Source organism: Anas acuta, chromosome 21 (assembly GCF_963932015.1).
Source record: "Anas acuta chromosome 21, bAnaAcu1.1, whole genome shotgun sequence".
Taxonomy (NCBI): domain Eukaryota; kingdom Metazoa; phylum Chordata; class Aves; order Anseriformes; family Anatidae; genus Anas; species Anas acuta.
The window spans coordinates 6282636-7399692 of NC_088999.1; the positions used below are offsets into that span (position 1 = coordinate 6282636).

Consider the following 1117057-nt stretch of genomic DNA (forward strand, 5'->3'; position numbering starts at 1 on the left):
AACTGAGGAGATAATTTAAGAAATTAGGGAGTGTGATGTATGAATAGGGTAAAAGAAAGCAAGACTCCTCTGTTACTAACAGACAACACTGTCCTCGCTAAGAAGAAAAACACAGAGCAGGAAAAAACCATCTGCAGGGCTGAAAATTCACAGGTGTGGGCCGGGGAGCGCAGGCCGGCCCGAGCACACCTCTGGTGCCCGTGCTTAATTAGTGGGCCGAAATCAGCTGGATCCCCTTCCTGAAGCAAATTACTTAAAAATTTGGGGTGAAAAGTGGGGCTGGGGAAGTGGAGAGGTGAGGAAGCTGCTGGTTTTGGGCAGGGTTCCCAAATTATTTCTTGGTCACAGACCTGAGCACCCAGTGGGTGCCCCAGGGTCTCTCAGGGTGTGCAGAGGCCGCCAGGCAAACAGCCCTGGGATCTGTGTCAGGGTCGGGTTTATTGGACAAAACTTTTGTTCTATATTAACTATTAGTCATTAATACTAATTATAACACTGTGTGTGCTCTGTGTGGACAGATGTTGGGTCCTAGCGGGCTGTTATTTTCTCTCATATCATCCAGAAGCCCAGTTTATGGCTAACTCCAGCTATGCTCCAGACAGCAGAGGCCTGAACCAGCAGTAATTAAAGAAAATGACATAAAAGATTGCTCTGCATGGGAGAGGGGCGAGGAGCAAGTCTCACCGCTTCGCAAGAGATTAATTTTATTTTTAGCTAATATTTTTTCCCCTGCTCCTCAAGGCTGTTTTCATGCAACATGCTCTGTGCTGCTTCCCCTACAGTGCCCCATTGATTTTCAATATTTGATGATGTTCGTGCACGCGGTGATGAAGGATGGGTAGCGGAGAGGCTTGTCCCCCTCGGAGGGTGATGCGTGCATCCTTCACCTGTGTCCTCGCGGCACCCTAGGACCACCGGGCACCTTTCAGGCTGAAATTTATGGGGAGACCCTCGGAGGGGAAACATTTCCCATGCCTGGTGTCCCATGGGTGGCCCCTGCTTCTCTCCTCGGCCTCGCCGTGTCCCTGCCATGGGCACCGTGTCCCCTGTGCAGTGCCTTTCCCTGGTGCCTCATTTCCAGCCCCTACGGTCAGTGGAGACTGATTTCTGTGCAGGAAGTGTAATTAATGGCTGAGGCGCTAACGCCACCTCGCCGGCTGCTCAGGATATTAATAGGTGGTATTTCCACATTCCTATTTTACATCAAGCCTGAAGGGGGGCTTTGAAATCCCCCGACCTTCCACAATTAAACACCAGATCAGAAAAAACAGCTTTTCCTTCCTTCCTTCGCTTCTGCCTCCCAGCCCAGCAAGGTGGGGTGAACCCCAGGTAGGGACAGGAGTGGATTTTATCTCATTTTTCGGTGCAGCGGAGAGGCACGGCATGGACGAGGTGTCACCAATTCCCCTGGGGTTCCTCTTGCTTTGCAGGGCAGGAGGGATGGGCAGTGGGGACCCAGCCCCAGCTCTGTGCCCTGCTGGTGCCAGCTGCTCAGAGCAGACTTTGTACCTTAATGTCAGCACCAACCCAGCGCCCCAGGATCTACATCCTTGTCTCGGAGGCTCAAGAAGTGAGCCCTGGCACCTCATCTGGGTGAGGAAAAGCTCCTAGTGCATGGCAGCACCAGGATCCTACACACTGGGACGTGGTCCCAGCCCTGAACCACGGTGGGATGTGGGTGCAGACACCCCAGGTCGGTGAGACGGGAAGCCGAGTCCCCAGCCACGCCAGACAAAACCAAAATCAACCGATGCAAAGGAGATGATAATTAAAGCAACAGGCAATTATGCCTGACATGTGTTCCCCATTTCGCGTGACGTGAGGGCAATGCTCTCAACGTGAAGCTCTGAGCAAGGCTTCCGGGGGATGATATCACAGACGGATCTGGCCTTATTTTGGTAGCCTTTGCTCCACCTCCCCATTTGCTGAGCGCGTGTGATCCTCAGAGCCGACATGACATGAGCCCGAAAATATGATAACACACCCGAAGGTGTCGTTCCTCGCTGTGGGGAGGCTGAGGAGCCCTGGGAACAGCTCGCCGTGGCCGCCCGTCCACCTCCCTGCTGCTGGAAAGGGAAAAGAGGAGGTGGAAAGCTTCAGTGGGGTCAACGCCGTTGGCCAAGACCCCAAACATCTGCAGAGGGCAACAGCGGGGCTGGAGGAGCTGGGGTAAAAGCTCACCGGTGAGCACTGAGGCCCTAAATGCTATTGACTGGAAACTGGAGATGCCAAACCCAACCTTGGTGTGAGCCATTTGTGGTGCTGGTGATCACCGGGGTCCAGCAAGACCTCGGGAACCCATGGGGCAGCGAGGAAGGACCCAGCGGCACGGCTGCGGGTGCTGCTCGGATCCCAGAGCCCCGCCACGCCGAGCACACTGTGACACCAAGCTGCCCCCCCACTGATTGCAGTTTCACACCCGGAGGCTTTGTGGTGCTGCTAACGAGGGCACGGGGCTGATTGCTGCTGGCCCCACAGCCCCCAGCTCAAGGGGTCGAGGCCGGCAGCGCCCCGTGCATCCCGCGAGGGGAACGGCCCCGCTCCCAACATCTGCTTGGCGTTTGTTTGTCTTTCCTTCCCATTCATACCCTTCCTCCCCCCCCCCTCCCAACCCCCCCAGCTCCCTCTTTTATCCTTCCATCTGCACGGGCCTAAAAATAGGGCCGCAGCCCGACTTTATCTGCTCCTCGTAAGCTGTGGGATGGAGACTTCAATCAAATCCCATTTGCGGCCCGGCTTTTTCCCAGGCTGGACCTGTCTCGGGGCGAAGCCGCTGTCGCTTCCCCAGTGGCAGGGGGGCCATGCTGGGGTCCCTGTGGACCCCCAAAACCCCAATCTGGGGCAGTCGGACCCTTCCCAGGAGGGCTTCAGCTGCAGGAGCCTTTCCCCATCTCCCTGAGCACAACCCTGGCACTGCCCCGCAGTCCTCGTTGGTGTGATGGGGATGCCCACATCCACGCCCCCCACTTTTCATCCCTGCAGCCCCCCTGCTCCCCTGCTGCGCCCCATTTTTGCCCAGCTCCATCCCCTCCCTCCAGCCCTTTTGCTTTGGTTCTGCTTTGAGTTTTCTCCCCCCTCTCCCCGTTCCCTCCCCGCGCTCCCTCTCCATGAAAGGCTCCTCTTGTTCGGCAGCAGGGAGGGTGTGAGCCCCGTGCCCCGTGCCCCCGCCTCGTGACTGCCGGCCGGCACCCGCTGGGGGTGCAGAGACCCCCCCGGGACCACGCGCCCGCCCCGATGGTGGTACCAGGCACAACCGTGGTGGCTGGAGCTGGGGTGAGCGCTGGGTGCCACCCGAAATGTCCCCGCAGCCCCCCCTGTGGGAGCCCAGACCCCGCTCCTGGCCTGGTGGCACTGGACATCGGGGTGGGAAAAGCACGGGGAAAGGAGTGGAAGGGAATTTAAGGGGAAAAAATGAACCCAACAGAGGGGGACGGAGAAGTGCCTCGTCTGGGAAGGTGCAGGATGAGACCCCACAGAGGTGAAGCTGCTGTTGGGTTGGTGCAGAGCAGGGCAGGGTAGTGGGGCAGACGCAGCCCCCCAGGGCAAACGGGGACCCCAAAAGGGCTGTTCCCCATCGTCATCCTGCTCCTGGGTGCCAGGAGGGCACCAGCTGCCCCCCAGCTCTGCTGAGGTGCCCAGGTGGAGCAGAGGGACCCCCAACTTGTGCACCCCCAGTGAGGGAATGGAGCCACAGGGACCCCCCACCCACCATGATGGGGCTGCAGCAGGGTGCAGCTCTGCCCCATGGGCTGTGCCGGGGGGCACACAGGGTGCTGTGGGTCCGGGGGGGGAGCATTTAGGGTGCCCTAGGGGTCCCTGTTCCTCCTGCTCTCCATCCCGGGCACCGAGCAGGGACGGCGCTGCTTTGGCACTTCCCCATGCGCCCCCCCCGCCCCTTCCCCGAGCAGCTATGAATAAATCATTGTTTTATTAAAGAGAAGCAGCTGCTTTTTTTTCTTCCCACCCCTCTTTTTTTTTTTCTTTTTTTTTTTTTTTTTGGACACTCCATCCATATCCACGCAACCCCCTTGGCACATGCTCGAACGCCAAAAGCCCCATTGAGGGCCTCTGGAGCATAGCAATTGATACACAGAGATCCCCAAATCCTATTCAGGGCCGGCTTTTCTGCACGAGCAGCCTCTAAACAGCTAATTCACTGCTCTTTTTGTCGCCGGGGTTAAGTGGTTAAGTGTGTGCGGATCCCATAAAAGGCCTTAACTCCATGAAAAGCTATATTTACATTGTAATCACCAAAGAACTGTTTAGGCGGTCAATAGCGGGGGGATAGACGGGGGCAGCGAGCGGCGGCGAGCCCCCCACTCTCCCCCTGGTCCCCCCGGAGCAGGACTTTGTGGGATTACGTCCCCGCGCCAGCTGCCGGGGGGCCGGGGGCTGCGGGGCCGAGCTGCTTTGTCTTGGTGCAGGGCTGGGGACAGCCCAGGAGCTGGATCTTGGCGTTGGTTTTGCCACTGGTGGCCCAGGCCCACCATGGGGATGGCGCTCAGGGGCTGATCCTACAAAGGTTTGTGGCCAGAAATGGGGAACGGGGGTGTCCCTGTCCTGCTGCAGCCCCTCACTGTGTTACATGAAGGGGCTGAGCCCCCATAGCCCTATAATTAATGCTCCTCCCCTCCTGTCTTCGTCAGGAAGAGCTTCCCAGGTACCTCTGAGTGAAGCATGGGCTAAAATCGTCCTGCTTCCACGAGATGGATTGAGCACAGAGAGCGGCACAAGCTGAATTAATTCACCGAGAGCGAGGAGGGGGCTTCCCTTTGCACCGGGAGCGACTCCCCCGTAATCAATTAGACGATGCTCCAACTGATATCCCCACTGGGGAACGCGCCTGCACTCCCCACGCGGGTGTGAGTGCTCAGAACGAGCCCACGTTAGGAGAAAAAGGCAGCAGAAATCACCTCCGTCCCCCCTGAGAGCCCCCACGAGGCTTGCCCAGGAGGGTCCAGGGGCTGATGCCACATCCTGTGTGTGATGTGGGGGTGGCCCAGGGCTGGGACCTTCCCCTGGACCCCAGCAGAGCCGTGCGGGACACGTTCTCCATCCACCCCACCGCGCTCGTCTCGTCCGCTCCTGGGAACGGAAATTAAAATGGCTTTGCAGTTATCAATTACACCCGGGCACTTCTTCTGGTGCCGAGTGTGAGCCGAGTGATATGGCGAGTCTGAAAGTGTTCCACTGCACCCTCCAGCCGTACGGAGATGGTAATTACAAGCCTGAACACCGTGGTTAAGCAGGGAAGGCGATTTCCCTCTGGGCAAAGCTCTCCCACCCCATGGACCAAACTCTCTCTTTTCCAGAGCACTCTGAGCACCGATTTTCCCCCAATGAGGGCTGGGCAATGAGTCCCCAGGGCACATCCCTGTGATGGATGCCCCAGGGGATCCCATCACATCCTTGCCCTGGGGACAGGGACACTTTCCCCATCCCCGCTCCCACCACGAGCCACAGCAGCAATGATCGAGACCCCTCCAGGTGCTGGAGAGGAGCAGCACCGAGCGCCCCAGGTGCCAACCTGCTGCAGGGGCCAGGAGCCCCAGGGCAGCTCCTTCCCCCTGCCTCGCTCCCAGGGCTGAAGGGGGTCCTGTGGGCAGCTGAGACCCCCGAGGTTCCCCTCCAACCCAGCCCAGCGCTGCCGGGCGCTTTGCGTCGCTGCGGGGTTTTGTTTTTCCTCTCATTTTGGCTCCCGCCTGGATTTTTCAAAGGCTCCCGAGCAGCGAGTGCCCTTCCTCCCCCGGCCAAGCGCACATTGTTCAAATTAGCGTCTAACTGAAAGGATATTGTTGGTTCCTGTAGGAAGATAATAACCTCTGGTAGCAGAGGGAATTTCACCCATGCAGAGAGAATTTTCCAAGCGGTTCCAGCCAGGAGAGCCTCTCGCCGGGATCCGTTTCGCCGTGACCCAAACAAGCTGATGGGAAGGGACCCGCCAGGAAGCGGGAGTCGGTCCTGGAATGCTGCTGTAATTGCTGGAAGCTCGGGTTTCCGACGTGGAAAATGTGCCCCCTCACCCAGCCCTGCACCAGGGCACCTGTGGCACCGCTGGGGCCACTGCAGAGCCCCAACGGGGCCGGGGTGAGCACCAAGGAGCAGCAGCCACTGCCCAAAAGTGTTTCTGTTCCCAAACACCGGTGGGGTTTTGTTTGTCCCTCCTGCTTTTCATCCCCGTGCCTTTCCTCGTGGCTTAGGCAACATGGAAAGGGGGAGAAAGAAGAAGGAAAGTGAACCAAGACCCGGAATTTCAGCATTTTGTTAAAGAGTCGTCCAGCCCCGTTCTCAGTTCCCACATACCCATCTCAACCAAAAGCTGGAAGCAAAAGCCTCAGCATCGAGGTGTTTTGGACCCAAACTGGGTCCCACAATCTGCAGGTTGCTGCCGGGGCCGTCAGCACCGTGCTCTGCTCCCCCCTCGTGCAAAGCCCAGCCCTAAAACCTGCCTGCTGGGGCCGAGAGGGGAGAGGCAGTGGCGTTTGCAGGGTGAGGACGTATAAACAGCCCCGCGCAGCCTCGAGGAACATAAAACCTGCTTTTAAAACAGCGGGAGCTTTCCTGCTCCCTGCAAAGAGACAAGCCACGCGATTTCCAGCATGCGGCTGCTGACAGCAACCCGCAAAGCTCCGGCTCCGTGTCTGCAGGGGGACAAAATGTGGGTGCTGTGGGACATTGCTCCTGGGAACAGGGGTGCAGAGGGTGGCAGGAGAGGGACCACAGCACCCAGAGAGCACCCGTGGCTGCTGCACGTGCACGCCTGCAGCCCTGCGTGATGGAGAGGCACTGCAAAGGCACAGACCCCGTTCCCCACTCTCCTGTCCCCCAACCCGCGGGGCACCCATTCAGGAGATGCTCCAGCCCTGCTCCTGCCCCTCTGCTGGGCTGGGATCTCCTTTTGCAGCCAGGGTTTGTGTCCCTTGTGGGCCAGAGAAACCAAACAGCCTGGACCCTGGCACCCCAGCACCCCAACACCCCAGGAACCTGGCACCCCAGGACCCCAGGACCCCAGGACCCCAGGACCCTTCACTCACATCCCACACCAGCCACACCGACACCCGGTGCAGAGCCTGCTGCCGCTCTCCCACCTGGCCGCAACGTGGGCGCTCGTTTCATTTTGCGCTCAAAATTTTAATTTTTTCAGCCAGCCCAGGCAGTTTTGCTCTGCCTGAATTTTAACAGATGTCGTGGCTTGTTATAGGTGAAGGGGAAGCTGAGAAGAAGAAAAAAAAAATCAACCAACACACAAAGTGTCTTTTGATTAGAGCCCGTTCAAAGTTCTGCAGCGGAGCAGTTTCCACATCAGAAAATTCTGATTATGTGCAATCAAACATTTAATTTCCATGAACGCAATATAGTACAATTCCTCCAGGTTAGAATCTGTTACAGTTATTAATCAAAACAGGGCAGCTGAAACTAAACCTTTTATTGAATGTTGTGACAAAGGGATAAATTAAAGCATTTATGGAATGTATCAGATTTGTTTCCAAGGCTGCAATTTCAAAATCCTGAAGTTTTTCCGCGTTATGAGGTCCAAATGTCGAGCCTTCCTATTTCGGGAATAGTGTGCAGCAGCCGAGAGGTCGCAAGGAGCTGTCGTGCCGCCAACGTTTCAGCTGCAGGGTGCGCGCCAAATGGGAAGGGCGGCGGGTCCCCATCCTGCGGGGAGGGTCGGCATGCGCTGCGGGCGGTGCTGGAGACAGGCATGAGAAGAAATAAAAGCTGCTGGGGCTGATCCTTGAGACAGCACTGGCATCAAGCCCCGTGTACCGGACAGGTACTGGCTATAGCATCCCTGGAAGGGGTATTTTGCACCCCCAAACCTTCCCTGAGAGCATCGTGGCTGCTTTTGTTGTGTTATCTGCAGCTGAGAGCTCTGCTGCACTGAGTGCCCGTCTCCTGGGCTGCAGGGAGCTGGTGGCCGGGTCTGGCTCGGGCAGGAGACAGCCCAGAGACACGCGGTGCTTGGGCACGAGCCAAGGGTTTCATGCTCAGGGGCTGGCAAACGCCCAGCCGCAGATAGCGAACGATGGGGAGATTTTGTTTAGCTCCACTGCCTCGGCTCAGCTGATGGACAGCGATCAAAGAGAAAAAAAAAAAAAAAAAAAGATGTGCACAGCGATTTTTCATCCCCAAATCCGCACAGACGGGAAAATCTGTGAGCTGCTGAAATTCAGCCGCTGCTGGGGTGCGGAGCGGCAGCTGGCATCGCCCCGGAGCAGGCACTGGGGATGCGCTGGGGTGCGCAGGATGTGCCCAAAACGGGCAGAGCGAGTGCCAGCGCCGGCATCCCCTGGGGTGCCACGTCCCCGCTTGGTCCCTGCTACGTGCCTCTGAGCATTTTCACCTGAAATCTCTTTTTTTTTTTTCTGCCAGCTCAGCATTTTCCAGCTGCTGCAGAATACCAGCTGCCAGGCTGGGGTTGGGGATGTGTCGAGCACCCGGAGAAGACGTGGGGACCGTGGCAGGACCCGTCCCGTGGCGCGGGGAGGTGACACCGGCAGCAAAGCCCCCGGAGCTGCTGCGAGCGCCCGGCCCTCCCACTTCCTTTCAATTTCCCAAACAATTTCCTAATCAGACCTTTCTGTCTGGAGTTTATTAGTGATTCACAGGCCCAGAGGAAATGGTGATTTTTGGGTCCTGGTCTAATGGAAGGGGTGGAGTCGGCGTCAATATTCCCCTTTTGTAGCTAAGCAGCGGATAAACCGCAGAGGAAACGGCTGGAGGACAGCGGCTCTGCTCTCTTGGCACAGCACATCTCCTCGAATCCAGATAAAACCCTTTTTTTTTTTTTTTTGTGAGTTATGAAAGCAAAGACGAAGGAGGCTCTTCTCCCTGGAGAAGGGCGGTTCGGAGGGGGCGTCTGTCCCGTGGGGGCTTCGTGTCCCAGGGCAGAGCCCGTGTCCCCATGGCTGGTGCCTTGTCCCTGGCCCTGGGGGGCGGCGGGGTCTGACCTCGAGTCTCGTGGACACGGTTTGGCCTCCGCGGGAATCCCAGCTCTTGTGAAATCCAATCTGGCTGCAGATTCCTGGCATTTTTCACCAAATACAGCGCATCTGTCCCTGCCTTTGATTCTGATTGAAACGTAATTCGTTTTACAGGTAGATGGCAGGCGGCGGTGGGACCGGCGTGGGGGCCGGGGCGAGCGGGGCTGAGCTCCCTCTCCCTCCTTCCCCTTCCTCGAGTGGTGCTGCCCATGGAAAACCCGCTGGGAAATGCAGATGGACAGAGGGGATGCGGTGTGTGAGGGCACTGCCGGCAGGGATGGGGACGGTGATGGGGATGGGAACAGGGATGGGGACAGGGATGGGGACAGGGATGGGGACATGCTGGCAGTGACACAGCTCCCATCTCCCCCCCTGGGGCCAGCAGCTTTGCCTGCACCACCACTCCACAGCCTGGGGCCACTTTTATTTAAATCAGCCCACAAAAACGATCAGGATCCATGAAAACAAGAGCCTTGCTTCTACATTTGCCGAGGCCCAGAGGCCAAACCCTCTGTAACATCCTCCTCCTCCTCCTTCCTCCACCAGCAGGACCAGACCCTCCCTTCTCCACCTCCTCAACCCGATGTGCCAGCACCCATGGGTGCTCCTGGTGCTGTTTTGCTGCTGTTTCACAGCCTCAGGGCTGTGTCAAAGCCCCAGTGGCTCCTGGCCCTGTATCCCCAGTGGTGTCCCCATGGGAGCTGCTCCCCCAAGACCCCTCTGCCCCCCGGTGCGTACCCAAAGGTGGTTACAATTACCCCGCGTGCCAGCCTGGCTGTGGCCGCATCAGCCGAGCCGAGTCAGTGGCGGGGCAGCGCGGGGTGGAGGTCAGGACGTTGTTTACTTTAATTTCTCTGAGAGCTTTTTGGGAGATTTCCCCCCTCCGTTATTAAACTCAGATGAGCCGCTGGGGAGGTTAGGTCGCATGTGGTTCAGGGCACTTTTTTTCTTTTGTAATTCTTTTTTTTTTTTTTTCTTCTTCTTTTTGCGATGTTCCGCTTTTAACTCTTTCGGGACAAATTCGCAGTGCTGGGGTCCCAGCAGCGGGGTGCTGGCCCCATGGGGGCTCCGTGTCCTGGGTGGGCTGGTGCCTGGGTGCTCTTGGCCACCGACGACCCCAACCGAGCCCATTCCCAGCCTGGCTGCCTGGCAAAGCACCGCGGCCATCGCTGCAGGAGAGGGTGGGAGATGGGAATCGATGGCAAGAATGTGGAAATCTCCCAAAAAAACATGTTTCATTTCCTCCTCGGGCTGCAGGCTCCAGCCTACGCGCCCCCTCCTTGCACATAGCCCCCCCCGTGCACCAGCCCTCAGCCGCTCTCCCATCCCGAGCACACGCAGGGAGCGCGCAACGGGCACGGAGCACACACGTGTGCCACGTGTTGCACACCAGGAGCAACCAGGCTGGCTCTCACCTGGCCCCATGCCCCCCCAGCAGCCCCCAAAAAACCTCAGAAGCCCCCAAAAGCTCTTTCTTCTCCCTCTTTGCATCCCTGTCCCATGGCCATGGCCGTGCTTGGGGCTGTGCTTCCCAGCTCCAGATCCTGCTCCAGCGTGTCCCTGGGGTGCTGGGGCTGATGTAGGGGACCAGCCAGAGCCAGAGGTCATGGAGGATCCCAAAATTTGGGTGTGGGACGGCTGCCCGTTGTTCTTGGGTGCAGGTCAGGGAAGGGCCTGGGTGTCTGACCCTGCTTTGGTGGAGAAATGTGGTCTCAGGAGCTTCTGGAGCTGCTCGGGGGGTCACCTCCTGCACCCTTCTGCCCCTGAACCCCGAGGTGCACGGCCTCCCTCTCGCCCAAACTATCCAGCCCTGAAACCCCAGCACATCAGGCTTTGCGCTCAGTCATTTAAAATCGTTTTTTAATTTCCTGAAGGGAGAGCTTTTAATTTGTTCCTGGAACAAAGTGGGGGAAGAGGAGTGCAAGACAGCTCTGAAATCCAGCGCTAAGCCCCGCTCCGCCTGCAAGCCCTCGCTCTCCTCCTGCCCCAGGAGAGCCCAGCACAGCGGCCCCGTGTCCCCATGTCCCCATCACCCCATGTCCCCATGTCCCTGTGTCCCCAATCCTTCACCAGGAGCTGGTTCCCTGGTGACAGCAGTGCCGTGCTGTGGGGTGTCCCCAAAGAGTTCCCCCATCACTGCTCGCTCCTGGTTTCTGCTGCCCCGTCCACGAGGCTGTGCTGGGACCCGGTGTGGCTCTGGGGGGCTCCTGCCGAATGCAGACATTTTGGGATTCTCTCCGTCTGGGCAGACAGCTGGGGCTGAGGACAAGGCTGGGTTCCCAGCGTGGCCGAGCTGTTTTCATTGCAAACAGCAAATCCGCTCCGGCCTCAATCAGACAGAGATAATCCCAGGGCCGGGGGATCTGCACCGCTGCAAACCCCAACCAAATGGGACCCAGAACTGTGAGCTCCTGGCACCGATCCTGCCCGTGTGGTCGCCAGCACTGGGGGGAGGAAAAAAACCCAAACGGGGGGGGGAGGAAACCCCAAATACAGCACGAGTAAAGCCAGGCCAGTGGCAGTGGGTCCTGGCCCCAACCGGCCCCACGGGACCCCACGGGCAGGGGATGGAGGGGGGCAGCGCCCCGGCCCCCCAGCAGCGCTGGGAGCCTTTTTTTGCTCGTTGAAACCCAAATCTGTGATGAGAAAGGGTCGGCTTCAGCCGAGCTGCAGGAGAAGGTCCCCGGCCCGGGGCTGTTTTCCTCGTTGCTCTCTCAGTGCAATGTTTTGCTTTGCTTTGACTTCGGGCCCCTAAAGGCAGCTGGACACCAACCGGCGCTAACAAACACAGCTCACAGCAGAGCAGAGCCCATTGTTCACCCTATTTTTTATTTTTTTATTTTTTTTCCCTTTCCTGCCCATTCCCAGAAGTGTCTGAGCCGGTTTCTGCCTTTCCTGTGGGACGGGAACGTTTCGTTCCTTTCATCTCGGCCTTTCCTACCAGACAAGGCCCAGGCCGTGGCTCCCAGCCCCACCAATTTCTCCAGAGCAGGGCCTGTGGGGGCAGATGGGGTGAGGGTGGGGGGGCTAAAAGGAGGCGTCTGTCACTTGTGGGTGACATTCCCCTGCTCCAAAACCCCGCAGTGAGGTGGCCTTGGGTCCCCCAGCACCATGTGGGATGCTGGTGAAGGCCCCGTCCAGACGGAGCCAGCAGAAGCGCCCGTCCAAGGGGGGGCATCTCTGTCCCCCCCCCCGGCTCACCCTGGCCCCACAAAGCATCTTTATCCCCTGGTCGCCTGCAGTGCTTCATGTGACCCCCCAGGCCCCCGTGGGAGCCGTCTGATGTGGTGAGGGGCAACAACGGCCCCATTGAGAGCCCTGGCTCCCATTGCCCCCCCTCGCACCCCCCAAGGGCCCTGCTGAGCCTCACGGGACCCCCGGGACCAGGGCTGGGATGGAGCCGTCGCGTCCCGAATGCGGGCACCTCCCCGTGTGGTTGCACCCATGGGTAACCCCGAGACCCTACTGTCCATGGGGGGGGGTGTGGGGTGCACCCCCCTGACCCCACTGTCTGCAAGGGGTGTATGGGGGGGCTACACCCTCAAACCCATTGCTCATGGAGAGGGGCTGCACCCCTGTGACCCCACTACTCATGGAGGGGTGGGGGGGCTTCATCCCCATGACCCCACTGCCAATGGGGGCTCTATGGGGGGGGCTGCATCCTCAAACCCCACTGCTCATAGGGGGTGTATGGGGGGGGCTGCATCCCCAAACCCCACTGCCCATGGACAGGGGCTGCACCACCACGACCCCACTGCCCACGAGGATGTCCGTGGGGGGGCTACACCCCTGCGACCCCCCCCCCTTATTCGGTCCCCCCCCGGAGCATCCCGCCCCTCCCGCGGGACCCCACAGCCACGCGTGTGCGGGGGCCCCGTCCAGCCGCCGCCCCCCACGACCCCCAGGACCCCTTCAGGACCCCTCAAGCCCCCTCCCCGTGCCCGGTGCCCCCCCCCCAGATCCCGTTTAAGCGGGGGGGGGACCCGGGGCGCCGTCGGAAGTGCGGGGCCTGGCACCTCCCCGTTTCCGTTCCCCCCCCCCCCCAGGCGGCGGCGGCGGCGGAGCTGCGGGCTCGGGGCTGCCGGTGAGCGCTGCCGGCACCGGGGGGGGGGCACCGGGGGGGGGCACCGGGTGTGTGTGGGGAGGGGGCGGCAGGGCCGGAGGGGGGGGCTTGGGAATGGAGGTGGGGGATAAAGGACCGGGGGGGGGGGGTTGCAGGACCGGGGGGGGTTGCAGGAACAGGGGGGGGTCTGCAGGACTCGGGGGGGGTCGTAGGACTGGGGGGGGTCCTGCAGGACCGGGGGGGGATGCAGGAACAGGGGGGGGTCTGCATGACCCGGGGGGGGTCGTAGGATCGGGAGGGGGGGCAGCAGGACCAGTGGGATGCTGTAGGACCGAGGGGGGGGCTGCACGATCTGGGGGTGCCCGCAGGACTTGGTGGGGGGGAGCAGGACCGGGGGGTCTGCAGAAGGACCGGGGGGGGGCACGGGACCAGGGGGGACCCCGCAGGACCCGGGGGGGGGGGGCACTCAGGACCATGGTGGGGGTCTGCACCAGGCCAGCCCACACCATCAGGGCTCATCCCCACGGGTGACCCCATAAATAAATGTTCCTCCTGCTGGAGCCTCATCTCCTTCCCAGCAAACCTCCATCAGCGTGGCACTAATTAATTAATTAATTAATTGGCGGACACAGGCATGAGCATGCCCCCCAACCCTTGCCAAAAGGAAGCCATAAAACCGTGGCTCCAGGCGGGGTGCTTGCCCCAGCCGTGCCCCCCCCGACCCTGGGGCCATTTGGGGTTCCCAGCCCAGAGGCACCTCAAAACCCCGGGGGCAGGAGTTTGGCCTCGGCAGCTTTAAATGAGGCAAACGAAGTACGAGGGCGTTTGCCTCCTTGTTTGGCCAGCCCTTGTACCCACTTGCCATGCCCCACAACGTGCCCTGACCCCCCCCAGCACCCCAAACCTCCCAAACCCCTTATCCCACAGCCCCCCGGCCCCATATTGATGCCAACCCGGTGCCTGGCTCTCTCTTGCAGGCAGGAGCCCGGCGAGATGTTTGCCGTCTGCCCGCCCGATGCCCCATTGAATTCCCCGTTCCCAGGTGTCCCCACGCTGGGCGCAGCCTTCCCGGGGGCGGGGGGGGGCTGCGGCCCCGACCCCAACTGCAACTTCTCCGGGGAGGGGTGCGACAGCAACCAGAACTGGAGCCAGCATGCGCTGGGCAGCGACGGGGCCGGGGGGGGCGAAAACACGCCAAATCCCTCCGATAATCTGCTGTTATTAACGCGGAGACAGGAGGGGCAGGGCGGGCTTAGGGACACCCCCCGGAGCGCAGCGCGTCCCCCTGAGGAGGGCGAGCGCAGCCCCCCCGAGGGAGCAGAGGTCGGGGGGGCGGTGGGTGGCGAGCCCCCGGGGTCCCCCGTGGAGGACAACGGCTACGCCAGCAGCGCCCTCAGCATCGACAGCCCCGACAGCGCCTGCGGTGGCTCCTGGGACCCCCCCGGTGCCCCCCCCGTGGCCGAATCCCATCCCGAACCCCTGTTCCCGGTGCTGGCGGAGGCGGTGCAGCACCTCCAGGACAAGGAGCGCTTCAAGGAGCGGGAGAAGGAGAAGCACCACGTGCAGCTGGTGATGTACCGGCGCCTGGCCCTGCTGCGCTGGATCCACGGCCTCCAGCAGAAGGTGGTGGAGCAGCAGAACCGGCTGCAGGAGAGCTTCGACACCATCCTGGACAACCGCAAGGAGCTGATCCGCTGCATGCAGCAGGGCGCCCCGTGCCCCAGCCTCTGAGAGCTGCCCCAAGCTCCCAGCCGGGGTTTGCTCCTGCTCGCCTCCTGAGCCCCGTTTGGAGCCCTTCGTGCGAGCATTCGGCACCACGAATTCTGCTGGCCAAGTCCCTGGAGCTCTGCAGCTCCGTGAGGGTTTATTGCCGGATAACGCACCCCAAAGAGGGTGCGTAGTTGAAAGGGGGGGGTCTGTGACAGCCCCAGGGCCACCTCGGGTGTCGCGTGGCTCACGCAGCAGAGTTTTAAAGGACATTTCGTCGCCCACCTCTCCTCTTCCTCACTCGGCACATGCACCAGCACTCGAGGCTCCTTGCACGGTGTCGCCTCCGTCCCGCATCATGGACCTGGAGCAGCCCGGTGGTGCTGTGCAAGGTGTCCCGTGCCATTCCTAGGGCCTCGCCCCAGTGCCCAGCCTAATGAAGCACGTTTAAAGCCCTGCAGATACGATCTGAGCTAACGCACCAGCTCCAGAGAGACAGAGAGAGGGTGAGAATCACCCTGAAAAGTGACCTCAGAACGGTTAAAAACAATTCCAAGTCTCAATGGCTTCAAATCCTGTATACTTTTTTTTTTTTTATATACATATTCAGTATTAGAGAAGAGTTAATTCCGATTTTTTTTACAGCCAGGTTCTAGATATGCACATCCGTGTGCTGTGGGAGCTGCTTCACCGCGGTGCATGATCAGGAAGCCGCTCGCAGAGTCGTGCCGTGTGTGTGTGTGTTAATTTATCACTTTAAAGCAAACAGTATTTTTTTTTTTTCTGAGCTGCATTTTATCCAGCGAGGGCTGCACAGGGACTGTGAGGAACAGCCTCGTTAAACAGAGATTAAAAAGGAGATGCTCTGCATGCTTGCTGTATTTTCCCAAGCGCTTACATGCCGTGTTGTGCTCAAGTTGCTGGTGTGGCAGGAGCAGCACCCTGGGGTCCGGATGCAGTCGGGACTGGGCTGCGCTCCCGCCCTGCCCAGAGTGCACAAAGCTGAGCCCGACAGTGTCCCCAAAAGCACCCGGCTGCTCCGAAACACCGCCACGCTCGTGCTTGCTCCTGCTCAGCACCCGCTGCATGCTTCATATCAGCCCACGGGCATTGTGCACGCCCTAATAAAAACCTCGCAGGTGAAACAGCCGAGTGGGTTTGTTCCTTTTCTCCTTCTCTGCAGCACGGTCCCCTCCTGACCTGGGAGCATCACGGGGTGCGGGGCTGGAGCTGCCCCCTCCTGCGCCGAGCCTGGCTCCAGGCGGGCAGCGGCAGGGCTGGGGGGGCAGCTCGGCGCTGATGGGGCTGGAGATAAAAACACCTGAGTGCTGACCCGAAGGTGACTTTGCCTCGGGCCTCGCAGAGATTAAATAGAGATGAAAAAAAGGCCTTTGAACCTTCCTTCACCTTTTTTTTTTTTTTTTTCTCTCTCCCCTTTCCTGCTTCTCCTCTACAGCCGCTGAACCTTGGGGACCTGAAGGATGCGATAGCCCCAGTTAAAACCCTCGGGGACTGGGGTAGCGGTGCCTGAAGGGGACTCCCGGGCAGGGCAGCTGCCTTTTTCCACCCTTTAAGTCACTGAGGAGTGGGGGCCACGAGGAGCTGTGTCCCCAGCCCCTGCCAGCCGGGTTCGTGGCCGTTTTTTGGCTGCTGGCTCGCGCGAGCCCGCGGCACGGAGGCTCAGGAGATGCAGGGGAACATGAGACCCCCGGGCCGGCTGCTCTCCTTAGCCAGCTGAGCGATTCTCTGTTTGTCTTGGTCGAATGCTTTACACAAATAATTATTTCCAAGGTAAATATTGTGAAAATCCAGATTATTTGCTCAAGAAATGAAAGAATAACTGCGGGAGCAGATCAAAGGGGTGGATCTGCTCCGCCAGCAAGAGGCTTCCTCCCCGAGCGCTGGGAGCCCCGATGCCTGCGCCCCCGGAGCTGGGTGTAGATGGCCAGCCGTGATTTGCAAAATCCACTTCTTCCCAAGTGTTTCCACCCCCAGCTCCGATACCCAAGCGAGATTTGCGAATTAATTAAACCCCCCATGGACTGCAGGGGGGAAAACAAAGACGCAAAAACCCACGGGGCTGAGCCTGTGCCAGCTTCAGGGGGTGATGTCCTCGCTCTGCATCCCGGGGGATGGTGACCCCGCAAAGAAATCCCGCCACAGCCCCGTGCCAGCCCTGCCCAGCCCCTCGTGGGTGAGGATCCAACCATGGCTGGGCTCAACCTGGCCCCACACTGGGCATTTCTCCATCCTTAGAGATTTCCAAGCCCCCAAAATTAAGGTTCCAGATTCTCCTCCTGCAGATGGATGCTGTGACTCTCGGGGTCTGTGCAGAGCTGCTCCAGCCTCGAAGCCCCCCAGCATGATGGCACAACCCAGTGACACCAGTGGGGTCTGGATCTGGCCGCCCAGTGGGGCTGGAGCCGGGGCTCGCACGTGACGGCTTCCTCGGCACGCGGGGAAAATGAGCCATGGACCTCGGGGCATGTGAGCCTGAATTTCCATGCGCAGCAGACAGGGCCCTTTGTTTTTAAGGTCTCCTCTGGAAGTTTATTGTTATTATTATATTAAAGCCCTGCAACACTGGGCCGATTTTACTGCGCAAAGCAAGGTTTGGCACACGGTGCCTTTCTTTAGATGTCAAAATAATGGCATAAAAGAAAATCAAGCATTTAGGAAGGTTTGGAGGGAAATGTTTTACCTTGTAATTTGAATCCAGCCTAACTATTTCCAGTGTTTTGTGGGCTTAAAAAAAGGCCTTTAAAAATAAAATCGTACGATGTGATAACTGATGCCATGAAAGTACAAAAGAAAATGAATCAACGCGGGCCATTAACATCCAGAGATCCAGACTGGGATGCACTTAAAGCCCTCCTTTTTTATTTTCAGTGTATTTCCACTCTGAAAAGTGACTCTAAAAAGGGCGTCCTGGGCTCTTCCATTTGTGTCTCGGGGACTTGCAGCTCTCCCACACTCGCTTTGCAGTGGGAAGGGCTTTTCCCTGCACCCGGCAGCCCCGTCCCGTGCCACCGCCCTCCCTGGGGCGAGGAGATGAGCTCAGCCCTTATAGAATCCATATGTGCCGCCGTGGCCGAGCACCTGCCGCTGCCTGGGAGGTCCCAGAGGAGAGAAGAGAGGAGAAAAGAGGGGGAGAAAAGAGGAGAAAAGAGGAGAGGGGAGCAGCTCTGCCCTGCATCACCCAGTGGTCTCAGCCGTCCTGCCCCAGGGCATCCGAGCTGGGCAGCCTTTTCCATGCATCCCCTTATCTGTCGGAGCAGCACGGATCTGCAGCCCCCTGTGCAGGGGAAATAAAAAAGGAATGGGGTTTGGGGCTTCACCCCGTGCTCGTGCATGAGCCAGGGTGGGAGGAGGAGTGGGGGTAAGGGGATGGAGGGACGTGCCCCACTGCTGCGTGGTGAGCAGTGCTGCGGGATGCTCTGACCGCAAGGTTCTGGCTCTCCTCGTGCGTCTTAGTGGGGAAGGCTCCTCACCCAGCCAGGCTTTTTTTTTTTTTTTTTTTTGTGCAGCCAAACTCTGCACACCCCGAGCATCTCCAAAAACCCACGAGGCACTCAAAAAGGGGCACAGCCCCGCAAGGATTCGCACGATGGTGCCGGCTCCTGCGTGCATCACGCTGCAGACATCACCCGGGCACGTGTGCCGGAGCAAAGCGCACCGGGACGTGACCCCCCCCCGACGTCCCCAGCTCCGGAGGTGTCGCGCTGCCCGTGCCTCCTCTTCATCAGCACCACGATGGGGAAGGCACCGAGCGCTCGGCTCTGCCGCGGTATCTGATGGAAACGCAGTCTGAGCCTGCCTTCTTTAATGATTCCCTTTGAAATGTTGTTGCTTCCGCACATCCCCCTTCGGGGTAGAATATTAAGCAAGAGCAACTCGGCTGGAAATTCAGATTGTTTTCGTGTCTGTTTTCATTTACATTTTAATGATAGAGAAATCTTATAAATCAGGCTATTTGCAGCACAGCTCCTCAAAAGGAAAGGGGGAAAAAATCAGCTGCAACCATCTCACCTCTGCCCTCTGCAAACCGCACCAGGAGCTGGGGACTGCCAACATCTTTCTGCATGAAAACGCTCTTTTTTTTTCTTTTTTTTTTTTGCCCCCTTTTCCAGCTCTGTTTTTGCACAGCCAGCAGTGAGCTGAGCAGGCAGAAAGCAGCTTTGGGGCACTGCTGAGGTCGCGGGGGCTTTGCAGCAGCCAAGGCAGTGGCTTGCTCGGTGGCCTGGGTGGTGACAGGCGCTGCACCCATGGGAAGGAGGAGAAGGGACCAAGGAGGTGACCGGGTCTCATTGCCAGCAGCTCAAACCCATTCAGCCTTCAAACGGGGGCTGGAGGCTTCTCCCCCTGTTGGCAGAGCCCCATCCCGGGACCTGGGTGCGCTCAGCACCTCGCCACCTCCTCGCATGGGGCAGGGGATCCGGCCCTCCCCGGGAAAACAGCTGGGAGTAAAGATCACTGGAAGAGAAGCAATAAACTCTCGGTTATTCTCCTGCCATTGAGGCCAATCAAGCTGCAAAGAGCGCCTCAAGGCCAGTTGTACATCATTATTTCGGAGCGCGTTCCCCGTGTGATGTAGTGGCTGTCTTGCTGGGGGGGAAGCCTGCGTGGCTTTAAGCAGCCGCGCTGAAATATCTCGAGCCCTGCAAGCAGGGCTTGGAGTCCCGGCAGCCTCCGTGCTGCACTTCAGTCCTCTAAGGGGATAATAATCCGAGCGCCACGCGAGCTCGCTGTCTAGGAGCATTTGATTGAGGGCTTAAAAATGAGGCTTGTGCACGGGCAGCCAAGAAACACCTCCCCGGCCCCAAACGGTGCCGGCTGCAAGGCTCTGCCAGCTCCTTTCGGCTGGGACAGGGGGGAGATGGTGGCCCTGGGCTGCTGAGGACGGGCTCCAGAGCCCCCGTGATGCGCCCAGAGATGAGCACGACTTCCCCTGCACAAACCCGGGCATGGAAGTGCTGCAGCCTCATTGCAAAATATTGCTCACCTCCCTGCTCTCCTCCCTGCTCGCCCCCCTGTCCTCCTGGCCCCGGCACCACGAAGCTGGAAGCGGAGGAAGGCTCAGGCTGGGGTGGCTGGAGGCAGGTTCCCATCTTATCTGTGCTTAAACTCAACCTGAAAGGGTGGTTATGAACAGCCCTGCCTGGGCTGCACTCCTATCTGGATGTTCTGTTTTGGGCTCATCTCCGTTTTTCTCCAGCCTGCCTTAATTTCACTGCTCTCCGGGCAGGGCTGGAAAGGAGAAGGCAGCTCCCAGCTCCCAGCTCTCGGTCATGGATGGAGGTTGCATTTGCACTAGAGCAAAATAAATAAATAAATAAATGTTTGGTTTTTTGAAGCCTGTTGAGGGATCTGGTTGTTTCATTTTGCTTTCCAAAAATCTCCTTCCCCACCATGGCATGGCGCCGTCCATATTTTTATGGGGCTGGGGAGGAAATGGCGCTGCCCTTGGCACCGGGGGCACCGTGCCGCTCCTGGGCGCTGCTCTGATACCAACCTGGGTCCTTCCACCGAGGTTTTCATGCTCGAACCACCCAAAAACCTCTGGGACATGAGGATGGGGTGAGCAGAGCCCAAGCACCTTGCTGCCACCTCATTTTTGGCAGGAGGCGAGGCGGCGGGACGCCGGCCCCACACGGACGCGCACGGCGAACCCAACCCGCCCGCAGCCCGGCGGCACGGAGAGAGCTGGGAAACTTGTGAAAAATTCATGAAAACGAAGAACACAAAGGCGAATTAAGAGGAGCCAGTAGCATCGGGGCTGAGTCTGTTTGGTGTTGATACTGCGCGGAATTAAGCCACGCTGGTCTTTCTCGTGGCCAGAGGGTAAGAAGAGGGCTCCCAGTGGAGAGGACCCAGCCCGGCGCTGGCAGCGCTGAGCGGGGATTGATAACCCGGCACGGGGGGAGCGCCGCGGCTCCCCCGGATGCTGCTCTAGGCCGAAAAGCCTGCATTTATCCCAGCGATAGCAGCCAAGCCAGCGCTGCAGGCCTTGGGGGTAAAAAAGGCTTAAAAACCCATCCTTCATTCAGCAGGCAGCTGAGGCAGGGAGGGGGAGGAGGAGGAGGCAAAAAGAATGAAGGGCGAATTCAGAGCTGGGGGTGGGGGTTGTGCCCCAGATGAGGGGCTCAGCCTGGCTCAAAACCCTGAAATCGCCCCAAATGTGGTGGGAGGGAGGCAGAGGGAGGTGCCACCAGGAGGAGGTTGGAAGATGCCTTTGAAATTCAGGTGGGATTTTGTTTCCCTGTCCCCATATAACTCCCCTCTCCATCCCCAAATAACTTCCTTCCCCATCCCCAAATATCTTCCCTCCCCATCCCCAAATAATTTCCCTCCCCAACCTCCGGTGACCCACTCTGCGTGACCGGTGCCGAGCTCGGGGTCTCCTCACCCACGTCCCCTCCTGCACCCCGTCGAGGCCACACTGCCAGGGGGATTTTTGCCTCAGGGGACAGTTTCATAGGCCCCATGGAGCAGATAACGCAACGTGACAGCGAGAGCTGCCAAAAGCAGCCGGGGGGGCCCAAATGAGGCATCCACCAGGAGCAGGCGGCGGTGCGGAGAGGATGCTGCAGCGACAGGGGTGGCTGGGAAGGTGTCCCCAAAATGTCCTGCCCGTGGTGGGACCCCTGTGCCATGTGTGAGGCTGGTGTAGGGCACCGGGAGGGGAAGAAGCGCCTGGTCCCTGGGGCATGCGGCTCTTTGGGGACGGGTGGCTCTTCATGGGAAACTTTTAAAACGGGTTCAGCTTGGCCGCAGACTGGAAGAAACCCAAATTTTGAAACCTCGAACGTTTTACGAAACTGTTCTTGTTTCCCAGCCAACCCCGCTTCTGAGCTCATTGATGGCAGGGCCGGCGGGGCCGTTAGGATAACCCGACCCGACAGCTCACACGGCGCGGGCCAGAGGAGCGCACTCACTCCTCTCCACCAGCCCCCACTTCCAGCATCTCTTTTGGGAAAGCAGTCATCGTGGTGACCACTGCAAGCCATAATTATGGGATCAAACACCTCTGGGACCCTGCACAGACCCCCTTGGGGCGCTGGGGACATGCTGTTAGCTCCTGGAGGTGGCCACCGATGGCCATGCTCTCCGGAGAGCTGGTCACCACCCAAGGTGACCAAAAGTGCCACCACCCAGCTTCTCCCCGTTGATGGAGGAGCCTCCTGTCGGGTTTCTGGGTAGGGTGCGGAGCGCTAGGACTGCGCTGCGGAAATAATTCCGATTCGGCATGCGTGTAATTACAGATATCTTATCCGAACAGGAGGAGCCAGAACACCAGCGGGTATCGAGGGATGATCTTGCTGATGCGGAGCGGGAGGCGACGCAGCGAGCGGGGCACCCCTGGTGGCACAACGACCCCGACCCCATGGCCTAGGGCAGCCTGACGTGACCATGAGTGTCCCGAGCGTGTGGCACTGACGTGGACACCTCTGCTCGCAGTCTCACACAGCTCCTGTCCCTGTCTCTCGTGCTGTTCCTCCTGGGGACACCTACAAGGGACAGCTGTCCAGATGGAAGGTGTCCACTGGGACAGCCAGAAGGGAACCGGGCAGCATCTTCAGGCTCTCAGTGGCAGGAGGTGACCTCCCCAAAAACTATTGCAGACTGTGGTCAGCCCCCTAGCCCATTTTATTTTATTTTATTTTATTTTGCTTAGATTCAGCCCAAACCTCATGGCTGGTGCGCTGCCGGCTCTGCACACAACATGCTGGGGACACCAGCTCAGTGCCATGTCCCCTGGGCTCGGTGGCATCCCCCTGACACGGGGACAAGGTGGGGATGGAGCAGGGCTGTGGGGTCGCCCCCGGTGCTCCGCAGCGTGCCGGAGCAGGCTCCCGCGATGAAGGGGAAAGGCGCGGGGAGCTCCTCGCAAATGAAAGGCAGCCCCTGCAGCAAACTCCTCGGAAATTACCCCGGTGATGAATCTCTCCCGAAGTGACTGGTGATAAATGAAGCGATTACGGGACTGACCTGCCGGTGGGGCTGGAGTTTTTTGGGGAGGGGGGCGGGTAATGAGGGCTGGGAGCTCCGTGCGGGAGGGCAGCCTTCCCCGATGCTACAATTTGGGCTTTTTCGGCCCCATCACCTCCTAAAGCTGTTTGGCCTCACCGGGCTCCTTCCCTTGCTCCTGCAGCTCGAGGTGCAGTGGAAGTGCCCGTCCCGTCCCTGGGGGGCTGTTAGCGGGGGGGTCCCGGAGCTGATGAGCCCGGAGCAGGGGCCGCTGCTGCTCTCAGCTGCGTTTGGTGGTCCCTGCCCGGAGCGGGGGCTAACGCGTGTGAAAAGCAGATTTATTTTCGCCTCCGTTTCATATTCTTCACGCTCCGCGGCGTGAGACAAAGGCTCAGCTCTTCAATGGAGTCCTAAGAATAAACCCTAAACCTCATCAAATCCAATCCGCCAATAAAAATTGCCCCAACAAAAGGCCGGGGACGGAGGGCGGCGGCGGGGGCCTTTTCGCCCCGATAACAAGTTTTCACAAGACTGTTTATCCGCACAATTTGGAACGACACTTAAAATCTCTAATCCCAACAGGCATGAAAGTGCTTGTCCGGAGCAAGCAGGTGGGCTGTCCCGCCGCAGCCGAATCGCCAAAGATGCTCGGTGGCCGCCGCGGCGCCCGTGGGGGTCACGGGGAAGGCGCTGAGACGGGGCAGCTGCAGCCTGAATGCTCCCCTTCAGCCTCAAAGCCTCTCCCCACCCCTCTCGCCGTCCCCCTCCCACCTATTCAGCCCGCTTTTAAAAGGCAGCAAAATGGTTACAAGGGCTAAAGCAGAGGCGAGCAAAATGCTCCACAATGGGGAGGACAAAGGAGGGCTCGGGGCTGGTCCCTAATCCACAGCCCACGGCGAGGCAGCCACCAGGATTAGAGCCGCTGCCAGGGGAGGGCTGTAGGGGCTCCCCCAGCTCCGGCCGGCCACGGGGGTTTTTTGGGGTGAGCCCTCCCCTGAGCCACGCATCCGGCCCCTCGGGGCAGGGGGAGATGTGGAAGGGCTGGGACAAAGCGAGGGAAGCGCCAGGCACGCTTTTCCTAGCGCTGTTTTTTAGGGTGGGGGGCTGGAGGTGGGAGCTGGGGGGCAGCTACGGGGGCAAAGCCCTGGTGCAGGGGGAGCAGGAGGCGCCCTGTCCTCACGGTGAGACCGTGGTGGTGGTTTGGGGAAGCGCAGAGCAGCCCCAAATGCCATCACGGGGCACTGTGGGGCGGGCAGCGGGTCCCCTGGGACACGAGGGGCACCTGGAGTTTAACAGAGACTTTCCTCTGTAGTGGGTCATGGCCCCAAGACACCCAGCCAGCCTCAATGCCCTCATTTTCTCCCTCCAAAAATCCTTTATTCCTCCACAAACCCAACAAAGCTTTAATAACAAACAGTAGCTGCTTCATGGCCTGATTCTGGGCTCTCAGGGCTGTGGGTGCCCACCCCACACAGGGTGTCTTCCCCTCTGGCTGCTCCCCCCAAGCTGCCAGATTTGTGCCGAACACCCCAGGGTGCCTGTGGCAGGGGTTGAGCCCCGACCCCAAGAGCTGGGGTCTCGGGGCACCATCGAGGTGGGATGCTCACCCCCTTTCCTCCGTGCGCCCCGGGGCTCAGCCCAGCCCCACTGTCGACACATGGTGCCCAGCAGCAGTTTGGGGAAAAACTCCTTTCCCTGGGCCTGAAGCCATCACCCAGGCAGGCGACATCCCTCCGCACGACGTCAGGGCTCCTCTCCTTCTAAAGCTGCTCTTGAAATTAAGGTAATTATTTTCACAGCCTCCCCTTCTGCAATTTCTGCCCCCGCGTTATCTGCCGGAGCAAGGCGCCGTCCCCTCCCCGAGCGCGCAGCAGACGGTGCGTGCTGCTAATCCCTTTAGCACCCCATAACTATCACCGAGACATAACGGGGCTTGCAATAAACCCAAACTGACGTCCCCTTCGCACGTGGAAGTGGTGAGAGAGGCGTCAGGGTCAGCACGGGGGCCGGAGCCCGCCGGGTGTCGCAGGGACGCGCCGCGGTGGCAGCCTGGCAGGAGACGTGTCCCCCCGGTCCTGTGCCTGGTGCTGAGCACGGCTGGGTTTAACACGGCGTGTTGGCACCCAAAGGTGCTGTTGTGTGGTGGTATCTAAATGTCCTCGTGGCCCAGAAGGGGCTGGGATGAGAAAACTAGAGCAGAAGTGAGGGATGTGCAGGATGAAGCTGGGGGCACCGTGGTCCCCATAGCGTGTGGCCAAGGTTTGGGCATCCCCAGCCCGGGATGCTCCAAGTGAAAAGGCATTTAATTACTGTCAGCGCCTGAGCACCTTTATCAAGGCAATTATTGCTCCCTCCTTTCCCCAAAACTGGGCCAGCAGCTGGTGGGAGCTCCGGACTGCTTTTCAAATAGGGTTTTGACATCCAAAGGGGAGGTCGGGGATCCATCAGGGATCCTGGGAGCTGCCCATGGACCACGGGGATCCACGAGGTTTGTTGGTGCCCAGCAGGTAGCACAGACCCAGCCCCTACAAACTGTTCCTGGGGAGCAAAGAGCTGATCTCTTCCATGCCCCGTAGTGCAAACAGGAACTGGGTTTCCACGCTTCCAGTCTGAGCCAGGCCGCCCCCTCCTTCCCTACAATAATTCCTGGTTAAAACCATGAAACTACAGCGAAAGCAACACCACATTTTGGCCATGCCGCGTACTTTTTCCTTCCCGTGTTCGTAGCGGAACAAAAGCTCTTGAATAAAGTTAAAAAAAAAAAAAAAAAAAAGACCATAGCGAGGTCGTGCTTTAAATTAGCATTCATTTCCAAAGCCCAGACAGACCCGCTAAGCAAATTGTGGCCATTAATATATTAACAACAGATTTTCCCCTACTGCTCCTTTGGGTCCCGGGCGCACCAGGGGCTCTGAGCAGGGCTGGATGCTGCCCGGTGCCACCGCCGTGCACCCGCCTGCTGCAGGAGGGTGGCGGGGGTGACCTCAATACCGGGGGTGACCACGGCACCTCTAATCCCCTCTTTTAATTGATTACTCTCACCCAGCCCCCGAGGCGGTGAGAACGGGGGACCCACCCTCTATAGATTAGCACCCTTTAGTTTACAGCTCAGCCACTTTTTCAGCCCTCTGCCCTGCAGCAATGCATGAAAATAACACTAATCTCATTAAGGACAGAAGGGAGCCCTTCAAAGTTTATTAATAATGGGAGCAGACAGGGAGAGAGCCGGGCTCTGGGTCAGATTTCAAAGCCGGGGGAAGCGGCAGGGGCTGTGTTTGCCAGGCAGGAGGTTTTGCTCTGGTTTAAGCCAGGTTTGGAGGCTGCCGGTGGGCATCGAGGGGATGGGGACGGCTGCGAGAAGCAGGAGGGCAGGAGCAGCACAGGGATCCAGGGGCTGCTCCTCCATCAGCACCAGTCTCTCGGGGCTCAGGGTTGTGCCCCCATTACCCCTACAAGGTCTCCTCGCCTGCAAAAGGTGGTAAACGAGGCATTGGGTTTAAATGCTGGAGGTAAGGGGCCTATGTTAAATAAAATATTAAGGTTTTCTAAACCTAAAACAGCACTGTATCCCTGATTTTGGTGTTTTAGGTAGAATTGTAGGATCTTTCCCCTTCCTGCCTCCCCTGCTCAGCTCCTGGGCACATCAGCAGGCCCAGCACGCACGTCCCTGGCACAGCGTCCCTGACCCCAAGGAGCTCTTTGGGTCTCTCCTCCCCAAAGAGGACAGACCTCTGGGCTTCTCCCTCCTCTCAGCTCCCCACCAGCTGACCCCAGCTCCCCAAAAACCATCAGCGGGGCCGTGAGGAGCCCCCAGATGCTCCCTAATGAAGAGACCCCAAAGAGGAGCGCAGCACAGAGGCGCATCCCGCCTCCAGCAGCAGGGCAGCAACCAAGCCCCCAGCTCAGCACCAAACCCCTGCCCTCTCTCTGCCTCCTCTTTCTGCTCTTTCCCCTCCCTCCCCGCTGCCCAATTATCACCCTGTTAAACCGCACAGCTGCCGGGACTTTCATCTTCAGGCTTGCGCCCCGCAGGTTTTACCCTCACCTCGCAGCGCTGGTGTGAACAGGAGCTGGAGGAGAGCTCGCCCCGGCTCCTCGCAGGGCTGGGCTCCCACGAGGGGCCGAGCTGCACCTCCATCTGCTTGGGCTTCGGCGGGTATTAATTAGTGGGGAGGGACCCTGAGGACAGCCTGAAATTTGGGGGAGCAGAGCGATGGGATCAGCGGTGAGCTGGCACCGTGCGCTCGTGGGCAGCTCGATGCTCCCCATGGGACGGGGACATGAAGCACGTTTTGTCGAGGGCTTTCAGGCCTTGCTGGCAGATCCGTAATGCTGACAAGCAGGCTGGTAGCACTCCAGCAGAAGCACTTTCTGAGAGATCATCCCATTTTGTTTAAGCTGCCCAAATTCCCCCCAGCAGAGGCTGTGCATTTTTAAAGCCTGCTCCACGCGAAGCGCGCCGAGGCCGAGATGCGTTTTGAGGGATGCACCTTGGTTTACTGACTTCAAAAAGGCAGAGGATGACAAAAATGCTCCAGAGGCAGCAGGCCAGGCTTCACCATGCAGCAGGAGCTTGGCGCTGCAGGACCTGAGCACTGTGACCAGGATTTCCAGCAGAGCTTTGGGGTTTGGGTGCTCGGATCCCGTAACGGGATGCCGCAAATCCCAGATGTGCAAACCACGGAAGGAGAAGGCTTTCCTTGAGTTGCTGAGATGAATCGTGGTGGAGTCAGCACCCAGCCCATGTAACACACTCCTGACCATGCTCTGGCCCCTGCTGGGGCTATCTGCAGAGCGGGGGGCTCGGGGTGCAGCCCCCTGGGCTGGGGGGGCTGCAGGGAGGATGAGAGACGGAGTGCGAGGAGGGAGGGTCCCAGGCTGCGATCCCTCCAGGCCCAACCTAATCACCATCGCTCTGCATTATTACCCTGCCTAACGCGGCATGCTTTTAAATAAAATATGCAAAGATTTCTCAAATTATTTCCCCGGGGCAAGTGCGTTTTCTATCTTCGCTCGTGCATGTTAATCTGAAAAATGCAAATTCCGCACACACCCCCATCTGTTGGGGCTTGGCCATTTATTAACTTCTTTTTTGAATGTGAAATGTTGCTTTCTTTTATATATATATATACACACACACACGAAAAAAAGCAATGAGTTTTGTTATCTCTGCTTATATTTTATTTCATTTAGGGAAAACAGGTTTTAATGGATAAAAATAATAATAATAATAAGATGGCCCCGAGGTGGCGAGGATTACGACTCACTCAACACTGGAGTTTTAATCAGGATTAGGGCTCTGAGAAGGCTGCCCCTGCTTTAAGGAGAAATGTGGATGTGCAGGGGATGCGACTTGCTGGTTTGTTTAGCCAGGCTGAGCCGAGAGCACATCCCAAGGGCTGCGGGGCTGTCCCTGTGCCCAGCACTGGGGGTGACAGTCCCCAGGTGCGGCAGCCCCGCTCCCCTCTCCGTTATTAGGGCTCCTTTGCAAAACCATTAAAAATATAAAGAAAAACGCAACCACGCAGGGAAAAAAAAATAAATAAAAAGGGGGGGAAGCAGCGACCCACGCCAGGGCTGTCCCTGATGAGAACCCGATGTGACAGAGCTCAGCGCGCTGAGCATAATTGGAGGCCCACGGACAAACTTGCGCACAGACCAAACGCGTCCCGTCCCCGAGCCTCCGGGCTGGGGCTGCAGCCTGGCTGCCTCCGGGAGCATCCTCGTCCACCTGTAATGAGACAAAAGCCAGGCAAACGCACACGGGAAGGGAAGGAGAAACTCTCTGGCAATGAGATCAAAGTCCTCGCTGCTAAACGAGTGTCCTGCAGCTACTAAAACCCAAATAACCCTCGTTGCGGCCGCGCGCTCGGGGCAGCGCAGGAGCGAGTGCTGCTGCTCCCACACCGCCCCGAGCCCCCATCCAGCAGGACCATGTGTTTGCTTTATTTCAGGCTTTGGAGCACTCCTGCTCCCAATTCCCCCGGGCACACGAAGCTCGGGAGCGAGGCACAAATGGGAAGAAATGTGCAGGGTCTCTTTGGGGCGTCGGTGTTTGCGTGAAGGGCGAGCGGGGTTACGCTGGCCACCGATAAAGGAGCTTCTTGCAGCAGTGCCTGGGCATGCAACCGAAGGAGACGCAGGGGAAAAGGAGTCCTAAATCTGCTTTCATGCCGTTTGCAAAACAGGGTGGGATGCTCAGTCCTCAGAGGCAGTCGTGCTGTTTTTACTGCCGCCAAGTTGAACTGTCTGCGTTAAAAACACCCCCGACTCGCTCACGTACATAAACAGATTTTATTACATCCGTCAGCAGACACCGTGCACCCCGGGGCCTGGGCAGGCTCTCAGAACACCAAACCAAGTGCCCGGAGCTGAGCAGTTCTGTTCTCACACAGCAAATCTCGCCTGGCCTGGCTGAAGTGCCCCTGGGCTGCCAGCCCAGCCGGGTCGCTTGGACCACGCTCACCTTCCTCCTTCTTTCCATGGACAAAACTCTCCGTGGACATCTTACATTTCTTGGAAAATGGTCTGAGTTAAATGTGGGAAGGCTCCCCGGCTGCTAGCCTGGAGATTTCTTGTTTCTCCTCTCCTTCCATCTCCGTTTAGTTCCAGGAAAAGAGAAGCGTGAGAAAAAAACACGGAGTCATGATGGGGGAATAACAAGTGGGAGGGCTGTGCTGTGATTTCCAGTGGAAGCCAAATCTGACTCCAGCTTGGGAGTTTGGGCAGTCGGTGTGGTCGGCTTTCCCCAGCACCAGAGGTCGGGGGTTGGTGTCTGTGCCCCTCCTGCTGCTGGGGACAGGGTCGGATGTGAGCACCCAGGTATGGATCTGGCACCACAGCCCCAGGTGCCAACCATCACCCTCCTGGCAGAGCGAAGGGCCTCCGAGCCAGCTCTCTTGACCCCTCTTGTTATTAACGTGTTCAGCACACGGAGCTGTTCTCCAGGCAGTCGCTTACTGCTTGCTTTCAGACAGGGCCTGGTGGCACGGTGACAAATGAACCGGCAGCTTGGCCACTTGCTGTGTGGCTGCAGAACCCCTCTCCTCAGACAGGGCTGCGGGGACCCCCAGCTCCGAACCACCCCCTGCACACACTGGGGCTGGGAAGCCCCCTGGTTCCTTGTTTTAGTACAGAAAAGCTTCTTCCAAAATAACCTGGACAAAACTCCATCACTGGACAAAGCCCTGGCTTCTAGAGGTGCTCCTCCAGCTCTGTCCTTGGGCAGCTCCACGCAGGGGGGAACCGGGTCCTGTCCCATCCGAAGGGCTCGATGCCAAATGGGTTGGGGGTTCAGGGAGCTGTGACACCCAGCCCCAACCCCACAGCCCAGCCTGGGCACCCTCGTGCCGTGGTGCAGGGAAGCAGCCGGCTCTGGCCCTTTAACGCTGTGCCGGAGTCCCTTTTTTTTCTCTCTTGTTAAAAGATGTCTGGGAGGGGAGCTGCCAATCTGAAAAATGATCCTTTCTTTTTTCCATTTTCTTCCTTCTCTCCTTCTAGCTTGTGCTCATCTGTTCAGGTGAACCGCAGGCACATTCATTAAATCTCTGTCTTTGACACCTCAGCTGCTTTGGAGCCCTGGGCTGCTCTTTCTCTTCCCTTTCTGTGCTGTTTTTCTCTTTCCCCATCTCCAAGCCCGCCTGATCAGCACACCAAAGCAGCGAGAGCGAGCAGCAGAATAGTTAACTAAGCAGAACTCGGCGGCGAGGTGCTGACGGCCGGCTTTGCCTGCACGGCTGGGTACAGGGAGCCGGCGGGGCAGGATGGGGGGAGTACTGGGCACCGCGGGCAGGGCTGGAGCAAAGCCCCGAGGAGCAAAAAAACCCAAAGTGTGCATCCTCAGCACGTCCTGACCTTAGGGGCATCAGGCTCTGAATGCAGAGCTGGCCCCTTGGCTGTCCTTGGCACCGACACGGCGATGTGGGTGCAGGACAGAGGCGCACAAGGCACAGGGGACAAGGGACAGCCATGAGCTGGTGGCAGGTTTGGAGCAGACAGAAGCAGTGAGCATCCCTCTGGGTGAGGCAGAACCCAGCAAGGAGGAGGTTTGGGGCCAGATCTGGACCCTATAAAGGTGCAGGTCGCATCCTGGCTCGCCCCAGGTGGGTGCAGCGCCCTGCGCCCTGCTCAGCGGGGTGACAGCGGGACGTGGGGACGCGTCCTGTGGGAAGGGACCGGCCCGAGAGCTGCTGCGGGAGCTGGGCCCTGCCAAGCTGTGAATTCCTGCAGAGTTTTGTTAGCGGGATCGGCGCGCAGCCTGGTGCCCTGCTCCGAATTAATTATCCGCTGACACGATTTCGCTTCTTTCCCTTTGTGTTATTTTAATTAACAGAGATCTCCTCCAAGCAAGCCAGCTGTCATGTAAATTGTAAAACTGTCAGCATGTACAGGAACTTAACAGGGATTTTAAAAAAGCATTGCACAAAGGGATGTGCTACTTTCCCTTTTATTTTTTTTTCCTTTTTTTTTTTGAAAAAAGCTGGCACATTGGTAAAGTCGAAAAAAGTGTGAAGGCTGGGATGGGACGGAAAAAGCCCGGATTTTATTTCAGACCCATTTATTGTGGGGCAGGGTGGGTGCGACTTGGTCCCGTATGTGGGTGCTGAGTGCTGGGTGCAATGCTGTGAGGGGCTCGGGGACACTCCTAACGTGACAGAGGGTCCCTGTGCTGGCAGGGAGATGTCAGTGGGTTTGCTGTAACCTCTCTGTTCCATGCCTTTTGTCCAATTTCATTCACATTTGCCCCGACTTTGACGAGGGATGTACCTGCCACGGGGTTCTGCCCTCTGTGCTTCCGTGCCTGGTCCCATCCAGGTATGAGGTTTTGAGCTGTGAGCTGAAATGGGGCAGTTCTTCCCCAAATCAGTCTTTCCAAACAATATTATATCATATTATGGGGCCAGCAAGGAGCAGCCACGGGACCGGGTGGGCCAAGGGCACCGGGGGGGTTCATATGAGGCTGCTGGGTGTGTGTGTGTGTCCAGTGGTGACCCCACCGCCCCAGATTGATGGAGTTTTAGGTCAAATCGATGGCAGTGAGAAGGGCTCCAGCTCAGATCGGGGCTTGGGAAAGCAGCTGGGAGCTGTGGGGTGCTTGGGGAGATGTGGGACACAGACACGGGTGGGCACGGGACATGGACATGGGTGGACACGGTGCTCCACGGCTGCTCTCCGAGCCTCCCCAGCACCCCCAGGTCATGGAAAATCCACATTTGTCTCCCTGGTGCCATCACATCAGCAGCTCGGGGAGCAGCCCAGTTTTTCTGCAGCCCGCACCTGACCCTCATCCCTGCTGCCTGTGGGCCTGGCTGACGTTTGTACGAGGATTGAGCCTCCTCCGCCCCTCGTGCTGTGCCAGGAGTGCTGCCCGGCCCACCAAAAGAAACGACCTTCAGCGGGGCCGCGGGTCAATAAAACAATTTGCTGACTGATCCATCTCCCGTGGCACGCAGACGAATCGCCTGCAGCTCCCTGGGCTGTGTTATGCACGGCTGGGAGAGCCAGGAAGTTAAAGCAACGTGTGTTGTGTGCGCACATCCGTCTCCAGCCAAGGGGCCTCCAAAGAATAAATCTGTGTCTTTCGAGGTGGAAAAACGCACCTCTGTGGGTTTGGAGCCTGGGAGGGGTCTCTTTTTCCTTTTATTTTTTATTTTTTATTTTTATTTTTATTTTTATTTTTTTCCCCAAGAGGGCTCAGCTTTCAAGCCCCAGTGAGGTGATTCCAACCTGAGCAATGCGGGACCCTGAGCAGAGCTGGCTGAGAAATGGCAGGCCCGTAGCGCTCCCCCATGCAGCGAGGCACCAAAAGCAGCCGAGCAATCTCCATCCCCACCCCGGCGACACCTCGTCCCGTTGGAGTTGGCAGGGGGCTGCTGGAAAGGAGCAGGAGCAGGCAGGGTGGGCGCCGAGCAGCCTGCACCGCGGGCTGGTGGTGCAGCTGACTGCGAGCGCAGCAAAGCGGGGCACGAGGAGGGACAACGGGAGCAGAAAGGCCCCGAGGCAGCGCTGTGCTCAGCCAGCCCCCGATCACGGCGAGGTGATTAATGCCCTTCTGCTCCCGTGCTTCGCTGCTCCCTCGTTGCGCTCGGCGGGTCCCACGCTGGTGGGCAGGGGCCGATAGGGTGGGCAGGGGACGGTGCTCAGCTCCGGTGCTGGCAGCAGGGAAGGGCCCAAACACAGGGACTCATCCTTGGCCGTGCAATGGTCTATAAATTACCGGCTGTTCCCAGGAGAGGCGTTTTTTTGCTACGTTTTTCCACCTTCGGTTTTTGGCTTGTGCAGGGAAAGCGGTGCCTGGGAGCAGGGATCCAAACCCTGCAGGAAAACGGGTGCCCACCGGGGTTTGGCACAGCCCAGCGCCTTTGGATAGAAGTGAGAGGGGTGGGAGTGGGCGGCCGAGCTCATACGGGGAGGTGAGAGGTTAACAAAGCCCACGCTGCCGCCCCGGGGGTCTCCAGCAAAGGAGCTGCTTTAGCTCGGCTGGGATCAATGGGGGCTGCTCCGAGGCTCAGAGAAGCCCCTGGGCCTCCTCCAAACCCTCCTCCAAAGCCACCCGGCTGCAGAGGGTTCCAGGAAAGCCCCTCCATGCCATGCAAAGCTCCATTTCAGCGCCTTAAATAGAGTTCCTTAACAAACAAAATGTTTATTTTCTAGACAATAACGGGAGCGAATTCCAGCCCCGGGGGAATTCAGCGAAATGGCTGCGAGCTCACCCGAGCGTGCGCCCATTACCGGCCCCGCTCCATCCCAGAGCTTTGTTCAGGACCCATCCGGCCCCAATCGATGCTGGTTTGGCCTTAAATAAACACAACGGCCCCGGTGTGCCAGGGCAAGATGTTGGCAGCTGGCTACCAGGCAGAGGGCAAACTTTGCCAAGTGGGCATTTCTTTGGCTGTGGTTTTCTGAAAGCTGCATACATCTGTCTACATTTTATATATATAAATATATTTTAAATATAAATACATTATAATATATATATGTTAATGTATATTTATATATTCTACATATTTATAGCACATATATAATACGTGTATATATATAATATGTATTTTTTATTTTCTATCAGCATTACGGTGTGATAGCCCAGACAAAGCTGAGATGAGGTGCTTAGGAACATTTCACGACCTGGGCAATTTTACATTTTCCTCTTTAACTTGTGTTTTCTGTAGACTGGAAAGCACCAGTGATGGATTTCAGATGTTGAAATAGTGTTGTCCTACAGAAAGGCGCCTCCCTCTTAATTGATTGCTCATCTAGCAGGGGAAGGTGCCTTATTGTCAGCTTCTGTCGCGACAGAAGCCCTGTGATAATTCGCTGATGGACAGCAATTCCCATCTGCAGGAGCTGCAGAGCTCCAAGAACCCCCTGAGATTCTCAGGGATGCAAAATGGGAAATCCCTGCCTGGTGGCACGCTGGTGGCAGGGCCAGGGGCTGCTCTCCCACATCCCCCCGGAGCTGAACCTGGCCCTTGGTGTCCTTTTTTTGGTGCACCCAAATCCAGAGCTGGCCTCGCTGCCATCCCACCCTGCTGCTCTGCTGTCACTGATGGGGTGGGAGCGGAGATTTCCCCCGAGCCCTCAGCTCCTTGGGGGGTTTGGTGCCCGCTCAGGCTGCTCCAGGTTCGCCAAACACCACTAAAATCATTTAATTTCCCTTCGGAGCACCACTTCACCCAGCCCATCCTTCGATACATCTCCAAACCCAGCCTGTTTCTTACTTTCCTGCCGTCAGGCCTCACCAGAAGAGCAGCAGGTGAAGTTTGCTGCTGAAACAGCGCTGGCAATCAGATTTGTGTGAGCAGCCGATCGCTGCTGCCTGCCCTCGCTCTGGTGGCTCGTTGGCGAGGTGACTTCTTTATCTCCCCATCTCTGCCCCCCTGCGCCGGCCCGAGCAGCAGCGGAGGTGCTGTGCCTCGAAGGTCACAGGCTGCCGAGCCGAACGGGGAGCGAAATTCCAGGAGAGCAGATTGCAACGGGCTTAATTAAAGGCGAGAGGCAGGGGAGGGGGCCGGGGAGGCGCTCCGACAACAGGGCAGAGCGTTCCCCCCCGCCAAGGCGTGCGGTTGGAGGTAGGAGGGAGGCTGAAATTGTCTTTTTAAAGGAATGTAAACATGTGGATGCTGAGTGATTGACAAATAAAGGGCACTCTCCTTTAATTTAAATATGCGCCTAGTTTGTGCAGAATATGCTAATTTATACATTGCCTAAATAGCCAGTAGCTATTGTCTGTAAAACCACATCAGATCAGGGCAGCAGGGCAGTTAATGTACTGGCTGGATGTTATGGCTGGTCAGTGAAGCGATCCGAGCTTCCTTCCACTGGCTCTGAAACCCTAAATGGAATAGCTGAGCTGTAAAAAAAACGCCAGGGGCATAAACTGAAGTTCACTCTGCCAGCCTGCAATAGGACGAGGCTTTCCTCCCTACCCAGACCCGTGTGTACCTTCAGACCCCGCTGCTCCTGCACCCCAGCCACCCAGGGGTTTTTTCCCCTCCTGCTGGGACCTGGGGGGGCTCAGTTGGAGCCTGCAAGCCCCCGTCCACCAGCTGTGGAGCCAGGAGAGGCAAGGGAATGGGGCAGAGAGGAGGATGGGGCAAGGGCAGGGTCCTGATGGCACCGAGCATGAGCTGGAGGAACTCAGCGGCTTGCCCTTGCTGCACAAAAGCAGCATCCTCATTTGGTCTGGTCACTGGAGCAGTTTTTAATGCAGAGAGGTTTCTAATTAACAAGATTCTGGAGTTAATTAAGACTCTTTCTCATCTCATTTAGGTCTTCCTCTATGCAGATCCTACAACGGGGGCTCACCCTTCCTGCTCCACACCGGTCATTTCGTGTGTACTGGCTCCAGTGGGTGACCCCGATGGAGAAATTGGCCTCCTGCCCCCCAGGAAAGGGGCAGACCCCTGGATTCCTCCTGCTTCGGGCAGCTCCCTCGGGTGCTTCCCAGTGCCTTCCCCCACATCAGTCTGGGTTAAGTTCGGAGCGATATGATAAGTTGTAATAATACTGCTGCCTCGCCCCTAATTATTTCCCATATAATTATGTACCCTCGAGAAACCTTTTAAATAGCACGCTCGCATCAGCTCTGGTCCAAGGGATTCATTTGTTTCAGGGAAGAAATCCCGAGGCTGAAGGGCTCCTCAGCCTTCGCCAGCGATGCCCGGGTAGGCGGCAGGGCGCACGTGGCTCGCTTGTAGGCACGGGGCTGTGCCCGTCCCAGCACCCGGTCAGCCAGGCACAGCTTCTGCAAGCATTTGGGATCTGGTTTGTTGGCAGCACGCAGCAAACGGCAAGAAAAAATCCTGGAAATCTGCTGGAAAGTGAAAGACTCTGGGGTTTGGTTCTATTCTCGGTTTATGGCACTTTCTTGTGTTTTAATCCCACAGAAGTGCTCTGGTTGTGATGGGTGAAAGGAGAAGAGGGACTGGGTCAGGTGCAGGTTGTGCTCCTGGTTCCCATGTGTGCAGGGAAGCTGCTCCTTTGCCATTTCACCTCTGAACCCATTTGGCTGCCCACAGCCCCATGGCCACGAGCTGCAGCCACCGGCTCGTGCGAGCCCAGGGGCAGAGGCTGGGGCACGGCACAGACCTTAAATTCCTGAGCATGCCCTTCTCGAGAGGTGCTCTGAGAGCCCTGGCTGTGGCCGCCCTGTGGAATTTCCCATAAAACCAAACTGTCCGTGGCTGAATTTTCCATATCCCGGGTGCCCGCTGCCCTCCCATCCCACCGCCAGCAGCACAGCCGGGGCGGCAGTTCCCCGCGGGCTGATGTGACCCTGCCTGGGTGCTCCGAGCAAAATTCAGTTCGTGGGTTTTGAACAACTTGTGATTTTTTAAGAATGGACGATCTGTATAAATTTTCCCAGGATTTGGGGTTATTTTGTTGCTGGCACAAATGTTGGGAGTCCGCCTGGACTTTGATGCTGCAGAGACTCCTAATGGGGTGTCGGGGGTTACCCCATGTGTGTAAATCACAAATTCCTCTCAAATGGAGCTGGTACAGTGACATGACCACGGCTGGGGGCCTGAAATCCTTTCGGAAAAGGCAAGACTCCAGCTGCAAAGCCAAAGCCCAGCCCTCTCTGAGCATCCCCAGCAGCCTCCGCCTCGCTCGGAGCAGGGCTCGGAAGCCAGGGCTGAGTTTCCGAGGAAGTTTCCTCACTGAAATAGTTAATGAGAAGTGATACCATCCCCCAGCTCTCCCCCCAGCTCACCACCCCTCTGAAAAAAAAAAAAAAAATCAGAATAATAATTAAAAGATGCCTAGAAACGCTCTTGGAAGAGCATAAATTCTGAAGATGAAAGTAAATGATTAAAATAATTAAATACTTCAAGTTGACAAGCAGAAGCAGAATCTTGCCAACGGACATTTGTCGGTAATTAGTTAATTAATCCTAACACAAATTATAAGCCATAACAAACCAGTCAGGCTGAACGCAGCCGGCTGTTCAGAATTAAACTTAGGAAAAGAGGGAGAGGGAGAAGGAGAGAAAGGAAAGTTTTTGGGGTCTTGTGGGTCTGAACGAAGGCGCTGGGCAGATGCTGGCATCCTTTGGGATGAGCAGGCAGGATGGGGCTGAGCAGGAGGTTGCTGGGGGGTGCTGGTCCCCGACATCTCCCGATGAGCTTTTGGAGGTGATGGGCAGGGAACGGGTGGGGAAAAGGGTCCATGCTCCCCCAGCGAGGGCACCTTGGTTTAGGATTTATTTCCAAGGAGAGCTGGAAAGGCTGGGGCAGCGCCCGGGAAGCTCCGTGCGGGTGCCCCCACGCCGAGCGCGCAGCTGTAGGGGCCTGGGTTGTGGGGCAGGCGGGGAAGACGGAGCCGCGGCTTTCCCTCTGGTGCTGGGAAGAGGTTAATGAGCCGCGGGCTGCTTTCTCACCTCTGGCCACCCTGGCCCAAGTCCAATTTTCAGCCCTAGATTGAGCGAGCCCAAAGCATCCGCACGCCCGGCGCGCTGAGTGACAGCCGATGCGCAGCGCGTAGCCCCGCGGTCACACGTGCAGCCGGGGCCCGAGGGGCAGCCAGGGCCAGGCTTTGCCTCTCCTCCAGCACAAAAAAAGGCTCAGGAGCAGCGGGGCAGAGCTGGTGTGCCCGTGGAGAGGAGCATCAGCGTCATGGGGACACGTTCATGTGTTGGATAGGGCTGGGTGACAGCCGGCAACGCAGGTTAAGTGGAAGAAATGGGATGTGTGGGTTGCAAACGGGCTTTTACCTGCAAGGAAAAGGAGCCAGGGAATATTTGGAAAGAGTAAAGAGATGGCAAAGAAGTGCGACTTCCCTGCAGGTTTCAGACTGGTAGGGGAATTGCAAGATGTGCCAGGGGAGGTACGAACACAGGAGCACGCGTGGCCCCCCGTTTGTATGCTTTGTATGCAAGTGATGGGGATTATTTACCAGCCAACAAGAATTTAAGACCGAAGAAACACCAAGCTCATCTTTTTGGACCCGAATTCCCTCGGATGTGGGTGAAGCAGGCTCCTGTTTGCCCTAACATCCAGCCGGAGATGTGCTGAGGAGGAAGTTTTATCCCGCATGTGTGTGAGCATGTGTGCGCGCGTGCTCTAAGTGCTGTGCATTATGTGAGCTCTGACCTTCAGAGGGGAACAGAAGGAATATTTTCCCCCCGGAGGCTAGAGTTGTCAGTGAAATGTCTGTCTTCCTTAATAATTTCAATCCGGGTGACAGGGGACAGGGCATTTTGCTCTGAACGAACGTACTGTAAAAACTGTCAGATGGGATTTGTCTCAAGAAGCAACATTTCCATCTATTCGGGGTCATAATTACAGGCGTCTTATGACCTGTGGAGCAGCACATTTTGCTCAGCTGAAAAAGGAATCCTAAAATAGGAGGTTTGGTCTTCTGCAGAGCTTTGGGTTAAACCTAAATGGATTGTAACCAGCGATGGTGATCTCCAGCAGAATGCTTTCTTCTTTTGTTTTGGTGTTGGGGGGGTGGTTTTTCTCTTTTTTTTTTTTTTCTTTTTTTTTCTTTTCTTTAATTCAGAACAAACTGTCCACAGAAGTGATGTAGCAGAAAAGAAGGGATATAAATTGCCATTCCCTGGGCTGGAGTAATGGCCTATTTCACCCTATATCCTGTCCTCTAACTGCCTGCCTCTCTGAATTTCCTCAAAGCTGACAGTGGCCAGCGTCTTTTTAATGAGCTGAATAAGTAACTAAACAGGCAATTAACCAAATGAGCATGACGATAATTTGATTGTGCTTTCCCCACTTTTAAAGCACAGGAAATAGTAAGAAAAGTAATAATTCAGTGACCAGCAGGAATTCGAGCAGAAGGACGGAGCTGGAGGAGCTGGCAGGGGGAACTTTCACGAGATGTTGCCCTATATAAATCTCCCACAGTACTGGAGAAATCCCTGCTTGTTTTGTTAAACATTTGGATTCCTTAGTTTTTGGCTGAGGATTCATCCTCAGTGGGGAGAAGAAGGACTGTACAATAACATGGAGCAGCTTTTCTTCTTATGGTTTGATTTTACAACTAGCAATGGTTAAGAAATGGATGGTGCCCCGCAGAGCTGTACAGGGGTGGGTCACACCACTTGATAGCAGATGTCTTATTAGGATTTCCAAGGTGGTTTTGCATAACTGAGTTTTTGCAATATCAGCCCGCATTGCCTGTTGCTTCTCCACCTTGCCCAGAAGGTCTGAGCACCAAAATTGTGAGAGGGATCCGAAAGCTCACATAGCGGGCAGCCAGCATGGTGCATGGTGCTGCCAGGAAGGTTTCAGCAACGGGACAACTGGGAAATGAGGTTCCCTGTGCCCTGGCTGCCCAGTGAGCAGCTCTAACAAGTGGTGAGACGATGGTGACTGCCCCAGGACTGCGTGGGAAGGAGCATCCAGCCCAGGCGCAGGGCCCCAGCTGCTCTCGGAAACGTTCTCACCTGCAAGATCGATCCTGCCAGAGACACACGCGCGTGCTAATCAGCTCTGTTGACCCGACAGGCAGCAGGTTCCAATCCATTTTCACCTGCACGCTGCAATCGATGCCCCGTTCTTGCCATCGCAGGCACAGGGCAAACACCGCCGCGGGGCTGGAGCAGGGGAGCGGCGAAGTTGGTCCCTAGCCACCCGTGGCAGGGGGGTATTTTCTGGGAGGTTTGGTAAGAGCAAGGAGGATGTAGGAAGGAGTTTTGCAAGGATTTGCTCCCTCCAACCCGGCCTCAGTCCCAGCTGCTTGGGAACTGCAGGAGAGGTGGATGGGTTTCCCCTATAAGAGCAATCCCACTGCGGTGTGCTTGAAAGCAGCGCTGCAGGGAGATGCCAGCACTTTGCTCCACATCCCAGGAGAGCCAGGCTCACGATTTTAACATCCCTGACAAAACCCCTTCATCCAGGTCATGCTTAACACCCATCTGCCATAGGAACAGCCGACTGCAAGGTTTGCTAGCTGAAATGTCAGCGCTTGTTCTTCTGATGACCCCAGCCTGGGCACTGGAGGAACCGTGTAGGGTTTGTCCCTGCCCGTCTTCAAGGAAAATCTGTTTACTCATAGCGTGTTTGGGGCCACAGAAAGTCAGCTGGAGGAGCTCTGTGGAGCCCAGACAGTGAGATTAAGAACAAAGCTGTGTGTAAGCCTCATGGAGTTCATTTCGGGGTTGTGGGATCCGAACGGCACGCTCCAGCAGCTAGAGAGGAGCTCAGTGAATCAAGACGTTTCTATTCCTATCCAGCCCTGTGATCTCCACTAAATCACTTCTCCTCTCTGCGCCTTCATTTCCTGCACCTGGAATAGCAGGGACATGGGGCTCCTTTTCTCCTCGGGAAACCTCGTCCAGGCTTTTCAGTAATTGTAGCGTCATCTTCACTAATGCCACATTGAGACAGATGATAGCAAAGGGCAAAAGCTGGTGCAAACACTGGTCAGACAATCCCTAGAAAGGAAAACACCTCCCGTGCCACAGGCATGCACCACATCAGGGTCCCACGGGCTGTCTGGTGAGCTGGGGACAGCAGGGAGCAGAAGGCAGGTGCCCAGCACAGCACCCAGCTTTGGGTTTGGACACAGCAGCAGCGATGTGCCCATAGGAGCTCAGGAAAGTGCTGTGCTCTTTACGAATTAGAAGCACGGCCAGTTTGCCAAGAATTAAAAGGAAAACCCTGCACTTGAGGGGAACAACTGCACCCAGGGCAGCCAGGTGCTGGATCTGGCCGGCACAGCACAGCCTGACCAGGTACAAGTGAACTCGTGTAAAGGCAAAAATAACAACAGCATTGTCTCATGGACAACGTGCAAGGGGGTAAAAAAACAGCAGGGAAGAAAATGAGCTGCTGAAAGGTTTGCAAAGGCAGCTTATGTCTTTGTGGACACGGCCGTTTTCCAACTGTTGATGTAATGACTTGTCTGCGTTTTCTGCTCAGCTCCGGGCTCTCTGCCGCAGCAATCAGCACCTAGTAAAAAGACTGTGATGTTTTCCCCTGTAAATATCATCTTAAATTAGGAAGTACCGGTCAGCCCGTGTCACTGGAGGAGATGAGCAATTACTGTCCAGGCCAGATCCGCAGCTGGTGTCAGCCCCAGCAGCTCCAGCGCCTGTTCCAGGGCCTGGTGGATTTACAGTCAGCGCCGAGCTCTGGGCTGGGCTGAGGACTTTGCTAATAACTGGATTGTTTTATAGGCTTTCCCAGATGGCTCACTGCATGTCTTTGTATAAAAACATGACAGCTGTTCATCCTCACCTGCTTTCTATCCACCTTCCAGCCCTTTCATTTTTCCTGTTCTCAGCTAGCCTGTCCAAGCCAGGTTTTCATCACATGCATTAATTTGGTGTAGAGCAGTCCAGGCAGTTATGATGGGTTACATAATAAATCCAGGCTGCTTTCTCTTTTGTGGATGATTTTTATTTATTTTATTTTTTTCAATTTCTGGGTTCCTTACAATATCCACCTTCCTTTTTAAGCAGGCATCAAGCTTGCAGCTAAAGCAGACTTTACTTGCTAGAAACCGTGATGGAAGTGCAAGCTCCCCTCTTTCACAGCCTGTTGCTCTCTGTAAAAAAGAGCTGTAAAGGCATTCCTGGGAGACCCTGTGATGTTTCAGCTCCATAACTTATCTGCAAATAGAGAGAAAAGACACTCTGAGAACCACAGTCTTTGGATATCTCACTCCACACACGCAGGTACGCACATATGTATAAATACATGTAACTACAATATTTCTCTTGTAAATAAAAAAGCAAAAGCACACTGTATTTTAAGACATCCTGTAGCTTGAACAAGTCCCCTTTAATAGTGGAAAATATTCCCTGATTTCTGCTAGCCAGAGATGTCTTGCTCTCCTTCTTACACTGTTGTAATAATGTCGGAATAGCCTTCATCCTGGGAACAGAGGGTAGGTGTGTACTGTACGTATGCGTGCTTCCTAACCAGGGAAATTCAATCTGTCGAGAAAATTCAATAACAACCTTAACATTTAATTGTACCCCAGGGCCCAATAAAAATCAACAAGGATGGTAGTTGTTGATTTTTCATTAACCTTCTCTTAAAAAGGTCTCAAAAAATAACTGCTAAGTTAGACTGGCTGGTTGTACATGTGTTGTGTGTACAGAGATCTATAGGGGAAAATATGTTTAAAACAGTAGATTGGATCCCCACAGAAAATATTTAAGCACTGGCAAAGAGCTTGGCCATTGTTAGGTAAAAGAAAACATCCTGTTTTGATTTATGCACGCGGCACTCAATTTAACAAGTGTAGCTACAGGCAATTGGAAAACAGTCAAAATGGTGAATTTGCTGCTTGCACTCATTTATACTGTTTCCTGAAGACAATTTGCTGTTGCTTTTTGGCATGTTTAGTGTTTTTTAAACCACACAAAGGTTATGCCCAGTTCTCATAATTACACAGTGACTTTCTTGGTATAGGTGCAGTTGGGCATTTGCCATCTGCTGTAGCATCCAGAGTTTTATTGCCTGGGGCTGCCTCCTTTACAGCGACTGCCGTGGGGCTTTAATGCTTCGGTGGCCCCTTTCACTAGCTTGGGGCTGGGTCTTTGTGGAACTGCACTTAGCAAATGTGTTAGATGGGCTTGGGCAGAGTTTAATCAATAAACCAAGTGCCAGTTGGAGTTACTCCACTTGTCAGGATGCTGCCTGCAGTCAGGCAATGTCCAGGCAATTAGTGTATTTGTTTTGTTTCTCTTGTTATCAATTATCTACATTACAGCCACACCTGGAAGCTACTGGGTGCTGCACAGCCACCTAAGACAAGACTTTATTTATTTATTTATTTTTGCACTGAGGAATTAATATAGATTGGGAGGGGGGAAAAATAAAAGAAGGAAAGAGCAGAGGACAACATTTGCTGACCAGCAGCTGTCAGAACCCTTGTCCAGCCAGGGGATGAAATGGAGATACCATCCAAGATCCCTGAGCTGAACTCATGGAGGACTTCTGAAGCCACCAACGGATCAGAAAAGCAGCAAGCACAGCTGCAGCGCGGGAGTTTTCCCTCGGTGTTTGGCACGGACATGTCAGGGAGGAAAAAAATCCTGTATTGGCTCGGTAGGTGAGTCAGGCTAGGGCTTGCTCGTGTGGCTGCGGGGGATTTTGCGTGGGCTGGGGCTGGCAGCAGGAACCAGACAGGCTGAACGCGCTCTCGGTTATCGGCTGTGCAGCACCCGGTGCTCGCTGCCGACCGCAGCGGGAGCCGCAGGGAGCCCACGCTGGGGCTCGGGCTTGGCTCCACGCTTGGCACCGCTGGCCGTTCCTGACACAGAAAGATGGGCAGCGAATAAATCACTCCCTCGCTGCTGGAAGGATTTCACCATCTCTCTTCACAGTTCAGTTCCCTTTGAGTACGCAGATCAGAGGCTGCAGGAGTGCCAGCCTTTTATTTCCGAAAGAATTTGTGCCCAAGGAACTGTTGCCTCACAGGGCAGGGTTTGGAGTGTTTTTCTTTCCTACTGGACCTCCACAGAGCTTCAATATTAAGCAGAGCCCTCTGCTCTAGCAGACACATGAGGCAAGCCAGCTTGGTTTTATTCCACAAAGCGTGCATGGCAGAAGCAGGATGTGCATTTACAGATGTTTTCTATGCTTCTCCTTTGAGCCATTGCCATGGAAATTTGCTCTGTAACAGCGAACAAGGCACATTTTGGCCGGCAGTGGTACCGCAGACCCCTATTCACCAGATTTTTGTCCCAAACCCAAAATCCAGCACATGTGCTTGAGGGGAATGCCAGATTTCCCCCAAAACCTCCATCACCCCTAGGGCGCATGACCACCACGAGACCCTGTGAGTGTCTCCTGAGCAGGGCCAGCCCTGCAACAGGGGCAGGGGCTATAAAAATGGGGGCAGGGGCTACAAAATTGGGCAAAGGCTATAAAAATGGGGCTGGGACTACAAAACACGGGGCAAAGGCTAGAAAAATGGGGGCAAGGACTACAAAAAAGGGGATAGGGAATATAAAAAAGGGGATAGGGAATACAAAAAAGAGGCCAGAGGCTACAAAAGCAGGACAGGGGCTACAAAAAAGGGGTCAGAGGTTATAAAAAATGGGGCGGGGGCTATATAAAATGGGACAGAGGCTACCCAAAGTGGAGCAGGGCCTATAATAAAGGGACAGGCGCTACAAAACGGGGAAGGAGCTACAAAAAACGGGATAAATACTACAAAAACGGGTCAGAAGCGATAAAAAACAAACTGGCGAGGTTCCCACCCTCCGGCCCCGCTCCCCTCAGGCGGGGCCGTCACCGCCTCAGGCAGCGCGCGCACCACGTGACCAATACCCCTCCCGCCACGGGCGCCTGTGGAGGGCGGTGACGTCATCGCGCTGCGCCGGCGCGTGCGCAGTGAGAGGCGGCGCCGTGAGGAGGAGGAGGCGGCGGCGCGGGGCTGTGTCACGGCGGGGCCGGAGGGGCGGCCATGGAGTACCTGATCGGCATCCAGGGGCCTGACTACGTCCTGGTGGCCGCGGACACGGTGGCGGCCTCCAGTATTGTTCAGATGAAGCACGGTGAGCGGCGAGGCCCGGTACCGGGGGGGAGGCCGCAGTCGGGGCCCAGCCTGGCCTCGCCTCAGGGAGGGGGAGGGGGGGGGGGGCGCGGTGGGGCTGGGCCTGGGGAGAGCCCCCGGGGGGCTGGGGTCCTGTGAGGGGTTTGTGCTTTGTGGTGGGTTAACGGAGCCGTCACGTTAATTTGCGGTTCGGGGAGGGGTTAGCTCGTTATGCCAGGCCTTGTCCTGTGCCGCTGTAGTGCTGCGGGGGGGGTTCTGAAGGAATAAGCGGGGTGCAGTTAGTGCTTGGTGCTACCTGTGCCCCTGGTAAAAGGTATTTCATGGAAAAAATTAAATACTGGGAGTAAAGGCACTGTGGGATTCATTGCATGAGGTATATGAGCCACTAACATCTTGTTTTCTTCTTTACATAGAGAAAGAAATCTGGGGGTTTCTCAAAACCTTGAAATTCTATAAAATGAATTTTTCTGCTTCTGTTTATTGCAGTCCCAATAAGCTGGGCTAGAAGCATGGTTTTAGGGTGTAGTAACCTTAATACAAACACAGCGTTTTAGAAGCACTGTTGTTTTTTTTTAAAGTGCTGAACTGTAATAATGATAAACTTTCCATTAAATCTACAGTATTAGTCTTAGCAGTTTCTTTATCCATAACTGTATTTTACTTTGGGTCTGTAGAATTCAATTGGAGTAGTAAATAGATTGCAAGGGCTGATTGCCCAGACTCTGGAGATAAGCAGGTTCTGTGCAGTCGTTGGGTACTTCAGGATCCCCTTGAATCACATTAGAGGATTGTGACACCGCCTGTGTATCTTGCAGCAGGGATTATTCAGCAGTATTCAGTAAACTGAAACCGAAAGGGAAGCTCAGGCATGGAGACGCAGTGGTGTTCCCTAGAACTAACTGGTACAGAGCAGTGCTTTTCTTTGCATGCCAACTGTCTCATCAGAGCAGCAGCCTCTTAATGAGGTGAGGCCACGGTGCTAGAGCGAGTGCAGAATTGGCTTCGGTGGTGTTGTCATGACAACTTGGGTTTCCTGTAGTACACTCTGGCAAGTTGTTGAAACTGCAGTTAAAAGTCTGGCTTACTGTTCCTTACTTTCCAGTTATTTGTGGACTATCTTATAATTTGTAATCAGTGTTTGCATGTGGTGCTTTTGTCAAAAGTAATAACAAAAACTCTTTCGAAAGCTTCATTCATCTAAATACCTGTTTTTTGGAACAATTCTTGATACCAGAAGGAAAGGATGGAATTTAGTTCTGGATTCTCTAGTATTGTTTTGTGTTGTGCTGATAATTTAGGTGTTGTTTTTTTTTTTTTTTCTTTATGCAGTATATTTAGATAAAATCGAATGGTCACTGAAGCAGAGTTCTTATTCCTGAGTCAAAGAGATACCATGTATAATGTTGAATTTCATCTGAACACAATATTCTGTGTGAAGGTCTCGTTGTCACTTTTTGTAATGAAGATCATGTTTCTGCAATATTTCCCTTCTGAAGGAAGCACTTCAGAAAAATTTCGTTTTTATTTCTCTCGGTGGTGTGCTTAACAGGCCTGGTGTACTACACCATCAACTGTGAGACGCTGACTGCTAGTGTCTGCTTGGGAAGACTTTTTTGGTAGTTCCAGGACATAGCTGAGTTCTCTGTCTTTGACCTTTGTGCTTTTTGTGAAAGAAATTGCCGTGCTATTAGCAAAATAATTCTTTCTTATGACCATGGCTCTTGATGTTGTTTTTCTTTACCTAGACCATGACAAAATGTTTAAGATGAGTGAAAAGATCTTACTCCTGTGTGTTGGGGAGGCTGGAGACACTGTACAGTTTGCAGAATACATCCAGAAAAATGTTCAGCTCTACAAAATGCGAAATGGTAAGTGAAAGATAAGTGATTCACCATGGGTTGGGAAGCAGAGAGTTAATGATGGGTGTAGCTTAGTCGAATGTTTGGGGGAAAGTTCTGTTCTCAAAGCTTCTCTAGTTGTAAGGATTTCTGTACTTTAAGTGTCAAGCAAATGTGGTAGTAAAGCAGGATGAAGTAAAGTTTGGAATATATTATATCAGACGTGAAGTTTTTCCAAGCCGTACTAACCTATTTGTTATATAAATAAAAGACAATAATGGTTCAAGTAAAATATTTCCCTTGATATCTGTGGCATGATAACTGTCCCTGGTTTTCCTGATATACCTGGCTGAAAACTTCAGGCTACATACCTGCAGTACTATACTTCTTTGGAGCTGTTTTATTTTAGTGTGATAATGAATGTGGGTTTGCCCTGTTACCAAATACACGCTTCTTCTGCAGGTTACGAACTGTCTCCTACTGCAGCTGCAAATTTTACACGACGAAACCTAGCTGACTATCTTCGGAGTCGAGTGAGTAATAGCTGAAAGAGCTTGGCAGAGGCTTACAGGGGAAAACTTCTATTTTTAAGTAATGGAGTCTGATGAAAAGGTGGCAGCTTCTGTCTTTACTGGTGAAGCCACTTTGATATTATATGTTTTTATTAAAATCTAAATTGCTTATTCAAAAAAGTTATCGCTTACCAATAAGTGTTACAACTGTAGTCTTGAAATTCCAGCTTTGGGTCCAGTAAACATTTTGTCACAAACACTGCAGACAGCTAAGTCAACTAAGCCTTTTTAACACTGAGATTAGTTTTCATGCAAATGCACTGGATCCGTTTAATCTTATTGGAAAATGATTTAATACAGCAAAGCTGTTTGATGTACTTAGCAAAACAAGTCCCTTTTGTAAACAGAAACATGAGGCTTTCAGTAAAAGAAATCCAAGTTGGAGCTGTATTTTTTTAAGTTACCAAACTGCAATGACTGCTTTTTTTTCTTCATGGTAATTGCTCAAAGTACTGCTAATAAATGCATCCCACCAGTCACTTCCCAGTTGTCATGCTGGGATACCCTTTGAAGTGTAGTGGAGAAGTCAGGACTTCTGTTTGTCTCTCATCTTGGCTGGATGCAAGGTAGGATCCATGGACTTTTGCTTTCCAGGCTGGATAAATGTGTATAATGCGTGGTTAAATAAAACTGTTTCTTCCCCAGGAGAAAGGACTTGATTCTTTTTGTAAAATCCTGGGATGTTTTCAGGAGGGGCAAACAGACTTGTAAAGATCCAAGGTTAGGAATTGCTTCGTTAGCATTCTTCCCAACATACTAGACAAATCAAAACAAGAGCAAAGAGGATGTTGAGAGTGAAGTTGAACAAATCTGTCAGGGATTGGACAGGGGATAAATGATGTTGGTTGTTCCAATGGTATACCTCACAGGTCTGAAATCATGTTTTACAGTAGCATGTGCAGACCAGTATCAACCTCAGAGTTGTGTTGCTGGGAATTACACGTGTGTGGAGTGAGGTAAAGACCATTCCTGAAGATCTCATAATCCACAGGAACAACCTAATGTCACTGTTCTCATTTCTGACGTGGATGACAACCAAATGCAGCAGGTTTTCAAATCAATAAAGCTTGTGTAGAGTGAGGGAGTGAAATAATAGTGCTGAGGATTATTTAGGATATAAAATACCCCTAACAGGAGTAATGTAACGGGCTTTTTGGCAAGCTTGGCTAGCATGATGTGGCACTGTCTTCTGTGCCGTGTCCCCTGGGGCCTGATCCTCCCTGTGTCTCCCCTGCTTCCTGAGCCCACGCTTGCCTTCCAGCTCACCTGCTCCAGATGGGCAGCACAGTGGGGAGGACACTGGCACAGGCAGATGTGTTTATTTACCGGAGACAAAACGTTGTGTTGTTGCAGATGGCAATGCCCTGGAGCAAGTGGTGCACTCTGACACTACTGTCACACTACAGCGATCTCTGCGCTGCAGGGAGAGCTCCTTTTCTTTAAACATAGCACATCGTGGTTTGTTTGTGGATTTAGAGCTTGATGATACAAACCTTGCCATCAGATTTTTTTTTTCCCTTGGATTATCTTACCTTTTTTACTCTAATTTGTGGATTGCAAGGATTAGCTCTCCCTATCTATTTAAATTGCGTGTTGGATTCCTGGAGGCTATTAATTATGTGGTTGATAAAAACTTAAAGGTGAAACTTGCCACCAGCTCCTGTTAGGAGCAGGAAAACAAGTTGAGAAGTAGAGAGTTTAGTGGGGAGAAGGCACTTGGTTTCTTGCTGTATTGCCATTTTGCCATGTAGAGCTGTCTGTTATGAAGGGCTAGAAGGTACATGAAGGGGACTGGCCATACTGAAACAGAAACTTTTAAGGCATTATAAAATTGTCATGGCCCAGCCCAAAACAGGGCTTGTTCTGCACTGTTAACCACCATCTGAGTTCACGCAGTCAGTGGCTTTGCTTGTGAGCCCTGTGTGCTGAGGAGAAACAGGACTTTGGATTAGCATGAAAAATCCAATGGAGAAAACAAATAGTGTTAACCAGCTGGTACAGGAAGACATCTGTGAAATATTATATTTAAATTGATAAATTTTGAAACCATTCTATTTACAATATGGTTGCAGCAAGGCATGCAAACATAGAGCTATTGCCAGAGTATAAATATGTGATGAGGTCAATAAAATGCTGGCTTCTTTTTGTTCAAATGGACAACGACCTTTCTCTGTTCTGAGGATGTTACTTTAGGTACCAGGCATGTCTCAGACCTGTGGTGTGCTTGCTAGGACTGGAGAGTTCAGCCTTAGCCCAGTTTCATCAATTTGGGCTGTGCTAAGCTTTAGGATTTACCGTTCAGGCAAGTAAAACTTGATCTGCCAGGCACGATGAGTTCAGTTTGAAGTTTCTGAATGCCTGCCAAGATTGGGACAGACTGCGTGGATCAGACTGAGTGCTGCTTGTGTCCTGGGGATGGCTTTCCTTTTTGGCAGTCACATGTAATGAGGTTGGGCTTGTAACTTAAGGCTGTTACCTTACTGTGCTCCTTTCTTTTACTAAATAGCCAGCGTGTTTTTTCAGAACACTTCTTTAAAGCGTGGGTTTATTCTCCAAAATAGTGTCTGAAAAGAATCTGACCTCAATTTATCTCTTTTAAATGGGGCAAACCAAGAAACTGCCTTGCAGCCAGTTGGCTTTTGAATAGGTGAGTGGTGCTATAGTTCCTCTTCCCTGTTGCCTTCTCCAGCATCACGCTTGATTCACCTGATGAATCAAGTGCCAGCGTTTGAACATTCAACATATTACAGAGTGTGCGGGGGGGGAGAATAGGAAAAACACCCTCCTGCCCCCCATACCCTTTAAAGTTCAGCTTCTCGTCGTGTTGTGATGCTATGTTTAATTATAGGTGACAGGGGCTGGCCTGAGTCCAAAGGAAGACTGTCAGTTCCTCTCTCCTTGTCCACGCTTGGCAGGATGCTTCCTCACGCCCACCTTTCTCCCCCTTGCTGTGACTTTGGCTTCCGCCAGATGTCACACCGCTGCTTGTCACCGCCCAGCCTCCCGTTGCTGATCTTGTTGTTTTAGTGTATTTATCACAACTGTGCTCTTCAGCTGTAAATTCTGAAGAATTTCACACATCCCTTAATTGCTGTAGTTATTTTAAATCAAACAGCATAAAGTGCAAAGCTACTTGCAATGAGAAATATTGCCTGTAATACAGCGGCGAGTTTGGGGGGAGAAAAAAAAAACGAATCTCTTGTGGAGTGATAGCCCATCTGATGAGTTTGGTGACCCTTTAATCACAACAGCCCTCGTTAGAACCTACATCTCACTACACTCTGAGGATAAGCGTCAGTGTCAGAGGGTGTGAGTCAGTCCTCTTGTGAAAACCCAGCTGAAAAGTTTGAGATGTACAATACCAGTCCTGGCACACAGGTGTTAGTCCCACACTCGGATACAGTGAAAGTTTTCTTTGTCATCTTTGTTTCCCCCTGCTCTCATTGGGACTGATGGGTGTTAGGGATTTGGGATGTTAAATGCTGCAGTGCTGGTGTTACCATTTTCGTGGCAAATGCCCTCTGCTTCCTTTGCCAGATTGTTTTTTGTTTTTTTTTTTTTTTTTTCCTGGCTAAAGATGCAGCCAGCTACACGGAAACACAAAGTTGAAGGCTTGAGGACTTGACACACAGCCCGAGGCACTACAGGAGTAGCAGTTTTCTGTAACGGGCTATTGCCTTTTGCTTCAGGTACCATAGTTCCTAAGATGCTGGGAAACCAACAGAGTTAGTTCTCAAGTAGGAAAACATGCACAATTTTCACGTTTCTAGGAAGCTGCCTTGGCTCAGAAGCGTTGTAGCCTGGGATGTTCCTGTAGATTCTGACCTTGAATTTGCTGCATCGGAACAAGTCTTGGTGTACACGAGTTCTGCCAATAAATGGAGATTGTGGTGGTCTGGGCAAAGGGGAAATGCTGTTATCTATATTAAATATTATTTGAAGGGAGACTTTTTGCCCTAGTGATAAATGTTAACCCCCCCAAGTGAATTACTCCTTTACATTAAGTGCCTGTTAGAGGTGCTGAAGTTGTCTCTCTGAAACTTTGAGTTAATCCTATATTAACATATCAAATTGCCTGCAATTTTCAATTGCAATCATGGCATTAGTAAATAGATTATGTTTATCTTCTAGTGTTTAGATCCTGCCTTTCCTGAATAATAGGATGAAAGGGTGACACTTTATTTGCATTTAAGAAGTTCTCATAGCCTGTTAGTGGGAGAACTCAAGACTGAAAAATAGCTTACAGATTTCAGTCTGTATAACACCACTTGTTTATTGTTGAGTACCAGCGTTGGTAATTCAGTCACACAGTAATTTGAGTGATCTTGTGTCATGTGTCATGGCTTTTAAAGATCAACTTGTGATATTTGAGAATAAATGAAATACAGACTAATTAAATGAATACAGCTGCGTAGTAACTTGGTTTCAAATATGCTGAAATGCTTTGAAGATTAATCACACAATTTAGTGACATATCTGGTAGAACTGTAACACTGTAACCTGCTTTATTTTTTATCTGGTAAAAGTCAAAATACAGTATCTTGTGGTTTTCGAGTGGAAATTTGCTATGCTTACTATCAAAATGACCTTATTCCTCTGTAAAAGCTAATGTTTTGGTTTTATACTGAAATCGTCTGCTTGTTCTAATAATGTCCTAATTTTGGTGCTTTGTTGGTCCAGATTTTCGAGCATTTTGAGAGATATCATGTTACTATAATTAATAAGGAATATATAAAAATATGGGAAATACCAACAGTGTATAAAGGCAGTTTTCGAAAAGGTATAAGGCTCATAAAAATCTGGAATTTACATTTAAAAATAATACAATATATACATGCCTCGTGATCTTAAAGTGTTTGTATTGGAAGATGTGGGGACACCTGCTTTATCCATTATGGTAAAACACGGTAAGCCTAATACATGAAGAAAACTGCTCAGGAATTGCTAAGCTTGCAAGTAAAGAACAATAAAAAGTCATGATTACATTAATGCAGTTCCGTGGTCTTTTGGGGTTAGAGAGAGCTATTTACTAATGTTACCTGATAGGGTGTTGCTGGAGTCATAAATAAGAATCAGAAGAGAGAATCTGAAGCAGACTGAATTTCTAGTTTAAAGAGTAAACAGTTTCCAACTAAACAAAAAGCTGTTGCTAAAGTAATGTTGTCGTATCTTAAGAGTCAGTTTTAAATGGAAAGGAACCAGTTCCTTAGATCTTCATGTGATCAGCCGAGCCAAATAGTAAAGATTAAATTTGGTACATGCAGTAAAAACCTAACTGCCAATTAACAAGACAGGGTAACACTGTATACAGCTGTTCACGCTGCACTGTATATGAGCTTTCATGTGCTAAAATGGTCAATGGTTAACAGTAGTGTGACTGAGAAAAGAGCATATTAAATTAACAAAGAAGTTCTTATAAAGCGCAGAATGTTCGTGTTGTGCTGCCATGCAGACAGTAAAAATTCTCAAGTTTTATGTTCAGATGAAAGAATCTTATGTGGAGACATAATTAAAGTTTTCATTTTAAGTTTGAATGTGCCATGAAAGCTTTAAAAAGAAAAAAAAAAGTCAGGGGAGTAGTACAGCTTTTGCTTCTGCATTCCATGTTACCAAAAGATTTGATTTGCTTTTAGATAGAAGCCCGGCATCTCCTGCAGACAGTGTTGATGTAGCTGCTAGCCATTTTATCACAAAGAATTGTGAAACAGCTATGTTGCAATTCTGGATATGGCATGGGTAATTAAGATTCAAAGATTTGTGTGTGTCTGCTTTAATGAAAATCTTGTTTCTGGTTGTAGACCCCTTACCATGTCAACCTTCTCCTGGCTGGCTATGACGACCATGAAGGTCCTGCCCTTTATTACATGGATTACCTGGCAGCTCTGGCTAAAGCTCCTTTTGCAGCGCACGGATATGGTGCGTTCCTCACCCTCAGCATCCTCGACCGCTATTACAAGCCAGGTAAGTGGAGCCTGTGGAGAAGAAAATTCTCCTGTTACTGATGAATAACGTAAAGGTTTGAAGTGTGAGTTTGACATTTGCTGAGTCAGGTGGTCCAGCACAATTGCTGTGGTGCTGCGGATTTGAACTTGACTTTGTTAGACTAAATGCAGCTTTAAAGATTGCCTTCTGTTTTTGCTGAAATGGTAATGTGAAACTGGACAACTCCTTGGTGTTTTCCTGTTCGAAGCATAACAGACTGGAAGCGAAGGAAGTTCCAATTTATTCTAGAACATGACTAGACTTTCCTGGACTGCTTGCTGCTAGTAGTCTGGTTTTAATAAATAGCAATTTGATAACTTTATCTTCTACTTGCTTGTCTGTACCTATGATAAAGATTTTCCCAGAGTATCAGTCTTCAAAGTGCAGTCCCAGATCTTTTTGCTTCATATCTTGAATTGGATATATCTGTTAATGCACAGATATCAGTGTATCTGTATGATACATAAAATATAAAGGTGAAAAGTTATTTCTTCCTAGTAAGACTATCAGCTCTGAAGCATTGATGAAGATCAATTGGTTTGTTTTACAGTTTTATCCATGTGGCAGCTGTTGGTCATAATTCCTGTATGTCTGTAACTGTCTTAATTTTAGAATTGTGATCCAGTTCTTACATTGCCAAAGAATAAACGTGGCTCCATCCTCATTTTACAGAAGAGGAAATGTACTAAGCTGGGACTATGGTTAATCTGACATCTTTGGCTTTAGCCACAAAACTGCTTTACTCCTTACTGTGTGCAAAGCCGAGTTTAATTTCACAGCAAAGACATTTACTTAGCAATCCTTTCATCTATCCACTGCAAGAAAAGAAGCTATGAACTGGCAGATTTATTTTAACGGGAGTTCTTCCTGAACAATGAATGTGGGTCTGGAACAAACTTTAGAAATAAATTTTGCGATCCACAGAGCTTAACTGCCTCCTAGCCATGTCCTAGAAAATGATAGTACTTCATTTTTACAACTTTTTTGTGAAAACAAAAGCAGTGAACCGCAATAGATTGTCACGGCTTGCCATCCTTACCCAGTGCTGGCTTTTTTATCCTAATGTGTGAGAATAGCAGGGGCATCACACACGTGCCTTTCCCATTATTAAAACTAATACCCAGCAGGGAACGTAGCACCAAAACCGATCTCCGCCTACTGTCACTGACTTGCAGCCGGCTGCGGACAGATGGAGCTGATTTAAAACTGTAATAAACTCAAGGAGAGAGAGACGGCTGGACTTCTCCAAAGCCCAGTCCCTGGCCATGGGAGGCAAAATTCCGTCATGCTTCCCATTCAGTGTAACAAATTGATTCTCAATGGCTTGTTGCAGCGTGAGTGCTTCAGCGCAGGACGTCCTCAGTACATCTGGAAATTGTTTTCTGTGAGCTGGGAAGTAGAGTTTTTGGTGCTCAGCTGAAAAGTTGTTTAAATTTAATAAAGTTTCTGGTGAGAGAGATGGCCTCTAATTAAATCAATCTGTGGATGTTTTGTTTCAGGTATCACACGTGAGGAAGCTGTGGAGCTCCTAAAGAAATGTCTAGAGGAGGTGAGTTGCCAAACTTGGGTCCTTGTGAACCCGAGAAAGGAATGTTTGTTTGCATTCATTTGCTGATATTTTCCTGTTCTTGTCGCATTTTTGGCTGTCTTTGCCGGAAGGGATAATAAATGCATATTGACCAGATGTAGAATAGCTACTGAGGAAAAGGATTTGTGGGTGCTTGCATTGTCTTAGCATGGTTCACATCCTCCAGAACGTAAACTTTAAGCTTAATTGCTTTCTTTACTTCTGCTTCTTTCATGCTTAGCATAATATTGATACAGACTGTCTTTAACTTTCTTTTATGTTGCTTCTGAATGTAATGCAAGCATCCCTCTGTTACTTGTATTACACTTAACTAGTAGATACTTCCAAGTGTACTTCTCTTCCAGCTTGTGAAGTGATACCTAAGTCTAATTGGGGTGAAGATTTGACCTTAAAGTTCATAATCAATTTTAATGTAAACATATCCTTTCAGACTCCAAGGCTTTTATTGTAGGAAAACATTCTCTGTCCTTGTCTTTGAATTTAATATAATTGGGAAGAAAGTTCTAGGGAAACATTACAAAGAAGTATTCTAAAGAGGTTCTGTTTAAAGTATCTTTTTGATACATACCCTGTGCCCGAAGTTGTAGCCCACTCTGTTTGTCTTCCTCCTTAAATGCCTGTTGTGTTAAAAGGCCTTTGTATTTTGTACCTCTAGCCTAGACTGGTCTAACAGGGGCTAGTATTATAACAGAAACTTGTACTAAACACTTCCTGAGTTGTGAAAACCACCTTAGTTCAGGTCACCAGGACTGTTAGGAACAAGAACCAGGATGGAGATTTTGATGAGCAACGGCATATTCCTTAAATTATGCTCTCCTCTTTTAAGCTTTGAATGAATCTCATCTCCTTTGTCTTTTTGTCTTTTGAACAGCTTAAGAAACGCTTCATCTTAAACCTGACCTCTTTCAATGCCCGGTTCATTGACAAAGATGGCATCCATGAAGTAGACAATATACTCCTTTCAAAAGCAACGTCCTAACCCCTGAGATCTTCCTTCAGCAGTCTTCTTTTTATGTTCGGTTTTGTTTTTAATATTAATTTGAAGCACCCAAGTCATGTACTATGCTGGGAGATTGAATAAAGATTGACATTTATGTAGCCAGTTCCATCTTTTGATTCCACTTTGATTCCACTGGTCCTTCATGAGAGTATTTAAGTAAATCCTTCTGCAATGAAGATGAAACATGATTTATTGGTAACGGTGGCATGTTCAGATTACTTTCTTTGCTATTCTGAGATTTTTTTTACTTCCCCCTCTTGAGTTTTCTTATGGGTGGGGAAAGCTAGTATTATATTTTTCTAGAAGAGAACTTGCTGTCAGCTGTTCTCACACTGGGTATTAAAGCTCAGCAAACAGCAGACAAGTGCTTTATGCTAAACACAGCCACATCTATTTCATCTTTCCAAAGACTTTACTACTGTTTGCGTTATAAAAATCTGATTTTCAAAGACTTAACTTTGCTTTTGTTATTCTTGGTTTCAATCTAATCCAAGTGGAAAGAAAGGTTGTTAATAAATAGAATGGATTTAAAGATACGAGTGTCACTTCTTACTCATGTGGCCATAGTTCTGTTACTGGGAAAATATTCTCCTTCTGGCACCATTAGGTCATAGCTGTATTAAGTATTTTAAATATAAACTGACTTACTGTGTTATTTAATCGTTTCTACAAGTTTAATGAAAAATATAGTTCCATTGCTTTTCATAAATCTTAGGATTATTCTCATCTAGCTAGAGCTTTTTCCTTGAGAATAATCACTAATCTTGTCTGTGGTCTAGATGATGCTTCCATATTAAAAATGCAGTCAGCAAACAGCCTTAAATGATTTTCCTGTGGCTGATACTTACAATGGGCACAGAAGTGATTCTTCTGGGAAGAATTTTCATTGAGACCAATTCCCTACTTGAAACTGTATTGAGTTAACCATTTAAAATGCTTTGTTTGGGTGCTTATTTTGTTTAATAACAAAATAATGCGCACAAGATTGTATGTGGACTGTTTTTTGTGGCATGGCATAACATCCAAGTTCTCATGCTTGGGAAAGGTAATGACAGACCTAACGGTTTCTTTGTCAGAACTTCTTTGGTCTTGCTCAGCAGTGCATCTTCAGGGCACTTCCATTTTTATTTGTACAACTGAGACTAGGTGTGGCTGAGCACCACTGCTCCTGGTGCCATAGGGGTTTACCCTGAAATCCTGGCTCACTTGAAGGCAGTAGTGAGAACTCCATGATTTCAGTGGATACAGAACATCGGTCCCTTCGGAAAGCTGCCCGTCTTAAACCAAGTATTCCCATGTTACTGAACATCTGAGAACTGGATTAGAGACTGCTTAATGTCACAGAATAGATTTGTGACTCTGGTGCCTTAACTCATCCTGCCCCTTAAGACTGTGCTTACTTAAATTTAATTCTGAAGCGAAGTCTCATCAGGCTTTGTAGTCTTTAATTGTTTTCAGAATGAGTAATTATTGGTTCTTTCTGTTGCAGTCCTGGCTGCAATTGCTTTTATTTAAAGCTGATGGTGTAACTGAAACATTTCACTAAATCTGACTCTTAAAACCCATCTCAAACTTTTTTTTTACGCTAAGGAAGTCCCTAACATGATTTTCTCCTGGCAGGTCACATTTAACATGAGTAGTGTCTTTGAGTGTTCTAGTTCTGTGATTGAAATCTCACCCTTTCATGTTGCATTAATGTATTTATTTAGCTTAATATGCAACATCTCTAATTTATTTTACCACTCATGTTGAATGTTTTTGCAGGTTTCTTGTCTCTCTTTTCAAAGTCATCATTGCAGAGTGACTGAGCTGATGTGATATTTTTGTCACTGCATAGCAAAGTAGCAATGCCTCCTTATTGGATGCATTCATTATTTCAGACACCAAAACTGGGGTGTGGTGCTAGAAGATCATGTTAGTCTGGCAGAGGAGCTGCCTGGAGTTTTTATTGGCACCTATTTGCATGCAGGTGATTAATAAACATAAAACAATTATTCCCCTGCAAACACCCCTGTTGGATTCAGGTTGGAGAGGAACATATGTTTTGCCTGAGGGCAGGGACCAGGATCTGAATCCTCCATTGAGTGAAAGATACAAGGGGTTGCATCAGAAGCCAACAGCAGCAACCCCCAGAAAGGAATAAATACAGCAAAGCAGCAGAACAAAAGAATTGGCCCACAGTGAAATTGATCTCTAGCCTCTAAAGAAGAATTCTCTAAAGGACTTTGCAAGAATTATGCTTTTTAAGGAAAGGTTAATACTTGTGCTGTATAACTTAGTGGAATATTTTACGGTTCTAGTGTGGATCTAAAACTCAGAAACATTCAACTTTCCATTTTCTGGTTGTAATACATGGAATCTCTTTTGGAAAAAAAAAATGTTTTAAATTCTGCACTAAGGGGAAAAGAACCTCTCACCTGCTTCACCTTTAGGGCTAAAGCTTTTGGAAACAACATTTTTTCCTAAAATCCAGGAATCACTTCTGGGGACAATCCATCATTCCGCTTGAAAAGCATTTGTTTATCGTGACAGGTCTCTCATTCTAAGAAACCTCTGAAAGAACTGAGCACTGCAAAAAGGTACAGCTTTCTGCTAGTATGTTTTTGGTTCTTTATATTATAAAAAAAAGTTGTAAACCAAGGTGACATTTGCAGGGCACTGCGTCCGCAGTGAGCTGGTCTGCTTTGCTCTGGCTGGTAATTCTCACCATATGTTCTCCTACCAAAGCCTCAGGGCCTAAAGAGTTAACAAGGCACTTTTTCTCCTTTTGGGTTTCCTGTTTAAAGACAGTCTTTTTTTTCCTGAGCACTGTGCATGCAGCAGATCCTTGCACCAGCTCATCCCTTGGAGAGCTGGGAGGCTGCTGTAAGATCAGTTTACAAGGGAGCAGAGCCCGTGTGCCTTAGGCCATGCTGATGTTAGGAGTGCTTTGCTGAAAGAAGTACGGGAGGTAGGTGCAGTGCTCTGGGTCTGGTCTGCGCTGCAGGAGCTGGCTTGTATTGCTCACATGAGCTTGGCTTGTATCAGCAGACCCTAGCAGAGGTGTGGTTTATGCAGTCAAAAGGTGCCTTTTTTTTTTTTTTTTGGCTTTTCCTGGTGTCAATTCTGCCTTTCATGGTGGAAAATCTGCATTTCCTTGTGAAGCTTCACATATACTAGACCCATGGTAGCACTGGGAGTTCATCTGTGCTCAGACAGCAGGCTGCTGTGGTTGTATTAGCCAAAGTTTGTAATGTCCAGTTTGTAATGTCTGCAGCCCTAAAGCTGGCTGGGTGGCTAGAAGCCTTCCTGAGTGATGGAGCTTCTCCCCACAGGGGGTAGGGAGTGACAGCCAAGCACAGCCAAGCAATTGAAAGTAGAAATCATTGAGAGGCAAAACTACCACCCCCTCTTGCTGTATTTAGCCCTTATGTAGAACAACTGCTGGCAGGGAGTGCCCTCAAGTTGTTCACCAACAGTTTCCTAGATTGCTCCACTCCCCAAAATCTGTGACCCCATCCAGTTAAACGAGCAGAGAAGCTTCAGCCCTGGGTAGGTGAGTGGCTTTGTACAGAAACTGCCTTTTCTGTGCAAAACGTGTGTATGCTCAGCAGCTGTGCTTGTAGAAGCCAGTGAAGCCAATGTAGAAACCATGCAGCAATTGTATAACCAAAAAAATTAGAGCTAGGGCATGTATGGGGCTATTCTGTCCCCTATTCCCAAGCAGTCATCTGAGTTTGACTTTTGTCCATGGCAAAATGATGAAATGGTCACTGGCAGGAGCTGTTTGCAACAAAATGGAGCTGCCAATGTTCAGAGTGAAGATGTAGGAGCAGAAGGGAGAGATCAGGTTAAATTCCCAAGGATGTTTTAATTTGCTTTTGTCTCCAGCTTTGGCAGTAGGTTCCCATAAGAAGTATTAGCAGATGCCAAGGCTGACGTTATGGATTGTGTTTGTGGTACTCAGGATTTTTTTAATTCAGTTTTCCGAGCTGAAGCAGGGACAGAATATTTATTTTGTATAAAATAGTTTGAGCTCTAAGGATGGAAAAACTTCCTCTAATTTTGCTACCTGTCAAGCACTGTGTGAGGAAAAATGAATTTATCCTACCTGTAAAAAGCTTATCCTTCAAGCCATTTTAAATTCTTCAGAGGTTTAACCTCATTCAGAGGTTCCATATGTTGTTATCAGGCTGCCATCAACAGCCACTAAGTGCAGGAAATTCTCACGTGAGCGCTGATCAAACTAAACAGACTTAAGTTGTTCTTACAGATTTTTAAAAAAGCAAAATGGAAGCGGTGGAATTAAAACCCCTACAGCTTCTCTATTTTCCATGATCTTGGCTGCGTTGGCTTGAACCTCTGCATACTCCCAACCTGCAGAGGGCTATGTTAAAAAATAAATTAGTTGTCTTGAAAATGTAAAGTGACATTTTAAGTGTTTTGTTTCTGTGCTAATGTGCAATTAGGTAGTTATCCAATAAGCTTATTCATGTAGCCTAACTCAAGACAGCTGTGGGAGGAATAGAGAAACCCTTTGCTGTTTAGGAACGGTAAGAAGGGAAGGGACGCTGAGAAGGATCTGTTGCAGAATCTCCAGTATGTTCTTCCTGTGTAGTATGGTAAAACATTAAAAGTTAACATGTTTTTATAAAAATGAAACTCTGCTGATCGAATCCATAGAGGTGAAACTAAAATGTGGATAATCTGAAAACCAGCAAGTGTGGTGTAAGTTTGGTTCTATAACTGTCACCAGTACTTTGGTGTTTATGCGCACACATGAAAATAGTGCATCTCCTTCAGTTAATTTACAGGAATATGGACAACTCAGGCTCAGTCATGATTTGTGGAGAAAACCTGTGCCTCTCAAGAGCCTCTTCCATTCAGCAGAGGGCAGTGATCTTGCATCCACACCGCCTCCTCCTCACAGACTTGTTTGGCCGCTTCATCTCCGTGCAGATCATCAGGTGGTCACAGAAACTCAGCGTTATGGGGAACGGTAAATACCTTGCACAGCAGTGGCAGGTGAGATGTAGGGGGTTCTCTTCCCTCAGAAGATGCACGTTTTTCACCCTGTTGGACAGTTGTCCTGTGGGACAGATGATATCTGTGCCTTCACAAGCAGGGAAATGAAAGCTAAGAGCTGGTGACTTGCCAAAATGACCTAGAAGAGGAGCTGGAATCCATCCACTATTAATTATTTCATTATTATGAAATTAAGTACATCTTTAGTGTTTTTAAGACAATGCCAGTCTCCATTGCAGACTGCCCTTGACATTTACTAAGTGCTTGAAGTGAGGATACTTGCAGTGTGTTATTGTCAAGAGTGTGATGAGAAGGAGAAGCTACGGCAAGAGGTGATGCTATTTTCAAAGAACCTTCTGTGGTCCCATAGCCCACCCCCCAAAAAAAAAAGTCTGAAATGGCTCATTGGGATGTGGAATATTGTAACATTTATCTACTTCTACCCAACAAATGTGGTGTGTTGAGGCCACGGCTGAAAGATGCCATTGTAGTGCAGAATGAGTTTAGCAGCAAATGCACGTGTTTAAATAGTTAAATGTCCACGGTTGGGGTTTATGGGAATCAGAACCTTTGAAGTACATAACCGGCCTGTGGCATCGGGGAGTTGAGAAGACATTTCCTAAGCTGTCAGATCGTTTTGTGGGTATACTTTTTTTTTGAACAACATTTTCTTGAATCTTTGAAGCTTCTGTTACTGGGCAAAGGCAAGTACAGGATTTAGAGGGATCTCTAGGAATGACTCGTTTCTAATTTCATTTTAAAAAATGAAAGTTCAAACCTGTTTCACTTTATCATCATCCTTAAACTTGTGTACCTTCAAGAAGAAAACAATTAAAAACGGGTTCTAAATTCATTTGTCTTGCAGTATTTGCTCACAGTACATGAGGAACCTACCCAAACCAGCACACTTGGGGCTTTGGCCGGGTACATCTGATATTCCTAGGTTTGTGTATTAGTATTTACTTCAGTGTTTATTGCCCATGCTTTGATGAAACATCAGGAAAGCTGGTTGTGTGAACACTGCCAGAGGTCAGCTTGCCTTCATCTCAGATGTTTACATAAGCTGGTTAAAGATTTGAGGTTAACCTCCGCTGATGTATTTAGGAGCTGTAAAGCCATAAGTTTTTGGTTTTGGTTTCTATGCTGGCTCCAAAATTTGCAGAGAACTAAACCAAAAGGTTCTTTATGTTCAAGAGCTGTGAAAAAGCTTATTAACACATGGCATTAATAGAAAAAAAAATCTCTGCCCTGAACTGAAGAGCTTTTTTTCCCCTCATAGCTTTTGGATGAATTACTCCTTAACTCATTAGATTCAAAAGCACAACAAGTTTATATACACTTAAAGCAGGAATGTTCCTTTATTTTCTACCTTTTTCATCAGTCGTTGGACGTTACCAATCAAGACCTAGAGCTAGACCTAGTTTAGAGATTCTCTAAACTCTTCATATTCATCTTTCTTCCTAATTTTGTGGAAGTTGCTCTGTAGGTTTCCTACCTCCTTTGCGATGCCCAGGCTGCGATGGGCTGCCTGTCCCATCAGGGTACAGATGTGCTTTGCTCCCATTTTGCCTCCAAAGATCAGTCCCAAACTGCCTCCTCTCGGGGAGATCCTGAATGTGGCGCAGTGGAAGTTATCTGTGCTGGAAGCCCAGGCTGATTTAGCATAGTAATTAGTGTTCTTCGGGAGGCTCGCAACGAGGACCGAATGAGCAGGAAATTCGGAGAGGTGTAATATGGTGTGTGGCGAGGCTGGGGGGGAGGAAATGAAATGAAAATGGGTCAGGAGTGGGAGGCCTGGACGGAAGCAATTCCCCGTGGTGCCAGGATCCATTTAAGATTCAAAGCAGCAGCACATTACAAGGAGGGAGTAAGAAAGGCTGGTTTCGTTGTCCGAACTAAGCAAACTGGCCTTTCCACTAGGCTCCTCGCAGAGCCTACAGCACCTGCAGCACAGGAGCATTTGATATGTATTGCCTCCCTAGCTGGAATGCTTCTCTGCCTTTGTTTTTTGCCATGAGCCAACAGACAGCAAAGTAGAATGGGGATTCCTAAAGGAGGCTTTTAAAATATAATTGGAAATAAAATAAGAAATGTAAAGTCTGTCTTTGAACCGCTGTTGAAATGTTTTTGTCGTTATGATGCTAGACCTGAATTAGCTTGAGTTTGGATCCCAGCTTTACCCCAGGCTCCCTGTGTCTCCCTCTGCAAATCACTTTAACTGCACGTCAGATCCCTGTAAGATGCAGGTAACCCCTTCTATTTCAATAGGCAAGGTGACAAAGGAAATTTTGGGGTAAGATCTCATTGTACAGGACTTAATACAATGTGGATTTGCTTTCTGGTGGCACAGCAAGGTGCTACTGGAGCACAAATGTAAGCCTCCTGAAACATAAGGAGCCAGATATGCTGGTTGTATGAGATTGAATGAAACTCTTTCATAGGAGATGCTCCTTTTTGAAAATATTTACTGCATGCTGAGATGTAAAGCTGGGAGAAAAGAAATGTGCTTGTACAATGCAGCCTGCATGGGAAATAGAGAAGTCCTCTCTTTACAGTTCCACATAGCTTTAAGAATGAGTGGGATCTCTAAGGTCTGATAAAAGTCTTGTGAAATACAGAATAAGAGCATACAGTATTTCAGCCACTGGTGGTCTGCAGCTCATCCAGTAAAAAACAAAAAAAAACAACAACAAAAATGATAATAATAATTAAAAAAAATTGATCCACTTTGACTAGGTCTGTAACAGTGCAAGTTTGCCTGTGGAAGAGCATGGCTCGCTTCTTACAGCGCGTACTTGAGAATAAATAAATCCAAAATGCCATTGCAGAATTAGCAGAAATTTATCTCTTCTGTGAACTAAGATGGAATCACACAGATTACAAGAAAACTTGAACACGGACAGAGGAGGCTGGTGACTGGTTATCTTCTATGTTGAGTGCAGGTCATTCAGGAATGGAGTCACGCCAGGAAAATGCTGCCTCGTGGGGATTCTTTAACCAATTTCAGGCTCTGTGTAGTGGAAAACCTCAGGAGGGGAACCCAAGACTGCACTGTCAGTCCAATCATCAGGTGAGAAGAAGAGCATCCAGACACAGCTCGATGCTCGATGTGCTGCAGAACTTCTGAACTTGGAACAGGAGCTTGATCTTTCTCCGAATTCATTTCACACCTTAAAAAAGCTGAATTGTCTTCATTTAACAAATCTTTGGCTATAACCTTTGCTACTAAAATGAAGCTATCCCTAAGGGAAATAATTCTGAGTTTCAGGATACAATTTCAACCTTTTATTTGCTGAGAAGAATCGAATAGGAAGCACCTGAAGGTGTCAGGATAAAGCACACGGAGGAGCCATCCACAATAACACTCTCACCATTTTTCCCTGCCTGTCTCTGAGAGAGGTTACTGGGACACTTCAGCACTGCGATTATGGGGTCAAAGCTTGGGTGTGCATTCAATGCCTGGAATTATTATTGCTATTTATGATATCCTACTGAAAATGCAGTGGTGCTCAGGTGGCCACAGTGGGAATTCTTTGCACTACGAAGGAGGTCAGGCAGGAAGACCAAAATGATACCTTCTGGCTCAGCGTGTTTGGGTTCTGTGTAATCACTGGGCTTAGACTGTTTCTCCTAAAGTCTGTTAGGATAATTAAAGCAGTAGTGGTATGCTGCGCACAACATTGTCTAGGCGGCTAAATCAATAATCTCTAAAGCGAGCACTTTGTCTCCCTTGCAGATAACATTTGTTTTACTGCCTGATTTGAAAACGTTCTCATTTTGGATGTCTCGATTCAATTGCATTCATAGGAAAAACTTCCCTTGCTCACCGTGTGGATCCTCGGACTCTGTAAGTAAAGCTCAGAATCTAATGGACTCTCTCATATATGAAAGAATGCATTAACTACAGGTCAGCAAAATCTGTTTATTGTGTTGTTTTAGCATGGAGAGCTATTATTATTATGTTGCTTTTAAGGTAGCCTGCTTAAAGGTAATTTAGCCTGTCCAAAGCCATGCAGAATGCCAACACGTAACTTCTGCTTGTTTACGTTAATGATACAGTGCGGAGTCACAGCTCAGTGTTAACCTCAGTTTACCCTTGGGATAGCTGACTAGTAGGGAATGAAGAGTTTTTGTAAATGTTCTTTCTCTTTTTCACTTGTCAAGGATTGTCATGTGGTTTTCCTGGACTTGTCATCCATTCAAAATTAATTCAAAATAATCTTTTTTTTTCAATTCCCCTTTAGGATTGAAATTCCACAGTGTTCTATAACGAGGGTAGAAACCATGAGCCCGAATCTATTTTTACTCCTTGACATAATCCTACGTCTTTTCCCACGATGATATTTGTAATCAGTGTGGGAATTTATACCAGGGTGGAGCCCTGAATTGTGTAAAAAGCCTTTCTCTCTTTTAGGATGGAAAGGCAAAGAATGCACCAGGGGATGGCTTTGTTTGACAGTGTCCCCAGGAGGGGAACTCCAGCACTAACATTTTACAAACAGGAATTGGACTGGCACAACCTCTGAATGTTATGCTCTTCTCAGGTATCTCTGTGGGCATAAAAAATCCAAGATTTCTCGTCCTTTGGGGAAGTGGAAGCCTCAATGCCTTCAGAAAGGTGACCTCACATGGCATTTCTCCCCTGTCAGTCTTGAGCATCTGTGGCAGAATCACCAAGTGAATCCAAATCATCAAACTTCCTCACAATTAAAAGGTAATTGGTGGCATCCCGGCCTTTCAGGCACCAGACTGTTAAACACCTCATAAAACATTCAGAAGACTTGCAGAACCCAAAGAGGAAAATGAGGAGGGAGGTATTTTTTCCACCTGATGGACATGGTATGTAATTACCTTAGGCATATCCTGATTCTCTCTCTCTATTGCTCATCGCTGCTATGTCTAAGAATTACTTGATATTCAAAGAGTGCCCTAACCAAGTCAGGTTTTCATAACATGATTACGTTATGAAACATTTTGCTCCCGTATATTACAGTGTGCACACATACACTTTCATCATGTATTGGACTGCAGTTTGTTCTCTGATACCATGCACCACAGGATGTCTACAAATTGAATTATTTCAGGATAGTTATGCTAAGTAGCTCCATGCAGGGAAACCTGTATTCCAGCACAAAAGCACCTTGTTCTCCTTTATCGTAATCCACGTTTAAAATGGGTTATGATGCAGAACAGGCCACTCCTATTTTGGAATAATTTTATATAGGAAGAGCTTTTGTGCTTTTGGCTCACACCCTGCATTAGCCAAAAGAGCTTTGAAGTGTAGACAAGCCTCTAATGTGTCTCTAGTATTTCCATCCTGCTCCCTGGCTCCTGCCTGTTCTTTGGCTCTTCCTTTGGGAAGGTCCAGAGCAAAACCAAACCTGCAGAGCCCGTCATTTAGGTCTTTGTTTTTATAAGCTTCATACCAAGGGACGTTTCCAATCTGATTCCCAATTTACGTGCATCCTTAAGTATTTGAAAGGAGTATTTAGACGCAAGCTTCTGACTCTGAGCCATCCCCACAAATTATATTAGTACATAAAATGTTTCCTTTCACACTTGGCTGAAAGAGAGGTCCCTCTGGAAGCCTGCGGTTCCTTTTGGGACCATTTGGTTATTTCTCTATTACCATTTCTTCTAAAACCACCCATCTTCCATTTTGTCAAATGCCATTTACGCATCTGCTTCCATGGATTGCCATGGCTGCTTGCTTGTCCTCTCTTCATTTATTTAAGCCAGCTGCCTGTTTCGTTGGGTGTCCTGTCTCTAGTTTTATGTAGCTATTCCCTGTTTGTATTCTTCCAATCATTTTCCATGCCTGTCCCTTACTGCTCTTCTCCTCTATAAGCAGCACAGCTCTGACCCATTTGATTTGATTCCTCCAGCAGGAGTCTGCTCCCATCTGCGATCATCCTGGCTGCTTTTCTCCATGGCTTTACCAGTCAGGCTGGCCAGATCTGCGAGTGGCATTTGAGACAGAGGAATAACATATAAGCACAGGTATGTGATGCAGTATCCATTTCCTGGCTTAGTAAAGCTTCTCTAACAGTTCCCCTCATTTTATTTGTATTTCTGACCTCCTGTGAGTGCATGACGTGGCTGCTTTTGGAGTCCTACCCATCATAATGCAACAAACGTAGAAGCTAATTTAGAGAGCTTGATCACATATAGATTAGGAGGGTTAGTTTATCTTCTAATTTACTCACTTTCTTGATACTATGAGGTCCTTCTATAGACAGGTTTAGATTTGACTACCCCGAGTAGTTCTGAAGTATCTGCAAACTCATCATTTCACTGCTCGTCTCCAGCCCTACAGAGGCGCCGGCCTGCTCAGCTGCCGTGACTTGTGAGGTCAGGGCATGAACACCAGCTCCTGTCATCCCCTGAACTTTTTATTTGTTGACTGCACAGCTCAGTCAAACAGCAGCCATGGAACTGAAGGAATAGTTAAACAGATTTAAGAAACAATATCAGGTACAACCGCAGAGGCAAAAGGATCCTTGGTCACAAAAACGATGGAGGTGTTTTCTTCAAATAAAAAGAGGTTTATTAAGATAATGAGAATGACATTGTGGTGTGGGTGTTGTACATCTATTGCAGCATTAAGAGAAACAACAGCAAGTACAAAATCCTGCAGAACTTCTATAGTCATTATTATCACAGCCTATCTTGTCCATGCTACAGTTTTGTGTATCCAAAACTTCATTCCCATTTCTAATGGCAGAAAAACCAGAGACTTTCATCTTTCAAAAACAAAACAAAAATGAAACAAAATAAAACAACAAAAAAAAAAGATTCAATTCGATATAAATAACTCGCACTGGACATCTTAAAACTTTCAGATTTAATTACACATAAATAAATATATACAGATTTAGAACAGTTCAGTTTGGCCTGGTTCAAGTTCTGCTCCTTGTGCTTTATTAATTATAATTATTATTATTATTAATTTTAGAAACTTCTGTGCTGTTATCTGTAGGTTGTGGAGTTGTAATAAGTCCCGGGTATGACTTAACCTGCTTTATCCCCTGCAGTAGCAGTCGGAAGCTCTCCGTGGTCGGTTCCTGCCCTGGGAAGGACCAGGGTGAGGTTTGTTCCTCCCCTCGTGGCACAGCCCTGGGAAACCCACGTGGAGTCTGTTTGAAAACTGTAAACGAAGTCTGAAACTGCTTCAAATCCAAAGCAGTTCTGCTGGCAATTTTCTCCTGGCCTGGCTTTAGGGCTGGTGGGGAAATAGGAAGGTTTCCTCCGTGTCTGCCTGTTGAAACCAGCTGATAAATCCAGGTACAGCCAGCGACCCAACTCCCTGCCCTCTTCTGCTCGTTCCTCTGCTTCTTGCACTGAGGAGGCCTCTTCTCGCTCTTCTCAGAACAAATTCCTGGAGCATGTCAGGATTTCGTTATGGGCTTTCAAAAAAAATAAAATAAAAAATGAAAAATTGCACATGACTTGGCTTCCTGCATCCATGATTTAAAAGAAAAAAAAAAAAGGCAAAAACCGAAAGCCATCAACCTGGCTTATTTTCTCATTCTCACTACGTCCATTAGAGTTGGTTTCGTCTTAAATTCTTTAAATCTTTTCTCTCTTCTCTTTGTTTGCTTTACGAGTTTCATCCCGAGTTCGAATGTAGCAGTTCAGAAAAACACTGCCCTGGGTCTTCGTCCCCCCGAGCAGCGTTTAACCTTCCTTTTGCTCCCGGGGAACGCTCCCGTTGGGCAGAGGGAGGGAGTCAGCGCGTTATTTCCGATGCTTCACTTCCTTTTCTGACGCTTTGGAGTCTCCAGCCGTGTGCCCGTTCCCCGTGCTGTTCATGAACATTTTATCCAGCCCCTTGAGGGACTCCACCAGGTAGTTCTGGAAGGCTGTGAGTGCCGCACAGATGGCCGGACCCCCAAAACCGTGGGTTATCAAGCTGAAATGAGTCAAACAGCTCTGCACACCCGGCTCTAGGATGAGGGAGGGGCGGCTGTTCCCCAGCGGTGAGCGGTCCTGGGCTATCAAGTCTGCAAACTCTTTACAAATTTGCCTGCAAGAGAAAGGTTTGCGTTACTATAAATGCTGCTGGGAAGCTGCGGGGGTGTTTGGGGCTTCTTTTCCTGCTCCTTGCACAAGCTCCAGCCTGCACAAAGCCCCTGCGTGCAGCCCAAAGGGCACGTCCAGCAGTGCCACGAGGTTCCCCGGGGTTAGGTTAACCTCTCCCGTGTAGGAACAAACCCTTCAATCCATGCTAATTATTCATCTTTCTGCACGTTCTCCAGGTGTGGCTGTGCGCAGTTTATGAGGCCAGAAAAGGAAGCTTTCGGGGCAGAAGAGGAAGTTTTTGGGGCGAACGCCGCCCTTCCCTTGCGGGCTGCGTGTACCTGCCGCGCTGTGGCCGGGTGAGTACTCACTTGGTAGCCAGCAGCATGTTTTTCCTGGTGTGGAGCTCGGTGGGGTCGGAGTGCTGTCGGCACAGGTACTCTGCTGCTGCTTTGGCTGGGAACTCCGTTTCGCACACGTAGCCGAAATCCCGGGCCAGGTGGACGGCTTCACCTACAAGCAGGAGAGATTGACAAGCTGCATCAACCCCTGTGTGAAAGGGAACATTTTTATAGCAGCTTCAGGCATTTCACTGACATGGCTCACGGGACTGCAGTGCTCTCCTTTCTCAATCACCACCCAAGAGCCCTCTCCACCTTCGGCTCTCAAGCTGCTGCAGAGACACCACTAAAAGTTTCCTGCATCCATCTGTAAAACAGGGAGACCACACGGGTCCGACTGAACCATCACCACCTCTAAACAGAAGCCAGTCCCTTCCTTTGATAACTTAAAAGGCACCGAGCAGGTGGTGGCTGGCGTTGGGTCAGGATGTGTGGCTCACTGAGCTGCTCTCCTCCAAAAGAAGGAACAGCAGAGGTGGTTCTGGCTCGGCCCCTTCCCTTGCTGGATCTGTCTCTCCCCACTTCTTCCAAAATTTCCTGCTGCCCTCTCCAAACTGAGCAAATCGTAGACTAGTCCTAGAATTTTAAACAAGTCAGAGGGTGCAAAGCAGCCTTAGCCCTGTCACTGCCAGAAAAAAACAGGGATGTGAGGATGGAAGGAGCCGAAGGAAGGTGTTTACATCCTCCCACAGCGAGCAGGGCCCTCGGGCTGGGTGTGCAGGCAGCATATCCATCACCCCCTGGAAATGCCCACCCATTGATGAAATTGATCCATCTCCAGGCGTCCCCCTGGAAGTAATCAGAGCTGATGGCAATTGATCATGCCCAGCACCCGAAATCCTGGTCGGGCAGGCAGAGCTAATTTGACTTGCCCCCTGCTGCTCGCATGTATTAGGCCATCCATCCTGATAGCATTAACCTAGATCCCAGCACAGCTTTCCCAGCTCCCAGAGCTGGCTCTGTGAAGCCGTGTCACGGGGAAAGTGTCTGTGCTTGCTATATGCAGCTGATGCTTTCCACTTTCTCTCTTCTTCCAAAGAAGCGACGGATAAGGTAAACCTAGAGAATTGGAGCTGCAGTTGTTTGTGTGTTAGAAAATAATCAAAACGCGCTGGCTGCTGAAAAACAGCTATTGTGGCAATAAAAAAGGACTGGATGTCCTCGTGGTGAGAGCTGAGGCTGGAGCCTGGATTTATTTCCTCCTATGAGTGTGTGCGAATGGCTCAATGTTTTAAAGGCAATTCAGGTGCTGGCTTAGAGAGGCTTCAGCAGAGGGGACAAGTGGGCTTGGAGACAGGAGCCTGCATCCTGCCTGAACACATGCCTCTTCCGGAGAATGTGGGCATGCTTCTGAAGTTGAGGTACAGCCTTACTGCCTGTCCAGACCCATGCTGGAGCTACCTGATGGGGCAGATGCTCAAGAGAAGGCAAGAGTTCCCGAAGGAAGCTGTGCTTCTACCTGCGTGCTGCCCTTGTAGTGCTCCCTGGAATCCCAAGCCCCCACCCTCCCCCATCTGTACGAACAGTTTTGGGTCTTCTGTGTAACAAAAAGTATATTACTAGCACTCAAAAAAAATCCACCTAGTATTTTTTAAAAACGAACAGACATTTGGGAAAACAGAGGGGAGAAAATATTAAAGCAAGGCAGCAAACATCCAAGAAAGTAAGTGCCTGGTGCACGGAGGGACAAGCCAGTTTCTGTGTGCTGGGTAATGACAAAGCACTGACACCTTCCTCTGCATGAAACAGCTCCCAGTGCCATAACACTTACGTGCAGGAGGAAATTATATCCATCAAGCACACATGGCGCCATGCTTTTATTTACTAAGAGCTGGTAAGCAGCAACCAAAACATCGGCAGCCACCTGAAATCAAAATGTACATTTCTTCCTTCCTTTCTTTCTTCCACTCTTTTCTTTCTCCTCTTTTAATGGAAATCAGCCTTTCATTCAGCACAAACCAACTGCCCCCCAGTAACAACCTCCGCCTAATGAAGCGGGTCATTTAATTTGCTGCCAACAATGGAAATGATTTTCTATTCAGAAACTGCAGGCAGCTGCCTCCAACACGCTGGGCTCGAGCACAATGGATTCCGGAGCTGGAAGGGAGTCGTAGCTGTCACTGCATTTGTTTGCGTCCCGTGCCCTTTTCTCCAAAGACCGCATCGTCATTTCCATAGTGCGAAAAGTAGGAGGGGAGCAATCGACCAGGCGGCTCCGAGCACCTCAAGCTGCACAGCACCTCTGCTATAGCTGCTCTCAGCCCTTAGCACCATGGGCTGAGCCACCGCAAACTTTATCTCCACCTGCAAGCTCCTCCGTGTCTCGTTTGTCCCCTGCTGTGCCAGCAGAGGAGAACCTGGCTCCCATTTGGGGCATCTTTTCGGGGACACAAGGCATGGACCTGTGCTGTGCAGCCCCAACAGAACAGGTCGGTGCTGCCCGGGGACAGCCCAGCCCTTGGGCACAATCACAGCAGGCGATTTTGTGGCCCGAGAGGGCACGGGGTGCTACAGGACAACTGCCGGGCTGAAACCCCAGCAGCTTTATTCAGGCCTCTTTGAGTTTGGTTCCTCTGATCCTGATTAAGTTTTACCAAAACTGGTTCCCAGAAGTGGCTGGGAAATTTAAGCAGGGCCAAAAGGGAGCTTGCAGCTCTGATGTTCCACCCAGTTCAGGTCCCGAACGCCTTTTCCAGCATGGGCTATGACTGGTCCGACAGAAACGTCTCAGTTTCAGAGGACAGACGTGTTTGAATCAGCAGGGAGACTTCCACGGGGATATTTCCAGTCTCGGTCGCAGTTAGTGGTGACCACTGCATACTTTGTTTTAAGTGTTCTCGGTTGTGGAAAGCTGCAAATGAAGGGTGTTGAAGTTTCGGCACTCCCGTCTTACGAGGGAGCGAAGAGGCTCTTACCTTCCACCAGCGAGGTCAGCAGGGTGACGTTGGCAGCTTTGCGCCTTCCCGCGGGTAGGTTGAGTCCGATTTTCTCCAGCCTTTCCCTTAAACACCGACCCCCGTTTTTTGATTTTGCCCTGAAGAGAAAGGAGGAAAAACAACCGGGATGTAATTAAGGTTTAAAATGACCATTATTCCAGTTTAAGCTTGTAGGTTGGAAGGGAAAGCAACAAAATGCTGCTCTCATTAAGCCATACACCCCCGATTTCTCTTCTCCACTAACACGGGATGTAAACCCCGGTGCAGGACACCCAGCTGGCTTCGGAGGCATCCCCTGCACGCAGCAGGGAGCTCCCGGGAGCGCCGTGCCCCTTACCTGCGCAGGACCCCGCCGAGGAGGGAGGCGTTGAGACACTCGGGGGGCGAGAGCCGTCTCTGCACCTCCCCGACCGTCACCTTGTACTTGGAGGTGGAGCTGAGCAGGGAGAGGCGGCCAGGCACCGAGCAGAAGACCTCGTTGGGATTCGTCACCCCTCCGATCAGGCCGTCTTTGTTCATGGACAGGGTGGGGATGGTGGTGCCGTTCGCCTTCGAGGGGATGGGCACTGGGAGACAAGGAGGGGAGAGAAGGGGAGACGGGGGCTGAGATGCCGGAGCTTGGGAAGCAGCTCGGTGGCTGCCGGCAGCTTTCTAGCAGCCAGCACGAGCGCTGCCAGCCGGAGGTGTGAGCGTGGCCGCCGGCGATAGCTCGGGTTCGTGTTCTCTTCAATGAAGGAAAAGAGAGAGGTGGGGTTGATGAAACCGAACTAAAAAAAAAAGAAAAAGAATGGAAGAAGCCCAGGCTCTGCTCTCGCCTGCTTTCCCGCACCTCCCAGCTCTAGTGGAATTAATCCTGGGGTTTCGGGTTGGTCTCCTGGGAGGCTGAGGTCTGCCCGCAGCATCGGGCTGCGCCTGCTGCCCTGCGTCCCCTGGTGTGGGTGGCAGCGCAGCGCTGGCCCTTCGCAGGGTGCACGTTCCTCTCTCCTGGCCTAGGAAGCTGCTGCACCCCTCCAGCCTCCACCCCCAGGGCTCAGCTCCCACCTTCCTGCCCTGCAGAAAGCCAGGGAGGTGCCGGGAGGGCTGAGCACCGTGCCCGCAAACACCTGCCCGTAGGAACAGGGGAAAGGCTGCAGCTTTGGGGTTAGCCCCACAACAAGCCGCAGCCCTAAAATCACATCAGGATGGGCCGAAAGGAAGCTTGGGCCGATCGAACGCGATTAATCCAGCGCAAACTTCCTTTTGCTCAATGGACAGGAGTTGGTTAGCAAAGAAATGAGGCAGGCAGTGGTGAGCACAGCACCACGCCGGGCTCTGGCATGGCACTGGGCTGACACGGGCACGGTTTTCCCATACGTCACCCCACTGAGAAACCTTCTGAGACACAGTAAAGCTTTATAGGTCCAAACTACGGCTGTCGCCCGTGCCAAATCTCTTCTGGCTTTCATGTTCTGAAATTAATCACCAATTTACCTCTGGAAAAAGAAAAAAAAAAACAAGTTTTCAAAGAATCCAAAGGGGACTGCAAATGCCGTCGCTCCAGCTCATTTCAGCCCTGGCATTCCTTGTGGTGCCTTGGTAATGGAACAGCTCGCGTTCGAGTAACGCAGCAACGAATGCCAGGGTGAGATGTGGGTATAATAAAGGAAATACGCATGCCCAAAATGAAACAGAAAACCCCCAAATTAATTGGGAAAGCTACGTAGACTGGACCTGTTAGTGGACTCTTACAATCAGCATATTGTAAATAGAGCTCAACAACTTGTTAGCGTGGCAATAAAAAGCAGCACATGGTACATAAAAATGGCTAATGTTTTAGGGCTGAGAGATGGATGGAAATGAGCTAAGGTACATTAAGTTCCCTCTAGCATGAAACGTGGGCAAAGTCAGGGGATTGAAGGGCAAGGTGCTGGCGTCGGTAACTGCGGGGCTGGCATGTGCCACGGCTGGGGCTGGCTGAGGGATGTCAAGGGAGGAACAAACACAGGAACATCACCGCTGACGGAGGAAACCAGAGACATTTCCAGGAAGCAGCGACTTCAAAGTTTTCTCTCCCAGGCCCAGAACAGGTTATATTTGTCTCTAAATTACCCTTGAAATAAAAAGTCAGAGCATGTTTTACAAACATCCATGCAGTGCTGCGAAGGCGTGTGTCACGGCAGGGCCAGGCACCCCGGCACGTGTGGCTCCTGCTGCAGCGGGGCCACCCCGTAACCAGACCCGTGGGGACCCCTGGGTTGCTTGCTGCACCACGTATTTATCAGTGCCTGCAGTGCTCTGCATCCTTTACACACTCACACATTTGTGCATGCCTGGAGTCATGCAGTGGTGGTACCCGAGCCTGCATGCATGGCCGGGGACCTGCGGGCACACACCGGGGACCGAGCAGTCATGCAGGAGAGGGGCTCATGCTGCACCACGCGTGCCCATGAAATGTGGCAGCTGGGGAAGGAGGCAAACCTCGCTGGCACCAGCAGCAAACACCCGAACCTTGGAAAATTGGCCTGGAGATCAGCCAGGTGGCACAGCGGGCACGTGCTGCGAGGGGGTGGCCACGGGGACGGGACACCAGGCAGCACGGATGGGTGCTGGTGCACAGCAGGGTGAGGCAGGGGGACACGACACTTTGGAAACAAACTGGCCTTTTGGGGGATGACCCTACGGTCAGACACAAATCCCCCTGGAGAGCTATAACCCAGAGACCCCGTGGTGCAGGTGATGCCCTGAGCAGCCGGACCACCCCTGCTGTATGCACCACGGAGCCACAGGGGCACCGGCACCGAGGTGCCCACACTGGACCGTGCGTATTGGCATCGCTCTTCTGCCTCGAGGCCAAGCTGAGAGCACGGCCCCGTTGCCTTTGGCACGAGCATGCATGGATGGGACAAGGGCAGAGCTGGCAGCACGGCACACCAAATGGCAAGGGGGAACGGGGCGGGTGGCAGCCCAGCATCACGCAGGCGTTAGCGGCAGTGCTGGAAACCGAGCCTGGCCTCTCGAGTCCTGTAACAGTGCTTCAGCCATTAGACAGTGTTGCCTCAATACAACAAGAATAAACATAGCCACGTTCGCCATTAATTATTAATTATTGTTATTTGGCCTCACCTGCTGTTTGCCTGGTCTGATCTGCAGCTTGTTTGCCCATAAACATGCTGCAGGAGGGAGACAAGCTACCATTAAAGCCTGACAGCTTTGTTTCCTTGGCTTTGGGGGAACCAAAATTGTCTCTTGTCATCTGAGTAAACCAAAAGTCCCCCTCGATCTTCAGTTGCTGCTTGCCCGTTCCCGCAAGCAGCAGGTGATCGGAGCACCTGAGCCAGCCTGCAGACAAGAAGGAAGCATGAGACCGCTGCAGGCGCAGCACCCGGCGCAGCGCCCGAGCGCGCCGGCCCCGGCGTCCTGCGGCTGCGGGCAGGAGCTGGGGACCCATCCAGCCCACGGCGGGTGCATGCGGGAGGCTGAGCCCTGCGGGCAGCACCCCAGGGTGCCTGGCACGGCATCACCCCTAAGCTACGGTGCAGAAAAAGACACGGCTGGGGCAGGGAGGGGGTGCTCACCACTGTTTGTGGGCACCGCGCAGGTGGGATGCGAGGGGAAGCGCTCGGTGCCGCCGTGTCCGAGCGGGGTCGCAGGGCAAGGCACGGAGCTGAGCCCCCGGGGGGTTTGCAGGCGGCACAGCTGGGAGCAGAAATGTCACATTGGTGTCACCGCACTGGACGCCCCCTCTAAGGTCTCCTGGGGCTGGGCCATGGAGATACCTGCCCTTGGCTCCAGGGACATCGTTCTTCCCTCTGGTCCCCATCACCGCGTGTGACTGGTCCCCACGGTGGGCAGGTACCAGCCGCTGGCTCAGGCAGGCTGGGAGCACACCCACAGCCACAGAGGATGGAGTTTGGGACAGAAACATGCCCCACAGGCTGCTCGATCCTACAGGGACAGGCCCACACATCACACACAGACCAGCAAGGGAGGACTTGGGTGCTTGTGCCCCATCCACGGGGGTGCCCACATGCTTGGCCCCCTCCAAGGGGCAGCTTGTGCACAGCTGAGCCCATCCCGTCCCACCCAGGGCTTGGTTTTCAACAAGAAATGTTCAAATGTGTTGGGTTTTTGATAAAACGAGCTGCTGACTTGCCAGCGGGGTTGTGGTAGCCCAGGGAGCTGGGGATGCTGGGGAAGAAACCGAGAGCCAGGGGTGAGTTACGAGAGAGCCACGGGGACGTCTGCATGGGAGAAAGGGGGAAAAAATCCTTCTGCTCCCCAAAACCCCTGGGTCATTGAGGCTGGGCTGCTGCCCAGTGTCAGAGCTCAGCTGCTGGGGTCCCCCGACAAAGCCCCAGCGCCGCGCTTCACCCCAGTGAGCACCCCGGACTGGGGATGCTGCTGCCGGGCTGGGGAGTGACAGGGCTGCAAGGAAACACTGCTGGGCTGTGCAGGAGCATCCCAGGGATCCAACCAGGAGGGAAAAACTGAGTTTGAAACACGGCTGTGCTGACAGGGCCCTTTCCCCAAGACCTCAAAGAGTTTCCCGCGGCTAATCCCCAGCCCGGCGCTGATACAGGACCTGCTGCTTGAGTCATTGCCTCGCTCCCAGTGCCTGGGTGAGCTGGCTAATTACTGCAGCCGGGGAAAACTGAGGCACAGAACAAGTTAAATCATTTACCAAAGAGCAGGCATACGAGCACGATCTGAATGCACGCATTTCTGGTCTGTGGGAATGCTTTTATAAGCAATCCGGGATTTATGGCGCTTCCTAAAAGTTGGGCAATAGCTCCAGAAAGCTGATGAGGTGTGTCCCGGTATGTCCCCTGCTTCCATAGCACCCGAATCTCTTAAATGCCCTGGGATAAAGCTGCATTTGCCACTGCATCCTCTTGTCTCACGGTGCCCTCGCATTTTGAAGTCTGCTGTTGAGGACGTCCCAGTGCCAATAAAAGCTGTAGGAGTTCTTGCCGAACGTGGGAAGGAAAACGATCCAAATTTCTTCTGTGGATGGCCACAAGAAGCGTTCCCCTGAGGCTCCCCAGCTCGCTGCCTCCTTTCAGGTTGCAGGGGAGGTGCCACTTGCTGCGCATTGCGTGCACATCGCAGAGTGGCACCGGCCCTGCCGCAGCTCCGTGGGTAGGCACGGCTTTGTCTTCCCTTCAAGCCCAAACAGCTTCTGATCTCCTGTCAGAGAGGCTTTTTTTTTGTGCTGACTCGTTTCTGGTTTGTCTTTTAAGCACCCTTTGGGCGTAGCAGGCAGCGGCGATGAAACTCGCACAGCCCAATTTGCTGTGGCATGAAAACTCCTGATTCAGAGAGAGTGATTTCAGGATAAATCCTGGTTTCCAAGCACACTGAAGGCTTCGTCCCTTCTCTTGCTGGGTGCTCACTGCCCTGCAGTTGTCCTCCAGCCTCGTCCAAAGCCGAGGAGTCTCTCTGTGGCACCCACGGGTCACCTCCACAGCTGGGGCTCCACCGTCTCCATGAGCAAAAAGGAGATACCAACATCTACCTGGGATCGATGCTGGGATATGCCATTAACACTGGCCAAGTGACCCCTGGATGGAAGATTTTTCCTGACAAGAAGCCCTGGGGTGGGAAATGCAGCCAGCAGGATCTGTTTCAGTGCCTGAGCACAGGACGTGGTGATGCTGCTTGGAGTAGGGAGGCAGCACTGTGGGCACGAGGCCCCAGCAGCTCCAGGGATGTAACTGGGGGCCAGCTCTGGCCGAGGTGTCCTGGGAGGAAGTTTCTGACAGTTCTGGTCTAGGTTTGCAGAGGTGGGTCCTGTGGCTTTATCATTCCAGGTACAAAGAGGAAGGAGCACTAGCAGCACGCCCTTCAGGGGCTTTTACCCAAGGAACCGAAATTCCCTGCCTTTCCCTGGGGAGTTTGTGCCCAGCCAGACCCACAGCCTCATGCTCTGCTGCCTGCTCACCCCTCTCCTTCCCATCCACATTAACAAACTGAAACTACATCCCAGCTCCTGAAAACGGCCACTTTTACCTGCAGACAGCCCCTTCCCACCCCATGCAGGGTCTGTGCCCGTGGGGACATCACCGGCCCCGCGGCTGCTCCGTGCCCCTGCACCGATGCTGACTGCACCCCGGCAGCTTTTTTTGTTTTAAGGGAAAAGAGATTTTACCCACAAAAAGAGAAAAAAAAAATGAAATACTGACTCATTCCCATTTGAGAAATGTGCTGTCTGCTTGCGAAATAGTTTGTAAGCAGGAGAATTTGTGGTGCTTGGAAATCAGATTGCTTTTCGCGCTATTATTTGCCCGGTTCCATTTCCAGCCAAAGCTCGGGGTGCTGCGAGGGGAAAAACAAGTCCAGAGGGAACATGCAAATCGCTGCCGTCTGACAAGGCTGTTGTCTTCCTTCCCTGGGTACATTACAGGTAAATCCTCCTCCCGAATCCCTGGATGTTGGCGCTTTTGTTGCGACACCTCTTTTAAGGGCGGGAGCGTGCTGGAGCTTAGATCTCATTTTAAAGGGCTATCGGGTAACCTCTGGGGAGCCCACCTTGTAACTCAATTTCACATCTCCAGCTGCCCCAAAAGCATCTCAGCACCGCAGGGCAGCTCTGTGCCAGGGACGCCAGCACCCCATGAACCAATTTTGGCTTCTCCTCATTGCAGTTTCTGGTGTTTTGCCTCCCTGCCTCTCGCCGGCAGCAGGCGAGCCACGGGCATCGGTGCCCGGGGATGGCACCGAGAGCCCAGCCCAAATTTCGGTTCCCTGCGGCTCTGCCCGGCTCCAGGCGGTGTGGGGAAGCCTTGGCTGGCTGGGAAACTGTGCTGGTGGGCAGCCCCTGATGAAAGGTGCTTCAAAAAAAGGCAGAGGGTTAGCGCCGCCTTTCAGGAAGAGCGCTCGGCGAACTCATCTAGCCTTACTTTGAATGTCTCTGATGTAAATTATCCGACCGAGATACATACAGAAAGAAGTGGCTGCGTGTGGGTGGGAGCCAGAGGCGACTGCTCCTGCCGTGGCTTTTAAAGCCCTGGTTCGGCGAGGAGGTGCTGCAGAGTTCAGCTTCTTCAATTTCCTGGTGCTTCAGCGCAGAGGTATTTATTGATGGTCCGGGGAAGGAGGTCAGTGCCATCAGCTATATTTCAAGCCCGCAGTCTGTAATTATCCTTTCTTCCCAGAGGGGATTATACAGGTATTTTCTTTATCTTGAATGCACAACCCGAATCGAGTCCCCATGTCAAAGGGAGCCTCTCTAGGAAACGCTGTAATCGGCTCAAAGGCCTTTTCAAATGGAAGGATGGAAAGAATCTTGGTTTTTATCTCAGGGCTTTGCAGATCGCTCGGCCCCGATAGGGAAATGGGGCTGGGACCCTCGAGAGGTGAGGGAGCAGAGGTGCAAGTCAGCAGCCCCAAACCATTCCCACGAGAAAGGTAATCAGGAGAGGTCCCATGCCTATGCAAAGCTGCCCCACTTAACATTTTGTTTCCAATGCAAATCAATACATTAAGTTACGAACTAAATTTTAAGGTGCCGTCTGATATAAACTGCGATTTTTCTTTCTGTTACAGCCCCTGAAGTGCCTGCTGTCTCTCACTGGGCACTTGTTCTGTTTCTGGGGAGTTTCAGGCCGGATTGAGGAGGTTCAGCCTCCCTGGGGCTGGTTCAGCATCCCCATTAAAGACAGCACCTGGTTACACATCTTTAAAGAAGCAGCCAATCCACAGAATAACCAAAATTATTCACACACACCTTCGCAAAAGCACCTTCAGGACTGGGGAGGGGATTAGTAACCGATTTGCAATTAATTATTCCAGCTCTTGCATTTCCCTGCTTTGCCATTCAGGCACAACTCAAGCTCAGATGCTCTTGTTCAGAATCTTTCATGAATTTGGGAAGAGATCACAGTTTGTTGGGAGTGCCACAAGTTTCCCTGCTGGGCTTGGATTTGGGGACTGCATCGTGCTGTCGGGGGAGCCCCAGCAAGCACCTGAGGAAGCAGCCTGGATAAAAACCTCGGGAAGCAGCATTAAAGATTAAAAATCCCCCTAACTCATCCAATCCAAGTGCCCCAAGCTTCCCAGAAATGAATGAAAAAGGATTTGGATGCTGCTTCTGAATGCTGAAACTTACTTGCAGATATTTTCTGCTGTTCACCGGCAGAAGTGCTCTGGCAGTGCCATGCCCTGACCCCTCCTGCGCCTCTCCCTGCCACATTTCCAACGTGAAAAGTCAGTGCAGGGATTCAGATTATTTCACTTCCCCTCCCAATTCCATATTTTTTTTTTCTGAATTTCCAGCTAAGCTCTTTGCCACCTGAGCAAGAAAAATAACAACTACTTAAAATTCGGTTCAATTATTAACTGCTCTGGCCAGATCTAAGACTCTGCCTCTTTTTGTATAGAAAAAACACATTTCACATCACAGAAATTACACAGGTATCGGGTAGGCAGGAAAAAGAACCGGGAGGCTGGATGGCTGTAGGATTTAAGCGAGAGGAACTGGAAATCTGCACGGCTCCATGCAGCCGACAAGGAAAGTTTCTCATCAAACGTCGCCCCGGCAGCGATCGCTCCCGCCTGCGCCCACTGCACCGCTCTGCCCCGTAGCGTTCGGCATCACAGGTTTATTCATTTAGCTGCACAAACTCCCATTACATTTTGGCAACCGGTATATGGGATCTTTATGTGTTTAAACAGTATAATCCATTTTACAGTAACATGCTTGAGAGGTTTTCCCTGTATTCCCTATAGGAGCGCCTGAATTTGTGTGGCTTGGATCTACATAATCTAAAAAGGGAGAACAAAGATGCTGTGTCTCTTGCAAACGGCGGTGGATCCTGAGTAAGCCATGGTAATGTTGCTATCAATTTGTTAAAATGTATTTAGATTATTGAGGGGCATAAGACCCTTCAGCAAAGATTAGACATGAATAATAATAGGAAAATACTTCTCATATGGAACTCGCTGCCAATCCGCCGAGCATTTGGGGAGGTTTCCGTTCGATTCCCAGAGCGCAGCAGCGCACAGAGGTCAGTTCACCTGCCCGTTTGGAGTCACCGGCTCGCCTGGGGAGAGCTTTTGGGGGAGACACCACTTCTTGGTGTCGCAGTGAAGCTGCTTTTACCTGCCCTGCTCAGGGACTGGTGGCAGGTTGGGCCAAGTGACCGCATTGCAGCAACGTCGCTCCCGGGTGCCAGGACGCGGCGTGGGGACACGTGTGCCAAGAGCCCTCTGCAGCAGCACGGGGACTACAACAGTGCCAGGGGGACCCAGGGGAAGGAGCAACACCAGAATCCTGCAGGGAAAACAGCTCTGGCTGGCCACAGAAAGGGCAGCAGGAGGAATCGAGCTGGCCATGGGGACGGCACACATCCATAACCAGGCTGCTGCGGTGCAGCCTTACAGTGCCTGCAAAGCCTCTGATGTTTCTCCAACGATTGCCCCAACCCTTGCTAGCCTGGATCTGCTTGAGCTGGGTGCTTGGAGCAACCTGGACACCTGTGCTCAGATCCCCCGCTCACACCCCATCAACCCCAAGACTTCAGCCCCGCTCTGTCCTGGTGCGCGCCCCAGGGATGCGCCGTCCCCACGCAGCCACCTTGAAGGGGACAGCACCAGGGACACGGCTCCTGTCCGACCAGTCTGGAGGGAACAGGGCCTGACCCGACCCCTCGCTGCCTGGCGCCTCGGCACTCGGGTGACTGATGCCAGATAAATGCCTGAGATAGAGGGCGGGGAGCCTCGGCCCCGCTGGAATCCCAAGCACGCACCACGGACACTGCGGGAGCTGGGGAAGGTGAACCCGCACACAGCTCCCCTCATCCAGCTCCGGAGCCACTGGCACAACCAAACACTGCTGTATTTGATTGCAGAGGGTGGTTTGGGCTCATTTCTAGCAATTCTTCCTCATTCCCTACTGCTTCTCTGCTCTTCTCCTAGAAGCCCCAACACTTAACCTCTCCCTGAACCAAAGGCGATACCTGGACGGGGCAGAACTGGGCATGGAACAGGGCACGGAGCCGAGAGCCGAGCATGCAGCAGCTCCAAGCATCATATCCACACTTGCTAATTAGTTCCTCCATTAAGAATTAAAATAAACAAACACATGGAAGGACAGCAAGAATGAGTAATTCCCCAGGATCACACAGGAAAGGGTGGGATGATTTAGTGGTTACGGCACTAGTCTGGGACTTCAGAGAACCTCGTTTAGGCTCTTTAACTAATTAAGGCAGATTGCGCGCATTTTTTTTCCTGAGATCACATATCTCAGAACATTACTAAACAGGGAGGAATGGGCTGCCTTGGCCTCTGCTCCACCGTGGTTGCGGCGTGACCCCGGGCACGTCCCCGGCTGGCGGCACGGAGCCGGTCCCATGGGTCTGGGGCACCGTGGGTCTGTCCCACCGTGCCCCGTGGGTGCTGGCCGGGCGCGTGCCTCCTGCACGGCCCCGGCTGCAGACCGAGGATCTCAGCACCACCTCCTCCGTGGGGTGTGCGTCACCGGGCCTGGCTTCCCAGCCAAGCAGCGCCCGGGCGGTGGCTTTTTGGAGCGCGTTGCGAGCTGGAGACATCTGCACCGTGGCTGGAGGGCTACGGGAATGGGAGCTGCTGAGCCCAGCAGCCAAAATGGGTGCTGGGGGGTCTTTGCCTGTCTCCCCCACTGACTCTCATTGCTGTGGGACTGGGGGGACGCCCTGCTCTGGCCTGAGGCAGCGTGCACAGCATGCAGGAAGAGAAGATCCGTAGGGTGAGACAAGCAGAAAGGGCTGGATTGTGATATTTGGGGTGCTGGGCGCAAACCAGAGCACAGGAAGAGGTCGCCTTGGTCTTGGCTAGGACCAGCAACCTAAGGAGCAGAAAATCTTGATATTGCACTAAAACACCCCCAGGGAAGACCTTCCCAGAGGCACTGAGTTTTCCCCAGCGAAGCAGCCGGCGACTGACCGCGTCCCTGCCCACAAGCAGCTCATGCGTGACCGACTACCGCCGTGTGCCACCGGCTTCCGAGGGCCCCTTGGCCCCCGAGCATGCCCGGCGGCTGCATCCTGCCCACCCTGACAAGCCGGGGCTGCAGCACCCAAGCTCGAGGCAAGCACTCGGGCTGCCAAAACATCCCGCAGCCCCCACAGCCGAGGCGTGCAGGAATCGCTCCTCCAGGGCCAGCCCAGCGCGGCGCCGTCCCATGGGGAAACCACACCTGGAGTCCGGCTCCTCTTGGTTTGACTCCCCAGCCACATGCCAAAAAAGCAACCCAAGCTGGCTTTTCTGAACCTACCCTTTCAGAGCTGCTCTTTACTTCCAACAAAGAAAAAAAAAAAACTCATTTAGAAGCATCTAATTAAACAGTAAGTCATGACAAGGTACATGAAACTTGGAGATAACGCATGCCTGGGAGGCACCGGGAAGGTTGAGACAAAGCCCAGCGCCTCCACCGGTACCCCAGCGTGTTATCTCGCATGAACACACACCTGGTTTTATCCTGGTGCAATTATAGGACATTAAAAATATAATTTTAATGGAGGAACGGTGATCTGGCCGCAGTTCAGAGTGAAAACTTTCTTTCAAGTTTCTCTGTTTGATTAGCCGGGGCTCCTGCAGCGCGCGCATGTGTGCGCGAGGGAGCAGAGCCCGCGTCTGGGGGTGCGGCGGCGTTTTGATGAGCACCGCAGCGTGCCGGCTGCGCGAGGGCTTGCCGAAACTTTAAAGCCTTTGCGAGCGGAGCTGAGGAAGGCAGCGAAGCCTCCCTCAAGCCCCGGCTTGTCCCAGGTGAGCCCCTTTTCCCACTCAGGACAACTCCCCCAGCAGATAAAGCTGCGGCGAGCAGGGGAGCTCTGCCAGCTCGGCGGGAGAAGCCCGAGCTCAGCACCGTACGTCTGACTGCCGTCCAAGCGCCTCCACCCACGATTTGTGGACAGCCTTATAAAAGACAAGTCTTCGCAGCCCCAGGTGTTTTATAGGATGACCTCATTTATTACCTTTCTCATCGCAGGAAATGATGTTTATCTAATCTGCTGCAAGTATCGTTCTTTGGGGAGGTTTTGTTTTTTGTTGTTTTTTTTTTTTTTTCCCTGCCACATCTGGCTTCACGCGACATTTCTTACAGCTGGGTTCTGCCCCGTGCCGAAGCGGAGGAGAAGCAGCATCGGTCCCACCAGCCCTGAGCCCACACCAGACCCCGTCCCTCTGGCAGCCCCACGGCGAGACCTGGCTTCAAAACCTGCCATAGCGAGTGGATCTAAGGAGCTCGGCCTTGGTCTCCCTCCTCTGCTGCATTCTTTAGGAGTGACAGCCACTTCTTGCAGTATTTCTAAATGTGGGCTCGGAGCACTCCGAGGCACAGCTTTCCATCTGTCCGTCCAGCATCCAGCCAAACAGGTCCGCATTCCTGAGCAGAAACGCTAGCACTGCCACTGCGGAGCAGCTAAAAAGCCTCGGATGGAAATTTAAACGAGTCACAAACACGAGGGAGAGCGCGGCGGCCAAACCCTGCTGCTTCAAAGAGAAGCCAGAGGAGCCAGGTCCCCATCGGCCAGGCAGCACCCGTGGGTGCCCGCACGTGCCCGTGTCGGCTGCGCCCTGCTCCATTGGTGCTCCGGGAGCAGCTTCCCTGCGAGCAGGGTGCAGGGCGCTGGGATTTTCTCTGCTCCCACTGCTCGCAGGGCCCCGTCTTGCCCCACACCACCGGTCTCCATGCGCTGGCATCATCGCCAGCAGGACCCCGGGTGCGCTTTGGTGCTGGGGAGAGGGATTTTTATTTTCCTTCCCAAAAGGAGGCTCTTCTGCTGAGCCTGGAAAGATGTCAAAGCGATGAAATCCCTCTTTATTTTATGACCAAGCTGCAGGGTTGTTTCTTTTTTTTTTTTTCGCTAAGAAGCGCAGTGGCGTAATGCTTGATTTCATAAATGGAAAATCCCTCTCTGCTCTCTCACACCAGGGCAGAAGCCGCACCAGGAGCTCCGGCAGCGGCTGGGGGCTTGCGGGCAGGTTCTCCCGTGCTGCAGTTTGTCTGTGGGGTTTTGCACCGGGACGTGAGCAGCTGGCCCGGGCCTCTAACCACAGGGGCAGCAGGTGAACGCAGCAGAAAACGCCTCCAGCAGCCAGAGCCCGCAGCAGCCGGAGCCCCGGACCAAACTTTTTTCCGAGCTCGTTATAATGTTTTCAAGCCTAGGATAGTCCTGCTCTTACATAAATGCTTGGGTGGGGGGAGAAGGAAAACCAAAACAAACCAACACCCAGCAAAAAAAAAAAAAAAAGAAAAAAAGAAGAAAAAGACAGAAAAACATTTCTGAAATACTTTTTAAAAAGAGGGAGAAAAAACAAATGCGTGCGCAAAAGATAATCACAAAATCTCCGCCGCCCCATGCAGGATTTTACCCTATTAATTCCCAAACCAAACCATACTCCCCGTTTGCCATCCCTGTGCTGGGGGCAGCTCACCCCATATTTTTTAGGATCCCGAAGCCCCCGCTGTGGGGCTCCTGGCCCAGTGGCCGTGCTTGGTTTCTGCCGGCATCGCCAGATCTCCCCCTGTGCCCCCCGTGTCCCCTGCAGGAGGCTGGGGGGCACAAATCGGGTCCCCGGGCACCGAGCGCTCCCCACTCGCCCACGGGCACTGCCCCTGGTAATGGGGCCACCAGGGGGGCTTCAGGGACCGGGGTCAAGGGGGGGGACATTTCGTTGAAGCGGGACCACGTCTCAGCAGCTCGTTACGGCGAGATTTATCTGCCTGCACACGCACGGCTTTAGGTCGGGTTTCTGTCCCAGGGCCGTACGGGGAGGAATTCAAGGATTAAGCAGCCCCGGTTGCGGGATTTGAGATCTCGGCGTGATTTATGATAAAAACATCTTTTTTTTTCCACCATTCCCCCAGCTTGGGAAGGGGAGAATTGTACCGAGAGGTGCCCGCTGTCCTCCCTGCCTGCCCAGCTGCGAGGTTCGGGCTTTGCCCCTGGTTTATTTTTTTTTTATTTTCTTAATTTATTTTTTTTTCCAAGGGGGGCAATTCCCGACGGCCACGGTGCCCGAGGCCACATCTCGGGGCAGACACAACCAACCCAAACGGCCCCGCTCTTCACTCAAAACTAAATTAAAGAAATCAGGCGGAGGATTAATTAATCCTCCCGCTCCGAGCACGGGGCTGCGGCGCTCGCAGCTCCTGAGCGCGGCTCCTGCGCGCAGTGGTGCCCTGGAAAACGGAGCAAAACCCCTGGTCCTGGGGGGGGCGAGGCGCTCAGCACCGCTCCCGACCCCTCCCGGACCCCCCCCCGGCTGCAGCCGCCGTTATTCCCGAGTTTTCCTTCGGGCTCCTCACTCCGGTTTTTAGGACATCGCTTCCAGAGCAGCCCGGCTGGGGAAGGGGGGGTACAGACATCGAAATTTCAGCCGGGGGAGGCACGGGGAGGCCGGGCAGGGCTCGCTCCGGGGGGGCTGTGGAGCTTGGTCCCGGGCACCGGTGCACGATGCGGCCCCGCACCGGGCCGGGGGTCCCCGCGCTGCCGCCCCGCTGCGGGACCCCCCCCCGCTCGCCGCCGCCTCCCCGCCCGTGCCGCGGCTCTGCCGGGGTCGCCGCTGGAGGCTGCGGGGAAAAGGAGCCGGGATCCCAAAAAATAATTCGGTTTTTGATGCGCTGAGCTCCCGGGGAGAGATGGGGAAACCCTGGCGGGACATGGCCCGAAGGCTGCAGCCGAAATCTGGTTGTTCTCCAAAACGCGCTTTATGTTTTGATTCAAACACGGCAGGCAGAAAAAAATAAAATAATAATAATAATAAAAAAAAAAGACCGGGAAAGGCGAAGTGTTTGTACCGCAACGCCTTACTTTTCAACCAGGGTTATTTCTATTTTCTATTTTATTTTGTTGTTTTTTTCTTTCGAAAGAGGGAGCCTACAGGACCTTTAGGTACAAATCTGGCACAACAGATTCCCCGCAACAACAATTCCTCCCGACGAAAGACGGAAAATTTCTAATTAATCGCACGTTTTGAAAAACGGCTGGGAAATAAAATAATATTAAAACGAGACTATAATTTCAGCCGGACCCGCAGCCAAAGGCTCCCACCGAGACGCGTTTCTAAACGGGAATTTAATGCTGCCGGCACCCCAAAAAAGCAGCCGCCCGGCGAGCACATCGGCGGCACGGCAGAGCACGCTGCAGCTTGTTGCGACCATCCCTCCTGCGAGGAGATTTGTTGAAATGCCTCTCGTGTGCTCTAATTAAAGCGCAAATAATTACCGCCCTGAACGCTCCGCCGAAACGCCGTGGGATGGAGCTGGGCGCACGGACCCGGCAATTTTCACCCAAACGGGGCCGCAACGCACCGGGAGAGCTTCACCCCCGGTCCGAGGCCGGTCCCGGGGAATCTGCAGCCACCGGGCAAGGGGAAACGTCCCCGAGCCGAGCCGGGCCGGGCCGGGTCCCCCTGCCCCGGGCCACTCGCCCCCGGCACCCGGCGACCTCGAACCGCGCCGGGGCGAGCGGCTGCGTCTCCATTTGCCCGCCCGTGCTCGGATCCTGAGCGGGGGGGAACCGCTGAACCCGTCCCTTTCACCCCCCCTAATTTTGTAAAAAAATCCCCGAGAGCGTTTCCCGATGGCTTTGCCCCAGTTATTTGCCCTGCCCGTTCCATTCGCCGCACGAATCGCTCGTGTCCCCCTCCTGCTCCCAGCAACTCCCCGGCGGAATTTTTGTTAGAAAATAAAATAATATCGGGCGGAGGGGAGCTTGTAAAATACATCGGGAGGGGAGGAAGGAGCCGGTTCCGACCGCGGGGCTTCGCGTGGAAGCCCCGGCACACGTCGGGGAGAAGAAGCGATAAATTCGGGCAGGTTGGCACCGGGGGGAGCCTGCCCGCGGAGCCGCTTCCCCGCTCCGGTCCCGGAGCCTCGGCAGCACAAAACCGACCTCGGCCCCGTTTTGTCCTTCCCGGGCCGAGCCCCGCTCCGCCGTGCCCGCGCTGCGCGGCCCCGGGGCACCGGAGCTGCCGTCGAGCCCCGTTGAGCCCCCCTCGGGGCTTCCCCCGCCAGCCACCCTCGTCCCCCCGGGGCTCTCCCGTAGCCGGGACCGCCCGGCCGAGCCTCTCGGTCCCCCGGTACCGGGAGGGAGAAGCGGCCCCGGTTCGGCCCGACGGAGCGCGGCCGGCCCCGGACAAACGGCCAGAGCCACCCGCCGGGCCCCGTCGCTTTCGTTTCGCCCCCACCGAGGCTCCGAGAGGTGCCGAGAGACACCGGAGCCGGGCACGGCAGGGACCCCGCGCCCGTTCCTCGCCGCCCCGGAGCTGCCCGGTTCCGGCACCGTCCCGGGGGAAAAAAATAATAAAAAAAAAAAACCGACGTTGGGGAGCCCCGAGGGCAGGAGCCGAGCCCGGGGGCGCGTCCCGCGGTGCCGCCGCGCTCTTACCTTTCTTGATCACGGACTGATCGAGCAGGTTCATCCCGCCGTCATCCACGGCCTGAAAGCACCAAAGCAGAGCCGTCAGCCGGGGGGGAGAGCGGCGGGACCCGGTACTCCCGGTGCTCCCGGTGCTCCCGGTGCTCCCGGGGTTCCCGGGGTTCCCGGGGCCGGCGGCGAGCAGGAACCGCTGGGACACGGACGGGCGGCCCCGGGAGCGCAGCGGAGCCGCGGCCTCACCCTCTCCATCGCCGCGTCCCGGTGGCTCCTTCCCGGGAACGGGGCGCCCCGGGGGGACGAACGCCCCCCGGCACCCCAAAGCGCCCCGTGCGCCCCCGTTCCCCAAACCACCCCGGCCTCCCTCCTTTGCCCGGCCTCCCCCCGGTCGCCCCGGTACCTGGATATCCTCGAGGCCGTGGTGGCCGAGGCCGTGGAGGCCCAGCGGGCCGTCGGGGAGGCCGTGGCCGCCGTCGGGGAGACCGTGGAGAAGCCGGGGCACGGCGGGGTACTCCCGGCGGGGGTCGAGCCCCAGAGCCCGGTGGGTTTGAGCCAAGAGCCCGGCGTCGTCTTGCCGGGAGCGCTGGGGGGGCCAGGCGGGCTGCTGGTGCTGGTGCAGGGGGCTGAGAGCCGCGTAGGGGTCGGCGAGGTGCGGGTAGCCGGGCTCCTGGCCCTGCGGGTAGGGCAGCGGAGGCTGCGGGTAGGGCGGGGGGAAATAGGGCGGCTGGAAATCGGCGGCGGGCGTGTGGCAGAGCGGCGGAGCCGAGCCGTAGGGAGCTTGGTTGAGAGCGGGGAGCTGCGGCAGGCGGGCCCCGGCCGGTGCCCCGGGGAGCCCCTCGGCGCGGTCCTGCGGCGGTGGAGACAGCGGCGGTGAGGACGGTGCCGACCCCCCCGTCGGGTGCGGATCCCCCCCCACCACCACCACCACCTCCCGGCCCCGAATCCCGACCCCGGCCCCGGTTTGCGGCCCCGTCCCGCACTCACCATGCCCGGGTAGCTGTGCACCAGCATCTGTGCGGGCCCGCGGCGAGCCCCGGGCGGGCCGGGCCCCGGGGGCGCCCCCGTCTCCGCCCCTCTTTTACCCCGCCGGAGCGGCGGCTCCCATCGCCCGCCCGCTCCTCTGCGCCGGCCCCGACTCCATGCACGCCAGTTATAGCGGCGGGGGCGCGCCCGCCGCGCCGGGGGCGCGCGTCAGCGAGAGGGGCCGGGGACGCGCCGCCCGCTCCCGAGGGGCCCCGACGGCTCCCGACGGGCGGAGGGGGCGAGGGGCGGCCGGGGCTGCTCCAGAGCCGTCGGGCGGCCCCGGGGACGAGGCTCCCGTGTCCCCCCCTCCTCCGTGTCACCCCCTTCTTAGGTCCCCCCCACCGCCCCCCCCGGGCTCCCTCCGACGTCCCCTGCGAGCCGCCTCGGGGAGCGCCCCCAGCACGGAGCGGGACCGAGCCCCGAGGGCTGGGGGGGGGGGGGCTGGGGGTGAGGGCAGAGAGGCTGCGTTTTATTAGCCCGAGCGCGGTGTTAGGGCCTCGGTGAGACAGCGGCGGAGCCTCCGGTGGAGGCCGGGACCTCCGCCCGATGGCAGAGCCCGGGGCCGGTCCCGCCGGGAGACAGCCCGGGGCTCCCCGCGGGGCGCTTCCCTCGCCTGCCCGGCGGGGACCGGGGAACCCCAGCGAGGGCCTGGGGCGAGGGAGAGAAATTTGGGGGCGCCCCGGGCCTGGCTCCTGCCCGAGGGGACGGGAAGGAGAGAGCCGGGGTGCGACAGAGCAAGGGAAAACCGGGGAGCAACGACAGCAGCGTGCGCCCCCTCCTCCGTCCCTCCCCTCCGTTCTCCCTCCCTCTTCCTCTCCATCCCTCCCTCTTCCTCTTCATCCCTCCCTCCTTCTCTCCATCCCTCCCCATCCCTCCCCATCCCTCCCTCCTCCTCCATTCGGGCCCTCCCTGCGGTGCAGGGCGAGGCAGGACCACAGCATCGGGGCCCTGCGCATGGCACCGGGCACCGAGCACCGAGCTCCAGGCACCGAGCACCACAACTGCTGCCCTCTCTGCAGCCGAGAACAACCCACAGCGATGCACGTGGATGCACTCTGGGGCACACCAACCCACGCTGGTGCACGCTCACCCTTGCACACACCCCACGCGTGGCACACGCTCGCACACCCCTGGTGACACACGGCTCCGTGGCAGGGCCCTGCTCCCGCTGTCCCCGTCCCCACCGTCCTCACCGTGCCTGTGCCGTGCTGGAGTTTCCATCCATGGCAGCGTGTAATTTGTGTGCAGGCAGAGAACAAACACTTTATCCTAAACTGTAACACACTGTGATGTGTGATAGACATTAACAAACACAATCCCACATTACATTTAATTTAATTCCACTCTTCCTGCCCCGAGCTACAGCTCCCTTCATTTTCATTTTTTCCTCTGAATTCCCACAACTCAGACCTCTTTGATTTCCAGGTTTAATTAACAATGCTCATTAAATGAATTTTTATTCATTTCTTTTAATATTACCCTGCCACCTGTCTTTAGGAGGCAGAGGCTGATCATTTATTCTAATTTATTTCTATTAAAGACGGCATTTAGGGGAGGGAGGAGGGCCCGTGCAGGGGTGTCGGGGGCTGATCTATTCCAATCTCCGCATCCCCCCCTCGAACGCTTTTCAGGGACGCCGCTCCTGAAAGTCCGTGTTTATTCTCCGCCAGATCCGTTTCATTTGCTAGGAAAAATCGGATTGGACATGCCGCATTTCGCAGCTATGTTCCAGTTCATTCTTAAAGTCCCTCGCTCGTCTGGCCCGCACAATGCTGAGCCTTTCTCCGTCTCAAAGAGGTGAAACGGCGCAAAGCCCTCGTGGTGCGCGCAGCGAGCCGGCCTGCCCGCGGCAGCTCGGGGGGGAAGCCGTGTTTCCATCCCAAAATGAAGCAGGGCAAAGGCAAGCTGCAAAACTGATGGATGAAGGGAGGGGAAACCATCAGGAAAAGCTGCCCCGATGCCTCTTGGTGCAGCTCGGTGGCTCAGCACGGTGCTGGCACCGGTGGCCCCAATCCTGGCCACCCCAGCCCTGCACCCTTATAGTGGCTTTCTGCAGGCAGAAGGCAGCCTGGGAAGCACCAGCGGCGATGCCAAATTGTTGTTTGCTGTCACCTGCTGCCCCAAGGTCCCTGGTGGGGCTGCCAGTGCCACGCACGCCCTGTCCCAGCAGCTGCCTGGTGGCGTTGCTGGCTCAGAGTGGCCACAGCGACTGCTGGGGGTCTCCAAAAGCCCCGTGCAGCTCCCACTGCTCTCTGCTCCTTGGCCTCCCAGCTTAAAGACCACGTGCACGTCCAGCTGGGCTCACATTTTGCTCTGCTCGGTGTCCTCCATAATTGCTAAGAGGGATGTGACCCAGGTGGAGACCTGTCCCCTCTGCCCCAGGCTACGGGGAGCTTTTGGCACCAGCCTGGGCCCCGTCCCCACCCCCAAGGGCCCACCGGTTGCGTTTGCACCCAAGCCAGAAAACTCTGAAAAACTGGTTTTGTGGTGAAGGTCCCGGTTCTCCTTCCCAGGCAGGTCAATGTGTGCTTCCAGGAGTGTGCAAGGGGCTTGAGGGAGCCACCTTTGCATTCAGGGGTCAGCAGTAAAAAAAAAAAATATATGCTGGGGCACGGGAACAGAAATATGTGCTCACGTCTCACTGCCCCAGCCAAAGCTGAACTGGTTCTTCCCCAAAATCTGGCTCCCATGGGCAGCTCAGAGAAATGTGGGCTGCTCCTGCCCCTTCCTACATCCTCTCCCCAGGAATTCAGGTGGGGAACAAAGCTCCTTGCCCCAGGACGGGGCAGTCGCTGCCCCCATTACGTCCTGCAGCTCATGGGAGGGAGCTGCTCCCATATCCCTCCATGCAGCGACCTTCTGAAAGATTTCATTTTATTGCCAGTGCTTTCGGGATGCTACGGATACACACAGCGAGATAACGCATGCCACAGGAGGGCTCGCAAAGGCATGATGACATTTAAGCTGTCACAGCAAAGCGGAGCGCGCATCAGCTCCTCGGGGGCCTTATCCTGCTTGGCCAAGGCAGGGTGAAAAATTGGCTGCTTCCCATCGAGCTGTGTCCCAGAGTGGCAAATGCACCGGGAGATAACGCAGAGCTTGCTCTGGGTGTCGCCAGCTGCCATCCTGCTCCCTGCTGGGATCCCAAAGCGCCGCGGTGGAGAGGGGTCCGCGGGCAGCGGGTGCCATCGCCCACCTCTGGCACTGGAGGGTGGACCCCTGAAGGTGCCAGGTCCCGGTGGCAGGACCCCCAGCTGGGCTTGCAGAGCTCGGGGTGGCCCTGGAGTCCCCCCCCCGCAGCCTTTGAAGCCTCGGCCAAGCTGCTGGCAGCCAGGGCACTGAGCTGGGGCACGCAGGGACCTGCAGCCGGGCACGAACCCAGGAGGTGGAGAGGCCTCTGCCTGCTGTGCCCAGACCTGCTGCCAGGGCTCAGGGAAGGGAAATCAGCCTTTCAGGGGTGCTGTGTCACAGCAAGGGGTTAAGAAAGTGGTGGCCTGGGACAAGAGGGCACTCGTCATTCTCCAGGCATCGGCACAGTGCTTCTGCTCCGGTGTCCAGCCCAGGAGAGCTTCCCGGAGCAGCACCGATTTCTTCTTCTGTCCTCTGCCAGCTCGTGGCAGCCATGGGGTTGGTGTTGCATGGCACGGAGAGAAACAAGCATCCCGAGGGACATCGAGAGCCTCAAAAGGGCTCTGGCATGGTCCTTCTCACACCTGGGGGGACTTTCCCTTGAACAGAGTGAGGTGTGGGACAAGCACAGGGTCCTCTCCAGGATCCTGCCCGTGCCTGAAGCCTGCTGCTGCCCGGCACGTGCTGAAGGATGACCTGGAGGACATCCTTAGGCCGTTAGCAGGTGGCCTAATTGGGAATTAAAGGCAGCAGTGAAAGGCCTCCAGGTTTAGGGCTGCTCTGCTCTGGGTCGGGGTCCTGCAGGCTGGGACGGGATCTCTGCTGGGTGTCAGAGGAGCTCCTAGGACAGCATGAGGGATGGGGAACAGTTGAACAAGTGTTTGAAATTTTTATTCTTACAATCTGAAGTGTATTTCTGACTGTTCCAAGCACTGAAGCTCCCCGCGTTGCAGGGATGAGCTGTTCTTGGCAGCACGGGGAGGCTTCCAGCCCACGCGTGCTCAGAGTTACGCTCTTTTCCAAGTCCAGGAGCCTCATTTGCTTGTTTGGCGTGCTCTGCTTTCTGCTGGTAGCACCTACCTTTGTTTCAACTTGCATTAACTTTTCGGGGCTGAGCTGGAAAGATCAGAAAGATATTTTTCCTGAGCAACAGCAGACAGCAGACGCCTCCTCTCCGGTTATGTAAGGCATTCGCTTACATGAAACGGTGAGTAAAAAATCTGGTGTTAAGCAGGAATACTCCCAGTGGCAGCCCTCTTTTCGAGACTGCTCCTCATTTGTTTTTTCTCTCTATCAGGCGATTCCCCGGGTCCCCCCTCCCCGTGGCTTTGCAGGCAGTCGGGGTCAGTGCCGTGGGTCTGTCCTGCCTGCCAGAGCCGGTCCCCGCTCACGATGCCTCTCCCAAATTGCTCTTAGGGTGACACCTGGTGGAAACGCCTCGAAGTGGCCGGCTGCAGCCCGAGCAGGGAGCTCTGCGCCGGGCTGAATCAGCCCAGCCCGAACCACCTCTCTCCATCCAGGCTGCTATTTCTGGTTTTTGTTTGTTTGTTTTTTATGCTTTCAGGCTCACAGGGCACCCTAGGGCTAACAGCCCGGGCTGCAAAGCCAGTGGTGCAAGTACATCATACATCATATACTCTTTTACATCTGGCCTTCCTCTTCTGCAAAGTCTGCAGGGAGACAGGGAGCTGCAATTCCTCCATTTCTGTTTTCCTAATTCCTGTCTGAGGCTCTAAAGTGAGTCAAGGTCTTTGCAGGTCGAAGAACTTCTCCCTGCAGGACCAGAAAGCTCTCCTTGCACATCCCATCCCTGCTGCAAGAGGGAGTGTGAGCAACCACCACAAATTAGGGCTGGGTTTTGTTCAGGTGTTTTACGGGGCAGCAAGTGATGCTGTAAGGGCTTTCTTTCTAGGCATGAATGTGGGGTGATGGCACTAGTCGCAGGTGTGAACACATAAAGATCCTTTGGGCACCCCCAAACCAGGAGATAGCTGTGCTAAATTATGGAATTATTCTCACTGGTATATTTTAAAGCTCTTCGTGTTCCTGCTTTTTGCAGACTTGTAGTGCCCAGCTACTTCACCAACACACTGGCCTGTGACAGAAGGTGACATTCTGAAGGGATCTCTCCCAGGGCCCTGGGCAGAAATAAATCCCAGCACTTCATGAGTTGGAAAAATGATGCAATAGAAAACCTCTTTAATAATAAAATGGGCCGTTTTTTAAAGCAAAGTACGGACAGAGGGTCAAGCAGGGACACCTTGAAATGTTCTGAGGCAGCAACAATTCTTCGTGTCAGGTTCTGGACAGAACAAAACCTGTTGAGCTCTACTGCTCGGACAGACACTGCTCCAAAGCTGCCATGCCGTACAGGTTGGCCCACTCCTCCCCATTGTGGGACAGGATCACTTCCCTGCATGGCTTGCTGGCTCTGGCCAGCTCCACCAGCACGCCCTGGAAAGCAGCAACGAGTTCAAAATCCACCGAGGCCGGAGCAACGCGCGCCAGAACCTCCGAGAGAGCTTCCAGCCACCGTGCCTGGAGGACAGCTTGAGGCAGCCAGGGGAAGAGCGGCACGCAGCCAGCCAAGGCCTGCATCCCCAGGAACCAGAGCTCACCGATGTCACCCCAGGCACTGGTGTACGCAGGGGACACGGCCAGGGCCAGCTGGTGGCTGCTGGGGTCTGCTTGGGCTGTGTGGGCCTCTGACAGGAAGCGAATGGTGGCTCCGAAAAACTCCTTGGTGGACTGGGTTTCTTGGAGAACTGGAAGGAAAAGGAAAAGAAAGAGCTGGTACAACACTTACTGGGCTAAAGGAGGGATGCTTCAGTGCATCCGCCTGCAGCAGAGCTCTCAGGGAGCAGAATACCAGGCTCCTGCTGTAGAAATCTCTTAACCCGTGCTGCTTCCCAGCCCCTCAGCCTGCTGAATTTTCTACATATTCCACATTTCCTTTGTCACGTTTTTAGAAATCTCACCTGAAACTGGACCTGTTTCCCTCGTGTTTATTTTCTCCAGCCTACCCACCCAGCCCCCAGCTTCTGCCTGTGCAGAACAATGAGCAGTTTTGCCAGTGGGAACACTTCTCACCTGCTGAACTAGCAAGGACCCTGGCCATCATCAAGCCCAGAGTGGCAACGTTGGCTGCTAGAACCAGGTGATCCTTCTGAGGTAGCAGAAATGGAAGAGCCTTCAGCAATGTGTCCATCAAGGAGCAAAAGGTTTTCTCTTGCCTAGAGAGAAAGGAAACCCTGAGTCACTCTCTGATCTGAGCCAGACACACCTGAAAACTTCAAAGGGAAATGCAGCTTCAGAAAGGTAATGCGATGGGCACTGAGAAAAGGGACATCCCTTTTTCAGTAAAGTGTCTTAAAAGATCCTACAAGCACATTTCACATTGCACCCTCTGACTGACAACCTTAAAACAAGCTTCTGAGGCTCTGTTACCTGATGAGGTCGGGTGCAGTCACGACCAGGTTAAGGAAAATCCCACACGCAGTCTGTAGGCTCATTTCAGTGCTCGTCAGGGGTGTCAGGGACTCAGGCTCGGAGGTCAGCACCTTCCACTGATGCAGGAAGTAGTCACACAGCAGCGCCGGTGCCCCTTCGGAGATGAGGATTTCCCTGGGCCTGTCCTCGGCTGTTAAATGGCAAAAGCCCGGCAGCAGAAATCTAGAAGGGAAAAAAAATTAAAAAGGTAGAATGCAGAGAGCTGGGTCTAAGCCCTGCATTTGCATCCAACCAGGAGAAAAAAGGGGCTGTAGAATCGGTACAGAAGACAGAAATGACTCCCAAAATCAGCTCAACAAGCAACACAGTGCTGAGTTCCTCACGCCTGAGGGAAAGTACTGAAACCTCAAAGAAGGGCCCATGTAGGCTGATCTGCTTCCATAAAGGCCCTATTCTTTCCTCTGCTTGCTACAGCTAAAGCCCTGATGCACTGCTTCCACAAGTCCTTCCCTGCCTCTTAGTCTTTGTAAGCAGCTGCCATCTCACATTAGTCATACGCAGAGGGCTTGGACAGCTGCATCGCACTGCGGCACTTCCAGTCGCCTCTTTCACAGGAAAGGATCAACAAGAACTTGACCTAAATGCAGGATGCGTTTCTCCGGACCCAGGAAAAAAAGTTGAGCTCTCTTGTGCTGAAACGTATCAGATCTATGTTTAAAATACACACCTCAGAGCATCCTGGGGTAGGACGGAGCCTTCGGTGCTGGCCAGCCCAGCCTGCACCCCATCCGCCTGGGGAAGACCCTCAGCTGTGCCACTGTTGAAAACCTTCTTGGCATAACGAACGAGGAAAGGCAGCAGCTCGCAGATCTCCTGCTTGAGGGCAGATGTCTCTTCTGCCAGCCAGGCTCCAAGGATTCGTACAGAAGCAAACACGAAAGGGTCCTGCAGCTCCTCCTCTGTAACCTGTGTGAAGAAGCAGACAGAAAATTACATGTCAGAGCCCCTGTCCTCACAAATTACCTCAGTCAGGAAAACCACAGTGTGCCAAGATGCCTATTTTGGTCCACACAGCTATATCCATGAGCTGCTGAGCTGACGGAGCCAGTCTGGACTTCTGCAGCTGTGGCATATGCTAATTCTCTTTATTATTTAGAGGTAGGAAAGGGATGGAATAAAAAAACAAGAATCACAGTGATCATGGAGTTATTCATTTGCTATCTTGTGATCTGTCAGGCTGGCCACATCATCCTGTACCTGCACGTACTTTTGAGACCAGCAAGAACCATTTTTAAGTGTTCCAGTGTTTTTATCTTGACCCAGGAATCCTCTCACTTTTACCTTTCTGATTCCCTCCCCCATCCCTCCTGGGAAGAACAAGCGAGAGGCTGTGTGGCACTTCACTGCCTGCCAGGGTTAAACCACAACAAAGGGACATCAAACGTGCCCTTTGCCTGAAAGCTCTGCCTTACCTGCCTCAAGTAATATATTATAGCTCCAAATGCTTCCTCCATGATCCTTATGAGCTGCATTTTCTGTGCTTCTTCCAGCAGCGATTCCTCTTCTTTCAGACACTCCTGGATGCCCATCTCCATGAGGACATAGCAGGCTGTTACCACTTCTTTTTTCCGCTCTGTGTCCATGGGATCTGGCTCCTCTAGGGCCAGGCGGACCTCCACACAAGCCAAGTTCACCAGCAAGGCCAGGAACTTGCTACCAGTACTCCCTGCTGGGATCCACTCTGGCCCACAGGCCTGCATGAGGCAGGCAGCAAGCTTCAGAGCAGGGTCCCGCTGTGAATGGCTGAGTTTACTGCCCAAAATTTTGGCCAGCCCTTTGTAAATTCTATGGAGGCATTCAGAGCCCTTTGAGTCCCGTGTGAGTGGTGAGGAGAGGGGGATAAAGTGAGGTAAAAGCTCGCACAGCTCAAATTTGGTCATGTCTTCAGCATTAAGAAACTCTTCAGTGAGCTTGCTCAGCACGGCCAGGAGGTGCTGAGCATCTCTCTGCCAGCACTTTGCCTCTGCTACAGCCAGCAGCCCCAAAAGCAGCGTCAAGGCACGGTCAGAGCCATAATTGCCATTCACATAGGCATGGCAGAGGGCAGCCACCGTTCCTTTGGTCACCAGCTCCCTGGGACCCCTGGGAGTGGCCATGACAGCAGTCAGGCACTGGTATGCATCATCGATCATGGAAGTGCTGTCCGGATCACAGGGGGAAACCAGGACGTCATTGAAGGTTGGGATTTTGTTCAGGATCTGCGAGTGGCCAGCTAACTCCGGATCGGTGCAGAAACATGCCAACAGAGTGAGGCCGAGTGCCCTGAAGGTGTGCTCGGGGCAGCCCGACGGGGGCTCCCTGGAGGTCAGCAGGCGATTTGGAAACGTGAATCCAATTGCGTCAAAGATCTGGCGACGGGTCTTTGAGTCCACTTCTCCAGCTTTGACCGCTTTGGTCACCTGTAAGGCAAACCGGGGGTGAGGGCACAGCATAACAAGAAGCTTTGCTAGGGCTTTAGCAACTTTAAAGAACTGAACTGTCAAATAAGAAGCAAAACTGTACTTCATGGCTGCAGAAAAGTGAACCCCTGACCACTGTGATGGTTGCTAGTCATAGCTCTAATCCAGAGCTTTACCAGAGGATTTCAAGAGCTGTGGCAATGTTGATTAACCATCACCGCACCCAAACGAAGGAGATGATGCCCACTTTGCTGGTGGGAACACCCAACTATCCATTTGAAGCATCTCGCCCTTCGGGTCCTTACCAGAAGCAAGGCAGCAAACTGCTCGCTGTCGTTGCTGGCGTCTCGCAGCACGTCGAGGCACCTCTTCAGCGTGGCGCTCCTGGCTCCTGCAGCACCCTTGGGTGCAGCTCCGGAGCCTGAGGCCATGGCGATGGGGCCGGCGGTGCAGGAATTGAGCAGAAATGATGGGAAGCTGAGGGAAAAAGGACAGGGAGCTGACAGGGGAATGCTGAGGAGGGGCACCCCCAACCCCACCCCCAAAATTAGGACATAGCCCAGCTGAGGAACGCCGCCAGACCCCCTCACTGCCGAGAAACCCACCCCAGCAGCCCGATTTTCCCCAAATTACGCTATTTTAGGGGCAGCACCCAACCCCTCACGCCATCCCCTCCACTCCCAGCCCGGCCTCACGGCCCGCGGCCCTGCTCCGCCTCGCAGCCAACCAACGCGCTCCCTCCGCCCCGCCAACCAATCAGCGGGCACCTTATTGAGCAGTGCCCGAAGCCACTAGCCTCCTCACGGGGGACTGTGGGCAAACCACCCGTGACGGCCAGGCCGGCGGGTGGCAGCGGGACGGGGGGGGGGGCCGCGCACCGAACCGGGCCCAGCCGGCAGCGAGGGCCCGGTACCGGCGAGGCGGTGCCCTCACGCGTCGCCCCGGTGTCGATTCCGGTTCCGGGAGGTGTGGGCGAGCTTCCGGGTGAGGGGAGGGGAGCGGGCGCCCGCCGCTCCTGAGGCGCCGCCGCCGCCGTCATGGCCGCGGGGCAGGAGGAGGAGGCGGCCCCGGCGCCCCCCGCCCCGCCGCGCTCCGGGCCCCGCCGCCCGCCTGAGGCCGCCGAGGAGCAGCGGAGCTCGCCTCGCCTCGCCGTGAGCCGCTGGTACGTGCCCGGGGCACCGACGGGTACCGGGAGGTGGGAGGAGAACGAGGGGACCCCCCCCGGTGTGTGGGGACCCTCGCGGTCTGTGGGGGACCCCCCCGGTGTGTGGGGACCCCCCCCCGGTCCCCTCAGCCCTCGTCCCGTAGCCCCCCGGGGTTGTCCCTCAGAACCCGGGACCCTCGGGACTGCTTCCCTCCCACCCCCTGTGCGCCTCTCGGTGCCCACGTTGGAGCCAAATTCCTCCTAAATTTAGCAAATAACGAGTTTTTAAGTGTTAAGCTAGTCAGGGCTGTGCTGGTGCGCCTTTTTGAGCCTTCGGTGCTGACAGGTTGAGCTCCTGGTGCCTAATAACGCTTTATTTCTCCTAGGAAATAGATATGGGTTATCGCTTGTGAACTAGATAATAAATATAAAGAGGTACAAATACATATATAGAATATACTATATAGGTTTCTATATAGATATATAGAATATTTTATAGGTGGATTTCTCCATAGCACACATCCCCCAGTGCTGACGTGGGTTTCAGGGACAGGTGAGGCAGCCTTCCTCCCTAGAAAGGCAGAGGAACTTCGATGCTTTCATTTTTTGTGTCCCCCCGAGCAAAATATGAGGCAAATTGGGTCTTTAGCTCGGCGCCGTTGTGCTCTCGTCTCTGTTTGTTGGTGGCTGGCACCAGGCAGCACCGACGTGCAGGCGATGACGGCGCCGAGCAGCTGTGTGGGGTTTATTGAGGTCCTGGTGGGGCTGGGTGGGTTTGCTATCATCCGTGGTATTTCCGAACCCAAACGTTCCTAAATGTGTCTCAGGAATCCAGTAGGCTTCACTATTAGATCTTTTGATGCTCAAAGTGGTGGAGTATGAAAGGGGAAATCGCAGGGGTGATGAGAGGGTGAACTGCTGCGGTTCCCAACCAAGGTCTTGGTTTAGCCTGGTGACACTGATAAGTACTCAGCAGCAGTTGGACAAAGTCACAGCAATTAAGATTAGATGTTCCTTTTCCTCCACAACTGCTCCGTGCTCTTCATTACGTTGACTGGGTCCTTGTGACAGTATTCCAGTTGCCAGTAGATGTTTTCTCTTTCTCATACGTTTCTAGAACCCTGTTGTTGCCCGCAAAGGCCATGGAGAAGAGCCTGGGAGCCAAGTTCAGCATCAGCGCTCTGTTTCTGTCGCGATATTGCCTGGAAAGACCTGCAAGGGAGCTGAGAAGTCTGCAGCTGTTCTACCTGTGTGCTTGCCTGTGTGCCTTGTGCTCCTCGACAGGTGATTCTTCTGCTCTGTCTGGGGTTGTGTCTCTGTTCTTGATTGTGTTAATCCCATCACTTGTTTAAAATATCCTGAGAGGAAGGTGAAATTATTAGCCACTAGACTTTGTAGCGGATTAAAAACAAACTTGGTAGCTGCTAAATGATCTGTCAAAGTCCTAGGATAACCAAAACTCTGTGGAGAGGTGTGGGGCGCAAGGGGGGGGGATAATAATTTCATCTAAGTGATACCTAAAAGAGGTTGGAAAGGGAAGAACTTTTTTTTTTTGGCCCTCTTATATTTAAGACTCCCCCAACCCCAGTGTCAATAGTCTGTATTTGCCTACAGGTGATTATTGTTTGGCTTTTATTTCCTGTTCAAACCCGAGTAACCAACTGACTGCTCAAGTAAATAACCAAATCAGCGGCTTGTATGGCTGCTTTCATGTAATGGCCTGGAAGGGATTATTTTCTTGTATCTAAAAAAGCTCAGATTCTCTCTTTTTCAGAGAGATGCGTTAAGTTTCTGAGAGTATTTTGAAGACACATCTTCACCCAGAGGTGGGAGTTTACCATGTGTGCACGTGGCGTTTATCAGATCTTTGTGAAGAAAGCTTGTTCTGTGGCTGTTTTCTTCCATTTGCAGTGAATTAGAGGCTGAAGGCAGTGGTGTCTTCAGTATTTATGAACCCATGTTACAGCTCCCGTTTGCAGAAAGGTTGCTGTGTCTTAATGGCAGCAAGAGAGGAAAAGGAGGGTTGTTCTGCTCTGCTTCTTGCATTCCTGGATATGTTCCGTAGGGTGCCACAATGTCTATTGTTTCACTGGGCATTCCTTGACACCTACCAATAGGTTTGATTGAGCTAACGAGCTGTGAGATCTTAATCTGCTAATTTAGAACCTGGAAAAACATAGTGGTATTCCTGTTCCTAGTAAAGTGTTCTCAACACTTTATGTTTCAGTGGTGTGTCACACGGATTGTGTTTCTTTGTAGACCGGACTTCGTACTTAACGTTTCCTGTCTCTAGTGATATCCTAGGAGTTAGAGCTCTGAATCATTTGTTGATCCTGTCTGGTGTTCTGGCCGGTGCTGTGGCTTTGAGTGTTTACCTGCTTGGGAGAGTTTAAAAACCATGAAAATTGATGCTTGTATGAAAACAGAAGTAATTATGGATAGAGCATTTCTGGTCTTTTGGTTTTGTGTGTGTCACTTCAGCAGCAGATTTGGTAAACTGAAGAGGAATCGTGTTTGCTTGGAAACTTCTGTGATCGCGTGGCATTACCTAAGAGGAATTACGTTGACATACTTGGCTACATGTGACAGATTAAAAAAAAAAGTCTGTGCAGTCAAGTCTTTAATCATTAATCTGGTATCGTTAGGGATTAACTGCCTGAGTAAGTCTGTGAACCTGAGCTTATTAATAGAAACTGTTCCTACCCATTTCATTCTCCTGCTGCTCAGCTGTGAGCTGCACCACAGGGACAGGAACTCCATGGATTGAGGACCGTGTTTTTTTACTGATCCTGGAGAAGAAAATGACAGAAATTGTGTCTGGCACAAAGAACTGGAAGGGGCTGAACAGCCAGCTTCTGTCTTAATAAACTGAAGTTGATAACTCTGCCTGTGCTCACAGCTGCCTCCTGTTTGGTACAGACTCACGTCCATTTAGAGCAGGCGCTGCAGCCAATTCTGGGGAGATCCCCATTTGTAAGGCTGCAGAGAGCAGCGTGGGGCTCCCATCACTGCTCTTTGGCCCCTTAGGGTGCTGCTGTAGGACTGCAGGGAGGCAGTGTTTCGTGAAGAGGCTGCGTGAATTTTCCTGGCAGACCAGAGCTGAAATGCAAATGTGGCTTGAGGAGCTCTGCTTTCTGCCATCGTGCTTCAGTGAAGTTGTGTGAATCTGCGCTGCCTGCCAAACGCCGTAGGAATTGCACAGCTGAAAATCAGTATGGCTCTGTGAGAAATGCACATCCAGAATGCTGTCACAGCGTATTGCAGGTTGCCTCTTCACTTCTGTTGTTTCTCGGAGTTAACTGAGCTTTAAGCTGTCCGTGTACAGCGATATGGAAACTGTGTTGGCTAATTTCAGATAAACATGTCCTAGGTGGGCATTAGCAGAGCGCTGGAAATGAAATCTGGCCAACACATAATTCCAACTCTGCGTCTTGTCTTCTCAGTTAAAAGAGAAGCAGAATGCTCTCAGCATGGTGGTGGTTTGTCATCTGGGTTCAGTCATGGCTCTGGCATACCTAGGAGATGTTCGTGGGGATTCAGGTTTTAAATTTTAAATGAATAAATACAATTCTTGTGTATGTGGCAGCTCCTCACATGGAGTATCTGGGATCCATTCTCTTAAATGTGCCACATTCTGTTTGTGCTTAGTTCCAGGGCTGACACTGGAAAGCTCCTGATGAGCTTCATGGGGTTCTGCATTTAACTAATTTGTGTGGTGTGTGTGAGCCAGGGCTCATACTTGAGGTGGAGGAGCAGGGCTTTTAGGGATGTGGCAAGCATCACATTTCCCTTTTGCACAGGATATATTAGGGACAGTGCTTCACCTTTAACAGGCAGTGATTTTTTTTAATTTTTTTTTAGACCAGCTTGAGTCTTTACAGGTAAGATCCTCTTGAAATTCACAGCATGCACATTTTCCTTCCATTTGCTACTTCTTTCTCCAAGTCCAACATGCGTGTGGTGCGTATCCATGCGTGCCTTCTGTGTGTACAGCCCCCTCCTTGGACTCTGCCCTCATTCCAGGCCCATCAGGCTGGTGCCAGGTGCTCGGCCCTGCCTGTGCACGCAGCCTCGTGGCAGGGTGGCTGTCAGTCCGAGCACCTCGCAGCAGAACGAGGTCAGATGCCTGCCCCGGGCAGGCTGCCGTCTGTTTGCTCTCGAAGGATGATGAGGAGTGACAAGGATGGCGCTGATCTGAAAGGTGCTGTTGTCAACGTCTCTTTCTGTTGAACATATGCAATTTCTCACTTACACGTTGCAGTTGGACGTTTCTCAAGAGAAGAGCTTCCCCTCCTTCCTTGCAGCTCTGGGTTCAGACACCTGCAGAGAGCTCTGGTCCCCTGTGGCTTGGGCACAGATCTCAAGCGCCTTCTGTTGCAGCTGATGCCAGCTTTCCGGAGCCTCATCTTTGCTGAGCTGGCCTCACAAATCAGCTATAAATAACGCTTCTGCTTTTTCCTTTCTGATGTCTCAAAAAGAAACTTTCCATGTGGTGCAAGTTCCCATTTTGGGTTAGGATTCTCGGTGTTGCAAGAGATATTGTGCAAGGGAGGAGCGTGGATATGGCTGGCACCCGTTACTTTAAACAATTGTCTGCTCCCTGCTGGGTGAGAAGGTCACTGTTACTATGGACATTAATGACCAGTAGTAGAAGAGCTGTTACACCCTACTGTGGTGTTTGGGTAACTGAATTACAATGAAATGCATCCTACGTCATCCCTGCTTGCTTTCTGTGCCCATCGAGGTTAGCAGGAGATGCTGGGGGTTGGTGCAGGAGGAGGGGGAAGGTCACGGTACGTTTGTATCACCACCTTTGGGTATTAGCTGTGATTCAGAGGGGTTAGAGTTCAGTGCCACATCATTGGTATGAGGTAAGTGTCTGTGGCAGGGATTTAAAGTCCTTAAATCAAACATAACTTAAAATGTCCAGGGTGGAAGACTCTTGCAGTTGCCTGTATTGGTGTATGCTCAGAGTTTTCCAGGTCTGGTGTTCCAGGAGATTGATCACTGCTTGTGAGTTCCAGATTTGATCAGAAAAGTATCTCCTTGCTCCACTTATGTCTGTGTAGTGTCTGGCACTTGGAAAGCTTCCCGCGACCTGAGCCTGCCCTGGTCAGCAGGGGGTTACAGTAGTGTTGGCAGGGGAACCTTGCATGATAAAGCCTGATAAAACACACTGCAGCCATCACCAAATTACTTCTGTTTGATGGATAACGACATGGAGATTTGTGTGGCTTTTCTCCTGGGCCTCAACATATTCTATTTTCATGTGTTTGTGACTTGGAAGTGCCAGGAGAAGTGGGATGAGAATTCTTTTCAGTGGAGACGGACAGATGGATCAGCAGCCTAACTTACATGCCTGTTAGTTTTAGTCCTACTGTAGTGAACGTGAGTATAATTCAACATAAATTCTGTATTCATTCGGAGTTACAAACAGAATAATGTGTTACTGAACTCTGCTTTAAATGCTGTCAAGAAATGTCTATCAGGGTATTGTAATTTAAATCCAGGCTTCTTGTTTATAACAGAAAAAGGTTTTTCCCATTTGTGTTGTGTTCAAGAGCTCCCTTCCTGACAGGGAGCCAGATCTGGAGCACAGTGTCCAGCTGCACAACTCGGAGTCCAGTGACATAGTTTGTAAAGTAATCTTCTAGTGACCTATTATCCCTTGGATGCTGAACACAGCACAGTGTAGCAGTCCCAGAGGTCATTAGTCTATTTTTAGGGAGCCCTTAATCTGTAGAGCTCTGAATTTTGGAAGCCTTTAATCCATTGATCCCTGCAAGCACTCCAGTTTTTCATGCTAAAAAGACAAATCCGTATGCAAAGCAGTTGCTGCTTTACCCCTGATCTGAGGTCTGGAGTAACTTGACTCTGAAATGACGTCAAATGGCTCGTGGTTTGTTTGACAGAAGACTTGCAGATAGCAGATTAATGTCTAAAACCTGATGCAAAGACACTTAAGGCCAGGGCTGGATTCCAGGAAGCCCTTGTCGAGCTGCTCTGTACCCTGTCTCCCACATTACTTCTGTACTCTGAATTCATCTTGGCAATAGTAATGAGGTTTTATTGTCCACTGCTTTGAAAAACTGAGAATTGTTTTTTGTCTTCCCTTTCCCAGATGCAAACTGGACCAGATCTAAGTGTGAACCAGGGACGATCCTGCTCGGTGGACATTTGAGATCGTGGGAGGATCATCACTTACAGCTTCTGGAAGGATTTCATACTGTACAGTCCTGTCAGACTGCTTGCTGCCAGCGCCCCACCTGTGATGCCTTTTGGTTCTTGGAAAATATGTGCATCCAGGTGAACTGCACTCTGCCTGCCATGTGTCAGGCGAACAGGACTGGCTCTCCTGATTCCATTTTGGTGTTTTTAAAGAAATCCAAAAGCACAGAGCACTTAAAGCTTCAGACAGGAAGCGAGGCGAAGACCTGGCTTCGCAGGTGGTTGGACTGGGGCATCCCTGTCCAAGGGAAAAAAAGACTGCGGAGGTCCTTCCAGAAATGGAGCCTGGCAAATAACAGGGAGGAACTCCTGCAAGGGGACGTAGCAGCAAGCCCCAGTGGTGAGGCTGCAGCCAGAGCATCACACAGCAGATCTAGAAACAGCCGAAGTGAAACGGAGCGCTTGAAGGATCAAGTGCTGAGGTACTTAGTGGAGGACAGGCCTGGTCCTGAAACACATCCAAATCAAAAGAAAGACTCACTGAAACGTGGGCAGGAGCCAGACGATGAGAAAACCAAAAGCCCGTTCCCTCCTAAAAACAATGTTGTGAACGGATCGAGTGATGCAGACAGTGTTGGCTTGCCACAGGTAAGGGGGAGTTCTGGGATGGTCATCACCCTCCAGCTCTTGCTCTGTGCAGACTTGGACTGGAAACTTTCTAAGTGATAGGATAACTTTCTGGAGGTCTGTTCTCAACCTTCTGGCCTTCTGTCAACAGAGCAAGGGCAGACGGGTTTTGTTTTGTCGGGGATGGGTTTATTTTCCCACTTCCTATGTAGGATAAACTGTCTTTGAGAAGATGAGGAGAGATGGAAGTCCTGATAGGGCTTATTTATCCATTATATAATCACAGAGAGTACACAGAGATGAGGTGCAAAGGTGAGATGTGATAGGATGCCCATGGGAAGCCCTTGTGAGTTGAAGACTTACCTATAAAAGTACCTTTTTAGATCCACAGAAGTCATAAACTGTTTTCTTGGGTAAACTGTTTTCTTTTGAGTGCTGGATCGAGGCAGTTAAGTACGTTATTTATAGACATGCGTTGGGTTTCCCATGTCAGCCTGCTTGCTTGAGTTGGCGTCTTATTTTTTCCTTCTGTTTTTGAAGACAGTTTCAGTTTCTCAAATCCACAAAAGCTTACATTGGCACTGGTTGAATGAAGCCAGTTTAGTGCCTATTCCAAGCATGTACGATGTTGATCTAGTAAATCCAGATGTTACTCTCAAGAGGAAGCACGTTTTAATAGTTAAATGATATTTGTATGTTCAAATCTGCAAATTGTTTTTTGAACATCATACAGAAAAAGCCCAGACCGATTGATGGTGAAACAGGAAGAATCCTGCTCCATGAAACTGTCTGTAAATCCTTGAACCCTGCTGCCTTTTCCTGTTGTTACACTCTTGTTCTGCACACTTGACAGAATTTATTTCTCTCCCTTGTATGCAAATCTTGGTTCCAGGTACGGCTGTGACTGGTGTGAGCCACCACCCTGCAGAGCAGGATGTGGAGAGCAGCCAAAGGACACCGCTGAGAGCTCCAGGGCAGCCCGGGTGGCGTGTGAAATCATGCACTAATACTTTACAAATGTTTGATTTTCCAGAACCTCGCAGCGTTTGGGGCTGCCATAACATCTCGGCTTTCTCTCTCCCCTGCAGTACTGCAGCATTTCTGCCCTGCCTGTTCTTTCTTCCTCCTAATATTTGCGATTTCCTCAGTGACCCCATTCTCTCACATACGTAATGCCTGGCGAGGCTTCTTGACAGCCAGCCTGAAGTGTTTTCTTTTGCTCTTGGGTAATAGTTGCTGTCTCCCTACTTGTTCAGTTTGTTCATGTTATTGCTGTTTGGTGCCTTCTCAGTAAGCTGGCTGCAAATATTACATTTCATGCATTAATCAGCTGCTGAATAGTTCCAAGTATCCAAGGTTTCCCATCCTTAGGAAGTGCTCTCCTTGGGTCATCATGGTGCACCTCTGGATGTGTGCAGGGGGAGGGGGTTTTCTTACAGTCTCAATAAAAACTTTTTACTGAAAAGTATTGGCTGTGATGAAATCAGTGGCAATCACACTTCTGAGGTTTAGGATAGAGTTCTCAAGGAGGAGAAAGAATTAAAAAATAAAAATCCACCTTACCAGGAGTATCGAGTCGAAGCTAATCCTACCCAGCCCTGGGCTAATTCCTTGATTATTGAACCATTCAACTTTCACAAGCGAAATGTAAGTCAAGCTATGCAGCTGTCCTTGCATTTCTGGTGTGAGAGCAGTTTAATTTAGGCCAAGGATGTAACGTTTGAGGTTGTGTACTTGGGACCTGGCCAGCCTGTGCAGGAGGGAGATGGTAAAGCAGGGAGTCCTCCAACTTGGGTTGGTTATGGGCCAAAATAAGTGAAGTTACAGTTACACGCATACTAAAATCAATAAAATTTCATCCAGGCTAGGTTTGGTCAAGCACTACACAGCTTCAGCAGGTGGATGCAGGGTATTTAGTACTGTTTGTAACAAAGGTTTGGCAGGGAGGCTGGAAGGTGAGCAGAATGCTGGATCATTATTGCATGCCAGAGCATCAGACATTTGAAGTAGGAGAGGACAGGTGAGGTCAAAGTGGCTCAACTCCTCTCTAAAAGGGAAGAAAGAAAGCAACGTGCATGCGCTCCCCCTCTGTTACAAACATTGAATGCATGGCATGTCAATCTTTTCCTTTTCTCCTAGAGACACAGGGAAAACTCGAGTGACTTTTTTAGCACAACGTTGCCTCACTGAGTTTTAATTTTCCTCTTGGAGTTCTGAGGGCTCCGTAGCCACTTGCAGTGCCACTTGCTAATGTGCAGCAAGCATGAATTTGTGGGTTTACTGTATCCATCTTACACTGCTCTGATGTCCCAGGACAAACTGCAATGCACCCTGCTCATCTCTCCTTCTGTAAGGAAGAGAAATGTGTGCTTTTCCATTAGTGAGTGACGTTTGCCAAGCACTGAATCTTCTGCCCTGTTGCAGAAATACTTGCCAATTAAAAAACCTAGCGAGGAATATAATAAAACCTAGCAATGCATTTAATGGCCGCTCAGGAGAAGCATGTAAGTGCAGCACTGCTGATGAGAAGGGCTCCTGCAGCACTGCAGCAGTCCTGCAGGCAGACTGTAGGAAAAGGCTGCAGCCTTTAAAGTGGAGTTGTGAGAGCAGAGCCAGAGAGCTCACTGCTGCGTTCACAACTTGGGCTGTTCCTAGCCCTAGCAAGCCTCGTCTACTCTGTGAGGAAGGAGGAAAGGTCTCTCTTCACACTCAGCACCAGTTCTGTGATGATTTGTGAAGTTACTCAAAATTTTGAGGGTCTCTGCAAACACTACACCTGGTGCAAACAATGGAAGATGCAATCTGAGCTGCAGAGAACCTATTCTGTAAATTCAGACAAGACTCACCAGGGAAAGACCCATTTTAAATTAATCAGTGGAATAAAATTCCTGAACGTGGGTGTTTCTCTTTCAAGTAACTTAGGTTCAGTGCAGATTCTGATGCACGTAGCCTGCTTTATTTGAATTTTGCAGACCCTCAGAGAGGGGGAGAGGTCGCTTGTCCCAGGACAAAGGCGGTTAGGGGTTGGAATAAATGCCTGACACATGTTTTCTCAGGCCAGTATGTCACTTCTCTCTATTTGGTAAGCTAATAAGATAGGACAGCTGGCAAACTTCTCGTCTCCCCCTCATTTATCCCCAAGAATGAAGTCTTCTGTTCTTTGCTTTAAAGAATTCGGGTTTATGGAGTAAAGATAAGGAATGCCTCAGCTTGCAAGCATTAGAGGCATTTTGGACTGCTACATTGCTCCAGGGAAAGCTTATCTAACTCGAGCTGTCCGCAGACATTTGGCGGCCGATTCATCCCGAAGACTTCTGGGAGGAAGAGGATCTCTCTTAACTGTAGAGTATTTTAGGCATTCAAAAGTGAGGCGAGGAAGCATCCAGCTCACTGGAAATATTATTGAGCAAAGTGGAGCTGCAGCTGCTGTGCAGAGCAGGAGGATGCTGGTCTCCCGTGCCTTGGTTGTGAGAGCTGTTGTTGCACCCGCGTGGGTTGGTTCTTAGCAAGCAAAAAGTGGTTCCCTGTTGTGGTCTGCGGCCACGGAGACGTTCTGCTTTCGTGCCTTTCCTGAGCAGTCTGTCTCAAGTTTCTTTGAGCTCGTGCCTGGCTGTTCAGCTCTTGTCATGCTGGCATTTCTGACTATTTCACTCTAATACTTGGCAGAAGTGTGTCAGCATCTCCAGTTGCTAAAGCTGGGGGTTGCTGTAAGATGGCTCTGGCTGGGACACCCACCAGTCCCAGGGCTGCTGCATCAGACTTTGCTGCATCTCTGTTCCAAACAACCTGCTGTTCCAGGACGTGCAGGATGGCTTTGCTTTTACAACTGGCATTTAATGGTTAGAAGCCCAGCCCAACATTAACAGATTGTGGTCCACCGTGGTCTAAAACATTTTTACAGTCCCCGTTTCCTGGACTGAATGCCAGTTGCACAGTGTGCAAACTTGAGAATTTTTCCTTCAATATGAGCTTTTAATCAGTTCCTGTGGTGGACAATCCAGTTCCAAAACGCTTCCCAAGTCAAAAATGGTAAGTTGTTTCATTTTAAATATTTAGCAGATGTTCCCAAAATAGATTAGCTCAGGAAAACATGCTACACACATGCATTTTATGGTAAAAGGTGAATTGTTGAGAGTACTGCCTGGCAGACTAAGAACTGGGATAGGGCTAGGTACCGCAGAAGGAATTTTGTGATCAAGGAAAGGAAATTGTTCCTGCCACTTTGATTATTTTCAATAAAGTGGTTCATCCTCTATGGATGTGAGCAACCTTTCTGCCCGTAAGCTCAGCTCCCTGCCCCAAAAGCATCTCCTCTGGCATGCACTGAGGGAGTTGTTTGTGTCAGGTCACTTTGCTTTGAAGAATGGCTCTGAAATAAACTTCATCTTGCTGAAAAGAACTGGTTATTAAATAAAAATGCCACTGCAGTCTTCCTCCTTCCTGCTTGCCAGCTACACATTTTTAGAAAAAGGAGTACGTGGCCTAGGTAAATACCCAAAATGTACCCCAGCTCCTGGTCCTTGTTTTCTGCTCTTGCCTCATTCCAGCTCTGTTCTTTCAGTCCCACTCACACACAGTTTTGAACCTGGAGCTTCTGTTGTATTTGCCACATCAATAGCATGATGTATTCAGACTTCAGATGCTGTATTTGGACCTAAGGTCTTGACTGGTTTCACGTGGACCTAGAAGTGGTCTGTCTGCTGTGGAAGGACATGGAGAAGTGTTTTAGAAGTGGAAGCAGTGAAACTTCCTTCTTAGGGGGAAAACAAACCAGGGCCTTTTCAGCTTTCTGCAGACTGAATAAGTGCAACTTCTGGTGGAGTTCAGTGTACGGCGGGATCCAAAGGAGTTTGGGTCCAGTGTGAAACAAATACAGTCAAACAAAACCGACAGTCAGAGCTCAATCAAACTAACACTGCTCTTTTCTTTCCAGACCTACACAGGAACACCCGCACCAGAGCTGTCAGCGTTGACTACTTTCTCCAGTCCTGTAGCACTGAGTTTGACAGCTACTGGAAAGACCGAGAAGCCTGAGCAGCCAGATGATGCTTTCATCCATCCCCACTCCTCAGATACGCTGCCCACCATCAGCCCTGTGCAGGGGAAAAGCACAACGAAGCTGCAGACTGCTACTTCTGTGCCAAGCAGTGTTCCCACAAACACGAGTGCTTCTACGGTCCAGACCAACACTGCTGCATCACCCAGTACTACTGCCACTACCCCAGGTGAAAACATGCAGTGCTGCTGCAGAGGCCGTCTGGTTAGGTTTCCTTAAGCCATCACAGCACTGAAAAACACAAATTAGTTTCAAAAATGATGCTTGAAAGAGTGCTGAGCTGTGTGTCAGCACTTGGGGTGCTTGGTCCCCGTTAACTAACGAGGTCCTGGAATGGGACTTCGGCATCACAAATCTGCACGTGACCCTTGGGTCTGTTTCCAAGAACAGCTTGGAAGTAACTGATATCTTCGTTCCCAAAATGCAAGTTGAGATGGGGTGCAAGGCACAGCCATGTGAAGCGTTCTTTCAGCAGTCACGACACGTTGCTCTCTCTCGAGTTCAGTGATAGAGATGGGGTGTATCTGATTCTCTTCTCTTCCATCCCTGACATGTCAATGCACAGTTCAGCCACAGAGCAGCGTACTTGGCCATTAGCCCACGCGTTGCTTTGCAGCAAAATGACATTTGTGTTCACACTGGTATTTCTTAAAGCAAACATTTGAGAATGTATAAAAACAAAAATGCACTTCGGACAGTTCTGTTAACCCGCCGAGGCCATTAGCTCATCCTATAAGGATGCGTGCTTACATCGAATGATGTTTACTGGTCGTGTGATAGCTCAGAATTCAATTAATCCAGTTTGCCGAATTTCTTTTGAATTTAGGGTTTCTTTTCCCTTACAAGGGAACGAATGGAAAGTATAAAGGAAATGTTGCATCCAAAGACATTTTTGGCAGGAAGCTGATTGGATGCCTGTGCTAGCAAGTTAGTATTCTTTTTAAGGACTTACCCCAGCTAAAACTGGGAAACTTATTTTAAACAGCTTCAGTGGCTTGCGTAGGAAATGTAATGTAGCCAGGACCTCCTTGTTTTGCTAAATAATGCAGAGAAGATGATGTGAAGGGTATTTTTTTCTAAGACGAGTTTTGGGGTTTTGTCTGTTTGTTTGTTTTGTTTTGTTTTCTACTGAGGTCACATTTCTTTTTGCCTTGGAATTCTTTGCAGCTGAAAGACTGCTGGAGTTATAAAATCCCAGGAGATGGAGTAATTGAGAAGGGGGGAAAAAGGACCTGAAAAAATTGTTTTCTTTTAGTTAACTGGTTAATTCCAATAGCTATTAAATGGAAAAAAGGCTAAATGTTTACTGACATTTTCCCTGTCTATCTTTACTTGGATTTTTGATGCATATCTCTGAAACATTGTCTTTGATGGGGTCAGACTAGGAAATAGCAAACTTGTAATTCTTGTTTTCTGTGCATATTCCCAGGCCCAATAATAAAAAAGACAAAAATAAATGGGAAGGGGAGGAGGCTGAGAGGCACTCTTAAGAAATGCAGTGAACTTTCTGATCATTTTAATGCTAACAAGCAGAAAAAAAAAATCACCAGCCAAAATTTTCTGGTTTTTCCCTAGTAGTCTTTAAAAACAAGCTACCTGTTAATTTATTTGAAATAGGATTGCAGGAAAAGTCTTGAGAAACGCCACAGGCCTTTCCTATTTGGATAAGAAGTAGCTGAAAACAAAATGTAAATAAAAGGAAAAGGTTTGTGTTTTGAGTTCCCATACGCAGTGTGGTAGCTATGCAGATTTTAGAAAATCTCTGAGCCCCCAGGCAGTTTTTCAGCTAAGAAATGCCTTGGATTCTTCGTATATTTGTAAAGAACTGAAATTGCAGTTTGGTAAATAGCAGTGTTTGTCTTGCTCTGCCATGAGACTGCAGCTGGGGTCTCTGCCAAAAACCTGTCAGCTGAAACCCTTCCCATCCTGCTGGACCTGGCTGAATAGAGGCCCCTGTACAGGGCCCAGGGGTCACGTTTCAGCTCTTTAAAAAAGGAGCAGGAGCTGCACAGTGTCTGCGAAGAGCTGGAGGTGACTGAGTAATTTTGGGTTTGCCTCGTAAGTGTAAAACCCCATTAGTGCTTGTGCTTTAACAATGAGGCTGAAACCTGAAGCAGGAGCTATACTGAGTGATGGGGTTGTTTACAAAATACAGCCAGTTGTGGCTGATTTTTATTTCACAGACTGTGAAGCCAGAGTGTGTGTTTTTATGTACGTACCTAATTTTTCTGTTCCTCTTTTAATTCTGTGTTTCTCCCTCTCAGTTGTGAAGGAGCTGGTGGTTTCTGCTGGAGACAGCGTCGAAGTGACCCTGCCAGAGAATGAAGTTCAGCTGAATGCGTTTGTGCTTCCTGAACCACCACCTCGTAAGGCTTCCCTGGGAATTCTGCTAAGGGCTTGTGATGCTGAAATGACAAACAGGCGTTATGTAAAGCATTGAACAAGGGCAGTCTTGAAAACATCTTTTGTCAGAGAAGAGTTTCCTGTAAAATTTTTTCCTCTTATGCTATTGCCTCTCACAGAAAATAGACAAAAAGCATAGAAAGTGCCACAAAATCATTGGGTAGGGTTTGTGAGGCAGCATATTCTCAGTGACACGTGACGAAGCAGCTCTTCAGCATGTATTAGTGATATTTGCTGGTACATGGCAACCTCTCTTAGCACGTATTCTCTCACTTGGTGGATTTAAATCTGACTCAGTGGGCTCAACAAACTGAAGGATATTTTCCTATGCACTTTTCATATCATCATACGAATTATTCACGGGTATTCGCGAAGTTCATGTTTATAGCTCTGTCCACAATAGCAGTGAGAGACTGTAAAGGGGAGGCGAGCAAGTTACGTGTTGCACAGCAACAGGGGTAGATGAGATGTATTCCTGTTCAAAAACCAGCATTATGTTGTGCCTGCAGGATTTGAGGGCACAATAAGGCTTTTCTCTCTTATCATTCTGGAGCTGTGATTGTTCCAAACCTCTTTAATGCCTTAGAGGCAGAATGATGGGTTTTGGCTCCTGAGTAAATGTGTTTAGAAGCACAGATTGTTTCTTTTCCTGGGTATATTCCCAAAACCTACAGTCCAAACTCCAAGCTGTCTCATTTCTCTGTAGTGCAGCAGAATGAGCCTTGTAAATGTTTAATACCTTTGCTTTTTTTCAGCATGGCAGAAAGGCAGCCTTTTAAAAACTAACTTCTGGATTCTTATTTTTATTTTTTTTTAAGGAACCACTTATTCCTACGAGTGGGAACTGATTACTCATCCGAAAGACTACAGTGGAGAAATGGAAGGGAAGCACTCCCAGACCCTGAAGTTATCTAAGGTAAAGCTTATTTTGCTGCTCAGTATCCTATTGTATGGAATGCCTAATGGAGAAGACGGGGACCCTGGTAGTCAGGAAAGACTTGTTTGTGATTTCAGGATGAATAGGGAATTGCGTGATGGGCAGGCAGCCAACATTTGACTACAAGCTCTTCTAAGTCTCGTATAAAAAAAGAGATTGCTCTGGCATGAGGGAAAGAAAGAAATTGATTTCAGGATCTAAAGGCTGCCTACAAGCAGTGTGTCAAACTGTAAAAATGGCACAATTTAACATTAACAAAGGGTTATGAATATTTCTACTGCTGAAACAATGTAGTGGTCTGTTTAGGTCAGAAACCTTGTACTACCCTCTGCAAAATGATTTGCTGGCTCCATTAGCTTAGAGCGATGGAAGACCTCATACCTGGCTGCTGCTTTTAGCTCTAACAGAGTGAAAGGATCGTTAGTTTCTGCACACGGGTTTTCTTTACAAGGGAATGACTTTAATTATTGCATGAATGTACAGTTCTGATTTTATGAGACATTCCTTTCAGCGTCATGGATTCTACTGCACTCATAAAAAAAATCTGCAGGCTTTAATCGTGATACTATGCAGAGAAAAGCCCTTCAAAAGGAGCACGTCTGTTTCTGTCAGGTTTTCAGCCTTCTGGATACCATGATTGTTGTCCAGCACCCAGTCCTTCTCCATCTCATTCAACAGTGAATGATGAAGGGGTGACTGCCTCACTCACATCACCTAGAAGAAAAAGAAAAAATACCTTCCTTCATAAAGACACACAAGAAGAGAATTTCTTTTCTTACGTGCAGGCTTTTTTTATCTCAAATGCAATCTGCTAGTGTGGATTCCTGTGCCCAGACAACCTGAACTAATCTCTTAGAGCTCTTCTGTTTGCCTGTTGTTGCTAGAAAGTCAAGCTTGACTGACAACCCTGTCACCTGTGGCAATAAGAAATATTACTCTTTGGTTGCTGCGTAGTCATTGTAAACTAAAATACATGTAATAACACCTGGGCTTGGAAGCCATCCTTTGCCTTGTGTGCCTAGATTGGAGCAGAATTGCCTGTTCCATGCTGCTAATACAGTGCTGTGTCAAAGCTTGCTAACTTGACCTTTCAGTATCTCGAATCAAGGTGCTACCATCTCGAAGGTTAATCGTTGTGTTTACTTTTCAGCTTACTGTTGGTCTGTATGAATTCAAAGTTGTCGTTGATGGCGAAAATGCACACGGAGAAGGTTATGTGAACGTGACAGTGAATCCAAGTGAGTTCAGTGGGGTTGTATCTTTCCTTAACTTCATCTGTCTTTGTTTTGCTTATTTGACTAGACCCTAGCGTAACATCATGAAAATTCATTGTGCAGTGAACTCTGTGTATATGTATGTGTGTTAAGTCATTTCCTGAAATGTGAAGCCATGCTAATACACGTAGCTATTTGCTATACAGCACCCAGGCCAAACACTCCATGCAAGAGCTGGAATACTGATACAAAAACATGTAAATGCCGCATGCTGGAAGACCACTGCAGCAACAGAAACTAGCTGTAACCGGGTAAAAAGCTTATAGCAGCAGGAGCAGAAAATGAAAGGAAGCCAGAGCTTTGAAGCTCTTTTGGAGGTTCTTTTTTTCCCTGTCCAGTAAAGAATATCATTCCCAACCACAGGCAGGTTGAGTCAAATCTCATTCCTCACTATTTTTAAAAGCATAGTTTGCAGATGAGCTGGTATAAATACAGTAGCTTATGCGTTCACTAGCTCTTACTTTTTAGATGGGCTGCGTAAAGAGGGAACCACATGTTCCGTATCTCCTTTTATGCAAAAGAACTTTATTTTGCACACTTCAGCAAGACTTCTTCCAGAACTTTTGTGGGCAAGGAATTGCTCTTGCACTCCCTAAATTAGCAAGTGTGTGTGGCTGCTCTTTGGATGCTGTTGCTGATCATTTCCTTATAAGCAGTGAATCCGCAGCTGGCAGCATGCATCAAAATCATTCATTTTTCAGAGCAGCAGCCAAACTTTGGCAAGAAGCTGTAGGTGCTGCTCTGTTAGAATAGTCTGTGCTTGAATGCTTGTCTCGGAATGAGAGGACAGATGCACTGCGGCCATTTCCAGAGTACTAGCCTGGTAGCAGTTCACCTTCCTTTTTTAAAACCCCTTCTGCTAGCACTGTTTCCCTTCACTGGTTCATAACTTGCTGGCAGCAAGAATCGTTATGTTGGTGATTATGCAGTTCTCCGCAGTCAGTCTGATCAGTGGGTGTCTCGAAGCTGCATATAGCACATCAACTGCACACTTGGACTCCCTTCCTGGATTTGCTGAGCTGTCACTTAAATGACTGCAGGGACTGAAGGGGTAGATAGAGCTGGGAAGGGAGAAGGTGATGTGCAACATGTATTCTGCTGCCACTCCTAGTGCCCAAAGGCAAAGCAGTTTTGTCGAGTTCCTTAGTCAGGGTTTTTTATCGTGGTCTGCCTGTAGATGTCATCGTAACAGCTTGGTTGTTGTTGTTGCAGAGCCTCGGGTGAATCGGCCTCCAGTTGCCATCGTCTCTCCACAGTTCCAGGAAATTTCACTGCCAACCATTTCAACTGTTATTGATGGCAGCCGTGAGTACCTGCTGTTTTAAACGCCTTAGTCTAGCAAGCCTGGTTTCTTCGTGTATGGTTCTAGGCTGGCCCTTTGGGTAAAGTTTAGTGAAAAGAATCAGCTTCTCCTGCCAGGAGAGGAGAATGCACACACCAGCACTGCTCCATTTTTCCTCTTGAAGGGACTCGCCTGAGTGAATCTCTTAGAAAAGGAAAGCTCTAGAGATTGCTAATTAGAATTGAATTTAAAACAAACAAACTCTCTTGTGTTAAGCTTCAAACATATTGGTTAGCTATCACACCACCTCTACTGATCCTGGCCCACACTGGAGCTTTTCAGGAATTTCTTTAAATTTATTCAGGTTTTCTTGTCCATCGCTGGTACTATTTTGTTAGTGGTTTTTGTTTATTTCTTCCCCCAACACACACACAAACCTGGGATTAAGAATGTTCAAGTGTACCTGTGAAACAGGGCAGAGGAGAATATACTGTTTGGGTATCTGAGTGTAAGAGGGACCATGGGGATTGTACCAGAAATGCCTTTGTCTGCTAAGCCTATGACCAAAGCTGGGAACTGAACATCTGGATTTTGTGAAGCATTATTTTCGAACTCTTTATATGTCCATTTTCTTTCCTAATTGAAACAGAAAGCACTGATGATGATAAAATTGTCAGTTATCACTGGGAAGAACTGAAGGGTCCTTTGCGGGAGGAAAAGGTTTCTAGTGATACTGCCATACTGACACTGACCAACCTGGTTCCTGGGAATTACACGTTCAGGTAGGTTATACCTGGACCTGTTGGCCAGCTCTCATCCCTTAAGAATAAAAGAATAAAATGTACAAGATTCCTGAAGTGTTAACCTGGTTTCCAAAAAAAAAAAAGAAGACTATCCTGTCCTTAAGCATCTTAAGTTTCTATCTCTTTTGCATTTCATTAAATTCCAGCCAGTGTTTTGTGTTCTGTTCTGATAATTATAACTCTTCACTGTTTTCACAATTTGTTTTTTCTCTTCAGTCTAACAGTAGTGGACTCAGATGGTGCCAGCAACTCTACCACTGCCAACCTGACTGTGAACAAAGCAGTGGATTATCCTCCGGTGGCGAATGCAGGCCCAAACCAAGTGATCACCCTGCCTCAGAATTCCATCACCCTCTATGGGAATCAGAGCACCGATGATCACAGCATTGTCAGCTACGAGTGGCTGCTCAGCCCTAACAGCAAAGGGAAGGTGATGGAGATGCAGGTCAGTGCAGGTCTCCTGTGCTCATCCTGGATTACTCATTGGCTGTTTTTTTTTAATAACCAGCCCATTTTAAGTGGCTGTTATCAAATATTTCTTAGAATCCTACAGAATAACCCTTTGTGCCAAGTCATGGGCAAACAGTGAAATGAACCTTTTGAGTTCAACTTTGGAGTATCAACTTTGCTGATACTAACCAGCCACTCCTCAGTCCCAAACAGTACGAAGCAGGAACTTGTTTCCATATAATCATTTTGATCATTATGAAGGTCGCATTTATGGAATAAGGAAGTCCATTAATTAGGTTCACAAAATTAGTGGTTTGACCAGTGTTCCATAGGGTGTTGCTTGGGTTGCTAACTATTGAATATCACAGGGTGTGTATAGCTGTGTGGCATTACTGTTATTTTGTTCCACAAGAGTGTCCTTGGTGCTGGGCATAAATTTGTGTGTGAGTGTCACACATGCTTAAGTAGCCCAGACCTCTGGTCCCACAGCAGGGGTTAATAATAAGCCCCTAGAATCTGCTGATAATGGTTGTTTTAAAAACATTCTTCAGATCTGTAATGATTGGTGTAAGGAATCTTCTCAGTACATTACTGTGTTTTCTCATAGGGGGTGAGGACACCAGTCTTACAGCTCTCTGCAATGCAAGAAGGTGATTACACTTACCAGCTAATAGTGACTGATTCTGCTGGGCACCAGTCCACTGCAGAGGTCACTGTGATAGTCCAGCCAGGTAAGCTGCCCTTCGCTGTTTTTGCCACTTCAATTCCAGCGTTTAGAGGTGAGCATCATTCTGTCAGCATATTCTAGATCTTGTATCTTTGTGTTTCTTTCAGAAAAGCTTCTAATAATGTCAATAGAACTGATCTGAACTCCTAACTGCTTTTTAACTCAATTTTTTCTGAGTGTTCTGAGAAATAATGGACAAAAAGTATACTAGGGATCTTGGAGAAGCTTCTTAATGCTGGGGGAGTAAGCTCCACCTTTTTGGCGTATGTGTAAAAAGGTATTGCAATCCTTTTTCAGAGAACAATAAGCCTCCAAAGGCGGATGCTGGTCCAGATAAAGAATTAACTCTGCCTGTGGACAGCACCACTCTAGATGGCAGCAAGAGCTCAGATGACCAGAAAATAGTCTCCTTTCTTTGGGAAAAAACACGGTGTGTATCATCTTCCAGACCGTTCCTCTGCAAGTATCTGGGTCTTTAATTTCAAACAAGACACACCACACTCTTTTGTTAAATCCTAGTCTCATCGGGCCTGACAAGCTTCACCACCGACTCGAATGAGACAAGGATTTATGTTTAACTGGAGAGAGGTGGAGTTTTTTCTCAAGCATTAGGCCTGATTCCCATTCTCAGTGTGGTTGTGACATGTAAAGGAGACCGGCTGTGCTTGAACTGCAGTGCTGTAATGTGGTCTTGATCTTATGAAGAGGCTGACTCTTGTAATCAAATAACAGCAGGGCTTTCTGACTTAATACTTTAGCAATATATTTGAAAGTGGCAGTGTTCTGCTGCTCAGACTCTAAATTCCATGGAAGTGCTTTAGGGAATTCAGGAAAGAGCCTAGGAGCAACTTGCAGTAGCTTTTCCTATTTGCTAATGCAAAAGTTTGTGTAAAGCTCCCATAAATACAGGAACTATTTTTGCTCTGTACCTTTTCTTAAAAGAAAAAGTTGGCTTATTACACAGTTCACATGAACCAATTTTGCTGAGAATTCTGATTTTTTTAAACACTACTTAAATGCAGATATCAGTGTTACCCTGGTTTAAAACAAACAAACAAAAAAATGCTAAATCACCAAATAGTGTAGTCCTTGTTCTGAATGCTGCACTTCTTTGATTTTCTTGCTGTAACTGAAGAAAATAATTTTGCTTTTTGTCATGGACATTTTATTTCCAGGCAGCTGTCTGCTTGCATCTCCATAAATTCTGCTTGAGCCTCGTGTTTGTTGTGAGGCTATCTCCAACAATCTGTACAAAGTTTAAACTCATCCTTGTGTACTTTGTTTAGGGGCCCAGATGGTGTCAAGCTGGAGAATGCAAACAGCAGCATTGCCACTGTAACAGGCCTTCAAGTTGGGACGTATGAGTTTACTCTGACAGTTAAAGATGAGAGGAACTTGCAGAGCCAAAGCTCGGTCAACGTTATTGTCAAAGAAGGTATGTCCAGACACACACAGAGCTGCCTAAAACCCAGGTTCTGTTTGAGTAGAGGTGAGCTTAGCAGGAATGGGTGAAGAATAATGCGCAGAGCACTGAAATAGCCTTCTGTAAGTTGGGGTCTACTCTTCTCTGGAGGAGTAGTGTCTTCGGCTTAATCCCACAGCATATAATTGCCCTTCTCTCCCCCAGGGTTAGAGAAGTATTTCTGGGTTGCAGTAGAGGTCTAAGGCAGCAGTTTTTTCATTGGGCATTACCAGATTTTCCTCCAACTGCTTTATTTCTGTTGCTTAGAGATAAACAAGCCACCTGTTGCAAAGATTGCGGGAAATGTTGTCATCACCTTGCCTACAAATACAGCTGAACTGGATGGATCAAAATCCTCTGATGATAAGGGAATTGTCAGCTACCTGTGGACCCGGGATGAGGGGAGCCCTGCAGCTGGGGTGAGTTTTCTTTTTTAAATGGCAATCTGCAGCATCATAGAAGTCAGTGAGAGGCAACTTCTGAGGAAATAAAAAGGTGATCAATTCACCCATTACCTTTTAGTGATACCCTTAAATATGGTGATATATCATGCTAGTTTGTGGCTTGGTTTCCTAATCTTTTTCTTTGCTCTGCCTTCCAGGAAGTCTTAAATAATTCAGACCATCATCCCATCCTTCTTCTGTCCAATCTGGTAGAAGGGACCTACACGTTCCATCTCAGAGTAACAGATGCCAAAGGAGAGAGTGATGTAGAACGGACCACAGTGGAAGTCAAACCGGGTGAGTCTGTTTCTGTGCTGTACCACATTTGCCTACAGTGTATTAGCAAGCCCTCTGTTTTTCTCGAGACAGTGTATCATAGAATCATATCGTAGATATGATTACACAGTTAGTGTACTGTGCTAAGTATGTACTGTAGACATAGCTCTATAATATCAAACATCAAAAGTTCTGGGGGAAATAATCATATTTTTATGTGGTTCTTGGAGGCTGGCTCTTGCCACTTAGAATTAGCTGTGACGGTCATAGACCTGTATCCCTTCCTACAGCAAGATTCTGTACTTCTGTGTTCAAAGCAGAAACCTTTTGGAAAGATGCTAGAAGCCTGACTTGTACCCAGACTGTTAATACAGATCTTTAGAACTTCTATTTATCTCATCTATTTCTCCCTAGATCCTAGGAAAAATAACCTTGTGGAGATCATTCTGGATGTTAACGTCAGCCAGCTGACTGAGAGGCAGAAGGGGATGTTCATCCGACAAATAGGGGTTCTGCTGGGGGTCCTCGACTCAGACATCACCGTGCAAAAGATCCAGCCATACACTGAGCAAAGGTAGGGTTTGTCCATGAATGTACAAGGAGGGGGAATGCTTAAGGGTTCGGTAAACAAAGGGCTGTTTTCTCTTGGGAAGCAGATTGGATAATCAGAACATGCAGAGATGTTGCTTGAAATTGATATTCCTGCTTGCTTAGGTCAGAGGAGGCATGTTGCCAAGCAGGTCTTGGCTATCTTTTCCATCTGGAGATGGTGCATTGTCCTCAGAGCTCTTCTCTGCTGTTAATGCCTTTGCCCCACAGATCTGTAAAATAAGAACTAATCTCCTTTGTTTATGAGGATTGTGAGGGCTGTCTGAAGGAGGTTCTACAACTGATTTATAACTGGACAAATAATAGGGCTTGATAAAGGAGTAGCTCAGTGAAAGGTAGATGCCACATGAGAGCAGTGCACAGAGCTGGTGCAGCAATGCCCTCAGCAGTAGCTTTGCATGCCAGCTTTGTAGTTTTATATTGGCTTTACTGCCTGCACAACTCGAATGTAAAATGAAACGTTGGAAACCACTGTAATTGTTGTTTGAACAGAAAACAAAAACTTGGTTTGGGTTGTGACGTAGCTTAAAATAAACTACAGCTGGTCTCTTCTAAACAACTGGAAATCTGCATATAGACAGGGCTGTAGGCCAGGGTCCTGTTGCCTGCCTGGATCTGCTCAACTTCAAGCAGAGTAACCAGCAAGGCATACAGAGAATGGTTCAGCCCAGCTGGATCCTGTTGATGCTGCTTTGGCATTAAAGTACCTGGTTAAATTCAGCTTTTCACCTCTGTAGAAATGATTGGTCTGGGAAATTCACAATTTTGCAGAAAACTTCAGCAACTAGTTCTGAAATGTCTTTTTAGTACATATCTATGTACTTAAAGCAGTTCATCATTACCATAGGTATATTTGAGGATGCCTGAATGTGAATTTGAGGGCATGGCAACTAAATTATCAAGGACAGGGTGATAATCTGTTGAAATAAGCGCAGTATTACACTTAAAACTACTCCACTTTTACTAAAAATTAAGGTAAATGAAGCACTGAGGAAAAAAAAAAATTGTGACATGTTTAAAATCATGCAGCAAGCCAGAAATAAGTCTGCAGTTATGCTTCAGACTTTCCTGAGTTCAATAATGTATTGATTCCTTCATGCCTGTGTTGCCTGCTGTAGCAGTAAAATCAGAATTCATTGTCCGTGCAAACCTAAAGAGCTCAGAACAGAAGAGCCAGCACTTTCTGTTTTCAGTATTACCTTTCTATCTCTGCCATGACCAGACCAGTTGCCACTGTTCTTCCACTGAAAAAGACAAGTAAGGGATTCTTGCAATTAACACTTCATCTATGTTTATTAAGTAGACAAAAGAGTGGGAAGTGTGATAAAAGAGCAGAGGTTATTTTCTGACAGATGGCTTTAACATCACATTTTTGCCTCAACTATCAAAGTAACTTGTACTTTTTAAAAAGATCTTTTTCCCCCAGCTGCTGTTGACTCACTCACAAGATCAGTGGTAATAATAAACCTAAAACATTCAGTTATCCCTTTGTGAATCTGAAGGATACCCAGAGCTCTGCAAGGCTTGGAAGCCTAGGGGAGCAAGTTCTTCTATTATAAAATTCATGCCTTTAAAGATGGAGAGTGCAGCAACCTCTGTACCAGTACTGTGGTGTTGTTTTTTTTTCTGTCTCTAACCCTGCATTTAAAGTAAGCTTTGCAAAAGATTGTAAATCTTCATTATTTTCTCTGTTGTTGGAGCTCTGTGCAGAACAGTTAAATGAGCCCATGACTTCCATGGGTCATGAGGTCTAAGGATCCCAGAGTGAGGGAGGAGATTATGAAAATGGGAAGACCAGAAAGTTTGGGTAATTCCATATTTAGTGTGAACCTACAAAGATATGCTTGGAGATGTTTGAAACTAGGCTTGACAAAACCATTATCAGACTGAAGAACAGTCCAGCCCTAGCTTTCAAAGTTTGTTCAGATCTGATGTCCTAAAGGGACACCTACTGTGTGACCAGGCTTACCATATTGCTTTCAAGAGAGAGCCAGAAGTTTGACTTTGAGATAAATTAGAGATTCTGAGCAAGCCCCTCTAAAGACAAAGAGGGGAGAATGGTTCTCTGCCTGATGTTTGGAGAAGTAGCAGATAATCATTTTTTTTGTCTGACTTCCAGCACGAAGATGGTGTTTTTTGTACAGAACCAGCCTCCCCATCAGATATTCAAAGGACGAGAGGTAGCCTGGACACTAAAAAATGAACTACGGAAACAGCAGTCAGACTTCCTCATCTTCCGGGCACTAGAAATTAACACAGTCAGTAAGTAAGAGTTGCTGTTGTATGAGCTAATGTCTTTTCCCCTTGTCTTAGACATTTGCAAGAATATGGGCCTTCATCTGTGCTGAACACACCTCTGTGTGCATACACACACACTCTGGTAGCTTTTATATCTTACTAAATTGGAAGCAGTAAAGTAAATCCATTAGACTACGAATTAATCAATCAATTATTTACCAGTTGCTTACGACTAGTCACTATTTATCTTGTGTAATGTACAAATGTCACTTGTAATGTTGCTGGGAAGATGGGAATTCAGAAAATCAAAAGCAGATTGTTACTTTTGAAACTAAACTACAGTGTTAATGGAATAACACTTTGATTGGCTTTTGAAGGTCACAAAACTCTAAGTTCTTAAAGTCCAGTTCTGTTTTCATGCTGTGATTCATGATCACTTTAAAGAATCTGTTTCTTGTAGTCTGTCTCACAGACTGGCTTTGAGTTTGAAAGTCAAAACCTTTTTTAAAAACATTTACTTAACAAATATACAAATTCAGAGACTTTTACATCACAATCATGATCTTATTAGGCGAAATTTTCTTAGCATGTTGTGTGGTGTGCTACGTTGCTTGTGAAGCAGGAGTTTTCAGACTTCTCTGCAATTGGTCATATTGAACTCTGTTATCCCATTTTTGCCTCATGTGTGAGTCATTTAGTTCACCTTGCTGGTTTTGGTCCCTAGCGTGTCAGCTGAATTGCTCTGAGCACGGCCGCTGTGACTCCTTCACCAAGCGCTGTGTCTGCGACCCGTTCTGGATGGAGAACCTCATCAGGGTGCAGATGGGGGATGGCGAAAGCAACTGTGGTATGTCAAATCTCCCTGGTGTTGTTCACCTTTAGGAGGCAAAAAGTGAAGCCTGAGGTGTGCTGAGTAACAGCTACCTGCTTTCTCCCAGTATCTCTGACATCATGCTCACATGAGGAGATGGTTCCTGTCCTGGTCACACTAACCTTATCTTTTGGGCAGGAAATATTTGATAGGGAAGTGACTCCTCTTCAGAACCTTTTGGAGTGCACTCACTAAGAGTTGAGTCTATTCTCAGTGTATAAATCGTGCCCCTTTTCTATTGTGACCCTATAAGGCCTTTCCTGTCACAGGAAAGCAAATTTTGAAAAACAACACGCATTGAAAAAGGCCTTTTAGGAAAAAAAAATAGGAAAAAAAAAACACCTTGTGCAGTGGATCTGCACACTGGATCTTAAGCCTTTGGCTTCCGTAGGTGAGTTAGTGATCCCGCCAGTGATAGATAGTAACTTCTGCAAAGGGTCAGGCCTTTCTTTTTTTCTTTCTTGAGAGCAGCCAGCTAAAGAGCGTGCTCTCAACTGCGTGAGTTGCCAAATCGTCTTTATCTCTGCGGTGTTTTGCTTTCAGAGTGGAGTGTGCTGTATGTGATCATTGCATCGTTCCTCATTGTGGTTGCCTTTGGAATCTTATCCTGGATGGTGATCTGCTGTTGCAAGAGGTGGGACTGAGGTCATAACCTTCTCTGTGTCTGTGCTTCAGAGCCAAGTAGCTGCATTAGGAGGTGAAAGAGATTGAAACCCATAGTCCCAGCAGGTTGGCTGCTTAGCCCTGTGATGTTAGTTTTTGTCACTTGGTGTTTGAACTGAAACACTGCGTCCTAAAACTCTGGGTTCAGTTAAGAAGTGAGACTTGGATTAGCCTGTAAATGTGCAACTAAAAGCAGTGTTTGTGTTTTTAATGTTTTGCTTTCTGTTATTAACATAATCGGAAATAAGCAAGTACTTTGAAGATTGGTGTTTTTTTTCTTATGCCTTTTTTTTTTGAAATAAACTGCCTCTTAATTCTTTTTCTTCCTTTTTCTTCTTAGACGAAAAGGAAAATCCAAAAGAAAAAGTAAATATAAGATTTTGGATGCAACGGATCAAGAAAGCCTGGAGTTAAAACCAAATCCCAAAGCAGGTAAAACATGAGAGGGAAGAGCTCAGCATTTCCAGAATGCTGACTAAGAACACTCTTCCTCAGTGGAATTAAAAATCACAGAGTGAAACAAACATGATGTTAGGTACTGACAGACGAGTCTCAGAAGATCTAAGAGCTTGTTTCTGATCAGTAGACAGGGTATTTAGTCGTTATCTAACTCCTTGGTTTAAAAATTGGGGCTGAAATTGGTATAGTCTTGATGTTTCCACTTTCTGTCACAAAGCAGATAAATGTAAGCAGTTCAGAGACCGGCCTGATCCAAGAAGTCCAAAACTGAGCGTTGACTGTAGCTTCTCTTGCTCTGAAGTTTTTCTTTTAGTCCTGGTACTTTGTTTTAGTCAGTTTGCTTCCTGCCAGTATGCAATTCCTTGGCAAGGCTTTTTAGCTAAGCATGAATTCAATGTTATTAAGCATTTCACCAAACAACATGAAAATTCTTGGTGGCCTGAAGAGACTGGTGTTCATTTCTGCCCCAATATTCTCCCACCCCAAATTACTTGTTCTTAAATGTGTCCATTTTTGTCCTTGTGGGCACAAGGCTCTGAAAGTTTCACATTTTAGCTCATCCTTTAATTTTTCGTAGAAGCAGATGCCTATCTCAGGGGAGAGACCAACGAAGTCCCCAGTGCTCTATGTGGTTACCAGCCCATCGGCCCATTCCAGAAAGGCAATCGCTTGTCTTCAGTGTTCTTAGCCAGCACTTTCGTGCTGCATTGCTGTCCTAGAGAGGGCTTGTCAGGTGCTTTGCAAAGATCACTGAGTTATTTCAGGCTGGAGTGTTTTTGCTGCGATTGTATCTGATACCTGAACTGAGCCATTGTCACCTGCTGATTGACCAGGAGAGGAGGGAGAAGTGGGAGAGTATACACAAAGCACAGCCCCACCAAATGCTTGGGCAGTGCTTCAGCTGCTGAAATAAGCCTTTAGAGTAAGAGTTAAGTCCTGTTTTTAAGAGGAGGGGTTGTAGGTAGGGGAGAGGGTTTTGTAGCCATTCTAATTAACTGCACGTGGAAAATAGTCCCTGGTCCTTGTTTCCTAGAGGAAAATAATTGCTTATCCTAGTATTATCCCGTTTAGTGGTGTTCCAGGAAGGTGAACAGTGCCTAACGACAGCAGTGGAGGGCATTGCAGTGACAGAGCTGAGCAGATAATTCCTCTGAGAACTGGGCCATCCCAACTGCATGAAGAAAAAACGGGTGGATTTCCCTCCCTTTGCACCCAACTGCTTTAATCTGACCATCTGTCACCCCGCACAGAAGAGCCCCACTGTTAAATAAAGGGCTCATTGTTCTGCAGTCGGTAGCAAATGTGCCTCCACCATTTGCTCTCTGGTAACTAAACTCATCCTGCCTCTTCCAAGGCTGGCTGCTGACTAAAGTCTTTTTGCCTGCTAGATACGTCCAGGGAGCATTCTGATACCAGGGGAAATGTTGCATTTCTCCATTAAGGAAAAGCTAAATTTAAATATTTCCACAGCTGACAATATCAGTAAACGTCTCTCTCCTGTCCTTGTGCATTAATCTAAATTCAGCCCGTTAATTTATTTCCCTTTGCAGGAAAGAGGAGCGAGATGAGAGTAGGGAGGGTGGTAAGAATGCAGCAATCTTTTCTTGCACACCTGCGTGTTCTCTTTACCAGAGCCGTTAGCCCTCAGAGAGCTTTCTAGACAATGCCCTCAAGCAAGGTCAGGGAGACAGAGATCCCACGAGTTCTCCTCGCAGCCCCTTCTGGTAATGTTATTTGTTTCCCTACCCATTTGTTGTGCTGTGCACTATCTGGAAATGTCTGCGTGACCTCTGTCACACCAGGGTATCTGAAGCAGGATCACTTCATCTTCAGGTTCAGCATTTGAGGGAATAGTGACGGACACAGGGAAGTCTGATCAAGCTGCCCCCTTGACGTGACAGGAACGTGACTCTTAGAGGGGGAATGGAGTTAAATTGTGGTGTTTGACCAGTGGTAAAGGTCGTTTTAACCTGGGAATCTCTCTCCTTCAAAGGTGGCAGACAGAAAGCCCAGGTCCTCAACACTAGCCTGATGCACTCCGAGTCTGAACTGGACAGCGATGAAGCCATCTTCACATGGCCTGACCGTGAGAAAGGGAAGCTGCTCCGTAGCCAGAACGGCTCCTTGCGCAATGGACAAGTGACACTAAAACCCAAGAACCAGAGGGAGGAAATCCTATAGCTCCCTTTAGGTGGCCTTTTGCTGGAGCTCAGTGGGAAAGAGAAGGCCACTCCCGTCCCTATTCTGCAAGGGCCTTTGGAGGCCAGTTTGGTTAGGACAACAGCTGCTAACTTGTTTCACAGAAAATAACTCTGTTTTTGCGGGTTTCTTTTCATTCAGTTAAAACTGGTTGTACTTGAATTTGAACTCCAAGGGAAATCAAAGGGAGAAGACAACTGTGAACCGCAGATGAAGCGTCAGAAAAGACAGAGCTGGCATCTGGAGCGCGGCAGGACAGAACCACTTGGAGCAACTGTGAATGTGCAGGACCCTCCTCGCCCACCTCAGACTGCAGCAGGGAGACACCTGTGGACTTCCAGGTCACCTGCCTTGGAAGCTCTTTGAAGAAGGAAGGTCAAGGCTGTGCTCTGAGCTCCCTCCCGGCTCCAGTAGCCCGCCACAAACTACTCCTGCTGTCAGACAGTTCTGTTTTCTTTTACTCCCACCTTCCCTAATGGTTTAAGCACTATTTTAATTTAGATTTGTCCTTTCACATACACTGGCTGCTTTTGGAGCGTAGAGTAGGAGGAACCTAAACGCTATGGTCACAATCCATCAGCTTGCAGTAGGGGAGAGGGTTTTGTAGCCGTTCTAAATAACTGTTAGGCTTTTCTCCCTGGGAGTGTTGACGCAGTGGCTGTTCAGAGGTGGAAAAGCTGACCTGCCTGTGGTAATTAGCTAGGCTGGGAGCCCCCCTCCTGCAGCAAGCTGTCCTGGTGGATACCAGAGAAGGGGTGGGACACTCGCCTTTGGTACACTTGCTTAATGGCTGACTTAATCCCAAAGCCATGAGGTGTAGTTCAGCAGCATTTTCTGTTGGTCCCTAAGCCCTCCATGAGTCTGGACAACAACTGTATCCCAGTTATGAAATGCCATGCGTTGTTTTTTTTTTCCTTAAAACTTGCACAACCCAGGCAAATGGGGTTTGGTGTCTTCAGTTCCAAGCAGCTGGCTCTTCCCTCTGGCCGGCAGCTTAGTGGCCTCGTGTCACTACAGCTGCACAGCCCTGTGTGCTCCCGTTACAGTGCGCAGTGCATTTGGTGTCCTGTACTCAGTGGAAAAGGGAATTCTCAGTACCGAGGGGCACCACACGGTGAGTGTCAGCAGCCGGGGGCTGTATTTCTCTGCTGCTTGAACTCTGGGAAAGGCCTTGCTGGGAGCCAGGTGTCGGTGGTCCTTTCCCATACCTGCTTCTTTATCTCACTGTGCTGCTTTCATGAGTTGCACCCCTGTCCTCGGGCAGAAATCAACCTCTTACTGGCATGAAGGATGCCGCTGCTCCTCCACGGATGGGTGGGCAGTTTATTGCCTTTCTTTGTGTTTAATTTAAAAACTGGAAACTCATTTCATTGGCTTTTTTTTTTTTTGAGCTATGAAAGCCAAAAGGCTTTAACTTCCTCAGTTGTATTTATATTGCTGCACTACTGATTTGTGTTGAGCAAGATGAAGATTAAACACTATTGAACGCGAGGGAACGTCCCCTCGCTGAATGTAGTCGTGGCTGCTGCTAAGTTTATTTTGCTGGGCAATCAGCTCTCCTCAGGCACCAGAGCTGGAGCCAGGCACTCTCCCGAGGAGTCCCAAGTGGGGCAACAGCCTTGTGCCCTCTTGCCTGCACCGGGACGGGGTTTGCCTCCTGCTTGCCTGCGTCACAGCCGAGGCCACCCTCTGGTTTGTGTCTGTCTGGCGTGCAGCACCAAGCATTCCCTGCCCGTGCTGCTCCTCCTGCACCCGCTCTCACAACTGCTCCTTCCCCAGGAGCCTGCCCCAGACCACACACGGGGATGTCCTGAGAGCAGGACGCTGCTCTCCTTGCTGTGCTTTGAAGGGTCGCAGCCCAGTGCTTGGCTGGAGCCCTCGCTGCCAGCCCGCTCCCGGCCAAACACTCAACCCTTGGGTGACGCCACCCTCTGAGGCATCGCCCTGCGTTTGGACGTGAGACGAGCAGGCTGCAAGAAAACGAGGTTGGGAGGCTGCAGGGATTAACCAGATGTGGTCCTGGGACTGTGCCTGAAATCGCTCCACGCCGTTGGACTCGGCTGTTTCTGGGGCACGTGCGTCTCACGTCTCTTGCTCCTGTCTGTCCCGGGGAAATCCCCTCTGCAGGGAGCCAGCGCTGCTTGCAGTGGTTCGGGCGTTCCGTGCTGCAGAGATCAGAAACCCTCGCAGGAGATGCAGCGTGTGCATTCAAGCAAGTCTGGCTTCCTATTACGGAAGAGGGAAGAATTAAAGGCTGTGCAGCTGCTACTCGCCAGCACCTTTGTTTAGCTGAGGTTCGCTTTGTTCTCACACTGCACCGTGCGGAGACACCTTCGGGTTGAGGAGCTTTAGGCAGCTGCCAGCACCACCCCGTGCAGGAGAGCCCTCGTCTGCCTCCGTGAAGGTTTTGCAGTGGGCTGTGGCATCCCCTCTGCCCTGAGCCCTTTGGTTAGGACAGGCTTCCTCCCTCCTTAACCATTTGTCACCACCAAGTGCAGGCTGGTGACGGGGCACTGCCCGAGCTCCCCTTTATAATTCTGGCTCGGTGCCACCCCTCCCCGAGCCCTCTTCCCCTCGGTGCTTCTGAGCATCCCTCTGCAGCACCATGAGGGGGGGACCCTCCGGAGCTGCAGGCGGTAACTTTTGGCACGGGAGACGGGGCAGGCTGCTTCGGTGCCCCATTAACGCAGCCCTTCCAAGGTGTGTGCACGTAAAGCAAACGTGTTCAAAACCCTTCGCCCCCGTAGCATCACCGATCTCATCGCTCATTTGTTACCCAAGCACCGTGGTCCCGCTCTGACCTTGCACGGGGAAGGTTTCTGCATTGCTATGCATTTTGATTTCACAATTAGAGACGCTGGCTACAAGTCACCCATGTGTGGAAGTTAAAAGCTGAGACATCTGTTAGATGAACCGGCAGAGTCGCTTGATTTTATTTTCTTCTTTAACACGAATGAACTTCAAACACTTGCGAAGATGTTTGAGGCAAACGTCGCGATCTAGTTTTAAAATAGTTTGCTCTTAAATCTTTTCTTCATTCCTCTGCGTAGCGGCGGGCTGCCCAACCTGTCTGAACTTTGGTTTAACGGCGTTTGATTGCAGCATTACTTGGATCAAGACTAAAAAGTACCTTTTTTTAAATAAAACGTTTCTTGCAAATAAACGGGGAAGATGTTTTGCTGCTGCTCACCTTGCTTCTTTCTCCAGTTTCAGCTGCGGGATGGGTCCTAATGCAACCACTGCCCTTCCTGGGCAGGAGCTGGGAGTTCCCTCCTCATCCTCAGGGGCTGGGTGATGCTTTAGGGGCCGTGGGTGCAGTGCCACAGCTCAGCCTGGGGCTGTTCTCCAACATCCAGAGGGGTGTGGGTCTGTTACTGGAAAGCAAAATAGCATCAGGGCTCAAGCTGCACCTACACCAGGGGTAGGTGTTCCTCCGAGCGAAGCAGGGGAACATTTATGAATTAGTGGAGCCCTTGAAGGAGATACCAAGGCTGCTCCTTCCTACACCAGCCTCTGGCCTCCAGCGCCTTCCCCGGTGGGATGCAGCCGTGGTGCTTGGGGAAGAGCGGGTGCTGAGCACCACGGGGAGCTCAGGATGGGGGATCCGGGGTTGGAGCTGCTGGTGTAATCCCAAAGGGACTCACCCTGGGAGATGGCACCCACTATGGGGGGCTCCGGGGTGCTGGGACCCCTCCAGGGTGCCCCAGGGGGCTCTGCTTGTGCCCCTTCCCTGCTGTCTCCATCCTCACACGGAGCCTCAGAGCAGCCCCAGGTCTGTTATTGGGGCCTTGCAGGCACAATCCAGGGCTCCCCGGCCCTGCTCGTCCCTCCCCATGCGGCACCTTGCCTAGGAGGAGTTAAAAAAATAAAAAAATAAAAATAAAAAAAAAGAAGAACCCTTTATGGAGCTCAGGAGGAGAGCACTTTTTTTTTTTTTTTCTTTCTCTCCGCGCATATTCTCACCCCTCTGCCCGTGCTGTCCTTGTTATGACCATGTGAATTTGGCACCGCTCCTCCGTGCCTTCCTGCCATCAGGATTCCCCGAATTGCTGCTGCTTTCCCTCCTCCAGCCGGGCTCTCCCGGGGCAAGGTCAGCGCCTGGCCCAGCCCGGGGCTCCCAGAGGTGTCAGCGGGACTTGAAGGTGGCTGAGTGCACGTCCCTGCTGCCAGGCACCGAGCCTGGGGTGCTGCTGGCCCCGCGGGTTCATTATCGGATTTTTTATTGCATGTTTTGGGGAAAATTTGTCCGGCTCAGCACGGGACCTCCCACAGCATCCCCGCTGCAGGCACATCCCCTTGCTCCCGCTGCCGCCCTGCAGAAGCAGGGTTCCCGGGGGCACCGGGGGCTGCAGCCCCAGGCCTGGCCAGCCCCACGAGCACCATCCCTCCATCCGTCTGTCCATCCGTCCCTCCGTCCGTCCGCACGGGGCCCTGTGCTCCGAGTGAGTCCGTCTTTCCATTGTTCAAACAATCCCTTTTCCACACTCGCTGCCAAAGCCTCCCCGCTCGCTCCCGCACGCGCCAGTATATTTAGCTGCCTCTAAGCCTCTACCTTTCCTTATATAGGAGAGGCCAAACGAATTTCGCACTCTCATTATTAATAGCCTGAGAGGAGCTCTTAGGAGGCTGCCAAAAATAGCAGGCAAACAGAGCGCACCCGGGCCGGGGAGGGCGCTGGGGCAGGCGGGGAGCCGCCGGGGAGCGCCGCGGGAGGGATGCCGTGGGGCTGCCTGGCTGCCTTCGCCCTTTGGTGGCCAGGACGAGGTGTGTGTCCCCGCGTCCCCCCCTGCTCCAGGGACCGGCTGCACACAGAGGTAGGGTGGGGGGATGCGGGGGCGCGGGGTCCCGGGGTGGGCAGCACCTCTGCACTGCTCCGGACCCTATAAAACTCCTGCGTGGGGTGTGGGTGGGTGGCACAGGGCAGCCGGGTGTCCCCATGCCCGTGGGGTCCCCAGGGAGCTGTGTGGCTGCAGCAGTGACAGGTTTCACCCTCCGAGCCCCCCCAGCCGCTGCTGGGCCCAGGAGAGGCGTTGTGGGTGCTCCGGGACCCCCGCTGTGCGCCCAGGGGATGCGGGGCAGGAGGTGGAGGTGGTTGGTGCCCGGCCCGGGAGGGAGAGGTTTGGCAGCAGGGAGCACCCCCGGTGCCTCCCCGCATCCATCAGCCACGTGCTGGGGGCACCGAGCCCAGGATGGGGCACAGGAGAAGGGGGCTGCGGGGTGCCCCAGCGAGCCGAGGGGCTTCACCTGCACCCGGAGGCATCCGCAGCCCGGGCAGGGGCTGCCTTAAATCCCTCCCTTCCTCCCTCCCTCCCCGGCGAGGAACTTCTCCTGCTGAACTGGAGGATGCTGCAAGCTCCTGCGGACGAGCTGGAGGAGTCCTGTGGCAAAGTCAAGGCGAGCTGGGAAGCGGCGTGCTCCTGCTGGGGGACGCGGCACCCCATGGCCACCGGAGCCCAGCCCCGGCCGGTGTCACCTCCAGGACTGTAAGTGGCCGCAGGGAGCTGGTGGGCGCGGGGGCTGCGGGAGGCAGCGGGGGTCTCCCCGCCACCAGCGTTTAACCTTCAGCGAGCTCGGCTGGAGCTGAGCCCCGCTCGGGCTGGGGATGCCGCTGCTGCTCGCGGCCCCTGCGCTCGGCTGCTCGCAGCAGCTCGGGCAGGGAGGGAGGGCAGAGGCTGAGGGAGGGCAGAGGCTGCAGGGTTGGGGGTCCCCACAGCCCCCCAGCCTTGGAGCAGGTGGAGGTGGAGGCATGGGGATGGCAGCGAGCTCGTGGTGGGGTTGAGGGGGGCGGTGGGGCACCCCCTGGCCATGCATTGGGGTGGGATGGGATGGGATGGGATGGGATGGGATGGGAGGGAAGGGATCCCCACCTCGCAGCCCCGTGTGCGGGGTGCTGGGCACACCGGGGCACCACAAACCATGCGGCCGCAACCCCGAAGTGTGCGGTGCCCACGAGTGAAGCTGGGGACCGGGGGAGCTCCCCAAAACCCCCCTCTGGCAGCTCGCCCACCTCTCACTCGGCTGCAGAGGCCGAGGGGGGGGCTTGCCCCGTGCTGGCTGAGCCGGGGCAGATGCTGAGCGCTGAAACTTGGCCAGGCCGCCGCCAGCGAGCGGCTGCAGAGCGCGGCCGGGCACGCGGCTGGGGCAGAGCGTGGAATAAAGTCGCTTCCTTTTATAGCCAGGCTGGGGCTGTTCGGTGCCGTGCGAGCGCCTGAGCCACCACGGCCACCCCGGCACCCCCCCGGCTCCGCTGCCAACCCCTGCGGGGCCGTTCGTCCCCGTGCCTGGGGCTGGGAGCTGCTCCCGGAGGGGTGCAGGGCCTGGGGGCTCCGGGCAGGATGGTTTTGAGCTGCCCAAGGGGCTGCGTGCGGCCCTCCAAGGTCACCGGCAGAGCCCGGGTGAGGGCTGCGGGGCTGTGCCGTGGGCTGGAGCCGGGAAGGTTCCCCCGGGGCCGGGGCACCTCAACGCCGCAGTGCTGGGAGAAATGCCCAAGGGCAGCCCAGGCGGCTGGAGCCGAGACGGGGGCCGGGATGTGAGAGCCCTGCGCCTGCAGCCTGGGTGTGGGGGCTCAGCGCCGGGCAAAGCCACGGGCTGAGAGCTCCCACTGCGCCCCAAGAGCCCTGCGGGAGCCCCAACATCCCAAAGCTGCAGGGCAGGTGGAGCCCGAGGGGTTAAGCGGGGACATCTCTGCAGTGTCCAGCCGCTGGACACCCGCTCTGTCGAATTTTTGAGGGAAAAGGGGTGCTGCTGCAGCCGGACACCCTCTGCCCCAGCATTGCCGTGAGGCTGGGGACGGGGATCCCAAAAGCCGTGTCCCTGAGGTTCCCCAAGACCAGGGGACAGCCACGGGGCAGCCCCAGGACACCAGCAGAGCATTGGGGGGCACCACGGCCGTGCTGGCAGCTGCCCCCCACCCCGCAGCGAGGGCTGGAGGTTCCGGGGGCCACCGAGCAGCCTCATCTCTGCCTGCGGGTGTCGCGAGTGGGGCCGGCGCCTGCTTGGCACCCACCGGCTCCTTGCAGAGCTGCAGTGGTCACAGCGCTGAGTCACGGCCCTGCTGGGCCTCCCCCAGCCCCTGCACCCCTCGTTTGCCCTCCCCAGTTGAGTCACCCCCCTCCTGGGACTGGTCCCAGCATTTGCACCGCTCCAGCTCCCAGTTTAGGGGTAGGAAGGTCACCGGGGTCAAGGCGTGGATGGGCTGCTCTGACACTTGTCCCCTCCATCGCCCTGCCCTGGCCATGCTGTGTGGGGGCCACTGAGCCCCCCCAGGACCCCTTCAATGGTCTCCAACCCCAGGGACCTCCACCAAACCCCCCCACCAGTTATTTCCTCTCGGCCCTCCCCTGCCTGCTGTGCCGGGCTGTGGTTTGGGGGCGCAGAGCACCAGGACCCTACAACCTTCTCCTGGCCTTGCAAGGAGCTGGGCAAGGAAAGGGGGGGTACAGGGGGGTGCAGTCCCCTCCTGACCTGGCCATAAATTGCAGAGGGAGGGGGCCAAAAATACTGCTTTGGTACCCAGGGCTGCAGCAGGGTGGGCAGCGGGGAGGGGGCCGGGGCAGCGCAGGGTGCTGGGGTGCTGCAGGGGGGTGCAGGGTGCTCGGGGGGTGCAGTTGATCCATCCTGGCCCAGCACAACAGTAGCAAGGAGAAGGGGGGGGCTGCCAAGTCCCAGAGCTGATGGGGGGGGGTCCCCTGAAGCACCCTGGGCACCCTCACCCCACGTCCCCGGCTTCCCCAGAGGGTTGGAGCTGGCCCCCAGTGGGGATGCTGGGGCTGGGGGCTTCTCCCTGCCGCCTCTCCCTCCCAACCCTACATACTTCTTCATATGCCCATATGGAGTCGGCCGGCGTTATGGAATGTTAAGAAGTATGTATTTTTGGGCTGGGACCCCCACGCCGGGATCCCGGTGCTGGCGTCAGCCCCCGGTGGCACCTCCGGAGAGAAAAGTGCGTCCCTGGGGCTGGTAAAAAGGAACCAGATCAACTTGCAACTGGATTTGGTCCCCTTCAACCAGCTGCGGTGGCGCACGGGCTACGTAACTCGCTTCGTCCCCACGGACCGGTGGCACGAGCGGCGTCCTGGAAGGCAGCCAGACCCACAGTGCTGGGGTAAGGAGTGGGGAAGGGGCCCGTGGGGGAGCGTGGGGGGGTGGTGGTGGTGAAAAAAGGTGGTTTTGCGGTCTTTTTTGAGCTCCCAGGTGCCGCGAGAGCTGGGCACAGCAAGGGTTAAGCAGCGGGACTAACCCAGGGAAACTCGGGGAAAATAAACCAAAGGGACCGATTTCCTAGAAATCCACTTCCCCTACGTCACCGCTGCCTCCCCTGCCAGGCAGCGAGGCGCAGCCCAGCGCTGGGCACCCTCCGAGCAGATCGGGGGAGCAGGGAGGGGAACCCCACCGTGGGTTTTTGGGGGCTGAACCCCTCTTTAGTGGGGAGGAAAATCAGGGCAGAAAGCAAGGGCTGCTCTCCCCGCTGGGCTGGGAGAAAATGCAGGGTCCCCATGCGCAGCCTCCCGGCACCGTAGGGGATGCCCAAGGGGAGGCAAGATCTGGGGGGGCTGCTCGCCCTCAGGGTGCCCCAGGGGTGATGCTCCCCCAGGCAATGGGGCACACGGGGGGGCTGGGCTGGGGCTGACTTCTCCTCCTCTTCCTCAGGAGCATCGGGAACCCTCACGGCTCTCAGGGTTGTGTCTCAGCTGCCGGGGCTGCCATCGGGTCCCTCCTTCACCTTCCCCTGCCCAGTTTTGTTGCTGAGCACAGCCACATAGGAAAAGGGGATCTCCCTTTGGCAGCCGGGGTCAGCTCTGCTGCCCGGGTCCCCTCCACGCTGCGTGAGCTCCCCCGGCTCCTCGCAGAGGGAGAACTGAGGACGTCCTGGCCTGCCCGAGCACCTCAGCAGCTGCCCTCACCCTGCTGCGTCACGCGTGTGGCTTTCCTACTGAAACCGAAACCATGTCAGTTCCTGAGAAAAAGCTGGAAATTAACCAAAACAAACCGGCCTCCTCCTCCTGTGCCGAGATGTGATAAGTGTGGGGTGGCCCCGGAGCGGTGCTGGGTAGGACTGGACGCTCCCTGCGCCATCTTTTATCTGTGTTATTGGTGTGCTGAGGGCAGACGGGCACTGCCAGCACAGCAGCAGTCCTGCAAGCACAGCAGCAGGTACAGTGGGTCCTAGGGGTGGAGGGAAGCCTGCAGGAGGTGGTGGAACAGGGAAGCCATCAGTCCTGCAGCATCTTCTCTGCCTGGGGGTGAGCTCTGCCCACTCTCAGTGACTTTTTCTTTTCTTTCTTCCTTCTTAGCCATGGTAATTATAGGAATGATTGTGGGGGCCACCATTGGAGTAGGTAAGTTTCTGGCCCCCAACTTGGCCACGGCGCACCCGTGTCATGGGGTGGGTGAGCAGAGCTCACGGGCAAGGGCTGCCCCGTGCCTGGGCTGGGCACCCAGCGAGGCTTCAGCCGGGCTCTGGTGTGCTGGGGAACCCGTCACCAGCCACTGCTGAAACCCTGCACGCCTTTCCCCTTCTCCCTGGGGATGGTGCGTCCCCGACCCTGTGCCCCACAGCCCCCACTCTTTGCTCTGACACCCCGTCCCCTTGGGATGGGACCTGGCATGCGGGTAGCAGATGTGTCGGTGTCCCCCCTGCAGGACTGGCATTCTTTGGTGCCCCGGCAGTTGTCTCTGTGCTGGGGTTTAAGGCGGGCGGCATCGCTGCAGGGTCCATAGCTGCCAAGATGATGTCGGCGGCTGCCATAGCCAACAACGGAGGAGTGGCTGCGGGCAGCATCGTGGCCGTGCTACAGTGGCTCGGTGAGTGGTGGGGTGCTGAGCTGCACTGGGACCGTGCCTGGAGGGTTGCACATGCAGGAGCAATAGGGTTGTGAGCTCAGCTTGCTGCAGAGCCTGTGCCCTTCAGTGCATCCTTGGCTTTATTCACCCAAACCCATGGGGAGGTGATAGATCCTTGGTGTGCTAGGAAGAGTCAGGGCTTGCTGGGATATGGGACCCCATGCTGAAGACTTGGGCCTGAGCAGACATTTGTCTGCTCTTCTGCCAGGAGCGCTTGTGTCCCTTGGGAGCTCTGGTCATTACCAGAAGGGAGAGCTGGAAGGGCTCGGCGGTGCTGAGGGAGCAGAGCCCCTGCATGGTGGTGAACTGGCATGGCTCAGGAGAAGTCCTCGGTTCTCTCTGTCCCGTGCTCTGTCCCTCAGCAGTGAGCACCCACGGGCCCAAGCATCATGCCTCTTTCTGTCCTTGCAGGAGCTGCAGGACTCCCTGTTGGTGCCAAATTTTGGCTGACATCAGCCCTGGGGACACTCGGTGGAATAGTTGGTGCCAAGTGGTTTTAGGGGAGCACAGCTCCAGGTGGCAAACCCAAGGAATGCCAGGAGGCAGCGGACGGCGCAAGGAAGAGCCCCGCCAGCCCAGCAGCTCCTCAGCAGCCACGCAGGGAGCTGCCAACCTTCTTGAGCACTGAGCACACGGAAAATAATAAAAATGGCTTTGCAGGTGATGTGTCGTGGTGGCTCGTGTGTGTCTGTGTCAGGGGGTGTGCTGGTTTTACAGGTGGGCAGCCAAGCTCCACCTTCCTCAAAGGTAAAGGGGAGAAACTATGATGGAAAGGGCTCAAAGGTTGAGATCGGGGTGGGGAAATCACTCAACACTTACCATGACAGGCAAAACAGACAGCATAGAGAGATTAGAGAAATTTATTGACTATTACTAATAAGGTAGAGAAGTGAGGAATAAAAGAAAGAAACCAAAAACGCCTTCGCCCCCATCCACCCTCTTCCGCCTCCTCCCCTCGAGAGTCTCAGGGGAACAGGGGAATGGGGGTGACGTGCAGAAAATAAACTCCACAGCCAGTAAGATTGTAAAGTAGGGGTGTTTATTTAGCACTGGGCGGGGTCATCCCACTAAAGTTTTGTGCACCCCAATGCAGCGCTTCCTTTGGTTGCATGTGGTGAAGATTTACATAGGCATGAAGCTTCTCAAGACGCCTGCTGATATGTTTGACCTATCCCCGCTTTGTAGTAAAATTAGTGTCAGGCAGTCCTTTATATCGATTCCTCCTATCCACACTTGCACAGTGTTTTGTGGTAGTGGTTGCCAGGGTTCGTGGGGATGAAGATCAGTGAGTCTTCCTCATCACCGCAGGCTGACCTTTCGTCTCAGCGCTTACTCATAAGCTTCTCAGCTTCTGCTCAAACTGCAGATTCGGTTTCAGTTGATTCTTGAAACGTGTTTCCTGTTTTCTATCAGGAACTGTTTTCGTGAGGAATTTCCTGCCTCAGTTCCTTAGCACAATAGGTAACAGAAGATATAGTACATGTCCCTTACCGGTCTTCTTTACTAAAATTCTTTAGGCTTCCTCTCACATGCTCCTTAGCCTATCTTAGCTACTAAAATTCTTTCAGCCTCCTCTCAGGGGCTGTGCAAAGTCTATGGCACTTTGTCTCCCCTGCTGCTCCCTCATGGCCACTCCCTGGCCCTGTGCTGTGGGGTCTGTCCCACGGGATGCCGTCCTGCCCGAACTGACCCTGCGGGGCCTGCCCACAGGCAGCAGCTCCTCCAGAACTGCTCCCACACGGCTCCGTCCCACAGGGTCCATCCCCCAGGAGCAAACAGCTCCAGCAAGGATCCCCCACGGGTGGGCAGCAGCTCCCCCCAGCCCCCTGCTCCTGCGTGGGCTCCTCTCCATGGCTGCAGCTCCGGCCCGGGGCCTGCTCCTGCGGGGGCTCTCCATGGGCCGCAGCCTCCTCCAGCCCATATCCCCCTGCTCCACCGGGGGCTCCTCCAGCCATGGGGGGGCTGCAGCGTGGAGATCTGCTCCATGGGGGACCCATGGGCTGCAGGGGGACAGCCTGCTCCACCAGGGGCCTCTCCCTAGGCCACAGGGGAACTGCTGCTGCCTGCCTGGAGCACCTCCTGCCTCCTGCACTGCCCTTGGGGGCTGCAGGGCTGGCCCTCACCCCTCTCTCTCCCCCAGCTGCTGTTCCCCATCAATGTTTTTGGTTTTGTATTTGTTTTTGTTTTTTTTTTTCCTTTCTTAAATCTGCTCTTAAAATCTTAAAAGGCGTTGGATCCTGGAGTGATTTAACCTGAGCCCCGCACAGACGCTTGCTGACTGCCCTCGGGGGGTGAGGCCGAGAATCAGGAAGGTAAATGTGTCGCCCATGTGTTTCTTCCTACACAAACCCAAACCATGGGAGTTCCAGTGGACATTAACCGAGAGGAAAACAAACCGGCCTCCTCCTCCTGGGCTGAGATTTGACAAGTGTGGGGCGGCCCTGGGGCGGTGCTGGGTGAGATGGGGCACTCCCTGCTCCATCTTTTATCCGTGTTATCGGCGTGCTGAGGGCAGACGGGCACTGCCAGCACAGCAGCAGTCCTGCAAGCACAGCAGCAGGTACAGTGGGTCCTAGGGGTGGAGGGAAGCCTGCAGGAGATGGTGGAATGGGGCAGCCATTGGTCCTGCAGCATCTTCTCTGCCTGGGGGTGAGCTCTGCCCACTCTGAGTGACATTTTCTCACCTTTTGTCCTAGCGATGCCAATTGAAATCAAAAAAGTGGTTATTGGGGCCACCGCTGGAGTAGGTAAGTTTCTGGTCCCCGGCTTGGCCATGGAGCACCCGTGTCATGGGGTGGGTGCACAGAGGTCGGGGGCAAGGGCTGCCCCATGCCTGGGCTGGGCACCCAGCCAGGCTTCAGCCGGGCTCTGGTGTGCTGGGGAACCCGTCACCAGCCACTGCTGAAGCCCTGCACGCTTTTCCCCTTCTCCCTGGGGATGGTGCGTCCCCGACCCTGTGCCCCACAGCCCCTGCTCTTTGCTCTGACACCCCGTCCCCTTGGGATGGGACCTGGCATGCGGGTAGCAGATGTGTCGGTGTCCCTCCTGCAGGAATGGTGCTCTTCAGCATCCCAGCAGCCGTCTCTGTGTTGGGGTTTAAGGCGGGCGGCATCGCTGCGGGGTCCATAGCTGCCACGATGATGTCGGTGGCTGCCAAAGCCAACAACGGAGGAGTGGCTGCCGGCAGCCTTGTGGCCGTGCTACAGTCGATCGGTGAGTGGTGGGGTGCTGAGCTGCACTGGGACCGTGCCTGGAGGGTTGCACATGCAGGAGCAACAGGGTTGTGAGCTCGGCTTGCTGCAGAGCCTGGGCCCTTCAGTGCATCCTTGGTTTTATTCACCCAAACCCATGGGGAGGGGATAAATCCTCGATGTGCTAGGAAGAGTCAGGGCTTGCTGGGATATGGGACCCCATGCTGAAGACGTGGGCCTGTGCAGATATTTGTCTGCTCTTCTGCCGGGAGTGCTTGTGTCCCTTGGGAGCTCTGGTCATTACCAGAAGGGAGAGCTGGAAGGGCTCGGCCGTGCTGAGGGAGCAGAGCCCCTGCATGGTGGTGAACTGGCATGGGTCAGGAGAAGTCCTCGGTTCTCTCTGTCCCGTGCTCTGTCCCTCAGCAGTGAACACCTACAAGCCCAAGCATCATGCCTCTTTCTGTCCTTGCAGGAGCTGCAGGACTCCCTGTTGGTGCCAAATTTTAGCTGTCATCAGCCCTGGGGACACTCGGTGGAATAATTGGTGCCAAGTGGTTTTAGGGGAGCACAGCTCCTGCCGACCCGCTTGAGCATTGAACATATGGAAAATAATAAAAATGGCTTTGCAGGTGATGTGTCGTGGTGGCTCGTGTGTGTCTGTGTCAGGGGATGTGGTGGTTTTACACGGGTAGGCAGCTGAGCTCTGCCATGGCCACTCCCCCTCCTCAAAGGGAAAGGGGAGAGAAACTATGGCAGAAAGGGTTCAAAGGTTGAGATAGTGACAGGGAAACCACTCAACACTTACCGTGACAGGCAAAACAGACTTATCCTAGGGAAATTAGAGAAATTTATTGCCTATTACTAACTAGGCAAAGAAGCGAGAAACAAAACATATTAAAACATATTTCCCCCATCCACCCTCTTCCACCTCCTCCCCCTGAGTGGCACAGGGAAATGGGGGCTGCGGTCAATATTTGGCATGTTTCCCCTGCTGCTCCCTCACGGCCACTCCCTGGCCCTGTGCTGTGGGGTCTGTCCCACGGGATGCCGTCCTGCCCGAACTGAGCCTGCGGGGCCTGCCCACAGGCAGCAGCTCCTCCAGAACTGCTCCCACATGGCTCTGTCCCACAGGGTCCATACCCCAGGAGCAAACGGCTCCAGCACAGGTCCCCCATGGGAGGCAGCTCCCCCCAGCCCCCTGCTCCTGTGTGGGCTGCATGGCTGAAGCTCCGGCTTGGGGCTTGCTCCTGCGGGGGCTCTCCATGGGCCGCAGCCTCCTCCAGGCCACATCCCCCTACTCCACGGGGGGCTCCTCCAGACATGGGGGGGCTGCAGTGTGGAGATCTGCTCCATGGGGCACCCATGGGTGCAGGGGGACAGCCTGCTCCACCAGGGGCCTCTCCCTGCACAGGCCGAAGGGGAACTGCTGCTGCCTGCCTGGAGCACCTCCTGCCCTCCAGCACTGCCCTTGGGGGCTGCAGGGCTGGCCCTCACCCCTCTCTCTCCCAGCTGCTGTTCCCCATCAATGTTTCTGGTTTTGTATTTGTTTTTGTTTTTTTTTCCTTTCTTAAATCTGCTCTTAAAATCTTAAAAGGCGTTGGATCCTGGAGTGATTTAACCTGAGCCCCGCACAGACGCTTGCTGACTGCCCTTCGGGGGGTGAGGCAGAGAATCAGGAAGGGACATGCATTTCTTCCTACACAAACCCAAACCATGGGAGTTCCAGTGGACATTAACCGAGAGGAAAACAAACTGGCCTCCTCCTCCTGGGCTGAGATTTGACAAGTGTGGGGCGGCCCCGGGGCGGTGCTGGGTGAGATGGGGCGCTCCCTGCTCCATCTTTTATCCGTGTTATCGGCGTGCTGAGGGCAGACGGGCACTGCCAGCACAGCAGCAGTCCTGCAAGCACAGCAGCAGGTACAGTGGGTTCTAGGGGTGGAGGGAGGCCTGCAGGAGATGGTGGAATGGGGCAGCCATTGGTCCTGCAGCATCTTCTCTGCCTGGGGGTGAGCTCTGCCCACTCTGAGTGACATTTTCTCACCTTTTGTCCTAGCGATGCCAATTGAAATCAAAAAAGTGGTTATTGGGGCCACCGCTGGAGTAGGTAAGTTTCTGGTCCCCGGCTTGGTCACGGAGCACCCGTGTCATGGGATGGGTGAGCAGAGGTCGGGGGCAAGGGCTGCCCCGTGCCTGGGCTGGGCACCCAGCGAGGCTTCAGCCGGGCTCTGGTGTGCTGGGGAACCCGTCACCAGCCACTGCTGAAGCCCTGCACGCCTTTCCCCTTCTCCCTGGGGATGGTGCGTCCCCGACCCTGTGCCCCACAGCCCCCGCTCTTTGTCTGACACCCCGTCCCCTTGGGATGGGACCTGGCATGCGGGTAGCAGATGTGTCGGTGTCCCTCCTGCAGGACTGGCTCTCTTCGGCATCCCAGCAGCCGTCTCTGTGCTGGGGTTTAAGGCGGGCGGCATCGCCGCGGGGTCCATGGCTGCGAAGATGATGTCGGCGGCTGCCATAGCCAACAACGGAGGAGTGGCTGCAGGCAGCACCGTGGCCGTGCTGCAGTCGGTCGGTGAGTGGTGGGGTGCTGAGCTGCATCACACATGCAGGAGCAAGAGGGTTGTGAGCTCAGCTTGCTGCAGAGCCTGGGCCCTTCAGTGCATCCTTGGCTTTATGCACCCAAACCCATGGGGAGGGGATAAATCCTTGGTGTGCTAGGAAGACTCAGGGCTTGCTGGGATATGGGACCCCATGCTGAAGACTTGGGCCTGAGCAGATATTTGTCTGCTCTTCTGCCGGGAGTGCTTGTGTCCCTTGGTAGCTCTGGTCATTACCAGAAGGGAGAGCTGGAAGGGCTCGGCCGTGCTGAGGGAGCAGAGCCCCTGCATGGTGGTGAACTGGCATGGGTCAGGAGAAGTCCTCGGTTCTCTCTGTCCCGTGCTCAGCAGTGAACACCCAAGGGCCCAGGCATTATGCCTCTTTCTATACTTGCAGGAGCTGCAGGACTCTCTGCTGGTGCCAAAATTGGGCTGTCATCAGCCCTGGGGACACTCGGTGGAATAGTTGGAGCCAGGAAACCCTAAGGGAGCACAGCTCCAGGTGGCAAACCCAAGGAATGCCAGGAGGCAGCGGACGGCGCAAGGAAGAGCCCTGCCAGCCCAGCAGCTCCTCAGCAGCCACGCAGGGAGCTGCCGACCTGCTTGAGCACTGAGCACATGGAAAATAATAAAAATGGCTTTGCAGGTGATGTGTCGTGGTGGCTCGTGTGTGTCTGTGTCAGGGGGTGTGCTGGTTTTACACGGGTAGGCAGCTGAGCTCCACCATGGCCACTCCCCCTCCTCAAAGGGAAAAGGGAAAGAGAAACTATGGCAGAAAGGGTTCAAAGGTTGAGATAGTGACAGGGAAACCACTCAACACTTACCGTGACAGGCAAAACAGACTTAGCCTAGGGAAATTAGAGAAATTTATTGCCTATTACTAACTATGCAGAGAAGCGAGAAACAAAACATATTAAAACATATTTCCCCCATCCACCCTTTTCCACCTCCCCCTGAGCGGCACAGGGGAATGGGGGCTGCGGTCAATATTTGGCATGTTTCCCCTGCTGCTCCCTCATGGCCACTCCCTGGCCCTGTGCTGTGGGGTCTGTCCCACGGGATGCCGTCCTGCCCGAACTGAGCCTGCGGGGCCTGCCCACAGGCAGCAGCTCCTCCAGAACTGCTCCCACACGGCTCCGTCCCACGAGGTTCATCCCCCAGGAGCAAACGGCTCCAGCACGGGTCCCCCACGGGTGGGCAGCAGCTCCCCCCAGCCCCCTGCTCCTGCGTGGGCTCCTCTCCACGGCTGCAGCTCTGGCCTGGGGCCTGCTCCTGCGGGGGCTCTCCATGGGCCGCAGCCTCCTCCAGGCCACATCCACCTGTTCCACCGGGGGCTCCTCCAGCCATGGGGGCGCTGCTCCATGGGGCACCCATGGGTGCAGGGGGACAGCCTGCTCCACCAGGGGCCTCTCCCTGCACAGGCCGCAGGGGAACTGCTGCTGCCTGCCTGGAGCACCTCCTGCCTCCTGCACTGCCCTTGGGGGCTGCAGGGCTGGCCCTCACCCCTCTCTCTCCCCCAGCTACTGTTCCCCATCAATGTTTTTGGTTTTGTTTTTTTCTTTTCTTAAATCTGCTCTCACAGAGGTGCAAACAACACCACTTCTTGGCCCAGCTCTGGCCAGGGAGGGCACACGAGGGGTTTGGGCTGGGGCTGACTTCTCCTCTTCCTCAGGGGGATCAGGAACCCCCACAGCTCTGAGGGTTGTGTGTCAGCTGCCGGGGCTGTCATCGGGTCCCTGCTGTGACGCCGTGGATTCCCCACCAGGACCCCGCTGGTGCCTGCGTCCACTGCCCTGGATCCCCCCACAGGCCCCTGGGTCTCTCCTGTGACCCCCCTGTATCTGAGCCTCTGGATAAAGGCGTTGGATCCTGGTGTGGTTTAACCTGAGCCCCGCACAGCCGCTTGCTGACTGCCCTCGGGTGGTGAGGCAGAGAATCAGGAAGGTACATGCATCGTCCATGTGGTTCTTCCTACACAAACCCAAACCATGGGAGTTCCAGTGAACATTAACCGAGAGGAAAACAAACCGGCCTCCTCCTCCTGGGCTGAGATTTGACGAGTGTGGGGCGGCCCTGGGGTGGTGCTGGGTGAGATGCGTTGCTCCCTGCGCCATCTTTTATCTGTGTTATCTGTGTGCCAAGGACAGACGGGCACTGCCAGCACAGCAGCAGTCCTGCAAGCACAGCAGCAGGTACAGTGGGTCCTAGGGGTGGAGGGAAGCCTGCAGGAGGTGGTGGAACGGGGCAGCCATCGGTCCTGCAGCATCTTCTCTGCCTGGGGGTGAGCTCTGCCCACTCTCAGTGACTTTTTCTTTTCTTTCTTCCTTCTTAGCCATGATAAGTATAATTCGAAGAGTGTTGTTTGGGACCAGCGTGGGAGTAGGTAAGGGTCTGGCCCCCGGCTTGGCCACGGCGCACTCGTGTCATGGGGTGGGTGAGCAGAGCTCACGGGCGAGGGCTGCCCCGTGCCTGAGCTGGGCACCCAGCGAGGCTTCAGCCGGGCTCTGGTGTGCTGGGGAACCCGTCACCAGCCACTGCTGAAGCCCTGCACGCCTTTCCCCTGTGCCCCACAGCCCCCGCTCTTTGCTCTGACACCCCATCCTCTTGGGATGGGACCTGGCATGCGGGTAGCAGATGTGTCGGTGTCCCTCCTGCAGGACTGGCGCTCTTTGGTGCCCCAGCAATCGTCTCTGCGTTGGGGTTTAAGGCGGGCGGCATCGCTGCGGGGTCCATAGCTGCCAAGATGATGTCGGCGGCTGCCATAGCCAACAACGGAGGAGTGGCTGCTGGCAGCATTGTGGCCGTGCTACAGTCGATCGGTGAGTAGTGGGGTGCTGAGCTGCACTGGGACCGTGCCCAGGGTTGCACATGCAGGAGCAATAGGGTTGTGAGCTCAGCTTGCTGCAGAGCCTGGGCCCTTCAGTGCATCCTTGGTTTTATTCACCCAAACCTATGGGAAGGGGATAAATCCTTGGTGTGCTAGGAAGAGTCAGGGCTTGCTGGGATATGGGACCCCATCCTGAAGACCTGTGGGCCTGTGCAGACATTTGTTTGCTCTTATGCCAGGAGTGCATATGCACTTGGTAGCTCTGGCCATTGCCAGAAGGGAGAGCTGGAAGGGCTTGGTCATGCTGAGGAAACAAAGCCCCTGCATGGTGGTGAACTGGCATGGGTCAGGAGAAGTCCTCAGTTCTCTCTGTCCCGTGCTCTGTCCCTCAGCAGTGAGCAGCCATGGGCCCAGGCATCATGCCTCTTTCTGTCCTTGTAGGAGCTGCAGGACTCGCTGCTACTGCCAAATTTTGGCTGTCATCAATCCTGGGGACACTCGGTGGAATAATTGGTGCCAAGTGTTTTTAGGGGAGCACAGCTCCAGGTGGCAAACCCAAGGAATGCCAGGAGGCAGCGGACGGCGCAAGGAAGAGCCCCGCCAGCCCAGCAGCTCCTCTGCAGCCATGCAGGGAGCTGCCGACACGCTTGAGCACTGAGCACATGGAAAATAATAAAAATGGCTTTGCAGGTGATGTGTCGTGGTGGCTCGTGTGTGTCTGTGTCAGGGGATGTGGTGGTTTTACAGGTAGGCAGCTGAGCTCCGCCATGGCCACTCCCCCTCCTCAAAGGGAAAAGGGAAAGAGAAACTATGGCAGGAAGGGTTCAAAGGTTGAGATAGTGACAGGGAAACCACTCAACACTTCCCGTGACAGGCAAAACAGACTTATCCTAGGGAAATTAGAGAAATTTATTGCCTATTACTAACTAGGCAAAGAAGCGAGAAACAAAACATATTAAAACATATTTCCCCCATCCACCCTTTTCCACCTCCTCCCCCTGAGCGGCACAGGGAAATGGGGGCTGCGGTCAATATTTGGCATGTTTCCCCTGCTGCTCCCTCACGGCCACTCCCTGGCCCTGTGCTGTGGGGTCTGTCCCACGGGATGCCGTCCTGCCCGAACTGAGCCTGCGGGGCCTGCCCACAGGCAGCAGCTCCTCCAGAACTGCTCCCACACGGCTCCGTCCCACAGGGTCCATCCCCCAGGACCAAACGGCTCCAGCACGGGTCCCCCACGGGTGGGCAGCAGCTCCCCCCAACCCCCTGCTCCTGCGTGGGCTCCTCTCCACGGCTGCAGCTCCGGCCCGGGGCCTGCTCCTGCGGGGGGTCTCCATGGGCCGCAGCCTCCTCCAGGCCACATCCCCCTGCTCCACGGGGGGCTCCTCCAGCCATGGGGGGGCTGCAGCGTGGAGATCTGCTCCATGGGGGACCCATGGGTGCAGGGGGACAGCCTGCTCCACCAGGGGCCTCTCCCTAGGCCACAGGGGAACTGCTGCTGCCTGCCTGCAGCACCTCCTGCCCTCCAGCACTGCCCTTGGGGGCTGCAGGGCTGGCCCTCACCCCTCTCTCTCCCCCAGCTGCTGTTCCCCATCAATGTTTTTGGTTTTGTATTTGTTTTTGTTTTTTTTTCCTTTCTTAAATCTGCTCTTAAAATCTTAAAAGGCGTTGGATCCTGGAGTGATTTAACCTGAGCCCCGCACAGACGCTTGCTGACTGCCCTTCGGGGGGTGAGGCAGAGAATCAGAAAGGTACATGCATTTCTTCCTACACAAACCCAAACCATGGGAGTTCCAGTGGACATTAACCGAGAGGAAAACAAACCGGCCTCCTCCTCCTGGGCTGAGATTTGACAAGTGTGGGGCGGCCCCGGGGCGGTGCTGGGTGAGATGGGGCGCTCCCTGCTCCATCTTTTATCCGTGTTATCGGTGTGCTGAGGGCAGACGGGCACTGCCAGCACAGCAGCAGTCCTGCAAGCACAGCAGCAGGTACAGTGGGTCCTAGGGGTGGAGGGAAGCCTGCAGGAGGTGGTGGAATGGGGCAGCCATCGGTCCTGCAGCATCTTCTCTGCCTGGGGGTGAGCTCTGCCCACTCTGAGTGACATTTTCTCACCTTTTGTCCTAGCGATGCCAATTGAAATCAAAAAAGTGGTTATTGGGGCCACCGCTGGAGTAGGTAAGTTTCTGGTCCCCGGCTTGGTCACGGAGCACCCGTGTCATGGGATGGGTGAGCAGAGCTCACGGGCAAGGGCTGCCCCGTGCCTGGGCTGGGCACACAGCGAGGCTTCAGCCGGGCTCTGGTGTGCTGGGGAACCCGTCACCAGCCACTGCTGAAGCCCTGCACGCCTTTCCCCTTCTCCCTGGGGATGGTGCGTCCCCGACCCTGTGCCCCACAGCCCCTGCTCTTTGCTCTGACACCCCGTCCCCTTGGGATGGGACCTGGCATGCGGGTAGCAGATATGTCGGTGTCCCTCCTGCAGGACTGGCTCTCTTCGGCATCCCAGCAGCCGTCTCTGTGCTGGGGTTTAAGGCCACTGGCATCGCTGCGGGGTCCATAGCTGCCACGATGATGTCGGTGGCTGCCAAAGCCAACAACAGAGGAGTGGCTCCTGGCAGCAAGTGGTTTTAGGGGATCACAGCTCCTGCCGACCCGCTTGAGCATTGAACATATGGAAAATAATAAAAATGGCTTTGCAGGTGATGTGTCGTGGTGGCTCGTGTGTGTCTGTGTCAGGGGGTGTGCTGGTTTTACACGGGTAGGCAGCTGAGCTCCGCCATGGCCACTCCCCCTCCTGAAAGGGAAAGGGGAGAGAAACTATGGCAGAAAGGGTTCAAAGGTTGAGATAGTGACAGGGAAACCACTCAACACTTACCTTGACAGGCAAAACAGACTTAGCCTAGGGAAATTAGAGAACTATATTGCCTATTACTAACTAGGCAAAGAAGCGAGAAACAAAACATATTAAAACATATTTCCCCCATCCACCCTCTTCCACCTCCTCCCCCTGAGCAGCACAGGGAAATGGGAGCTGCGGTCAATATTTGGCATGTTTCCCCTGCTGCTCCCTCACGGCCACTCCCTGGCCCTGTGCTGTGGGGTCTGTCCCACGGGATGCCGTCCTTCCCGAACCGAGCCTGCGGGGCCTGCCCACAGGCAGCAGCTCCTCCAGAACTGCTCCCACATGGCTCTGTCCCACAGGGTCCATCCCCCAGGAGCAAACGGCTCCAGCACAGGTCCCCCATGGGAGGCAGCTCCCCCCAGCCCCCTGCTCCTGTGTGGGCTGCATGGCTGAAGCTCCGGCTTGGGGCTTGCTCCTGCGGGGGCTCTCCATGGGCCGCAGCCTCCTCCAGGCCACATCCCCCTGCTCCACGGGGGGCTCCTCCAGCCATGGGGGGGCTGCAGTGTGGAGATCTGCTCCATGGGGCACCCATGGGTGCAGGGGGACAGCCTGCTCCACCAGGGGCCTCTCCCTGCACAGGCCGAAGGGGAACTGCTGCTGCCTGCCTGGAGCACCTCCTGCCCTCCAGCACTGCCCTTGGGGGCTGCAGGGCTGGCCCTCACCCCTCTCTCTCCCAGCTGCTGTTCCCCATCAATGTTTCTGGTTTTGTATTTGTTTTTGTTTTTTTTTCCTTTCTTAAATCTGCTCTTAAAATCTTAAAAGGATCCTGGACTGATTTAACCTGAGCCCCGCACAGACGCTTGCTGACTGCCCTTCGGGGGGTGAGGCAGAGAATCAGAAAGGTACATGCATTTCTTCCTACACAAACCCAAACCATGGGAGTTCCAGTGGACATTAACCGAGAGGAAAACAAACCGGCCTCCTCCTCCTGGGCTGAGATTTGACAAGTGTGGGGCGGCCCCGGGGCGGTGCTGGGTGAGATGGGGCGCTCCCTGCTCCATCTTTTATCCGTGTTATCGGCGTGCTGAGGGCAGACGGGCACTGCCAGCACAGCAGCAGTCCTGCAAGCACAGCAGCAGGTACAGTGGGTCCTAGGGGTGGAGGGAAGCCTGCAGGAGATGGTGGAATGGGGCAGCCATTGGTCCTGCAGCATCTTCTCTGCCTGGGGGTGAGCTCTGCCCACTCTGAGTGACATTTTCTCACCTTTTGTCCTAGCGATGCCAATTGAAATCAAAAAAGTGGTTATTGGGGCCACTGCTGGAGTAGGTAAGTTTCTGGTCCCCGGCTTGGTCACGGAGCACCCGTGTCATGGGATGGGTGAGCAGAGCTCACGGGCAAGGGCTGCCCCGTGCCTGGGCTGGGCACCCAGCGAGGCTTCAGCCGGGCTCTGGTGTGCTGGGGAACCCGTCACCAGCCACTGCTGAAGCCCTGCACGCCTTTCCCCTTCTCCCTGGGGATGGTGCGTCCCCGACCCTGTGCCCCACAGCCCCCGCTCTTTGCTCTGACACCCCGTCCCCTTGGGATGGGACCTGGCATGCGGGTAGCAGATGTGTCGGTGTCCCTCCTGCAGGACTGGCTCTCTTCGGCATCCCAGCAGCCGTCTCTGTGCTGGGGTTTAAGGCGGGCGGCATCGCCGCGGGGTCCATGGCTGCGAAGATGATGTCGGCGGCTGCCATAGCCAACAACGGAGGAGTGGCTGCAGGCAGCACCGTGGCCGTGCTGCAGTCGGTCGGTGAGTGGTGGGGTGCTGAGCTGCATCACACATGCAGGAGCAAGAGGGTTGTGAGCTCAGCTTGCTGCAGAGCCTGGGCCCTTCAGTGCATCCTTGGCTTTATGCACCCAAACCCACGGGGAGGGGATAAACCCTTGGTGTAGTCAGGGCTTGCTGGAATATGGGACCCCATGCCCAAGACCTGTGGGCCTGTGCAGACATTTGTTTGCTCTTCGGCTAGGAGCGCTTTTGCCCGTTGGCCGATCTGGTCATTACCAGAAGGGAGAGCTGGAAGGGCTCGGCGGTGCTGAGGGAGCAGAGCCCCTGCATGGTGGTGAACTGGCATGGGTCAGGAGAAGTCCTCGGTTCTCTCTGTCCCGTGCTCAGCAGTGAACACCCAAGGGCCCAGGCATCATGCCTCTTTCTATCCTTGCAGGAGCTGCAGGACTCTCTGCTGGTGCCAAAATTGGGCTGTCATCAGCCCTGGGGACACTCGGTGGAATAGTTGGAGCCAGGAAACCCTAGGGGAGCACAGCTCCAGGTGGCAAACCCAAGGAATGCCAGGAGGCAGCGGACGGCGCTGGGAAGAGCCCCGCCAGCCCAGCAGCTCCTCAGCAGCCACACAGGGAGCTGCCGACCAGCTTGAGCACTGAGCACATGGAAAATAATAAAAATGGCTTTGCAGGTGATGTGTCGTGGTGGCTCGTGTGTGTCTGTGTCAGGGGATGTGGTGGTTTCACACAGGTAGGCAGCTGAGCTCCGCCATGGCCACTTCCCCTCCTGAAAGGGAAAGGGGAGAGAAACTATGGCAGAAAGGGTTCAAAGGTTGAGATAGTGACAGGGAAACCACTCAACACTTACCGTGACAGGCAAAACAGACTTAGCCTAGGGAAATTAGAGAAATTTATTGCCTATTACTAACTAGGCAAAGAAGCGAGAAACAAAACATATTAAAACATATTTCCCCCATCCACCCTCTTCCACCTCCTCCCCATGAGCGGCACAGGGGAATGGGGGCTGCGGTCAATATTTGGCATGTTTCCCCTGCTGCTCCCTCACGGCCACTCCCTGGCCCTGTGCTGTGGGGTCTGTCCCACGGGATGCCGTCCCTCCCGAACTGAGCCTGCGGGGCCTGCCCACAGGCAGCAGCTCCTCCAGAACTGCTCCCACACGGCTCCGTCCCACAGGGTCCATCCCCCAGGAGCAAACGGCTCCAGCATGGGTCCCCCACGGGTGGACAGCACTCCCCCCAGCCCCCTGCTCCTGTGTGGGCTCCTCTCCATGGCTGCAGCTCCGGCCCAGGGCCTGCTCCTGCGGGGGGGTCTCCATGGGCCGCAGCCTCCTCCAGGCCACATCCCCCTGCTCTACCGGGGGCTCCTCCAGCCATGGGGGGGCTGCAGCGTGGAGATCTGCTCCATGGGGGACCCATGGGTGCAGGGGGACAGCCTGCTCCACCAGGGGCCTCTCCCTAGGCCGAAGGGGAACTGCTGCTGCCTGCCTGGAGCACCTCCTGCCCTCCTGCACTGCCCTTGGGGGCTGCAGGGCTGGCCCTCACCCCTCTCTCTCCCAGCTGCTGCTCTGCAGCAGTTTTGTTTTGTTTTTTTTTTTTTTCCTTTCTTAAATTTGCTCTCACAGAGGTGCAAACACCACCACTTCTTGGCCCAGCTCTGGCCAGGGAAGGCACACGAGGGGTTTGGGCTGGGGCTGACTTCTCCTCTTCCACAGGGGTATCAGGAACCCCCACGGCTCTGAGGGTTGTGTGTCAGCTGCCGGGGCTGTCATCGGGTCCCTGCTGTGACCCAGTGGATCCCCACCAGGACCCCGCTGGTGCCTGCGTCCACTGCCCTGGATCCCCCCACAGGCCCCTGGGTCTCTCCTGTGACCCCCCTGTATCTGAGCCTCCGGATAAAGGTGTTGGATCCTGGTGTGGTTTAACCTGAGCCCCGCACAGCCGCTTGCTGACTGCCCGTGGGGGGTGAGGCCGAGAATCAGGAAGGTACATGCGTCGCCCATGTGGTTCTTTCTACACAAACCCAAACCATGGGAGTTCCAGTGAACATTAACCGAGAGGAAAACAAACCGGCCTCCTCCTCCTGGGCTGAGATTTGACGAGTGTGGGGCGGCCCTGGGGCGGTGCTGGGTGAGATGCGTTGCTCCCTGCGCCATCTTTTATCTGTGTTATCTGTGTGCCAAGGACAGACGGGCACTGCCAGCACAGCAGCAGTCCTGCAAGCACAGCAGCAGGTACAGTGGGTCCTAGGGGTGGAGGGAAGCCTGCAGGAGGTGGTGGAATGGGGCAGCCATCGGTCCTGCAGCATCTTCTCTGCCTGGCGGTGAGCTCTGCCCACTCTCAGTGACTTTTTCTTTTCTTTCTTCCTTCTTAGCCATGATAAGTATAATTCGAAGAGTGTTGTTTGGGACCAGCGTGGGAGTAGGTAAGGTTCTGGCCCCCGGCTTGGCCACGGCGCACTCGTGTCATGGGGTGGGTGAGCAGAGCTCACGGGCAAGGGCTGCCCCGTGCCTGGGCTGGGCACCCAGCGAGGCTTCAGCCGGGCTCTGGTGTGCTGGGGAACCCGTCACCAACCACTGCTGAAGCCCTGCACGCCTTTCCCCTGTGCCCCACAGCCCACGCTCTTTGCTCTGACACCCCATCCTCTTGGGATGGGACCTGGCATGCGGGTAGCAGATGTGTCGGTGTCCCTCCTGCAGGACTGGCGCTCTTTGGTGCCCCGGCAATCGTCTCTGCGTTGGGGTTTAAGGCGGGCGGCATCGCTGCGGGGTCCATAGCTGCCACGATGATGTCGGCGGCTGCCATAGCCAACAACGGAGGAGTGGCTGCTGGCAGCATTGTGGCCGTGCTACAGTCGATCGGTGAGTAGTGGGGTGCTGAGCTGCACTGGGACCGTGCCTGAAGGGTTGCACATGCAGGAGCAATAGGGTTGTGAGCTTGGCTTGCTGCAGAGCCTGGGCCCTTCAGTGCATCCTTGGTTTTATTCACCCAAACCTATGGGAAGGGGATAAATCCTTGGTGTGCTAGCAAGAGTCAGGGCTTGCTGGGATATGGGACCCCATCCTGAAGACCTGTGGGCCTGTGCAGACATTTGTTTCCTCTTATGCCAGGAGTGCTTATGCACTTGGTAGCTCTGGCCATTGCCAGAAGGGAGAGCTGGAAGGGCTTAGTCATGCTGAGGAAACAAAGCCCCTGCATGGTGGTGAACTGGCATGGGTCAGGAGAAGTTCTCGGTTCTCTCTGTCCCGTGCTCTGTCCCTCAGCAGTGAGCAGCCATGGGCCCAGGCATCATGCCTCTTTCTGTCCTTGTAGGAGCTGCAGGACTCGCTGCTACTGCCAAATTTTGGCTGTCATCAATCCTGGGGACACTCGGTGGAATAATTGGTGCCAAGTGTTTTTAGGGGAGCACAGCTCCAGGTGGCAAACCCAAGGAATGCCAGGAGGCAGCGGACGGCGCAAGGAAGAGCCCCGCCAGCCCAGCAGCTCCTCTGCAGCCATGCAGGGAGCTGCCGACACGCTTGAGCACTGAGCACATGGAAAATAATAAAAATGGCTTTGCAGGTGATGTGTCGTGGTGGCTCGTGTGTGTCTGTGTCAGGGGATGTGGTGGTTTTACAGGTAGGCAGCTGAGCTCCGCCATGGCCACTCCCCCTCCTCAAAGGGAAAAGGGAAAGAGAAACTATGGCAGAAAGGGTTCAAAGGTTGAGATAGTGACAGGGAAACCACTCAACACTTCCCGTGACAGGCAAAACAGACTTATCCTAGGGAAATTAGAGAAATTTATTGCCTATTACTAACTAGGCAAAGAAGCGAGAAACAAAACATATTAAAACATATTTCCCCCATCCACCCTTTTCCACCTCCTTCCCCTGAGCGGCACAGGGAAATGGGGGCTGCGGTCAATATTTGGCATGTCTCCCCTGCTGCTCCCTCACGGCCACTCCCTGGCCCTGTGCTGTGGGGTCTGTCCCACGGGATGCCGTCCTGCCCGAACTGAGCCTGCGGGGCCTGCCCACAGGCAGCAGCTCCTCCAGAACTGCTCCCACACAGCTCCGTCCCACAGGGTCCATCCCCCAGGACCAAACGGCTCCAGCACGGGTCCCCCACGGGTGGGCAGCAGCTCCCCCCAGCCCCCTGCTCCTGCGTGGGCTCCTCTCCATGGCTGCAGCTCCGGCCCGGGGCCTGCTCCTGCGGGGGGGTCTCCATGGGCCGCAGCCTCCTCCAGGCCACATCCCCCTGCTCTACCGGGGGCTCCTCCAGCCATGGGGGGGCTGCAGCGTGGAGATCTGCTCCATGGGGGACCCATGGGTGCAGGGGGACAGCCTGCTCCACCAGGGGCCTCTCCCTAGGCCGAAGGGGAACTGCTGCTGCCTGCCTGGAGCACCTCCTGCCTCCTGCACTGCCCTTGGGGGCTGCAGGGCTGGCCCTCACCACTCTCTCTCCCAGCTGCTGTTCTGCAGCAGTTATTTTTTTTTTCCTTTCTTAAATTTGCTCTCACAGAGGTGCAAACAACACCACTTCTTGGCCCAGCTCTGGCCAGGGAGGGCACACGAGGGGTTTGGGCTGGGGCTGACTTCTCTTCCTCAGGGGGATCAGGACCCCCACAGCTCTGAGGGTTGTGTGTCAGCTGCTGGGGCTGTCATCGGGTCCCTGCTGTGACCCAGTGGATCCCCACCAGGACCCCGCTGGTGCCTGCGTCCACTGCCCTGGATCCCCCCGCAGGCCCCTGGGTCTGTCCTGTGACCCCCCTGTATCTGAGCCTCCGGATAAAGGCGTTGGATCCTGGTGTGGTTTAACCTGAGCCCCGCACAGCCGCTTGCTGACTGCCCTCGGGGGGTGAGGCAGAGAATCAGGAAGGTACATGCATTTCTTCCTACACAAACCCGAGCCATGGGAGTTCCAGTGAACATTAACCGAGAGGAAAACAAACCGGCCTCCTCCTCCTGGGCTGAGATGTGACGAATGCGGGGCGGCCCCGGGGCGGTGCTGGGTGAGATGGGGCACTCCCTGTGCCATCCTTTATCTGTGTCATCTGTGTGCCAAGGACAGACCAGACGGGCACTGCCAGCACAGCAGCAGGTACAGTTGGTCCTAGGGGTAGAGAGAAGCCTGCAGGAGGTGGCGGAATGGGGCAGCCATCGGTCCTGCAGCATCTTCTCTGCCTGGGGGTGAGCTCTGCCCACTCTCAGTGACTTTTTCTTTTCTTTCTTCCTTCTTAGCCATGGTAATTACAGGAATGATTGTGGGGGCCACCATTGGAGTAGGTAAGTTTCTGGCCCCCGACTTGGCCACGGAGCACCCGTGTCATGGGGTGGGTGCGCAGAGCTCATGGGCAAGGGCTGCCCCATGCCTGGGCTGGGAACCCAGCGAGGCTTCAGCCGGGCTCTGGTGTGCTGGGGAACCCGTCACCAGCCACTGCTGAAGCCCTGCACGTCTTTCCCCTTCTCCCTGGGGATGGTGCGTCCCCGACCCTGTGCCCCACAGCCCCCGCTCTTTGCTCTGACACCCCGTCCCCTTGGGGTGGGACCAGGCATGCGGGTAGCAGATGTGTCGGTGTCCCTGCTGCAGGAGTGTCGCTCTTCGGCATCCCAGCAGTCGTCTCTGCGCTGGGGTTTCAGGCCGCCGGCGTTGCTGCGGGGTCCATAGCTGCCAAGATGATTTCGGCGGCTGCCATTGCCAACAACGGAGGAGTGGCTGCGGGCAGCACCGTGGCCGTGCTGCAGTCGGTCGGTGAGTGGTGGGGTGCTGAACTGCACCACACATGCAGGAGCAACAGGGTTGTGAGCTCGGCTTGCTGCAGAGCCTGGGCCCTTCAGTGCATCCTTGGCTTTATTCACCCAAATCCACGGGGAGGGGATAAATCCTTGGTGTAGTAGGAAGAATCTGGGTTTGCTGGGATATGGGACCCCATGCTCAAGACCTGTGGGCCTGTGCAGATATTTGTCTGCACAGATATTTGTCTTACGCACTTTGTAGCTCTGGCCATTAGAAGGGAGAGCTGGAAGGGCTCGGCGGTGCTGAGGGAGCAGAGCCCCTGCATTGTGGTGAACTGGCATGGCTCAGGAGAAGTCCTCGGTTCTCTCTGTCCCGTGCTCTGTCCCTCAGCAGTGAGCAGCCATGGGCCCAGGCATCATGCCTCTTTCTGTCCTTGTAGGAGCTGCAGGACTCTCTGCTGGTGCCCAAGTGGGGCTGACATCAATCCTGGGGACACTCGGTGGAGCAGTTGGTGCCTGTTTATAGTGGAGCACAGCTCCAGGTGGCAAACCCAAGGAATGCCAGGAGGCAGCGGACGGCGCAAGGAAGAGCCCCGCCAGCCCAGCAGCTCCTCTGCAGCCGCGCAGGGAGCTGCCGACACGCTTGAACATTGAGCACATGGAAAATAATAAAAATGGCTTTGCAGGTGATGTGTCGTGGTGGCTCGTGTGTGTCTGTGTCAGGGGATGTGGTGGTTTTTCTTAAATCTGCTCTCACAGAGGTGCAAACAACATCACTTACTGGCCCAGCTCCAGCCAGCGGCAGGGCCTTTATCCACCATTTGGCAGCTTCTGGATTCTTCTCACAGAAGCCACCCCTCTGCCCCTCACCCCAAAAACCTTGCCAAATAAACCTTCTACAGGGTGGGAGAGGGGCTCCCATGCAGTGGCGCCTCAGCTGCCTTGGACCTTCACGTTTCTTCCTTCATGCTCAGCTGGTGGTGACCGCAATAACGCAGGGATGAGCGGTGCGTGGATCCTGCCCCACCCAGCACGAGGCATGGCCGCAGGTTCATGAGGTTGTGAAGGAGGAGGTTGGGGTTTAGGGCTTTCAACTCGTGAATTCCAAAGAGCTGTAAAATGCCATTGCTGTGCTGACACACCAGGGAGAATCTCAGTTTCCCCGTGCCTGAATCAGAGGGTTGTGTGACTGACCTGCTGTGCCCAGGGGGGCTCTGCTTGTCTGACCTGGGAACAGCGGCAAGAACCCCACTATTTAAGGAGCACGGCACAGCCCAGGCAGAGCCTCAGAGCACGGCGAGGGACCGCATTCAGAAATCCAGCATTTCTGGATCCAGCATTTCTGGGTTTATCTCTCGCTGCCCTTGCTGGAAGCCACATCGAGCTCTGTTCAAGGAGGTTTTCCAGCTTGCTGTTTCCCTGTTAATTCGTGCTCTCGGGCCAGTTCTGGGATTTTAGGACAGCTGAGAAGATGGGATACCCAGTGCCGAGGAGTCCTCCTGCCCGCGGATGCATTGGGCAGCACCAGCCCTGTCCTGGTCCCTGCCGGCACGTCCTGGCACTTGGTTTCCTCGCTGGGCAGGAGCGGGTGGCTGCTTTATTTCTCTCTCTGCTTGTATAAAAATGCATTGATAAAGAAAAGATAAGTTGCAGAAGAATAAGCAATAGCATGGAAATCGACTGAAAAGCGGGGAAAGCTTGACATTTGAGCGGTGAGCGGTTGCAAAGTTGGAGGACACGCCACCGCTGCCCCTCCTTTTGGTTTCGGGGAAGGGGTGCGTGTGACAAATGGGGTGGTTGATCTAATTACAGCCAATCCCAAAGGCTTCAAAAAGGAGCAAAACTCAGTGTGAGCTGCTGTGCAGCCATGCGGGAAAGACCAAGTCTTGCTGTGAAGATATTAAGCTGCTATTTCAATGCTGGCTTAGAAACAACTAAACCCTCCCCCCTTAAAACATGCAAGATTCTGCTTTTAAACTTAGATTCCAACATAATACAGGAAACGAGGATGTACTCTTTTATTAAGGTTAAAGGTTTTTAATCACTTTTCCAGAATACAGATACGATTCAAACAAAAACTATTTTTGGGGTCTCAGTAATTCACTTATTAATACCATACATTGAACTCTATAAATTCTCATATAAGAAAAAAGTCTTTTTAATATAGGTTATGATGCACTGGTGACCTATTTAAATCTTTTGAAGTAACACTTTGCAGCTATATAGCACCTTTCATCACGGGGCTGCAAAGCATCCTACAGAATTTAGCCTCATAATGCCCAAACGAGGTAGGAAAGTCTGGCCAATTTACAGATGGGTACAACCGAGGTACGGATTGGCAAGGGACCAAACATGAGGCTTCAGCTATACAACAGTAGTTACACCTACACCAGGTCCTGGGCTATAGGACGAGTCCGTGGCTCACCTGGGGATCAAGTCAAGACCCTTTTCCTAGACGGAGAATCCTGGCTCCAGCCCTAAAAGACCTTTTCCAAGCATTCTTTTTTGTGTTACAAACGTAGAGAGAGTAAGAAGGTCAAAGAGTTGTAGACCGAAGGCCCTAGGGATGCTGCTCATCGGTGTATCCAAGCATCGAATATGAGCCACAAAGTTTACCAAGCTGTACTTACTGTGGGCATCGCAGCCTGCATCAATTAAGGCTGAACACGAGGAAGCGGGACTGGAATTTTGTTAATTAAAATCGTGCACTTGGGAGGCATTTTGAGATTCGGTGTTTGATGCTTTGTTTGGCTTGACAGTTTCTTGTAATAAATTCCATTTTTTCCCTCCAAGCAAGTGATAATCTAAGATACTCCAGTTTTTGTGTCTTTATTAAAGAACAAATCTTTGCTGAAAAACCATTAGCTTAGTGACTGTTATTGTCCAAAGGAAATTTAAGTACTGGGACTAGAAGAATCCAAGATGTCTGGGTTCCTTAAAGCCTTTACAGCTTATGCAAAAGAAAGGGGGGAAAAAAAAAAAGAAAAAAGAAAAGCAGAGAAATATTCAATAGATTTCAGTCATTGTAATTGTGCATTACAGTTCACTGCCCTACAAAACACTGCAGCCTCTGCAGCGACTGGTGGTAAACATCCTTGCAGAAACAGGGAATCTAAGTTGATTGCAAAAACTTGTTATTTCTTCAAATCTTGTAAGGCAAATCTTGTCCCTTCTACTTGGGAGATAGTGTAGGTTAGCAGCAACTTAATACCAGAGAGCAAATCTTTTGCCTCTGCTCTGTCTGTTAGGACTGTTTCAAATGGATGGCTGCTGAAAGACACAGAAAAGCAGGGGGACACCTGTTCGCTGATATTAGCAAAACTCGAAATTCCAATTCGCACAGAGAGCATGGTGACTGGGGGTTGAAAAGAGCACCGCAAAGACTTTATCCGATAGCATTTGTTGTTTTCTTTTCGAAGGCAGCAGCAAAACTAGTGCTTGAGGGACTGAAAGGAGTTATTGAGATTTTTACCAAAACCCAAAGACTTTACTGCACATTCAGCAGCACTTCTGTAACCCCAGCACTAAAACTTCGTCAGTGGTGCTGTGCCATTGTGTGAGCGTACCCTTAGGAAGCATGAAACAAATGACTTTGCTGCCCTTTCATTTCAAGTCTCGGAGGGGATAGCACTTGGCTGGAGACTACCGCCAGAGAAGTCCAGGGTTTTCCTTCAGATCAGTCATTAATCAGGTTGACAGAATAATTCCTATGATAATTTAGCTTCTTTTTGCACCTAACTGTGACATTCAAAGTGCCTCCAGGTTCCTTCTGGAGTCAGCTGAAGCCAGGAAGGTGCGCACTGCACCGAGCACCTCGCAGAATGAGAGCGGCCAGGAAAACGCCAGCGCTGCATAGGCAGCAGCTGCACTCCAGGAAGCATTTCAAATGAAAATCTCTGCAAAACCCCAAGACTTGCATTACTGGCCAGAACTGGCAATTCTCTACAGGAGTATCCTCGGTAATGAGGACACGCTCACTTCCAAACTCTCCAGCCAGCCAGCCTGTACAGCTGTGCTGTCACCTCTGCACACTGAGAATTAGAGAGGGCTAAACAACGTGTTTCTAGCAGTGGAAAGGCACACAGATAGGTAAGAAACCCTGTCAGCAGGAAGCATTACCTTCTACTTGTCTGTCTCGCTCTCATCTTTGTCGTTTCTCTGTCCACACTGAGACTAACGCATGATTTTTCTCCTTAAAAGAATATTTCAAGTAACAAACAGCGTTGCGTGGCTAGCGAGTGATTCAGCTACTTTTTATTATAAACAACTTTGTCAGAACTTCAATACTGTGTATATAACCCACAAATATACTTCAATCCTTGGAGATAATGAGTTGACCTTGCAAGTCAGCATGAACTCTAGCCAGACTGACTAGGAATGGCTCAGGAGGTGTCTCGCTCCAGAAATGGAAACTGAAACTATTTGTTCTGTTAAATTACATCACCAAAAGATGCTGCATTGAACCCCTTCTCATCTCAGAGCTATGAAATAAAAGGAGTTGGTACCATGTTTAACAGCGTTGCTTACAGCCAGTCAAGCTTAAAGGGATTTAACTCTCCTTGCTGAGAGAAGGCGAGGGGTGAAAATCTTTCGTTCCATGTACCTGGAAAAAATCGACATATGTGAAAGTGTTCACAAACAACAGAAAGTGAGGGTCTTCAGAGAAGCAAAATGAACACATTACTCGTAACATACAAATACACTACTTTATTCTATGGGAATACTTCCTGTCTGTTAAGGGGAAACTCAGCTGTGGTATCACTCTGCTGACAGCCTCTGCTCCACCCCACTGAAAGCTGCCCTCCCCGTGCCTGTCCTGCCTGCTGCCCTTGCTCGTTTCCCAGGTAGAGATGTCAGGGGAAGGAAAGGAAAGGGCAAAGGTAACCTGATAAGGACATAAACTGCTGCACTCGTACGTGGGATGCCCAGAAAATGCAGTAATTCCTGGATCCTTCCTGTGTCCTACTAACAGTGAGGTTCTGGGCACACCTGTGTGCAACTAACACAGCTCAGGCTTTTTGTTTTTATCCCTTATACACCAATCTCTCCAGAATGATTTTTTTTTTTTCCCTGAAGCATTCTCTGAACCATTCCAATACAAAATACTGTGCCTGCTATCCAACTATTTTAATGTAGCTATGGGGAGGGGCAGGTTAGTGTTCACAGAACATGAAATTAACCTACAGGATCAGCACTGAGCCTCCCAGTGCTGCCACGGTAGGTTACTGAAGGGTACATATTACAGCCAAAATATCTTCCCCCCAGGAGTGCCAAGCCAGGACATGGAGAAAGCAGCATCTTTGATCAGAAAAGACAGACACAGATGGGCTTTGATCAGACAGAATCAGGGGCAGGTTTACTTTTCACATAGTTTTCTGTATTAAAAAATACATCAGTGAAATCTGTTACAGGCAGGGACAGGACTACCGAGTACACAACGTCAATAGACTACTTTCTGATTTTATTTTTGTTAAATTACTTTTGTTACTGCTAAAAAAATAATTAAAAAAAAAAAAAAAGGAAATATAATTCAAGGCTGCTGATTTTCATCTCTTGAAATTTTAGTGACAAGATCAAATATCAGACCCCTGTTACAGAAGATGGATAACTGACCAGAGCTAGGTAAAACCCATACAATTCTCTTCTTTAAAAATAGTTTGGGTTTCCAACAAATTTGTGGTAACTCGTCATCAGAAACACACATCTATAGCTTGAGAAAATGGAGGTACAGACAGTATCTGATAATGTCCTGTCCTCTAAACACAACGTGGGAGCTTTTCTCTTCAGAAAGATGCAGTAACAGCCGAGCCTCAAAAAAGTCTCTTTTGCTTTCCAACACTATGACTAAATCTCTTTGGGTGGGGTGGGAAAAAGACACACATGGTAATTTTCTACCACAGTTCTGTTGTCAGAAGTAATACTGCATCCTTTGGACAACACGGCACGTGTCGCAAAGGTGGAAAGAGAAAGAGTGCGTGTAACTTTCGTTTGAAATGACAAGGCCCTCCAGATTTGCCTTACAAAATAACCAAAAACATAGGAGTAGGGGAAAAGAGGAGAAAGGAAAGCTGCCTTAAGGGAAAAAAAAATTTCCGCGCACCACAGTATTTGCTAGATTATAATCAACAGACTGCAGAGCTACTGGGCTAGTAAAGGGATTTTCTGCACATACCCCAGGACAGTCACTCTCCTGTACATAACCCAAAAATGTTCGTCCCGTAACATGATCACTCTGAAGTTTGACCTACAGCACCTCTTCCACATCGAAGACCAAACAGGTAGAGTTAGCTATTAGCCTGGACCGAGAGCTAGACTCTGGCATCGTGTGACCATTGAACAGCAGCCAGACAGTTGTCCGTTTAGACAGCTTCCCCGGCAGATACGCCAGCGGCTTCTGCCTCGTTAACATTTGATCCCAGTTTTAAAAAATATTATAAAAGCGTATGTGTACGTGTATTTATAACGGAAGGTGTCTGCCTGTCTAAATACCACCGCTTTCCTGTCCTCGTGAAGAGCTCCCAGATCTCCACGTGTTCTTTGGCAGCGAGGACTGCCAGCCAGCAGGCTGCGAGGTCACGAGAGCCACGGTCTAGCTCTCCATGCCCGATATCGTCATGGTAGATTTTACACAACCATTTTCCTTAAAAATATCTCACAATTTTTTTAAAACCCTAAACAGATGAAGGATTTATGCACCACTCAAATAGGTTAGTTCATCTTGAATTTGTTCAGAGGATTTATCGCTGCCTGCCACAGGACGTTGTTTCTTGCAGCCTACATAGCTTGCCTCCTTCCAGTTCCAGTTTGTACATCCGCTGTGGTTCAAAATATGCCTGTAGGTGACATTATCTTGGCTTATTTAATACACATTTTTCCAAAGGCTGGACGTATTCACAGTTTGGTGCTTCTGATGTGTATTCAAAGGAAAATACCCCGCTTCAGTTAGTCTGATAACTCAATATCAGAGTCCTCTGATTTGACTTTGGCAAGTTCTTCGTGTACCTCCCTCACCATAAGAATACGTGTTAACATGATGTCCAAAGTTCCTGGGTCTATTGGCAATGTGGAATACCACATGGGGCTATTGGGTACACAGGAGCGCTCAGGTTGAAGGTAAAATACATCACTTCTCTGCTTCACACTTTCAGAACTGTCAACGTAAAGAAAGGAAGAAAACATTACAGAAAGCGGCTTTAGAAGTCCTAGTCACAAAAACTGTGATGGAGAAACAGCAAAGAAAACGAAAGTTACATTGAGACTACAACACCGTAATTGAAGCAGTATCATTTAAATCTTTTTCTTTGTGATTTGGTTTCCCCCCTTCATCTTAGTGAGCATTTAAGTTGTTTCCAGGTTCTCTAAGTTGTTTACAAAGAAACAAAGAAAATCTGTGTGACTTCTTTATACACACGGTTCTTCCATCATACTATCATCCAATTAACAATACTAGAGTCCTGGTATGATTGGCAGATGCATCTGACATTTAATCTCTGAATAAAACAGCTTCTAATATTCCAGAATTGCCGTGTACTTTGGGGCAATGAATGTTCAAGTACTAGCAAAACTAAATCCTAGCTTGCCTGCTCATGCTGCAGAATAGTGAGCCCAAGAGTAAGTCTGCTTCCAAGACTGACCATCAGACTCTGAGGCAGCTTTCAGGTGCTGGTAGGAAGAGACCAAGTCCTCCAGAGCAGGAATTCCTCCTGCTTGGCTTTGGAGTATTCACATTAAAACAGCACAGTGAATTTTTACTGCTGCTTGCACCACTGCAGGGGCTCTGCAGGAGCTATGATATATGATGAGGAGCATGGAAATGTTTTCACAGCCCAAGGACAACTACCAGCTTCTAATGATATGCAAGTGAGTACAATAAAGATAAGAAGAGGGAGACAAAGTGTCAGGACAGCTGCTGGGCATGCCTTTGCCTAAGTAATGGGACTATTTGTAGTATGCTCAGTAGGTGCATTTTTGAGGGTGATTTATTTGAGTTGCAGCTGACACTAATGAGATCCTGTTTACTTTTTTTGGGTGTATTTTCTTTGAAAAGAGAACACCATACCTGCTCAGTGATCTACCTAAAATTTATACAAAATGGGAAAGACAAAATGATTTATATCTATGTCCTTGCTATATAGCCTCATTTCTAACTCCTAAATACAGTAAATCTCCCATTTCAGCAGGCAAAAGCCATCAGCTTTCACAAGGAACATGATGTCTGAGGGGGGATACTTGCCCCAAATACCTGTTCTAGTCTACATACAGATCAAAAATCAAGTTCCATCACTTACCATTTTGACAAGTAAAATTCATAAAGTCGGACCGGACACCGCAGGGGATTATCTGTATTTTCAGCCATTTCCACTGCTGTTGAGACCTCCTCATCTTCATTGCGTTTCCTTTTGCCTACAGATAATTTATCTGGACACACAAAAATGGCATCAGTGAAGTTCAGTGAAGAACAGCACGTTAAGAATAAGATCTAGTCCCTTAGCCTAGCACCAGCCTGATGCAGCTGTGCAACACACAGATGCATGCTACTTGTAGGGATTATCTGTCGTTCAAAATCAAATACAAGTCAACTGCTTTGATCTGCTGGATGGGTAAAAGATCACAAGCTATAGCATGTCTGTAGCCTATTCCTCTTCTAGAACTAGGATCTAGCAGAACAATATGGGGAATATAGTTTTTTTCTTAATAAAGGACAAGTAATGTAACATATTGTAACGATTAACTGAAGAAGCTAATAGTTTTGTGATCCCACCTGATACCCTTACAAAGTCATTTCACAGTGTCAGACAGCATAACTTACAGGTTTTCGGTTAGAAGTTAAACACAACCAACTTTCTAATAGATCCTACCAAAATACTCTCTGCTACCCCTCTCAGGATCGAACACTTCCCTTTTAAAAACAGCAAAAAATAACTGCAAATGAAATACAGTATTTCTTTGCAAACATTGGCAATTATTTTATAAGTTTTTACTAGATGCCTTTGGTCCATCAGAATTTACCCTTAAACCATCCTAGAGTGAAAAAATTTAAAAATGTGCAGGGTGATAGCAGAAATCAAACTACCCATAGCTCTGCCTACTCCATAACATGTTTTTCTCCCCAGCCCTTTTTAAAGTAAAGAATAGACAACACAAATATAATTGCTGAAATTCAAATGATCAGAAAGCATTAATTTACCTGATTCTACCTCTTGTTTTTGAAAGGGTGGGAAAAAACGTAAATATGTCATCTTAGTATTATACTTCAGAGTCCGGGTGCGTCTCATAACATGGGCAAAGGATAGTTTCAGGTGCTCACTGACATTCTTTAGTTGGAAGTATTTGGTGTTGAAGAATAGAAGTGTGTTCAGTAAAACTATAGGGGAATATGCACCCAGCTGTTTACATTCCCATAGGTGTTCCTCTTCAATTCGTGAGAACATATAACCTAGAGACAATGGGCAAAAAAAAAAAAAGAAGAGGGATATTTATGCAACTTTAGGGCCGTTCCTCATATTCAGTTACAAATAAACAGTTTTTAAGGACCACTGGCAATCTAGCAGATTTTCAGAATCTTCCCAAAGGAAGTGAAAGCATCATACATGAGCAGGGTAGGAAGGCAGAAATGAGGTAAATTATATAGGCAGATTCTGTCAAAGATGCATATAAGTCCTCTTTCAGCTCACCTTGTATGTGAACGACCTGCATATCAGATCAAATTCAGACCTATCATAAGCAATTGTAACATAAAATCAAGAGCACTGCATGCATGAACCTAAGAGGGAGCGTGGAGAACCAAGCTGTGGAACAGCATGATCTTCCAATACCTGAAGAATGGAGAGAAGGATATAAAGGAAGATTGCACACATCAACAGAATCTCACTAAGTTTTAATTTCACTGTATTAAACCAGTCAGCCAACTGCAAAAATGTCTAATTCCTAAGGCATGGAGCACGAGTTTAAAATGTACCATCCATATACAAATAGACCATTTTGATTGTTGTAAGTTAGTTAGGAAAGGAAAAATGGAGCCTTACGAGAGATTTATTGTGAAATAAAACTTCACTATATATTATATTACACTGTCTATATTACACTATATATTATATACTGTCTAATATTATACTATATATTATACTATCTATAAGTAACTGGGTTATTTCTGTACTGATAGAAAGTTCTATTTCTAAATGAAAAGTCAGTTGTTTGGAGTTGCCAACATCACTTAAGTTTTGGTGGTACTCTGAAAAAGATCTTACATACTTATATTACCAGTGTCCAGCTTTATAAACAGCATGATTATACTTGAAGATGGATTAAAAATACCTGCAGAATTTGGGAACTTTTACTGTGGAAGTGAGCAAGTTGAGAAGAACTTGGAATTGAGGAGTTTGGACAAGTCTTCAATGATTTTTTTAATGTGGTCCTCTGATTTATCAGAAGTTTTTCCTATACTGATATGATATATACTACTAATGCAACTCTACATGGAACTTGAGGTGAGTAACTCATCTCAAAAAGCACACACAGTTCTGGCTACCTCTATTCAAAAAGATTAGCTAAAACTTGAGGGAAAATAACTCGTATTTTGACCACAGGAATAGGAAGCCTTTCTTTCGAAGGAGCTGAGACACTGATCGAAGGCAAAGACATATAACCCATAACTGGTGTAACCCATAACTGGAGACAGACACAAAAGCCATGATTCTAGTCTACTATAAACAACTGCATGGTGGAGAAAGAGGAGACTAATGTGAATGTCTCAGATCACATGCTTCTTCATGGCATTGAGAAATATTAATTTCAAATAAGGTTTTGTCATGCAGCTACACAAAATAAAATAATTGTCCTACCATTTGGAAGAATTGTAGGTTCCCAGATTTTCAAAAGTTTTGTAAGTTCAATCATAAACCTGGAATAGGGCTCGGTAAAAATGTTATCTATTCTACCATTCTCAAACAGGTACTACGAGAGAAAAAAAGGAAGACATAACAATTTATGATTACATAACATTGCAGAGAAGATACAGGACATCAGATTCTCTTCCTTTCTCATGTCCAAGTGTCTTATGGTCCAAAATGCTTTGTTGAAACCTTTATTAAGATATTAAATAAGATTTTCTACAGGGACTGGGACCTCCCTGGTATGAAACAAGAGGTCTAAGCAAAAATTGTTGTTACTATTTCAAGCTTTAGAGTTCTTTTCTGAAAAAAATCATCATCTAGGTATTAACTATTCTTGAAAAGTCTGCATATACAGCAGAAGAGGTACTGAATACCCTTCTGTTGAAAAGAACTTCACATGCTAATACTTTCTGACAATAGATACAGGCCCAGTGCTAGGCTGCTGAAACAGCTCAACTTAAACAGCATCAACATAAAAGTCCCTTAAACTTTTGTCAAGCAGCAAACAAACTAGAAAGTTTTCTAGAGACCACAAGTATGTATCAATAAATAAGTCAGAACTGGAACACAAAAAATGCTGATAGACCTCATCAATGGCACTTTGAATTCTAATTCCTGCATTTTTTCATGTGTAGCCAGGAAACAAAAAAAAGTAATTCCTTGCCTAATCAAGTGGTAGGTTTTACATTAGAAGTAGCATTTGATTCTTTATCTCCAAATGATTGTTTAAGGAAAGGAACAAACAGGCTATTCTAACAACAACAAAATGACCCTAACAGTAGTTTAATGAACTGGGAGTTTTCAAGAGAAGATAATATTATCCTGGATTTGTTCTGCAGCTGCTTCAAACTGACCTCTGCAGGCAGGTAGCAAGGACTCTTTACGTTGCTCTCAGTATTCATTAAGTACAATGCTATTATTCCCACTGAAGGAGCCACTGAAAGAGCACAGCCTTTGCTGGGTATCTCTTCCAAGTAAACTTGTGTATTGGAAGAGCATTGTGCAGCTATTTTAGATCTAAACCGATTAATTACATAGCTAATTCTTCTGTGGAACCTCAGGTTTCTACAAATCTGGCCTATATATGAAAAGGATAAACAAGGTACCAAACCAAAAGATTTGTATCTAAATAGAAACACCTTGCCCTCCAAACCATATCCTCCCAAGTACACAAGAGGCCTATTTACTCTGATCAAAACAAGGTCCAGACTAATTAGCCAAATAAGAGATTAAGACAAACTAAGAATGAAGCACAAAACAGGTACATATTTGCCTCTACAAAAAACAAGCAGCTACTTGGGACTGTGGATACAAAGCATAAAAAAAAAAAAAAAAAAACACCAAAAGTTTTGATGTTCTCAGCAATATCCCAGTTCTCTGAGTTACCTGCTGAATTCCAAGGCACAGGTATAAGATACTATCAGGATCATATTTTTCTCCATTTGGTCTCCGCACCTCTTGAATAAACTGGCACAAGCCAAAACTCAGTTCAGCAAAAGTGCATGAGAGAATGTCCTCCTTGACTTTCACAGGACGAACTGCGGTGAAGAAAATTATTATGAAAATTAACTTAATTCAACGGATTAAATCTTTACATAACCTATCTCAAACACGATGTTCTCTGTCTGACTAAACGTGTGAACTATTTCCTACCTGTTGGCTAACAACTGAATGTCTATTTGGCCAATAAAAAAAAAAAATCAGCAGTCTGTATAGCCAGTAACTGAGTAGTACGTCTACTACAAAAGCCGTAACTGAGTAGTAAGACTGCAGGTATTTAAAGTTAAGACATTTAAATTTTCAGTTAAGTTCATTGAATCCAAAGATATGGCATGGCAATGGTAACATGTACTCAGGCTGGAGATGTGGGGTTGATAAACTCAGCATCACCTTTATAGCTGGACTCAGGAGAATCCTGAGTGAGAAAAAGATCTTGAGTATTTCCTAGTAGTTCTGGATATGAGTTGAGAGCAGCATATTCGACTCCTTAAAGGGAGAAGGAATGAAGAGTTTAAAGGGCCACGGGATTCAGAAAGGGAAGCAGAGCAAGCAGAGAATCGATCAAAGAATCCGCAGTGAAATTACTCAGCTTGGCTGCTCCACACCTCACACGAGTGACTGCTTGGGACTGAACAGGAAACCTCTCTGTGGGGGTTGACAGAGATTCCTGGAACTGTCTGTAATCTCTCTTTCCTTAGCCAGGAGAAAAAGATAGTAATTCATATGATTGCTCTTCTTCTGGGAAACAAAAACCAGCTGTTCTCATGTAATGACAACAAAAATTCCAAATAAGAGAGGAAAATGCAGAGCTCGTTTCCCCTTTGGGATCTTTCTTATATAAGCTTTGCCACGCTTAGTTCTTTACATTGCAGGAGTATTGAATATTATTTGCTCTCTTCCAAACTGTCCCCAGAAAGCTCAGTTATAATCCTAACTCAAATTCTCTGCTGTACTCTGAAAACTTGCCCACAAACCTCTCAGTGCAAACATGCAAGACATCTGAGACCAGGGAAAAGGGGAGTTAGACAATGCCAAACCCCAGGACTGCTGCACTTGTGTAAAAATAAATAAATGAATAAATAATCCATAATTAGAAGAACAAACAAAAGTGACAGTTATATTGTCAGTATTAGCTATAATCCCTTTGAGACACTAGAAACAATTAATCCCTTCTAAAGTTATTTGTAGGCAGCGTGCAACAAAGAATGGGTACAACTCTGGAAGGTTTGTTTCCATCTGCAAACCTGGAAATAAAGTATTAGACTTTAAGACTGGCATACAGGTTTTTTTAAAGCAAACAGTTACGCTGACAAACAAATACTTTGTGAATGTGTTAGGTACAGATGAAAAAGATGGAGCCAGGTTAGCGTAGTCAGCTTAGAACTATGGCCTGGTAATAGATCGGTAAAAAATCTGTTCTAGAAATGAGGAATATCTGCATGCAAATGAACAGAAAGGGCAGGTTGAAAGGCTAACATTTATAATGTTGAAAAGAAATCTGATACTTTAAAGCCTTTTTTAAGAGGAAACAGAGCAATTTAGAATTTAATAGCTGAGATTTTTAAGCACGTGAAAAGGCAGACATAACGTGATATGCTGTAAAATCTTTTCTCCACTCGTGGTCATTTTAAAACTCGCTATCTAATCCTAATTTTTTCTTGAGGAACATGTGATACCAAGAGCTGCTCAACTAATTATTGCTGTTTCCACAGATGGAGAAGAAGTTTACCTGAAAACTTCAGGTCCCCTTGTTCCTCCTGTGCGTTTTTCCATTGGACCCAGTTCTTCCAGGCATTTACCCCATACATGTACTTTAGGGTCATCCCAGAAACAGAGCAACCTGGGTAGGAGCCCTGCATCAGATTGCGGGGCTCTACAGAAACTACAGACTTCTTCCGCCCCTACGGGAAAACAAACAAAGCAAAGCAAATTAAAGCTCATTAAGTATTTCATCTACGGACGCTTAATTTGATATCACATAAAAAGAGCAGTGCACTGACTTAACAAAATCCTGCTGACAGAAGCAGAAGGTATATATATGTATTTTTTAATATCTGGACAAGCATTAGCAACACTGTACAGAAAAGGTGCAACAAATTATAGTAATTCTCACTGTGATAAATATGCACAGAAATACATTCCGCTACACAAGAAAAATTACTTCTTTGCTGTAGATTATTACACTCCTTAAAAACAAGTATTTTGCAGTTGCTGAAACGATAAACATTCTTTAAATGTTCTGCACCAAAAAGAAAAACAAAAAAACATTTATTCTACCTAATTGTAGAGAAGAAAAGAAAACATTGTATAATGTAGCAAAACAGGACAAAAAAATATACAGCAGTTAAATTGAATTCTCATTTTCACCCTAGAGCATATTTTTTACTCCTGAGAATAAGCATGCACATAATGTTATTACTTTAAATGCAAGGAACTAATGTTCCACAAGTACTTTCTTACCCGTCTTTTTGGCTGTGGGAAGCCATCTCTGTGTCTCCGTCTTGCTCGTGAACGTGACTGCAAACCCAGTCCTTTACTGAGAGGGTCAAATGAGTCTGAAGTCAAATCAACACCATTAAGAATTTAATTGTATGATTTAACATGCCCAAATAGAAGTGTCACTTAAATACTACTGAATATCCTAAAGATGCCAATTACATATTCAAAATAATGCTTTTTTTAGGCAACAAACCTACTTTCTGTATAAAGAAATTTTCAGAAGAGGAAAGAAGTCCTCCCCCAAGTAGTGGATGTACTTATTCAGGCAAACTTATATTCTTCTGCACCACTAATATGGATTATACCCAGGGACACAGAAGTGATAATTCAAAGAAGTCAAGCAAGACTACCTGCTAATCCTGTCGGTGGTTCTGTAGAATGCTGTCTTTAAAAATACCAGCAATATTTAAAAATCACAGTAACTTTTAGGAGAGCTGATATATTACTGCTGCTTCAAATACCCAGTTTTACTAAATGAAAAATACACCCTTCAGAAACAGACTACTGCCACAATGCTTACTCAGAAAGTTGTGTGTACTTGTATACACTGATGCATTTTTCTTTACATTATACAGACCTGATGGAAAATCTGCCTCCAGGTCCTGTTCCACGTCACCTTTGGAGAACTGCTTCACTTCTGGATCTGGTTCTGGGAGGGCATTTGATCGTAAGGCATAGTGATTTAACTCATCCTCCCAGCTGTGTGGAGTGGACACTGCTTCTGATTCTAGATCTCCACTGTAAGTGCTACCTTGGTCTGTAAATGAGAGTGATCAGATAAACCACATGCTGTAAGAAAGGACAGGCAAAAAGAAGAGTTTAAAGAGAAGCTACAGCAGGATCAAAGTCCTTTTGCAAAAAAATCCAACTGACCTTTCTCAAATATCTTGGGGTCCAAGAAGAGCTCATGCTCAGACGTTTGAGATCCTTTAGAAAAAGAAGGAAATATGTATCTACAAATGACTGACAGCTTACATAACTACTACAAAATTTTGAATGCCAAAAAATAACATTTTGTCATAGTACTTCCAAAAATGGTACAACTTCTTCAATACAGTTCTTCTACCAGCTCCCTACCTAGGTCATGCTGTTCTAGAAAAATAGAAATACAGAATTAACCCATATTTGCTTTTCTAAATGCTTCCATCCCTTCACATTTGTTATTGGAGTCATCTGTAGGCAAACAGGGTATTTTGTTCATTTCTTTTTTATCTTGCTCCACTTTTATTACACGGGATGATCACTATCCAACACATTCTAACCTGCATCACCCTCCAAGAATCCACTATAAAAAGCTTGATAGGAAAACGCTCTTGTAAAGCAGCTGCTCTGCCTTCTTGGTTTTGACTCCTTCTTCTGCATGATGTACTTATCTGGAGATTACTACTGCTAGCAACCTGCTACTGTCAACGTAAGTCAAATCAGCACCTAGGATCAGGGAAAGGGAATGCAAAGACATTTAAAGTACTGCTCAGTATCTGATTTGGGTTCTATGCTAAGCATAGCTCTATCAAAAATTGAATGAGAAACCTCTGTGGAATTACAAAAGCTTCAGAAATGTGCAAGCATAACCAGCACTTGTGGTGGAACTACCAAATAAGAGTAAATTATTCTTAAAAGAAAAAAATAATAGAATATTTATATAGATTATCTCCAAATTATCTCCAAATAGGCAGTTTAGCTTTTAAAATAATAAATAATAAAAATCACCAAGTCATGACATAAGAATTGCAGCCTTCTCTAGCTTGGAACTTTACCTGCATGAAACAGTCATTGTGAAAATAAATGTTGGTAGGACAACAGGACCATGCAACATGGCATGAACACTTGGGAAGCAGCCAGTATAGTCTCTACATCTATTTCTCTGTTTTTCGTGATGAGAGGACATCCATTACATTTAGCTTCCTTTTAAAAACACCACATACCACCATGAGAGTGTGTTTTTTCTTTCTCCTCATCTTCTGCAATCATTTCTGCCATCTGAAGGAGATCAGCTTCAAATGGATTTGTGGGAATCTTATCCTTGATATCCTGAATAGTTTCAATGATCTTATCAGCATTATCCAGGGTAGTTGGGAAAAGCATTGGAACTGGTACCTACACAGACATGCAGAAATTATTAGACCTTGTTTGGGGATGAAGGGAAACAACAAACACCAAGGGAAGTTCTTCTCATTTAATCTTACTTATATTTTAGGACTATATATAATTTTAAATAAATCCAAACTAGACAACCTTGTTCCTTTCCGCAATAACCCTACAGATTGGTAGTTTTGTTTGATAATGCTTAATTAAGCATGATGTGATAAGGGAAGAAATTGCTTCAAGGACTCCAAATACCACTTCAATGACTAATCACAAAATCCAACGGCACTGCTCTATGCCCTGTTCAGAACCAAGACTGTAAACCAGTTCTCCAGTGAACGTGAGTGTAACTTACAGGTACTGGCATCCCAAGCGGAACTGGTGTGTACTGAGTGTAGAGGTGAAGGGGTACTGGCACAAACACTGGTACAGGAACAGGTACCACAATGATTTGGGGTTGAACTTCTTCTTCTTCTTCTGTTATGTTAAAAACAAAACAAAAATGGTTTGACCATATGACCATCCCGTACACTTCAGAGTGTCCATTTTAATTGTTTGGAGTTCCACTACGGGTGACTTCTGCTTGTAACTCAGTGGGCACAGTACCACATCTCTGTTCAGTCATCTTTCACTTTAGCACTGTTGTAACAAGTATTAATACTAGAGTTTGGAAATAAACAGCACTCTGACCATATACATGAATGCTGGAAGGGAAGAGAGAGGAAATAAATACTAAGGTCTGCATCCAAGTAAATGGTGTGCTATTGCAATCATCTCCCATCTAACTAGAAGACCACACAAAAGGTACCATTAAAAAACAACAACAATCTTCCCACTTAGCTTCGTCTCTCCCACTGAGATGTTTACATCAAGACTCGACACTCCGAGCTCCTTCTACATTGGCAATGATGACAAAAGTACTCCTCAATTGCAGTCTTGACTACATAATAGCCTTTGAAAGTGCTTCAGTTTTCTCCTGGCCACAGAGAGATCTTAGGGTAAATATAAATCTAATCAAATGCTCTTAGAACTAGTGAATTAATTTCAGAAGTTCTTATTATCTGTATCTAATAATTAAAAGAAAGTGAGAATTGCAACAATCTTTGAGACATCACACAATTCGTGATAATGAGTCTGCTCTTGTGGCTTGAGCTGGAGGAGCTAAGAACTCACAAATTCTGTCCTGAGAAAAACAAATTCCCTCCATAGCCTTTTGCACATCACTTAACCATCACCCTTCATTCTCCACAGTTAAGATGACTGCAGAATACTAAGGATGAGTTAAAGCCAATCTCAAGATTCATCACTAGAGCAAGTCCAGAGGAGGGCTACAAAGATGACCAAGGGGCTGGAGCACCTCTCCTGGGAAGAGAGGCTGAGGGGTTGGGGTTGTTCAGCCTGGAGAAGAGAAGGCTCCAAGGAGACCTTACAGTGGCTTTCCTGTACCTAAAGGGGACCTAGAGGAAAACTGGGGGGGGGACTGTTTGTCAGGGGGTGTAGTGATAGGACAAAGGGGAATGGCTTCAAATTAAAAGCGGGTAGGTTTAGATTAGATTTAAGGAGGAAATTCTTCACTATGGGGTGATGAGGCACTGGAATAAGTTTGCTCAGAGAAGTTGTGGATGTCCCATCTCTGGAAGTGTTCAAGGACAAGTTGGATAGAGCTTTGAGCAAAGTCCCTTCCGACCCAAACCATTCTATGATTCTGTGATTCTTTGATCACAAATGAAGCTTTCAGAATTTCAAAGACCAAATATTTTATATCTGTAAGGCAAACTGCAACTTGCAAAGACGATACAACAACCTGAAAACTATTTAAAGTTGTAAAGCATATTTAAAAATATTTTTGTTATATAAATCATTTACTTTCACAACTGCAATACAGACTTATATAAAATGGGTTGGAGATTAAATACATACCTGTCTGGCATTCTTTGTTTTGTGTATGAGGTTTGCACGAGGTGGCCTTAGTCTGTGTGATTGGCTTGCACAACAATGCTTTGTTTTTTAGAAGCCTAGGTGGTTGTGATGATGGTAGTTTTAGGGCATCTGTCTGAGTACTAGCCTGTTTGGAAAAATATAAATGAGGGCAGAGTCAGCACTGGTTGTAGTAGGATATCATAAGATTAGTATTTTCATAAGATTAATATTTGTTCTCTACTATGAAAGGTCAAACGATTTAAAACTGTCTTTGTTGATAAAAAAGATCATTTAAAACTATTGTAAAAAGAGCTTTTTTGTTGTTGTTGTTGTTAACAGTGCAGAGAAGAGATCTACAAGAATGTTTGGTTTCTGTAGTCAAATAACCTCTATAAACTTTTCATCTTAGAATTTTACTGATGGTAAAGACCTAAAAAAGCCGTAAGATACTTTTGATGACTAAAATATTGGGTGATAGAAATATGCAAAAAAAACTCTTAGTAAATTATGCAAAACCACTGAAAAAGAATACAAATAAAAGATGAACACAAATGCTGGCAATATCAGTGTCACCTCCTGATTATACACAGACTGACTACTCATGCTTGTACTAATTTCATGTCCTGCAAACTGTAATTTTCAGTTGTGCATTCATATAACAGGATCAGTTTCATTAGGGGAAATGCATACTCTAATCCATAAATGACTTTTCAGCTAAAAGTAAGGGTGTCCATCTCCCAGAAACAAAGAGCTGTATAATAAAAAATGTATTATATATTCCAAAAGAGTTGCAAAATCTCTCAAGAATTGGAACTCTAGGAGTTATTCACAGATAAGAAGTGACAAGGGTTCCCCATAGCTCCACTACCACGCTGACAGGGAGTGGGGAAGAACAGCTAAGCTGCAAGAGCCCCAGCAGCCCATGCTGGTTCCCTTCTTCCTGTGGCAGTCCTTTCTGTGGTATCACATCCCACTTCTGGCCACAAAAGGTAGCCTCAAGCACATTGCTCAAGAGCTAGTCATCTGAAGAGCCACAGTTTGACAACCTGTGTCTTAAAACATCAAATCATTCCGTCAATGGACACAAGAAGACTTTTATACCATACAAGTCTTATCCATTTAAAAAAAAATACATCTGCAAATTGGATAAGTTTTAAAACTCAATCACAACCAGGAAAAGCAGTTACAAAATTAAGGTGCTAAATTATTGGATACTTTACTTGTTATTGATACAATCTGGACGAAAGTGAGAAAAAGAGTCTCTTGTAAAACTTACATCTCCTATTATTTTTGCTGTCACAGTAGGGACTGCACCTGTGAAGAAGAAAACCATGAAGGATTAGCTTGTGTACTTATCATCAAGGACCACAACGTATACTCTGCCAAGGTCAAGAAAAAGAATTCCCCTTAAGCCTTATTCCCCAGTCTATGTAAATAAATTTAAGTCTTTAATTATACGTAGGGAAAGGAAGGACAAAACCACAACCTTCTGTATCGATGTGAAGCATAATGAAGAAGTGGCTGTTGTCCTCAGTGGAAAAGATCCCTGAACAACTATAAACATCCAGGAATAGAGATTTTAAAATAGAGAAATCATATGCAGTAGTCCTACCCTGTAAAACATTGTTGGAGTTAACCGTAGGCTGGGCAGCAGGGGTACTTGCAAGGGACACCACATTTGCTATGACAGGGGTTGAGTCCTTCCTCAAAGAAGGTGGGCCTGACGAGGAAGCTGGTGCCATAGAAAGGTTTGCTGGGAAGAATAAACAGAAGAAAACTAAAATAAGCAATCACATAATTTGCAAAGCAGCATTTTAGAAACAATACCCACCCTCCAACTTTATCTCCAGATGAAAAAGCCTGCTTTATGAGAAGTGTACATAGCTGCCAAACTGCAGGTTTTCAGTTTAAATAGGACTTGGCTCCATAAGCAAACTTAAGCTGTTTTCCAGTCACTGAAACATTTCAGAAGTTCATCACAGCATGAAAGTAGTTTTCTATCTTTAATAGTATGTGTATTACAGCAGCACTCATGAGACAACGGAACTGGATGCCTCACTGTGCTCAGCACCATACATCCATAGCATAGGACACAGCCAAGATCCTAACACATAATGAATGAGGTGATTTTTATGAGACTCTCAGGTAGAGGAATTCTCAGGTTCTTTCCATGTGAAAGCACCATAATCACATTTCATCAAAAATAGTGTTCTGAGGCACTTTATTATCCTGGCAGCCTCCCGTTCAGAGAGATGCCTGGAGCCCAGTTTTACAAAGGTGTGGAAAGTGATTGAAAAGTTAGTCCTTATACTTAATCTTGAAAATCAAAGCATAGGTTTTCTTTATGGGCAATCTCATTTAATATCTGTGGAAGTTTGAAACTACTTGAAGAAAGTGAGATACCTAAAACTGAGCCTGTTCAACAACAACAGGTATGTACCCCAGTAGAGGATGTCTCTTAAAAATTTCAGTGAATTGAGTTTCTAAATAAATACTCCTATCACTGTCACACACACCAAGAGGTAATACCATTCACATCCTGTTTTACCTGTGTTGTTTGGGGGTGGAGGGTCAGAAGCATTTTGCTGATTACAGAACATCAGAATACAAAGCAGATTGCAAAAATGCTTGATCTCCCCTTGCCATTTCATGGACTCACTGAGTTTACCTTGCCTCTTACAACCATCACACTTTGCCATCTAGGAAAACAGAGGGAGGGAGAAATCAAACACATGTAAAGAGTAACAAAGAGTATCTACATACAGACCTCTTCATATCCTGCTCAGCAAAAATAAAGAAATCTGTAAGAGTGCATCATTTTCATAGCGTAACACAAAGCAGCAGAACACTGAGTGTTGTGTTTTTGTTTTTGTTTTTTTTTTTCCACAAACAATATTAGGTTTTCTTTATATAGGAAACTGGTACTCAGAAGTTAAGAAGGATTCACTCATCTCTCACATGTATGTAACATATGCATGTTTCATGGACATACAGGTCAACCAGAGGCAGTTCACACAGCTCCTAACGTTCAAAGATTCTTTTGCCAACAATTTTATATTCCAGAGGATGCTATGTGAGAATATTACTTACCTGGTAAAACAAAACTGTGAATTTAGACATGCACTCCTCTGAGCAGAAATCTTCCATTTTCCCCCCAAAGTGATTCTGGACCAGTTTGGGGGAAGTCTGTAAACAGTAACTGCACATTTTACAGTGGGTTCCCCAGCGTTTCCCCAAGTCATGTTTATAGAGCAGTTTACAACCTAGAAGAAAAACCAGCAAAACAACAAAAGCAGCCTTCAGTATCAAAATGATATTTGTTGGTCATTTCTAGTTCTGAAATTCAGTTATTTATGTAATAATTGGTTGAAACATACCATTAAAACGAAGTCTGAATGAAGTTACAGGTTTCCAGACTTAAAATCCATTTCTAAACCTAAATGATTTGGTTTTTTTTTTAGTATCACCAGACATTTTTGACTTGGTTTATCTGAGAGACAGTCTTACCCTTTCTTACCTTCACTACAGAATGTCTTATCTATGCCTGAGAATCGCACTGTCTCCTTGATAATCTTCTCAATTCTGCAGTATTCACACAATGCTATTACACTGCTCCTCTTCTTATATTCATCACAGCAGGTCTTCCCACAAAACTGAAACATTTTACCCTGCAACACAGCCAGAATGTTTTGGTTTCAATGTTTCAGTGTTTCACAACCTGGATATTACATTTAAATAGTTGATAAAAACCCAGAAGCATATTTATGCCCTTGAAAATTAACAATTGACAGCACTAGCAGGTAAGTTCATTTAGTTTTTCAGCAAGGGCAGCACCATTTTCTGTAGAAGGCCCTCACTGATGTGCTTTCTCCAGGAATTATAAGAATCACCTCTTGGACCAGAATCAGTAATGTGCTTATCTAGCCAAGCAATGGTGTGGTGGTTCTTTGTTTGTTTTGTTTCTGTTTTTTAAGATCAAAGCCTAAATATCAGTATTAATTTTGATAACAGTTAAATGATACCAAAATCAGTACCAAATTCCTCCATAGTGGGTTATAGGAAGCAGTAGGGCAGTACTGACAGACCACAGCACAAAAATTACAATTTCTTGTGTTTCTGATTGAGAAAGATGAGCTTGAAAAGCCCTAGTCTTTATTACCTTGTAGTCAAGCAGTTCTGGTTTGGTTGCAAACAACCTGTTACAGTGCTGACACCTGAGTTTCACAACAGTGCGGGCAAAAGTGACTTGCTGGGACTGGGCAGCCAGCCTCTGTAGACCAGCTGCAGCTGAACTGCTCACGGAGCTGGGAGACACAGTGGAGGTGGTGCCACCTGCTGATACTGTTGCCCCCGACGGAATGCTTACAATGACTTGACCTTGCGATAGGGGTACAACTGAGGAGTTCATCCCTGCAGGCTTGTTGAACAAATTCTGCAGGAAAGCAAATGGAGAAAGAAACCTTATTTTACAGTATTACCTATTTTACCCAGCATCCCAGATACTTATACCACCGATTTATGATTCTATTAAGCTAAGAAGAAATCCTAAATGTCACACCTGAAAAGCTACTACACAACTGTAGCTGCAAAAATTGCGTATGCTCCCATCTGACATAGCCAAGTGATACTGAGGGTTTGCTGAAGTTTTACAGCTGTTGCACTGAACTTGAACACCTGAGAGTGAAACAGAGAAGAAAAAGTGGTTTACGCAACACTGAGTCATATTGCAGATAATTTTGCACTGTGCATACAAAAACAGAGATTCTGAATGACAAGTTGAGGTACACACAGAAGCACAAGACAACGTTTCTTCAGATTCAGAAGCAGACACTGCAGCTGCAGTGCCTGTTGCTTACCAGATCCTTTCATTAATCTCTCAGTATCCCTAGAATGTCAGTATGCATTTTTCTATTTTACAAGAAAAACAGCTGAGAATATGTTTGCCTAGCTCAAAGCAAAATTAGGCAGAGATAGCTAAGCTAATCACCCTGGAGAATGGGGGCAGAAGAGTCACAGTGATGGTATGGCTTATGCCCACACAAGTGGATTTATCTAGCTGGTAAACCCCCCAGCTTCACTTACAAGAGCAGAAAATAGATTAAGGTTTATTGTCATGTTTAAGTGCTATAAAAACAAAGCTAAAATGGCTACACCGTCATTGTTAGGTTTATCTATGTTAGCAAGTCCTTATGTTTCCATCACAGCACCTTTCCTTAAACAAACAAACAAAAAAACAACACCACCACTTTCCATACCCCCAAAAAGAATATAAGCCTTACTTTCAAGACAAATTAAGTTTGGATATAAGCTATGTGACATTATGCTTCTAACAGAGTAAAAGAATAAAGTTACCTGCAGAAGTAACCATTTTCACTCTGTATGCTGACAAGCAGTTAATAGAGCAAAACAGTTCAGTTTTTCCTAAGTTATTTGTGCTCTCTATCATCTCAGCCGAAGATCTCAAAGATTTACACAGTGTGCAAGGTGTAATTTTAGCCGACTTCTGTGGAAACAGTAAAGTTGGTCATTCATTTGAAGTTTATTATTTTTATTAACCAGGAAATTAATCATGAACCCGTAAAATGTCTATAAAAATGAGAGCTAGCATACTTGCAACAGCACTTAAGTTACAGCCGTATTATTTTTGATGCAAATACACTTATTTGAGTTCTGGTTGTTATATTTACACTTTGATCATCTGAGATGTGGACATTCAGGGTAAGTGCTACTTGTGCAGGCCAGTTTGAGCAGTACCAAGGCTGCTAAGACAAAGGCCTCCAAGTACAAAATACAATGCGTGTTGTAAGAGCAAGTATCAACCTTCAACATTTTCACTGAAAAGCAACATTTTGCTTGTGACTTAACATTATCAGCTATGTATGTAAGTGATATTACTACCGAGCAGATGAGAAACAAGAAACACAGATAAGCAGGTTCCTTGAAGACACATTTGGTGGCAGAACGGGGAACAGATATATCTTATAATAATCACAGTTTTCAATCTGTGGTCTACAGAGTACTTTTAAGAAGAGACAAAAAGCAGCTTACCTTTCACAAATGTTTTTTCTGTGTTTACACCACTGAAAGGTTTTTAAGATCTTTAAGTGTGGAAAAAGCTTTGGGATCTATTGCACTAGATTGTTTCTCTATTACAGCCTTAAAAATGCACTTTGTTCTATAAACAGCTATTTCAGTCCTTCACAGAAGGATAGAACAGGGTATAAATTTCTAAAGGATTTTAAAAAAAACACAAAATCCCAGAAATGATTGGAATGTATCTGACAATTGAGTTGAATGCTGTTTAAAGAAAAAATCAATAAAAAATAGATTACACTTATTCTAATAGGCTCTGAACGCACTGGATTCCCAAGAAGACTAACATATATGGGGTTTTGATGTGACACGCAAAAGCAGCAAGAAATCCCTCTCCTTTCCAGCTTAATTTCTATATTTGCTTCAGAGGATAACTAATGTTGTAGGTAGTTTTCTGGATGAAAAATTTTTATCAGATTTTTTTTTTTTAATTCACTACGCCCTTCTTGGCCTAAGTGCCCTGAATAATGGGGCAGCAGAGTCAAGTCACAGAATGTACAGTTATACCACCTTATCAAAAGGCAACTTTTTCCTAATGTAATTGCATTAAAACAAGTCAGTCAAAAATAAACGAGCTATCACAATAAAGGTTCTTTCAACTGCTCAGTTCTTTAAGAGGCACCATTAAAATCAAAAATATTAAAAATTTAAAAACGAACATCAAAATGATCAACTAATTATTACGTTTCCTATCCACTTCGTTCAAATGCCACAATTTTAATAGCTGAAATGAGTCAAAAATGAAGTGTTCTCTCTTGTCTTACTATTATTTAACATACCCACATAAGGTTGTGGAGCATGTCTGAGACAACGTATTTAGAAAGCTGGAATTTTTGGAAATAATCTCTTCTTCAGCGTCAAGAAGGATCTGTCATAGTGCGAGATACCCTACAGTTAAATTACTCTTAGTTTTTAAGGATCCTCGGGCAGCTCATGAGAAACTACACTACTGTAGTACAGCACAGAGAATATTCAGAGAGCATCTCAATGAACATCCCAAAAGAGCTTCGCTCATAAGGTTTGTGTGCTTTGTCAGATGATGGTCATCTCCTGAGAGGCTGGCCTAAATGTGTCACAGTCAGCTGTTGCTGAGTGGTCCCACTGTATCTTCTCTCACACTGGAGTACTCTGGTAGCCTTTTCAGTGGTAAGGGAAACAGAGCAATGTATCTGGGCAAAAATTAAGCAGCAAGCAGCAAAACGAGTATCTCAGACCAAGTTTGCAACTGAAATAATCACCTAATAAACCAAAACCTATTTCTTAAAACACCCAAAATCTAACCTAAGGTGTACTTTTATTATTGTGTCAAAATATACCTGCTTGTACGCTGTCACACACGTTGAACTGCAAAACTTTTTTGACTGTCCCTCTATTTGAAGCATGTGACATTGGCCAGACCCACTGTAGCAGTAGCCTCCACAATTCTCACAACAGTTCATGGTCAAGTTATTAGCTGAGCGGAACTTGGAGAAGCAGGCATCACTGCAGAGCTTGTGCACGACATTCTGGTAATTCACTTCATGTCTAATCTGGAAGAAAAGAAAGAAAATATAACAAGAGGAGAAACATTATCTAAGTTCATCCCTAAGATAGCGAGTTCCCTGGTTTAAAGGGAATTAAAATGAAAAATAAGTTTGTAATTACCACTGCATTCTTCTGGCACATGCTGCACTTGGTTGAAATGCTGTTAGTGTGAATAGTAACAACAGGTTTCCTTTTGAGTTCATATGTAGAAAGACACGACTGGCTGCAGAAATCCTTACTGGAATTTGTACTGTCAAACTGGGCAGTGATCACATCCTTTGGATTTAGAATGTCTCTACAGAAAAAAAGAAAAACAAGCATAGAAAGAGATAAACATTGGTTTCATGTCAACTTGTTCTCCTTTTTATTTCTGCAAACTAAACATTCTCTGGAAGAAGGTAGATTTATTTATTTAATTTAAAGCTTTTATTTTTGCCAATCTAAGTACTTGTCTTTTCTTTTCCTGTTAGAAAAGTAGTTAAGAAGTACAATTCTCAAGTGGATATATTGTGAAACGTTTTCTAACTGGAATTAGGAGTGGACTACAAGCACATCTGGTTGTATCATTTAATCCTTTTAAAAGACACTGGTAAAAGGTAACCATTTTGTACAGTACTTACTAAAAAAATAGAAAGCAGGATATGTAGATTAATTCCTTTTAACAATGAAACCATCAGTAATAATGGAATAGGGCAAAAAGGGAAAAAATGAAAGGTCAGAATTTCTAATTACTACGCAGTTCAGCCCTAAATGGTCTGACTTGTATTGCACCTTTCCTCCTTTTACCTCTAATCTACCATTGTGTCTGCCACTGGATTCAATAAAGTGAACTTTTCCCTTACTTCTCTCTTTTGAAACAGTCATTCACAGAAAATTTTCAAAGACCTTATGTCAAAAAAGATAGGAACAAATCTTTGTATCACTTCCTTGGATGGAAGGATGCCTCCTTTTTTCTTGTCTTGTCACAAATAGATCACTTTTCAACTTAATAAAAACAAATTACAGCCAAGACTGCTAAACTTTATTACAAGGTCTTTTCACGCTGAGACTGCAAGTAAAAAGAATAATTAATTGAAGTCTCAAGTTTAAGTTCCATTGACCTTGTACAACTGAAAGTAATAAATCTACAGTTGAAGAAGCGATGCATGAACAAAGCAGCATTCACTTTGCAAAATAACTTCCATTACTAAAAATAATGTATAAGAATAACTGTCCTCTCTAAACAGACCCTAGCACAAACAGTCTGTGAGGTTATTTATTAGCCTCAAGTTCTGTTATAGTAATATGACAGCTTAAAGAGCTGGCCACAGAAGTCTCCTTTTGCTGATAAACTCTTTTTGCTGGAGATAATATAAATGAGAACAACATTTTAATAATTAAAATGTTGGTTGTTTTTTTTTTAGAGCTCAAGATTCACACTGGTGTTTCCAACAGGACTGTGAAAAATGTAGGTGTTAAGATTTTTTTCAAAGTAGGCTCAGAAAAGCAAATCTTGCCCTTCTACTCTAGGCCTAGGTAGAAAGTAACTGACTTGGGTACTGAAATCCCAACTACTTGAAACACTCAATTCTTACCATATTTAACCTCTGTACACATTATGAAGGTTTAACCATGACTGAATAATAGCAGCAGTAACATATTTTGAAGAGCTAAAACCTACAGAAGTCTGAGCTCACAGAAGGGAGCCAGATCGGAAAGCTATTTTCTGTGTAGAACCTAAGGAAATATCTCGCATGGAATGTATTAATTTACCCATATTTCATTTTATGGATTCAGTAAATCTATTTTCATCTAGGAGAAATAATACATGACATTTTTTTTGAAAATGTACTTGTTTAGCGAGTGCAATGACATTTTAAATCAGGAGGGAAGTGGAGTACCTTTTGAAACATATGTAATATTTGGCTCTTTTAAATTAAAAAAAGACAAAGCGTACACTTCACAGCAGAGGCTTTTAAATCTATCTGTATGCAAAACACAACTAACTAAATGGAATTGAAAGCAGACAGACCAATTAACAAATAACAGTATCAGCCACGATTTATTGAGGGGAAACATAACAGAAGTGGGCATTAGAGAAACAGCATGTCGTGTAAGAAGTGAACTGAAGCCTTTTCATTATCTGCTTGAATATCAATTATTACTCAAACAAATTAAAACGCTGTCCTACTTTGAGCAGCTTGAGCAGGTTTTCTTGGTAGAAGCTGGTGGGCGAGAAGCTGGAACAGTGTATCCAGTGAGGCACAGTGTGGAGCAGAAGAGCTGGGTAGAGCCTTTCCTCTGGTATGCGGTTTGCCCCTTCTGCAGGATTTTTTTACAGCCAGAACAGGAAACCCGAACAGCTGTGGTTGGAACTGAAGGAAGCATTTTACTCATGCCAGAGGATGCCACAGCAGGCTGGAAACCTGATGACAGCTGTGGAGCTAAAAAAAAACACAACAGAGAAAACATAGAGTAACTGTTCTAGATGTATTACACGTTAATTCACTTTTGTGCAGGGGGCAAGAGCAAAGCTTATGACTTCACTGGGATTGTCAAGGTCTAAGGGAGAATTAAATAGCAGATGAACTCTAAAAATACATGCCCTGCACTGGTTTTCTGCAGAGCAGATTGTTTCAACTGCTCTTAAGATCGAGAGTGCACTTTTAACATCCCTTTCACATTCAATTGTCCTTTGCCTCAAAAATACAATTATTTTTCAAAATCTCTGATTTTGATCGTCTTTAAAACAAAGCCAGCTTTTTTTTTTTTTTTATCTTACTGGGGTTAGACCTAGCAATTGAAATGCAGCATAAACTGCAACACCGTTTGGGAAGGGGATGTATTGTGTAGATTTAAATAAAGTTAGTCTTGCCTATTCCTTACCAAGAGGACTGCCACTGACTGAAAATACAGCACTGATTTTCAGCTCCCCTTCCTGAGTTTTTGGCTGTTGGCCGTACTCCTAAAACAAAAGGGAAAGGAAAAGGAGAACAAATACACACATGTGATAACAGGTTACAAGACTTCCATTCTTTCACAACGCTGCATTGAATCATAAGGCCCAGGAAGGAAAGAGAGAATCTCCTAAGCCTGTTCCGAAGGCCAGGCTCACGGATGGTGCTGTACAAGCAGCACACACAGAAACCTGCTCAGAGGTTCACAGCAAAGCGTATAACAAGAGCATCACGTAGAAATGAGAAAGTGCCTGCTTGGTGCCTTCCCTTTTCCAGCTGTATTCTCAGACAGCTTAGAATTTAGCATTAACAAAGCTTAAGAGAAGTCTCCACTTTCCAGTTACACAGACTTTCCATCTAGAAGCGTTCTGCAGTCCTCGCTCTTGGAAACAAGCTCAATTTTCAAATTCACAGATAGCAATAACAGAGCACAGACTGAGACCTAGATGGCGAGAAGCATTCTGCACTTCACTGGGAGGTCGAGGACCTAGGAGGAGCCCAAGGTGCAGCTTCACAGCACATGAAGAAATTTTAAACTGGGACAACCTCGTTTGGCCCCACCTCCCATCATGGACTAGGACTGAGAGATGCTGAGTCAAAAATTAACTACTAATTATAGTAAAAACTTATTTTTTTTTCTTTTTTGTCAGCTTAGCTCCACAAACCAGCTGCGTGAAGCTGGCAGCACTACAGGCAGACCATCACAATCCCTACTCAGACTGGCTTTGGCGAAAAGGGAATAACCTCCCGTTTTCTGCAGGATGAGAAAATCCCTGCGGACAGTTGCTCGTGGAGTAGCTGACATGGTGTAAATGCCCAGCTTACCTCACAGCAGCTATTCAGACTTTGTCACCACGTCTCCTGCCCGTGCTCTAACTAGAAATTTGAACTGTAAAGCAGCTTGTAACACTCTGCATGTTAATCTTAATAGGCTGAAAAGAGTAATCTCTTGGAACTACAGAGATGATAAGATTTAGCCTACTTACAGTCATTTGAGAATAGCGAGGCCGTGATGTCATATTATGACTGAGCTAAATTAACAGTTGCTGTCTGACTGCAAGGTAAGCCAATCCGAAATCACTGGGCAAAAACAAGCTCTCAATTTTCAGTGGCACTGAACCGCTCCCTCAGCTTCATCCACCTCCTAAAAATCACACCCTAGCATCCACATAATGTACGTTAAAACTTAACACTTCTCTTACAAGTGGGAAAATTGTTTCTAGACTAAGACGACCAAACTATTTCTCCCCAGGTTTCCCAGGAGAATATTCAGCAGCATTAGTTTATCAGATCAGTTTATCTGTCAGACTGAAACATTCAAATCCACACCATTTTTTTTTCAATATTACAATTTTAACACTAGCTATTTATAGGAATGCAATTTTTTAAAGCATTTTAACTGCAGTTTTATCCTGAGTCAATACTAGTAAGAGAAACAGAAGCAAACCCTAGCATCAACTGTGCATGATCAGGAATAGTTTCACAGCAGTTTAACTGTTGGAAGCCAAAAACCTTCAGCTCCAACTATCGGTTACAGCAAGAAACACTCTTTCAGGATGCATGGGAAAAAAAAAATTAAAACATATTACTTTTTATCTAAAGGAAAACAAAAAACTGTCATCAGTTCTCATATTTTTCCAGTATGAGGCAAAGGATTTTACTCCAGGAATTAGCATTTTGATCAATAAGATAGTTCAAATTCTTCACATCTTCACTTTTACTCGTTAATTTGACCTTTGATAACCACGGACATCTTGCACTACATTCCACACAAATCCACACAGCAGCTGCCATCTTGGGAGGACAAAGGAACAGACAGATTTAACTAATCTACACATGGCTTGACGTTGGTTATGCTTAAGGGAAATAAAAATGAACAATCTCATAGACACCGAACAAATCAGAGGGGCAGGGAAATCTGAAGAGGTTTGAGTACAGTTTACTTCTTTACTTTATTTAGCCAAGAGTAGCACAGGAAGAGAAGAAAAAACATTGGGAAGACAGGCCCAGAAAAAAGATGAGGTATAGCAGAAGTACACAGAATGATACTAGAAAAACTAATGCCTGAACAAGAACACCAGAGCTACCGTCAATGCAAGGGGGATGAATTACCCTGGGAAGTTCTGCGCACCTTTAATGCATGTAAAGTTTGGCATGTAACCCAAATATCAGCAGTGAGGAGACAAGAATTGCAACATGGATCATTTCCTTGGTGTCGCATTGCAAACCAGTGGCAAAGAGACAGGTGAGAGCTCAGCAATCCTTGCCCCAGCACCGTACAATCCATAGGTCAGCCTTTTCTCCATTTTGCAATTATTGAACTCTTACCTATATCATCATAAAAGATGTCAGTCTCAAACGAGAAAATCACTTGACTTCACTGACCTGTATGTATTCAAATATTTTTGTAAGGTAAGACCTCTAAGTATTAATTTAACAACAACAAACACAGAACCATTGTGCTCGCAAAGACAACCAGTTAAGAGGGAAGTAGCAGGAACAGCACTATTTAAACTACACAGCTCTAACTCTGACAATTCACAAAATATTCAACAAAAACACGATCTGTAATTTATTTTCTAGGGAGATCAAGTTGAGCTGAAGCGTCTATATTGCCACGGATTTCATCACGCCAAGTTTTACAGCACTTTGCTTCGTCTCTAACCGACAAGCATCACATTTTCAGCGACATGGTAACATGACATCAAAGAGTTGGGGGGGGTTGGGTTTCATGGTGCTATAAGAGGGAGAAATCCTTCTACTAAACTATGTTCTTCAAGTTAAATTTCGGTCAACAAACCAAATAAACTGCTGAACTTATGTCCAGCTTATGCGGTCAGTTGTCAGACCAAAATGAGAAATGCAATGGGAAACTTACCTCAGAATTATCAGGTTCATCTTTAATTTTGTCTAATAGTCCCTGCTGTGGGGCCATAGCTTTATCATATTCGTCATCCAAAGGCTCCTCCTTAATTCTAATATTTGGTGCAAAGGAATTCCCCAGCTCTTGTCCAATAGATTCCTTACTAGAAAATAGGTAGCTAGACTCCTGAAACAATAATATGAAAAAGAATTCACCCTCCTGCATCTGCCATGAGGAGTTGGGCTGCTGCCAAGGGGAGTTTCTGTTGCAGACCAAGAGAAATGGGTCCTGCCACTGGAAGGTGGGAGAAATGAAAGGCAGCAGCTGCTGCCTCTACCTCCCTGCAGCACCCTCTGTCATCCCACCCCCAATTCTTTTCACTCCTCTGGACAAAGCAGAAGCCACCCAGCTCTCTAAGTTGGTTGTCAGTAAGGGCATTTCGTTGTTTGGGCAGTGTCTCGTGTCGATAGAGCTGTTTCCCTGTCTCATCTGGAAAAAAGGCAGCAGGTCAGATGGATGCATCCAGGTCTAGAATCGGCTCACCAGTCACAGTCAGACCATGCTGAACATCAAAGTGGCTATCAAAAGAAGCCTCACTTCAAAGAGAGGGTCAGCAAAATTTTACAAAATTATACGCAGACTTTTTTAAGTAGCAAAGATGTCTACGAGTCAGAAGGTCAGTTTTCTTGACACTCAAATTTACACTCAAATATAAAATAAGTACTTCGAATTATTCCAGTATATTGCTGCACTTGCAAAAGTGTTTGAAAGATCTATAGCTTACCCTGAAGTTAGTTTCTGGAGTTTGTGGCGCTAACTGCGTCCGTAATGTTTCTTCTACTTGATTATGAACTGAGGAAAACATATACATTAAATATAAATGAATACAGATTCCAATGCATTTCCTTTAAAACTATCTAGAGTCTCATACTGATCCCCAACCCCGTAGTCTGACAGCACCTCAGAAGTATTAAACTACTCCCTCGTTCTTCCCTGCAAATAAGAGGGTGATCCTTAAAGAGAATTGACATTTTTTATTATTCTACTGGGTCATTATTTTCCCATTCCAGCAGAATAGTTGGAAAATTCTGAGGCAGAGTTGTTCATTCAGATCTTCTACACCCCAGTGACTTCTGAATTCTGCCACATTTCTACTTTTAAATCAGAAAAATACTTTTTTCAGAGCAACAACTTCCATCTTTTTCTTTGCAGGTCTTTTGCCTCTTCCCCTTTTCTCAGGAAACAGCAGCGTATACATTTTTAGCAAGTATCTTTTTAAAGATACTGGATTTGCCTGGATACTGGGTGCTGCCTTTGAGCATTTACTAAAGCTGTTCCAATTACTGGCTACTCTACCTGAGGCTGCACGGCTTTCAGCCACAATCTTGTAACGGTAGGTATTTACAATTTTCTGAAATACGTCTTTTGCACAGAAATATTCTTTACTTGATTTCTACCTGAAGGCAAGAGTAAAAAGACAACTTTAACTCTTCTTTATTTAAAAAAAAAGTATTGTTTCTCTATCATTTGTGGAACCTGGAAGCACTGATTAAGACGCTGTTATTATGTGTACAAAGCTTAAATATCAGAACTGTAAGCTGTAAATCTCAATGAGTAGTCAGGAGGCTCTCACTTGTTGGCCAACCCTCTCTCCACACAGTCTTCTGAATGAAATTAAACCCCGTGTTCCAGCCCGGTTATTCTTAACTCCTTCATTCACTGTTCTAACATAACTTTCAGAGCTTGGGAAATCAAAGCCAGGTGTGCGGGCAGCAAGACTACTGGTGACTTTCAGGCTCCCTCAAATGAGAAATGGATTACAGACATTACAGACATCTTTGGTTCTCTCCATGTTGGCTGGACCAAGTCCAAGACATAAGTATCTGAAGAAAAAGGAGAGCAGTCTCCCAGGAAAAGCAGATCTCAAGTTACTCCCTGGCTGACTTCCTGCAGGCACTAATGTATTTCTAGCAAGCCTTTCTGTGATGTTACTATGAAAAGCATGCTGCTTTAAGCATATGCACTAATGAAGAATTGGCACTTTGCACAAAAATATCTTTCCAGCTTAACCTAAATTTCATCATCTATTCTGTAAAGGAGTTCCAAGGGCTAGAGATGACAGTAAAACAAGAGGAAGCTTAAGGTGTCACCCAGCTTGGTTTAGTAAACCGTAACAACAAAGGATATGATGAGGCTCCAAAACAAGCTGTGGATGATGAGATGCCCCCTAATGCTGCCGGGCCCCTAGTCCTACCACAGAGTTCATTGTATTTCAGGGTTCTTTATAATATGCTTCCCTCCATATAGCTAGGCATGTTATCTTCACCAAGATGATGTTTTTAGTAACTAGTCCTAGTGCTAATCTCTGTCTAGTTCTTTCTTCCTCCTTGCTGGGTAGCCAGGTCTACGATGCCAACAGTTACCTGCTTTGTCAAGAAAACTGCTTTTCAATCTAGAATCCATATCTTTAGGGATTTTTTCCAACCGTTTTTCACGTTCTTGAAAATGTCCTTCTCTATTCTTGTCCTTTGTTGAAAAAGTCTCTTTGCCATTATCTCTCGTTATGCTAAAATCTTTTCGCATTGATTTAAATACAGGGCCCTGCTCGAACGGTGAAGTGAGATCCTTTTGGATTGCATTTTGAATCTGAATATCTTTTTCACTGTCCAGCTCATGCTCTGTAACCCTCTTGCCCTCTTCTAGATGGTCTTCAGCATGAATTGTGGAAGGGAGAGTGTCTTTTGGAGTGAAGTTTTGATCATCTTCATTGTCACTCCCAACAACAGGTATGCCTGCCAGATCCCCCGAGTTCAGAAAATAATCATCATCATCATCATCATCCAGCAGTGAGTTTTCAGATCCTGTTCGATTCTGTATTCCATACGATACGCTGTCGAGGGCGGTTGTTAAGTTGTGGTCAGTGTCCTCAGACATTTCTGCATCCAGGATTTCACCACCTAGGGAGAAGAAAATAACAAACAGTCAGAAAATTCGCCAACTTTACATGTAACAAAGGACGACTCTAAGTGCCCTTTGCTAATCTAACGTTGCAATTTCTTGAAGCCATTAAGTATTCTTGGACCAACATTACTGATAAAACACTGCTGACAAAGGAACAGTTCTGTCCCACTCACTAGATAGTGAAATACTAGCTGAACTGAGTAAAACTCATCAAAGAAAGAAAAAACATTAATTCATATAATTTGTAGCGTTTGTGCAGAAGGCAGTGCAGGGAGGGAACAAGTAGCAAGGGCTAAGAGAGCTTTTTTTTTTTTGGCAGCAGCAACACTTCTAAGAAGCATTTTGTTGAACTACGGCCTTATGTAAATAAATAAAAATACTTACATTTTTCTGTAATATCAAATACCGCATCAGATTTATCTTCAAACTGTAAAAGGAAAGCACTATATCATTATCTCGGTCAACCCGGATGCACTTTGCTAAAACGTACCCAACCAAAAACCAAACCGACACAAAGAATCACAACTCCTTCCCCTTCCTTTCCTGCCCCAAGCAAAGTTCGATTTAAAACTGTTGCATTACCAAGAAGTCACAGTTACCAGAAGTTCAGAAGCAGACACAAAAAATGACAGAGGAAAAACTGAGAATGAGCTTTGCTCAACTGAGGAGTCGCAGGAGAGACGGGAGGGAAGGGAAGGTCAGAATTTTCACTCCTACATGAGATATCTGTATCAGGACAAGACTATGGATGATGTACTGACACTCTACAAGCCTTCGTTTCAAATAAATGTTGTTAACGAAACAATAGCAGCATTTACAGCTTTCACTAATGGGGGTGCACAGATTCAGAGGCTCAGTCCTTCTAACAGGGACTGTCTCCTTTCCAGGAACTCTTATTTCCTAACAGTAATGAGACAACGAGTACCAGTAGGAGCGACTGACGAAGACCCAGATGATGACTGAGCACTGCACACAACATCTGCTTTCATTAAACATTCTCTGACAGATGTTAAAGTTGACAGCATGTCTGGAGAAGCGTGAGAACTGAGAATAATTCAAGTTCTGTTTTGGATGTCCAACTCTTACTAGCGTTCCTCATTTCTGCCTACGAGATAACAGCGATTAAGTCAGCTCTCCTTTCCCTGCATCTCCGGCTCTGCACTTTCTTTCCTGGTAGATCCCACTCAGACTTCAATCCTTAAGCCACCTTAAGGAGAGTAATGGGATTTGGTAGCAGAGGGATGAGCTCTAATTTCACTGAACTCGAGTCGATAAACTGGAGATTGCACAGGGCTGTGATGGGAAACTACCAGCTTGGCAAAAATCAGCTCCAGGAAAGGATGACAACATATTGTCTCGGGATGCATCGGGTGGCAAGGGGTCCATCAGCCTCCTGATATTGCCTGCAGGTCTACAAAGAGGCGTTAGGTCTTTCAGCTCAGTTGACACACAGGGAATGGAAAGGATGTGTCCAAATTGTCTTGGAATACCAAGACCATTTGAGACTGCACCAAAACTTTTCAGCTTCTTTGAGGAGTGAGAGTTGAGGCTGGAAAAGTGAAATATGGAAACAAAAGAGAAATTAATGTTATGCTCCTCAAAACTGATGCAAGTCTGTTCATTGCAATTACCTAGAAGAATAAAAAAGGGAGCAAACACCTTCCAGGAAGGTTTGCAAGGCCTGAGTTACTGCTAAAATGATCCCACAAGGAGGTGGAGGTTTAGCACTGATCCATGAGTCCACTTGTAGTCACCTAAATTTACACTAGTGGAAAATTAATCCCCATAAATACTGGATATGCTCAGTTCTAATACCAGATGCTGAGGACTAAGAGAGCAGCGGTGCATTGTGTTTACAGAACAGAAAAGGGAACTTGTTGCCATTCGGTAATAACATCAGAGCATGAAGCCTTGGGACACAAAACCGTTTAGCACAGGTCCTTTTCTCCTCGCTGATCATCCTTGATCCCCTTCTTGCTTCCCAGCAGCAACGCCGTTTTTCTTCAGAAAAGTCTCAGATAATTTGCTGGTAGGATGAGAAAAGTTCTCAGTTGAGATGAAGCACTAGATCATCCTGTTCTTGAAGCAGATTTATATCAGAGCAGCTCCTTGCCTCTTTTGAGATCCCATGTACCTGTGGGAAAGCATTCCAAGCTCTACCACCATCTCATTCGCTTTACAAGCAACAGTCCGGGCCTCCCTAATTAACGATTTTATTCCAAGAAATGACAAGGTACAACTTGGCACGTGTGGGACACCTGCAAGCGCAAGGTGCTACCATAAATATTTTGAACAGGTTTGACAAAATTTGCAATCTATTTGGAAAGAGTCCAAGACATTTCCCAACCATGAGGTCATCCTATAAAAAACCCGCGCTACGTTGGATGTTCTTCCTCTTCCTGTAGTGGGGCTCTCAAAGGAAGAGGTGACCTTGAAGATCATCTTCTTTAAGATGCTTTGGGATGCAGAGGAAGGTTTGTGTTTGTGTCAGAAGCTTACATTAGAAATATTTATAAAACTGAATTTCAGCAATCTCATCTAAGCCACCATCTGATGGTAACAGCACCATCACTCTCACAAGGTGTAAATCCCAAGACCAGCAAGCAGGGCAAGCTTTTGTACACCTGTGTGTGTGGACACATGTATTTACACACACAAATATATTTATATCCCCAATAAATGACTTATTCCATAACTGGACTATGCCCTGCAATGGGCTCATATGTTTTTCTGAATTACTGTTGGATATTCTCTCAATTCTCCTGATTATATTGACTCCTTTTCCAATCCTGAGTCCTCTTACAATCTTGTTTAATGCCCTATCAGAAGGAAATTTTGTGTATCCACAAAGAGGTGCCTAAAATACATGTATCACCTTGTATCAGTTTTAAATAAGTTGCCTTTCATTGGATTATGCTCTTGCATTACACAGAAATCCACGTAATAACGCCCAACTTACCACTACCACGTTATTCCACTACATCTCTGCCAGACAACTCCCCTCTCCACTCCTCACACCTCCTCCTTCCATGGCTGCCATTCACTCCCAGTTCCCTTCATTTCTTCTGCTCAGATTTTTTTTTAAGATTCACTGCTTGAAAGGGAACAAAAGGACTCCCGAGGTAAACACGAAACTGATTCATCCGATGGCATTTCCTACGGGTCATTCGAGGCAGGCCTAGGAAGAGGCACCTCGATTTCCCACAGTAAGTCTTTGATAACTACAGAAGGGAAAGTATCCAGAACAGAAAGGTTTCGGTTCCTACACGCCAGGCTTCAGATTCCCAACACAGCCCTCACGACGCGCTTCCAGCTTTAAAACTAAACTCAAGACTGTCGTACTCCAGAACACCTTCATTTAATCACCGCGGATAAGATTTTGCCAGGGAATAGCTTAGTGATACTTAGTGCTTTTAAGGTAGCGAGCGTTCCCTAAGAGTGTAAAACTGAACAGCTCAAGCATGCTAGAAGGAAAATTAAATGTTTTAAGATATATTCTTCTTAGTGACTCTGCCTCACTAGCTAGCATTGTACACAAAGCCATGCTCTGCCTAGGCAGGCTGGAATAAATAAATAATACACAAAAGGATGACAAAACAATTAGGTATTCCTGGAAGCTGTGTGTTTTTGTTAAATTAAGTATTCTTCACAGCCAGAAAACGCACTGCTTTTACAAAGAGATGTTCCACTAGGTACGTCTTTCTCATCCTTTTTAATTGTACACCAGACTCAGCGTTAACCCCTCCTTGCTTTCAGCGGGTGGCAGAAGGGCACTGCTTACACTTTCATACAATGTGCTCACGTGAAAAAGCTAAAAACCTGCTCAATTCTTTAACAGCATTCAAAGTTGCCATAGCATCCATAAATCCGACAATTAATAGATGGGTTTTGTGTGCAATGTAAAGAGAGAAGCTGCCTATGGCTCCAACCTTGTTTTGTATGCAAAATAATGTATATAAACAATAACCCAACCCCCACGGCAACTTTACAGACCTAGCACACGTCTTTCTAACATGCCTGCTGAAGTTTGATCTTAGGTTTCACTGCATCCATAAGCACACTGTGGAAAGGAAGCAGACATTAAGGAAAGTGCAATTAAAAATAGTCAGAGGTCTTTCAATTCCTTGCCCTTCCAGCTGCCCTGCACTACACACTGCAGCACCGCCCCCCCCAGCTTCACAATTCAACAAACTGATAAGGAAGGTGCAGGTTTTTCAAAGAAATGATTTAAAAATTGAATTGCTCTTCTTGAACCGGCTTGCGGGGAACCCAGGAAGCATCCCCTGACCTTTTCCACATGACACCCCTAGGAAGGGATGCCGAGCAGGCAGGCAGCCAGCCGCGCTGCACCTCTCCTGCGGGGAGGGAAAAAAAAAAACCCTGCGGCACGAGAGCAGAATTCAGCAGCAGGTCTTTCCCGGAGCTGCTTTTTGCCGAAACGCAGACAGACCAAGCGAGCCATACCTTCACGGCACCTAGGGAGGGAAGAGCAGAGGGTAACAAAGAGCCAGGCTGCTGCAGATACCTGCTACAGGAAAAGAACGGCTGCGGCAGGAAGAGAACCCGGCGGGGTCAGGCGAGCCATAGAGCTGGGCGCTCAGCGCGGGCCTGCAGAGCCCCCTAGCCGCCCCGGCTCCACGCTGGACACTCGCCGGCCACCACCCAAGGTATCGGGGCTCCAGCACCCCAAAAGCAGCCCCGCATTGAGGTGCCGGGAGGCTCGGTGCGGGTTTTGCTGCGAGAGCGCGGCTCAGAGCCCGCAGTTCGGGAGCGGAGCCAGGAGGATGTGAACTTTGCAGATTCTGCAAGGTTTGTGCTCAGGCTTGAGCAGGCATTTGAGCCAAGCTCGAGACTTCAAAAGACTAAATCAGTGACTAAAAACGATCTAAGAGTCAGGAGATGGATGCTCCGAGAGGTATTTTAAAGGCAAAATTCAAAGCAGCATCTATACATGCAAAAAGACAAAGGCAGACATGGTTCTGTTTCTTCTGGCTCCTTACCTTCCTGGTCAAGAGCTGCAGTTTTGCTTTGCATCCCACCTCCTGACGCATCCGAAATTTTTGCGACTGAAGTTTTACGCATCTGAACAAGAAAGTTTCAGCACACAGCATTCAGGCGTGCGCTGCAGGCGTTTTTGGCTTAAGTTTTTCAGAATTGGGAATGAATCACCAGGACTCATGGGGAGCCGCTGGGCACAAAAGTGCATCAGCCCTTTCTATCCCCAGACTTTGCTGAGATTCCTGAGAGTCCTGAATATTCATGGGCCGACTCTACACAAAGCCTCTGTCGACCTTATGGTCTGCATCTCCCCCAAACACACACAAACGAGCTGCAAACTGTTCCCAGCCTATCTGGGGCCAAGCAGACGAGCCTGCCAAGTAACAGAAGGTTACCTGATAACGCCTTATCTTTTCCCAATGATCAAAGTTTTTATCTACACCTGTACAGAACAGAGGGAGATTTGAGTCTTTGTCCCACTCCCTTCCTCGAAAACCCCACAGCTCCCTGCAGGAAGCCTTCACCTTGCAACTGTTTTTGCAGAGGCCCCAGACACGACGTGCTGATCCACAGCCCGCTGGATGCTCGGGCTTTGAAAATTAAGAAACACACACACCACAAATCAAGCAAACAAACCAAGGCATCCACAAGAAAGGCTTTCTTTTAAAAACAGAGAATTTCTCTCCTCTAACCCTCACCCCAGCTACGTGCTGAGCTTTCCTACCGCAGGTGAAGACGCTCTGCGACCAACCGGTGGCGCTGCCATTTGGGTTAACCTCAATCTCTCCGTGACATTAAATTAGGACAACTCCTACTTCTCACAGCATACACCAGAAAAACTAAACAGTTCACAACATTGCGTGGATGTATAAATCTCCAAAACCAGACCTGGGTATCCATTATAACAACACCTGTTTCTGCGCTGTGGTGCTAGGCGAGCAATTACTCCAAACCAAATATTTCACATCAGCCGTGTATTTTAGCATCCCACAAGACAGCACTTCCCAGATGACAAGTGTTTACTTACATAGTTTGGCCACATCTTTCAAAAGCAAATAGCTATTTGGAAGATGAAGTTCTGCAAAGCACACAGCCCCCTTTATTCCACTTAGCTTAGAAGCTGATATCTCATTAATCGCGAGCCATCACCACATCTTTTAAGGGAAAGCCAGTCCTTGTTCTACAAGGAAGAAACAACAAGGATAACAACCTGGGGTGTGAGGACCAGCACTACAACCCAGTAAAAATCCCTCTACTCAATGTCTCCCCCAAGAGGGCAATTAACACGTTAGGAATTATTTGCTACTGGTTATGGTAGTAATAAAAAAAAACCCTCTGTAAATCAAATAAAGTGATATAAAACCCAAGTCATCTGCTTTTCATCATCATCTGCCCTCAAATATGAAGCCCACAAGCTGGCTTTGCATGCAAACCAGGCCAATGTACAAATGTAGCACCTTCTGCTTGTTGATAAACACAGCGGGGATTATCAGCCCTCCTTCCCAGGATGGTTTGTATCTTAATGGGCTCACACTGGTGAATCATCTCATCCACCATTAGGTACCACAAGTCTTTTCCCTTCTTGTAAGAGTTCGGTGCCAACGACAACAAGTGGTGGTGAACTGGAGAGCCTCTAAGTGTGTGCAGTTTTCCCCTACTTCATTATTTATTTCAACAACTCCTAGCAGGCAACATTGAACATACTGAAGACATGTCTGAATTCTTGAGCACATGGCATCTCTTTGAATGAAGCTGAAATCTGTTTACTTTTCAGATTGATATTTTTTAAATCAATGTACAGAAGAGGAGGAAGCCATCAAAAATTAATGAAATAAAGTAAGTACTCCAACATTTCTCCTGTAGGAGGACAGAAAAGACTCACAGGTAGATCTCTTCATCTTCTGTCTAGGACTGTTCAACAATTTAAACCATCCCAATACCCAACGAGTACGATCTGGTTTCTCTTTTTTATAAGAACACTCCAGAACTTCAAACTACTTCCAAAATTATACACATGCATCTAAAATAAGTAGTAAATAAGGTAACCAAAATGAGATATATAGCATTGTTCCTCAGTTAGTCTTTACGTAAAAGGCCAGCATGGATCAACGCACAGTTGGATATATAGAGTATAGTTGGGTCAATACTAGTTTGGGAAAGTAAAACTGAGTCTAGGAAAGTACAGCCTAACATTTTTATTTCCCATGAAATTTCTGAGTAGCACTTCCAGAGAGCCAGAGTTATGGAAAAAGAGTGTGGCAGCAAATGTCATCCACTCCAGGTCTTGAGGTTACCGATCTGCAGCCTGCTTAGCACTTAAATCCCTCTCCTTTTTCCTGATATGGCTAAACCACAGCTCATGCTAGCAGATTTCAACTTCTTTCAGACTCAGCTGTGATGTGACTTTTGCTTCAGCTTGGCACGAGCTTCTACAAATAATGTAACTGCTCCGGCAATCAGCAGCACGCAAGGATTACTTTATCACGGCCTCACACCTACAGAGTTCATGAAGCTCTCTACTGACCTTTCCATAACAGAGTTCTTTATATCCCTTACTTATCTTCCCAGACTGAGTCTTACTCACTCTTGTTTTTCTTTTTCCACTGGACAACTAATTAAAAAAACAACCTTGGGGGTGTACTATAGCCATCTCCCTCTTCTGTCCCAGTGGAAACACTTTTTTTTCTATTAAAACATGCAAGGCAGAACGCAGGCTAAGATGATAGACATGGAGAGCACACAATGCTGCTGACATGCCCTTGATGAAATACGCTCTGCTGGAGAAACCTTGTTTTGAGGAGTTTGGCTGATCACAGAGAATAAATGTTATGAGCAAAAGCAGGAGCAAGTGCTGCTTTCATGCAGTTACCACGCTGTTAGAAAATGGATGATGGAAGTCACCTGAACAGAGTTAGTCACTGACAGAAAGCCTTGAAGAGAATTCACTAAGTGAAATTTGCTGCAAGGCATTTATGGAAAAGCCAACGTGAACGGGAATGCCTGGAAGAAATGATGGGATCCAACGACGGTAGATTAAAAAAAAAAGTTGAGCTAACTGCCTTAAGAATGTTGGGGGTGATTTCAAAATTAATTTCCAGCATCCTAACCATGCAAGTAGCCTTCAAGTGGGCATAAACAGCTTACTTTATTTTTCCTTATTTTATACCATGTGAAGAGCCCTAATGTAAAACACTGAGATCATTTATGCTTCTTTGACGTGGCAAATTCAAGGCATCCTTTGAGAGCTGCACAAATCCATTTCCATCGTCTTTGTCCCATTTAAGAGGAGTCTAGTAGCAAAACCTTCTGAATGAGACGACCTCCTCCAATCTTTGAATAAAGCCATGCAAAACTTAAAATCTTTTGCAAGACGTAGACATGCAGGTGCCCACCTATTCACACCAAGTTGACTTCCAAGAGCCCAGGGGTCAAATTCAGCAGCGTGCACTGTACACCACAAATTGCCCTGTCTTGTTCAATGCATTGACCAAGTATTGCAGTAAATAAACGATCATTCTACTCATAACACAAACTGTTCAAGACAGCGAGATTATATACTAATTACAGCTGAAGTGCCACAAATGTTTTAATTTAAAAAAATTATAAAATTAATCTTGATATTATTCAAAAAGTTGAATATGTTGATATATTTTCTTTAGAATATGTTATATAAAATATGTGTTTACCTATATATGTAATTTATTTAGAAATTAAAGATTAGAAATTAGGTTAAAGTAGAAATGAACCTCTAAAACTACAGCTTAGCCACAAGAACTTTAAGGATGCTATCTTACACTGGCAAAAGCCTCGTTTTTCAGTTTGTTGCTCCATGCTTTGGCTTGAGCTAAAGGATGGCACCTGCTTGTTGATGCATTCTGCAAAACGCCATTCTTGGTGCATGCACTTCTGGAATAATAACCTTTGCAAAAGACTTTAATATTGAAAAGGACACCAGCACTTGCTAAGTTCCTCTCTGAAGAAATTATTACATCAATCTTTATTTTTCCCCTACAAAGGAACATTATTTAAGAAATGCTCGTTATTCCTTGGGCACAGCATTTGAAAGAGTCTGTCACCTTAATTTCCTGTAGCATGGGAACTGAACCACTCGGGAAGAGAAATGGGATATGCAGCTTTTCCAAGCCCTCATCACTTACTGTTTTAATGGAAGCCATGTAAGCGCACCGTGTGTACAGCATACTCATCTAATTCTTCGCCGTTTCCATCAGTCATTTGAGCAGCCTGGAAGAATTCACTTCTCCCCATGTTCCTCAAGAACATCTTAGTGCATAAGCTGGTTTTGAGATGGGGAGAGATGCAGAAATTCACCTCTCAGACTCTGAAGATTTCACACGGATAGAATGTGGTGTATCGGTGCTACTACTCATATTAAAATCTCACAGAAGCCTTTCTGGCATAGTTCAGACCAACCTTGCTGTCAAACTTGGGACCAGAAAGGTCTTTTCCTTCAGGTTAGATTGGCAAATTGCTCCTTACTTATTGCTTTCAAAAAGTGCCACTTTCCTCGATCATCTGTAAATTTTACCACGCAGTCTCTGCCGTAATGCCCCCAAGGACATGTGGAGTAATAATGGATGAAGATTTTGGGACTTACTACTTAGCAGATGATTATCTAACCAACACAAAAACAGGTTTTCCTGGGACCAATGAAGACGATACTGACTCAAAGGTGCTTTTCTTTGGTATTTCTTAGCTGACAGTTGGCAACCTTAAGAAGAAAAAAGGTTTTTTTTTTTCCATTGGGCAATGCCAGGTGACTTGTCAACAGGTAAGATGAGAGTATCAAGGCGATGGGCATGCTGAGACCATAAGATGCTAAGATGGAGACTGCACAACATCTCCGAGCAACCTGTTCCAATGCTTGACTGTCGTCATGGCATAAAAGTTTCTCTTTAGTCCACTAACATCTCAACGACTAGGAATGAAGTTTTATTTAAGATTTCTTAAGTTACTGTCTTACATCCAGCTACTTCCCTTTAAACTTCTTGCAGACAGCCAAAATCTTGATCCTCCAGCGATACGTAGTTCTTGTGAGCAATCCACAAAATTCTTTGAGTTTGCTCATGAACGAGTGCAACTGGTGAAAGACACGGCTTTAAGACAGTTCAGCTGTGAAGTTCACTTCCATGACTGCAGCGTAGCCAAACGCCTGTGCAACTCCTTCAATCGTACCCTGGAAGGTCACCCGTTCTGCTTAGCAACAAGTAGTTTCACTGCGATCACAAGTTTCACGTTCCCTGCAATAAATTCACTAAGCAACTCTTCTCAAGCATAGGAATGGGAAACGTTAGATAGCGTTCTTGCCTTTTGCAAGGCTAGAGAATGGGAAAACTTCCTCATCTTTGGGAAAAGGGATCTGGACGGCTCAGAGACTTGTACTAACCTAAAGACCCTTCCATACAAACTGAAGTGCCCGCTAGCAGTGACTTAACCTCATTTCTATCAGAAAGTTTTCAATCAAAATTTACAATGCGTGCATGAAGTTGGCCTTCACTTGTTGCAAGACTACCACGAGCACTGTTTAGAAAGTTATTTTCCCTTGGTTGCTTCACGGGCTACAAGACACCGGCAATAACGAACCTTCTACTTGGTTAAAGGATGAAGATTTCTTCAAGCAGGGTCAGATGCCCGCTATACTTACAGACCAAACCGCGACAACAAAGGGCCAAGGCTCAGGACCAGCACTAACAATGGTGCTGAGATGCTTGCAGTCCGCGATGCTTGCCGTCCACGTACCTAACCACAGGATGGAAGTGCCACCTTGACGGCGAGCTACAGTTTGCCGTGGATGGGTGAAACACATCAACAAAAAGCACCAAGAACATTGTGGTTTGACCGAGTTGGCCAGCCAGCTGGCGGTGACAGATCCTCGTTAGCCATCAAGTTTACGCCAGATCCTTGTTAACCGTTAAGTTTATTAGCTCAGCGACACCACGACGCCGATCGAAACGATGCCTACACACATCTCCTGGGGGGGGGCAACTGCGAGAAAACTACACAAACCTTGGGGGCAGCCGGATGGGAGGCCCGGGGGGACGACACCCCTCCATGCACCCACCACGGCAGCCCATCCCCAAGCCGGGAGGACCCCAAACCCCCCACCCCCCACCTGCCCAGCCCTCCCTTCAGGGCTGGGGACAGCAGCAGAGGCTGCCCCCCTCACCCCCCCCCCACCCTCAGCCCCCCCCCTTGACGCCCCCCACTCACCCTGGTGCAGGGGCCGGGCCCCTCCTCCTTGGCCTCCGCCATGTCGCGCCCCCCCCTCAGCTGTCCGGGCCCGGGGGGGCTCCTCGCTCCCTTTCAACCTCGCCTGTGTGCGTCCCCCCCCCCCTCCTCTTCCTCCTCTTCCTCCTCCTCCTCCTCCTCCTCCCTTCCTTCTCCTACGGGGGGGAGGCTCCGCGAGGTGCCGGGGCCAGCCCCGAGCTGTTGCCGTAGGCTGGAGGCGGGGGGGGGTCCCGGCGGCTCCCTCAGGGCTGAGGAAGAGGAGGAGGAGGAGGAGGAAGATGAGGAGGAGGAGGAGGGGAAGGGGGGGGGGGGGGGGGGTCGGAGCCGCCAGGCCGCGAGCCCGCTGCCAGCTGCGCCGCCCAGCCCAGCGCGGGGCCACAGCGCGCATGCGCCGCGCGCCTGCGCGCCCCCGCCCGGGCCCGCCTCCCCGGGGCAGCCCCGCGCATGCGCCTCAGTGATGAGGGGGGATGAGGGGGGAATGGGGGGGGAGGGGGGGGGACATGGAGGACCTGAGGTGGGGATGGGGATGGGGAGTGAGGTGGTGGCTGGGCAGTTGGGCAAGTGTTGGAGGGCTTCGAGTGGTAATATGGTGGCCAAGTGGCGCATGAGGTTGTGGCATGGCCGCCTGGTGTCGCCTGGCTTCGTGTCACCAAGATTTACCTCACCACACTCGGTGTCACTGCACCCGGCCTCGTGTCACCTTGGAATCACTCTGGTGTCACTTCAGCTGGCCTCATGTCACCCGGAATCACCTCACCACACATGGCCTCCCCTCACACAGCCTCACCTCACCCCGCCTCACCTCTCACCCTGCCAGAGGTCGAGCTCCCCCATATTTCCAGTCACACCGTGTCCGTCCCACCTCAGAGCAGCACCCAGCACCCACCCGCCACCCGCCACCCAGCCCTGGGCACCATGAGGCTGTGGGGATCAGTCCTGTGGTGCAGGGTGAAGCAGGATCCCCACACCTCCCGTTATGGAGCGCTCCAGAGGTTGGCGGTTTGGACCTGTTGGAGAGAGTATATATTTTATCTATTATTGCAAATAAGTAGTGATAGGACCAGAGGGAACGGCCTCGAGTTGTGCCAGGAGAGGTTCAGGCTGGAAATGAGGAGACATTTCTCCTCAGCAAGAGCGCTCAGGCGTTGGGACGGGTTGCCCAGGGAGGTGGGGGAGTCCCCGTCCCTGGGGGTGTTCAGGGAGAGGTTGGACATGGTGTTTTGGGACACCGTCACTGGGTGACACTGGTAGTAGGGTGATGGTTGGACCAGATGATCTTGGAAGTGTTTTCCAACCTTACTGATTCAATTTATTTGCTGGGCGGGATGCTCCACACGCTGCAAAGCGTCATTGTACAACGGTAGCGCATCATGAGCCAACTGCAGTGAGGATGTAACGCGCCTCTGAGCCCACGTCAGCTCACTCTTAATTTTGTACTGCTGTGGAGTCTAGAGCTCTTCCTTCCTGTGCCGAAACGCCTGCACGGCGGTTTCGAGAACTGCATGGAGTATTTGCAGGACATTTTTTTTTTTCACTCCACTGGAATCAGCCTACGAGTATAGACAGACCTGTTTTGTATTTATTGTGCCTCTACTGTATCACTCATGAATGAACCATTATGTAATTTTTTAGCTAATTTAACATTTGTTGGTACAACTGTAAACCAGACATGCTTTTAATGTTGGGATGGATGTTTTATATTTGACCGCATTTCTCCTCATCTGGCATCAATCAAAAGTTCATGTGAGGGTTGTTTCTACCAACTCGGAGGACGTAATCCCAGGAAGATTTGCGTATCCCTTTAACCTGAAATACCTGCAAGGTCACGTTTTGGTTTCAAAAATCAATATAACTTTTCAAGGTTAAAGCCTAAATATTTAAACCTTTGTAACGTTGCCTGTCATTTTAATGCTTTCCAATACTTAAGGCACTCAAAATGTTAGCAAGACATTAGTCTATTATGAAAAAAATATGAAATTACAAGTGAGATACAGATTGTTGCTTTTTTTGTTGACTGTGAACAGTCAAACATTACCAGCACCTACAAGTAGTTGATAAGAACAATGTGTTCCTTTCTCCTCGCTATTTAAATAATCTAAATGTTAATTAAAACTTTGTCTTAAAGAGAAATCTCCACTTCCTAGCTTTATCTGATTTGTACAGTTAAAGGGTGGTATTAAGCAGCAGCAGCTGCATTTCAGCGGTGAATGGAATGAATCTTATGTAAACACTGTCCTTCGTCTGGCCTAAAATGTTAGATACATCATCTTGGGATTCGTTTAGGAAATCCTGTCAAGTCTCTCTTTAGAAGTGGCAGCATTCCACTGGCAGTGAAATAATTAATGAAAGTAATAATTTAATAAGTTATGAATAATGCTTTTCACGTCCTCAGATCGGAAGTAACTCCAGTTGATACGTCATTTTGTGAGATATCTTAAGGAACTGGGGATTCTGTATGTCAGAGGATGTCACAGGTAAACCGTGAGCTTGATGTGAAATTAAGTAATTGTTCAAAAATTACATTTATCCTTAGATAGCTGCAGATGAAAAGAATGAATATTTTAATCAATTTAATGTGCACGAGATATAGTAGCAATCAAAGCTTTTTATATGGCAATATTTACATTAGTTTTGATTCTCAAAAAGCTAGAAATTCACAGTACAGGGCTGCCACATGTTAATTTTCCACTGGAGACGTATTGAACATGCACAGATTTCTCAAAGCATGTGTGTAGCAGCACAGATGTGTTGTACATGTGTAGATGATGTAAACACTGGAAATGCACCTATTTTCAAAACAGATCTTCTAGAATGGCAGAAAATACAAAGAAAGAAGGAAAAAAGAGCCCAGTTAGAATATAAATATTTATAAATGATCTAAACAATTAGTAACAATGTTGAAAAATCCAAGTATTCAGAAGTCAGGAGAAAGACCTTAAAAGATGAGATTAGTTTACGAATTAAGAGTTTAAGGATAACAAACTTGTTTTTTTCTTTTTGACCTCTGAATTCTGAGACTTTATAGTGCGCTGCCCGCACATTTTCAGGATTAACTTTAGGAAGTGGCAGGAGGTGGGAGGGAAGAAGTGGTATGCATGTTTATTTGTTTGTTTGTTTTAACTAAACATTTATTTTCATGTAAGCACAGCTCCAAAAGCTCAGGCATTCAGAATAACCTCAACCACCATGGGACTTCCAGTAACATCAGAAGATCTGACAAAACTATTATTATAATTTCTTTGGGCTATATTTTAAATTCCTATAGTATTGTATAAAATGAGAATTTCGTATAATTTGCTCAGAGCAGGCTAATGTGAACAAACATCTTTATTTCATTGCATGTTTTTCATAAGTAAATGAGGGAGCTGGTGGAAATATTTTGAGTTTTCAGTATTCGACTCACAACGCTTTCAGACCACTAAACAAAATATGTTGTTAAAAACAGATCCTGCCATTAACGTGGAACACAATAAAACCAGATGCTATGGAAATCTACGCCTGACGGAAGGTTTGCTTAAACTGGTGCTGTGGACAGACGAGAGGGTGACAATAAGCACGGAGCATTTAAAACTCTCTCATCACTGGTATGTATGCTGTGTAGGCATCTCTCAGGCCTTTGAATAGGGCACTTGAACTACTGCAGCATGTTTTCCAGCTTGTTCAGGCCTGACTTAATTTTGACTCTAAATGAGCTGTGTGTGTATTAATGTGGCTAAAAAAGACACTGCATAATATGTAGATAATGTGGTGATGACTAGTGTAGAACAGACCCAGATAAATGCCTGGATAAGACAGGGAAAAGATAAGATTTTTCCACAGAGTATTGTTTCTGAATTGCTTTTTAATTTACCCCCGGAGTGCCCATATTATAATCTGCTGTACAATTCCGCGTGCGACTATTTGTCTTTAAAACAGCGACATTTAAAAAAGAAACCATGGAACTCCTTTCACATGCAGGCTGCAGCTCAATGAACTGGATGAATGATCTTTCCACATCCCCACAGGCACGTACAGCTGAAGATAGATCACCCAGAAAACCTGCCAGCCCTACATATTGAGGTCAAGACACTCCCTCCGTGCGAGCTCAGGTTCTGTTCAGAGAATTGCAGGTGCTGCATGGTGTTGGCCAGATGGAAAACTAACGATGGAAAATCTTGTTTCCTGCTCGGTCAGCTCAGTGAGTATCCTAATAGGACAGGCTTTGTAGGGTGGGCTGAGAAACACGGCTGGTGCACATGTTGCACCTGTGTTTGGGGTCAAGAAGAGCCTCAAAAGCACAATGTGGGATTGCTGTAAGAATGGACAGCGCTCGTTGGCTCAAAGCATCACAGCCCTGTGTGGTTGTGGGATGGGATGTCCTGAGAGCAGGGACAGCAGTGAGCAGGAGGCTGAGGGAGCAGAACTGGGAGAACTGAGGGAACAGGAGAGATGAAGGCAAGGCGGCCTTGGGGTTGAAATATGTTGCTTTGGGCACGTCTTTGTGCATGGTGTTGGGAGGGACTGAGACCAGAGGCGATGTGAGGCCAAATCTGCATCAAATATGAAGAGAGGCACTGGCAGTGCTAGGCCAGGGAGCAGCAGCTTCCCTAAATCTCCATCCACAACCAGAGGAGGCTGCCTGGAGCTCTGAGGAGGCGATGCTGGGGAGGAGGCAATGCTGGGGAGTGAGGTTAAGAGTCAGCCCTGGGTGAGGGAACACACAGCTGGCAGCTGTGTGCGTGGTGCACTATGCCCTCAGCCTGGAGGCATCCCCCCAGCGCTGCCAGCTCTGGAGGCTGAGCTGCCAGCACCTTTTTCTGTCCCAGAGATGGGCAGAACTGCCAAAAATGCTTCGTTTTGGAAGGCACCTCTGCAGACACGAGCAGCTTCCAAGGCAGGGCTGCAATCACTTGAGCAAAACCAGGGGATATTTTAAGGGGAAAAAATATCTAGTGGAGTCTCCTCTTGGTGCACAGCAAAGCAGTGCTCCGGGTGGGTTTGTCTCCCAGCACCAGGGTGCTCTGGCTTTGTCCCCCAGCGCCCTGATGCACGGGGCCAAGCGGGATTTGCATTTCCATGGCACTGGTGATGTCAGGGGCCTGCACAGCGAGGTCCCCCGAGGCTGCGAGGACAAAGGGGATCCAGAGGCTTGGAAACAATAAAGATCAGGGAAAGAGAGAAGGCAAGTTTTTAAAAAGCAACGCATTCAGAGTGCTTAGTCATAGATTCACGAACACAGGAGGGGTGGCAGAGGCCTATTTTCATCCTGAAGCTCCCCCTCACGTCCCAGACTTGCTCGGCTGTGTTTGCTGTTGAGATAACATCCCCTTCCCCCACCACCCACAGATTGCTGGAGGAACAGCCGTTGAAAAAAAAAAAAAAAAAAAAAAAAAAGGCAGTTGCCTTACTCTGCCTGCAGGAGAAATGTCAGGAAGTGTCTGATGGTGGGTGGGATGAAAGGAGGAAGCTGAACTCAAAAGAGAATATTCTAGCTTAGCTCTGCTCGTGCAAACAAATGCCCCTCTGTATTTTGCTTGATAAGAACGTGCAGTGGCAGGGTCTTCCCGTGTGCAGGCAGGACAAGCGTGGAGTGGTTGCTTACACACCTCCCAGGGATTTGATTTGTACTTGCTGCATTACCCAGAGCACTCTGTGAACTGGAGGGTGAAAAGACGTAAACAACTCGGCAGAGAGACGAGCATCATCAATAATTAATAGTGTCTTTTTGTAATGGGGATGGTCCAGTATTAATTATGAAGTTAATTTCGATTTGGATGTGGGCGTATATGAAATTTGGACCAGAGTTTAAGTTCAGTGCAATCACGCTTTTATTCTAATTACAATCATTATAAATCCATTCTGCATCTTCTTTTTAAGTCTCAATAACACAGACTTCTGTTTTCAAACATGCCAGGCGTCAGCTTTTGCACACCAGCTATGGCAGTTCTCAGGTCCCCTAGGTGAATCTGGTTGTAAATACAAAGGAAATTGTTTTCATTCGTTGCCACTCTGCAGCCCCACAGAAATGCGAAATTACGCCAAGAACGTAGGTAGTCATAAATACATCGGGCTTCTAAAATCATACAGTCAACAATGATGAAGAAACTTAACTGCATACATCACGAAATATTTAAATAGATGGTGACCAACATGTGCAAATCTGGTAGCTAGACTTTTACGGCTATTTCTGTACTATAAACAGCTGATGCTGCTCTGTGCCAGACTCCCCATCTTTTTCACTCCGTAGCCTTAAGAATTGTCAGGATGCCATCCACTACTCACCAGTTCTTGCAGTAGTTCTTGAAGCCAATTTTTGCACTGGGTGTTCCGTTGTGAAAAAGTATGGCAGACGTACAAAATGCAGGGGGAGAAGAGGACTGGGGTTATAAGAGCAGGGATTAATGTTTCCTTTGTGGGTTCAGTGATGGATTCATGGTTCTTTTTTCAGGCCCTGTGCTCGTCTTACCCATCCAGTCTCACCAACCAAACCTTCCCTCACAAACACGGGAGCACACAGCACTGTTGAGGAGAGCAGGAATGTCCTTGGATCTGCTAAACACTCCTACAAACCTCCCACATCGGCTGCATTGCCCATCCTGGGAAGAAGAGTGAAAGGTAAAAAGAAGGGAGAGGAAAAGAGGAAGGGGAAAAGGAAAGGGAAAGGAGGCAAAATTCCTCTTGCACTTTCTCATGAGTGTACTGAACGTTTCTTCTGCAGAAGACCTCATTTATGTGACTTTGATGCTGGTTTGGATTTTGATAGAGGACTCAGAACTTCTGCTGCTTAAGATATTTCAGGAATTTTAATTAGTTCTGAGACATTAGAAATGGAAAATCCTGAACTTTAACCCTTTCAGGTTGAGAGAACACAGTCTCCAGCAGGATTGTGAACTGTGGGTGCGCATAGAGGTCAGACAGCAGACTTCCCTGCAGATCCTGTATTATCTTTCTTGTAGACTCTTCAACCTGATTCAGATCTCATTTATTCCACTATAAATCAAGATTATATCCAATGAAATCATTGATGTTACTGTGCAAAAACAATCAACCCTTGCAGTCGTTCTCTGCGTTTGCTTTACTATCACTGTAATCTCTTATCTGGCCCTGCATTACTTTCACTCATCTGGGTTAAAAAATGGCCTGCGGGCATATTTGTCATAGTGTACAGGAAAAACCTCTCAGAGAGCAGATTTAATCAGTACTCAAGCAGGGAGTGAAAACAGTGGAGGAGGGAGGGAGAGAACTCTCATCATCAAGTGCCACAGGAAAGTTGCTGAGCGTTCTGCTGAGGGGCTGAATGGCTACTGCAGCTATTAGCCACTCCTTTCATCCCCCCTCTGAGCTTTATGCACCAGAGGTTGCTGTAGGCATTTTACTTTCTCCTTTATTCTTTAAAGGTGACGCTGTTATTCACGAAACTGTTGAGCCCTGGAATAATGAAACCGTTCTGCAGAAATCCCTGCTGTTCCAGACAGGTTTATCAGAAAGCACCACAGATTTGACTAGCAGAGCCTTTAGCAGGCTCCAGATTTCTGGGTGTCTCACTGCTGTGATCTCTCTGTCTGCTCCTGTCTTTTGCTTCATGATTTATTTTTTTTTTAATTGCTGAGCATCTCTCGTTCAGAGATACTACTTGAATTTTTGCAAACAGCCATTAAACATTCCTCCTAGATCAAAAATGCCAAGGGAATGCCCAGGGAATGCAGACACAGCGCCTCCTCACAACATTTAATTGCTTCTTTTGGTGGTGTACATTACTGTGACTCGTGCAATTTTAGTATTTGCAGTATTTTGGACACAGAACCTCATGGGGTAATTATTCTTACTTAGCAGGTTGGACACATGCAGCTCTTCCCTCCTGCAATTAATAGTATGGAGATAAAGCAGATTTCTTCATGTCAGTTCTTTGTTTATGTTTACAGGAGGAGGAAATGGTTTAGGGAAAAATTATCTAAATGAACTACCTGCTGAGATCCATGTGTTTCTTACCTGAAGATTACCCTTCGCTTGATGGCAGCTGAGCTATTCCTAACTTCAGACCTCTGTGTCAGCCTCATTTCTTCCTTCAAATATTTCTTCCAAAGCCTGCTACAAATCTTTTTCTCTCTTCAGCTGCAGACCACTGAAGTTGTCCGGGTGAGTTTCCAGTCTCAGGCACAATGTTTATTTGGAGTGGGCCATACTGTGGAGAACATCCTCGGTGTTTGTTTTTGTATTAGAGCAGCAAGTTGCCTAGTGTGAATATTTACAAAATCAGGTGATTGTTAGCCGAAGCCATTTTTATTTTAAGTCTCGGAACCTATATTGGTGTTTGTTTGATTTCTGTGCCAGGGTAAATATTCACATTGCAGTTACAGTGTTACAAAAGCAGGTACTCATATCCTGGCTGCTACTAGACACACGGAAGTTCAAAGCTACTTTGTAGACTTCAGCTGAGTTGTCCATGTCTATGCAGGTCAAGGACTGGAATTATACTCCCTATTTCTTTCAAAGGATGATAAAAATTAATACCTCCCTAAAATATAGTTCACTTGTACTTAGGACCCAACAAAGGTGAAAACAACTCTTTTATACTCAGTATTTTTGTTGCTTTCTGAACAGAAACAACCAAGTGTTGCAATGAAGCCATGCCAGTTTTTGTGCAGTAGGAGCCAGTCCCAAATTTCTTCTTCCAGTGCTTTAACCTCTGAGACACCTCGTGGTGGAAGCGTTTACTGCTGGCACTGCGGGGCTGACATCGCAGGGAGAATCCATTTTAGAACAGAACTTGGGGCTTGATTTCTGCTGCAGTTGGAAGCGGCTGAAGTCCTAAAGCTGATGTAATACTGATTTGGGTAAAGGATGGATCTCCAGCAAATTTTTGTTTTAAAACTTTAAAGCCCCAGGGAAATTCATTTTGTTTGAAGCAATGAAGTCTGCCTTTGCCCAGGGCTTCACAAATATTTTTGAGATAGCTTGGTAATATTTTATCACAGCAACGCAACAGTTACAGGTTATGTCCACGTAAGGCAAGCATGTGGCTTTCACTTGGGCTTCACACAAAGTTTGTTACTGTGATCTGAAACTGAATGTGAAACATCAGTGGGAGCCTGGGAGCCTGGATGGATGAAAACCTTCATTGAAAATGTCACGTTGTTCTGACGTTAGCACACTAAATGCGTCTCCAGTGCAACACCACTGAAACCAATGATGCTAAATACACGGAAAGTACTTGTGGTCAGCTTTCTGTATTAGAATGTGTAATTTTGTCACCATAACAGTTTTTACAGCATCTTTGTTTTTCTACTCAGAAATCACAGACCCTGAAAGAAGCGGTTTACATGGTTGTACATTTGGGGGGATCGACCTCCAGTCTCTTATCAGCGAAGGTGCTAAGCACAGAGCCCTGTCCTTTGTTTGCAAGGCGCTGGCAAATTGCAATGGCTTTAATCAGTTGAAATATCCATTTCTGCCACTTCCCTGTTAGGTTTTTCAAACAAAACTGGGTGAAAGCTCTCCCAGCCGCGACCTCCTGAGGGGAGTTGTGCAACACCGCCAGCCTCCGCCGAACAAATAGAAACTGGCATGGCAAATGTGCGCTCAAAGTAGGAGGGAAAGGCGCCAGCCGTGCTGGAAGGAGCCAGAAGCATTTTGAAAAGAGAGCTGAGACCCAGATTTGATTTTATTTTATATTTTATTTTGTATTTTAATTTACTTATTTTATTTTTATTTCACTTTACTTTATCTCACTTTATTTTATTTCACTTTATTTCACGTTATTTTATTTTTTTCTCTCAGCCAAAGCCTGCAGCTGCTGTGCCAGGAGCACCCCAAGGCCCCGTTCCCCCGCTGAGGGGCTGCTGAGGCGAGGCCGGGCCCCCCCGGGGTTGCCCGGGCCCCGTTGCCCCGGCGGTTTCGCGCCCGACTGACTCCGCGGGCAGCCAATCAGAAGCCGCGCTTCCTCCCTAAGCTCGCCTCCCGCCGCTCAAACTGCCCAATCAGCGCGCGGGAGATTAACGGATCATCCTGTCCCCCATGTCGGCGGTCAAATGAACCAATCGGCTGAGGGCAGGCTCTTCGCCAATAAGATCAAAGAGCTAGGGGAAGAGGGGCACGCGATTGGCCACTCGGCCTATCAGTCTTCACCGCCGCGGCGGGCGATTGGCTATTTAGGGCTAGGGGGCGGTTTCCGGGGGCGGGGAAGGTATATTAGAGGCGGACAAAGGCGGCGGCGAGGCCGTTTCACTCGCCGCCATTTTGCGCAGCGGGCTCTGAGGAGCAGCAGCCGGGGCGCGTCTCCTCCTCCTCCTCACCACCACCACCACCATGTCGCGGGATCGGTTCCGTAGCCGTGGCGGCGGCGGCGGCGGCTTCCACCGGCGAGGCGGCGGCGGCGGCCGCGGCGGCCCCAACCACGATTTCCGCTCCCCGCCGCCCGGCATGGGGATGGGCCAGAACCGCGGGCCCATGGGGGGCGGCCCGCAAGGCCCGGGCGGCCCGCCGGGCGGCGGCCCCAAGCCCGAACCCCCGAAGCCTCCCGCATCGACCTCGGCTCCGCCGCCTTCGTCCTCTTCGTCCGCTTCCACCACGACAGGGCCCGCCGGCAGCCAGCCCGGCCCTGGGGCTCCTCCGCCGGCCGCTCTGCCCGCGGGGCAGCCTCCGCAGCAGCAGGCGCAGGGCTCCGCGCCCGCCTCGGCTCCCCCCGGCCCCGGGGGGCAGCCTCAACCGCAGCCCAAGCCGAGCCCCAGCCCCACGCCGGCCGGAGGCCCTAAGAAAGGCCAAGGACAATCGCCCGGCGGCGGGCCCAAGGGGCCTGGCGGGCCCCAGCAGGGGCCGGGCGGGCCTCATAAAGGCGGACCGGGTCACCGCGGCGGGCCGGGCGGAGAACCGCGGGGCCGCGGGCAGCAGCACCAGGGACAGCAGAGCCTCTCATCGCAGCAGGGCCCGGCTGGAGGCGGCGGAGGCGAGAAGCTTTCGGACGAGGTGAGTCATGGCGCCCTCCCCCCTTCCTTTTCCCTTCCCTTCCCCTCCCCGAGCCACAAGATGGCGGCGGCCGCCATGGGGGCCCCGCGCGCCGCGGCCGCCATTTTGAGGGGAGGAGCGCGAGGCCGGGGGGCGCAGCGGGGCCGGGGGGCGCCGGGCCGCGGGGCGAGGCCCCCGGAGGGGATTTGGGGCCACCACGGAGTCGTCTCGGCTTCCCCCGCCGGTTGGGGAGCAGCGAAGGGCTGGCTCCGACCCGCTTTGCTTCTTCGTAGGGTTTTAAAGCGAATCTGTCGCTTCTGAGGCGGCCCGGGGAGAAGACCTATACGCAGCGCTGCCGTTTGTTTGTGGGGAATTTGCCTGCTGATATAACGGATGAAGACTTTAAAAGGTTGTTTGCCAAGTATGGGGAGCCAGGAGAGGTTTTTATCAACAAAGGGAAAGGCTTTGGATTCATTAAACTGGTAGGCTTTCATACTCTACGTCCAGCTCCTTAAAATTCTCCCGAAATAGTAATTTGTAGCGTGATTTTCTAAAACCGGGTCTTAAATTCCCTCAGGAATCCAGAGCTCTTGCAGAAATCGCAAAGGCAGAATTGGATGATACCCCTATGAGGGGTCGACAGCTTCGTGTTCGGTTTGCCACACATGCTGCTGCTCTGTCAGTGCGTAATCTGTCACCTTATGTCTCCAACGAGTTACTCGAGGAAGCGTTTTCCCAGTTTGGTCCAGTGGAAAGAGCTGTTGTGATTGTAGATGATCGAGGTAGATCAACAGGAAAAGGCATTGTTGAATTTGCATCAAAGCCAGCTGCTCGAAAAGCATTTGAACGGTGTACTGAAGGAGTGTTTTTGTTGACAACGTAAGTGTTTTGCTTTCTAGGATTTTTAGCTTTAAGCTGCATAGAGTTGTCAGTTGCTTCTAGCTTTTCAGAGCGGAGATTGCTATGGAAATGTAAAATGTGTATTTCGTATTCAGAACTCCTAGGCCGGTTATTGTGGAACCACTGGAACAGCTGGATGATGAAGATGGTCTTCCAGAAAAGCTTGCTCAGAAGAATCCAATGTATCAAAAGTAGGCACTATCTTTTGTTATAAACAGTATATGGATAATGTAGTGTGATCCCAGGCTCTGAAGGAGTTAGGTTTTCAAATCTGGCTTTGAATATCCCAAAGAAACAGTGCATAAATACCAGCCTTTTAACATTTTTTTGGTAAGGGTACTTGCACAGCTCTTAAATCAGACTGTTTGCTCATACTGTTGTTGAAAATTGTCATCTTATTTAAGGCACGTAGCATGTTGATATCAAAGGGAACAATAAATTGTTTGTTACTAAAAGTAATAAACTAAAATTTTAATTTGTTTCATAACAGAGTTCCACATGGATTTGCCTTATCAGGCTGACTACTACACATGAAAGATGCAGTGATAGCTGAGTCTTTTCTTTAGTAATGTTAGGTTAAGACTTGTGTAGTGAGCCTATTAATTATAGAAACGTGTTTTTCAGATCACCAAAGGGAATGGAGTGGGAAGATCTTGTGGGTCTCAAAACAAGTGTGTGCAAAATGGCTTGTTAGGATCAAAAGCTATGAACAGCTTAGCAGCGATGTCTTTGAAAAGAATGCAGATCAGTGTTCTTCCTGAAATTGCTAATGCATGAAAAGTTCTTAAATTTCTCTAGTTTTGTTCCATTAATTACTGAATTTTTAACTCTAATTACTTTATATGACTGAATGAGATGTCAGGTGTTTTGGGGACTAAGTTAAAATATTACAGTTTTTTAACCGCTAAGTCAGCACTGAAAAATCCATCTCTCTGTATCCTGGTGTTCTGAAAGGCAAAGGTCTTGTCCTTGAGGATTTTGCAGATGATGGATACCAGCAGTGGAGTGTTTTGAGGAGGAAGTTAAGAACAGGATTAAGCAGTAGAACTTGAAGCAGAAAGATTTGCTTGTTTATAGTGTGGGAGTCCCTTCATTTGCATTTGGTAGTCTGTGGACGAAATGCTGTTCTGTAAATCCGTAAGACGCTGTACTGTTCTCATCTTTCTGTCAAAACAAGCTGTATATTACATCATGGAGGTAGTATTTTGATGTTTTGAGGTTTTTTGATGTTCCCTAGTTCTTTGGCTGTTCTGCCTGTGGTCTTTTATTGACCTTCAGTTTCCAGGCTTATGCAGCCTGACTGAGTATCTTCCTTTCTGCAGGGAAAGAGAGACTCCTCCCCGTTTTGCTCAGCCTGGCAGTTTTGAATTTGAGTATTCCCAGAGGTGGAAATCTTTAGATGAAATGGAAAAACAGCAGAGAGAGCAAGTGGCAAAAAACATGAAAGATGCCAAGGACAAACTTGAAAGTGAGATGGAAGATGCTTATCATGAGCATCAGGCAAACCTCTTGCGTCAAGGTAATTGGCTCTGAGTTGTGTTTCTAAATGCTTTTTGCTCTGAATACTGGCTTAGATGTATGACTGACTGTTTAATGGTTTTATGAATAAATTCATGCTTCCTGTTGTGAACCTGAGGATGATGGTTTCAGTCTTAGAAAAGAGAATGGTGGTTTCTCAGTTTTAACTTAAATGAAGTATAGCTAAAAATAGGGTCGTGCAGTGTCTGCTGTAGTATAAACAAGGTTGATCTAATTGAAATCTGAATTGAAGTCTGAGGTTGTGGAACCGCTGCTGACAAGCTTGGTTTCTGCAGATCTTATGAGGCGTCAGGAGGAACTGAGACGTATGGAAGAACTCCATAATCAAGAAATGCAGAAACGCAAGGAAATTCAGCTGAGGTTGGTCTGGCTTTTACAGGATTTTTCAGTTGTACGTTTGCTTCTTTTCAACTAAATGTGAAAACTTTTATTTTGTCAAGAACCTCCATTGCGGCTTCAGTTTGCATATGAGAAATTGAACTGCAGTGTAAGTTTTTTTTTTTCCTTGAGTACTTAAGCATCATATGGTATGTCTTCTGCTGAAGTGTTACTGCTCATAGATGTGATGTTGATGGGATGTTGAAGTGTTACTCCTGTAGTTTAATGGTCTGCTTTGGGATGATCAGGCAGGAGGAGGAGCGTCGCAGGCGGGAAGAAGAAATGATGATACGCCAGCGAGAGATGGAAGAACAGATGAGAAGACAGAGGGAAGAGAATTATAGTAGAATGGGTTACATGGATCCAGTAAGTGAAAACATGATATTTTCTGGATATGTTACTGTGTCGGGGGATTTCTGGAATTCTTTGGATGTTTTTGAGATTGATGTGTTTTGCTTCCTTTAGGTTAGCTGATGTGATGTCTTAGTGTAAGTGAAGTGATAGTTGTTGGCCGTACGCGTGCTTTATCTCCTGAAAGGTAGAGATTTCAGTAAGATCCTGTGCTAAAAGTTGTTTCTTCTACGCAGAGGGAGAGAGACATGAGAATGGGTGGTGCCACCACAATGAACATGGGAGGTAAAGGATTTTTAAATAATTGCTTTCTGTGGTTACCTTAGAAAGTGCCAGAATATGATTCTATGTTTCTCTTCCTTAGATCCTTATGCTTCTGCAGCCCAGAAATTTCCACCTCTCGGAGGTGGTGGCGGCATAGGTTATGAAGCTAATCCAGGAGTTGGCCAAGCAGCCATGAGTGGTTCTATGATGGGAAGTGACATGGTAATGTATCCTGTGGTGGCTTTAGCTTAGCACAAGGGAAATGTTGCAGTTGGGAATTGAGTTCTGTGCTCCGATGGTTGTGTAAATTTCACTGTTAACTGCTGACTTTCTTGTCAGGTGTTTAACATGGAAGACTAGTTTGGCAGTATGTAGTACTAGTTTAGTTAACCATTATGGTAGCTTACACAGTTGGAAGTTGTTTGTAAGTGAATTCAAATGTGCTGTTAAGCATATTTGCAATTAACTCTGACTTTATTGGACTTCAGAAATTCTGCATCACAGTTAGGCTTGGAAGGATTCTTACAAGTTCTAGATAATCTGACGATTTTCAGAGTTTAAATAACATACCAGCTGTTCAGTAATTTGCATTTTGTATGGACAAGTGAGATCTTGGTTCTCCTTTCCGAAGTTTAATGCTGTGTTTCTTTTGGCCCTTCCAAGCCTAGTTAGAATTGATGCATGTTGGTATGGATATGCTGTTAATTCAAAAATCTGTGCTCATGTTTCTTTAAGCAGCAGATTAACTTAAGTAATGGTGAACAGCATATCACTTACTCTGTATGCTGAAGTTTGCCATAGAAAAGCAGAAATGCTGTTTTTTTAGGTTTTAGGCATGTTCCAGTGATCCTTGACTGTAGCCATTTTTGTGGTTCCTGACTCACACAGGAATGATAGCCTGTTCTGGTTGTTTTCTTTGTTGGGTATGACTACAGGTAGAGTTTATTAAAGCTACCGCATATCTCATGTTCTGAGGTATGTTTCCAAATGACTATTTTTGGCACACTATATGTGTGGATGGGCTTGGAGCCTGCTTGGTGTTATCACACTGAAGCAATACCGATATAGATTAAAGAAATGCTTAACGAGTATAATGGAAATCTATGTTGGTTTAGGCGGTGATGCTAGTGTGCTTTCACCCTCCTCGTAAAGGGTGTACAATGTTGCACAAGCTGTAAATGATTTTTGGGTGGGCTTAGGCCTCTGACTTGACTTGGTGAGCTACCATAGTAGCTTGTCAAATATCTTCTGTTTTTATGGGAACCGTATCTTTGGAATCATAACTTTGCAGAGCCTCATCGATTCAGTAGACAGTGCTGGTGGCCTTAACGTATCTATAATCTACTGATATATTTAGGTAGTTCCTAAGTTCACAGTGAACAGTTAGGCAGTCTGTGGTCAATGCTGTGCATATTTTTCTCCTCCTGAAATTCCTAGTACAGGTGCATGCTGAGCTTGTGGAATACTTGAAAACATGATCTGGTCAAAATGTGTGACAGAAAGATGGTTTTAACTGCCTTGAGTTTCTTAGGATGGGGATCTCTGCCACACAGTGCTGTCACAGTTACTGGGCTGCTCTCTTTATAAACAGAACTGGAGGTAGGCTTAAGCTGCTGTGATTTAGGCAGAGAGACCCCAGGTAGTATTTCTGAAATAACCTTTCTGGGAAGGATTGAAACAAACTTTCAGAAGTCAAGAACGTGAAGTAAAAGTTTTCAGTTGCAGGTACCTTTTGTAACAAGCAACCTACCATTGTTCTGTTACTGGGTAGTGGAAAACTTGCTTGAAATGAAGTTTAAAGCTCTCTTTGACTTTATAATTTGTCAGTTCTGTAGATTGAATGCTGATCACACCTACTGATACAGTATCTGAACGAAGTACATGCAACTAGAGGTACTGGCAAAAAATACCTGAAGTCTCTGCTTTATTGCAGGGCAATTTAGCTTTTATATCCTGGTGTGAAGGCTTTCAAGACTGAAGTTGTGAATTTTCCAAGAGCTTGTGGTGAAGGTGGGGTGGGAGGGGTCCACTGACTGGATGCACAGAACCCTTTGTGCATAGCTCTAACCTGAAACACTGAATAAATTGTAGCTCTCTGAACACATTTTGCATATACAGCAGCAGTTCCGGAGTACGTGGGATTTAATAAAAGCAAGTCTCTTGATGGAGCAGTTGCGTTGGTTAGGTAAATCACTGGTCATGAGCTTTTTCACATTTTTTTTTCTTCTTGTGATCCAGTAGTGCTCACTATCAGTTTTGATCACTGCCTAAGGCCTCTGCAGTTTAGTCAGCAGACCGTAGTCTTAACCCCATCTTGAAAAGCACATGGTCTCTATTGCAGCACATGCCATTAACTGGTGAGTAGGCATTCTGTTTACAATGACATTTTATGAATGTCAGCTTGTACTTCAGTGAACTGAAGATACTCTCTCTGGCTAGGCTTATTGGAAATGACAGTGATGTAATCTAAGCTTTTACTGCACGAAAGGTGAGAAGTTTGCAAGCTATTTGCATTAACTTGGTTGAAAATTGCTAGAGCTCATTTGGAAAAGTTGTTAATTCACATCTGCACTAATGCTTACATTTCTAGCACTGCAGGGAGGATCTGTTCTTTGTAACAGATGTATGAGAATGCATCAAGTGGGAACATACCTCAAGGCATGTATTACAATAAACTAATTTTTAAATTACCCTTTTTTCCTTTCTATGTTCCCGGTACCTGTGGATCGGCTCAATGGTGATTGTATCGACGAACCTTGACTACGGAACCTTCTAAAAATATATACTTAACACACATGGACATCAACTACATATAATGAACTGTTAATTCTGTTCCAATAGCGTCCTGAACGCTTTGGGCAGGGAGGTGCGGGGCCTGTGGGTGGCCAGGGTCCTAGAGGAATGGGGCCTGGAACGCCAACAGGATATGGTAGAGGGAGAGAAGAATATGAAGGCCCAAACAAAAAGCCCCGATTTTAGATGTGACCTGTAGTTTCATTCCAGTTTGTTTTGTCTGTCTTGTTTAGACACCAACTTTTTAATTCTTGCATTTTAGTAAGAAAGCTACGTTTTTATGGATGTTAGAAACTTACTGACCTAATATTTGTAAGTGGTCTGTTTGGGCGAGTACAATTTAATTATGTAATGCAGTGTTTCAAAGCAAATTTAGCTGTTTTTTTGATGTATAACGTCCCTAACTTGATGGCAGTGTACCTTGTGCCACTGAATTCCCAAAGTGTACCAACTTTTTTTTACTGTGCTTCAAATAAATAGAAAACTAAATGTAGTAACTTTTCTTGCCATTCATGGTTAAATTAAGAGGCTAAATACCACACCTTCAGCAGTAAACCAAGAGTCTTGCCACAGAGGTCAAACCAGACCAGGGTGTGGAACTGTAGTGAAGAGCTGAGATCTCTTCCTACAACGCCTCTAGCTTAAGATTGGGTCAAACAGTAGCTTAACTTTCTAGTAGGTGCAGATTTTTTAAGCATTAATTGTGCTGCAATAAGGAAGCAAATGGAAATCTTGCAGGTGCTGTAAGATAATGGTCATGAAAGCTACACTGCAAGTAATGCAGTATGCAACGAATTTCATATTATAGCTATGGATAATGGGTGGTGGGATGATAGCACTTACCACCTCGGCAGTTACTGCTTGGAATTTTTTAAAGTCTTTAAGCAGAAGACTTAGCAATGGTTATTTTAAAAATAAATCCATAGAAAGACTTGTATTGACTGACTTCCTATCTTACGGATTATTACTGAGTTATTTATATGCTCTTAAGCTGTTTGAGATTCCAGGATCTGGCCTTGCTCCGTATTGTATATCTGCCTGAAATTGCTTGGCAAAAAGACCAGAAGTGCTACTTGAGTGATGAGGGGAGAACCTGCTAATTCATACTTGTAACTTGCTTATGTCCTCATGCTAATTGAGTGGACTAATTTGCATAGTTCAGAATTCAATTGTATTATGGTGGCTGCAGCAACTAGTCTTTAAGTCTTTTAGCTGGTGGGTAAATCCTAAATGCCTGTATGTAAAATACAGAGAAACGAGCATTCTTGCACGATGGTTATTGCTATTATTGATGTGGGGAGGTAATGCATCAAAAGCAGTATCTAAATCTGGAGCTAACAGTTAATACTGCACAGTACAAATAAACTCCCTTCAAGGCTGTTTTGTAGGTCTGATGAATTCATTAGCTTGCTGTTAACTTCGTTAAGCCCCAGAAGAATTTCAAAGCATTCTGGACTCATAAGGTAGCTGCTTTGCTTATTATGACACTGTACCAGATGAGCTGGGAACGTGACTTCCCAGCATAAAATGCCTTGGTGTTAATGCAGGATACATCAACCTGCTTGGCACAAAGTAGGTGAACTTTGGCTGTACCTTCACACCACTCCCCAACTCCCGAGCATTCTGTGAGTAGCTTTAATCTTACCAAGATCTTTCCACTCCTTGTGCGAAGCATTGGCTAATTCTAAATTCTATGCTAAATTTTCTCTGTGGTTAAAAGTTGTCAGACTGCAGTATCTTAGAGTGCGGATGATCGCTCTTGAAGTACTCACTGTAAGTGCTGTTACTCCTCAAATGAAAAAAAATATAGCAGGTTGTGAAATGTTGATAACAGGTAACACTGACTTGGGAATATTCAGTGCACTAAATAGTGACTCAGCTGGTTTGGTGAATGCTTCTTATTTTCACAGAGAAGTGTGGAGGTTGATAACATGCTAAGACAATGAATTGCTATTCAGGAAATTCCGAATTGGCAGTTCCTAAACTGCAGACCAGGTATTTGGGAGTACTGGTATTGGATACTTAGCCTAAAAAATCAGCAGTCCCACTGCAATTCGCTTTAAGTAGTCCTAAATAATGCTTATGTTTTCTGCAGGGTGTTCATGGGACACCCACGAAAAGTGAAGGTGTCTGAGATGGGGAATTCTGAACGTAAACATTTAAATTAATTTTTTCAGTTTATTTTTCAGATTACATGTCATTCTTTATTAAAGAGATGCCGGTGCATATCCTAAAGTATGTTCTCTTGTAGCTCTGTAACTTTGAAGAGTGAAGGATGCTGATGTCCTTGTACCTTACAGAGGTTCTCTCTTGGTACCCCTGTTTTGTATGTAAGCTCCTGTTGCTAGGTACTAAAAATCGATGAGTTGCAAAACCATGACCAGTAAATACATAGAAGAATCGGCAGTTTTCAAAACACCTGAAAGTTTGGTTAAATGTGGCTTCGTTGTAGCTGCATAAGCAGAATTCCTAAAACTCTAAAGTTCTGCTTTGAGTTGCATGTATTCAACAGGCATACAAGTAAATAGCCAACTCGATTTCAAGACCTTTTAAAGGTGGTGTCTTAAAAGCTGGCAAACAATTTAAAACTGATAAAGTTACTAAATGTGGGAGGTGAGACGGTTATGTTCCTTTGATCTGTTCCTATGAGGTTTTGGACTTTTTTCATAAAATCAGATTGATGTAATTGAATCTTTAAAACAATTTAGAAAAGTGCTTGGTTGGTCAGACCTATTTTTGGATGGTCTGGCTCACAACACCTTTTTGTACTGGACTTGGAGGACATTGGCTGTTGCAATTTAGCTCGCTTTAACAAAATTGAGCCCATTTTGACATTTAGATATCTAAAAACTGCAGCATGTAGAAACTGGTATCGTTATTCATATCTTCACGCTTCCTCAGAAATGAATACAGAATAATCTTATCTTCTGGTGTAGACACATTACACTAATCATTTATACAGCTGACGAGAAACTGAAACTGCTTCTGAGATTTTGTGGTATTTTTGTGGTAGAAAAATTCTTGGCTTCTCCTTGGCAACCATTTGCTGTGGCAGCAAGTTTTTGCTGGAGTTTTTGAGACTGCAATTTACACTTAAAACTAGTGGCCTGCTACATAACTGCACTTAGCCAGCATTTCTGCAGTTCATAACTGTGAGGAACGTAGTACCACAAATGGCAATGGACATTAGGACCCGGATGTAGTATTCCTGCTTGCTCCAAGATTCTCATTGCCGACTGCGTACAGGTAGGTAACAAGCAATATAATATAACTTGGTGACTTTCTATGTAATCTTATACTGTGGGTATTCTGACATCACACTTCTGACTGTGGAATTACAGTGCAGCACTCCTCATACCTGTATGCTAAACTTGCATCAAAGCTGCGTGGTTTTCGGTTTTAAGCTTTGTCTTGTTCAGAGTCAATAAGCAACTTACTGTGATTCTTAGATAAGTATTTCCAGACCCGATTCCTTTGTACATATGACTCGGCTTGTGTGAATTTTTCTCAGCTACGATGTAACGAAGATGTTCTTAGATGAGCTCTGTGGGGAAGAGGGGATGTGACCTTACACTCAGTTAACTAGTCAACTAGGTGCTATCAGTGCCTAGAAAAGCATCGTTTAAACTTCCTGTAGTGACCAAGTAGCCCATCTGCAGTGCATCCCTTTGTAGAGTCTTGGCTCGGTAGGAAATGTGTTAGTAATCACTGCTCTAGCCCTCTGTGAACTGATAGTCAAAGCTCACTAATACAGCCAGCTTTAAGACTGATTGGGAATATTTCTCAGGACATAAAAATGAGTGCTTGAATGAATATCCCTGTAAAAAGTTCGGTAGAGCTTATTGGAAATTTCAGTTGTCTTTATTTTTAATTAATCCTTGATTGACAAGCATATCACATTTCTCTGCCTTTAATTGCTAGTGGTGAGATTCTGTATTTCTGCCTCTTAGTCATCTTGGTAGTGTAACGCTCAATTTCATTTTTCATCAGTCTCGAGGATGTAATTCTAAACTCTTCATTGCTAAAAATGCTGAATGTAGTGTTTCAGGATAAACATGCTTACGTTTCCAGACATCCAGACACGCTGATCTCCAGCTCTTTTGCATTAGTTCTTGAACCTGAATTTCAAGGTCCCTCGTTTCAGCACATGATCCAGCCTCTTGTCTGATTAGTTTATTTCAGAGGTGTTGTAATGTGTTTTCCCCTTTGTTCTGCAAAGCTCTACTTCGCAATCATTGTTTCTGGTATTTTGGACCATTCTGTGTTACCTTCCAAAAAATACTCTTGCTGGTGAACAGGTGATCTGCTGGCCAGCCTTGCCCTCTGTCTGCTGTAGTTAGCTTTTCAGTGTTCCATTGAAAGCAGCTGCACCTTAAACTTAAGATCATAATACCAGGTCTTTGGTTACACCACAGTGAGTGTAGCTGAACACTAGCTAGTCAAGGAGTGGCACCACTTGTCACATCCAGTTCGGCTTTTTGGTGATGGCTTACTCTTAATCTGCGACTAGAATTTAGTAGCAAAACTGCTGACAGTACGCATCGCATGCTGTCGTGTAGCAAACCTGAACTGCTAATCCTGAAACCAGTGCTCAGCTCTAACTTAGTATGTCCAGTGTGCTCTGGATACTTGACTTGACCTGTAGGAATGTCGTGGAGGGGTTATTGGCACATCTGCTTTGTTCTACATACTTAAAGTAGTAGGATTTTGACACTCTTGGAGCAAGCAATCTGTGACTGAACCATGGGTCTCATACTAGCTCTGACTGTCTGCAGTAATGAAACTTGGTGTGGTAGATAACTTAAAAGCCAGTCTGTAACAAGTGGGTACCAAGAAATGACATTAAAGTGCTTGCATTGTGTTTCATCTTGAATTTCTACCTGTGTGTGAAATACACTTTTTCTCAAAAAAAAAAAAAAAGCTTATCTAAAGCTTATCTGAAGCTCAGAAGTGTGGTGTCAGAATACATATGCGTACCTGTTAGGCCCTCAGATCCAGAATCTGGTGCTGTCAGGAGAGAGCACAGCATAGCGTGTATGGGGGCTTTACTGTAACATTAAGCATACAAAGTGTTGATTTGCTTGCAGTTTTCCCCATAGCTAAACACCGAGGCCTGTGAGTAGTTCTAGGACTTCAGCAGTAATGGGGTTGCATGTCTCTGTTAATCATTGCCAGCTGCAGTGACATGATCAGGAAGGCCAGCGTTTTGTTCCATTCTCTTAAATAAGGCTAAGCATGTTGGAAAGGATGCATAAAAAGTTATGCTGTTCTGGGTAAATACTTGGCTTCTTCCACTACTAGCAAGTTTGGAATCTGCTAATTAGCTTCAGATTTTTCTCTCCATGCCAGCTAGTGGGGCTCTTAAATAGCTGCTTACTGGAAAAGGAAAAAATAAAAAGGGAGGATTGGCCTTCTCCCACTTCTGTCATTGCTGCTAGATAATGATTGACATGTTAGGACTTGGCTGTGCAATCCCGCAGTGGTCTGTGAATACCCCATCTCTATAAATGTTGCTTTTGAACACCAGTACTGAAGAGCTAACTGGGGAGGGTTGGGAGGAGTGTGCCTCTAAGTGAATCTGGAGTGTTAAAAGGATGCACAAAGATATAGTATCCCTTATGCATGGTGTTTGTTGCTATGGCATAGAAAACAAAATGTGCATACTATACTTCTGCTCCTGAGGGCCATGATAAAACCCAGGTGGTGGGTTTGAGACTAAACTTGAACTTGTCCCTACCTGGTCAAATCACATTGTGACCGTAGTGTGATTTGCCTCCCAACGAGAGGTGTGCACAGAACGTTGTACTACTACATCCCCTAGTTGCTAACTATTGCAGCTTGCCCTCAACTTAGCTACAGTAAAAGGGTGGGTCTTCAGAAGGGAAGAATCTCTTGCTTAGAATAAAAGCAGTCTGACGATGCTAATCAATAGTGTCTTCCTTTGGCTTTTGAAGCACTCCTAGGACTATTGAACCGAGGGCCACTAGGAATTAGGGACACTGCACTCCTTCACGAAGCAGAAGGAAGAGGGCATTGTACAGGAATCAAACTAGGTTAAAATAGTTGAAGTAGCTTGATAAAATTAATGCCTTCACATAAGGGATAGTATACCTCTGGCTGCAATCAAACTTCATTGTACTCAGACTGGTGATTTACGGTTTGTGCTCAGACAAGGTGCAGTTCTTCAGGCAACTACATGCATATTCCTTCACCTCTTTACAAATGTTTAGGCTAGCCTGTTTCTGCCCCTTATTCTTCCACTTAATATTTTGGAATAATTTGTAAATTCCCCCTCATAACTAATCAGTCCACATATCTTAAAACTTTGCTTTTAAGTTAGTTTTGAAATGGCCATAACTTGCTGTGTATTATAATAATAACTTCAATTGTTATCCTTTAGGTGAAGATGCAAGCTGAGTGAAACTGGAGTGCTCATCCATTGGAAGTAAGCATGACCTTGTCTTGTTCTGTGGGGGTGAAATAAAAAAGGCCTCTGGACACCTGATGTTCAGTGACGAAGTAACTTTGAATTAGTGAATGTGTGAAATATATAAGGTAGAACTTAATACCCTGCTCTCAAGCTGTGGGGTTTAGTACCTGGGCTCCATCTGGGCTTGATATCTTGAGAGCAGTGGTTACAAACACCTTCCTAGATGGGGGGTTGTATGAAAGTTTTAAAAATCATTGTCAATAAAACTTGTGAATATTTTTCTAGTTCAGGAGCTGAGCATGAGCACATCCAGCACGATGTCCAGTGATATGTGAATGGACCGAGAAAACAAGTGAACAAGTAAGTAGATGTTGTCCTTAGGCTACTGCTCTGGTAGAGCAGTGCATCACTGTGATGTCAGGTAGTTCCTGCCTAGAATTTGCCTCTGATTAATCTCAATTTTACATGAAAATGATGAATCTTTCTTTTGTAGAGCCAAGATCTAACCATTGTTTGAGGCTTTTCAGCCCTGCAGCATCAAATAAACTGTCATCTGAACACTGTAGGTGGTCAAACAAGAAATAAGCATTTTTAAGTCAAGGCTCAAATGGAAGGGGTGCGAATAGGATGGAGTGATTTTGTCAGCAAGGAAAACAGGAATAAAGCAGCTACTTATCTGTTAATCTAGCTAAAAGTTGTTAAAAGTGCTACTTATCTGAAATAGTGAGCATTGAACTTTCAAAATTACCTGCAAGATAAGTTAGTGCGTATAAGAACGTAAGCCAATAGTGGTTTAGGGGAATAAACTAATCTGCACAGCTGGAATTAATGAAATTTTCCCTCTAATTTGTTACTTAAACTACAAGGGGGAGCTTCAGATATTTTAAATCTTGTGTGAGGAGCAGCATGCAAAAGTACCTTAACACATGAGTGAGGGGTAAGTAATGCTTAGCCATGCCACAGCTGAACCTGTAAGACGTGAAACCAGTGAGATTCAATTGGTGAACTCCTATTGAATCCTGTGTGATTTGTCACCACTGCCCTTGTTTCTGGGGTAGTAAAACAAAGCCACTTGATCTTTAGAGGTAGATGAAAACATGAATGCTATTTGTTTTATCTCCAGTCTGATGTAAGATCTTATGATCATAAAGAGTATTTGATAGGTGCATGACCTTCGTGATAACTGATTCCCTTTCCATGTCATTGTGTGTGGTTTCTGGTGGAATTTTAAAGTTCTTGCTAACTATGTGTTTTTTACTTGCAGAAGAAGTCCAAATGCAGTGAAGAGGAGCCAGGAACATGCCAGTTTTTTACAAATAAAATATTTAATTTTTCTTAATGACTTCTGTTTTATTCTGGAGTGTGTTCAGTAAGTTTTTGAGCATAATACAGTATGGTTGCATCCAAGAAACACTGCCACAAATGAGGGAGGCTGTAGAACTAGGTGATGCAGAGTGTGCTTGGAGCAGTGGAGTGAGGATGGATTTGGGTCATTGAATCCTGCTCTAAAAACTAAAAGGAAACAACCACACTTAAATACATAATACATTTTTTTTTCTGCTGGGAATATGCTGTGGGCTTATTGTAGTTGGACTTCTCCAGTTTGGGGGTCAGATGGATTCCTGAGTAGTGTGTAGCCATGTATACTTTCGCTAAAAATGACTTAAAACCATTTTTTTTATAAACTACTCTTACCCCTAAAGCACTGTAGGAGGTTTTGGAAGTTTCACCCACTCTGTCCCCCATCTCCAGAGTTCTGTGTAGTGCTTTTTGCGTTAGATTTGAGTGTTTACACATGCTTGATTGGTTTGTAGTAGTTTACTTAGTGACTAGTAATTAAGCCTGAGATGCCAGTGTTGGAATTCCTTGCAAGGCAGAGAAGTGCTGTTTTTAGCACTTGAAGCGCAGATTTCCATGGTTCAAATTGCTTTACTCGAACAAGACAGCTGTAAAGCCACTCTGTGCACATGCATAATTCCTGCTGTCATTTATTAAATGTAATCCTTTGTTTAAATATCAAGTAGTTTTTGCTAATGTGTTTAAAATAGGCCAACAGTAGGCTTTGCTAATACAGTTGCATTACAACAGAGTTACCCCCTACAGCACACCAAGTCACAAACATTTGGCTAGGAACTGTTGCAAGACTACCATGATCAAAATTAACTGTATTAAATGTGGCAAGGGTGCAGCACTTGAGCTGTGTCTGCCTGGGAACAAGTTCACCTGTGCTTCAGCTGCCAGTCCAAAATATATTCTGGTTTGTCTTAAATACAGCTTGCTTGCATCCTACTGAGGAGGTTTCATTAATTAATGATGTTGGTCTGAGCTACTGCATCATTTCTGACTCAGAATATTGCTTTGTAGCAGTGTGTAGATGAGTAGCCCTGGTGCCCACCTCTTATCAGGCATTCAGAATTGGTTAGATGAGAGCAGCTGCTGCTGGACTGCCAGCCCTGTGGCTCCTTGCCAGTCACGAGTGTGTCTTTGAGCATGGTTAGAGGGAAACAAATGGAGCTGCAGGCAGCTGCAAGCTGCTGTGAGTGGGTGAGCAGCAGCAGGGGGTGCCTTGGTATTTCACTGCGCCTGAGTTCTACAGCACAGAAGGATGATGCTGCGTTAAAAGCTTTTATCTGCTGGTTTTCCCCTTTTCATGCAATCAGGTACAGGATAGTCTGAGAGAATTCATTCATTGATTTGACATCTTTATGCTATTGTCCAGATTTTGAGGAGGTTTTGTGGTTCCTCAGCTGTGCTGCAGGTGCAATGGGTAAGGTGCTTGTTAACAAGCTGACGGGCTCAATCTTAATTAGGTTCCACTGCAGGTTTCATTAAGTACTGCACACAGTTCAGAAATTAAGTTATTCACCTGTTAATTCAGACCTTGGTTGTAACCGAGGAGGAGCTTTGAGGGCAGGAATTGAAGAGCTGTGCGGTCAGTTACCTGCAGAAATGACGCGCTGGGGTGTGCGCAGCGCTGGAGCTGCCGCAGAGGCTGAGCAGCCCTCTGACCTCGTGCTGGGAAGGACCAAGCACTGCAATGCTTTTGGGAACGCTGCTTTGAGGAAGGAATCACAGGACTTGAAAAAGCAGGAGCCCCCCTGCCTTCTGTGCCTTTGGGAGGTGTCTCGCTGGTGAGCGAAGTGCTGCCTCAAAGCAGTGGAGGCCCGTGGTGGCAGGGACGTGGGTGGGTTTCACTGTCTTGTCTCCACAGCTACTGCAGCCTTTTTTTTTTTCTCCTCAAATTCTGTTATTTTCCAGTAACTTGTCCTGATTTAGTTTCCCCTGTTGCAGCAGCTTCTTACGTGAAACTTTCAACCTAAAAGTGGTACCCGCACTCTAAATGAACTTCACCTCCTACAACTCCTTTTATAAGCAAACCGTGTTCTGCTTTTTGTATTGAAATTGCGCGTGTTTTGGAGAAATGCAGAAAGCCCTTGCTTTTTTCATCAGTGTGTAGGCCATCGTGTCATCACCTGATAGATGACTAGCACAGAGCTTTTTGTTTTTTTTTTTTTTTTTCCTTAACATCTGGGCAGCCTGCCAGCAGGTTATTGTTTGCTGGCTGTTAAAGCTGATTACCTGGTTCTGCTGCGTGTTTCATTAGTCTAAGTAGCTCCCCTAATAAACATCAGAGGCTGAGAGCCGGGATGGATGGTGGTGGAGCCCTGTCACAGCCACTGTATTTATCTATTTCAGCCCCAGACACCTCGGAGAGGCACCAGGGCTGCGATTCCTGGGGATACAAGGAGGGGGAATAAAGCTGGGGGTGTGTGAGCACCCCAGGGGCCAGCTGTAAGGCTGCTTTAGAGCTGGGGTGGACAGAAAGTGTGGCATCCTGCTGAATTTATGAAACAAATGGGTGAACCTGTGGCAGATCGCTGTAGTCCATCCTTACGTGGTGGGGGGACAGCTTCTGCCACCCAGGAGGACGTTTTATTATTTAAGGCCTGACAACTGATGAATGACTCATAGGAGGAGCTTGGGCTCATAAATCTAAAGATAGCAGGGTCCCAGCTGGGGCTGGAGGCTTTGGGGAAAGAGGGAACTCTATTTTGTCTGCAGATGTTTTTCCCGTTGGGGTAGGATTGCAGCGAGGCAGGGCGAGTTATTTATTCCTCCTGCACGGAGATAGCTGGGTGAGAGCGGCAGCCGGCTCTGAGTCACTGCTGTGACGTGCAGCAGAGGGCTCCTGGGGCTGTTAATGGTCTGAGAGCCAGGCCTGGCTCTTCCAGCACCCTTGGGTGTCTGATGGGTGGCCCTGGGGGTGAGGATGGGTGCCCTGGGGACACCGACTGCTCCAGGCCTGGCTCCTCCAGCACTGCTGGTTGTAGGACGGGTGTCACCACATGCAGGGGCTGTGTCCCTAAGGACACCACAGCCGTGGTGCCACCCTGCCCCGTCCCATGGGTGCTGTGACACCCCCCCCAGAGCCAGACCATGGCATAGGTGCCCCGTGCTCGGTGCTGGCTGCCTGGGAAAGGCAAACGTATCGGGTCCAGGAGGGGAAGCAAACAGATGATGCAACGGTGCTGCCCTTTTGCACAAAAACCACAGCCAGTGTCTGAGCGGGCTCTGCTCTGCTTCAGGGGGCGGGGGAGACCTTGCTATGGCAGGAAAAGAGCAAATTTTCCCGAAGGTAACAGAAAATGGGTTCTTCGGGAGGTGCCTCGCTGCGCTGCCATCCCCCCCTGCATGCTAACAATGGGCCTGGAGAAACGCTGAGCACTTCGTGCAGCAACGATACAACCCCGCACGCCACATGCCGTGGCCCTCAGCGTCTCCATCCATTATTCAGTCAGGGCCTGGGCTCTTTTATTTTTCTCTTTTTTTCCCCCAAGAGGCTCTCCTAGACAATAGGGCTGCCCGCTCGTGCTCCCACAGCTCCGCACCGACATCTGCTGCGCCCCAAGGGAGCCGAGCAAGAGCGTGGGGTCAGGGCAGGCGATGCCCCCCCCGCCATCCCTCTCCTTCCCCACACCGGCTTTTAACACTTTTGGCTTTCAGGCTTTGAAAATTAAACAATTTGTGGTTTACCACAGTGGCACCGCGCAGCAGCGTGGCCCTGGGGTATGAGGGAGGCTCTGCTGAGGAGGAGGAGGAGGAGGAGGAGGAGGAGGAGGAGGGGGGGGGGGGGGAGCAAACCGAGCCCCCCAACAACCCCCAGCCTTGCTCCGAGCCCCCCTCGCTCCCCCCAACCCTTCTCCGGGTCCTGTGTGGAGCCGAGCCCCGGGTTCGAGGCCGTGAGGCGACTCCCGGGGCCGGGCAGGGCCGAGCCGAGCCGCGCCGCCCCCATGGCCGTCCCCGCCCCGTAGCCGCCATGGCGGCGGTATTCGCCGCCCTGCGAGTCCTCCTCGGGCTCTTCTTCCTCCTGGCCGGCGCCGTGAAGCTCACGGACCGGCTCTCGGCCGATGTGCACCGGCACATGGTGAGGGGGAGCCGGGGGCTGGGGGCTTCGGAGGCGTAGGGAGGGGTTCGGGACTCGAGGGAGGCGTCGGAAACATAGGGGGGGCGCTTCGGGGCTTCAGGGGCTGAGGGGAGCTTTGGAGCCTGAGGGGGGCTTCGTGGGCGGCCTGAGGGGGGCTTTGGGGTTTGAGGGGGGTGTTTGGAGTCTTAGGGGGGTGTTTGGAGTCCTAGGGGGGGCTTTGGAGGCTGTGGGGGTTTTGGAGATGGTGGGGGGCTTCAGAGCCCTAGGGGGGCTTCAGAGTCTGAGGGTGGTTTTGGAGCCATAGTGGGGGCTTCAGAGCCATAAGGGGGGCTTTGAAGCCTGAGGGGGACTTCATGGGTGGCCTGAGGGGGGATTTTGGGGCTGAAAAGGGGCTTCAGAGTCCTAGGGGGGACTTCAGAGACTGTGGGGAGCTTCAGAATCTGAGGGGGGCTTCAGAGACTATGCTGGGCTTTGGAGCTATAAGGGGGGCTTTGGAGCCTGAGGGGGGCTTCGGAGCTGGAGCTGGGCCCCTCTGGCTGTCCCCAGCAGGCGCAGTTCGTCCGCTTCGCCGAGGTCTTTCCCCTCAAGGACTTTGGCTTCGCCCCCGATCCTGACCCGTACCTGGCGGCCGTCGGCTGGGTGGAGGCGGTGGCCGGGCTGCTGCTGGCCGTCGGCCCCCAGCTGCTGCAGGAGATCAGCAACTTCGTGCTCAGCATCGTCATGATGGGTGAGAGACGGCGGGGCGGGGGGCTCGTGGCCCCCGGTACCCCCCTTGACATCTCCTGCCTCTTCCAGGTGCCATCTACACACTGCTGGTGCTGCGCGAGCCCCTGGCCATGTGCGCCCCCGCCACGCTCTGCCTCGGCCTCCTGCTGCTGCTCAACATCCGTGGCTACGGAGCCCCCGCCAAGCCCAAATTCGAGTGACCGGAGGATGGAAGGACGGATGGACAGACGGATGGAGGGAGGCCGGACCCCTGGGGTGTTTTGGGGGGCTGCGAGGTAACGTGGCACTGCTGGGTGGTGCAGCTGCAGGATGGAGGCTGTGGCACTGCTGCTGCTCCGGTGCTGAACCAGCACGAGGTGGTCGGGTCCTCCCATGCCGGACTGGCGCTGGCTCTCGTGGGGGCTTTCATATTTTGGAATAAAGCCTCTGTTTTTTCACGTTTTGCCTCCGCTGGTTGTTTCTGCCTCCCCTGGTGCTGAGCTGCAGGGGACATAGTGAGGCTGGGAGGTCCCTGAGTCCTGGGAGGGGAGGCTGGTAGGGTACTGGGGCAGCAAATATGGGAAATATGTGGGCAGCACGTTGGGGTAGACAGCCAGCAATGGGAACCCGTGTGGGGCAGGAGCCCTGTGGCTGTCTGGAGCCACCCTGCAACGTGCCAGGCCACCCAGTGGGGTGACAGCAGCCCCACGGTGCCCCAATCCATGTGCCTGGATGGGCTCAGGCAGGTGCTTCTGGGGGTCTTGCTCCATTGGGGCAGGGTCTTTAGGGACCCATCCGTTCTCCAGGACAGATCGAGTCCCCTGGGGATGGGCACTGCACGGTGGCAGCTTGGCTGAAGCCCAGGATCACATCTGAACCTTGTGCATCTTCCAGCGAAGCAACTGGGACAGATTTGGGGTGAGACAAGGCTCTCATAGAGGTGCAGCACCCCCCAGTGCCACCACCGGGACCTGAGCCACCAACCAAGGGGACAGGGGACAAGAAGCAGGGAGGGGGGAGCGTCCCCTTGGCAGGACTGGGGGGGGAGGGGGCCGGGGGCTCTGCTCCCTCTGAATCCCCCTTTGAAGCAAACAAAAGCCCGAGGAGGCAGATTCCTGCTTTGATCCCTTTCGGCTTGCCCCCCCTTCTCCCAGCTGCTGAGTGCAGAAACTTGACCTCTGCTGCTTTCATGCGGGGCCTGGGAAATGGCCCTGGAAGGGGATGGGGGCACTGGGGAGGGGGGGCACAGCCACCACCACCCCCGTGCCCCCAGCCAGCGCTGGTGGCGGGGGTCTTAGCGTGGCTCCAGCGTGGCCGCCCCCATTACAAACACACGCAGGTGCCTCCCTGCTCCAGCTGCCCCCCCGCATGCTCTCACCCCCACATGGGCTGGGGGGAAGGGGGGGCTGGAATCAGGCGTCCCCTGCCTCCCCCAGCTCTCCCCGAGCATTTAAAGCTTCCAGCAGCTCGGCCAGGCAGCGAGGAGCAGCCGGAGGGGACACGGGGTAAGCGAGCTCCTCGGGGTGTCCTCAGTATGGTGGGAGGGAGCTGGGGGCGACCCCCTGGTTATGGGGTGCAGCGTGGGTGGGTGCTTCCTTCCCCAACTCCTTCAAAAGGAAAGAGAAGAGGGGAGTGTTGAGGGAGCTGGGGGGGGGTTAGGGGTCTGTGAAATAATTCAAGCCCCCTGGGATGAGCCCACCTGCTCAGCACCCCGAGCTCTCCGTGCCTTGGTGTGGGGTTGGGTGCTTCGTGCACCGGATCTGGCCCTGCTGCGCTGGAAGACGCCCGCGGGGTGACTCAGAGCCGTCGGCAAGGTGTGGGCAGGCTGCGAGGTGAGATTGCTGCAGCCCTGGGATATGGGAATCGCACCAGAGAGAGGTTTTTCCACGTCCAGGGCTTGGGGAACAAGGGGGTGCCTGCCCCGTGCTGGTGCCCCCTTCCCCATCCCCATCATCTCCACACCCTGATGCGCCCCGAGCCGCTGCGGGACTTTCCCCAGGGGGATTTTGGGGCTCTGGGAGCGAGAAGAAGCAGAAGATGGAGCAACAGCAGCAGGGCTGGAGGGGTTCGTGCAGCCCCCGGCGAGCTCAGGGCTGCGAGGGCGGCGTCAGGCGGCGTTAAGCCCCGCAGCTGCGAGCTGGAGCCAGCTCAGCACCTCCGGGTGCCGCCGTCTGCGCCTCTGCCCCTGGGCCATGGCGCAGCTGTGCCTGCCGGTCCCCGGGGAGCGCCTGGCTGGCGGAGCCCCCGGCTGCCTGGCGGCGTGGGGGCGTGTGGCTGGGGGGGCTGGGATGGCTCCCAGAGCCCGTCAGCTCCCTCGGGGTGAGGAAGAGCGCAGCCTTTTTGCTAGCAACCCCACGGGGCAGCTCATGTCCGGTGCTGTGGAGTTGTAGGCACCAAGCTGGGGTTGTTCCACCCGGTTCAACGCCCCCACCATGTGCCGTAGGTCCCTGATTGTCTTCTCCTCTTTGCAGGAGCCCGGGATGAACGGCTCGGCACCGGGGCTGCTGCCGGCGGAGCTCCCCGGCGCCTGCGTGCCCCGCGACCCAGTGCAGTTCGTGCTGGTGCCGGCCGTCTACTGCCTGGTGCTGTGTGTGGGGCTGCCGGGCAACCTGGTGGCCTTGCTGGTGTTCCTGCAGAGCGGCAAGGTGAGGAAGGCCATCCGCATCTACCTCATCAACCTCACGCTGGCCGACATCCTCTTCAACCTCACCCTGCCCCTCTGGATCCCCTATTACCTGGCCGGGGGCAACTGGCTGCTCTCTGAGGCCGCTTGCCGCTTGGCCGGGGCCACCTACTACGTGGCCACCTACAGCGCCGTCACCTTCATGGCTCTCATCAGCTTCAACCGCTACTGCGCCGTGCGGGCGGCGAGGCCGGCGCTGCCTCTGACCGGGCGCCGCGGCGCCGCGCTGGCCTGCGCCCTGGCGTGGCTACTGGGGCTGGGCTGCGCCGTGCCCACCCTGGCCGCCCGGCAAACCTTCCCGGCCCGTGCCGGGGCCACCACCTGCTTCGAGCAGCACGCGCGGCACCGAGCCTACGCCTACGCCATGGTGGGTTTCTTCGCTGCTGCCTTCCTGGTGGTGCTGGGCACCTACGCCTCCGTCGCCCGCTCGCTCTCGGTGCCCGCCGTCACCGCCGCCTCGCCGGGCTCGCACCGGCAGCAGGCGCGCGCCATGGTGCTGGGGATGCTGCTGGTGTTCGTGGTGTGCGTGGCCCCCTACCACCTGACGCTGGCCCCCTGGGTGGGCAGCCGGCCCCCCGTGCCTCCCTGCGGGCCCCCGGCTGTCCTGGATGTGCTGCACGCGCTGAGCGTGGCCCTGCTCAGCCTCAACAGCTGCCTCGACCCCCTCGTCTACTGCTTCTGCATCCGCCGCTTCAGGGCTGACCTGGGCCGGACCCTGCGCAAAGCCGCCCGGTGCCTCCCGCTCCCCCCTCAAGCCCCCGATGCGCCCGTGCCCAGCGTCCGTGCGTCCTCCTTCACCTCCTCGTAGCGGCTGGGGGTTCCTGGTATCCTGCCCCCCTCCCGGTGCCGTGGTCCCAAAGGGTTGGGGTCCCCAGCAGGGCGATGGGCGCAGCTCCTGAAGCAGGGAGCGATGAGGGGGGAGCAGTTGCCTGGCACACCCCCACTCCATCCACCCCCGCTCTGCTCCCGGCGCATCCCCACGCGCTCACAGCCCACGGTTTCCACCCTCGCACGGATCCTGCACCCAGCGCTCGCACGCGCCAGGAGGGCGCCTTCCCTGGCGAGGGTGGGGAGAGGGTGGGATAGGACAGGGGGTGGCGTGCGGGGTCCTGTCCCCTCCCGGGGGGCTCCATCCCGCGGGGATATGCGTAAAGACACTGACGCTTTGAGCTGGGCTGCCTTGGGGGGGGGGGGGTTTGGGGCCCCATCCTGTGGCGTTCCCATCCTCACGCCTGCATCCTGCCAGGATTAAAAATGAACGAGCCAACGGCTGCCGAGTCTCCTTGCTGGCGAGGCGCCGCGCTGAACGCCGAGCAGCACCGGCCGCTCCTTCAGATGGGACAGAACCGGGCACAGGGAGACCCCCCCGGCACCCCCATCCCCATGCACCCAGCTCCTGCCCCAGGACCCACGGGGGGACCCAGCAGCCCCCGATCCCCCACCCCTGCTGCGTGCAGGCCTCCCGGGGTGCCGGTGCCTTGCTCATGGGCAGCGCAGCCTCCAGCCCCGCTCACGCCACCGCTGCCTCCCCGGAGAGCCCTCGCGCTCAGCGGGGGCGGCGGAGCCGGCGCAGGGCCGTGGGCGTCTGCAGGGGCGGAAGATGGTGTTTTCCCAGCCCTGTCTCGTTCCTGCTGCTGCCTCAGCTCTGCCTCCCCGGCACGGTGCGAAGGTGAGCGGTGGGCGCTGCGCAGCCGGGTGGGATTCAGGGTGGTGCGGGGCAGGGGGTGCTGGTGGGGATGGGGGGGACACGGGGGCTTCAGGTGCCCCCCTCTTGGGGGTGTCACCCCCCAGCACGGTGCTCTCAGTGCTTTGGAAGGAACCAAGAGGCATCAGGCAGGGGGAAAAGGGGTTTGGGGGGGGGTCCTGCTGGCACCGCACGGTCTCAGACCCCCCCACAACGCCCCCAGCACCCCAAATCCTGTGTCCCAGTTGCTGTGTTCTTCATGGAGCTGTGCCCACAGGATGGATGCACCCCCCCAGGTGTGCTCCCCCCTGGGCAGAGCTGCTGCACCCCAACCAGGTGTGCACCCAGGTGGGGGCCCTGCCCCATGGGTGCTGCCAGGTGACGGCTGCGCTTGGGGGGTCACGGCTCAGCGGTGATTTATTCAGGGCTGCAGGGGATCAAAGCTGGGGGAGTGGGGTCTCTGCGTGCCACAGGGAAATATGCACAATCTCGAGGCTGGGAGACCCACACACGGATATCCTCAGGGTGCTGGGGTGCCCCCAGCACCTGGGTGCTCAGCTCTGCTTCGGCACAGCCAAACCCCGTGGCCAGGCTGGATGGAGCAGCTCTCCACGTGCCGCGGTGCCCTGCCTCGGCAGAGCCGTGCTGGTGCTCCACGCCGAGCCCACCCCGTTGTTCTCCTTGTGGAGTAGGGGCTGTCCCAGCCACGCTCGACTCCCCCCGTTCTTCTCCTTTTGGAGCACGCATTAAATATTAATCCTTTTATGTAACTTCTCAGGGAGGTGGGCAGAGCTCTGCTGCTCCCCGCGTGCACGCAGGAGCCCCCGTGCCAGGTGGAAGCGCCGCGGGGCTGGACGAGGGCTGGGGCTCACCCACACGGGGTGCAATGGGATTACCGGGGGGGTGTCCTTGAGTCCCAGGAGCTGGGGAGCCCCAGTTTGGGCTCTGGTGACCCCCAAGGGTTTGCTCAGCGGGGTGGGACAGCGATGGGGACCACGGGGCTGCGGAGCTGCTGTGCCCACCTGCCTGGTGACACAGCCGTCCTGGGACACAGCCATGGCCACGTCTGCTTCAAACCGAGCTGCAGGAGCTCCCCCGAGCCGTGTTCTTGCCCTGGCACAGCGGGTGGCTTCGGGGAGGGCACGATGCCAGGGCCGGGCACGTGCCGCCGTGGTGCCGCTGCCGCCACCGCGCGCAGCGAGGCGTTAACCGGCTCATTGTTCCGCTGCACTTGTAACCCGCACGCGCCTTAATTATTATTATTAGCAAATTACACCACCCCGTGCGAGGGGCTCTGCGGGCGGGCGGCTGCTGACGGCCCCGTGGCTGCCCCGGGGGGAGGCTGAGCCCCTCGTGGGCAGCCCCAAGACCCCGGAGCGAGACCCGGGCAGGCAAGCGGGGTCCCGGGGGAGGTGTTGGGGGGCGGGATGCCCATGGTCTGGGGGGGATGCCTACAGTCTGGGGGCTTACCTACAGGCTGGGGGGATGCCCACGGGCTGGGGGGGGATGCCCATGGGATGAAAGGATGCCTATGGACTGGGGGATGCCAAGGGGCTGGGGGGGATGCTCATGGGCTGGGGGGGATGCCAAGGGGCTGGGGGGGATGCCAAGGGGCTGGGGGGGGTGCCAAGGGGCTGGGGGGGATGTCAAGAGGCTGGGGGAGATCTCAAGGGACTGGGGAGATGCCCATGAGCTGTGGGGATGTACAGGGGCTAGGGGGATGCCCATGGGCTGGGGGGGATGCTCACGGTCTGAGAGGGGATGCTCATGATTTGGGGAGGATGCCCAGGGTCTGGGGGGATGCTCATGGGCTGGGGGCAATGCTTATGGTCTGGGGGGGATGCCCAGGGTCTGGGGGGGATGCTCACAGCCTCGGGGGGATGCCCAGGCTCCGGGGGGGATGCCCACGATCTGAGGGATACCCCTCGTCCGGCATCCCCCCCCTCCCCGGTCCCCACGCGTGGCACCGCGGCTTCCCCCGGCTCCTCCACCTCCTCCCCCCGGCCTCGCCGAGCCCCGGCGGGGGGGGAGCTTTGTGAGGGGGGGTCTCGGGGCGCCGGGAGGCGGCGGCAGAGCCGCACCGGAGCCATTTTGCGCCGCCGCCGCCTCCCCGCTCTGCCTCCCGGGGAAAATCCATCGCCGCGTCTTGTGGCTGCGCCGCTCGGCGCTGCACTGCGGGGCCGCCGCCACTCGCATGCTGCCGCCCGCCGCGCTCCCACGCGTGGGGCACCGGCCCGGGCCGAGCCGTGCCCAACCGTGCCCGAAAAAACTGCGGGGGGGCCGCCGGGGAAGCCGCCGGGCACCGGCACCGGCCCCGCTCCCGGTCCCGGCCGGAGGATGTAGGCACCGGGTAAGAGCCGCGGGCGCGGCGCACGGCGGGGGGCAGCGGGCACCGGGGGGGAGAGGATGATGGATGCTCGGGGCTGGTGCTGGGTTTTTGGGGTATGGGGACCAGGGATGCTCCTCCCGGTCCTCCCGTGCCTCTCCCGGGGAAGCCGCGGTCGTCTGCCGCCCCCGCCGGGCGCTCCGTGCCCTCCCCGCCGCTCCCCGGGGCTGCTCCACGCGGGATGGTGCCACGCGAGGTGCCCGGCCCCGCAGGGTCTCCTCTCGGCCCCACCGGGCTGGAGGGGAGCTATGGGGTGCGGGGGGGGGGGCTGGGGGCATTTACTGGCCCCGTGAGGAGGGCGGGGGGCACCCGGCATCTCCCACCGCCCGGTGCCCCCCGGGCAGGGTAGGATTTGGAAGCACCTCAGTGGGGTGATGCCGGCCATCCCGCTGCTCGCCCCGCTGCAGAGAGCTTGGGGATGGGTTTGGAAGGCCCAGACCCCCCCCCCCCCCAGCCCCTTGGTCTCTTTTCTCAGCAGCCCCTGGAGCTGTGGGGTGGGAGGGAAGCGGTGTGGGGTGATGGAGCCAGGTCCCAGCCGGGTGGGTGCCATGGGGCACGAGCCACCCCGTGGCTCTCACCGCGCTCCCAGGCTTCGTGGTGCAAGCCGGTCCCGCCGGCAAGGACCGGGGAGATTTTGGGTGCACGGGGTCTGGGTGCCACGCTCTTCTCGTCGCCTTCCTTCCCCTTGGATGATTGGATTTTGTTCCTCCACCCGGTGCCAATCCTGCAGAGCGAGTTGGCTCCGGGACCGCTCGCCGCTCTCCATCCCGTGATACCCCGCACGTCACCTCCCTGCCGGGGCCCAGCTCGAAGCCCTGAGCGTGCAGGAAGGGACAGAGCCGGGCACAGGCACCAGCAGCCCCCGTGGGAGCTCGGGCTGAGAGCAGGAGGCCTCCCTTGGTGTAAATTTGGGCAGGATGCGGCCGGTTCTCCTTTAGGAAATGGATGTCATTTCCTGTCCATCGCAGTCCCTCGCCTCCCTGCTCCGAGCATCCTCCTGCACACGGCCACAGCCCCCGACCCTCGAGGACACACTCGATTTGGAGGGCAGAGGAGGGAAAAAATATCCACCAAAGCGCAGAGCATCCCAGTTAGGGGGGCAGTGAGAGCACCAGCAAGGGGAAGGCAGAGGCGTGAGCTGCGTTTTGGGCTGCGTTACCCCACCGAGCCCTGGCAATGCTTGGAGGAGAGGGCAGGGGGGTGCCAGGCTGGGTGCACGGGGGGTCCTGCTCTGCATCCCCATCACCAGCTCGGGGCTGAGCTGTGCCAGGACCAGTAGGAGCCGTGTGGCTGCTGTGGGGTCCCCAGGGCTCTGCCCGGCAGCGTGGGCAGGATCAGGCCCCGCGCTGGGGTTCAGTGCCCAGGTGCTGCGGCGGCGGCGGGGGCTCCAGCTCCAGGTTTTGCAGGCGCTTGCGTCTCTCCCATCAGCTGAACTGAAACCCTGGATCCCACCGAGCCACAAACTGGGATCTGGAGCCAAAGGTGACTCTTGGCCCTCGTTTCCATCACGGGCGAAGCTAAAATCTGGATGCGAGCGAGGCGAGGAGCCTGGATGCGGCTCAGAATGCGCGCCTTGTGCTCCTCCTGACCATAAAATTGGATTTCCTGAAATAGCCTGTTGAAAACCAAACCCCAACAGGGACCGAATGACAGGTCAACAGGGGTGTGGAAGCCCCACCATGATCCTGGCTGCCTGCTTCGAGGCGTTGGCAGCCAGCAATAATAGTAATATACAGGGCCACTGCCTGCGAGGGCGCAGAGCCGGGGAGCTAAGAATAGCACCGAGCCGTGCCGGGGAAACTGGGGGGGCCGGGGGGGCCAGGGCACGTGGCCGGCGGTCGGATGGATCCCGGGGATGGGTGGATGGAGGCGGCTGCCTGCATCCCTCCTACACCCCACGGCGCAGGTGATGTGGGCATGGCGAGGAAGGCAAGGGGATGGGGACACGCAGAGAGGTGCCCGGGCTCGTGGAGCTGCGTAGCGCCCATCAGCGTGGCCTCGGGGCTCTGCGGTGTCAGCTGTGGGGTGCCGAGTGGGGGCTCAGCCTCACGGGGTCGGCCACTCGCTGCCAGCTGCGGCGGCAGCACGTGGCAGCAGAGCCAGTGCCCGTCAGATTAAGGAGAATTAATTTGTGCTTTCCACCTTTCCGCAGGGCCGGGGGCGCTCCAGGCACCTGGTGTCCCCCCACCCCACGAGCAGATGTGCTCCAGCCTCTCCCTGTGTCAGCGCCTCTAAAACCTTCCCCAAATCCTAATTAAATTTTTCACGTTCCCCCCCGCCCCCCACCCCCCGCCAGCTCACTCCTCCCCAAATGCTGGAGTTGGAACGAGCCATGACATGGTTTCTAATCAGCTTCTGAATTCATATTTCTCTTGGCTCTCTTTGGAGGAGGCTTTTCAAAGCCTTTGTCTGATGCTGCCCGAGCAGAGAGCTGCTCTGCGGTTCTCCCTCGAAGCCTCGCTAGCAGCCGGTGCCCGAGCAGCTCGGCGCTGCTCACGGGAGCAGGCAGGAGACCCTACCCAAACAAAGCGCTCTCCGTGGCAGGCAGCTCGCAGGGATGCACCAGCAGCACCCAGGGCTGCTGCCAAAAGCAGCCGGGTGGGAGCCGAGGCAGCAGCCTCCCCACCACAACCCGGGGGCCACAGCCCCCCTGGGGACCGCTGCCGGTGGTGCTGGGCTCCTGGCGAGCCCTGGGTGCTGCTGCAGGCGTTGTGCTGGCTCTGGCTCTGCGCTGCTCCCCGCACCCAGCTCCCGGCTGGGCACCCGGCCCCGCATGCCCGTCCTGGCTCGGCTCCTCTGCGGCCGGTGCATTGCTGCTTTTGGCTCCATCTCTGGCACCCGAAGCTTGTCGGCAGCGAGTTGTGGCTCTGAGCGAAGCCAGGGGATGCAAACACAAATCCCGGCGCTGCCAAGCCCCAATTAATAACCTGTGAATCATGAGGCCGCTGGAAGAGCAGATGTTTGCGGCGCGGGTGCCAGTGCTCGGTGCTTCACCCGGGGTCTGCCCGGCCCTGAGCAGCATCTCAGGGAGCTGGGCAGGGTAAGAGGGGCTGCGCTCCCCACCTGGCCCCTCTCCTGGTGGGGCCAGGAGCCATTTGGGCTGGAATCAGCTGAAGTTTGAGGTGGGCAGAGCGGAGCTGGAGAACAGCCTGGCCGTGGGAGTGCGGGGGTGCCGCGTCGGGAAACTGAAAGGTACCGAATGCCGGCGCGATGCCTGGCGGGGGGACCTGCCGCTGCCCCGGCCCCGCTGCTGCAGCTGTGGGGGGCTACGGGGCTCTGCTGGGGACCCCTCCGTTTGGGGACACGATGGGGAAACGCTGCGTGTCCTGGCTGTGGCTGGCCTCGCCGTGCTCGTGTGATGGTGGGGCAGGAGGAGGCCCCGTGCTGGGGCTGCCGGCATTGGCGCAGCGGGGCAGCAGGCAGGGCACGGTGCTCCCCGGCTCGCTTCTGCTCCGAGCACCCTAGGACCCCAAGGGGCTGGGGGAGAGGGGAGCCATCCCCATGGTGCGTGCAGGTGGATTTGGGGAGCCGTGGGCGCACAGTGAGGCTGACGGGGGTGAGGGCTGCGTGCGGGAGGCGCGGGGTAGCAGCGCCGGGGCGTGCGCGGGGGGCGCACGGCGGGTGCGGGAGCGGCTGCGTGGCCGTCCAGGTGCAGAGAGCGCTGCAGCAGCGGTGCCCGCGTGCCTTGTGCAGCCGTGCGTGCGCACGGCGGGGCCGCGTGGCCGTCCGTGCGCAGCCATGCACGGCGCGGGGGCGTGCGGGAGCTGCTCGGCGTGGGCAGCCCCTACCCGGGGCGCGGGGGCGGCTGGAGCGCGTGGGGACGCGGGGGTGTGTCTCGAGAGCGGGGCCGCCGGCTCTGCCGCTGCCTCTCGCCGGCTTGGAAGGTGCCGGTGGCGGCCGGGAGCGTGGTCACCGCACTGCCTCGGGTGGCCGTGACCCTTGGGGACAGCGCCGTGGCATGGGCAGCCCCTGGGGATTTGGCAGGGAGAGAGCGAAGCTGGCCGCCGCCGCTCCGACATCCTCCAGCTCCCAGCGAGTGTGGATGGGCGACTGCACGGCTTAGGGGCTGGGGAAGGGTGAGTGGGGAGCAGGGGAGGAGAAAGGGGGCACCGGGTGGGGTGGGGGGCTGAGCGGGACCCCCCTTTGGGGCTGATTCTCTTTCCCCTGCGGTGCCAGTCCTAACCCTTTCCTGGCTGAGCCCTCCTCGCTGGCAGCCACCTCCTCGTCTCGGTGTGCAGCGTATGGCTCCCGGCCAGCCCTCGCCCAGACAAGCCCCAGCGCAGCTCGGAGCTCGCCCGGCCGGGATGGGGAGCTCCCAGCCCAGCCCCAAAATCTCTCCTCCCTTCCCCACAGCCCCGTGCTGTGCGTGCTGGGGCCGGGGGCTGCGCACAGTGGAGGGTGGTGCTGCGCCCGAGCTGGGCTCGCCCTTGGGGACGCGTTGCGCTCACCTCTGTGGACCCGGTGGTCTCCGTGAGGGCGTTTGGTTAGGATGCAGGTGAGTGCCCCCTGCTCCAGGCCCCCCCGCACTGTGACACAGAGTGCTGGGGGTCCCTGTCGTGGTGGAGGGGCAGGAGGGAGCGGGGCTGTGCGCGTGCCGGAGGTTTCGTCCTGTGCTCGGGGGTGCGGGGGGAGCGGTGGCTCAGCGCCGGAGAGATCAGAGCCCAGGGCTTAGGGCTGTGAGAGCAGGGGCTGGGGAGCTGGGGGATCCTTCCCCAAGCCCCCCCCCATGGGATGGGTGTGTTGGGGTGGGTGATTTTTACCCACACGTTGCTTTCTGGAGGGATTTTCCTGCTCCGTGGCAGGGCAGTGAGCAGATTCCCGGTGGGGATGGAGCGAGTGTGCCGTGGTGGCATGGGGAGGGCAGGGCTGCACCCCAGTGCGAGCGCCAGCGATGGGGGCCCCCCCGGGGGCTGCTCTCAGCCCCTTGCTGGAGCCGGGGAGCCCCAGGTCTGTCTGCCTGCCAGACGGCCCCGCTGCCGGGGAGCAGCACAGCCGGTGCCGACATCTGTGCCTCCAGCCCTGCCTGGCTCCGCTCCGCTCCTCGGCACGGTGCTGGTGGCAGCCCGGCTGGGTCCCTCCGCGTGGCTTTCCCCTGCCACCAACCCCCCTGTGGTGAGCCGGTGTGGGTTCTGGGAGGGGAAACTGAGGCAGCAGGGAGGGAAGCGGCAGAACTCTCCCTTGATCCTCACCATCCTCATCCTCATCATCCCACGCCTCGCCCCGGGGTTGTTTTGTCTTGCCGAGCGCTCACCTCGTGGTGCCAAGAGCCGGGGGGAGGCGAGGGCGGCCTGGGACAGGGCCTGGGGCAGCGCTGGCACCGGCTCCCACCCATGTGCCCGGGGCTTTGGGGCTGCCTGGCTCCTCCTGCAGCTGCCTCCCAGCCCCGGGGCTGCGAGAGGGGCTGTGGGGTGGCGTGGTGGTGGCCGTGGTGGTGGCCTGGTGGTGGCCAGAAGCCACCCGCGATGCTGTGCACCCCAGCACCCCGTGGCCGTGCTGGGTCCAGCTGCTCCAACCACTGCTCCAGCTCCACGTGGCCAACCTGTGGCCTGTCCCCGTGTCCCCTGGGTCCCTCCTGAGAATGCGGATGGGTGCGCTGAGGTTTAGGAACCCCCCCCAGTCTCCTTGGGGACGTCCCAACCCTCCCATCCCAGCCTGCCACTGGCCTTTGATGTGCAGCAGCTCCAGACGGGCTGGCAGGACGAGCAGCCAACCCGCCGATGTGCCTGACATCCCCACACCCTGCCCTGCTGCTAATTACCCCGCCGGGCAGGTAATTACCCCGCCGGGCAGGTAATTACCCCGCTGGGCAGGTTGGACGGGGCCGGGGTGCGGGTCGGGCTGGGAAGCGACGACGCAGGCCACCTGGGGACACGGGCACCCAAAGCTCCCTCATCTCCACGGGGTTTTGGGGAGGTTGGAGGGGTGCTGGGGGCTCTACCCAGTGCTTGACCCCCCCCAACGGGGTGCAGAGAAGCCGATGTGGGGCGCTGGGGGCTGCACCATGAGCTGGGGAGCTGGGACCCCCCCCAAGCCACGTCCCCATCGCCCGGTGGCGGTGTCAGCGCTCCCGGCACAAAATGTCATCCCATGCAAATGAGGCTGCGGGAGCGGCTGATTGAAGGGCCCTGCCCCGCCTCGGAGTTGCAATCAAATATGCAAATGGCCTCCCAGGGAGGCTAGCGAGGGCTATTAATAGCGGGGGATGAGGCTGTGAGGTGCTGTTATGGGGTAGGGGAGGCTGGGGGCTGCATTGCCTCGGCTCACCCCTCTGCCCTGCCCGGGCCACCTGGTGGCACCCACCACCCACGTCCCAGGAGGGGTGGCAGGAGGTCCCTGCGTCCCCATGGGCACCAGTACCACCAGTACTGGCAGGCACCAGTATGGCTGTGGCCTTTTTAGGGTGGGTGCCTGCCCTCCTGCCTGGATGGAGCACGTTTCTGTGCTGAATAGTGGGAAATGCAGCGGGGAAATCCCAATTCCTGAAAGCACAGGGCTGGGATTTTACCAGGGGAGCCTGACCCGAGCTGAGGAGCAGTCGGATGCCCGGAGGGGACCGGTGCGAGCCCTTGGGGGAATTTACTGTGAGTGTTTTGTGAGTGGGAAGCTCCTAAAGTGGGGATTGGAAAGCTTGGGTTAGGGCAGCATCCCCATATGCTGTAGGATGGAGCAGGCAGCACCAGCAGCCTGGCCCCACACTTGGGTGCCTGGGGGATTTGGGGGCATTTCCCCTCTGCTCTCCTCTCTCCACTTCTCTCCTGCTTTCCTCCTGTCCCCAGTGAGGGCTGTCACCCTCTGGGACCCCGCTGCAGCCCCCTGCCCTCTCCAGCACCTGCCTTGTTCCAGGAGCCTGCAAAGCGCCTGCCCTTTTTAGAGAGCTGTGGAAGTAAGGCTGGAGACAACAGTAACTAATTATTCAAAATCTGAACCTGGAATAATTAGCCCAATTAACAGTCTCAGGTGATGTTCTCTTCCAGCTGATAACGGCCCGAGGAAGGAGGAAATTAATTAACCCATCAGCCTGACGTTTGTAGGTCACCGTGCCCTCTGGATGGCAGCGGGGCTGTTTTTGGGGTGCCCATCCTGCAGGGCGCAAAGCTCCCCCAAATTCCTCGCGTCTCTGGGGTCTGGGTGCGGGGTCTGGGGGGGGGGAGACGGGTTTGGGGTGGGCTCAGGGAGGGGGTGCCGTGACCCGAGGCCGGGTTGATGGGCTCGGCGTCCCCCGGGAACGTCACCGACGCAGGTTCGTTAGCGAGGTGGAAGCTGTAGGGCTTTAAGGTTGCTGTGGAAACGGTGGTGTTCGGTACGGCGAGGAGCCTGCTGCTTCCCAGGCTGCCCCCCTCCATCCTACAGGGAGGGGACCCCCGCCTGGACACGCTGAGCCCCCTGCCCAGGGGTCCCCCTTTGGAGAGGGGCACGGCAGGGGGGTGACAGCACGGCCGTGGCGAGGGGTGCTGAGCTCCTGCAGGCCGGGTCCCATCCCCATCTGCTCCAACACAGCCCCCCAAGCCCCCCAGCTTGCCCTTGGTGCGTGGTGTGGGACCCCACAACCACCCCACAGCCACCCCATAGCCTTGGCACGTGTGGCCCGGCCCCGCTGGGGCGCATGGGGCCAGCAGCAGCCACCCCCCCCACCCCGGTGTCCTGTCCTCGCACCTCCACCGCCACGTGGTGCACGGCGTGGCCTCACCGCCCCTCTGAGCTTTTGGGGGTTTTTAATGAGGAAAATGGCATAAAAAGCTCCGTTTGCCCTAAATGCCCATCCCTGCGTGAAGCTGCTTCAGCGCAGCCTGGGCCTACCCGGGGAGCTGGCGCAGGGGGTGGGTGCCAGGGGGGGCTGTGGGGTCCTGGGGGCTGCACCCCAAGAGGAGGAGGAGGAGGGGGAAACATTTTTTTCGTTGCATTTCCAATCGGTTTCCTCCCCCTCCCCAAGTTTACAGCTCACCTCGGCGGCGTACCGGCCTCCAATCTCATTAAATCAGGCAAATTGTAGCATCTGATATTTTATGGAGATGAAGGTGTGCACCCAGACTCTATAATTATCGGCAAAGATGTATTTACAATACCTTGTTGCCAGTAAACAAAAAATAACTTCAGATCAAAGCACTTTTAGAGGGAAATAAATCTGCCCGGCGCGATCGGCGGGGAGAGGAGCGGAGGAGCGCGGGGATCGGGGGCGCACGGGGGTGGCTTGGGGACGGCCCCAGTCCCACCTGGCTGCCGTAAATCCCAAACCTCAAGGGGTCAGGATGTGGTTGGGCACCTGCTGGGGGTGCTCGTCCAGGGGGGTGCCCTGTGCCCGTGGCTCTGCCAGGATTTACACCCCGAATTTTACCCCAGCTGGTGTGGGGCCGGGATTTATCCATGCAGCCCCTGGAGCAGGCGGGTTACCGGTGAGGTGATTTTGGTTTATTGCTGCCTCGAGTGGATTTATCCACGCGGCAGGGCCTGGGCTCGCTGCCCGTGTAAATCACCACGGCACCGTTCGGTCCCCATTTATTTGGCCACGCTTCTCATGGGGTGGCTTTGGGGTCCCCGCTCCCCTTGGGGCCCCTGTTATGGGGCACGGCCGTCCCTTCCCTCCCTGCCTCGCTCTCCTGCCCGCCGAAAGGCTAATAAAATGGTGATAATGCCGCAGACGTCCTCTGGAAAGGGCTTTGAGACAGATGAAAAGCCCTACTTAAGAGTGAGGCCATTATTATTAATAACTTGGAGCCAGGCTGTAAATTCAGCCGACACAGCTATTATGGGAAACCAACCCGCTCCCACGCCGGCCCCGCACACCGGAGGCTGCCCGGGTGTGGGATGGGGACAGGTGAGTGGGGGTTGGGGGTTGGGGGGGTGTCCGCAGCCCTCGGGGTGGGGGAAATTCAGGGGAAAAGGGTAAAATCCTCTGGGCAGGCTCCAGCCAGGCGCTCTGGGATGGTTCCTTTGGTTTATGGGAAGCGTGCGGGTGTGAACGAGGGAGCTGGTGTGGAGCAGGGTCGGTACCCACAGCAGAGCTGGGTTTGGGGTCGATGCTTTTTGTGTAGGGCATCCAGAGGAAGGGATGTGGCTGGGGAAGGCTGAGACCTCAGGACGGGGGTCTGCGGGCTGCGAGATCCCACCATGACCTTCCCCGTGCTGTCTGCCTGTCTGGGGAGCATCAGGGACCTTTGGCACATTACCAAAAGCCGCGTTACGAATAACCCCAAGAGGTTCCTCGCGTAGTGCCCGCAGCTATCAGCAAGGTCAGCGAGAGGCACGGAGCCGCCGCGGCTCCCTCGCCATCAGGATAATTTGACCTCTGTAATTTCCACCCCGAAAGTGGCACGGCCGGGGCACCGGGAGATCCCAACCAGGGCCACAGCGGGTGCCGATCCCTGGCCAGGGCTTTGGGGTCGGGGTATGGGGTGCCACGGGGTGCAGGGTGCCACCTGCACAGGGCTGAGGCCGTGGCCGTGGGCTCGTGGCGCTGCCTGAGCCTTGCTCGGGAGCTTCTGCGGGGGACCGAGCTTTGATATAAATATCTTTTTGCTCAGCACACGACCTACTTTCCAGACAATGCCATTAGCCTCTCGACTCCCTCATTCATCTTGCGCCGTCCTCCCCCCCTGCCCGCCCCGCGGCGGGACCTGCGCCGGTGCCGTGCACCCGAGGGGAGGTGAAGCAGGATGGGGCCCGGCTGGGTGGCACCGTGGGGACCCTATGGGGACCCCGTGCAGCGCTGTCCCCAAGGCAGGAGGGGGGGCAGGTCCCCTTTGGGGCTTCTCCATCCCATCCCGGAGGGTGCTCGGATCCGTTTGTCCCTTCCTGCTGTCCCCAGCCCATCAGCCTGTGCTCCTGTGGCAAAGCAGGAGGCAGCCAAGTGACACCTCCAGGATGGAAAGTGGGGGCCAGGGACCCTTCTGGGCACCCCCCTGGGGTTTTCCTGGCACTGGGGCCGTGCATGGACAGCACTGGGGACGATCCCCAGGGATCCCCAGGCTGTGCCGTGTGGTCAGCAAGTGGCTGCTAGGATTAGGGGCAGGGGGGGCCTGGCCCCACCAGCACAGGGCTGCCTGCCCCCCCCCAGCCTCCTGGTGATGATCTTTTTCTGATCTTTTTCTCCTGAGCACTGGAGACGAGTCCCCAGGAGGCCCCGTGCCGGCCACCTGCGCCCCTCCGCGCGCTGCTGGGGCTGAGCCCTGCCTCGCCCCCCGCAGCTAAAATTAAAAATTCAATTTGTATTGCTGGTAAATCCTGCAAAATCTCTTTTATCTCTAAGCTCTTGTAGCAGGACTCTCAGGGGTGTAATCTCCGCGGGGGCCCGTCCTGCTGCCCTTTGCAGCTCCCTGTCTTGGGCCGTGCTCCCCCTTCCCGTGTGGCTCCCGTGGGATGCTTGGGGGGGCAGGTGGGGAGCAGGACCCGGGACGCCTCCAGCAGAGCACCCATGGCACTGCCCAGCCTGGGGGCAAGGGGCAGTGCCACCCCCGAGCCCTGTGTGATGGGGACACCGGTGCCAACGGGGTCCTGACCGTGTCCCCAGCCCCGCAGTGCCCTCGTGTCCCCCCCACCCGCACGCTCAGCCCCCACGCTGGGCCCACGCCGAGAGCACGGTGCCGAATTATGTAGTTAAATATTTAGCTTTTCATCAGCTTTGCAAATTAAGCCCATCGATTAAAGCGGCTCTTTGGGTCCTCCACTGCCGAGCTCTGCTCCGTGGGCTCGTGGCGCCCGTTCCCAGCCCTTGGCCCCGGGGTGGGGGCTGCAGCCTGGCAGGGGGGCTTGGTGGCTTTGGGCATCCCTCCTGGTGGGGACCAGGGGCTGTGCCGTGGCACCGTGCCCAGACCCTCCTTGTTAAAAGGTGGCCTGCTGCAGGGGGAGAGGCCAAACGGGGCTGGTGCTGCGAAGGGAACTGGTTTTACTGGGCGGCGTTTGAGTTCCAGGCATGGGGTGGCACAGAAGGGGGGAACTCAGGGCGCAGAGCAGCGCTGGTGGCCCCTCAGAGCCTTTCGGCACGGCCGCGTGCCCTGAGCTCCCGAAAGCAGCTTTGCAACGATCCCAGGCTTAAGTCATTACACCGCGGGGCCGGGAGCTAAGTGGCTTTTGGAGCAGACGCGGCGCTTCAGCACTTCCCCGCGGTGGGAACGGAGCCGGCTGCGGCGGGGATGGGGAGGGTGAAATGGGAACGCTGATGGCTGGGAGTGGGGACGGGGGGTTCGTCCGGCACCGCCACAAGCTCGGGGGCTGTGGCACAGCTGGCAGCAGCCGGGAGGTCCCCGCTGGGGCTGCCACATCCCAGGTGCCTGGAAAGGCTCCATGGGGAGCTTCCAGAGGTGCTGTTGGCTCTCCGTCCTGCTGGGACCCCAGTGTCACCTCTACTGAGCCGCTGTGGGGGCAGCGGGGCTGCGTGCCAGCTGTTTGTGCCCCGGGCAGTGCAGCCAGATGCTGGGTGTGCGTGCGAGGGGAGCTGCCCGTGGGCATCACCAGCGATGGGCACACGTTGGGGCACACTGAGCCCCGCGCCAGCTGCTCAGCGGTGACACCGGAGGGCGGTGGCAGCCCCCGTGGGGACACAAATCCTGCTCGGGTGGCGGGGAGGTTGAGGAAATGGTTTGCTGGGGAGGGCGCCGGCACGCAGCGCTTTGCTGCCCAGGTGCGCTTCCTTCCCAGCTGCCCTTGTCCTAATTATTCACTCATCCCTAATTACTCGCTCCTCCCAGCACCCTGCGGCCACTGGTGCCGTGCGTTAATCCAGCTCTGAGCTTCCCTGGCTGCCCCATCGGGGAGCAGGAGGTGGCCCTGTGACCCTGCCCGTCCCTTCCCCGTGCCCACCGCTGGATGCTCGCACCAGCCCCTTCCTCCTGCCCTTTTCTTTCCCACCTAATTTCTTCCTGGGCTGTGGCTGCCGACCCCAAACCTTCCCGTTTGTGAAGGGTTTTGCTGCACTTCCACGCGCTGGGGCTCCACGGGGACAGGGTGCTGAGGTCCCTCTCCTCTGGCTTTGCCTCTGCAGCACCGGGATGCTCCAGCTTGGGACAGAGCCCGGCTGCTGCCCCCAGGAATCGGCTCCAGCACAAGGCTGTGGCAGCAGCGGGGGCCCCGGGCCCTGCTCCCCCCCTGGCACCGGTGGCAGCAGCAGCCGGAGGCAGCGGCGCTGCGGCGGGGAGTCCCGGTGCTGGCGGCTGTGCGGGATCCCCAGCAGCTGGGGCATGGTGTGGCAGTATTTCCTCGCTCTGCTCGAGGAGTAATTGCTCAGATGGGGACTTGGGGCAACTCCCATCCCTCTCCCGGCATGGTAATGAGTCAAGAAGACTCAAAGACAAATGGCTCATTAAGAAGCAGTGCTGCATTGCAGGATTTTTCATCCCACCAACCGCTGCATCAGCAGAGGCAGTACCTCTCGCGCGCTCGCTCTCCCCAGCTCTGGGAGAAGGAGCTGTCAGGCAGCCGGTGCCGGTGCCAAAATTAATCATGTGCTTAATAAACTACTCCCATCAAACAACCTGTCCTCGGAGTCCCCTCGTGCGGAGCGGGGCAGATGGGAAGAGCGACGCTCGGTGCCCTTCCCCGGGGACAGCGGGGTCTTGCTGTCCCCAGCTGGGGTCACCCCAGCGGTGCTGAGCCCTGCTGGGTCCTGCTCGTGGCCCTGCACGGGGCTGAAACAGCTCCTGCGATTAATGGCATCAGTCAAGGGGAATAATTCAGGCTCTGCTGCCTGCGGCTGTGCTGGGGCTGCACGAAGGCAGCGGGAGCTGGCTCAGGGTGCCCGGCCGTGGTGCTCGAGGCTCTGCTGCCCTGGCCCCTCTCAGCAGGCTCGGTGACTCTCGCTTGCACTGCTCACATTCGGAATTTTTCAGCTGGAATTTGTCCTTCATGACTTTTTAAAAAATATCCTCATCCCTTATTTATCCCAGGCTGCCTCTGCTTGGGTTCTGCCCCTTCTTTCTGCTTGGTTTCTTCCCCGGCAGGGCCCGTCTCAGCCCTCTATTTTTGTTCCGCTCTCGGTAACTGCCTTTGATTTCCTGAGCACACCGAGCACGCTGGCTGTGATCTTTGCATCCTGCTCGCTTGGTGTCCCACTTTGCCTTCTCCTGGGGCTCCTTCGGCTGCCTGTCCGAGGCCTGGCGGGGCAGCACGTGGGCTGGGTCCCGTCCCTCTGCGCTAGCGCCGCTGGAAGCCCCGCTCTGCGCCCTGCTCGGGGCGAAGCCGCCTTTGTTCTCCCTGAATTCTCTGCTCCTGCCTGAGCTCGGTGCCGCGGCGTTCGGCTGCTCAGGAGCTCCTGACCTACCTTCCCTGCTCGTGGCTGTGCTCCATCCCTGCCTGCTGCATCATAAATATTGCACAGGAGCGCGCTCTCGGAGCGCTGCCGCTGGCACGGCGCTGGGCACGGCACCCGCGGCATCTTCTGCGCAAACGGGGCTGAGGGTGGGGGGCAAGGGCCAGGGGAGAGGGACCCCAGGAGGGGTTGGGATGAGGGGGCAGCACCAGGGATCACTTTGGGAAGGGGATGATCCCATAGCTGGCTCCTCCAGGGGAGCACGGTGCTTCCACTCATCCTCCCCGTGGTTTTGGGGAGGTTCCCCCGGCCCCTGGTGGGCTCCATCCAGCGAGCGCGCAGCCAAACGGGGCTGCCCTCACCCTTCCCTGAAAAGTAATTACTTACAGGAATGACGAACTTCTGACTAATTACACTATCTCTTTCCTGCCTGACACAACTAATGAAATATCCATGAGCTGCTTTCAGCTAATTCAACTTTTAAGAAAATAATTACTCGACGCAGAATTATGTACTAAATTAGGTGATTCCTTTACTAAGCCCCCATTTTTTCTTTCAGGCTGAGTAAATTTTACTAATACAGCCTAATAAAATAACAGAGTAATTAGTAATAAAATAAAATGTTTGCTTTCTACAATCCTTCTCGCTTACAACTAGTTGGGAAAAAGTAAATAGATTAAAAGCACGGTGGAACCGACCTGGCGGTATCCCGTATTTATTTTCATCCAGCGACTGTAGATCAAATTTGCTCAGCTCCATAAGCGGGAAGACCATATTTTTTTATTTTTTTTTCAGACTCCAGCTCGCACGCGGTGCCGGGAGCTCAAGCTGCGTGTTTGTTCTCTCTTGCTTTCATCACGAGCCATAAAGATCCCCAGCAGGAACCGCGCTGCCAAACTTGTCGCTAATTTGCAAAGCAGAATGGACCGGGCTCGCGCCATCCTCGCTGCGCTCCTCCGCCGGGCGAGCGGCTGTAAAAAATCACTTTGCTCGCGCTGGAAAGCCGAGGTGGCAGGAGGAGCCTTTGTGGAGCATATGGCCGGATCCAGAGCAAATCAAAGTCAACGGCGAGGCAGCCGCTGGGCCGGCTCCGGCGCCCGCTGCCAGGGAATTGCATAAGAGGATGTGGCTGGGGATGGTTTTGGGGCGTAGCCGGGCGAAACACGTGCGGGGCTGCGCTGGCCATGGGACTGCCTCGGTCGGAGGAGGGAAGGAGGCATTGCTCAAAATCCACAGGGATTTGGGTCAGGCTCTTTTTTTTGGGGACAACCACTCTTGCTCTTCCTCCCTCTGCTTCCTCTCCCTGCAGACCCTGGTGCCCCCGGGACACCCTGCGCGGAGGAGCCAGCGGCCGGGTCATGAGGACAGCATCCCCCTGAGCGCCGGGCGGTGAGTGCACAGCCGGGTCCTGCCTCTCTGGAAACCTTGCAAAGCCTCATTTTGCGCTGTAACATCTCACCAGACCCAGGTTTTGCAGCGGGATTTGCAATCCCGTTTGCTCTCCATCGCGTGTCCAGGGGTGCTGGGTGGCACTGGGGTGTCGGGGGGGTGCCAGGGCTGCTCCAGGTACTTGCTGCCGAGGCTGAGGTCTCCCCAGGTGGTTTAAGGAAGAAAAATCACCTCTGCTAAGGGCCCCTGTGGGAAATGAAGCGGGGAGATGGGTTTGGGTGAGCCCTGCAGCACCCTGGGGTTATGAGCCCCAGTCCTCCCCCCCGATCCTGGGGTGGGCAGGAGAGCCGCAGAAGCAAAAGTCGGTGGCGAGGGGATTGCTGCTGGGAGTTTCTCCGGGCTTTGGATGCAATAAAGGCAAGAAGTGAGTTATTTGTAATGGTAATTATGCTCTTCCAGTTTATCCTAGCACATAATTGTGTGGGTGGTAGGTTCCCAATGGTGGTAATTACCCTGGTGTTAAATGGCACGAAATTCAGCCGGTGCTGGGTTTCTTCCCCCTTTTCCAGTCTGTGATTTTGTGGGACGTGGGGGTCAGGAGGGCTCCCACGGGTCTCTGAAGGGGACCCCCCCCAAGCACGCTGCCCATGCAGAGCCCCCCAGGAGCGCTCCCGTCCCCATCCTGCTGCCAGCAGCTGTGGGGGAGCCGCGGCGCTGCCTCGCCGGAGCTCTGGCTTTGTTTAATTCCTCCCATTGCCGAGCACAAAAGCCCGCCCGGCTCCTAATAACGGGCTGCTCGGCTGTTGTGACTCCTTCTGCCTGATGTGGTGGCAATATTTGGATCAGCTGAGCACTTCCCTCCGGGAGCGGGAGATGATAGCTCAGCCCGCGGAGGCAGAGCTGGGGCTGGGAGGGAGCCTGTGGTCACCACCCATCCATCCATCCATCCATCCGTCCATCCATCCGTCCATCCGTCCGTCTGTCCGTCCGTCCGTCCATCCGTCCTGCTGCCGACTGCCCATGTCACCGCAGCTCCCCCAGGAGGGGCAGAGGCATTTCTGATTTTTTTTTTTTTTTTTTTTGTAGCCGGCTGCAGCTTCCTTCGTCTTAAGAGGCAGCAATTAGCGAGCCTCGTTAGAGCAGGAGCGGGATTACGAGGGAGGGAGGATGATGAGCGGGACCGAGCGATCCAGCCTTGAAGCTGGGAAAAAAGGCGAGGGGAGAGGCTTGCTGGGGGGGGGGACGCTCCCCCCCACCGTGCTGTGCTCGGAGGCGTCAAGTCCCTGTCCCCTCCCAGAGCTCTCCCCCTCCATCCCTGCGCATCCTTGTCCATCCTGGGGGTCCCTCATCCTCTCATCCCCCCCCCCCCCAGCTCCTCATCCAACAGCTCCGTTCCCATGCTCTACCCGGGCTGGATGTGCCCAAGTCGCCCTCGCTAAACATGATAACGAGCATTAATTGATGCCTGTTAATTAGCCAAGCTACGCTGGAGAATAAGCACTTTCCTCATTTACAGTCGTACCCAAGGCAGGGCCTTGGAGGGGCTGTAGGAAGACAAACCCCCTTGGGGTGCTTATGGGGTTGGGCATCCCCACGGCCCCGTGGTGCAGCTGGGGACATGGTGGGGACAGAGCCAGCCCCGGAGCCACCAGGCAGTGGCACTTGGGTAGCAGCAGGGCTGATGTGATGCTCTTGCTTAAGGAAATGGTTAAACAAGAGCGACACGAGCGCGGCGGCGCTGCCTGGGCACGTGGTGGCACAGGATGGAGGCACTGGGGGAACGCGAGGTGTCGAGGGGGCTGCTGTCGATGAGGGGGGGGCGGCTGGGTGGGAGGATGGGCTGGATGGAGATGTCAGCGCCGCGGCAACCCCCCCCTCCCCGGTCCCGCTCCCCGCTCCAGCTCATTAGCGGCTCTGTGAATCGCGACGGCTGGAAAACTCCGCCAGAACCGTTTTCCTAATGGAAAAACACTTCATAATATTTGGTGTCGGGGAAGAAAACAAGTTTCTGATGATGTCGAAATGTCCTCCCTCACCGTCTGCAAGCTATCTGCTTTGAATGCTTCGTAGCCGGCTGCTGCTTCTCCTTAGAAATCCCCGCGTTTTGGCATCCACCCGGGCAGCCCCGCAACCCCGTGCGTGCTTGGCACCGCTGCCTGCCCATGCCCCGGGCTGTCCGGGTCCCCAGCACCCCAGGTGGGATTTTAGGGGCTCAGCTGGGGCCAGATCCTGCCCCAGGAGCTTCCTCCCCACCTCGGTTTGTTCACACAGCGCAGCCCAAACACTTTACCTCTATAGGAACGGGGGTTTTGGGATGGTGGAGGGGATTGTGACGGTGTACCCATGCCTGTCCCCGCAGGTGAGCCCGCAGGGAAAACCCTGCAGGATGCCGAGGCTACGGGGCGGGTGCTGACACCATGAAGGGCTACCATGGGGAGCGTAGCCAGGCACAGCACTCCACCGGCCACCGCTGCCGCTGCATCCCAGAGGACTGCGAGCATCCCGCGGACTACGTCGCGCACGGCCCCGAGGGTCGGCAGCCGTACCTCCTCAGCCCCAGCGAGCCCTGTTCCCTGGAGCATCCCTTCTGCCCGGCGCGGAGCCCCGGAGCGACCGGCGAGTGCCCGGGCGGTGCCTTGAGCGAGCCGCCCTCCGGCAGCGCCAGCAGCACCTTCCCGAGGATGCACCACGCGCAGCAGCAGCCCTACGACTCCTGCGACGAATGCATGGCGACCGCCCACCCCGCCGGCAAAATCAACCGCCTGCCGCCCACGCTGCTGGACCAGTTCGAGAAGCAGCTGCCGCTGCACCACGACGGCTTCCACACCCTGCAGTACCCGCGGGCCGGCGGCGCCGAGCCGCGCAGTGAGAGCCCCAGCCGCATCCGTCACCTCGTCCACTCCGTCCAGAAGCTCTTCGCCAAGTCGCACTCCCTGGAGGCGCCGGCCAAGCGGGATTACAACGGCACCAAGATGGACGGCCGCGGGGACGGCTACCACCACCACCACCACCACCACCACCACCACCACCACCAGTCCCGCCACGGTAAGCGCAGCAAGAGCAAGGACCGCAAGGTGGACTCCCGGCACCGGTCCAAGATGATGGGCTGGTGGAGCTCCGATGACAATTTGGACAGCGACAGCAGCTACATGGTGTCCGGCCGGCACGCCGTGGACCAGGGCACCCAGTACTGCGTGGACGCTCCCGAAAGTGCCTTCAGAGACTTGACCTTGAAGAGTCTAAAGAGCGGTGGGGAAGGAAAATGCCTGGCCTGCGCCGGCATGTCCATGTCTCTGGACGGCCAGACGCTCAAGAGGAGTGCCTGGCACACCATGACTGTCAGCCAAGCCCGCGAAGCCTACCCCAGCGCCGGCGGCACGGAGAAAACCTTGATGCTTCAGGAGGCAAAGGCCAAAGACAGAGCCTACCAGTACCTGCAGGTGAGGGGCCGGGCAGGGCTGCCCCACGGGACCACTGCTGGTGATGCTGTGGGATGAGCTGGGGCTGGGTCCTTCCATCCTGGCCAGCCCTGGCGGTGTGGGGCCACGCAATGCCAGCTCTGCTCCCTGTCCCCAGCACAGCTCCATCCTGTCCTGCTGCGGCTGTCCCGTCTCCTTGAGGGTCTCCTCGCAGAGCCCCTCTGTGGTCTCTTGCCCCGTAGTCCTCTGGGTTTTGGGGTCGAAGCAGCGCTGCCTGCACAGGCTCCTCGCAGCCCTGTGCCCTCTCCCTCATCTGGGCTTTTATCCCTCTAGTGCCTGGCCCAGTGCCACCGCCTGGCCCGTCACGTCACCAGGCTCCCTTCTAGGTCACCCCCCTTCCAATTAAAAGCTAATTAACTCTTCGCTCCCTTTCCCGGGGGAAGGAGACAGTGAGTGGCAATCCGAGGGCGGGTGGTGGCAGGGGGATCAGGGCAGGGTGCCGGCCCCATCGCCCTCCCCGCATGGCCCAGGGACACCATCCTGCCACCGCAGCCTGGTAAGGACCCCGTGGTGCCGGCGGCACGGCCACCAGCCGGCTGGCCGCGCTGGCATGGGGGGGATTTGGCCCAGCCGTGCCTGCTGGGGGGGCTGCGAGGTGGGAGCAGGTTTTGGGAAACAATCCCATACAGGGCAAGCAGGGAACACAGCTGGGGCTGCCAGGAAGGAGCAGCCCTCCAGGATTTGGGGCAGGGAGGGCAGAGGAGCGGTGCCGCACGTGCCGCACACCAGGCTCGGGCTGGCTCATGGCACCGCGCGCGCCCACGCTCGCCTCCTGCCCCAGGTGCCGCAGGATGAGTGGAGCGGGTACCCGGCGGTGGGCAAGGACGGGGAGATCCCCTGCCGGAGGATGCGCAGCGGCAGCTACATCAAGGCCATGGGCGACGAGGACAGCGCCGACTCGGATGCCAGCGCCAAAATACCGCCCCGGGCGGCCACGCGGCGGGACAGCTACCGCCGCTCCTCCAGCGCCGACCAGGCCAGGAGCAAGTAAGGGCTGGTGCCGGGCTCTGGGGAGGGATCCTGGGCCGCAGCCACGTGCGAAGGCTGGGAGAAGAGGTGAAACCACAAGGCGGCTGCAAAATATCCAGATCCAGGGGGAAAACGATTTTGCAAGGCTGCCAGGAGCGCTCGCTGCAGCTTCTCGCTGCGTGCATGGGTGCAGAGCTGCAGCGGGGACCTTGCATGCGCTGCTGCCACCGCTTGTGCCCAGAGCCCACAGCCACGTGCCAGGGGCAGCTCCACCTCGGGGGGGCTGCCATGGGGACCCCACCCTGAGCATCTCTGTGCCAGAGAGCAAAGCACCAGGCAGGCGTGGTGCAGCACAATGATTTTGGAGACCTGCATCCAGTCTTGACCTCTGGCAGGTGCCGGGAAGCCCCCAGCCAGTTGGGGAGGTGGGAAGGGGTCTTCACAAGAGCTCGGGGGGCAAGTGGTGGCCTGCGGGGGCATTGCTGCGGCTGCATTTCCAAACGCTCGGCTGGAATGTGTTGCTTGTGGTGCGATCCCTTCTATTCCCACTGTCTCTCATTAGGTTTGCAAGTAGGCACTATTCTGATTCATATATCTGTAACTGTCCCAGCTGCGGCACGCCACCTCGAATGCTCCCTCGGGGACAGGGCTACGGGCGCTCCTTCACCACCGGCCAGGTAGGGCCCCCTGTCCCAGATGGGACGTGTCCCCAAGGTGGGGACCGAGGGCAGATGCTGCAGATGCCCCCCTGAGCATCTCCTGCCCCGCCGGGCTCCGTCCCATCCCTCGCCACCCCAAGCATCACCCGCCGCTCTCCCCAGATCAACGACGAGCTCAACCACCAGTTCGAGGCCGTGTGCGAGTCCGTTTTCGGCGAGGTGGAGTCGCAGGCGGTGGAGGCGCTGGATCTGCCCGGCTGCTTCCGCATGCGGAGCCACAGCTACCTGCGGGCCATCCAGGCGGGCTGCTCCCAGGACGACGACTGCCTCTCGCTCTTCTCCATGTCGGCCCCCCCGGGGCCGCCCATCACCAGCAGCATCCTGAAGCCCAGCACCTGTGAGTCCCGGGGGTGGCAGGGCACCGCAGCGCGAGGGTCCCCGCATTTTCCCAACCTGCTCGCCCCAGGGCTGCTGCTCCCCTTTTGCCCCCGTGCAGCCCCCGGCATGGGGTGCGAGCATCCTGCTCATGGCTCAGCCCCTCGTTTGGGGTCTGCTGCGTGTCCCCAGCGCCCATCTGCTGTCCTTCACCCTTCTTCTTTCCCCCTTCTTTCTGCATGCTGCGGTAATTTATCCAGCACGGGTTGGGGAAGGTTCCCATCCCTTTTTGGGGATAAGCTGGCCAAATGGCCACTTGGGGTCCCGAAATGCTGTCCTGAGCTGGTGTCTGTGTCCCGCTGGTCTGTGCCAGCCGAGGTGCAAACCCAGCCGGGCCGTGGGCCCTTCGCTGCGGGAGGAGGTGGGCGCCGCTCCCCGGGACCCTCGCTCGCGGTCGGAAATGAGAAAGTGTCTGTGTTTTCACGCGCCTTTTCATCCTGCGCCTCTCCCACAACAGCTTTCAGTTACAGAAAAGCTCCACCTCCCATCCCTCCAGGAACCAAAGCCAAGCCCCTCATCTCCGTCACGGCGCAGAGCAGCACCGAATCTGCCCACGAGAGCTACCTGCCCGGCGAGGTCGCCCGCAGCCCCGCCTGGTCCAAAGACGCCGCGGCTCGCTGCAACTCGGCCGAGAGCCTGGAGAGCTCCAAGGTGACGGCCGTGTCCCTCGACCTGCCGCCCGTCCAGCCCCGCGCCGCCCCCAAGCCCTCCACGCTCATCATCAAGGCCATCCCCGGCCGGGAGGAGCTGCGGAGCTTGGCTCGGCAGAGGAAGTGGCGTCCCTCCATCGGCGTCCAGGTGGGCTTCGCTCCTCCCTCCGGGTTTGAGCCCCTCGTCCCAAGTCTGCCCAAGCCGTGCGGGTGATGCTGAGCGGCTGCTGCACGTCCCCTGGCTGCTGGTGGCCCCACGGTGGCCCTAACGCCACCCCTGTGCCTGCCAGCTCACCCTTGCTCACCCAAGGGTGCATCCTTCTCCTCCCGGTGCTGCACACCGAAGTGCCCGAGCTGTGGGGCTGCCCTCCTGCTCATTTTCCCTCTGTCCCCGGCAGGTTGAGGCCATCTCTGACTCGGACACGGAGAGCCGGAGCCAGAGGGAGTTCCACTCCATCGGGGTGCAGGTGGAGGAAGACAAAAGGTACCGAGGGGCCAGGCCGTGCCGTGCCCCGAGCACTGTGCCAAACCCTGCCAAGCTCTCCTGGCCGTGGCTTTTCCCCAGTTACAAAGCTTTGTGACTTTTTTTTTCCCCAGTTACAAAGCTTTGTGTCCCTGTGGTTCCTGCCCACAGCATCTTCTCCCTCTCTCCTCCCGGCTGATGCCCCCAGGGCTCGGCACCATCCCCATCCCAGGCAGGATCTGTCCTTCACACTCACACCCCATTGCTGCAAAGGGACAGCCCGGGGAAGGGGCTCTCCTGCTCCCACAGTGTGCTGGGGGCTTCTTTGCTGGGATTCAGCCCTGGGCTTGGAACCTGGCCCAGGCCCAGGTGAAACCTCTGCATTTTTCTGCAAAAAAAAAAAGTGATTTTTTGCCCGGGGTGGGAGTGCTGTGAGCCTCACAGCCTGTGAACCTGCACAGCCCGCAGGAAGCCAGCTCTGGGTCCGTGCCCACCCACCCCGGTGCATGCTCCTCAGCATCCTCCAGCACCGTCCAGCACTGGTAGCCATGGAAACGGGCTAAGAGCACAGGAAATGAGGGCCTGGCAAGATGCAGCCGCTCAGGGCTGTCCCCGCAGCTAGCGTGCATCCCCAGCCCCACCTGCGAGCCGCCCTCACCCCACAAACACCCACAATGGCTCTAGCGAGGGGACAGGGGTGGCAGGAACATCCTGGCTGGCTCGGGACCCTTGGAATCCTTGGTGTCTGCACCCAAAGGGTCCCCAAGTGCTCCCTTTCCCCCCAGGCGAGCCCGTTTCAAGCGCTCCAACAGCGTGACGGCGGGCGTGCAGGCGGACCTGGAGCTGGAGGGTTTCGCCGGCCTGGCTGTGGCCACCGAGGACAAAGCCCTGCAGTTCGGGCGCCCCTTCCAGCGGCACTCCTCGGAGCCCGAATCCGGCCGGCAGTATGCGGTGTACAAGACGGTGCACACGCAGGGCCAGTGGGCGTACCGGGAGGACTACCAGATGCAGTACGACGCGGTGGAGGTGCCCCGCCGCGACGCCTGGGTGGAGCGGGGCTCCCGCAGCCTCCCCGACTCCGGCCGTGCCTCCCCGTGCCACCGCGACGGTGAGTGGTTCATCAAACTGCTGCAGGCAGAGGTGGAGAAGATGGAGGGCTGGTGCCAGCAGATGGAGCGGGAGGCTGAGGACTACGACCTGCCGGAGGAGAGTGAGTGGGGCTGTTTATGGGGTCGGGGTCCCCTAGGGCTGCATTGGCATGGTTCTCACCTGTAGAGCACCTTGGCGCACCCCCCCTGTGATGCCACTTGGCTGAAGAGGTTGGGGTCAGGATTTGGGGACCCCAAACGATGGAGCAGGGTCCTTGCCAAGCGATGGGGAAGGGATGCTCATGTCCCCGTGGGAGAACTGACCGTCTGTTTTCTCCTGTGCCCTGCCTTAGTCCTGGAGAAGATCCGGAGCGCCGTGGGCAGCGCCCAGCTCCTCATGTCCCAGAAGGTGCAGCAGTTTTACCGACTCTGCCAGCAGAACATGGTGAGTGCCCGTCCACCCTCCTGGGGCAGGCTGAGGCTCAGCCTGGTGGGCTGGGGGGCAGCAGAGCCGATGCTCTGTGGGATGACGTGGCCCCTTTTGTCCCCGCAGGATCCCAATGCCTTCCCAGTGCCCACCTTCCAAGACCTGGCTGGCTTCTGGGACCTGCTGCAGCTCTCCATCGAGGACGTCAGCATGAAGTTCGCGGAGCTCCAGCAGCTCAAGGCCAACGGGTGGAAGATCATCGAGCCCAAGGTAAGGGCAGGGGGGCACGGGGCTGGTGCTGCTGCGCGTCCCTCCCTTCTCCTTCCCCCAACACATCTGTGGCCAAACTGCTGCTGCCGCCGGCAGAAAGCACCAGCGGGTGCTTTCAGCAACCACTTGAAAAACAAAGAACAGGAAAAAAAACGAGGCCATTCCTTGTTGCAGCGATGTTGCAGCCGGATTCTAGGCAGCGCTGCCTGCAAAGGGCCGGGCACAATCCCGTGCACGTGCACGCTGCGGGCACACAGCCCCGCGGAGATGTAGGAAGGGACACGGCCTCATCTCACCTCTCCATCACGTGCATGGGGGGGTAAAGGGGACAAAAGGCTGTCCCTGCGCCCACCCTGAGGCTTCCCTGTTGTCCGTGCAGGAGGAGAAGAAGGTGCCTCCCCCGATACCAAAGAAGCCGCCGCGCTCCAAGGTGCACCCGGTGAAGGAGCGCTCGCTGGACTCGGTGGACCGGCAGCGGCAGGAGGCTCGCAAGCGGCTCCTGGCAGCCAAACGCGCCGCCTCCTTCCGCCAAAATTCGGCCACCGAGAGCGCGGACAGCATCGAGATCTACATCCCTGAGGCGCAGACCCGGCTGTGACAGGGGGGAGCCTCGGCTTTTCTACCCGGACTGGACGGCGCGTCCATCGCTCACTGTGATCGGGGGCCGCGGGGACACCCTGGGGGCAGAGCTTGGCCCACTCACAGCTTCTCTCTTTTTCTATCCTAGACGTTTCATGGATCCGACGGTGAATGAACACCAACCCCGTTCGGCCCCATCCCGTAGCCCCCCCCCTCCCACCCCGTCCGCATGCCCCTGCCCGCCTCTGCCAGGGTCCAGGGCTCTTCCTTCCCCCCTGCCCTTTTTGGGGCCGTGTCTCAGCTCTTCTGTCCCTCGGCCCCCCTCGGTCCCTGTCCCGTCCGAAGGAGAGGTGACCCGAGCCGCCAGCCCTGCTGGGTGGGAGGGGAGGGGGCTGCAGGCAGGCCCCCCCCCAGCCTCTCTGTAACTCAGTGCAATCCCGCGGCCGTGGGGATGGGTCCCCCTCGAGCCCCCCAGCCCCGTGCCCAGCCGGAGCCCCCGCTCCGCTCCCCGTGGGGAACCCAGGGGTCCCTGCCCTATACACGTATATAAATATAACCTAAGGAATAAAACAGAAACTACACACGACCAGAGCTGTGTCCTGGCGGGCGGGACGGACCAGAGCAGCAGAACTCCCCCCCCGGCCAGCCCCGCTCCCCTTGCACCGAGCATCAGCACCGGCGTCCTGCCCTATTCCCCTGTCTGTCCGTCCATCTGTCTGCCCACACATTTGGGAGCACCTTGGGGACAGGGCAGACAGCTCCCCCTCGGCCCCCTGAGCTGGTGCAGGGCGTGCGAGCGAGGTGGTAGTGTCGGGGAGACTTCCCCATGCTCACGCAGGACCCCCCGGTGCCGTGCAGTGCCCTGGTTTGGGGGCACTGAGCTGCCGGCCGGGGCTGGCGTCGGCGTCCCCCCCACACGGGGACAGGGCTGTCGGTGTGGGGCCGATGGAAATTCCCTGCAGGGTGCCCCCCTTCTCCCCAAGCTGCTGGTGCTCCGCGGGGATGGGACACCTCGAATGGGGTTATCATGTGTCCCTGGTGCCCCGTGGGGACGGGGGACATCCCGGGGTACAGCCCTCATGCTCCAGCTCTGTTTTCTCCGTGCGCAGATCCGGGAGATCCCCGAGGGCAGCTTCCCGGGGGGGAATTCAGGGATGCTGCTGCATCTGTCCCCATCCCTGGGCACATTTGTGGTGTCCCCACCCCGAGCACAGCCCGCAGAGGGCAGGGACGCGGTGTATCCATGCTGCCAGCCCTCGGAGAGCAGCTGCAAAGGGGCATGGCCCCCGCTGCCCGCTCCCAAAGCCCCTGCCCCAAAAGGACGCCTGCCTGCACTGTGACCCCTTCAAGGGCTGCCCTCCCCAAGCCCCCTTCTCCCCTTCTGGTGGGTGGCAGGAGGAGAGGACGCCACCCATGCCAGCACCCTGCCCATGAGCTCCCAAGGGTGCCGGGCACCTCCCCAAACCCGTGGCCAGCCTTGGCCTGGGGCAACCCCACAGGATTTTGGGGTGGGGTAAGGCTCAGCTTGTGCCCCCCACCCTGCAGCGGGTGGGGTGTGGGTGGCTTGGAGGCAGGGTGCTGCTTTTGGGGGGGCTGCTTTGTACCCTGGGGGGAAGACGGTGCTAAAGCCCCGGGTGTCACTTACTGTGGGGGGGGGACAGGGGACACAGAAGCCACATCAAGGGCGGTAGAAGCCAGGCTGCAGCTTGCAAGGGACACGCTGGTGACAAAAAGGGGGGGGTCTACCCCGGGACGGAGCCCCCCTCAACCCTCCACGCCGTAGCTTTTAGCGATGTGCCTGCAAAGGGACGCCCCCGAGCCCCCCCGAGCCTCCCCCCGGCCCTGCCAGCACTGTACAGTGACCGTGACACGTGGCTCCGTTTTTATTGTAAGAAAACCGCCGGAATTAATAAAAAACCACTTTGGTTACTCCGGGGCCAGCGGCCACCTTCCCCGCGGGGATGTGGCTGGTGCCCGGCTCGCCTTTACCCCGTCTGTGTGCCCGTCGTGGCTGTGGGGTGGCTGTGGGGGGGTGGGGTTGTGGGGTGGGAGAGGGGTCTGTGGGGTGCAAGACGGGACTGTGGGGTGTGAGAGGGGTCTATAGGGTGCAAGAGGGGTCTGTAGGGTGGGAGAGGGGTCTGTGAGGTGGGAGAAGAGTCCATGGAATGGGAGAGGGGTCTATAGGGTGGGAGAGCAGTTTGTGGGGTGAGACAGGGGTCTGTGGGGTGGAAGAGGGGTCCATGGAATGGCAGAATGGTCTGTGGGGTGGGAGAGGGGTCTGTGGGGAAAGCGAGGGGTCTGTAAGGTGTGAGAGGGGTCTGTGGGGAAGAAGAGGGATCTATGGGGTGCGAGAGGGGTCTGTAGGGTGCGAGAGAGGTTTGTGGGTTACTAGAAGGGTTTGTGGGGTGGGAGAGGGGTTTGTGGGGTGCAAGAGGGGTCTGTAGGGTGCGAGAGGGGTCTGTGGGGAAGGAGAGGGGGTCCATGGAGTGGGAGAGGGGTCTGTGGGGTGTGAGAGGGGTTTGTGGATTACTAGAGGTGTCTGTGGGGTGTGAGAGGTGCCCACAGTGTGGAAGAGCAGCCCGCGGGTCTCGATTAGGGTCTGCGGGCTGCGAGCCGGGCTCTGTCTGAGGCACGAGCAGATCCCCCTGAGCTTGTGGGACCAGCACAGCGCTACCCCCGAGCCTCCCTTAACACATCTCCCCTCACGGGCCGGCCATGGCGACCCCTGAACCCTTCCCTCATCCCTCCCCGGCCCTCCCCGGCCCTCCCCGGCCGCTCCTCCAGAGCCGCGGCTCCCCGGGAGGCCGCCGGGGGGCAGCACGGCCCCGCCGGGCCCCGCTCCTCCGGCAGCGGAAGGGGCGGTGGCGGCGGCCGGGCCCTGCTGAGAGGGGCCCCGGTCCCGGTTCCCCGACCCCGGGGGACACCGTTTGGGGGGGTCCCGGTGGTCGTTGGTGGTCGCGATCGGGTCCGGTTGGGGCTCGGTGCGGTTCTAAACGGGAGCCCCCCGGGAGGTGGTGTCCAAAAAGGGGGGTAGGGTGGGGTGGGGGGGGGCAGTGCCGTGGTGGTTTTGGGTTTATTTTGGGGGGTTTTCGGTGGGGAGCTTCGTGTCCGTGGTGCCAGGCGCCATGTGGTCCGTGCTGTGGACGGCCCTGCGCACCCACGCGCCCTCCGTCACCTTCCCGGTGGCTTTCGTGGTGGGGGCCGTGGGTTACCACCTCGAGCGGCTCCTCCGCGGCCGCCCCCCGCCGCCCCCCGAGGATGAGGAGAAGAGCATCGCCGAGCGGCGCGAGGACCGCAAGCTGCAGGAGATCGCCGGCCAGGACCTCACCAAGGTGGTGAGCCTCAAGGACAAGCTGGAGTTCGCCCCCCGGGCGGTGCTCAACAGGAACCGACCCGAGAAGAGTTAATGGAGGTGTTCGTCCCCACCGTGGGGGGCTCGCTCAGGACCCCCAGCTGGATGGGGGACGCGTCCCTCAAGTGTGGTGCTTGGCGGGTTTCTCTGTCACCCGCACGGCTTCCACCGGCCCCCCTGCATCTGCACTTCAGCCCCCACCGCTGCATTTCACCCTCCCTGGGCTCCTCGGTGGGCTTGGGGTCTGCCAGACCCCCATCCCACATCGCCTGCGGGGATGGGGGGGATGCTTTGGAGGTGTGGAGCCCCGCAGCCCTCGGCCTGGCCTGGTCCCTGATGCACGAAACCCTCCTGGCCTGGTTCCACCCGCGTCGCTTTCGGTTCGGTTTCTTCGTGGGCATGAAAACAGAAGGGAATTGCTCTCAGAAGGAGACTTGGACCTGAGTGACTTGGGGTCGGGGGCGGACTATGGGGGGCGAGGAGGGCCTGCCATCCTGCCTCCAGCTCTCCGTGCTCTTTGTGAACCCAGACTGGCTTGCTAGAGACCGCGGCACCGAGCTGTCACCACGAGCCTGAGCATCGAAGGAGATCTGGGAGCTCTTCTCCGCAGGACTTTGCAGCAGGAAAGGGGGCCAGGGGAGGTGGGCGTCCTGGCGCTGCACCCGACGTGAAGCTCAGATGTGTAGAGGACGAGGAGCTCCCTTGCCCTGTACTTAGCCAGATTAAACTTCTGTGAGTCCTGGGCCTCTGTGTCTTTTTCTGCATCGCCACCAGGCCAAAAACCTGCCTCAGATCCTGGTGTTTTCAGAAAACCCCCTTCTATAAAGAGATGTCCTGGCTGTAGCTGGGTTGTGCCTGGCACAGCCAGGGAGGGGTGGTGAGCAGGAAGGAGGGGAGGGCACCAAAACACCAGCCCACGCTGCTGCTGTGCCTCCCTCCTGGCTCCCCCGGTCACGTCGCTGCTTCCCCTCAGCCTCCTTATCTAGACCAGAAGGGTGGTGGCAGCGCTGGGTGGGGGCCCGAGGGACAAGGGGGAGGAACGTGCTGTACTGGGGAGCGAGCACTGGGGACCTGCAGCCAGCACGGGGCTGGCGGTGTCCCCTTGTGCCTCGGGAGCCTTCCCAGCACGGTGCCACCAAACCCCCGTGCTGCCCCTCCGTGCCGGGCCCTCGCTGGGGTTATCGCTCTCTCCCGGCTTTGTTTTTTTCCCTGGTCCCGCAGCGAGGCCTCGCTCGCTGCCCCAGCCTGGCCTTCCCCTCCCAAGGCTGATAAATCTGTTGTGTCTCGCGCAAAGCCCTGATGTCAGCAGCCAGTTCAGCGTTTTGCCGTGCTCCGGCCTGCCCCGCTGACAGCTTTACTGCCTGCGCTCCCCGGCTGTTTACCTCCGGACCTGCTCTCCTCGGGGCTGGCTCGCTGCCCCCTGGCCGAGCTCGCCGCCAGGAACTCGTGGCCGGAGCTGTTTGCGAGGGAGCTGAGGCAGAGCCGGGAGGAGCTGGGTGTCTGCTGCCTGGTTGACAAGTGCTCGGTGCTACCCAGACCAGAAATTGCAGGAGGAATTAGGGCAACGAAAGGGCTGCCCCAAACCTGCCCCGTGCCCTGCTGCACCCCGTTCTGGGGTTCAAATGCATCGCTATCCCTTCACTCAGCAGCCCTTGGCTTCTGCCTTTCCCAGCCCTGCTGGGGTGATGCTGGTCCCTGCTGTGCTCAGGGGTGGGAACGGTCCCCTCGCCCCCCTCCCAGCTGGGACCAGCTCGGAAACTTCTTCCGAAATCCCTTTGTTCACCCCGCGCCAGCGTGGCTCCCTCGGCTGTTTATAGCTGATTGATCTGCCCGTTCTCAGGCTCGGCTCCGCAGGGCACAATCGAGCTTTGTTGGGGCCTCGCTGGCCCATTTCCTTTCCCGAGCCCACTCAGCTCGCTGAAACAATGCTGGGAGAGGACGGGGCCCCCCCAACAGCAGCTCTGCAGGTACCGAGGACCCCGGCTGGGCAGCCCCAATCTCTGCTGCTCCCTGCGCCCACCGTGCCGCCTTGCCAGTGCTTCCACATTTCCAGCTGGTTTCTGCAGTGGGGGACGAGCCAAAGCCTCCCCTTAGGTGCTGGGGCTTCCCCGAGAGCAGCCGTGGTTTGGGAAGGTGCCCCAGCTCTCCTAAATTCTCGGTACCGCACACCCACCCTTCCTCCCATTGAATCCCAACAATGTGCTGCCCGGGAAGCGCTCGCTGGACAAGAATAGGAGCCGGCGAGCACCGAGGGACGGGGCAGGCAGACACAGGGGCTCTCTAGGAGCGAGAGGAAGCGTTGTTGAATAAACCATTATGGCAAAAGTTGGCCACGGGAGCTCGTGCACAGCCGCTCACGTGCAAGGCGCTGCTGTGGACCAGGGGCTGGAGCTTTGCGGGAGGATGCTGTGCTGTCAGGAGTCTGAATTCAGGGAGTTGTGTGGCAGCAGCCTGGCTGTCAAAATACCACCGCCAAAATAGCCAGCAGCTGCCAGGATACCACGTACCCGGCAGGAATGGCACCGGCTGGTTTGGGGCTCCCTGTCCCCGCCTGGTCCACATTTTCCTCCCCATCAGCTCCGAGAGTAGCTGAGCCCCTGCCTCGGCCAGGGCTGTGTTTGCTCCCGGGGGTCCAGCAAGGAGCAGGTTGTGTTTTCCGGAGGCAGGATGCAGACGGGGAGCCGGGCAGCTCTCCTGCCCTCCCCACGCTGCTCCCCAGCCCACCAGCTGCTGTGTGTGCAGGCAGAGGGGGGAGAATGGGGACCCCAGAGCACCCCCCCCCCAGCTGCTCGGCACGGCTCAACACCTGGGCAGCCTCAGCGGATGTCCGCTTAGATCAGCTCAGGGATGCGCCAGCTGCACAGGGCTGGGGATGCCGTGACCGTGCGGTGGCACGGGGGGTGCTCAGCACCTCGCTCCCCGTCCAGCAAGGCCCTGAGTGAGCCGTGTGGCTTTGTGGGATGAGACAGGACGAGTGGGGGCCCCCAGGGACTCTCACTGCTGTGTCCCATCTTGGAGCAGCACTGTCACCCCAGGGCACCCGGTACGTGCCGGCAGCCCCGAGATTCAGAGGTGTGCTCTCCCCAGGGGCATTGGCTAGCAAATGGCTTGTCCCTCCCCGTCGTGTCCCCGCAGCCCCTGGGGATCACTGCTCTCTGTCCCAGTAAGCCCAGGCTGTGTTCCCAGGCTCTGTTTTTGTCCTTTCCCAGCATCCCAGCTCGCTGCAGGGCCCACGGTCCCACAAATCGCCACTGCCGGCTCTTTTCTTACAGCCATCAAAAGCTCTGAAGTGCTTTTTGAGAGGCGCAGCTCTGGTTTAAATCAAGCTGCCTCCCCAGAGCCCTGGCCTGGGACAGCTCCGGTGGACACGTCCCGTTTGCTGTCACCTCTTTGTGTGCCCACAGCTCGGGGCTGGATCCCAGACCCCATCCCGGGGTGGGCATGGGGTCTGGGTGCTGCCAGCCGTGCTGGTGCTGCTGTTTGAGCACCAGGAGGTGGCCAGAGGGAAGGGACAATGTCAGGATGCCTGAACTCGCCGGGGCTGTCGAATGCATTTCCTCTCGCCCGCGGTTCTCACACGGGGCGAGGGGGCCGCATTGTCTGCCGTGCCCATGCGTGGAGGGCTAAATTTAGCCCCGCGCCAGGGGAAGGAAGGGAGTGGGTCTGGGGGCTGCTTTGCTTTCATTGTGCATTGTTGGTGGCGGGGCCGACAAGGGCAGGATGGTGCCCGGCTTTGGTGCTGCCTCCATGGTGGGCGCTGGGGCTCCGGGGTGCTTCAGGAGGGTGCTCCCAGCTGAGCTGAGCTGAGCTGAGCCCCCACTGAGCACCCCCGAGGCCCGACTGCTCCTGCCCTGACCATCTCCGGGTCCCCATGGGCTGGGGGTGCTGTGCTGTAGTCCCAGTTGGCATCACCTTGCCCAGCCTCTGCCCTTCCTCCCTTCCCAGCTGCAATTTTGCTCCCGCCGCCGCCGCTCTTCCTGTGAGCAAGTCGGATTTAGAAGCTTGATCTTTTCTCTATGCTGGGAAAGCTTAAAAATAAACTCCTTGGTGCTCAGCCAGCTCCTCAGGCAGATCCTTGCAGCGGGACGTGCTGCGGCAGCCCTCACACTGCTCCTCTCCCCAGTCCGGAGCTGGGCTGTGCGGGGAAACCCAGCCTGGCCCCAAGCAGAGGGCAGGACGCTCCCTGCAAACCCGTGGTCCTGGGGCTGTCACAGGTACGGTGTTTTGGGGGCTGGGGCTGGCATTGGAGCAGTGGCCCCAGCAGGAACTGGGGTCCCCAGAGCTGGAAAGCTGCCCCTAAATTATTCCTGGATTAGGAGGTGCTCTGAGTGGCCACCCAAAACCTGTCAGCGCAGCACTGGGAGGTGCGTGGCCACGTGCCCAAGGGGTACCCATGTCTGTGCACCCCAAGCTTCAGGTTGTTGGAGGTCAGTTCAGGTGCACGTCCCGCTGCCAGTCCCTTCTCCCTTTGTCTCCTGCCCTTGAGCACCTCACATCACTCTCTGGGCACTCGCTTTTCTTTCAGTGTGTGCAGAAACAGCCCCACGCTGCTGCCTGCGCCCATGGAGCAAAGCGTGCACGTCGGGCACGGCACGGGCAGGTCTCCCTCTGTTAGTTTTTGGGTTTGCTCTTCTGAAAATCCCTCCAGCCTCAGATTCGGATAACCCCCAAGCTCCTAGGTGGGGGTACAAAGGCAGCTTGGAGAAACCAACACCCATCCTAGTGGCAGCAGCCCCAGGGGAGGTGCTGGGTGTGAGCACCCTAAAAAAGCGGCCACACCAGGGGTGCCCATGGGGAGCTGCTCACCCACTGCCCCCCACCTGCCCTCACCCCTGCAGGGCTCAGCCCCATGGCACGGGGCCGGGCTTTGGGCCAGCGAGTGCAGTTCCCAGAAAGGGACCGGAGGAGCCTGTTTACTCAGGAGGCAGCGCGGAGGTGTGAGAAAGGCCGCTCGCGTCCGTCCCGCCGCTATCTGTCCCCGGGCTCTGCGAAAGGGCTCCTCCGGGCCAGCCAGCGCTCTTATCAGCTCCAAACTTTTATTTGCCTTAGGGCCGCCTGCCCACCTTCGGGGGGGTCTCGTGCCTACACTGGCCCCGTGGCCGCCCCGGCCTCGTGGTGCAGGTGAGCCCTGGCTGTTGTTGTTGGCGTGCGCCGAGGGCAGGTCCCGGCGGCGCGGGGTCACCGCGGCTGCTCCCGTCCCAACACGGGAACAATAGCGGCGTGCGGGGCCGTGTTGTTGCAGCCCCCATGGCCAGGCACGAGCTGCCCTGCTGGCTGCTGCCTCCAGGCAAGGGGGCTCGCGGCCGTCTTGTTTTCCACCTTGCGGGGTTGTTTGGAAAAGCGAGCTGCGCTCCCAGTGCCAACAAAAATATCAGCCTGGGACAGGCGAGGGGAGAAAACAGAGGCTGCCCAGCGGGTAAACAGGCTGCGGGGCTGCAGCACGGCTGCGCCGTTACCTTTCACACTGGCATTTCCTCCCCGCTGAGCACGGGGAGCTGCGGGGTTTCGTGGCTCTGCTGATGCCTGGTGGGAGCCAGCCCAGGGGGTCCCCACGTGGGAAGGTCCCCATTTGGGGGTCTGCCCTGGTGTCGGGATGGAGGGTGCAGGGAGAAGCATGCCTAGGATTTTGGCACCCCAAGGCTGGGGTTTTGGCACCCTCTGGGGTTGTGCCCCCATCCCAGTGTAGGGTGGGAAGCCAGGGAGAGGCTTGGGCACAGCGGGGCAGGGTGCCTCCCTCTCCGCTTCCTCTGGTGGCCGATGGCAGCGATATCTCCCCGTATCACCCATATTTCATTTACTCCAGGGTATTTTTAGTCCGTCCCACCCTCTCTGAAGAGGCCCTCAGCAGAAAGCAGGCTCTGCCCTGGGCTTACTTGGCCAGGGAAACTAAACACAGCCCCAGCACACGTTGCGTGCCTTTATCTGCAGCTCATTTCCACCTATTATTCAGCAGCCCCGCAGCCTCAGCGAGGTTTATCTGCAGCAGAGCTGGGGCAGGGGGGCGAGAGGCCTTTGCTATGGGGTTAAGCTCCGCATTGGGCCACCCAAAACCCTTCTGCTTCACCCAGAACCTGAACTGCCCCGTGATAAACCACACAGAGGCTCAGGGTGATGTAGCAGGGAGGTTTTGGCTCTCAGTGATGAGCAATCAGCAGAGCTCACCTGGCACATCCTCACCCCCATCCCGTTACCCTGGGGACAGCAGCATCCCTGCCCCAGCCACCAAGCACAGGCACAGCACTCTCCAGGTTTTCATTCATCCGACTTTATTCAGCAAAACGCAACACTCCGAGCCGGGCAGGGGGGGAAAAAAGGAAAGAGAACAGAGGAGCGATGCCCACGTCCTGCGCTCACATCCTAGTCCTGAGCACCAGGAGGGGCAGGAGCCCACAGCACCTGCTCGTGTCACAGCTTTGTCAGGCTGGGAGAGCCGGGACAAGCGCTCAGTCCCTCTGCCCCCACCAGCCCACAGCAGGAGATGACTAGTGCAAAGTAATTAAAACAGGAACCCCCCCAAAGCAGCGACTGCCAGGCTAATTATTCCTCCCCCAGTTCCACCGGGCTGGACGCGGCTCCCCGGCACCCGTAAGGCAGAAAGCTCCACGCTGGGGCCAGCGGGTTAAAAATAACTTAGAGACATCACGTGGGAAAGGGTCCGGGGACAGGACACGGGGGGGGGTTCACGCTCCTGGGGTGCACAGGGTGAAAACAGGGAGCTGCACGGGGTTAATCCCACCAAGGTCCATGGGGACGGGGGCAGCTCCTGCAGCAAAACCCCCCCACAAGGCACTGGCAGCTCCAGATTTCTGCCAGGGGTCACAGGAAGCGGACACGGCTGACGGCCAGCACGAGCGGCTTCCCACGGCTGTGCGCTCACTCCCGCACTGGCAGGGGGTCCGTCGAGTCCCACGGGGCAGTTTTTATGGGCAGGAGACCCCAAGGAACAGCCCTGGGGACAGTCCGTGGCCCCCATCTCATCCCATCCCCAGGGATTTGCTCCCTTTCCCACGGCAGGAGCTGGCCCCTCCACCCGGGACGCGCCGTCCCAGCACAGCCCGAAATTTCCGCGTGGTTTCCTTCCTCGCAGCCTACATGGGGAAAACAGAGAGCAGAGGCTCTGCTCCGGGGCCGGGGAGCACCCGGCTGAGTTTGTGAGCATCAGGTCCCAAAATGTGGGCAGCCACATCCTCCGGAGCAGGGCTCAGCTGGGGGACCACGGGTGGTCCCCAGCCCACCGGGGCCAGCCCGGCACTACACATACTGCTTTTTGGAGGCTGAGCTCCCGGGCCGGCTGCACAGCTTCTCCTCCAGGGCTGGAGCTTCGGGAACTTTGGGGACGTAGGGGTCCGAGAGGGGCCTGGGGCCGCCGAGAGCCAGGTTCTCCTCGTTGTGGAAGTTGGCCCAGTTCTGCTCGCTGGAGAGCTTGTTGTAAGCCTGGAAGGGCGGCGTGTGGCTGTCGGCCATGGGCAGGAATGGGTAGTGCTTGGGTGGGTACGGACCCGACACCAGGTCGTCGGCAAAGGTGTCCCGGCTGGGGCTGGCCGGCGCCGAAACCTTCTTGATGGTGCTGAAGAGGTGCTTGCAGCACAGGTGGAAGAGCTCCAGGAGGTTGAGGACCAAGGAGACCAGGCCCATCACCAGCATGAAGATGATGAAGATGCTCTTCTCGGTGGGGCGGGAGATGAAGCAGTCGACCTGGTGCGGGCAGGGGTCCCTCTTGCACACGTAACGGGGCACCATGGAGAAGCCGTAGAGGTACCACTGCCCCACAAGGAAGCCAGCCTCGAAAATGCTCTTGCAGATGACACTGACGATGTACGTCCACATCAGCGCCCCTTGGATCTTGAGCCGCCCGTCCTCGGTCACGTAGATCTTGGACATCTTCTTCTCCACGGCTGCCAGAGCCTGCTCGATTTTTGGGTCCTTGCTGTGGATTGCCCGCAGCTCACTCTCCTGCTGCTTCAGCTTCTCCTCCTTTCGGGACAGGTAAACGACGTGGCCGAGGTAGATGAGGGTCGGGGTGCTGACGAAGAGGAACTGGAGCACCCAGTAGCGGATGTGGGAGATGGGGAAGGCTTTGTCGTAGCAGACGTTGGTGCAGCCGGGCTGCTTGGTGTTACACACGAAATCCGACTGCTCGTCCCCCCACACGGACTCGCCGGCCAAGCCCAGAATGAGGATGCGGAAGATGAAGAGCACGGTGAGCCAGATCTTCCCGATCACCGTCGAGTGCTCCTGGACTTGGTCCAGCAGCTTCTCCAGGAACCCCCAGTCACCCATCTTCTAGGGAACCTCGTGCTTCTGGCAGAAGAATGGACAGGAGGGGGGAGAAAAAAAAAAAAAAAAAAAAAAGTTAAAAATCCCTTTTTTCACACTGGGCAGCTCAGGCTGCACAAACCCAAATCTTTCTTGGGATCCTGGGACACAGCCACTCCTCAGTGTCCCGGCCAGCCCACTACAGAGCATCCCACATGGGGCACACCACAAGGAGGAGCCCAGCAGGATTTCTCCTCCCAGGAGGGGCCCAAATCCCCCTGCCCTACAGCCTTCCACTAAAAGGCAGCAAGCAGCACAGCCATAGGGTCAGGAACACAAACCCCTGGGGTACAGCAGCCACCCCACCACCCAGGGGGCTGCCCCCCAAACCTAGGGAACACCCCCCAGCCAGCTCCCTTTCTATGGGGCGATGCACCCCAGCCCCAAATCGCTCCCCCCATACCCACCAGCCCGAGCACCCCAAAGCCACTCACCGTGCACAGACCTGACCCCGCTCTGGGACCCCCGGTTGTCCCAGTGTCACCCCCGGCCACCAGCCAGCCCGTCCCGCATCGCCCCACAGGAGCCCAGCCCTACAGCCCAGCTGGGGGAGAGGAAGAGGCCCCAGCGCTGACTCCTAATTAACCCCTGCCAATTAAGCACCCAGAGGTGCCAGCTGGGCAGTTAAAGGGACATCCCCCCGGGCGGCACCGGGGGAAGCCAAGCAGAAAAGGGGCTGCAAGCAAAGAGGGGGTGACCCCAGACCCCAAAGCAGGGAGCGGGTGGGAAGGGAAGGGTGACCCTAAATAGGGTGCAGCGCCCGGGGAGGGGGCCGGGGGCTCGGGGGGGGCCGCTCACCCACGTACCCCCCAGGCACCCACCCGCTCACCCTCGCAGCTCCGCGCTCGTCCCGCCTGTCCCGGGACCGGGCGGTTGTGGCCGTGTAGGGCCGGGGGGGGACCGGGGGGAGCCGGAGGAGGAGCACGGGCAGGAAACCGGGGGCCGGGGCTTAGCGCAGAGCCGCAGGTGTGGGCAGCGGGGCCGGGCCGGGGGAGCAGGAGTTATGGGGGGGGGGACCGCCAGCACCTCCCTGGGGGGCTTCAGGGGGGAGAGAGGTTGGGGGGGGAGCGAAAAACCCCCCCGTGGTCGTGGGGAGCCAAAACCTGAGGGGGGCAAAGCGGGGGTCCGGCTGTTTCAGCGGGGGTAGGGGGAGAGGTGGGCGGTGGGATCGGCCGTGCCAGGGTGTCCCCAGCCCCGTTGTGCCCCCAAAATCCTGGGGGGGGGAGCGGGGAGGGCGAGTGCCCTGTGCCCGGCTGGGGTCTGAGCATCCCCCGGGGGCAGCACCGGGAGGCGGCGGAGGGCTCAGGGCGCGGGGCCAGGGGACCCCTGGGGATGCTCAAAGCCAGGGGGTGTCCGGGGGGGGGGCCGTGTCCGAGGGATTTGGCTCCGTGGGGCACTGGGGCCGTCCTCTGCGTGGGCACTGGGTGGTGCTGGAGCCACGCCGCAGCTCCAGCCCCGAGGTTCAGCGAGCTCCTGCCTGGTGCTGAGCAAACCCAGGGAGGGTGCACGGGTTTTAGGCAGAGGTTGGGCTCGATGGAGGATTTGGGATGGGGCATCCAGGGTGTGGAGCGGGGCTGGAGCTGGGGGATGTGGTGGCACCGGTGTGGGGATGGGGACAGCGGGTGGCTGGGGAGCCCCTGGGGTGGCAGCGGGGATTTTGTTCCGAGCAAGGGGACCCGAGTGGGGCTGGTGTGGAGCCTCTGCTTCAGGAAAGCAGCGAGTGGAAGCTGGAATTTTATGCACTGATTGATGTCCTGTGGGTCTGGGGACCCCATTTGTGCCCCTGCAGCAGCGGTGATGGGCTGGCGTGGTCACCACAGGCAGCACGGGGCCAGCCGGAGGTGGCAGGATTTGGGCTTGGGCAATGCCAGAGGAAACTAGGCCAGGGAGCTGCTGCGGGACGTGGCATTTCCTCCTGCAGACAGGTCTGAGCAGAGGGCGGTGGAGCCGGAACAGCATCGTTATGTTTAATAGAACATAATTGCCCTGCCTCGGGTAACACCCACGTGCTGCCCCGTGGCACCGGGGTGCTTTGAAGCCCAGCCAGCCCGCCAGGGTTACCGCTAACCCCTTCCCACCGCCCCTGCCATGACGTGTCCCTGCTTGGCTCCTGTCCCTGGGGACGCTCCGCACCCTGCCAGCCCCCAAATGATCCCCTCTGGTTGCCCCAGAACCACCAAGGAATTGGAGCTGCCCCCACCTCTGGGTGCACCGGCTCCCACGTTGCTTTACCCACCGGCAGGACCGTGCCCAGCACGTGCTTCAGCCACGCCAGCCGCAGGGAGGATGCCCCAAAACAGATCCCACAACTGGTTCCTGTGCCTCCCAGTCACACACCCCACACCATCCATCCTCCCGGAGCACCCATCCTCCGGTGCTGGGCACCCCGTGCCCAAGGCTGGCACCGCGGGTGCCAAAAGTGACACAGCACCGAGCCGCCTGTGCTGGGGGCACTTGCCCCGTGTCCCAGCACAGGGACACGTCACCCTGCCACCAGCACGAGCCCCAGCCGTGGTGGCACACGCCACAAGACGTTTGTGGAGCTGGGGCTGAGAAACGCCAGCAGCCCCTCCGCACAGAGCTGTTTAAGGAGAGATTAAGCAGAAATCATTGCTATTTATTTTAATATTTATCGAGGTTTAGTAAATAATTGATGCTGATCCCTCCTTGATTTCCTTGGGGGCCGGCATGCAGTTCTGGTGAATTTGAGTGTAACGAGGTGTGACAAGAGGAGCCGGGGGAGCAGGCGGCCACCAGGCCACCAGCCCTGACCATGGGGAACCTCTGCAAATCCATTTCTTCAGCCCTCACCTCTCCCCCCCTGCAACCTCCAGCACGCAGAGCAGATCCCAATGTCCACAAACAGCGTTGGATTCACACAGCTAATGCCGGGAGTGACACATCTATTGAGCCGAGGGCTGGGTACAAAGGCACCGAGGGAAGCAGCAGAGCCAGAAAAGCCACTTGGGCAGGACGTCAGCAGGGCTCTTGCATGAGCAGACAGAGGGAAGCTGCTCCTACCCCGGTAAAGGCAAACGGGGCCGAATGAGCAGTTGGCAGCAGCCCGGAGCCCTGCCCGTCGGGGATTTCTTCGGGTGCGCCGAGAGCTCACAGCAAGGCTCGCAGCTTCACACCGGCAGCACGAAGGAGGCAGCGAGCGGGGGCAGCCCTACTGCTGCTGGAGGATGCAGGCTCTGGCCGTGGAGCTGAGCCCAGGGTTTTCTTGGTTTCTTGGTACAAAAAACAAAAGGAAGATGGATGGAACAGCTCTTGGGATTGTGTGTATGCGAGGCACAGCAAGCCAGGACTGTCACCACGGGAGGACCCGAGAGAAGCTCTTGGACATGGGAGCCCCCGGCTGCTCCCCGCTGCTGGCCCCAGTCTCCTGTGTCCTCCCAGTGCAAAGGCTTCGTCCCCACTGGGGACAGCTTGGGGGCTGTTTTTTGGAGCTCATGGCCCGTGTCCATGTGTCAGCGTGGTGTCCGAGCCCTGCATCACAGCTGTGTGCAGCCAGCAGAGCTCAGGGGCTGCCCTCACCTTACCTGCATCTTCTCGGCACCCCATGCTCCTCTCTTGGGGAACCTTCTTGGGGTCAGTCATTTTTCAAAAAGGGTCAAATCTCCAGGGTTTGGGAAATGTGTAGGCTTGAAAAACTCATGGTCCAAGGGAAGGCGAGCTGGCTGGGGCAGGGGAGATCAGAGCTCCTCTCCTCTGTGGAAAAAACAGACACTCTCAGGTGTGCCCAAGGGCAGCAGGCACCCGGCCACCACCATGCATGCCCTCGCTGCTGGGACATCTATGGTCATGAGTCCCGGTGGTGTCTGTCCTGTCCAGTGGGTGACAGGGACACCCTCATCCACTGCCCGTGTCACTGCGTGTCCCAGCTCCTCCTGCGCCCATCTGGGTCCCTGCCCTGTGCCCCCAATGGCCTCACACCAGTCCTGTTCCCATGGGGCCACTGAGCAGGAGAGATCCCATGGACGTGCCACCCTCCCCTACAGAGCCACCAAGATGAAAAGTCTGGTGGTGGCATTGCTGGTGGCCGCCCGTCACCCCCGGCAGACATCAGGACACTTCTCCCTCCCTCTTCCCCTTCCACGACCCCCTCAGATGGAGGTCAGGTTGGGAGCCGAGGCCCGCAGGGCCGCCACACACCTATTCTGGGCCTTGTTTTCCTTCTCCTCCATCTTGAGGTGGCACTGGCAGGTGGAGGCCTTGCTGTAGCTGACGGAGCGCTTGGTGGCCTTCTTCCACTTTTTCACCCTCTGCACGACCCGCTTGAAGATGAGGTAGAAGATCTCACAGACGGTGAGGACGATGCAGATGGAGGAGGCCCCGACCATGAAATAGGTGAAGACTCTCTTCTCTGTGGGCCGAGCAATGTAGCAGTCCACGGTATTGGGGCAGGGCTCCAGGTTGGAGCACTTGACCAGCCGTGGCAGGTCGAAGCTGTCCCACATCTTGTGCAGGAGGTAGAGGAAGAGGATCTCTATGACGAGCTTGAAGAAGAGGCTCAGCAGGTAGGTCCACCACAGCCCGCCGTGCTTCTTGCCCGTGTTGCTGTAAAGCTTGGGGCAGTTCTCCCCGTTCTTCTCCCGGTTCTTCTTCTCCCGGTCCTCCCGGTAGGCCACGTGCATGATGACCAGCAGGGAGGGACAAGTGACGAAGATGAGCTGCAGGGCCCACAGGCGGATGTGGGAGATGGGGAAGAAGTGGTCGTAGCAGACGTTGGTGCAGCCGGGCTGCCGCGTGTTGCAGTCAAAGTCCTTCTGCTCGTCCCCCCAGACACGCTCGGCCGCCACCACATAGACCAGCACGCGGAAGACGAAGACCACAGAGAGCCAGATGCGGCCAAAGGCCGTGGAGTACTTGTTGACCCCGCTGAGCAGCGCCTGCAGCGTTTTCCAATCCATGGGGACCGGCGCTGGCGGCAGCCAGGGTCAGGAACCTGGAGAAAGAGCAGCTGGAGGACGCAGCAGGGCCCAGACCCTCGTAACCCCACTGACCTCCCAAATTCTCCCCCATCTGCTACTGGGGACGGGGCACGACCCCACTCGTGTACTCGTGGCCGACCCCACGGTGTCATGGTGATGCTCAGATGTGACTCAAGCTCTCCGCATTTTCCTCCGATAGAGGCTTTGCCGTAAGAAACGCTCAGCCTGGTAAAGTCCCTGCCACCCGCTGACCCCGATTGCGTGTGTTGGTATAAATTGGCAACAAAATCCCCTGGAATGGGCCAGGATAAATAAGGAGAGGCCGTGCCCTGGGAGGATGACGGGGCTGTGTGTGGTGCTGGGTGTTTCAGTGGAATAAAGCCTTAAGCAGAAAGCAGCCCCGTGAGCTGGCAGATCCCTCGGGATGGGGGCAGGAGGGGACCCTGCTGTGCATTTCCAACCCCCATCCACAACCTCCTTCACTGCACCAGCCCTGCAGAGCCTTGCCAGCCCCTGTCCTGGCTGCGGGACACCCAGACACCGAGTGATGTGGGTGATCACCCAGGGCACGTCGCTGCGTGTGCCTGAGACACATCAGAGCCCTGGTATGAAGGAGGGGAGGCTTCGGGGAGCCCCACGGGTGCCATTAGTCACTTAGCGGGGGAAGCTCCCTGGCAGGAGAGGGGCTGAGCTGTCAGGACTCCCCACGGGGCACAGCAGGGAGGCACAGCCCTTCCCAAGGGGATGTCAGGCTCTGACCCTGCCGATCTCAGCCCCACTCAGGCCAGTTTCCACCTGGGGGAATTGGGCTAAACGGCTGCTGCGCCATGCTAAAGCTGAGAGCCCCAAGGGGAAGCAGCTGCAGCAGAGCTGGGGACGGCAGGACACGCGAGTTTTCTTCTCGTAGGCGATGTGCAGGGGAACCCAAGCCTGGGAGGGAGCAAAGCTGCTGAAAGCGAGAGCCTACATACGTCAGCCCGGCTGTCACCCCAGCTATCACCCCGCTCCTGGGACAGGCAGGGGCCTGATGGCACTGCCAGCAGCCCTGAGGCTCTGTGCTGGTTGAAATGGCTCCATGGCAGAGCCTGGGGCTGCCCCAAGTCCCCTGCCAGCCCTACTGGGGTCAGCCCCACTGCTGCGAGCAACGGTAGCCCCCCAAGGATTGGCAACAGCTGCTGCCTGCGTGGCTGGCACAGGGGCGAGCCCAGCCCTGCAGGAGCCATGGCTCCAGTGGAGACGCTTCCCAGTATCACCTCCCCAACATTTCCACACTCCACACCCCAAAGAAGCGCTGCCCTTGCCAACCCAGCACCCTCCGAGACGTACCTGCAAGAGAATCCGGCTCCTTCCCCGCTTACCGGGGGCTGGGGGTCAGGAACTGCCCAGCTCGGGGCATGGCTGGTGGCGCGATCACAGCCGGGTGTTTGGGGTCCCCTCGCTGCTCTCTTACATCCAGGCAGGGCTGCACAGCATGGCACGGTGTCCCGGGGCTGTGGGGAAGGATCAGAGCCTCGAGTGCTGCCTGGAACCCGTGGGGCTGCCGAGAGCCCAGCCCTGAGGGTGTGCGTGGCCAACCTGTGCTGCTGGTGCTGGGATGCCCCGAGGAGCACGGCCTGGGGTGCACGGTGCTGTGCCGGGGGTCCTGCAGCAGGGCAGCGCTTCTGCTCATCCCTGCACACCTCAGCACCACGTCTGAGCCCCGCAGAGCCTCCACCCCCAGCAGCACACACCACCGGGGTGGGGGCAAGCCCAGCCCTTCCTCCACATCAGCTGTAAGACCAGGAGCAGGGAGCTGCCACTTTCCCCTCCGCACCCAAAAGCTGCCGAGCGCAGGCTGGAGCCCGTCACCCCTGCACACCCCACGAGGACCAGAGCCCCGTCGCCAGCCCCCTCGGATGTCCACCTGCAAATTCCCCAATTTCCTGGGGCTCCATGGGTGACACCGCCCGGTACCCACCCACCCAGCACCCACCCACCCAGCACCGACCTTCCCGGCTCAGCCCGGTGCCAGCTCCAGCCATGGGTCCGCAGCAAGGGGCAGGAGGGAAAGGGCTGGGAGCTGAGCCCCGCGGGGCGTGGTGCTGAGCGTTGTGCAAGCCCCACGGCTCGGCCGGCGCTGGCTGGAGGCCAGGAGGAGCAGGGGCTGCTCTCCAGGTGTGCTGGGCTCTGCCCGACGTGCTGGTTTGCCTCCCCCAGAGCCCGGCTCCCTCGGCAGCACCCAGCGCCGCTGCGTGCCTGCCCGCTGCGTCACCGACGGGTGCTGCCCCGCGTGGGTGCAGGGCGTTGGGCCCGAAAGTGCCTGGCTTCTGCTTGGGGTGTGAATGCATCGGAGAGGGGCTCTGCATCTTTCGGTCCCCAGGGTAGGGGGCAGGATGGAGAAGCAGGGATGGGGTGGCCTTTGCTGCTCCGTAGGGTGCCGTGCCCCCTTGCATCGCTCCCCTGGGTGCATGTGTTCAGCTGTGGGTGCAGCACCATGCACAGCCCCGTGGGGCAGGGTCCTCAGCACCGCTTGTGGGGTCTTGGCATGGCTCAGAGTCCCCATCTTGAGCCACCACATCACCGCATCCCCAGCCACGGCTGTAACACACCTCCCACCTGCACTCCCTTAGCATGGATAGGTTCACGTCCCCCCAAAACCTCCTCCCCGGCTATGGTAGAGGTACCTGCCCTGCAGGTACGTGGCCAGAGGGAGCAGGACTTCCTTTTGGAGCGGGGAAACCCTTTCCTGGTTGCGTGTTCTGCAGCCTCCCTGCGTGCTCGGGTCTCGTCCGCAGCGCTGAGCGTGTGTGTCAGGAGGAGACGGGTGAGTTGTTCTGCTCCTAGCACCTGGGTGAGTCTGGCAAACAGCTCCGCGGAGCTGATTGTCTGCGCACATGCACACACACGCTCAGGTTGAACAACAAAGGCAGGTCAAATCCTGCAGAGAGAGTGATTCCTCCCCCGGTGACACCCGTGGCTCCTTCCAGGCGATGCCCCTTCCCTGGGGGCTCTGAGCACAGCGAACCCACAGCAGTCCCACATTGAGCAGGGGGCTGGGAGCCAGCACTGGGCTCTCACCGTATCCTGGCCCCAGCCGCACCCGCTGCGAGTGGGGCAACAGCAGCGGTTGCTAAGAATCACAAATTATGCAACTCTAACCTATTTTTAAAACGCTTTTGCCTTACTAATACTGAGAACATTGGTATCTCCCACCTACGGCATCCTACGGCCACCGCCCTGCTCCAAGCGCTGCCGGCCGGGACCTTTCCCAAAGGCTGGCACAAACCCGAGGGCGGCGACCGGCTGCAGAGAGAGACCCTGCGCTGCTGACCACAACCCGTCCCATCCTTCGGGGATCTGGGACATGACCCTAAGGGGAACTGAGCACTGGGGGGCTCCTAGGAGGCCAGACCCCCATTTCCAGGCAGCCAAGTGCCACCAAGTGTCCCCACTGCACCTCTCCCTGCTGAGCAGCCCCATTTCACATCTCTGCTAATGTGGCCTGGGCAGGAATGTGGTGGCACGGGCAGGAATGTGTTTCTGCTCACCTGCCTTTTACCTGGCCTTGTGGCTGGCCCGAGGCTCCTGCTGGCATCCGAGGCTCCTTTGGCACTCCCCAGGCTGAGCACCCTGTGGCGATGGAGCCCCGCGGGTGCTTGATGCTCTGAGAGGTTTGCTCAGGGCACTCGTGGCAGATAAGGAGCTGCTCCCTGAGATGCCGGAGCCCTGCAGCATATTTTTTGCACCAGGAGGTCAAACAAAGCTGGAGGAGGAGGGCAGGCTGGGGACATGGTGGGGAGCAGGAGGCCAGGGAACCCCAAGAAAACCCCACTGGGGTTCCAGGGCACCTCTCCCTGTCCTGTCGGCTCACTCCTGCACCTGCACAGCCGCAGCACCACGGCACCTGCCTGCAGTCCCTGTGCCAAATCTGCAGCCCTGAGCCCTTCCTTTATTTTCCCTCTTCTCCCAAAGGCAGAGGGGAAATGGCACTGGGGTGCTAGGTGGGAGTCTGGGGGCGCACAGCCCAGAGGGGCAGCCGCAGGCACTCATTTCCCCACATTTCCTGGAGCAGTCAGGAACCCACCCAGCCCTGGGCACCTATCGGCAGGATCAGGAATTTGAGCTATTTTGTAGCGAGCCACAAGCCGGGGCAGGAATTTGGGGGCTGTGGCCTGAGAGACGGAAGAAGAAGGAGCTGAGAGCCACCCAGCAGGTCTGGTGCCTTCCTGGGGCAGCCCCTGCCTCCCTCCCCCAGACCCCATAGACCCCGGCAGCCCCTCGGCTGCAATTTGGGTATTTCAGGAGGGGCTGCATGCCCCGGGGCTCCCAGCCTGGCTGGTGATGTGCCACGGTGAGAAAGTTCAGCGCCTTTTGACACAGACAGATTTCCCCCACGGCACTTGGGTGGGGAAGGAAAACACCCCGTGTTTTGCAGCGCTCAGCCGGGTATTTGGGCGGCCCTGCTGTGAGCAAGTCTCCCATCCGGGGCCAGGCTTTGCCATGGTCTGAGCAGCAGGATTGCTCCTAGTCCCTGCAGGAGGGTTCCCTTCCCCTCCTTGTGCCTGAAATCTCCCTGTGAATCATGCCCAAGCTGGAGTGGGGCCCTTGGAGTCTGCCCAGATCCATTGGCATCCCTGGGAGGGTTCCCGAGTGCCCCGTCCTCCCTGCGTGTCCCCGTCGGTGCCACACGTGAACGCTGAAAACCCCCAGTGACTTCCCGTGGCCCGACCTCGGGTCCTCCATAAAGGAAATAATCGAGCGGCGGAGCACGCAGCCTCCGAACGCCGTCGGAAAAAAACCTCAAGGTCTCTTTGAAAGGGTCTTGAATTTGCGAGATGGAAGCGTTCGGTTGCCTGCCAGGGCTGGGACCTGGCCCGGTTTTTGATCCATGCCCCGGTCACATCCCCGGGGCCCTGACCTTCCCCACGGGTGCTGGGGGTGCGGGAGTCACCGGGAGCGTGGGAGCGGGGCGGCCGCTCGCTCCAGCAATTTGGCCATAAATCAGACGATTTCTCCTCAATTCCCAGCAAGCAGGAGGATTTCAGACCATGAAGAAACACGACCCTGATGGGAAGGACGGGCTGCCCTGCCCGGCACCGCGGGGCGTGTGAGCCCCTCTTGTACCTCTGGTTCAGCTGGGGTTAGCAAAGCTTTTGTTTTAAATCTTTCCTCCCCAAAAAATCATGGGACTTCTGGGCATCCCTCCCGAGCAAAACCAGTCCCCTGGATGATGATGCAAAGAGTAGAAAACACTCAGCTTTTATTCTGACATCCCCCAGCTTATTTATTGTGCCACCAACATGGGTCCTGCCCATCGCCACGCGCTCTGCGCCCCACCGAGGTGCCCCAGTCCCCAGCTCCTGCAGTGTGATCTCGGCTCCCTTTGGTGCAGAAAAACACCTGAGATAACAAAATCAGTGCCTGTGCTGGTAGCCTGGCTGATGCCAGCCACTGCTGAGCCTAATTCTGGATGGCGCAAGGCACCCGGAGCTTTGCAGAGCTGCCGCAACGCTTGCTCGGGGCGAGATAACGCAGCCCAGCAAGTGGCACCCGGACGGTCAGGTCTCGTCTGTGATGTCTGGAAGTGGGGCAGGGGTGTTTGGAGCTGGGCTGAGCTGGATGCGTCCCATTCCTGCAGCGATTATCGCTTCCAGCTGGGTGACACCTCTGGGTTTTGCTGTTGGACGACAGCCTCGATCAGCAGCAGTCAGCCCTGCGTGAAAACAAACAGCCCAGCCCCAGCTCTTCAAACGAGAGGCGAGGGCTCTCACACAAAGAACGGCTTCAATCCTCTGACACTGAAGGAAAATTTTCCGGTGGATGATCCGGCAAGGAGAGAGGGCAGAGGGAAGCCAGAGATCAGAACAAATCCCCTTAAAAGAGGTGGAAGGAACCCACCTGTACTCACTGCATTCATTACCCCGAGGGTCTCCAAACTCACCGCTGTTGGCGCAAGGAGCTGCTGGGTGCTCAGGGGGTCCCAGGCTGGTGGCAGAGCCCCCCCCCCCCCATGCTTCCCCACCCTGTGTGTGGCCAGGCTGGTGGCCCCCTGTGGCTCCTGGCCATGGGGGTCCCTCCACATCCCCCCGGCACACTGGGGCTCCACTTTGCAGAGGCAGGGGCTCCGGTGAGATCGGTTTCGGGGCTCGGACAAGACCAGGTTCAGGGTCAGAGGTGCTGCAAAGTGCAGGAGCTGCTATGGGGGGGCTGCTGAGCAAAGACCCGCTCTGAAGGGCCGGGTGCTGGCATCCCCCCCGTGCCTTTTCTCAGCAGCAAACACAGCGAGCACCGGGGCTTTCTGTGCACATGGCAAAAATAATAATTGCACCCTCTAAATACAGCGAAACCAGTAACAGATCGAGCTGCTTGTTCGATGTTAATGTTACTTATGAGTGCATTCGCCATGAAATTATTGTTAATTATTCATTCCAGCTAATGTTCAGTTACTGTTGATGGCCTTAGAAATTGCAGAGCAGCCTGAGTCACGGCAGAACGCGACATATTACAGCAATAAACGAGATCATATTCTGCCATTTAATGTTATTGTTTAATCAATGGCTGGGGTGTTTTTCCTCTCCTTTATTTGCCTGTTTCACTCGGGTGTTTTTCTCTGGCTTTGCAGGAAGAGCCAGCAGCCCACAGCGGGCTCTCCCAGCCCAGCTCCTTGCCCCACGCTGCCTTGCCGAGCACATGCTCTTGTCCCACTCAGTCATCAAGAATTTATTATTTTTTTATAGAGACTGTGATTAGAGGGGGCTAAAGAAGCTGTCCACCTTGCTCAGTGCTGTGGCCCGCATCTGGGTCCTGGACACGAGGACGAGCCCCTTGCTGGCAGTGGGGACAATGTGTTTCAGGGGGTGACACGATCCTTGCTCCCCTCTCGGCACAAGATCTCCCATGCAGTTTTGTGCCCCAAAAGCAGGAAAACCACCAAATTGACTGTCATGTCGTAGAGACAGAAAGTTTTATTCACTGCAGGGATACACTCAGGATTGGCTATGCCAGCCCCAGCTGGGACAGGCTCAGGCTCAGCGCTCGGTGCTGGCTCCCAGCTGCCATGGAGCTGTCTGCCCCTCACCTTGCAGCGCCTGCTGGCTCTCAGAGAGCACCCACACGTCCTCCAGCACCTCCTTTTACCCTAAATTCATCAGAATAACGCAAAGCGCCTTGCCCCTAGGAGGGAAGAGGCTGACCCCAGCTCCATGGTGCACTCCCACGACCAGGACTTTGAAGGGTCCCACCTGGAGGAGCAGGGGCTGGGGCAGGCACGTGGCTATGGGCAGCCCTAGGGAGGAACCTGCTCCTGCTTGGGCTTGGGGACGGAGGCTGTGGGGACGGAGGCTGTGGGGATGGGGGCTGTGGGGATGGGGGCTGTGGGGATGGAAGTTGTGGAGATGGAGGTCGTGGGGACGGAGGCTGTGGGGATGGGGGCTGTGGGGATGGAGGCTGTGGGGATGGGGGCTGTGGGAATGGGGGCTGTGGGGATGGAGGTCGTGGGGACGGAGATTGTGGGGATGGGGGCTGTGGGGATGGAGGTCGTGGGAATGGGGGTGGTAGGGATGGAAATCGTGGAGATGGAGGTCGTAGAGATGGAGGTTGTGGGGATGGAAGCTGTGGGGATGGAGGTTTTGGGGATGGAGGTCGTGGGGATGGGGGCTGTGGGGTTGGAGGTTTTGGGGATGGAGGCTGTGGGGATGGAGGTTGTGGGGGGCTTGCAGTCCACCGGGGGGATACCCTGCCCCTCTGTGTCCTCAGGCTCAGCGCAGGACAGCACGCAGTCCCGGCTGTGCTGGCAGCTCTCCCCGCTGCGGGCCTGGAGGCACTCGCAGCACCTCTTGCCGATCAGGTAGGTGGCCTCGACCAGGCTGAGCGCGATGCAGATGCAGGTGGTGACCACCATGAAGATGGTGAAGATGTTCTTCTCGGTGGGCCGGGAGATGAAGCAGTCCACGGTGTTGGGGCACGGGGGCAGCTCGCACTTCACCACGGAGGGCAGGGTGTAGTTCCTGTACAAGCGGTAGAAGATGTAGAGGAAGATGATGTCCACGCCGGCCTTGAAGATGAGGCTGAGCAGGTAGGTCCACCACAGCCCACCCCGTTTCTTGCCAGGGTTGGGGTAGAGGCAGCGGTAGTCGCTCCCCGCGGCGGCCCGGCGCCTCTGCTGCTTGGCCTCGCGGTAGGCCACGTGCATGATGACCAGCAGGGAGGGACAGGTCACCAGGATGAGCTGCAGGGCCCACAGGCGGATGTGGGAGACGGGGAAGAAGTGGTCGAAGCAGACGTTGGTGCAGCCGGGCTGCCGCGTGTTGCAGTCGAAGTCCTTGTGGTCGTCGCTCCAGACGCGCTCAGCCGCCACCACGTAGACCAGCAGGCGGAAGATGAAGACGAGGGAGAGCCAGATGCGGCCGAAGGCCGTGGAGTACTTGTTGACCCCGCTGAGGAGCCCCTCGAATACCCCCCAGTTCATGGTCCCCTGGTCCTGTTAGCTAATCTAGGCAGAGAGAGGACACGGTGACAGCGGCTGTCCCTAAAAGCAGCAGGACGTCCCCATCTGAGCAGCTGTGTTCCCCAAGGCACCAAAACATGCACCAAGGCACCAAAATGTGCCCCAAGACACCGAAACGTGCCCAGCACTGACCTAAGGCTGAGGAATCCCCCTGCAGGGCTCCGTCCCCATCTGTAGGGACTCGGGGACCATGCAAAGTCCTTCAGCCACATCCCGCCATGGTCCATGCCCAGCTCAGCCCCCCCCTGTCCCATGCTATCCTCCCCATCTCTCGCCTGGCTGCCCAGCTATTTGTTTTATTTCTTTTTTCTTACGTTGCCGGGCTCGGCACAACAAACAGGAGCAGGCCAGGGCGTGACTCAGCCGGCAGCACCGCACCGCCACGTCGTCCTCTCCCATCGCTGGAATCTGACAGCTCCTCCGCTCCCCCCCGCCCCGCAGCACAGCACCAGCCCGGCACCAACCCTGCACTATCACCGAATTTCATCAGCTCAGATAATCTCAGTCCATAGGAGCCCCAGGACCCCGAACAGTTCGACCCTGGCATGCATCGACCCCGATAAACCCGCTGTGCACAGAGTGGGTCTCTGGCCAAGCAGGACTCCTGGGGCTGTTTGGCACCAAGTCTCCTTAAACAACTTCTCTATCAATAAAATAACAGGATTCACCCTTCTGGCAGTGCCACACGGATCCTGCTGCTCGGCACAGCCCGTGCCGCCCAATACCCGTGCTTGTGGGGCTGGCCCATAAGGTGGGGACCCCCCAACACGATCCCATGCACGTACCTGGAGCTCGCTGCCTCGATCCACGGGGTTGAACAGAGCCAGGGAGGCTCGGACTCAGGACTGGGGACTCAAAATCCAGCTTTCACCTTCCCCGTGCAAGCTCACGGCAGCAGCCCAGGGAGCGCCGGTCGCCCTGCGGCACATCGAGCTCAGCCGTGCGCACCCAGGGTGGGAGACCCCCCCCAGCCCCCCCTGCCTGCCAGGGATGGGGGCTGCTGCAGGGGGGGGCATCCCCCAGCCCCTGGGGCCGTCCCTTACCTGGGGATGTCCCAGCAGAGGCCAGGCCGCCGCTCGCTCGGTGCTCGCCCGCGGCAGGAGCGCATCGCCCGGTGCCGAGGTGCCGCGTGAGTCACCCTGGGGCTCCTGGGAGCGAGGAGGAGATTCCCGGGGGAAGGGACAGGCTTCGAGGCAGATCCCTGCGTGTCCCGTCAGGCCAAGCACTGCCCCGCTGCGTGGGACCCAATCCTGCACCACCACGGGGAAGGGCAGGGGCTCGGGGATGCCTGTCCCCAGCTGCCCTGGGGACACCAGGGTCCCCCAGACAGGTGGCAGCCATGGGTGTCACTTTCCCGTCCCCATCTTCCTCGCTTGGACCCCCAGGGGGTGACGTGGCCAAAGCCCCGGGAGCCAAACCCCACCCTTCGTAATCCCCTTTTACTCAGACTTTGCACCGTGCCAATGCTTTAATAAGAGCGTTTTTCCCTCCCTGCCTTCTGATGTGTAGGTGGCAGCTGATTATTTCGCTGGGAATTAATTAACCACCTTCTCCACGCTCCCTATACCTGTGCTGCAAGCCGGTGCAAGTCCTCTCCCCGTCACCCCCATCCCAGAGCCCAGGACCCCCCCAGGACGGGGACCCCCTCCCACAGGAGCCAATTTCTGAGGCCTGACCCCCCCCGGGGCACCGCGGGCGCAGGGATCGGGTGGGTGGGGGTCCGGGGAGCGGCTGCTGCTGCGTGGGGTGCGAGAGCTCACGTAGAGCCCGAGCCATCTGAGGAGCAAACACACGTTTCATTTGCAATTCCGCTGGGTTTTACAAAAAAATGAGAGAAACAAATCTAAACAGCTGTAAAGTAAATTACCACTGTTTGCCGATGGCTCCAGGGAAGAGTTCTGCAGTTTCAAATCAAACAAGCCCCTTTTTTTTCTTATTTTACTTTTTTTTTTTTTTTTTTAACCCGCCGGTGTAGTGGCTGTGATGGGAAGGGGGCTCCCAGCCCCCCTGGGAGTGGGATCCCAGGGCAGCCCCCTCGTCCCACAGCACCCAGCAGGGACCCTGTGCCCCAGGCTTGCAGGTATCCAAAGAGGTTCTCATGGCTTGCTGCTTTCTGGGTTAAAACCCTCTCTTTTGGGCAGTCACGGCCACGTCAGGTGGATGTCCTGTGCAAGCAGGGAAGGGATGGGACTGTTGCATCATCCCCGAACAGGACAGAAGGATGCCCATTAGGGATGGTGGCATCCCACAGCTGCCTCTCCCGCTTCAGTTTGCTGCAGATTTGTTTTTTAGGGCACGGAGCTGCCCCAGGCTGCACCCTCTGCTGGAGGAAAGCAGCTCGGGGCCGGGGAGGTGGCACGCCGACGGCAGCACTTCATCTTGCAGGAACGAGCCCCAGTTGTGCACTTTCACTACCGCATGAAATATTAACAACGCTTTGCATTTATATAGCGTCATTCATCCCGCAGCCACCCAGCGAGCTCCTGGCATGAATCACACGGCGGAGGGAGCCCTGCGAGGCGGTGGGTGCGCGGTTCTGCCCATCTTCCTGCCGCACACACCGAGGCACGGCGCTGTCCTCTGCCATAGGTGAGGCCGCCGGAGCTCCTTTCCCCCTGAGCAAGCAGCATCAGTGCTGCCAGCACAGTTTTGGGAGCTATTTTGCCTGGATTAGAAACGATATTCAAGGAAGGAAAAGCATTTGGTGATGGTGCTGTGAAGGGCAAGCACCTCCTGTTTGGCAAGGTCCCCGAACCCCAGGAACTCCACAGGGCACCCAGCAAAGGTGGGTCCTGAGCCCCCTTCTTCACTTTTACCCATCTGAAACCACCTGTGGTGATTGATTTATTTTATTTTATTTTTATTTTTTAAAGAAGCCAAGCTAGGGAAGTCTGGGGGGGATACAGCCCAAATACCTGCAGCCAGCAGCTGCTCCTGGGCGGGCTGGGGGCTGGCACAGAGCTGCTGCCCCCTCCCCGGTGCTGTGAGGATGGTGCAGGACACGGTGGGACACCAGGGAAACCCCTCAGCACACCAGCAGCTGGCCCGGCATTGACCAGAGGATTCCCAGAGCATGAAAAAGCAGGCAGAGTACCGGTGGGGAAAGGCTGTTTTCATCTTATTAAAGAGCCTCGTATTTAAACCGTCCTTCAGGTCTGCAGCACGAGATGATTGCAAAGGCTTTTACACACCAACTCAGCGGGAATCGCTTCTGCTTTCAGCGCTGGTGCACGCAGGTGCTTTTTAGTAGGGCAGAATCCCATTATTGATGCTGGATAAATCCAGCAAAACAGGCTGGGGGGGGAAATTATGGAGTGTAAGCGGCGCCGGGCTCCGAGCTCGTGGTGCTCTCCGGACCCTGGTGGCCATCCGTCAGCATGGTGGGGAGAGGCAGGTGGGGAGAAATGATGGAAAATGGGGACTTCCTGAGGAAACCCAGGTCCTGAGAGCAGAAAGGGGCATGGTCCCACACCAACCTGCGAGTGGGGTCGCTGGGTGCACGGGGTGGCCACCCTGCTGGCATCGCCCGATGCGTTTGTTATGCGAAGAAGGCGGCACCTTGTTTGCAGACAATTAAAAAAAAGCAAACAGATTAGCGAAAGGCAAACACGTGGAGCTGGCTGGATATTGCCTAAATCCCTGGGAAAGCCGGTGAGCATCCAGAGCTGGTGCAGCCGAATTGAGCGGCGAGGTGCTCTGTGCCTAGCCCAGCCCTGCTGCTGCTGCCCCCAGTGCTGCCCTGCAGGAGGCTTTCACCTACCCTGGGGCTCCCATGGGTGGTCAGGACCTCAGCTCGCTGCGTACACCTTAAGATCCTTGCAAAAAGCCCAGGGCCACCTGGGAACCCCAGTGGGAACCCCAAAGCAGTGGCAAGAGGGCTTCAGCCCCGTTTTAATGGATCCCAAAAGGCCCTGGAAGGTTCTCACCCAACGCGCTCCGCGCAGCGCTCCAGGGGCTGGGGAAGGAGGGAGCCCACGATTAAAGGGAATGGTGAGGAGGCGGCACTGCTAATGAGGCTGACGGCAATTAAAGACCTGGCTGGAGGAGCAGCGGGGTGAGGGCAGTGTGCTAATGAGGAGGGAGCTGCAGCACGAAGGCGCTGAGGTTCGGTAAGCAGAGGGTTTGCAGCAGCCCCGTTTCTGCTGCAGTTGTGCCCTGGCAACCTCTCCACGGCACGGCCTGGTTGCAGCCATCTCACACAGCCAGGCCCCCTTCGTCTGCTAATATCTATAAGCGTGTTTGGAGGGAGCAACCTCATCTCTAGTGAGAGCTTAATTAATCATGGAATCAAGCGGACTGGGTGAGGCGGTTTGCTACCGAGGAGATAAATTCGCACGGTCACTGGTGGCCGAGGATGGAAGCGAGGTCAGTGCTGCCCTAAATCACTGCAGCTGATGGAGAGGAGGGCGCGAGGCCAGCAGGGTGCTGAGGAATGCTGTCCTGTGGAAGCTTGCTGTGTGCTGGAAGCATGTCAGGGGCACAGAGGGGGATGCTGCTGGGGCACATCGCCCCTGCCAGGACAGATCTACGAGCTCCCAGTGTGTCCAGACAGGTCCCTGCAGTGATGGCAAGCGAAGCTCAGGGCCATGGGCAGTTATCGGATCCTAAAACTCAGGTAGAGAGGGGTCGGCATTCAGGGGTGCTTTCAAAACACGAATAACCCAGCCTTCAGACCCTGCTGGTTGTCACAAAGGGGCCGGGTTATTTTTGTATTGGGTTGTTTGGCAAAATAATCGTCGTGTGAGCAACATCTTTGCCCTTGCTGCTGCCCTTGGCAGCGTCCGAATGGCCAACCTGCGGGTCAAAGTCTTTATATCCTATTACCAGCCTCCTGAGTCATGCCTGTCCCCTGGCAAGTCGTATTATTTGGAAATGGCAGCTAAATGGGAAGGAGGTCGTGCTCCCAATACGGTGACGATAAGGCATGACAGCACTTTCCTGAGTGATTAAGCCCCAGGTGATGTTGGGGCTACAACACAAACGGCGGAAGGCTGCGAGGCTTTAATCACCCCGGGCACGCCATCGGATCCTCGCCATCCATCCTGCTGGGGTGAGCTTTTATTGCAAAACGGAAGCGATAGGAAAAAAAAATAATCAAACCCAACCTGTGCACCCACCGGTTAGTTATCCAGGCTGCAGGTGCTGCTTTTAATAACCACCCGGAGCAGCCCGTTGGCCCTCCAAGCTCTTTCTGCCATAAATAAGGGTTGGTGCCACCACGCAGCCGGCCGGGGCTGCGGCCAGACACTAGATGGCATTGGAAGAACGCGCCGTGCGGCGCCAGCACCTTCCCCGGCTTCCCCTGGAACAATCTGGCAAAGCAGAGCAGAAAACTCAGGATGACAGAGCAGAAAATGTCTGTGCCTGGGCGAGGACGCGAGCTCACCTTCAGCCCTCGCTCCAACCTTGCGCTGCTGCCCCGGGGGGAGCGCGGCGGCCGGGCAGTGCTGCAGGAGCTCACGGCGCGTGGCCTCCGAGCTGAGCTCACGCAGAGCTTGGCGTGGGGTTATTTATTCTCCGAGGAGCTGCAGGCTGGACCTTGCACAGCCGCTCACGGCTCCCTGCGGCTCAGCTGCCCCTGGCCGCAGCAGGAGCGCTGCAGCTGCCTGTCCTGGGGGAGTTTTGCCCCTGACATCTGTGCTCCAGGAGCACCGCAGCACCAAGTCAGGTCTGGCTCGCCCTGGGAGCCTCCTTTCACCTCCCAAATTTGTGCTGCAGGAAGGTGAAGGGCTGGTGCTGGCTTTGGAGGAGGCTTTCTGGAAGCAGCTGCTCTTGGTTCACATAAACCCAGGTGCCCTGCCCGAGCCATGGTGAGGAGGAGCGGGGCGTTAAAGCAAGCTCAAAGCCCAAAGCTGCTGGGGGACGCATCCGATGCAGGGTCTCAGGGCACTGGTAACCCCAGAAGAGCAGATCCCGGCTGCCACATGCCATCCTGCTGGCCCCAAAGGGTTGCTCATGGGATGATTTGCCTTGAAATGCCCCCACCAGTGCATCCCAGTGCTCCCATCCCCATGCCAGCATTTCGCCACAGGGCAGTGCTTGCAGCCACCCCGCTATTTTATTCCAGCTGTTTCTCCCCTGCCCTAATCAATGTCCCCTCCCCAGCAGCCCACCAACCTCCAGGTGCCCCCCGTGCCTCCTTCTCCCCCTCGCCTGGCTGTTTTTTGAGCACATCACCATTTATTCATCTCGCTGCAGCATCCCCGAGGCCACCGCAGGAGGGGCCCCTCCTGGGAACAGCCTGGGGAAATGCTGAACGTCCCAGCACCAAAAAGCCAGCTGGCAGCAGTACCCCATGAGCTGACATCGCCAGCCGGAGCTGGAGCCTGCCTAAAAGCACCAGGATGAGCCAGGATCGTTCCTCTTCCAACTGCTCCCCATCACCTGTCAGCCTCCTCCCGCACCGAGCGATCACAGGGACGGCGTCTCCTCTCCTACACTCCCCCAAATCAACTCCCGAATCCCCGCTGAGCCGAGCTGACTTTTGCATTTTGTCTCCTAAATTATGCATCGTGCAGGAAGTCAAACAGCCACAATATGGCTCTTGATTGCAGCTCGCTCTCTTCCAGCCAGCCCCGTGCTCGCAGCCCGCGTCTCCCCTCCGCGGTGTCAGCAGGCAGATGGCACGGCACCGCTCGCAGCCCCCCGCTGCCTTCAGATCCCCCAAAAAGCCCCCCCAGCCTTCTGGAAACGTGGCTGCTTCAAAGCAGCATGGCCAGGCTTCACCTTGCTCTGCTCGCACAGGTGAGAGGTGCTGGGGAGCGTTGCAGTTCTTCCAAAGGCTAAAAGCTTGCTCGCACCCTAGGAAAAACACCAGACCAAAAATCCCTCTCAGCCTGCTTGGCTTGCTCGTGCTGCTCCCGGGCCCTCTGGGCAACAAATTGATGAACTGAACTCTGAAAAGGGCCCAGACTTGGCTTGCGGCAAGAGACTTTGCATCGTTGTGTCTGAAAATGTCAGCACTTTAATTAGCCGCCATCTGAAGCTGGAGCGGCTTTGCCTGGCAAATCGGCGAGCAAACTGGTTTGCCCCTTTCCGATTTTAGTTCGGGCTCAGAAATTTGTCCAAGCTGACCTTTTGCCTCTGAGACCCTCCCCAAACTCCCATCCCATATTGGCATTTCCTAAAAACAGGAGAAAACCTGCAGCGCTCATTCCCTAGCCTGGCATTTCTGGGGAACGTTTACGCATTTTCACTCCGGTAAATGCCCTTTGGAGGGGTCTTGAGTGTCTGCCTCCTCCCCTGCCTGCTCCCACTCTCTTCCCAACATTTCAGGCCCCTTCCCCTTGCTCCCTTGCCTTTTCTGGCACTTGTTGGCTCTTCCAAACCCCGTGGCTGTAGGTTTTGCCTTTCATCTCCTTCGGACACCACTGCCAGGTCACCTTCATGTAAAGGGAAAAGGCACAGCCGAAGTTCTCCCAGATTGAGGTGTTTCCTGCTCACAGGTTTTTAGTGCACCCGTTAAATCTCCTGCCTTAACCACCCTTTATATTTCGGATTTTTTTTCTGTATCTGTAAGGCTGCCAGAGCCATAACTTCCACTCCAGGATAATTTCTTGCTCTGAAGGATGCAGTGAATTTCTCCACAATTTGCTGGCCGTCGGAGCACGCTCTCCAGGTGGGTTCTGCTGGGCAAGTATTGGATTGCCGCGGCTGGAGATGAAGCTTCGAGCCTCCTTATGCTGTGTGTGTGGCAAATTAATGAAAGCAAAGGCAGAAAAGCACCTGAAAAAAAAAACACACAGGGAAGTCAGAGGCCACGGCACCCCGATGCGGCTGCTGGCTTTGGAAAATCTCGATGCTAGGGCACTACAATGCCTCGCAGGGCCCCAGTAATCCAGGATGTCTGTGAGCAGAAGCCACCAGAAGCCACTCAGCCCTTCCAAGGATGCTCTTAAAGCTGAGTTTAATGAGAGAAATGCCACCAGGATGGTCTGCAGATGTGAGCAGTGATGGTTGTGCTGTGCCTCGCTCCTGGAGGACTCGCACCACCAGAGCCAGGACGTCCAGCACCGTCTGCTCCGCCAGCCCTGCCGCCCTGCCTCCTGCTGCCCAGCAGCCTGGAGAAGGGTTCAAAGCAGATACGGAGCCAGCAGCTCCAAGCCATCCCTAATTACTGATCTAATTACCGCCTGCACACGGAGTAGCTCAGCCCTCGCAGCGTTCTCGGTGACTGCCATCACAAAGAGCCACGCGGCTGGGGGCTGCAATGTGCTCGGGGATGTTGGCTTTGTGATTTGGGGCAGTGCCTCCTGCGAGAGCGGCAGGCTGAGCACCACCACCCAGCACCACGCCGTCCAGAGCCCTCCCAAAACGGCAGAGCAGCAGCCGGTCCCCAAAAAGCCGGAGTACCAAGCGCCGCGTTCCTCGCAGCCTCGCAACTCCTCGAGGCTTGGAGGAAGAAGAGCGGGATCAAAGCATCCTCCCCGCCTCCCCGCTCATTGACGGAGAGCCCGGAGCCTTGGCCTCGCCGTGCCCTGGGCTTTGGTGGAGTGCGACACTCATCGGCAGGCAATTACGGCTGGAAGAAAGCGGGGGCAGCTCGCGAGCCGGCCGCCTTTCATCTGCACCCCACCGGCCGCCGCCTGCCGCTCGCTATTCTTATCCCTCCGGATCAAGGCGAAGCCTTTCCTCCGCCTGCCCTTGATGCCGGCGGCCCCGGCGTCGCGCGGGCATGGTGGTGCAGCTGCGGGGCACGACCCCGCCGTGGTGGATTTCAGGCTTGGGGAGCCTGGAATTGTACGGGCAGGTGTGGAGTCGTGGCAGGTCTCGCATGCCGAGGAGGATCAGCCTTGGCTCACGCTTGGTGTGGGAATCACAAATCCCCTCGGATGGCCACAGGCAGTGGAGATGTGTCTGTGTTGGCACCGGAGGTTGTGCTCTAGGAAGAGGGGTTCTGGGAGGAAATTTTGGTCACCGGGGTTTAAAAATCCCCCCAGTTTGTTCTCCTGAGAGAGACTGAGTCCCTTTAGTCCTCGGGCAACTCTGCCCCAGACTCCAGTCCTTGTGAGAGAAGCGAGACCCCGTGGGTTACGGTGCCACGATGTCCCCCGGGGCTGCCGCCTGCCGTCCTTCGGTACCGACAAAGCCGAGCGAGCAGAGCTGGGACCCACGAAAGCCTGGGAGCGACCAACCTCACCTGGTGGTGCTCATTCCTCCTGTCTGCGACCAGAAGGCTCCGTCTCAGGCTTGGCTCTCTCCAGTCCTTACAAACCTGCAGGAATTAACCAGATCCCAGCACCGCACAAACTCAACATGACCACCGCTAATTTCGGGGAGGAGGAAGAACCGGGCGGGCGCAGCCAATTCCCACCGTGTCAGTGGGTGCAGGACCCATCCGCTGGCAGGATCCATCCCAGAAGCAGCCCCAAAGGTTCCTGCAGAGGATGCGCTGTGTTTGGGGAGCCGGCACCGATCTCTCCCTGGCACCAGGGACTGCGTGCTCCATCCTCTCACTCACCTCTTTCCCTTTAGGGTTTTAGAGCTTGTGGACACCCAGCTCATGGCATGCTGGGGATGCTTCAGCCTCTGGGGGAGATGCTGAAGGGAAACGTGCCCGTGGAGAGCAGGGTGGCTCGCTGCCCTGTCTCGCTGCAATCAGTGCAGCCTTGGACACTTAACCTGCTTCCACCTCTCCTGCGCACAAATACAGTTGTTGAAATTCTTCCATTTCCATGACATTTGAGAAAAAAAAAATAAAATCTGCCTCGCCTCATTGGAAGGTTCCCTTACTCTACATTACGTTAGGGGGAAATTAAAGCAAAGGCTATTTTTCACCTATGACATTGGGAAATAAAGGTCGCTGGGCCCCCGCCGCACACAGCCCGGAGAGGGGGGCAATGCTGAACTGGAGCTGGTGGACTGCTGAGAAAAGGATGACAGCCCAATTTAGGCATCACTCTGTATTTTTGCTGGAAAAAGTCAGGCGTGCAATGGCCTCCCCACATAGTGGCCTCCATCGGAGCCTGCTGCTCTCAGCATTTTGGTTTCTTCCGTCTGTAAAACCGCAGTTAATGTGGTTTTCAGTGTAGAAAAAATGTGGTTTTCACCGTGGGATGGCAGGAGCAGGGGACCTGGGCACGTGCAGGATGGTGCCACCGCCACCTCCCGACGTCCCCGGCTGCGCAGCGCAGGGCTGGACGCCTGGCACGGCCCCAGCAGCCTGCTCCTTTTCTTTTCCTGGCTATTTTTATCCTCCTCCCAGTGACAGATTGAGGGCTTCAAGAACAGCCCCGTGAACTCTCTCCTGCTTCCCCGCCATGGAAATTACTGCACAGCGGTTCAAAATGGGAGAGCAATTTGCAAAACAAATAAGTCTCCGATTAGCTAACAAGCGGCAGGCTGACCTTACAGGGACCCTTTCATTAGGAGACACTTATTCCCTGATACTTCTCCATAGAGCACCGATTAACTGCGCTGGGATGGAGGGAGCTACTTCACACTGTTTTAATGAATTAAATATACGCCCCTATTTGGCTCTTAATGTTAAAAAATATTAAGTACGGTAATTGTCACAATCCCGAAGCCAGTCAGCTCTCCACCCAGCAGTTCATCTCTGCTTCCCCCTTCCCACCACAAAGTTTAATCTCTTAATGTGCTGCTCGTGTCACAGCGCTTCCCTCCGTTAATGCCAGCCCATTAAAACGCACGGCTCTGTCCAGCTGGGTGAAAGAGGACGGCTGCAGCGGAGCAAAGGAGAGGCGCAGATGATCACAAGTTGTCCGGGAGCTCGGCAGCTCTCTGGCTCCGGTTTGCTGAGAGCAACGCAGGACACGGGGCTGTGCTCCAGGTCCTGCCCCAGCCCTTAGCTGGTGCTGGGGCTTTTTCTTCTCCTCCCTTGCGTTTCCTCTTCCTTCTGAGTCTGGGAACAAGGAAAGTGAGAGCTGTGCCTCCACCATGAGGAAGGAACCTGCTGGAGCTTGGCCAGCCCCTGCTCCTGCCCAGGGCGATGCTGCTGGAGCCGGGTGCCCAGCCCTCCTCGGCTGTCTGGGAGCTCAACCCCTCCCTGCAGCTCAAAGCAGTGGGAAAAGCAAATAGGGAAACACTAACGAGGAAATGATGGTTAAGACCTCAGGAATGGCCACCCAGATGTCACAGGGCTCCATCCCGAAGCTCTCCCCACTGCCCCCGGGGCCGCGAACCTCACGCGTTACGTTGGTGTGGCTCCGGCTGGCGCGTAATTTAATTACTGCGTGCTTAAGAGATTAAATCCGCGATTAAAAGAATTTATATGGATTAGCCCAGGATGATTTTAAATCACTGCCAGCTCACGGCAAAGCGCACCAGAGATCCGCAGCAAAAGCGGCGGCGATGCGAAGGGCTCGGCGGTGGCTTTAGCCCCGATCTGTGTGCCAGGGAAGGGAGCGGGGTCAGTGCTGCAAATCCTGCCCAGATCACAGCCCCTCTGCAGAAGAAGGGGACGAGGGGTCGGTGCTGTCCTTTTTCAAACACCACAGCAGCTGCCTGCAGGCAGCATGGGGCTGCTGGTACCAAGGAGCAGGAATTTGGCCACGCACGGGGAGCCCCAAACTGCCCACCCCAGTGAAAGCTGGGGCTGAAGGAGCCAAGGCATGGCCACAATGACAGCAGTGGTTTTACCTCCCCTGTCTGCTCTTCTCCATCCATCCATCACTTGATCGCACACATCACTGTGTACCAGCAGTCCCCTCTGGAGTCTCCAGGCATGAATTTCAGTCCGTTGGTTAAGCCCGCCTGTTATTTTTCTTAAGTCACTTACTGGATGCCCCTTTATGGGGGAAAGAAAGGAGCTGGATGGGAGGAAAAGGGAAGCGTGCAAACTTGGAATATTTATGAAATAAACTGGTTTAAATCAAATTCACAAGTCTTCGGCTAAAGCTGTGTTCCAGAAAGCGTTATTGTTTCCCTCTCGGGGGTGAGAAGGAGAATGCGAAATTCATTTTCCTGAGCTGCGAGGGGAAGCAAAGATCAAGGGCAGCATTTCATCAAACCGCCTCTTCCAAAAGGGCCATTTTCAACCCCCCAGCCCTTTCCCAGAGCAGCCACCTCACTCGGCCATCCCTGGGCGTGGGGGGACCCGTGTGGCTCCAGGGCGCGCCCAGCCAAGTGGCTCCAGTGAATATCCTGCAGCATTTTTAAAATATTCTGGCTTTCTAAAGAGCGACCACGTATTTGCTGTCTTGCCCACCACCACAGAGCTGCTGCTGCTGCGCGGGGCCGGTGCCGGTGCCGCTGTTTGCAGGATTGCGGCGCGGGCCCCGTGCAATCTGTTTGATTTGAAATATTAGCGAAGAGATTAAAAACAGTGCTCATGATTTTGTAATGCATATGGTAATTAAAGTGTTACATTGCAATTATGATGTAATTAAACTGTGGGATGCTCTTCAAGATGCAATTGCCACTCATTTGCATAACTGACGGATTTGCTTATTATCACCCTTTTAATATATGTATTAAAAAGAGCATCAAGAGCGCTGGCTAAGGAGGCTTGCGGCAGCTCTACCCAGCACCCAGCCTTCCCCACGTGCCGTGCTTGTTCACCCTTTTAAGGCTGTTTTCTGGGGGTCCCAGCCTGGAAACCCCAGCCCCCAACCAGCTCTGACCTTTCCAGGCAATTAATCTGAATTCCTGCATCCTGCTCTCCCCACCAGCTGCACACATCTGTCACGGAGCAGCGCCAGGAGCCGTGCCCTACGTGCAGCAATTATCCTCAGCCGTGCCAAGACCTTTCTGGTTCAGCAAATTACTACAGGTACTGAAAAAAAAACAACACTTTATGATACAAGGCTGATTTTTGCCCTTTTCAACTCGCCAAAACTTCCTCGGAGGAGCTAAAACAAAAGCACGCTCAGCACTGGGCTGCCCGTTCCTTCTCGTCCCCATCGGCTGGCACAACGCAGGGCATGGACGTGGGAACATGCTGGGGGAACGGCTCAGGAACAGAAATCTTAACTGAAAGCCAAAGCCTCTGCCTGGACTTTGCTTTTATCCGGACAAGGCCAGGCCTTAAAACACCTCTGACAGCTGGTAATGCCTCAATCTGACTCACTGAAGAGCGCACAAGAAAAGGAGAAAGGACTTTTCAAATGGCTCCTTTTATCTGCTGTTTTAACCCGCACCGAGAAACATGAGATTTCTGAAAACGTGATGTCTGGTGTGCTGCAGAAATAGATCTATCAGGAAAATAACGGCGCTGCTTTGAGAGGACCGGGGGCTCAGCTCTGCACGGAGCAGTCTTTCATCCCCTGCCTGGCAAGACCCCGGAGAACATTCCCGGGCTGAGCGCTTCATGGCACGGCTGGGCACAGGGCACGGTGCAGGGATGGCACACGCAGGCAGGGCATGGAGCAGCTCACACCCTCAAATTTTGGGGAGACACATCGCTGTGAGAGGGTGAGCTGCCAGGGCTGCTGCTCAAAATGCTCCGCATTGTCTTAAAAACACACTTGCCTTTGCGTAATTGCCTTTCCAAACTAGCTTCGCTTTCATGACGGATGCTGTTAGCCTGCTCTGAGGAAGAAGAGCATTGGCTTGGGCAGATAACAGGGCTCAGCTCTGAGCACGCCTGTGTGGCTGCAGCCAGCACCAGGACTCCCGGGTGCCCAGCACCTTTCTCAGCAGAAAACGCTCGTCGGTGGAAACGGGACGCGTTGTGCCGCGTGCGCTGCTGGAACTCCAGCTGGGCGGCCTGGGGGCATCTCAGCAGCAGGTAAATCATATAAAACAGGCACAAAACTGACGAGCTATGAGAAGTTTAATTTCACCTCTGCTTTTTGCTCCCACCTAAGAAGAGCCAGCCTGAAGGATCACGGGGTGACCCCAGGCTGGGAGGCGCTGCGAGGAGCAGGCCCGGGGCACTGGCGGCTCAGGCGCACGGGGACACTCATTAAATCTTCAAGGGAATAGGATAACTGCAGGCCTAACTCACTGAAGATTTAATACAGCTGAAGCTTAATTTCGGTTATATAAGGACTTGTCAAAGTTAGGAGCATAAGTGAAAAGATTTAGGTGCATGGCTCCTGGCTTCTTCTTTTTCTTTGCCTTAAGATGGAGGTGGGCACGCAGCAGCAGGGGTAGCCGTGGGGCACTTTCCCTCCGCCCCGCAGCCCCTTTCCCTCTGTACGTTGGCTTAGTTAGGAAACCGTGGAAGCTCGGTAATTAAAATTGATGTCATGTTCACCAGAGTCCAATTCCGCATCGAGCTCCTGTTGTTCCCTCTCCACGAGAGCAGGCCTGCCATATTTAGCCAACTTTTAAACTCATTAGCAAAAGCAGATGCTTAGATCCACAGTCCCTAATGACTGTAAATGGGAGAATTAGTTTATTGATTGATGGCCTAATTGTTGCCACCACGGCCACGAGCGAGAGCTCGGAGCCCGGGTGCACTGTGCCGCAGGACACCTGGCCTGCCGGAGGGGACAGGGACAAAGAAAATGCCCCCGAGGCTCTGAGCCAGGCAGGACGGGCATCCAGCAAGCACCTGGGAGGTGACCCACATGCAGATTTCCAAATTATTCCAGCGTTTGAACAGTCAGGCAAAAGTTAATTAAATTACACTTTGCACAACAGAGGTCGGAGCCTTCGAATGCATCTCGATGCGTAACCTTTAGTGGGGTGCGTTGACTCGCCCCTGCTCTCTGCATGGTAATGAAGAGGCTGCTGGGGCCTGTAAACAACAGCAAATGCTGCTGTTCCTCCCCTCCCCTCTTCCTCCTTCATTTGTCCATGAACATTTAAATAAACAGGAGGAGGGGAAGGTCAGATGCTCGGTCTCTGTGCAGCCCTGCATCTGCTGAGAGTGGTGCTGGGGTGACCTCTCTCCATGAAGGTGCTGCTGATGCCTCCTGCTTCCCCTAAAAGCGCAGAGCAAAGCTACGGGGTGATGCCCGACACCTCCTGGGGCCACAGCTCTCTGCCCCACGGGACAGCCCACGCATGGCCAGCGGTGTCCAGCTCCCACGGGAAGGTAAGAGGAGCTGTGCTGAGGAGGCTGCCTGCCTGATTAAACCCGTCCCTTTTAATGAAAGCACCTAAAAACGGGCTCTGGTCCAGAAAGGCACCAAAAAAAAAAAAAAACAAACAACCCAAAACCTGAAATGAAGCAGTCTTGAGCATGTGCCCAAATGGTTTATTGAGCAGGGACAGGTTTAATCATGGGCTTTGCTTGGGCTTTCTGGTAGCGTGCCGGCAGCCAGCCACAGGCTCCCAGGTGGCTTTCACCCAGGTTTCTGCACACCCAGAGCTGCCGAGCCCCCAAGAGCCGAATTCCCACTGGTCATTGCCTTGGGATGCTGCTTGGCCACCAAGATGCAGTGCTAACAGGAGCTGGGTTTGGCTGGAGCCTTACTGGAAACGGGGCTGAGCGCACCCAGGCATGAGCTCAGCTCCTTGCCCTGCTGGGGCTGCCGCACCATGAACCCCAGCCCCGAGACGTGACATGGTGCCCAGCCAGGAGGCTTGGGGAAGGAAAGCAGCAGGGAAAAAAGCTTTAAGAATATGGCTGATGTTTTTCCATCACCTAAAAATCAACAGAAAAAAAAAAACCCAAACCCGCAAACAAACCAACAAACAGATTTGCGAGAGGATTTAGGAGGCATCAAGTTGCCTGGATACCGGATCCTGTAAGTACCCAAAAAGTAATTATAAAGCAAGAAATCTGTCTCAGCTAAGCAGGTGGATGGGAAATTGGAAATCCATTTGTGAGAGGCGTTCTGCTTTCTAACAAGACGGGTCGCAGCTCCCCTGTGCTCTGAGCAGCCCCACGCCTGCACTCTGCAGGCAACGCGGTCCCACCGGCACCCTTGGCACCGGGCAGCTCCCCGTGCTCATTGTGATGCTCCTCTCCCAGCAAGAGAAAAATATGTCACCTCTACAGGATTTCAGGGTGCTTTTAATAGAAAGGCCCCAAACACTGACATAAGAGTGAATAAATCTACACGCACAGCCGAAGCACAGGGGGATCAGTCCCTTTCCCGCAAGGACACTCGGGTTCAAGGGAGCATCGCTTTTACAGACCAATTTCCGCACTCTGCCACAAACATTTCCATTTTAATAATCTCCAAAGTAATAATTTCTCAAATCCCATTTGCTTCTTAGTGCTCGTTCCCACTTTTTGCATTTCACTCAATAAAACGTAACTGCTCCATTTCCCTTTGCTTTCCTGCCACCTCTCGTCTCTCCCACCTTTCAGCCCCAGCTCCCCCCGATGCCGCGGTCTCTGCTCAAGGACAGGGCTCTTTTCCCAGCCCAGCCCTCTTCTAGATGCCCCTTAATGCAATCGTTTACATCCTTAATGCCAGGGGCAGCACTGCACGAGGTGCACGGTAGGATGGGCTCGATGCCCACTCGGATGAGCGCCCACCCGGAGCTGCTCCTCACCAAAGACCCCCTTCCCGGGGCACAGCCTGCTGCTGCATGGCAAGGACACCTAATTACAGCTGTATAAAGCTTTTGCTGCTGTAATTGTTTTTGTGCGGCCTGGGAGGAGATGGGTTGTGCTGGATGCAGAGGATTTTGCTGAGGCATGGAAAGCGAAGCCGTTTAGTTGGTAATAGCTCCGAAGCTTCAGGGGTCAACACGCTGAGAACTCCAGGAAAATGCTTTTCAGGGCAGGGCAGTTTGAAGAAGGAGAGGAGAAAGGAGAAACAAAACGAGACGATGTGCTTGGTGAGCCTGAGTTTGCTTCCTCCCAGTCCATGTCTGCTCCTTCCCAGCACCAAAATAGGAACCAGGAAGGAGAATGAGTGGCAGCACCGCGAGGTTCCCTGTGCCTGTCCTGCTCCTACACAGACACACGTGCACACAGACACGCTCCTTCTCCCTCCCATGCCCTCAGAAAACTCCCCTTTGGGGATTCCTCCTTTCATGCAGTATTTCTTCCCACAATAAGCCTCATAATTCCACCTTTCTGCAGCCGATAGCTTCTGACAAGACAGAGGGCAGGTTGGGGAGGCTTCCTGTACAAACCGGCACACTCCTGGTGAGACACGTAGGGCCTCGCTGGATTACACATGAATTATCTGCACTTTGCAATTAAAGGCAGCACTGTTTTTTGCAGCTGGGGCTATGGGAGGCATCAGGGAGGACACCAGGGATGCAGCAGGTGCGGGGCTGCTCCTGCTGCAAGGCACCGACCTTGACCCAGCACGATTGCTTGTGCTTTGTTCTCTTTTTTTTTTTCACCTCTCCACTGTACAGGACACATTTCTGTTTTTCAAAGGCAAATTCCAGCTCCAAAGAAATGAATCGGCAAACATTGATCACAACTTGCCCGGAGGTATGTAAAATACAAGAGGAAATCTCTCCCCTTTGCGCCTCCCCCTCTGCCTCCCCCTGCACCCTACCCTGAGCGCAGGAAGAAAAGTCATTTGAGTGATCTTAGCAGAATCAGAACAAGCATTTAGTGGTCTTTAAGGACCCATAAAACACTTCAGTAGTTTGCTGTTTTATATCTGACTATCTTCTACATTAGCCATTTAAATTAAAACATTTATAATTAATTGAACAAATCATTTCCTCTCGCCCCCTTTGGGGACTGGAGCGCATAAGTCTTCAGTAAATTTTAGTCTCTTAAGCAATGGGGGTATCCATTTCTTTTATAGGGCTTATTTTCCTGGAGGGTGTGAATCAAGGGCAGGCAGAGAGCAGTTTTAACTGGAAAATCAATTGATTGAAAAGACAAATTAACGCATATTTTTTCAAAAGGGGAAATGAAGAAGAGAGCTGGGCACCAGGCACCGGCCCCATGGGCAGATGGCTCCCAACGCCAGGGTGATGCTGATGCTGCTGCAGCAGCGCCGTGCACGGGAGGTGCTGGGAGAAGTGCCCTGAGTTTGGGAGCAGTGGGACAGGGGAAACGGGGTCTGCCTGGGGCAGAGGGAGGGGAACAGGGGCCACAGTCCAAGGCTCGAGCTGGGACAGCCCAGGCGGGGTGCCCGAGGCAAAGCCCCAGCTGGGAAGGGGCACGCAGGGGCACCGAGACCCCATACCTGGTGCAGGAGGGTGCTGCTGGGGATCAAGAATCAGGGCAAACGATGCCCTCAAAAAAAAAAAAAAGCAAAACAATCCCACAAAAAAAAAAAAAAAAAAAAGCAAAGTGAAAGCCAGCAAAGGGAATCAGAGGAATGTGCCAGGATAAAAGAAATCAGAAATTAAACCAGACCAAAGCTTAGGAGCAAAGGTAACTGAGCCGAGATGCAGCACGCATGGGATGGCTCCGCATGGGTGACAGCTTGGGGTAACCCCTGGGTGGGATCAGGAGCCAGGTCCCAGCCTCCCGGGGCCGGCTGTGGCTGAGCTGCCTGCAGAGGTGAAGGAGCCCTGGAGGAGCCCTTGGCTTTGCAAAAAATACAGTTTATTTTGATGCCCTGGAAATGCCTTTGTCAGCAGATCTATTCTTTTATTGTGAAAGAGCCTATTAGCTTCTGCTTCCTACTTCTATGGGAATTTATTCCTCCATCAGATCTTCAATATAAAAGTGCTTCCCTCACGGAGATTGATACCGCGGGTATGAAAAGCTCCGTGCGCCGCTGGGCGAGGCGGCGCCTTCCCTTAGGAAGGATGAAGGATGGCTTTGAGAGCAAAGCATCGAACGGCTCGAGAAGATGAAATCTCAATTCCGAGGTCTGCCGTGACCTTCCCCGTGGCCTTGGGCTGTCCCCGGGGTCTCCGATCCCTGCGCAGTGCGGGACTTGGGGAGGTTTTCAGCACGGGAGCAGCCCGTGGGCTTTGCTGGGACCCCACCACCAGGCACACGCGTGCCCTGTGTGCATCCGTGTGAGGACAAATCTGGGGGCATCCTCCAGGTGCTGAGGTAAGCATGCAATGACACTGAAGCATCCAGGGCTTCGTGTGCCCATGCCTCTGAACGCATCGTGCTGCCTGTGAGCGCTCTGCTGCCCGGGTAGGAACAGCGGCAGGAGCAACGCGCTCCACCAGCTGCTCCTGAGCTGACCGAGCAGCAGCTGTAGGCAGAAGCAGTCCCACGCACGCAGACAAACTATTTTGTAGCCTGAATCACCGACGGAGGCAGTCCTGACTTCCCTCCTGCACCTCTCTGTGCTGGGCAGTGCTGGCACGGCACACGGGGGTCCCTGGAGCACCCAGAGGCCAGGCTGGCATCACTGCCCTGCTCCCCATCACAGGGCCCTTGTGCTGCCCGAAGGAGAAGGGCTCATCCTGGCTTTACAGAAGGGAAAATGCAGCTCGTCCACCTCAGCATCCTGCACCACGAGGTCCCAGCCCAGCCTGGTCCCCATCCCTGGGAGGCAGGGGCACGGGGTGCCCCAAACCGGGACCCCCTTTCCAGGGCTGCACGGTGGGTGCGGGCCCTCTCCAACCCTCCCGGACCAAAGGACTGGTGTGGACAGCAGCCTGCACCCTCCCGAGTGGCCAAGCATCCCAGTCCACCTCCAGCAGTGGGGACTGGGGCCAGATTAAAATAATAAATAACAATAATCGCCCGCTCGGGCCTCTGCAGAAACAAATCGCCATGGCAACCACGTGCTGGCAGCGATGCTGCCTTCGTCCTGGTGGGATGTGTCCCCCCCCCCCCCACCCCCCGGTGTGGTGCCAGATGCGGTCTGCATCCCCAACACTTCCACTGGGCATCAAAGAAATTCTCCAGCTTTGAAGAAATTCCCCCAAAGCCACCGCTTTCGTTGTCCCAAGGGGACACGGGGCTGTCCCCATCCTCCTGCCCGTGCCCAGGACCATGTCACCGACTGGGTGAGGCAGCGAGGGGCTCCCTGGGCTCAACCTCTCCATGCAGGAGCTGCCCTGGAGGCAGCAGTGACCTGGAGGCAGCTCTTGGGGAGCCCCAAAACCCACCCTGTCCCCCGCACCCCAGCTCCTGCTGCTTGGGGACAGGCAGGGACAGGGTGACAAGGACAGGCGGTGCCAGGGGCCCTGGCACAGGGGGCCAGCAGCCACGCTCGCTGCCTCTGCAAGGCTCTGAGTGGCGAGGGGAGGGTTTTGCCCCCCAGCCCTCAGGGGCAGACACCCAGCCCGACCCCAGCAGCTCTGAGCACGGCCCTGGCACCGCCGCCTGACGCTTCCTGGCAAGGGGGATTCTCTACGGCCAAGTGACAGAATAAATTCTCACCAGCAAGGAGCCATCACTCGGCTTTTAATTATCGGGAAAGGTCCCGAAGCATCAAATTCTGTTTAACTCGGGCTGACGGAAACATATTTGTCACAGCTCTGCTTCTTTTTTCTGAGTGTTTTTTTTTTTTTTTTTTTTTTTTTTTTAAACAGAGCAAACCATCTGGAAAGACAAACCCATGCGGGGCAGGAGGGAAGCGGACAGGGCGTGAGGCTGCAGGGGGCTGCTCCGAGACCCCCTGGGATAACCGCTCCCTCCTTGGGCTCAGGGATGGGGACACGACCTGCTCACCAGCACTTGTGAAGCCATTTGGCTCCAGGGATGTGACAAGCCCGAGGATGTGACAAGCACCCTGTGCTACAGCCGCAGCAAAACCTGGGCTGTCCCCAAGGGATGGGACCGGTGTTGGGGCTGCAAATCCGCTGTCCCAGTCCCATCCCTGAGCCAGGAGTGAGGCAGGTTCTCAGCTGAGCAAGGTGACAAAATGCCAAGTGGGAAACTCTCCCGGCTCTGCCTCTACCTGCATAGAACAAAGGATTCAAAATAAATAAATAATAATAATAATAAAAAACCAACCCAATTATTTAAACGAGAAGATGCCCAGGCTGAGAGCGCTCCTCTGCAAGGCGCCGTGCCGGCCGGGAGGGTCATCCAGCCGCTGCCTCCTGTTTGATCTGCCCAGAGTCAAATTTAATATGCCACAGCTTTACACCAGGCACTCGCAATTTAATCATCAAAATACCTTGCAGGGGATTAACTGCCAGTTTCCTCTCTTAATCACTATTGATATAATGAGATGACAGCCAGCTCTGCGAGGAGAGGGGACGGATTTGTCAGGAGGGCTCCTGCTGCTCCTCGGGGCTCGCTCTCTCTTGGGCAGGGGCTTAGGGGCTGCTCCGGGGTGGATGCACCCAGAGGTGATGGGGATGGAGGCAGGGGAAGGCTTCCCAGCACCCACAAGTAGTGGGATCGATGCTGTCACACCGGCAGCACACGTGTGCCCACGAGGAGCGGGATTTGTAACCTGAGGGTTGGAGAGAGGAAGGTGCAAAGAAATCTCTGAAAAACTGCTGGAAAACTTCGCTGGGCTGTGGGAGCACCTGCTGAGTGCAGGGACAAGGGGCAGGTCTACTAGGTACATGGAGAGGGGTTTGGGGCTTGGGGTTACCTCAAATTGAGGTTTTTTAGGAGCGCACTCTTGGGCAGGATGTGGGCATCCCAAGCCCAGGAGCTCTCCCCCCAGCTGCCACCCCCTGAGCCCTGCTCCCATGGGGCTGATGGAGGAGACCGAAAGCCTGGCACCAGCGCTGCCCTCCCCGCTCCTGTTCAGCTTCCCCAATAAAAAAAATAGGAAATCAGAAATTTATTTCGCCGAGCAATAAATCCCCTTGCTAAAAGAAACGCTAAGGCGGCGGGAGACAGCCAGACTTAATCCGCAGCCAGCCTCGCTCCCATTGTCCCGGCAGGAGGATTGCTTTGCCCACAGGACAGCTCTCTGCCCGCGCTGGGCTCCTGCTGGGCACGGCCAGACGCTGCCCTGCTCCTGCCCTACAACCACCAGCACCTTCCTGCCCCTGCTGAGCCCGTGCCCATCACCCCAAGGTGTGCCCCGGAGAAATTTTTGCCCCGGAGCAGTTTTTGCCCCAGCACAAAGGGGGAGCAGAGGCTGGAAGCGCCGCACAGCGTTCACCCCGTCCCACTGGTGGAGCCGTGAGGCTGGCACAGCGGTGACGGCGCTGCCCATAAATCATATTTTGCCCAGATTTAGAGGAGAAAGGAACTATTATGAGGAATAGATCAGAAGTGACACCACTCATTACTGCGAGGTGAGTCCAAGTTGGAGACAAGGGCAAAGTTAATAGAAACCGTACCCAATCCACAATGGTAACTTTAATTGTTGCCACTAATGAAGCCTATTTAGGATGTATTATGTAGCTGGCACTTCAGATGCACTCCTCAATTCATCTTCTGCGTCAGACGTCTCATCGCATCAAATCCACGGGCAGAGGGAGGTTTTCCCCTTCCTCTGGAACAACCGGGGCTGAAAAACAAACTCTGAGCGATCCATCAGCCACGGGGACGGGTTGGTCAGTCCCAGACACCCTACAGGGACAGGCACGGGGGGACAATTCCCCCCTGGCATGGGCAGGTGGCCAAGCACTACGGCATTGGCACTGCAGGGTCCCCAGGGCCACCCCTGCCCCCCCCCACTATTTTGGGAGACATCTGGCACCGAGGCGGCTGCCGAGGACAGAGGGAGGTGGCTCTGCCCCAGCCCTGCCCTCCAGCAGCCCCCTCCCCACCGTTTTCCTCGGCGCACTTGTGGAATTAAGGACAAATTGTAATTACTTTCTTCGGTAAGAAAACCTTTGGAGGAAAGGGCCGGTGATGGATTTCAGGCGTTATGGGAGCTGACAAGGAGCATTACTCGCGCTGCGCCACAACCGGCACCGTGGCAGCCCCCGGGTCCGTGCTGACCATCCCCTGGGGCACCACCAGGCGCTGGGATTTTTTTTTTTTTTTCTTAATGTGGGAATTCAGCACTTTGTCTGCTTCGGTTCCCTCTGTGCTGCTGAGCGATGAGCCCGGCCCTGGAGCCAGCGGGGAACCCCTGGCTCCATCCCAGCAGAGGGGAGGCACAGCCAGGAGGGGCAGGGCACCTTCCCAAAGCACACCCGAAGATTTCCAGCATTTCTGTCTCTGCAGCCTGATCTCATTTCGGGGCAAAGATGATGAATTTCTGGATTCTATCTCCCCTGATTTTCTCTGGCCACATCAGCGATGCTCTCCCCGAGCTGCCCATAACCACAGCCCCCATCCCTGCTGCGGGGCACAACCAGCACACCCAATCGGCTGTGCATGGTCAGCACCATGTAACTCCTCTTGATTAACATTATAATCAATCAATGGCTAATTGAGCGTGCTCGGTTTGGTCTCCTAGACCCAGCTTTAAAGATCCTCTCTTCCCCGGCGTGACCGCACACCTTAACCTCTACTTTTCTTGCTCAGACAGTGTTTTTGGTCCATCTTTTTTTTTTTTTCCCCCCCGTGGGGCTCAGCCAAGCCCGAGCCACCCCCAGCTTCCTCCTTGGGGGGTGAGGGTTTGTGCCCCCCACGTGCTGGCCCAAATTGTGGGGACATGGAGGGAACCGCAGCATTTGGATGCTCTCAGACGTGGCAACGTCGGTGTCACCTGCCCTTAAAGGAGAGAGCAACCCTGCCAGCAGCGAGCTCCTGTTTACCGCTGGTTTCACAGGAGGCCATGCCTCAAGTGTCAGCGTTGTGCTGCTATTTAGTCTCGGCTGAGCTGGAGGGAGCCATTCATTATCGGGACTCCGGCATGAATTATAATCGCTGCCGCAGCCTCCCCCGGAGCGCGGAGCAGTCAGTCAGCGCGTCCCAAATGGGATCATTCTCCCTTTTGTCCCCATTTTCCCGTCTCAGCGCTGCTGCACAAATGGGCAGCAAATCTCCTTTCAGCGCGCTCAGGATTCTCCGCAAGGCAAATCAGGGCAGGGGAATTAATTGTGACGACGGCTCCTCTCCGTTCAGGTGGGCACCACGACCGTGCCCCGAGGAATTACTGCACTGCTTTTAGCAGATTGAGGCTGAACTGCCCGGGGGGAGGCTGCTGCTTGGAGATGGGGGCTGGCAGCTCCAAGAACCCCCCCAGCAGCCCCTTCCCCAGCAGGAGCGGGGACAGGGACACTGCACATCCCACACCACGCAGGAACCTGAGCATCCCGCTGTCCTTCAGGTTTGCTCATCCTAAAAGTGAACTTAATCTGAAATCAAGGTGACCACAGTCTTGCCCAGGCTGCTGTCCCTGCCAGGGGATGCTCATGTGAACGTCTCCACGAGCAGATGGGGAGCCCGGAGCCTCTGAGATTAAAGACCAAGGTGCTTTTGGATATTACCAATGTTATGGTAATGGGAGCCATTGAAAGCCGAAGATGGATGGATCCATCTACTTTTCCATCCGTTGTATCCATCATACCCCTGTATTTTATCCCGATGTCCTGTTAAATAATGCTGCTTGCTCTCCACTGGGGAGGGAAAAGAAAAAAAAAAATGATTAAAAAGAAAAGGAAGCGAGGGGGGGGAAAGGATAATTATGTTCCACAAAAATTAAGGATAAGAAAAATGATGTAAAGAAATTACTTCTCATATAAAAGGGCGCTTTATAATGGACCTTTAAAGCATTCCATCAAGTAAAACCAACACATTTATTTGAAGTGTTAAAGAGGAACCTTCAATCAATCCAAGAACTTCATTTTTACACTGTAATGAATTCGATTGACCTTTGTGTGGCAAAGATACGGCGGCGGAGGCGAGGAGGGGGGGGAACCTGCCCCGAGACCCCACAGCACTGCCGGGGGTGCCCACTGGCCACTCACCCCCTCGCCATCCCCCCCCTTGGGGACAGGGGTTGCAGCCGTGTCCCGTGGGTCTCTTTTGGGGCAGTCTGTAAGGAAATTTCAATTGTAGCACTCGGGGAAGGAGCCAGCCGTGACCCAGCACCATTTCGAGGACATTTGCTGCCTGGACGTCACTGGAAGCTCGCTGAGATTTCACAGAGGGGGGAGGCTCCTCTATGAAATCCTGCGATTAAACCTCTGCTCCCAAAGCAATTATTACCAGCTAATGGGAGCTGGGAAATCGCCGCTCCCTTTTCACTGATTGAAATCCCATTTTTGTCCCCCCCCCCATTGTAAATGGAAGGGCATTCACTGAGTAACCCACGGAAATTAGAGATGAAGTCTGCGTCCCAAGTTTCCCATCTCCGAGCGTTTCGTGCGCACCTCAGGCCCGTGCAGAAGCAGAGCAGGATTTGGGCCATGCATCAAGGACAGAAAGACCTCAGGTCTGCGAGCTTTTAGGGCCACTGCCCCCTACCAACGGGCAGAGCACCCCCAGCCCTGGCCATGAGGACAAACCATGCTCCCTGCTTCCCACATCAGATGCCCAAATCCCCCTGTGACACCACCAGCTGCCACTTTGGGGGGGGTCCCTCGGTGCCTCCCCACTGCCCCCAGCCCATCCATAGGATGCTGCTGAGCCCCCCGAAATACCCAAATCTCTGCTGTGCGCGTGGGGAACTGCAGCCCCCGCCAGCCACGTCCCTCCAGTTCTTGCCTAGACAAACGACGGAGCAGGTACTAATAAAAACGGTGCCTAAAAATATAGAAAAAGCATTTATTACTGAGGAAATAATCCCTTGAATTAGCACCAGGGCTAATTAACATTTATAAAAAGTACACTCGTCATAAACATATATTAACCTTTGAAGCATATATAACAGGAACTGCAAGGTATATAATGAGAGCAGGGAGAGGCACAGAGCACCAGACTTTCTCCCGGAAAATGCCACTCCGCCTTCTTTCAGCTGAGTTTTGGAGCAGTTTCCCCACAATTAGCAGCGTTTCCAGGCTCCTGCGGTCTTGCCCTCGCTGACACACCGACAAAATCACCCAGGAGCTGCTGCTGCAGCCTCACGCCGCCCAGTTCCCTCCTGCCCCTGTGCCACGGCTGCAGAAATCCCAAAGAAAACCGATTTTGGAAATCGCCATCACCGTAACCCAACGCATCTTTCTCCTTTATCCCAGCCACAACTCTTGCTCTTGGCCCCTGAACCACTGCCAGTAGCCAGGTGAGCCCCTGGCATTGCCCAAAAAACATCAAACTGTTCCCAATGCTGGCCGTGCTAAGGAGAAACATTAATTTGTGTCTTGGACAAAATCCTTTAAGACAGCAATCCACATTTCCCCTGAAAGCAGGGAGAAGAGCAACCATGATTCTGTCTTCAACAGTCGTTAGTGAAGTGAGTTCCCTATTTATTTATTTTTTTAATGGGAATGGTGTGAAAGAGACCCAGCAGCCACAAGGGGAGTGAGAGAAACTTCAAAGACACCCGGGCAGCTCTCGAGCTGAAAAGCTGGGGGTGGTGCTGAGCTCTGCCTGCCAGTTGGGGCTGGGGGGGGGAAAGAGAAGGGAAAAATAAAATAAACGGAGAGAAAAATTCTGTACTTCTTCACTGCACCCGCCCGTTTCATCACCAGGCAGCCAAGTGGTCAATGTCACATCTCATTTAACAAGAAACTCATCAGGATCGATACCCGCTCCTTAGCCTCGCCTGCCCCCACTTAATTACTGGGCTGGCACCTTCCCAGGGCAGGTCCTTCACACGCACCCCACGAGGCCAAGCCACGGGTGGCTGCTCGCGTTCAGAGAGCACCTTCAGGCTGTGATAAGTGCTGTCCTGGGGACAAACCACGAGCCAGGTCCCCAAAAAGCACACACACATATACACACCCACAGCTCTGACCCCGGCATTCATCCCTTCTTATGGCCAGGTACCTTTGCAGCTCCTGCTACAGCTCCCAAACCCAAGCTCCTGCAACATCTCGCTGTGCCATGGGGCTCCCCTGTTCCCCCAAATATTTTTCTTCATTTCTGAGCAAAAAAGGGCAAGCACATCAGCTGGAGGTGCTGCTCACACAGCCCCAGGAGTCCGCAGGGAGCAGCAGCGCTTCTCCTGCACCCTACAGGACGGTGTCCCCCAGTCTGTGCCACCAGTACCGGTGACGATGCAGGGGACCCTCTGCTCCGTGTGGCTTTGGAGGGTTTGGGAAGTGAGGACCAAATCACCTGCTGTGCACCCAGGAGCTCTGCCCGCTCCCAAATCCAGCAAGGGGCCAGGGGAGGATTTGTTTCATTTGTTTCACATCCCCAAACCCAGGGCTTTTGTTCGCTCGGCAATCAAGGAGCGCTTCTGCTTTCCGTCGTGTGCAGCTCCTCATAAATCCTCCCCGAGTCAACAAAAGGCAAAGCCATTTAACTCGGCGCTAATATAAAAGCGAGCAGGAAGGAGAGCACGCATGGCAGCGAGCACAAGACTTTCCAGAGGAACAATGAGGAGCAATTATGCTTATCGGGAGTGCTGGGGTGGAATCCGGCACGTCTGCAGGCTGGTGCCAGTAATCACAGTTAATTTTACAAAGTCTGGATGACATCTAGGGAAGATTTAGATGTTCTAATTACTCCGCTGAATACCAGGGGTGCTGCTGATGAGGGAGGCAGGCACATGCACATCCACACATCCACACTCCAAGCCAATTAAGAAAGAAAAACAGCAACGAGGAGCCTGCAGGCTCACAAGCTCTTTGCAAAAAAATAAAAAAATAAAAAAAAACAGGTCCACGCTGACCTCCCCTCGCTGCACAGCACAGCCACCACAAACAAGCCAGGAGGCTTCTGATGGCCGCTTCCCAGCAGCGAGGACCTGAAAAAGCAGGATTCAAGCCCTCGACCAAGCTTAATGAGTGCATTAATGAGTACATCCCCTATACTTACAGAAATTCAGGACCACAACAGCTCCACGGAACCCCCAGTTTGGGGTCTGCATGTTTCTGGGTCAGTTGGACTCTGCTCTCAGCATCCCCACACCCCTGGGCTATATCAGCACAGCTCGTGGCCAGCTCCCCCCCTACCCACCAGCCCTGTGAGCCCCCTGGCAGCCACAACATCATTAAGCACCAGGTGGAAAGATTCATTTGCTTGTGATTAGAGCCTCGAACCAGATGGAGCTCCTGATTTAATCACAACCTGTTCCCCTGACCAGCCTGAAACCCATGGACCGGCTCCGGGGCAGGGTCTGTCCTTGAGCCTCTGCTGGTGGCGGAACAGGAGGCTCCTGCAGAGGAAAGTGGAATAAAAAAGGGAAACCCAGAAACGTGCAGGGGCCCTTTAGCCTTAGCTGGAGGCACGGGAATTACCCAGACCAGCAGAAATTCAGTGCTGTGAGCAGTGACGTGCTCTATCTGAGCATCCTCCGCAAAAGGAGACCCCTTGGCAGCCTGGAGGGGGGCACTGGCTGGACAAAACGTGCAAGAAGCAGAAGTTGCAAACAACCCCAGAGAATAGTTTCAATGCTATTTATCGCAGAAAGCAGCATTGATATTACTACACTTATTAATACATAAAGCTGTAGCGTTATTACTAAAACAGTTGCAAAACCGCATTACTATTAATGCTGACATGAAAATATTAATAATACATTATTATGGGGTTGTTTTGTAGCTGAGACTTTCCTGAAATATTTTTTTTTTTGCTTTAAGTTTTGTTCACGTTTGCTCAATATTTCTGCGAGTAGCTAAGTCTAATCAGTAATTGTGGCCCCATTTTCATAAAACAGACACCGGACAGAAAGGGTTTGCCCCCCAAAGTCTGATGTGGCTAAAATTCAGGGGTGGGAGAGGGGCTGGATCCTGACGCTCAGAAATGGGGAAAAAAAGGGGGATTTCAGAGGATCCTCGCAGAGCAGGGTGCAGGGGATGCTGCCACCCCCAGCCCCAGCTCAGGGACGGAGCCTGGTGAAAGGAGGGTGCAGGGACACGGGCTGTGAGAGGAGAGCACCGTAAATCCTGGCAGGTAAGTTACGTTCTGCTGGGCTTCCTCCCAAATCGCACTCATTCTTCATGCCGAATCCTTCCCTGCTTGGCAGGAAGCGTGCGGGAGCGAGCTGGCACGGCTCCGCGTGTTTGTGCAGCAGGGAGCCGGCGTGACAGAGAGCAAATGAGGCAGCACCAGGCTTTCAAAGCATCGCAAGGGTTCTTTGCAAGCAAAGCCAGGCATGGTTGAGCTTAGAGTTACCTACGGAGGAACCGGACCCTTTGAAGGGGAGGTGGTGCAGAATTTGGTTTTTACGCAGTGCTTTGTGTGGGGGTGAGTGCTGGACAGTCTGAAAGACTCCAGGAGAAGACAAACACGAACAGCACAATTTCCTTTATCATCTCACGAGTTCCAACTCAAGCTGCTGATTTATTTGGGGGCAAGGGAGGGCTGCTGGTCCTGCAGCCGTGCCACCCTCCCCGGAGGTTACGGTGCAGAAAGGGAGACGTCGGCACAGGAAAAGGACTTGGTCATTCAGGAAACGGCCTCTTCAAAACACTGACTTAGTTCATCAGAGCAGACCTCCAACTCCCCTCTCCTTGTCTTCTGGTATTTAGAAAATGTTATTTTAAAACAGATAAATACATACTGGAGAGACTTTTCATTTCCTCTGTGGTCAAGAGCGAATATTGGCCTTAACGGAGATAAGAATTTGATGTTCTGCATAAGTGCAGGCTTCTGCTGCCCAGAAAGGAGGCATAAATGCAAATTCCTGGCCACTTTCAGGTTTAATAAAAGTATCGCTGCTTTCATCTTGTTCCAAACATCAGCGCAGTGAGACGGCTTGGAGGGCCAGACAGACCCCAGCACCAGGGCAGCGCTGCAGAGCCTGGCCGTGGGGCTGCCAGCCCCCAGATCCTTGCCGCACTGCTTCTCCTTTCCTCCTTTCCTCTCCTTTCCTGCTCCCCTTTCCTATTTCGCACCTATTGCTAAGTGCTTTGAAGATACCTGATAGCAAACTCCAGCCAGTAAGAACGGTAATTCGCAGATCTTAAATATAAACGATCAAAAAGCTCCCCAGAAAAATCCTAAAAAAAAAAAAAAAAGTAAAGAAAAATCTGGAAGTACACAGCTGAGTTTTAACCTTGATGCCACAAAGGCTATGAAGAAACCTCTGCTGCTACTGATTTACGTGGCAAAAGCTCCGGTACGCTGCTGGTGGGCAGCGGGATGAAACACTGAGATAAGAGATGGAGCTCGTGACCCCGCAGCCTTCCACCTTTCCTGAAGGGCCAAGCAAAAGCGAGCAGAGTGGGAGTTGTTTGAGGTTCATTTTGGCCTCAGACGAGCCCCGGACCCAGGGTTCTGCTTCCCATGGCTCCTTTGATTCCTCTTTTTGTGGAGCAGGGAAGAGGCAGAGGATGAGCGGCGCGGCGGCAGCAGCGGCTGAGCCTTCCCCTGCTGCAGGCTCAGAGGGACCTGGCTCCTCGCAGCTGGCCAAGTGTAGATACTGCAAGTTCCCAACAAAACCCTTCCTTATCTTGCTGGGGAGAAAGTGCTGGCTTTTAAACGCTACGTGTTTAAACAGAAAACATTCATCTTAGCCTCTGAAGAGCTTTATACAGAACACAGCCTCCTTTTTTTCTTAGGGTGTTTTTCCTCCTCGTAATAAAAAAGCGGCCGCTGTCAATATTCTTTCAGGATTTTCTTCTCCTAAAGTACACACACGCTTTCCTGTTCTCTCCCCTCGGTAGCTGTGCTGAGGCTTTGCCCTTTCAGAGCCGGCTGGGGCTGGGCAGCCGGGTGGCTGGGACTTGGGATGCTGCCGTCCGTGGGGGCAAAAGCCAAAAAGTGCTTCTGTTTGTGCAGCTAAACACAACATCGTCGGCTGCTCACAACTGCTTCACGTGGGCTCTGCTGCTCCTGGTGCTCCCTGGGGACAGCCGGGATCTGGAGTGATGGGATTAACACAGGAGGGCACTGGTGGGTGCTGCAAGCGTGGGCTGCTGAAGGATGGGATCCAGTTTGCCTTCCTGCATCAGCCACGGGGTCACTGGGGACAGGTAAAACAATTTTGCCATGCAAGTGGTCAGTCCGTATCCAGCCGTGGTCGGACACCGAGGGCCCCGCAGGTCCCCGCTGCATTGAGGTGTGTGCTGGGAGCTGCCAGCTCTGTGCTGGGCCCGGCAGCTCGACAGCTGTGAACAGAAGGTGCTTAATTTCTCCTGCTTGTCTCTATTTATGGGGATGTTTTATTTATTTCTGTATTCACTCGGTAATTGCCCGGTGGGTAGGAAGACAAAGTGGTTAAACTGTTTTTTTTTTTTTCCCCATTTGTTTTTAATGCATTTTTAGCATTCCTACAGGCCTTGAACCGGCAAAGCATGACTTTAGCTTCGAACACACCGAGGTGACATTTTTTAAGGCAGGGGGAGGCTGAGGCCCCGAATCCTACAGACCCCAACCTGCAAAGCCTCCCAGCTCTCTGGCCCCGAAGGCAAGAATCGATCCCCGCATTCCCAGGCAGTGGCAGCCTCGTCCAGAGATCAGCAGACGGGATTTTGTCCGGTTTGTAGGTTGTGATGCTTCTCTTTTCCCTTCCTTTGACTCCCTTCCTATGGTGCTGGGCTGCAGCCACCAACCAGCACCAAACTCAAGAGCAGGGAGCGGGGGAAGGAGGAAAGAAAGGGGTGAGAGGGGTTAACAGAAGGGACCGAAGTGAAGATAATAGCTGAAAATGCTTAAACTTGCACCGAAATTAATGGGAGTTAGATGCCAGAAATACCTTTGTATATCTGGCCCTATAGGTCTTTATCTTGATTCAATATTCTCTGGGAAGTCAGTGTAGAGTGAAGGATAGGTTTTCCTCCACGGTTTTGCTGACTGGAAGTCGTGGGCTGTAGGTAAATCTCACCTGGTAATATCTTACCCTTCAGAGCCCTTTCAAAACTCCGGGTAGCGCAAGCATCTATCAGGGCTGACACATTAATTCAAACAGCGTTATTTTCACATCATTTAAGGCCTCTCTTCCCACTTTTGTTTTGCAATTGAAAATATTTTCGAGGCACAACCACAACTGCCATCCTCACCCTGCTGTCGGGAGCCGCAGCCGCAGCTCCGCGGGGACTATTTGCATTCCAGTCAGAATTAAATGTTTGAAGGGGCTTAGATTTAATCCCATTCGAATGCGCGTTTTGCTTGGGATAAAAGAAAAAATAGCGCTCTCTCGCCGAAACAAATCAAGCCCAGGTGATGCTGACGGTGGCAGGGGTTGCTTTACGCCTCATTGCATATGCAGGGAATAAACACAAATCACACGGGCTGGGAGCAGAATTAGGGGCTGGTTACAAGGAGCGCAGCCTCGGCTGGGGCTGCCACGGCAGGATGAATGCAGCCATTTGAAAGAGATCACAGCGCGTGTGTTCACGCAGGGGTGGGGACTGGGAGGAGGCAGATTCTGCTCCTCACCAGGAGGAGATTTGCTCTGGAGGCGCGTGAGATGTAGGGGAAAAGCTGGGGCTGGGGTACGGAGCTGCTCCCCCAAATCGGATCCCAAACACAAGGCCCTGCAGAGACCCCGCTGCCAGCCCCGGTGCGGGGAGTGGACGCTGCCTTCTCCATCGCTTTTCTCTTTGAGTAGCAATCCCTCGGCACGAAGCACGACTTCACCAAAGCCAAAAGCAAAGCGGGTGCATGGTCGCTGCTCGCCAGCTGCAGCCCCGTTGTGCCGGCAGGAGCTGCAGCTGCCTGCGGGCTGAAACGCGGCTGCAGCTCGTGCTGGGAACCCATTAACCTTCAAGGGCCGCAGGGAGACCTCAAAGCCAGGCGCCGTTAAAAATGCAAATTGGCCTCTGCCTCCCTCTCTTCCCCTGTAATTACTTTGGAGAGGGTTTCATGGGATCGGCTGGACTTCAAGGGGACCTCGAGCCAGTGGCTGCTCAGCCTCCTCCCCGCTGCCCCCAGGCACGAATAGCACCCAACGAGGTCCCCAGCCTCACAAAAACACCGGGATGGCTGCAAAATCCCGGCAGAAAACTGCTGCCAGCCCTCCAGGTGACACTACAGGGGACAGCGATGGGGCTCGGGGGCTGCCCCTGTCCCCACCAGCCCATTCCTGGGGGGCCCGGCTGGCAGCACTCGTGTGCCCTTGGGGTTAAAAGGCTTATTCCAAACCCAGCCTCGCTTTCTGTGCTTGTCATGAGCCATATTCCTGCTCTCCTCTGAAGTTCAATTCAGTTTTCCTCCGTTTCAGCCAGACTTGGAATATCCTAAATAACAATGTCCTTGAGGATGCCTTTCCCTATCCCAAATTCAGGAGGAAAGACAGAAAATGGACCCTCAGGGGAAATTTGGGGGTGCTCTGTACAAAAGGCTGGTTCCCTTGTGGGGAGAAGATGTGGGGCTGCTGCAGCCACGACCTGAGATTTTCTTATTTGCTGTCTCCTGGTGGAAGTTGGAAATATCCTGCTCTGGAGCTGCTGCATTCCTCCCAGCACAGCGAGAAACACAGACACCAGCACGGGCTTCCCAGCCAGAGACAGGCTGATACAGCTCGTTTGTGACAGGCAGAAAAGTCAAATTACTGAAAATGGAACCTGGAAGATTAAAAACGAGGACATGTGAAATGAGTTCAGCATTTGCTTTTGTAACATTGATTTTTCATCAGTTTTAAAAATGTTCGTTTTGAACATTTTTCTTTCCAAAGGGAAAAAAAAATGCACAGTATATAATAAATATTTCCCCATTTAAAAAAAAGTTTATTTTGATGCAGCTCTACGTTACATTTGTTCAATAGCAACTGCTTTGCCATATATTTGGAGGAACATTTTAAGGAAAAAATAGTTCGCTGAGCTTTTTCTACTCTCATGCAGGGTCACATCCACGCAGTATTTTGGCAAGGTGCAGGACAGATTTGCCTCCACGCAAATCTCCCATTTGGCACAGAGCGTGCACCTCCTAACAGCCACCAGCAGCTCGGCATCAGCACTGCTTCATCTGCTCGCCGCTCGGTAACGAGACTCGATTTACAGCTGCGTGATCATCCCCAGCTGCAAACGGCCATCAGGCAGAAGCACTTCTTCTGGCCACCGATTATAAAATTACCTTAAACAAGCATAAAATCAAGGCTATCAAGCTGAGCTCTTGGACAAATAGGTTAGATGGAATTAAGGCATGGACAGGAATTTGGGGCGTGCAGCCCTGATGTGGAAGATGGGTGACTGTGCTCAGAGGCTTCTGGTGTGGGAAAACTCCTCAACCGTGCCTCGGTTTCCCCTTAGGTGAGAAAAACCTTCTGCAAACCCAAGCTCACAGTGCCCACAGAGCAAGGCTCCCACTCCAAGCCCTCTGAGATGATTACAGCTCCCTGGTTGATGCTGCTTTTGGGCAGATCAGAGGCATCCCCAGCACCCCATCATGTAGACTCCTGCGTATTTTGGGTGAGCTGGGAAGCACCACCCCAGAAGCATTCAGTTCAGGTGTGCGTAACCAGCATTGAGCAGTGCAGAAATGTTCTTACAGGCTCAGGAAGGTGGCTCCTCTCCTGCACCACGGCCTTGGCTTTTGCACTTGCCTGTTCACGGAAGGGCACACGTCGCCGCTCAACAAATACGTGCCTGCAAATAGACACTTTATTAAGGGCTTTTTGCTTATACATTGTAATTCAATACAAAGCATCTTTTGTCCTAAGCACCAGAAAGGAGCTCGCGGATCCACTCACTTTCTCATCCCTTTATGCGATAAATCATGGCAGCATTATTCTGTCCTCAAACGTTTCCAATGAGAGGGGATATCAAAGTCAGGTTGGTTTCCTGCGTTAGCTTTTAAACGCCTTGTGGTTTCGCAGCACATTTTCCTCTCTTTGTGTGGCGCATCTACCTCCCTCCCCTTCTTTTCTTCTCTCCAGGAAGGCTGAGATTTCTTTTTAAGCAAAGAGAAAAAAAAAAGAAGATTTCTTTCTTCTTCATTCTGTGGCTACATCTTAAACGATTCCTCCTTCCTCTCCTGGGCCCCTGCTGCCCTCTCCTCGAGGCAGCACGAGGGTGAAACCTCCCGCAGCCCCTGGGGATGGCAGGCGGTGGGCTGGAGGCAGGGCTGGCGCAGAGGCGAGCAGCTTGGTCCAGCGTGAGGGTGTCTGCAGGCAGAGACCTGGGAATGGGCTGGGAGGCAATGGCAGGAGCTCCTGGGCTCCCAGCTCATGGCCAAACAGCTGAAGCTCTCCTGTTAGCTCTCAGCAAAACTGCTTCCCTGCTGGTCGTGCCCATGTGCTGCTATCCGGAGGAGGAGATGCCCGTGGGTACCGGGCATCAGCGGCACCCAGCCATGAGCTCTGCAACAGCTCTGCCACGTCACCCAGCACCGAAATCTCGGCGCTGATCTCGGCCAGCTACTATAAAGCAATTAAGAAATAATTTCCAGGAGCACGGTGTCATTAGCATCTCGTACTTGGTAACCCCAGCAGCAACTAGAGCCTGAGTGCGTTGCCTCAAGCTGAGCTGATTTACTCTGACAGTGATCAAATGATCTTAATGATTTGTCAGGCAGCCGTCATATCCAAATCTGTTTGTGATGAGGAACAGGAAGCAAAAGCAATTTATTTAGTTTGTTTACCATCAGGATGGGCCTGGACACCCCAGAGTCATTAAAAGAAGAGGAGGCATCTCAGCAAAGCTCGAGCTATTTGATTACAACAGGCACCACGAGCGGGCTTTCTCCAGCATAGCAAAAGACCTTCAAAGTGCATAAATCAAAAACTACAGCAGCGTGAAATTTGACCAAAGCAAGCCAAATTAGGTGTCCAAAGCCCTGAGCACGAGGGTTTTCCTTTAATAGCTTTGGTGACCTTTAGGGCTGGGTAACCTCTTGGCATGAAATGAGGATTGCTCAGGTTTGCATGGTAGATGAGCTGCACGTGTAAGGGGCTGGGGAATGGGGGAATGGGACACGGGACACACTTCAAATTAAAACGTGTCCCCAGAAGAACAGGAGTGCCATGGACACGCTGAAAATGCCAACACCCTTCAACCTACCCTGCAGATCCTTGGACCTTGACAAGTCCAGGGGCTCTGCTCCTTCCAGACTGGCACCGTCACACAGACACACCAGGCATTGCATCCAGCCTCGTGCAGTCATCCCAAGAGAAGGGTTGGTGTCACGTTCCCACGAGCAGCTCCCTTCCTAACACGCTGCCATTTCCCGAGGAAACTCGCTTTTGTTGGAGGACTCCCAGGCAGCTCTCTACGAGAGCAAAAGCAGTTTGCAAATCCTCACCTCATCGTCTATTCCATTTAAATGATCTACCATCTTTAGCAGGGCTGAACCTCTCCAGAGCCTGTATCCAAGGCAACAAGAGCTACCAGGGAAAAAACGGATCCAAGAAGTTATTAAAACCACAATATCCTTTCTGAGCAAGGCAGAGATAATGAGCACGCGTTCCACTGGTTCCCTGCACCATGGGCTGGCTACAAGCCACCTGCTGGGTGAAGTTCACTGGCTGGTTACCAAACACCAGCTTTGTGAAGGCATTTAAGGTCCTAAAGATACAGAGCAGTGGCTCGGTACCTTCAAACCTCAGCCCAACCTCATAAAAACCCACAGGTTATTCACTACCTCTGCAGTCAGCCTCCAGCTCAGGACAGCAGCAGCAGGGAGGGGGCCGTATTTCAGATTTACAGACATTTGGGGGATTTCAGTATGTTGAAGAACGGTGAATTTTGCAAAGAGGAAAATGTGAAACTCTGCCCGAGCTTCTGTGCAGTGCTCGTGGCACCACAGCACCCATGTGCCATGGATGAGGCCAGGATCCCAGGGCTTGTCCTGGGTGCCTTGGCGCCGTTCTTCCCTTTTCCATGCAGCAGGAGAGAGCAATGGGATGTGTTACGAGCTCGAACCAGGATGTCCTGATGTTCCTGAAGCTTCTGCACCAGGCGATCTCCTGAACAGCCTCCAGGAACAGCCACAAAGCGGTGGCTTTGCGCAGGCTGGGCTGTGCCAGGTGAGGGCCGTGGCGGCGGCAGATCGCTCTCGCTGCTTTGCATACGAGGCTCCGCCGCGCTGCTGCAGTAATGAATCACTTCTGTGTGTGTCGCTAAGTGCTTTATAAATCCCAGGATTAGGAGAACATGTCAAAACGCTCACGCTCTGCGTGTGCCTGGCACGAGGCGAAGCCTCCCGGAGTCAGACTGAGGGGAAGATCGCAGCGTGATTTGTTTTGATGTCTCAGGACTCCAGATCCTCCGGTTCCCTCGCAGGACAAGCTCCCACTGATTTTACAACGAAGGACGGCTTTGCCTTGAAAGTCCAAAGTCAAAATGTGGGCTTATGTCTCCTTTGTGCCTCTCCAGAGCAATGCACGACGTTAGAGATTTGATTTGCAAAGAGACTGTGCAAACATTTCTCTTTATCCATCCCTCTGTTTGAGCTGCTCAAAGATTTTAGAGCAAAACGCTGATCTCTCCTGGGATTTATACCGAAACCAAAGGAATCAGCTGAGAATCAGTTCCATGAACTGCATCCGTATCTGCTCAGAAACGGAGCGGATTTACTTCAAAATAAGCCCATGAGCAGCACGCAGCCAGCGAATGGAGCAGGGCGCTGGAAAGGCTGCCAGCGACTCCAGTGGTCCCACGGCAGGTCTCAGGGTCTGAATCCCTGCTTCCACCAAACCCAAGGAGCGGGAGGTTTTTGTGGATGCTGAATTTGTCACAGGCATTTAGAGAGCTGCCGTGGGTGGGGTCCAAAGAGATCCAGCTAATTAATGCCTGGCATTAATGTGTAAAGGCAGGCTGGCAGCTAAGCCACATCCCTGGTCAGCTCTGGCACGGCTCCACCGAAACCACCCCGTGGTGCTGGTGGATTTTTGGCCCCAAAATACCATCGTGTTATCACTGGTTTAGTGACTGGGACCAGCGTGGTGCACCCATGCACCAGAACAACTGCATCTGCACAGCAGCACACTCGTGCAATCGTGGCAGCAAAACATTTAAAGCATTTTACGGCATCCCTCAGCAAGCAGAATTATACCCAGACAGTGATGATTAACCAGAATTCACAGCTTCAATCGCTGCATCATTTATTCAGTGGCTTTTAGTGTATTTTTCAAATGAAAAGTTCGGCAAAGAGTATTTATTCATTCTCCACTGCTTTCTGGCTGTAGAAAATAATCAAAATAAATTTTTCCCTCAAATTTAAACAAGACTTCAGAGGTAGAGGCTGACAAAACAAACAAAGGAGAACGGCAAAAATTGTCCATGACAGTTGCCCGCCCTTTTTGGATCTAAATTCAAGGCACTGATCGCTGCTTTAGTTTGGCAAATCCGAGCTGAATAGTAGGAGTAAAAAATCTATGTTAGAACCATTTGGCCTTTTCTCTTGATTTTCCTTCTCTCCAAAAAAAAAGAGGGAAATATATGTCAGAAAATGAACCAAAGGGGTTAAGGTTGTTTTTTTTTTTGTCTCTTTCTGCTCCAAATGACCCCGTTACCTACGGCTACTTCATGTCAGCACCCTGGTGAGGCGGGAGGTGAATGCACTCCTGCTATGAGCTGAGATCGAGGCTTTCTCACCATGCCCTGCTCGGCGAGGTGGCTGCCACAGCCCTGCCCGACCCATTTTGGGAAGACTTGGAGATGGTTCAGCCGGGGAAAAGCTGGTGCAGCGCACGTCCCTGGGTCTGCCCAGATTTCCCAGGGGTGTCTGGGCTTGGAAAAGAGGCGGCAGGCAGGCACAGATTTCCCTAGGAAGTGAAGGAGCACCCCCATGCACGCTGTGCTCCCAGCACTTCTGGCTTTCTGCCTCAAAGCCTGACCTGATGTTGAATTTATTGGGAAGTGAATACAGAAACAGAGAAATAAAGCACAGCAACAAGTCCCCAGCCTGCCCACTGCCTGCCCTGGCACAGGGGAGCAGCATTCACAGCCCAAGTTTTGCAGAGAGGACGCGGCTCCGGGCTGCTCGGCGATGTGACTGTCCAGCCTGGCACACACAAAGCACCGGAGGCGAGTCCTGAGCAATGAAGGTGGCTCAAGTGAGTGATTGAAGGAATTCAATCAGACACTGACAAAGCTCTCAAGGAATCAGGAGAAATGTGAGGAGCAGGAAGGAGGCTTTTCTTTTTCCTTTTCCTTTTTATAAGGGGATGTGAATAAGGAAAGCAGCAGCAATCAGGCTGCCAGCCCTAGGACAGCATCTCTGGAGCTTATTCTCACCACGGGGGTTTGATGAAGGCAAACTTTCCTGACTCACTGCAGCACATGCAGAAAGAACCAGTTTCCAAGGAAACAGGGATCTTTTGCATGTCCAGCATGTGGTCAGGGATGGGGAAAGGTTGTGAAGATTAAGCCTGCCTTGCTGTATGGCTGCTGCTGCCCTCCCTGCTCCTCGCAGGCAGGCAGGGAGCATCCCCAGCTCACAGCGCCACATCCCAAACAGGCGGCACCTCTGTGCATGGCAGCGCTGCTGCACCCACCTGCAAACACCAGCTGGGGCCCTCGCTTTCATTTGGAGAAGCAGGAGATGGGCGGTTTTCATCTCTGCATCGCCTGGAAATTTTAGGGACCACAGCGTCCCTCAGAAGAGGAACAAAGACAATCATAGGGAAGATGATAATCCAGGCAGGACTTGGTTACTCACTCTCTGTATTGCTCAGACACAGAAAATTGCCCAAAACCAGGAGCTGAACCCCAGAGCTCATCGCCTCTCCAGCCAGGAACAGGACGCAGGTAGCTCTTACTGCCGAGGGCTGAAATATAGATGCCAAGCTCACCTTTTTGCCACACAGAGCTTGGGGCACGAAGGAATGTCCTGCCTGGTGCCCACCCCACAACACGACCTGTCCCCAGCCTCCCCAGAGCCAGGGAGAGGTCAACGAACTGGTGTGAGGCTCCTGGCCAAGAGCTGTGCCTGACCCCAGAGCAAAGCCCAGCAACTGCAGCCATACGTTTGCAGACGCTGTCTGTGTCTGTAATTAATTAGTGTTTGTACAGTGCTTTGGGGATAAAGTGGCATATAAGTACCTGGTATTATTATCGGACGCATTCTTATTTAAACCCACAAAAAGGCAGGAAATTGGGGGTTTAAGAGGCTGGCAGCCCGGTCACCCACTGCTGCCGGAGCTCACGTCTTTCCGCTCTGCGTTTTGCTCAGCGGAGTGAGTTAAGGTGCAAGTGTCAGCTGGGGATTTGCAGACTTAGCCCACAATTTACGGGCTTTTTTTATCTCGGAGGGAAAAATCTCTCACAAAGGGAGTCAGAAAAAAACACCATAAATCAATGCATCAACTGAAGGGACCTTCATGGCCCCCTCTCAAATTTTTAGGAGATGAACCAAGGTACCACAGCCTGCAGGTATTGCTGGAGCGATGTCTCCCAGCTCGGGGCAGCAGGGATGCAGTGAGCACCGTGTCTTCCCTGGCTGCCCTCTACGTCAGGGCTTCCCCCCCCTTCCCCTTTTTTTTCCTATTATCGGCACTGAAAAACCCCAGTTACAAAAATACTCATTTTAGCTGGCTTCATTTTAAATGTCAGCCTCTGAGAGTTGGGGAGGGCTAATTAGTAAGGGGGAAGGGGAATGGGGATGTCGGGAACTTTAATTTCACTCAGTGCAGCCAACCCTGAAGAGAATTCAGATATTAGCTACATGCCTTTAATTTGACTCCAAATGTTAGTCAATAACACTAACGAACACGAAGAAGTTGCAGCACAGCAAACACCAATGCCAGGAGGCCCTGAGCAAGGTGCTAACGGGGACTAAGTGGTGGCTCCAGACCTGCTTTTTCCCCTTTTCCTCATCTTTTCATTATTATCTTTTCCATTTCCATTCTGCAGAACACTGAGCTGGCACACGCACTGGACCTTCTCCCCTTCCCTGCTCACAAAATCTTGGTCCAAATCAACATCTCCTTGAGCAGATGCAACAGAGCCCTGCCGGCTGCTCCTGTAATGCTGTCCCGTGGCAGTCCTGGCACCCGACAGCCACCGAGCTGCCACCAGGAGGGACGAAGCAAAACAAGGTGGTGGTGGTGGCAAGTCCTGGGGCTCCCTGCTTGTCTCAGCCCTGGGTTTTCTCTCACAAAACACTTTCCATAAAGAGATCCCGAAAGAATTTTTTGATTTATTAGATTTCTGTGGCACACCATGACACCTCAAGGGTCCTGAGCCCCTTCTGAGCCCAGCCCAGAAGTCCAGCAGCACCTGCACGCTGCCACAGAGCTTTGCTGGGTCCCTGGGAGCAGGCTGGGTCCCGTGGGACAGGGCAGGGAGAGCAGGACACAAGCAGAGCCTCACAGGAGCCTCTGCAGCCTTGGGATGGGCTCATCCCCAAATTCAGGGGCACCAGGCAGCTCCTTGCTCGCAGCCTGGATGCTTGCTGCAGCATCCTCCACAAAGCCTGCACTCATCTTCAAAACCTTCCCAGGGAGGAAGGATCAATCACAGCTCCCTCTGAAATGCCCAACAGTTACTTGCCTTCTCTGTCTAAAAAGTCAGCGTTATGACTTGGGTTAGATCATCCGAATTTCCCTATTCATTATTTTAACCCCTCTGTGATACAGACGTTTCCCTTCTAGCTGCATTCCCTTGGTGCTGAGTGTCTCTGGCAGGCCCTAGGAGATGTTTCAAACATGTGTGTGATCACAGAGCCAAGCCCCGGGACCGGGAGGCGTGCAGCTGGCTCCCTCCTCTCCCCACATCCTGCCGGCACATCGTCCTGCCTCACCTTTTATCATCCAGGGGAGGACGTGGCTTCAGGTGCTGCCTGGGAAAACCGTTATGAAGTATCAATGAAATAATTCTACCTACCTGCAGAACTGACAGGCATATTTCAACAGTGGTATATTATCAATTATAAGCCCAACAGAGCATGTTCTCCCATCTGATTGCTGGAAAAATCACTTGTCAAGGGCTGGCAAAGACCACAGCCGTCTTCTTCATACAGACAGCACTGCCAAAGATGCAAAGCTTCTGTGTTACAATGCCTTTTATTTCTTTTTTATTTTTTTTCCCTCCGGTATAATGGAAGAGAACTGAATCAGGTGATTTCTATAGTGTCTATACAGCGACAATGTTTTACAAAGCAGCGCGTTAGACGCCGGCGGCGCGGTGACAATATTAATCAAACACCGGCGGTGCCGTGGGCGCAGGTATCTCACGCACAAATGCTGCCAAGCCAGTGCCCTTCTGGAAATGCTCTGTGCCTCGGGGAAGGGGTTTTGCCATTTCCACACCAGCCAGGGTGCAGCCTGAGCCTCTCCTACCCCCGGGCCAGGCACTGATGTCCCACTCGAGAGGCCAAAGTGCCACTTCCAGAGGCAGTGAGGGGAGCAGGAGCCATGAGAAGTGGTGGTATCAAAGCCTTTGCCCACGGCAGCACCCCCAGGCTCAGTGATCCCCTCCTAACACCAACCGTGCCCCTCCCTCGGAGAGAAGGAACGATAACGCTCCTCATAATGGCCTTGGTCTTTGCAAGTTCTCTGCTTTGGTACCTAATTATCTAGGCGGACGCGATGCCAAAAGTAACTGCTTACAAATTGGACCAGAAGGGTTCTAACTACTAAAAACGCTTTGGTGCTTTAAAAGCCACAACAAGAGAGAGTGAAAAAGAAAAGACTTAATCAGTTTTGCTTTGGAGTTGCCTCAAATTTGTAATTCAATCAAACCTCCCATAGCAGTGAGGATGTCTTTCTGATATTCACAGGAGCTTTCCAGGGGCTATAATCTCTGAGAGATTTATTCATACTTCCTGCATTAGCTTAAGACTATTTTGGAAGAAACATCTCTCCCTTCCTCCCGTCAGCAGAGCTCCAGAGAAGACATTAATATTAAAACAATTCAATTACTACGACTTGGGGAGAACACGGGGCCTGGGGAAAGGGCTGCTCATTCCGCCACGCCACAACAGCCCTCTCTGCCTGTTCCCAACATCCCCGAGTTGTTGGAGCAGAGCAAATCTGGTCTGGAAATGCAGCCCCCCGTAAGGACGGCTCCGGCACGCCAGCCATCAGCAGCGTTTTGCAAAAAAGCAGCTGGACCGAGGCTGGGAGGAGGCTGCGGGGAGAGGGATGGGGAGTACTTTGCACTTCAAAGGACACATCATCGCCTTGCTTCTCAAGATCACAAGGAAGAAGGAATAGCAAGGCTACAGGATAGATTAACCTTCCTTCTCCCTCCTGCTTCCTTGTTCTACCCAATCCATCCTTCCCACGCCAGCTAATTAAACATGAAACGAGAAGGGGGGGTGTGCTGAGCCCCCTCAGCTCCAGCTGTACGTGCAGCAGCTTCCTTGGCCCTGCAGCAGGAAAATTTCGGTGCCAATGGTGCTGCAGAGGGAACCACGGCACGGGCCTGCCTCTGGATGGGATTGCTCACGGGTTGAGCTGGATCCCTGGGGTCTGTCCCTGCTGCATGACCCCGTGCAACACCCCAGTGCTGTTTGGTGTCAGCAGCGGGGTCTAGACCAGGGGGACAAACCCCACACGCATCCCACACCACCAGGGAGAGAAGCGTTTGCAGCAGAAGGGCAGCTCGGACCTGGAGACACGCCGTGTGCTGACATCTTCTGTAATCACCAGCTGTTCGCCAGCCTTGGTTTTGCTAACGAGCTCGCTGCTGAGGGCTGAGATCCCACAAGCTCATTGAAAAGGAAGCTTTCAATCCGGCACAACTGCCAGCCCCCCTGGAAAAGGAGTCAGAAGGGGCAGGAATCAAACTGATGGCAGGGAAGAGGGATCAGTTTCTGAGATGGAAAGGAGTCAGACACCCAGCTGTCACACTCAGCTGCACGTCTCTATCCATATATCCAGATCTGTGACATCCACAGCTTTCTATATCAACAGCCGTATATGAAAGCGAGAGAGAACTTTGAAAGGAAAATAACATCACTGTGATGAGAATGTTTTATCTTCCTCTCTGGCTCTCAGGGGCAGCAGCCTGATAGCTGTGATGTGTGCAGAGGAACTGCCAGCAGAGGGAAGGAAGGTACCAACAAGGGAGTATCTATTTTCCCCGAGGACACTGTTATTTTTCCATCTTGCCAGTTTCAACGAATGCCTGCTGCATGCGTGTGCATATGCCAGCAGCCTGCCCGGGATGAAATGTACCTTCGGAATAATCTCCTGGCAGAGAGGCGAGGACGTCTTATCGGCACAGCCAGGCTCAGGGCACCCAGACACAGCTCAGGATGGGCACAGCCTGGCAAGGAAACGAGCGAGTTTTTAGCAGTCTGCTCCAACCACACTGCTCTGCCCTGAGCTGCCGTGGGACTTGGTGCCTCCTTCCCAGCACGACACACGTCACCCACTCCTTGGTGGTGAATCACTTCGCTGTGTGAGCGGAGATGCAGAAAGGGGCCGCTCCTTCCATCCTCGTAGGCTGCAAGAGGAGCTGCAAGCCTGGGGAAGGGTCAGGACCCCATTTGCTGCCGGGTGGCGCAGACTTGTTCATTCTGAATTTTAACTTAATGATTTTAACTTAATTTATTACAGCTGGTTCAGACACAGACACACTGCGCTGGGTTAAGCTGCCCAGGGATGCTCCCTGGGCTCTCCGCAGCACTAGCACAGGAAGCCTGACCTCCCCCCTGCTTCCGACTCAGACAAACTGCAGTAAGGAGACTTTGCAAAGTGCCAAGAGGAGGAATGCTTTTCTTCTGACCATAAACGAAGCACAATGTGTTGTTACTTATCAGAGAGATTCAACAATGCGTCTCAGCGCTCCCCACACTGACACTGGAACGTGTTTGTTGTCAGAGAGGCAGCTCTGCAGAAACGAACCACCTCTGCCACTCCACGTTGTGCTTGCTTATAAGAAAAGCAAAGAGCTGTTCCTGTTGCTGCCATCTGCCCATGCTCTCCAAGCCCAGGCTCTGCTCTCCCTGCAGGTCAGTGCTCGCACCTTTATGGCACAGCAGCTCCTGACCAAGGCAGCCGTTCCCCACCTCTCCCACCCCCTTTGCCTCACCCCCCAAACAGCCTGCAGAGAGGCAAGGGCAGCCCTCTGAAGCATCCCTAAAGCACTAAACACCAAACCATCCTGCCACCACTTCCATGGGATCTTTACAGGCCTCCCACTCCTCCAAATAAGACTCCACGCACCTGGTCACTGCCAAGTGGCAGCAAGTCTTAGGAAGCCAACAGAAAATGGACAAGGGACAGGGGTCACCAGCCCGTCCCCCTGTACCTGGGGGACAGGTTTGGGTGTGCACATGTTTGTTCCACCAGCTCAGGAGCCCCCTGACCTGTCCCATGCTGACAGTGCTGCAAAGAGGCTTCACGGGAGACAGCCCCTTGCACAGATCCCGCAGGAGGTGAAGCTGCGACACACTGATGTTTGAAAAATAATGATAAAATCCTTCTTTGAAGGATCATCTCAGGTTTTGCTAATTAACCTTGTCCCTGGGCTGGGTTGTCCCCCCCCAAAGCCCCTCTGTGGCTTTCATCCCCCCTCTGCTGGCTGCTGCATTTCCCCGTCGGTGATGTCATCGAGGAAATTTTCAGCATTCCCTTTGTCTTGAGGAAATATTTGTTGCTTGCTGGAGTACATCACAGCTGGCAAACGCAGGAAAACGGAGCAACGACCAGGTCTTTGCTCACACTCACGGGATATTTCCGAGCACGGTGAATAACAGAGCTCCAGCTGGAACCCACTGCCAGAGCCCACATCTGGAAGGGACAAAACTGATGAGTGATTTTTGGGATGTAATCAGTGTTCAGAGCAAGCAACCTAACAGCACTGTCACCCCCCAAAATGACACATGCACCAGAACAAACTCGAACAGAAGGTGCCAAGTGATTTGCTGGATATTTTGCTCCTTCAGCTACTGGCCCAGCACCGGCTGAATTTTAATTTATCCAAGAAAGCTTCCCTTGGGATTTTTTATTGTTGTTTTGCTTGTCAATTTCTGTAACGCACACCTCAGTCCTAGGCTTTTCTTACAGCTCCGACAGGCTACCACCGCTCGGGAAGAAATATTTCCATACCTACAGATCCACCAAGGTGGCAGAGAGACGCAGGCACAGACAGGGAGGCAGATGGACGAGCTGCTCAGCACACCGGGGCCACAGGAAAGGCTGCCGGTGGGGCACCAATGCCAGTACAAGAGCTCAGAGCAGAGAAGCCTGCCAGGTTTGGAAGAGAAGGGCTGAAAAAGCCCAAACTCAGCACCAGAAACACGAGGCGAGTTCACCTCGTGGCATTTCTTAAGCCTCGTGCTGCCCGAGGCGAGCCTTCCACCCAGCTCACAGCCCTCCAGAAAATTACAAAAAAATAAAAAAAATCACATCAACATGGCATTTTTACCAACAGAGGCTTCCAAAAGCAATTTAAATTATTCTAGGAAAAATACATAAGTAAGAAGTTGTGACAAGAAAAGTCTCAAATATGTGCTTGTTATTGCTAAGAGCTTCCAGCTTCCGTCTGCTTCAAAAGAATAATCAGGTTTTTGTTTTTTTGGGTACGCTAAAAACTTGCTGAACTCATAATCCTGAGTGGGTTTTGTGGGATAAGAAAAGGAGGTGAATAAGGTTGGACCACACCTCGGGATGCGTCTGAAGCCAGGCACTTTGTGCCCAGAGCTGCTGCGGGAGTGGCATCAAGTGATTCTGCCTTTACAACACAATTATCATCCCATGCTAATGAACTTCACCCCAAGCAGAGAGCCAGCGTGGAGCTTCTTGGGCACAGTCAGGTCGCTCGGCTTTGTGCAGAGGCCGTGAACGAAATTCATCCTTCTCTTCACTTCGCAGGTCAATTCCAACTCTCTCAAATATGGATGCGAAATCCTTTTGCAAACATCAGTAAACATTTGCCTGCTCAATTAGACAACTCTGGAGTCATCCTCTTGCTCGCAGGGGGATGAAGATTTTCGCAGTGACTAACAAATCCTTCACCTTGTTTTCTCAGTGCTTCGTGGCCGAATTAACAGCCCAAAGCACCCCCAGCCAAGCAATAGCCCAGGATTACAGGGGGAGGGATGTTTTTTTTTTTCTGAAAGTCTTCGGTCCACGTGTTGCCCTGCGATGCCTTGAATTTGCTAAGTGTTGGCTGTGAGCCAGGAGGAAATTAATTAACAAATAATTTACCCCTCACGGCCTCCTGCTGCGGCGCTGGCTGTCGAAGAGGTGCTCACAGCAGCAAGTGGGGTGCACCAGCAGCTCACTGCCCTTTCCTGGCCCTGCACCCTCGGGCTGATCACGATGTGGAGCCTCCCTGCAAGCAGCGAGGTTTGGAGAGACAACAGCAGCGAGACAAAGCCGACCCCACTGAGAAGCAACAGCTCAAAACCAACCCCGCGGCCCTTGCACCGAGGAGCTGTGTACATTTCAATCCGAGTGGCAGGCAGCCACGTCTCTATTTTGCTCCGTGCATCTCCATACAGGCTGCTTCACTCGGACAGCGGGGAGAGAGAAGCAATTAGAGCCCTAATCGATACCATCCACAGCCCTCCCTGCTTCAAGCTACCTAATTGGCATCCCAGAGTCAAGTGGAAGGTGAAGCCAGGTCTTTGAATGCGAAGGGAGGAAGAATCCCCACGTGCTGGATATAACAAAGTACAAACAAATCCCCAAACAGGATGCTCTGCTTCAAATCTAAGTTTTGTTCGATACCAACAGACATGAGAGCAATAGGAGGGCGATGCAGGCATCTGCTTCTGGGCAGGTTAAAAACTTCTGATCTAACGCTGCCCAAATGTGCTACAGCTGAAGTACCTTCCCCTTGGTGAACTCACACTAATACAGTTTTGCAGCATCTCTGGGGATGTGTAAGGGCTCTAAACAGCACGCCCCCCCCCAGCAGGCTGCGACCTTGGCCCTTGTAAAAGCACAGAGCACATCTGCCTGCGAGGATGCAGCTGGCTGCCACCGGACACATCTGCTGCTCCGTCACCACCAGGCTCCCCAGGTGCTACAGCCCCTCTGACAGCCCAGCACGAGGGGCATTGTCGCAGAAGGACCTCCTCATATCCACCCCGATGCTCGCATCTTCAAATCCCCACCCTGCACAACCCCACACTGCCACGCTGCCTTCCGACCTATTTTGTCTAAGGTAACCTGCCCGTGAAACCAAACACAAGTCTAGGAGGTTGTGACTTTGAGGTAATTAAGTAAATCTTAATAGTCCCTAAACGACTAATTTAATAAGAGCTCTCCTGCATTGAAACCACTACCTGTAGAGGTCATGAGGATATTTCTCTTCTCTTGGGAGGAGGGATAGAAAAAGAAGTTCAGCAACCTCCTAAAAATTACAGTTTTCTTTATATTCTCTCCAGGATTACTGTGGTTTCATACCAAAGACCTTTTATCAGGCCTGCATTTCTTCAATGAAGATGACCATTTTATTGAACAATTATTCTCCTTGCAGGAAAAAAAGGGCCCAGAAAAGCCCAAGCTGACACAGCTATTTAAGATGTATTTCTGTAAAACATTTACATGCGGAGTCTGAAGTGTGTGCTCAAGTCCACTCCTGCTCCACCGTGGCTGTGCATTACCAGCCAGCAAACTCAAGTGGAACGTAACAGATGAGCCTGAAGATCTTAATGACTAACAGGTCAGATCCCTGTCCTCCCTAAGCTGCATTTCCCCTGAAAATGAGGCCGGCTTGTTCCAGCTGAGGACTCATCCTGTGCTTTCCTGCTGAAGCAGCACCGTGGAGCGGTCTCCTCTGGCACCGGTGCTCTTCTCGGGAGGGGTGGCGGGATGGAGATGCCACATTCAGCACTGATCTCTTGCTTTGCCATTTCCCTCGACTGTAACTGCTGTAGCTTTGAGCTCCGAGGGCTGAAATGAAGCAATGCTCTGTTATTTCTCCCCTGCCTATGCCGCAGCCTCAGCTAGAGACAGCACCAAGTGGGACCGTGTCAGGGTGGCGGCGCTGTTAGTGTTCACAGAGGCATTGCTCAGCCGAGCTTGTTGTCCCACTCCACCCGGGAGATACACAGAAATTACAGGCAAATAGGAAAAAAATATCTTGATGTATTGAGTTGCTGGAGGGAGCTTCAAAAGGCCTGTGAGACCAAACGGCAGCAGCAGCCCCAGGGTGAGCACCGTGCTCAGCCCCAAGAGCCCACGAGGGCTTTGCGCAGCTGGAGGAGGCATCACCACATCTGGGGCTCTGGCGTGGCTACACAAACCCCTCCAGGACACGGGGGAACCACACATCATGAAGCTGACCGAGGGCAGCAGGGCTGGCAGAGCATGAGGTTTGCTGCTCGTGGAGGGTGAAAGCCTCGGGCTGCTGGGAAGCACTGCCTGGGATGGGGGAGCCACAGGAGGAGTCGTCCCCATCAGCCTGCAAACTACATCTGAAAAAATTAGTTAATTTAGCAGAATATGGGAGGCAAAATGATATTAAGCCAAGATTTCTTGTGGTCACCCAGCGAGGTACTGGTAGAGTTGGGAAAAGAACCAAGTTTCCCAAATCCTTACAGCTCTCCTAAACTGTAAACCATAATCCCTGCTAAACAGGTGGTGCAAAACCTTACTCAGTCCTGCGACACTTTAAACGTTGGGAGAAATTATTTATTGTTGAGCTTATTGTACAAGCTGGCATGATTTATTTAAACATTTGCCAATAAACACCAGAATGGGAGGCTGTTTTTCCAGCATTCCCACAGCGGAGTACTAGAAGAAACAATAACAGGCCTTGTGATTGTTACTGTGGGACTTCTCCTGCCAATTACAATGAGTTATAAGTTCCAGTTATGGGACATAAAATAATTAATTTCATAAGGTCCAAGAAGAAACGCTTGCTCTGTATGAAGAATCTTCTTCCCCTGGCTTTTTATGCCAACACCACGCATAATGACTAGAGTTTAAAAAAAACAACAAACATGCTATTGCAGATTCCATGTAACAATATTTCATTGCTTTTCCTGCTTGCCACAGTCTCGGTAACAAACACAAAGACTCAGGGTCACAGAAGCCAGGTGAACGGCTCCATCCTGTCCACAGCCCCAGGGCAGGAAAAGAAATCCCATTCAGAAGAGCACAGCACGAATTGAGGTGCATTTAGCAAAACCTTTTGGAAACTTGTCATATAAGCTTCAGCTTAATGAAAATAAAAATCAAATTAAAGATCTCCAAGTTCTTCCTTGGGATTTTTCAAGTGATGAGATTTAATTAAAAGCAAGCAAGCAAACAAAATCACACATCATTGTACAGACTAGAAGAATGAGCCAGGAACTGAACTGCAGTCAAGTCAATGTGCAAGGAGACTGGAAGAAAAAACAAAGGAAGAGAAGTAGAAAAAGCTTTGTCTGGACCTCTTCCAAGCAGGCAGAAATGCATCTTCTGTTGTTCCACCCACACACAGGTCACTGATATCTGATGCATCTAAGGATAAAGGTGGATTTCTGAGATCCCCGGGTAGACAGGAACAGGGTGCCCTGGTGAGGTTACATTTCTCTCGTGGCCTGAGGGCATCATCTGGCAAGCCTGGTCAGAAAAGCTTGTGGTACCCCTTAGGGCTGGAGTAGTCTCCTCCTGCCCCTCTGCTTTAGCTCCATCTGATGGAGCACAGGCAGTGTTTCTACTCAGGAGGGAGGAATTTCAACCCCAGCACAGGCCTGTGCAGTTAAAGGCTGTGTTAAGTTAAAGGCTCCAGTACGTGCACAAGCAGGAGGGAATGAAGTTGCCCAATTCCCCGATTCTTGAATGAGTTTTTTTTTTTTTTTTGGTACACTGGAAGCGTATTTTCATTATACTTATGTGCTGTAAAAACAACTCCTACAGAAACAAATAAAATAACCCCCCCAGACTCCATCTGAATACTTTCAGCCCTCAGTGAAGATCTGAAATTTGTCGATGAAGGATTAGATTATGTTTTGGATCCAAACGAGGTTGCATTTGCTACTAAAGCCAAAAAATAAGCTCTTATTCCAAAACCACAGGATAAACAGAAGCCTTTCTATCATCATGGAGCATTCTTCAGTTTGATGTTCCTTTCAGAGCACAGTCCCTCTCATGCATAAATGCCATGGTAGGATAAGGATTCAGGAGTGGCGGGTTAATGTAATAATGTTCTGCAAAACGAGAAAAATAATCAAATAAACCCTGAAATGGAAATGCTGGCATTCATTCCCAACAGTGCAGTGTCAAAAAGGAGATTATAATTACCTCTAAGCCTCACAACAGCAAATGCACTTTCCCAGGGGAGCCTTACCTCCAGAAATTAAAAATATCCTAATTTACAAGCATTGGCTCCATTAAGCCCCATAGAACTACTGCCACAATCCTGTAAATTTTAAAGCCCTATAATCCCCCACACAGACCTCGCAGCACTTGTGTGTGGTCTCTCCAGCTGATTAGAAGTAAGAGCTCTGTATTTAAGTGCAATTCTTCCACTCTGAGCCCAAGCGGGGTATGATAAGCAGGAATGACAGATGACTGTAGATACTACGTGAGCCCTCAATTGGAGCATCTCGAAGCATATTTCAGCCATTACAGAAAACAAGATAATAATCCCCTTTAGAGCAGACACCCACAAACCTGCCTGAGCATGAAAGCAGAGATCCCATTTTCCATGGGCAGAGTGCTGGGCCTCAGCTCTGACTACTGAATATATTCCAGATGAGTCCGGAATCCTTTTGGGCACGAGGCTGACACTATTCACGTGGGTCTATGTACTGGTTCTGATGGGGAGGCTTCCCAGTAACTCCACTCATATTCTGCAGCTGCCCTGTAGCATTCAGCAGCCCCAAGAATTAGCAATTTCCCTCTTCGAAAAGAGAAAGAAGAAAAAAAAAAAGGAAAAAAAAAAGTGGATTTAGTTACTTTATCACTTGCCATTAAGACCATTGCCAAAAAATCCCTGCAAGCAAAAAGTCCCTGCACAACACCACTCTATCTCTTGCTCTTGCCCCAGAAAGAAGCCAGTTGTCCCACACTGTCCCCAGAGCAGCAAGATTAAAAGCTGCAGAAGAGGCACAGACCCTGGGGAGGTCGGGGGACCCCCTCACAGCACTGCCCTTTGAGAGGAGCCCCATGGGCAGGAGCAGGTTAAGGTGCCCCTATGGGATCTTCTAACCAGCAGCAAAGACCTCCAGGTAGCGTAGCTGATCGAGATGATGCAATTTTCCCAAGAAACCATCTGATGAATATTTTACTTTGCTGCCATCCATGGGGAGCTGCTCGGGTTTACCTCCAGACTGCAAACGTTCAGGCAGGATTTGCACGTCATCCTGTGGCTCTTCCTTCTCCTTTGACTCGATGCCAAGCACGGCCACAGCACCGATACATCAGCATTTACAAAGGCTTTTTGCCAGCTCCGTTAATGAACGTGCCAGGGTGCATTTCCAGGCCTGTGACTCCCCTTCAGTCCCTGGGGTTTCCGGGGGGCTGGCCGCTGGCTATGATCTCACTGGTGTGCACACTCATTCAACCGCCAGATCTTACACTGCTCTTTTAATTGCAAAATAACAAATGCACATTAAGAGTTTGAGTCATCTGTTAGTCAGCTTCCTGCTGCACACCCAGGGCGCAGGGAGGACTCAGACTCAAGGCAGGCTCAACCCCTGCAGAGTTTACTTAATTTCAAGGAAGAGGGCATGATCCATCAGCAATCAATAACACGGAAAGAGACAACAACTTCTCTACCTCTGCCTCTGGAAGCCACCGCGTGAAACCGCGATGGTGCCAGGCAGCCGATGGCAGCAGCGGGACCCGACGGGATCCCTCCTGTGGGTGCTGAGCCAGCAGCCGTCGCGGGTATCTCGATCCAATTACACAAGTTGGGGGATGAGTGAACAGAATGGAGAAGCCCTGAATGGGGAGCAGGAAAGGAAGGCGAGATTTCGGTCTAAGAGTCTCCAGAGGAGGAGGATGCGGAGCAGAAGGGTCTCAGCACTGGGAACAAGTTGCAAACAGTGAGAGAAACGGCGCCGAGACAAGGGCGCACAGCACAGCCTTCATTATCGGCGTTGATTTGACATGGAAAGTATTTAGCTATGATTGCAGCAGGTGTCGGAACAAACCCCTTCAATTAGATCAAGGCCTTGAGAGACTCTACAGAGAGGATGATAAAATCAGGCGAGCCGTTTCGTGCCAGATCCGTCTGAATCTGGCTCTGCTGGGCCTCAAGCTTTGGCAGATCTCAGCTCATCCAACTTATTTTGTGCTTTATTCAAAGATTTACTCCCTCCTATTGCTTTGCTTCTTCGCCACAGAATTGCTAACATTTAGAAAACAACCAGCTGTAGCAAAACTTCTGCTTCCTCAGCTTCCTACTTATTACCCCTTCTTTAAGTCTTCAGGCATTTGACAAATAAAAATCCTCCTTTTTCCACAGAGCTCTATGTCCTACACCCACCAACAAACTAAAATAGCCATTTTCTTATATTAAAACAAAAGTTTAATCAAATAGCCTTTTTTCTAGATGCCTGCTCACGCTCTGCAGTATGAAATTAATTCCAGAGAGAGTTTTGCTGAACTCCAAGGCCTGACAAACTTTTCATTCTGTAATCATTTTTCAGAGGAATGGAAAACAAAATACATAAAATAGACAAATGGAAATATCACTAATCCCATCATGGCTGCAGAGGAAAGAGTAATAAAGAGAAATATGACGGAGTGGAATTTTTCTGCAATGACTCTGCTCGAGTTCTTTATCTCCCGAGGCGCACGGACCACTGCCTCACCTGGGGAGAGCAAGGCAGCCCTGCCAACAGCAGCAGTCCCTGCTCCTGCGAGCGAAAGCTCTGCTGCTGACTTCCAGGGGCTTTTACTGCCCCTTACATCTTGGATTTAAGAAGCAGAACAACAGAAAGTAGAGAGAAACAGTGGAAGCTGTCAGCGCTACTCTGAATACATGAAGATTTGTGGGTTTAATTATAAGAAGGTTTTTTGTTAATATTAGGAAGATAATTGCCAACTTCGACGGCAATGAAAAGCTTTACCAGCATTAAAAGGCGTTGCACCGAGTGTTAGTACTCGCTTAGCAGCACAGATCTTGTGTTAGATGCTTACGTGTCATTTAAAGAATGCGTAGTAGTACTGGACTTAAACATATGCTTAACTGTAAGCAACATGCTGAAATGCTTTGATGAATTGAAGCTCTGCAGAAAGAATATCATCTATCCTTTCCTGACGGAGACTCATTAAAACATTATTGATTCAGCTGCAACCACGAACCACCGATAAATCAGCCCCATGATTATGCCGTGTTCCATCTCCACCGCGAGGAGACTGGATTTCCTCGCTGCAGTCTGTGGCTAGCAGACCAACTACACTGCAAGGAAACAGGGCAAGAAAAAAAGATCATAAAGGGAGTTTTATAAGAGACCCAATCCCGTCAGCAAACTTCTCATAGCCACCAATTGCAGCTCTCTGTGTGTGTCGTGCTCTTCTCTCTGCAGCCCCTCCTCGTCCCAGCCCCCAGCCATCACCTACCAGATCAACCAGCCCTTTATCGACGGGTTTGGGAAGTGCTTGCTATCTTTCTTTGGGGAATGTTTGAAACCTTTGAAAGAAAAGTCTTTCATTTTATTTTCTAGGTCTTTCTCATTTAAGAATATTTGTTTCACCTGTTGCAAGAGGAAAAAAGTAGTAACACTTGCTCTGGAAAGTAGCTAAAAGTCTCCCATGAGCCCAAATGATTTATTCCCTTTGTGGTCCCTCAGACTCCTCTTCTATTAAAAAATGGGTGAAGTTTAGACCTCTGAAAATAAATTGCTGACAACTTTCTCCTATGATGTATATCTCCAGAGGTTTTGTTGGCAACTGATAGTCGCTGCTCTGCACATCTGTACTAAATACTGTCTGCTGGCCATAAATCCTCCCTGCTCCCTCGAGCCATGTATGCCTCTCATCCCATATATATTCCGAATGGAAATGAAAGCCAGCTGGAGAGCCGGGGGGGAGAGGGGAATTAACCAGGCAGACATCCATTTCACAGCCTGCAACAGAAACCCAGCACTCCACTAAACCTGCAGCTAATGAGGGATGCTAAGCAGAGAGACTGCACGAGCTTATTGATGGTTTGGGATGACCATCAGAAAGCCCAGACATTAAAATCACTTTAATTACAGCTTCACACGTGCAGGTTAAACCTCCTCTAGATTTCACCATCATCTCACTTCGTCCCCTCTGCCCTCACCCTTCATGACTGCAGGTAAAAGAAAAGTTATTTTCGATGCAAAAGGAAGAAAAATCAGCAACACCGCCAAGCAAAACCTCTAAATTCCAAGCTCAGAAAGCTCAAAACTCCTTTTGTTCTTTTGAGGAGGGCAGGAAAAGAAGCAATGCATGAAAAATGGAACAAGGAATGGGTATTTATATCCGCAAGGCCAAGGCAAAGGAACAACTCCTTGATAACAGCTGCCCTGCCACCAGCCCGGGAGATCTCAAAGAGAAAGATGAAAGTAGGGCATGATCTAACCAGCTCTGTTCATGCAGAGTAGGAATCTTGCTCCTCTCATCCGAGATGCAGTATTTGGCAAGCACAATCCTTGTTAGCTTGATGGGAATCTCATGAGCTTGAAAGAAACCTGGGGTCTAAGGGTCTTTGGCATCTGGAAGTGGGAAGAGCATCCATCACATCTATAGATTTTTAGCTAACCCGCAACCATCATTTCAATTTTCTTTCTTGTTAGCAGTCAGTACTTCTGAAGATAAAAGAGAAACCAGCAAGGCGCACATCGGAATGCCTGACACTTCTTCTGATTGCTGTTTTTGACACGAGCAGCCCGAGTTACCAGTTCTGATCGTCTCGTCCCACCTCTGGGAGGGCTGGCAGCTTTGCTGCAGTCACCCTTTTCAGAAGGGAAGCATCGTTCCCACTTAACTGCTGAAAAGTCAGCACTAACTTACTTGTCCACCGTGCTCTAATTCCTTCCCAATGGTTTAGACTCCCAAACTCAACGCAACTGTGAGCCACAGCTCAGGGAAGCATCGCCCGTCCTGCAGATGCGAACCACGAATAAAAAGTTTCCACCTCTGAGTTTATTTCAAGGAAAATATCTTGCTCTCACGTAGAGTCATTCTTCCAGAAAGCAGACACAATGAGGACATGAAACAGCAGGGAAGGAGAGTTATTTAGAGTATAGCAGGAATAATAACATTAAAACAAATAATGGAAAACTTAAACAGACTATTAGGGAGGGTATCTACCACGGAATCTGTGCTGAGCTCAGCCACTCTCGGATCTGGAAAACACTCCCCAACGTGGCAGCTCGTCCTGCCCTAAAAAATGTCAAGACTGCCCTGGTTCCTATACACGCAGAGTTAATCTCCCCATTATTTGTTTTTAAGTGAATGGTTCCTTGCTTTCTTACCTGCAAGCTCTGAAACAATTTCCAGAAATAGTTGCCCCAGGAATATAAAACAAAGACATTTGTGCAGAAAGAATGACAAGGATTAAGTTTTGTTTTTATGTTTCCTTCCTCTCAGGTAATTTTTATGCCAAGAAAAGATGCAGATACATAAGGAGAAGAATACGACTCCACAATAAAACAATAGACAGAATCAAGCCATTTAAGAAGCAATAGCAATTTTAGGAAGAAAAAAACAACTTAAAACATAAATAGTTATAGCATGAGAACATACCAAGGAAGCATATGGTACAGTCTATTTTACTAATTAGCTTCCAGACCCAGTTGTGGAAATTTGAGGTGATAAACAGCATTTTCCTTGTAGGATCTAAAGTGTTTGAAAAACTGTAAGAGAGGTGAGTAATTGCAGAAGAATATTCTTAAGGAGACCCGAAGTTACTGACTATATTTCAGTACAGTGTAATTTTTATTTCTTTAAGTACTGAGAAGTAATAGCCTACATTACTTCACATATGAAGGGTTAGAATTTATCTCCTTCTAATTTGAACTAGCAGTTTTAGCGTGTTTTTTTTTTTGTTTTTAATTCTCTTTTGCCCATACATTGCCAGGTGACGTTCCCAAATACGTGCTCTCCTGTTGGACAGGCATGAATTTGGGAGGTCCACAGGCATCCTGTCATCCACAGACAGGCGCCTGCTTTCTAACCATCTATATCTGGATGCACCCAGTGCATTTCATAAGCTCCCTGATCAGCTTGCAAGTATTAATCAATCTTCACCTCCTGTTTTGCAGAACAGATAAAACGTTGCTAGGCCCATTTATATCTGGAATCACAGATGGTATGTGACTTAGCAGGAGAGCTAGCAACCGAACCAAGTCTCCCAAACATCCGTTATGTAAAGAGGGTAAAGGATACGCAGTGTCAAAGTGCTCGCTCCCAAATTCATTGCTGTGCCTGGCACATAAACTTTGCGGAGGGAAGAGGGAGCAGAATTGTTCACAACTGTTCATTTCCAGCACAGAGGCACAGAGATCTCCACGGTTTTAGTGCTTACCCACAGAACTTCCTGCAATTTATCACAAAAAAATCAAAACAGCACTTTCAGGGCAAAATGCTGCAGTTCTGCATTATAAAGAATTTATGTCTTTTTCTATTGGAATACGCAGGATAAAAGGAACTGTTTTGACATTGGCACAGACAGGCGTTTTGAATAACTTGGAAACAAATAACCGGTTTCTTTCCTGTACATCGTGAAACACTGGGGGGAGAACAGAAATGCCAGGAGAAGAAAAGCCAAATCTCAGGACTCTTTGTAGAAATGGCACTTCTGTCCTCCGTGCAGCTCTAGCATTAAGCTATCTCCAGCTCCTCCTGGCTGGGAAGTGCTCAGCAATGCTCACAGCACACATCGCAGCAGCCTCAGTGCTCAGAGCACGAGAGGGGAATGGCCTTGGATCCCTGTGAAACCAGGTGCTTCAGGCAATTTATTGCATTTCAAGGAGATGAAACTAACAACAACAACAAAAAAAAAATCAATGAGTTTAATTTGAAAAATGGTCACAAGTCATAAATCCCATCTTGCGTCACAGAAGTTGGGCTCAAAGTCTCCGCTCTCTCTCCAGGTGCCTGGGTGTTGGGCTCCTCCAATTTCAAACGCATTTTAAAAGAAAACCAGAGCAAAAAAAAAGGCTGGTGTCTGCATGCAGCACCCTGCTTTTGCTGTGCTTAAGACGAGGAGAAGCAGATGGGGCAGGAAGACCGTCTCCCCTCCCTCTGGAGCCCATCCTGCAGCAGCACGTCCCCCGCAGGGGATGCTGCTTTGCCCAGCTGAGTCTCTACCAGAGACATTGCTAACAGACCTCCTCTCCGCTGCAGCTCTCAGCCCATACTGCTCTGCATTACCTTGCTCAAAGACATTCATTCCCTGCAGCAATATCCCCCAGACCAAGAGGAACATCTGCCAAAATATTGCAGCAGCCCTTCCAACAAGCATTCATGAGCCATTCTGGTACAAATGCACGCACCTGGAACCATTCCTGTTTTACCTTTTTTTTTTTTTTTCCCCAACCAGATACAAAATACTGAACAGCTGTATTTTATGGGGTTTAAGCTCTATCAGTAGTGCTGGATTTATTCTTTTGCACTGCAGCAGGAGCATGGTTATGTTTCTCAATCCACTTTAGAAAGAGAGTAGAAAACTGCCCGGGTGCCACTGGGCAAATTCCCCGGTCTGCAAGCAGAACACCCTACTTTATTAACTACCTGCAATAAGTACAAGGTTAAATCCTGCTGCTTCTCTCGCTGCTTCTCCCCCGAGTGCTCCTGCAGTGCAGATCAAGGAGGGAGGCACAGCTTGTTTACAGCCACCCAGCCAGGGTGCCGCGCTCACACCATCAGGGGACCCAACAGGACCACAGAGGGTCAACAGGGAGAAAATCACCTCTCAAGTTTAACCAAAAAAAAAATAATTTACACATTGCAACTACAGAGCAAGAGGAATAAAGCAGCAGATGGAAGCAAGGGATCAAAGGGGCTGTGCTGCAGATGCTGGTTCCAGCAAGCGCAATGGCAGGAGGGGTCACTCAGCACCTTTAGGCTGGGTAAGGAGGGACCTGAAACTTGTGAAAGCACAGCAGCCATCCTAATACGGAACAAATGCCTGTTCAGCATTTGGATGAGATACCTCAAAAGCCCCCACTTTGAAGATACCCAGGGAAAGGAAACACCAATGTGGTTCTCCGAGCAGTTCAGCTTTATTCCTTCTGATGTTGTTGCAGCAGCAGCAATTGCAAGATCTGTTCAAGAGCCACATTTAATCATGCAGAAAATGCAAAAAACCTTCAGTACTTCAACCCTGTGCAAGTCGTGGGTGCTCAGCACCAACTTCCACTGTGGGCGTGCTGAGTTTGAAGCTTCTTGGTTTAGGCTGAGCTTGGCTCGCAGGTCATTCGCCTTGGGGCTCTCTGAACAGGAGCAAATAGTGCCCAACAGGCACAGACTAACACCCCTCTCACCCCTCCAGGAGCCCAGTCCGGCCTCTTACCCCCAGCCACGAGGACAGCGGGGCTGTTTGTAGCTCTGATAGGTCTTACAGGGCTGATTGCTTCTGTCTTCGCGCCCCCCTTTCCCCATTACATCACGTCTAGGGCTTGATTTCAATCACAGACCTATTTTCATACAGCCCTGGCTATTTTTAGGGCTAAGTAAGTAAACGGCTCATAAATAGCTTCTGGATTCCTTATGGCTCCTATTGCTATTATTCGCCCTACTTCTCTCCTCTGAAACTTCTCCACGTCCCTGGTGTCAGTGTGGCACGGTGCCGTCTGCCCCGAAGGGTTCTGCAGCAACACGAGCCTCGTTCAAGGAAAAGGGACGCAGAAGAAGCAGGTTGCTGCAAATTGCCTCTGCAAACAATCCAACGGTACTTAGGCATGCATATTAGGGGTGCCGCGCGACAACTTAATTTCACACTGGTCATGATTAGGCCTGGTAGGAAAATTGATTTCTCTCACTCCACTGCCCACATTCCAGTTCAGAACAAAACACCAAAACTTTTCACAAAAGCCAATTTTAAAGAGAGATTAATTTCAATTGATAGTGTTTTCTTTTTCTTGCCTTTTTTTTTTTTTTTAAGCTAATCAAAAACTTCCTCCTAATTAAAACTGTATGCAAACAGAAGAGTGGAGAAATCTAACTCCTGTCCTCTCTTTATGCTTCCCACTCGGATGGATTTACAACATCTCTCAGCTCAGGAGAGGCTGCAGAGGATGTGCTGCTCAATAAAGGGGTGTAGAATAATCTCCTGCAGGGTTATGAACTGCGAGCAGCACGAAGCAGGGGTGGGAGAAGGAGGGAGCTGTGTAATTACTGTTGGGCAGCCCTCACAAGTATTAATCAAAGGCACAAGATGGTGTTAGGGTTGGCCGAGAGCCAGCGCCTTTGACTCAGGCTGACGCTGCACAGGTTCGTTTGGAAGCAGCTGAGGCTCAGGGCAGCCACGTTTCACCTGCTGGGCTCCAGTTTCCCACCTGGAAAACAGGGACAGCAACCTCTCCGTACCAACACAGGGAGGAAAACTGCCCCGGCTGATGCATGGCACCCAGGGGAAGCTTTCTCAGTCTAGGCTGGACCACATTTAGCCCACAGCCCACTCAAATCCAGCACCGAGCCAAGAGTCTCCCAGAATAATCCCCTCAAACACCCCGTGGTCCTGCTGCAGCACCATTTATAGCCCTGGTACCGAGCTCAGTGATCACACTGCTTATTTGGAAGTCAACCCTGCTTAAAGAAATCCAGCTCAAACCCAGCTTGACCCCCAAAGAGGGTGAGAAGAGATCTGGCTTCCTCAACCCCAAGGCCTTCGGGGCACTTTGAAAGCTTTAAACATTGCAAAATAGAACAAGCAGCAGCCAGGCCAGGAGGAAAACTTTGTTAATAACGGTGACAGTAATAAAAGCGGGGAATGAATTTGCTGCTTTGCACTACATGCTTGATTTGAGTTAATCTTATTTGCTTTCCGAGTGTGTTTCAGGTATTCAATAACGTGAAAGCAGCGACAGGTTCGTGGGGGCCCGGCGGGGAAATCTTGGGCTGCCAACGAAGCACTCCAGCAGCCCCGCTGCAACAACAGCTCGTGCAGCCTGCATCGGGCTCCTTCCACCTCTCGGGGGGCTTTTTGTGCTGGGGCTGGCAGAGGGGTGCTCCTAGGGGTGCAGCCCCCCAGCTGGGGAGGATTTGGGGTGGGCAGCAGCTTTCCCCTGCCGCAATGCTACCAGGAACCTGCAGCAGAGCACAGACAGCACCTCAGGACCCCCCCAGCTGCCCCAGTCAGACTGACACCATTTCACAAACTGTACCTAACGGGTGGCCGTGCAGAGCAGAGGAAAAAGTCAGGGCCGTGACATCCACAGCAACACTTTCAGGGCTGTGTGAAGTACGCACAATTGCTATTATGTCTAATCTAAGCTCCCTGTCCCAGAAAAAAGGTTATCAACAGCTTCCCAGGTGACCTTATTTGTATATTTATTCTTAAATATACAGCACTCTCCTTGAGAGGTGGCAAGAGACATTTTATTTGGCATTCTCCTTCAGCTGAGAAGGATTGCTCTATGGTTTGCAACTTACTGTAGATGTTTGCTTGTCAGCAAAGGCCACAAACCTATTTTAATTAAAGCGGAGCTGGGGACTGACAGCTGAACTGTGCTGCTTTAAAAAGAAGTGCTGAAAAGAGCCTGGAATGGGTTTTAAGTTTCTACAATAGCCCCATGTTTTATATCAAAGGGAAATAGGAACATCCTTCAATTGCATTTTGCACAGTTACCGAAGGACAATGGACTAAAAGGCAGAAGGTTTAGGATAACTCCGCTTCGTATTAGCTCTCTTGCAGTGTTTGTTTTATCAGCAAGATGCCCAAGGCTCCTTACACTCGTGTCACGTCTTCCAGAAGCACTCCCTCCTCCCCAGCTTTCAGAAACAAAGTGCAAGGGGGTGGAAAAAGAAAACTGTTCCAATTTGATATGCCTGAATTAGATTTGGGCATTTTGACTTGGACACTCTCTGCTGCAAGACCCACCGCCCAGGAGCACAGTCAGCATTCCAGCAGCAGAAACCAGACCACAGACTAAAGCTGGCTCCACGTGTGTTAGTTTAGCCACAGCTGCTTCTACAAAAGCAGCCTGCAACAGCTCTCCAAGTACAATGTAATTGAAACATAAAAACACCCTTCAGATTTTTTTTTATAGCATATACAAATATTGTTTCTCCTTCTGGAACATTTGAACATTCAGAACGAGAGCGTGGATCAATAATTCTTCTATTAGATAATTGAAACCTGCTCCTTGATTTACACTAATGCACTTGTTAAGCAATAAGTAACCGGGCTGTGGGCAGGGCTGCACGGCCGGAGCAGGGGGTTGATGAATGGGCCAGGGGAAGGCGAGGGCCCAGCTCCAGCCCCGCTACACTCCGTCAGACGGCTTCACTCACAGACCCCTGCCTGTGGCTTACCATCAGCAAGAGCCTCCCTGTCAATAAGGCATTGAACATGCCCTGGTATCACTCCTGGTTTTAAAGGATAAATCTCTCTGCTTGGATTAAACGCAGTTCTTTAGGCTCCTGTCAGTGACAGCAGTGGCTCAGAGCAGGGCCCTTCAGGCAGCCCAGCCCTGGGCACATCGGCTGCTGTGTGGATTCCCCTCTCGCTGTCACTGCTGTGATCACTGTGCAATCTCGTACGATGGGCAGGCTCCTTGTCCAGCAGTGACACCTTGGTGCCGTGGTCACGCAGCTTGAGGTCCCCCAAAACCCAGGGCAGAAGCACGGCCCCGTGCTGTGGTGGTGCAAAGGGGAGCCTGGGGGAGACGTCGCACTGACAAACTGTGCACGCTGCCAAGTCCCAGCGCTAAGCCAAACTCAGCTCATCAAAGATAAACACTTCAACATCGACTTGATGTAAATTAACCTGTGAATGCCAGGTTCACTGAGTCTCATGCTGCTGCTGCCCTGCCATCGACTGAGGCACTGCAGCGTCGGCTGTGTGGGTGTCACTGCTCAGCCCTCGCTCAGCTCCTGCCCAAGGGGGAGAGCTTGGTGGAGTTTCCCCTGACCAATAAATCATTCTCGGCTCAAAGCGTATTGAGAAGTTCAGCTCAATTATACTTTCTTGAGACTTAAGCCCTTGTCAATGGTGTGAGAAGCCAGCCAGCCTTCAGCCTGCTTCTGTTCCAGCACAGGCACAATTAATTCCCATCAGATGGGAAGCAGCAGGATCCATCCTGTACCCATTGCTGTGCTAGGCAGGCAAGGAGCAAACACCTCAAGCGCCATTTTCGGTTGGAACTGCCTGGTAAATCATACACAGGTCCTCAGGAGAAGTCACAAACACAGGACTTTTGCTCGCTAGAAGAGGCGGCTGGAAACCTGGTGCTCCCAGGTTTGCCTCATTTGGCCACAACAGGAAAGGAAACCTGGCAGCCCAGCTCACCGCAGCAGAGCGGGCTGAATGATTCACTGGCAGCGAGCAAAAGACCTTCAAAGGATGAGCCCGAGAGGCTCTGGCAAGTGCATCTGCATAAACAAGGTTGCTAAGATCAGCTCCAAAGAGCCACTCGAGCCGTGCGGTTTCACCCAGGCCTTCCCTTTTCCTTGTTTACCCAGCAGTTCGCCTGCAATCAAATTGGATAATGGAGTAAATCCCTTCAATTACATTTGTTAGAGCAGAGGACCGGTGACCTGCAGAGCACAGCTCACCCCTCTGCCCGAGAGCACAGCCTCCCTCTCCTCACGCCAATCACCCCCAGCGCCGCCGCGCGCAGCAACATAATGAGCACGGGCCAGCAGCTGGGGGAGAGAGGGAGGACAGCGACATTATTTTACTGCCCTCTGACTAATGATGTGCTAACATGCTCAAGCACTAAGGTGAAGCTGCCAAGCAGTCATGGGAAGCGTAATTAATCCCTTGCTTATTAAAGTCGGTGGCATGTTACGGCGATGCTAGCAGCGCTCCGTGAGCAGCGCCGGCGTGCGTCACGCTCCCACCACAGCCCCTCGCTACAAAGCACCCCGCAGAGAAGGCACTGAAGAGTTTAACTCCCAAGCTGTGGTCTTTTATAAAAAAGATGGGTTTGATGTCCAGGACGATCATCCATTCCACCCTCCAGAAGAGCTGCACAGCACAAGCAGACCCCATGCTCATGCCCACCCCAGCACCCACAACGGGGTCCCCTGCTTCCTAAAGCACGCAGCAAACAGCCCCCAGCCTCCCATCCAGGCCTTTTATTGTCTTTCAGAAAATTCACCAAGCACCTTTCCTTACCCTGCTCACCTCACAGCACCTCACCTCCAGCCTGCCCAGCCCCACAGCAATGCCCTACACACCCCATGGGGCTCCAGCCCCAGCTGCCTTGGGGGCTGAAAAGAGGACAGACCTCCCCAGCACGAGGGAACTGAGCGATTGCACCAGCTTAGATTGCTTTCAGCTAATGCCAAAGCCCAGCTGGACACATTTATTTCAGTCTAGTTCAACTGATTTGGCATATTCTTAAATTTTTTTTTGCACAATTAGGCTTAAAAGAAATTTTGCTTGTGCTTCAGCGACCAGCTACTGTGAGTACACAGGGCCAGGGGAGCTCTCTACATGATTTGCTTCACACCAACTGCAAGTAAACACATCACCATTTTCCCCAGTTTGGATCAGAAGTCAGGATGAGTCCCCACATCCACAGAAACCGGTGGGAAGCCCCCAGCTGGCAGCGCAGGCATCACATCTCCGCAAGGCAAAGAGGGAGGTTACCAGGAAAATTAAAAAATGAGAGAGCAGGAAGAGCTGTGGTTTACTTCATGAAGGCACAGATCCTTGAGCATAAACCATGCATTTTAATGAAGGAATCTGCAAGCATGAATAAGCTGCTCTGGGCAGTAACTGAGTGGCTGGCGACAGGAACCATGCCACCAAGGCGCAGTGACGGCAGCGCGCGGCCAGCCCCAGCCTGCCTGTGGGCATCCCTGCACCCGGGTGTGTGCTCTGTGAGCGGGGAGGGGTGACTGCAGGAGGAGTGGAAGGCAGCAGAGACATTCCTCCTTAATGAGGATGCATCAGTATTAATTGCTCTCAATATTAACCAGGGCCTGAGCTGGAACGTGTTGATGTGCTGCTATGATATGAGCTGGCACAGAAGCAACACGGACACGGTGCCCTGTGCACGGGGCCCCCGGGGGTGCAGCCACCCGCTCAGCCCTGCTCCCTTCTCCTCCCCAGAGCACAATCTGCTTCCCAAAGCACGGTGGTGGGAGCAGGGAGAGCAGGCATTGTTCCTACAGCTGCAGGTCCTGGGCATTAAAAGACCTCTCCTGTAAACCCCGCAGGGATCAGCACCTCCCTGCTGCCCTGGGCTGGAATGGCAGCCCCACCTTGGCCAGTGGTCCTACCCTGGGGGTCTTTAAACATGGCCAGCTCTTCCTGTTCAGCCCTGTGATGGCTTCTTGCCATCCACGTGGATTCAAAGCCTCTGAACCCCAGGGCCAGTTTCTCAGAGGTTGAGAGGAGGCAGATTGCACATCAGCTGCTCTAAGCTCGCTGAAGGCTAAATGAACTCCAGTTACATCTCACCTTAACAGCTCCTGCAGAGCTTTGCAAGGATGCAGAACAGCTGGGAATGGAAAACATCCTGCTGCTGCCCTTATTCCACATCTCTGTGCTTTACAGAGCTAATGGAGAAGCCAAAAATGCAGCTTTGTGCCAGGCACAGCTCTGCTGCCTGCTCTACTTTCCCTTTGCACCAGCCCAATTGGATGAGTTTCCACAAATTCCCCCAGGCACCCAACGTGCAGACAGAATTTGGTTGGTCTCCCTTTTCTTCAGACATCCCCTGTGTGTCCTTTCCACTTTGCTGGATTAGCTCCTGAAGTGTTACTTACTGGAGTTGCTCATAAAATGGACAAGGGGTATAAGAGTGTAACATGAAATTGCTCTTATCTACTGCACGCAACGATAAATCAGGTGGCGGTGCTGCTGACTCTGGGAAAATCCACCTCCAGAAAGTCCTCACTAAGCGTCCTGATGCAGTCAGGGAAAGCTGCTGGGGAGGGAGGGAGAGGAGACGGGGGACAGGAAGGGCTGCCCGATTTCAGACATCTTCCAGAGCACCTGTTCTCAGCTTGTTTGCTAATCTCATGACCGATCGTTGAACCTAACCTTGCTTCCTGGACACAGAAGCAAGACATGGAGAAAAGAAAAAACAGAAGAGGGCAACACATCAACAATAAATAGGACATCAATTAAACAAGAGAGCTCTCACCTGCACAAGCAGCCAAAGGAAAAGCCATCAATTCTTCCACCTGACAGCATGGCCTCCGTTAGCACACGCCTGGCTTACTGTGATCCCCCGGGAGATAAAGCATCTGAAACCCTCAGCAAGAAAAGGACAGGTTTCCTGATGTGGTCACAGTGTGTCTCCTTTTAATTAATTATTATTATTATTATTTTTAAATTTGGAGAAAGAGAATACTGTGACCACAGCTTGAAAATGTGTTTGATGAGAAAAATCTAAGGGATGACTGCAGCAGTTAGCAGGCCAGGTCTCAACTCTCTAACCCTGCCTCATCTTGTCTGGCTGAGAGAAGCTCGCAGAGATCACTTGGGAAGTTTGCAACTTTCCAGGATTTCAAAGCACTCGGCACTTGCAGTGTTTTTGCCCTGTTTTTTATTAAAAGAGAGAAACCGTGACTTTCTTAAAAGGAGGTGAATCACCCAAGTGACCTTGTGGATCTGTCCCCTTAGCCTTTACAGCTCCGCACACGCAGTGCTCTAGCAGGCTGCTGCTGAGCAGCCCTTGCAAGACCCCTGGGTGTGTTATCACCAAAAGATGGGTGCTCCACGTGCCAGGCAGGAACAGCTCCCTGCCCCGGAGCTCCCTCCCCTACCTGCTCCAGCTGAGCCCAAATTCATTCATCTTTGAGCAGGGGCTTGCAGAGCTTCTGCAGCAGGGACTGACAGAGCGCAAATGAAGAATAAGTGCCTGGCTGCAGACAGACCTTTGCTGGAAGATGTTGCAGTGGCTGTTGCCAGCCTCCAATCTTAGCTATTGTGTGACCTTCATTCTGGACCATAAAGCACTTAGGGGCAAGACTGTCTCTCTGTACATGTCTACAGCAACCGCCACAGCGTGTGTCATCTCGTTCCCAGCACGCCGCTGTATTAATAGTGAATTGACAGATAGATGCATAGTTAATATGCACGGATTTAAATGGTATTCCTGGGCTAGATCCAAAACACAGGTGGTGATTTCTGGACACTGGATACATTATCCACAGCAGAGCAAAAATTATAGTGATCAAGAAGAAAGGAGCATTATCATCCTTCCATCATTTCCCTTCTGAAAAAAACGCAACAGGTCAGCTGCTTCTAAGCCCGCCCTGATCAATCATTGCAAATGCTAAAAGCATTTAGAAGACATTCTCCTTTGAGCCATTTGTCAAGTGGAATTTGGCACTTTTTAGTCCTTTTATTAGTTCTGCTTGTGAGAGAAATTCACTTGAAGCCAATGCTTAATGCAGTGAGAGCGCAGTACATATTTCTGTGGCAAAGATACCCATTATTCAGCTGTGCGCGGAGATGTGAAGGGGATTTAACAAAGCCCTGGGCTGGAAGGGAGAGGATGCCCTGTGCCTCGACCTGCTGTCCTGCGTGCACATCCCTTTAAATCTGCTGTTCAGCCTCAGCCCGCTGAAACTCCTGTAAAATGTACTGGAAGTGAAAAACAAAAGTGTGGTTGTGAGGTGAAAGCAGACTCGGGGAGCCCAGCGTGCCTGCCTGCAATGAACCTGCTGCTTCATCAAGCAGGCAGGAGTAAACCTGGATGCAGGGAGACAACGCAGGGGCACTGCATAATGATCGGCCCCATACTGCACACGAGGATGGAAGAGTCTTGGGCACCTCGCTGGCTTTTCAGCTGGGTACCGCTGCAGGCAGGCTGCCCGCCTCCACCACGGCTGCTCTCACACAGCAGCGTGCACATCCCCAGCCCCAGCCCCTCACGTGGGATCAGCTGTACCTAAAGCGCCTCTAATATGCTTTAAGCCTGGGGAACTAAGGCACAAAGGGATTAAGAGAACTAGCCAGAAATCACACGGAGGAGGATGTGTTAAAGATAGGAACTGAACTTTTATCCCCTAAAAACCTGCCTGGATCAGTGCTCAGTGGCTTGTGTCAAGCCTTTGCTGGTTGCACAGCCGCTGCTTTAGGGGCTGATGCTTTCCACTCCCCTGCACTTACAGTGCCTGGCACAGAGGAGTACTGGTGCTGCCGCAAAGCTGGCACTTCATATAACCCCCAAAATCAGTATCATTGGACAAAAAAGTGGGAGAGGAGGAATACCAGCTGGACATGACCTGCCTGGGACTCCTCTGCTCCCATCCTCTCATTATTTTCCAGCAAGGCCACTTGTTCCCTCTCTCACTTGTCAGGATCAGATGACATTTGAGTTGTGCAGACGAGACCTGCCAGGGCAAGACACATGTCTGCGGTCGCTTTGGGCGACCAACTGCCAAGGCCTTTAACTGCTCCCTTTTGATGTCCCTACAAAGTCAACCTCTCTGCCTCCCTGGCGATTTGTCTTGCTATACCCACAGCGCTTCGCCTCCCAGAGATTTGTGCATGGGCTGCTCTCGCCTTAGCCAGGCTCTCCTCCCTCAAGGAAAGGGCCAGCTAAGGATCTGGCCCACAACATCTATTTCTGACCTAACAGAAGAGAGAAGGTTGACCTCACACACACAGGCTGCAGCTCCTGGTGCCGCTCTCAAACCAGCAGCACCTCCTCAGGTGACAGACTGCCCGCATCCCGTGGGGCTACATCCACGTGAACCACACTGCAAAAATCAGCTCCCTGGCTCCAGTCCAGAACAGCACTTGAACAGGATTTAACATCAAACACATCCTGGCTGCCATCAATCACAGAATTCACAGTTCGTAAGTGAGCCACTTGCCCCTGTGTCCTGAAGCACCGGAGCAGAGCTCTCGCCCCTACAGGACTGGGGTGTCTGTAACACAAGGATTCACAGCCACGGACACTTTGGGCCTGGTTTTAACCTGCTCTGCACATTGCACAAGAATTTATATCAGTACATAAATCAGAAAAACTCTCAAAAAGAAATTCTCATTTAATTTTCATGGAAGTGTTTCATATTCATTTTGCAGCAGTATAAAAGACAACGCAAGACGCGAGAGGGAGGAACTTTTGTGCGTGTCCTTAGGGGACAGATCCCAGATCATTTAACCAAATGGATCTTGGCACATTATCTTGGCTGGGAGTGAGACCAGGTGATACCTGTGTTGAAAAAAAAGTCACGTACTGTGTGACCCAAAAGAGAGGTGAACGTTCAAATGAAAGAGACAAACCTCTAAGGTTTGGGACCAGTAAGCAGGCAGGGCTGGCCAGGAGGCACGCACACAACACACAGGGCAGGCAGCACCGTGTAGTGATGGAGGAGTTGTCAGCATTCAGACCATTTTGAAAGCAAAGCCCTTCTAAACAGCACCTGGGATGCAGCGGGATCCCAGCTCAGCTGTTCTCCCCTCCCAGAAACCCTCTAAAACCCAGCGCTGTGACCACCTCAGCTCAGCTCACCTCCTGCCCCGAGCTGGGATCACAGCACAGTTAACCCCTCGCTGCGACCAGTGAAACGTTTTCCTTCTGAGCAGTTATGTATTCCCAGAAAACGCAAAGAAATAAGATAAAATAAAACCCACTCTTGGACTAGCACCATATTAATGCAACACTGATACGTGCCACAGATTGAGACCAGCTTGTTTTTCCTAGGATAACAGACTTGTGAACGATTTCTGAACTGTAGCAGTTCTAATTAGTAAGGAACATTTAAGTCAATTGTAACAGTGTACTGGTTATTCCAATTCTTATTATTAATTGTATTTGATTACACATTTGCAACCGTTAAATACGGTATCTCTAGAGTACCTGTAAAGACCTTTAACTCAGCAGAAAACCATGAGAAGTATTTAACTCAGAGAAATGGCCAGAAAATGCAAGGCTGAAATTCATGCTAGACCCATCCATCATTTATCTACTCTCTTTGTGTGCCTGACTGATCAGTGAATATGAGACACAAAGGACTTGTTTTCCTTCATCCTCTGTTCTCTCTGGACCAAAGTCCTCTTTCCTCAATTGCCCTGTGTGTATCGTGGCTGCTCAGCTTACCCCGTTCAGCGTTAGCATGGGCACATGGTCGTCATCTCAGGAGGGCAGGACAGGTGAAGATCAGAGCTGTCTAGCGAAGGAAAATGCTGCTCTGTGGAGGGTTCTGGCACTCTGCAATGTGGTTCCATCCTAATTAGGAATGAAAACTGAAGTTATCAAAACTGTCTGAGAAAAATAAAACCCAGGGATTCCCCATCTGGGGAAGGCTCTGGTGCTATATTTCCCATGGCTCCACAGGCTCTCGTATTCACTCCTGTGGAGGCAGAACTTTACACTACTGTAAAAAATTCACTTTGAAGAGGTGTTTCTGTGTCCTACAATGTTAAATTGCTAATGGGAAAGGAAATGTATTCATGATTCAATGTATGAAAGTAGTCTTAGAGGAATGCAGATTGTATTTTCCCTCTGCAAACATTTGATCATCCCAATAAAACAGCAGCCCCACCTTTTCCACCAGCTCAATAAATCACAGAGTATGGAAATAACAGGTTTATTGTTGTCATGATGATCGTTACTGAGGGATTTTATGGTGTGCTGGAGAGATGGGGGTGCTTGTTTATAGGCATGTGGTGCCTCCTGAAGGACTGTGGGACTCTGTAAAACCCAACTTACTGCTAAGTTTCTGGTTTAAAAAGAAAACTATTCTCCTGAATCAGACCCCATCTCAGTCGTGATTGCATTCAGTGATGCTCCAGCTGAGGGGCTGAGCCAACAGTTCTCCAAATGAACAGCTTCTGTAAGTCAGGACAATGAAATTGTACTGTGAGGTCTTGTATCCAAGCACCCACAAACCCAAGTAACGTAACCATAATGCTCTGACCTCTGCTTCTGTGTTTGTTACTGCTAATTACTACTATTGATAGGATTGGAGCTTACGACAACAATCAGAGCCATGTTATGCAAGTCCTGGGTCATATTCAGAGTAGGAGGCAGTTTTTTGCCCAGAAGAGCTTTTATTCCATGTGTCATTTCTGGCAGAGCTGGGCAGTTATTTACCATTTTCTGTATATTCCTGGGACCATCTGAGACACAACTAACCCCCTGGAAGAAGACAGCCTCTCATCACGCTGGTACCAAGGGAACTGGCAGCAAACCCCCTCACTTTAGCATTACCTTACACACGCCACAACATCACCTACCTACGGTTTGCCGGGACCACTCTGGGCCTAGGCTTCTTAACAGCTGTTTTTCAGCTTCAAAACCTCTAAGGAGATGCCGTCTGCTGCCCTGTATCAAAAAGAAAGCCAGGAACTGTCAGGCCAGAATGCATGGCAGCAATTTTAACTGATGACTTTAAGGTCTACATGCTCCTTCCAGAGCTTGCTGTTTCCCAGACACGAGCCACTGGACAGTGTGTTTATGGGGCTGCTGTCAGTGAGAGCAGAGCTGGGGCAGTAACAAAGACAAGTTTCATGGGTGTTTCTCTTGGGCTAATGCTATTCCCTCCGCCATCTCTTATCTCCATCTTTCTGGATGCAGGAGCCCTGTAATGCTCTGCATAATATCTCCTTTCCCCTCCCCGTAGGACTGATGACAAATTAGCATTTCACCCTCTGGAATGACTCTGTACAGTGAAGCGCCTGTATCTTAACACTTGGGCAAGACTTTCATTTTATTGGAAATCTCCTGTATTGTTTTATGGCCAGCTCTGCAGACTGACAATAAAGCAGGAGGAGGAGGAGTGCTTTGAGAGGTGCTCAGCTGCTCTGACTTCTGCCAACTCAGCACTTCACAAGAAAGCACTCAGCATCTGGCAGGATTGATCTCTCACTTTTTTTTTTTTTTTTTTTTTTTACCTCTCCCACCTCCTTTTTACAGTATAAATTAAGTTTAATGCCACAGCAAATGTGCAAAGTTATTCAGGGCAGAGCAAGCTAATGAACTGAGCATTGTACTGCAAGAGCAACCTCCCTGCCCATCCCGCCTCTCTTTTCTTTTTTGCATTTTAATGCTTTATCTTTTCCCAAAATAGCCACAATTCTTAGACCTATTAATATGTCCTTCATTAGAAAAAAAAAAAAAGTTCTAAAAGAAAAGATCTTTGAAAGATGTGCTTCGGATTTAATAAGCTGGACAAAATAGTTATCCCAGCAACTGGGCTGAAGAGCACAGTGGGAATGGAAACACACAGCTCCTGGTGCAGGACCGATCTCGTAGCACTGGACTGAATACAAACATGTTTTGACTGCCTAGAGGATAATACAAGCATGACTACTTCAGTAAAATAAAGAAGATAATAAATCAGGTGCCTATTTAGCACCTATTTCACAGTAGCTGCTCTCCATCTTCCACCAGAAAGGAAAGAAATAGGGAAGGAAAACAAATGAGAGATCAAAGCTGAACTGAGATACAGGAACAGTGAAAAATCATCTCAGATCAAGACTTACGGGGAGCTCTCTGGCTGTTTTCCCCCAGGTTCATTAATAACAGCTTTGCATCAAAAAGGTGTTGCTGCAAACAAAATTTGGATCCAAACACTGCTTCTTGCAGAAGGTTTTGCCCCCGGTAGAAAGATGCAGGCAGTTTGGTTCTCTGACCAGTTCTGCACTGGTGTGATGTCCCAGGTTTGTTCGTGACCTGCCTCAGTGAGCATGGAGAATCAGAACAGCACTGGAAGCAACAGCCAGGGCTGTGGGCGACCTCTGAGCTCTGTGTAACAATGCTACACCTATTTGCAGCATCCCTGCACTATTACAAGACACAAACCAATTGGGTTGATTAAATATTCAAACAAACTGGAAGCAGTAGCCTCTTCATCACTTGGAGCCTCCCAGCCTAGACCCGAACTCCTCTGAAAGATATGCTTTAGACATGCAAGTTACTTACTAGTGCCAGTAGTAGGGTAAGCAAAACAAATTCCATCAGTTAGAATATATGAGCTAATGGTCCCTTCTGGTCTTAAAAACTACAAGTCTGACGTTTCTGATTTTCATCCTGCTTACCTCTGCTGATGCCAAAGTCTGCCATGGCAAGGTGGTACCTTCACAAACAGTTGTGGCAAATGTTACTTCCTCCAGCTGCTTTCTCTTTAGGAGAAAACAATGCTTACAGTCACCTGTGAAAGAAATCAGATAAAGAATTTCCAGTCCACTTTCAACAGCAGCAAGGATTACCTGAACCTACACGTTAGGGTGCTTTGGACCCACCTGGAGCTCATGCCTTCTCTGTTTGCAGAGCTGGGGGATATTCATCGCAGCTGGGGAGCACACGGGAACAACGTGCAGGCTGGGATGAGGGGGCACCACCTCCTGATGCTGCTGCCCTCTTGAGGAGAGCTAACAGAAATAAGGACCTCCAGCAGCCACCCCACTCAGCACACAGGTGATTATTACTTTCCTGCATTGTTCAAGCAGTTCCATTAAAGGTGCTCACACTTGGTTTGATATCGCTCAGGAATGGAGGCAGCTTTAGAACAGATTATTGCTTTCCACATCAAATTAGCAACTAGAGTTTGGATGTTCACTGGCAGGAATATCTTTGCATCTTTTATATACTCCTGGGTGGCTTCCCCCTGAATCCAGATATCACATCATTTGTTTAACTTACTGAATAAAGTAATTAATACTAGGGAGTTCTGACTGCTTGGCAGAATATGCTGTTACAGCTAACAAATTTTATGTCTTTAGGCTTCACAGCGGAATTTGATTTAATTTGTCCCAAGGTTAAGAAAGACAGGGAGAAAATTTGATAGCTCCAGATCACACATTCAGAGCAATTTATCATCTTTGCCATGTGGCATGGCCAGACATGACTTCCAAGTTAAGACAGTGGTAGAAGTTTACCACTTCATCTTTGCTTTAAAGTTGCATTCATCCATCATCAGACACCATATGTCCAAAACACACTGCGTCTCCAGCCACTGGTAAGGAGAGCAGACACTACATGAAGTTATCCGCAGTATCGTGGTGTGACTTTAGTGCCTTTTGGATGAGGACCCCAACATTTTGGAATTAGTTAACTAGGTGATTAAAACCTCCATAATCCCAAGGAAAGGCAGGGAAGCATCTTTAGGACTTAAACTGTCCACTTCCCTCTGCTCAGCAGTGGATTTGGGAGCAGTGAGGCTTCCAGAGCTGCAAAAACTCGCACAGCAGAGAGACCAAGATCTCACGGAGTGAAGTGCAGAGAGTTTTCTACTCTGTGAGTCATATACCCAACCAACAGGTCACACTCAATTTCCAAAACAGGGACTACAGCATTGTAATGACAGCTTCCGAGAGGATGCGTATGAGGCTATAGCTTGTGAACAGCATTATGCAGCAATTATGTACCAAAAGAGCTCCCAGATGTGCATTGAATGTGGTAACAAAATGTCCCAGTTTATGGCATTTTCTCCCTCTCTCCCTCTCTTTTGTCATTGTCCTTTAGGAAGTGAAAGTGAAGAATAAAGCTCTATTTTTAGAAACAAGTCCAGGTTCTAAAAAGAGAGCAAATTAAGTGCAGAGATTTTCTAGGCAAAGGCGAATGGCACACTGCAGGCCAACTCAAACATCCCTGCGGGGACAGACCCACATCCCCAGTCTCAGTGGAGCTGGGGCTGTCCCCACCAGAGCAGCACCCAGCTGCAACACAGGAAAATCAAAGACGGGAAGGAAGACCAGAACCAGCTCTCACAGAAGTGCCACCCTGGAGAGACCTGAGCAGGTTTACCTGCCCTTTCCCCTGCACATGTCTAATTGGGAACTGCATTTGACTCTAACTTACCTTTGCGACAAATGCTTAAATTAGCCAAGTCATGTTGCCAATGATTCACAGAATACCTCGAAGGGTACAAGCCACTTACTTGTAAGATCTTCCTAAAGGTTAATTCGATTTTGAGGGCTGATTTCGGCATTAGGTTTCTACTGCGGTTTCCCTGAATGGCTTCATCTGTGAACCTCTGGATGAGACAGAGCCATCTGTCATTGTTCCAAGTTAACAAGAAGCTGGGTGGAAAACAAAAGGAAAGCATTGTAACATACATGACAGGAAGTTAAATTAAGTCATCTACGATTAAAGAACTTGGATTACAGAGATCACAGATTCTACTGCAAGATCTGAACTGATATCGCTCATCTTTAAATCCCTAAGACACGGGGCTTGACTCTCTGCTCCCTCTCATGGCCAAGATGTCTGGGACTCACTCTGATTTTGCCCCAGTGCCCTCAGCAAGGAACCAAAGCATCACCATCAGCCCACCATTAGTGGTCTCCCAACCAGGCCGCTCCAGATTTTGCCACAGCAGTACGTCTGCCTCATCAGGAGCAGTAGTTCTGTAATTCACGCTTGTGCCAGAGCCAGCCAGGGCATGTGTCCAGGATCCTGACTCTAATTACTTATGCTGCCCTGCTCAGGCAGTTCCTAACATGATTTATTTTAAGGACGACAAAAAATGATTATTGCTGATCACTTAAAATAACTATCTTTCTAAGCACCTGGCAGTTTAAGTCTAAAAGTGTGTAACAGAGGGTCCAGATCCTCATAAGAGACACAAGCCCTTCAATTGAGTGGGCAGTTTGGGACACAGCGGCACATTTACTGCAGTCTCCTTATTAATGCCTCTCAGTAAGGCTCTTCTGCAGGAATCTCTGTGCCTCCAAGGCTGCAAACCTCGCCTGAACACCTCCCCATCACACGGACCATGTGTGCTGTTCCATGTTACATACAACGTGCTGCTTCTTAGTCTTTTTATCCCATTCATTTTTTTCTCTAATCATCTTTAGGGGCTCTTTGGGAGACAAACAGTTGTGATTTGTATGTACAACCACCTACAACAAGGAGGGCCTGGATTCTCAGTCCAAACAATAAATAATATTTAATATAGTCCAGGCATGACTAGCCAGTTTCTACCTAAAAATGTCAATAAAGCAGGGCCATATTGATGCAGAGAGACATAAAATGTGAACTCCTTCAATACATACACTTATTTGTCTCAGTTTGTAAGGCTAGGAAGGAAAGAGCTGTTAGCAGTGAATAGTATTTTATTAGCATCATAAACCCCAAGAGCAAAGTTTGTGTCACAGGGAACTGCACATGCATTTGAAGACTTAATTTATGTTTTTGACTCCTCTTTTTTTTTTCCTTCTCTTTTTTTTTTTTCAAGTAAGGATACAACATTATTTAAGATACAGACTAAAAGACTCTGGATACACCTGTGGATGAGAGGAATCTTCATGCAAAAGGTAAACCCACATCCTACTGACATCCTGTCAAGTAACAAGAGTTCAGTAGCATTTGAACATTAACTACTAGCATATATTTACACTGCAAAGGTGCTCAAGAGCTTCAGAAAAAAATACTATTTCACATGCACCAGGTTCTGAGCAAACAGTATCCTGAAATGCCAGCAAGCTCATAAGGAGAAGGAGAAGGAAGAGACTTACGGGGGTGACTTGCTGAGAACTCCAACAAGTTACCAGTGGAAAATGAGTGAAAATAGGAAAGAAAGAGTGGCTTTTGTTGGCTTTCCATGAATAGGACTCACAGTGATAAAGAAGCAGATCTGCAGCTGGTGCAAAGCTGCACTGACAGGAGATGTACGCTAACCTACAGCACCTGAGAGCCCAGTCCTGCCCCAGCTGGCTTCAGCCACCACCGAGAGCCATCTCCACTGCAAACACTTCAAAACGAGGGGGCAAAACTCCTCCAGTTCTTGGTCATTCTCCTGCACCTCTACCAGTGCTTTCATTTTTCAAGATGGGTCAGGTTTTGATAATGATAGGAAATAGTTATTGCAGTACAATTGCAATCAACCATTGTTAATCAGCAAATTACAGCTTTCCATGCATTACAAAGCATTTAAGTACCAGCTGCTTATTCTGGTATATTTATGAGGTAACAATTCTGCAGAGCAAGTTCTCCGTCTATTACAGCGCAGTTAAGTCTCTGCAAATATGGCTTTAATGACCAAGGAGCATTTATTTAAGATTCTGTAGCCTGCCTGTTACAGTGAAGCGAAATTAGACGTGTAGGTGAGTGCTGTAGGCACAGCACTAGAAGTTTTATGACAAAAGAAATAGGCTGCACAAGTAGCTGTGGAAAAGCTGTTCTGCAGGGCTGAGGATAAAACTGAGCAGCATGGTGCAGGTTTTTCAGCAGCCTATCGAGCAGTAAAAGTGTTTGTGGCTCTGAGCAGCAAGGTGAGACAAATCTCGTATGTCACAGCACAAACACAAAGGCTCGGCAAGTTCAGGAAGGAATGGCTTTCGTGGGGGAAAATGTTCCCCTGCTCTTCACTAGGGTAAGGCCAAACACAACTTCGGCTCCGCAGAGCTGTAGCGAGGGTGTGAGATCCGGGGAGCAGACCCAGCACAGCTCTGCTGCCTTTGTCTTCAGGGTTTTGTAAGCACAGCCAAATGATCACTGTCTACAGAGCCAAAACTACCCCGAAGAACAGTCTGAAGCCCCAGTTAAGGCTTTATGATATTCCTAATTACGTGCCTTGCGTTGGTGCCTAGGGAATCCTCTGCCCTTTCCATCATGCTCTTGAATCCTGCACTGTGCTGTGTGCTGTACAGGCACCAGACAGAAGGCAGCCCTGCCACGGGGATGTTGCTTTTCAGAGCAAAGTAAAGAATATTTTAAGACATGGTGTGTGTGACATTGCAGTCAGCTTCACAAGTGTTAATGGCATAAATCTTCAAGGCATGGTGAGTCAGCCACGTGCATGGCCATCAACCCAGGCTGAAACAAAACCAGGGGGTTCACCAGTTCCTGTCTGTCCTTCTGAAGGAGAAAAGAGCAATTTACTTGTCCCCACTCCTGGAAGGGGTGCAGGGAAAGGAATGAGAAAAGGATTGGATTCTACTTTCCTTCCACTTTGGACCTGCAGGCATTGCTCCTTTTAAATGCCTCATTGAAGAAAAGTATTGTTTCTTTCCATTCCCCCATCTTTGCAATTTCAACTTATTTGCTGTTTTGTTTTCTTTTCTCTCTCATTTCACAACTTTTAACCTTGCCTAGCTGTCCATCTCAAATGATAATGAACTCTTTCTTCAGCCAGGGAAGTGTTTTAAAGCTCTAGCAGTTTTATTTTCTAAATGACACCACCGGAGAAGATGGGAGGGAAAAATTAAATCAGAAAGGCTGTCAAGAGTTGCCCCTCTACAAAAACCATTAGCTGCCTCTTCCCGGTGAAAGGCAAATTCTGCTGCCAGATCTGTAGACTGATCCTACAGTAACTGGTAGTGTTTACGAAATAATTAAGTGCAAGTGAGGAGAAAGAAGAAAACAAAAAGTATGCAAGGCTGTTAGGCTGCATTCTCCAAGAATGCTCGGTCCCAACAGACCCATGTTTCAAGTCGTGAAAATATGTAGTGCTTCAGCATGTGGCTGAACACAACAGCGACCGCCACTGGGTGACCCAGAAAAAGAGACGAGTAATGAAGTTGTCTTCCTTGTGCTCCGGGGCTGAACGCAACACAGACTGCTTTGCAGCCTCAAAAGCAGGACACGGGCAGAAAAACCCAAGAGCAACATATAAAACCGATAAGTGAGAGAGTACTTATTTTAATTATAAACCGGACCAAATAAATTAGAAATTCAATTACAATGCCATTCACTGACAAGAAGTTCAAAACACTCAGGCTATTAGTGGCACAAATTAACTGTAGGAGATAACAGGATTTGTGGGGAGCAATCCTGTACCCTAGTTTTAATGAAAACATTAAGGTTGAAGCGAGGCCAAGTATGCATTTTGGAAGGACCGACCCACCCACATTTGTATAATCCCCCTGTTAAGGCACACGCCTCCACCTCAGGATCTTAAATATAGCAGGTGTTGAGGAAACGGAATTACAGCTACCTCCTGCTGATGCCCATGCCCACGGCAGGGTCCATGGGCAGAAGGCAGGGAGAGTTTTCTCCCTGCGGAGAAACAGGGAAGTAATTAAAAATTTTTTTTTTCAGAATGTTTTTCCTGAGCTCATTAAAAATGCCTGGATTTTGGAAAAGACAGAGCTGCTCTACTGTACAGGCATTTGTGTGGCTGAGAATACTCATCAGCATTGACAGAAAACAATACAGCCTCGCCTTAAACACAGCAGCAGGATTGAACCTTGTTGTAGGCACCTGCCTCCCCAGGGAGGCCAGATGCTGCCCCGGCTCCGTGGATGTAAATCCCTTGGCTATTAAAAGATGTTTTAGGTTTGGCCTGACAGAAACTGAGAGCAAGATCTGAAGTCCTGAGTTCCCCCTGGTTTGTAGCTTGCTGCCTCGAGGAGATGACCCCACAAGCTACAGATTATTAAATCACATTCCTTCGTGCTCCTCCTAAAGGGTCGATATCCCGAGTCTCTCTCATCCTCCCAAGCTAACCTAATATGAATAATGCACAGCTACCTGGGGGTCACTGCTTATTGGACTGTGGCCAAAGAGCTCTCTCAGCAGATCAGGAGCCAATCAAGTTCATTTCAATATTTATTTTTAATCCTCCATTCTGAAATTATAAATGTTTAATGCTATGCTCTGACTAGGAAAGCAAAGCAAAGGCGGAGGAGAGACTGGACCAGACCAACCAACAATTTCACACTAATTGGCACCCAAGTACTTGCTGCTCCTCATGCCTCTTAATATTCCTCAGTGAACACAACTTACGTACTCGAGGCCTCCAAGAGCCTGCGAGGACAGAGGTCGGAGGACAGCAAGGAATAAGAGATGTAAGCGAACTGAAGATGGAGGAGAGCAGACTGAAAAGTAATTTACAGCTTGCCCAAAACCCACCTGTAGGCTTCCCTAATCATGATTTAAAGACAGGCACCCAACTCCTACCAAACACCACGAGTAACAAAGGCTTCTTGATGGGGATTCTGTTTTCCACGGAGAACCATTTAATAAGTTTCACTCAGGAAGTCTCTGTTCCCAATAAAGACTTAACAAAGTTAATTAGACTAAACAGTAATTATCGTGTCTCTTCATTGTTCAATTATCTTGCTGAACTGGTGTTTCCTGATTAATTTTCTGATTAAAATGTATTAAATTGAAAAGTGCTTGCAAACACGAGATGACAGGTTCTCTCCCGCGCAGCAGGATTTCCGGAGGTCAGGAGGCAGGGGGAGGCTGACACCCGCCTCACAAATCGTGCCAGCTCCGCACAAAACACAGCCAGAGGGCAGGACGAAGACAAAAAGCTTCACGGAAGCACAGAGACAAGGACGCAGGGCCCTGTTTCGACGCGCTCTGCACTAACACCCTTGCCGTGTGCTCCTCCAGCTTACAGCCCCTACACACGGCAGTGGTGCACGTCTCCTTTGCCTGTCTCCTGCTCATCCACGCCAGGCTGTCACGTCCCTCTGCTATTTTACCTTTCTCAGGTCCCTCGGGCACTACCAAGTCTGTACCTGACTGAGGTACGGAGCAGCCCACAGCTCTGCAGTGGAGCTCCATGCAGCTCCTTGCCTGCAAAATGTCCCGGCGATGCAGGCTGTGCTCTCCTGCTCGCCCCTCATCAGAGCAGCCAGCACAGAGGAGTGAGATCCGTGGCTGAGCTTGGAGCACGGTGTCCAGCAAGGCAAGGTAACGTGGCTTTGGGCCTCATGCTGCTCCTTCAGACATCATTCTCCTGCAGTGTCATGAAGGAGCTCCACTCCTCTCTTACCCACTGCGTAGCATCCCAGCCATCCTCACCAAGGCCTCATCCTGCATCCCTCAGAGCAGTTCTCCTGGTGGGACCAACATAATTTCAATGTGACCTTAAAGAAAATTCAGACCCACAGAATTTTGTGATCTATCAGTAGAAGGCATCTTCACAAATGGCACTTAGGAGCCAGAACAATGCTGCTTTCCAGATGCACTGCTTTAGTATTCACTCTTTGCAATCCGGTAATCACTGGCATTTTGATCATAGCTCCTGATACCATTTGCATATCTTTTATATGACAAATCAGAAAACTGGATTAATTTTTCTTTCTTTGCTTTAATATCACCTATGGCTGGGAGGAAACAAACAAACTCATTCTCTCCTTCCCCCAAATCCTTGTGATTAGGTTATGAGAGCCCAAGACTTATTATAAATTATTGAAAGGACACAGCTGAGCCCAATTCCCACAATGGGCTTGTTTTGAGTTCCATAATGCTAGTAATTCTTGATTAAGCCCCATCTAGCATGAGGCAGGAAGGATGAGACACATCATGGAAGCTCCAGCGTGACTGACACCAGAAGAGCTCAGCTCTGAACGAACGTGCAGTTGTGCATGGGAATCAGTGGGCTCCCAGCAGACAATTTAGGAGGCACAAAGGAGGTTTCTTCTCTTTCTGCTTGCACTTTTGGAAATTTGAGGCACAGCTCGTAGCTGTTGGTGAGGCCAAGCCAGCCTTCTGCACAGCACTGCCGAGTTCAAAAGGCTGCTGCTGACCGAGGCTGCGCAGGGGTCCGGGTCTCCTTGCTGAAAGGCAGAGGATGGGCTTTCATTTTTTTGATGTTTGTTCTTGCTCTTAAGAAAGGCATATTTACGGACGTGGACTAACAACACTAATGTTTTGGGTTTCCTGCTGCATGATATACGTTTTCTTGGTCTATTTCAAATCACACTGATAAAGACTAAAGCTGAGATTCAGATAGGGAGTTAACTTTGTTTATGATGTACTAAGCCTCTGAAAAGAGCTGCAGCTCAGCTAAGAATAAGCATCTATCTGAGAGCTAACAGCTTAGACCTCCGGATAAAACACAGACAGAAGCAGCATTTACAATAGCTTCATCAAACACAGTTATACTGAAACTGTTTTTACAAACATCTGACATTTGCCACAGGTGTAGAGTCATTCCAAAGGCCAAGACGAAAAATAGAATTCTAACGGCCCGAGTAGGTTTTGTGTTTTTTTTAATAATCATCTAATCATAAGTAATGAATCAAAGTGCTCCCTGGCTCCTAAGCTATGATTTGGCAAACAACTACAATTATAAAGCCCAAACCTAATGACTACATTTTAACGCAGCCCTGTGCTTAGCAGCTTACAGTAACATTTATCCTGCATCAGGCTGAAAGGAGATGTCCGTGGGGAGTTAGCTGTGAAATGTTTGATTTCAAAAGCCTGCGGCAAGTCGATTCATGTCTATTTAATTTTTCCAGGCAGTTTCACTGGAATGTTGTATATAAATCAAATACATGGCTAGCAGCGGAGACGTAGCAAGTTGTGGAAATACTGTATGATTTTAATTAAACTCCACGCACAAATCAGGCAGTAACGAAGGTGGAAGGGGAGAGAAGGAGAATTGTTTCACCCTGGACAAGCCAATATTTTTATGCAGAAAAACAAATAACCATTTATGGTGAAAAATCTGCTTCCAAAAGCAGTGTTTTGTCATTGTGCTGATACTTGTAATCAATTTAAACCTGGCTGAAACTGTGCTTGAGCATAGAACACAACGCAGCCTGCAATGGAAGTTAATTAGACCGTACCAGCTCAGCCGTGCCCATCCTCTAGTTGCTGCCCAACTTCAGGGGCTGTGTGAAGCAGTTTGCTCCCCGACAGCCACGCTGTAAAGGCAGAATTGGTAACCAGTGTTCTACCAGTGGTTATGGGGCCATCTTCTATATCACCCTGGCACAGCAGCAATGCAGAGCCAGCAGCCATTGCCAGAGGGGGAAACTAAAAACTCCTTTTCAGCCGCCCCTTGCCACCTTCTGTGTCTGCTGGGAATTGTGCTGAAATTGGCAGCATTCAGCAACAAGGCTGGACAGAGCCATGAAGCAGGCAGGCTAGTAAATGGGAAAATAAGATGGAAGCAGCCATCCAGCAGCCTCTCAGTTAAAGGTCAGGACTTCTGGAACAGGGCCCTGGTAAAACTATTTTTATTCTTTGCTGCCATGGGACTTGCTTTTGAAGATTCAGGAGCAGACTGAAGCTTCAGTGTTTTCTGTACAGAAGAGGGAGGGTTCTAGAAAATCCCCAAGTATCAGGGTGGAGTTCCTTGTCTACCTTAGCTGCATAAGCCATTAAGCAGTGTACATTTACTTTCCCCTCTCCCCATTCCCTGTAAAGCAGAAAAAACAACCGTGCCTAATAACTAATAGGCATTGCAAGGATAAACACATCAGATAGCAGACACTAAGATAATGTGGTCTATAAATACCTTGGGTAGATAGAAATCTCCTTCCCTACCTAAGGACCAGGGAGATATGAAAGTTGTCTGCTTGCAAAACAAAGCAATATACCTAATAGCATTCAACAATTAAATCATTGCCTTGAATGGAGAAGTTGTGCTTACAATACATCTGCACTACAATAGGCTGAAATGCAAAGGAATTTCAGTAACAGAAGCACTGCAGGAACCAGCTGACATGAGAAATGAAACGTGGCACGCATCGCACGAGGCTACACGGAGGGAGGCCTCAGCAGAGAAGGCAAAGCATGTGTGAAGAGATCCTGAGGCCAAGAGGATCAGAGCAGCAGTGGGGCACTGCTGTGGCTCACCCAGGGCACCTCCTGCTGCCCTCCTCACAGCCCTGCACCAGGCAGGTTGGATTCTGATCAATGCACACTTCAGGCAGGGATCCGCAGCCGCTCAGCCCATCGACTCAGAGACATCTCTTATGCAGCAGGGACCCATTAGCTCCGATTAAAGCCACAATATCCCAAATCCCGTGAGGTTCTGTGGTGCCGAAGCTGTAATGAATTTTGCAGGGTTTTTCTCCTCCTTTTCCCCACCTCAATCATTCTCAACTACTGGGCATGAATAATACAATAAGGTGTTGCCTGGTGATTGCTGTTGTGTTTTCCTTTACAAAAGCATTCAGGGAAGGAAGCAGACTAGAAACTGCCTGAAGGAATCAGTTGTTTAAAGAAGGCTACCAGGGGGCTGGGGTTCTGCAAATGCAAGATGCTCCAGAGACTGATCACGGGTCCCAGGAATGTTTGTTAGAGGCACTCAGAGCCCGCTGCCCGGTTTCCCAGCAGAGTGTCTTTGCAGATCCGGTGCTTGTCTCCTCACACACTGCGGCACTGGAAAGGAGCAGGGGTCTTGGTGCAATCCGGTGCGTGTAACTAACGCTGCTGGGTAAGGTGCTTCACCGTCTTTTGCTACAAAAACAAATAGGGCTGTAAAAAAGGAAGAGTCTCATAAACAAACAAACAAAAAAAAAACAAACAACAACACACTATTTGGAGCTGAGAAGGTTTTTTCCTTACTCTAAGTCAAGCAAGCCCAGCCCCCAGAACGCTTCTAGACAGTGATATGGAGCGGAGCCAGGTCACATCTTCCAGGATAGGTTTGCTGCCATCTGAAAGAAAAGCTTTCAGCTTTAACCTCTCTACAGCAAGAAGTCTAGAGGCAGGCGTTTTTAAAAGAATGCAAAAGAAGCCCCCTTCTCCCCTTTGAAAACCACATCTAGCCCTCTCCTGTCAATGCATGCAGGCCCAGGAAGAGTATGTTAAAGAATTCAAAGACACACTCCATTCAGAAGCCAATGCAGCGTGGGTTTCTGAAGTGGCTGATCACCATTCTTGAATTGTCTTCTTGGGCCAATTATATGCTGGTTGGAAAGCAGCAACTCCAGCGCAGCTACTTGAGACTCAAGAGTAGAGGCAATAAGCAAAAAATTGGATGCTGGTTCCGTTCCTTGCACTTTCTAAAATGAATCATGCTGTGAACCATCTTGAACGAAAGGGGCTCAGTTTCTGACCTGTGGATGGGCTGTACCCTGACACTTGTCTAATTGCCTACTTAGATTGCAAACTGCACTTTGGGAGGCTTTGCACAATGCAAAGAACAGTCTCAGCTGTAGCCTTTAGATAACACAGCAATACAGACAAATAGCAGAACTAAATGCTCTCGGAAGGTATTTACCCCTCTAATCTAATGATATTGCTTTGTACAGGCGTGATGTACTTAAATACAGATAGTGAAGCACTGTATTGTAGGGTAGTGCTTCAGCAAGGAAAGGAAAAGCAGGAGAAGTCACAATATTCCAGGTCCAACCTGATCCCATCCGGGGGAGCCATTAAGAACAGGAATACTTCAATAAGGAACAAAACCTCAAGGAATAAATGCTCCTGGTATATTTAACGATGCACCAGCCTCCGGTGTACGCAAAGAGCAAGGCAATTAATAAAGTATATTTAGCACACTAAGCTGAGGTGTGCAGCTCCCACAGTAGCTGAGATACAGCAATTTAAATAACGTTTATCTTAAAGATCAGCCTGGCTGTGACTACAGCTGGCGAGTTCTGTCTTCTGCTCTGCAGATGCGCTGCTTTTCTCACCGGGGGGGCACTCACTGCTGCATCTGTTCCCAGAGAGCTGCAGCTCTGGGCTGCAATGGTGGGTGCAGCATGGAGCAAAGGGCTGGGATGCTGCTGAAGCAGCCCAGGTGCCTTGGGTGAGGAAACCACCAAGAGCTTGCGGGCTGTTCCCTGGTCTGTGCAGACTGGAAACACGAAGGGAGCAGATGGTGCTTTTCTTCCACTGCTCAGTCCTCATCCAGATTTGAAACCAAGAAGAAAAGATGCCTTTTCCCTCCAAAAAATAAAAAATTATATACTGAGGTTCTCCAAGCCATAGGATGCTATGGATGCAAAGTTTTCACGGTCTCATAAAACAAGTTGATGAAATTTGTGGAACGCAAAGCCACTAAGACCATGCACACTTCTAAAGCTGCATCTTAACTCAGGTGTTCAGTAGGTATCTGATTAAAAATAAAAAACCCAAAGCCCTTTAAATGCGTGTGAAACTCTTGGCCCAAATCCTTGTATTGTCACACTAACTGTGTCATGGCAGCCCAAAAGAAACCAGTCACCCCGTGCAGCAGCCTGCTCTGCAATGCGAAGCCCTGCCTTCCAGCACAGAGTGTGACCTTTCCAAGCACAATTAGATTAAAATGGTTTAAAATATACGTAGGGAGAACAAGAATAGACAGTTATTTCTAGTGAAAACGGAGATTTGGGAAATTATAATAAGCCTCATGTTTCAGTGCTGAAAAGACTCTAATTATGAAGGTTAAGAGCAAGACCTGCTTGAGTGGGTTATTCGCTATTATTGGTCCCATACCCCCTGCAAGTAGCTGAGGCTGGGTCAGAGGGAACACAAAGAGACGAGCACATTTCTCCCTGAGAAGTCCCACTTCTTACCTCTGCAGCAATGATACCAGTTGTCCCACAGAGACAGAAAACACCACCACCACTGCTCTGACCCAGTACAGGAAATACCACAGCCAGGGAGTTTCCCAGCAAGTACTGCTAGGGAGGGGGCACAGAGTTTGCCTCCTCAGCAAGCTGAGCCTAAAGCCTTCAAATGCTTTATACAAATGCTGTTATACAAGAGTTATTTTTTAATTTTTTTACTATTAAATATCATTAGTCTTTATGACAGCCACTAAAAAACTGTCAGTAGTTGGGACTAGAGCTGTCTTTGAGCAGATGAAATGTTTTCACTCCCTTTGAACTCACTCGCTGACTATTCCCAGCCTGTGGCCACCCAGTTTGCCACTAGGTGCCTGGCATTCAAGTCTCAAGGATAAAAGAAGCTGGTTTAAAACAAAATTAATATCCTGTATGGAAGGCTGTACTGCAAACTCTGAATCAAAGGAGAAAATAAAGACCTGAGCTAAGCAAAATCGGTATGCAAATGATTAGTTAAACTTCCAAGATTTGACATAAAGGTTTTGAAAGAAAAACATTTGGAAATCATGTAGAGAGCCTGACTCTGAAAACAGATGAGCCTTTGGAGTATGCACCTTGTGTGTTGTTACCTGCTGTTCTCTTACTTTTTTAAAGCATCAGCTTACCGCAGGACCTCAGGTGTAACTGAGGGGTGACCTGTCCTTGAGTTTCTAAGCCCCAAAGACAAAAAGATGGGGACCTACTCCTGGAGGAGGAGGTGGAAATCCCCCATGGCACTCCCACAGCACAGTGCCTTCAGCGACAGGGAGCAGATTCAACAAGGTTGGCACCCACTGATGCTCCCAAACAGCCCCCAGCGACCCCACAGCCCCACCATCCCTGCTCTGGGTGCATCTCTTTCTAAGAAGCCTCTGGAAACAAACACCTGCTCTTCTCAGACTTCACAAGAAGTTGTTAAAAGAGAGCTACAGGCCCAGCCACATCCATATGTGGCTTTTATAGCAAGCCAATACTCACTATTTTTTTTTTCCCCCTGAAATATTTTCTCCAGCTCTTCCCAACACTAACAAACAGCCATCTTTCTCATGTTAAAATCAGTCCTGCAGCACTGGCTATTGCAGCTTGCTGCCGACCTTAGCCCCCTGTTCCCCCAGATCTAACAAAACTATTAGAGTTCCTTAGAAATTGTAACAAAACATCTGTTTCCTTTATAGCAGCTGCCACCTGGAGAATACAGCCAAAGCCAAAGCTCTCCTGACCTGAATGCTACCTGTCTGTGGAAACCGCGCTGTTTCTAATAGCAGCCATAAGGATACTTGGCACTTCGGCAGCTTTTAAAGTGCTCTGCAAACAGCACAGAGGCCCCACAGCCCCAGCACGTAAAGATGTTCCTTTTAGAGGAAGGCGGGCGTCTGCTTTCCCCACGGTCTGCAGGCAGGAGCGGAGGAGGAGGCCTGGGGAGCGCTGCAGGTGCTCAGTGCCCCACACTGCAGCCAGCCGCCGCCTCACGGGCAGGCCAGGCAGGGCTGCAGGAGGTGCTTTGAGGGCTGGACACAGCACCCTGAGGCCCTGCTACCCACCAGCACTTCATCTGGCACCCAACTTGCCTCACAGCTCGGCCCAGGGCACGACGCTGCCCATCCCCTGGTGGCACTGAGGCTTGGGCCCACGGCCCTGCCTGAGGCACCTTGGGGTGATCAGACACCCTCACCAGGGCTGTCATCGATGGGGACGGACAGAGAGGCGGTGACTGGGAGCTGAATCACACCTGGGAGCCCTCTCTGTTCACTGACTCAGGCCGGCAGCTTCCTACGTGGAAGGAAGGAGAGCCGGGATGAGCCCAGGACGAAGGCACCGCACCGCCTCCCCGACAGGCGCTGCGCCAGCTCTGCCGGCTGCTGCAGTCACCGGTGCGGCTGCTGCAGGCCATTTATTGCTGCCCTTCCATCGGAGATGATTTAATCTCCAGGGGATAACTGATCAGCAGCAATGAGAGAAGAAAAGAGCCCATTCAGATTATAAGAATTAAAGCTTCAGAAACGGGCAAGATAAGAAAAGGGAAAAGCGTGGAAAAAATATCGACCATTCTGAAGCAAACAAAAGCCTCTATAATAGATTAAACAAACAGACAATGCATCCCCAAACTATTCTTTACAGTGGTCTGACAGATAGACAGCAGACTGAAATAATTAATGGTGTCCTAGTATAGCCGAATGAACGACCATATGCGAGCGTTGACAAAACAATCTTTTTTTTTTTTTTTTTTTCTTGTGGCAAGTTGCAAACTGTGCAAGGCATCAACTCTGTGTCTACAGATGAAAACTGACACCTTCTACAGGCTTCTCCTGCTCTTGGGATAGGAAAGACAGATCTGCAAGGTATGGGGTTATGGGGAGGGAGGGAACAGACCGACTGACAGCCTGGGTTTGCAGCCATTGAAAAATGGCTTTTTGCAGGACTTGGGGTTTGATGCAAGCGAGAATTCAGATGACCGAAGAAGCATTCGAGAGGAAGCTGTTGTGGGAAGCCCATGAGATGTGGCCACCTCCCTCTTACTCATTTAGCATGGGGCTGTAGCAAAGGCTGTCACCTTCAGCCATGAAAGAAAAACAAAAGAGGTTTGTTGGCCAAATGGCCACAGGCTGGAAGAACTACAGCACAGTAACCTTGGGACCAGGCTTGGTTGGTGGCCTGGCAGGGATGGCACAAACCTGTCAGAAGAAGAATTGCAGCAAGGAGAGAGAGACATCAGCACAGATGCATAGGGGCAAGAATGCTTAGCCCTTCCTCCCGTTGGTGCTCTGATTTTTCACAAGCATTGAATTTACTCGTTGTATTTTCCATATTGATATCCATTAACAAGTGCACTTGAAATGGCTGAAAAAAAATGTTACGCAGCAAGCCAAGGAAGTCTCTTGGAGATGCTCCAGACTGGCAGAGCTGAGTTAGAATGTAAATCCAGATTGACTCTTCGTGGGCTAGGCCAGACATAAATCCACAGCAGCTCTATTAAGGGCGCTCCCAGTTCACTGACTTGGAGATTTGCTTCAGTTCTGGGGCTACTCTTGAATTCACTGAAACTGAATAGAAAACAGGTTCCGTCCCCTTGAGCTCAAAGTCTTCTGGACTTGTGCATGCTTTCTTTCTATATCATCATGTGCACAGCTCTCCCCTCCTTTGTGTTTTTATTTCAAATGCAAAAAACCCACCTATGTCAGTTTGACAGCCGAAGGCATTAAACCCACCTGCCACTCGATCACAAAAATCAGCCTGAATGCCAGACAAGACCACACAAACACCTTTAACTGCAATTAGAGGGATGGCAGGAGAAATGCTGGAGCTGTAAATATTCATCTTGCCTCCAGAGCCTCCTTTGCTAAAGGTCATTTGAGATTAGACAAACAGGCTGTAACTGACACTGAATGATCCCGTCTGCATTTTGAGGGTGTTGTAAGACACGGGTTTAATGGACCCAGACGATACAGGTGATTCACAAGTGCAGTCACTCTCTCCGTAATGAATTCCTTTCTAACTCCCAGCCTCTTCCCTCCAGGAATCCCCCTAACACCTTTAATTTAAAAGTACCGTAATCTATTCCCCTTCTGCTGTCTCTTAAAGTTGATTTCCTCCTTGGCGCTTTGCAGCCACGACATTTTCACTGCTCTAGTTACTTCTTTTGTTTGTCTTGCTTTTGGATGAGGAGCCGCAGGCTCCTGTTCCTCCCTTCTCTCAAGGTACTCACCAGGATTGCTTCTGAATTTCCTTTCTTTTCCCAACTCACAGAGATGCAAACTGCTGCTAGAGACTGGCATATTCCCATCTATCCCAAGCATCGCTGGTGTTTATGGTCTCACCGTGCAACGGGAAAGAAAGTAATAATAATAAAAAACATGCACCAAAAATATTCAGCTATAATGAAAATCAATCCCGCTCTACTGGATATTTTAGTGCCTAATTATGGTATCCAGATTTCACAGCATTGGCTTCAATGACTGACAAGTGGTCTCTAAATGAGCCAGCAAAGACTTGCTTTTACAGGCACCAGGTCCATGAATCTTGGTCTCGTCACTGACTTCCAACCCAGTTTCCACATCACGCTCAGCAGCCCTTCCTTCTGTGCAAAGGTGTTTCCCATCCCACAGGAACTTTCAAGATGAGGAAAATGAAATGTTTTCTTTGGTCTTTCTTTTGACAGGGTCAGGAAGATGATGACAGAGGACAGAGTCATGAATCTAGTGCGAGTGATCCCTGTTGAAATGTTTAAAGACGACTGAGGAAGAGAAATGGATGGTCTTCAGGTCAGGGAGGACTCAGGACTAACACTGAATTTTTGCCCCTGCATTGTTAGTCTTTTCATTTAGGTCAGTCACTGCTGAGTCAAATCACAGCTCTTTTTTGGCACGGTCCACTTTTCCTTCCTCACATCTTTAATGACAGCGTACGCACAGGGCTCTTGTAAAACATGAACTTTGGCTTTCCAGCCTTCCTTTCCAACACACAAGCAACACACCACAACTACAGCTCTCCATCCGTGTCCCAGCAGGGGCCCTGAGCTCTTGTTTTGCCCAGATAATCCAAGATGCCTACTTCAACTCTATACCTAATGTGGCATGTGTCTTTAGGAGATTATTTGAAGTGGTTATTTTTATGCCTAGAACCTTCAAAGGCAGAGTTATTAAGTGTATTTAAAAGGAAGAACTGGTCCAGATAAAGCTGGGATGTAATTAGTTACAAGCTACTGTACTTTGATGACAAAGCAGCATTTAGCATGTGGACTGTTCAGCAGCAGGCTCTGTAGGGTGTGCTAATTACTGATAGCAGTCACAGCGAGGGGAAGCCTGACACTTCTCTGATAAAGCAGAGCCGTCTATAACTCAACGGCTTGGGTTTAAATCTTGGTGTCTAACTCTCTGCCAAAGTCTGGACTTGTAGCACGCAGCATTTTACAACTAACTGTGCATTTGAAAGCAGAGGAAAAAAAAAAAACAAAAAAAAACAAACACAAAACTTTTCAAGCAGGCAGAGGGAACCCAGATTACACCTGGGATCGTGGCTGGTAGCAGCAGCACGGTGGGGAAAAGAAATGGATTCTGTTTGCCCAAGGAACCTGCTCTCTGTCTCCCTGGAGGTCTTTCATAGTATTCACCAAACTATGCACTGCAGGGGCTAGAGAGATTCACCACTAACCTGAGACATCACAGGTGATTTGACTCGGCCTCTGACATCAGGAGGTGACTTTCAGAGACTTGAAGTGGGTTTGGCTCTGGCCCTAAGTAAGACTTTGTTCCTCGACTCAAGAGAAAATAACAAATTGCAGAAAAGCAGGAGGGAAGAAAGAGCTGGGTCTGCGAGGCATAACAGGGGCTGCTGGCAGGAGGCACCAGCACACCGAGCAACACATCTCAGAGCACGGGAGGTTTTTGGGGTGGGGAAAGGATTCAAAAGCAAGCAACTGGGGTCAGCTGTAGAAGTGGTTTGATGTGGACTGCAAAAGTGATGAACAGCTGTGGGAAACAGAGCTGTCTGGAGAGGAATGAACCTGAGAGCCACAAAGCCAAAGCCGGTAACGATGCTCAAGTGTCTCAGCACCGCTCCTCGACCTCTCACACACTGCAAAGAGCGTGGCAACCACAAAAGAAGAGTGTCTGTCACCATGTCAGCTGCCAGCTGGCCCCGACAGATGGGAAACTCAGCAGAAACAAGTCCTCACCATCCCCTGTGCCCCTGCAGCACCATGCTCATGTCACGCAGCCACCACCAGCACCCTCCCTGCCGCAGGTTCTGGCCTCACCATCACATGCAAGGCAGCCAAGCCAGAGCCCCCAGGGGAGGTGTGAGGTGGCTGGAGAGGGGAGAGCCTCCAAAGCCCTGCCATTTACAAAAAGACTGTGCAAACACGATGGAACAGACCCACCACTTACCTTAATAAACACAGGCTTGTATTAAACGGGAGGACAGCTATGCCAGGTAGAAACAGGGGTGTTTTAATGAACCAAGAAATAAAAATCACCTCAACTCCACTACAAGCGAAAAATTAAACCACCTCTGTCAGGATTGATGGGATTGCAGTGAGTTCCCAGAGAGGGCAAATGGCATCCCGAGCTCAGATCTCTGCTCTCCAGGCTAATGATCACGGGGCAATAAAATGAAATGGTATTTCTATTCTGATGCTGGGGAGATTTTTTTCCATTTATCAAAGTGATGCGCTTTCATTACATTTTTGATAGTTTTGAGTTTGTTTGCTCCCCCTGGGAGGACCTGAGGGTCTAAGACATATCTTATTACTCATAAGCTTTATATCTTAGGAGTGTACCTTCCTCCTGTATTTCTCAGTTGCTTTCCCTTCTAAATCCAACCTCCAACACCAGCAGGCAGTGTCTGGACAGAATGGTTTGCTAACATTGACAACCAAACCTTTAATCCAAGAGACATTTACGTTCCAAACCACAAGAGGAAAGAAGGCAAAATAGATCCAAGGAGACCAGTGTCACTGTGCTGGTTCAGACTAAGCCAGGAGCCGTCTCTCCAGGGGTTAGAGGAACACTTTTTGTGCCCTTTCTGTGTTACATCCAGTTCAGATCACAGCTTTGCAACACAGAGGGTAACACCATTCGCATATACTCACTTTACCTTGGGGCAGAAGCACAGGAGCAGTGAGCAGAGTGCATTTGGGCTAAAACAAACACTTTCTTCCTGGACAACAGAGTAAGGAATTTCATCTGAGGTTCACCTTTGGTATAAGCACTTGTGTGCACCAAAGCCTGATACGTTTCTGTGTTGCTCACTCCATTGCACATTTCTAGGGAGGTAAGTTGTCCATAATGTCTTTTTGAATTCCTTAAATCTAATTGCCTTCTTCCAGACTCTCATCCCAAAGAATGTGTATTGTTGCTATCATTGATGAATGTACAATTAACTCACTGACCTGAGGCTGTGACAATAGATCTTTCTTGACACCAGGAGCCCATCAGACACAGCAGCCAGTCATTTCTCTTGCCGTACCAGTGACATGCTCCCAGAACAACCGGTCTCAGCAGCGCAGGCTAAGAGGAAAGGAAAATGGAAACCATTTCCATATTTATTGACAAATTGAATTTACAATCTGAGTTTCTACTTTGGAGAGAATATATATTTTCTCTTTAAATGTATCAGTCTTTAGCAGTCAGCCCAGTAATAATGATTTCTATGCCTGCAGACACTTTTACACTGGGGACAGTGAATTTAAATGTAACACTTTTGAAAGAAAATGGTATTAAAATTCACCATTTAGGGGTAAGCTGTAAATTAACTGTAACTGAGCAGACAGGGGGCAAAAGCAAGCTTTCTGTGTGGGTGTATGTTTTTTTCTTTCAGTGTTTGGCTAAATACCTGCTCAGCTGAGTCCTGTATCCCCACTTAAAGTGTAACAAGCCTTTGACTCACTCACTCTTGGGTTGAATTAGGTAAAAAATAGAGAAGAATATTTTGGCAGGTTTCACCTGAAAATATTAAAAGCACTTAGCAAATAACAATTAATTCCAAGCCAGAAACCCCCAGTGAAAGTGGGGAGAATGAATTCCTTCTGCCTCACAGCTGGCCCAGGGTTGGAGCCCAGGGGTAATTACCAGTGATGGAAGGTACTGCGGGAACAAAAACCTTAGAGCAAGAAGCAGCCTCTGAAAATACAATCCCTCCAGACAAATCCTTCTGAAAGTTTAGGGAGTCAGAACCCCAAACCTTTATCTGCTTTCTTCATCAAAGCACGCCTGTGCTTTTCATGCACGATCTCCACTTTAGAGCATCTCTCCAGCTCAAAAAGCCCCACGTGTGACTCTGAACAAATGAGTCAAAGCCCGGTGTGCTTCTCATCGGAGCGTTCCGGTGGAAATACCAGCACCAAAAGCTCCACATCCCGTTGAGATACGCACACAGTTTCACAGCATAACATCACATCCTCACCAAGCACCCTGGCCAACCCTCGCATGGCTCCTGCGTGCCCGGTCACAACAGCGAGCGGACTGTCATTTCCAATAAGCAGCTCCACATGATGCGTAGCCAGGGCTTCTCTTAACACTGCAAGTCAGAAATTCTCGTGAATGACCTTGTGAACACAACACCGTGCGCTGTAAGCGACTCCACGACAACGAAACTACAGGAATGCAAGTCTGTGATTAGGATGTGGCAGGCTGGGGAGAACCAAGACGCTTCTAGAAAAGTTCTGATTCTGCTTTCCCTATTAAAACAGTGCTATGAATCTCGTGATGTGATGCTTTTTCAGAGAGCCTTTCCTCTCCACCTCCTTTTGGACTCCTGCAGGAGAAAGGCTCTCTCACCCCTGCATTTACAAAGGAAATATGGAAACAGAACCCTCAGGGCTGGGGGAGGCAAAAAGGATCGCTTTTGTTCATTTTAAATGTCTTGATGGATGCCGGGTTCGTAATTGCAGGACTGGTCTGTTTTGTTTTTGTTTTGTTAATAGTTGGATTTGTGATGATAACAAGGACACAGAATAAATGAGGTTTGTTTTTTTTTCTAATATCATAGATGGATCTTCAGCTGTATAAACTGGCACAAGTCCTCTGAAGTCATCAGAGCCAAATTACGCTTACTCAGGGTCTGGCTCTATGACAAAAATATCTTTTTAATTTCCAACTTAGTTCAGGAAGAGCCTTAAAAATGCCCCTTTCTAACCATATGCTGCAGTCCCAGCAGAACATTTACAGCTTTGCTTGCAGCCCTGGCTAATAGCCACCGCATTTCTAGAAGATGAGTAGCGTGCTTCTGGATGAAACAATAACTGGAAGAGCTGGGGCTAACAGGGCAACCCAGAGCAGGTCTGTTTTCTAGAAGCATCGCCCACTGCAGCCTTCCTGACGTGTAAGAGGACTGTGGAGGACTGTAACTTTGCTAAGCTGGCACTGAAGACACTCGGGACAAGCACTCGTTAACGGAGCAGCAGTTTTCCTTGCTGGCAAGGCGAGTCCTGCGGCGGCTCAGCCTGGCAGAGCCCTGCCTGCTGCTGGTGCCAGGTAACTTGCTTCAACCCTCCATTAGCTCTGCTTCCGACTCAGCTGTCACTGCCAGGAGGTCGGGCAGGGGGCCAGCAACCCCCCAGGTTTAAAACAGGGAGCAAGTTTTCCTGCCTTTACCATCAAACCGGTCAGGATGTGCTCGCCTCCAGGCTTTGCGCTCTGATGCAGCTGGGGGACCTGCCCCCACGGCCAGCCTGTTATTTCCTTTAACTGAGAGAAAAATGCATCATGTGTATTTTAGCAAGAAAACAATTATCAGGTAACCCTAGAACCCACTATTTGTTTTGTATCAGTATTCATTTACTTGTCTCTGATGACTAGCCAGGCAGCAAATATAAGAGGGAAACCTTAAACCTACCAGGAGATTAATGACAGACTGCTGGAACAGATGTATATGAATAGCAAATGAGGCCACTGAAAGCCTCCTATAAAAGTAATGACGAGAGGCTTTGCTGCAGCAGAGCATACCAGCAGAGACAGCAGGGCTGCGAGCTACATGGCTGAGCCCCTCTCCATGTGGTGGGCACTGCTCTGCTCTACCTGGGGCAACGAGGTTTAACGACGTGATGGGTTCCAAAATCTGGTGAAATGGCCACAGCAAACTGTTGTTTGGGGAGTGGGAGAGGAGAATGCACAGAATGGGAAGCCACTTTGTGCTCTTACCCTCGTCAACAACCTGCTCTCCTTCGGAGCAGAGCTTGCACGGAGCAGCCCACACATCCCAGCTGGGTTCAGCCTCGCCCTCTCCTGAGCTGAGAAATGTTGGCTCTCCATTGCACTGATGTCTTTCAGTGGAGAAAGTGTTTTTCTCTACAGTTGATACATCCTGATAAAAATTCATTTTTGATCTTTTTCTCTTATGTGAAAAATCCCCAAGCGAAGCACACTGACACGCGTCTCTCTGTAAATGAGACGTTTCTTCTCTCCTCACCCATCTCAGCCCCCTTAAAATTATTTGGTAATTTTATCTCTCCTCAGAGGCTGTAGCACTGGGAGCAAACTGTGCTCTAGTAAGAGGAAGGAGACCACACCACACTCTTTGCTTCACGTGAGATGGACGGGGACAAATCCCATAAATAAACAGGAGAAGGAGAGAGCACACGAGGTGGGCAGAGGTGCAAGCAGCTTCCAGAATGGGCTCAGGCTACAACAGCTAGAGATCAGCCATCCGGTGTGTAAAAAGGCAACTTTAAGTGTATTTCAGTGCACTCGTGGGAAATGCGCTGTGGTAATCACACTGTCTAGAGGAGATGAAATTGGTAGGAGCAGGCATTTCCAAATCTGTGCCTCTTTGGCTCATTGCTAAAGGCACTGACTGCACGAAACCCACTGGATGAATTTTAACAGCCTCCCCACATCCACACGCACGCTACGTCCATCTCTGAGCACTGCCTATGGAAAGTACAAACCCTCCTGGGTGATGGACTAGCCACTACACTGTACCTTGGTCTAGACAAGTTAATTTTTCCCCTCAGAGAACAGAGTTTAGCGAGATGTGAACCAAAATGGCCGGAAGGACTCAGCAAAGCTGTTGCCGCCTGGTAGACTATCACACCTAAATGACTTGATCTCTACAAAAGCAGCAAATCAAAGCACAAAATACCAGAAATAGCTTTCTGAGAGCCCTCTCTCAAGTCATCTTCTGCTGCAAAAATGTCTCCAAAGGGATGAGCTCCCTTTTCTTCTGCAGTGTTGCCTATAAGGTACATGTAGGCAGTCTCCTTTCCTACCACCCCAATTTCCTCTGCTCACAGACATTCACAACCTCAAAAAGCCCTCGCACAGCCTCTGAGCATGGCTTTATACTCAAACTCAGAGCCCCTGCACGTGCATTTATACCTGCACAGGCTGAACGAGAGGCTCAGAGGCACAGACACACACTCACCCTGTACCTCCCTGGTGGCAGTGTGAACTGATGGCACACGCCAGGCGTCCCCCGGTGGCACTGCCACCTCCCAGCAGCAGCAGCGAGGGCGCTGGGCAGCCTGCTGTACCAGCAGGGGTTTATTTTCTTCACCCTCTCAAACGGAGCCTTCAGAAACTGTGAGTGTTGACAGCCTGGAAAGCTGGTGAACATGGGAAGAAAAGAAAGCGCGTGAGTAGTTGCTTCATCCTGCAACATGACATGAGAGGCTTTATTTGCAGGCACAGTGATTTCAGCCCCATGTGTCCCACACACTCAAAATGCTACAGCATCAATATGCTGTCTCACAGCCTGAGCATCTCCGCGGCAAAGGCAGAGGAACAGGACAGATGTTTGTACGGCTTTCCTTTCCCACTGTGCTTAATTCACACATTAAGGGAGCGGATGAAGGAGGCTTACGTCTCCCTTCGTGTGCTGGAAATGAAAGAAAGAAAGAGACTTGTCAGTCTGGCAACGGAGCTCGTAGAGAGATGAGCTGTCAAGGCAGGGAAAATGTCACCAGGTGCCAGGCTGCCTTTACTGAGCCGTGGCATGGGGACAAGGGGAGGCTGCTCCCCGATCCGCTGCTGTGAGTCTGGAGCGACTCTTGTGAAACAGCAGCAGCACGGGGCACGGCCAGTGCACATCCCCATCACCTGCAGAGCAGTTAAGAGAAGTTTTCACCCTTAACCCCCGGATTAGGAACTGAGGAAAGCCTATGGGCACCTCTTCTTTTGCTACGAAAGCAACCTTCTCAGTCCCAGCAGATGAAAACAAGGGCGTACAGCCATCTCCCTCCTCCACCGCACATCTCAGTTATCCACAACCCACAAAAATCAGCAGTCTTTGCTGCAAATCTAACCAGAAGTGTTAAACCAGCCTGGCATCACCTCGGTTCAACCTCACGCGTCTCCACTATCCCCCCGAAGCGGCGAGCACCCAGCAGGGGCTGACGGCGTTGTGCTGGAGGAGCTGAAAGCGGAGCTGGGACGAGAGGAGCCGCAGGGGAAGGCAGAGCAGGCAGCACCAGGTCAGCCAGCTCCAGGTGAGCACGCCTGCAGCTGCCCCATCACCTCCTGTGCCCACTCCCCACATCCTTGCTCCAGCTCCAGCCCACAGCCCCCCGAGGTGCACACACCTGAGTTTTGCTGGGCCTGCTCCGCCAGGCGTATGTTCTCGAGCACCATCTGCTGGCTTTTTCTTTTTTTTTTTTTTTCCCTATTAACAAGCAGATGATAGATGTAAGCCAGCCTCGCACCAGGCAGCCCACTCTGAGGGGGGAGGAACGCGAACGGGTGCCCACCTGCGCCACAAGCACGCAGGTATTTTCCCGTGAAAAACAAGGGGTTTTGTTAAATGAGATGTTTTGCACGGGCAAATGGCACTGCTCGTCTGTGGTTTTCAGTGGGGGATACTCCAAAGTGAAAAGAAAATGTTAATTCTGAATTATATTTTACTTTGCTGCTGCTTGGGAAGTATAAAATGAAATATTTTGATTATCTGGAAAAGCAATAAAGGCAGAGGATTTGTTTTGGTGGTTTTTTTTTTTTTTCTTTTTTCTTTTTTTTTTTTGGCAGAAATGGTTTGCTGAATCTGACCCAAATTCACAAACAGCTCTGCCTCCTCCCGCTCAGAACCAGCATCTCTCTGCGAGTAAACTCTTTGTTACACCAATTGCCCAGGTCTGCTGTGACGCTGCACAAACACATGTTCCAAGCGAGAGTTCAGCCTGCCGGCTCTTGCTAGGCAAAACAAAGGTTTTCATCTGGGATTAATTCTCTTGGAGCTTTAGAGAGGAGGAAGGAAACGTTTTTAGTCATTGCTTGTTAGGCATCGGAGGGCTGGTTTCAGCTGAGCGTGTAAGGTTTGCGCTTGTTCTCCTTCCCTGAGGATTACTGACAGTGGCTTAGCCGATGCTTCATACAAAAACCCATCCTTTCCCCTCAGTCCTTCTTAGCGGATGAATCGAAACAGAAATCCAGAATACAGACATTGAATCTGAAGAGAAAGATCAATTTACATTTCAGCACATCTCCTGAGTGCCGCCCCAGGTGAGGGTGTGCAGTACCACGAGTTCCAGCTGGGAGACTTGCAGTGAGACCGGGGGTAAAGCTGCAGCTCTTTGGATATTTTGGCACCGAAACAAATCACCGAGGCACAACCTGGGCGTTCAGAACCATGCAGGTAACAAAGTCTCCACGCTTCTCACTTGGGCAATACGAATCCTTTTTTCTTCAAGTGCACCCGTATTTTAGTTAGCTTTTGTTTTCTTCACCTCCGCATAAGGAGGTCCTGAATTTTCCACAACAGGTTTTTAAGAATGGGTTAGACAAGGAAGGATCCGAAGTGACCCATGAGCTCTCTGCCGATTTCCATTAACTCCAGTTCCAATTCTGAAGCTCCACTACTCCACACACTGCTCTTTCTACCCAGTTAGAGGAACTAGAATAGCAACACTTTCACGTGCTCAGATGTCAGTGACCATGGGAGATACTGCTGAGTACAAAATCAGGTCAGGTGCCGGGACTGTGGATAAAAAGAAGGTCTCTCTACAGGAGGAAGCTTCCAAAGAAAACCTAATGTGCAGTCACTACGGGGACCAGTTATTCTGTACATGGTACCCATTCCTTCTTCCCTTGCCTTTAATCTGAGGTGTAACTGAGACCTTCACATACCGCAGGAGACTTTACCTACAATAGGGATGAATAAGGTGGAAGAAAAATGGTGGACGGACCTAGACAGATGGATTCTACATTGGCATTAAAGGCCACTCCTCATTTGTCATCCAACCCTACCTATAAAGTACTTCTGACAAAATTCATTAAATGCGAGTTGTTCCTGTGTTACCCCACGACAGTAAATTTTCCTTTGCAACAAGCCTGCAGATAGCGATCAGTAACCTCTCTGCTAAATTTCTCCTTCACAGGGCTCCTTTCTAGAATGAATAAAGAAGAGCTAGCAGGAACAGGAGAAAAATGGGTTGATATATTTTGCCATTAAACTAGAGCTAGGCTTCAGGTTATCATAAAAGATGCTACCCTGCGAAAAGTACATCTCACTGCCACGCATTTATGGCCCTGCTGATGATGTGTATCAAATCCACCAGGTTTAAAAGTCAAAACAAGATTACCCCATCCTAATAAATATTGATCACTTTACAAGCCCCAGTTGTAAGGTCCTTAATTAAACACAATGCCCAACTTTGTCTGCTTCCGAGTGGATGAGAATCGATACTTTATCATTAATGCTGTCCAGCAAAAAAAGAGAAGAGCCCCATCCTCAGCTGCTGTAAATTGACCACATGGGGCTGTCACACTTAACTACATTACAGAGGGTCTAATGAGCCCAGGCGAGGCCAGGACCTCCCTGTGCTGGGCACGGAGCTGATGCACGGTGCCACAAAGCTCAGCCTGCTCCCTCCAGAGGTGGAGGAAAACACCAAGAGCTGTTCAAGAAGCCAGTGGCAGAGCCAGGCCTTCTGAGGCCAGCACAGGGTGTCCACCAGCACGCAGAGCAGCCCTCCTGGTTTGTCCATGAGAGCTGGTTTGGTCAGCTTCAAGGGGAGAGGGAGAAAGGAGGGCAGGGGAAGACTTCCAAAACTCCATCCCTGCCCTTGAGAGGAAAGGCTGGTGAAGCTACATCCTCCCCTGTCATCCCTCCTCAGCCTTCTGGCTGCGCCAAGGGAACCTCAGCGCCTCGGCACTATTTGACAGCAGATATTACAGGTGTTGTCATGGCAATGATTTATGCAAGAATTAGTCACTGCAGCACTTCCACAATAGACTGGAGAACAATAGGAAAAAATGCACATTTCAAAGTTCCTGTGATACAGAGGTTGAGGGTTGGGGAGAACAGATTAGATTCCTTTCACCCCTCTGATTCCAGCAGTGACATTTAAACAGCTGAGGGAGAAGTCAGTGCCTAATCAGAAGACGTTAATAGCAATGTGACAATAAACCAGACTTCACATTAAACTGTGCTAGCAGTTGCATATTTACTACTGGCCCATTTCTGAATTAATTGGAGACTGAGTAACAACTGGAGCAGAGAGGAGATTACTACATTTGCATTGTTATATAACAAGGGGAGAATCAGTTTATTGACAACAGGGTGGTTTATCCCACGTTCCCCACTGCTGTCAAAAGTTGTGGGGATTGTTACGAACCGTGGATGTGAGCTAGGTTAAGCTTTAGCAAAAGAAAAAAAGAACATTTTTGCCCCAAACTCTAAGAACTAAAAGGTTCGAGAAAAATGAGCACTTACTTTAAAAACTCCCAGTGCTCAAACTGAACCATGAGAATTTTCTCACTTTATTACTTACAGAATATGATTGTTAATTGCAGGATCACATATTTTCTTCAGATATATAAGCTCTGGCAGAGGTATGAGGAAATTCAAACAGGGCTGTCACTCAGCTTAATAACAAATAGAGCTTCTGCTGCTCAGTGTAATAAAGGGAGTCGTTCCTCTCTCACATGTGTTGATACCTCTCCATCCCCACCAAGGCTCTCTGAATTACAGGGCAATTATCCTCAATGTTCTTGTCTCTTCTGAATCAGCTCCAAGATTTACAACTGTCAGGGTCAGACTAGAAGCAAGCTTGAGGAAAAAATGAAAATGTTGTTTAGAAGCATGCTTGAAAATCTGCATCTTGGAGTCTTTCCATCCTGTTCTTGAGGAGTTAAGGTTGTCTCATCCTCTTAATACTCTCACGCTCACTTAATATTAAACAACCACTTTAGCCACAAGGAAGAGGAAAGCCCCGAGGTCCAGCTCTGCCATTTTCCAGCCCAAGTCACGAATGTTTCTACAAATCACAGTCACTTCACAAGGCCACACAGTACAATTACTTCCGAGCTTTTCCTTCTTCATTTCATGTGCTGGCTGGCAGTAAATCTTTACTAACTTCTTAATAGTTTTTAACATATGCATTGTCACATGGATTTACCATCAAACTCAGCAGTTAAGCCTAGTGAAGGCATCAGAGGCACAGAATGTATCTGTTCAAATTATATTAGTTTGTGTGGACGTCTTTAGAGGATAACAGATCCATACTGCCTGCTAGCGCTTCCGTAAAAGGTATTTCTCTCTTGTTGCTTTTAACTCATTTCCCTCGGATCTCTCTGAAATGAGAGAGGAATGGTTGGTATGAGGAAGCAGGTGGGGAGTGACCAGGCTTTGCCAATTTAAACCTTGGAGCATGGGAAAATGCTGTTCTTATTCTCCTTTATTCTTCAAGCCTCCTGTACCATTTCACAATTACTAGAGTGCTTCTTGGCCTCCCACTTTAACTCCTGACAAGAGAGAAAACACAAAGATAGCAGTGCAGCTGCTAGGACTTAAGGGATCTTAATGTTCCACTGTAAATATGACAAGCATTGAAGCTGGGAGGGAATGGCTCTTCTTTGGAAAGTCCCCAGCTCCAGCCATTTCACAATCACAAGATCACAAGAAGTTAAAAAAAAAAAAAATGGGGGGGGGGATTTAGAAATATTTTGATACGTGGCACAAGGATATGTAAGCTTGGCAGAATTCAAACCAGCACTGAACATCCTGGGACTCTCACAGGCTTCTCAGATCTGGCCACTTAATTCACCATTCCCACCTAACGCATCTCTTCCAGTAGCACACAAACATTTGAGCTGTGCTGAGCACTGCGGTGCTGGAGCTGTACAATAATCAAAAGTCAGAACCATATACAGCACAAAGGCATTCACATCAGAGCTGGATGGAGAATGACTATTGCATTTCGCAGAGAAAATGTTTTCGCTTCTGTGTGAAATGGAGCAGGCGCTCCCGTCCCGAGGAGCACCATATGGGACACGGGAGCAGGGAGCCAGAACTCCTGCGCTTCCAGGCTTTTAGCAAGTTGAGCTGCTGGGCAAGCGCTCCAGCTCTACAGCAGACCTAGGTAGGCTAAAAGTGCCAAGCAGGCTGCATTCAATGGCTGCCTTGATTCCTCCAGAATCAAAATCAAACTGTTTCTGCAAACAAATTTGACAAATTGGCAGATTCTGAGGGAAAACAGAACAGCATCACTTTGTAGGAAAGTTTCTGCTGAGCTCTATTCACAGCCTAGAATCCAGCTCCCATAATGAAATGAACACATCAGCACCACTTAAACTCCAAAGTTAAATTAGCAATCAAAAACACTGCAAAAATAGCAGGCCAGATTTTATCCAGTGGAAGGTATAATTCTACTGATGTCAAAAACACTATGACAGTTTGTGCCAGCTGAGATCTCACTCCCCACATTTTGCATTTTTTATGCGTGTTGTTTATTTTGCCTCTCTGTCCCCAGCTCTCCTGCCAGCACCTGATGGTGAGCAGCGAGGACGGGGTAGGCTGAACCGCCAGGGCGACCCACAGCAAACCCTCCTGGAGCACAAGCCCTGCAGCTAAATGCTGAGACTGGATGCTCCCAGGTTTTCCCTCTACCTGTTTGACATCTTCTATTTGCTCTGGCTGGATTTTAATTTGTGAAGGAGTTACTTATAAAATGCTTTGCTTACCCGTAGCTGTCGTGCCTGCAGTCACCCACAGCGCAGCCACAGTTGGCATGATCCAGACACATCAAAACCTCCTCAGCATGCCTCATTTCCAGCGAGATAGTTAATGCACGACAAACTCATGCTTGCACTCTAATTTATTAGGGTTCATTAAGAAATAAATTATTGCGGTTTAACTAGTTACCACCCATGAGGTGAGCCAGAATAACTGTCCATACAAGCACTTTACCTATATGCAAGATAAATTGAAGCATTTTACGCCTTACTTAAAATGCTGAAATGGCCATCATCAGCACTGCAAAGAGCATGTCCACAGCCAGCAGCAGGAATGTAACTTATGGCATTGGTTTAACTAGTCTAACTTCGTTTAAAATACACTTTTAAGCCTCAGGAAGAGGTTGGGTGAAATCTTACGCTGATGTTTCATGAGACCCAGAGTCATAGAATCATAAAATCATTAAGGTTAGAAAGGACCTCTAAGATCATCTGGTCCAACCATCCCCTTGTAATATGCTCCAAAGTATTTCTCGTTATGCTCGATTAATGACTTTGCTCTTCCTCCTTTCTCCTGCTTGATTACTCACCAAAACCACTGGAAATGTTTAATTTACCAAGGTGGATGTGTACAGACTGGATGCTCAAAGACCTGCGTCAAGGTAGTCATAGCTTTTGGACTGCTACACAGCTCTGCTCATAGAAATACCTTGGCAGGGAGAATGAAGGATGAGCATCCAAGAAGAAAAGAGTTCCTCAAATATTTGCCGAGCTCTGAGGAACATAAGTACTCTAGAATTAAAACACAGGCTGGAGTTGTGGATGTTTGACTGCTTTTCTATTAACCCTGCTCTGAATTATCTCAACACCCCCTCCCACTTTCTCTGTCCATGGAAAGCATTCTCCTCTTAAACCTACACCCTGAAAAACACCCTCCCATTGCCCTCCACACACACTGACACAAAACAACGATCAGTTGATCAGATCAAACCCTGCAGACCAAACCCTGACCTTCACAAAGCTAGACCAGGCTGAGGTGCTGGCTCTGCCATCCCAAGCACACCAACTGCTGCAAGGCAGGGGCACAAATGCCATCTGACACACACAGCTGCGTTCAGCTGCAGAAGGGAAGAACTTCAGCCCCAGCCTCTTCTGTAGCTGTCTCTTCCCTAGCGATGACCACTGCAACCAGCTGTGTAGACATTTGTTCTTCTACGCAAAGGACAAGCAGCCAAGCAGTAGGGGTGCAGCCATTGGAAAGAAGAAGAAAGGCAGGCTTGGCCGAAAAGTCAGCTGGCTGGCAGGGTTTTATCTTGTGCCTGGAAACCTGCAGTCCTGGACATGCCTGAGCACACAAATGAAGCCACAGCTGCAAGCAGCACAGTTGGGAGGGAAGATCTGACATGCACAAATAGGGAACTTTTTTTTTTTTTTTTGCCTGGGCAGCTTTGAGAGAAGGCTTATGGCAACATCTCAATGTGATAATTGTGATGAGAGAGGCAAAAAGAAAGTAGTGAGGAAATGTGATAAACTTCAATCCCTTATGGATAGACCATGCTGCTTGTGTCCTCCTCATTCTCTCACTCCGACACACTCATGTCAGCAATAAGGGACAAAACAACAGCGTTCAGAAGTGGCAGGCAGAAGAGGGTCCTCACAAGCAGCAATTTCCTGAAAAAAAACATCGTGTCTCTGCACCATTGATTAATCAGAGAGCCAAAGGCAGAACAGACAAATGTCAAAGGCCAAAGATGGCAAAAGTTTCTCTCCGGAGCTCACAGAGCTGCAGCTGTGGGTCGAGATGTCAGGCAGCAGGACCAGCACACTCATGTACCCTGCTCGCAGCCGGGTTTATTCAGCACAACCCCACATTAACACAGCTACATGGCAGCTGCCTTCGAGCAGGTTGATAGCATCCAGCTCAGCACACAGGAGGGTTTGTGCCAGTGTGACATCGAGGGGTCGCTTTCCTCCCTTTTCTCCTCTGGGGGAAAATATTTACCTTTCCTCCTCCAAGAAATCTGTCTGATGGAATGCACATAGGGGATTCAGAATTACACAAGCAATAAAGAGATAATTATAATCGTACTAATATCTTCAACTGGTCTGGAGCATTTTGGCAACACATGCTGGCGTAAACCCAGAAAGCTATAGCAGCCAGGTGATTAGGGACAGGTAACAGCTAAAAATAGTGAGATTAATTAATAATTGATGGTGTAGGCAGAGCACTGCAGAAAATATAATTAATGCTGAACAAACTTGATGTAACTCTGTCTTGTTAAAGGCTAATAAAATATTTCAGTGCTCTTCAGGAGCTGTGCTTTAAAAACCTCACGGGACTGGACCATCCACTAAGGTAAATCTGCACAGCTCCAGCAGCTTCAGCAGGAAGATGCTGATGTGCCACTGCAGGGAGCCTTGCTGTTATATCCCCTGACCACAGCCCACGTGTAAGCCTGCACATTGTACATGTATTTTGTTCTCAAAGTGTGGTTTCATCCAGCTAGCTCGTAATGTTTGCAAAAGACGGTAACACACTGCTGAAATGCACGCAGAGTTATGAAACTTCTTATCAACTGGAGTTGCAGGCAAATGAGTCAAGCTGCCCCAAAACAGCCATCATAACAAGCTGTACAATCGGGAGCCCTGAATCCCAGATGAGTAAGTAGCAACTCGCTGACTAATTGCTGGATACTGAATAGGCAGAACCAGCGCTCACAGCTGCCTGTGGCATAATTTCCAAAGCTCACAAGAACTGACGGGCAGAAAAATACTCCATTTGTCCCTGAACTTTTCAAATGCCAGGGATCTTCTTTCCCCCATAATACTCATAGGGTTAGTAATGCTAATATCCCCAGCTGCAACAAATAACATCAGAACAGCAGTAAAATCGGAGTCCCACAGATCAGTATCATCCCATTTAGATCTAAGAGGCTGGGATGTTCTCCCCAGATCACAGGACAGAACAGAAAGCACCGTCTATGGCCAGCACCCAATATGAAGCATTTATTAAGATACTAGACTAGCATAAACATCCAGGAGGTGCCATGGTCAGGAACCTATCTGTGAAGGGTTCACGTTTACATCTCCTATGTAGATGCAATGCATCAAGCTAATTAATCTCCCGAGCTGTCTCAGCGATTCCTATCAGCCCCTCAGGCTAGCACCACAGTCCAGCAGGCCACCAGCAAAGCTGCGATCTGATTTATGTTCTGACAGAAAAATTAGAGAGGGTGCTTGTGAAGCAACGCTTTCAAAGCAGAATGATGCATCTGCCATCGGCTTGTACAAAGTAAATCCCCCAGGGCCCACGGGAATGTCTCCAGAGGAGGTGTCACCTCTACAGGAGATGTCCCTTACAGGAGCTGCAGTGGAAGGCAGGCCCCCAGCAGCACCACGAGCCCCTCTCGGTGTGAACCTCAAGGAGCCAGATAACGCTTTTAACAGCCATCAGAAAACAGAACTAAGCAAGCCCAACACAAGTCCAGCCTAGCTGTGAAGTCTGTCCCCACAGACCCCTCCAGGAGCCCAGGGCCACCACCGGTGGCCAGCTGCCTCGCCTTGCGGCCTACTGCCGCTGGAGCAGCCCCACTCAGCGTGGTGGCTCGCAGGGCTCTGCCAGCGACTTTGCTCTGCCCTTGAAGGGGACTAATAAATACCTCAAGGCCACTGCGAGGATTAATTAGGTAGTATTTGCAAAGTGCTTTGAACATGAAAAACTTGAGCACTCTATGCCTCTGTTTACACATCTGTTAAGTAAGTATCATAATACCTACCCCAGAGGGTTGATAGTAAGCTTAATTATTTCTTGTTTGCGAAGCACTCAGATCCTAGATGAACAATACTACGGAAACATCAAGCGTTATTGTTATTGGACTGGCAGGCATTAAAAAGTTCCTGGCCAGCTCAGGATTCCAGGAATTAAGTGGGAAAAAACTGAGGACTAGGTCTCTGTCCCAGGCCAGTTTCTTTGGGCTCTCAGGTTTTAAATCAGGAAATCGGTGAAGGAACAAATGAAAAAGGTTTCTTTTAATGAGGGTGGGAAAAAGGGCTCCAGCCAGCCAGGACTGGTGTGATGGGTTCCTTGCACTGCTGCAGCACCAAGAGACCAATTAAACCAGGGCCCCACGCATGTTGTGAAGGGCTCCTAGGAAAACACTGGACTTCCATGGAACAGCAAAGAAAGCATTTCCAAACATTTGCAGTTGCTTCCTGGTAACAGTGCAGCCTACGAGCCACAGGGCTTGATTTTAATCACCATAAACTAATGGATGCCCAAAGGTGTTTGCTTTCATCAAGGGGCACTGCCATGCGCCTTCGAGCTCCCAAGGCAATCGGTGATAAAGCTAACCACAGGAGGGCAACGGCTGCCTCTAGTTCTTTCTCAGAACTGAAATGCATCTTCTTTCTGGAGACATCTCAGCCCACCAAATTCTCCTCTGCTCGGCATAATGAGGGCATCACTCTTTGCAGGTAGCTTCTGAAGTAGCTAATTATGCTGTGCTGTGGGAAGCTGCCACACATTCCTCATGTTCTGGGAGATCCAAGAGAGTTTAACTAGGAATAATGGGACAAAATTGTGTACAGAATATATTAAGCTGAGCATCAGGCCAAACCTCCTAGCAGGGATACACACACATTAGGCGGCACCTGACGAGAGCCAGGAAAAGGATCACTTTAAACTGGGCAGGACAACAGCAGCAAGTGATCAATCCCCCACGTGTGCAGTAGCTCTTAATCACCTCCTACAGGACCTCATATAGGAACGCATCTTTCACTGAAAAGAAAGAAGGCAAGGAAATAAGGAGACCTGGTTTATACCGACTAAAAACATGTGTGCAGTATACCTAGTTGCTAGGAGGAAGAGGCACACATATCATAAAACGACAATCAGGACTGGAAGAGCTTTAACCAGGCTTGAAAATGGAACACAAAAAACATGCCATGTGGTAACTGATCTGCGGTAGAGGACCAAGAACTAGCCTTTGCCTCACCTTACTCCAAAAGCCCCCGATGCGGAGAACAACAGGGGACACAGAAGCACGTACCCGAAATCTCCAGCTCTACAGGGAGGAACCTCCATGCAAGGTCAAAAGAGGACTCCTTTTTGCAGTATTGCAAAAAGTCCGGTCACCCAGGGCTTGGAAAAGGCACTGAGAGCTCTTCAGTTAGCTAAAACACATTCAAATTACAGCACAAGTTCATAGCAAAGTAAGCAAGAGTTGAGGTCAAGTTTTATGTTGCACGATCTTCCCCATGCAGAGCAAGGCCAGTGAGAAAGGAAGACCCGTCTAGATGGTGCCATTCTTTCCACATTCTCCAGATTATGCAAGGAAGGAAGAAATCCCCTTAGAAATCCCCTTTTTCACGAACTCCATTTTTTCCTTCAGGTCATACCACTACTTTTTATTCCTGGCCAAACAAGTGTCAGGAGCGCATCAGTATTTTAACTGCTAATAAGCACACAGCAAAACCATACGCTAGCACATGTACTGTTTTGTAAAAAGCCTATTAATGGAGGGAAGAAAACCTCTTTTACAACCTTTTAGCACTCAGAGCAAATTCATGCCTCAGAGACAGTTGACCTGCGCTTGTTTTTTTGCAGGTCATTCTGATCTGTACTTTAATGCAAATATTTTTCAAGTCAGCCTTTCAAGTCTCAAAATAATCTAGTTCTCAGGGGGAGCCTACCAGATGCACTGAGATGGATTTGAGGATGAGATTCCAGGAGGGCTGGGGCTAATCAACAAATCAGGATTTTTCTTCCTAAGGCTTTTTGATTGTCTGTTTGTTTTACATGAAAGACAGAGCAGCCGATCTGAATAAAGCAGGATTAGCAAAGACAAACCTGACCAGCACCCCTTAATCTCAGTGCCACAGACCTGGACCAAGAACTGCAGTGAACTCCAGGCGAGCACAGCACCATCAGAGCCTGGGCACCCCTGCTCCCAGGCTGAGGGGGCACCAGGACGAGGTAACTCACCTCCCTGAATCTGGGAGGCCCAACCTGAATTAGGGAACCCTGGGCTGAATGCTGCACACAGCTGGAAAAAAAAAAAAAAAAAAAGCTGCATCCCAAACAAGTGCCATCATTCAGAGTCTACCTCTTCTGAACAAGCTGCCCAACAGTGTACTCCCTTGGATTTTTAAGGCCCAGTCTCTTCATCACATGCGATGCTTCACAAGTGCAAGGGACACACATATAGTGCGGGATGACATGAGCTTTGCTTCCTTTCGAGGACAAGCTAAAAAAGTAATGCATGAACAAATGGAAGCACACTTTGTGCATTAGGCCACTCTCCTGAACTTAGGCTTATAGGATTCCCTAACAAGCAGGAATAATAATAAAAAAAAAAAGCCCCCCATATTGAGTCCAGTACATTTCAGCACAGGACCACCTCTCCCTGCTGGGAGGAAGAAGGGTGTGATGCAGTGAGTGAGCAGAATGGGTTATTTTCATGTTGTATGCATTTCAGGCTTTGCCTGAGGCATTCAAAGACAGTCTGCAAAGCTGTCTGGAATCCCTTGGTGTTTGTTAGCAGCTGTCGGTCCCAGCAAGTGGCAGTGATAATGAAGAGTCTAAATGGAAGAGTGAATTCAAAAAACCACCAAACACCAGGCAGTAAGGTTCCCAGCAACAGAGCCAGCTCCACAGAACTTCAGGCAGCACTGGACTTTGAATCATCTCCTAGAGCTGTGGTCCAAGCAAAGGTAAGAGCTACATCCTGTCCCTTGCCTCTAATATCCCTCAGCTTTGCGAGGAGGCAGAAGTGGAAGTTTTTGGCACAGGAAGGATGAAGCATGAGCACAGGCAGGTGCCTGCCCTCAACCCAACTGCCTGCAGGCTCTCACCCCAGCTGGGCTCAGCAGGGAGAGGTCCCCTCCCGGCTAAAGAACTGCTGCAAGAGCAACATTGCTCTTAGCTCTGTAGAGAAAGATCTGTGTTTAAAAAAGGGTAAAAATCAAAGACAGCATTGCTCTTTCCCTGCTGAATCTGAGCATCCTACATTCTGCACGGTATTTAACAACACCCTTAAAGGAAGAAGACATTGATAGGAAAACTGACACAGAAAAATTCACATCAATGTGATATTCAAGAACCCTAAATTCTATCCACGCATTCATGCTGTGTTTTCTGTTAGCTGACGAGTTCTCACAAGTCCCTTTCCCATAGGAAACAAAGAAATTAGAACGTGAGCCTCGGGATTTGTCCCTCTGTGTGAGCAGGGCATGGCATGCTAACCATCCCCACAAGACTAAATGCATTTTCAAGACACCACTTTGGATAGACCTCATTGGACAGGATCATAAATTCTGTTTAAATAAGAATTAATGATACTAATAATGAAGAGAACCCACAAATCTTCAATGTAGTTTGGGATACAGATGACTATTGCTGAGGCTATGGGAGAAGCCCTGAGCCATATCAAGAGCAAATACAAAGCAATGGTGCTCCCTGCAGCTACAGGAACAGTGCCAGTTTGCTTCCCCAGAAGACCTAGTCCCTTTTGAGTTTTTCAGGAAAACCTTTGGTGGCTGTGCACAGTCTTTGCTTGTCCTCAAGACATTATAAATGGCGACAAGTAATTATCACTAACACAGACAGGGTACCAGGGCAGAGGAAGGTTAGATGGTTTGCTTTATGTTGCACAATCAAAAGGAGGAGATCAAAAAAGGGAATCCAAATGTACCTTGCCGGTCGGTTGCCCTAACCTACGCCCTCCAGTCTTCCTTGTGGAGGGACCAGGACTGTCAAAGAGCATCAGCTTCCCTTCCAGCAACACAGAGCCCAGCTGCAGCTGCGTCTCCATCACAGGACACGCTGCAGCTCCAACAGCTTCCTCAGAGGTGGGGGGAAGGCAGAGGAAAGTAGAAAGCAGGAGAAATCACCATCCTTTTCTCCTCATTGCCCTTTCTCTGAACAAACTCACTAGAGTGAAGCATGAGATGCAAAAGCAATTTCTACTATTACAAATGAAATCCTCCCCAATGTCCCAGTAACTTAATACACCAGAGAGACCTCACCTGCTCGTTTGAAATTTTCCACACAAGTGGTGCTCTGGACCCAGCCTTCCAGCTCTGTTCCCTTGCGTACAGAATTATGCAAAACTGGCTCTTCAAAATACAGATATCTGCCACTTTTGGCTACCCTGTGAAGTGAATCCCTCGATTGTGGAATAATTGACTGGCAGGCTGAGAGACAGGTGATTGGCAGAGTAATTGAAGCAATGTCCCTTCGGTGATAAAGGGATCATGTAGCATCTGTATTAACCTGAAGGTCTCTGCTATTCAATCTTCTTTTTTGCTGTCTGGATATAGCTCTTCAGTGCCCAAACCATCCAAATATGAAGATGAGTGAAGAACAAAATGCTAAAGCCTCATTTCATGGCAGGAGCACAAGTTGCTTTCCCATGGCAGACCTGGGCAGCAATGCACAGGGCTATAAATATACTTTATGTTCAGCTGATATATATCATAAACACGATCTACTGAGGACATGGTCATACCTTTAACTAAAGTAACAGATGAAATATATATGTTTGTGCATGTACAAACACACAGCACACATGGTTTTGCAGAAGTCATCACCACCATGAAACAGGGCCGTGTGTTTCTATGACACACGGATGGTTTTGAAGCCAGCGCAGGATCTGATTCCTCCCTCTCCAGTCTTGAGAACCCCCCCAAAAGCTTTCTCGCCCCAGACCATACACTCTGCAAGAGCCCCCAGGCTCACGCTGTGTTTCCTGCTGGTTTTGGAGGCCCCCAGAGGCTTTGGAGTGCCGCCACCTGCCAAGTCAGCAGCAGAAGACAAAGGCCACCTCCTCTCCCTGGCCGAGGTTTCGCAGCCTTCTTCCATCTACCCGTGCCGGAGGGCCTGCTGCAGAATTGAGGGTGTTTCTGTTACACTATTAAAAATATAAATGAAAAGAGTCCCTGAGCTCATCCATTTTCAGACTAGCTAATTTGTCCCCAGGGATTGGCTGGAGGGGCTTGGGGGGAGGGAACCAGCACACTCTCTTCTGTTATAAAAATAACAAAAAGTGATGAATGACCCTCACTGCTCAGGATGGGAAGCAGCGGCTTTTTTCAGCCCGAGATAAATTACTCCTGTCACAGCAGGTAGCATAGCGATTTACCCACAATATACCCAGGCCAGCTCCTGGGCGACCTGGCTTTACCAGCCTCGCTTATCTCATCTCCAAAGATTTTGTCTTGTTTAAAATCAAAATGAGACCAATTGGGGAACAAGAGGCGAGGCTGCGTCTGCTCGCAGCAGGCAGGGCCTCGAGGAGACACATTTCCATCACTGCTGCTAGGAGCGGACGTAAGGAGCCCCTAACGGAGCCTGTTTGCAGTGCACAGAGACAACAGGGCTCCATCACTCCCACCAAACCTATAAGCACCCCCATATATTCCTAAGTGCCACCTATTGGCATTTTTTCCTATCAGCGTTCTGCTAACCTGTACACAGACAAGAAGCATTCTCTTTATGGGCAGTAACTAGCAAATTGCAACTCGGATGGAAGAATAACAGCACACAAGAGACACGCAAGCCCAGCACTCAGTGCTAGGTTTGAAAAGGGCTGGATGTTTTTTTTTGGTTTGCTTTTTCCCCTCCTGATTGTGCGTGGAACACCCACCACCTGCCAGGCATCTAACTACACACACGAGCTACCGGATTCATTTATTCAGGACAGGGAATTGATAGATTTGATTTTCTCTTCATAAGCTTTCCTCCCTGAGCTACATTTCTCTTTTCATTAATGTGCTGATGGAGGAATAAACTTTTAACTCCGAGGATCAGACCTGTCAAACAGAAGCTCCTCTGCTACCCAGGAAAAGGAGGCAGCCAGGGCAGAGGGGAGCTCCCCTGAGCCAGCCCCCAACTCACACCTTGCAATTCTGCTTGCAGGGCTTAGGCAAGCTTTCCTGGGGGGCTTAGGTACATCAGCAACAAAAAACACAGACTATATCCTTCCATTTTGCATAGAAAGCTTTAAAAATTTTCCAATACCTCTTTGTGCACACAGCCTCTCTGCTCACTCATCCAGCTTGTTTTCTTCTATTCCATACAAGCTTGTGTTGCACACACACAAAACGTGTACTTCATGCCTTTAAATCTTCCTTACCCCACAAATTCGCTTCCCAGATACGATGAGACACATCTAAGGGAGATCTATTCCTGCACATGAAGTCATTCTTATCCCCCTCTATCCATCTTCCACCGTGACTCATCATGGAGGTGAAAGATCCCTAGCAGAAAAAACTCTGCTCGCCCTTACAAAACCAGCTCTTTTCCCTTGTTGCACTTCTTTGTTCCAGTTTTAACAACTTTAGGGCCAGATGATGAACACAGTGCAAGCAAAGGCCAGCCAAGCTCTGATCAATAGTATTTGACAATAAAGTAACCAGCCCTTTTTCACTTTTCAATTTAAATTTGGGCCTTCCCATCACTGTGCTACGAAGGGAAAGCATTCGCTCTCCGGAAGGGTACAGACTGGATAGCATCTGGCATTGTCGTCTTGAAAATGAGAGCAGCGCTGAGTTTATCCACACCATAAGAAAAATCCCTCAGAGTTTGGAGTTCAGTTCTGAGTCATACCCGTAGACCTAAGGCAACCAATGCAAGGCTGAACCAAAATGGGAAAATTTTGGCTGGAGATTATTTCTGCACTGGGGTGGTGAGACCCACGGAGAGGGGAGAGCCCCACACAAACAACAAGGTACTACTGGAAGGATGAATGCATGATTTTAAACCAATTTTATAGTTGAGACAAATTCTTCTTACCCGAGTGAAATACAATGTCCCAAGCAAAAAAAGGGAAAGTGAGTAGACAGAAATCCCTTTTCTGGTTACCTGGGGCCCCACAGTTTGTGGGGAAAATTTTTATAAATATATATATATACCAACCTAGATAATCCAACCTAACAAACTTTAAAGGAGAGTTTGAGACACAAGGAAATGCAGTTTTATCAGTACCATGCAATGCCTTTTGCCAGAACCTCCTCCCATAGGGGCAGGCGAGGAGGGTTCTTCAGAGCACACAGCCTCGTGACCTCCAGAGGCTGGAGGAATCCCTCCCTCGGCAGTAGCTTTATTCTGCTCCCAGGGAGAGGTGACTGGGAAGGAGCCATAGGAGCTGGTTTTACCCTGCCCTAAACAAGAATAGGCTGGAACTGAGTCCTTTGGGGTGCGCCGCCGCATTGATCCCTTCTCTGCCATCAGATTGAGAATGATGCTGGTGGGGCTTTGCTCAGCAGCTGGTGCAACTCGGCAATTCCTGTGTGAGCAGGGTGTGAAACGGCACAACATTAGATGGGGTTTCTATTCACTTTGCCAATTACGCTTTCTGCTGGTTTGCACTGTATGTCATATTTCACATTGGCACAACCTGCATCAGTAGGATGGAGCTTGGCCTCAGAAAGCACCACAGAATTTGCTTTGACTTGAGTGGAAAGTTTGCCAGAGGCTGTATTGTCAGAAGGGGAAGAAAATATTGCATATGATACGCCATCACTGCTATAATTAGCTATTTTTCATAGCCATAAGTCCAAATCTCACACAGTGCTTATAGAGATGGACAAATAGCATAAAGTGAAGAACAGGTTTGTTGCAACAACCAGCCATCAGGTAACCCTCCACGGATGGATTACAGTGAAACTTCACTGACAAAACCTGGCAGTATTTCCCCCACACTATTACACTTTTTTTTTTTAATATGACTTTTTAGCTGGCCCTATTCTATGAGCACACCACCATACCTGCTTCATCTTGGGGTTAGCTCGCATGCAGGGGTGCATTCCTGGGTGGCCCCAGCAGCCCCAGCTAATTGTCCAAATGCCCATTAATTTCCCCTATCTTGTGTCTTCTGGTTCCTGCGATTGCTGTAGCTGTGGTTGTGCTCAGAGGGGAAAGGTAGCATGGCAGTCACAGGAACCAGAAGAGACAAGGTAACTCCTCAGCCACCACAATGAGCCCAGTCTGGTGCTTTCAAAGCAGAGTTGTGCTTCTGACTTTCACAGCGTCTTCCAGGGTTAACAAACCAAGGGGTAAATACGCACACTTAGCACGATACCCTGCCTGTTGCAGACCAGAGACCTTCCTCGTAGAAAAGCCTGATGGAAAAAGAGCAGTCTCTTAGACAATTACCTGATCTTGATAGGAAGTTGGCATTCACACAGATTCCATTGTAGTCCTTGGTCAGTTATTCCAGGAGGTAATTATCATCAGAAGTTAAAATATGTACCTTGGTTTGAATTTCTCTCAGCTGAGTTCCTTACCCCTGGACTTGCTCTCCTTTTATCCCAGGAAAGTAGAAGGAAAATTAGCTTTATTGACTTACAGCAAGTTACTCCTCATTTATTCCAGATATACAAGGAGAGAATCAGCCCCACTGGAGTTACTGCTGATTTACAATAGGTAAGTAGGTACACAATTACTTCTGGTGATTTACAACAGAGTTACCTGTTATTTATTCTAGGTATTTAAGGGTATATCCACAGGGGGGCCCTAAGGAAAATTAAACCAAATTAATTTTAAAGTGGATTAGTTAAACTGTGTTCGACCATGACACAAACCCTCCTCTTCAGAATTAAAGAAGCCTTAATTCATTTTAGTTCATCCTAACTCCTTCCCCAGTGAAGAGCCTCAGCCCAAGTGGAGGTACTGGGATTACAATGGCCAAGCAGGAGGAAAATTGGCCCTGCTCATTTCCGAAGCTGTCATTGCTGTTTTTCACCAAAAGGAGAGCAAGTCACACTGACCTCAGTGGTATAAAACCTCAGACTTGCACCTGAGAGCCTTTACAGCCTTAATCCAAGACAGATTGCCCTGCTCAAGGCAGGTTAAGAGCGCAGAAAGCAATCACAATCTTTTATTAATTCCTAGCAGCTCGTTCCCAGCGCCCCTGGCCAGCCCTTCAGCTCTCCAAGCCTGCTCCTAAACAGCCGTTCTGCAGTGGGGTAGCTGGGGCCATCACACCTTGCTTAATGTTCCTGTGTAAAGTGCTCTGGTTTAGCTGCTTGATCCCTCTTCCCAGTCCTTCAGGTCTTATCTGAAGGAGTGGGAGGCTGAGAAGTGCCATGGTCCTGCAGAGCACCCCTGCGATAGCCTCTGCGTGGCTTCCTTCGGGACACCCACTCCCCAGATCCAGGCTGATCTCCCCTCCCCATACAGGAGAGGGAGCACAACCCTCTAAATGCTCTGAAACAACAGCTGAGATCCCGGAGGGAGAGCCTTCCCTTCCAGCTAAGAGGCAGAAGCAGCACAGAGCTGACCATGGAAAGCCTCCCTGCTCTCCCCTCATTCACATCCCCTGCCTTGCTCTCTCCTCCCTGCTCACCCTCATGCATGCAGCACTTCTGTCTCAAACCATCTCCTTTACCATCTCAGCTCATGCGTTGTTCCTTACAGAAGAGCAAAATCTTTTTTCTCCTCCATTTCCCCTGCTCTTCTCTCACATCCCACTTTTTCTCCGTGACCTTTTCCTCTCCTTGGTGCTGTCGAGCACGCCCCAGAGACCAGCTGGCAGCGTGACAAAGATGTGGGAAGTACCCAACAACAGCTTCAGCAAAAATACCCAGACCAGGTCCTAGCCATAGGATCTGCTCGGCTGGGTAAAAGATGAAGGAAGACACAACGCACACAAAGACATCCCTAATAAAACCAGTTACTGCTAAACAGGGAAGTAACCTTTTTCCCAAAGAGAAAGAGCAACGCATCGAGCTGCCATTTAGCGACGTGCATTTACAGCGTTTATGAACTGCTCTATCAATCACCAGGCTGGAATGTGAATTTTCGAAGGAACTGGCTATTTACAGATGACAAGAAGCTTTTTCATGGCCTTTTCTCTGCTTTAACAAACAGCCAGCTCACAGCTGAAGGGGCGAGGTTTCCTAAGGCAATCCTGTTTGCAAGCACATCGCCGTGCCCAAGGAGGCTGCAGTGGGGCCGGCGCTGCCGACCCTCTGGTGTGCTACAGGAAAAGACCTCGGAGCTCCTCGTCTGAGCTGATCTTGAATGACTTTATGGCAGCCTCATTAACGGCTCGTGGGTTTCACAGACACTGTAATTGTTCTATCGTTTCAAAGTTATGAATTCCAAATGATCAGATATTAATTAAAGTTTTCCCTTTTGATTTCAGGGCAAGAATCCACCCGGGAGCTCGGCAGGGCTGATGGGGGACTGACACACCGAAGCAAGGCCAGGCTCCCTGTGGCTGTGCAAATGTCCAGTGTCCAGGGACGTTTAAGGCAGCTGTTAGCATCAGCCTTGGGTTTGGTACATACCTGGATTGCCCACCTCGGCAAAACACTTCTTGCTCATTAAAAAAGAGACTTGCAGAATGCTTTTCTTGTACATTAGACAAAGTCAGGTAGTGCAAAGCTCTCAGATATGGGTGTGATTCTAAGGACAGAGCAGTGCGATCACTGCTATAGATAAGAATCAAACATTTTCCTAATCTAACAGACTGTGCCAGGCATGATAATACACTTTTTTTTTTTTTTCCTTCTAGTTCTTGGCATTACCTTACTTTATGAGAAACTCAGCCTTCAAAAGAACAGAGCAAAAATTCAGCTTCCTGTCCTTGGGCTTTTGTGTAAGTCTTGTAGAAGTGACTAGTGTAAGTGTTCTAAATTCAGCAGTTAAAAGGGGAGAGGGCACTGTTGGAGGCAGGATGACCTGCATTGTGAAGCAAGGGCACTGTCTGGCTGGGACAAACTTTAAATTTAGGGACTAATCTAGTCATACTGTGTATAAAGGCTTGAATTTAAATTCATCTGAGCTCTTGGGGTTCAAGGAACTTGCCAGCTCCATGTCAAGTCTGGATTCTAGTTTAGGACATTCAGACACAGAGGGTAACCACGCAGTACGGGCATGCCCTCCAGCTACACCAGCACCCAGGCCTTCGAGATGCTTCCAGCAGTACAAATAACGTGACTCCACTGCCTTCAGGCACAGTGGGTCTAGATGACCTGCAACCCTTAAAGCCCAAATCTGGTGGTTTTGAGATGCTCACCCTGAGACAACCAGAGACCAAAGGGAGTGCAGGAGAGTGCCAGTGCTGCAAAGACCAGGAAAAAAAAAATAGGGGAAAAAATTAACAATACGTAGGTCTTGCTCTGGACTGCTGAACAGGGGTGAATTTCACCTTCAGTGAATTACAGAGCAGCTAACTATGCTTTTTTTTTTTATTATTATTTTTTTATTTAAATATACAACCTAATTGCAATCTAAATGCAGTAGAGCCCAGCAGAAACAGAGCAGCCTGGCACTATCTCTTTGCATTAGCTGCTGGGTTATGAGCAAGGGAGACATTTATCGCCCCATACGTTCCCGGTATAATCACTTAACTGACTCCATCCATGCACCATACTTCCCAGATAATGGGCTAAAGCATCACTTATTAGCCCGGCTGTACCTTCTGAGCAGCTCGGAAACCGCAGAGGCGAGTAGTACACAGAGTCCGAGGTGCTGCAGCCTGCTCAGCACAGGCCATCCAGAAGAAGAGGAGGTAAAAACTCCTTTAATTGAAAAATTCAGCCTTATACTTTAAGACAAATGAGATTTTGATACCCAATCCCAACATTTTAATGAGATTTAATACTTAAGCTGCTCAGGAAACCCCTATACAGACAATAAGAAGCACTGTGGGTTTCATATGTACCCAGTGGCATTGACGTTTGGAAACTAGAAAAAGCAGCATGGGTGAATAAATACTCTTTTCCCTCCCAGGTCACTACAGCTTTCACACATCTAACGATTGTGCTGACTTGTTAAATGCAACAGAAAGATCCTGAGTCCCCACTGAAGCTCTTGGATTTACCTTCTGTTTGGTCACCTCTCACCAGAGAACCAGGTGAACTATTTCACTGCTCTATCCCAGTTTTCTCATGAGGATCACAGTCCAGGCTCTGGCAGCACAATTCCACAACACAGTAGCCTCTAATATTGGCAGGTTCAAAACCTTGTGTAAGTAGCTGATAACCTATAGAATATCATTTTCTATAGTAATTTAATATCCATAGTTTCTATAGGAAGAAAACAGGGGCCTAACCCTTAGCTGAATTAGTACAGCTTGATTGAAATAATGCCTTAGCTAGGTCCTGGAGAGCACCATAGGAGTCACCAGCAAGCAGAATGAAGACGTTCAACAGGGGACAGAACAACAAGCATCAGCCAGGGATCAATGCCTGCACCACAGCTGGAAATGCTGGCCACAGGACATGTGGTGTTAGGCACTAGAGCACAGCAAAAGCCAGCCCTTGCTTGGAGGACATCAGTGTGTAGAAAAGAAAAGCAAAAGGAAGAAAAAAAACAATTCACCTGACATCATGCAAGAGCCAGACAGAAACATCTTCCCTGCTAGAACACGCTCCTTTGATCCCAGTGAGAACAGCGTGTTTGATAGATGGTATGCACCAAAACACAGGATCACATCACATGGAGTAACTGCTGCTTGGAGAATTATATTCTTCCCCTTATCCTCAAAGGATTTGGCTTCCTCCCCCAGGAGGCTCCCCCCTAGCATCTTCCACACCCTAAAGCCAGCTGTCCCACTGCCCTGTGCTGCACTCATCACGCCCTGGGTGAAGGTCTCTCCTGTCCCAGCTTGGTGGCTTCCCCAGGGTAAGCAGGATGCTCTTTGTCTGGTGTTAGGAGGAATTGTTCAGCCACTCAGACATAATTAATCCAGATGAATATCAAAAGAAAAGGCAGACATAATTATACAGCTGTGCTTGAGAGTTAACCCTGTGTTAATTGACTACACAAAGCTTTGTCTGTGACGAGCCTGGTCACAGACTCCGCTGCCACCTCCACCTTTTTATAGGGCTGTCTCAGTTCCTTTCACCTGGAGGGGGGATTATGACAAGGCTCGTCTTTTGAACAAGTCTTGTTAAGAAATATGAAATAAACCTGTGAAGATTAATCTCAAAAGTCTAATGAATATTATCAGGATGATTCCCTAGTGAGACTCAACACAAAAGCTGGACACTTCTACTGCTGTCACTATTAGAAAGGCAACGGCATCCAGAGACCCCAGATCTCTCTGTGGGGCACTCGACAGTGCCTCAAGTCCCAACCCCAGCTCCCAGCTGGCTGCAGGGAGAGCCACGTACCTGTGCTAGGCCATCCCCCTGAGCCAGGAGCATGCAGGTGAAGCTGGCAAGCACAAGACCAGAGACCTCAGGTTGCTGGATCCAGCACGGGGATAGCTCAGGGCACAAGGCTGGACTCAGCGTTGCACTGAAACTGGAACAAATCACAGCTGCTTATGAGAAAACCTAAGTTTCTAAGACTTTCAAAATGTGACTTATGGGGTATGTGTGTGATGGACAGATGCCGTTTGGATTTCTGCCCCCAGTTATCCCCAGGTAGTATGAAGTTACTGGTACATGATGCAGAGGCTCATAGGAGATGGGTTTGGTCTGGTCTGCACAGGAGAAAGGACAGTTCAAGCAGAAGACAGCTGTGCACCCAGGGGTCAGGGGCTCGAGCAAGCCTCGCGTTATGCCATCCCTCTGAATGAGGCTTATAATTACAGAGCAGCTAGTTTTTTTTTGTTTTGTTTTCAGTTTAGGAGTGGGAGGGCAGCCATGACAGAGGAAAACAAGCATATCACTTCTCTCCTGAGCCTGCTGCAGTAACAAGCACTCCAGGAGAGGCACTGTTTGCTGCTATTTCACCTGGCAGCTCTCCTTGCTGCCTCTACCCGCCCCCTGGGGCTATCTCCCAGGCCCATTACTGTCCTGGCAAATCTGATGGCTCTTCAATGAGGAAAGCTCTCTTCTGCCAACAGAATTGTTTATTTTCTCCAGAAGCTGTGTGATAAATCAACCTGACATGTCCTAGCCTCCATGAAGCTGCCTCAGCGGTAAGAATAGCATCGTGCGAGGTTTTGTCTGCACTGCTTGGTACATTCTCAACATTTAACTTCCATTTGCAATAGTGACTTGAGCAAGCCGAGATGGATGAGGGTGACAAGCTAACATCCTCTGCCTTCTCCCCATTCACTTAAAGCTGGGAAATCCATCCCGTCTGCTATTACAGCCCGGTGCAGCACTTCCAGGATCACACCAGAAACACACCCAATGGGAGATGCGTGCTTTATGCCAAAAATGCTCCTCAAAATTCCATCCCTGTGCCTCCAGGGAGCTCAGGGCTACGTTCCCAGCTGATATAGGACAGCGCAAGGCTGCACAGAAACTTCTCCAGCTGGCACCTGAGAGAAAGCCAGACCACGCAAGGCCTGCTTCTTACTAACAGTGGTAACTGCTAGTGGTACACAGTCCCACCCATGATTTCAAAAGACATATGCATCTTCTGAGGACATCAGCAGCTCTAAGTTTGCTCAGTCCCTTAATCTCCGGGCAGAAGATCCCCATCATCTGTCCAGTACAAGGCACATTAGTAATGGATTACGGTTGCAGCCCGTAAAGGTCATTTTTAATGCTTTTAATGAACGGAAAAAAAAAAGGGGGGGGGGTTCCTTTCAGATTTATAATTTTCAAGAAGCTTGCCTGTGCAAACCCTACCGGGTAAGTAATATGCATTGTGAAGCAGAGGTACAACCTGTTCAGTTCTTCAAAGCAGACCTCAGAAGGGATGAATTGTAATGTGTAGTTGCCCAGTGCAGATTCAGAAACCAGTCTGAGAAGAAAATACAGGCCAGATTTTCAAATTTTTAACTTTGAAGTTTTTTTTTTTTTTTTTAAATCTGTCAAGAGCAAGTTTATACAGACTTGCTGTCCTCTGAGGGTGTAGCTACTGCCTTCGGCTGGTCAAATACCACCTTTGGCTACACAAACATCACAGGGTATCACTTATTCAGCCTTTTCTGCATGAATTTTGCTGGATGGTATGCCTTCATCTTCCTGCTCAGCCTTGTGATCTGATTATGACCTGTTTGTTAATGCTGTGGACAGGGAAACACTTCTTAAACACCCCTACAAGCAGGCATCCTCTGAGCCACATGCAAAGTTTGCTGATATTGCCTCTTTTCAAGCATGGCTTTATTTTGCCAACAGAAGAACTTACACTGACCACAGCTTTCTGGGAATTCCTCCCTACCCTCACCTTTGCTTGCTCCTCTATCTCAGGTCTGCCACACAGCACAGCCTTCTGCTGACAACCCTACTGCAAGGCCCAGAACCACTGCAAGGCAGAAAAAAAGAAAGGAACCAATTAGGGATGAAAAATATCTGCTTGTCACTGCTGTTTCTGATCTCGTCACCTTGAAAGGTGACACCCTGCAGGCCTGGCACAATCAATGAAAGAAGGCTGGAAGATGGGAGCCCTGTGAGGGGGGCTCAGACCACTCCTGGTGGCTGAACAGCGCTGCCAGACTCCAAGTCCCTCTGCTCTTTGGGACCAAAGGATGGTCCAGGGCTGATTTTGGAGGAGCCAGCAGGCTGTGCTGACCGCTGAGGAGCCCAGTCTGTCCATTTGTCCATCCATCCATCCTGGGACATCACCCAGCAGGCGGCTGCTCTGGCTTCCCTCAGGAGCAGAGGTGACAAGGGCAGCTCTTCATCACCAGTCACCGAGATGAAATGACTCATTATCGACTGTGATTCCTTTCAGGTTCTCACACGAGCTGTTAAATTGGAAGCACTGAAGCACTTTGCTTTGTACAGTATTTGATTTGTTTTCTTTCTTTAGTATTATTTAAACTTTGAGCCCAGCTACAAGGTAGTTCTAAATAAATAAAGGTAGGAGAGAGACAACTGCAGCTTTATTATCAGGCACCACACAGCTCCCCCAAATTGCATTCGTTCTTTCATGTGTTCCCAGTCTTTCTTCTGTATTGTATAGCATCTCTGCCTCTCCAGAAATGATAATAGGAACTGCATCTTTGATAAGGCATCCTTCTGCTCCTCATTAGTGCTGAGAAACAAGTCGGAGAGGCGTTAGATGTACAGCCAGAGCGACCAGCTCCCAGTGACAAGGAATGACCACGTGCTTCTTCAGACTTGCAGCTCTTTCAGCTCTGCATCTCAGTGCGCCTCCTATAACACCCACGCAGCAAACAGACCTCAGCAGGGACTGCTGAGATCTAGTATTTCCCTCTCCCAAAGAGGCCAAGGTCCCCAGAGAGGCGACACAACCACTCATGGCGTGTACACCTCCAAACCTTGTGAGTGAAGTCACATTTTGTCCTGAGACCTCAGCTACCACAAATGCTTGTCATGTTAGCAAGCTACATGAATGCAACATGCTCCCTGCAGAAAAAAAATAATAATTCATAGAAGTAACTCGTCTCCATGAAATATGAAATAAAGTGTCAGTTCCTCAGTAGGACGTTTCCTTCTCGCACTGAAGCCTTCTAACACAAGCAGCACTGACATCCCAAGGTAGCTACGGTATTAATTCATGGTACTTCCATTCTCACCACAGATTTGCCTTCTTGTTAGAGTACAGCAGCCACAGTCACACGCTGTCTTCCCACTCGATGGAGAAAACAGCGGGTTGGAGCAGTCCCTAGCTATTCTGCAAGGTCTCGTCTGTCCTAGAGAATCAACTTGTCATATACCAAAGGCAAAACTATTTGGCCAGAAGCCAGCCTCCAAAGCAAAGCCAAAATAATCCATTCGAAGGAGTGGAAATATGCTGGAGGAGCTGACATCAGCATCTGGCCCGGGCTACTCAGCAGTTACTTGGCACATGGTGGTTTTATGAATGTTGCATTTTATCTCGGCAATCACATTAGCCCTGCGCTCAGACATTTCAGCTGCAAGCCTCAGCTTCCAGAAGCACGGCATCTCAGAATATGTTACAGGGATGGTAGGAGAGCAGTTGGAGGATTTTCACTCCAAAACAAATGCAAGCTGTTTAGGGCTCCTCAGCAGATGATGCTTGAAGTTGTCTGTGTTGCCTAGCATCTTTCTTTGCAAATCACCTATTGCAAGGACATGCGTGTGCAAACATACACGTACACATCGCACACAAACATTTGCCCACAGATCACAAAGTGGATGCTCTAGGAGCTTGTCAGATCTGAGGATCTCTGTAACCACATAGGTGTAGCAGTGGAAGGAGCTGGCACATGACAGCTGTCATTGCAAGCGACACCGAGAAGGGGAGACAGACCTTCCAGCCAGAGGCACGAGGCTGCGCTGAGCAGGCACAGCCACGTGCATAAATCGGATTCAGAGATCAAGCCAGAAGGCTGCTGAGGCAAGCTACACAGTACTGAAGTGTGTACTGCATTGGCATGGGATTTTATTTATTTTTTTAAACAGTTTCTACACTGAGGTTTGCACTAGCACAGTGAGAAGATGAAGTTGAATTTGGGGTATGGTCTGAAGCCCCCAGAAGGCGAACGCAGCGCTGTCACCCACTACAAACCTGGCCCCAGGTTTTCTGACCTTGTATCACAGCTTATTGTAAGTCTCTGATGCTGACCTTAACACGAGTTTACATCAAGAGGGCAATGCAGTTCCTGATTCATCCAGTCTCTTATGGCTTAAACAGGTATCGTGATCAGGGACTGCATTTTCTGTGGGCATGGATGAGTCAGAGAGAAGGCTGTCTCTGCTACAAACAGTCCAAGGAAGAGCTGCTAAAGTGTAAAGCAGGTAACAAAGGCTAAATCCTCACCTGGAATGAGCTACCATGCCCCAACAAACCAGCAGCCTGGCTCTAATCCTCATTCGTGGGATGAGTGCAATCCTAGAGATCAGTTTTGCAGAACTCAGGACAGAGGGTAGCTCAGCCTCCATTTTGCCCAAACTCACCAAAATATACTCAGAGCATTAGAGAAAAATGCCTTTGCTAGATCATAAGATTTTCCTTGTCCCCAGGAAAAGAAGCTTCCTGACTCGTGGTCTTTAAAGAAAAGGGCAAATAACCCTGGAGTGGCAGGGGAGGAATTACAAGACCAGCATCCACAGGCTGAGCTCAGGATCATTAGTCATTGTTTTTCCCTCTGATTTTCCCCAAGCTATTTTGTTTGTATATATCACAACATGACTGATTACACTCTAGAAAAGCGAAGATTCTGTTCAACTTTCCCAACATAAATTACAATTAACAGCCAGAGTTTCACTTTAGGGCAGTTTTTTCTAAAGATTCTCCCAACCATTACTTGAGAGGCCCACAATAAATGAGCATCTGGCCCTGCAGGGACATTGTCTGCCCTTGGCTCCTGCAGATGCCAGGCAGGAATACAAGGTACTCGTACACCTCGCAGGATAAGCCAAGAAGAGCATCAGTTGATTTGGTCAGGCAATGTGGTAACTTCCCTTATGCAGTATGAGCGATTTCTTTTGTTCCAGGCCTGCAGCACACTTGCTGCTGCTCTCAGGTGCCTTCTCAGGGTTTTGTTAGGGCATTCTGCACTGACACAGTTCCTAATGCTCATGCTTTTCAGTCTTTCCCTCTCTCCACATCAGCGCAGCACGAACAATTCAGCCCACGAGCAGGTCCATAACATCCAAGTGTGTGCTTAACACAATCACTGCATCACAGTCTGTTTCGTCATTAATTCAAAGCGTTTCATAATAGCTTTGATATGTGCTTTGGGATACCTGGACTTCAAAACATCCTGGAGACAAAGTGACATCACTTACCGCTTTCTGTTGTTCATTACAAAGTCATCTAGTACCAGATGTAGCTGTAGGCCTTTTAAATGGGAAGTGTTTTAAAGTAAGTAAACCCTTCTATTTGTCATTTCTCAAACAGTGCATTAAAATATCATCCTGCATCGAGTCTGCCCAACTGCTCTATGGACTATTATGTACTGTAAGCTACCCTTGAAATGAGACAGTTTAAGCAAAAGGAGCTTTTAAAAATAAAATTTTGCACTCGATTGCATCTTCTTGCTCTCTCCCTGTACTTCACAAATGGAAATAACTTCCTCTAATATTCCTTTGATCACAAAGTACAACAATAGTCTTTAACGACCACCAGACACCAAAGTGCTGGGACTACGTGACCAGTGCAGCACAGTTGCTCAGGGCAAGATTCTTTCAAGCTCTCCACTCCCAGCTAGAGCCATCCAGCTGCCACAGGCAGCCACAAACAGACCCAGACTGGCTCTAAACAACCTGCTTGGGGTGATGGAAGTTCTTTTGCCATGTCAGTGAGATTCTGCCCAAATGCACACCTCAAACAATTCAGCCTCAGAGCTAGGCTAAGTATCCTCACAGCACGCCAAATTGTACAGTACAAATGTGCCCTTGTAGCAAATACTCACATTTCCAGGTGACCCAGGAGCACTGCTGGGTATTTGGCAGCATCACTGTGAACTCTTCTGTAAGGGCTCACGTGCAGGTGAATATCCAAAAACCTGGACAAGGCTCTCCAGCAAATCTGGTCCCAGCATGGGCTGAACAGGAGCTCCCTAGGTCCATAAGTATGACTAGGAATTCACCCACAGGATGCCGAAGAAAAAGGAGCTACTAGTAATCCTGCTCAGAACTTTTACACATTGCTAATGAACGTGTCAGGGTGGCAAATTTCTCAGATAGACCCCAAGGGATACCTGTGAATAACAGGGAGGTTTCTGTCTGTCCCAGCCAGGTAGCTCGGGGCACTGTGGATAGCAATCATTAAGCAGTTTGCTGTAGTAAATTAAGTTATCACTGTAAACATGAGCAATGTTAAGGGCAAATAACTGGCTCTGGCCCAGAACTGCAGATTTTGGCCTCCAGTATATTTACCATGTCAACTATGTCCCGAACTAAGTGAATGCCACGCATTTCTGTAGGCACCTTCTCTGTCCTGAATCCATTACTCCAGTCAGACGGCAGAAATCAAACATCATCACATTTCCTGGCAACTGAGAAGTTACATAACAAATTTGTTTATCCCAACTCCTATATTTGGCAAATTACCATTGCTTTGCAGATGCTGGGCCATAAGGTTACAGGGTAAAGAGAAAGGCAGCCAGCATTCCTGTGCAGTAATTGACAGTCAGCATCACCACAGCACCGAGACAGGAGTTGATTTTGCCTCTGATTAGACTCGTCCCTGCTTTAAAGTATGTGCAGTGACATATCTCTTTGCCTTGAAGCTGTAAGATAGGGTTATTCTGGGTGTTACTTTGCCAGGCAGGGGTGAGGATCTCAATGTGAAAAGTCAAAAAAAATCTGAATAAGATGGCAACAGTGAATGCTACTGAGACCACTGTTAGGTTGAGTAAAGTGGAATATTTAACACTACATAAAACTATTGGCTATTTCTTTCCACAGATGTTTATAATAGGCCTTGTGTAAGGGGTTAATAACAAAGCTCTTAACCTTTATATAGTCACCCTGCTGTAAAGGGACACCTCTTCCCTCTCACACTGAGAAGAGCCTGCAAACAAAAAGCTGGCTGCAAAGAAAGGACGTGGGTCTGGCTTCTCAGCAAGGCTGCCATGAGTGATATGCTGCACACTGCATTCAAAGACCCAGGAGACAACATGTTTCATCTTCAAACTCTGAGGATTTTCAGCTGGCTGGCCACAGCTGTGGACTTGCTGTTTTCTCCCAACCTGATGACTCCTTTCTTTTTTACCCCCTGTTCTCTCCAGACTGCTGTTGCTGCAAAGGATAAAAGGAAGATATCAAAGCCTTCAGGTTTGGTTTCTTGGCAATCCCTCCTGACACTGTCATAGGAACAGACATCTCCAGCGGACTTATTACACACCAGAATCTTCTTTGTAAGAAAGGAGATCTCTCAGCTCCAGTTGTGATTACCTGAGCCATTTTTACAGCCCTTTCACCAAGCATCACTTCTACCCACAGGAGAGAAACTCAGACCTGGCTAAAGAAGGCTTGCTGGTAAGACATAATTGAGCATCCTCATGTTGGTCTGAACAGAAACGGCCTGGGAGAGGTAAGAAAGGGACAGGTGGTCACCTTCCCTGGTCAGCAAAAGACTTCGTGATACACTGAGATAAAGAGGAAAACAGAAAGAGACTTGACAATACCATCCTTGGCAACCCAAAATGCTCCCTGCAGTCCTTCCCTCATCCCACCCATGCCATGTGAAGAGAAATAATAAAGCAGGATGCCTCGCCATTGAGCCGGGGGAGGCAGACACAGGCACAGTACAAAGAGGCTTCTCAAAATGATCCTCTCTGTTTGGAGAGCAGCCTTAAAGAGATTTTTATGACCCAGGGATAGTGAACAAATCTATATTTGTATGCTGCAGAGCCAAAGAACCAACCCTAGACTCTATTTATAATAAGCGCTGCCAAACAACATTCAAAGCCGACCAGTTCCTGCAGCCAAAATGTGCTGGCTGCGTCCACCATGTCATAACCAGGTCCATCTGAATTGGCCTGAAAAGCTCTTCTGCCAGGCGAGAGCAGGAGAGGGAGAAGGAGAAACTGCCCCATAGTTTGGCCCAAAACAGCAACCCCAGCGCATCTATAGCCTTATTATGCAAAATGCAAGCAGAGGAAAAATTAAGTCAAAGGGGAAAGAAAATTATTTTCATTTGTGCCAGCATCATTCAATAGAAGCTGCTTTTTCTCTCCCTGCAGCAATCATTTTGTTGTTGAGCTGGGCTTTTTTTTTTTTTTTTTTTTTTCCTCCTCCATCCCCAACACTTCTGCATTTTGTTTTGGATAAACCCTTCGAAGAAAGTTCAGCCAGCGGCCCCCAGCAGAGTCCAGCACCTCAGTGCCCCGTTTACTCCCCCTCCTTGCTCACTGGGGCAGTTCATGGACCTAAAGGGATCAGAGCCTTGCTCTCCTGTGCACTGGACAAAAGTGGTCTTCCTCAGGATTTTCTTTCTGGTTTTCAGGGGAAGACACCCTGTGGGACTGGGGAGCTTGCAGTGCTGTTGATGTTTAAAAGGCAATGAGCACAGGAAACTGAAGGGGGAATACTGCTTGCTGCTGAATAATATTTCACTGCTCAACTAACCGAGCATGTTGTATTTTTAAAGCTGGATATGATGTGCTCCGGGCATTCTTTCACAGGTTCAGAAAGGAAGAAAAAAAATCTCTTTTCCTCACCAGCAACTCTCCCCAGTTACTGAAACATTCACCTGAACTGCTTGTTCGTTTGCACCTCCAAACCACCCCCATGATCGGGAAGCTCAGCAGCAGGTTTTCCTGTCACCAAGCCACATTCCTGCTACCTGAACAGAACATCAGGCTGCACGAGAAGCCCTCCAGAGTATTTTAGGTGAGTGAAGGCAAGAGCTAACTGAAATTTAGAGATCTGTGTTTAGACTAGATGCACATACAGACTAGGTCCATCATCAGTTCAGGTCTATTGAATATTTCCCACCCGTGAAACTATCTCTGTACTCTCACTGGGAGAATTTCTGGTCCCGTGTTACATTTTGGCTAGCGTTTTCCTGCCTAGACAAATGGTGTTAAGGACTAGGCACTAAAAGGACTGTGGACATGGACCACCATCAATATTAAGTTGAGAATTGAAGTATTTTTCTCTACACATCAGATTTTGTTGAAATCTTTCTTCCAAAAACTCTGAAGTTACTCCTCTCATTTATCACTTGAACTTTACAGACCTTTCAGCCCTGCTTCCACTATATTGTACTTTGCAATAAACAATACTGAGCAATAACACAACATCTCAGACTTGATGTTTTATGATTGACTGCCACACAGCCGGTGTATGTTCAGGGGCAGTGTGAGATATTCATACAATACAATCACTCTGCTGACAGATACATATTTTAAATTGCTTTTATGGCTAGGCAGATGCAAGTCAGACAGAAGTCAGTTCTCCATCTTACGCTGGTGAAACTGAAAGATGCTTCACCTATAAATACAAAACAACCTACTATGAATTCTTCCTTTCTATAAAAAGATATGCTAGCTATTTGTCTGTGTAGTCTTCCTTTTATTTTCTCAGCTGGTACTAAAATGGACAGAATGCAGAATTACTCCATTGCTACTTTGCTTGACACAAAAGGACTTGAAACGGACATTTTTTTAGAGGACGTTCTTCTAATAAGCATTGCTTCCTGTGGCTTCAGCTCACTTGCTGTTTCACTAGTTACATCAACTTGGTCCCCCAGTAAAGAAAACCACATCTAGCCCATACAGCATTTGTACTTCTCATGACCCAATGCTAGCAGTTCCCAGTTTCAGGGATTTATCAACAACCCCGTATTGACTTCTCACTCCTCTGCTGCTTGCTGATTCTTTATGCCCATCTTCATGCTGTTTCTGTGATGCTGACTGTGATCTGCTCCCTAGATAAAAAACTTTGGAGAATGAACCTGGTAGTCCCTAAAACCGTGTTGCAGTTCCCCATTAGACATCTTTGACCATGGCTTCCATCTTCACACACTAAATACTCACAATACATAAAACTTAATGACTTGCTGCAGTTGCATTAACATACATCCCTGGCTGGTGCGTGTCAAGTTCAGAATAAAGCATGGGATTGGCAGAGGAGGTATAATCCTAGCACAGCATGTGATTAACAACTGTTATCGCTGCTATGAAAACAGGAACTTTGGTGAGTAATTATCGAGCTAATAGAGACACTGGGTGCCTCAGCAGGAGAAGATAAAGTGCTACACTGGCTCTTTGAAAGTAGAAGCCTATAGTAAGCACGTGGCTAGAGCCCAACAGCTAGAGGGAAGCACGCAGAGGCAGGGCTGACAGGTGGCTTGCTCAGATCCCCAGCAGGTACCGCAGACCCCACTTGCACCGACTGACCCCCTAACGCCTGTATGTAGAGTTAGCAAAATCTTATCGGATTATGGTTAATGTTGTACCCACTGCTAGCTCAGCAACATCAGAGGAATGCAGTTCTCAGCCCTTTGCAGCCTAAGCTTTTGCTTTCTCCACCTCCAAGAGTCATTTGAGCTCATCGCCTTCTGCTCAGAGCTGGTATTCCAAAGCCTTCTGGATCAATTTAAATCATTAAATCTTCACTGAAATCACCAGTTAAAAGTCCAGCCACAAGACTCAGACCACCACTGACCACGAATTTCTTCCTGGGATCAGCTGTGCCCACACCTGCAGACACTTCACTGATGTGCCTGAGCCGTGCTCCCCAGGGGTGTAGGAAACTGCATCCCTGGGCACTACGGGCTCTCATTTACAGGGCTGCACGATGCGCCTTCAGCCATTATATGACTAGTGATTTAAATCACCTAAAAATGGCAATGGGTTGAAGCTCAAGGAAAAGGGAAAAGCAGAATATAATATGTACAAACACAGACATACGAAGGAAGAGAGCACCTCTGGGTTAGGAAAAAAATCAATAATTGCCTTGTCAGTATGACACTTTCTCTAAGAATGAATGTTCAGTGACCTTAATGTCCCTTAAAAATGTACATGTACTGTCACTGAATCAATGTTCAAAAGCTTAAAATCTTGTTTTCCCTTTGTGTTAAAGTCCTAAGAGAGGAAGGACAGATTGAGCTAATCCTTACCCTATGGTATATGCTTCAGTCAAAAATGACTCCTTTTTCCCTGCAACTGCTTTGAAGGTGCTCTATAGCACATCACAACAAACACATACAGAGACCATTTTTAAAAACAGCATCGAAGACATACATACCAAGATGCAAAATCATAAAAACAAAATTAAACTGATATTAAACTGATATGATTTCATCCTACCAGTCAGCACTGGCAGTGGTGGGTAGATGCCATTTCTTTGTGGCTTATTTTTTTATTTAGGGTCAGTGCTACTTTTCATATGATTTGGCTTAGTTACTACTTTGGTAAGGTTGATTTACCTTTTTTTTTTTCTTCTTCTTTCTTTCTTGTACATCAATCTCTAAAAGCTACTTTGATTATTTTGGAGGGGAGGGGTAAGGCTGGATGATTGCATTTGCATTTCTTGTAGTGCAAGGAAGTCTCTCATTGTGAAGAAAAACCTCAGTCTGCATCCTGAATTCACACCAGCATAACAAAGATCACATCCTACCCAGATTTTTCAAAGGTGATAAGAAAGCCTGCCAAACATCTTGAGATCAGACCGTGCTATTCCCTGTAACACCATCAGCTAAAAATAATCTAGCAGCAAAATTCTAGTTTTTAACTGAAAAATAAGCCAAAGGAAAAAATAGTCAATCTCCTCTGGTGCTTTTTTGAAATTAAAAGTGTCAAGAGGAAGATCTGCCAGAATTGAGGCATGTCCCATTTTAAATTTTCAGATACTACTTCGGTGGCTCCTTGCCTCTGCCTTCCGTGGCTATTTGCTGCGGGGTGCAATGTGGCGGGGCTCTCAGGAACTCAACAGTTGTCTTCCTTCTCCAGGAGACTATTTTAAGCATATTCACTCCAAGTGAAACATTGAATCCTCTTTTGTTAAAAATCACGACACTAGCAAGATCAAGAAAAACAGAACTAAGGAAGATAAATACCGTAAATATTTTAAACCAGCTACCTAAAGCAGATTAAGGTTACATGATGTTCTTAGAGGTGCAGATCATGCCAATAAAAATAATTTACTAAGCTACCAACAGCACTGCAATAGGCAACAAGCATTTCTTCAGCCTGTTTTGTGCCCTCCCAGGTGAAAGCACTGAGGGTCTTCAGCAGTGTCACATCAGCTTAATTACGGAGTGGGAGACTAGAGACCAACATTCCCAGTAGGTTACTGGAGTCTGCTGTGAAGTGCAGGCAGTGCAAACCACAAGACCATCTTCCATCACAGAAAGCCCAATGCAGGGCACAGACCCTATGAAAATTGTTCACTGAAAGATAGACAAAACCCTTTTTTTTTTTTTTTTTTTTGGTGTGTCATATCCTCAACCTTAAAATGGCTTTTATTGCCACACCAGGAAAAAACAGTTATTTCCATTACGGGTTTTCACAGGAAGTGAAAAATAAAACAAACAAAAAAGCAACCAAAACAAAACATGAAAACCAGTAACATAATTTTGAACAAAAGAGCACCTTAAAGATTGCCTTTCTCTCCAGAATCCTGCAAGGGAGACGTGACATGGCAATGCCAGGACAGACTGCCTGGGTGGGGGACAGGCTTCTGAACTCTGCTGCACTCACTGATGGCTCTAGGCGAGTTTCAGTTAATTCCTTCACTTTATTTTCTGCATCTTTGCAAGGGGTTAATGCAGCATTTTTATTTTTTATTTTTAAGCATTTGAAATCTTTATAGATTGCCATCTAGATGAGAAGAGTCATGTTACAGTACCGTGTTATGATGGGTCAATTTTTCATCCCTCAGACTATTATCAGCGCAAGTAGAGAGCGTGGCATGATGTGTTGGTTATCCCTTTCGAGCCACTTCTGAAGAATTGTTTCCAAAGCTGCTGTAGCTTGAGGTGTCTCTTTTCACCATTTCAGGCTTTTTAATGCTTGACCCGACCACCCTTCTTCTTTCTACCACTGCAATTATACTAATGGAGGACCACAAGGCTTATGCAATTAAGCTATTTCTCCCCTTCTCTCTCAAAGCACAGCGGAGCAAGGCAAAGCTGCTCTCCTTGCCTGCCTGATTTCCTGCCTCAGTTCCCACTGGAGAAGCAGGCCTGGGCTCCCCCCTTCTCAAACACACATCTCAACCTGTTTTGGACTTCAGGAAACGCAAAGTCAGCTCCGCTCTTAACCAAGTCAGGCCTTACTCTGCAATTCCTCTCCAGGTGAAATAAACATAAAACCATCACACCATCGTGTCATGCTGAAGTTATAAAAATAAACCTTCCCCCTACCTCCAGGGTGACTGAAGGCAGCAGTGGCACCTAACTGTCAATTTCTGAAAAGCAGGGGTAGCTTAGCATATATTAGCAAGTATTAAAACAAAAAAATACCTCTAATTTGAGCAAGGAGAGAACGTGCTTTATTTCCCTTGTCACGAAGAATGGTGAAGATGCTTTCTCCCTCCTCCTCAGTAATTTCTACCCATTTCCCTTGGCTTGCTGTCCCTTCCCTTTAGTCACTCGAGACATTTGCATGGTCCATTTTTCCCTCGAGCATAAATGCTCTTGTACTTTATATGTCCTAAAGTGTTGCACGTGAACCACTTTGCATCCACAGATACAGACCAAGTCTCTGCTCCAAAGGCAACAGCCTGCACAGAGCCTGCAGGGCAGAAGATTCGTTCTCAGCCCTCTGCACCAGCACCATAAATGAGACTTACCTCAAGGACTTGAAGGAGTCGCTGCTCAGCCAGAAGTGCCATCAGGCAAATCCTCTCTTATCTCCTTGCCAAAGGTTCTCCCACACGTGCTCCTGCCGAGGCCAGGACCCGACACAGCTGTGAGCAGGTTTCATTCTGCAAGGGGAGAGAGGGGAGCTGGAAGCACTGCACAGCTGTGCAGAACAGCAGGTGGGGGAAGAAAGCATCTCCCCCCCAAGCTGCACTGCATTGCAGGCCAAGGGTGCGGTCATGAAGGCTCTGAATCCAAGCTTCGTGCTCTCATTGCTGCCTCAAACTACAGCCATAGCACAAATCTCACAGCTTTGAGAACAAAGTCAGTCATGACGTTTTGCAAGATTATGACCTATCAATCTGTATCAGAAAATGTTCCTCATCACCAAGACATGTTCTAAGGAGCGTCCAAAGTCTGGCGTGCATTGACATGTTTATTTACTGTACAAAGACAGTTTGATCTGCTTATTATAACTTAAAAAACAAAACAAAACAAAAAAAAAACACACAACACAAACAACACATCAGTCCCAGCTGGTCATCAAAGTCTCTTTTGCCAAGGCAGTAACATGCTGGCCTCCTGTGTTCCCCATTAAGAATAGCTGTGCCCCTCCCCAATTAACCTCGTTATTTTGCTCAGGGGGAACTTCATCTGCATCCTTCCCTTAAGGGGCAATGATGTGGCGTATTGTGTTCCTTATTCCCAATTCAGTTGCTGAAAACTAACTTTCTACTTTCTAGTAAAGTCTCTTAATTTATTTTCTATTTTAATTACCTGCTTTAACATCAGATTCCTCCCGCAGTTCAGTATGCCATCCACCATCCTGTCTGCACTCCCACTACCTGACACGCTGGGCTTCACGGATTTTTCCCTTATGCTTAAGTCAAACGACAGAAGCAGTTTGAACAGGGAATGCCAGAAAGGCATGTCCTGTGCTCAGGAATCAGTTCAAGGGGCATGGAAGAGAACTGGATGTGTAGGTGGGAGCCTGCAGTTTGGGGATGAAGCTGCTCAAGGTTAGAAGACCAACGTGGGGGTCACAAGTATGTGGTGGCAGTGATGTGCACGCTGTGGTTGTGCCACCAGATGCCCCTCACACCAAGCCTGCTCACGTCAGAGGGAACTTAAATCGAACCAAAGCGACTTCTATCAACAAACCTACCCCATTACTGAAATTGGTATTTTTCTTCCCTTGTGTTTTCCTGAGCCATTCATCACAGTGCCTTTATACTGCAGCTGGTATATTGCAAATTGTCCTCAGCTGCCAATCAAGCTTCAAGAAACTTCATTATAAATGAAACAGAGCTTCTAAAACAAGATAGAACACAAATACAAAAAAGCAAGGTGGGAGGAAAGCAGATTGTAAAAATCACCAATTTTTCCCATCTAATACTTTCATGTATTTATTTCCTTTGGAGGACGTTTTCTGCCAAAGAGTGATAATGAAAACAAATATGTATTCCAAACAGCCTAGATACATCAGTTCTATTTCTCCAGGAGACTTCTTGTGTAGAGCTCACAACTAGCTGCATATACATTGTTCTGATATAATGATTCTGCAGAGCAGAACTTTTCTTTGAATTCATTGGATTTTCTTATCCTTTGATATTCTGCAGTCCAATCAAGTACTCAAAGCTAATGGTGTAATGTCTGCTACTTCAACGCTCTTAGCTACCTCCTCTCCCTGCAGTGCCAGAATAATTTCAGAAACAAAACCGCACTGATCTGGATACTTGCAGGACCCGTGAGTTTTATTAGTGCTGCCATTCGGGAGCAGGACAGAATTATCTTCATTATACAGATGGAGAATGGAAGCAAAGGGATGCTTGCCACAGCCGTATTGCAAGTATTTACAATTTAACCTGCTTCTGAGCTAGAGCACAGGCATGTCGGCTAGGTACATTGTGTGCAGGACATGGGGAGGAAGATGGAGGCAGACCTGTCTGAACATCTCAGTTTCAAGCTGGGCATCTGTCTTTACAAGAGATTCCCATGGATGCTTTTCCTTACCTCAGAGTAGGTCAGCAGGCATGGAAAGGCAGCAAACCCACCAGACCAAGACAGACCCAAGGAATTGTGAACATTTGGGGCAGGGGAACGGGCTGTGTCCCCACCCCTTTTAGGCTCAGTCCTTCTGCACTGTGAACTCCTGCAGCCTGGACATGGGACAATGACATTGAGGAGCCCACGGGGCCAGCCAAGGAGCTGCTCTAGCCCTTGGAGCTCCCTGCTCAGCCTGGCAAGTGTAAGGGCATAGCCCTGCTGCGTGTGCTTCTCTGGAACCACCACTCACCTCTGCTCCCAAACGCCGTGCCGACCTCTGGGGTGAGGGGAACAGACTTCTGCTGTAAGCCTGCACATCTCTAGAAAGGGAAAGACAAAGGACTGTGGGCCAGATGCAACATCTTAAAGAGAAAATAACTACAGTTGTGGGGAATAGGATGGCAGTTTGAGAGACATCTGGTTTTTGGATATAAAAAAGGATCTTTATTTCTGCTTTAAAGCACCCATAAAACCTTAAGGATCTGTGAGAGGCTAGAATAAATGCAATAGACCTTTCTATAGTGTGTGCAGAAGGATTTAAGTGCATTTTTAATTATTAAAACCATGAAAATAGCATATTTATCTCTGCCGCAGAATCCTCCTACCACAGTGATGTTTCTGGAGATGCAGCAAAGGGCCCTCTTTGGTGGAGGAGGGTCCTTCAATGAAAGGAAAGGAAATTCCACCAGCAAATCAGATCATTATTTTTTGCAATTTAGAAAGGTTTCCTAAAGGGGTGGGTCAGGTCACTAAAGGAGCTGTGCTAGCAACAACAAAAATTTGAGGTCTTTCCAGAAAGCAAAAGCAGTCTTAAACTAACATAGATGGAAATTACTGTCATCACCTTGAGCCCCTGAAAAGGGTTTCTGTGAAGATAAAGCATCACAGAGGACAGACAAGTGTTAACTACATTAGTCAACTGCACATCTGTGGCTGGCAGGACACTTTCACTCAAAGCAAGCTGTTCCCATAAAGAGAAGAAAAACCACCAATCTTCATCTTTGCCTTTGGATAATTTCATATTCTTTTGTAGGTGGGCCCTTAAACCTCTTGGTTCCTGTAACTGCAAAAATAAAGATAACAAGAGTCTTCATCTACAGGACAGACATACCGTGAGCATGATTTAATTGAACTCTAAAAGATTCACATCTGCTGATAATGAAATCCTGCTGAGTTCCAATAAGCAGCTAAATCTGTCCAAGGAAACCCAGGGAATCCTTGGCAAAAGGAGCAGAAAATTCAAAGCTCATTCCCCAGGTCAAGACTGGAATACTTTTGCTCTGTTAAAAAAAGAAATAATTTACTCACTAGTGCAGAAGAACACATGTAGAAGGAAAAATATAAAATGAATTAGCCTTCCCAAACAAAATAAAAAAATTAACACCATTATCCAAAAAGCAAATAATTCCTGGGTAGATAAAGTAAGTGTGTGTGCGTGTATTCAAACCCCAGAGCACTGAAGACAGTAAGGCACTTTTCTGCTCAGAAGTAAAATGCCTTTTGAAAAGGTTTTGAACTCATTTGCGGATAATAAGTTACAGCTTCCAAATGAGTGTAGCATAAATATTTTACATGACATACAATAAGCTTTGTGTCGAGAGCCTGGAAAACATGGGGGTTTTATTTGCCATCACAGTGGAAGAATCAATTTCAATTGATCAGCTTCCACAGCAGAAGCAGGTGCTGTTTGTGTGCGTCCGTTGATGTAGTTGCTGCTGTTGGTTTCAGTTGAGCTCTTTAACTGTGGAAACATCTTTTTTGTTGCACAAGTAGCAAACAGCAGTCACTTCATACAATCTAGGGGAATATGTGTACAATTCCACAGAAGCTTGGTGCTGGAGAAGCTTTTGAAGTGATTAGGACTTGATTTGAAACACTGCTGGGAAAGCTCATGACTGTAAAGAGCGAGGCCATGTGCTTATTTATTTCATAGGACATTACTTATCTAATAGGCTCTTAAAGGCTAACCCAAGACCTGACTTTCACCTCTACAGACTAGTATTCTCTCTCAGATGGCTCAAGTTCCCTCCATATTACAGTAATGAGGAGAATGCAGCTGAGATCAGGTCCTGCTGGGCTTCAAGCAACAGAAAATCCCTGCCCCTGGGACGTTATAGTCTATGTATGACAGAGTACAACAGGATGAAAAAAAAAATCAAGTTCTCCAATTTCAGTAGCTAGAAAACTGCACCAACTACAACCTGCTACTTGTCTCATCCTAGCACAACTATATGAAGCCCAACAAAATTAAGAGTTGCCTCTGCAACTTACATTTCACTTAAATTTGCCATTTCAATACTAACAATTCAGCTCTGATGTCCCTACGTTGGGAAAGTCACTAAAAAGAGAGCAAGTGACCTCTAGGGTCCTGACTGGCACCAGTGGCTGGAACAGCTCATGCACACTGTGTAAGCACAGACCTGCACTGCAGACCAGGGGCATTTTTTGTTCTACCATCAAATCAAAGCTAAGTGCCAAACCAGTAGCAAAGCCAGGACAAAAGTCACAAGAGTCCTTCAGTTCTCACCCTTTGCATTTCCTAGAGCACACTTCCCTCTGAGCCTTATTAAATATAATTGCTTAAACAAGGACAGCTATTTTTACATTTCAATTTATCTTGGCAAGTGTCTAAGCAAAGAAACATGAACAAAAGGAACATGTCTTCAGCTGATCATAATGCCATCAAATTAAGAGAGTATATTCTTTAAACATGGCAATGCCTGTCTCTGCCTGATCAGACCAAAAACGTGTTTCGACAATGGAAAACACAAAGTGCATTAGCAGGAGTGGAGGTGGAAGTGAGGTGCATCAAGAGGAGTGAAACAAGCAGAAAGCTAATGAGTATGAAGACTTTGACAAATCACATCCCACTCAGCCAAGTCGCACTCAAATACATTGTTTTCATGTGGGAACAACAGAATGTTTCAAGGGTTTTTTAATATAATTAAAGCAGGACAAAAATTGAGATTCACCACAGACTATCATCCTGAACCAGGAGCTGTACCTAAACTCATCATATGGCTATTGCCTTAACTGACAGTTTCCTCTGGATGTCTTGTCACTTTTCTGTCTATCCATTACACAGCAAAAAGGCCTATATTCCGTCTCAGCAGATAACTGCACCCCAAAGACTTCGGAAAAGCTACAGGAGACATCAGCTAGGAACATGGTTGAGTAGTCTTCATGTGGAGTCTCTATGTCACTGTGTGCATCTGTAAGACATTTCCTGGACGGGGCACGACTCACCATCCTGATGCAGCAATTGCTGAATGCTGCATTATGCTGGCTGTCAGATGAGATGATCTTGCAGTTGATTCTGGCCTTAAAGCTCAGACTCCCACAGACTCTGTGGCATCATTTCCCAAGATGCGCGTGCTAAAATTAGCAGAAGGAGGTGTTCTGACATGAGTTCTCCCTCATGGCAGGCTAATTTCAGAAACTGTAGCTACTTACCATGAAAACATTGCGGTCAGAAGTTTTACAGGATTCCAGATTTCTTATACATTTTGTTGCTGTATGGACAAAAAAAGATACCGACTTGCCCCTTCAATTTCATCAGCTGTAGTTAGAAATGATAGAGAACAGTAGGAGCAAGGAAGCAGTTCCAACTCCACAACAATTTTGGAAGTATTGGAGCTCCCATCCAGCCTCATTTAGAGACTGAAGTTTACTCATATTCCAGCTAAACCGTCTTTACCAAGGTACACTTGTGTGAAGGGAGCATATTTGGGTGAAGACATTGAGCCAGGAGCTCCACCTTGCTAGTTCCAGCTGTAGTATCTCACACATAAGCTACATTATGTAATATACATAGAGGCACGTAAGATACACAAATATTTTAAGGTCCTTAGTTCAATCCCGAGTGTATTTGCTGAAGTTATAGCTGACACATTATCTTATTCAGACAGCGCCATTCCCTGTGCGGGATTCAGAAAGACACGGTGTGGGATTCATTTCCACCGTTCATTGGAATTGTCTCCCCTAATAGCAGCAAAACAAGAGAAGAAATAAATAAAGCCAAGACAGACACAAAATAGAAATTACCTCAGTGATAAGCATCCTTCCCTGGAAACAACCTCATTTGCTTCTCTCCTCATTTATTAAACACTTTTATTGCAGTACCGCATTTAGAAGGGGAAAAAAAGGCTTTTTATATTGCTGCTGAGCTCCAGTTCTACTGCTGCCACAGGGTCACCGTCTGCACTCCCATTTCACTGACTGCCTGTGCCTATAGATATTGTAATTAATGATACTGAGGACTCCTTCAGCGTGCACCTAGTCACACTCATTTTTGCAGCATCTCTCTAGGCTCCAGAAGCCCTCACCACGCTGAGGCACATCAGGATTATACCAATAACCCACAAGCCAGGCTGGAGCTCTTCATTGCAGTGATGCAAAGCCAGGACATGCATCACCTCCCAGAGGCTTTGGGTTTCCCAGGGCATCTTCCTCAGGCTCTTCTCAAAGGCATCCCAATTGTCTTCTTTCCTGCTAGATACTTCAGCAGCATTGCAGCCAACCTCTCTACAAGAGGCTGCCACTCCTTCACCTTTTTTCAGGTTTCCTTATCCAGCTGCAGATCACAACCAACTCAAGGAAGTTCCCAAACATTCGTCAAAGGGTTTTGGAATGACAGATACCAAAGACACAGAGTCAGACAACAAAAGGATAAAGTAGAAGAAGAAATGGATGAAACCACATAGTCCAGAAGTCAAATCAGGAAAAAAAAAAAAAAAAAAAAAAAAGAGAACAGTGATTGATTATTTTTTTTCCTTTAAGTCTCAAACTCAAAACATAAAATGAGAACTCTGGGCAAAGAAGCCTGATACCAACCCAGAAGCAGAGTTGCAAACCCCTGCTAAGTAAAACAGCTGAAAGTCTGCTTAGTGTTGGCATGCAGCAAAAGGAGCACAGCTAGTTTCTAGCATGCCGGTTTGGACTTGGCTGGTCTCTCAGTTAAACCAATTTGGTTTCTGCCTGTAAAGTGAACAACTTTACTAAGGAAGAAATCAAAGGAGAATTAACGTGGAGCATCCAGAAGAAATTTCCATCCACAACATACCTCTCGTTCATTCTCTGTGTCTGCCTCATTAAGGAGGCTTCAATGAAATCTTTTCAAAAAACACACAGCACAAAAACAATGAAGTGATTGCGGTTTGCAAGGAAGTGGGATGCAATTAGCATATGAACATCAAAATGTTTCTGCAATTTCCATTTGCTGTGTGTTGTCTACATCTTTTCACATTCCTACTGCTTTTTTCCTCCCCAATTCTGTTCCAATTCCGACCCCTTAGCTAAAATCCAAGGTTAAAATAAACAACGACAAAGAAATTGTTCCAGTGAGTAGTCCCAACCAGCACCAACTCACACTGAATTGCACATGAGAGTTACCTGCTACCACCATAGCACCAGCTAATGATGGATGTACTTTTGTTGGGGCCCCATTCAAAGTGATCTTTGTTTATGTGCATTGCAATACAGAACTGAGTAAATTAACGTTCCTTTTGGTCTGTGCTTTGCTCGATCTTAAAGCATTTGAGTGTAACAATTTGGTTAATCTCTCAAATTTCCTGCAGTTATCCTTTGTGTTTGGGCTGCACAACAGCAAATAGGGTTACCGTTAATAAATTGGCTTCAGGGGAGGGAAGGAGAGAAGACAACAAGAGAGGGAAGGGAAATTCGGCAGTTTTTGCCTTGTCCTTTTATCAGTGCAGACTTCTGGTTAGCAGCATTACAGACCACAAGAGGTAGAGCAAGATTTAGAAAACTAAGCAATCAGGTCTCCTCAGTTAGGAAAAAGTATTCTCATACACAGAAAACAAAATTGATGGAAGGAAAGGATGTGAGATCAGCTATTTCTTTATAGATTTAAAAATTTATTCAACCTAGGAGATGCACAGTTAAAATTATTTTTCTATTCCAGAATTTGCATAAAGGCTAGGTTTTTGTCCAAAAAAATATTCTTTAGCCCTGATGTTTGAATATCCAATAAAGGTCTTTCACCTTTTTTCCCCCCCTCAAACTATTACAGTGCTTCACTTTTCTGAGCAGGTCTCTGTCTATAGCATCCTGAAGTGACAGAGGCATATGAGAGAAGGCATCCTTGTTCACACCGTGCGCAAAGAGCCCAGACAGGTGAGCCAAAATTTTCAGTGAAGTAAAACAAAAAAAGCATTTGGTCTTCTCTGTGCAAAGGACTGCAATCCTCTGCATTTTGTAATAACACAATAAATCAGAATCAACTGCTGCTTGTATTCTGCAGGGCTACAGGGGAGCTGTTTGAGGAGACAAAGAATTGGGGCCCATGATTTAGCACCATTGAAACTGGTGCTCAGAAACCCTGGAGCACAGAGTACTGTTCAGGTAATGTTAGAGCAGAGAGAGGTGAATAAATGTCACTACAGAGCCCTAGAAATACTGTCAGAAGAAACAGACCCATAGTTGAACATAGTGATAAAGAAATAGCTATTTATACTGCAATCTGCTAGAGAACAGCCCAACAGGGTTTTGATTTGCCCCAGGACAGGTCACCTTCTGATGCAGTGTGACTGACACAAAGGTGCTCTGCTGGGAACAGAGGTTGGGTGACTGGGGATTGCACACAACCTGCTCACAAAGCTCTCAGCTCTAGGCCTCCGTCTGCTTTGAGAAAGAATCCTCTGCTCAGGCCAAAACAGCTCAGATGTGCAGTTATTCTGTAGCCTGGCATTTATCAGCTCATTAAATAATCAATAGTTACCTTACGAGACTGCTTCCTGTTTCCTCCATCTAATTCGGCATGATCTTTGCTTCCCTAATCATGGGAGGATGCTTCTTTTAGACTGAATTAGCAAATGCCAGTGTGCCCTTCCAGGCCCTGATGTTTCAACTTGGCGCACACCAGATGGAAGGATGCTGACTGCTATGTTGAGCAGTTAATAAACATTTCTCTCCAGACACCTGGGCTACTTTCTGTTTCCTCTACACATTAAGAGCATTTCTTTTACCCCATCCTCCACCTCCCCTGCTCAATCCACTGACTCACTTGCATCCTCTAGGTCAGGTTTAAGTACAGCTCCCTCGTGCAGCTCGATTGCCTTTATTCTGGCTGCACACCTCGGTGCCACCAGCAGCCAGGACACTGCTTCCCGTGCAAGTGCTTTATGCAGCATCTGCACCATCCCTGTCCTGATAATCCATGCAACACCAGTTGTTAGAGGCGCTGAAACACCTGCCAACCTTTCATTTTACTGTCAAAAACTGCCTACTTCAGGCAAAAGAAACAATCCCCTTGTAGCCATGCAGGACATTTAAAACAGGCTTTTTGTGTTAGAACTGTATAGCTGGAACTTAGGAAACAACTCCATTAGTTAGTGCCAACGAATGCAGTCCTTACAAAGGTGAAGAGAAGAGCTTCTCTTGCTCTCTGAGGCTTGTAAAGAATCTACCTTAATGAAGAGGCACTGGAAAGCAATTCAAAGCCCACGCAGCCCTGAAGTGGCAGAGTGCTGCATGTGAATTCCAGCCTGGGTGTGCTGCCATCTGAGCTCAGGACTGTTCCTGCTCTCCAGCAGTCCCTCGTCTCCCATTTTCTGATCCCTGAAGGTTCTTCTGGGTCCCTTTTGCTCCGCAGTACATTACATGTTGCTAAGCGGTGGATCCTGTGCCCGTACGGCTGTTCCATGGAGGGGGTCCCCTCTTCCCCAGTCAGAGCTGCAGGGAAGATCATTCCTGCCCTGGTTGCAATACATGCCAGAGAAGGTTAATAAATATTTATAGGCCTAAATGCTCAGAGGTGCAAACAATCACGTCTTTTGCAAATGTCACAGAACATGGTATAGTCTAGGCAGATCCCCAAGCGCCAAACTATGTAGTCAGATCCTGCTTTTGCTAATGCAAACAAAGAACATTAACTGCAACTTCCCAGAGCATGTGAAAGTCAGTGCATTAACCAAGCTGCCACTCCAAACAAAGCAACAGCCCCTTCCAGGCCTTTTGGCCACTCCAGCTACTGCTGTTACTTAAAGCAGAGCAACAACAAAAGAACACAAGCACTTCCAGAACCCACTGGGCACTGGATGCCCCTAGCAGACAAGTCTCTGCCCTAACTGGCTTGCAGACTAAGTACAAAGAGCAGTGTTGCTCCATTTGAGTCACAGCTTTGGTTGGAAGGGACCTTAAAGATCATCTCAGATGGAGCATTCACAACTTCTCTGGGCAACGTTCTCCAGAGCCTCACCACCCTCTGAGCGCAGAATTTCCTAACCTCTCATCTAAGTCTCCCCTCTTTTAATTTAAAACCATTCCCCCTTGCCCTATCATTACCTGCCCAAGTAACAAAGTTGCTCTCCATCTTTTATAAGCTCCCTTTAAGTACTGAAAAGCTGCAATGTCTCCCCAGAGCCTTCTCTTCAGGCTGCACATCCCTGCTGTCAGCCTTTCTTCACAGAGAAGTGCTCCAGCCTCTGATCATCCTCGTGGCCATCTCTGGACCCGCTCTAACATTTGCTAAGAAGGCAAAGAGACTTGCCCAGAATCAGAGCCTCAACTACTTAAGGACCTGTCTTGCCTCAGTCGCAGCATTTCATATACACACACGCTTAGATTTGATAACACAGCTACCAAATCTTCTGCTGAAGTTTTGGCTACTGAAATATTGTTCTCTCTCTTTACACAGTATGGTGTGCAATTCATGCATGCTCAAAAGCACTTTCTACCTCTGCAGAGGGAGTACTGTGGAGTCAAGAGTATTGGTCTTTCCATCTATCACAGGATTGAAACAGCACATCCTCAAAATTGCATGAAAATGCAGGGTGTGGTGTTTGCTTTAGTCGAACTTGTCATTTGCAAAATAGAGGTCTCAATTCTAATATGGAAAATCATAGACACGGTAAAGGACAATGGTGATTGTACAAACGTAAGAGACAGAAATTGCAGTTATTCACCGAACAAGCAAAAAAAAAGCCAACCATCTGTGACCCAGCAAGTGACCTCTTTCACGCTATTGTATTCTCCGAGAGCTTTGAGTGTTTGTGCTACAGCCTAAAGTTACTAGATTCAGGAGCCACTTTGCACTGAGAAATACAATAATTTCTTGTTTTGTGTATTAATGGAATGGGGAGAAATCAATCCCATCATCTTTGGGAAGGATTTTTTAATGCAACAAACAAATGCTCTCTCACCATGTGAAGATAAGCCATAAATAACAGGGGAAAAATAAGCAAAATCCTTTCCCTGCTTGCTTGCATCTTAGACCACGTGCAGAACCACCGATGACACCAACAGATTCATTGTTTCAAACTCCATGTCCTGGGGCTTTTGAAATGAAAGACTTCTAAATTGCTGCCAATTAATTGCACTACATGTATTTGTATTCTTGGTAGAGCAAAAGTGAGAATTAGTTACCGAGTTTTTAAATGAAGAGAACAAGCGTTGCAGCCTTTTTTTGGTTTTGATCCCCTTCCTCCAAACTTTTGCATGCCATTTCTGTTAATGATTTAAACACATTTGACCCTCATGCTAAACATACATCATCAGTACGTGACACAAGTTCTCAGAAACTGCTTTTGGTGTTGGCCTCCCCTGGATATACGTTTAGCTCCCCTGTGTAGCTCCTCTGGCTTCTGCCAACACCCGCAGCCTGGCCCCACCACCTTGGCTTCCTCCATCCCAGAGGGCAGACCCCACATCACAGACCAGCAGCAGCAAATGCAGGTTGTACCCACCTCTTGTAAACATTCTCAAGGGGAACGAGTGGTAACAGATGCAGGGATGAATTTTCTTCTTGGTCTGTGATCTGCAGGTCGGTGGAGTCCAGCAAAGACCTCAATTCCAGAATTACCACAGAAGTTTTAGGAGAGCACACAAGGACTAAGCTCCCCACCTTTACAACCACTGGAAGGCCAGGAGTCCTTGCTGGTGTATTAGAGTGGTGTTGCTGTTTTTGTGCATTTTGTTGTTCTTTCTAAGCTCGTTTCTTGGAAAAAAGCCAGCACTATTTGCTTCTTGGGCAGAGAATATGGAATTACTGTAAATTATATTGAAAAAATCAGATTCATTCACTGCTGTGATAATTGATCTCCCAATCTGTCTCAGAGAGTTAGCAGCTGGTAAGAAAATAAAATGTAATTTAGAATTTTATTATTTTAAAAGAAACTAACCTAAGCATGGCCACAAACAAGGGGAGCAAGGGAAAGCAAGTTTCTTATTTGCCAGTCCTAATACTAAATATTGATAAGAAAGCAAAACAAGAGATGGTTGTCCAGGTATTTGAGAAATTCACAGTACACTAGCAGCAGGCATCTTACACACCACAGGTGGATCTTCCCTTGCAAATACTTCTGTGCAGCGGTACCTCAGCCCTACGAAAAAGGATTATGGACAGTGACTTCCCTGGAGCAGAGGCTCTCTATTGGGCTGACACCATTAATAGTGTTGGTATTGATGCTGTCAAACTGATACACCCCAAGTAACTCTAAGACTCAACTCCTCTATAAAAGCCTCTATAACTGGACCCAAATTCCCTGGCAAGTTTTGACTGTGTTCAGTTCAGGCCCCCAAAGAGAAAGGAATCAGACCCCAAACCTGGTGTTCGTGGCTGTTCTCATCAAGCCTCTTATGTCAGCCCATGCGTAGATCATACCACACACGCAGATGGAGACAGGATTTGATTTTTGTATTGAGATTAGCTGCAAGGAAATGCATTTTTATCTGCTGGGAGTCGAATGAAAGAACTCCATAATTCACAATAACCCAATAACTTACGAAGTGATCAGCCAAACAGTGTTTTCAGGTAGCTGAAAAATACCGTGCTGTCACCAGTAATAAAACAAGAATGATAACACTCTTCCCTGGCCAAAGTGGACCAACTCAAGCAAAGGAATGGACATGATGTCATTAGAAACCTGAGCTAATGGTGTAAGGCTGATGGCAAGATCCTGACTGGAGCCAGCTCAGTCTGGCAGCCCCATTTGAAAGCAACAGATAAACACATTAAGCTCTTAATTGTCATCATGCCTTAAGCATTCGATATGGAGCATCTTTTACCTTATTTCCCTCTGTCCTTCACGGGATGAACGGCAGGCGGGGTTGGCAGAGCCTGGTGCTGACAGGATGTCTCAGCAAGGCAGCTCTCCACGCAGCACATCAGAGGCTGAGATGGAAGGCCTCACTCCTGACATGGAGTTCAGCAGGTTGGACTGAAACGATTTCACCAATAATTCATGACTCCCGCAGATAATTCATCCTGTTGTACTAGAGGCTTTGATATATCATGAAACAAGTTATTAGCTGGAGTAGTCTTCTTTTCCAATTACTTTTGTAATAGAACTAAAGAGCTGCGAGAGCCCTGACGTCTCAGTCATCTCATTGAATTGGAGCCTTTCTGACAGCACGGGGTTAGCCAGTCTCACACTCACTTGTGTGCTCCCACGCCTCCTGCAGCAGGAAGCAGCTGTGCACAGCATCCCTGGGGCACAGCAACAAGAGTTGTGCCCACAACTCAGGACACACGTGTAATCACGCTGACCTGCCGGGTCTGTTTTGCCTGTTCTCCACTAATCCTCACCTCCAGAAGTCAAACTGGCATCGCAGTTGCATGGTCATTCTTTTCCAGCTGCAGTATTGTCACTGGAGGTCAGTAGTCCAGATCATTTTCTTGTTTTGCTGTTTCCGATTTACATGGTAATAGTATCTAGGAGTTCAAATCTCAGCTAGGAACACACGCTGCCAAGACAACTCATTCTGAGGCTGGAAATGGGTTAATGTACTTAGACTCACAAAGAAGGCTAACTCAACACATGGCAATATACTTTTTTAATTACTCATTTTGCATCATTGAAAGGCTTCATAGTGGTTGGTTAAATCAATTCACATTACTTCACTGGTTCACTGCTTTTCCCCCGCTTTTGTTATAGATTCCGTATTTCAATTGCATGACGGCCCAGAGCCTGATGGTAAGGCCTTTTTTCTTTTATAAATCAAAAATAAATTAAGAAAACCTTGGTCCAGCAACACGTCTCCAGACTTTTCTTCACCATCACAACTGCTGTAAAAACACAGCTTTCATCTCCCTAGCAGGAAGGAAGAGCAGCAGCGAGCAGCCTAAGCAGGGAACTCATTATTTACCGCCCAGACCTCGTACCAGCTCAACTCCTACCATCACAACATCAAACCCTGGGTTCTTACCCTTAACTTTCCAGCTCTGCGTCTTTGGAAAAGTTACATTCTGCCTCCTCCAGCTCCCAGTTTTTCCCTTTTGTCTGCAAGATGCCACAGAATACGGGAGCCGCATATCCAAGGACAATAATAAGCTCCTGAACTACAAATACCAAAGGAAAGGTAAAAGGGAGGTTTTGCCTATGTAAGGATGGAATAAACTGATCACCTTGTTCTGTTACTTAGGAGGTTTTACTGATCGCATCAACAGGTTATTTTGATACGATTTCAGGGCTCATGCTTTGTCTCAGTACAATGACACCCACCTCAGTGGCATCTGACAAGCACGAGGTTTTCTTTGCTCCCTTCTGGTGCTCGGGGTGGCTGCGACAACGACCTGAAGGTAATTATCCAGCAAGGTCACTGCACCACGGAGTGCAGGACAAAAGCAGTTGCTTCTCAGTCCTCTATTGCTGGAAGGCCACAAGGTTAAACAACTGAAAAATGCTGTGAGCTGTTTTCCCCTTGCAGGCTTTCATGCAGTTGTGAATTCAGTTTCCTCTCCTGCCTACAAGCTGATTATTAGTATAATGTTTATTATGTCTCAGGGAGGTAATAAATTGGCAGCATAGTACAAGTCGCATCAGCACGAATGCAGCTGTTACATGACAGCTATGAAGAATGGAGGAAGAGTTAAAAAAAGCTCCTGAAAATTTATGTGGAATCGCCAGTAAGCAAAGAAAGCAGGCTTCACACCAAGTCACCTTCAATTTACCCAACCAGCATGGCAGCACCAGGAAACTCTTGGACTGCAAAGCACCCAAGCACCACCTCAGCCCCATGTACAACCGCTGCTTGCAGAGGCACTGGGCTCAGTCCCTGGGCTGGGAGCTTCTGATTTATTTGCTGATGGGACAGAGCCCCTCAGCAGGCCTCTCCAAAGTGCTTTAAAGAGACTGATAAGCTGCACACCACAAGCCTGGTGCTCAGCCGACAGCCCAGGCACCGCAGAGCAGCAGCTCCTGCAAAGCCCCGGGGTGGGCTCTGGCACCCTGTGAGATGTGAGCAAAGAAAGCGACCCCAGAGTTGGCGTGCTCACCAAGACACATCTGCTCCCTAGCTCTGCAAGGACTCCACGTTATTACACAAAATTTAAGGAGGATTTCTTAATCATTCTGCATCGCTATGGTAACACGAGGCAGCCGCAAACAACACCATGCGAGGTCCCACACAGGTGAGGGAGAGAGACCTCCTGTCACAGAGCACCTCTGAGCTTACCCAGGATGTCAGAGTGAGCCAGGGAAGGGGAGCACAGGAAGAAAAACCCAGCCCAAGGTTTCTCTGCTAATTAGTAACTGAAGAATTAACATTGCAGAAGAATCCAGAAGCTCAAGTCACCTCTCAGTGAATGCCTGGGCTGGGTGCTGTACAAAAGAGAGGGGAGGGAAAAGGCTTTGCTACAGAATTACGACTGCAAATAAACCACAGCGCACAAAAATTGAAAGCCATTTATTTAAGATATGGGTAAGCAGCACAAGCTGCGATAACTTAAGCAAGATGTGCAAGTATGCAGAATATTAGTGGTCCCACAGTAGCCACTCCAAGACCTCATCCTGCAATAAATGAAAGTTTCTCACCCCTGGAACAAAAGGAGGGAGCTTCCCCAAGCCCCACAGCACACCAGCTAACCTCGTGGCTTCCCTGCCCAGATGTTCCCTTAAAGCCTGACCTCGGCTGGGCACTCTCCTGGGGTGCACGCTTGTGTCAGCACAGAAGTGGATCTCCTGCTGTTATTTCAGAGCCCTGCTTGTTTCACACAGGAGCCTCCAGGCAGCACTTGTTGCATTACAGGCTGGGTGTGGGCAGGGGAAGTGAGATTCCTTTTATATCACTGCAAGAAAATGATTAGATAATTACTCAGCAGGTAAAGCAGAACATATAGGAAAGGGCTGTTCTCATCATCACTCCTTGAAGCATCTTGTCTATATTATTAGGAAATGATGTATTTGTGCCAGGCTAATTCATATGGATTGTAATTTCGGGACATAAATTACCCCCTGTCATGTGCGCTCAGTGCAGAGGAACAGCAGCAGAGATGCTAAATGTTTAAACAAATTTTGTTAACAAGCTTTTTTTCTCAGCCTCCTGCCCACTTCCCCCCCATCTGCTGGTGGCAGGGTGGGGAGGAGGGAAGCCTGCACTGCTGGAAGCACACCCGGGCAGCAGGAGACAGAGGGCTGAGAAGGGAGAGAGCCCGGGCACAATTTGCAAAGGAGGTGGGGTAATACAGGGCTTGGAGGTGGAACACCCCGCTGAGCCCCCGTAGAAATAAATAGGAAGGCTCAGAGACCAGAGTCCCTTTGTCCAGCGTGGTCAGGATGGTTTGGCAGGATTCAAAGCAAGCTGGAGCGCTGCAGAGCTGCTCCTGCAGGCACTCTGCCTTCGGACAAACCTTCCCTCCCTCCCAGTCATGAACCTGTCAGCCTCATCCCTCACGTTCCACGCATCATGCTGACCCAAAAACCAGGGCCAAAGGGCTCTGAGCACCACTTGATCTCACCACAAAGGCAGGCTGTGACAAAGGAAGCTTTAGATGTAAGCTCCCCTTAATTACTGCTGTTATTTACAAGGCTATGTTTTTACTGGGTTGCATACTAAGCAGTTGTCAAGTGCAGCTGTACATATATTTATTGCGGAAATATGTCCTAAAACAGTCTAGGTTACCTCTTGTAACTTATTCATAGGTTTTGTCATAGACAGAATTGTTTAATGGTGCAAGAAATACATATATAAAAAGTAGTATATGTTCTGCTTTCCTGATGATAGGGACATGGTCCATCAAGTGAGTAAATTAATTTAGTGTATGTGGAGGAGGAGGAGGACAGGAACGAAGGAGAATTCCCCTTGAGAAGCTCAGTATCCAGCCAACGAGCTCCTCTTTTCTAACCTACTGCTCTGAACAGTTTCTAAGAGTTTTCTGGAGTGTGCAGAACATCCACGGGGCAGTGCTCAGAAGGCTCTTGGAAGGATGGGAAAGCACCTTTTCTCCCTCACAAGTCTGAGTGGTCAAATAGTTTTTCTTCCTTCCATACCTGGTACCTGCCTCAACTTGACATAAAGTCTTCTCCACCCCAAAAAGGAGACACTGCATTCCTCCCTGGTGTTTCAGCATCAGGACAAGCTTTCTTCTCATGCTCTAAATGCACAGGAATTTTCTCCACCTGCTTTAGATTTTCACTTTGGAGATGGTTCACTGGGTCACTTCCCCAAACCATTTCTCACCATCACCTTCCAAAGTACATTAGGGTGCCAAGAACCCTTTCCAATGGTGGAGTCAGAAGTGGGGCTTGAGAAATCCCAAACCAAAGGACACGGCGTCCTGCAACCCAAAGCACAAATGACACGAAGAGGTGGGTCTGCATTTTCCCTTGCATCGGGCAACAGCTCCTTGGAGCATGTAGGTAAGTTTAAGGCATGTCAGGGTATTCTTGAGGCCAGCATCACCCATGCCTGGATCCAAGGTATAAAAGTTCAGCGTAACAATGTCAGAAGTCCTTTGCCATGAGGTCTGGTAATGCCAGTCTCTGCTCAGAGCAGCAGAACGGCCCAGAGAGGGGGGACCACAGCATTTCAATCCACATTTCACCATTGTAAGAATCATTACCAGGGAAATTCTGAGGCACTGCAGAGGACAGCTCTGCTGGCAGCTCTTTTAAGCAGCCTCCTTGGCCTTCCCCTAACATCTGTGGAATGAGACATAATTCCTCAGAAGCACAGAAAGTGAGAGCAGCAGCATCTCTCAAACCCAGAGCTGAGAACACGGTGCCTCTGGCATTTCTTGGACCTGTTCTCACCCCATTCAAACTCCAGGACTTTGAGCAGGGAGTGTAAAATGGGACAACATAATCTGTAGCTTTGCATAACAAAAACACCGTTTACTCGAGCAGTGGGAGAGCAATCTCTTTAGGAAACCAGATAATCCAGAAACTAGTGTTAATAAGTTATTGACTTTCCTACAGTTCTTCCAGTGCCGGTTGATGGCTTCCGGTAATCACTTTGCCTCCATATTCACGGAGTCCAGCTGTGTCTCTTCGAAGAGCTCATTTATGGCAGCTTGCAATAATGTGATATTTCAGCAATGTCAGCTTTTGCGCAAGATATAAAAATCCTCCAATTTATTGCCCCTTGCTCCCAGCGCACACAAAGGAAAAGAAACCCATAAAAGTGTCTCATTCACATTTAGGTGAAAATGAGTCCTCCTTCCTGTCCTCCCCACGTTTGGACTGAATTCCCTGCCAAGCACGAAGGAACCCCGTGCCCTTTCTGCTCCGTTAGAACCATTTAGCATTGGTAACGCGCTGCCAGGAAGCGGAGATGAAGTAGATGCGGCAGACAGGACCTAGCCTGAGAGCTGTGAAATGTTATTTCTGCTCCTGTCTCTGACACTAACCTGCTCTTTGTCCTGGTCAAGGCAGCTGCATTTGTAATTCTGAGTGCAACTGGTCAGCTCGACACAGCACTGCATGGCGTGGCTGCAGCTGGAGTTGACACACCACAGAAGCTTTAAATCAGCCAGCTTGAGCCCGGCTAGCAGCTTACCACTTGGAAGCCCTGCTTGTAAGGCTTACGGGATGATATTCAGAGCAATTAGCCAAGCTGCACTTCATGTTAGCAGAACAACTGTTAGCAGATGAGATTCAAGCAGCAGTCACCTCTAATTACACTGCAGATTGCAAGTTCTTTGGGACCTGAAGTCTCTCTTCTGCTTGTCCACAGAGCAGTACAGGGATCACAGAAGACACCCTGTGCCCCCAAGAGCACTTATGCAGGAGCTGGGTGCTGTTTAACCTACTGGAGGGATAAAAGCTGAAGTGGGAAGAGTTGGAACAGGTAACGAATGACACACACAAACTACGCTGCAGTTTGGGGGAAGCGGGTTCAAAGTATGGTATACACAAGACAAGCTGGAGGAGGAAGAGCTGATCTACCTAAGACCTCAAATCACTCCATCCCAGTGAGAACAGCAGGGGAGAAATCAATAACCTGAGCAAGCAACTGTAATAACAACTGACATTTATACAGCATCGGATACCCAGGTGTCCCCAAACACTTGACAGATATTACAAACTGAACTGATTTACAAGCAGGGGATCTGGCTCCTTACAGAACATCAATTCCCACACCAAAGCGAAGAAGTCTGGTGGATTTTCTGACAACCTTCTCCCATTACTCCATTTCAGGGCCAAGTGTCCAAACTCTTCAACTTTCCATCCCACCGTTGTGTCTGCCTGCAGCAGGCAGTGACCTGTCTGCATCCAGACAGCACGGGCAACAAGCTAAGTGCTAGAAACCTTGGCTATTTAGAAATATCCAAAGAGCAAGAGAGAACCAGGCTTAATGTGGTGAGGAAAGGGCCGCTGCCACGGGCACACAGCAGGCTTTGTGTCTCACCTGCTCACAGGTTGCTTCAGACCAGAAGGCTGGGGCAGGACTTACACAAGAAGAGCCACTGGGCCAGGTGCTGGACTTCACGCACTGCAAAGAGACCCAAAGCACAAAGCCCCAAGCCTCTAACACATTGTACCACTCCTTCCTCCCCCATGTCCCTACAAGCACTGCTTAGGATTGGGACTTTCATTTAGTACCTAGAATCACACAATGGTCAATCTCACACTGAAAAACTACATTTCTACATCTCCTTCACAGCTCCGAACTGCTTGGTTCTAATAGCAGTACAAACATATGGGGATTTTTTTATTATTAATAAAAATTCCCTGAATTTTTCATGTGATTTTCATCTTACATGTTCCCTCCTTAAGGCATCCTACCCATACTGCACAACAAGCGTAGGAGGAAGCAAATGAAGGCAGCACGATGAGCTATGCAGGGGACCAGCAGTCACCCACTTGCAAACAGCACAACTACCTCGTGCAGCACAGCCCAAGGAAAAACAGCGATATCTGCAACGCCTCACCTCTTCTCCTCTCCCTGAACGGAGGCTCTTAATGATAGCCCAAGTTTCTCTTCCTTCCTGGGCCTTGAGACATCCGTGCAGTTATGGTGTAAGCTAGCACAATGCTACTGATGTCAGCCAGCACCAGCCCTGGAGTCAGCATTCACCTGGCAACTTCTTTCTTTCTGCAAAAGAAACTGCTCCCATAGATCGCTGATTTTCAGATTAAATATGAAAAAAAGGTGGGAAGTTGTGTGGAGAGAACGAAAGGAAAGCCATGAGACATCCAAACTTTTTAAAGGGCTTCCTGAATTCCCACCTCGTATTTCTCACCCAAAACATCAACGCTGATGATCATCTCTGCCACTGGGACGTGTGACAACTCCCCTGCTATTTCAATAAGCCCTGGGAGAAGCGCGGAGGATGGATTTGCATGCAAGTGCTCAAAGTTTCTTCAGCCCACTCCAGCTTGCAAATAGCAACAAGGAAGCTCAACGAGAGGTTGTTGAGACTCATGCGGCAGAAAACACTCTTCGTTCAGGCACCAGATAGGTTTGCAGGCCTTGGATAGTTTCAGAGGAAGAAAAACTGTTCTAAAACCTTTAGTAAGATTTCATTCAGAAACAGTTTTGATCCATTAAAGAAGTAACCAGTTTGAGTTTCCAATTGCAAATGGGTTTTCGAAGTAATTCCCAAAACATTCAGAAAAACCTGGATTTTCAGAACTCATTCAACTTACGATGAACCAAAGACTCATTCTAATTGTTTTATCAAAGGAAAGTGCAACAGCAAGTGAGAACTACAAACAAGCAGAGTCATCAAAACAGTTTTCAGAGGAGTTTACAATCGTGTTGACAAGGTTTGACAAGCACAACAGGATCACGCTTCTTGATGGAAACATCTTTTCAGGCATTAAAATGAGAGCCAAACTGGAAGCTCCCACCTGTGCAGCCCGACATTCTCAGCTGGATTCAGCATCAGGCCCCAGTGACAGGACTGTCCAACGGGTCTCAGAGCCTGGCTTCAGCTGCTTCACTGCGCCCTGGCAAACAGCCTTGCCAGCGATGGGAAGGGCACAGAAAGGTCTGAAGTAGGAACAGAAGCAGAATTTGTCTTTTTAGGAGAGAACTACATACCTGAAAGGCTTGTTCTCAGTGAAGACAAAGCAAATCTACATCAGAGGTTTGACTACTCGCTTTTAAGGCAGAGGTCATAGCACATTTTGGTGCTGATATCGAAACCAGCATAGGAAACATCAGCTGTGGTACTCCAGAAGTGATCTTGCTGCAGTTGTTGGAGGCCAGTCAAAATCCTACTGCAAAGAGTATCACCTACCAGGGGTTTGCATCTAGCCCCTGCAAAGTCAGAAGTGTATCGGAGAGAAACTTTCCCAGTTAAACCTGCTGCTGCTTTTCTGATTGCTGCTATAGTCTTGCTGTACTCGAGTATAAACAAATCTGAATGAAGTTTTCTCGTACCATAAACAAATAATTGTGGGAGGAAATTAAAATCTCACTGGTATTTGTTCAGCATTGTAAAAGTGACTTTGTCAGGCCTAACAAGTCTAATTGGTTTCACTGAGAAGCTTTTCAGTTCTGCACAGGAACACTAGAGCTTGGTTAAACACCTACAGAGACCTCATTTCCCAGCTCAGATTTTTCAACTGCATGGGCTGGGTGCCTCACCAGGCTTTTCACAGCTTGCCACAGTCACACAGTAGCAGCCCCATAACCCTGAAAGGGCACAGAAGCATTTTCACTGGCTCCCGGTACCTAGAACTGTGTTGGAGTGATAGCGTCTGCCCTCCTCTTATTAAAAACCCTGAGCACAAGAGATGTTGCGATGAAAAAGCAGCGTGGAACCTGATGAAAAGACACAAAGGAGCTCAGGCAGGAAGCTTTACCCAAATAGCCTTGTCCCAGGCACACCTTACACAGACTTGGCTGCAGGAGTCAGGGCTGAGGTGGTGGCGATGATTGCAGGCACTTCCCATCCAGTCCAGGCAGTCAGGGTTTGGGCTTTTGAAGCCTGCTCAGCACTAACACGGTTTTTCCAGTTGCTACACAAGACCAAGGGGGACTCGCTACCACTCTCGCTTCCCAGAGCCTTGGCAGTAAACACCTGCCAATCTGTGAGGATTTACTACAACACGCCAGTCCCCAAATCCCACTTGTTAAAGTTTATTGTTAGAGCAAATCCCTCATGCAAAGACAGGTTGTTGTAGCAACAGTTTGTCAACTTTTAACTTCACTTGTTTTCTATTCTCCCATCCCCAAACCTGTCACCTCCCATAACGGAGCTGCTTAATGGGATGTCAGAGGCAGGGAGCCTGTGCCAAGGTTATCAGAGCTCCAGTAAAACACCAGCCTTACTCTCCTGTTCGCTTTCAGCATCTATCCCGCTTCCCTGCAATGTTATTGATTTGTTATGGGCACTGTTTTGCATTTTATTTTAAAAAGGGCCAAAAGCACATTACAAAAAGGAAAATCAGAACCTCACGGACCCTTCCCCACCATGTTATACCTAAAAACAAAGCACCCAGATGACGAGGGGCTCTTGTGAAGCCTACTTAGCACCAGGTGCTCATACCAAGAGCACAAAGCTATGCACCCTCCTGTCCATTTCTTCCCCTCCCCATGCAAAAGACATTAAAAACCTCCTACCTTTGGTGCCCCGCACACTGAGCTTGCAGTATTATAGAGACATTGCACCAAGCATTGATGCAGCCGCAGCACTCAGATCTTTCCCAGGTTCAAAGCCTTGTTGGGGCTTCAACACAAAGTTTAATAGCCCAGAGTGATGCTTTAAGGCATTCACACTTTTAAGGTGTGAACTGTGGGAACCGCAGCAGTTCTTAAAATACGAAGTGCTCCCAACAACACTGCAGTGCCAGCAGCACCAGTGACCTTGTCACCGTGCGTGCTGTCATCCCGCGCTGATGGGGCCAGCAGAAGACAAAGGAGAGGCAGCACTTGCAGAACACGCGCTCCAACAAGCCTTTTTCCAAAGTGTTTCTGCTTTGGCACACAGGAAGAAACTCATTCACAGAAGCCAAAGTCCTTTTCAGGCAGAAACATTAAAATGATGACCCATTCTGAATATGCCCAAGCAGGACCTAAATTTAGATTAAACCCTGGACTCTCCCACTAACTTCAGGGGCTTTCGTGCCAGCAATATGTGGCCCTCTGATTACTTTTACAACTGATGTAGCTCCACCGTAGCATCTCCTGACTCACACTCCGTGAAAGGTTCATGTGTAAGGCATTAGCTTTATTACCCCCAGAAACATGTATCACTATATTACTGAGTTAAAAACATCAAGCATTAGACCTAAAAGCCAAGTTAAAAGTGTGCATATAAGGCAATATTTTTGACACCTGTTACCCAGTTCCTTTACCTTGATAAAAGCCTGAACATGGGATTACCAAGCAGAGCAGAGCATCTATCACAACTCTGATATCAGAATTCTGGTTTCAGCCCCTTTTCCCCAAGCTTTTCTTATGCAAAGGGTAGTTCAGCATCAATCCACAGAGGTAAAACAGATCCCTGAGCCTTATCCCTCAACATACCTGTCTCTAAGAAGTACTGCAAGTTGTTAACTTGAAAAGACCAGCAAATTTCCTCATGGACTCTCTCCATCCTCTTTTCTACGTGAGCAACTCCATCCTTCTCAGCCTCAGAGAAGCCTCCTCATCCCTATCAGGAGGAACAGGAGACCCTCAAACTATTTCCCAGCCCTGCTTCTCACATCATCTTATTTCAGCACAAAAGCCTTGAGATAATTGGGAACAGCAGCAAAGGCACACAGGTAATCCAATCTCAGGGTCAAAAAGAAGAGGCTTTATTACTACAGATCCTGTTGATAACAGAGTACCACTTTCCTGCTTTGCTAGCAATTTAGCAAAGTATGAACTCTACGAGGTTTTAAGCCAAGAAAGAAGCTGATGCCCAGTTTCCTAATACCGCAAATTGTTTACAAAGTGTAACCATGCTAAGCCTGGAAGCACAAGGTTCACTGCAGCCTAACACAAGTATTCTCAACACGGGGCATTTTCAACCCAGCTTCTGGTGTTCCAGCTCCCTGCCCTCTCCAGGACAAGGCACAGCCCCACTTTCTCTCCTTCATAGAGGGTAAAGAGCAGCAAGAACACTGAACTAGCACAGGACTGCCCTATGGACCTTAAACTTTCAGCCCTCATACCATTTTTCTGTGCAGTTGCATTAAGAAAAACCATCCCCATTCCCCAGTCCTTCGCCATTTACTGTGTGTTCAACTAACTTTTCAGCAGAATATCACATAGCACGCATCCCCACACTCACTGTCAACCAAATTTACAGCCTCAAACAACTCAGCTAGGTCAGTTTGACAAGAACTATTTTCTATGAAGCTACACGGACTCATTCCCTATACTGAACACACGTGGAGGGCACAAAGATTTGTTCCTGTTTTATAGAGCAGAAAGCTGGGGCACATACAACAAGAGATATGAGCTATTGTTTCTTGAGAAAAGTGGCAGCAGAGCTGGAAACTGATCCTTGGTTCTGTTCAATCCCAGCCCAGTGCTGTAGCATCACTGGCCTGCTCATCTATGTAAAGCACCCGCAAATTAAAAACAAACAGAGCTGCCTGCTTACAAAATGTGATTAAACCCCTGAGCCCCTCAAGGTAGGAGACTGTTTGCTATGGAGCTATGTAACATGTAGAGATGGTGCAGATGTTAATTGTTGCTTAAGTCATTGACAGAGTCTAACACAGGACTTGAAAGGGTCTCCCAGAGGCTTCTGCTGGGTGGTGTGAGGTGGTAGAAGCTTGTGGTGCAGCTGGTAATTTGCATCTTACACAGCTTCTACGTGATGAAAACGTTAGTGCCTCTCACACAGCTTGTGAACATGCAAGAGCTGGTAGGGCATCGCATGCACACACACATCCAGAGCACAGCACATCCCCTGTACACCACCACAGGCTGCAGTGTTAGTGCAAGCCTCACAGCTGCTGGGCGCAAGCCCTTGGGAAGAACAAGACATTCTTCTGAGCAGGAGAACCAGCGAGGCCTGGACCCACATCTCCTGGCTGATTGTGGGGGCTGACGGCAGCTTCTGCCCACCACAGGCATGCCTGGGGTCTGTCCCCTGCTGCAGACCCCCCCCACAGAAGGGCAAGCTCTGTGTCAGGAGATGCGGAGGCCTGCTTTCCTCTGCCACCCCAGCTTTCAAGACCCTGCTAGCAAGATGAGCCTCTCTGGTCTTCATGGGAACTTCACCACAATTACCCAGACAAGCACACAGGCACTTTGTTTCACAAGCATATTTGCACCTCATTCAGTTCTGTCAAGACAGTGTGTGACCCAAGAGACCAGAACCGTAACGCAGGCTCAAACTTAATTTCTTTCCCTTCCTTTTCATTTTTGCTCCCGTCTTTTTTTTTAACCTCTTCTAGCTCCATTTCTCCTTTCTGCAAGCACTCACTACAGAATGCATCAGGGAAGCCAGCAAAAAGTGCTTCGCTGTCTCGTCAGCAGATCGCAGAAAGCCTTCCCATTCACGTTCATCCAGTTGGAAATGCAGGTAATTGATGTGAACTTGAAAATTATGATTTGGAAGAGGGGGGGGTGAGGAAAGCTTCTCTCCAGCACTGCTGTTCCACCCAGCCTGTACTCAGTCAATCATAGCGGGCTGGTTAATCAGTAGCTCTATTATCACCTTCCTTTCCTGCATTTACTTTGGGCACAAGAGGCACCAGGAGGGAAGCTGAAACCAGAACAAGGTATAAATATGTACCTGTTGCAGTTTGTTTGTTGCTGGTATCTGAAAATAAAGAAACACAAATGGAAAACAAAATATTCAATTAGAACAGCAAATGGTGACTCTGCCTGCCCCAAAGCAGGTGTCTCCTGTTGTCTCAGGGACAGGAATTAGGTGCACACTCCCAGCCTTCTCTTTGGACAGTCAGAGCTGCATTTAGAAAGCCCAGAGCAGCAGGGAGGATAGATATGTGAGGGGGCACCGCTGCTTAGGAGCTGTAATTCCCAAGGAGGGCTGAGATCTCTACGTGCTGGAAGTCAGAGCCTGGAGCATGCCAAACAGCTGCATCTTAAACATCTGTCACCTTATAGTCAGGAGCCAAGAACAAGAAGTCACAGCACAGACGCTGGTAGCACATGGATCTTGACACTCCCTCCCTGCCAGAGCAGTAAACCAGAGCCCATTTGCTTAAGACATCCAAGTGTCTGATATGCAGGCGGACATTCTGGCTTCATGCAGTCTTCCAACATCTTACTCACAGTGGAACTGCCCTGCACCACTGCCATTTCTTGTCCTAAGTCAGTCCTTGCAAGAGAAAAACAATCTAAACGCAGCCCTGCTCAATTATGCAGTGTTACAGAAGCACAAAGTAAATCATTCAAAATAAAATTTGAAGCTATTATTATTTATATCGTGGCAGAGACCCCAGGTGAACTCAGAGTCCAAATGTAACAGGTGTTGCACATATTTTATTTCAATTAAATACAGTAATAGGGAGACCAGCCCAAGGCTACAGGGAGCCAAATTAGGAAACTGCACGAGAAATACAAATAAAATGCATCAGATTCATTCAAGTGATGATCACAGGAGCTTGGCTGGCTGCTCCTCTGGGCAGCTCTTTATTATTAAGGTATGAACAAATCTGTCCTCACCAGAGATCCCCCCTCTGAATGACATCCTCTGCTGATGCTGTGGGCAGCCATGAATTTTGCTAAAGGGGAGGAACAAATCCTGGAGCTCCACCACCATGTCTCAGATGCACTCTCTCTTTCCTAGGCAGAGGAACTGAATCAGACCCCATCACTGACCCTGCACGGCAACCGGGGAGAGGAACACTCTGAGGCAGGCAGGATGCCAGCTATTTGTGTGATGAACTGAAAGGTTTGTCTGAGTTTGTAGAACAGCTGAAAAGTGAATCCAGGCAACTGCTGTTCAACCAGGAGAACATGCATTTACCCTGAAAAGAACTCCGGCTTGCCTCCCCAATCCAGCATTTTGTCTGTTTTCACACACCTGTGCACACAGACGCCTCCTTACGCACTCGCTCCCTCCTGTGCCCTACTCCGAGCTCCCAGCCTCTTGATGATGATGCCGGGGACAGGATGCAGCTGCAAACATCTCCTGCTCATTTTAACAGCTGCAAATGCTCCCAGGTCTGCTGCAGGGCAACAGTAGGAGAGAATCTTGCAGAATCCAATCGACAGCTGTATCAGGCTCAAGCTGACTTGCACATTCATTATTCACATAGGCTTTGATTTGCTCAGTGCCAGAAAACAGCAATGCCTCGGCTTCAAACTGGCCATAATCTCCAAAGCTCTGCAATTGTAGATGTTACGATTACAGAACTGTTCAATTCTTTGTATTTCCTAAAGCAACAACGACGTGCCTACCCACATGAAAGCCTGTGCTCAGAAGCATTGTCACAACCTTTGTTTTTCTGCTTGTTTCTCTCTCCCTCCAAGCCTTCCCTACTCCCTCTCTAATTCATGAGCATGGCACTGATGTATATCCAAGGCCTATTCATGCATGTTCAAGCCAACCCATGCAGGTAATTAATCTAATTAAGAAGTGCCTGTATTTATAGCCAAGTGATATGTATAGTTCATACATTACTGACCTTCACCCATTATTTACCCCCTTCAGCCCCCAAGCTGAGTCAGCTGGAGCAGGACCCAAAGCAGGCCTTTGGACACGGCTCTAAATCTCTGAATGTAAGGGAAAAAGTCCACAAAATGAATGTTCACTTTATCTGTCATAATAGAAACTTGGGCTGCACCAATTTTCTTCCTGACGCGCTGCCTTCTGCATTTACCAGGGTGGAAAAGTAAAAACACCCAAAGTTCTTCCACAATATACTTGGCCTTGGGGCTGAGCCCTGAGCCACTCAGGATGGGAAGCTGCATCTACAAATGCATGACACTGATTTGGGGAGAAATATACCAGGAGCAGTGGAAACATGACACTAAAATGTTCGCCTCTTCTTTTAGATTAAAAGAAATAACCCTTTCCTTATTATTATTAATTTATTTATTTTTTACTTCCCCTTCTTTCTTTTTTTTTTTTTGTGGAAGACTTTTTGTGTCAAACAAAACCAAAGCCATGCAGGACACCACCTCAGAGCAGATGCTTGCTTAACTTTCCAGATCTAGTGTGGATTAGCACCTCTTACAAAGACTGCCAAAGAGAACAAGTTGTTACTCGTGTAAAGCTCCAGAGGGAACCTGGCTGGCTGAGATGCAACTTTTTCCCTTTACTTTCCACGGAGTAGTGAGCAAAACGAACCAGCTCCTGTAGACCCCATCCCATTTATCATTACCTCCTCTAGTAACATACAAGGTGCACAGGGGACTGAATAGTTCTGTGAAACAGATACAATTTCCTACTTTTGTTATCGAGATTCAGGCATGTGCCACTGCATAGAGTCTAAATGGGACAGTTGGTCTTTCTGGTATTGGCATTTCCATTGGGAAGGCCATTAGTGCTAATGAGAGTTCATAAGGAACATGAAGGTCTTTGGAACAGGCTAACAATTGCAAGGAATGCCAGTCATCCGGAGCACAAATTTAACTCCCTCCCACACAGGCCTTTTGTTAGCTTGCTGTTTACAGCTTGAAGTTATTGACATCATAAGTGTTGAATCATAAAGCCAGAATTAAGAGAAAGGATCCCCACTTTGCTTGTGCCTCCCTCCTTTGTTGTACGTCTCTCTCCCCCTGCTTTGGTTCTACACCTCATTCAGAATATGTGACACACGCAAGTCTCAGAGGGATGAAAGCTATAGCAACAGGAGTTGTACATCTAATCCTTGATGCAGAGTGCTAAAAGTGTACCACGCAGCATCACATTTCCTATTCACAAGGCTGTTCATGTTTTCATTCATGTTAAACTCAGGAGAGAAACTACACAAGTTCTGTAAAAGGGAAAAAATTGAGGGCAGCAGGTCTGATATGGACTCTTAGCATTTAGTTTATAATGCTGAATTACTCTGTGGTGGTGGTGGTGCTGGTGTAAACGGGGCTCACACCTGGAAATATAACAAGAAACAGGATGGCCAGCTGTCTGGGGATTACCAGGGGCTTGCTTATTACAGTTGGGAAATAACACGTAATGCACAACTTCCCATCTGTGGGCTGAACACTGGCTACTTACGAACAAATATTATCACAGCCTGGAGGAGGTACAAGTCCTTGCACTCTTAGCTCCCACCTACAGACTGTAGCAGGTATCAGCAGACGCTACAACTATTGCCTGAACCCAAACAAAACTAATTAATAAAAAAGCACAAAGACTTACCTGATTTTGTGCAAGGAAACGTCTGTTTCTTGGGAGGGGCCTGAAGACCCGTGGCCCGAGCAGACCAGTAAGAAGATGGCGTTCCCACCAGGCACTCAGGGCCTGGCCTTCCTGCTGCCCCCCACCTCATTTTTATTTTTTATTTTATTATTATTATTATTTTGAGGGCAAAAGTGAAGGTCTGTTGCCCTTCAATGAGGCCTATCCCTGCTGCAGCCTACTTGAGGTACATTTGTAGCCGTTGCTGCTGCTAGCACGTCTCAGGTGGACCACGGTGGGTGCTTGAGGAATTTGAGTTGCTTGAGTAGTTTCAGGAGCTTTCATTTTTTTGAGTAGTCTCAGTAGTTTCTGTTTCAGTAGTTATAAAGGGACAGAAGCGAAAGGAAAGGGAAGTTCTGCTCGCCTGTAGTGAGTACTTCAGTGGCTGGGAGGTGCTTCCAGAACATTCCAGGTCCTCAGCAGCCTTGCACCAGGTGCTGAGGGTTGTTGAAGACTTAGCAGGAAACAGCTTAATAGCTCTTTTGAAATGCAAAGGTGTGTTTTGTGCTCTTTTTTTTTTTTTTTCCTTTTTTTTTCCCCTCCCCTGGACATGGTGCTGGTTCGTGTGCCAGCTGTTAGCACTTTAGGGAGATGCATCTTCCCAAAACGCCAGGAGCTGGGCTTCTTACTCGAGCCTGCTGCAGCCTGTGGTGAGTTTAACAATTACTTATGTAAATAGTGCATTTTTCTTAGGAGAACAGCAATTTAATGATGGAAGTTATCTGTGTCACCTCAAGCATGCTTGTGTTGCAGGAACAACTACGAAGCAACGGGTGATTTTGTGGAGCACAGCGTGCTGCTGGGTGCGCTCAGCAAGTAGCTGTCTGCCAGGCACAAAGCCCTAGGAGGGATCCTGGCTCTACTGGGAGTTGTTTTTTTTTTTTTCCTTTGTGGTTCTTGAAAATGTCCAGGGATGCCTTGCTCAAGTAGATTATAGAGCTGTTAGTATGCATGCACCACAGCACCCTCTCCAAACATGTACACCAAGTGTTAATAAGCTAAGTGAACAGCAAAAGTCTCCACACTGAGCTGCTGCAACTCTTAACAACCAAAACCTTTCAGAGTTAACATTTGCCATCAAAGCAATTTGCTGACTACTGCTTGTGTTTTTTTTTTTTAAATTATTATTTTTTCCCGGTGTAATTGATGAACTGGTGATGTAGTTATTTACTTGAAGCTGATATTCCCATGCTGTTCTTTCACTGTATTTAGTATTTATCAAGTCAGAGAATCTTTTTAATTATGTTGTGAGTCTTTTTTAAAGTCTTTTCTTAACCTACAGGGCAAATGGCAACCTCATGGTGAGGCGTGAAGTGGCTGTAGCTCACCAAGAGTTAATACTTAAGATCAATAGAATTGTCAAATTTTGGGGAGGGGGAGGCAGCCACAAAAACAGCTTCTAAAAATCCTCTGGATGTGTGATGGGATCGTTCTTGTTTTATTGAGGACATCTTGACTGAGCCCTGAACCGGGAGCACAATCGCTCACCATTAAAATTAGTACGAGGTTTTATTATTGATGTGGTCCATGAATCAATGCTGATCAAACCCAGTATAGAGCAAGTCTCTTAGCTGCGCCTGTGGAGAGAGCTCCCCTGCAGCCCACTGGGCATGAGACAGATGGGGTCATGCAGCTATTGTTTGGTAATAATTTTAAAATTGGGTCTGGATTTGCATCAACAGCTGTACACTGATTGTATCTATAATCGTTCACATTAAGGTGTTGTTTACCTGAATTCTGGTTCAGATTGGAAAAGAAACAAAACTGCTACACTTTAAATGGGAAAGGGAGGTAGCAGTGCGGTTCAGCTGAACTCTAAGACTTGGGGAGGGAAAGGTTGTAAGCATCTGGAAGAATCCCTCGTGGGTGTTCCAGTTTGCATAGGAATGTGTGAATAAGATGTTTTTTTGAAGCTCTGTGAAACTTACTTTGCTCAATCTGCATCTTAGTATTTGGTGCTAACTTGTTATGACTAAAATTGTAGGTTACTGGCGTAGTATCTTCTGTATATTTCCTAATTCTTGCTGTTCTGTATATAGTGCGTTTAATTAATTTGCTGACAGAAGTCAGACTCAGAAGGAACTTAGGTTCTTATGTCCTTATTGTAGGTGCCTCTGTAATGTGAATGATTATTAAGGTGTAATTAGGCACAAGGTTATTGTCCTGAAGTGATCTCTGTTAAAGATGACTTGAGTGTGTAAACAAGAAAGCTATTGTTAGGGCTTGCAGAGTAGTCCTTTGCAGGAGTGCTTTGTCCTTGTGTGGCCCCTCATCTTTGGGACAGGAAAACTAAATTCTACTGCTACTGGTAAACTATGAGCCATCTCTGTATTTTACATGCATCAGGATATATATGGATTGGGAAACAATTTTTTTTTGGGTATTGAAGAACAAGGTACCATAGAGAGCATGGTTGAAAACAGCTCTGCAGGATCTCTTTTTGAATAGCAGGAAAATGATTTTGTTAGTTTACCTTTTAGTGAGCCTGAAAATGCACAATGCTGGAGGTTAGCTCGCTCTTAGGGCTGAGAAGTGCCTTTTGTAATCTAGACTGCCCTATGCTTGATGGCTTGCGTGCTTTATGAAGCACCTCTCTTTCCAAATTTTCAGGTGATCCAGCCTGCGTTGAACAAAATAGGCTGGCTTCCCTCACAGGGCTGTTCCTTCTCTTAGATAAAGGCTGCCCTTCTGACTGAGATGCCTGTAGCTCCACAGACCTGACAGTGCATTTGCAGGAAGCGAAAAATGCTAAATAAATAAACACAACTTTCCTGGTACCTGTTGGTCCTAGGAGAATCCATCCCAGGAACCTTTCTTAATGAAGAAAACCCCCCAAACAATTTGAAGATTGCTTTAATAGTTACAGCTGAATTTAACAAGACCTATTCAACCCAGAAAATATGAACTAAATCCAGACATGGGAGTTAACTGAGAGTATATATGAGATAACTTAATTGTTTACTTAAATCTGTGTACCTGGGGGGCTCTTGCCGTGTTTCTCCATATGCAAAGAGCAGCTTTGGGTCTGCATAGCATTTACTTTAGATTGAGTGAAACAAGAATAAATATAGCAACAGAAGTAAAATCTTTATTAGAGAGCAGGTGTGCTGATCTCCTCTTCAACGTGCTGCATTAATTAGGCCTGCAGCATTTGCAGCTGCCTTTACTGAAGCAAAGAACCTTGAAAATATAAAGGTGCAAGAGCAAGAAGGCAACCTCTATAGAGGTATTTCCCATTGGTATTTCATAGTGTGCTTTGGTGATTTAGATGCAGCCTTCCTTTTAGAGGGATTGCCAAACAGTTGTACTCAGGCTACTTCAAAGCAATACTCAGAAAATAAAATTTCTTTCTTCTTACGTCCCTGAGGAGGTAGGGGAGAGGCTGTTCAGTCAGTGAACACAGCCTACACAGCTGAATGTCTCCGTGTGTGTCTGCTCTTGCCAGCACTGCTGTGATGCATGATGATTTCTGCTCCTTGTTGGGAGTCTGAGTAAATTAAGCTTAGGAGACCGCAGTCAAAACATCCACACCTCTGTTTTGACTTACTGACTGTCACAAGGACATTGTCCAACACTGCAGTCCTCATTTCTGACTTTCTAAAAGTGTAAATTGGTAGAAAATTGTTGAAGAGCTTAAGCATTGCTGTTGAGTGAAGCACGATCAGTTGTTCTTGCAGGGTGGTGTAAGAAGATGGTGTAAGTGTCTCTTCCCTTCTGGTCCTAACCAAAACTACAGAGAAACTCTTGTTGGATCCTCACAACCAGCCACTTTTATTGAGATACTTTTATAATAAGGTAAACCTTTTCCTGCTCCAAGCTGCTTTTGCTGAAATTAGAATTTTGCATTGGGAAGAGGTGTGGCTTTTTGGCTTTGCTTTTCCTGACTTTGTCCATTGTTGTGAACCATTCTGTGGCAACATTTCTCTGTTGTGTTATTCCTTGCATCCAGTTCTTTGGGATAGTCTGTTTCCTAAAGAGCATAGCCTTGGATATGCAGAGGGGCTTTTGGCTCTTCTGTTAATGCTAATTGTTATGCATAATTAGTGCAGTAACATAACATGGAAAGCAGTTATTTTGGAAGTGCAAAGTTAGAGTTGACAAGAATGCTCTTGCTTAAGCAGAGAGGATGACTTGTATCAGAAAAGGGCTAAAATTTGTTTACAGGCTCCTGAGCAAAGGTGATATGAGCAGTGAAAAGTTCAACAATGATAGACTTGTTAAAAGTTGCCCTTGACTGCTTACAGGCATAATTTTAATTTAAATGTAATAAAAACCTAAAAGAGAAAATTAAGCTGTGGAAAGCAGTTAAAAAGTCTGTCTGAAGACATCTGCAAAATGGCTTTATTCCAAGCAAATATAAGAAAACTGTTTGGTTTTTATTGTCAAACAATAATAGTGCCTTCATTTATACAATGCCTTTTACAACAAAATCCTTTCCATAGATTGCTTCCAAAACAACAAAGGTTGATTTATTTTTAAACCCTGTGCTCATAACCCTTTTCTTCCCAGCAACGTAGCATCTCTTCATCACAGCAGCAAGCGATGGAGAACGGAGCAAAAGGTTATGTAGTGAGCAGAGGGGCTGTTTGGCTGGGTCAGGAGGAAGCAGGAACCTCAATTCTTCTGCCCGCCGGCACATTTCCCTGTGTGCTCCCATTTGTGCAGAGCCTGGTGGCATTGCTCTGTCAGGAAACCTCGAATGGGAGGCCTGGAGTAATGAGGATGAAACTAAAGGTGTGGGAGGCTTGTTCTGCTTTAGGTCCCCTTCACTGCAATTAGTGTGTTTTTCCTTTTTCATCAGTCTACTTCCCAGCTTTTTGGAAAATTTTTACTGGTCCATGGTATGTCCAGGTGCTGATAGATGTGCTCTCTCTGTTCCTGCCTCTTTCCATTGCAGTTGTTTTAGAATAGGAAGATCCCACTGAGGATGGTGGATTCTAATTTTGTTTGGTTTCCTTGTCAGGCCTCACCATGGAATGTTCTGCTTGCTTCTCTCGCAGTGGGGACAAAAATAGACACCTCTATTTCTCATACATGTACTCTATAAAAATCCCACTGCTTTCTACAGAAGATAAAGAATACTTCTATTGTGACACGGGTCATAGACACCAACCCTGTCATCTGAGGATCTTACAATATTTTGAAAGGTTAGTCAACATAATCCATAAATCATCAAGGGGCTGGGGGTCTGAGGAATATCAGCTCTCAGCTGTGCATGCAAAAATGTCTTTGGCTTGTAGCTGGAGCTATGAGGCCCATCACCATAGTCCTGCAGAACATGAAGGATTTTGTGGGGAGCTGTGATGTGGCTATCCCTCTAATGATCTGGATTTGTCTCTTCTGTGACAGGAGGTCAGACTACCTCCACTTTCAGTTCAGATTTAGAAATGTGAACGGGTATCTTGGCTCTTGGTATGGAGAGAGAGCATAAGATTCAGGTAGGAGTCAAAGTGGGAAACTTGAGTGTAAGTTGTTACAGGGGCATCAGAGAGCCTCATCTTGGCTGGGCCCTCACTGTGCTCTGTCGTGTGGAGTGAGAGTCAGGCTGAACACCTGGAAATGCATCAAAGGGAGTCAAGGAAGTAGATTGGACCGGAGTCCCTCAGGAGGCTTGGTGGTATTCATGTCTTCCAGCCCAGAGCACAGAAAAATCACTTCCCGTTTATGCGATGGCCTTGCAGACGGAGACAAGAAGGATAAGCTGAAGCTTGCCAGCACAATGAGTGGGTGGAAAGAATCGCAGCGTGACATCAGAGCATCCAAAGGAAAGAAAAGTTAGTCCAGAGCCATTTATTTTAGGCATGGCAGGCTCTAGCAGGTACACTGCCAATCGTTCTGAGGTACCTGCTTTAATCCCTTGGGTATCCACTGTATGTCTCAGCTTCCCCAAGGGAGCAACTGGCTAGATGTCCAGTAATTACAGGTCTGGTGTCAGGAGAGCAAGTCAGTGGCAGAACCCAAACGTAGAAGCCCCAAGAGTTCCCACTTTAAGCTTAGTGCTTGAAAGGCAGGAATTAAATCTTTCCCTGGGTGAGAACTTGATGCCTACAGCCAATTAATAACTGCTATAAAATAGTGCTTTAGTCTAAAAATGCTGACAGAATTTAATGCACTGTATGGAGGTGTGTGTGGGGCTTACAGCTTAATTAATTAAGTTTTGCAAAGTCTGTAATCCTTGGACAAAGGGCTCTGTAAATGTAATATGCAACAGCTACTATTAATGCGAGTAGTTCCAGTTCCCTACAGACTATGGACAGGCAGTGCTTTAAAAGAGAATCATTGGTGATTCATGCTTAAGAAGCAAAGATTGGGGCCCTGGCTCACAGTGTAGCTGCAGTCAAGGTGGGAGACTTGAGGATGTCTTCCTCTTGGGAGTGTTACTGAGACTTGGGCTTCTGAGCCTCTTCCCCTGCTGCTTGGGAATCAGCGTGTGTCTATCGTAATTACCGAAACTGCAGGGAGCAGAGCCCCTCAGCTACCTGTCATTCTGTTGATGTGCATCAATTAATAAAAAGTATTAGCTTAATCCACGAGAGTGCTTTTACCCTGCTGGTGCAACAGGCTAGCAGCATGTACGTGGTTAAACTTGAGCTAATTATATTTGATTGAGGATTGTTCGCTCGCAGCTTTATCATCCCCTGCCCTGATGACGCTGGCAAGGTTTGGCTGCAGGAGCCCCTGTGTGGCTGTAAGTGCCCTGCACGGCAGGACCTTGGAGTACCTCAGAACAGCGAGGACATCGCAGAGACTTAACGCTGCACCACTTTGTGTTGCCTTCACCTGAAGGACGTGAGCTGCTACCGACCTGGCTGCCAGCCCTCCCTGCACTCAATGGTTTGGATCACAGGCACAGATCTCTCAGTGCTGGTGTAAACACCCCAGGGGCACGGGGCTTTTCCAGCAAGAAGCTCTTCTGTAGTGCCATCAGTGCTACCTGAAGAGCTCCTCGCAGCAGCTCAGGCACTGTAAGCTCTGAGGGTTGCTTTTTATCTGCTCTGTCTGCTGGGGGGTGTTAAGCCATGTCACTTCGCCCCAGCATGGTGGCTTATTTATCCCAGCTGAGGCTGGCTGTGCTGCCGCCCGTCTTTGAAGGATGCTGGCTCCAAGGGTTGTGCACTTAACTCTGAGCACATCCTCCACGCTGAGCTGGAGGAGAGAGATCACACAGACCTGCAGCTTTCTGTCCCCGCTTCCCACTGCAGGTGACGGTGGGCAGTTATTTTGAAGGCTAGAGAGATGGAAAGATTTGATGCTGTCTGCTTCCCAAGATCCCTGTCCTCTGAGGGGCCCGTGTTGTGAGCAGGGGGTGTCTTTTAGATCTGCTTGGAGAGCAGGGTGGGAAGCGACAGAACATCCTGGAGCTCCTTGCCTGGGCTAGGCAGGAGCATATGGGCCTCACATGCATGGGTTGTCCGTCTGCTGTTGGAATAATTGCTCATCTGGCTAGGAGCCATTCCAATTCAGATGTTGAAAAGGAGTTGCTGGCAACACTTTGCAGGTTTCAGCCCTCCCTTCCTCCTTGTTGTCCTAATTAAATTTATTGTTAAAGTAGAACATTAAAGACATTATCACAGAGCTTTAATCTGACATGCATAAGGCTCTCTCTAATCTAAGCTTCTAATGCCCTTGCATGAACAAGGCAAAATAAATAGACACGAGTTTGTTGAGACTAGAATGCTTGAGGGATCAGCATGTTGAGGATGGGGCTCTCCTTTTTTAAGCTAGCATGTGCTCTGCTGAGAGGGCTTGGCAGTGTTATGTTGTCTAAACCTGGTGTTTTCGCAGCAGTGCGTGTAGTAGTGCCAAATGCGGTGGTTGCACTTGTTTGTGCCCTGGGAGTTTGCAGTGTCCATCCAAGAGCTGGAGTTCCTTGTTTACTCTCCAATGTCATGAGGCTTTCTTAATGCGTATTTGAATTTAACGTGTGTGTTTTTTTTTTTTTTTTTTTTTTTTTCTGAGCCCTTTAACTCTGCATCTCTTGGCTGTAATTGTGAGGATTTAGTCTGTCTTGTTTTGCTCAAGGAAAGCAGTAATCACTTGATTACAAGAACTGAAACTTCGGATAAAAAAAAGTCACAGTCAGCTGTAGAAATAGGTAGTCTGGAACAGGGTGGGGAAGAAGTCCTGCTCTGTATTTTAAAGGAGCATGCAATGTTCTTGCAGTCAGAGTGGTTATAAGGAGTAACAAATAATTTTCAGTTTACACAGTAAGATCTTGCTGCATAGGTTGGCCTGTCCTGATGGCTATTTTGAGACTTGAAGTTCAGAATGAAAGTTCAGTTGCAGGTACACCTGGGTTCACTTGATCCTTAAACAAGCTGGGGATTAGAGGGAGCATTTGTCTCTGGTTCAAATGAGGCTAAAAGATTAGGCTTTGAATTTTGGTAGGGTTGTTTTTCTATATCAGTGTGTTGAATAGAGGTAACTGTGTACTTGTATTATAGTGGGCATGTGGTGGAACTGCTACAGCTTTCATGGGGTATTACAGTAGCAGGTCTGAATCTAAAATAATACCAATTTTATATTACCCTTTTTTATAATAATAATAAAAAAGGCACTCTCCAGGAAATTGCTTTTTTTTTTTCTTTTTCTTAGTTGAAAACCTTAAACAGCAATTTCTACTGAAAGTTAAGAAAAATCCCAGCTGTTTTGGAGGTGAATATTTGCTTTACTTGTTCTGTTGTGATGTCTTGGCCATGCAGTCTACACAGCCTCTCCGTTTTGGGCAAGGAAGAGTTCTTTCATTAGCATTTTTAGAAGGCAAAAACTTGGGCAGTAGTTGTGCATTTGCCTGATGAATCTTCTTCCCAGCATATGTTCAATGCTTGGATGATTGAGTTATTTAAGTGTATTTGAAGGTTATGACAGGCACCTGTAAACAGACAGATATTGATAAAAATGTCATTTGGAACCAGATATCTGCCTTTCTTGCAATCCAATTACTACTGATGGCGAACAGCCCAGAACTAGCAGCAAAGTGCATTAACCCAAACGGTGATGGGCAGGCTGTCCTTAGAGGGAATATGATCAGGGCCTTATTTACCTCTTGCTTTGATGTAACTCCAGGAGTTAATGGAGTTATTTGTAATTTACACCAGAGCAAAACAGGATTGACTCCGGCCGTGTATCTGGAGGCTTGTTGTAGACTTCCTAAAGCACAAAGTATTGACTGAATGGTACCAAGGCCAGCAGGTGACAGCTCCAGTTTTACCAGTTCCTACAGTTACCTTTCAAAAGCCTTGCTCTAAACAAGTCATTTTACCATGGAAGATTCCCTGTTTTATCTGCACTATAAATCATTCTGAAAACTGTACTGGGCATAGCAAAATAGGATTTTTTTTTTTTTCTGGCAGTGGCCTTGAGAGAAATGTGCTGTCTCCGAAATGTGGGAAATCACATGGGAGGTGTGGGGGTGGTAAGTAATTTGGACACTTGAGGTTCCCCTGTTACATCCTAAAAAGGGATTTGATGATTCAACAGAGGGAATATTTTCTGGGCGTGCAGGACTATCAATGCATCCAACAACAGGGGCTATTTAAAAATCATTGATCTATCTCGGGAAGTTTGGACTGTATATCAGGCAGATCACAAGGTGGGATTCTTAAGCATGCGTGATGTGGATAAAGTTTTTTCGCTCTGAAATCTGCTGGGTTTCAGATTGTTTGAAGGTCTTCACCTAGTTCATAAATCTATAATGCTTTATTAAGAATTTTAGGAATATTAACAGCTCAGTATTTTGCTGGCTTCATCAAGGGACCAGTATAATATATCTCTTACTCATTGGTAAGTTAGAGATGGCTTCTCTGTCTAGAAGAAACAGCTTATTCTGCTGTTTAAATATATAGGGTGGGTTTATAAAGAGAATTGATTCATACGTGTTGAGTCTAGAAGAGACAATTCAGCTTATTCTTCTGTTTAACTGTATAGGATGGGTTTACACAGAGAGCTGATTCATGCATGTTGAAACTTTGGATCGATCAGACTTTGCATTTTCAGCCCTAAATCAGAATTGCACATATTACAGACCATAAAATGGTAGCAAGGGAATGGTAAAAGCAAGAGCAGGGGCACAAAAGGAATAAAACCAGGTTTTGTAGCTTGGTGGTTAGAACAAAAGAGTGGAAAAGCGGAGCTGCCCAAACTAAAGCCTGCCTTCTGCATCTGGCTTGTTAGAAGAATTTATCCAGCTGGTAAAATTCTTTGGCTTTTTCCTGAGGGCACCTTAGAGGTGGGCAGGAAAAGAATTTGATACTGTGTGAATTTATATAGCCAGCTGACCAGCAGAGTCACCTTGACTGAATTGCTTAGGCTTTCCTAGCTCCCCTAATGCTTCTGCCTTATGTGTTTAGATGGCAAGTTCTTTTGGATGGACGCTGAACAATTTACTCCTGCCAGAAGCATCATCATTCTGCAAGATAGCAATAATAACAGCACCGACTCCTTGTCCTGTCAGCAGCTAGATTCATATAGTATTAAGTAGTTTCAGTGGTTGGGTTTTTTTCTCCTGTCAGGTTGTTAATGTGTCTTACTCATTCGCCATTCTTCCCTTGGCTTTTGCAGAAGAGGCTTTTCCACTTGATGTCAGGGGATGTAGCATGCTTCACCACTGCATTTGAAGCAAACTCAATGATATAATAACATTTGAAAAACATCAAAGCGACATAAGAGGATGTTCTCCTGGCCCCATCCATCAAGGGAAAACAACTTGTAGGGAGGATGAAAAACCTATGTTTCAATGTTCTTCATTATACATACCTAAGGGAACCGTAAGACCACGCTCTCGATTGGGGTGCTGCATTCTTTGGGGAAAGCCAGAAACTAACAAATGTGGCTGTTAACAAATGACAACTTTTGCCCACTTACTCCAGGAAATCCTCAGAGCTTATAAATAGGATTGTTTTCTGCTGTGACATGAACTGCTTGGGGTGGCTGCAGTGTTTGGATACACCAACTAGTAACACTTTTTTTTTTTTTTAATGGACACACAGTGCTATCAAATTATTGTTCTTTTAAAGATCTTAGTATTCCTGGATGAAGAAGAAGCTCTCATTCTGGTTACTTCGTATGTCCAAGTTGGGCAGTAATGGCTGTGCTACTGCTGTGAAGTTCTCTAGGTAGGCTGAAGTACAGAGCTGTCCACAATGAGATTATTTGGTGGTAGTCTTAGCTTTCGGAGAAGTGGAACCAAAAAGACAAGGTTAATGGAAACTGCATTTCACCTGGATTGCTCTTATTTCCTATTTTATAAGCTTGTGTTCCATGCAGGTGCTTGGCTTATATCTTCATGCTGTCAATAAACCCAACACGCTTGAGGCAGACGGGATTAATGCAAATTTTAAGGGCTATATTTAGAAGTAATTTAGCTATCATCAGTCAGAAGGGTGGGGAGAGATGTGATGGTTATTCATACTGATTGAATATTCTATTGATAGAGATGCTTATTAACCCTAAACATGTCTTTCTATCACGGTTTAGGTCTCAAACAACAAAAATATCATCCCTTGAAATTCAGATAGAGGGAGGCAGAATTCAAGTGGAGAAATGAGCTGGGAGGGAAGTAGCAAGCTGGCTAATAAGGCAGACCACTGAAGCTGGCTGGATGACACGGGAACAAGTGCTACATAATGTGCCAAGCAGGAATGTGGGAGGAGTGAGGGAGGCAGCTGGCTGATGGGGTTTCTTTTCATGGTACAGGTGTTCACTGTGTTTGGAACTTGGGGTGTGTATTTTTTTTTTTTTTTTTTTTTTTTTGTTTCCTTCCAAAGAAGGGAACAAACTCACTCGCTCAAAGCAAACTTTCTGCTTTTTATTTTTTTTTTTGCCAGAGATGTGAGGGGAGGGGAATAGTCCTTCAGTGAGTCCTTTGCCCTGTGAGTGAGGAAAATCAAAACATTCCTGCTCTGATGGTAATTAGGCTAAGGAGCTATGGGGCAGGAGGAGTCCAGCGAAGAACCAAGTGCTCAGCACTCCATACAGTTTCATCTTGGTTTCTAAAGACTGTGCCCTACCCTCTCAGCTCCCTCCTTGAATTTTCTGAACAGAGATTTCATTTCAGATAGTGCAGTCGGTGCTTCATACTTTTAGGAGCATTTATAAAATGGAATTACCAGAAATAATCATGGTAATTAACATATAGAGTTATAAGGAGGAAGATTAATTACAAAGCTGTAATTCATCTGCGGAATATAAACCACAAGGAAAGCTTGAATAGGTTATCAGTAATGAGGTATGCTTAGGAGAGCTGCGAACCAAAGGAATTCAGCATGTGCTGCTGCGTAGACTGAGCTTTTGGGCAGGGGCAGAAGAAAAGAAACTGAGGCAAGGAGGAGGAATGTGACTTGTCTGACATTCAGAAGTGCAGACAGATGGGAATGGGACCTGAAAGACCTGATTTTGCTCCTTGCTGTAAATGAGGGACAGAAATCTTTCTTCATTACACTTTTTCCTGCATTATAATTTTTAAAAGTGGCAGAGGAAATCAGTGGCACTGCTGAGAAATGGTCGTCTCCTGACCTGCTGCCTGGTGCCTGATCTGCAGCATATTCCAGCCTGGCTTTCAGTTTGCACCAGCTGAGGAGCTGACCAACTTCATGTAGCAGTAACCTGAGCAGCTCTAGGTTATTTTATGAAGGGAGGAGGGTCTGGGAGGCAGTGTTAGGCTACAGAATGCTGTTCATTCCAGGGCAAGGGTCTCTGGTTTATTACAATGATTGCAGGGGAGGGCTGATTCCTACAACTGACTGCCTTTATTTCTTTTTTTTTTTTCTTTTTTCTTTTTTTTCCTGAAGGTACAAGCAGTTGATAATGACAGTAATTAACTCTGTAGAAACAAGGTCAAACCCAAGAACATTACCCGCTAGAAGTCACTTTCCTGAAAGTCATGTCAAAATTGTTGCCTCGGAGTAGCTTTTAAAAAAAAATAAAATAAAACAGAGGCAACTGATGATGAGCTGTTTGAATTATGTAAATGTTCAGGTATCCGTGGGGTTTGACCTTTTTGCAGATGTAATTTAGCATTCAAGACACTGTCATCTTGCTGCCAAAGTCAAATTAGATGCTTGCTACTGCAATTGATAGCTGATATCCGATCTCCTTGAAGAACAGGCAGTACTAAAAGGCAGGCAATGCTATTTGCTACAGAAATGGGAAGCTGCATTTTAAATATAAAGTGGTTGAAGAGTTTTGGATCCAATTCAGATGAGCAATATGCTTTTATAAAAACATGCACCTGGTTCTTCAGGTCATTATACCTCATTTTATGCATCTGCAGCCCTGCGAGATGGCTCTGGACTCGGTAACTATCCAGGATCATCTCACCTTGGGCTTGCTTTGTACCAGTAGGATGGCTTTGGGCCAGTCCTGCTCCTCACCACAGGGCTAGGGGACACTGACAGCGTGGCCGTGTAGCTCAGAAGCACCGTTTCCAGCTAGCAGTCAGAGATGGAAGGAGTCCTAACCCAAATGAGAGCTTTTTCTGAGTGCTTCCCGAGACTGCATCACTTGCAACACAGGTGTAAAAATGGCTCCAGTGTCTGAAGCACTGGGGAGCAATACAGATGATGTGTGCAGAGCTCTGTGCAATACACTCTTTGAACAGTACTGATGTCCTCAGCATATGGATTATGTACCTGTGTAAACCTTGCTATCTCCATTTGCCAACCTGATCCCATCCGTACTAGCAATAAAAAAAATCCCCCTTGTGCTCTGCCAAGAGTTTGGCTGCTTGCCGGAGGTTGCTTCTGTTCCCAGTGTGCCAGGTGGCTGAGCCAATTGCCTTCTCTCCAGGTTTGATCCAAATAGCCTCGTCGGCCTCCCTTCACACTGAATCCGTGTCTGTTACAGTAAATAGAAGTGACTGCAGAAACACCTGCTCTTCCTGGCCCTCACTTGACCGCAGCATCTGATGAAGTCTCCGCTTCTCTGGGGTTTGAAGCAGTAATTCAGCTCTTCTGAAGTGGCCTGTCCCACAACCCCGCTGAGGCATTCCTCTTGTTGCTAATAGCAAAAAGGCTTCTGTATCAGTGTGGTTACACAGGAACACTTCCCGACTAGCACTAAGCTGTCCCAAGACTTTGGGTCTTTTCGGAGCTTCTGTGCAGCAGCTGAGAGTGGCTTGGGTGTAGGTGAACGTACAGGCCTCGTACCAGCAAAGTTTTGCTGCTTACACAGGAAATACAGGCGGTAGAAGCTGCCTGTTAGCTGTATGACTTGGATGCTTGGAAATGTGTTTCCTGGTGTTTGTGGTGGCTTACAAAGGAAAATCAAAATGCGAATCTTCAACAGAGCAATGTTAGTGATTCCTGTGAGCCTCTAGAAGTTACCAAATGACTACAGAAGAACTGCAATGCAAAATTAGGCTATATGTTTCTCTGACTAGGCTCTGAAGAACACTGGAGGCTGCTGTTAGCATTTTTCCTCAGCATTAGCCTAGTAATTTCCCTGAAGTTGCTCTGTATTTCCACAGGAACAAATGAGCTAAAGCTGGCTCAAAATTCCTGCCTGTAATTGCTCCTCTGTTGCTGCCAAGAGTTAACTTCTAATCTGGTGCAAATTGGTGCTGTTTTAGTGCGCTTTTTTTCTACTTTGTACCTTCAGTGCAACTCTTCCTACCTGAAACTGGCTGAGAAGTTGCCCCATGTGTTTTATACACTAAATCCATTTCCTTTTCTGAAGGGTTGTATTTTTGGGGTGGGGTACTTTGGCCCCAGCTTCTGAATCAGGCTCTTATGTACTCTGAATCTGGGTAAGAGCACTTGAACTGGATCCAGCTGTGTTGCCTTTACTGTTTAATGGTTCAGTTCAAATGCAGGTTTTGTATTTCACGCTTCATTATTTTTTTTCCCCATTGTGTGTCCATTTGTAAACTGAAGGTGAATTATAAAATGTATTCCTCCCAGGCACGCAAAAAGGACAAATATTCAGGATAATTTGAAAACTTCTTTCCTGTTGGATACATTTGTGATGTTTGAGTGGCTTTTACAAATCATGTTCTGACACTTGTGGTCGAGCATGTATCGCTGCATTCAGAAGCAGAGTTTGGGGAGCTGTTTCCCTGTTCCCAGACAGGTTAAGTGTTCCCATGGTAAATCTCTGCCCATGCCTGCTGCTGCGATCAGGAGAGGAAAAGAGCATGTTCGCTGTCCTGAAACTGGAGCTGAATGTCCTAACTCATTCATGCCTGAAGTTGGGTCTGAAAGTGTTTCATGTATTGAGACTATAACATGTACGAAGTCTAGAAATGCAAAAAGTAAATACTTTTTTTTTTTAAATCATGTGAGCAACAGCAGCTGAGGTGCTGTGCACCTCTCTGGCTGACTTTCAGTATGTAGAGTAGTTCAGTCATAATCAATATTTCCTTATTAAAAAAGGGACTTCCACGTTAGATAAGCGTTTCAAATCAGACATGCTTTAAAGTGCAAATTGTTTTTACCTTTCATGCATTCTGAAGAGTGCTTTCCATTCATCACGGATTTAAAAGAGTCATGTTTAAGCCTTTATTTTTTTTCACTGGACATCTATCAAAGGAGAATAAATTGGAAACCAACATTGAGTTGGATTTCAACAAATTCTTTCTACGAAGTTAAGCTGAAATGATGTCTCCACATTTAAAGGCAAAATGTCCTTCTCCATGGATGGAGGGATAGAGTTATTTCTGTATTTGTAAATTAAGAATTTCACTGACGTGCTGAAGAGAATAGGTGGTCCTTGTGTGCATACAATTAAAGATAGAAATGGGCTTTAAAAGGGAGATGATTGCATCCATAACTCCATGTGTGAATTAGTTTGTCCCTTGGCAAGGAAGACTGTCCAAAGTCATGCAGCGCTGCCAAGTCACAGATTGTGGTGAGCATAATGACAGCCAGTGCAGTTTGAGGGTTTCCAGTTCCCAGGGAGGTTTGCTAGAAAGGCCACTAAGTCTTCAGATTGCCAAGAGCTTCCTGCAGTGCTGCCAGAGCTGGGGCAAGTCCCGGGTAACCCGGCTGTACCCAGCAGCTGCCGTTCTGCGTGATAGCAAGAAAAGGGTAAATACCTTCTCTTATTCACTGATCCAGAAGTTTTAAGGCATGCACTCTTCATAGGTTCCTCATAAAGGTTCTTCATAACGCAGTGTTTTTGGAATGTATAAAGTTGGCCTGACAAAAAGCCATTAACCACCCAGGCAAGGCTGTGTCTTACCCTGTAGCTGCATCTGCAAAGTGAAGGCAGAATGTTTTTGCTCATTAAAAATAAACATTTGAAAGCAGTGCTGCCTCCCCTCTGCTCAGATGGTCTGTCCAGCACCGAGAGAAAGAAAATGCTAACCCACTGGAAAAAACAAATGCGCATTTGTTTTTTCCACTTTTCCTGCCAGAGCGAGCAAATTAAGGACTCTCCTAGCTTGGCATCAACACTATATCATCTATTTGTGTTCCTGGAGGTTTGAAACCTTATTTATGGGTAAAATATCTTGTATATATTAGATTTTGCTGCTGCTGGCTGGCCTAGTCAGATGGGCTTTTTTTTGAAAAAGGGTCATCAGAAGAGAAAAAAGCTTTCCTGGTGACTGGCTACCCTACACTACCCTCTGTGCTACTGGGTAAGTGTGCCAGTAAATTTGTTTAGCAGCTTTACTGCAAAGAGCTTGTATGATTTCCAGTCAACAAAGTAGTCTCTCAATGAGTCAGTTTGTCCCCCCATAGAAACAGGGGAGGAAAATTGTCTCTGTGGTCTGTAAAGGGTAAGCTCTTTGTGATCTCGGTCAGTGCACATCTGTGGGGTGTCCTGTCACTTCAGGCTGTGTTCTAACACACTGAGAAGTGCCAGAAGTTAAGAGGGACTGCTTCTACCTACAGCTGTCATTCTTCTGCAGTCTCCTTTCAGCTGGTCTATATGAGTTTGCTTTTTCATGAAAATTCAAGTGGCAGTTTGTTTCTGGAGCAAATAACCAGGAAAGAGCAGATTGAATGCTTAAATAGCCACAGGGAGCGAATAATGAATTTGATCTTGAGAAATCTCAGTTTGTATTGCATTTATTGTGGGAGCCCTCAGTGAGAGTGGGGGACTGAATTGTCCATCAGCCAAACCATTGTAGTATTTGTGGATGCTGTGAGTGGAGAGTAAACGCCAAACACATGAAGAATTTCATCTACTTTAAAAAAAAAAAGAAAAAAAAAAGGCAGTGAATTGAATCTGAACTGAAATCAGGGAAATATGCCCTGATTTCCAGCAGTTTATTCACCTACTTCTAATAATTAATAGGTAAGATTTACTCCTTGTATGTAAATATAGCAGGGTAAAGACTTAGTCTTTTTTTTAAATTATTATTATTTTTTTATGCCCAGTAGCTCTTGGTAGTGCAGCTTATACTTCACATCTTACCTATTTTACAGACTTAACGCTGTTAGGATTTTCCCTTCAGTCCAGTATACCTCTGCCTCACAAGATTATTTGATCTGGACCTGGGATCTGTGTGTGTGCTTGGCCAGCCGTGCACGGTGACTGTCACCCGCCAGAGTCCATGCAGAATGGTGTCAGCTAAATCACAGCACGCGAGTTATCCCTGCTGCCTGGGATGGCTCTTCTCAGGCCTTCTTGCAGCTCCTGTGCTCTTCCCATCTGTGCTGTGTTGGGCACTACCTGGCACTGCTCAGAATTTGGCCTGTTTCTGCACAGAACTGATAAATGTTTGCTGTGTTTTCTTGCTGTGGCAATTCTATGGTATCAGGAATGACAATTTTTTCTTCAAACTGGCTTTCTTACCACTAAGGCAGTTCTCCCTGGTGCAGTCAGTCAGAGGTTGGGTGGAGAAAGTATGAAATCCGGCACGCAGAGCACAGGAGTCCCTGAGTGACAGCGTCAGTGGAGGGATGCTCCCAGGCAGGTTAAATATTCTCTAGTAAATGACTCTGTGCCCCTGCTGCTGTGGTCAGGGGAGGGAAAGATCATGTTAGCTGTCCTGAAGTCCTGACTGCCCTAATTCCATCCCTGAAGTTGGGTCTGAAAATGTTTCATGCATGACTTGAGAGCGTAGGATGTACAGAGTCTAAAACTGCCACTGTGGGCTGACTTATACCATACCTACGTTATTCCATATGTTTTGCTCAGATGTGAAGCAAGAAGGGTATTGGGCTCCCCGAGCAGTATTCTGAATGATAAATCTCTTGGAAGTGATTTCTCCTCTTTTCACAAGATGCTATCTCAGTGAGTGATTTGACTTCAGCTTGCAAAATATGGAGGGGGAAATGCTGAAGTCTAACTCCTTATTTGCACGCACTTTAGTCCTGGTTTGATAACTGATGCATTTTTGAGAGTAAGGCAAAGAATGGCAGTTACAGAGAAGTCGTAAAACTTGCAAAGATGAAACTACTTCCAGGGCTCCGTGGCTGTGGTTAAGTCACTCGTGAAATCACACAATAAAATGTAACTGTCTGCTGTGTCAGAATGACATTAAAGCGTACAAGTAACATACAGCAGGTTGAGATTACACCTTGGGACTTTACAATATTTAGAATTAGGCTTTGTTTTCTTTTAAATAAGAGCTAAAATACAAGCTGGGGCAAGGGAAAGATTGAAGCAATATTTCTTGAGCAGGTGAAATCAGATTAAGAGCTACATGTCTCTTCAGCTTCTTCCTTACAGCAGACAGATCTACTCAATTGCCCTGATTTCTTTTTTACTATTGAAAATTGTTTCCACTAGGCTAATGGAGATACTAATAAGCTGCTTCAGCAAGCCTGAAAAGTACGGACCAAAACTAGCTGAAACATGAAGGTCATTTTTTAACACTTTGTGACAACTGCACTGTTGGTAGGATACACGTAGGCTTTCACGTTCCTCTAGTAGCCCTTCTGTCCTTCGTTTTGAGGAACGGCCTAAATTCATCTCACATTCACTGTGAACTGGGGGGGCTTTAGTGACTGTACAGGAAGCTAATATCATCAGTTGGCCCTAAACTGGCAGCGTACCCAGAAACATTCAGCTTAATGAATGGGCACTGACACAGGGACCTGGGGAGGTCCTGTATGCAAAAAGCTGAATATGTGCCCAGGATGCTGCTAGCAGTGCCTGAGTAGAAAATATTTCTCTCAGACCTTCCCGCATTCACATGCGCCGTGTCGTGGCCAAACACCACTTTGAGTAAATTAACACTTTAATCAGAAGCTAAAACTGAACCGAGTAAACTTAATTGTCTGTCTTAGTAGCAGTGATTCAGTCCACTGGTAGCACTGATTATGACAAAAGCTTCTTGCTCAGCGGGCAGGATGACTTTCACTTCTTTGGCTTTGGTGTTCCTGGTTCTCTCAGCCCACTCTGCAAAACACTTCTACATTTGCACTTTTTAAAGGGTATTAGTTTGTTCTTGCCATAATGTGTTTATTTTCTCTTCCTTCTAACAGATGTTAGGCAATTAGGACATGGCAGAGCAACATATTTATACAAATGAAAGGAAGTAAGGAATAAATGCTCTGAATATTATACTTCCTAATAAGATTAATTCAGTAGCATACAAATGGTGAAGCACAGGCAGAGCAGCAAGTAGGCATTTATCAGCGACTTGTGTTATATGCAAGATAGCTTATTAAGGTAGGGTAGTAATCGTACGCATGCCATGGATCACGATTTTAAGATACTGCAAATTAGAGTATAAAAAGCTTATTGAAAAAGAACAAGTGGGTAACAATATTTTTTTTAAATCTATTTTTTTTAAAAAAGATACAGTTGATCAGGTTTTGAGCTCACTATTTCATTGTCTACAGCGATGTGTCACGCTGTCTACAGTGATGTTAAGGTTTTACTCCTTGAACCTCATGCCAGTTGTGGTATGCCTTGCTGTAGAATTAATATTGTATTGTTGCATACATATTCTAAAAATTATTAGTCTGAGGCAGTCATTTTAAAACAAGTGTAGCTACATGTTTTGTTTTGTTTTTTCAAGTTTTTGACTGCAGGCTGTGCTTGGTAGGCTAAGCTTGGGTCGTTGCATGGATCCTGTACTGACCATGGTGGGGAGAGAATGCGACACAGACCTTCAGCCTTCCGCTGCTACGTAAGGTGCGATGCAGTCTGTTGCAGTCTGTTTGCAGCGTGTTAGAACTCACAGGTGTTACTGCGAGCCCCAGGAGTAAACCTGCATACCAGCAATTTTAGCAAGGAAAGAAATCATTCAGAGCTCCAGGGAGAAACCTTCTGTGCACAGAGGTCAAAAGAGTCTCTGCAGCTTGATGAGGTTTGTGTCACTTCACCAAGTTGTTTGAGTTAACATGCTGTGCACTAGCTGGAGTCCTGGAAAAGACTTTGTGACAAAAGCATTTTCCTGGCATGGGAAGAGTCCTAGAGCGGCCTCTGACAGAATGACAACTGAAAAGTTGCACTGTATCTCCCTGTCCCTAGGCTGTGCCAATATCTGAAGGAAGATGTTCAGAAAACTGGAACACTTAAATTGCCAGGATCAAAAATACACCTTCTCCTTTTTTTTTTTTTTTTTTTTTTTTGAAGCCATGTCAGTTTCTTCATAACCAGTGACAACCAACTTTAACAATTTTCTCACTAATGGAAGGAAGCTGTAATCAAAATCTTTATGGTTCAACAGTTTGGAAGCCAGGCTGAGAGTAAGTAAGCTTTCCACTTCTTTCCTATGCTTCAGTTTGAATAGTTGAACCAGAAAAAATACAGGCAGTATATTACAATTACATCTACAGCACCTAATTCTACATGAAAAGCAGGTCATGGATTGAAAAAAATTGTTATTTGTACTAGAAAAGATCCTATAGGAAGTTAGTGGACAACTGCTGAACTATTAATCCCTAACTGAATTGTCTTTAAGAAAATTATCCAGTCTTGATTTAATTTAAAAATAAAAAACACAGTGCTCATCATTCAGTTTCATCCTTTGGTACAATGCATGTGGTGGAACGTGTGGCTGGCCAGTAACTGTTCCACAAATGGGCAGGTTATGGGAACTGCGTGGGAAATTGCACAGATAAGGCAGAAGTTGGTTTTATTAATCTCTGTGTGTATAGGGACAAGGTGAGTTGGCAATGAGTGTTTGGAACAGTTGATCTTTTTAAGAGGAGATATGTTCATAGATTTTAACTTGGGTACAGGAAACCATCTAGTCTCTTTGCTGAAGGCAGGCTCAGGTCTACCTGTGTGAACTGTGTACACCTTATCTGGACAGATGTTTCATAGGACGTTCATCCTGCCGTAGGGTAGGAGGTATTTCTGAGCCCTGCTTTTGCAGAAGCTCCTGTAAAACATTAACGGGGGCTTGTTCCTGAGAGGTGAATATGAAAATGAGCTTGAGTTCTCCTGCCATTCCTGGGTCTTTTTCTCCTGACCTTGGGCTATCCCTAACCATCATGTTCTGTTGATGAATTTACCTGTCCCTGTGCTTTATGCAATTGCAGTTACTGATAAATATACACTTCAGCCTACTCCCTAAGAGGGTGTAACACTACAATATACTTAGACGTGTCTGCCTCTGCAAGATAGTGCTTGGAGGTTAGTGTGAAAAGCATGATTAAGAGACTAATACAAGTGAGCCACCTCAAACTTGTAAGACTTATGACTGTAATATTTTTATGTCAGAATTTTTAAGAGAGTGGGGTTCAAAATTTAGCTCATTATGCCAGCACATCTTGAATCACAGCACAAAATTCCTTGGTAGTGTTCCTGCGAGTCCTGTTTGCAGAGGAAAGGAATTCAGTTCATCAACATCATTTGGGCATTTTCCTTGGAAGCTTGCCACCCAGGTAATATGACTCAGTTTGCAGTTTCCAAGTGGTGTTTGGATGGGTGTGCTCATGCTGAATCACAGGGAAATGCTGGAGACAAAAGGAAGGAGGATGGGGGAAGAAAAGCAAAAATGAGGTAGTGTCAGATTTTGATGGGCTTGGGGTTTTTGGAGGGGTGCTTTTAAAGTCCTTAATTAAAAGGTAAACCAGTCAAAGTAGTAGCTAAGGGAAAGACTGTTCCTGCTTAAAAAGAACCTTGGGAATAGTAGGCAGAGATGGTCTTCATGGAAGCAGTTCTACGGCTGGGCTGGATCTCAGTGAAGAGCAAAGGTTTCTGGCCAAGTTCTCTCACTTTCAGCTCCTTTTGCCAACCTGGCAGCTGTGACTCCCAGCTGCAATCTGTAGGCAGACACCTTGTGGTGTTCCTTTGGGTGCTGTGGTGGTGGTCCAGCCCGTGAGGCTGATGGCAGAGAGCTGCGCTAACAGGGTGTGCTAGCCAGGGATCTGTGTCCCTCCATGGAGAGGGGGCTGCTTGGATGGGATGTTTTGTGCTTGTTATTCTTTCTTCTACTAACGCATTTATGCTTCAGAATGATCTTCCTTCTCTCCGCCAGGCTCTGAACTGCAGTAATCTCACACATTAGTGAAAGAATAAACTTTTTGCTTAGAATAATTGCATTCTGCATCAGAATCTATTTTTTTCTTTTAAGTTGTAATTTTGTATCATAGAAAACTTTAATTCTCCTCTGCAAGCTATATATAAAATATAACAGATAGGCAAAAATGTATTATTAAAGCTATCTATTTTTCCTTGGCATTCCTGTAATTTAATAAACTGCTTGAGCTCCATTACTGTGGTTTATGACATCACAAGAATAAAACCTATCCTTTGATTAATAGCTACCCAATCAATCCCCCTCTCCACACACGTTAAGTATAATGGACTTAGAAAATGAGCTTGCTTGGTTCCCAAAAAATTTGGTTTGGATAACTGAACTAAATGACTTTGGGAAAAAATCTGCAGTGGTAGCAGCACGAGCAGTGTGAGACTCTTAGAGGGGAGGGAGAGAAGCACTGCTCTGTGCTCACAGATGGAGGTGGTGCTGTCTCCAAAGTATTGCAAGCCCAGGTGACTGCAACTCTGAGAAGGCTGTTGCATCCTCCAGTTTATCCTTTCTTTACTGGAGCAGCAAGGGTAGGATTTTCACCGTATTGGGGGAAAGGGGGTTGTCTTTAGAAAGATTTATGATTATTTGGTGCCCAGTTCTGTAGATCTGATTAGCAGGACAATATCAAGGAATATTTGAAAGGGGAAAGACTGTGCCTGAAGCCAGTAACTGCAATGGCTTTCGGTCCCTTCTAGCAGATAACAAACACAGCAGTTCTAGAGAATTTGATAATCTGAGTAGTTTTGTATGCTAAAAATTGGCAGTTCTTACGTGTAAACAAATACTGCCATTGTACAGAGCTTCTGTGAGGTAATATCAGTTGCAAGAAAACAAATTTCTTCTTCCCTTACAGTGAAGGAAGATGACCTAGGATAAGAGGTAAATTGCGTTAGTAAAGAAAGATGACCTAGGATAAGAAGTGAATTGTGTTTTGAGATGTACGATTATGGGGACAGGCAAGTTTTTAAAGTCCCTGGTACAAAGTTTCTGTTTTTACTGTGATTCATCTGTAAAGAATTGGGATCAATAGAACTTGAACCTTGATTTTTGAAGGAAGTCAGGTAACCTTAGACTACTTGAAAACACTTCTGAGGAGAAACAGGTTGAAGAAAGGGGAAAGAAAGGGAAATATCAGCATGCTCAGCTGGTTCTTGGGTTTCTGACTCATATAGGCTTTATCAGTCTTGAAACCTACATATATATATATTTAAATGGCAATATTGATCTATGTACAGGGATTCTCTAAAAGCCTATGTGATGCTTTTGCTGGGGGGCTGGATCCAAAGTAGTCAGGCAGTTTCTGATGGTCTAGGCAGGAGCCTGGAACGGTGGTGGCATATGTGTGCTCAGTGTGCTTTTTTAACAGATTTTTTAACACTCTGTGAAGTTCTAACTGAATCAGGGATGCAGTTGGGCTGATTCCACCATTGGTGTGCTAGCCCTGGTGATTCCACCCTGGTTGTGTCACGGCGTGAGATTCTCAGAAACGGAACAGCAGAAAGGAGTAAACTCAGCATCTGTAACTGGTTTTGGTATTGCCTGAGAAGGGTCTCGTGTGCAGTCAGGCACCAGCCACAAGAGGCCTGCTACATCCCTTCTCTTCAGACCTTTAAAAGTACTGAACAAATCTGAAACTTCTGTAGGTAGGTAGAATAGGGCCACTGAGAATGTGACTTGCAGTAAATCCTTAAACGGTGAGGAGTCAACAAGATTAAAATGAAGTTGACCCTTTTTAAGAAGGGTTGCTCTTCTGAGACTATTGTGTTAAATACATGCACGAAGGGCACGGGAGGTTCGTAGCAATACCATGTCGAGGGTGACCTTTATCCCCAGCGAGCTGTCTCTGTGGCACTGACTGTTACCTGTAGTACTTTCACTGTAAGCGGCATGTCGTGGCCCTCCGAGGATCTTTGAACAAATCCCTGGAGCCAAAGCAGTGCGGTTTGCACAGATGTGGGTTATTCAGTGAGCTGAATGCATAAGGAGAGGTAAGCGTTGTCAGGCACTGATATGGCTTGCTAGAGCAAACGACTTGTACGCAACCTTGTGCTCATGAGACCTAGATTCACTGATGAGAGCACAAACTCTGCAAGTCAAACACCTTTACGTTTGAGATTCCCCCCAGGGGAGGTTGGGAGCAGTGATACCTCTCCACCAGGGCATGGTGCAGCAGCCTGAGCCTTGAACACAGAAGCTAGGGGCCAGGAAATGCGATATCCCTACTCCCCTCACAGTCAGAACCATTTTATATGGTGGAGAGGGGTAGGAAATTTGGTATTTTGTGGTATTTCCAGCTGTTGAAGCGTCTCTGTGCCCTTTCCTGGTGAGAAAAGAGCCATTACTACCCCTGTAGTGAGGGGGAAATCAAGGTGCTGGGGACAAAGTCCTACCGTGGTCGTGCTGTGACTGTGCAGAAGACAAGAGTCTTGAAACCGACTTGGCATGCTAACATCTGAACCGTTCTGTTCTTCCCTTTTTCTGTCTCCCTCCTTGCTCATATTGACCACTTGTGAGCTATGGAGCTCTCTAGAAAATAACCAGCTGTTTCGTTAAGTGAATTTGGTCTATCCTTCAAGTTGACAGATGATTTTTATTATGTACTATTACTTAATGAACTCTTTTGTGGCAAATGTAATTCAATACAGATTCTAATTCCCAGTTTGTCATCAGTCCTTTTGTAAAGGAGGAAAAATGGGAAAGGACTTGATTCCTTTATCTTGTTATGCTAATTGCATTAGGAATATTGGAGAAAACAGCCAGTGGATTTAACAGCAGAAAAATCCAAGCTTGTATTCTGCTGAAAGAAAATGGGAATTTACTGGGGCAGAACACAGCAGACTTCAGCCAAAGCGAATTCCGATCCAAGTTTTAGATTTTGAAAAACAGAAGTAAAAAAAATCATACTCTGTAAAACTCTTTTTGGAAAGGAAGCCTGTGGCAGACAAAATAGATGATGCATGGAGAGAGTTGTGAGAGCAACTTGGAAAAATTCGTTACTTGCTAACTACAGAGGTAAGAATTCGGAGCTGTGTGCAACATCAAGTAAGAGTGGGATGCACTGGAAGGGAATGGCAATAAAGGTCAAGCCAGCGGAAAAGTGTACGTGAATTTTGTGCCCTCTAGAGACTGACTTGTGCTCTTGAGAATATTTGACTTTGCCTGCTGTTAGTGCCCTATAACTGGATGAAACTTTGGATCTCTCATTTCTCAGATTTCAGCTTTTTAAATTGTAAAATGGAGGTAACTTCCCTGTTCCCACCTCTGAGGGATTTGGGACAAGTGTGTTGTGAAACGGAACTGTGGAACCGAGCATGAGCAAAAAGCTCCTGAGAACTGGAATACTCATGTAGCTATAAATGGGGCTCGCAGCCACGTATTGAATAATGGCTAAGAAAGGAAATATTGACAAGCGTCTTCATTAGGTACCTTTGATCCTGTGCTAAAAACAGGACGAGGATTGTGTGTGGAAAAAAACATGCAGCCTTGCCTTAGTGCACTGGTCGTATTGACTGTGGTTAGAGCTGTGGTTTGGGTCACTTGTGTTTAATGAGCCTATGGCCTCATTTGTTGCAGGACCCTGGAGGTAGCTCATTTTGTGCATCTTGGCTAATTTTCAGTCTGCTGAAGGATCACATAGGTTTTTCTGTACCAAACTGTGGTACAACAAATAATGTATTTGGTTGAGGACTTGTCATTAAAAAAATTGTGTTAATCTCACTTTGAATAGATGACAAAAATTGCCATCTCTGAGACTTGTGGGCTTCTTTTGTCGACCATCTTTATTGTACCAACATTGAAATTTAAGCAGCTCAGACATCTGTCATAACTCAAACATTTTTATTATGTCTTCATCTTCCAAAAGCAAAAAAGTCCCTTTTTCTGTCATCCTAAAGAAAATTATTTCTGATGCGTTGTCACATAGCTGTTTCTTACCACAAAAGCCACATGAGATTATTCTAGATAGAAATCTTCACTTTGGGGAAACCTGAAGTCCTTACAGGATCCTTGGACTTCTAATAGATACTAAATTTTTACATGTAAATATCAGGATAGGAGAAGTGGGTTCACTTAAAAGTTTATATAATTCCCAGTGGAAGAGTAGTTGGGGTTGGTCCTCATGACTCCGCCAGCTGTAGAACTAAACCTAAAACAAAAAACAGAATTTGGTCTAGTATCAGGAGATTACATCTAACCTCCACATTATTTTCTTTATTTAATGGAGCTTTCAGAAGCATTTATCTGCCTTTTTTATTTTTTTTTAATTTTTTTTATTTTTTTCAGACTTGTAACACAGTTATGGAAAGACGATATAGGGAAAGTATATGCTATTGTTGCCTATCCTATAGGTAATGAAAGATGATATATAAAACTTATCCAGAGCGATTGTTACCAGACCCTTGGAATAAGCTGATTTTTTATCTACAGTTGTTAGAGAATCATATTAAGATGAATCCTTTCATGACATTCTGACAGTGTCAAAATGCTTTGGTTTCAATCATGCTGAAACATTTGCCTTTTGCTAGGTTAAGAAACGTTTGTTCTTTAGCCATGATGTTTATTAGAAGCTCTAGGAGTGAACTTACAGTGTAGTGTTTGGCTTCATTCACCTAAAATCAATTACTTTGTTCTTGTATCAAAATTTTCTTGGAATTTATGCCCTGTAGTAACTTCTGTCTTTTGTTCTGACGTGGAATTTGGTGAGAATGGAACTAGGAAACCCAGTTGCTGATTACATTGTGGGCTCTAAAGGTTTGCAGCAACTTGCAAAAGGATGCAAAACTAGAATGCGAATCTGCATGGCCATTACCTGTAGGAAGGAGAAAATGGATACAGGGTCCCATCGCCTGCTGTTGGCGGATCCTGGATGTTGGTGGGTAGTTTAGGCAGGGTCCTCTGCTGGTACGGAAAATCCGGCTGAACAACGGGGATGTAGTTCAACAGAGGTGGGTAAGGTGACTGGAAAATGTGCTGTGGGTTATATGGAGCTACCTGGGGAGGAGAAAGAAACAGTGCACAAGAATAAATGGGACAATAATGATGACAAGCAGTGACCCTCAAAATATAAACTGGAGTTGACCGAAGTATTACTGTTGTTTTTAAGAATTTTTTCTCCCACTTCTGGAATCTCCTTTAACCTGCTGTTCTTTTCAGTGCAGAGACTTCTGTTGCCATTCAATTTGGACTCTGATTGCTTCTCTTTAGGAGGCATCTTTCAGATAAGTCTCTGGAGCAAAAGCTGGGGTGGCTATGCAATAGGTACAGCCGTGGGAATTTGCCCCTGTAAGTTCCCCTAGCCTTTTTGATACTAGAAAAAGGTTGTGTTCATTTTTATACAAATACAGACTTTAATGAACAAATAAATGCAGTCTAAATAGAGGAGACAGGTAATTTTATATGTAACTGGAGTATATGCAGTAGATGTTTTTAGAGGTTTAGGGCCATCTCTTGAGCTATTTGGAGCAAATACTGCTCCAAACAAACCTACCCCCAGCTTGGCATCTTTTTCCCCAGATATATTCTCTTGACGGCACCAGTGTCAGTCTTGGCACATGACGAACACTTCTGACTAATCTATTGTGCTTAGCATCTGTATTCAGTGAATTAAAGTGTATTTGTAACCAGGTCAACACACCTGTCTCGAATAACATCCAAAAGAAGGGTGCAGAGCTTGCTGATAAGGGAACCGTGCTCGCTGATATGGACCCTGTTAAGCATATGTAAGACAGGATTTTTAAAAACAGCTTGAGTTGATTCATTAATTATTAAGTATTTTCATATAAGATTATAGGGGAACGTTATGTTCAAAGAAACCAGGTTGAAGTAAATGCGTTTTTAACCTTTAGCAAAAGTCTTCTCTTTGTCTTCCCAAGTCTGAGACCTCCAGAATAGGTGTCAGCCTTCTGCCCTGTACCTTCTGTTCTGCCTGGGGAAGAGCTTGCTTCCCTCTTGACTGCTGGGAGGTGGAAGGACAATGTGCTTGTCCTATGCTAAGTAGCTTTTTCATAAGTAATCATTGACTTAATGAAAAATGAAAATTCTTGGACTGTAAACCTGCAAGGGAGCTTGGTGTGGCACAGGAGGTGTGCTCATAGTGGTCTCCTGCTCTCTCTCCTTTCTAACAGGCTGTGGGGAAGTTTTGACAACATCTAGGATGAGCTGAGTTCTGTTAGAATGTAGCTTTGTATTTTTATTTTTATTTTCCTTTTTCCCCACAGTGGAATCAAAGGGAAATCAAAGGGTGAGAATAGTCCATAGAAAGGCATGGATGCATGGGGTTCTCAGTATTCTTTTATTTCTTTTGACTTAAGTATTTGCTGCTTTAATAACCTTAGTTGGCTTTTTTACTTGGATATGAGGTCCTGTTTCACTAGGCTCAGAAGCCAGTATCCAAGTCTGTAAACAGAATAACCACACAAAATATCCCCAATGAATTGTTAGGTCAAAATATTTGTAATTACATGATAACTATTTGTAAATGCAAGCTAAAAATAGAAAGTAATGAATGCTAAAAGGCCAACATTCAGTATAAGTGTCAATAAAACATCATCCATCGATCACAAATTTCCCAGAGGACTGTAGTACATACGCTGATAATGCTTTGTTTGTGACCTAATGCCACTTTGGTGTAATTATTCATTGTGGGATAGCAGTCTGGTTTCTTTTAGGCTCTAACCTACAAATCAGAAAGCACTTTTCAGAGCAATGGTAGCTAGTGCCCTGAGCTTGTCAGTATGGACCTGGGGATGTAATCTCAGAGTCTAGATCTAGTTTATTTTACCTGAAACTGAGGAAAGTTCGAGGGGTTTGGAAAGACGGGGAGTGGAGGGAAGCTCAGACTTGGCCACACCAGCTGATTTAATGCCGTGGTGGTTGTAGTAGTCGAAAACCGTGGAGTAAAAGTATTGGCACTATATTTAACAATTTTTTTATCCGGTGTTGCTGTAGTTACTGTAAAACAAAACAAGGGTAAAGATAAGTCAGCATTCTCTTGCAATTAAAGGGACGTGCTTTACCTGTAAGCAAAATGCTAAGGTACCAGTTGCTTTTGCAGGCTATACTTCTGGAGCACAGAGACCCAAACTTAGCAGTTAGCAGTTCAAATTCACTTGTGGGGCTGTTCAACTGACCCACAGGACCCAGAGAGAATTTAATTGCCTGAGCTGTAAGCACGAATGAAATGGGGCAAAAGGTTCTTACTCTATTCCTACAGTGTTCAAAACTCTCAGACTAGGAAATTACGCCAGAAGAAGCTGATTGTTTGAGGCCTCCAGACTGTGGTCCATCTAGGCCAGAAATGTAAACAGCAGATTTGGACGTGCAGCATTATTTTGGTTTGTTCTTAAGTTACTCTGGATCTCTTAAATATTTCTTTGGAAACCCAACAAATCATGACACTTAAACAAACAATACAAGCATCTAGTAGGAAATGAGACTTTGTGAATGCAAAGGCCATCTGCTTCCCAACAGCTTCTAGTTCGTTTTAATTTTCCTAAGGCTCCCAGATGCTGTTTAAGCACCATGGCCAGATCCATACCTGGGTTCTGCAGTGCCTTTGTGACTGCACTGGAATCGGTTTTGGAGCAGGTCTTGGCAAATGCTGGGAGCTGCTGCTTCTGTGCTGCAGCTTGACTTTCTGGTGCTGTCGGTGGAGCTGATGCAGGTGTGATGTTCTTCACAGAGCTGAACGTGCTGTTCTGCATGAAGTCGGTCACTGCCTTGGGTTCTTCAGCCATTGCCTGACTGTCTGGGCCCTTGGCAGTGTCTGTGTGCTTCTGCAGACCTGGTATCTCTGCCTTGCTGTCCCCCATGCTGCATGCGCCTGGCATGCTGCCGTCCTCCAGCCCCTTGGAGTTCTTGTGCGACTTTGCTGAACACAGGAGGTTGGTGATGGTGGATTTAGCAGAAAGCTGAGCGTCACAGAGAGCTCGTAACTTCATCTCCCTTTCTCTGTTTCCAATCACTGCTCTGTATATACTTTCAAGTCCCTCTGTTTCATCTAGCAACCCATCTCTGTAAGAAAGTAGAATATGGCTTCTGTTCAGTTTGACTTAAAATTGAGCTAATCTTGACTCTTAAGCTCTGTGATGATTTTTATTTCATCAGTCAAAGAATGTTAGTTTAAGTCCGTGATTCTGGACACAAGAAAGGATTTGGGGATTGCATGCCTTTTCCTGGTGTCCCTAATAGGAGAAACCTTGTTTGCTCTCAGTAGTCCAGCCTTGCATGGTTTCAACCTTCAAGGCTCAGTGGATCTTCAAATCTTTGCAGGATGAGGGCCTAAATTTCCTGGGACTTATCTGTCATTTACGATTTCGTTATCATTTGTAAGGATTTAACGGAGCTGGGTGTAGTAGTATTTGTAGCTCGTTAACCATCTTTCATATAGGAACCCACCGAAGTCCTCAGGGACCTGACAATGGGACTGCTGCCAGGGCTGAACAATTTTGTGTTCCTTTGAGGCACACCTAAGTGCCTGTAATGGTTACCTACTCAAAATACTGTTTTAAATTCCGGTTTGCTCTTTCATAGCCAAGTATGTTCAATAACTTAATGTATTATCAATTTACTCTTCTCAGCTTCATGGAAAGACTGATGCTCTGTGCATGCACTATGCAGGTACATATATGGTATATAAATAACACAAAAACTAGGAAACTAAACAGTATGCGTATCTAATTATCTCTAATCATATGATCACTATAATTAGTAGGATGCTTCTTTTTCCTCTATTTAAAAAAATGAAAAGAAATAACTCTTATCAAAAACCTCAACAAGCTTATCCTGTGGATAGCAAATTGATAGGTTATTTCCATTTTTATAAAGTAAAGCCTATTTCATACAATTTTTTCACCCCATCTTTTATCAGAACCACTCGTGTGTGTGTCTCTGCAGCCCACAGCCCAGGTGTCCCCAGGTGTTTGGTTTTCTCATTTATATGGTGGTGCAGTATGAGAGGTGGGAAAACTTCAGCTGTTCCTTCACTGGGGACGCAGAGACAAGCTTACATCTTGGCTCCATATGGAGTTTTTTTTTCCATAATCTGTTTTTTTTTTTTCTCTTAACTCGAGGGGAAAAAATCAGCAACATCTTTATATGATTTAAGAATGATTTTGGTTTGCTAGTGAAATGCTTACGTATCTGAGGAGGCTTGGAGATGAGTGGGAATTTAGCCGTTGAATTGAAATAAAGAATCACAGTGATAAGTTTCTGATGTTTCCTTGGAAAAGCCAATGGAAGGGAAGCAAATTCGTTGGTGCTGGGTTAGGTGTGCTCACTGGATTTGAAATATGGGTGGCTCAAGCTTCTGTGGGGTCAGAATGAGCTCATGGCAAAGGCCTGGTGTGCTACAGCAGCCTCACGTTGTGCAGCGAGGTCACAGATTGGCTTCACTGCGGGAACACTGAAGGTTGATTTAGCGTTTAGGAAGGTGAAACTTGTTGTTTGTTTAAAAGATTCCAGATACTTTTAAAAATGAGCATACCAGCAATTTGCATAAGTCAATATTTTAAAATAATTAAAGATTGCTAAATTGAGCAAGGTCATATGGCGTAATCTTTGGCCGCTGATGTTGCAGCTGATGAATTGGGGAACACCTTTATTGACAGCTGGCATATAGAAAGATTAAGAAAAATCTTACAATAAGGCTTTCAGGAGTAATAGAGGTGCCTAGGGTATGCAAGGTAGGGTATCACAGAACCACAGCATGGCTGAGGTTGGAAGGGACCCCCTGAGATCCTCTGGCCCAGCACCCCTGCTAAGCAGGGTCACCCAGGATGGCATCCAGGCGGGTCTTGACTTACTTGGTTTCAACCTTCAAGCATTTATTTTAGTTTCTTTAGGAATTTGTTAAGAATATGGAAGAGAAAAAAGGAGCCAGGATTCAAAGGTCGGGTTCCTAGGTTTCTCTCTGACATAGTGTAGGCACTGCCCCTGCTGTGCCTCCGTGTCTTCATCTGAAATCATCTGCTCCCTCGATTTGTAAAGTTAGCTTTTAAAAGCTGCAATAAGTGTTTCCACTGCATCAGGTAGGATGGGCCAGGTTTGTATTACGTTTTGTTTGGGTTTTAAGGACACGTGGACATGTGCTAGTACTTGCTGATTGATAGCTGGATTTGTAAATTTTACTTTTTTCTGCTTCAGGAGCATACAGTAAATATTATCCTATTAATCTGAAGAGCATATTTCCCTCCCTTATCATCATTTGTCCTGTGGAACATGATTTGGCATAATTTTTTCTGTGCTAAATTCAGCTTTTCTTTGTAAAGATCAGCTGTTTACAGTAGCTTCCTTATAACACTTTAATTTTCGATTTTGCTCTTTTGAATGCTGCTTTCACTTTCTGTAAATATTTTGATGTGTGTGTAGTTGTTTTTCTTTAAATGTTGTGGGGAAGCGAATGCAGCAGCTGCTTATGGTGCTTCAGATTCTGAAGTAGTTAGATTTCATGGGGCACACTTTTCCAAAGAAAATGGGTTTTAGTGGAAAAAGTGGGAATGCTTCGCCGAACTGGGAAGCTGTCAGAAAGCAACTCAGGCACCCCGTGTCCCAACTCTGCACTTCCACAGGTTAATAAAGCCCCGTTGAGGAAAGCCTAGCAGCCCTGGGGTCACTCACTTGTGCTGGGAGTTGCCGTTGTCTCTTCGAAGGGTCTCCGACGGCTCCGACCAGAGCACGGGCTGCAGCTCTTCCGAGAGGCCTTGGACGCGTTTCCAGATCTTGTGGCAGGCCTTGTCCAGGCTGTCCTGGGGGGTGTTGTCGTGGATCCAGATGTGCCTGGGGAAAGGGCCCAGCGGGAACGGCTCCTCCGATTTGACTGGTGGAGCTGGAAACCCACCGGTGAGCATCTTTTCAGCCTCTCTGCATTCAGACGGGCTTTGTGAAGGGGATGTGTGTGCAGGTAGCAAACGGAACGAGGAGCCGTGGCAACCACGGAACTGCAGGGCAGGGAGGATAACTGCAGGCATCCCCGGGGCTTCCAGCAGTGGGGATGGAAAGGGCATTGGTACCCTTCACACTGATAAGAGCTGCCTGGCATAAACCTATATAATTAGACTCCAATCTTCCTGGGTTTGGTATTTAACTGTCCTTTCCTCTTCTCCCAAAGCTCTGCTTTGATCTTCCCAAGGAGAGCACTGAGCACCATCTCTGGTCCTGTTCTGTTCTCTTGCCATCAGTCCCCTCCTTGTCTGTCCCTGTTTGAGGCCCATCTAGGAACACATTTAATTCCTGCTCATGTACTTTGTCCCCTGAAATTCTCTGCAGCACGCTGTAGATTCCCCCATCCACAAGAAGTCACGTGCAAGTCTACTCTTACAAGGGAAGAGCAGGAAGGACTAATTATGGCTCATCTCTTTCAATAGCTGAATGGTTTTTGTACAAATAAATAAATAAATAAGGGGAATATCTCTAGATGCCTTGTGAAACCTTCCACTGCCATGCAAAAAAGACTCCTCCTCAGTTTTGGAGCCTGCATATTCTTAAGCAATTAAGGCTACAAAATCTTGAGTTCCTTTTCTTTTCAATATCTTCTGTGGCATTTTGTGTGCTGGCTAGGTGCTGGGCTATAAAATTGATCTAGGTATGAAAATAAAAGGCAAAGTATTTTTAAATCTGAAAGACATGCCTTCAGATACAACAACTGCACGGTGAGTTCTTTGTTACCAAAGTCATTACATCGTACACCAAGGTCTTGGCTCTGTAGTTATCTCTATCGAGGTAATCCTGAACTAGACTTGTCAAGTAATTTAAGTAGTGACTGCAACTTCTTGCTAATAGAGATATTCACAGCTGTCAGCTCATGGTTATGCCCACATGAATGCTGCTTTCCTCCCAGTAGTGGTAATGCAGCTAAGAGTGAGTAAATGTGTGGTGTTCAGTGAGATGCTTGTATTCCCATATGAAATTATTAATAGTGGTGTTTTTAATTCGATCATGCTCCTAGCGTGAATGCCTTCTGTGGTTCCTCGTTTCATCACCACAGTGGTGGCATTTGTGAGCCAGCTCTGTGTCTGCGTCCACTGGAGCTTGATGCTCATAGGAGAGAGAAGAAGGGAGAAGGAGGAGCCCTAGGGATGTGGCTTGGTGTTAAAAGTAGTGGGAGAAGTTGGCTTTGACACTCGTTCTGTTTAGCAAGTCCTTGCCCTTAGCAAGGTCTCAGCTTCTCCTCTAAGAAGCTGCTGTGAGGACCCAGCTCGTAGCTGTGAATTGCTCTCAGTTCCGTGGATTAAACCAGGAATCAGGGTGTTGCAATCGCTCTTATTTGATTCAGAGGAATCACAAAACAGTTCATACTGTTTTGGCAGGGAGGGTGAGGCACACTGGGCTAGGTAAAACTGGAAAAAGTTGGCTAAATATCTGCAAAGACCGAAAGGCAGCGAGGTCTGAAGGCAGGAGGCTCATTTGAGCCCTGGCTCTGACTGTGGGTGGCAGTGCAGAGCAGAATTTCCCAGCTTCTGGTGGGTGCCTCCACCGAAGGCAGGATTCGTCTTTTAGTAGAGAGGTAATTTTGCAAGGCGAGAAGTGCAGCGAGGGGTGCAGGTTACAGCGGGGCTGTTAACCAGGACCTGCAAATGTCTCCTTGTCAAAACTGAGTTGTGATCGAAGGTGGTGGCTGCAGTGATGTTTTCTGCTGTATTCATCAGTGTTGCCCATTTAACAAATGAATGCTTTTTTTTTTTTTTTTTTTTTTTCCTCTTTTTCTTTGAGAGATTAAGACCCTAAACCTCGTGGTTTTGAGCAGAAAGCTTCCTTGGGAGGAAATCCTTGATTTGAAATAGGTATGGTTTTATTTACCAGGAAGAAAGTGGCATTGTATCTCCTCAATGACTTTATTATGCCTGTGGATTGTTCTTGGTGCAGGGCTAGCTGACTTTGGCTCAGCTGATGCTCTGCTGGTGTGCAGCAACCAAGTCACATCTTCGGCTGAATGCAGTTTCGGGATGGGGAACTCTTTGAGGTGAATGGCTGTATAAGGGAAAAGCAATGTATAGAGCTGTCAAGTGTGGTACCCTGTTTCTCTGCTCCTTTTATATTTGGATCTATGCCTTTGAACAATAAGGTCTATTTGAATAGGACGCTGCAGTTTAAACAGACATAAAGCAACTCTTTCATGTAACAGCCCTGGTTGCCTTGGCTCTTGGCATTGGCTCACAGTGTAGGCAGTGGAAGGATTCAAATGCAGAGGGGACACAGGGGAAAGTGAGTGAGAAAGAGGATTGATTTGAGGGCGGAGGGACAGATTTTCAAGCCCTCGATATAATTTGTTTTTAGCTGTCAAATAAGCTCATTCAAGGCAACCGGAACAAGGCTGGAGAAGGGGGGTTTGCAGCAAGAAACTGCAGCAAATGCAAAGCGCCAAGGCAGGGGGATGGGTGGCGGGGCCGGGCCCCCCCCAGGAGCCAGGGGCTGGGGTTGGGGGGGGCTTTGGGGCGGCAGGGGAAGGGCTGCGGGGGCCGGGGGGGCGGCAGGCAGCGGGATGGGTGCTGCCCCCCGCCCGAAGCTGAACGCCGAAGTAGGTTCTTGCTGGGGAGGGGGGGGATTTTCCAGGGTTCTGCTGTTTTTAAAGCTTGAGCATCACGCGTGAGCCGGAGTTATTTCCCTTCTCCGTGGCTCTGAGCATCACCGCCGAGATAATTAAGTTCCTGGATGTGTCTTTAAGGGGCTGCATTTTTTCCCCATCTTGCGTGCAGCCATAGGGACAAATGTACTAACAGACATTTTTTTTTAAAAAAAAAAAAAAAAAAAAAAAAGGAAAAAAAGAGGGGGTTAGAGGAGAAATACCACTTGGAGCAGCCCTGCAGAGGGGCCGCAGCACCACAGCCAGGGTGCCTGGTGGCCCAGGAGAGGGGGCACCCCCAGGACACCGCCGGCCCCAAAGGGTCCCCCTGGGACTGGGGCTCACCCCATGCTGCTCGGGCAGGTCGCAGACGGGGGTGTCTCTTCCGTGACTCATGTTTGTAAGGCAATTTGCTTCATCCCCAAAATTGTGTCAATATCATCAAGTTGTTTACAGAGGCTCGGGTGGGGGGGCCCCAGGAGGAGGCTGCATTGCTCTGGCAGATGTCTTAATAGCAGAGCTGCTGCCTGCGCGTCCATGCGCGTGCTGTGCTCCCCGGCAAACGGGGGGCCCTGGGACTCGCCGCGATGAAAGAAACCTGTGGTGTGCATTTAAAAACAATAAATGCAATGCTAAAACATAATTTGTGGTTTGGTGGGGCGGGGGCTGGTGGGAGGTGTGTGCTGGGTCCAGGAAGCGAAGGTGAGCCAGAGCCAGGCTGTGGCTGCACGGCAGCCCCTCGGCGCAACGCCCGCGCCCCCTCCCCAGGATTTAGGGAAAGAGGAGAACAAAGATGTGGGAGCGATTAATCAACTGGCTAATAAAAAAGTATAAATCCCTGGGGACTGTGTGCTGCTAATGCCGGGGAGCTGGCTCAGAGACAGCCACCGGGAGGGACGAGCCAGCCCTCCTCTCCTCGCCTCTCCTCTCCCCGAGCCGCTGCCACACTTGGTTCATTCCAGCTGCAGAAGCTCAGAGCCTTCCATGCGGTGGGATTTTTTTTCTGGGCTGAAAAAATTAGAATAAAAAAAAAATCACAAGCCTGACCTGCTTTTTTTCCCCCCTCTTTCCTTTCTCCTCTTCTTCTAGCCGAGCTGAGGACTATCCCAATCGCAAAGGGGGAGAAAAAAGGGGGAAAACCCAACAACAACAAGCAACCCCCAGCACACCCCATTCCTGCCACCCTTTGACATGCAACCTGCCTTGGGATGGGACAAGCTGGGATGCAGCTGCAGCCTTGGAAGGAATTGGGGGAAATTGGGGATCTTTGCTCTCATGACGGTGGAAGTGAGCTCCTGGAGCCGGGTGCTGCTGCTCTCCGTGGGGCTGCTGGCTGTCTCAGCGACCGGTAAGTGTCATGGAGAAAGCTGGCAACTTTGGGAGTATTTGTCTTCCTGCTGCTTAGATCCAGGGACCACTGATAATCCGCTTTCCTGGGGACTCTGGGGTGTGTGTGTGTGTGTACTTGTATGTCAGCACATGCTTCCCTGTAGTGTTCAATAAGGAGTGGATTTTCCTCAGACCTTTCTGCGAGATAGTTTGCCTCAGTCCTTTGGGAGCAACAATTTTAAATGATACGGTTATAATAGGTGGCTCTATTTGTTTTTATTTCTCCTTCTGGTGGCTCAAATAATGTGTGCTCACTTGCCAGGCAATGTGCAAGATGACTGAAAAATGCCATCACGGTTCCCCCTCTGTCTTTCCCTTGCATCTTAATTCATTATTTCACTACCCTGCTATTTGGCTGTAGCTGATATAATAGGTTTAGGACTCCTTGCACGAAGATGGAAGCACTCTCCTCTTATTCTTCCTGCATTTCAAGTTGATATGCTCTTATAGATGAGCTCCTCAGTCTCAGCATCTTGATTTTTGTGAAAATGTTTATTGACTTGGAAGACAGAGACTTGAATTTGGAGGAGGGGGCGGGGGGGAATTTGCTTACGTCTCCTCCCTGGTTTCTGCAATTGACCTTGTAGCAAAAGCATATCTAAGGACTGAAGTTTATTTCTGGTGTAAACAGCAAATATTTAGGGACTGTCCTTATATGAGCGAGTGTGGGAGGGGGAAGAGTGGGAGAGCTGAGTGTTTGGCAGTGTCTTCTTTCAACGCTGCTGTGCCCCGATTTCCAAGAGTTTGAGTAACGTCTGTCTTATCTGCTGCATCCTAGGCTAGAGGAATGTATGCTTGTGTGTGTTCATGTGTAGGAAAGCTGCTAGCTTTTTTTGGAAAATCTTGTGTTACCTCGACACTGATTTTTATTATGTAAGGCAGACTTTCTCCGAAGAGATCCAGAATAATTAACTGCTCCTCCCAAGTATGCTTGCAGTAGACCCACAGACTTTTGCTACCTGGAATCATCTATGAGGGAAGGAGGTAGAACCACCCGACAACCCACAAGTTGTAATTATGGATGAGTACTTATTTTTGGTGATTATTTTTCCTTTCTTCAGCAGGAGCATTTAGCCTATGCACAAGAGAACCATTCCAGCAGTTTCCGTTGTGCTTTTCTGATAGAAGTAGAATGATGCAGAGGTCCCTAAATGTGATTTATTATGTAAGGGTTTTACAGCTCTTTTTTTCTTCTTTCAGGTTATCTGTAGCTTGTTCATGCTTAAATTTTCCAGGTTTCTTCCTGTAACTGCTTGTTCAGTATTTCAGCCTTTCTTCTCAGGCCCGTAGCTCTTCTCTCTCTGTATTTGGAGTGCTGTTCTGGTTCCTTCACCCAGGGGTTGGTGCTCTGTTGTGTTTTCATCTCTGCAAGTAAATCTGCAGAAGTTTTTTTTAGATGTAAGGTGTACCTATTTACATCTGAATAGTGGTATTTGCCAATGAGTACTTTCCCAGGTACTCCTTTTCAGCAAATTCAGAAATGCAGGTGATGATCTTTTTGCTAAGGCAAGGGATCAATTTTGAAACCAGTGGCTTACTCCAGGATACCCAGAACACAGCGAACATATTTACCAAGTGAACACAGCCACCTTTCTCCAGAACCCATTGCAGTTTTAGGGTTTAATCCCAGAAAGCAAGTTTAGTCTGGCAGGGACTTCTGGTACCTTCGCCAAGCAAATCATGATCCTCAGTGGAACAAAGTTCCTGAGAGGCTTCACTCCTGATCTTGCCTTTTCCTAGGGTTTGTGTAGGTAGCAATAACCCCGAGTACCCATAGTGTGGCAGTAGAGCTGTGTATATATAAACATATATATGCCTAAAACTATCAGCTCGTAGTTCTGGACGTCTGAAAAATAAAGAAATCCCTACTCATCTTGTATCAGATGTGTGTCAGCAGTCCAGTTGCCCAGTGATGGCCTTTCAAAAACCGGCTGGTTACTGCATGTGCTTTCTTCTGATGCCACGGCATCTGAAGGCAAGATAAGGTAGCTTCTGTTTGGGCAAAGTGACCCAGCTGTAGGGAAGGGGTTTCGTGATGTGCTGCAGTTTGCTGTATATCTGGGGGCTAAGGGAGGAGGAAGGGTTCACAGCTTCCCCTTTTTTCAGTGGTGCCGTGATTTGACAGCACTTTAAGATTCGAGGGGGGCACTGAATTTGGCTGTAAGTTGACTGTGATTCATGTGTGGCCTCTCAAACACATGTTTAATGATTCTGATATTTTATTTCTTGCTTGTCAAAACAGGTGCTCTTAATAGCAATAAGAGTAATGTTTTTCTGTTCCTTTCTGGGTAATTAGCTATGCACGGGCACTGGGACATGCACTTGGTATGTCTGTTGGCTGGGTATATCTGCAATTTCTTTTGAAGGCCTATTATAAAGGAGGTCTTGATGCTATTATTCACACTAGTCAACGTCTTGTTTGGTACTGGGTAATGGGAAGATGCACTGGCTTGAAAGATGATCTCATCAGTTTAAACCCCTTGTAATTTTCTTTTTTTCTTGATGGAAAATAGTTTTTGCCAGAGTCTTCCGTTGAAGAGTGGATGAGCAGGAAGCTGTTTATGAGTTTTGATGTATGTGTACATATCTATATTATAATTCATCTTTCCATTTTGTTCTGTTTTCTTAAATCTCCACAGGACGAAGAGTGAATCGGGTACTTAAGTACTTAGTCTGCCAGGGAAGCAACTTCACTGTGAAGTACTCAGTGAATTGAGTGCATTTTTTAAAGGGGTAAGGGTGTGAGATGCTAACTCTCTGAAGTGGTGGATAGATGTTTTTACGTAGGAGGGAAGGGAATAGTCACCAGCTCGATTATATTTGATTGTGGCACATGATAAAACTACAGTATTTTATGACAATAGCTGAGTATATCATTTTGATCCGAGTCCTACTATCAGTGCTGAAGCAGTGTGGATATCACTGCTAAATGGAATGAATGATTCCCACTTACTCATTCATGTCTTGCTAATGTCTTTTGTTACAGGAAGGGAGGCGTTTATGGCAAACATTTAGAGGGTGCAGCCTTTTTTTTGCATGGGATCAGCCTGACTTCATAGTGCTCAGAGAGGATGGCAAAATGCAGAAGGCTTCGTGTAGCTGTGCTCCCTCCTCACCCTGGTGACTGGGGCCTGGCCTGTAGGTTTTTGTGTTCCACAGTGGGGTTATGCAGGTGATCCTCAGCTGGATGGGACTCTAAGACAATCCTTCCCTCTCCATGTGCCTGGACAACTGTGTGGCACTCAGGTTTGACTGCCTGGAGTGTAGTGAACTTACTTTCTTACCTCTTCGTACTGGTTTGCACACCATCCAATTTCATCATGGTTTTCTCCATACCAGTGTGTGCCCATACTGATGGGTTGAGAAGGGCAGGGGAAGGAGCCTTTAGTAGGAACACCCTTAGAGCTGGGTGGTAGCCAGGACTCTACTTCAAGATGTTTAGGTTGCAATTCTGTGGCTCTGCTTTGCTGTGTAACCCTTGGGAAGGAATTTCACTTCTGTCTTCACAGTCTTTGATGGAGTTCATCACTTGGGATACCGGAGGCTTTCCTTTGCCATATAATTGTTTATTGCCCGTCTCTCTGACTTCTGTTGTAGCTTCTCTGCTGCAGAAGAACATCTCTAAGCTCAAGCTTTCCTTTCCAGGGAGTGCAGCCTTGGTATGTCAGATGCCTCCTAGGGAAATTTTGTATTCAGCTGGTGGATGGACCCCAGCTGAGCCAGCCTGCAGTGGACCAGAGGTGGATGTCTGCTCAGCTGATGCGCAGTGGCTGCCTTCCAATTGTCTAGGAGTGTCTGTCAGAAGAAGGCAACGTCAAAATGGGTACAGGGAATGTGGCCCAGGCAGTCTGCAATAGATCCCAGTGGATATGCTATTTGCTGAGGTGGTTTAGGGTTCAGGGTGCAGCTGAGCTGTTGATGTCACGTGTAGGATTCCTGCTGTGAATAATACATTTTCTTATACAGGAACGACTGCCTCATTAATCTGGTTTTAGAGACAAGCAAAGAATAATTCTTTCCCCTGACTCCGTTTGCTGTTAACTGTTTCTACCTGTGCTCCAGGGATTTGCAACTGCTCAATTACTGTGTACCACTTGCTGCCTTGCTCTGTTTCCTGAGAGGCCATTTTTTTTGTGAAATGCCAAATTTCACAGCTGTGTTTCTATTCCTGCTGCAGGCCCTCCTTCCTCCCCCAGTAATTCCAACTTAAATTTGGCATGGATCTTGACCAGAGGAAACAAAAATGTTAATGGTCAGACAGGTCTGGGGGGGAAATCAGCAGCCTAACCTTTTTAACCTCAGTTGAGTACCATCAGTGCTTCTGGAAAGTTGGCTGAAGGATGTCTCCTCTCTGAGCTGCTTCCATCAGGTGTATCAAAGCCCTTAGCTACTTCTCCTCATTGGAGATGGGAAGGATGTACAGTATTCTGGCTAGTCCATTATAGGATTTGGACTTGGGTTTTCTGTTCTGACTGTGCAGGTAACTGTCTGACTGATCACTTTCACTGCATCACTTAAATTGAGGCTTATAGCATAGGTGTGGCTGGTACGAAGGTTTTGAGGAGAAAGCTGCAATAGATGCATCTTTGTTCATCTTATAAGAAAAGCCTTGCTAACTCAAATTTTAACAAAAGTGTCCCAAGACGCAGTGCTGGAGTCATTTTTCATAAGCTTTAGTGAAATTATATCAAACCTGTATTTGGCTGAGTGGGTTTTAAAATGCTTCTGTATAATCTTCTATATTTGGGAGGTTCAGAAACACCATGAGTAGGCCTAGATTTGAAATATATGCAACAGAAAGCACAGCAAATTCAAGTGGAAGGGGAGAGGTGAGACTTTAAGGGCTATAGAAAGAAATAAGTTGAGTAGCAAAGATTCTGTTATGCCTGACTTGGTCTAACATATCCAGGAACCAAAGGTGTCATAGGAAATGTAACCACGTGTGTTGACTCCAACATGCAAGTGTAGCCTCTGTGGGTACAGATGACTGGGACACAAGCTGCTCTCTATACTGAGAGACTTGCACAAGGTCACTTAGGGAGCTTTTGGTGTGTCTGTAAATATGTCAGGCTCAGCCTTAAACCCAAGATTGCTTTTCCTTTTTTCATTTCTTAATTCTCTGCAAAGTGAGCAAAGCTCCTCGTTGGGAGGTGCTTCCTGCGCAACTGTGAGGTGTTTCTGAGGCTTCCTGAGGTGAATGCCTGCTTGGAAAGCAATGCAAGTGTCCAGTTCTCAAAGAAATCAAGATGGAGATACAATAAAATAAAATAAAATGTGACGGTAGCCCCTATAGTTTGTGTTTACACTGTTTCTGGAGGAGTGAAGTACAGTGCAATTATGGAAATCAATGTACTTTGCTTGCAATAAACATGATGCAGTGCAGTAATCTGCAAAATAAATATGCTTCTGCCATGCTATGCAGTGGCTGACTGATCTGATAGTGGTTAATGTGTAATTGGGAAAATCCCATTGATTAAAGAAATCAAATTAACTCAGTTTCAGTCTCTTTGCTGCCATGGACACAGCCAGAATGGAGCTAGTATGCTGCAGCAAGCTTGCGTGCGATTTTCTTATACCTCCCTTGTGTGAAAGCAGAGCAGAGGATTTTTTGGTTTGTAGTTTTCTTTTGTCACTTCACAGTGGACGTAGTATGGTGGTTTTTCCATCTTCCCAGGCTGAGGTACAGCAGTGCCTTGCAGGAACGGTTGCAGTAATTTTCTGTCTGAGGTGCAGACATTGCTGCCATAATAATAAACTGCCTGTTTGTGTGCTCACACTGTGGTCTGCTGGATGGAGGGAGAACCAGGGACTTGGTCCTGCTGCTAATAATCATTTCTGCGAGGCCCAAATAATCGTGAAGCAGGGAGATCTGGTGATTTGTGACTTTCACGCGAAGTGCAGAAAGATTTTTGCAACTGTGAGGCCTGGAGCAGCTCTGGTTGCCAGGGAGATGTGTGATAAGGAAGTAATTAAAAAAAAAATTCTCCCTGTGTTATTGACTGCAAAAAATCTACTTGAAATTGAACCGATGACTTGGCTCAGGGGGAAGCAGGTATTTAGAGTGAAAGAAGGGGAACGTGATTTGAAGGAACACCCATCCAACGTGTTTTGTTAATGTATTTGTAGCATGGTGAACCCAGCAGCTTTTTGGATGAGCAGAGGCCCTTTTGTGTCCAGTGCTGTGTAAACACACAGTTGGGGGCAGCCCCTGCCTGGAAGATTGTACAGTCCAAGCTATCAACACTATCAGCAAGTACTGGATGTAATTCCTGAATGTTAGAGGAGTGCAAAAATTGGGGGAGACCACAATACAGGGGGGGTTTCTGCCCACACTGCCAAATCTGCTTCTTCAGCCAGGTTTGTCTAAAGACAAAGATGAGAAAGGCAACCAGCACCACCAGAAAACAGCTTTATACTCGTATGTGCATCAGACTGGGCTTGATAGGAGTGCTGCCAAGCTCTCACAAAGGCCTGGTGTACCTCAGTGTTCTTGCCATTTGTGCTTCCTTCTTAGTAATTCTAGCTGGCCTCAACATGCAAGTCTTTCTCCATCTGTAATTAGAAGGAAATCAGCAGCATCTTATATCCTGCTGGCATGTTTTCTTCCCCTCCACCTTCCATGTAAGAAGACCTTGCTGCTCCTGCTCCATTATCAGCCCTGTGAGAGAAGGCACTGGGCAGAAACTGTCCAAAGACATTTTGCTGTAAATGCAGGGCAGGGGAGAGGTAGAACCAGATACAGAAAGCCTTGCCCGGGGTCACACAGCAGGTAACCAGATAGACTCCAGGTCTTCTCACACCGTACTGATGCTGGACTGCAGCACAGAAGTGCCGTTCTGTTGCTGCTGAGAGAGGAGATGTTTCCGAGATGTTTTCTCGCTGCAGATGAGGTCTGAGCGGTGTTTGTGCTCGCGGATGTGAAGGCATTTTACAGTAGTTAAACTGAAACAGAACAATTTCTCAATACATTTATCAAAATGTCTGCAGTTCCCATTTCAAGGCAGATAAAACAACAATGAATATCAAATAAAGTTGTCTTTATCCAGAACATTTAAAAACAAAGAAGATTGGTTCTTTTGGCCTCTGGCTTGCACTAGCACTCTGGAATGCTAACTCTGTTCTGTCATGACGAAATAGCTTTATTTGGGTTTCAACACTTGCCTTAGTGCCACCTACATATCCCTTAACTTGAGCAGCAGCTACATTTTGTTTTCCTTTAGCGAGATGTAGAGCAACAGGGCACTGCACCAAACCACAGTCACTTAGCTTGATTATCCTGGCCCCATCAGTGTCTCCAGAGCTAGTTGTTTTAGAAGGTGCAAGAGCACTGAAACAGAGAGACAAGGAAGATGAATTAATCACCGCTGGAGAATTAACCACAAGTGGGGATTTTATGGTTCAGTGCTCTCCTGTTACTTGTGCACTTGCTCTCTCCCTCCCAACTGGACAAGGCATCGAAGCCCAATTCTTGCTGTTTTCCATGGCAGTTGGCTCTCTGGAGCCCTTGAGGGCATGAGCCTTTGTCCTTGCTTCACTTCCCTATCTGTAAAATGGGGATAAGTAGAATCTGTAAAACTCTGAAATGATTTACAGATTTATTCTGCAGAGATCCCAGTATGTTGTGATAAGCTTTCAGCAGGTACAAATTGCGCTGTGTTGATTAGCCGCACAAGTTTTATGCTCTTGGTTCTCTCCCTTGATTGCATGGAGTGAATTCAACCATTTCATGTACAATTTGGGATTAATTGTGACTGACGTTCTGAGGTGAAAGTTGTCTGTCTGCTGCTGAACTTCAAGAAATAAAGTACTCATGGCAAAAAGTCAGAAATATAATGAAATGCAGTTTCTGTTCCAACCCAGGTTGCTTAGCTCCGTATGCAATTAGTGCTATATCACTTGCACAGTTTCTTTTATGTATAGAGCCACGCTTGTGCCTTGCATTGGAAGATTGCGGCACAGCTTTTAAAAGAAGAGCGTACTCCAGCATAGGTGGGAAGGTGGGAGACTTGCAGGAGACAAAAGCATCAGGAAATTGAATACTGGTCGTAAGCAAAAGCAGGCAGAAGGGGTGGTCTGGACCTTCAGGTTTTAACCTGTCGTAGAAAGGCTTTCAAGCATTTGTTTAAACTGTGTGAGCTTCAGCTTCTTGAACAGAGCAGAAAAAATAAAAAATTGTACTGCCTAATGTATTAGGAAGATGAGTGTTTCAGGGATTGCAGAGATGAAACACAAGTTTGTTTCCTAGTTATTGTGACTCCCTCTTATTGGTAATTCAGCAAATCTTTTTAGTTAACCTAGTGAAAATAGAACGTGATGGAATTGTTTCAGTGGCATCTGTCATTGCTTTTGGAGCCCGTCAGAGGGCTGGTGGTGGCACTTCGTGCCTGAAAGAGGAGGATGAGTGGATTCCCTTAATGCTTGGGTTGTTTTGGTTTTCCAGAGAGTTTGCCAGAAAACTTCACAGTGGGGAATGACACACAGTGTGTGATCACTTGCATATTATCACCATGCTGCCCTCACTCTGCTTTTGTTACCGCTGCATTCCTAAGCTCAGGACCTAAAGGCTTGTACAGGGCAGTCACCGATCCTTTAGCCGAAATGACCATTTTTAGCTGGCATCTTAAGCATCTTGCATAGAAGCCAGTCTTGCGGTTTGAGGATGTAAGGATGCACTGGGTCTCATTCTGGTCCCCGGTCACGCCTCCTTCACATTTCTGTAACTCCATTATCTTCAGCAGGATTCTTCCCTCCTCTAGTTGCTGCAGGGCAAAGGAGGATCTGGTTCTTTGTCAGATGGATGCTTGGTCTGAAGTTCGGTGAGCAGTTAATGCCAAGGTGGAGGTACAGAAAATGGAAGCTCATTTCTTCTGTAACAAAGGCACAATTCAATGTTCCTTTCCCATTTGATACACTGAATAATAATATCAAGAAAAATATATTTCCTTCCAGAAAGGAAATCTATTTCCTCAGAAGGATAATGAAGCCTGGAGCTTTTCCAAAGCCAATGCCATTTAAAAAGATGCTACTTGCATCATGCAGCATATTGTTTATATCTCTCTATTGTTTTTTTGTCTCCATTATGGAAAGGTTAGGCGCTGATTGTGGACACTGCACATCTGTCAGCACCAATCCTGGGATGTTTTCATTAAAGTTAAGCACACTTTGGAAAAGGACTCAGGATGCGAATAGTAAAAAATAGTGTCCACTGGCTGAAATAATGAGCATTTCAAGGGTAGGGAATTTGTCCCTGGTACTATTGGGATTTTATTCCTACTGCTGAGTTTAATGCACAGTCCCCAAAGGACCCAGTCCTGGAATGATGCAGGAGGGGGGACGGTGCTGTTACTCATGTGCTGGAGCCTCTGCACAGCCATCCCTGTCCTGAGGGCTCCATTTGTGGGGGCTGTGCTGTGACAAGGGTCAAATGCTGCTGCTCTTCAGCAGCTGATAAAGCAGCAGTGGTGGAGCTTCTCTACTTCAGTAGGATGTTTTAATGAAAATACACTTAATAAACTGTCGGTGCTCATATGCTGAGGGAACAATGTGTAAAACGGTCCCCACGCTGTAGATATTACTTTGCTTAAAGCCTTGAGCAAAGTCTGGTGAAACCACTATTATTATTATTATCATTTTTTTATTATTATTATTTTTTGAATGAAGTTTTTGGGCCTCGATCGTAAAGGCAGATCATCCAGTACCTCAAGGAGTCTCAGACAGAGGTACCTTCTGTACTAGATACAGCGCTGCTTTCTTCACCTTGGCAAGATTTAGGATACAAGAAACCATCCTGCAAGGCCCACGCTGTCGTTATGTCTTCATAAATAGCTGAATCAGTTCTAACTGAAGGAAATTATCTTAGGAACAGCAAGTTAATTCCACTGGATTTAAAATGCTCCAGAAAATAATGCTTTATGGGAGGGTCTGTCATTTGTTCCTGCTAAGTGCTGTGACAATCTTAAGCTAGAGAACAAATTATAACCTTTTTTTTTTTTTTTTTTGCCTAGGAATCTAACACTGAGGGCTATTCTGTTATGGGGAGGTTTTTTTCCTTTTCCAGGACTGCAGTTAGCAAATGAGACTTCTTACAAAAAATACCCAATTTGAACCTACAAGTCGATTCAATTCACCCCTTGTTAACTCTTTGATTGAGAGCTATGTAGATTGAAGAAGAAAGGTATTGATCTACTTTTAGGATTGAAAACTAAGATTAAATAGAAAGTCTAAGGGCGAAAATGAGTTTTTAAATGAATGGACAAGCTGAAAGAAAAATAAAATCGTGCGATATACTGGGAATAAGTTCTGAGAATCTGTTAGCTAGGCATACTTGGAGGCCATAGACTACAGAAACTGCATGCTTTACATTTGCATATGAGTAGATTGTGATTCAATTTGTAGGAAAATTGTGTGTGAGTCTCAGCAGATTGGTACCTAGCATGAGAATTTTTCTAAATTAGATCAGAACAAGATAAAAATAAGTTCAGTTTCCTGGTTTCAGAGCGCGCGCTGGTTGATGGTATTATGTTTGGACACTGAAAACTGTTGTTTAGGTGAAATCCACATGTGAAGGGACAGAAACCTTTGATATAATTGAAAGGTTTCAGTTTTTATTTTTGCTTTTTTTTTTTTTCTGCATAGAATTCATTAGAAACCTTTTGTAGCTATTTGTTGGTTAGGCCATGTCACTGTCTTTTTGTCTCGTTGGGCAAAGTCAATTGTTTGACTTCTCTGTGCAACGGGGACTTCAGGGGACTTTGCTCAAGGTGGCAAGCAGGCATTTAGTAATAAAGTGCAGCAATACTTAAAAGAAGTGAATGTGAAAGTGCTGTTAACAGAATCAAATAAAAAATGGATTTATATCCCAACAAAAATTCCCATGAGAAATTGCCTTCTGTTTGCCTCTTTTTGTAATTCAAATATAATAATAGAAGAGCGAGCTGTTGTAATACAAATGCCTGGCAGAGTGTGTTTTGTTGGAAGATCTCAAAGCACTTGCAGTGTACGTTGCATTTCTTTGAGCATGGGGAGATGAGAACTGCCATAGAAAAGTGAAGAGTTTTTTTAATAAGTGGAGTATGTGCTTACTCAGGATGAGTTTTTTTTTTTTTTTTTTTTTTAATGTTTTTATCTCCAGGTATAAGATTTTGGTCATTACTGACAGCTACTTTGCTGGTTGTGGCATTATCTGAGTATTTGGAGCCAGTTCTTCTGTATCATTGTGTTCTATAGAAAACTTCTGCCTTTTTTTTTTTCTTCTGAACCACAGATGCTGAAAAGGGACAGTGGCCCCCTTACAGCTATCAAAAGTAACTCCTGCACTTTCCATGTAGCTATAAATAAATGAAAATATAACCAGGTCTCTCTATTGACATTTGAAGATTTAAGCATGTAAATTTTTCTCCTTTTTTTTTTTTTTTTTCTTCACTGAGGTCATTTTACAGATGCATAGAGAAAGTAAGAATAAAATTTTAAGAGTCTTGTCAAGTTATTGTGAACACTTTCATTGAGTCTTTGACTCTGAGGCAATCTTTCCAAGCATGTTTAGATGCCTAAGTATGCACTTGGCTTGTAAGAGGATACAATAGCTGCAAAACTCAGGTGCGTTTGTAAATGCTACACAATGGCTGGCTGCAGTTCTTAGTTTCTAAACATATTTGTAAATCTAGTCCTGAACACTAAATTTCCATTTGAAAGGGGGCTCCTGGTCCTTAGCTGAATTCCTCTTTGGTCTTGTGAAATCTTGCACACAGTAGTCACCTCATCTCATATTGGAGGTTTTTAATTCAAGAGTCGTCATCAGGGCTCTTATGCTCCCGTTTAGTGCCTTAACTGTCTGTTAAATGTTATCTTCTGAGGCTAACTCTTGGTTTCAGGTAAAAGGTGTGTGCAAGCTCATATGGTGGACTGCAAAGCCATCTTCCCAGTACCAGAATGGGACGTAGAGCATCTCTGGCCCACATCAGAACCTGATGCAGAGCTGACAGTGACGTGCAGTTCAAGGCTGTCTGGTCACTGAAAAACCACTAAGGGCAGTCACAGGAATACCCGGTGAGGCTCTTAAGTTGCAGTAGACAGCATGGGAAGAATATGCATTAATTGGTTAATGCTCGTGAAGTGCTTTGAAGATGGAAATGACTATATAAGTGCTTGGTATTATTATTATGCTGACAATGGCTATGTAGAAGAGTCGTGGCGCTAAGGGAACAGTCAAAATTGATTAAGAGACTATTTTGAAAGAGGAAGTTTTGAAGGGAGGAAATTACATCCCTTGAGAAGAGGCCATTCTGGCTGAATACTGGGCTAACTGTGTTACCTCGCGGAGCTGAGCGAACGATTTCAAGTAATGGATGGTCCACACAAGTCGCCCACTTGCATCAGGAATTGCGCAGCTGTGGACTTCTGCAGATAATTACTGTTATCAGGTTGCTGATGGGTGGCTGCTTGTGAGGGATAGACTTGTTGCAACCATCAGGAAACCCAGTTTGGGCTCATTTTGAGTGGGAAGGTCACTCGGTCCCTCAGGTTGAGACCTAACTCTTGAATCGTAGTCCCACTGAGAGCAAACAAAATCCCTGAGTTCCTGGATTATGAAACTAAACGGCTTCATAAATGAAAAACCCACTGGAGTTGACTTCAGTAGTGATGAGAGTTGATGTGATTTTATAAGACAGAAGTGTGAGTTTAGCATACCGAATGCTGTCAGCTATGGAAATACATGCAGTGACTTCTACATTTAACCCAGAAGTTTGTAAGGAGTGAATCAGGGGTCCTGTCTGCACGGATGGCAGGCTGTTTTCAGGAGGTTGCATCCACGTAATGACTGGATAGCAGAGCACCCTTTGGGGTGACTTGTTGCAAGCCAAGTGAATGTGAAACTGCTGATGGGCCACTGCTTTGATTGCTTTTGCACTGCTCTGAGTGGTCCAGGAGCAGAGCAGCTGGGAAAGCTGCTGCACGTCTCCCCACGTGCAGCACAGGGTAGCTGGGGCAGAAGGCAGAGCCACTGCGTGTACGTGGTCACTTCCCTGTGCTGGGTGACAGAAGCATTGTCTGCTTCTATCACAAAGCTCTAGCCTTTTTTCTGAGGTTAAATACTGCTGTTTATGAAGCATCCCATACCGCTAGTCCTGGAGCTGGCTAGAGTTGAGTCACCTCGATCAGATGCTTGACTCCAGGCAGATGGCTGAGAGCTTTTCTGTTCTGTGTCTGGTGCAAGTGAGAAGAGGCCACACCTGTGTCTAAGGTACATGGAAACATCTGGAGCTGCTGGCTTTGCTTAAAACACTGCTGTTGGGCTCGTCATATCCAAAGCCCTAGAGCCTGGAGGCTCTAGCCAAAATTCAGGTCCAAGTTGTGCATGTAAAGCTCACTGCTAAGAATAATCCCACCTGCTTGCTTTGGTCTGGGGATGGTGCTTTTCCTCCAGACCAGACCGCTTGGCTTCCTGCAGTGCCCAACACTCAGAAAAAGCATCTGGGTGTTGCTGAATGCTGAAGGCACAAATCCTGCATAGGAAAGGGAGGAAGAGAGGCTTTTTTGCAGCTCCTTGTGAAGCCACACAGACAGCTGAAGCTCGTTTCAGCTTGCAGTTGCCAAACTCTGCCAACTAGTTGCTTAGCATTCAAAGAAATTTCTACGAATATTCTATGTAAAATTGAGGCTTTTTCCCCCCCACCTCTTTCTCCTTTCTGAAAGGCAGCCTGTAGCAGACCCGTGGTTCAGCTGCTGGATGTGTGCCTCTGCCTAGCAACTGCCTGCCAACGTCACGGCATCGCCGCGAGCCCCGCGCCGGGACGGAGCCGCTGGCTGCCGGGAGCTGGGCAGAATGGTAATTTGGGGGGAGAGATGCTGCCGCCGCTCTCCAGGAGGCTTGCAAAGCCTTGCTCTTAATTTCTTGACCTACAGGCTCCCTTGAATACCTCCAGGCAGCTTTCTGCTGCTGCCCTGTAAAATTCAGACCGGCTGAGAGTTGCCTGCTAGTTAAACCTTTATCTGGTATGTGGGGCTTGGAAACCTCTTCCATCAGTCGTTCAGCAGAGTCCCATTGCCTGGTGCTCGGGGTGGGATCAGCCTGTGAGCTGTGGGATCTGTGTGAGATCTCTCTGTAACCACCCTGAACAATGACCCACCAAAATGGGACGGGTTGGAAGCTCCCTAAACCTTCCTGCCCATGGCTGGGTGGGCTGCGGGCAGGGACAGCTTCTGCCTGGCTTCCCTCCTGCTATCAGAGATCACCCCCTTGCAGGCTCGGTGGCTTGGTGGCAGCTCAGGGTTGTGTTTTGTTGTTACACCATCTGTTGAGGGATTGCCTGGCACGTTGGTTGCAGTAGCCCAGCACGAGCTGCAGGCTCGGCTCTCCAGTCCACTCCACATCCTCCTGTACTCAACATCAGTGGCTGAGTGGAGCTCGGATAAAGCAATTGAACTTCACGTGTTTCACGAGGTAATTGCAGCTCCTCTTCCAAGTGCTTCTCTTTCAGATTGGAGGCAGTGAAAAATATGCGGGTTCTGCATAGGCTTGGCAGTGAGTATCATCCGTTCGCAGAGAAAGCACAGCCTGGAGGTGGGGTGTGTAAGATGTTCCTGGTCGTGTTTCTGTTCCGTACTAACTGCAAATGCTTCATGTCGCTGTAGCTCTGCGTTTGGATCCGTGTGATGTTTATTGTTTGGGGTAGAGTCAGAAGAAACACAGAGCTGCAGTTTACGTGAGGAATTTTACTCACGGGTCCCCTACTCTGGTTTCTAGCCAGCACAAAGAGACACCAGCGTGGCACATCTTGTCTAGTACTATGCTGAAGCTGAACCCTGCTTAAAGCGGGGTGAACTGTAGTATTTTTGGCCTTGCTGGCAAAATTCATACTCCTTGTTCATAGCTAAAAGGCTCAGGGTTTTCTTTCTTTGTGTGTGCGCTCCTTGCATCGACAAACTCTGCTTGCCTGGCTAAACACCACCTCTGTAGGTCAGCAGAGCGTGGAAACAATCTCTTCATTTGTGATAGAGTCAGAAGAGGCAGAGCCCGTCTCTTTGTTCAGTGCGTGCTATTTCAGGAGCTCTCCAGGTGAAGCAGCATGCTCTTTGTCACCTCTTTGTCACCATGTTTTCGTGGAAGATGGTGACAACTGAAATTTGGTTAACGGGTTCCAAGGCGTTCTGTGTTGTGGAGTAATTTGTTTAAATTCCTCGTCAGTATTGCCCAAGCAAAGTTTTACTCGTTACTCACGTTTGAAATGTTTTCTAATGCTGTGTCCATTGCTATCCACTGGCTACTGGATTGAGTGGAGTGTGAAAGGGCGTTCGTGCCGTGCCTCCTGCTGCTATCTTGAGCTAGCGCAAAGAGAATGCAATATTTTTAAGACTGCTGATACAAAATATTAAGCACAAAATATATTCATTTATGTATCTTGATGAACGGAGACTTCTCTAATGATTACTTTGATACTGCTTAGATTATCTAGCATACATTAGCGGGGATTTTCTTAGATGCTTGTTGAAGTAAGACACGTTCCTGCTGTGTTTAACAGTGCATGTTTACATCATCTTGTCCATCTACTTACACTGATTCATTGATGTAATAGCTCCTTAAAACAAGATGTAGCTTTGCTGGTTGTGCCATCTCTGGTATTAAAGCTTGCTGTGCATACCAACCACTTCTTCTGTGTAGCCTGTAGTGCCTGCCTGTGTTCACTCCTGACCTTGAAATCCCAAGTCCAAGGTCGAGCACACTTGTTTGCATCCTTGCTCCTCTTCCATCTGCTCCCTTGGTACTTTTCCCATGGAATCCTGTTTTCCTATGCAATCCTACATGCTTGGAAGTCAAGTATCAGGAGCCCTATTTTTCCACTTTCCTCATCTCAAACTTTGCCTGCTCAATTTTCTCTATACGACTCTCTCTGTCATAAGACAATGACAGCCTAAAAAGCTGCCAGCAGACTTGATTTTGGTAAGGATTTGGCAAATAAGAAATATGGGTGGTTTTGATGTAGGTCTTTTCATGCGACTACCTGTTTAGATTTTCCTGCAAGTTGCATTTGTGTTTAGAGCAAGAGCCTTTGTCTTCTAACCTGGCTGAAATCTGCCTCTGTAAAGGAGCACAGAGCCCATATGTCACAGCTTCTTCCCACTGGGGACGGGGTGTGGGGGCTGTTATTACCTCTGCAGCACGGTGCGATGTGTGGGACTTGTGCACCCTGCGCTGCTCTTGCTGCAGCCACCAGCACCAAGGATCCATTTGCACAGCTCAGGTCAGAGTTCCCCACTGCTCTTCAAATCGTCTCATCTGTATGCTGAAGGGAGCATTCAAGCCTGGTTGTGTTTTGTCTTCTTTACATACCCTTGCACACACGCTCAGAGGAGGGCGAGGAACGCAGCATTATTCCATCCTTATAAAAGCAGAAAGGATAGGAGGGGGTGGTGACTTTTCCCTGCCTGAGCCCATACAAAGCACTCGTTGGGAGTTGTAAAAGGGTCCGGAGAGGGCTGTGCAGTGTGCTTAAAGCTGAAGAAAATCAAGTATAAAATCTTGAAGTTGTTAATCTCTATTGAGAGGCTTACAGCAGAAGGACAATACAAAGTGTGAGAAACTCGGCTCCAGGCGATTGTTCCAGCCCTAAACACAACCAAGTCCCACAAGGGCACAACAAAATACGGTTAGGCCCTTGTCTGCTGAGAGAGGATTTTCTGCCACAGGAGTGCTGTAGCCTGGTGATTGTGCAGGACTTCGGATATTAATCATTTAAAACTGTTCCAGCTAAATGTTTATGCAAAACATTGAAGAGATCTGAGCTCCGTTTTTTAGCTTTTCTCTTCCCTCTCCCAACTTTTGCAGAGGAAGGGATGGGGGAGGGAATAGCGAAGGGGAAAAAAAGTGAAATAAAATCTGTGTTTAAGTTGAAATATTTAACTGAAAATATAGCTTTCTTTAAACTGTTCTGGTGATAATGCTGGAGTAATCTTTATTATTCTCTATTATTAGTGTGAGCTATTCTACTTTGCTTCTACCAACAAAAGCAGGAGGAATTCATCCCACTTCCCTCCTTGCTTTGCAAGTCTTCACTGCTAAATGCCTGTCCTGTTATCTAGCTTGCTTCTGTTCAGGCTGTAAGCATTTCAGATGGTAAAGTGGTACATAAATCTGCAGGGGTAAGCACTGTAAAAGTAGCCGAGAAAGGTACAGCGTGCACCTGGGGAAAGTCAGCATGACACCAGGATGTCTCTTCGGTAGCCCCCAGGAGCATTTGTTGTGGTACTGCAGAACAGCTCAAGTCCTTACCAGCTACACCAGGGTAGTGTGAGTTTTGGGTCGCCTTTTGACAGAGATCTATTTTTAAAATAAACAAAATCTGATAAGGGTCTTGAAGACCGAGTCCTTTCTGTTCCCAGGTCATTTTGGTGCAGGGGTGAAGCCAGCTTGCAGAAGCCAGCCCGCGTCAGGTCAGCATGCCACGCTGCCCTCTGTCCCTCCACTAAGAGCAGGGAGCTTTTAGCCTCGAGGGGCGATCTGGCAGCTGCAGTTAGTACCAGTGTACTCGCTTAAGCGATTTCTGTCGTACCCGAACAAGGCATCACTTTCCAGCAGTTGCAGTCTCTGGCCTCTCAGCATGTCAGGGGGCTGCTGTGCAGCAGTAAGACAGACATATGTGCGGCGTCATGTTCTTGTGCTCTGAGTTCTGCCCTGCGATGGCTTTCGGTGGTGCCTAAAACTGGGCATTTTCCTTTTTTCTCTGCAACACACCAGAACTTCTTTGGCCTTGCTAATGTAAGTGTATGCCCATTTGAGGTTCACACGTGAAATATAAAAACAAAGTATAATAAAGCAGAAAATACTAAATATGTAGGTGCCTGTTCCATTTCTAGAGAACTTAAAAGAATAGGCAAATGTTTCTTTTCCTTTCACAGATGCCCACAGACAAGAGAACTGCAGGTTGTATGTGTCCGTGTCGCTTCCAGGACATGTTAGAAATGTTTTATCTTCACACAGCAGTGTGGCAGTGCACTGCCCCTTGGAGGTTCCAGACTTGCCTTTCCTGTGCTGTGGAAGTGTTTGCAATTTCCACCTGGAAGGTGCCTTGGTTGGAATTTTGCTGGGGAGCTGCAAGGACAGCAGTGTGATTAGAAATCCCCCATGGGTATAGGGAATTTGCGTAATCTTCTAAGGCAAGAGTTTTGGTTGGGAGAGGGTAAACGAACACACGGGAAAAGCTAAATATGTTATTGCTGCATTGTAACTCCACCATCACCTCTTCTCCCTTTCTTTCTCTGTCTGGAAATCCCTTAAAACAGAATTGCTGTGCTGAGGTTGGAATGACGCCTAAAGGTAACAGATCTCTTTGATAGCTGTCTAGAAACCTGGGCTCTGTTCCCTAGGTATGGGCAGCACTAAAGGCACAGAAGGTGATGGCAGAGTTGGAGTGAAGGACTGCTAGGATGGAAGGGAAAAAATGTCTCCGAGGACTGGAGAAGGGACTAAGTTGGTTTCAGGACTGGTGTGTTTGATTTGCAGTACCCCGCAGTGCTGTGCAAGCCTGCTGTAGGCTGAAAGCTCACGTACTGCTCTTGATTTGAGGTGGGTGCTGTAATTCTTCCTGGGCTTGGCAGTCGGGGCATGAGCTGGATTCAGATAAAATGCTTGTTCTTTGCCCTTGTATTCTTCACTCCATGCGTTCGGAGAGGAAAAAGGCCCTGGCTATCTGAGGTGTAAATCATCCCCTTGATGATGTGCTTCAATCCAGTGGCTTTTGATTAAAAGTTATAGTTAATGGAATGTCTCTGCATTATTTATTACCCTGAAGGCTTTGATATAAGACTGTAGGTTAAGTTGAAACTATGAAAAGGTGAATACTTAGGGAAACAAGGCTTAGATTTATGAAGTGTGAAGGTACTTTCACTGTGTGTTCACTTAAATTGTATGAACAGGAGAATCAAAGCTAGACTATGGTAAACTAGTTCTGAATTGTGGGTGAGAAGATCTAGGTCTGCTATGCAAGAAAACATGATTAGTTGCTGATTGCTGATAAATGATTCAAAACAGCAAACACTGGGGCAAATAACCTTTTTCTCTATTTAGATGGCAGATCAAATGTTTTTGTTTGTTTGTTTGTTTTTTAAATTGAGTTCTTAATGACTGCTTAATATAGGGGATGAGTTTTTCATGTGTTCTTTTTGGGGGTAAGGTTGTGAAAAGACCTGTGTGAAGGAGCTGGCTGCAGACATTTCCCAACCCACTCATGATTTTGAGTCCCCTTTAGAAAAGGGCTTGCCTGTGCCTTCATGTGGAAGGGGAAGTCCAGTAGGGACCTCAGGTGCTGGTCCTGTGCTGTGGCATGTGAGGAGCTGTACGAGTCTTCTGTAGTTTCATGTGCGCCATCCCACAAAGAAAATCGGGGCACTGCTGCACTGAGTTTGGCTGGCTTACCTCTGTCTCCATCCCTGAGCACTACCAGGCTCAGGGCATCCAAATGCATGCTCAGAGGATGCTGGAAAGCTAAACAGCATTTGCATTCTGGTTCTGAGATGGGGTCTAGTGCCTTGGTTTTGAAAATCTTCATGCAGTGAATGTGAATGATTCAAGGCAGTAACGTACACAGAAAAAATTGAGATGTTACTGATGAAGTAGCAGAATCTGGCCCTGGTATTTCGGGTCAGAATAGAATGTGCTTGCATTGTGTCTGTAGGATATGGATTTCAGTTTTACTGGGGAAAGTGTTTTTTATGTTCCTCTATTTCAGTGAATAAGCTAGAACAATACAAAATAGAAACACTTGTACCTAAGTAACAATAAGTAAAGAAAATGACAATACCAAACGCTACTGCATTAAGGAGAAGACAGCCATGTATCACTAATAGACGATACTGCTGAGAGCAAGTCAGTATATATGATTTGATATTTGTTCCTTGTGAATTGTGCAATGACCATACGTCAATGTTCACTAAATTAGTTTTTTCTGCTGAGAAATGAAGGGCACTGTTAGAATTTAGGAAGCACTTCAGAAGTAAATTCTGTTTTCCTCTCTCCAAAGTATTGTATCCTAGAGATTAATAGGGTGTGAATCAGAATAGTTAAAATGCTTCCTAGATTTACACCATCGTGGATCTGGCCTGGAAAGCTTAAAGAATTGGAAGTAGATGGAAGATGGTTAACCAATCCTGGATTTTTGTATTTTGGACCTATTTCCTTTACCTTTGCACTAATCAACAACACCTTTGTAATAGCTCCTTCAAAGAGTATTTGTAGTAACAGTGTTTGAAAGCACGAGTTTATGTGGGGCTGGGGAGCTGCTGAAATTCTGAGTGAAGAGACTTGAAGGGTGCAGCAGCCAAGGCAGATCCCTCCTGTATGCAAGCGTTTATCTGATGGGAATAACCAAGTTCTGGTACTATGAATGGGCTTTAGTGTTTGAGTCTCTTCTTCCATATATGTCAGCTGATTTTTGGTCAATGTACAGTGGCCATCATGACTGCCAGCCGTGAGACACGGAGGACGTGAGATCCAGGTCTGTGCTGCCATCACTGAAGTCATTGGCGTGTGGACTGCTCTGCTCCAGACCTCAAGCTGCAAGCAGGAGTGAATAATACAAAAATGGTCCCTCACTCATGTGTCTAAACTTCAGATTTATAGCACAAGTAAACCTCCCACCAGCTTCTGTCTCCAGTAATTTAGTTTCTATTGTCAGAAGAAGCCTCAGTTGTTGAGTACAAGGGCATTCTTCCTGCCCTCTGTGCGGCACGAGGCTGATCGATACCCTGAATTGAGGGGTGTGCAACTTTCCCCCTTCAAAAAGCAGGAGACAGAGCTGTATTTGGCTCATATTTAAGTGTCTAGTCCTGTGAAACTGTGGCGTGTGGATTAACTGTGTATTATAAAATGCCACTGACAGCCTGTATTTTTGTTAGAAATGTGGTTCTGTTGTGAGCATACTGCAAAGTAAGTATTTCATTTTCCTTGTGCATGTGGTCCAGGAGTGAAGCCGGTTCGTCTGTGTACGTTGTTCAGGCAGCGTGTATTGCACAAAACAAGTGGTGTGAGTTGAGACAGGTAAAGCTGACTTTTATGCTCTATCATTGAGGAAATGGCTGTTGTGCCCCTGGATAAAGATGTGTTTTTTTTTTCTGCTAAGCACCGAGCCCTCCATTAATGTGTTTGTTGGTTGTGTTTTTTCCTCCCTGCTAGATGTGATCTTGTTGGAGAAAAGCTCTGTCCACTGAACAGTGCCAAGCGTGATAATGCCTTCGTCCTTGTCTGGAAACTAAGTGCTACTGCAATAAAATTACATTGATGCATTCATTAAAAAGATATACTCTCATAATAAACCACTTTCCAGAATTGAAAATGACAGGTTGCATTGGCAGAGTACAAGTTAGAATTAGCTCCATTCTCAGCCTACTCATCTCTGTCACAAAATAGGACACTTGCCCACAAATGCATATCCACTGATGAGTTTCTTGTTGGTCTTACAACTTCAGAAAGTAAAAGTCCATGAATAATAGCATTAAAAGGTGGGATATCTACATAAATATTTATGCTGCCATGCCAGACCTTCTGGCAGATGACATCAGATGTGCTAGCCCTATGTGTTCACCTTTTTCTTTTATTGTTGTGGCTTTTGAATAAGGATTGGCAAAGCGAGAGGGGTAAACGCGACCCTTCTGGGAGGCTGGTAAATCCTCTGGTGGGCAGGGCTGATGCTGGTCTGCAGTGAGTGTAAAAAGGTGGCTCCAGGTTAGAGCTTGTGCTGTCAGCGATGCTTTGTCTTGTGGCCACCTGGCCACGATGAGCTGAAGGACAAGGTGTGGGTTGTTGCTGTGACCCAGGGAAGAAGCTCCTGCTTTTCCATTACCTGAGGTACGTAGAGGTGCCTCGTGTCAGACTCCTGTGCTGGAGAGAGTGCTCCAGAGACTTCGGAAGAATATTGTCCTCTATCAAATACGAATTCATCTAAACTTTATAGCACTGATTGTCATTGTCCTTTATACCTACCTGTCCATGCTTCTGAGCCAAAGGGATAAAGAGAATTGTTTTTGCAAGTCTTCAGAGGAGAAACGTTGTGTTTCTTTGTCATGTGCTTTAAACTCTAGATAAGGTTTTGTCAGTCAAGTCTGAGCTAACTCATACCTGAAAACAAATTATAGACTATGCATACATTCTCTGGGGCTTCCTGGATGTCTTTCCTGTGCCTGCTGACTTTTTCCAGCAGTGTTCAACATAAATGAAGCTCCCTACTATTACAGTTGATGAACAATATATTGCTTTCCAGATTGTCAGCTTTTGAAAAACTAATTTTTGTTTGCAATAAGCAATTTTCTCTTAGCTGTGTTCAAAGCACATCTTGGTCAGAATCATGAACATGCAATTATTTCAGTAGATTGATTTGATATGTCATAGAACTGTGTCCCATTTTCTATTATGTATTTGTTTTTATTCAGCTAGGTTTACGCTTTTCTGGCCCTTATTCTTTGCTTTAATCACTAATTATGCAAGGACAGCATCACCTTACATTGATTTTAAATCTCGTTTTTCATATGACCTTGGGACTGTTTGAAACACAGCATCTCTGACCTTGAATTTATTTTTTGAACCTCACGCAGCATCAATAGCTTTTATACCATCAGGAAATAGAAGGATAGAGCCTCTTTAATTTCCCAATCTTCCTTAAATTGTTCTGATGACATTTACTTATGATTAAAATAAAAAATGTGCAGCAGAGACGGATTCAATATCCCCACATTGCCTATTGAGTGCCAGTCTGGATGAAGAAAAGAGGATGTGATTGAATTTTAGAGAACTGAAGCTTATGGATCTTTGGCAGTCTTCAAGTTATTAAACCAAACCAGGCCTAATTTTACCCCTCCGTGATAACAGTAATATTCCCAGTCCCGTGCAGCTTGCTGGCACCGAGCTAATTCATCCTTTCTGGGAGCTCTGCAAATGAATGGATCCGAGGCAAAGGAGGGAGGTGGATTCCACTCTCGTGTTTGTTGTGTATTGACAAAGTGCACGGGGAGAGGCAGATGCCAGGTGCTGCAGAAATGCAAAGTACTCGAGGCTTGTTAACGAGTTCTGTGCCTAGCTCAGCTCTAGTCCCCGGGGACGGCAGGGCTGTCTTACCTCTCGCTGATGTAGTAAACATGATACGAAAAGAGTCCCTGGGTAGTAAATATGATTGACCACTTTGGATTCATGAAGGTATGAGCTTCGTCTTGCGGAGACAAGTTTCACCAAGTGTTTTTGCACCAAAGTAGGTCAATCTAATTATAATTGGCTTTAATGAGCCCTACTCTGCAGTTCTTTACCTGTAGCTGGTTGGCACTCAGAAGTGCAAATACCAGTGCTGCCTTTGAAAAAAGCATTGAGAAATCAAAGAAGTAATTTCTAGTCGGATTCATTTCAACTTGAAAGACTCGGTTATCTGCATAAGCAGGAGTAAACAATCCAGCATCAATAAGAAGAGCCCGACCAAACGCAAGCAGTAGTGCTCAGAAGTCTGCTGGCCGTAGGGTAAAGGTGAAATTCTGCTATGGGTTTTGCAGCAGTTGCCTTGCAAACTGGAATTTCATTTTGGTGCGTGTGGGAGTTATTCCATTAAAGCAGCAAAGAGCTACACAAGTTTGTTTGGGTGAATTTGTCTTCGTGCCTCAAAAGACATTCCAGTAAAGTAGCAGTGAAGAGGGGAAAGCACTAAGGAGGATTTGTCATTTAGGCTGTTCCCAACACATACTTATATACTGGCTTCCCCAGAGAGAAGAAAACCCTCATATATCCAGAAATTGTACATCATGGCAGTTGATCTTTATCTTTGGGATGGAGTGTTCACAGGTAGTGCTTTGGGGAAGGAAAAATTGATTTGAGGGAGGTGTTAGATATTTAGCTGGTGGGTGCAGGACTCGGCTTCTGTCTCAGAAGATGTAGCTACGAAGTCGGGGCAGCTCCCTAGGAATACCAATGGCAGACGTTTGCCTTGTGTTTAGCCTTTGTGAGGAGCTGAAACGGTTCAGAACTGGGTGAGTAAAAACAGAGCAGGCTGGGAAGGCTGCCTCGAGCCACCGTTTTCTTTCCTTTGTGGCCTCATAAGGTCTAACAGGTGTGTGATGTGACTGGTGATGGCAGTTAATAGTTCCAAGTAGCTGTTTGAGATGATTTGTTTAGCCTTTGAACTGAGTCCTGCTCTTTCTGGATGCAGGACACCTTTAATTTCTGATTTTGGTCATGCAATCTTGTGCAGACTGTTCCTTTGGTGACTCAGTTCCTCTCTATACCTATTTATTACTTCCATTTCAGTTCTTGGCCTTCCAAGGTGGAAGTGGTGCAAGTCTCTGTACGCACCGCTGAGCCCCGATCTTAGCTCAATCTTCTTTTATTCCAGTGCAATTAAGAGTAAAAGAAAGGTCAGCTTTGTCACTGTCATTCTGCTGCTTGGTGGCCTCTGTACCCTTCATGCTTGAGGCACCAAGCTTGGCTAGATTCTCCCAAAATGGGGCAAATCCAAAAACACATAGTGTACAATGAAGAGGGTATTGGATTTGGTCATGGGCTGTGAAAGGACCTTTGGGAAAGCATCTGTTTTCCAGTTATAGTTGGCAGCTGCCGTAATCCAGCTGTTATTAGCCTGTTAAATTTAAAGCTAGAGGGAGCGTTGCACAGGAGATGGGTATCTGGGGTCTGACTTCCTGCAGGGAGCACAAAAATGCATCTGTAGAGACTACCTTTATCTGTTCCCCAGGACCAGGAATTCCTGGGGAAGAACAAATTCATTGAAAAGAATCCTGTGTAATCTGTTCTGATGGAGATGATTGTTAAATTTGTATTCTGCACTGTTTGACTTGTACTTTTGTCTTCTCTTTTGCCAGCCCAGAACTGCAGTCACATTTTGCATGGCCCAAATGGGACAATACAGAGTCCAGGCTTTCCGTATGGATATCCAAATTATGCAAACTGCACGTGGACAATCACTGCCGAGGAGCAGAACCGGATACAGCTTGTTTTCCAGTCTTTTGCGTTAGAGGAAGATTTTGATGTATTATCTATCTACGACGGACTGCCTCAGCAGGGGAACCTGAGAACAAGGTATATTGTCTGTAACAACCAGTGATGTTTATAAACACACTCCCATTTCTTCCACTCAGAATAAGGCATCTAGGTTGCAGGTTGATGCTGCGATAAACTGGGAGTTCTTCATGAGCAGTTCCTACAGCTGTTCTGCTTTCTTATCTCTGATAAGGTTTGAAATGTTTCTCTGAATACCTGACAGTAATGATTTATCAAAAGTCATTCTAGACATCCAGGGAAGTTAATTAGGAAATGGAGTAAATGGAAAGCAAAGCCAATGTGCAGAGGAGCTTCCTTCAATCCAAAAGAGATTCTCTGAGTGGGAGGATGGATAATGGATTTCAGGTTATATTTCTGCCAAATGCTTTGTGGGTCAACTTGGGTAATTCCCTAACTTGTAGTTTTCTCACTAGTTGGGCAGGGATGGTATTTTCTCTTCACCTCTGGCTAAACTATTGGACCTTCAGGGGTAAGGAGCTATCAAGTATGATAGTTTAGTATGAAGACTCTACACAGAGTCTGATCTTTCAGGTACAGTCTTGGTATTAATATAAAGTTAAATGAGAGGCTGATTATGAAAAATAATTTATTGCTGTGATAGCAACTGTTATGCGACATGCCAGATTTCTGCGTTTGAAGGAATAATGGCCCCTAGATCTGAAGCATAGATGAAATCTGCTTAGCGATGTGTGATGTGACTGCTGTTTTCTGATGTGGTGTCTAACTGCAGCTGATGTCTGAAAGTGATAAAGGCAAAAAGTAAGAAGCAATGGCAGCATCCAGTGTTAAAATCTCCGGTTGGGATGCTGTAATCATGGACAGTTCTGGAAAGTAATTTTACTTCAAACCATTTTCGAATGGGTCATTTGACCTCAGTGTCTTGTCGAACACAACTGTAAAATCCGAGTTAAAAACACTGGTGAAAATCAGCTCTTTATGTAGATGATTTCAGTTATGTAAATAAATCTTATCTTCATCTTGCAACTGTGCTTGAGAATCATCCTAATTACGGGACCTCATCATTTAATCAGAAGGTAGTGTAGTGCTTTGCTTTGGGTGTTAGGTAAAGGATGCCTATGTCTTATACAAAATTCTGCTCAGGAGATTTTGTATGGTGAGCAGTCGATGCAGCTTTTGCCCTGAGAAGCCCCCAGCAAATAGCTCTGCTCATCAGCAGTGCCAGACGTTTCCTTTTGCCCTCTAGATGTCAGTGGAAGGTTCTGCTGAAGAAGCAAAATCCATGAATGAGATTAGTTCAGAAGTAGGGTCATGGTGGAGTAAATCGGTAAGACACTGTGGATGAATTGCATCCAGGTATTGCTCTGAGCTACTCATAATCATGATATGATTACAGATAGAAGTACCAGCAAGGGCATCTTAATGCAGTCCATCAGTACAACAAACTTCTGAGATGCAGCTTGGCTACTGTCCTTGTATCTTGCAGCATTGGAGTTTGGGGGAAGGTCAGGGAGGCAAATATTGTCCTCCCCCTGCATCACTGGTGAATGCGTTGTACGACTTGGGTGTCTAAGTGTATGTGAGTCGTAGATAAAGTGCTTGGGTAGGGGTTTGTATTTAGTGCAGTGGGGGAAAAGTAAAAGAAATGGAAAGAAAAAGGTATTGGGGAAGCTTTCTGGAGGTCTGAGAGGACTTCCAGAAGTAAATGAGACATGGACTTGTGCATGATGGGCACTAGCGTTCTTCCCCTGGATGTTTCTAGGTTAGTGATTTAAAAACCTGAAGCTTGCTCCTCTGTGCTATTTGCTGTCTAACCGCTTTGTTCGGCTAATATTTTTTTTGTACATCAATCTTACCTCATTAAACTCTGTAGCTGTTGCCCAACATTGGCCTTTTTCTTCTTTCTCCATTTCTTTTCCTTTGGCTATCAATTTTGTTTTTTCTGACTGCTTTCCAAATGTACTCCATTCATCATCGAAGTGCAGCACTTGAAGATGGATGACCACGCGTCATTCATCATACTACCAGGAGGCGGGCCAAAATAAGCTGTAAGCAAGCGTAAAAGAAGGAAAGAAAACCTGTTTGTGTAGAGAAGGTAACTGTTTTCTTAACTGCTGTTCAAGGCCTACCAGCAAAACAGTTAACGAAGACAGGAACCGTACCTCTCTGCTTCTCCCAGACAAGTTTATGTTGTTGGACATCAGGGACTTATTTCAGTAGGTCTTGCCTGCTTGTCTGGAAGAACAGAATGATCTCAGTACAAATGACGGGCTTACCTTTTAATATTTTCTTGCAGAGGGATGGAGACTGGTTAGTTTTCTCAAAACCCTGGTACTCCATGTAAGCCATATATTGCTGAGAGTGCCCCCCAATCTGTTGTCTCAGTATCATGTCTGTGTTCCTTTCTGGGAAAGGGTTACTAATTATGTTCATCCTGTGCTGGCAAACACCCCGTTGTCTTGCAATTTAATGTGGTGTGAAAGTTCCCTAATAGAATAAGAGCAGACTTAATCCAATGAGACATTTGCTAATAAACTGCTTTACTGTATATTAGGGAATTTGCCTTGTGTTTGTGATGAGTGTGTGAATATTAAATGCGTCTCAGTGTCTTAATTTAGATATTCAGCGATGTCGCAATCTTTCACTGTGACTTTGCCTTGTTTTGATAAAAATCAAAGCTTGTTTCTCATGATAAAAATCAGAGTCCTTGCTTCTTCAGCTTCTCTCAGATAGTTCTGCTCTTTCGCAGCGCTGTATGCTGGCTTTCAGCCAGTGAAACCACCACGAGCAGGGACCGTTGTAGCAGAATCCTCTTTGGATCCCGAGAACAATGATGGCTGCAGATTTTTTTTTTCTCCTTGACCTGAGTCAGAGAGCTGTGTGTATTCAACAGTTCAGAGACTTGTAACCTTGGTGTCTGCATGTGGCTTTCCTTCTGAGCAGTGTTTGTGCTCATTAAAGCAGCCCAAGCTATCCTAAATGCCCATCCTTCAAGTCCCTGAATATTCTGAGCTGCCAGTGGGATCAGAGGGGTGCGTGTGGAGATCTGATCTGAGAACTGCAGTTCCTCAAGAATACTTTTTGCAAATTCCCATTGTGCTTTGCTGATTGTGTCATTGTTAAGAGGATGCTCCAATCAGGTTGGTTTCCTGATTGGTTTCCCACCGTGCTGGGCTTAGCAGCTCAGCAGAGACCTGACTGAAATTTGAATATTTGGAGTTATTTATGGATCCAAGATTGCTGTGGGATTTGGGAGATGCTTTGCACCTTTTCATATCTGAGTGTTGTTACATGACATAACCAGACAGCAGCTGACAAGAAGAAAAACGTAGCTAAGGAAAGCCACATGACATCAAGTAGCTTCATCTGATACTGATAATTTGCAGGATGCTTTTAATGTAGGAATCTTAAATTAGTTGCTAATTTACTTTTTTGAAGTTTCAGGCCTGCATTAAGATCCAAAGAAAGTATATTTACAATGTATTTGGAAAGAAGTCATTTTGCATGCATAACCCTGTTCTCCTGAAGGAATCTACTGAATTTACACACAAAATAGGACTGGTCAATTTAGGAAATCCGACATTTTTCCTAAAAACTTTTAAAAATTGCTCTGAAAAGGCAAAAGGATAGAAGGTGCAATCTTTTTGTACCAGGATAGACTCTTCAGTTGCACGCATACTGAACCATTCCGGGTAGCACCGAATGGAGGCTTTTACGACCTAACAACCTGAGGGCTTTGCTTCCCATCTGACATGGGTAGGTGACTGTATTGTCTTCTGGTCTAACAGGGAAAGTTTAAATGATACTGAATTTGGCTAGGGAAGTGCTTGAGCCAATGCATCAAAAAAAAAACCAAAAACAAAACCGAGTCTTTGCTCCAGCCAGAATCGTGGTGGTGCAGTTGGTGGGTGTCTGCAGACGTTACCAGGAGGTACGAGTTTACACAGCAGGAGGAGCTGTCCCATCCTGACACCTCCATAGTGTGTAGTGTTAGGGAAAATGAGGTAGGAATTTCCAAACAATAGCTTCCTACATAAAGCAAATTGATCTTTACTGCCTTCAGCTCAGTGGAGCTGTAACTTGTGTTCTAGCTCATGCTTTGGTGTTGGTCAGCGTCTTCTGTTAGTGTTGCTTATTCCAGGGAGATGCTCGTTCTTCTTCCCTGGCAGATAACTGAAGAGTTGAGAGGAGGATTGCTATCAGGCTGCTGTGTATGCAGTTCGAAACCATCTCTTTGGCCATATTTAATTGATTGAAAGATGAAGTATTTTGTTTGATCTTAAAATTACTTGATGCTAGTGATAAGAGGTGAATTATCCACCGGCGTGACCTATTTTACAGATACAACAGGAATACCTGTATCTTGCCTGTTTCTCATTGATAACCTTTTAAATACTCTTTGAAAAATTGAACTGGGTGTCTTGTACTTAATTACAAATCAGGAGAACAAAGCTTTTGATCTTAAAAACGATGAAAAGGAAGGAGGAGAAGAGATAAAGGGAGCAGCGCAGGGGAGAATTCCCCCCCACGTGCTGCGTGCTCCTGCTTGCAGCAGGGTTCTGGGGTTCTGCCTGCAGGTGTTGGACTTGCTGAGTTCAGGACTGTTAAAGAATTTTCTGGAAAATAGCATTTGCTGTCTGGCAGTACACAAACTTGTGTTAGGATTTTGTTGAGTCACCGTTGGTCCGGTGACATAGTCCTTTGTAGTTAGCTCATGTCTCCGAGGGGATCATAGTTCTTTTCACGAAGGGTAAAGATAACGAGAATAAAGAGGGCCAGATAAATCCTTCTGTCATCCTTACTCAACTTCAGAATGCTATCTCCATTCTCCCTTTAGCAGAGTCTTTTTGTCACTTCATATTGAGTCCCTGGGGAGAAAAAAAAAACCAACCCAGACACTTGAAGTTCTCTGCAGAATAACATGCACACAGTTTTCTCCTGATGCTTGTTTGAACTGCTCCAGCAGCATGAGGGCCTTTCGCTGGCAGCCCCATTGTATTGTTCCGAAGTAGTGCTGAATATTTGAACTTCCAGATTTTGAGATATTTGATGGAACAAAGTCCTGGAAAGCTAATGGAGTGAATGCAACTGTGTTTAGGGCTGTTCAATTCTGAGGCTGCATTCAAATTTTCTGGTTTTATGAGGACAGTGTTTGTTGTGATGAGTGATAAAAGCTGCTGCTGATATCAGGGTGGGATGTTGTATGTTTTTTTTTCTCTTGCCATGATACTGGATCCTTGGTCCTGTTTTAAGGGTTAAAGGATCTGCCCTCTCAAATCTTCCTGTTGGGTTATGGCCTGTACCATGTCTGGTAAAAATAGGACCTTGATGAAAATTTGAGCCTTTTTTTCACAGCCACTGAATAAAATACTGACTGGGGAGGTAGTTTCCTAGCTGGTGGCTGTTCTGCATTTTGTCTGTGGCACCAGCTATTCCCTGCTGTGTGTTTAGTGCAGGGGCTGTCTGTCACTGGGACATGAGGCATCATTGTTACTCGAACAATATTTTGTTTTCAGGATTGGTTTTTGTTTTCTGTCTTCTGCTTTCCCCCTAAACTGTTGATTAACCATGTTAATGGGTAAAATCTACTAGAAAACGTTGACAATGCATCTTGCTTCATATTAAGGTATGCTGAGTGTAGAAAGATTTTCTATAATTAGGCAACATCTAATAGATGTAATTAAGACTGCACTGGAGGATTCTGTTCCTGATAGATCTGGGATTACTGAATGCCATTAGTAATTGAGGTGGGTTTTAAGGCATGCCAAAATGCCGGGGAGGATTGTGGTGTCCTGATAGCTCTCTGTGCCCAAGCTGGGACAAGTTATGAAAGCCTCCTATCCCTTAGATGCTGAGTGGTGGGAGGGAAGAAAGGAGGATGCCCACAAAGTGCCCTGCTGACGTGTTTCGCCAGTGAAGTCCAACGTGCAGTGCATGGAGAGGGCAGGTCAGGAGGGGTTTCTTTTTCTGGCCTACTGTTAACCTTGTGTTGCATAATGCATTACTCTTCCCTCTTCAAGCTTTCCTTCTGCAGTTTATCCCTGTAGTCTGATGAAACAGGGCTTTGTTGATGGTGCGAAGTAATTGCTGAAGGCCAGGACCAGGCAGTATTCTCTAGATCCCTCTAGCTGATGTTTGGTTTTACTTCAGGCTGAATTTTAGTCCAATGATTACAAGCCTTTTAGACAACAGAAGTAGAGCATCGTGAAGTCTGAATGTGATCTGATTTATGATCGCTGTAGACCCTGCAGTGCCCAAATCTAGTGTTCCACGTAAAATACATCTGCAAGGTGAGAGCTCTAATAGCTTTCATGGGATTGCTCCTCTTCCTTATCGAAGATGGCTAGCGATAAAGACAATAGCTGCTGCTGTTATACTACTAAATGTCCTATACAGAGAAAGTTTATCATCTTTGTATGCGTAGCAGGGAAGTCAGACGTATGTCTTAGTCCTGTTCTGAGCCCAGCAGCTGCTCTGCTCTGTGACATTAGGCAAATTACTAATCTCCCCTTTCCCACCTGTAAAATGATATATTTTTTTTTTATTTTTGTAAGCTAAATTTGTAGAATGCTTAAAAGCCCCCGCTTGGAGGGCCTGTTTGCTAGGATAAGGAAAGAATCAAAGTATGAAATGTAAAATTTACAGCCATACCTTCTAATGCATTCTTCCTGAAGGGAGGAAAACCACAGGTTTCCGTATTATCTTTTGAATGCAGTGAATCTCAAGGTCATGGAATTCTTTCATCTCACTGTAACGTCTGACCTTGAGAGTTTCTCAAGCAAAGCACCTCTTTAGACAGTGTGTATTTCCCTTTTATCAAAATTAATGAAAGACTACAGGAGATGATACAATCTTACTAGATCATTGAAGATACAATGAAATTGTGGAGTGTTATTACTTGCAGTCTGAAATAGAAAATTGACAAATCTTCAGTGCCCATTGACTCTAATTCATTATGCTCCTGTTGGGCGGCAGAGGGTGGCCTGGCTCCTTTTAGACTACTCTGAATTGGATTTTGGTGTGGTGCAAGAGCAGCTGCTGACATCTGGTCCTTTTTCTTAAAGAATATAATTGTTTTTTTGTAATACTTAGGGCTACAGCTGATTAGTGCTGCTGTAGTGGAATAAAAGGTTTAGGAAGGAGACAAATATTTTCATTTGAATTGTTTGGTAGCTTATGTTGTCACTGATCCATGTGTAAATTGACGTGTGAAATGCTGTTGTTCAAGAATTTACGTAGAAGTTTTACTATTGAAATCAGGACCTTTAGCTAACTAGGTGCATGGCAAGACAGCCTCTCCCTGAATTTATTCACAGCTCCTGTATTTGAGGCAGAGGGGAATATGGAAGCAGAAAAAAGGGACTAATGCAAGGTCTAGGAGTAGCTCTGGTGCTGCTGGATTTGTACTTGAGGTTTTTTACCTCTATCACAGTGTGCATTGCTGGGATCTCCTGCTAAACATTCATGGTTACCTGCGTTTCTCATCCCAGCTCTGCTTGATACCACTTGCACAAGGTGCAAGGGAACAGAGAAGTAGGTATGACGTGAATCAATATTACAGTCTTTGGATAAATCTTCATCTGCAGGAGCAATGTTTTTTGTTTCAGGCTATTTTTATCTTATAACACATCTAAAAATCAAATTTTTTATTAACCTGTTTTTTGACTGTATTGGTTATGAAGAACGACTTGTGTTTATTTGTGCCATTTGGATGCTTCTTTTTAACTTCTAGGTTTATAGAAAATGAATTTCCATTTCCTTCCTGTATATTGCTATTAAATTTTATGTTATTATGTACAACTAAAAATTTAAGGAATTAGTATAGGCATAGCTGTGCTCTGGTCAGCAGTGAGAGTGCAGCTGATGTAGAAATCAACTGACAGATCACAGCCGGCTAGCTGAGCTGCCTGTCCCGGGACCACCTAGGCAGAACAGTGCTTGCCTTATGCTGCCACTTAATATTCACTTGGGGGAAGTAAAGATTGTCCCTCGAGACCGATGTCTGAAGTCTAGTTCAAATCCTGATTTTGTATGCATAAAGAGTCAGAGGGATGTGCAGCCTTGGCAGATGAGACCTGGAGTCACTCTGCATGTCAGCTTTGGCTCTTTACAGTCGTGTAGCTTCAGCTTCTTGAGATTCAAATGGAGAAAGCAGGAGGAACAGGGATGCATGTGGAGTAAGTACCTATATTAACAGAGCCATAATTTAAGTTTTTGCTTGATTATGTGTCGATACGTTCACCATCTAGGATGCCCACCATATTCTGGGCTTATTCACGTGGCTGAACAATGATTAGCCTTAAGGTATGTTCAACTACTGCTTATAGGAAACTTCAAGTTCTTTCAGAATTTGTTAGCCTTGTTAGCTGTTGGTACTGAGCAGGAAAAAACTGCCTCTGCCTATTGAGGATTTGTGATAAAAAGCCCACAGGCTCCATTAAACTGTGAGGTTAGAAATGGTAATTGAGGATTGCTTGGGGAGAAATCCTGCGTTTACTGGGGGAGGGGGAATGTAAAGCTCCTTGAGAAGGTGTATATATTCCTCGGGCATCGGGCAACGGTGTGCTGCTTCATTATCAGGCTGATATTTGCAGTGTCCTCATCGTGTTCCTCTTTCTTTTACGCAAACACGTTTGCTGGTAGAAGGGAATCCTTTGAAAATGGAGCTACTCCCACGCGAGTCAAATATTTGTGGAGAGAGCCTGTAATAGCAGGTGAAATCCTTGTTTGTTGTGCAGATTTGCGCTGCCTCTAAGTATTTGTTACTGGCTTCTGTTTATCACTGTTATATAGCTGGGGTCGCACTTGTGCCTCTGCGGTTAATGGCCTGTGTGCGTGCTCTCCGCTGAGCTCAGGTACGCAATAAGCATCCACCTCTCCATTTTGCTGCTTATCAGCGGAATGTCTGTCGGATTTACCATGTCTGGAGGAGGAGGAATGTGTTATTTTTTTCTGAAACATAAATCCTGTCCCATTGAACTGTCATTTCATGGCTGCAATTATCGAGACTTGAGTGAAATTTTGGCGCTTTTCTCCCTTTGCTGGATCACTTTGTGAATGTCCGGTCGGGCAGACAATAGGTCCCCAAATTGCTTCCTGGAGCTCGTGAAAGCTCCGAGAGCATCTGTACCCTCTGTACAAGGCTTTTTTCCCCATTTACTGGATTTCACACCCCCAATGATTTTTTTTTATTTTTTTTTTGAAGAAAGTCAGAAATAATCTAAAACTGCCAAGTTTTGAATTGATACTGCTGAGCCTTACTTGGTTTATATCCAGTCCTGTCTTTGTTTACTCAGAGTATCAGCTCAGATTTGCCAAGAGGTTGCTGAAATTTGGTGAACCACTCTGAGAATTTTTCTTCTGGGTTTGTAATAACAAGACCAGAAATACAGCTGCCAAGGTTTGTCAGAGATCTGCTTGGATTTCACTATTATCTGAGAAAGTACAGGCAAAATAAGCACAGAAGGGATGTGATGAAAATTCCAAGGCTGTGCTTTTCCTCCTCTTGTCCCACTGTATGGAAAAAATGAAATTTATTGAAATGTGATGCTTAGTTTCTGTTCACAGCTTGAGAGCCATGAAGGCCTCATATATTTGAGATGGCTGTGGAGGTTTTAGGCCCTATAAATAACACTTTTCTAGTGGGAATTGACCCAAAACCCATTTTAAATGAGCAAAGAAATCCATCTAGGCTGGAATTTATGAGCCCTGTGACTGTCCCTAGAGACTGTGTTAGTTAATGAAGCCTTTGTCAGTGTCAGAGAGGTAAGCAAAGGACTCTTGTGGCTTGATGAATTATGCTTGGCTTGGAGAAGGGAAGAAAATGCAGTTCATTCTTAAGTCCCACTGGCACATGGGCTTGGTCGGATGATGTTAGATTGAGTACTGTTAGCAAAAGGTAAATAAACTTTCTGAAAAAGTCTAGGAGCAACATGTGTCGCTGGATGAGTTCAGGGGATGTGCTTGTTACTGGCTTGGTAAGAAAAAACACAGTAATGTATCAGACGGAGTGAGCTGATGATAGTATTTTAAAAGCAACTCAATTATCAACCAGCTGGGCAGAGAGGATGTTTGGAAAATAGCATGGAATAAAATGGGACATGTGTCGGTTGGCAGCGAAGTACCTTGGAGTTGCTTTGTGAAATGTGAACAGAGAATTTACGCAGAGTTCCTGGTACTGCTGGTTGCAGCATGCCTCTGGAGATACTTGCTCAGGACCTCTTTGGAGCTTGACTCCAAAAGAAGAGCAGGTTGGTTTTATGCATAAATCATTCCTACAGTTTGAATAAGTGCAAATGTGAACTGAAACTGGTTGTATGTCACTACAGTATCACTTTAAGCTGAGATCTTTGTGGTTTGCTGCATCACTTCAGAGCTGAGAACTGTTCAAGTAATGCCAGTGAGTTCTGCCTTGGAGAAGGGACTTCTGTGTGTCTGCAGTATGCAAGAGCTGAAAGTATGCTTGGATTATGCTCTGCTTGTTTTCTTGGTGATTAAGACATTCATGGTACCGGTTATTCTGTCCATACGTTATTTAAAACAATAACATCTTAATGTAATCGCTGCTTTATTTAATAAAGAAATATGAAGAGGAAGGGAGAAAAATTGACTACAAATACTGAGGAAATCAATTAAGGGATGAAAGGTGGTTTGTAAAAATCAGGTATTAGTAGAAATGACAAGATGCTTTTTATTTCCCCACTCCACCCCAACTACTTCACCCCCACGGCCACCACAACTGTTTCTAAAGAAAAAAAAAATCTACTTACAATGAGGTCTGATATGGGAAGGGTTGTACCAGATAAATTCCCTGATCTCTTGCATCTGTTCTTCTGTCTTCTTGACATATAGCCCATGAAGCAGCCTTGGGGAGGGCATCTGTTAATGACCACTGACTGTAAGTGGGGCTATGTTTCCAGTTCCTTTAAGATTTTAATTTTTAAGCATACAATTCCGAAGGTGTTCTCGGAGCAACTGGAGTACAGTGCTGGCACATTCTTTTCATCAAGATTGAGAAAATTGCAAATATTAATTAAATACTGCTCATCTTATACCCATTTTTTTCCGAGGAGAGATTGAACATATGGATAGTCTCTCTCCTATTCCTATGTGCATGTCAGCCAACTGTCTAGCTGAGTAAGACATAAAATTTGATTCAAAGTTGATTGTAAGCTCTTGGGCTCTTTCTGTTGGCTCCAGCTGGTAATGGATTGGTCTAACACTTCGTGAATGCACCTTTCAAATGACTGCTCTGCTTTGCTGCCTTGCTAGCAGGGATTATAGTGTGAAAGGACTTGGCTGGTGATTCCAGGCTTTGTTTCCCAAAGAGCAGCTCACGCTCTTAGGTTTGGTATTTCCTTAACACTCTTACACCTGACTTTGCTTGCAAATTGTCCTGGGATAGTAAAGGCTGTCAGAGCAGCCCTTACGGAACCAGGTATTTTTGACTGCATGTGGTGAAAAGAGTGGTTTGTTTGGGAAATTTTCGCTGATAGGTGCCTTTAAATTACATGCAGGAAAAAGTCACTGAAGTATAGTGTAGTGTAATTTAATGCTGGGTTAAACGATGCAATCCAATGCGTTTTCATTAGATGTTCTGAGACACTTCTCCAGCATTTATGCTTTAAAGGCTGTTGGATTGCCAGCTGCAATAACTATTTTGATTGCTGTCTGAGCTGATGGTGGGCATCCTACCAGAAAAATAATGTGCTCGGTTTTAATTACGGCACCTGCACTCCGAAATGGGAGCCTGTGTCGCAGTGTATGATAGCTCTGTACCTGACGGAGTGGGACAGCAACGTGCAGCGGGTGGAGGAGAGCAGCTGGAAAGGGGCTGAGGCCGAGACTTTGGGGCAGAAAGAGCACTCGGCCACAGGCCGAACCTGCTGAGATAAGCAGTCAGGAGGCCTGTGTGTGGTGTTCACCTCCTTGGGTGGGCAGACGGGACAAGTTTTCATCAGGAAGGCTCTGGTGACATGGGGCACGATGGTATTGTGCCATGAGGGAAGCCGCTGGGCTCCTGGCGAGTGGCACTGCGAGGCCTTGGGCCTGACCACTGCTAGCCCAGCTGCTGTGTGAGGCAGCGGTACGAGCGGTACAACCACAGCATCTGGGGTAAACCTGGGGCAAAGTGTGAGGAAGGATGCGCTTGGAGATGGGGGATTTCTGTTTTGATTTGTTTTGGTTTATTGATTTTGCTGTGCTGTGATGCAAGGGCAAGCTTATGAAGTGGTATTTCTGGCACTGGGTTAGTTTGGTTCCTCACAGTAGGAACAGAATTAAGCCAATGAAAAACACATTGAAAATCTCACACAATCAGTGTTGGCCCCAAGCAACTTAAGGGGATAATCACTCAATAATCCATTTGGCCAGAGGTACAGAAGAAATGGAAGATGATTATTCGTGCTGTTATTACTGCCCTCACCTTCTTGTTATGTCCCTTAATAAAAACAAGGAATGGAGTTTGCTGCTTTTCTTTCTCATTAGTGTATACATCTTTTTTTTTTATTGCTACACTAAATAACAGTGATATCAGAATTACTGTTTCATATATGAGGCTGTTTGGGAATGATTTTGTATTCTCTCAGCAATCATGTTGATGCCCATGCTTTAAATTTGCCTGGGCTGCAGATTTAGGGAGGAAGGCGTTGAGGACAGTTTAGCAGCCAGGTCAAAATGAGGCAGGGTGTCCTGCCACGCTTGGCTGTTCCTGGCTCTTTGGAACGGGCATGCTGAGGTTTTACAGGCACTGGCCGTGTTAAATTAAATTACAGTTTCCTCAAGAGAATATTGTCTGCTCTCTTGCTTGGAGAAGATGAGGACATCAGAAAGGAGAAACTGCAGTTCTGTGTGTGTTGGTTGAAGGTTTAAGAAGAGGCAAGTCCTAACTTGTATTTGGACTGCAGCTGCTGCAGTCTGTAGAAAGACTGAGACCAAACCTCTGCTCTAGTGGAGAACAGGTGGAATTAATTCTGTGGCATGCCTTGTGCAGGTCTTCAGTCCAGAAGATGGAAATCCATAGCAGAGAAGGTAGGCGTTGCCATATAGATACCTTAATTGCTGAGTATTCCCTGCTTCTTTGTGAATAAGTTTAGTTTTAGCATTTTCATGCATTAATGGGGGCATTTTCATTTATTTTGTGGGCAGGTAGGCTGTTAGATCTGAAGGGCAAGACATGGTGTTTGGTCATCTTCTGTGCCAACAGGCAGCCCATCTCCTGCTGGCCATACCAGGGATAGTAGATGGATGCAAACAAACATGCAAAGTTAGGGACCTGGAGAGATGGTTGGGTTTGCTTGTTAATTTTTAGAGTTTCTGGAAGCCCAGAGGTTCCTATAAAAATTGTCTGTTCAGTCAGTGTGGGATCTGTAGAAAGACTGCGATCAAACTTCTGCTATCATTTCATGCCCTTGTACACAGGCCATGCTTCCCTTTCAAGGCCCTGTAACTAGAAAGTACAAATATATGCTTAAGGGCAATTTTGTTTCAGGTAGCACATAATTCCCATTGACTCCTATGGGACATGTGCACTTGCTTTCAGGTAAGCAGACATGTAAATGTTGCCCTGAATTAAAATCAACATCTGTGAAGTGGGGTCCTACTAGTGCATCCTGTGAACAGAATCCCTGATGCAAAAACTTAGTTCACAGAGATCTCCTTTGGAAATAAAAAGCACAGACTTCTGGTAACTAATTCTTGGGTAATGATAAAGGAGTAAAGACATTCTGTTGTCCCTGTATGTTTTTATTAAAATTGGTCCATGTGTTTCCTGGACTTTTTTTATTTTTATTTTTTTAGCATGTGAGGGTCTCAATAAGCCATTTTAATTAAATTGCAAAATAAATTGCAAACTATGGCACTCTTTCTTGGTTCTGTGCACAGTGAAAACTGTGTGAATCCTAGCAAAAAAGAATCTTGGAATCTTTTATTTTGAATGAACAGGAGCAATTGTTCTTTCAACTTGTATAGACAATGGCTTTTATGCTGAGAGCTGGTAAGTACTTCTTTGACATTTAAGTCGTGACTGCCATCATTGGCAACTACATGAATTTTGCTGATAACTGAAAATTTTGCTTTAATAAGGTTCTCAGGCAGAGCATGTCAGCTTTCATGAGTCGGGTAGTTCAATCTATTTGACATAATATTTAAGTTTATGAAATTAGGAATAGAGTAGGAACAGGGAGGGAAGGGAAGTTCGCTTACTGTCTCTGAAAGTTGCAGGGGGCTGGTGGCAAACTTAAGGAGAAAGTGCTTGGGCTGGAGCTTATTGTGCTGGTCCCTGGGCCTGTGAGCAGAGAGGATGGTGGCCCCAGAAAATAAGGAGCTGGTTTTGTTGTCTGAGTGCTTTTTTTTTTTTCGTTTCATTCCATATAATACAGCAGGTAAGGAGATAACTTCAAATCAAATACATATTTGTAGGTATTTCCTAAGGAGTAGTCCATCACTAGGGATCTTTTGCTTTTCTTTAAAAAGGACTAACTGGTGTCTAAGAAGAGTGGGATGAGCAACTGCGTATGTGTGTAAGAATCATTGAGCTTTCTCTCTTATAGTAATAACCATTTTTACTATACTGCTTGTGTTGGTCGTGATCCAACTATCACGTGGCAGTGAGTTCCATCAGTCACTGCTCCTTCTACATTTTTGTAAAAGTCCTGGTTTCAGTACGGTTATCAGGCATTGGGGATTGGGTGTGAATCTGACCTTGGTAACAGCAGGCAAGAATTTAATGAGACTGCTTTAAAAAAAAAAAAAAGCTTCTTATGCAAACCTATTATGTAAATCACCTTAGCCAAGTGTAAGGAGATGGATTATAAGTTATAAAACTGTAATTGTTTGTGAGAAATGTACATGGGCTGCGTCAATATAGTAACAGGGATTTGGGATCTAATAAAGCTAGTTTACAAAAAAAAAAAGAAAAGTTTTGTAATGTTTTTAATAAAAATAATAGTTGCTATTTAGCTGTGAGTCTACAAGGGGTTCGGGGAGAGGCCAAAAAAAGTGGCCTGTGTTTGTGCAGTGCTGTCTGTGCTCTATTAAATAGACTTGTCACCTTTTTTCTACAGTTCTTCTTTTTGTTTGGTCATCTTGTGCAAATAAATTAATCTGTGTAGGCTTTGATTTCCTCAGTGATTAGAGTTGAGGATTACGATCTTTACTGTGGTACCTGTTAGATATCAGGTCACTGGATGAAAAAGTGCCATCTCTGGGATTGTTCTTGTAGTGTCAGGCAGGGAGGGGAGGATTTCCAGAAATATGATTCAAAACATCGCAAAACTACAGAGCATATACTCAATGAAAACAGCCACCCTGATGGGATTTAATTAATTGGTAATGTCAGTTTTATTGTCTGCTCTCTTCTGCTATTTTGGATTGTTTGCTTTAATGTAGTTTGTGCAATGCTCTTTACTCCTAGGTTCTCAAAATGTGTTATAAACATTATTGAATGATGTCTTGGGCTCACTCGGCAGCCTTAAACATTGCTCCCACTTCATGGATAAGGCCTGTTATTCCAAAGGCCTCAGTGACACCTCTGAGACCAGAGCAGGGGTTTGCAGCTGGGTACTGCCAAGCAGACATTCAGCAAATAAGATGTGAAACAGATAAAACGGCTAAAAATATGGTCGATGAAGAAAAGCATGTAGGAGATACTCTGATAAGCCAGAAGGCATTACAAGCCTGGGATGGGTTTGCCCAGCATTTGAAGAACAGCTCTTTAATAGTTGGACTCAATCTTTGCAGGTTCCTTCCAAGTGAACTGTTCGATATTCTATTCTCAGTCTGGTTTCTCGAGCTCTGAAGATCCCCCTAACTCTTTCAGGCTGTGGTGCATTGTCCAAAGTGGCAGCTGCCCCCCACTCGTCGTTTTGCTGGCAGATCAAAGGCAGCAATGGTGAGTGTAACCTTCCTCTTGATTTCTTTCAGGTTAACGGGTTTCCAGCTGCCTGCTCCTATTGTGAGTACAGGGGTTGTGCTGTCCTTATGGCTTGTGAGTGATTATGCGGTCAGTGCTCAAGGCTTCCAGGCAAACTATGAAGGTAAGTCTGCCCAGTTCAGTAACTGTCTTGAATTGTGTTTGCACTCTCTTATGGTAGGATGTGATATATGGAGATACGCAGACATTAATCCAGGACAGAAGTGTCTGGTTCAAATGCAGTTTGATCCTCTTTTTTCAGAATTCAAATTGCTGATCCTTTACAAGGGTGTGAATGTATTTTTCGCCTTAGCATCTGTGCTCAAAATGTCTGTAAAAGCTTACTCCAACAGCTAGAGTGACTGAGACAGGAGGGTAGTGTGGAATTTGACAATGGAATCCACCAGGTTACAGCAAACACTGCACCCTGCACAGCCACTGGAATTTACAGCTGAGCTAATGGGGAGTACAGAGCAGTGCCCAGGGAGCTCAGAGATTGCTGCATTTTTCTTTACATTCTCTTTCCTTGTCATTTTTTCCCTGCACCTTCCTCTCAAAGTATTTAAATTCCCTGCCTGTGTCTCTTGTCATAAATAACATGCAGTGTTTGGTGCTTGTGGAGGTGAAGGCTTGGTAGCTTCAAAAAATCTTGGACCTCCACTACTGGAAGTTTTCAAATACACGAAAGAACTGTTTGTACTAGAAGAGAGAACGTGATTGTGATATGAGCTGGTACTTCTGGGCAAATGACAGATTAACCATGTTTAAATTTGAGTTACGCTTCCGTTAATTATTGAGCCTTGAATGTTGTCTCTATCCCTGTAAATGTTTTCCTTTGGAGTCCTAAGAAGTTCTTAGCCTTAATGATAGCTTTTGGTAATGAGTCCTACTGGCCAATTACCCAATGCATTAAACCAAGTAGATGCCTTCATTTAGATGATGATGTAGTCACTCAGTTTTCTGCACTTGACAGTTGTTCAGGTTCAGGAGAATTCTGTTTAATCAGAAATTAGAGGGCATTTAAAAGCTCTGCTCTGCCTTGAGGCAGCAGTGGCACCAGGATGTTTTATTTAAGTGATCAGTGTTTTTAGCAGGTGTTCGCTATGGCTAGGCAATGGTGCTGAAGTTGTTCATCTCAGTTGGAGAGCAAGCTCTGTTTGTTCACAGGGCAAATGTCTGCCGGGGATGCTCTTGGCTGGTGGTGTGTGGCAGCTGTCAGCTTAGGAGAGCACAGCGAGGACAAATGGATCCCATCCCATTTGCAGAACCTCTGCTAGAAATGTCAATCATTATGCCTGATAAACATGACAGTACATGGATCCCAAACTGTGTGATAGAGGACACAGAGCTGTTTTTGTACTTCCTTGACTTTGAGAAGTGATTTTTTTGGCATTTAGTTGCACACAGTTTTTTTGCACAGTTCTTTGTATGACTCCCTGCTGTACTAGCCTGGTTTCTCAGATCAATCCCTCATTGCCAAGGCATTTCCAGCCATGCTTTGTGCCAAAGTTTTTATATAAAGTCAGAATTGTGCAAAACTTTTCTATGGAAAACTCTATTTTTGCCGAATATAAATTCCTTACCTCCCCAACACAGTGGCCCTTCTGCGTGTCTCATGATGTTTATTGGCTAAGTGTAGTTTTAGGGAAAAAAAAAAAAAAAAAAGAGTTGGATGGGTCACTTCACTATGGAGTCGGTAACAAGTATTTTTGCTCCACTGTCACTCTAGAGATTGTGGTAGAGGCATTTGGTGAAAATAAATGTGCTGCGAACATCAGAAGTATGAGGGTCATGTCCCCGTTCCCCTTAATGCTTTGAATGTTACTGATGGTTGAGAACCAATAAGATTGTTCTAAGATTTAGCTGGCCATTTAAGAGGGATAAATGTGTATGACTTGAATTTTCGTAGAGCTGTGTTCTCCTTTCTTCTTTTGGTACCCTCGTGCTGAGTCCCTGGCTTTCTGCAGCACCTTGATTCAGCAGGTAATCTTGTACACAGGGCTTCAGTCATGTGTTTTAAATTATCTAAAGTTTGATGGTAAGGAGGCTCTAAGGCAGATAACCAAGTGCTTCTCTGGTAGAAAAACAAACAAATAAATAAATAAATATCGAACCACTGAGTGACACAGAGCACTATTGTAAATTAAAGCTTTACTTTCAGAGATGGAGGCTTGCTGAAAGTGCGGCTCTGCACTTTCCTCCGAACAAGGTACTTGCTATGTGAATTTTGTTAACTCGGAGTAAAGGAGGAGATAAGTGTGGTTTTGATCAGAGAGGCACATACTGCTGCTGCAATGCTGTTTCAGTTCATTGGTAATCTACAACTCAGTGAATAGCTTGTGATTCGATAATTCATGTTTAAAGACAGAACAATGCATCAGAGTCCTTGTGGTAAATGGCTCCTTTATGATCTGCTATCAAAGCAGGTTCATTATTCTCCTCCCTTTAAGCAATCACTGGGAAATGCACCAAAAAGAAGCAGAATTTTAAAATTGGAACAAAAGATCTCCGAAACTTTTTAAAAGGAAGTCAGGAATGAAATATGTACATGGGGACATCAAAGTGATATGAAACCATTGCACTTAAACTGACATCTGCTCCACCGTGGTCCTCTGGGCAGCACAGAAATTGAGGTTGGCTTTTTCTAAACTAAGATCTTCCTAACTTACCTGGTTACTAAAAGGTGTGCACAATAAATCCGCTTACAAGCAATTTCTTGAAAACAACACAGATATCTACTCGTATTTATGTATGTTTATTCATTTATGGTTGTTTCTGGATGCACTTAAGGTATACATTTCACTCACTAAAAAGGGATCACTTTCATGCATTTGTGGCAGATTCTTTTACAAACGTTTCCGCAGTGAGAACATTTAGGGATGCTATAAGAGCACAGGCAAATTGAGTTTCTGGAAGTCTGCAGAGCTTTTTGTAAGCCCCACATAGGTTTGATGCCAAAGGAGCACTAGAATTTGAGAAAAAGCCAGCTCTGAGGTTGCCGTGCTGGGATGCTTCCTTCTTGAGCATGCAGTTTTCTGACTTTTTTTTTATACGTGTTTTATAGGTGTGTTGCTCCTAGATCTTCCTTAATGTTCTTGTCCTCTGACTTCCTCATCTTTCTTTATTTAGCTTGGTATGTGTTGCCAGCTTGTTTCAGTCCATTTTCATTGTCTGTTTCTTCACGTTCTCCAGTCTCTTGCTTTTTTTGTGTGATTTTTTTCTGAAGATGCCAAGTATTGTTTCAAAGCTCAGTAAATATTAGGAGGCTTGTATCCGTATACATTTATTCTGCTGTGCAAGGCAGTACTGACAGTGAACAGAAAGGCTGATGGGATCTTTCCCCAGCACAGCCATCTCATGATGAATGGAAACAACCACTTCAGCAGATGTAATTCTGGGGTGTGTGTGCAGAATCCCTGAGTTAAAGGTACTTGGTCACAGCTTTGGAGACCTAATTTCTCAACCCAGCTCTGACACAGATGTTCTGCATGATCTCATGTTAGTTGTGAGGTCTGGGTTCCCAGTTCTCACGCAAAATAAGGCCAGACTGGCTCCTTGTCATACACGCCGCTATGACTTTGCATTCATGAATGCACAGACAGCATTCAGGAGCTTCTGTGTGGCGTGGTGAATGTGGGAAAAGCTACGGCAGTCGCACATTTAAGGAGCAGAGACATGACTAGGTTGCCAGAAATAGCTGTAGTTCAGTGGATCATCTGGAAAGGAGCGGGGGCAACTACTGTAGGATGACTGGGAGTGAGAAATTGTCAGGTTTTTCTCCCTGAAGTGAAAGCAGAGATTTTTTAAATTTAAAGAAAACACTTGGGTTGGAAGAATATTTTCAGAGATTATTTTAGTAAACATAAGCAGTTCTTACGAACCTCTACTTCAGAACATATGTTTTAGAAAATATTTAAACTAAGTGCTTTCATGCCTATAGCAGTCCCAAATTTGTAATTTTTTTCCTGCTAAACTGTCCCTTGAATTCACCACGATTTCACAATTAGCCTTGTTCACCCCCCAGTCTATGGGATTTTTTTTCCTTTTGTGACTAAATTATTCTCAGAATTCCCAACCAGCTGTTGTGGAGCGTCTTGCATTTCATTTCAACTGCAGGAGAATTTCGAAGTAGGCAGCTATAAATAATCTGAGTATGAATTTTACTAGGATGTGAATCTTGACTGTCTTGTCTTGTGAAAAATATTTCTGGAGGCTTGGTGACCGAAAATGACCAATGCTTCCCTTTATTGCTACCCCTGAAAGATGTGCAAAGCTAATATGGAGGCACATGTCTAGATTACAGTGTGAAATTAATTACAATCACTGCTGCCACACACCTGATGAATACACAGTGAGTTGACATTTAAAATAAATTGGGCAAGTCTTTTACAATATGAGGAAATTGATGTAAATTCTGCATCGCTTCCTCGATAATACTAATAACAGTTCATGATGAATAAAGGGTGTTTTTTTTAGCTTATTAATATAGGTATAAAATAAAATCATATTATTATTTGTAAGCCATTACCGCTTGGCTGCCTCATTTTAGTACTGAGGGTTTGAAAAATAGCAAGGGATTTAAGGAGAGAGAGACCCAGACTTGTCTTGAATGTACATGGTGCAGGAGTGATGCTGTAAAACACTGAGATGAGCTTAATGAACCTTTGTACTCTTTGAGGCTCTACAGGTCCTTCTTTAGGTGTTTATTGAACATGAAGCAAGCACTCAGTGCCTGGATATCTTGCAGTAAGCTTTTCTGTTTTGACCGATGCTCTGCGTTACAGCTCCTGCAGAGGTTGGAGGTGTTAGACGTGGCAGGAGCACAGGTCTCAGTGGGGTTGAGTGCTGGATGTCCTGGGTTGGATGCAGGAGAAGAGTGCAGCGACCTCCGAGCAAAGCATCCAAATGTGGTGTCCTGGGGGATGTGAGCAAAAACCAAGCAGACAAGGAGAAAAGAAAAGATAGACGCTGTTTTAAGACCTTTATTTTTTTTTCCCAAAAGCAAAGTTCAGTGAGAAATTGAGGTCCAGTTAGAATGAACTAATGTTCATTAAGATCTCCGGACTCCTTGGCTACAAAACTGCGCAGTGTAATGCACTGAGATTGAACAGTAGGTGAAAATTTTCCTTCCCAAGACATCGTGTTTGATTACAGCTGCAACAAATTTGATAGCTGCAAACACTAAGTGCCTGATTGAAAAGAAACAATTATGCCTAGAAGAACACTGCTTATTTTAAGAAATTAGAAGCGTTTAAATACAGAGAGAAACAACCCCAAGTAAATGGTACTGTTTTCCTTCATAATAAATACCCTCCTCTTTCTCAAGCACAAATATCTCATTCTTTAGAGGGTTGTTTGTGGAATTATGCATACATATTTAGATAATACAATTAAAAACTGGTTCCTGTCCATCTTTGCCCATTGCTTTTGCTCAACCTGAACATTTCCTGGCTGTTGCTCTGTGGATGTATTGTCACAGTGCACAAGTGAAACTGCTTCATGTCTCCATTTTCCCATCTGTAATTTGACTTTACAGTAACAGTTGCCCCATTAATGGAGGAATATTCAAAATTTTTGCATATAGAGCTGTCCAAATAGCTTCTGATTATGATTTAGACCAACAGTGTCCTTAATAAATATATAAACACAATTTTTTTTCTTAAATTACCTAGGGTCTTGGAGAATGTGCAGTTTTTGGAAGTCCTCTGATAAACTGAGAAATGACAATTTAATTTTTCAAAGACTGAGGTGTAGGCATTTGGATGCCCATATCATTTCTTTAGAAAACAAGTCTTTAACACAAAACTCTGGGAAGAGTTTCTGAAAATTTGGCTCCGCTTTGTTTGTGCCTCGAGTAAAACTTGGGCTCAGATGGTTCAGATGGGATTCACCGGCTGCAAGTAAGTTCCTCGGTAGCAGGTTAGGTACTTCGGTTCTGCTCGCTTGCAGATGGCTCTGAAGGGTCAGAGTTACGGGGAACTGGAGAGCCTTTAAGGCTTGGAGGTAGTGAAGGAAGGGGTGACAAAGCAGCGGGGAGCAGCCCGCAGATGGCGTGGCCACGCTGCCTTCGTGGGCTGGGCGGTGATGGTGGGGTGACTCATGCTTGTCCGGTGCCTGCTCAGAGCATTTTCTCCATCTGGGTAAATAAATTTCCGAACTGCCAGGCTAGTACTGAATAGGCTAAAATTTTTAAAGCTATAACTAAATGTACTTTTTACGCCAATTTGCCTTCCGAGCGAACGCTGTATTGGGTTCATTTAAACCTCCAGCTGGGTCCCAATTCTCTCAGTACCTAAATCATAGTCTGAGACATACGGGGCTCGTGGTAAATTTACCGGATTGATGCTTTTTCTCTTTTTTCAGACCAAGGCAAATGAACATGAATCTTGCAGCAAAGTAAAGTACAGGTTAACCCTTGTTCTGGTGACAGTGGGAAGGATGGAAGCTTGGTGTCCTGTTCTGCTGCTCATTTTTTCCTTGAAGCTGGATGTTTCTGTGGTTGAATCTTGGTGAGAGGTGGCTTCATGTGTTCAAAACCCAAACAGGCCTTCAGCTGAGCACATGAATCTTGATGCCAGAGCATTTTGGCTCTTTAGCAGCATCTTTAACTTCAGTCTGCTTACTGTTGGGACTGTTAAGCGTGTGGCATAAAGCTTTCAAGGAATGTCTGCTGTTCCTTTTAGGCTTCTTGTTTTAGTAGCTGGAGTTCTTTACCTCCAGCCGTTCCTGTGATCAGTTCATCCTTATCTGCAATGCTTAACAAACCTCACCTTAGTGGGAATTTTTGCTCTTTGTTTACTGTGCCTCCTAACTTTAGTATCAGCTGTGGCCTGGGAAGGATTTAGCTTTGGCTGCCTCCCTCTGCCCCTCCTTGTGCATCTCCCAAGCTTAGTAGGGTCATGCTGGAGTCCTGCTTGGAAGGGAGCCTCCCTGGGACATCCCGTGATGCTAATGGAGGTCGGTGAATCAGCAAACAGCACCAAGTTCGTAGTGAATCCAGTGGCATTGCATGGTTCCCCTTAAAAAGGATAAGGAAAATTCATACAGGGATGAGGAGTGTGATTGTAACTGCTGCTGGTTTTCTTTGCAGGTGGTTTCTTTAAGCTTGAGCTTTAAGCCTGTGACTGTTAAAGGATGTATAAGAAAGAGTGCTAAGATGATGCTAAATGCAAACTGAGTGTCATATTTATGCTGTTTTCCTATTGAGACAGATGCATTTTGCTGTTTTCAAATTTCTTCTAAATTTCAGGTGAGCACAGCACTCTGCATTTTTAGATTGGAGCAGTATTAGACTGTAGTGCTTGATGTACTGCTTCAGTGGTGGTTTTAACTGGTGAAATGGTTCCTAAATGTGTGTGTAGCCAGGGTTTCATGCTGAATCCACCCTGTTACTTCTCGTTATTAAAGAGCTTGTTTTGGAATCAAAGTTTTAATTAAAAAAAAAAAAAAGAAAAAAAAAGTTTGTAGTTCTCATGGCTCATAGAGATAAAGCTATGGAGAAGAACAGTGTGGGAAGCCATAAAATGGTGTTTCTCTGAAGGTGCCAACACTGAAACAGCGGGTTCAGAATGCCCCTTCGTCTCTGAGAGGTTTTAATGCTATTTCTGAGATGTTCGTTACTGTTCTAAACTAATTGACGGCAGATGATTGCAGCAGACATGCATAGCTGGGTTGTTCCTTCCGGCATCTTTCAGCTGTCTCTAGTTTGCAAACAGGAAAACCAGGCTACACTTTGTGCTCCTGTCCATGAGCAGTCGTTTGAACACCAGCATCTCCTGTGATGCTGGTACCAAATGCTGCTGCCCTTCTGAAAACATGCTGATGGAATTAGTCGTATCGCACTGATAATTAAAAAAGTGAGGATTGCTCTGCTCGTTACATCATCCCTTTATATTTAATTTGTTCCAAATGAATTTAAATTTTGGGAAACTTCCCAACTGTTGTATTGTAGGACTGCAGAACCTAAAAACTTCCCAAAGTGTTTAAATCTTGAACATTGGTGTCTTGGAGCTCTGAAAGGAGCAGGTGGAAGGAGCACACTGGGGGTGCTTCAGTAGGGCAGGTATGGCTATGGCTCTGGGACTGACCAGCACTTTCTAAGTGTATTCCAGGAGACCATGGGATTTGTTACTTGAACACTGCTGCAAACCGCGGTAGCAGATTTGTAGGAAAGTGTCATGAATTAGAGATGCAGATACAAATTCAGTACTTTTTCCGGTTCTGGGGACCAGATGTCTGTAGCTTGTGGTGATTTTTGCTTTAGGAAGGACCAGTGGGCAGCAGCAGCCCAACAGGGCCCCTGCTCCAGGCTCAGCCCAGGTCGGGGCTGGCAGAGGAAGGCTGTGGGGTTTGGGCAGGGGCTGCAGCACGTGGTGACTGCCGTCAGAGGGGAAAGGCAGCTCCAGAGCTAATTCTCCTCCAAAGTAAATTAAACTAAATGGAATTAGTGTTTTAATTCGGAATTAAGTACCTATCCAAGGTTTGAATGCAGTTCAGCTAATCCATTTTAAAAATAATCTGTGTTAATTTTTGTGTGTAGCCCACCATATGGAGAAGCAATGAAATAGCAGAGGACAGTAACAGATGACCCAGGAGTTCTCATCTTACTCTAATTCAAAAATTGTTATATTAGAGTTTATTTTGCTGCAGTAACTTGCTTAGAGCATTCAAGGCAGCCAAGAAATCAGCAGCTGAGATCCTAAATTGGCTGTGCTGGCTCCATGCACTTTTTAGCAATATTTATTTTTAGTGGGTTCATGGATAAGTTGTTTTGGGTCACACTGCTGTTTCCAAATGGCTGTAAAAGAACTGCTTAAAAACAAAGCAAGAATTCCAGAAAACATATTTGGGTGTTGATATTCCTGTCTGAAATGTCCCGATCCACCTCAACAGTTAATAGATAATCGCTTCAAAAAGTGTGATTGATCATAATGAACATCACGCAGGAGATAAAGGGTAGGAACAAAAAACATGTGTTATCCCTTTCCTTGTCACTGTTGCTCGTCAAGAAGCAATAAATTGGAAGGAAGCAGAAGGGGCTCGAGCCTTGCTGAAGGAGGCAGTGACGCAGTGGCACTGCTTGGTGCTAAGTGGTTAAAGCGCAGCAGAGCCCTGCAGCAGCTCCGTGCCTGCTCCTCTGCGCCGGAGCGTTTGGCACGGCGTGGCTGGGAAGGAGCCCGGTGGGGAGGTGAGGAGCAGGAGGACACCGCGCTCACCACGCTCCTTGTAGGGCTCCTGACATTGCTTTTAGGATTACATTTGGGGAGCGCTGTCAGAGCTGTGCCGAACCGTGCAGCTATTCAGGCAGCACAGGGCATTCTGGTTTGCTTCCTGCCTGCAAAGTGTTAGTAGCAGGACTACATGATAAAGCGAGACACCCGATGAGCAGTAAGGCAATGCGCTGTTGTCAATAATATTGAGTGACAGCATTGTTTTACACAGCCCAGCGTCTGGAAGAGCAGTACGTGTATAATTAGACTTAAAGCACGGCATTGGATTTTTTTTTTGTCTCCAATTAAGTGATTTCTATGTTATGCAAAAAAATGTGGTTGGCACTAGGTTTCCATATCGTATGGTTTCAGATTTTTTTTTTATGGCTGCTCTTTGGAGTTTTTCCAGAATTTCTCGACTCCGTAGCTGTGTCCCTGTTTCTCATCAGCTGTTCACAACGTGCAGCTCCTGTTTCACTTAATGTACCATGTGCATCTTGCAACAATAGCTTTTTGCACAGTCAGCTGTTCTGTGCAGTCATGTGGGTGGATTGGGGAGTGCAAAATTGGAGAGAGAAATAGCAAAACACCCGGCTGGTCAGCGGCAGTCGGCTGGAGCACCCCTGGTACCTGCCCCTGCCTCTTGCCACCCCTCGCTGCTGGCGTGTGCGAGCTCTGAAGGACGTGGCAGGCGTTTGTTCTTAGCAGGTAACACACAAAAACCTTCAGAATTTGGTACCTTAGACAAACTTTGTAAACAACTTCCAAAGGGCAAAAAGCCAGTCTCAAGCTGGTTTGTAAACCCTGATTTTTTCTTTATTTCCAGTTACCAGTTTCTATTTACTCCTTTTTTGTTATGTGGATGAAACCGTTCTCATCATCAGGTGAATAGAGACCTGGCATGACAGTGGTGGCTCTGTTATTTTTCACAGCCATGGCAGGAACCTGTGGAGGTGCTGTTCAGTCTGATGCTTGCAGATGATGTCCAATAAATTGAAGTACAATGAAGACACTAAACCAGAAGTTTGCCCCTTGCAGTGTTCGGGCGTGGCGCTACATCAGGTGGTCAGGCACTCAAACAAAAAAATCTCAATTGGAAAATGAAGAAATAAACGTTAACAGCTGGGATAGCCACCGCTTCCTTGGGAAGCATGACGAGGGGCGCTTCTCTTTAGGTGTGGGCAATGTTCAGGTGTGAATACCTCCAGGTGCAGAGAGCTGCAATCAGTTCTGCTGCCAGCTGAGATGCAGCTCAGCTCTGAGTAACGAGAGCCTCTGGTGATGGCTGCAAGGTCAGGTAAGTCCCTCAATTCCAGACTTGGTGGTGGGTGCTGAGCACCCCTCAGCACAGGGAGGTGAGACGGGGGCTTGGATGGGGGGCTCGGGGTGTCTGCAGTGGGTAGGCAGGGTCTGAGGCAGCAGGGAGGCTGTGGGCTGGGGTTTTATGGGGCTGCTGAAGCTGCTGCTGCACCTCCTCGTGCAGTGCTTACTCCAGGAAACTTGTTGTGCTCATAATATGGACATGGTGGGATGTTTGGTGCTGTGACTGCTCTGTAAGCATCAACACAAGGGAAGAGCCACTGCAGTGTGGGCTGGGTGTCTGGAATACAGGGCAGAGGGCTGGATGTGGATGTATCCTTCCCAGTTCCTCTTCCTGGGTGCGTTAATGTTGTTCAAGGGCAGGATATGACCCCGTTCATTGAGTTTAACTATGTCCGAGCTCAGTAATAAAATTTTGTAATAAGGACTGGGTGTTTTCTGAATGTCATTACTGCTGTACCTCTGCAGACAGCAAAAATGGCAGAGCAGATCCCCTTCTCAATAAACATTGCGGCAGATGCATTGCTTTCCATTATGACTTCTGATTAAAACACCTCCCAAGGGAACCGGGGAAGGAAAAACCAACCTTCCTGTTCTTTTCTTTTTAGCTATACAAAAGATTTTTATTACTTAAATGAGCTCCCAGCAAGTCTGCCTTAATTTACTACTAATTGATTTTAAGACTTGAAAGCGGCAAAGCTTATTAGCATTTGCTGACTCAGCGAGAGCCCTCCCTTCCCCTCCCCTCCCCATGTACTGGAGGATGGAGTGAGATATTGACCCGTGCTGCTGCAGCACTAAATGAAGTTGAGGGAATATTAAGTGTCTCATATTGGCATTTGATTTGCATATGCAAACGAGATCAATCAGTGCAGACGCAGGAGAGCAGAAATAATGCCTTGCAAATAGGATCCAGTATCAAGCATCTAAACAAACATCAAGTGACACTTGCCCAGCTACAATATGGGGACACTTTGCTGTCAAGGAGGTCCTGCTGCTTCTCCCATCGCACCGCAGCTGCTCTGTGGATCAGTCCATTTTAGAGATGGGTGTTTGGAAGAGCAGAAAATAGTAAAGAAATTGCAAGATTTAGTATTGCTTCTGCTTTCCTGGCATTTTGGACTCGAGGGCTGTTTGTGCCTGAGATGCGCTTGCCAGTTCTGTGTTGCTGTACCTGCCTGTGCAGGTGGCAGGTGTCGAGAGTCGGTACCTTGATGTCTCAGCACAGCAGCACGAAGGTACCTTGTGAAGGACTCTGATCTTGTTTCTTTCCTGACAGACCTTCATTTTCCTCCCTTTTTGCTCCTTTTTTCTTTTGCATATAATAGAGCCATTTCTTTTCAATCAAGGAATCTATTTGCAGAACATGTAGTTGTTAGATGCGTTTGGTTTTGTTTCAGCATACATTTCCATAAAAAGTCACCACTAATGAGCTGTGTGAAAATTGCAGACTTGCTGCCAAGGCAATTTGGTTAAAAGGCTTGTCCGTCCTTCATTACCATCTCATCCTTACACGCACAATGTGCTCAAGCAGGTACAGCCATGGTGGCTACAGAAAGGCAGGTGAGATGCTGAGGGTGGTGTCTCTGGTCTCTGAACAAATCCTTCTTGCTGCTAATGCAGCTGCTGCTCTGTTTGGTTTACTTTCTGCTGGTTTCCCAGTTCCCTCATCAATGGATCAAGGCTATGAAAATTAGATATTCTCCAAAGCGTCTTCTCCAATTTTAATTATTGCCAGTGTGAGTAGTTTTTTGGCTGTTTTCTCCCAAATTGACCACCATTGAAATTCTGACTTCTGAAGAAGCTATGGGGCGGACTGCTGAAAATCCAGCCTAAAACTGTCTATATGCAGCGATTTAGATGCAAAAAATTAGCTTTAAGCTCAGCTTTCTCCATTAGTGGGAGACTAGTTGACTTTCGATTATGCAGGCAAGGCAATTACTGCAGAAAAAAAGAAGGTGATTGGGCTGGCCAGCGTTGCTTTTAGTGGCTTGCCCTGAACTGAACTTACCGCTCGTAGCAGTAATGGTCGGGAAATAGAAAGCAGTTTGCAGAGAGACTGAATGGAAGCCTGCTTGGCTGCGTAACAGAAAACCTATCCCACAAAATCCTCTGACATGTGCTGATTGGATCTAAGCTCCTGTGAGACATCTCCTCTCAATCCGTCCAAATCCACCTAGTCGGTGGATGGTAATTCCTTCCCCTTTTCTTTACCTGGTAGTATTTCTTTCCAGGTTTGAGATTAAAATGTCATCTGTCCAAGTAGAACCTGACTATAAATAAGTAAATAACTTCCAAGCAGCTTGCTGGGACTCATCTTACTGGAAGAGCCCTGCTCTACCGTAGCTCAAGCCGGGAGTTGCTGTGACTCCTCGTGGGTGGGTTTGTGTTTGCTCCATCAGCTCCCCTGAAGAACAGGGCAGGAGTCTCCTATCCTTTAGTTGCCTGCTTTACTCCTTTACAGCAGAGAAGTTCAGAACAAAAGCAGGTGATATATTAAAAATAAATAAATAAATAAAAGACCTGTATGTATGTATTCAGCCAGACAAAGTACCTTCAGGAAAGCTTAAACACCTGTGACTGTGTGCAGTACACCTCTTGGTTTAGGTTTTGCTCAGCTCAGCCTGAATCCATCTTAATTCAAATTAAATGCGTATGGAATTAACTTATCTCCACTTCCAGAAGTGAACGCACATGCCATGTGGTGATCTGTCTGATTACCATACGTTCTCACCATGAGAAATATTTTGATTCAGAAGGCAGTACTGATTAGCTGTTAGCCATTTGAGATTTAAAAAAGAGCACCTCCTCCTTTTCTTCCCCCAAAACAAATGTAATGGCTTTAAACTAAAAGAGGGGAGGTTCAGATTAGTTATTAGGAAGAAATTCTTTAATCAGAGGGTGGTGAGACACTGGCACAGGCTGCCAGGAGAAGCTGTGGCTGTCCTGTCCCTGGAGGTGCTCGAGGCCAGGCTTGGAGCAAGCTGGGCTGGTGGAGAGGAATCCCTAAATCACAGTCAAATGCAGATCCACAAGTCTATCCCTAGCAAAACTACCTGCATTGAAGGATGTTGGGCAGGTATTTTGGATTTTGCCTTGAAATACTGCTTTCAGCCACTGTAGGACTCACCAGCAGCAGTAAGTATTAATGGAGGGTGCTCTTTGTTTGTTTTGTACCCTCTCAGTTCCTTGACTCAAATCAAGGTGTTTTATATCTCCCTGTATAAACTCTTCATGCAGATATAAGCTACTTGAGAACAGCTCAGCTTCATATAAATAAAAAGAGGGTAATATATGTATGTACTACAGGATTTTCTTCAGATTTAGTAGTTTCTTCATGTCCTAAGTATCAGTTGCCTTTACAATTTTTGTTATTGATTACTGTATCTGAAATAGCAGGTAGGGGAAAAGGCATTTCCTTAAACGTGTTTGCAGCTTGTGTTTGGGAGATGCCACAGATTCGGGGCTGAGCAGAAGCAGTGATGCTTCATTCAGAGCATGAGCTGCTGCGGTGTGAGGAGAGTATTAACAGCAATTTTAGGGAGGTGGCAGGAAACAGTGCCTCTAACGCTGTCAACATCTAGATGAAAATGTACTTGTACATGGATATCTGCTTTACCATCCAGATCTGAGATGATTCAGTGGTCGAGGTGCTTGGGGCTGTGTTAAGGGAGTCTCGGAGTGCATCACCAGGACAGAAAGTGCAAATTGCTTCTTTCCCCAAGTATTAGGAATGGCGAGATGAAATGCTGCGGAAGGAAGGGGGAGAATCGGGAGCGGGGGGTTGTCGTCAGTCCGAGTTCATTGTTACCCTGATTATTATGGCAGATGTATCTGGAGATGAAATGGCTGGAGCATTCTCCCAGTTGCTTCGTGTTTATCAGCTGTCACTTCCTACAACGTCTTCTCAGGTGGGGAAGGTCACTGGTTTTATGCTATTAAGTCTTCCATATCAACTGCATCCTGTTATTAGAGAGGGAAAACAATGATTAGTCAAGCACAGAAAGGCTCGGTGATATTATTATTATTCGTAAGCATTGGGCCTGTCAATCAGTAATCCTTGAAATGTAGGGCAAAATGAATGCAACCTGGCTTTCTCTCACCTTGCAGAGGTTCTGATGTTGTTCATGTTGCTTTGTGGCAATGCTGTACCAACCCCTTCTTTCTCTAGAAGATAGGAAGCCTGGTATAGAATAAAGAACAAATAATCCAGCAATAAATATAATAAAAAGCTAAGTCAAACATACTATAGAGATGTAAAAGATTTATGAAAATTTATTCAACCTGTTCCCTTTGGCTAGATAACTCTGGTCAGTGAATAATACTTTTGATGAAGAAGTGAAAAGGTCACTGAAAATATTAAAATTTGATTTCAGCCACCCACCCAGGAACACATTTATGGAAAATTGCAACAAGTTCTGATTCATTCCTGAATACTGGTTTTTCACACATTCTCTTTTGCCCTGGCAGTATCTAATGCCTAATTATTTTCTAATAATCCTTTGCTTTTAGTGCAAAAACTTAACAGTGTTTAATTATTAGATATGTTGGTCTGATATGAACAGTGCCTGTTTGAATGAAATGGAACCTCTCTTCAACAGGATTAGATCAAGTTCTGATAAAAAAGAATTGTGCATCTTTTGCCCAGACGTAGTAGACAGCCTTACACATCCAGCGAGGCAGCAGACACGGCTTTCCCTGAGAACTGTCCAGTACGAACTCACAAGCACATCTCTGTTCATCCCGAACCTTTTAATGTGCAAATCACTGGCAATCCAGTTAGCTCCCAGTGAAGAGGACCCTTTTAGGAAATGTTTTCCTTCTGGGCAATGGACGCAATGATTGCAACCGTAGCTGGAAAAAATGTATGATTTCATTTTAAGTTCCTGATTTTCATCATTGCAGGCCCACCCCAGTGCTGTAACATATGCTGTATAAAGTTAATTATCAGAAAAAATCATTTAGTTTGTATGAGTTAAGTGTGTGACCTTTAATTTATGCAATAGATGAAAAGCAAAGTATGTGTCACTTATGGCACTTATTTCCTTAAGGGTAGATTTTTATTAGCTATGTCTGAATTTCCCTGTCATCAAATTCATTATGTTGGTTTTAGATTGGCTTCTCAAAGAAGTAAGCAACATGCAATTATTCCCTGTGTGTGGACCAACAATTTTTGACCCAGTATTTCAACTAAATTGAATATAGATTAAGTAGTGCAAAAGATGATTCACGTCCTGTGATCTTTGTGTTAAAATCACAACATCCAACAAAATCACCCCAGCCGTGACTGGTTTGGAAAGATGGAGTTTTTACAGCTAAAACAGTAATAAACCAGGGCTGCCAGCATCGGGAAGCTCAGTTGTATGATCCTATCCCGAGGCTCAACAAAAGAGATGAGAAGAACACCTCTGCTTAAAAAAAAAAAAAAAAAAAAAAAAAAGTGTGTGTGTGGGAGCAAACACACGAAAACCAAACAAGCCTTGCTGATTGTTTGATCTTGTCCTCATTTGTTCAGCTGCTTCATCCATTCCTCAGCACACAGACTTGTCTGGTGTTTTGCCTTGAGGAATGGCAAATGCATTCTGCTTGTACTTCTGTGCCAGCAAAGCCTGAGTGAAAATAAACAAAACCTGGCTACGCGTGCCTGTGACCCCTTGGATGCCGACCGGTAACTGCGCTGGGTGCTCCTGGAAGGCTGCTGTGCTCAGTCAGTTACAAGTAGCCTCAGAGGTAACTTTTTTATTATTTTTAGCTCCCACAAAAGCAAACGAATTGCAAAAGGACAGATACCATCTTGAACGTGCTGTCTGTGAGGTCAGCTGCTTGCTTTGATCAGCCCGTTGATGTTATTTTCTTCAGGCTGACACAGCTGTGATAGTCATTTGATTATTCTTGTTATTTGCATGAAAATTATAACTAGTTACTTGATAAAGTCACGGTGACTGCCTTCTGCCCCCAGGGAAGCGCTGTGCTATGCTTTATCTTGGAAATTTCACAGTGAGAGATCTCATCTGTAAGGATGTAACTGAACAGTTGCTTTTCTCCATTTCGCTTCTCTCACCGGAGCCTTCTTCCACCCTGGCCCCAGCTGATTGACAGACCAGGTCTTGCAGAGTGCCTTGCACTCAAAGGATTAACTTTTGGTGCAGTTTTCTTATTTGACTTGCAGCATTTCTGGCTGTCTTGCAGTGATAGAGCTGCCAGGCTGCTGCAGGTGGAGGCTTCGTCTTCTGGCTGGTCTTGGCCTGGGTAAGTGGGGAGTTGGCTGGTAGACGTGCACCAAGGGATATTTGTTGAGCTCCTGTGCGTTTGCAGAGCTGTTCTTTTCCAGAGGTTCTACCCATTTCTTTCTAATCTTCCAGCTAGTTTCAAGGCCAAAGCTTGTGCAAAACTTGTGCTAAGCACAATGTACGAAAGTTGCACAGTGCACAACCTGTGCTGAGCTTAATAAAGGAATGCACAATTTCATCTATGAGTAGCATTTTATAGTGGTGGTGTTAATCCAGGTGTCTGTCTCCTCTGATGAGTCAGGTTTTCATGTCCAGGTATTATTGTACTGGGGATTACTGACTCCAGATGCTCAACCACATGCCATTAGCGTGTCACAGCCTTGTTGTCCTGTGTGCAGCCCGGCAGGGCGCTGTGCACACCTTAACATACGTGCCCGGACAGCCACATACGTACATGCAGCCTCACTGGAACAGCCTCCAGTCTGGAAGGTGCTGCCAACATTTTCTTTCCAAGAAATCTCCTGCCAACACCCTAAATCATCTTCTGGCACTTCAGTCCATTTAGATGTCCCAAAACAGGGAAAAGTTGTCTTTGTTACTAAATTGAGTTTTTGTCTCCTTTGTATTTAAAACTTTGAGGTCCTCAGCTCCTCTTTGCATCCATCTCTAACTGGGAAACGTGAGAGTTCATTCAAAATATCTCTTTGCCAAGGAGATATAAATACACAGTGCTTCTTCAATATTGTGGCCTCCATTCTTGATAATCAGCAATTGAGAATGGAGGACAGGGAACTTGGCAGGTCTGTCATTGCTTCCATAAACAGTAGGGATGTCTGGATATTTCCAGCTTAGCACAAAAAAGCTCATAAAGAGGTTATAAAAGATAAAGGGTTTTATAAAAAGCATTACAATGTCATTCTAACTAATCCATTAGAGCTTACTGCTGCAAGAAGTGGCTACTTTCTGAGCATTTTTCCTTATGTCCAATATTTTTTTTAGATTACTCTTTCAAATATTTATGCACAGTGTTACACCTGAACTAGACCTAATACACATCTTGGAGGGGAAGAAGTATAACTTTCTTCTATGTACTAAGTTGTGTACGTGAAGATACCTCTATTTTTTTATTTATTTATTTTTTTAATGAAATACATTAATGTCATGGCTGGTTTTGTTTAGCCTTATGGAAGAAAACTATTTGCATGAGTATTTTTTGTATTTGAAACATGAACTTCCTAATAGAAGTGGCATAAAGGTAATTCCAAAATTATCCTGCGGCTCTCCAGAAGAGAGCAGTTTGTTCATCATGCTGTCACAAATTAAGTGTATTTTTCAGTGTCATAGACAAAGATTCGGGTCCCAGAGTCTCTCAGAATTAACCTTTCAGACATTGCAGCGTTTCTTAATTCTCTGAACTAATGCGGAGGAACCTTCATGCTAATTAAAAATTCTTGCAGTCATTGATCTCACCGTTACCCAGTTCCTGCCATGTAAGTGCTCATCCTATAAAATTAGACCAGCCTTGGAGAAACAGTGGGAGGAGAAACGAGTTTATGCTAGGATATTTCATATTGGGATGTCATTAGCAGTTGTGCTCTGTTGTGAATGCATCACAGTTGTCCATAAATGCTTTTTGGACGCGTTCTGCCTAAGCTGTTTTCCAGCACTTTCATCTCTTCTCATTTATGACGTCGGTGTCCCCCTGAGCTGGCAGCCTGCTCGCGAATTCAAGGCATAGAGGAGAGCTGATGGAAATGGAGAGGTCAGGAACGAGTGCTCTGCTGCTTGAGTTGTGGCTCCCCGAGTTGGATAAAAGAAGTTTGCATTTGAGTAAGAGGGTCGTGATCCTGCTGCCGTGCACCCTTTGAAGCCGCTCTCTGAAATGAGAGACTGCCACCGTTTGCTATGCTTATGAGGAATTTAAAGTGCACTTGTAGCTGGGAAGGGTAACTGAAAGTTGTATTATTCATCCTGCCTCAAATCAGTGGCTCCATTTATATATCAGAAGATGATTTCTCTGGCTGTTGATGCTCTCCTTGACCTGGGATCTGGAATGTGAGTTAAACTGAGCTTGTACCTCTCAATGTGCATTGTCACAATCTTCTGCGTAGAAGCCAAATTAAAAGGAAAACTTGAGAGTTGGAAAAAATCTGTTGTTCTTCTGAGACTGTAGGTTGCAGTGAAAGCATACAGGCTGTGCTACCTCCTAAACAGATCTATTTTTGTGTGTTTTTTTTTTTTTTTTCTGGTACAAGTGAAGCATCCATTATCGGGAATCCCAGGAGAACTAGTTCTAAATAGAGTTCCAGCCTAGCTGACCCTGAGCTGCAGGTAATACCTAAACGATGCTTTGAACATGTAAAATATTATATAAATGCCACATGTTGTTAAGCTTTGTTGTCTCTGCTGTGGAATATATCCAATTTAACTCAGGTCTCGGCTAGCTTTCTAGCACTTGTAATTCTCGTCACGGCTGCAGCCGTACTGGGGAGCAGCCTGGTGGGATGGAGCTTCGTGGGGCTGAGCCCTGCTGGGCTCCGCATCCCACTCCCAGCTCTATGGGCCCTTTGGGGTCCATGGTACCCCAGTACTAGGGTTTGTAGGGAGGAGAATGCTCCACAGCCTCTGTGGGAACTGGCTGATGGCTCCAGAAATAAACGGGTTGTAGGACAATAACAGTTTTTTTTTTTTTCCAGTCTTCTAATGGTTCCCTTCTGTCTTGCTTGCACAAAGGCTTCCCTGTTTTCAGTCAAATCTTCCTGCGTTTACAGAAGCAGGTGGGTGGATGTCTTTAAACATTGCTTAAGTCTTTGGATCGCTCCAGTGTAAGCGATGGGAGGAGTGCCGCGCGGCGCCTTGTGGTCACAGCACTTTGGGGTTTCTCACTTCAAGGCAGTTCACAGCATCCTGAAGCTGCCTGAACTTGGCGTCTGGTTCAAGTGTTGCGCTGTTCAAGTCCACACTTTAAAAGTTGCTCTGGTGGAGACCGACAAAGGCTTTTGCCGTGTGGAGTTCATTAACGAAGAGACACTTATATAACTTTCTCCCTCCTTTGTGGGATGCCTGTAACTTTTATGAAAGTATTTCAGGTCCCAAACGTCTTTTAAGATGCCAGCAGGAGACGGGCATGAGAAATGGCCATAATCCCGAATGTGTGGCAGTTGAGTCCAGCGGATGCTTTGTGTTTTTCAAGAATGAGAAGGTTTAATCTTCAACCAAAGCAGCCTTTTTCTCCTCCTGCTCAGATCTTAGCTTGCGCGAGCCACAGCCTGCTGTGCTGCTTTGGAATTTATTTAATAGCTCGGTTGTTTGGACATGATTAAAAATGTAATGAATGGAATGAAGCAATAATAAGATGAACAGCTCATAAAGGGGTTTAGTCTAAAAATATCTGTTTCAGCACAGCTACTGTAGCGAAGACAGTGGCAGCAGTCACAGAAAAGTCCACTGCATGAATCCCTTACAAGTTCCAGTGAGCTATTGCTGAGCATGAGGCTGATGCATCAGCCTCTTTAGTTCATCTTTTACAATGGGCCCTGTTTTTTCCACTCCAGTGTTGCTTTGGCTTCCCAGTGCTTTTCCTCTGACTGCCTGATGCAGACCTCCAGAGAAAAGGGTTTTTCTTTTTTAGGTTGAATTGCATATCAGATAGGAGCTGGGTAAATTCTCCTTTTCCAGTATGAGAATTTGTAAGTGCTTTGCCTGGATCTGTTCTGGCCGTTTGAAGGGTTCAAGAGCTGGAGACTGTTCAGACGAAGCTTTAGTGTTTTGTTAATAGAAAACATTCAAGGTCTAAACTGTTAGTCACAGAAGCTGGGAGCTGTTCTCCCCTGTGGCTGAGAGGTTGGGGAAAATGTCTGTAATAAACAGATTTTGTTCTTTCACCTTCCTCTCAGCAGCTGTAACATCTGCAGCAGAGAAAGTAGGGCGGGGTGGGTGAGTGCCCACTTGATGCTCCCTGGATGAGGTTCAGGAAGGGTTTGTCACTGAGCATCTTTACCCTAAGAGAGCTCAGGCTTGCTTTGTGTGTAAACAGCACAATTAAAATGTACCCAGGCAGAATGGAAATAGAAGGACCTGCGTTTGAGCCGTTTTGCTGAATGCTTAGTTAAGTGTTCATCTTTTCCTCCTTGGTATTTGCTTTTGGGAAGCTAACACGGCGTTTTTATGGTTACACTTCAGCTCTTTCAGTGTGATCTTTCTCCACGTAGATTTGTATCGCCAAGGCCAAAACATTCAGCTTTCAAATGTCAGTGATGTCGACTTTAAACAACAGGTAGCTCTGCTCCTTGTAATGGAACAAGATTGAGACCAATTCTGAGATCCTGCGGTATCTTATTTCCCAGGCTCGGGCCCAGTCCGTTCTCTTTCATTAATGTGCTCCGAGTGTCCTTTAAGGCAAATCTGAATCGTTTCCATGACAATATTTATAGAATAGATGCCTTTCTTGTAGCACATCTGTATGGATTTTTCATTTGTAACATCTTTTCACATCAATTCCCGGTATATTCAAGGTCTCAGTGAAGTGTTTGGACCATCACGCCAGTCCAGAGTGACCTTAAATGAGCATCTCTGCGTGGATGTAGGCCTAGCCTTGGAGTTCAGCTTGTCAGTACCAAGGAGATGCATTTCTGCGGTTTCCTTGAGTAAAATGGAAGGGCAGGAAGATTGATGGTGTGACAGGTGGCCTCCCCAGGTTCCCTGCATCCTCAATCTTGTTGTCTTTAACTAGAGAGAGGTGTTTGTTTGGGCTAACAAGTTGTGTGGCTATGCTAATGCTGTAGTAAGAGCTGTTGGGTTTTGTTTCTCAGGCTCAGCTCAGCCACCACGCTGCTTGGAGGAGTGCTCGGCAGGTGGCTGGACCTTTCCCCTTCCCTCTCAGATACATATGCCAGTGCAGAGGCCTCAAAAATGAATGTTAGTACCCAAAACTGGCAGGCAGGCTCACCTTACTAGCCTGGCAGCATGTAAGAGGTGCACAGCACAACATGTGGATGGTCAGAAGGGGCGGCAGGGCAGTTGTGCTTGCTGTCGTGCTGTGCTTCCCCTCTACTGGAGGAATTTTTCTTGACATCCACCCTGAACTCTTCAGCTATGATTTTTGCCTGGTGCTGCTCTTTTTTTTCCTTTTTTTTTTAAAAAAAAAAAAAAAAAAAAAAAAAAAAAAAACAAAAAACTAGTCTTAAGGGCACTTTCACCTTCCCATCTGCCTTAACTTTAGCTTGCGTAAGTGTTCTTTTAATGTCCATTTAATAGGTTGGGATGTACGTATGGGGAAAGGGCAGGTCTGATCACCCAGCTCCACAGCATCCACCTTTGTGTAACAGATGGGTAAGGTTTTGAAATCATAATAAGCTCATGCTTCTGAATAAATTCAGGCACTGGGGAGATCCCATGTGGGGATAAAAACTTGTTCTCTGAGATAAGTGCATGTTAGTGCATAGCTTGCAAAATTATGCTTGTGGCAAATTTTGCAGGATAGGCACCTGTGAATTTAGGAAACAGGACTGAGCCCTAGGCGTGTTTTCGTGTCATAATTAGATTGCTTCAGCTTTGTTTTCAGTGAAGAGGATGAAATTACTTTCTAGATTTTTTTTGATCAGTTATGACCGCAAATTAATAATGTATCTCTGGTGCCGGAAAGCAGAAGGCTTCCTAATTGCTACCGCAGCTCAGGGGACTCCTGTGGCACCATCCTGAACTGTCTGTGCTTTCTGCTCATCGATAGGAGGTGTCTGCAATGGGAGCTCAGCACTCCTGGCTGCTCTTACAGTTGAGTAGGAGAGTCAATAGAAATACTTCACCTTTCCTATTTTCAAGGGCATTTCCCCACGAACTGTGTGATTTCACTTACTTGGCCTTTGTACTGCGCTGTAAGGCACCTCCTAGTTCGTTATGCCTGCAGGATTGGCCCTAGTGTGGTACCGAGTCACCAAGCTTTCTAAAAAAGTACAGAAAAGCTGACTGTAAAGGGAATAAATGAGGAGAAATAAATTGTGAAGGCAGTTTAATCATGGCTAGGTTGTTTCTGTGTTTTCTTTAGGGGGTGAGCCAGACTTGACGTGGTTTGAATGGAAGCTGAAGCAATTGGAAGCTGTGAATTACAGGTGTTTCTGGTCCCACGTGGGGGGAAATGGGCTATTCGTGGCTTAATCTCAGTGCAGTTGCAGGCTAACTCAGTTTGGTTTGCTTGGGAAGACGCATGGACTACCACTCCAAGCAGGTACAATCCACGCCTGCTCCTCCAAAGGCTCCAGAAAGCTGGGAGTGAGGAAGGAAAGATGTGTGGAAGCCACTGGGAACAAAGGAATTGGAGCTGCCACTGGTGTGACGACATCTCAGGTCTGTGTTTTAGGGCCTGGTGCTGTGTTAGACCTGAGGAGCCCAAATCCACTGGGTTCCCTCCTGAGGCTGCTGCTGCCCCATGCACTGGTACCGGCTGCTTCCAGAGAACTGGCCTAAAAAATCTGGGGGTGATAAGTTGTGGTGAATGCCTTTCCTCTGCTGTGAAATATTTATTGAAACAGATGTAGTTGGCTCCAGTTCCTGTTTCTGGGTAATCAGCCAATAGCTCGAGAAGATCAATACGCAGATAAACAATGGAGACTCTAAAGTTGGAAGAGGCTTTTTTTAAACAGAACAAAGAGCCTTCCTTGTCCAGGGACACTCTCCAGCAAAACGCAGAGCGGATCAACACTGGCACCCAGTGTCTAGATTGAATCGGCTCGAATCTGGGTTTCCAAATCTGGCACCCCTTTTTCAAGCTGACACCCTGGCTTTGGGTCTGGTGTGTGCAAAGGAGTGAGGTGCTCAGCCTGGTAGGCAGCTGAACTCCCTGGGGCTGTGCTTTTAATTCAGCTTTGGTTTGGTTCCTTCAGTTGTCTTCTGGTGCTGAGAACTACTGCAGCATTGCTTTTCTTGGCTTGTCTTTTGTCTTACAAGAAGACACAGATCTCTTTGTTTGCCTAGGAATGGTTAACCTTAGTTCAGGGAGGAAGAGAGGAAACAAATGTAAAACCACACTCCTCCTCCCTGGGGAAGTTTCTTCAGGTTACTCTGCAGCTGTTAAATGCCAGTTCGATGAAGCCTTTAAACATGCACTTAAATCCATTCCTGCTAAGCAAAACACTTAACTGCATACTTTAAATTAAGCTGGTGCTCAAGTGTTGCTGCGCTGAGAAGCAGCAGGACGAGAGCAGGTTCGCAAAGATGAGCGGTTGTCAAGTGCCTGCCTGATTGGGATGCTGATGCAGGAGAGACCTGGGCTGGGGCAGCAGGGGAGGACCCCGGTCCTGGGTGCATGGTGGTGGTGGTCCAGGCCCAGCAGAAGATTTGTGTAGCTGGGCTTCAGTCTCTGTATTTTCATGCTAGCCAGGCTTCCTCGGCTATGTTCAGCAAGTAGTGACATTTGTTTGAAAGTATAAATAATGAGTGGCAGTAAGTCCCAACTGTTAGGGAGCGGGGCTCACTGCATCTCTGAAGACAGCCTGATGGATCTGTAATTTACCTCTGATCCCTCCAGCTGCCTTTGAGGATCTTTCTTTTCCAATCCTTCCAGAAAAAGCTTCCTCTTCGAAAATGTTCGTCCCAGAGGGATCGTGCCACCAGAACTGAGACGGGGAGCTGTCTTCAGTCCCTCTGCCAACTGAGGGTAGGAAGCATATGCTCTCCCCAGAACAGGTTAAGATAATTGCAGAAATACTTAGTTGTCTATGGTATTGAGTTGGATTCAATTAAAGTGAATGTTTAATGCATGGGCTGGTCATGAGCAAAGGAAAGTAAGGAGTCTGTCCGATGGGACAGGGTGCCAGCATGGGATGGCAGCTGGTCACTTTGTAAATGGGTAAATGCTTCAGGGTGGGCTTGTCCATTGCCACATCTCCTGTGAGCTTGTCACTTCCATGTTTTGAATTTTTGCTGTTTCTGTAGTGAGGTGATTAAATCAAACCTGAAGTCCTCCTGTCTCAGCTCGCACGGTACTCTCAGAAGTGGCGCTGAAGCTGCTCTAGTACATTCCAGGAAGGTAAATTGAAAACTCGAAAATGAATTTCCAAAAAAGCCCTAGAACTACTACCACAAAGAAGATGGATGATGAACCGTTCTGGTCTGTTATTATCCAGAAGTAACTATCTGGCTGGTTTTAGTGAACAAAGAAATATTAGAAGGGAAAAAATAGTTTCCATTTAGCTTTATCTCTGTTGGCTGTACTGGAAATGAATCATGACATAAAAAAGGATAAAATGAAATGAAAAAGATACCATTTATTTCCTTTTCTGTAACACACACTGGACACTTATTCTGAAGGTTACAACTCTTCTGAACTAAAACAGATTGCACTGAAACACTGATGAAAGATATTAGAGAGTCATAGAGTGTCCCCGCGGTACTTTGCCTGAAAGTTACGGACAGAGAGGGAGGGGAAGTTGGTCAGCATGGATCTCCCCACCCGTTGGAATTCACATTAGTGCTGGCCAAAGGTGCACTGTCAATGGTGTGTAGGTACTTCAGTTTATTTTCCAGGATGTGATGGAAATCTGAGATACATTCTCCTTCAGGAATCTTTCTCTCCTCCAATTTCTCTTAAGGTAACAAATCCAGAACACGTTGTCCCCTGAGCAACGCGCTGCTCTTCCTAGCCCAGCCTGGATCTCCAGCAGAAGAAACCTTTGTGTTGAGCTGTTTGGGTGTCTCGACTTCAGGCACCCATTAGGTTCAGGAAGTGCAACAAAATGGAAAGAGCTAGGAAAAAAAAAAAATGTATTGAAGATTAATCTGGAAATGTGGATGTGCAGAGGTGCCTGAGCCAGTACGTTTAGATCGATGGCTTTGTTATTTTGCCTTGTCTCTGTAGCATCCTTTTATGGGGAATTATTCCTGCTGCAGGAACTGTACTCAGGAGCTATAAGTGCCTGCTCCCTCATGTTGGTTTTTTTTTAGGAATGGAAATCAGTTGTGAATGAGGAGATAATGTATGGTCTCGTATCATAAAAGTTGGGCTCCTTGATAAGATTTCAAGGTTATGACAGTGATAGCATTGAAGTATCTGTCGTAAACTACCACAGATAATTCAAGCAATAAAAACGTTTCTTTTAGCTATGTAAATAGGGTAATAGACTGGAATGAAGTAGCTAGATGTATTAAATGCTGGGGTTATTTTATATTCAAACAATAGAGAGAAAATAAAGCCGAAGATTAATTTGAATAGGAAGCAGGGAAGATTTCTCTTCTGAATGGCGAGCAAGGTGGAGATGGATTTGAGTTTTTGTTTTGTTTGAAGGGACCTGAATTGGTAACATAACTCAGACGTATCAATGTGATGAGCGGGATGAGAAGCATCTCTGGTTTTTGCTTTTTTTTCTTCCAACAAAGAGCCTGTGGGGTTTTGAGAAAAGCTGATGTAATTAGCCTGAATGCATCTTGATGGTGGGATGCTGTCCAAGGATGCGTTGAGTCACATCTAGTGACTTAAAAACTACTAATTAATTTTGAGTGAACTGGAATGAGGAGGCCTGGCTTGACAAGTACTAGGTTTTGAAAGCTAATGATTTTGAAAACGTCCAGTGCGGTGATCCCTGGGCAAGGGGATGAGAGAATTTGGGAACAGCCTGGTGAGCCTCTTGAGAAGGGCAAAACGAAATGGAGCTGAAAATCCAGTCAGGGAATGGTGGGAAGCTTCTGACGATCATCGGTTCTGGCTGCTCTTTAACAACTCACAGGCATGGATGGCGGAGAATTCTCAGATGTGTTGTTTCCATTTCCAGTTTGTTTAGCAGCTCATTTTCGAGCAACACAATATGAAATCTGTGAGACCTTTTGTCTTGTACCAATAGATCTGGATATAAAGCTTACAAAGCCTGGCTTCTTGAAGGAAATGTTCCCACCGAACTGTGGGATCAAATGAAGGTCTGCTTCTGTTTGAGCCTGTGCTGGTAATAAACACCATGACCGTGGTTCCTCTGCTGTGTCCCCTTAGGGAGTGTGTTCTCCAGGGCAATATATCTGAATGGTGCTGTTTGAGGTACGTCGAGGAGCTCTTCAGGTGCAACTGCAGCAGAATAATCCTATTTCCTTTCCTCTGTCATAAAATAAGATAACGGTTTGGCAGCTGTTCAAATCAAGACAAATAAAATAAACTGTTCTATATTCATCATGGAAAGAAATACTTTGCTAGAAAATGACTAACAGGACCTTCTATTCATCTCTACCAATCTGGTCTGTGGCTGCATTCATTTCCATACAATCACTGGAAAATATTATGTTGATTGCCAGGAACAAAGCTTTTATGGGGAGTAAAAAAAAAAAAAAATCCATGCTACTAATCTACAGTGGAATTGGTAAATGGGTAAGACAAAGCTTTAATAATATTATTCTGTGCGACATCTGATGTAAATAATACAGTTCTATTAATCTCTCAAGCAATCAGAGTCTGGCTGTTAGAGGCAGCCAAGTATGAGCAATAATATTATCTCTTCTAAGGAATGTTGGAGTAGAATCGCAAATCCATCGCTGTGAAGGCAGTGGCAGCAGCGGCTCAGGGTGTCGGGCTGAGCAGTGAAACAAAGACACCTCTTTCCTGCTGAGCAAAGCGCCTGCGGGGCTCCTGAGCTCTTGGACCTGGCGGTCTGCTGCAGGGGATTCGTGAAGCTGGGCTTCTTCAGCAAGCACAGATGCATCCTTTGACTCTTCTCCATCCCTCTGAAGGTGAACTTTAGGGCTGACCAGAATAATCGCAGGGCAGCTGGATCTGCTGCTCCTGCTGAACCTGCCTCTGGAAGCAGCATCAGCCTCTTGGGAAGCAGTGTTTTGGTCCATGATGCAGCAGCTGAAGTGTTTGCCTTCTGCAGATGTACATCAGTGTATCTGAAATAAATAAAAAAAGTGTTCACCAGCTTATTCAGCAACTGCATTGAACCCAAAGCAGTCAAGGAGTTAATGTTGCCTCCCCCTAAAAGCATGTATGCCGTCCGTCCCGTAACACAATATTAGTTAAGGCAGCCAAATGAAGCAGAATTTTTAAATGAGATCCTGTTTTTCAAGTATGATTTTAAGATACGATGCAGGTCGGGGTTGTCTGATTCTTCACAGTTCATTAACTAGAGAGCAGCTAGTGTTAGAGAGTGACTTTTAAAAATGATGGATTTTTATTTATAGCAAAGTTCTAGTCATTAATTTTAAAGGAAGGAAGTATAAAAGCAGGAGTTGGGTTCATTTTTTTTTTTTAAAGTGACATTGGTAATTTAATTAAATTGGGGTTTTGAGTATCATTACAGAAAATGAAACATTAGTTCTACGCGGCTTTGCAGCCCGTCTGATGTATCTGATAGCACCCCCCCACGATTACAAAAGCTGCATGGTCATTAATATTTTGATGTGAAAGTTGTTGCCGAACATATAGCTGCCCAGCTCCGGGTGCTCTGTGGGAGGATGGGAGTAGTGTTTTGGGGGAAGGAGCAAAGGGTCAAAATCCCATCAGCCAGAGCTTGTGTGTGACCCCACACTGTGCTGTGGCATGGAGCCACTAAAGGCCAGCTCCCTGGGTGCCGGATGTGTTTTTCTGGCTGCAGGCTCTACAAGGGGCTCCTCCGCACACAGGCGTGCAGCAAGAGCTCCCGGTCACACCAGGAAAATCCAAGAAACTGAAGCAGAGCGGGAGTCCAGATGCACGTGCCATTAAAATTAATCAAGTTTAAGGTGGCAAGGTTGCCGTTAACCCACTTCCAGATTAACTGGGAAGCAGGATGGTATGCCTGGAGGCAGGAAGGCTAATCCTATATTCATTACAGGTTAATTTTTTGTTTTCCTCCCTGTGGGGTGTCCTGTCCCCAGCCTGCTGCAGAGAGCCCTCCGAAGGTACCTGGGCTCAGATCCGAGGCAGCCGGGTCTGTGCTGGAGGCAGAGCAGAGGAACATCAACTCCTGATCCCAAAATGCTGTCCCGTGGCATGACAGGGAGGCAGTGGTTTTGCTTTGCTTAGTGTTCCGGAGCTGTGCTTCATTTCACGTGCTTACGCACAGTTTTGGTTGTATTTTATTCTGCTGTGTGCTGTGTACGTTAGCATATCATTTTCCTTTTAATCTTCCTCTTTCCCTTGGCAGAGCTGCACATTAAACCTCTCTCTGCTCATCAAAATTCATCTGTTTTTGTTCATTCCCCCGACAAAATTGTTTCCTATGGTAAACCATCGCTCAGCTCCAAATGACCATGTTTTCCTTCCTCTGATGTTTGAGTGCGGTGGTTTCACACTGGTAGGTAGCTAAGCTCCACCATGCTGGGCTCTCGCTCCCCATCAAAAGGCCAGGGGAAGAAATTACGATGAAAATAAGCTTATGGCTTGAGATAACCACAGGGAGATCACTCGCCAGTTACTGTCAGAGGCAAAATAGGCTCGGCATAAGGGACATTAATATAATTTATTACCTATTGATAACAGACTATGGCAGCGAGAACTAAAAGCGAACTAAAACCCTGTAATAGAAGATGCAGCACAAGGCGTGATTCAAATTTGATTAAGATATTGTCAGCCTTGTGGTTGCCTTCATTTGGTTTTATATGGGGCTCTAAAACAAAGATTTGAGTGGATCTTCTTGGAGTGGTTTATGGGAACCTGTAGTTTTATTTAAGCTCTCTGAAGCTGCTGTACAGAGGCGTTGATTACGAATGTAGTAGCACTTTAGCTGCAACTTCTTAATTTCATAATAAAATACCCACGTTTGGTTGTAACCTTCAGTTAACTCTGTTCTGCCCTCAGTGGAGTTGGGTCCATCTGCAGTGCTCAGAGTCTGGTTTGATGCCTCTGTGTGAAAGCCAGATTAAACATGCAGTGCAGGGAAATGTAAATCATTGTGGGCTGAAATCCTGCAGCGCTTTTTGTCCAGGCAAGAGTTGCTCCTTGCAGGTTTTGCTGTCTTCTGTTTGGTTCTGAGGTGTGACACAACCCTGTGTACATTGCAGGGGCCTTTCAGGTGTCTGCTGAAGGTCTGTTGGAAAACATTGTTTTACACAACCTCATCTCTGGCTCTTGATCAATCGTAGTCATGTCAAATTGCTAGAACTGCAAAGGGGGGCTCAGGAAAGAGGAATGCTTTGGTTTAGAAACTGGAAAAATGGGTCAGGAAAAAATGAATCTTGTTTCTCACTCAATTGCTTAGGAGTGGTTGTGCTTCCTTTTTTAAAAAATAAATAAATAAATATAAATTTATGTACACGCACTCAGTAGAAATGGTACATAAATGTTAATTGTAACTGGCCTGATGAATTCTGATGCAATTTCAGTATGGTGTGTGTTATGGTTATTTGCTCTTACATTTTTAGTGATGAAATTTCCTTTGAGGTGAGCTGTTCTGGATTCCTCACCTGCCAGCTTTGTTATACAATAACACACTGTCCCTAACCAGAAGCAACTTTCTTTGGCAGTTCTACCAAGTCATACGTGTGGGAACCCAGGAAGGCTGCAGAACGGCATTCAGCAAGGGACGACGTTCAGCATCGGGGACAAAGTGAGATACAGCTGTAACCCAGGCTTCTTTCTGGAAGGACACGCGTTGCTCACGTGTCACGACAATTTGGAAAACGGTGCCTCCTGGGATTTTCCTCTTCCCTTCTGCAGAGGTAAAGTGTCCTCTCTTCATCTGGAACGAGCCACAATGAAATAGGATTCAATGAGCAATTTGGGGTTGGGAAAAACTTCACGGGCTGTAAGTTTGATTTAAAAGACTTGAAAACTAAACATGATGTATTTAATATTGAGGTTTCTTTTTATTGGATTCCCTAAAGCTGCCAGGTTTTGGGTGACTAATGGGAAGGTTATGAAGTGCTCAAAGTACTCAAAAATGTTGCACAGCTACTTTAACTCTATTTTCTTTGTCTAAAGGGGAGGAAAAAAAGGAAAAGTAGGTATATTATCCATCAAGATAAGGCACCTTCTTAAGGCCATGCATTTTTGCTAGATCAAATACGAGAACATTTAAGCTGGCTTTTCTGCTTCCTCCCATCCATGTCAAGCTCGCTTCCCTTGCAGCAGTTCCCACGGTGATGCTGCTCTTTTGTCTGCAAAGAAAAGCAAATCTGTGCAGAGTGCTGCTGGGCTGTGGGATGCTGGCAGTGGGGCCTGCAGCCTCAGATGGGGGATGCTATATGGGAGGTAAAATCCCTCCTTTGTTCGGAAAGGGTGCAGGGCTGTTTGGGTAGGCCAGCTCTGGTTCCTTGATCAGTATAGAGCTGCTTGCTAATCCTCTGGAGCCACGAGGGACTAGAGAGTCCATAAATATACAAGTGTCTGTGTTGTTTTACCAAAACAGTTGCTGCTGCTTTGAAGTCTTTTCCCCTCAATTCCTTGTGTACTTCAGCAGAGCATCTTATATTGATTCTTTTTATTGACTCTGCCTGTGCAATCAATTAGCAGTTCTAAGCTGTAGCATAAATCTTGAATTTAAAATGAACAAATATTGTTTGCTTGGTGTGTTTTTAATGCTTTCTTGAATGAGTTACACAGCAGTTATGTGTGCTGCTTAGTACATTTCTCGTACGCTTACCTACTGTTTTGGAGCCAAGGGCATTGTAACACTGAAGGAGTGGTTCATAGAGCCAGGCCGATAGTGCAGAGGGACAATGTCATTGCCATTTTAGCACGATCAGTTATGAGTCTTTGCTTTGCCTTTGTATCAGGACTCACTGTAACCTTAGAAAAACAAACAAGCAAAAAAAACAGTGAGGTTTTAAAAAGAAAATTATGAAGTGTGTGCAGGGAGAACATTTGGTGAAATTCAGCTTTGAGAGCACACCAAGCAATAGCCTTTTTAGAAGATAAGAGATTTTGTGCATGAATGGACCAGCATTTCCTCCAGTCTGACAGCATTTTTCTGATACAGACTTCCTCCAAAGGAAGGACGCTAGCCCTGATATTATTCAGGTATTTGTGTAGTAGTTTCCAATAAGGGAAGGATTAACTTCTGCCCCCAGCAGGTGCTGAAGTACTGAAACATGAAAGTTGGCATGATTGTAATTTTTGTGATCCCTGCTGCAGATGGAATAAAAACCATCTTGACATTTTTGTCTTGTCCTGCCAAACTCTCTTTTAATTTGGATACCACTGAATCCAATCTTGAATGCAGCAATGGTGATGGAGGCATCTGATGTACTTCAGAACGAAGGACTATTAAATTCTATGGTACTTGCAACAGTGCTGTGTGAATTGCTGTGATTACAGAAAAATGTTTACTTGTTCAGGTACACTTGTGTAGTAGTGTGCCTGCAGGCTCCTGGAGGTACCACTCCTTTTTAATAGATTTGGCCCTGCTGCTTCAAGACCAACAGCAAAACTTCCAATTTTTTTGGAGGCAGGAACTAGAAACTCTTCTCATTGTATCTTGTTTTAGGAGGGTAGGAAGTAGCAAAGACAATCTGCAAGTGGACTGGCTGAATTTGAAAACCATCTGCCCAGCTGCACGCCTTCTACCTTGAGTGGGTTTTCAGCAGACGTTTGCGTTTGGCTGATAAACCAGCAACACAGATTTCAGTTGTTGCAAGGGGTATGAAGATTTACGTACTGACAAACAGATTTACTGCCTTCTTGAGCAGGGATGATAATGCTTCCAAAACTGTTTCCTGAAGAGGAGTGTATGTATATGTGTTTTTTTTTTTTTTTTGTTTTTTTTTTGAGAGAGAGAAAAGATGGTTGTGGCTTCTATTTAAGATTAATTCTATCGATATTGGCTTACTGGTAACTTTAACCTGCAGGTTTGTTGAATGCATTTGTAAGTGTTCCACTTTCTGATGTAAGCTGGAGATGGGTCATGTTGCTGGGTCAGAGTCAAACAAATCAAGATGAAAGATGCCCTCTAGCTGAGCAGGTGTTATAATCTCGGGAGCAGCTATCTTGGGAATGGACTTGTCTAATGTCACTGCAAAGGACAATGTCCAGTGTGGGGACTGCCCTTTCCCTCTCCTTCCCCAGTATGAGGGCAGAGGTAGAAGACAAGTGCTGAAACCAGCACACGAGTTTCTACCATGCTAATCTGTACCTTCTTCAGGTTCCTTTGTGCTCGTCTTTGTTCTTGTCTTCCTCTTTGTTACATCCTTTTTTATATGTTGGTAGCTTTGTCTCCTTTCCAGTCTTCGTGCATTGACGTGATCAAAGATGCAAAGAAATGCATGGTAGAGAAGAATAAGAAATGAATGTGCTTGAGAAGCTGGAACTTGGCTGTGCCAGGATAGCAGTGCTTTGAAGGAGTGCTGTGGCTCAGCTGCTCTCTTCCTTCATGAGTAGTCTGCACTCCCCTTACCCATCTCTCAGCTTAGAGGTGCTGTTTTTATAAAGGATAAGTGTAATCTTAATGAGAAAGGAAAGTAGGGAGGAATCCCAGATGCAGAAAGAATGGCTTGATGAAGCACTTCCTTGCAGAGACCAGTGGAAGTAGCTAGTGCTGCAGCTCACCAGTGGTTTTGAAAGCACAGTTATATCAAAATTGATTCTCAGACTCTGAGCTAAAAGAGACTATAAATTCACTCAGCACAGGCTCTGCTCTGGTGAGTTACGGTCCTTGCTTATGTGGCAGGAAGGATTAAAACTGCCGTGATCTCATCCTGGGAGCACCAAAGCAGCAGTGAACGGCATCTCCATGCTGATCTGCAAAGCGGTAGCACGTGGAGCTGGGTGGCAGCTCGGGCTCCTCATAGACCATGTGCGACTTGGAAACATGCCCCAAGGACTACACGTCCCTGGTGAGACTGGTTCAGGCTCTAAACTCTGGACTGAGCTGACATTTATCCCATCTATAATGTGTCAGGTTATTATGTGGAGTGGTTTCCTCATTGCACCTTGTATGTTTTTACACACGTCCTACACTGTTGTTTTGTAATCACAGGACGAAACGAGGCCTAGTTACTTAGCCTAAACGGGGCCTTAAGCTGAATCCAACAAGTCTAGCTTTATTTTTATCTTGACAGTTGGTATGCTGGAGGCAAAACCCCAGTAGACCTGGAATGCTGTAGCCACAGAAGGAACAACCTTCACCTGGGTCAGTTAATTTCAAGTAAGGTGATGGTGATGGTGCATTTGAAGCTCCAAAAGAATAACTCACATGTCTGTTTTGTGAAGCGCTTTCATGCATGAGGAAAGAAGTCTTGCCCAGATTGTTTGCTGAATTTAAGTAGAACTGATAGATTCATGGTTCTGGTAGGCGGCTGAGTAAAAATTCAGTAAGCCAGCTGAAAAGTTGAGAACATTTGCAAAGCTACATTTTAAGCGTATCAAATATGCATAATCTCATTAAAAGTGGTCTGTCTTCTTATAACTCAAACAGCTGCTTAGACTGCACCGTGCCCAAAATAATTGAATGGCTGTTCAAGAAGATTTTGAGAAGATTGTAGAACATGTTTTAGCAGTAACGAGCTCTACAAACTTCTCTCATAGCATTGAGTCAAATTTCTTTAGCACATTCTCTATTCCTCCCTGCATCCCTCCAGAAGGAATATCCTTAAGGTACCAGAGAGTGTCAGACCCCAGCAGTAAATGTGGCTGAGAACTTGCCCATAGGAATAGCTTCTTACAAATCCAAAGTTTTGGAGGTTCTCAGCATCCGTGCTGTTGGGAACATGGTGCTTGTGGAGGCTGGACTGCTTGCAGGTGGTAGTGGTGCACGCTCTTGTTTGCAAAGGTATTTGAGTGGTGCCTGGGGTGATAGCAGCAAGGCAGCAATGGTTAATGCAGCACGTGATGTTGGCAATGACTGCCCTCGTGGGGTAAATGTCTCAGGAACTTCTTCAGTTCTCTGTCTGTGCATGGAAGCAGTTGCAAGGAGCCACGATCCCATTGGGATTGGAGGTGCCGGTGCAGCACGCGGTGTCAGTGCCACGCAAACAGGGGGTTAACAGCCCAGGGCCTCCCCGTGTCACCGGGAAGCTGTGTCTGACCATGCCTTCTGCTGGTTCGTTGGCTGGCTGCACCGGGATAGCAGATGGCCACGAGAAAGAGAAGCTGGCATGTCCGGGAGGTTTGTTTCACGTTGCCTTTCAAGTTTCAGGAGGTGGAGGCTGCAAGTTCCAGCCTTGCTGACAGAGCCTGCTGATGCCATAAGGCTGGGAAGGTCTCAGTGCTGGGCAATGCCCCTGAGCAGAGCTCTGCCCTTCCCTCAGGTGCTGATGTCCTGTTGCACTTCACACACACACACATTCTCACCTGCATTAAATTGCTGTTTGGAAGGTTTTTTTTAATAGTTGGTAATCAAAAGAAGTGTTTATACTGTAAAGCCCCAAGCTCCTTGACTAAAGCATTGAAACGCTGCTCTGTAATGCGTGTTGTAAGGTTAACAGGCTTTTCCTAGCAATGTTCCAAATAAACTCCAGGCTGATGCTGTAGGTGGGGGAGCAGCAAGCTGCCCTGATGCTAGTCAAATTAATTCCTGGTTTCCTTTATCTTCGTGCCCGTGTTTTCTTCAGATCCCCCTCCTTTAATTGTTCTAATAGCTCCTGCTGATGAAATTTAGGTTGTAAGAGTGAAAGAACCTGCAGCAAACAAGATCAGAATGTAAACAGGAAATGTCACTGCTTGGTTTCCGAACAAATGGTTCTGTCTTTAGCACTCTGATTGTGGTAGCAATATCCATTTCCTTAAGAAAACAGAAACCAAGACACGTAAGGAAGGTGTGGAGGATATTCTACTCCTTTCTATTACATTTCTATTAAATACAGTGCTTGTACTCTCAAGTCCTGTTGCCCCAGCCCCTGGGGATGTTTCTGTTGCTGATGAAGGTGCTGATATGTATGTGAGTTGAGCTGAAAACTCTTTAAAACCACCTCCCTGCTGTGATAGAAAAGCTTTCATGTCTGTGAAACCCTTCTTCTCAGTCTTTGAGTTCTTGGTGGGTTTCTTCCTGCTTTGCCAGCTACGTGGATGGGAGGAAAGCTGCAGAAAATACCTCCTCGGAGCCCAATTAGGAGTAAGGGATGGAACAAAAAAACTTAGGCAACAGTGTATGAGGAAATAGTGTCCTGACAGCGAGTCGCGTTAGGCTGAGAACTGCTTCCCCGGGGAAGTGGTAGAAGCTCTGTCACTTGGGGTGTTTAAAATTAGACTCAACAAATCACCAGTAAGTAGATGGTGGGGAATAAGCTGGCACTTGCAAGGAGACAGACTGGCTGATCTAATGGGATTTCGCATCCCTCAACATCTTTGTCTCTTAATGCTGTTTAGTTAAAAAATAAAAATTAAAAAAAAAAGCGATTCTCTGAAATCCACTCGAAAAAGATGTATCTAAATTTTCAGGGCAAAGATTTTCTTATCAGTCTGTGAAGTATTTTGTTATGTGGGCAATATCCAGAATTTTATCAGTTACAGGGAAAACATTTTTTAAATAGGCTTTTGATCAGTTGAGATAGTTGTCTTACAGCGAGCTCGAGTGCTGCCCTTGCCCTTGAAAAATGCTGTGCAAAGGTGCTGTTCTGCAGAATGCTGTATTGCTCCCCAGTGTGTGCTGTGCAAACCAGCAGGCAAGTGTGAGGTTTCTCCTGCACAGTCTGGTCCTCCAGGACCCACTCGAGCATTGCTCAGTAAGGATCCAGAGCTTTCAGAGTTGGGTTAGATGTTTCCAGTCTGTGCCAATTTCTGCTGATCTCATGCTAGGTTTGTAGGCTGCTGCTTGTTTGACTTCTGCCATTTTTTGCCATCCCATTTGGCCATTGTGTCATTCCAATCAATGTTGCTGCTCGAAATCTCAGAAACAACCAAAATAACCGAACAGTGGGAAGGGAAAGGATGTTATCAATCAGCTTTCTTTTATTCAGAGTGTAGTGTACAAATAATGTTCCAAACAAGCAAATAAAGGTCCTAACCCACTACAAAAACACTGGCGCTTTCAAAGGTTTGCTTTGGGCTTTTTTCTTTTTTTTGACATAGCGCTTTATGCATTTCAGCAAAACCTCATAACTTGCATTCTCTGTTTGCAGCTGATGATGCTTGTGGAGGGACTTTAAGGGGACAGAGTGGAATTATCTCAAGCCCTCATTTTCCTTTGGAGTACGGCAATAACGCAGACTGCACGTGGACTATTCTTGCTGAACCTGGAGACACTATTGCTCTGGTTTTCATGGATTTTCAACTGGAAGATGGATATGACGTTTTAGAAGTTGCTGGAACAGAGGGATCTTCACTCTGGTAGGTTTCTGGTCATACTTCATTGTTGTCTGTATTGTCATACAGTAGCATCTTCTTTTTAGTATGCAGAGATCCAAACTTTGATAGAAGTTCTGAGTGAACAGAGTTTGTGCTTGAATGAGGGTGATTCCCAGTTACAGGTTTTAGCCGCTGCCTTTTGATAAAACTCATGAGGATGCCTTTAATTTGCTTGGTGGAGTTTGTTGACTATTTTCTGCTTTAAATCATTCTCTGCAGCAAGATTTCACAGTGGAGCTGGTTAGATGACATAAGAAATTAATTTTAAATATGGTACCACAAAATCCACACCCAAGAAACCCTACTTCAAACATTGCCATGCTCCAATCTTATTTTTACTGAGTTGTTCTCTGATTATTGCTAAATATGCTGCTGACAAGTTAACTTTATTGTTAATGAACCTGTGGCAAATGTTTCTGCAGATCAGTTGGTTCTTCAGACATGAGTCTGTGTGTGGAATTTCAATGCCCCTTGCATACCATTAAGTTGGCTTGAACACTGCTTTCAGAAATACTGCTTTTATGTATAATAAATGCTGCACTGATTTTTTTCCAATATACAAGAGCTGTCCAAATGATCAGTGCTATGAAATTTGAAGTGAGGGCTCGCAGAGGGAATTTGGCACGTTGCTTCTGTTGCTTAGCAAAGGACACCTCTGCCTCTAGCTGGTCTGGACACTGCTGTCTTCTGCACTGTTACTGCAGCCAACAGTTAAAAGTCCTAACGAAGAGCAAATGGAAGAGAGCAATCTTAGACCCAGAAACCCTCTGGAAGGGGAGAATTAAGCATTTGAAATAATTAGGTGTTGCCTGGGATTATCAGCAGGAAGTTAAGTTACGATTATTTATGAAGATTCTGTCGCTACCACAAATAACATTCATTTCAGTAATTTATACTCGCCTGACAATTATGGAGGAATAAGATTTGAAGTTCAGGATGTATTAATGTGAGGGAACTTGCCATTTACTATGTACTCATTCTTTACTGTTCCCAGGACCCCTTTGAAAATGAGATGTTGGTGTTTCATGAGGGGGAAAAAAAATGTTTTTATTAGCATGCATTAATGTTTCCGGGCACCATTACTTTTTAGCCATTATGTACTGCAGGGAGGATCAGTCATCTGTGGTATGTGGTAAAGATGTATGTAACTAGTTAAGAAACATTATTCAGCCTGGAGGTGTTGCCAGTGCAGCACTGTGTCTTGTCATATCAAAAATGAAACAATGCCTGTCAGAGGGAACCTGCTGGAAAAAATTAATAAACTACCCATAAATACACAGTGGTAGAAATTTAAAAACTGCAAACGTGTCTTAGAAAATCAAGCCCTATGACTTTCAACAGTGTGCGCAGAGGGGGGAGGAACTAAACAAAAAAAATAAATACCACCTCTTCTAAAAATGAGAATTAGGAACTATTTTACAGGAGTGAGTTTTACACACGTCAGTTTTGGGGTCTTGTCGCATGTATTGCCTCCACCCCAAGCACCAACATGCTGCATCTTTAATGATCCCCTTCCTTCAAATGAATTCTCCCACGGAGGTGGATGAACTGTGAGCTGTAGCAGCAGTGGACTCTTATTTGAACTGGCTGCTGGAGCAGGCCAGGCAAGATGCAGTGCATCGATGAGTGAAACAGGTCACACAAACGTGGGTTTCATCCAGGGCTTGCAGGTGAAGCTGCTCCTACTTTTCAAGATTCATCCTGCATTTTTACAGCATCGTGAAATACACACAGGCAAGATAAACACACCAGTCAATTCAAAGGGACCTGATTTAGTATTCTTGAAGTAAACTTTTCAGTCCCATAAGCAGAATTACAAAGTGTCTTATTTTAAATTTCATTTTTCAAAGCTGGCCTTCACAACTCAGAGCCTGATAATTAAATTCAGATGACTCATTTTTCCCATTTTTAATAATTTTTGCCCATAGGGGGAATAAATTGAGCTCATATCTCGTCTTTAAACATGTTGATACGATTCAGCTTGAAAATATAGCTGAAAACCTTTTTCCCCCCTCTATGAAGACCTAGTTTTAATTATTGGTAATACAGCAGATAGACTTACAGCCGAACAAGCCATTCTATTGAAGTATCTTGCAGCTAAATATTTCATTTCCTAAGCATTATAAATAGTTTTAATCTGGTCCAGAGATGTACACAAATAAACAAAATTAAATTTCCATCTCGGGTATAATTCATATCTATTTTCAAGCTACGGGATAATGATGGTATTTACAGGAGTGCTAGCTCAGCACGTTGGGCTTCGTGCTGCCTGCTCTTACCACAACTCTCCTGTGCTGTCGTTCACCCTCTCCTCTCCAAAGGCAGATGCTTTGCTGCTCCCCTAGGAGCCACGTTGCCTTGTCCCTGCCATCAGCAGTCCCATGGCTGGGGTCCCGGTACTCCTTTTGGGCCCTGACCTCTCGGACATGGGTCCCTCCCTCCATGGGTCTTGAAAAGGAAAGGGCTTTGTGGGTCTGAGCATCCTCATATCAAGCGGGGGCTGAGTAGCTATGTGAGACATTAATAAAATTACACCTTTGCAGCTCTTATAACAGCTATTGCAGCTTCTGTCATGGGACCTTGGGCCTGGGTTTTGACAGGTGAGAAATAAAATTGCGCTGAGCAGAGAGCAGGAGGGGAAGAAAGTGGTGGTGTGAAAAAGGGCCCCTCAGGTGAGAGGATGGTGCTGGGTCTGTGGGCTGGGGAGGAGGGCTGGCTCTGCCAGCAGGGGCTGTCAGGAGAGCTGGGCAGCCTGTGGGGGGCTTCCTCCTGTCCCTGTCCCCAGGCTTCATCTCTTCTTCAAACTGGAATTCTCTTCTCCCCCTCGTTTTTGTAGTAGCTGAGAGACCTGAAAGGATGAACGAAATTTATCTGCTGGTTGCAGCAGTTTCGTGGTACCTGCCTCAAAGCTTCGCTCAGTGGCGAGGAAAAATCTGGGTGATGTTCAAGTGTTGGGCTGCTGTTGCCTTCAGAGGGGTGGCAGTGTAGGAAATGACTACTAATCTGACTTTGGTTCATGTAAACATACGTATCGAGATCAAGTGTACATTTGGGTAAAACACAAGTATACATGTATAGCAAAGGAGGCCTGGGCAGTTATTCCAAAACATCTGAAGCCAGCAAGACAAAAGGTAGAAGCCTTGTTCTTAGGCAGCGTGGAGCCATGTGCAACACTTCTAGACTAAGGATTCTGGAAGTTGTAGAAATACACTGACATTCTAACTTTTGCCATCAAGAGTTTCCCTTTTGCTGTAGCCATTAAATGGGAGGAAGCAGAAGGGGGATGCTGTAAGCTCCAGCCTGTCTGCTGACCAGGTAGGCAGCTAGTGATGCCCTTTCCACCCCAGAGCGGTGTTATTTGGCACTCCACGGCTATTTGTTCCACTGATGAAACTACTTAGAAACCTCTGCTCCTGCCAAATGAATTAGTTCCATGAGACGAAACTAACAAGTATCTCATTTGTCGGAGTATGACAGTCTGGCTGGCGTGTTTTGAAGGTTCATTAGATGTTTCTAATCTTCAGATGGGAAATCTACTTTGAGATGTAGACGACTTTTTTAATAAAAAAGCTTTTTGTATGTTTTGTAGCAGTGTTGCATTTGGTGACTGTATTTGGTAGACTGAGAATCCCGGCTGGTAGGGGGCCTCGTATCAGCTCCTAGTGCAGCATTTACCCTCTGCCTGCAACCCCCTTGGCCTCTAACCTCATTTGACTTCATCATTTTGCATGAGCTTGGTTGAAACAGAGCCTTACCTGGCAGAGCACCTCATAGTGTCACGCTGAGAAGTTGCACGTTGACCTGGGAGACCGATTTGTTTCTAAATTACTGCTTCATTTGCTCCCAGGTACTGTTTTTTTCTCCCAAGTTTTGAGCCTGCTGAGCCTGACCTTTAGAAATCCCACCGTAACTTGGGAATGGAACCTGCTGTGGTTGCTCATCCTCTGGACAATCAGGGCTGGGCTCGCCCTTCTCAATTACAGTCCACCGTGGTGCATCTCCCTCTTGAGCTTAATTATGCCTCTTTATTTCTGAGCTCTTACTGAACGTGGCAACGTGTTTGAAAATCCAAATGTTTAAGAAAAAGAAATGAGTCTGACAATTCACAGATACCACCTACTCAGTTTTGTTTTCTTAATCAGTGATTTCATTGTTCTTTCAAAACTGCGTTCTCCTCAGTTTGCCTCACTTGGATATTTGTTCCAGGAGGACACGAGCACGTGCTGAATCGCTGCGTTCATGCAGAGCCTTGGTCTATGCTATCTTTCATCGCTGTGATCCTCCTCTTGACTTTATTGCTCTTTTATTGAACTGAAGTCTAATTTTAGGGGGGTTGCATCATCTGTCATGTTGCCCCTCTGCTGCCCTTCCATTCTCTGAACCTTACCTTGTCATTTCCCCTGGGAAACATTTTTTTCATTACCAGGGCTACCACTAAACTATGTCTTCTGGAAAAGCATTGCAGAGTGTCTCTCGTGATGCCACGTATCTGCAGAGTTGACTTCAAGGGAGGAATGGCTGGAAGAATATCCCTGATGTTTTAGCAGCTCCTCTTGACGATCCCTGGTTTTATTTCTTGTCATTATCTGCAGTTGACCCTTCCCTCCCCACCGCCCTTGTCTATCTGCTTCTAATAGTCATTAAAGATCTCCTATGTGAGGTCTGCTTTGAGCTTCCCTCTTGACGCCAGGTGTCTCGTACCACTACCCAGGCTCGTCTATTTGCACATCTTGTGCTTTACTGGTAAGAAATTAGAGTGCCTGTTCTTGAAGGTCACTGTTTCAGGTGATGATTATGTTAGTTGGTAAAAACTGTTCTCTGTGTGTGCTTCTAATGAACCAACCAATTTTCTTTATATCAAAGCAGCTTCTGATCCTTAGATAGCTGCCTCAGAGCTTTCAGCGTGAATTTTCATCTTAGGCTTCAGCCAACATCCACTGAAATCAACGGAGAGGCTTTGGCTCCAAAGGACTGGTGAATTGGGCCCTGGTGTATTGTCACTTACAACAGCGTGTTCCTTCTGCCAGCACGCTGCAGCTCTGCAGCACGGGGTCTGCATCTGTTGCTTCTCCTGGCAATGCTGCTGCCACCAGCACGGGAAGGAGGGGAGCAGGCGCTGGGCAGCCCAGACCCGGCCCTCTCCACGCACCCCCCCTGCCTGCGCCCTGGCAGCTGCCTCTCTTCACGGGGATCCTGGAGAACAGATTGCCTGATGGTGGCTTCAGCATGATTGGTATCTCACAGTTGCCACTTCCTTTTTGATTTTTCCAGTCGGTATAATTGCTTTTATTTGCAAGTTGACAAGCAGTTTCCTGTCCTCGTGCATGCATGAGGCTGAGGATTTGAAGACAGTTGTCTTGAAATAACTTATTTCTTGTTAAAGCCTGGATAATGCAAGTGTGAAAGTTTTCTTTTCCTGTGCAATGAATCGAGCTTCCTTGTTGTAATAGGCAGTTAAAAACGGATGCTTTATCTGTAATACTCAGCTGCTCGTCTTCCATGGTAATGTTTTCCATAGGAGTGAAAAAAAAAAAAGTGTATGAAGTGCCTTTTTAAAGTCCCTATTTAAATGTCAGTTACATCTTCATCAGGATCTGGAAATAGATTGCCTTGTTTGACTAGTATGGTTAATTCTTTCTTTTTCTATTAAAGAATTCATGGTGCTTTTAATTAGAAGGAAATTCTATGAAGGCTTTACAGCTGTCCTATCTAAAACATTGTTTCAGTGGGAAAGGGTCTTCTTGCAAAAACCCCTTGTCTCTTCGAACATGCAATCTCTGGAGATAACATTTTGGAGAAGTGCGCAAAAGCCCATGAAGAAACTGCAGACCAGCCCTGCTCACACAGCCAACATCTGGAGCGCCTGCAGCTCTCCCTGCTGAGGCTGCTGCTGGCAGCCCCTCACTGCCCCTGGCGTTGTGAGCATCACCTCGCTGGGCTGGCCAAGGCCTCGAAGCTTCCTGCACCTTATTTTGGTTTTACTCTGAACCTGCCATAGGGAGAACACGAACACGTAGGTCGGTGATCTGATTTCTCCCTGATAGGCAACTGCTAGTGCAGTATTGGGAGCACTTGGTTCCTGGTGGTAGCTCAGAGGTAGAGCTGATTGCGTCCCTGGTGGGCGCAAATGATTTGCAATCCTCTTGATTGCTGTTTTGAAGTGTAGTTAAAGGATTGATAACGCTTTGTGCAATGTAGTTTCGGTAGAAAGTATTGCACCTTGTCCTAAAGCCGCTCAGTCTGTTGCAGTGCAGGAATAACTGAATGGGAAATTCTGGAAGAAAGCTGCTCAGGGTAAGATGGTATTTAAAGAGGTTCCATAATTTAGCATATATTGCTAAGGAAAGGAGGATTTTGACGGCAGCTGAGCTGATAAAAATAACACGCAGGCTGTGTTAGCTCTCATCAGCAAAGGACTTGGTTGCCCATTTGTGCAACACCTTCCTGAAGCTGCCGCGGGGCCGAACGCAGACCCAGCCGCTCCCGCTGCTCCTTGCTGCCCATCTTCTGGGGAGGTGAGTGCTCCGAGCAGCTCTTCTGCCCGGAGCGTGGCAGGGAGAGCGGCTTCTGTGACAAACGACAAGGAAAGGGCCTCCTGACCTCTCCCACTCATGTTTCATTCAATAAGACATGATTAGATTTCATATACCCCTCTCCAGCTAATCTTATTTTTCCATGCATTAATATGATTAATTCTATTTGCAAGATAGTAGCCTGAATATTCATGGAATGCTCTCTAGCTATTTAAACCAAGGAAGAAGATGCTTTTAGGCTGAAAATTACCCTGATTATCTCTTAATTGTCTTTTTTATCCTGATTTGACCTTTGTTTGGTCCCCTCTGAGGCTGAGAGCGAGCCCTGTGCAAAGGCTGCTGTATGGTCTGCACCTCAAGGGATAAGGTGCAGGAAGGGCTGTAGTGCAGGGAAAAATCTGTGAAGGTTCCTAAACATGAAGAAATGAATATTTTGCCATTTCTGTCCAGGATATGAGCATGTGTTGGGGGAAAAGAGAAGTTTCTTTGCAAAAACACTCAACTGCGAGCTGAGGAGAAGTGCTGGAAAGAGAGGGTTCGTGCAAGTTAGTGCAATGCAGCTGGGTGAAAGCTCGGGAATCACAGAATCATAAAACACGGTGACAATCAGCAGAGTACCTCCTGGATGTAAGCCAACATGTAAATGACCATATAGGTTGTAAACTGGTGAATAATACCTTTATTGGGCAGAGAAAGGGCGCCATGCGTTAAGTGCAAATGATGTCATAGGCTATAAATGGTTGGGCATCTTTTTAAAACACCAAATCTCCTCCTCTGCTGTGGTGGGACATGGAGCTTTCCTAGTTTAAGCAAGCACTTGGCCAACTGCTGGTAGGACAGATGGCTGGCTTTGCCTCATGGTGCTTCCAGGAGATGCTTCTGTGTTACTGTTTGTTGGGGGCCCGTGGTGGGGCCATGCACATGTGATTTTGGCTCAAATTTTTCTTCATCAGAAGCCAACTCGTGTCCCTTTCTGTGCAAGGTTCTACCGCTGTTGTTTAAGCTGGCTGAAGGTGTGCATATGCAGAGGGGTCTCCCTTTGCAGAGAAATGCACCATGTTGAGGGAATTGGATTTGAACGTCAAAATCTGTCTGCCAGAGCTGATAAGTCATGTTTTACACTGCCTGCCCTTATCTACAGCTTCAAAGTGAAAGAGCAGAGACACCTCTGCAGCTGTTGCAGTACTTTCAAAAGATCTTTCTTCCGCGGTTTCTTTGTGGACCTGTTCACAGAAGCTTTCATATATTTACAAGTTGTATTAAAGAATGTAAGTACTTTGTTTTCAAATGTCACCTGTTTCACAAAATATATTTTAAATGATCTTTGCCATATGGTTTTTCTTCCCTAGGTTCTCTGCAGCTGCTTCTCTTAGGAAATCACAAACTCATTCACATGTTTCTGCAGCTTTTTGTCACATGTTTTAAGTGAAATTCACAACGATACAGATTCATTTTGGTGCTTAATTCATATTACTCCTTAAATTGATTTTGGATGTTTGATGGTAATGTATCCCACGTACTGTGATTAAGCTCATCTCCCTTTAATTTGCATTGTATGTTAATTCATTGAAGTTGGGGAAGAATTGTGTTTTCTGCGCTTTTCCACCAGCTCAAACTGTGGAGAAGTAATTTATTTTTATGTTGGCAATTCTGAGGTCATGCACACATGTCCAACCTGATCTTCCCACTTGTCTCTGGAAATACTGAAATGCATGAAATAGAGGGAAGAAATCCTAAAGTTGTCTTCAGGAGAGGTTTGCTGCTGGCGGTGACGTGGTGAAGTATGTGCACCCCTTAGCCAGTGTAGCCCTCTAGCAAGATACAGGTGTCAGGGCGTCACCTTCCAGAGTCATGAAAAATTGGACAGATTGTGTGAGAGGTCCTGGCACGCTCCTGGTAGCAGGCGCTCTGAGGTCAGCCTGCCGTGGGGAGCTGAGCAGTATCTCACTAAGTAGCAAGTTGGCAGCAAACCAAGTGCCAGGCAGGGGAGGAAAGATGCTCTAGTGCATTGGGATTTATTTCCGTTCCTGTGTCATGGTGGCAAATCACTTATCAACACAACTTTGTCTCCTCTGCTTGTGCGTTCAGGCCCTTTACTCCAACCTCATCCTATTTGCAGCTGAGATTTGGGTTTGTAAACTGCAGGTTTATGAGATAAGATAAGACCAGATGGGTCTCAGAACTGAACTTGGCTCTAACCTGTTGTGAGTGTGTCAGATCATTTTACTTCTGTGTTCCTCCTCGCTTTGTTGTTTTTATTTCTAAGGTAGGGGACTTTCTCAGATGATTATTCTAGAGCCAGCACAGCAGCATCTTTCTCCCTTTTGGGTTTTAGGCGCAGGATGTATTCTCTCTTTCACCTAGGATGACAGAACATTTGGCTAGTGCAAGGTTTAAATATATTACTGTTGATTGCAAAAGGTTCTTCTAAGGCTGATATTAGTTCACAAAATGGTTGAGGTTGGAAGGGACCTGTGGAAGCCATCTGGTCCAGCTCCTCCTGTGCACAGAAGCAGCAAGGAGCTTTAGTTTAGCAGAAGCTTCTGGTCTGGTTTTTGCACAGGGAGAGCTCCACCACCCCTCGCCATCACCACGCATCCCTAGGGACAGACCTTTTGAGATGGAGAACAGATATGAAGACAGGCGAAGAAAATATCAGCATTTTGAAGACTAGAGAAAACACTAATGCTTTTTGTTACAGCTGCTCTCAATAGGAGAGGTTAAATGAAGCGTTGCCACTGCCAGTGCTGCAGCCACAGGAATAGGAGACCTATTCACATTAAATATTACGAAGTGTTTTCAGAGCTAGCCCGTTGTATTTGTCAAGTTATGTATATTTATAACTTGACATATCTATAATACATCTTGAAAAATTCAGTGGAATACAAAAATATGTCTGTGTGTGTATATATATATATATCTTTTTTACCATAGCCAAACATTTGTAATTTAATAGCTGTAGTAGAGGCCTTGGAGGCCTTTTGTCGTTGAGTAACAAACTTTCACCTGCAGTGGAAAAAATTGACTTCTGTTCCTGTTGTTTGCTTATTGCAGGCCTGAGCTGCTGCTGCTTTAAAAAATAGATAAAGATGCCCTGGCAAGGATCAATAATGGATGGGATAAGCAGGAGAGCGCGCGGGCTGTTTTCTATTCCAGATCTGTGCGATGTTTCTGGAAGTGAGCTATTCGCAGGGGGACTCCTGAATTCTTAAGCGGAGAGGGAGTTGCAAACTAAGTATTAAAGCGAAAGGCCTAATAGCAGTTCAGAATTGGTTAATACGGTATCACCCAGCAAAGCGCTGTCTGAAAGCTTAGGGTAAGCCTGAGCTCTGCGTCCTTGGGGCGAGACGTACTTTTGAAGGGCTTGGGGCTTCCCTGGTGAGCTGGTCCAAACCCTGGCTCTGAGCTCAGTGAGCTGACAGGCAGAAACGTGAGCGGTTTCTGTTATGGGACCAGGAGCAAAGCAGTGAATTCTGCAAGTTTTCTTTCACCTTGGCATCTCTGTTTCTCTGCGTTTAAAAATCCAGTGCGTTTCTTCCTGCTCGGGGAGATGGTGCCGCTGATGGATCTTGGCACAGATACGTCTCCCGTCTCGCGCTTCTCGATTCAAGGATAGACTGTAAGTCTAGTAATATTAGTTATTAAAAGCAGACACTTCATATAAATATCTTTGCTCTTAATGTCTCTGATACTTTGTACGCTAAGATCTAATCAGTCTTCCCCGAGCCCGGATGGTGGAAGGAAATAATATGCTTTGGGTTCATGTGGCGATTGTATTTCGCTTCTTCCCCTTGGTGGCATTTTCTTTTGTCATGGCAGGTCATGATCTCTTTAGCTCACGCTGAGTTTGTTTTTGACAGTCTTGGCTGTTTTACAACATGGATGTTTTGATTCTTCCTCGCAGGGACCTCTTTTGTGCCTGGATTTATAGCAGAGATCAGGAAGATGCCAGGACATCAGTAAATATCAGAGGATTAGTAATAGGCAAAATGTTGTCAACAGCTAACACATAATAATGTATTCCTGGCTGCAGTAAGCTGGAATTTTCCAGGTCTCTGGAAATCCAAACCCATCACGGTGTTGTACCAATGTGGTTTTGCGTAAAGGGCAATTGCTGCCTTGTACAAGTTGAAAAAGACAAAATGTGATTAGCTGCTTCCCTGCCATTGCCTTGCAGTGTAATTAACACAAATAAGTTCACTCCCATTTAAATCAACTCAAGCTTCATTTATTATATGCGTTTTTTTCCAGTCCCTTTTGAATTCAGGGAGGAAAGCCCTGAGAGCCCACGGGGTGCGGGCAGCCACCAGGGCTCGGTCACTGGCCAGGACGGCTCCGTGTGTGCGGTTCTGAGCCGTGGCTGCTGAGCTGCTTCGTGCCAGCACACTGCAAGCAGGGCTGCTTTGTTTTCCACCAGCGACCTGAAAATTTGATCTGCCTTCAACACGCTTTTAAGGTGGAAGCGGTGCTTTGACGCTTCCCAGTTGGAGCACGGGGAGATGCCCATCTGTCCTCGCTTCCCTTTTTCCCCTTTGTCTTCATTCTGTGCTTTATAAATTAATTTTTATAATCGTCCTTTAAATGATGGAGCAGTTGAAATGAGCTTTTAGTCAGAATTACCTGCATTAAAGATCTCTTAAAAAGAAAGGCATAAAAGTAATTAATTGCTTCAATTATAATAATGTGGCTTAGCTTGTGGTTTTCTGTTAGAAAAACCTGCTTTTGATAAGTCAGCTGTTCTTGAAAGGGAAAAAATAAAAGTGCTTCAGGCTGGAAGCTGGCATGAAGGAGTTTTGAAATAAGGTTGTTCACTTTGTAATGTAACAGCAGAAGTTAACACCATCGATCCTGGAGCGGGTACCCTGTGCTCAAAATGTGCTGCTGGGATGGGGGAGCTCAGAGTTTTGGGGTTTTACTTCATGTGCCTCGTCCCAGCCCAAACATGGGCATTTTAACGGGCTGGCTGGTTCCTTTTCAAGGTTGCTGGGCTGCACTTGGTGTGCTGTGGGAAGCGGCTCCTGATTGTAAGAACATACAGCCTGAAAAGCTTGGGCAGCTCTGTCTGCTCCGCTTGGTGTGCGCAGTAGAGTGAAGCTCCTCGTCAAAATCTTTTGGTCTTTGTAAACCCAGATAATGCGCACTCTGATTTGAGCCCTATCTCCAGTTTAAAAAGGAAAAAGCTCATAAGCATCTATGCTATCGTTTCCTCTCTAAAAGTAAAATCAGTTTTAAAACAGGAAATAATTAAGCAGTAGGTTCTGTGTATTGCTGTTCAAGATCTGTCCTCGTTGCTCCCCAGAAAAAAAGCAAAAACACAAAAAACACCCAAAAATAGAAGGATAACGTAGAGAAGTAATGAGGAGAAGACCTCTTCTTTAGAGGTCAATGTTGTTGATTTTTTGTTTTTATTTTCTTTCTTAAACCTTTTAAGGAGCTAGGGTTTTCTAGCATGGACTTCATATAGGAGTCTTGTGAAAAGAATAAAATACTCATTAAACTTTGCAACCCTGGAACGTGTATAAAACAGCTTGTAATTAAACTTAATTTTGATGCAAGTTAACAGAAGTTTTGTTAATGTTTAACATCTTTATGGGTGTCATTCTTCATAAATTTGAACTAATTAAGTCCAAAGGGACAAAATAATGTATTCTGTATGCGCTGTGATGCCAATGCTCACTTTGCTTTTGGCGCTTTTCCTCTTTTTGTGCAAGTTCTGATTCTAGTAAGTTGCCAAAAAAGTAACTATTTTGCTTTTTATGCCAAATTATCACAAACCATCTTCCTTAGTCTGTGCAGGACTCCAAGCTGGCTTTGGTAGAGACCTGATGCTTGCTTACGTCCCGAGTTCAATCTGTTTGCTGCTCAGAAGATTTGGAATTGGATTTTTGTTGTTGGTTTTTGTTTTTATTTTCCCTAAGAACATGCTGTTAAGACAACGTGCAACTGGTCTGGGGTTGTAAAGTCTTGGGTGACTGCAGGCTGTTGGATGTTTGCTTAACTGAAATGTAAACCGGTCATTTAATGTTGTAATTACAAATTTAACGTTTATTGCTCTCCTTGAATATTTCTGGTGGGATCCTTTTCTTATCTTAAGGTGTTTATAGGTATCAATAATAGTGCTGCTGAGCGTGTGGTAGTCCTAACACATCTGGGACCTGCCCCTGCTGCTGGCAGAGCATCGAACCTTCCTTGGGTGTGCAGGCTGGGGTCTGCAGTTAGCAGTTTGTAAGGCTCTGCCCAGTAAACTCATATGGAAATAAGATTTTATACAGTTGAGTGAGAAGATCTTTAACAGGGTCTACCATGGCAGTGCCAAGCCTCTAATGCTGTGAGCACTGTGGAGCTCGGAATAGGTTGTTAATGGTGCTTTATTGATCGGAAGGGTAGAAAGTTCCTCCAAGCTATGGATAATTCTGATCACTTCCTGGTGAATTTGACTTCTGTGTAGCTATAATCACTGCACCAAGCTTTGAACTGACTTGTAAGCAGCAATGCTAATAAACTGGTAATATGCACTGCTGCTTTGAACTGTAAAGCTGCGAGGTTCCTTTGTAAGGCCCCTTGATGCAGCAGCCCTTCAGGCACCTTGGCTCAGGTCTGGCACTGAACTTGTGCAAGGGAGATGCTCAGCTCCTCTTAAAAAAGCAGGCTCGTAAGATCTGCCTTTCTGTGAGTGCTGTTACAGCCTGTTTAATTTCAGTCTGAATCTATTTCAGGTTTTTTATCTGATCAAACACTTGGAAATATGTAATGATAGGCGAGCGTGGAGCTCTGGTGACACAATTCACATCAGTCAGGCTGAGCAGAAGAAATGCAGATTGAACCTGGAAGGGGAGGAGAAACTGTTGTAGCAGCAAAGCACACAGAAGGCAGGTTTAAAAGAAAATGAAATTTAAAAAGTACAACCTGCTTTTGACATTCTGGCAGTGCTTTCAAGTAGTCAACAGTTTCTGCAGTTGGAAGCTGTCAGGTTACGTTAAGGTCATCCACCCAGACTTCTTAAGAGGGAGGTTTTGCCCTTGCACGGTTCTCATTCTGCTGTCTTGGCAACTTTAATGTGTGCTCAGGTGTTACAGACCTCTTCATCTTCCCCAGGAAGCATGCTGAGTAACGCTCACTGCATCACTCACTGGATAGAGACTTGCCTGTGCTCCTGTGACCAACCTGTGGCTCAGCCCGAGGTGCCGATGCTCGGCCCATGCCAAGCCTGTGCGAGCTGATACAGCTCCTGGCACGCAGCAAGGGAGGATTAGTATGTTTGGTCTGATGCGAGGCTGTGTTGTGTTCAGCACCAGGATTTAGTCGAGCATGAGCTCTTCATTGATTTCTAGAGGAACGAGGTCATCGTAGGAGTTTTTACGGCTTTAAAAAATAAGCCTTGGTAAAACAAAGTGTTTTTTTTCTCCTCATGCACATGTAATAGCGTCCTCTAATAGCAGTGGTATTCAACGTGCAGGTACCCAGAAGAGGAATTAATATCTTCAGCTGCATGATCTAGCCAATATGGCAGATCATGGAAATAAATTACTGCACAGGGATGGGCAGTCAGGAGATGCTGCCTCTCCCATCCCCATCTCAGCCAAATCCTACTTCGCGAGTGGCTGCTGAGGCTCTGCAGCAGACACTTAATTTCCGGTTGATGTTGAATAATTTCTCCAATGTCCTGTAGATTCACAAGCAGATACCTATTATTTATTTATTTAAATTTCTGTGAATCCTCTTTTGTCATTTGCTGTTCTTGGAAGCATAAAACTTCTTTTGCAATATGTGATGGAAAACATACTTTGGCAAGTCAAGCAGTGATTTAAGTAGATTTAACATTATCTTAACTGGTAGTTGTGGTTTCCTGAATGGTAGTCTGAATTTTTTATTTTTTTTCTGTGGAAAAGAAATTAATGTTTTATGCCTATTGTTCATATTCTGTGGCATTTTATGCATAGTATCACCCCCTAGGGAATTGCAAGTCTCAGCTATCTGTCTGCCTGATGGAACATACCTGTCATGTGAGGTTGGCAAGAGCACAAGCAGATATTTATTTTATCTATCTAAATGATAAATTTGGGGACAGACAAAATTGGGTCTGTCAGACTGCTGTTCTAATTGCACTTCTAATAACATAACACCTGGTTTTTCTTGGTAGCTATTATCGAATAAAAGAAACAGATGGCTTTGCAGTTCAGTGGGAGTGGCACGCCTTTGAAGACGTGTTTCATTATCTTCACTCAAATTTGGTATGAAGATGCCCTCTCACCAAGAACTGCAAGGGCAGCAGGCATTATCTGTGCTAAATATGCTACCTCCTTGGACAGAAAGGGAAATGGTGGAGCACTTAATGAAGCTATCCTAGCATATAGCATCCTCGAAGCAGGGCTGCCCTGTGCTAAATGTTGTACAGGCATGCAGACAAGTTTGTTATTGCAGTGATTTGTGATATAAATCAGAGTTAACAAGGGTGGCAGGATGTACTGCCTCTCTCAGATCCGTGCAGATGGGTACGCGCTCCGTAACGCGCAGCCTGTGCTTTGTTGCAAGATGGACTTAAAAAGAAGCAAGCTGTTGCGCTCTTCACCACAGACAGCGCTGGTAGCTTTTTAGCTTCTGAGCAACTTGGTATCTTTTTGGTCACATTAAAATCAAGCTGTGAATAAAAGCACGTTATTGATTCTTTAAAACAAAAAGGTTCTTTGCCAGCCAGTTAATGAGCAAAGAACGCTTCCAGTTTCTGCTTTTTGTAAGCGTTTAAGTTGTAACATCTCAATTAACTCATGGCAGGGCCCTTCCTACAAGGCTGTACAGTGTAAATACCAGCTTGAGTCACGAAGAAGGAATCAGCTGCTGTCTAAGCCGAGTTTGGGGGAGGTTTCTGCCAGGCTTGTCTGGTTCCAGCTGCGGAGGCTTTGGGGCGATGGAGTGACCATCACGAAGAGCCCTCTGGGGACAGAGATGCCAACAGTGGCTTACTTAACTGTGCTGAGTTGGTGTAAATTTTTGCTATAACCTTTTAATTTTATGCTCCCCTTTTAATATTTCCTTTAGCTCTCTGAAATGCCAGTAGGGCTAATAATAACTTTCAATATGCCAAGGGATGCCTGAGCTTCAGTGGTGCATCTGCTTACTCAAACCCAAGCAAGTCCTGTAGAAAGGCTCAACTCCTCGCTGCAACATCCAGAAAGAATGGCAGTGTTTTGTCTGTGGGCTTTCTTTTGCTTTTAGCCCTAACCTGGTGGAGCACCCAGTGTGTCAGTCAGCTTCTCTGAAAGGGACTTCTCTTGCCTGTGTTACATAGGCACGAGATGAAGCAACAGCTTAGAAGCATTACTGCAGAGAACATCTGTTAAATACATCTGCTATTCAGAAATATTCTAGCGTTTCCAGTGCTGCTGCTGTAATAGGAGAGCTCTTGGTCTGTCTTCTACACACATGGGAAGAAATTGCTACTGTAAGGAGAGTAGAGGCTAAATGAAGGAGGCAGGATGAAGTGCTGTTGTTCCCATTTAACAAGCAGAAGAGGCAATATCTGCAGCGATACGCTTCTCTCAATGCCAGCAGAAGCCTGAGAGTAGCATCCAGGTCAGCTTACTGATGGTGTATGTTTTTGTGCTCAGGCTTTTTTTTTTTTTTTTTTTTCTTTTCAGAAAGGTGGGGAAACGTGTAAAATTTTAGCTTGAGGGTTGGTTTGTTTATCCAGGCTTTGAAGTCTGACCCAGGTGCATAACGTATCTGAGATCCAACATGTATGAGTGCTGCTATGGCTGTGGTGACAGATGTTGTGCCCCCGGTCAGAGCACAGGAAAGTGGGTTTCTGAAGGCTTTGGATAAAGATAGAATACTTCTGGCTATTCTTTTCTACTCCAAAAATCTGCCCCTTTGAAACTTCTGCATCAAGACAGCAGGGAAAGCAAAGCCTGTCTCCCTGCCAGCTATCCGGATGAATCCATTTAGCTGGCTTGAAGGGAAAGTAGTCCAGCTAATCTTCTCCCACAGAATTTACAAAGTATTCTTTACTCATCTGTCCCTTAGCAGTGACAACACAGGCAGCATTAAGCTCTATAAAAATGATATTACTAGATCCATTATAATGTCATTATCATTAGTTTTGACTACATGAAAAGTAAGTGAAGCAGCTTTCGTGCTAAGGCTTGCAGCGAGCCTGTATCATTCTGATACCAAAAGAAACCATAGGCTTCAGCTGAGAGTTTTGTTGTATGATTTAGCTGTGATGTAGAAAGACAGAGGAGGATCCTAACCCAGACCTCTAAGATACGTACCATACGTACGTCAGCTGTAGTAATCATTACCCCCATTTCAGTTATCCATGGGCTCTTCAAAGCCTGTAGCTTCCTTGCAAGGCAGCTCCAGAAGGGTTATTTTTCATTGGTAACACTTAGCTCTAACATTTATTTGCATCTATACTCTATATGCCAATAGGGTGAAAACAGATAATGGTGGAAAAACTTGACCAGGCTCTCCTGTTCTTTCTCAGTAGCAGCTCTCCCACTGCAGGTAACTGGAATTTCATCGCATTTTCTGGGCTGCCAAGCAGAGGTGTCCTTTGGCCTCTCAGACTGCATTTCAGCTGCAGAAGCTGGTAGAAATAGCCACACTGGGAGTTTATTGGAGTGTGTGTTTACAGAGAAGTGTAAGTTTTGAGGCAGTGCTGCAGGTATTTGAAGACATCGCTCACAAGCAGATTGTGATGAGCTAAATTGAGTGGAACTTGTGCACCAACTTCACAGGGCATGATCTTGCCTGAGTGCTGGTTGTTCAAGAAGTGTGCAAGTTGAGAAATGGAAGACAAAGATTCCCTTAAAGGTATAATTTGATGGGTGATATCTTAGGCCCTTCTGATGCATCTTTTTTAACCACTTCATATTTGTAATGTGCCAAAAATAGCTGTACAGTCTGGTGTGGCCATCACCAGTGCAGCTGGGAATAGATTTTAATTGATGGATCCTGTCAAACTGTTAGCGGCCATGCAGTCATGAGAGCCATTAAAGTGATATTTCTTGTCCCTGCTATCAAGTCGCAGCTCAGTATTATTTTTTTTACTGAGTATGTCAGCATTTGCAGTAATAGTGTACCAGGGTCGTGTCCTGGGTTTTTAAGTTTCTCAGCAGTGAGAGCTGCTGACCGCTGACTTCATTTCCAGGTACTGTAGTAGATGGTGCTAACATGAAAATTTGGTGTGAGGAGAAAATGACAAGCACATCTGCGGAGCCCAGTTTGTTTTGTGACTTTTTGAGTGTAAGTATTTCCCTTGGTGCACACAGAAGCAAATAAGGCAACATTTGACTACAGCACTCATGCATTATGCCAAGGCTGTGCTCTAGCCTGGGCAGCGTGGAAGCATTTTGACTATTTCACTGTTTCCTTATGTATGTGTGCAGCATGTTAGGTGAAGGAACTGGATGTGAATCTTCATGAGTTGAGAGGAGACTGGTTAAACCTTAACACCAGCCTGGAGTTTTAACTTCAGGAAAAAATGGCTGCTAGGGGCAGGGGGCATGCGGGGGAAAAAATAACAGCAGCCTCATATACCCAGACAGCACTTCAGAATAAATGCTTTTCCTGGTCCTCTATCCTGCTGTTTTTTCCCTTTTAAAAAACGAACAGAAAAGTATATAAGCAGGGAGCAGAGGGACAGAGAGGCTGTACTCATGGACCAGACAAGCTGGCAGAGCACTGGGGTTGAGATGCAGCAAGCAAAGACTTCAGAGAGTCTGGAAAGCAATTGACCTCCTCTCCAAAGTGCAGGCTTTGCAAAGATGTCCTTACGAGCCAGATAGTCAGCAAGCACTGCTTGGGCAAGAGGTTATCTTGCTTTAGTTGATAAATAGCATGGGCTGTCAGCCTTTCTATAACAGATGTAGACTTCTGGATCAAGTTTAGGCACCCCTTTGCGTGAGCCAAAGGAAAGAAGTTGGGGCAGGGTTGCTTAAAGAAGAGACACGGGGGCTGGCCCTGCTGTGAAAATCAGCTGTGCCTGTTCTGTTAGGAACCCGGGGGGAGGCTGGGGTCAAAGCAGAAACCTCCCTGTCCTCCAGCCCTTCTCTGGGGGCTGGTACCTGTCCTGGCTTTGAGTCTGAATTTGTGCTCCTTCCCAAGGCTTTCCTCTGCTCCCTGACCTGCAGAGGTTATTACTGATTATTTCTGTCTTCAGAGTGGCGGCTGCCATCCCTTCCAAATGATGCTGCTGTTCAGAAGGCTGAAGGTTGAAAAGTGGAGCTGTGTGCTCCGTCCAACCCACCCCATCACCTCCAAGGCACGCACGGTGCGTGCTGTGCACAGGCCAAGCAGGTGGCCAGCCAGAGAGCCCTGGCATCAGCCACGTGCCTTGTGTTTGCCCTGGGGCAGCAGCGTTCGTGGTCTCTCGGGCTCCAGTACCTGCTGAGCTCGAGGGACAGAATCCCTCCTGCATGGAAAGAGCCTGTTTTAACCCAGGGTTTGGAGGGGATAGGAGACAGGGAAGACTCACTGCTAGTTTCTTTGTGGGTAAGCAGGAAACATCCATCCCTAGGGTGCACAAACCCTCCCATTGCCGTAAATATGAAACCAACTATATTAATTCAGAATTATTGCCCTGTCTAAAAAATCAGGGTTATCTAGCGTTTGCAGTTATTTTTACTAAGCCTTGTGATGAACTGCACAAAACTTTGCAAGGAGCTACAGCTGCACCAGTAACGAGGTGAAATTGCAGAGGGTCACAGCCTTATCAGCAAAGCAGGCCATCAGAGTCTTTGCTTCCTGCTCATTTTTTCTGCCGTGAGCTCCTTTCGTGGCTCACACCTTGACCTCTACGCTCTTCTCGCTTGTTTTTGCCCCCTCAGCCTTGCAGCCTGCTGTTTGTACATCTCTTTCTCCCTCTCCGGCTGCTCATGCCATCTTTTCCCTAACTTCGTGGCAGTTTCTGCCGCTGTCCAGTGCGGATTCGATTTCTGCAGCTCTGGACGATGCTGCGCCATGAACAGAAAGAAAGCAGGGAGCGGCTGCTTCGTCGTGCTGAAGTGACCTCTGCTCCTTGGCTTCCTTCGCCTCCTCTTCCTCACCCCCCTCAGCGGGTCCGACGCTCTCCCGTCGCTCGGGTGCGCTGCCTCGTGCCGCTCCACCGTGCCTTCAGCCTCCTCTTTCTCCTCCTCAGCCTCCTCTTTCTCCTCCTCGGCCATGGCTTTGAAGGTTTCGGAGCGTTGCCGTGAAGGCTGCTCGCCAGCACCAGGCTCCTGGCTGGCTTTGGCCTTCTTCTTGATGGAGACATAGAAGAGGAGGTGGTCGCGCTGCGGCCTACGGGGCGCGCCGGCTGACGGGGCCATGGCGCCGCGGGGCCCTCAGCTCCGCGCCACGGCGGCGAGGCACCACAGCTCTCCGATGGCCTCACGGTGCGATTGTGACCTCAGAGCTCACGGAACCGATTGCCTGGGACCCTTTGTGCTCCCCACAGCCCAGTTGGCTGGGCGGTTGGGGTGATGTCGTAGCCGTGGTGATGCCACACGGCTCCTTCCTCCCCTGGCATGGTTTATCTCCGCGTAACGCCCGGTGCGCTGCGAGCGGGTGCGATACCCAAGGAGATAACCAAGCGCCTCTCACTTTATTTTGTCGTGATAAAATGTGAAGCCGCTGTTAGCTGCTGAGAGGTGGCAGCTCATAATGTGAAAATGGTTTAGTAGCAGCCCTAAAAATAATTGTATGTGACAGCTGTTTCTTGGTTCCTGTCAGGATAACTACTGTAATTTAAATCTGCAGCTCTTGGACTATGTGTCTAATTTATTTGGGTGGACTTTTCATTAATCTGAAAGGTTCTGAGGGCTTAAAAGCCTTCATTAATTACATTTTAGTAAATGAAAATGTAGCGAGGTTCTGCAGGTTTGTGTGGGAACGTTTGGAAAGAAATTTCCTATGTTTTGTTTGCTTGTTTTCAAAAGGTTAAATCGGTTGTTCCTGGGAAATGACTAGCTTTTCTGCTCCTCTCACAGTTTTTGTGGCTAAGAACAAGAGCATAAATAAAACAAATTGAAATTTTGACCATTCATTGTAAGTACAAGATGACTTCTTGAAGTTCCCAGCAGTGTTAAATATTCATATGTGGTGGATCGCAGAAGTATTAAATTATGGAACAGCCCCGACTTCTGTAGAACTTGTCTGTTTGAAAGGTAAAGATGGGGGAACAAAAGACTGGAAGTACTGGAAGCAGGGAGTCATTCCTGTATTACAGATGACTTCTTTATTACATAATTCTGTTGCAACTAATAGGACTTCTGTAATTGCTACATTGCTTAATTATGTCAGAGTGAGGGTCAGATGGCTTAATTGTGACATCATTTAATTATGTCAGGATTGGGGTTGGATGATTTGTCATAGTTTACATAGAAGCTTGTGGCAAAACCCTGCTTCCAATCGAGATGTTGACAAAATCAAGCCTAGACAAAATACTTGAACGTGGTGGTGCTTTTGTGCTTCTCTGTTCGCCTTCTGTTTACTCTCACTCCTTTTCCAGTGATCCCACGATAGTAAATAAAATGGGACCAAACTCTGTAGGACCATAAGGCTTGCTCCTTTCATGTCGTGGCTTTTTTGCTTACTCCGAGCAGAGAGGGTGATTTGCATTCCATTTATCTATCCTGCTTTCCCTTCCTTTTTTTTTTTTTTTCTTTCATTTTTGCTCTCAAAAGACAACCTGCATTTGTGATTATTCTGGGGCAATGAAATAATTTCATTACAGCATTTAGAGGTCTCTTCAGCAGGTGCTTTATTATCTCAATAATTCAGCCTAAGAGACTTTCCAGATTCCCCAATTCCCAGAGTTCAGGAGCTACAAATAAAAGTCTTTTGCTCTTTCCCTGATTTAGTTTATTTAGCCTCATTTATCTGTGTTCTTTCCAGATCTTCCCCAGGAATTTCATTTAAATGTGGAATTGACAATATTCGGTGAAATTGCCTTAAGGACTGCATTGTGTTAAAATGCACATGAGACAGCGTGTGTCCCACTTGGTTTAGGTCATTTATAAAATTCACTTTGAATTGAGGCCATTAATCTGAACTCAGCAGAATGTTTGCTTATGTCCCTGAATTACCTACATAATTCATCAAAACAGGCCGGCTCTGTTTAAGTGAATCCTGGGGCTGGAGCGCTGGAACCACCCCATCGGTGCCGGTGCAGGGCCCCAGCCGGTGCTGTCCCACTCCTCCCTGGTGCCGAGAGGTGTGCTGGGGTTTGGCAGGCCATACTATACCATAACACAGCAGCTTTATCATGGTAACTTTCTCTGTGCTAGAGGCTGCTCGGGTACAAATCATCCATGGGCAGCAGCGCCTAGCGATGCCCACCTCCTGATGCACTTGCATCTGGGTTTGGGCAAAGCCTTTCCTGTGGCTGTGGCTCCCTCAATCTTCTCTTTGGGGGCTAGTGGGGAAACCCTTTCCTTAGCTGCATGTTGAGCGTACACAGCATGCATTTATAAACCTACAGGAGCTCAATAACTTAGAGCCTGCCAGAACTGGAGTTGTGGTTCATCAGTGGAGCCAGGAACCTTTCGGGCACACATGCTGTCCTCACGCTAGCGTGGAGCTTTCAGAAGCCAGCAGAGAAAGCTTGTGCTCATCCCAATTTCACGTTTCCTGGTCTTGTCCCCTGCAAGAGGTTTATCCGTCAGAGACAGAAGTAAGCTTGACACCCTGCCATGAGGCATCTGCTCTTCCACGCGCCGTCCTCGCTGAGGAGAGTGTTTTACACTCATCTTAGCACATTGGGAGGTAGCTTCAGCTGGGAATGGCTGCGAGGTTGTTGCTATCCCCCTGCCACTACTGTTATACACGAGTCAGGATACACATCACAATAACGTAGAAAAAAAGTTATCTGATAGGAGTTTATAGGGAGCTATAACTTAAAAATGACTGCCTTATCCCGATAACGCACTAAGGTACATCGAGTTTGCTGGGTGTTTTGCTAAGGGAAATTCAAGTACAGAATAGGCAAGATATTCTGTGCCATAAGATCAGTCAGTAGGCTGCAAAATGGTTGGGATAGGGCTATTTGTTTTATCGTTTGGGTATACATAATGGTATCCTGAAACTGTTAGTGTGTTTTGTCCATTTTCTTAACTGAATCTGATCAAGTCCTGCGGCTGTTCTAAAATACCTGCTTAGCGTTGTTATCTAGTCAGTGCAGTCGTTGGAAATGCATCCTGAGACTGCAGACACCTAATTATGGAGAAAAGATTTTGCCATCAGTCCTGGCAGAAGAAAATCTTTGTTGTGGACCTGTTTAGATTGCTAGTGAGAAGCAGAATCTATAAAGCTTATATATAATACATAATAATGTTTCTCTAGTATCTGACACTTCATTAAAAACAAAACAAAAAGAACACCTCACCAGCCTAGATGACGGGCTCACTCATCCAAGACCTTACCTTTCTGCCTATTAGTTAATGAGTGTTGATGAAGGTGTGAAATTGGTTCCAATTTGCCATGGTAAGTGAAAATTTCATGCTGGAAGGAGCAATGTAAAAGGTAATGCAGGAAACTAACAAATCCAGAAGACACTACATGGATCGCATACTGAAAAATGTGAAGCCCTGGCTTTCCATTCATTGCCAGAAAGCTGCAAAGGTCGGCACTGTTCAAAGTTGCTGCCTCATCAGCACCAATCTTTTCAATGCATGTTAGCTGTTAATTTGAAGGAATGTTTTTTTTTACTATTTCTTTTAAAAAGTGAAAGTAAAAACAGCCCCTTGACAGAACCTATCAAGACACACAAAAAAAGCAGGAAGATGAGAAAAATGTCACCGCTCATGATGATGTTAATTATAAGGTAAATGAATGTTGACATTTGAGAGTTCAGTTGAAAAGATCAGACACACGCTAAGGCGTATAGGATCTATGTAAAGTATGATGTAGAGAGATGCAAAGTTGTGTAATGTCTGAAAGCTTACCATTTATAGAAGAGCAGAAGAAAGGAAAAGGTTCAGCACTGTCGTCTTTGTCGCTTCTCATAATTATACAGTGTGAATCTAAAGATACTTTTGAAAGCTTCTTCTCCTGTAGTCTTTCTTAGTCAGATTTGTGATTGCAAAAAAAAGGACCCAACATGGTAAATGTTATCTTAAAAGCCACAGGGTAAATAGAAGTAATGTGTGTTACTTTTCATAATCTGATGATATTTTGGTGAATGTTTTGCCTTTAGTAGAGATAGAAGGAATCTCAGTTGCATAAAGCTAAGGTCAAAGACTTAATTTTAATCAGAATAGCTCTCTCTTTAGCTGAGGTGTACACACGGGTCCTTTTAGTGAAACGCTTCTTCATAAGCTATTTTTGAGGTGGCAAACACTGCTGCTTCTCTTCCTGGACAGAAATCAGCTAAGGAAATGGGCGTAAGACACATCCGTGCCATTTCTGCTGCTGCTGCCTTCTGTGAAGATAAAGTGCTGTCACTCCAGTCTGACAGCGCAGGCAGCCATCATCATCATGCCCCAAGTCCAGATCCTGGCCTCGATCTGGGGCCTTTCCAGGCTGGGGTAAGGAGTAGTTACCCTTAGAAATACCTCAAACCGTGTGCTAGCATGCTTGCCTTTAATGTTACTGAGGGTCATCAGGGAAGTTTCTACAAAGGGCGGCTTTTTTTCCTGTCTCCTCCTTCCTGCCATAAAATTGTGAGATCTGTAAGGTCTGGTTTCACCTTGCAGAGGGGCTGTTTAACCACTGCTTTGGGAGCTTGGGCTGCCAGACCACCAAAAAGCCAAGCTCCGGTTTTAGAGCAGACACCGATGCTGCTATGTACCACCTCGCTTACTCAGTCGCAGGAAAACCATCTCTCTGGAGGTGCCTTGCCCTTGACCTACTAACTCTGTACAGAAGCGCAATTTATCCACTTTGCATGCCTGTGAAGAGTGCGTGCTTTCAACGTTTTCTCCTTCTTTCTCATTTCCCCATTATTGTCCTGCCTGTGGCAAGCCAAGGTCACCGGGAGGAGAATGGTCTCTTGTGCTGAATTGGTTTTCAAGATGCTGCTAAACCATGCCAGATCTTCAGCTGCATGTCATAAAGGCTTTATTTTCTGTCTAATTCACACAATGTTGCCTTTTTATTTCTGATCCTTTTTAATATGAGTAGTTACTCATGTTTTCCACTTTAGTGCAATTATACCATACTTTGCCTTTTCTCTTTTTGCAGGTAGCTGACAAGCTTGTTGAGCCATTACATGGTATTAAATGAAGTAATTGCAATATTAAGTTCCTTCTTCCATGCCATAAAAAAAAAAAAAAAAGCTATTAAAGAGTAACTGTGTGATACTGCCTAGAGAACTGGGCTTTGGCCTAAAAGCAGTGTAGGGGCATTTTTGTGGCTTTGGGCACCCCAGGGTGCCTGGGTAGCAGGGACTCTTCTGCTTCTGCCCTCTGCCTGCTCTGAGAGGACGAGCTCAGGGCTGGTTTCAGATCCCTCTTCTGATGGACTGGCTGGTTTCAAATGGGTTCTGCATTGCTGGCTTCAATGGGAATGAAACATCTCCTGCACCACTAAAATTCGTGTCCCCTGAGGAAGCATTTTTGGCTGATACCCAGATGAAAGTATTATGAAGCTTTTTCTTCATGGGAAGATCATTTTACTGTGCTCATTGTGTTGATGGCACGGCCAAGGACATCATCTCCACAGGTTACTGGGATCGTAAATGTTTGTGGCTGTTCCCTGTTGTCTCTCTGGGTTGCCAACAAAATCATTTAGTGAGGCACCGTGCTAAGATGCGAGGCTGCTCGTTTACTTTGTCTCGATGTTGGGGCTGCCTGTGCTTCTGGTTTGTCAGCTGGGGGCTTGCACCACTCATACTTTGTCGTGAGCTTCTTGCTCATCTAACCTGGGACACGGCTTCTCTTTGTACAGCTCTGATGTGTTACACGTGGGGAAAACTAAAGGACAAACTGCAAACCATCTTGTAAGGAGGGGAAGGGACATCGTGGAAACGATAAGCAGTTTATTCTAGAGGAATTATTTTAAATGCTGTATGTAAATGCTGAAGTGCTGCGAATCCCTAGATAAGATGCTGTTGGGTAAGATAACAAAGGTTCAAGGAGTACCGATCTCAGGAATATTTCTTGATAGCGTTTGTTTGAATTGAACATGCTGCCTGTTTTTCCTTGATAGTGAGATCACCTCCCTCTCATGCCTACTGTGGTTTGGATTGTATATTTTGGTAACATTTGTCAACAGAACAGACAATGCGCCTCCCCCCGTTAGTTGATTTTTATTTTAATGCACCTGTTATTCATTGTTACTGGAGACTTTTCCTTTTATCAGAGTGTCCTCTCTGGGAGTGAAGTGAGGGTGTGTAATTTAATCTCTTGGCTGTAAAAATCCATTCCTGGTTGTACTCGTTGGTAATTTAACAGTGGCACAGCAAATATTAAATAACTCACCTGCACTCCAATAGAGTTATCATAATGAAGCTTGATGTATACCAACAGGTAGAGGAAGTTGCTCTTACTTTGCACATCTCATGCACAATTGCAAAAATAGCACGTGTGTTTCCAGTTCTCTGGCAATGATTCCTCCACCCCCAAACTCTAACAATATTTCCTTTGTTTGTAACAACTGCCTTCTCTCTAATACTTCCACCTACAGATATCCCGGGCTCCATGAAGTAATACCATACGTATTTAAAAGAAAACAAAGCTGGAGCAGAAGCAGGTCACCCAAAGCATGGTAACCGAAGTCAATGCCCACCTCCCTTTCCCAGCTGCGCTCTGCCCAGCGAAGGCTGAGCCTCCCCAGTAGCACACTGCTTGGCACCTCTGCCCTTTCCATGCTGAGGTTGCTCAGGAGAGGTGATGCTAAATGTGTAGAGCGAACTTCTTTAACATCTGTGTGCCGAGTTAGGTGTGTTTTACTAGCCTTACGTCCTCAGATAGCCTATAAGGTAAGAAACGCACCACGTAGCTGTTTGTCTTTGGTGTGCTGGTACTGGAGGACACTGGCAAGAAGAATGGCTTTTCTCCCAGACAGGCAGCAGCTGTTCTGGCAGAGGCTGCCGTGGGCTTCGTGCCAATTAAATCTCTGTTACTCTCACTGTCCAACTCTAGAACAGACACAAGCTACATCCATTGATATTAAGCAGACAGCAGGAAACAGCCCAAATTAACCAATCCTTCTCCCTCCTCCAAACTTTTGTCTGAGCAAAGCATTTTATACAAGTGGAGTGCTTTTAGCTCGACTGCTGTGTAGCTGTAGTGTATATTCTGTACGTTAAATGACTTCTAAAATTTGTATGCTTATTCCTGCTACACAGCTTGCTGTAGTCCATTTCTGTGACCTTGGCTAATTCCCTTCCTACCTGTCTTGCTTTTTCTCTGGGAAATGTAAGTTCTTTGGGGCCGTAACAGGTTGTGTCCCTGCAGCCATGGCCTCCGTCTTTATGGACTATCTAGATTGTAATAGAAATTGTTCATATCATGGAGATTTTTATAATTTTTGCAATGTTTTGTCAAATACAGCTGATTCAACAAATCAAACTCTGCAGACATCAAATTTTCAAGGGCTGCAATTATTTTTACAATGCTGTGGTTTGCATGATGAAATGATACCCAAGTCCATCGATGCCTTTTTTTTCTTTAAAACTTGTTCATGACTTTGAGCGCAGCCACTGAGCTGTGGGCTTTTGTTGGAGGAGGCAGCGGGCATTGCTGATAGCCCTGTTACAGCTTGACTGCAAATGTATGGAGGAGATGGGAGAACACAGGCAGGCAGAAGTTTAAATGAGTGTTTTCCTTTTCTGAAAGCTTTCACTGAGGGAATCTCTGAAGTGGAGTTGCTGCTCTGCTGTCGGATGTGCTGGCTCTCTGAGGTAGATGCAGGAGTCCACACTTTGCTGATGAGAATGTATCACTTGATCCTCAGAAACAATAATTTATTTACTTGGATCGAATGCTTGGAATTCTCTCAACAGCAAACTATTTTGTTACACTAGCCTCTTGAAAATGGATTTTTTTAAATTATTCACCATTAAGGGTGGTTTATGCTCTTTTGCTGCAATTATTCAATGGCTTGCTAAGTAAATATACATGATGTTGCAAGGACCTCTTCAAAACCTTTTCTTTGACAGGAAAAGCTGAAGCCATTAATAATGACCTGGGAAGGAAAGCATTTGGCTGAGCGAAGGGGGAAAACAACTCTTATTTTTTCCATAGCTTCATTGACTGGATGTTGCTGAAGAAGCTTCCTCGTGCCTGCCACTAGATACAGTAAAGCTCAAACATTCACTTATCACAGAATGCAATATCAAACCTTCCGGTGTGGTTTAAGCAGGTAACTCTTTTTTCTCTCTAAAGAGGCAATGAGGACAATGAAGTATTCAGTGCAAAAATGAGAATCTAGCTTAACAATTCATTGCTGTAACTGGTATATTGCACCTCTCACAGGGCTTTGATATCCTGGCAAAATAAGTATTTATTACTTTGCTGGTCTCACATTAAATAGCGTAGTGTAAAATGACAATGTCAAACCAAGTTAAGAATCTGCTTCATTATGAGAGATTTCCTTGCAATAATCCTATATATTATACTTCTGTAGTCACTGTAGAAATTACCACGGGGACCACTCTGTACAAACGACTGCTTCTTCAACATCATCATTACCGAATCTTCTCTCCCTCATAAAAATTCCTCTTGGTGATCCCACAGAATTATTTTTTTTGTTGCCTGCCTTTTTATTAGCCCTGCTTGAGCCACAGCAGCGCTGCCCTTCCAAAGGGAAGGGAGGAGGCCTGGAAGGGGCCAGTTGCCCTGAGAATGGGGCCAGGAAGCTGGAGGGCAGGAGAACAAATAAATTGGGGTGCATACACGACTCTTCCAGAATAAGGTCTTATCCCAGGCACACCCAGGCTTTTAAGCAGACCACGTGAGACGAGCACCAGCCTGGGGGAGCTGGGCTCCAGGCTGTCAGCCCCGTGTGTCACCTTGCCCGCCTCCCCCGTTGGTGCTGTCAATAATTATACAGTGACCTCTTCTGTGCGAAATGCTGAGATTTACTGATGGGCTGTCTGCGCAAGATACAGTGCTCCCAGGCTGCTGTTCTGGGAACTGTGCCTAGTTTTTGTTTAACTTTTGCCCTATCCCAAACACCTTGATCGGAGGATGGGAGTATCAGAAATTAATGAGGTAAACACGTTTGCTGTTGGAAACAATCCCTATCTGTATCTTTTTCTCCTCCGTTCTGCTCCTTTTGAATTTGATCCTGTGTTTGACTTAACGCTGTTTTTCCTTGCCTTTTATAGCTCTCACTCAGACCTTTAATAATATTTGATCTCTTTTTTTTCTTTAGGCTTTAATATACAAGACATGTATATTTTAGTTTTATGAATCTTCAGGGAGACCTCATTTACTGAGAGTCTGCTTGAATGACCTTGGAGGGCAATTCAATTCCTCTTCTCCCTCTGCCCCTGCAACCTTCTTGCAGGCATAAAATATTACAGTGGTTCATGCTGGAGACCAAGAGGCAGTTTCACTTCTAGTAGGAAGGTGCAAAAGAGGTTTCCGTGAGACAAAAGGGATATTAATTGGGTTGTGCCTGCTAGGGCACGTGGATTACACCGATGCTGTTCCTGTGGCCGTAGTTGAACTTGTATGTTGTTGCTGCTGTTGACCATGGCCCTGGCTGTAACTCCGGTGTGCTCTTGTGTAGAGAGGGCACTTGGTGTTCTTTGTCTGGCAGTGATACACTGCTATGGAAGGATTTTTCCATTAAATGTACGAATTAAATGGATTTGTCCTACTTTTGCAGGGTGCTTACGGCTGAAGAGCTGAGTCCTGGCCCTGTAAGTCCCAGAGCCTTGCCTCACTATGAGAGCATTTTCTCTCAGGTCCCAGGGACCCTGCAGATGACTATGAAATGCAGAGATGCAGGGCAGATAGGACCCTGAAGTAGGTAACTTGCTGTTCAGTGATGGCTTAGGCTGCCATGCGTGGCTAAGATCAGGAGTCATTTCTGTTCCTGTTAGATACTAAACAGATAAGCCCTTGATTTGAAGACAGTTGCATGGTTTATGTAAGAGACTGGGGAGCAGACCAGGTGTTTGCTCTGCCAGCTCCATGCCTCTCCCTGATCCTATAGTTTTCCCAATTTGGGAATAGGAAACAAGGGAATTGCACAGCCCAATGCCTGTGCTGGCGGCCAGGGGAAGGTGCCATGGGTTCAGTGGGAGGAAGATGATCTCGCTTCTTTTCCAGCTCCAGTGATTTGTAAGTTGGCTGCAGTATGGAATATTTTTATCCCTTTCAGACTTAAGAAGGAAAATAAGACAATCATCACACACAACACAGTCATCTCTGGATGTTCTCCTGCCTTAAGCATGAAGCAAAGCAAGCGCATCTTTATTCCATCTTGTAGAGCAAAGTTGCTCTTGTACATCTCTTAACTGAGATGCCAGAACAACACCATCTCGTAACGTGCCTGCCATGCACGTTGAGCCAAAGATAAGATTGAGCTCTGAAATAGTGTTTGTTTGCTCTTTATGGACCTGCTTCCATTTGACCTCCTTGTAGTGCCTAATTTCAAGGGCATTGTTCTTTTGATATCTGGTAGAAGGTATTTTTACTGAGTAGAGTTTGATGCAAGGGTCCAATACCAAGTTAAACATTTTTAAAGCTTAGGTTTGGCAGCTGGTAGCACAGAAGTGAATTTTGTAATTCAGAATTACTATTCTGGAAGGCTTAGGTTCCCGATGGGTGGAAATGGCTGTCAGGATCTTAAAGTCGAGTTTGCTTGTATGGATCTATAAAACAGTGGGGTTTTTGGTTTCAGTTTAAAGGATAACAACAAACCTCAATCACTGTGAACGAGCCTGGCACTGCCTGCATGGGAGGTCCTGCGGAGTAACTGGTGGTGGTGAGTCCCAAGGTTTCTTCCTCTCTTGCCCATTAGTCCTAGCATGAGAGCACGCTCAGGACAGAGGGAGTGGAAGCAGCACTTAATGGGAAGGGTTCTGCTCATCCTGAACAAAAGTTGAGCACATATGGAAGGGTTTGATAGGAGCAATGCAGCAATATGAGAAAGCAATGCAGCAGCTTTGCAGATGTCCTGGATTTTACCTTGGTCCATTCAGCAAAGTACCTTTCTGAAAAAAAAAATAAAAATAAAAAAATGGCATAACCTTTTTGTTTTCTATCTAGAATAGGTTTGTATCCAGGAACTGGGGGGTTTAAATTTAAAATAAACAAAATTTTACTTTTCTGAAAACCTCTTCAAGCTTTGTGGTTGTATTTTTCAGCACAGTTGTATTGTTTGTTAATGGGATATATATAATTTTCTAGCAGCTGTTGCATGCAGGGGCAATGCCAGTTCTGAATAAATATAAGATTGGAAACAAATTCCCAGAAAGGCAGCTAACAATGCCTAGAAAAGAAAATTGCCATGGAGATGAATGTAAAAGATGATGAAGGCAGACACAGTCACTATATAAACATGCGTGGCTCTACCAAGGAGGAAGGGAAACTACTTTCTCTTGGTGGTTAGCTGTAGGGTACGACAAGAAACTATTCCATACCTGTCATGGTAATTTTTAAGCAATGGAAGAATTTGCTAACCAGCCGTGTTGAATCACTGTCAAACAGCGATGTTCAAGAGAAAAATGGATTGTGCACCTCTTTGAAGGAGGCTGAGGATGCTATCCATACTTCCTGGCCTTGGTGTGTGATCCTGTGGTGCTGAGTGTAAATGAGGGATGGGTTTTTGTCTCCTGTTCCACACGGAGACACGGCTGATTTACGTGGCGGAACAGACTCCAGCTTGTTCTCAGCCAGCTCTGCAGTGCCATAGTGCGTGAGCAGGGATAAAATCTCATTTTTGTCCCTGGACTGCAAAGCACAATGCTTGCAACACAGATCTGCAGTCTGGTCAAAAAAATGCTGAAGCTGATGGAAATGCTGCCTTAGAATGTTTTATAAAGTCAAATTATATCGCGGGTCTAGGTATTACTGCAAAATAGATCCTGGGGTTAGATTTTGAGCAAGATTCCATGGTTTGTCATTATGTCTCCAGTTGCTGGCACTTGGTGGTGATGCCGAATGCTGGAACTTGCTGAGAGCCCTGCCCTGTCCCACCACGCTTGGTGCTCTCTACAGGGAGGATGCACGAAGGCTCTTGCTTAAAGTAGTTAGAGCAGCTTTGAGGCTGGAATTTAAGGACAAAGTGGCTTCTGTGGATTTGGCTTGAAGCCATTATGCAGCTTTTCTTCAGTTTTGGACTTCATGCTAAATTAATATCTAGAGTAAATAAGCAGATGGTTCCACTAAGCCCTTTTCAACAGAAATTGTAGTCTCACTGTCACCCTACTGCAGTTGGAAGTTACAAAGTAAAACAGTCTTGACCGTGATAGTTCAAAATTGTTGTCTGCTAAAAGGACTGGAAATGTAGTCCCTTTTATGTAAGCACCCAGAGGTACTGCAGTGATGGATCCCTGTTCCAGTTTTCTATCTGCTTTCTGGAACAGAGCAGCACTCCTCCAGGGGCTAAGCAAAGGCCATAAGTGCACGGGGCTGTAAGAGTTGAGCACCCTATAAAAGCACCCTATAAACAACCTACGTAGGCTGCGATTTCTGGCCAGGAGGCACGTTGCCATCGTTCCGAGTTCATGTACGCTTCAAAATGATGAAAATAAAAATAAATGAAACTTTGATCCCCTTGTGATTTGATGAGGAGGGGAACGGGGCATGCTTTGGTGCTGCTGCCATCAATCAGCACCCCTTGGGCCGGCACCTTGGGGGCAACCGAGGCCCTAAGCAGCTGCAGGAGCGCTGGCACCCAGGGGCCGTTCATCACTTGATTAGTTCAGACTTTAGCCCGGAGGCAGGAGCCATTAGACCTGGCTTACACCTTCCTCTGGAGGCTTTACCATCTCACCTTGTTACACAGCCCATCAGTTCCCTTCATCTTTAAAAGGGAAATGGAAGTGCTGTGCCTGTAAAGATGTATTTTCTGCAGTTGGCGCGGTTGTGTGCCATTATTTATTATCAGCATTAAGTTGCAGTCCTATGAGAAACTCCAGTCACATTCAAATCCTACTGTGGTAAATGTGGAGCCAGAAAATAGTCTTTGCTCAGACAACTTGCTTTTTCTGATTACTTTCTTCATCCTGAGGCTGCTTTGCATTTTGCTGTAATTTCTACAGCCATGACTGCTGTAATTCTCGCATGTCTTCGTAGAGCTGTCGCTTACCTAAGCTTCAGTTTGCAAGTCTTGTTTTCTCCTGGTTTCTGGGACTCTTTGTTATGTTGCAGAAGAGCCTTTGTAGAAACTACAAAAACAAGAAACAAACTCAATTTTGTGTCTGGTCCAAATGTGGTTGAGCTCCAGCCTAGACTCCGGTTGTATCCGAAGCTTGGCATCTTCAATTTTTAATGCGACGTCGCAGCGTTAGGCAGTGGAAGGCAGTATCAGTTCAGAGTTTTATGAATTTAAAAGCAAAGGTGACTTGACCCGATTGTGCACCAGTTCCCAAAGGAAGCAACTTGTGCAGCTGGTGTGCTGGAAAACCGAGAGGCTGAAATTTGAATAATCTTTCAACTTCTTGGGCTCAGTCCTCAGAATTTCATGGGCTGAGTGTTGTGCAAACATGCCCCATGTCTTTCCAGTCTAATCTGTCAATAGAGAGTCCAAATTTATTGGAACTTAAGTGCATTGTTAGACTGACAAAGGCGTGAGTATATCTGTGCTTGCAGTGATGGAAACGGTTGCTATTTATCAAGTAATAAATAGTGTCTCTTGCTATCAACACATCTAACTCTGCCTGCACTGAGAAAAACAATCTCTGTAGCACTGATAATAAGGCAGAAAGGGTTTATAGGAAATTGTAATAAAGCTGTAGCAGATTTCTTTGGGGGATTTGCAATGCGGCATTAGTAAGCTTCAATTGCATTAGCTGTTCTTCTGTTATGTTGAATTAGTGTTTGTTTTCTCCTGAATAGAATAAATATAATCATGTTTGTTACCTTTCTTTTGGTATGACTGGAGCCAAATGCTGTTTCTGTAGTAGAAGTATTATGGTAAGTACTTTCATGTAATAAAATGCATCCGTTTCAGCAATATGGTCTCCTATTCCGGTACCTGCCATCATAGTTGATGGGTTTGTGTTCTTGCAGTCTTGCTTTCCTGAGCCATAAACAAACACATTTGTTCTGTCAGTTGACTTCCATTCTACTGAATCAGTTTGTAGTGAGGGTGGCTGCACTGAAGGCCCTTTTACTTGGGTGAAGGAAAACGGGCCCTTCTCTTTCCTTCTGCAAAAAGTCCACAAGCTCCCCCTGTTAGCAGTGCTGTTCAGTCCCCGAAACGTGTCCTCTGCAGGAGAAAGAGCCTTTTTTATAGCTTCTGGTGGTGACCCACCCCAAAGGGTCTGCATCAACAGAGTGGGAGCTTTTCATGCCCTAGGATGTGGCTCCCCAGCAGCTGGTGCACAGCAAAAAGCCACACCAGACCCCATCCCACTCGGCAGTGTTTTGCAGTTGAAGCAGGAGCATGGCTTTAGCTGCATTACGATGAAGACAGACTCTCTTTCTGTTCATGGCCAGCTTGACTACTTCACAATTACCTTTATGCACCATCTGCATTTTGCTCATTGCTGTCGTAAGTGGCATGTCAAATTATGCCTTCAGGTTGAAGTGGATTTTATTCCAAAAATGCAAATCTAAACTCTGTTAATGCCTTGAAAACTAAGTATTTACCTACAAGATAAGCCATTTGCTCTTTTATATTTAATGCATGCTTATATATGCATGCATGTGTATATATACGTATGTAATTCTCTGTGTAAATGTAAGAAACTAATTATGTGTAGTAGGGAGGTGTGTGCATAAATACTGGTTCGCTTAATAAGAATTCCTCAGAGACCACCTTATCTGTTGAATTGCTCCATTGTGACAGCTTCAGAAATACACGTGGACTAATGGATTCTTTCAGTAAGTGACCATAATTAATCTAGCATGGAGATCCAAGAGAATTCAGACTAATGAGACTGAAATAATTTTGAAGCATTTCATAGGTTAAGGAAAACAGCAAAGAAATTAGATTGTCAGATCCCCTGCACAGCGTAAATTAGTTTGGCTCTGTTGTCTCCAGTGGAACCACGTTGACTTGTATCAGCCAAGATTTTGGTTTACGTTCTTTTAAAGATGAGCTAAGGAATGTCACTTAAAAAAAATGAAGAATTAAGAAAACTTCAGTGTAAAGGCTCTGGGAAAAAAAAAAAAAAGAAAAAGTATTGATTTGCTTTTAGCCAGCAAATTTATCTGGGAGCAGGCATTAATTAAGGTTGATGTCAATGACTGATGGTTTGCTGCCGCACGGAAATGCTTTCATCTTTAGATGGAATGGGGGTGGGAGGAAAAAGAGTAAGCAAGCTGAGTGATAAACTAATCAGATTTCATTTCCATTACTGTTTTTGGAGGTGGTAGAGGCAGATATCACAACTGGAAGGCTTTGGGAGAAATTTGTTGCTCTTGGAGCTGAATCTGAATTCTGCTGTTAAAAGATCCATGCAGCTCTTCTGAGAGAAAACAGGCAGGTGGCAAGAGTATTTGAGGTCAAAAGTGCTGTGACCTAGTTAAATCAGGAGGGGAATTTAGCCCTAGAGCTGCATCCAGGAACTAAGAATCAGGTGGAATCCGAATTGGGAGGCTTCTTTCATTAAGATGCAGGTGTATTCTTTCCATCCCCTAGAGCATTTAGTGAGGAACAATAACTTGATCTAATTATTCATTTTCCTTGTGAAAGTCCATTGTGCTGAGATGTCTCTCGTCACCAAAAAATGAGGTGTAGAGGTGCTTAAGTATACTTTGTTTAATAGAGCAGACATGCTAAATAAGATGCTCAGAATTGATGGTACTTCACCTCTCATGATAATTTGAGCAGAGGTTTGGATGAAAAGTTAAAAATACAGGTGAAGTGAATAATAATGCACAGCTATGAATATCCTCAGCAATATGTCCCCTAGTAGTACTGAAAGGAAGAATCAGTCCCCAAAGAGCCCCGGTGCTGCCGTGTGATGGAGCCCCGGGGGCTGTGGCCGTGAGGAAGCTGCGGGCTGTGACTAGGCCGCGCCATGGGGCCGCCAAGCAGCGCTGGGGGCTGGGGCTCAGCTGGTGCCAGCTCCATGCCCCGAGCACACAAAGTATGGCTCAGCAACACTTATATGAGATCCTGAACGGTTGGAATGATTAACTTCAGGTATCTCTGAGATGCAGAGGTTTGGGGTTAGAGAGGAGAGACACGGAGACGAGCAGAATGACTCCGAGCCTTCCCCAGTCGCGTATTGCTCGTGTCTGACGTGGCCGTTGCTGAGTCAGAGTCCCACCAAGGTGTCAGAGGTGCCAGGTATTCCCTATCCCATCAGTCAGAAAAGGTTTTTTTCTGAACCTTAAAACCTCAGAGCTCAACTCCCAGTCCTGCGATAATGTTGGTGTGACCTTGGAAATGCGAGCACCCCTCTCAGGCTCAGCTCAGTCCCTGCTGAATCATAGCGCAGTGCTGCTGCTGCCACTAAAGCCCTGATGTTGTTTCTATTTTTTTTTTTTTTAAATCTGTTTGGGCTTATTTAAGATGGTGTCTGGCTACATTCTCATTCTGAATAGCACCAGGGCTTGTCTGTGCCTACAAGTTCATGCTTAAATTCATTCTCTCCAAATAACGCACTCGATGTAATGGGATTTCAAGTAGAGTTCCCAACTCCAGTTGTGACCTTTGACTTCAGGTTTTCTTACAGTCGGTTTGTGTAGCATCTGCACAATGAATTGCTCGCTGTGTTTGGTTCTGTAGGAAGTACTGCGGTCAAATTCATACTTATAAAATTTCAGGGTAGTTCAAATTGGATCTTCTGCCTGCAAATATCTCCTTCTACTATTCTAGTGCTCTAACTCACTTTCTGACGTTTTATTGATTTTTCTTTTTCTTTCTTTCTCTCCATGTGGAACCAAATTAAAGCCGGAATTGGGATTGTAAATAGATAATGGTGCGTGAATGCAGATTAATCATTGCCATCCATGTACAATAATACTAATTGCGCCAAGGGAAGAATGGCTGACTGAGTGGTATAAATATTTAATGCTTGATTCCAATGTGAAATACAAGAGTGAAAGAAGAAATAAAGAAAATAGTTGAGAAAACCACACTTCGCTGCTTTTGCTCAAAAGAACAGCTTTGATACCATTAACCTTCCCGTATTATGCAATAAAGGAGAATCGTAGGAGCTGTGTTTAACTTGGTGGTTTCAATTTCACTTAAAAATAAAATGTCTTAGAGCTTACTTTAAAAATGTTGGAAGCCCTTTGGGATAAAACTCTCAGAACGGGGTGCTAGAGAGGTGCATCTCTGACAGGCCATCTAAACTTGCAGCCAGTGTGCAGGGTGGGGGCCCGGGGACAGGGTGAGGGTTAGGAGCTGTCTCGACAAAGTAAAAGGGAAGAGTAAAATTCAGAAAATCGGAAAATGCTTCAGGGGTTTTGGTTTGAAAAGGAATAATGAACTCACAAGTGCCTGCTGGAAAAAAAAAAAAAAAAAAAAAAGGTTATGGAGTATGTTGGATGTTATTGCTGAATATCTGTGTTGGCTTTTTGTTTGTTCTTTTTCCCCCAGAATTTAATATGGTCTGAAATTTAACCAGATCTAATACCTGGTACAGCAGAAGGAAAGCTTCATGTAGTGTACCATGCACGTATCTGCAGCAGATTAATCTGCTTGGAACCTGAGAGCAGTGCCTGGCATGCCCATATTTCTCTCTAGTTCATTTAAAACCTGTGATCACAACATGAACTCTTGTCTTCTGCCGGGCCCCTCCTAATGTAGTCCTCCTCTGCCATGCTGATGGAACAAACAGCTGGGACTTGCAGCCTGATCACAAATGTGCGTAAATAAACTGTTCCACCGACCTCGTTCAACCACAAAATGACCCAAGTGCTCCTAGGGCAGCTTTTTTTCCCTGCTTATTCAGAGAAGAGCTAAGATTAAAATGGTTGTTCGTGTTCAAAGCCTCCTGTCTGCACAGGAGCAGGTCAGAAGCTCTCTGTTCTCCCTGTTCTGGGTATTTACCTGGTGAGATCAGCTCCTGTGGGGAGCCCGGAGCCTGCTGTCCTCAAAGCTCCCCGTATGTGCTGGGAACGTGCCTTTCGTTGCCTGTATCACAAAGGACTGTGACATAAAAAGCTAAAATCTGTTCTCTATGCGCTGTGCATAGGATGAGCTTAAATTGCGGGAGGGAAGAAAAAATCAGGCTTGGCTATGAAGAAACACATTATTTCTAAATCCTCACTGCCATTGAGTTTTTCCTGGGGCTGGTAAATGCTCTGCAAGCAATTACAGGAGCTCCTGGGCTTTCTGAGCACTGGTTTCTCCACACTGGTTGCTTGACATTGGTGTTGAGGACCCTTCAAATTTGATCAGCATTGTTCAGTATATTACAGTATCTTAGGCATATTTTAACAGGTTCTTTCTCATGCAAAGTGTTCATGTGGTTGAAATGGTAAATTGTGATTTTGAGGGTCTTTTATAGGTAGAGCACAAGCCAGTGCCCAAAAACAAGGTCAGCAGGGGACGAGACCAAAGCCAGGGCTGAAATGAGCTTGTTCCTTGTCCATCCTCCTTTGCCTCTGCTGCCTCTGGTTGCCTCCAGAGAGCAGTTTGTATTTGCAGGCTCAGGCACGGCTGTGGAGGCTGCTTCTGGGAGCAAGCTCAGTTCATTTCCTTCTCCAAGTGACTCCTGAATTGAGACGATATTTAATACAGAATGGGTACTGAATTCCCATCAGTGAGCAATGGTTATTGATTTTACTTTAAAAAACAAGCCACCACCAATTCTTACATTGCTAGTTAGTCATCCCAGAGCCCAGATTTCCAGTTAACATGCTGTCATATTCAGGAAGCTGCATATTTAATCCAGTGATTCATATCTCCTGACGATGGCAGCAGGGAAGAGGAGGAGGAAGAGGAAATGGACATGGAGAGGCTTGAAAAGTTTTTGCAAATTGCTAATAGACTTTAAAAAAAAAAACAGACACAAAACCCTGGAATACTGAAAAGTGCAGTAGCGGAGGTCAAAAATAGTCCAATGAGTCATGTGAATAAAAGCCCCTCTGTTAGAAATCCAATCATTTATTGGGCTAATGGTAGGAGTGGAAACTTCAGCTACTTAATGTAGTACGAAAGTGTGTTGGGGAATGCGGAAAGAAGTTTCAGCTTTTAATTAGCTCTGGGCGTTTTAAACTCTCTGTGATGTATTTCCTCCTTATTGAAGACAACAAGGCAGCGCTGGGTTTATAAAACAAAAATAACGTGACCTTGAAAAGTTGGAGGTATAAACATCATGTGCTCCGTGTCACAGCGCAATCAGCGCCCTCGCCAAGAGATTGTTTTAGCCTTTACCGTGTGCCTTTTTCTTTCGGGTTGCTGTCACTTTGCCTGCTGGTGTAGCAGTGCTAACGGGTGCTGACTGGTGTTACCCCTATGCACAGACTCATGGTGGTGGCTCATGCAGAAGATTTGGGGTGTTTTCTCTGCTTTTAGTGATTGCTGTTGCCTTTTGCCTGCTGAGCATTCTTCCCATTTCATCTGAGATTCAGCAACAGCAGCCAGGGCATTTGCATTCAAGGACCATGCAGCTGCTTCAGATCAACTGTGTTTATCTGTAATTAAATATTCCATTATCAATTAACCATTAATGCTTCCTAGTGATTATTTCAAACCTGTGGGAGCCTTGTAGTGAAAAGGTAGTAGTTAACTGCAGGTGAACATGATGTTTTCTATTAAAAGCATAGCCGTAGCCATTTGATTTCTTACCCATCAGAACATTTCATCCCTGACCTATCCAGTCTGGTGCTGGGCAGCGTGATTTCATTGGGAATGAGCCCTTTTTTCTGCCGTCGTGCACCTGCAGACTCAGTGGCAGCAGCAGCTGAGAAAAAGGTGGGAGATGGGGATGCTTTTGGTCCGGCTGTGTGATGGTGGCTTGCCTGCTGCCTGGATAACGTGAAGCAGGAGAAGCTGCAGCTCTGGGATCACAGCTTGCAGCTTCCAGCACGTTCCCTCCTGCAGCACTGGGTTTTGTCTCCTCTGCAGCCCCGAGTGCCAGATAGAGCTACTCAGGTGAAGCAACCTGTGTCTGAGGTAGGGATTTGATGTTGGGTGGGTGGCCATCTGCAGGCACAGTTCAGCCCACCACAGTGGTTTGTTTGTTTTGTTCTTTGGGAGGGTTCCCCCCAGAAAAACAAACAAACAAAAACCTGTTGGTGCTTTTCCTGTGGTGCCTGGTGCTGTACCATGCGTCCATCCTGGACACTTCCATGGGGTACCCAGCCAAAACAGCCCTGCTGAGGCTCTGTTCTCAGCCTGAGACGTGTGTGAAAAGGCAGCAGCTGCTTTCTTCCTCCTTGCCATCACTGTTGGTGTGTCTCAGCTGGTGCTCCAGTGCTGCTTCAGTGCAAAATCCGAGTTGGATGCCGATGGCCAGCAGCATCTGGGATCTAAAAGAGCTCCAAATCCTGCAACCTGACGTTAACAATGAGCTGCTTAACTTCAGAAATAAAAGGAATAGGGAGATAAAAGTGAAAAGAGGGAGTCTGTTCAGCTAGAGCCCTGGAGAATACAGTCTTTTTGTGAGCTGGGAGTTTGAGCAGTGGTGTGTATGGAAATGAGGACCTGATAGTGATTTCTTGGCTGATTTAGTCCTTTCACAAAGCTGTCAACGTCTTAAGCAAATGGCATATGGTGCTGATGAACTTCCACGCAGGAAATTCAGGGAGTCATTGTCCCTCACCCTAAATCTTCTATAATACTTTACAACAGTGCAAAGCACTTGTGGTTATGACTGGTTATTTCTCTATACTTCTGCTTTTGCCTTCAGAATTTTATTTTTTTTATGGTATTGCAAAGGTAGCAAGTAGTACTGTACGTTAATTTCTCCAACTGGTCTTCAGTGTGTCAGTTCACTCAGCTGGTTGAATTTTAGCATTTCACTTTATGTATGCAGGATTCTTGGAAGTTAATAGCAGACAATTCATGGATGTAAAAGTAGGTATATGTGTAAGTAAACCACTAGTCAGCAGGCTACAGAATCTACTTCTTGAAAGGTTATGTAGTAAAAATGGGCTGGGGGAAGAGGAGGGTGAAATTCTGCAACATTCAAGCAGGTTAACTTTATTCCTCTCTAGTTCTTACACCAGGTAATCGAATTAATCAGCTCTGCGCAGTTATGAAAGCAAAATTTGGCTCTGCATACCTAAAGATTCTTTATGAGAAGTTTGACTATTGATTCCAAATAATATAAGAGTCTTTGGGGGTAAGAGTATTAAGTTTAAAGATGTTGTCATAACAACCAGCCGTGGTAACTTTCTCAGAATTGGTTTTAGACATCCCATGTTTGATCTCAGCCCAAAACGTGTTTGTTGGAACTTAATTATTTGAAAAAGTATCAAATTAAAACAGTTTCAGCTAACTTTGAGTTAATCAAGGATGGAAAAACGCCATATAGAAATCATTTTTGGAAGACCTGCTATTTCAAAAGGGTCGACAAAATTGGCACAAAAATATCAATAGAGAATTTTTCAGCAACAATCTTAAACAATTTTATAGTGTAAAGAATGTTTTCAGTCATGCTTCATAATTATGCAGAATTCAGCTTAACTCTCCAAAATAATACGTGGTTTAGTCTGTACTGTAGGTGGCAGAGGTGCATTAGTTATGCAGCATAATCATCTCTGCTGCTTCATTAGCGGAGCAGGATTACGCTGCAGTTCATCTACCATTAATAAATAAGCTGCCAAGTATCAGCCTGCTCCCCTGCTGTTGGCTTTAGAAAAAAATAAGAGCACCTTTGGAGGTGTTAGGTGAGTGAAGGACTTTTAAAATACTTTCTAGGCTTCAGTTCTACTCCTGAAATTGGGTAGTTATATTAAAAATGCAAGTATCCTCCTGAATCTAATAGATATATGGAATACTTTTACCTTCATCTAAAAAAAGCACAGATATTGAAGTGCTAATATTTTTTAAATAAGTGACAGTCTGTGATTAAAAAAATCAAATGGGCTTTAGCTAACAATAATAGGATTCCATAATAGCTTTTGCCATGGTGGTGGTGTTCACCTTAGCGTGGTTAATGTTAACATTATGTAGCTCAATTCAAGGGTGCTGTGACTTAGGTAAACATCGTTCCGTACTAAGGCTTGGCGTGTGACAACTCAACCAGGAATTATGGCCTAAAGTTTAATAAAGCAAACACTATTTTTTTTTTTAAAGAGGTATAAAGTGGTACGAAGAAAAAAAGTTGTTGAAGGACTGATAAAGGGCTGTGGAGCTTTTCACCTCATGTTTGATGGTTATAATCTTCTCTGGGTTGGGATAGATCATAAATCATTGCTTCCTGCTGCCTATTCCAAGTAAAAGAAAATTGTTCTTGCAATGCTTTATCTCCCTCAGTTAAAATAAACTTTATTCTTTTAAAGAAGAGTTACCCAGACATGAAGACAGGAACTGAATGAGCTTGAGAGCCGAGCTCACCTCGCTTGCTTTAGATGTAGTATGCCCCCTGAGATGATTTTGTGATTTCAGTGCGATATCAATAAGATAACAAAAGGTGACGGTTATGAAAGCACTGCTGCTCTGGAGGAACGTGCAGAGCTCCTCTAGTTCAGTGGGGTTCTGTTCCTTCCACTCTTCTTTGTGGTGCAGGAGTGGCCAGCTGCAGCGGGTGCTGCTATAGATGCCTCCCAAAAGGGCTTAAGGGCTTCCTTTCCCTGTTCCCCTGCTAGCTGGGCGTGGGGCAGGGCTGCATCTTCCTCAGCTCCATCCCCAGGGTGCTCGCAGCAGCTGGGAGGACTCATGCACACCTCTGAGCTTTGGGGCTGAATGCAAAATGAGCGTTCTCATCTGATTTTTCTTTGGTATGGGGCGCTTGCTTTGAGCATATGGAACTCATTCAGGATCTCTGATGTTCGTGTAGGAGGAGGGTTGCCTGTGGAAGGACAGGTGGGTTTGGTGCAATTCACAGTCTCCAAATAACATTTGGCTGTTATTGGTTGGTTTCTTGCAGGTTTACCGGAATGAATCTGCCGGCCCCGGTTATCAGCAGTAAAAATTGGCTGCGGCTTCACTTCACATCAGATGGCAACCACAGGCAGAAGGGGTTCAGTGCCCAGTATCAAGGTAAATGCTCACTGCCCTGTTTGGTTATTCATTGTGCGCCTTTAGCCAAACTTTTTTTTTCTCTAGGAATCCACAATTAACTTCCTGCATGATTATTCTCTGCTGTTAACCTTAATTTTCTAGCTGGGTATCCAGGTGTTGTCGCATGGAGAGCTGCTCTTGGCAATGTATTGGAAATGCAAACACTTGAGAGCTACCGGAAGATTCATTTGCAATGTATGCTTTGTTAGAGGAAGCAGATGTTCCTTTACCTGCAGCTTCGCAGAAGGTGCCATGTGGGTAACGGCAGCACAGACAGGGTGCCACGAGGCAAAGAGCAGTGCAGTCCCACAGTGACTGTCTGTGTTTTACTCTATGCTCAAGTGAGATGTCGCTGGGTCTGTTTTGAATGAGATCTAAACTATCCTGTATTTACTGGTTGTCTGTAGAAGAAAAAAAATCAGGATTGGGGTCTAAGAATGCTGTTGGGTGAGAGGAAATTCTCTGGGACACAAACTGAGCAGAGACAAGCTCCCAATCTGAGGCTTGTCAACAACTGTGGGGCACTCCAGTTCAGTGCATCCTTTCTGTGACCAAATGGTCACCAGAACAGGTGGCTTTGAGGGGCTTATTTAGGGCTGCTGACACCCTTCTCCCCAAGGATTTTGGAGGGTTTTGTGGGTGCCGTGGTGCAGCATTGCTTGAGGCAACCAACTCCAAAGGCAGGGTCAGGAATCGGGGCATTGAAGCAGGGAAGGAGCAGGAACATCTACCCAGCTCCTCATCCACTCTCCAGAGTTTTTTCTGTGTTGTTCAACAGCTTTCCTCAAAAGGAGGGAACATGACATGGATAAAGAAAAGTGCCATAGCCCTAGACTGACAGGAACAATGTGGAAGGGAGATGATGTTCCTTTCATAAATGTATAAACCAGTTCTGTTTGTTCCGTGTTTGTTTAACCTTAGCAATGTTGTCATGGCCTCAGCATGGGCTTTGCTTTTATGAATCACTGTTGCTGCCTAACTTTCCGTATAGTCCTTTAATGTATAATTTTTTTTATTTTAAATTATAATTAAAAACATTTTTTGTTTTGTTTAGTTTTGTTGGTTTTTTTTTGACTGTATAACACAGATGACTGCACGCAGCTGATGACTCTTGATACAGCATTTTCCTTTGCAGTCATGATTGCTGCTTTCTATTAAAACACCTGTATGAATCATCCTTTTTTCCTAAATAGAAAAGTAAAGATTAATGTTATAATTTCCTCTGATTAGATAAATGTCAGGGGGTTCTAATCTAGCACACTCCTTGGAAACTTTTGTTAGATATAATGAACTGTGCTTTTGTGTATTGAGTATTTAAAAGATGAACTTAAAAATGTGCTGTTGAAATGGCATTGAGGGAGGACCTCTAACTAGGTGGCAAAGGGAATCTGAAACCCATTCTTCAGTAACTTGCTGGTTTTATGGCATTTGTCAGGGCCTCTCCATCTGTTAAGAAAGATTTCAATACTTAAAATAAAAAAAAAAAAAAAAGAAAGAAAAAGCACCAACAAACAACAACAACAAGACAACCTGGGGATAAAGGCAGGATTTTTTGCAGTCAATGGAATTTGTGTCTACAGAACATTAAAGATGCCAATGCAACTTCAGAAAACTCAGCATAACCCTTTCAGAGGAGCACAACCTTGTTTGAACATAAATATTTTAATGGAGATAAATAAGTAAGTAGCTACAAAATAGGACATGTAATGCCAGATAAAGTAGAGCAACTAAAATGTGTTTCTTAGCAGTAGAGCTGTAAGTGAACCTTGGGATTGTCCAAGAGCAGGAAGGAAGGGAGGGTTAGGATGAATCTAATTCGTTGTCTGTTTTCCAAAGATGTTCCCCGTTTATTAACATCCTGTATCCTCTGAGACAGCATCTGGCTTTGTTGATAATCTATAAGAAAGTCATTTCCCTTCCAACTTGTTTAACATCGATATGTAGTTTTAGCAGAACGCCTTCTTCATATGTTCCATTTCAGCTCTTCCTAATCCATGCCCTTGTTTGGGCATCTCTTTAGGAATGTAAAAGCAAGGTTAGATATAAACAGCCCATGTACAGGTTCTCTTTATGTTGAATACAGTTAAATTCATGCCTTTGCAGGGAGAGTGGAAGTATTTTTCCCTTCCCTGTTGCTTTTATGTAAGGTGAATCTTGCATTCTTGCAAATAGCGTGTTCCACACCCTGTGAAAGCAAATGGAAGGGGCCATAGATAAATTGGTGCATTGATCTTTTTTCTTTCGTCCTCCCACCTCCCGCTCCCTCTGTCTTTATTCCTGAATACGTGCTGTGTACCTGCAGGTGATAAGAAAATAAGCTCGATGTGCCTTGCTCAGGACAGGCGGCAGTAGGGGTTAGAAGCCAGGTATTGTCAGTCATCAGCGTAGCGATGAGGTACTGTAAATGAGGTAATGAAAAAGCTGCTGAATTCAAAATGATGCTAAACAGATCTAAATAATGATCTGCCTGGTGTAGTCCATCTCTCCAGCACATATTTTATTGCTTAAATAGGATCCTGAATTGCTTTTTAGCTGATTGTTACCAACACATAATTGCATCTTTTATTGATCTAACCCTCCCCATTCCCTTCCCCTTCTGTCCTGCACTCTCAGGTAGAAAGACAAATGGGGGTGAGTTTCAGCCCGTAGCACAATGCAGAGTACTGGCAGGCTTGTCATCTTTAATAATGGTCTGATGAACTATTTTGCACATATTGTACTACCTAAAAGGCTTTTAAAAATATATGTATATCTATATATCCTTAATTTTTGGCAGATCTACCAATCCTCATCTTGGATCACGCCTGTGGGCTGCAAAGGGGCTAGAGCGTATGCTCTGCAACCTGTTAAGTCTCCTGAGCAATCCTGAGAAAAAGGGAAAAAGAGGAAAATTCAGGCACTTGTTACAGGATCTGACTCCTAAAGCTGTTTAAGCTGTTCCTTAGACTAGCTAATGGCAGGCATAAATGCAGGAAGGGTGTCATTTCGCTAGGTATGCATACAACCCTATGGGTGTTTGAAAATAGTTGCAGGTGAGGGAAGGTGATTTCTCTTCACGTCCAGCTCAAGCGAAAATCCTTGTAAGCAACCTGCAGTAATATCACAGATGATACTAGAGCACCCCAGCAGGAAGAAAATAAAGTAGAAATCCGATTCAAGCCAGCCAATATTTCATGGCAACTCCCCAGCAAGGGAAACAGAGTTTCATGGAATAGATTTTTGCTGAAATATGGTGTTTTTTGGTTTTTGTTTTTAAATTAAAAATAAATAAATGTCTCCTTAAATTCTTATTTAGAGCAACATGAAACAGTTTAAATAAAAAAACATCCCAGACTGCTTGCTTGCTGGAAAAGCTTTGTAATATCATCTTTCAAATTTGACAGGACACTGAGCATTCCATTAGATCTATCAGGTACGTGTGAGCAGCAAAACCCTCCGGAAAACAGAGTAACTTCTGTTCGTCCAATTAGCCTGACACAATCCTTTGCAGTACTGTTCCACATTCAAATTTATAAACAATATAGATTTTCATATATTGGATTTTTGAGGGCATAGCTGGGGGAATTGTTCTTATTTATTTTTTAAAAAAAGAAAGCAATATACTGTATTCTGACTTGCTCTAATCTAAATTGAGTCATTTGTAAACCTTGGCTTCATCATTACGTCTCCATGTAGTAAAATGAAGGATTAAGGAGAGGGAGTATGCAGTGAGCTCATTACCAATGATCATTGAAAGAGACGGAATGCAATTAGGGTAAACACGATCCGTGCTTCATGGGTAATGTAGTTCAGCCTCCATATTTTAGGATTGATCATGGTAGTGATGGTCTGCTTTCTGCTGCGTGTTTTCATTACCGTTGGGTGCTTTTGAGCTAAGTTTTCCATTAGAGTCACAAATCTGGAGTGGGTTTTCTTCTGTGGGCCTGATCCTAAAGGCAGGTCAGGAATAAAGTCGAACCTTTTGGCATTGCTGAGACACGTTGTGGCTGTGGTGTCAGCATCAAGGCCGCAGGCGCAGGGATCGAAAAGCCGTGGGCTGGTGATGGAAAAGCTTTGCTTGATTTTTAGGGGTCCAAGCTTGCTTTACCATGCAGAAATCAACAGGGCAGTGCTTCTACTTGTGTGACCAGGAGACACGGTTACTGGTAATTGCGTGAGTTAACTTCCGATGGGAAGGTGCAGAGGGTAAAAATGAAAATTAACTTTCATAAAGCTCCTCTCTTCCTGGTGGTGCTCCGAAGCATTTTACAGAGCAATGAATTAGATACTGCACAGTCACGAGCCATTCTATGGCCTGTAATAGCTCAAATTTAGCTGTAGATACTTGGGCCTGACAGTGTTTTATTGACTGGGAGGGAATATTGGCTGGGATTACGAGCTTCCCCGTGTACTTGCTTGGTACAAAGCCTCATTACCTGCGGTGTTTCGGAGGGCAAGGCACTGTTATCCCCATGGCAGTGGGAGCACTGCGCTGCAGAGGCTCAGCACCGCGGGGACAGGAGCTCGGTGTCCCCAGGGATTGCAGCTGGGCTGAGCAGGGTGCTGGGGTGCCCACGAAAAGCACCCCATGAGCAATTCCCACTCTGGTTTTGCAACAGGGTGCACACCTGAGTGCTGTCCCAACCCAAAATAGTGCTGCCTGGGTTCATCCTGCACAGTGAGTGTGTTATTAGTCCTGTAATCCTGGGGCCTTTTCATTTCTCATTTGTGCTTTAAAGCTGTCACTGTTCTAGTCGAGACAGGATCCAGATTTCCCCAGAAATTTTAGATTTTGTAGCCTCACATTCTCTTTTTTAGGCCCTTGATACAGTGAGTTATGATAAAAACCTTGAGCTCAGACTACAAAGGTCCCAGAATTGTCGTAACGTGACCTGAAGGGATATGTTGCTGTTTGGGATGTTCTGAGACGTGCTGTTTTTTTCTTGGAGCGTTTGCAGATGGATTACAGTCAAAACGAAACAGGCATGTCGTAGATTTGCTTTGAAATTGGCATACTGTTAATTATTTTTCCCTCTTTATTAAAAAAAAAGGCAATAAACCTCCAACAGATTAAAGATACTAATACTAGACAACGTAAGCTTTTCTTCATGAATATTTTTAAAGCTAATTCAGACCTCAGTTTGAAGTTATGCTTTATTTAAAGAGAAGGCAAAAAGCTTTAGCCAAATAATGAACAAAAAGCTCCAAGCTAGCATCTAGCAGAGTAAAAGCGCTACCTTAGGTAAGCTTCAAGGAATAATGCTTGACATCTCCCTGTCTGAAGCTCCTGCAAACAGATGTTATTAACATTTTTTAAAGCCAAAAAAAGTATGATTAAAAAGAAAACAACTCGTTAGTTATATTGGTAATTTTTCTTGACAACTTTGTCTTCAAAATGTGCTAATTTAGAGATCAAAGTAGGATGAGATAAAGAACGAGAAAAGAACAGTTTGAAGTGAGAGATGGACTGCCTTTCTCCGCAGATGATAACTGGCTCATCAGAAAAAGGATAAACTGATACGGGCATCATGCTTTCTGATGGGAAGTTATTCTTTCGCTGCATTAACTTCAAATATGCCAGTAAAAATTCTGCTGCATCTTAGTCAAAAATATCTGTATTTACGCTGCAGGGAGCTGTGGTGTCTCTCTACGGGTATCCAGAGGGTTTTGATGGCGTGGATTTTGTGCAAAACCCTCTGGTGTAGAGAGCCTTGGTAACAGCCAAGACCAGAGAATAGGAACAAATAGTTGCTTGGTTGTGTTGGGAAGCTTCCTATCGCCTAGAAGGATGGGACTCTTTTGGCAATGGATAGATCAAAATCTTGCCGCTACCCTCGTGTGTTTTCTCATCTAGATGAGGTTTAGAGCAGGGAAGGTCAGGACCTGTGATGGAATAGTCATGAAGATTTTATAATTGAGATGCTTATGGCTATTAACAGTGGGTCTGTAAATCTGTACTACTCTTTGCCAGTAATGTGACTTTAATATTGCCCTTTTGTTTGATATTTTACTGCCTTTTTATGAATCTAATGCTTCTGTAGTTCTCGTGTACAATTTTCAGGTTATGGGGTGTCCCTTTTGAGAGCTGTATTCCCACAGAAGCAGGGAATGGCCTTGCTCTGTACTGTGTTATAATGTTGTAATTGCATCAGCAAAACCAAGTGGAACTTACCATTTTGCTCTTGAGATCCCTAAAGCCTCTTAGATCTCCCCTCTTGTCCATTTCCCAGTTTTGGTACATTAAGCAAAATGGCATGGTTCCAGAGGGTTGGGGATTGCTTGCCCAATTTTTATATTCAATTGGGTCAGCTGGACGGGGTCAGTTCTATGAGGACACTGGTCCAGATCTAACAAAGGCAAATGAACAGAGCAACCCTGTGGCTCTGAGGGCTTGGGAAAAGTTGTCTAAGATGCATGATATCCTAGAGTTTGGGTAGTGTCCAACTGTTGCTGTATTCTCATTTTAAATAACCACTAATGCTTAGCTAAATCCTGTCCTTGTATTTTTGCTTTGTTTTAAATCTGTCTCTAGTCAAAAAGCAAATGGAGCTGAAGTCCAGAGGGGTGAAGCTAATGCCAAGCAAGGACAATAACCAGAAGACATCAGTGTGTAAGTTTTCTGGCTCCTCCGTATGCTCTCTTTGTATAATGATCTCCTTGAACATTTCATTTGACTTTCCAATAATCTCTAAAACTTTGTCACTCTTGAAAGTTTTAATGCCTTACCCTCTCCTCCCTTTGCATTACTGCATCACTTCCTTCCAGTGCTCTATTCACAAGCATATACTAACCCCTTAAAGTGGGAACGCAGGGGATTGGTGTGTGTGCATTTAATATATACTGTATGCATCCAGTTTGGTGGCAGACTGGGGTTCATTATTTGTCGTCTTTTAGTTTGGAAAGTGTCAAAATGTAAACAACGTTGAAAACTGAATTAATGTTACTGTAAATTTAGGAGAAGGGCTAAGGAACCACAAAAAACAAGTGTTAGAAAACGTACAGAATCAGTAGCAGTCTCTCTGTTTTTCTCTTTGCATTTTATGTAATTATTCGTTCCTGCAGAAAAATCATGCCACTTCAGTCTGCAAAAGCTTATACTACTGACTTCTGTGGTCCCCGTATTAGTTTCTTGCATTCAGTATATCTAGTGTTTGGTATCTGTTAGAGGTGTGCTCAGAACGTCACTTTGTCACTGGTGTGTTTTCCTCCTGCAGTAAGTGAATCTGTTAGGTCATTCATCTTTGCATTAGGTTCCTTCCGAGCGAGACTCGGAGTTTCTTTATGCACGTGGCTCTGGGCAGGTGACTGGGCTCTAAAAGGGACTCAAGATTAAACAAGAAGGATCTGAATTAACTCCATGTTATATCGTATAGAAATTTAAATAGGAGCAAAGTGCAGTATTTCCTAAATAGTTTTCTGGGGGGAGGATGTAATTGTTCATTCTCTGCATAGTCCATTGCACCCATCAAAGAGGTACTGTTTGGACATTTCACTCGCCTGAACTTCAGATGCAAAATTCAGTTAAGAAAAATGGATGAACTGAATTTAAAACATCACTCACTGTCTGTCTGAAATGAAAATGGCTCACTTTTAGGTTCACACGAGTGCTTGTAGTCTCCAGTTATACAAAGAGAAAGGTCCAACGAGGTAAACAGCAGGATGTAAATTGCCCAATATCTCCAGAGTAGAAAATGCTGGGGTGTGTTTAAAGAAAATAAACTCACTTTTAAGAAAAGCCCTGTATCCAGGATGCTTTCGGTCCTATGAAATATTCTTGCCAAGAAGAATTTAACCTTTTGAGGTATGATAAACAGTTGACTTCACTGAGGGTGAAATTACGTTGGAAAATACCTCTTACCTTTGATTGTGTGGGCACCGGAGCTCCAGAAGATGTGAGGATGTGTTTGGTGTGGGATTTGTGTGGTCTTGGATATCGGGGTTTGTGGGGAATGGAGTCGTAACCAAGTGATAAGTGTTGGCCTGTTTTGGACTTGTTAGTTTACACTATGTAAGTGTCAAGAATACACAGGATTCCCATTTTACCTTCCTGCACACCCTAGGATGCTTCCCAGTAGCATTTTCTTCAGTTGTTATTGAATGTTACAGTACTAAACCAAAGGACCCAGAACAGCACTCTAAATAAATTAGTGTACAGAAGTGCCCATTGTGAAGCTGAATGTTTGGGTTTCTCTGTGGCCAGGTAGCAGCAGTCTGCTCTGCTCCTGGTTTGCGTGTCAGGACCATTGTCAGCACTAACCCTTCAGGGGTCCTGGGGAAGGTGTTGGGGACCGAGTAACAGACCAGAGCTGAATTTTCCTTTTTAGTGTACCCTGCTCTGTCTCAGTCGTGCTCCACTTCGGAGGATGAAGTTGTAGGAAATTCTTGGTACTTCTGCCCAGCCTGTCCTCACCCAGTGGAGAGCAGACTGCAGCCTTCAAAGCTGCCAGTTCAGCACCCTGTGCAGTGCTCCTCATGTCGTATTTGATAAGGCGAAACAGCGATAGGAGGGCAGCTTAGCCTGAAATCTCTTAAGGTATATATCACTATACAGTGATAGTACTGTGGCCCAAATTCCTTTCTGTTACCAGCAGGGTGTTTGGTGCAATCCTGGTGTCTTTAGCTTCGTCCACGTACACTGCTCTCAGCAATGTCTGGATTGTAAACCCCGATTAACCTCTATCCTGCACAGCCTTCTGCTGCCACACTTCTGTTACAGTAAATTTTCAACCTCAGGAATGCTGATTCTGTAGAAGATGTCTCCAGAAAATGGTATATTTTCAGAAAATGGAGCCTGAAGTGTTATCTTTTTTTTTTTCCCCTTGCTTTTTTGATTTGCTTGGCTAGCCGTGCCCTCTCTTCTCTGAAACTTTCATGAGCTTGTGAGCTATGCTTCAGTAGTGGTTATACAGGTGGGATAGGCTGATTAAAGGCCTCTGAAGTTCGCTCGTATTGCTATAATCATTTCATCTGGCTCAAATATCAGAAATTTAGAAATGGCCGTGTCTCTCGGTAAAAGCTAGAGCTATACCCTGCTTTGCTTTCAAATCCTTTCCTGCCAGCAATGGTTTCTAGTGGTCTTTGCACCTCTCCTAAAATTCTCCCTTGAAGAACCTGTTGTCACATCAGGCAGCTTGCAGCTACGTGCTTAATACCCTATAGGTCTTTCAGAGGATTTCAGTTTTGCTGGATGGATGCTGTGGTTACCTGCCAGATCCTACCTCGCCAGATTAAACTCTGTTTCACATGTCTGAATGGAGACAAAATGTATTCATGTCGCAGCTGTTTGTACTCTTTCAGAAAAAGAATATATAAAAAACATGGAATTTGGTGGGGGACGTGCTAATTTTGTTCAGTTGCAGTCAAACGTGTTTATTTGAAATTTAAATCAAGTGCTTCATACTGTTCACCATCCCTAAAATTAATTGGGCATCTTGCTTTAATCAGTTTTAGAGGAAAAATAATACAGCTCTGCAGAATAAGCTATAAGAAACACATTTTAAAATCTGAGATTGCATTTAGGGGATTACTTTTTTCTGATATTAACCGAGACACTTTCTGCATTTGCAGTTATCCTAAAGCAGCAAGAAAGTCAGTATATTGCATGCAGTATGTAAATGTGTATATTCCATGCTCACACAGTGTGAAAAACATGGTACTTTGCTTTTATAAAACAGCATCAGGGTTGTTTTTCTGACATTTGAATGAGGCACACCTGAAAACACACTGCTGGACGTTACTGAAAGGGATTGAATGAAGTAGTGCAAGCTCTGTGTATCTTCACATTTGTCAGAATCTATTTTAAATTTGCAAATGCGAAGTCATTTTGGAGGTGTTGATCAATTTTAGTCTCAGCCAAGTGTATGGAAGCTGCGGGATTGAGCATTGCAGTAAGCCTGCTTTCTGCAGCACGTGTCAAGGAATGAGTGTTTGCATGTGGGTCCCTGCTGCACTGCCACGGTACAAAGTGAGCGTGGAGCAAAGAGGAGCAGGATGTGGGCTTCTGGCTGGAAGCAGCACAGCTTCCAAACGAGCCCGGTTGGGTTGAAGTAGGGCATGCTGCAAACTGTCTTTGAAATCTGACCAGAAGGTTGTATGGAGTAACTGTAAGCCTTAGGAGTGGTCATGAAGATTAACTCAACCATGTTAAGACAACTGAGAGATGCTAAAGTCCTCCTTTGTTCCCCTCATGCCAGGAGAAGAGCTCACTTTTTTCACTGTATTTTTCATGCTGAGAAACGTTAAGGTTTTGTTTAAAAAAAGAAAAAGAAAAAGCACAACATTTTAGATGCTGTTTTATCTTGTAACTCATATTTAACACTCCTAAATTCAATAAAAATTGTCCCTTGGGAGTCTATCAATGAACTTTATTAACATGGGGAAATACAGAGAGCTAAAGGTTCCTAGTTCTTTTAACAGATGGAGTAAATTACCGTTGCAAACAAAGCAATCATAACTGGCTGTTACTGAATGCATGATGAGAAGGAAGTTGTTGGGGAAAAAAATAAATAGGAGAGTGAAGGGGGAGGAAAACAAGTTCCATGGTTTGGGAGAAAGAATCCTTGAGCCTGTAATGTAGAACTGGAACACTTCATCACAGCTTTTAAGATCTATTGTTCTCCTTGTAACCCTGAAGAACTCATTTGGAGTGCTACAGCCATGGCATAAATCAGTCAAACCTATAGGAAGATGAACACAGTACTGACACCAAGTTCTCAGCATAACAAATATGGTTTATGAACTTTGGTTTAGTTGCGTTCATGTGTGTATCTTTAAAGCAAAAGATAGAAGAACAGAAGTTTCTGTAAGTGGCCATCTGATCCATCTTCTCCTTTTCTTTCACTCTTAATGTGAAAAAATAAAATGTCCACACTGTCATGATACGAAGATACCTCTCCTTGCTCTGTTTGTATCTGATCTGCTCACTGGTTATCTATACGTGTTGTATAGATACTAACGAAAGAAGTATTTTAGTCTTCAGAAGTATGATTGATAATTGACAACCTGCTCTCTGGTGCCTGTGGGTTCTGCTGCTCATCTGTAGCCTTGCCTCTTCCCAAAGCTTTGAACCAGTCTCCTAGGTTTGCTGTCGTCTGATATGAGACATAATAAATGAACTTGACACCAGCTCAGAGTAACCAACACGGGTGTAAATGCTGTCTGGGTAGTGTTTTGACTGTGGGAGAAAGAATTTGATGTGGAAAGGCAATCTGGTAATCTGCTCTGCAGGGAAGGGCATGCGAGTGTTTCAATGCAGATATATGTAGAAGCTGTGTAAATATGTATATATTAGAGGCATATCTCCTTGTTTAGTGTATTTTTACTCTGGAGAAGGTATAGAAGTACAGTGAGAAATCTTCGTATTTCTCCTACGTACCCTGTAGACTTGTGACATACAACCCTAGTTTGTGTATTCTATCTTAAATGTTAATTTTACTTTCCTTGGAGATACCTGTGTGTGCAGCCAGGATGTTTGTGTAGGCAGATGGAGATCTAAGGAACCCAAAGGAAGACAGTAGTGACACCTTGCTCTTTGCTCAGCCAACCTTTGGTTTCTCAGAAGCGAAGCATCATTTCAAGCCCTAGCAGAAGGGCTGTTGGGAGGTGATTTCATCTGCAGAAGGACCACCTTGGTCTCTGAAGAGACCGTATCCCTCCCACGGCATCAGGGAGAGGCTTCTTGCTGCTGTTGTTTCTATGCAGCAGTTCTGCAGTGAAACAACCTAAAATGTTGTGCTAGAATACCGGGGGGCTGTTTGATTCTGACCTTATTTCCTTGCTCTGACTGAGGCGATTCACTGCTGGCTGCTGAAGCCTCCGTGCATTTCATTCTCTAAATTCCCATTTGCTTCGTGTATCATTAGAGCAGAGCTGTTAAGGCACATCCCACGCCTTGGGAGGTACATAGCAGAGGAGTGTTTAGCTCCATAGATTACACTCAACAGCTTGATCAAAGCTACAGGCAATGGCCCCAAACGGGTACTAAGACAGAGCTTAGAGTTGGACCAACTTTTCTGTGCCAGAATTTTGGCTAACATTGCAACATCCGCCTGTAGCTCCTGCGATGATGTGACAGTGGCTGGATTTTTACAGCCACTTGTATAGTTTGTGAACACACGTGAAACCTCCAAGACCTAAGGCAGACTGGCCAAGTTAGCAAAAAGTTAACAGCAAATTAAAAACTGTTCAATTGTGTCATGTATCTAAGCATGAAATTTAGCGGGGAAGAAGGGAGAGTAGATCAAACCAAAAGAAAAGAAATCCACTGAATTATCCTGCAGCCCTGACGGCTGCTGGAGATACCTCCTGGTGGAGCCGGGGTTTGTCACGGCTGCTTTGGTTATCAGGGCTCTGGCAAAGGAGCAGAGAAAGATCCCTGCTCTGAGGAGGGCTCCCTTCCTTCTGACTCGTGTACATTCAGAATCCATGAAAGGTGGCAGCAAAGCTTTGTAGCTGCAAAACGCAGCCATCAAAAGGTAGATGCTGTGTGCTGCTCTAATGCTTCTGTCTCGCTGGTGTGTCTGCTTGTCCACATGATGGAGCTTAACATGGGGTTATGAATATGCAAAAGACGAAATAGACTGTCAGTTTCCTATAAAACTGTATAAGACTGTCAGTTTCCTATAAAACTGCACCTCTTTTCCTCTTTTTCCCCCAAATTCATGGAGGAACCCATGGAGCAGCAAGCAGCTGGCTAGGGCACGAGGCAGCACACAGCAACCATACCAGAGCCAGGCTGGGCAGCCCCTGCCCCATGTCCCTGGTCCCGAGCACGTGGGACTTGGTGCAGGAAGGGAAGGCGGCAGCAGTGCAGGCAGGAAGGGCTGGGATGGGAGGGAAACACCTTGAGCTGAGCAGCAGGTTACGAGCTGAAATGTTTTCAGTGCAGGCAGCCAGCACTTGGGTGGAGATGCTCAGACGACAGCCCCGTACCAGCAGGAACAGAGGGATCCTTCCATCCCTTTAGAAACAGGGTTCTTCCAGCTGTGCCTGACTTACACGAGGTGTAATTACTCAGTGAATAATTACCACATTCGATGGTCTTGCCTTTCTGTGTGTCCATGCTGTGCAGCCTGTGTTTGTGCAGACGCTCCACGTGCTTTTCTCCCCATGTAAATATTTACATGCACCACCCTCTGTGTCTTCCTCCGTGCTCGGCGCTGTGCAGATCTCTGATTGTGAAGCTGACGTGCCTGGAGTGAGAACCGTGCTTTTATCACCCCACCATCATCCCATTTGGCAGCGGGCTTTGGGCACTGTGCTAACACAGTGCCTTCTGCAGTAGAGCTGAGGTTTCTCCTTTGATCTGGTGGTAGGCAGAGGTAGAATGGGAACGTGCTCGCTTCAGATTCATGCTCCACTGCTTCAGCCTTGCTGAAAAGACGTGTTGCATTTTCCTCGAGCCCTCCCCTCAATGATGTGAGAAAGCTGAATCGCATCAACTTCTACATCTCTGTGACAAAGTTACCCCTTTGTCCCATATTATTATGCGTTTCGGTAGGTACTGGAATTCCAAATTGAAATCAGCATATTGCTAGATCTCATTTCATGCTTTCAGGAGCCACCCTGGCTAAATCCATTCCTAGGTAATGCTTCTTTGTGCCGTGTGACAGGCTGGAGGGGGAAGGTGGACGTGGGGAGATAGAGAACCAGGTTTGCAGATGTTTATTCAGTGCTGATCACCACTTGAGAGGTTTCTATTTGTTGGTAGTTACATTAAGGTTGCTCCATAAAGTTTTTCATATTCAAAATAAATTACTTGCTTTAAAATGCTAGACTCACATTTCCCTTTCCTCTCTCTCTTTTGTTCTGTGCTTGCTTTTTTTCCCTGGTATCATACACCTACCTTCTCATCGAGTTGTTTCTCTCTCTGGCAGCGCTCAGATGGGTTTGGAGGGTGGTAGACAGTCACCTTGTCGTGTCACAGGTGGCCGTTTTAATCACAGGCTTCGGAAATGGGCTGTTTAATTGGTGTAATTTTGCAGAGCGAAAAATCTCTTTTCAGAGGTACTTCTATAGCAGAACAGGGGGAAAACTGTGTTCCTAGCTGGCACTTCCTAGAAAACACTTTGGTGTCTAAACTGAGCTGAAATGATTCCAGTTAAACTTGTTTCCAAAGCTGTTTTTTCTAAGCAAAATGGAATACATTCAGGTTTTTCAAGCTACCAATTGCCATTTTTCTCTCCACATCCACCAAGACAGTTGATGAAAGAATGTTTCTTTTGCTATTCTGTCTCTGTATGTGCTGTTTTTGCTTTGTAGTAACTCAGGTTGGTGTGTCCCAGGGACATAATATGTGTCCAGACCCTGGGATTCCAGAGAGAGGCAAAAGAATAGGCAACGATTTTAGGTAAGAACCTTTTATGTTTGTGTTTCTGCATGCTGCAAAGCTATTGTTTATAACCATCGTGTGTGCTCCTTGACGTTACGTAGTCTGTTGTTAGAGACCATCTGCACACATCTAAATGTGCTCTGTCTGAAAGCTTGCTGAGCCTAGTGATGTAGAAGCACAAGTGTGTGTAGAAGTGCACGTGTGTGTGAGAGACCATGTCCTGGGTGGTGATCTGTAATGAGTTCTTTGGGAATATTTCTCCTTTCACAAAATGGGCACTGGCCAGGCTTGTATTATCCATGTTTGTTGTCGTTCCCCTTTCCAATGAAGTGCAGAAAGAGCTGTCTTAAACAGCAACAGCATCGCTTCTAAAACTAGCTTAAGTCACAGCATGCCCCTGCCCCAGTGAATTTCAGGTGTCTTCCCAAAGCACTGGTACAGTTCCTTGTCAATAAGTAAATGTGGTGCTGGATAATTGTTTTCTTATAGAGTTTAAAACAATGCTGTTATTCCCTTGTACTTGCTAGCGTTCGTTTAAAGAGCGTAGGAATGAATCAGCCTGCTGTTAGCAATGGGGAATCAATATTTAATCTTATTTTGCTGTCGATAGCTGTTTTGTTCACTAAAAATGTCTTTCAATTTAACCTGAGTCTATCAAATTCTCCTGAAGTCCAGAAAATGTATTGGAGGAGGGGGGAATGAGGGTGGAGGAAAGGCAATTCCCAACAGAGTCCCTAAATGCCATGGGATAAATTCTCAGCTGCTGGAAACCGGCATCGTGCCACTTCAGTGAATAAGATAGGACTGGCTTTAACCAGCAAAGGATCTGAATCCAAAGTGATAGAATACAGAAGAAATATTTCAGTAGTAGATAAAGTTTTTTCTCTTTATAAGAATGCTGAGCATGTCATCTCTTGGGATGGAGTCTGTGCTCCCGAACTGAAAAAAACCTCCCCCTGAAGTTGCATTGAAAGACTCGAATCTGTTCGGGGACTGTCACCACCTCAGGCAAACAGTGCCCAGCATAAGCAAATGAATGAGGCAAAAGCCTGCCCCTCATTCATTTCTGCTGTTGCCTGGAGGGCCAGTGAACTCTCTCTGTTCACAATTTGGAGAATCACTGGGATAATAAAAAAGCAAGTGACAAACCCGTTGCGGCAGAAGCTTCTCAGTTGCTAACTTCACCTTCTGTTCTGTCTGCTAGGTTGGGCTCCAGCATCCAGTTCACCTGTAACGAGGGCTATGATTTACAAGGGTCCAAAAGCATCACCTGTAAGAGAGTGAGCGACATGATTGTTGCATGGAGTGACCACAGGCCAGTGTGCAGAGGTGAGAAGACGAACGTTTTTTACCAAGTTAGTCGGACTAATGAGAAAATCCATCTCCTTTATGCCCTATTCATGCATCGCTCATTCCGTCCTCAAGTTTGTCTGCACTTGGTTGCTGCCTGTTGCCTTTTTCTTTTGATAAATGCTGTTCCAAGGAGCAGAGCACTATAAGTGGGTATTTCCAGGCTGGCAGCTCCCACCTGCCCCGTGGAAGACCATCTCTGGTTCCTCTCAGAGGCACCTTGCTACACCCCCTTTGTTCTTTCGTTTCTTTTTGGTTCGGTCTTCCCTTCTTTTTAAAAGTCAAATCGATTGTTAGGCAGTCCTAGAACAGGTTCAAGCCTCTCGCTGAGTGTTGGATGTTTATAAGCTGTTTTAAGTTGGTTCTTTTGATTTCAGCTGGGTCTCATCCTCAGCCTTCTGTGTGGCCCATGGTGCAGATCTGTTTTCAGCACCCTCACTCAGGCAAGAGGTGCAGCTAGAAGAGCAACCTGGCAGTGCTCTCCGCCTGTTGGAAAAAATCACCTCGGTACTGCTATTTCTTCTGTGCTGCACTGGGTTCCTTTGTTTTCTTGGAAATAGGAGTTTGGTCTTGCTCGTTCACGCTCAAAAGTCAATAGGATCTTAATTCTTTTCTAGTGGGGATTCTTGTTTTCCGGGTAAGCAGAGAGTAACACGGCTTCAAATTTTCAATCTTTTCAGCTCATGCCTGAGAAAGAAACCTTCACTTGATTCTCATGCAACTTTTTGATACCAGAAGTTCATGTTTTTAAGACAAACACCTGTTCCTGTACATGATAAAACTATTAACTGCGGAGCTTCATAAGCTACTTGCTCTGCAGCTGATGGATTATATGTGTCCTTCCTACCTGTGTGCTATGCCCACACCTCTCAGCAATGCTTTGTCCCTTTTTGTTCTCCACTCCCGATTATTCCTTTTTAAGGGATAAGGAGGAGAGGGGGGATGAGGTGAAGGTTTGGAAGCTAGCAGCAGCCCGATTATCTTGTGGCCCAGCCATGAGATATCAGCAAAAGCAGTTTTCTTTCAGCGTAAAAATGAAAACTAATGTCCATTTTGCCCTTGGCCATTTTGTTTTCTTTCTCTCTATCCTCTCTCTCTATAAAAAGTGGCATGCATAATTGTGCTATTTGTAATGCTAATAATGAACAACTTGTAATATTTTTAATTAAATCCCTCTAAAGCTCTTAAAGTCATAAATTGGTATTTTTTTCAGTTCTTTTTCTCTTTAATTTCATCTGCAGAGGTTTTCAAGGCTTTGGAATCCCATCTAATTCTTGAAACAAGCCTAGAATAAATTGAATCAGTGTAAGAGGATATTTGGCATAAATATGTGACACTATAAAGGAAATTTATGGTGTCCTCTTGCAAGAGATAAGAAAGGATTTGCCTGCATTATTGCGATTCTGTGAATCAACTTAAAAAAATTTCTACCACTAACTTCCATATTTTTTTTCTGTTTAAAGTTTTTCATTTGCTTTTTATCTCGCTTTTAAACCACATTTTCTGTTTCCATTTTGTTATCATGTGGTGAGTTTCTTTCAGCTTGCAGGGTGCCTGACCAGCCAGCTCTAAAGCCACTGGACTGGAGCAGTTTGTAACACCTGGTAATGAAGCATCTTGCCACTGTGTTCAGAGAGGGAATTTTAGCTTCCTTATCTGCAGCAGACTCCCTCTGGGTCCAAGGAAGAGTTTCTTAGTCCCTTTGTGGCCCTGTTTCCCACTTTTAAGATGGGGATAGCAGGCCTTAGCTTTTACTGTCAGGTGGGACTGGGTAGATGTAGCAGGCTCCAGGAATAGGGTTGCACAGGGCAGCAGGAATGCAGCCCTGCTGTGCGGTCAGTTTGGCTGTGAGACCATTTTCCATGCTTGACTGCTGTTTAGGGGTAAAAAAAAAAAAAAAAAAAAAAAAAAAAAAAAAAAAAAAAGCCCTGCAGAAACCACATTTGCAAATAGGACTCCTTTGAAATTTCAGATAGATTAATTTTGAGGATCCATCACAACAGCAGAGGCAGTTACAAAACAAGGATGCTGTTCTTTACATTTTCTGATTAAATATCACATCAAAGGAATACTACAGGCAAACATTTCCCCCTTAAGTGCTTTTCAGCTTCCACTTTACCTAAGATGTTTTTAAGATGTGAAGTTGAGCTGCCATCTTCGTTCTTTGAGTCCACAGTTGTAGCAGAACGAAGTCGGCCCTCACCTAATAAATACTTGATGTGCAGTAGTTTTTTAGATCTGCAATGAAGAAAGGAAATATGACCTTCCTGGGACGTTAAAAAGGATCCGTGTCTTACCTGGCATCTTCCGTGTAGTTGCTTTCATTGTCCTGGACATGAAAGTATTTCTCTGAGTACTTCAACGCAGTAAGCAAATACTAAATCAGTGTGAGAGCTAGAAAATGGGCTGTTGGTTGGTCTGGCGGTCCATCTGTTTGATAGCCTCTGGAAACACCCCACTCATCCAATCATCCCAGATAAATCCTTTGTCTCTGATGTTGCATGGAACAAGATGAGTGTTTTGGCTAGAGGAAACAACACAGAGCAGCAATTTTTAATTCTTCATACAGTATGCATCACTATTTCTCTCTCGTCTCCAAACAAAGAATTCCGTATTCATCCCAGAGCTAACAGACCTCACTCCCACATCTGTCTTGTTTTCTTTTTCACAGCAAGGATGTGTGATATGTACCTTCGTGGTCCCAGCGGTGTGATAACTTCTCCCAACTACCCTGTCCAATACGATAACAATGCTTACTGCGTGTGGGTCATCACGGCACTCAATCCAGCCAAGGTAGGTCTTGGAGATACGTTCTCATGTCACTTTTTTATTGCCTTAGTTGAAATAGTGTGTAGCTATGGTTCCACAGGACTGGTCTCTGATATTTAGCCCTTCAGGTTTCTGTTCCTGAAGTCACACCCTTCTCTCTCCCCAGAGACTTCTCACCCATTTCTCAACTGTCTTTAAAGACCGTGTCCTGTCACATTCTGTCTCTGCTGAAAATTCATTTTACTAAAGGATGTAATTAAAAGTGTATGTAATTATTTTTAATCGAAACCTCTTTGATAGCTTGGCGTGAATGGTGGTGAAATGCCAAACAGTGTAGCAAAGCATCTCGCTAAGCCAGTGCTCAGTTGGGGCAGAAATGCTGTGCCAGGAATTCTGATTTTTCACTTCCCTTTGGCTGATATCTGGGCCCCTAACCCACAGGGATTTCAGCCCACAAAGGGCCAAGAGCAAATGAGGGAGGGAGAATTTCTCTTCAGTGTTGTTTTTCTTTTTCTTTTTCTTTTTCTTTTTTTTTTTTTTTTTAAGTTTATGAACAAGTCCTTTTTGTGTTTGCTGATGTTCAGAACGTTGGAAGTTGGGGATGATTTTTTCTCTGTTGGTCTGCATGTGCAGTTTGGAAGGGTTCAAATCCTTTGTCACTGATCAGTACAAGTCCTAACTGCCTTTGTCTTCATAAGATGAAGCCTTTCTCATTTTCCTGTCACAGGGAGAACAATCCTCAGTGCCTCTTACCTCTTAGTGCTGCCCTACAAACTCAGCCTGTTCCTCTCCAGATCTGTATGGGAACATCAGAACAAAAATGACTTTGTTGCTGTGTTGTAGCTCAAAATACCCTGAGGTATCATTCAGTGCTTCTGCTGAAGACAGGTTTCATTCTTTTCAGTGCCTGGGTTCCTCCTAATATAATCTTCATTAGTTCGGGAGCAAACCTTGCATTCCAAAGCACTGAGCTCATGCTTATCCAGTCAATTATTTCTTGGTCCTTACCACCAGACAGCCTTGCATTTTGGCGCTCTGCCTTCTGCTGCTCATCCAAGGAAGTCATTTCACAAACATGTTGGTATCCCAGCATCTCATCTTTCACAAGAAATTGTTCCAGTCTGTAGAAATGCTGGCAACCATCCACAGTTGCATTTGCTTGCTGCCTCTGATGAGATGGCATCTTGTGCTCTCATCTCCCATGCTTCGCCTCCCTCTAGAACACCTGCTGCAGCAGGGCAGCTAGAGCTGGGGCTGGCTGAAGAGCCCTGTTGAGTTCTGTTTCTCCTTCCCCATTGACATCAATTCAAGCCTTTAATAAGCACAGATCACTGGTGGATTATGATTTTAATGAGGAGTATTCCTACATTCCAATTTCAGAATGAGTTTGTATTTAAAGGGCTGTCATTAGCTGGTCACTTCATCCAGCGGATATTTTGCTTTGGCTGCATGGGAGCCTGGTAATGACCCAAATTCTGGGAAACTGGAGTGTGGAATCAGGATATTTTTTTCAGTGCTGATTTATTAGGAGTGATTTACTGGTTAATCAGACTCAGGAGGTTCTCCTTCATCAGGGTAATGTGCGAGCAGAGAACAGACCACATTTAACAACAGCCATTACTGCTCAAGTGTCAGCTGGGCTTCTCAGCCGGGGGTCTGCAGACCCTCGGGTATATGCTGCCTGCACATGGACAGGCTGTTGGATATATCAGCTTCTTAGGCACTGGTATGTATTATGTATATTTTTCCTTTTGTACATCTTTGTCTTTCAAAGATCAGCAAAATCCCGGTTTTGCAAATAAAATAGTCCTCTGTTTCTAAGAAGAAATTGTAATGAGCTAGCCTTGGATGTGCCCTGGGCTTTATACAGGCTGACACTTTTGTCTGGGCTTCCCACTACAGTTTAGGAAGGAGGAAATGGCAATCAAACATCTGGATGCTTACGTGCCACGGCCACTATATTATTGACCCTTTTTTGTGTTGCTTTAGAGTTGAATAATTGGACTTTCATGTTCAGATCTGTTTATTTTCTGGCCTTTCTGCCTAGCCTAGATGGTAGGAAACAACCTTTTTTGCTTCTTAGTAGTGTGATAGGATAAGCTTTTGTAAGCTTCCAGGGCAGACTCTCATTTTTCAAAAAATTGGTCTTCTGGGTTCCTACTTAGAGAAAGTTTCTCCTCTTCCTCTGTTTAGGTTCTTCCTCAGCTTTTAAACCTTTATCATAAACTGTTGATTAGAAAACAAAATCTGCAAGTCCTGATCCTTAGCTTTCATAAATTATATGAAGTGAACTCAAACTGGCAAAATCCATTTCAATACTTAATGTAGAACAGAGGTTTAACAGCAAAATCTTAGTTATGCTACATGGGCTGCAGCATCATATACTGCAGAGCTGTAGCACAACTGAGCACAACTGAAATAAGGATAGGCTGGTCAAATCAGCAGTTCATACTCACTGTCTGTGAAAAGGCTGCCATTTTCTTTTTCTTTGAAGTGATAAACAGTTAATTAGCAACATCAGTTTATGAAGGGTTTCTGGGAGAGTTTCTCTTTTTTCGAATGTTTCATCCTGGAAGTGTAATTTACAGGTAGGGGAAAACTCTGCATCTCTTTGAAGCACAGAGGACTGAGAGCAATGCACTAATTGTTTTGGGAAAGCCACTGCTGTGCATGCTTATTTCTTTGCACCGTGTGTTGCCTGCCTGAGTTTCTTTGAGCTGTAGTTCAGAACTGCAGCCCGATGCCTTTCCTCTGTCTGAATGGCAGAGAGGGCTCTGCATGGCCGTGGGAGCCAAGGCAAGGCGCAGCTTCCTTCTGGCACCCCTCAGGAAGATGGGAAGCAATTAAAATCAATCCAGTGCCCTAAGAGTTTTCTGCTATTTTCTATGTAATATATTCTACTATTCATCAAGGCTCCGGGAACCAAAGCTGCGCAGACAGGACAGCATCTGAGTGGTGAATGTACAAAATGGCAAGTGGATTCACGGGCACAGACAGTTCCTGTTGTCCAGAAAGCAGCCCCTGGTGCTGGCTGTGTGTGCTAATGCAGCTGCTCACAGTGTCCCAACAAGTGCATGCTCCAGTGCAGCACTGGGAGTTGCTGGTATCTGAGTTTTAATGCCAGATCAGTGTCTGGTGTTCATACCCACAAGTCAACAAGTGCTGCTCCGGAACATACCCGGGCATGTAGAACCCTTAAATGACGGCCCGTGTTAGAAACATGTTGCTAAATTAGAGAATTCACCTCCCTGACTCATGTTGCTTTTGTGCAAAGGGGATGATATCATCGTTGCACATTCCCCAGCATGGGTGAGGGAGGAATTGAAGATGAATTAATTAAAATGCCTGTAAAATACTTTGAAGATTAAAGCATTATGGGCCTGGGCTGAAGCCTGCTGAAGTCAGTGGTAATCTTTTCATTGACTCGAGTGATCTTTGGATCAGGTCCTGTTATATGAAGCTTTTAATATGAGCGATGGGAAAACCACTGAGCTGAATTTAGAACTCATTTGCAAGTCATCTGTTCTATATTTGGAAAAGAACTGTGAGCCAGATTCACTGAGGTACATAATCCCCTCGAAGTTTGCTCAGAAACCTCCATAAGCAGTATTAAGGGCATAGTGCTCTTCAGTTGACAACTCGGAATTATTTCCTATACAGAGGATGACATATTAAAGCTATTTGGGGGAGTATTGAGAGCTTATAGATTTCTTTTTTTTTTGCTGGTCCCTGGTGCCACGGGAATTAATTTCAACCGCACAGGAAAAATAAGTCGCTCGGGAACTGAGAAATGCATATGGTAATTGGTGCATTTGCATCAAAACTATTTCTGAACCTTCTTGACATACCAGATGTCACTGGTTGATATTTCTCCTGTGGTTATTCTCACCTGGAGTCTCGCTAGCCAAACACAGCTCTGTCCAAGCTTCCCGTGTCATCAGTGGAGAGAGATGGGCCCCTCCGGGGGATGATTCATCCCCTCTGAAGATAGATGCTCGAGACGGGGGAGAACGGGAGGGAGATGAGTAATGTGTGCTTGTAAAGCATCTGAATATAACTGCAAGAGGTGCTGTACTCCGTGGCGAGAACGGGTGTTTTTTTTTCCTATGAATGTGACTGCACTTCAAATCGCTTTGCGGTGTGTGAAGCCTTAGAATCAGGTGTCATATTGAAGCCTATTTTCTCAACTTTGCTAATTGCTTCCTGTCACTTCAATAGCTTAAAATTGAGGTTTTGTGTCATTCGTGTATTTGTATGTGCTGGTAGGTCTCTTGTTGTTTAATGAATCATTAAATAATTTTCAGCCTATAGCCCAAATAGAAAAATAGGAAAATGGATGAATAAATATTGTATTCAGCATCCTGTTCCTGTGCCACAAGGTTACAGTCTTCAATATACTAGACTGTAATTAGTTATTTAATTAGGGTCAGACTCCTTAGAATGCAGCTTACTTGAACGAGTGGTTTAACTAATGACGTGTGCTGTTTTACAGCAGTGTGTTCTTTGTATTAATTACATTATTCCATCATTACATGGTTTAATAATAATCTGCACAGGTTAATATTTTGGTACTACTGACTAAAATGAATGGCTCCAAACTTCTGTGAAGTATCTCTCATTTCAAGATTACTTTTGGGTAATGCCCTATTTTCACAGTGTCATGCGTAAAAGTTTGATCTTGATCTTTTATTTTTTTAAATGCATTTAAAAAATAATTGCATTTGTATGTAGAGGATGGTAGCATATGACAGGTCAGTCTGAGCTTTATGTGCACCCATTATTTTTAAAGAATTCTGATGCCATTCAACACCTGACTGACCACTTTGTGGTTTAAATTGAGTAGCTTTTGACAGAAGAAGGTTGTCATCTTCCTAGAGAGGACGTGCAAGCCTTGGAGAGACTGCAGAGGCATCCTCGTATTTCACAGAGTACCATTAGATGTTGGTTTTGGTCCATGGTGTTTTGTTTTTTTTAGCCCCCTATGATTTTTGCACATGTGCCCAAGTGTTTGCAGAAGATGCTACAAGAAGTTACCAAACAAAGATTTTTAGCTTTTTTTAATATCCATTGCTAAATGATTTGCTATTACAATCTATTTAACTGAGTATTATTATTAGCATTACAGCAAATTAACAGGCTAATTCTGGTGTCAGTATGAATAATACTGGGGTCTAAATGTATGATCCACCCCACTCAAAACTCAGCTTCATCGTCTGGTGCCAGGTGAATGAATCTGACCTCAGAATGTGACGATGATCAACTCGGTCAGTGGGGTGCACTCATGAGTCTCTGACCTTGGTGTGTTGCAGCTTCCTGGGGAGAATCACCCCACACCGGTGCTGGCTGCCCTGTGCCGCTGATGTCCCTCTTGGTGGGACAGCTGAACTGGTTGATGCAGCTGAAATTCCTGTCTCTTACCCCAAATCAAGAGGTGTAGGGTTGCATCACGTATCTGTGGTGCTCGGTACATGTTGTGGGTCCTTCTTACTATTTTTGGTGACTTCTATTTCATGTGTGAAATAGCAAAAAGTCCTGTTAAACCAAATTTGGTAACAGAACCTGTTAAGAGTTAGGTAATTTAATATATTTACAGGCACGTGTACAAAGGGATGAACGCATTCACGTGTTTATGTGCTTTCCTGGATCTGGGCAGTTGAAAAGCTTTGAGACAAAGCTCCCATTGCTTTCGGTTGGTACTGTGAATGTAAAACAATTCTGTACATTCAGCTCTCTTCCTTTTCTGCTTGTTTACCCCGGCCCATGCTGGATTAAGGGCCTTGGTCTCCTGAGTCAGAATGTGATTTTCAGTTATTTGCAAATAAAAGATTTTCACAAGCAGCTAAGAGACTTGGAACACAAAGCTCTTGACTTCAGTGGGACCTCTGCTCCTAAACGGTGCGTGAAGGCTACGTAAACCCAGATAGTGCCTTGTAGTGGGGGTGGAAGGGTGTGACAGAGCAGGAGAAAAACACAGGAGAGGGCTGCCCAGGGGGGAGATAGTGGGGACTCCCACCACAGAGATATTCAGAAGCTGCCTGGACATGATCCTGGGCACACCATAAAATCTTTCTGGGTCTGCGAGAAGCTTCTGAGAACCAGGTGAATTTTCTGACCAACACAGACCAAAAAGAAAGTGTTTATTACACCATAACAAATGTGCTGCTTATATGCACGTTCAAATGTATCACCATAATCTCAGGCCTGTAAAAGAAGTGGTAGTGATACCAGTATCATCTGGAAAGAAGTGCCACAGTGCTATAAAAAGGGAGGGTGGTCGCTTTTGGTGCTGTCCTGAAGATACTAACGCTTGTACAAATTGCTCCTCAGTAGGCAAGCAGGTAAATGAACAAGACAGGAGGCTCTGCTGGCTGCCTTGGCAGTTGATTCGTATTAACATGCTCCGTCTTTGCCAGGTTATCAAACTCACCTTTGAAGAATTTGAACTAGAAAGAGGATATGACACTCTGACAGTTGGTGACGGAGGACAAGTTGGAGACCAGAAATCTGTGCTTTACGTGTAAGTAGCATGTCCTTTGTCACCGTGAGAAATCCGCGTCTAAGTTCTGCCTGATGAGATTTATTTATTGCTTCGATGGAGTCCCAGTCTGCTTGCTGGTTCTGTCTCATAAGCAGTTTCTCATTTTTGGTGGAGCTGGATGTTCTCGGTGTTTTCATCTCTCATCACGTTCTCTTCAGCTTCAGCTGACAGAAGGGCTTTTTACTTCTTTGCTTCTGTTTCTTGACTTGCCTTTGTCAGGATCCCTTAGAGGCTGAGGCTGTCCAGGGAGCTGAGTGAACAGGATTAAAATTTGGATATAGTGATATGCAAACCTCCAATTTATATCCTTTAGTTTGCAGATGTGGTGTTTTGTGGAGGTTTTCTCAGTAGATGAGATGTTGTAGATGGTCCTGCTTTCCTTCCAGGCCTTCACATTTTTGTGTTTCCCATCTACGTGTTTTTTATTGTTGTTGTTGTTTGTGGTTTTTTTTCCAATTTTATGCAATTACAGAGGGAAAACTGACCAGAAAAGGGCCACTGCAGCCGTGCTGAAGGATGGGAAGAAATTTCTGATGTTGCCAGTTTTTAAAATAAAGAATTGATACAGCTTCAGTGTATTGTTTTTAGATTTGAAGACCAAATTCTTTGTTATAGTAAGGGTAACAGAGAGAAATAAAAGTGAAACAGGCTCTGTAGCAGCATTTGCCATCCTGCTTGCTCAGTGCTTAATAACTGGCAAGGGTTTGAGTTTCAGTTGGAAGGAATGTGTCAGTCAGGCTAATACCAATCAGCCTGTGGGTTTATAGATTGAAGGCAAGGGTTTTCCCTGACCCCGGTGTTTGCAGTGTGTCAGCATCAATTTCTGGTACCTGCTGTTTAGGCAGAGTGTTGAGGTTGGTGAGAGCACTTGGCTGCTCTGAGGACAGCCTCTGCTCTGTGTCAGGACCTCACGGATCTGACAGGGTGGAAGCGTGCATACCCCTCGGACTTTCACGTCTCTCTGGATTTTAGTTTTTACATATGCAGTGTGCTCAACTCCAATTGTGATAATTGTGTATCGCTCAAACCCACTTTACTGAAGAAACAATGACTGTTGTAGCTCTTCTGAAGCATCCGAGCAAAATACTGCGTGGCTCTATGGTCATGCCCCTCGCCTGTGATCAGGGCCAACCACTTTTCATAGCAGTGTGTGCTTCCATTGAGTATAGCTGTAAGCCAGTGGTGTTTGTCGAAGTCTTAAATGTCTTGAGGGCACTTGCAAGGGCAGGGAAGCAGGGAAAAGCCACCAGGACTTTCAGAAGGAGCATTAGAAGTGGTAAACGGGGCAGTTGGAAGGAACCAGGGCTACTGGCAACCAGCTTTAGTGTCTTAACTTCAAAGACTCCCTGATTTTCTATCTGATTAAAAAAATAAAAAAGTGTAACACAAAACTCTCCAAAAGCTACTCTAGCAAAGCAGTTTTACTCTTTCCAATTGATAAAGCATTTTTCATACTGTGTTTTTTAATTTCTCCTTTTCACTTGTTTTAGCACATGAATTGGCCTCCCACTCCATTTTCACTTATCTTTTTGCTTGTCTTTGCAAAACCTCTGTTGCTGAGTTTCATCTTACTATGCTTCTCAGGACACGAACAGCAGTGATACTTAAGTCAGAAACTCTAACCTGCAATATATATAAATGTAAGGTCTGATTATTGTGAAAGTGTTTGTAATTAAAGTGTCACAGAACATTTCACAGCTGATTGGTCCAAATGTGCAAATTACAGCCAAGGGAATAGTTTGTAATAACTTGCCGCAATGATTTCTCACTCCCTTCCTTTTTTGTTTGCCCGAGGCCTGTGAAGATTTTTGTAGATTTTGTTTTAATCATTCCACATTTTCTCACTTTGTATTAGGGACTCAACACCTTGCTAATGCAAATATGGAATATCTCTGCCTGCCTGCACAAGGTGTGTGGTATCTTCTCCCAACTGCAGGGGATCTCTTTCCATTAAATTGTTGAAGCTAATGCTGACACAATTTGTTCATTTTTCTTTTGAATCCAGGAGGATAAGTTGGAAACTAACGAAATGTGAAAGAGGTGTGAGGACCACAGAAATATTCCATTAGCAATGAATGTGGTTGAAAGTCCATGGATGATTTCTTTTAGCATTTGCTATTCTCTTAACCTAAGGTCAGCTAAATTCACACACTAGGTGTATCCGCTGGATACAAGCTGTAGCTTCTTTGGAGGAATCAACATGTAGAAATCTAATCCTGTTAAAGATAAGAGTTCCAATTTTCTTACTACTCTTCACTTATTCTTGGCTATTCAAGAACTCAGTCCTGCAGACTTTGAAATCAAGAAATAAATTTGAATCAACTTTCATAGCACCAGACGTTATCCCAAACTGAGATATAAAGGACCATTTGTTTCCAGTCTCACTCTCATCCCTGTAAAACGCATCTTAGAGAACACAACAGATTGTTAGGCTGAGCTTTCTGACTCGCAGGGAGGATTTTATTCCCTAAAGTAACAAGCATCCAGATCAATCATTCAGCTTGTTAAAGTAGAATGTGAAAGCATGCAAAAACCTTTGAAACACCTTTTCTGAAGGTTTTTCTCTTGGTGTGTTTCTTGTTCTTGTCTGCTGCTTAAATAACTTAAGAAGGATCAACAATAACACTTCTGAATCTTTTCCAGTCCCCATCAAACTCCCTGGATGCAAAACAGTTATTAAGAAAAGATTGCTTCCTAATTTACCAACATTGTAGGATCAGTAAAATTTCTGATGCAGGTCAAAAGAATAGCTAAGCAAAGGTGGGGGTGGAACTGGGAGAATTTGATGGGCTTGGGAGACATGGATTCAGTTTCAGGGGAAAGCACACTCCAGATCCCATGTCCAAAGCCTTGAATGGTGACCAGTTTCGGGTGTTAGAGTACTCCTTAGTGCATGCGTGACTGGTAAAACAATTCTGGGGATTGGGAGGAGATTTATTTGTATGGCATGATTGGTCCCGGTTATGATGATACCTGTAAGGCTATTTGAAAGAATCTGGCACTCAGCGGGTAGCCAGTTTTAAGAGTGTTAAGCAAATAGAATAAGTAGCACAACCCTTTAAGCAGTCATTTTGCTTCACTCTAAACAAACTGTAATTGGCAGATCAGCCATCCTGTCTCCAATTACCCAGGAAAGTGGGAATTGTAATAATTATGCCTGGAGGTTGCAAGTTACGTTTATTCACAGGATGCTATCAACACACAGCTGCCGGGATTGTTCCCTTGCAGTACTGGTTTGCAGTAAATCTTCCTTGAGAGCTTGGGGTTCAGTTTTATCAAGAAGTCTTTCAGGTGCTGCTGTTGTACTTGAGCACGATGCCAGGCAGAAGCCACGTCTACACATATCCATGTGTTTAAATTTAAGTAAACACTACAGGGAAAAAAAATATATATATCTCCACTTGCAGTAGTTAAGCTTAGGGTAATTTACACATTTATCACAGATGATACCGTAGCAGAAATAGTATAATAGCATTAAACACTGCCACTGAGACAGACAACATACCACTCGTACACCTCGAGTAATGAGCCCTTCCCACGCACCAGTGCTCTGTTTGCAGAAGCAGAGGGAAGGGAAGGAGCTGTGCTCGGAGCGGGCATTTGTGCCTCTAAGTGCCTACACTGGTGCCTGTGTGGGTGGGGATAAAGCTCTGAAGCTGTGTTGAACCACAGCGGGGTGATTAATCCCGAAGGCTGAATGAGCCACACATGCCTCATTAGTACAGATGGATTGGTGACATTTTTCTTAATCTCCTCAGCTTTCCTAGGAGTAGCCTTGCAGGGTTGGCGATGCCCCGATCATCCCATGCTGCCTGGATTAGTTGGTGTTTTTCAAGGGCTCCCAGGACATTCAGCAGATTTGAGGTTCATGCCTTGTCTTCAAGGTGTTGATTTTTTTGCCTTTTTTTTTTTTTTAAGGTCCCTGTGGAAACTTCTCAATTAGGAAATAAGCACAGAGAGCGTGTTGAAAGTAAATTTTATAATAGCAGGAAATATCTGTAAAAGAAGTTAGGAGGATACAGTCACCAGTATGGTTGCTGGGAATTTGTTTGCTTATGTTTTGCTTCAGTGAGAAAGGAAATACTAGTACTGATGCTGGATAAATATATTGTGGTGGTACTAAACCGTAATTATCTATAGTGGTGGTGATACTAACTTCCAGGCCCTCGAGTGTGATAAGACTCATTGTTATAGGTAGTAATCAGAAATACACCGAGGCTCATCTGTCCTTAAAAATCTGTCAGGATTTTGGATAATGTTTTGTTTTGGGGTTGGTCTTAATCATAGTGGCATTGTTCTATCTGTTTTTATTCAAACAGAGGTATAAGTGGCCTATATTTTGGTGGAATGCTAAGTTTCGGGAGGCATATAAACTATTCACATGTTTTTATTTATTCTTCCAGCTTGACAGGCACCACAGTCCCTGATCTTATTGTCAGCACGCAGCACCAGATGTGGCTCCTCTTCCAGACGGACAGTGTCAGTAACTTGCTGGGATTCAAAGCAACGTATGAAGGTAATCCAAGTGTCTCTTGGAATTTACCTATTCTTAAAAAGATCAGAGATGAGATGAGATGAGATGGGCCTAGTTGCTTTTGAGAAAGGAGCTTCTCAAAGTACTGAAGCTCTGCAAACTTTTCCTTAAAATTGAAGCTTTGCTTCACTAAGAACAGCTTTTGTGATTTATTTTCTGTGAAAGCAGACTGGATGGTTAATGTTTCATTGCTGTTTCATCTGCCTTGTTGGAAAAAGAGTTGGTGAGTTTCAGCAAAGCGATGGCATCTGCAACAGACTGTGCAAGAAAATGAGACCAAGTAATCAAAGGTTCGTTCCAGTAGATCAGTGGTACGAACTGCTTCAAACTTTGACTAATCTTTAGCATTACAAATACAATGAGAGTTCATTTGTGGATTTTTCAAAAGAAACTCTTGAAATGCATTAGGATGGAGATGCTGAACTCTGCCATTAACTTCTCTCCTCACTGTCATATGTATTTGCAAAGTTAGAGAAAATGATGGGAAAGTATTCCTTACTTCTAACTCGTGTAAGGGACTGGTGATTCTAGTTGAAGCATTTTTTAGATCCCTGTTTTGAGATGTTTCTAGGTTTTCCTGTGTGGTGTTCCCACTCAGTGTGAGCACATCGGGTTGTTAGCTTTCTCTTCAGGCATTGGGCTGAAGAATTGGCTGCCCTTCTGCTGTCGGATAGCCACACAACTGCAGGGGGGAGCTTTTTTCCTCCAGCACAGGCACACTGGAACACTTCCACTCACATCGTCATCCTTTTGCTTTTGTTGTCAGCTTCAATCTCTTTTCAAAGCATTTTCAGTTTTGTCTAAAGCCTGCTGATAGTAGGGATGGCTTACTCTTTCGGCTCTGATGCCTAAAACTAGGCACACAAATTTTTATCTAGACGTGGGGGCTGATTGTGAAAGGTCTGAGGAACAGCAGCTCCCACTGACATCAGCATTAACATTTAAATCAAAACTGTTTCTATCAAGGGCCCTAAATGCACATTAGGATTCATTCATATTTAAAATGTTTCCCTGGTACTTACTGTGTTTCAGGGAAATGTTATATTGTGTTCTGGCCAGGACCTGACCATGGCAGTGCTGCTGATTGACGCTAAAGTAACAAGTTAGGAGCCTGAAGGGACTTGACCTACTAGAAAACCTAGTTGGACCAAATGCCAGCATGTCCAGGCAGGCTGAGCAATACCTTGAAGGGGGATTGGGTCACGATGCTAGGGTAGTTAGAGCATTGCAAGGCCAGGCCAGCAGGAAAGTCATTAGAGACGTAGATAAAATGAAATGGAAGTGGAAGAAGAAAAGGGAAATCCAGGCTGTTTGTCCTGGGAGTATCTTAATGGTACTATTTCAGTCCTAGTGACTGTACGAGCCTGAAAACAGGCTTTTTGCAGTAGCTGTGAGGTCTGTCTCCTGACACATTTGTCAGCAGTTGATTGTTGGCTGCCTGGCAGGACAGACTGCTGTACCTCTGCCTGCCAGCCGTGGATGGGTGAAAACACTCTCCAGCTCTGCTATGAGATTCCTTCTGGTTTGCTAATCTCATCCGAAGGGCAATGTGGACATTATTCTTCTATTTTCTTGATAAATCTTGTATTTATCCTATAGCACAGCACATAAAGTTCCAACACATATGATATACAGACTCAGCTTATGCTGTTAGGAGCTTTGGATCTGTAAGGAGGTTGACTTTTTCCTCTTCTGAGTTGCTTCGATGTTATGGGAGCTTCATCTCTAGCAAGGCTGAGCCCCGTTTAGTCCCTGTGACCTCAGCAGTTGCTTTGGGGATTGCTGTTGTCGTTCATGCTTTGGAATCCTGTTTTATGGAGCTTCTAATGGCAAATGTGCTTCTCCCTTCCCTACTCATCAGCTTTATCTGCACAGCTGCTGCCTGGTTTTGCTGTAGTGGTGTATGTCCAGAACCTTCTAGAGGAAAAAAAGGAGTGCTCTGGCCCTTTTGTGCCCCAGTGAGCCCTAAAGGAGAGGAGGGACCTGTCCCTGGTGAGTGTCAGTCCTTTGACCAACAGATCTGAGCAACAGGCAGAGAGCAGCCTCTTTTCTCTTTTCCTGAGTATCTTCACAGTTCTTATGCAGCAGCTTTTTAACCTTGGAAGATGGGTCTGTGCGTGAAAAAAAGAAGTACAGTTCTGTGCCGAAGGCCCATGCTGGCCCTATCCTGAGGTTATGTTGAATTCAAATCATCCTGATCCATAAAATTCTTTAGTTTTTGCAAATCCTTTGACTTGCAAAGCAAGAGCTGTTTAAGTAAGAGGCAATTAGTACTTACCAAATACATTATGAAATTATACCTAACTTACTAACAAGTTTCAGTATCAGTTTTATTGCCACACTTCTTCCTAACTGCAAGAGGAAAATTACAGCTAATGGAGCTATATAAAGTCAAGACCAAAAATCTGCTTAATAGAAGAACAGAGTATTGTTTATAGAGTACGTTTAAATAGCTATGCATCCTAAAACATGGAAGTTTTAGTGTACCTTTTAAGTGTAATGCAATCATAAAGCTTGTTGCTAGTGCTGAAATGGTTACGCCTGTGAGACTTATTGACGCACAGATTTAAGGACCTGTTGGAAGGAATGTGCTCAGGAGGGCAATATGCCATCAAATTTTTAGTGTAGAGTTCCTGGGAAGGGGGAACCAACCTAGTCATTTTGCTGCAGTTGTGGGTAAAGAGAGAACATATTTGCACCAGGAAGAGGATACAAAGCATAAGGTTTGTGGGTTCGGGTTTTTCCATGTCTGCACTGCAAGACTGGATGTTTTTGGAACAAGTGTTCAGCTGGTGCAAATTGGTGTGACAGCATTGATTTTCAATTAAGCTGTGTCAGTCTTTACCAGCTGAGGATCTGGCTCATTAATGTTCATGAAGATTACTTCTAAATCTCCTATGTCTCAACTGCAGCCCCGTTTATCCTTTTAAACAGACATTCCCTCATAATAGTGGGCAATGTTTTTGGACTTCCAGTGCTTGTCGGAAGAAATCTGTACTAAGCTCCACTTTGCTGGAAAAGTCTTTTCTTTTTCACGACTATAGCGAGCTGATTGATGCTGCAATTTAGTGCTTGACTTGTGAGAAGGCTTACAGCCTCCTGGGGCCCTGGGTCTTCTCCCTTTTCTTTAATCTGAGGCAACCTCTTCTGGGAATACCTCCCCTTAGGGCAGGCTGCTGTTTCCACAGCCATCATAATGGTTCTCTGAAAGTCCCTAGGTCAACCCCTCACAGTGGTTGTCCATAAATAATTATTTCCGATCATGTTTTCAAAGGTTCTTGAGAAATTTAGGGTTCATTTAACAGGATTCAGACTCCTATATTGATTAGGTACTTTCGAAAGTCTCAGCTGTAATCCTTCTGCAGTTATATTCCCCAATGGACTGAAAATATTTGGTTTTCCTCACAGGGGAGATGTGAGGAAAAATGTGTTTGTCACTGATGAGCTTGAGGTTATTGCAAGCAATAGTATAAAATAAAATCAATAATATAAAGTTCTGTGGTAAGAGAAGTAATAAAACATGAAAAAGCAGAACAAAAACAGATTTTAAACTTATATTTAACTTTTTATATAGTTTTAATATACAGTAACAATAATTTCAAATTAAGACCACATTTACAGGCACGCAAAGACACTAATAGAGTTTGGATTTCTGCTGGAATTGGGTTAGTCTGGGTAGAGCTGACTAAGGTCTATGTTCTGAACAACCAGCGTGCTGCAGGCAGGGGATGATTAAACAATATTTAGTGTTGAGATGCTGACTAAGTGTTTGGCTCTGGAGAGCTTAGCTTTGGAGCTCAAACTTAGCCCCATGCTGCTAAGAGGCTTAGAAGCTCTGCCGAGCTGAAGCCTGAAGATTTCCGCTGCCGACCTTCCTGGTTTTAATCAGATCGGTACCGCCTGGGGCGTTCGGCCAGAGGAACTCGCCGGGTTTCCACGTTTGTTTGTGTGCGTTATACGTAAATACAGAGCTCTGCATGGATGCCAGCAGATAAGCTGCACGTCAAGGTGTTCGTACACATGTATGTGTGAGATCACGAGAAAGGATAACCTCTCCATTTGCCTAATCCTGGGAGACTTAGGGGAAAACGCACAAATCTGAGACTGGTTGTGCTGCCTGTGTTTGGAGGCAGCTTTAAAGCTCAGGCTGTGCTCCCTGGCTTTCAGCACGGCCCCTTCCTGCTGAAATACTCTTGGGTCACACCGAGAAGCCCAGAAAACCCCCTCACTCCTCTTCTTTCTGCTGTTCTGCAAGAAAACTTTGCTGCTCTGTGAAAAGAATGTGAAAATTCGTCTGCCAGCCCTATGGCAATGCCTTCTTTGCTCATCCCATTGCTATTTGAGCCATCAGGTCTCTAACACAAACACATGTAGATGTTTACCCCAGTGGCAGAAGGTGCAGAGGCCCTGGGCAAATACACTGCCCCCATGCTCATGAGCACCAAGGCCTCCTTCTTTCCTTCCTTCCTTCCTTCTTAGTAGTGCCTGCAGGTATTTTTCATTGATCATGTGTTTTTTTTCTTAGGTTCTACGTTGCCTGACATCCCCCTCCCAATAGTCTCGGTGTTGAAGTCTGTCAGTAAATGCAGTGTTTGTTTCCTGCTCTGCTTTTCTGTGAAATGTACTGATTCATGTCATCAAACACTCCTGCTGCAATGCTGCTGAGCCAACAGACGTGAAGGCTTTTAGCTTATGGTGTGTTGACCTGAACCGTTCTCCGGGGCACCTTACTTGTATGCACGTCTCATCTAAACCCAAGCAGGACAGATTTGATGTCATGCCCCAGGGCTTTAATGAGCCTGGTAGATTCAGTTCCTGTATTCGCCCTTCAACAGTGGCTTAGATAGGAGGGACATGGCAAAAAAAAAGGGGCTTTCTTCTTGCTTTATCCCTTCTTCTTCATCTCCTTTCCTCATTGCTGGAATCAAGTAGAAAAACTAGACAATAGGAACTCCCTTGTCGTGGCTCATTAAGGATACATACTTAATGCTATTAACTTTCATTAGTTTAAGCAAAGATAATATATGTGTGAAATTGTGTGTGTAAGGCTAAGTATATTCTTAAGGGTCTTTCTGACTAGAGCTAATATTTGTGTGCTTTCTTCAGGTGTGGCTTCTAAGTGCTCACAAATCCCACATGTTGTGGATATATTTTCCGGAGAGTGGAATGAATTTTGCTCATTCGGTGTTTGCTTGCAGCTCTGAAATCCTCAGTTTCCTGCCGAGCTGAGTCAGGAAGGAACAGAAATCGCGTGTAGCCCCAGGAAAACAGCAGCCTGAATTTTGGGTGCCAGCAGTGTTTCTGTGCAGCTCTGTAAAGGAGCAGAGACGGTGAGCGTTTGCTCTCCCCAGAGCAGGTCTGTGCCCACGCAATCCAAGGGACTCTTCCTTGGTGCTCTGGAAGTAGAGGCTGCCTCCTGGGCGGGATACAAACAGCACAAACAGCTGGTGACAAATTTCTGGCGAAACGTTTTCCTTTAGAAAATACTGTTTTGTCAAAAACTTACCTGCGTGATATAATATTTGATGGAGAAGTTTTGAAAGATTCATTTCAACTTGTTTCATTTAAATAATGTCAAAACACTTGATTTTGATGTTCTTGTTTAGTTTTGACTATTATTATTCTAATGTGGAAGAGATTTTACTTAAACATTCTTCAGGTGAAATGTTTCAATCTTATTGAAGTAACATGTTTTGATATTTCTGAATCACTCATTTTTGGAATTTCTGCTCTGCTAAATATCTCATGAATTTTAATATGTATCAAAAGACGTGTAGGAACCAGAGGATTTTCTCAGGACAAAAATTCCATTCTATGACCTCTCTAAAGTAATAAGACGTGTTAGCTTTGTTTGAATGCTGCTAACAATTAGATCACGTGCATAGTGGAAAACATGAGCTCTAATTCCTCATTTCTCTCCCATTCTTAAGCCTGTGATTTCACACTCTAGAGATGTTCCACTTGGGTTCACGCGGTGTGACAGAAAAGGACTGCACAAGCTCGAAAGTGGGGGGAGCCCTACGAGGGAGGAGAGCATTCAATCAGTACCTCGAGAGCATCTGTGTTACCTTTATTCTTTTTCAGCAGAGGGTCGAAAGAGAGTTATTTATTTGCTTTGCTTGGCTGCGTTTTTTCTGAGTGCCTGGTAGCCCGAGCATGTCCTGATTTTACAAAGCAAAGAATATGCTGAACACTCGTAGCTCGTGCTGCCTTCTGCAGTAGCTGGAGCTGCTTGGCACGTCTGTCGGTGGGGTACCCATGGCTGCTGATCTTCCAGAGCTGCAGATAGGTGCACAGTGAAGGTGTTTGGGTTAAACATCTTCACCTGCAGTGAAATCTTAGCCCTGGAGGGACCCTAATGGCCAAACGGCCATTTGGGGTGTTAGGAGGACAGGGCTCTCCCTCTCTGGAGCCAGGTGTAAGCAGGTAGGGATGTTGCATGGCTGTTTTTAAAGGGCTTTGTTGCTTCTCAGTGGGAAGTCTCTGCACATGGAGGGGCGTTTGTCCCAGTAGCCCAAGAAATGCTGGCCCTTCTGCTCCCACAGTGCAGGGTACAAAGGCTTGAAGCTGACTGCTCACCCCGGCCCTTAACACTTAAGAGCATTGTTTTAAGAGACGGCTGGAGGGGTGTTTGTTAGCATCCATCACACTCTGACCAATAGCAGCAACCAGAGTGGTGTCAGGACACGTAACTTTAAAGGTTTTTCCCAGATATATAGCATAAAAATATATAGCATATACGTATTCCTAGATATATAGCATATATATATGCCCCCTTCCCAGCATTTCGGAGCCCCCAGTGTCGCAGGCTTCAGAACAGGCAGCAACTGGACGAAAGGCACCCTGCAGGACAGCTTGCCAGGAGTAAGACTTGCTAATATCATGTTTCAAGGTGTGAGAAAGAATGACATGACAAAAATTAATTTTTAAGGGCTGTTGGCTTCTAGCAGGAAAAGTTATCAGCTCCCTGTGTCTCTGTCAGGTCACAATGATGCGTGTTTAAAATATGCATTCCACCCTTTGATCTTGTTACTGTTTCTTGAGTCTTGAAGCTCAGTTTTCTTTCTGTGATTTACATCGTCTCTTTTTTTTGTAGAGCAATGTAAGTTCAGTTCTACTTTGCGATATGAACTGTTTCGTTTTTGTCCCTCATACGCAAGAACAAATCTTCAACATATGGATTTTCAAAGCCTGCAGGAAGAGGCATAAATCCTGGCAAACTGTTTTCACTGACAGGCAAAAAGAGAAACATATTTCATGAAAACTTTTCTATTAATATTAATTTATGTTAAATTATTTTGGGAATGCTTCGTTACCTGGCAGTGACTTTTTAGTTCAAGATGCAGAGAGCAGTAGCAGAAGCTAGGTGCCTTTTCGTGACTTCTATTCATAATACCACCTGTATCTAAGTTGCCTGAAGTCAGCATAATAACGAGGTGGTGCTTGTTATTCAAACCAAATTGGAATATTAGATGGAGTAATGCAAATCTCGGATTATGCGATTTTCTTCTGTAAAGAAAATGTCACAAAAGAAGTTTCCAATTTGGTGTAAGAAATTGAAATCGGGGAGAAAAGACAGCAAAGCTGATCACAGATGATGGGGATAAAAAACTAGAGAAGGCTGGAAGACGAGATGAATGTGAAGCAGATGAATGCTGTGGGAGCACTAAGAAGGCTGTAAAGGAATGAAGTTTTGTAGCTAGTAGTGATACAGTGCAGGGGACCCTTTTGAAATGAAATTGTGTGGAGCAGCAGATAACAGAAAATTGTGTCCGCGATTTACTTGAAGTCAAAATACATGCACAGCAAGAGATTAACTGCGTGTTTTCACGCAAGAAGGTGGCAGCTGTCGCCTTCAGGACCACACGTGGAAATGAAAACGGGGTGGTAAGGGAGAGAGAGAGCAAACACAGCAATCCAGCAAACACACTGTGCCTGTATCCTCATGGCTGGGGGAGTCCAAGGTTTGCTCATGCTAAGTGACATGATGTTGTGTCTGTTTTAAACCACATCCCCGAAGCAAATGCAGAATAGGATCTCCTTGGCTATCCCTGGTTTTCATTAGGCTATGATTATCTCAAGGATGAGGGAGCAGCTGGCAGAGGCTGTTAGGAGGGAAGGCCTTCCAGAGTCACAGCACTGAAATTCGTGTTATGTCGGGTCCCAATTCTCCTGGCACCGCTGCTGCCCCGCGTGCTGAGGGGGCACAGGCGCTCTCCTGGGGCTGCGATGGCTCTGCCAGAGATGCAGGTCGACAGCACCATGCCAGCTCCATGTTTTGCTGCCTTTCCCCAGCAATATTTGTTTTATTTTCTTTCAGAGATCGACCAAGGGAGCTGTGGTGATCCTGGGATCCCGGCCTACGGCAGAAGAGAAGGATCCACGTTCCGCCACGGGGACAGTTTGAAGTTTGAGTGCCAGCCTGCCTTTGAGTTGAAGGGACAGAAAACAATTACCTGCCAAAAGAGTAGCCAGTGGTCTGCTCAGAAACCAGTCTGTGTTTGTAAGTCAGTGAGGAGATGGCTCTAAAATATTTTCCCTGTGTGCTGAGGTGGTCACGTAGCATGGCTGTGTGCTGTGCTCAGACAGCCGAAGCCGTGGGGAGCGTTTGGTTTGGTTCTCAGCAGGAGGGGAGGTGCGAGGGGGACAGCATCCAAATCCAGATGTGGCCCCGTGCTGGCACCATGTGCTCTCTGCTCTGCCCATGAGCCCTCCTGGCTTTTGGGTTCACGTTAATTCCGCAGAGCAAGTGGGATTTTTTGTATCCAAGATGGGGCATCAACAACAACAACAAAATTTAAATCTATTCAATTTGGTTCTGTTTTCAGCTGTTTCATTTTCTTTCATTACCTGACAGTATTCAGGCTCCCTGCTGCTGGGCCTCAATTTTTAATTTGTTGTATGAGTTCTCAGCAGGAATAGGATATTCTGCTCTCAGTGGTGACTGAAGATAAAATTTTCTAAAATGGGGATTTTCTAAATGGATAAAAATGGGGAGTTATGTGCTCAGTTCCCGTTGGGTTTTAATGGTCTCACTGCCCTTTGAAGATGCAGTGGGCAGTCTGTGTTATTATATTGATCGAACCTTCATTCAGGAAGTGTTGTATTTGAGCGTTACTAAAACTCACAAAAGTGTCTATATTTTCTGCAACTGGTGACAAACTCTTCTTTTTGTTCCATCTATACTTAGTTAGCTGTGCTAAATTCTGTGTCTTTGAACAAATACTGTGCTCTAGTGGAGTGAGACTAAACCTACAAAAAACAACAGTTGAGTGACAGAGAACAAGTATGAGGAAAAAGGAGAGAGAGTTAACAAGTGGTAATTTTTAGAACCGTGTATTCACTATACAGATAAATACATACACTGCTGTTAGATACTTTGCTATAAAATAGTAATTTATAGTATGGCAGAACTTGATCCGTGCCAAAGATGCAGCTGACGGGGGGTGCAATGGGTGGGTCAAACCCTGTGGCTTTAGAGTTGAATCTGGGCTCTGCAGGGGAAGCAGGGGCTTTAGTGTCCCTATACTGGCATTTTATGGGAGAAGAAAATCCATTTTCAAGTAAGTGCCTTTCTTTTTGAACCGAAATTTAAGCTCTGAGCGTTTGTGTATGTATATGTGGAGGAAAGAAGCAATTATCTCTGAGTTTTGCCTTTTCTAGATGCAATGACTTTCTACCTACTTGGTTTTCTCTATAAGCAAATCAGCTGAAGATGCTAATGAGGAAAATGTAGTTTCCCTGGTTATCTTTGAAGTGGGAAGCATTAGACCATTTCTGTGCTTAGCTTCAGAAGCTTTTTCTCATTTCCCAGAAGATGAATTCATAAAAACAGCCGATGGTTGGGTTGAGGTTCTTGCTGACAGTTTGCAGGGAGGCTAAACCTGTTGTTTGCAGCTCTTATCAGGTGATTTTGTCACAGTACTAGAGCAGAGGCTTCCCAGCAAAGTTAGACTCTATTTTTTTGTAGGTAGATAGTGAACAGGGCCATCAAATCAAGCTCCAATCTTCCAACAATCAGCAGTCCTTGCAATGCGTAGCATGGGCATGAATTTTTTAGTTAAAATAATGCCATTGTATGCTGTTTTCTGAAATTCTCTGGTTTTGGATACTTACGAACCAGCAAGTCAGCGGGTAGGCAGTGGAAAAAGTATTTCATAACCTTCTTACACCTTCACTCCCCTGCCTTCGGGTTTGCTTATTCTAGACAGCATCATATTAGTGCGCGTGAATCAGAAGAGGTGATGTGACAAAATGTGTAACCTGGCGTGAAATGTGTAGTGGGATTAGTGACAACTCTCTGTAAATGCTGGGAGACCATTAAATGTATTGGGTATCAGGCGGGAAAATAAGGTAACCTGATTTATGTGCTGCTAGTGGGAATATGCAAACAATTTGGTGCTTCTGATACTGGCTGCAAATGCATGACAAATGCAGAAGGAGATTAAACAGTGTGCTACGGTGCATCCTGCTGTCTTAAGCAAATGATTTATGAGCAGACAGAATTCATTGTGGAGAATTCATTTCCTGGGGCTTCGATGACAAAGCAACACAAACTATTTAAGTCATGCATCTGCTTATTGCAATGGATTCTTAATTTGTGACTGTGCCTTCATGATAACAGAGCTACCATCTTCATCCTCCTCGTTGTCATTGCATCCCAGCACTTGTTCAGGGCGAGCACGTAGGTCACTGGAGAAACTTTGCGAGACTTCTTGGTGCATGTTCTCAGCTAAAACCTTGCTGAGCAAGGTATCCTTGGCCTTGCTGTGTATGTTTAGATTATCGCTGATGATCTGAGATACTTGAAACGACTGCTCTGAGCCTGAGAGCCTCTGGTAGTGTAACTGGATGGGTAATGGTGGCACAGTCATCCGTCTGTGTGTATGCTCTGAACTTGGTGTCTGCTTCCATGCCGTGTGGTTGTCTGGGTAGCCGTGATGAGTGCGTACTGAAGACCTCTTTCTGTCTTTTCTGCCACACCTTGTAGTGCTCAAATCATGTTTGTAGTTACTATCCTTCCCTGACATTTGCATTTTCAGAGTTACAGGACTGTGATATCTTGGTGTCTGTCAGAGGCTAAGGCGGCTCTCATAACCCGGTATAACCCAAGTCATTGCTTGCTTTCAGAGCCACATTCGGTTTTCTTGAAGTCTCAGAGGACAGCAAAATGGGCTCGAGAGGTGTCAGGTGGATAAATGCTACCTAAGGAAAACCATTGTGCTACTTAGATAAAGTTTGTGCTCTGATGGGAGGAACTTGTAAGAGGTATAATATTCAACTAAAGTCTGCAGTTACCTGTGGCTGAGGAGATTATTAAGTTTACAAATGGGGAACCAGCCCATAATTTCAGCTATCACGGGGAGTTGGTGAGTTGTTCAGATATTGCAGTGAAAGTGCTGATAAATGTCCAGACAGACGTAGTCGGGGAGCAGGGCATTTCAGTAGTGCTATAACTCCCAAGCATATGGTTGGAATTACTGTTTAAACATGCTCATATATAGCAGGGAAAAACACATTATCTGAATTTTATGAGAAATACAGCAGTGGATAGTCCTGGAACGAAACGCTTTGTATGACCAAAATCTGTTTCCTTGCTGAGGAAAGGAAGGGCTGACATCCTCGCTGCAGGACAGTGCTCTCAGAGGGCTTCTGCAGCCGTTCAGTAAGTCAAGGAACGAGGCTCCCACCTGTCCCTCTCCAGCACCTCCCCATCCCTGCAGCCCCCTTCCCATGGGTCTCGGACCTACAGCTCCCAAGGTTTCAGCCTTGCACCTTTAGGCAAATGGTTTCTTGCACCAAACAATGCTGTCGTCATGTGATAGGCATTTACTGCTAAACTGCTATAGAGTATGTGTCCTTTGTAACCATCTTGGTGACTAAAGGCAAGGTTTATTCCTTCTCCTAACTATCCTCTCTCAGTTGCTCTCGGGGAGTAATTTCTGCAAACAACTTACATCCTGATACAAGTTGAATTGATTGATCCCAGACTTGTCACATTTTAAGTTTTCTGGACCCGTCAAGTGTTTTAGAGTTAAATAACACTTAGAGAAATCAAACAATACCTAGAGTCTGATTACAGCGCATTGTGCAAACCTGGGGGTGGAGGTTTCTGTGCTGAACTGAGGGGTATTTGTTTGGCATTGATTGACTGGAACTCCACAAAGGCTGGCAATAAGTAAGGGCACGTGCTTGTGTGTGTGTGTATGTTCAAATGGAGGGGCCATGATCTGAGCTGTGCTGTTTCAGGGTATTTTGGAATCCTTCAGAGACTCGGTCCGTTGTTCTGACAGTCATTACAGGGGTTTTAGTGTCACTCTGGTCTTGCTTTAGGATCTGCACTAGTTTATGGAGGGGTTTACGTGATCATTAACATTTTTGTATTATAGCCCTGCTCAGAGCAGTAGTCTTGCATGATGTTCCTTTGTACAGAGGCAGAAGGCACGTCCCAAAGCACTTCCAATTGAAATTACATTAATTTGTGTGTTTCCTCCTCTGGCTTTGGAGCAGATGTTATGCTTCTTTCCTTTCTTGTTCACTTGGAAACCTCAGCCACAGCCCTTATCTCCTCACCGAGCTGCTCACAGTTGCTGTGGCTTGCAGTAACACTGCAATCAGCGTGCCTGCTGGTGCTGGAGGTGTGCAGTGCCTTGTTGAGAGCCCTGCATTCACCCTGTCCCCACTGAGCACCAACCTGATCCTTCGTAGTTGAGAGTTGTCTCTGATTTCCCTCTGCTAAGAGTTTGACAGAGCTCAGGATCCCCTGTGCTTGCACACAGATGCACTAACACAGTCCTCTGCAGAGGCACTGGGATTTTCTGCATTTTTCCAGTCTTTCTAAACATCTGATTTTATTTAACAGCAATGTAAAATCTATCTCCTCCCTACTCGTAATTACTTCTTTTGTTGAATCCCACATTTTCATGCTATACCAGCTGAATAACCTTAGCTCCTCTTTGCAAAGAGCGCAGATCTTAGTTTTGAGCTGAGTAGCTAGCCTTTGTGCACCCTGTCTGGTACAAACACTCAGGATTTGTAGATGTTTTCCCAGCAATGTGCTAATCAGAACCATGTAATTCTGTATCACTTGACAAGTTTTTTTCATTTAGCTCTAAATTAAATTGTTAGTAGGTCATTATTCCTGTTCCATTTCCTTATGTTCTTGTAGATGCAGATGTTTCCAGTGGAATTTGAAGAAATACAGGAACTGTATTAATTTATAGTTCCAAGCTGTTTTGTGGGTTTTGTTGTTGGCTGGTTTTTTTTTTTTTTTGGTTGTTTGTTTTCAGTTGATGCTTTTTATGAAGGACCCTGATAGAAAGTTCCTGAAATAATGGCAGAGGGGTGCTCTAATCATCTCTGTCAAACAAACTGGAAAAGGGTATGGGTAGGTAACCTTATGAGGCCACTTCCAAGGCTGAGGTGGCTTGTGTGTTTGTGCAAGAGATGTGTCCTTCAGGACCTGCTAACACCTTCTGATCACTGCTGACCCAAGTTGAGTTCAAAGCAGCAAATCAGTGGTGAACTACTCCTTATCTCCAGCCTGTTCCCCTGAGCCACTGAGACCCTTTCTTTATCCAGCAGTAGGTGAAGCCATTTTAATGAAGGCAGGATTACCATGATCTCTGTATACATGTGGGATTTGTAGCTTTTGTTAAGAACCTTGTTTCACGTTTGCAGCCATGTAAGACCATTCCGGTCTCAAAATTAAGCAGGGCATTTCCCCTTGAAGTCCTGGTTTTGCACCGCAGCTCCAGTTTATCAGAGCGCTGAGATGTAAATGTTTGCTTGAGGAGACATACACATTTAAGTGCTGTGCTGGGCAGGAATGCACTTAATTACAATGAATTACACACTGATTGCCCCCCACGCTCCCCAGACTTGGTTTTGGTGTAGCCTATATGAGAATTTTCTTCTTTTTCCTTTTCTGTGACTTTAACCTGGGGGCTGCTGCTTCTCTGCCTTGCAAGTTGTGCCAGATCAGCTGCACGTCTTCTGGCACGACACTGCTCAGTTCGGTTGCTCACCCTCTGCTGCACTAATGGCAGCTGCTGTCACCCCTCTGGCAGTCGCGTGCTTGCGGGAGCCTCGCCCTTGTTTTACAGCAGTCAGCCTTCAGCACCAGATGTGCAGAGAAGTGGGACTTTTTGGAGAGAGAGACTCGAGTCCTGGCCTGTTGTACAAGCAGTTTCCAGCCTGCAGAAGACAAATGTGTAGCAACAGTTGTCTGGCAGCTTCTAGTGCTGCAGCAGAGGAAGGATGCTCTGCTAAACTGTGAAGGAGCAAGAAGAAAAAGGTGCGTAACAGGACCGCTACCAACACTCCTAGTGCTAGACTGCTTCGAGGGTTTTGCCAAAAAGTGCCAATTCAGCTTCATCTTCTTGTGGACACCATCACTGATTCCCAAGAGAGCCTGTAGGTCTGAACCGCAGTGAGGGGGAGAGTTCCCCTAAAATAATCAGGGGCATACAAGAAGGATCTCGTCATCATGCAGAAGCCTTGGAGCACCTCCTGAATAACAGATGGCTGCAGAAACCCTGGCAGACAAGCAGCCCAACACTGCTGTAGTGGGATCAGCATCCTCCAGTAAGTTTAAGAAGCTTACGTTATTCCTGGTAACCCAGTCACTGCTCCTGTTTTGAGTGGGCAGGAATGAAACCTGCTTTGGTATTGTAGCTCGCTTCCACATTCACAGAGGCTTCTATTCAGCCTGTGTTAAGTTCACGGATGATATTTTCCTCAAATTTTCTGAAACCCCACCCATTTTCTTTCCTTTTTCTTTAACATACCTGCTCTCCCGCCCCCAGTCAGCCGCATGCTGGCAGTGACAGCTACTCCATCGGAGTGAGCTGAAGAGTTTGTGGCTCTGTAATGCAAAAATGTTCTCCCGGTTAATGTTTGCTCCAGACTCTATTCTCTCACCTCCCACTTGCCCTGCTGGTGCCTCAGGGTTTAAGAAGGAAAACGCATTGTGATGCAGATATGTTTACTGAAAGAGCAGATACAGAAAGAGGAAAATACAAAATGTAAAGCACTTTGCTTCGCAGCTGGAGCCAGTGCCCTGAGCTTCCAGCTCTGTTAGCTATTTGGGACATATGGTTCCCAGAGTGAGGCGTCAGTTATTAACCAGGCTCCTGCTGAGGTCCTGTTTTTCCAGTCCATCACCAAGCTATGCCTAGAGGAGGAATTTACTTAAAAATGGAAAATAAGGCAGAAAGTATGTTACCGTCTTCAAGCTCCATCCCAAGTGGTCAGAGACTGTGGGAATGATATCCAAAAGCTGAGAGAGAAGTCGGGATTTTTTGTTGTTTCCATGGAGACTGAACTTAATACAGTGATTCCCTGCTTTGTTTTCAGCTCCTGAATCTGGTGCCTTTCCTGTTTCCACCCGCCGCAGGTGTGCGCTCCCCCCAGGATCAGCCCTGGATTCTCATGTGCAGGATGAGCAGGGATGAGGTGTCTGGGGCCATCGGGTGTGCCTCGCAGCAGAAGCGAGATGGTCTGAGGAGGCAGGATCTTTGGAAGGCAAAGAGAAGCAAGCTGTGCTTGCACTGACCAGACAAATGCAGAAAGTGTTCCAGGCTGAAAGCACAGAAACAAGCAGCTGTGCTGGAGAGTAATTGTTGGATAGCCTCCGTGTTCGGCTCAGCCACGAGCATTGCACACAGGGAGCGTGGGGCAGCATCCTCTCGCCGCTTGGCTTTCTAAGACAAGAAACAAGGATCTGTTCCTCCCCTATCTTCCTACCCTAAATGAAGGCAGAATATTGATAATGTTTGTGATGACTTGAATAAACATCTTTCACTCATCCGTTAATGACGTGGGTCTCATTGGCTTTCTTAGGTAGTCTACTGTTTCTACGAGGTTTTGCTGTGATTTATTCTGCTGTATTTAATAAAGGCATTTTTCTAATTGCTTTTGCATTACTTCATCAGTAATAATTGATTAAGGTCAGTACAAATTTGAACCTCTGCTATGCACATAATGAAACGTCCTCTCGTAAGGTATAAGAATAACCGTAATAAATATTAATTTAACTCTCTTAGCTCAAGGCCTCGGAGTCACAGCTATTCCTAATTCCGTGGTCCTGACGGACAGGCTGCAGGCAGCAGGGCTGCCCTCTGTCTGTCTGCTGGTTGAGATGACTGCTCGCTCCTCGGGGGCACTTTGCTCCCGACTGTCTCGGATGCGCAAAACAGCATGAGACAGGTAATGCTCAGCTGTCTTCCACCTTTCCAGGGTACTATCATCTTTGTTCTGATAGCACATTTCACTGTCCTTGACGTGTTGTTAAACAGCTGCTGCTTCGATCTGAGCGTCCAGCAAAGCGCTTCTGGTAAAGCGGGGAGCTTGGAGTGGGATCACAGCGCCAGCTCTGTCCAGAGCAGCCCCAGACAAAAAAAAAAAACAACTCTCAAACTGAAGAAAAACCTCTCTTGCTTAAAAAAATAAATCCATAAAATGGATTTATTTAATTACTTTATTTTTATTTTTTATTTTAATATTAAAGTACTGCAGACATGACAGTGAACCTGGTGAAGCAGTTGTCACTTCCCGGGGTGGACGTGCCCCTGACCTGCCAGCAGGATGGTGACCCTCAGGGAGGCAAAGCCGAGTGCCCCCCATGGGGAGCTCGTACACTGGTGTCCTGCCATCCTGCAGCCCAGGACTTGGCCGTTTCCTATTTTTATTTTATTTCATGGAAAATCAAAGTTGTAGCTCCCTGCAGCGCAGACTTTGGGGGGTTTGGGCTGTTATTTAATCTGTCATTTTAAATTATCTAACAAAGGTTAATTTCATATTCTTCCCTCACTCTGCTTTTCTCTCTTTTGTCAGCAAGTTCTTTGTTGTTGTTATTTCCTGAAGTGAGCCACCAGCACTGGGCCATAATAGCTGTGCCAGCAACCGTACCTCTCTGTTGCTGGCTATGTAACGCTGTAGGTCCTGTGTGAATGCTAATTTACCTCTTTGGATCTGAAAAACTATAGGAGATACGTAGCACCTGTGTGGAGTTCCTACTGCTAAGATGTTTCTCTGTGTGTGAATGCATTTATTTTCAATAAGGGTTCGTAGGAATATTATACCCAGCTTACGCTGACAGAATTATTTGACAGCATCCCTTGATATTTCAGCAACTAGTAGAGAACCTAAATCCTGAGGATATTTTGCAGTTTTTCTCTTTAATCTGTTCTCTTTGTTGCTGAGAGCAGGAAATGGATTGTGTAGCTCTTAGCCTTGATAACGTCATGGTAACGTCCGTCCTATTTGATCTGAAGCCATTAAGCGTTGAAGGAAGATGGAGGGGAAATAATGGAGGGAGGGTGAGCATTGAACCAAATAATTGTGTAAATGCCAAACTAAAACCAGTTTTATCCTCTGTGTGATGTCCTTTTGCCAGGAATTAGTGAGATCTATGTTCCAAGTAATGGATTTTACCCCAAGGGTGCGTGGTGGGGAAGATGATGAGTAAAGCATACATACATAAAGTATCAAAAACATTGAATAGGTACCACTTAAAATGCAGCCTTGCTTTCCCAAATTAATGGACCTTGTCAGCTGAAATACAGTATATATTGAAGACTCTTGAGAGCTAAAATTTGTTTCATATGCACTCTTCCCCACAACTTCATTTTAAGACTGCTTTTAATTATTTCCACGGGAATGGCAGTCCAGTTTGAGCCCTCGTTGTGGTGCCGTGCTGGCCCAGCAGAAGTCAGTGATTTATTTGCAATGGGAAGGGGAGGAGCTGCCCCTAACCTGAGCTGCAGGTTGCAGCTGGCCACTGCTTGCTTTGAGGTTTCCAAGCTCCTTGCACTTGGGGAGGACCAGGAAGGGTCTGGGGCTCTTCCTTGTGCCATGCAGCGAAGTTGCCACCAGAACAGTGGCCTTTATTTTTCAGTGCTCCTTTTGGCACAGGTGGAAACAGCTGCCCTAAGAGATGGACAAATGTAAAACTTCTCAAAGGAGTTGCCAGTTTATTGCCTGATCATGTCAATATTAAATCCAGGATGGGGATTGTCTGAAGGTGAGGAATTCAGAATGCACTGAGGCTGCTCAGGTGCAGCTACATCTGTTGGGGAGCATGGATGAAAACTGCACTTAGCAAATTGAGAGGTGTATTCAAATAATAGATACAAAGTGGAGGCTTTCAAGCAACTCAGAGAAATCTGTACTGCACTCAAAAGTGCATCTGCAGTTACGCAGTACACTAAAACGTTTGGGTACAGGTAGCAGAGGAGCCTGGAGCTCAGCATGGGCTGACAGCTGAGTCGATTCGTATCCTCAGGTCCTGTAGGTTGTGCTGAGTTGTGGCTGCAATTGTTCCTTCTAAAGCAAACTTCTTTATTTTGTACTGGCTGCAGTTACATATTGGATTCTCTTGCAGGATTTCTCCTGGGGATATGCAGGAGAATTCACCTGCAAAATACCGAATCCCCACCTGGCTGAGTGACATTTTCTTCCTGCAGAAAAAAGAGACCCAAATTCCATTGTGCAGGGCACAAAGCCTGTACAAACGTGAGGGGCAGCACTGTGCTAGGCTGGAGAACTGCAAGCCAGCCAAAAGCAGGGACTGGAGACCACTTTGAAGCAACTTCTTCCCCATGCAAATAAATCACTGACATCCAGCAGTGAATGGAGCACTGAGCCCTTCCTTTCTTTAATTGTTTCTGAGAAGCCAAGCAATTGGGGATTTGCAGGAATCACCCAGCTCAAGGGACAAGGAGGGGGGGAAACATGACAGCAGCTTGTAGGAGCACTGTGCTGCATGATTGATGGTGATTTCTTGTTGCAGTTTCCTGCTTTTTCAACTTCACCACCCCGTCCGGGATTGTGCTGTCACCAAATTACCCTGAAGAATATGGAAGCAGCTTGCACTGTGTTTGGTTAATTATAGCTAAACCAGAGAGCCGAATTCACTTGGCTTTCAATGATTTTGATGTGGAGCCTCAGTTTGATTTCCTAGCCGTGAAGGATGGTGGGACTGCTGAATCACCGGTGCTGGGAACCTTCTCAGGAAACCAGATCCCTTCCTCTCTGACCAGCAGTGGACACGTAGCCAGGCTGGAGTTCCAGACTGACCACTCCATGGAGAAGAGAGGCTTCAACATAACCTTCACTAGTAAGAGATCAATCCTTCCTTCTTGTTTTCATTTCAGTCTCTAAGTTCTTGTTGGGCACCTGTTGGCAAGAGTGGTCTTACTGAAGTCATTGCAAATCCAGGGTGAGTCTGAAAATTGGGGATTACATCTGATTTGCAGGTGGGTAATAGAGGACTGGCTTTCAAACTTGGAGTTGCATGCAGATGTTTTTTCTGGCCATGTAGTTTAGCATTGTCCAGTGGTGCAAGAAACAGTTTGGCCCTGGATTATCTCTCCATGGAGCATCCAGGGGTTTTGTTCTCCCACCAGTCCACAGCTTGCTGTGAGCTTTGACTTCCCTCTCTGTGTCTGCATTCTACTTGCCAAGGTGAGACAAAGCTTTGTGGACAGCCGTATGTAGCTGTTAGATCTCTGATAGCTGTGTTCATCAGTCAGTACTACCATCATTTGCTGACTCCTGTAGGTATGTAGGACTTTAAACACTGAAGGAAACATGTTGCAAAGTCTTATAATGCAAAGCATTGAAACTTCCATGGATATATTTGGCTTCACGTAAGTCCAGCCTTCAAATCTCAAATGAATGCTACGGTAATTTTATCCTCGTATTGTCCTGTAATTTTCTAAAGAGCATTATTAAACCTATTCAGCAGAACTGATAAATGACTTTGTTATAATAGCCTTTAGTGGCACAGCTAAATTAATAGCCTTTCTAGCCATGATTGCAAATCCTCTATTTAAAAAAAATAAAAATCGGAGTTCTTAAGAAATCATTTGCCACACTACAGCAAGCTCATCAGATGATGTATCGTGTGTGGCACTGTCACATACCTAAGATTGAGTCCTTGATGCTGTTGAGTTAGGAGATAGCTCACACGGAAAGCCAGTGGTGCAGTAGGCATTTCTGAATGCTTCATGCCTATTCTGGGAGTTGTGGCCTCATAAGAAGCCATTTTAAAGCTAAATTATTATTTTATTTTATTTTTTTTTTTACTGTTGTAAATGACTCTTAAGTGTATCAGTTAATCTGTTCTGACTGTTGGAACTGCCAAAAGGGAGTTCCTGACTCTCTATCCAACACCTTGCTGTTCTTCATTTCATTTAGGTTTGAGGCAGGAGACAACACATTGCTACAAGATCTGAGAGCACAAGGAACAGATTCAGCCTGTGTTTTCCCCTGTAGCAGTGTATAGTAACAAGTTATTGTACTATAAGGATGCTCTGTAGGAAATCCAGAACTCTTCTGAGTTTGGTCAAGTGCATTAAGGAATCTAAAAACATGTGGGTACAATTAGTCTGGAGGCTTTAATCTTTTATATGCTGTTCATCTCGGAAGACCACCTCCTAGCATATGAAGATGTAGTACATAATTATGCACTTAATGGGAAATTAAGGCTGTAGACTTATTTTCTGATTGGTTGGCTGGCCTAGTTTTTAACTGCAGGGAAAGGGCAGTCCTTTAAGGAGAGCTATGTATCTGTTCAATTCCATACTTAACTTTGGAACACCTAGAAAGGTAATTGCTTTGTGTCCTTCGTTTTATCCTAGTAATGATGATAAGTAAGGTTGGGGACTATATGGCAGTCAATCACAGGACATGCTCTTCTCGTTAATGGTTAGCTTACATCCTTCTATCTAGATGCATGAACCATGGTGTTTTTAGAGTTGTTCTTTTTAATCTGACTCTGTTTTGTATTTGTGTTTTTCCATATGTGAACAATTGCTAAGATTGGTTTGGTTAGCAGCTTAGATGTGAGGTTGCAACGTGATTTTTGCCATGGGCTGACTTGTCTTCATGGAACTGAGTGGCTTTGCTGGGATGATAGTGGGTCAAATTCAATTTCGAGCTGGTTTGTCTTCCCTGTGAGAAGGGTAGGCTGACTGGGGGCAGGATTGTGTGTTAATTGCCGTCACAGAAAAGATGGAAAAATGTAGCTTAATTCCTAACCTTGTGGTCTACCATGATTATTGTATTAGAGGTATGGGGAAACAAATCATTTATTGTCCTCTTCTCGTTCCCTCTTAGCATTTAGGCATAACGAGTGCCCTGACCCTGGCGTGCCTGTGAACGGAAAGCGATTCGGTGAGAGCCTCCAGCTTGGCAGCTCTGTGTCGTTCCTTTGTGACGAGGGCTTCATTAGGACCCATGGCTCAGAAACCATCACCTGCATCCTGAAGGAAGGAAACGTGGTCTGGAACAACGCAGTGCTCAGATGTGAAGGTAAGTTTTAGTGTCTTTCCTGCTGGTCTGATTGTGCACCCAGGACAGAGAATCATCCCCTAATGTTCACAGCCTTTGGGGAAAAAGGTCAGTAGTTCTGTCTATCGAGGTTCCAGTCATACAATCCAAACCTTCTAGTTTCAATATCACCCAAGAGGTAGATTTCTGTTGCTATGAAAAAGTGCTTGGTAAGATTTAAAGCTTAATTACATAGCAAAGGTGTACAACGCTGCCATCATATAGGGAGAGGTGTTTGTTTTTAAGAGCTGAAGGACTGTTGTGCTTTTGTTCTAACCCTCAGCTTCTCAGTTATGGGCAGGATTTTTTATATCTCTGGAAGGTACTGTCTGCACAGAAGAGTTTGCTGAGGAGAAAGTGCTAATCCAACAATCACTGAGCACTGAACTCAGTTTATTTATAATTCTTCTATTTTTTTTTGTAAAAGGAACAATGGGAATTATTTACAGAGCTCATGTTAAACAAGCATTTTTCTAATAACAGCAATAAATAGAAGGCTTTGATTTACTGATGGCTAAAAGCTTCCCTGCTACTCCTGTCATGAAAGGAATTAAAGAACAGAGCATGGAAGATAGGTGGAGATACGTCTTCTGTCCTGATTTTTGGTGCATGTAAAATACATTATATAATATTTATATAATGAAAGCAGCAAAAGGTACAGATATTCACTGTGAAAAGAGAGCTCACTGCTGCAAACATTCACATGCACACGCACACCTTCAGCCTGTCTTTGTCGGTGTGGTACATCAGTCCCTTCTAACTGATTCCAGGAACCAAGAACCAGAAATGTTGTCTACATCCACAACAACTGTGCTAGCCAACACAGAAATGGGGGAAATGAATTGAAATGGCTGAAAAAAAGACGTTAATACAGATTTCAAAGCTTTTTCATAGTCCTTTAAAGCTGCTGCTATAGAAAAGAAATGAAAAAATAGAGCTCATTAGAGGTGAAAAGTCTTTCTCTACCCTCTGTTCTCAGATAAGTGATGCTCTGCACTGGTATTTACAACACTTTGAATAAAAGAAGTAATACTGAGAAATAATTTCAGTAATTGGTCATGCTTTGTTCAAATGGATGAGCAGCAGAAAGCGCACAATCTAGTCCATTGTCTTTGAAATTGAAATAAGAGGCATCAATTGTGTTCAATAACTTTTATGTAGAAAGAAGCTGGACTTTTTATTTTCTTGTCTAGTTGTTCTTTTGCAAGCAGCTGACAATAAAACGTCTGTAGGTTTGATTGAGGGTTTCCATTCCTTTCACAAGTGTGAGCATTTCAGTTTATGTATCTCCAAGTGTAGGAGGGAAACATACATTAAATAATATACTTCGAATCAACTTTTGTTTGAAAGCTTTAACCTTAGATAGCCTTATGCCATTAACTTGTGTTTTTTTTTCACAGTGGTGATCTCTTTGACTCATGCTTCAGTGTGCACTGGATTCAGTGTATGCTTTGATTAGCCTTATTAAACTGAGAGGAAGTATATGGATCTAAAATACTGTTCATTGCTTGGAAAAATTAGTGGGAAAGAAGAAGACCTAAAAGATGCATTGAAAGATGGATGGAAGTCCTGACAGTCAATTACATAGCTTTGGGGCAGAAAGGAGCATCTTATTCAAAAATAATTGGTTAAGATCCAGTGGAGATCAATTGACTTTTATTTGGCATCCTTCAGATCAGCAGTGAAGATTTTAGGCCCAGACTTACGTAGGTATTTAAGATCATATCAAAAATGTGTGTGTGTGCCCACAAACTCGCAGGCACACACACACTTTTCCATCCTGTCTCATTTTTTTAGAGGACAATGCACTGCAATTTAGGACGATAAGGTTTTGTACCTCTGGTCCCTCAGAACCGGTGTCCTTTTTCCAGAAAAGATAATGCTCTGCCTTCAGCTTCTGCTGATGGCGCAAGGGACTGCAAGGACCGCAACGTGGAATAAATGCCACAGTCTTGTGATGTCCCTTATGGTAGAAAAAACATGACTCAATTACCTCAGATATGAAAGATTTTCTGGCACCTGCAGCTACTGAAATCCAAACTGACCTTGCAGTTTTCTCTGGTTTTATATCTAATTATTATTATTATACCCTGTCCGCTTAGAGCCGCTGTACAAGGTCAGGCTGCTGACTCTCCCACAGATATAGTAGCAGACTGCTACATGTTAAATTTAAACTAAACAGGCAGTTTCTTCCAATCTGGTGTATTTCATCTGCTTCTGATTATTTTTAACACATAAGAAATAATGCATGAAAGCTATTGTACATCACGACAGTGCTGCCTGGAGGGGACAGGTATATCTGGTCATGCTGCAGCTTCTTACCTGAATTTTTGTCATTTGCTTACCTGAATTTTGTTGTTTGCTTTCTCCCAGCTCCATGTGGGGGCCACCTGACATCCCCCAGCGGAACAATCCTGTCCCCTGGATGGCCTGGCTTCTACAAGGACTCCCTGAGCTGTGCCTGGGTGATAGAGGCCCAGCCAGGCTACCCCATCAAGATCACGTTTGACAGGTGCTCACCGTGGATTTCTCAGAAGTTTCCTGTCTGCAGATTTAGCGGGTGGTTTCGGTGGTTCTTGCAGTGCTGGGTTGTAGCCATCCCTAGAAGGAAAGGGGATGAACCACTTGGCATTGTTTGGCAGTGAGGCTCTTTCTTCCTATTTTTTATATTAACTTCAGACAACAATCGGAGTTTTCATTAACGGCCAAAAAGAAAAAGTAGAAAATAGTGATTTTCCCTTCTTGTTTTGACTAACTCCTGCTAATTTGCAGTGCTGTTTTAGATGCATGTTGAACACGTTTTCAGAGGCTGAGCTCCCATGTGTGCTCAGTCAGCCAGCAAGAAGCAGCAGTGAGGATCTGGCCCTGACTCAGGAGTGCTGAGTCTCTTGACTTGCCCCAGATTTCACTTTCTGAGGAGGTTACACTTTCTTGAACCCGCATCCATATGTCTGAAAAGTCATTGTTCGTATAGCATGTGATGCTTGTTGTTGCAAAAACCGTACCAAATCAGTAGATAAAGCAGGGGAAAGATCAGAAAGAAACTGAAATGGATAGGAGGGGAATGATGTGTTGTTACTAACATGCTCAGCCAGCCAAAGATCAAGCAGTAGAAATGCACCCATATGTTATCCTGTAGCTCGTGCTGCATTCTGGTCATTACAGGACATTCAGGATTACAATAAAGAAAAATTAGCAGTGCTGTTTTTTTCACAGACATATTTTTGCATCCCTTTCAGGTTTAAGACCGAGGTGAATTACGACACCCTGGAGGTGCGAGATGGCCGGTCCTATTCTTCCCCACTGATAGGTGTCTATGATGGGACTCAGGTGCCCCAGTTCCTCATCAGCACCAGCAACTACCTCTACCTCCTCTTCACCACTGACAAAAGCCACTCTGACATAGGCTTTCAGATCCGATATGAAAGTAAGTGCAACTTCTTCATGTAATTACACCCTCTCCAGCCACACAATGGACTCAATCAAAGACCCATTGGGCTTGCTTCTCCCCTTCACCAGGCAGTTAGCACTATTAGTGATTTGAGAATGTGAAGCTATTACAAGTCAAGTAGCACTTTCTGCTTTTTGACCATCTTGATTGTTTAGAGTTTTTTTTTTTATATTTTATTTTAGCATCTACAGAATATTATCAGAAGGAATACAGTATATTTTGGAAAGAAACAAAGCTGAGTTTCTCTGCCCATTTCATCCTCTTTCCTTGGGTATAATCAACAGGACTTCAAATGAGCTTATATGAGGAGTAAACTTTCCCCCAGATTAATAACTGCACCTTGCAGCAGGGTCTGCAGACATTGAGTGGTCTGATGGGAATGGGTTTGTTTGTCACAGCTGTGAAGCTCCAGTCAGACCACTGCTTGGATCCAGGGATCCCTGTGAATGGACAGCGCCATGGGAATGATTTCTACGTGGGAGCACTGGTGACATTCAGCTGTGATTCAGGCTACACTCTGAGCGACAATGAAGCCCTGGAGTGTGAGCCAAACTTCCAGTGGAGCAGGCCACTGCCAAGCTGTGAGGGTAAGGAGATGGCAAACACTTTGCAGATCTACTGCAAAAGCAGAGCAGCAATTGGGAAGTTCACAATGACATTTGATGTATGTGTTTTGTTTTATTTTGATGGGTTGGGCTTTGTTTTGACACTGTTTTTGATGGGTCATTTTGTGTGTTGTTTTTTTTCCAGCTCTATGTGGAGGTTACATTCGTGGTTCCAGTGGTACCATCTTATCCCCAGGCTTTCCTGATTTTTATCCAAATAACTTGAACTGCACGTGGACAATAGAAACTTCACATGGAAAAGGTGAGAAGTCTTTAGCTTTCAGTGGTTTTGGAGATGAGCTTGGAACTGCAGGAGGGTGGTCAGTGGGAGGCCAGTGCTCTGTGCAGTTGTCTCCAAGGCAGTGATGATGGGTACCTGTGTAGTTTGGCCAGTTGTAATTCTTGCCACCACACAAACATTGTCTCTGGACAAGACAAAGGTTTTTGTGGTCACACCTCTTATTCCCTGTATAACATTATTTGTATAACATCTGTATAACATTTTACAGATGGAGAAGTAGAAACGTGTAGTAAATCATTTCCAAACTTAGGACAGAATTCAGGCTGTCAATTCCCAGGTCTGCCCTAGTTCTGCAGCTCTCATTTCCCCCCTAGCTAAGAGTACTGTCAGCCTAAAGGCAGTGCACAGGTATATTTAGTTCAGCCTCCTGTGCAGCACAAGCCAATCTTTTGTCTTGAAGGAAAATCTCAAGGAAATGTATCACCAATGATTAGAGAACAAGTTTTATGGAGAAGGATGGGGGGAATTTTTCTGTTCACCCAGTCCGTATCTGCTTGGGGTAAGCACAAAGGGTATAAAACCCTTTATGTAACTATATGCACAGTTATGTAACTGTCTCATACTGGATATCAGCACGACGGGAGCTATCATGAGCCAATTTTGCAATACCATTTCTATTACAGCAAATAAACTTGTCAATGAACAGCACAGTGCATTAAGGGAACCATCACATGCTGTGAAAAGTATTCTGTTGAGTAGCAGCAATCCACTCTTCATTAATCCACTCTGCCTTGGATTCAGCTCTCCAATGAGGCACTGCATTATCCTGTTGCTAAGCTAAGCACAATGCAGCAAACTGTCACTGTTTTAGATGAGAAAGTGTAACTCTGATGGCCCATGCACTTTTTTTGCCAATATCAAAAGAAAATCTTTTGACCAAGCTAAGCAAAGCTTGAAGAGCAATGCATTTTCAAACAGTGATGGTATGCCTCTGTAAGTCTAGGGGCTCTTTGTCCCCTGCTCAGTAGCACATGAAACAGCACATCATTTTGAGCAGTTTGGTGTGGCACAGTTCTGGATACGCCAGAGAATTCAGCCCTGCACCTGACTGTCCAGAACTGGACCATGTTTGTCTCTGAGAAGCTGATCCCAGTTTTAGCTGTGTATGAGATTTTTCTGAAACTTTAGCCCCAGTGGCAGTAATGAAAATTAGAAAACCAAGCCATGAGTTACTCTGTAAGTCTGGCTAGTTGTAGTGAAAATTCATAGGTGTCCGGGATAATTTCTGAGAAAAGTGGACTGTCTAAAGGAAGAGACTCTTTTATACCAGTGAGTGGAGCGTGTTTGTATCACTGTGTTTCATTCGAAATTTTCACACCTCTCTATGCTCGCTTCTGGTATCCTTCCTTCAACATCATTGTTCAGTAGCTGGTTAGAAATAAGCTGCAGGAGATGGTGGAATCCTGCTCCTTGCAGGCATGGACAGGGCACAGGGCTGTGGCTCTTGCATTTTTGGGCTTTCAGGGCCAGGCAAGCTTCGTGAAGGCAGCTGCTTGGATGCAGGAAATCTTCAAATCCATTTAAAGGTTAGGGCGAGAGGAGAGGATATATGGAGGAAGTTGTACAGCTATAATAAGCTGGTGTGTAGCCAAGGTTCGTGCGAGGAAAACCTCTCCTTCCTTGTCCCTGTGGTTCAGGCGGGTTGTTTATCTACCAGTGCAGTGGAAGATGGACACAACAAAGAAAGATGTCCTTTCCTCTGATGTTTTGTGAAACACGTTGAACTGTATTAGGATGCTGGGCTGTTTTGGTCGGAGTGTGCATACACATGTGTGTGCGTACACATTCTTCCTCTTGCAACAGTTTTCTGTTTTTCCTAATGATCTGTTTTCCCAGCGATTGCTGCGTTCAGCTGCTGCGTAATGCATTGCTTCTCCCAGCCCTTTTCAGCATTCTTGCAATGTCTCCACTCATTCCTTCAATAAAGAGCAGTCAAACAGAGTGATCCCAAGTTAGAGCAATAGCTGCTGAAATGAAATGAATTTAGTCCTTGAAGAACAGAAGGCTTAGAAGAAGCGTAGCTGAACGCTGTTCTTGGCTAACTTCATCCACAGTGCACTTGCAGTGCAGAATCCTTACAGAGTGGGCTTTGTCCTTTTAGTTTCCTGTTCTTGGAGATCACTGGGTAAATCTGGTACTTTTTAATCCCAGAATTTTTAACAATTCTGCTATGAGCAGCTTTAGTAGGCAGGGGGATATTTGTATCACTTAGGTGTTTGCCGTTGTACTTCATTTTTCTTGTTCTACTTTTAAGCCTCTTGCACCCAGTTCTTCCAATGCTTTTCTGCTTGGACTTGGAGCACTGCTGCTGTCTCAGGCCTGAAAAGTCTTCCAGTTCTCCCAGCTGAATAAAAAGCGGGGCTTTTGGCTTGGACCATCTTTACCAAGCCAATGACCAAGCAGTGAAATGATCTGCATCATAAAAGCTGATCTCAAGCTACTCACACGCAGATCTTTATGAACTTCTTGCACATGGGAAGCACACAAGTCCCCTAATGGAAACAAGTTCATTGTTATAATAGTTGTTTTTATGTGACTGCAGACACTGATTTATTTTATGGACTCATGGGCTGTACAATTTAAGTTTAAAAGCAGCTTAATTTTAAAGGTATTTAAATGCTTAAATAGAGACTATTATTTTTAATCTGAGGACTTCAAAGTGATTTCTTTTCCCTATAATTTGTTTTGTTGTTTCTTTAACAGAGAATGACAAAACTGCCTCTACAGAGACATTTTGTGCCACAGTAAATTTCAGACCAGAGCAAAGGTTTAATCAAAGTCGCAAATCCTTTAAAATGAGTTTGTAATTAGCACTTATGGCTACAGTTACACAACCCTTAACTGGCTCTGCTGCTGGAGGGGCCTTGTGCTGTGAGATTGGATTTGTTATCTGAAAAGACCTGGAGTCAGGAGCTGTCCTCCCCATTCTGGGGACTGAGTTATGCTTGTGTTTCTCTGGTGGTGTGTTGATTTTGGTGGAGTGATATTATTTCTGTTCCCTAGATTGGGTTTTGTAAAGGCAGGGGTATAAATCTACTGTCAGTTGATAAACAAGAAAAACTTAATGCATTTTGTATTTACTGCATCTCACCGAGTTTTCGTGCCAAAACAGGTCATACCTATTTTCAATCAAGCACACTGCTGGTAAGAATAATAAACATTTGGAAACCGTTCGAAGTTTCCTACTTTCATGGAGTTCCACAGAGGGGAACAGTTGAATTAAACATTTTCTGCCAGGTCCAGGTAACGTCTACCTGGGGATGAAAAAGGAATTGTCAAAGCTGAGGCCCCGTTCAGTCATCACTAAGCAGAGTTGCACACATGCTTCTGCCTGGGGCACTGCAGGGTAGCAAGGTGCAAGGAGAGGGAAAGAACACAATGTGTTACCACTGAGATTTGATGTAGTTGAGAAGTCCTGCGAGCCCTGCACCTTCCCAACACAATACTTTCTATGGGAAGGGCTTTGTGTTGGTTTCCACTCTCTGTGTCCTTCTTTCCTTGGAAGGAAACTGCTTGTATGTAACGGTAAACCTTCAGCAAGAGATTGGATAGACACGGGGATAAACAGAATATTCAGAGTTACAATTTGATGCTGACAAAAACACTTTTTTTTTGGTTGGGATGGATATTAAATATCACGCTGCAGAGCTTCAAGCAGTTGGTCTCATCCTGGTCTCCAGAAACTGACAGGGAACAGGGAGCAAGGAGATTATTCCTCTGTTCCTTATTTACAGATTTCCCATGCTTTTGAAGCAGCTGATGCTGTAGTTTGGCAGCGATGGGATGCAGAGCAAGACAGCCCTTGGGTCTCCCCAGGCTGGCAGTCTCTGTGCTGTTAATCATTGGCTTAAATGAAATAACTTGGTCATGCCACTGGGCGCTCCTGATGTGTGCGAGGAGGCAGCGATCTGACTGTGACTAATGAAGGCCAGATTACAGCACTTGTGTTCGCATGGAGGAGTCTTTCTCTGCAAACAGCCCCGTTGAGTTCATGGGGTTATGAGGAGTGTAAAGCCCAATTCAGCATGAGCTGGGGCTCTGGAGCCTGCCCCTCAGTGCTCGGGAAGTCTGCTAAGCTCTTTGGATGAAAGAAGCCGTATAAATGCAAAGAGGCTTTTTGGCGTGCTAGGCGTCGCTTTAGCTCGCTGGCTTGGTGTGGAGGTAACGTGACAGGGCTTCCCATAAAGGGTTCTGCTTCACTTTTCCCTGTGAAAGCTGTTTCTGCCATTTTTTGTTTTTCAAGGGTGGAATTATTTTGCAGAGAAAAGAAGTGTTTCTAATTGCGTTTGAATTCCTGCATGATAACCGCCTTGCTGGAGGCTTTTACACAGTCTCGAGGTACTTACTATCTCGTTCCCATAAGTGCGAAGGATGGTTTAAGTAATCTGTTACTCCTTGCTTGTTAATTTACAAATGCAGCAAGGTCACAGCCTGCTTGACGAAATGTTTCAAATTGCTGAAATTGAATGTAGACAGAGAGCCAAGCAGTTTCCCCGTGTTTGTCTGCTTCTTTTCCTGGCTCGATCTGTTGTGGTCTTTATTGTTGTCAGAATGACGTGGATGGGATTTTCTTTGCTTCTAAGATGTGCTGCAGCTGGCAAGAACCTGGGCTCTGCGTGCCATGCCAAAATCTTCAGTGCCTTGGGGAGGGCACTGGGGGCTCAGGAGCAATGCAGGGACACCCACCCACCCAGGCGGGAGCGTGGTCACACGGCGTAGCCCTCTTTTGGGATGCTTGTGAAATGCTTACCAGCCACATGGCTGAGGAAACATGGGTCTGTCCGTGTCCTATTGTCCTCCAGCCTCTAGGGCCCAGCACTGGGTCACATCGTTTGGTGTAGAAGTCCCCGCAGTCACACTGCTGGCATGCTTTCTCTTCTGGAGAAGCCACTCTGACCTTCGCACTTGGCTTAAGTCCCATTTTTCTCGGTAGGAATTCCTTCCAGAATGTACTTGGGTTTGTTTTCAAGTCCTCGCAACTACAGCTTTCTGCTCTTCTTGCTACCCATCTAAAGGTCAACACTTTTAAAATAAAATACTTCCCTGAGCTGCCAGGCTCAGTCCTTTCTGCTGCTGATCCCTCCCTCGGGCGAGCCTGTGTTGTTTCTGTTCCTGTGTTACAAAGGCCCAGGAATCGAAGACTTTAACAGCCTTATTCTGTTCCAGGCCCTGTACCGTAGCCTTGTTTTACTTTTTTTAATGTTTCATTCCTCACATAAATGTGCCCAAGCTTTTCAGTGTGTTTTTTCTTCTCAGTTGGGCTGCTATTACTGGAAAACAGGAGAAAAAAATAAAAGGGAAAAAAATGATAGTGTGGTCTCAGGCAGAGGAGAGGTGCTTTGGCACTACAGGGTGCCACAGGAAAGCTGCTGGCTGAAGCCATCTCTGTTTTTCCTCCCCTGCAGGTGTGTTCTTCACCTTTCATACCTTTCACCTGGAGAATGGCCATGACTACCTCCTGATCACCGAGAACACCAGCTTTGCCCAGCCGCTGAAGCAGCTCACAGGCTCTCGGCTGCCCGCCCCACTAAGTGCAGGGCTCTTTGGAAACTTCTCTGCTCAAATTCGCTTCATCTCAGACTTCTCCATGTCCTACGAGGGTTTCAACATCACCTTCTCAGGTAAGAACAGAGGCAGGCAGACTTTGTGCTATCCCTTTTCTTCCAGCTTTAATGCAAAACTTGGGAATAAGTTCCTGTTGATGCAGTACACGTGATTCAGGTCATTGAAGGTTGCTCCTCTTGTTACACCTGTAAATTGTGCCAGCATTAGAGCACTGTGTGTTGCAGGAAATACTCTCTTTCAAGTCCCCATACCTCCAGATGCAGCAGTTTTGCCTGCCTTGAGCCCCAGTAGATGGCTGCATTGGACCCACTGGAATTATAACCCATTACAAAGGTGTTTGCTGTCCTCTCCCTCCTCACCCACTGATCTTCACTTCTCTGTTTATGGACAGAGCTTCGTCTCTCCTTTTCTTGGGGGTATCCCAAAGAGGCCATTTCTCTTCGCTCCAGATGCCTGCCTCCTTTGTATGTCAGAGGAAAATCACTGCAGCAGATAGAGCATTTCCATTTCCACCCTGGGAAGCTGGGACAGATGGGATATTTTGGAAGGCAGCTTTGGGCAATCTGGACTTCTTGGATAAGGAGCTAAGCGGAGCTGGTCACTCCCATTGTATTTCTGGTCCCATTTTATTTTTTTTTCATTGGTTCTGTGCTCCTCTTGGATGCTCACCCAGTGACCCAGCCTCTGCAGGTGGCTCCAGCCTGTCCTAGATGTAACACGTGTAACTTAGGCCAGGTTTCCATGAGCCCACCAGCATTGCTGAGAAGCTGGAAACAGTATTTTCTTGCTGGACCTTCTCTAACTGACCTGCTGATAGCAAATTAAAGCAGACTTCCTGGTACAAATAGCAGGGCATCAAGGGATGAGGGCTTTTGTTGATGGCAGAAGCCCTTTTTGCCCCAGCTGTGCCAATGAAGATCCGTGCACCAGCACTTGTAAGGGACAGTTTTTGCCATGAGCATTTCCAGTAAGTCAGGGGCTTGGGACAGAGACACTGGAGAAAGAAAAGCACAGGTCTAGAGGTGAGAACAGAGCCAAGGTCTCCAAAGCTCAGATTGATGACAGCAGGTTTCAACTGTTTGTTTGTACAAAATACTGGTTTCTTCAAACGAAAGTCTGGATTCTCAGAAGTTGTCAATGAAGAGCAGCATGTGCATGATGAGAGAGAATCAAATAAAGACACGGTTGCTTATGCAAAACAGATAATCACGCTTGCAAATACTTTGCTTGGGTGATCTCTGGTTGAAGGCTGCGAGGTGTTGAACTGTGTCCTTTACCCCGAAGTCCCACAAATGACTGCTGAAGTGTTTGCCTGTGCACACATTTCAGAAAATGTAATCTTTGCTGCCTGAGTGCCCTGACAAGCCATTCTGTAAAACAATCAGGTAACGGACAAAAGCTTATCATATTGTTACTTTTCTATATCTCAGCATACATTGTAGTCCCGAGGGCAACTGCTGCAAATTCGGCCTGCTGGTGAGGAAGAGAAATGACCATTTTTATTGTGGAGCTCAGTCTGATGCGTCTTTGAGGGACAGAGCTGTTGCCATAGATGCAAATAAAACCTGCTGCACTCAGAACTGGTTTCCAATACCTTTGTCTGGCCTCTGAAGTCAGCGATTCGCAGATGATGCTCTGTGGAAACTAGACAGAAAATTTCCAATTAACTTCCATTTTGATGGGGGAAAAATACCTTTTTGTCTAAAACAAATTGCCTCCAATTATCTAATTATAGCTGCTATTTTCAATGTATTTTGGGACTTCTTTCCTTTCTTGGAAAATGAAAACGGGAGTCTGTTATATTTTTAGTTTCCTTTATCTATATAAGCATTTGCTTCGCATTTTGCACTTCTGTTATTTGTTCAAAAAATAGCTCTCAAAAAAGGTTTCCTTTAAAATGGTTCGTGACCAGGGACATACATTTGGCTCTTTTCCATAACGCTCCATGACCTTTCATTTAGTAGCAGCTTAAATGTTCTCCTGCATTCCCCAAGCAGGACGCTGTGTTCATTCATTTTCAGGATTAGTAATGGAGAGGCGACCAGAAATCCCATCCGGATCAATTCATCTTCATTTTACTAAACCAGAGGGAGGATGACAAATTTCCATCGTGTTTGGCCCCCACCGGTGTCACTTTCTTGTTTGGCTGACAACAGGGACAGAAAACGAGACCTGTTGTATTTTGAGCTGGTTTAAATCAATATCCTGGTGACATCCCGAGGGTTGTGTATGGAGAAAGAGACCCGAGCTGGTCTTCATGGTCAAACACATCATACGTCTTGCATGGATGCTTCTTTTTCAGACCTGCACTGCAGCTGGCTCAAAACTCAGAGCTCCCACCTCATCCTTACGTTCAGGGCTGGGGAGAAAGTGCTGTGAGGTGTCACCCTGCCATGCCATACGTGTCTTTGTCCCCTTGCAGAATACGACCTGGAGCCCTGCGACGAGCCGGAGGTCCCTGCCTACAGCATCAGGAAGGGGCTGCAGTTCGGCGTGGGCGACGTCCTCACCTTCTCCTGCTTCCCCGGCTACCGGCTGGAGGGCGCGTCGCGCATCACCTGCCTCGGGGGGCGGCGGCGTGTGTGGAGTTCGCCTCTGCCAAGGTGTGTTGGTAGGTGGTCATGTGCTTTCATTTTGCTTGGTTGGTTTCGCTGTGCTGGATCGTTTAGTCGGGCAGGGACGCGCGGCACACCCCGGGGGGACGCCTCGGGGGCGGCATCCTTCAGTTTGCAGGCCGGGTGGTGCGGGGATGGGGAGGGGGAGCTGGCACAAATTCAGCCCCTCCGGCTCAGTTTGAGGAGGGCAGGGATGGGTAGAGGGGCTGCAGTCTGCTCCTGGGTTGGAGCACGAGGAGTGCCCCATGGTTGGGGTCCCAGCAGAAGCCCCCTGTCTCTGGTCGAGCCCCAGTGATCGTACAAGTGAATGAGTCACAAACTATGGGAGATACGTCATCCTTTTGGGGATAGGTTCTGTAAAACAGCCTGGTTTTAGGGCCATCCTCCCTTCGAATCCATGTGCTGTAAAACTTAATAGCCCAGAGACGAAAGCTGGTAGGTGATCTTAAGGAATGCAAATTTCACATTAGCGCGGATGTCCCTGGAAAACTCCCTCTGGCTCTTATTTTTTCCTTATTCTGCAGAGGTTTCTGGCATGGTACACCTTGCATGTCTCTTCCTCCTAACCGTTGCACCTTTTTTTGCAATTGTTCTGGCAATTATTTATACTAATAAATAAATCTGGAGGTAGAGGAGAGGAAGAAGTCATCTGTGACACTGAGCAAGTTTCTGGCTGTCATCCCTAATGCAGACGGGCTCCAGGCAGCCTTTGTCTGGTGAGGTCTGCAGGGCAGCCCCCTGCCCGGCCTGCAGAGACCCCTCCAAGCACAGCGGCTCGCAAAAAAGAGCAGAAGCAGCAGCGTGCCACGGTGAGAAAGCAGAAAGGAAGAAGAATTGCCACTGCCTCAGGCCTTTGCAAAAGGAAGATTAACGCATTTCTGGTTTTGTTGTATGTTTAGTAAGGGGGAAAATATTCAGGACTCTGCTGCTGCCTGGGCCACCCACAGCACCGTGAAGTGATTGATTCAGAGCAGACAGAACAGATCTCTTCTTACCTGTTTTCACTCTGGCAAAGCCTGCTAGGTAGATTTTCTTTATGTGCAACCTTCACAAAGAAGGCATCCCAGCAAGAGCCAGGCTACTTTCTCAGTCTGTTGAGCTTTGCTGTTGGCTCCTGCCATGCTGAATGCATTTCCCAGCACTGTTTAATGCCTAGGTCGCAGGGCTGCATCATCCTGCTGTGACAAGCAGCCTCTTCAGGGCATGAATAATAATCAGGTTGCAGAGAAAGCTCATCAAGGGAATAGAAATCAAAAAGAATCATAACATAGCTTAAACGTGATCCTCAGACATCCCTAAATGGACACAATGGCTTCCATTTTCCCCATTCCCTACTGTAGATAGCTTTGAATTAGCATGTGGGTTTTATAATAATGGATCAAATTTCCTGTCTGGTGATGTGCACAGAACTCTGGTAGCAGGGTGACAGCTTTTTCCCTGCTGCCCGCGGTGCACTTCCAAGCCTGTGTGCTTGCCCTGTTCGAAAGGCTACAGATGGAAACTGGGGGCGTAGCCCCTCAGATCACAGGAGATGTGTTTTTGCCAGAGAGCCCGGACACTTTATATTCAGTTCCTGTTCTAGATGGATCTGTACAGCAACAAGGGCAATCTTGTCCCTTGGCCAGCCCGTCTCTCCAGGGCAGGAATGCCTCCCTGCTGACTGCTGCTTCACACCAGGTGCCAAGTGCTGATGTCCTCAGCATCATCCCCGGGCAATCTGTGCTAAAGGGAGTGCCATAGAAGCCAAGAAGGGAAGAAGAAAGTCACCTCAGAAGTACCTCCTCTCCCCCAGTCTGCTGCTGCTTCCTCATTTTGCCTTCATTTTTTATTAGAAGGACCAGCAGAGAGGTAGCAGAGTCAGTGCAGAAAGTTGCACATGCACCATGATGGTTTCCCTGAGATCCAGCAGCTTTGTATGCTGCGAAGGACCCGTGGAGACGAGGCAGAGCTAGCTAATCAGAAAAGCTGTTTTCAGGGCAAGTTGGAGCAACTCTCCCCAGTTGTGCATACAAAACACCAGCACTCAAAGGAGTAGCGAGCCAATGTTTTACAGCTGAAAATCTTTCAGGGTAAATAGGCCAAGAAAAAGACGACTCATGATTTGCTCATGTGGGAGCTAATCAGGGAGTAACAAAAAATCCTAAACACAGGGTGGTTGCAGGACATATTTGCATATGCTAGGGGATTGTACGTCTCTGTAGCAAATGGGCTCTGGCTGGGCTCAGATGCTCAGACGAGACAGTCACTGCTGAATGAGTGTTGCAAACTTTTGCTTCCTCCCTTAGATACCAGCAGGTAAGAGCTAATTTTCAGATTGTCCCATGAGCTCTGGGAAAGCTCAGTGCTATCAGGGTACTACTGCTGCTTGCAATCAGATGCACTTGAATATCTGTTCGCTGCATCATGTAGTGGGGACTGCATGTCCTCGCTACAAGCAGTCCTATTATACACACTGTGGCATGTTCATAGGAGAAAGAGATAGTGTCTTTAAAAGCTTGCAGTACATAAAATAGGCGAAAGTTGGTTCTTTCCATCTCCTGGAAGCCTTAAACCTAGATCTCATGAGATTCGAGATCGATTGAATCTCCAAAGCTGTCATTCTCCTCCTTCTCCAAGGAAGATCACTCTGCCTAGTTTTGTGTCTTACAAATCTTCCAGCTTCAAATTTGACTCGAAAACAAATGTTGTTCACACTACCCAGAGCAGAAAAGCAGAGAAGCCTTACTAGAAGAATGTAATATAATAGGGATAGATTGTAGTAAATAACGGAGAGAAAGGAGTCTTTTTTTTTTTTTCCTCTTCCAGAACTGGTAAAATTATAGCATTTTATAACCTGTCATAGAACATAAACTCCCCTTCAGAAATGGGAGAAACAATTGCAGTAAAGTAAAGTACCCCTACCCTTCCAGTTCCCTGAGCAAGAGGTTGACAGGAATTCCTGCAGCAGCATCTCCTTCTCTGTCCCCAGTCCCTTGTATTTTGAACAAGAAAGGTCAATTCTTTCTATGCTACAGAAAAAACCCGAGCCCATTGTGGGACTCTGAGTGACATGTTGGGAGGAAACAAACATGTAAATTAGAGCTAGCTTCTGAAGCAGAGGGGCAAAAGGATTTCCAGTTTTCTCTCTTTTTCTAATGGGAATGGATGTAATTGTTAGATGCAAAGCGGGGAAGAAAAACAAAAGCAGGGAGCAAGGGGCAAGAGGTCCTTTAAAATATTGTCAGATGATGAACTGAAGAGCCAAGGGCAGAATTAACAACAAACAAGAGGAAATGTCAAATTTTGCCCTTTTAGTTTTCAGGAAATTGTTTTGGGGAAGATTTTCAAATTCACACATAGCTTTATTGTTGGTAATTATTTTAGAGTTTCACTGAGCATTTCTTTCTGCAGAGATCTACACTCGAAATGCACAGGTACCAGCAGGCAGCTGTGTGCCGTGCTGGCTGTTAAAAGAATGCCATTACAATTTTTATTTCCCATTTTAACGTAAAAATTGTAAAGGTATTTGTCTAAACAGCGTGGCAAAAGACTTCAAATATTTCAATCTAATAATATTATTTTAATTTCCTTCTGGTTCATGAATCAGAAAGGAACACAAACACATACACTGTTTCGAGCAGGTGGTGGCTTTCCATGGATTTTGACTTTCTGTGACACAGTTTCCCTATCTGTACAAGGAGAGGATGTTAATCTCATGTAAAACACCTGAGGTCTGAGCATGACAGAGGTGCTAGTAAGTGCTGGGGTTTGTTTCTTTGTTTTTTTCACTAACTGTACTTGGAAATAGAGTTCATGGATATGTTAGCAGATGGGTATAGGAAGGAGTGAGCATCTGTGGTTATTAAAATGTGGTTTTGTGTCTTTATATAGCTGAATGTGGCTCATCTGTAACTGGAACCCAAGGTGTTCTGTTGTCCCCCAACTATCCAATAAACTATAACAACAACCACGAGTGCATCTACTCCATCCAGACGCAGCCAGGAAAGGGGATCCAGCTGAAAGCCAGGACTTTTGAACTGGAAGCAGGAGATGTCCTCAAGGTAATTCTTTTCTCTCTACCAGTGAAAGGTAGTGCTGTAATGTGAGCAAGATCTGACAGGGAGGTGATATCCTAAAATTTTAACAGAGCTAGCTGAGACTAACCTCTGGAAAATGCCACCCAGGCAGTGCAAGCAGTGCAGTGGTAATCTCTGGAAGAGTCTCATACTAGGAATTGGACTGACATCCCCCAAAAAAGTCCTTCATACGGCTTCCGTAGCCAGGAGTCACTGCTGTGTCACTAAGTGCCTGACATGGCTGCTTTGAAGACAGCAGCAAGATTTCCTGGATCAGACTGGTCCTAAGGCTAGGCAGCTGAGCTAGGATATTATCTGTGGGTATTCCCTCTAGTGCTAGAACAAGGTAGAAAGCTGATACAGCTGTGAAACAATATATTCTAGCCCAGGGAAGCTGTCTGATCAGCATGTGTCACTGCTGGGCATTAGTTGGCTGCCTTTAAAACATATTCTGTGATTTTAGGGAACGAGCACCTCTGAACTTCACATTTTCATGGCAGTCCCTGGCAGCAGAACTAAGGCAGTAGTGAACATCCTGTGCTCTACAGCCTAGCTGATTGTTTGAGGCTTCGCTCTGCTGCTGAGTGTATAAACAAATCCTGTACCCTGTAAAAATGTGGATATCTCTGCTGCATTGCTATACCTTCTGCTGTCGTCTTCCCTAAGATGCAGGGAAGGCTTCAGTCATTGTTACACATATTGTGCCTTATTGTTTAGGTTACCAAGCATCTGTCTTAAATAGCAAAAGTAGTGGAAAGAGCCCATATGGACTGAGAGAGGCTACTTTTATTTTTAGAGAGAAATACTTGGCCTCTGAGAGTGAGCAGATAGGCAAAGACAGGCTTTAACCCATCAGCTTCAAATACCACGCAGGGCTACAAAAATGACACCGTGTAGAAATATGAATTAATTTGGGTAAATAATTTAATAGATTTACTGGAATGCTGGAGGTCTTCCCCTCGTAGCTAGACTTCAGTTTTTAATCTGCACAGTTGTACAGGGGGAACTGTTGACACATGAGGAAGTGGGAGGTTTGTAGAGTTATTTTTGTGTTTCTAGGAACCAAGGCTGAATCCCCTGCAAAGCGGGTTTATTTAAATTCAAGCTTTTCAGCATTCCCATACTCAGATTAATCTGCATTTACAAGTTTCAGGACTCTATATGGAAGGAGACAAATCCAGGCTGAGTTTCTATTAATCACAAAGAAACGGTTTTGTAGGAAGCATTAATATTACAAGACGTGTGCTGCTGTGCTAAACCATCTTCCCAAGAATGCCTCTGTCCTTCTTTAAGTGCCATACTTCTGCACTGTGAGATAGGTGTAATCCACATATTTGCAACTCACAGGATGACTAGAAAGAGAGAGATTTCCTCCTAATGCAAAGAATATACTTGTGAAAGAAATTATTTTCTCTGAACAGGTTTGTCATCAACTTCTCTTCCACCACTGAGGAAAGTTACTGTCAATCTCTATTAGTGAGAAGTTGCTCTTTATCCTTGTAAGAGAATCATCCTATCCAAAAGGAAAAAAAAAATCTATTTTTTTAATAATAATAGTGGGGTCAAGACACATCCATGAGTCACTCTAGGAACAAAGTGTTTTTCCCAGTAGCTGTGCTGCAGCTTTGGAAAGAGAGCTTAGTTCAGAAAACACAGCCCTGAGTGCGGTATAAGCTCAAGTGTACAGGGAGGGATGCATATCCTCCTGCTCCTCAAACAAACAGCACCATCAATTCTCATCGAGTCACACTCTTAACTGGAATAATTTCACTGGCTCCAAATGAGCTGCCCATATTCTCAGTCATGGAGGATTTGACCCCTGAGGTTGCAAATAAAGGACGTTTTCCAGTATGTGTTTCTTGTTCCTCCCAGGTCTATGATGGCAGCAATAGCTCTGCTCGCCTGCTGGGTTCCTTTAGTCGCTCTGAAATGCTTGGCACCAGCATAAACAGCACTTCCAGCAGCATGTGGCTCGAGTTCATCACCAACAGCGAGAACACAAGTAAAGGCTTTGAGCTGCAGTTTTCTAGTAAGTCTTGGGCCCATATGCCTGTGAGATGGGAATCTGAGGTGTAGTTGTGTATCTTGGTGTTACAGTTGCATGAGTAGAGCAAATGGTCCTTTCTATAAAGATTTTGGGGTCTAAAGAGGAAGCAGAGTGGAGGAGATGAATTATGCCAGCGAGCCTGTTCTGTTGTGAATGAGGTAGTGGTGATACAGAAATTTCCACTTGCAGCTGAGATATCAGATCCCTGGGATCTCCTTCCAATCTCAATCAAAAAAATACAATTCTCCATATGGTGTTTCTTTTTGCCAACAGAGCATTTTTCTTCAGAGGAAAACAGTTAATATAATCTTGTGCTAATGGCTTCTGGCTGTTAAACATATGAGGAAAGTTGATGCTGTTTCTCTCGCTCCAGGTTTTGAACTCATCAAATGCGAGGACCCTGGCATCCCGCAATTTGGCTACAAGGTCCACGACGAAGGGCACTTCGCTGGCAGCTCTGTATCCTTTAATTGCGACCCTGGCTACACACTGCGAGGCAGCCGGGTGCTGGTCTGTCTGACTGGGGAGCGGAGAGCTTGGGATCAACCCCTGCCAACCTGTGTAGGTGAGACAAGTCTTGCTTTTAACAACTCCTCTAACGAGTGCTTTGCTCATGGGCATCGCTCTGAGTGCCCTTTCTTTCTCTTTAGCTAATACACGTGACATTATCTCTGGTATTGATTGCAGCCGTCTACATCAAAAAAGATAACGATAAGGATCCTGTGTAAGGCATCTTCAGATTGAGAGCGCTGATAGCTGCAAAACTTCTACAAGCAGTTTTAACATGAAACACTGTGCTCTGAGCACAGATTTGACAAGGTTTTGTGCTTTGCTGCAAGGAGACTACTGCTTTCTCAGTCCTTGTCCTTTCACTTGTACGTGTTAAATAGAATGGCACTTCCTGCTAATGGCAGACTTCAACGTGTGTCCTGGCATTTGACAGTTCAAAGTCATGTTTATTTGAGAGCTACATGACATCTGATCCCAGTTCCTCAGGCATTTTAATTCCCTTAGTCTTCTCTTCGTTAAGTCCTGTGGTCTCTTTACACATAACTCTCCAGCAGAATATCTTTTTGCATGGGAAAGTATTTTATTAAATTTTGTATATCTAAATGAAATGCTGTTGGTCTGTTACATGACAGCAACGTGCTTAGTTAGTGTTTTCCGGGGCATGTTGAAGTTCTTAGAGACTTACGCCTCTGATCTGCTTTCGTGGTTTTAAGTGGTGTGCTCAGACATTGGCATTCCGAATTCTCCCAGAAGTTAGAACCTTTATGCTGTAAGTCTGCAGAATTTCAGCATTGCATGTTGAGGTGAAAAGACAAATTTATGTGATTTATCCATCTTCCTAACCTTTACCATATTAGCTGAATATAAACGTGACTGGTCATGTCTGCATGAACATGTGGAAACTCACAGAATTTTAATGGACATATTATGAAAACATATTGAAAAAATCCTTGCACTGAGGTTCATGTAGTGGACATGCACATATTGGCTTCTTCCTTTGATCACACCCATGAATTGTTAAGACTTGCAGATGCAAGGAGAAGAATTGAGCTCTTTCACCCCAAGCATGAATCAGGGAAAGCCAGGATGCTGGCAGGCTCTGCCTTTATTCACTGTGAAGCCAAAAAGGTGGAGGGAAGCTTTGACAACGTGTCAGATTTTAGGAACATGCAGAGAAGTGCAGTTATTCTGCTGACTCACTGTTTTAGCTGAATTAAATGACTCTCCTTATCTTTGGCTAGTAAGCTCTAAGAATCTCTTCAGATGGGAAGAAATTCTCTGTTGTATTGATAGGATGAGAGTTGCATTGTTGCCAAGAGCCATAATATGTCGTGAATCTTCTCACTAACCCATACGTTTTTCAGCTGAGTGTGGGGGTACTATCAAAGGAGAGTCGTCAGGACGGATACTGTCTCCCGGATACCCCACACCCTATGATCATAATCTGAATTGCATTTGGACAATAGAGGCAGAAGCCGGCTGCACAATAGGGTGAGTTGAAAGTTTTCGCTCCTGGTTTTTACAGTTGCTTTTTTTCTGTTATCGTCTGTTTTCTGCAATTCTTCTTCAGAGTGGTGATGGTTTACTCAGTACTTTCCTGACCTGAGGTCAGAGCTAGCAGAGAGGTTTAGTAACTTCTTGTCATTGGGTTTCCAATGCACGAGCAACTTCCAGTTGAATTCTCCTCTTTTTTTTTTTTTCATTCTTCTCTAAGAGTTCCTACGGATTTCTGGAGGACAAAGTAGGCATGCAACCCCGTCCTCTGTTCCTCTCCCAAAGTGTAGGAGATTGCCTCATCCAAAGACTGCTTCAGCAAATGAACTTTACCCACACTTTACTCACATGCGTAATCCCATCCACTTCTCTGGGAGTACATAAATGAGCAGAACTATAGGCTCGTGTTTGCAGGATCAGCCAGAGGCTTGCAAGGGCCCAGGGCTGAAATGAAATGATGCCAGGCAATAGTATGGTAATACACCTTGTGACCCTTCCTTTGTCATTAGAGATGAAAGCTCTCTTCTTCTCTTCCTTTATTTGGCAGCTCAAACAGAACAGATGATCTCTGGGTAGTTGAGAGAGCACATTTTCAGCAAGTTCATTTTTATGGTAATCCATTGGAAAAATAATCCTCTTCACGCATGATGCAATTGTATAAAGCCCTCATTTATAACTTACATTAAAATTAATCACCAAAGCTTTTTGAATAAAGCTGTATCTGCACAGAAGGAGGGGAAGGAAAGGAAGGAGAGAGAGGCAGAAAAATCAGTCTGTCCATTATGGCCATGAAAGTTAAAGGGTTGTACTTTGAGAGAGGATTAATCGTGTGCGTGTGCAAACACAAGCGTGCACGCACACACAAAATTGCAACTACAGTGACTTGGCTGTGAGACTAGGGAGAGAAATAGGATGGAGAAGCAGGAGGGTGTGCTGGAAAATGAATGACATTGCCTTCAAGTCCTGCTTGCAGAGCTGAGAGCAGTGAATATACAGTTAGGAGCGGCAGTGGCGTTCTGTTGCGTGGCGGTGATCTCAGTGCCACGAGAGGGTTTATTGATGCTGCCAGCCCCAGCCTAACAAATGGTGCTGTATGGACAGGCTCCATTTTTCACAGTCTCATCGAGAAATACGAGTGAAAACATCTGGCTGTTGCAGTTTTCTTCTGCAGATATTTCCAGGTGCGTCACGTTTCGCAGCTTTTACATTTGGGAACCCTCTCCTGGCTAGAGGGTGGCAGTGGGGAGCCCTGCAAGCTGCTGGTAGCATCAAGGACCTGCAGCTTTGGCATTACGACTCAGTGGGGACTTCAGAGCACGGTGCTGTAAAGCTGCCTTCTGCTGCAGCCCTCTCCGGATGGGAGCTCAGCAGCCTGCACGGAGCCAAGCTGGGAAGCAGGGGCTTGGGCAGGAGGTGGCAGCAGGAGGGACCCCCAGGCTGGGCAGGCAGCTTGTGGGGTGCCTTCTGGAGGGCTGGGGCAGGGTGGTTTTGCACAGGTCATGCAGATCGTCAGTGCAGAGCCGGCCTCTCCTCTGCTTTGCTAAGCTGAGAGAAGTTGCCCTCTCTATCTCTCTCTATATGATAGAGGACAGCTTATATATATATGCATATATATTCCTAATTTGCTTTTAGCTGCATTTTCTTGCATGTAATTGGGATTGTCAGAGTGTCTCCATTGTCTGCTAAGTCAGTTGTTCTGTCTTGTCTTAAATTAAGCCCTGCTGGGAATGGAGTCAGGCTGATAGAAAAACTGTGCTGTTTGGTTACAGATGTGCTTTTTGAATAGATTGATTTGCTCCAGAGATCACCAGTTTTCTTAATAAAATCAGCTATCCCAACAGATTCCTCAGCCAGCTGGTGTCGAGCAACTTGTGTCTTCTGGTTATATTCCTAAGGCATTCTCCTTGTTGGTAAAGCCTGCGAGCAAGTTGCTTGCTAGAAGTAAATGAGGGAAGGGAGCTGCTGGAACCCTCGGCGAGGTGTTGGTGAGCTCCCGAGTGTCTCCCATCCTGGGTCAGTCTCTACCAGCATCTCCCTGTTTCCATTTCTGAGGTCTTCAGCAATGAGTTTTCCCTGGCAATTCTGGCCAACTAGCTCTGGTTAGCCTGAGAGCAAACATCGTCAGGCCAAGGCATCAGTGGAGAGCAGCTCTGCTATCATCCATTCTTATTTTCCTTGATTATTTTTTTTTATTTGTTTTTTAAATGCAAGGTCTCTGCTAGGTAGATTTATGATTCTGCTCTTTCGGTTTCCGTCGGATTTCATGGATGTCGTTTTGTTGCTGAGTGCATTGCAGTGTTTGGCTTTTCTTCCTTTTTTTTCTTCTTTCTTTTCATGGTTCTACCTTATTTATTTGTTTGCCCTGGATAAATGGGAAAGCAGCCAAGCAAATGCTTTCTTGTTCTCTTCTGAGGGCTGCCAGGGTTTTAAGCCCAGTACCTGATTGTTTTATTTTTGCAGCTTTTCTCAGTACAGTTTATAGATTTCTGCCCCTGTTTCGGAGTGGCGTGCCTGGAGTTACCCACATTAGCCTAACTGCAGCATGTCAGGAGGTATTTCCCCCAGTGCTAATGTGGCAATGAGAAACAGAGGCAACTGAATGACTTCTTGTTGCTGACATTTTAAGTGCAGGAGTGAAAAAGACTGAGCCCTGATGTATGGCAGCAGCCTTTAGCTGATAACTCCCTCGGGGGTAACAATAATAATGAGGGTATCTCATGCTTAGGTGGTACTTCTCGTCTTGGAAGATCCAAAAGCTCCTTGCAAAGTCTGGATTTGTGTGGCAGCTGCTTTACATCCTTCCACAACAGAGGTTGTTTTGGAGAGAAGTGCAGTGTGGCATTGCCCCAGCCCGGGGTGGGAAGCGAGGAGCATCCCACTGGGGGTTGTGCTGGGACCAAGTTTGTCCCCTCCCGGGTGCCACCAGGGCACTTCTGTCCTCCTCCCACCCAGCCAGGTCCATCACCTGTGCAGTCTCTGCAGTGAGTTTCCTCACCAGGATGACTCCTGGCAGCATCTTGGGCTTTCTCTGGGGAATTTTCTGGGGAAGCGTCAAGCAGGCAGAGCCCTGGTTGAGTTTAAAAGCAGGAAAAAGCAGAGCTCCACATAGCACTTGCTGCAGGCGGTTGTATACCAAGGAGCATTTGATGCAAATGCTGAAGACTTTGCAGCCCTCTCTCCAGGGCAGACAAAACTATAAAGTACACCCGGTAAGGAAACACAATCTGCATTCAGAGCATTGTAATAAACACCTCATGGAGAGCAGAGTGTAATTTCACCGCCAGCCACCAGCTTCTTAGTTTCTGTTTTCTCTCCCTTCCCTTCCTATTGTGTGTTTTGGAGAGCTGGCTCATGCTGACTCTTTCCCTTTATTTCTTACCGAAGTTATTCTGTTAGCTGATCTGAATAGAGCTTTTCAATATCCAAAACTTTGTAAAATGTGTAAAAATCCTTTCCCATGTCAGCCACGTTGCTCCTCTCACGTGCTTCAATCCAGCGTTCAGAATTTGCACTTGCCTGTTTGCTGTCTCCCCCCAAAACACACTCCTTTCTGCCCTTTTTTTATTAACCTCTGGGGCACCAAATACCCTGGTGAGGGTTTCTTTTCCAGCACGATGCTATTTTAAATAAGAGTGGTGCTGGTTGTTTTCCTTTCCATTTTTTTTTTCCCCTGATATACAAGATTAGCTTGGTGCCAGGAGCAAATTCTTTGATCTGAGAGCAAGTAACAAAAATCAATGCATTTTATCAGTAGATGCTGGCCCTTGACAAAAAGCTGTTCCTTGTAGGACAGAAAAAAAGCAAAAGGACAGCCAAGGTGATTGCTGTGTGCAACATAGGGACAAAGTGTGAATTGCATGAATATACATCAGTTGTCTGAAGGGACCTGAGCACATTTACTGCTAATTTTCCTTTTAGAATAAGTTTCTCAACACTTCCGTGTTTATCTGTAATACAGCCCCGTAAAACCAAGGACAAAGCCCGTCCTCCTCTTCACAGCTTCTGTGCCTCCCTGCTGCAGGTTGCTGGCGTGTCCTTGACTGAGCCTCTGTCTGTGTGACAGCTACTCACCGTAATGGCTGAGCACCTTCAGTGCAAAACCAACGGCGATCTTCCAGCTGGGGATTTCTCCACTGCTCGTGGTTGGCTTTTGGACCTTTACGACTCAAGATTTTTAGGAGAGAGTAGTAATTTTGTTTGCTTAGGGAACAGCACAAAGGACACAGCTTTTCAGAAAGCATTAGTGTCCGTGACCCAGTTGTTTTCTGTTTTTTCAATGTGTTTTACTAAGGAGGCATCCCACTAAGAGATCTTGTTTTTTATCGACTGAGTATGTTTGGTAGAGGGCTAAAATAGGTGTCTGAGGTGGGTGGCAGATACCAGGAGGGAACACACTCAGTGGGACGAGGTACCTTGGGCTGGTAGCAAGCTCCTTTGTAACCCTTCCATGGAAGAAGGCAGAGCTTAGTTTGTGGTGTGACCTGCAGCTCTTTCTGCCACACAGGCTCCATTTCATGGTTTTCCACACTGAGGAGTTCCACGACGTGCTGAGGATCTGGGATGGTCCAGTGGAGAACGGAATCCTCCTAAAGGAGATGAGTGGGTCCAGCTTACCCAGCGATGTCCACAGTACCTTCAATTCCGTCATCCTTCAGTTCAACACAGATTTCTTCACGAGCAAGCAGGGCTTTGCTGTTCAGTTTTCAGGTAGGCTTTACGTTCTTTTCTTAGCGTTGTCCAAACTTGGTTTTACTGATAAGTGATTTCAAGGGTTCACCTATGAAGTTCTGCTGGCTGTAAGCTCATGACATTGTATTGGACTCAACAGCAGGAACTGTGCAGTCTTCCAGCCATTTGTGCTCTGCTGCAGTGGAGTCTCTGCAAATAGAGAAAACTCACATATTTTGTCCTTGCAATGCAGGTAAATTCTCTGCTCCCCTCTGCTACAGTCACCTTCACAGTGGTGAACTCGGCAGCAAGATACAAGCAGTTCTTTGTGGAATACTCGATAGGAATTACAGATATTTTCCACCATGTTCCCACTCGGTCCCTTAGAGACAGCAGCACACAGGCAGCTTCCCCCAGGCTTCCTGAGAGCAGTTGGTCAGTGGTCTCTGAAAAACCAAGTCTATTTAAAATCCCTCAAATTGGATCCCCTTAGATGCAGAGCCCCAAAAGTTCTAGTTGCTGTAGGGTTGTCATTGCAAGCAGCAGCACTACGTGTAATGCACCTGCAGCCTGTCATTGCCTAAGTCCTGGTGGTCATTGCCAAAGACCTGGCCTCGCAAGTACATTTATTTCAGTTATATTTGGGTGATGCATTTCAGTATTCTCACAGAGGTTTCCAGGATGCAGGCCTTCACTGACGTGTCCAGTAACTAACCAGGCAGATGCCCATTTTGGAGATGGTAGGAAATAGCTCAGGAAGCTGCTGGGTGAGCAATGATACCACTTTTCTGTGACTCAGACATATCAAAGCAGCAGAGCCCATTCTCTCTGTCCCAGGTTTTTGCCTAGAGTTTTCTGTTCCGGGTGCATTGCATGGCCTGGAGAGCAGGCCAGGTCTTTGGGAAGAGTTTGCATTGGCACAAGACCTTCTGGGATAACCCTGACAGAGGGAGAGCTTTGCTACTGAGCACAGCTCTGCCTTCCTCTCTCTTTGCCAGGCTTGTGTCACAGCCTGCCAACGGAGACCAGGATGGGCTGCTAACTTGCCTTATCTTCAGTTGCACAGAAAGAGAGAGAGGGATTTCCTCTGGCTCTTTTAAGAAGGGCTTGCTATAAACTGGCTAGGTGTAATGGACTCATATCAACGTAGCAGGAAATAAGCTCTGCTCGGCTGCCTGATACAGAGCTGGTCTTTATTGAATGCTTCTGTTCAAAGCCTTTGTTCACAAGGTGTGACTAAGTAGTCAGCCCTAAGCTCAGAAGTATACAATTTTGGATCTTGTGAACTTTAATGATCTATATAAGCTTGCAAAACTTCTGTCACTCCAGGACTTTCCCTGCTGTTAAATAACTGTAGTGTTGACAGGTCGTGAGCTCAGCCAGCAGAGAAGCTGTGCTGCCTGCCCCCCGCCGAGAAGGCACTTGGGGAGGGAAGCTGAGAGACCAACGGGAGCCGTTCAATACCTCCAAGGGACATGGCAGCGAGGCTGGGAGGGCAACACGTGTATTTCTGAAAGGTCAGGCTTGATGCTTCCCAGGGCTAAAGGCTAAATTCTCCTCCCACTCAGGGGAAGCGAAAAGTGCTAGCAGATTAGTGTATTTTGCAGCATGTGCCTGACAAAGAATTCTATAAAAATGCCATGTAAGATCAGTGGATGCCTGGACTTATTAAGTAAACATGCCTGCGCACAATTATACATCAAACTTGCACTCTGTGTAGTGCACTTGAACTTGCTGCTCCCCAGAGCCTTTACCAGCTGGCCTGGCAGATGCTCAGTGCAAAGTAAAAGCCAGTTTTTGTGCATGTGGCAACTTTAAGAGATACCAAAGGGGGAAGGATGGAGAATGAAGTCATTGCTTGGGTATCTGCTTAAGGACAGAGCCTAAGCACAGCCAGCCCTTGGCATCTGCCGTGTGAATCTCTGCTTTATCTCCCTTCCTCTCTTCCTTTCTGTCCTCTGCAAATAAGTCAAGATGGAAATAGGAGGAAATGGAGGCTCCTTGATGGGGTGCTGGCTTGGGACTTGGAACAGCCAGGAACCAGACGGCAGCGTGCCATAGATCTCCTCCATAGTTTATAGCAAATGCAGTAGTCTTTCCCTGCTGTGGCTTTGTTTCACCGCTGGAAATGATGCTCCTTCCTTCTGCAGAGAAAACACTGGGTTAAGGATGCTAAAAATAAACAGTTGTAAGATATTAGAGCAGCAAGGGTTTGGTTCAGGCTGAAATTAGGATGTGAAGGAGCTAAGGTTGTATCTGATCCATTCTGGAAATCGATGTCTTTAACAAGTGAAGGTCTCTGCTGGAGAGACCAGTGCGGAGAGGTTGGAAACTTCATAAAGTTCTTGTAATCAATCATCTGCAAAATATTTTGCAATTATGTATTCAAAGAACTAGCAGATGTGTTTCAGGTAAATCAATGGCAAATAGGGAAGGAACTTTGAAGTTTTAGGATGAAATGTAGTACGTTGAAAGTGGCTGAAAATAAGATGCTTCATTTTTTGACAAAGCAAGAAAGGTATAAACTGAGAGGAAATTCCACAAGCCTGTGTTTTATATATATATATATATTTTTTTTTAATGCTCTTCAGTTTCCACTGCCACTTCCTGCAATGACCCAGGGATTCCTCAGAATGGGAGCCGGAGTGGTGACAGCAAAGAGGCAGGCGACTCCATCGTCTTCCAGTGTAATCCAGGATATGCTCTGCAAGGGGAGGCCAAAATCACTTGTGTGCAGATTGAGAACAGATTTTTCTGGCAGCCAGACCCTCCCTCCTGCACAGGTATGAGCAAGCATCCATCCTTCCATTGAATTGGCTTCCCCACCCAGTTTCATTGCAAAACTTCTATATCCAAAGGGACTGAGTCCCACCTGGTTTGAAGAGGTTTGCAGCAGGGTACAGAGGTCTCAGCCATTTCACAGAGCTACTGGGACAATAAGAATTTAGTTCATGCTGGAAGCTCATAGGACATCCTGCAATGTAAGTGATATTATTTAACCTGACAGGTCAAAATTAAAGACTTCTTTAAAACTCAGGTTGCTAGAGAGGATTGGGGTCATGGGTTAATAATTTCTGCATGAGAAGACAACAAATTCTGTCACAAGAAGGAACTATCTGACATTCTCCTTGAGTTCATAAAGTAATAAAAGAAACTCATGAGGGGTTTTTTTCATATGTCAAGAACACAAAAATATTCACGCTAAGAACACAGGAGCAATAAACATCAAATTTACTGTCCATTTAAATGCTAGCCACCAATTATTTACCCTGTAACTTTCATCCCTTCTTGTGCAATGTTTTTTTTCCCAAGCAATGAAAATCAGTTAATTGTGTTTCTAACATCTGATTTAATGCCAGCTAGGAAGCTTCTGCAGCATGCATAGGATTTATTCTCCCTGCAGGATGACTTGGTGTTTTCTGAATGACTGTCCTAATGATCGAGTGTGGCACTCCTTCAGCCTGATGGAGACAGTCCTTTTACTTTTCCCGGAGCTATATCTAAGTCATATCGTTGCATGTCATGCCCATCTTGTCATTCTCCTGTTGAGCTTTCTTTCACACCAGAAGCTGGGCTCGCAGTCCTTTTCAGAGCTGCATAGTCAGTGCCTTAATCTAGGTGTGGGATGAATTCTCATGGGTCATCTTTACTGCAGGCAATTTGACTTGGAGATACCATGTTGGGTCCTTTTGGAACAGAGGCCTGGCAATCTTGTTTTAGGAGACATAATCTCTTTGATAGGCTGCAGAAAGCTGAAAGCGATGTCTCGCTTCTTCCCTCCCTTCAGTGGCAAAGGATTGGGAAAAATAATCAGTAGCCAGATAACACTAGTTTTATTGTAACTGCTATAGAGACAGGCCTCATAGAGCTGACTGGGAAAATGGGGTTTAACTAAAGGCTTGGGTTAGATGGCTGTCCTTAGCATTCAGATATATTTTCACAACTTTTTTGTACAACTTCTGCAGTCCCTAAAAAAAAGTGGGCTTAACTGAAATGTCTGTCGAAGTAACCACCAGAGATTTTGGGGCATTTGAAATCTGGATCCTGACCCAACTCCAAATAGCTATGACTTGAAACCAGCTTCTAGTTCAAATCCTTTGGAGATTATGGGTGGGATTTTCAAAGAAATCAGAGTGTTGAACAGTCATCTCCCTTAGGCTTTTCAAAAATGAGTCTTTAGTTTCTTCTAAAATTTCCCATGACATTAGTATGGAAGAGGAATGCTCCCTGGAGGCTAATGGACACAGAATACGTGCTCGTTGTTCTTCCAAGTTATTTGTGCGTGACCTTCAGATAAACTCTTCGCTGGTCTGTGCTGTGATTCAAGAGGGATGGAAGTTCCTGGTTCCTGCAGTGCCCTGCAGCTGGACTTGACTGAAGTAGTTGCTTTTGGGCCTTGGAGAAGGATCTCTAGGTTACTCTCTGATGTGATCCTTCTAGTACAGCCCAGCAAAATTTTACCTGTTATCTGGAGGTTCTTGTGTATTTGCAAGGAGGGTTTTAAAAAGGTCCACAGGTTGTACACGCACACACCTCCATGGAAGAGCCTTCCAACATTTGCTGTCTTAGTTCTGTCCCACACTACTTCATTTCCCACTTGGTGTTTGCATTGTTTTTGTCTGGTTACTGTCAAACACCTGCCTTCAGTGCAGACCGTGCTCCCTTCTCTCACCCCGTCCCAAATCTGGGAGGATTGATCTGAGCAATGGGGAATTTTTAGAGCATCGACCCTCATGAAGAGACTGCAAAAAGGCTGACAGTAATAAATCAATCATGAGTATTCGCCACAGTGGACACAGATGCAGGCAGTTTCAGCCTCAAATAAGTAATAATTGATTTTTCAATCAGCTTGGCATTTAACGTGTTGGCGACTGTAATAAACGCGAACAAATCATTAGTCCCAGACAACATGTTTTCACTTTCTTAGCAACAGTCCAGACTTTGATGAGGAGTTGCCTACATAAATGCAACAAAAGCATCTCTCTCTCCTTCTGGTTACTCATATCTCATGAGGATTGCAATAGCATCCCTAGTTGTCCTTTTCTGTGTGCCCTGTCTGGAAGAACACAACCCTCATTTCTGTTAGGGCTGCTACCAGCTCTTCCAACACATATCTTTTAACATTTGACAACCTTGCAAACTGCCTCTCTGTCCCGTTATCTACCCACCTTTCTCTTTTTTTTCCCTCCCTTCCTGCTATTTTTAAAGTTTCTCTAAGACAAAGCCTCATCCCTTTGCTTGCTTGCCTTCAGCTCCCTGTGGAGGTATCTTGACAGGACCAGCAGGAGTGATCTTGTCCCCGCAGTACCCAGAGCCCTACCCGCCGGGGAAGGAGTGTGACTGGAAGCTGACCGTGTCTCCTGACTATGTCATTGCCTTGGTATTCAATATGTACGTACCTGAGAGCTGTTTTGGTCTCCTTCTGTGGCTGTATTTGGGGATGGGGAGGGCGTCTCAGCTGTGGGGCACTGCCTGGGTGAGCCACAGGGTTCATGACCCACCTGTGGGTTGTGATCTACCTGGAGAAACCAAACCAAACCTGGGAGGACTGGCCCCATAGTCCTCAGTAGTCTGTTCTCAAATGGTACCTTAATTTGGGAGAATGTGCACGTATTTCAACTGCAGCTCCTCCCTGATACGTGCATGGCTTTTAAAGAACATGTCCACGTAACTAGAAGATAGGAAACCCCCGTGACTTTACGGGATGTAAGATTACGTGCTCTGGACTGCATCACTGGTCCTTGACTCCTTGCATGAGGAAAGGAGATAGAAATGTCCTGTGCTTAGGGGAAGAGCTGGCTTCGGGCAGAAGCAGTCTCTCGGCTGTGTGGTTGTGCAGCCCATCAAAACCACAGCCTCTCTTCTCCAAAGGGCTGCTGTAGCATGCTCATGCTTCAAGCGCTCTTCCTTTTGTTTTTGCAGCTTCAGTTTGGAGCCTGGCTATGATTTCCTTCATATTTATGATGGACCCGATTCTCTCAGCCCCCTGATTGGAAGCTTTTATGGCTCCCAGCTACCCGAGAGGATAGAGAGCAGCAGTAACAGCCTCTTCCTTGCTTTCCGAAGCGATGCATCAGTCAGCAACACTGGATTTGTCATTGACTACACAGGTAAGAGCTGCCCAGGGGTGCGTCTGGCCCAGCTAACTCAACAAAGTACTTGGGATTTTACCCACATTTATTGTCTGGTTAGACCACCTAGCTGAACCAGGTGGGAGAAGCTCTAGAAGCTATGGAAAGCTCTCTTCAGACAGTAACCCTGCTGCCTCTCCAGCTCTCACCAAAGCCACTGAAGATGCACAGTGGGGAAAAGTAAGAGATATAGAGAGGGGATTCTGTAGGCTGGCAGAAGAGACAGTGACATAAGGTAGATAAGAACAGCATAAAAGGCCTGTCGTGTGGCTGAGGATCACTTTTTTTTGTGGCTTCAGCTCTAACGGTGAGAGACGTGGGCAGTGGTTAGAGTTTTCCCTGGATGCTTTTGCCTCTCTGTTGATGGAGCAAGCTGAGAAGTGACAGACCTGGCACTGCTGCTCTGGGAGACAGGGAGCAAAAGGAAGGCTTTGGCAGAGAGTAGATAGAAGAGTGGAGCACAGAATAGACAGAAGAATGGAGTTGTTACAAACTCTAGTGAAAAATGTGCTCTGAAAAGCTGGATCTGATGAGCCATGATTAGGCAACACAGAGAAAAGGATTAAGAGGTGCAAAAAACAGGGCTACAAAGAAATGATTCTTCAAGCCTGCCCTGGCCTATATATACTAGCTTGCTGTATGGGAAAAAAAGCATTGATAGCTTCAGATGTCCTGGATGCGTGCCACTATAAAACATGGCTTTGCATCCATGGTGTACGCTGTGGAACAGGCTGTTGGCTCTTGTTGGCCCAACTGTGTGCTGCAGGAGCGCTGATGGCTTGTGCTGGAGAGCTGATGGGCTGCTGCTTTCTCCACGTGCTTGGGCAATTCTCTTTTCCAGCACCCTATATCCCGTCTGTAGCTCCTGCTATTGAATTTACCTGACCAAGAGATTAAATTATAGTGAAATGGCAATTCCTATTATTTATACTGAACAGATTAATTTCCCTGCAGTGAAATTATGAAATAATAAGATGAAGACAACTGGTACTGCTTAAGATTCAAGAGATTAAAAGTTTTCTGCCCTCATTAGAATTAATTTTACTAAAGATTAAGTCTTGGGTCTTTTCTTCTTTTCCATACGCCTTTTGGGTAGCCATAAAGTAGTTAACAAATGAAATCTCATTAAATTAGGGTTGTTGTGTGATGCGTTTTTCTCCTAAATACTCCTACAGTGTTAATCGCGCCTACATACTTCCCACAAAGCCAAACTGCTGGGAGAAAAGAATGAGGCTTTAAGTTTGCTCATTAATTTCCCCGCACTTTAAAAGGAGCCCAGGATTCAAGTCTGAGAAGCAGCAGAAAATAGAACTTGGGGGAATTGAAGGAAGAAGAAAAGCAAGGCGGGGGGGGAGCACGGGTGAAGGAAAAATCAAATGCCGAGCTCGGCTCCTTGCCAGCGGGGAATCCCAAGTACAGTTCAAAGACTCTGTCCCTCTCAGCTCCTCATTGTGTTTGGTCAGTGTTGCAGCCCACGTAGGCTTCTGCCCCTGCCTCCCTAAATGCCCTGTGTCACCTGTGCCAGTCGTATGTGAAATGCTGCTAATTCCAGGGGCTTCGTAGTCCCCTTTTTGGTGGTGTTTGGGTGGAAAAACACCAAAGCAGCCATCTGTCAGTCCCTCCTTGAAATCCTGCATCTTCTCTGGGACTGGGACTGTATCGCTAGCCTGGAGCTATGGTGTGTCGGGTGAATTTCAAACAGTTTCAGCACTTCATTTGAAATTGTTTCAGGGGCAATGGCTCTTCAAGAGAAAGTTGTCCTCTGGGGCCAGGAGGAATGGAGAAAACAGTGAGAAAAGAATGAATTTGTCTTTTACTATGCTGATTTTTGCATGGAGCATGACAGTGAGAGTGAAGTGGGACTGCAGCAATGCCACAGGAAGGTGTTTGAGGGCAGATCTTCGGCTAGGCAATTTCCCAGTTTAGCTACGCTGATGTACTACACCAGCAAGATTTTTGATAGATGAGCACATATCATTGCTTTGTACCCATGATGTGCTGTCAGCTGGGCAGCAGAATGAAAAATCAAGCTAAGGTTATTAGCAAAAAAACTGCGCTTCCCCCATGCACTCTTAAATTATTACACTGAAATTGTTTACTGTCTGCACAAAGCTTTGGATTGGTTCAAAGGGTAAGGTGAAACTTAAATAGTTTGGGGGATTTCAGCTGGGGAGGAATTTATCCTTTGGGGTGACTTAGCAATAGCGAGTAGATTTTGGCTTGAGGCTGGCTTCTGAAAAGGAAGGAGTGCTTTCCTCAGGCACCCTGTTATAGGTCTGGGGAAGTGATCACAGTCCTCAACAACGTGCTTGTCTGCAACACTAGTTAATGCTGGTTTTTTGAAACCCGTGTGCTTTGTTCATAGCACATTCACTAGAGCCCAGCAACACTTTGTCTACCAAAGCAAAAGGGTGATAAGTTCTTTACAAAATAGGAAAGACAGTTACAAAACAAGAGCATGAGTACAGGAGGTTGCTTCTGATCTACCTAAAATGTGTCTCTTGTTCCAGTTACTGCTTAAGGTTTAACTGTCTCCACTTGATTTACAAGACCCCTTTGTGAGAGGGTCTCCCATTAAGCTGCTGTTGCCAGAAAGCGTTCCTAGATACCCTTTTAAATTTGACTGGGAATGAATCTTTATGGTAGGGGTTATCTTTTCGCATTGGGAAATCGACTGAATTCTAGTAATCGGTTTGCATTGCATCATCTTGCAAACCACAGATTTTGAGAAGCGTTCCATGTACTCATAATGATATTTTTAAACTGAGACCACACTTTATGAGTGATGTAAAAGGCAGGCTGGTCATTTGGAGAGCTTTTCCCAGATTATCCCCCCAGTGATATTCTGTGTGTGTTGTGGATCTGCAGTCATGGACATAAAAGTGGGTCAAACTCCATTAAGTCCCTGCCTCCATCCAAGCGACACGTCCTGGTGGTTTGATACCAAATGTGACCCAAGTTGCATATTCAGGTTTGGCTCCTCATGCTTAGGGCGGAAAGCGGGAAGGAGTTTCCAGGTCGGATGCTCCAAGGCAGTAGGTTTTCTCACGCTTTCTTACTGCTTCCTGTTTCCGTTAGAGGCCAAAAGTGAAGAGGCGTGAAATTGAAAGCAAATGAAGCAAAACCGATTACTTTTCACCCATCCAAAGGAATGGGGAAAAAAAAAGAAAAAAAAAAAAAAAAAAAAACTTATTTCAAATCCGTTATTATTTTGCCAGAACTATTTTGCCCATCCTGAGCATATAAACATATATTTAGCATTACTTATGGGTTAGTTAAGGTGGAAGCTCCCCACAGAAACGTTATTCTGCAAAATCTGTTGCAAGGCAAGCTGTTTAAAAACATCTAGTACTGCTTGCTGTTAAAAAGGTCAGAAATAGGAAACAACTGGCGTTTGAAAACACAGATCTGTTCTTTGGGAAAGGCGGTCCAGTTCCCTGGGGTGACTTCTGGCTGTGCTCCTGGTGCCTGGCGTGGCAGCAGCCTCGCCGTTTGGGGTGCCAAGGCTGCACCTGACGTGGGAGATCCTGATGTAATCTGTCCTTTCTTCCGTGTATGATGACTGCTGTGAAAAACTCTTTTAGGCTATTTCTCTGGGTGTTGCTTTAAGGTTTAACGCTTATTAAAGGCTTGCACATGTTCACAGAGCAGGAGCTCGTGATGCGCTGGGCAGACCAGCGCTCTCTGATGGAGCCGTTCTTGAACACGCAGATAAAAGCCTGACCTCCTCGTCTAGGAGCTCCTGCAGGCTTTGAGCTTTCCTTGGGAAAGGAGAGGGGAATCACAGAAAACTTCTTTTTGTGGACTAATGAGCCAGTTCTCATGGCATTTTTGCCTTGACTCTTTCCTAAACATTTGGCAGCCTGACTCCATGTTAATTGGGACATCAGGGTGAAGTCCTTGATTTCTGAAGGGCGTGACTGAACATAAAACATTAATTCTAAATGAGCAAGCACTTTGTAGCCCAATAAATCAAAGGCTGCAGAAGCTGTGGTTTTTCTACACCCCTCTACGAGTCTCTCGCTGTCACCACGCAACCAAATACTTCCTTAAGTTTGAGCTCCTGCCTCCCTTTGTAGCCTGCTGCTGAGGATCATCGGGGCAGTTCATCAGCGGAGGAGTGTTCAGCTGGAGAATTGCGTAGGACTAGTGTCAGGATGCATCGTCATCCAAGGTGAGTGGGGTCCCCGAAGGCACAGACCCTCGAGGGAACAGAAACAGTCAAGAATGAGGAAAACACAACAAAAGCAGCGGGGTCATCTCTCAACAATCGGCCACCACCCCCTTTTCAGCAGCCAGCAGAGTGACTCGAGCGCTGAACATCACGATTTTTTCAAAGCAAGAGCAGAGACTGAGATCAAGCACATGGCTGAGACATCTGACAGCTGGGTGGGAGGCTGATTGGCAGGTTGAAGCTGCATCAGCTCGTTAGATGAAAGGCAGTGAGGCTGTGCAAAATAACAAGAGAGGCAGAAAGTGGCCATAAGAAAGCCGTTGGGTGCAGCTTTTGTATGAAAGGGTCTAAAACATTAACAAATCCGAGAAGTAAAGGCTTGCAGAGTGAAGACATATTTTGGACATGTAGATGAAGCGTTGACTCTTGTAAATGGCTTGTGTGCTGAAGGGAACTCCGAGCTCTGCAACTGCACCGCGCATCTTCAGTGCCCTCATGCCCGAAGTGATTCATTCCCCTCTGTGGGTTGTGGTGACCAGTCTGTGCCAGAATATTCCTAGGACTTGCTGTAATGGTAAGGGCTGCCTGCTCGCTTCTCCAACTGCAGCTGATGTGTCACAAGCATGAGGAAGAATGAGGAGAGAATATGTTCATCCCAGCTGACCCGCACGCTAAGGACTTTGCTTTCCAGTGCTGTGACTAAACCAAGCTTTTTGGTCCTCATATCTTACTCATCACAATCAAGATTTCTGTATCGTGTCTAGCTGGTGTCTCAGCAGGACCTTCCATCAGATCACACACGGCCAATAATGGGATAAAAATATAGACCGAATTCTTTTGTCTTAGAACCCAAATCTTCTCTGCAATGTTCTCAGTATCAAAGCTCTCTTCTGAGTATGATGTGAATTAGGTTTCTAGGCACATGTGTGTATCTTCCCAGGCTCAGATAAACTGGAACATCCTATTTTCTGGTTGGACACCAGAGGAAGAGCGACTTGTCCAAACTTCATGGAGCCAGACACAAGCGTGGAAGAGAGCCCAGGAGTCCCAGTGCCCCCCCCCCAGCACTGCCCCTTAGGCTCTGTCTCCTTCGAGAGCAGGGGCATTGCCTATGGGTCACTCACTGACCACAACCAGGCCACAAGCAGCTTGTGAGGTGGCTTCACAGAGCCATAAGGTCCTGATTTAAGGTCTGGTGATAGAGGTGTGTGATGGTGTCTGAGGAGCATTGAGGGTTCACCAGGATGTGGCTCCCAGAACTGGGAACTGGTGTTCTAGGGAAAAACAGCCCGTTGTGCCCTGTTTACCTGGATCGCTAGCCAGCTGGACAGATATTTTGTAAAGAAAACCATAAAGCTAATCCTGTTTTTCACTGGGAACAAAGCAGGGGGAGAGGGGAGAACAAAAGCAAGATCTGGGGGCTTGACTGTTTTCTCCTTCTCCCATCCAACCCCTCCCCAAATACTAAAAAGCCCATGATTTAATGCTTAAACACGTTATAATTGTTCACAGACCCACTGCTCTCAGAAAAGCCCTCATCTTTAATGAGCAATTTCCAAATGACAAAAGAGCAGGATTAATCAAAGCCTCTAATTATATTTCATGCAGGAAAAAAAATAAAAAAGGCAAAAAAGAAAAAAGCCCTCAGAAAAAGGAAAGAAATATCCAAGTCCTGACGGCTCTTAGTCTTTACTGGAATTTTCATATGTAAATGGGGTTTTTAACTCTGCAGGGCATAGCGAACAGAGAGAAAAATGTCTTCATTTTGTCTAACTGCTTGTAATCATTTTGCAATAATTGCAGCCATGCTGCACATCTGGAGAGCCAACCAGCTAGCACGTGGCACGATGTATTTTCGTGGTGAGAGCAGACAGCTCCTAGATACTGGCATGATAGGTGCCAAGGAGATAATGTGAGCAGATGTAGCACATCTGAAATATGTTGTATGTTCAATCTGTGTTTATATGCCCTAATTTGCAGAATTCCTTGTAGCCTGTCTCCTGTTGAAGAGGGAGAGCGAGTGTAGATAGTTGCCCTGTTGGTTGGATTTTGGGTACCAGTTAATTTGTATGAAGTGAGGGTTTCCTTCTTGCTCGTGCTGGAGCTGGAGCTGAGCATCAGCAAATGGTCTGCACCAGAATTTGACCCGTGTAATTCCCAGATTCAGCAGCATGAGAGAATGCTTGAAATCTAAACCCTGCAAACAGTGCTGGTCTTTGTAATCTGCTTAAGTGAGATTCCCAGACAAGAAAAGCACAAAAAACGTGCTGTTGTCCACAATTTGAAAACCGCTCTGTCAGACCAGTAAAGATCTTGGCAATTTCATCTTACAGAAAATCCCAGGGAGTCCTGCTTTGATCCTGGCTCGATTAAGAACGGTACACGGGTGGGTACAGACCTGAAACTGGGATCCACCATTACCTACTACTGTGACGGCGGCTATGATATTGAAGGGGTCTCCACGCTGACGTGCATAATGGGAGAAGATGGAAAACCCACGTGGAACAAGCCTCGACCCACCTGTACAGGTAAGGCCCATGGGGAAAAGGCGAGGAGAGGATGATCTGCCTAGCACGAAATACTTCAGCATTTTATCCAGTTGCAAAGCTTGTTGTTACTTTTGTATAGAAATGCTTGCAAGGGGACAGAGATGTTTTTTCTTGGTGTTTCATAATCCTTCCATTTTTTAACACCCTGGGGTCAGGAAAAGCTGACTTACATGAGGATTCTTGAACCTTCATTTTAAAGAGAGAAAACTGAGCGGAGCAGCTATGTGCATAGCAAAACCTGTTTCCCTAGTGCAGGGCAGGATGCAACAACTTAAACATCTGTTCAACTTAATCCCTGCTAATCAAAGCCCTTGAGCATGTGCTTTCCTGAGCAGGGTCATAATTTACTGAGAAAACAGACAATTTTGTCTTCGGGGTTCTGCGTTGGGGTTTTGTTTGTTTTGTTTCATTTTCTGGCTTAATGAGAAAATGGTTTAAATGACGGGTTTGCAGCCAGGCCTTCTTAGCATAAGAAGTGGCAGAAGAGAGAGCTGTCAGTCTGGGATGACTGGAGGAAAGAGATCTCTGGCTCGAAAGGCCCTGGCGGGGGGAGCGCTGCTCCCACTGCAGCCCGGCTCCTGCTGCTGAGAGAGGGCAAAAGGAGCAGGACTGGGTTCTGTCAAGCCCTGAGCTTCAAAAGCCGGTGGAGAGCAGTGCAAATCACCCATTAGCTACAACACCACACATGGCATCCCTTAGCCTCAGCATGGTCTTAATAATTAAATGTGAAGCAGGCATGAACTCAGGTTAGGATAAGCCTTATTTTTCTTAATAAGAACGTGCAGCAAGAGCTGCAATGCCTGGAGCACGGAATCGATCATAGGTCGGGGCAGCTGACACTGCGCGGAATTACAAAACGTGGGCAGAGATGGATTTGAAAGCAGTGGGGAAAAAGGCTGACAGTTCATGGCAGGCTTGGTGAGGGTACACTCAGTGATCTCTTCTCGACTTTCTCTTGCAGCACCCTGTGGCGGTCAGTACACAGGCTCAGATGGTGTGGTCCTGTCTCCAAATTACCCCCAGAATTACACCAGTGGACAAGTCTGCTTGTACTTCATCGTTGTGCCAAAGGACTACGGTATATTTTTTGTCAGATTTTCAGACACCTCAAAATCCGTTTTACTGGCTCTTGTTTGGGTTTGTTTAGATGAAGCAGTAGAATAAGTGAATATGTAAATAAATATAAGGGAGATTGGAAACTACTTAGTGGCACTGTTGCATGCTACTTATACTTCGTTGTGGTCAGTAAAGATTTTTCTAAATTTCTAAATCATCAAAAATGAGGAAAAGCACAAAACTAACAAAAAAAATAGTATAGCCTTGTTATTCTCCTTCCAGTTCCTGCACTGTATCCAGTTGTGCAGAGTTGAGAAATCAGCAAAAAATAAACTATGCTGCTTAATGCTAGCAGAGAGTACAAAATGTATTTGCTATAAACACATACGAACTGAGTCAAGTTTTTTTGTTGACATTATTTTGTCCTGTAATTTCCCCATGACCTGTGCGTGGTACACTTTTAAATGAATACAGTACAATCACAGATCACGGGAAACCACCTTTTAGCTGAGGGAGAGCCTGCTGGTAGGTGCAGTTCTGACAGCTCCAAACCTGTGTTTCGGTAACATGCTCTATGAGTTGATGTTCTGCAACTATTTGCTCATGCAGTCTGTCTACTGGATTGCAACCTGAATGTGCGTTAAAGCTGGGCCCATTTCAATGGAGCATCGTGCTTTTTATAGACTCCAATGCCACTTCATTTTGGTCAGAGGTTGGATAAAAGAACGATGGACATTCTAGGAACTTTTGAGTCAGCTAGCTCGATGGGTATTAGTGTTGGTTAACATATTTTCTTATTTGAAGGGAATTTAATGCTCCTTAAAACCACTTGCACTGACAGCCCGGTCAGGCTCTAAATTCTGTTATTTGGTGCAGCTTCGCAGTGCTTTACATCGATCTAGCTCTAGTCAGTCCCTATGGCCTTTTCAGTTGTTTATGATTTCCTTTGCTAAGATTATTGCAAGGTGCAAAATAAGGATACTGTGTTCAGGCTTCAGTTAAAAGCTCCTTTCACTCGAATTGCCCTTCAGGCTGTATGGATCTAGGTTATGTCCAAGTTCCCGGGTTTAACTGATGAAATAGAGCATTGTTCTCTTACACTTTTTAACCTGCTTTACTCTAGCTGATCTTGATATTGTCTTAAGAAACAAAATACCTAGTGGGCTAGACAGGCTTGATCTGCAAGTGTGACTTCTGCCTACGGTAGGATGACAGCTAAATTAGCTTCTCTTCTCCACCCGCTACCTCTCAATAGCTTCATTAAAAACAACCAGAAAACCATTAGTAGCAAATGTGATGCATTTCTCTTCTCTTTCACTTCTCTGATTCTGTGGACAGCAGGCGTCAGGGTGTGCTATCGTCACTTTTTCAGTGTTCCCAGCATCAAAGCTGTGCTGGAAACCTGAATGTGCAGGAAACAAATGTTGTAGCTCGGTGGATGATGAATTTCACAGCAAGAGACCTCTCAGCTTGCAAATCTGCAACTGGGCACTTACAACTTAAAAATGTGAAGCTAGGGGAGGAGATGGGGGGAGAAAGGCAGATTTGGGAGGGGAATAAAAGCATTTATTGTATTCTGAAAAATAAAGATAAATAAACGAAGAATTTTTGCACTAGTTTATTAAAAGAAGAAAACACCTTAATCCCTCATTATTTTTTTCTCCCTTTTTATAAATTCTGCTTGCTCCTAAAGTGCATTTGCAATGTATGCAGTGAGACCCAGAGCACTGAGTGGCTTACTTATTAGCAGTCTCTGTAGACAGCCCTAGGACTGACTGTGTATAAAATAGTGAGTGTGCTCTCTCCCTAGCAGTGGTCCTCCCTGACCAGAGAGGCTCAATCCAGGAATTAGGTTCTTCAGAAGAGGGACTGTTATTTTGTTCAGGTTTTGTACAATACCTAACCCAACAAGAGCCCAGTTCACGACAGAGGTTCAATACAAATAATAAATAATAATTATCTGTTGGTGAAATTACATACCTTGTGTTATGTAGGCAGGCAAACAGGATGATTCATAAAACAATTCTTTTTGGCCTATGAATCAGTGTTCGAGCCTACTGGCAAGTGAACACGGGGGAGGCTGGTTGCTGCTTCTGCTATGCCGACTTTGTGGATAAATAAAGGGCTCCCATCTTCCAGGGCTGTCAGTCAGGCCCTTTTTATCCTTGCCAAGCTCCTGAAATAAAAGAAGCTGAAATGTCTCAGTGCCAGGCCTTGGCAGTGCACGGGCTGCAGCACTGCTCACCGCGCTGCCCACCCTGACGGCCTCTCCTTCTCTTTGCAGTGGTTTTTGGGCAGTTTGCCTTCTTCCAGACGGCGCTCAACGATGTCATTGAAGTCCACGATGGCCCCAACCAGCACTCCCGGCTCCTCAGCTCCCTCTCAGGCTCTCATACAGGTAAGGGACCCATCCCTGTTGCTGCTGGAAAAAGTAAGGTAAAACCCACACTCTGCTATTTAACACCTTGCTTGGTGCAAAACAGTTTTGTGTGCAAGCCTTAGAGAGGCTTCAGCAAGCCACTTGCAGAGCTAATGCTGTATTCTCTCTCCTCTGTTTTTCTTCTTTCTTCTCACCTAGGTGAATCACTCCCATTAGCTACCACCAACCAAATTCTCATCAAATTTAGTTCCAAGGGTCAGTCTACAGCCAAAGGTTTTCATTTCGTCTACCAAGGTGAGTATGGTTGTGTTCTGGAGATGTCTTTCAACTGGTGTTAGGAGATAATAGTCAAAAGTACATCTTGAAGTGTTGTGGACAGCATTAAAAGCTTTCAACATCTGTGGGTCATTGCACTCTCTGTATCCGAACAGGAAATACCAAAGGAGATTAAGATTATTATTTTGATAGCAAGGGACTTGCAGGTTTCTTTGGTTCCTGTAGGTACTAAATGTTCAGACCTTCCACTTTCACTCAGCCCTCAACCCTCACACATCCCAGGATTAGTATCAGAAGAGTCTCATTGAGCCATGCCCTGAGTACGCAGTGAATTCTTGGGATTTATACCCAAGCAGGTTTTCCCACTGGCATTTTAGCACATTTCTCAGTGTAAGCAGCTGAGCACTTGTCTAGCAGCTCTGCAAAATCCTTCCTCTCTGCATGTCATAGGCTTAGGTCTCCTGCTGTCATACTTTGGCCCCTTGATCTTTCCGGTAACAGCTTACATTGCATCGGGCGAGTCCCACTTAGAGATTTTAAAGTAGTAAACAGAAAGCGATGTACAGACTAGTGGGAAAACAGAAGGGTTTTTCTCACCCACATGCTTTGTGTAGTTGTGGCTCAGTCAAACTTTGACGTGTACTGTGAAAGGCAGCAGGGGTACCCTGTACCTTCTCCGGGGGTGAAGTAAGGCATGTTTGGGATTTTATAGCGTACAGAGATCCATTCTCTTCAAAATTCTGCCTAATTATTGTAAAACAATTAATTCTGATAGTAATTGTTAAAGATTTCACCAAAACAAGGATTTTTATGATTACCTACTCCTTCCTGCACACTTTTCAATGACTGCTGCAGTAGTAAAAGGAAGAGGCATGCCTATTTTTGACTCGTCTTGCCAGGATCTGATGGCATTTACTGTCATTTTTATACAAATGAGTTCTGTCTCTCCCAAAGCCTCCCCCACCCAGCCATACAGATGTATCGCAGGTTCCCCTGAGGTGAAGGCATGGGAAGCCTGAAGCAGCACGTTGAAAGCAGCTTCAATTGTAGAGCGGAGCTGAAGGGTCAAGCACATATTTGAGATTGTTTTGGTGGTTTGGAGAGAGGCCAAGCACATGCTCATCAGCCACAAATGGCTGTACTGGGGCTATGTGAGCAGTGGCACAGATCCATGAATATTCTGGCTATCTTGGATGTGGCCAAAGTAGAGCATTGTCATGAGTGGATCCTTTCTGCCTCTCTGTTCCCCTCCCAAGGCCACTGACATGTTTCACAGCTCAGCCTCTCACTGTCCCCTTTCCTAGGCTGTCCACGTACCAGTCGGAGAGCCATCGTGTGTGTGGCTTCTGGAGGAGTCAAAGGCACCATGGGTTAAATAAAAGCATAGCATGATTTGACATTCATCTGCTGAATCAAATGATAATCAAACAAACAATATAGCTAATGTGCTCATCATCGCTACATTTTCCCCAATCCCAGCAACTCAGGCATTAAACACTAATAAATTGTAAAGCAACTCGGAGAAAAATATGAATTATTTTTTTTTCCTCAGCGGTGACACTTCTTTGACTTGTATTTCCCCTCACTTATCTGTCAGGCTGTTTCTTTCTTGAGCTGTTGTTTCCAGGACTGAACAGGAATGCAGGCAATTTCAACAGTTGGTGATGCAGCATCCTAACTTAAATTCCCCTTTTCTTTCTCTTCCCCCTCCTGACATGAAGAAGATTGTTTAAAATTGTCATCCTTTGTAGCAGAGAGGCCAAGTGAGCTGAGAAACCTTATAGTGCTTTCCGCTGAGGCTCTAGCATTACAGGCAAGCCAATTTTCAGAAAGTCATTGCTGAATGCCTCGGTTTCCCTATGCAGAAATGACCTTTCTGATGTGGTGGTGAGCTTTTTGAAGGCATACAATCTCCTCTTTAGAAACACGCACGGTTCTGTAATGTCCTAGCTGCTTTTATTTCAAGCAACACTTGAATTGACAGAAGTTTGAGGGAATTGCTATTGCTTTTTCTTCTCACCGGTCATGTTTGGACTCAGCCACTCTCTGGGGTCTAGTGTAATCAGGTGCGTGTGTTATTTTTACTGGATCTTTAACATGATGAGGGAAAAGTAACTTCATTCAGTACCAGTGTCCTTCCTGGCTGCGGAGCCTGCCCACTCTCGTCCTGTCCATGGGTTTCACCATGCCCTGGCACAGGTTGTGCTGTGCAAGTGCTGAACCAAAAGCTGGCCCTGTCCTCACAGAGCTTATGGCCACAGCACCTGCAACCTGTGTTTTCCTCCTGTACTGATGAGTGCTTACGATCCGGACACTTAAATTTCCCAAAGGTACACTTTAACAATTATTTTTCCTTCTATTTTGTCTATTTTTTTTTTTTGCTTTGCTTTACAACTGCACCCTCATCTGCTGGTTTCTCCCGCAAGCTGTTCCTCGGACCAGTGCCACCCAGTGCAGCTCAGTCCCGGAGCCTCGCTACGGCCGGCGGCTGGGCAGCGACTTCGCGGTGGGGGCCGTGGTGCGCTTCGAGTGCAGCGCTGGCTACGCGCTGCAGGGCGCCCGCAGCATCGAGTGCCTCACCATGCCCGGCGCGCTGGCACAGTGGAACGTTTCTGTGCCCACCTGTGTGGGTAGGTGACAAATGGCAATACAGTTCAGCAAAATAAAAATAAATGATGTTGTTTCACAGAATCGCAGAGTTGTAGGGGTTGGAAGGGACCTCAAGAGATCGTCGGGTCCAACCCCCCTGCTGAAGCAGGTTCCCTAGAGCAGGTTGCCCAGGTAGGCGTCCAGATGGGACTTGAATATCTCCAGAAAAGGAGACTTTGGGATGGTTAAAACAAAACCCAAGAAACATTTTTTTACCTCGTACATCCAAAAGCCAGGCCTGTTTGTGAACAAACAGCAAACCCCAAATGTTAGGGAAAGATCCTCTTGATCCAGTACTTGCTTTTAACTTTGGGGACAGCAGCTAGTATAAACAAAATCTGTCTGAAAACTGCTTTCACCTTCTTTGGAGGAGAGCAGGCCAGAAGAATGAGTCCCTTGGGCTGATGAGCTCCATGCTCCCCCCAGTTAAGGCCTGCTTGCTGCCCGTGATAGAAGCTATATGAGAGAGTTATTGAAAAGAGATTATCCCTGCAAATCATATCTTGCAATCATGAGCCAGTTCTGCTTGCTTTTTTGTCAACAGACAGATATTTCAAGGAGAATGTTCTAGCATAAAGCCAAGGCCTTTCATGTTCAAGTGTTTCTTTGCTTATTCCAGTGCCATGTGGTGGAAATTTGACTGAACGCAAAGGCACCATCCTCTCCCCGGGCTTTCCTGAGCCGTACCTGAATAGCCTCAACTGTGTGTGGAAGATAACAGTCCCCGAAGGAGCAGGAATACAGGTACGGCGTTAGCAGCTGTCGCTGCAGCATGATGGAGAGAGGAGAAAACACAGCATCTAGTGCACTTAAAGAGGCTGCACGTTACGGAGTTGAGATGGGCTGAATGTGTAATTCTCTGGAATCAGCCATTCGTTGACACTGCAGCTGCCATGAGTGCGTAATATTTCAATGGATTTTCGCCTCCTGGAGGCACTCTCTATGGGAAATAAGCGGAGCCATGTGGCTGTTCTGGTGTAACAAAATAATTGTGATATTTTGGGCATATATCTTTATACTGCTTAATTATGCGATGTTGAAAGCACTGTAAGCTATACCGAGGAAGAGTTGCTTGCTTGGAGTGCCTGTGTGGATTTGTTATGCCAGCAGAGTTGCAGCAGTATGATTATACAATTACAGCTTTGCTGCTCATTGTCTCCAGGTAAACGCGCTCTCTCCAGGCTTTTTGTGGTCCTTATCATTTCTCTGCAGAAATAGTCCTGCCAGCTTGAGGATGTGGAGAATTAAGCCCAGCATCAGCGACCAAACCTTAGATAACTCTCCCATTCAGCACGTGAATGCCTCGCCCTGCACCGTGCGCTAAGCTGACACCAATTGATGCAGAGGAGATGGATTCTTTAATAGATCCATTCTTCCACACGCCTCATTAACAGAGGGTTTCTTTCTTCTTTACACCACTTTGTCTGCAAGGGCTTTGTTCATTAAGTGCTTTTATTTCTCCATCCTGTGTTTGGCTAATAGGCCTGTAGGTGGGTTCCTCCCTCTCTGCGGGGCTCGCAGCTGTTGGCACACAGCAGTTGGGTTTCTCTCAACAGTTTTCTTGAAACGTCAGCTCTGTGTTGCTGGCTTCCAGTTCTGCTCCCCCATGGGGGGGTTCTTACTGGTGTCACCATCGTAACTCAGATCTGAACCTGGGCATGGGGTGGCCAGGCTGATGGGAGCGGTGCTGGGGCCCTGGGGGCTGCACGGGCACCCAGCGAAACACCAGCCTGCAATAATACCTTGTGCCCTTTCCTAGGCTTGTGTTGCATCCAGTCTAGAAGTCTTCTCTTCTGTGTTTTTGAAGCCATTTAGCACAATTTTTTCAAAAGCCTCAGAGCTCGTTGTCAATTTGTTCCTGCTCATCTGAAATTTCAGCCGTTGTGCAAACCCCCAGATGGCAGGAGGATCCTTTTAGCTCAGCCCAGCACCTGAGCAGTTGAGGCAGTTCGCAAGTTTCTCAGCACTCCTGGGATCGGGAGGTGATAATTCACTTAATTTTTAAAGTGATGTAAATAGATGTCTGTATTTTGCACCGCTGCGTTCTGAATTCAAACCCTTGCTGCTAGTTTCTCAGCCTGTGGAGCTGTTTTTGCATATGTCTGCTGAGCTTAGAGGAAAGCAGGTATTACAGCAGGCTGCTAAAAGCATGTCTTTATTCCTAAGTACTTGTTTCTCACATCTTTGCTTGTGCAGATGCAGTTCTCACATGTAAAAGTGGAGAATGTAATGTCAAAGAAGTGTTTTAAAGGCTCTCCCACCCCTGCTACATGTGATCTCTTGCAAGAGAAAGAGATATTTCAGAGTGTTAACACAGAGAGCAAGCAGAGAACAAAAAAAAGGGTGTCCTGTGGGTGAGCTTTAACATCATCAAAGCCTGAAGTTCACGTTCCAGTTCTAGAGTGGAGAGGTTTTGGTGAAGGACTGGACCATGGGAAGCAGGCAGGACACGAGGGGATGTTCTCCCTTTGCAGCAAACCCCATCTGGCACTTCCAGTGCAAGTCTTTAGTGGGGAGAGAGGTGTGACAAGAGCTGCTGGCCCCCAGGAGGTAAAGCACAGTGGAGATGGGGGCAGCCCAGAGGCCAGGTGATGGCCATGGAGCTGGACCCACCGTGTGCCCGCAGCCTGGCCAGGCACAGCCACAAACCCTGGCCCACCACGATCAGCTCACCCTGCACGCAGCGTCCCTGGTCACCCGCTGCCAAGTGCAGCATGCTCTGAGTTATTAAATACTAATTTAAGCATCAGTTTACCCTCATTTTGTACAACAATTAAAGGTTAAACAGCTGTAAATCAGAGGAGGAGGTGAAATTAAAGCTTTCTTAGTAGCAGCGAGTCACTAGCAAGATTTTTATGTAATCAGTGTACGAGCTAGCACTTCTGCCATGAATTATTCATTCCTCTAGCAAACCTTCCTGAGTGAATTAATTTATATACATGGCAGTAAATAGATGCAGATCCCTTGTGAATCCACATGTCAGACTAGAATTAGGTCCTTAAAAATGTTTATTCCGTTAAGTTGGGTACATGGGGGGGATAAATAATTTAAAAAATGTAAGAGCAAACAAAACTCACGTTCTCAGTCCACGTCCTCCTTCAATAACGTAAATCACAATAGGGGTGTAATTATGGAGGCTGAAAGATATTGATGTGGTCGGTGTGATCAGTAAGGGTGCTGCAGGGGTCACTGCAATTTCTGCTAGTTGAACTTTTCCTTTTTTGGAGAAAAAAATGAAAACTTTGCAGGAACTTTATAGCCTGCTTTATTATTCGGAATAAATAAAGGAGGAAAAAGGTTAAAATGGCAGAAATAATGGGCTTTTTTTGTGTGTGTGTGTGTATGTGTGTTTTATATTCAGCAGGACAAAAGCGAGTTAGATATTTGGAGTAACTGTGTAAATACAGCATAAGAACATAAGGAAAGAAGGGTGGGTTTCACTGAATTTCCAGAGGGAAGAGGGGAGGGTGTGTGTACACGTGTGAGCTCGCAGCCCAGATCTGCGGTGCATTGAAGTCCCTTTCAAAGTGTTCAGTCCAGCAAGCGTGTCCTGCTCTGTGCTTCAGGGAGTAGCTCTATTGAATTCAACGGGACCACTGCACATCAGAAGCATTAGGCTTAGTAGGAAATCTTCATCCAAAGAGACCACGAAGTGTTGAGGTCCTCTAATAAGCAGATGTGTGAAGGCTGGAAGTAAAAAGACATCTACCTACCAGAATTACCAAAGCTGCAGCTTTCTCCCCAAACCCACCAGCAGCGGTGCCAAGCAGCAGTGGCCAGTGCCACATGCCAGGAAATGAAGCCTTTTCTTTGGGGCCAAGTTGTACAAGCCATTTATGCTCCTGTCTTGTCTTTTAAAAGCCTCTTTTTTTTCTTTTTTTTTTTTAGGTTGTTGGTATAGAAAGTTTGTTTGAGTTTTTGAAACTTTTATCGAGAACTTGCAGATTTTTTTTTTCCGTCTCTTTCTGTTATCACTTCAGATACAGGTGATCAGTTTTGTCACTGAGCAGAACTGGGATTCCTTGGAAGTGTTTGATGGAGGAGATAACACAGCCACCATGCTGGGAAGCTTCTCTGGTACGTGTTCAGCATCATGTTCAGTGAAAGCCATCAGTGCAAACTTCATTCCTGTTAACACCGACTGGACTTCAGCACGTACATAAAGTTAAGCATATGCTTAAGAGCTTGAAAACTTGAAATAGATTTAAGCATGTGCTTAAAGGGAATCATATGCTCTATTGAACTGGGAATTTGACCGTTGCCTGCAGAAAACATTGATAAAGATCCTTAGAAGCAAGGCTTGGTTTGTGTGTTTTTGGGGTGGGATACTGCAGAAATCAGCTGCTTCAAGGAAATATAGATGAGGCTAGATACCAGCCTATAAAAGCCGTGGATGAGGCTTGACTTGCAAGCTGGTGACCTTGGAGAGGTTTGTCAGTCTTTCCATTGGTGTACACATGCTGGAAATCACCAGCATTTTCAAGCTCTTGCAGCAGCAGTGAGGTGTGTGTAGCTCTCTGTTAGGAAAACCTGCTCTAAGCTTTTCTTTACTATTTTCACCCTTGCTGGAAAACATCGTACTGCAGGAGAGTCTTTTCTCAGCTCAGACCACTGCACAGGCAGGTTAACCTGACCTGGTTGATTGGCACCAAAACGGAATCAGGGCTACAAAAGATCCGTTCTCCTGCCCAACACAGGGGAATGGAGCTCCTGGCAGAGCAGAGAGAACCAAGCAGCCCAAAAGCATTGTGAAGCTTTCAAATAGCAGAGCCACTTGCAAAACGATGGCCCCGATTCTTTCTCGTTGAAAGAACGTGGAATCAAAGTGCTTTGAGGCTGGTAAGGACAATCATGCATAAAGACCGACAGACTGCTCCCAGCGTTGGGTTTCGGGTAGAACTGCTTTGACCGCTGCTGCAACAGCTTCTAGGAAACCAGGCAGGAGAAGGAATCTGGACCTAGCAGGGGACCTGAGCTCCACCCACACGGTTTCTGTTCACCAGTTCCCTTCTCAATGCTTTTAGTAGGTCTGGTCTGTGAATGGCAAAACTTCACATGATGAAATTCATCATTATACTTTGAAAAGGCCATTGCAGAGAGGCCTTGGGTATTTCTCAATTGGCCTCATTAGAACCTGATCAAAACCAGCAGAGCTTGTTAAGTTAAAGGACTTTCTGTTCTCAGCCTCTTCTGCAGCAAATCTCCAAGGATATGGAGGAGGAAAAAAGAATCCTCTTCAGTGTCTTTGTGCACCTCTTGTTTTCCCAGGAACTACAGTGCCTGCGTTGCTGAACAGCACTTCAAACCAGCTCTATCTGCATTTCTATTCGGATATCAGCGTCTCTGCTGCTGGCTTTCACCTGGAATACAAAAGTAAGAGCAATGCAGCCTTGATCTCTTGGTTCCTCTGGGCAATGGGGAAGTGGTTACAGAGCTGTTGCCTCAGAGAAGTGGAAGCTGTGTATCGTGGGGATGGGGCACTGAGCTTTAGTGCCCACACATATGTGGTTCCCTGTCCTCAAGTTGCAGAGAGGCAGGGAGTATAAATGGAGAAGAGCTGCAGCAGAGGAGATGCAGGGTCACAGACTGACCCGCACCTTGCTGCTGATGCACTTGGCAGCGCTGTTTGGTTTCTGTCTTGTAGTACAGCAGGAGCTGTGGAAGCCAAAGTATTAAAAATTCATGGGGAGTTGGCCTGCTCAACACAGTGCTGTAATCTTAGCTCACGAAGTGTCTAAAATGATGCTTGCCAGAGACTGGGAGGAACTGCCTGTTCTTTGCAGTCCTTCCTAGGCACTCGGTATTGGTCATTGCTGGAGGCAGCATACAGGGCTAGGCAGATCTTCATAGGATAATTCAGGCTTCAAGGGACCTCAGGAGGTAATCTCATCTAACCTCCTGCTGAAAGCAGGGTCAGCTATGAGATAAAACTAGATTACTTGCATCTTTATGCAGTCTGTTTTGGAAAAACTCCAAGAATGGAGACTGCACAAACACCCCGGGCTGCCTTTCATCACAGGATAAGCGCTGCAGCCCCTGGCCATCCTGGTCCTCCTCCTGCTGAGCTTGCTCCACTTTATTGATCTTTTTCTTGCATTGTAGGGAGCAAAACTGGCAGGATATTTGAGGTGCTGTCTGATGGGTGCTATGTAGAGGGGAGGTAATCACCCCCCCTCCATCTGCAGGCTCTGCTCCTGTCCTATGGGTGAGGACAATGTCAGCTGCCTCTGCTACCAGGGCATCATTTGGAGCTGCAGCAGTTATTGCAGGAGATGCTGCCTGCTGCTGATGCCCACTGCTGTATGGATTTACCCTTCTTAACCTGCATCTGCATTGTCCTGACTCCTCTGCGTTGGACAGTTTGGTGGGTTCATGTGTAAGGGATTATGCCAACGTCCCAGCAGAAAGGCAGCACTTTGCTTCCAGCAGGTCTAAGGCAAGGCTGCATTCTTGCAGATCCTGACCTGAGATCATCATTGATATATGGAAACAATATTTTTTTTAAAAGATCATCGTTGATAGGAGAACAAATCTGATTGAAATTGGAAGACATGGCAAATAAAGTCTCCACGGAAAGGCCTGCTAGATTTGGATTTAGATGCTAAAAATTCATTTTCCCCCAGTTCTGTGGTTTGATTCCCCCGGTTGGAGCAGATGTCCATTCAGGAAAGGTGTGCTGTAGCCAAGTCACCGTGGGTCACAGTGATGGTAGCTGTTATCTCTTGGCTGGCTGAATTATTTACATGCAGCACGGACAGCATGCAGGCAAGCAGGTGCAGAACGGCAGCCCTCAGCTCTATTCAGCGCATCAAAATCAAATGTTTAGCTAGCAGGCAGGAAAGCAAGCAGGCTCATGCACTCGCAGGGTACTGTACACGGGTGTGATGGGGCCAGGAGCTAGGCTGTGTGCAGCTCTCAGAGGACTGGTTAAGGCGTGCTGGTGGTCTGGCTCTGTTCCTGCCTTGGTAGCAGTGATGCTGAGCTGAGGAGCGATGTGCTGGAACTGCTATCTGTGTTCCTGCAATCTTCCTTGGGGCAATGCAAACATAATTGTTTCTTGCTGGACACCGGCTCTCCCAATTGCTTCTGATCACAAATCTTGTGTACGTCTCCGAAGCCAACAAATGTTCTGTTTATTTTTTTCCAAAGCGGCAAATAGATTTGAAAGTGCATTTCGTTTTGTAAAACATCCCCAGAAACGGCATAGCTGCTTGACTGCAGGGACTGCCTGTGCTTTTCGAGGGCCAGCTAGTAGTGAGCTTTCCAGGTTTTGGTGTGTTTGCAGATGGGAACTTTGCATATTAATGGCTCGAGCAAAATTACGGCAACCAAGACGGTTTGGGAGGGAGAGTGTGATCCAGAGCACTCCCTGGGAGCTTGGGAAGTGCGTGTTACAGAAATCCTCTTGCTGCAACCCTTTTCTTCCCCACTACTGTTTCAATCAATAAGCTCTTTGAGGATTGCATTACCCTGGTGCAACAATCAGGTTCAGGTTTTCTCGAGGCTTGGGATTGCCAGGTTTGTTTGGTTTCTTTGCTGAGAAAATTAATGGGTGTTGATTTTCAGGGCAGCTGGAAATAATACCAATTTTGCTTTGCTCATACAGCTGGCATTTCATGGCTCCGGTCCCCAGTTTTACCCTTTGATCAGTTAGAGATTCGGCAAAGGAGTTTTGAGAGATGGGCTGAAACACCAGTTTATTTTCTCCCTTACTGTACTCCTCAAGCAAAGCTCTTATCTCTACACACTTACGAGTCAAAGCAGAGCAAGAAGAATTTAGGACTGAGTGAAATTCAGTGGCCACTGATCTAAGGGAAGCTATTTCAAGCTGCTTTCTGTCTCTCTGAAGGTCGGGCATTTCAGCCATGTGCAGAGAGGGACTGCACGTTTTCTTGCTGGGCAGCACGACTTGGATTTCCAAAGCAGAGTCGCCATCTCCTCTCTGGTTTCTTTTCTTCATCTGCTTTCGGCTCAGCCTCCAGACTGAGTCTAAGCAGAGCACGAGCCCTTGCAGAGATGCAGGAGGTTATCTGGTGTTGGCAGCTGCTAGCAGAGAGCGAGGGAGGCGCTGGCAGGCAGCAGAGCCGTGGTGGCGAGGAGGTGACTGCAGGCGCCTGCCTTCCTTTTATCTCCTTTTGGTGTTGCAGAAGGATGAGGGGGTGGCATGCATGGGAAGGAGAGCCCATCACCTGGCACGTGGCTGCTGGGACCGTTAATTGGGCTTGCAGCAGTTGTTAATTGGGCTTCCCAGTTGTAATTGTAGCTCAGATGGAAACGGGATTGAATGAAATTTTTGTGGGCTGTTGTACAGGCTCTGTCAAAGTCTGGCCTCGTGTGCTGCTGCTTGTATCACATGGTGAATTCATTCTGCGGATGAGCAGAGGGAGAGGAGGGCAGGAGAATGAAACTGGGCAGCTTCTGCCCAGGAAGACACAAATTGCATGCAACAGACACAGCGCATCCTTTATATTGTAAGCATGGCTCAAAACAGAGTTCAGCCAGCAAGGGACAGCACGGATAATTCCCTCTTGCATCCTCTCCAGTCTTCTATCAGATGCTGCCTGGTCAGTAAAGGAATATGGAACATAACATCACGCAGCCTGATGGGGAGGGCTGTGGCAGGAGGTTGGATTCGTGGTGCAGCTCTTCGGTCGAGCCATTACGGTTCTGTCAAAAACATTTGGGGCCATGAATCATATAACCATGAGTGACACCTTTGTTAAGAACAGTGTGTTCCAGATAAAGTGGATGTGAACTAGGGGTCCTGGACGTACCCTACAGCCCAGGGAATACCATGGGATACATCTGGGCTATCTTGGTGGGGAACCCAAGGGCCCCGGGACTTTCCCACCCCATGTCCGTGGTGGAGGTTGGTGGTCATCAGGGGGCTGGGGTGAGGTGAAGGTGTGCACTTCATTCCTTCTGCCTTCAGGCTGTACTCAGCCCCGCTCCCTGCAGCACTCACTGCTCTTACCCACGCTCTTCCCTTCCAGCCGTCGGTCTGTCCAGCTGCCCCGAGCCCCCCGTTCCTGGGAACGGCCTCAAGATCGGGGAGCGCTATTTAGTGAACGACGTCGTCTCCTTCCAGTGCGAACCAGGCTACGCCCTCCAGGTACTGAGGACTGCTTGTTTTTTGACAAAAAAGACAACAACAAACATTTGGGAAAGAGAGAGACCCTCAAACTTTATCTTTTTCTCTCCCTCAGGGACACTCTCACATTTCGTGCATGCCGGGCACTGTGCGGCGCTGGAATTACCCCCCTCCACTTTGCATCGGTAGGACTCTTTTTCTTTCTTATCTGGGTGATATTTATAACACCTTTCTAAAAACCTGTTTAAATTGGCTGCTGATGAAATGGGGAGAAGTTTATTGCCCAGACAGAGCCAGTTGTGCTCTTACAGCAGGACCTCTGGGAGCTTTCCTCACCTTCCCCATTTCCTGATGCGCCCCAGTTCTCAGCCTGGTCTCCTGTCCATCTCGTATAAAGGGGCTTTAAAAGTGGCCGTATAAACCAGAGCATGCTGGTGATTTTATCTCGATGGTGGCAGGGCAGCCCAGCAGCCAGGAGCAAAGTACACTAAGTTGTATTTCACGTGGATCCCTTTGGCTGAGGGCTGCTGGAGGTGCAGGGCGAACAGGAGCTCTGTGAAGGTCTGAGTCTGAGAAATTCAGGTTTGTTCTGTAGGGGAGACACAACCATGGGAAAGGCTTCATTTGCTGCAAGGGGAGATTTCAGCAGTCATCCCTGCGGGCCAACCAGATTGCTTTGTTTTAATTGTTTAAAATGTAGATACAATATTAAATTTAAAACATAAAAAATGGTTTCCTCAACAAAAACTCATTCTAAACGGAAAATCTGAGATTTCTTGATATTGGAAGCAGGTCGTCTTTACGGATTGAGGTGTGGTTTTTTTTCATCTGAAGCAAAGATCTGCAGACTGGTTTGTTGTTGTTTTTTGTTTGTTTTTAAATGCATCTTGATATCAGTGAAACTGCATCTTTTATTGTTCTCTTCCCAATATCTCCAAACTGCACCTCCTGGTGCCTCGCTGTCCTCACCTCGGTGTCTAACAGGTCCTGTGTGACCAGGAAGAGCCAGGTCACTTGTCAAGCCTTTTGCCTGTGACAGCCTCTGAGGACGAGGGCTGAGCCTGCTGAGCATCTCAGGCCTTAGGAGAATAGGGCTGGGCAGCTGATTTCCTCGGTGGCAGAAGCAAGCCCAGAAGAAGAGACAACAGAGGTGAAGGGAACTTGTTGGAGTTTCTGGATTATTTTCAAGCAGTATTTTGCTAGCTTTTAGCAAATCTAGATGTTTAATATTCATATTGCACATTTTACAGCTTCGAGAGAGACATTTATGCATTTAATAGCTTTAGTTAACAGTTATTTCAGGCTCCTGCTGTTCTAGCTTACATCATTTTGCTTTAAAGTAATTATAAGAGCTAACAGCTCCTCGTCTGATGATCTGCAGGCCAGCAATAAGTACAGAGACAGTTAGAGCAGAATGTCTGAGCTAAAGGACTCGTGCCCATGGGAGCTGCTCTAAAAGAAACCAGAAGCCCTTCAGCTCAGCATCAGGGTAGGAGACTCCAGCAGGGAGGAGGAGGATCCTGATATTGCACCGAGGGTCAACAACTATCTGAGCAGCTGCCAGTTTGGAGTTTTCTTTTTTCTTCTTTTGATCAGCATCAGTCATTCAGATCAGTAGGATTTTGCCTGGCCAGGCTGCATCTGCTCGGCACTGTCACAGCGTGTAAACGCGGGTGCAATTTAATTCGGGTTGTCTGCTTTTGGGCAGTCACGACTAAGTGCAGCGGGACAAACACCCGTCCACCTGTCTGTTCCTATCTCTTAGCCTGCATCACACTTGACTGAAAAAGGTCATCCAGCTTCGGAGACACATAGCCACGTCTCTGCAGCCAAGTGCAGATCATCGGGAGTGATCAGCATCTCTGTAGGAGCTCTGGGGATGCAGCAGCACCTTGTGCAGGCAGTGCTGAGGCTCGTTGTTCTGAGCTAATTGCTCACCAATTTGTCTGAACACTGCCCGGACCCCCAGTGGCTGCCAACCAGCCACCCAGGAACCCAGGCTTCGTCGTTCCCCTGCTCAGAGGACTTTTTGCTTGCCTGGCATTGTGCTGGTTTTCTTTTTGTCCACTTCATCCAGATGCTTGACTCCTAAATAATTCAGAAGCGGTACTACTAAAGAGCCATTAAGGGGAAGAAGAAAGAACTTCTGTGAAAAGCCTCGTTAGTAGCAAGTGCACACATAATGAGATATTGGACAAAAGGAATCCACACCTCTGCTGTCAGACTGTTTTAGGAGAGCACCTGGGTGTATTCTGTTGGATGATGTTACCGTAACAAGGTAGAGGTCATCCAGATAAGCCTGAGAAGATGCTATCTACGCTTAAATTTCATGTGATGCTTTTTGTAAACATATTTTGTGCTGTCATCTGTGGACTGCTTCTTGGTAGGGAATTTACTTCAGTCAGTGTGCAAACACGCTGTGCTATATTTATCGGTAATTGCCTGGAGATTGACAAGTATAGCAGTCAAGGTAGGTCAGTTAACCAGAGAAAGCAGAGGTAACTGGAGTCAAAATAAGATCACTCTGGGTCTCCACAACAATTTTCGTGGTGGTTAAAAATTCAAACAAGCGCAGTGTGCATGATGTGCACTGTTATGGTGTCTACGAAGGCAGCAGACCATCCATCTTGCAGCTTAAATCTGTCTCTCCCACTGTGATCACCAGCACGGTATCTCTGGGTCGAGGCTTTTATCTCGAGGACAGGAGAAAGGCGCATGCATTAGTAATGCAGCCATTCACTGCCTGGAAAATCTGTGCTAGCTCCTTAGCAGTCTGTCCTTTTTTTCCTCTTCTTAGGTTTTTTATGTCTTTAATTCCCATATTGCTGGCTGGCCGTGGCCATACAGAGACCTGCAAGTGGTCCTGACCATTAACACTGTTGGTTTTACAGCCCAATGTGGAGGAACAGCAGAAGAGATGGAAGGAGTGCTCCTGAGCCCAGGGTTCCCAGGAAACTACCCCAGCAATCTGGACTGCACCTGGAGGATATTGCTGCCAGTGGGGTTTGGTGAGACAGTGGGTTTGGGGTTGGTGCTATCATAAAAGAGACAAGAGGAAGATAGAAACCCTGTTCAGTAGTGCTTGGCCAGTGCTGGATGCTCTGCTGGCCAAGATGAGTTACAGACATTGGTGTTTGACATCCTGATCCCACTTTCCATTAAAGGTGCATTTGTATGGTGCTATGCAATGATTGACACTTTTTCAAAAGGTTTTCCCATCTTGAATTACTCCTGTTTGTAATAGCCTAAAAATATCACCAGCTGTTCCTCCCTTTATAAACGTGAAAGGTGACCAAAGCTTTTGTCAAACTACATCCTACATGAGGTAGATTGCATGCAGCCATCATCACATTAGAAATTAGGATCTCCCCAACCATTAGTAAGAGAGATTTGCACACCTCCAGCTCAGCTGCTCTCCAGGCCAGCTCCAGCAGGGTGCCTGATTGCCAGGGGCTGGAAGTATTGCATGCCTGGAAGAAGGGCTGATGCTGGACTTCTTGAATTAAGTTTCCTCCTCCAGGTGTAGCTGCATGGCTGCTGTGTGCTGCTGAGTACACAGCATTAATAGCCTGATCTTGTCTGAAACTAGCAGGACAAGGCACCCTCTACCTCCGACACAGTAAATGCCCTCCTTCTGATTGACTAGGCTGTATTGGGCATCGCTGAGTGAGCAGTGCTGATGTGTTAAGGCCTGTGGATAGCTTTAGAGGTAAACTGTTGATTCTTCCTCCCCAGGTGCTCACATCCAGTTCCTAAACTTCTCCACCGAGCCGAACCACGACTTTGTTGAAATCCGCAATGGGCCGTACGACACCAGTAATGTCATCGGGCGCTTCAGTGGCACCGAAATCCCGGGCTCCCTCCTGTCCACGTCTCATGAAACCACCGTGTACTTCCACAGCGACCACTCGCAGAACAAACCAGGCTTCAAGCTGGAATACCAAGGTAGGGAGGCCACTGAATGCACAGTGCTGGGACAATCCTGTCCCCAGGTGCTAGTGCTGAGGATGAGGGAGAGAGGGTGGGCTGCTATTCTGTTGAATTCATCCCACAAGGACTTAATCCAAATGAGTGGAAAGGTGTTACAAGAAGACCATGCATAATCCTCGTAACTGGGATCTGTTCGCCCTGACTTATGCCTACGGCAAATAACAAATGTTCCTGGAGTGCTTTGTGACAGTGAAATGCCTTTGAATTAATTCCAGCTAGATTCACTTAGATCTTGGCTCTGTCGCCTGTCATGTGCAACGAGAGGAGTCCTCAGCAGCTGAGTCTCCTCTGGAATTTTGCAGCTGCTTTTCAGTCTCAGCTGAAGTCCGGTTTGGGCACACCCAAACGCATCCCTTCCATCCTCAGCTGCAGCCTAACTTTGTGCTGAGGCAGGCTGCCGGAGGGAAACGAGCAAATGAGTAAATAGCTAAATAATAGAACAGTGGCTCTGGCATGGAAATGTGGAGTGAAAGTAGAGAAATAGCTGACTGAAGTCAAAATATGCGCTCAGTACAGTTTTTGGAAATGATGGGCAAATAGAGATGCTTAGGTTCTTGCCCAGCATGTGTCCTCAGACAGCTCCCCAGTTTTAATGTGATGTCCTCTGAGCTGCAGCTGCTGCAGTCTCTGCAGCCAGCAGAGCAAGGCCCTGCAAGTGCCCCTCTTACTGGATTTGCTGCTCTTTGAAGGTGCTGGATTGAGGCTGCCTTCGGGTCTTTACCCTGCTGAAAGAGGACGTGATCCCGCTTGATCCACAGCCCTACCTTGAATGGGCTCTCTGCAAAATCCTTCGGTCCCCTTTGTCCACCTGGGAATATGGGCAAAGGACACCAAGGGCAGATGGGGTGCTCCACACTGAAGATAAGCAGGACAGGCTTCGCTCTGCAGCAGCTGGGAGCCAAACAGCCCAGCTTGTCTGGGAGAGAGATCTGAGGAGTGGGGAAGATGGAGCACGTGTCTCCAGCCATGTGCTGTAGCCAAGGACTGACAAAGGGCTGACTCCCCAGAAATAGCAATAAAAGCCGCTACTCATACTTAATTGAAAACATTAATTTTGCCTTGGCTGTCCTGTTCATGCACCATATAATTCATGCGCTGCTGCACAATTTCGGAAGGAATGTGCTCGGTGAGGCACTCTGGGTAATCTCATGGAAATTGCTATGCAAATGAGCTCCAGCAAGGCTGACCAGTAATTTGTAATGCCAGGTGGAACATGCTAACTGCTTGACTCGCATTCATCATCGGGATCGTCCACATTTTGTTGAAAAACAAGGCAGATTTCCCAATTAGAAGTGAAGTGCGGGGTAAACCTCTGCATGCAAACTCCAGAGGACCAGGGTGGGCACAAGTGCTCACATCTGAGGCTAGCATGAAGCAGCAGCAGGATTGTCCCTCATCCTCCATGCAGATGTGTGCATGGTTCATTAAAGTTTTATCTCTTTCAATTAAGTCATTGTACAAGGAGGAAGTAGCCAAGCAGCATGATGAGTGTACTGTTCATGCTTCTATGAGAAAATATAACTATGAAACATTCCACTTTGTTTTTTTTTCCAGCCTACGAGCTGCAGGAGTGCCCTGACCCTGAACCTTTTGCCAACGGCGTTGTGAGAGGAGCTGGTTACAACGTTGGCCAGTCCATCTCTTTCGAGTGTCTGCCTGGGTACCAGCTGATCGGGCACCCTGTCCTGACGTGTCAGCACGGCACCAACAGGAACTGGGATCACCCATTGCCCAGGTGTGAAGGTATGGCTTTGGGCTCACCCTGAGAGAAAAAATCTAGACTTCATTGATTTTCACATGCCCACGTGTGCAGACTGCTTTGGGGAACACAGAAATTGTACTGCAAGACCTGTGGTGAGCTCCTCACAGATGTTTCCCAGACAGCTCCTCTGCTCTCATGCATAGCAGCTATGACATTTGTTTTCTGTGCTTACAACAAACAAAAACCATTGTTGCTGTGTTGGCCCTGTTAAACGACTGCTGATGCATTGTCAGGTTTACAGCTTGTAGAAATGACTCTTTCTGTTTTTCTTTGCACCTTTTACTTCCCCTCGTTTACCAGCCCACAGTTTCGTGCTGACACTGAGCATGGTTAGAACAGTGTTTTATTGTCCTCGGTAAGGTTCTTGCCTTTTGCCAAGTCAAACAACTATCAAAGTCAACATTTTTATGATGAGCCAGTGTGCCTCAATAATCAGGTAGAGAAGAGAGGCTTTGATCAGCCCTGCTGTCTGTGAGCACAGCTTCTCCTGCTGGGCTGCAGTGCCCTTAGCACTCGCTGCCACGCTGCGTCCCTGGTAAAAGACCCTTGCGGCTCTGGGGACTCCTAGTGTGGGAAGACTGTGCCCCTGTCTTGTCTTCTTAGTGTGGCGATATTGGGAAAACAACCCAACAGTTCTTGTAGTCTTGAGCAATCTCTGTTTCTTGAAGACCAGGTGCGCTGGGAGGACCCTGCTGCCCAAAGGGGGTCAATCGATGTTGTAGGCATCGAAGCTCCAATGTCCAGGTTCTCTTTTCAAACCCCAGAAGGGCTGTTTCAGTCTTTTTATTCTTTGGACCAGTGGGCTGAGTGTTGTGTGGTTTACTTTAGAAAGGTTTCGTGTGAACCCTTAAGAAATTCAAGGTTGCTTATTGAAGATTTCCACTGCACTTCCCAGGAGCACTGACCCTTATCCCGGCCTCCCTCCAGCACTTGGTCTGCAAGAGCTGTGTGCTGGGGAAAGAGAGGGAGGGCTGATGCTGTGCTGCTTTCAAGTCCTAAGTCCTTGAACTCTAGAGAATGCAAAGCATAAAGAACCGGATCCTCAGCTGCTCTTCAGTGGCTGCAGCAACGCAACAGAGATGTGCATGAGTTGAGAAATTGTTCGGCGCTCAGCGCGCTGGCTGAGTACCTGGTGTGCTGCTGGTAGGGCTCACGGCTGGGTGGCAGCAGGATTATGCCCTTATTTACCTCTGGCATCAGCTCTGCCAGCTACAACCACGCAGTCCTTATTCCTTACTACTGTGTTTAAGTAGCTTCCTTGTTCAGCAGCACTCCTGACGGAACAAAGGGGCGAGGGGTTAGGCACACTTTGGGCCATTTGCTTTTTTTTCCCTCTTTGTGCACATCCGCTGGGCTGTTAAGTGCTGCTGAAGTCAGTGCAGAACTTTCTCGCTGTTTCCAGAGATGCAGCCAAGCTGGGCGGCCCATTTTTGCATAGCAGCAAGCAGCGATGTCTCTCTGCCTTAGGCTAACCACCTCACCTTCCCCACATAGGTCACAGCTGAAAGCCCTTTTAATTAAAAGAGTTGTAATTCTAAAATAAATGCACGGAAGCTTGAGGTTTCCAGCAGCACCCCAGGGAGTTTTTCCAGCGATCAGCAGGCTGCCTGCTGCGCAGGGTGGAAAGGAGCTCAGCCTCCAAGGTTCCTTGGGTGTTTGTTTAGGAAAATGAGCGTGTGGATTTATATAAATACACATGCTTTTCTCAGCTTGACAGACTACGTGAGTAGGCAGAGCAGAACTAGGCAGTAAATATTTGGAGCCTGGCTCTAGCTTCACATCTGGCACATCGAGTCATGTCCAGAGTGGTGGAGGTCTGTGGGGCTGCTCCTGTATGAGGAGGAGTGTGTGGTGCTGTATGGTACTGTAGCACCGAGCCCGAATTAAAAATGTGTACTGGGAGGAAGAATGCAATAACCTAAGCCAAGGATAATACAGCAGTGTGGCTCCTAAAATGGAGCTGGCTGAGGCAGACGGCACTGCACTTACCCTGTGCACGTGCCTTTGGTCGTTGCAGGCTGTCAGCAATGTGCTGCAGACATTATCATTCACCTACACAACTGTGCCAGGGAGGTCCAGAGGCTGGTGCTTGTACATGGGATTTCTGCACCCAGGGACTTGCTGTGGCCCTCCTGCACTGCCATCAGCAGGATGTCATCTCTCTGTCTCTCTTTTTCACTGCCCAGGCTGTTCCTAGTTACGTCTCTGTAGTTTGCAAGTTTGTTTTAGACCTGGAAGATACCTAGTGCAACAGAGCTGTCGTCTTGATTAATGAATTGGATGCTTCTGTTTTACAAATAAATCCTCATTTCCCCCCTGCTTAGAAGCGATCTGTGAGCAGCCAGCTGCTCCGTGGTTCTGGTCCAGGCCACGCTGCGTGAGCGGGTGAATAGATTTGCCCACTGGTGGGATCTGGTCAGGAGCTGTATCTTCCATGCATGGGTGCAAACAGCTGGTGGAGCCCAAAGACTTTTCCGAGGGTATAAGATGGAGTTTGTTTGTGCACCTGGCTATCGCATCTGTACAAAACACCCTGACAGTCTCCTTTCAGCTCAGGAGCACTTAACAAATTTATTCTAATGGAATTAAGTTGAAAAGGTTAGATGTAGTAGTGACAGATACGAATTATTCATGGCAAGGTCGGCTGAGGTTCTGGGGCTGGATCCACCTGTATTCTGCCCAAAAGGAAAAAAAAAAAAAAAAAAAAAAAGAAAAGAAAAAAAAAAGAAAAATGGGAAATAGGAGATCTTTGTGAGTTACTGTTTTGGGGTATTTGTTAATTAGGTTTGTGTTTGATTACCTGCAGTGCCTTGCGGGGGCAACGTCACCACCCAGAACGGTACGGTTTACTCTCCTGGCTTCCCCAACCAGTACCCCAATTCCCAGGACTGCACTTGGCTCCTTACGGTGCCTGTGGGCTATGGGATCCATCTCAACTTCACTCTGCTGCAAACAGAGCCCTACAATGATTTCATCACGATTTGGTGAGTACAGCAGAGGCATGAGGACTGACCAGGGCTGCTACCAAGGCTTCATTTCTGCAAGAAATGGCAGATGCACGGAGCATCCCTTGCTGCAGTGCGGGGATTCTTGAGCTTGTAGCACTAGATCAATAGCTGACTTTCAAAATATCTCACTGTCCACTGTGCAAACAGAGCGAAACTTCTTCGGAAAACTGGCCCTAATTCTTCAAGTTCTGAGGTTAAAAATAAAGTTTGTGCTTGCAGTTATCTGTTGGGCCAGCACTGTGCTGCCAGAGGAGATCATCCTGTCATAAAGGAGTGGGGAGAGGGGCTGGGGGCCCAGGTCAGCTCTCTAGGGATACAGTAATACAGATGAAGAAAAAGAAGGAGGATGAGGAGGAAAGAACAGAAAAAGTTTCTATGCATGCAGTGTAGGAGCTTGGTTGATGCCTATGATGAAAGATGTATACTAATGCTTTTTCTTGTGTTTCTGACCTACGATTTTAGGGATGGTCCACAGCAAACAGCCCCACAGCTTGGTGTGTTCACTGGCAACTCTGCTAAGAAGTCAGCCCAAAGCTCTTCCAACCAGGTCCTGATGAAATTCCACAGCGATGCAGCCAACGGGGGGATTTTTGCCATTTATTTCTACGGTCAGTGTTGCTTCCTGAGCGTGCATTATACCTGCCTGTGGGATATGGAGGGGCATGGATCAGTTGTGGTTTGTTGTGGGGAGACCTAGTTCTAAGGAAGAGAATTTATGGAAAAAATATGCTTTTACCTGAAGTCTTCTGCAATGGGGTGTGGTTTTCACAGGTTTGAGACTGAAAGTCTCTTAGGCAGACAAGTAAGTGCTGGCAAGATGTCCCACAGTCTGGGCAGACGTGGAAATCCATCTGTAACGTTGTGATAATTCAAGCACAGATCAAGTGCCTGCAAACCAACAGCCATGCCAATCCTGTGCCTCTCTCAAGGTGATGCTGTAAATACTGTCCTCTCCGTGGCAGATCCCATTATGGGATAGCTCCACTTTGCTTACTTAAAAATCTTCTCTGCAATTTTCGCTGGATACGGTATTGTCTTTCCAATGCCATGCTAAACCAATTAGATCATCCTGCTGTCCCATTTTAAATGACAACTATGTTCCAGCTGAGAGGTGACTTTAATTCTCTGGGGAGGAAAATGATTTTGTAAATCCGTGAATTATTTGGGGATTCTTTGGTGTGAGTGCAGCTCACACCAGAGAGAGAGAGATGTTGGGTATAACATCAAAATGAGAGCATTTGCTTTCCGCCACTAAACGAGAGCCCAATTTTAAATTGGATTAGCTAACAAGTTGCTACAGCAGTACTGGGATTTTGGAAAGTGCAAATGGAGACCTCCTCGTGCTTTGGTAATTTGCTTGCAGCAACTTCAACAAAGTCGAACATGAATTACACGATGAATCTGTGCAGAATGTTTTAGCTCACGCTCAGTTCCAAAAGGCGAGTATTATACAGATAGGCTGAATTTAAAGAATGCTTGCTAGGCTTCGGAGGGAATTGGTTTGCTGCTGCAAAACACTGTAAGATTTATATTACTAGACAATGGTGCGTATATAACAGTTATGCAAAAAAATATGGGTTAGGCAGTTTGGCTCAGGAATGAGCGGTACGTAAACACTGCTGCAGTTCAGTGAATGCTTCCTTCTGTAATATGAATTAGATACTGTCATTGCTGTGCTTAGAGCCCATCAGCATATGTCACTGTTCTCTAGCCTTGATAGCCCTTCATAGTGAGGCTTTTTTAGCTGCTGGTTGATCTGGGGTCTGCAGCCATTCGTGGGCATTCCAGGCAGGGGGGGTCTGGAGTTTGTGCTGGTAGGGATCAGCACCGCCAGCACTCGTTTCCAGCCCGTTAACCAGATGGGCACTCCAACAACTGCTTGGCCTTTTAGTAAAGCAGCACTTATGGGTTTATTGGTCCCTTTATGCACGGGACTTTAGGATAAAGCCTAACCCCACAGATTTAACTGGTGGTGGTTGTTGCAGTGAGATTCTTCTCTTGGCTCTCATCCTGCATGAAGTGCCTTGTACCCCAAAGAGCTGGGAGAAGGGTTCACAGGGATCAGGCAGTGCAGTCAGTTACATCTTTGGTTTGCTCTTTGGGGTGTAACTGCAGGAAATGGAATTTCCTCGGGATCCGTAGCAGTGTATGCTTTAATATCTGCATAGTGGCAGATCTAGGCCATGGGCATCCTCTTCCAGCTTTCAGTTGTCTCTCCCCATGCGGTGGAAATCAGCAGCACCCTGTCAGAGAACTGCTGCCCTTTTAAATGCCTGCAAAGAAATGTTTCCTTAGGGTGGAGGAAGGGAAACAAAGGAATGATTCAGAGAGCTTGAAGACTCAGTAGCATCCCTTGAAAAATGATGCTGTTGCACCCGTTATTTATCGGGTTAGTCCAGGTGCCAGCTCGAAGTGATGTGTGACTGCGATGGGAAGGGGTTTTATGGCACAGTAACTCAGGGGGTCCCAGAGCGGTTTCAAGGACAGGGCTCTTGTTTTGTCCCAGTAAGAACAAATGGAGGTTCTGTTTTAAGGAGCTTCGCTGGTGCTGTATCACCCATATGCTGAAGCCACCTTAACCACACATTTATTGAAATATGGTCCATTAAGGAGAGGAAATTAATGCTGTAAATGCTGGGTTATCTTTCTGTTTCAACAGATGCTGTCAAGCACTTTTTAAATAGCATTTAATCTAAATTTTTATTACTGGTTCCCCTTTGCCCCGCTGTCAAACATCTGTTTAAAAGATTGCCAGCCAGTGTGTCCCCTGCTGGGATGGCTCTTTGCTGTGGAACAGAAGGGTTCTCCCCCACTGCCCTATCTCCTGCTTTTCAGGCAGTTTTGAAAATTTTGGCCAATCTGGGCCTCCCCCACCACACCCTTTTTTTCTTTTTTTTTAAAGTTAATATTCACAGAACCATTTTTTGCACCACACAGATGCTGATAACAACAGAGCTGGCACCTCCCTTTGCTCCCCCTGCTAGAGTTGAGCTCACTGTAGCAGTGTGTTTTTTCCTCCCCTTCACACACTTAGGATCATGCCCCCATCCCTTCCAGTAACCCAAAAACAGCTGCAACCCCCCCAGCCCTGTCCCACACCCTGTAAATGTCACATTTTTCCATGCAGCTTTTGGGGAAATACTCTTCTTCCCCACTTTAGGGGGCAGGGGAATTGGGGTGAGAGGATGGGAGTCGACTTCTTTACATGTGTGTTTAAGCATTATCATAAGCCTCATTAAGGTTGCTGCCAGCTTTGCTGTTGTGTGAAGAGTTCAACATAGTGGAGTTAGTAAGAATTAATATTCAGTGGCAGCTTGAGCTCCAGTATCTTAAATTAAAGGGCTGATATAAATTTCAGAGGAAGTTATGCTTGTCCAGGGTCAGGTGCGGGGGGAGCAAAGATTCAGAGAAGTGCTGAGCAAATAGCAGAAAATGTCTTTCATTAATATTCATTTCGATCCCAGTACCATTTTTTTCAATTTAACCATGCTCACAGCTCTCGTGTGTTTATTTTCATAAGCAGCACAGTTCTCAAGCCTTATGCACCCATATACTCGTAAGCAGTACATTTGTTTTGCTCAGTGTTTGCTCATCTTTAATTTTTGATGGGGAATTTGGTATTTGCAGTGTATTTGGGCAGGTGCGTGAGTCATAGGAAATTTTCTGCTCCTCGACTCGAATCCTTGTTCCCATTTAGCCCCACGGTACTCCTGAAGAAACACCGAACTGGGTGAGAGTGCAGTGTCTGAGCTGCTTTGCTTTATGCGAGGCACTGACACGAACCATGCCCAGGTCACTTCGTGAACTTTGAGCTACGTTCAGAATTTGCAGCTGAAACCATTTGCACTCCTGGAATTATTTGCAGATGAAATTAATGAATAATTCCAGGTTAAAAATAAATTATTGGGTATTTAATTCTGTGTTCAAGGACAGGCGGTGAAGATGAAATTCCCTGAATAATTATTGCAATTTACTTAATGCTGGAGCAGTCCTGCACACTTCTGTGATTGACCTAATTCTGCTGAGGGTCACAAAGATCTTCTCTCTTAGTATCCCAAAAGACAGTGCCATTGCTTCATGGCAGCACCAGTCACTCATCATTCAGTGTTCATCGAAACAGACTATCAGTGTCTGGGTACTGTACATCCCCAGAATGATGAAAATGCGTTTACTGTCAGATGTAAAAAACTGGAGAAAGCTGCACTGGGGCACAAACAACTGGAGAATCTCTCTAGGGCTTGGAAGGGGAAAGGGCTAGTTGCATTTTTGCCAATTCCTTCTGCATGTTGAGAGAGGATTTGCTCTGATGTCTGGTGTGCTTGGCACCGAGACAGTCGTCCCCAGCTTAATTTACTGTTCTGCCTTTGCTGTCTTTCAGCCTACCAGCTCTTCAGATGTCAGCCTCCGACCATCGTTCCCAATGCAGAAGTCATCACCGAGAACGAGGAGTTTAACATAGGTAGCCTCCCGTGGTCCCCTTAGCCCTCCTTCCCTGCCTGTCCCCAGCCACTGGGAATACCTGGGGGAGGACACACAGACACACGTCATGTCCAGGGGATGGCACCCCAAATCTGGGGCTCCAGGAGACCTCTCCACCCATGTAATTGTGTGCTGTGGGGAGGCGTGCGTGACCCTGCTCAGCAGCTGACTCCACACGGAGTCAAATTGACCTCGTTGTCCCAAGACTTTTCCTCTTGGTCAGTGCAGAAGTGGTTTGTCTTTTGTGAAAGCCCAGAGCTTGCTTGGAAGTGCTCAGAGATCTTTGCCACAATACTAGTTTTTGGCCTTCACGCATTTCAGGTGTTTCAAACAATGCCTTGTGGAGAAGCTTAGAGGCCACTACTATTTTTATTTTTTTTGAGAACCTTTCACCCATACCGACTGCCTTTTGTATTTTTGCTGCTTTTCACGGTTACATCCACATTACGCCCGCAACCAGTGAAGTAGCTGTGATTTTTTTAAAAGCAGCTTTTCTCACCTGCCTGCTCTGAGGAAAGTCTTCACCCAAATAGCTAGCAGAAATCAAAACAGTCTCAGCGATGTGACAGTGGTTTATCACAAACGAGGCACAGCGTGCCTTTCCCTGCCTTCTGTGTCTGCCCAGTCTGTGTCGGCGCGTAGCAAGCGGAGCTGGGGGCAGCATGGCATGAAGAGCTGGGGGCACCCGAGCAGGCAGGGAAGTGGGTGGGATGGCCTGACCTGCACGTCTGTAAAATGCTCCAAAAACATCCAGAAATCCAAAGTGAAACATACGCAGCCTGAGCCACACAGCCTGGAGGTAGCCTTGATGGCAGAAGCTGGATCAAGAGGTCCCTGCTGGCCGTGCTGCCCTCTCCTCGGGCCTTAATGACTTGATCCTTCTGCTCGGTCAAGATGTTTTCTCTTTCTGTCTGTAGGTGACATCGTGAGGTACCGATGTCTGCCTGGCTTCACGTTGATCGGAAATGAAATCCTGACCTGCAAGCTGGGCACCCATCTTCAGTTTGAAGGACCCCCACCCACCTGTGAAGGTAAAGCCTGGGGGCGCAGAGAGGCAGCCGGAGCTTTCTCCCCCACAGACTGCTGCAAAAGAGGCAGCAATGGATGGCAGCTGGGGGAAGTTTCCTTGCACATACCACATTTTCAGACCTCTGGGGTCGCACTATTACAAAAGCAGAGCCTGGTGAGGAGGGTAGCGAGGCACCTCTGTGCAGGGAAAGGCTCCTCTCCCTACCTGCCCCCTGCAGCACAGGACCCTGCACCTTGGCTCTGCAACAAGCAAACAGCAGTGAGAAATTCCCTGGGTGGCTTACTGCAGCAGCTCCATGATAAATAACAGGGAGAATTCCTCTCTCTGACAGCTCATGGGGGATTTGCAGGCTCTCTGCATATGGGGGGGCGGCTCTGCCTCTTGTTGGGTGCTCCCGAATTACGCCCCAAGGCATGAAGTCAGGAGGTGCTTTAAGCTCGTGCTTGCTGAAGGGAGACTGAGTGAAATCTTGCTGAGCAGAGAGGGCTGACACACCGCACGTCTGGCTGCCTTTGCGATGTCATTAAACAGCCACCCGGACGTCCTTACCGTGGGAGGGGGAGGAGGATTCTGCGCTGACAGCTTGCCAGAGACACACGAACAGCCAAAGCAGGGAAGAGCAGGCTGCAGCTAAGTGCGCTCCTCCAGCGAGGTGATCCCACGAGGAACAGCTTCTCTATTAGTGCCACCGAATGTATTACATGGGAGAAAAATGAATGCCCCGAGCACACACTGCATTGTACACCTTGCTGCTGCTCAGGAGGGCTCCCAGAGATGTTTCTGTGCTGCCATGTTACCTTATTTATCCTTTGGATTCCTGCTGGTACTTTTGTTCGCTCCAACCGTGATTATTTCATCTACTTCATTCCCTCCTATCTGAACATTTTTACCATATAATAGGATATTTTTCTGTAGCTTTATTCTCTGTGAAATAGCATGAACTGAAGGAGAGAAACGGAGGTCATTCAATTATTTACTGATGGTTGTTAGCCTGGGGGTAAAGGGACTGCTTAAATTACATCTGGCCACCAATTTACAGAGGTCAACAAATCACTGATGGGATTAAGGATTTGGAAAGAATACTCTGTTCTTTCTGGATAGTTCTGACTATTTTCTGTTAATACAAGTACAGCGTTTGCACCGAGTTTTAGAGACAATTATGGATAAATAAAGATCCCTTTCTTTTTATGCTTTCTGCTCACTTTGTGTGTCAGCCTCCTCCCCTGGGGCATTGTTGGCCTTTTTATTTTGGGTTTTCAGATGGATTGTATATTTCCAGAATTCCACTGAATGGGCTCTAGTGATTAGAGAAAGGAGTTGGAGTTATGTCCTAGCTGACAACTCCATGGGTGACCTGGGATAAGCCTCTAGTTCCATGATGCAAAGACAGTTGAAGGTTTTTGTTTGGGTAGTTGCTTTTTGCCCCTTCCTTTAAATTTGGTAATTGCTTGAATTTGCACAATAGGGCATGCTTCAGTCAGAGCCTATTTCAGCATCTGGGGACTCTATGAACCACAAGGATCTTGGTGTCCAGTGAAAGGATGTGGGTGGGAGCTGTGCTCTATCTTGACTTGGCTCGTGAAGATAGACCTTGGCCATAGTAAGTTGTTTTTCCTTCCTTACTTCACAAGAAAGACAGATTTTTCTCTGGTCTCTCCTTCATGCTTCCTTCAGTGCCTTGCCCGATGAACGAGGTTCTGACAGACTCCACCGGTGTGATCCTCAGCCAGAGCTTCCTGGGAAGTTACCCCCACTTTCAGACCTGTTCTTGGGTGGTCAAGGTAGAGCCTGGATATAACATCTCCCTCACCATCGAGTACTTCCTCAGTGAGAAGCAATACGATGAGTTTGAAATCTTTGATGGTAAGAGATTCTCTAGTTTGACTTGCCTGGCAGCAGAGGTGTTAGTTGTTAATCTCTGTTCCCAGGGCATTGCGAGGAGAGTTTCCCACCACCACCTGTAATCTTCCACTGGACTTAAAGAAAGCTCCTCCTAAGTCTCATTGATTCTCTGAATAAGAAAATATCATTGATTTGATTTTCAGACGTCTGTAAAGTAATTTTTCCCTGCTGAAGCTTCTGCGTTTACTGGAGCTAAAGGCATAGTGCCTGAAGCAGAAGCTTGGTCTTAGCCTGGTCTTACTGCAGTCAACAGGTTTTTGTTTGCTGTTGCTTTCCTGGGAGCCAGGTGTATTCTTTGGGGCTCATGTTCACAAAACAAGCACTAAGCATGAGCTGTCGTTCATGGACTCATGGTAAAGTGGAAGCTCTCACACTCTGATTTCAAAAGGCACCTGTTTCTTCTTGCAGAAACACACCCTGGCACGTGAGGGTGTGAGTGACAATTTCTGTGTGTCAGCCTTGACTTTTATTCGTTCCCTTCCTCTTTCCTCACAGGTCCCTCTGGCCAGAGCCCTCTGCTCTTGTCACTGAGTGGGAACTACTCTGCTCCTCTGACTGTTACCAGCAGTGGGAACAAAGTCTATCTCCGTTGGTCCTCTGATCATGCCTACAACAGAAAAGGCTTCAAAATCCGCTACTTCGGTAAGCACCCAGCAGAGACTGCATGCCTCTGCCAGAAACGTGGTCATCTCCTCAGCGAAGGATCTCCACAAAATTGCTGCAGAGGGGCAGAGGCCATCTGTGGTGGCAGAAGGTGCCAAGGCCTGGGAGGGCACAAAATGCTGGCCTTGTTCTAAGGCCTCAGTGGGGATTGGTGAGGCTTGGGAAAGCGAGTTTATTTCCAGCAAAAAAAAACCTCACAGCTCTGGCTGGGCTTCCTCCATCACTGTTACAATTCAGAACCAAAAATACAATAACCACAGACAACTTGGCCCTGGATGCATGAAACCATCCCATGCAATTCACAGTGAAGATTCCTGTGTTACAAAACCATTGTATCTCTGGAATGATGAGGCCATTTTGAGATGTTTGAAGGTTACCATCACAAAACATTAAAACTTGTGTTAGGAGCTTCCTGGTGCCTGAGACACGACTGACATGTCACTGTGCTACAGCATTTGCAGCAAACTGTTTAAAACACATCATGTCCCGGTCAGGCATTCTGCCACAGCTCTCGGAGGAACAGGACCAGGGAGTCCTGGTTGCTCGTTCAGCACAAAACCACTGCCAGATACTGAATGCTTGCTGAGAATTCCTTAAAATGAATTACTATTTTTTGGAATTTAGCAAGCTTTAATTAATGAAAGTTATAAAACTGAGTTGAGAACTTGCCAGCATGTCATAAATAAGTAATGGCTTTGCTCAGTAAATGAATTAAGTAATATTTAATTATCAGAAATTACTCTTTATTTCTAGAGCTGAGTGAAACTTGGATAGTAGCTCTACACTCGTTTCCACTTTGACTTTGTATCTATCTATCACAAGTTCTGTTCCTTGCGCAGCCTTAGGTTATGGTAAGCACTGTGTAATCCCTGAGAACGGGAAGGGGATTTGTCTTGATAGAGCCCATCCAGTGATTTATTTATTTTTCCTCTGCCCTTCTCTCCAGCTCCGTACTGTAGCCTCCCGCAGCCGCCAGCCCACGGGCTGATTCTCAGCCAGACGGGTCTGCACCCCGGCAGCACAGTTCGCTTCGGGTGTGACACAGGTTATCGTCTCGTCGGCCACAGCACCACCACCTGCTCCCAGCACCCCCAAGGCTACTTCCACTGGAACGAAGCAATCCCTCTGTGCCAAGGTGAGAGCAGACAGCAGCATCCTTGCACGGACCCAGGGGTCCTGGGGAGAACCGAGTAAAATGCAGTAAAAATGACAAACTATCGTAATTCCCTTAATTCCCTCTGAGATCAGGCTTTGAGCTGCATGTGGGCTGTGAGGGGTGGTCCTCTTATATCCAAGTCCTTGGGAACAGATGGGCAAAGAGTGGAGGGAGTTAACTGTTGAGGAGCAGAGGGTCATTGTCAAGCCTGGGGCAGGTGAGAGAAAATCCATCAGTGCAAAGGCTACCATTTTAGAAGAATTTGAATTCTCAGGAAAGCCACAACTTCTGTTAAGGTCAAGAGAAGCTGTTGTCTGGAAGAATCTGGAAAGGCTGTCAGAGATGTGGGTTCCACTGGGATTTAGTGGCTGGAATTTGCTTTATTATTTCTGGAAATCCACTCTTAGCTCTGTGTGGGATGAGATTTCTCGGGATTCAGATGGTGCCCAGTTTCTGTCGGCTTTACATAAGATTTAGGCCTGTAGTTGTTCTTTCCACATCACCTCCTAATCAGCCGTAATCGTTATGCCCCGTCACACTTAGCACGTGGCTCCTTGCAGGTGTGGGAGAGGAGGGGAGGCAAGGCAGCGTGCACCGGGGGGTTGCTTTCACACCATTTTGTCTCTCTATGCGCACTTTCTGATTGCACCTTTTCCTCAATCCACCAATCATCCCAGCTCCTTTGTGTTGATAAAATGCCCATCTTTATTCAGATGAAGCCTTTCAGTGTCTTTGAACATTCATCCATGTTCCAAGGGAACTGAACACAGGGGATTAATATTACATTGACTTCCCTGGAAACTGGCCAGAGAATGGAGACAGCAGAGGCAAAATCTCGTTGCACTGTGTGCATTGTCACCTGGGCCAAACCTTAAGGAAAAGCAGGATTATTTAGTGTGGGGGTACCAAAGAGCCTTGAAAATTCCTTTCTGTCCTCCTGAATCACTCAGTGCCTCTTGGTGATGCATGGGCTGCGTGCAGTCCTGCCTCTGAAGGCTTGCTCTGTGATGTGGGTGCTTAAATCCATTCGGAGCCCTCTCAAGGTTGTATTTATTTAAAGGCGAGCGGAAAACAGTAAAGCAAGCCCCTGTCACCCAAAGTGCGATGCGTTTGGCAAGGGGGGGGGGACTAGGAAAATGGGCACGAGCTCAGATAATGATTTAACCTCAGCGGTGAGGCAAGCTGGGGCTGCTGACACCAGCAGATGAACCGCACAGCAGGCCCGGCACGCGCCAGGGGCTGTCATGGCAACTGCGCCTCACGAAGCCCTCGCCCAGCGACAGGAATCTCTTCCCCGATACACGCTGGGTCTTTTTTTTTTCAAGGCAAATCGTGTAATCAAAAATCGGTACTAATGCTGCTAAGTGTTCGCTGCCTCGGTGTGCTGGGGATGCCACCTGGGCCTCGGGTTCAGCTCTTTACTCCCACGGGGTGCTGTGGTGTGTGGGGAGCGGACTTGAAGCACAGAGGCAGGGATGGGGTGGACAGAGAGGATGTGTGGGGAGGGCTGTACATGGCTGAGATAGCACCTGAAAGGAGGAATTTAAAGCAGAAATGAGTTTCTGAGCACCAGTACCTCAGCCAGCGTGGAAGGAATCAGAGCAGACCTGTCCATAGCCCCGCTGCCTGGTTTGGAGCTGGGGGCACCTGCGGGATCGCTCACCCCAGGCCCAGCTCCATGGGCTCCTTTCCATAACCCTTTGGGGAAAAACACCTCCCCACTCTGTTTCCCCATGTTCATGTCCAGGATCTCAGTACTGGCCCATGGTCACCAACTGCCTGGAGATGGACACAGGAGGCGAGGAGCAGCAGCGAGCCCGAGCCGTAGGAGAATTCATGGCAGAGCAGCTCCCCCCCCTGGCCTCGAGCTGCTGATAGCCAGGCCTGGCTCGGTTCTCCTTGCCCAGGTCAGCTGCAGAAAATCCAGCACATCTCTTTTTTTTTCGCACTGTTCTCGAAGCCAACTGGCAACCTTTTGTTTTGGGCCGTACTCAATTTCTCCTTTCTGGTGGCTAGGACCGCATGGCAGAGATTTGGGAACTTGATCCACAACACAGCATCAATTGCTCACACAGTCAGCTGCGTCAGGAGGAGAGGAACTGGGGTCCCCGTAAACACATGGCCTAGTTAACAAATGACATTTCCCATAGCTCCCCTCTGCCAGCACATAATCCTCTTCCCCTTCCCGATCCCCTCTGAATAATCTTTACTACGTGCTCTGTCCTAGCTGACATTTATGGAAGCAGCAGAGAATATTCTGCAGGGAACAATCTTGCGTTGGCACAATGGGGGAGAACACAAGATGATCTAATATGCCTTTTCTGTCTCTGCTGCCTATTTTTAAGCTGCTTTGTTTTTGGAATCCCAGCTGCAGATTTGCTTTCATAGCCTCTGTCCCTTTTCCTAGCACATTTTCTTCCTGGAGACTGAGCTTTCATACCCCTGAACCCCCACAAGTGCTCCTCTCTCCCCAGATCATGCTCTCAGTGGGTCTCTCCTGGCCAAATGTTGTTTTTGCTTTTCCCCAGGAACAGCTACTCTTTAATCTTTGTTTTCAGTGGATCGCATTGTCCACGATTTGAGCCTCAGAAATGGAGCAAGGTTATTGCCACCCCAAAAATCAAGCCGGACTCTGTAAATAGGAAGTTACTCATGCTGCATTCTGCTCAGGGATGCCTGACTGCACGGAAAGGCAGGATCCTGCCATCAGGTGCAGCATGCAGCCCGCTCGGTGCAGCAGTTTTCAGCCTAATGAGCTCTTCCTGACCAATACATCTTCACATTGCAGCCTGACCATCTGCAGGAGGAGAAGGTTACTTCTTTGTTGTTATTTCTGGTGGCCTAATGAACTTTTGAGTCAACTGCCTCTGGCCCACGAGCTCTGTATTATTGCTAACTATCTTTTGTATCAGGGCAAGGCTTATGCAATGGAAAATAAATAACCAAGTAGACCTGGCAGCAAACAGAGGTGATAGATTTTGGTGTGGTGTCAGGCTGGAGGCAAAGACTGTTCAGGCCTTGTGCCTCCTCGCTCTGTCTGTCCTGCCTAGGAAGACTGGCCCTGTCCTTGGGGTGGGGTGAAAAGGAGTGAGACGTTTCTTGCTGTCCTTACCAGGGTCTCGCTGAGTTCACATGCTCTCTGCTGACCTCTGAACAAAACTCTTGATGCCAGTGGAAGCTTCCTCATCATGACCTCTCTCTCCAGCTCCCAGGAGCAGAAGAGAGTTGAGCAGAGAGAAGGGAGACGGCTTTGCTGGGGTCAGTGACAAGAGAAGGGGCTCGCTCTCTAACCAGCCTCTCTGACTCGAAGCAGCATCAAAAAGTAATAATAAGAGAACTGCAGGATGGAAGTGAAAGGGTAGGACTTTCCAGGTCTCCTTTTGCCTTAGAACGAAATTGGTATTCAGCGTGGCTGCTTGTCTAGACACCCAGCCTTGTAGAGAGATTCACCAAGCTCCTTAGCTCGATGAAGTGACATACATGTGATTATCATTTCAACCAGGGATATGCCTGATCGTGCTAATACCAGCCTGCTGAATTACTCACACCTATTAGCAACACCAGCATCTGCAAGGTGCTGCGTAATTGTGCTCCAGGCTGGGGCTCTGGCCCACTCATGTAGTAGTAATGGGATAAAAATGGCTTGGACCATGAGTGGTGGAAAGCTCCAGTGGTTGTGCTGATGCTGTACTCAATAATTTTGGTCTCTCCTTTCAATGTCTGGTGGGGGTCCATGTTACCAGAATGTGACTTTCCTAATATTGCTGATTTTCTAACCTGTGGTTGTGCACAGAGGGAATAACGGGAAGGTGAATGTGTGTCCAAGTATCAGCCTGTGGCTCAGGAGGCATAAGCTCAGCTTCTGGTTCATGTACTGGCTGGGTGAGAGCAGCTCAGGCTACTCCAGGAAGGAATGGTTTTCCTTTTGAGCACTTCAGAAATGCAGTCAATTGTTTGGGTTAGCTGTTGGCTTCTAAATCAGTGGCTGTTAGCAGGCTCTGCTCATCTCTGTGCCCTGCAGAGGCTCTTGGCAACCCCATGGGGGGATTTTCTTGCAGGGACAGCTTTACACGTCCCAGCCTTTGCCATTCTGTGCCTGTCCAGATGGGTTGGCTGTGGTCTCCAGCCCAAGCGAGATGGGCATCCCCCAGAGCCAAGCCTCAAAGAGAAGGATGGGAACCTGCGTGTTGGTTTTGGAGGCAAGTCTGGATTTGGCTTCCCAACTCTTCCAAATGCTGATGAAAACAGCACAAGTTCAAGTGACAGACTCCCAGTGCTGGTTTTCCTAGCAGTAGAGAAGAGGGCAATGGGGCTTGCGATGTCTCGTGAAACTCTTGGAGCATAAGTGAACATGATTCTGGTCTGCCTGTATCTGGCTGTTGCTTGTGTTTCTGTGGCCTGGCTGGCCCCTTTCTGCCCTGTTTGGCCACAGAGTGAGGATCTCAGCAGGACTGGGGCAGAGCTTCTCTGAAGAGCTGCTGTCTTGAGGAGCCATTTGGCATTGTGCCTGTTCGAGTTTTCCCCCTGAATTTCCCCCTTACCTTCTCAGTCACAGTGCTAAATTTAGCCCTCCTTCTGGCACTACATAATTATAGAATTTGCTGCCTTCTGTAATCCAGAAGTGCTGTTGGAAAAGGGATTCGGGTTGTCACTGCTGTGGGATGTAAATACAAAACATTATTGCTATCTAATCCTTTATCTCTGTGTGAAAACTTCTGAATACTGTGTTGATGCACTTTGTGTTACAGATGATAGAGAAAATATGAGCCAGCGTCTCTTCCAGCAGGTATCAGTATTCAGTGTTGGCTTTGCTGTTACCGCAGTGATGCAAAGGAGGTGAAAATCTGATCCTCTGTGAAAGCGGGCATTCATTGCAGCTCCTGGGGTTCAATGGGGTGCTGGAGCTTTTGCAAATAGGCGAGCTTTGTAGCTGGGGTTTCAGCTCACTTATCACAAATCCATGATCATATTGGAAGCTGACTGATTTCTCAGCTGTTTTTTTCCCCTCCTCCTTCCCAGCTCTTTCCTGCGGCGTTCCCAGAGCACCAAAGAACGGCGTGGTCTTTGGCAAGGAGTACACGGTGGGTACAAAAGCTGTGTACCAGTGCAACCAGGGCTTCCAGCTGCAGCCCGGGGAGGAGTCCAGCACCGAGTGCCTGCAGGCAGGGCAGTGGAGTAACGGCAACCAGCCCCCGCAGTGTGTGGGTGAGTGGTGGCAGCCTGGGGCCATGCCACGGGGAATTTGGGAAGCCCCTTCAGTAATATCTTCCTGCCTCATAGGTATAATATTTAGGACATAAGGTTTCTATTCCTGTGCAACTTGTGTGTGGTGCCCCCTCTCGTGGTGCCTTATTTTCCCACCTGTACAATGGAGATGCTAATACTGGTCCCCTTGTTAAAAAGCCAACACACTCACTGAAATGCCCCAAAGTACCCTAGAGTTAAACACCTCTTAATGCTTTGTCTCCTTTCTCTCCCCTGACTCACCACATTTGTCTGCTTTTAGCTGTCACCTGTCCCGACATCAACAGCATCGCAGTTGAGCACGGTCGGTGGCGGCTGACCTACGAGATCCAGTACCACTACAACGCCCAGCTCATGCTCATCTGTGACCCGGGCTACTACTACACAGGCCAGAGGGTCATCAGGTGCCAAGCCAACGGGAAGTGGAGCATAGGAGAACCGATGCCAACCTGTAAAAGTAAGAGCAGTGAAGCTCAGGAGCCGTGCTAGGGGCCCACCAGCTGCATGGGATGTCGTGCAGGGAATGTGCTTTCTGTTTGCCATTCGGCAGGTGTGCAAGCTCTGCTGTCTGCATGCAAGCACGCCGCAACCCTGGCTGCTCGTGGCAGTGTCTGAGAGCATGGCTGCAGAACTGCTGTGGTAGAAGAGAGTTTGGAGGCAGGGAGAGGTCATCTGTTGATCTGATTCTTGGCTTAATCTAAATGCTTCCGCAAGAACTCGAGCACATTAGCTCATCTGTTGCTGTCAGGTCCCAGCAGCTTCTCTGTCACTGGTGCCAGATGCTCTGAAGTTTGCTTTTAAGAAAGAAAATAAAAAATTCTGATTTAAGACCTAACCTCTTCCAACGTGATGCAAATGCCAAGTTTACGAGGGTAACAGTGTCACCTGTAAATCAAAAGCACCCTTGGCAAACAAGCAGTTCTCAGTCGTTCTGACACAACTGCCATGCCTTGGATCTTTTTTTTTTTTTATCAAAGGTGGAGATTTTTCTCTCAAGAGTGTGGATAGAGGCAGAAAAATTTCTCCTTCAGAATGGCAGCTTTCCCTTTCCTCCTGGCTCTCTTTGTTTCTAGAGATGCAACTGCCAGCTTCAGTGACAGATGTAGTTTTACCCCTGCTAGCTCTTCAGCCAGATCCAGGAGCGTGAGCCTGACCCCATTTTATTTCTTCAGCGTTATTGCCACATAAATTCAAATGACAGGAACTTGGCAATGCACTAAGGTCAGAAGAACCCAGTGTGAGTCTGTTTTCTTGCTGAGTGTGAAAGCTCCCAGAGGGTTTGCAGATCTTTAAGGTAGATAAAATAAAGAGCTGAACTTTGTGGCTGGAGCTGCATGTGCAGTGGCTCCTGGCCAAGCTCCAGCTGTACCTGCGGGAGTTGGATCCCTGGGCTTTCCACTGGGTGTCTTCTGAGGGTTTGATCTGTAGACTTCAGCCCTCTCCTGGAAGTCGCTGTGCCAGAAAAAGCACAGAGGTCTCTGAGTGTCACGTTCTAGTTTGAAAGCACCCATTAATTTTGTGCCATTTTGTGGGTTTTCTGAAAGTCATTGCTTAATGGCTGTATCTGGCAATGGGTTAATAATACAAATATCCCCGTATTAAAAACTTCCTGTGTGAAAAGCTTCTCTAATTTCTTCCTAGCCAGTCTTATCTTTATGACTTCACTCGTGTCCTGAAGCAGAATTTTTAGTAGTGCTTATATTTGTCGGCTCATGTAACATGACTGAATTGTTGTTCTGCATGTTTAATAATGTTCTGCACTGTTTAATAATCTTTCCTACTCATTTTGGCTTTAATAATGACTTGTGGTGATAAGTGTCTGCACTTCTATAAAAAAAAAGACACAACAAAAGACAAAAACAAAACCAACTATCTCCCTGCCCATTCTCTCTTACTGTAATTTGGGATCTCTTTCAGTTATCTCTTGTGGAGATCTGCCAACTCCTCCCAATGGCAACAAGATCGGCACGCTGACCAGCTATGGTGCCACGGCCATCTTCTCATGTAATACTGGCTACACCCTGGTAGGGTCCCGCGTGCGGGAGTGCATGGCCAATGGACTTTGGAGTGGAGCCGAAGTGAAATGTCTGGGTACGTGCGGAGCATCTGTGATGTGGTGGTGAAAGACTCCTGGTGGTATTTCAGGAGAAAACAGGGATTTTGGATGTTGATTAAAGAAGGAACCAGAGTGAGGACTCAGTGCTGCTGAAACGTTAGAGTGTTCAGTAAATAGAAAAAGGAAGCAGACTCGGATTGCGTACTGCTCAGTAGATGTGAGATGTGATGAGATTGGAGAGGAAAGCTTTAAAAATGATATGTTGTTTTTGCTGCTGCTCTGGTTTTATTTATTACTGCAGAGACTCAAACTCAGATCCAGCCAGACAGTCAGGTCGGTGTGTGATGACTTCAGGAGGGGCAGGCGAGAGCTCTCAGTGATTCTCCTTGTCTCCCTCCTGCAGCTGGGCACTGCGGTGTTCCCAGTCCCATTGTCAACGGGCAGATCAATGGGGAGAACTACAACTACCGCGGCAGCGTGGTTTATCAGTGCAACCCCGGCTTCCGCCTGATCGGGATGTCTGTGCGCATCTGCCAGCAGGACCACCGCTGGTCTGGGAAGACTCCTGTCTGTGTGCGTAAGTATGTGGTCAGATTTCTTTAGCCCTGGTTATGGGCAGAGGACAAGAGCACACTCAAGGGCCGTTGTTCAGTTTACAGAAAGAAAAAGTAATGTAAGCAGTGAAAAAACAGGCTGGGGGGACCAGCCAGCCCAAAGAAATGCTTGCCCCCCAGACTGTTGCTACAGAAGGGTGGATGGGAGGAGAGTTCAGCTTTATTCGTAGCTCTTTTCTCTGAAATATTCCTCATTTAAATGAGTGCTGTCAGGTTGGCAGCATCAGCCGAGTTCGCTCTGACTCCCTCCCCTCTGTGCAAAGCTGGCCCTTCCCGTTCAGCCTAGCATGTTGCTGGCAGCTCTGGGTCCATACCGGGTCTCTCTATAACTGAGCAGCAATCTCTGGCACTGGTAATATATACTCAAAAGGCAGTTACAAAAATGGCACTGGGGAAGCTGGAGAAATGCAGTCAGGTTTCCAAAAGTGCCGTTGATTGGAAGTGAGCCTGTTATTTCTCAGGATAGTCCAAAGATGAAACGGGTTCCAGTTGTCGTGCTGGGAACAAATCTGGAGTGGGAAGTCCTGTAGGCAACCACCCGTGTTTTGTGGAGGAGCAACTCGTGGGTTTTTAGGTTTCTGTGCTTATTTTTCTGCTTCCTTGCAGCATTTCACACCTGGGCTCAACAAGGTTGCGTGCCCAGAGTGAGTGCATAGTGCGCAAGCATCCCTGGGGGTTGTGTAGGAGAGAGCTGAGGCATGGCAGGAGCAGCAGCTCTGCAGTTTTGGCTGCTTTGCTTCTTGCCTCTGCTTTGTAAACTCTACCTTTTTTGCTGGTTTTTGTGTGCTGAGTTTCTAATGGATGAGCTCAGTTGAAGGTGTGGTTTCTGAGGAGAGTTTATCAGGGTGTGGGGAGGTTAAAGGCAGGCATCGTCCCCTCCAAGCACACCGCTGTTATCCCCTTCTTTGAGACCCATGCTCTGTGCCAGAGGAAAGTCAGCCTCTCTCTCTTCCTCTGATCCACATTCATGAGTCACCTTGCACAACCTGCTCATTTATCTTTCCAGTAAATAAGCTAATTAAGTAAGTCTCTAGAGCTCTAACTAAGGTGTTAATAAGTTTAAGCATCTTATCAGTGGACAGTGCATTCCATGCATTTCATATCATGATTCTCCAGGTGTTTACTTCCAACCTCTCATGTCTGGGTTCGGGTTTTATGTGCAGAGGCACAATAGTAACAGCAAGATACGAAGTAAGGAATGACCTGCAAATCAATGAATATGCAGATTCCAGCCTAAAAATAAGGAACGGACTCGAGCTGTAATGGTTAGCAGGGCCTCCTAAAACTGGAGGTGTTCATGTCTAGGATTCTGCATAAGGTTTTAGGAAAAGAATTATTGGGAAGGCTGTCCCTGGTTCTGTAGGCAGGTGTGAATTACTCCAGTGTCTGAGGATGCTCAGCTGAAAAAGTTTTAATTCACTTTTACCTGCCAAGTACATACACAGTAACCTTGGACCAGGAAATCATATTGATAGAGGTCTTCCCGCTGTCAGGCAGATTCATGGAAATGCAGGATTTTCTAAACATCCATTTTCGTGGATCATCTTGTTCCTTTCAGGAGGGACCAAACCCTTTAGAACAAAGCTCATCTGTATCTGTCTTCTGACTACTGAGCCATCCTGCCACTACTCGGCTCGTTCGTATGCAGTGCCTTTGCTCAGCGCTGCTTTGTGCTGGCTTCTGATTCTGGCACCTAAAAGCCTCCCAAGCTTTTGTGCAGAGCCCTATAAAGGTGTCTCATGAAGAAGCTGGCCTTGAAGTTATTACACTACATTAGGCCTTATGGATAACATAAATTTAATGTCATTAACGCAGACCACTCTTGAGCTCTGAAATTAGATGGATTGTGGCTTTATTGCTTCTGAATAAGCTCAGGGTACTGTGTGTTACCGCATTATAATTTCCTACCGTCCTGATATTTTCTCTTTAAACCTGCTGCAGTTGCTTGCTCTATGTGAACTGGTCTTTTTGATCCATGCCAACTGGAGGGAGTCTTTTTTCTGGGAAAGATTCCATCATCTATTTCAAAACCTGCATAATTGTATTCAGAAGTACCTCGGAGAACCTGACATCTGCTTCCTGTAGCACCAAAATGCTGTCTTGCTTCATATTTTTTTAAACCTGTACCTGTCACCAGCTTGCATAAGGAATAAATTCCTGTCCCTGTGGTGTAGTCCAGCCCTGGCAGTCAAACGTGTTATGGATCTTTTGTGGGAATTTCATCTTCCCCTCCGGCTTCCAGTTTTGGCAGCCGTACAGCTAAACTGCTGGACTTTTACTGATGGACCATTACCCTGTTTCAGCATGACAATAATCAATATTGGTTTGTCTTCATCTGTCAGAAGATGTTGCATTCCTTAAGCAGCCAAAAAGCTTTTTATGGAGCATCCTGACATTTCTTTTGCTGTGCTCAAAGCGAAGGTCTCCAGGCTTCACTCGCACCAAGGGCTGTGTCCTCCCATCCAGACCTGCTTCTGACAAGGAGCCAGCAGGGTGGCCCAGGCAAAAGCACTTTAATCGTCAGCATTGCCAGCACTCAATGCTGCTCAGCTCCTGCTGCTCCAGTCCCTTCACCTTCCCTACCTGCAGCTGCCCTGGGGACTTGGCGTGACTCTGAGCAGGGCCCTTTAGCCCTGCACCTCCTCGCTGGCCTGAGCTGACATCAGCCACGGGAAAAAGAACTACACAGAAATCCTCATTACAGGGATTTAGTTACAAAGGTTTTCCCCCTGAAGTTGTTCAGACTCAAGAAGGAAGATATAAGCTTTTTAGGCCACATGCTAGAAACCTGATTTTTCTCATTTTTTTTTCTCTCTTTTTACTATCCCTCCAGGTGTAACTTTAGACTGCAGTGAGCATACATCTGACTTACACCAGGGAGGGGGAGGAAAACATCAGGTTTCATGGCTGCGTGTGCAATGCCCAGGGTAATGTAAGGCAATAGATTAATAGCAGTAGCCAGGATTTTTGAAGAGGAGCTCTAGGGATTTACAGTATAAGTCAGTGAGATGCTGGCACTCAGCTGCTTAGAGAAGGGTTCAGAGAATTTCTTATGCCACTAAAATGAACAAAGGTACCGTGTCCTCAGCTTGATTCAGTATTTCAGCAGAGCAGGCCACAGATCTTTGAAGTCAGTGTGGGTTTCAGAGTTGATGTGGGTTTTTTCCATGGTTGCCCTTCTTGTTTGTTTTTTATTTTTCCCCCCCCACTGGATAATCCATGTTCTTCCAGGCAGAGAAATAACATCTCCCATTTCTGATTGTAGCCATCACCTGCGGCCACCCTGGCAACCCTGCCAATGGCTTGACCCAAGGGAGTCAGTTCAACCTGAATGATGTGGCCAAGTTTGTGTGCAACACGGGGTACCAACTGGAAGGGGCATCGCAGTCCCAGTGCCTGGCCAACGGGCAGTGGAGCAGCAGCCTGCCCGCCTGCCGTGGTAAGTCATCTGCTGCCACCCCCTAGGCGGCTTGGACTTCGTCCTCTGTGCACCTCCCTCGTTGTTACTCTGGGTTCCTGAAATCCAGCCCGACACTGGCATAAATTCATCTGTAAAACGTCCTAGCTCCTCAGGAATGTGTGAGTGATGCTTGAGCTCCGAGGGCCTGTTTAAATGTGACAAACCCAATTTTCCCTTGGGCTTCACTTAAAGCTCTTAATGGGCCCTGCCCAGCCTCTACATCCTCCAAGACATTGAATTATTTGCTGTAAGTGGGGAGTACAAAAGAAAATATCAAGCCAGACCTTTAGTAGAGGTCCTCCTGGTAACCCTAGACCAGTTTACTCAAAGCAAACACTTTGGCCTTTGCTGCAGAGCCCCTTTCCTTACAGGCTGCCCTACTTCCACTGGTATTAGCACTCCAGTTCACTTACCAAATTCCCTCCCCTCCCTGCACTCCCTTCATCTGTATTCCATGAATCCAGTATCTCTCTCGATACTGTTGCTGTGTTGGTCAAGAAATCAGCCCTTCCCTGTTGGCTGATGCAAGCCCTGATTTGGGACCATAGAGGAAGGCTCTGCTGTATGGCAGGGCAGCAGCCTACAGGATTGCCTCTCCTCTTGTCTTACTTTTAATAAAGACTTTTTCTATTTCTGCCCCCAAATAATCTTAAAAATAATAATAATAATAAAAAAATAACACCTGAACTGTGGAATATGTGATGAATACGTGATTTGCCATTTCTTCCCCTTTTCCTGCTCATTTTTGAAGAATCCTTTGTTCTTTGTTACACCCTTTGTTTTGTATTTTTTTTGTTGTTTGTTTGCAGTTATAAACTGTACTGACCCCGGGCACCTGGAAAACAGCATCCGTCAAGTGCAGCCAAGTGGTCCTCACAGATTCAGCTTTGGAACAACTGTCTCATATCAGTGCAGCCATGGATATTACTTATTGGGTACCCATGTACTGACCTGTCAGGGGGATGGCACTTGGGACCGTGCCCTCCCACAGTGTCTTTGTAAGTTCTCCAGAATAATACCCATTTTGTCAGGGCGTTGGGTCCTACTCCACAAACCCACCACGGGTTTTCCTCCCGTGTAGTTCTCCTGTTGCTTGAGCTGAATGGTTATGTCAAAAGTCTGGATCCAAAGCCCTTTGTAATCCATGGCTCTGGATCCTGCCCACAAAAGGAAAATAAGTGATCAGAGGAGAGAAACCATATTAGACAAGGATCGTTTCCCTCTGCAGGGGAAGGCAGCATCCTCTGAGTTTTACTGGTTCTGTGGGGCTCCAGCAGAAATAGTGCAGGTAGAGAGGAGAAGCCTGGCTTCTGCACCACAGGCTCTCACAGGAAGCAGCATCAATTAGCCTGACCAAGGACAGAGCATATTTAGCAGCAGCCAGGCATGGCTGAGTTTCCATACACCCACTCATCCCCATGGTTTCGGAGGAGGGAAATGATGGTGTGGTGGTGAAATACTCACAGCCTTTATTCTGCTGCAAAGCAGGTGGTAAAGAGGATTTGCTTCTTGACTTGTTCTGTATTTTTTTCTCCCTTCCTTAGAGTATCCTTGCCCTTTCTGACATTGCGGTTTGCAGAGAGAATTGGGAGGTTCAGAGCAACGATTTGGCTTAAGGGATGTTTCCAATAGTATAGAAGACCTTATGTAGAAGGACACAAAATCTCTTGCTGGTCATGTGCTGTAGTAGTTATACCTAGTCTAGGAGCTCCCCAGACGTTTTATGAAAGGTGTCAGTGGTGTTGCCCTCTGTCATGCCCTTGGCATTAGCAGCCAGGGGCTGGGCCCAAAGAGCAGTGCAGAGATGACACCCACAAGTCTGAGTCTTGACACAGCATCTCAGGAGTCTCCTGGACATAAAAATCCAGAAATTCCTCCACGAGGATAAGAAAGTGTTTAGTGTATTTAGTATTGCACATAGCCAAAAAAAAAAAACAAAAAAAAAAAAAACAAAAAAACACCATCAGGACTGAGACCTGGGTTTTGTGAGTTTTGTGCTAGTATTTCTTTCTTGGACACTAAAGCAATTGGGATCTCTTGTCACCTAGCATAACGAATCAGTAAAGCAGCCAGAAACTGGATCTTCTTAAGTACAAAAATCAGCTGAGCTGTTCCAAAGCCACAACTGTTTCTTTTTTTTTTTTTTTTCTTGTATTATCCTTTGACACTTAAACACAAAATGTAGTTTTCGGTGCATTTTTCTTTGCTTTTGTTAGCAGCATGCCACCTTCTTGCGTTTACAGCACCTTGCACAGGCTGTGGGAATTGACAAGTGATAACCACGTGTTAACACAGCTGCAGGGACTCCAAGGCAGTAGTTTCCTCTAAAAGCTGGGAGCCTGATATTTTGGGCTTCTGCAGTCCGCAGCTGTTCAGCTCAGTAAAAGGAATCTCCTTTCTTCAAATGTTGAGCATCCATTGACTTGGAGGATTTGTGGGCATTCTCAAAACTCTGGAAATTCCAGCCAGTTTTACAACTGATTCTCTGATTTGTGGGCTTAATAGTTTAAAACAAATACGAATAATAATGTAAGAGATTCTTGCATGCCTTTGTTTTCTTTCTGTGTCAACCTTAGGATGTGCTCAGGGCTGAAACCCATACCCCTTAAAGGTGTTTATAGCTGGGTGTCTGGAATTACAATGGACTTTCTAAAACATAAGCCAAGAAGCTTGACAGGCTTGGGCTGAGAATTTTGTCTCATGCCTGTTTTTGAAGAGGAAGTAAAACAGAGCTGATCTCCTTCAAGGGGTGGGAGAGCAAACCCGGTAAGGAAAGTACTTGGGAGCAGAGCCTAATGCATCAGAAGAAACAGTCTTCCCGCTGTGTACATAAATCCTTTAAAAACCTCAATACTGCCACAGGTTTTAAGCTTAGCTGAGTCTGCTGGAGTATCTGTTATTAAATTGTTAGTTACAGTGTGAGTTTAAGTATTAGCTATCAAACCCATTTCTTTGCAAAGCGTCCTTGGTTTTAGTCACAGCTCTGCACCAATATATTTCAACGCCCACATGCCCAAACATAAGCATGCTCTCCTTTTTATTGAAACATACATCATGTTTTCTACCTAATGCCAGTATTTGTATTTTTAGACTCTAGCGAAGGGAGAGAACATATCCGTTACGGATGCTTTCCTTCAGAAACCAAACGATGCATAGTCTTTACGCTGAGGATCCTCATCCAAACCTCTCTAGTAGTCCCTAGATCTGTTGGTATATTTGTCAACACCCTCACTGGCTGCACTTTGATTGTCAAGCTAAAGCAAACCTATTAATTATTGTTAGCGGTGGGGATTGTTTTTTATGTTTTTTGTTTTTTTTTTTCACTAGTAATGGCTGAGTGAGCGGTGCTCCATATCCACCAGGATAATTTCCTCAGATGTGACACAGCATCGAGGAATCGATTACAGCTCTGTGTTGACAGGACGTGGCACTGCCGGGTGTGGATGGGGATGAGGATGTGCGTGGAGATGCTCGTGTTTAAGAAAGGATGGGTCCCCAGGGAACCTGCGAAATGCCTGTCAGTGTCAGGAGCAGGCATTTATGCACAAACCCTTGGCAGTTTGTGCAGGAGCAGAGTGTGTCCCCCACAGGGACGTAGTACAAGGTGTGCTGTGCCATACCTGTGCCCTGCCATGAGCCCATCACTGGGGCTGGGCACCACCATTTGGGGGGCTCAGACCACTCTGGGGCAGATGTGTGGGCTTTTTGCTGCCAAGATCCCAGGTAGCAACCTCAAACACGCAGGGCTTTGCCATGTACCTGCTTTGTCTGCATCTGAACATGCCCCCCAGGCAGTTTCCTCGTGACTGAAGCTGTTTCATCCGTCTCTTGCAGTGGTCTCTTGCGGACACCCGGGCTCCCCACCGCACGCCCAGATCTCAGGTGACAAGTACACCGTCGGCTCCGTGGTCCGGTACAGCTGCCTGGGGAAGCGGACTCTGATCGGCAACTCCACTCGCATGTGCCAGCTCGACGGGCGCTGGAGCGGCTCCCTGCCACACTGCTCAGGTGAGCTGCACTCGGGGCAGGAGGAGATGGCACAATCCTGTCCCTCGCAGCATAAAGAACACTGCTGCTCCTTGTCCTGCAAGGGGGCAGCCTGGCGGGCTGTGCTGAGCTGGAGAAATGTGTGTGTGCTACAGAGATTTTGGATCGTGGAATGCTGAAAATCACTGTCTCAGCTACCCAGTCTCCTGCAACTTGGATGATAAGCACTGGCAGAGAGTAAACCACGAAGCTTGCAAGAGGAGGAATAAATCACTGCAGCAAATGTTTGTGGCAGGAGGAGTGCTGCAGCCTGCTGGTTACGCTTTTCTCCATGCAGAGTCTGTGCAGGGTGAACGTGTCTTAGGAAAAATCAGGTCCCTGCATCCTAACTCCAGCATCTGACCCTTCTGTGCATGCGTTCCAGTAAAAGAGCACGTGTGGCCCCTTTCCAAGGCCTGACATCTGCTGTTATGGCACCGTAGCTGTCCCAGGTCTCAGTACCTCAGCTGGGAGCAGTTTGGACGCAGAACTCCCTCCTTGCTCCCGTGCCAGTGAGAAAGGGTCTTGCATTGAAAACATCCTGATCAGTAAAAATGTCCCTGGTGAGACAGGTCAAAGTCGTGTGGGATACAAAGAGATATTCTTGCCAAGCCTTCCTGAAATCGGGGCATTGGGATCTCAGCTGATGGCCTCCACTGGAAGGGAAGATGCTGAATAATTGGCAGGATGCTGTACAAAGCCCTCTCCGTGCCATCCTGTCACTCGTTCCTTGGAGAGCACAGATAGAGACAAAGTAAGAACTTAGCTGGAGCAGAGCAGTTGGGACAAGTGTTAATTTTTAATTGTACCACTTAGATTTAGCAGCTGCACTTGACCAAATTTAACCTCTGCTTTGGAAGGGAAAAAGCAATGAGGCAGAGTCATCCTCATACTCAGAAGCCGTGTCTGCAGAGCAGAGTTCCTGATCTGTAGCTGCTTGGAAGGGTTTTCTGCTCTAATTCGTCCCTTTTTCCCCGTGCAGTTTTCACTGTCACTCCTGTCATCTTTTTGGGTGAGTTTTGGGGATATTCAGCATTACTCTGACTAGTTCCTCCTGACGTCTGCTGTGTGTGATTTTTTCTGAACAACTTTGTGGAGGCAGCTTTAGACCAGTGCTGGCTGTGCCTGACAGATCCTCTCTGACCCAGGGCCCAGTGAACCAAGATCTCCACCCAACAGCCTGGGGAAAGACCCCTCTTTTACCCCAAACTCAGGTGGTAAAATTACCAAAGCAGTGAAGAATGAAGCCTTTAGTCACGTTCCTCTATTTTACTGTAACAAGAACACAAAACTCTAGCCCAGGGCCTCATTCCCCAGTGCCTCCCCAGTGCGAGTCCTTGCTGGAAGCTGGAGCAGGAAGGGCAGAGGCTCGTGTCTTCTCTGCCTTTTGCTCAGAGGAGGTTTTTCAAGGCCCCTTTCCCAACCCAGGGTGGAGACTGGGAGCTCAGATTGTCTCCATTGTGCACCAAAGATCCCTACTGTCTGATGGCAACTCCTGTGCAATGAAACAAAAGATTTTGATATAAGTTGATATGAAAGAAACTGTTGAGCCTGCAGCATTCTCCCCCTTTTTTTTAAAAGCAAGCGCTTTTTCCAGGTGATGAAAATGTTCATTATATTTTACATTGCACGTAAGACTGCAAAGGTTGTACCTGCAGCAAAGCACAGAAGGCTCGGGAACTGGGAGCTTCATTGCTAGCTGCAGGAGTGGAGTAGTCTTTCCTGGCTTGGGGGTGGATGTGTTTACACAGATCATTAGCAGAGAAAGCCAAGAACAGGCATACATGGTGTGAGCCTGCATCAGGCAGTAAAGAGGTGGGCATTTCTCCAGCCTGCTTCAGCGAACCCCCACGAGGCATCTGCTGCAGCTGCTCCCTTCCTCCTGTCCCCCTAACTTAGAGCCAGCAGCACAAAGTGTTCACAACTTGTACAAGCGGATGGTTCTCAGCTGGATCCCTATCGCCTCCGTGCTCCAAACCCAACAGCTTCTTGTTCTGCAAATACAGTAGGGCTTGCAGAGGTGGCTTGGAGCATGTTGTAATTTCTGCTTGGAGGGAAACCATCCACATGACTGATGCTGGCAACCAAGCTGCTGTCTGCTGGAGCAGCTGCCACGGAAAGCAGCTGCAGCTGGTGAGGACTCCATCTTGAGATTCAGGAATTAGGGCCGTATTTTGCAACCAGCTTAAAAACAATGTGCTCCCAAAATCGGGGGACATTTCATGGGGAACTTTCCCTCTCTGCTGGAAGACAGTCAGAGAGTTAAACTGAGTCAGCCACACGGTCCAGATCTCTGTGCTTGTCCTCTGAAAGTGTGCTGTGCAGGGGGGAGAAGGGTCAAGCCCCAGGGCTCACTTACCTGATGATATTGTGCTCTCTTCTTAACAGGAGGCAGCCAGGGCGTGTGCGGTGACCCCGGGATCCCGTCTCACGGCATTGGGCTGGGAGATAAGTTTGATGTAGACAGCATGGTCCGCTTCAGCTGCGAGCCTGGGTACACGCTCCGGGGTTCATCCGAGAGGACCTGCCAAGCCAACGGCTCCTGGAGCGGCACACAGCCCGAATGTGAAGGTACTTCTGCAACCCCACAACTCCTGTGCCAGACCAATACTGCCTCAGGGTCAGCATCCCGGCCAGCCCAGCCCCTCGGTTTGGTTACGAGGCCATTCAGGTTCTTGCCAACATCAGGACTGAGTTACAGAGCAGTTAGAGCCCTTGGGCACTGGTCCTCACTTTGTCGTCCTCCTGAGAGCATCGCTCACTGCGAGAATCACGGGGTGAATTTCTCGTTCTGCATCCCACACCCAACTAGGTGGTCCATTTTGGCTGCAGATCTGCAGGTCCGGTACCACTGATTAATTGTTGCTTTATCAAAGAAATGCATCAGAATGAGTAATGTGAATAGACTCAAACCGCTGTTAAAGCTGGCACTGGCACATGCAAGAGTCATTTACATTAAGCACAAATGCAAAATGCAAATTATAATCCAGTAAGCATATTTTTGTATTTAAAAAAACCCAAACCCCTTATTTTCCTATTTGAAGGAATCAAGTGAGACCCCATAATCCAATGTAATAAACCCCCAGCCAGATTCTCTGAGCTGTGCTGCTTACTGCTACTGTTTTATAAAAGTGTTTAAAAATCAATTGGGGAAAGAACAAAAGCCAAAATGAGGCAGGATACCAAATGCAAGGAGACCTGGGCAAGTGCTTCTCTCCAGCTGATTTGAAAGCCAAAAGCTCAGAGACAGTTTGCAAATGAATTGGAAATTTATTCCAAATTGATGGAGCTCTTGATTGAAAAGACATTGAATCATGTTATTAATACACTCAGGTCTTGGTGGTTTTTTTCATTCTGTTTTTTTATTTTTTTTTTTTCTCCTTTCAGTAGCTCTGTTCATTAATCTCAGGATAAATAACCCATCGGGTTCCAGAGGCACCAAAATAAGGATCCCTGGCAGATTTTTTCATACTTTATGAATAATAATAACATTAGGCCTATAATGTAGTCATTTAATGTTAAGTGCTGACTGGCCAATATAGGAAAGTAATTTACAGTGATGAGCAGTGAGCTATGTCTCTGTCATTTGTATGCACAGCAAGTTGCACGCGCTACGAGGTGTTCTTATGGCTGCACTTTGGAGTGTTATATTCAAGTTTATGGAACAGGTAGCTATAGGAGACGGAGGGGAGAGATTAATTTTGAGCAAATGAAAATGAGGGCTGAGTGCCCAGGCAGGTGCTTGGAAGGAGCAGGCATCTCTGCTGACGTGGAAAAGCTCCAGCGTGGCAGCGCAGCCACTCGGCACCTCAGCGGGGCATTAGCTGTGACTCAGCCACTTGTTCGCAGCTCTCAGCCACCAAATTGAGCAAAATCAAGCCTGATGGGGCTTCACAGGTCACCAGCGCTCACCTGCCCAGGGAATTCAATGCAAATTGCTCTCCAGATAAGCTGCAAAATGAGCGCAGAGGGTCTCGGTCCGTTCAGCAGGAGATGTGGGCCCACTGCAGATGAACACAAGCGCGCAGACACCATGCAAATCCTACCGTGTAAGTAGAAGGAAGAGGAGAGGAGCTGTTATTTCCATTTCAGAGAGAGCAAGCTGCCGTAATAGGTTCAATTACAAAGCCTGCGCTTGTCTTTGAAGTCAAGGAGCTGATTGTTGGACTGGCAGTGGCTTCCTGCGTCAGGACCAGTACAACCAGCTGGTCCATGGAGGGGATGTAAGTGTATGAGAGTGCTGGGCTTCACAAAGGATGACCTTCAAACTCATCAGCTTTCAGTCCTGCTACCTTTTACCAGCTAGAATATTTCCATAAAAAACAAAGGAGCAGGGAGGCAGGAAGAAACCACAACTGATTTCTCCAAAATGTACAAATTATTTGAAATGAAATTAATTGGAGAGACTCCTCCTGGGACTCCTGCTTCGGTCTGTTTTACATTGCTCCAGCTTTGTTGTCCCCAGTAAGAGCAGCTTCCCCAGCTTTCTAAAAATGGCAGACCTCGTTTCACATCAATTTCCAGCAAGTTTTTAAGATGTAAATGACATTTTAGATGTGTTTTTCCTTCTTCCTCTTCCTTCCTGATGCCCCATTTGTGCTCACTGAGTGGTGCAGGAGGGGGTTCACCAGTCGTACTCTGCTGCGTGCTCCCTCCTCCACTCAGAAGCTGAGCAGAAATTTGCTTTTATAATGTTTATTGTTTCACCAGTTGAATTAAAACTGCATCCAAAATGAGATGGGGCCCTGGCTGCTCTTTGGCAGTTTCAGTAGACAGAAACGTGTTTATTTAATGTGATAATGCAGGGGGAAGGAACTGAGTTTTGTCTCATCCCAGTCTGACTAAGGAGGACATGCGAGGTGGCAGAGCTGGGATTTGGGTTCAGGCTGCTTTTTCCTTTCTCTCTCTGCATAGTTAGCTGGAATGTGGGTTACTGGTTAAATTAAACAGCATGGAAATTACCAGCCCTGGAGCAAAGGCTGTGAGACTCCAAGAGCTCTCAGCTGTGTCTTATTCCAGCAGGAGGTTTTGCCTGATGTGTCAGACATCATTAGGGGAGTGTTTCAGCCGGTCGGTCAGGTGGCAGCAAAGCCCAAAAGAAGGATCGACGGTTATAAAGATTAGGGCAGTGGGGGACGTGCAAAGGACACTGTATTCACATGCCACCTCGAGCACAGTCAGATGTGCGCTTCTGCTCTGTGAGATGTCACCAGCCCTCAGCTTTTCCTCGCTGCAGGTTGTGAGCAGCCAGGCTCACTGCTCCTTGCAGGAGGGTGCCCTTCTCCTGGCACTGGTGAAGGCAAGGAACTTGCCTTCATCCTGGAACTTTATCCTGGAACTGATCCCCATTTTTTTTCCTGCCACAGGGAAGAGTTTCTGATCCCTGGCAGTGGCAGAAGTTGGGACCTCTGTGCCATGCGCTTTGCCAGGGTGCCCAGCCAGGCTCATCCCTCTGCCAGCATGCTGGGACTGCGTTGCATGGCTGGTGGCTCTCTGGGGGTTGTTTCTCTGGCTGCCTTCTGGCTCCCGGCTGATTTCACAGACAAATCTCACCACCAGCTCAAAGCATTTGTTTTTAGAGCACTCACCAGACGGCTTTCGCTGATTGTGATGCTCTGTCTCATCTTCCTTGTGGCGCAGGGCACTCTCCTTGTCTTTGGCAGAGATGCTGATGGCTTTTAGCAAGCCTTTCCGTGGTGTTTGCTAAAAAGGACTTCACAGAAATAACTACAGGAACAAAATTTACTTTTGATAAAGAAACAAACCCAGAAACCCCAAGGTGGGGAGCTCAGTAATAATCCACAAGTCCCAGAGATGTCTGAAATGTTTCCATAGCAGCACGGGGACCTTTCAGCAGTGCGCGTGGTTGGCGCTGTGCGTGCGCCCCATGGTGCTCCGCAGCCCAGCAGAGGTTTTGCTCGGTAGGGATGCTTTGTGTGGTGGGAGCCGACTGAGAACCAGGGCTCCTGGGTCTTCTGCAGGGAGATGTGTGCTGCTTGGGTCTCAGCACACAGGGTCTAGGCTCCTGGGCTTGTCTGTCATAACTTCTGGAGCATGGCAGAAACTGAGACTCGGGTGAGACGAGTGGCTGCCGGCGCCTCCTGCGCTCCTTGCAGCAGCTGAAAGTCAAACCTTCCTTGTCATATCAGTCATTTCAAGTTAGTGTCGTTTCCTGGAATATTTCCCTGGTAAAGAAGCAGCAACTGCAAGAAATCCCCATTGCAGCTGATTTTCAGCTTATTCTCTTGAATTTAGACTTAAAGATAATTGGGTTTGAGATTCTTCAGGAGACGTGAGTGGATATGACTATGGGACTTCCAGGGTATTTACGATTTATACTCTGTTAAAAACAGTGCAAAAACAGTTTTCTTTTGGGGTCTCATTCATTTTTCATCTCCAACTGAAGCCACAGGGAATTATTTACCCACTTACTGCTCACTTGAGTGATTGGATCCTACATATATATAATTTATGATTTTAAGTTTAAGGCTTTTCATCCTTACATTTACAGCTTCTTTTATATCTGCACCACGGAGGCTGCAGCTGATGTACACTGAGATTACCCAATTTCCATAAGTCTCCTTTTAGTCACAGAAGTAATATTTTGGGGTCATCTGTGCATGTTTGGCCACAGGCATCTGTGGAGGAGGCTGGACGGGAGAGAACAGCTGATGTATGGACCAGCGGTGAAACAGTAATTTCAAGCTTTTTCTGGGTTGATAGAATCTGACTTTTATCCCAGCATCTCTTGGAAATGAGACGCGGAGACACTGGCTGCATGAGAAATCCGTAACGAGAGAGCACCTCGGATGGCGTTGGTGCCATGCAGAGTTTCTGTGCGCACAGTCCAGAATGGTTATTAGTTTCCTCCTGTTAGACAGATATGTCTCCAACAAGCTCATATGTTAACAGGCTGTCAGCAAACGAAGCGACAAGGAAGAGGGAGACTTCTCTCCTTGCCTTGGTGGCTTCTGCTCGCTGCTTTCCTGCTGTGACCCAAAGTTGTGTTTCCCACTGGAGAAGGGCTGGCAGTGGCGTGTTGGGTGCACGTGCCAGGGGGGCTCACCTCCTGTGTGCCCAAATTGGTGCTCTTGCAGAGCCCATGGCACATTGCCAGGGAGGGGAAGGAGCAAGGGATTTCCTTGTCAAAGATCCAGGTAGCTTAAGCCTTTCCTTGATTCCTGTGATTTTCTTTTATGTCTTGTAATTTCAGAGTAAATGAGGGCTGGGTGCAATTACTGCAGGTGCTTATTTTGTCCTGACAGGGCTTCATGCATCACCATCCACTCCAACGCCCTTTTACTGCTGTGGTGCGTTAGACAAAAAATTGGGGCGCTGACAAACCTGTAATTGTCTTCCCACAACGTTCTCCCTCCTCCGAAGTCCTGGAGATAACCAGGCAGTGGCGGTGCCGCAGGGGGAGGGCAGCAGGCTCCCTCGCTGCTTTCCTTCCTCTGAACTCTGCAAAGCTCTCGGCTAGAAGAAGACCTCGACATCAAGCAGACAACAAAAAAGTTCTTCCTGCAGCCAGGAGGCCTGGCTGTGGTTCTGAACTGTGGGATCCACCCAGCAGGAGAGGGGTCCAGGTGCTTCGGGATCAACTGCCTGCAGGGATGCTGTTTTCCCACTCCCCAGGCAGGGATGCTGCAGGACCCATTGCTCGGGGGGTACCCGGTGGCGGTGATGCTGTCGGACTGATGTGGCTGGCTGCCCACGGAATAGCCTGCTCTGTCCGATTTGATCCGGTGGCTTTGCAGCTAATCTGCCTTCTGTGTCAAACAGTCAGCTGCAGGATAACAGCCTTGTTTTTCATTTGCAGGGATTGCTTTTTTAACCCGGCCGTTTTGCTTTCTAGTTATATCCTGTGGAAACCCTGGGACCCCCAGCAACTCGAAGGTTATATTTAACGACGGCTTGGTCTTCTCCAGCTCCATTATCTACCAGTGCCGGGAAGGCTACTACTCCACAGGGGTGCTGAGCAGGCACTGCACCGTGAACGGGACGTGGACCGGGACCACTCCAGAGTGTACAGGTGGGTGCTGGGACGGGTTCCTGCACGATGAGCTCTGAATTGTGCTGGCCAGGCTCTGCGGGCAGATTGTCAGCGTGCTGAAGGCCGGCTGTGGATGCGCACCCGAGTGCTCTGTGCTGAGAAATTCAGCTGAACTGCCTGCTGCCAGCACCAGTCACTGTGGCTGCAAGCTCTGTGACTGCCTAATGGAAAACTCTTGCTCTGGGTTTGTCTTTTTCCAGCTGGGTGAAGGGAGCTCCGTAATAACTTCCATGAATAGATGTCAAGTGTTCTGGAGGGGCTCTTGGGGGGCTCTCCGGAACGTGAGCGGTCCGGCCACTGGGAGCCACCACGTGTGGGGGCAGAGACCGTGCCCAGAGACCCTCGGTGAAGGCTCTGGGTCTCTCTGTGCCTCTCTCCAGCCTCCAGCAGGAGCACAGCTGACAGCAGATGTGGTTTTGCGTAAGAGACAGTAACTAGGCTGAGGAGCTAGCCCAGATCTGACCCAGGTTTTATTTGATGTTTAACGTGTGCTAATATTTATTCTTGCAAGGCCTTAATGTGCCATTAACATCACTCCTCGCTCCACTGAGTAGAAGCAAAGTTTCCCCCACGTGTTACAGCCCAGCCTGCCCCAGCTAGCTATAGCACAGCTCTCCAGCTCCTCTGTGCTGCAAATGCTCCCTTCTCTGTGACTAGTGGGCTACATCCTGCTCTGGAGAGTGTTCAGGACCACCAGGTTTCTAGGATCACAGCTCCAGAAGTATGAGACGAGGGACGGTGAGCCACAAGTGCCTCTTTCTTTTCCTTTGGCAGTGATCAACTGCGGTGACCCCGGTGTCCCAGCCAACGGCATTAGGCTGGGTGGGGATTTTACCTACAATAAAACGGTGGTGTTCCAGTGCACGCCTGGCTACATGATGGAGTCAGACAGGGCATCCTCTCTAACATGCACAAAAGACCGGACCTGGAATGGCTCCAAACCTACCTGCAAGGGTAAGAGTAAATATGGGAGGTTTTAAGTTTTATGGGCCACCAAGTTTGTTTAGCCTGGGACATGAGGTATTAGGCACTAACTACTGCATAGTGCCTGGAGCCCACCTAGGGGTTTCTTGGTCCTATCATTCAGTCTGTCCCCTGTGTTTATAGCACTTATTCAAATTACTCAACACCTGGCTATCTTTAGGTCTATCAGTCATCACATCATGCCCTGGGGAGGAGGGACTTGCCATTATTCCTAGGGTAGAAGAAGAAAAGTGAAGCACGGAGAGCTAAGTGAGTTGCTCGTCACAAAAACTCAGATCAAACTTGAATGAAGCATTCTGTTTTGCGGGCACACACTTTTGCCATCATCTTGAAGTCTGAAAAATGTTTCTTCCAACTCCTTTCATTATTTCTCCATTCTGAGATTGCCTCTCTAGTTCAGAGATAGGAAAGGGAAATAATAGAACAATTGCAGGACAGGCTGGATCTCTTCTGCCAGTGTTTTACTCCCCCACCAAGAGTAGATAAGGCTTGTAGCAGCAGCTGTATACTTCTTTTGCAATCTGGAAAATTTACCTGTCATGATTCTGATAGAAATGCAGACCACGTAGAAACTTCCAAATATACTCTAGTTCCTTCAGAGGCTGTAAAGAGCAATTCTTACACTCCTCTTTCATTCTCACCACTGAGCTAATGTTGCAGGAATAATATAGAATGTGGCCAGAGCCTCATTTGGAGGCCAGGTTGATTTGCATGAGCTTAGCATCTTTCCCAGTGCTCCCCTGAGCTGAAAAGCAAAGCACTGCAAAAATGTCATATTAAAACACCCTAGAGTGAACGAAATACAGGCTGGTTATTGATTCAGCTGCTAATCTGAGATTCAGCCAGGTTTTCCAAAATCCATGAATCTTTCAGGGAGTCTTAGATGAGTTTTCACACTAAGTCAGGCTGGATTCTTACCTTCACTTGGAAGTGAACGCAGACTCAGAAATCTCACTTCAAGATTTGGGATTTGGCTGACTCCAAACTTCAAAGTAAAATCCTAGGGTTTACAACAGCATACACAGCTGGAAAAGTTTGTACACCCCTCCCCACACTAGACCAGTCCCAGGAGATGCTCTTTGAGAGCAGCATATAACTTTGATCCGACATGAATTTGCTTGTTAATGAAAATAACTATGCCGAGAAGTTGCGAGGACCGATTATGCCTTTGTTTTTCATTCAGCTATCATCTGTAAATCCCCGCAAGACATCCCCAACGGCAAAGTCGTGGGCTCGGATTTCAGCTGGGGCTCCAGCGTGAGCTACGCCTGCCTGGAAGGGTACCAGCTCTCCCTGCCTGCTGTGCTCACCTGCGAGGGGAACGGGACGTGGAGCGGGGAAATTCCCCAGTGCTTCCGTGAGTACAGCTCTGTGTCTTCGTGTATGAGCTGGGAGGAGGGCTGGGCTTAAAGCCCAGGCATTTGATGCCCTTTCTCTAAAATCTCTGGTCTCCGTGCAACTGCTTTTAGTGACAACTTTGACCAGCCTGGCAGAGTCACAGAGGGGCCATTTTCAGCATGCATGAAGTTAAATATCTGGACACAATCACTCAGCCCCTTTTAATGTAGGTGTGAGGTCCGGTCTGCAATGGGTTTGAACCCCTCGCACGTTCCTGTCTGTGAGGCATCTTTAAAACTCCGGCTGCTTGTCTGCGTGTCTCCTTAGAGACTGAGTTTTCTGAAGCCAGGGCTCCTGAAACGTTGCCAACCCTTGGCAAAGGGCACTGCGGTGTTGCAGCAGAAGTTAGCAATGTTTTGTGAAGGCAGAGCTTTGGCTGGTTGGAAACCCGAGTGCTTGATAAAATAGCTAATGCAAAAAATTAGTTATGTGTCTCATAATGATAAAGGCAGATTTGAGTTTCTTTTCCTGGCTGAATGGCTGGCAGCTGCACAATAGCCATTTTCATATTAAATCATACAAAGCCCTCACTGTGTTCCTTGCACCTTTCCCTGGATCTTGTATAATTAGTGGGCTTTCTGTGTGACATGGAACCGCACAGCAATTTGACATCGTGCAATTAGAGATGCATTTTATAACTAAGCATGCTGCTAGGGGAAAAAAAAAAAAGATAAAAAAAAAAAAAAGAAAAAGAATAGATGGGGAGAAGGTGGAAGTTAATTAACAGCAGTTGGAAAAAAAAAAAAAAAAAAAAAAAGAAAATTACAAGGAAAGTAGCCAGCAACGCCTCCTGCCACTAGTAATTCCCTAGTCAATCACCGAGTTTGATGGCAGTGAGTAGTAAGGTCTGGGCCATCAATAGACCCATCTTTAGCTTATTAACATTGCCTGCTCCTGAGGAGGCTCACTGCAATCTCCTGGTCTCTGCCTGCTGCAGCTGTGTTCTGCGGTGATCCTGGGATACCCGCTCAAGGCAGGAGGGAGGACAGAGGCTTCACGTACCGCTCGTTCGTCTCCTTCTCCTGCTTGGCCCCCCTGGTGCTGGTGGGATCAGCCCGGAGGTTCTGCCAGTCCGACGGGACATGGAGCGGGACCCAGCCCAGCTGCATAGGTAAGGGGAGGCTCCTCTGTCTTGCAGCCTCAAGCAGAGTTGTCATTTTGCATTTTTCTTTGTAGAAAAGCGTGGGGTTTTATTGTTCTTTCCCTTTCTGGGTTTGCAGAAATTAGCATTTTGTTTCCCTGAAAATTAGAGCGTTTTCCTTTTGTACGGATATGATGCTTTTGTTTTGTTCTGACCTTACTAGCTGGTGGTAAACAACCCACCTCCTTGTCTTGAAGTTTGCTGCTTAGACTCGGTGCCTGGCCCCATCCTTCCTGCCCCTGCTGCTGGAGGTGGGCAGGAGGGAGAAAGGAAAGAGTTCCTCTGCACAGCTTCCAGATTCATGTTACCAACTTGGGCCCTGGGGTGTGAGGGCTGTGGGAGAGCCTGCAGAGGGAAGCAGCAGGCAGAGCCCCCAAAGGCTGGTGCTTTGGGGTCTCCAAGTTAACTTGTGGAGCTGGAGACAGTGGCTGTGCATCAGCGCAGCGCTGCACCTGCACTCGTCCTCTGCATTGTGCTAATGCTGCTACTCCCCTGCCAACATCTAGGGTATTGGCTTTGCAGTCCTGTGCTCTGTGGTCTCCTGTGTTGCTTCCAGGCTCCCTTAGGGGCCCCCAGCCCAACGCATCGCTCTGTGGAGACGCACGATATCGTTATTGGTAATGTGGCTGAAAATACAACGCAGCCACAAAATCAGACATAGGTCACCATTGAGTGTGGCTGTTCTGTTCACAGAAACTGCAGCAAACCCCAGTTCTGCCCGAACGGTGCACGTGAGAGCTCTTATGTTCTCTGTTGTGTCTGAATTATATCCAGAATGGCAGAATAGCAGCTCCTGTAATGCGAAGGTGATGTATACAGAGAACAAAATCCTACAAATTGCTTTGCCGAGCTGTGAGGTTGGGATTCAGGTTGAAACCTCCAAACATTCTTCATGTGACTATTTTCTGGGGCTTCCAGAACCCTTGGAGACCTAAGGGATGTGTATAATCATAATTAGTCACAGCATTCTCCACCAATTTAAAACTCTGGCTCCAGTCTTGAGTTCCGGGGCTCCCGTGGTGCTGAGCTGCACGGGCTCTGTGCTGTGTGCCTTTAGCTGCCTGCCAGAACACCATCCTCACCACGTTGTCTGCCCCCAGCTGGGGCAGAAACAGAGCTCAGCCTGTTCTCCACTGCTCTCAATCATTCTGGCTTGTTAACTACATGTTAAATGTGTCGCAAGTTACATTTATGTAAAAATATTTGTGACCTGAATGTCAAAGTCTTTTAGTTTCCTGCTGATGCCACCAGCAGCTTCTCACACAGACAGTTGCCTGCTGTTGTAAATTTTGGTTTTAGATGCTAGTATCGGGTTTCTCTCTAATGTTTCATCACCTCCTTGCAATCCCTAATCAGGGATCCTGCCGTACATACGTGGCACCCAGCCCTCCCGAGCCGTGTGTGGAACTGCAGTGTTCAAACAGCAAACAGCTCGCCGTGCTGCTGGTGAAACGTACCTCGAATTTGTCTCTCTAAAACAAACCACGGGAAGGGAAAGACGTGTGTACAAAACCCTGACCTGAAACGTCAGCTTCCAACACAGGCAGCCAAGCCCAAAGTGCTCTGTTTAGCCAGATCTCATCCAGTTTTGAGACACATTAGATGGTCAGCGCTGCCAGACCCCCAGATGCAGCCAAGAGACCGAGGCTCTGCCCTCCACCCTGTGCCATCCATCACCTTCTGCCTCATCCAGACGATGGAGCTCTTTGTTTTAAACACTGTGACTTATCTGGGGGCTTCTATGAAAACTGCATCAGTAATGAATGACAAAAACTCAGCAAATTTGAATGATGGAAAATGAATTAGCTCGTGTGCTGCAGCCCCAGATGGGCCAGGTTTTGTACCTCTTGTTTTGTGATTCGCCACAGCTTCAAGGACCAGGGAGAACAGCAGGGTGTGCATAATGCTTCGGTGTGAAGAGGCCGATTAGTTAGACCATAAGGAATAAAGGCATAAAAATAAATGACCAGGCTGTTAGGTACCGAAGTCATGCTCCATTTCCCTACAGCTGCAGCAAGAAACGACAGGCCACTTCTGCTCCCACTGTGTTTGTTGGGTTGTGGAGACTTTTCTTGGAGGGTTTATTTCTTGCCTTGCCCAATCCTGTTAATTGGAGTTTTTTGACTAAGTATAGAGAGGGGTTGGGCAGGGCAGGGAAGCGGGGGAAGAATTAAGGTCCTTCTCATAGCAATATCAAGTGTGTTGAATTAAAAAGGCTGGGAATCCAGACCAGAATCACATCTGAATGAGATTCCACGGTGCTCCAGGTCTCTGCTAACAGAGTTATCCCCTTGCTGGGGTACTGGAGCATCCCTGCAGGTGGGCATTGCAGCGTAGCTCAGTCTTGTGATCCCAAGGAGCAGGAGCTGCTGCCCAACTGCCTTTCACCCTGAAACTCCAGTTTCCTTTGCTCCATTTGGGATGCTGATAACAAAGTCATACATCTCCGCCTCGATCCCATTGATGTCCTGCTACTGTCGACACACTGGAAAAAAAAGGAGAGATAAATGCTAAAAGAGTAGCAGCGAGTATTCCTACTGAATTGTGTGTATTCATCTTCTGATAGATTGAGACCAAATGAGGCATAAAGAGAGATTATGTATCTGAGATGCATTAAAATTTCCAGCCCCCATCTATCACCACAAACTAGCCAGGTGCCGAGGTGAGCGTGCAAGGGATGGCTGAGCCCTGCCCGGAGGGATGAATGCACTGACCCGGGGTGCAGGGGAGGACAGGGCCATCGCTCCCTCGGAGCAGCAGGAAAGGAGGGCACTGCGCCGGGAGCCAGCCGCTTTGCTCCTGGAGTATAGAACAGGGGAAGAGAAGGGAAACGTTGCTGAGACAAGATTTATGTTCTTACATTTTCTCCTGGGTGATAGAGTGCCTCTGGTTAGGTTGTGTTGCAACCATCAGGGATTTAAGGAACAAAAATATCCATGTATTTTTCCCTGTTGCCGTGTATTCCTTCCGTAGCAAAATATTTCACTCGCGTTGCAAAGGCACGGGATGGAGAGCAGGGGAAGGCAGAGCTCCAGCGTGGCTTTCACAAGAGCTCCTTTAAAACAATCCCTGTTCTTTTCTTTTTAGACCCAAGCCTCACAACTTGTGCGGACCCCGGCGTGCCTCTCTTTGGGATGCAGAACAACTCCCAGGGCTACCAGGTACGGTCACAGCAGCGGGGTCCCCTCGGTGGTACTGGTTGTGGTCAGTCCGTGGATTAATGTGTTGTCTGTGGGCAGGACATCACGGCGTGCTCCGTTACACCTCGGTGCATTTGTAGGGGATTAACTAGCAATGCATTATTTATAATATTAATTACAGCGCTAATTAATAGTTATTAGCGTAATTAGTATTCACTTCGGAGGCGAAATTTCCATTCATTTTCAGACTAAATCCTGTAGGTGGTTTTCGTAATCCATGCAGTGTGAAATCAGCGGAAAGGAGAGGAAACAGCAGAGCAATTCCCTGGGGTGTTCCACCTCCAGCCTCCGCTGCCGGCCCCGTGGGCACCCGTTGCCTCCTGCAACGGAGCCAGGGCTGGGGCCAGGATATTTAATTCCACGCAGCCACCCCTGCCAGAATGGATCTGCCAGTTCTGCTGCTAATTAGTTATCTTAATCCTGAGTTTTAATGAATTAATTCTAGTATTTAATTAATCCTGAGACACCCTGAGCCTGATTTTTGTGAGGGTTGCTGGTCTGCGAGCTGCACGCTGTAGCAAAACCACCTCACTGGGGGCAAGGTGGTGATGGAGAAGGGAAATTTGGGGAAATTTTACCCCGGCATAGTACAGCCTTCCTGGGGGGGGGACAGAGGAGATGTTCAAAGCCCTGCATGGGGATCGTTTGCCAGCGTATTTTGGTTTAAAAGCAAATCCCGTTGAAGTATTGGGGCTCAGAGCCAAACTGCGTCACACTGCCACCTGCCTGAAGCAGGGGGTGATCTTCGCTACCTTGAAACCAAATACACAAAGGCAATAATCTGCAAAAAGTAGGCATACCTCAGGCACGTTGAGGAGTCAGTTTTCAGTTTTTGTGATCCTTTTTGCTGTTCACAGTCCAATTTGGCACTGACACCGTGGCTGAGCAATGTTTATCGATACTAGTCGTTTTGAATGTCCCTTTTGGCAGACGTTTTAGCCATTTCTAAATACAATGCTAGCTCTGGTTGTTTTTACAAGATGTAGCAGCCTTCCTTATCACTGAACAAAGTAACTCTCAGCACAGCTAAAGGCAGCAGGTTTCCAGGGGCTCTGAGGGACGTCTTGGCACTGGATTCTGGCAGGGGGGTGAGTGCAGAAAGCGGGCAAATCATCTTTTCAGTGTACAGATGAAAATTATAGGAGTGCTTTTGTATTATAAGTACATTGCAGTGGCAAGTTCGGTGTTTTGTCTCCTATTGAAACAGGTGGGAAGCATCATTTTCTTCAAGTGCCAGAAGGGGTACCTGCTGCAGGGCTCCACCACCCGCACCTGCCTCCCCAACCTGACGTGGAGCGGCGTGCAGCCGGACTGCGTCCGTAAGTTTTGGGACGTTTTGTGCCTTTGACCGTACAGTTATATTTTTGTTGTGCTGTATTTCACCATGCAAATGGCTGGCGCTGAGGAGCTGGTATCTTTTTGGGGAAGGCTCTGAAAAACCACGTCCTTGAAGAAAAGGGGAGCCCGCATGATCACCTCTCTGCTGACATGATTATACCAGCAGCCGCTTCTGGTTTCAGATAAGATTTTTGTTTAACTTGTTCCTTCCTCAGAGATGTAGTTTGAGGTGAGGCTTTGTGCTGTGCTTCTGAAACCACATTTGAGGGCCGAGATGTGAGCTCGCACTCCAGGGACGTGGTTAACATTTAGCCAGAAGGGTTCTCCAGCAAAGCAGTGTTTCTCTTCGTCTTTAATAATGTGTTGCTCTTTGTTTTAAGCTGTCCATCATCTTTTCCCTGCTACACCAGAAGGAATTTGAGTTAATGTATTTAAGCTGTAATATCCATCATGGCCTCTGTATCATAAGTACTACAAATCTTCTCCCTCTCTCTTGTGAGACGGTTTATTGGCAAGATATTTTTCAGTTAACAAAGCCTGCAGGGACGCATGCTGCGAGCAGCCCAGGCGGGTAACCCCGCTGGGTGCCTGCCTTTCAAAACTCCCACAGGTAGCATCAGGGGAGAGGGGGCAGTTGTGCTGGAAGCTGCCTTTCCCCACTGCTCGCCTTGGTGAAGGGAACGTGACCCCAAATTCACAGGCTTCCCTCTGCTGAATTGGAAGATGGCAGGGATGCGGCAGCAGCTGTGACTCTAAGTGGGATTTTGCTCCTGGTGCGAGATGTGTTGAAACAGAAGTTATTTTTGACTTACTCGTGTCAGCGAGGGCTGCTGAGCTGTTGCTGTTAGGTTCTGTGAACAGCATTCTCCGTCTGCAGCACAGGAGCGTGGAGTGGATGCAGTCACTGCTCGTGTGGTGCTGAGCTGCTGGCTCCAAGCAGGGCTACGGGCTCGGAGCTGGGGTCTCGGATGTAGCTTTAGGGCTGTGCGAGTTCAGGTTGGTCTCTCAGCCTTTACGAATTTTATTTTCCACCTTCTTTAAAACGAGGATGAAGATAATACCTCCTGAAGGCTGCCGAGGATTTGTTTTCATTCATGAGTGGTTTGAGAGCGACGGAACGGGGAAATTTACAGCGTGGGTGAGAGCGAGCTTCCTGGCGCTGTGATGGATTAGCTGGGTGCCGTAACTTCTCAAGGAAAGTGGTGACACCTTTACTACAAGGCCTGATAGAGCGGCACACGCACACGCTCTCTCTGGTGGCAGGCAGTTGGACAAGCTCAGCATAGGTTTCTGTAGGCCATCTCCTGGAAGTTATTGAGCAATTATAGGAATTTACGGGTATTGCACGCTTCTGAGGACTTGCTGTGTGATCCTGTGAACAGGTAGATGCAAATTATTAGTAGGACACTGGTCCTGTGAAGAAAGGTTATGTAAAAACAGATCTGGAGTGCACCCCCTGGAGTCGTTGGCTTGACTTACTGGGCCCTGATGTCCTGTGAAGGCACATTTTGGCCTGCAGATGTTCCTGGGACACATTGCTAGAGTGAAAAGCTACAAGAGAGAAGGAAGGAGGCTGTTCAGTTTCTTTTCCCAGCCTTTCTGAGTGCAGATACAAGGGAACCCCAAGAAGCTCAAATTCCTGCTCAGCTCTAGGAGGGTGAACTGAGTTTTCTTCTCTTCCATGTGTCAGGCACAAGGTCCTTAGCATCATTTGGTTTCAACTTTTTTTTCCTTAAAAGATGAGGGATAATGGTGCCTGAGTTTTTTTTTAGTTCACGGAAGCTGGAACTGCGTGAAGGATCCCCTGAGAGCTTCAGCCAGGAAGAGCAATCTGGCCAGTGAAGCACGGGAAATGGTCTCATTAATTCATCTGGCTGGGAAAAATCCAGGCATGGCATTGTCTCCCTCAGTGATCAGAGAAAGCTTTTGCTGAAAAATGCTCTTCAAAGACATTTGCGTCCCTGCTGATCTCACTGGTGACCCTCTTCTGCCTTTCTGGGTGGGGAATCTCACCTCTGGTTTTGTGCTTTTCAGCTCACCACTGTAAGCAGCCAGAAACCCCCTCCCACGCCAACGTCGGGGCTCTGGATTTGCCATCCCTGGGCTACACCTTGATCTATTCCTGTCAGAACGGGTACTATCTCACTGGAGGATCTGAGCATCGAACCTGCAAAGCAGATGGCAGCTGGACAGGAAAACCACCCATTTGCCTCGGTAAAAGCTCTGAGCAGCATGATGCCAGCTTGGCTTTTCCTTACATCTCTGCAGAGGGGAGCATTGCAGCCCAAGAGAAAACAGCTCTGCTCTTGGAGCTACACTGGCTCTTTAGAGAGAGTCATGGGTTTGCGTGGCTGAGCTGGTTGCAGATACCACAGCTGCCACAGGGTCTTGCCCAGCTCCCAGGAGGGAAGCAGGGCAAAGATGGGGGGATTTCTGCCAGGTGGTTTGGACCTAGAAATATCTGCACGAGATGAACCTTGGTCTGCACCTTACCAACCTTTTATTTGCCCCAAAGCTAAAGTCTTAGGTCAGGAACATGTAGTCTGGAAATCCAGCTGTGTGGCTCTTGGGGAGCATGGTAGCTATCTCAGGGCACCGGTTTGGAGCAGGTGGCAAGGCAATTAATGATGGCAAGGACAGTAAATGAAAGCCTTGTGCTGATTGAGTCTGCAGCAGGTGGGCAGGAACCCACGCAAAGCCCCTGTAGGGCGGTTAGCCCCATTATGTGTGCAAGCAACATCAGGTGAGGGCTGTCCTTTATAAGTACCGCCCCGACAGAAAAAAACAGTGTCTCAACAGTGTCGGATGCACCAATATTCATTGGTTTGGGGTTTGTCCCTCTCTTCCAGCTGACATCCGCCCCAGCGGAAGGCCGGTTGGCACCGCGCGGGACCCGCCGCTCGCCAAGGTGTCAGGTACGTGAGGGGGCTGGCTCTCTGTGGCAAAGGGTGAGGTCCATCTCTTCCTACCCTGCCCCCAGAGCAGCCAAAAAAAACATCTAAAACAGCAGGGCTGGTGAAAAAAGCCCGCGTGCCCCATCCTGTTCCTTCATGCTTGGCTGGAGAATGGACAGGAGCCTTGAGGGAGTCGAGCACCAACATCCACTGCACTCCCCGGAGAGTCAAGCCCTCTAGGATGTTTTACATCAGAGCTTTTTTAAAACTTCGGTGGATGTTGGGATTTTTTTTTTGTGTGTGTGTGTGTGCTAGCTTTTCCTAAGAATCCATTTTTAGGTTTTGTTTGTTTTTAAAATTTTCATGGCATTTTTTTTGTCAAAACAACAAAATTAAAGTCATCAGCTTGTTTGTTCTCCTCTCTTTGGCTTTGTACTCAGTGATGATAATACAGAGAGTGGGTGGGATTCGAGATATTCAAATACATATTTTTGAATTCGAGGAAAGAAAGAAATTCACTCTATTTTGATTTCTGAAAAATGGAAATAAGCAGCAATGCAATGCTCTTGTGTTTGTGTCCCCGTTTGCTGTGGTTTCTAGTGCCTGCTGATGTGTTCGCAAGAAATTCCCTTTGGAAAGGCTCCTATGAATACATGGGAAAGAAGCAGCCTGCGATGCTGTCTGTCACCAGCTTCGACCCTGTCACCAGTAAAGTCAATGCCACTTTAATAGACCACAGCGGCGTGGAGCTCCAGGTGTCTGGTAAGGGAGCTGACGTGGCCATTTGTAGGGATTTATACTCACAGTGTTGTCTCAGGAACCTGAATGCTCAGCTACCTGAATGGTGTGTCCTATACCTGGGTTTGCTGTGACTCCAACTGAAAGGCAGCACAACCCAGTCCATTTTCCATTCCCATAGGGCTGGAGTGGTGGATCTGTAGTGTAATACAAACAACTAAATGGCACAAGTGCCCTTGTCTCTGCCCTTGAAGGAGCACTGTTACTGACCTGGCAATACAAGCTAAACATTAACAGCTGAGTCTCTTCCTGTGTGCAAAATGTCTTTAATATCCTGGGGGATGGGTGTGGGATTGTGGTTTTGTGGTGTGTTTCCTGGTGTATCCCACTGATGGATTTATAGGAGGAGTTGTTGTCCATTCCGAGATGATTTCTCTACTCTGACAGGTAGCAAGTGAATTACTTCGAATTGTTGTTACGATCTCATGATTCAAAGTCACTTGTGTTCCAGGCATTTACAAGAAAGAAGACGTGCACCTGCTTCTCCAGGTTTATCAGATAATGGGGCCAGTGGAGATCTTTTTAAACAAGTTCAAAAATGATAAATGGGCTCTAGATGGACACGTAAGTGCATGGACACATCGTATACAAAGTCCACACGATTCATCCATCCCAATTCTATCATAACCCCAGCTTTCCTCTCACTGCAGCTGGTGAAATAACTCCCTTAGCTGGTAGCAATATGAGGCTGTTATCCTCCAGTGCCCTGCTTGCTTGAAGGGCACATAGGGCATTCTTCCAGCACGTGAGATAATGTTACATGAGCAGTCAGCTCTTCCACGCTCCCTTGTAGCTGTATTTTTTTCTTACTGCCCTCTGGTTATCTGTAAGTCTTCCAGATAACACTAGAGGAGAAACCAACATGATTAATTCCACGTTAACATTTTATATCTCTGTAACATCAAGTTAGAGGAGCTAATCTTTCCTTACGGAGTCAACTTCTCACCCCAATTTCTGTGTCGGGTAGCTTCCCATGCCCATAAGAGATCCACTGGAGCTTAGAAGAAGTGTGCATCTGATTGACCCATGGCCAGTCGTAGCTCAGGGTCATTGCTATCCCTGTTGAATCAGCAGCATGGTCTGTAGCTTATTGCAAACAAGATTGCCTCCACCCCCCTCCCCTCGAGATGTGAAAGTCTTAACAAGTTGTTGGGCAGTTAAACTTCCCTAAAAAATGCTACTTTTTCTTCTGGGGAATTGAATTAAATTAATGCTGTGCGTGAAGTTGAAAGAGGCTGACAAGATGGGTGCTGAAAACCCAGGGAAGTGTTGCAGAAATGTGTTAATCTCTGGTCTCATGTCATTGCAGGTCTCATCAGAGTCATCAAGTGGCACGTTCGTGTACCAGGGCTTCGTGCGTGGCAAAGGGTTCGGGCAGTTTGGTCTTCAGAGACTGGGTAACCTTCCTCTAACACTTCCTCCCTTAATTGTCAAAGGCTAGATATTGGTGGTAGTGGAGGTTTTCAAGCAGGGAACAATCCTATTGTCTCTGGCAGTAGTTTTCAACCCTGCTGGGCCAGATTCCTCCGGTTGTTTTTGACCTGTCAGGTTTCATGTAGCCCTTCCCAGCCTGTCTCCCCTGTTCTTCTCCCCACCGTGTATCATTTACAAGAGAGATGACAAAACCCAAACCAGCCACTGGGGTGGAGAAGTCGGGTGCCCTCACGTCTCCATAGCCAAGGGAGATGGAGGTGGTTGCATCTGAAGCAGCTGCTGGTTTTTCAGTTTTGAGGCAGAGCCATCCACGCTGCACAGGAAGGAGGGGATCGCAATTCCCTGAAAGTGTTTCCACCCTGCAAGCTGCTTCTTTCTCCCCTCTGGTCCCTCCCTGCACAGTGGATGCAGCAGCTCTGCTCTAGCTGGTGTTCAAACACCTTAAACATTGGATATTCTGACAAGGGAGACTAAACCCCCCTCCTCAACTTGGATAATGCAAGATCTGGGGAAGACAAACAACACAACAAGAACGTTTTTAACTTGTGAACTAAAATGAGGCATTTAAATAAACATGTTTCTGTTCAAAGACAGAAAGAGTTTGGAGGCACAAAAGAGCACCTGGGCACATTTTTTTCCCCATCTTGCCAGATGTCTGACCTAAGAGCCCAGGTCCCATTGCTGCCACAAAAAGCATCTCCATCGCACTTTCAGAAGTCACAAGAGGCACTTGAGAGCTTAGACTACCCAAGGTCTAAGCCTCTAAATCTCTCTTAAAATGTGGCTTAAGCTCTTAGGCCTCTTAGCATTTTTGGAATCTAACCCTGGAGTCTTATCACCTTTCTGGAGAATTAGATGCTCATTATTGTGGCCTTTGGAAGTCTCTCTTAAAGCCTGGCTTTACGTATCCAAGCATGAGCGTTTCAGTAAGGTTAATCTGTTTACATCTATCTTTAATTGCACTCCTCAATAAATGATAATGCCAGAGCTAGGCTAGATCTCCAAACCTTTCTTCACGAAAGCCAGAAGCTTTTGATTACCTTTTACAGCAACACTTGTAACTTGTTCTGTCCTTGAAGAGGTAGCCTGTAAGTCAAGCAAACCCCATTTCCTGCAGCGGTGTTTTGAAATTTGGTTACCTTTGCTGTGTTTCAGACATCAGCATGATGGAAAATGATCCAGAATCAATAGGACACCATTTTGCATCAAACAGCAGTTCTGTGGCAGCTGCCATTCTTGTGCCTTTCATAGCCCTGATTATTGCAGGGTTCGTGCTTTATCTGTACAAACACAGGTAGGTTTCAGGAAAGATGCCAGTAAGTGAAACAAAATAATGGGGGTGACAGAAATATTTGTGAGCTTGACTTAAAAGCACTCCCCCTAGACCTGGTTTCTCATTTAATGTAGAAAGTAAAAAAGTAATGGAGCAAGCATGCATGGAAGGACAAGGGTGTTAGGAGAGGAGAGTGCTGAGCGCTATTATGACCATCAATAAGATTTGTGGCAACATTAAGTAGGATAAGGCAAAGTAAATTTCATACTTCGGCTTTGCATATGTTGTAAATCACAAATTTCTCCTGATCGGTGCGTTGCCGTAGAAATGTTGTTGCACTTCAAAGCATTGTGTGGACTGGCTGCTCTGCAGACGGAGCATGCTTAGGCCTATAGCAAAGCCCAGAGAGCTTCCTTTACCACAGGTCTATAATAAGATTTGTTATAGATCCCTGCTGCCTTTCCCCCAGGTGTTTACCCTGTTCAAAAGCAGCTCTCTCCTTTCCACTGACTTTGCCAGTGCTGTTGTGCCACCTACAGCAGGAGCAGCTGTGACCTCTCTGGATTTTCTCTCTGGCTTTCTGCAGGAGAAGACCAAAAGTCCCATTCAATGGCTATGCAGGCCATGAAAACACCAACGTCCGAGCAACATTTGAAAACCCTATGTATGACCGAAACCTGCAGCCCACGGACATCATGGCCAACGAGACGGAGTTCACAGTCAGCACTGTGTGCACAGCTGTATAGCACTCGTCCCCATGCGGTGAGTGGGCAGAAAGGGAGCACGAGATGGGGACAGTGCCAGCACGTTTCTGTCCCACCCCAACCCAGCTGGGCTGAACTGGTCACGAATAAAATGCTGGTGTGCTGCTGAGTGGTTCCCTTTGTGGTTGCAGACAGGGCATTTTGTACAGTGGTACAAAAAGTACAGGGGAGGGTAAACCAAGGGGATTAAAAGTTTTACTGCACAGGAGCAGAGGAATAACTTGCCGTTGTAAACAAAATTCTGTGATTCTGTGATTCTAAAAGCATCAAGTGGCCCTCGAGGGCACTTCTAGCCTGGCCAGTTCTTAGTTTGAGATAGCAAAACTTTAGGGGCTTTCATTTCTGCTCCTAAGAACCAACTGTTTCCTTCTCTCTCGCCCTTCCTTTCCTGTTGTCCAGACTCCTCCGGGTTGGTATCTAGCGGATGATTGTGTTTCACCTCACTAGCCTCCATCCATTCCCTCCCATCTCCCTCCTCCCAACCGTGTTGAGGCTGTGGAGAAGCTGCTACACCTTGTTGGACTTTGTGTTAACTCCCGAGAGACTGCTGGGTTGTCCTCTGTCGTCCTCGTCCTCCTTCTGCATCCTGCCGTGGATAACGGAGCCAACCAAAGGTCTGCTCCAGCACAGCTCCTCTCTCCCGTGCTCCCGGTGGGTTTCAGCCCGATGTCAAGGCCTGGGGAAGTGGAGGACCTGGGAAGTGAGGCGGTGGGATCGATACGCTGCAGGGAGCAGCGGGGTGTGTGGGGTCCCCTCCACTTTTGGGGAGAGCTTGGACAGGAAGGACGAATGCAGGTGGCACTGCACGAGGTGCTGCTTGGGGTTCATGGAAAATACCGGTACGGGAGAAGGTGAATACTTGATTTGTCTTTATCTGGTTGTATGGGTTGTTTGTCGGTTTGTCTAAGCAGATGTTTTCAAATGGGACCTTTTCAAACTTTTCTCCCCTGTATTTAATTTTCCTTTGTAAGTTCTTGTTGGGTTTCTTCTGCCCCCGTCTTCGTCATTGACACTGTCTCTTTGAACCCGAGGCTGCTTTCAGGGCTGATAAGAAAACTTCCCTCCACCTCTGGCCTTCTCCTGGTGACTGCCAATTTTAGCCATTCCCAAACACCCTAATAAGAAAACTGCTGACAGACACGAAGGGACAAAAACCTCTTTAAAAATAACTATAACAAATAACGGTGCCCCCACGCACGCCAGTAGCATTCAGAAGCCTTTGCCCTTTCCATATTGATCCTCCAAATGGCAATGCAATAAGAGTTTTAATTTCTATCCAAAGCTCTTCCCTTTATTTCCCAGGAGCAGAAAGGTTGGCTTGGCTTTCGTGAGAACAGATAAGGCAGCTTGACATTTTTCCTCCCTTATAAACGAACGATGCTTTTGTGATGACACTTTCCTCCTCTAATAAAGAGGAGCGCTGCTCTTGTTGATTTAGGGGTTTAGTCTGTTTGGTTTGAGTCACAGTTTCTTACACCAGACAAGAGTCAACGAAGGCAACAGTGCCATTTTACCAAACTACGTCAAGCACCTCTCTGAAATACAGTTGACTTAGAGCAGTAAGTCAATGAGGCATCTTTTTCTTACAGAAAACTTGGTGGGAGAATAATTAAAACAAAAGGGGTGGTGTTTACATCCATGCTTGCATTTAAACACTGGCTCTCCCCTACCTAACGTCAGCTGAGGTTTTGTCTAATTAACACCACAGGGTAGTTTTTTTCTGTTTTGTTTATTTGTTTACTGTGTGTGTGTGTGTGTGTGTGCGTGTATATGTATAAATATATATTATTTTTTTTACTTCTGTCTCTTATTCAGCACTCTTAGAGTAAGCAGCGTTCTACAGCCTATTTGCTCACCAGCCAGCCTGCCAAAAAATGCCGCCTTTGCTCCCCAAAGCATTGCAGAGGCACTCTGATTTATTCCTCAGAGGTGGGTGGAAGCTCATGTGCGAGCCAGAGCCCTGATGCAACGTGGAGGAAAGTCAGGCGCTGCCGCACGGAGGTGGGTGCACACGAAGCTCAGGGCCAGTGCTGGACCTTGACAGAGCGAGTCCTGCAGCAAGCCACGCTGCCAGCTCGTGCCAAATATACAGGTGGAGGCAGTTGTAGCCCTCCATGGCTGTGGGACTATGTTCCTTCAGGTAGCCAGGATGGGCTGGCAGGGCGCCTGTCCCTCCCGGAGCATCTCCAGCTTGCAGGACACGGACCTCAGGGCAAGCTGAAGGGGAGGTAAGAGGAAGGGACCCCAAGTAGGCTGAGGCCAGGGCACATCTCCCCTGCAGTTCGTCTGCTTCAGTTGAGCTGCTGTGGTGAAGTCAGGAGCTGCCTCTCGCACACTGCTGTAACCGAGATCAGGATATTCCCCAGGTTCCTGCTTCTGTGTGCAGAGAGAGAGCTGGTTCCTGACTTCACACCTGCTCTTCTGGCCCGTATTTGACTTCAAAGGCCCCTTCTACTCTAATTTTGTTATACTTTGTTCTACTCTAATGTTATACATGCCCTCGGCCAAACCTACAGCCTATTCTTCCCTGCCTTTGCCAAATCCCCATATCACAGCAAAGAGACCAGGCTCCCTTGCATGGCAAATGAGAGAATCGCAGATCCTGAAACCAAACAAATTCTGAAGGCAGCACCCTTTTGTAGTTCCCTGTGCTCTGGTGCCATTGATGGCAACATCCTGACTCCTCTCTCAGTACCCACAACTCCAGCACCTTGAAGCATCCCCCGACAGCAGCAGCAGAGCTCGAACCTCACCGGGCTCCTGCTGCTGAGCTGCAGAAAATCCTCTCCCGGCTGCCAGCAGAGCCCAGCCCCTGGCATGCACCGAGCAGCTCGGGCAGAGGGGAGCGATGTACGCACACAACAACAGGTCCCACATTTGCTTTTCAGACCTTTCCAAATCCCACTCAATCAAAGTAATAGCAAAGAGAAGCTTGTGTCAAGGTGTGTAAAACGAGCCCGAGGTATTTTAACAGCAAGGTAGGGAGAATGGGAGCTGTACTTAAACGAGACTTGCTGCTTTCAGCCTATTATGTACCATTTTCTACTGTTGCCCAAGCAACAAAGGCAGTGGCGGGGGTCTTGTCCCATTTTTTTGCAAGCTGGCTGGGACCTGATACGTGACATTCTTCATTCTTGCGCCCAGAGGACTTGCATTATGTTTAAAAAAGAAAAGAAAAAAAAAAAGAAAAAAAAAGAAAGAAAAATTAAAGAAAAAAAAATCCCTCTTTTGTACAGAGATATATTTTTATGAATCAAAAGTTTGTACAGTAAAGACACAATGTAAATGTTTTTTCATTATTGTAGTAAACAGTAGTGGAAGATCAGCTTTTTTTTGTAAATGTAATAAAATGTATAAATATGGTTTACATAAAAGTGTAAATATGTAATCTATACATACACTTGGCTTGTCTGCAATATATACAATTTAATTTATCTGTCTCTGTATATGAGGCTTTTCATTGTGTCCAGGCATACTTTACTGAATTTGAAAGCTATTTTAAATTTTTGAATTAAAATAAAATATAAATTTTTGCATTGCTTTTCTTACATTCCTCTGGTGCCTTTTTCATGAGCTGCCAAAGTTTTCTTCTAGGGTCCTCCGGATGCTGACCTGCACGCACACACGTGCCCATGCATGAGGACAGCGGGGATGCACCCATGGCCCTGGGGCTGGAGGCTGGGGGAAGCTCCTGACCTTCACGTCCTGGCCTCGTGCCACAGCTGCTCAGAAGCATGTCCCGGCTCTCAGCAACGCACAGCAGCAGCAAAAGGTGGAGGACTCAGGCCAGACCTTGCCCCTTTCCCCATCAGCACCGCGGCACGCCTCTCCCTGCCCTGGGCAGACAGCCCCAATCTGGATGCGGTCTGCGCTGCGCAGCCAGCAGCAGGCTGATCTGCAAGGAGCTGAACCAAACCGACATCTGTCTGCCAGCCCTTTTGGTACCCTCCTCTCTTCTCACTTGCTCTGCACTAATGAGATGTGATGTTTTTCCAGCTGTGGTCTCATCCTCCCCTCCCTTGCCCCCCAGCAGAGAGCTGATGCTCGGTCTGCTGGGAGGGTTCGGGGAGCTCACGGGTCCTCCACCACAGCAGATCAGCAGAGCCCCTTTGAAAACAGGTACTTAAGATCCTCGAGGAAACAAACAAAACCCTTGAAACTGTGATTTATATCTCGACTTTACTACTGAAGGCGGGAGCACAGCTCCCCAAAGTGAGACTAACTGCTGTTAATGTCTCTTGATCCAGGCCTGGTGCTGAATTCGCGTTGCTTCAAGTTGGAAATTAATTTGGCAGAGAATTTTCTAGTTGGAAAGGGACACTGAATATGTTGTTACGTGTCTGCTGTCGTGCTTTCTGAGTGTGTCTGAAGTTGATGAATTTTTCAGTGATAAATAGGCACGTTTTCATTTCTGGTTTCCCCAGTAGAGTTTGTCAACATGTTTTTGCTCTGACCCATATTCAGCCTGATCTCAGGGATTCCAGTGGTTTGCTTTTCCTGCTGGAGCATTGGAGGGCAACCTTGGGGTGACAACCCCCAGGCTCCTGTCCCCTTCCAGTCCCTTTCTTCTGGCCGAGACTCCAAATGAAGTATTTTGGAGCTTAGAAACTAAACGGAGCAGAACTTTAATCCCTTTGAGCCCTAGAGAAAGGTAGAGCCAGACAACAAATTAATCATTTAATTGCAGCAGTGAGCAGCCTGGAAGAAAGATCTCCGTGCCCCTACCAAAATGGTGGAGTGCAGCAGTCCCTGGGACCACGTTAAAGAGCTGTTCCTTGAGTTACAGCACCACGAATGTGAGATATCCCTGCTTTTCCTCTCCATCCACACAGGTGGTGGTTCCTCCCCAGCCGCTGCTGTAGGGCCAGGTCACAGCCTCAGCGTGGTGCAGGAAATAACGACTTGTCACTGCCCCATCCCAGAGCTCGGGGTTAATCCCTGGCTGTGTGCAGAATTGATTATTTTGCTTTTCCAGCAGGTTTTTATCGGGCCTATTCAGCGCTGCAGGCAGGAAGAAACAGGGCTGTGAGCAGAGCCCTGCTGGGTGGTGGGACAGCGGGGTCTGCGCAGCCCCCAGCTTCTGCAGGCTGCCTGTCAGCCTCGGTGGGTCTGCTCCAGGATGCCCCAATTTGCTTTAATTAGGTTGTGTTCTCTGCTGAATGCCTCCTCCCTCCCCCTCGCCGGTGACTGACTGCAATTAGCTTGTGTCTCAGCGCTGATTGACAAAATTTGTTTTATAAAAAGGGTGTTCCACGCTCTTTGATGTCCTGCTGCCTGCTCCTGCTCTGCCCACGCCGGCTTCGCTGATGCGAGTTTGCTGCTCTCTGTGGCTTTCCCGTTGCCTTTTATTTGTCTGATTTCTAAGCCAGACGCTTCGTCTTTCTCGTTTCATTCTCTTCTCAGCTGGCCTCGGCTGGTTTACCTGAAATGAGGTTGGCAGGAAGGCAGCGAGAGGTTTCAGCAGGCAGCACGCTGGGCCGTGTGTTGGCCAGCGCCAGAGCTGGGCACAGCCTGGCCATGGCCCAGTGAACCTCTGACATTTTTTTACTTTGAATTCCGGGGCAACAGCACTGTTCCTGTTTGATTTAGGAGGACACAGACGGAGGAAGGATTGTCAGCACCTTTGGGAGGTCTCTGGTCACCCTTTTGGTTCACGAGGGCGCCATTTTGGCTGGGGTCCTGCAGCCAGGCCTTGTCACGGGGCAAGGCCACCCGGCCCCTGCTGCAGGCCCAGTTTTATGCTATTGCCCACTTTGGGCACTGTAATCTTCTGATTTAGTGTCCTTAAAGTACGTCCCCTTGGGAACCAGCAGACTCTGTCAGTGTATGAACAAGGGCTGTGGGCTGCCCTGGGTCCCATAGCACTGAGCATGGTGTGAAGATGTGGTAGAGATGGTTTTGGGGAGCAGGGTTTGCAAATCCAAACCCAGCTCGTGCAGAGGGAAACAAAAGCTGGAGAGGAGAAAACCTGCCCCATTGGGTCAGCCAGCGCTGTGTCTCCAGGTCTGAGGATGCTGCCACGATGTTCAGCTGTGCCGAATCAGCCAGGCACGAAGGAAGCAACAGAAAGAGAACAGGTGAGGAAAACCAAATCACAAAACAAGAGGCCTGTGGAGCTCACCTGTCTCTCAGGGCTCCCCAAACCTCCACAGAGTCCCCTTAGAAATCAATAAATAACATTAAGCTGTGCTGGCACATCTGACCCCTTCCAGCAGGTTCTAATTTAGCCAGCAGAATAAGCATTTACAGAGCTAATTAACAGCAATTTATATCAGCATTTTGTAAATGACTGATTAACTCGTGGGGGTGCCCCATACATACAGTCCACCCACGGCTGCAGTTCTCTTTGCTTTTCAACAGAACTTAGGCTGGCGAAAGGAAACACCCCGCTAATTGCTTGAATTAGATGAAGCAGCCACCCTGCCTCGTCTAGTCCAGCTGGGCCCCGCTCAGGGAGCTCAGGTTGTTTTTTGTTTTAATCCCACATGCTGCTGGCTCCCAGATCGCACAGACCCTGCTCGGTGGGACTTTGCCAAGCCGGTGCTGCCCGACCCTGTTGTGCTTAAAGCCATGCAATGTCTGGGGTCTGTGTTTTGGGGTGCAGATGTGATGCAATTGCACGTGAGGATGAGGAGGGCAGGTGGCTCTGGGCAGGGTAAGTTCTTCCTCCTCACACCCCGTCTGCACCAGGGGGATGTGGTGGGGAGGAAGGAGGCTGCGGCCGTGCAGCTGTCCAAGCGAATTACGGCCACGCGGCGGCTGCGCTGGTTCCGCTCTACAGCACTCGACAGAGCACCTGGAAATTCATTCGTCACTGGAGGAGAAACGAAGAAACCAAGTGAGGTGAGTAATGAAATGCTGGAATAATTAACCACGGAGGGAGGGGAGCGGGGCACGGCTCCGTGTGCCAGCTGCCAGGGCTGCAGCCACCCAGGAGGCGTTCGCTGGGAGCGGGGCCGTGTGTGCAGGGCTTGTGCTGGGCCTGGGGCTCTGCCTGTTGCCCCATCCTGCAGTTTCTTGGATGGGAAGGATAAAATGTCATGGCCACACACATGGGAGAGAAACGGAAATCCCTTACATCAATTAGCTGGGTAGTTTGGGGGTCCAAAGTGGGACCCTGCAGCTGAGGTTTCTCCCTGTGCAAAGCCCTCGCTCTGATCCTGTACACAGCTCATGGATCCTTGGGCTCCAGGCTTGATCTGTCCTTGTAGGACCAGGAGAGAGGAAAAAGGTTGTGTGGGTAGTAGCTGCCTAATGGCCACTTATGCATGAAAGAAACTGCAGCCCTGATGTTGCCTAATTACTCAGTTAACATCAGTTTAGATTGTTCCAGTTTTCCTCATCAATTTTTAAATTCCATTATAAGGCTCCCACTCTGTACATTGCTCTCTGCAGCCTGGCTCGCCCTGTCTCCAACAAACGAGAAACTTAAACCTATTCCATAAAAAGTAAAACCAACAAACAGCAGGAAAGAGGTGATGTCAGAAACATGCGGGTGCAGCCAGGCTGTCTTATTCATTTTGGGCACGCCGAAGGATGGAGGAGGTGACTTCAATGGACTGTGTGGGCACCCAGGCCAGGTGAAAGCAGTGCAGAGTGTCACAACCCCAGCAAAAAGTGCTTGAGCACCACTGTGCTGGGTCAGTGGAGCTGGTGCTCTGCTGCTGCCACCTCTCCCAGGGCAGCTGCAGCTCGCCGTGCCCAGCCTGGGCTCAGCCCTGCCCAAAAGCACCCGTGGCCTCTCCATCAGGCATCGGGAGAGCTAAGTGGTAATTCACAGGGAATAATTTACAGCTGATTTCCCTCCCCTTCTCTTTGAAGAGAATATCTAGCAGCAGGTTGCAATTTTGCTTAATTCCTTCCTTATTGAAAGGAGTTGACAAATATATTTGTCATGATCAGGTCTGGCGCTCTGCTAGATTTCATTAGTGGCTCCGCATTAACGAAGTGCTCTGTGCTGTTCATCGGCTGCTGTTTCCATGCCCTTACTGAATTGCTGTAAAACCCCTTGCAAATTTCTGCGGGGGAGGATCCTTTGAAACTCTCAGCCTGGGTAAAACTTCAGCATTCTCAGAAAGCAAATGAGACGATGACCAAATGGCACAGTCCTGCTGTGACCTGACCATAGCACGTATGCAACAATGGTCTCAGTTTCAGAGGCTGCAATCAGAGCTTAGGGAGCTGAAAGAAGAGTGATGCTCTCCCTCTGCCTGGTGTCTGTCCTTCCTGGCAGAGCTATGGGCTGCCACCATCCGATGGCTGATGGCCATGCAATGTATGCTCACGTAGCTCGGAGATGTGGCAGCACCTCCTGGATCATTTCAGAGGCACGAGGCTCCCCCTCTACCAAGGGCCAGCAGCCCTGGCCAGCTCCCTCTGTCCTCTGCTGTGGGATGTGGGTTACCCAGCCACACACACACAGTTTGTGGGTTCAGGCACCCAGGAACCATACGCTGCCATCCCTAATACAGCACGTTTGGAAAACATTCAGTAAATCCACCTTGGTTCTTCCTAGTAGTCAAAGCGAGTTAATTTCTGTTTTCATCCTAATTCAAATGGCAGTTCCTGAAAATACACGCTAAGACCAGGATCATAAATTATCATGTGTAGAGAAACAGTGATCAGGTTTGATGCTTGACCCACGGCTGCGTTCAGCCTGGCACACCGAGGTGCCTGGTGGAAACGCACGCGGGCTGCACTCGCCTCTGCTCCGCCTGGTGACTGGGCACCACCAGATGCCCCTCTGCTGCTGATCTGCTTCCCAACCATCTCTGCCTGAGCAGCACCGTGAAAAATTAACACCAGGAATTCCCCCCTCGCTAGGTTTGTCCTGCAGGTGAGGGTGCTGCCACCCCCCTTTTTGGGGAGGTTGTGTCTGAGCCTTCGCTTCCCCACGCCATCCCCACCCGAGGGCTCCGTTGCGAGTCCCTGAGCTCAACTTTCCTCATGGCATCATCACAGCTGGATGTCCTACAGGAAAATACTCAGCCGCCCTCTTTGGCTCATTTCCTAAAGGTTGGAAACAATCGGTGTTCCTGGCACCGTGACAGCGATAAAGTAATAATCGTGAAAGGGCTTTCTGAGACGGGGAACGGCCCTGGGTCTGCTGGGACTGCAACAAGAGAGCTGGTGATCACATCAGAGCTGGGGGACGGCCGCCACAAATCAGCTTCTCTCATCCTTACACCTCCTCGCAGGGTGTCGAGGTGCCCTCAGCTGTCAGCGATGCCTGAAACCTGGAGACGTTTCTGCGCTGCGGTCTGAAGGTCAGCCAAGCGTTTGAACTCCTCCAGCAGTGGTGGGAGCTGCGTGCTTCAGCATCCCTGGACGTCTCATCTCTCCGTTACAGCTTGCTCTGGCTAGACTAGGGAAAATGGAGCGTGGATCTTATATTCCTGATGACTTCTTTCAGTTTTCTGGCTGTTTTGGCAGGCCCAGCCATGGCTGCTGCAGGGCGCTGCTTTACCAGGTACCCGTCCCAAATTGTGCTCCCCTCCCAGCTAACCAGGCATGTCCCTCTCTGCATCCCTGCTGGCAGGGACCTCCTCTCGGGGTGGCTGGTAGGGACATGGTGCTCACAGGGTGCTGCCACCCTGCTCTGGGTGCCGGTGCTGCCAACCAGCCTCCTCCCCTGGGCAGCATCCCCTCGCCACGCTGCGTCTCCAAGCGCTGAGGCTCAGCTGCAGGATGGGGGCGATGGCATTTGTCTGCTTCACTGTGTGTGTGAGAAGGAATTCATTAAAAATTTCCACTGAAGAAGGATTCCCTCTTCCTAGCAGACACTAACAGGGCTGAGAACTGTGTGCAGGCTCTCCACCACCTTTGCTCTTGCCTGCGGGATCTGAACCATGGGAGCTCACCACACACGGCCACTGCAGGGCTGTGCTTCAGCAGAGGATGGGCAACGATGGCTCTGCAGCCCTTTTCCTGCTGTCGCCAGCATCTCCTGCCCATTCCCCCTTCCCTGGAGGAAAACACAGAGCCCAGCACCATGGTGTGACCCAGGGGTGGAGCTGTGAAAACCTTAGAAGAGGTTGCTGTAGGAAAACCCGCTGCAATGAGCTTTTGAAGCCATATTTTGGGGTCGGTTAAGGTCCCTTAAAAAAGGTACTGGGGCCATTTGGGAGGCTGGAGAAGCGAGGAGCATGAGGGATCTGCCAAAGGGTGCGCAGAGAGCTGCTAGCAAAGCCAGAAGTGGTTCCTGGCACTTGAGCTGCTCTGTATTATGCTGCAGCTCCCCGTGCCTTGGGATAAACACTTGGTTTTATCTCCTAGGAAGATGCCAAGATTATACGAATTCCTCGCATCCTCATCCGAACAGATGAGTGATACGAAGTCCGTCACAGGGGGCTGTTAGATGAGCAGCAACCACAGTAAGCCTGCGCTTTAACGAAAAACCCAAGTATGACATATTTTTGTATTATTTAACTGGGATTTTGCATCTTGAAGGGAGGAAGTGAGCGAGCGAGTCGAGGGGAGGAGGGTGCAGCAGCCGGGGTGCCTTTTCTCTTCAGAAATGTTCCACGCACTAAAAGGAGAATTTATAGTTCAGCGCTAGGGGGGAAAATGCATTATTCATTTTCCAGACTTTGGAAGACAAAAAAAAAAAAAAAAAAAAAAAGGAGGTGGCATTTCATTTGTACTTACACCGTGACTTGCAGACGAGGCCCTCTTGCAGAAATCAGCCCTCGGGATTTTCCTGCTTGCTCCAGCCAGGCTTGGTGCCTCCAGGTACCTCAGCTTCCTGCCCTGGTCGGGCACTTTAGGCTGATCTTTGGCAGCTTTTGTGTTTGACCCCAGAGAAGATCGCAGTTCGGCAGTGGGCAGAGCAATCCTGGAGGGATGCCTCAGCCAGCCCTGGCAAGGCTGCGTCCCAATTAGTCAGATAGGTGCAAAGTGCTGGGATTTAAGATGCCGTGTGACAGCAAAGTGCCATTACCGTGTAAAAGAAGCTGTTTTAGTTATTCCAGTAAGGAGAAAATTATTCCCCCCCGTAGACAGGTGGGATAATTAATCATTATCGTCTTCCCATTAGATTTAATATTCCAGGGCTGCACGTGCACCCTGGTTGGGGACTGCAGCCTTCATCAGCCCGGCTCTGACAGCAGCAGCCTCTCCGCAGCCCTGCTCAAAGGCTTTGAACAGCCTCCTCTTGGAGCTGCTTTATTCCCATCCGTGGCTGCCAGTTAATTGGGTTAATTGTGGGGGTTTCATCCAGACCCAGCTGCAGAGAGGGCCGGGAGCACCGCACCACAGTCCTGATGATTTTTTTTCTCAAATTACTCACTTCTCGTTCCTTCTCTGCTGCCATCCCAATTTGGGGTACCTGCTCACCTCTGCTCAGTGCTGGGCTGGGAGCAGAGCCAAGGGAAATCTATTTCTTGTAGCTGGCACCAATATTGGTCTTTGGGTAATTGCTGGCAAATGAGCTTGGATTTTTTTCTTCATTTCTAGAAGGTGAAAACACCAGCATGCAGCGAGAGAATTGGGCTTCTATTGACCCTAACACCTCAATCCTGCTCTCTAAATGCAACATCGATAGCAGGAGCTCTGCAAAACTTTTCACAAAGTCAGCCTTGGTTTTTTGGGATGCTTCCAGGTCTGCCCAGCCCCATCTGGCTTCTGCCACCCCGGAGACCCTCACTGCTCTCCTGGGACCCCAAAAGGTCCCCGGAGAGAGCTGGGTGCAGCCCATTCAGGACAGCCACGGTCCACCTGTGCTGAATGGGGCTGTGGATTTGGCCAAGTCTCTCCCTGAGGGCTTCCAGGTTTTTCTCCTTAGAGGAGGCAGGTTGGCTGAGCTGAAGATGTGCTTTAGTTTCACCTCTTCATCAGGCTGCTTTATATGCTTATTACCGTATTTACACATCCTTCCCCCCACACTCCACTCTAGCCTTAATTTTCCACTGTTAATCAGGCAAAGCACTGCGGCACGCTCTTCTGTAATTAAAGAATTAAAGCCATACCTGAAGAATGCAGATGTGATGGCAAAATTAAATTATTTAAATAAAGCCAGCCCATTAATTATGCATGTCCCTCAATCTTTCATCTCCTGATAAGCTCCGGCAGCTTTTGGAAGTGGAGGGGGAAAGAAAAGTTGAGAAGTCTGAGTGAATTAATGCAGCGCGGGGAGCCTTTTCTTGTTCCCAGGTGTCTGCTCCTGGCCCGGGTCTCCAGGCAGTGGTCCTGGAGAGCCTGAGGGTGGCTTTGATCCATGGATGGGCTTAAGGCACCTGGTCCTGCAAGCAGCAAGCTCCCTCCTGGGTCCAGAAACAGGCAGCCTGATGCAGACGGTGGCTCTCAGCCTGGAGTGAGCCTACAGCCGTGTCTGAACAGTAATGAACAGCCTTCACCCACAGCAGCTTTCCCACCGAGGCGCTGCCACCAGCCCCTCCGAGCTCGCGTGCTGCCCTGCGGCTGCTGCAGCGCCGTCATGTCCCGAGGTGAGGGGAAGGAAACATTCAACACCTGACTTCTGCTCTTAGGGAATCAGAGAGTTCACAATAACAGCCTCTTTCCTGCAGGTTACAGTGAGCTGGAGGTCAATTCAGTGCTTCCCTCTGCAGATGAGCAGGACACGTTGTGCTTTAGAGGGTCCCATTTAGAGAAGCCCGTTCCTTCTCGCCCCATGTGCTCTGGAAGTTCTCTCTCCCTGTCCCAGGTCATAACCCAGGAGCCACCAATGAATCTTAGCTGATGAGAAAAAGCAGCAGGGGAAACTACTGGAATTCTTGCTTACTGCGTTTCATATTAATTAGCGCTAATTATACCCTGTTATTAAGAGTGAGAAATCTGGCAAGGGAAATATTGCAGCTGAGATTGCAGATAGCACTATAGGAAGCGCTGGCACTCGAGAGTCAAAATTAGGCAGCGCAAAAATAATTATTTTGGCTGGCTCTGAGAGGGGCTGAGCAGCCTGGATGGAGGAATCCCACCCAGGCCCTTCCCCAGCGTGGAGCCAGGCACCTCGTAGGGGGTGGCAGCCCCTGGTCACATCCCCCTTCTGACCCAGGCTCTCCTTAAAAACACCCAGTTACCACCTTGTACTGGTCCAAGAGGCTCCTGGGGCATTGAGATGTTCTTCCACAGGGTATTTTTTTTTTATAAATTCCCATCACTGGTGCAGCCAGAGGAGCATCTCACCGGTTACAAGAGCTGGACCAGCAGAGCACAACGCTCTTTTTTTTTTTTCCCTGTGCTGTTGTGCTTGGCTCCCCTCCCTCTGCTTGCTAACTGCATCCTTATTCATGTGCTGGCTAGCGCCCTGCCAACACAGTGGCCTCCAATAAATATGTCAATAACAATCTGAAATCATCAGGTCGTGATGCCCTTGGACTGGCTTTATTGAGTGAGATGATTTGAAATATTTATATGTGATGGCTGCGCTGGTAGAAAAAGAGTAATAGAATGGAAGGAGGCTATTAATGTTTGACAAACAGATTTACTTGGGTGTAATCAAATTTCAGCATATGCTTGGGGGGGGAAAATCAACAATGTTAACGAATTGCAGTGCCGGCATGCTTTGCTGTAGCCAGCCCATAACTGAGTTCTGGAGCAGTTACTGCTGGAAGATAACATTTATAGCTAACACGTTATTGCTCACAAAATTAAGTGATGCCTTTTTTTTTTTTTTTTTCTTTTTTTTGGTAATGGACACAATAATTCTGTCTGCTTTGGCCACCAGGACAGTGAGTGCTGTGAGGGACCCACAGACTGATTCAATCCAGCCAGGACAAATCCCGGAGTGATCCCTGGTGGTTTGGGGGCAGCAGCTCACTGTCCCCGAGCAAATCGTCCTCTGAGCCATGCCCCGGCCTCACCTGGCTCCGTTTGCCCTTCTCAATCATTTAGGGCAGGTGGCAATGCAGCGGAATTATTTAAGCGGTGGCTCTCTTCCCTTCTGCCTTGTAATATCCATCTTATTTTCTGTTTCCATGTGTTATTCATAAAGCTTTTCATGTCATCTTGTTTGCCAGCTGATGGGGAAGCCTGTGGAGGCAGGCAGGTTTGTTCTGCATAAAAGGCCATAAATAATCCGAAAACTGCCAAGCAGTGGCACATCTCAGGGACTTGTGCTTAATACTGGGAGGCTTCCCGCAGCATCACCCCGTATTGCAGCTAACTCTGGGGTCTTTTCCACTGCACCAGCTCACTTTCCCCTCTGTTACTTCCCTCTGCGAATTAAGGGACGGGGACAGAGATGCTCTAATAACATCCCAGCATCTCGCCGATTGCCCCTCTGGGTGAGGTTTGTTTCTGATCAGAGGCATTGGCCTAAAAACCCCTTGGAGGGGTGAGCAGGAGCTGTGCGGGGCGCGGTGAATTCCTCCTGCTGTCATCCAGCTGTACGGGGCCCTTCAAAATAGGAACTAACACCAGCCCTTTGATCTAGTGGTGAGAGTCCTGCAGTTTAGCTCCTGACAAGAAAATCTAATTTGTTTCTGGCACACGAAAGCTGTTATCCCATGCAGGAGCAAGGCAGAAAAGCCCCAGTGAGGGCTGGTGAGGACAACCCTGGCCAGGGGACATGGGCCAGGAGCATGATGGTGGCACAGGGAAGGACCAGGAGGGGACATGGAGCTGGTGGCCGAGGAATTCCTGGAGGCATCCTTAGGAGGAAAGCTGGCTTTATTTTATGTGGACAGCTCTGATCAGGAGTTTTGGAGGAGGCACACTGAGCAGCAAACAGGGCTTTATGTTAAACCCCTCGTTCTTTCCTCCTGTTGGCAAAACCAGACAGAACTTCATTTTCTGGCAATTACCCCGAGCTGAGAACAATAAATAACTCCTGGAGTTATTTATGAGAAGGAGGGGTGGAGGAATAACTACACCACGTGTATGCCAGCCCCGGGGAGCTTGCAAGAAAAGCCAGGCGGACACGCAGGATCCCCACCACTGCCGGCAGATTTACGGAGCGCACCGAGATATCCGGGGGGTCTGCAGCTGGGCTGGGCACAATAAATCAGGCAAAACCAACAACCCGCTCATTCCCGGCTCCCTCGTGGCAGGTTGCTGTAGGTGTCTGTTAAAAATAAATAAATAATTTAAGTTGAGGAAGGGTTGAACTCCTTTGCAGGATAAAGACAAAGCAATAGGTGTGTTAATACGCGAAATGAAAGAACAAAATAGAAGTTTCTTGCAAAGGAGAACACCAATTTCTACTCGGGTAGTTTAATGAGAATTTTACCCTTGACTTCATCCAAATGAGATGCAAATCACCGTTGTATTAAGCGATCATAATTTAACGCTCGCAAATAGGTTTTGCAGCTTTACGTTTTAGGCCAAGGCACGGCTCTGTCCCCAAATCCCCCTAGGAGCTGTGCCCTGCAGGCTCGGCTGCGAGCAGCAGTCCACAAACCCCACGGACAGGTCACGTCCCTACTCCAGAGGGGGATTTGGCCAAGTGGGATTTTTTGGGTCAGCATTTGGGACCCCATCATGGTGTGATGGGGAGGTGTCGGTGGCTGTTGAGGGACCAGGATCTGATCCTTGGTGCAGCCCCATGTGCGGCTCGGAGCCGAGCACGGGTTTCTTTTGGCTGTGCCCATTCCCTTCTTTCTGTGGGGTCACCTCCTTGCTGGTGTGTAGCTGCTGGTGAAAATCAGGGCCTGGGGGATTTAACGAGAGGTTAAATTAACCCACACTGCTGTGGGGGGGCTGGAGGCAGCGCCCGCTGCCCCGTTCCCTGCTTAGAAGTGGAATTGCCGAATAAATCCCAACTTCATGCTCAGGGAGTTAATCACTCGAGCTCACCCTCTTATCTGCAGTTCATAGGGGTGTGCGTGCGCGCATCCCTACGTGCTTTCAAAGGGAAAATAATTATCGCAGAGATAAAGCTTTCATTATTTTTAATAGCATCAGGTCCACCTGTTGAGTTATTACAGTAATAAAAACTAATTAGATCCCCGGTGATACGTTCCCCCTGTGCACGCTGCCCGCCTACCTTATCGATGGTTATTATAGGAACACAGAACCGTATATCAGGTCATTGGTAATAATGGCTGAGCCCTTTCCACAGGCGTATAAAACAACACACGTATTTTAATATAAATAACTGTTCACTCTTATTTGAAAATCTGAAAGGGAAAGCCCTGATTTATTTGGCAGCTGGGGCTGTTCGTCGAGGTTCAGCTGCACACACGAGCTTCTTCCTCGCGCCTCTCAGTCTTGCTGCACAGCCTGTGTCAAAGGAAAGCAAACCCAAATGCAGGTTTTTAGAGTATCAAAGCCTTTCTGTTCAGACTTTTGAAGTTTGACTTTAGTTGTTCACTCTGAGTTTTATTTTTTTCATTTACAGGCACTCTTCAGCATGACTTTGGTTTGCTTTCAGTTCTAGAAAAACGCTTTCATCCCAAACAAACTAATTAATTTGAGCTTCAAAAAAAAAGTTCCATTTATTCTCCCCTGCTCTCTAATTTTTTAAGCATCATTTTATTTTACATTTCTTTTAAAAAAATACTTCCAGATTTGAGAGCACCAAAAAAAATCAATTATTCACCTCGCCCGGTTTGTAACGCGCATTCACGGCTGATAAACGCAGGCGCTGGTGCCTGCCAAGCACGACTGCCAAAGCAAATTTGCTGTTGTAGTAGGGCACAGGCATGGGGAAAAGGGTTTGGTAACACAGCACTTGCGTGGGTCTGTAGCAAGAAGGTTTCAACATCCATGTGTAACCATTCCTTTGGCTTTGCTTGAAGGAAAAACCCGAGCAGCTTTCCTGGGCTGACCTGGGTTTAATTCGTCTTTGGCACCCAGGCCAGCCTCACCAGCAAGGACACCCGGCAGGTTTTTTGCTCCCATCTCTGGAGAGGGGGCATCAAAAATCTGAAAAGCCCGTTTTAATGAGAAGCTGCTCCTTTCTGCTGCAGGAAGCTGGGACTTTAATTATCCCGTAGCACTACGCTGACAAGCCACCCGGCCTCGGCAGACCTGGGTGATAATTAGACCTGTTGGCTCTCCGGCGGAGGAGAACAGTAATTTTCGCGTGCAGTGCTTCTGCGCATCCTCCAAGGAAAGCACAATCATTCAGAAACTGGAAGTTTGACAGGATGCCAGCTTTAATACACCCGTTGAAATGTTTTCCTGTCAGCAGTGGTACAGCCACATGTCCATCACCACAGTTTTCCTCTAGGAACTTTTTCTTTTTTTTTGGCGAAGAAGAAACAGCCGGGAATTACCTCCCTTCGTTCGGTTTTGGAGTTTTCTGCCTTTGGTTTGGGTTTGGATTTCCTGAAAGAGAGACGTCAAGCAGAGAAGAGAAGAGATGCTTCAGAGTCCCTGCTGTGATAGATGCCCTCGTTAGGGCTAACGAGCTCGGGCACCCTTTGCCACTGCCTGCAGCGGTGGGGACGTGGGCGAGCCCGGCGCACGTCACCGTTCATTGAAGGAACGGGGGGAGCCTGGGCTGGGTTCTCCCACCTCAAAAGGGACTTGAGTCAAAATCCCAGCAGCATTTTGTGCCAATTCCCAGACCACGAGCTGGGGGCTGTGAGCACAAAGCAGCGGGGGTGGCGCTGGCCCCGGGAGCAGCCTGGTGGCCACCTCGTGCCAGCCCCGGTGCCACGCACGAGGAGAGAGCCTGCGACTCCGGGCTCTGGGATTCCCTCCAGGAGGGGACAGGGGATCGATTTCACACCGACTGGCCTGATTTTATCAGAGCATCTCTCTGTTCTTCTTGGTTTCCATTTCTCTCACTGCTCCCATGCCCTAAAGCTCTGTGCTGTGCATCCCACACCTGCGTGCTGGGTGCCGCTCTCCTCCCCTCGCGAGGCAGCAGCTGGGTGCAGGTGCTGGGGGGCTCAGGATGCCAAATTCGGGCAGGGCTGGGCTGCACGGGCACACCGGGGCTCCAGGCACTCGCTGCTCCTGCAAACCTCAGCGCCACATTTCAGCACCAGGCTGCTGCAACGCCAGCTGCCTCGCAAGAGCATCATCAGGATTAATTTATGTTTACACAAAGCCCGGCAGTCCCAGGTGATAAAGCAGCAGGTGACGGCGAAGAAATGACTTGAAGACAAAATCACCACTCAGTTTTTATAAGCAGCGTTTCCCTGTATTGCCCAGGGACTCGGGAGCACCATGAGCAGCAGGCGATGGCTGCAGTTACCTCCCCAAAACAATTTTCCTGCTAACAGAAAGGCAAAAAAACTCCTCTCAGCGCCCGCAGCCGAGCTGTGCAGGGCTCCCCACGTGCTGCCCACGCCTCTCTGGGGACAAGCACTGGAGGTGTAGGATGCTGGCCTGCAGTAATTCTTTCCAAAACAAAGAATTCAAAACGAAAAAAAAAAATCCCAAACAATTGCTACAAAACAGGCATTATGCAAATACAGCAGTTACCAAGACAAAACCTGTGTGCGTAATGAAGAACAGGAGAAGGGAAAAGTCATTTGAAAATAGCGGGCGAGTTAATTGCCTGCATCTTTCTTTCTTTTTATTTATTTTTTTTTCTTATTTTTTTTCTCCTACTTGAATTGAAGGAAAAAAAAAGAAAGGGGACTGGCAGAGCTGGAGGATGGAGGTGGTTGCTGGGTGATGCTGCTGGGTGCTGCTGGGCTTCCAGCACACACCGAGGCCATCGTGCTCTGTGCCCTCCTGCAGCACAGGTGAGATCCCGTGTCCTGAGCAGGAGGTCTGTGCCCTTGCAGCAGATCTGCTCATTATTTGGTATATATTTGTTTTCAAAGGTTCATTCAGGAAATGAGACGAAGAGTCCTTAAGATTGATGCACTTCATAGTGAGACTCCACTGCATCTGTTCAGCCCTGGCTGGTGATATTCAGCTTTCTTTCATTTTAATGGGGGTGCAGGCTCCTGGACAGTAAATGGGAGCTCACCAACAATAATATTTATTTTCTTAGCTAGGGTACACGGCCTTTATAAAAGTAATTCACCTACAGTGAGAGGTGTGCAGGCTACAGGGCAGAAATCAGCAATGTGACGGCTTCTGCCATCCCATTATCTGAGCCTGGTCCCCTCTTTGTCATCCCTAAACGACAAGTGCAGGATGAGAAGTGGGCACTGCCGCCGCGTCGCTGCAGGCTGTTTGTCCAAGCTATCTGTTGAATGCTTATAAATAACAAAGCTATTTGCATAAATAATTCATGTGCACACACAGCAACTGGCAGGAGGGAAGGGAAGAGGCTGCGAGCGCTGCACCGCGCTGCTGCCCTGTGCCCAGCTGGGAGCCCAGAGGGGGCACCGGGACTGAATTCCCCCCCCTGGGGACACCCCAGCAGCTCTCTCCCTGTAGTCCTGGTGCAGAGGGTCAGCTTGGGTTCCCCCATTAATCCCAGGGGATTTTTTTAATGTGCCTTTAACCAGGATGAGCTAATTGAATGGGGCTTTATGTCTGTTCCTTGACTTGCTAGCACTTCGTTTTGCTCTCCTGGCTCCAGAACCTGCAGCAACTTTTCTGTAGGGCAGCACTCCCCTCCTGCCAGGTGCTCACAAGTGCAGGAAAGGACATGGACAGAGCAGGGAATGCCAGATCATTTTGGGGCACGGGGCGAGTGGCGTTCTCCAGAGAAGCCTCACCCCATTGTTTTTCTGCCTTCTGCTCCCTGACTCCTTCATTTACATTTATGTCACCTGCTGCCTTCGCTGCCCTGCTGCACGATTACGCTTCTGCTGTGGCCTGGGAGCCCCGATTCAAACCCAGCGTGGGTCTGGAAGAGGAGGAGGAGGAGCTGGAGGGGGAGGAAGAGGCAGCGTGGGCTGTGCAGGAGCTGCGAGGGAGGATTTCAGAGAGCATTTTATGGCGGCCACTAAAAGTAAATGTGCCAGTGCCCTCCCTGGGAAAGAGACCATAAAAAGAAACAGCAGAATAGCTTTTTTTTTTTTTTCCTGTTTCATTTTCTACCAGGGCCGTGGGAATCAATTATTTAATGTGTACGGGGTGAGGAGCCGGGCACCGCAGGGACCACGTTGACCTGGAGCTCAAACGGCCGATGTTGGATGAGGACAGGACCCCGATGCCCCCCAGCACCAGCCCCATCGTGGTCTCTTGTACCCCAGCCACGAGCCACTGCCCAGCACGACAGAAGCCCACCTGAGTGGAGCATGGAGCAGCCACTTCTGGGAAAAAAAGACAAAAAAACAAACCAAAAAAAAGGCAAGGAGAGCAGCAAGGCGGCTTGAGAAAGAAGCCGGCAGGCACGGCAGCAGAGGTCTCTGGAAAACCTTTGCATATCTAATCAGTCGCGGTTCAGAGTCCGGCCACGCAGCCATCAAAAGCGCCCACAGTTTTGCTTTTTAATGAGAGATTTTCATACATTAACACTTCATTAAGTCCGTAGCTAAGTCATTTTCAGGTCAATTTAAAACACCAACGCCGCCTGGCCCGGACTCTCGCCTGCTTCTTAAGACACCCGCTGGCAGCCCCCTGCATCCCGCTCTGCCCCCGCCAGCTGTCACAGCAGGAGCAGAGCTGCGGGATTTGGGATGGTTTGGGGTTCGGGGTGGGCTCATGGCTCTGCACCTCCCCAGCCCCATAAATGCTGGGGGCTGCTCTGAACACCACAGGAGCTCGGGGCCCTCCCTGCCTTCACAAAATGCTTTCTCAGCACTCCCAATTTGGGGCTGTGGGTTGGGGGGGCCCTACAAAGCGGGTGAAGGACAACTGAAGGCTTCACCACGAGCATCCCACGGGACCCCATGGGATGACCCAGGTGCCGTGCATCAGCCCCCAGCTGCGTTTTGCTGCTTGCTTATAAGGGCGCTGCAAAGATCCATGCCCTGCTGTCAACGCCTGGCTCGCTCCGAACATTCATGAGATGTTTTTAATTAGAATTTTTTATTTTAAAATAAATCCCCCAAAGCTGAAACTGTTCAGAAGACTACCGTCTGCCATGCTGGAGCGATACAAGCTGCAGTCATAACAAGGCAGGGAAACCTCCCTGAGCAATGTCTGTGTGTGTACAGCAATGTACATGCAGGAAAGCAGAGTGAACCTGTGGCTGCTCCCAGCTGTGATTTACTACCACTTCTTTTATAAATTAAATATAGCTGTAAGTTAGCTCTTCAGCATAAAGATGGAGAGATAGGGGTGGGCACAGACAGGGGCACGCTGCGTCCGAGAATTACTCTCAGGAAATATTGCTCCATTTGCCCTTTTAAACAGCCATTTCAGCTTATTACGGAGCATATTGCTGTGGCTTCTTAGAAATCCTTCACCTATGCAGCAATCCTTGGCCTCTCCCTCCCATTAAAGGATTGCAGTGCACATCAGCAGTGTTATTAAATTAAGCCTCAAAGATTGGAGGGGCGTGTTGGCACCTTTCAGAGGGAGATAAGGTTGGCAGAAGGTTAAGTGGCAGAGGCAGGGCACGGCCGTGCTCCATCCCACCAGGAGCAGCAGTTCCTTCCCCGGGATGGACAGCCCAAGGAGCACCTCACGTTTCTTAGGTCCAATTTGTTTTTTTTTTTCCCCCTCTCATCACCTCCTTCCAAACGGTTTGGCTAATTGGAGGTGGAGGGAGCAGGCAGAGCTCAACCCTCGCCATCGTGAGCTGGGGCTGCAGCAGGAGAAGCCCTGATCCACCCCTGGTGGCATCTCAGATGAGATGTGTCCCCTCTGTCCCCTCTGGGAATGGGCAATCCCCAGGGCTGCACAATCCTTCAGTCTCATCAGTGCAGGGCCAGGAAACCTGATGGGCTCCCCGTGACAGCTCGTCTCCGTGGCTTTTTGTTGCAGAAGGGATGGTGACAAATAAGTCTGTAATATTCCTGGCCCCTGCCCTCTCCTGCTGCCTTGACACCCAACAAGCATGGCACCGTCATGGTTAGAAATGTAATTTAGGTGATGGATGGGCTCTGCTCAATTCCTGTAATATCCTCATGAAATTTTTAAGCAGTGCACGTTACCTTGTTATAAATAGCTGCCTGTTCGGGGCACCCCGTGCACTGCAGGGGACAAACGTGAAATGCTGGAGGGGTCGGCGGCACGGCAGGGAAACCAACCCCTCCTTTAGGGAGACGGGACAAAAACTGATGGAGATGCACAGGGACAGGCCTTGCACGTTTTTGGGGAGAGGCACACAACACGGTGCAGTCCTGAGTGGTGCTGGCACGCGAGGAGAGCCGAGGGCTCCTGGGTCTGCAGCCTGCTGCAGGAGGCAAATCCAGCATTAAGCAGCTTTGCAGCATTAGCGAGGCTAATTCTTTTACTGGGCTGGAGCATTTTATTTCGATACTGCAAAGAAGGTCTAATACCATCTCAGCAACTTCGGCAGGCACAGCCCGTGGCCCAAACCCAGCCTCAGAGCAATAATTTCCTAGGGGTACCGAGCTCCAGCTCACAGGAGGGGCAGCGAGAGCCTTCCTCCCCCCGATGATGCCCCGAGGCTGGAGGTCAGGCAGTGTTTATGGCCCCGGCAGTCAGCCCTTCTCTTGGCATGCTGGTGGCAATGGCAGAGCTGTTTCGGGAGAGCATTACCCGGGGTGATGGATGGGGGCTGTCATTAGTGCTTCGGTTCCTGGTCCTCTGCTGCCCGCTGCACAGGGGAAAAAAAAAAAAAAGCCATGCACTTACTGGGCTTATTTACGCGCTGTGACCGTGCAGGGATGCACACACAAACTGGGTTTCAGCCTCTGCTTCCCCTGGCCAGCAGTTTCTACCCACTGCTGGGAATCTGATGGCACTGAGTGGCTCTAAATAGATTTGTTCGCAGGACGCCTGCTCGGCTCATCCAGGGCTCATCCTGAAACGCGACCCAGCCTTCCCAGGCCGTTCTCTGCGATTTTCCAGCTGCAGAGGAGAAGCAGGCAGAGAATTATTCGGCAGCATATTGGGGATAGGTGTTGTGGGCAGAGAAAGGGACGGAGATGCCATCGGTTCCCCACGCCACTGAGGCACGTGGCAGGAGGTGTTCGCTGGGCTCGGCTGGATGCCTGAGCAGAGGACGGCTTCCCAGAGCAGAGCGTTTGACAGATACTAAAAAAAAAAGTCAAATCCCTTCGATTTTTAAATGTCAGGGTCCTGATCCCGTAACGCTGTCTGCATTGTGTCCCTGTGTCCTCTGCCTGATGGTGCCAAGGCGTAGCCAGCCCGTGGGAAAGGTGCCAGACAAGCAGGGATGTGAAGCACAGGGAGGGATTTGTCAAAGATACCCTGGAAATTTCCCTTCCCTTCCCACGAGCACCAAGCCAGTGCTGCCTGCAGCATCTCCGCTGAAGATTTAGCCCCCAATATTTCCTCCGAGTCGCTCAATCTGCTCTCGCTGCCCGTAATCTCCGTGCTCATTACTCCAGCCTGGCTCTGCCACCGCAGCAGAGAGCCGAGAGGTGACGGAGGAGCAGGCTTAGGGGCTTGCTGGCTGCAGCTGGCACGTTGAAGCAGATTGTTCTGGCCGGATTTGCTTTTCAAAGCCTGGGAAGTTCGGCGGGGTTGTTACGTTTAACTGCCCCCCGTGCGCACTGAATTGTTCCTGGCCGGCTGAAAACCTTTTGCTACACAAAGTAATCTTCTGCTAGGGAAGCTTTTGCTGGGCGAAGCATGGCTCGTTGGTAAAATCAAGCCAATGGGATTGTAGGTATTGATTTTTTCCTACATCTACCACTATTTGAGTGCCTAGAAAACATTCCTGTAGCAAATGATAGTCACTTTGGGGCAGCCTTGTAATTGTGGGAGCTCAGCAGACACTTTCCCTGAATGCAGCCTACTTGTCCCACCAGCAAATTTGTCAGAGATTGAAAGCAGCTGTTTAAAACCTGCGTACACACACCACAAAACAGCCCAGCAGCCAGGCAGCAGCCTGCCCTCTCTTAGAGGCTGCGTGGGTCACGAGCAGAAAAGCATTTCCTTCCCCATGGCTTTTGGACAAGGGGTAGGAAGCACAAACAGCCCATGATGACAACAAAATAATGTCCCAAAACCCTGCTGGGTACCGATGCTGTGCCCTGGGTGTGGATTTTTTAGGAACCCCCCCCGGTTCTGGGCCATCCACAGCACCCCTGGCTCGTCCTCTGCCAGGATCAGCCCCTTGCAGCATCTGCTGAGGCTCCACGTCTGGAGCTCGTTAGCTCCAGCAGGCACGAGGAGACCCAATCAACATTATTTAATTTATAAACAGGAAGCAGCTGGCCCCTTCTTTGCATATGGAGCTAATTTTAAAATACATTCACCCACCCCGGGGTGGGAGGCAGCGCAGGTTGGGCAGTGCCCAGCCAAGTGCTCCGAGGGGGTGATAAAGCAGAGGGTGTGTTCAGGGTGGCTGCTTCCACTCCTTAAAACCATCTCTGTGTTGCTTTGCTGGTTTGGAGAGCCCCTTTGGGTAAGAATCCCTGGTGTGGGGACCCTGGCTTTTTGGGGAAGATGGGCAGGGAGGTTTGAGGGGGGGGGTCAGAGGGGTTGTGCCTGTCCTGGTGCTGTCCTGTGGTGACCTCCAGCAGGGCACTGCTGTTTTGGGAACCATCCGTTGCTGTCCCCAGTGATTTGTCCTCTGTCTCAGAGCCAGCACAGGCTTTGCTGGCTCCTTCAGCTCTCCAGCCCACGTCCTGCCAAGCAGAAGGGCAGCAGGATGAGCCGGACAGGGTTTGCCAGGACACGTTACGCCTGCCCTGGAAGGGCAAAAATCCAGCTTGCCCTTGCCTGGTGCACACCTTGGCACCACAGCTGATGTTTTCTTCCATTTGGGAGCTGTTTTGTGCTGTTCCCAGCCCCAAACCCATCTGCTGAGCCCACCTGCAGGAGGGATGGGGCTGTCAGCATCCCCCCGTGCTGCCTGGGCCAGGCGCCTGCTGGAGGAGGCTGGGGCTGCTCAGCCCCCTGATGGAAAGCCAAAAAATCCCAGGCGATGGGGAAGGAGAGGTGCACAGAGGAGGTGGCTGGGGGTGGCTTTTTGCCTCCAAAAAGAAGGATTTTTTTATTGCTGCGATTAACATTCAGGAGCTCAGGCAGCAGGCATGGAGCTCGGGTTATTCCGAACAGATAAACACCATCTGCGCCCTCGGAGCAGGGCAGGTTGCGGTGCCTGCTCCCAGGAGCCGGTGGTGCCCTTGAAATCTGCCCCTGATGGGTGATGTTGGGCTGGTGGATGCCCTGCTGGGGGGAGCAGCACCAGGGGACAGAGGGGATGGAAATGAGAGCTCCCTGCCCCTGGGAATGCTGTCACTGGTATGGGGGTACTGGGCCATGTTGGGATCTGGCTGCTCCCTCGGCACTGGTGTCGCAGGGGATGCTCAGGCTTAGCTGGAAGGCTTTGGTAAAGGTGCCCAAAAAAGTAATTTTTACATCCCACTTGAGATATTCTCTCAGCTTCACAAAGGGCTTTTTTTTTTTTTTCCTTCTTTTTCCCCTCCAAAAAAGGCGAAGGAAAGGAGAAAAATACAGGAAACAGCGGACAGAGCAACTTTTTCCACCTCTTCCCCATTTATCACCCTGAAGATTAAAGCTTGTGGATGCCTTAGCCTACATTTAAATGCCAGGATCTATTTTTTTTTATTTTTTTTTTCCTCTAACCTAGTTACTTCCCCATCAATGCAGCCTGCCCTGAAGGTGTTAGAGCTGCAGTGAGCGGCACCGCAGCCTGCCGAGACCCAGCTCAGCCGTGGGGATCCAGCAGCCCCGGGGCCGGGCTGAGATGGAGAGGTGCAGGAATTAATGCCCAAAAGGGGTGGAATATTTCATTAGGAAGTCTGAAAAAAATGAAATATAAAAATAATCTGCAGAAATGAGGAGATAGACCGAGGAGGTGGTGTGACCCCGTGGTCGGCTCCGTCTCCATCCTCTGGTGTGGGACCATCACATCCCCAAATCTTCCTCCCAGGGCCCTGGCAGGACCAGGGGTCTCTCCCTTTTGCTCCCCTTGTATCAGAGGCCTGCAGGCAGGTGCTGGTCGTGGTCCAGGACCAAGGCATTCAGCCCCAGACAGCTCTATTCCTCACCTTAATTAAATTAGGGCTCTGTATAAAGTAATAACCAACTTTCTTCCTGGTCACTCATCATTTATTCATGCAGCGCTCATTATTTTTGAAATCCCTTTGCTTCTCCCCTCTCCCCCCCAAAAAAGGTGCTCATCTTTAAGTCTTAATTATCGGCCAAAGCCCAGATCCTGGCGAGTGTTTCATTCCTCAGAGCGAGGCCGTTTGAACTCTGCCATCGCCGCCTTCAGAGGCATCAGCCTTGCGCCGAACCTGCTCCATCGCCATTAGCATACGTGGTAATTTATACGGCGGTTTTAATTGAGTGCTCAGACCTCGGGGTCACGTATGGAAATTAAACAATAAGAGGAGCGGCTCCAGCCACTTCGGGGGCTGCGAGCGTGCACGCAGACGCCCACACGAGCGCGGAGACCTGGGGAGCAGAAGGAGGATGCTGATGGTGTGAGGAAGGAGCCGAGAGGTCCCTGCTGCCCACGATGGGGTGGAGGAGATGGAAACACCCCAGGAAAACGCAGGGAAACTGAGGCAAGCTCGCTGGTGGCTGCTGCGTTTTGCCCTGCAGATCCCTGTCTTGGTTTGTTTTCCCTGCTTGGCACCGTTCTGGGAAACGTGCAAATAATAATAACCATTAAATGCTATAATACGCCATGATCCGATGACTCATGGGTTAATTCTCACTCAAAACCAGACATTTATTCCCGGAATGTAAAACATTTTAACAATATTAGTCGTGAAAAAGGAATGGGGGCTCTTTTGTCAGGATTGTGTTTTTTAAGTTCCATTAATTCTTTGTTCAATTGATGCATATTCAAAACGGTATAAGTGGGGCCCTCACTGTTTCAATTAGCATTAATGCACAATTATTTTTCTCCATATTTATGCCGCTCTTTGCAGGGCACGGTTTTTGGTTGTTGTTGTTGCTGGGCTTTTTTAACATTTGTATGTTAATTCAGCGTTTAAAAGATCTTCTCCCCAAACTGCTCGCGTGGTGATAAAGTAGAATGAGAGGGCGAGAGATTTGTGGCTAAAACACCAGAGGAAGAAAAGGCTGTCTGTCAAAGCAGGAGCTAAATCCTGGCTTTTACCAGACCGTAGGATATAATTGCATCTAAGGTGGAGATCTCACAGAATTTATTCATCCCTGTTGGGCAGGACCTGGCACCAAACAACCTGGGGGTGCCAGGGGTTGGGGTGTGGGTCCAGCCCCCAGCTCCTCGCCGTGCCCCACCTGCTGCTGGAGCAGCTCCGTGCACACGGGAGGGGAGAGCTCAAGGTTTGGGCAACCCGAGATGAAATTGGGGCAGCTCTCCTTGCGCGGTGACTTTTTTTTTTTTTGCCTGGAGGAGCTGCTAAATTTCGCAGCGCTGGTCGTCACCTCCTGCCCACGCAGAGGAGGCAGCAAGCTTTCCCCATCCCTCATCATTAGAGATGCGCAAGGCTCAATTTTTAAATACTTCTTTTTGTAATCAAGTGTTTGTGTTTGTTTTTGTTTTTTTTCCTTTTTGAAGGAAAATCTTTCTCCGTTGGCCTTCCACAGCACCCGGTTTGAAGCTGTGCCCCCACAACTCTGGGGTTCAGAGGAGGAAACGTCCCCCAGCCCCTCAGGGCACAGCCAGGATCCGGCACAGAGCAAGGGGCTGGTGCAGGACCCAGCGTGGTTTGTGATGATGCTGCGTGGGCTTGTGGTGCTGCTGAACGTCCTCCCGTTCCCTTCCCAGCAGATCTGCTTAGCAGCTGCTAAAGAAACCTTATTCCAAGGCTAGAGAACAGGCTCTTTTCCTCAGGGCTCTGGGGAGCTGCGCAGGCAAACTGCTGATCCATCTTCCCCGGCCCTTTGGCAGCGAGCTGGCTGGGAAGGAGCAGAGCTGAGCCCAACCAATGCTCCTCAGTGGTGTTTTAGAAGGGAAATATTTCCAGCTCCCTCCGGTGAGGGTGGTGAGCCTGCTGCCCCATCCCCTGGAGGGGTAGAAGGACCCCCCTGCAGGGGGAGGCTGTCACTAGTAGGGCTGCAGCCACGAGCGAGCTGCTGCTGGCATCCCAAAATTGTATGCTGCTCCTTGGCAGTGCAGCCAGGAGGGCACGGAGGGTTTGGCTGTGACCCTGGGGAGGTTACACCTGGGCAAGTGATGGAGATGTCCCCATGGAAAGGGCCAAGTGGCTGGTTCAGGTCCTCACTTCTCCTTTTTGCTCCACCACCATATTCCCCAGGATCCCTGCACCCATCCGTGTGATGCTGCTTAATGCTCCCAACACAGCCAAAGCTGCTGTAGGATTCCCTCAGCTGAGCCAAAAAGAGGAAGCCAGGAAGCTCTCCCTTTCCCACTCGGCTCCATAAATCCTGCAGTGGTGCTGAGCCTCTTGAGCCAAAAGCTGGCGGCTGGGAAAACCCAACTCAGGTGCACGTGGCTGAAATAACAGCCCAGGGCACCCTGTGCACAGCTCCAGCTTGTGTCCTTCACCCCACGAGCACGCAGAAACTCAGAGGGCAGCAAATATCATTTCCAGGTGCCTTCTCCTAGCACAAAATTGCACCTTTCTGGCAGGGGAGCAAACAGGACAATGCTGCAGGTAATGCCTGCCCAAGCTAACCAGGGCAGCACCAGCTCAGGGTTGTGGCCCCGGGTAAAAACAGGGCCAGGATCACCTCGGGTAGGAGGAGATCTGCTCAGATCCACTGCAGGAACACGGAGCCCTGGTCCCGCATGTGGCTGCAGGCCAAGTTCTTGCCCAGCGTCAGGCAGGGTCCCTCCGTCCAACACGTTGATGGAGGATTTAGGACTTAATTTCCCATTAAATACATACAGGCTAAAAAGGGCCGAGGGGATTTCTCGTGCCAAAGAACGTCTGCGATAGTGAGACGTGCAGTCAGGGGCACGGATATTTATAGATTCATTTATTTGGCTCCCTTTAAGCATTTCGGAGGCGTTCCTCTGTGCGCTGCGAGTTGGTTTCTGTCAAAAGCCACCAGCTCGAGCAGTCAGGAGAGCGGGGCTGGGGGCACACACTGGGGACACCCAGACTGTGCTGGAGGGGACATCGAGGTGCTGCACCCCTGCTAGGGTGCGGTGCTGGGACCTCAAGGACCCTCCTGGGGCAGGGAGAGGGATAAGGGGTGCAGGTAGGGGCTGGCTGCGGGGCAGCTGGGTGATATTAAGCTCAGGGGATATTATTTAAAGTGCAGTGCATGAACCAGGGCTGAAAGGAGCCCCGAGACAGACCCAGGGGTGTAAACCCAGAGGTTTTCATCCCAACCACCCAGCCCTGCAGTGTTTGCCCTCTAAAACTGATTTTATCAACAGGGCACAAGTGATTCTGGGAGCCAGCGATGGTTTTCCCACTCTGGGCAAGCAGCAGGAGCTGCGGCTTCAGTGCTGAAGAATTTGAGGTTCAAGCCTCATCCTTGGCTCATCAAATTCCCTCATGCAGAAAACATTTAAATATTGGGGCCCTGTTGATGCAGGCTCCCGGGGAGGTGTGCGTGAGTGCTTCCCCTGTTCCCTAATCTGTCATAATGAGCCCCAGCAGCTCGGCATCATTTCCATGCACCTTGCAATGGGATTGGGAGCAAAATGCACCCAGGGCTGAGCGTGGGCAGCACTGGGGATGATGTGCAAGGACAAGTCACCAGCCCAGCACTGAGGGAGACACAGCTTAACTTGAAAGTAAGCAAGAAAATAAGAATTTTAGGTATTAGCTGGCAATCCCTGATTAATGATTTGAAAATGCCACTGCAGCGCGTTCCCATGGCTCTGAACTTTGCCAAACGTCTCCCGTCGCTCGGGACAGATCCTAACGGAAAGGTCTCACGTTCCTAATTTCATAGTTCAGTGTGTTAGAAAATAGGAGGAGGGCTTGTGAGGAGAAGGAAATGCTTTAAAGCACCTGATGGCTGAGCATTAAAACGAGACACCCATTTCTCAGGAGCTCGGTGCTCAGCATGGTATCGGTGAAGGGGTCAGGAGGTTCCTGGCCCCCAGGGGCTGCCGATGCCCCCATTTTGGGCACCTCCACATCATTTGGCTGCAGGCCCCTGCCTGTTGCTCCTGAGAGCAGAGGCGCTGGGACAGCCCTGTCCCCGTACCCAAACCCAGAGAAATTTGGGGTCATTTCGGTCGAGGCGAGAGGCTGGAGACCCCAAGGAGGATGCGAGAAAACCCCTCCCGATGAAGGAAGGGAGAAGCTGCTCTGGCATCGCCCCCAGCCCCAGGGGGGCAGCGGGCAGCCCTAAAAACCCCTTGGGGTACGGGGAGCCTCGCCCCGAAGGCTGCGGAGCGGGGAGCGGCCGCAGCCTCGTCGGCGGAGCTCGGCTCCCCCCTAGCGTCGGCCTGGGGATGGGCAGGGCCGGGGCCGTCCTCCCCCACCGCCCCCAGCCCCAAAGCTGCGGGGTGCGAGGCTCGGCCCGGCGGTGGGGAGCTGGGAGGGCAGGAGGGGAGCTGGGAGGGATGGGGGCGAGCTGGAGAGGAGATGCAGGGCGCAGGTACCCCGAGCATCCCTTCCCTCTCCCAGCCAGGGAGCCCCCAGCAGCAATGTGGGGTTGGGGGTGAAGCCCCCAGCCTCCCCAGCCTCCACCCTCCAGCTTCCAGCCTCCAGCCTCCCCAAAATCCATCTTCCCCAGCCTCCAGCCTCCCCAACCTCCAGGCTCCAGTCTCCAGCCACCCCAGTTTCCAGTCCCCATCCTCTCCAGCCTCCAACTCCAGCCTCTCCAAAATCCATCTTCCCCAGCCTCCAGCCCCCCCAAAATCCATCTTCCCCAGCCTCCAGCCTCCCCAAAATCCACCTTCCCCAGCCTCCAGCCTCCCCAAACTCCAGTCTCCAGCCTCCCCAGTCTCCAGTCCCCATCCTCTCCAGCCTCCCCAGCCTCCATCCCAGATCTGCACAGCCTGCAGCAGGGTGCCAGGTACCTGCCCTAACCAAAACCCACCGGCCAGCCGTGTCCTGCCAAAACGCCGGAGCAGACGTGAGCCAGCAGAGCGAATTCACCCCAGCTCAGCACACGGCATCATGCAGCCACTGCGGGTTCTTTATCTGGCGCTGGGAGCCCTGAAGCTGGATTTACAGGGCCATGAAACCCCTGTGCCTGCTCTCTAGAGATAGGGAAGGAGTTTATCCCAGGAGGAGCAGAGCGCCTTTCAATCCATCTCTATGGGAGGATGGGTTTTAATGGGAAGCGTTGTGCTGCTCCTGTCCCGTAACGCTATTGACACGGTCTCTTTAGATTTTGGCTCGCCTTTACCTCCACCAACACGCAGCACAGCAGACACAGGCACCACGAGCAGTCTGCACCACTATTTATGTACATGCAAATCCCCTCACGTTGAGGCAAACCGAGAAAATCCGTCTCCATCTTGATCCAAATCCCTAGAAAAAAAAATGATCCTTTTGCGTCCCGCTGTCCCCCTAAGCACCTTTGTTGGGCTCTCTGAAATACGGACCCCGTGGCTGAGACATCCAGGATTTAATGCAATGGAGGCTGTAAAGAAAGAAAGAAACAGGGCAGAGGGCAGGGAGTTAATGCAAAACGTTATTGTTTCTCATGGTACCAAGGAAAAAATATTGACCTGAAATAAGCAAGAGAGCTCCCGAGCTGGGCTGGGGAGAAAAACTGGTGAGCAGTGGGCAGAAATCCCCAGGGGATGCAGGACTGGGTGCCGGGGAGGTGTAAAGGAGGAGAAGCTGGTAAAGGGTGTAAAGGAGCCTGGCTTGGGCTTTCCTAACACCTCGTGCCTGTAATTCTGATCACCAAAATGAATCCTGTGCAGTGCCCCCGGGGATTCGTTGTGCCCTTGAGCATAGCCGGGGGTTGTGCCGTGCCCCCCCGGGGCACCCGGGTGCGGTTGCAGCCAGAGCCAGAGAAAGCAGAAATGAGAAAATCAGATCTGATTGAAACTCCGGGGAGAATCTAGGCCGCTCATGCAGAATTAATCCATCAGGAAAAAACGAGGCTGGCGTTAATGAGGGAACCCACTGGAGCGGCCAACACGCCGGGAGCCCCGCAGCAGCCACGAGGTAGGGCCCAGCCCCGGCTGCTGCAGGAGAGGAACCGTCTGCAGGAGGCCCTGGTGCCTGCATTGCCCAGCAGCCAGCAGGATGGCAAGCACCAGGTGGGACAGGAGGGCTCCAGCCTTGAGATTTGGTTTTTCCCAGGGTATTTCAAGGCTGCTTTGGGTCCCGCTGCTGCTGCATCTTGCTTTAACAAGTGGGGAGCTCCGACAGAGAACAGGGACAGGAGGATCAGTGGGCATCAGCAGGGGCTTCCTTGCTGGAGTAAAGCCTCAGGCTTTTCACCCCGAGCAGAGGACACCGTGTCTCTTGGTGCTTTCAGAGCTGCTGCTGCAGGGAGAGAAAGGAAAGGGGAATTGCTGGCACTATTTGCAGCTTGAGCGGTTTTTCTCTCGCAAATCATAATTACCCTCATTAAATCCATCTCCACAGGAATGGAGACACAGGATTAATAATACACACGGAAAGATTCGAGTGCAGATTCAGGGCCTCGTAAAGCCCTGACAATGGCAGGGCCCTGATGCGAGAGAGGATTAGGGTTGTCAGCAGAGCGCGGAGCAGCCTCTAAGAGGACTCCAACAGCCCCGCGTCCTGCCACGAGGAAGAGCAGCGAAGCCGCTGCCTACGGACGGAGCCGCTCGTTCTGCTTCCTAATCCCACCATTGTGCAGGAAAAAAAAAAAGGCCGTGTGCCTTTTGTGAGGATCCACAGGGATGGACCTCTGCTGGGATGTGTCCCAGTCCCCAGCACCCATCTGGCAACCCCCAGGGCTGCCAGCCCGAGGCACCCCAAGAATAATTTCACCCCGTTATTGCTGCGCCCCTCTTGCTGCACCTGCAGGAAAACCGTGCCCATCACAGCCTGCAAAGCACCTGCAGGGATTTCGGTGGATGTTTCCTAAACCCCAGCACAGAGGTCTCTAGCAGCCTCCCGACACGCTCCTAACAGGCAGTAATTCCATTTTTAACCTGCCGTCAAATCCTTTGGCTCAGGCAGCACCTTGAGGTGTGGCTGGGAAATGCCAGGAGCCTTTGAGGCACCAAAAATCTGTGTTTTGAGCTCTTTGTGACCACTGCTTGCAGCATTGCATGGTGGTGACCCTCCCTTGGCCAGCACCCTGCCAACAGCTGCTGGGATCTGGCTGTGCTTGGCATGGGGACACATACTGGGTGGCACTGGGGGACCTGCACCCCACCATGACCCTTGGTGCACCCCAACTTAGCCAGGTTTCTGCATGGAAAGCCCCCCGGTGGGTGCTCGCCCACCCCAGCTGGGCGCACGGGGTGGCACGGATGCCCCGTGGAGCGGTGGCTGGGCAGGATGCGGGCAAGGCCTTTGGGGTTTAGTTTCAGAAATGAGTTTCTTTCGGAAAACATACCCGGGGAAATGAAAGCTGACATGACCTTGATGGAATTATTAAGGGTATTGATCGGGCTGGGAGCTCAGCGCTGCTAATTCCATCAATAAGAAATATGATATTGCACCAGTCGGGCCCGATGATTGATGGCTTGGCTGTGGGTTTAATAACCCCTGGCCCCTCTACAGCACCTCCCTGGATACACCTTGGTGTATCGCAAGGTGTCCTGGAAACACAAATGGATGGGGCACCTCAAGGGGAGAGCCCAGACCTGGTGTTGGTGGAAGGGGCAGGAGCCAAACCGTGGGGAAACACCTCTTTTGCTGGTTATAAGCTGGTGATGAGTGAGAATTGTTCCCTTTTAATGAAAAATTCCCCTTTGCTGGTGGGATTCGTGGTTGTGCCCATCGCATCGATCGCTGGAGCAAAGCTGGCGCGTGGCCCTGAGTCCCCTGCAGGTGCGGTGCCACCGATGTCCCTGCAGGAGGTTTTGCTGGGGGCAGACTGCAAAGACCCAAATCTGATTCTGCCAAGTGCCTGCATTAAAATCTGAGGCCCAGGAATGAGATGGAGGTGGAACCCCAACCACATCCCACCCTTGCTTTGGTCACCCCACATCTCCAGGTGCTGCAGGAGCCTGGGGACAGCGCTCTCGCCATCACCCCACGGGGAGCTCTGGGGACAAAGCAGGGCAGGGGCTGGGCAGTGCCCCAGGGGCAGTTCAGGTCCCTTGGGGGCAGCGTTGGTCCCCCAGGGGTGGCCCCTCTGTGCTGAGCCCCTCACAGGTGCCACGAGCTTGGGATTTGGACACAGGAACAAAAACCGAGCAGTGCTTCCCCCGGCGCAGCCGAAATCACCTGGAGGCGCAACACAGTGCTGGTGGCGGAGAGAAATGAGGAACGTGGAGCTGGAATTAACTCCTGCAAAGAGATATTTGGGTTTCGTTCCAGGCTCCAATCCGGCGGGTGCCTGAGCATGACAGGCACCGGCGGAATTGCCCGGCACCTCGTTTATTCCAGGCGCGGCGCGCCGCTTGTTGTATCGATTCGCTGGTGTTGAACACGACTCTATAAACAGCAAATCTGCTGGGGATTTCCTCTCCTTTTCCTGCAAGACAGGGGAAAAAAAAAAAAAAAAAAAAAAAAAATTGGGTTGGGAGGGAGGGGAAGAGAAAGGAAGGGAAGGAGCAGGCGCCTCTCGGGCAGCACAGAAAAAGGCATTTTCAGCAGGCCGTAAAAATGGATTTGACGCCAGGCTGCTTGCTGACGGGAGCAAGTTATTACAATAGAAATCATCGCTTAGGAGCAACGCTCGCTCCTCTTGGGGGCCAGAGCTGGGCTGGTGCTCAGCAGGGCTGCTCCTCCTATGAGCCCAGCCCCATCCTGCCCTTCGATCTGGGGCTGTTTCCCTTTTTTCTCTGTTTTTTTCCATTTCCACCTGCCCGCGTGCTCCTGCCTTGAGCTACGTGGGGAGGCAGCAGACCCGTTCCCAGTGTTATTTCCCCCTTTTCCTGCCGTGGGGTTGCTGGCACATGGAGTTTATTTATGCCATGCAATGAGGGAGGGTGGCAAATCCAGCGCTGCAGGGAGAGGATGAGGATGCACCAAGGGATAAAACAGCAGCTGGGGTGACCAAGGGGGAAGGGCGGCTGTCCCCAAACCATGCAAGCTGTGGGATTTTTAGAAAGCAGGCAGGGAACAGCCCATCCTAAAAGCAATTACGGGGCTGACGGCTCCCCTGCAGCACCTGGGTGCTCCCCCACCACCCACCTGGGGCTGCTCTGGTATAAATGCACCCGGCTGAGCAGCCCCATTTTTTTGGGGGCAGATCCCAGCTAACAGAGCCTGCACCAAGGAATCCCCTTTTTTTTTTTTTTTTTTCTGTTTAAAAGCTGTGTGAGCCTGGGATGTGCTGGCTGCAGGGAGATGCAGTCCTCTGGGGAGGAGCAGGTACTGAATGGTGGGGGAGGGAGGTGGGGAAGGGCTGTGAGCAGGAGGGATGGGGAGGGAGGGCCAGGAGCCCGATTGCCTGGTTGCTCAGCCCCAGCTGGAGGAGCAGGGCTCTGTGCTGTGACACCAAGAAGTGCTGAGCTCTCCTCCGAGAGGCGAACGAGGTCAAGAATTAATCCTGCTAATGAGATGTCAGGATTGCTTTGTGTGTCCTTGTCAGCCGGGCAGGGTGACAGTGTGTGAGAGGTGCCGAGGGGACCCTGAGGCAGAAAGCTGCTGGTTTTTTTCTTTTTCTTTTTTTTTTCTTTTTTTTTTTTTTTTTCCTGGAAGGAGACCGAGCTCCCTGCAGCACCGTGCTGCCAGGGGGCATGGGCAGGACCCTGAGCGTGGGGCTCATCCTGCTGGGACCTGGTGCCCTCCCAGACACCCTGTGCCACCAAATATATTTGGGTTTTTCCTTTCTGCTGAAGGGAGATGAAGCTGGTGCCCTCTGCTTGTGAGCTGATGGAGATGAATTTAGCACAGGTGGCGTCTGACAGAGCAAGGAGAGGAGCGAGGCTCTGATCCTGACCCTGCTCCCCCCTGGCTGAGGGGTGCAGGGGCTGGGGTGCTGAGCATGTTTTTGGCACTTTGAGCAGCCTGGATTTGGGGTGGGAGCTGAGGGTCCTGCTTTGTGGGGGTGTCCATCGGCTCCAGCCCCCGCTGGGCTCCATCCTTTTGGTCGCTTTCCACCAGCGCGAAGCAATTAAGTTCAGAAGGCATCAGACAATCAGCCAGCAGCCCACAAGACGTTGTGTTTAATCATGTACTAATGGCATGTTCTTGGCAATAATTACAAGATAACAGTGTTTGCAGGCTGTAATCAGAACAATTCTAGTAATTAAATCAGCCTTTTGTCAGCACGGCCCTGCCCCTCTGCCGCGTGGCAGAGCAGCCTTCGGACCCCTTCCCGCAGGAGCTGGGCACCCTCGGGGTCACCGCTGCTGTGCCAGGCTTGGCACCACGAGCTGAGGCTGGAGAATTGGGGGCTGCGGGCCCCAAAACCCCCTCGAGGGCTCAGGGGCTATGGGATCGCATCCTGGGGAGCGCTGCCACCAAACTGCCCTGGGATGGGTGCTGAGCCGGGGCAGGATTTCACCCTGAGCACCCTGCACCTCGCCCAGCCTGATTTTGCTCACCCATATTCCTCTAATTTGGCCTTTAATAAGATTTTTCCAGCCTCATTATACTGACCAGGGTCACCATTCAATTTAATTGAAAGGGTTGTTAACAAAGGTAATTCCCTGAGACCCTGTATCGGCTCTTCCCTGGTCTTGGAAGAGTCTGGTCACTTTTTGGGTAGAGCCAGTTTCCAAATTTTGGGCTTTCCTTGGAAAAACAGGATCAACTCAGCTCCTCTGGCCACCTGTGAGTACATCAGGCACCTGCCTGTCCCTGCCCACAGCACAGCAGGCAGTGGGATGGGGCTGGTTCCCTGCAGAAAGGTTTCTTTCCAAAACCCATTGTGCTCCTGTTGTCCCAGCTGTGCGCACTGCTTCTGGCCACACAGCACAGCCAGCATCTTACAAAGTTTCCTTTTTTTTTTTGTTTTTATTTTTATTTTTTTTTTTTAGAGGGGAGAAGAATAGCCCAAGAACAAAACTAAGGAGTTCTGTGGCTCCTCCAATAATTAACTTAGTTCTCAGCTGTTAGTTCCCATACCCGAAGCCCTCTATTTAATATTCTCATTTGTGGTTAATCATTTATCAAGAGAGAACAAACGGTGATTAGCTCGTCTCTACCTCCCTGAGGGTGAGGGAGGCAATTTGGGCTAATCAATGCATCGGCTGGTGCAGGGAAACTTTTATCTCATTGCCCTGAGTTATTCAGGTGGCAGCTCTGCCCCTGTGCCACGGGAACGTCCCTGGGATGGCGTACAGGGTCTGTGCCTCTGGGTGCTGGGGATTTTCTCTTCCCCTGGTGTGTGCAGGGCTTTGGGAAGGGCTGGGAGCTGCTTCCCTGCCTCCCTGTGAGGGGTGTGCATGGCAAAATGCAACCTGCAGCCACCCACTGCCATCCTGCAGCAATCAGAGGTCCCCAAATTACTCCAAAAATCAGGCTCCCTGTTTATTTTAAATTAGAAGGAAAGCTGCAGCTTTTGGGGAGGGCTGCTGTGGCCCTGCAGGGACCTGCCTTGAGTCCTTCCACTTCACCCCACCTACCTAAAGCAGCTTTTTTCCAGCTCAGCAAATCCATCTGGTGGGTAGAAACCCCCCCTGGGTGGTGCTCCCCCAGCTGTGAAGGGGTCTGGGTGCTCAAACCAGGGCTTTTCCCCCTTTGGCCACTGCTTTCAGCTGGGTTTGGGGGAGGCTGGAGCAGCTTCACCCCGGGGTGCTGACTCTGGGGTGCAAATTGGGTGAGCCTGAGGACAAAATGCAGGGTGAGCCCCACACCCTCACACCTCTGGAGCTGCACCTACAGGCTCGGGAGCAGCTTTTGGAGCCCAGGAGATGATTTTTTGACAAACCCCAGTGTAAGCCCCAGCCTGGTTCTGCTCTGAAGGCTGCGACAAACTCAGCGGCTGATGCTTGGATGCCTCCAGATCCCACCCACCTCCTCGCTCCGTCTCGGGGACGACCCCTGGGGGTGCTCAGCAGCCCCCTCCCAGCCTCCTGCAGCCCCCCCGGGGGGGTGGCTCCGAGCCCCATCCCCACCGGGCAGAGCCGCGGCCGGGGCGTTGCGCAGGCAGGCGGCTCCCTCTGGCGGCTCGGGGCCGGCTGGAGCCCCCCCCGAGCCCGGTGTCCCCCCCCCAGGAGCTCTGTCACCTCGGGGGGAGGCTCCCCGGGACCGTCCCGAAGCGATTTGGGGAGCCCGAGGGGGGGCCGGTGTTTGGCACCCCGCTCGCAGCGGTCGGGGATCGTTTGGGGCTGGGGGCTCCGCGGTTGCTTGGTTTCCCCAGCAGCCCCTTTTCCAGCTCCCAGTTCCACCCCAGTATCCGATCTGGTCGTTACTGGGTGAATATTTACGAGGGCTCTGAGGGGAGAGGCAGATTCGGAGCGCGTTTTGGATGGAAGCGGAGTCTGGCCCCCGGTTGAAGTGCAGCTGCCTTAATTTCCTGATTAAATTCCAGCTTGCGAATAAAACATTTGCAATTCCCTTCAAATTAGGGAAAAAAAAAAAAGTCCCCTTAAAGTTAGCTGATTGCAAGCTGCTGCCTCGCCACTGAACCTGCAAAGGGCCCAGGGAAGGGAGCACGGGGCATTTTTTTGGGGACAGGCAGGAGCCATATGGGAAACCCCCTGCTGTAGGGCCAGGTGTGTGTGGGGATGGCGAGCCCCTGGCGCTGGCTCTGCCTGGGTTTGGAGCTGCCAAAATCCCAAATCAGCCCCCCCAGGGGATGTGCACCCGGGTGGGGATGAGCCGTGGCCCCGTTTGCCCGTGGTGCTGGGATGATGCCCCCATGGGACTGCGGCACCCGGGGGTTTGTTCCCGTGCCAAGCCGAACGTGCTCTGCTAATCAATAAATTGATTTGGGTTTATCCTGCGAAGCGAAACCCCATGGCTCCCGCTGCTTTCATCCTTCCTGCTGCCAATGGCAATAACGAGGGGGGGATCTGGGGAGAGCTGTGGGCTCCTCCTGAGCTGTTAGGGGATCGATGCCCCCCTCGGTGCTGCTAATTGTGGGATGGGGAAGGGCTCGGTGCTGTTTGGGGGTGCCCGACCCGTTTTTGGTGGCTTTGCTCAGCCCCACGGAGCCACTGACCATGAGTGATCGAGGGGGACAAATCACTGTGCATTTTTGCAGAGGTGAAAGAGGGGAAAAAAGGAGCAGCCCTCACTTAAGAAACTGATGGAGAGGCCAAAATTGTCCCCAGGGAAGGGAAAAAGCAATGGAGATGCCCAAGGAAGAGCCTTGAGGAGAGAGAAAAGCGAACCTCCCACCACGTCCCCCCCCCACGCACCCAGCACAGACTTGTTTTGATTCAAGGAAATCAACGCATTGTCTCAGTTCGTTACCAATCCATCTCCTTTTTATTGTCCAGTTCTTAAAAAGTTGGCGGTTTCCTATTCATCGTTATAAAATAATCCTATTTTACACAGATTTACAGCTGCCTGAGCCCGGCAGTGGACAAGGCTGGCTCTGGCACATCTTAAATAGTCAAACCACAATTTCTGCTTTTTAATTAAAAAAAAATATATATAAAAAAGGAAGACAAGGGGGGAATCAGCACCAACCCCTCCCCTCCAGCCCCAAACAGGACATACCAGAGCGAGAGGGTTTGTATAAAAATCGATTTATTTCTTTGGGATGGGCACAGGGAGGGGCAGAGGGGCCGGGGGCGAGCCCCAGCACCAAGGACGGGCACGGGGGCGATGTCCCTTTGTTCCTCACCCCGACCCCAGCTGCTGGGGGGTGGGGATCTGCCCCTAACTGGGGGTCCCCCTGACCCTACACCCTCCCTCCTATGGGCTCCCCATTTTGTGCAGCCCTCGGGGCCAGGATGGCGCGGAGGTGGCTTCCTAGGGGGTTGCAGTTTTGGGTCCCTGGGTCCCCTCAGTACAGGGGTCCCTTGACAGCCCCCGGCTCCGTCAGGCGTGCCGAGGCATAGGCAGAGGCTCCGAGGCAGGCAGCCGGCTCGCAGAAACCCGGTAACCCCGTGGGGCCGGGTAAACCGGGGCGGCCAGCATCCCCCGGGGCTCCTGGGGGACCCCGCTCCCCGTCCTTGCCATCCAGAGCGTGGCCGGGGATGCCGGGGAGACCTGCGAGGGGAGCGTGGCCGTGAGCTGGGGGGCTCAGCTCCAGCTCCCAGCACCTTTGGTGTGGGGACGCGCTGCCCCCACAGCTGGCAATGCCATGGGGTAGGGTTTGTGGGATTAATCTGCCCAGGTTTGCAGGAGTGGGACAAAAGTGCCTGGTTTTATCCATTGCTTAGGATTGGGGGTGTCCCCAGGGGCTCACCTGGGATCCCTGGGGGTCCCGGCATCCCTGGGTGTCCGCGGCCGATGTCTCCCCGCTCACCTTTCTCTCCACGCTTTCCTGTGGGGGGGAGAAAAAAAAAAAAAAAAAGGGAAGGGATGGACGGAGCTGCAGCAGGAAGCATGGGGATGCTGCAGGGGGTTTATTTTACCCCGACAGAGCCCCCCCCAAACACATCACCCCTTTGTTCACCCCTTGCCACCCACCACCTACCTTTGGGTCCGATGTTGCCGATCTGCCCGGCGGCCCCCAGGATGCCGGGGACACCTCGAGGTCCCATGGGGCCGTGTGGGCCTTGCTCCCCAGGTGGACCCGGGGGTCCGGGTGGTCCGGGGGGGCCCATGGCACCGGCTCCCCCCAGGGCAGCTCTCTTGGCGCTCACGGCCACCTCCGCCAGCTGCTCTGTAGGGCAGAGAGGGGCCGGTGTGGGATGGGATATGGTGTGGGGTCCTGCCCGTGGGGTGTGCGTGCATGGGGTGCCCTGTGCCCCCCCCCTCACCTTGCAGCATCTTCAGCACCACGTCGACGATGTGCTGGTCCCCGGCGTCCCGGCCCTGTGGGCAGCAAGAGGAGGGATGAACCATGAGGGGACATCACACCAGAGCCAGCCCTGTCCTGCTCCCCCAGCCCAAAGCACCTCCCTGCGCCCTCACCCCCTTCCCGACCCTTTTTTTTTCCCGTTCAGCCCCCATAGAGGTGCTCCAGCCTCGTGCTGGGCCGGCCCTACAACCTGCTCGCCACCTTCCAGCTGCAGAATGGGGCTGCAGGAAGCTAAAATTGGGCTTAGAGGGAAAAATTCTGTTCTGGGAAATAAGAGAAAAGGCTGCAAAGGTGCGCTTGGACCTAAATCTGCTGATTTTATGTATGGAGGGGAAAAGAAAGAGCTGAGCTGTTCTGTTCTGGAAAGGGGGGCTCCAACGAGCTGCAGAGTGGGGCTTATTCTGAAATAATCAGCTCAGCTCCAGCTGCCCGGAGGAAGCAGTCACTAAGGGAAGGTCAGAAAATGACCGAGACACCACCGATGTCCCCAAATCACCTCCTGGGTGGGGGCGCAGGAGGTGCGGGGTGGCCGTGGGTTTTTGGGGTGTGGGTTTTTGGGGTACTCACCGCTACGCCCCGCTGGCCGGGCATCCCCGGCACGCCGCGCTCCCCGACGAGTCCTCGGGGGCCAGGAGGACCCGGGTAGCCCCGCACACCCGGTGCGCCCGCGTCCCCCGAGGGGCCGGGGAAGCCGAGCTCGCCCTGGATACCTTGCTGCAAGGGGATGGAGAGGGTCAGGGGTGCTGAGCTCAGCCCCACGCTGGGTGTGCGTGGGGTTTAGGGTCACCGCCGGGTCCATGGAGGACGATGGGCTCGGGGTGAGGGTCCCTTGGGGATGCTCAGCAGTGGGGTGCGGGGCTCTGCTCGCCCCCAAAAGCTGCTCACTCACCTGCCCCTTTGGTCCCGGCTCACCCGATTCACCCTGGGGACAGAGGATGCAGGATTATGGGGAAGCAGCACGCATTTAGCAGTGCTCTGGGGGGGGGCACATGCACAGACCCCCAAGAGCTGACCCCACACCCCCCCCAAGGGTCACTCCTGCCCCCTACCTTCTCGCCCTTCACCCCCGCGAGGCCGTGGACGCCGGGGTCACCCTAAAGCAAAGACAACAAAGCTGTGAGACCCCCACCAGCACTGAATCCCCCCCCCTCCCCATCCTGCTGCATTAAAGCTGCTGCTCCTCCACGCGGGGGGGTACTCACGATGCCACCTTTGGGGCCGGTTTTCCCTGGGGAGCCCTGGAGGAAGGAGAGAAGGGGGTGAGCTGCGGGGTGGGTGCACCCCACGAGCACCAAGTGGCTGCTAAAAGCCCCCCCCCGGTGCCTCCCCCCGGCCCTGCAGCCGTCACCTTGTCTCCTTTGACTCCTGGCAAGCCTTGGGGTCCTGGGATTCCTGGTGGCCCCTGCTCGCCCTTGGGCCCCTGGAAATTGAGGAAAGAGAAGGAAAAAGAGGGAAATGAATGGCACAAACCTGGGGAGCATCCTCTGCCCCCAGCTGAGCATCAGCTCCACCACCCCAACCCGACCCAAATCCCACAGCTGTGGGGTCACAGGGCAGGACGGGAGGAGGACAAAGCCCCCGCTCCACCCTCGTGAGCCAGGGGGGTTCTGCAGGGAAGGGGCCCCGTCCCTATAAGAACAAAGCTCACTTCGGGGCCATTTCCCACCCTATAAAACCTCCCAAAAGGGGCCAAGCGCTCACCCCGCCGGCTGCCCCGCTCTGGCAGGGCAGGGAGGAAATTCCTGCCCCCCCAGGGGGCTGGGGGCTGCTAATCCCAGCACTATTCCCCCTGCTGGGTAATCCCTCACCCCACTGCGATCAAAGCCGCGGCTCCAGCCTTGCCCCAAACCATCCCCCCCCTACACCCCGTGTCCCCCCCCCATGTGCTCACCGTTCTGCCCTGCTCCCCGGGGGCACCCACGAGGCCACGCTCACCCCGATCACCCTGTAAAGAGAATAAGGTCAGGGGCAGTGCCCGGCATGGCCACAGCCCCCCCCCAGTGCCCCCCACTCACCTTTGGCCCGGGGACACCCTGCGGTCCCTGCTCACCACGGGGGCCGGGTTCACCCTAAAAAGGAAAAACACCCAGATTAGGGGTGTTTTAGGCTGGCAGGTGCCATCGTGAGCCCTTTGTCCTTGGCAGGGGGTGCACGGCCCCCTCCTGGTGCCCCCCCAGCCTCGGAGGGGCGGCTGCTGGCTGCAGAGCGTGGCCACGGAGGGGTTGGAGCCAGGGCTGGGGTCCCAGGGGGTGCGATGGGGGTGCTGAGATGCAGCCCGTGGGCTCCAGAGGGGTTTGCAAAAAAAAAAAAAGGGGGAAACACGGCCCCGTGCTGCTGGGGGGGGGTCATTGGGGTTTCTACTCACCAGCTGCCCCGGCGCACCGGTGATGCCTGGCTGGCCCCGAGCACCCACTTCGCCCTGAGGACAGACAGAGGCGCTCAGCATCGGGTCCCTGTCCCCCCCCCAAGGGGATGCAGGAGGGGGACACGGGAGGGGGACGAGGCTGTCGGCTCAGCCCCACACCCACCTTATCTCCTGGGCCACCTTTGCTTCCCGGCTGGCCCGGCAAACCCTGCGGAAACACGGCAGGATCAGACCCCACGCACCCCATCCTTAGGGGGTGACGTCCCCACAGGGTGCTGGCCCCGCACCCAGCACCCCCCCCAACCCCTTTTTTGGGGGGGTTTCCCCTACTCACAGCCTGTCCCCGGTGTCCCGGAGGCCCCGGGCGGCCGGGCTGTCCTGCGCTGCCCTGCGGGGAGGAGGAGGATGTCACCACCACGGCACAAACGGGGGCACCACGGTGGGACACGGGGAGCCCCGTCCCCGATCCCACAAGGGCCAGGAACCCAAGCCAGTCGCCGTTCCCAGTATTTCCAGTGGTGATATACTGGGAGGAGGAGGAGCAGCGGGTGCTGGTCCCCCCGCAGCCCCCCCGCAGCCCCTCACCTTCACGCCGGGGATGCCCGGGGTGCCGTCCTTGCCATCGATGCCTGGGAGACCCTGCAAAAAGGGGACGGGGGGGGCTCGGTCTGACACCCCCAAATGGCCAGGAAAGGAGGGGAAGGAGCCCAGCAGCCCCATGTGCCCCCCTCCGAGCCGGGGTGCGAGGACACGAGGTGGCCCCGAGGGGACAGGGGGGGACACCGAGAGGCTGCTCCTGGCTCAGGGCGCTGCCAAAGGTACTCACGTTCTCCCCCTTGGGGCCGATGTCTCCTTGGGGACCCCTGATCCCACGGCCACCCTACAGTGGGAGAGAGCAGGGGGGGGATTTCTCAGTGCAGGGGATGGGGCTGATGGGCATGGAAAGGGAGGGGGTGCCCGGAGAGCCCCTCTCCGCACCAGGGAGTGGTGCCAAGCTGGGGGAACGGGGACATTTGGGTTGCCCGTGGGCTACCTACCAGCTCTCCCTTCTCACCCGGGTCCCCCGGAGGTCCTCTGGGGCCTTCCCTGCCCTACGGGGGGGGATAATAGGGCTGAGCGGGGGGGCACGGTGCCACCCACCCACCCGCACCCGGGGCGAAGCGAGGGGGCACTCACCGGCCGCCCGGCCGCGCCGATGGTCCCCACCATCCCCTTGTAGCCAGCAGGACCCTGCAAAGAGAGCACGGAGGGGGGATTCCTCCCAGCCCAGCTCCGACCCCATTAACGGCACCTCCAGAGGCCGAATACCTGGGTTGGGGGTGCTCCTGGCAAGCAGCCCCCAGCCCCTGCCCTGCCTCCCCCCTCCGGCGCTTACCGTCTCGCCCTTGGGTCCTGCCATCCCCGGGTAGCCCCGCTGGCCCTGTGGTCCCTGGGGGGGAGAAAAAAAAAAAAAATCCGGGTTCAGCTGGAAGCTGCCAGCAGCACCTGGAGGGGGGGGCACAATTAAAGCAGAATCTGATGTGGGAAATTGGCCACTTTTGCCAAACTCGAGGAGTTTTCGCCCTAATTCCGCCAGAGCCCAGCAGGCTTCTTTCCAGCTGTCGCTCCAATCACAGCAGCGGCCCCAAAACGGGGCTGCCCCCCCAAAAAAAAAGCTCAGGGCTTCAAAGCAGGTTTGCCCTTTGCTGCAGAGGGGGGGTCGGGGGGCTCAGCCCGGTAATTGCTCTGCATCTTCAAAGCGCTCTGCGGGGCTCCCAGCTTAATCCCCGCGTCCCCGCAGCGAGCTGGGCACCGCAGCCCCGGTTGGGGTGGGCTGGGGGGGGGCTCAGAAGGAACGGGGGATTTGTCCCAGGTCATCCAGTCAGCTTTTGGGACCCCCCAGGGGTGGCAGCTCCATCGCTGGGAGGATGGGGGTGAGGGGATGGTGGCTGTGCCCTGGTCCCAGGGGTTGGTGCAGGGACACGACACCACGTGCGCCAAGTTTGGGGGCACAAACCGCCCCCCCCCCCAGCCCCTATACAGCCCCGAGCACCCCAGAAGAGCAGCAAAGAGAAATAAATACGGTACTGGAGGGCCTGGGATGCCTTGCTCTCCGGAGACGCCGACGTCACCCTTGGGACCCTGGAAAAGGATGGGGAGAAGAGGGGTGAGCGCCAGGGTGACACGTCCTGGGGGGGCTGGGACCCCTCCCTTGGGACCTGGAAGGGGATGGGGTGGGATGGGAATGGTTTGGGGATGGGATGGGATGGGATGGGATGGGATGGGATGGGATGGGATGGGATGGGATGGAAATGGGGATGGGATGGGGATGGTTTGGGGATGGGATGGGGATGGGGATGGGAATGGGATGGGGATGGGCAAAATGGGGATGGGATTGAAATGGGATGGGGATGGGATGGGATGGAGCCAGGTTCCCCAGGGAGCACAGAGCCCCATCCTCCATGGGAAGATCACCCCCCACCCTCCTCTCCTACCTCCTCCCTCACCTTCCCCCTTCCTCTCCCCACCGCCCTCACCCCCAGCTCCCCAAATCGCCCACCCCATTCCCTGCTGGGATGCTCAGCCCCACTCACCTGCCTGCCCTGCTGGCCGGGCTCTCCCAGGGCACCGGGACGACCTCTGTGTCCCTAAAGGCGAGGAAGAGGAGGAGGAGGAGGAGGGGGTGAGCTCCCCAGAGCCACCCTGCCCACCGTGTCCCCCCCCCGGCAGCAATGCCCCGGGGCTCAGCACCCCACAGCCGGCTCCGTGCGTGCGCATCGCTTCAGGGACAGTCCCTGGCTGCACCCCGCTGGCTCCAGGGGTTCCTCACCTTCAGTCCCTGCAGTCCTTGGGGGCCCTTGGGACCCGGCGGGCAGTTGGTCGGGCACTGAAAAAAAAAAGAAAAAAAGAAAAAGAGGAAAAAAAAAGAAAAAAAAAAAGCACACGTTGGGTTGGGGAGGAGCCGTGCGCAGGCGCTGCTGCCCAAAATATGAGCTCATGTGTGTAAAGTCAAGGCTGGGAGATGCAGGAGCCCACCGCCCCCAGCATCACCGCATTTTGGGCCCCTGCTCCCCCCCCCAGGCACCAAATTCCTGATGAATTTTGGGCCCGTCCAGCGGATGCTCTCCCAGCTGCCGTTAAGCCATAAAAGCCTGCTGGAGGGGGCGAGGTGGGGGCAGCTCTCACCAAGAAATCAGCGCTGCCCTCCAGTCCTTGGATGTGTCCTGGGGGGCCCTGCGGGGGAGGAAGGAGACCGTCAGCACCCATGGGAGCAGATATTTGGGGGGGGGGGGGGGGTAAATGTGGCACCCAGGAGGGAGGTTGGTGCCTGTGGAGCTGCAGCACAGGCTGGAGCTGCGCCCGGGCGGATACTCACGGGTTTTCCTGGGGGGCCTGGGGGACCCCGCGGGCCGTCGGGTCCTGGGTCACCCTAGGAAAGAACCCCGAGGAGAGGGGATTTATTTAGGGCTGGGTGGGCAGCAGGAACTGCCAGAGCTGGCACGGAGAGGGGAGACGAAGCGCCAGGGACCCCGGCTGTCCCACTGGGAACGGGGGCACCCCTGGCTGGGAACTGGGGGGCTGATGGTGCAGGGGGACCTGGCTGCGGGTGCTGAGCCCGTTCCCGCTGTAGGGGATGCTCACGCACATTATGGGGTCTCCCACGTTTGCCCCAGGTGCCCCCAAAGTGCTGAGATGGGTTTAGGGAGGGCTCCTGCCCTGCGCTCCCTGCAGCCCCCTCACCTTGGGTCCCAGCGCTCCGATCTCCCCGGGGAGTCCAACCTGGCCTGGAAGCCCCTTAAGGAGAAGAGAGACATTCAGGAGGGGGAGCCCCAAAACCCCCATTTGGCAGTGCTGAGGTCTGAGCTCCGGCAGCACCCCCCCAAACCGGGGGCCTGGCCGACCGCCCCGACCCAAGCACAGCACTTACGGGCGGTCCTGGCAGCGAGGGGCCCTGCAACAAGAAGAGACACGGTGAGCCCAAATCTGCTGCCCCCCCAAACCCGACAGCAGCCCTGCTCCGTGCGGGGCGCATTGGGGGGGGGTCAGGGCTTTGTCCCCGCTCTGTTCCAGCCCCGTTTGTGGGTGCTGGAGGCAGGAGCGGGCGCATCACGCGCGGTGCCCAGGGGACACGTGGATACTCACGGGGAGCCCCGGTGGCCCTGGGAGTCCGGGCTGGCCCTGCAGGGACAGAAGGGAAGATTTGAGGGTCTGGCCCACCCTGCCAAGCCCCCTGCTGCTGCTGTGACAACTGCTAAATCCCCCCCCCAGCATCCCGTCCCCGTGCCCTGGCACTGCCCCGTTCCATTACCCCGCTCCTGCACCCGCGCGTCCCCTCCATGGTGCTGGGATGGCCCCAGCCTGGCCAGGACCCCACTCGCTGCAGGAGGGGGCAAATGGGGGCCCTGGGGTGATGCTCCCCACCCTTACCTTCAGTCCTGGCCCCCCCATGGGTCCAGGCTCCCCTTTTGCTCCCGTGAGACCCTGCAAGAGGAGAGAGAGAGCAGGAGGTCACTGCCACTGCGCCCGCCCCGAGTCCTTCTCCAGCATCCCGTGTTTTTTCTGGGGTTGTTCCCATGGTGGGGGGCTGGGGGTGGGGATTTCTCTTTGTCACTCGGCCACGAACACGTCCCAAAATAAATTGGGGCTGGTGCCTGTGGCGAAGCCGGGTGGCACAGGGGAGCTGGGGCAGCACCACCACAGTGACCCTGGGGCAGTAACGCGTGCCTGCGGTGACGTCGCCGTCCTTATTTATTACTGAGGAATAAATAAACCCTAAAAGGTTTACAAATTGACATCCAGAGACCCTAAAGAGTTTGGGTTTCCCACTGGTAAGAAGGTGGAGAGGTCTGATGCTCGCAGACGTGGACGTGCTCAGCGCCGTGCTCGGGAGGGAGGCACCAAACCCATCATGCACCCCCCGTACCCCACTGCAGGGCTGAGGCTCCAGCCCCTCTCCCCGGCTGTGGCAGCCCCCGTTCTGCTGGGAAGGGGACAACGGGGACACGGGGGTGCCACCGGGGGGGCTCCTGCTGAGCCATGAGATTTGTGGATGGAAGAAACGAGCTCGGGACGGGCGCTGTGGCTGAGGAGGAGGAAACGTGTCCCGGAACCTCTCCGTGCTCCCGAGGAAAGGGTGCCAGGGCTTCTCCACGCCCCCAGCACCCCCATCCTGCAGCCCCCCCCATGGGACCCCAGGTGCTTGCGGTGCCGTGGGACGAGGGCTGGGTACTCACGTCGATGCCCGGCTTCCCTGGGGGCCCATCGGGACCGGGGGCTCCGGCTCCCCCTTGGCACCCTGGAGAAGAAAACGGCCACGGTGCGAATTAGAAAGGGATCCTCCAGGAGGGGAGAGACAACCGGGGGGCTTGGGGGAGGACACACGGGTACTCACCGGAGAGCCGGGGGCTCCGGGCGAGCCTTTGTCACCCTGGGGAAAAGGAGGAAGGTTGCCAATGGGGTCTGTCACCCTACAGAGCTGGACCCCGCAGTGAGGGGTGCTCGGGACCAGCTCTGCGCCTCCCAAACCCGGCGCAAGGCTCCCGGGGCCAGGATGGGGATGGAGGTGAGAAAAGAGAGGGCTTTGGTGCGGTTTTAGGGTATAAATAGCACTAAAAAAATAAACCACCCGGGGCCGGGGTGGAGCTCGGGGAGGGAGAAAGGGCCCTGGGAGGCTCACAGATCTCCCCTCTGTTCAGGCTCCCACCCCACAGCCCCGGGGACGCTCCAGGACCCTCGGCCCCTTGCCACCACCCTCGGCCACCCAGCCTTGGGGTCCTGCTGCCCCCAATCCCCCTCCTCACCGGGCAGGACCCATCCTTGGAGCCAGACAGGGCAGCTCCAAGCACCATGGACCAAAAGCTCCCCAAAAAAACCCATTTCAGGCCCCGTTTCCCCAGGAGGCTCCAGCCTGCTGTCCCCAAGCTGTCCCCAGGTGCCAGCTCCCGCTGCCACCAGCGCTGCCCAGAGCCACGGGGATGCTCCGGGGGGGTCCAGGGGGGGCCCCACAGCCCAGCCCTGGAGCAGAGCAGAGCAGGAACCCGTCGGCACCGCAGCCCCTGCCTCGGCCGAGCCTCTGCCACCGGCACAAAGTCCCCTTTGTGCCGCAGTCCCGTCCCCCCCCCTCCCCGCCGCCCGCACTCACGTCAATGCCATCCGCTCCCGGCACTCCTGGTGGACCGGGGGGGCCACGCGGGCCGGGCTCTCCTGGTGGCCCTCGCTACGGGGAAAAGGGAGGGGGAGAAGGGTCAGGAAGGAGAAGACAGACCCCGGGAGATTATTTGGGGTCGGGGGCTGCGTGGGGTGAGGGGTTTGCCACCAGCTTGCACCGGGGACGCTTCACCGGAGGGAAAAGCGAGCACCCCGTGGCACCCCCTGGGCATGTTGGTGCCAGCCTGTGCCCCCCAAAAAGGCACAGATGGAGACATTTGGGGAATGGGGAAATCCCCCCCAAAAAGGGTTTTAGGTGCCCGAAACCCGGTGTGAAACGGGGACGCTGAGCTCCCAGCACTGGGGCTGGCTCGCTGCCCGGCGAGCGGTGAGCGCGATCGCGGTGTGGCGGCGCACAAAAGCCCCATTCAGCCCGTGCCCGGGGAGCCCCCGAGCAGCCCGGCCTCCGGTTTGGGGTTTTCAGGGCAGCGGCCCCCACAAAGAAAGCTCCGTGATCCCAACGGGGAGCGGGTTTTGGTGGTGGAGCCCGAGCCCGTGGTGTTCCTGGAGAGGATAAACGGGAGCCGGGGCTGGCACACAGCGGGGCTGCCGCAGCCCTGGAGGATCATTTATTTTAAAAAATGTGCAGGGATGGGACGTCGAGATGGGTTTTTTTCACAAAATCGAGGGCTCCCTGGCTTCAACGTGGAATTAAATCCTGCATTTGGGGCCGGGAGGGAGAGCGAGCCCCCCCCCCCCGGTGAATGGCACCTTTGTGCGCCCCAAACCGTTTCCAAAAGCTCCCCTGTCCCAAAAGCTGCCCCGTCCCAAAAGCTGCCCCAACCCATCCCAGCTGCTGCCTGGGCACAGGAGGCAGGCAGAATTTCCCCAAATTCTTCCCAAAAAGCAAGGAGAATTTCCCAAAGCTTCCCCACCCGATTTCCAAACGGGACCGGGGGGGCCCCCAGGGCTCCCCTCCGCTCCGTGCCCCAAAGGGACCAGCGCAGCACCCGCTCCGAGGGACGCGACCCCATCCCATCTCCCCAATTTTTATCCCCCCACCTCTGGGTGAGTTTGCCCCCCCCCCACACCAGGACCCCCACCCCCAGCACCCCTCTCCCCTCAGCCAGCCCCCGCAGAGCCCTTCAGTGGGGCTGAGCCCCCCCCCCGGAGCCCCCTCAGCCTGGCTCCGCAGCGCGTCCCGGCAAAGCAAAAGCGAACCCCAAAATTTGGGATGCTGGGGGGGGGGGGGAACCCCCCCACCCCTCCTATCCCCAGGGGGTGTCCGAGAGGGTCCCAAACACGTCCCCAAATCTGATCGGTGCCACCCCACCCCGGGGAGCTGGGGGGGGGCTTTGGGCACGGGGCTGGGGGTCCCAATTGGGGCGCACCGGGGGGGCACGGGGACGGTCCCCTGGCACCCCCCACACCCCAATACAGCTCGGGGGGGGTTCAGGGAGGGGGGGGGGGACACAACTCACGAGCTGGGCCAGGCAGAGGCAGGCGTGGAGGAGCAGCGAGAGCCCAAAGCTGCGGCCGGCCATGGTGGGGGGGCGGCCGGCACCGAGAGGTGGGGCTTCGGTGGGGGCTGCGGGGAGCTGAGTGCGGCTGGCGGAGGGCTCGGAGGGATGAGGAGGAGGAGGAGGAGGAGGAAGAAGAGGAGGAGGAGGAGGAGGAGGAAGGGGGGTTATTAATATGCAGCCCCCCCCCCCCCCCGCAGGTGAGCGCGCTGCTATTTGGGGCTGCGCAGGGTGGCACAAAGGGGGCTTTGATGCAACCAAGGGGCTGGGAGGTTGTGGGGGGGGGGGACTTGGGGGGGGGGACAGAGGGGGGCTGATGTGCCTGCCCCCTCCCCCTCCCTTTGCCGTGTGAGCCCCCCCCCCCCCGTGCATCACCGGTCCCCAGTAAGCCCCCAGTATGGCACTGGGAGGGGATGGGGCAGCAGGAAGCCCTTGGGTACATGTTGGGGGGCACCGTGCTGCCCCCCCCCCCACCAGGGGGGGTCCCATCCCCCTGCCAGCCGCCCCCCCCCCCCCCCGCTTTGCCACCCCCAGGAGGCTCGGGGATGATTCATCTCTGCCAGATCGCCTTCCTCCCCCCCCCCCCTCCTCCTCCTCCTCCTCCTGATTCACCAGCGGGGTGCTCGCCCCCCCCCCCCCCCCCCCGAAGGGCACCCTGGAAGCCCTGCGCCACCCCAAGACCCCCCCCCCAAATTTCTGCACGGAGCCATTCCGGCACCCCCATCCCCCACGCCCCCCCAACCCCCCCTGATCCCCCAGCCAACCTCCTCAGCCCCCCCCAGGCCCCCAGCCCCCCCCATCCAACCCCCCAGCCCCCCCAAGTCCCCCTGATCCCCCTGCCAACCCCCCCAAATTCCCCCCAGGCCCCCAGCCCCCCCATCAAGCCCCCCCCAGCCCCCCCAAGCCCCCCCCAAGCCCCCAGCCCCCCCAAGCCCCCCCCAAGCCCCCCAGCACCCCCAACCAAACCCCCCGGCCCCCCCCGAAGCCCCCCCTGCCCCCCAAACCTCCCCCACCCCCCCCACACCCCCTCAACCCCCCCAACCCCCCACGCCCCCCCAACCCCCCCCGCCCCCCAAACCTCCCCCACCCCCCCCGCCCCCCCCACACCCCCCCAAGCCCCGCCCCCCTCCCCCCGCCCCCCACTCCCTCCCCCTCCCCTCCCACCCCGTCACGTGACCCTCCCATTCATGCCTCCCCCTCTCCCCCCTCCCTCCCCTCCTCCTCCCTCCCTCCCATTGGCTCCCGTGGGCCCGTTCCTCCCCTCAACCAATCAGCGCCGTGCACGGGCCGAGGGGGCGGGGACTCAGGAGGCGTTAAAGCGCGCGCGCTCCCTCCCATTGGCTCCTCCCTCCTGACGCCCCGCCCACTACCGGCTGACCGGAAGCAGGAAGCGGCGGGGGGGGGGGGCTCCGGCGGTGGCGGCGCCGTGACCCGCGGGCGGGCAGCGGCGGCGGCGGCGGCCGGGCCATGACGGGGAAATCGGTGCGGGACGTGGAGCGCTACCAGGCCGTGCTGGCAGGGCTGCTGCTGGACGAGGCCAACAAGTTCTGCGCTGACTGCCAGGCCAAAGGTAACCGGCGGGGGGGGAACGGGAGCGGTAACGGGAAGGGGGGGGGGGGGGGGGGGGGCGGTTGGGAGGGGGATTTGGGGGGGTTGAGGGGGTTTTGGGGGGGGTTTTGGGGGTTGAGGGGGTCTTAGAGGGGGTTTGAGGGGGGTTTGGGGGGGGTGGTGACCCCATTGGGGGGGTGATTGGGGGTGTGTTGGGGGGGGTTTAGGTGAAGGTAATAAAAAATTGAAGTGAAAAAAAGTTTAAAAAGCACAAATTTGGTTGCAGAGCGCTGGCTGAGGTCCTGAGGTGGGAGCTCGGTGGTCTCCGGTGTTGTGGGAGGAGGCCTGGAGGGTGGGCATGGTGTGGTGGTGGATGTGGGGGGGTGAATGGGGGTGTATTGGGGGGGTTTAGGTAAAGGTAATAAAAAAATAAAGGGGAAAAAAAGGTTAAAAAGCACGAATTTGGTTGCAGAGCGCTGCCTGAGGTCCTAGGATGGGAGCTCGGTGGCCTCTAGTATCGGGGGAGGAGGCCTGGAGGGTGGGCACGGGGTGGTGGTGGATGTGGGGGGGTTGAGGGGGCTGGGGGTGGCCCTGGGGGGGGACACGAAGCGACCCGGGGGGGGTCACCCGGTCGAGGTTCCTCCCCCCCGGTGCTGGGGGCAGCCGGGGGTGTCGGTGCCCCAGGAGGCAGGGGGGTGGCATAGCCCCCACTCATCCCCCCTGTGATGCTGGAGCATTCCTGCAGCTCCCTGCTGGGACAGTGGGGAGTTTCCCATACTAAAAGGGCTAAGGGTAGGGCTGTTTTTTATTTAAAATTCTGCTTTAATGAGTTTTTCTCGTGGTTTGGAGGTCGGGAGTTGAGGTTTGTGTCCCAACAGCCCCAATAAATGAGCTCCGGGAGCTGGGTCTTGGTGTCCAGCAGTGTCCAGGGGCTGCAGTGTGAGCTCTGAGAGCTGCCAGGTCCCACTGAACTGCCTGAAAATGGGGCTGCTCTGCATAGAAATATAAAATATATTAATAAATAAAAAATAAAAACATAGGCTGCTCCTATAAGGGGCTCTCAGAAGCCCATAAAGCAGTGCCCTCGTAGCAGCAGCTGGGTCTGGCAGCCCCTCACACCTCCACCTGGCTCTGCCTGACCCCGCAGGCAGGGAGCTGAGCGTAAAAGCCTGCGGGTCTCTTATCTCCTGGCTCCTAACGCCAGCACCAAGGGCACCAACAGCTGCCTTATCTCAAGGCAGGGCAGCGTTCTCATCGCGGCTCCTGGTTACTCGTCGTGTTGCTGGTCTGTAGCTGCTCCTGTTGACGGCGTGTCCTGGAGATGCCTCCCTGGCTCTAATTCCTAAGTCACAGCGCACAGTTAAGCCTCACCCCCGAAGCCTTAAGCTGCTTGTGCCTGGGGAAGCACCTGAGACCTGTCTGGAGGAGTGGGGGCTGCTGTCGTGCTCAGTGCTGCCTGGTGAAATAATGATCCCCGATCCTAATGAGACTCGTGGAGATGTGAGATCTCGGTCTGGAGAGCTCCAGGCTGCAGCAGGGTAGGCTCAGCGAGCTCTCCAGCCAGGTGCCAGCTGAGCATCGTGTTTTGTGCTTCTGTTGTGGCTTGCAGTGGTAAGGAAGGCCTGAATTTCGTGCTCGCTGCTGCTGCAAGGAACTGCAGAGCTCCTTTGGGCACGGGAACGAGCCCAGTGTGCTTGCGCAGAGTGAGGAGCACATCTCGTTTGATCTACGGCTTCATAACTACAACTCCGTGCAGGTCTGCACTGAGGAGACCACGTGGCGCTTGCTGCCTCCAGATGGTTTTCCTCAACGTTTCCAGTGCTACCTGGAAGCGTGGCAGTGCTTCTGTGCAGCCGGCTGCTTGATGGCTTTGGGCAGCCACAACGCTGGCTGTGCCAGCTGAGCTCGGAGCGGGATGTGCATTTTTGGAGATCCCGAGGTCCAAAATCATCATCTTCCCTGCAGAAATTAAACTTTTTTTCACGAGCAGGCTTTGTGTCCTTGGTGAGCTGCAGATGTTGGTGCTGCGGCCCCGTGTTGGGAGCGGGCATTCGCCAAGGTCACTGCTGGAACTGGGTCGCTTCGTTAGCGGTGCTGGGGGGTGGCTGGAGGCAGGTGGCACTCCTTGCCTGCTCCTCCAGACAGCTCGTGTTCAAGGTCATCAGGATCTCAGGGTGAGTCTCAACAAAGCTGAGGGCAGAGGAAGAACCTGGCGGCTCCCTCAGCCCCTCTGAAGGCAGTGCTACAATAAAACACTGGCTTTTGACTCTTTTTTTTTGTGCCCAGCTTACCGGATCCGTGGTGTTTTGCTGCTTGAGCTGCGCCTTTCCAAGCTAGCATGACACATAAGCAGAGACTGTTCAGATGCCACCCACACTTCCATTATGCCTGTTCCCAATGACCTAACTGCTTGCTGGGTTTCGGTGCTGTATTTCTTCTATCTGCAGAACTAAATGAGATTTCGGTACCTGCAGGAACTGCGTGTACCCACCTGATCTCGTACCTCCACAGCGGCCTCAGCATCAGTCAAAGCCCTTCTCCCCTTGTATGTTTGGGATTCGAGTGGCTTCCTCAGCACCCAGGACTCCTTCCAAGGCTTTGCTTCTGCGCAGCTGTGCTGTAGGAGCCACACAGTAAGAGTGAAAGGAGAAGTGTGAGCACAGCGGCTTCCCTCGGGGCTTCACGCAGCTGCCCGTGGCCAGGGCCAAGTTGTTGGAGGACAAAAAAAAAAAATGGACAGGGAAACTGGGAAAACAAGCTCAGGGTTGGTTGCTTTGCAACAACAAACAGTGTGCAGTGCTTTGAGGCTCTTGTTTTGGAGGAAGTGGGCAAGATCTCTGCCCTGATGCTTCCTCTTTCAATCGTGGGGCTTCTGTCAGTGTTATCTGTGGGTAAAGTGGGCAGGCTGATCAGAGAATGGGCAAGTGAGTGACCTGTGCTGAAAAAAAGGCATGGCAGGAGTGCTTTGTGGCAGCTGAGCTTGTGTGAAAGCTTCAGTGTACATGAGAAGGGACTTCCAGTGCTGGGACAAACCAGGCTTGATCTCGGTGGCAGCCTTTAGGACATCACCTGGCAATGCTAGGCACAAACAAAACATTTGCAAGTGCTATCAAAGGTGTTCACATGATGCTATCAGGATACTAATTGTGATTATCAAAGCAGTCCCGGCACCACCTGCGATGGCACAGCTCCCCTCAGGACTACCCAGTGTGGCTAAGGTGGAAGGCTGGAGGGACTGAATCATCATAATCCTCTTTATTTGAAGGGCTTGGCTGCTGTGTGCATTGCTGGAGTGCGATCCTTAAAAGAGAAACGAGCTGTTGGTGAGTGGGATCCTTTCTCTTGGTGCATTTCTCGTGGCAGGGACACTTCTGAGAGCAGTGGTGGTTCCATGTTTGTAGGATGTCAGGGCTGCCAGGCACTGACAGACTGTCAGAAGCCAGGCTACCCAACACCAGAGCGAGCCCGGAGGCTGGAGCTGTGACGCAGGTGCAGGAGGGATGTGGTGTAATCAGGAAAATTGGTCCTGACCTCAGATGTCTTCCAGTAAGTGGAAACAGTCCTGTGTTGAGTAATACTTGAATTAACCGGAGTCTTCTCTGTGTTTCTGACTTTAAAGCTCTGTGCTGGACCTGTGCAACATGCAGCTAATTCTGTTTGATTTTCTCCTTCTCCCAAACTGTTCCCCTCTGCTCTCCCAGTCCTGTCTATCCAACAGGCTCTTTGGACCCGGTTTCGTTGGCACCAGAACCAGTTCCTCCAGGGAGCACCAGCGAGGACTGCTCTAGCTGTTCATCACTTAAGGTTGCCCTGTGCTCCTCCTGGTTTGTCTGACTCTCCCCTCCGTTCCTTGTGTCTTGTGAGAGCTGCTGTGCCAAAATCAACCCCTTCTTGTAACCTGAGTGGTTTGCTGGAAAGCTGTTTGCTCCTGAACACAACCCGAACCCTGATCTAATTCCTCAAGTAGCTCTTTCTGAAAGAGGGACGGAACTTGGCAATTACCTGTGAGGAGGTCGTTAAGTGCTGGATGGGGTAGGAAGCGGCTGGCAAACAGGAAGAGTAGGATAAGAAGCTTGTGGCTACTGCAGGTATGCTTCAGGAAGGGTGACCTCCAGTAAAATGGGGGTTAGTCATGTTGCAGGTGGTTTAATCCAGCCAAACGAGTGCTAATATGAAGCACGTTGCTAATAGCCAACATCAAATCTGCTGTGACTCAAATCCTCCATCAGCAGAGGAAAGCTATTGAATCACAGGTGACTTCTTAGTAAAAGAAACGTGAAAAGTAACCTAAATGGTTGTCTAAAACAATTGTGTGATGAAAAATCACTGGGAACATGGAGCAGTGGATAGTGCTGCATGCTGTTTGCCTGCAGTCAGCTTCAAAATCAGAGCTGTAGGTCTAAAGCTGCTCAGTTTGTTTTAGAAAATCTTGAATTAGGAGAAGCTCGCTTAATGGAAGCTTGCCTGAAGGGGTGCATATATCTTTGTGTGTACACTCAATTTAATTCTTAGCTGTGGTCCTAATATTCTGCAGTTATCTTAACAAAGTGCTGCTGCTTTTGCAGTGTTCTACCACAGAACACTGGCCTGAGAAGATGAAATGAGCTTTGCCCAGGAGATATGCTTTATCCTTCAGTGATCTTTGTCCTGGGGGGTCTGAGTGGTGCTGCCCTGGTGTGGGACCCTGCCTGTGAGGGAACCCAGCTCCAACTGGGAGCCTGACCCCTGTGCTCACCTGTGTGAGGTAGGTTGCTGGAATTTCCCACCCAAGCTGCCCACCTGGCAAAAAAGCATCCTCCTTTCGAGGGGACTTACACTGGAATTGGCTTCTGATTAGTAAAGAGTTACTCGAAGAAATCCTTTCAGAAAAGAGATGCAGAGCTGAGTCACAGAGATGCAAGTCTCTCCATCTGACAGAAATAGATAACAAAGATAATCCTCCGAGTAGAGGGCATCTTGGCAAACCGTGTCTATTTTAATGCTGTTGTTGTTCTCTCCCAGCTATATCGACCCATCTGTGGAGAGCCAAAGTGTGCTGAGTGGCTGCTACAGCAAAGGGTGTAAATTAAGGGCCCGAAAATGCCATGTGATTCTCCAGTCATAGCTGCAACTTCAGTGGAAGTTTGTTCCTATAGTAACTGCCAGATAAATTATATAAGGTAGCAAACACTCGGGAGCTTGTGCCAGCCTCTCCAGAAAACGCCTCTGGTTTAAAGGTAACTCATCCTCCAAAATGCAAGCAGGCTATCAAAACAAGCTAGAGAAACAAGAATAGCTGTTGGCTCCTTCAGGTTGGTGCGGAATAGTGATTATTTTGTGTGTCCCAGGAAATCTAGGACAGAAAAGGCTGAGTTTCTGAGAGAGACTGCGTTGAATCAGAGCTTCGTTTGACTGTGGAGCTGGATTTGCCTGTGCTGTTTGGCCTTTCAGTGCCATGGTAAACTGCTCACCTCTATTGTCACACTGTACATTTCCATGCTGGCCAGATTATGCCTTTTCATCATGAATATCAAGTCTTTTTTGGTGATGGATAGTGAAGAGGAGTTCGTTTCCAGAACAGGTCCGTTTTGTAGCAAAAAGTGGCCCAGAAGCTGACTGCTGTGTCAGGAGCTACAGCAACGGCTTTGACTCCAGATCTACAAACTCAAATCTAAATGGAATCTAAATATTAAAAATAAATTAAAATAGAACTGCATGAGCAGACTTGATGGTAGAAAAACTCAAAGCTGAAATGCCTGAAAAACAGGGCTTGTTTACTACCTTTTTTTTTTTTTTGTGATTCAAGCCTCCTTGAAATGAAGCTGTTGCTTTTACACTAGCAACTCCTAGGCTGACCTGTGTGTGGCGTTGGCCAGACCCCGGTGACCAGCCTTTTATTATCAAATCTCAGGAACTCTGTCCTGTTCTTTGTTGCCCATCTCTGTTAGGATTCCTGTGCTAACCTCCTCAGAAAATATGGGGTTCCGTGGGACTGATTTTATATATTAAGTGGTGTTGCTGTCAACGTTGGTAATGTTAACCAGTTGTCTGGCATAGTCTTAGTATAGCATCTGCTTGAAATTGTTGCTTTCATGGTTTATCTACCGAAGCAATAAACATCCCTTCCTTAAAACAGCAGGAAGGACCCACCCTGCTGTTCGCAGCATCCATTTCAATTTCCTCTGCTTTGCTCTGCGTCTGTATCATCGCAGCACCTCTTCAGAGAGCAAGATGGTAACAACGATAAGACTTGGGTTGAAAGCTTCTTCTGCAGTCTTACCACTGCTCGTTGCTAGATCTGGTGTTCTGGGAACAACAGGTCAAATTCTGTGTGCCTGCCTTCAAAGCCACCAGGCCCTGGGACAGTAGGCATTTCGGGTGAGCTGCAGAGGCTTCATAACCTGCCCTGGAGAGAACTGAGCCAGCAGCAGTCTGCTTGATCCGAGTTGGCCAGTAACGTGCCTGTTGTAAACACTGTGGTTTGGGGAAACAGTATATAGCTGCTGATAACATAAAGAATTTAAAGGCGAAGCTCCAAGCTGTTGTCTGCAGCAATGTTCTCAACCACTGTAGATGCCTCTGGCTCTTCTTTTTGCATGCAAAGAATGGCTGAGGCTTGTAGGTACTGCAGCAGGTCCTTTATTTGGAAAAACAAACACCAAAAAAACTGCTACTAACTTGCATGCATTAATAGCTACCTGGCATAATCAAGAGATCTTGAAGTTTAGCTGTCTTTTTCACTTGCCAGCAGGGTTTACCTTGTTTTCCCCAGACAATCTGAACACTTGACTGCAGAACAGACGTCTACAGTCGAGAGGAGAGGAAGCTGTTTTGTAACACGGCTTTTGTCATAGCTTCTCTATGAATGGAATGAATTTCAGTAAGTCATTAAGCAATCTCTTTCCAGAATAAGGAAACCACAAGTCAAAGGAAGCTCTTGGATACTTGGCTATTTCCTCATTTGGCTCTGCAAAAAGTTGGGCTTTTTGCTCTCATCAACTTTGACTTGATGAGAAATTTCCAAGTGCTGGTGAAGGCTTGTAGGAGAGGATGTGGATGTCATCTCGCTGGGACTGCACCTCTCCAAGGAGCATTTCCCACATCCCCTTTCCCTGTGTGTGCAGAGGGGGTGGTTGGACCTCAACACATGTAGTAGTGTTAGCTGGGATCAATGGGCCTGGCAGGCACACTTCCCAGTTACAGCTGGGCTTTTGCTGGGTTGCCTGCAAGTCAAATGATTGTTTGCACTAAGAATATTTCATTAGGCTTTGAATAGCTGTGTGCTCTCCTTCCTGCCTGTGAAAGCATCTATTTTTCCCTGACCCCCCCCCCCCCCCCCTTCTCAAAAGAGCAGTGGCTTTGCAGCCAATTTCTGTTTTATTTTTAAATGCCTTCTGGAGGGTTATTACTGAAGAAACTTGCACAAGTAGCTTGAGCCAAAATGCAATGTCTGAATAAAGGATGAGGAGTGAATCCCCTTGGGATTCCTCGATTAAAAGCACTCCAGAGTGTGAACTTTCAGCAAGTGGCTACAGCGTGGTGTGTGCTAGCCAGGCTGGGCTTGGGTTTTAAAGGGAATTGCGAGCCTTTTCACCAGGGGCAGATCATTCAGACAGTCCTTGTCGGCATTAATGATTCAGTCGTGGGTGCTAACTTAAGCTGGTATGGGCTGCCTGGTATGCAGTGTTTATTTTGACATGCTGGGATATAAAACAGGCCATGAAACCAGCGCATAGAGGCACTGACTGGGCAGCAGGGTTTCTCACATACAGCTCTCTAGTCCATTCTGGATACTGGTGCATCCCCCTTTAGAAATGCCCTGTCAGGCATTCAGTGCAGCTTTCTTAAATGACAGAGCTGACTGGGATCTCTCTGCAACCATTCCCAGGCCAGGAATATGCATGGAAGTGGTCTCATCTAGCCTTAATATTGTGCTGGATCTGAGTGCGTAGCCAAGCTCTTGAATCTGCTTTGATTAATATCCAATTCTTCTTGAAAACTGCCTTTTCCTTTAATCTCTTGTTGCAAATGGCATTCTCCAGGAAGCATTTTGCATATCCGAGGCACTGCGCAGGGCCATGAGATGATTAATCAGAACCGAGCAAGTGATGCCCAGCTCTGGTTAGTGCCAAGGAACTTGCTTTGCTTTCTATGGATGTTAAAATTCGGTATAATACTGAAAGGAGCGAGTGCAGCACCAGGCGTGCGTGTCTGATGCCGGTTGGCATTGCAGCAAACCTCAGTTTTGCATATGGAAAGTGAGTTTTCATTCGGGCCTCCAGCTCTAGAGCCATCTGGTAGCTGTGCGGATGCCAGCCTGAAGGGAACTATTTTTATGATGCTAGTGAGTGTGTTCATGCAAGGACCGATTTCTTTCATGTTTCTTTCTACTGGTTTAATAAGCCAAACGCTTCTGTGAGCTGTGCCTTAAAACCTTTGGTCTATAAGCTCCATTTTTGTGATTCCTCCAACCTGGAGGGCACAAAGCTCCTGTGGTGTCCTGGGCCCTCATGAGCATCCGAAGGCCTCAGGGGGAGATGAGGCCTCTGGTGGTGTTTTCTCAAGTGGCTTACTGATCTAAAAGGCGTTTTTCTGAGAAATTGTGCCTTTGTGCTTTTACAAATGTGTTCTGCCTTCTCTGTAAGCACCCAGTTGCTGTAACTGCTGTGCAGTTTTCAGCTCAGTTTAGTTTTTGGGAAGTTGAGTGCTGTAACGTATGACTGAACTCGCTTCTGTAAATACCTTCACCTGGGGCTTTCTGCAAGTCAGTCACCTTGAAAAACAGCATGTGAAACCGTGGGGAAATGACTGCACAAAAATCTCCGCTGCCTGATTTCTCTGGGCACTTCCTCATGCGATTTCTAGAGCGACTCCTTTGCGGCCTCGAGGGGGAAGTGGGAGCCTTGTTTACAGCGGCACTGAGGCTGGCCTCCCCCTCGCCCTTGAGACAAAACACAGTAAAAAGCAGTAAAAACATTGTTTTGGCTTTAAGGTCTGGGGCACTAAGTAGTGAAGCTGAAGGCCTGGTAAAGGTATGCGTGTGGCCAGGCTGGTGCCCCTAATCTGGGCCTTGGGGCTTCACCCATTGCTCCCTCAGCAGCCTGGCCAGCGGCAGCCATCTTGTGTGGGGTACCCCTGCCTCCAGCAACAGCCCCGTAACCTTCCCTTGGGGTAATTGGGGTAATTTCAGCCGGCACAGAGCTATTTGGACGCTGATAGCTGGGCAGACTTCATTTGCCTCATTGCTACTGCTCGCTCTGCTCATCACTGATTATTCAGGAGCTCCCCTCGCCTGTTGCGTGCGGTCTCGCTGTCAGCCTTCTGCTGCTGCCTCTTGTGCAGCTGCTTATCTTAAAGCAGCTTTTTTACTCTGGAGGGGTGTAGCTGGGTCTTGTTCCTCTTTGAGAGACCTCAGGCAGCTTTTTCAGAGCTGTCCAAGTACCTGCTGCACGCTCCCATGTTGTGAGCAGACCGCTCAGCGTGTGGGGTCACCGCCTTCCTCCTGGCTCAGGCCACAGGAACAGCCCCACACTGCCAAAATTCTGACCTCTTCTGCTTTGTCGGTCTGAAGTCCTCCTCACGGCACTTCTTGGCACTGCAAGTACTGCTGGAACAGCCCTCGTGGAGGGGAACCGCCTTTCGTTGTGTAATATCTGCATTTACCACCAAGTGCTAGCTGCTGGGAGGCTTTCAGAAATCCTCTGTTTTAATGTCTGTTAGCGTAATGGAGCTGCTTTTACACCGGTGTCTCGCAGAGCTGGCCAGCTGTTATCCCAGCACTCAGCCCTTGCTGTTTCGGGTCCTGCATCGCAGCTGGGGTGACACCAAGGCAGGATGGGTGTCACAGCACCACTGAGTCACCCATCCTGTGTCACAGGGTGGGAGGCAGCAGGGGCTTGAACTAGCCCATGTGACGATCTTGAGCTGATTACTATAACCCCGATGCAGTATCTAGCTGGCTATTAATCCTTTTAGTCCTATAAAAGCTAAATATATCTGGAGTTTAAATCTAACCTTGAATCTCATGCTTAATCCTGCCATCAGTCTCTCATATTATAGCTTTCAGGAGCAGTTTGGATGAGACAGGGTCTGGCTGGGAGAGAATGCTACCGGATAAATCAAATGGAGGATCAGAGTTCCTGCAGTTACCTCGGTGGGCTACAAGCATAATGTTGAGCAAACTACAGACATTTATTTCCATTCTTTTCTTTGGCATGCTGAGGTGATGCTAATAGGATGGCCTTCTCCTTTTATTTAATCACTTCTAGACTTGGGTAGATGTAACACATTGAGGTGCGGTCAAGAGGATGCTTCTATAAGGTGTTCACCAAGAGCTGTTCCTAGGCAAGGAAATGACTTTGCTCAGCATCATTAAACCAGTGCCTTTCCAAAGGATCCCTTCTAGTGAAAAAGCAGAAATAAATGTTGGGCCAGGCCAGAAAACCTGGGAAAGCTTGTTGAAAAAACAAAGTAGCTGCAAGAGATTCTTCTGGGGATGTTAGAGGTTGCATGCCTCTGCCCTGGAAGGAACCGTGAGCCAGTGATTGCCTTATTAGTGTTAAATCCCTCAGGATGCTCTGGACTTGCCCAGTAAATTGGAGTTAAGTTTAACTTTTCTGGATATGCTAGATGGCTGTTAAATGCAGCGCTGCTTTTCTCGGGCTTTGAAATTACACTTTCCCCCTCTTTCTCCTCCCACTTCAGTATCATTTGCTTTGAGGATTGCTATTTTAACTATGGCAAGGAAAGGCAGCATAACTCATCTGCAGTAATGCCTGTAGTTCCTCTGGAAGTACTTGTTAAATTTGCTGTGCTAGTCAGGTACCTCAGCGAGGAAGCTTGACTTGGAGCAGCACTTTTTATCCTGTAGCAATAAAAGTGCTCCTCATGCTCCTGGATGGATGGAGGGAAATGGGGAGCTCTTCATGTATCTGCTCTGCTTAAAACTGTTCTGCTCAAGGGCTGGAGGCTCGTGGTTCTTCTTCAGGATGTGGCTTTGCTGTAGGTACATCAGCCACAATAATACCCAGCTGCAACTTAACCACACAGATGACAGCTCCAGCCTGGTTATCTCATATTTAAACCTGCTTGTCTCGCACTGCAGAGGACTGCTTCCAAAGCTGGTCTTCTGTGGGACTGAGGGTTTCAGGGACTGGAGTCTGTGCTGGTCCCAGTCGGGGAGGGGGCTGTGAGCAGTGGGAGTGCCTGTGCTGGGCTGCAGAGCCCCTCATCCATAATGTGCTTCAGCCTTCCTCCAGAGAAGTGTTTGCAGTGAGTAAAACAGCTCGTTAATCTTTCCCTCGTGGTTCTCTTCCCTGGCATGATCTCCCGTCCACACCTCTGAGCTCTCCTGCCTGTCTGAAAGCCGCATGCAAAGTGAGTCTGATTAGAGCTGTAGAAACTGGGGAGTGAACTGTTCCCAGGTCCTGGGCCAGGATCTGGCCTGGGGGCCAGAGCACCGGGCTTCGTGCTGCTCTCCTCACTCATCTGCTTCTTCCTGCACAAGGCCAACAGAAGACTTGATGCAAATCATATGTTTCATGCTGCTTTTCCTAGAGCAGTAGTGGATATTGTGGAGCTGGTTCTCAGGTAACCCTATCGCAGTGGAAAGGTTCTGTTGTTAAAGCAGGAGCAGCCCTATTTTGCTGTGACTGTTTAAGCAAGGGGAAATTGAGGTTTGTGGTCTTGAGTGGTTTGCTTATTTTATTCCCTCTTCCCCTTGGAGTTATTTGTGTAGAGCCCTCAACATGGAAGAGGGAGGTAATAAAATACTGGTTCTAACTACAGTCATTGGGAAATGATCTTTAAACATTCTGCTGTCTAATTCAAACTTCTAACCTGCATTCCTCAGTCCCAGTTCACTTGGTGCAGTTTCTCAGTTACTCGAGGTAACCACGGATTGACTGGCTGGTATGAAACACTTTTATCTCTTTGCAGGGCCACGATGGGCATCATGGAATATTGGTGTGTTCATCTGTATTCGTTGCGCTGGGATCCACAGGAACCTAGGAGTTCATATATCCAGGGTAAAATCCGTCAATCTTGACCAGTGGACACAAGAACAGATACAGGTAATGCAGGTGAAATGAAGGAATTGTTGTAGTACTGGGGGTTTGTGAGCTGGGGGGAGTCATAAAGTCTCAGGGACCAAAGAGGTGGGAAGTGAAGCAAAAAGATAATCGGGATGAGTTCTTTTGAATTGCAGTGCATGCAAGAGATGGGGAATGGAAAAGCAAATCGTCTTTACGAAGCCTTCCTGCCGGAGAACTTCAGGAGACCTCAAACAGATCAGTATCCTTTCTTCTTCTGCTGCTGGGGAAAGATGAGTGTTACAACCCAAGCTGTTGTGTGAGATGCACTTCAAGGCCTGTGGCAAATAGGAGGCTTGAGCATTTAAGATCCTTAGTGGAGACAGCTGGAAAGATTCAACACTTCTGAAAATGAAGCTGTAATTTTCTACTACATCTATTAAATAAGGGTTTCTAGACAGGTAGTGCAAGGGGCTTTACAGATGTGAACCTAAAAGGAGCATCTCTTCTTAGTTTTAGTCTTAAGCTGGTGGTTGAGGTGCTCCTGTATGCATCAGATCCATTTATCTGACCACTGTGCCTTGTGCTGATGACACGTGTGCTCTTAAGTGATGTTCAAAGTAAATACACATCAAAGAAAAAAGCACGGTAGGAATTAAGCCCTGATTTAGTGTACCTTTTATAGCACTGTCATGCTTTGAATAGTCCAAAGGAGCAAAAATTGAGCAGCTAAAGTAGTTGGATCCGAGGCTAAATTATTTTAAAGTTACTGCTGGAAATGCTCTTTAGGCAGTCGTTAATTTAGTTACAGCTTGTACCTTGTATCCGTGTGTTAAACAAAGCTATGCAAATCTTCTGCTCTTGAATCATTTGTCTTTAACAAGCTTCTTGCAGAGCTGTGGAGGGCTTCATTCGTGATAAGTATGAAAAGAAGAAATACATGGACCGAAGTATTGACATCAACGCATTTAGGGTTAGTTCCTAATCACTTCTACGAAGGCTTGAGTGCTTGTTAAGTGTAGGTCTGTCTCATGAGTAAGCAGTGAGTGTATGAAAACAGACAGGCTTAAATTTCCTGTATTAGTGACTAATTTCTACAAGGCTGATTGGATTCAGTCGTTCTGTAGAGAATAATTTAAGTTGGAAGGGACCTCTGAAGGTCAGAGCACGACTGATTTCTAATGTAGGTCTTCAGCTGTATATCTGTGCTGTTGGATGGGTAGCTTGCTAGGAGCAAATTGAAATGAGCAAAGATTGAGGCTTTTTGGGTTAGTAACAGCACACAAAGATCTATCGTTCTTACTGCGTGATGTGAGCTTTGACCTCATGTCAGTGCTTTTCTTTACAGAAAGAGAAGGATGACAAATGGAAAAAGAGTAATGAGCCAGTATCAGAAAGAAAACTGGAACCTATCATCTTTGAGAAGGTGAAAATGGTAAGATCAGAAGCCATGGCCATCGATCAATTGTAAAGACTTCTCTTGAGCAGGACGGAGGTATTCCAGCTTCATATGGAAGCATTTTTTCAGGCCTCAGTCATAGCAGTGGATGCATTGAGTCACACTAATGGTAGTAGCTTGTTTTCCACTGCTCAGACAGATACTGAGCAGATGTGCTCTGCCTTGCAGTGCAGAGCAGATTGGAATCCGGCTACTCCCTGCTTAGGTTTCTAACTTGAGCTGTTATTTTTCCTAGTTTAGAGCATGCTTAAATTTGTTGATGGGTTCCGATATAACAGGACAGTAAAACAACTGGAATACTTGCTCTGAATTTCTGTTCACTTTTCAAAGCACTTACCTCCACTGGGAAAAGGATTTTTAAGGGGTTTAATCTCTCATTAAAGCCTCTGATATATCAGAGTAAAACCAAGACTTGAACAAAACTTCTGGTGTTCTTTCCCTAGCCTCAAAAGAAAGAAGAAACACAGCAGTCTAGAAAGAGTTCTCCTAAGTCTTCTGAACCAGTAATGGACTTGCTAGGACTTGGTAAGAGCCTCTCCAGCATTATTGCACTTGTTAAATTGCCCCCATGTTATATCTTTTTTTTTTTTGAATGTAGTGAACTTTGAGTACTTTATTTCCCTCTCTGGTCACTGCAGCAGAAACACCTCTTTTCCTTTTTGCTGGCGCAGTGGCTGTAGTATTACAGGAGCACTTAATGGTCTCCAGACATCATGTGGCTCCTGGCTACTCTGAGGTTAATGGGACAGATATGGCACAGTGTGCTTCCTTGGTCCTAAGCCAGTTCCTTCCCTTCACCAGAAGGGAGAGTGAAGAGCTGGCAGTGTGCTGGCTGAAGTAGGTTACAGGTCAGGTCACTGGGTTGAGTGGCATATGTGCAAACTGCCTCATTGGCAAGGAGGCTGCCCCTCAGCCTGAGGCCATCTGCGTGCCCGTCCATCACAGCTTTCTCTCTCCCAGATGCTCCTGTGACAAGCACCCTTACAAATGGCAGGCCGAGCAGCTTAGAGAAGGATCTTGATCTTTTTGCATCGGTGGCATCGAATTCTGACTCCAGGAAGGTAAGCAGGGAGCATCAGTGTTTGCCAAAGAGATGGTTGAGTGAGGAGACGGTGATCTCCACCTTCCTGCAGTGCTGAAAGCAGCTGATGCATTTGTGCTGTCTCTTTTTTTTCAGGTAACTGGTTCTATGCCAACCTCTGGAAGTGCTGGTTCTGTTCCTGAAAACCTGAACCTCTTCCCCGATCCAGGAGGCAAAGGGGATGAAGTGGGGAAGAAGCAGCTCTCTAAAGACTCTATCCTCTCCCTGTACGGCTCTCAAACACCTCAGCTGCCCGCGCAAGGTAACAGATCTCAGAATAGAGCAGCACACTAATTCAGAGTGGGTGGGGGTGTCCTGATAGCTGACAAGCAGGGATGTGGGAGTGTAGGTGGTCCTTGAGAGCTGGTGAGGAGCACAGCGAGCTGCGTAGCCTGGATGTCACGGCCGAGCGAGCGTTGCGGCAGGATTTGATTTGAAGGTCAGCGTTTCAGCCCCAACAGTGAGCACAATAACACTCCTTCCCTTTTTGTTTTATTCCTCCTTTTTCAGGAGCGATGTTCATGGCCCCGGCTCAGATGGCGTACCCCCCAGCAGCTTACACGGGCTTCCCAGGAGTGGCTCCTTCCAGCAGCATGATGGGAGGCATGATGGCCCCCTCGGTGGGCATGATGGCCCAGCCTGGGGCTGCGGGGATGGTGACCCCCATGGCCATCCCAGCTGGGTACGTGGGCAACGTGCAGGCGGCTGTCATCGGTGTCCCCAACGGGATGATGGCTGCGCAGCAGGCCGGCTACGTGGCTGGCATGGCAGCGGTTCCCCAACCTGTCTACGGTGTGCAGCCAGCGCAGCAGCTTCAGTGGAACATCACTCAGGTGAGGGGGGATCTGCTGCTGACCCGAGGGTGGACGGAGGGCAGGGGAGGTACAGGCAGTAAGCTCCTGTCCCTTGTGCTCTCAGCCTGTCTCCTGGGGTTGGGTGAGGCATGCTGGTGCTGCTGGCAGGGATCAAAAAGCAGTAACTTATTTGGTGGTCTCAAGGTTCATGGTGGAGACCAAAAATCAGTGTAACATCAGCTGAAAGGAGAAATTCCTCAGCTTGATAGATGGGCATGCACCTGGGAAATTGCTAGGTAGGGTAGTGATCCTCATTTTTATGGGGATAAATGGGAAACAAAACCTTGGCTCTCCCTTCATGTAAACGTTTGAGGAGAGATGGGGCTAAATAGCAGGTTTGTAGACAAAACTAGTGTCCTGTATAGAAATCAGAGCTTCATGTGAGCTGGATGTCAGAGGTTTGTGTTCATGCAGTAGCATCAGGCTACATCTGTGTCCTGTGCCTTGAGCTGAAGGAGCTGGGCTGAGGACTCGCAGGCTGATTTGAGGTATAGCAGGGGGTGCTATAAAACCCTGTTGTGAATCAGGAGTGCTACTAGCACTAGTACCAAGTGATTCATGTTCCTCTAAGAGGCTGCTTAGCATGGCAGAGAAAGGTCAGATAAGAGCACACACCACGTTTCGGCAGCGCCTCGGATTCTATAATAAGATGAAAGGTGTGTGAGTGGAGTCTGCTTTTGTAAGTCTAACTTGGGGTTGACTGTAGAGGACTTTAACCTTTAGGGTATCCTGAAATGAAGCTTTATTGCCTTGAGTCCTTTCACTGTAACTTTTTATGAGGATTTGCTAAATATTAATGTGTCGGGGAGGAAGAGTTTTACTGTAGCTGACTGCCGTGGGCTGGCACATTTTCCCTGGCATAGCCCTGACTTTCTTCTCTTCTCCCCTCTGCAGATGACCCAGCAGATGGCTGGGATGAACTTCTATGGAGCTAATGGTATGATGGGCTATGGACAGTCGATGGGTGGAGGAGGTGCCCAGGGAAGCAATCAGTCCCTCAGCACTCAGATGTGGAAATGATCCCGTGCGTTGTGACCATTTTTGCCTTCTGTTCTGTTCTTCAAAACTGCTCCATGAGACATTCAGGGTTTTTCTTTCTGGCTGGCTGCCCAGCCCGAACCTCTTTCCATAACTGAGACCCATCTCTGCCTTTTCACTGTCAGACACGGTGAAACCTCAGTGACCAGAACATGAGCTCCCCTGTATTTAGCACAGTCAATGCACACTTCTGGGGTGGACCCCCCTCCTTGCACAAACCTCCACTAAAGCTTCTGGGTAGCACTTAATGTCCTGGGGTCTTAGCAGAGGTGTGACTGAGGAACGTGGGAAATCTGTACTTATAATAATACTGCCTGTAATTTCAGGCCTTTTAAGAACCACTTAAACTCTAGTATTAGTAGGGGTTTTGGTTAGCAGAGGGGTGGAAACCCTGTTTGGTGCTGAGGAACTGGATTTTAACCCAAGCCCGGGGCAAGCAAGCCTTGCTACCTCTTCCCTTGAGCAGCGTTCTCTGGAGCTGAGGCCTTGCTGTGCTTGGCTCGCCAACCCTCATTGGAACCAAAGTCATTTTGAAGACCCCTCTCCCTCCCCCCATGAGCAAGCAGGATTCTCGCACAGTGTGGGGGCAAGCTGTTTGGAATGTGAAACTTGCACTTCAGAGTGGCTTTTCTGTCTAATCTGTGGTATCGATGTATTTAACTTTTAACGAACTAACTGAGAGTTAACTTATCAAGGGCTGAGAGCCCGCTGCAAGTTTTCTTACACTTTTAAAAATGACTATGACATCCTAATTTATACTTTTTTCATATTTTTTTTTGTTCCTGTGTAACCCCGGTACCCCTTCCCAGCTAGCTTTAGACATTTTAATCTAGGCGTAAAAAGTGGGTGGGTCAGATTTCTTTCCTCATCTTCAGTAGAACACAACTGCTTAAACTCATCAGCGTGAGCAAGAAGTCAGACTTCTGCGGTCTCCTCTCTCCTGTGTATATGTAAATTCCCAAATAAAATATTGCAGTGAAACCTCAGCTGACTTGTCTTGTTTTTCAAACAGCCCGACAGATTGTGCTGAATGCTGCTCTCCCTGGTGCGAGTTGTTCACTTCAGGTGTCGGGACTGGGAGCCTTCCATCCAAATCGGACGAGCTCCATCTGCTTTGTAGCAGGGCTGCGTCCCAAATGTCAGGCAAGAACGGTGTTTGCCTGAAAGCTGAGGCTGCCTGCAAAGAACCAGGCTCAGCAGGGGCGAAATCAGGTCAGTTGACAGCTTTATATACAACAGAAACCTGCAGCGCAGGGGTGCGGGTGGATGCAGCATTCCTGCAGCTGGGAGGAATGGGAGAACTGCAGCTCCACGCTGATGTTCAATAAAAGCTGATCAAGATCTATCCAAAAGGTACACTGTAAGCTTTCAGAGAGAGGGTTGGGGGGATTTGGGGTCACATAAAGAAGACAGGAAGGCCGGTTTTCCTAGGGCTGTGGGTGGCTGTGTGCAGATGCAGGAGAGAGTTTGAATTGTGTGAGCTTTGAGCTGATGATACTCCACTTGCATATTAATTATGGTGCCTATTAATTATGGTATTTCTTTCCTCCAGCAAAAACTGTTCTCTTCAGGTGGGAAAGAAGTCTCCCTCAGAAAAGAGGGTTTCATCCTCTAACATCTCTGTTTTGGGGGGGAGGGTTGGCTCTAAGCTACACACGGTTTGCGGCTGGATGCTTTGTGAAGCTCAACTCAGGGCCAGAAGTTGTTTTCAAGCTGGCTTTAATCATCTTCACTTGCTGCCCCAGTACTGTACATGCAGGTACAAGCCAATGAAAATGTGAATACTTCAGTTTGTTCCTCCTTGGGAAAACTGGCTAAGAATATTTTACAAAATAGCGTGCACCCTCACAGCCATCAGTCCTGCTGCATATAAACCACAAAAATACAAGAGTTTTACATTAAGAAAGACCACGCACATATAAAACATTACATAACACAAGTATAAAATTGCCATTTGCTTTTTTTTTTTTAAATCTCTAACCATTCTCAAGTATCCATCACAAGCCCATCCCCTTGTCTGGAATACGGAACCGGGGCGTAGAGAAGCCCCTGGTTCACCCCTCGGTGGCATTTATTTCAAGGTGGAGTTGTTCAACTTATGAATCTGTCATCAAAGCAAAGTTTACTACAAAATGAGTGGATTAGTGAAGGCAGCCAGATCTGTTCACTAATGCAATTACATCCTGACTTCCAAAAGTGAAAAGCTACCCAGGGTGAGTACTGTGAGTTCTGCACCTACCTCTCCTTGGCCTCTTAGGTCCCGGTACGGAGACCCGCGGCTGCCGCACAGAGGGGGAGATGTCTGCTACCTGCTCTGTCTGAGGTTGGAAGCTAAGCTCGTAGTAGCAATTAACCCGTGGCTAATGGTGTTCTGACAGCTCTCCAGTCTGATCCATCTCTCTTGGTTTGGGTAATTCTTCCCAATGCAGTTTGTTGGGTACTTTAGGAGTGAAAAATGGGAAGTAGCGTAGGTCTGCGTGGGTGTATGGTTGGATGCACCCTGGTCAGGATGCTCCTCTTAGCCTTTTGAAGCAAGCTACCTGGAGAGAAAAGGCTCTGGTTAGCAGTGGCTGGCTGAGAAGTCTCGGGTGCATCTCATTGCCTCGTACCTTTAACGATCTTGGACCCTTCTGCGTGAATTATTTGTTGGTGCTCCTTGCTAACTGCTCTGCTGTCCTATTTTGTATGGGGCCCACAAAGTTAGAAAGGCATAGGCTGTGTGTAAGAGGTTTAAGGTACAGGCAAAATCCTTCACGTCTTGTAGTTTGGAAATAGAAATTGAGTTTTTCCTCAGAGAATGAACATTTCAGTTCAGGTGCTTCTAAAAACTTGGTGCTTTTTGTGTGCTTAAGTGGGTTTGGTTTTCTGTGTTTTTTTTTTTTTTTTTTCCTGTTGCTGCTAGTGATCAGATTCAAGGATAAACTGCAGTTCAACCTTGGAGCTGCTACTTTAATTTGTTATTAAGCTGGATGTATACGCTTGTTTTTATATTTGAGGTATAAACTTCTGAGCTCAATGACAGATTCTTGAGTCCTGGACAAACTTCTAAACGGCCCAGGTGCTTGCTCATTTAAATTTTGAGGTGGGGAATAGGACAACATGATGGGGAAGATTTAGTTCTAACTGCACGAAAAGATCAAGCCCTTTAAGAAAACAAGGCCACCAACTTCAAAGTGCTAACGTTCACCAGGCATCCGCTGCCAGGAGCCCTGGCCACTTGCTTCGAGGAGGGGAGCGCTGCTGCCCCCAGACCCGACAGCAGGCACGGCTTCGTGGCTCTCGCTGCATGTGTCAGGGCAAAGATCCCTTTTTTTGGCCAGCACCAGGATTCAGCAGCTCTACAGATGGCAATCGCAATGCAATGCCTTTCTTCACCCTTTTTTGTGTGTTCCTGAGGCTTCTTCTCCAGGAAAAAGCCTCCAGAGGGAGTTGAGGGCGCTGTCCTCAGCTCCTTGCATCTGAACTGCTCACCTCGTTGCTGGCCCTTTTTTGGGGAGGTGCAGGACTGGAATGCCCTTGTGTCAGGCTAAGGGGTAGCCTTTGGGCGCTGTTTATCCACCTGCTTTTTAACAGGAGAGACCACGAGGTGCCAGCTGCCCTGCCACACCATCCCTCCCTCCAGAGAAGCGCCCCGGCTCCTGGCCTCGCTGCCCTCCAGCTCAGCCGTCAGTAGTGCAAGTGCTCAACGAAGCAGGGGCCGGAGCCAGCATGGGAGCAGGTGGTAAAAGCACACCCAAAACAATTGCTCTTCATTGCACAATTACAACAAGAAAAAAAAATAACCTGAATGTGATAGAGTGCACTAAGCTCTGGTTCTTAAAGAGGGAAAAGGAGGAGAGAAAAAAAAAAAAAAAGGAAAAAAGAATCAAATGAGGTATACCGATAATCAGCGCTCCAGCCAGGCTGTGCCCGGGGCAGACGATCGGGGGTTTAACAGTGTGGCGGTTATTCAGACAGCGAGACAAACACTTAGGCCCTTTACTGTACATTTTCTGCCTTTTTAAAAACCTAAATCCTCAGGAAATACGGACGAGCTCAGCTAAGGTGACCGCCTAGGCGGGGCGTTATCACAGCCGCTCCCTCCGTCTGTGCTGCGTAACCCCTCGGTTCCAGAACGTGCTCCTTGCAGATGGTTTGTTTTCCCTAGGCAGCCGTTTCTGCAGCCTTTTTAGCTCCCGAACACCTCTCGCACCTCTCACCAGCAGCCCGTGGGGGTGCTCCCCATGCTTGTGAACACGGTGTAGGAGGAAGACTTCCAGTTGAAACAGCTCCGCTAAAGGAACAGTGGAAGGGGCCGTCATGCCTTTGGCACGTCATGGGATGCGAACCTTGCTTTTGCAGAAGGTAATTTTAGAAATCTGTCTAGAGGCATGAAAACCTAAAGGAAAGCAGAGCGAGCTCTTAATATCTGTTTCCAGCCCTGATGCAAAACACTTTCAGGCTTCGGGCTCAGCCACCGAGAAGCACGGTGCCCGAGCGCTGTTCCTTGACCTTTAAAGTGCAGTTATTTTCCAAATCAGTAACCAAACGCACACCCTGAAGGGAGTTTACAGATGTGCGTCGTCCAAGCGTTTCACATCAATGTGGGAAGGAGTGTCCGAGTCAACTGGAAGAAAATAGGTGGGCTCTTTTCCCCTTAAAAAAAATCATCACCAGGGCTGTTTTATAAAGGGCCTTGGAGCAGTAAAGCCCCTTACATCGCATGCTGCTGCTAGGGATTTCCAAGCCAACTGAAACAAGCACAGGTTTTTAAGCACGTTAACCTCACGCACACAAATACGAGACTCGGAGTAAAGCGTGGTGCTGCGAGGGCAGTCTCGTAAGGAGCTGAGCAGGAATAATTCCCTATCAGCAGGGGCAGTCCTGGCCCCGCTCCTGCAGGAGTTTCTGGCCTCCTGCTTGCAGCCCGGTGCTAGGCTTTAACTGCTTCTGCAGGAAAGGTTTTAAGGGGTGGGAAAGGTGGCTGTGGAGGGAACGCTTCCCACCACCTCTGTTGCTTTGTGGCATTTTCCGAAGCCACCTGATGGGGTTGGTTACTGCGGGTAAGCTCACTGGTTCTGTATCTCACTGGGTTTCAGGACAGCTCCGTGCCCAAGCATCCTTTCAATGTGCTGTGGAGCTGATGAAACAGGAGCTCATTTCTGACTGTGCCCAAAAGCCTGGCCCGGTGCCCTAGGAAATGTTCAGTCGCTCAATTTTGGCAAATGAAGCCCGTCCCTGGCTGGTCGAAAATCCAGGGACAGCTTAGGCATGAAATCCTGTGGTGTTTTCTGTGCTTTGCTGCCTGGCTGTGACTGACTTGATGGGAGTTTAGGGGTTGTTTAAGCATCGGTGCAAGGCTATTTTGGCAAAATCCACCCTTGTTACTGAACTAGGGCGCCTTGATTCCGACACCAGGGTAAGCTGCCCCGTCAGCTGTGCTATATTCGATCATCTGTGTCTCAGGTGGGTGCTGCTGCGAGTGCTGGGTGTAAAACAGCCTGCAAAGCTCGCTTGGTTTGACATTAATCACTTTTTTTTTTTCTAGGGGAAAATATCTGCAAAGTAGAACGGCCTGAATTTCCTTTCTGGGTGGAGGAAGGAGATGGAACAACCTAATGCGTGATGCCCGGTTAGTGCAGCCACCTCTTGCCAATCAGATAGCACACCAAAAATGCCCTCTGCAAGGAAACGTTCCCCCAGAAAAAACCTGAGTCCTCGTGGTTTTCCTGGTGCCTCGTGTAGAAAGCAGTGGGGTAACTTGGCTGTTCTGCTCTCGTTTGAGGGGGAGATGCACGGCTCATGCAGTCAGAAATGAGAAGGAGCTGACGCTGCAATGTAAACGTGGGTAAACACTTGGGTTGCTTCCCCCTCTGTCGTTTCTCCGTGCCAGCGTGAGGTGGTCGTGACCCAGAGGCTTCCCCAAAAAGCGAGCACCAGCTCCCTGTGGGGACCGGGCACGCGGTGCTGAGAGCGAAATTAAGGTTTCGATGGGTTTCGGTGTCTGGTGATAATGGCAAGTGCTTGAAGTGGCTGGCACGGTGGCTGCACCTCGAGGAATCGCCCCCACGAGCCCCTCGCCTTGCAGCAGACAGGAATCCACCCCCAAGGCAGAATTGGGGAGCAGTTTGTTCTGATCCTGGCTGTGCCGTTATCCTCCAAGGCGTTATCAATTCCTTAGTGATAAAAAGGAAGCCAAAATATTTGGGTTTTCCATGCTCCCTGGAGCACCCAGCTGTGCCTTTCAGGCGCTGTGTCTGGGTGCTGGGTTCTCCAAGTGCTGGCCGTGGTTGGTTTTTGGGGCTGACACAGAACCAGGGGAGCCTTTGCTGGACCTCAACACCCGCTGGGGGTGCGCACCCGCTGGCTCTGTGCTCCCTCAGCTGCTTTTCTGGATCTCAACAGCAGCACTGTGCTGCCTAGGGGGGGAGAAGTAGGGCTCCGAAACTCGCTGGAGAACCACAGATCCAGGGATGTATCCAAACCAGTGAGCAGAAAACCCCCGCAGAGCTTTGCCCATGCTGCTGTCCCCATTCCCTGTGCTCGTGGTTAGTGTCCCACTGCTGAGAGGCAGGCTTGTCCTTTTTTTCTGCTGAAATTGAGCTGGTAAAGCAAAAAGTTAATTCCATGGAGGAAGGCCTCCTTTAAACCCCTTGTTTATGCCTGCTCCAGCGAGCAGGGCACCGAGCTTGCCTCCTCAAACCGCAGGACCCCTAGCTTGTGCCACGTCCCCGTGCCAGGCGAGGGCTCAGTGCTTGACCAGGGGGGCCCTGGGGTCTCGAAGCATCCCTTTGCCACCCCCAGCCTGCCCTCGGAGGTGTGCAGCAGTTGTGGTTTGGTAAAGATCTGACATACACGCCAGCAGCTGGAGTTCCTTGACACGACGATGCTGGAAGCGGGGTGTGGGGTGAAGCAGCTGCTGGGCAGTGGGGTTTCGCTGCCCCCCCAGGTCTGTTTTGTGAGGGGACAGCTTCGTTGCAACAGTCTTTTCCTTCGGGTTTGGTTTTGTTCCTTTGTGGCAACGGGTTCGAGCTGGTTCGTCCTTCCCAGCATCGCTGGGAGAACTGCAGGTTGTTCTTGTTGTGCTCTGTGCATTGTGAAATCCTCTGCTTTGCCAACAAATCATCATTTAAAAAAAAAAATCCCAACTGTGCTGTGGGTTGGTTTGTGTTAAAGACTGAAGGCCAGAGCCATCTGGGCAGTAGAAATTCCCCATTAACCTTTTGTCCTCTTCCAGTCTCAAGACTGCTCGTGTTTTGGTGTGTTGTGGTTTGCTGCTCTTTTCCCTCTCTTTTGGAACCTGACCCTTCAGGACAGTCATTGTGTGAAGTGTATCTTACGAAGAAACCAGAGTTTCTAGTGGTGTCTCCCCTGAGTAGTTTCAGCAAATTTCATTAGGCACCTTCAAAAAAAGCTTCCGTAATTCTCGGTTTTGCTACAAGAACTGGTCCCTCGGGGGAACCAAAATGCTGCTTTAAAAACAAACAAACAAAACATACAAAGAAAAAGAGAAAAAAAAAAAAACAACACTCATCCTGAAAACGAACTCAAAGCATCGAGTCCTTTTGTTCGTAACCTCTCAGTCCCCCTAATTCCAGATCAGCAGAAGACGCCGTTGAGATGTTCCCCTGTAGCGTGCCCGGGAGCCGGGACCCCCCGGCACCCCCCTGGAGGTGTGAGGAGGAGGAGGAGGGCGGCGGAGGAGGAAGGCAGGGGCTGGAAGGCAGCGGCTCAGCCAGCATCACCCTGTCCCTGCTCCCTCGGGGCTCCCGCACCCACCTCGGGCAGCGCAGAGTCGATGTTTTGGGGCTTGCCGTGGCCACGCGGGACGGCGGCGAGCGGTGAAACACGAGGACAAGCCCAGCCCGTGCTTGGTGGAGTGGCGCGCGCCCTTGTCCGTGCTCTGTCCCTTTGGCAATGTCACTGTCACAGGCTGAATGCTACCAAATTTAAAAATAAAATAAAAATAAAATAAAAATGGTCACCGGAACGGCTTGCTCAGCGTCGCAGGGTTTGTGTCAGAAAACGAACAAACGGGCAGTGTCTGGCAGATGTATCCGTCAGCGCCGAGTCTCAGATATTGCAGTGAGTGTGTTGTTAGCACGTGGCAAGCTACATAATCGAAGATGCTACATTCCTTGAAGAAAAAAAAAAAAACAGTAGTGCTGAGTTGGATTTTTTTTTTTTCTGAGTTTCTTTCCTTGAAAAGCTCCCTTTTCCTCGGAGGCAAGGAAAACGAAATCGGAGGAGAAGAAGTCGAGGCGTCATGCTACTTCTTGCAGTGGCACTGGATGAGCGGGACCGGGCTGCTGTGGCCGAGAGGAACACGGTGTTGTGCCCGTCCTCCCCGGGGGGCTATGGGGGGCTGTTGCTCCCCTCCCCGAGGGCCTTTGCTGCCCCCAACCTCAATGCCCACAGCCCCTGCTCCCTGCGCGCTGGGGCACTCACTCGGGGAGGAGTGTGCCGAGAGCAGGTTTGCTTCGGGAAGGAGATTTAAGAAACCAAAATAAAAAAAAAAAAGGAAAAAAAAAAAAAGAGGATGGGATATTTACAGCCATCCACTGACAGTTTTGGTAGGTCAGGACGTCTCCTTCCCCGCCTGGCCTCTGGCTCCGAGCTGCCGCTACGGGCAGGAGGGGCTGGTGGAGCTCTCCAGGGACGACTGGGAGAGGCGGCGCGCCAGGGGCCCGATGCTGGAGTCGGCCAGCGAGGAGGTGGGGAAGAGTTTGTACCAGCCCGTCACCACGCTGGAGAGGTCGAGCTCCTCCAAGACGATCTGCGCCATCCCCATGAAGCACTTGTGGTCCATGCGCCCGTAGTCGCCCCACACAATCACCTGCGGGGCAGAGATGGCGTTAGTGGGGCCGCCCTTAGGGTCTGGGGTTGGGATGGGGGTGCTGGGTGTGTGCGCCCTGCCTTGTGGCTGCCCCAGGACATCACCTGCAGGACTTTGCCCTGGGGGCTCTCCTCGAAGAGCAGGGCCTGCTGGAAGGACGGGTCGCAGGTCTTCTTCACCGCCTTGGTCTTCTTCTTGGCCAGGCAGACGCCGTTCTCCAGCAGGTAAACCTTCACGTAGGTGGCTGCGGTGGGAAGGGGGGAGAAGCGCTGGCTCGGAGCCCCCCCGGCGCGGCGCCGGCTCCCTCCCCGTCCCTCCCCAGCCACCTACCAGGGATGGATTTGGAGCCCAGCTTCGGGATGAGGCCCCTGGCCTGGATCACCTCCACCTCCAGCTGCCCGCTGCGGTCGGCCATGCCCACGTGGACGTCGCCTGGCCAGGGGAAGGGACGCGCTCAGCACCCTCCCCATTTCCATCTCCCACGGGGACGAGCTGCAGCCCGGGGCTGGGACGGTCCCTGCTGCCTGTCCCCAGCCATGGGGGGGCAGTGCTGGTGCCCCCCAAATCCTCAGCACCCAGCTGAAAGCGCCCTGAGCATCCCCCTGACAGGATTTGAGGAAGGACAAAGCCGAAGAGCTGGGTGTGAGTGGCTAAAAGGGACAGGGGACGGCCACCTCCTGCCCAATTCCTCGTTGGGGCAGGGGCACGGAGCTGCTGCCTGGGGGTCTCACCGGGGTCCTGCCCTGCAGCAGCAGGAGGAGGGAACACGAAGGGGCACCCGTGAGCTGGCTTTGGTTGTGGTGCTGCTCTCCCACTTACGCTGTCCTGCTCGTACGTACGCATTTCCCGCGGCCGCCGCGTCCCCGGCGCTCGCTGCCTTGTGGCCTCAGGGAGGGGGGGGCACGGGGAAGGGGCGTGCTGATGTCCCAGCGGGGTTTAATGGCAGGGAGACGAACCTGGATGTTCTCAAAACACACTCAGCATTTCAACAGCAGGTCAGGCTCGGCCCTGGGGCTGCACGAGGAGCCGGAGAGGGGAACGAGGTGATGGCGCAGGGCTCTGGTGTGCCATGGTCACTGCTGGGCATCACGGTGACCCCCTGGGGACAGCTCAAAGGGGTCCAACTGCCCCCTTCCCTCCCCTCCTGCCCCACCAGGAATGGGGCAGGGGGCCGGTGGGACCGGGTCATGGAACTGCAGGGTCCCCCCGTCCCCAGGCAGGACACGGGGCAGGCACCTGGGGGTGCCCTGGGAGCAGTGGGGGTGCTGGCACTGGCCAGAAACAGCAGCAGGACGGGGGTGGCTGCAAGCCATGCACGGCCCCAGCATGAGCCTAGCAGCGAGGGGAGCTGCCAGGAGGGATTCTGGGGCTGGTGCACGTGTGGCACCCTCAGCATCCCCTTGCCCCAGCCCCGGGTGCAGCACGGACCCCCCCCCAGTCCCCCCAGCACTCACCCATCGGGGGGGTGGCCAGCGTCTGCCGCCCCACCAGCTGCCCCGGCCCCAGCCCGTCGAGGAAGTCACTGAACTGGCTCTCGGCGCCCAGCCGCGTGGTGGGGAAGATGAACCTGTGTGGGACGGAGCAGAGCGCTGCCACGGAGCCCCACCGTGTGCAGGGCACGCGCCCCAAAGTCCCCGGGGTCCCCTCGCCACTCCAAGGCCGTGTGCCCGGTCCTTACGTGCCGTCGGAGCTGTTGCTGTTGGTGCTGCCGTCGGTGGACTCGCGGCTGCCTTGCCGGGTGACCCTGGTCCTCATCTCCACCGCGATGCCGGTCTCGGTGCTCCGCCGGATGTTGCTGCGCAGCTTTTTGGGGCCTCCCTCTGCAAGCAGAGATGTGGGGTGAGCACGGGGAGCCGGTGATGGTGCACGGCGGCAGGAGGAGTGTGGCCCAGGCAGCCCCCGGGCACCACCAGCAAGCACCAGTCCCACAGCACGGCCAGCTCGGGGGGGTCAGGTTTGACTTCTGCTGATTTAGGGCTGCCCCATAGGAGCTCTGCACACCCGGGTGTGGGGTGGGGCGGAGATTTGGGCACCTCTCGTGCAGCGTTTGCCCGTGGATGTGTTCAGCCAAGCGCTGCCGTGATGCTCCCTGGTGCTGCCAAAAGCTGCCGGGCACTGGGCCAGCCCCGGCCCAATTCCAGCGCCCGGCCCCGGGATGAGGGGAGCGCTGAGCTCCCACCCCAACCCCAACACCGGTCCCTGCTCTGGCATTCCTCCAGCTGTGGGACCGGTGCAGCCCCCCTGGTCCCCTCTGTGGTGACACAAGGCCAGTCCCCAAAACCCCTGAGTGCCTCCAGCGGAGCGGGCAGGACGCTGTGGTCACTGCTGTCGGTTTTTATATCAATCCAACCGCCTCGGGTCTTTTAAGGTGATGGGGGAAGGCTGGGGGCAGTGGCCAAGGACTGGCAAATGCTACTTAAACATGAAGGCTGGCACGGGGCTTGTTTCTGGAGCCGTGCTTGGAGAGGGATTGGGCTCTGCTGGCCGGGGAGGTGCAGCCCTGCTGGCCCCAGGTGGGCTCCTGCTGGCCCCAGGTGGGCTCCTGCTGGCCACTGGCACGCCTGGCTGGGCTTCTGGGGCTGATTCCAGCCCTCCTGTAACACCTCGGGTGTACAGGGCCAGAGGGCTCCCAATTAACTCCTCTCCTGAATCACGAAATGCCAATGTGAGCCAGAACAGAAAGCGGTAACCAGAGGAAAAGCCTGCACCAAAACGAGCTTTTTGCTTCCCCTGCCTGTTGAAATTTTAAGTATTTCCCACGGCCAGAGCACCTGACGAGTCCTTTCTGCGACTCACCCCCTCCCTGCCAGCCCACCCCGAGCTCCAGCTCAGGTCTCCAAACCCCCTCGGCACCTGGGGGAGCACGGCTGAGCCGGGAGGGATTCACGACGGGCTTTTTTGGGGTATTTTAACCAGAAACATTACAAATCCCGGGGCAGTGGGGTGCACACCCCCCCAGCTCACCGCTCTGGTTGAGCTGCAGCGTGCTCTTGCTCCACTGCGCCAGCCCCACGATCGCCACCATCTTAGCACCCAGGCTGGAGCGGCGTTTCTTGCTGGCCATGATGCTGACGGAGTCGGCGCTGCCCCGCGTGCTCTTCTCCAGGCTGTACATCTCGCCGCTGATGCTGGAGCTGCGGACGACATTCCTGGCGGCGGAGGAGCCGGCGTCCCCGTTGAACATGGTCGGACGCTGCCTCGCCGGCACCGCCGGCTGGGATCAGCTGCAAGGAGGGGGATAAAAGGGGAAAGGGGGGGGGTGAAAGGAGGGGGTGGCATCGCCGTGCTCCCCCTGCGGAAGCCCCAGCTGGGAGGAAGGAGCCCTCCGAGGCATTTCCACGAGGGAATTCAGGTGCTGGGGTTGTTTGTCCCCATCCCAGCCCTGCACCCCCTGATGGCCAGGGCCAAAAGGGTGCCCTAGGGTTCGGCGATGGCCCCATCCACCCCTCCTGAGGGTGCCCAGGGGAAAAAGCATCCGGCCAAGCCCCCCCCAGCCACCTCCTTCACCAAAAAGCAGCTGCAGCATCGCTGCGTGCCGCTCCGCCCCGAGATGGCTGCCTGCCACGGGGCCAGCCCCAAAAAACACACCAGGGGGCTGCCGGCACCCACACAAAGCCCTGGCAGTAAGGGGGGAGCTTGGGGAGCCCCCCCACAGCCACAGCGGGGTGTCACCAGCTGCAGAGGCTGCGGGGAGGCTGCCCCCACCCCGAACCAGCCCTCACCTCCTTTTCCTTTCCCTTCCCTTCCTTCCCCATGAATATTTAAGCTCTTTTGGGATGGGAGCATCCATCTTCCAGGGCGAGGGGAATTATTAACCGTGGGCCAAACGGAGCCACTTGGTAAGGCGCGAAGGCAGCGCCTGGGGAAATATTCCTCTTTTGGGACAGCGTGAGCGGGGAGGCTGAGCTGGAGCTGGGCACGGGGCTCCTGCTGCCCCCGTATCAGCCACACGGCTCCCGGCATCGCCTGAACCCGGGGAGTTACGGGTTTTGGAGGGGGATTAGTCCCTGCGCCCTGCCTCAGTTTCCCCACCTGCCTGGGGCTGAGACAAATGCCCGAGGACTCAGCCAGGCCTTTCCCCGCAGGTCTGTGGGGGAGCAGAGCCCAGCCTGGGGGGCACCTGCCCTAAAATTTACCCCCGATCTGCTTAGGGCTCCTGCGGGGAGTGGGGCCGGGGGGGTGAGCAGCTCTCGGTGCTGAGATGAGCTCAGCCAGAGCCCGGAGCACCCCGGAGCCAGCAGCCACCACCAAGCCAGCCCCAGCACCCCCACTGCATCCCCCAGCATCCCAAAAGCATCCCCAAGCACCCCAAAACATCCCCCGGCACCCCAAAAGCATCCCCCAGTGTCCCCAGAGCATCCCCGGCTGCGGGGGGCTCCCCTTCTCCCACCCTCCAGGCTTCATTCCTTCTGCCCACGCTCCGGCAGTGGCTCAGCCCCATGCAAGCCCCTTCCCCACCCCACACAGAGCCCCCGGCCCCAAGTTGGGGGGGGGGGGGCAGAGCCCGCAGCCCCCTCCAGCCCCTTACCGCCAGCCTCGCGCCACGCCACCACCACCGGCAGCGCCCCAGAGGCCGAGCCCCATCCTCCCCGCGGGCTGGGCTCAACGCCGAGCCCCCAGGGACCAAGCGAGGGGCTGGGGGGGTCTAGGGGGAGATGTCACAACCCCAAAATCCCCCCCCCGAAACCTGCAGCTCGCCGGAGCCGATGCGCAACACGCAGGAGAAGCGCGATGGCCGGGAGCACGGCTCCCCTCCTGCATCCCCATCACCAACACAGCCCCCCCCCCAAAAAAAACAACCCCACCCTATAGGCACGGGACAGCAGCGACCCCTTACCGCCCGGTGCAGGAGGGGGCACCCCGCTGTGTGTGTGTGTCCCCCCTCCCCGGCCCCGCTGCGGACGGAGGGTGCCAGCCCGGTGAAATCCTGCAAGGTTTGTGGCGGCGGGGCTGTGCCCGCGCTGCTTCAGCATCTCCATGGTTACCCAGCTGACCCAGTTCTCCCGGCCCTGAGCCCAGTATGAGCCCAGTATGAGCCCAGTACCGCGGGCATCGCCATACCAAAGGGGTGGGGGGGCGCAGGGGGTGCCCCCCAGTCCCTACGGGACCCCCACAGCCCCTAAAGGGTCCCTGCTGGATGATGCTGGAAGTGGGAAAAGGGGGAACGGGGATAGGGGGTCACGGGTATTTGGGGTGCCCAGCCAGCCCTGTACAGTGGGGACCCCAAACACCCCGCTAGGTGATTAACAATAACGGCACTAATTGCAAGAACGGAGCGTTGACAGAAAAAAGGGGGATGTTGACAAAGGCTGGGGGGGGGGGAGGAGCCGGGTGGTGCCCCCCGCACAGGTGAGGAAGGGTCCCTGATGGGGGCGGAGGAGATAAAGGAGCACCTGATAAGATGCCCAATTTGTTGGGAAGGGCACTGAGGGGGTTTGGGGCCTCTATGGGGTGTCCCCGGGGGTGTCCTCAATAATGGGGGGCTCCCCATGAGGCACGGCACCCCACGGGGAACAGGAACCCCAAAATTCAAGGAGGGGGCTGCGTGCACCCCACTGGCAGGATGAGCGGCGCTTAGAGGAGGGAGTTCTCCCCCAGAGCCCAGGTTTGATCCCAAACAAAGCTTTTTTCCCTTTTTTTTTCCTGCTTCTCCTTAAAACCCAGTTAAAGCTCAGCCCTGCGTGTGCTGAGCTTGAGGGGCTGCCCGGGGGGGGCACCGGGACCCTCTGGGGAGCCCTGGAAAGGGCCCAGCTGCTGCGGGACGGAGGCTGGGTGAGGATGAAGATGAGGATGAGGATGAGGAGCTCCTGCGGGGGACGATGCCACGGGGGTCCCGGGGGGCTGAGGGAGGTCCTGGGGGAGAGGAGCAGCCCCTCCCCGGGTGGGGTGAGCACCTTGGGGTGCCCCCCAGGCTGGGCTCTGCTCCCCCAGCTTAGGGACACCCCCAGGAGGGACAGATGGGGGCACAGCACCCTCATGCCCCCACTCTGTGGGGTTGGGAGCGGGGGGAGGCACCCCATTACCCCCGGGCTGAGCCCCCTGGAGATGCCAGGACCCCGGGGACGGTGCCCTGACCGTGCTGTCCCTGTCCCCGTGTGACGTTGGTGGGGTGAAATCAGCTCTGTGCCGAATCCCACCGTTACCCAGGGCAACGGCAGGGATCAAAAGGGGCTGCGGGGGGGGGCAGCCAGGGGGGGAGCCACCCCACAGCCCCTGACGCTGCGGGTTCCTCAGTGCTGACCCCAAATCCTCACCCTTTAGGGGTGCTGCCGCTTATGGGGTCCCCATCCCTGGCTATGGGGGGGGAGGGCAGGTGCACGTTTCACACGTTTCTCCCCATGGGTGGGGTCTCCCATGGGTGCTGAAGGGTCTGGGAGGAAGGGGGGGCACAACGTGTGGGGCTGGGGGCTATGGGGCGGGCAGCCCCTCCCTGCCTGCCCGGCGCGGGGCTCCGCAATGCAGCTCGCGCGGCGAATCCCATCAATATTTCATGGAGCTGCTTCCTCCAGGGGCAGGGCTGCGAGCGAGCGGCTCTGGCTGCTGCTGCTGCCCCCCCCCACAAGCAGCTCCTTCCCTTCCCCTGGCAGCCAGCTCCCAGCTTTTTTCCCCCCACCCCCCCCTTTTTCCCCCTCCCGCTCCGTTAGCAGACAGCGCTGTGCTTTTTGGGGCTGTGCCTTTTGGGGCTGCGAGGAGCCCTGGGGTCCGAACCCAAATTTGGAGTCTTTTGGGGATGATTTTTGTTCCCGCTCGCAGCAGATCCAACAGTTGGGCTCCCCAGGAGCAGCCCCACAGCTCCAGGGCGAGTGCCCCAAGCCCACCGGGGGGGGGTCCAGGAGTTTGGCTGCCCCCCACGGCCCCCCCAGCTCCGTGTCCAGCAGCAGGCAGTGAGCATGGCCCCATGGCAGTTTGTTTTTGAAGGAAAAAAAAAAAAAGGGGGTAAAAGGGGCTCAGCTCACCCTAACGAGCCTCACAGGAGCCTTTCTCCACCACCCTGCGGCTGAATTTGGGGCACAGGGGGATGAGGGGCACGGGGGGGCTCCTGGGCACCTGCTGCGACCCCCCCGCGGCTGGGCACAGAACATTCAAAGCGCCTCGAAATGGATGCGAGGAGAAGGTGCCACGCTGCCCAGGCCCTAAAAAGCAGTAGGATCGGTGTTTCCACACCCTGGAGCCCGTGGGGCTCAAGGGGCAGCAAGGGATGGGGCTGGGGGGGGGCTGCGGGGGTCCCCCTCAGTTTGGGGTGTGTGAGGACGGCCGAGACACCGCAGTCTCATCCCCTAAATGCATCCAAAAGGCTCCAAGGAGGGCCTGGAGAAAAGGGATGGGGAGCCCTGAATTTGGGGGAGACCTCAGGGGGGAGCAGGGAGCGGTGCAGGGGCACCGTGGGCACATGGGGGTGGGCACTGACCCCGTTGGCCCCCCCAAAATGCAGTGAGGTCCCCCCAAAACGCCGCGTCCTGGAGGTGCACCGGGAGAGGACCGGGACGGGGCCCCTCGTGCCATGCTCGGTAACCCCACAGGACCCCCGCAGAGTGGGGGTCACCCCTTGGGACCCCCCCCCATCCCCGGGACCACCCACGGGGGGGTCTCCAGATCCATCGAGCGGGACAGACGGCCGGACGGACAGATGGATGGATGGAGCACAACCAAGAGGTGAGAGGCGAGCGTTGGCGTCCCGTGGGGCTTGGGATCGGGATGGGGCCACAAGGCGATGCCCTGAGCCCCCCCCAGGATGGACAGACAGACGGACGGACCCCCCACCTCGACCGGTCCCTACCCCCGTGTCCCCCCCGGCGGGGCCCAGGCGTGCACGGGACGGGGTTGACGTCAACGGGCTTTCAGCGGGGATGATGGATGGCACGGGAAAGCGCTCCCGGTCCCGAGCTGCTGCTTGGGAATCGCCCCCCCCACAACACCCCAAAAGCCTTGAGGGGGGTGTGTGTGGGGTGGGGGTCCCGGTGCACGACCCCCGGTGCCCCCTCGGTGCTGGCAGCCCACCCGCAGCCCCGCTCTTTGGGCACGGGGATGCTTTTAGGGTGCCCCTGTCCCCATTTGGGGCAGGGGGCTGCAAACCGGGGGGGGACCGGGGGCACCTCCCGGGGCAGGCGGCACGCACCGGGGCTGCCCCTAAGGGTTGGGACCCCCATCCCCGTGTGCCCCCCACCTCGCCGTGCCCCCCCCCGGGGCTCCCGTCCCGTTCCTCCCGGGCACGACGGCATCCCCCGGGCCGCCGCCGAGGGGGATGCGGGGCTGCAGGTGCGGCCCCATTGACCCCAAAAGGGACCGGGACGCCCCCGGTGCGCCCCCCCCGACCCCTCCCCGCTGCCGCCGCGGGCACTCACCGCCACCGCCGCCGCTGCCGCCGCCCGTGCCCGCTCCTCCCCTCGGCCCCGGCGGGCTGCTGGGAGCGGCGGGCGGGGGAGCCCCGGGCTCGGCCCCGATGGTTTAGGGCCGGGGGAGCCCCCGGGAGATGCCCCCCATCCCGTTAGGGTTTCCCCTCCCCACCCCCCCAGAGCTGAGCCCCGGAGCCGTCGGTGGGAGCTGCCCCCCCCCCATACACCCCGCTGCCGTCCAGCCTGCTCGGGAGCCACCGGCTGCGCCTTGCCCTGCAGCTGCCGGATCCTAAAGGCCACCAGTGGGATCCTAAAGCCATCAGCTGGACCCCAAAAGCCCCCAACGGGATCCTAAAGCCATCAGCTGGACCCCAAAAGCCCCCAATGGGACCCTACAGCTGCCAGCTGAACCCCAAGAGCCATCAGCTGCACCCCAAATGTCCCCAATGGGACCCTACAGCCATCAGCCGGACCCTACAGCCGTCAGCCAGACCCTATGAGCCCCCAGCATGACCCTACAACCATCAGCCAGACCTCAAGAGCCCCCAGTGGGACCCTACAGCCAACAACCAGAGCCCCCTGGAGCTGCTTGCTGGACCCCAAGAGCCCCCACCCGGAGCCTGAGCCCATCGGTTGGCCCCCAGGAGCTGCCCCTTCCCCATCACCCAGATCCCAAGAACCACCCCAAGACCTCAGGAGCCACCAGCTGCACCTTGCTTTGGGATACCCGGACCCCAAAACCCCCAGCTGGACCCCAGAGCCACCGGCCAGGCCCTGCTCCCCCCAGCTGGACCCCCAGGAGCTGCCCTCGGGTCCTGCTCCCCCCCTGGGGAGCCTCCAGCCGGACCCGGAGCTGCCACCCCATGGGTGCTGCTCCTCCAAAACCCTCCAAATCCGATCCCAACCCCACAAGCTGCCCACTGGGACGTCCCCACTCGCCGTCGGTGCCCCCAACCCACGGGCACGGGCTGTGGTGGCGGTGCCACGAGGCTGTGAGGCCGTGAGGGGGCTGCGGGGCTTTGCTTTGTGCCAAACACGGCTCTCTTGGGGGAACGGGGACACCGCCGCGTGCCCCGACCCCTTCCAAAGGAGACTGAAAATCTGAGGGCAGAGGCGGCCCCGGTGCCCGCGCTGCCCTTGGACTCACCTTGGCGCCTCGCTGTCCTCACGGCAAATTCCTCTCCTGCGCTGGCTGCGCCCCACGGCTGGCATGGCAGCCACGTGCCACGAGGGAAGCCTCCTTCACCCGCTTTAACTCTGTCCCTCCCCAAAATAACGCCACGCTCGGCCTTCCCCGGGCTCCCCACCTCACCCTGCGGGGTCACGGGGCTGTGGATGGCACCAAATCCCCGTCCCTCGTGGGCAAAACCCCTACAAACGTCCCTGTGCTGGGCGCGGGGGTGATTTGGGATTTGGAGGGTGGAAGGGTGCAACGGGCGAGTGTGGGTACGGGGAGGATGGGGGAGAAAAGCCCCTCGGGGTGCTGGATGGAACGTGGGGACGCGGCGGGTCCCGGTGCCGTGCGGGGAGAGCCGGGCGAGGAGCAGGAATAGCTGAAAGAACTAAATATGGAAACGTGGATAAAACAGAGCCGGGGTAGGGAGCCGGTTTCCTAACAGAATTCAAAGCGTATAAACAAACGCGGGGAGGGAGAGAGGTTGTCTGGAAGGGGGGCCTTTATGAGTAATATTTAGAAAAAACCAGCTGAAAATACCTCCGCAGGAAAGGCCAGTCCATCAAACGAGGCTGCAGCGTGCTGGGGCCGGCGGCGCTGCTGGGAACGAATCCTTTCCGGGGAAGAGATAGCGACAACACGTGCCTAGCTGGTGGAAAGCTGCTCCCGTCTCCCTCCTGCAGCTGGTTGGTGTTTTTTTTTTTCTTGCCTGCCACATTTCGGTGATAAAGCACGATGAATAAAATATCAGGCACCGCAGCGTGGTCGCTACGAAGCTCCCTCGCCGCCCCTCTGGGTTTTTTCTCCTCCTGGCAGGTCGCCCCGGGCCCCTCAGCCAGCAGCCACCAACGCCTCGGCTTGTGGCATCCTCGCCGCTTCCTCCTTTAGGTTTTGGGGTGGTTTTGGGGAAAAGGGGGCTGTTTAAAGCTGTTATTCCCATGAAGGTGATGCAGGAGGATTCACGGGGCTCGGCTTTGCGGTGCTTGGAGGAACTGAGCTGGATCCCAGCTCCCTGCAGAGCCAGGTGAGGGCCAGGCTGGGCAGCTCGGCTCCTTTGCAGCTCATCAGGTTTTACAGATTTCATAACTCCAGGTTGGGTTTTATTTATTTTGTGAATGAATTCTGCAAAAACCTGCGAAATGTGGCTGGGCAGGTGCCTGCTCTGCACCCCTGGCAGCAGCGTGTCCCATTAGCTGCTCTGCTCCGGGCTGCATGGCGCGCTCAGGTGGGGAAAAAAGGTGCTGGGGGCACCGGGGGAACTCGGGATTTGAGCTTCCCCAGCTGCCGTGACTCACGGTCCTTGTGTCGGGGGTGGCAGCGGGTCCCTCCCCTCTCCTGCTGTCCCCAGGAGAGCAGTAGCGGAGCATTCTGTCCTGTTGCTCAATCTGGTGGTTTTCCTTTCAACGCCCCAGGTTGCTGCAGGTCCTCCAAAAGATGCGCGGCCGAGGGCAGGGCGACTGAAATGTAATTAAAGGAAATCTGATTAGATAGCAAACATTATCTATTGGACAAGATCTGGGCCTAAAAAGCTGCTTTCCAGCCCGATTTACAAGGCAGGGTGTCCGTGTCCAGGCATAATTTACATCCAGATTTTAATTTTCTGCTAATTTCTTTGCTGGGGGATGGCTGCCCCGGAGCAGCAGCTGGTTTGGGGTGCCTCGAGGCCTGCTGTGTGGGGTGGGACGGCAGAGGGCTGCCTGGGGAAGGGCCGGGCTGCAGCCCCTGCTCTCAGCTTTATGATTTTTCCCATTTCCGAGCTGTCAAAAGGGTAAAAACCTACAGCTCCTCTGGGTCCCGCTGGCGCAGGAGGAATTGGCTGAGCAGGTAGCAGATGGCGCTGAGTGTGAAATCAGCAAACCACAAAAAAAAAATAATTATGCAAGCACCAATAAAACAGAGAGCGGAAAAAAGCTTTTTTTTTTTTTTTTTTTTTTTTTTTTTTTTTTTTGGCTGCTCCGCGTTTCGGGCGGGCTGACACAAGGAGCTCTGTGTCTGCAGATGGCTGCGCGCCTCGGGGAAGCCGGGGCTGCTCCGCACAACGCGGGCATTGCTGCCCCGAGAGAGCAGGTGGGGGGGGGAAACGGGGGGCAGCACGGACCCAAAAAACATCAGGGGGACCCAAAAAACGTCAGGGAGACCCACAAAAAGGCAGGGGGGAGAAGGGGTGGGTGGGGAGGAACCCCGCAGGAGGCACAGCTGGCTGTTTAGCTGCGCCTGGCAGCAGAGCCAGCGGCAGTTCTGGCTAATTGATTTATAAATGAGTCATTTCGATGAGGGGAGCGCCGCAGCCCGAGGAGGCTTCGCTGAGGACTCGTGAGAACGGGGAGGGGAAGAAAAACAAGCCGGTATTTCCCTTGGCTGCTGCGCCTCGCCAGCGCCCTGAGATTGTGAAGTCACCCTGAGATCGTGAAGTCGCAGGACTTTCACTAAAACTGCAGGAATTTGCTGCAAAACGTCTCTCCCTCTTCAGCGTCAGCCCGCTGGGCAGCCGGGCTTTGAAAGCAGCGCGTGTGGCTGCAGGGATCCGTCCCGATTCCTGCAATTGGGGCAGAAGAACAACGGAGCCCGGGGTCCTGCCCGTGTGTGGGGCAGGCGGGAGGGCCCAGGCACACGACTGGGTTCTCTCTATCGCGATATACCAGTCGCGACTCGACGTGGCCTGACGGGAGGTGGTACCCGCCCTGAAGGTGCTGGAGCCGCACAGGACGGTGCCCAGGCACACGACTGGGTTCTCTCTATCGCGATATACCAGTCGCGACTCGGCGCGGAGCCGTTCCCTCACGGGGAAGCCGCCGCCGCCCCTCAGCCACCTCACAGCGGCGGTCCCCGGGCGCTTCCCCTCAGGGCCCGGGGGTTACTGAGGCAGCGCGCTGCCGTCACGGGGAGAACCAGGGGGAACCGGGGATAACGGGGGGGCTACCGAGGAGCCCCCACAGGGCCCGGCGGGGCCTCACGGGACGGGGCCTGAGGGGAGCGGGCCCGGTGCGGGCCCAACCGCCGCCGCCTCAGCGCGAAGTCTCGCGAGATCTCGGCGCGGGTCACGCGCCTGCGCGCTGCGCCGGCGCTAAGGGGGGAAGGGGCGGGGCCTCCACCCGAGCCGCCTCACGGCGCCGCCGCCATCTTGGTCCGCGGCCGCTGGGCGCTCGCCGGGCTCCCGCCGCCGCCCCCCCCCCTCCCTCCTCCCCTTCCCCTCCCCTCCGGGGCCTCTCCCGTTGCCAGCCGGGCCCGGGGGGCAACGCGGGCTCCTCCCAGCCCGGCCGGAGGCTTCGCGGCGCTCGTTGGGGCCGGTGAGTGGCGGGGCCGAGGGGCGGGGGGGAGGCGGCGGCGGCGGCCGGCGGAGGGGGCGCGGGGCGGGGGCGGCCCTGAGGGGCTCCCCCCTCCCCCTCCATCCCCCGCCCCCACCCCGGGCTGCTGGGTTCCGATTGGCTGCGCCGCGCCGCTCCGCGCGCGCTGATTGGCTGGCGGAGGGGGTGGAGGCGGGAGAAGGGAGCTGGGCGCTGATTGGGTGCCGCGGGGGGAGCGGGGCGATGATTGGCTGCTGAGCGCGCGCGCGCGAGCGGGGCGGGAGGGGGCAGGAAGTAGGGGCTGGGGGCGGCGGGGGGGGAGCGGGAGGGAGGCACCAAGGGGGGGGGGGCGCGGTGTTTTGGGCCCTTTTCGGGGCTTTTCGGGGCTTTTTGGGGCTTTTTCTACCCCGGGAGCCTCTGGGGGGGTTTCTAAGGGGGAGAGGCCGAAGCCCGGTACCGGTCCGGGGCCTCCCGGTGCGTGTGGGGGGGGTGAGGGGCCTGCAGGCCGCGGGGCAGGGCCTGAGGGGGGGGCAGGGCCTGGGGGCGGCCCCGCTGACGGGAGCGGGGCGGGGGCTGCGCGGGGCCCGGCCCCGTTCCCTTCCCGTTCCCTTCCCGTTGCCTCCGGGGCCCTGCCAGGCCTCACGGTGCTCCCCGGGGGGGGAAGGAGCGGGGGTCCCGGCGCCCTCCCAGCGCTGCCTCTGCTCGGTTGAAGCCTCCCCCGGCCTCTGCCGTGTCCCGGTGCCGGCCTGGCGGTGCTCGGCCACCTCCCGGTGTAACTCCGCCGCCCTCGGGCAGCCCCCGCTGCTCGTGCTGCCCCCGCTTGGGGCTCCGGTTGGCTGCCCGTGACCTTGGGCTGCCCAGCGCAGCACCGGGAGGCTTTGGGGGAGCTCGGGGCGCCGAGCTGCTTGCCCCCAGTGAGGATGGGGGAGCCGCAGGGGGGGCAGCAGCCCCTGGGCAGCTGCGTGACCTTGAGCTGGGCTCGGGCCCTGCGGTGCCGGCCGGGTCCCCGGTGGCTTCGTGCCCCCCCCCGGGAGGTGACCCCTGGTCGGTGGCGGGGGTCTTGTGGCACCCCGGTGCCAGCCCCGGGTGGTGTGGGATCCATCGCCTCCCCCGTAGCCTCGTGGTGGGATGCTCGCCGTGGGATTGGGGCAGTGCCGGAGCTCAGCTGCCCACCGTGACTCCGGAAATTAAATAATAATGATAATTAATAACAAAACAGCAATAATTATAGCAATAATTATAATCCAGCGGTTGTATTGGTCCCCATGGCTGGGCCCATGTGCTGCTGGGGGGCTGCGGGGCAGCCCTGGTGAGGCAGGGACCAGCCTGGACATCACCTTTTAATTTGTTTTATTTTATTTCATTTATTTTTTATATTTTAGTTTCTTTTAACATAACTTTTATATTTTATTTTCTTTTATTTTTATATCTTATGTTGATATTTTAATATTTTAATACATTTTTATATTTAATCTATCTATTTTTATATTTAATCTATCTATCTATATTATATTCCATTTATTATCTTTATTTCATTTTATTTTATTTTTTATTTTATTTATTTTTATCTCCCCCCCCCCCAGCCCTGACCCCGCGCCCCGGGACGCGCCGCTGGAAGGGGCGGGGCAGGGGGAGGAGCAACCCTCCTTGAGCGACAGCCGCGCGGGCCAATCGGCGGCCTCGCCCCGCCCCCTCCGCGTGCCTGACCGGCCAATGGGAGCCGGGGGGCGTGGCCTCGGCGCCGAGGGGCCGCGGGCGGGCTCTGCTCTGACCCCTGCGCCGCCTCTCAAGGTAACTTGCAAACAGGAAGCGGGCGGCCGGGCTGCGCCGCCTCCGGCAGCCAATAGGAACGCGGGGCCGCGGCTCCCCCCGCTGCTCTCAGCCAATGGGAGCGAGCTGGGCGGGCCCAGCAGGGTAGGTTGAGCGGCGGCTCTTAAAGGGCCAGGCGGCCCCCGGTGCGGCGGGGACGCGGAGCGGCGGCGGGCAGGGGTCAGCTGAAAGACAAAGCCATGGCGGGCCCCGCCGACACCCCCCGCGCCTCAGCGCCGCCATTCCCAGCACGGAGCCCGAGCCCCGAGCCTCCCGCGGCCCGGTAAGGCCCACACGGGGCGGCGGGGTTGAGGCCTTGAGGGGGGGGGGCCCGGGGTTGAGCCCCCGGTGAGGCCTAGGGGGGGATGGGGGGGGCCTGGGCCTCACCCGGTAACGGGAGGGGAGGAGGGGGGAGGAGGGGAGGGGATGGGGGGGGCAGGAACCGGCAGCGCCTTCCCCGGTGGCACCGCTTGGACGCGGGGGGGGCTCCCCCGGTAGTGCCCGGCCTCACCGAGCCGGCCCCGGTGCAACCGGAGCAGCCCCGGTATGGGGGGGGGGGGGGTGCCCCCCATAGCCCCCCCCCATAGGGCTGAAGGTCACCGGGTGCCGCAGATCGGGGGGGGGGGGCGGAAAGCGGCTCCTCTGCCCCCCCCCCCCCCCCTCACACCCTCCCCTCTCCGGGCCCTGCCGGTGGGCACCGGGGCTTCACCGGTAGCCCCCGAGCTCCCCCCCCCCCCCTTGGCTCCAAGGGCCGGGAGGGGGCAGCTCCAGGCCGGCTCTCGGCAGCAGCACCGGTGACCTTGAGGCTGCCCGGCGGCACGGCTCCGGGGGGGGGGGGGAAGGACAAAGTTTGTCGGCGGCACTTTGGGTGAGAATTAATAAATACTAAATAAAATTAAAAAAAAATAAAGGTGGGAAACGGGGGCTGAGCACCGGGGCACCGGGGGCACAGGGGGTGGATGCAGGTGGGGATGGGGCGGGTTTGATGCCGGGGGATGGGGCACGGGGGTGGGGGACCCCCTGGCTGGGGGGTGCTGGGGGTCTTTGCCACCCTAATCTATGCTGCAGGTACTCACAGCCCTCCTCTTGGCCCTTTTCTGCCCCAAATTTGCTCCCTGTTGGCCCTAAAACTGCTCCTTTAGGACCTAAAGGTGCTGGTGTTGCTCAGCACCTTTCTATAGGGTGAGTAGAGGAGCGAGCAGGGGGCTGACTCCAACCCGGAGCTGTCCCTGAGCCGTGGCAGCCTCTGGGTGTTGTTTCGCTGCCTCCATCCCAGTTCAGACCAGTAGGCAACGTCCCCTGGTCATGGTGCCCGGTGCTGGTTTCAGATCTGAGAAGTGAAGGGGCAGAGTGGAAGCCGTCCCAGTAAGCGCTGGGAGCACTGGGGGGTTTCTCCAGGACGCCCCAGTAGCACTCAGATCCGCAGCAGGTCAGGGTGTGCTGCGGGGATAGAGCTCGTTGTTTGGAAACATTTTAAGGCGTTTTTCCTTGAAATTGGGGCGCGTTGAGCTGCTGCCTGCCTTCAAGGGGTAGCAGAAGGCGAGGGAACGTGTAGAGGCCTTGATGTAAATAAGAAATCCTGCAGAAATCCCCATTACAGCCGATATTAACCTAATTTCAGTGCCAGAGCTTGCAAAAGGCCATCCAGTTGTAAGGAAGGTGCTGCCTGAGCATCACAGGTGAGGAGCAGCAGGAAAGCCACGAGGCTTGGGAAGGGATTTGGTGTGCGGGTGGGAGGGAGGTGGTGCCCTCAGCCCCGTCAGCCAGAGCCCGGTTCCTTCTTAATTTGGTTTTTAATCAGGCCAGGGTCCTGCCTTTCCCCGCCGTGGGGACATCTGCCTTCCAGCAGCGTGGGCACGCGAAGCGGTTTCCTAATTCCAGGGCACCTCGGGCTGCCGGTGTCGTAAGGGAATTAAATTTGCCTGATTGGTCGCTTCAACTCTTCCCTTACCATTTTGGTTAAAAAAAAGACAATTTACCGTGTGCCTCCTAGCCTCAAAAAACGTAGTGACTGCTACGAGGGGCACTGGCTGCAGGATCAACCTTCAGGATCGCTGCCAGAGCTCCCCAGGAGCTCCAGGAAGTTTTGTTTTTTTTTGTGTGTTGTCTTTTTTCTTCTCAAAAAAAGAAAATAATTCTGTGTGCTGAGCTCTCATTCAGGGGATTTTCTTCCGCCGCCTCCAGCTTGCTGTCGCGTTCGGTCACTTCCTGGTGGATGGAAGTGGGTCACTTTGAGTCGGCTCCTTCGTTGACTGAAGGTGACCCCAAAAATTTGCATGTTTATGGCCCAGGATGGGTTGAAAATGAGCAGGGCTGCCTGCACCCTCCTGTCTGCCCACTGAGCGCTGTGGGCTGTGCTCACTGGGGCCAGATTTGCAGATCCTGGGTGGCAGAAATCTCGTGTCTGTGTCTCCAACGATAATTATTTTAATTTTCCAACATGCCCTTTCATAATTTAAGGTATAAAACTGAGTAAAGAGGGAAATAGGAACACGGAGCATCCCAATCACCCTGCAGCCCCCCAAAGCCGTACGCTCACTTCGTTTTCCACCAGGACTAACGAGGTTCCCACAAGATGTGCCTGCTCACAGCTGGCCCAGCCTCTCGCTGCTCTAAATCCATCCCAGGCTTCTGTGAACGTCTCACGTTTGTCATTCAGCTTTTGTAGGTTGCATCCCCTGCTGTAGCTGCCGTGGTGTGGTTTTAATCACGCTTTCTGCCTTGCCCTCTTCCCTCTCCAGCAGCGTGGCAGTGGCTGAGGCTAAAAAATGCAGCAGAAGAGCACAGAAACGTGCTCAACTCGAGGCATAACCTTGCCCGAGGTGTGCTGCGGTGTCCAGCGATCACCCTCTGGTCCAGCTGCTGCCCCGTGGTCACCCCGTTCAGCTTCCTCAGCCACCAAAGCTGTGAGGGTATCGAAGGGCTGAGAAAACGCGAGGGCACTCGGAGGGCTTGCTGCACAGGAGCTCGTAATTTCATGCAGAATCCTTTATAAATCATTCAGAATATTCCAGGACTGCAGCTTAACAGCAAGCTCCGGGCTTGTCTGATCCATCCACGCTCACCGGGCGTGCTCCTGGCGCTGCCAGAAGAACTTCAGTTGCCTAAAATACGAGCAAATTCCCCCAAAATCCAGGTGAGACCCTGCTCATAGTACCCCAAATGCTGCTCAGGAGCAGCTTTTGGGAGCCTTTGGTGCCCGGCTGTTGGCGGACACCAAGCAGGAGCCCCCCAAAGCTGGAAGCAGGCACTGGGTTACAAAATATATCATCCCCAGAAAGTTTGGGTCTGGAGAGATGCTGGGAGCAAGGAGCTGCCCCACGATTCTCCCCAGTGTGCTGTGTGACAGCGCAGGCACAGCTCGTGAAGGCAGAAGCGGTGCAAAACATGGTAAGGTCAGCTTGGTGCCACGTTTTCCATGTCACCCCGTTAAGGCTGTGGCTAAAGGGGAGCAAATAAAATGTCCCAGGAGCAGGAGAAGCATCGTGAGGTGCGTGGCTTGCAAATTCTTCCAACCATTGGAGGCAGCAAGGGGATTTTGTGCCGGGTTCCTTGAGGTCGGAGGCTCTGGAGCCAGGTGCCCGAGCTGCAGCCTTGTCCCGGTGCGTGCCGACTGCCTTGTGTGAAGCAGACTCGCCTAACTTGAAGGCTCCTCACTTAAAAGAGCTTTTCCATTTCTGCTGGCTGCTTAATTTAGGAGCTGAGGAGCCAGCAGGGTTCATGGTAGACACTTGTTATTATTTGTCTGGGAATTTTCTCCCTTTGCTGCTTGCTCCGTGCCTGCCAAAACTGCGCTGCAAAGAGCAGCTATTTAATAACGTTTAACTGTTGAAATACCAAATATCAAGGGTGACCCTTGTGCTCCTTCAGTCAAAGAAGAAAGGAAAGTAAAATAACCAGTGCAAACAGCAATCCAGATTATTTTGTTTGCTCTAACTTTTAAAAGAAAACCAGTCCAGCGCTGGTTTTTATGTGGTGGTTTAATCTTTGCAGCCCGGCTTTTTGGCTTGGAGGCCGGCTCACAATTTGTAGTGTGGTTTCTGTGCCATGCCATCCTGCTCGTGGCTTTCTCGTACGAGCCTCGGGTGTATTTATGTGCAGGCACAAAACCCTGCCCAGAATTAAAAATAGTCCACGCGCGTCTTCAGCCTTCCTGTGCACGGTTTAATGAGGACTGCTGCTGGACGGGGGGCTTTGAGCGGGGCTGTTCGGCACTCGGTGCACTGCAAATAGAAACCTCGGGTGTTATAAATTGGGTACAATTCCTGGGATTTTTGTTCTCCTGAAGGGGCAAAGCTAACTGACAATGGCCTGCCCGAGACTCTCATCCCATTGTGTGCCTGCTGCATTGAGGTTCGGAGCTTACCACGTTTTCTCCAGGTGCTGTAGGATTTTCCCTCGACCCGTGTCCCCGAAGCAGTTTGCAGCAGCAGTTCTCGTTCCTGCCGAGCCTGCCCAGGCAGCACCACGTCCAGGAGGAGGTTTGGGCTCGGTTGTGGCTTCGTGCAGCTCTCGGCAAGATCCAGGCTGTAATTCCGTATCGGACTCAGTGTCAGGGAGGTTATCGGGGCAATTTCTGCTCTGCATGAGCAAAATCAGGTTGGGGTTAAGGGGCCGTGTGTTGGAGGTGGCCATCCAGGCCCCCCTCGCCTTGGCCTCGCAGCTCCTTTGGGCTGAAATCAAACGCCGTGCCCGGGAGGAGTGAGAGCAGAAGTAACGTGTTGGAGGCATCGGGGAGGCAATGTTCAAACGGTGCTTTGAAGATAAAATGCAGGCTGCTAAGTGCTCCGAGAAGAAAGGGCTGGAAGACACCCGAAGAGGTCATCCTGTTCGTGCTTCTGCCCCGAGGCAAGCCCAACCCGACGGGAGCCCTTCCTGACTTGTTTGTGCAACCTGCCCTGAAAGACCTTAGGCAAGAAGCACTCGGTGCCCTCCGCAGGTAATTTAGGCTGGGATTGAACTCTCCTGACCACCAGGGAAATGTACAAACGTGCACCTTGTCCAGCGCCCTGGAATGATCCTCCCACAGCTGGGAGCAGCAATTTGGGGTGCCAGCATTGTGCAGGGACTGCGTGTGATGCTGCAGCAGGGAAAGGTTGAAATAAATCTGAGCAATTGCAGCAGCTTCGTGTGATGGCGAGCTGGAAGGAAGCGCTTGGATTTTAAATTGGTTTTGCAGAAAGCCTCTTGGGTTTGCTTTGGAAATTTGGAAGTTTGTGTTTTCATCCAGAGTAGGGCCTCAGAACCTTGTAGGTTTGTGAGCATGACCTTGTCCCGCTACCTGAAAAGCTGCCTTGGATATTTAGGCGTCTTATAGGAATGGAAAAGAGTTCCTATATCTTTGGGGTGAATGATTTTGGCCCATGTTTGAGCATTAGCTTTATTTGTGATTTGTTACCTGTGCGTGGTGGTGTTAGTTCTGACGGCATCACCACGGCTGTGCTGTGCTGAAGGATTTGTGGTGTACACGGAGTGGTAAGAGCAGTTTTGTGTTATCTCCCGAGTGTTTTCCACCTGGTAACGGGGAGGTGGAGCTGGGCCACTTCATCTAGGACTGGAATTCCAGGATTGTGGCCTGAGGGTGTCGCGTGTGCTGAAAGCAGCGAAATAAATTGGTACCTGTTGAGCTGGAGGGTTTTACAAAGCACCCTGCTTCCTCCAAAGGTGCCTTCAGATGAGGAGAAGGTGGATGTACGTGGGGAAGGCAGTTCTGGGACAATCCCGTACAGGTGTTGGCTACAATGCCCCAAGCTGATCTGCAAAAAAATCATCATAAGGATTCCACGCTGAAAGGATTCAGGATTCCTCCTTCTGGAAGGCTCCTGGCACGTGGGAGAGGTGGCAGCAGGAGTTGTTTCAGCCCTCACTGCTTTCTAACCCAAATTAGAGCTGTGATGGACCAGAGGTGCAGCAGTTGACCCCGCAGCATCCATGGCGCTGGTTTGGCAGAAATATCCACCCGCCTGCAGTCACCGAGAGTCAAATTTCCCAACTACACCATTATTTAAAACCATTTCACGTGACTGCACAGGCAAGGCCTGAATATTCAGGAAGAAGAAGGAGCCGTTGATCTCGAACAATATTTTTAAATCCCCCAAAGCAGGTAAAAGTAACTCTGTGCTTGGTGCTCTGGCACCTTTGTATTTCCAGCTCTGCGGTGTGCTTCAGCTCCTGGGCCTTTGAGGAACACGTGGCTGGGAGTTGTAAGTGCAATAAATCCGATCTTATTTCATGAAGGGCGTGGATTTGAAAATATCTGTGTTGCCTTGTGCTAAATGCACATAAAACGGTGTGTTCCTCTCGTGAAACCAGCTCTTGGTTGCTAGATTGTTCCTCCTGATGTGGCAGGATCAGGTGTCTGCTGCTGCTGTACACGGAGCTCATTCTTCAGATATCCGAGTGTGGCTCGGCACATTTTACTTTTTAATCAAGGCTCCCAAACCAGAACGCTGCAGTTTTGTGGGCACATCGGGCCGAAAGTGACCCGGATGAAATGTTTATTAAAAATAATAATTTTTCAGCTCTATGGACCTATGTTTAACTCCTCAGGCTGCCAGGCTAGGATGTTGCTGGGCGCCGTGATGTTGTTTTTTTTACTCCTTGCTCTTAAAGGTGGTGTATTTAAAAAAGGAAAAGAAAAAAATGTAAAAAAAGGAAATGAACTTCTTTTTCCTTTTCTGTAACGCCACCTCTGACTGTAGCCCTTCTTGTGAGTCCTGAGCGCTGGTGGATGATGTGAACCCAAATGCACCGTAAAGGGGAGCGTGGTTTGTCGGGGAGGCGGCGGCGGTTCGAAGCGCTCTGGAGGTGGTAATTCTGGATTTGAATGGTGCTAAAACCTTGGGGGGGCTTTTTTTGCAGCGGCGTTTTTCAGAAATACTTGTTTCTTTCTGATTTGTGGCTGTAATTGAAGGATGTTGAAGCAAAGCGTCTGTCCGAATTTCCATCTCGTTGCTTTTCAGCCTCTCCCTTCGGATTTAGCCATTTTTGGGGACTTTGGCAGTCCCCACATAAAATTGTGGGTGTTTTGTTGTTCTTCAGTCTTCCTCTAATGGCATCTTCAAAGCCATTTATGGATCTATGTCCTGCTGCAGACTTGTTTCTGGAGTAAAGTTTTACACTTTAACAGGCTTTTCTCTGTTCAGGCTTTTGTTTTGGCGTCTATAGTTATTTTTTCTCTTAAGTTTACCAAAAAATCACCCTGTTGGTGACTCTTGCTGCGACTCTTACTCAATTTCCTGACGATCCTCAGCAGCAGTCTCCTGAAGCTCAGCTGTCCCTTGGCCAAGCAGCAGGCTGGTCACTTTGCCTTCTGAAATCAGAAAAAAACCTGGGTCTGCCTCAAAGATAGGAATTTTTTGGATTAATCAAGAGGATTTCTGAACTCCAGGTTGTTGGAGGAACTGTTGCTTCTGAGGGTGTTGTAGCTCATTGTATTCCGGCACAGCCTTTAAGTGGGTTGAACGCAAGTTGTTTGTATTTCTCAATAAAGCCTTGAGAAGTGATTTGGCTCGTCATCGGGCTGAATCGCATCTCCAGTGGCAGCAAAGCCCCTGCCTGGTGGTGCTGGTGAAATATTGCCAGTGCGGAGCAGATCTGAAGCATCAGCTTCTATTTATCTGCCTAAACTCCTCTCTGTCTGGATTTGACACCGCAGATTCAGGGGGGGAAACCGAGTGCCAGTTTAAAATTGTCAGTAGAATATTTCTCTCTGTATTTTCTTATAAATACTTGAACTATTGTCATGCAAATAATTGTCAGGGAGTCCTCAGGTCGCTGATTTCCATCGGAGCCCTGCCTGCCGCCGTCCTCCCTGTCTTGAACTCTTGCCTTGAGCCTGCAAACACGATCCGTGCTCCTCCTCCTCATCCTCCCCAGGTTAATTAAAGAAAAATGCAGCTCTTAGACTCTGCCTTGGAGAGCGTAGGCTCGGGAAGGTGCTGAGCTAATTAATTACCCGATGTTCCTCTCCGATCCGCTGATGGGACTTCATGGATCGCCTTCGCGTTGGACTTGAGCTTTTGGCATTGCGTGGCTGTGCACAGCTCTCTGTGTTTTGTGGTCTTTGCAGAAAAGGTAACAAAAAGGCTGCTTTCCTTGTGGCTGCTGCAGGTTGTGCAGAGATGCCGTGTCTGGGGGGGCTTCAGAGCTGCTCTGGGTGGCCCCAGGAGTGTTTTAACGCCAGTAACCCACGGGCTCCTTGCTCCTGCTCGCTAAAGAAGCACCCAGCGACTCTTCTGGCATTCAGCACAGTGCCTCTGTGCATGGGAGGTGCCAGCCCTGTCCCGTGGGGCTCTGCTCCTTGGCTGTCCTGGGTATAAATGTGTGTTGGGCACGGCTGCCCCTCGGGGATCTTGCTGGAGCCAGGATCCTGCCGGTGTGCTAAAACAGTGCAAATCCACCAAACCGGACACTTTGCAAACAGGCACAGAATAAATGATTTAATTACAGTTTTTAGAAGTAATATCAGGCTGACATTGACGTTCTGGCTTCACCTTGAGGGGTGTTCGGTGCCGTGTCCCCACACTGTTGAAGAACTGACTGTAGGGCAGGTGAGCCCTGCAGTGCGAGCTGTGGCTGGGCATGGTCGTGGTCTGTAACTCCTTGCGAAGAGGCAGAGCTGGAAGAAGGAATCAGCAGCCTTCAGTTCCTTTTCTTTTTTTATATGTTCTTTTTGGAAAAACCAAATAAAATTAAATCCAAACACTTGGGGAGGCTGTGAGTATCTTTCACGTTGCTGCCGGGACCTGCACTGGCAGATCTTTGCCAATTTTCCTGGCGCTGAGCCAGGCTGGCCCCTTCCTGTGTTCCTGGGATTCGGAGGGAATCTGCATGCCTTTGACTCCCGCATCCTTCCCTCAGCACTGACCCTTTCCCTTTTTTTTTTTCTCCCAGTTTCCAGCATGTCCACAGATGGCAGCTTCGGTACAGCTGGCAACAGCGATGCCCAGCAAAGCCTCCAGTCCTTCTGGCCACGAGTCATGGAGGAGATCCGCAACCTCACCGTGGTAAGTGTCCCCTCCAGTTGTGCTATTTCTGGAGGATTAGCCTTTTTTTGGACGTGTTCCTGCTGCTCGTGGGGTTGGCTGTTCACACACGGCGAGGTGGCCCTAAGAGCTGATCATCATCCAGCCGGGTTTTGGACTTTGCTACAACCCTCAGAACCTGGGACAGGCACTGGAAGAAAGAAGAAGGTTAACTGAATGTTTAACAGGCTAAATGATAACCTTGGCAGCTTCTTGCACTGGTATTATGGTCTGGGGGGCAAAGAGGAAGGGATTTTAAAATATATCCAGGTATAGGGGGAGCTGCCAGCAGGAGGTTAAGGGATTTGAGACCATGCCTCACGCTGTTCTGCTGCTGGGCAAACTCAGCAATACAAAATCTGCAACAAGCATTGCTTCCATGTAAGGATATCCTTACCAAAATACACCTCTTAATCCTCCCCACTCCCGTTATGGATTCAAACATCTGGCTATTGGCAGCCAGTTAGGATTTTGTGAATGGATTTTTGGGTTTAGGCTTCCGTGTGTAGCTGTCGTGCCCTCTTTCAGTCAAGCCTCCTTTGACAAGCCTGAAGTCTTGCAACTCCCTTGAATGCCAAGCACATCGTCACCACGTGCTTTATTAATTTAAAGGCATTTGATTAAAAAAAAATCAGGTATAGGCTGAGAATAAGAATATTCAGTAGCTTCTCTTTTGTTTTTTTTTTTCATCCCCAAAAGAGATGTGCCTGAGAACAAGGGCATATAATAAAAATGGCTTTTCAGGAGAGATTGATAGATGACTGTGATACTGTGGTCCTGAAAGCACGCTGCCGTGCTCGTAATGTGACTGGAAACAAAAGAGCTCCAGTGGAAGACGGGCTGTTCAAAGTGAAAACCCCAATCAAGGAGTTTGAAGATAAGCTGCTTTTTTCAGCCTGCGTGCGGATAGTTGATTAAAGAAACAGATGTAGAATTTTGTATGCATAACCAGAATTAATTACTTTCCTCTTTTCAGTGTAGTGAATTCTGCTGTTCGAGAGCTGTAGTTTGTCTTCATCTCCACATGAAAGGGGTTTATTCTGCAGCTTATCAAGGATGGGCAGCTTAATTTTTAACTGCTGCATGAATCTATATATTGCATCGCAAGGTAGTAAGCCCCTGAAAAATTAGCTGAGGATGCTGAAGGGGAGATGGCGAGGAAGAGGGATAACAGCAGCGTAACCAAACCCTGAAATTTTTTGTGCATCTTATTGAAAGGGCTCCTGTGTTTGTGGACGTAAGTACCCTTGGAGCTTGTCTGCTTGTAGTAGAGGTCAGAGCAGCTCTCTGGTGGAGAAGCCAGCTCTGCTTGCCTGCTTTTCACAGCTCTCTCTGGTTCTGTGCACTTGCCATGTGCCACCACTAGCTGGAATTCAGGGGAGGAGAGAAGGGAGCTGCTTTATAGGAACGAACCAGAGGTCCCTGTTCTCTGCCCCGCAGGACAAAAGGGGCTGTAGCCTGATCTTGGAGAAATAGGAAACGAGACCAGGCTGAAACCAGCACTTCAGCTCCACACTGAGTTGGAAGTGGCCTGTGAACACATCGAGACCTAATTTGGAAAAAAGAAAAGATGAAGAATCGGTGCCTGAAGTTTGTTGTGCTGGGCAGTAGCCAGTAGTGGTCATGCTTCCCTTCACCATGGCACTTGCGTATTAATTTTGATTTATGTGACGTTTGCCCGTCAGCCTTAAAGGAATAAAGGAGCTTTAAATTTCTGCAATTTCTCTCACCATCTCTTTTCTCTAATGATTTTAATAGCATCGTACCTTGTGCAAGGCACTTGGGAGTGCAAGTGTCTGCTTGCAGCTCTGCTGCTCGTGGACGTGAACTGCTCAGCACCACGAAGAGCCTCACAAATTAGGAATTTGGTCTTCGTCTTTCTTTGAGGCTTGCCCAAACCTCACGGGGCTCTTTAAAAGGGAATGAGCTTTAAAAAAAATAAACTCCAGAAAACCTTGGGGATATTTTTTCATGGCCTAGCAACCCCTGAAGCTGTTTATGTGGTGGTCACTGCTTGGAAGTGCCACCCTCAGCACACCGTGGCTGCTCTCTTCTCCCATTGCCCCAAGTCCTTCCAAAACACCCCCCCGGCCCTGCTGCTGCCACATTCACGCTTCTTTCCAGAGCAAGGGCAGACTTTTCTATTTATTTTTACATATACAGACACACACGGCCCTAAAATGAGATAATTTTTTATATATAACTTAACTAAAATACCCCCTGCTGGAGTGCTGGCTGGGCCATGTACAGCTTCCATATTTTGTTTCAATAGAAAGCAGCATTTTCAGCATTTTTTCCCCTCTTTTGTTTCACTACCATGTCTCGCAGTGCTTTCTTCCCCAGAGAAATGAGTTTCCTTTTATTTCTTTTGACATTCTTGTAGAGAAGGGGAAAGATGTTTTCGAGCAGCCCTTTTGTGGGCAGGGATCCTGCATTCCTGCCGCGATGGTACGTAGCCTTTATCCCTCTGTTAAGGGGCTCCTGTTAGCAAAGCTGCATTTTTTATTCCTCTGCATCTTCGGAGGGGGGGGACCACGACCTGTAGTGAAGCTCAGCAGCTTCCCTCACCCCCAGAGGGAGGTGTTGGTGCCTCCTTCCACGCTCGGTGGCATCTCTGTTGCTGCACACGTCGGGTGCGTGCTCACAGCTGAGCAGGATGATTGATTACAGTGACAGCTCTCTCTTCTTTCCATCTCTTAAACCATCATTACACCATTTTGAGTCAGCGCTTCTTTTTGCTGGAGAATTGCAAGAAATCCGTCTGAAAACGGGAACGGCAGAGGTTTTTGGACAAGGTTCCTGCGGAGGTTTTTGACCCCAGAACCTGTGTTGAACAACAGCGAAGTGCAAGGAAAGGATTTCATCCTGTGGCCCCACAGAGCTCCTGTTTGCCCTCGTTTTCTCAAGTGACTTTTTGCAAATTCCATCGCTTTCTGGGTCCTAAGACACCTAATTGAATTAGTTGCTTCAAATACACATTTCTGCCTCTATTTATAACATCAGAAACATTCTGTTCTGCAGAACGACTTCAGCTTTGAGGTGAAATTGTAGCTGCAAGTGTCTGACAGACGATTGAAGTACAACTGTACCAGTGTAAAACACAGAAAAACAGATGAGAATGCTTGGATCTGCAGAGAAACTGCCATCCCGCAAAGAAACTAAGTTATTTTTATCTAGTTTTAGCCAGTTCAGTTTTGGACAGTACCGATTTATTTTAACATTTCTTTTGTTTTCAGTTAAGTATCGCTAAAGAGTCTCTCAAATCTGAATCTCTCTGCAGAAAGACTTCAGAGTTCAAGAACTGCCCCTGGCTCGTATTAAGAAGATAATGAAGCTAGATGAGGATGTGAAGGTACAACCGTGGCTTTTTTTCTTAGGTGTTTATGACCCTTCTGGTGGATGCTGTAGCGATAATTCCTTGCAATTCATTACTTATTATTGTTACTGTGTGTAGTTATTTTTAAAGCACATTACAGAGCAATTGCCTGGGATGCAGTATCAGCTGGCCTGGTGTAATTAAACTGAACTGGGAAAGCGGAGTCATTTGGGATCTTTGCTTAAGACTTTTGCAATTGTGCTTTCTTCTGTTAAACAGCAATTTACTGCATCGTTCTGGGCATTTTCTCCTTCATTTGTTTTCTCTAGTGCTTAACTGTTTTTTTCTCGTGTTTCCTCCTCATTTTTCTCAACTCTTTCCCAAAGCTGTAGGGAGTTTAATGTGATCTCACGTAAACGTGTGATAGGCTGTTTAAAGTTCTGCGGAAAAACAAATAATAATTTAGGTAGATAACATGGGTTTGATAGCAGTATTTGAGCTGAACCCTTGATGTGTGACTGATGAAGACAACACGTGAGTTGACTGATGAAAACTTGGCAGCATTTTATGAAAATAGAGGAAAAGAGGAAGGAATCTCCTCTGGGATGTTGGTGTTTGCACTGTTCCTGTCCTCCCAGTTTTCTAAAGTGGAGAACTCTCAGATGTGTCTCTCCTAAGAGAGCAGAGAACGGTTTGCAGTTTCTTACTGTTTTTCTCAATGTGACACCATCCTTCTCGTAGGACAACCTTTAATGTTTAAAAGGGATTCAGGAAAAAGGTGTGTGTTGTCCTCCTGTGCAAGGGAGCTCTTCATTTGTCCTGTAACCAGAATGAACCCAAGCTGCTGAGGTCCCGAGTTGCTGCCTTACCCAAATGAGTGTCGTTTTTTTGATAATGAAGGGAAAGATGAGATTTAAGGGGAAATAAGTCTCTGGCCTTCCTTCAAGCATTATTTAACAAGAAGCAGCCTGTTCTAGGAAGTCATTGCTAATGCCAAGCCAGCTCATAATGAAAGTGCTGCACTTGAGCTGGGTACTTCTTAAGGCTAAGGAATTGGGTAATTTGGCGAGGTGCTTGTGCCTCCAAACCTCCTTTGCAATTTCTGCGTTCATTTCAACTTATATTGGTGTTATAATTATAAAGTAAGGGCCAGGCTTTGTAACGAGCCCTCAGCCTGTCCTGTTCAGCTTCTGCCCTCATTCAGAATTGTCCTCACGTGCCAGGAGGAGGTGCTGGTTGTTACCCATAGCCAAGAACGCGCCGATGCCAATTGTAACTGCACGTTGCTGGCCTACCGTAATCCAGCACGATACAGAGCTCACGTCTAACTAGGCACGTATGAAACAGGCTTGGAAGACAGCCTGTATACGATCAGGACTCCTCACGGCGTGTTTAACTCGAGCCTGGTAATTATTTGGAGTGTCAGCCCCGTAGATCTTCTGTTACGGAAATTCCCCAAGCTTCACTGTTAAACAATGCAACCGTTCAGATTTGAGTAACGTTATAAAGTTACCCTGACTACCGCTCTGCTGCATTAAAATATTGATGGTAACCTCAAAAAAAAAACAAAAACCTGTAAATTTAATTACAGATGATCAGCGCTGAAGCTCCTGTGTTGTTCGCCAAGGCAGCTCAGATATTCATAACAGAATTGACTCTGCGAGCGTGGATACACACAGAGGACAACAAACGCAGGACTCTGCAGGTAACAGAGTTGTTCCTACCCAGCCTTCATCTGCTTCGTAGGCTGTTTCCAACTCCTTGTTTCCATAATATGAGGTATGTTTTGTAGACAGTAACTTTAGTGCCTGTGTTTATCATCACAAACCTGGGTACAAAGCACAGTGCCCCGTGTAACTTAAATGCGTTTTGCCTAACCTGGTCTTAAAAACAAACAGACAACAAGAAAAACACACAGAGCTGCAGCTGTCTGCTAATTGTGGCCTGCTCTAATTACTTGGGGTGTCTGTAACTGTTGAACTTCATCTGATTTGTTTTTCAGTAGTGATTTTGCTAATGTAAGCTTGTGGCTGCTAGTCTGGGTTGATAAACGTGCAGAGATGAAAACAAAAACACCCACCTCTGCAACAGATCACTGTTCCCTGTGGACTGGGAGTCAATTCGTGGTGGTTCAGGAGTAAACTGTAGCCCTCTAGGGTCTTTTATGAAAATTTTGACATGTGCTTTGTCTTAAATATTGATCAGAACTACCTGACCCTGCAGTAACCATCAGTCCAGGCCCTCAGATCAGGGGTGAGAGACATTTAGGGCCACGCTGCATCTCCCACACCCCGGTGCAGAGATTGCCACAGTGGCAAGCAGACAAGTCTGGCTTCAGTCCAAAGCCGTGCTGTTTGAGTGGGTGTCTAACCACTCAATCTTCCCTAAATTGGGCTAATGCAACTTCCTTAATCCAGGCTTTAATGCAGTTACTGTGGGAAGGGTGTATTTGGTACACATACCAATAACATGATGCTTCGTAAGCGGCAAGTGTTAACTCGGGCACGTCCTGTTAACAGCTTTCAAGTTGTTATTTCAGAATTGTGCTTAAATCCTGATCCTAATGTATAAGACCTTTAATTGACCCAGGTTTTCTTTCTGAGAGCTTTGCCTCCCCCAGCAGCTGCCATCCTGGAACAGCTGCTCTCCGCATGGACGGTGCAGCTGGAGGAATGCAGGCTCTCTTATCAAGCGTTTGGGAAAAAATTTGGAGTGGAGAGGTCTGAGTTATGGGAGTCTATTCCGAAGGAAATTGGATTGAACCCAATCCTCAGCATGGAGAATGAAATATGAGAGACATCTGTTCAATAAAAGTTTTCTTCCTGGTGAAGATACTTTTATAATGTATGCTGCCTGCAGAACAAAAGAAATGTCTCTCTTGTGCTTTCTATGTGATGATTGTTTGGCACTTAAATGCCAAGACAGTATGAGGTTTAGAAATGTCAAGTAGCCTGAAATGTGAGGATTGATAGTCTTTTAAATCTTACCCACTCGTTAGGCAGCGTAGGCATCTTTGTCTCAACTCCTGTTCATATACATGCTTTATAAATTTATCTTCAGCTAATGAAAATGAGGCTTTTAATAGCTTCTTGAATCAGCTCTACTTTTTAAGGTGGCTTGCGAAAATTTTTAAATGACAGTACCTTTTTTTTTTTCCTTCAATACATTCAGTCTTTTTTATCCTAGGGTTGTTTCAGAACTTAAGCAAATACATTAAAGTGATGACTTATTGCTGGCTGACTCTTCGTTCAGGTTTTTAATGTTTTGACCTGATGCTAATGTTTGGTTTTCTTTTTTTGGTTAAGATATAAAGGAAAAGGTTTATATATATGTTGTATGTAGCAATTTTAAGAAGATATTTGCCTTGCCAGTTTTTCTGAAAAGCTCATTGGCTCTTGCACATCCTTTTTCTGATGCATGTTTGGCCAGTTTGCTAAGTATGTTTTTATCTTCCTGCTTTCTTTTAACTATTTTGCCCTTCCACATGCTGAAGCCTGTTCTCTCAACATCTCTTGGGATTCCCCAGCCCTGAATAAGATGATCCTGTGATTCTTTTTTTTCCCTCCTCTTCCCCAACGTGTATTTTACATATGTTTCTAGTAATGCAGTTTCTAACAGTCATCTTCATCTTTTTGCACAGCTTTTTGCACAGATCTTTGGAGTGGGTTTTTGTTGGACTTTTTAAAATTCTTTGTTTTTAACAATTCCCCTTTTTTAATGTGCTAAAAGGTTTGTGACTGTTGTCATGAGCCCTCTGTAGTGAGTTACATCAGTGCTGTTGTGAAGAATCTGTTTAGGCCTGGTGGCTGAGGAGACGACTGTAAAAACCTGAGTTTGTTAAACACCTTTGATTAAAAAGCTTTGACTTTATTTATTCAGAGATGAAACTGACTTCTAAAACTGAAGAGTGGTTTTCTTTTTGTTGTTCTAGAGGAACGACATTGCCATGGCGATTACAAAGTTTGATCAGTTTGACTTTCTCATCGACATCGTTCCCAGAGATGAGCTGAAGCCTCCAAAGCGGCAGGTGAGACAGAGAAGTGGTTGCCCTGTTGTCTGTCCTTTCCTTGGTGCTATTTCACTCTCTAATTGGTAGAGTCTTAATAAAGAAGTCCAGAATCTCAGGTTTAAACATGAAGTTTGTGCCTCTCTTTTTTCGCAGGTTTCTTCACAGCAGTTTTCAGGTTTTTTTTTTTTTTTTTTTTGTTTTTTTTTTTTATAGCTTGTATAGAGATTTACAGAAGTTTAACTTGGGGATTTAATGAAGTAACAAAAACGTTGCTAAAGAGCTCTGAAAACAAATGTTGCCAGCATTTAAAAAAAATAACTTTATAGTGTGCTGAGTCTGCATCCTTTTGAGTGTTGTGAAAGGAAGAAACAGGCATCTCTGCAGGAGGTGCTACTGCTGTGCACCCTTTGGGGCAGTCATTGCTACTGTAAACATCCTTGACTGGAAGCTGTAAGGTGTTAGAAGGAGCTTTCAGTCGGATGTTTACAGCGGCAGGCTGCTGCAGTCATCTGAGCACAAGATGTCCTTTGAAAGTTAACAGGCTCATGCTCCACAAAGCGCTTGTTTCCCTCGTGTTTGAGACGGTGACAAAATTGCAGCGAGGTGGGGGTGAAGCTGTCTTGCTGCTTCAAATGCACAGAGAAACAGATCCAGGCGAACTCATCTCCTTCGCTTAAAATCTTGTTCTTTTTGCTGCTCCAGGTTCACCAGCCCAGTGATTATTGGTCTCTCTTCGTTACACGTTGCTTGAGAAAATTTCTGGGCTTCCTGCTGCCGGTGCACCTCTAGGGAAGGGTTTGGGCAGCGCTGCACCTTGCTCAGCAGCTCCTGGAAGCCTTGCCCAGGGCTTGACTGCAGCAGTTTCTTCTCTGAACAGTAGATTGCAGTGGCTTATAACAGTTGATGTGCTTTCTTCAGCTGTTTTTCTGGTACTTTTGGAGGTTTGCAGTGCCTTAGTCTTTGAAATGTGCAAAATGATCCTTAAAATATCTTTTCTTATGAGTGCTACTGGAGAGGCTGGAATAAAAACAACTTGCTGGCAAGTGTTTTACTTGGAATACGAGAGATGTCAAAGAAAAGATTCCAACATAAATCAGGACAGCATGCAAGAAGATACCTGCTCTGAGCGCAGAGACAGTGGCCTCCTTGTAGATCTGGATTTTGGAGGTGGTTGTTTTACTTTTTGTCTTGAAATCCTCATGGTCCTACTGCCGTGACCACCAAAGGGAGGAAATCTGCGCTTCATCCTTTTTGGTGACATCCCGAGTTGAGTTATCCTTGGGTGACTTTCTAGTGAGTGAAGAAAACGCCTTCCCATGTCACGGTATGTGCAGGAGTGTCCATCCCAGAGCTGCAATCAGCTGTGGTTCCAATTAGTAATATCTCAAGACTTCGTTACTGGGTGCTGGGAGCTCTGTGGCCCATACACAGGATGAACATCTTGTATGGGAGCATGGCACGGCTCCTTCTGCTCTTCATCACAAGTTCCCTGCTTTATCCCTGCAGTAGTACAGCAGAGATAACTTATCCAAAGATCTTTAGTTCAGTATTAAATATAAAAACAAAGCAGCAGCTGGTGCAGCTGCTCTCAATGTTGTGCTAACTGGGGGGAAAGGGAACCCCAATTTCATTTTGGTTCAGGTTGCAGTCTGAGGTAAGGCAGGTGAGTTCTGGCAGTGCAAATTCAGTTCTTTTAGTGCCTCGTTCAGTTATTCTACGTTGTAGTGCTATATATATATATATTTTTATATATATTTATATTTGAGTACTCGGTGTCGGGGAGGGAGAACATTGCCCATATTTTCCCTTGCCTGGAGCCTTGTGATTTACAGCTAGAAGAAACCCCTCGTGATTTATAACCAAATTAATGCGTGAAGTATTTTAGTAGCATGTGTTGGATGCGTGCAAGTTGCTAGGTTCACTTGTCGCGATGCGTCACACCAAAACTGTCTGTAGGATTGCACAGCATCAGCAGCGGGACCCCGGCAGGTTTGGACTGAAATAGGCCTTGGAGATGAAATATTCTCTCTTTCTGAACACTGCTGAATCATTAAAAAATAATTCTAGCAGCAAGAGGAGTTTGGAGAAAGAGCTGCCTGATAACAGCCCAGGTCAGGACTTTACAGTGGAAAATATTCCTCTGATTCAACAGTGTTGAAAAGGAGCTGCCTGTAGGCTGACAGCCTGCGCTTTTTGGCTGGGGGTGCAATCTGTATTTTATCTCTACCACGGAAAAGGCTGTTTGACAAGCCAGTGTTGGTTACGTGGAGGAGCTGGGAATGAAGCCGTGACTGTTATGTTGCTCTGGTAACTAAAGCTATGGCCTGAAAATAAAGGATGGCAAGCGATGCGATACAACCTACTGCGAGCAGATGGGGATTTAGAGTCACTTCGGTGTCTAGCAAAGGCATCTTTAACCTGGAATAGGTACCTGGGGCCTTAATTGAGGTTTTGGGTAGGAACTGAGGATTGGAGGGCTCTAGAAATAGCGTGCCCAAGGCCTGGGCTTCACAGAAACAGCGACGGCTCTCCTGGGCGTGCAGGGTTATGATGAGCTGGAGACGTGTCCTGTTGAATATATATTTAAATTTGTTATTAATCCCTTCCCTAGAGGACTGGATGAAGCGAGGGGGAATTAATCAGTGTGTCAAGTCCTGCACGTGGTTGGTGGCTGGCGGTGCTGTGGGGCAGCGCCGATGTTTGCTCTGAGAGCCCCGCTCCGAATTCGCTCCTTGATTACAGCCAACTGTGAACAGCTTAACCTCTGGGGCATGATCTGGTAGGAGGTTGAGAAATCTCCCTTTGTTTAGCTGCCGTCCCTCCCAGAGACCAGCATCTGGGGGAAAAGGCTCTCTTACCCAAGCCTGGTGCCCATTAGGCAGCGTTCACCAGTTCTGTTTTAACACAAATCCTTCTTTTTCCATCCAGTTGGGGATGCTGAAGGTAAGCCACGAGCAACCTGCTGCTAATGCAGGGGAGAGGAAGGGACTCGTGCAGCCTGGAGCCTACCATGTTGTAGCACGTGTAAACATCCTACACTCTCAGCTGTGAACTCGAGGTGGCTGGGAGAGGATTGTTTACGCCTTCTGCCATGGAGTGAACAGCTGGTGAGCCAAATCCTCTGCAAGGTGCAGACCTGACTGCTCCTCCGGGAAGCCTGAGGGTTTGGAGTCTTCAGCACGAACTGCTTGCCACTTAATAATCGCTCAAAATCTTGCCTAAAATTCCCTGCTTAAGATATTGTTAATTGTAAGGGGTTTTTCTTTCCCAAAGATGTCCTTAGATAAAGCAAAACATCCATGTTACAGCCTGTGCCTCAGTCGGTGAGCTAGAGCAGAGGCTTTTTCTTCACGCTCTTGAGAGATTCCTGCTAGCAGCAGAATCAGGCTGCCAAGAGCCACGGTGCAAGATGAAGTCGTTACGGATCTGGAAAAGCTGGGTTTAAATAAATAAATAAAGGCACTACAGCATACATCAAGCGCGTGCCTTCTATTCCGAGGGGCTTAACATCAGAGCTAGATTAAGATTTGTGTTGGACGTGTGGGCTAAGAAGAGGGTTTTGCTGACAGCTGAGGCTCTGTAAGCCTTCCCGGTGCATTTGCAATTCATTCGGTGCTGAGATAACGGGCGATGATGGAATTCACTGATGAGGAGTTGCGTGGTTTTCAGCTCTGGTAATTTTATCCATTCGCTTCTCGTAATGAAATCGGCGACTGCGTGATCAGACGTAAGATATTGGAAACGGTTTTGATTTCCATATAGCTGAATAAATCAGGAAAGCCGGTTTGGATTTGTCATCTCGGGGTTACTTGAGTTAAACTCTTAGGGGTGAGGTGTTGATCATTGTTTCCCATGGAGTATGTTTACGGGAGATGGGGTGGGCAATCTCTGCGGCTCTGTTCCCTCCCCGTTCACCTGCCTTTTCCCTGTGCTGCAGGAGGAGGTGCGTCAGGCTGTGACCCCAGCCGAGCCCGTCCAGTATTATTTCACGCTCGCCCAGCAGCCTGCTGCAGTGCAGGTCCAGGGGCAGCAGCAAGGGCAGCAGACCACGACGTCCACCACCACCATCCAGCCCGGGCAGATCATCATCGCGCAGCCGCAGCAGGGGCAGGTGAGTGCTGAGCAGGGTTTTTGGGGGCTTTGCAGCTCAGTGCAGCCACTGAGACCTTTAGTCAAGAGCAAGCAGTGGCAGCCATAGGATGAATTCTTTTTTTCCCCATGCAAATGAAGCTGGAATAAGTTTGGGGCTGTGTTTGTCCACTGTCAGTTGTGACTCTTACTGTGTGTGGTTTTTTTCTCCACTCCTCACCTTTATTAGTAGCATACTAAGGTTAGGAAACTGATTTGAAAAAAACATGAAGAGATGCTTTAAGAGGCACAGTGTTGATATCAGTAGAGAAATGGGACCTGCTCTGCTTTTCTTATTTTTTTTTTTCCTTTATCTGGCAGTCGTGGTGTGTTGGTGAGGCTGGTGTGGCACCTTTTGCTTTTGTAGGAAGTTACCAGTTGTTCCAGTTACCAGCTCACTGCCACCTTCAGAGCTCTGCAGTCTCAGTTTGAGCCCTTACTGGCAGGCATTTTCTTGAATACCTGTGGCATGTCTCCGTGCCTCTCTTTGGCACAGGTTCCTATCTGTAAAATCAGAAAATCAGCTTCCTGCTTCACAGCAGTGCCCTAAAGATAAGCGTGCAGGAGCAGGCCAGGTGTTCAGAGACCTTAATAACGAGGATCACGCAGCTCCTGGTTTCTCTCCAAGGCACTTTAAGCATCAGGAGATAACGGTGGGTCTCGGGAGCAGCCTGCCTGTCGCTTTTGGCATCGTGTTGGCCTGTGTCGGGTCCTTGCTGGGCCCTTACCCCCTGTTCTGAACGCAGACCACCCCTGTGACGATGCAGGTGGGAGAAGGCCAGCAGGTGCAGATCGTGCAGGCGCAGCCGCAAGGACAGACCCAGCAGGCGCAGAGCGGGACCGGGCAGACCATGCAAGTCATGCAGCAGATCATCACCAACACGGGGGAGATCCAGCAGATCCCGGTAAGGACCACCAGAAACGTGTAACGTTGGAAACGAACCTGTCTGCTGGTGTTCTGGCATGAGGCTGTACATGGATGCTTTATTTTTTTTTTAATTGTAAGAGGAAGTTTGGATTGAGTGGTGTGTTTCCTGCACTAGGAGAGGAAAACGAACCAGGTGTGATGTGAAAGGGGGAATAAATCCAACCCGTCTAGTGCAGACTCAGTGCCCACCACCAACGCTTCCCCCTGAGTGGAATACTTGCTATCAGGAAGCAATAAATAAAATACTTCCAGGGTAAACCTGAGTTCTCCACTACAACACGGTTTCAATAAAGTGTAATTAACTTCTCTTGCCTTTTCTTGGTTCTGCCTCTGCAAATCTGAAGTCGGGACCTGGCAGACTGAGTGGGAAAGGTGCCATCTGTGAGTTATTAATAAGCTTTTATGTTATAAAAAATATTTTACGAAATACTTTGGAGGAATGGCTTTGCAGAACCAGGAAATATCTTCTCGCTTTCACATTAGCATAGATCTGCTGAGGCCTTAAGAGCGGGATTTTGAGTGCCCAACATCAGAGGTAAATTTTGGCACATGTCCTAGGTAAACACATGGGTCAAAAAATGGCATTTTTTCCCCTCTTTGTAGCTTCTAACAACCACAAAGCCGGGTCTCTTGATTCCCATCTGGAAAATTTCACACCTCTTAAAGAAAAATCCATCCAGTTCTGTGTACTTAACCAGCAACACGAAGGTCAGACCAAGTGACCGAGACAAGAACTTCACTTTGATTCCTCTTATTACGAGGCTTACCCATGGCTGGGGCAAAACCCATCTTTTCCACAAGTCTGGCTTGTCAAGGTTCGCTAAGCTTCCCCCTGTCTCTTTGTGCTTTGACACAGCATCTGGAGAAAAGTTCAGGTGGTCGGTGCTGCCAGATTTTTCCAATTCACCTCCCACTTCTTCTCATCTCTTAAATCTTCAGCTAATTCCGACTGCTCGGCTTAAGGTGTTGGTCCGAAAGGAAGCTCACTGCTTGCCAAATGTGGTGTTTTCCTACAAGCAACCTTTTTTCTCCTCTGTGCTCTCCACTGCCTTTCTCTTACGTTCTTATTTTTTCTTTCTTTGTGGAAGCCTCTCTGAGATACTTGTTCCTAAAAGCCCTTGGGAAGGAGATCTGCACCCCTGCCTGAGTGAATCTGTTATAGCAGTACCGAGTGTTGCAGCATCCTCCTTTGGTTTGGCAACAGAAGAACAGTTCAGACTTGTTTCCCAGTCGTCTCTGCTGAATGCTGCAACTCCCTGCAAGAAAAGGATTTAGAGATCTACCGAGGGAAAGAAATCTTTATAAAGCAGCTGTGAGGGGACCGTAGCGCTGTGCACAAAGCGCTGTTCTCCACGTAGGTGCATCCAGTTGTAAGTGATGATGTGCTTTATGAAAATACGTGTCTGGAGGCTTTTTAATTAGTGCCTGCTTTTGGCCAGGCATATTCTTCTACCGTCCTCTTGCCTGGGAGCATTTAAGAGCAGGTAGTTATGGCTGGTCCTCGGATGCTGCTTAAATTTACAGATATGAGATAAGAACTGTCAAGTGCCCGAGCATGGAAGCTTTGTCTTCAGGAGTGCTTGAGTCTCTAACAAGCATAAGACTATAAAAGAGAGTAACTTGGGAGTGGTGTTTTAATGAAATACTCACAATTCTCCCGCCAGCATTTAGCAGAGATGCTGTTTTGCCTGTAGTTAAACAGATCTCCTTTTAATCACGACGTGTCGAAGAGCCACAGCGTGTGGAAGATGAAACACCCGTCCCCCTTCCTGCTTCCACCAAACGAAGGACAATGGAGCGGGGGAGCCGTGCGCTCACCACGAGAGCTTGTTAGTGCCCTCACCTGGAAAGCACTTTGTGTGGCTTCACAGAGCTGCAGCCCTCGCTCTATTCAGTGCTGCCATCCATTTTGCTCTTTCTGCTGTGCTTTTATTATTTTTCCCTTTCTATCATTTCCCAATCTACCATTGTCTTCTGATGGTTCTTTTTTTTTCACCCTGGGATCTATTAGGGTTCAGCTAAGAATCCTTCTTAACGCAGATAGAAAAGTTTGAAACACTCTTGTAAAACCAGGAGCATCTCTGAAGATTGCAAAAGTGCTGAGAGAATCTTCCCAAAACTCTCTGCTGGGTTTCCACACGCTCCTGATGCTCTGCTTCTTCCCTGTGTTTGCTCTGGGACCATGGGTTGCCTGTGGGAAGGTGGCTTTATTCTTTCTAAAAACTGAGCAAAGTTGGAAGGAAGGAAGCCTATACATCAATTAAATGGTAATCGTTTGTTTTCCCACATTAATTCTGTGTTAAATTTCATCTGCATCTTAGCCTAAGCATTGCCAGGCCAGCTCTTTGGAGCTTACTGACAGTTCTGGAAGAGCAGTTTTTCTAAATCGCTTTGATCCATTCTGTTGGTAGTATAGTTAAAATCGAAGCAGGAAACCCCCAGCGTGGAAAACATGCTCTGCAGGCAGATCTCAGCGCAGAAACAGATTCTTTATTGAAATGTTTATGCTCATGTGGAGTTTATTTGCTCTTGAAATAATATTGGAGCTTTTAGACACAGCTGGTGAAGTCAGCGGTGTTTGTGTAAATGCCAAGCCCATGTTCTAGGCACTTCCAACCTTTGTCAAGTGAGCCGCGTTCAAGTGTTTTGTATGTCTGTCTTTACCCTTTTTAAAAAGAAGAAAAAATCGTTTTTTTTGTGTATAATTAACCTGAGGGCTATGAATCTATAAATAACACAAAATGAAAAATTCAAGAGTAATATCAAGCATGTGGTGAGCTTTTTATTGCTTCTCAGATGGGTATTAGCAGGATCAGCTGTTTGTATCACAGAAAATGCAAAATGAGAGCTGAGGTTACCGCGATGACACTTTCTTCACATCCCACTCCCCCAGGCATCTACCCTTGCAAGATCTGGGTTGTAGGAAATAAATCTGCGTTTGAACGTAAAACACAAAGCACCGACACAAAGAATTGGCCTCTGCCAGGTGGGGAAGAGCTGTATTTAAAGGTTCCAAATGCTATCTTGCAATATCCCTGGGTTTTGTCATCTGCACTGCCTTCGTTTATTTGAAAATTTCCCGTATTTTCTTTTTATATTTTTTTTGGCAGAATGTAACAGGAGTGTCACTGTGTGCAGCTAGCTCGTGAGAGCTTTCTTTATGTGAAAAAATACATCGAAGTCATAACTTGGTTCTCGTAACTAAAAAGACAAATGAGTGTCCTTGATGCTTTCGGAAATTTAGCAATTAATATGCTTTAGCTACTAACTGACCACTTCCATTCTGGAGAAAGAAAGAAAGAAAGAAGTGATGTGGTGCTTCTTGGGGGTTTCCTTCAAGAACCTGGAGGAGTTGTGTGGACATCGTTCTTGCTCTGGCAGGTAGTGGTAGTTGCTCATCTCAACCGGTAACCAACTGAAGCTCCCCATGGCATCTATTACTCTGGCTTCTGTTGTGGAAACGAGAAGGCAAGTTTGTGTGTTTCAGGTTACACAGTTACCTGTTTAATTTTCTTTCCCTGCCCCCTCCGCTTGTCTCCAGGTTCAGTTGAATGCTGGCCAGCTGCAGTATATCCGCTTAGCCCAACCTGTGTCAGGCACCCAGGTAGTCCAGGGGCAGATCCAGACGCTTGCAACCAATGCACAGCAGGTAGGCACTCTGACGGCAGGGCTGACATTAACTGGTAAAGTGTTGTTCCCTAGCTCCTGAAACTGCAAAGTCCAGTTGAATTTTACCAACTCTTGGGCTAGGGTTCCTGCGTTTCTTTCCTTCCTGTTACCTTCGTCAGAATAACGAAGCGAGGAGCGTAGTGGAAGTTTTCCTTTACCTGTACGTGAAAGCTGCATGCGTGTGTGTGCGTGCGTGCGTGCCTCTCACTGTATAAAGCTCGTGCTGCTTCTGAGCTGATTGCAGGTAAAACTTCATCAGCCTTCTCTTTACTTCTGCTCCTTCTGGCTGGGTGAGGGAGGAGCAGCAGCAGCGTGCGCTCTCAGGAGGGCTGTTGGAGAGGTGAAACATCAGGGCCAGCGCTGCTGCCAGCAGGTCACCTCGTGGTCTTGGTGAGGCTGGTCACGAAGGGATTCTTCTCTGCCTTCAGGGGATAGGAGAGCTGCTGCTTTCTGTGATCCTGGAGGCCGCATTCTCCTGGTGCCGATCAGAGAGGACATGCGTGTGTTTGGTTTGGAACAGCTGAACCCCATGTCCCCTGTTCTTGACTTGCAGTTAGCAGCGGCATGAGATGTATCTTACCACGTGGTGGGGGAACGAAGTTTGGAAGAGGCTAAATGCTCTTGAAAGGCCGCGGCAGAATATTTTTGGTGGGGTCCTGGCCCTCTCCAAAATGCCCTCAGTGATCATCCTTCTCTTACCCTTGCAGATAACGCAGACAGAAGTCCAGCAAGGACAGCAGCAGTTCAGCCAGTTCACAGATGGACAGGTAAGAATGTGGAGGTTGTTGGTGCTACGTCCCTTCGAAGTCAAAGGCTGGAAAGATTGTTCTAAAGTCTGTGTGTTCTGGCAAATCGACTCCTCCAGGTAAAACCCTGCTACTGCCACCAAACCCTAAGCAGACGCAGGATAAGTGGACGTTGTGCCACTCTTAATTCAGGTGGATCCTTCATGTTTGGGTGCAGCTCCTCCAGATTAACCCAGCCCCTTGCACTCTGCGTAGGATGCATTTTAATCCTAACCAATTCAGGAATAAAGGTCCTAACGTTTAGCTATTGACTATTGCATAAGCAGAGCCAATTCAGTCTGGGGATAAGAAATTCACAGAATTACTTCAGACATCCATTGCTTAAATCCTACCAGCAGCACTGTGTGCTCCGTTTTCTGGGACAGATACGACTTGGACCTGGGAGCTGCTGTTATCAGCACCACTAAACTCGTAGGGTTAATGCATATCACTGTGCTCGGAGGGAAGGAACGCCGTGTGTGTGATGAGAACTGACAGCCCTTTCTTCCCCCGCCAGCAGCTTTATCAGATCCAGCAAGTGACCATGCCTGCAGGCCAGGACATCACCCAGCCCATGTTCATTCAGTCCACCAACCAAACCTCAGACGGCCAGGCCACGCAAGTGACAGGGGACTGAGGGCACCTCGTGTCTCCGTGTGGAAACAAAACCCCGTTCCAGCCCCACGCTGGCCGTACCGACCCGGTCTGATGAACCCATCTGCTTCTCTGTATCCGTGCTCAATATTCAGCCTACAGTAGGCTGCGGTCTCTTGGTGCACTGTACACCTTCCTCTGGTGGGTATGAGAGAATATCCAGCAGACACTGACAAGAAGGCAATATTTGTATTTTTAATTTCAGAAGTCAATATTTCAGTGTATTCAGCTGCTTGTTCCGACCCCCTGGAAACTGAAGAGAAGTAATCGAAAGGAATTGGCAGCATCTCATTGAACGATGTGTAAAAACGTTTTTATCTAGTGAAATGATTAAAGGGTACTGCCTCTGGTTTGTTGTAAGAGCTTTATTCCCGGTATTCTCTTTGTATTTTTCTCCGAATAGAGCTAGATTCAGTCCTACCATCTCAGTGGTCCATTAGGGGCGTGGGGGGGGGGGGCAGTGTGTATGTGTGTTAGATTTTCCTCTCCTGCCTCCTTTTTTGGTAAGCCGGAGCATTGAGTGTATGCAGCTAGGGGGCAGGGAGTAGGGGAAGAGTAATTAAAGTGAAAACAAAAACATTCCTTGTATTATGACTGTATTTTCGAAGGACAAACGATTCTTTAATTTGGCCTGGTTTATTCCAGAAACACTAATGGAAGCCTGGACAAACCCCAGCCCTGCTGTTAACTGTTGTACTAGCTTCAGTCGATGCATGTAATATAAGCTTCATGAAACAAAATAAATTTTCCTTTCTAAGATAACGTCTGCACTTTCTTTGGGAACCGGTGCCCAGCATTAACCTGCCAAGCGAAGCGCAGCCCCAGTCCCTGAAAAAATCACCCCAAAGTGGTGAAAACAGCAAACGGGGCTTGAGGGTGGCTGCAGAAGGGGCTTGGTTGGGGTCTTTGGGAACACGAGCGGTGGGGTGGGAGCTCTGGTGGTGCCCACCAGCCAAGGGGGTCTCTGTGGGGTCGTTGTATGGTGCCTGCCTCGGCACAGCAGCCCTTCGCCAGCCTTCCCTGCAGCTTCTGCAGCAGCGAGGGCTTTGGGGCGGGTGTGAACCAGCTCCAGGAGCCAGGTTTAACTGAGCACACGGCGAGGATCCCGGCGGCGTTGGGGCCAAGCCTCTGGGTCTTGGCTAAAACACGGCTGAGGTTTTGTAACTCGTCATCTTTGTGTCCACCATCGGGCGATTTGACATACTTGGCACGTCGTCCAGGAGGGGCTCTGTGGCTTTGTGCAGCGCCTTGGCAGAGCTGTGACAGCGCGGGGACAGTGCCAGCACCAGCAGCTGCTCGTTTTTCCTGCCAGAAGAGCCGAGCTCGCCGTGGTTTCGCAGCGAGGAGCAGCTCCAGGAGTGGTGTAAAGCCCATAAACGGGGCCAGGTTGTTCCAGCGAGGGAGCTCGGTGCAGGAATTGCAGCTCCTGGGCCAGGTGAGGTCACCCCTGGGAGTCCTAAAAAAAGGGCTGGGAGCCAGCAGCGCCCTCAGCTCCGAGCAGGATGGGCATCACCGCGCCTGGAGCAGAGTCAGCACAAAAACAGGGGAAAAAAATAGAATATATTGGGTGAAAACTCCGCGTGTGGGATGCGGCCAGGAGAGGGCACCCACGGGTGGCTGCTGCGTGGGGACGGAGGGTCCTGGGGACGGAGGGTCCTGGGGATGGAGGCTGGGTTTTGGGGTCACCCCAGCCCTGCCGGGTCCCATCCTGCAGCACGGAGCTCTCCGAAGCGTGGCCGGGCCATCCCAGCCTCTTGTTTGCTCGAGCGCCAAGCCAGCAGCTAATTGCCCTGGGTTTTGGCCAAATTTTTGGCAGATGCAGGTGCTCCACAGCCCTCCCTGCTCCCTGCCCCCTGCCCCCAGTTGTCCCCAGCCCCGAGCACCCTGTCCCCAGCATTTTCCATCCCAGCCACCGAGCCCCAGCTCAGGCTCCCTTGTGCAGAGGTTTTGGCCACCTCCTGCCCTCCGTGCGCCCCCAGATCTTCCCTGGGACCCCCCCAGCACCCCAAATGGAGGGCACCAGCCTGGGTTTTGCTCCCATCCCATTTCACCTTCCCCATGGAGCCCCCGTCCCCCCTGTCACCCTCCCCAGCCGGCAGCTCTGCAGCTGCATACCAGGGCTGCAAAACTTACTGGAAATCCTGTAGATGCAAATCCTGGCCTCAAATCCCGGCCTCCCCGGCCGTGCCAGGAATTTGAGCTGCAATCCCAAGAGGGCAGCAGGCTCCGAGCACGGAGGCCTCCTTGCTCAGCAGCACCCGAATTCGGAAATCCTCTTTAAAAGTTCCACCGGGGGCTGGACACGAGGATGAGAGGGGGCTCTGCGGGATGCCCGTGGCCAGGCAGGGGGTAAAAAGCCAGCAGAGCCTGGGCCGGCTCCCCAAAACCTCTGCTGGTTCTGCTGGTTGGCCAATACCCTACAAAACCTCCCAGCTCCACACATCAGTGGATTTTCCCAGGATCTGTGCAGGTGGAAAGCGTGACCCCGGTGCAGGATGCACCCTTCCCAAAATCACCCCTGGGTGCTCTGCTGGAGCAGCCTCTGAGGTCCCCTTCTCCCCCCAGCTTGGAGAAATTATGACTTTGTTTAAAAAAAAAAACTAATTCTGCAAGCAGAGCTCCCCCAGGGCTTCCCCAGCACGTCTGGGACCTCAGCCTGCACCAAAGTGGGAATAAACCCAACATTTCCCACCCGCCCGGCCCCCCCCCTGCGCCCGCGCCCCTCTCTGGAAGTCCTTTCGGGTCACCTTAACTCCGATCAATCGCCAGGTGAAACCTAAACCGCGGGGACGAGGGGGGCACAGGAACCCGAGGGAGATGCTGAAGGTCAAGGTGCTCCACGGCGGGGGGGGGGGATGCTGCGTTGGGACCCCCGAGGAGCTCAGAATTGGGCTGCAGGAGGGCGCAGGGCAGATTTTGGGTTGGACCCACAAAATTACAGCCCACACGGAACCGGCTCTCGGTGGTGTCTTGGTGCCGTGGCGCTTTTGGGGCACCCTTGGGTGCTTGTGGGGCATCCTCGGGGGGAGGTTGGTTTTGCAAGCTGGCCCTCGGGGTGGGTTTGGGGCCAGCACGATTTCCCCCGTGCCCCCCTCAAATCAAACCACCCATTTCTTGCGTGTGCTCCCCCAGCCCTACCCCGTACCGCAGTGCTCACGAGGGCCCCGTGCCCGTGCCAGGATCTCCAAGCACCGCGTTAAATAATTCACCGCCCGGAGCTGCAACTTGCGCTCCTCTCCCGGAGCTCGGGGCCCCGGGGCACCCCCCATGGGGCATGGGGGGGGGGTGGGAACCGGCTGCAGCGTGCCTCAGTTTCCCCATCTGGTAACGGGGGAGCTCGGGGGATAAGGTGGCAGAGCAAAACCCTTGTGGGTGTGCGGGACCTCGAGGACAGGGGAGGAATTGGGGATCCTGGGGTGCTCCGGACCTGGTGCTTTGGGGTGCTCAGCACCCAGTGCTTTGGGGTGCTCCCCTTGGGATGCTGCATACCCTACAATTTGGGATGCTCCCCCCAGGATGCTCCATCCCCTGTGATTTAGGATGTTCCCCCCCCCGGGATGCTCCATCCCCTACAATTTGGGATGCTCCCCCCTGGGTGCTCCATCCCTGGCGGTTCGGGACGCTCCCTCCGAGCTGCCCCACACCCCCCCACCCCGTAGCGGACCCTCCCCACCGGGCTCAGGGGGGGGCAAAATGGGACCGGGTCCCCCAGCAGCACCGGAGAGAGGGGGGGGGGGACCCCACTGAGAGCCAGCGGCGCCCCCTCCCCTTTTCCCCCCGGGGGCTGCTGCCTCTACGGACTCCCCCAAATCCCCCCCCCCGGGCTTGGGGTGGGCGGGGGCCAGGTGCTGCGGGGCGGGGCAGCACCGGAGGGGGGGGGAGGTCCCGTTACCGGGACGGGGGGGGCGGCTAAAGGCAGGTGACCGGGGAGAGAGAACCAGGAGGAGACAGAACCGGGGGGGGGGGGGCGCGGATAAACGGAGCCGTCCCGGGGCTCCGGAGCGGTGTGGGGGGGGGGGCTCGGGGGGGGCCATGCGGGCGGCGTGAACGGGGCCGGGCGCCATGGCCGGGGCGGCGGGGAGCGGCGGGGAGCGGCTGCGGGCGGTGCGCACCGACAGCGGGGGGGGCCCCGGCGGGACCCCCGCTCCCCGCCGCCGGGGGCTGCTGGCGGCTCCGAGCCTCGGGGCCGCCCCCGCTGCTGCTTCTGCTGCCTCCCCCGCTGCTGCTTCTGCTGCTGCCGGTGCCCCCCACCCCGCCGGGCCCCCCCGGTGCCGGCGGAGGCTGCAGAATTGCCTTTACAACGTGCTGGAGCGGCCCCGCGGGGGGGCTTTCGTGTACCACGCCTTTATGTGAGTGCCGCGGGACGGGACCCTCGAGGTTTTTGGGGTTGTTTTGGGGGTTTTGGGGGTTGGGGGGGGGGTGGGCTGCGACCTCCCGGAGGTGGCGGGGTGGTGCTGAGAACAGGGACGCCCTCGGGGTGGGGGGGGGCCGGAGCTTCCCAGTGGGGGTCTCCGGGTGCGCAGCGAGCTGGGGAGCTCCGGGAGCGGGCAGGGGGCGAGCACCGAGCCGGGGGGGGGGGGCTGAGAACGGGTGTTGAGCCCCCGACGGCTCCCCGGTGCCGCTCTGCGCCGTGCTGGGGGCACCCCCTCGGTCTGTCCCCGTCCCCTGTGAGTCCGTGGGGACCCTCGGGGGTGGGGGTCCCATGGAGAGGGCACAGGGCACCTTTGGGTGCCACTGGGGACCCGTCCCATGGGGTAGCAATGGGGCAGGCACCCAAAAATCCCCCCCTGGTACCCCCTGAGCTGTGCCAAGGTGGGATGGGGGAGACGTTTTTTTTTGGGGGGGGGTTCTCCCTGGTAAAAGGCTGGCAGCGGTGCCCCGTGAGATGTCCCCCCCGTGGTCCCCAGCACGTCCCGGGGATGCTCCAGGAGCTGGACCCTTCCCCAGCCCGGCCATCAGCGGAGGCACAGGCTCAGCTCGTGGCCGAGGGGGGATTTCTGCCCCCTTGGGGTGCCCTCAGGGGGCTGGGGGTGCAACCAGGGGCTGGGGGGCTCCATGCGGGGCTGCGCTGCCCGCCCCCACCTGGGACCCTGCTGGGACGCTGCTACTCCCTGCCTGGCCGTAGCCATACAGAAAGTGATGTTTTTCCCCCAAAATCTCTCATGCACTCGGTGTGCACCCTTCAACCCTTCTGGGCATGGCCCCCCAGGGAGTGGGAGCCCCAAATTTTGCCTCCCCGGCCCCGTTGCGCAGCGGTGCCCGCTCGTTAGCGGAGAGCAGCTCGTTAAGAGGCAGGAAAGTGGGTCTTGCGTAAGTTAGCACTTTGCCGTGGCAGGAGGAATTTGTCACTTGATCGCAGGGCACCTGAGCTCCCCGGGGAGCCACGCGAGGAGCCCGGGGCCCCATTTGTAAGGCCTGCCGACACCTCCGCAGTGTGATCTGGAAATTATCCCCACGCTGCAAGTGCTGCCCAACAAAGCTTCTCCTGCGGGGAGTTTGGGGTGGCAGCCGAAACCTCCTGCTTTGGGAGGGGGGGGCAAGGCTTTTTTTTTGTGTTCTTGCTGGGTTTCTGCACTGGGATCCCCTGTGTGCGCTCAGGCACCCTCCTCCTCCCACAGCGCCTTCTCCCAGTGGGTTTTTTTCCCCAAAATCAGCAGCACTGGACAGAGCGAGTCCCCTTGCAGAGCCACGGAGCTGCGGGTGCCATCAGGAGACGGCTTTGTCCCCAATTTGGGAGCTGTGCCGCGGCTCGGGGCAGCTCCAAGGGGCTCGTCTGCTGGGGCTGGACCTGGCTGGGATGGGAATCATTGGGATGGGGATGGGAATCACTGGGATGGGGGTGGGAATCGTGCCCGTCCCCAGCCCCACCTGCCCTCGAGGGCTGGGCTGCGTGGCTGTGCCTGTGCCCCCAAAAAGGGACCCCAAAAAGCCCATGGGAAGGCGCCGTGGTGGGCGCACAGAGGGCTGCCCGCTCCGAAAAGACTTCCTGGGGAGTTTGGCTCACTTCTGGCTTCCAAATTTCCTGGTACTGGTGTTCGCAGGAGCGATCTGTGTGCCTCAACGCCTGAGGATAGGTTTGGGGACGAGGAGGGGACGGCGTTACCCCCTCTTGCTCGGGGGACACCGAGGCACGGGAGATGCCCCAAGGTCGCCCAAGGTCGGGGCAGCGCCGGGCCCAGGACCCATCCACGGCTGCCTGGCTCCCAGACAGGGCTGAAAACTGGAAAAATGGAAAATTTCCATAAAATGGAAATCCCCACTGAGAAGCGGAGAGCTTCCCTCCTCTGAGCAGTTTTAAGGTCTGGGAGCACGCAGCCGGGCTGAGCTGATACCGCTTATTGCCCAAGTTCAGTCTCCTTCTGCGGGGAAATTGATCCCAAATCCTCCCCGAGCGGCTGCTGGGGGCTGGGTGATGCTGGTCCCCTCCTCGCGGGATGGGTTTGTTGCTGCCACATCTTTGCAGCCCCCTCGTCCTGCCCCAAAAATAGAGCTGAGGGGGGCGGTGGTGGCCCCGTCCCCTCTGTCCCCTGGCTGTGGGGCCGTGCTGACCACACCGAGCCTGGGCTCGGCTGGTGCCAGCTCCCAGCCCAGAGCTTATAGGGAAAATCTGGGAGCGTGACTGGAGCCTGAACCGACAGGATTTAGGGCCAGAAGCAAATCAAAGCTTCCCCTTTCGCTGTCCTCCCTGCGTGTGCCAACAAAGCCCCGTGGGGAGCGGTGCCCTGCCATGGGTGCCCTGCCCCGGTGGAGAGGGGGCTCTGGCAGCGGGGAGCTGCACCAGGAGCTCAGCTCAGCACATTTCCAGCCCTTAGGGGAGCTCTTTAATAAGGGTTTTGGTGAGGTTTGACCTGGAGCAAAATGGGGAAGACCGAGCCAGCAGCACCGGCAGCATCCCCGGACCCCTGCCCAAAGCGCAGCCCCCAGGGCGGGGTAATCCACGCGCCTCCCCGTGCCGGCTGCTCTGGAGGCACTGGTGGGACGGTGCCAAACTGGTGTGCCCCTATTTACCCCCCTCCTGGGGAAGGGTCTCCCTGTGCCTGGGGATGGGGACGGGGCCAGGACGTGGAGGGAAAGGGTAGACCAAAGCTGGAGAGGGTGTGTGGTGCCCATGGTTTGGCAGCGGGGCCGTGGGCATCCCTGCTGGCACAGGGGGTGCAGGACAGCGCTGGCAGGTCCCTGGGGGTGCCAGCTGGCTGGGGGGGGCAGGCTGCTGGCAGCTCCTGGGCTTTCTGCTCCTGTCCTGTGAGCGGAGAGGCTGCGGGGAGCGGGATGGGATGGCTGCAGGGTGCGGGGTTCTTTGGGGGGACCCTCAGGAGGAGGAGGAGGAAAACCCGACTGCTGCACGCGGGTGGCCAAAATGAAACGGGACAGCGAGGCCGGGACCCTCGGCTGCTGGAGCTGCGCCCTTGGAGCCAGGGCTCCTTCCTGGGGACCCCAGGGGACCCCCTCAGGGCCGCCCCCTGTCCTCTTGTCCCAGCTTGAAATGGGAGCTGTGGTGGGGGGGGAAATGGCAGGGGAAGGAGAAGGCGACGCAGCAGTTTGCTGAACCTGACGCAGCGTCGCTGGGGCATAAAATGAAGTGGCTGTGGTGCAACGTGAAACTGCACATCGATCTCCTTCTTTCCTCTTTCTTCTTCGTTTCCCCTCCAGCTGCTCCTGCCGGACCCCGAGCACAAGGTGCAGGGTTTGGGGCCTGGGTCTGGCTGGCCCCAGTGGTGAGGACGGGGGGGACACCTGCGTGGCCGGGGTCCCCCCACCCCGAGGGGATGCTTTTGGAGAGGTTTGGGTTGTCTGCGCCCTGGGGTGAGGGGATGGAATGGGGCTGAGCGCCCCAACCTGCCCCCTCTGCCCCCCATGTGCGATGCCCTCCGGGGGTCTCCTGTCCCCCTCCTGTTGTGCTGGGGTGCGCGGCCCCTCGGGAACGGCTCTGGGAACTCGCTCCCTTTCCTCCCCCCTCCCCTCAGCCCGTGGCTTGCCAGATGATCCAAGAGCGAAACTATCTCAGCTGCTCCGTGTGAGCGTCTTGGCACCGGCCGCAGGAACCTTGTGACCGTTCCCCTGCCAGGGCTGGGGGGCCGGGGGGCGATGAGGGGCACAGACCCCGGGGTGGGCGATGTGTGATGCTGCTCTCAGTCTCCGGCTCGCTCTGCCTGGAGCCCGAAGGCCTCGGGGACTTGGCACCCACCCGAGGGCGCAGGGGTGGCCCCGCGCGGGGCTTGGCAGGGGAGGAAGAAGCTTGCCCGGCCGTGCAGGGCAGCGGTGCCAGGGTTTTGTCACTCGTGCAGCGAGTCCCTGCCTGGCTGCCTGCACTGAAGCACCTAGCAGGGAAGCACGGAGCGGGACATCCTCCAGATCCCTTCTGGACGGTGACACTGGGTCCCCGCGTGGCCACGGGATGCGCCGTGCAGCCCCCAGCCGGGCTCCTTGTCCCGGGTCCCACCTCCCCCTCTGTGCACCCCCCGAGCTGGAGGCACGGCAGCGATTAGGGCAGCTCCTTCCCCTTCCCAAGGGATTGGGGTTTTTTTTTTGGGTGCTGGGCAGGAGCAGCCACCGAGCTCCTGCGTGGCCGCGGGCGATGCCCGGCGCTGCAGGATGAGGGGGTGGCCGCCCCTGCCATGGTTACAGCCACAAACAGCCCGGCTCCAGCGCCGATATTTATATCCAATATTTATATATTTATATCCCCGGGGCAGACAGGCCTCCTGCGCCGCCTCTCCTGCAAGGCTGCTGCGCGAGGGAAGGGGGATTTATAAGACACACTGTTTATACAGCTGCAGGCGGTGCTCGGGGTGCTGAGCCTGGCGGGTTTGGGGGTGCAGGGGGCAAAGCACCATCCCCGTCCCCATCCCTGACCCCATCCTCGTCCCCATCCCAGCCAGGTTTGGGTGGTTTTGTCCCCCGAGTGGACTTGGTGCACAGGTTGGGGACACCCAGTGCTGCCACCCAGCACCACGGGGACCCAGCAGTGCCACGATGGTGCCAGGGCTGGTGGTGCCACTGGTTCCTCTCCCTCTCGGGGCCGTGCCGGGCTCGTCTCCAGGCCGAGCTGTTTGCTCTGCGGCGCGTGGTGTTTTCCTTCCACCCCGTTACCGCTGCGCTCTGCCCACAGCAGGGCCGGGCACGGGGGTGCCCAAAACTCACCCCCCATTCCCCAGCCTCACCAAACCCCGCGGGGTGCAGCCCCCGAGGCTGGAGCCTGTCTGCCCGGGGGGGTTCAGCCCAGCTCTGGGGGTGCCCCTGGCTGACCCCATCCCATTTCCCTGAGCTCAGCACCTTCCCCACCTCACCTGCTCCTTCCCCTCTCCTGCCGCCGGAGCGGCCGGGAGCATATGGCGAAGGCAGCCCTAATGAAGATTAATGCCAGGAGGTTCGTTTTCTCCAACCAGCCCCTCCCCTGCTGGGTTTTAATTAATATTTTGGGGCACAGCAGGAGGAGTGCTCCTGCAGACGAGCTCCGTGCCTGCAGGGTGTGGGGAGGCACAGGAGGTGCCCCCACAGCCCCTGGCTGCAGCAGTTGGGACATGGGGGGGTGGGGGCTTTGGGGAACCCCTTTCCTGCCCCCCCAGCACCTGATCCTCCCCTAAGCTGCTTAGGCACTGCCAGCAGCCAGGCGGGGGCTCTTTCCCCAGCTTTCTGAGTTAATTCCCAGCAGGTGATGTGTTCCCACCAAGTTGCTTTCCCTGCGGGGGCCGTGGGGGCCTCACAGGATCGTGTCCTTCACAAAACCCCACTGTGGGGCTCGGGGCCGGGCAGGAGCATCCCCTGGGGGGGTGGCACCGGGGGCAGCAGCTCTCGAGGTGGCTTTTCCATCACTCCTGCAGCATGGTGATCCCAACCAGCTCAGTGCCCGTGCGGTGCTCGGGTTAGGAGGGTGCCCAACGGGGCCAGCGTGTGCCAAGGATCAGAGACCCCCCCCCCCTGCACCCCCCTGTCTGGCCCCAGCTTGGGCGAGAGGCACAAATCTTCGCAGGCTGGGAGATTTCTGCATTCTCTTCTGCTTTGCGCTCCGCTGCCCGTGTAATTGCCTGCCAAATCCCGCTTGTGTAACGTTTGGTGCTGATGGTGCACAAAGGCTCTGCCCTGGGCGGCTCGGCCAAGGCTTGGGTTTGCTTCTCCAGACGAGCGTCGCGGCGGGGAGCCCGGCGAGCTGCTGCTGCCCCCAGCTGCTAAGGGCAGAGCTCCTGCACGGGGAAAAAGCTGTGCCCATCATTCAGGGGGCAGGGGATGGCTGCAGCCCCCAGCCCCAAAGCTGGGGAGCACCTTGGAGCATCGTCTGGGGCCACGACACCCCCAGCCCCTTCGTCTGGGTGTGCGTTGTTCCAGCTCTGCCCTCCCCTTGCCCTGCTCCCAGCCCTTCTCCCATTTCCTTGCGTTTCTCTGCCCTCAGCCTCGTCTCCAATTTCCCCTCGTGGCAGCAGTTTTGGGGAAGGGACCGGCCTGGTTCCTTCAGGCTGTTTTCTGACCCAGGTCTGGCTCTCGCTCCTTTTGCACCTTCCCAGCCTGCCCAGGTTCATGCGGTGCTGCCGGGGACCTCTCAGCTCCCTCCTGAGTGCTCGGTGCCTGAGCCACCTCCCCTGGCCTGGGTGCTCCCGAGGAGGGCACCGAGCATCGTCCCGGCGGACACCTCTCCCCGTGGTGCCCTTCCTGCTGCTGTAGGGTCTGGTTTCAGCCCCTCAGCCACCCCGGGCAGCCAATTCAGCTCCAAATCTCTGTGTCAGCAGCAAGAGGAGACAAGAAAGTGCTCCAAGACGGTGTCGGGCAGCACGGTGCCGAGCCGAGCCCTGCGCTCTCCGCAGCGCCTCTTGCAGGTCCTGGGGGCTTTGCTTGCACCGGGTGCTGGAGCTGCTGGGGGGTCAGGGGGGGTGCTGGGACCACCCTGCTTGCACCACCAGCCCGTGGTGGGGCTGTGCTCCCAGCTCTGTCCCCGCTGTGCCCGGTCCTGGGGGGGGGGGCCCGGTGCCGGTGCCCCCGTGCCGTTACGCAAGGCGGCTCGAGCGGAGCCCTCTGCGCGCCCATCACGTGGGGCCGGTGGCACAAACCCTCCGCTTTCCATTTTTAGAATCGCTGGATCAGGGGAAAAAAAAAAAAAATAATAATGTATTTTTGGAGAGTTTCGTCTGCCTCAGCTCCAGAATCTATTTTTCTTTTCCCCTCCTTTTTATTTTTAAGTGGGCCAAAGCCCCTTTGGTCTCGCCCCAGCTCTCGGGACGGGCAGCCTGGGAGCAGCTCCCTGCTGACTCTGCCCTTGGGTCCCGGCTGTTCCCAAGTGGCTCTGGTCCCCTTTCTGCCTGGGGGGGGCCCTCCAGCTCCTGCCCTGCTTTTTTTTTAAGCGGTTGTTTTGGGTAAGAGGCCGCAGGGCTGCGGCAGAGCCTGGCACCGAGCCCCACGGCTGCTGGAGCCGGGCCTTCCTCCTCCTCCTCCTCCTCCCCCGTGTGCTGCGGGGTGACCTGGGGACATGACCCCATCACGGGGGGGGTCCTGTGGGGCCCCTGGTCCCCTCCGCCTGCCCAGCAGCAAGGTGTTAAAGCCCCCCCTTGCCTGTCCCGTTGGGGACATCGCTCCTGGTGCCAGCAGTGGCAGCGGGGGGGCTGCGAGCAGGGGCTGGGCAGTGTCCGAGGTGCCCCCTGCAGCCCCCGCTCCTGGGTGAAAGGGTGGGGATGCTGGGGGGGGGTCACGGTCCTCTGCCCCATCCCCTGTCTGCACACTGTCACCGTGCTCCCCCGGGTATTTTTGGGCATTAAACACCCCAAAATGGCTCGGGTTGAAGGGGCCTTCGAGACCCTCTGCTCCAGCCCCCCCCTCATGGGCACGACCCCTGCCCCCAGCCCCATCCAGCCCAGCCTTGGGCACTGCCAGGGCCGGGCACCCCCATTCCCTGGGGGCCTCCTGAGCCTGGGGGGGGCCGAATTTCTTCCTCCTGCCCACCCCGAGCCCCCCTCCCCGGCCGGGCTCCGTGCGGGACCCTCGGGCAGCGGCTCCCGGGGGCTCCTCGGGGCGCGCTCCGGGCGCATCCCCGCACCCTGCGCGCTCCCGAGCCGCTCCCTGCCTCCCCCTAGGGGCAAAGCCCGGCCTCGGAGGCTCAGCCTCAACCCCCGGGGAAGGTCCTGGCCCCCCCCCCCCCCCCCAAGCCCACCCCCCGAACACCCTCCCACCCCCGTGCGCTCTCGTTGCAGCTTCCTCCTCGTCTTCAGCTGCCTGGTGCTCTCCGTCTTCTCCACCATCCAGGAGCACCAGAAGCTGGCCAACGAGTGCCTCTTCATCCTGGTAAGAGACGGGGGGGGGCACACCCGTGCTGAAACCACCGCAGCCCCCTGGAGACCCCCTCCCAGCCCTCGGCCCCGTGGCTTCCACCGCTGCCCGATGCTGGTGGCGATGCCGATGCCACCCAGCCCGGCACGTTGGGGACATTGCGGGGTGGCCTCGCTGCTGTGGGGTCCTGGAGGATTGGGGTGGCCCCTTGATGGAGTGGGCAGGAAGGGCTAAAAATAAAAAAAAAAGGGCAACTTTCCCCCAAAGTGTCAGAAACGGCTGACGCCGGGGTTCTTGCGAGCGGCGGGGACTAAATCGGGAAGGTCCTGGTGACGTTCCCCCGAGTAAGCAGAACGGGGGAGGCAGGAGGACAATGCTGACGGAGGAGGAAAAGGACCCGGCTTGGTTTGAGCTTGGCACAGGTAGGGCTGGGCTGCTCGGGGAGCCTCGACGGCCACGGCCCCGCACCGGGAACTCGGAGCTGTGTCACTTGAGGGGTCCTGGGGAGGGTCCCGGTTTCCTTCTGCACCCCCAAAGCCTCCCCGTGCTGTCCTGCTGCCCCTGCCCTCCTGGTTTCACCCCGCTCGTCCCCTCCTGCAGGAGTTTGTCATGATCGTGGTGTTTGGCATGGAGTACATCGTCCGCGTCTGGGCGGCCGGCTGCTGCTGCCGCTACCGGGGCTGGAGGGGGAGGCTCCGCTTTGCCCGGAAACCCTTCTGCGTGATAGGTATGGGGTGAGGGGGTTTGGGGGCTCTGAGCATCACCCAGGCCATAAAAACCCACATAACTGACCCTTGCCTTCGGGATAAGTATGGGGTGCGGAGATTTGGGGGCTCTGAGCATCACCCATGCCATAAAAACCCCACGCACCCCACCCCTCACCCTCATGATAGGTACAGGGTGTGGAGATTTGGGGACTTTGTGCATCATCCATGCCAGAAAATCCCCCACAGCTGACCCTCGCCTTCATGATAGGTGCAGGGTATGGGGATTTGGGGGCTTTGAGCATCACCCATGCCATAAAACCCCCCACAACCGACCCTTGACTCTGTGATGGGTATGGGGTGCAGGGGGTTTGGGGACTTTGGGCGCCACTCATGCCACAAAAACCCCAACACCCAACCCTCTCCCTTGTGATAGGGAAGAGGTTTGGGGATTTTCTGGGCTTTGAGCATCACCCGGGCCATAAAAAAACCAACACCCAACCCTTACCCTTGTGATAGGCACGGGGTGCAGGGATTTGGGGGCTTTCAACATCACCCATGCCAAAAAAAAAACCCACAACTGACCCTCACCTCCATGATAGGAACAGGATGTGGGGATTTGGGGGACAGGGTATGGGGATTTGGGGGCTTTGAGCATCACCCATGCCATAAAACCCCCCACACCCAACCCTTGCCCTCGCGATAGGTACGGGGTGCGGGGATTTGGGGGGCTCTGAGCATCTCCCAGGCCATAAAACCCCCACGCACCCCACCCCTCGCCCTCTCCGCCCTCCAGATTTCATCGTCTTCATCGCCTCGGTGGCCGTCATCGCGGCGGGCACGCAGGGCAACATCTTCGCCACCTCGGCGCTGCGCAGCATGCGCTTCCTGCAGATCCTGCGCATGGTGCGCATGGACCGCCGCGGCGGCACCTGGAAGCTGCTGGGCTCCGTCGTCTACGCACACAGCAAGGTGAGGACGAGGAGAAAGGGGGGGGTCCTGACGTCCCCCCCAAACCTCACCACGGCCCCGCTCACCCCGCTGCCCCACCAGGAGCTGATCACCGCCTGGTACATCGGCTTCTTGGTGCTCATCTTCGCCTCCTTCCTCGTCTACCTGGCGGAGAAGGACGCCAACGCACAGTTCGCCACCTACGCCGACTCCCTCTGGTGGGGCACGGTAAGTGAGGACCCCCCCCTTCCAGCCCCGGGAGGGGACCAGGAGGGTGGGACGGGGCTGTGGGGTGTGTGGGGGAGCTCCCTGCAGGGCTCCCCGTTGTCTGTCCCCGCGCAGGTGACGCTCACCACCATCGGCTACGGGGACAAGACGCCGCAGACGTGGCTGGGGAGGATGCTGGCGGCCGGCTTCGCCCTGCTGGGCATCTCCTTCTTTGCTCTGCCCGCCGTGAGTAGGGCTGGGACAGGGCTGGGCACGCTCCCCCCACCCCTCCACCTGGCAAAAATTGGGGGAAAAGGGGCAAAATCCACCCTCCGCAGACCCCATCCCCTCCCATCCCCAGGGGATCCTGGGCTCCGGCTTTGCGCTCAAGGTGCAGGAGCAGCACCGGCAGAAGCACTTTGAGAAGAGGCGGACGCCTGCGGCCAACCTCATCCAGGTAGCTCCAGCCAACATCCGCGGGTCCCCCAGGGGTGCACAAATCCCCGTGGGGGGGACAGGAGGGGCAGCGGGGGGGGCTCGGGCCAGCCCTGATGCCCGCGGGCTCCCCCCTGCCCAGGCTGCGTGGCGGCTCTACTCGACGGACGCCAGCCGGGCGTACCTGGCGGCCACCTGGTGCTACTACGACAGCCTCCTGCCCTCCTTCAGGTAGGCGGGGTGGGGGCGAGAGGCGGCGGGGGGGCTCGCAGAGGGTCCCCGCAGGGACGTGGGGACACCAAGAGCTTGGTGGGGACCTCAGGGATGAGCAGCTCCCGGCTCAGCCCCAGGACGCCGGAGCCGCAGCTCAGGGGCTGCCCAAAACCCAAATGCATCCTCACCCCCCCCCCAGCCCCACAGCACCCATCCCACCGCCCCCTCTCACCCCATCCATCGCCTTCCTCCGGGAGAGGGGACGGTGCTGCCGCTCACGGGGACCCCACGGCCACGGCGGTGGGGCTGCAGCAGGCCAGGAGCCAGAGGGACCCGGGGGGGGGCTCAGTGGGGAGCCCCCTGCCCCGTCCTGCGGCGCTTTCACCTCCCAAAATCTCTGCTGCCATGTGTGAGCGAGGACCCCGAAACGTCTCCGGATGCCCTGCGTGCTCCCAGCCCTCCCCTCCCGTCCACCTTTGGTTTTGTGTTCTGCTGCCGCTCATTCCATCTGTTATTTTTTGCCACGACAAATTTCTGATTCTGTTTCGCTCTTTATTTCCCCCAAAAGCAGGGTTCCTAACAGCCGTGCCCCCGAGGAGCTCCGGTGCCCCCGGTGCATCGCTGCTGTGCCGGGAGCCGCTTCTCCTCCTGCAGAGCGAGGACGGGGCCGGGCTCCATCCCCGCGGGGTCTGAGCCTCCCCCGGCTGCTCCAGCAGCTCACGAGCCCCCCCGGGGCACTTGGGGGCAGCTCCCCACTGCTTGTCCCCTGCCTGTCCCCTGCCTGTCCCCTGCCTGTCCCCTCCCAGTGGTGCCATCACCTCTCAGCCCCACAGGCTGCGTGGGAGCCCTTCCCCTTTCCCTTTTTCCCCCTTTCCCCTTTTTTTCCCCCCCTTTCCCCTTTTTTTTATCCTCCTTTCCCCTTTTTTTATCCCCCTTTCCCCCTTTTTTCTTTCCCCCTTTCCCCTTTTTCCTTCCCCTTTTCCCCTTTTTCCCCCTTTTTCGCTTTGTTTTGCAGAGGCCCCTCTCCCTCCTTGGTTCGCTCCCCCCTCATTTTGCTTCGCCGCGTTTTTGTTTTTTTTTTCATTTAATTTCTCCCTCTTTCCGTTTGACCCCGCCCTCAGAGAGCTGCTCCTTATGTTTGAGCACTTGCACCGAGCCCGCAACGGAGGATTTAGGAATTCAGAGGTGAGAAAATGGCCTGACGGAGCCCCACCGCCGCCTTACCACTCCTTCACCTCTGCCCAGAAAAGCGCCGTCCCCGCGCCTTGCTCGGGGGAAAGGTAGGGAGCCCCCCCCCACGGATCCATGTCTCTGCCCTCTCCTCTGTGTCCCCCCCGTGCTGCCACCCCCGGCACCTCGGCGGAGCAGCCCCCGGCCCCTCTGTCCCGGCAGAGCCATGCGGGGCCCCCCCCCCCGTGCCAATTTTTGCCCCTTTGGATGGACGCTTTGGCAACGCCGCGGTGCCGGGACGGTGCCGGGGGGGTCCCGAGCTCCGAAGGCTGAAGAGCCACCGAGCCTGGCCCCGAGGCATGGGTGCTGGCAGCAGGGTTAGGTAGGGAGTGGGGGCTCTGCTCCACCACGGCCCCGTGCCTCAGTTTCCCCCCTGGGGGGTCCCGAGGTGAGTACGGGTTCGGGGGGGCTCCTCCTGCGGCAGCACCGGTGTCTGCACCCATCTCCCCGGCCCCATCTCCGCGAGCATCGCCTCTCATAACATCTCACCGTGTCTCTCTCCTCCCCCCCCCTCCTCACCATCCCCTCACCCCCTCCCCAAACCCTCTCTGCCCCCCCTCCACTCACCCCGAAGCTGGCAGGAGGAGGACGCGCGGCCCCACAAGTGCTTGAGCCTCAGGTAATCGTGCGCCCCCGAGCCGCCCACCCCGGCCAGCGGGCACGGGGGGGGACCCCACAAGGAACCAGGGCGCAGGATCGTTCCCGTGGCCCCCCCCCTGCTTTTTTACGGAGTTTTGGGGCTTCCCCCTGCGGGGCAGACGCTGGTGTTTATGCAGGACCTACACAAACAGCTCAGCTCCTCGCAGCAGGAGCGGGGTGTGCGGGGTCAGGGGGGCTCTCAGCCACGCCGGCCACCCCCCTAACGCTGTTTTTCCTCCCGTGCCTGCCCCGACCCCAGGCAGCTGGGTGGTGGTAAGCCGAGGACGTGGGCCACGTGGAGACGGAGGTACCGGGGCCAGGAGCCGCCGGGTGCATGGGATCCATGCGGGGCTGCCTGTGGGGTCGTCCTGGGGGGCTGCATGGCTTGGGTTTGGGGCTGGCTCCCCCCTCTGGGTCCTGTACCCGTGGTGGCCGTGCCGCAGTTTCTCCATCTGTGGCACGGCTGAGCCGGGCTGGGTTTTGGTGTCTGATGGCCCCAATAAAGGCAGGAGCCCGGTGCCCCCAGCTGGGGAATTCGAGGGGGGTGCCCGGGTCTCCCGGAGCCCCCGGTGCAGCGGGCGGGGGTCTCCCCCCACCCCGCTTTGCTCGGGCCCCCTCTGCAGCTCCAGTTTGCTCCGCAGCGGGGTGGAGCTGGGCCCCTTTCTGCTCGGCCTCCTGGCATGTGCCAAAATGTGCTTGCGGTCCCTCGTCTCACCAGGCGGTGTGTTTGTGTAGGTCCTACATAAATGATGTCTGTTGTCCCCCCCCCAAGCCAGCAGAGCTCGCGTTGGGGCTGCAGGGGGGCGGCTGCGCTCAGCCCGCGGGAGCAGAGCAGGGAGCTGGGCGCTGGAGGAGGAGGATGAAGAAGAGGAGGAGGAGGATGGGGGGGCCTGGCCGGGTTCCCCAGACCCCCCCCGTGCCAGCCGAGCTGGGGCAGGAGCGGGGCTGCTCCGTGTGGGGCTGGGGGCTGCTCTGCTGCGTGTCCCCCCCCCGTGCCCGTCTGTCCCCCGTCCGTCTGTCTCCTCCTTTCTCTGCTCTCAGAAATCAGGGGGGGTTCAGACACCTCCTGCACGGTGACGCCTGCGCCCCAGCTCGTGCCCGATTTGTGTTCGGGGGGCTCTGCAGCCCCGTCCTCCCCCCCCCTCTATGTCCCCCCCCTCCCCACCTTGACACTGCCATCCTCTGCCCCGCAGCACCAAGATGGGCATCAGGGACCGCATCCGCCTGGGCCCCCCCGGCGGCCGGGGGCGACAGCACCTGGGGCCCCCCCTGCAGCGCTCCCCCAGCCCCGAGGACCCCCCCGAGGCCTCGAGCCCCAGCAAGGTGCACAAGAGCTGGAGCTTCAACGACCGCACGCGCTTCCGAGCCTCCCTCCGGCTCAAGCCGCAGCCCCCGGCTGAGGGTGAGCCCCGGGAGCGGGTTTGGGGGGGCCCCATTATGGGGGGGGGTCCCTGAGCTCTGCCAATGTGCTGCTGTTGTGCCTGCAGCTGACTGCCCGCCGGAGGACAGCGGCGAGGAGAAGAGCCCCCCCTGCGAGCTGGCCTTCGAGGACATCCTGCCGGCGGTGAAGACCCTCATCAGGGCTGTGCGGTGAGCCCACATCCCCTATATTGCCCCTTCTGACCCCAAAACGGCGTTTGGGATGAGCAGACGTCTCCAGACGAGCGGTGTCCCGTGGGGGCTGGGGGTTCTGCCCCCCCACCCCACCCCGGTGCCCGCAGCCACCCCGCTGTCCCCGCAGGATCCTGAAGTTCCTGGTGGCCAAGAGGAAATTCAAGGAGACCCTGCGGCCCTACGACGTGAAGGATGTCATCGAGCAGTACTCGGCCGGGCACCTGGACATGCTGGGCAGGATCAAGAGCCTGCAGACACGGTGAGCTGGGACCCCTGGGGGTGGGCGGGGGGGGGGCTCCGGGTTCCCACAGGACCCCCCCGTCCCCGTCCCCACGAGCCGTGCCCACCCGTCGCGACGCACAGGACGTGTCCCCGTGAGCTGTGCCCGTCCCTCACGGCCTTGTGTGTCCCCTGGGGACAGCGTGGACCAGATCGTGGGCAGGGGGGGCCCCGCTGCGGACAAGAAGACGCGGGAAAAGGGGGAGAAAGCGGTGCCCGAGCCGGAGCTGGTGGATGAACTGAGCATGATGGGGCGCGTGGCCAAGGTGGAGAGGCAGGTGAGGAGGGGACGGCCACCGGCGGGCACGTCCCCGTCCCCTGGGGGTCCCCTGGGGGTCCCCTGGGGGTCTCCTGGGGGTCTCCTGGGGGTCTCCTGGGGGTGCGCTGAGCGCTGCCCGCCCGCAGGTGCAGTCGATCGAGCACAAGCTGGACGTGCTGCTCGGCCTCTACTCGCAGTGCCTGCGCAAGGGCTGCACCAACTCCTTCAGCCTGGGGGCCGTGCGGGTGCCCCCCGGCGAGCCCGACAGCACCTCCGACTACCACAGCCCCGTGGAGCACGAGGACATCTCGGCCTCCGCCCAGACCCTCAGCAGCTCCCGCTCGGCCAGCGCCAACATGGACTGAGGGCAGCGGGGACGGACCCCGACAGCCCACGGGGGGGGCGCAGGGTAGGGTATGGGGTCGCAGGAGCCCCCCCGGCATCGCCCAGCCCCATGGGGCCGTGTCCGGCACCGCGGTGCTTGGGATTTACGGTGCGCAAGGGCGCACGGTGGGAGAGGGATGGGGTGCAGGCAGGATCTGACGGTGCTGCAGGGGGTGGAGGAACCCCCCAGGGGGGTGTGGAAGCCCCCAGAGCCAGGGCAAGTGTCCAGCCCCCCCCACCCAACATCAGGGTCCTGCCCCAGTGCCACCCGCTCGCCCCCAGGGCCACCAAAAGCTATGCAAGGCTCCAGCCCCTCGCTGCGGTGCTGAGCAGGGGGGCAGGGGGCTGACCCTGACCCCCCCCCCCCGTGCATGCTCCCAGGGCAACACGTAGGTAGGAGATAATGATATTTATATTTATATTTATATTCTAGATGCAATAATGTCTGAATATGCAACGCCCCCCCCCGGGGACAGCAACCCCGGGGGGGCCATGGTAGGCAATAAGCAACCCCCCCCCCCCGACAGCGCACAGGGCTGGATCCTGCTCCCCAAGGGGGGTCCTGAGGACTCAGGGCCGGGTGGCAAACCTTTTTTTTTTTGGGGGGGGGTGTCCCTGTGTCATCCCCCCCACACTTTGCACGCTGCTTGGTTTCCAGCCCCGCAGGGCTGGGGGTGACCGTGGTAGTGCCAAAATTTGCAGAGCCGGGGCTGGTGCCCCCGGTGCTCCCCGTGGCGGGGAGGGGGGGCTTTTGGGACCTCGGGCTGTGGGATTTCCACCCCCTCCCCAGCCCCCCCGGGATGCTTCTGCTCCCAGTAAAAGAGGAGGGGGGACATGGGGTTGCCCTGAGCTTGCTCGTTAGCCTCATTAGTGCATGTGGCCAGCGAGGGCCGAGCTTGCAGCCCCCCCGTGCTGCTGCTGCTGCACCCCCCCCATCCCTTTCCGCCCACCCATGGGTGCCTGGCGGGCAGGGGGGGGCTGTGGGTGCCCCCTGGGGCGAGGGCGCATGCGACAGCTTCGCCCCCAGCCACGCTCAGCAGCCACCCCCATAGGACCCCCCCCCCAGGAGCTGGCTGGTTCCCGCAGACCTCCCCAGCCGGCGGTAGTTACCTCACTTTATTAACTTATTAACTTATTTCTTTCATTAAAATTTGAAGCAGACGCCGCCTGCCCGCCTGGTTTCTGCTCTCCCAAGAGGTGGCACTCCAGCCCTGTGACCGAGCAGCACTGGGTGGCCGCTGGTGTCCCCCCCCCCCCATGCTGGGCTCACTTCCAGCCCCCCCTGGCCCCGAGCTGCCTGATGGCACTGCAGAGGGACCCACGCTGCTGTTGTTGGAAGGGTGTCCCCAAAAGGGGTGTCCCCAAATTTCTGTGTCCCCAAACGATGCGTCCCCAAAAGGTGTGTCCCCAAATCTGTGTGTCCCCAAAGTTATGCGTCCCCAAATGATGTGTCCCCAATTGTGCACCGTGCTCGGATGGCCCTGTGCACATCCAGGACAAGGTGTGGGTGTGAGCCCCCTCCCCAAAAACCTGCAGCCCCCCCAGGGGGTGGCAAAGCCTTTGCCCCAGCCCCGTGGCCGTGTCCCCCAGGCTCCCAGTGTCACGGGGAGGGCAAGGCCCCTTCCCGCACTGCCCTTCCCCAGGAGGAAGCCGGGCTCTCAGCCGCTCCTTCCCTGCGTTTCCTGGCTGCCTTTTGCCAAAAATCCCATCCCAGGCTCATCCTGGGGTGGGGGCTGCGCCGTGGGGTCAGCCCCCACCACCACCCCAGCTGCAGCAACCCCTCTCCTGTTCCCCCCAGACCCCCGGAGCGGCCCCAGTCCATGGGGTCTCTGCTGGGATGGGGTCTGGGGACGTCCCCCCCGAGCTCCTGGCGTGCGGGGCACGATCCCCGGGGAGCCCTCGGCTGCGCACGTCCGGCTGCCGTGCGCCCGGGGCTGCTTTGAAGCAGAGGCTTTGAAGGGTTTGCCAGGACGGGGCGAGCAGGAACAGCCCCTGCCCTGCTTCCACAGCTGCTGGCACCGCTTTCCGGGGTGGGTTTGGGGTCGTGCATCATGCCCGCAGCGGGGTCTGCGCCCTACCCATGGCTCTGCGTCACCACGGGGGGCTTGGGGACAGCAGCGCCGTGTGTTGGACGCAGCTTGGGTGAGCCCCAGCAAATTTGGGCTGGGCTCTGGGCCACGTCTGCAGCCCCCGAGCTCGGCCCCGTGTCCCCAAGGCACGAGGGGACCTTGTCCCTGCCCAGAGCAGCCGCAGGAGGTGGCGGTGGTGGTGGCAGGGCCGGGCGCGCTGCCAGCCTGCTGCCTCCCTCACCCACGTGAGCCCAAGGTGCCCAAGGCTGGACTTTGTCCCTGCTCCACCTTGGCCCCCCCCCGCTGCGTGTGCACAAGGCAGGGAGAGGGGAAACGCAGGGCTGGGGGGGGGAAATGCCTGCGTTGGAGGGACGCAGCGAGCCGTGACCCCGCGTCCCGCCAAGAGCCAGGTCGGCACGCCAAGAGCCGAGCCAAGCACGCCCGCAGGAAGGGGGCGAGCGCTGCTGGCCCCACACACGAGCCCCAATCCCTTTTGGGGGGGGTCAGGGGCTGCTGTGGGAGTGGGAAGGGGCCAGCTCTGCGCCTGGCAGCACCCCGCAGCTCGCTGCATCCTCGCCTTCAGCCGGTGCCAGGGCACTGCCTGGCACAAGGACGGACCGGGGACAGGAACGGGACTGGGACCGGGGGTGTCCTTCACGCCCGTGGCTCTGCTTTGTCCCCCGGGGTCTTGGAGAATTCGTGACTCACTCTGGATTCCTGTCCGCCCAGTCACGGAAAGGAGACAGCCGGGCTCCGGGCCGGACCCAGTTCCTTCCTGAGGCTCTCAGCAGCGCTCAGCCTGGCCCCACGCCGTGGCCTCGCTCTGCCCAAGGCCGCGCTCGCAGGAAAATCCACATCTGAGAGCAGCAGCCAGGCACCCGGCGGGATCCCAGCACAGGGGGGGCTCTTTCTGGACCCTCCTGTGGCTGCCCTGAGCACCCCAACACCCCCCTGGTGTTGTGCCCACCGGGCTGGGGTGCCCCAGGCTCTCAGCACCCCCCCCCGAGCCCCCGCAGCCTCCCCCCGAGGCAGGAGCTGGGCCCGGGGACCCGGCTGGCCTCCTGCTGCTCGCCGTGCCTCCGTCCTGGCTGCTGGGAAGCATCTTCGAGGAATCCTTTGGCAGCGGCCTGGGGATGCTCCTGGGGGCCAGAGCCAGGCGGCGAGCCCTGAGGCTGCCAAAAATCCCGTGGGGGGGGACAGGAGCTATGGGGTGGGCAAGCCCTGGGGGTGCACAGCCCCTCTCCCCCTCCGGCCGGGGGTCCTGGCGGTGGGGACGTGGTGCTGGCACCAAGTGACACTGGCTGCATGCCCCGGGTGCTGTGGGACATCCCGGGCTCACACACATGCAGCAGCCGGGCTGCTGGGCGAGGGGAGGGCACCTGCACCCCTCTGCACCCCCCACACCCTCCCCAGGCCACAGGGAGCCCCGTGCTGGAGCGTGGTGTGCTGGGGACCCCCAGCCTGGGAAGGACGGGGCAGGGGGCTCAGAGCTCCCTCGGGACCACCTTTACCGTCACCACCTCCCTCTACACGACCCCCACAGGCCCCCCCAGTAGCCCCCCACCCCCCCAGCTTGGTCCCCCACCCGTAAGGGGCAGGGGACACCGGGGCGCTGGGACCACCGGCACCGACCCCGTTGCGCCCGGGCTGGGACAGCGCAGCGCGGCCACCACCGCCCCCCCCTGCGCCCCCCCCAGGCCTATCCCGGTCCGGCCACGATCGCGGCTGCCCCCCGGCACTTTCCCGGCCCCCCCCCGCCCCCCCCCCCCGGGGCGCGGCTATAAGGGAGCGGCGGGGCCGGGGGAGGCGCTCGGCGGCGGAGGCGGCGGAGGCGCGGAGCGGAGCGCACGGCGGGGCGGCAGGTAGGGGGCTGGGGGGCAGCGGGGGTCGTGCCCCGGGACCCCCCCGCACCGGGACCCGCTCCCTCTCCCCGAGGGCTCCCGGCAGCCGCGGGCTGAGCCCGGGGAACTCAGCGCAGCGCCCGCAGCCGGGGGCGCCCCCGGGTCCCCCCCCCTCCCCGTCCTGGCACAGCCGCGCCCCGGCTGGGTTTGGAGCGGAGGGGGCACAGGGCTGTGCCCCCACCCCCGGGGATCCCCTCTTCTGTGGGGGTTCTGCTCCTGGAGGGTGGGTTTTAGGGTCTGCTTGGGGAGCAGCACCCTGGAGGGAGGCGATGTGGGGGGCGTCGGGGTGGGGGCACGGGGCTGGGAGCCGGGACCCCCGCTACGGAGCTGCTTGGAGGTCGGGGGGGAGCTGGGAAAGGAGAAGGTTTGGGGATCACGCACACCACCAGGGGCACAGCCACCTTGGGTGGGGACAGAGCACCCCCAAAATTCCCCCCGTTTCACCCCCCATTACCCCCCCAGCTCCCACCTGCCGGGAGCAGCTCCCCCGAAGGGCATCGGTGCAGGGGCTGGGGTCGGTCCCCTCTCACCGCCCCGTTCCCACAGCGGCTGCAGGTTGGGGACATCGCGGGCACCATGCGCCTGCCCTGGGCCCTGCTCTGCCTCTGGCTGCTGGCGGGGGCGGCCGGGGCTGCCCGGGCACGCACGCGACGGGAGCTGGCCCCCGGCTTGTACGAGCACGGCGTCTACGATGCCGGCGGCTCCTACTGCCAACGAGGGGACGTCTGCTGCCACGGCCGGGACGACGGCTGCACCGTGCCCTACCTGGACACCATCTGCTACTGCGACCTCTTCTGCAACCGCACCGTCTCCGACTGCTGCCCGGATTTCTGGGAGTACTGCCTGGGCATCCCGGCCCCATTTCCCAAAGTTCAAGGTGAGGCGCCCCTCCCCAAATCCGCCCCCCTCATGGTGGGGTTGGCACGGGTGCCCGATGTGTTGGGTAGCACTGCGATGACCACGGAGTCGTGCTGGATCCCACAGAGCTCTGGAAACCCAGTGCAAACTGGGCGGGCTGGGGCTGGGGTCCCAGCAAAGGGGCTGGAGCAGCCCCCAGCCCAACTCGCGCAGCTCTCCGTGGGGCAGGAATGCAGGGGGGGGGCAGCGCTGGGGCGCGCACCTGCGGGCAGAGCCGGGCCGGATGGTGCCGGGGTGCCCCGGTCATGTCTGGGGCACGGTCCTGACTTCACCCGGGTGGCAGCCGTGGCATGTGGGGGCGAGCCGGGACTGCCCCCGCCGCGCAGCACAAGGCTCCCTCTCAAGTCCCCGCGGAGCAGAGCCAGCTCCGGGGATCAGTGGCCCCTTTATCCCAGCCCCGCCAGGCTGTGCGTGCGAGGCCGGCTGTGCCGGGCAGCCCCAGGCTTAACCCTCCTGGTGCTGAGCCTCTCTGCCCAAATCCTGCTCCCCAACCCCGTGCTGGTCGGGCGCACAGCTCCGTGGCTGCTCAGCACCTTTAGGATTTCTGTTTCATTTCCCTTTGGTGTTTTTTGGGGGGTGCCCGGCAGGACCCTCCGCAGCCGTGCGCTCACCCGGGCTCTCCTCTCTCCCACCCAGGCTGCGCCCGTGCCGGCCGCACCTACCCCAGCGGGGCCACGTACCGGGAGAACTGCAACCTGTGGTGAGTGCCCCAGGGGCCGTGCCAGCACCGGCAGCACCGGCTCAGCACCGGGACGAGGCCGGCAGGGGCTGCCCGCAGCCGGTTGGGGCGCGCGGGGCCACGCTGGGTGGCGGGGGCCGGTGCCAAACGCCTTCACCCTGGCGCATTCGGAGCGCAGAGCCCGGGGCTTTGGGCTGCTCCCAAATTTCAGCGCACGCCTCGGTGGGAGCCGCTCGCTCGTGGGGCAGCGTGCGGCCTCGCAGATGTGGGTTGGGGCTGCCGGGGCTTCTCCGCTCCTGGCCCAGCTTGCCCCAGCCTGCTGCGGGTCGGGGTCCGGCCCCGTCCTGCTCCGCTGCGTGCCGGGAGCTCGCTGTTTGTGCTGGCGGGCGGCGTGGGGTTTATCTGGAAAGCGGCTGCGGAGGAATTGCTGGCATCCCGGAGCTGGGGAACGAGGAACCTGCGGGCGCAGATCTGCCCCGAGACGAGGAGCAAACATACCTGGGCGGGCTGGCTCGGCACGATGCGGCCGATAAGGGGGGGAATCAAAAGGCTCCGGCTGGGGTTGGAGCGCGCGGCTGCGTGCCCGTGGGTGCTTGCACGTGCGTGCCGGCGCGCCTGCGTGCCCGAGCAGCCCGCTGGGGCTGGAGGTGAGAGGCCAGCCCGCCCCGCGCAGCCGTGCAGGAGGGCATGGGCTGAGCCGAGCCCTCCCCGAAGCCACCCGGGACTTTTTCAGGACCGTGGCGTGGAGGCACGTGGGGCTGGGCGCCGTTCCCGAGCTCCCCAAGGGAGGTCGAGCCCCCCCCCAGAGCCCTGTGCTCAGGGAACTGGTCCCTGTGCCGGGAACTTTCCCTGCCCAGCCGGTCCCCGGGGGCTGCGGCTCCTCTGCCAAAATTTTCTTCCCCCGCACTTGGAACACGGAGAGCAATTCCTGCAGTGCTGCGCTCTGACCCGGTCCTTGCCTGGCTCCGGCAGGGCCGGGGCAATTAGGAGAAAAAATTCAAAACCTGGGAGACGCAGACGGGGCTGGGGCGCAGGGAGCTGCTGAGGGTGCCCGGCTGCACCCCAAATCTGCCCCCGGGGGGCTCCAGGCGCCCGTCCCCAGGGAGTGCATCTCGGGGGGCTTCTCCCACTGCCTCCCAGCACTTGGAGGGGGCTGCGCGGGGCAGAAACTGGGGGGGATTTGCACCCCCTGCTCTGAGCCTGGCTGTGCCGAGGGATTTACCCCCTGCATGGGGATGTGGGGGCCGGGTTGTGGTGGGAGCTGGGGGCTGGGTGGCTGCTCGGGGACAGGGATGGGGACAGGGATGGGGACGCGGATGGGATGGGAACGGGGACGGTGCCACCGTCGGGGCGCAAGGAGCAAGGAGCGGGTGTGTTGGGGCTGCAGCCAGGCTCCTTAAAAGGGAAGAGTTGCCGGGAGCTGTGCCGGCCGGGATGCCGAGCATTGCTGGCCACGCCGGGGGGGGGGGGGGAACGCCACCGGGGGCTCCCCGTGGGGACACGGCCCCCGCCACCCCTTCCCCAGGTCCCCCGTGGTGCTGCCGGCCCCGGGTCCCCCTCCCTGGGCTGGTGTCCAAGCCCCGCTCTGCTGTTTGCAGCCCTGGAGGGTTTTTGGCTGATTTTCCATCCCATACCCTGGGGGGGGGGACTGCAGGGACCGGGGAGGGTCAAGGTTTGGGGGGGGGGACACAGCCACTAACCCCCCCCAACAGCAGCAGCAGCCCCCTGCCCTCGGTGTCCGTGGGTCCCCGGCTAAGTGGGGGCAGCCCCAATGTGGGGACCCCCCAGTTTGGGGTCCATGGGGTGCTGCCCCCCCCCCAAACTGACCGTGCTGCCCCCCCCCCAGCACCTGCAGCCCCGGCGGGCAGTGGCAGTGCGAGGACAACGCCTGCCTCGTGGACGGGGACCTGATCGATGCCATCAACGGGGGCAACTTCGGGTAAGGGGGCAGAACGGTCCCAAATGGGGACGGGGATGGGGATGGGGGTGCCCCCCCCTCGGTGCTTTTGGGGTGCCCCTGACACCGCTCCCCTGCAGCTGGAGGGCCGGCAACTACAGCCAATTTTGGGGGATGACGCTGGAGGAGGGGATCCGCTACCGCCTGGGCACCTTCCGCCCACCGCCCACCGTCATGAACATGAACGAGATGCACGTGAGCCCTGCGCCCCCCCCGTGTCCCCCCCCCCAAAAAAAAAACAAACAACCCCATGGGGAAACTGAGGCACGCAGCCCCTTGCCGAAAGCGTCCCCACGAGGGGCTCGGCACCCGGTGGGGAGGCAGGGAAGGGGCCGTGGGGGGGCATGGGGGGGGGAGCCGGGGGGGGGCTTTTTGGAGACGGCAGCTCAGCACATTCCCCCGCGCCGCTGTTGTTTTTGCCCCGCTGCTCCTCGCTGCGTTCCCATCGGAAAGCCGGCCCCGAGGCTGCTGAGTCGGCACAGCCCGGGGGGGGGGGAAGGGGTTCGGTGCCCCCCCGAGCTGCAGCCGAAAGCAGCCCCCGGGGGAAATGAGGGGGGTGGGCAGCAGACGGGGTCCCCAGGGGGGTCCCACTCAACCATTAAATTGGGGGCTGTGGGGAGCAGCACGGAGCATCCCAAGGGGTGGCCTTGCTGGCACCGGGGGGGCTCTGCCCCTGCCATGCCACGAACCGGGACCCCCCCCCGAGGCTGGGAAGCCCCCCAGGAGCGAGCCAAGCACGCGGCGCACACCCAGCACCGTGGCCTTGACCCCCCCCCGAGGTTTAATTTTAGCGTTTCCTGCTCTGGGCTGGGCTGAGCTGGGTGCCGCAGCCTCCCCAGGAAGGCTGAGCTGTGCGTGGCCAGGGCGGGGGCACTGTCCTGTGTGTCCCCCCCCCCGAAAAGGAAACGCCGGGCGTGAGTCAGCCGCGGGGGTCAGGGAGGGCAGCGCCAGACAGGGGCCACAAGGAGGGGGCCCCCCCCTGAGCCCCCACTGGCACCCGAGGCCGGATGCTGGGGGCTGGCACAGCTGAGCCCAAATTTAGGAAAGGAGATGGGTCCTCGGGGGGGGGGCACTTATATCCTGGTTATACTTGATCAGGGGCTGGGGGGGTCCCCAACCCAAGGGGTCTGACCCCATGATGTCTGCAGTGGGGCTGGGGGTTCAGTGCGGGGCTGTGGGGTTGCCCTGGAAGGGGTGTGTTTGGGGGGGGGTCCCCGTGCCTTGAGCACCCCCCCCCCCGCCTCCGCAGGTGCCCATGGACTCCAACGAGGTGCTGCCCCCCCACTTTGACGCAGCCACCAAGTGGCCGGGGATGATCCATGAGCCCCTGGACCAGGGCAACTGCGCCGGATCCTGGGCGTTCTCCACGGCTGGTGAGGGGCACTGGGATGGGGTGGGCACAATGGGGTGGGATGGGATGGGCACAGTGGGTTGGATGGGTTGGGATGGGCACAATGGGATGGGGTTGGATGGGATGGGATGGGCACAATGGGATGGGATGGAATGGGATGGGCAAAATGGGATGGGGTTGGATGGGATGGGCACAATGGGATGGGCACAATGGGATGGGATGGGATGGGATGGGCACAATGGGATGGGGTGGGATGGGATGGGATGGGCACAATGGGATGGGATGGGCACAATGGGATGGGCACAGTGGCATGGGATGAGCACAATGGGATGGGATGGGATGAGTTGGGGTGGTCTCTGGGGACAGGGACTGGAGGGACTGGAGCCCAAACCCATGGAGGTGGGAGCAGGGCAGGACCCCGGGGAGCTTTCCCCAGCCCTGACCCCCCCCCCATGTGCTCGCCCCCAGCCGTCGCCTCCGACCGCATCTCCATCCACTCCATGGGGCACATGACGCCGTCCCTGTCACCCCAAAACCTCCTCTCCTGCGACACCCGCAACCAGCGGGGCTGCAGCGGGGGGCGGCTGGACGGGGCCTGGTGGTACCTGCGCAGGAGGGGGTGAGTGGGGATTGGGGTGGGGGGGGGCGGGGGGCTGCCAGCCCTGCTGGGGAGGGGATGGGGTGGGATGGGATGGGATAAGCACAATGGGATGGGCAGGATGGGATGGGGATGGGAATATGGGATTGGGATGGGATGGGCAAAATGGGATGGGATCTGATGGGATGGGATGGGTTGGGATGGGGATGAGGATATGGGATGGGATGGGGATATGGGATTGGGATGGGCACAATGGAATGGGCACAATGGGATGGATGGGATGAGGTTATGGGATGGGATGGGGATATGGGATTGGGATGGGATGGGCACAATGGGATGGGATGGGGATATGGGATAGGATGGATGGGATGAGGATATGGGATGGGGATGGGGATATGGGATTGGGATGGGATAGGATAGGCGCAATGGGATGGGCACAATGGGATGGGATGGATAGGATGGGATGAGGATATGGGATGGGGATGGGGATATGGGATGGGATGGGATAGGGATATGGGATTGGGATGGGATAGGCACAATGGGATGGGCACAATATGATGGGATTGGGATGGGCACAATGGGATGGGGATGTGGGATTGGGATGGGATGGGCACAATGGGATGGGATGGGATTGGCACAATGGGATGGGCACAATGGGGATGGGAATGGGGATGGGATGGGATAGACACAGTGGGATGGGATGGGGATGGGATGGGACGGGGCCAGGTCCTTCTCCTCCTCACGCCCTCTCCCCTCTCTCAGGGTGGTGACAGACGAGTGCTACCCCTTCACCAGCCCCGACAGCCGGCCGGCGGCCCCCCCCTGCATGATGCACAGCCGCTCCACGGGACGGGGCAAGCGGCAGGCCACGGCGCGCTGCCCCAACCCCCAGACCCACGCCAACCACATCTACCAGTCCACCCCCCCCTACCGCCTCGCCTCCAACGTGAGCACCCATGGGACCGGGGCTGGGGGGGGGCAGCAGGGGAGGGAAATGGGGGGGACACCCGTGGCAACCCCCCCTTGGGGCAGCTCTGCCCTGAGGTACCCAAGTGGGATTTGGGGCATCTCCAAGGGGGTTTGGGGTCACCCTGCTGGGTGCCCCCAGGTGCCCCCTGGGGTGCTGGGGAGGGCAGAGGCTGGGGGGGGGCTCTTCCCTGGGGGGGTATCCGTGCCCCCCCGGTGCCAGGCAGCTCCGTGCTTGCAGGAGAAGGAGATCATGAAGGAGCTGATGGAGAACGGCCCCGTGCAAGGTGAGGACTGAGGGCACTGAGCCCTAAATTTGGGGGGGGGGTCTGCCACACGAGGGAATGGATTTGGGACAGCTCAGGACCGGCTGTGGGGCTGTGCCCCCCCCCCCAGGTTGGCTGCTGAGCACCGTCCCGAAGCCCCCCCCTGCTCATGAACCTCCTTGATTTGATTTTTTTTTAATCCCCTCCCCTGGCCGAGCCTTGGCACAGCCGCGGTCCCCTGCCCTCCTCCTGCTCCTGGGGGGGGGGGGGATGCTGAGCTCTGGCTGCTCGGTGCCTGTGTGTCCCCCCCAGCCCCCCCCCCAACTCTCTGCTCCTGCCCGCAGCCATCCTGGAGGTGCACGAGGATTTCTTCCTGTACCGCAGCGGGATTTACCGGCACACCCCCGTGGCCGAGCGCAAGGGGCCGAAGCACCAGCGGCACGGGACGCACTCGGTCAAAATCACCGGGTAGGGGCTCGGGGGGGGGCTCGGGGGGGGCTGGGAAAATGGGTGGGGGGGGGCTGGAACTGGTGCTGGTGGTGCTGGTGCTGGTTTGGGGCTGGAGCCGGTCCCGGTGCCAACAGGGACCCCGAGCGCATGGCGCTGGGCACCGGGGGCAGGACCCAGGGTGGGGGGCGCGCTCCTCCTGCCCCCATCCCAACCCTTGGGAAACGAGAGGGGGTTCACAGCCCCCCCCAGGATCACAGCACGAGGTGGGTGGGGGGCAAAAATAGGTGCACCCCCCCCATACCCCCAAAAAATGGAGCCTGGGGGGGGTCCCCACTCACCCCCTGCGCTCCCGCTGCAGGTGGGGCGAGGAGCAGCTCCCCGACGGCCAGACCCTAAAATACTGGGTGAGTATTTTTTTGGGGGGGGGCACAGGCCTTGTGCATCACTTGGGGGTCCTGGGGGGGGTCCAGGCACTGAGCTGAAGCCGTGTCCCCCCCCCCCCAGACGGCGGCCAACTCGTGGGGCAGGGCATGGGGCGAGGACGGGCGCTTCCGCATCGCCCGCGGCGTCAACGAGTGCGAGGTGGAGAGCTTCGTGCTGGGCGTCTGGGGGCGCGTCGGGGTGGAGGACATGCCCCACAAATGAGCCCCCCCCTCCCCACAACCCCCCCTCCGAGACGGCCTTGACCACCCCCCCCCCCAGACCCTCCCCAGCCGGGGTCAGCTGGGGTCATGCCCCCCCCCCCCCCCCGTGACCCCAGCGCCCTGGGTGCTGACGCAGCGGCTGGGTGCATTGGGGCGTGCATGGGGTCGGGGGGGGGGGAATGAGGCCGGGGGGGGGCACCCCGCTGCCTGTGGGATTTATTTGTTAATCCCCCCCCCCTCTGGGCTCGGCGGGCTCTTTGTTGGCAGCCGGGGGCTCTCCAAAGGCGGCCCCCCCCTGCCCCAGCCCTCCCCCGGCCCCGTTATCTGCAGGGGGGGGGCTTCAGTGGGACCCCCCCCCTCCAAAATATTGTCCCTTATTCCCCCCCCCTAATTCCCCATGTCCCTTTTGGGGGGGTAGCACGGCACCACACAGCCGGGGGGGTTCCTCCGTGCCCCCCAGGGCTGGAGGAGCCCCCCCAAGGGCTGAAGGAGCCCCCCCAAGGCTGGGTGCTGCTGGCACCCAGGGGTGGGGGGGGGGTCCCCTGTGCCCCCCCCCCCGGTTCGTCCCAATGGTGCTAAGGGCTTTTTGTGCAGGGACGTGGCCCTGGGGACCCCCCCAAATGTCCCCATGGGGCCGCAGCTGGGTCCAGAGCAGCCTCACAGCCCCCCCCCCCATTTTTCCTTCCCCCCCCCCCCATGCTGGGCTGTACTTTTAAACTTTTTTTTTTTTGGTCGTTTTCATTTTTTTTTGTATTTATTTTGCTTTTTAATATTTGTAAATAAACTCCTGGAAGCCTCCCGGCGGGCGCGTGCCCCCGAAGGGTGCGAGCTTGTGGGGTTGGGGATGGGGAGGGGGGGGTCAGGGTTTGGGGAAAGGGGGGGGGGGCAGCACCTGGAAGGGCTGCGGGGGCCTGATAAGGGCTGCGGGGGCCTGATAAGGGCGGCTTTGTCCGGCCGTTTTCCTGTTTTGTTGGCACGCCGTGACCTCGGCCGCGGGCTGTGGGGCCCCAGGGATCAGGGGCTGGATGTGTGGGGGGAGAGGGTGAGGGGCTGGGAGGGGGTCTTGGGGTTTTTTTTGGGGGGTCCCAGTGGTGAGAGACTCAAAAGTGAGGCTGGGGGTGCGCAGAGCGCGTGTGCTGGGGCTGGGATGGTGCCCGCACACGGGTCTGGGGTCAGCTCGCGCGTGTGGCTGTCCCCATGGGCATCCCAGCCCCATCCCGTACCCATGTCCTCGTCTGTCCCAGTCCCACATCCATCCCATAATCACATCCATCCCAGCCCCACTGTCCCCATCCCCATGTCCATCCCAGCCCCATGTCCTTGTCCGTGCCATGCCCCCATCTACGTCCATCCTGTCCCTACATCCATCCCATACCCCCATCCACCCCAACCCCATCCCAATATCCATCCCCACATCCATCCTGTCCCCATATCCAACCCCTATCCACATCCACCCCAACCCCATCCCAATATCCATCCCGGATATGTCCCGATATGGGACATATCCCGATGGATATGTCCCCATATCCATCCTGTCCCCAACCCTATCCCATCCCCATATCCACCCCATCCCATCCCCATATCCATCCCATCCCCAAATCCATCCCGTCCCCATTCCCCTGCCCACCCCGTTCCCAAATCCCAGCCGCGCCCCAGCAGCTCGGGGAGGTGCTGGAGGGGCCGTCCCCGCCCCTTTATTTTTCGCATTTTCTCCTTTTTTTTCCTCTTTTTGGTTTCGATTTGCAGTCAGCTTGGCTCAGACCCCACAGCCCTGCCTCTGGTCCCCCCCCGGCGTGGAGTGGGGCGGCACCTGGTGGTGGCAGCCTGCCCTGCACCCCCCCCCCCCCCAAAAAAAAAATCCCCTCCCAAAATAAGCCAGAAAGGGCCCGGCTCCAACTATTTTGGGAATTAGCTGGGGTTACTGCAGCAGTCCCACACCTTTGGCTGAGGGTTAGAAAAATCCCAAAGCCCAGGCGGTGCTTCCGAGGGAATCAGAGTTTACGGTGCTCGAAAATCTCCCTTTTTGTAGAAAAAATCCTTCAAATATGTGGAAGGAACGCGGCCCTCACACCCCGCTCCGAGCTGCTTCCCATTAAGGGAAATTAAACCCAAAATCGCAGGGATGTCAGTCCCGGAGCAGGGGAAGGCTTCGTGCTGCTCACCTCTGCTTTCTGGCTGTGCCTCAGCAGGGGAGCAGGGCACGGCTTTTGCTGTAAATTAGGACAAAAAAGGTAAAGAATGAATTTTATGGAAGGGAAAGGAGGCGTCCCACAGCGGTGCCTCACAGCCCAGGCAGCCCCACAGCTTTCCTCCTGCCTGGGGCTGATCCTGCCCCCCAGCAGCAACACCAGGGCTGTGGGTACGGGAAATCCATGGCCCCCTGGGGTTTTTTTTGGGGGTCCAGCACCCCACAAACATCCCAGGCAGGAGCGCAGCGCGTGGGGTGCTTTATTCCAGAGCTGCACAACGAGGCTGGCACCGCTCCCCCGCCCGGCTTCCAGGGGCAGAAAGAAAATCAGGAGACGTTGGCAAGGAGCTGGCCCTGGCTTCCTAAACAATTTTGGGTCTGGAAAGGGAAAATCCAGGTGGTCCCTGCAGGCATGGCACGGGCTGGCTCCTGGTTTGGCCGTCACACCTCATGGCAGCAGAACCGTGCGGTGGCACCGCAGGGATTGGGATCGGGAGCTGGGAGGCACCAGCACGGTTCTGGGGGGGGTCCCGGGGGGGTCACAACATGCGGGTGACCACCATGGTGAGGAAGTCCTCGTAGCTGAGGCGCACGTTGCCCAGCAGCGCCGTGTCCTTCTCGCGGAAAGCCTCGGTGGTGCTCTGCAGCTGCATGCAGATGTGGATGAAGCGGTCGAGCTGGATGCTGGGCTCGGGAGACCTCGGGGCGTAGCGGGCCAGCAGCAGCTGGCTGAACTGGGGGCTGAGGTTGTAGCCCAGCTGGGAGAAGGCTGGGAGCGAGAAGGACTCGGGTTAAACCCCCCCACCCCAAAAAAAAAAAAAAAGGGTGACAGCCCCGGCTCGTGCACGCCCATCCCCACCACGCTCCAGGATCACCGTGGGAGGAACCAAATCAAAGCCCAAATTCCAGGGATGTTTCTCTCCCATTAGCTACACACGCCCAAGGGCTCCTCCCAGTGCAGGGCAAGGCTTTGCCACAGCCCTTTGGGGGAAAAACAGGAGAAAGGGATTTCCTAAAAATTGGGGTTCCCAACAGGGCTGGGCTGCAGCTCCTCAAATCCTCCCCTCCTCGGGTCCTTGCTCTGCAGCGCCGTGCAGGGGACACGGGGAGCTCGGGGACACCCAGGAGCTTGGGGACACCCAGGAAAGCAGCAGCAGGCAGAGCAATAAACCCCAGAAAACCTGTGGTTGGTGCCCCCCGGCCCTCGCCCACCTTGCTGCAGCTCGCTGAAGCTGATGGAGCCCGAGCCGTCGCGGTCGAACTGCTGGAAGAGATTCCTCCACTGCTGGATGAAGCGCAGCAGGGCTGAGAAGCCGTAGACGTCGATGCGGCCGGAGCGGGACCTGTCAAATGTGTCTGGGGGGGAAAAAAAGAAAAAAAAAGGAAAGGAAAAGGAAAAAGGAAAAAGAAGGAAAAGGGAAGAGGAAAAGGAAAAAGAAGGAAAAGGGAAGAGGGAAAAGGGAAGAGGGAAAAGGGAAGAGGGAAAAGGGAAGAGGGAAAAGGAAAAAAAAGGGTGGTGAGGAGCGGAGCAGGGCCGTGCACCAGTGCTCCCAGTGCTCCCAGTTCTCCCAGTTCCCCCAGTTCCCACTCACTGATCATCAGCAGGCAGGTGTCGTCGCTGAACGCCGTCCAGTTGGAGTTGAGCAGCGCCTGCTTCAGCTCCCGCACCGAGATGTGGCCGCTGCCGTCCGCGTCCACGGCCTGGAACCAGGCGAAGGCTTCGGGATCCACGCCCGGGGGGGGGGCACAGCCTGTGGGGGGGGGGCACCGTCAGCACCCACCGGGTCCAGGTGGGATCTGGGGGGAGCAGGGGGGGGGTCCCTGTGGATGGACTCACCTGGGGGGGCAGCCCCACCGGGGGGGTGCCCGTAGGGGGCTCCAGGCCCGCTGCCATACGGCCCGGCACCGGGACAGCCCTGGGGGGGGGGGGGAAACTGCATGGTCAGGGGGGTACCGGGACCCCCCCACCGGGACCCCCCCGAGACCCCCAGGACCCTGCCCTGGGACCCCCCTGGGCCCTCCCAGGGTCCCCTGAATCCCCCCCAGCACCCCCAGGCCCCGGCCCCGGGACCCCCCAGGAACCCCCAGGAACCCCCCGGTCCTTTCCTGGACCCCCAACCCCCAGCCCCGAGCCCCCCCCCGGTCCTCCAGGGACCCCCGAATCCCCCCCCCGGCTCCCCCAGACCCCAGCCCCGGGACCCCCCAAGACCCCCAGGGACCCCCCCGCGCCCCCAAGGCCTCCCCGGGCCCCCCAAATCCCCCCAGGACCCCTCCGGGACCCCCAGGCCCCAACCCCGGGACCCCCCAGGAACCCCCGGGACCCCCCGGTCCTCTCCGGGACCCCCCCGGGACCCCCGAACCCCCAGCCCCAATCCCACTCAGTCCTCCGGGGACCCCCGAATCCCCCCCAGGACCCTCCCGGACCCCTCTGGGACCCCCAGACCCCTGCCCAGGGACCCCCCCGGGACCCCCAGGGACCCCCCAGTCCCCCCAGGACCTCCCCGGGCCCCCCGAATCCCCCCCCGGACCCCTCCGGGACCCCCAGACCCCAGCCCCGGGACCCCCCCGGTCCCCTCAGGGACCCCCAGGCCCCGGCCCCCCCCCCCCGGGACCCCCCCTCACCTGTCCCGGAAACGCCGCCATGATTCCGCCACCGCCGCCACTGACAGTGCCCCGCTTCCGCCTTCTGACGTCACGAGCGTCCCGCCCTCCCATTGGTTGCACCGCGCGGTTGAGCCCCGCCAGGTCCCGCCCCCGCTCCGGGTGTGGGCGGGGCCTCCTCGGGCTTAAAGCGGCGATGGGGATGGGGGGGAGTGGGGCCCACCCGAGAGGGAGGCCTCGGGGTCGGGGTCGGGGTCGGGGTCGGGGTCGGGGTCGGGGTCGGGGTCGGGGTCGGGGTCGGGGTCTTTCGAGCCCTCCCAGGGTCTGCACCAGCCCAGGGTCCCCACCGTACCTCCACGTCAGGCCCAGGATCATCATCACCATCATCATCATCATCATCATCGACATCCCCACCACCACCATCATCCCCACCATCATCATCCCCATCATCATCTTCGATATCATTGACATCCTCATCATCAACACCTTCCCCATCATCATCATCATCATCACCACCACCACCATCACCCTGATCAACAGCCCATCATCATCACCACCATCATCCTCATCATCACCACCACCATCATCGTCATCATCATCATCATCATTGACATCCCCATCATCACCACCTTCCCCATCATCACCATCACCATCACCATCATCATCATCATCGTCACCATCATCATCACCACCACCACCACCCCCCAGATCATTAACAGCCCCCCCCATCATCATCATCACCCCTCTCATCCCCATCCCCACCACCATCCCCATCATCATCATCACCATCACCATCATCATCCCCATCATCATCACCATCACCATCATCCACATCATCACCAGCCCCCCACCACCATCACCACCATCATCGTCACCATCTCCATCATTGACATCGTCATCGTCACCACCATCACCATCATCATCACCCCATCCACCATCCCCATCACCACCACCATCCCCATTGACATCACCACCATCATCACTATCATCATCATCACCATCACCATCCCCATCGTCACCACCCCACCCACCACCCCCATCACCATCATTGACGTCCCCAACACCACCACCATCCCCATCGTCATCACCATCATCATCATCATCATCATCACCATCATCACCATCATCATCATCATCACCATCACCATCATTGACATCCCCACCACCATCCCCATTGTCATCACCATCATCACCGTCATCACCATCATCATCATCACCACCATCCCCATCATACCACCATCACCATCACTGTCATCATCACCATCATCACCATCACCCCCATCATCATCCCCACCACCACCACCATTATCACCACCAGCCCCATCACCGCCACCCCCCAGCACCACCACCATTCCCATCATCACCACCCCACCCAGCATTCCCATTGCCATCACCACCATCATCATCATCACCATCATCATCATCATCACCATCCCCACCACCACCACCACCACCACCATCATCAGGATGGGAGCAGGGCTCTGGCCTCAGCCCCATGCACAGGGACGGGGACAGGAATGGGGACAAGGACATGGATGGGGACACGGATGGGGACATGGGGACACGGGGACGGGGACACGGGGACACGGGGACACAGCGGACACACCACAAGAGGAGCCACGCATGGGGCAGCACTCGGCTGTATTTCATCCGGGCAGGATCCACCCGCCCCACAGCCACCCCACAGCCCCCTGAGCCCCCCGAGCCCCCCGAGCCCCCCGGGGAGCGCCGCAGCCCCCTGGAAAACGGGGGCAAGAATAAATCCAGCAGCGCCCGGCACCGGCTCAGCCGAAGGGACCCTTGGCGTTTTTGGGTTGGAAAAGGGGCTGCTCCACGGGCAGGGCGCCCATGCACTCGGCGGGGCTGCAGTGCCCGGTTTTGCCCGGTGGTCCCGTAGCCCCCGGGGGGCCGGGGATACCGGGGATGCCCTGCTGGCCCACGGGGCCCGGCGGACCCATCTTCCCGTAGCCCGGTGGTCCCTGGGGGCCTGCGGGGGGAAAGAGAGGTGGAGGAAGGTGGCACGGGGCAGGCGGTGCCCAGCAGCGGGGTGGGGGCGGGTGGGGGGCTCACCTGGGGGTCCCGGCGGGCCGCTGTCCCCCAGCATCCCCACGCCTTTCTCCCCTTTCTCTCCTTTGGCGCCCGGTTCTCCTGGGGGAGAGGGGAGGAGGGTGAGACCCCGGCACGGGGATGTCCCAGTGCCTGGGGACACCCCGGTGCTTGGGGACACCCCGGTGCTTGGGGACATCCCGGTGTTCAGGAACACCCCAGTTCTTGGGGACAACCCGGAGTCTGGGGACACCCTGATGCTTGGGGACATTCCGATGTCTGGGGACATCCCAGTGCCTGGGGACACCCCATTTCTTGGGGACACCCCAGTGCTCAGGGACACACCGGTGCTTGGGGACACCCCAGTGCTTGAGGACAACCCGGAGTCTGGGGACACCCTGGTGCTCAGGGACACCCCAGCTCCTGGGGACACCCCAGCGCTCGGGGACACCCTGGTGCTTGGGGACATCCCAGTGCTTGGGGACACCCCAGTTCTTCGGGACACCCCAGTGCTTGGGGACACTCCAACACTTGGGGACACCCCGGTGTTCAGGGACACCCCAGTTCTTGGGGACAACCCAGAGTCTGGGGTCACCCTGGTGCTTGGCGACACCCCAGTGCTTGGGGACACCCCAGTGCTCAGGGACACCCGGGTTTTTGGGGACAACCCGGAGTCTGGGGACACCCCAGTGCTTGGGGACATCCTAAAGCTTGGGGACACCCCACTGCTTAGGGACACCCCAGCTCTTGGGGACACCCCAGTTTTTGGGGACACCCCAGTTTTTGGGGACATCCCGGTGCTCAGGGACACCCCATTTTTTGGGGCCACCCCATTTTTTGGGGCCACCGAGGCCACCGCGGGCGGCACCTACCCCTCATGCCCGGCACTCCCTGCCGCCCCTCTCTGCCGATTTGCCCCGGCAGCCCCGGGGAGCCGGGGGGTCCCGGCCGGCCGGGCAGCCCGTCCTTGCCCGGGGGTCCCGGTCTGCCCGGGGCCGCCACCATCTCCACCGGGAAATGCAGCCGGGAGGTGTAGTACGCCATGCGCTCTGCGGGGACACGCGCCTCAGCGGGGGGGGGGCGAAAAATGGGGGTCCTGGGGGTCCTCACCCCCCAAAAAACCCCATTACCACCAAAAACCCCATTACCACCAAAACCCCATTACCACCAAAACCCCATTACCACCAAAAACCCCGTTACCGTCAAACATTTTGCTCATCTCCTGCTGGATGAACCTCTTGATCTCGTCGTAATTCACCACGTCCCCCTGGGGGGGGGACACACAAATGGGACAGGTCGTGGCCACCGAGCCCCCAGCCCATGGGGTCAGGGCTCCTGCCCTCTCCCCCCAAAAAAAACCCCACTTACCATCATCCCCGGGGGTCCCGGTAGCCCGGGGCTGCCCGCGGGTCCCGGAGAGCCGGGGGGGCCCCTCTCCCCGGCGGGACCCCGCAGCCCCACGGGGCCCATGGAGCCGCTTTTCCCCGGCCCCCCCGGGGCGCCGGCTCTGCCCTTCTCCCCGGGGTACCCCCGCTCTCCGGGGGATCCAGCTTCACCCTATAGGGATGGGGTCAATGGGGGCCCCCCCAACCCCATAACGGGGGTCTCGGGGGTCTCAGGGTGACGGCAGCATCACAGCCGGGCTCTGCCCTCACCTTCTGGCCAGCAGGTCCCGCGGTGCCGGGCTTTCCTGGGGGGCCCTGGGGGGGGGGGACACAGAGGGGAGGGGGTGGCGGGGCTGTCCCGGGGGTCCCCTGGGAGCGCAGCCCCTCTCCTCTCCTACCTCTTTACCGCTGGGTCCGTCCGGCCCCGGTTCCCCCTGCGGGAATGGGATTGGGGAGGTGTGAGATGGGCCCTTTATGGTCCCCCCCCCACCCAATTTGTACCCCCCCCCCCCTCACCGGTGGGCCGGGGTGTCCCGGTGGTCCCGGTTGTCCCGGCATCCCCGGCAGCCCTCGGTCCCCCGCCGAGCCGCGCTCGCCCTTCAGCCCCTATGGGATGGAGCCGGGTGTGGGGAGGGGGCAGCAGGGGATGGGGACGGCCACCACCGTGGGGGGGGGGGGGACAGCCACCACGTCCCCCAGCCCCATCCCGTGCCCCCCAGCCCCCTGTGGGGTCACCGTGGGGCACCCCATGGGTACTCACCACTCCGGCGAGGCCAGCGGGACCCGGCTGCCCCGGGCTGCCCGGGGGTCCCTGGGGACACAGAGGGGGGGTTCAGCTGGGGGCGATGCCCCCCACCCTGGGGACGTGTCCCCACAGCCCTCCCCGCGCCGTCCCAGTGCTCCCAGTTGGGTCGGAGCCACTTACGATGAGCCCCGGGGGTCCCTGCCGGCCTTGGGGTCCCATGGGGCCGGGGTCGCCCTGCGGAAAGCAGCGGGATGAGTGGGGTGGGGGGCACGGGACCCATCCAACGCTGGGTTCCCGTGTTCCCCCCCCCCCCCAAATTCCTCACCTCGGCCCCCGGCCGGCCGGTGCTCCCTGGGGGGCCGGGTTTGCCGCAGTCACCCTGCAAGGACAAAGGGACAGCGGGGGGGGGGCAGGGTGGCACCGGGACGCCCCCCCCCAGCACCGAGGTCCCCGGGGCTGTCCCCATAGCGGGGTGGCCGCCACCCCGGGGACATCAGGGGTCCCCCCCCGTGCCAGCACCCACCTTGGGTCCGGGGAGTCCTGGGTGCCCCGGTTTGCCCTTGAAGCCCTGTGGGGGGAGAGGAGAGGGAAGGATTTTGGGGTGGGGGCGCAGAGCCCCAGGATTTTGGGGGGGGGGGGGGGGCACCGGCACGGCTCACCGGGCACCCCCCGGGCACCGGGAGGGGGACAGGGAAAGGCAGCACTCACCGGGGGGCCCATCATCCCGGGGGGCCCGGGGGGGCCGGGGTCACCCTAGGGAGAAAAAAACATTGGGGATGTCCCGGGGGGGGGCGCAGGGGGCTCCCCCAGGACCCGTCAGAGCCCAGCACCTCACCCGCAGCCCCGGTTTGCCGTCCTTGCCGTCCAGTCCCTCCAAGCCAGCGGGACCCTGCGGGGACAAGGGGGGGGGTCAGAGGGGGGTCGTGACCCCCAGCACCTCTTTTTTGGGGTGGGGGGGTCCCCAGAGACCAGCAGCAGGGATGGGAGCGCTGAAAAGCCCCCAGTTTGGGCACGGGGAGCCCTTACCTGGATGCCCGGGGGGCCGGGGGGGCCGGGGGGGCCCGGCATGCCCGGGGGTCCGCGCATGCCCTCGCTGCCCTGTGGGGGGGGTCAGGGTCAGGGTCAAGGTCAAGGTCAGGGTCAGGGTCAGGGGTGGCCCGAGGTGACCCCGTGGTGCCACCGCCGCCCCCCTCCCCCTGCGCTCACCTTTTCGGCCGCAGGTCCCGGGGGTCCGGCGGGGCCGACCTTCCCCGGGAAGCCGGGGGGGCCCTGAGGAGAGGAGCCGTGGTCATATAGGGCGGATAAACCCCCCCCCTCGTGCCCCCCTCCGACCCCAAACCCATTCCATGGGGGTTGCCCCCCGCGCCCCATCCCGCAGCACTGCCCCCTGGAGCCCTCCCCAGCTCGCCCCCCGACCCCATGGGGGCACCGACGGCCCCAGCACGGTGTCTTGGGGTCACCCCACTCTGCGCCCCCCCCCAGCCCTATAGGATGGACTTACGGGTGGCCCCGGGAAGCCGGGCTGGCCCTGGAAACCCTATGGAGAGAGGGGGGCTGAATGCGCCCTGCCCCACAGCCGGGGGTCCCGGGCACCCCGGGGGGAGCCAGGGACGAGGCTGGGGGGGTCAGGGCTGTAGGGACGGGGTTGTAGGGTCGGGGTTGTGGGGTTGGGGTCCCTGGGGGACGCTCACCTGGTCGCCCTTCTCGCCGGAGCTGCCCGGGAGCCCCCGCTCGCCCCTCGGTCCCTGCGGGAGAGCCGGGGACGTGAGCCCCATAGCCAAAATTTGGGGTCCCCAGGGCCAAAACTGTGCCCCACCCCACACATCCCTCCCCGCAATCCCGCACATACCGCTGGCCCTACAGCACCGGGGAGGCCATCCAAGCCGGGGGGGCCCTGGAAAAAAAAGAGGGGAGGGCTCAGAGGGGGGGTGGCTGCAGGGACCCCAGCCCCGTGCCCGCGGAGAGGGGGGCACCCGGGGGGAGCCCCCGGCCCCGCTGCCCCGTGCTGAGGGCACGGCCCCCACTCACCGGTTCCCCTTTCTCCCCGGGGGGGCCCACGTAGCCGCGCTCGCCTTTGATGCCCTGGGGGGGGGGAAGGAAATGGGGGGTCCCGTGTGGGACGGGGGGGGATATGGGGTGTGCATGGGGTATGGGGGGGCACGGGGGGATAGAGGGGGAATGGGGGGACACGGGGGGACATGGGGGGGCAGAGGGGACATGGGGGGGGCAGAGGGACATGGGGGGGGTGGTGGGGGGCTGGCAGTACTCACGGGCAGGCCGGGGGGGCCCGTGGCACCAGGGTAGCCGGGCTGCCCTGGAGGTCCCTGTGGGGGGAGGATGGAGCTGAGCCGCCTGCGACCCCCCCAGGCGGGCACCCAGAGCCCGCAGGGGGTACCCTGCCCCCCCCCAGACACCCCCGGACCCCCCACCCCTGGGTGCCCCCACTCACCGGCTCCCCTTTGGCTCCGGCCAGCCCTGCGGGGCCGCGTTCCCCCTGGAGACCCTTGGAGGGGAAGAGGAGAGGTTCTGGGGGGGGGGGCTCCCATGGACCCTTCCTGGAGCCCCCCCGGGGGCTGCGACCTGCCCCCTGCACACACCCCAGGACCCCCAGGGGCTGCAGAGAGCCCAGCAGGGGGGGGGGGGGGCTGCACACGGGTGCCCCCCTACCAGCACCCACCAGTGCCCAGGGCACCTTCAGCCCATGGGGGGGCACCCACACAAGACACAGGTGACACAGGTGACACGGGTGACAGCCAGGAGCCCCCAGGCTCGGTGGCACACCGGGGGGGGGGGGGGTTAGTGGGGGGGTTACGTGGTGCCGAGGTGCTGCAGGCTGGACAGGACAGGCTGACACCGCAGAGCGACGACCACAGAGAGACCCCCGGAGAGCCCCCCCCCCGGACGGAGCTGTTACGGTGACATTAAGGGGGGGGGGACGAGGGGACAGCAGCAGGACAGGATCCGCACGGAGCCACCACCATGGGACAGCCGCTGCCCCCCCCCCAGCCACCGGGAGGAAGGGTGAGGATGAGGATGGAGATGATGAAGATGATGGAGATGGATGGAGGCTGCTCCTGGGGGAGTCAGGCACCGGGGAGGGGGGGGGCGTGAGGAGGAGCCCCCCCCGTGCCCCCAGGAGGGTTGGGGGCAACATCAGGGTGCCTGGGGGGGGGGCACCCAGCCCTCCTGGGGGAGCTGTGCCGTGCCAATGAGGGATCCAGCATGGAGGGGGGGGCAAGTTGCCAAATTTGGGGCGCCCCTTCCTGAGCCTGAGCCCCCCCGGGAGCCCCCCCGATGGGGATGGAAAGCACGGGATGGAGATGAGGTGAAAAAAAATGGACATGGGGGGGGAGCAGAGCTAGGGGAGGTTGCTCCCGGGGGGGTCGCTGCCCGGTGCCGTGGGGCTTTGTGGGGGGGGTGGGGGGGGGGACGACACGGACACAGGGGGGGCACAGCCAAAAACCAAGCGGCAGCGACAGACGGGGCCGTGCTGGTCCTTACGGGCAGTCCGGGTGCGCCCTGCGTTCCAGGGAAGCCTGGGGGGCCCTGAGGGGAGAAACAGGGACGTCACGGCCTCGAAACGTCCCCCCCCCCCGCCCACCGGGGCCAAGGCTCTGAGCCCTTGGGGTGCCGCGGAGCACCCCCCCCTGCTGGGGGCCACCTCGGCCCCATCCGGATGGGGTCCCTGCTCCGTGCCGCGCTGGCAGCGCCCTCGTCTCCATCTCCAGCCCCACGGGGGGGGGCGGCTGCGATGTTCCTCCATCTCTGCCCATCACCGGGGCCTCGTGGCGGGGCGCTGGGCCCCCCCCTGGGGGATTGATAGCCCCCCCCCCCGGCGCTGCGACGCGGTGCTGGCACAACCCAGCACCCCCCCCCCCCGGCCCCAACGCGGGTACTTACAATGGGGCCCGGTGGCCCTGGGGGTCCCCGAAGTCCCGGTGGGCCCTGGGGAGGGATAGGAATCATCAGATGGCACCACGGGGGGGGGGGGGACACCCATGGCCCCCAGCAGCACGGGGGGGGCACCCACCTGCTCGCCTCTCTCTCCGGGGATGCCTGGGGCACCGGGGAGCCCGGGGTCTCCTGCGCAATCGGGGTCGGGGTTGTCGCCCTGCGGGGAGCGGCACGGGGTCAGCACCAAGGATGGATGTGTCCCCCCCCCCAAACCCCCCCAAAACAGCCCACGGCACGGCCCCGCCAAGCCCCGCCAAGCACCCCAAAAGGCCTTCGGTGCCCGGCGTCACTCACCCGAGCCTCCTCAGCCCTCGGGAACTGCGCAAAGCACTGGAAAAAAAACCCAAAGTCACCCGGTGCCACGGAGAGCCCCGGGGGCGCAGCTCCGCACCCTGCGGGCAGCTCGGGATGAGGTTTTCCCCCCCCCCCGACCCCCCTGGGACCCCCACCCTGAATAGGATGAAGGCACAAGCGTGCCCAAAGCGTGCCCAAAGTGTCCCCTGAGCGTCCCCATGGTGTGCCCCGAGCGTGCCCAGCCCTGCGTGCGCCCGCTGCTGTGCACCGCCGTGGCAGAAGCCGATGCCCTCGGGAGCATCCCCGCTGTTTGCCCCCCCAACCCCCCCCCCCCTGGGACCACCACCACTTCCAGGGGGCTTCCAGGAGCCCGGAGGTGGGCGAATACTCACCCGAGCACAGCCCTCGCTGCCGGGGGCGCCCGGCATGCCCCGCTCCCCCTTCTCCCCCTTGGCACCGCCGGGCGCTTCCAAGGCCGCCTGCAGCTGGGCGCAGTCCCCGCAGATGTTCTGGGAGGAGATGGGGGGGGGGTCAGCGGCACCCTGGGGGGCTCAGGGGGCTCCAAGAAGGGGGGGGGCATCACCCAGAGACCCCAGAGCCTCACCTTCAGCACCTCGATGTTCCTCTCGGCCATCACAGCCAACGGCCCCTGCAAGGGATGCGGGAGGGGACGGGAGGGGATGGGAGGGGACAGGGGGTGCCCCCCCGCTCCCCACAGGGTGCAGGGTGGGGGGGCCACGGGGCACGGCCCCCACCTACCAGGTCTCCAGCTGGTCCGGGCAGCCCCGGCAAGCCGTTGTGTCCTGGGACCCCCTAGAGCCAAGGAGAGAGCTTGGGCACCCGCCCCCATCACCAAAAAGTGGGGCAGGACCCAAATCCCCCCCCCCCTGCAACGCTGCTGCTGCTGCCCCACGTCCCGCGGCTCACCTGGCGGCCGGGGGCACCGGGAGGGCCGGGGGGGCCGGGGGCTCCGGGGGGACCCTGCAGCACCCCAAAAAAGAAGCAGAGACGGGCGGTGAGGTGGTTTTGGGACATTTGGGGGGGCTGCGGGGATGGCACCCACCTGGGGACCCGGCTGCGGCTGCCAGGACATCCCGGTCCAGAGCCCGGGGGCTCCCTGGGGGGGGGTTAAAAAAGGGAGGATGCTCGAGGGGGGGGCACAAAGCCACGGGGATGGGGATGGGGCTGGGGGTGGCACCCGCGGGCACTCACCGGCATCCCGGCGTGGCTGGGGTCCTGGCGAGGGCTGGGGGGGCAGGAGCACTCCCCGGGGTCCCCCTGCAGGAAAAGGAGGTGAGGGAAAAGGATGGGGGGGGGATAAAAAGGGGGGGGCATAAAAGCGGGGGGGGTCTCCCCGTTCCACACCCCGGCACCCGCTCACCTTCTCGCCCTGGGCGCCCTTCTCTCCCTGCGAGGAGGAAAGGCACGGATGGATTTAGCAAGGGGTCCCCGGCCCCCACCGTGTGTCCCCCCCCCCCGGCAACCCCCCCCCAGTCCCGGACCTACCGGCAGCCCGCTGGAGCCGGGCACCCCCGGGAGCCCCCGCTGCCCCTCGGGGCCCTGCGAGGAAGAGGAGCGTGAGGAAGGGTGGCCCTGGGCTCAGCTGGCACCAAGGGGCTGGGGGGGGATGGCAAAGTGTCCCCCCCCCCCAAAAAAAAGGGCAGGACCTACCGGTGGCCCGGTGACGCTGGGTCCTGGTGGCCCGGGGGGGCCCACGGCACCTTTGGCACCCGGAGATCCCTGTGGGGAAAGGAGAGCAGGAGCCGGGGGGGCACAGGGGGCTGGGGTGGGGGGGGGGCTGGGGGGGGCACCAGCACCGTGTTCAGGGACATGAGGTGGGGTGGGGGGGGTCGTGGCACCGCACCGTGCCCCAAAACCACGGTGCGCCCGGGGTGGATGTGGCCCCGGGACAGGTTATTGAGGGGGTGGCACAGCCCCCCCACGAGGGGAGGGCTCGGGGGGGTGGGGGGGGCGCCGCCTTACCTTGGCTCCTTTCTCTGCTGCCATTCCTGGGGGGCCCTGTGCTCCGGGGGGTCCCTGGGGGGGGGAGGTGCCATTAGGGTCTCCCCAGCGAGCAGTGGGGACAGCCCTGTCCCCGGGGCCACACTGTCACCGTCTGCACGGGGGGGGGGGGTCACTGGGACCCCAGAGGGACACTTACGGGGGTCCCGGGTGGTCCGGTGCTGCCGGGCTCTCCCTGGGGGGGGAAAGAGAGGGGGAAAAGTGCCTGGCACGGCACGGCCCCATATGGCCCCATATGGCCCCATATGGCACCACGCACCCACCTTTGGTCCCGGCTGGCCGATCCCCTGCTCTCCTGGCTCACCCTACAGAGAACGGGGGGGGGGGGGGGGGCAGTGAGCGTCCCCGTGAGCCCCCCCCCTCCAACCCCCAGCGCCCACCCCATGCACCCCACACTCACCTGCAGCCCTTTTGGCCCGGCGGGACCTCGGATCCCCGGCAGCCCCGGCTTGCCCTACAACACAGCTGGGTCACCGTGGGGTTTGGGGGGGTCACCGCGGGGCTGGGGGGGTCACTGTGGGGCTATGGGGTGCCTGTGGCACCGTGGGGTGGGGGCACTCACGGGTCTGCCAGGCTGGCCGGTGCCTGGGGTGCCGGGGTCCCCTTTGGCACCGGGTGGTCCCGGGATGCCCCCCATACCCGAGAGCTGCCCCTGCAGCACGGCGCACGGCTCGCAGGAGTCTCCCTGAGGATTAAGGAGCAGAAAAAAGGATTTTGGGGGGGTGAGAGGATGGGGGGGGGCGAGGACAGGGTGTTGGGGTCGTCGCCACCTTTGTGGGGTCCTCACCTTTTCGCCTTTGGGGCCGGCCGGCCCCCTGATGCCCGGCTCGCCCGCCAGCCCCGGGAGCCCGTCCATGCCCGGTGCCCCCGGGTCCCCGGGGCTGCCCGCGGCCCCCTGGCAAAAAGAGGGCACGGGGAGGGGGGGCGTCAGCCTCCGCACCCCCGGTTTGCCACCGGGACCCCCTCTCCGTCCCCTCTCACCTTCTGCCCTTTCTGGCCGGCGTCGCCAGGTTTGCCCTGGGGAAACGAAGCCATCAGGGTCACGACACCCCAAATGCCCCCGGTCCCAAAACGGGGACCCCACGGGCACGGGGAGGGGGGGGGGACACTCACCGCTCTGCCGGGGGGCCCGTCCCTGCCCCGCTGCCCCGGTGCTCCCGGCACAGCCAGCACCGTCGCTGCCCCTTCCAGCGCCTGGGGGGCCGGGGGGCACTGCCCGCAGGGCTCACCCTGTGGGGGGGGGACACAAAACCCGGTCACTGCCTGCTTGGGGACCCCCAGGGACAGCACGGGGACATGTCACAGCTCTCACCTTCTCTCCTTTCAGTCCCTGCACTCCTGGCTCGCCCTTATCCCCCGGGAGCCCCTGCAAGGGCAGAGATGATGCCACACAGCCCTGCGCCCCCGTGAGCCCCCCCCCAGCTCCGCACCGCCCCCCCCCAAAACTCACCGGGCTGCCCGCGGGACCCTCCTGGCCACCGGCACCCTGAAAGACATCGGGGTCAGGATCCGGCCCTGGGGGATGCCCTCAGCCCCTGGGGGGGCGCACGTCTCCCACCGGGGGTCACCAATATCCCACGGGGGGGTCCCCACGTCCCACGGGGGGGTCCCCATGTCCCACGGGGGGGGGTCACCCACCTTCTCGCCCTTGATGCCAGCCAGCCCGGGGAGGATTGTGGCACCCTGCGGAAAGGTCGCAGCTCCAGCACCCACGCAGCCCACGGACACGGGGTTCAGCGGGGTTGGGGTGGCTCTGGGGGGCTCTGGGGGGCTCTGGGGGGGGGGGTCTCAGCCCCATGAACTCACCAGCAGCGGCGCCGGCTCGCCCTCGTGCCCCTTTTGGGGCTCCCGCAGCAGCGCGGCGAGGACGCGGGCGTCGCAGGACAGGCAGGAGTCCCCCTGCGAGGGGCGCGGAGACGGCACAATCGGGGGGCTCGGGGTCACCCGCTGAGCCCGGGGGGGCTGTCCCCACACCGGGGGGGACAGCGGGACAGGGGGACGGCGGGACGGACACTCACCTTCTCCCCCTTCATGCCGTGGATGCCGGGGTCTCCCTGGGGAAAAGGATTGGGGTTGGGACGGGCTGGGCGCTGCTCGGCACCACCCTGCCCCAAAGAGCTCTGTGCCACCTACCCTGTCCCCTTTGGGTCCTGCGGGGCCGGGCCTGTCCTGCAGGCAGGGAAACGAAGAGGAAGCTTTAGGGATGCGGAAAAGAGACACCCCCACGCCCCCCCACAACCCCCAGACTCACCGAGACCCCGTCCTTGCCAGGCAGCCCAGGCTCCCCCCGGGGTCCGGGTTCCCCCGGGAGCCCGACGGTGCCGAGCGTCCCCGTGGGGCACGGCTCACATGGCTCGCCCTGCCGAGAGGGGACGGTGAGGGACAACCCCAGGCTGGCACCTCGGGGGGGTCCCCAAGGTCCCCAAGGTGCCCCGAGCAGCCCCCCAGCCCAGGGGGTGGGCACAGCCCCCCTCCGGGCCACCCTGCACCCACCTTGGCTCCTTTCGGCCCCAGGCCTCCGGGTGGCCCCTGTGGGATGAAGGCAGGGGCTGGGGCTGTGGGGTGGGCTCGCTGCAGCTCTGCCCATCCTAAACCCACTTTCCCCAAGCCCCTGGGGTTCTGTGGTGTCGGTCCCAGCCCCCAAAGCCCTTCCTGAGCCGGGCTGGGATCCCAGCCCCGCTATGGCCAGGCAGCCCCGGCCCCGAGCCAGGAAACCCGGCTCTGACCCCGGCTTTGGCTCCGAGCGCTCGGTACTCACGGGTGTCCCAGGCGGGCCGCCGGGTCCAGGAGCTCCCGAGCTGCCCTGCAGCCAGAAACGGCAGAGCCTGAGCCTGGAGAGGTGAAAAAAAAGCCCCAAGACCCCCCCCAGCCCCCCAGCCCACTCCTCTCCAGCCCCATAAATCGGGGAGCGCAGCCAGTGCCCTCCGTACGCCCCCTACTCACCTTTTCTCCCTTCGGACCTGGGGGGCCACCGGGGTCGCCCTGAACAGGACAGAGGATGGCATCAGCTCTGCTGTCACCCCCCCATCAGCCCCATGGGGCATCTCGTCCCCCCTCCCATGGTGATGCCCCCCGGCATGGCCCCTTACCGGCTTCCCCGGAAAGCCGATCCCCGGTGAGCCCGGCTTGCCCGGTGGCCCCGGCTCTCCCGCCAGCCCCTCGGGTCCCACGAGGCCGGGGTCACCCTAAAAACCAAGGATTTTCCGTGCCGGCGCTGCTCCTGGCTGCCCCGAGCCCTCCCAGTTCCCCCAGTTACCTTCTGGCCCTTGGGGCCCACCACGCAGATCTCTCCGGGCCGGCCCTGGTGGGAAGGGAGCGGGGTGGGTGGCACGGGGCAGGATGGTGCTGGACCCTCGTGCCCCACAGCCTGCCCCACAACCGGAGCTACTCACATCACGGCCCGGGCGGCCCGGCTTGCCCTGGAGTCCCCCGTCACCCTTCTCACCCTTCTGGCCCTGGGGGACAGACGGGTGTCACCAGTGCCACCTCCCAAACCCCCCTCCCCCAGCAAAGCCCTCGGGGACCCCGCTGGGCTCCGTGGGTCCCCAAACCCCGATGGGGAGGACCCAGCTCGTGCCCAGACGTCCCCAGCGCTGTCCTCACCTTCTCCCCGTCGGCACCCACCGCCCCCGGCAGCCCCTGCGTGGTGGGACAGAGAGGGGGCAGCGTCAGAGGGACCCCGGGGACCCCCAGCCCCGCACAGGATGCGTGCACAAAGCAAATTTGGGAGCCCCAGCATCACTCACCGCCTCTCCGCGCTGCCCCTTCTCGCCCTGCGGCCCCTCGGCGCACTGCGGAGAGAAGGGGAGGGTGGTGAGGGGGTGCTGGAGTTCAGGGGGGGGGTGCTGGGACCCTGGGGAGGGTGCTGAGGGTGGGCTGAGGGTGGGGGTCTCACCTGCACGGGGCCACCGGGGTCTGTGCGCACGCAGTCAGCACCCTGCGGGAGGAGAGGAGGTGGCTCAGGGGGGGACGTGGCTCATTTATGTGGGGCAGGGGGGTCCCCATGGGCCAGAGCACCCCTGGGTGGGTGTGGGGGGGGCTGCTGGGGGCACTCACACGCTCGCCTTTCTCCCCTTTGGTGCCGTAGGAGCCGGGCAGGCCGCGCTCACCCTTCCCTCCCTGCAAGAGGAAGAGGGTGGCGAGGTGTGACACCGCTGTCCCCGTGTGTGCCCCCGGCTCAGGGGGGCTCCGGGCACAGCCGAGGGTCCCCACGGCCATGTCCTGGCTGAAACCAGCTGGGGGTCCTGGGGCTGGGGGGGGCACAAACCTACCTTGGGTCCTGGGGGACCGAGCGTGACCTGGGGAGAGAGCACGGGGGTGGCACAGAGCACCCGGCACCCCGGGGGGCGCACCGACCTCCCTCCCCGCAGCCCCCTTCCTCCCATCGCCCTGTCCCCAGATGTCCCCAAATGTCCCCAAAACCCCTGGCAGGCAGTGACCCCTGCTCCCGGTGCTGCCCAGGGCACTCACGTTGGCCGGAGACGTCCGTGGCGAGCAGGGGGGGCACTGAAAGAGACGAACACGGTGCTGGCACCCGCTCCCCACACAAACCCATGGCCGCTGCCCGCGCACCCCCGACCCGCGGGGCTCCCCCACTTCACCCAGGGCAAAGGGAAACCCGAGGAAATGGTTTTTCGGCCTCCCCAGGGAGGAGAGGAGAGAGCCTGGCCTGGCACGGGCTCTCCCTGCGGCTTTGTGGCTTGACCACAGCTCCGCCGAGCCAAGGCGGCCGCTCCAGCGCGCTCCCGGCAGGGCTGGGGGCACCCCGGGGGCTCCCCTCCTGCCTCACCTCCTCGCTGCGTGTCCCCGGCGGACCCCTGTAGCCCTGTGGGGAAGGAAAAAAGGAGCAGGGGGTGAGAAGCCGAGCTGGGCAGGCTCCAGCTGCCCCCCTCTCCGACCCCCAGCCCGTGCCACGGGACCCGGCTGCGCCCCGGGGGTGCCCGGCACGAGCCCAACGTGGGAGCAGGGGCGGCGTGGGCGCAGGGCACGGGGTGTGCTGGGGACGTTTCCCAGCTCTGCAGCAGCTCGGAGGGAACAAAGAGGCCCTGAGCTGCCGTTGGGCTCGCTCCAGCAGCGGCGGAGAGCAAGTGGGGCCTGAATTCCTGCTCGGGGGAGCAGACGGAGCCGCTTCCTGATGGCACCGCAGCCACGGAAAGCGCCCGAGGGCGGCGGAGGAAGGGGGAAAAGGAGCAGGGGCTGAGCTGGGAGCGGGGCTGTGGGGCTGGGACCCCCTCGCCCACCTCCCCTCACCTTCTCCCCGTGATCTCCCTTCAGGCTGCTCCTTTCCGAGGCCCTCGCTGGCTCCTGCGGAGAGAGCAGAGCGCCCCAGGGTGACGCCTCCCCATGCGCCCCTCGGTTCCCCCACCCAGCGCACCCACGGGTGCCACCTCCCCGCCCCACATCCCTTGGGGGGGGGTGCGGGCTGAGCCCCGGGCAGGCAGCCAGCAGCCTCCCCCCTCGCTCCCGGCAGCATCACAGACAGTGGAAAAAGTGAGGCTGGGATTTCCAGGGGAGGAACCCAGCGTGGCTTCGTGCCGCGGCCTCACCGAGCCCAGCGGCTCCTCCAGGCAGAAGCAGCGCGTGTACACCCGGCCCTGCGGCTGCTGCGGCGACAGCTCGATCAGGTTGCTGCTCTGCATCAGCTCCGCCTGACGCCGCGTCTTGGGTGCCTCGGGCTGGCACTGCAGGGGGAGAAAAAATAGGGGTCAGGGGGGGCCCGGAGCCACAGCCCCGCTTGGGCACCCAGCGCCCTTCAAGTGGATGCGCCCCGCACCGTGCCCGGGGTGCGGGGTGCGGAGTTTCCCTGCTCCGCTCCTCCACGTCCCCAAAAAGTGACCCTCAGGGGACAGCTGAGCTTGCCGTGCCTCAGTTTCCCCCTCGGTGCTCACCCCGCTGGCCGAAATCTCGCAGCACCCCTCCTGCCGGGCCAGCTCGGCGTCGCAGTAGATGTGAGCCTGCTGGAGGTCGAACTGCAGCGGGAAGGGGCAGCGCGATGAGACCCGGACCCCACAGCGGACCCCACACCCGCATCCCCACGGGGGTTCTCACCCGAATCGGGGTCCCGCGGGTGGCATCCAAGCCCAGGAAGGCGTTGCCCTCCGCGGCCAGCGCTCGCCGCGGCGCCAGGGGCTTGGAGGAGATGGAGCCGCAGTCGAGGTGCAGGGAGACGGCGCGGCTCTGCACGGCCACCACCACCTTGTGCCAGCGGCCGTCGAACAGCGAGGACACGGCCTTCCCCGCGAACACCGTGCTGACAAACGTGGTCCCCGGAGCCTTGGCTTGGAACTCCAGGCTCTTCTCGGGGCCGTGCACGGCCAGGGAGAGCTGGGCAGAGAGGGGACGCGGTGCTCGGGGGTGGTTGGTGGCGCCCGGAGGTCCCCTCGCCACCGCGCGCCCCCCTCCCCGTGTCCCCAGGGCTGTACCTGGGGGTAGCCCTGGCGGTCGGTGACCTGGAAGAGGTACCAGTGCTCCCCGGTGCTGTTCTTCTTCAGCAGCAAGGTGAGGACGAGGCTGAATTCGGGGGGCAACCCATGGGGGAACACCTGCCTGCGGGGACAGGCGTCAGGGGGCACGGGGACACCGAGCCCGGGGGGGCAGCGTCAGCCGCGGAACCCCCAGGGCACCGCCAGCACCAGGTCCCCAGCAGCCCCAGGGGTGGCACCACGGAGAGAGACCCCCCCTGACCCCGCTGCCTGTGCCGTGGGGAGGGCTCCAGCCCCAAAGCCAGGCCGGGGAGCACAGCCCCGGGGCGGTGCGGGCTGGCCCGGGAGCTGTTTGTGTCTCCGACGGGGACGCACGTGGGCTCGGGCTGCGAGAGGAGCCAGCGCTTGTGCAACAGGAGCTGAACACGAGACAAACGGCGGGGATGCTCCCCCCGCCCCGCCAGGCACAGGAGCTCGCCCCGGGCTCCCCAGGGAGCAGCAGCAGCAGCCCCACGCAGCCCAGCCTGCCCCGGGGACTTTTGGCCCCATGGAGCCGGGAGCAAGCCCCCGAGCCCAGGGGATGGAGGCTCCGTGGATGCAGTGGGCACGAGGCAGTGCCCCCCACCCCTCCAGGCCATGCCCGTGCCCGCAGCTCGCTCCACCGCTGGAAATCTTTGCTCCAGGCTCTGCTCTGCTCCCAGCCTCGGCTCCAGCAGCGATTTTCCAAGCCACTGCCCTGGAGCAGCACCAAGGTGGCTGCGTGGGGTGGGCTGGATCCTCGGTGGGGCATGGGGCTGTCCTTGCCGGGCACCGAGGGGTGGGAGCAGGGCAGAGGGGCACCCATGGGTGCCTGGACAAGGCTCGCACCCTCCCTGCTGGGGCTATCCCCGCGCTGAGCGCTCCCAAAAACTGGCTCTGGGCTGCCACAAGCACCCGGCCAAGAGCAACACCAGCCTGGAGCATCGGCCGTCTAAAAGCCATCTGAGGACTCGGCTGCCCAGCTCAGGAGCCAGGGCTGGGTCTCCTCCTCCCCGCGGTGCCCCCCTCACTCTGAGCCCCCTCGGGGACCCCCCCTTTCCCAGCACAGCCTCGTGCCAGCCCCGGAGCAGCGCGGGGCCAGGCGTGCCAGGGGAGGCGGGCGTGCAAATCAGGCGTGCAAACCGCAGCCGCTTCCTGCAGGAGCCGCTTCCTGCGCTGCTCCCCGGGCCGTGGACGCTCTCCCACCCGCCACGCTGGCAGGGAGGGATGCTGCCAGCCCCGCGGGTTGGCACGGGGAGGAGGGGGAGAGAGAGAAGCAGAGCCTGGGGCACGGGTGGACAGGATGCGATGGAGACAGAGGAGCTGCAGGCTGGGCTCTGCACGGCTCCCCCAGCAGCCAGCCACGGCCCCAGCGCAGCCGGCAGCCCCTGCTCGGCGCTGCGCAGCCCTGCGAGCTCGTCTAGACCCCGGCCAGCTCCTGCCAAGTTCAGGAGAGCAAACACAGAGCATCCACAGCGCCGCGGTTGCGTAAGGGCTGGCCGCAGCCCACCGAGCTGCTTCAGCCCGTGATTTACTTTCGAGGAGAAAGGTGGCTCGGGCAGCCCAGCGCCGCGCCCCCGGCACCTCTGCATCCCCCTGGGCGCTCCAGCCCCACTGTATTTGCTTCCCACCCTTGCCCACACAGCACAGGGCTGCAGAGGCCAGGTCCCACACGTGGGGTGGCTGTGGTGAGCTGGTTGGGCAGCGGGTGGGAGCACCGTGGGATGTGGGGGCACCCCGTGAGCCCCCCTCACTCACCGCGTGGGCTGCACCAGCGGCACCGCGCCCAGCCGCAGCACCGCCGGGCCCCGCAGGCCACGCACTTTCTTGATGGAGGAGATCTTCAGCAGGTCGAACCGCTTGATCAGGTTAAAACCTGCGGGCAGGGACCGGGGAGGAGGCGATGAGACGTGGTCAGGGTGCGGGTGCTGAGGGTGACCCTCCCCGGGCAGGGCGCAGAGCCCATCCCGCAGTGGGGTCCCGTTTCCTTACCCGTTACGTTCTCATACTTGTCCCCAACCAGGTCCTCGTCCCAGAGCTGCGGGCACAGCTCCCCTGCAAGGCAAACCGCCGGTCACACCGGTGTCCCCAGGGCCATGGGGAGGCTGTGCTCCGGGCCGGGTACACGGTGAGGATCTCACACCGGCCCCCGGCACCGCTGGCAGGCGCAGGGCAGCGCGGCTCCAGCAGACGCCGCTCCCACGGCGGCTCCAGCGCCTCGCAAAGCACCCGCCAGGAGCAGAGCTGGATGTTTTGACCAGACGAACCCTGAGCTCAGCCCTGGCCCCGGCTGCTTCCCACAGCGAGCTCCCCAGGTGAAATGCTTTTCCCAGTCGCGGCGCGTTTCGCCTCAAAACAGCCCCGCGCCTGGGATCGGCATCAGGACAGCAGCCAGGCACCGCGGCCACCCACGGCGGGGAGACGGCGCCCAGAGCTGCCTGGTGGCCATCCCGTCCCGTCCCATCTCATCCCGCTGGCGTCCTCGGAGCTGGTGGCACGTGGGGACAGGCCAGGGGACGGCGAGGTGATGGCGAGGTGCCTAGCGGCGCTGAGCACGGCCCGCGGGGAACGGGGACAGCAGGAAACGTTGTGTCAGCCCCGACCACAGGGAAGCCAGCGCTGCTCAGCGCTTCCCTGATCTATCGCTGCTCCGGCAGCACGAATCCACCTCCGCTGGATGCTACCAGATGTTGGGAGGCGTGAGACAGCGGAGGAAACAAGGGGGGATTGAACGAGGACTTTGTTGCGTCTCAGTGCGCGCACCGGCCCCGGAGCAGCACCTGCCCGTTCACCGCCCCCACCCTGAGGCCAGCTCCGGTCCCTCTGCCTCCACCTGGGACCCGGCACCCCCGTGGTGCCTCTCCTCGAGGCTGAGCACTCGCTCGTGCTGCTGGGATCAGCCCCACAGCACGCTTGGTGCCGGACGCAGAGCTCCCTCGCGCTGAGATCATCGCGTTCGGGTCAGGGGGCAGCCGGAGAAACACAGCTCAGCCCCGGTGCCGTCTGCTTTGAAGCTGTCCCAGCCCTGACACTGCCTCCCCTCACTGGGACGCCCCCGTTTCCCAGCACAGGTCCCTTGCACAGCCCCAGCTGGGCACCCCCGCGCTGTGCCAGGACCTCGGCAGAGCGGCACGCGGCCGCCCACGCCGGCACGGCCGTGCCACGGGGGGCTGCGCAGGAGAGGCGCACACTGCTCCCTGCTCTGACGTGGGGCCCCCTCCTGCTCCGTGGAACGGGGCCTCGGCCGTGAGCTCACAGCTCTGGCATGGAAACCACTGGGAAAGGCCGGACCCAGGCGCTCCAGCCGTGCCGATGGGGCTCGGCCACCCCGGGCACCCCGGCTGTGCCGAAGGGACCGCAGGCACCCGCACGGCCCGGGCCCTGCCGGGACGAGGCCCCGCTCCGCCCCCGCAAAAACTGATGCAACCACGGCCTCGCTGCCAGCAGCTCCTCCCCGCCATCCGCCTCGAACTCGCCCCGAGCAGCCCCACGCTGTGACCCACACACGGCTGGGGACGGCTGAGCCGGGACCCTCGATGGCTTCGCTGTCACCCACCCATCCCCACCAGCTGGGGACAGCCCCAAGCCCTCTGTTCCTGCCATGCACCGTGGCCAAATCTTGCAGCAGGAGGCCAAACTCGACAGCTCCGTGCATCCTCGCCACTGCCCCGAGCAGCCCTCGCTGATCCCGCAGGCGCTGCCGGACGGAGCCGCCGTCCCGGCCAGCTGGCAGCGAGCGCCCCGCGGCCGGAGCGTGGCCAAACCCGCTCCTTCCATCAGCTCAGCCCGGCCCGCGGGGTGTTCCCGGTGCTGCGGGCGGGAACGGGGTGTCCCCGGGCTGGTTCCTCACGGCGGGGCTGGCTGGGCTCGCCCTGGCCCCGTGCCTGCCTGGGATGCCGAGCGAAACCCCGGAGCCTGCGCAGCCGGCGCGCGCGCAGGGAGCGGTGCGCGCAGCCTGCCCTGCTGCCCAGCCAGAGGTGCCGGCACGTGGGGACCCGGCACGGTCACGGTGGTCCCCAGCCACCTCTGCCCCCCGATTCCTTGCCCTCCCATCCCTTCCCTCGTCTCCCCAGGAGCCCAGGGACAGGCAGGATGGTTCCCGTGCAGACCCCGCACCCTCGCTCTCCGTGGCTCTTACCTTCTGCCTGTGGCGACTCCTTCCCCTGGCAGGCGCTGATGAGCCCCCCAAGCACAAGGGCCCAGAGCCCCCTCATGGTGCTCGGGGCAGCGTTTCGGGGCCAACACGGCTGCCTGGAAGCAGAGATGGGGCACAGTGAGACGGGCACGTGGGGGGCACCGGCTGAGCCCCAAACCCTCCCATGCTGGGATGCTGCCAGCAAAGCCACCGATGTGGAGGAGGCTCGGAGCCACTCGGCCACAGCTCAGGCAGCTTTTGGGGACTTGACAAGCCCCAAGGCCCCAGCATTCAGGGGTGCAACCCAACCTGTCAACCCCGGCATCCAAATTTACACCGAAACTGCGGAAACACAGGGGCCGAGGCGCCCCAGAGCCCCGGGTGCCTCCTGCTCCGGACCCCCGGGCAGGTTTTGTTCCCTCTCGTTTCACTCCCAGCCCCTTGGGGTGCCCCAAAACCCCTCAGGTCACCCCGACCTGGCCTCCCTCCTGCCTGCTTCCTGCCACGAGGCAAGGCAGGGCTGCAGGCAGCCGGCGCCGGGACAGACCGGAGACGCTCGGAGACGCTCGGCTCCGCTCCCTGCTGCGCCCTCGGCCCCGCGCTCGGCGGTGCGGGACCCCCGGCACCCCAGTTTTATTCCCCTGCACCCCGACTTTATTCTCCTGCACCCCGGCTTTATTCCCTGGCTTTATCCCCCTGCACCCCAACTTTATTCCCCTGCGCCCCAGCTTTATCCCCTGGCTTTATCCCCCTACCCCCTTCCTTTATCCCCCTGCGCTCCAGCTTTACCCCCCGGCTCTACGCCCCCCTCTTTGCTCCCCCCGTGCCCCCCGACCCCTCGGGGCTCCCTCCGGGGAATTTCCTTGCCCGGTGCCCGACGCGCCCCCCTCGGTCCCCCACAGCCCCCCGGGGCTCACCTGCGGGGCTCGGGGGGGGCGGCGGCGGGGGCGGCTCCGCGGCTCCCTCCGGCCCGGAGCGCTAAGAGCCGTGCCGTGCCGAGCCGCCCTCACCGCCTTCCCCGCCTCCTGCCGGGGGGGTCCGAGCCGCCCCCCAGCCGCTGCCCGCCCTCCTCTTCCCCTGCCCGGGGCGGGGGGACCCGAGCCGCCGCCCGCTTTCGCCTCCCCGCCCTCCTCCTCGCCCTCCTCCTCCTCCTCTTCCTCATTTTCCGTCCCCCGTCGGGGCGCCTGGAACCGCCGCCCCCAAATCCGGGGACACCGGGGCATTGGGGGACACCAGGGCACAGGGGGGACACCAGGGCACAAGGGGGACACCAGGGCACAAGGGGGACACCAGGGCACAGAGGGAGATCGGGGCATAGGGGGGACACCAGGGCATGGGGGGACACCGGGACACGGGGGTCACTGGGGCATTGGGGGTCACCAAGGCACAGGGGGGACTCCGGTGCTGGCCCCGGTGGCAGCGGGTGCTGCCCAGAACAGCCAGCGGTGGGGGGCAAAGGGAGTCCTCCTGGGATGCTCCTGCACCCGTGGGACATCCCAGGTTCATGCCAGACCCCACAGAGCTGGCAGAGCGTCCCCACTGCCTGGGGACCTGGGGACAGCCTGGTGGGGACGAGGTGCCTGGGGCTGGAGCTTGTGGCTTTCCACTGAAGCCCCCCCAGGTAGGAAATGGGCATGAAACAGGCAGGGAATGGGCAGGGAGAGGGCCCAGCCAGGGCAGCCACCGACCCCCAAGGGTTGGGGTTTGGGGGCCGCAGAGCAGCCGTGGTTGTCCCCTGTGTCCCCCCTCTCCCCCGGCGCGGCGCGGTGCCGCCGTGCCCCTGCTCAGCCGCTCTCCTCCTCCCAAATGATGATGAATCTATTTACACTGAAGCTTTACAAATGTGTGTTAGGGACGCATGCATCTCAATAAACGCGCTCTAATTAACAACTGATATTTATTCAGCCCACAGTAAATAAGCTGTCGCGGGCAAACCAAGCGAGCGCCGCGTCTGAGGCGCGCCTGGGCTCTGCCATTCATCCAGCCGACAGCCCCCGAGCTGCGGGGACGGGGCGCTCGACGCGTCTGCGAGTCACCTCCTGGAGTAATTAAGGCTAATTAAAGCAAGTGGCTATGAAACATAACGAAACTTTTATAATTCCTTTTTATTGGACAATTATTCACCCGGAGATCTTCGCCGTTCAAGGCCTCCCGGCAGTGCCAAACGCTGGGCGCGAGCAGGAGCAGGAGCAGGAGCAGGAGCAGGAGCAGGAGCAGGAGCAGGGTTTGTGAACCTTGTGGTGGGCATTGCGGGGTCTCGAGGGGCAGCCTCACCCCCTCCTCTCACCCCCTGGTGATGCCAGTACAGCCGGCACCCCCAAATTCAGCTGCGAGTCGCTTTGGGGCTGCTCCTCCCGTGCCTCAGTTTCCCCCTCCAGCAGGTTGTCATACTGGTGGCACACAGGGACCCCAGTGCAGAGACCCCGTCCCAGTCCGGATCCTGCTCCCCCAGCACTGGGTGCGGGCTCAGGGCTGGTTTCTTGCCTAGCTCTGCCAAATTCTCCCCGAAATCAGCTCCCGGAGCAGAAACCTGAGCTCCTCAGCACTGGGCCCCATCCTGGCCGTGCCCAAGGGGACGGGAACAGGCACGGGGAGCAAGGATGGGAAAAGACCGTGGGCCCCTGCCCCCCGGCCCGCCATGGAAAATGCCGAGGCAAGCTGAATTTCCAAGAAACAGCAGCGCCAGTGGCCAAGAAACCCGATCCGGAGACAGAGCCCTGCAATTTCCAAAAACCTTGAGACAATTTGCCTGGGATTGGGGCATCCCGCGGCTCGGCCTCGCTCCCGCAGCCCCGCACAGCGCAGGCACGCCGGGCGCGGGAGGGAATTCCTGAGGCTCGGCGGGGATTCAGGCACCGGTCTGGGCACAAAAAAAAACTCAAATTCCAACGTTTTCTGGGAAGGAAGCAGCTCAGGGGGCTTCTTTCCAGCAGCACTGGAAGCAGCAGCAGCAGCACTAAGGCGGCAGCAGCTTTTCCCCCTTTTTTTGGTGGATGCGCCGGGAAGGAGGCGCCGGGAAGCCAGGCGAGGAACTTTCCGTGCCGCCCGCTGAGTGTTTTCTCCATCGTTTCCGCCCCCCAAAACCCAGCGTTTTTTTGGCAGGGGGAGCGGCTCTGTGGAGCACAGCGGCTCAGATGGAAGCTGCAAATGGAAAATGGCTCCGGCGCTCTCCAACCTGCTCTGCTCCCCCCCCAAATCCCCCCCACAAGCACCCAGCTTTGGGCCCGCTGCCCCTAACCTCTGGGCACCTCCCGGAGCCACAAACCCCCTGCCCACTGTAGGATTTGGGGCTGGTGACCCCCCCCTTGTGCATCCCTCACCCCATAGACGGCTGCCAGCACCACGAACCCCCCCAGCCCCCTCCCCGTCCCCCCAGGATCCTGCGCCGCTGGGGCGGGCTCGGTTCCCTCACCGCATATGGCGTCTCCATGAGTAATAAAAGCTGCTAATTGCCACCAGATGCCCCAGGAAACCCTGACGCTGCTTCTTGCGGCGGGCTGGGGAGGGAAAGAAGGGAACGGGGGCCGGCCCTGGGTCCCCCCCTCCCCGAAGCACGGGATGGGTTGGAGGCAGAGAAGGCTCCCAAGGAACGGGCGGCTGCTATTCTTAGCAAAAGGAGCGCTGGCCAAGAGAGCAGAGAGCAGCACCAAGTGGGAACCAGAGCCCCCAGCCCCATCCCGGGGGGCTCAGCCCCAGCCCCAGCCCCGCAGCTGAGCCCCTGCTGCAGCCCCAAGCCCCTGCCCCAGCCCCGATCCCCCCCCCAGTGCCGCCAGTGGCCCCCAGATGTTGCACAACTGGAGCTGGCCCCAGCCCAGCGCCGGCTCACTGCTTCCCTGCTCCCAGCGCTGCAGCCTCCAGCACCCAGACCCAAACTGGGCAGCACTGGGATAAGCTGGGCTGTGCAATTAGCACGGGATGGGGCAGCCAGGGGCCAAGGAGAGACCCTTGTTTTGGGGAGGGGCTGGGGGGGTTTGGGTGCGCATCGCCTGTGCCCGCAGCCACCCCCTGCCTGGCACCACTCCGCTGCTGGCCACGCACCAGTGGGAACCAGTAAGCTGCTGGTGGGACACTGGGAGGCTGGGGGGAGCTGGGGGGGGGAGCTGGAGAGCCCCGCACAGCACCGCCACAGAGGTGAGGAGCAAACCAGCACCTCGGGGGCCACCAGCCCAAACGGGGCAGCGTCCTTATGGAGACCCTGGATCCCCGCTTCATTCAGCCCCGAGGCAGCGCGAGGCGCCCCACGTTCCCTCTTCGACTGCAGGTTAATTGCCTCCGAAGGTACTCACAGATTAATTACTGTGTAATTTACCGCTCAGCTCCTTCAACACCACGCTCCTTTGCCCAGCAGCGCACGGGGGCAGTCTCAGCTCCGGCCAGCAGGATCGGTGCCGGGGACCCAGATCCCCATGGGGTGGCCGTCACCCCGTCCCCATCCCGGCGCGTGGGACACGAAGCAGCAGGCGGCGGCCACGGCCCCACGGCACCACAGAGAGTGAACTTTTATTTCCAACAACGACAGCACCTGCCCCGTGGAAGAGGGGGGGGGACATGGGGACGGTGGGGACGGCTGGGAGGGGGGCGGCCACGGGGCGAAGGCGCCCGGCCACGGGGTGCCCGGGGCCGCCGCGCGCGCGCGCGCGTGCACACGGTGCACTGCGTGAAGAAACGTCCCGGTAGAAAAAAAACGGAGATGCCAGGGCCTGGGCGGCCGGGCGGGTGCCGAGCGGGTGCGCAAGTGATCGGTGAGGGTGCGTGGGGGTGCGCGTGGCCCCCTCCGCACCCAAATCCCGGGAAGGGGAGCAGCGGGGAGGAGGAACCGCACGGCCACAGGCGGGGACCCCCCCATCCCGGAGTGAGGAGGAGGAGGAGGACGGAGCGAAAGGCGGCGTCTCCGGGCTGCTCCTGCTGCGGGGTGCCCCCGGGTGAAGGTGGCAGCGGGCAGGGCGCCGGGTTCCCTGCTCACACCTCCGTCTGGAAGTCGCCGTCGGCCGCATCCAGGCCGGCGCAGGGCCCCTCCCAGTCGGCGCAGCGCAGCTCCAGGCGGTCGCGGTGGGCGCTGGGCAGGGAGCCCAGGGTCATGGCCTTGAACGTGCTCCAGGGCTTGGGCGGCGCGGCCGGCGGCTGCTGCGCATCGGGGCTGGCCCCATCCTGCGGGATAAATTGGGGTTGCAGAGCACGGCCCCGGACCCCCAGCTCTGGGGCGCAGCCCCCCACGTCCATCCAGCCCCGTCCACGCTCCGGCACTCACCGTGGCCGCGCTCTTCTCCCCGCCGCCCGAGGAGACGCTCCACCGCTTCTCTCGCTGGGGACAAGACGCGGTGCTCAGCCCCAGCTCCCCCCATCCCGCCCCGAGCACCCCGGTTCATGCAAAGGGGGAGGCCGGGCAGGATGCGACCCCCCCACCCCCTCCCCAGGATCTCACCTTGGAGGTGCCGGCAGCGGGGGCCCGGTACCGGTCCAGCGTGTGGAACTTCTGGTTGAGCTCGTGGTAGAGCTCGGAGTGGCGCTTCCGCGTGTGCATCACCTTCTGCAGGGCGAGAGCAGGGCCCACGGTGTCAGTTTGTGCCCACACACCCTGATCCCATCCCTGTCCCCACTCCTGACCCCATCCCCGGGCCACATGGGGACACGAAGTCCCCGCTGCCACGCTCCGTCTCCTCCCATAAAGCCAGCTACAACTCTCCCACCCTGTGCTGGCATTTTAATCAAAATCCAGTGCTTTTTTATGGCCTGGTGTAAAACTCCTCAGAGCTTGGTTTCTGCTCCCCCAGCCCCGCTCAGGGCAGAGCCGGGGCCAGCCCGTGGGCACCCCCCCCCCGTGCCTGGTGCCACCGCTGCGTGGCTCACCTCGAAATCCAGGTCGGAGTACCGCAACCTCTTCCTCTGGCAGGGGGTGCACGGGGCCGGAGCAGCGGGGAGGAGGAGGAGAAGAAAAGGGAAAAAAGTCTTTGCAGGGTCAGGGAGGAGCCCAGCAGCCCCAGGCAGAGCCGAGCCAGCCCCGAGCAAATTATGGGATGCCAGGCAGCAAGCACAGGAGCAGGGCACCTCGGCAACCCCGCGCACACAAGTTGCGCACGCTCTCCAAGGTGCTCCCAGCCCCATGCACGCCCCCAGCCCACCAGCAAGCCCCCCACCCCATCCCCCTGCTCCCCAGGGCCCCCCCTGCTCACCTCTAGGGACCCCACTTTCATGGCAGAGCCGGGGACGGTGCGGGGCATGGTGCGGCTGCGCTCCGACAGCTCCGAAGCCAGGATCTGGCGCACCGTGGGGTGCTGCTTGAACTGCAGCCCGTAGGGGTGCTTCACCGTCCCGTAGGGCTGGCTCAGGTTCACGTTGACGTGCTCCACCGAGATGAAGCTGGGGTAGGCGTCCCCCTCACCCGCCGGCCGCCCTTTCCCGCCGGGGGCCCCCTCCTCCAGCTGCCCCTCGTCCCGCTGGAAGGGCTTGAGGCTGGCGCTGCGGCGCGGCAGCACCATGTAGTCGCTCTCCCGGGGTGGCTCCGGGGCGCGCAGCCAGCCGTAGTCCACGGGCCTCAAGCTGCTCTCGGTGCACAGGTACACGGGGCCCTGCGCCTCCAGCCCCACAGGCTGTGCCGGGGGCTCGCCCAGCTCGGCCACCACGTTGGGGGGCATCTTGGGCACCTGCACCAGGATGCTGGGCGCGGGGATGTTGCCCGGCAGGCTGGAGAAACCCAGGCCGCCCTCCGAGGTGGTGTTGAGCTTGGGGTCTTCGTCTCCGTCCAGGGAGATGCGGGACAAGGTGCCGGTGATGGTGGCGGGGTTGCAGGTGTTCACCTCCTTGAACAGCACTGTGGGCAGGCAGCGGGTCGGAGCCGGCACCGTGCAAGCCCTCGGGGCACCGAGACCCCCGTGTGCCGGCACTGCACCCACCCCACAAACTGCCTGCCCCTCCAGGAGTGGCACCACCACCGTGTCCCCATCCCCGTGCGTCCCCATCCCCAGCACCTTCCCGGGGGACCTCACCTGTCTGGCACGCCAGGTCAACGTCCTTTTCAAAATCTGTCTATAAAAACACAGAAAGAGGGGGAAAAAGGGAGACAGAGAGAGAGAGGAGGAGAGGAAAAAAAGAGAGAGAGAGAGAGAGAGGCGGGGAAGTGAATGCATCTTGGGCAGCCCCGGGAGCAGCAGGGGGTGCAGGGGGCCCTGCCCCGCTCCGCGCCGGCGCTGCCGCACTCACCAGGATCTGCACCTGCCCGTTCTTGCAGGAGTCGGGGGAGTTTTCGTTCTCCTCGCCCCTGCACCCCCCCACCTGGCACTTCACCACGTCCTGGACCTGCGGGGGGGGGACACAGCCGGTCACGGCCCCGCGCCCGGGGGTCCCCCCCTGCTCCGCGCACCCCATAAGCCGGAGGGGTCCCTGCCCCATAAGCCGGGGGGTCCCTGCCCATCCCATCCACCACCCCCCCCCCAGTGCCCCCGCCCCACCTCTCGGCGCAGGAAGCCGTGCACGGTGATGATGACGAAGCCCTGGACGGAGTTGAAGACGGCGAAGAGGACCTGGAAGAGGATGGAGCGCCGGTCGGTCATGGCGAGCACGGCCGACATCCAGGTCAGCGCCAGCAGAGGCAGAACCACGCAGGAGCTCCACAGCGATGCCCTGGGGCAGGGAGAGAGGGCCGGGGGTGAGCCCACCACGGGGGCGTCCCCGGCACAACCCCGAGACCCCCCCCTCACCCCCAGGGAGCCCACGCGTGCATGGCACAGAGCCCGGTGCCCAAAATCCCCCTGGCACCGAGTGTCCCCCCCCTCTTGCTCCGCATCCCCGTGCCGGCGCTGGCTGGGTGCTGGCGGCACTGCCCACGTTGGGGTGGGGGGGACGGGGGCTCTGCGTGTCCCCATCCTGCACACCCAGACCCACAGTGGTGCTGGGGGGCTGTGGGGTGACCCCCAGCCCCCCCCCAGCCAGCAGAAGGGGGGTTTCAGCCCTGCTTTTGGGGACCCAAACCCCAAACCCCAACCCCCTGGCAGCGTGGCCAGCAGGCTGCTGGGGGTGGCAGTGTCACAGCCAGCACCCGGGGGGGGGGGCTCACATGCCACCAAAGGGGTCCCGGGGATGCTCCCATCACCCCCCCCCCCCCCCCATCCTGCCCTCCCCGCTCCCCCCCACCCCGGGCAGGAGGGGCTGAGCCCCCCCGCACCCCAGCGGCGGCGATGAGGTGACCCTGCGGGAAGCCATGCGGGCGTGATGGCTGCGGGGGGGTGGGGGGGGGACACGCGTGTGCCCCCCACACCCGGGGGGGGGCCGCCCCGAGCACTCAGCCTTCTCCCTGCCTACCCGCAAGACCCCCGACCCCAATCCCCAGGAGGAAAGGGGGTGCCCAGAGCCCACCCGAACCCCTTCTCCTCACCCCATCAGGACCCCCCCACACCCCCCTCCCCCTCCCCAAAATTCCGGTGTCAGGCTGTGCTCGGGGTGGGGTGGGGGGGGGCACTAACATGGCATTGCTGGCGGTGGCGGAGGTCATGGCCGCGCTGGACACCACGCCGCACTTGGTGCATTTCAGCAGCAGGTTGCCGCAGGGGGGGGGCTTGGAGCTACGCGCCCCCACCACCACCACCACCACCACCACGCAAAAAAAAAAAAAAAACCCCCCCGGCGCCCCGCGGCCAGGACCGGGCCACACGGGGGAGGCAGGCGAGGAGGGAACAGCAAGGCAGGGGGGGGGCAGGATGGGGATGGATGGATGGACGGATGGATGGATGGACGGACGGACGGACAGGGGCAGAAAGCAAATGGGGGGGGGGGAGAAAAAAGAAAGAGAGAGAAAGAGCCGGGTTAGTCGGGGGGGGGGGCACAGCAGTTAATGGTGAGCGGGGGTGGCCAAGCGGCAGCCGGGACGGGCGGGTGGGCTCAGCCCCCTCCCTTGGTGGTGCGGGGGGGTCCGCAGTGAGCGGCTCCCCCCAGCCCTGGGGGACGCTTGGGGTGGCCGCCCCCTCCCCATCCGCTGTGTGTCCCCCCCCCTCCCCAATAGTCCCCAGTAAGCAGCTGTGGCTGCGCTGGGCTCGGTCCCACTGCCCACCAGTGTGGTGAAGTCTGCCCCGTGCTCAGCCCCCGCTCCCGAGGGACCCCCACGGCTGCCCCCCCCCCCTCAAAGACCCCATGGCAGGGGAGGGGGCTCCGCGGTGGCCCCGGCACAGCCCCGGGGGGGCGCAGGGCACTCACCCAGCTCGCTGCTTTTTGGACTTATCTGAAATGCCATCGCGGGACATGAGCTTGTTGAACACGATGATGCCGACCAGCATGTTCACCTGGGGGGGGGGGGTAAGGGGGGGGTGCAGAGCCAGGGTTAGACCCCCCCCCTGAGCTAAGGGGGAGCTTTGTGGGGTGGGTTTGGGGTCTGGGGGGGGGCAGCCTACCAGCACAATGACGGCAGCGGGTCCCACGAAGGCGTAGAGCAGACCGCCCTCCAGCGAGAGCCAGCAGCTGCGGGGACCGGGGGTGTCAGGGGTCGATGTGGGGGGGGGGGACGGGACACCCCCTGCTCCATATCCCCGTCCCCTGACCCTACATCGCTGCCACCACGCTCCCGCGCCCCCCAGCCCCACGTACTAGCTCGCCGTCCCGTAGCCTTTGGTCCGCGTGAAGCCGACGGAGACGGCGACCACGAGGGCTGGCAAACCTGGAGGAGGGAGGGGAGACGGAGACCGAGCTGCAGGGGGGGGGCAGCGGCGCTGTGACCCCCCCCCCCAGGACACCCCTAAAGGATGGGGACAGAGAGCAGGACCCTTTTGGCAGCTCCCCACGGCGCAGGCACCACATCCAAGGGACCAGGCGGGGTGGGGGGGTACGGAGTCTGCGCTCCCCCCGTGCCTCGGTTTCCCTGGGAGGGATTTGGGTATTGGGAAGGGTGCGCGGTGCCTACCCCCCCCCTCACCCCCCCCTGCCCCCTTACCCCATCCCAAGCAGAGGAAGCGCTTCCTGACCAGGCGTGTCCGGATCCGGCCGATCACCGCCAGGTAGGACTGCCAGGCCTCCGTCAGCACCCAGCAGAAGGAGGAGAGGAAGAAGAAGTGGAGGAAGGCGGCCGTCATGGTGCACACGCCCTGCGCCGGGGATGCGGCACGGCCACGCGCCGGTTAACCTCCCACGCCACGCCAGGGCTTGTGCCAAAGCCGCCGCCACGCAGGGAGTTTAATCCCGAGATTGAGTTAATCCCGATCCAATCTGCCCCTGGGAGAAGCCCCCCCACTTCACCCCCCCGTTCCCCAAGGGGATCGGACCCCCCCCACACCTCCCCAGCCCGTGGCGCGGCGCCCACCTTGCTGAGCATCTGGGACTGCCCCACGAGGATGAGGATGTTGGAGGCCAGGATGGAGACGCAGAAGTTGAGCAGGATGATGGAGCGCTCCGATTTGATGAACCTGGGGGGGGGCAGAGCATGGGGCCATCCCCTCCTCGTCCCGTGTCCCCCCCCCTCACCCCGTGTCCCCCCCTGGGACAGCAGCGCACGGCCGGGGCACCTCTCCCACCCCGCGTCCCTTCCCTTTGCGCTACTCATAACCACGCTGAGCTCAGCTTTTCCTCACGCCGTGTCCCCCTTCGTGCCCCCTCCCCACATCTCTCACGCCCCCCCCCGTGGTCCCCAGTGTCCCCAGAGCCACCCGGGGTTGTCACCTCCAGAAGGCAGCGTAGATCACCAGCAGGGTCAGCAGGGCCATGCAGGAGACGGCGCAGCCGATCATCAGCGGCACCGAGGGGGTGCCCGAGGGGTCCATGGCCTGGCAGGGAATTAGAGGGGGGGGCGAGGCTGAGCCCAGCCCCCCCTGTGGCTGCTCCCTGCCCCCCTGCCGTGCCCCTCTGCCCCTCCTGGCTGGGGACCCCCCCTGTGTGCCAACGGAGGGGGACGAGCGGTGGCGCAGCCGAGGCGCCTTCCCGGGGCCCCGTGCCCATCTCCATGCCGACGGGGGATGTGGGTGGAATAGCAATGGGGTGGGGGGGGCCGGGGCCATGTGGCTCTGACCCCTCCTCGATCCCAAGCCCTGTGGCACCACCCCCTCCCCACAGCACCCTCAGGGTGCCGGGGAGGCAGGGGTCCCCTCCTTGGGGAGCCCCCCCAAGTCTGACATCCCCCCTGTGCCACCTGTGTCCCTGCAGCCCCTGCGCACCCCACCCTGCCCCAGGACCCCCACCTCAGCCCAGGGAGTGCCCCCCACCCCTGGTGTCCCCCCCCGTGTGCCACCCACGTCCCCTACCAGGTCCCTGGGCAGCTGGGCGAGGACGGCGAAGGTGGCGAGCTGGCGGCACTGGCATTTGGTGTGCGCCGGGAGGGTCTCCAGGGTTTGGCAGCTCTCCGTGTCCCAGTTTCCCAAGCCAGGATCCCTGATTAATAGGACGAGAGAGCGAGGGAGAGCGAGCAATTTGAAGTGATCAGACCCAAACGCAGCCCCTCGCTTAACCCTTCACTGCCCCCGGCCCGGGGGGCTGCCCTGAGCCCGCAGCAGGGCCCGAGGTGCTGATCCCCCCCCACCCCGGGGAGCTGTGAGCACCGAGCCTTGGTCCCTAATCATCCCAACCAGGCTGGGGGGGGCAAACTGAAATCCCAGGAGGGAGGGGGACAGGCCCAGGGGGAGGCTGGTGGGGATGGAGCGGGGCTGGGGCAGTGCCAGGGGGGGTTGAGGCAGTCCCAGGGGTCTCCTGCGCCCGGCACAGGGACCCTCTGCAAAGCCAAACCTTCGGGGTAAAGGCTCCTGGGCCACCCCTGCATGGGACAATGCCAGGATGGGGACCCCCTTTGGGACACAGCCACAGGGGATGGGGACATCGGTCTGGGATGTGTGTCCCCAGCAGGCTGCACCCCACCACGCTCAGCACAGCCCCACTCCTCTCCGTCCCTACAGGATCCACGCTGCGGTGCCCCAGGCTCCCCGTGGGGCTGCACCGGTGACCCCGAGGCACAGAGCACTCGCAGGCGCTGCCCCCCACCCCTCAGCACCCCCCCCCCGTGCCGTGCCCTACTTTCCCTCTCTCCTGCCACAGCCCCGTGCTAATAAATTGCATCTGGCAGGCGGGAGCAAATCAATACCTGGAACATCACCCCACAGCTGGGGGGGGGCTCAGCCACGTGCACGTCCCTCCCCCGGGGACTCGGTGCCACCCGGGCACGGGGACAGCCCTGCCCCATCTCCCAGCATCACCCCCCCCCCTCAGTGGGGCTGCCCACGCTGCCCCCCAAAACCCCACTCACGTCCTGGAGTAGTCCCAGGTGACGCACTGCGGGTGGGACGTGCCCTGCGGACAGACGGGGGGGGGGTGAGCAGTGTGCCCACTGCCAGCCCCCAGGGGGGTCATGGCACCCCCCCGGGGACCTGCCCGGCTCCCCGGTGCCCTCGGAGCGCTGGGACAGGAGCGGTGAGGAGGGGACACGCACGTTGATGACGTGGGACAGCTCCACCAGCACCAGGGGCTCGGCAGGCTTGGTCGGCGGGCGCACGGTCACCGTCAGCACCTTGGAGGTGACGGCCAGGGGGGCCCTGCGGGGAGGGGGCAGCGGCTGTCACAGGGATGGGGGGGGACACTCTATGGGGGCGGCGGGGCGGCCCCACTCACCTGGGAGGGGGCAGGATGAGCCCCAGCGTGCGGTACAGCACGGCCCCGATGACGAAGTGGGACGACTCGTCCAGCTCTGCAGGGAGAGGGGAAGGGAGGGGAGCGGCGCGGAGACAGCGCCCGGCACACGCGCGGGGGGCACGCGTGGCACACGTGCACCCGGCGTGCAAACACAGACACGGGCAGGCCCACGGGGCTGCTCCGGGCACGGGGGCGAGGCCACGCGCCCCTCCGGCACGGGTGCTGGCACCCGGAGCTGCAGAACCGAGGGCTGGCAGGACGCCACCCGTGCGCTCACACTTGCACACGCACCCTTCCAGATGTGCCAGCCACAAACCTGCCCCCACGCACACCCAGAGCCTCACGCTCACACACACCCCCATCCGCACACCACCTCTTTGAGGTGCACGCTCACACGCGTGTGCACAGCTCCAGGCGTGCACACCCAGGCGCTCACACACGGCCCCGGGTGCGTGCGCCACGCGCCGATGCCGCGCGCCCGTACCGGCGGAGGCGAGGCTCAGCACCTCCCGGGGGATGAAGAGTTTGTCCTCGGAGCTGCGCGCCCAGTCCTTCATGCCCCGGCGCCCCTTCATGGGGAAGTTGATGTCGCTGGAGACGGCGGAGACGGGCTCGCGCTGGATGCTGATCACTGCCGGGGCACAGCGGGGGTCAGCAGCCGGCTCCCCGCGCCCCCTCCTGAGCCCCCCCGTTCGCCCCGCTGCTCACCCAGGTTGTCGGTGACGATGAGGGAGCTCTGGAAAGCCTTCAGCGCGTCCCCCACCAGGTGGATGAAGTCCTCCACCACCTTCATCAGGTGCACGGAGCCGGGAGAGACCTGCGGGAGGGCGAGCAGCTCGGGGGGGTGTCCACAGGGGGGGCACACACACACCGTGGCCACCCCAGCTGCCCACCCGAGCCCCTCACCCCTCACCTGCTGCGCGTCCTCCCACTTGTCCCGGTTCTCCGCGTCCACCATGTAGCTCACCACCTGGAAGAAGCGCTGCGGGGACGGGGGTCAGCGGGGCTGGGGGGGTGGACCGACCGCTGCCACCCCCTCTCCCCGGGGTGCTCCCCCTCCACCACGTCCCTGGCTCGGTACCTGCACGTCCTCGGAGGACGGGGTGTAGGTGGCCCTCTTGAAGGTGTCGGTGACGTTGCGCAGGATCTCCACGGAGAAGAGCAGGTCCCCGCTGTAGTAGGTCTTGCGGGCCATGAGCTCCAGCAGGCTCCGCACCACCTGCGACATGCCCTCGCCCGCCAGCACCCGCTGCCCCTTGGCCAGGTGCTCCCGCAGCTTGGATAGGGGGGGGACACGGGTGTCACCCCGCTGCCAGCACCCCCCCGAGGTGCTCTGTGCCCCTGACCCCTCGCCGTGCCCAGAGCCAGGGGCACTGCGGAGTTAATTGCAAAGATTTGGGCAGCAGTGGGACATGGGGGTCTGGGGGGGGTCCTTCCCATCCTGAGAGCCACACCCTGAGGACGCAGCGGGTCTGGGGTCCCCTTGCAGCTGCAGGACACTGTCCTCCCTCCCAGCCCTACCCCGGGGACCCATCTGTGTCCCCACGTGGCACCCGACTGGTGCCAGCACTCCCAGGGCAACGAATTAACCCCCCCCAGGGAATGGCGAGGGGGTCCCTGCCCCGGTTGGGGGCAGCAGGGGAGGGCAGCAGGGGCTGGGGACCCCTGGGGACGGGGGGGGCCGTGCCAGAGCGTGCACCTACTGAGAGATGTAAGTATCGGTACTCGTGGGAGATGCAGCGGGCGAAGCTGGGCACACCCCAGTACGCGACCCCGTGGGGGCTCAGCAGGCACCGGCGGCTGGCGGACCCTGAACGGGACACAAGGGGCAGGGGGGGGCTCGAGGCCAGCACAGGAGCCACGTCCCCATCACCCACCTCCACCCGGTCCCCTGCAGCCCCTCACCCGTGGCGTTGGGGGGACACTTGTTGTAGATGACGTCCCCGGCGGCGGTTTTCTTCCAGGTCATCAGCATGACGTACTCATCCTTGCACATCTCGTGGTAGGCTGGGGGGCGAGACGGGGGGGGTCAGGGGCAGCACGGGCACCGGGGGAGGGCGCCGGGGGCTGCCCCGTACCTGGGCACTTCTTCTCGTTGCAGGTCTTCACCTCCTCGCCCGTGCCCTCGCAGGGGTAGCCCTGCACGCCGGTGCCCTCGCACATGCGGAAGCGGCGCTGCCAGCCCGTGTCGCAGGTCTTGGAGCAGAGGCTCCAGTGGTTCCAGGGGCCCCACTTGCTGTCGGCTGCGGGGCAGGGACACGGTGGGGGCCCCCGGCTGTGGGACGGCCGGCTCGGCATGGTGGGTGGGTGGGTGGGGGACAGGGACGGGGCAGGGCTGGTGGGGCCGTGCTGCGGCTGCTCGCCGTGCCGCGGGTGGAAAGCTCGGCGGGGATTAAATCCCCGGATCGATGGCTTAAAATCTCCTTCCAACCAGACCAACGCCCCCTGTGCAGCAGCACAAGGGCACCCTGGCACGGGGCAGCCCCCACCTCCCTCTGTGCCAGCGATTGATGGGGGGAGTCAAAGGGCATGAGGAGAACGGGGTCTGCCCCTTGGCTGACTCCCTGTGCCCCGTGTCCCCATCCCTGCGCCCCAGGAGGCAGCAGGGCGGTGGGACGGGCACCGAGCTGCCCCGGGCACGTGCACAAGAGCTCGCACACCCAGAGCACACCAGGAGCACACCGAGAGCTCCCCGCAGCCCCCAGCACAGGGCTGGGAGCCAGCAGGGACGCCCAGCACGGACACCTCCTCCTCCAGCTAGGACATGTCTGGGGGCAGCGACCGGCACAAAAGGGGCGGTCACTGGCACCACTGGCACCACCACGTCACCAACAGTGACACCAAAGGGTGCCAGCGCAGGGTGCCATGAGCCTGGCATGAGTGATGGTGGCACCAAACGGTGACACCCCAAGATGCCAGCAGCCTGGCATCACCATGGGTGACACCGCATCAGCTTTAAGGCAAGACTCACAGCCCGGCTGTGATCCGATGCGCCGTGCCACGACGCGCCGTGCCATGACGCACCGTGCTGTGCCCCCCCCCCCAGCCTCACCCCCCCTTCCCTCCCCAGCGCGCGGGGCCTTACTGGGACACGTGGGGTTGGAGCACTCGCGGGCGTCGGCGTGGGCCCCCCGGCACTCTGCCCAGCCGTGGGCCGAGACGCTGCACTTGCGCGTGCGCTGCTGCGTGCCGTTGGCGCAGGTGACGGAGCAGCGGCTCCAGGCGCCCCACTCCAGCCACTGCCCTTCCACTGCGGGGACAACGAGACAGTGGCATCAGTGTGCCCCCCCCCAACAGGGCCGGGGGCACCGTCTCCCCGCCGCCCGTGCCCCCCGCTCCCCGTGCAACGGGTCCAGCCTAGCCATGTGCCGGCCCCGCGTGCCGAAACCCGGAGCGGGCAGCGCCCAGCCCTGACCCAACCAAGGGGGTCCCGTCACCGGGACTGGCCCCCCCGGCCCCATAGCGGCCGATCCTACAGCACCACGGTGCATAGCACCACCAGGTGAGCCCCCATGGGACCCGCTGGGAGCCCCCGGAGCTGCTCCACGCCAAACCCCAGAGCCCCAGCGCTGCTGTGGGGGCTGGGGCAGGTGGGGAAGGAGCTGTTGGAGCTTCCGTGGCTCTGGCAGCGGCTCTGCGGGCAGGCAGGGTGCACGGAAAGAGCCCCGTGCCACGGGGACACGGCCCTGCCACAGCTGCTGCAGGGTGGGTGCACCCTGAGCCCAGGGGCTCCCCTGCTCCTCGTGCCCCCAGCCCACCTCCAGCCTTGCCAGGCTGCACGCGGGATGCCCCCGCAGCCCTCTGGCCCCAAAACAGCCCCCCTGGCTTGGACCATGCCAGGAGAATGAAGAAACAGTGACGGCGCCACCACCCGCGCACACACAGACCCCACAACCCCTCCCGGTGCCCCACAATGTCCCCGCGCCACCCCGGCTGCCAGCACGCCCCGGGGCTGTCCCCTCCTGCCCGTGGCGGGGGCTCCAGGTCCCCCTGAGTGGCCAACGGAGCTGGTTCTCCATAGGGGCAGGAGGGTGCAGCCCGTGCCATCGCCCCCCTGTGCCCCTGGGCTGTGCCAGGTCCCTGTGGCAGTGCCACAGCGGCCGTAGCGCCCGTCCCGTGCGCCACTGCAGCCCCCGCACCGGGAGCAAAGCCCTGGCTCCCCGGCTCGTGGCTTTCCCCGGCCGTCCCAGGGCTGGGGACGAGGCCGGGAGGGAGCAGGGGGAGAGGGGGGGAGCGGTACTGACCCGGGCAGGTCGCGATATTGCAGGGCTTGGCCTGCAGCTCGGGGCCCTCGCAGGCTTTCCCTCCGTGCCGCGGGGCCACGCACCGCCGCGTCCTGGTCCTGGCCCCTCGCCCGCAGGTCACCGAGCACAGGCTCCACGGGGACCACTCCTCCCACGCGCCGTGAACTGCAACACAGCACAGCGCCGTCACGGCACGGCCCCGCGGGGGGCTGCAGCCTCCCCTGCGCCTCCCTCCTTGCACCAAAGGGGTCCCTGGGCGGCGCAGACCCCTCGTGCCCGCGGCCGCGGCTCTGCAGCAGGGCTGGGCATGGTCCCCGCTCCCCTCCTCGCCCTGCGGCACCGGCACCTTCCCAATCTTCACGCCCCAAAGGCCCCGAGCAGGCACCAGTGGTGCTGTCGCTCGCCCTGGCACAGCCTCTTTCGCCCCGGCACAGCCCCTGCACGTGTGGCACTCACAAGCTCAGCTCGCTCGGGAAGCACTCGGGGTTCCCAGGCGTCCTAAAGGATGCTCTGCGAGCCGAGATGGCCCCAGCAGCCCCAGCGCCCCCACACCAAGGGGAGCATCCATGTGTTATGGGGTGCAAAGCCCCCCCAGCACCTCCTGGATGGGGCAGCCCGGCTGCACCCCGAGGTCCCACCGGTCCCCGCAGTCCCACACAGGACACACGGACCCGGCTGTGGGCAGACAGACAGACAGGCAGGGCACTGCTGGTGCCACCGCAGGCGTCCATCCTGCTCGCCCCCCTGTTCAGGACCGTGCTGGAGCAGCTCGGCCACCTCCTGCCCCACACGAGTCCCCCTGGCCCCAGCCCCACGGCACAGGCTCCAGCCCCTGCCTCTCCCCCAGCTCCAAACTTCCCCGGGGAAGCCCCGAGGTTCTCAGCATCCTCTGGGGATGAGGATGAAGAGGAGCAGGGCAAGGTAAGCAGGACACGGGGGCACATCCTGCAGGTGTCTCCCCCCACGGATCCCCGAGGGCTGCCACAGCAGGGGAGGTGACACAATGGGGGGAGAGCTGCTGGGCTCCTGCTGCCCCCACCGCACGAAGCCACCCTCCCTTCGCGCCCCCAGGCACCCCCATTTTCCACACCACCGAGAGACCCCCACGCAAACACGTGTCCCCATGTGTCCCCACCCCCATCCCGGCCCTGAAAACCCCCCCGTGCCCCCCGGTACCTGGGCAGGTGGCCGTGTTGTTGCAGGTCCTTGTCTCGCGCAGCAGCCCGCTGCACAGCGTCCCGTAGGGAGAGGAGACGCAGGAGCGCGTCCGCACCTGGGAGCCCTGCCCACACGTCAGGGAGCAGACGCTCCACTGGGACCACTCCTCGGCCGCGGGGTCCCCTGGGGGGAGACGTGGGGTGAGGGCTGGGGGCTGCCCGGGGAGCCCGCGGGGTCCCCACCGGCCCCGGGAGCAGCGAGGACGAGGTGCCGAGGGTGCCGCGGCACCGAGGGCGCAGGCAGGGTGAAGGAGCCCCCAGCACGGTGCTGCCGCCCTCCAAACCTGGAGTAGGGACCCCAGGCACAGCACCTGGCCCGGCACAGGGTCCTGGGTGCAGGATGTGACCCGGGACAGGGTCCTGGGCAACCCCCGGGTGCCCAAAGGAGCCCGGCACAGGCGGCACCGCTCGCCCTCGCCGCGCAGCCGCGGTGCTGACATTTCCAAGCACCTGGCTCTGATTAAGCCTGATGATCCATCTGAAGCCCTTGGACAGGGCAGAGGAAAAGGCCCTCAGCTTAAATTAAAAAGGAAGACACAGGGGAGGGCTCTGAAGGGGAGGGTTTGTCCCGCAGATGGGCTCTGCTCCCACCAAGGTGCCCACCGGCTGCTCTGTGCCCCACAGGAAGCCCAGGGCGAGGCGGGGGCTCGGGACGGGGCCGTTCACCCCACAGGGGTCCTGCTTCCCCCTGGCCAGGCTGGAAACGGGGCTGGGAACCAGCACAGCCCGCTGAGCAGGGCTGGGGGCCAGGGCTGGTGTTTGGGGTGGCCGAGGTGGCCCCGTGGCCCTGCCCAGCACCTCAGGACCCAGGAGCAGCTGAGCGCAGCAGGGAGCAGATCGGCATGCCAGGCACACGGCCCGGCCCCGGGCCATCCATCTCCCCTCTCGCCTGCGAGCCCTCGACCCATAAATCAGGGGGTGCTGGGGAGGGGTAGCGGCACGCTCAAATTACCCAGATGAATTTGCCAAATAAATACATTTGAACGAAAACAATTAATGGATTTTTTTTTTTTTTTTGCCTGCTTTACAACCCTCGGAGGAAGGTGCAAAGGGAAAAAAAAAATAAAAATGTATAAATGGAGCAAATTAAGTCAGTCCGTGGGCAGGAAGCAAAGGAAGTCACTCTGTCTCCGCCGCCCTGCCCACGGAGGAGCCCAGCACCACCTGCCCCCGTCCCCGGTACCTGTCTGGGCCATGTAGACCCCCGGCTCGTCCGCCGACCGGGGCCACTGGGTTTTCACCTTCTGGTTCTCCTCAACCGCATTGCCTGGAAGAGAAAAGGGCTCCGGTGAGAGCGGGCATGGGGCAGGAATGGGACCGGGATGCTGCAAGCCAAGGGATGTTTTAAGGTTGGGACAGGGATGCCACGTGGCTTCCTGAAGGCGAGAGATGGCCCAGCACACTCGTCACCCCCCCCAAAACACATCACAGCTCTGACAGACCCTGATTTTTGGGGATTTGGGCTGGAATAAACCCGTGCACTTTAGGGTACCCCTGTCCTCGGTGCGCCCTGGGGTGCCCGCGCCCCCGTGGCACGCGGCTAGCGGAGCGCAGCGGTGCTCTCCCGTCCCCACTTAACAGATTGCTGCAGTGAGGTGGCACAAATTTATGGCTCAGCTCACCAAAAATAACAAGAGATCCATCAAGAGCACTTGGCGTGAAATTAACTGGCATGTGGAGGGCTCGGCGGAGAGGCACGCGCTGCGGGCGCGGGGGGCAACCTGCCCTGCCTTCCTCCTGCCCGGCCCCCCGGGACCATCCCCGTGTCCCTCGTCCCTGTCCCCAGGACACTGACACGCTCCTGGGCACGGTGCGGTGACATTGGGGCCAGGCAGCACCCGTGTCCCCCCCCCAGACAGCACCTGTGTCCCCCCCGGGCATCGCAGAGGGTGTGCAGGCAGCACACGGAGCCCAAAGCACCTCGCTGAGCTGCCCCAGCACAGCCAGCAGGGCACGGTGATGTCCCCGAGGGATGGAGGGAGGTGACACGGGGACACCTGGCACGGGCGGGGGGCACCCAGCCGTGCCCTGGGCAGGCTGCAGCCCCCTTTGTAACACACAGAGGTGAAATACGAGCCCCAGGCAGGAGCACGGACTGCGCTGACAATTATTGGTGCTGTAAAACAGACCCAAATTTACCGACTTTTGCCTTCAGCTCGGAGTGACCCTGCCCAAACCCGGCACCCTGCTCGGGCTCCTCCACGGACGGGGCAGCTGCGTCCCTGGGCTCCTCTCGGGGCACCCCACAAGGGCTGGGGGGGTGCTGGGGGCTGCCCCCAGGTTCTCTCCGTCCACGGTTCCGAGCTCGCCACGGAGCCACCCGTCCCCATGAGCGGCGTGGCAGAATTACGCCCGTCACCGCCAGAGCCTGGGGGCAGCCATAAATCCAGAGGATATACGAGGCCGCTCTCCCCAGCCGTGTTCGACAGGCACCAAATCCAATTTCCCAGGGAGGGCACTAAATCCCCGGCTGTCACCGCACCGCGCCTGCGCCACGGCCCTGCCGGCAGCCATCCCCGGCACCCACCCAGGGTCCTGCCCCGGAGCCCCTCGCCGTGCCCCACAGCACAGCTTCGAGGGAGGGGGTGTCCTCCTGGGGACCCCTGTTTGTCCCCCTTGGTTGCTGCATCCCCGCAAGCCCTGTTCTGGCATCACCGCCCTGGTGGCTGCTTTCTGAGGGGCTGGGGCTTTGGTGCAAGGGGCAACACGGCCCCGAGCCAGCCCCAAAGCTGTAGGGCTGAGACCTGTGAGGGGTCCCCAAAAATTCAGGGAGCTGGACACAGACAGCACAGGGACAATGCGCCCCAAATCACCCCACAACACCCCGACCCTACACCCACCCATTCTGCCTGCACAAACTGGGTGCCCACCGGGTGTCACGCTGCACGTGGCCGTGCGTCCCCCCCCTCCAGGCACAGAGGGGACAGCACCGGGGTTGGGGACCCCGTGGCATCACCAGGGTGGGAGCGGGGAGGCCGGGGAGCTGCTGGGTGGGCGCCAGCCCCCGCTCGGCTGCGGCGCTCGGCGGAGGAGAGCCGGTGAGATCAGCGCTGGGCGCCCGCCAAGGCTCGGCTCACAGGCGCCATTCAGCCCCCAGCCCTGGCTGCCGCCCTGAAAGGAGCCCTTTTTTCCCCCCCGGGGGGCCAGGGGGAGGCCAGGTGGGAGCCCCGGGCCCCCCCCTCGCTGCCATGAAGGGCGCTCTGTGCTCCAGCCCTGGGGCGTTATCGGGGGGCGCACGGTGTGGGGGGTGCCGAGAGCAGCCGAGGCCACTGAATCGCCCCCCGTGGATCCGCCTGCAATAACTCGTTACCTCTGGGTGCCTCGGGCTTTTAATTGAATGTCAAACGTAATTTGGGCAGGAGCAGGAGCTTGGCTGCCGCCCCTGCAGCCCGCTGCCGTGCCGCTGCGTGGAGAGCCGGCGGGTGGCTCGGCACCCCAGGGTGGCCCCAGCACCCCTCTTGGAGCCACGCTCGCTGCTGCTAACACCCCCAGGAGGTGCAGACCCCCCCCCCGGGAAGCGATATCAGGGGATATCACCCGCTGCCAATGCAGGGCGCAGCAGGAGCCAGCCCCCGTAGCACCCCCGGGCAGAAGGGGAGCGAGGCTGAGCCCAGGGATGGCACCTGGGCCCAGCCCTGAGCTCTTAATCCTCCCCGCAGGGTTGCACTTAAAGGGAAAAAAAAAAAAAGGGGGAAGAAAAAAATCAGATCAAGAAGCTCCCCTCGGGATGAGGCGATTTATAAGCACGCAGCTGAAACGGACCGGGGATTTATTCGGGGGATCTGCCCATAATGACATTTAGCTCCTGAAGCAAATGCTAAAACCCAATGAAATTATACAGACACGCAGCCCAGCGCCGCCACCTCACCCGCTGGGAACAGCATCACCCGGATAAAGACCGGGAACAGCTGAGCTGGGGATTGCAGCCCTGGGGCACTGCCTGGGGGGAACATCTGGGCAGATGTGTGCCCCCCGGGGCCAGCAGGGACACCCCCGGGGTGCGGCGGCTCGCTGCCCGGTGCCCACGGGCGAGCGCGGCTGCTTCCTTCGCACTCGAGGCTCCTGCAATTTGGTAATGAGCAAATGGCTTCATTCCGCCTGGTTAACAGCCCGGCCGTGCCGTGCCGCCACATCCTGCCTGGAATAACAAGCGCCCGGGCTGCAGCAGTCAAGGGTAATTTGCCATGGGAAGGGGTCATTTTACCTGCAAATTGTTTTCCTCGTCTCCAGCAATGCAGAGTGACAGCGCTCCTGCTCCTGCTCCTGCTCCCGCTCCCGGTCAGCCCAGCAGCCCTGGGGCTGTGCTAAAGCAGCCGTGGCACAGAGCAGGGACTGGTGCGGGGGCACGGAGAGCTCTGCTGAGCCTGCCTGCTGCTCAGGGGGGGCTGCACCCCGAGCTGGGGGCAGGCACGGGCAGGATTCACCCCATGCGCGGCTCCCCGGCTCCGTGAGAAGCGCACGGCTCCGTGCTGTGCCAGGGGGGGTGCAGGAGCAGGTGTGGTGCCACGAGTTGGACCCGAGGGTCCTTATGGGTCCCTTCCTGCTCAGGATATTCTAAAATTCTATAATTCTGTGATTTTGTGATCCTGTGATGGCTCCTCCACACACACAGCACCCCCACTGCCCCCTCCTGCGCAGCGGGCAGCCTGCACGGAGCAGGGGAGCCCCCCAACCCCTGGGCTCCCCTCCCCGGCACCACCACTCACCGTGCGGCACCTCGGGCAGGTCGAACCCGTTGGCATTCTCAGAATGCAGCTCGGGGGGGCAGCAGCGCTCGGTGGGGGCGGTGGCAGCGGGGGGCAGCGGGGTTGGGGTGCGGGCGCCGTGCCCGGAGCCGTTGCGGCGCGGTGCCGGGGGGCTCTCCGCTTGGCAGCTGCAGCCGGCGTGGGTGAGGCCGCAGCGGCGGGTGCCGGGTGCCTGCAGGCACTCCTCGAGCCAGCGGCACAGCACGCTGCAGGTGAACTGGCTGGAGTTGTTGTTGTTGATGAGCAGCACCTCCACGAAACGAAATTCCAGCGCCTGGGGGGCCAGCAGGCGCGGCGCCGCCTCGGGCTCGGCCGCCAGGCAGAGCTGCACGAAGTTCTTGTCGAAGTGCAGGAAGGTGAAGGGCCCCGCGCCCTCGCACAGCTCCAGCTCGGCTTCGTCCTCCTCCTCCTCCTCTTCCTCCTTCTCCTCTTCCTCCTGCGGCTGCCGCGGGGAGGGCGGGGGGCTGGCGGGCTCGCCGCGCGGGTCGCAGGTGTAGTTGGCCAGGTAGTGGTCGAGCGGCAGCACCATGGGCGAGAAGTGGGTGCAGACCTGCTCCTCGCGGTTGAAGCGGAGGTACAGCGAGTACTTGGTGGGGTCGGGGTTCTCCAGGGTCCAGGAGCAGCCGGAGGAGATGGTGGGGAAGAGGTCCTTGAGCGAGAAGGAGCCGTACAGGACGCCGGAGGCCAGGGCTGAGCAGGCGCTGGGAGCCGGGTCGAAGCCCCGCGTGAGCCACAGGACAGACGAAATCACAGCCAGTAAGAGGGGACCAGCAGCGGTCATCCTATGGCATTTGCCCTGGGGGGAGAGACAGAGGGGCAGACGGACAGACAGATGCTTACCGGGAGCCACGGCACCGCGGGGTCCCCGGCACAGGGTGGGCAGCGCCCTGCACCGAGCCCCGGACACCGTGGGAGCAGCACCCAGGGTGCCCCCAGCCCCCAGGGGCAGCCATCGGTGCCCCCTGCCCCGTCCCCTGGCTGTGCCGAGGTGGCCCCCGTGCCCTCAGCACACATCACGGGATGGGGGCTTCGTCCCACAGCCCCCAAAGACCCCGCTCCCACTCACTCGAGGGCAGCAGCCGTGCGGCAAGTGGCCACTCGGTGCCGGGGCCACCAAGCCACTGCTCGCCCTGCGCATCCCAGGCCAGGAGCCACCAGGCAGCGCCTGCATGGACCGGGCTATGAAAAGCCTTGGGGCTGTTCCTGCCCCCCCCGGGGCTGCTCGGGGTCAGGGTGGGTGCTTGGAGGAGCCCGGAGCGATGATTTGGGGCACCCCACAGCGGGGCACCCCCCCTGCCTGCTGCGAGAGCCCGGCACGGGGCGAGCGATCGTTAAAGCACGTATTTCTTGGGAAGCACGCCGGGTATGCAGCAGCACCACTGCGGATAGCTTTTTAATAACTCATTAATAAAATAATGCATGCGGTGGCCTTATTAAGTGGGACCAGAGCGTGGCTTTACAGAGGCCAAGGCCACCAAGCGCGTGGCGGCACCGCTCCGCGGGCCAGGGGGCGGCCAGCGAGGTTGGGGAGGTGGCCCCTGGCCCCCGGGCTAACCCAGGCTCCTCTCCATCCCAAAGCAACCTCTCCCGATCCCAAATCCCCCCCGGCCGAGGCCCCGGTACCGCTGGCAGCCCTGCAAAATGGGAAGGGAGCCTGAGCCTTGGCTGTGCCTGCGCCAACGCCGCGACGGGGACATTAGGGAGCTAAAAATAACCCAGCTCCCGTGCAACAGGCGGGCGCTGCTCCTGCCACCCCGATGGTGCGGGGGCTCCGTGGGGGTACCCAGCCCCACCAGCAGCCTGTGGGCACGGGGAGGAAGGCAGAGGGGCAGGGAGGAGCTGGTGGCACGGGGAGCAGCCAGGCGGGTGGCCGGATCCAGGAGTGACCCCAGATGTAAGTAGGGGAGGTCGGGGGGAAGGGGAACCCCCTCTCCTAGGGACATTTCCAGCCTGGTTCAACGGGGGAACCCCCAAAGCGGGGAGCCAAGGGGTGGCCGGAGCTGCACCAGGTCCCTGCTGGGGTTCCTGAAGCATTAAAGACCTGGGGTCCCCCGGATGATCCCCACCGTGTGCTGCTCGGGGGGGAGCAAGAAGCCTAGGGACGAGGAGGAGGAGGAGGAGGAGGAGGAGGAGGAGGAGGAGGAGGAGGGGCAGGAGGAAGCAGGGAAGGGGGAGGAGGAGGTCAGGCAGGGACACGCTGCCGCTCTGCAGCTCGCGGGGCTCCCGCAGCCTGGCAGGGACACAAGATGGAGCTTGCTTCCCTCGCCTGGCAGCAGCGAGAGGGGCTGCTCGGCCCCGCTGCCCACCCGGGGCACGGCGCCCGCTGCCACCACGGCACAGCCGGGCTGCCGCTCTCCCCGGGCTCCTCGCGGTTTAACCACGCCACCCCAAAAGAGCCGGGCAGGAGCTCCGGACCGCGGGGAGCCTCCCCCACCCCAAACCCACGGCGGGGTCAGGATGCGCCCTGGCAGCGCTGCCGCAGCTGCTGCCGAAGGCCGGGGCTCGTTAAGAGCCGATCAAATCCGTTTCGGCTCGTTCAGCACCAGCCCCGCTCCCCGCAGCGTTTGCTGCCGCTGCTGCAGTGAAAATATTTCACCCAGCTGCAAGCTGGGCCCGAGAAGAAACCGAGCGGCGGGGGAACCGAGAGACCCGGCGGGGGGCTAGCAGGGGGTCAGCGCTGCCAAAAGGCTCGGGGAAAGGGGGGGGACGGGGCTGAAGCCAACGCTCCCCCTACCTGGCACCGCGGCGAGGACCTGGTGCCCTGCAGCGTCGCCGTCCGCCTGCTCCGGTGCCCCCGGCCCCGCTGCCCATCGCCCAGCTGGCTCCAAAACGGCCCCAGCCCTGGTGTTGGAGAGCTCCCGGCACGCTCCTCGCCATGCCGGCGGCCGCGGGCTCGGGGGGCCCCGGCTGCCCCCAGGGATGTGCCGCATCCGAGCGCCCGGCTGGGCCACAGGAGCTGCTGCTGCTGCTGCTGCCCGCAGCACGGCTGGCACTGCTGGCACGCTCACCCACCCGCTGCAGCCTGCTCCAGCCCCTCTCATTTCCCTTTGTTCCCCGCCTGGGCTGAGGGGAGGGCTGGGTTTTTAATTAAAGCTTTTAAAGAGCCATCACAGAGCCTGCGAGTGCTGCTGAGGGAATGACAGCCCCGGCTCGCGGCCGCGCCGTGGAGGGAGGAGCAGCGGCACCGCTCCATCGCCGCCGGGTGCCCGCATCCAGCCGGGCTCCGGAGACCTGCAGGATGTGGCCGGGGCTCGCCTCTCCCCGCACAGCAGCCACAGCACGGCAGGAGGAGGCACTGCTCCTCGCCACACCGCCCCAGGCATGCTCACGCCGCACAAACAGGTTGTTTCCCCGAAGATCTTCGCATTTAGGGTGATTCGGAGGGGATCTGGGGCAGCTCCAGCCTGCCCAGCCTGCAGGCACCAGCGGCCCCGGGGTTGGGGTGAGGGGGCCGGGAGCTGCGGCCCCCCTGAGCCAGGCGAGGGCAGAAACAAACAAACAGCCCCAAAAGCGATCAACGGGCGGCACTAAGCCCCGCCGGCATTAATAATGTGAGAAACGATTAATAGCAAAGTAAAGGAGATTTGGGTTTTAAGAGACACGGTTTTTAACCCGGCAGTGTTCTTTTAATAGGCTCACTAAAGTATACGAGCCGTGAGACTTCTGGAGGCTCGGGTGGCTCGGGACAAGGGCGCGAGGGCTAGCAGGGGCCGGGCAGTCCTGCAGCACCGGGAGCAGCTCCGCTCCGTGCCGCAAGGCAACGCCGTGGGGAGAAGCAGGCTGGCAGGTGGCATGGCTTGGCACGGCTCGGCACGGCTCGGCACGGCTCGGCACGGCTTGGCACGGCTCGGCACGGCTCGGCACGGCTCGGCACGGCTTGGCACGGCTCGGTTCAGCTCGGCTCAGCTCGGCACAGCTCGGCACAGCCGGGATGGACGCACACCCACATGGCTGCCAGGCACCAGGCGCGCTCCATCGTACCCGAGCACCTCGCAGCTGCCCAGAGGTGACCGGTGGCAAACACAGCGCTCTGACAGCTCCTGCTGAGCCCCCGCAGGGCGAGCCTGCCCTCCTCCCATCCCCAGGAGCGTTGCTCGTGGTTAAAAGGGAGCTTCAAAGCTGCCTCTGCCTTCAGCCTCTCCACCTGCGAGGGCTCCTGGGCCCCGCTGCTCCCTGCGCCCGTCCTCCCGGCACAGGGACCCCGGCACCGAGCCCCCGGCACCGGCAGAGCCTCCCCATCCCCTAATTAACGCTCTGAGCGAAGGTGCCGGATGAACTCCGCCGAAATCCCATCCATCAGCCCTCGCCCCCCGAAAACGCAGCTTCCTCCAGCGTCATGCACACCCGTGGGTGTGCGGCTCGTGCTGCTGCACACTCGCACGTGCGCTCGGCAGGGAGCTGGCTTCTCCACGCGGCTCCCCGCAGGAGCTGCCTGATCCCCCCCCCAGCACCTCGGACCACGTTTGCCCCCTCCCCTGCCCGCACGTCTCCGCGCTCCCCCGCTCGCTCCCCCTCTCCCGCTGGCTTCCCCGGCTCGCTGCCACCACCTTTCCTGAAGCACGCAGGCTGGCAGCGGCGCGGAGCCCTAATTAATGGTGCCGGTTTGCCAATCACTGGCTCAGCCCCGCTATCACTGGCAAGCGCAGGCCCTTTTATTTATTTTACTTAACTGCTGTTGGTAAAACTCCGCTCCAAAAGCAAGGCCGGGATTCGGCACAGCGAAATCTCCGCCGGGATTAGGGATTACGCTCTGCCAGGGAACAGCGTGTGCCTGCCCCCCCAGCAGCTGGGGGGTCCCTGGGGGCATTGAGCCCCCAGCCAGGCACCGCAGGGGCTGTGGCTGCTCCCCCTGCTCTCCCAGAGCTTTCTGCAAGCAGCTGCAGTGCCGCCGGCCACGGCTCCCTCTGCCACCAGCTCCCTCCTGCCCTGGCACCGTGCGAAGGGCTGGGGGCCTCCAGGAGAGGAAGGGGGGGGTCCAAGTGCCAGGGCTGGCAGCAGGGAGGCGCAGCCTGGTCGTGCGCCCGTGCCAGGGAGGGATTTTTGTAGCCCCGCATCTCAGCTGGATCCAAACCTGATGGAAGCCCCCAGAGTGCTGCTCCCCGGGGAGGGGAACGGGCTTGGATCCGTCCCACTGCTGGAGGGCATCAAGAAGGGACAGACGGGCCGAGAGCAGGGGGGGCACCACGGCCCTCGCGAGCACCAAGGAGGTGCGGAGCCTCTGACATTTGGCAACCGAGCCGGGTGGCTTGGAGCCAGCCCCGTCCCCATTAGGGGATGGCAGCGTGGTAGGAAATGAGTTTGCAGGACCTCGGTCCAAATTCCCTTGGAGAAGCATCGAGGCGTCAAAGCAGGCCAGCCCGGAGGGGGCCGTGTGTCCGGCCCAGCCCGTCCGTTGCGTTTCCTCCTTCTGGGCAGGGAAAGGGGGAGCCCGTCCTGCAGCGCAGCCAGCTGAGCGGGGACGGGGCTGGCCTGCCCCAGATCTGTCACCCGGCAGCGATGGGGACAGCCCGGGTGAAGGAAAACCCATCCATTCCCACGGAAATCCCGTCCATTCCCATGGAAAACCCATCCATTCCCGTGGCTCCAGCAGCAGAGCCAGCTCCAACAGGCTGCGGTGCCCCTGTGCAGGGGGTTGGTGCCCGGACGGGGCTCTCCACAAAGCCACAGACCCGATGCAGAGCCCCGAGCGCGCCGCAGCTCCCCGGGAAGCCCCAGCCGAGCACGGCTCGAGTCCTCGGAGGCGTTGAGCGGCACCGGAGGCAGCAGGAGGAGCAGGCAGCGCGTCCCGGAGCTCCTCAGCCACGTTTGGAGAGCAAGCCACGCGCGGTGCCGGCTCCGTTTCCATTTTCTCTCCGTCACAGAGCGGATTTGTAGCATCCCAGCTTCTTGCAGACTCCTTGGATCAGAACCCCGTGGTGGCAAGGCGCGCAGCGCAGCCGAGGAGACCTCGCAGAGGAACCGCTGCCAGGCTCCGGCGCAGGGGGCCCGGTGCTGCCCCATGGCTCCCTCCAGCATCCCCGCAGCTCGAACCGAACCCCACTGGGAAGCGGGGCGCCCAACATCCCCGATGAGGGCGGCCAGAGGGCAGCCAAGCGAGAGCGGCAGTGACAGTGGCAGTGACGACAGCCGCGGCCGCCCCGCTCCTCCCCACTGCCTCCGTGCTGGGGCCAAGCGAGCCCACGCGCCGGCTCCCCCCAGACCCTGCCCGGCTCTGACCCCGCAGCCTTCCCCGGGCAGAGATGAGCCCAAGGCGACCGCCCTGCGTGACCCCAGCACCCCCAGTGCTTCCCCAGAGCACGGCCTGGAGCCAGCCCCATGCCACCAGCTCCTCGCACCCCATCCGCCAGCAGCACCCGGCCGAAACCCCAACGAGACGCTCGGCGCGGCGCAGCCCGGCCACCCCAGGGCCACCTCCTGGGGTTGGTCCCCACGTCACCGACAGCCCCGGCTGCCAGGCGCCATCCGGCACAGGCAGCAGTGACATGACCTAGAAAAGCAGAGGGCTGCTCACACACCGTGCTGCCGCGAGCCCCCGGCGCCGACCACGCAGGCACGGTGCACGAGCACCCTCCACCCCGGCCGGATTGGGGCTGCAGCGACCCTCCTGCTGCTTCAACAAGTGACCCGCACGGCCACACGCGTGGCGGGGCTCCGTCTGTGCCCCCACATGCTCACGGGTCCCCCGGGAAGGGAAGCAGCTCCCCCGCTCCCCCCGTTTTCCCCCAGATCCGGCTGCCACCTGCGTGCTGCACGTGCCCGCGCCGGCACACGCTGGGTGCCCACGTGTGCCCTCGCCGCACGCCCACGGGCCCCGGGTGCCGCTCGCCCCATGGCACGGGGCTGGGGGCTCCCCACAGCCCTCAGCTGAACAAAGCCCTGCACTGGGGGGGGGGCTGCACGCCTGCCTGCCCCCGGCACGGTGCCAGCACCCTGCCCACGCCTGGCACGAGGACCCACACCAGGGGTGACGGCGTGGGGCTGGCCCCATTGTGGGGGGCCCACGGGTGCCAGGCCAGCAGCAGGCGTGTGCCCACGTCGGGGGCTAGCGGGGATGTCAATTTGGCAACCAGGCACCCATGGCCTTGCTGGACACGATGCCACGGCACAGCGGTGCCATGCGTGTGCCCGTGCCCACCCCCATGCGCGCAGCCCCCCTGCCCTGGGGCTGAACGCGCTGCTCGCAGTGGGGGCTCCGCCGGGGACCGGCCCCCCCCCCGGGCATGCCCGGTGCGAGCGGAGCGCCACCGCCACCGCCGCAGCCCCGCGCAACTTCCCGGCAGGGCCGGGGCCGCCCGGGGGATGCCGCTGCCCGCACCGGGCACCGAGCCCCGGGTACCCCCGGGAAGGCGGCTGCGCCCCCCCCCCCAACCCGGGTCCCCTCCCGCCCGGGCACCGAAGTTGGCCGCGGTCCGGGAGCTGTGGGGGTAGCGGGGATGGGGGGGGCGCATCCCTGCGCCCCGGGGGCCGTGCCCACCGGCGGCCCCTCTCGCCGCATCCCGCATCCCGGCGAGCTGCCGCCCCCACCGGGCTCCGCGGCGAGGTGGAAAAGGGGGGGTGCGGGGGGGGGGGGGGTTGCGAAGCGCGGCGCCCCTCGGGGCTGGGCGCAACGGAGCGGGGCTGCGGGCACCGGGAAAAGAAAGGGGGGGGGGTGGTGGGAAAGAACCGAGCGGGGGGCGACGCACCGGGAAATGGAGAGGTTGGGGGGGGATCCCCGGTGCCCCCCCCTCGCCCCCTTCACCCCCCTCACCCCCCTCGCCCCCCTCACCCCCCCACCGCCGCCGCCCTTACCTGCGCTCCGTCAGCAGCGCGTGGAGCCCCGGCGCGGCGCGGCGAGCAGCGGGCTGGCCATCCCCGAGCGGCGGCGGCGGCGGCGGCTGCCGGTGCCCGGGCGCGCCCGGGGGAGCGCGGCGGTGGCAGCGGCGGCGGCGGCGGAGACGCGCGGGGCCGGGAGCGGGCACGCGGCGCGCCGGGCCCCGGTGCTGGCGGCGGCGGCGGCGGCGGGCGGGGGGGGGCGCGGCGGCGGCGGCGCGCTCGGCTCGGGCACTTGCTGCATGCGCCGGGCGCGGGGCGGTGTGACAGCACCGGGCATGGCGGGGGGGCGGCGCGGAGGACGAGGGACACGGTGCACCCCCTCCCCCCTTGCCCCCCCCCCCCCCCCCCCTTTTACCCCCTCTCCAAGCCCCGGTGCCGGTTTTTGGGGGAGCGACCCCCGGGTTGCTGCAGGCGGGTGGAGGGGGCTGCCCGCGGCGCGGCGCCGCTGGGTGCGCGTGCACGCGGTGGGGGTGCCCCCCCCCCCCTTTCCAACACACACACACACAGAGGGGGGGGGCGTGCACACGGCTGTGATGTGCACGTGCACGCGGGGGGAGGGGGGCGTGCATGCTCCGGGGGGGCGCGCACACGCGTGAGCGGGGTCGGGTGTGCACGGCGGGGGGGCTGCTCGTGCCTGCGGGGGCGGGGGGGGGGGTGGGGGTGTGCAGAGCAGTGGGGGTCGGGGGTTTGCACACGCACGTGCATTGCACACACGCGTGCGCAGCCCCCGGCACGGCGCTGCTGGAGGGGGGAGCACGGGGTGGGGGCTGCATGGACAGCAAAGGGCTGGCACAGCCGTGGCACGAGTGGTCGTGACACTGAGGGTGTCGTGATAGTGGGGAGGGGGCTGCGGAGCTGCTGCAGCGCGTGGGGACGAGCAGGGGTGCAGGAGGATGCGGGGCCCCGGTGCAACCAAGCCCTGGCCGAGCACAAACCCCAAATCCTGGGGTGACCGAGGGCAGCCCGGGTGCCCCCCCGGGGCAGCACCCAGCAGGGCCAGGCAGGAGCAGAAATCTGGGAAATCAGCCCCAAAATCCCTCTGCTCAGCACCCACGGGATCAGCCCCAGCCCTGCTCCGTGCAGCCGGGTGTGCGGGGCCGTATCCACACGAGACCTTTGTGCAAAGCAGCTCCCTGCCTCCCTCCCTGCTGCTCCCTGTCCCAGTTGTCCCCAGCAGCCTGCTGGTGCCTGACCCGTTGTCCCCAGCCAGACGCTCATCCCCTGGGGGCCGAGGCTGAGAGGAAGCCGAGCAGCTCCCCGGCTGCTCCCCGTAGCAGGGCGCGCGGCAGCGTCGGCTCAGACATCACCCGAGGATATTTCGTGGCCCGTCTCTGTAAATACAGCTCAGTGCAGAGGCTGCAGCTCAGCAGCAGGGCGATCCCCAGCCCCCGGCTCTGCGGGTCACGCTCTCTGCTTCCTGACGGGTATTTCGCTCCGGCTCTGCACACTCCATGCGCTCCCAAATCCCAAACCCCCCAGCGCACCGCGTGGCACCAGCTATTTCGCCGCAGGGCGCACCGGGTGCCGTCGCCCACCGGCTCTGCCCTGGCCCCGGCTCCCAGCTCCCATCCTGGTGCTGCTGGGCCACGGGGGGCTCGTGCGTGCCGGGGGGGGGCCCAAGCTGCAGGAGCCGGAGGCACCCACTGTTACCAGGACAACTGGGTGCTGCCTCCGGAGCTGCTTGTTGCTGCTGCAGCCCTGCAAACCTCCCCCAGCCGCAGCGCGGGCTCTGCCGATGGCTGTGCCTGCAGAAAGTGGGGAGCCCGGACCCCCCGCCCCGTGCTTGGAGCACCCCACGGTGTGTGGAGCATCCCCCCAGCTGGCCATGGAGACCCCAAATCCTCAGCCCCCCGCTGGGGCTGGCTGTCAGCTGCTCGCAGGGCAGGATTAGTGCAGCTCCAGCACGTGCAGAGGCTGCTCCAGCAGGGCTTTGCCTGCCAGCGGGGAATTAAACCTGCCCGTTAATGTACCAAGAACCCATTTCCAGCTCAGGGCTCTCGTTTTCCCTTCCTTCGGCACGGAAACTGGGGACAGGTCAGAGTTAGCACGGTGGCAGCTGCTCTGTACACGGCGCTAGGTGAGGATTCGGGAAAAAGGTGAAGCCCAGAGCCCAGCTGGGGAGCACGGGGATGCTGCCACTGCCCCCAGGCTCTCCTGAGCCCCCTGCCCGATCCCCAGGGCTCCTCTCCTCCTCCTCCTCCTCCTCCTCCTCCAAGCAGCAGCAGCCTCTGGGCTCTGCTGCAGGGTGGGACAGGGCAGCCCCCAGCCCCCAGCGATGCCCACGGATCCTCTTCCCATGGACTTTGCTGCAAATTGCTCCAGCGGAAGAACAAAAGCCCCGAAAAGCAGGGAGACGTGATTTGCAAAATAACCCACGTTAATGGGAAAAGGCAGCCAGGGCCCGGCAAAAGGGCCCGTGGGCAGACGGATGGGCCCTGCCTGCTGCTCACCGCCCCGGCAGCTTCACGCCGGAGCTCTCCGCTAGTGGTGGCAGGGGGAAAAGCAAAGGGAAAAGCCCAGGGAAGCCCGCGCGGCAACGCAGAAGCGGACGGATGTGGGAACACCCTGAAATAGATGCCACTTTGGGGGTTGCTGAGGATCGAGGAGCACGGCCACGATGCCTTGAGCCTCCAGCTGGTCCCACGCAGCTTTCTCCTGCAGATCCTGCAGCATTTTCCTGCCCAGGGGGATGTTTTGGCTCCGCAGCATCGTTTCAGTCATTTCCCAGCACTCAGTGTGCCAAAGGGCAGGGGCCAGCGCCGTGCCCGTGTGCCCCAGGCAGAGGTGAGCCTTGGCAAGAGGAAGGGCTCAGCGTGCTGGGGAGCTTCCAGGAGAAACTGGGAGGAACTGGGAGGAACAGGGAGAGTTTCTGCCCGGGGATGGACCCGGCTCTGCCCCCCAGCCCCCAGTGCAGTGGCCGGGCTGGTGCCGTTTGGCCACCCAGAGCCTGAACCAGCAGCGGTACCCGGAGTGCGCCTGCACATCACCAACTGCTAAAGAGCAGGAAAGTTGGCATAAATATTCATCTCGATTAATATACATGAGGCTGCAGAAAGCCCAGCTCCAGCCTCCAGCGGGGGGATGTTATCTGCGCCGCTCAGCCTCGTGTTTAACGCAGGCGCCCGCTGGGTTGGCACAGCCGGAGAACCCAGAGGTCGGGGCTGGGGAGTGCCCGTCCCCCCCCCCCTCAGCAGGGGTGACACCTCCTGGGACCCCGACACCCCCCCCGTGAGCTGGGAAAAAGGGGGCAGAGCTGGGCTGAAGCTGCCCCGATTGCCTCGGCCTCGGGTGCCGTGCGCCCTGACCCCTGCTGCAGGGGGACCGCAGCCACCCCGTGCCGTCACCCCGGGCATGGCCGTGGTGGCTTTAGGGCCACCCGTGGTGCGAGGCAGCTCTCCCACCCCAGGGCGTGCAGGGGGATGCTCTGCGTGTTCTCACCCCCAGCCCTGGGGGAAATGAGTGGCTGAGGGGGGCAGTGGTCCCGTCCCACCCCACAGAGGGGCTGCGGGGCCAGGCTCGCGTGGCTCCGGCACGGGGCGGCCCCGCGGGACCCTGCCTCTGTCACGGCGCCAGCAACCCGGGGCATAAACAAGAGGCTGACATTTCAGCACCGCCGCCGGGCCCCTTGGATAAAAGCAGAACATAATTAGCAAATTAATCAGGAGACAATAGCCGGGGATGTAACGCCGCCGAGCTGCCACTCGCTGTGTCTGGGGCTGACCCCGTGCCACCGGGCATGTTCGGGGCCAGGCGAGCTGGGGACGGCCACGCTCGTGCTCCAGGGGAAAGGGGATGTCCCCGTGTCCCCGCAGCCATCCCCATGTCCCCGTGGCTGTCCCCGTGTCCTTGTGGCTGTCCCCGTGTCCCCGCAGCCATCCCCGTGTCCCCATGGTTGTCCCCGTGTCCCCGTGCCACCGCCAGCGGGCAGCCCTGCCACGTCCCCTGCCGCAGGCTGGGTTTGCAGGGGGGTCCCGGCCGTGGCTGGGGGGGGGGCAGGGGGTGCTGGCATTCCAGGACCCTGCAAATTTGGCACCCGTCAAAGGGCAGCACCCCCCCCCGCTGCCGGTAACATTTCAGAAGCGTGAATCGGAGCGAATTTGCATTCAGCTTATTAGACGCCCTGCAAATACGGCAAACCTCGTTCAAACACATTTTGGTGATAAAACGATATTGACTCTGAGTAATTAAAAATCATTTCCATATTCAAATACGGCTGATTGAGGAGAAATGGCTGCCTTCTAATTGCCTGAAGGGGAATTTGCAACTTTTGGAGCGCGCAGCCCAGCAAACGCATCTTCACTTGGCAGCCTGCGAACGGGCCAGGGAGGAGGAGGAGGAGGAGGAGGAGGAGGAGGAGGAGGAGGAGGAGGAGGAGGAGGAAGAGGAGGAGGAGAAAGAGGAGGAGGAGGAGGAGGAGGAGGAGGAGGGAGCTGGCACAAGCAGCACACTGGGTGAGGTGAGGTGAGGCCGAGGAGCCAGGCAGACCCCGCTGTGCCAGGAGCTTCCCTCGCATGTTTTATGGGGTCTGAGGGCAGCAGGAGCTCCACGGACAGCCCAGCTCAGCCCTAAATCGCTGCCCTCCCTCCTTCCTCCCCCACCACCCCCTTACTGGTGAAATGCATCCTCCCAGTACCGCTTTGGCAGCGGGCTATGGGTTGTTTGGGATGGACCCAAATCCCCGCGGCGCAGGACGGGGTGCTCGGGGTGAGCTCGGAGCTGCCCCGATCCTGAACAGCAGCAAGAGGGGCTGGGACACCCCCTGTGGGGCCAGCCCCATCATTTGCAGGTAGCAGGGCCGATCCCAAAGCTTCCTTTCCTCACCCAAATCCCCTCCCCAGCCTCCCCTCCGCAGCCTCGCTGCCTCCCCCTCGCGCCCCCAGCCCCGAAGGCGGCACCGTGGCACCGCTGCCACCTCGTGCCCCTGGGGCACCGGCTGGGACCGCGGAGCTCGCTGGGTTCAGAGCTCCTCAGGCCACGTTTCGGGGCCCTCCAGCACCTCGCAGAGCTGCTTGGCCTCCGCTCGGTTTCCTAGGGAAACCAGCCTGGAGCTCGGCTCAGCCTCCGCACACGTGGGCGTGCACGGGGGGCCGTGGGCGTGCGGGGAGGAGGTGGGCGTGCGCACGGGGACGCGGGTGTGCAGAGGGCTCTGGGGGTGCCCACGTGGGTGCCCCACGTCTCCATCTCCCCTCCCGGCTCTCGATGGCATTTTGGGTGACCCTCGGGGCTGCTGTGCAGCCTCCCCAGAGCCCGGGGTGGAGGCCGAAGCGAGCGGAGCAGCGCCTGGGGGGTGCGGAGGGGCAGGGGGCACCTTGGCGGAGCTCAGGGTGCTCGCACAAGCTCACCCCAGTGAACACCAGGAGATTTGTCTCGCTGCATCGCTGCCGTGCTCCAAAACCTCCCTGAACGCAGCTCCGAAGCCTCCCCCATTTATTCCCCACCTGCTCATCCTCACGTGCCACTTCCCAGCCCCGTCCCTTACCTCCAGCAGCCCCCCTGGCGTTACTGCGGGGCCGTGGGGGTGCTCCCTGGCACCCAGGGCTCAGCCCCGGCTCGGTGTCCTCCCCGTGCCACGGCCACATCCAGGCTCCATTTCCCTTCGTGCAGATCCAACCTGGGCTCTCTCCAGCTCCATCCATCCCCTCGTGCGCTCGGTGGGGACGGTGACAGCAGAGCAGAACCGCTGGCACGCGGGGCGCAAGGAGTGGGCAAATCCACGGAAAGTTTCTGGAAAGTTTGGGTGGTTTTTTTTTAATATAACCCGGAACCAAAGGCACTGAACGTGCTTGGAGAGCCCAGCGCGATCCCATGGCTCTAGGAGCTGGGGTTTGCAGGGAAACCAGCACCAAGAACTGGGATGAACTGGACCCATGGGCACCATGGGTCCCCCCTAGCAGTCGCTGGCTCCTTGTGACCCCATAACCTGCGGTGCCAGCCCCGTGTCCCCAGCAGGAACCCCCACACCCTCCCCAAATCACACCCCGAGGGGCGCCCCCTCTGGCACCCGCTGCTTGCAAGGGCAAAATATTGAAGATGGAGCCGGAGGAATTGAAGCGCCATAATTGAAGGAAAATTTGCAGCATGTTGAGGACAGAATAGGATCATTGTGCTCGCCTCCCACACCCCAGATGGATGCACGAGGACTGCAGACATCGCCGGAGCGTGCGGAGAAGAGGAGAGGAAGGGAGTGAGCTAGACCGGGACGTGTGTGAGCAGAAATTGAATTTTTATCAGTTTCTATGTAGATTGTGTTTATTCATCTGTCTCCTATCCATCTCCCCCTGCATCTCCCTATTTCTTTTACAAAATTACTTTCCTCCTTTGGCCTAATTTTGTTTGTACAGATAGCAGCTGCTTTCTTCCATTTCAGCATAAAAAATATCAGCGTAAATGAGGTGCTCTATATCCCCAGCAGAAGTTTTAGCAGCTACCCGGAGCACATTAGCCTTTCGCTCCTGCAGGGCCACATTTCCATCACAAAGAGCTGACTGCTCGCTGCCTGCCCTCGCAGAAAACGCTCCTGCCACTCCTGCCACTCCTGCCACAGCGCGTGGCAGCGGGGCCACCCGCGTCCTTGTGCCCTCGTGGGCACAAGGGATGGGTGCTGGGGTCCTGCACAGCACCCATGGGTGCTGCTGCCCGCGCGGCTCCTTGCGGAGAGGCTCCGCTGATATTTATTAAGCACCCTGGCACCAGAGATGAACGGAGCCGGCGCTGTCCAGAATACCAATAAGGGCGTTTTTTTCCCCGAGCGCTATTCATAGCCCTACCTGTCACCCAGCCACCCCCCCTGAGCCATCGGCTGAGCCCTCAAGGTCACGGAGCGGAGTGTGGGCACCGGTCCTGGGTGAGCACGGGGACCCCAGCAGGTCCCCAGGGTGCTGCCGAGCACCGGGAGCCCTTTGGGGAGCAGCCGCCAGGAGCAGGCTCCTTGGGGGGAGCACCCAGCTCAGCATCCCTGGGTCCTGGGGGGGCAGCAGCTCGGGATGGAGCACCTCGAGGTGCCCACGGGCAGGCTGAGGAGGATGCAGGGCAGACCCCAAGCCCCTGGGGACCCCCGGCTGGTCCCACAGAGCCGGAGAACCCTGCCCTAAACCCCGAACCAGGCAGTGACGGTGGGGGAGGACAGCCAGGCTCGCCAAGGGGGTGTTTCCCACGGAAAGGTCCCCGGGAAGACGTCCACGTAACGGGGAAGCCGCAGCTCGGCGCCTCCCTCCCCTCTGCTAGCGGGGAAACGGCGGCACTCGGCGCGGCGTTACCAAACCCAATGGTTAGGGAAAACGCGAGCGCGCAGCGTGATTGATTCCCCCCCAGGGCCCCCCATTAAAAATGTATGGAATTACTCATGCAAAGTCCCACTTACACACGGGTCTTTTGTGAGGACATTAAAATACCAGCGTTTGTCAGCCGCTTACCCGCTGCTCGCGGTTTGCTCCCATTTATTATCACGAACCCAGCCCGGCGCTGGTTCTATTTTCGACTCCTCACACGTCACGCTGAGCTCCCGGGCTGCCACCACGGCTGGCGGCACCCCCGGCCCTGCAGCACCCCCCGTGGGTACAAACCCCTGGGGATGGGGAAGGGGAAAGGGATGGGGTCCCCCCGGACCCGGCTCCCCCCAGCCCTGCCCGGCCGGGTGGCAGCAGCCGGCTCTCTGCCGGAGAGCGGGGGGAAATGAGCACATTTCTCCCCACGGCGCGGGGAGGCGAAGCAGGGCGAGGAGCACAATATATTGTATTCATCAGGTTCTTCTCGCTGGGAGGAACGAGGCCTGAATCACATCACGCTTCCTCTCCGCGCTCAAAGCGTTCCAGCTTGTAATGCGCTTCCCTCCCTGCGTGAGCACCTCGCGGAGCCACAAAGACAAATTTCCCCAGGCTTCAGAAGCTGCTGAGAGCCACGGCTCCGTGCCTAAAACCCATCGCTCCTCTACCCAAACAGCCTCGGCTGCTGGCGGCCCCCTCCCCTCTCCATCCCCTCCTCTCCCACCCCAAATTATGTGCCCGGCGTTTCCCCAGGCGCAGGGCTCGGTGCCAAGCCCAGGGGGGCAGCGCAGGGCCGGGGGCTCCATCCTCAGCCCCCCGAAAGCAGGGGGAGCACGGGGACAAAGAGGAGGGGATGGAAATGGGATGGAAAGAGCAGCGTGGGGAGCTCGGGGTGGGCAACTCACAGCAGCACCCACGGGGAGGGCACCAGGGGTGCCCCCAGGACGCGGCGCGAGGCTGCTGGAAGAGGCCGGTGTCAACGCCCAGCAGCGACACGTTCCGCCACAGCGCCCGGTAATTGCATCTCCCAGAAAGCAATTACCACGTAAGCGACTCGGCGGCGCGGGAGACAAGCCATTATTTATTTATTGGCCCGGCGTGGACGTGGAAGGTTCCCAGCACCGGCGGGACCCCGTGCCGGCCGCCGGGTCCCGAGCACGCGGTGGGGTCGGGGGGTGAATGTGGAGGGTGGCCAAGTGCCCCCGGGGCCGTGCAGCCTTTCTGCTGCTGCACCCTAGGATATTTGTAGGACGTGGTCCCAGCGGGGTGTGGGGAGGGTCCCTGCACCCACCCGTTGCCGTGGGAGGGTGGCACCAGGGGTGGCCCCTGAGTGAAGGTAAAAGCGGTGCCGAGCCGAGGGGGCGAATCGTGGGGACTCAGAGCCCAGCCTGAAATCCTTCTCCCCTCCCAGCCAGGCTCCTTCCAGGGGTGCCTTTGTGATGATTTAGGTGGTTTTGACCAGAATCAGCTCCTGAAGCACTTCGGCCCCAACAAGTGATCGTTTTCTACGGGAGGATGTTGGGTAAGGACCGAGGAAATCCCTCAGCACCGGCTCCTCGCTGGTCCTGCAGCGGGAACAGGGCACGGGGGGCACGACCAGGGTCCCCCCCTGGTGTGGGGCAGGCACCGAGCAGCACCGTACCCGAAATTCCTGCAGGAGACGTGGGAGGCGAAGCTTTCCTGCCGATGAAAATTCATCGTTTGGGGCTTGAGACGTCAAAGGCAAAAAAAAAAAAAACCAAAAAAAAAAAACAAAACGCAGCAAAACGCGACACTTCCCTCCAGAAATGAAACAAGTTGCGGTGTCAGAGTGAGAGATGCCTCTTCGTTACGTCGGCTCCGAAAGACTTTGTTCATCCTGACTCTTGCAATCAGAGAAAATCAAAACATTTCACGGCAACAGCAATCCCCGTGCAGAAAACATCAACTTTCCCAAGCCCCAGCTCCCTGAAGGCTGCGTGCCCCGGTGTGCGCAGCCAGGCAGGAGGCTCGCGTGGTCTCCGAGTCTGCTTAAAATTAATCGGCAGGAGGAGAAGCCATCCTCATACCAATCCCATCCATCCTCATCCTCATCTCAAGCCATCCTCATCCATCCCATCCTCACCCCATCCTCATACCAATCCTCATCCCAATCCATGACCCCATCTCATCCCCATCCCATCCCCATCCTGATCCCCATCCCCATCCCATCCCCATCCTGTCCCCATCCCCATCCCATCCCATCCCAACCCCATCCCCGACCCTATCCCAACCCCATCCCCACGTCCCCACTCCCCAGTCCAGCCCCATCCCCGCGGCAGGGGCAGGACCCCCCCGTGGCTCCCCCCAGCACCGGGGTCAGCCGGGCTCCGCCAGCTGCGGGGCTGGCTCCAAGCCGCGTGGCGAGGCAGCGCACGCAATTAGTAAATTAATTATCGAGCGGTAACGGAGATTTCATAGCTCGGAGCTGTCACATCAACAGTGTTTTGTCAACCGAGATGACGACTGGTAGAATTATTACTGCAGTGCTGGGACTGAAAACAGAGGAGAGAGAGACTTGCAGGGAGAGGGAAGGATAAAAATATAAAGGGAAGAGATAGGAAGGAACAAGATAAGTGGGTTTTGTTGCTAATGGAAGCTGGCACAGGGACAGAATCTCAACCATTATAAGACAACATACTACATTACTAGTGGCTCTGAATGATCCACTTAATTAACAACCAGCGTGGAACGAGCCCCTGCTCCGAAACCCAGCGTTGCTGTGAGCAGCACGCGCCGCTCCACGGGAAACCCCACGAGCACCGAGGTGCAGCCGCATCCCAAAACACGAGGCCAGGAGCCGGGGGCCATCTGGGAGCAGAGGGGATGCTCAGCGCCGAGGGCAGGGAGCCCCTTGTGCCCGGTGGCACCAGGAGGTGCCATGGCCACCGACAAGCAGCTATGGGCTGGCTCCATCCCATCCCATCCCATCCCATCCCCATCCCCATCCCATCCCATCCCATCCCATCCCATCCCATCCCATCCCATCCCATCCCATCCCCATCCCACCAGTTGAACCCACCCCGGCCGCAGCCGAGCCGTCGCGGTTTCGGCATCACCGGTGTCGGCAGCCAAACAAGAGGCAGCAGAACGGCTTCTGTAAATTATTAATAACAACACTTTGCACTTCTAATAGCGCCTTTCAGCCAAGGATCCCGGCGCTTTACAAACACTAATTAATTAAGTACAGAAGACGGCTCGGCAGTGGGGAGATCGCGCGTCCCCGGCTGCTTGCTCCCTTGGCAGGAGCCGGCACGGCGCAGGATCGGCCCCTCGCACCACAGCACCCACAGCACCCACAGCACCCACAGCACCCGCAGCACCCGGGCAGCTCCTCGACCCACACGGACCCTCAGGGTCTCAGGGGACCGGGTGCTGAGGGGCTGAGGGGCTGCAGGGATGGACCCGATGGGGACCCCACAAGGGTCCCCGTCCCCTCCTGCCACCCCAGGCGTGATTCTGCCCGTGCGCCCGGAGCCCGCTACCAGCGCCAGGACGCGATTTCCCTTCCCCACCCGTTTCCTCTTCACTTCCCAGGGCCAGATTTAAGCTGCGTATCCAATGCCATATAAAAATAACACCCCGCCCTCCCACTTGGGAAATCGATTCCTTCGCTTCCCACCCGCTCGGGCTTTAAATATCGCCGTGGAAATGCAGCCTGCGCCGTCTGCCAGCCCCAGCCTGCCGGGGGAGCCGGGCAGGGCCGAGGGGGCATCAGGGCTGAGCTCGCCTTGATGCCCATGGGATGGGGAGGGGGACGCAGCTCAGGTCCCCCAGGTCCCCGCGATGCCCTCCTGCTCCCCAACTGGTGCTTGGTGCACAGGGTGCGGGTTGTGCCTGGAGGCTGCTCCCCAAAATCAAGCTGGTGTCCCCCTGGAAGCTGGGCACCTGATGGGGCAGTGGGCTCCATCCCTTAACCAAGGGGGCTTCCCAGGCTGGGTCTGGCCCCCCCAACCCATCCCTGGAGCCTCCAAGGGGTGCAGCACCCGGCACGGGCACTGCTCACCGGGACGGGGGGCACAGCTTGGGCATCACGACCCCACAGCCGTGAGCCCCCGTGGGGCACGGGCGCACCTCGGCACCAGCTGGGGACATGGTGAGGAGCAGCAGGGGGGGCAGCAACCAGGACCCCCCCGGCCAAAAATTGGAGGTGCCGGTGCTTCCAGCATGGCAGCAGCCACATTTTGTAATTTCTGATGGGAAGGAAGGAACAAGGATGGATTTGAAGTCCCTGACAGGCTCCCCGAGGGAGCTCTGCCAGCTCCTCCAAGTCCTTAATTCCCTTCCCGTCTACGGCTGCAGCCGGGGCCTGGTGACAGCACTCCCAAAATATCCCCCCCTGACCAGAGGGATCGGCTCGGGGCCGGGGAGCTCTCCATCAGCAAGGAGCTCCCAGCAAGGGGAAGGTGGCACTGGGACAGCTCCCTCGGTGGGATGGGGCACGGCGGTGCCATGGCCAGGGCCATCCGGAGGGAGCCGCAAGGCACTCGCCAAGTTTGGGCCAGAAACCAGGGTTTTTAGGAGCTTTTCGGGAGGTTCAGCAGCAGTGCAGGGCAGCCAGCGGTCCTGCTGAAATGGAGGAGGCGCCGGGGCAAGCAGGGAGCATTTGCATATTCAAGCGCCTTAACGCTATTTTGGCACCTCCTCGGCTATTTTTATCGTGGCAGAAACACAACAGGAGGACAAGGCCAGAGAAAGGGCAAGGAACGAGCCCGAAATGTGGGGCAGAGGCAAAAATAAAACCCAGGCTGGGCACAGCATCCAGGAGGAGCAGAGACGGGGCTGCGGATGGGCACGAGCTGGAGGCTGATGGAAAATCCCAGACCCCCCCGGAGCCCCCTGCACCACCAGCACCCCTAAAACAGCCACAGCCCCCGGGGACAAAGGGACAAGGGGACACAACCCATGGGCACTGAGAGAGGGGACGGTCCCCGGGGCTGAGCACTCCCCCCTCCGCCTGGCTGGAGACCTCCAGGTCCCATTCCAGGGGCTGGTTTTGGGGTGAGGGTGCCCCCCCCCCATAGCCGGAGGGGACAGCCCGGGGCTGGCTCTGCAGCATCCTCACCCGTTGCCAGGACGACGGGATGCGATGGAGCGGCTCCCTCGGGTGGCTGCAGGTGCAGGGAGAAGTTGGGGTGTGTTTTTTGGGGAGGGGATGCCCCAAATTTTGGCAGCCCCCAGCTTGGGGTCCGCATCAACCCCTTGGAGAGCCCCCGAGGGCCACCTGCACCGTGCCAAGCGCAGCCTGGGGGGGTCCCAAAAAGATGGGGACGCAGCCCCATGGCACGGGGTGCTGCGTGGGAATCAGGACCCTAAAAAATGTTTGGGGAGCCCGCAGGGAACAACCCCAGCTCCCCAGGGAAGGGGCACGGCACGGCCCCAAGGCCACAGCACCGCTGCCCCATCCCGATACCACTGCCCCCCTGCAGATACGGGGAGGGGATAGGGGCAAGAGGAGGGAGCTCGGGGTGCCCCACAGCACCCCACGGCACCCCACGGCACCCCAGGAGGAGCAGCTCGCAGCGCCCTGGGGCTGTGGAGCAGCAGTGAAGGTGCAGCTTCGTTTCTTCGCTCGTGGTGCCATGGCAACCTTTCCCACTTGGTTTAATTACGGGCGGTTGCTGCCTTTGCAGGGGGGGGGCTGCTTGTTCCCTGCTCCCCAGAGCCAGGACGGGAGCGCACGGGAACCCGCAGGCTGCTCCTGGGGCTGGTTCGCCCTGGCAGAGCTGCCACCAAGCCAATATCCCACCCGTGGCCACTCACCCCACACGTGGGGACGGCGTCCGGATGGACACGGAGCCAGCAGAGCCCCTCGTTAGTGATCACCAACAATTATCCTCCCACGGTGCCCGACCTCGGCCCCGAATCGAGCTGAGAGATGGGCACAGCGAGCCTGGCTGGCAGACCTGACATCCACGGCTGGCACAGCCCCAAGGGACCCCCAGGACGAGGGGGGCACGGGGCTGAAAGGGGTTGGGGGTTTGGGGACCCTTGGGGTGGCCGGGAGCGAGGAGCAGCTCTGGGGGAACCCGGCTTGATGCAATTAGGAACAGGAGGGAAGGGAGGTGTAAATGAGCCCTTCTGAAGCCGGGCAGCGAGTGGGAGGAAACACCTGAACCGAGCCCGCAGCAGCGAGCGCCGGGCTCCAGAGGTCACCTCTGGGCAGGATTTTTAATTTCACACAGGAGTTTTGTTCATTTGTTAATTATTTTCAGATGAAAAGGGAGATATTCCTGGAGCGGGTTAGGAAAGGGCTAAAGCAACATTTGAATTTCAAAGGCAAGCTGTTTGCAATGAAAACAGGAGAGGAGAGGGGAAAAATAACTCCAGGAGCAGAGAAGGGGCTGCCGAGGGTCCCCAGCCTTTTGGGGGGGCAGCGAGCGGCACGGGGCCAGCACCCAGCTCTGTGCCCACCCAGCCCGGGCCTTCCTGTGCCGTGGGGACCCCATTAAAAACCCAAATTTGGGCAGCACGAAGCTTGGCACTGCACGAGAGGAGATTTCCATCGGAAAATCGATGGGGAGGGGTCAGTGCCTGGAGATCCATGGGGGAGCGCCGGAGAGGTGGTGGCACACGGGGCAAGTGGGGACACCGGGGGACAAGGGCAGGAGGGAGGTGTCCCAGGGCTGGGGGCATTGTCCCGGGGGAGCTGGTGCCCTGCCACCCCGTGCCTCAGTTTCCCCTTGCCCAGGGCACGAGGGGCTGGGGAAGGTCGGGGAGGAGCGAGATCGGAGCCAGGACCCGCCGTGGTGTCTCTGCTGCTCTTATCTCCCACTGGAGCTACCAGGGGATTTTGCTCTGAGCTCCTTCGCCACGGTTCTGCGCTGCCAAAGCCAGGGAAAGCCCGGCTCCACCAGCCCTGAGCCCGTTCTCAGCTCCTAAAACCGAGCGCGATTCCGCCTAATGCAGGACGAAACCGCGGCAGCTCCGCCGCCAACTGCGGTGGAGGGGAGAGCAGCTCGTGGAAAGGGGCTGGGGGTGAAAGGGGGGAGCAGGGGCCCGGCAGGGACGTGCCCACACTGGGACGTGCCCACACTGGGACGTGCCCACAGAGCCCAGTACATCCCAGTCGCAGCCCTACTGGGGCCGGGGCCATGCCAGGAAGGCGTCGAGGCCGTGCGGTGCGCACGGGGCCGCAGTGGGAGCCTGGAGAGGTTCCTCTGAGCGCTCCCACCCAGCGCCATCACAACCCAGCGCCTCCATCCCATGCTGAGTTATCAGTTCCCTGGGCTCCCGCTAACGAGGCAGCAACAGCAATTAAGGGATGGGTTATTAATAAAGCCAAGCTGCCCAAACCCAGCAGCTCGGTGAGGCCGGCTGCGCAGTGAATCCGCACGGCCCAGCTTTGGCATCGCCGCGTGGGGCTGGAGAGGGACCTGGAGGTGGCCGAGCCCCAAGGACGGAGCCAAAGCAGCAGAGACACCCCTGGAGACCCCCGGCCACCCCTTGTCACCCCTTGTCACCACCCTGCCAGCCTCCCCGGCTGCACCTGCACCGCTCCTCAGCACCGCAGCACCCGCGCCATGCGCCGGAGCGCTCGGTATTTTGTGTGTCTGCAAGAAAATACCAAGTGGAGTTTGCAAAGATTAGGCACATTTAAATGCAAATTGTGTTATTTCTGTCTTGAAAAGTGTCATTAATACATTTTCTGCAATTTGGAGAAATCAGCGGCAATTATTTTTTTCGAAACGAACCATTAGCCAACTTTCATTTGAAGGGGGGGGGGGGAAATATCAAGAAAATCATTATATGACTGACACATTTCCTCCCAGGTCTTAGAGCTGCCGAGATGCTTTCTTCTACCGAGAATAATTACCGGGGAAAGGAACTAAAAAGTGCTTCCAGGAGACGGATGTGCGCGAGGCAAAGCACCTTGCCCTCCGCCCGCTCCCCGCACTGCCCTCACTGCGCTTCACGGTGCTTAAAGCCAAGCACGTGCTGGCCACCGAGAAGGAGGAGAAACCACTGAAAAGGAGGAGAAACCGCTGAAAAGGAGGAAAAATCCCTGAAAAGGAGGAAGAGGCTGGGCAGGGGCTGCAGGCACAGCTGCTCCCCGCAGCGCTGGCACCCGGCTGCCTGTGAACCTGCTTCGCCCTCAGCCGCTCGGCGAGATCCCTCTGCTGCTAAATGAAAGGGAACGGGGGGGGGAAGAAAAGATGATCTGTGCCGAGATTGAAAGAGAAAGGGAGAAAAAAAAAAAATAAAGGGCACCTGATCTTATTTGATTCATCGGAGTGAAAGTGAAGAGCAAATTTACATAACACTGCAAGTGCTCATTAAGTGCTGCTAAATGGCAGCCCGGCACCCATCGGCGCGCAGGCTCCTGGCGCTCTGCAGGGCCCTGCCACCGAGGCTCCAGCACAGCCGCCCCCGCTGCCTGGAGGGGCCCTGGGCAGCAGGAACCCCCCTGGGTCTGGGGCTGAGCCCCCCGGTGCTGTGCCCACACGCCCAGAGCCCCTGTGTGGGGAGGGACGGGGGTGCCACCCCCAGCTCCCCATCCGTGGGCGTGCTGGGGAGGGCAGGGGTGCCCAAACTCAACACCCCCACGTCTCGTTTTCTCCCCATCTCCTCTGCAAATCCCCTCCTGGGCAAGGCGGGTGCATCGGGGCCGGCAGACTGATCCCTTTCTCCCCAAAAAGAAGAGACAAGGTTGGAGCCACCGAGCTCCTCCCGAAAACCACAGCTCCCGGTGGCTGCACGGTTACAGCTCTTCCTCCAGGAGCACCCCCAAGCTGCCTCCGTGTGCCCTCAGCCTCCCAGGCACGGGAGGGCTTCCCCGGGGCCAGACGGTGCCCACAAGCGTCCTGGGGTCGGGCAGGGCTCCCACAAGGGCCCCGACCCCCGGAGCCATCCCTGCTCCCCGCGATGCCTCCCCGGTGCTCTGCGAGGGATGCGGCTCCCGGCGCGCGGCTGCTTAAGCCTCGTAAATTATGTTTGGGTTACCTGCTGAATGCTTAATCAAAATAGCGTATTTCACCCGACGGCTTGACAGATTTCCTCTCTGCTTTTAGTAGCTTTTTTCATGTCCTCTTTTGCTCTGATATGGATCCAATATCTCCTGCAGCGTCGAAGGCCATAAAGATAAAAAATGGGGTAATTGTGGCAGAAGTTTATTGGTGGGAAAATACACGCACACAAACCAGCCCTGACAACTATTTTTTGGGCAGATCTGCTGCACGGAGAGACCCTCGGGCATGAATCACCTCATCCCCCGCCCGGCGCCGTGCGATGGGAACCGCTGCTGCTGGCACTCGCAGCCGCGCGAAGGCAGCTGCCGGCTCCGAAGGCGGCTCCACGCCTCGAATTTTACAAGATCTCAGATGGAAAATCCACGCAGACGATGACGGGGATGGAGACGGCGGGGAAGAACCGGTGGCTGCGCTCACCCCCCCTGCTGCAGCGGGGCTGGTGGCTCCTGTGGGATGGGGTGGCCGGGATGGGGAAGCGCAGCCGGGGGGTGCCCGGGTGGCAGCAGCTGGCAGAGCCCCCGGGCTGGAAAATGCTCAGAGCAAGAATCTCACCAACCAGAGCATGAAACCTGGAGGAGAAGGAGCAGAGGAGCGCTTTGGGCTGCGCTCCCCACCACCGAACATCCCTGGTCCTATAAAGCAGGGGCGAGGTCGGGTTTGGCGCATCCCAGGGGAAAACGCAGCGACTGCAACCAGGCACCGGCCGGGCTCACTCCCACCGGCTTTGGAGGATTCCCTCCCACCGATTTCGGAGGATTTTGGCTTCTCTCAGTCACGCAGCCCCTCACCAGGACGGGCAGCAGGGCCGAGCCTTCGCTCCACGCAGCCTGGCGGCACCGCTCCCGGCGTCCCCCTGCCCACGCTGCCGGTGCGCAGGAGGCGTCCTCGGCAGCCAGCAGCATCCCGGGCTGGGGCCGGCTGCTGCCGAGCACGACGCGCTCGCTGCACTTCATGCATCACCGAGCGAGCTGCCAGCGAAGCCCCGGTGCCCGGCTCTTCATCGCCGCGATGATGCATGAGTCAGAAATAGCCCAGCGCGGCTCCGCAGGCGGCGGGAGGTAACCACAGAGCAGCGGGAGGAACTGGAGGCTGATTTATAAACAGCAGATTTGTTACGTCCGACTCATTGATGGGAAATGGAGAGAAAGCCCCGAGATGGGCTCTTCAGAGAGCCGCTTCCTGGCTGCGGCTCTGCTTTAAGGCACAGTTCAAATAACAGCCCAATAAATTAAGGGCCACGAGGAAGGCGCGGAGCCGCTCAGCGCCGCAGCCCGATCCTTCCCCATCATCATTCCGGGGAGGGCACGGACACAGCACGGCACTCTCGGGCACACTTACAGGGACACAAGCGAGCAGCCCCAACCTCAGGGGCACCACCAGCCCTCCCCAGCCATGGTTCACCCAAGGCCAAGCCCCAACAACCGAGCCAGAACCTCTCTGGGTATCCAGGGGGGCCCCTCTCCTGCCAGCCCCATCCCTCTGCAGCTCCCCAAGCTCCTCTCCTACCTCACATCAGCTTCGTGCCCACCCCAGGCCCCAATTCCCTCTCCTGTGGTCCCCTCCGCTCCTCCGCTCGATGCCCCAGGAGCTGCCCACAGCCGGCACCGAGCCCGGGGCTCCGCGAGCGGCGCCACCGATAAGGTATGCTGCTAATTAAGCCACAATGGAATACAGCTACATCGCAATTAAAAGACAATTAGGTGCGCAAGCTAGCATGCCGGAGCAATAAATACATTTGGCAGAGAAACAAATGCCCTCTCCCTCCTGTCCTGGCCGGGGGCCGCAGGGGGGCCGTGGCTTTTCCAGCTGCTGCCCCCATGTCCCAGTAAAAACCTCTCGTGGTGGGGAGGCCGACGGCAGGGGCAAACCCGGAGGGACAATCATCATCATCATCATCATCATCATCATCATCATCATCACCAGCAGCAGCCCTGCACGGAGCGGAGCCTTTTGGAGCACAAAGGCAAAAGGATCCCGGGGAAAGGCGCAGGGTCAGACGGTGCCTGGAACACCCCCCCACCTCCAGCACCCCCCTCCAGCACCCTCTCACCCAGTTCTGCCTCCAAAAAGCCCCCTGGGTGCCGGCACGGCCCCAGCTGCCCCCACCTCCCCCCCAAGCTGTGAGCGTGCTGCAGCTTTAGGAACCTGGCAGCAAGCGCCCCGCGTGCGCGCCGAGCTAAGTGGGGCTTCCCGAGTTCACACATTTGCATTTCCTTCTTTTTCTGAAGAAGGAAGAAATCCCACGAGCTCCTCCAGCATCCGAGATTATCAACAATTTATCAAAACCCACAAGGCGCCGGCCCCTTTCCCCGCGCCGCGCTCTGCCCCCGCCGCCCCCGGCTCCCGGCGGGTTACGGCAGCGAGGGGGGTGCAGGGGGGGCTCGCCTCGCTGTGCCAGCTCACGATATCACAGAGATGCTCACGGTGAGCCCCGGCGAGGCATCGGGAGGGTGGCTGGGGCAGGGACATGGTGCCGGGCATGGGGACGTGGTGGCAGAGCCCCGGTGCCATGGCGAGGACATTGGGTGGCTTCGCCGGGGATGCTCAGGCAGGGGGGAGGACGCCAGGCTTAAAGGCTGGTAATGAAAGCCCCCCCCCCCCGTCAGGGCATTAAAACCGAAATGCAACCAGTGAATGCGTGAGCGAGGATCCCTCTGGGGCCGTTGTGCTGTTTTATTTGATGCCTTTAATTAATTTCGTTCTCTGCTCACGACCGCTTCCCCACCCGTGGGGGGCACGCGCTCGGCGGGGGCTCCGCAGACACACGGCAGCCTGGGGGGCTTGGTGACCTCCATGGGGCTGGGGACAACCCCAAGCTGTCCCCAGATGCACCCAGCTCCCTGTCACAATGCCTCCTCCTCGCTCTGTGCCCTGGAGCTCAGGGTCCCAGGGTCCCCGCGGGGTCCCAGTGCAGGGATGGTGCTGGGGGCACAGCTCTGAGCTCCCCCTAAATGTCCCCCCCGTGCCACTCGTGCCCTTCCCATCACAAAACCCATACAGCAGAGGTGTGGGTGTTCCCCTGGGCACAAACACACCCCTGCTTCCCTCCTGCCATTTCGTGGCTCCTCCACCTCCTCCATCCCCACCATCGTCCCCGGCCCCGCTGCAGGGACAGCCACGAGCAGCCCCGCAGCCTCCTCTCCCCTTCCCGGTGCTCCCCGAAGAGGAGCGGGCAGATGTTTGCTCTGCCACAATCTGCATCCTGCTGGATCCCGTAATCACAGCAATTACCCCGCGCTCTCATCCGCGGAGCTCCTGAAATCAGAAATCGGGACGGATGGAGCCTCCCCCCCCGCCAGCACAGGGGCAGGGGACAGCGGTGCTGGGGACACCGTGGCCTGGCAGCAGATGGGGAGGTCCCAGGACATCAGTGGCGAAGGGGACAGGCAGAACCTGGGGCTGGGAGCAGGGAAATGCTGCAAAAATCCACGTTCCCAGCCCGGGCTGGGGGTGAAGCCCCTCACTCCGCACACACCGGGGTGCGCTGCTCCCACGGGGCTCCTCCGTCCCAGCTGGGTCCCGCAGCAGCCAGCGGAGCTGAACCCATGGGATCGGGGCTGAGGTGGGCATCGTGCACGGGGAGAGGCGGTGGGCGATGCCCCCAGCACCCCGGGGACGGGGCTGTCCCAGCAGGGCCGTGCAGCCGGGGCCCCATTTTTTGCCTGCGCGTTATTATTTTGGCAGCGCCGGAGTCAAGTAGCTCAATTAAGCAATAACTGCCTCTGTACAGCCGCCCACGCAGCCCGCGGTAAATAATTAAATGCTGAAATAATACAGCAGATGGGAAGCAGCACGGAGAGAGACCGCGGGGCCGGGAGGAACCCGAGCAGCTCCAGCCACGGCAGCAGCAGCTGCAGCGGGGCCGGGCGCTGCCGAGGCAGGACGGTGCCCGCGGTGCCACGCACGGGCACGGCCCTGGTGCTGTGCGAGGTGCCCCCGGAGCCCCTGTTGGTGGCCACCAGCACGGGGTGAGCAGGATGGGGAGATGGGGACGTCCCCAAGCAACTGGCACTGCCACCAGGGTGGTGGGGACAGCGCCGGGCTCGCTGGGGACCGCGGTGGGTGTCCTGGGGGACCCCACTCCGGCGGCTCTCTGCCCCCTGCACCGCCTGGCCACGGCTCTGGTTCTCTCCTACCCACCTTGTCCCCACTGCAGAAAGCCACCAAGGCCCCCAAAATATTGGGAGGACACAGAGTTAAACGCCTGGAAGGGGGAATCCGTGCCACTGCGTCCCCCCGCGCCCTGGCACGGCCGTCAGCACGGCGCAGCCAGCTGGGCAGGAGCGGTGGCACGGGGAGAAGCAGCATGGAAAATTTTAACCCAGCCCCGCCATCAATCTGGACGCGGAGCACATACCCAAGCAAGCCTGCCGCTCCACTCACACATCATCTGCATTTATCTCCTTCAACCAACTACAGGAGCATCATTGAAAGGCCTAATTACAAGCTGCTGATAGATAAATATTAATGCCAAAACCCTCGGCATAAAAATATGGCTCGGTGTTCGGAGGGCTCAGCGGGACAGCCCGGTGCAGGCACGTTCCTGCCAGAGCTCAGGGGGGCCACGTGGCCGTCCCGACAGGAGGTGGCGGTGATGGTGTGGGGCTGGTGGCACCCTAAAATGATCCCAGAGCCCTGAAAGTGGCACCTGCCACCTCCGAGGGCTGGTGGTGTTGGTACAAGGAGCTGGCTCGGGGTCACCGGCCCCGGACTGGTGTTTGGTTAAGATCTCGGGGGGCACCGGAGGCGGCCGGAGCGGCCTCTCCATATTCACATTTCTCTCACATCCTCCTCAGACAGCAGCGGCTGCAGCGCCGGCTCCGCTCCTCCATCTGCTGAAACGCCACCTCCGGGAGGGCTGCCTGCAAGCGGCTTCTCCCCTCGCCTCCCGGTCTCCTTCTCCCCTCACGGATTCGCCCACTCAGCCCTCGGAGGGCTTTGGAGGTTGCGAAGCCAAGGCAGAGCTCACCTGCAGGGTCAGGAGCACAGCGGGCAGGGGGTGAGCCCCAAATCTCCATCACTGCCCTCGGGATGGGTCCCCAGGTCCCCCCAAAACCTCTCCACCGGGCACACACACAGCCAGACGGGTGCAGGCGTTTTGGCAGTGAGGAGAGAGGTGCTGAGCCCCAGTTCTGTCCCCAAATGCCTCCCACCTGGGTTGGCACCAGCTCGTCCTGCTCCAGGCTGGGCTGTCCAACCCCCGGGCACCCCTGGGCTCCTCTCCCTGGCTCCGTGCCGCCCCGGCACCGCGCAGAGCACGGCCCTGCCCGCGGCTCGCTGCCAGGAACGGCTTCGCTGCTGCTTTTTTTCTGAGCATGAATTGAATCTCAGCTGACAACAGGCTTTTCTGCAAGCTCTACCTGCCCGGAGTCTGGCAAATCAGATCTGCAAAACAACCCCAGGAGACATTTCCAGATCTTCATCTCCTTTATTATCAGCTCCCGGCCAATTTTGGAAGAGCCCCAGCACACGGCTCCGAGTCGTGCTTATGGCTTAATCTCCTGCCCAGACCGGCCCCGAGGAGCGAGCTGCAATCCTGCAACAAGCTGGGGCTGAGCACATCTCCCCGCATGGCTGGGGACGTGCACGCACAGCCCACGGCTCGGATCTGTGCCCGCTGCCCTCCCCAGCACCCGGCGCGGGGCCGCACGGATGCGCCCCGGGGGTGCCGGTGGCAGCAGGGACCCGGCACAGCTGTTGAGGGGGGGGGGAATGTGACAGGGTGCTGCAGCCCACACCCCCCCAGCACGGCGTCAGGAGCGTTTTTCCCTGGAGCTGCTGAATAATTTGCATCCGCCAAGACGCAGCTCCTGGGCTGTGTTTGTCAAAGTCAATCCGCAGCTCGCTGCCTCCGGAGAGCCGAAGGCGACCGCGGCACAAAGGCCGAGCGGCGCAGGGACAGCGGCACCAAACAGCCCCCCCGTGCTGCCAATGACACCCCCACGGGCACCTGAGAGCACCCAGACCTGCTCCCCCCAGCCCCCCTTAACCTGGGGGTGCCCCTCGTGGCCTTCAGTGGGTCCAGACCCCGGCTCCGTGCCGCCAGCTGCGGGGGTGCGGGGGCCGTTTGCCCTTCGCCGTGCTATCTATATCCCCCTCTGTACCTCTATATATAGATGATATAGCTCCTAACTAATCTCTTTGCAATCATAAAGCCATTAAATTAATTAGCCAAGGGAAAGGGAGGAAAGGCTGGATGCTCCCCGAAGAACCGACCATCATCTCACATTTATTTATACCGGCGGAGAGGCGCCCCCGCCACGGTGCTTCCCCGCTGCGGGTCCCCAGGCTGCTCCGGCCGGGCAGGGCAGAGCCCCGAGGCCACGGCGATGGGCACTGGGGGCTGAGCTGGTGTGGGCAGCACCGCAGCCTGCGGCCGGCCTTCATGCTCTGCAGGTGGGGAGATGAAGCATGAAAAGAGACGGAGGAGGAGGCTGAAGCCGTGCAGGACCTGCAGCCCCCGCAGCACGGCCGGACCCCGGAGCGTGCCACAGTCCCCAGCTCGCAGGCAGGGACCCACCCCACAAAAAAAAAAAAGAAACAACAAAAAACCTCCCCCCACGCAGCCCTGCAGCCGTGTGAGAAATTCCCAATGCAGCGTGGAGCGGGGAGGGAGGGTGCGAAGAGGCGATAAATGCGTTGGAGCTGCAGGCAGCCGCCGGCGCTGGGGCTGAAGCGAGCCCTCGGCTTTGAAGAGCCCTCGGAGCTGCTCTGCCTGCTGGGAGGCTCAGCCTGAGCTGAAATCTCCAAATCTGCCCCCAAAAGGCAGGCACCAGCTCCTCTGCTTGGGGCTGAGACGCGTCCCTGCGTGGAGCTGGGCACCTCTGGAGGCTTCGCGGCACCTTGGCTGGAAACGCACCCCGGGGAGCAGAGGAGATGGGAGAGGGGCGAGACCAAACCCAGCACCCAGGGAGCGAGCAAGGAGCACCCAGACCCCCCCTGAGGGCTCTGCAGTTTCTGGCTGTGCCGTGACACCCCCAGACCCAGCCTCCCCCCGTGGTTGCTCGCTGCGACCCCCCACAAGTCGCCGCCGTCCCCCTCGTGCCCGCAGCGCCCGGGTGGGTGCGTGGCGGCCGCCCCCGGTGCTCCTGCAGCGATTGCTGGGCTGTCTGCTCGCCGTCCCCGGCCGTCACTCAGCCCCTAATCCCCAGCCCCGGTGCGTTCTGCTCCCTGGCGAGGAGCTGACACGGCTTTCGTGGCACTTCAGCAGCTCTTCAAACGCAACGCCCCAATCGGCAGCATCTGCATCGGCTGGGACGGGGCCACTCCATGGAGCTGCCCCCGCTGGGGGGGATACCAGGATGGAAACCCCCCCCCCCGGGACTGTGCAGAGGGCACCCAGGGCACGGGGCTGCTGCCAGCACGAAATCCCTCCCGGTGCCAGGTCCCCCGCTGGCAGCGCTCGCCGTGCTGCCGAGAGCCGGAGGGGGGGAATCAGGACAGGAGCGATTTTTCTGCCTTCACCTTTCTTTGTACTTTTATGCTAATGGCAATGAGAAGAATTAAACAGCTCCTGCCCAGCGGAACAAAGGCTTCTGCTGAGAGGAGATCGCCGTGACCGCGGGGACAGCCGTGCTGCCAGGAGCGCGGCACAGGCGAGGAGCCCCCCACCTCCCCACCTCCACCTCCCCAAGGTGGGGAGCACCCTGCGCCCACCGGCACGGCCACGGCACCACCAGGGCTCATGGGCTGCAGGCGTGATGTGCCCCCCCACCTTCAGGAGCCTCCCGCAGTGAAAAAACCTTTGGAGGAAATCTCCTGAGCGCTTTGCCAGCCGGAGCTGGAGCGCACACAGGCTGCCCCCCCGTTGGATCCCCCCCCAGCAGGCAGAGCCCGAGGGCAGCGACCACTGCAGCCCTCACATGCTGTGCTCCGTGCAGGGCGAGAGCAGCTGCGGGAAGGAGATCGCCTCGGATGCCCCAGCCTGCCCTAGATTCCTCCTAAACACAGCCAACAATTCACCACTTCACCCAACGGAGAGAGGCCAGGAGAGGCTGGCTCGCCTCGCCCCCGTCCCCGTGTCCCCCAGCCCCTCAGACCCAGCACCAGGGAGGTTTTGGGGCCTTCAGCCCTGGGGAGGTTTTGGGACGGACCCGCTGGCTGCAGCCACACCTTCAGAAGCCAGCCTAACACCAGCCCAGCTCCCACAGCCACCCCGTCCCCCCAACCCATGGCACAAAGCTGCTGCAAACTGCTCTGGGCCAGCACGGAGCTGGAGGTGACCGGGGAGGGGACCCCAGGGGTCCCCAAGCCCCCCTCCAGGCAGCCCCGCACCGAGGCTCCCGTTCACGGGCTCGGCTCCCTCGCCCAGGATTTTCCACCGACTGGAGCAGCTCTTTCATCTGCCAAAAGCCCTGAATCCCAATCAGCTGCAGCTCTTTAATGACCCCCTTTTTAAGCACTGCCAGGGGCTACCTTTCGCACTTGCCAGATCCGCAGCACAGGCAGCACGGCCTGGGACGCGCTGCGGCAGCAGCTCCTCTAATTAAGCTCAGGCAGCAGCTGGGGGGGGGCACCTCCTTCCCACCCCCCCTATACCTTTACCCCTGCCCACGCTCCTGTGGGCACTGCTGGGGTCTCCAGGGGGGGGGGCTGCCATGCACGAGGCAATGGGGCGGGCGTGCGCGCGCTCCTCGGGTGCCCATGGGGCTCAGAGCGAGCCCCGTGCCCACCCACCCCAGGCACCCCCCAGCCCCCAGCCCTGTTCCTCTCCCTGGTTCTGGGGCCACGCAGAGCCCCCCAGCTGGCGGTGCAGCCCCGTGCCCCCCGCCCCTGCCTCTCCTTTTCCTCCCTGTGCTCCTTTCCCCCGGCTCCTTGCCCAGGTGCTGCTGCGGGTGGGAGCCGAGGGGAGGAGGGGTCACAGCCCCACTTAGGGGCTCCAGCTGCCGCTGCCGAATAAAGGATGCTTTTTTAAAAGCTCCCAAATGCTTCGGCTCCGGCAGAAAGCTGACGTTCACCTTGAAAAAACCATTTGCTGAAGGCCAGAGCCGCGATCTCTGCCGAAGTCAAAAGCTGCTCCCGTAATGGATGCGCAGACAAAAGCGCCGACTTGGCAGCTGACAGCGCGGGGGGCTGCGTGTCCCCCCCCCCCCAAACACAGCTCAGGGCGCACGGCCCCGCACCCTGCCCAGCTCCCCGCTGTTCTCAGGAAGCTCGGCACCCCCTGGGGGCTGCATTTCAGGCCGGTTTTCAACCAGCAGCCCCCCTAAAATGGGTGCACGGCCCCCTCCGGCCCCGCTCTGCACCCAGCTCACGGCAGGGAAGGGAAGCGCGAGCAGAGACGGTGCAGGAGAGGGGCTGCAGGATGCTGCCTGCCAAAAAAAAACCCTCCTGCTGCTCCTCCTCGCTGCTCAGCACCCGCCTCTGCTGCCGGGGAGGGCTCCAAACCCCCCCCCCCCCCGCTGTCGCAGCCCCTTTGCAGCCTCCCAAATTGCAGCCCCGGCCTCGCCGCACCTGCGCGGGGCACCCTGCCCGGCAGCACCAGCGCATGGAGCTCGTGCAACCACTAATTAGCTGCCATCGTTAGGGCTGCCTGACAGCGCCGCGGCACCGCCACGGGAAGCCTAATTACAGCAGCTTTCCATCCTGACAGGGTTAAATTAACCTCTCGGGGGGCGGGGGGGGGCTGCACACCCCGGTCACCCCGTGGTTATTCCCTGAGCCCTCTGCGCCCTGCCCGGCACCAGGCGTTCGTCACCCCCTGCTCCACGCTGGCCGTGCCCCATCCGCACAGCCTGGGGGCTCTCGGTGACCCCCAGACCCCCCCCAGCACCCGACAAAGCCAGGAGGGACGGGGACAGCCAAAGGGGTGCAGGGACAGCCCCAGCTCCGGGCACCCAAGGGCGCACGGCATCGCCCGACGCAGGAGCTGCAGCGAGCGCTCCGGCACCGTCCTCCCCTCCTCGCTGGTGCTGAGCACGAGGAGCCCCGCAGAAGGCCTTTTTACACCAGGGAGTAAGCCATAAATCCCAATATTTCAGATAACAATTGCCTTTTTTCCCCCAACTGCCCGGCCTCATAAATATGCATTTCCCTCTTTTCGCCTTCTACAAATCTATTATTGTTTTTAACAACAACGGGAGGCTGCAGTCTGCATCACGAGCGCGTAATTTATCATTAAAATGTAATTTATAACATATAGAGTAGAGCGTAATAAAGTCTGGGTGCCGTGATGGATGGCCAGGAAGCATGCGTTTAGAGGGGATCTTGGTTGCATTCCTGTAGGTCTGCACGGGGAGGGAGAGGGGATTGCTTTACCACCACCACCTCCTCCCCACTGGAAAACCCCCCCAGGACGGCCAAACTTCCCACTGCAGCCCCTCTCCCTCTCCTCGTTAAGCCTGACGAGCAGCAGCTAATTAGGCAGGGGCAGGAGGGAGGCCTGGGTGCCCACAGGGGCTGTGTCCCCCCTAGGACTCCACCGCCTGCGCCCCCCCGGCTGGGTTTGGGCGCGCAGGGAGGGCTGTGCCCCCGCTGTGATTTATTGGGGTGGTGCGGGCAGAAAAACTTCAATTTCCAGGAGCGGAGCCCAGCACGAGCCTGGTTCTCAGCAGAGGGGGGAGCTGCCAGCACCCAGCCCCGACACGCTGCCAGCACCACGCACGGGGGGCTCCCGGGGGGCTCCTGCAGCACCTGGTGTAAACCTGAGCTGAACCAGGTGGGGGGCACCCCTGCGAGCCCCACCTGCCCGGAATTTCCTTCTATTAAGTGCCAGGATGAGGGCAGGGCGCACGCCACGCCGGGCAGGATGAGGCCCCAGGGGATGGGAGGGGGTCGGGGTGCCCTGCACGGATCCATCCCGGCGGTGTAAATCCCCCGGCCCCGCTGATCCAGCGGGGATGCTCCGGGCTCATCGAGGAGCAGCTGAGAGCTGAATCCGGCCCATTGTTTTCAATTTGTCTGCTTTCAAATTGCTCCTAAATAACACAGTTTATCTTTGGCTGATTGAGTCTAAGAATTTTGCAATTACAGGCAAACAAGGACATTCAGCATCACATGTTATTTGCATTTTTAAGGACCAAGATTTTTTTTTTTTTCCGCGCGTTTTTTTGTCTAACCATGTTTTGGTCTGGGGCTGGCAGCAGGCTCCAAGCCACGGCCGCGGCGCTCAGCCCAGCTGGCTCAGCCCCGGCCCCGGCACGGCTCCCGGAGCCCCTCGAGCTCCTCCGCAAGCCCAGCCCAGGACTCGGTGCCCAGCTGGGGAAGCAAATCCCAAACGGTGCCGGCTTTTCTTCATTTCTTCCCTTTCTTCTTCTCCTTGTTGGGTTTTGCTGCCTCTCAAGCTGAGGATGCTGAACCCAGAGCGACCCCGGCACATCCCCAGCCCCATCCCACCTGGGGAACCTCTGGGGCCAATTTGGTGCTCGGCGGGGCCACGCTCTGGCTTTTAGCCCCCTTCTCCCAGCAGCAGCGCTCCATTAGGAGGGCTGCCTCCTCCGGGCCCCTTTTTCTGCTCTAATTACCTCTCCCCCGGAGCGGCCCCCGCCCTGCCGGCTCTGCTGCCCTCATTGATCAACTTGTCAAAACTTTGCTTTTTCGCCGGGTTGGGGCTGCGGCACTGCGGCGAGGAAGAGGAGCGAGAGGAGCACGAGAGGTGTAATTACTCCCTGCCACGGTGCCGGGGTCCCAGAGCTGTATGAATGATTAATTACCGGCAGGCTTCGTGCGCGGAGAAGCCGCCGCTAATGCACTAAGTGCTCTCCCCTGCAAAATACCCGCTCTCCGGCCCCAAAGGGAGCGAGGAAACTGTGGAGCATCACGGGCGGGCAGCACGGGGCCGGTGCTTGGCTCCTCTCCCCTGATTTATTGCGCCCACCCCAGCCCCATCCCGTGGGTGCTCAGCTCCAGCCAGGGCAGGGTGCTTGGTGTCGTGTGCCGGGCACCCCCGCGGTGCCCGCTCGGTGCCGTGGCTCCCCAAAATGCTGTGTCCCTGATGCGGTGCAGGAGCCATCTCCTGCCCTTTCAGCCCGACCTCGAAGTGCTGAGCTGGGGAAATCAGGAGAACCAGGAGAAAATCAGGAGAATCATGAGAAAACCAGGAGAATCCGGAGAAAATTGGGAGAATCAGGCAAAAATCAGGAGAAATCAGCTTTGTGCAGCGGGGAGGAGACAGGGCTCAAGCTGCCCACACCCCACCCTGCTACCCCTGCTCATGGGGTGGCTCCCAGCCATGGAGGTGAGGATGAGGAGGTGCTGAGGGCACCCCTGCGCCCACCAGGCAGGAGGGGGCCAGGCACAGCCCCCTGCCACGGGGGTCCCGCGGGGGCTGCCCAGCCCCTGTGCGCCCAGGCAGCGTCCTGCTGCAGTCCCCAGCGACTCCCTCGCGAGCAGGCCATTAAATCAAAGCGGTGGCTCATCCTTCATCCTCTTTCCCCCCCCGTTTTATTAGGTTGTTTATGCTGCTAAGTGCAATTAATTCCTGGTTCGGAGACGGAGACGACAGGGAAGGCAGAGCCCAGCAGCGAGGGGAGCTTGGCCAGGGCAAGGGTTGCATCTGTTGCATCTCCTCCTCCTCCTCCTCCTCCTCCTTCTCCTCCTCCTCCTCCTCCTCCTCCTTCTCCTCCTCCTGCTGCCAGCCCCAGCCCACCCCAAGGGTCATTTCCCCCCAGCACAGACCCCACTGCTGCCCCCGAGCCCCCCACTGGGGCTGTTTTGCTGCCCCCCTCACAGCCCCGAGCGCGTGCCGCTGCGGCAGCCCGGAGCCCTGCTGCCAATTTCGGTTTTCAGAGCTCTCCATAATGAACAGCTCCTGGAAGTCCACAACCGTACGGTTTCGTGTTGTTATGGAAGAAGGACCTAATTAAAAAGGGAAATGGGTATGACATCGTAAAAACGTTCAATTAAGTTTATCTCATTACGGTTAATATTAGAGGGGAACTTTGCGCTTTTCATATTTTACTCCAAAATCCGGGGCTGGCAGCTAAAGAGCGGCCTTGAATCACAGCCTCTGCCTGCGCAAAGGGCACGGGGAATGGCACGGGGAGGGGAGGATGGAGGGGGGGGAAAGTGGTGTTTAATTAAACATGCACCTTGTTAACGCTCGGGGCTGCTGACCTGACTAAGGGCACCTTTCGGTGCTGTGAGGGCGGTGCTCTCACCGAGAAGGCACAGGGACTGCTGGCACGCTGAGCAATGGGGACCGGCTCAGACCATGCCCCCAGCCCCCCAAAAATCCCCCCCAGCCCCCCCAATCCCGCCCCACACCCCGCAGTTGGCAGCCACGCTCCCGCTCCCCCCCAGCCCCGGCAGCGCGCGGCGGCGAGGCAACAAAGCGGCGGCGATGTTTTGATCCAATTAGCCGTTAATTTATTTCACGCTCATCAGCAGCTCCCCGCCGGGGGGATTTGCAGCTCCCCCGGGACTCTCGCAGCTCCCCCGTGCCCGCGCCGCCGCCGTCCCCGGGGACGTGCAGCTCCCCCAGGGCGGCCGCACGCGGGGCTCGGGCACGGCACCGGGACCCCGGGGGACCCCAGGAGCACCCCGAGGCGCTTGGGGACCACGGGGATGGGGACGGGGCTGCTCCACGCACCCCTGGGAGACCTCAGCCTGCGGTGGAGGAACCAGAAACGAGGAATTTGGGGTTTGGGGAACCCAAAGCCCCCAGGGCAGCGCCCAGTATGGCCCCGCCACCGATTCCGGGTGAACTTTGGGGACAATTTGGGGACTTTTCCCCTCCTGCAGCTGCTTTGGCCCAAGCGGGAGCGGACGGGGTGAGCTCCCAACCCAATTAACACCCAAGGGAGGCAAAGCAACATTTCAGCCCGTGCAGGAGGGACTCGTGCCAGGTTTCACTGGGGTAAATCCTCGTAAATTTACACCCCGGCGGTGAAGGTTCTCTCGGCATTTAGGTTTTATACCCCGTGTTTTACATGGAATAACACCTCCCTTGCTTCTGGGAGGGCTTTTTTCCTTCCAAAACCCCGGGCAATGAGAATTGCCCCCCTCCAGCCCCAGTTCCAGCCCCATCCTGCGGGGCCAGGACCGCCGTGCCGGGGAGCAGGAGCCCCCAGCCCACTCGGGGTGGGCGGCCGGGCGCTTTCTTCTCCTCCTTTTACGAGCTGTGCGTCTGAGGAGGGTAAACAGATGTTGTTTTCTTCACAGAGGCTCTAATTTATGTCTGTACCCACACACGGAGGGAAAGCAAGCCGCGGAGGATGAGGAAGAGGAAGCGGAGGAAGCAACGAGGTTCTCTCCAAGGAGCCGGAGCCGTTTGCTCAGCCAACTGCTGCTGCCACATCGCGCCTCGTGCCCGGGGAGCGGAGCCACCCCGTCCTGAGGATGGGGACCCCCTGACCCCACCCCCCCCAGCCCTCAGTTCCACCAGCGGGTCCTCAGCCAAGACAATTAAAAGAAAAATTTCCCTCCCGGCTCGCCTCGGAGCGGACAGAAATGCCTTTGTGAAACCCCGACACGGCGCATCCGCTGCCGGCCCCTCGGGCAGAGCCGGGGCGGAAAGCGGGGAGCCCCGGGGAGCCCTGGGGGGCCCTTGGTTTCCCCGAGCAGCCCGGGGATGGGATTTCGAGGCGTTTGATGCACCGCCCGTGACAGAGCCACCTTTGATGCAGGAGAGGCTACAAAGCAAATGACGTGCGGAAAATGGCATTAACGCAGCAAGCAGCAACCCCCTGAGACTGCCAGACGGCGCTGCCAGGAGCACGGGGATGCATGGAGCACCCCAAAATCCCACTGAGCACCCCCTTCCCCAGCTGCTCAGCCTCTGGGGCCCCCATTTGTCCCCCGTTTGTCCCCCTTTTTTCCCCCCCGTGGATGCTTCGCCCTCGGCCCCGTGCCGGCAGCCCCGGCAGAGCCATGCGCCCGCGGTGAGGGGAGAGGGGGCGGCCGCCGCCTTTCATCTTCCCCTCGGCTGAACTTTCCTTCCTTCTAATCAGGCCTGATATTAATGATGCATAAAATTACCCCTGATTAAAAGAACCTTTTGCAGCCATGGCGGTGGGCGGTGGTGGGATCACGCGGATGAGCGGCGGCGCGAGCCCCCTCCCCGCGCACCCGCTGCCACCCCGACCCCACGGGGACAGAGGTGCCACGCGGTTCATCTGGGGTTTATTTAGGGCCCCTTGGCTCCAGGGCCTGGCTCCCTACCTCTTCATTGTGCCTCTTAATTAAGAGACTAACGAGAGCACCCCAAATCTTGGGGCCACCCCGCTGTCACCTTCGAGATGTTCGCAGCCCCCTGGCCCCATCTCAAGGGAGGACCAAACGGGTATCGCCCCCCCCCCAGGTGCCATCGCTCGAAGAGAGCAGTCCTTTGGGTGAAAACCAGCATTTCACCAGGGTTTTGAGCTTGTTTTTCACCGTTTTAAGTAAGCAAATGGTCCAGCTAATGAATATGAAATTGCAGCAGGAAGAAAAGCCCCCGGATCAAAGCCGCTGTGATCTGCGTGGCAGCGCCGAGGCAGTCACTGCTGCTGCAACAAACGCACGTGGGCAGCACCCAGGGGTTGTCCAGAGCTGCAAACATCAGCCTGGGCCCTGGCCGTGCGCTGAGACGGGCAGGAACGACGGGTGCTGAGCTCTGATCTGCCTCGCCGCCCGCTGCGCCCTTCTTATATCACGTTATCTGCCAAGCTCACAGCTTATCCTGCCCATTCCAGCTCTGCTCCCTGCAGGAAGGGCTCTGCCCCGTTCCACCAGCAGCAGGATGAGGCCAGGGGCAGGGAACGCAGATCCTGGCCACCCCCAGCTCCCTGGGGAGCTCGGGACGCCCCTCGAGGTCTGCAAGAGGCAGGGGGAGAGCAAACAGGCACAGCGGTCGCCAGGCGCGCCTCACCAAAAGAAGGCAGCGAGGGGAGGAGGCCACGGAGCAGGGGAAGCAGCAGAAAGCCTTCATTTTGTGGAAATTGCTGCCGGCTTCTTCGGGCTGCTTTTAAGCAGCTCTTTCTGCAGCCCCGTGGGCTTCGGCTGATGGAGGTAGATTAGCGCTGCTGGAGAGCGGGGAGGGGGCGCGCGGCTCCGGGAGGGGTGAGCACGGATCCGCGCCCCCGGGAAGGGGCTGGGCACCAGAAACAGAGGGGACGAGGAGCTGGCAGGGACCCCTGCACCCCCAGCAGTGCCCCCGCCACCCCCAGCACCCAGTGGGTCAATGGGGAGAGCAGATTTGGGGCTCCCTGCAGCCCATCTCCGGCGGCACAGCGGGGCGCAGAGCTTCCCCCTGCCTCTGCTCCCCTCCCTCCTCTGCCACACCTCGGTTTTTAAGGGCAGACCCCAACCACGCAGAGATCCACCACCGAGCCCCACAGCGAGGGCTCCCGCGGGCAGCATCCCTCCAGCACGTCCCCGTCCCCATCCCGGCCATAAATCCTCCGAGCTGCTCACAAACCCCAACCCCGCAGCCTCTGCCGGGGAGACGCTGAGGAAGCGGCGGCCGTGCAGGCTCCATTAGCTCCATATTTACAGCCTCCTCCTAATAGGATGAGGGCTACCCTTGGTCCGTCACGCCGCCCGCTGATGGAGAGCCCTGCCACTGCTGCCAAAACGCAAAGGGACAGTGTGATCCAGCACCCTGGGGTGCCCCAAGGGGACCCACAGCCCACCAGGACCAAGGAGCCCCAGGGACCTCACCACGGGGCCGGCAGCGCCGTGCCCCTGCCCAACGCATCCCCCCCAGCCCCTCGCTGCCTGCCCGAGGATTTGGTCTAATCCAGGGAGAAAAATGAAAGCCCCGGCCCCGCAGGACGGAGTGTGCTGTCTGGGCAGAACTAATAGTTATTATCTACATTAAGCACCACGGCTGTCAGGGTGGAATTAATTTCCAAGCAGCAAGAGATGAAAGTTCCCCATTTTTCAGGGAAATCTACACTGTACAAAGTGGCTAAAGAAAAATAACTTAAACATGATTAAAAATGATCCCCATTTTATTAAAAATAATTCTAATTTATCTCTCCCTCCAGCTTCCTGTTTCACTGGCATAAATCCCGGTCACCGGCAAGGAGGCGGCTGCTGGCGCACGGAGCAGGGGTGGCCCCGATGCCGCTCGGATTTGGGGTGCACCGAGGGCACCACGCAGCCCCCCGAGAGCCCCCGGCACTGGGCACGGAGACAGCAGCCCTGCTCCTGCCCCTCAAACACCAGCTCCCTGCCAGCAGCACCCCCAGAACGCCAAAATCCGGGAAAAATGGGGAAAAATATGAGCGAAGGCTGAGGGAGCGCGGTGATTTGGGCAGCCCCCGACCGCCCGTGCAGGGACTCTGCTTCTCTCCCAAATTCAAGGGGATTTAGTTAATCTGGCAGATAAAAATACCCCCAAATGGAATTTTTTTGCTTTCCAAAAATATATCTGTAACGGAAAAAGTCAGGCCTTGGAAGCAGCCGTTGGGCTTTGAGCTTCCGGGCGGCTTTTTGGGTTCGATTTTAATTCCTTTCATTGCGGCCACAGCAGCGGTGAGCGTCTCCGTCCTGCCTGCACCGCTCCAATAATGCGCTATTGTGACGGCTGAAACGCTCCACGTCCTGCTTAACGCCTGCTCGGAAGGATTCTCCTGCGTATTCAGAGGTGTCAGCCTTCCCTTTGGGGCTGCGATGTAACCAGCTTAAAAAAAATCCAAATAAAAAAATAAAATCCAAACAAAAAAATAAATCCGAATTCCTCCAGAAAACGGGGAGCCTGCTCCGCCCTGCAGGGACCCGCGGGGGGCTCGCGGCCGTGCCAGCAGCCCCGCAGCCCCGGGACATCACCGTGCTGATGGTGAGCTGCACCGTGGGCTTAAGACCCCCCAAAGCCTCAGTTTTGGCCCCAAAATGTGGGGGATGCAGCGAGAGAACTGATCCATGCAAGCAGGGGGGTGGCGGTGAGCTGGAGCTCCTGGGGTCACCCCACCAGTGCCGGGGGCACCCCAGGGTCACCCAGGCAGGGGGCACGGCATGGCCGGAGCCCCCAGGCTCCAAATATTTTGTGTTTCACCCACAAAAAAAGCAGGAGGGTGAGATTTCCTCTGAGTCCTGCAGGGGCTGCAAAGGGCACCCCATAAACGACTCAGAGACCCCCCAAAACACTCCGGGAGGGGAGGGCAGAGCAGGGGCGAAGCCTGCAGGGCGCAACCTGTCCCCGGGGGGACACAGCCTGCACACGTGGCCGTGTCCCCCCCCCGCTCCTAATTGTTTCCCTTCATCTTTTTATGGTTGTTAATTGCTCCCTCCTCCGTTTACTGCCTTACTCCGAGTGCTGCTCTTAATTTGCCTCTCTTGCTGCAGGTGCTCGCTGTATTATTAAGTTTTAATGCGGAGCGTTAGGGATCCGCCAGTTTGTTTTCCTTGTTACTGATGGGTGTTTAATTGGCGAGCCGCTGCTGGGGTGACAGGGCCATCCAGCAGGATTCCACCACGAATCCCATCCCGCGTTCCTCTGCTCCCCCGCTGCCTGCCAAATATTTTAAATAAATCAACACGACTGCGTCAACACAGCCCTGAGCAGGAGACTTGTAGGTTCGCCCACACGGGGCCCCGCTGGTGGGGCACGCGGGATCCTTGGGGGCAGAGCACGAAGCCATGGGGCATCCGGTCCCAAAGCGGCCCCAATCCCAGTGCCCAGCCCCAAAACTGCCCCCGTATCCCAGTGCCCAGCCCCAAAGTGGCCCCCGTATCCCAGCCCCAAGCCCCAAAGCAGCCCCGATCCCAGTGCCTCCCACCCTGCAGCCGTCATCCTGCAGCCGCAGAGCCCGGGCGCTGCCTCTCCGGGCGCATCCTTCCCAGCAGGAACGCCCGGGGCACCCGCATCCCTGCCCGGGCTGGGAGATTGACAGCTGTCACTCAGCCGGGTGTGCGTGCTCGCCGTCTCCCCGAGCAGATGAATATTCATGCCTTGGCCACGCTGCGGGGCTGCGCTCGGGTACCCGGGCATGAAATCTGCATCCAACACCAGGCACGGTGCCAACGGCGCTTGTGTGCCCTGCGGCTCCTCCTGCACCGGCCACCTGCAGCCCTTGTGCCCCGGGCAGCCCCAAAAGGGGTGGAATTGGGGATGTTTCCCCCTGGGTCCCATCTGTGGGGCACCTGGGGGAGGTGGGGACAAGCAGGAGGACCCCAGGGGCTCCCCGAAGAGCGGTGCTGCGTGCCGGGACCTTGGCTGAACGCTGCACCCTCCCCGCACCCCGATAACCCTCAGCCACCCTCGTGCCCTAAATGAGGTTTGTGCAGTGCTGGGGGAGCTGCACCGGGTGAGGGGAGGCCGTATGGGGTCTCTGGGGGTGTAGGGGTGCACAACCACGGCCCCCCCAGCACCACGCAGCCCCCACAGCCCGGACGTCCCCGTGCGCTGCTGCGCCCTGGGGAAACTGAGGCACGGAGCGGGTCGGGGCCAGCCCGGAGGAGCAGGGTGGCTGCAGAGCCCGACAGCTCGCTGGCATCCCCGCCTTCACCGCAGCTCCCGGCCCCGCAGTGCCATTAACGAGAGAGTGGCTGAGATAATTAAATACCCGTTAGTGATCCTGTCATTACCGAGGGCAGGAAGAGCCGCCCCCGAGCTCCCCGAGCTCCCCGTCTCCTCCGCCCCGTGCCCTCGGCGCAGCTCACGGCAGGAGCCATGGCCAGAGGCAGCGTGGTGCTGAGCCCCCAGCCCCGGCACAGGGCACGGGGGGGGCCCTGCATCACCTCGAGCCCCCCGGGCACCGCGTGTCCCCAGCTCCGTGCCATGCGTGGTGCCCGCTGCAGGGCCAGGGAGCGGCTGCGGTCCCTCCGTTCCTCCTAATTGCACCAAGAGTGCTGTTGGGGACTAATTGCTGCTTAATTAGCTGTTAGGCAAACTGAGCTGGGCAGCGATGGCCAGAGGAGGGGATTTGGGTTCGTGCCTTGGCTGTAATCGTGTCCCCGAGCTGCTGCCTGTGATGGGGACAGCTCCTGCCACCTGCCTGCAGCCCGCCCCAGCCCCGTGCTGGGGGCTCCTCCTGTCCACCGTGGACCCAACCAGGTGGGGAAAGGCCCCCCCGGTGCCCGTGACCATTCCACGTGGGGGTCTCCATCCACGCTGGGGGCCACAGCAGGCAGGGAGCAGCCAGAGCTGGCGGCAAAGCCCCCCCGGTTGGGGCGCAGGGGCTCGGTGAGGGGCCGGAGGGGTTGAGGGCAGCCGGACCCTTCCCTCACCCCCTCGTCCCAAGGGGCTGCACGTCCCCGCTCACCTTCCCGGGATGTTTGATGTGGGCAAAGCCTCGGACGGGTGCACTCCCTCCTTCCTCCCCCCCCCGGCCTTTATTAGTTTAACCACACGGCCGCGTGAAAAAATAAATGTTGCTCGCGCGAGACAGCGGCAGAGGGCTGGGAAGCAATTAGCATCCAAAGAGGCATAATTAGTGCTCAGAATGCAAGCGGCAGCAAAGAAATAAAGTAGCATTCGGATGCAATCAGGGTCGTGCCTGAATTACAAACCGTTAGCGGAATTGCTAATTGAGCGCAGGGCGCCAAGCGAGCCCGGTAAGGCTGGCACAGCCCCTGCCATGCAGGGCTGGGCTGGGTGGGCAGCACCGGAGGTTTTGGGGCTGTCACTGGGGGGTCCTGGGTGCTGCTGCTCCCCCCGCAGGGCCGGTGCCGTGGGGACGCGCAGTGCTGGGTGTCCCCGGTGTCCCCGGTGCTCCTGGTCCCTGCAGGGAGGGCAGCGGCCACCGCGCGTGCCGGCACCATGGCCGTGGCACACGGGGTGCTGGCTGCACCCGCCCGGCAGCTGATGAGCTGTAATTAGCAGGATTTGCTCCGTTTTAACAGCCTGAGCAAATATTTGCCCGGGGAGTCCTGGCACGCGGCCTCCCCGCTCCCCACGGACCGTGCTGGCGCCTGGTCCCCAATGTCCCCATGGTTCCGGCATCTCCTTTCTGTCATCCCATGAGCTGTGGGGTTACAACGGGCTCTGAGTGGGGCTGCTCACCCCAGGACACCCCCAGGACATCCCCGTGCCCCCACACACTGCAGAGCCCTCCTGTTATCAGCTCCATGCAGCAGCAGCTCAGCACCCAAAGCACCTCGGAGCAGCAGCGAGCGCACAGAGCCCAAACCAGGCGGGGAGGAGGAATTAATTATTCCCATTTTCTCAAATCCACACACGTCATTTTAAAGGTCTCACCAGCTCTTTGCCCAGGGGGGCAGCTCCCCTTGTTCCTCCTCTATCAGTAACCCTCTCTCTTTTTTCCCAGCATCGTTTTTATCTTCACCTTCCCGTTCCCTTTCTGCCTTCCCCAGCGTTTCAGCAACGCTCCTCCCCGGCGCATCCCTGCACCCTGCTGTCCCCGCCGGGCACCCCAGCACCCCGGCCGTGCCGGTGCTGAGCCCCAGCCCTCATCCCAGCCCCAGGGGGCTGCCGATGGGCCAGGACCCCGTGTCCCTCGTGCCTCCCGTGTCCCGGAGGCGAGCTGCAGCTCCGCGCCGGCGCGGGGATGAAAGGCAGACGGCTTCGCTTGAAGCCTCGCAGTGGGGAAAGGTCTTCGGAGCACCGCAGCCGATCAAAGGCAGCTCTTCATCTATTTTAATAAGTCTCCGCCGAGGCCCTGCGGTCGGCTCTGCGTGGGGAAGGGGCTTTCCGGAGGAGATCAAAGCCCAGGCGAGCGTCAAAGGAGCTGGGACTTGGAGGGAGGCGAGGAAGAGGAGGGAGGCGAGGAAGGACACGGGAGGTGGAGGCCGGTTGTGTGGCCGTGAGCAAGGGTGGAAACTGCTCCCGGAGCTTGGCCAGAGCCTGGGCAAGAACAAACTCTTGGACAAAGCAAGGCAGCAGCCGTGGGGCCCCCCTGCTCCTCGGCACGTCCCCAAGCACCAAAACCCGGCTGCAAGGCACAGCGAAAGCAGCACCACGGCCTGGGCACAGCACCCCGCAGCCAGGGATCTCCCCGCCGAGCAGCAACAGCAGGAGAAATATGGTGAGAACAGAGCAGCGAGTAAATGCGTTCAGCTCGGGCACCCGGGGAGAAAACGTGAAGGAAATGAAGATGTGCAGCGCCGGAGCGCTTATCGCTCATCAGCCCCGAGATGGGCCCTTTGGAGATGAAAGCCCTTTTTCTTTTGCAAAGGATTTATCAAGTTTTGTTTAAAAATCACCGAGGAAGATTCCCTATTTGGATAAGCCTCTGGCTTGCGCAGGATTAATGTCCTGAGCCAGGGACTTGCAGCAGGCTGGGAACAAGATGATAGCGAGGGGACGATAAGGCACGGCCAGCACCAAACGCTCCCGGACAGGGTGTGCGGGGCCCCTTCCTGCGGGACGGGCACCAGGAGCCCACCCGAGCACTGCAGCAACTCAGATTTCTCAAGTTCTTGTAGCTTTAGGACAGCGGGTGGTGGTTATTTTGCACCAAGGGGGGGATGCACCTCCTGGTCCCCACAGCCAGCGCGTCGACGCATCGGGATGTGCCAGGGCATCTCCAGGAATCCCAGAGCTCCAGCTCAGCCCCGCTCCAAGGGAACAGCCCCAGATCCCCTCCTGGGGCCAGCAGGAACGTGCTGTCACCCCAGGGAGCCAAGGAACCCACAGGGGACCCGGCTCTGCCCCGTGGTCCCCCTGCTCCCCATGGCCCCTGTGAGCCACGAGGCGCCCGCGCTGACGGCTCAATTATCAGCATTCCGCTCCTGTTTGCCCGCGGATCCTGTAATCAACGTCTGCGTGTGTATTCTGGCAAAATTAATCATAATTGCTGAAAGCAAGACACATCGCACTTGTAACTTTGGTCCGTTAATTAGGAGTCTGTAATTGGATACAGCGCTCCCCGTAAATCCAATTACCTGGGATTAGAGCCGCGGCACCGCGGGGCCGGGGCGGCCTCGGCAGGGACGCAGCCGGGGCGGCCGTGCCAGGCTCACCCCGACCCCACAGGCTTTGTCCTGGCTCCCCTCTCCCCCAGGGCTGGGATCCCCCAGCGGATCCAACGCCTGGAACCAGGGGGCAGGGGCAGGATGCGCTCCGGAGCCCTGCGCCAAGCCCCAGAGCAGCCTCCCCAGAGGTGCCCCAATTTCAGCAGAATTAAGCCTTATCCTGGCACGCTCTCTGGGGGTGCATGTGCCAATTCCCGGGGTGATGCAGCTCAGAGATTGAGGGGTGCAAGGGCACGGCCCCCTCTGGCTCTCACCTGGCACATTCCCAGCCTGAGCCCCCCCTTCCCCTCCCCAAATCCTCCTCGTCGCTGCGTGGCCGGCAGGGCAGCGGCACACCGCTCCCCCCAGGTCCATAAAGATTAAATTACAAAAGAAGGAAAAAGGAGATTTTTTTTTTTTTTAACTACGCTGAACAATCATCTCCTTTAATATCCATAGATAAAACCTGTAATTGTTTCAAATGAGAGCTGGGTAATTTAGGCTCCGTTTTATGGTGTTTTGGACTATAAAGTCCCCGTGCTGAAATCTCCTGGCAGGCAGGTGCAGAAGGCTGGGTTTGCTGGGGGTTATTTTTATTATTTTACTTAGAGTTAGCCGAGAAATATGGAACAATTACCCTTTAATTCAAGGTGTCCCCAGGGCTTACTCCGCTCCCAGCTCTCTGAATACCTGATGATCACTTGGAAGGCAGAGGCAGCCGAAGAGAGGGAGGAGCAGGTGCCCAGCGCCACCAGGCCGTGCCGCAGCCCCCGCTGTGCTCCCCCAGAACCCAAAAAACCCGGGAGCCCTGCAGGTGACAGGGACGGTGACAGCCTCCTGCAGCCCGTGGAGGACAGGCGAATTTCTCCCCTGGCAGAACAGGAGCTGCTCAGGCTTTCCCCATCAGGCAGGAGCCGTGCCCGCTCCTCTCCCACCCCGCAGGCTGCTGAGGAGCACCAGGAGAAACCCCAAACCCCAGCCTGAGCTCCCTGCCGCCTGCATGGGTGGAAAAAGGGGAAAAAGGAGGAAAAAACGCACGCAGCCCGAGCTGAAGTGCACCAGAATTGGCGACGTGAAGCCCAGCACAGCTCGGGGGGAGCACGGCACAGGGCAGCGGTGCTCAGCCACGCTCCCCCGAGCCCCCCCGAGAGCCTTCTGCAGGGCAGCGCAGCGCTTGCACGGTGCAGGCACCCCTATTAACCTAATTAATTACAACAGGGGCCTGCGGATTGCCTCATTATGAATGTGCTTCGTTTTGATTTCCCTTCTAATTAATTTGTATTATTTACACACAGCACCAGCTGGCCGGGCAGGACTCAGAGCAAACGGCTCCTGGGCGTTAAGGGCTGGTCCCGGGGGAAGGGGCTGGAAACCTGGGGACAAACCCCACAGCCCCAGGGGCAGGATGGATCTCATGGGGTTGTAGGAAATGGGGAAAAAAAACCTGCTTTGGGGGCTTTTTGCCCTGCAGAGGACAAGGGCAGCAAGCCCACCACCAAACCACGAGGGTCACCACCCCACGGGGTCGTGCCTGGAGACCCCAAAGGCCGTGCCCCTGCCCCAAGGGTCCCCAAGGGGACGTGGTGGTGCCATGGGGACCCCAGAGGGAGCCCGGTGGCCGGGCCTCACTAGAGGGCAGCAAAATGCTGCCGTTCCCAGGGCTGGTGGCACGGGGCCACCGCTGTGACCAGCCACAGGCTCCTTGGGGTCCCCCCACCCTTGTCCCCCACCACTCGGGCATGGATCTCCCCATCACCACAGCCTCCAGTGCCCAGGAGCTGCCACCATCCGCTTGGGGTCCCTGGCAGCTCTTTGGGGTGCTCAGGAGAGGCTGGGACGGGGGCACCCTGCCTGCAACGGGAGCATTTTCTTGGCTGGGGGGTGCTGGTGCTGAAGGTGGCCGAGGAGGGACAGGCAGAGGCCAGCTGGGCACCAGCAGCACGTTTTGGGGGGCTCAAACACGGGGTTGCTGCAGCCCTGGGCACCCCCAGCACCCAGCGCCACGGCCCCCCCAGCACTGGGGTGGTTTTGGGGTGCCCAGGAGCACCTGGGGAGCCCTGCCTTTTTTTCCACCCCCCCAAACCTTTCACCAAAATGCAACCCTGAGCGCGACGAAGGGCAGCAGAGTGTGCCCGGTGGCAGAGCTCAGCCCTGCGGGGCTGCGTGGTACCACCCAGCTCAGCAAAACCCAAAAAACCCTGCTCCGCTGCCTCTGCGCTAAAACCATCAGCAAAAAACCCTGCTAAAAGCCCGAGCCTTCACCCTGTGCCTGTGCCAGCTGCAATTAGGACTGCAACCCCTTCCTCTCGTGGCCGCGTTGTTTCCAAACGGGTACAGGAGGTGCCTTTGCAGGAAAGCCACAGGCTGCACCTCGTTAAGTGCACCGGATTTTCCCGGGCTCCTGGGGGACCGCTCAGAGCTTCGCTGCCAAAAGCAGAGTGACCCGAGCACATCCTGCACCAGGCGGCCCCAGCTCGCGATCGATTCCCTGTTTTGGCCACCCCTGGCGTGCTCCAAGCCCTGCCTGGTGCTAGGAAAACGCCGGGGCTGAGCTTTTATCCATCCCGAGCTGGCAGAGGCAGGGGCTGGGTGGCACAGGGAGCCAGCCCGGGTCACCAGGAGCTCCCCACGGCACGGCACGGGGGCTGTGCCAGGCAGGGGCCATCCTGTGCCCAACGCTGCAGCCTCTGCTTGGAGAGCAGCTCCTGGTTTCAGGGTTTCTCCTCCTGTACCACCAAATCCAGGGGAGTTACGAGCCCATTGCTCTGGACAGAGATCATTGTTTCCCTCCCCAAGTGATCTCTCATTGTGGAACTGGCTCTAAACGAGCGGACGGAGCCAATTCTGCGCGCACACATCGCCCCGGCTCGGCTGCGACTCCAGGCTGACCACAGCTAAAAATAAGGCGCCGCTGCCGGGGCTGAGCAGCAATTTGCAGCCCTTGTGGTCGGTGGCAAGAGCTGCTGCTTGGGAAGGCCGGGAACGAAGCACAGCCCCTTCCCGAGCACTCAGGCAGCCTCACCCTGCCTTCCCCCGGCCGATGCCAAACGCCCTTCGCTGCTCCAAGAGCACCAGAGGGATTTTACTGCCGGAGCTCGGAAGCAGCAGCAGGCTCAGCCCCTGATGTGCACAGTGGGTTTTACCGACAGATGCTGCAAACTCAGCGCCAGCCCCTCTCCAGGATCTGCAGCTGCAGGCTCCAAAAGTCCCAGCGTGGGTTGGCCACCGGTCACGTCCCCAGGTGCTGTGTGAGCTCCGGTCACCTCCTGCGCTCCGGTCACCTCCTGTGTTCTTGTCACCTCCTGCTCCATCACAGCTCCCTCCGAAGGGAGCCTCCAGCACACGAGCACGAGCCTCCTGGCTGCGCCCACACGGCAAAGCCAGCTCCAGAGAAACCTCTTCAAAGCCCGCCTTTAAAGCCAAGGGAGCAAAAACCACACGAGATTATTGCTATTATTTGTTTGTTAACCTTCGGATTTACTCAAGGCCTGTGTTTGCGACGTGATACCGAAACTGTTATTGCTATTAATCTCTATTATTTACTTCTAACATTTATTAAGTGGCCTTCCTGCGGGCTGGGGCACATGCTTCGCATTTCTCGGAGCAGAAACCAACGCTTGGAAGCGAAACGTTCACAACCTGGCTGCCGGGAGCCTTTTTACAGCCCCTCCGAGCAGGAGGGGCGAGGGAGGAGCTGCCCAGCCCACGAGGTCCCACCAGGGTCCCCAGTGGGGTGGCACAGACGGAGCCCACAGGTTTTTGAGCCCCTGGGGAGAGGCGAGCAGAGGATCTGAAGGAGCTCCAGGTACAGCAACGCCCTCCTGGAGCCGGCTGATGCCCAGGAGCTCGCTCGGAGCAGCTCTCCTGCAGCACAGCCATCACCCACCAGGCTGCTGGCTGCCTGCGAGGCTGTGCTCAGCAATCACACAGCTTTCATGCCAGCCACCAGCACGGTCCCCACGATTTTCGCCCGCGAGCTGCTCTGCCTCCCTGCACCTTCCCTCGCCGAGCACGCGACTCGACACGACTTTGTTCTGCAGAAAGCCACAGCTACGGCCGGGCACTGCTGCTGCCTTTGAGGACACCTCCTCTGCACGCCCTCACCGTGCTCCGACAAAAGGTAAACCCCACGACCTCAGCTCCTCTTCCCAGTAACGAGAGGAAAACGAACATCCTCTGAGCTCCAAACATCCTCTGAGCACCAAGCATCCTCTGAGCGGGAGCACGGGGCCAGAGCGCTCTTCAGATCTGTTACCAGAGACATTTCTGAGCGTGAGCATCCAATTAAAAATCTCTCTCCACCTTCCCCAAACCTTTTTTATCCCCCCACATCGATGTGGCCGGCAGCAGAAAATCATTTTTGGCCTGAAATCCTTCCCAGCACAGGGGGAGCAGCCGGGCAGCTCCCACGCAAACCACGCCGCCCTCTCATTAGCGGCACAAACGGCCCCGTGGCGCACGAGGGGGCCGTTTAATGAAGGCACTTGCTGTAAACAGGAGGAACGAGAGCCTCACCTGGCTACCCAGGCCGTGCTTGTTGTTTTTAGCGAGCTGGCAGGGTGAGGAATTAACGCTTCGTGCCTCATCCTGGCTCACGCTCTCGGCCCCAGCGGAGCGCTGCGCCTAACGAGCGGCCGACCCGCGGTTACCTCGACGCTGCCTTCAAAGCTGGCTCTCCCGGGATGATGACAGCTTGGGGAAAGGCACAGGAAAAAAAAAAAAAAAAAAAACAACAAAACAAAACATCACTCTGCTAAATTATGAGGCTGTTGGAGGAGAATTCCAGGCGCAGGGAAACCTCGCATTGCGTAAGAGCGGCCAGAGGCACGAGGCAGGTTGAGCTGCTGGGGCTGCACGGCCCCATGGAGGGGTTCCCCCAGCACCTCGGGGTGCCCTAATTACACTGCAAAGGGACCCCCTGTGGGGGTCCCGAATAAATGCAGCCACCCCGCTCTGCCCTGCCTGCTGCACCAGAAAGCGTCTGAGCTGATGCAGATGTTCTGGCTGGTGGAATCCTGGGCTCCTCAGAGCTGGATTTTTGCACTTTCTGTGCATTTCCCTAGCAGAAAGCAGAGGACAAGGGCAGGGCAGTGGCGCTGAAACCACTCGGCTCGCTGGATCTTTATCGCTGGCGATGAACAGAGAGGCTGCGGCTTCATCTCAGAGCCTGGCTGAGGCACCAGCCAGCAGAAAAATCCCCCCTCCACCTCCCAAGCAGCAGCAGCAAAGCCCTCGGGCTCCACGTGCCAGCCCCTCCTGTGCCTACCAGCACCCGAGGAGCTCAGCAGCCCCGCAGCAGCACGGAGCAGAGCCAGCACGGCTCAGGGTGAGCCAGCAGAGCCGTGGCAGCTTTAACGAGGCCCTGCTAATTCAGAGGGATGGGAAGAGCAAGCAGAGGTCAGCGGCTGCCTGCAGACTGCCCCGCTCATTTGCTGCAGGTCGCTGTCGGGAAGCCACCGGCGGGGGGACCGCAGCTTTGCCGCGTGTCTGGGTTCACAAACCGCAGCCGTGACCCCAAACGACGGCTGCTGGTGAGGGATTTGTCCAGCAAAACCCCATCAGCCCAAACGGCAGAGGGCTGGGAGCGAGCAGGAGGCTGTTATGGGGCTGCCACGTCCTCGTTCCCCTGCCTGCAGCGGGCTAAGCCAGGTTAATCCACAGCGTGGAAAAAGAGAGGGGTTAAACAGCAGTGGCCCGAGCTGCGGCACTCTTCCAAGGTAGATCCAAGCAATCCATCACAGCACAACCCTCCTGCGCAGACCACACGGATTGTCATAATCCAATTACCCCCCTCTTCCCTGCGCCCGTGCATCAAAAGCAACCGACGAGGCCGACGGTTTGCCAAAAAGAAAAACCCACCAGGAAGGGCACTTCTCACGTCCTGGAGCTACGGCCTCGCGCGGCTGCGTGCCCAAGCTCTGCTGCCTAATTACCAACCATTTCATGCTCCGAAAGTTAATATTTCAACCAGAAGGACCAGGGGCTGCCTCGCACTGGCGACCAGCTTCCCTGGCTGCTGGGGATCCTGCTCGAGGCAACAAACCCTGGCTCACCCCAGCCTTACAGCCACAGCTCCCCTGCGAGCATCCCCTGCTCCACGGGCAGCCAAGGACCCAAGGAGAAGGAATCGCCCTGCCCGGGGTTACTGCAGCCACCCCAGGGACGTACAAGGTGCCCCCGAGAGCCCCAGAGCAGTGTTTTGGGTCCCTGGGGCAGCATCGCCTCCTCCCTCGCTGCTGCTGCTGGTGCCATCCTGCACAGTTAAAGGGGAGCCCCGGGGGGAATTTCCTCCTGGGGAGGCTCGGAGCAGGCGGCTGCAGCAGATTGCAGGGAGCAGCAGGAGCCGAGGCAGCTGGCACAGGATGGCCAGGGCTGCCCGGATCCACCCCGCATCTGGAGGAGCTGTGCTGGGCCAGCTGCCGAGCACGGGGTGGGCTCCCAGGGCTTTGAGCCTTTTACAGGGGGAAGGACTCCAAAAACATCGCTGCCAGCCCGGCCCCGCGTCGCAGCAGATGTTAACGAGAGAGAAAAATACAGGATGGAAACCTAAAGGGACCCAGGGAAATCTACAGGATGCCTCTGTCTGCATCCAGCAGCACCAAAGCCCAGCCCCATGCAAGCTTTTGGGGCTTTCGGTTGCTGCTTCCCACCTCCAGACAGCCTGAACCTGCCATGGTCCTGCACCCAAACCCCCCCTGCACTGAGAGGCATCCTCCTAAGGTCAGCGCCCTGGAAAAGTTCCCCTTTCAAGGTGACTCCTCAAGCTGTTGCGAGCAAACATCTGCAGGATTTTCCCTTGTAATAATAATAATCCTGCGGAGATTTGCCTAATCTCCCAGTGACTCACTCACCGGCCCGGATCCCCTGCCCTAATTACGGCACCGCTCCTCAGCCTCTTGCTCATCACAGCCACACTTCACGTCGGACCATTGCAGCCTCTTTTGCTGCTTCTCCAGGCCTGGAAACCATCTCTCCATCCTCCTCATACCTCCCAAAACCCCGACGGGCACACCGCATCCCCTCGCCAGGCCGGTTCCTGCAGAGCTGGGCTCTCCACGGGGCTCTCTGGCTGCTGGACCACAGTGGTGTGGGGAAGCTGCCCCTCTGCTGCTTTTTTTTTTGCCCCTGGTGGCATCGGGATCGCCCTTCTCATGCAGGAACCAGCACCTGGAAACCTTCTGATCTACCTGGGGCCTCGGGCAGACTCGGATGAACCATCACGAGGCACAGGGTTCTTTTATCAGCCCTCCAAATCCCTTCTCCATTAGTTCCTAATCCCCTCTGGGAAGGGACCGGTGCCTTTCCCTCTCCCCTCCGCTTCTCTCCGCCGTGGATCATCTCACCGCAAGCCACCGAGTCCTCCAAGTGCTTCAAACCCCAGCAAATCCTTCACCATGGTAACTCAGCCAGCGCCTCGCGGCCCCGGATCTCAGGTGATTCGTGAATCCTCCTGCTAGGGGCAACTGGCTCTGCCTCGGGCACCTTCTGCAGGAGCAGAAAGCGCCGCTGATGAAGCTGTCTTCAAGGCAGGAGATGAATGCTGAGCAGGGACCAAGCTCCAGCCCGTAATTCCCCCGTAGCAGAACCCCCCAAAGCGACAGGCATTAACAGCGCTTCTTCGCTCTACACGAACCGAGCGTGGCCCAACTCCCAGAAGAAGCTGCTGAAGCCAAGAAATTGGCAAGGCTCCGAGAAGAAGCATATGTTTGTATGCAGAACAGTGAAATCATCTGACAATAGTTAGCAGCACGCAGGAAAACAAAAGGGGAAAAATCCCCCTCGTCCCTCCTGCTCGCTACAAACCCCTGCTGGAGGTGGCTGCGGCGTCACCGGGGGTCTGTCGGGGCAGGGTGGCTCCTTCCAGACGCCGTGGACAAGTTCTTCCCATCCTACCACACACATCTTTTAGAGACAGAAGGTAACATCACAGGTGAAAATCAAGGACCACAGAGCCCTGTGTTTGCAGCCCTCACCTCCTCGTAACAGGCTCATCTCCCTCCCCAGGCACGGGACAAGGCTCACGCCTCGCGCTGGGGCTGGCTCAAATGAAGCCTCGATTACCTATGGCACTGCCTCTTCCCCGTGCCCTCGCTTCCACGGTGCCTTTCCAGCCTCATTCTTTCACTCACTGGCAAAAACAGGTCACCATCTGCTCTCCCTCCTGACTCTGGCTAACCGACAGCGCCAGCCTCTGCAGGAGACAAAGCAGCGGCTCCGCAAAGCCTTCCCCGGCGCGCCCCGGGGAGCGCAGAGATTTTCCTCTCCCCTAGCAGGTGACCACCAAGGACAGCGGCACGGGGACGATCGCTGTCGCAAGGAGGCCTGCAGGCTATGAAATAATGACCGAGGAAGTCTGCTGCTTCCATCGGCACGCCCCTGGGAGATGGGGGATCCACAGCTTCCACCTGCGAGGCAGGAATTCAGCCCGCTCCACTTGCAGCTTGTGTTTTCTGTCCCAAAGCCTGCAGACACCTCGTCCTGTGCCCCCCCCGTGCACGGTGTGCTGACACGAAGCGCCCCAGCAGGCAGTGATGGGCACGGGCAGCACCTCGGGGTCCCCGTTCCCAAATCCAGCTCTCCTAGGGAGAGCCCAGGGGTTTAACACGCGCCCTCTGCCTGAGCGGGGGAATAAAACAAAAGGCAGCAAGCACCAGAAAGCCACGTCGCTGATCCACAGCACGTGAGCGATGCACCAAAGGACCCTCTTCTTCCCCTGACAGGGTGGGCACAGAGGTTGTAAGCTGAATTTTTAACCTCACGGCCTGCCAGCAGGTCTCTCACTCCTAGATCCCAAATATTCAGCTGGGAGCTGGGGCCCAGAGCAGCCCACAGACCCCACTGGTTACTGCACCAAGGCACTACAGGGGGAAAGAGCTGCTCAGACACCACGGGACGAGCTCACCCTACAGCACCCAGCTCCGCCGTGCCAAAGCCTAACCCCAGCCCCTCCACCTGCCCTTCCCCGGGCTGAGCCAGCCCCAAAATTCACCCCCAGGTCCCGAGCTCCTCCTCGCAGCACCGCTCCGCATCCATCCCTGCATCCCGGCACGGCTGCGGGTTGCCACAGCAACGGGAGGGGAGGTTTATCATCGCTTCCTCTATTGAATAAAACCTTGGATGAAATTTTGTTTTCTCCCCGCTGATGCGAAATGTCACGGATTTGTTTCTGACCCCGCCGGAGCTCCCGCTGTATTTAGAGATGATCCAGGCCAACTTTCAAAGCGAATTTGCTGCTGCTGCCGAGGGAGCGCGGCGCACACGGAGGCAGGGCAGTGTCTGAATCCCCATTAACAACTCGCCTGAGCCCCCGGGTAAGCCGCAGAGAGCAGCATCCTGGAACAAAGCTTGTCTGGACACTTCCCAAACGCTCACCAAACACGCTGGCTGTTGTTAATTAAAAGGCAATCAGCTGTCTCTGGGTAAAGAAAAATAAAAGCAAACTCTCCTACAGACACAGGGGTCCCCGGGATCAATCCTGCAAGGTGCACAGCACTTGCTGGCGAGCGCTCCCGTGCAGAGCCACGAACGCCCAGCACCACGTGAGCCGGGCCCTCCGGCTGCACAGCAGAAATGCAGAGCAGCAGGTTTGTGAGTCAGCTCTAGGAATGTGAGAAAACTGGGTAGGAAACAGCTAAACAAATTGCAGATTTCTTTTTTTTTAAGCTCTGCGTGGCGGTGCCGGGGACCCTTTCCACGCGGGCCAGCTCCCCTTGCTTCAAAAGCTCTCCAGAACGTGTTCCCACTGCTCCTGCAGCCTGACGGCCCCTCCAGCACGTCCTCTGAACGCAGTGTGACTTGAGGAACGTCCTGGAGTTTTGCAGCAGGATTTGAGGAGTCAGTAGGGAAACAGGAGCACAGAAATGGGGCCTCCCTCACCCAGAGCTGAAGCTCCCAGGAGCCGCAGGGCACCCTGCGCACGGTGCAGCCAGCCGGGCTCCCCAGCCTCGGGACCAGCTCCAGAGGTGAAAGTCCCCTTTTACTGCTGCCTTGGCGCACGCTCGGGCAGAGCCCTTCCTGGAAAAGCAGGCAGAGCCTAACAGAAACCTCAGGTTTCACCCCCGTGGGGTTTTTGCGGAGGAGCCCACCGGGGTCCAAGCTCCTGGCAGCTGTGCGCCTTCACCTCCGGCCCCTTGGGGCTCCGATAGTGCCCAAGCACTGCCAGGATAAATCCCGGGGGCATTGCAGAGCACGACACAAGGGGAACGTGCTGGTTGCTCTTGGCAAGGCGAGGCTGGGGCTCAACCAGATGGCAACAACTCAGCTGAACACTGAAGACAAATCCACCGTTAAAACCGAAGGTGTCTGAGCCCCCAAACCTCTCCGCTCAACGCCATTTGGGGCCACGACGGAGCAGGAAAGTTGTGTCTGGGTTCTGGGCTCTGCCACCCCTCCATCCACCTCACTCCTCTCAGCAAAAGCATCGCGCTAAAGGACACCCGGAGACCCCGGAGGGTCTGGCTGTCATGCTCAGCACGATGACAAATGTGTCCTGGCCCCCCGGGCCCGCAGTGAGGCTGCGCGAGGCCGGCAGCAGCTGAACTGGGAGCAGCGGCCGTGCTGCTGGGAAGCACAGAACAGAGCCACGGCGTTCAGACAGGCTGCGTGCGGTGTCACCTGGCCGACGGGGGATGGATTGCACTCCTAATTGCACGCCGAGTCCAAGGGCAACAAAGGCAGCCAAGCTCACGCACCTCTGATCCACGGCACGGCTCCCGCGGCTCGCCAGGGGAGATTTACAGAGATGGAGGCCCGGAGAAGTCAGCGGCCCGGCAAAATGAGAGGGAGACCTCAAAACCTCACCTCCAGCTGCAGCAGCATCCAGGGGGGCACCCCGCAAGGATCTCGCCCTGCAGGGAGGGGCCCATGGGTGCCATCGGAGCGGGCCCTGGAGCCCCATGGGCGCGGAGGGGTGCCACGCACAGAGGGCTGCACGTGTCGGAGATGTTACAGCAAAGATTTAGGAGGTCACTGTCCTCGGCGTCGGTGTTTGCCCTTGAAACCCCCTTGTCAAGGGAATAAGAATCGTTTCCTGCCGAGGCAGCCAGCTAAAATCCCTCCTTTGTCTCACACCAAACGTGGAGCCCGCGTTACAGACACCCCGGGTGTTTTATGACCCCTTCTCACTGGAGAGGCAGCGCCGGCTTCCACGTGAGCAGGAGAAATTCCCTCCGCCTTCAGCTCTGACAGCCATTCTCATCCGTCTTCTGCCTCGGCTACGCGGCGAGCGGGAGGAGACCGCAGTTTATAATCCAGGTTTTATGAAGCGTGGCGCGAGGACACGATGATGGAAGGGCGGCGCTGGGCTGGATTCAGAGGCAGCGCTCGGAGAGCCCCGTGCGCCGAGCCCCCTGCCAAGCGCCGGCTGGGAAACCACGAGGCTGCAAATCCATTCCTTCCCCTTGTCGTGGGAGGTCCCGAGGAGGTGCAGATTGAAGGCTGCTCCCTTTCCACCCCGTATTGATCAGGTATCGGTGCTGCGGGGCGGCAGAGCTCCATCAATTAGGGACGCTCCCCGCTGCACGAGGCGCTGCAGCCCTGAAAGGCAGGCTCAAGCTGCAATCGCTTTCCGTGTTATTGCATTTCCAATACGAGGCTGAGCTCTAAGAGGCCACATTTATCCTCCTCGTCAAAAATTGCTAACTGGATGAAGGACAGCCCCAGCAGGCAGGCGGCAAGGGCACCGCAGCGGGAGCTGCACACAGCTCCCAGGATGTGGGATGGAGCCACAGGGAGCGTTTGCTTGCCCTAAGAACGTGCCCAGCACGGAGCAGGGGCCCGTCCTGGGGCTGCAAACTCCCCCAGTTACAAACATGGGGCAGGCAGGGCCAGGCAGTGCCTTCCGAGGAGTCAAGAGAAAAATCTGGGGGAAGAGGAAGGTCGGGAGCAGCACAGGAGGTGGAGGTGGCGCACGCAGAGCAGTGTCCTGAGAAACAGGTCAGGCATCCAGGCTTCGGGAAGCGACTTGTGTCCTTTTGAAGCACGAGGAGGGGCAGCCACAGGTCCCACATCAAAGCTGGGACTGGCAGCAGGACGACGCGACCGAGCTCCTGTGTTTTGCAGGAAACCAGAAAACCAAAGGTGGGGCCTCGGTGGGCAGCAGCAGGTGGCGCAGACAGCCAGAGCTGCTGGAGGAAGGCCGAGATATTCCTCCCTCTTCCTCGCAGCTCGCTGTTACCATCCTGCTGCCAGAAGAGCCCACGGCCACCCCCAGCCCACCCCCAAGCACCACGGCTCCCCCAGCATCACGGGAAGGCACCCAGCTCCCTCCTGCAGCACTGGGATGCTGCAGTAGCTGCCTCCTGGGGGCTGCCCATCCTCACCCAGACTCCAGCCATTCCCATTTGGCTTCCTTTCCGAAATGGGGCTGGTGCCGAGGCCAGGAAGGAGGACGAAGCATCAGGTGAAGGGCACGAGCAGCTCTGCACCCACCTTGTGCTCACTCCCCAAGTGTTGGTGCTCGGCAGGGCAGGGGCAGCTCCCCGCACGGCGTTTGCAGAGCTCCGAGCTGGATGGAGCAGGGGAGGGTGCTGGGAGGCAGGGGGAAAGCTGCTGGAGTGCTTACTGGTGCCTTGATCTGCCGAGGCAGGCAGCACGCCCGCGGATGGCAGAGCTGGTAAAACAAACCCACTCGCTGTCTGGCTGAGAGGCAGCGCTTTCATGCTGCAGCCACTGCTTCCTCTGATCAGCTCATCGCAGAGGCCAGCAGACAACAGAACGTGTTTTCTCCCCAAAACAAGGAGCTGACTTCACTCGGCCTGAAGGTGGGAACAGCCAGGACCACGGGAACTGCCAGGTACCTCTTGGAGCCCCCAAGTCGGGGCAGAATTTCTCCAGCCCCCAGGTTTCTGAACCAGCGAGAGCTGCTGCTTGGGGGGAGAGCTGCCCCCGACCTCTCTGAGCGAGCAGAGCCCTGCCTGGGCGCGAGGTGACAAAGCCCAGACCCGTTTGTACTCCACAGGACCCCCCCTCTGCCTGGGAGCTCTGCAAGCCCTGAGCCCCCCCAGCTCAGGACAGCCACGCTCTGCAGGCTGCAAACCCCGGGAGCTCCGAGGCAGCCGGGCAGCAGTTCGGTGTCAGGAGGCTGACAGCTGGTCGCGGCACAGCACGGCGCTGCGGAGAGGATGAGCAGGTTTGCTTTGGGGTTTTTAATCATAAAAGTTGAAGGAAATTGGTTTTCCGAGCTCCCAGATTGGAGCTGGGCTGATTTTTGAGCCCTGCCACCATTCTGTCACACAGGACCAGCAATTTCTTCTTCATTTTCTCCGCAATCCCTCCAGAACCGTGCACAGCACATTTCCCTAATTCACATTATCAGCACAATTTGCCTCATGAAAGACAGAAGGACCATCTGAGACCAAGAGGAAAGCTGCTGCCCTTCGGGTTTTCCCCTCTCGCAGGCTACATCGTGCCTCTGCTTTCAGCCTCCTGCCTCGGAGCCATGCACAGTTTGAAGCCGCTGCCCAGAAAAAGGAACGGCACATGCAAAAAACTCTGAAAGAGCAGAAAATCTATTCCCTTCCTCGGCTCTCAGACGCCATGGATAATTGATACATGACTCCATGAGATAAAGAAATAAACCATTCTTCTTTCTGGAGGCCCCTTCTGCCTCTGCCTCTCCGAGCAGGGTAGCCTTTGACCTTGAGTTCTTGCATTAATGCCTGCACACAGCCAGCCAGGGATATCACGCACGCACTCGGCTCATCTCCTGGGGTTTCGCTTTCTTCTGCCCCTGAATAATGGCAGCTTTGTCCTCCGGTAAATGAAGGAGCAGCCAGTTTATTGCAGGCCCAGCTTGTTCGCAAAGATAAACCCAGTGAAAAATGTCACCTGCTGATTTGATCCGCCCTGTGTGCCACTTTAGCAGCTGCTCCATCCCCAACACCCATTATCATCAAACAGGTGGAATAATGGGAGTGTGTGCGGCGTATATACATAAACATGAGAGCCGGGGGAAAGATGGCATTTCAGCCCCCAGCCCCGCAGGTCTGGCTTGGTGAGCTGCTTTGTTTGGGAGTGCCAACAGCCTGGGCTGACAGCGAAGCTTCCTCCTCGCCCCCCGGGCACTGCAGCAGCCAGGGGCAGGACTGGTGGGAGGTGGGCACCGGGGCTGAGCTCAGGGCACCAGGGCAGCATCCCAGCAGTGATGGGTCGAGGGAAGTGCTGGCAGAACCACAGAGCTGTCCCAGACTTCAGTCCTGGAAAAGCTTAATGCTGGTGTGCACCAAGAGGCACCAGGGGGCTCTGGCAGTTATTACACGGACGTGGGGCAGGAAACAGCCCGTGCTGCTCGCACAACAGCTGCCCAGAGCCGCCTCCTGTCTCAGCTATCGCTGACAGACTCGATTCTGTGAGCACCACAATTCATTTAAAGCCATTTTCGAGCGACGGCAAACAGTTTAATTCTGCTGCCCTTTGGCAACCCGGCTTTGCTTCCTCGCCGAAGCCCCGAAATAAATGGCAGGCTCGGATTCGGCTGGGCAGAACGCAAACAGGAAAGCCGGGTGATAAATTACCTTTGCAGACACGAAGGATTCACCTGGGACAGGGCTATTACCTAGTAACCAGGAAGCAACCGCGGGTTATCAGCGTCACATCAGCTTTGTGAGCGCCGCTTTCACCTCCGCTGAGAGCGCGTGGGAGCCACCAGCGCTCTCGGTGCTCCCAAAGCAGCTCCGGTGGCCTCAGCCGTGGGGCGATGTCAGAGCAGTGGCAGCAGCAGCAGCAGCGGCAGCTTTCTGAGCCTTGGCAGCTATCTGCAGCCCTCCTAGGGTGTTTAAATTTACTGTCATCATTAAGGACAAAGACACGGATGTCACACGCGAGGCATCCTGTAATGGATTTAACGCGGGCTGGAGAGGAGTTAACTGAAATGCAGAGCATCCGTCTTGCTTTAAGTAATTATCCTTGCAGGAGGAATACTGCTACCAAAAGCAGGTCTGCTGTAATTTCTGACACCTTCCTCCTGACCCCTCTCCTATTTAGAATTTCTGGCTAGTTTTACAGAAAGGAAGGCAAGACTGGCTCATTAGCGAAGGCACAAAGAATAACTAGGGTAGGTTGGGATGGAGTCCACACGGTAATCAAAACACGGCTTTGTAGTTAGCACCGAATTCCCGCTGTCTCAATTACGTTTGTGGAGCCTACCCCGTGCTGCACGCAGCTCTGCTGTGGGGAGACTTCTCTTTGTGCCTTATTGGCTGCGCGGAGTGGTACTGTGAAAGCAGTTTCCTTGACAACATTTTTTTTTTTTTTTAATGGAATCTTTTTTTTTTTTTTCCCCTTGCCCCTCTCCATGGCCATAAGATCAGGCCCGACTTTGAATCCTGGCTGCGGAGACACCGCCAATACGAATGAGTGCCCCACAACAAGGGACACCCCAAAAGCCTGCCCCTGAGCCGAAGCCCCCGTCCCAAGCAGCACAACCAGATAAGGGTGGTGAAAGCTGAAATAGCTGCAAAGAGCCACGGCGATTATCACAAAGTTGTGCGTTTGGTAGCTTTTTCCTGCAGATCTGACACCATTTCGCTACCGTTTGTCTTGTTTTCAGGGTAGAGGGAAGAAATCTGTCTTGCTCCAACAGCAGCCACGCAGCAGGTGCCCCGCGTACAACACACCCCAGCTGCTCCTCCAGGGCACCAGCCCCCCGAGCCCGATCTGCATTTCGTCCCCCCTGCACCTGATCCCACAGCAGGAGCCCCGCTGCGTGCCTCAAAGCCCCCAGGCAACAAAAAAAGCACGGATCAGAAGCAGCGACAGGTCTCCCAGCAAAGCAGACGCTCCCCTCCCTGCCGAACGCTGAGTGGTGGGGCTGAAGCTTTCTGCAGGAACAAAAAGCCCCAAAACCTGCAGGCAGCGGGGCCGAGCAGCTCGGGGAACCACAAGTCAACAACCTGCTGCACCTGCCTGCACGTTTCCCTCCAGCCCGATGTGTTCTGCCGTCCTTTCCTCCAGGGAAATCTCTGACTTCAGTCCTAACGCTGTTTATATTCCACGGAGGAACGTCCTCTCCCTTTTAGTGCTTAAAATTGAAATTTGGAATGGAAACGGCAGTAAATCACCAACAAAGCAGCACGAGGCTGGGGCTGCATGCAGAATCGGCTGCGGCAGAAGGCACCCCGAAGCACCGAGTGCAGCGGGTTGGAATAACCAGCTCAGCAAGCCCGTGCCACCCAGCAAGCTAATGATCCCGCAGCCCTCCGGATAACAAGGGCAACACAAAACAGAAACAAAACAGTAGCCCAGGAAGGTCAGCAGCTCTGCACACACGGCCTTGCCAAAGATAACGCAAGGGCTTGCTGAATATGATTTCAGGCAGGGGATCGTGCTGTGCTCTCCATTCTCTGCTAAACACTGCAGATGGAAGCAGCTCCAGCTCCCCTGCCTCGCCGGGGGCAGGGGGCCTTTCACAACATCGCATCCTCCAGCTCCCTGCGTGCGCATCCCCTCAGGGTGCTTGTCAGGGAGAGAATCCCTTCAATAAAGGACTCCGGTCATCAGCATTCAGCCAGCCTTCCCACCCTGCTTCCCACCAGAGTGGCTTCAGGAACCAGAGAAAAAAACGTCCTGGACCAGATTCATCCCCTCCGTTGACTCCTCGTGCAGCCCTAGAGGAGCCGTGTGATTACTCAGTGCGTTTGGTTTCCCTCACAGGACAGAGAAGAAGCAATCCCTTACCTGTTTCCTCTTCCCCCGTGAGCTCTTCTAATTCATCCGCAGGCTTGGATCGGGGATTTTCCTCCGGTGTTGACTCTCGGCGTCCCTCGTTTGTCTCCATCTACAGAGTTAAGCCCTGTAAGAAAGGGCACAGACAGAGGCACCTCAAACTCTAGCTATCCTGCCAGCAGCCACTGCCAAAACAAAGCTTCTCGAGCAGCCTCTAAATCTCCCCCATGGCCGTTTCCGAGCTCCTTGCCAGTCACCGAGCGCTCAGATGCTCGAGTTACCTGGGAGCACACCCCTGAAACGAGGCTTGGACAAAAAGTGCCCAAGCCCAGAAGTGGAGCTCCTGTGCTGGATGGCCTGGAGGCAGCTTTCAGCATCTGCGCCAACACCCTGGGGGCAGGTAATGAGCAATTTTGTGAGACGGCCTCGTCCCTGGTGTGTGCTCTGCTGCCCACCAGCAGGAGCAGGACCTGGACCAGGTACAAGGCATGAAGAGCCATTAAGGGTCACTCACATCACTTCACTGGGGACAGTGATTTAATTCTGACCAGGCAGGCAATGAAAACAAGGAAGGTCCTCATCCTTAGCTTCTCTGGGGTGGGATTTTTGCTTGTTTTCAAACTAGGGATACAAATATTTAACACAGGACTGCCATGGAAAACAACATCTGTATAACTCTTGGACAGTCGAAAATGAGAGGTGTTCCAGCTACCTCTTAAAGCATCATTTCATCCCTTTGGGGCAATCCACTCAGCAGAGCCCAGCAACACACTCCTGAGCTCAGCTGCAAATATCTCTGTGCTCCAAGAGCCTCGGCTCCAGCAGCCTCCCTGGCTTTGTTGGGGAGCATCACAACCCAAAGCCATTGCTGCCACCACCTCTAGCAGCTACAGGAACATCATCTTCTAGCGGTGCCACTGCCCCTCTGCAGCAGCAGCAGGTCTGACAGCACCCTTGGCACACTCCAGGATCTGTTTTACTCACAAAGCTGTTCTCTCCCCCAAGGAACACGTCCCTAACTGCTCTCCTGAGATCCACAGAATGGATTTGCAAGTGGTAAGACTAAGGGAAATGATTCATAACTTCAGTTAAAAGCATTGTGCTTCTGTAATAGCGTGTAACCATGACTCCTGCAGTTTCTTTACCAACACAGATACCCACTCTGCTCATTCTTACTTGCCCCAGAAGCACCATCTGAAGTCATATAAACACGCACGTGATGCAGTTACCCCCAGTTAGAGGAAGTATTCGTATCTGAGGTTGCCTAGATGGGAGTGAAAAGAGCTACCAAGAGAAATAAGTAACTCATACAGGAATAGCTCAATTGCACTGAAGCATGGAATTTCTTTTCCTACTGACTAGCCTGAGGTTAACACGCTGTTTTACTTCTGTGCACAGTAAGCAAAAGGGTAAAAAACCTTCAACCAAGAACTTGGCGTTAAGAAACAAGACAAAGCTACACAAAGACATCCTCACAGAAAGAGGAGATGAAAGCTGGCAGTCACTGCTTTCAGCCTCATGGCCAAAGTGGGTTATTATCTCACTGCCAACAGGGACCAAAAATTTGTTCTAGTACACTAGTGGGAAAATCTGATAAATATTAGAAACACGATGCCAATTCGCAAGTAACATTACTTCTTTCATGGCAGCAAAGCAAAGCTGATCAGATTGTTATCTGTGCAGCCCAGAAAATAGCACCTTAGTGCCACTTCAATAAATTATGCACATCGGCTCAGTGGCGTTCCGCTACCAAAGAGGGGAACTGACTGGGATCCAGGACTCCAGAAACTCGCTCATTGTTACCCCAGAACAATAACCCAATTCAAACCCTGCCAGGTGACACGGTGTCTAGTCTTGTCCAGGGCACAACAGTACGATTTGCAACAAATCTCTGCCTGTTCTCAGAAACACTAGCAGGAATTATTACATACATATATAAAAATATTTTTTTAAAGGTACATTTACACGTTCTCATGTTTTTAAACAGGTAACTTGAAAGAAAGTGGTTGTCTGCAGCATTGCTCTGCTCTCAGAAGTGGACCAGTGTTTCCCAGTAGTTACGGAGCCACCGACCAGTTCAGACCACGCAGCACTGAATGACGCCTAGGGATACACGGGGCACGGACAAACTTGTCCAAAGGCCCTTCCAGATGAGACCAAAGCAAAACATTTAGCATTAATGACCTGCAATAAATTCATTAAGAGCCAGAGGGAAGAGACATTTTACTGCAAGAACTTTATTGCACTACGTTCAAGTGCTGAACCAAATATCGTGCCTACTGGACATTGGTCACAATTACGTTCCCCCGCTTGTGTCTACGCTGCATGACAGCCTGCACTTTTCAGTATTTTTCCTCAATTAAGGCTGCAGAGTCACGGTATATAATTAGTACATTATAAATCAGAGTAAAACTAGGGGGAAGAATGCAAAGTTATACATACAGCATGTAAAATATATATATATTTTTTAAATTGATCTTCAGAAGGGCTTGGGGTTTTTGTTTTGAATCCAGCTCCACACCTTCCCCTCCAATCAAACTTCTGTCAAATCAGCTTAGTCTACCAATACTTCATTTTACTAAGAACACCCATTTTCATTTGCAGAAACAGTTAGAGCATTAGCTTCTAGTTTGTGAGGGGAAGGTAAAAGCCAGAATTAGATACTTCCAGCGTCATCTACCTTCCCCGTGGACTCAACCATTACCAGATCCGTTATTTCCCTCATGTAGGCATTGACATCACAAACACTTTCTCGTCTCTTATCTATTAAAGGAATCAGAAACGTTACACATCTTAACAGGAGGAAGGAACTTAGTACAACAATACAGCTTGAGTCAGGTGCAGACTGAGTGGTGTGGAGTGCAGTTTTCTAGCCACGGACCTCAGAAGAGGTCTGTCGGCACATCTGTAAAATGAGGGGCTTGACGAGTACCATTATTCTTTGCTTAAATTTATCAAATCTCTCCCAGGAATAGAATTGTAGAAGCCCATTACTTGTTTTCTGAAAGGGTTTTTGCAGTTAAGCTGCGAATTAAAAACAGAAGTCTAGAACAGGAAGAAATCCCGTGAAGGCAGTTGGTTTAGCCAGCAGCTGAGGTATTGGTAAAAGACGGGTACCAGTCCGCACCTACGAGAGGCACAGACAAAAAACCTTTGGTGCTCCACTGCAAAGTGTCACAGGAGAGGATGGTATGACCCTAACCCTGTACTCAAAGCCTTTCGTTGCTGGATATTGCAATGTCAACTCGAAAGCATGAGGTTGCTACTGGGGCAGGGCACGAATTAAGGTCTGTTTGGTAGAACTAGCCTGGCTGAAACTGCTTCGGAGAGGCTGTAAAATGACTTGCCTTGATTAATTCAGACATCATCACTGGCCTTACAGAGAACATGGTGCCAAGTCCACACTCCAAAATCAGCGTGTTTACGGTCTGCCAATGGTAAATGCATGATAGGCATGTTGGTGTGTAACTAGAGATTCTCCCTCCAAAAGAGCCTAATAAAAAAATAACAAGGCAATCAGTGGTTAAACTGAACTGTACATGAGGGCTAGTCTGGGAAAAGACCCACACTAGGCATTTCTTTGTGGACAGCATTTCTGTGTGCATACTATCTTTACACCTCAAATACAATGCAAACAAGACCCTCCCCCCAAATCCTGATTTACTGTGTTCAGAAAGGCAGAGAATCTGGACAGCAGCAAAAAGCCTTTTCTTCTTCCTTATGACAGGTAAGTTGATCTCAGTTCCTTGTCTGACTTGCCCCTTGCTCACCTAGGACACTTTTGAACGTCAGTCTTCTGCCAGGATAGATTTTCTATCTAACAACAGAAAGACAATTAACATTTCAGCCAGATTCTTTGGAGAAATAAGATTTAGACATACACACAAAATCACACGCACGTGCACACACACAAACACGCGCACAGAGTTAAAATCGCGGTCTCCCACCAATCTGAAAAGGCCTTTAGGAGATTCACCAAAGATATCAGACAATGAGTCTTCTGTTAAAGCCCACCAGGAAGTTTCTCACACCTGCAGAGTCTGAACACCATGTAGACATACAGCACAAACATCACCAAATCTCGAGAACGCCCAGGCTGGGCTTAAGGCTGTCAGACTGCTCCTGTACAGAAACAGAGGCTTCTCCTCGTGTCTGTCTGCCAGCTCTCAGCAAGGTTTAAAAAAAGGCAACTCTATTTAAAAGAGTCCTATTGGAATTAATGCATCAGGCCCTAATTGCGGGGTACTTTCCTCAAATCAAGAAAATAGTTTCTGCACAAGCCAATGCTCTGCTGGTTTTCCTTAGACATAAAATTTACTTTATTTCTTTTCTTAAAAAGTTAAAAATACAGAAGGTTCAGAAACTGATTTTCTTTTCTCCTTGCAGATGTTCAAACTGCAGCTTAAGGAGAAAACAATCCTTCACTGAAATGTTTCTCTTAATTTTTTTTTTTATTTTTATTTTTTTCCAATCATCACCACCATTAGGACAGAGGTTGAGGAGCACTGACTCCACCACTAATTTGATGACGTAGTTTGATTCCAGATTCACATTTCCAGGTGCCAAGAGTCCAGAAAACAGCCATGCTAACTTCTGCCTTCGTCTGAGATTTTCTACTGAACACAGCAGTGACCGTTGGCATCTCTGAAGCGTAATCGCATCTTAGGTCGGTATTTCTCAAGGTAAAGCAGCTGTTTGGAATTGAAAGCTCCCCTCCTTTTCCTAAAACAAACAGAAGGAAGGCTAGTATCAATGGAAAACGTACTGCTTCGATCACCATATATATTCTAATGTAGATTAGTCCCCATTCCAAAGCTTTTCTGTATCCATAAAACAACATTTTTGGCATCCATTGACACTTTGAGGAAAGAAATTAGAGCAGCACATGCAGCTCGTTACCTACGTGCCAATATTGAAATCAAAATCCCATTAGCAAATTTCAGCATCTTTTCTCAGATTGGAAGAGTTTATTTCCAGCACCAGCAGCAGCCACTGAACACCACAAGGTCACCCTTTCCTTGCAGACGCATGTGCTACTTGTATTAGCTAAGTAAGACCATGACAGTCAGTTAGAACTATATAAGAGGTGCTCAGAAAAGAACTTCTCAATGTGAAAGGTACTGTAGCTAGGAACATAAAAAGCAATTTAAAAAAAGGAAAAGTTCAGAAAAATCTGTTGACATCAATATAGTTTACAAAGATAACTGGAGACCCTGGGAATCCATAAAAGGATGAATTGCTTTTTTGACAAAGCTCATTCAACATCAATCTTACCTGCTGGGCTTCATTTCAAGATCTGATGTTATTGCTAAACCAACAGGGCTCTGCATTCTCATCCTTTACCAGTTTTGCTATTTTCCAGACAAGGTGGCTGCTGACATTTCCTGAGTGGATAACGCACTCATGCGCAACGTCTGTAGGAGTGCTGATGCTCACCTACTTGCTGGAGAAATGGAGCTGCTTGGGGGTCCAAACTCACTGGATTTATTATTTTTTTCAGTGAGGAGCAATTAGTCCATGTCCAACTCCAGCCACAATTTTTACAGCCCTAGCCTAGGCTGCCTCCCCCTCCAAGTCCATAAGCTTTGGGTCTTAGTCCAATGGCTTAATACATAAGCCCGGATTTAAAAAAAAAAGGAGGAGGGATATCATTTTTTAATCCTCATCTTGACACAGAGAAAAAGGGCACAAGCCTCCAGCATTAACATCAAAGTCATGTTCCATATTGTCAGGATATAACAACTAGGAAACAAGTGAAAAAAATCTAACAAACCTTTATGAAGATGCATGCTGTTCAAATACAACATAAAGCGAGAATTTATTTTGAGAACGAGGAAGCTTAACTTACTGCCTTATAAACTGAACTGCATCTTCGTACTTCATTCCACATTCAATGAGAGCAAGTGCAACCAGGACAGGAGCCCTAAAGGAAAAATCAATATTTAAGGAAGATCTGGAGAAACAATAGATTGAATCCTTCAAAATGCATCAAATTAATCTATAAACAAACAGCTTAAGTATTTCCTCTTTAAATGTTATCTACAGAAAGCCATTTGCCTGCTGAGTATCTCATGTAAAATTTCTTTTAGCTGGCAGCTCTGTTTCCAGTGGACACACACACACACACACAAATAGTGTTCCTCAGTGTTTGGTGGTATGGAGCAACAGCTCGAGATGTTTATGCTTTCTCATCTCACTATAACCTAATTTTCTACCTTGGTAAAAGAAATCTGTAACATCACCTGGCTGGATTTTGCTTCTTATACTAGGTTTAGCTGTACCTGAGAGAGATCTACGATGCACTGAACAGCTGACTTTTACAGATAAATCTTATTTATTACATGCTGCTCTTGGAACTGGGCATTCCAGCAGCGATGAAGTACAGCTTTCTGCTTTGGGGTCCTCATTTACGAGATGAGTTAGGAGCACAGAGCTGGCTTTGGGAACGAGCTGAGATCACAGCACGCATCGGCTTCCTCCTGGATTGGCGTTCACCCTGCTGAACACGTAGAGTTGCAACAGGCACCTCTGGTGGCACAGCAGTAAGGGATTAAACAGGTGCTAGCAGTTGGACAACTTGTACTCATAGCTAAACAAAAATACAGCGCAGGGGAAACAACTTGCTATCGCTGCCACCTGCATAAAAAGAAGAATTCACTTTCCAAGGGGAACGATTTGAAATCTCAGTTGTTTTGAAGAAAAAAACCTCTGTTTACTATAGCTGAGTTTTAATGCCCTGCTACAGGCACGGTTTGCCAGATTAAAGCTCAATCTGTAAAGCTCTTCCTTTCCCTCTGCCACAAATGGTCTGAGAGCAACAGCAGAAAGGTAATTGTGTAAGGAGCAGATACAGCACACGAGGCTGCAATATATACACAAGATGGGAAGCTTCTGGTACAGTTTGGCCTGGCATTATGCAAAAAAAAAGGCAGTTTAATATCACTTGTTACACGTGGCCACCTTCCTAAAGACGTTCCTCAGCTAAAAATAGAGCAGAAATGGACAAAGAAATCATGTTAATTGCCTTGGGTTTTACCTGGCTGGCTCTCGTCTCTTTACATATTGGCCATTTCTCTCCGTATCTCTTCATTTCCCCAATCTCTTCCTCTCCAGAGGAGAAAATTTAAGAACTTGAAGCACTCCAACTCTGTTCGTACTTGACTTTCTTTAATCCACCTTTCTTGCCTACTCATTCAGATCCTTAAATATTAACAGTCCCATGGCTATTGTAAGAATACTAACAGTTAGGCTCCATTTTGTCCTAGTTTTAGGACAAACAACACTCAGGGATTACACTTGGGAATACGAAGGTTGCATTTAGCTTTCTGAGCAGCACTTTTTGTTTCACCTTGAAAGGAAGTTCTTCTCGCAGAAAGAAGTTACATTACAAGTAGTGAGGAGAGAAATACACGTCTGCGTATGAGCAAGAAATAAAAGCCTAACCCTTCTCTAACACTGAGGTGAAGCCACTTTAGAGTAAGAAAGTCAATAGTTGAACCAGTTTTTCTAAATGCTTTTTGTATTTACCACGTGCTTAATATTGTAGAGTTGGAAACAGGAGGAAATTTTAAAAATCTGTACAGCCTTAGAAATTGTACTCTGTGTGTATATTGCATTTGTCAAAAAAAGTGTAAGAAACCTAGCAGAAGAGACCTTGTTTTAGCAGAAAAACAAACACTTCCAAACTAGTAACGCCTCTAATTGCCTGTGCGTCGTTTGTGATTGAGAGAAGTGTTCTGAACAATCACTCCACATTTTTCCTCTGACACTAGATCAGGCTTATGACATTACTGAAGATTTTTAAGCTGCAATAAATCTCTTTTGCTTAACGACACAATCGTGATGATGATGCTTTAAAGCACTACGTGGGACAAAACACAGATATTGGCATTTACCTAACACCTTCTGTGAGCTACCTCCCAAACGCATCGGCTAAGTGAGCCCAGCAGAAAGCCCCGGAGGCACAGCACTAACCTGCCCAACCCTGCAACACAGTGAACAGCGACACAGCATCCAGGCTCTTCGCGGAATTTGGTTTTCAACAGGTTTAGCCAGTCGTCAACTATCTGATTCGGGGGTGGCGCTCCATCATCAAACGGCCAGTCCTTTGAAGGAAAAAAGACAGCAGCTCTAGGTAGATGTTCCTGAAGCACGTGCACACAATCACAAATTTAATCTGTAGGCAACAGCAAGGTAACCATAACCAGGAGAAGGAAAATATCCTGTAAATATTCGTGTTACCCTAACAGTTTTGTGGGTATTTTTCTAGTTAGAAGTTTGCAAGTCAATATCATAACGCAACACTAAATTTTTAACAACCATTACATTAGGCTTTTCAATAAAATTTAAGTAGAACTTGACAATAACTTCCTTGTAGAGTAGGTTTTTTTAATAGCTGCCCTTGAAATCTCATTTTACTAAAAAGTGTAAAAATCAATGGACATTTCAAATAACTATTTGACAGAGGAGCACTGTAAACTTCTGCCTGTGATTGTGTCAACCTTTTAAAATACTATTTGTACTGCAGCCTCTGTACTGCGGAGATGGTACTCCACAGCAATTTAAATTAAACAGCCTGCACAGCTGTCAGCACACCCAGTGAGTGAGACTTACTGTTACCTGGCTATTTGCAAGCCAGAAAAAAAAAAAAATCATATTTAAAAGCAAAAAAGAGTGCTTCGACAATGGCAAAGTCAACAAAGCAGCATTTAAAGTTTCATTCCTGTCTATAAAAGGGGTTGCCGATATTTAAGCTACCCAGGCCACCTTTAATGTCATCAGAATGGCTGGAAACCAAAATTACACGTGAGAAGCTTCCCATTTTCTCGAGGTCACAGCTCCCTCCTGGAACCCGCACTGGGATGGGTACTACATGTCCTGCATTTCGAGCACAAACAGCACATTTCACAACCTCAGGCACGGGCAGTGCAAGGGGAAAGTCCTACTTCGGGGTTATTTAGCACTTTTCATTAGCAGAGTGCAACGCGATTTCACAAAAGAGACTGATAACCAGCGTTTGGTGTTCTTCAAAAACCTCACAAAATGGAAGGGAAAGTGCTTGGAAAGGAGCCCTCCTTTCCTCCTTTTTCTTCACTGGCTGGATCCGAGTTTTTCCAAGCAGTATCTTGAGAACAGGTTAATGTCAAGCAATATTCTCTGAACCCTGCAAGAACATGGGAAAGCTGAACGAGCACAAGGGAAGGCTTAAAAACCGCCAGGCTTTTCCCCTTAATGCACTTACTGCTGCCCCACTACTTCCTGACCAGCAAGGAGAGCTGAGCACGGAGCATCTCAGCCCTCCAGACTGCAACCATTAAAAAGCTGCGAGCTGCAAACCTGTCAGAACTGCAAAACCAAAAATCTTCACGTTAATGAACTCCTTTTACATCTGATTAATTCGGAAAGACAAAGCCTGGAAGCGTGAAGCACTCCTTTTTAAAGGAAGGAGGAAACTAAAAATACCTGGGACAACACGGCAAGCTGCAAGGCCATACAACAACATCATAAAGTAAATCTTGTTCTTTCCAATAAAAGGCTTTTACAAGATTTTCCACTCAATCACACTCTGCTAGCAGTATTATTTCAGGCCCAGTGTCAGGCGCTGTCCCAGGGAGAAACACCCGGGCAGTCGAGAGAAGAGGCTTTACCCGCTGCAAGATGCTTTCTGCTGAACCCGACCTGCCGAGAGCAGGATTTACATTTCAATTCTGCGTCCTACTTTTGGGTTAGGTTAAAATCCCTTCCTGCAGACCACACGCAGCATGTGATTGCATTACTTTTGTTTGCGTGCCAGTCCTCACGTCCGCACGAGGCATGTGCTGCTGTGAGTTAATTAATGACCACCCTCGTTTCTTGGGAGAGCATCACCTCCCAGTCCTGGTACACCACTGGCATGACAGCAGCGCTGACGGGATGCTGCTCAGAGCGGGGAACGAGAGTAATTCTGGGCCAGAGGAGTAATAGCAACCAAGTTTTGCAGGTCTGTGTGTTCTTCCTCCCCTAATTACAGAGTTCTGCCAGCAACAGCTCCGAGCACCTGTCAGACAGCACCGGGAACCAGTTGCTGGGCTCCCCGAGCAAAGCAGCCATTAACAAACAGGCAGGATGATGCACCAGCAGACACCGCAGCGCTGCTGTGCCACCCTGCAGGAGCTGGGAAGGACGATGGGCAGTGACAGCAGCTCCCATTTACCCTTTACCTGGAGCAGTTTTGCTCATCAGCAGAGCAGCGCCAGGTTTGTCAGCCAGCAGCATCCACGGGACCGACAGCACAGAGCAGGGCTGAGCCAGGGCAGCACCAGGGCTGTGAAGCCACCAAGCTCCCTTTCTTCAAAGCCCAGGAGCAGCAGAACTGCTGGCACCTGCACGGGATGAGACCACGGCCACCAGCGTGGGGCTGTCCCTCCTTCAGCACCGGGGCTGTGGTGGGGCAGAGGCGGCAGCAAAGGCACCGCTCTACCAACAGCATGGAGCAGAAAGAAATCCACAAAAACGCGTCTTAGATCCTCACCACGAACAAAACTACTGCAGCCCTCCTTGATTGCTAGTCAGAGAAAAAAAAAAAAGCCGGAAAAACACTTTTTTTGATGTACCATTTTTACACCACCAGGCCTCGCACAGGAGCGTAGCTGTAAGAAGAGCGCAGAAAGCCCCCGAGCCGAGCTCCATCCCTGCCCTGCCCGGCTCCTGGACTTAATCTCTGTTGACAAACAGCCCCGCAGTAGTACTACGCCAGGCAGGGAGCAGCTCGCTCTCCCGTTTCTCACTCTGCCATCTGCCAAGGCATCTCTCTGCCACGCTGTGCCCCGCGTGCCGGCGCACGGCACCGCAGCAGGGGAGCGGGCTGTGCTCAAACGCCCTCGTTTTCTGGGGTCTCGCCACGCTTCTGGCCCTGACGGTTTTAAAACAGACACCAAACCCTGTCAGGCTGCGTTTTTAATCTTTGTTATTTTTACAGGCAAGTGTTAGCTTTAAATAAAGGGGGGATTTTTTCAGCCAGCTGGGAGCTCGCCGCTTCTGAATAGCGACAGGGCTCGGTTTGGAAAGAACATGCACTAACGGGAAGGAAAAGCTGTGGTTGTGTCATCACTGGTTACCTGATCCCACACAGCCAAACAGCTGCGATACAGCCAGTTATGAAAGCAAGATCACGACTGGCATCATCAGGATCATCGATGCCATCCTGGTGGGGCTGGACACAGGGAAACTGCCCTTCAGTCTTCAAGGAGGAACTCAGATCCCTGCTGTGCCACGGGACCCAACATCCCCTAAATCCCGGCTTAAAGCAGGGCTCCGAGGGCTTACACACCACAGGTTCGTCCTTCCAGTCTCTGCTAAGCTTCCAGGTCTCACAGACAGAGGATTCGCAGGGTGCCTAAGCCCAAGAGAGCTCCAGAAGGAACAAAAATGCTGTTCCAGCGTGCAGCTGGGGGCCTGGCAGCCCCGCAGTGCCCGAGTTTTCCAGCAGCACGGAGGCACACGTGGCTGCCTGGAAGCGGAGCGAATGCTTCCCAGGGCCAGGAGCCAAGAAACCTGCCTGACCTGCACGTGGAATTTCACAGACACGCCGGAGTAGGAGCTTTTCTCCTAATGGAAAGCTGAGGGTTTTCCTCCGGCTGAGCCATTACAAAAACAAAACCCAAGAGCCACCAGCAGCACACAACCAGCGGCACCAACGGAAGGGGACGACCTGCAAGGAGGAGGTGAGATGCAATTCCTGGCCTCACAGCAGGGTGTTACTCACCCCAGTAAAATCAACTGATTGTATCTAACACACTGCAATAATTCACAAGTATTGCCTGGAAAAATACTGCCCGCGAGGTTAATTCGAACACACCCCTACTAAAAAATAAATAAAAAACACACACCTACTAGAAAATAAATAAAATAATAATAATAAATGCTCAGAACAGCCTGCAGTAGCAGCCAACGGAGGCAGTCGCTGTGCAGGAGCAGCAGCAGAGGATTTCCTTCCATCTGCCTGGCGGGGAAGCACCAGCGCTGTGCTCCCAGCCACAGATCCCCTGGAAGGGCCCACAGAAACCTGTGTCCTACCCAAAAGCAGCAGCCCACCAGCGTGGCACTGGGGGCTCAGCACGCAGCAGCTTCTGAGCGTGAGAGAAGGGAGCTTTATCTTCATCCTGAGAAGGGCAGCCCTAAATGGAAAGCCAACAAGTGCTCCATGGAAAGGACTGAGCAGGTTGTGTGAAACACGAGGCTGAACAGAACAAAGTCCTGGGATTTCTCTTTGCATCAGTATCAACCTAGTCACTAAAATGCATCCTGAGTATCTCAACCAATCCAGAAACCCAGGAGCAGACATTTCTATCCCAACTAAAGCACTCCAGCTGCAGAAACTCATCTGCAGGTACATTTCACAGAAGCACAGTGAATTTCTCAAGACCAGCTTTGGCTGCTGCAGGGGAGCACACAGGTTTTGACCATTCTGAAGCAGTCACAAGCTCTTCCCAAAGCACGAAGCTGTCCCCAGCTCTCGAGGACAAGCAGTTCTCATGTATAGACAGTGGTAAAGACAACTCACTAGAACCTGGATTCCTTCTTTTTCAATAGGAGCTTGATCGTAAGTGGCATCACAAACTCGCACCAAGGTCGTCACTCCGTACTTCTTCAGCTCCTTTAGGAAGAAAGGAAACACGTGAGCACACCGCCAGGAGGAGAAACTCAAAAACTTCCTCATCAGCTGCAAAAGTAAAGATTTTACACCACACCAGAGGTACTACCTGCACGGTTCCCAGGTGACTGCACAATGAAGGAGCCAGCTGTGAAAGGAGCGTTTATGACCTGCGTTAGGATAAGGGCTACAAGTGACAGGAATAAACATAAAACCCCTCTGAATTATTCCTCCCTGGGGAAACGCCAGGGTGGAAAAAAATGCATATGTAAGAGCAAAGTTAGAATAGCTGCTTCTCCTCTCCACGCAGCTTCTTTTTCTCTTTAAATAGCAGCCTGGAACTGCTCGCTGCAGCCAGTGTTGACATTTTGAGGCAGGGAGGAACAGAACACACACCACCATACTCCAGCTTCCTTGTAATGCACTATAAGTAGCACATTGTGCTAGATAAATAATCAGAAGATCAAACAAAAAGCTGTTCCAGTTCACTTTGAAGGTTGATACAGCGAGCAGAATTTCCTCTCGTGTTTGGGCTGAGTCAATATGACTTTTAACAATTAGCAGAATCTGTTCCAGACCCGAGCCTCCTAATAAAGGAAGACAATCCACAGGCTGAAAAAACAGAGACTAAAAAATGTGGCTTTCTGAACAAATTAACCACTAATGCATGAGCAGACTCGGGGTGAAGAGCAGGCTGCTAAGTGATGGAAGTCTGCTGCAGTCAGACAGCAGTATCAGATGACAGGATCTCCTGGGAATGAAAAGGGCCTACGTAGGCAAGATAAAAGTCCTCTGGATACAAAGGGCACAAAGATACAGCGGGTTTGGAGCACGCTGGAGCACAGAAATACACCGCACTACTATTTCGGTAGCAGATACTCTGTGTGTGTGTAGTAGGTGAAACTATTTGTCACTTTTTCAGGTCAAATTATTAAGTTTTGCTGTATTTAAGGCCTTATTGTGTCAGTAGTGCTCTGTTTCACTGTCCATCTTAACAGAGTCTTCCCACAGCCAGAGCCAGGCAGCTGTCAGGTGCTGCAGGTCCAGCATTTATCCCTGGACCAGGACAGCTCTGGGATCAGCGGGGCAGTCTGAGAAAACATCCTCGGAACTAAACATCAGTGTAAGCGCTGCGCTTAATCCTGCCTTACAGAAGTTCAGAAATCAGTCACAATTCCATTAATTGCTACCCTAAAAGCCAGAAGATGAGCAGTGTATCAGAAGCACCGCATTATTTAGTGAAAAATTCTGTTCAGAGCACAGAACATGCAGTCCTTCAGAAGCCAGGACAAGAACAATGGCAAGGGTGCGGGGCTGTGCTCTGAAATGGGAGCTCACCCAGCCCCTCTTACTTAAAGAAGTGCAAGATTTGGAAGAAAAGTAATCAGCGAATTCTCTTCTCATGCTGTCAAGAGAATATAAACAACGTATTTAAGAAATATTAAAGAAAAAAAATGCCTTGATTCGAGTAGCACGTAACACAATCACAGCTTTGTGAACCACAGGTGTGAATAATTCTACAGAAACGATGAGCACACAAGGAAAACGGAAGGAAAGGAAAGAAGGATGGCATCTGATCTGCCTGCCTTACCTCGATGAACTTGCTGAGGGTTGCGTTGGTTGGGTTGTGAGTGATCAGGAAACGCATGTTCTCGTAGGTGATTTCCACGGGGGCTGGACGGTTCATAATGGCAAACAAAACGCGTGAGGGGCAAAAAAAAAAAATAAAAAATCAATAACGTTGGAAACGTTTCACAGCAGAAAACATTAAAAAGACCACTAAAATGGCTGGGATTGATCAGAGCTTGCTTCGACGTGTTTGTTCCTTAGAGACTTCGCTTCTAGGAAAGCAGGTTTGCTTCAGAATCCACTCGAATTCGGCTTCGGCCTCAGTTGCTGCAGGTGGTATCCTTCAGACTCCACGAATTCTGACTACATGCAAGACTAGGCAGCCTGTTCTACATTTAGGCACTGGTGAGGCAAAAAAGTAAGGGCAGGTTTTCTCTCCACTTTGTTTTCTTGACGCTTAGTTTTGCTAGAGTCAGTAAGAGGAATATGCTTCCAATGGGCAGAAGATATCCCATATATTTGTGTTCGCTGTGTCTGGAATCTTCAAGGCAAAAGTACTTATGGCACGTGAAACCCCCCGCTCTCGGCTCACTTGTCAGCCAGGATGCTGTGCTGGGCCTGGCAGAAGTCTGCCCTCACGCTCAGAATCGCCATAAATGTGCGACGTATATTCCAACAGAACACCTGCAAGAAGAAGAAAACAGCACGTGAGAGGAGCTCTTGCTTCTGGCTCCAGAACCACCAGCTATTAACGAGCCTGAAGCTCTGAACCATCAGTAGCTGTGTGAGCTTCTGAAATTAGTCAACACCAACTTAATCATTTCTTTTAGAGCGGCACAAAGCAGCTTCCCTTTCCTCCCACTGAAATTCCGACCACCTGAGATTTTAGGCTGCACGAAGAGCCCCAAAATGAGGAGCAGTTCAGGAGAAGCCCCAACAGCTGCTGCTTGTAAACGTTTGAGAGGAACCAGCAGGGTCATAAACACAAATAAACTGCACCATTGATTCAAGCTCCTGCCATTCAGGACGATTTATGACACCAGGCATGACTAAAACTGCCCAGAACAACACGCTGCCGGTGACTAACACCCCAACAAGCGAGGTCATAAAGAGCAGGAGGTAAACAGGATGCTAATTCCACCAAAATTAACATTTTTTTAAGTCAGAGCGAGCAGAATAATGGAAAACCACCAACTCCCAAGCCCAACAGAAACAAGTGCTCACCCCGAAACCCATCAGGACAGGCAGAAAGCAGAGGCAGGGCTGGACCCTCTCCCAGGTTAACGAACCGCTTGCTAATTAAAGCTCTCTGTTTGATGAGGAAGGAGAGGACTGCCTGCGTTTCCAGGTGGGACACGGCTGTGTCCAACACACCGACCTGAAGTTGTTGCCTCCCGGCTGTGCCCAAAACGCGACAGCTTCGTGCTCTCAACAGCAGGAGCACTACGAGCAGGAACAGGAGGGAATTTCAACTGCTGGTGGCACAGGAGCACCCCCAGCACCGTGCCACCGAGCTGCCAGCAGCAGCAGGGAGGAATCCTGCAGGAATCGGTCATTTCCAAAGCAACACCCGGGGCGTTAAAGCTCCCAGGCCCAGCAGAGGATTCCCACTCACAGCTGGTGCAGCAACAGCAAGAGCTGATGGGCCTGCTGAGAGAGGACGGAGCTCACCTGAACCCACCCTGCAGGGGACATTTAAGGCTGAAAAACTCGGGAAGCAACACGGCTCCTGCTGCTGCAGGTGAAACAAGGTTTGCTCAGCTGTTTTTAAGCGATGTGCTCAAAGCTGAGCTTGTCAGGAAGATGCTGGTGAAGCTTTCTGAGGCCGTGCCAGGCTGAGATTTTGTTCTGACAACACCGCTCCGTCCCTCACCTCCTGCTGGCTCGCAGGAGGAGCCCTCCTGGGCTTGGGGAAATTCCCCAGCAAGCAGAAGGAGGCCAGCGATGTGTCACGTCTGCAAGGGAGTCGGAAGGCAACGAGCTTTGTTACCTCCTCGTGGGTACAGAGCGACTTCAGACGCACCAGATTTCACCTGCAGAGGAGGGAAACAGCTTTGCTGTGCAGGGAAACTGCACCAAAGGGTGAGATCTGTTTTGGAATCGCGTATTGCCAGAGCAGACCCCTAAACTGAAAGGAATAAGGGACGTAAAAAGCAGAAAGCCAAAGACCCGCTGCAGACACTTTGCGTTTCTAAAGAAGTTTTAAAGCAGCCGAGTAAAATCCAAACCAGCCCAGAAGTCACAAACCTGCAACTTGAGCAAAGTTTGCCTTGAAAAGGGCAGAGTGAACGCAATTAGGGAAACACACGCCTGGAAATTCACACCCCGAACCTGTGGTGCGCTCAAGGTTTTAATGAGACCCTCGTTTGAAAAGAGTCAAATGAAGTAGTACAAAATTACCTTTTTCACTGACACGAAGTCAAAAATCACCCAAAGAACAGCAATTATTTCCTTCAAGAACAGCTCTCAATGCCAAAAAAACACATTAATTAGATTGCCAGAGGCAAGAACAAAGATGTTTCCAATAACCTCCCCCAACCTGAAAGCAGCTCTCGCCGAGTGACTCGAATACAGATTTCGGAAAGGGATCCTGGAACATTTTATCAGCACGATGGTGAACAGAAGCCCCACGGTTACAGCAGCTACACGTGTCCAACACCTGTAAAACTATGCAGGAAAATGTTTTTTTCCCATAGAAATCCTGGGATGGGGTTTTCCACCCTATTTGAACACAGGCTCAAGCCACCTGACGCACCCTGAAGGCTTACACTAGAGGAGCAGTCCCAAAACCGAGTTTTTAGGACCTAAAAAAGGTGATTTGAACCAAAACCAGTCAGCAGCACGTCTTGGGGTAGGAGATCAGAGCTGGGAGCCGAGTACCAGCAGCTTACAGCATTTCAGAGCACGCCGTCCCGGGGGGGAGAGCGATTGTGCCGTATTTAAACAAATCCTTTACACATTTTTCCTCTTCAGCAGCAATAACGGGGTTGGAGGAGCCTCCTCCAGCGCTACCCGAGCCGTGAGCCGCATCAAATCAGGTCATTACCGCTACACTTCCCCTCCCTCCAGCGGATCAGAGGGAATTTCAGCCCAATTACTTGAAAGATGGTTTTTAAGAACTATTTACCGAGCCATTAAGGCAGGAGGCGGGCAGGGGACAGGTTCCAGAGCACGGAGCGTGGCACAGGGCAGCACCGGCTCGAGCCCCGCGCCTGCTCCTGCCTGACCTTGACCACGCTGCTTCCAGGAGCTTGACTCATCTGCCGAGCAGGAACGACAGCACCTTACCTTCCCCGGAGGCGTATTACTAGAGCGTTTAATTACCTAATAGCTCAGGAGTGATTAAAAACGTAAGGCGCTGTATTTAAGTCTGAAAAAACGATTTCCAGAAGGGTAAGGAGTTTACGTAGTGCCCAGTCCTATTTTAAAGCAGCCCTTCCGCCCCTCACCTCAACTGCACGCCACTGAGCTCGAGTTTAGTGAGCAACCAGGCCTCTGGTTAGGAGGACGAAGGGGAAAAACCCCGTTGTGGGGAAATTCTCAGCTCCCCAGGTGAGCACTCGGTGATGCAGGGAGGGAGAAATGGCAAAGTCTGCACCTCGAAAGCCCAGGGGAGCTGCGCGCTACCCGGGCGATGACGACCCACAGCAAGGGTGGCTGCAGAGCAGAAAGCAAGAAATGGCTTTTCAGCTAATTAGCCCTATTCCTAGACTTGGAAAATGAGGTGGAGCAGGGCTGGGCGGAGGCAGGGAGCAGCCACCTCACACATCCACACAATGAATGGGGCGCGAGAGCTCCCTGGGGAACCAGAGAGGGGAGCGGGGCAGCAGCGACAGCGATTCCTGCAGCTGAGAGGAGCTGGCAATGCCTGGCAGTTAGTTCCCCACGTCGTTTGACTTAATTAGCAAGGAATAATCATCAATCAAGATGCCTGTCTCCCCAGCGAGGCTCAGCGGGCCGTGGCAGTCCGTGACGGGACTCACTTAGGCTCCACCACGAGCTCGCGGCCCTACCTGCGGGAACGCCTGGTGGAGCCTAATGGGGCCGAGCTGAGAAGAAAGTCCCCAAATCCTACAAATCTGCCTAACGTGTAAGCGAGGGGCAGGCCCATTAATCACCAGTTTGTTTATTTGGGCTAGCTAACTCAGAGAGAGGAGCTGAACGGATTCCTGACTTGACAGAAATCTCAGAGGGTGCCCCAAGGAGCAAACCGCCCGGCTGCAGCACCCAGCAGCGCCTTGACTCCTGAATGAGATGCTTCAGCAGGGCTCTTCCCTTCTGAACTGCAGCTCTGCAAGCTCGGGGACATGGATTTGATGAAAAAAAAGTATTAAAAGGGACAAGGGAGCTCCCGGTCCCACCGCCTCCCAAGCGCACAGCCAGGAGCGCTTCCCGAGCCGCACGGCGACAGCTCAACTGCCTGCAACAGCTGCAGCCTGCCCGGATTGCAAAACACAGATACCTCGGGAAAGGTCACCCGGCTCACCTTCCCAAATAACCAGAGCACAGGATGCAGAGCAAAGCCCGCTAATTTGTGAGGAGAATACTTCGGGGTGAGGAGAGCGGTGTTCTGAAAGCGCCCGCGCTCGCTCTGCCCCGCGAGCGGGGATTCACATTCGGTGCTAAGGACCTTAGGTAACTGCTGATTTTTTTTTTTTTTTTCCTTTTCCTCTTCAAGAAAACCTCATTCCTGTGGTTTGTGCTCGCACACGTGAAATCAGCCCCACGCTGCGCTGCCGGTGCAAAACCTGACGGTGAAAATTTCCACTCTGCGAGCGCGCCGCGGCCCCGCTTTTCCTGACGTTCGCGGTGTGCTCGGTATTTATTTCACTTCCTCTTCCTGCATCGCTCCTCTGAACGACCTGCGGAGTGCCAATTCTCCACCAGAAACATCCTGAAGACCCAGCCCTGCAGGAGGGGCTTCAGCGAGGCCCCCAGAAGCAGTCGGCCCCAGCACGGCACAAACCCACGCCGCTGAGAACCGAGATGGCCTTTTCCGAAGCACCAACCCCCCTAGCATACAGAGAAAAACTCTGGAGCCAGCATTCTTGGAAAAAAGCTCTTGAACACGCTCCGAAGGAAGCCTGCTCGGGACGACACGTGCCTAGAGAGGGGTGAGGTCAGAATCTTACTGTTCCACCCTATCCACCCCCGCGGCGGAGCTCCCTCCCCGCGCGCTGACAAGTTCTGCCGGTGACTCATGCGTTTCCTTTTGCACTGCCCCCGTCGCTCCGTCCCAGGCCGTAAAACCAACAGCAGCAGATACAAATCTGCCTCTGCAAGATATTAAAAAAGTCCAGATTATAAAAAAAAATAAAAAAAGTCTCCATTTGGAAGTGATGCACCGGGAAGCGATACGGCTCTGAGATGTGCCGTGCAGGACGACCCAGCAAAAGAACCAAAACTCGAGCACCGCACACAAAAACGTTTCTCCCTCAGTCTGGGTGAGGTCAAACCCGGCTCCAACGCGGGCATCAGCACGTGGGGAAGCCCCTCCTGGAGAGCTCGGAGGTGAAATGTTCAGCCGTAGCCCCCGAGCCCTTCGGACAGGGCTGGCAGCGTGCCTTACGCTGCAGTTTTCCTGTCCGGTGAGCCAGAACCTGCTTCGCCGCTTAAAGGGCTGCTCTGACATCTGGGAGTTTTCTGAATGCTTTCCCCACCCACCACCTGGTTAAAAAAAAAATCCTTCAGAAGACACATTTGAATATTACTGGCATACCCAGAAAGTCTGAAGTTACCAGAAGCGTTTGAAGTGTAAACCAAAAGGGCCCCCCAAGACAGAGGGATCCCAGCTCACTGCTCTCCTCTTCACACCAAAAAATTGCATTTATCTCAGAAAAACTAAAGTCAAAAGTAACTTTTAGCTCACACCTCATGGTTACAGGACTCTAAACTAGTTTCTAAAGCTCAGCAGGGTGAGCTGAGCTGCAGCAACTGCTGCCTTCTGGAAATACATCGCCCGGTCGCCGGCCTCCCCGGCGGTTCGGAGGAAATATTCTCACACTGAGGATCAAGTATCTAAAGGAAAAAAAACCATTAACAAGTCAAGCCGGACTTGAAAGCAATTTCCAACCGCACAGCAACAGGGCTATTATCCTGCGGAGCTCCAAAGCCAAATTACTTGCACCTTACTCAGCTCCCTTTGAATTTGCCATCTACCTCTGCTGGAAAAAGGACTTCGTGGGGAGCCGGCTCCTGGGCCACGCTCCCGCGGCGGTTAAAGGCAGCCTGGAACTGAAGCTCGCTGATAAATGTCACCGCACGGCCACAACGTCACAATTGTTCAACTCCGGGGTGCATTATTTCGAGCAGAGCCGGGCTCTCGGTGCAGATCGCCGGGAAGAATTTAACTCGGTGGCAAGGGGGAACAAAGACACGGACACAGCGCCCTGAGCAGAGGCACAGCCCGGCCCCTCGGGGTTAGAAGAGAAGGGATCGAGAGATTTAAGGCTCCTCTCACCCTTTACTCAGAGCTGTTTGAAACCCCAACCCTTCAGCAGGCACCCACGCTGCCAGACCAGGCTGAGCACAACCAGCACCACGGAGATCCCTCTGCATCACCCACAGCTCTCCAAAAACCCCCCAGCACCCCCCACAGCACCTCCAAAGCGCCCCCGCTCGCCCTGCAGCCCCCCAGGAGCCGTGTTTGCAGCTGGGGGCTCCCCTCCTCGAAGCGAGGATGGAAACGTGCCCCCGCAGGAGGCCGGTGCAGCCTGGCTCCGGCAGGACGAGGCAGTGGAGGCCGTTCCCCGGTGCGGGGCAAAGTCCTGGGGCAGGAGCGAGGCAGCCGGCTGCGGCCACGGCTCAGCCCCGTGCCAAGGGGCAGAGGCAGAAGCCGCCCTCCCCGGGGGCACCCAAATCCTAAGCAGCCCCCAAAATCAGCACCGGGCACCCCCTCCCCGTCTTGCTCCAGCTCCCAGCTCGTGAACTCCGGGTGTTTGGAGGCGCTGAGTCATAAGAAGAGAGAGTTTTTAGGCTGCTGCTGGCGGTGGGTTTAGTTTTTGCTTTTTTTTTTTTCTCTCTCCTTTTAAACACCAACTGCAGCTCTGAGTCAGAACCCGACTGCTTCGCTCGGGGAGCGCCGTGACAGCCACCAGCACGCGGCTGCCCCGCCAGGAAACCCCAACCCCGACCCCACGGCACCGGGAGCCTTCCCACGAGGGTGCAGGAGCTGCTGTGACACCCCCCGGACCTGCAGCCCCCCCCCGCCCCGGGGGCAAACCCCGGCCGTTCCCAGCCTCAGCCCTTCGCTCCTGGCCCCCTCTCTCCAGCTCCACACTCTTACAGCCCCAGGAAAAGCACCGCATCCTGGCCCCTCTCCCCTTCCCAGCTCCACCCCCGGCTGGAGGAGCCCCCCCCGAGCCCCCCCCAGGTCCCAGGGAAGCCCCCTCCCCTTTGCAGGCCGCCCCCAAGGCAGACACGAGGCAGGCTCCCCACCGCCTCCTCTCCAACTCCTTTCCCACCACCGAGCCCCCCCCTCACCTCTGAGGTCTCCAAGTGCCCCCCCCATGGCCGGTACAAGCCCCCATGCACCCCCCCAGCCCCCTCCCCACCTCCCCCCTCGCTGCAGGCCCAGAGGCAGCGAGCTGCCCCCCCGAACACCCCAAGGAGCCCATGCAGGAGGCACAGCCACTGCCCCAAACTGCCCCATGGAACCCCTCACCCCCACCCCACAGGTGAGGGGGACCCCCCCCGGTCCCATAACCGCCACCATCCCCAAGAACCAGCCCTGGGGGGGGGGGGGGGGGGGGGGTTGTGACCAGGGAGCCCCCAAACCACCCCCATCCCGCAGCTGAGGGGGGACCCCCAGCCCCTACCCCACCAAACCCCTAGGATTGAGGACCCCAAACCCACCTCCTCGTGGAGGGGGGGGGCGAGAAAAACCCCTCGGATCCCCCCAAATCCAGAACACCCCCACAGGGGGACACCGGGCGCCTCCTTCCCAGCAGAGCCCCCTCGCACCCCAACGACCCCCCAGGCCCCAGAGGGGCTCCAGGACCCCCCCCCAAGCCCCAAAATCCCCCCAGGACCCCCCCCAAGCCCTGAACCCCCCCCCCAGGACCCCCCTCGAGCCCAGGACCCCCCCAAAAACCCAAGAAAGGCCCCGGAGCCCCCCCCCAACCCCCTCCCCGGCCCAGGCCCGCCCCGGGGCGGGGGCTGCGGGGCCTCCCCCGGCCCCTCCTCACCCGGTGCCCCCCCCCCCAAGCACCGCGGGGCCCCCTCACCGTGGGCATTGAGCGGGCGGCCTTCTGCCGAGCGGGGCCGGCGCCTCCCACGCAGCGGGGCCGGGAGGGGGGCGGGAAGGGGCGCGGCGGGAGGGGAGGGAGGGGAAGGGGAAGGGGAAAAGGGGAAGGGGAAGGGAAGGAGGCGGCGGGGCCCGGGAACCGGAGCCGGGGCTGGGTGGGGGCCGCCGGGGCCCGGCCGCTGCTGGAAGGAGCCCGGAGCCCGCGCGCTGCTGTTAGAGCACAGGCCGCGCCCCCCCGCGCCGCGTGGTACGGTCCAGCCTCCTCCTCCTCCTCCTCGTCCTCCCCCCTCAATGCCCTTTGGTACGGTCCGCCCGCCCCGGCTCTGCGCGTTGGGAGAGACCATCTCTAGCCACCGCGGGGGTGTTCCGGGAATACGGGGGTGAGCAGAGCAGCGTGGGGAGGAGGTGCCGGGCCCCGCCGCCGCTCACCGGGATGGAGGCGCGGAGCCAAGCGCGGGGCCTCCTCCGGGCTGTACGGAGCCGCTGCCGCCCTCCCGCCGCCATCACCGCGCCGCTGTCCCCCCCTATCCCCAGCGCGGTGGTACGGCCCGCCCCGCCCCTGTGAGCGCCGGCCCAGCCCATCCAAGGCAGCGCTGGGGGGGGGGACGCTGGGTCCCGGCCCTCCCCTTCCGCCGCACTTGGAGTCGCCCTCCGGCCCCACGTGCGCGCCGGCCCTTCCACGCCAGCACCTCCCCCCCCGCGCGGGGAGGAGTTGGTACGGCCCGCTCCCCCCCCACACCCCCCCGCCCGATGGTTCGGCCCGCCCCGCCGTTCCCACGCCTTCCGCCTGGCGGGCGCGGCCGCTCCCATTGAGAAAAAAGGGGCAAGGGGGGAAAAAAGCCCGAAACCGCCTCAAAACGGCGAGAGGCCGGCACGGGAGCGTGGGGCGGGGGGGAGAAGGGGACGCGGAGCTCCTCGGCTCGGCCACGTGGCGCTCGGGGGCTGAAGGAGGCGACCTGGGCTGCGGTACCGGGCTACAACCGGGCCATACGGGGCTGTACCGGGCTGTACGGGGCCGTACCGGGCCATGCCGGGCTGTACCGGCCCCCAGGCGGCCCCACCGGGCACAGCGCGGCTCCGGGTCCCCGGCTCCAGCCCCCTCCTTTCACCCAGCCCCGTTGCCCGTTGAGTGCAGCCCGGTGGAACCGAGGCGGAGCCGCCCCCGGGAGCGGCACGGCCCCGGTGGGCTCGCCCCGGCGCCGTTCGGTTCCTCTGCCCCCACCCCCGGGTGGAGCCGCCGCCGGGCCGGGGTCCGCTAGAGGGCAGCCGGACACCGCTCCGGGCTCCCGGGGGGGGAAAGCGCTCGGCCCCGGCGGGGCTGTGCTCGCCCGTTAATACCGCGAGGAGTACCTTCATCGGGAGCCGCTGCCTGCCGCCGCCTTCCCAGCCCAAATTACCGGAGCTGAGCCCGGGGGCAGGGCGGGCGGGCCGTCCCCACCGGCATCGCCGCAGCTCCGGCCGAGGGAGGGGGCAGGAACAAGGCAGCCTCTGTGTCCTCCGCGCCCGCAGGAAGCCCTCGGCGGGGCCCCTCGGGCCGGCGGGGCCGCTGACGCACTCCCATTTGCATAGCGCCCGGTGCCCCGGCCCACCGGGCCCCTTCACAACAAAGGCGCTGCCCGGCCGGCTCCTGCCTCTCGCCCTGCCCCGTCCCGGAGGGCACCGCGTCCATTTTAACACCCTGGGACTCTTTTTTTCAGTGGCTGCTGGAGGCTCTGGCTGAGCTCAGGGCTGTGCTGCTCGCTCTGGGGGCTCCACAAGGTTGTAACAGACACACGTCAGCCCCTCTGCACCCCAGCAGATCAGGCTGAGGACAAGTGAAGTAGAAGTAGCTCAATTTGCAGATGGGGAACTGACTGGTTAAGTGTCCAGCTCCACTCAAGAAGCCTGGGAGGAATTGGAAACTGGTCCCAGATTTCCAAACTTCCAGACCTGGGCCCCATCAGGCAACCTTCCTCTAGAAAATAAACTCTAGAAGAGCCGCACACATCTCTTTTGACTGAAATTTTTGGGAGGGATGAGTCCAGATCAAATGGCTGATGGCAGCCGTCCCCCACAGCAGCACAAGCACAGCAGAGGGGCTGGCTGCAGCAAGGGGAGAGTTGTGAGTGCTCAGCACGAGGCAGCAGGTGGAAACCCTGGGGCAAGGACAGCGTTTCCAAGAGCAGAGCTAGCACCGCCTGGCTCCAGGAAGGCACCACAGCATTTGCAAGTAATGCAGCTGTAAGGACAGGCAAGGAAAGCAAATCTCAGTGAAACATATCCAAAAATTACACTGAAGATATAAAACTGGGGTGAAGGAAGAGAGAGCGTGCGAGCAAGGAAGGCCCTGACAGGGAAGGCACACATTAGGCACAGGTCTCAGGGAGCCATGCAGCTCTGAAGCTGCCAACACCAGGAGCTCCCTTCGAGGCAAGGCTTTACATGCACCAAATCACCCAAGCACTGATGCCGAGTGATGGCTGTGAGCAGGTTCAGCTTAGAACCAGCACCCACGAGGTGAGGGGGAAGTGCAGGGCCCAGGCGCGCCGTTACCTGCTGCCGACGGAGGCCGTTTGTCCACGCACATCGACTCCAGCCCCACACAAGCGGCTGCTGCAAACTGGGCCCTGTGACAAGACACAGAAAGACCAGATGAGATTCGTGTCCTTAAGGGGATGAAAGATGCGTGGTTTTACCAGCTGTAAAGGCCATCTTTTTGGGTCATGAACATAAAGCTATCGAGAAGGGCTGCGTCCGATAGCACCGAGGCACGCCCTGCCCGCTCCCTGAACACTCGGTCCCTCCAAAAACCATGGTAACGGAACCCCCCACAGACGCACACTGTGTGGGAGCGGGCACCCGCAGTGGGAAAACCACCAGGGCCGCTCCCCTGGGCTCTAAAGCCCCTCAGAGCCCCCCGAGAGCCCTCTCAGGCCGCTGAGAGCCCCCTCAGAGTCCCCTAGGAGCCCCTCAGAGTCCCCTAGGAGCCCCTCAGAGCCCCCTCAGACCCCCTCTGAGGCCCCTCAGACCCCCCAGGCCCATCAGAGCCCCCTCAGAGGCCTCCAGAGGCCCTTCAGAGGCCCTCAGAGCCCCCTCAAAGACCCCCAGAGCCTCACAGGGGCCCTTCAAATGTCCTCAGGCTCCCTCAGAGGCCTCCAGAGGCCCTTCAGAGGCCCTCAGAGCCCCCTCAAAGACCCCCAGAGCCTCACAGGGGCCCTTCAAATGTCCTCAGGCCCCCTCAGAGGCCTCCAGAGCCCCCTAAGGGCCCCCTCAGGGCCCCTCAAGCCCCCCCCAGGCCCCTCAGAGCCCCCTCAGGGCCCGGCCCCGCTGCCTCGCACCTCAACGCCGTCCCCGCGCGGGCAGCCAAGTGCGCATGCGCGCAGCCGCTTCCCCTCCCCCCCCTCGGGCACCACCTCCTGTGCGCACGCGCACTGAGGCCTCGGGGGACCATTCTCGCGCCGCCCCGCGACCAATGTCGCGCCGCCAGCGCTGCGCATGCGCAGTCGAGGCCGAGGGCGCTTCCCCGCGCGCAGCTCTTTCCCCCCCTCTGACGGTCCTGCACTGCGCATGCGCGCTCCGTGAGGGGCGGGGCGGGGCCGCGCCGCGAGGCCGGCGCTCTGCGCAGGCGCGGAGGCGCGCGGGGTGGTCGCGCGGGAGCCGTGGGGGGGGGGGGGGGGGGGGGGTTAACCGAGGGGGCGGAACTTCCGGTCGCTCACTTCCGGCCGTGGCGCCGCGGCGGACGGTGTGGCAGCGCCGCTCCGCTCGGCCCGGCCCGGCCCGGCCCGGCCCGGTTCGGTTGGCTCGGCCCCGCCCCCCCCTCCCCTATGCAGCGCCGCGACGACCCCGCCGCCCGCATGGGCCGGGGCCCGGGGCCCGGTGGAGGCGGTGGAGGAGCCCGGCAAGGCTCAGCCCCACCGCGGCGGCCGCCCCGGGGAGGGGGAGGCCGCGGGGCCGGCTCCGGGGCGCAGCCGCCGCCGCCGCTGCTCCCGCCCAGCGCTGCGGGCACGGCCTCGGCCGCTCAGGGCCCCGCTGCTGCTTCCTCCACCACCACCGCCGCCTCCTCCTCATCCTCCTCTTCCTCCTCCGGTGCCGGTGCCCCCACCCCGCTGCTGCCCGGTTCCGGCGGGAAGCTGGAGCCCGAGAACAAATACCTGCCCGAGCTGATGGCCGAGAAGGACAGCCTCGACCCGTCCTTCACGCACGCCATGCAGCTCCTCACCGCAGGTACCGGGGCCGGCCGGGGACCCCCGGCAATGAACGGGGTGCGGGGGGGGGGGGAGGCCGGGCAGGTCCCGGGGGGGGGTGGGGGGCGGCGGGGCCGTTGTGCAGCCCCCCAGAGGCATGGGTTGGAGCAGCCCGGTGCTGAGGGGCAGCCCCCGGTTCACCGGGGTGGGTCGAGCCCCCGGAGCCGGTGGGGGGGGATGAGGGGGGGGTTTAGAGCGCGACGGGGCCGGCCCTTCGCTTCCACCCGGGGGGAGAGGGGTCCCAGGAGGATGGGGACAGCGGGGATCTGCACGGAGCCGCTGCCTGAGTCCCTGCGGGGTGCGAGCCCGCTGATTTTCCCCTCGGGTGCTGTGGGTTAGGGCTCGTTTCGTGCTCGCCATGAGCCGGGTTAGGGGCTGGCAATGGCAGCCTTTGTTCTGCGCCCAGACCAGCCTTCGCCTTCTCCTTCCCCGTCGCTGTCCAATCGCCTGCCAGCTCGGATTTCTGCCTATCTGCACGGTGCAGCTGCTGCTCCCGCACTCGGTGGCCCTATCGGGTAGGCTCAGCTGCCTCCAGACCCCGCAGACAGCTTAAAAAGGGGATCGGGTGCCAGCATTCGGTGCCCCTCGGTGCTTACCGTGTGCTGGGAGGCACCGGCACGAGGACAGACGCAGGTTCAGCCTGCAGATGCTCAGCTCCCTGGTGTTTATTGTTCTGCTTTGGAATGGGCTCGTTCAGGGCTTTAAAACGTTGGATGCTGCCGTAGTCATCGCAGCACGAGGGGCTTTCCTAGCTCCTCCTGTGGCATGGGGAATAATTCCTCACAAGTGCCCCCTCCCTTTGTGCAAGTAACCGAGGTGTGTCAGCATGAGGAACCTGGCATCGATTGTGGACATCTCGATCTAAACCCATCAGTCCTGTAAGCTGATTTGCCATCAGTTTAAGGTTTTTCATTAATAAACCCCCTCCACCAGCTGATGCTCGGTGATAATGCCCCCAGCACAGCCGGAGGGGTTTGCTGATTCCTGCACAAAGAGCAGTGCTCGGCCCCGTAGCAAAGCTTCCCTCAGAGAGAGGTGTAACCAGGATTTACGAGGGGGTTTTCATTAATTTAAAATGTGCTGAGAGCAGACTGCTGCCTTGTGAGACCTAACACTGAGCACTGGAAGAGCTCCAGATGCTTCCTGCCTGCTTTGGGTGTTTGGATATTGCTGGCCTTTAGGAGCATCCAGCAGCAGTCCGCGTTCAGGGCAATCAGAGCGAGAAGCTGGTGGAAGAAAAGCTGAAATAAACCCGAGCTTTTAGGCAAGTGCCTCGTTGTGCAGAGGACCGGCTGCTCCCTGGGTTGCTCACAATTCCTCTACTGCCGTGGCAGCCTCTGGGGCTGTCCCGCTGGAGGAGCTGCTCTGGAATTTAGGTCTGGGCCAGAGCTTGTAGTGCGTACGTGTAGCACAACTTGAGCAAAGTGATTTTCAGACAAACACACCCAAAAAAAAGGCTGGTTGCTGACTGACAGCCACCCTCCTGCCCCAGCCCCTTCTCAGGAAGGCAGGCTGCTGGTGCTGCCTGCTCTCGGGAGGGAGAACCCCGCGGGTCTGCGCTGACACCAAGCCTTCCCGTGTAAAAACAGCGTCTGAAAGCAGGCTGAAACACTTCTGGAGTTGTAAAACTGGGTTCTCGTGTTAATCAACGCGCAGCAGAGCAGGGGCAGCGCGAGGAGCCCTCAGCAGGACCCCCTGCTGCCTGCCTGCCTCGTGCCAGCTTCATTTCATCTCTTCCTAGCAGGAGAAGAGGCTGCACGGGCCGGGCAGGCAGTGGCTGTGATGCCAAGGACCCAGCAGGAGGATTTAGAGGTGGGCTGAGGCCACGGGGCAGTGAGGAGCTGTACGAAACCCCCAGCATCCAGCTGGGCAGGGCTCTGTCCGCGTGCAGTTGGGGATGGAGATGATTTTTATCAATCTCTGTGTTTCCAAGTGTGTACCCAGCCCCACGAGGAGCTGTGAGTGCTGCCTCAGACCCGTGCCCGATGTCCTGAGCCGAGCCACGTGCCTCATTTCTCAATGCTCGTCCTGCTGAGCCCCGCTGGGTGCTGCCACGGCCGGGATTCTGCCTCCCTGGGAGCCTCCGCTGCCTGTGCCATCTCTCCCAGCTCTCCTCCTGCCTCACACTTCGGTGTTTCTCCTCCTTGTGCCCCTTCTCCCTGTGCTGCCTGGCCCTGGGAGATCAGACCCGCTAGGGAGCAGCATCATAGAGGTGGGGCCCTGCCCTCTTCCAGAGGCTCCCACCCCAAAACTCTTCATTTTCTTTCCTTTGGGGCCACGGGGTCAGCACCACCACGCCGTGAAGGTGATGCCCTCAGCGTTAGGGCTGGACAGGAGCTGTCCCTGCTCGCAGAGCCCCGTTGTGCTGCGGGGCAGTGCTGAGGACGTTTGGGCTGAGAGCAGGAGGAGCGCTGCGGCTGCTCGGCCTCCTCCTTGCGCAGCAGCGGCGTTACCAACCCCCTTTGCCTACCCCTTAGGATTTCTACCGAGACAATGCAATCACTGCCCCCCAACGAAGGCCTGGGAACCACTGCCACGCATGCCGCCAGCCTGCTGACATTCCCCGTGGCCAGAAGGTAACCTTCTGCTGCGCCTCTCACCCGGCTTCCTAAATCCAGCACCGCAATCAGGCGTGCTTAACTCCTCGAGGCATACGTACACTCCTCCTTGGGCTCAGTTCCTCCAGCACTGCTCCGTGCCGCGCAGCTCGTGCCAGGATGCGTTTGGGTGATGCTGGAGCAACACACGGGACACCTTGTGCGTGTCTTTGGTCCCTGCTGGCAGCTTTGGAGCACGTTCGGAGGTGCCAGGTGCTGTGCTGACCGAGAGCTCCAGGAGCAATTCCTCTGGGCCTGGATTTTTTTTTTTAATCCCTCATATTTTGGGTTTCCCTTGAAGAGTTAGCACTAGTGGATGTTTAAGGGTTTGCTGCCTGCCCAGCCCGGGTCCCAGATGTTGCTGCTGCTCTTGCACAAGGCAGAATGGGTTTTGCTGTGTGGTTGTTGTGAATTGGGGTTCGCTGGTGTCAGGGGCTGACGTCTGATCCCGCTGGGTTCCTGCGAGGTCGTAGAAGGGTGTTTTAATTCTTGGTGTGTGCATAGGAAGTGCTTCGTGTTAACACGCAGGGTGCTTTTCCATAAATACTGCTATTGGAGAGGTGATCTCATTTCTATTACAGGATCGAAAGCTGCACTTAATCAATGACGAGGCCGCCAGTGCAATCCTTAGATTCCAAAGCTTGATTCCCTGACGTGTTTTCATTGCTAAAATTTTAAAACCTGTGTATAAAACTAACCAAGGCAGCCATCTCCTTTGTCTGTTCTACACATTTGACAGCATTTGAACTCCGGTTTTGTTATGTTTGTGTACTGCCCTCAAAGTCATTTCTTTGTAAAGGAAAAACCCAAGCCCTTTTTTCAAAGCTGATTATATCCAGCAATTTTCTTAAACCGAGGAGTCATGGTAACAGCTTTGTAAGGGATCCAAGGCGCTGTTGCAAGTAGGAATAAGAAAAATTAGGCCTTTTTCACAATTATGCAACGTGATACCAAGATCCATATTTAGATCTCTAAACTCAAAACCAGTTTGGGTGAGGGTGCCCCCGACCAAAAAGTTAAATCCTGATCCTTCAGCGTGGTCCCTGAGGGCTCCTTGGTTGCACGTCCAGCTCAGCCCCTGGGCTGTGCCTGCCCGGGCAGGGGTGTGATGGCAAACCCAGCGCTCCTATTTCTGTTCCCGTTATATGGGGGTGCAGCTGGGTGGCTGGCATGCCCAGAATCTGCTCTGCCAGTCTTCCAAAGCCCTAAACACAAAGGCTCGGTGTCAGGCTCACCGTTTGTGGCACGGGCAGAGATGGCAAGCTGCTGCTGCTGCTGCTGCCCTCCTTAACGCCCAGCGAGCAGCCTGCAGCTCTGATCAGTTCCGTGTGTGAGCTTGTGAAAGTGTCTCTCTCTTCCCCCCCGAGACGTGAGGAGTTGTATCTAGAGCACTTTCGGCTCGGCAGAGGTATTTATAGTTCTCGTGTTTGCTGCTGAAATGACGCCGGTTGGCTTTTAAGCGAGGGCCCTTACTCACTGAGTATCTAAGTAGTAATTCGGGGTGGCCGTGCGTGGTGCACCCGGGTGCTGGGGTTGGACCAAAAGGTGCCTGGGGGCTCTTCTCTTTTGGGGTGGCTGTCACCCGGCACCTCTCAGTGAAAGTGTAACCTCCAGCCAGATTGAGGAGGTGTTGAGCACTAGTTCCTAACTGCCTGCCTTAACGACTGCTGCCAGCAGGTAATTGGGACTTTCCCGCAGATCCCCCCGGGCTGCAGGGTGCCCACGGTTCATTCAGGCTGCTTCAGATCTTCCAAGACTCCGTAACTCCGTGTGCAATTACACCACAATGGCTTTGACAGAGAAAAACTCGTCCTTACACTGCTCAAATCGAGTTAGGGACTTGTGATACCCACGGCTGGTGTGCCTGAGGCTTACACCAGGTGATCAATTACCCGGGTGATAAAGGTGCACACATGTAACCAAGTTTGTAAGAATTTAGAAAACCAGCCCAAACTCGAGGCTGTCACTAATTGGGGCTTGTTTATTGGGAATGTCCTCAACTTAGCAGAAATTCAGCATCAACGTGTGCTGAGACCGCTGTTTAAATTACAGCTGCAGCTAGCACATCAGCTGGAGTGACTCAACCTGCCTGCTTTGCTGAGGGCTGCTGCCTTAAAGCAGAGGTGTGCAGCGGGGCTGGGCCCCCCGAGGTTTAGGAGCCTGCAGGTGGGAGCTGTGCAGGCACGAATTTGGGAACTGAGAGGGAACGGCACAGCAGAAGTGATCGCAGAGCTGTGCTTACAGCGTCCCTCTGAACCCACGAAGCCCTTGCAGGGCACGCTGCTGTCCTCGTTATTGTTCATTGTCCTGGTTTTGGCCTTCTGCAATCCCTAGCTGTGAAGGGAGGAGGAGAGGAGTGGGGCTAGCACTGAGGATGTCCTGTCTGCCCAGGTTCCAGTAGTGCAAATGAACCCAATAAATGTCGGTGTCTTGACAGAGAATGAGGGTGGTGTGTCCTGTTACAATTCCAACTGGAAAATGATGCTTGTTTGAGGAATATAAGCAGCCCTATTTTTATCTTGTTTAGAAATTGAAAAAATTCAGAAGGGTGAAACAACAAAGAAGGATGAGGAAGAGAACTACCTGGATTTATTTTCTCACAAGAATATGAAACTGAAAGAACGAGTTCTGATACCTGTCAAACAGTACCCCAAGGTGAGGGCCAGAAAATAGCTTACTGAATCTCTGTGATTTGCTTATTTTCTGTGGATTTTATGGCTGAATGTTAGAGATAGCAGCTGTCAAAGTGTCAGCAGGAGTTACGCCAGTGTGCCGCTGGAATCGCTACAGAATTTGTCCTATGCAAGCTTGCAGGATCTTATTTCTAATACATTGCATTTCCAGCATGTCTCGGGATAAAGCTAAATGGTGATGTGTAGTTGTGATCTTCCATTGCTGGAACAGACTTCCATGCGTAGAGCTCTGTTTTACAGCTAAGACCACATTTAACTCCTAAGGCTTGCTGCCTGTAAAGCCACTGGAGAGTAGCAGTTAGAATTAAACATTTTACGTGAGTTAATTTAGCTCTTTTCTGGTGGAGCATTTTTTCATTGAAAGAATGTTCTGGAATTTAAGTTTTCCTGTGCGTTTTTTGGTCTGATTTTTTTTTTTTTGTGAGATTAAGAGAAAGCGGCGTGACTAAACTTCTTGTAAGCCAGCGTAACATTGACAGAAGTTCTTGTTAATGTTACTGAGTTCGGGAGTTAAACAACTTCTTTTTGTATTTCCAGTTCAATTTTGTTGGAAAGATTTTGGGACCTCAAGGCAACACCATCAAGAGACTTCAGGAAGAAACTGGTGCTAAGATATCCGTGCTTGGCAAGGGTTCGATGCGAGATAAAGCAAAGGTAAGGGCACCCCCTTGAAGCCATAGACATCCGTTATGCCTTGCACATCGCTGTGAAAAGCAGAGGTTCTCAAAGTATTTTATAGATGGAAATTCAAAAGCGAAGGCAATAGGAGGTCACCTTTCTGAAAATGTTCTGTGCTTGTTGGGAGCAATCCTGGCTGGGGGAGAAGTGTGATGCATGTGTTCTTTGTAAGCAGTGCTTGCAGAAACCAGTCATCTTTGTGATATACTGTACCTCCAGTGTGGAGGTAGCTTATATGAAAGGTGAAGTGCAAGGTCCTTCAAGTAAGAACCAATTCTAGCTACTCCTTGAAAAGTCATTTGCTAAAGGAATATGTTTTCCCTCTGGGGGAAAAAACAAAAAACATTTCCCTCTTCCAGATGTCCCCTCTGAAATCTGTACATTTTCACGGTTCACTGAAGACGCTGGAGCAGTCTGTTCCTGGTAATCTTCAGTGAATCACAAAGTGCCGGGAGGTTTTTTGAGCAGAAAAAAATGGAAATGTTTTTTTCTTCCTGCTTGCTCCTAAAATTGAGCTAACAAACAATGGGGCTTTAACTGAATTCAGCTTTTACTTTAGCAGACTGAGAAGCTTGTATGCTTCTAGCTTGCTTACAGCTTCTTAAAACCAGCTGAATAACACAGGTATCAAAGAGCAGCGTTAGAGCAGGCGTGTTTGAGGCATTGAGCTTCACTGTCCCTGTAAAGAGCTGCTTAGGCAGACAGGTGGTGTAGAACAGGAAGAACATCGCTTCCCTGTGCTTAATCTTCTGGAAAAAAAGCTGCTGGCTTCACTGCGTTTAACACAGATACCGTAGGCACCTGAAAAGGCTGCTATAAAAAGCTGGAAGGTACAGACTTGCAGGCTGCTTGTGGCTTTTTTGTAAAACTGTATTGATGTGCATAGGAGGTTACAATAATCCAGGAACCAGCATGGCTAAAATGATTTTATGGACATTACCTGCTAAGGCTTAGGAAACGGGAAAAGTAGTTTTGCTGCTTCTTACTTAGTTTAGGACTCTCTAATATGCTTTGTTTTAGGAGGAAGAACTACGTAAAGGGGGAGATCCTAAATATGCCCATCTAAATATGGATTTGCATGTCTTCATTGAAGTTTTTGGACCCCCTTGTGAAGCGTATGCTCTGATGGCTCATGCCATGGAAGAGGTCAAGAAGTTCCTTGTCCCAGTATGTATGCTGATGCTCTTTTTGTATTGAAGGGTGAAGATGGGTTAAGGTTTGCTCGGTGTAAGGCCTGTGGTACAGGAAAGGTGTAACGAGGAAGCCTGGAGTAGTACGAGTAGTAAGTGTGTGTGTTGCAGCTTAAGATGGCCACATTAATCTTGCATGAGGTCATGTATTAATCCCCTAATCATAATTAGAAGGAAGTACACCTTCAGGGCAATTGCATGGGAAACTCGGAGTGGGTATTTCTTTCCCGGTTTTAGATGTGGACACGGGTGGGTGGAGAGCTCGTCTAGCTCCCTGTTCAGATTTAGCAGGCGAATAATTTTGTCTGGATCTGGCATGGAAGAGCCTTCTTGGATGGGTTCCTCTGATTTGGAACTGGGGCATCAAAATCTGCCTAGAAAACTGTACAGGTCAGATCAGGAACTCTGTGCACAGAGGTGCTTGCTCTGCTCTGGAGGACGATGTGAGGATGAGGAGGGTGACTGCCTGGGACCCTGGTAGTGGTACTTAGCGCTGTGATTAGTTTCCGAGACACCCCCGAGTCAATATTTCTGCTGCTTTTAAATGGGTATGATGTGAAGGAACCTCCTTTTGCCTGTCAGGCATTTATGCAGATGACATTTGTTGTCTTTTGGGGGCTGTCTTCTACTGGTGAAGCTTGTAAGACCTTCATGTTCAGCATCGTGGGTTTTGTGCCAGTGTGCAACACGACAAAGCTGAGCGTTGCCTCTGAGAACCAAGGTACCTGAAGAAGATATTAAAATCACAGCACTGCTCACTAAATTAGGAAGAAAACAAAATGGGAAGGAAGCACGCAGTGCTGCTGGCTTCTGGCTAGCTCAGCCTGTAAGTGAGAGCCGTGGCAGGCAGGGAGCTGAGCAGAGCTCAGTGCCGTGTGGCTGAGCTCAGGGGTGCCTCGGGGTCAAGGGGCAGGTGGAACTCGAGAGCTGCAGGGAAGTGTGGAAAAGCATTCGGTTACTGAGTGGTTTCCATGAGTCTGACACGGAGAGGAGGAGAGATTGCTGTGTGAAGTGCCTCTGAAGGAAAGGGGTCATCTTCAAGGAGCCCCTGGGATGTACAAACCCTCGGCTCGCCGAAGCGAGCGTGCAGCCTTGCTATTTAAAGTGTCTTATCTAGCGCTGCCTTCAAACAATGTGTTAAACTCGTGAAAATTGGCAGAGAAGCCACAAAGGAAGGCAGCAGGGTTGTGAAGACACATCTGGTAGGAGGCTTCTCGCTTTGTGGAGTTGCCATGGCAGCATGAGGGTCCCCTCTGATGAGACCGGCGGCGCGAGGCCGGGCCTGCGTGTGTGCTCGGGGAGGGGTGGGCAGCAAAGACCCCCACGGGTCAGCAGGGACTGGCACCGAATCCTCGAGCTCCATCCCCTGGGGTGATAAAAATGCACGGAGCAGAAGCATACTGCGTTGGTGAGGCAGTGAGGAGACAGCCTGCTTGCAAATTGGCATTTACTGCTCGTCAGGCTGCATCCTCTCCTGCTCCCTGGTGTGTCAGTGTGTTTTACGTTACGTGGGCTCGCTGCCAGCCACCTGCCTTTAAATGGCAGTTGAAAGATGCTCGAGGTGAGATACATCTTGCCTGACCTCTGAGCCCTCCAACATTTGCAAATAAATCTTGCCAACATCCCTGGGATGCCTCCAGACCTCCTGTGAGCAAGGTCCTCTGCCCAGGGAGCAGCTGCCGTGCGCGGTGCAGCTCCTGGACATCAGTGGAGAGGGCTCCTCCTGGCTGGTTTGGAGAAAGCTGGCAGCCGTGTGCTGCTGCCAGCTGGGAAGATCCCAGTAAAAGTCACCAGCAGGTTTTAATTCGGGACTATTAGGCCATTTTTGTTCCAGCGTGGTAGCCTGCGATGTCCTGGAGCAGGGACTGTCTAGTTAGCTGCTCTTTGGAGTTGACTGTCTTCCCTCTTTAGGATATGATGGATGATATCTGTCAGGAGCAATTCTTGGAGCTCTCCTATCTGAATGGTGTGCCAGAGCCAACTCGCGGCCGAGGAGTCCCTGTGCGGGGAAGGGGAGCAGCTCCGCCACCACCTCCGCCTGTGCCAAGGTACCGATCCCAGAACGTGGATCTGGAAATGCTGCGTCTTGCTCGGAGCGGTGCTCCAAGATCAGGTCGAGCTGCTTATTCGCGTACATCAGCCGTTAGCTTTGATCTTGGCTTTTGACCAAGGCTTTCTAGCTTTGTTCTGCAGGCTTGCTTGAGCAAGCTGACATCAAATATTTGATATGTGCTGAGTTGTAATCCAGCTCAATGGATGTCTTGTCTTGTTTTTTGGTGCCTGAAATTAGAAGCTTCATAAAGTAACCCTTCAAAAATTGAAAAGAATAGGTAGAAAATCATTTTTTTTAATGGTCTGCAAAATCATGTATAGATGTTTTGTATTTGCTTCTGCAACCTGCAGCAGAATAGGCACTTTCAGTTTAAACTGACCTTCCTTTGAAAGTCACAGCATAGCATTACTCTGTCACTGCTGTCAAGGGATTGGGATAAATTGGCGATAAAGCTCTGTTGCTGTAGTTCTGGCTTCACTACATATTTCACAGGGGAAAGCCTTTGCTTCATCTGACTGTTTATCCCAGAAGTGTCCCTGCTTATCTCATCAGTGATCTTTACAGTCCTGGAGGCATGGCAGTCTGTGCTGATCAGTGACAGAGGGTTGTTTAAAACCAACTCTGAGAAATGACTTGGCAGAAGTTCTGCATCAGATTCATTTCTACATCTGCATAACATGTAATGCAGTCCGGTTCCACCCCATTTTTCAGTCCATGCAATGCAGGATTAATTCCCGTGCTTTCTTTTGTGACAAACAATCCATAGCTTAGAGAACAGTAACTGGATTTCTTTATCAAGCTGTTGTGTTTTAAGGGAGGCGTAAGAAGCGCGTGCACTGCCCTCGGTGTTCAGCACGTGAGCGATGCAGTGACAGCTCTTCAGTCATCTCTGTCTCCTTCCAGGGGCCGTGGTGTTGGGCCTCCTCCTCCTCCTCCTCGGGGGGCCCTGGTGCGAGGAGCCCCGGTGCGGGGTGCCATTGCCAGGGGAGCTGCTGTAGCCCGCGGAGTGCCTCCCCCCCCGGCGGTGCGGGGGGCTCCTGCACCCAGAGCACGTGCAGCCGGCATTCAGAGGATACCGCTCCCTCCTCCTCCTGCACCAGAAACCTACGAGGAATATGTAAGAAACTGTCTACTTCTCTTCTTTATTCCAGCTAGGAGGTTGTTTATTAGATATTTAACATCCTTTAAATGCAGGCTACCAACACAGAAGCTTGCATTGATGAAGTGAGCCCTAGTGCAGACGCAGAATGCTGCTGGTGACGTGCTCTACCTGTTCAATCTTCAAAAGAGGGGTCTGCTAGTATCATGAATTCGGGTGAAGGGGTTACCATAAAAATGAAATGTGCCCAGGTCTGAACTTTGGCATAACTATCACTGCACGTTGGATAAACTGCATTGCCTTTTCTGCAAGAGATTTCTTTAAACAGGGAGCACCAACGCTTTTCTGCAGCCCATAAAATCCTTCAAGTAAATTGTGAATGAGCATAATGAGGTTTCTGGTCATATACCCAAGCACCACCCTCTTGCCAAGCTTATCTTAGCATCTTTGCTCTTGATATTCTAAATGGAAAACAAGAACGCTGCTTTTTGATGCACAGCAGCATTTGGGGGAACAGACATAAATATGGCAACTTCTGAAAATTCAGCTTCTCCTCCCAGTAAAGCTTCTGAAGCCAGTCATAATAGATGGGTTGTTGTCTACCTGTAAATCTGGTTAGCACAGAGTCCTCATGACACACGAGGACTTGTACTGCAGACAGCTGCAGCCTTGGACATGTAAATAACTCTCAGATGCACTGTAAATATTAGCGTGGTTCATTCCTTGCAAGCCACAGGCAGTTTGTAGCTGCCCACGTGTTCTGTGATGGAGCCCCCTTTGCTGTGGCAGGCAGGGACTCAGAGGCTTCTCTGAAAACTGCTGCAGCCTCAATTCACTTCTGCCACTACCCTCGGTCAGTCATTAACCTTCCTTCTTTCTGTTAATGCCATTTGTCATCCTCCATTCCAGGGCTATGATGATGCCTATGCAGACCAGAGCTATGAGGGGTACGAAGGGTACTACAGCCAGGGCCAAGGGTAAGTCTCCTGTCTTACTGAGAACGTTGTGCATGATGGCTTTTTCTTTTCTTTTAAGGGAATGGTACCGCTTGTTTCTGAGTTTGAGCTGTAGGGAAAGTGCCCTGTTCTGCTGTAATCCAGGAGATCCTGGGAAATAGCTTTGGGAGTGGCCCAGTGTTCTTGAGAAATGTGTAAAAGCAGCGAACACACAACCACAGCCGTGAGCAACGTCGGGCATCTTTGCTGTTCCAGTGTTTGTGCGAGTTGTGTCAGGTTAGAGTACAATTTCAGAGCTGTGTGTAACCAACGTAATTACTCTTCCAGGGACACAGAATACTATGATTATGGACACGGGGAGGCACAGGAAACCTATGAAGCTTATGGTATGTCTGGGGATACTGTTCTCTTGCAGGGAAGGGGCTGCACGTAGCTGGGAATGTTGCAGTCGATCAGCTGTTTTCCAGTGCCACTCCACGCCCTGAGCAGAAATTTCTGATGCTGAGAGCCTCAGGCAGTTTTCATGGCAGAATATTTATACCCTACAGATTATCCAGGTCTGAACAACTGAAGGCATTCTGTGGTTTTCAGATTCTTATCTAGCTCAATTGTCTCAAAGGTGATGAAAACTTCCATTTTTAAATATGGAAGTATCTTTTAATTTCCTTGTCGCTTTAAAGTATTTTAAGAGCTATGGATTTCCACCCACAGCACTACTTTTGCTGCAGTCTGGTTTCATGGATTATATTTTGTTGAGCTGCATGAGTGCATGGCTCCATCTGCTTCCTTATCCTCAAAAACCTTCCAGCTGACACCGACTCTGTGCTACACAATTTGCTTGAAAAATGGATTTAAATGTCGTTTTAAGGCCTCCCTTCGATTAGGTAGAACGATCTTGGTCAATATGACTAGGAAGCAGTTTATGAAGTCTGGCTAATTTAAATTACCTGAGGCTACCAACGTAGGCTGGACTGAGGAGTGTGGAGGACTGATTTGGCCACAGCTGAGTAAATCACCCACTGCTGAAAGCCACAGGCCTTACATGTGAGGTGCTGGCAAGAAAGCATTGGGTGACTGCATAGTGTTTTGTTTTTTTTTAAGCTAGTTCAGTTATCCCAGCTCATGAATGACATCTGCATGTGGCAATGAGTAAGATTCTCTTTCTCTGGAAGCAAGCTGAAATGTAAACAGTTACACAAGCCCCACAGCGAGCTGCTTAGCGGCATGGAAATGCGCCGTGTTGAAAGCAGTCCCTGCAGCAGAGCATCCATGCCTGAAGGTGTGAGTGAACCCAGACGATAATGACCGACCTGGAGGGGCTTCTGGGGAGACAGGGAATCCCTCGCCCTGGTTGTGGCATCTCCTGCTCCCAGGGAGCAGCGACAGACCTGCCTCTGGGTGTGCTCCGGGCTTAAGCTGTGAGTGCAAATTCAGGTTCCTAATCAGGGCTGCTCTTCCAGGCAAGGATGAATTTGAATAGACAGCTGCTGTCAGTAATGGTGGGTATCTTTCGTGCCTCTGTGCAGAATGGCTCTTAAATGGCTTGGGTTGTTGCCTGTGTTAGTCACGCAGCACAAAGAGGCTTTTGTGCCTCCTGCTTGGTAGGAGAGCAGTGTTGTTGTCTGGGGTAGGAAGGCCAAAATGCTCATTGTACACTTGGCATGAAGTTGCCACAGTTAATCTGTTTATCCACAGTAATTTCCTTTGGTTTCGGCTTTCACGAAAACAAAATTAGAAGAATAAATTGTTGAGCCGGGCTGGAGACGGTTTTGAGAAGATCAGGACGTGCTCCATGGCAGCAGGAGCAGCGCTCGGCCGTCCTCCGGGCTCTGGGCGCTCGCTCTCACCAACCGGGGCCGTGGAGGCAGCAGCAGGCATGGCAGTAGGAACCCTGCAGGCAAAACCCTTTGTGAAAGCTGCGTTTGGATGTCCGGGGCTTGAGCTAGCTCAGGGACAACAGGATGTGAACTTCACTCGCTTCAGTGGTTGCTGTATTTGTCGGAAGGGTTTTGGCCGTCCTGGGCGAGCAGGTGCAGCGCTCCCTGCAGCTGCAGATTTTCCCCATCATCCCAGTGCAGAAGGAGCAGTCGGAAGGCAGGCTGATGCCTGCACATTCCCTCGGATGTGCTGCTGTCTGAGGGCAGCGTGAGTCACGCACTGTTTTTGGCACGATTTCGGGGAGCTGCCTGGCTGGTGCATCACCAGGAGGAGCTCCCTACCTGTGGCCGTGTCCCCGCGCAGTCCCAGTGTCACGGCGCTGCTGGCTGCCCATCCCAGAGGGCTGCGCCTGCCCGGACCTTAGCAGAGGCAGGCTGGCTGCCAAAGCCACCCCGTGAATTGGCTGCAGCTCTGCTGAAATTAATTACTCGTAAAAGGCACCGGATTTATCCAAATCCGCGCTCAGCGGGGGTGCCGGGGCCGCGGGCTTCCCGGGGATCCCCGGCCGAGCGGCTTTTCCCAGAACTGGTCCAAAGCTGGGCTGCAAAAGAGAGGTTTTGTGGGGCCGGGGGGGTTGTGTAGGGGCTTTTCTCGTGCTTTACACTGCAGAGCAACTCATGTGGAGCCGAGGAGTGTTTGGGCTCAGGCTCCAAGAGGATCCTGCATCGGGAGCCAGGCGGTGCCACCCGTGCGCCCGGCCCCGAGCACGCCGCCAGCGCTGATTTCTCGCTCTCTTTTCTGCAGGCCAAGATGACTGGAATGGAACAAGGCCCTCCCTGAAGGCCCCACCAGCTCGGCCGGTGAAGGGGGCCTACAGAGAGCACCCATACGGACGTTACTAAAAACAAACATGAGGGAAAAATATCAGTTATGAGCAAACAGTTGTTACTGATTCTTGTATCTCCCAGGATTCCCGTTGCTTTACCCACACCAGACAAGTAATTGTCTAACTGTTTTTCTTCGTGGCCCTTTTTCTCCCACTCCATCCTCACCCTGCATTCTGGCTTCTGTACGTAGTATTTTAAAATGAGTTAAATAGACTTAGAGGACCGACTTTAATTTTTTTTTTAAGTGTGTAGATTGCTTCTCTTTCTTTGTTGTTTAGATAAACACAACTGTACCTTTTTTAATAAAAAAAAAAAAAGTTGAGTTAAAAATGTTAGTTTCAAAAGTGACATGCTTGCTTAGCAGTTATGAAATTAAGGTTTTGTTAACCTTTTAAGTTCGGTTTTAAGGAACCCATAAAAGTTGTAGTTGCAGAATCCCAAAGTAGGCTACATTTCAAAATTCAGGGCTGTTTTTAAGAATTAAAATCATAATGTAACGGTAGTAGTTGCCACCGTTTAAAAGTAACCTCAGATGTCAAACTTCACTTAAAAGCAGATTGCTGGTGAATCTTCAGTTTAAATTTTAATACGAAGGATCCTCAAGCAAATTAAATAGCATTTTTAAAGGTGATTGACTTAAAAGAAAAAATTAGGTTTGTAAAATTGACTTTTCTTATGTGGGTTTTGAAATCTAGCCCCGAACATGCGGTGTTGAGAGATGCTTGGGAAGCAGATTTTCCAGTGTAAAGGGGTTCTTAGCCTGGTTCGATATGAAGAACTTTTAAAACAAATTAAAGCATGGCTCTAATTGCCCGGGGTTTGATATTAGAAAACAGAGTACTAAGCGAGTAGGTTTGAACTCTGTAAAATTGCAGTTTTCTCATGTTTATAGGGTTTGGGGCAGATAATACAGTGCAAGTTTAAAACTGGCAAAACTGTCAGTGTTAGCAATCCCGTGGACTTGTTCAAGTGTATCTCAACACTAGCTCTGCATAAAAAGGGACACTGCAGCTGAAAAAAAAAATGAGGAAAAATTTCACGTTGTACATAGGTTAAAGTCCTAATTGGATTTGTACACTGTCCTCCCAACTCTGTTCTTGAAGATTAAATGCTACATGTGTAAGTCTGCCTAAATAGGTAGCTAAAACTTGTCAAAATGTCTGCCGCAGTTTGTCAATAAAGTTTAGTCCTTTTTTAATCAAAGTAAATGTGATGAATTGTCATTTTTTTTGGTTGAGCAGTAAAATAGCTATTATTTTTTTCAAATAATTTTAAATTAATGCTAAAGCTAATTGTCTTTTTAAAATATGGAGACATTCTAAAAATGGTGTTTTTTTGCAATTCTTACAAAAAGTTTATCGAGCTCACTAAATGAGCGTAATTAAAAAAAAGAAAAGAGGAAAAGACAAGAAAACTTGTTTTTCACCCCCTGGAAGTTCTTGAAAGCAGTTTGATCCTAGATTATTGCAGAAATCTGGCTGGAAAGTGTTCACTGAATTAAAGATTGAGGTTTCAGGTGGCCTCACGGAGCATGCCAGGCTCCAGGCTGAGTCTGAAATGGCTGGTGTAAATGTGACAAAACGAAGGCTGAGAGCTCCGAGGCTTAGCTGCCACCAGGAGGAGGAGGAAGCTTGCTTTTTGCTCACGTAAACTCCCCTATCCCACTGGGCTGGGATGCTGCCCTTCCTGCCTTAACTTGGAAAGCCACTTGCAAACATTGCCCCTCTTTGGGAAGGGTGCTGCAGCTGCTCCTCAAATCCTTCGGACAGGGTGTGTTATGTATTTGTGTACACATCAGCTGTCATCTTAAACTGCTGCTTAGAGATGTGGGAAGCAGTTTGCATTTCCCAATTGCGAGGTGAATCTGGCATTCTAGGGGGAGAGACTTAAACTGCTCGGGGGTGAAAAATAGAGCAGCAGGAAACAAACTGCTCGCAGCAGTGCATGACTGAGGGGAATACTTTAAAACAAAAAGTTGTATTTGTAGATTGTTATTAAAGTGCAAATAACCGAATTTTCAACAATGGTTTGGAGTCAGCTTTCAGGGCATAATGTCTTGCTTGATGAAAAGATCACCCTATGCCCCCCTTTTAAAGGAAAATTATCGCAGGAGAATCAGGATGTGTAAAGCTAACATGCATCGCAAAACCCAAAAGGTAACCTAAATGTCTGATTTTAATAGCACATTTCTCTTTTACATAAACCGTGACGGCAACTTGCATAAACTTTATTGAAACAGTTCTTCAAATGTTAATTTTAATGTAAAAATTTGAAAAAAAAAAATGTTTAAAATAAACATTTAAAAAAAAAACAACCACATGCTTCTGCATAAATTAGCGATAACTTTAATACTGTGCCCTTTGAAAACGCACTGTAATGTAATGTGGGCAAAAAGGAATCGGCGAGCTTAAATACCAAAAGATGTAAAATGAGAACGAATATAGATAGTCCTGCTACTGCCAAAACCAAAATTCTGCTCAGTTATTTAAAAATGTAAAAAAAATGATGGCCCTTTTTAGACCCTCGTATTGATACTTACCGTGACATGTTCCAAGCTCAGCTTAAGTTGCATGTTTTCCTTCCTGTGTAATTGCATGCAGGAATCTTTTCTTTTTGCTGTGTGCTTACGGTGAGGAGGCTCACAAATGTCTTCAATTTGCAGGAGTCAAGAGTGCATCGCTGCGACTCGCTGGGGGGACGCTGAGCAGGGGCAACACGCAGTGGGTGAGTTTCTCTGTTTATTTTTTGCAACCCCGCCGCAAGCTGCTAACATGTTCTGTGGGGGCGGCGGGGGCGGCACCATCTGAGCTGCTAAATCGGAGCCATTCCTCGCAGACCCACAAATAAAATTCCTCTCGAGAAAGGCCGGTTCCATGGCTGCCGCTCGCGCAGGGGTCACGGTGAGGGGGAGGCTTCAGTTGTGCACCTGCTTGCAGCTCTCCCACTGGGGTCCCGCGGAGAAGGAGGTTTTAAGTGGATTTGGGGAGAGGGGGAAACGTGGTGAGATGTATTTCTGGGAGCTGCTTCCCGACTGAGCTGCTGGCTTCCGTCTGAATGCTCTCAGCAGCAAGGTGGCGTTAAATTTGTTGTAACCTGTGAAACAGAGCAGCCTAGGGAACGGTTCGGGAGGAATTCCTGCAGGACCCTATAACACGTTAAATTTACGCACTGCAGGTAGCCCAATTAAACCTTGCTACTGCTGCCCCTTCCACGCTGCCGTGGCACAATCTGAAACGGGATCTGGCTGCTGTTCAACAGCTTTTAGTCCAGTATAGTAGAAAACTGCTGGGCTGGTGGTCCTCCACGCCTCCCCGGGATGCATCCAGCTCAGAGTGGGCACCCTGAGCCCTCGGTGGGGTGAGGAACCCCCCAGCACCTTTGGGAGCTGGTGCAGGTCAGCAGCCGTGGTGGCTGGGCTCCCTCTGGTGGCTGCTGTGGCTTCAGTGAGTTGCTTTCTCCAGTAAATACCTCAATAAATGCGTGCACACAAACCCAGTGGTGATTTTTGGGGAGCCAGACCCCCAGCATCACCCATCAGAGGAGCGACCTTGTGCTCCCAGGGCACGTCTCCCTGCAGCCCCAAGGCAGCAGCCCCAAGCGTTTCCTTTGGGGACGGCCGCTCCGTTTCCCTACAGATCACTGCGGGTCTGAGCTCCATAAATAAAAGAACAAAGGCACCAACCTTTGTGCTGCTCAAGTCTGATGACTTCAAAGACCACCGTGAGAAGCCCTGAGCGTAGGGTATAAGGACGAAAGTTTTTTTTTTATATGGAAATGTAAAGCTGCCAAATGAGCTTCTCTTAAGATTATTAGGATCAAGGAAATGGTAATATGTGGGAATGTTACAAGGGGGTGCAATTATCCTCAATTCTTGGACTTTAACTTGAAAATTGCTCCATAATTTTGTTAGGGGAAATCATAACGTGTCTGAATTTCTATGACCTGTTTGTGCAATGCGTCTTCACTCACAATGTAACTCCAGCATCGATTTATGTAGTGTTGTACCAATCTCTCCCATTTCTTTCTTAATAGGCACAGCTTTTATATCAAGTGGAAAAGATTTGATAGAGATCATCTGTTATGATGCAGTTTTTTACCAGTAGACGTGGATCTTGTGACACTGCCTTTGGAGTAATACAGTTTGTGTTGCATTCATTGCATGTTTATGTGAAAAATTGAATGTTATGGAGGAATGTAAATCATAATATATTGAAAATAACTGTATGTGCTAAAAATATTTCAAAAACATGCCCTGCATCAGATATCTTCCTCCCTCTCAAAGCATTACTACATCCAGATTTTAGCCTAGAGTCTGCAAAAGCTAATTTGAGATCCCAAAATAGCCATCAGCATCGGATGTGTCTCTCAGAGATGCTCTAATTAGCCAGACATTCCGGGGGTGCTGCAGGACTCACTGAAATACGTGAGGGGTAAGAGATTCCTCCGAGAGCTGAAGTCTGAGTCTCCCACGCAACCTCCCTCTGCGCTGACACCACCACTGGAGGGGGCATTCAGCTGGCTGGGGGCAGATGAGTGCAGGTGAGCTTTGGTCTCCTGCTTTGCCCAAAGATCTAATCCACATCTCGTTATTTGTAGGACGGTGGTAAAGGCCATAAACAATAAAAGTACAGTACAGTGAGATGCACGATGCAGTCACGTCTCCTCCTCCATGGAAGTATTTCCCAGCAGTGCTGCAGAGCACCCCCTGCTTCATACTATGCCCATTCCTTACCCCTAGTTTCAAGTTGATATTTAAATTCTTAAATAAAGCAAATGACGACGAGCTTTATTTTATAACTTTCTATTTTTTAACTTAAAGCACCGTGTTTTCAGGAAGGCTGAAAACCTTCCTTGATGTGGCCCTCTGTGAAAGCCCAAATTTGGCAAGTTGGGTCCAGCTTGGATGTCGGAGCCCAGCTGGATTCCCTATTTGGCTGTTAGAGCAGATGATTCTTTTTGTACGGAATGAGTTTTTAATTCTGAACGAGAGCATCTGCCACGGACAGAGCCAAGAAAAACAATTGAAACGTGCACATCTTCCCTTCCTCACCCCACACCGCTGCTCTCCTGAGGAGCACGTGGGCAGAGGGCGATCCCTGCAGCCTGTGCCAAACCTGAGCAGCCCTAAAGGAAACGGGACCAGCTGTGCCCTGGCTGCTGGGAGCTGCCGAGAACAGGAGGCGCTGCTCACACAGCTCCTCTCTGGGCTGCGAGGAGCCGAGTACATATGGTGCTTCTGGGGAGCAAGGCGAGGCTGAGGGAAATCCCGCTTTAATTGATAAAGCCGGAACATCCCGAAGGAGATGTTGGATACGAGCCCCACTTGTCAGCTTTGAGGGGGAGGAATTTCTGCAGGCTAGCTGGGGCCCGTGGGGAGCTGCCATCTCAAATGTAGATATTATTCCTCTTTGCTGCTCGGGAAGCTCGGTTCTGTGAGCGCAGTGCCGAAACCTTTGCTGCTGCTGCTCGGTTGAGCCTTGCACTGCTGCCGTGTGTTTCAGTCGAGATGTTTGCCTCCACCCTGCTCCTTTTGCAAAGCGGGATGGAGCTCGGAGGAGCTGGTGTCAGAGACAATAAAGGAGCACGGTTAAGATGCCGCTGCCTTTCCTGTGACTGGGAAGCAGGGAACGGCCAGAATTTGCTGGGAGCACTGGCGAGCACCGGGACCTCCTTCAGCTGCCCCAAAAGCAGCGTGGGGGCTGCGATGCTGGTTTCCAACTGGTGGCACTGATGCATCCTGCCTGATGGCGTTATGGCTCCGAACATGAGGCTGCACCCAGGATCCGCATGCCGTGGGGTTTGATGGCTCTGCACAGCACAGGTCCCAAACCCAGTAAGGAACAGAAGATGAGTCCTGAAAGTTCATTGCCTTCAGCAGCGGCTTTGCCTCCGGGCTAGGCAGGGGTGGCTCTCCCCATTGTGTAACGCTCCATCTGCACTGAGGCACCGAACGCCCACGAGCGGAGGAATTCGATGAACAACACAGCGAGCGGCGGGTGGAGATGGTGAAGGCTGATCAAGGTGAATCACGGCGTTAAAATAACTCGCAGGGGAAAGCGGCGCGCTCAGGGCTGCCATTTAGCAAGAAGCCTTGAGCAGGTGCTGGAAACAATTACTCATCCCTTACAATAAAGGCCTAACGCTGGCTTTTTTGGCTTTTTTTTTTTTTTTTGGTGTCGGGCTGGAGATGCAGAGCGGGGCTCAGCCCCCGGGGTGATGCTGGGGGGGGGGAGGGGGGGCACGGGGCGCTCGCATCCCCCCAGCAGAGCCTTGCTGGGCTGTGCACTTGGAGAACTGGGAGGAAAAAAGGAGAAGGCAGCCACCAGCCCCCCCTATACGAGCAACCGGGGCTGGGGGCAGCGGCAGCTGCGGGGGGGACCCCGATGGGGGGACGGGGGGACGGGGGGGGCGCGAACCGGCGGCGGCGGGGCTCGAACCCGCGGCCGGGAGAGAGGGGGCGGGGCTGGGACCGCGAGGGGCGTGGTTATGTAAATGAGGGGGCGGGGCTACGTGTAGATGGTGCTGGGTTGTATACAGAGGGGGCGTGGCTATATGCAGAGGGGGCGTGGTTATTGGCCGAGGGGGCGGGGCTTTCGCGGTGCCGGAGGTTTGTCCGCTGCCGGCCGCCGTCGCTCCCCGCCATATTGCGCCCGGCGCTGGCGGAGCGGCGGCCGGAGATGGGTGAGGGCGGCGGGGAGGGGGCGGGGGCGGCGGCGGCACCGGGACCGGGAGGGACGGGGGGGGCCGGGAGGGAGCCGGAGGGGCCGGGACGGGAGCGGCTGAGCCGGGGCGGGGCCCTCCGTGAGGCGCAGGCGGCCCCGCCCCGCCCCGCCGCGCTGAGGGGGCGGCTCCCGGCCGAGGCCTGCAGCGGGCCCCGGGGCCGCCCCCCGGCTCCACAGGGCCCCGAGACCCCCCCTGAGCCCCCCCCGGTGTCCCCTCAGGAGCCCCCCCTGGGCCGCCCCCAGCCCCGGGCCGCGTCCCCCAGCTCCCGAGGGGCCCCCCCGGGACCCCCCCGGGACCCCCCGGCTCCCCCCTTTCCCCTGAGCCCCCCCCGGCCCCGCTCCTGTTGTGCCCCGAGACCCCCCCAGGCCCCTCCTTGTGCCCTGGGGCCCCTCAGTGCAGCCCCCCCCAGCTCCCTGAGCCCCCCCCCCAGCTCCCTGCCACCTCCCGGGGCTTCTCCCCCTCGGTGCTCCCCCGCCGGGGGGTGCCCGCCTCGGGTTCCCCCGGGTCTTTCCTCGCCGCCCCTGCCCGTCCAGGACCAGGGCAATTTGCTGGGGGAGTCTGGGCTCGGTGTGAGCCTTGCCATTGGTTTGAGAGCGGTGCCTGAGCCCGCAGCGAGTTTTCTTGCTTCCAGTTTAATTGCAAACTGGAGAAAAATAGGCAGAAAAATAAATTATAAACATTTGGTGCACTCTGATCTGAGCTTTGTCACGGCTCAGAGCCCGCTTCTAGCGGAATGCTGTGTTCTCACCCCATCCTCTCTTTAAGTCGTGTAGCTTAATTGTATAGGTTTAAGTTTTATGGTTTAAACAGGATGCAGAGGAGGTTTTTAAGCCCTGGGATTATTGATGTCGTTTGCTCTGTGGCAAGCAAGCCCTAGGAAAGCTGGCTTCAGGCTAGCGTCCCGCTGAGCCCTGCACCACGCAAACATCCCCTAAAAACTCTCCAGGTGCTTTTTCCCCATCCCAAAAGGGCTCAAAAAGGAAAAAGCCAATGGTGTGCCTTTAAAACAGCTGCGAGCATTTGGGGCAAAAGGGGGCCGAGGTAATACCCCCGACTTATTGAGTCCTTTGGGCAAATTGTGTAACGTCTCCGTGAGCGCCTTGCTCTGCCGGGGGAGCAGGGATCAGATTCAATTCCTTGCGAGCTGCCTTGGGCCGGGGGCAGGCACGAAAAGTTTCCTCCTGCCCCCTCGCAGCCTGCAAGCTGCTGCACGCCCCGGGAGCGTCAGGAGCTCTCCGGGCCGTGTCCCTGGCCGCTGGCCATGCAGGAGGAGCCGGAGTCAGGCTTAGCCCCCGGTGAAAAAAGGGCCGAGCGGGGTCACCTTGCGCTGCAGGTGCTGGGCGAGCAGCCGAGCCTTACTTCCAAACCTTCTCTCTTCCAGTTTTAAGGACCGAAGCCGTCGCCGCGCAGTGAGGAGCCCGGCAGCCGCCCCGCAGAGCAAACCCTCCGCACCCTCTGCTGTTATGGCAGGGGGAAGGCGGGGTCCCAACCGCACGTCCTACTGCCGAAACCCCCTCTGCGAGCCCGGCGCCGCTGGCGGCTCCGGACACTCCACCAGTTCCTCCGTCACGGGCGTGCGCTCACGCACCAGGTACGGCGGGTGGCCGGGTCCTTCAGTGGAAAGCAGAAACACGTTTTTGTTTTTTTTTTACCCAAAAAGGTGGAGTTCTGGTTATTAGTTCCCTGTGCCCCCAGGTTTGTCACGGGAGGTGTTTCTAGGGTAGAGTTCAGCTCGGTCAGGTGATGTGGAGGCTGCCTTTGGTTCTTCTGCAGATTCTGGCCCAACTGGTTGTTTGCATTTCTGCTTCGGAGGTGAGAGAGGTGAAACGAGAAGCCGTGCACCAGCAGGAATACGAAAGCAGGCGGCACCTTGTGAACTGCCTGCGGAGCCAATGGTAGCTCCATCGCAGCCTCTCCCCGCTCGTGGCCCTGGGCCAAGAAATGTGCGGAGACAGTTATTCAGACAAGTTATTGCAAGGCTGCCGAGAGGGGAGCAATCCACCTTGTACACGCTTTGCTGTGATAGCGTGCGCAGAAATCCTTATCACAGAGTAGGGAATGCAGCACAGGGCTCCAGGGGATTTGTCTGTGTGCTAGGAAGCCCCAAGTGACAGCGTGTGGCCTCAGGTCTGTGCTTAAAGCCCTCCGCCGGGGGTCCAGAACTTGTCAAGCTGGGACTTGGGGGATTTCAGGCACAGCTTGGGTTCCTAAAGTTGTCCCCACACTTATTTCAGGCTGTCAGCCTTTGGTTTGAAAAAGCAGGGGTTGATCCACCTGCATCCACCCCAGCTAGAAGCCTTTCTGCCGTCGCGCTCTGAGGCTGCTGTGATTTCGTTTTGGGATTTTCAGCAGGAATTTGGCACCTCCTGCTCTGTGGTTCCTTTGAAACCCACACCCAGATTCCTCTGACTGTTGTTATTTAGAGATTGCAAATCAGGAGAGATATCTCTGCTGTATATTAATTCCCTTCCCTTTGATTAAAAGGGTTGGTGTCTGGAATTGTGTGCGTGCTCGCACAGGAATACGCTCCTCTGACTAAACTTGTTTTTCCCCTGTCGTTGAATAGAAGCTGAAGAATGAGAAAGGGCTTGTGTTTAATTGCTTTGTATTTCATGTTCAAGCACTCTTAGAAATGTAAATAGCGACTCCAGGCCCAAACGCTCGCAATTAATTAAGAGGGCCACCGGTTGCCCCTTGAACAGCCCGATGCAGCCACGGCTTTTTGAACCTGCCTCAAAGCGAGGGGTTTAATACCAAACCACCCGGCGCTGTAGGCTGGCCTGGTTCCAAATATTGCTTTCACTGGGAAAATTCCTGCTCGCATCTGCCTGGAAGAGGCGTTGGGGAAGTCCTGGGGGTGCTGACACGGAGTGACTGCTGCTTCTGCTTTGCCCTGCTAGGAGCGGTTCAGGTACAGGCCTTTCCAGCCCACCCTTGGCAACGCAGACAGTCGTTCCCCTGCGGCACTGTAAGATCCCCGAGCTGCCCGTGGAGAGGAGCGTGCTGTTTGAGCTTCAGCTCTTCTTCTGCCATCTCGTTGCGCTCTTCGTCCACTACATCAACATCTACAAGACCGTGTGGTGGTACCCGCCCTCCCACCCTCCTTCGCACACGTCGCTGGTAAGCACCAAGGGACGGCTGCTGCCTGGTGAGGTTTACAGGCTCTCTCGGGTTGTTAGACGTGAATTTTTCCATCTCTGTTTTATTTAAACTATATGACCCTGCAGAGCTGCCCGTGTGGCTTTCGTTTGGTGAATTTTGGGCACTGGCTGTCTGCTTGGCGTTCTCTTTCTGATTTTGGAAAAGAGAGCCCAAGGAAAATAGAATACCTTGGAAGCTTCTCTGTTGAGTGTGGGTTTGTGCTGCCCGATGGAAAGCGGAATCGTTTTGTTCTCGTTGCTGCAGAATTTTCATCTGATTGACTTCAACGTGCTGACGGTGACGACGATCGTCCTGGCACGCCGGCTGATCGTCGCCATTGTGAAGGAGGTAACGTCCCCGGGAGAATCTCAGCGCCGTGCTTCCCTCGGGTGAAACGTGAAGTTCTCTGCCCCTTTTGCAGTCCCAAACTCTTTTGTCCTTTTCCAATGAACTTTGGGCTATGTCCCAGTCAGGAACCTAGGTGTGGTTTCTAATTGGAAGAAGAGAGAAACGAGCGTCTCAAATCTTTGCTTGTGACTCTCACTGTCCTCCTGTGCTTGGTTCTGAATTATTGTCTCAACTAGGCTGTAGTAATGCTGCTTTGTTCCTTGCAAAGAGCAACATTTGGCTCTTCTCCTGTTTTAATTTACCCAGCTCTCTAAGGAGGAGCCAGTATAGGTTGGTTTCTGCTGACTGCAGAAGCTTTTTGTGGTCAGCAGGTCCAGGACAGTGTGCTGGTGGCCTAGGTAAGGACCAGCCCTTAACAAAAAGCCGAGACCTCTCCTCGTTCTGACCTGAGGAGTGAGGCCCTGGGTTCTGGAGGCTCTGGATTCCACCCTAAAGGCATCCTCCCCTTTCTGGTGGCACTCACATGATGCCTCTCACTAGCTCTTCCTTGTGCTTAGGGTGTTGGTTTAACAGATTGAGCACTGCCTGCTTACTGCTTGCTCCCTGGAGGAGCAGTGAGTCAGTCTCCCCTCAGCCCTGCTCCTTCTCTCCCCGCAGGCCTCGCAGAGTGGCAAAGTGTCCCTGCCACGCTCGGTTTTCCTGGTGATCACCCGGTTCGCCGTTCTCACCGGCACAGGCTGGAGTTTGTGTCGATCAATAATTCACCTCTTCAGAACCTACTCCTTCCTTAACCTCCTGTTCCTCTGTTACCCGTAAGTATCTCGTCTGTCATTTGTGTGATTTCTGACGTTGCTCAGGTGAAAGGAAGTTTGGAAGTAAATAAGCCCTTGATTACACGGCAACAGAACTGAACCTACCCTTTTCTTGCTGTGTCACGTTTCCTCTTGGTCCCAGGGCATATTTTTCCCATTTGCACACCTTTCAGACTTAATGTAAGCATTAATTACAGCTCCTAGATTGCTTGTGTCATCTGAAAAGGATTGTCTGTTTTTCCCATGGTATTCAAAGAACCCGTTCCTTCAGCTCACTGTAGTCCTTGGGTGCCTCTGCCAGGTGGAGAGGATCAAACGCTTCCCTGCTTCATGTTAACCAACAGAAGGAAGCTGGCTGAATTTCCTTTCAATTAGTGGAATTGCTCCCTTCCCTCTGGTAGATGCAGGGGGAAGGATCTCGTAAAGACAATGGAATTGTTGGTGAAGGTGGCCCGGGTTGTACTGTGATTTGAGGTCATTTTGGCGAAGATCTTTTCTGGAGTTAATTTAGGTGGCAGGTGCCATTTGGGACAGGGATGCAGTGGTAAAGGCGTCGCACGGGGAGCTGGTAAGGACGTAACCACCTCTCTGCGCCTCGATGCTGCAGGTTTGGCATGTACATTCCCTTCCTCCAACTCAACTGTGACTTTCGGAAGACGAGCCTCTTCTCCCAGGTGGCCAACATCGGTCCCAGAGAGACCGGCGAGGTGAACTTCAGGGGCAGAGACTACCTGACAGTCCTAAAGGAAACCTGGAAGCAGCACACCCGGCAGATGTACGGCATGGAGGCCATGCCCACTCACGCCTGCTGCCTCTCCCCAGATCTCATCCGAAATGAGGTGGAATACTTGAAAATGGACTTTAACTGGCGGATGAAAGAGGTGCTGGTGAGCTCCATGCTCAGTGCCTACTACGTGGCCTTCGTGCCAGTCTGGTTTGTGAAGGTGAGCCGGAGCCCTCGCTGCTCTTGCAGCCCTGTGTGTGCATCGTCCCACTCCTCCCAGTATGGGACTGGCTGGGGAGGACTGGGGAGAGGTGGGCACTGGGTTAGTGGTGCTGTTTGTGAGATGTGAATCCATCTGCTCCGTGAGGAGCTGTGTGTCCGCTCACCTTCCCCAGGAGCTAAAAAAGGGGGGCGTTGGACCCCAGGCTGAGCAGTCCTTTGCAGGCTGGCCTTCTGTTCAAGGCCAGGGGACTGACTTTAACCAGGGAGCCAGTCTGGGAGAGGATGGATTTTATTTAGGTTTCTTAGGTGCTTTGTTTCCTGGTATGTTGTGCAGTGAGACAGGTCTGGTAATAAATCTGTCAGACCTCAGGGATGAGCCCTGCGGGACTGCTGCCTCCGCCCATCGCTGGGGGAGCATCAGAAACATTTCCCCATATTTGGTGCTCAGCAGCGAGAGCGTAAATGTTTTGCCGTGGTGTGTTTGGGAACTGTACAGCAGCCGTCCTACACGAATGTGGGCGCCTCTTTTGGAGGAAGGCTGAATGGCTGCGTGAAAAGCCCTCGCTCTACCTGCCGGGGCGCTTTGTGTTTTGATGGCTTCGTGAGGTGGGGCTGTCCAAACACCTCGTCACGTTCTTCCTGTCCCCCCCCCCTTGCAGAACACGCAGTACTACGACAAGCGCTGGTCGTGTGAGCTCTTCCTGCTGGTTTCCATCAGCACGTCGGTGATCCTGATGCAGTACCTCCTGCCTGCGCGCTACTGCGACCTGCTCCACAAAGCTGCGGCGCACCTGGGCTGCTGGCAGAAGGTGGATCCTGCCCTCTGCTCCAACGTGCTGCAGCACCAGTAAGGAGCTCTCCCGGGGCTGGGGGTTTCTCTTCCTGTTGGTGTGAGCAGAGGCTGGATGGGGGAGGCTCAGCTTTCAGCCATCTCTCTTCTTTTTGCCATAAAAAAAAAGAGAAAGAAAGAGAAATGAAGGCAGGGTTGTGAGCTGACACATCTGGCACCGTGCAGACACAATCTGTGCTGTCCACTTGCAAGTGCCGCAGGCAGATCTGATTTTGGCAAGGTGCCTGCTGCTGCTGGCCACAGGTCACTGCCACAGTGACGTGCCTCAGCAGCCCAAATTCTGCCCTAACGAGTGACCACAGCTCGCCACTGTGGAAAATGCCACAACCACGGCTCGGACATTGTCCTGGCTGGAAGGGGAAGGCAGCAGAACCCCCCGCAGCCCCCAGCCCCTGTCTCCAGCTGTGCGGGTGGAAGTAAAAGCTCTCTGCTTGTCTTCTGCAGGTGGACAGAGGAGTGCATGTGGCCGCAGGGCGTGCTGGTGAAACACAGCAAGAACGTGTACAAAGCTGTGGGGCACTACAACGTGGCCGTGCCGTCGGACGTCTCGCATTTCCGCTTCCACGTAAGGTCACGTCCCCTGCTGGGAACGCACGGGCAGCTCCTCGGCAGGGCTCTGCAGCCTTCGTCCCGAGCACCTCGGAGCTGCTGGAGGCACGAGCTGGCTCTCAGGGCGGGGAGCTGCCCGCTGGGTGTACCGGGGGCAGAGAACGAGCTGGATTTGGCATTTTGTGGTAGTTCCACATCTGCCTTCGGTGCTGCCAGGAGGGCGACTGCCCCGTGCAGAGCTGGCCCCTGTGCAGAGCTGGTTTGGGTAGCGGTGGTGCCTGCAGAGGGGATCCCACAGGGCCACCCCCTTGGTCCCTGCTTCATGTGTCCTGTCCCAAACGGATCTGTGGGGCTGTGTCTCCGCTCGGTGCCTCACTGTCGCCTCTCCTCCAGTTCTTTTTCAGCAAACCACTGAGAATCCTCAACATCCTGATCCTGCTGGAAGGAGCCGTCATCTTCTACCAGCTTTACTCGCTGATTTCTTCGGAGAAGTGGCATCAGACGATCTCACTGGCTCTGATCCTCTTCAGCAATTACTACGCCTTCTTCAAGCTGCTGCGTGACCGTCTGGTGCTGGGCAAAGCCTACTCCTATTCTGCCAGCAGAGACTCAGAGCAGAAGTTAAATTAAAACAATTGCACTGATGCTCAGCTTATTACAGAACAAACAAAACGAGAAACCCTCAGAGCTTTGTATTTTTGTTACCACTGCTTTTTTTTTTTTTCTTTGATAACTGATGTAATTAAAAGGAAAAAACATATTTTTTTACTCCCAACAGTTGTTTGTGCGTTTGTTGGCTGGTGGAATCCCAGGAGGTGGCCTCCTCCTGTTTGGATGCGAGAGGAGAAATTTATTAACGGGGCTGGGTTCTGGGGGGTGCGAGGGGAGCTCTGCAGGGCCCCGACCCTGCCTTTTCCTGGGACCCTACAGAAATCCCTGCAACGCTCGCTGGCAGCAGGGTTGCGTTTTTTTAACTAAAAACGTTTTTAAGCTGCAGCCCCTTGCTGTGGGGGAGAGCCTCGTGCTGTGCGCAGCCCCCCAGCACCACCCATCCCTGTGGTTCGGGGGGGGCTGACCCTAAGGGAACCCCAAAAAACACGGGGCCAAACCCCTGCACGCCCCTCACCCCCCGCCCCAGCCCCCGGGGGTGCAAACCCCGACCCCCCCCCAGCCCCAAGGAGCCGCATCACCGAGGGGGGGGCTGCTGCCGGGGGCGTTTTTCAGACGCCCACCGGGAGGGGTTCGGGATGGGGGGGCCCCAGCAGCCGCCGCCGCCCCCGGCCTTTGTTCGGGGGGGCTCCAACGCCGCCAGGGGGCGCCCGGGGAGTGCGAGGGGGGGGCCGGGAGCGCGAAGAGCCCGAACGGCTCCGGGGGGCATCGGAGGGGGCTCGGGGAGGGGGCTGGGGCTGGGGCTGGGGGCTGGGGGCTTTCCCCTGCTCCCCTATCTTCTCGTGTCCCCCCCATCTTTCCCCATCTCTCCATTTTTGCCCTGCTCCCCATTTTTCCCCTGTTCCCCAGCTCCCCCCCGTTCCCCCACCTTCCCCTACTCCCCCGCTTTCCCCTTCTCCCCCTTTCCCCTGCTCCATTTTTCCCCAATTCCCCAAATTTCCTCCAATTTTCCCCATTCCCTCACTCTCCCCTCCTCCCCCAGCTTCCCTCCTTCCCCCACCTTCTTTTCTGCTCCCCATCTTTCCCCATCTCCCCACCTCCCCCTTCTCCCCTTTTTCCCTGTTCCATTTTTCCCAATTTCCCCAATTTCCCCAGCTCCGCACCCAGCCGGGGACACTGTGGGGGCAAAAAAAAACCCCCGAGGGCACAGCGAGGAAGAGGAAGAAGGAGCAGGAAAGCGAGGAGCTGGGGCTGGCAGCCAGCCTGGGGAGGGTCCCAGCCCGGAGGGGGGGTCCCCAGCCCATCCCCAGTGCCCCCAGTGCCCCCAGTGCCCCCAGTGCCCCCGTGCCCTGGAGCAGAGCTGCGCCCCGGCCCCCTCCCCGCTGCGGCAGGAGGAAGCGGCCGTGTGCAGCCTTTCCCGAGGATGAGGATTTCCTTCCTCCCATTCAGCGGGGACCCTGGGGTTAGCACGCAGCCCTGGGGGGACCTCAGCCCGCAGGAGGAGGGGGTCCGGCTGTGGGGCACCCCCCCAGGACGCAGCCCCGGGAGCAGCTCCCACCGGGACCCCCCTTTTCTTGTCCCCCTGCCCAGCCAGGACCCCCGCAGCCTCCCCAGGGTTTGGGACGAGGCAGCTGGCGGTGCGGGGGTGTGGAAGGAGCCCTGCAACCATTTTCTTCTCTTTTTCCATGGTTTTCCCCCCATTCTGCTCGCTGCGGATATTTGGGGACACGGCCCAGCGCGAGCATCCCTGGGGTGGCCAGGCTGGGGGTGGCGGAGCTGCAGCAAACAGAGCCACAATTTTGGGGCTCCCAACTGCCCTGGGATCGGCAACACGACCCCCCAGCTCCGTGCAGAGCCCCCCCAGCCCCAGGGCTGCCTGCACCCCCATGCGTCCCAGCCCCTTCCCACAGGGCGAGCGCGTCCCCAGCAAGGCCCCGCAGCTGGGAAGGGTGGCAGGGAGCTGGGGGGGGGGGTCAGGGGGGGGCACTTCTCCTTTCCCTTGAGTCACCAGCAGTGAGCGCAGGGGATTTCCCCGGGGACCCAGAGGGGACGATGTCCCCGGGGAGATCCCGGGTGGGAATTCCCCCCGGGAGCAACGGGGGGGGGTGAGCCGCAAAGGGGACCCGGCCCTGGGGGGCTGCAAGTGGGGGTCTCATCCCCTCGTCCCTCTGCCTTGGAGACCTGGGGGGGTCCCCAGCCCACCCAAACCGAACCGAGGCATGGGAGCAGCCCCCGGGGGTCCTGGCCTGGCCGGGCTCCATCTGCTGCCCCCCCCCAGTGCCCCCTAATCCCGGATTTAGCAGCCAGATGCCGGGCGCAGGTTTGCTGCAGGTAACGAGGAGCCCTCGGGGAGGGGGCTGCGGCCAGCAGAGCGCAGGCAATTAGGGCTAATCCCACACCTGCCCCTAACAAGCTCCGGAGCCACCAGGGAGCCCACGGGTGCCGGGGTCCTGTCCTGGGGTGCCCCCAAACCCAGGACCCCTGCACTGGGGTTTGGCAGTGGGGGCAAAACCTGGGGAGAAATGGGCTCAGGGTGAGCAGGGGCCAAGCTCCAGCCTCCTGCTGCCCACGGGGGGGGCAGAAACGGGGGGCACGGGGCTGTTGATGGGGCTGAAAGAGCACAGAGGGGGCCGGGAGGGAGCCCCCCGTGCAGATCCCCGCTGCGCCGTGCCCTTTAGCTGCAGGCCGGTAGCTTTAATTCTTCCTTCAGAATCGTTTATGCCATTAATAAAGCCAAATCCCTAAAGTGGCTAATTAAGGGTTCGCCCGCCCGCTGCCATCTCACGGCGAGGCAGGGGCTGGGGGAGATGGAGAAGGGGAAAAATGCCACGGGGTGGTGGTGGGGGGGTGGGGGGCAGCCGCTTTGTGCCCACCCCACAGCATCTCCTGCCCCTGGGGGGCTCCATGGGCACCCACAGCAGGGGGGGGGCTGAGCCCAGCCGAGCCCCGCTGCCCACCGCTGCCCCCAAACCCGACCTTGCCCGGGGCTTGCCCTGCCGAAACCGGGGCAGGACACGGCCCACGAGGCCCCGTCCCGAGCCAGAGAGACCTGCGGTAATTGGCAGCCCCCAATTAGCCCGTGCAGGGCCTCATTAATGATCACACACACACACACACACACGCACGCACGCACGCCCTCGTTTTCTGATCTCAACAAGTTCACGGGAGCTGGGGGGCAGCGAGCGTGGGGGGGAGCGGGGACGGATCCGGCACCCCCGGAGTCCCCGCAGGGATCAGATAACCAAAACGGGGGAAAAAAGGGGTGATGGGTGGGCACCGGGGGAGGGGAGATGACACCCAGCTGGAGGGAACACCCCGTGTCTTGTGCACACCCGGCCATTATTTTGCTCGTTGTGCCTTCATCTCCTCCTCCTCTTCTCCCTTCCCCGCTCCCTGGGGTCATCCCCACCTCCGCCACGCGCCCACCCAGGGGCTGCTCTGGTCCTTTGCGCAACACCCGAGGCCCCCAAAAACTCATTGCACCGGGGCAGCTGAGCGGTGACAACACATCCTGGGGACACAGTGGGGCTGGGGACACAGCTCGGAGCCCCCCCCCCAGGAGCACGGCCGGGGATTGAGCAGGGCACGAGCCCTCCGCGGGGAGCAGATGGCGATTTGCAGCTCCACAATGCGCGGAGCTGCGCGGGGCCAGATGGGCCGCAGGGAGAGAGCAGAGCCGGGTGTGTGTGTGTGTGTCCCCCCCCCTCCCCGATCCCGCTGCCATTTTACCCACCCGGCTCCAGCAGCGCCCATAAATATTTAACAGCTCCATCCTCGGCGCTGCTGTCGAGCCGACAGCCGGGCGGGCGGCAGCTCCCGCAGCCCGCGGGGACCCTCGGCCCCTCCGCAGCCTCGCTCGGCTGAGCCCCGGGGGCTGAGCTCCACGACCCCGGCACGCCTGGAAAAGCTGGAAAAGCTTTGGGGCTGCCGTGGCGGGGACAAGGATAGGGACGTTCAGCAGGTTTGCTGCATCATTTCTGGGAAAAAAAAAAGAAAAAAAGGAAAAAAAAATCTGCTCCAAGGAAAAATCCACCCGGGGATCCCCATCCGGGGCCGGACCCGGACATTTCCCCAGCCCCGGCAGCGCAGAGGGGCTGGGTGGGGACCGGAGCTGGCTGAGCACACAGCGTGGGGCAGCACCGCCCCGGCACTGCCGAGAGCCTCGCGCCAGCACCGTGGCAGAGCCGGTGCGGCACGAAGCGACAAGCCCCGGCGTGCCGGAGCCGCGGGGTGCTGCGACCTGCACCCTGGGGCTCACCCGGGACAAGGCCCTTTCCCGGCACGATGCGGCACAGAGGGCGCAGCCGGTGCGCCAGGCACAGGGACCCGCGGTGGCACGGCCGGCACACGAGCCCCGGCACAGCCTTGCACCGCTGCCGGGCTTCCTTCCGCCGCTGCCGGCTGCCTTCCTGCCCCGTCTCCCGCCCCTCTTCCTGCCCTCCAGCGCTGGGGCTCCTGGCTCGGGCTCCTGCCCTGCTCCATGTCCGTCCCCGGCTGCACCCGGGGTCCCTTCGACCCCAAATCCTGCCCTGCTGCGGGGCACGGGGCACAGTTCCTCCTCCTCCATCCCTGGCTCCCTGCACTGAGGGTTTCCAGCTCTCCCTGCCGTTCCAGCACCCTCCCTGTGGCTCTTTCCCAGCCTTGGATGGGGCTGCTCCCAGTGCTCCCAGTGCTCCCAGTGTGTCACCAGCAGCCCCAGGCCCTGTCCCCCAGCCCCTCCGGGTGCCGCTGCCACGGGAGTGCCCCCGCGTTTCAGCAGCAGCGATTCTCCGCTCCCTTCCAGATCAGTGGTAACGCCATCGAGCGGAGCAGGAGAGCAGCAACCCCCCGACTGCCACCACTTTGGGGATCTGCCGCTGACCTAGTTTGTAATCCCCGGGCTGCCGAGGCCACCAGGCAGGGACCAGGGACCGGCAAACGTTGCCGGGGGGCACCAACACGGCCCCTTCCAGAGCCCCCTGGGGTCCCCAGACACCGTGCCCCATCCAGCTGCGGGGCTGGCGCTGGGTGCCCGCCGCCTCCCCGCGGGGGCCGTGCCGTTCCCACGCCGGGTCCCCCCCAAACCGGTCGGAGCGGGGGCCCTGACTCAGCCCCGGGGCGGCCGCGTGGGGAGCGGCGTGCGCGGGCAGGCCGCGGGGGCCGGGCAGGGGTGGGGGGCACAGCCCCAAGGGGGGGGGTGCAGGATGGGACCTGCACGGGGCCACGCTTCCCGGGCAGCTGCGCCAAAGCCCTGAGCACAGAGGGAAGCGAGAAGCTTCCTTTTCCTTCCTCCTGCAGGGCCGTGGAGGTGGTGGCACGGCTCAGCCGCCCTCTCCTGCGCCCAGCTCCGCTCCCCGCTCCCCGCAGCGGGTCTGCTCCTGCCCCCTCTCACGGCAGCACCCCGGGGCTGTGCTGCTGGGGATGCCCGGGGGTCCCCAGCACCCGCCCGGTCCCAGCTGGGGGTTTCCCAGCGCCAGGGCTGGGCAGGGCTCCCCGGCTGACGCAGGGTTTGTCACCGAGCCGCTGCCGAGGCCACCCTGCCGCGGGGCGGGTGACGCCGCTGTCACCTCCGCTGCAGGGCCAGCCCTGCCCGCGGGGACAGAGTCCTGCTCCCAGCAGGATGCTGTGATCCTGCCACATTTCTTACACCACGTCTGCGCCCAGGCCGCCCTCGCGTCCCCTCCTGTTCCCCCACCCAGCCGTGGGCACCCCGCGTGCCACAGGGCAGCCGGGCGATTCCCCAGGCTGTGCCAGGAAGCCGAGCCAGGCGTTTTCCAGGAATAAATGGATTAGGAGCCGAGCTCGTTATCGCTGCGGCCTCAGCGAGGGCTGTGGGATGGGGACACCAATGGGGACAGGGACGGGGACTGGGGTGGGGACAGGGACAGGGGTGCTCCGGGAGGCCAGGGGTGGCCGTGGGGCTCCCACCCGCCCCACCAGGCAGCGAGCGCTCGGCTGCCTGCTGTTCCCAGAGATGCAGCACGCAGGCTCTAATGAGCTGGGACGGTTAATTAGTCAGTGTCAATTTATGTTAATTAGCTGGAAGAGCCGAGAGACTGATTCCTCTGCCACCTGGCTGGCACCGGCAAGTGCAGAGCCCAGCTGGGGGGTGGTGGGGGGGGAACAGGCACGTGAGTGGAGGGGGGGGCGCACGTGGGGCTGCAGAGGTGTGCGCACACCTGGGGGCGTGCACACACGTGTGTGTTTGTGTGTGTGTGTGTTTTATTTGCGCGCTGCCACCCCCAAATTGCACAATGAGAGGGGGACCAGGACCACCGAGGAGGCTGCAAAATGCTGCTGGGCTCTGGCCCCCGTCTGCCTGCTGCTGGGGGGAGCTGCCGGGCCTCTGCACGCACTGCAGGCTGGAAACTCACTCAGCCTCTTCTCACCCACAGCTGCACCCACAAACATCTGCACCCACGCAGCCGTGCAGCCGTGCACCCACTCGCATGCACCCATGCGCACCCATGTGCGCCCCCGCAGCCCCGCAGCGCACCGAGCTGAGCCCACCCCGATGCCGTGGCCCCGGTGACGTGGGAGGGGGGCAGCCACGTCGCGGGGAGGACAGGAGGGCACGGGGCGAGCGTGCAGCAGGGATGAGCGGTGCGCGGCTTCCTGCGCTGATTCACGCTCTTCCTCGGCTGCGCTGCCGTACGAGCAAGAGCTGAAACCACACAGGAAGCCGCAGGGATTTCCAAAAGGGCTCAGTGAATGCTCCCTCCCCCCGGCCCCGCTGCCGTTTCCTCTCCGTGTCCCGTAGCCACCGAGACCCTCTCCTGACCCCCCCCCCGGTGCCGCAGGATCCGGCCCTGGCAGCCCCCTTGGAAGCCCCCGGCTGCCCCTGCCCGGCCCCGCACCTTGCGCTGCTTTCCCACGGCTCCCGCCCGCTGCTGCCAGCCAAACAAATCCCCTCTCGGGGCTTTTTTGGTTTCTTTTATTTTGTTTTTCTCCCCTCCCCTTTAAATCACACAGAAACACCTCCGGGGGCTGCTCGAGCGCAGCCACCAGCATCGCCCTGCGCACAGCTGCCCCCCCCCAGATCCCAAGAGCTTGGGGGGAGCCCCGGCCACGTGCACCCATGGGGGCGTTCAGCACAGCACCGGGCTGTGCTCAGCTCTTCGGCCTTTCCAAAAAGCTCAGTCCCCTGGGAGCTGTCACACCGAAGGGTTTGGGGACCCTGGGACGCCGGCTGCTGCTGCTGGGGCTGCGCTGGTGGGGTTTTGTGCGGGGTTTTGCTTCCTTTTGTAGGAAAGGGTTGTGCCGCCGGATGGAAACGCAGCTGCCTGGGGGGCAGAGGAGCAACACGAAGAGCTTGCAGGAGGAGCAGGCAGCGAGGGGAGCAGAGCTGGGGAAGGAAGAGGATGGGAAATGTGGTGTGGCCGCATCCAGCCCGGGGGCGATTCCCTCTGTGCTGGCAGGGGGAGGCTGCTGCGTCTCGCGCCGTGCCGCGGAGCGTTTAGTCCAGGCCAGCAGGCACCGGGGGGGTTGGCTGCTGTCAGCTTTTGTGTTTCTTTTTTTCTCTTCTTTTTTTTTTTTTTTTTTTTTGCAACCACAAAAGGAAGGCAGAACCTCGATCCCTGCAGCCCTGCAAATCCCCCGCTGCTCCCGCTGAGAGCCGCGGTGCTGGTGCGCGCTGGATGTGCCCGTTCATTCCCTGAGGGCCCCCCCGGGTACCCCTCAGGCACCCCCCAGGCACCCTCTGTGGGGTTGGATCCGGACCCCGCCCGGGGCCACCCAGCAGTGAACATCCTGCCGGCACCTCTAGCACAGCAGCTGAGGTGTTGCAGCCACGAAATCAGCGATGCAAATGCGCCCAAAATTCAATCAGCCGAGCGAGGCACAAACCCGTTAACCCCTGGCGGGGCGTCACCAGCAGCACCCAGCCCCAGGAGCTCCCTGCTAATGGGGGGGCCACACTGGGACAGTTTGGTGGGGCTGGGGGTGGCAGCAGCAGCAGCAGAGCCCTGAGCTGCAGCCCCCCCGCAGCCCCTGGCTCCCCTTGTGCTGCGGAGGAGCCCCCGGCTCGCAGCCATCTGGCCGGGGTGTATTAAAGGAGTGGAGGAGCCGGAGAGAAACGAGGTCAGGGCTGCGAGGCCGGGGCTGTGACGGTGGCTGGGGTGAGCCGGTGCCCTCCTCCCCTCCCTGGCAGCAGGATCCGGCCCTGCCCAGCCCCAGCCCCAGCCTCCAGCTCGCTGGCACAGCTGGGGACGGCGGCGTGGACTTTGCGCAGCCGTGACGTTATCGCAGCCCAGGGGACAGCAGCGGGGCCAGCCCCGGCTGCTGCAGCAACCTGCCGTGCCCTCGCGTGGGCTGGGGACGTGCAGGGCACCGAGCAGCAGCAGCAGCAGCAGAGGGGGAGCACACAGACACTGCTCATACCCCAAAATCTGCAGCAAGGCGAGCGCAGCGCTCACCCCATCCCTGCGCACCCCGGCCCTGCTGGGGGGGGGTCTCCAGTGCCGCTGCCTGACCCAGCCACGGGGGGTACGGTGACGAAAATCTGCCCCCACGTGCGTGAGCAGCAGCAGTGTGAGTGCACAAGTCCCCGTAGGCAGCAGCCTGCATTTCATGCATTTTTTAGAGGAAGAGGGTTAGTGGGTCACTGCAGCGCCAGAGGCTTTGCTCCAGCTGAGCCGCTGCGCTGCCAAACCCACCGGGGCCGGCGGTGCCTGCGCGGCAGCGAGGGGCCGGGCACGGCGGTGGTGAGGGGCTTGAGGGGCTGCCCTCGGCTCCCAGGCTGTGGTTCCCAGGGCTGCAACGTCCCCACCGGCCCCGGGAATTCCCCGCTGGAGGCAGCAGCCAAAATCCTCGCAGCCACCAGGAGCCAAGGAGCAGCAGCGGGACGCAGCCGGACAAATCCCCGGCGGGCAGGGAGCGTGCGGGGGGGAACCAGAGCCCCCCAAATGGTGTGGGGGCAAGGCGTGGGGGTCCCCAATGATCCCAAGGGGGGGTCCACGCACAGCCCCGAGCCGCGGGAGCCCCCCTGCACGATGCCTGCAGGGCGCGGCGCGGGGAGGTGGCCGCGGTTAAAAGTTAACGCGGAGACAAAGCGCAGCAGCGATGGCAGCCCCAGCCCGCGCCTCCGCAAACAGCCCGGGCTTTATGGCAGCCCAGCCCTGATAACGGGGTTATAAAGCCCCCCCTCCCTCCCCACCGTGCTGCCGTCCTGCTTGCACACGCGTGTGCACGGCTGCAGGGGTGTGCCCCAGCCCCGCAGCGGTGGCACTGCTGGGAGCGGGCTGTGCCGGGGGGACGCGGTGCAGCGCCACGGCCCCGTCCCCATCCTCGTCCCCATCCCCGTGCCCGTGCCGTGCATCCCGCCGCCCCCAGCCCCGCGGGGATCCCGCTGCCGCCGAGCAGCCGTTGCCATGGTTACGGCCATGCAAGTCTGGGCGAAATGCAGCTGCGGCGGCGGTGGGGGCGGGGAGGGCCCCGCTGCCGGGGGATGGCGGCCACGGCACGGCCACCGCGTGGCCACTGCACCCCTGGCACCTCCGGCACCCCTTGGCACCTCTGCCCAAGAGTGAAATCCGTGGCAGGAGACTGGGGAGCACATGGGGGGGGACTGGGAGTGCTCCTTTTCCTGTTTTTCCCCCCAAACAGGGGCTGCATCCCGGTGGGACGCGGTCACGGTGCGGTGCCACCGCGCTCCTCGCCTGCTGCAGCCCTGCTGCAAGTGCCCACCCTAGGGGTTAGGCTCCAAGACCCCCCCCCCCAGCACATCCCCACAAACCAAAGGAGGCAAAGTCTGGGGGCACAGCACGGCAACCCCAAAGGGGAGCAGCCCCCAAACCCATTGTGAGGGTCCCGGGGCTCTGCGGGCACCCAGGCATTGCCCAGTGGGCGCCGTGCCGCATCTGTCCTGCGCCACGCTGCGTGGCCACGGGGACGCTTTCGGTTTTGCTCTGCGGTGGAGGGGAATTCAGCTCCAGGCGGTTGGGCAATCCAGGCCGGGACAGCAGGGACAGGGAAGGAGGGGATTTCTGATGGAAAGTTGCAGATAATCCCGGCGCTGACGTCTGAGTTCCCCGCAGTTCCCCCCCAGCTCCTCCCCACAGCCCACCCGTGGGCTCGAGCCCCTGCCCTGGTGCTGCCCATCCCCGTCAGCCCGCAGCCTGTGGGGGTCACGGGGGGGCCTGGCGGGGCTCCTGGCCTCGACCCCCAAAATTTATTAGTGGCACAGCCCGGTCTGGTGCTGCACAGAGACAGGGGATGCACACACACACCCCCACCACCCCCAAATTAGCTGGGATTTCTGGCAGAGGACAAAGGCGAGGGTAAGGGCACGGCACCCACAGCCTCCTAACGAGGCCGTATCATTAGGATGAGCGAGGCTGGGCAGGATGAGTGAGGCGGGAGGCTCCCCCCCCCCCAGGTCCCAGAAGCAGCCAGAGCAGAGGCTCCCAGCACCCCAAACCTCCCTCCCGGTCCCGGTCCCTCGAGCAGAGGCCGGTTGGCCTCCCTGCCTCCCTTCCCCCACGGCCTCCCCATGTCCCCCCCCTCGCACACACTGGCCTCTCTCTGCCCGGGCCGTCAGATGTTGCTGAAAGGGAACAATGCGACGTATTGTCTGCCCTGCTCGCAGGCATCAAAACCCAGCAGCGCAACAAAAAGACACATTGACTGCCCGGGAGAAAGGGGCCCATGCAGCCCCGGCGGCGGGGGGCTGGGACCGCTGCAGCCCAGTGCCGCTTTCCTGTCCCGGGTCTGGCCACCACCGGCCCCGGGGGGCTCGGGTACAGGCGGTCACCCCCTCGGGCTGCCGGGTTGGGGGGCTGCATCCAGCCTCTGTGCCCAGCGGCGTCCTCGGGGTCTGGATGTGCAGGAGGAGAAGCTGCATGGGAGGGGAGGCTGCAGGTGTGTGGGGTGCGCGGGACCTGGGGCACCCACAGCTGAGTCCCCTTCAGCAGCACCCCAAGGAGATGCAGGGCTCGGGAGCCCTCCAGGAGCAGCAGTGTCCCCAGAAGGGACACACCATCCTCACCCCATCCCCACCTGCAGCAGAGGCACGCACCCAGCCCCAGCTTCCTCGCCACGCTGCGGCCGTGGCGGTGCGCGGCGCGTGGGCACGCTCCCGGGGCACCTCCGCAGGCGGCTCCGGAGGAAACGGGATGGGAAAAGCTGCACTTGGCCGCAGAGCCGCTTTTGTTTCCATTATAAACTTCCCTTCCAGCGAGGAAGGAGGCTCGGAACGCTCCCCGCTCAGCCCCCAGCTGCAGGACCCTGCCAGCAGCCCCGGCCAAGGCAGGAGGGAGCCCAGCAGCACCCAGCCGCTCTCCCGTCCCCGCTGCCAGCTGGACGCTGCGGCCCCTTTTCTCTCCGGACAACGCCTGGCAGGCGTCCTGAGCTCGTAACGTGACTGAACCGGCAGCACACGGCTTGCTCAGGGTCAGGGAGCCCTTTATCAGCGCTGAAATGTAGCCTATGGCGGGAGGAAGGAGATACGGTGCGGGGGACGCGCGTCCCGCCGGGGCGCAGATGCTGCGGCCGGTTCCCGTTCTCCCACCCGCTGTGGGGTGCCCGTTCTGGGTACGGGGAGGCACCCGGGGGCCCTCGCTCCACGTCCTGGGGTGAAGCAGAGCCAGGGCTGTCCCCTGGGTCAGCCAGCCCCAGCAAATCCTCCAGCTCTTGGCCAAAAATCAGGGCAGATGGCCTCCGAGAGAGGAGAGGAGGTGCGGGGCTCGCCCTGCTCCAGCTGCCAGCCTCTGCCTGCAGCCTCCCCGTGTCGGGGCCGAGCAGAGCGGGGTGCGTGGGGTGCAAGCAGTGGGGAACGTGTCCCGGCCCTGGCTGCTTCGTAGCACCCATCCCGTGCCCGTTCTGGCTGAGCAGGGCTGGTGCTGCCCCTGCGCAGGACGGGGGGATGTGAGAAGGATGTTACCGAAGTGAAAAGCAGCCCCAGAAATAGAAAATGCAGTTACACAAGGCACCGGTTGCCATGGGATCTTCACAACCAAAAATGATGGGCCTCTGGCAAATACAAGAACGGGCCCTTTTATGTGTTTCTATGGGAAGTCAGCGCCTTGCTGCAGCCTCCGGGCTGGAGCCTTTCCCAGGGCAGGACGGATTCGGAGCCGTTGGTTGCGGCACCGGCCCCACAGCTCTGCCCCTGAGCCTGGTGGGGAGCAGGGCTTTGGGGCCAAAATCCCCCAGCCCCGCGCGTTCCCACCTACCCATGAGTGGCAGCAAAAAAATCACAAGAAGAACGGGGCCTGGATAACCCAGCACGGGTCAAGAACCAAGAGAAAGCCCCCGAGGGTGCCCAGGACCCCTCTTTGCGGCACAGACCCAGGCGGGTGCTCGGCAGCGACCCACCAGGTCCCGCAGTGGTGGCACAGCGTTGGAGGTGACTTCTGCTTGCACGAGGGGATGGAAAAGCCCCCTCCAGCACCACGGGGCCCTCATCTTCCTCCTGCGCCCGGCCAGACCTCTTCCTCCCGAAATCCCCCAGCACATGGCTGGAGGTTTTCCTCCTCTCCGTGGGGATGGCCCCAATCAGCCCCACGGCCTCGAGCCTTCAACCTCCCAGTGCAGCACAAGCAGGGACCGGGCAGGGCACGGCAGGGGACACGGGGACAGGGGGGGGCACGGTGGAGGCAGACCCCAGCCGTAACCACAGACGAGGGCCGTCTGCAGGAGCTGCCACGGGGTCAGGAGCTGCCACCATCCGCCCGTCCCTCTGCGTGCAGCCCGGCCCCGCACTCTCCCTGCTGGATTTCTCTCCCCGGAGAGCTCTAATTAGCTAATTCCTTTGCTATTTATAAATCAATATGGAAATCCCTCCGCTTCGTTCCCAGCGCCATTGGCTGCCCTGGCTGGGCCCCCGCTAACTCGGTTAAGATCCTGGAGCAGATGATGCGAGGCTGCTGAGTGGCTCCAGATCCATGAATAAATAATTGCAGCAGGTCCTCGCCGGGGAGCCACGCGGGAGGCAGGGGCAGGGCACGGGCAGGGGGCTGCGTCCTCCTGCCCTGGCTCCAGTGCACGCGGGGGCTGCTGTCGCCGCTGCGTCCTGCAGGCTGTCAGCGCTTCGCACCTCATAAATTAATAATCAGCAAGCCGGTTAAGTAGGTCTGGAAAGTGGAAAATAACATCAGCAGGGATGTCTCATCCCCGAGGCCCCGTAGGCAGGAGCAGCGCGCAGGAAGGCAGACAGATTTGTCTGCCTGTCCATCTGCTGGAGAGGCAGACAGCCCCGTAATCTGCCCGTGCGCCTGCACCCTGCAAATCCCCACCGCTCCCCGAGCAGCCCAAGCCCTGGGAGCCAGAAAAAACCCTCCTGGGGTTCAGGTTTTGGGTCGTGCTGTGAATTCCAGCGCTGCGCATCACAGCTCCTGCCCCCACCCAGCTGTGTGCACACCCCTGGTAGTGTCACCCTGCGTGGCACGGCGTGCACCGTGCCACCAACACGCCCGAGAGCAGCTTGGTGACAGCACAGGGGCTGCTGGCTGCACCCCAGGAGCACCAAGCACCCCTCCAGAGCACGATGAGAGCTTCTGACCCCGCTGCCATCGGCACGGGCAGGGCAGGCATCGCGGGGAGGGTGGCCCTTGGAGGGGGAGGCCGGTTGGGAACCCACGGGGAAGGAATCCATTTATAAAGCCATCTCCTGTGCAGCCTTGCAGGGGAAGGAGGCTTTCAAGAGAAGCTGGGATCGGGAGCGATGTGGCAAGCAGGGATGTCGTGGAGATGAAAGCCACTAAAAAAGCGCACGTGAGCTTTGCGGCACTGCTGCTGGATGCCAACAGGGGGGCTGCCCCCCCCGGCAGGGCTGCATCTCGACCTGTCTCATCGTGCTAAAGTTTGCCCTTTAGAAACATCACATCTGCCTCCCGTCACTTCAGCTCGGCCCTCTGATGGCTGTGGCAGGGGAGCAGCGGGGTGTGAAGCGCTTTGTCCCCTCCAGCAAAGCATGGAAGAGACCTGGGCTCTGCGTGGGGGCAGAGCCAGCAGCACGGAGCACGGCCCCAGCAGCAGCCCTGGTAGCCTTGACCCCAACCCCATCCCTCCCACCTCGAGCAGGGACCCTGCTGCCCCTCCAAACCCCCCTGATGGCAGCAGGGGACCCAGGCCATGCTCGTGCCCAGGACATGGGGACAGGAATTGGGCTTGGCTTGGACACTGCCCAGCACCAGGTGGTTTTTGTGTTTATCGATGGATTTAATGGACTCACTTGGGCCGTTTGCCTCGCCAAAGCAAGCAGCCTCGCTGCGCTCTGAAAACCGAGTGCTTTTCGACCCGGGACATCCTCCAGGGCCCCCTCGCAGCCCCGACGGCCGCTGCCCCCCTCGCAGGCGGCTCGAGGAGCGGGCGGGCGAGCCAGCAGCCGGGCAAAGGCTTTATCAACTGGCAACCAAAAGTCAATAAGGAAGATGCCGCCTGCTTTAATTAACAGCGCAATTTCTCTCCGACGGGGGGGAGATGATGTGCGCCGGGGGGGGGAGGGAGGACGGAGACAAAACATGACCTTGTTGGCGGAGAGCACACAGCCCAGCATTGTTTTTCCCCCCCCCCCCTGGAGACGCTGGCCTTGATGCTGCACGGCCCCTGCGGCCAGCTGGGTGCTGGGGGCTGGGGGCTGGGGGCTGGGGGCTGGGGGCTGGGGGCTGGGGGCTGCCCGTGTTGGGGTGGCGTTGGCGGGGGGGCTGCAGACCCCGGCACGGTGCTGGAATGGGTCATGGCAGGGTTTGGGGTTCAGGGCGCAGCTCTCGGAGCATGGATGGTGTTGGTGGGGTACAGGGGGGGGCAGGGAGTGCTGCCAGCTCCCACCGGCACGAGGGGGTCTCGCTCTCAGGACCCTCCTGGGGGTGCCGGGAGGGCTGAGCCCAGGTCGCTGCCCCCCCCAGCTGCTGCTGGCTCCCCACAGGAGCTGTGGCCCTTGTCCCTTGTCCCTGCTGCTTGGCACCGGCCTCGGCTCAGTCCCACTTTCCTTTCCCATAAACTCTTCCTTTCCAGGAAATCCAAAAACGGACGGCGAGGGCCGCGGGGCAAATTACCGGGTTGATGCGGGGGCGAGGCGGGGAGCTGGGTGCAACCCAAGTGCCACCTCCAAGGGACCTTCCCGGGGGCGAGCAGCACCCCAGGGTGGGTGACACCCCAGGGTGGGCGACACCCAAAGGTGGGAGACACCCAAAGGTGGGCGACACCCCGGGGTGCCGGTACCGGGGGCAGCACCGCGCCCCCTCCGCCTCCCTCCCCATCCCCAGCGGGGGCTCCCCGGCCGTCGGGGGAGGTGGGGAAGGGCAGAAGCCCCCCGGCCCCGATGGGGCGGTGGCTGCAGCCCTGTCCCCCCGCCCCGGGGGCGGTCTCGGCTCCGTCCCGCCCCGTCCCCGCTCCTTATCAGCGCCCCGCCGGGGGGCTGCGCCCACTGCCTCTCGGCGCCGAGCGGAGCCGCCGCGGCGGGGTGGGCGCCGCACCATGGGCAGCCAGGGCTCCAAGGCGGCCAAGGCGGAGGGGGGAGCCCCCCCGGCCGGCCACGCCGCCGCTACCGAGCCCTCCAAAGCCAACGGGCAGGTGGGTACCGGGATGGAGGGAACCGGGAGGGAACCGGGAGGGAGGCACCGTGCGCACCGGACGGGCAGACAAAGGCGGTGGCTGCTGCTCGGAGGGGAGGGGGCGGCCGAAACCCCTTCGGGGTGGGGAGGGGAGAGGAAAGAAGGGAGGGATATGGAAGGGGTCTTCCCCGGGGGGCTCCGGGATGCGGAACCGGCCGGCACCGAGCCGCGCCCCGGGCCCCCCTCCCGGCACCGGGCGCGGAGCGCGGGCGCCGCCCGGTGGCAACGCGGGGACCCCCCCCCATCCCCTTCCCCACCCGGTGCGAACGCCCCCGCCCCGGTGCCTCCCCCCCATCCCCTTTTTCCGGCTCGGTGCCCCCCGCCCCAGGTGGCTGCGGGGGGATTTTGGGGGGGTTTGGGGCGCCCCACCCCGCCTTGCTGCGGGTTTGGGGGGATTTGGGTTTTGGGGGGTTTGGTGACCCCCCCCTCCCCAGCTGGCTGTGGGGTGGGAGGGATTTGGGGTTTTCGGGGTTCTCGTCCCAGGTGGTGGTGGGCTTGGAGGGTTTTTTGGGGGGGATTTGGGTTTTTTTGGGGAGCGGGTGCCGGGTCCTGGGTGTGCCTAACACGGAGCTGCTCCCGCAGGAGAACGGACACCTGCGGCTCAATGGGGACATGACGCCCAAGGCGGGGGGCGAGGCGGCCCCCCTAAACGGCAACGGCTCGGCTGAGCCCCCCCAGGAGGACAGCAAGGGCGAGCCGGGCGCCGAGGATGCCATCGAGCCGGCCCCCGCAGCCGAAGGTGGGGACGCGAAGCCCGAAGGCGCCGCGGCCCCCAAGGACACCCCCAAGAAGAAGAAGAAGTTCTCGTTCAAGAAGTCCTTCAAGCTGAGCGGGATCTCCTTTAGGAAGAACAAGAAAGAAGCCGGGGACTCCTCCGCGTCCTCTCCCACGGAGGACCAAGGCAAGGCAGAGGCCAAGGGAGAGGAGCCCCCCTCCGGCTCCGGCACCGGGACGGAGCCCTCGGCCCCCCCCCAGGAGGGGCAGGTGGAGGAGCGGGGCAACGCGGGGCCGAGCGGGGCCGGGGCCGCTGGCGAGGGGCAGCAGGAAGCCGAGCCCAAGAGGGAGGATGCAGAAGCAGGGGAGAGCAAGGAGGAGGAGAAGCAGCAGCCGGGGGACCCCCAGGGGGATGCAGCCAAACCAGAGGAGCCCTCGAAAGCCGCGGGGCCTGAGCCCACGGCTCCCGTGGCGGCGGAGCAGAAGGAAGAGTAGAGCCTGCTTGGCATCCACCTAACTTGAGACTCTTGCGCCATCCTCTCCACCCCAGTAACACCACGGACTCGCTGCCTTGCCCACACACCTCCCCTCTCCGGTGTAGAACTGACAGCGCTTTCTAAAACCCAGCCCTGAATTATTACTTCTTCCCCCCCCAGCCCCCACCTCTCCTGTCAGAAAGCTGGTTTGGATTCCCACCACCATCACGACTCGGAGTGTAGTTTTACCTGAATCCTTTAAAACTGTGGAGGAAGACTATCCTGGACATAACTGGAATTTACAGTTTGTAAGACCCCAGAGCCCGCGTCCTGCTCTGGTCTCTGCTGGCCTCCCGACCGTCCCCACGCTCCTCCGAGCCCAGCAAGCCAGTGACTGTTCAGTGGATTCTTTTTTCTCAGTTTACATTCCTGGTTCTGACTTCATTTAAAGTATTTTGTGCTTTTTATAGAAACCAATGGTTTAAAAGCTAATCTGGTTAGTTTTTTTTATAAAGTCTTACTATTGGCTTAAAACCGTAAAGCTTGTAAGTCCGCTGTGTTTAATTCTGCTTCTAGGGGATAACTTTTAGGGTCTGGGGTGGAGGGAGGGGGCCTGCCAGCTGTATAATGTGAAGCAACATTTGTTTTCTCTGTAAATAATTTTTTAATGGCCAAAACACTTGATTTGCAATTTTCTAACTTCTAAAAAAAAAAAAAAAAGCTGTATGGGTTTTATTGTAACATTTGAAAGGAATAAATGGTGACCCCTTTATGGGTGAGCTTGAGTCCTTCTTGTCCTGGATGCCAGACAAGGGCCAGCGAAGATAGCAGTTGCTTATTTAGTTCAACAGCTGCTGCATTTAATCACCCCAGCCCTGGCTCTGCTCGCAGTTAATTGACTTGCAGCAGATGTAGAGCTACAGCCACAAAGGACTTTCTCACACCAGCTTCTTGTCACTGCTACCTTAGGATGCCCCTTGGCTCTGTACCTGATTTCGGGAGCCCTAAGCATGGATCCTGGGGGGTGGAGGGGGGATGTCTCACTAGGGATGCCCCAGTGTAAGTTTGGATTAATTTTTTGTGGCTTTAGGAAGGAGCTGATCCTGCACTATGGGGACATGCCTGATTGTAAGAGCTAGCACCTGGGATCAAAGATTTTTCCTTCTAAAATGAAGGCATTTTGGATGCCTCCATCATTTCTCCTGTGGTCTGTCTGGGGAAGGAGGGAGTGCTGCCCACCTCAGAGCAGCTGCAGAGCACAAAGGCAGCAGCCCCCAGCAGCTCCTCCTGCCTCCTCGGGCTGTGTAGGACAGCACAGGGCCTCCTGCAGCTAATGGCCAGCTCCTAATCCCCCTTTAACCACCTGCCCCCGCTGTTTGGGCTGCCAAAGGGAGCCCGGAGAGAAGCCAGGACCGAGGGCTGCTGGGCACCACCAAGGCAGGGCCACCAGAGCTCCTCCATGGCCCTCGCTAGAAGCCCAAAGGGCTTTATGCAGCTCACCCTCCTATCAATAACGGGAAACAAAAAGCAAATAACCCGCTTCCAACTGCAGGAGGAATTTATTATCATCAATAATGGGAAACTACAGCAAGCAACCCGCTTCCAACCGCAGCAGGCATTCATCCCCATTAACCTGGGGCAATAAAATAAAATTAAACGCAGGCGCTGCGATCTGCAGATTATTTCCGAGCTGGAAGATGGCTCCGCGTGCCCCCCGAGGCCCAGCTGCAGCAGGCCCAGCTGAGAGGTGCCGGGCTCCAGGCCTGTGGCGGAGCCGCGCGGCGGCAGCCATTTTAAGAGAGGCTGGGAGGGAGGGAGGGAGGCCGCAGTCGCACATTGGCATGCATGAGATAGCAGGGGGGACTGGAATTGTACGCTTGTTTTTGTTCGAGGAGAAGAGGATTTTAATTGTGTGCTGGGGGGAGAAGGATAGCTAAGTTTCCTGGAGTATTATTACAGCCCTGAAAGGCAGCTGAGCCATTCAAAGCTGTTCTTTAACTAAAGAACGGATTGGGCTTGGGAACCTTCCATGTGCATTTCAGCTGTGATCAGCACTCAGCGCAAAATTAACCTGCTCCTAATTTTATTTTTTTCAATCAAATACCACATTAAAACCATTTAAGCTCATGCAAAAAAATATATTATATACTCCCTTCCTGTAACCCATTTTTCCCTTTCCAGACTAACATTGCTTTCAGAGCCATACCACCAAGCTGCAACCCCAATCAGCATCAGCAGTGCTGCTGGAGGAGAACCTGGCTGCAATTTCAGGACAAGAACTGCCCCCGTGATCCTCAGTAGAAGAAGTGTGAGCACACAAAATGTACAGCATTTCAACTTACCTTTTCTGGAGAGAAGGGGTCCATGAGAATTTCAAGGCTATTTTATCAAATGCAGGGGAACAAAAAAATAAGTCAAGGAAATTTCAACATCTACCAAAGGAACTGAAGCATTCTTTTAGATGCAGCATGGAGCATGTTCCATATACAGTGCTACAGGCTTCAGTAGATGCATTTGAACCAATATACCTAGCCACTCCCCCCAAAACCCCAAAAGAGGGGGAAAAATAGTCTTGCCTTACATTTCTTTTCAAAGCCACTGTAATTTTTTTTTGTTGTAGGGATCTACACTACACTATGATCACCATAAAGCCACTGCAACATTTTCCAGTAGTGACTCTGAAAACCAACCACACTCCCACTCTATCCAAGGGTTTCCTCTCAGCACAAAGCAGTACAAACTCAGGCCAACCATAGAAATGTACCAGTTTTATTACAAAGGTTCTCAAAATTCAAAATAAAAGCATCTTTAAAAAACCACAATATATTTCCCCCCCCAGACACAAAGATACACTGATCTCTCTCGCTTCACATACAAACACTGAAGAGCGGGAGTGAGACATCACTCAGATTCCAAGAGACTAAAAAACTTACGGTGGAAAAGGGAAAAAAAGTATTTAAAAAAATAAAACATTTTAAAAATAACCTGTGTTAAGTTAGCAGCATTATTAGAGTTGAAACCATCAGCAGCACTCCGTGGGAGGTACAGATCCTCTTATGGACAGAGGAATCCCCCTGAGAAAGGAGAGCAGCGAGTCAAAACTGCCTGCAAAACTTCTGCAAAGTTGGAGCTCAGCAAAGCATTTCACAGAAAGCTCATCTACCGATCAGCTGTACAAAACGAGATGCAAGAGAAAGGCCAGTTCTGATCACAAAAGACCTTTGGGTGTGAGATAATGTGTGGGAGTAGGAAGAGGAGTAGTTATAAAAATGTACAGAGCCCCATCTGCTGTTCCCTGGTACAGATAACAGCTCAGACTGCTGATAAAAAGTTCTCCCTGTTTACTGGCCTTGAGAGCAAAGAGAGGAGAGGTTCAACCTGAAAACATTTGTATGCTTCACTTCAGAGAAGTTTTTCAGTGAGCGACACATGTCAACAAGACGCTTCAGCTGGGCTCGGTTTGTCTGGTCTTTACACGACTTGGGAATTTCTGCCATGGTTTCAGCCAGGACACAGATCAGGACCGAGAACGCAAATTACAGCACACGTAGCTGAGGGCAGAACAAGCTGGAAAAGTGAAGCAGGCGGCCAGACGGGCAGTAACTCACTTCCCCCCTGCAAAGAGGGGCATAAGTATAGAAAAAAATGTATAAAAACTTCACCCCTTCTCTTACTCGAGATGCATAATGCTGCCACACTAACTGGATCTGCAAGATCTTGGGAAATGTTAACCACCACATTAGGGTGATTTTCATTTTGCATTTTCCAGATCTGCACCTGCAGGGCTCTTGGGCAGATTCACTCAAGCAATTTTCAGATCTGCTTTTAAGCTGCTTCATCTCTTTCCACAAGTTTGCTGCAGGGAGGTAGCCAACTCTATTCAAGAACTGCACTATTTGACCCTGAGAAGCGGCACCAGCTTGCAGTTACTTGCCATGGTGGAATCAGACTGAAGACCAAAGGAATAGTCAGTCTCTCACAGGCTTCGTTTGGGAATTCATATCTCCCATCAAAAAAAAAAAAAAAAGAAAAAAGAAAAAAGAAAAAAGTTTCATGGCCATCTTTCCACCTAACCTGAAATGCAGATACTACTTCTACTTAAATTATTCTTTTCCAAGGGCGGTTACTTCAGAGGAGAGTAAAGAAAGGAAGTGATTTTTTAAAAGACACACTAAGGAGGCAGTGGAAGGCAAGAGTGAAACTTCCCAGTCACCAATCCTGGGCAGTGCAGGTCTCTCTACTCCGCAGAATCCTCCCTATCTGCTCCCAGAGGAGTGCAGCAAGGAATAATTTACAGTTCTCAAGTCATTTATATATTTATATAGAAATATATACAGAAACATATATAAAATATAAATCCTGTGGAATGGGAGGCAACCGGAGAAGCTAACCTATGATAACTATGCACTGACAGGGACTGTCCAGCTGCAGCCATCTTAGGTAGATTTTGTCTCTTCCTTCACCCTGTGGAAGGAAATAGGGAAGAATTTGGTTTAAACAAGTACCTCAGGCTGTACCCAAGCTAGAGCTGCAGCCTTAAAAAGGCTGCTTAATGGCCCATCCTAAAATCACTTATCATACTGTGATGTCAATCTCCCCCTAAAACTAGTAACGTACTGAATACACAGTATTTTTGAGCCCTTTTCTTTGAGGGCTTTCACAGCACTTTATCAGGTGTGCTGTTCTACCTATGCAAACTTCTCCCCATGACAAAGCCATCCCAGCTGCCACATCTCCCTTCCAACCCCACAAGTTACACAATAACCCATCGGGGGAATGCACAAGGAAGTACAAAGGCAGCCAGTTAATTGCCAAGCCAAGAGACACAGGGCTCACCCTTTGGGTTCTGGTTTTTCCTCTTTTGCTTTTTCCTCTTCTTTTTCCTCTGGAAATGAGAAAGAAAAAAAAAAAAAAAGACATGGTAGAACGGTAGGAAAGCACACACCAGGCAAAGTTCCATGCAGCTGGGAGGGCTTCCAGTCTTACCTTTCTTTTCCTCTTCCTCCTTTTCCTCTTCTGTTTTCACACGCTTCGCTTTCTTAAAGTTGGCAACGTTTTTGCGCCCTCCTTCCCCTTCATCTTCAGAGTCAGAGAATTCTTCATCACACGATATTCTCTTATCAGAATTGCGGACTGAGAACGTGAAGGGGAGAAGAGGTTGTTTCAGCAGAGTTAAAAGTCAGAAGACACCAAGCACTAACTTCTCCAAGTGCATCTACACACGTGGGAAAGAACTGATAAATCTACGTAAGTCACAATTAGGCCACAGCGAAAGCACTTCATCTTGCTACCTGCCGTCTCTTTTCACTGATCACTTCTGACTGCTCCCGCTTAAGATCTAAGATCACATGTAGAGCTTGGATTAGATACAGCGTGATGTCTAGACTTGACAGCATAAGCAGGTTAACCAACTTCACACTGAGGAAATCTGACTGCCAGATCTAAAGGCCATCAGCCAATCTGGATAAAAACTAGCATTTTCACTGAGGCAGGCAACTTCTGGGATCAAACCTGATAGAATACTTTCTGGGAGACTGTCATTGCACCTACATCACAGGAACTGTTTAAATTCTCACATTAAGGCCTAAGTTCTTTCTTTATGGAAATTGTCTCCCAGGGAGACATTTCTCCCAGGGAGAAGAAATCTACCAGCCCCGCAGCACTCAGCTTCATTGCTTCATTACAAAATCAATCAGAACACTGGAAACAGATTCAAACTGAACGACTCCAGAATTAAAATAAATCTAAATCACGTATCCTCCTGTCTTTATAAGGTAATTCAGTTTAGTGCCTGCACAGTTCTGCAGCTAACTGATCCCGTTCAGCTTTGGCACCCAGAGGCCCAGAGCTGTACACTTCCCAGCAAGGCAATGCAGCTATGCCAGAGGCAAGTGCCTACTTGAAATGCGTTTCTCAGGATCTTCTTCCTCTTCATCTCCACTGTCTTCCTGAACAGCATCTTCGGGAATTGGCTGCATCTGGACACCAGGGGCATGAGGCAGCATGCGCAGATTCTCAAAGAGACGTTGCCTAGAGCCGGCCAGGAAAGGAATACCTCCGTCAGCAAGAAGCCACCCACGGCTCTGAAGCCCCCAGAAGAAGGTGTCAGTCTTGTGAAGAGGAGCAAACACTTACTTGATCTTCTCGAGATACTCGTTGGTATTCTGGTTAGTCATGTTGGAGGGACTGATGTGCAGCTTAAAGTCTGGTCCAAAGTACTCAAAATAGTCGTTATATGGAAGTTCTGCAGAGAAGTTAAAAAAGAACAAAAGCCCAAATTAACAATGGACCAGTAATGAAATACCTCATACCCAGTGGGCTTCAGTGCTACATAAGAGCACAACTGCATTTTCCTAGGGGTAGGAGCTGACACTTTCATAGCCCAAACTCAGATCAAAGCAGATAGCTTAGCAACAAGAGCCTAAGCTTACTTGGCAGTTAAACACTCTCAGTGCACACAAAAGTTTTCAGTTGAAGGTCATCTCATTTCAGTACAACAACAAACCTGCTGGGTACCTTTTAACGGAGGAGAGACCTACAGAAATGTAACGTAAGCAACAGCTACTGAAAATCAGAGAATTAAAAAGCTCTTCCATGGTAATAATCAAGAGCTAAAGAAACATCTTAGGGTTCCTGCCTCTCCTGCAGCAACATTGTGTCCCTGAGCTCTGTTACCAGATAGTCATTGTCCCTTTGTCTTGCCTCAAACATTGCAGGGGAGAATTATTACCGTTTGGGATTTCAGTGTCCAAAGCCACAGCAGTTTCGTAGGTCCAGCATCTAGCCACGTTGCGGATCGTATAGCCACCTCCTCCCAGCATCAGCATAGGCAAATTAAAACTTTTTACAAACTCCACACACTTGGCATGACCTGAAGCAAAGGCAGTGGGGAAAAAAGGCCATAGCTTCATGACATAAAGGACAAATTTCCCAGTGAAAACCGATTATTTGTGCCAGTTTAACGTAGGCACTGTACAATACAGTTCTGGCCTCTCAGGATCACAGACCAGGCCTTGCTATTTTGATGGAAGCACTGTACTCTTACCTTTGATGGTCAGATTAAAACAGCCCAGCCTGTCTCCTGACAGAGAATCCGACCCACACTGCAAGACAACTGCGCTAGGCTGGAACGTCTCCATCACTTTAGATATCACCTAAACAAGAAACCCATTGTTACACTTTCTCCACAGGACAGTGTCACAACAACACAGTAACGTCCACGTCAGCAAGCAACAAGAAGACATCCCTAGTGTTCCCACAGCTGTTGGCTCCCCTGTACTGGTAACACTGGGGCTCTTGCAATGAAAAGCTTACTGATAACAGGCTGCGATTGTTAGGGAGAAATACAGCCCCCGAAGAATCTCATAACAGCAGTCTGAGTCTCCCCAAAGAACGGCTCCACAAGTACCCAGCGATAAAGTATGATGCATGAAGAATCACCCAGCAAAGCCACTCACCGGCTTGAATATCGCCTCATAGGACTCGTCATCGATTCCATCACGGAGGGGGTAGTTGACAGCATAGTACTTGCCTTTGCCTGCACCAATGTCCTGTTAAAGAGAGGAGAGACCATAAGGTCACCAGAGAATCACCTACAACACAAATACATCAGAAGGCAAGAGCCAGTCGACCCCACCAGCAGGTATTTAGTGTAAGTGGGTGCATTTGTCCCTCTGCTCAGGGAACAAGAATCTACTACTGTCACCTTCATGTTGTTCTGAGCACACAGCCTCCCACTCCACTGGCAAAAACTCTCTTCCACAGCTGTAAAACTGGTGGTCAAAATTCTAGTTCCAACCAGATACCACACCTGTATCTGACTTGAAAGAGTGCCTTGTGGGACCAAACTGAGCTTGGAAGAAGCTGCAGGTGACCCAGATGCCATCTTCAGAGTCACTTCTCCGAGCATAATCCCACCAGAAGGCTGCTAAATGACCAATATCACAGCCGTGATTTTATGGCTATCCAGACCGTGATCACAGGACCAAAGCACCCACTCCAACAGCCAAGGCATCTGCCTCACGTATACACCTTTGCTCTCACTAAAAGGATGCTACTTTGAGAGCATTATTTAAAGCAGGAAAACCCAGGAGAGCAGTGCTTTTAGTTAAGAATTTCAGGAGTTTTCTGCTAAGCCTTCGTTCTCACCCGTAGGTCCCCTGTTCCTGGGAAGTATTCTCCGTACTTATGGAAGGACACGGTCATCACACGGTCTGTGGTATAGAAGGCTTCCTCCACGCCATCCCCATGGTGAATATCGATGTCAATGTACAGCACTCTCTGGTGATACCTAGGATCAGAAAGGAGTCAAAATGCTGCGTTTCTTCAGAGCAGGAAGAGCCCTCCCCAGCAGAGTACATGGGGAGAGGGCAAAGAGCTCGGTGCTGATCCCGAGGCTGCACAGCTCCAAGCAGCTGTCGCTCTGGTGTCTGCAGGCACAAGAAGTGTGGAGAATGGGCACGTGCCTCAGTCAGCAGTGGAACAGAATCACCACGGAAAACAAAGTGGCTTTGACTGCTGCAGCTGATCTCTGAAGGCAGACTTGACTCAGTTTATTCAGATTCAGCCAATGGACTCTGCGTTTTTACGTCCAAGCCTCCCACTGAGCTTTGCCTTGAGCCAAAAGCTGTCAGGGTGGTAACCAGCAGACACATCTTACAGCTGTGCCCCCTTTCTCTCGGGGGAAGGAGGAGGGCCTCAGAGCAACCACACAATGCTCCAAGCCTTCTGCTTCCCGCACAGAGCCCCAACGGGACACAGCCCTTCTGCAGAGAGGGCACCACATCCCGAAGAGGTAGCTCACTAAGACCTCCCCGAAATACACAGCTAAAAAAAGCGACAAGGAGTGGTAAGGACTCGAAGAGCGGTAAGGAATCCACCTACTTGAGGAGCTCCAGGATGGCTAGGACAATATCGTTGACGTAGCAGAAGCCAGAAGCCTCCGACTTCTTAGCGTGGTGAAGGCCCCCTGCCCAATTCACAGCGATGTCTGTCTGCTGCTTGTTCAGCTTCACAGCACTGGCTGTTGGGAGAAGGATTACAAACCGTTAGCACGAGGGCAGAGTACCCGTGGCAGGGACAGAGGGGTAAAGCACAGGTCCCTTGTCACCACCTCGTTTTTCCTCTGTGCTTTTGGGCACAAGCCCAAGCCAAGGGTTCGAACAGTGGCTGGCTCAACAAGCTAAGAGAGACAAGGGAAGAGCAACGCAGCCACTCCTGTGCCTGCTCACACTTTTAACAGCTCCCCATTTATGCCTCAGAGCACAAAATGTGCACAAACAAGCCCGCAGCATCTAGCTCGGGGCACGGTTAAAGACAGAGGAGATTTCTCAGGGCCACAAGCACGAGATTTAACAAACGGTTTTATCCCATATACGCTTGGGTCAGTCACCGAACATGCATTCAGACAAAGGAAGTTCTCTTCCCCCAGCTCCTTCCCAAACTTTCTGCAATTTTGCAAGTCTCCAAGGATGGAAACAAATGCTACATTCTGTGGAACGTGCAACCTTGGGACCGCAGAGCACGCTGCAGCCAGTGCTGGGACGCGCTGCTGAGCCCTGTTCCAGGAAACAAAGATTTCTCGATGTCACCGCGGGAGTAGCGGCCACCAAGCTTTAAGGCCTTTGCACAGCAACACGGTTTGGTAATACCAAGACTTTCTGCAACAAAGTATTTGAAAACAGAGAAAGCATTTTAAATGTTCCAGCTTTCGATTCCCTTTTGCCTCAGGCCCCGAGCCAGTGGCTTTAAGTAACCCCTTTCTGCTTTCCAGGCTACACCTACTCAGAGCAATATTTTTACAACTTTTTTTCCTGTAAAGCTCACATCGATTTTTTTTCTTTTTTTTAAATTAAATCCCTGCTGCAGCTGGGGTTTTGTCTATCACACGTTGTTCTATCACTCACAGGCTCCTTCGTCCAGCAGCTGCAGTAACCCTGACTCGTGAAGCTATGCACCACAAACACAAAGGGATCTGCCAGCGTGCAAGGCTTGAATTGTAACGTGACAAGAAATCTGGGTCTAATTATTAAAGAACTCAGAAAGAGTCCCAGGGCTTCCCCACCACCACCTACAAGGATTACATACATCTGCTCAGGAGAGGAAAAGAACAGATGAGTTGCAAGCTTACCCACAGAGCCTCCAGCAGAGAGCTGACAAAACTCAAACAACCCATCGAACACGGGGCAGTCCTCCCCAACGTTGACTTGAAAAGAATACACATGGATGAGTAAGACAAAGCCACAGATAAACACTAAAGCTTATGCTACCGATCTGATTTTAAAAACTAACCAGAGAAGCATTTTAATCAACAGAAAAAATAACCAGAAAGGAATCGTTGTACACAAAAACAATCAGCCTGAGGTTGCCTGATGAGGCAAAAAGGTTGCTGCTGCCGGGAAGCTGCTCCTGACCCTCCTGCACGCTGTAGGAGCACAGAACCAGTGCCAGGGGCTGTGCTGAGACAGGCACGCCATCTGCTGGGGCGCACCACGAAGGGATGCGGAACCCAGCCCAGCACCTTGGAAGAGTGAGCAGCGGGGAAATGCTGCAGAGCAGAGCTGTGCAACACCAGGACACGTCCCTAGCAGAAACCCCCGTGCCCCTCGTCACAGCAGCACGTTTATGGGATTTGGCTCTGCTCTGGCAGGGCGTGCTGCTCAGCACAGCCCCTGCAAATAGCCAGCAGCCCTCACCGTCATAAATCGAGGCAGTAACTGCAGGCTTGGATCCAAGCGAGATTTTGCAAGGTTTGCTTTCACGAGCAAAAAAAATAAATCTGTATTTTTGTAGCAATCTCTCTAAAATGTTTTCTTTTCTCTGCTTAATGGGAAAGGCAGAAGCTGCAGATCTCAGCATTAGAAACTCAACAGTACGCTGTCTTTAGACGATGTGATAAGGGAACTGAATGGTCTCCGTGCAGGACACAGACCTCTGAAAGGGACAATGGCCATCACGACACTCAAAGGAAGTAATTGTTCTCCCTCCCCAATTGTTTCAGCAGGGCATAGCAAATAGCAGAGTTTGAATAATTAACTCAAAGCAGCTTTTCCTGTGAAGCGAGGAGAATTCATCGGTTTCTGCATGCTTCCCATTACAGCAAATTAAACACTTTGCTTCTTAGGCTGCGGCGCAGTCTTCTCACCTCCTTGGACAGGCAACACGGCATTAGCAGAATTAAATTAGAAACCGTTCATTACCTTCACTGCCCCTCAGAACTTTGTGGGCAGTATCTGAGGGTTTTCCTCTGCTCTGCTGGCAAAGACAGGAGGAGCTGCTGTACAGCAGAAGCCAGGGAGGCTTCCCATGAGAAGCTGCCAGGACTACCAGGGAGGGAGGGATGTTAATAACTGGGGTCAATCACTTGGCTAGAGGCATAAAGCAAGGCAAGAGGTGCAGATGCTCTTTCCTCCTTCCAGTGGGTGGGTGAGGATCTTTGTATCCGAGACAGAGTCCAGAATGGACGTGGAAACATCCTTGTGGACATCCCAGCCCCTACCCTTTCCTGAAAGGCAAGCTAAAGCAGGCTACAGAGACCTGTCACCGTACCGAGGAGCACTGACCTTGTCTCCTGTACCACTAATCCCTTCTGAGCCTGCCGTGCTAGCTCTTTAGCCAGGCAGAGGCTTGCATTTTACAGGTCTTGTTGAAGAAAAGACCTGTCCTATGCGTGTTTAAGATTAAATTTTCTTATTTTGCCTCCTTCAGGTAAATATAGTTCTGTGGAAATACAGTACAGAAAATGTGGACTACCAGAGAGCAGAGTGGGTGTTTATGAGCCATATCAGCTCCAGGGGTAAACAGTTCACTGTGTAAATATGTACTTTGGTATATTAAGGCATATTATTTACTGTAGGAAGTCTTTCAGTATATATTAGTCATGTCTCTCACACGCTCGTGCCTAAATATCTATTTCAGCCGTGAGTATTTCAGCTCATAGCAGATTTCCAAGTGCCCCTACTTCAGACCTGAGACCTGTATTTCGTTTAATTTGGAAATTACACTGACTGCACATAAATGAATCCCATGGGCTTTTTTTCTGCTCTCGAGGAACGCAGTGTGCATCATCAAAACACTTTAAATGAACCCCAAGCCTTCCCCATCTATTTGTCCTTACTGGCTAGAAACCTAGGCAGTCATTGCCAAAGGACTTCAGCTCAGAGCTGCACATAAACCCAAAAAAGGTTTCTGTAATATTCAAGTTGCCAAGGGGTTTTCAGTGCTTTCACGGACTGTAGAGGTTGGAAGAGAACGGAGAATATCTCAAGGAAAAAAACAAAAACCCATTCTAACACCAAGTGGACAGGTACCATTGTGCATCTCAAACTTCCCCGCTTCCAAACTGCCGTTGCTCTGAAAAGCCTTCAGAATAACTGCAGGTTTTGGACGTGATTGATGAGCTTTTCTTAAATAAATAAATAAATAATAAATAACCCTTTCCCACCCTGAGACCTTTGGTTAAAGTTAAACGATCACAAAATGCACGTAGCTCATAAATAGAGTAGTTTGGTGATCTCTGAGCCAGGAAGTTAACTCAGAAGAATTTCCATAAGATCAAAAAAGACCCCCAGGC

At 51.6% G+C, this 1117057-nt stretch overlaps 35 protein-coding genes and 5 long non-coding RNA genes across 100 annotated transcripts in view; 25 read left to right on the top strand and 15 right to left on the bottom strand.

Moving 5' to 3' along the window:
* The first annotated feature begins 12924 nt into the window (after positions 1 to 12924).
* On the top strand, positions 12925 to 15906 carry C21H1orf216 (chromosome 21 C1orf216 homolog). Its single transcript, XM_068657551.1, has 2 exons — positions 12925 to 13071; positions 14028 to 15906. The coding sequence occupies exon 2, from the start codon at positions 14044 to 14046 to the stop codon at positions 14779 to 14781; it is 738 nt and encodes a 245-aa protein (XP_068513652.1). The 5' UTR covers positions 12925 to 13071; positions 14028 to 14043; the 3' UTR covers positions 14782 to 15906.
* A 28613-nt stretch (positions 15907 to 44519) lies between these two features.
* On the top strand, positions 44520 to 55775 carry PSMB2 (proteasome 20S subunit beta 2). The gene is made up of 6 exons (XM_068657552.1): positions 44520 to 44698; positions 46443 to 46565; positions 46998 to 47068; positions 52906 to 53068; positions 54589 to 54638; positions 55549 to 55775. Exons 1-6 carry the CDS (start codon positions 44608 to 44610, stop codon positions 55654 to 55656), a joined length of 606 nt encoding a protein of 201 aa, XP_068513653.1. The 5' UTR covers positions 44520 to 44607; the 3' UTR covers positions 55657 to 55775.
* Positions 55776 to 65136: 9361 nt separating this feature from the next.
* On the top strand, positions 65137 to 68119 carry LOC137842908 (uncharacterized). The gene is made up of 2 exons (XR_011089270.1): positions 65137 to 65395; positions 66570 to 68119. It is a non-coding gene; the product is annotated as an uncharacterized lncRNA (long non-coding RNA).
* Positions 67935 to 89703, bottom strand: TFAP2E (transcription factor AP-2 epsilon). Of its 2 annotated transcripts, XM_068657544.1 has the most exons (8): positions 89359 to 89703; positions 88775 to 89221; positions 88387 to 88438; positions 75140 to 75355; positions 72375 to 72603; positions 72017 to 72135; positions 69072 to 69213; positions 67935 to 68707 (listed from the first exon to the last, which is right to left on the bottom strand). In XM_068657544.1, the coding sequence occupies exons 1-8, from the start codon at positions 89383 to 89385 to the stop codon at positions 68419 to 68421; spliced, it is 1521 nt and encodes a 506-aa protein (XP_068513645.1). In that variant the 5' UTR covers positions 89386 to 89703; the 3' UTR covers positions 67935 to 68418. The 2 variants fall into 2 exon arrangements, with proteins under 2 accessions (XP_068513645.1, XP_068513646.1); XM_068657545.1 differs by lacking the exon at positions 75140 to 75355 and having other exon boundaries at positions 67940 to 68707; positions 89359 to 89693.
* A 4989-nt stretch (positions 89704 to 94692) lies between these two features.
* Positions 94693 to 99489, bottom strand: NCDN (neurochondrin). Of its 2 annotated transcripts, none has more exons than XM_068657617.1 (7): positions 99203 to 99489; positions 98741 to 98912; positions 97449 to 98435; positions 96704 to 96942; positions 95974 to 96198; positions 95617 to 95759; positions 94693 to 95291 (listed from the first exon to the last, which is right to left on the bottom strand). In XM_068657617.1, exons 1-7 carry the CDS (start codon positions 99472 to 99474, stop codon positions 94855 to 94857), a joined length of 2475 nt encoding a protein of 824 aa, XP_068513718.1. In that variant the 5' UTR covers positions 99475 to 99489; the 3' UTR covers positions 94693 to 94854. The 2 variants fall into 2 exon arrangements, with proteins under 2 accessions (XP_068513718.1, XP_068513719.1); XM_068657618.1 differs by lacking the exon at positions 99203 to 99489 and adding an exon at positions 99069 to 99166.
* On the top strand, positions 99458 to 130041 carry KIAA0319L (KIAA0319 like). The gene is made up of 21 exons (XM_068657616.1): positions 99458 to 99597; positions 100697 to 100863; positions 105701 to 106395; positions 111308 to 111599; positions 113695 to 113796; positions 114652 to 114749; positions 115921 to 116008; positions 117257 to 117349; positions 117976 to 118108; positions 118346 to 118574; positions 119187 to 119310; positions 119604 to 119736; positions 120593 to 120741; positions 121036 to 121187; positions 121370 to 121508; positions 121902 to 122061; positions 124216 to 124358; positions 125059 to 125181; positions 125749 to 125839; positions 126209 to 126300; positions 128321 to 130041. The coding sequence occupies exons 2-21, from the start codon at positions 100722 to 100724 to the stop codon at positions 128506 to 128508; spliced, it is 3366 nt and encodes a 1121-aa protein (XP_068513717.1). The 5' UTR covers positions 99458 to 99597; positions 100697 to 100721; the 3' UTR covers positions 128509 to 130041.
* On the top strand, positions 129089 to 152277 carry LOC137842893 (uncharacterized). Its single transcript, XM_068657504.1, has 8 exons — positions 129089 to 129112; positions 133169 to 133340; positions 133846 to 134009; positions 136537 to 136630; positions 146487 to 146537; positions 151448 to 151609; positions 151830 to 151936; positions 152025 to 152277. The coding sequence occupies exons 1-8, from the start codon at positions 129089 to 129091 to the stop codon at positions 152091 to 152093; spliced, it is 843 nt and encodes a 280-aa protein (XP_068513605.1). The 3' UTR covers positions 152094 to 152277.
* On the top strand, positions 137662 to 142178 carry LOC137843042 (interferon alpha-inducible protein 27-like protein 1). Its single transcript, XM_068657848.1, has 7 exons — positions 137662 to 137679; positions 137820 to 137864; positions 138781 to 139830; positions 140597 to 140681; positions 141066 to 141116; positions 141421 to 141582; positions 142033 to 142178. The coding sequence occupies exons 5-7, from the start codon at positions 141068 to 141070 to the stop codon at positions 142065 to 142067; spliced, it is 246 nt and encodes an 81-aa protein (XP_068513949.1). The 5' UTR covers positions 137662 to 137679; positions 137820 to 137864; positions 138781 to 139830; positions 140597 to 140681; positions 141066 to 141067; the 3' UTR covers positions 142068 to 142178.
* LOC137843040 (interferon alpha-inducible protein 27-like protein 2A) lies at positions 143381 to 144804 on the top strand. The gene is made up of 4 exons (XM_068657844.1): positions 143381 to 143477; positions 143614 to 143664; positions 143968 to 144129; positions 144552 to 144804. The coding sequence occupies exons 2-4, from the start codon at positions 143616 to 143618 to the stop codon at positions 144638 to 144640; spliced, it is 300 nt and encodes a 99-aa protein (XP_068513945.1). The 5' UTR covers positions 143381 to 143477; positions 143614 to 143615; the 3' UTR covers positions 144641 to 144804.
* LOC137843043 (uncharacterized) lies at positions 148019 to 149589 on the top strand. Its single transcript, XR_011089328.1, has 3 exons — positions 148019 to 148966; positions 149103 to 149153; positions 149458 to 149589. It is a non-coding gene; the product is annotated as an uncharacterized lncRNA (long non-coding RNA).
* Positions 152278 to 153722: 1445 nt separating the features above from the next.
* On the top strand, positions 153723 to 155163 carry LOC137843039 (interferon alpha-inducible protein 27-like protein 2A). Its single transcript, XM_068657843.1, has 4 exons — positions 153723 to 153832; positions 153973 to 154023; positions 154298 to 154459; positions 154911 to 155163. The coding sequence occupies exons 2-4, from the start codon at positions 153975 to 153977 to the stop codon at positions 154997 to 154999; spliced, it is 300 nt and encodes a 99-aa protein (XP_068513944.1). The 5' UTR covers positions 153723 to 153832; positions 153973 to 153974; the 3' UTR covers positions 155000 to 155163.
* Positions 155164 to 156527: 1364 nt separating this feature from the next.
* LOC137843041 (interferon alpha-inducible protein 27-like protein 2A) lies at positions 156528 to 158002 on the top strand. 2 transcript variants are annotated; one of them, XM_068657846.1, is made up of 4 exons: positions 156528 to 156677; positions 156818 to 156862; positions 157167 to 157328; positions 157753 to 158002. In XM_068657846.1, the coding sequence occupies exons 2-4, from the start codon at positions 156820 to 156822 to the stop codon at positions 157836 to 157838; spliced, it is 291 nt and encodes a 96-aa protein (XP_068513947.1). In that variant the 5' UTR covers positions 156528 to 156677; positions 156818 to 156819; the 3' UTR covers positions 157839 to 158002. The 2 variants fall into 2 exon arrangements, with proteins under 2 accessions (XP_068513947.1, XP_068513948.1); XM_068657847.1 differs by lacking the exon at positions 156528 to 156677 and having other exon boundaries at positions 156695 to 156862.
* Positions 158003 to 159306: 1304 nt separating this feature from the next.
* Positions 159307 to 204204, bottom strand: LOC137842917 (zinc finger MYM-type protein 4-like). 9 transcript variants are annotated; one of them, XM_068657581.1, is made up of 29 exons: positions 203812 to 204204; positions 192970 to 193012; positions 192048 to 192581; positions 190409 to 190476; positions 189640 to 189810; positions 186691 to 186769; positions 185996 to 186248; positions 183946 to 184120; positions 183618 to 183830; positions 181561 to 181711; positions 180767 to 180882; positions 180368 to 180640; positions 179726 to 179876; positions 179299 to 179471; positions 178757 to 178907; positions 177821 to 177961; positions 177485 to 177522; positions 176209 to 176353; positions 174644 to 174765; positions 174129 to 174300; positions 173077 to 173130; positions 172781 to 172960; positions 172165 to 172259; positions 171434 to 171605; positions 169591 to 169742; positions 168154 to 168265; positions 166500 to 166748; positions 165601 to 165730; positions 159307 to 164462 (listed from the first exon to the last, which is right to left on the bottom strand). In XM_068657581.1, exons 1-29 carry the CDS (start codon positions 203851 to 203853, stop codon positions 164255 to 164257), a joined length of 4563 nt encoding a protein of 1520 aa, XP_068513682.1. In that variant the 5' UTR covers positions 203854 to 204204; the 3' UTR covers positions 159307 to 164254. The 9 variants fall into 9 exon arrangements, with proteins under 9 accessions (XP_068513682.1, XP_068513679.1, XP_068513684.1 ...); XM_068657578.1 differs by lacking the exon at positions 203812 to 204204 and adding an exon at positions 197586 to 197812; XM_068657583.1 differs by lacking the exon at positions 203812 to 204204 and adding an exon at positions 197050 to 197073.
* A 9801-nt stretch (positions 204205 to 214005) lies between these two features.
* Positions 214006 to 228743, top strand: SFPQ (splicing factor proline and glutamine rich). Of its 7 annotated transcripts, none has more exons than XR_011089392.1 (12): positions 214007 to 214770; positions 215043 to 215231; positions 215327 to 215628; positions 215745 to 215840; positions 216972 to 217168; positions 217464 to 217548; positions 217815 to 217932; positions 218154 to 218202; positions 218282 to 218403; positions 221023 to 227419; positions 227690 to 227764; positions 228669 to 228743. XR_011089392.1 is itself a non-coding variant. In XM_068658068.1 (11 exons), the coding sequence occupies exons 1-10, from the start codon at positions 214114 to 214116 to the stop codon at positions 227393 to 227395; spliced, it is 1836 nt and encodes a 611-aa protein (XP_068514169.1). In that variant the 5' UTR covers positions 214007 to 214113; the 3' UTR covers positions 227396 to 227419; positions 227690 to 228743. The 7 variants fall into 7 exon arrangements, 3 of the variants coding, with proteins under 3 accessions (XP_068514170.1, XP_068514171.1, XP_068514169.1); XR_011089393.1 differs by having other exon boundaries at positions 227375 to 227419; XR_011089391.1 differs by having other exon boundaries at positions 227690 to 228743.
* A 3925-nt stretch (positions 228744 to 232668) lies between these two features.
* Positions 232669 to 233992, top strand: TMEM35B (transmembrane protein 35B). 2 transcript variants are annotated; one of them, XM_068658071.1, is made up of 3 exons: positions 232669 to 232829; positions 233376 to 233556; positions 233625 to 233992. In XM_068658071.1, exons 1-3 carry the CDS (start codon positions 232722 to 232724, stop codon positions 233753 to 233755), a joined length of 420 nt encoding a protein of 139 aa, XP_068514172.1. In that variant the 5' UTR covers positions 232669 to 232721; the 3' UTR covers positions 233756 to 233992. The 2 variants fall into 2 exon arrangements, with proteins under 2 accessions (XP_068514172.1, XP_068514173.1); XM_068658072.1 differs by having other exon boundaries at positions 232676 to 232829; positions 233379 to 233556.
* A 2018-nt stretch (positions 233993 to 236010) lies between these two features.
* On the top strand, positions 236011 to 237872 carry LOC137843098 (platelet-activating factor receptor-like). Its single transcript, XM_068657937.1, has one exon. It carries the CDS (start codon positions 236015 to 236017, stop codon positions 237023 to 237025), a length of 1011 nt encoding a protein of 336 aa, XP_068514038.1. The 5' UTR covers positions 236011 to 236014; the 3' UTR covers positions 237026 to 237872.
* Positions 237873 to 239966: 2094 nt separating this feature from the next.
* Positions 239967 to 264803, top strand: DLGAP3 (DLG associated protein 3). 3 transcript variants are annotated; one of them, XM_068657930.1, is made up of 12 exons: positions 239967 to 240251; positions 254834 to 254913; positions 257273 to 258353; positions 259174 to 259379; positions 259972 to 260038; positions 260183 to 260417; positions 260913 to 261253; positions 261504 to 261589; positions 262354 to 262778; positions 263010 to 263101; positions 263210 to 263353; positions 263733 to 264803. In XM_068657930.1, the coding sequence occupies exons 3-12, from the start codon at positions 257331 to 257333 to the stop codon at positions 263949 to 263951; spliced, it is 2838 nt and encodes a 945-aa protein (XP_068514031.1). In that variant the 5' UTR covers positions 239967 to 240251; positions 254834 to 254913; positions 257273 to 257330; the 3' UTR covers positions 263952 to 264803. The 3 variants fall into 3 exon arrangements, with proteins under 3 accessions (XP_068514031.1, XP_068514029.1, XP_068514030.1); XM_068657928.1 differs by having other exon boundaries at positions 239968 to 240251; positions 259924 to 260038; XM_068657929.1 differs by lacking the exon at positions 239967 to 240251 and adding an exon at positions 244194 to 244363 and having other exon boundaries at positions 259924 to 260038.
* A 1971-nt stretch (positions 264804 to 266774) lies between these two features.
* SMIM12 (small integral membrane protein 12) lies at positions 266775 to 268027 on the top strand. The gene has a single exon (XM_068657914.1). The coding sequence runs from the start codon at positions 267058 to 267060 to the stop codon at positions 267337 to 267339; it is 282 nt and encodes a 93-aa protein (XP_068514015.1). The 5' UTR covers positions 266775 to 267057; the 3' UTR covers positions 267340 to 268027.
* Positions 268028 to 271367: 3340 nt separating this feature from the next.
* LOC137843038 (uncharacterized) lies at positions 271368 to 280751 on the top strand. Its single transcript, XR_011089327.1, has 3 exons — positions 271368 to 271498; positions 279794 to 280120; positions 280227 to 280751. It is a non-coding gene; the product is annotated as an uncharacterized lncRNA (long non-coding RNA).
* Positions 273534 to 276563, bottom strand: GJA4 (gap junction protein alpha 4). Of its 3 annotated transcripts, none has more exons than XM_068657840.1 (2): positions 276422 to 276563; positions 273534 to 275585 (listed from the first exon to the last, which is right to left on the bottom strand). In XM_068657840.1, the coding sequence occupies exon 2, from the start codon at positions 275562 to 275564 to the stop codon at positions 274536 to 274538; it is 1029 nt and encodes a 342-aa protein (XP_068513941.1). In that variant the 5' UTR covers positions 275565 to 275585; positions 276422 to 276563; the 3' UTR covers positions 273534 to 274535. The 3 variants fall into 3 exon arrangements, with proteins under 3 accessions (XP_068513941.1, XP_068513942.1, XP_068513940.1); XM_068657841.1 differs by having other exon boundaries at positions 276430 to 276551; XM_068657839.1 differs by lacking the exon at positions 276422 to 276563 and adding an exon at positions 276035 to 276302.
* Positions 278222 to 280513, bottom strand: LOC137843037 (gap junction beta-3 protein-like). The gene is made up of 2 exons (XM_068657842.1): positions 279756 to 280513; positions 278222 to 279311 (listed from the first exon to the last, which is right to left on the bottom strand). The coding sequence occupies exons 1-2, from the start codon at positions 280511 to 280513 to the stop codon at positions 279296 to 279298; spliced, it is 774 nt and encodes a 257-aa protein (XP_068513943.1). The 3' UTR covers positions 278222 to 279295.
* Positions 280752 to 287453: 6702 nt separating the features above from the next.
* Positions 287454 to 452906, bottom strand: LOC137842910 (gap junction beta-5 protein-like). Of its 4 annotated transcripts, XM_068657566.1 has the most exons (15): positions 452395 to 452906; positions 425242 to 425311; positions 422936 to 423070; positions 410982 to 411059; positions 409025 to 409157; positions 386536 to 388087; positions 385380 to 385560; positions 381409 to 381526; positions 363236 to 363377; positions 361395 to 361507; positions 359592 to 359679; positions 358453 to 358581; positions 290063 to 296744; positions 289805 to 289937; positions 287454 to 289004 (listed from the first exon to the last, which is right to left on the bottom strand). In XM_068657566.1, exon 15 carries the CDS (start codon positions 288978 to 288980, stop codon positions 287799 to 287801), a length of 1182 nt encoding a protein of 393 aa, XP_068513667.1. In that variant the 5' UTR covers positions 288981 to 289004; positions 289805 to 289937; positions 290063 to 296744; positions 358453 to 358581; positions 359592 to 359679; positions 361395 to 361507; positions 363236 to 363377; positions 381409 to 381526; positions 385380 to 385560; positions 386536 to 388087; positions 409025 to 409157; positions 410982 to 411059; positions 422936 to 423070; positions 425242 to 425311; positions 452395 to 452906; the 3' UTR covers positions 287454 to 287798. The 4 variants fall into 4 exon arrangements, with proteins under 4 accessions (XP_068513667.1, XP_068513668.1, XP_068513671.1 ...); XM_068657567.1 differs by lacking the exons at positions 363236 to 363377; positions 381409 to 381526; positions 385380 to 385560; ... (4 more) ...; positions 425242 to 425311; positions 452395 to 452906 and adding an exon at positions 361599 to 361759; XM_068657570.1 differs by lacking the exons at positions 361395 to 361507; positions 363236 to 363377; positions 381409 to 381526; ... (5 more) ...; positions 425242 to 425311; positions 452395 to 452906 and adding exons at positions 360840 to 360903; positions 360990 to 361386.
* Positions 452524 to 774898, top strand: CSMD2 (CUB and Sushi multiple domains 2). Of its 12 annotated transcripts, none has more exons than XM_068657555.1 (72): positions 452524 to 452668; positions 489459 to 489717; positions 514596 to 514812; positions 530674 to 530786; positions 560835 to 561029; positions 567363 to 567570; positions 610162 to 610274; positions 616807 to 616884; positions 624534 to 624621; positions 625808 to 625932; positions 628625 to 628746; positions 635136 to 635239; positions 639664 to 639776; positions 648115 to 648297; positions 658588 to 658914; positions 660918 to 661112; positions 663504 to 663642; positions 664370 to 664557; positions 664980 to 665168; positions 665332 to 665448; positions 670893 to 671108; positions 673475 to 673663; positions 677538 to 677707; positions 679595 to 679751; positions 680143 to 680334; positions 681644 to 681770; positions 686278 to 686480; positions 689033 to 689224; positions 691694 to 691832; positions 692364 to 692551; positions 699080 to 699274; positions 700257 to 700373; positions 702636 to 702749; positions 702930 to 703025; positions 705434 to 705637; positions 706276 to 706400; positions 709637 to 709733; positions 710925 to 711029; positions 714650 to 714768; positions 714863 to 714932; positions 717639 to 717755; positions 718483 to 718692; positions 720292 to 720480; positions 723306 to 723483; positions 723970 to 724115; positions 727886 to 727966; positions 728904 to 729017; positions 730691 to 730879; positions 731414 to 731560; positions 732528 to 732716; positions 737757 to 737942; positions 738244 to 738438; positions 739899 to 740072; positions 740441 to 740614; positions 743917 to 744090; positions 744921 to 745109; positions 747946 to 748119; positions 750526 to 750708; positions 755993 to 756169; positions 756965 to 757144; positions 758358 to 758531; positions 759510 to 759683; positions 762801 to 762874; positions 764121 to 764232; positions 766286 to 766465; positions 767101 to 767166; positions 767746 to 767907; positions 768395 to 768507; positions 769253 to 769340; positions 770533 to 770671; positions 771237 to 771412; positions 771814 to 774898. In XM_068657555.1, the coding sequence occupies exons 2-71, from the start codon at positions 489561 to 489563 to the stop codon at positions 771394 to 771396; spliced, it is 10794 nt and encodes a 3597-aa protein (XP_068513656.1). In that variant the 5' UTR covers positions 452524 to 452668; positions 489459 to 489560; the 3' UTR covers positions 771397 to 771412; positions 771814 to 774898. The 12 variants fall into 12 exon arrangements, with proteins under 12 accessions (XP_068513656.1, XP_068513655.1, XP_068513654.1 ...); XM_068657554.1 differs by lacking the exon at positions 452524 to 452668 and adding an exon at positions 452788 to 452928; XM_068657553.1 differs by lacking the exon at positions 452524 to 452668 and adding an exon at positions 452961 to 453083.
* Positions 478883 to 485658, bottom strand: C21H1orf94 (chromosome 21 C1orf94 homolog). Its single transcript, XM_068657505.1, has 6 exons — positions 485429 to 485658; positions 482349 to 482824; positions 481593 to 481762; positions 480447 to 480518; positions 479622 to 479803; positions 478883 to 478958 (listed from the first exon to the last, which is right to left on the bottom strand). The coding sequence occupies exons 1-6, from the start codon at positions 485656 to 485658 to the stop codon at positions 478883 to 478885; spliced, it is 1206 nt and encodes a 401-aa protein (XP_068513606.1).
* An 815-nt stretch (positions 774899 to 775713) lies between the features above and the next one.
* LOC137842912 (uncharacterized) lies at positions 775714 to 782571 on the bottom strand. 2 transcript variants are annotated; one of them, XR_011089273.1, is made up of 3 exons: positions 782062 to 782567; positions 776140 to 780778; positions 775714 to 776055 (listed from the first exon to the last, which is right to left on the bottom strand). It is a non-coding gene; the product is annotated as an uncharacterized lncRNA (long non-coding RNA). The 2 variants fall into 2 exon arrangements; XR_011089272.1 differs by having other exon boundaries at positions 775714 to 780778; positions 782062 to 782571.
* A 12596-nt stretch (positions 782572 to 795167) lies between these two features.
* Positions 795168 to 797942, top strand: LOC137842911 (uncharacterized). Its single transcript, XR_011089271.1, has 2 exons — positions 795168 to 795682; positions 797420 to 797942. It is a non-coding gene; the product is annotated as an uncharacterized lncRNA (long non-coding RNA).
* Positions 797943 to 810585: 12643 nt separating this feature from the next.
* On the bottom strand, positions 810586 to 822245 carry COL9A2 (collagen type IX alpha 2 chain). Its single transcript, XM_068657992.1, is given in 33 exon segments — positions 810586 to 811337; positions 811537 to 811614; positions 811768 to 811956; positions 812054 to 812108; positions 812662 to 812808; positions 812984 to 813016; positions 813144 to 813188; positions 813297 to 813332; positions 813443 to 813514; positions 813986 to 814039; positions 814110 to 814163; positions 814460 to 814513; positions 814623 to 814667; positions 814794 to 814847; positions 815045 to 815098; positions 815286 to 815339; positions 815497 to 815550; positions 815636 to 815689; positions 815835 to 815888; positions 816527 to 816580; positions 817033 to 817086; positions 817269 to 817325; positions 817625 to 817672; positions 817815 to 817868; positions 818180 to 818233; positions 818367 to 818390; positions 818582 to 818617; positions 818867 to 818920; positions 819673 to 819716; positions 819719 to 819734; positions 819831 to 819866; positions 820581 to 820655; positions 822067 to 822245. Coding segments are annotated over 33 exon segments (2061 nt in total). The 5' UTR covers positions 822130 to 822245; the 3' UTR covers positions 810586 to 811131.
* A 1205-nt stretch (positions 822246 to 823450) lies between these two features.
* Positions 823451 to 841079, top strand: SMAP2 (small ArfGAP2). The gene is made up of 10 exons (XM_068658004.1): positions 823451 to 823675; positions 835570 to 835703; positions 835838 to 835923; positions 836556 to 836634; positions 837010 to 837096; positions 837564 to 837645; positions 838081 to 838181; positions 838298 to 838463; positions 838712 to 839034; positions 839950 to 841079. The coding sequence occupies exons 1-10, from the start codon at positions 823573 to 823575 to the stop codon at positions 840073 to 840075; spliced, it is 1287 nt and encodes a 428-aa protein (XP_068514105.1). The 5' UTR covers positions 823451 to 823572; the 3' UTR covers positions 840076 to 841079.
* Positions 841080 to 841795: 716 nt separating this feature from the next.
* RIMS3 (regulating synaptic membrane exocytosis 3) lies at positions 841796 to 861454 on the bottom strand. 4 transcript variants are annotated; one of them, XM_068658013.1, is made up of 7 exons: positions 858956 to 861454; positions 851873 to 852132; positions 850587 to 850728; positions 850363 to 850475; positions 849239 to 849340; positions 849013 to 849152; positions 841796 to 848908 (listed from the first exon to the last, which is right to left on the bottom strand). In XM_068658013.1, exons 2-7 carry the CDS (start codon positions 852090 to 852092, stop codon positions 848696 to 848698), a joined length of 930 nt encoding a protein of 309 aa, XP_068514114.1. In that variant the 5' UTR covers positions 852093 to 852132; positions 858956 to 861454; the 3' UTR covers positions 841796 to 848695. The 4 variants fall into 4 exon arrangements, with proteins under 4 accessions (XP_068514114.1, XP_068514112.1, XP_068514115.1 ...); XM_068658011.1 differs by having other exon boundaries at positions 858389 to 861454; XM_068658014.1 differs by lacking the exon at positions 858956 to 861454 and adding an exon at positions 857251 to 857300.
* A 63-nt stretch (positions 861455 to 861517) lies between these two features.
* NFYC (nuclear transcription factor Y subunit gamma) lies at positions 861518 to 890785 on the top strand. Of its 6 annotated transcripts, none has more exons than XM_068658007.1 (10): positions 861522 to 861702; positions 872404 to 872516; positions 875815 to 875886; positions 877442 to 877555; positions 879782 to 879877; positions 883797 to 883970; positions 884734 to 884892; positions 888457 to 888564; positions 889292 to 889351; positions 889890 to 890785. In XM_068658007.1, exons 2-10 carry the CDS (start codon positions 872412 to 872414, stop codon positions 890004 to 890006), a joined length of 1005 nt encoding a protein of 334 aa, XP_068514108.1. In that variant the 5' UTR covers positions 861522 to 861702; positions 872404 to 872411; the 3' UTR covers positions 890007 to 890785. The 6 variants fall into 6 exon arrangements, with proteins under 6 accessions (XP_068514111.1, XP_068514110.1, XP_068514108.1 ...); XM_068658008.1 differs by having other exon boundaries at positions 861524 to 861702; positions 884755 to 884892; positions 889887 to 890785; XM_068658005.1 differs by having other exon boundaries at positions 861525 to 861702; positions 889887 to 890785.
* A 3212-nt stretch (positions 890786 to 893997) lies between these two features.
* Positions 893998 to 910348, top strand: KCNQ4 (potassium voltage-gated channel subfamily Q member 4). 5 transcript variants are annotated; one of them, XM_068657993.1, is made up of 15 exons: positions 893998 to 894372; positions 902197 to 902287; positions 902873 to 902999; positions 903773 to 903948; positions 904030 to 904155; positions 904243 to 904380; positions 904496 to 904591; positions 904712 to 904800; positions 905904 to 906062; positions 906587 to 906631; positions 907845 to 908053; positions 908139 to 908241; positions 908393 to 908524; positions 908687 to 908822; positions 908950 to 910348. In XM_068657993.1, exons 1-15 carry the CDS (start codon positions 894086 to 894088, stop codon positions 909166 to 909168), a joined length of 2133 nt encoding a protein of 710 aa, XP_068514094.1. In that variant the 5' UTR covers positions 893998 to 894085; the 3' UTR covers positions 909169 to 910348. The 5 variants fall into 5 exon arrangements, with proteins under 5 accessions (XP_068514094.1, XP_068514096.1, XP_068514097.1 ...); XM_068657995.1 differs by having other exon boundaries at positions 894001 to 894372; positions 904270 to 904380; XM_068657996.1 differs by lacking the exon at positions 906587 to 906631 and having other exon boundaries at positions 894002 to 894372.
* Positions 910349 to 912957: 2609 nt separating this feature from the next.
* TINAGL1 (tubulointerstitial nephritis antigen like 1) lies at positions 912958 to 921806 on the top strand. 2 transcript variants are annotated; one of them, XM_068658000.1, is made up of 12 exons: positions 912958 to 913118; positions 913704 to 914034; positions 914712 to 914775; positions 916601 to 916693; positions 916792 to 916906; positions 917961 to 918084; positions 918531 to 918681; positions 919423 to 919606; positions 919850 to 919913; positions 920237 to 920360; positions 920701 to 920746; positions 920847 to 921806. In XM_068658000.1, exons 2-12 carry the CDS (start codon positions 913734 to 913736, stop codon positions 920985 to 920987), a joined length of 1407 nt encoding a protein of 468 aa, XP_068514101.1. In that variant the 5' UTR covers positions 912958 to 913118; positions 913704 to 913733; the 3' UTR covers positions 920988 to 921806. The 2 variants fall into 2 exon arrangements, with proteins under 2 accessions (XP_068514101.1, XP_068514102.1); XM_068658001.1 differs by having other exon boundaries at positions 912959 to 913118; positions 919868 to 919913.
* A 1412-nt stretch (positions 921807 to 923218) lies between these two features.
* On the bottom strand, positions 923219 to 926817 carry PEF1 (penta-EF-hand domain containing 1). The gene is made up of 5 exons (XM_068657999.1): positions 925797 to 926817; positions 925012 to 925090; positions 924767 to 924925; positions 924387 to 924530; positions 923219 to 923943 (listed from the first exon to the last, which is right to left on the bottom strand). The coding sequence occupies exons 1-5, from the start codon at positions 926610 to 926612 to the stop codon at positions 923714 to 923716; spliced, it is 1428 nt and encodes a 475-aa protein (XP_068514100.1). The 5' UTR covers positions 926613 to 926817; the 3' UTR covers positions 923219 to 923713.
* Positions 926818 to 927399: 582 nt separating this feature from the next.
* Positions 927400 to 947866, bottom strand: COL16A1 (collagen type XVI alpha 1 chain). Its single transcript, XM_068657983.1, has 72 exons — positions 947714 to 947866; positions 946800 to 946912; positions 944654 to 944716; positions 944420 to 944537; positions 942644 to 942767; positions 942270 to 942545; positions 942110 to 942190; positions 941768 to 941902; positions 941472 to 941525; positions 941011 to 941046; positions 940692 to 940727; positions 940493 to 940519; positions 940278 to 940340; positions 940117 to 940158; positions 939968 to 940012; positions 939825 to 939860; positions 939614 to 939676; positions 939478 to 939522; positions 939311 to 939406; positions 939165 to 939203; positions 938980 to 939024; positions 938715 to 938750; positions 938473 to 938580; positions 938355 to 938390; positions 938240 to 938275; positions 938028 to 938120; positions 937860 to 937904; positions 937672 to 937707; positions 937534 to 937587; positions 937335 to 937451; positions 937203 to 937238; positions 937009 to 937116; positions 936784 to 936906; positions 936622 to 936675; positions 936485 to 936526; positions 936361 to 936396; positions 936183 to 936236; positions 935871 to 935939; positions 935706 to 935759; positions 935581 to 935607; positions 935412 to 935477; positions 935263 to 935316; positions 935127 to 935180; positions 934959 to 935012; positions 934804 to 934848; positions 934592 to 934708; positions 934200 to 934235; positions 933982 to 934062; positions 933852 to 933896; positions 933453 to 933497; positions 932401 to 932454; positions 932222 to 932275; positions 931980 to 932033; positions 931801 to 931845; positions 931643 to 931696; positions 931453 to 931488; positions 931158 to 931220; positions 930978 to 931049; positions 930787 to 930840; positions 930660 to 930704; positions 930475 to 930519; positions 930277 to 930330; positions 930132 to 930185; positions 929967 to 930017; positions 929723 to 929812; positions 929605 to 929640; positions 929477 to 929521; positions 929190 to 929378; positions 929022 to 929088; positions 928694 to 928870; positions 927846 to 927923; positions 927400 to 927762 (listed from the first exon to the last, which is right to left on the bottom strand). The coding sequence occupies exons 2-72, from the start codon at positions 946873 to 946875 to the stop codon at positions 927560 to 927562; spliced, it is 4881 nt and encodes a 1626-aa protein (XP_068514084.1). The 5' UTR covers positions 946876 to 946912; positions 947714 to 947866; the 3' UTR covers positions 927400 to 927559.
* Positions 947867 to 948882: 1016 nt separating this feature from the next.
* ADGRB2 (adhesion G protein-coupled receptor B2) lies at positions 948883 to 1033216 on the bottom strand. 7 transcript variants are annotated; one of them, XM_068657985.1, is made up of 33 exons: positions 1033102 to 1033216; positions 969552 to 970386; positions 966029 to 966112; positions 964805 to 964969; positions 963629 to 963793; positions 962470 to 962634; positions 961463 to 961627; positions 961290 to 961391; positions 961088 to 961194; positions 960466 to 960660; positions 960298 to 960366; positions 960093 to 960201; positions 959869 to 960015; positions 959364 to 959439; positions 959185 to 959287; positions 959002 to 959045; positions 958010 to 958136; positions 957432 to 957535; positions 957076 to 957178; positions 956710 to 956860; positions 956367 to 956436; positions 956174 to 956240; positions 955980 to 956065; positions 955253 to 955351; positions 954242 to 954413; positions 953994 to 954089; positions 953780 to 953819; positions 952967 to 953604; positions 952644 to 952679; positions 952219 to 952323; positions 952045 to 952098; positions 950209 to 951944; positions 948883 to 949656 (listed from the first exon to the last, which is right to left on the bottom strand). In XM_068657985.1, the coding sequence occupies exons 2-32, from the start codon at positions 970369 to 970371 to the stop codon at positions 951756 to 951758; spliced, it is 4653 nt and encodes a 1550-aa protein (XP_068514086.1). In that variant the 5' UTR covers positions 970372 to 970386; positions 1033102 to 1033216; the 3' UTR covers positions 948883 to 949656; positions 950209 to 951755. The 7 variants fall into 7 exon arrangements, with proteins under 7 accessions (XP_068514086.1, XP_068514090.1, XP_068514092.1 ...); XM_068657989.1 differs by lacking the exon at positions 1033102 to 1033216 and adding an exon at positions 977379 to 977535; XM_068657991.1 differs by lacking the exon at positions 1033102 to 1033216 and adding an exon at positions 972325 to 972591.
* A 4165-nt stretch (positions 1033217 to 1037381) lies between these two features.
* PTP4A2 (protein tyrosine phosphatase 4A2) lies at positions 1037382 to 1058887 on the bottom strand. Of its 3 annotated transcripts, XM_068658018.1 has the most exons (7): positions 1058852 to 1058887; positions 1058067 to 1058140; positions 1047312 to 1047973; positions 1045631 to 1045723; positions 1041064 to 1041194; positions 1038938 to 1039012; positions 1037382 to 1037811 (listed from the first exon to the last, which is right to left on the bottom strand). In XM_068658018.1, exons 3-7 carry the CDS (start codon positions 1047405 to 1047407, stop codon positions 1037703 to 1037705), a joined length of 504 nt encoding a protein of 167 aa, XP_068514119.1. In that variant the 5' UTR covers positions 1047408 to 1047973; positions 1058067 to 1058140; positions 1058852 to 1058887; the 3' UTR covers positions 1037382 to 1037702. The 3 variants fall into 3 exon arrangements, with proteins under 3 accessions (XP_068514119.1, XP_068514118.1, XP_068514117.1); XM_068658017.1 differs by lacking the exons at positions 1058067 to 1058140; positions 1058852 to 1058887 and adding an exon at positions 1056885 to 1057042; XM_068658016.1 differs by lacking the exons at positions 1058067 to 1058140; positions 1058852 to 1058887 and adding an exon at positions 1055515 to 1055821.
* Positions 1058888 to 1059162: 275 nt separating this feature from the next.
* KHDRBS1 (KH RNA binding domain containing, signal transduction associated 1) lies at positions 1059163 to 1079935 on the top strand. Of its 3 annotated transcripts, XR_011089380.1 has the most exons (11): positions 1059163 to 1059737; positions 1064882 to 1065009; positions 1065585 to 1065701; positions 1066746 to 1066892; positions 1068827 to 1068963; positions 1069872 to 1070085; positions 1070977 to 1071044; positions 1071351 to 1071409; positions 1073706 to 1075944; positions 1076451 to 1076512; positions 1077821 to 1079935. XR_011089380.1 is itself a non-coding variant. In XM_068658002.1 (9 exons), exons 1-9 carry the CDS (start codon positions 1059338 to 1059340, stop codon positions 1073801 to 1073803), a joined length of 1368 nt encoding a protein of 455 aa, XP_068514103.1. In that variant the 5' UTR covers positions 1059163 to 1059337; the 3' UTR covers positions 1073804 to 1079935. The 3 variants fall into 3 exon arrangements, 1 of the variants encoding a protein (XP_068514103.1); XR_011089379.1 differs by having other exon boundaries at positions 1073706 to 1076512; XM_068658002.1 differs by having other exon boundaries at positions 1073706 to 1079935.
* A 474-nt stretch (positions 1079936 to 1080409) lies between these two features.
* Positions 1080410 to 1087932, top strand: TMEM39B (transmembrane protein 39B). The gene is made up of 9 exons (XM_068657820.1): positions 1080410 to 1080469; positions 1081893 to 1082102; positions 1083412 to 1083631; positions 1083917 to 1084000; positions 1084658 to 1084812; positions 1085420 to 1085756; positions 1086418 to 1086605; positions 1087053 to 1087173; positions 1087551 to 1087932. The coding sequence occupies exons 2-9, from the start codon at positions 1081975 to 1081977 to the stop codon at positions 1087785 to 1087787; spliced, it is 1470 nt and encodes a 489-aa protein (XP_068513921.1). The 5' UTR covers positions 1080410 to 1080469; positions 1081893 to 1081974; the 3' UTR covers positions 1087788 to 1087932.
* Positions 1087933 to 1103088: 15156 nt separating this feature from the next.
* MARCKSL1 (MARCKS like 1) lies at positions 1103089 to 1105258 on the top strand. Its single transcript, XM_068657823.1, has 2 exons — positions 1103089 to 1103255; positions 1103879 to 1105258. Exons 1-2 carry the CDS (start codon positions 1103160 to 1103162, stop codon positions 1104503 to 1104505), a joined length of 723 nt encoding a protein of 240 aa, XP_068513924.1. The 5' UTR covers positions 1103089 to 1103159; the 3' UTR covers positions 1104506 to 1105258.
* Positions 1105259 to 1107239: 1981 nt separating this feature from the next.
* HDAC1 (histone deacetylase 1) overlaps positions 1107240 to 1117057 on the bottom strand; it is a 13880-nt gene continuing 4062 nt past the window's right edge. The window contains exons 4-14 of the mRNA XM_068657821.1: positions 1114616 to 1114690; positions 1113370 to 1113508; positions 1112635 to 1112776; positions 1111944 to 1112036; positions 1111532 to 1111640; positions 1111217 to 1111357; positions 1110622 to 1110730; positions 1110386 to 1110516; positions 1109473 to 1109619; positions 1109323 to 1109371; positions 1107240 to 1108950 (exon numbers count right to left, since the gene is read on the bottom strand). Coding sequence (XP_068513922.1) covers positions 1108923 to 1108950; positions 1109323 to 1109371; positions 1109473 to 1109619; positions 1110386 to 1110516; positions 1110622 to 1110730; positions 1111217 to 1111357; positions 1111532 to 1111640; positions 1111944 to 1112036; positions 1112635 to 1112776; positions 1113370 to 1113508; positions 1114616 to 1114690 — 1163 coding nt within the window. The 3' untranslated portion in view covers positions 1107240 to 1108922. The remainder of the gene's footprint in view (positions 1108951 to 1109322; positions 1109372 to 1109472; positions 1109620 to 1110385; positions 1110517 to 1110621; positions 1110731 to 1111216; positions 1111358 to 1111531; positions 1111641 to 1111943; positions 1112037 to 1112634; positions 1112777 to 1113369; positions 1113509 to 1114615; positions 1114691 to 1117057) is intronic.

Coding starts and splice junctions, on each gene's coding strand:
- COL16A1 (XM_068657983.1), bottom strand. CDS start 946,875: ATGAGGGGGCTCTGGGCCCTTGTGCTTGGGGGGCTCATCAGCGCCTGC. Junction 936,676..936,783: donor CCGGCCAGCCTGGCAGACCC/GTGAGTGCCCCC, acceptor GCTGTGTTGTAG/GGCAAGCCGGGGCTGCCGGG. Junction 929,522..929,604: donor ACGGACCCAGCGGTAAAGAG/GTAGGAGAGGAG, acceptor CCCCCCCCCCAG/GGCCCCCCAGGAAAGCCCGG.
- DLGAP3 (XM_068657928.1), top strand. CDS start 257,331: ATGAAGGGCTACCATGGGGAGCGTAGCCAGGCACAGCACTCCACCGGC. Junction 259,380..259,923: donor GCCGACCAGGCCAGGAGCAA/GTAAGGGCTGGT, acceptor GTCTCTCATTAG/GTTTGCAAGTAGGCACTATT. Junction 263,354..263,732: donor GGAAGATCATCGAGCCCAAG/GTAAGGGCAGGG, acceptor TTGTCCGTGCAG/GAGGAGAAGAAGGTGCCTCC.
- TINAGL1 (XM_068658000.1), top strand. CDS start 913,734: ATGCGCCTGCCCTGGGCCCTGCTCTGCCTCTGGCTGCTGGCGGGGGCG. Junction 918,085..918,530: donor CTGGGCGTTCTCCACGGCTG/GTGAGGGGCACT, acceptor GCTCGCCCCCAG/CCGTCGCCTCCGACCGCATC. Junction 920,361..920,700: donor CACTCGGTCAAAATCACCGG/GTAGGGGCTCGG, acceptor CTCCCGCTGCAG/GTGGGGCGAGGAGCAGCTCC.
- PEF1 (XM_068657999.1), bottom strand. CDS start 926,612: ATGATGTGGATGATGGTGATGGTGATGATGATGGGGATGATGATGGTG. Junction 924,531..924,766: donor CACCTGCCTGCTGATGATCA/GTGAGTGGGAAC, acceptor TTTCCCCCCCAG/ACACATTTGACAGGTCCCGC. Junction 923,944..924,386: donor CTTCAGCGAGCTGCAGCAAG/GTGGGCGAGGGC, acceptor TCTCGCTCCCAG/CCTTCTCCCAGCTGGGCTAC.
- RIMS3 (XM_068658013.1), bottom strand. CDS start 852,092: ATGTTCAACGGGGACGCCGGCTCCTCCGCCGCCAGGAATGTCGTCCGC. Junction 850,476..850,586: donor AGCAACAGCTCCGACGGCAC/GTAAGGACCGGG, acceptor CGTCCCACACAG/GTTCATCTTCCCCACCACGC. Junction 848,909..849,012: donor CCCAGGGCAAAGTCCTGCAG/GTGATGTCCTGG, acceptor TCTGCCCCGCAG/GTGATTGTGTGGGGCGACTA.
- PTP4A2 (XM_068658018.1), bottom strand. CDS start 1,047,407: ATGAACCGTCCAGCCCCCGTGGAAATCACCTACGAGAACATGCGTTTC. Junction 1,045,724..1,047,311: donor CCCTCAGCAAGTTCATCGAG/GTAAGGCAGGCA, acceptor TTCTTCCTAAAG/GAGCTGAAGAAGTACGGAGT. Junction 1,037,812..1,038,937: donor GCAGTTCAGTTTATAAGGCA/GTAAGTTAAGCT, acceptor TGTTTGTTTTAG/GAAAAGGAGGGGAGCTTTCA.
- MARCKSL1 (XM_068657823.1), top strand. CDS start 1,103,160: ATGGGCAGCCAGGGCTCCAAGGCGGCCAAGGCGGAGGGGGGAGCCCCC. Junction 1,103,256..1,103,878: donor CCTCCAAAGCCAACGGGCAG/GTGGGTACCGGG, acceptor CTGCTCCCGCAG/GAGAACGGACACCTGCGGCT.
- LOC137842910 (XM_068657566.1), bottom strand. CDS start 288,980: ATGAACTGGGGGGTATTCGAGGGGCTCCTCAGCGGGGTCAACAAGTAC.
- PSMB2 (XM_068657552.1), top strand. CDS start 44,608: ATGGAGTACCTGATCGGCATCCAGGGGCCTGACTACGTCCTGGTGGCC. Junction 47,069..52,905: donor CTGACTATCTTCGGAGTCGA/GTGAGTAATAGC, acceptor TTCTGGTTGTAG/ACCCCTTACCATGTCAACCT. Junction 53,069..54,588: donor CGACCGCTATTACAAGCCAG/GTAAGTGGAGCC, acceptor GTTTTGTTTCAG/GTATCACACGTGAGGAAGCT.
- TMEM39B (XM_068657820.1), top strand. CDS start 1,081,975: ATGGCAGGGGGAAGGCGGGGTCCCAACCGCACGTCCTACTGCCGAAAC. Junction 1,084,813..1,085,419: donor CTCCTGTTCCTCTGTTACCC/GTAAGTATCTCG, acceptor TCGATGCTGCAG/GTTTGGCATGTACATTCCCT. Junction 1,085,757..1,086,417: donor TGCCAGTCTGGTTTGTGAAG/GTGAGCCGGAGC, acceptor CCCCCCTTGCAG/AACACGCAGTACTACGACAA.
- CSMD2 (XM_068657555.1), top strand. CDS start 489,561: ATGCAACCTGCCTTGGGATGGGACAAGCTGGGATGCAGCTGCAGCCTT. Junction 648,298..658,587: donor TCAGAAACCAGTCTGTGTTT/GTAAGTCAGTGA, acceptor TTCTTGTTGCAG/TTTCCTGCTTTTTCAACTTC. Junction 689,225..691,693: donor AGACCCTCCCTCCTGCACAG/GTATGAGCAAGC, acceptor GCTTGCCTTCAG/CTCCCTGTGGAGGTATCTTG.
- LOC137842917 (XM_068657578.1), bottom strand. CDS start 197,696: ATGCTGTGTGCTGAAACTTTCTTGTTCAGATGCGTAAAACTTCAGTCG. Junction 189,811..190,408: donor CTCCAGAAACTAACTTCAGG/GTAAGCTATAGA, acceptor TTATTGTTTCAG/GAGTCTAGCTACCTATTTTC. Junction 177,962..178,756: donor TCCACCCCCAAACAACACAG/GTAAAACAGGAT, acceptor TATTCTTCCCAG/CAAACCTTTCTATGGCACCA.
- ADGRB2 (XM_068657985.1), bottom strand. CDS start 970,371: ATGACCGCTGCTGGTCCCCTCTTACTGGCTGTGATTTCGTCTGTCCTG. Junction 960,661..961,087: donor ACCGATACTTACATCTCTCA/GTAGGTGCACGC, acceptor CCCCTATCCAAG/CTGCGGGAGCACCTGGCCAA. Junction 956,066..956,173: donor CCGCTGCCGTCATTGTGCTG/GTAGGCTGCCCC, acceptor CCCCCCCCCCAG/GTGAACATGCTGGTCGGCAT.
- TFAP2E (XM_068657544.1), bottom strand. CDS start 89,385: ATGCTGGTGCACAGCTACCCGGGCATG. Junction 89,222..89,358: donor TGCACAGCTACCCGGGCATG/GTGAGTGCGGGA, acceptor CCACCGCCGCAG/GACCGCGCCGAGGGGCTCCC. Junction 69,214..72,016: donor GCTGACCTCGCTGGTGGAAG/GTAAGAGCCTCT, acceptor TCCTGCTTGTAG/GTGAAGCCGTCCACCTGGCC.
- LOC137843037 (XM_068657842.1), bottom strand. CDS start 280,513: ATGGATTGGAAAACGCTGCAGGCGCTGCTCAGCGGGGTCAACAAGTAC.
- NCDN (XM_068657617.1), bottom strand. CDS start 99,474: ATGACGGCGGCGGCGGCGCCTCAGGAGCGGCGGGCGCCCGCTCCCCTC. Junction 98,436..98,740: donor AGTTTGCTGCCTTGCTTCTG/GTAAGGACCCGA, acceptor TTTGCCTTACAG/GTGACCAAAGCGGTCAAAGC. Junction 95,292..95,616: donor GGTCCTTGCTAGTTCAGCAG/GTGAGAAGTGTT, acceptor TTTTCCTTCCAG/TTCTCCAAGAAACCCAGTCC.
- GJA4 (XM_068657840.1), bottom strand. CDS start 275,564: ATGGGTGACTGGGGGTTCCTGGAGAAGCTGCTGGACCAAGTCCAGGAG.
- SFPQ (XM_068658068.1), top strand. CDS start 214,114: ATGTCGCGGGATCGGTTCCGTAGCCGTGGCGGCGGCGGCGGCGGCTTC. Junction 214,771..215,042: donor GCGAGAAGCTTTCGGACGAG/GTGAGTCATGGC, acceptor GCTTCTTCGTAG/GGTTTTAAAGCGAATCTGTC. Junction 217,933..218,153: donor GAATGGGTTACATGGATCCA/GTAAGTGAAAAC, acceptor TCTTCTACGCAG/AGGGAGAGAGACATGAGAAT.
- NFYC (XM_068658005.1), top strand. CDS start 872,412: ATGTCCACAGATGGCAGCTTCGGTACAGCTGGCAACAGCGATGCCCAG. Junction 872,517..875,814: donor AGATCCGCAACCTCACCGTG/GTAAGTGTCCCC, acceptor ATCTCTCTGCAG/AAAGACTTCAGAGTTCAAGA. Junction 888,565..889,291: donor TTGCAACCAATGCACAGCAG/GTAGGCACTCTG, acceptor TTACCCTTGCAG/ATAACGCAGACAGAAGTCCA.
- C21H1orf216 (XM_068657551.1), top strand. CDS start 14,044: ATGTTTGCCGTCTGCCCGCCCGATGCCCCATTGAATTCCCCGTTCCCA.
- LOC137842893 (XM_068657504.1), top strand. CDS start 129,089: ATGGTCACAATCCATCAGCTTGCA. Junction 151,610..151,829: donor GGCCGTGCTGCAGTCGGTCG/GTGAGTGGTGGG, acceptor CTCTTCGGCTAG/GAGCGCTTTTGCCCGTTGGC. Junction 151,937..152,024: donor ATGGTGGTGAACTGGCATGG/GTCAGGAGAAGT, acceptor CTATCCTTGCAG/GAGCTGCAGGACTCTCTGCT.
- SMIM12 (XM_068657914.1), top strand. CDS start 267,058: ATGTGGTCCGTGCTGTGGACGGCCCTGCGCACCCACGCGCCCTCCGTC.
- TMEM35B (XM_068658071.1), top strand. CDS start 232,722: ATGGCGGCGGTATTCGCCGCCCTGCGAGTCCTCCTCGGGCTCTTCTTC. Junction 232,830..233,375: donor CCGATGTGCACCGGCACATG/GTGAGGGGGAGC, acceptor GGCTGTCCCCAG/CAGGCGCAGTTCGTCCGCTT. Junction 233,557..233,624: donor GCTCAGCATCGTCATGATGG/GTGAGAGACGGC, acceptor TGCCTCTTCCAG/GTGCCATCTACACACTGCTG.
- C21H1orf94 (XM_068657505.1), bottom strand. CDS start 485,658: ATGCTCACCGGTGGGTTTCCAGCTCCACCAGTCAAATCGGAGGAGCCG. Junction 482,825..485,428: donor AACGGCAACTCCCAGCACAA/GTGAGTGACCCC, acceptor ACTTTCTTACAG/AGATGGGTTGCTAGATGAAA. Junction 480,519..481,592: donor CGAACTTTCCTCAGTTTCAG/GTAAAATAAACT, acceptor TATGCTTAACAG/GGTCCATATCAGCGAGCACG.
- KHDRBS1 (XM_068658002.1), top strand. CDS start 1,059,338: ATGCAGCGCCGCGACGACCCCGCCGCCCGCATGGGCCGGGGCCCGGGG. Junction 1,066,893..1,068,826: donor TCAAGAAGTTCCTTGTCCCA/GTATGTATGCTG, acceptor TTCCCTCTTTAG/GATATGATGGATGATATCTG. Junction 1,068,964..1,069,871: donor CCACCTCCGCCTGTGCCAAG/GTACCGATCCCA, acceptor GTCTCCTTCCAG/GGGCCGTGGTGTTGGGCCTC.
- LOC137843042 (XM_068657848.1), top strand. CDS start 141,068: ATGCCAATTGAAATCAAAAAAGTGGTTATTGGGGCCACCGCTGGAGTA. Junction 141,117..141,420: donor TGGGGCCACCGCTGGAGTAG/GTAAGTTTCTGG, acceptor TCCCTCCTGCAG/GAATGGTGCTCTTCAGCATC. Junction 141,583..142,032: donor GGCCGTGCTACAGTCGATCG/GTGAGTGGTGGG, acceptor CTGTCCTTGCAG/GAGCTGCAGGACTCCCTGTT.
- SMAP2 (XM_068658004.1), top strand. CDS start 823,573: ATGACGGGGAAATCGGTGCGGGACGTGGAGCGCTACCAGGCCGTGCTG. Junction 835,704..835,837: donor GGACACAAGAACAGATACAG/GTAATGCAGGTG, acceptor TTTGAATTGCAG/TGCATGCAAGAGATGGGGAA. Junction 837,646..838,080: donor AATGGACTTGCTAGGACTTG/GTAAGAGCCTCT, acceptor TCTCTCTCCCAG/ATGCTCCTGTGACAAGCACC.
- KCNQ4 (XM_068657993.1), top strand. CDS start 894,086: ATGGCCGGGGCGGCGGGGAGCGGCGGGGAGCGGCTGCGGGCGGTGCGC. Junction 903,000..903,772: donor GAAACCCTTCTGCGTGATAG/GTATGGGGTGAG, acceptor TCCGCCCTCCAG/ATTTCATCGTCTTCATCGCC. Junction 908,823..908,949: donor TGGCCAAGGTGGAGAGGCAG/GTGAGGAGGGGA, acceptor GCCCGCCCGCAG/GTGCAGTCGATCGAGCACAA.
- LOC137843041 (XM_068657846.1), top strand. CDS start 156,820: ATGGTAATTACAGGAATGATTGTGGGGGCCACCATTGGAGTAG. Junction 156,863..157,166: donor GGGGGCCACCATTGGAGTAG/GTAAGTTTCTGG, acceptor TCCCTGCTGCAG/GAGTGTCGCTCTTCGGCATC. Junction 157,329..157,752: donor GGCCGTGCTGCAGTCGGTCG/GTGAGTGGTGGG, acceptor CTGTCCTTGTAG/GAGCTGCAGGACTCTCTGCT.
- LOC137843098 (XM_068657937.1), top strand. CDS start 236,015: ATGAACGGCTCGGCACCGGGGCTGCTGCCGGCGGAGCTCCCCGGCGCC.
- LOC137843040 (XM_068657844.1), top strand. CDS start 143,616: ATGCCAATTGAAATCAAAAAAGTGGTTATTGGGGCCACCGCTGGAGTA. Junction 143,665..143,967: donor TGGGGCCACCGCTGGAGTAG/GTAAGTTTCTGG, acceptor TCCCTCCTGCAG/GACTGGCTCTCTTCGGCATC. Junction 144,130..144,551: donor GGCCGTGCTGCAGTCGGTCG/GTGAGTGGTGGG, acceptor CTATACTTGCAG/GAGCTGCAGGACTCTCTGCT.
- LOC137843039 (XM_068657843.1), top strand. CDS start 153,975: ATGATAAGTATAATTCGAAGAGTGTTGTTTGGGACCAGCGTGGGAGTA. Junction 154,024..154,297: donor TGGGACCAGCGTGGGAGTAG/GTAAGGTTCTGG, acceptor TCCCTCCTGCAG/GACTGGCGCTCTTTGGTGCC. Junction 154,460..154,910: donor GGCCGTGCTACAGTCGATCG/GTGAGTAGTGGG, acceptor CTGTCCTTGTAG/GAGCTGCAGGACTCGCTGCT.
- KIAA0319L (XM_068657616.1), top strand. CDS start 100,722: ATGGAGAAGAGCCTGGGAGCCAAGTTCAGCATCAGCGCTCTGTTTCTG. Junction 111,600..113,694: donor TACTACTGCCACTACCCCAG/GTGAAAACATGC, acceptor TCTCCCTCTCAG/TTGTGAAGGAGCTGGTGGTT. Junction 125,182..125,748: donor GGATGGCGAAAGCAACTGTG/GTATGTCAAATC, acceptor TTTTGCTTTCAG/AGTGGAGTGTGCTGTATGTG.